This window comes from Podarcis bocagei (assembly GCF_964188305.1).
Source record: "Podarcis bocagei genome assembly, chromosome: 12".
NCBI lineage: Eukaryota > Metazoa > Chordata > Lepidosauria > Squamata > Lacertidae > Podarcis > Podarcis bocagei.
In genome coordinates this window covers 49,555,708-50,467,462 of record NC_138137.1, presented here as the reverse complement: position 1 = coordinate 50,467,462, position 911,755 = coordinate 49,555,708, and the positions used below count along the sequence as shown (strand labels likewise).

General features: G+C 43.5%; 5 protein-coding genes and 6 long non-coding RNA genes across 22 annotated transcripts; 7 read left to right on the top strand and 4 right to left on the bottom strand.

Moving 5' to 3' along the window:
• Positions 1-76,446: 76,446 nt before the first annotated feature.
• On the top strand, positions 76,447-604,106 carry DPP6 (dipeptidyl peptidase like 6). 6 transcript variants are annotated; one of them, XM_081163567.1, is made up of 26 exons: positions 76,447-76,557; positions 441,761-441,875; positions 447,412-447,510; positions 480,230-480,324; positions 480,791-480,865; positions 504,291-504,343; positions 519,896-519,977; positions 535,481-535,601; positions 560,689-560,843; positions 561,815-561,912; positions 566,254-566,377; positions 567,450-567,488; positions 569,328-569,435; positions 570,567-570,658; positions 571,802-571,849; positions 573,288-573,406; positions 585,177-585,224; positions 588,884-588,982; positions 590,368-590,437; positions 595,338-595,532; positions 595,829-595,883; positions 597,116-597,227; positions 598,285-598,343; positions 598,962-599,034; positions 599,154-599,227; positions 601,317-604,106. In XM_081163567.1, exons 1-26 carry the CDS (start codon positions 76,498-76,500, stop codon positions 601,461-601,463), a joined length of 2,415 nt encoding a protein of 804 aa, XP_081019693.1. In that variant the 5' UTR covers positions 76,447-76,497; the 3' UTR covers positions 601,464-604,106. The 6 variants fall into 6 exon arrangements, with proteins under 6 accessions (XP_081019693.1, XP_081019691.1, XP_081019689.1 ...); XM_081163565.1 differs by lacking the exon at positions 76,447-76,557 and adding an exon at positions 130,911-131,374; XM_081163563.1 differs by lacking the exon at positions 76,447-76,557 and adding an exon at positions 181,504-181,747.
• On the bottom strand, positions 225,034-227,456 carry LOC308569792. The gene is made up of 2 exons (XR_014000858.1): positions 227,244-227,456; positions 225,034-225,365 (listed from the first exon to the last, which is right to left on the bottom strand). It is a non-coding gene; the product is annotated as an uncharacterized lncRNA (long non-coding RNA).
• On the bottom strand, positions 248,639-261,918 carry LOC308569815. Its single transcript, XR_014000880.1, has 2 exons — positions 261,488-261,918; positions 248,639-249,900 (listed from the first exon to the last, which is right to left on the bottom strand). It is a non-coding gene; the product is annotated as an uncharacterized lncRNA (long non-coding RNA).
• A 10,942-nt stretch (positions 604,107-615,048) lies between the features above and the next one.
• On the top strand, positions 615,049-624,338 carry LOC308569736. 2 transcript variants are annotated; one of them, XR_014000771.1, is made up of 3 exons: positions 615,049-615,115; positions 620,958-621,057; positions 623,624-624,338. It is a non-coding gene; the product is annotated as an uncharacterized lncRNA (long non-coding RNA). The 2 variants fall into 2 exon arrangements; XR_014000772.1 differs by lacking the exon at positions 615,049-615,115 and adding an exon at positions 615,196-615,245.
• Positions 624,339-624,859: 521 nt separating this feature from the next.
• On the bottom strand, positions 624,860-649,096 carry PAXIP1 (PAX interacting protein 1). The gene is made up of 21 exons (XM_081163513.1): positions 648,864-649,096; positions 646,811-646,945; positions 645,715-645,758; positions 644,487-644,550; positions 644,262-644,375; positions 642,294-642,914; positions 640,288-641,047; positions 639,250-639,344; positions 638,695-638,790; positions 637,731-637,868; positions 636,651-636,772; positions 635,534-635,718; positions 635,030-635,073; positions 633,796-633,863; positions 632,740-632,842; positions 631,252-631,420; positions 630,302-630,402; positions 627,900-628,034; positions 627,735-627,810; positions 625,882-625,941; positions 624,860-625,255 (listed from the first exon to the last, which is right to left on the bottom strand). The coding sequence occupies exons 1-21, from the start codon at positions 648,954-648,956 to the stop codon at positions 625,239-625,241; spliced, it is 3,240 nt and encodes a 1,079-aa protein (XP_081019639.1). The 5' UTR covers positions 648,957-649,096; the 3' UTR covers positions 624,860-625,238.
• Positions 625,262-636,846, top strand: LOC308569754. Of its 2 annotated transcripts, XR_014000810.1 has the most exons (4): positions 625,262-625,390; positions 625,503-625,627; positions 626,043-626,102; positions 636,660-636,846. It is a non-coding gene; the product is annotated as an uncharacterized lncRNA (long non-coding RNA). The 2 variants fall into 2 exon arrangements; XR_014000809.1 differs by lacking the exon at positions 625,503-625,627.
• Positions 649,097-674,123: 25,027 nt separating the features above from the next.
• Positions 674,124-684,609, top strand: HTR5A (5-hydroxytryptamine receptor 5A). 2 transcript variants are annotated; one of them, XM_081163866.1, is made up of 3 exons: positions 674,124-674,418; positions 676,629-677,903; positions 683,664-684,609. In XM_081163866.1, the coding sequence occupies exons 2-3, from the start codon at positions 677,160-677,162 to the stop codon at positions 683,994-683,996; spliced, it is 1,077 nt and encodes a 358-aa protein (XP_081019992.1). In that variant the 5' UTR covers positions 674,124-674,418; positions 676,629-677,159; the 3' UTR covers positions 683,997-684,609. The 2 variants fall into 2 exon arrangements, with proteins under 2 accessions (XP_081019992.1, XP_081019993.1); XM_081163867.1 differs by lacking the exon at positions 674,124-674,418 and adding an exon at positions 674,544-674,914.
• Positions 684,610-783,612: 99,003 nt separating this feature from the next.
• On the top strand, positions 783,613-796,761 carry INSIG1 (insulin induced gene 1). Of its 2 annotated transcripts, none has more exons than XM_081163898.1 (6): positions 783,613-783,788; positions 787,407-787,813; positions 790,780-790,904; positions 792,141-792,307; positions 792,875-792,974; positions 793,753-796,761. In XM_081163898.1, the coding sequence occupies exons 1-6, from the start codon at positions 783,628-783,630 to the stop codon at positions 793,780-793,782; spliced, it is 990 nt and encodes a 329-aa protein (XP_081020024.1). In that variant the 5' UTR covers positions 783,613-783,627; the 3' UTR covers positions 793,783-796,761. The 2 variants fall into 2 exon arrangements, with proteins under 2 accessions (XP_081020024.1, XP_081020025.1); XM_081163899.1 differs by having other exon boundaries at positions 783,782-783,913.
• Positions 796,762-797,305: 544 nt separating this feature from the next.
• LOC308569778 lies at positions 797,306-892,132 on the bottom strand. Its single transcript, XR_014000844.1, has 2 exons — positions 891,904-892,132; positions 797,306-797,630 (listed from the first exon to the last, which is right to left on the bottom strand). It is a non-coding gene; the product is annotated as an uncharacterized lncRNA (long non-coding RNA).
• EN2 (engrailed homeobox 2) lies at positions 868,382-874,904 on the top strand. Of its 2 annotated transcripts, XM_081164177.1 has the most exons (3): positions 868,382-868,460; positions 868,771-869,999; positions 872,727-874,904. In XM_081164177.1, exons 2-3 carry the CDS (start codon positions 869,399-869,401, stop codon positions 873,041-873,043), a joined length of 918 nt encoding a protein of 305 aa, XP_081020303.1. In that variant the 5' UTR covers positions 868,382-868,460; positions 868,771-869,398; the 3' UTR covers positions 873,044-874,904. The 2 variants fall into 2 exon arrangements, with proteins under 2 accessions (XP_081020303.1, XP_081020302.1); XM_081164176.1 differs by lacking the exon at positions 868,382-868,460 and having other exon boundaries at positions 868,718-869,999.
• Positions 892,129-899,794, top strand: LOC308569753. Of its 2 annotated transcripts, none has more exons than XR_014000807.1 (3): positions 892,129-893,048; positions 894,457-894,541; positions 898,377-899,794. It is a non-coding gene; the product is annotated as an uncharacterized lncRNA (long non-coding RNA). The 2 variants fall into 2 exon arrangements; XR_014000808.1 differs by having other exon boundaries at positions 894,453-894,541.
• The last annotated feature ends 11,961 nt before the right edge of the window (positions 899,795-911,755 follow it).

Genomic DNA, 911,755 nt, shown 5'->3' with positions numbered 1-911,755 from the left:
ACACAGTGTCTTTAGAAAGCATTCCAGACACCACCCCCCGAACTTGGCGAGCCTTGAAAGTAGGAGAGCAAAGAGCTCAGAAGCAAAGAACCCTCAGTGCAACCCATAGGGGGAGATGATGACAATGATGAATGAGGAAGTGGGAGAAAAGAGGGGTGGAGAGTCACTCGGAACACCGCCATTATCCCAAGAGGCTTTGTTCCAAGCCTCTCTCTGTAAATATTGAATAAAAAGCAGATGGTAAGAACTTTTCCTTGTCTTGTACATTCCTGGCAACTGGCCGCGGGAGTTGCTTACTGCCACCTGACCTAGCATAGCCTATTGCAGGAGGCCACATTGAGTGAGTTGAGTATTGCATGGGCGCTATTACAGCATGCATCCATCACATTTTGGGGATCGGTGGAAGTTATGGGCACATGGTGATTGAATCCAGGAAAGAGCAGTCAATTGGCAGTTGAGTCTAGTGGTTCCAGGAAACCTTAAGGGAATAAATATAGACTCCTTCCAAGTATAGAAACTCAATTTAGCACCAAATAGAGATACGTTGTTGTTGTTGTATTACATATAGAAAGCTAATAGCTTTGTACTGAGAAAGCCATCTAAGCTGGGGGACACACTACAATCACATGCCAAAATGCCTGGCTTTGAATTAGGGGATGCAGTACCATCAATTTACTGGACACAACAATTTCAGAATGAAAGGAAGGAGTGACAGAACCTCCTGACCCAAATCCTGCCACAAGGCAGGTCCCGTCCACAGGATCAAAAAATGCAACCATTCCTCGTGTTGGTTTTGACCATTTGGCAAAACCCACAGCCTTTTTGATAAAGAGAAACACACTGAGTTGCTAAGCTGAATAAGACAGTTAAAAATATCTAGCCAATCCCAACAGGAGGACTGGGGCCCTGTTACTGTAAAGCACGAGAGCCAGTGTGATATACTGGATGGGATACCAGACTCTAGGAATGGGGAGATCTAGGTTCCAACCACTGCTCAGCCATCACACTCACTAGGTACCCTCAGACCACTCACTCCATGTCACCCTAACTTAGCTCACAGGATAGTTGCAATGATAAAATGCAAGAGGAGAACCATCTATGCCACCTCAAGCATAGGAAGAGTTGCAAAGAAGCTACTTACAGCAGAGGTCAAAAAAGGCAACACCCACAGATATTCCCTTTTCTGCCCTACTTCTCCTGGTCCTATCACAAGGCAGAGAGAAGCAACCTCCCCAGGCATCTGATTTGGGGCATCATGGTTTGCAAGGTTAAGTTAGTGCATATTTCTGCTGATAAGGGAGGAGAGGTGGCTGTGCGGTTTCTGCTTCAGATGCCCAAATAAAGGTGGCTGGCCTTGGAGGTTGGCACCATTTGCTACTCAGCCTCCAGCAGCAAAATGTCTGGAGATGCCCTGCTAGTCAGTCACCCTGCTTAGGAGAGGTAGAGAGGTGAGAAAACCTGGAATAACAGGCCTGTGGTTGTCAAACTGTGTTCAGGTGACACCCAGGGGGTGCCTGGCAGGTGGAAGCTTATCAGAGCCTGCAGTTCCTCAGTGAGAAGACAGTAGAAACAGATATGCTCCTGTGAAAGACAGGCCACCTGTTTATTACCGAACCGCTGCAATACACAGGTGCAGAGGACCGTTGGCTGTGCTGCAGGGTAGATTTATAATTCATACAGAGCAAGTCTGGTGCCCTGAGCAAACTGAGTGTGAGCTGAAGAAACACGTCCTCCAGAACCTCACCCTTGGCAACAGGCCACAAATTTTGTGGCAGATGCTGGAAGGGGCTCACTGGCAGAGCAGAAAGTGTTCCCTGAAAGCAGAAGGTTTGAAAACTGGACTAGGCAAGTTGGCTTCCTTATTTACACACACACACACACACACACACACACACACACACACACACACACACACACACACACATTCTTTTGTTGCCAGTGGCACACAGACGTTCTCATAGCTTCTCTACGCAGATAGGCTGGAAAACCTTTGACTATCATTTAACATTTGTTCCAGTTTCTTCCCCAGCTCTCCCTCATCAGGAATATTTTCTCTTGGTTTCTTACCACATTTCCCCATCTCTTTTGTGACTCATTTCCTTCGGCTTTGCTTCTCTGCCCCACTGTCAGCAAATAAGAAGCCTTCTTTATTTTAAAGCTATGTTTCATTGTGAGCATTGTTTCGTCTGCATTGTTTTCGACATCTGCCTCAAATTGCTTTGTTTAGCGGAAGCCCCCTCTCTCCCCACACCCCTTCTAGCTTAGCTCTGTGCTCATCTCAAGGACCGATTCTTTAGGGATGTTCCCTCCTCCTGTCTCATATGCTTCGGCTTTCACATGATTGCTCGTTATCTCTGCAATTCAGTTTTCCTCTGTGTGCATTTTCTGCAGCAGAACATCTTCCTCTATCATTTGTAGCTTTGTGGAGTACTTATCCCCCTGCCCATTTGCAGAAAAGTTTACATTGTGGTTGTCAATACCTGTTTTTTCTCCTCCATCATCTTCTGCTTTTTATTCATCTGCTCCCATCCTATTTTTGGTCTCTTCTTATCACTCTGGAGTTATTTGTTCTCTTATTATAGTGCATTTCCAATCCTCATTTCTCTTTCCTCTCATTTTGAATAATTTTTTTTCCATTTTTTTTTTTGCAGCATTTCTGTGAGTTTCAGTACTGTATTCAATCCCTTTAGCTGGAACACATTTATCTTTGATTGCCATCACACCTGAAAGAAGACTAGAGACAAACTTATGGGGAAACAGGTTATGTTTATTAAACGTAACAAATTAGAGGATCTGCAATGAGCCAAATTAACCAGACGAGCCAGTTAACTTTGTTTGGGCAGGTGAATTGTAATAAATGGTAGCGGATTCTGTCCCTCCCATATCCTGCACAGGTTTACAGCTAGATGCTAAAGACACGTTTAGGAAGAATCCTCCCTCTCTGCTGCATTCATCCTGGGGGTGTGAGCCTGACACACCCTCCATGGCCCCACCAGCCAGCGTTCACCCCTGTGAGATTGCCAGGCCTAAAGGGCATGTCCAGGACCCGCAAAGGCATTGGCCAATGGTAGGTGATTAAGGAGAACCCTTGACTCCAAATGGCTCAGGTATTCAACCAACCATTTCTGAAATCCTGTCACCTGCCTGGACAAAATACCAACTGGGCCAAATTAAGAGAAGTGTGAACCAGGCAAAAAGAGGTATTTCTTACTTTTTCACACTCTAAAAAGGCAACTTTCTAGGATTCAAAAGTAAGCTGTGCCTCCCATTTTTGTTCAGGGAGAAGAAAGGCCTCTAAGCTCTATGTGAGAACTTATTTTGGAAGCCCTGCTCTACTCCTTATGCACGCCTCTATTTTTGTTTGCCGTACTCTAGAAATCCGCCATCATTGCTACTTCAAATGTTGCTGCTTGAAGGATGGAAACTGTTATTTTTGCTTTCAGATTGTTCCCATTTCTCTCCCTTGCCTGCTCTGTAATTCCTTTGTGCAAGGTTGACTGCATAGTTAATCAGCATTTCCTTACACAGCTGTCAAAAAATCCAGGATAGTGATCATCTTTAATCAGCGTACCAGGCTGGTATATGTGGCAATAGAAACTGGAGGGGTTTTTAAGCATTAAAGAGTTGCATTCATGTAACGCAGTCACTGTGTGTTGCTGGGAGGTCCTGTGCGGCAGGGATGTTGACAGAGGTGGCAAAAGAATGACTTGCTGAAGAGGAAAAGATTGACAGCTTCGTCCTGTGTTCCTGCTTATCGGCTGGTAGTTCCGCTATTGAGAGCCTGTGCCTTAGAATCAGCCTCTCTTTTAAAGGAAAAGGCCTGTGGCTAAATTGCAGATAAGATGAGCACATGGTTCGCCTGCATAAGGTCCGGGGGTCTATCCCGGATATTTCCAGGTTTTGTCAACTTGGCAGCCTCTGGAGGTCTTGGACCACAATGCTCATCTCCCCAGCCAGCAAAGAGGTAGAAAACATCTACAGGACATATGAAAAGTTTAGAGGCAGGTGATGGGTGAGCTAATGAGTCACCAGTAGCCAGGGGTGGAATATCCCTAGAGCAGGCATAGCCAACACAGTGCTCTTGTTGATAGGAATGCCAGCTGGAGCAAGGGAAACCAGTAATGATCTGTATCTCTGGAGCATCTGCTCTACTGATAGGGGCTGGAGCTCAGCAACATACGGAAGGTCACATGTTCCTCCTTCTTAGTCCAGGCTGAGAGCACTTGGCTGATCCAGCAGTGAGAATGTAAATGAGGCTCAGATGCCTAAGACTCTCTGTCTGATAATTTTCATGGAATCATAGAAGTGTAGAGTTGGAAGGGACCTGAAATGGTCCAAACCTCTGCTGCAATGCAGGAATCTCAGCTAAAGCAATCATTACAGATGGCTGTCCAGCCTCTGCTCAAAAACCTCCAAGGAGGGAGAGTTTTGTTTGTTTGTTTAACAAGATTTATATGCCATTTAATAATATTTTTTTTTAAAAAAAACCTCAAAGTGGTTTACATAAAGCAGTATCATTATTGTGGGCCTTGATTTATTAATTGCCTTCCTAAAGGCAGTTTCCGTATAAGATACAGTGGTGCCCCGCAAGACAAATGCCTCGCAAGACGGAAAACTCGCTAGACGAAAGGGTTTTCCGTTTTTTGAGCTGCTTCGCAAGACGAATTTCCCTATGGGCTTGCTTTGCAAGACGAAAAACAAAAACGTGTTGCAAGTTTGTTTCCTTTTTCTTAACACCGTTAATACAGTTGCGACTTGACTTCGAGGAGCAACTCATAGAACGCGGTGTGGTAGCCTTTTTTTGAGGTTTTTGAAGACTTTGGTGATTTTTGAAGCTTTTCCAAAACTTCTTTTAAACTTTTAAAACTTTTTTTGGGGGGGTTGGATTTTGGGTTGGGGTGTTTGGAATTCAAGGACTTGGTGTTGGGGAGGGGTTTGCAAGAATCTGGAAGCTTGTGTGTTTTTTTCTGCATTTTTATGATTTTCTGTGACCATTGGGCTACTCTGCTGTTTTTTTTAAAAAAATCTGGATTTGAATTTCTGTGTGGTGGGCGGCTGGGGGAACAGTTGGGGAGGGGGTTCTTCAGCAAGAAGCAAAGAGTGGAAGAGGAACCTTCTTCGAGTTGTCCCCCAGAGTCTTAGAAAATGTACTGTACACTTTGTTGATTTTTAAATGTTTTTCTGTCATGTTTAGAAACTTAACTTATTGTTCCTTCAATTTTTGAAATGCTCTTTACAGTATGTGTGACTTTAAAGAGCACTTAATAAACTCTTGTTGTACCAAATTTGGCTTTGTTTGGACTTTTTTTTGACCATAGGAACGCATTAATTGAATTTCAATGCATTCCTATGGGATTTCGTGCTTCGCAAGACGAAAAATTCGCAAGACGAAAAAACTCGCGGAACGAATTAATTTCGTCTTGTGAGGCACCACTGTAACTAAAAACATACGAAACAACAAATACATTTAAAACAACACTACAAAAATAGTCATTATAAAATACAGTTTTTAATAACAAGTGGTCATAAAATTCATCATAATGTAGATAAAATTGGAAATATATGTAATAAATGTTACACTTCTGTGTAGGCTTTCCTGTTTTATTTATTAATCATTTAATAAGCACCCATAAGGCAGGCCCAAGGCATGTTGCTGACCCCATAAGCCCATGGCTTCTTCCTCGGAATCCTTGCAATGTCACAGGATACAGGATAACTTGCTCCAGGGCAGATGCTTGGAGGTATAGAAATAGTCTGCCCCTCCCTGTCTGTGAGCAATGCCTTTCCCCCTTGCCACTAAATCACAAACAGAACTGGATAAAATGGATGAAGGATATCTATCAATATAAGATGTGGAGGGGGCGGATTTATGAGCGACGTATTGCAATTGATAACTAGCACCATCTGTAAATGTGAAAAGCCATGAGTGCTTGGAATAAGTCAGCTAATGATATAATGGGATCGGTCATTATACATCAGCCACTTTTGCTCTCCATAAGGGCAGCCCTTCTTTCACACGGTAGCATTTTCTATTGCATCACTAAGCAACCCCGTAAAAATAGATCAGTTAGCAGGCAGATCTAAGCACAATAGTACTATTATTAAAGGTAACCAGAGCTTCAGAAATTATTTATTGACAATGATGACTGTTCCTTATGGGGGGCGGGGAGAGAAACAAATCTTTCTACAACGATGAAATATAAACTTTTTGTTGCATTTATTGGAGGGTTCAGAAAGAGGAGCTGGGTCATTTTAAAGTTTTAGTGGCCCCATAAAATGAGCCTCTGAGATTTGACTGTTCTCATCCATCAGTAGCTTTACTATCAAACCTGTTAACCTTTCTTAATAGCAGCACGGCCCAATTTCTCATGCACAGATCACATCATAGAATGAGTGAGGCCTTTGCTTCTCACCATAAAGACCCAAAGTACCTTCGGTATGCTAAACCAAATCATCTATGGCTCACATCAAAGACTTCCTGAGGGTTGCTGCCCAAGCCTAGAAATCTTTCAAAATTATTCTAACAATCAGATATTTTTGCAGAACAGGATGACATAGGAAGGAAGGTTTCCCTCCACACTAAAAGTTGAGTCTGGAATTGTCTGGAATTTCCCAGCACATTATTCAGGTCAGAGAGAGGAGAAATATACAGGTCTATGCAGCGCTGGATTTAGGGCAGTGAATTTGGTTCTGCTGCACAGGGTACCGAGCTGAGGAGTCACAAAATTGAGAAGACCCATAATGGAAAAGATCCAATTAGAGGCACCAAATTTTGGCCTTGCACAGTGTGACATATTACGAAAGACTACCCAAGTCCGCCCTTGGTTTATGCATCTCTCTCTATATCCTGTAGATTATGGTAGTCTTCGGGGAAGTTTCTCCTGCAGATTTCAAAGACCTCGGAAGCCTGCTCTGCTATAAGTCAGAGCAGGGCTTTCAACGTGGCTGCTCCTGTTCTGTGGAACCGCATTCCTGTTGAGATGCAACTATTTCCACTTTCTGGAAGAGAGTACTTCTTCACCAGGGCCGTCTTTAGCATATGCGCCACTGGGGTGCAAAGATCCACCCAGCTCCCACAAGTTTAGTTTAGCTGCCCCCAAATTTCTTTAGGGGGGGGACTCAAAGTTGTTGAACTTTTTTGGAAATAACCAGTCCTTGGCTCAGCATGAAACAGCGGCCTGCAGCTTCAGAAGCTGGAGCACGCTCTAATCAGCAGAGTAATTAACACGCTACAGAAGGGCAGATAGAGGCTGTGTAAAGCATATTTACACAGGACAAAGGAAAAAAACATGTCTTCTCCCTTTCGTGTCCAAGAGCAAGCAGCATCAGCAATAGCTATACACACAACTGGAAGTTCCCAGCAAGCTGTGCTGGAGTGTAAACAGACATGTGACATACAGCAATTCCACGCGTCTGTTAAGGTGGAACGGAACATCAATATCCTAACACCTTGCACCCCCAGGTAAAGACGGCCCTGTTCTTCACACAGAGCTTAGTTAAACTATAGAACTAGCTCCCACATGAGGCAGCGATGTCCACCAACTTGGATGGCTTTAGGATTAGTCAAATTCATGGAGGACAGAGGGCTCTCAAAGGCTACTAGCCATGATGTCTACACTCTGCTTCCACAGTAGGAGGCAGAAATGCTTCAGAATATCAGTTGCTAGAAGCCGCAGCAGGGGAAAGTGTGCTTATGTTCAAGTCCTGCTTGTAGGTTTCCTACAGGTCTTCTGGTTGGCCACTGTGAGAAAAGGATGCTTCCCTCGATGGGCTACTGGCCTGATCCAGCAGACTCTTCTTATGGAAACAATTGAAGACATTTTTCTTCCAACAGGCTTTTCCAGAGGGATAAATGGGTCCTTGCCATGGGCAAGTTTAGTTTTTAATGTTTCAGCTGTGTGTAGTTGTGTTTAGCAGTTTTTATGGTACATTTACCTGAGACAATTGTATAGAAGGTGAGTATTAAAAAAATCATCAGAATACTTTACATATTCCCGTGCAAGGTTGTGTGCCTGCATATATGAAAACGTGGTGTAGGAATCTGACCTTGGTGCGAAGTCTTTCCATCAACTGGCTGAAAAAGAAAAATCATTTTCTGTATTACTCACCCTTAATAAGCCACACAGCACAATTCTTTCTATGATAACCTAAACTATTGTTTTGGGATAATCTCTGCAACTAGACAGAACAATTGTCCTGTCCCTGAAAGGCTAGTTCCATTATATATACACACAAGGACAAAAGTGATGTCCTTGAATCCTTTGTCCCATAATTTAGATCCAATCTTTTAAAAGAGGTTGGGCACCATTATACTATTGAAATCCTATTAGTCTGCAATGTCAAGGGTGAGATGGCGCTTAGATAGATTGTACAAACACAAATCTCCATTTTACTTCGTGCAATTAACTCCCCTACACTCCACCTTGCTGTGAAGACGGCAAACGCCTTGATGAAGTACCAAGAAAATGCAACATTATTTAGCAGCCTTCATTGGCACGGAGGCATGGTCTGAAGGTGCAAAGTATATGGCAGCGTTTCTGAAACTAAGCAGTGTGGTCAGTGCCTGGATGGAAGCTCAATGTATGTCCTATGCCTCAGGCAGCAAAAATCTTAGGCTAACCTTGGCTAATACACTCCTAGTCTTGCAGGTGGACCACCTCAAATTCTCCAGTCTGAATAAATGGTTCCAGTTACAGATAGGTAGCCGTGTTGGTCTGCCATAGTCAAAATAAAAAAATTCCTTCCAGTAGCACCTTAAAGACCAACTAAGTTAGTTCTTGGTATGAGCTTTCGTGTGCATGCACACTTCTTCAGATACACTGAAACAGAAGTTGCCAGATCCTTCTATATAGTGAAGTTGCCAGATCCTTCTATATACCCCTCCCCACCTTCTCACTATATAGAAGGATCTGGCAACTTCTGTTTCAGTGTATCTGAAGAAGTGTGCATGCACACGAAAGCTCATACCAAGAACTAACTTAGTTGGTCTTTAAGGTGCTACTGGAAGGATTTTTTTTATTTTGAATAAATGGTGTAAAAAATGAGTTTTTTCTTTTCTTTTCATGCTAATTTGTTCCAGTTTCAAGGGTGTGATTTTATGTGGAATTTGTCTTCACAAAATCATAGAACTGAAGAGTGGAAGGGACCCCAAGGGTCACCGAGTTCAATCCCTGCAATGCAGGAATCTCAGCAAGATAATACAGGACAGTCAACCGCTACTTAGAAACCTCCAATGAAGTCCACAACCTCCCAAGGTGGTTGAACAGCTCTTACTGTCTGAAAGTTTTTTCTGTATGTTTAGTCAGAATCTCCTTTCTTGTAACTTGAAGCCATTGGTTTGACTACCCTCCAGGGCAGGAGACAACAAACATGCTGCCTCCTCCATATAAAAGCCCTTGAGATATTTGAAGATGGCTATCATATCTCCCCTCAGCCTCCTCTTTTCCAGGCGAAACATACACAGCTCCTTCAACCATTCCTCATCAGGCTTGGTTTCCAGACCCTTGATCATCTTGCTTGCCTTCCTCTGCACCCATGCCAGCTTGTCAACATTCTTCTTAAATTGTGGTGCCCAGAATTGGAAACAGGATTCCAGGTGTGGATTGACCAAGGAAGAATAGAGTGGGACTATTGCTTCCCTTGGTCTGGACACTAAACTTTGCCACCTTCTGCAGTAGCACTGGGACTCCCACCTTCAGCACAACTGGACAAGGACATTAATCACAAACCCTTAAGCAGTGAGTGTAGTGGTTATAACATAACAGAAAACAATGTTACAGAATATCAGAACTATTCCGCCCACATTTATCATTAGGAAAGGGCCATGGATCAGGGTTAGAGCATCTTTCTTCCAAGCAGAACATCGCAGGTTCAATCCCTGGCATCTCCAGGTACGGCTGGGAGAGAACTCTGTCTGAGATCCTGGAGGTCCGCTGTCATCCAGTGTAAATAATACCAAACTATATGGACTTTTTTTGGGGGGTGCAGGTGGTGCTGTGGGTTAAACCACAGAGCCTAGGGCTTGCCGATCAGAAGGTCGGAGGTTCGAATCCCCGCGATGGGGTGAGCTCCTGTTGCTCGGTCCCAGCTCCTGCCAACCTAGCAGTTCGAAAGCACGTCAAAGTGAAAGTAGATAAATAGGTACCGCTCTGGCGGGAAGGTAAATGGCGTTTCCGTGCGCTGCTCTGGTTCCCCAGAAGCGGTTTAGTCATGCTGGCCACATGACCTGGAAGCTGTACGCCGGCTCCCTCGGCCAATAAAGCGAGATGAGTGTTGCAACCCCAGAGTCGGTCACGACTGCACCTAACGGTCAGGGGTCCCTTTACCTTACTATATGGACTTTACTTGTGATGATTAGTCATAAGTGGGACTCAGTAACTTTAGAATCTGTGCTGAGTGATGGGGATTTGAGGCTAATTTTGCCTTCTGGAAATTATGACTTAAATGGATTAACAATGTAATTCTCTGACCTCAAGCAGCACGATCCCTTAGCTCCATTACTTTCCTGTCTATAACTAGATTACTACAGTTGCACATGGTTCTGACAGTTATTGAACAGAGCTTCTTGTCTAATCAGTGCATCTGTTGCTACCCAAATGGAGTGATGTTTCACTAATTCTGAAAATTTTGACTTAAACATCAGTCTTACCGAGCCAGCCAGGCTTACTTAAAAATCAATGGATCAACAAGCAGACAGCATATTAATTTATTTTGAGAAGTATTTAATCTTGTCGCTGTACTATTGCCAGTGCAGAAAAGAAAAATGAGCTGTGTATCTTGGCTCCCATGAATGAAAAATGAAATTAAAAAGCAGCACTATTAGCCAATGCCAGAGACAAGCAACCTGGGACCCTACAGTTTTTATTATGACGATGATGATGATGATGCCATTTTTCTATAAAATACTGGCTTTAAAAAAATGGTGTTTGACAACAGTCTAAATTTTAAAAGTTTTCATTTTCAAACGGTCACAGTTTGTCATAAGGTTATTTTGAGCACAAGAAAGTCGCATCAATCTTTAGGCATGTATGAGAGGCAAGTTTTTTATACTGAATATTAATTGCATGGTCTCTGATTATTTGCTGATTATTTGTAAATAGTGCCTGCTTCCACTTGGTTCTGCTTGAATATTTACAAATAAAACAAATATTACATATATTTATAATACTACCATAAATCTCCAGTGCTGTCTCATTCAAAAAGCAATTCTATACACATCTTCTCAGTTCAGTTTAATAGGACTTACTTGCAGGTAAGTGTGTTTAAAATTGCAGCTTGAACCCTTAAAGGTTGTTGTTGGAACTTATCAGTGCTCTGTGAAATATGAAGCCTATCAATATTCAGTATCTGATTATTTTCAATAGCTGGCTTAGAATTGTATTTAGTTTTCAGTAGCAATTGACAGTCGGCATGTGAATTTATTAGTATTCATTACCTGACAGGATCTGAAAGATGACATGCAGTGGTATATAGTATTTGACCACTAGCAGTTGCTGAGATTACCTGTTTATTGCCCACCAAAATCAAAACAATCAAGAGATACCAGCCAGTCTAAATTGCTTAGGTTTCGAAGTTAAATATTACATTAAAATTTGAAAATGGAAATTTGGGAAGGTATTTTAAAAAGTGAATATTCTTTTCTAGTGGACCTTGCTTCAGGTCTGGTGGTAGCTCAGCATCTCTGTCCCTCTGTCTGTGTCGCAGTTGTTCCCTGATTCATTAATGCAAACCTGTAAGAGTTAGGGCTACTCATGATTAGCTCTGGGTGGGGGCAGAGTCTGCACCTTCCCCCTGCTCTGTTGTAAACACTTTACAGTTTCTTGGAAGGAGAAGGAGAAGAAAAATACGTGTTTTCATGTTGTGCAGAATCTTCTATGAAGTGGCTATCACAACTTCAAAAGTTTTAAATGTTCATTTCATGTTCACACCTAACTGACTATATCGGGATGAAATTTATCTCTGTAAAAACTGTGCAGTGATAAGTTGAGTTAATGTAACTACTCAAATAGATATATCATCATGAAATGTTCCTCAGATTATAGATGATAGATAGATAGATAGATAGATAGATAGATAGATAGATAGATAGATAGATGATAGATAGATAGATAGATGATAGATAGATAGATAGATAGATAGATAGATAGATAGATGATAGATAGATTATAGATATATAGACCCTCCATATCTACATACATTCTCTTCCTTGCTACAGACTTTCTGCAAAGAAAGCTTGCATCCCTTTACCTTGATATAGAATTTGTGCAGCTCTCACAGCCATCATGACCATAAATCTCAGAATTATAACATCATGAATTAATTTCAGTTCCTGTGTAGAATTCTGGAGCACAAAATATTATGAAATAGACAAAACACAAAACCAAAAAACTGCTAATTGAATCAAGTTCCAAAGTACAGCACAGCATAGAGAACAAACGTCCCCTTTACATACAAATTTAATTACATCTTGGTATTCTGCATAAAGGAATAGCTATTCAGTGAGTCTCACCTTTATAGCTTTCTAATACAATGAATCTCCAGTGTGAAATACTGTTAATGATTTGTGTAAAATTTCAATATTTTTAGTGCAGCGGTAAATCAAATTTTATTTTTGTACTTGAATTTCAGGGAAATATATTATTAACGGGTTGTAAAGTAGGCAGGATTTGAAGAGTCATTTCATTGGTCCATAATGAATTTTTGTGTCCATGACAACCCTGGTCGAAACTTATTAGCCAAAGTTCCCTCCCTCTTATCAAGGTGCTCATTAAATATTTTTACAATTTACTGGTTGGAAAGCTGTTTTGATTATTTTGCAAACGGCCATTTGAAAGACTGCAAGGCTGCAAAGATCAGTTATAGCTTAAAGTGATGATGGATTCATCCTTTGGAGTGGTTTACAGTCACCCTAAAGGACAATCTTCTCTTCTGAAGGTGCCCTCTGTTGGGGAACTATCCAGTCCAAGTCTAGATTAAAGGTAAGGAACCATAAGAAGGCAGAGGAGGAGCCTTGAAGCTATCCCTAAACCATTATTTTGCAGCACCAGATCCTCAGACTGAAGAGGCACATAGCTCATGCCTTCCCCACTGTAGTGGAATTGCTTTCATTTCTACTTGAATTATAGTCCTTATTTCTACATTTGCATCTATACATATAAATTGTCATATATTCAAATTTTATGCAACTTGGTGTCCCATTTTGTCCTAATGTTTTCGTAATGTACACCCTCTTTTTTTGGCAATGCCATATGGAAGTATGGAAGTGAGAGCTGGACCATAAAGAAGGCTGATCGCCAAAGAATTGATGATTTTGAATTATGGTACTGGAGGAGACTCTTGAGAGTCCCATGGACTGCAAGAAGATCAAACACATCCATTCTTAAGGAAATCAGACCTGAGTGCTCACTGGAAGGACAGATCGTGAAGTTGAGGCTCCAATACTTTGGCCACCTCATGAGAAGAGAAGACTCCCTGGAAAAGAACCTGATGCTGGGAAAGATGGAGGGCACAAGGAGAAGGGGACGACAGAGGACGAGATGGTTGAACAGTGTTCTCGAAGCTACCAGCATGAGTTTGACCAAACTGCGGGAGGCAGTGGAAGACAGGAGTGCCTGGCGTGCTCTGGTCCATGGGGTCACGAAGAGTCGGACACGACTAAACGACTAAACAACAACAACAACCAGACACCATTGGGGCAGACTTGAAGGGCAACCTGCTCTCATTTTGAGATGATTAAGGTTGCGTGAATTTGAGCAAAATGTCTGCAGACCAACATTTTCTGTACTGGCTGTTGCTCCTCTGTCATTCCTGATCTTGCCATAACATAGCTGTGGAAGAGGCTGTGTGATGCAAACATGCGAGTGTTGGGTCTGAATGTGAGAAATCCAGCTTCAAAACTATGCAATTGCCTTGGCCAAGCATCGTCTTTCATCCTACCCTACCTCACAGGGTTCTTGAGGGACTAAAACAGTTATCCTATCTCCTTGGCGAAAGGGTGGGCAGATATATGTTAAGCAAGCAGATTTTATTTTTCTTTTCAAAGGCATGAGTTCCTGGGCTGCCTGGACCCTAGGAAGGCCACTCTGCAACTCTCTGTGCCCAAGTAAATGGGTAACAAAATGATAGTAAATAATGATGAACTAGCCCAAAGCACAATCTGTCTCCTACCCCAAAGCACACCCCTGCTTCTTCCATGCAGATAAATCAGCTTAAATGTTCTTGCCCTTGGCACCTTCACTTTACACATCGCCTCTTGCATTTTTCTATCACCATATGCTGGCCTGGCATGTTGCCCACTCAGAAGCTCCTCATATACCCTTGCCCCTAGGTAAGCAGCGTCTTCATATCGTAAGAAACATTCTGGTAGCTAGAGGTTACCTTTCCTCTCTGCCTTGCTGTTTTACATGTGGCTGATTTTGCTGTAGGGAATGAAGGCAGATGTAACAGCTCCCCCCACCATAAAAAGTAAAAAAAGAATTGGGAGGTCACTGGTTATTTTCAGCATATAACTATTCTGCTCTCCTAAATTAAAACAAGAGCCATGTAAACACAGGTAGGGAAAACCATTGCAGCGATATTCTGCAAGCACAGTACCTGAACAAGTATTACTAGTTGTTGTTGAAGCTGCATTGAACCATTTTACAGGTATTTTTTTAAAAAAGGATTGGGTTGGGGGCAGAATTGGATGAAATTCACAGGAACGGTCACCTCTTCTGGGCATAAAAATCCTTTTAAAAACCAGCAGGATAGTGGCAATGATAATTCCACAAAGGCAGTCATTGCAGTTTTGGCATGGATGAAAAAGGAAGCTCATGTTTTGTGGGCAAATGGTCAGAAAACTGCAAAGATTGCAGACAAATAGGTCCAGGGACTTTTGTGCCAGGCATCTTTAACGTTGATTTGGTAGGGTGGGGGAGCCTCAAAAGGAATTTGCAAGAGGTTTCCCCCCCTGCCTTCTCCCCACCTTGGTACTGTATTAGTTCTTCCTCCCCCATCCCTCCGCTCTGGTTAAGTTCTGAGAAATTTAGTTCTACTTTCAGGAGATACTTTTGCAGATTTATGGGTGCATCTAGAACCCCAAGGTAGTACAAAATGGTTTAGGGGTCCCCAGTTTGACTTCTGCCACCTCATATAGCTGCTGCTGCTTCTTCTTCTTCTTCTTCTTCTTCTTCTTCTTCTTCTTCTTCTTCTTCTTCTTCTTCTTCTTCTTCTTCTTCTTCTTCTTCTTCTTCTTCTTCGTTTTGCCCAGACACTGAGGTCCAGCGCCAAGGGCCTTCTGGCAGTTCCCTCGCTGAGAGAAGCCAAGTTACAGGGAACCAGGCAGAGGGCCTTCTCGGTAGTGGCGCCCGCCCTGTGGAACGCCCTCCCACCAGATGTCAAAGAGAAAAATAACTTACCAAACTTTGAGAAGACATCTGAAGGCAGCCCTGTTAAGGGACGCTTGTAATGTTTAATAGGTTATTGTATTTTAGTGTTTTTGTTGGAAGCTGCCCAGAGTGGCTGGGGAAACCCAGCCAGATGGGCGGGGTATAAATAAATATAATAATAATAATAATAATAATAATAATAATAATAATAATAATAATAATAATAATAATAATAATAATCTTCTTCTTCTTCTTCTTCTTCTTCTTCTTCTTCTTCTTCTTCTTCTTCTTCTTCTTCTTCTTCTATCACTCATAGCCAAGTAAGAGTGTCTTCCATAAACATGGTTTTAACAATGAGTCTGTAGGTGACTGTGGAGGCCAATTCTGGATCCACACATCCTTCCATAGTGGGGACATCCTGCTTTGCCACTGACAAAACTCCCAGTTCAGCTCAGCATTCATTCGAGTCAGATGTAAAACCCTCCTATTAACTATCTGGGATCGCACATGCATACAGAGTTTTAAATCAGGGTTTCTGAATCTCTACCAGTTTCTGAAGATTATTTCTCACAGATTAACGGACAATCCAAGAATAATGCAACAATGAATCAAACTGAAGCCAGAGAAGAAAAGCACACCAATGTCATTGCACTGCTGCTAAAGCCAGCTGTGCAGGAGAGCATGAGCTGAGTGAAATAATGTTTATGCGCTTTGATACTATAAATCCTCCTCAAGCTCTCCGGGAAAAACTGAATGTCATCCTTCCCATCTGTTACGGTCTGGTACAGAATGACCCAGTCCTCTAAGGGCTCCTGATTACCTGTCCCCAGTTGCAGCTGCTTCCTAGGAGACCTCCTTGATTTCGGCTATTTAGGCTAAATGAAACAGCGTTTCCGTGCGCTGCTCTGGTTCGCCAGAAGCGGCTTAGTCATGCTGGCCACATGACCCGGAAGCTGTACGCTGGCTCCCTCGGCCAATAAAGCGAGATGAGCGCCGCAACCCCAGAGTCGTCCACGACTGGACCTAACGGTCAGGGGTCCCTTTACCTTTAAGGCTAAAAGAACCTTAAGAACAGGGCAAAACAATGTTTTAAGATCAGTGATTTTGTAGAGCAGCCCCTATGCAACAACAGGCAGAGGATTAAGGCTGCCACCTTTTCTCCATGCCTTTAAGAGCAGTTTGAGCTCAGCAAATTTGGGAGATGTGGTTTCCGATCTAGGCACTGACCAGAGTCAGCAAGGTGACAGACTCATGTGCTGCCAGATCACACAGCATATGATAGAGAATTGTGGTCCCAGGGTAGTCAGATGCTGATCATTCAGGAAAGTACAGGATGAACATGGAATCCACCCGGGAGATATAAAGCTTTCAGGGCTTGAGACTAATACTACTACTACTATTATTGTTATCACCATCACCATCATTGTCATTATTATTCTACTGATCTATTTAAAACTAAATACATATATAACATGTTACTTTAAAACATACAAATAATTACAATAAAATCAGCATGACACCACTCCTTTACTTAAAAGCAGTCAGTTCCCAAAAGCTTAGTCCATGCATAGGCAAACTCGGCCCTCCAGATGTTTTGGGACTACAATTCCCATCATCCCTAGCTAACAGGACCAGTGGTCAGGGATGATGGGAATTGTAGTCTCAAAACATCTGGAGGGCCAAGTTTGCCTATGCCTGGCTTAGTCATTCTCAGAGGGCCAGCCCTACTGTTGGACAGAGGAAGGAAGCTGCTGCAAGCTGCTGATTCACCCAGCAGTGTCACAAAAGACCCAGCATTGTCACAAAAGAGTTCCTTATTTTATTTATTTACTTTTACTGCCAGGGAGGGGAAGAGTCTTTCTGCCTCAGGTGCAAAAATAGCTTGACCACTTTAGCTACTATAACCTTGAGTGGGGTGGGCAGGCTGAATGGTCATTTGCTCCTCCACTTCAGGCAGCAAAACATAGTTCTTGAGGGTAGTTCTACACTTCCTGTATTTGTCTTTATGGAAACGACTCGCTTGGTAAATCCTGTTTGCTGAAGACACTTTCTCTTTCTGCGCACGCAGAAGGCAAAAGGCAAAGCTGGCATCAAAATGAATGGGTCAGCCAGGCAGGTAAGATTCAATATAAGTTGCTTGTCTTTAGGATCTAAACGAGCTTTGCTTACAAGGGCTCATCCTCTATTTCCCCACGGCTGTCTCTGAATCCTTCCAAGGATTAGCATTAGGAGTGAAGCCAGGCAAACAGGGAAGGATGCAAATGGCTTAGCTGGGATTTCTCAAGCACAGCTCAGTGTCACTCAAAAGCGCCTTTAACCATCTCTGTTACAGGACTGAGATTTCCTGATCATATAGTGCGGGTGAGATTTATTTCTCTTTGAAACAATCTCTCACTTTACTGTGGATGTATCATTATAGATCTGGATAAAACTATTGATGAAAGGAACAACAACTTGCAGGGACAGCATGACTACAGTCTGGAGTCAGATAAGCATGGTGACCATTCTCAGTTGAAGCAGCTGGTGACAGCACAATCATCCTAGTCTTGCTATGGTAATTGACTCCTCCTAACGTGACTACTCTTCTGAATTGTCATTGTGCTTATCTTGAATACAATTAGGCTTGATAAAGACTCACTGAAATAAATGGACATCAGTTATTTTATTTATTTATTAAATTTCTATACTGTCCTTCACCCGAAGATCACAGTGTGGTTTATGATTTAACACCCCCCCAACCAATACATAACACAGTACAAACAAAACAATACTTAAAAGCCTACCCTAGAGATCCACCAGGAAACAGAATTAAATAAAACTTTGGTTTTTATTTTCATGGGATTGTAAGGGACAAGGAGCATATCAGCAGATGTGATGGGTGTGTAATTATGTATGCAAGTTCTTGGAAGCAGGTTGTAATGGAGATTGACATTATTGTTGGCAAACTGATGACCTTTGATGCTAAGCATCTTATACATTTTTGATGGTGCCAATGTTGACCTTACTTCTCAACAATTATTTCTATATCTGTTGGTTGCTGCTCATCTAGTGATCTCTCAAGTGTGGAAAAAGTTCACATATTTGTGAACTTCCTTTACATTAGGGTTCCTTTACATTAGGGTTGATTGATAAAGTTGCATAAGAACTCCAGATATGCTGCCAATTGTTTTATTGCTGCTTTAAATTTGGCTAAAGGCGTGGGAGAAAGATGCTTTGCATGACAAGCCATTAATCTAAGCCATCACTCACCATGCAGAAACTCTGATTCTTTTTACACCAGCCTGCTGCAAACTCTCCCAAAATTAGTCACAATCAATGACCATGGGTGGGTAATAGACATGTCATCAATCAATGATTCTCCCAGGGGTAGACTATTGATGAAACTTAGTACTGTGTACTGTGCACCAGGTAGAGTTCTCACTTCTCTGATTTTCCAAGGAAGTAAAACAATCGTGATGAATGAAGCAGTGGGGAGGACATTAGTGGCATTTGTCTATATGAACCCTATGGGTTCTTGGAAGGCCTGAAAGAAACTGTGAGACTGATACCGCCAGTAAGATAGCAAACACATAACAAAGACTTGAATATATTATTCCCAGGTGCATTTGATAGTAGAAAGTAAGTGTGTGTGATGTGTACATATGTATGGATGTGTGTGTGTGTGTGTGTGTGTCAGAGGGTGTGTTGATGTTGCCCTGATTGCTTTTTGCAACCATCATCTGGCCCTTGGAATCATGGCCATGCAGGAATATGGCCCTCAAGCTGACAAGGCTCCCCATCTCTGTTTGTGATTGTGGTAATGTAGAGCCCTGACCACAATGCGTCTGTGGAAGGCAGCAAAAGCATTTTAACGTTTGTGGGTGTCCCCACCCTTAGCCACTAAGTTGTTTTTCCTAACCTATAAAAACCAAGGGCAGGCCAATGCTTCTGGCAACGCATTTCAGTTCCTTTGTGTGTGAAAAAGCCTGCCTTGGCTTTGGGAGGTAATAAATAAACAAATTGATACTTTGTCCCCTAAGCCTCCTCAAATATTTCCTTGGGAAGAAAATTACTTCCATCTGTTCTGAGTAGGTTGTTCTAGTGAAAGATAGACCCATTTGCATGAAAATAAGTGTCCTTGTTGTTGTGGCTAACCCTACTGAGAATCTTGTCTAATGCCACAGTTGAAGCAAAGTTCACAAGCGATTCTATGCAATGGCAGGGTTATGATTATCTCCGTAGAATTACCTATTTATTTATGAGCTTGGGTTATTTCATCTTAAGTAAATATACTTGACAGTTGCTGTTGTTTGTTTGGATTATAAAAAATCCATTTCTGCTGGTAAGGTGGATTCTGAGTTAATCCTGGAAGCCCTCAGAAGTTAATACAGTATTCTTAGTGTATTCCTTTCTTCACCAACTGCGCTCCCGGTCTTCTTGACACAGAGCTCACCCAGACATTTATAATGAAAGTTGTGCTTGACTGTCACAATCCTGTGCAAGCACAGAAAAATCACAGAATGTGGCACTGGGTGCAGAATGGAACTCTGGGGACATGGCAACATTCCTATAGAAATAGTCACAATTTTCCCACTGGTAGCAATAATGAATTCTTCGTGTCACACCTAGAGAACTCCACTCCACTTGTTGATGTTATTCTCGAAATATCATCACATTCTTCTCTGTGCATCATCACAGCATATGCCAAAGAGTCGTCTTTGTTTTTAGTTAAGTTTCCCCCACCTTTTTAATCCAGTCCTCCACCGCAGATTTCTGTGTTTCAAAATAGAGAACAAATGCAGGTGTTAGAATCAGCATAGTTTATTAAACGTAAATGTTATGTGTGATTCATCTGTATAAACAAAGCTTGCAAGGAAAAATGTGGAAGGCTCCTGTGGGTGTTTTCATTTGTGAGATGCTAAGCTCTGAAGTTGTTCATTGTTTTCTACCTAGAAAAAGAAAAATGTAGTCTTTTACTTTAGGGCCAGGATAGGGACTCTCCAGATGTTTTTGAACTTCCACCCGGCATGTTCAGTAGTCAAGAATGAAAGGGGATTAAGTCTGACAGACCACTGATTCTCCACTCCGTGTGTGTGTGTGTGTGTGTGTGTGTGTGTGTTTTAATTAGTAAAGGCTGGGGTCAGTACTTTAGCCAGCTTGGTTGTACAGCTTGGCTAATCATATTACAGAATTCAGGATGCAAACTTTATAGTTTTCTTCCAAATTTATTTTGCTTTTTCTAGAATTTACTATTTTACTGCTTGAATGCTTCAGAAAACAGCTTACCACCTCAAGCACTTGTAATTACTCTCTGTATTTTATCCGCTTCTCTTCTGTTACTTTCATATTCTTATCCATCACAAGCTAGGTTCTGGGGAGTAAGGAAACAACTCACACTTGCAGAGACACCAACTGTGAAGTTGTATATATATCAGGGCTAGCCAATAGGGTTTCCTCCAGATGTTGTTGAATTACAACCCCACCACCACCATCCGTGGCCATTGGCCATGCTGGCGGGGGCTGCTAGGACTACCATGAGGCTACCCCAGAGAGGACTACCATGAGCTGTAAATCCTACTGGGTTTATTAGGGCTAACTTCCTGATAAGTCTGCATACGACTGCAGCCTAAAGCAGATGATAGGATCATTAAGGACAGTCTCTCTGAAGATAAGAAGATCATTAATCTCCAGAAATGAAATGCTTGGCCATTTGACCATACATTGCAGTGGGACGGGAACACTAATGCTTTTTTTTTTAATGGACACCACAAATGTCTGGACAATATATTTTTCTATATTGTTGCATGCCACCCCAGTCTCTGAGCATTGCGAGATTCCATGGGTTCCAGGCGCTTACCATGTTTCCTTCAGCATGAGACACAGTGGAGGCTGTGGTGTCTTTAGGATACATGGTTTATTTACATATACAGTCATACCTTGGAAGTCAAACAGCTTAGTTCTCGAATGTTTTGGCTCCCAAATGCCGCAAACCAGGAAGTGACTGTTCTGGTTTGCGAACTATTTTTGGAAGCCGAATGTCTGACGGGGCTTCCGTGGCTTCCGAATGGCTACAGGAGCTTCCTGCAGCCAATCAGAAGCCATGCTTTGGTTTCCGAACATTTTGGAAGTTCCGTTCGACTTCCAGAATGGATTCCGTTCGACTTCCAAGGTACAACTATATACACAACCCGATCCTATGATGGAGAGGCTCACAATGCACCCCAGTGTTGTTGTTGTTGTTGTTTGGGGGGGGGGAATGGTGTCTTGTGAAAGATTGTGAGATGTGATGAGGACACCCAGTGGTCTGATTAGTTGGGATCCTTCATGTGACCAGGACAGTAGGTATGGCTCTCACACTCTCAGTCAGCTTTGTTGTCCCTCAGTAAAGTTTTTACACAGCCCAATCTGCTATGCAGTGCTGTGATATCATCACTTCCTCTGTGTTCCCTGATTGCCTGGGATCACATCAGGAAAGCAACCTAACTAGAGGTGGGGTTGCCATATTCCGAAGAGCAAAAAAAGAGGACACATTTGCTGACTTCTACTTTTAACTATAGATCTCTATGACAACTCTCATTTTACATACCCATGAAAGAGAGGGTGTGTCCTGGAAAAAGAGGACATATGGCAACCCTATAAGGAGGACAAACAAACAGCCAAAAACAAACAAGCAGATCTCACCACCATTAGGGAAGGAATTTTAGGTGAACATTTTAACTCCTCAGCAGCATATTTTCAACTCAAAAGGGGAGAATATTCTACGCAGCCCCTAATTTCAAATGCTTCTGTAATGAAATGGAAAACTACAAAGTACTCAGATATCCATTAAGCTCCCAACACAATTCTTCAGTTGCTAATTAAAATAATAAGAAGACACAGTCATGGAGCTGAAATGCATTAGCAGAGATCTTTAAAAATTAGCTAGAGCTTGAAACAGAAAATCCCTTCTGTGCCTGCTTGTAAAAGACTGGCTGATAAATGTTTACAAGGAATCAACATGGGATGGACACCTTTCTTGCCATTGTTCATGCCACCATCATGTACAATGATGCTGGAATCCAGGTTTTTCCAGGTTTGTAAATTACGCTGGGCCCCAGCAGATGAGTATGAGCTTCACAATGGGACTCCAAAGTCATATCTTATATGGCAAATATAATTAAGGATGCATAAACACAGTGCAATTGGTCCTGGAACGAAGTATTGAGAACACGAATCACAGAACAAATATGCACAGGTGCTGATTGCCAAGAAAAGAGAATTGGGAGGAGGCAATGAAATCAAATCCTGTCTAGTGCTGAAGAGAGTTTCTGAAGCTTTATTAACGAAAGCATACCATTGAGCTCACCTAATATGCACTAAATCAAAGGAGATTATAATAAGCAGCACTGCTGTATAAAGGCACCGGTTCTAGGTCACCTAGAAAAACTCTCGCTTCGCAACACCTTGGAAATAATATACCGTATTTTTCGCTCTATAAGATGCACCAGACCACAAGACGCACCTAGTTTTTGGAGGAGGAAAACAAGAAAAAAAATATTCTGAATCTCAGAAGCCAGAACAGCAAGAGGGATCGCTGTGCAGTGAAAGCAGCAATCCCTCTTGCTGTTCTGGTTCCTGTGATAGCTGCGCAGCCTGCATTCACTCCATAAGACGCACACACATTTCCCCTTACTTTTTAGGAGGGAAAAAGTGAGTCTTATAGAGTAAAAAATACGGTAGTTCACAGTTTGGCACAAGCAGGCACCTGAAACACTTGCGAATGTTGAACAAAGCAATTGAAAGGGAGTTGTGTGTAAGTGGTTTTTTTTTTATTATTATATCTTAATTGCCCCAAGACTGCATGGTTAATAAAGTTGAAGGGCTCTCTCCTCAATCAGTATTGATGAAACACCTCAAAACCAACAGGCTCAATAACAGACAGGGGAAACGCATTCCATTCAGTAAGCTCTACTTCAAAGGGAAGCCTGAATTGCAGGAGAAGAAGAGGGTGGAATCACTGCAAATAAAGATACATCAGTTCTGCATGTTGCGTGTGAGAGAAGTGTGCAACTGGAGGTTCCCAACAGGGGACAGCTGGCGGTCATGCAACTGTGAAAAGCACACACCAGTGGTTGACAAACCACTGGACAAGGGAGATCAGCAGTGTGGAGACCCCAGAAACAGGAGGCAGGAACTGTGGGTAGGCGGGCATAGGGGTTGTGTTTTACTATTTTATCCAGGGTGCCCCGAAGCCTTCTGTTAACAGAGTCCAGTGGTTGGCCTTGTCCCCATTGTGCCATCCCACCTCAGAATGGGCAAAATCCCATGGGAGAGGCACCATTGGCCTTCCCCTTTGACGTCAGGGGCTGGCAGGATGCTGAGGAATGTGTAATGGGGAAAGGGGGGCTGGAGTCGGACTCAGAGAAAGGGGGGCAGTGGTTTGTAGGGGCCTGTACCAGCCAAGAAGCAAGAGTTGGAGGCAGGGGAAGGTCAGAGCTAGAGGGTGGAGCAGAGGATAGTTTGGAAGAGGAGGAAGAGGCAGGTTGGGCAAGTGAAGGGCCAGGTGGTCCCCTACCTTCTGCATCACTGTATCCCAGATCTAGGAGGGAACTGAAAAGAGGAAGTTTCCACACAGATGCAGTTTCTAGTTGCCTGTGGCGATCACACACAGGGTCCCTGGAGGTTTGACGGTCTATTGACCCTGTGCCGCCACTGTGATTGCTTTTTCCACTGCCACTACCCCGTATTTCATGGGGACACATGGAGTCCAGTCAGTTGTTAACATAAACAAATAATTAAGTTTATTTTTAAATGCAGGAACAAGCTTATGGTTTCAGTTAATTTTTCTCTTGTCAGTTTCTTATTCTTAGTTCACAACAACTTCAAACTGATTATTCCCAACTATCTATCTGACTCCACCTAACAATTCCTCTCACTCTCTCACAATACAAATCTACCAACCCACTGCCTATTCCTCCCTCTTCCTTCTCCAACTTCCAGACCTCAACTCTCAACTCCCAAACCTCAACTGACTTTCAAAACCTCACACTCTAACTTTTACTCCCCCCTTGCATTCTCACTGGCCAATCACATCTCACCTATTTTAACCCTTTCCTTATGACCCATCCTTGGGGACGCGGGTGGCGCTGTGGGTAAAACCTCAGTGCCTAGGACCTGCAGATCGTATGGTCGGCGGTTCGAATCACCGTGGCGGGGTGAGCTCCCGTCGTTTGGTCCCAGCTCCTGCCCACCTAGCAGTTCGAAAGCACCCTTAAGTGCAAGTAGATAAATAGGTACCGCTTTATAGTGGGAAGGTAACGGCATTTCCATGCGCTGCGCTGGTGCTGGCTCGCCGGAGCAGCTTCGTCACGCTGGCCACGTGACCCGGAAGTGTCTCCGGACAGCGCTGGCTCCCGGCCTCTTAAGCAAGATGAGCACGCAACCCCAGAGTCGGTCACGACTGGCCCATACGGGCAGGGGTACCTTTACCTTTATGACCCATCCTAGGAGGCAAACACCACACTGCCCATCAAGTAAACTGGTGGGGGTGGGAATGGTCCCCTGTGGCTGCAACTGCTCCATAGAGCGTGGACCTGGGAATAGCTGCCTAGCTGTCAGATTGATGCATGTAGATACCCAGAGCTGTAGAAGCGGCTGTGTTGTTTTTGACAGTAAATACTTAACTATCTGCTGTGCGCATTCCTTTGACTGAGAAGCACCCTTGACAGTTGGGCTCAGATCACACATCTCTCGTATTGCGAAGGAGCCACTCTGCCATCCAGGTATCCTAGGAGAGGGATGGGGGGGGGGGCGTCGCTGTGGAGCATTTCCCATGAATAAATCAGGCTTCACATTAGAGGGGCCGTATGAAGTGGAGATGCATCAGAATTGGCAACCACACCATTCATTCCATGCCATGATTATTATTTTTTTGCTCTTTTAAGAACATTTTTTGTTTATTTATTCCACAAAAGTTTATACACCACCCAAAGCAGTTTACAAAAAAAAAATACCTCAATAAACTACCAGTAAAAAAAAAAAAAAGTTTTAAAAAACTATTCAAAACAATAAAAAATAATTAAAATCAAAAATAAGCTAAAAACTGGGGCAGTTCAGCCAGTAGAGCATGAGACTCTATCTCAGGGTCCTGGGTTCAACCCCCACATTGGACAGAAGATTACAGGGGGTTGGACTAGATGACCCCCATGGTCCCTTCCAATTCTACAGTTGTATGATTCTACATTGCATGTATGAAAACATACGGCAAAATTCTGCATGTTTGGAAAATGCCTTTAGCTGGCCGCAAAAGAGTAAAGTGAAGGAGCCTGCCTGACGTCAGTAGGCAGCGGGTTCCAGTTGGTGCAGCCACACTAAAATATCAGTTTCTTATGAATCCAGAACGAGTCTTCTGTGTCACCTGCAACCGTGCCAACCTGCAAGGCAATCTTGCAGGTCAACTGGTCCCAAGCTGTTCAGGGCTTTATATACTGATTGTAAAGGGATGCGGGTGGTGCTGTGAGTTAAACCACAGAGCCTAGGACTTGCGAATCAGAAGGTCGGCGGTTTGAATCCCCGCGACGGGGTGAGCTCCCATTGCTCGGTCCCTGCTCCTGCCAACCTAGCAGTTCGAGAGCATGTCAAAGTGCAAGTAGATAAATAGGTACCGCTCTGGCGGGAAGGTAAACGGCGTTTCCGTGTGCTGCTCTGGTTCGCTTGAAGCGGCTTAGTCATGCTGGCCACATGACCCGGAAGCTGTACGCCGGCTCCCCCGGCCAATAAAGCGAGATGAGCGCCGCAACCCCAGAGTCGGCCATGACTGGACCTAATGGTCAGGGGTCCCTTTACCTTTATACTAATTGTAACACCTTGAGCTTGGCATGGTAGCATAGTAAACTGCCCCATGTTTAGTCAGATCATTGGTCCATCTAACTCAGTACTCTCTGCACGAACTGGCAGTAGCTCTCTGGGGTTTAAAAGAGGCGTCTTTCGCATCCCTAACTGGAGACGCCAGGAATTGAACTTGCACTGTGTTGCTGAGCCAAAACCCTTTCCCCTGTTGCACACTCCCTCATTAAGGGACCTGCCTCCTCTTCTCAACCCCAGCGATATGTTCAGAAAGCAGACAAGTCTATTTGCGGGCTCATTCCCTAAGTATTCCCCATTCTTACTTTCTGGGTTCTAATTGCGTTTCAGATTGTGTGTATACATCACTAATATTCTGTATCTTCATTTTCTGGCCTGTGTAGTAATTGAGCGTTCAGTCATTGTTCTGCCCTCTTTTCTGTCAACACTTATTAAAATGAAGCAATTAGCTATTGTCTTAAATGGAGTTTAGAGGTACGGCTCATTAGTTTTAGGCTCATTACAATTAACTGGGATGATAAATGTAAAATCCCTTTATTGCGGGCCCCTGTGCCGGAAAGTTGCAAGGCTTGATTATCTTGCGCAAATGTTAATTCAGCACAGAATGCACTGGAAATATCATTTTCGGCTGGCCCTGCTTGCTTTATTGGGGGGGGGGAATGGTTCTGTAACACAAATGCTATTAAAAGTACTAAATCTCAGGTCCTCCTTGCCAGGGCTAATGTGCACATGGCAACCAAACTTCCATGCTCTGTACTTGGGGACTGGGGAGAAATTCAGTCTAGTTTTAATTTTATTGTGAACCTCCTCACTTCCTGAAACGAGGCATGGGCCAAAAACACAGCTATCCTTCGAAACATGAACTTTCTTGGCTTTTGCAATGCACCTCTCTGGCCAAAAAAATATGTGAGTGCAAATATGTATATAAGGGGAAAGGGAGTATTTTAAAAGATTATATTTGTGCGGTGGGGGGCACAGAAAAAAGCATTGCATTAGGGTATGGTTGCCATATTTCAAAAAGTGAAAATCCGGAAACAAATTCCAGTATGCCTGGAAGATCCTAGACGCATGGCAGCCCAACATTAGGGGAAATTGCTTGCAAAAATCTCTATGCTAGGAGATATGGCCACTAAAATCCTGTTGAAAATTTGTGAGGACTTTTAAAAAATAAAACAAAATTACAAACTAGTGAGGAAATGTGGTCGATGGAATTAAGACTGGAGAAATGAGAAACTGAGACAAAAATGACGGGCACATTTGTCCATTCCTAACTGCTAAGACTTATGAGTGTTCTGGCGGCATTCAGTCTTTTTCATCTCCCACTTTATTCTTTGCTCTAAGTACTCTGCATTCTATTTTCTGTTATTTTATTTTTTAAAAAACTGAATTATTTTGTAGTGGTTTTTTTGCAGTGTTCTTGCATAATATTGCAGGTTATTCGTTTGTAGGATTAAACTGGTTCCTGCGTATACCAATGCGAAACGTCTACCTTGATCTCCTGAGTTATTTGGAGCAGATTAGCAAGGCTTTTTTGTCTCGATATTTTAAGTACTTACTACCCATTTTTGGAGTCTTCATTGAAAGCCTTTTTGGCTGAAGGGTCAGGATATAAATCCTGAAAGGAGAGAGAGAGAGAGAGAGAGAGAGAGAGAGAGAGAGAGAGAGAGAGACCTGTTCTCACAGTGACCAACCAGATGCCTATAGAAAATCAGAAAGTGAATTAGTAATACCAGGCTGCTTTCCCCCCCCTTTTCTAAACCAGACTGCTGTTCAAATGTGGTTTCAGATCTTGGTTAGCAAAGTGACATTAAGCCACAGTTCCCCATTTCAGATATAAGGTGGAAACTTGGCTTTAAAAGTCCAGGACAGGAGTGCCAAAGCTGGCGAACAAGCGGAGGATGGGGTAGAAAGTACAGTGGTACCTCGGGTTAAGTACTTAATTCGTTCCGGAGGTCCGTTCTTAACCTGAAACTGTTCTTAACCTAAAGCACCACTTTAGCTAATGGGGCCTCCTGCTGCCGCCGCGCCGCCGGAGCAAGATTTCTGTTCTCATGCTGAAGCAAAGTTCTTAACCTGAAGCACTATTTCTGGGTTTGCGGAGTCTGTAACCTGAAGCGTATGTAACCCAAGGTACCACTGTATAGGTCCAGAGCTCAGACATTATGTCTGAAACAGAAGGAAGCAGGTAACGGACGGTATGTAAAGGATGCATATATTGATTTGCATAATTTATAGGGCTGCAACTCGATTAACTGAATATTCATGCGAGTTTTAGCTGGTGAATCTAGTACACCGTTTCCATCCATTTGCATACAGATAAAAACAGTATTCCTGAAATGAAAACGCATAGGAACCTAGGACGCTGACGTATACTGAGTCAGATGACTGGTCCATCTACCTTAGTATTGTTTACACTGACCGGCAGAAGCTCTTCGGAACTTTCAGGCAGGAATCTTTCCCAGACTTACCTAGAGATGCCTTGGGCCCCCTCAAAATTTTCAAGGAGGGGCCCCACAGCAACGTGTACACGCTGTGCGTTCACACCACCCAACATGCTCACTTTGCTCACAAATGCTGCACAAGCCACAGTGTGCACACAACACGCAAGCACGCCTTGTGGCATGTGCACATGATGTGAGCAAGTCACATGGCGCAAGCCCCCTCAATCATGGGGGCATGCTAGTTTGCTTGTGTGTGTCATAGCTGTCAACTTACAGATTTGAATATAAGGGACCAGCAACCTCGAAAATAAGGGATCAGCAGCCAAAATAAGGGATCAACAATTACTTTGATAAAATACATATTTTGTTGCATGCAAATGTTTTTAGATACCTATTAGGTCCATAAATTACCATATAGCATATATTCAACAAAAAAACCCAGCAACAATTTGTTGTTGACAAAGGACAGCTGGACATAGAAAGGGCCCCATTACCTTCAGTAGCTTATTTAAGGGACATCATCAATAAGGGACAGTAGCGGGACATGGTGCTTGGATAAGGGACTGTCCCGCCAAATAAGGGACGCTTGACAGCTATGGTTTGTGTGTGTGTGTGTGTGTGTGTGTGTGTACACACACTCCAATTTAATAGTTTTATACTTAAAGTACTCTATCCCAATGCAACAAAATAGGCCTCTTAACTTGATTTTCTGAAAGAACTAAGCAGTGCTGAAGATGTGAATGAGATTTGCATATTTCCACGTTAACGTTTCTGGCTGCAATCTTGCCTACATTAAGGCTTCCTAAATCCCAGCAAAGTCTCTGAGATTTAAGCAGTCAAACTGTGCTCTGGGTTACAACCAATTCCTCATTTCTATAGCACTGGTACAGTGCAATTCCGTTGCAGCTCCATAACAATCTCTGTGTGGTGCATTAAACCAGGAACGACAGTCACAAAGCCACCCACAAAGTTTAACTGCTGAGCATGGATTAGAGCCTAAGGCTGCAATCCTAAACACACTGATGGGAAAGTCAGACCCATTTGCATCCCTTATACCAGCTCAGACTCTCGGTCCTTTTGCCCAGTATTGTCTATCTTGGCTGGCGTCAGCAGCTACCCAGAGGCTCCATTAGAGAGTAGTCTTTCCCAGCACCTGCTCCCTGCCTCTTTTAACTAGAGATGCCAGGGCTTAAATTTCTGCAGGCGAAGGATGTGCTCTACTACTGAGTGTTGGCTGCTTCCCCTAACATGGGGACCTTTCCCCCTAGTGCCTGGATTTGTCTGGAAATTGAATCCAGGACTTCTCCTGGATGTAGTGTAGTGGTTAAGAGCGGTGGACTCGTAATCTGGTGAACCAGGTTCGCATCTCCGCTCCTCCACATGCAGCTGCTGGGTGATCTTGGGCTAGTCACACTTCTCTGAAGTCTCTCAGCCCCACTCACCTCACAGAGTGTTTGTTGTGGGGGAGGAAGGGAAAGGAGATTGTTAGCTGCTTTGAGACTCCTTAAAGGGAGTGAAAGGCGGGATATCAAGTCCAAACTCTTCTCTTCTCTTCTTCACATCCATAGTGAGTAGCATGCCCCTAAATCAGCCTTTCTCAACCTGTGGGTCCACAGATGTTGTTGAACTACAACTCCCATCACCCCTAGCTAGCAAGGCCAGAGCTCAGGAATGATGGGAGTTGTAGTCCAACAACATCTGGGGACCCATAGGTCTGCCCTAGATGAACAAATGGGATTTACTTCTGAGTAGTAGGGTGGCCATGTGTCCTACTTTGCAGAGGACAGCCCTCTGTTTGAAGCCCTCCTCTCACGATCAGGAGCCTGGCAATTGGCCATCAGTATGGTGAGAGAGAGATCACAGCTATTATTTCCAGTGCTATTTTTCTAGGAAAGAGGATGGTGGAACTCACTATGAATACCTCCCTTGTTCTCTTATAATGGCACCCACCTGAGAGGTTCCAGAACAGCTGGAGACTCCCAGCTGACAAAAAGCCCTGGTTATTTCTAAGTTTGCCCAAAAAGCACTGGTTATTTCTAAAGTACCATGTGCAAATTTCTTGCAAATTGGTGACATCTTTTGTCTGCTTTTCTTTTGGTGGTAATAATCCTTTTTGTGTGGGGGGGAGGGGGAGGCAATACAAAACCAGCCACCTTACTGAGTAAACAAGTATTTGATAGTTGCAATTCTTCAGCCAACGAAAACCAACATCCTTTATGTTCCATGTAATTTGCAGAAGATTCTGATCATGCTTTTCCGGATGTAATATTTGAGCTGTATTGAATAGACGCCACTTCAGAGCAGATATTAGCCATTTGAGCTGGTCAGATATCCCCCTCCCCAAAGACAACTCTGTACAAATATTTACCTTTCAAAAGGCAAATTGCGCTGAGCACAATTGCTTTTCCTGGCTGCTGCATTGCTGGCACTTTTTCAAATGAGTGTTCCCACCCAAATAGGACTCACATAGTGAATGGGGTATTAATTGCAATGCTATGGAGAGTTCACTTGCACCACTCAACGTGTCACTGAGAGCAAGTGATGGCAATTGAAAGCAGGTGTAAGTGAGGGCAAAGTGATTGAAGCAGTGCAGAAAGTTCAAAAAACAGTAGAGAATAGCCACAATTCCTGCTAATGATGAATACTGGCTCTGCCAGAATTTGACCTTCCGTACCTAGTGAAAAGGCAGATTTAGACATATTTAGAGCATCAAAGCATCGTTGCGCTGTTTCAATTATGCATTAGCCTCGACTTTCTACAGGGTCCATTCAAGCACTCAGTACTGAAGTGGACAGCCTGATAGCTTTGAATTGCTATGTGCTTTTGTGAGCTCCTAAGAGCTTGTCCCATAGGTATGTGTGCACAACAGTCTTCTAACAACATGTCTGTTTAATGCAGGCCTATGCCTGGGTTTGTTGCATCATTATCAGATAATGCTGTTTCTTGAGATGTGTATTGTCCATTTCAGTATTCTGTAGGCAAGACTAATGGAATGTAGCCCTGATGATGGGGGGTGTCCCCCCACACTGGAAAGGAACTGGAACATGGTGGACATTTTAGAAAAACACATAACTGAAAGGCCCTTTTTATAGCCATAAGTACCAGAGGTACTGAAAAATGATCTTGGTTGCTGGGATCCAACTGCTGCATCCTCACTGGAAACAAGATCCTTGAGTCGTTTAAGCCCAGTAGTAGAAGCTGAGCCTTTGGTCACTCCCAAAAGCAAAGGCATCATCTATTGCTTCATCATCTCCACAGCTGCCATTGGCTCCCACTTCTTCTAATGATAATAATTTGTTATTGGATTTTGTATATTCCTTATCTTTCTGATTTCCCAAGCTCTTCTAGCTCAAGCCAGTCCCAATGCTGATCATTTATGCTGAGCAAGTATGGACATCTCAGCCCCGATTCATCTGATCCTGTCCACCATAAAAAAATTAATGAGTGCCCCATTCCTCCCCTTATATAAAATGCAGACTAAATTGTTGGTACCTCTTTGATCCATGATCAGCCTCTGAAGCAAAGCAGAACCCTTTCCTCTTTGCTGGGAATCCTCTTTGTACCAAGTGAACGAAAGTCCCCAGAGCCAGTTCTACCTGTAAGCCAGTGGTGTAGCGTGGGGGGGTGCAAGGGGGGCCGGCCACACCGGGCGCAACATCTGGGGGTTAGGGGGCGCAAATCCACGGGTTAGGGGGCGCAAATTACTTGCCTTGCCCCGGGTGCTGACAACCCACGCTACGCCACTGCTGTAAGCTTCCACCTGACATGTCCTGTGTTGACTATAGAATGCATTTCTGAATGCCCTGGGAGTTCCTCCCTTCCCTGCCTCTCGCACAAGGTGACTAAGGAATGTATTTCAACAGATATAAACAAGAGCCTTCTTTTTTATTTTTCATTTCCGAAATATAAAGACAAAAACACAACACAGACAAATTTACAACATGTAACCGCTAACAGAAGGTAATGTTCTGGAAAAGAGGAGCCCCTGGCTCTGTGTGGGTGGCAAGAGATTTCAGGAAAAAGACTTATTGCACTCCTTCCAGAAAGGGAGCTGTGTTACGTCTGTTGCAGCAGAAGCAAGAACACATTTATTATGGCCCAAGCTTTTATGGACTAAAGTCCATTTCATCAGATGCACGAAGTATTATCAGATGCATGAAGCAGTATCCTTGGTTATCCCTCTGGAGCAGTTTTAGGGGAGAGGGGCTCCAGCGGGGAGGAATCACTGAAAACCCGCTTCCCTCTCTACTCCACTGATGGAAGTCTTACTGTCAGCCAAGTGACACTCCGGCGCACAGTTCTTTATCCCAATTCAAGCCACATTCATATTATCCCTGCATAATATTTGTATGCAGCTTTCCAACAAAACCAAATCATGCTCAAAGGAAACAGGAAAGCATTTCAAACAAACATTGCAAAAACAACTTTGTAATAACATAGCAAAACAATAGCAAATTTAATAATGTGCAAAAAAACCCACCCCACATCGCAATACTATTGATATAAAGAACATGCTACATTCAATTGCTAAAATAACAAGGGAGCTTCGCAGTTTCCCCTTAATCCAAGAAACACCCCTCTTAAGATGTTGCTCACAGTCCCTCTCCTGCAGCAGCTACAGGTGCAAGCACTGAACCACTTGATGAATTGCAATTCGGTAGTTTATGGACACAAGGTGCACAAACCTTATGCTCTGATATATTTCAAGGCTGGGGAATTTCAGGCTCAGAAGCACAATGCTGCCATCCAGGCTTCTATGCCTGCCCCTTGGGACTCTTCCCAGGCCATTCCACACCTGTCATGGGCCAGGCTCCACCTTGAAATGTGATCATGCCTCTTACTTGAGGTGGTGTAGTGGTTAAGAGTGGTGGACTCGTAATTTGGTGAACCGGGTTCGCTTCCCCGCTCCTCCACATGCAGCTGCTGGGTGACCTTGGGCTAGTCACACTTTTCTGAAGTCTCTCAGCCCCACTCACCTCACAGAGTGTTTTTTGTGGGGGAGGAAGGGAAAGGAGAATGTTAGCCGCTTTGAAACTCCTTCAGGTAGTGATAAAGCGGGATATCAAATCCAAACTCCTCCTCTTCTACTTGCCAGATGGAGAGAAGTGTGTACAGAAACCTCTGGATTAAACATGGGTCGGATGTAGGTTACGTACAAAGGAAAGAATTGCACCTGTTGCTCCAGCCACTTCTTGCCTCTGGCCCCTAGAAGCTTGCCTATGTTGGAATGTGGCCCTTGAGCTGAGAAAGATTCCCCCCTTGATACATCTGTTAGTCATAAGATGTCACAAGACTCTTGCCAGATTTGCTGCACCAGGGCAACCCCCTGGAGATAATTCCTATAGATATTTATTTCACTCCTGAGTTTCTTTTCCTTGCACGTCTGCCTTATTCTTTTCTAGATGCAGATGCCAGGAACTACTTTGTTATTATAATAGCCCACATGTGCTGTATTTACAATATATCCCCATACAAATGGGATCCACTGATTTGCAGGATTAGATGGTGACCCTGCTTCATATCCTCTTCTAAACCAAGCGAGTGAAAATCATTACCGACTATCCGTGAGATGTCCAAAGGGAATTGAGTCTTAGCAGCCTCATCCGAGTCCCTAATGTACTCTAATCCCTAAACAGGAAGGTTGAGTTGCATTGATATGACGCAACACTCTGGATAAGTAGGGAGATCGCAGAGGCAGAGGACTTGCAGAGCAAATCCTACATCTCTTGTGAAATACATTTAATCAAATGAAGGAGAAAAGCAGCGGCAATAATTCACTTTTCCTGCAATGTTTCTGCAAACTGCCATGATTGAAACAGAAGGGAATGCTGGCTTCTCCCCCTCCCTCCTTTCTGATATCTGACTCTCACAGGGCCATTTCACACTTTGCACAGTGCAAACCTGTGTCTGCCACAGTCAGCCAATCCTAGTTTCATAACAACTGTGTTTATACATGTGGCTGCATATACATCATACATTTAATGCATATTTAAAGCACAAACCGCCCCCATCCTGGGAACTAGAATTTGTAATTGTATTCTGTGGGAGATAAACTACAGTTCCCAGGATTATTTGCATGGTTATGTGCTTTGAAAGTGCTGTACAGTGTGTACACAGTCTATGTTTGTCTATAGACCCTTGCAGATTATCTATTTATTAAGCATTCATTCGGATTTGCTTACAAAAGCTTATGGAGAGGTGAGATTACAGTGGTGCCTCGCAAGACGAAATTAATTCGTTCCGCAATTCTCTTCGTCTTGCGGTTTTTTCGTCTTGTGATGCACGGTTTCCCATAGGAATGCATTGAAAATCAATTAATGCGTTCCTAGGGAAACCGCCTTCAGACCAGGTCCGGGGACAGTCTGTCCCCGGACCTCTTCTGAAGGCTGGGGGGGGGACAAGGGCTTTTCTTCCCACCCCCAGCATTTTAAAAAACCCCGGGACAGCGGAGGACTTCTCCGCTGTCGGGGGCGATCTTAAAATGCTGGCGGGCGGCATTTTAAAATCGCCCCGGACAGCGGAGGACTTCTCCGCTGTCGGGGTGATTTAAAAGCCCCTGGGAAGGCAGGCAGGGGGGACAAAGACTTTTGCCCCCCGCCAGCCTTCAGAAGAGGTCCTGGACCTCTTCTGAAGGCTGGCGGGGGCGAAAGTCTTTGCTCCCCCCAATCAAATCAAATCAATCAAATTTGCTCCCCCCGCCTGCCTTCAAAAGCTGTCTGGCCCAGGCTTCGCGGATCTCTCCGCCAGCAGCGGCAGCGCTGCCGCTGCTGGCGGACACTTGCCGGCATGCAGAAGCCTGCGCGCAGCGCGCCCAGGCTTCGTGGACCTCTCCGCCAGCAGCGGCAGCGCTGCCGCTGCTGGCGGAGACTCTCCTGCCTTCAAAAGCCGTCCGGGATAGCAGGAAGCGCTTCCCTGCTATCCCGGACTGCTTTTAAAATGCTGGCGCTGGGGAGCAAAGCCTTTCGGCCCCCGCCAGCCTTCCTGGACCTCTTCTGAAGGCCGGAGGGGGGGGGGAAAGGCTTTGCTCCCCACCGCTAGCATTTAAAAGAGGTCCCCAGAGATTTCCCTATGGGCTTTCGTCTTGCGAAGCAAGCCCATAGGGAAATTCGTTTTGCGAAGCGCCTCCAAAACAGAAAACCCTTTCGTCTAGCGGGTTTTCCGTCTTGCGAGGCGTTCGTCTTGCGGGGTACCACTGTATGTCTGATCTTTTCTTCTTCTTCTTGATCATTCATTCTGATTTGTTTGCATGGTGTTTATTTGACTAAGAGGCTGCATTTATCCCGATTTGCCTGTGGGGGGTGTTCACATATCTTCCTGTTAGTCATTCGCTCACCCTATAACTTTTCAATGCATTTCCACATCACTTTTCAAACTGCAAAAAGTCCAGCTTTTTAAAATGTTGATTTGTTGTGCTAGGACAACAGAGCACCTTAATCCACTTCAAACGCACAAACTGAAAGCTCTGGTGTGCACTATTGCAAATATTAATATTGCACAGCTTGAAGCAACTGGATGCATTAAAAACTCCCGCTTTTGGGACCGAAGCATTGTGCAGACCCATTAGATATTATTCAAAACTTTACTTGCAGAACTTTCTTCAAAACAGAGCACAAACATCAAAGATGCATCCAAATAATTCCATACAATTTCTTGTGCTGTCCAGCAAAGGCTCAGCATCTTAAAAATAAAATAAAATTCCAAACACACCTATAAGCAAAGGTGTCTCTCCTTACAGCCTCCATTTTGCCTGAAGTTGCATGCTCTTGGAATGAGTTCAGTTATCACATCTTACTCTCAGAGAGGCTGAGAACAAAGACTAAAGGCAACTGGAGATTTGCAACCAAATACCCTTGTTCCCTGATCTAAGGTTAAACACTCACATGTTATCTACCAGAGAACAACAACAGTTAGTTATCAACCCATTAAGGAACTCAGAGACCACTTCTTGCTTTTCTTTAGTTTCAAGGGTGTTTTCCAATGTCAAATCTTTCAGCAATACACATATATATTCCCCTTTCAGTGTCAGTTAAATAATTACACTTAACATGCGCTCGGATCCCTCCTGCAAAATATTGACAGTCGGATGGCACTATATGTTTGTCAGGATCTTTCCCCACCAACTCCTCTTTTCCAGGACTTTTGATAAACTATGATGATGTTGTTTTGATGTCTGTGTGCTGCAGAGGCTTCCTTCTGCTGTTCTTGGAGTGGAGGGGAGACGTTTGTGCATTTTTCTAAATTCCATATATGTTTATGTGAAAGTGTCCATGTTATAATCTAATATTTACTTATAATAATTTATAATAATAATAATTTATTATTTATACCCCGCCCATCTGGCTGGGTTTCCCCAGCCACTCTGGGCGGCTTCCAAAAGAATATTAAAATACTGTGATACATCAAACATTAAAAGCTTCCCTAAACAGGGCTGCCTTCAGATGTCTTCTAAAAGTCTGGTAGTTGTTGTTCTCTTTGACATCTGGTGGGAGGGCGTTCCACAGGGAGGGCGCCACTACCGAGAAGGCCCTCTGCCTGGTTCCCTGTAACTTGGCTTCTCGCAGTGAGGGAACCGCCAGAAGGCCCTCGGTGCTGGACCTCAGCATCCGGGTAGAACGATGGAGGTGGAGATGCTCCTTCAGATATACTGGACCGGGGCCATTTAGGGCTTTAAAGGTCAGCACCAACACTTTGAATTGTGCTCGGAAACGTACTGGGAGCCAATGTAGGTCTTTCAAGACTGGTGTTATATGGTCTCGGCGGCCGCTCCCAGTCACCAGTCTGGCCACTGCATTCTGGATTAGTTGTAGTTTCCGGGTCACCTTCAAAGGTAGCCCCACGTAGAGCGCATTGCAGTAGTCCAAGCGGGAGATAACCAGAGCATGCACCACTCTGGCGAGGCAGTCCGCGGGCAGATAGGGTCTCAGCCTACGTACCAGATGGAGCTGGTACACAGCTGCCCTGGACACGGATTTAACCTGTGCCTCCATGGACAGCTGTGAGTCCACTTACTCTTATTCTTTTAAGATATGCTGCAAGTCACTTGTGTAACAAGCAAATAACTAGTTTTATAAACATATAAATAAATTTCAATGTTTGCCTTTTAAGATGGGCATTACATGCCACGTTTTTCATTATTTTATATTGCTCCTTAAAATATTGCTGTAAGCTGCCCTGAGCAGTGTGCATGCCGTGGGAGGGGAGGACATAAATAGTCTGAAACAGGCATTAAATAGTCTGTGAAGAGGCTCAAAAGCTTAAATTGAAAGAGAGAAGATGGCAGCAAACTGATCTAAATTTTCCCAAGTAAGGCTAGCAAAATATCTCAGCAGGGAAGGGGGAGTTGTTCACATATCGCAATCTGGGACCCACTGAAAACATAGAGGTTCTTTCCATAGTCACGGCTAGGCTCTTATCATTCCCTTCCTCCTTCCTACCACCACTGGGTTTATATTTGAGAGTCCGCTGCTGGTGAAGAAATTATCCATATCGTGTGAACAGCTGGCATGCCCTTCTGGAACTAGAGATGCTGCTAGCACCTAAAGGGGAATTTGGAAGCAAATTTAGATGCACCTGCTTAAGGAAGAATACCCCAGGATTTGCAGGGTTTGGGGCATTCCACTAAAATTAATGGAAATTTTCAGGAAGTTCTGCATATCTCTTTGACTATACAGGAAGGCTCCAGCATTAATGATTTTTTTCCTGCATTCTTTTCCTAGAATTGTTGCCTGTTTCTCTTTTGTGGCAGGAGCAGGCTGCTGTTCCATGGCATGTATTGACACTTCAGCTGCTCCACTGCATGTTTGTTTGGGTTTATTTTTTTTTAATTTTTTTTGCTCTGTATCAGATCCAAGATTATCTGCCTCCATCTGCTATCTGTCTATTTTGGCAACGTGACCCGTGCCTCACCCTGCTTTTCTTTTACTTCCTAGACCAGCTTTACTTCCTAGACCAACAGGGTGGAATGTGTAATAAGTTACCTAAGGTGGACTTTGCAGAAATCTGGGAGAATACATGGGGTGGTGAAAGGCCTTTAGGGCAGACCATGCACATCTGAAACAAGAAAAATGTTAAAAAAATTAAAAGAGGCAAATTTGCTCTGGATCTTAGTTACCAGGCCCCTAGCCTTGCTGAACTTTAGTATATTTGTTTCATTAAATTTGTAGCCCATCCCTCTTCACAAAAGTCTCCAGAACAGAAGACATAACGGTAATTTTTAATAAATACAGTTAAAACTAAAATACAGTAAAAACAATTACAGCATTTCTAAGACTGTTTAAAACATCTTTAAAACAATAAAACACAGCAGAAAATCTAAATCAAGTTTATGAACAAATGTAACCCAAACACTTGTTTATTTGGTCTGGCAAAATTCAGCAGGAATCATTGCAAACTGGGCCACTGAACGTCTTCCTAGACATGTGCACCAGCTCTCTTAAGTCCTGCTTATTTCAAAGAAATGAATATGCAACAAGCTGTCTCTGGCTTATCGTTTCTCTCCTTAAATAACTTTGCTCCTTTTGCTTGTGTCTTCTTTTGATGGCGGAGCTGAATAAGTGATCAGGCATCAACAGTAATCAGAAACAAATTGTCCAGTGTGTTTCTTGGAGCAGGGGGTGTATGCGTGTGCGTGCACGCATGTGAGCAATTTACCCCCCTGCACATTCATGCAAACAGCATTGCAATGCTGCTTTGTGGGTACCTGCACATCACTTGGGTGAAAACATTTTGCTTGGCTCTCTGGCTTTTCATTTCACCTCCCACCAGCCTCTGCATTCTCTGAAAAGTTTGAAAGCGCAATTGTAGCTTCTCTCTCTCTCTCTTTGTGCAGATAAGGGGGAAGGATGTGCTAGAGAGAGGGAGGGAGAGAAGGTAAAGAGTGCTGTGACTTGTTCAGTCAGAAAACTCCCCCACTCCCCTTTCACAATACAAGGATAAATAAGTTATTTATCATTACCTGGGAAGAAACATCTTTTGCACAGGGCCTCCCTCCTGCTTCTATTCATACAGAGCATCTTTTGCCAGAATGTGGAATATAACCTGTCACTGCTTTTCCTTTGTAGTATGAAAAGTATATTAATAAAAGGGAGCAATTCTCCAGACACAGCTGCTGTATATCCACCACTCGCTTGTGCTGGTGGCCTGTTTCATGGGAGGGCACTGGCATTCCCAGCAGACCAGCCTAGGCTTTCAATGACACTTACTGAACTGGGGACAGACTTTTCATGTCTGGAGGATCACAGCCCATGATCTCCATGCACCCTGCCCAAGTGTAGCAGCCTGCTTGTGGTTAACGCTTAGCTGGAATGAAATATTCAACGCAGCAATAGAGAAATTAAAATAATAAATTATTTGTCAGACAAATAAATGATAGGCACAGTGGTATATGGTTACCAAAGCTCTGCCCCCTCCAGCCCTGATGGCCAGCACTTATATTTCCTCAGCCCAGCCCCCTTGCTCCTCCTTTGGCTGCCTCTGTCCAATCAGCCTGGTTGAAATTCCTATTGGCTGTTTGCTAGAACCAATCATAAAAGATACACCCATTTCCTATTACCTTTTATGGGAGACAAAGAGCTATATTTCCTTCTATCCATAAATGGCAGACAAGTAGCCATATATCTTACATTTGCCTCGACAAGGCACCTTAATTACCAGATCACCTTCCCCCCCTGTTGCCCCTGCATTCCAAAACAAATGGCTAAAACAAATGGCTCATGGTATTAAATTCTATCTAAACAGAGATCTTGGGTTCACATTCTCACACACCATCAATGAAATAAGAATCTAACATAAGAATCTAACATTTCTTACTTTCTAAATCCTTTGCATAATTACATTAAGCCAACAAATCTCATACATAACATAGATAGCTTTTTAGAAGAAAAGGCCTTTGCAAAGTAAAAAAGGAACTCAGTAAAAATAGCTTCAAAAGAAGCCTCTTCAGTTTACACCCCCCCTTTCCCAGCCAGCTGCTTTTCCCATTAACCCATTAAATTTATTGCCCTTTAACTCTCTCAGTATACCTTAAACCTTAGGAAAATATGGCTAGAGTCTGATGGGAGGCACATAGTATTATTTTCTGTTAAACAATAAATCTTACTATTTACCAACTCTTAATTAGTGTTTTTGCAGCTTGATTGTATTCTGTAATATGTAGGGTCAGTGTGCTGGTCCCGGGGGTAAGGTACCGTGAGTGTAGCAGAGTCCACACGAAGCGGGGCGAGGTCCGATGCAGAGAGACGGGCGGGGAACAGGAACGCTGGAACGGAAGGCTGAGCAGGTAGCAGGAACACCGGATGGTCGGGAACAGGAGGCCGTGCAGGGAACAGGAGTACTGGATAGTCAGGAACAGGAAGCTGAGCAGGGAACAGGAGTACCGGTTAGTCAGGAACAGGAGGCCGAGCAAGGATCAGGATCACAGGAAGGTCCGAAGCCAACAACGACGTTGCTCCCGCAACCTGGGGCCGGGATGAGTGGGCTTTTATCCTCTTCTAAGGTCAGGGGCGGTCCTGACCCCCAGGAGCCCCGCCTACTCTGGCCTTAAGGCGAGCACTCCTCCTGGGGGCAACTAGTTCCCTTCGCCTCTCTGCCCTAAGCCTCTGCAGATCAGGAGAGGCCGAAGGGTTACTGGGCCCTGGAGGAGGCTCACCTGTGGCCACTGAGTCATCAGGCCCCTCTGGGGCCAGGAGGACTTCACCTGGGGCCAGCTCCTGCTGCACTGCCACAGGTGCAGGCTCTTCAGCCTCTAGGCCTTGCCCCAGTTCAGCCGGCCCTGGAGGCGGGGACTCCTGTGCAGGCTGGGATTCCTCTGTTTCATCCTCCGAATCGGAATCCCAGGCCATCACACCATCCCCCCTCCCAGGCCCCCCCTCAACCGAGGGTCCGGACCCGGCTTGCTGGGGTACGTCGCATGGAACTCTCGGAGGCAGGCAGGTGCGTGGACGTTGGCCGCTGGTTCCCAGGAACGGTCCTCCGGTCCGTACCCCTTCCAGTCAATAAGATACTGTAGCTTTCCCCTGCGGTATCGGGAGTCCAGGATGCGTTCCACCTCGTACTCAGGCTCTCCCCGAACCAACACTGGCTGCGGTTGGGGACGGTTCGGGTGGAACTCGTCGGGTGGGGCCACAGGACTCAAAAGGGACCTGTGGAAGACCGGGTGAACCTTCAGGGTTGCGGGTAACCGGAGACGGAATGCCACAGGAGAGACTTGGTCCACGATAGGGAACGGGCCGGTGAAGCGGGCGTCCAACTTCCGCGAAGGTCGAGAGGGGTGGAGATGGCGAGTGGAGAGCCAAACCAGGTCACCGACGCGAAGTTCCGGCCCCACCTGGCGGTGGCGGTCGGCCTGGGCTTTGTACGCTTCCTTGGCCTGGTGCAGTTGCTCCACCAAAAGCTGTTGCTGGGACTGGAGCTCTTGAAGCCACTCCGTCACTGCCGGGACCGCGGATGCCGGCAGCACCTCTGGAAACAGCCGTGGATGATAACCATAGCTGGCCTGGAACGGGGTCTGCTGGGTGGACGCATTCACCGCGTTGTTATAGGCGAACTCCGCCAATGCCAGGTGGTCGACCCAGTCATCCTGCTGGTAGCTGCAGTAACACCGGAGGTACTGCTCTAGCACCGCGTTCGCCCGTTCCGTCTGGCCATCGGTCTGTGGGTGGTAGGCTGACGAGAGGCAGACCTCTGTCCCGAGGGTCTGGTGTAATGCTCGCCAGAACCGGGATGTGAACTGAACGCCCCGGTCGGACACCACGCGCTCAGGTAGTCCATGCAGGCGGAAGACATGCTGAAGGTACAGCTGCGCAGTTTCCTTGGCTGTGGGTACAGATGGACAGGGAGCGCAGTGTACCATCTTGGTGAAATGGTCGGAGAAAACCAGAAGGCAGGTACAGCCACGAGACGAGGGTAATTCCACTATAAAGTCCAACGAAACCGTGTGCCAAGGGCGCGGTGGAACTGGCAATGGCTGAAGTAGGCCGGGGGGTCGCCCGGTAGGACCCTTGGCGCGACGGCAGACATCACAACCAGCAACGTAGCGAGCCACGTCAGCCTTCAGGCGGGGCCACCAAAACTCCCGACTGACCAAATGGGTGGTCCGATACCGTCCAAAGTGCCCCGCTGCTGGGGCATCATGGGCCATCCGGAGAACCTCCAGCCGTAGTGGCCCTGGCGGGACGTACAGACGACCGTGGTGCAGCAGCAGGCCCTGATGCAGGACCAGCCCCGGATATTGTGGACTGGACCCTTCAGCCAGCTCCCGGAGACGATCCTGGGCCCAAGCGTCGACCCGCTGCTGTTCCCGCACCCGAACCTGCAGTGGCTGCGCCTCCTGGGTGACCAGGAATGCAGCCGGAGGTAGAATCGTGGTGGGTTCTGCTTGCTGTACCGTGTCTGTGTTGTTCCGAGGTGCCGCCCATTCTCGAACCGCTGCCACCTTCCCAGGATCCATCTGCACCCCACCTGGTGAGAGTCGGTGAGCCAGGAAGTCCACTGACCGCTGATGAAACTCACACTTGCTGAGCTTTGCATACAGACGATGCTCGCGCAAGCGCTGCAGCACGGTCCGGACATGGCCTTCGTGGCACGCCGGGTCACGGGAGTAAACCAGAATGTCATCCAAGTACACAACCACATACTTGTCTAGCAAGTCCTGGAACACGTGGTTGATGTATCGTTGGAACACAGCAGGCGCGTTGCACAAACCAAAGGGCATAACCAGGTATTCGAACTGTCCGTACCGGGTCCCAAATGCGGTCTTCCATTCATCCCCAGCGCGGATCCGAATCAAATTGTAGGCACCCCGGAGGTCTAGCTTGGTGAACACCTGCGCCCCTTGCACCCGCTCCAGTAACTCCGAAATAAGGGGCAAAGGGTACCGGTCCGGGATGGTGATTTTGTTCAGGGCCCGGTAATCATGGCAAAGGCGGAGCTCCCCACATTTCTTTTTAACAAAGAGCACTGGCGCAGCAGTGGGCGAGGTAGAAGGCCTAATGAACCCACGCTCCAGGTTCTTGCGCAAGAAGTCCTGTAAAGCCTTGCGCTCTGGCTCGGTTAACGAGTATAAGCGACTCACCGGTAGAGGCGCTCCGGGCTGGAGGTCTATGCCACAGTCAAAGGACCGATGCGGCGGCAGCTGGTCTGCCCCCCGTTCCTCAAACACGTCGTGATAGTCCCGGTATTCAGCGGGGAGCGTTGCAGCAACCTCCTCAGTGGGCGCAGCTGCTAGCATCTCAGTCTCAGCCGGAGAACTGGGGTCTGGGAAGTGTACAGTCCGTTTGACCCAGTCAATCCGCACATTGTGAGCCTCCAGCCAGTCCATCCCAAGCACCAGGGGGAACCGGGGCATGGAGGCAATATCCAGAGTTCGCATCTCACGGTGCTGCTGGAGGCACAGGACCAGGGGCTGGGTCTCCTGAGTGACGGCACCCGAACGCAGGGGCCGTCCGTCGATTGCCTCCACCTGCACCGGTTCTGGCTTGTTCCGCAGTGGCACCCGATGCTGGGCAGCAAAAGCAGCGTCCATATAAGAGCGGGTTGCGCCCGAATCCACCAGCGCATGGGTAAGAATCCATGGCCCTCCTGGAGGGTATAGATGTACCGGAACCATAAGGTGTTGTAATTCAATTGGTGCGGCCCCATTCTGTGCTGTTTGGGACCCCCGGTAGCCAGGGCCATCAGCTACTGGGGTTTGGTGGTTTCCCTGCGGCTGGCGTTTCTCAGGACAGAACCTTGCATAGTGTCCGCTTCCGCCACAATAGAGACAAAGATTCCCCTCCCGACGCCGCGACTTCTCTGCGGGGGAGAGGCGTGGCCGCACTGCCCCAAGCTGCATAGGTTCCTCCAATGACTTAGCTGGGCCCGTGGGGCTGCTGGTCGACACTGGGGCCAAGAACTGGAGGTGCCGGCGGTCCCGAGCCTGACGCCGGTCCTCTAGCCGATCGTCAATCTGTAGACTCCATTGGATAAGGGTGTCTAGCGTGGTGGGGCGTTCCATCGTGGCCAGCTGGTCCAGTATCTCATCTGAAAGCCCCTCGAGATACTGGTCCCGGAGAGCCGAGTCGTTCCAGGTCAAGTCCTGTGCCAGCAGCCGGAATTCTGTGGTGTATGCGGCCACCGTGGACTTGCCCTGTCTCAACCGCCGAATCGCCCGGTTGGCTTGACTCCCTTTCTGGGGGTTGCCGAACGCGGCCTCCAAACGATTGCAAAACCCCGTATAGTCCGCCAGCAAGGGGGAGTCTTGCCTGAGTAGCGGCAACGCCCACTTGGCCGCCTGGTCCTTTAACAAACTAATCAAAAAGTGCACCTTGGTGCGGTCGTCAGGAAAGTTCCGGGCTCGCCCCTGAATATATAGCTTGGCCTGGGCCAGGAACATAGGAAAGCTGGCCGGGGCTCCATCAAATTTCTCAGGCAAAGCCACTGGGTACTTGCCAGGAGTCGGGGCGTCGGCCCCAGGAGCCGGTAGGGCTTCTAAGCGTTGCTGAAGTGCCACGACCGCGTCATTGAGCTGCTGCACGGTATGAGTTAAGGCCTGGTTCTCCTGGGCCAAAGTCACCAGTGCAGCCGCCTGGTCCTCCATGGCCTCTGGCTCCTCCCGAACGCACCCCTACGAAGGGGGAGTGCGGGTGTGGCGGGAGCAAACTGTGCTGGTCCTGGGGGTAAGGTACCGTGAGTGTAGCAGAGTCCACACGAAGCGGGGCGAGGTCCGATGCAGAGAGACGGGCGGGGAACAGGAACGCTGGAACGGAAGGCTGAGCAGGTAGCAGGAACACCGGATGGTCGGGAACAGGAGGCCGTGCAGGGAACAGGAGTACTGGATAGTCAGGAACAGGAAGCCGAGCAGGGAACAGGAGTACCGGTTAGTCAGGAACAGGAGGCCGAGCAAGGATCAGGATCACAGGAAGGTCCGAAGCCAACAACGACGTTGCTCCCGCAACCTGGGGCCGGGATGAGTGGGCTTTTATCCTCTTCTAAGGTCAGGGGCGGTCCCGACCCCCAGGAGCCCCACCTACTCTGGCCTTAAGGCGAGCACTCCTCCTGGGGGCAACTAGTTCCCTTCGCCTCTCTGCCCTAAGCCTCTGCAGATCAGGAGAGGCCGAAGGGTTACTGGGCCCTGGAGGAGGCTCACCTGTGGCCACTGAGTCATCAGGCCCCTCTGGGGCCAGGAGGACTTCACCTGGGGCCAGCTCCTGCTGCACTGCCACAGGTGCAGGCTCTTCAGCCTCTAGGCCTTGCCCCAGTTCAGCCGGCCCTGGAGGCGGGGACTCCTGTGCAGGCTGGGATTCCTCTGTTTCATCCTCCGAATCGGAATCCCAGGCCATCACAGTCAGTGTAACATTTGCTCCCAGCCTGTAATTTCCTTTTACAACTTTGAGAAACTTGTCTCCTGCTACTGCTATAAATCAGGGGGGCCCTTGTTCAGGAGAGCTGGAAGATAAACAACTGCCAAAGTACTTAGCCAGCTGGTTTCTGCCTGGCATGAAACATACAAACATTTGCAAATATATCTTTAAGCTCATTTTAAAATACAGGCCTTGATCAGATGCCTCACAAGCTTGTGCCCCAGGAATGTCACTTAGGTGCTGCTAATGCAGATGGATGCCAACAGTTTCTCCCCTGGTCCTTATTTTAAGAGGGGTTAATCTCCTTTCTATTTCCCTGCTCCAATCTCTCTTGGTTGTTCGTTGTCTCTGTAGTTTCTTCTTGAATACTTATGGCTTTATCAAGGCTTTGTAGATGCACAAGAGAGCCTCTCAAGGATGATATTCAGTCAATTATTGTATGTTGTGACCGATTAGGGAAAGGTAAGAAAGAGTTTAGATATCTTGTATCCTCCACAGCAGGAGAATTTTTCATCCTGCCTTTCCACCAATGAGCTCAAGGCAGCAGTGTTCAGTGGAAGTTCCTATTCTGTTCCTTTTGGAGAAATTTAAGGAGGGTGTGGTCTTGATTGGTGGTGATCTTCATCATACCTTCCAACATTTCTATGATGAAAATAGGGACATCCCATTCCATAATGATAATTTTACTATTTATACCCCTAATACCTTACCGTGTTGCCCCAGCCACTCGGGGCAAATTCCAACATATACAAAAACATAATAAAACATTAAACACTCCCTAAAAAACTTCCCTATACAGGATTGCCTTCAAATGGCTCGGGGGGTTGGATAACTACATACCCTCCAACATTTCTCCAATGAAAATAGGGACATCCTAAGGAAAAGCAGGACATTCCAGAAGCGAATCAGAAACTGGGACAGCTTCTGTAAATCAGGGACAGCTCTGGAAAATAGGGACGCTTTATATGTCATGAGGGTTTGGACAGGAAGGGCCAGAAAGCTCCGATTTCTCCATCTAGGGAGTGCAAATTTGCAAATCTTTTAGTCTCTCATGGCAGAAGAGACAGCCTGATGGCCCTGGTTTCACTTTCTGTTCCTCTCACTATGGGTCCCTTTCCAGAAAGGATTACAGTGGTGCCTCGCAAGACGAAATTAATTCGTTCCGCAAGTTTTTTCTTCTTGCGAGTTTTTCGTCTTGCGAAGCACGGTTTCCCATAGGAATGCATTGAAAATCAATCAATGCGTTCCTATGGAAATCGCCTTCAGACCAGGTCCGGGGACAGTCTGTCCCCCGACCTCTTCTGAAGGCTGGGGGGGGGGGGGACAAGGGCTTTTCTTCCCACCGCCAGCCTTCAGAAGGCTGTTCTGAAGGCTGGCGGTGGGAAGAAAAGCCCTTCTCCCCACCTCCCGCCCCGCAAGCTCCGGGGACAGGAGGGCTTTGCTGCCGACCGCCAGCATTTTAAAAGCCCCTGCTGTCCTGGGGCGATTTTAAAATGCTGGCAGGCGGGAGTGAAGCCTCCGCTGTCCCGGGGGGATTTTAAAATGCTGGGGGTCAGCAGCGAACGCTTCGCTCCCGCCCGCCACCATTTTAAGATCGCCCGGGGCAGCGGAGACCTCTCTGCTGTCCCGGGCGATCTTAAAATGCTGGCAGGCGGGAGCGAAGCCCTCGCTGCCGCCCGCCACCATTTTAAGATCGCCCGGGACAGCAGAGAAGTCTCCGCTGTCCCGGGAAGGCAGGCGGGGGGGAGCAAAGACTTTTGCCCCCCCCCGCCGGCCTTCAGAAGAGGTCCAGGACCTCTTCTGAAGGCCGGCGGTGGGCGAAAGTCTTTGCTCCCGACCGCCAGTATTTTAAAAGAGGTCCCCGGAGATTTCCCTATGGGCTTTCTTCTTGCGAAGCAAGCCCATAGGGAAATTCGTCTTGCGGAACGACTCAAAAACGGAAAACTCTTTCGTCTTGCGAGTTTTTCGTTTTGCGAGGCATTCGTCTTGCGGGGCACCACTGTATGTCCTATTCTTTCCAGGAGGGCTTGAAGGAGGCCTGGGTAGGCCTTAGGAAGATCTCAGACCATGCACTGGTAAAAATTAACCTTTTGATTCTGGGCACTGTGGCCAGTGAACTATAACACTAGTGCGTCCACACAAACAGCTCCATTTCTAGGGAAATAACCTTGCCTCTTTAAATTAATTACATAAATTTACAAGGCTGTAGAATATTTTCAGGTTTGAAGTTGTCAGGAGTTGATACACCTCAGCTGGATGTAGACTGGCAAGGATTAACAGCCATTATCTTTCTGGACAAATGAAAGTTCCCATAATTCTTTGGGATGATACTGCTTTTAAGGTATAGTGCAGATGAGGCCTATGGCTGTGTGGGGGGGGGGGTGAGGTTTTTCATGTTCCCTCACATAAAAAGCTCCCTCTGTGTAAAAAAAAACAAAACCCCTAGCACCTCTGGGAGAGGATTACATTAACTTTCTCCATCCTTTTCCCACACATATGTGCTATGTTTACTAAAACGTTGATTTAATCATAATTATTATACATAAGCATACATAATTAATCAGGATTATTGTACATAATTATACGTAAATCGTAACTACAACACATTAATTCCTACCACTATGTGTTAGAAAACTTACACTTATTAGAAATATAAATCTGAGGTAAGGAACCATTTCCAGGGCATAAAATGTTAAGACTTCTCTTAAATATTAAAACATGGTACCATTAAAAACGCAGATGCTTTTTAGACAGTATTAATATTTACCTATAATACACTAAACGTAAAATGCTGTCGTTTGCATATCATACTAAGGACACCAGCAACTTAATTCTAATTCCATCTGTGAACGCTTGTAAAACCAACTACAAATGCTACTTCCAAATATATATTTTGTATTTCCTTAATTTAAAGACTACATTTCACATTATAATAAAGAGAATGGATTGCCACTTCCTACAGTTTTCTTAGCATTCCAAAACCACATAAAGGCATTCCAGTCACATTCGGCTCAATTTATTCTGTCCGTTTTCCTTTTTTTTTTACCCAAGGAGACTGTGCAATTTTGCTCAACGTTACTAACATCAAGGGGGTCAAGGAGGGGCAACGGGAGGTGGGGGAAGGCAGATCTACTGAAATACCCCAAGCCCTGCTGGTTTGTGCCAACCAAGGCAGAAGTTGGGTGTGCGCCCAACCACCCTGTTTTCACACCAGCTTGGATTCAAAGAGCTTTGTACTCCAAGCCACCGGTAAGGTAAAGGTAAAGGGACCCCTGACCATTAGGACCAGTTGTGGCCGACTCTGGGGTTGCGGCGCTCATCTCGCTTTATTGGCTGAGGGAGCCGGCGTACAGCTTCCGGGTCATGTGGCCAGCATGACTAAGCTGCTTCTGGCGAACCAGAGCAGAGCACGGAAACGCCGTTTACCTTCCCGCCGGAGCGGTGCCTATTTATCTACTTGCACTTTGATGTGCTTTCGAACTGCTAGGTTGGCAGGAGCAGGGACCGAGCAACGGGAGCTCACCCCGTCGCCGGGATTTGAACCGCTGACCTTCTGATCGGCAAGTCCTAGGCTCTGTGGTTTAACCCACAGCGCCACCCGCATCCCAAGCCACCGGTACCCTGTTCTAAATGCCCCATTTTAGGGTTTCTTGCTTCCCTCCTTTGGCTTCCAGGTAGCAAAGTTAGGACAGAAGCATTGGGATCTTAAGGGATGCGCTAGTTTTCTGCATGCCAGGAAGCAGGAGCATAGGAAGGAGGGTGCGGTCCGCCCCGGGTCTCATCCCTGAGGGGGTGAGAAAACAGTGCGCCCAAGCCACACGTTTTTCCTGTGAGGAGAACCAGAACTTATTGAGTTAATAGCTCAGAGTGTGTGTCCTGCCCACTGCAGGGTGCGCCCACATATCTTTGTTAGGTGAGAATACCTTTGGTTTTGGCTGATGAAAGGGAGAGAGCAATGCCTGCTCGTTCTCCCGGAATGCTGATTTATTGCTGCTGTACAATAAACGCTTCGTAGATTAGGAAAGAAGCTGCGTACAGAGTCTTCTCTGCAGGCCTCCACATAGAACACACACCTCTGTGCACAATCTCTGCTAAACGCCGGGAAAACACTGAGTCGCAGTGGAAGCGTACCAGACGTTGAAATTCCACAGGTTATGGCTATGGCTTGCATAACCCCACATCTCCTGGGAGTGATGCAGTGGCTCGGGGCCCAGTGCTGCCCAAAACAGCAGCGTGGGGCTTGTGTCCGCCAGGTGGACTCTGTGGGCAGCTCGCTGCGGCGTCCCCCTGGGCGGATCGCCCCTCAACAGGTGCTGGAGCAGCTAGCTACGCCTCTGCCAGGAAGGCCTCTTTCAATTAAAAAACAGATTATTATTATTATTATTATTATTATTATTATTATTATTATTATTAATTTTTATTTATATCTCGCCCTCCCCAGCCAAAGGCGGGCTCAGAGTGGCTAACATCATACATATAAGACAATACATAAAAACAAGCGACCAATAAATTAAGATACATCCCACAATTAATTCAAACAAATTAAAATTAAAACCGGACAAGTGGCAATCTTCAGGTTAAAATTGAAGGCAGTTCTGACATGGCTGTGGGAGATCTATGCAATTATCCCACTAGAAGGTTTCAGGGTCTGTAAGAATCCTGGGAGCTGCTCCCTCTGACAAGAAACACCCCGGATAACTTCTACATCTGACTGCTGAACTGGCAGAGCACATACTATCATTTGCTTGTGGCGGGTATATGGCAGATAACCATTTTAACAGGCAACAATTTCCATTGCCACTAATGAAACCATACACATATTACGTATTAATTTTTAAGTATCAGTTGGGTGATTGGTTGCTTTGTTACCAAGGAATATTGCCGCTATTACTTCCAAATAAACATGCGTAGAATCAAGCTTTCAACTAGCTAGCAACCTCACATTGTCTTGCAAGACCAACTCTGCATGTGGCTGCTGTAAAGGGGTATTATTAAGTCCCTGGAGCATTTTAAAAATTAACAGCTTTTTGCCTATTTAAGATAGAATTTTTAAGATAGCATTATAAAGCTTAAAACACAACAAGGTTTAGTTTTAGTAGCATAATGGCAAAGACTAACTCAAAGTACCGTATTTTTCGCCCTATAGGACGCACCGTCCCATAAGGCGCACCTAGTTTTTTGGGGGGGAAATAAAGGGGGAAAAATTATTTCCCCCCCAGGCGCGGGGCTGGGTGGCCCAAGCTTCCCCCGACCCCAGCCCCCAAACAGGCAGCTCTCTGCAAGCCGTGGGAGCCCAGCGCTGGCTCCCGCTGCTTGCGGAGAGGTCCGCGAAGCCTGGACGCGCTGATCTCAGTGCGCGCAGGCTTCGGGATGCCGGCAACTCTCCCCAAGCAGCGGGAGCGCTCCCGCTGCTTGCGGAGAGGTCCGCGAAGCCTGGAGAGCAAGAGGGGTCGGTGCGCACCGACCGCTCTCGCTCTCCAGGCTTCAGCGAAAGCCTGCATTCGCCCCATAGGACGCACACACATTTCCCCTTCTTTTTGGAGGGGAAAAAGTGCGTCCTATAGGGCGAAAAATACGGTATTATTATTATTATTTCAATTTATATACCGTCTGAAACCCCTTTGCATCTGCACCATCATTATTTTTTGCTATGCTGCCATATCATAAAATATCAGGACAGTGTATAGTGTTAAAAACAGAACACAATAAAAAATTATAAAATAAAAAAAAATATAATATAAAAATACAGTGGTACATTGGGTTAAGAACTTAATTCATTCTGGAGGACTGTTCTTAACCTGAAACTGTTCTTAAGCTGAGACACCACTTTAACTAATGGGGCCTCCTGCTGCCACTGCCGTGCGATTTCTGTTCTCAACCTGAGGTAAAGTTCTTAACATAAGGTACTATTTCTGGGTTAGCAGAGTCTGTAACCTGAAGAGTCTGTAACCTGAAGCATCTGTAACCCAAGGTACCACTGTACATAAAATGTTTAAGGTGACTGGTTAATCAAATTGAAAATTAACAGCTAAAAATGCTTATTGGGGTAAAAAGGTATTTCATAGAATCATAGAATCATAGAGTTGGAAGAGACCACAAGGGCCATCGAGTCCAACCCCCTGCCAAGCAGGAAACACCATCAGAGCACTCCTGACATATGGTTGTCAAGCCTCTGCTTAAAGACCTCCAAAGTAGGAGACTCCACCACACTCCTTGGCAGCAAATTCCACTGTCGAACAGCTCTTACTGTCAGGAAGTTCTTCCTAATGTTTAGGTGGAATCTTCTTTCTTGTAGCTTGGATCCATTGCTCCGTGTCCGCTTCTCTGGAGCAGCAGAAAACAACCTTTCTCCCTCCTCTATGTGACATCCTTTTATATATTTGAACATGGCTATCATATCACCCCTTAACCTCCTCTTCTCCAGGCTAAACATGCCCAGCTCCCTTAGCCATTCCTCATAAGGCATCGTTTCAGGCCTTTGACCATTTTGGTTGCCCTCCTCTGGACACGTTCCAGTTTGTCAGTGTCCTTCTTGAATTGTGGTGCCCAGAACTGGACACAGTACTCCAGGTGAGGTCTGACCAGAGCAGAATGCAGTGGCACTATTACTTCCCTTGATCTAGATGCTATACTCCTATTGATGAGGCCCAGAATTGCATTGGCTTTTTTAGCTGCCGCGTCACACTGTTGGCTCATGTCAAGTTTGTGGTCAACCAAGACTCCTAGATCCTTTTCACATGTACTGCTCTCAAGCCATGTGTCACCCATCTTGTAGCTGTGCCTCTCATTTTTTTTGCCCAAGTGCAATACTTTACATTTCTCCCTGTTAAAATTCATCTTGTTTGTTTTGGCCCAGTTCTCTAATCTGTCAAGGTCGTTTTGAAGTGTGATCCTGTCCTCTGGGGTGTTAGCCACCCCTCCCAGTTTGGTGTCATCTGCAAATTTGATCAGGATGCCCTTGAGTCCATCATCCAAGTCGTTGATAAAGATGTTGAATAAGACCGGGCCCAAGACAGAACCCTGTGGCACCCCACTAGTCACTCTTCTCCAGGATGAAGAGGAACCATTGATGAGCACCCTTTGGGTTCGGTCAGTCAGCCAGTTACAAATCCACTGAATGGTAGCATAGTCAAGACCGCATTTAACCAGCTTCTTTACAAGAATATCATGGGGCACCTTGTCAAATGCCTTACTGAAATCAAGGTAGGCTATATCCACTGAGTTCCCTTCATCTACCAGGCTTGTAATTCTGTCAAAAAACGAGATCAGGTTAGTCTTATTTAAGAGATGTCTGAAAGTCCACAGCAAGGATGCCTGCCAAATCTCTGCTGGAAGAGTGCGTCCCACAGAAGGGACCAGCGACAATAAATGCCCAACTTCTAATTGAGGCCCTGCAATGTGGGGAACAACTGACAGCACTCCTCTGGATGATCTCAGTGATTGTGTTAGATTATAAGGGCTCAGGTGGTCCGTAAGATATGGTAGGCCTAAGTTGTTCAAGGCTTTGTATATCAACGCAAAGACATTGAACTTGGCCTGGTAGCATATGCAGATGTTTTAGCAGAGGCGTGCCATGCTGCCGGCTGTTTGCTCCCGACAGCAGTCTAGCCCAGAGCTTTCCAAACTTTTCACGTTAGTGACACACTTTTTTAGACATGCATCATTTCACTATACAGTAATTCAGTTTTGCTAGCAAACTGGAGGTTAAACTGACCCCTTTCCAGCCACAGGAGGACTGCAGGGATTGTTTTTCAGCCAACACACTAACGTGCTGCGACATACAGTTTGGAAAGCTCTGGTCTAGCCACTGAATTCTGCACCAGCTGGAGTTTCCAGACCAGGCACAAGGGTATCTCCACGTAAATGGGACTGACCTATGTGAAGTGCTGTAAATGCTCTGAACCTATTTTATAGATGTCAAGTATTTTTGCCCCCAGTTATTCTACAAAGCATTCGCAAATGAAGCTGCAAATCAAAAGGGCAGCTGTCTACATCACGCAGCAGCTAAAATCAAGATACTGTAGGTTTCAGCCTTTGCAGAATAGGGCCCAGTCGCTGAAGGACTAATGAATTACAGAGGCACGATTTCTGAAAGTTCAGCAATATGATATTCATAAATAGTGTTATTAATTTGTCTAAACCCCTCAAGGACTCCATGCAGAAAAGAATAGGCAGAGTAGGAATAAATTTGATTAATTAAGCAAGTGGGACTACAGGAATTGGAGGCATAAACAATTCAAAACTACTATTGTAATTGTAACGGTTACAGTGACAATTTTAGTGCACTGAACTCTTACACAGAATTGCAATTACAGTGTCATCAATCTTTTTAAAAATAATAAAATAAAATAAGTGAACCACCTTTTTAGCCCTATGTGACTAAACTCCACTCCCCACACAGGGTGGAATTCTGATGTCACTTTTCAAAATACAAAGATCCATGTAGGACAAAACTAAGAAACAAGGAGAGTCCTGGTGGAACAGGCCAAATGCTTATCTAGTCCATTAACCTGTTCTCACATTGGGAGCCTGCAAGAAGGAAGTGAGAACAGCAGCGTTCTCCCTATTTGTTCTACACGGAAAGTGGCCTTCAGAAGGAGACCATAGCTCTCGTGGCTAGTAGCTGCTAAAAGCCTTATTCTCCATTAATCTGTCAAATATCCTTTTAAAGTGATCCAAGTCGGTGGCCATCGATACATCCCGTGGGAGAAAATCCCATAGTCTGCACTGTGTGAAGGCCACGTTTGTTGGCTAAGAAATGTAACATTTCAGCAAATTACATGAGAACACAGAAAGGACTCTGCTGGGTGAGGCCAAAGGACTTTCTAGGAGTTTCCCCACTGTTATCTCCCTGCGAATTGTATCCTAGTTTCATATTGCATGTAGCCATTCAAGATTAGCAACCATTATTGGACTTTGTTGTTGTTTAGTCGTGTCCAACTCTTTGTGATCCCCATGGACCAGAGCACGCCAGGCACTCCTGTCTTCCACTGCCTCCCGCAGTTTGGTCAAACTCATGCTGGTAGCTTCGAGAACACTATCCAACCATCTCGTCCTCTGTTGTCTCCTTCTCCTTGTGCCCTCCATCTTTCCCAACATCAGGGAGTCTCTTCTCATGATGTGGCCAGAGTATTGGAGCCTCAGCTTCAGGATCTGTCCTTCCAGTGAGCACTCAGGGCTGATTTCTTTAAGAATGGATAGGTTTGATCTTCTTGCAGTCCATGGGACTTCACAGTGAGACTCAGGATCCCATCCTTCTGTCACTAGGTTAGAGAAAAGGAAAGATGCAGTTTCCATACTGCATATAAAGCATATGACTTGTTGGGTCCCCTACTAGGTTTTTTTTTTAAATAAAATCTTTAGAGCTATCATCTAATTATGCCTAATTCAACATTTTGAGGAAAATGCTGAGATTTTGCCTTGGGCAAAGTAGGTAATGAAGGGAAGGGGGGAAAAGGGGGGGGGACCGAGAAGGCTAGCCCATACACCTCTAAGGGAATGTTCACATTTTCACCTTAGAAAGCAATAAGTCTGATTCTCCCTCCTCCTCCCCCAAAATCACCACAGGTTCCCCAATGCAGGGAGCATTTATTTCTTTATTTAAATACCTATACTGCCTTTCATCCCAGGATAACAGAGTGGTGCTGTTTTTAACTCATCCGTAGTGGATGTGTGCTTGCACCATGGAACTCACCTGTGTGCACTTAATCGTTCAGGTAACCGTGGTTACCTGGATATGACATTGCAGGGAAATACTAGTGTGCATCAGGTACATATCTGAGCATGCGCAGTCTGGCCTCTCTTCTTGTGCCTGTGCTCTGGAGAGGCTTTTTGAATTTGGTCCTTTCACTCCTACAATGACATCATCACTATAGGACCCCCCACAGCAGAAGAGGTGGCTTTGGTAAAGGGGCTCACAAGGCTTAATAATAATAATAATAATAATAATAATAATAATAATAATAATTTATACCCTGCCCATCTGGCAGGGTTTCCCCAGCCACTCTGGGCAGCTTCCAACAAAAGATTAAAAATACATTAAAACAGGGCCGGATTTAGGTTTGATGAGGCCCCAAGCTACTGAAGGTAATGGGGCCCTTTATAGGTCCAGCTGTCCTTTGTCAACAACAAATTGTCGCTGTTTTGTGTGTTGAATATGTGCTATATGGTAATTTATGGACCTAATAGATATCTAAAGCCATTTGCACAAAACAAATAGGAGCCTACACAACACAAAACACTGTTACTGTACGTAGGTTTTATTTTAATTTTTTTATCTTATATTTTGGAAATGTACATCCAGGTTTTTTTGCCTTTAATTTTTTTTGGGGGGGGGGGCGGCCAAGAGAGTGGGGCCCTAAGCTATAGCTTGTTTAGCTTATAAATAAATCCGGCGCTGCATTAAAACGTCAGTCATAAAAAACTTCTCTAAACAGGGCTGCCTTCAGATGTCTTCTAAATGTCAGATAGTTGTTTATTTCCTTGACATCTGATGGGAGGGTGTTTCACAGGGCAGGCACCACTACCAAGAAGGCCCTCTGCCTGGTTCCTTGTAACTTTGCTTCTCGCAATGAGGGAACCGCCAGAAGGCCCTCGGCGCTGGACCTCAGTGTCCGGGTAGAACAATGGGGGGGGGGAGAGACGCTCCTTCAGGTATACTAAAAGGTGTAGGGTTGCCATATTTTGAAGAGCAAAAAAGAGGACATATTTGCTGACTTCTACTCTTAACTATAGATTTGTCTGATGACTCTACCCATGAAAAAGAGAACGTGTTCAGAGGAAAAAAATGACACATGGCAACCCTAAATTGCATGGGCTCATGGTTCCAACTGCTGTAAAGTTGGTTTGAAAGGGGGGGCAGAAACAGGATGAGAGCACACATTACTAAGAACGCTGTGTGAACATGGCTTTAAAATGCAACACTAGAAACATGAAGAATGCACATTAAATGTAAGTGTGAACATACTCTAAGTAAGGAGGCAACTATTTCAAAACCCTCAGTCAAGGGCTGGGGGCTGGGGGGAATAACTGAAGAATTTGAGCTAAAGGGGAAGTGGTCCAAAGCTTCAGATTAATTGGAACTTGCACAGGAGTTAGTAGTTAGTTCTCATTACCTATTGCATATCCTTTGCTTTGTATTTAATCAAATTTCTTGCTCAGCTTAAATCCCCAACTGTTGTTTCGTCTCTTCATTGTGGGCGTCGCGGTGCAGAGCGCTAATTGAGAGCACTCATGCCCATTCCATGCATCGTCTAAAGCAGCTTATGAAAAATATGTTTCCGAATAAAGCAATTAGTCTGTTGCTGGAGCTCTACCTCAGCTTTCTTTGTTGTCTCAAATTGCCAATGACAATTTTAGCTATGGGAAATGTTATATGAAAATTTTTAAGGCTGGAAGCTGGGGCCATTTCCTTTTTAATATTAATTAGAATTAGATACTATCTGCTCCTTTCCCACACCATCATTTGGATGTGTTCCCCTGAATGCTTTATACATCTTAATGCAAATTAGTCTTTATTGATCTCTGGTGCCTGGGAAGAAATCAAGATTGAATTTTGTGTAAAGCAGCTGCTGTTTAGGGAGCTGATACTCTGAAATCAGCAAGTGTTGTGGATAAGGATGCAGATGAACCAAACCTGATCTTCTACAGAATGCATCTGCAAGGGGTTGCTTTACTTTAATGCACAGGAATAGATGAACAGATGAGAGAGAAAGTGCAAATGAATCTCTTCTTTCCATTTCGAAATAGCAAGTAACAATGCGACACTTGATTAATTCCACTGATAATATAATGGACTTTTCAGAGATGATCACTACATTTAACTCACCAGGAAGGGGAGGCACTGTCTGCATTTCTTATAATAGCTTCCATTCTCTGTTCTAGTTCTTTGCAACTTAATGCTGAACACCTTTATAAAATACCCTTAACCCTCCCACAGTCTACAGAAAGGCTCCATCTTCCAGGTGCCTTTGAATTAGTCAAGAAATGTTGTTTCTGAATTGCTGCAATTCTGAACTTTGTGAGCTTTTGCAAAATGGGTTTAGTGAATCGTGAAGCGTTACAATGCATATATAATAAACACAAGCACAATAAAGAAGCAGGCCAATGACAGAATTCATTCACATAATAATACCTCCATTAGGTCTTAAATAATTTGTAGATAAACATTTGCATGCATACCTGCAGAGCATGCATACCTATGAATATTAGCAATGATAATTGCAAATGCAAACCTACAGAAATCGGAGCAAATTCCACATGCACAATGTTCTAAACAAATGAGATAAAAGCCAGAACAATTCTTAGTGTATCATTATTATTTTTCTTCCATTTCAGAAATGAGACCATTCAGGAATCAAACACCCAGGGAGAAATTTGGATGTGAAGAACTTTGAAAGCATCCCTGCTAAGGTTGAACGGCAGATTTTCTGTTGTGTTTACAAAGGCTACCTAAAATGAAATGAGAAATGCACTGGTTTGCAGTTAAAAAAAAAAAGGTACTGGGTTTTGGGGTTAGTTACAATTCTTAATGTCAAAATCTTGTCTTCTGTCATCTTTTAAAAAGCCTCAGTGGTAAGCCACACTTCTTGTTGCTTTCTGCACTACAGAAGAAAAAAGTCAATAGTATCTCTTAAGATAATTATGAGATAAATTATGTACAACCCAATGCAATTTGTACCACACTCTGCAGAGTAAAATACTTAAGATACACGGAAGGCAATGTATTTCTCTGCAATTATTGCATGCATTATGTGGTAGCATATAGGATATTGCAGCTAGAAGGGAATCTTAAAGGCCAAAGGTTATTGCTCCTACCCAGTATATGAAAAAAAGAGGATTAATTATAGCCCAACAGATTTGTATAGGGAATCCATTCCTGAGTGAGTGCTATTGCTTATGGAACCAAAATGGTGCCACCCATTGACCAGATGGAGGGATCAGGCTTGGGGGAGCCCCCAGATTTTCAGAAGTACATACCTACCGTATTTAGGGGGGAGAGCTATAGGAGCCCCCACCTCAACAGTCCAGTGAAGACTGAGCATGCCCAGTGGCTTAGCAGCAAAAGTGCTGCTCTGCATATAAATGATGAATAAGTGCGCTTCCCTGGCTAGAGAAGCTGAGTCAGTCATGTCTGGAAGGGAGGTAATGGGAGGTGAGAGCCTGAGTCTCCTTTGGAGAGTGGGTCTCCATATGTTAACCAGCTGGGACCTGCCCGGGATAAAGCATGTATTGGAGCTCAGAATCTGCTACCACCATCTTGCTGAGACCCTCCACAGGGTCCTCAAGGTCTCAAGTGTGGTGCAGTGGTTAAGAGTGGTGGACTCGTAATCTGGTGAACCAGGTTTGCTTCCCCGCTCCTCCACATGCAGCTGCTGGGTGACCTTGGGCCAGTCACACTTCTCTGAAGTCTCTCAGCCCCACTCACCTCACAGAGTGTTTGTTGTGGGGGAGGAAGGGAAAGGAGAATGTTAGCCCCTTTGAGACTCCTTTGCGTAGTGATAAAGCAGGATATCAAATCCAAACTTTTCTTCTTCTTCTTCTTCTTCTTCTTCTTCTTCTTCTTCTTCTTCTTCTTCTTCCAAGCTTCTCTGACCATCCCTCCAAGACAGGACTCAAGACATGCTGGCAAAGATATGTTAGCAAAACAGCTAAAACCTGGTGTGGTCATGGGGATGTGCGCAGCATGAAGGAAGAAGACAGTTGCACTGTATCTTACGACCTCCATGGCTGTGCCCCTGTCAATGGTAGCTTGAAACCTGATGCAAAAAGAAGTCCCTCCCACTGACTTTTTAAAAAGCTGCCCTACCCACATTGCCACATAGTCAGCATTCAATCACAGTGCACCACTGCCACAACTCAATATGATAGTCTGTGCTACATGAGACTATAGGTTGTACCCAAACCAGCAAGAAGTCATGGTTTTGTCGGCACAAGGTTTTCCACTTGTGCAACAGTGCAAATCTGTTCTGTCCCCAAACCCCCTGGGACAGTGTTGAGGAGAGTGCAGGGCATGGGCAAGTCCTGTTGCACAAATGAAAATCCTTGTGCTAATGAGATACATACGTTAGCTGGATACTGCCCAACACCTCTCTTCTCAAGGTTGCATTTTGGTGATATGTTTTTTTTAAAAAAGCAAGCAAGCAAATATACAAAATACATTCTGCACAGAATAGCCTGACCTTAACAACAAAGGAAACTGAATGCACTGCACACACCTCTCCGCCTAGGATGCTAACAGGTACCTTGCCTTGGCACTCTGGACACACCCAACTCTTCCCTATTTAAGTTGCCCAGCTAAGTATATTTATACTCCACCTTTCAGCCAAGATTAGCTCCTGGAGCAGCTTACAATAAAGGTAATTCCACAAGATGTGTATATGTGTGGCATGGTGTGGTTAGGTAAGCAGTAGGGGTGAGCATTCTAAGGCACTTTCCCAGCTATTTATGCTCTTATATTTGTGATCAAGTTGATTTTTCTATAGTGACATGCCCTAGCAGCTGCATTGCATTTTGATCTTCTTTCCGGGCAACAAATGATATAATTGTGGTTTTTTGCTTTTTTTTTGTTTAAAAAAGACAGCATCTACAATGATAAAATACAGTCTCCAGCAGATGGCAGGATTAGGACTCTCAAATTTTATGACCGACTTTTTCATATCTTCTTGTATCATATTCATGACACACACAGGATCCAGAGTCCCCAACTGCTTTTTACTTTCCATCAGAGATTAAGATTTCTAGTCTCAGAAGCAGAGAACCCCACTTCATAAATACCCCAATCCAGCTAGAAACAATATATGTGTTTTCTGTGCATGTGCCCCAAACTCAGTGGAGGGCCCTGCATGCACACAAACACCATGCAAATGGATCCTTCCTGATATAGCAGCTAGAGCTGTGCATATGGAGCCCTTTCAAGGAGGTTGAACCATACCAGAGATCAGGTGCTTGAGAGGAAGAGATTGCATCTAGATCTTCCTGCTCCCTGTCTGACAGCTGATCAAAAGGACTTCAGTCTTTTTTCAAAGGGCTATTTATGCATTCTTTTGGACTGAAACGCTAATGTTCCTTTATGTGCCTCCAATCGCTCCTTGCCAGCTGTGACTAACCTGGAGAGGTTTTATGTGCCCTGTGCATGCTGTCAAGTGAGGGACAGAGTTTGGTCATCAGCAGTGCTTTTTTCTGGGGGTACTCAAGGGTTCACAGTACCGGCACCTCCCCCCCCCATGTTAAAAGTGTGGCGCTCACTGTAACAACTTTATGGTGAGTACCGGAACCTTGTTTTCTTTAAAAGACAAGCATTGGTCAGCAGAAAACAGTCACATGGGGTTGGTCTAATTTGTCCCACGGGCTAGTTAAGCTAGTTGGTAGATTTTTTACGATTACATGTCAGTAAATTTGCGTGAGCCTTGGGATTGAGGCGACTGAGCATTAATCCCCAGGAAAGGGTTTATAAAGTGAAAGGTATTTTATTAGCAAAATATATTACACTATGAACATCAGCTAAATTTAGTACAAACCGCTGGGAATGTTTCTTGTGCAAACCTTACTAAAGTAAATCAAAGCTGAGCAATAACATTATTGCAATACAGTGGGGCTTGCTCGAGATAAATTCCAGGTGGCGCCTGAGATCACTGGTCTGTGTGGTTCAGTGCTGTCGTCTCTAGCTGCCAGTAATTTTTGTCAAATATGCGGCAGAGGGTTTTCCATAGCCATCTCTATAGGAGCCTTTAAGTGAAAGTACCAAACAGCAACTTTATACGTGCAAAAGCTTGTGCTCTTGCACTAGTACTTCACACAATTTAAACATGATTAAACTATGGAAGTTTCTCCCACAAGATGTGGTGTTGGCCACCAACTGGCTCTAAGCAAGAGAATGAGACAAATTCATAGAGGATGTGGCTGCTCATCATGATGGCTACAAGGCCAGCTCACAAGGCAAGGGGAGGTGATGGCCTTAGGCAGAAGGATCCACAGGGGCAGCAGATACCAACGTAAATCTTTATTCCCCCCTTGTGATAGTTTTTTCACAGTAGATCTTCACTCACCCCTTCTTACCTGGCATGGATGGAGAGTGCCATTTTGTGGTTCACATCAGGTGCCAAAATGTCTTGGGATGGCTATATACTACTTCAGCTAACAGAGACCTACTAATCGCTGTGAGAACTCACTCTTGGCTCCGGGCACACCCACCTCTGGCATGCAGCCCCCAACGGATTGCTCTTGCAGAAATGGATTCCTTAGCTGAAAAGGGGGAAGAAAAATAACATTTGGGATAAGGATGAAAAAGAAAAGAATCCAAAACCTGCTCCATATTTTTGAATAACACTAATGCAAAACATCAAAGCTAGGTTTTCATCAAAAGGCTTTAAATAATTCTTTATAAGGGCATTGCTTTGGAACTCTGGTGCTTTATTTATCTGTGTATAGTATTTAGATTTATTACTCACCCTATCACTGGGGCTCAGGATGAATTACTACATTTTAAAAAGGTTAGACATCAAATATTCAAAAACGAAATGATCTTGCATGCATTCAATTCTCTGTGTAAACAATAGATGGAAAAGTCCTTTCTTAGCTTCCAGAAAATGCTCAGACTTTAGTGAATCTTCTGGGTTTCAAAACTGTTGAGGGACGAATGAGAATATCCATGTCTATGACAGGGGTGTGCATCAGTTCTATATGGGGGCCAAATAATTAGGTGAATCAGGATAATTCAGGTGTCTTATCCACCTTGTGCAATGTCAATACTCCACCACCAGCCAGATCAGGACTCCTCTAAAGCCTTGTCTTTCCGTTGCTGTGGGGTTCTTCCCTGTATGCTTTGTACCTTATAGTGCAAAACAGCTGGGATAGCTCACGAGACTTTTAATCTTAGGTCGTGGGTTCGAGCCCCACCTTGGGCAAAAAATCCCTGCATTCCATGGGTTTGGACTAGATGACCTGTGTGGTCCCTTCCTTCCAACTCCAAAAGGACCTGTGTGTCATTCATCATGCATCAGTTGGATGATCCTAAAATGGTCGCCACCTGTACAATAAAATAAAATAAAATCCCTAGAGCTTTCCAGCTCTCTGTAGGAAACATTCTAGACCAGACCTTACCAAACTTTTCAAGTTGGTGACACACTTTTTGGTCATGCATCATTTCAAGACACAGTAATCCAGTTTTATTGGAGGTTAAACTAACTGGAGGCTAAACTAACCCTTTCCAGCCCCAGGAGGAGCGCAGGGAGCGTTTGTGCGATACATCTACACACTGCAGCCTACACACTGTGTCGCAACACACAGTTTGGAAAGTTGTGTTCTAGACAGTCTCACATTGTAAACTCTATTGGAAGCCTGTAAGGCCTAGTACTGGAAAAGCTGGTGTGAAACAGCAAAGGTTTTTTTAATGCACAAGCAAGAATGTACATGACTTGGCCACTTAATAATTATTAAGGTAAGAAAGAGCAAGGGATAAACCCCCTCTTCCTCAAAGATATGAAACAATGATGGATAAGGGAGGAAAGTGAATCTCCTGAAAAATCTTCTGTACCTACTTGTCTGAAATTCTAGATGAGCTCTCATGCCTGCAAATTTCATACACTTTGGGCAACGGGGGGTGGGTGGGTTACAACCATTTTTAGATTCCCTGTTATAGTGAATGGGAATACAGACTGAGGTGGAGAAAGCAGAGGGTGATTCAGAAGCAAACTGGACCTCACAGATAGAAGAAAAATATTGGGGCCTGTGCCCACTCTTAGTAAATGCCATCATTATTTGGTCACAGCAGTCACGAAATCAAAAGACGCCTGCTCCTTGGGAGAAAGGCGATGGCAAACCTAGACAGTATCTTAAAAAGCAGAGACATCACCTTGCCAACAAAGGTCCGTATAGTTAAAGCCATGGTTTTCCCAGTAGTGATGTAAGGAAGTGAGAGCTGGACCATAAAGAAGGCTGATCGCCGAAGAATTGATGCTTTTGAATTATGGTGCTGGAGGAGACTCTTGAGAGTCCCATGGACTGCAAGAAGATCAAACCTATCCATTCTTCAGGAAATCAGCCCTGAGTGCTCACTGGAAGGAGAGATCCTGAAGCTGAGACTCCAGTACTTTGGCCACCTCATGAGAAGAGAAGACTCCCTGGAAAAGACCCTGATGTTGGGAAAGATTGAGGGCACAAGGAGAAGGGGACGACAGAGGATGAGATGGATGGACGGTGTCCTCGAAGCTACAAACATGAGTCTGACCAAACTGTGGGAGGCAGTGGAAGAAAGGAGTGCCTGGCATGCTCTGGTCCATGGGGTCACGAAGAGTCGGACACGACTAAACGACTAAACACACATTTGGTCACAGTTCACCAAATATACTGGAACAGCATCTAACAAGAATGAAGTTTTATGGTAGGTAGGTCTGAATCTGAATGTTGTTGTAAATCTGCCATGAAGATGTTGGCATACTGTGGGGCCATGCGGGTGCCCATTGCTGTGCCGCTGATCTGAAGGAACACAGTATGCCAACATCTTCATGGCAGATTTAGAACAACGTTTCCTAAACTCCTACCCACTCAAACCTCTCTTGTACCTACGATACAATGACGATATTTTTATCATCTGGACACATGGTCAACAGACCCTGGACACCTTTCACCAGAAATTCAATGATTTTCACCCCACAATCAACCTTACAATGAATCAATCTATGCAAGAAATACATTTTTTGGACACTACTATAAAAATACAGGATGGACGCATAGACACCACCTTATACCGTAAACCAACTGACCGACAAACATATCTACATGCCTCTAGCTACCATCCCAAACATACCAAACAGTCCATTGTATATAGCCAGGCACTACATTACAGCCGCATCTGTTCCAATTCTACAGACAGAGACTCTCACCTAAGAGATCTACAGCAAACCTTTTCAGAACTAAAATACCCAGCAGATGAAGTTAGACAACAGATCAACAGAGCCAGACTGATACCCAGAGAGAACTTGCTGCAAGACAGACCCAAAAAAGAAAATAACAGAACACCACTAGTCATCACATACAGCTCCCAAGTTAAAACAGTTCAACGCATCATCAGAGATCTACAACCTCTCCTGGACAATGACAGTTCTCTTTCTCAAGCTCTGGGAGGAAGACCTTTCATTGCCTACAGACAGCCACCCAATCTTAAACAACTCCTAACCCACAATAATACTACAACAGCTCTCTATATTGGACAAACAGGCCAAACCTTACGCCAAAGAATAAACGGACATAAATCTGACATCAAGAATCACAAAACAGAGAAACCAGTAGGAGAACACTTCAATCTCCCAGGACATTCTATACAAGATCTCAAAGTAGCTGTTTTACTACAAAGGAATTTCAGAAATAGACTGGAAAGAGAAGCTGCTGAATTGCAACTCATTACCAAACTCAAAACAATGGAGAGACCTGGTCTGAACAGAGACATTGGATTCTTATCTCATTATACATGACTAAGCCATTTCTCACCTTCTCACCCCTTGCCTTTTCCTGTAAGACCTATTACAGTCATTAAGAGTCGTCAACAGGCTCATCTCAGCTATCTGCCAATCTCCGATTCCCACCACCCTTCTGAGTAATACCCCTCCCCACCTTCTCACTATATAGAAGGATCTGGCAACTTCTGTTTCAGTGTATCTGAAGAAGTGTGCATGCACACGAAAGCTTATACCAAGAACTAACTTAGTTGGTCTTTAAGGTGCTACAGGAAGGAATTTTTTTAGTTCAAATAATAATAATTCAATACAATATTTATAATACATGATATATAAACACAACATAATTCTACAACAGCCTCAAAGTTACTAAGCCCTCAGGAATAAAAAAACACCCAGATCCAGCTCAGCTATGCCATAGCTCAAGCCTGAGTTACTAGTTGCTCAGAAATTCTTGATTTATAGATCATACCTGCTGTTAAAAAAAATCACCCAAAGCAGCACAGAAGCAACAATAAAACAGGATTAGACTAGACCAGTTGTACAGGAATTTAACATGTCCAGGGGCACATTAATCTGCAACAGTGTAAGAACGTATCCCCCCAAAGAGATGTGGGACTAGATGTGGGGCTAGCTGACATGACAATTACCAACAAATTTTAGACTATTTGGCTATGGTTCGAAGTCATAGACTTGAGGCCATCAGCCAAATATACTCTCTCTCCCTGTTTGTCTTCAGAAAGCAGGGTGACAATGGATTCAGGCAGCACCTGATGTTGTGTATCTGGGATTCCTTCCAACTATGGGCAATATAAATGGGAACTAAGTTATAAAAACAGGAAATATCTGAAGTCCTCTGTGACTCGTATTCACCAGGCAAGCTAGCCATTTTGGTTTGGGATGTAAATGCCACCCCAGGTATCATACAGGTTATTTGGACATTCAAAGACTGTGAGTAGGAATAATGCTTAGAGCAGGTGTGGAGAACCTTTACCACTCCAGATGTTGCTAAATGACAACTGCTGTCATCCCTGGCCGTGCTTGCTGGGGAAATGGGAGTTGTAAGAATCCGAGACCAGGGAGAAGAGTTGGTGGAAGAAGATTGGAAGAAATTTAAAGACTATTTGCAGAAATATTACAAAATTAATGAATGTCAAAATGATGTTGGTTTGAAATAAAACGGCTTTAGCAATAAGGTTAAAAAGAATATGTAAACATGGATTGATAACTAGATGAAAATGCGAAGTTATAATATGTTAAGATATAGAATTAAGATAAAAACAAAGAGGGAAGGGATTTGCTGAATTAACCATCTGAACTGGAATACAAAAAAGGGAGGTGTGAGGAGGTCAGGAAACAAGTAAATGAAATTTATAGATCATGAAAATATTGATTTGTTTTTAATTGTTTTTTACTTTTTATGTATTTTGTCTTTGTATCTTTGTATCTTTTTTCTCTTTTATTATTGTTATTGTTATTTTTTTATTTTTATTTTTAATTCTGTAATTTTTTACTGTCTGTAAAATATCAATAAATATCATTAAAAAAAGAAAAAAAAGAAATGGGAGTTGTAGGCTAACAACATCTGGAGGGTCAAAGGCTCCCCACACCTGGTGTAGAGGGAACATGTGGAGCACACACCAGCCTTGCTCCCAATGTTCCCATTGGCTCAATCCCCTCACTCTCAATTGGAGGGGGGATTATTTGTGCATTCAGATGAGCATGCCTGGGATCCTCCCCATAGTCAGGGTTCTCAATGTGTTTAGCTAAAAGTGCGATTAATTTTCGTCCTGCTCCTCCCAAAGAATGAGCAAAGGTCAGAGGTGAAGCTGTGGTGGGGATATTGAGGGCTGCTGACATGCTTTCACGCTCGGTTTCTAAACCCTTGATTAGGGATCATATTTCTCTTTAAAAATATATGAAAGACAGCAGCTTACATTTAGCAGGCCGTTCAGCACCCGGGACAGTTCCAGCAGCAGCAGAGGTGAAGGTAGCATTATTTTAAACCCAGGGGTCAGCAAACCTTTCCAGCAGGGGGCCAGTCCACTGTCCCTCAGACCTTGTGGGGGACCGGACTAGATTTTGGAAAAAATAATAATGAATGAATTCCTATGCCCCGCAAATAACCCAGAGATGCATTTTAAATAAAAGGGCACATTCTACTCATGTAAAAACATGTTGATTCCCTTGAGCGTCCGCGGGCCGGATTTAGAAGGTGATTGGGCCGCATCCGGCCCCCAGGCCTTAGTTTGCCTGCCCATGTTTTAAACAAATCTGTGTATGATTTTTAAAGCTTTCATATAGGCTGAGTTTAGCTTATGCTCTAGCCATTGATCCTGTTGCTCCATTCTTGTTGGGTTCCAGTGGGGTATGCATTTCCTTACTGGTGAGAGATGAAGCTTTGGTGCCATTATACCCACCACCAAGGAACAGTATGCTTCCGAACACAATTCAAAGTGTTGGTGCTGACCTTTAAAGCCTAAAGGGCCTTGGTCCAGTATACCTGAAGGAGCATCTCCACCATCGTTCGGCCAGGATGCTGAGGTCCTGCTCCAAGGACCTTCTGGCGGTTCCCTCACTGCGAGAAGTGAGGTGACAGGGAACCAGGCAGAGGCCCTTCTTGGTAGTGGCGCTCACCCTGTGGAACGCCCTCCCATCAGATGTCAAAGAAATAAACAACTACCTGACATTTAGGATACATCTGAAGGCAGCCCTGTTTAGGGAAATTTTTAATGTTTGATCTTTTATCGTGCTTTTAATAGTCTGTTGGGAGCCACCCAGAGTGGCTGGGGAAACCTAGTCAGATGGGCAGGGTATAAATGATAAATTTATCATCATCATCATCATTATACTACCTGATGTCAAGTCTAGTTCCTGACAATACCACAACAGATATAGACTATTGAGAAAGTTCGCTCAGAAAGTTCACTCATTATATTTCCCTAAGGAAGCCATCTTGTTCCATGAGGTTCTGGAAGTGACCCAGCTAAACTGAAACCTAAATGATAAATAATATGACTTTTCCAGTCTAACACAAACCATGGAACAGATTTGCTTTTCCTTTAAAGTTTTATGATTGTGTAATAATTTATGCTATTATTTCATCCTTTTAAATTATATAGTGCTAAGGACTCATCACTTGTAAAATTATACTAAAAAACCCCACAAAAAACCCACACTCAAATGACTCAAGAGCTAGAAACTATACTAACAGCTAACATGTTATTTTCTAAAATATTTAAAGAAATGGGCATTTTCTTCAGAAATCTTTCAAGGTTTTGGAATACGTGCTCTTTTATGATATGATTTATTTATATGTTCCTCCTTTGGCCCCCAGGCCAGGTGGTGAGCAATATATTCAAACAAAAGAAAGATGCATTAAGAATGCAACACACATAATTAATCAATCAATCCAAACCATAAATGATAGCAAAATCACCAAATACCCACCAGTCACATTGGACATGTGTACATGAGGTCCATGCGTGTTCATACCATAATTGCAGCTCACCAGGATCCCATGAAACAGGCAGCTCTGCTTTTATATAAGTTCTGAGTTTTCTTGGGGCTGTTATATATAATTCTAGCTGATCCTTGAACTCTCTCTTGTAAAATGTTCCTTGCCTCTGCTTTAATATTGCTTTTAGCTGAGCCGATGTAAAACCCTTTTCACAAAATATAATGCCTTAGGATGTTTGCAAGACAAGATATTCTAGAGAGCACTTTTCTGCTCTGCTCTCTTGCACTTTGCTGTTCAGCCAGCCTGTGATAATTGATAAATTATTCTACTTCTTCTCCTTTTGCCTGTATGGGCTGATCCAAACAACAGCCAGTTTTTCAAGCAACCTGTGAGTGATATTTATGTGATAGGAACTAAGGAAGACCATTTGCCCATCTAAATCAATATTGTCTGCCATAATTGACAGCAGTTCTCCCAAGTGTTCAGAGAGGAGTTTTTTCCAGCCCTACCCAGAAAAGCTGGGAATCGCAGCTGCAACTTCAGCTTCTTCTTCTTCCTAATAATAATAGCAATAGTAATGATAATGATAATAATTCCATTTATGAATTGCTTCCCACAAGACATGTCAAAGCATTTCACAATATAATATACAAAACAGTTACAGTTAAAACAATTATATATAAAACCATTTTTAAGAACCACACACACACACTAAAACAACAACAGCACAGACATAAAATCAATTCATATTCAATGCCGAAACCAACTGGAATAAAGATTGCCATTTACAAGGCTTGTTAAAAGAGAAATGTTTTCAGCACAGGCACCCAAAAAGCAATGGGGAATGTGCCTGGATGATATATAATAGAAGGGAGTTCTTTCTACATGCGAAGTTGTTGCTCTGCCACTGAGCTAAAAAGCTCATGAGAAAGCTCGGTCATTTTGGGATCTGCCTCATCTCCTTAGATTCCTTACCCTGAAAATATTGAACCTTGTTGAAGAGGGACAAGCTTGGAAGACTGAGCTGAACAAAAACCTCCTCATACTGCTCTGAAGATGTCTGATACTTCCTAAAGTTATATAATGGTTTGTAGCACTTGCTTTATACTTAATCTGCATATATATTTTAATAGCAATCCTATACATCAGGGGTATCAAACTTCCAAGAGACTGCAATCTACCCCCACTATAAATAAATTGTCAGTGATCTACCCATTGGATTGACCAAAGTGGTTGATTTTTTTCATTTTTTTTTTTTAGGAGACTGACCAGAGTTGATCAAGGAAGATCACCAGGGGCATCCCACGATCGACTAGTTTGACAGGCCTGCTAGACATGATTATTCAGAATTAGACCCCAGTGCGTTGAGTGAGGCCTGTTCCTAGGAAATTGTGTATAGGATTAAAGTCATTACTCATTGACTATTATTTGAAGGTATTGCTAGATTGCATTTGTCTTCCTGGAGCCACTGGTGTCAGAACGGTAGGATTAGCCATGAGGGAACATTGCTGTTGCCAACAGGATTTTGCCTGTTGGTCAATGGTATGTTTGAACCCCATGCACACCATGTCTTGTTAAAAGCAGGGTTTTCCCCTATAAAATAATTAGCTTCTACCATAATTAAGCCTGTGGGGAGGAAGAGGGCAGTGAGGAGAGGAGAGGTGGCATTGAGACTTACACTGCAAGACTTTGGGACATTGTCTAGCCTGAAGCCTCATGAGACCCAAGACTTGCCTTTGAGCTTTGTGACGAAAAGTGTGAAAGGGCCTGTGCCTAACCTAAACAGCGCTCTGGGCAGACTTCTGCCATGTGCACAAGCATATGGTCTGAATGTCATGATGCCCTGCAGTCTAGCATCACTGGCTTTCCTAATAAAAGGCAACTCTCCAGTTTCCAAAGCTCCCTAGTTTTCTAAATACAAAGTCAAAGCTAAAGAACCTTGTCAGAAAATCAAAGTCAAATACAAACCTGTAAAAGGATGTGCAAGGGAGCCTGCAGACAGGAGGATAACGTGATCCCTGGTTGCATCTGCCTTTTTTATAGGAGTTGTTAACTGTAGATAAAGAAAATGGATGATTTTAAAAAGTAGGTGCCCATGATAAATATGGGAGAGACACACGCCCCGCCCCGAGTATTGGAGGTGGCACGATAAAAACATCACTACTCGTAGTGTATTCCCTCATTCTACGATCACACAGGTTTTGATAGTAGGGTTTTGAAGTGTTTCAAAAACACCTGTCTGACCGGAACTCACAGCAGGGTTCTTTTACCCAGTGTTTGTGTTGCTCGGCATGCACCAAGGTTAAAAATGCCTCTCGTGCGATTTCCAGCTCTTTTAAAAGCATTTTCTGTCTCCAGCTTATATTGTGCTGTGATCAATATTATGACTATTTGGGAGGATTGGAGAACCGTTATGTACTCTCAAGGCATGGATATATTTAATTATGCCTGAGCCTTAAGTACGACACCAGCCAATTAATGTTTATTCCTTTCAGGAAGGGGTGTGGGGGGCCCTTTTGAGTCTGCATTCTCTCGTGGGCAACCATCCAGAGGCTGCATGCTGGTGACGGGAAGAGCTAGCGTGAAAAGTAGGCAGAGCAATGGATACAGCTCTTGACTTGTACAGCAGGCTATCCAGTCACAGAAAAGCCAGAAGTTTCTGGACACAAGCCCCTCCATCCATTTAAGAAAGAGCCATTGTCACAGTTCACAGACACATTCCTGTCTAGCAAAAGAAAGACCCGGGTAGAGCTAGTGGGGTATGTTGCCTCAGCAAAGTCCTGAGGACCACATTTGGCTGCTGAGGTTCATTACCTCTGTCTTTCACTGTCCCATATCACACTGCAGAGTTAAGGCTACAATTCTAAAAGACAAGGGCAGGGACTTGTTCAGCTTCTCATTTCCTATTGTGATTGTTGTAGCCTTACGACTAAATCCAGAGTGCACAACAGGCATGGGGGATCCTTCGCTGTCCAGAAAACGCTGGACTACAACTCTAACCATCCCTGGCTGGATTTGATGGGTGTTGCTGTCCAACAACACCAGGAGGCCACGGGATCCCCTACCACTGATGTACAGCCTGATTCCATAAATACCTACTCAGAAGCAAACCCTGTTTAGTTGAGAGTAGGCCACAGAGCGCTAAGCACGAATTCATTTTCTCAGCCATAATGGCTATCCTGCCCGCCCTTGAAGGCATATTGTATTTGCTTCTCCATGGTCAACAGCCTCATCCAAATAATATTTTTTTTTAAGATATGCTGCTCACAAAGTCCTGTGGCTTGATTTACTGCCACGTAACCACCTTGCTCAGTAAAGTATGGATACCAAGCCACTAAACTATGAGTCCAGAGCAGCATACTTTAAATCTTGGCTGATGGCAGATAACTAAGATCCGACAACACTGTGTACAAAGGAGGGAGGAACCGCCAAATTTATGGCACAGTCTTTCAGTTTGTGTATCCCACCACTGGATTTATTGGTCAAAGTGTAGTTGCTCAGGTATTACTGAGACTAATAATACTTTCCCAGAAGAGATTGACAGTCATGGAAGGCTTTGACAAAGCCCCCTTGTTTATGAATAGTTCCTCTGTTGATTATTCTCATAATCACTATTGTCTCCAGAGATGTTTGGGAATATGAAGTGGTGGATGTTGTGAAAATATAGTAATTTGAATATACATATTTAAGTGTGTAATAGACTGTTCACAAAAAAGAGGATGGCCCATCACGGGCCCATCACTCAAACTATGGTGAATAAATGAGGTGGGGCAGATTCTGTTTGGATGGAGAATCAAGCCCCAATTGTGTGAATTGACCAAGGCTTTCACGTGAAACTTACCTGTTTTCTTTTAACAAGTTATAGCAGGCATGGAAACATAAAACTGTAGAGTTGGAAGGGACCCTGAGGATCATCTAGTCCAAGGCACTGCAATGCAGTAATATGCAGCTGTCCCATATGGGGATCAAACCTGAAACCTTGACATTACCAGCACCCTGCTCTAACCAATTGAGCTATCCAGGCATGGCTAAATATTTCCAGCCTTTCATGCCATACCCAGTGGTTTTACCTTACAAAGAGATAATTTCAAGTTGAACAATATCTTATTTATTTAGAAGTAAATTTCACCAAGCTGGATGCAATTTTGCTCACTAGTAAGTGTGCTTAGTGCAGTCTAGAGAGAACTTTCCAACTGTAAAAGCACTTTCTGCTCATGCCCCCAAGCTATCAACGGACTTTTGAGTCAGGCAACTGATGAGTTGAGTTGGCATCTGTCTGTCTTGGGGGACAATGGCAACTTGAATGTTTTAGTTATGGGAAGTCAAGGCCAAATATGGGCTTTTGGAAGGTATTCTTTTCAACTCAACTTTTCAACTCTACTCTGCAAATTTACACCTATTCTTCTCATCTGGAAAAAAAGCATTTTGTGGGCAGTTCAGAGCAGGTGTTACCAACCTGGTGTCCATAGATGCATATATTTGCTACAAAGGCCTTCTCCCTTCCCCTTGCAAAAATCATGCTTAAAAGAAGCCTACTACTGCAGCTAGTAGAATAGGTTGTGGTATGTGCTTGGTTGTTATGTGTATGTGACATAATAGTTTTTCTGCTTTACAAATTTGCCTATGGGCCCCAAAAGATTGACAACCCCTGGCTTACTCTCAAAAAAAGGGAAAAGATTCAATGTTTTGTGGTGTTGGCGGGGTTGGAAAGGGTTCTATGCTCTCATGGTGAGGGAACCCAAAGGAGAATGGGATTCCCATGCAGGTGTACTAAACAGGGCAATTCAGCAGATGCAGTTTGTCATCTAGCTTTTAGAAAATCTGCTACCATTAGGGCAACCATTTGGGAAAAGAGGATTTCTGTTCCTTCAGTGGTTGCACAGAAGATGCAGCTTTTCCTCAAGAATCATCCACAGAGTATGATATACATCAAGGGACAGACTAACAAAATCATGACAAGTTAAAAATGTGGGCACTGGCTAGAATGGGGCACAGTGTGACCTGGTGTGTGTGTGTGTTTGTGTGTATTAGGGGTCACAAGGGTATTTAGCAATAAGATATTATGCACGCATACTTGGAAATAAGACCCACCATTGCCCCATTAATCAGAATTACTCCTAAATAAGTGTGCAGGCAAAAAAATGTGATGTACTTTACGAAACATTGCTAAACCTGGCACCAGGAGGGAAAACTCTTGCTCGTGACAGGATGTGCCTACCTGCATCTCATATTCTGCATAATGCTTGTGACAGGAGCCTTCTCTCTCTTTCGCAACTGATCACCCTGCAGTACCATCACCAGGCCTTGCAAGATGCATCTGCGTGGACATGGGAAGTCAGTGAGGAGATGCAAAAGAGCCTCTGGGCAATACTGAGTGAGTGGAGAACCTGCCAATCTTGATAACTGCCACACAGCTGTTAAAAGCACAGGACCCCCTATTTCGGTGCGATATTGGTATCCCCCCCCCCACATTTTTTAAATGGCAGGGACCTTCTGGAACAATATACATAGAAAGCTGCCTTTTACAGAGTCCATCTAGTTACGTCTTGTCTTCACGGGCTGGCAGTGACTCTCCAGGGTTTCAGGTAGGGGAGATGCCAGGGATCAAATCTCTAGGACCTTCTGCATACAAAGCAGGTGTTCTACCCCTTTTTTGTTGATGTTGTTTAGTCGTGTCCAACTCTTCGTGACCCCATGGACCAGAGCACGCCAGGCACTCTTGTCTTCCACTGCCTCCCGCAGTTTGGTCAAACTCATGCTGGTAGCTTCGAGAACACTGTCCAACCATCTCGTCCTCTGTCTTCCCCTTCTCCTTGTGCCCTCCATCTTTCCCAACATCAGGGTCTTTTCCAGGGAGTCTTCTCTTCTCATGAGGTGGCCAAAGTATTGGAGCCTCAGCTTCACAATCTGTTCTTCCAATGAGCACTCAGGGCTGATTTCCTTCAGAATGGATAGGTTTGATCTTCTTGCAGTCCATGGGACTCTCAAGAGTCTCCTCCAGCACCATAATTCAAAAGCATCCATTCTTCGGTGATCAGCCTTCTTTATGGTCCAGCTCTCACTTCCATACATCACTACTGGGAAAACCACAGCTTTAACTATACGGACCTTAGTTGGCAAGGTGATATCTCTGCTTTTTAAGATGCTGTCCAGGTTTGTCATTGCTTTTCTCCCAAGAAGCAGGCGTCTTTTAATTTCGTGGCTGCTGTCACCATCTGCAGTGATCATGGAGCCCAAGAAAGTAAAATCTCTACCCCTTAGCTAGAGCTCTTCGCAAAATCCAGCTCTGCGCATGCTTGCAGGTTTTCAAAAACCTGTTGCCACTTGTCCAGCGCACATGTATCTGGGAATACCAAATCCCACTGAGCCCAGCAGCATTTATGCTACTGCAACCCTGCATAAGAAAAACACGCTATAAGTCTTTGGAAAGTGTGCTGGAAAAGATTAATAAATAAGATTTGCATGGGCCAGCGTCGGAGGGCTGAGTGCGTGCGCGGGTTCTAGTTCTTAGGGTAGCTGGCCAATGTAGCCAGAGGAAATTTCTTCCTGAACTCGGTTGTCTCTGCTCCTCGTCCCGCCTCGGCGCCGTCTCGCTTGACTCTGGGCCAGCGCTGGGTCGGTCGTGCGCGAGCCGCTCATTGAGGAATTCCTCCCGCGGGGAGGGCTGGAAACCCACAGAGAAAAGGGCGGGAGAGTTCGGGGGAGAGTGCGCGCGCGCACACGCGCACGCATTAAAGTAGATAGGAAAGGGCTGGCTGTACAGTAGCAGCTGCTGATGTTCCCACTAATATTGCCTCAGCCCGTCTCCCTCCCGCGCGCGCCTTTGGCAGAGGCGCCGCCGGCTGGCAAGGAGGGAGCCTCGCGCGCGTGCCGCCGCCTCCTCCTGACAGTCCCGAGGAAGCAGCCTCGCCTCAGAGGCAGCGGCGGAGGGAGGGAGAGAGCGAGTAAGAGAGAGGCAGCGCCCCAAGCTGAGAGAACCGCCCGCCGGGGGGCACACTTGTTTAACCCTCAGAGCTTCCGCGACATAAAGACTCCTGTCTGGGGCGTAATATTTTTTTAAAGAGGCGGCGGAAATGGCGCTGCCCCGAGGGTGAGAAATGGACCCATTTTCTTGAAGAGCGTTCCTGAGGCGCACGTTTCTGGGCCTCAGCTCAGCTTCCTGAGGAGACGAAAGCAGCAGCTCGTCTCCCCGCCTCCTTCCCCCTCGTTCCCCTCCAAAACTTCTGTCATTGGCCCCTGTGGAGGTTAATCTCCCCGCCACCCCCACCCCCAACCCAAAGAGCAGGCAAGCCGTTTTGCTGGGCGAAAGAGCCCCCTTTCCCTGCAGTTCTGAGGGGACGACTCGCTCCCTCGTGCGAGAGAGAGCCTCCGGGTTTTCCATTCGCGGGGCTTCCTCCTCCCGCTGAAAGCGCGCGGCTCTCCCTTCGGGCTCGAGGAGGCAGCTCGGCGGCTGCGCCGGTTGCGACTGCAGATTCCTCCACGGGGTGGTCACGTTAGACGGCGAGAGAAGGAAGGGCTGAGGGCCAGCAGCTCTATCTGGCCGCCCTCCCGCGAGGAGAGAAAGCGCGCCGGGAAAACTTTGGAGCAGCGCGCGCGCACCTCCCTCCCAGCGAACTTGCCGAGATGAACCAGACGGCCGGAGTCTCCAACAGCGTCCGCTGCCCCAGCGGCAAAGGAGCCAAGGTAGGGGCAGCGTTGCCGTGAGAAAGTTGTGGTGCAAAGGCGAGCGGGCGGGGGTGGGGGAGAGGAAGGAGGGCCGGCGCCCGCCGCGTAATGGTCTTCTTGGCTCCCGCCGCCTTCTTTGCGGGACGGCGCAGGGCTTCCACGCCGCCGCCCTGCTGTTTTGCCTGCAGTTTGGGCTTGCCTTTGCCAGAATGTGTTCAGGTACCGCGCAGGTCGGGATTCTCTGCCTGCGCGCGGTCGGGGAAAACGCCTGTAGCTGTAGCGCGTAAAACAGCGGGGGTGGGGGTGTCTGTGGGTGTTGCTTAGAATCGATTCCTCGTGGAGAGTTTGGAAGAGCAGACTGGGCAACCCCAAGATCAGGGGGCGACCCGAATTCGGAAGCGTCTGAGGGTGTTTTTGTTGCTAGGGGTGGGGTTCCTTGCCTTTTATGACTGGACACCCCTCCCCCCCACTTTGTGCTGAGCACGCTCGCCTTCCACCAATCTGCTTGCGATCATTTGCTAAACCAGCCGACCTAAGGGGGGGAACCTTGAAATCGATACATCGCCTACATGAGAACACATGTACAGTAATAGTGGAGGCTCAAAGGAAATGTCCCTTGGGGTTTTCTGCTTGAGTGTGAGCAGAAGACGGTCCAAGATGTGCAAGCGCCTTATCTTTGCAATTAGATGTGTGCTTCATCTTGCAATCGGGGCTTTGTTGCACGGCACGATTGCAAGCACCCGTTTCTGGTTCCCTAGTTAACTTCTGGAAGTTCAGCGTCCTGGTTTGCAATGGAGCGCTCTCTGCGTTCGTGCACATATACTACATCATGTAATGAATTGTTGTCAAGCTTCATCTAGCCTTCTCATCGTCCAAGTCCCATGACTGGACAGAATCCGTATTCACACTCTGTTAGTTCTGCTCCTCGGAGTGTAATCCTCTGCACTTTTACTCTGCTGTAAATCTCAGAGGTCAGCGGAATCTTTAGCCCTGTTAAGGAGGGAAGAACTGCATTTACACCTTTTAAAATCTTGGGCTGGGGGCATTAATGCTTCCAGGCTTGCAAGGCAGTGTAAGCAAAGCTATTCCTGTCTAACTCAAAAGTTATTGTTGCACTTCCTACTCAAGCAAGAAGTGGGGTTAAAGTTTGAATCCCAAAGCCACATTTCCCTACCTGAAGGCACACCATACTGCAGTTAACACTTAGGCTGTAGTCCTAACCCCATTTACCTAAGAACAAGCCCTATTGAATTCTGTAGTATTTACTTCTGAGTAGGCGCAGATAGGATTGTGGTGTTATTTTTGTGCCCCGCCATTCATTTTTGGAAGCCAAGGCCTAACCCTGGGATAAATGATGAACATATGAAAGTGTACATCTCCCTTGTCACTGAAGCAACTGAGAGCTCCCATAAACTGGGATTAGGGAAGGTGCTTCAAAACTGAAGGTGATACTGGTATCTGTTTTTCTGTATGTATTAAGCACTGTGTATAATTTAGTCCTCAGCCAAAGAGGATAGTGCTAGCCAATAGTTTTGCACCTGTGTGCCCCCCCAAATATGCACATGCAACCCACTGCTGTTGAGAGGATGCACACAGCCTTCAAAAAAACCTCAACAAGGTAGCCTTGGTGATCACCTTTTAAAAGTTAGACTTTGCTGCTGGTCTAAAGTTAATTGCATTTTGGATGTTTGCTTTAAATGTCATTGTTATGCTAACTGTAAGGCAGTTTGAGAGAAGTCTGCTTTGAAAAGTGGCATATAAAATAAAATAGGCAAATAGAAATGCAAAGATGATACAAGCAGAACCTCACTGCAAGGGGCAGGTCTGTGGCTTCTAAAGCAGCCTTCCTCAGCCTGGTGTCTGCCAGAGGTTTTGGACTACAACTCCCATCAGCCATCAGCTGGGGCTGATGGGAATTGTAGTCCAAAACTTCTGGAAAGCACAAGGTTGGGGAAGGCTATTCTAAAGCATTTAATAACTGTATATAAAAAGAAAGCCAAAGAAAGACTGAAATGGTGCAGTTAAATTACCTGCCACCATTCTTATCACGCGGGTGGCGCTGTGGGTAAAAGCCTCAGCGCCTAGGGCTTGCCGATCGAAAGGTCGGCGGTTCGAATCCCCGCAGCGGGGTGCGCTCCCGCTGCTCGGTCCCAGCGCCTGCCAACCTAGCAGTTCGAAAGCACCCCTGGGTGCAAGTAGATAAATAGGTACCGCTTACCAGCGGGAAGGTAAATGGCGTTCTGTGTGCTGCGCTGGCTCGCCAGATGCAGCTTTGTCACGCTGGCCACGTGACCCGGAAGTGTCTCCGGACAGCGCTGGCCCACGGCCAATAGAGTGAGATGGGCGCACAAACCCCAGAGTCTGTCAAGACTGGCCCGTTCGGGCAGGGGTACCTTTACCTTTACCTTTTATTCTTATCACAGGTCATACATACAATATGGATATATTTATCCAAAATAAGAAATAGGAGCTGAATGCTATTCCCATTAGCACACCACAAGACAAGTGCATTTGTTGCGCGATCTGGGGAAACGAACTGCAATTTCACTGGTACACAACATTTGCCTTGGAATGCTGAAAAAATGGAACACAACATGCTCCTTTTTGTTGATATTCCTGGCTAGCTACCAGACAGTTGTTGGGTGTGTAAGACATTTCACCATCTTTAGGTTAGATCTGAGCACCTGAAGAGAGGTTTATGAGGCTTGAAAACTTGCAACTCTTGAACAATTTTGATGGTCAAAGGAGAGAAAGCATTATGTGCCTCTCATTTTGTGAGCCCAGAACACTATTCTGATACTCCCCCCCCCCATCCCAGAAAAAGGAACAAAGGCATGTTCTGCTCAGTAAGTCATACTCATAGCTAACACATGCACACACATAACACACTTTTGGTATTTCTTCATTGCTCTGTGGAAAAACATTTAGTTACAGTTACACTGTAACATTTATTACTTCAAGTGTGGTCCCATTGTTTATTTTTAAACTTCCTACAAATAGAAACTAGATGTTGGGAAGAAATCCTGTGCAACTTTCTTGAAGAAGCTCATTTTGGTACATAGGGGAGCATTACAAGTTTTGCAGTCTAGGAAAGCAGTTGTCATGCAGTTGACAGTTTGGCTTTTTTGATGATCATGGTATGTTTAAATATGCAAATACACAAACTTAAATAATAATTTGATCAGTAACTCTTGATGTGAGTAAAACTCATGAACTCCCTTTCCCCGTTTACCCCTCAGTTTTTTTTAAGACAAAAACAGAACTATTAAAATAGTTAGGTTTGCAATACTTAGCAAACCTAAACTTAACTCTGTTAAGTAAATATATTATGCATAGCTTGGTGCATAAAATGGTACTGTTTGGTATGTTTATGAAATTTATAAAGACAGGTTCCTTCAGAAGGCAAAAATATGAATTACAGATGCATACTTATTTCATTTCATATAATTTATACACTGCTTGATTGTAAAAAACAAAACAAAACCCTCAGAGTGGTTTACAAACAGAATAAAACAATGATGTAATATATAACTGGTGTTAGAGATGAAGCTGTTTTGTGTGTGTTTTCCACCAGCATCAAACTTCATGTTGTGTGAAAATTGGGGTTGGCTTACTGAAGTAGCTAGCAACTCCACCTGTAGAGCACTGAAACCTTTCTGCCTTTCCCAGCCCACTCCTGCCTTATTTCCCCCCCATCTGTGTGATTTAATTCTTTTGCAGAAATAACATAGGCAAAACCTTGCTTTCCATTCACTGGGAAGGTGCAGCAGCTAAGCACTATGCCACATACTTTTTTGTGTTTGTACAAGTCCCCAGGGCCAGTTTCTAATGTCATAGATGGCTGGGGCGGGGATGACCACTGTCTGGGACCTTAGGATGAATAAGAGTCTGTTTATAATAATAACAACAGTGAGAACACAGTGAAGCATCCCAATTTGCTATGCAGTGTAGCAACTTAAAGTTCAATGAAAGACTTTTTGTGGAGAGTCATAGTAGTCGTGGCTTAAATGTCAGCATTCCAATTGAATTTGTTAAGTGAACGATTAAATCCCTACAACAGCTGCTTCTACAAACGCCCTAGCTAGTTACAATTTCTATTGAAAAAGTGGTTTACTTCCTCCCCCTTTCATAATTTAAGATATTTAATTAAAGACAAAAGCTTTCTGTATGACTGAATTTGCAGCAAAGAAGCCTGTCAAAGTTCAGAAATAATACCATGCAACAAAGGACTGAAAACAAAAAGAGATGATCCAGAATGAGTAAGAGAATGAATAGATATCATTGTTGGGTGGTTCTGCACCACAGAACAGAAAACAGCTATTTTCCAACCAGCCCACACTGCTTTCATAATGGATTGAGCACATCTGTACACCTACTGTCCTTATTCTCCATTTGTTCTAACCTATCACTGGAATCTCAAGTAGCTTCTTGGCTAGAAGTGTTAATATCCAGCTTAGACTAGTTCTGCCCTTGAAGACTGTCCAGAGGCTGTAGCTTGTGCAGAATGCAGATGCTGGGTTGGTGAATGGAGGCAACATGAGAGGATCATGCATCACTGGTCCTGAATGCACTGCCCTGGCTGCTAGTGAACCCAATTCAAGGTGTTAGCACTAGCACATAAAGTCCTACAAATGTCCTCCCCAGTATCAGACATCTTGGACTCTATGGTTTGCAAGTAAGGCCTTGATGGTGGTGTCACCATTGGGCCTTCCCAGTTGGCATTGACCCCATGACAGAAGCTTTTAAGTGTTGATTCCCTATTTGTGCAATGATCTCCCTAGTGAGGTGCATCTATCTCTATCCATATTAACTCTCAGGAAGAATCTGAACACATTCTAGTTTGCCCGGGCAATTGGTGGCTAAAGAATATTGTTTATAGTTATAACTGCTTTTAGAATATTTTTAATTAACTGTTCTTAGAATGTTTTTTTCCCCTTGAGAAAAAAAATGAGGATGAGCTTGCTATCCTGGACACCTTCAGGAGGAAGGTCAGGATATAAATTCAACAATTAAAATACTAAAATTCCCATCCCACCAAATGGATCCATCATAGGAACCCTTGGATGTGAATAATAATAAAACTGGGATCAAAGCATACATACTAGAACAACAACACAGCAAAGCAGCAAGGCTATGCCATGAGAAAAGTGCCAAGGCAAGGGATGATGATGATGATAATAATTATAATTTTATTATTTATACCCTGCCCATCTGGCTGGACCTCCCCAGCCACTCTGGGCGGTTGGGATATCAGTGTCGCTGCAGCCCCTATTTGAAAAGCTGCAGGCAACTCTTTTATTTTTTATTTTTTAAGTATCAGCTCTCTTTAGTTATTGGCATGCACTGCAGTATATCACCCATGCTTTTTTATATTAACTGCAAGCACAACCATAATGTATTACTTGCAGAGGCTACAGTCAATGACAGACAGAGCCAACTAATTCTAGTTTTGTTTCCATTCCCCTCCCTGCTGTTCTACAAGGGGCAACACCAAGACTATGGAGGAGGATGCTGATGGCCAGTGCCACCTCCTAGACTAAGGCAGTAGACAGGTGGGGGCTCACTGAAGGCAGGCTGAACTTGGTGGAGTGGTGCCCAACTTGCCCTAGTGTACAATCCTCCCACTTTTACACAGATCTCAAGGAGCAATAGGTCTCTCTTGCCAGGGTAATATACTCTTGCAAGCCCAGTGAGGCATTCAGGATGTCTGCTTCTGGAGCACAGCAGAGCAAAGAAAGGTGTAATTATATTTATTTTTTATAGCTATTATCCAGCGGCGGGGACAATTCTTCTGCATTAGAATGAAAAAAAATACACAATAAAATGTTTTAGGGGGGCACAGAGACGATATATTGTAGGTAACCATGGGGAAATGGATTTGTGAGTGAGAAGAGTCTGGATCAGCATTGTGAAGGGGGTGTGGTAGATGCTACGCCCATCTCTCACTCCACCTCCAGCTCACTGTTATCCTGCTTTCCAAGCTTTGAAGAGCAAGTGGCAGATTTGGCATTTTCTTAAGAGCTGGGCTTATAACCCTTTTTAAAAAAAGACCCAGGGCTGAATGTTCATTTGAGGCATCCCTTGATTTCTTTGAAAGCACTGGCAATGTCTTATTTTTGGGTCTGATATTGCTACCCACAATGCCCGTTCTCAGATTTCTACTTTGTTGGACTCTAAGGAGTTGCTTGATGCATCACATTATTGGTATTTGTTATTTATTAAATGTCTATACTGCCCTTAAAATCAAGGATCACAGGTGGTTTACAATATAAAAATACATACTGCAGTGACAAACAAAAACAATAGCACCAATTATTATTATTATTATTATTATTATTATTATTATTATTATTATTATTATTATTTCTTTATAAAGTAACACCACCCCCGGTACACTCCTTCCTATCCTTCCTCCAGAGATAACTGTGTCTCATCGGTCCCCTCCATTCCACCAGGCTTCCATTATGGCAACTATATCTGTGCTCTCTAGCTTTTCCGTCTTGGTCTGTAGGCTTCTAGTATTTGCATAAGAGCACCGATACACAGCATCTCTCTCCAAATGTGTCTGACACATGTGTCTTTCCCTAATGCACTTTGGCCTCTTTTGAATCACTGTCATATCCTACTGTACTTTTATTGCCTACTTCTACCTCTCTCCTATTTTTACAGTCATAAACATTTCCATCCTTGTCTTTTAGGGATGATTTTGTCCAGAACTAAATGCTCGTCAGTGCCTATCAGCTTTCTCAGAATGATTAGTTTAAAAGCTGCTCTACCATCTCTCTCTCTCTCTCTCTCTCTCTCTCTCTCTCTCTCTCTTTCTCTCTCTCTCAAAGCACTAAGAGTCTGGTTCCATCCTAGTTCACGTGAAATGTTTTGAATTTTCAAGGAGGGAATCCCTACCATGAGAGCGAAGTAACAGACCTGTCACTCGGACTTGCTACAGAGTTTCCTTCGCTCCTTCTGACAACTGTGACTAATACTAATGACTTTTGTGAGTGGTTCTTGCAAGCTCATTTTATTTCACACTTTATGATTGCATTCCAGCAATTCTCTGTTCTGCTGCCAGACCTCCCATTACCTTGTAGGAGAGCAGTGCATGATTCTTTCTTTAAAATTCTAGCCCATTCTAGCCCAATTGCTTGGGGGCAGGTAACCACAATCTAACTGAGCATACTGGGTACTTTCTCCCCACCCCCTGAAAAAGAAAAACTGAACTCTGTTACTTAACAGTTTGCTTTTTTTTATTTAAAAAAGAGGAAAGTTTTTTAAAGAAAGTGTTAGCATCTGACAGCTGTGAACACCTGTGTGATCAAAGGATACCTTGTAAATCTAAAAGGCTCATAATCTAATCTGATACAGTACAAAGTTGCCCTCTTTCTAATGGACTCCTGATACAGACTCCCCCTCCTTAGCAACATAAGACTGAACCTTAAAAAATGCTAATTTCTCAACCTCGCTTGCCCATCGTCTTTAAAGAGAGTTGATGCTTGGAGGGATTTCTTGAAAATGGGTGAAGGTGGTAGGGTGTGTGTTTATCTTCAACCCATAAATCTTGCTCTCTGTGCATGCACCATGGAAGCTTCAGTAAAGCTGTTAAGCCCACCAACACAAAACACTTGTTTTAAGCAGAGTTGTTCTACTTGGCACACATAAAACAAACACTCCATAGTTACACACTATATAGTGGTACCTTGGTTCTCAAACTTAATCCATTCCAGGAGTCTGTTCAAATCCTGAAACTGTTAAAAAACCAAGGTGTGGCTTTCGATTGGTTGCAGAAGCTTCCTGCACTCAAGCGGAAACCACGTCGGATGTTTGGCTTCTGAAAGACGTTTGCAAACCGGAACACTTACTTCCAGGTTTGCGGCTTTCGGGAGCCGATTTGTTTGGGAGCCAAGCCATTTGAGTACCAATGTACCACTGTATACAGGTTACATGAAGGCTTTTGTTCTTCTGGTCCAAGAGGGGTTTCTGTACTGCAATGTCCACTTGCAAGTTCTAAGACAATTTACAGAGTTCTGCAACAACTTAGAGTCTTGAAGTCTGGCAACTCTCCAAGTCTTCTTCTCAGATGAGCTCTTCTCAAAGTGTTCAGATAACTCCACAGTTCTGCCACAACCCCCTTTTTCCTGATAATGACCAGTGGCCCATTTCCAACAACTTGCAACCAGTGCTGAAATCTGAGTCCTTTTATACACAAAGTTATATGGCTAACTGTGCTCAGTAACACTAATAAGGAAGTCACCAGATTCAGCCAGGTACATACTGGGAATAAGGCAGCTCTTTCCTCGCAATAGAATTAACCTGATAACTGCTTTCCTTAGCAAAGCTTGCACCTTTTCCTGGCGTTGGAGAAAGGAAGCTCATGGCTTTCCTCTACTGCCCATGCAGCTAGGGGATTATGTTCTCCCTTCCTGCACTGTACTGTAAATTGCAGCACAGGATGGGAAGTGAGAGAAGGATTGTCAATTGCTTCCGTCCTAGCAATGTCACTCTTGGAGTGACTATCCTTATTCTCTTGTGCCTTACAGCATTGGTTGGAAGAAATATACAGTCAATGTAATGTTATATCTTAAGTTTATGTTGGGCTCACACAGTTTTGCATACAAAATACTCTATCTACAATCCCAGACAATTTCCAGTTAGAGCTGTGAATGACTCTTGCCTGAAAACCTGGACAGCTGCTTCCGGTCAGCATAACCAAGGCTGAGCAAGATAGGCTAATGTTCTGGCTTGGCATAAGACAACTTTCTGTGTTCCTCGCAAACCAGATTCTAGATAGCTAGTAATCTGGTTATTTGTATTGAGTTGGAATTGTTTCCAGGCTGAGACGCTTGTTATATTGGAAGGTAGTTGGTGTGATTCTGTTTCCCCCCAAACCATTGATGTGTTGAAGATGACTGTCATCAATATATTCAGGTATCCTAAGCCGTTCATGGTCTGATCATGATTCTGGGAATTATTTGCAAGGTTACATAATTTCTTAATAGAAGCATCCTTCTTGTGCTGTTACTGGCATCTCTTGACTAGCAGTGCAGTCAGTTCTATTGAAGTCAACAGAAGGAAACAAACTCAGTACAGTGGTACCTCGGGTTACATACGCTCAGGTTACAGACTCCGCTAACCCAGAAATAGTACCTTGGGTTAAGAACTTTGCTTCAGGATGAGAACAGAAATTGTGCTCTGGTGGTGCGGCAGCAGCAGGAGGCCCCTTTAGCTAAAGTGGTGCTTCAGGTTAAGAACAGTTTCAGGTTAAGTACGGGCCTCTGGAACGAATTAAGTACTTAACCCGAGGTACCACTGTACCATAGTCTGTGTTTTGTATTTTAAGTAAAAGAATATCTGAAGGAAAATATGCAGGAAAATTATGATCCCCATAATGATGTAATTTATACAATATGTGGTACTTGTTGAATGTTTTCCAGAACCCAGAGTTCAAATTGTTTTAAGAGAAATGATTTCTAGCAATATCATCCTGTGTTTCCCATGTGACTTGAACACAGCCTGCTTGGTAAAACTTGCAGTCAGCCTCTCCAACTATCTTTCCCATTGCCAACTCTTCTCTCCACTCTCACATATTTTTTTTTGTAGTAACAGATAGCAGAAATAGGTGACCCTTGAGGTTTCAGCTGGGTTCCAGTCTGTTATGTGAACCATAAATTCAGTTGGTGTCTGTTCGTTCCGGGGAAACTAGCTGTCAAAACACACAAATGCCACTATTATGTTGGTTTTCAGTCATTCAAATAGTACTTAAAAATAGTGTTCAGTGAACTGTGAACAGACTGTTCCCCTTATTGTACATATCCAGATCATATCTATTTGATATTGGAGATAAGGATGAGGTCCATAAAAAGACGTACTGTAAGTCCAAATTCAGGTTTGGTTGTGTTCTGACTTTTATTTGTGGGTAGTGATCTTTACTGCTGGTTTCCATCTTTAATGAGAGCTAAACACATAGTAAAATTTTATTGGATGTTCCCACTTACAAAATTAAGTTAAATTTGGTGCTTTAAAAACCAGGCAGAGTCACTGAATAGTGCTTCTCTAGCACATATTATAAAACTTTAAAAAACACACAGGGTATAATGTAGTTGCCCTCTACTGATGTTTGACCTCAAAACAGCAATTTAGAAATGAACAGTGCATTATCTGAATATCAATGTTGCTGTACTCTAGGATTTGTGACAGCAAAGTTAAGAAAAGCCTTACTTTTTCTCTGTGTTAGCGTTAGCAGAACAGTTAATTTGGTTGCCATATGACTTTATTCTGATCCCTAATCTCCCGTGATTGAATTGTGAAATGTGGCTCTGCATTGTAAGAGCACTGCACTGCATAAACTAGCTTGGACTCAAAACCAGCCATGCTAAGGCATTCTGATCTGGGTCTTTCAACTTTTATATGGAATTCAGTTGTGATACCCTTGTACTGGTTACATTCGTTGCTGGACAAAATCTTGAGTGTGTGTAGAGTTGCAAAAGGGGAATAGCAGTGTTAATGTTAAGCATTATTGGGTGTTTGGGGAGGGGTTGTAACTCTGGTGGGGGAACACATCATGCTCCTTCTGAGGTAGTTTGCCCACCTTTGACCCCCATCCTGCACTTGGCTCTCACCTGTGGCTCCTAGAAGTGTTAGCATGTGATAGCAGTCAAACCCTGGGAAACGGCTTCAGCTGGCTCGCTAAATCAGGTGAGGGCAGTCAATGGGTCTCAGAAGTAAACCCTACACAAATCCAGAGTCTCAAAGATAGTTGGATGGTGCCTTTATATACTTCCTTCTAGCAACTCCTGCAGCTGAGCTGGTGCCAAACGTATTTCTCTGCTTTCCTTTGGACCACATCAGCAAGGCTGAGAGGGGGGTCTTGTCGTCTGGGCAGCCCAGAACCTCCATACACATTGCCCAGGCTTGCACCCCAGGGAGATCACTTTGGCACTGCTAATGCAGTGGTTTTACTTCATCCCTGGAGGTGCAGTCCATTGCCTCTTAAGACATATGGGTGCCAGCAACAATAGATCTGTGTGGGAGAGAAGGAAGCAACTTTATAATTTATCCTTGCTTCTAGCTAGATAATTTTAATCAGAACCTATGCTAGTCTAATCTAAACACATTTTTAAAAAAATCAAAATTATGTTCTGCTTAAAAGTAAATAAAACCTGTAAGTAGTTTGTAAAAAAAAAACCAATAATTAAAATTGTTGATAAAAAGCAACACTAGAAGAGCAACCCTTATGTTTCCCTTCCCTTATGGTCTTGATCTATCGGCTACTTTTAAATTGAGGCTCCATTTTAAATTGCATTTTAACCTGTATTTTGAATTGGTTCCCCCCCTCTCCTATTATGTTTTTACTGTGATTTTATTGGTGTCAGCTGCCCTGAGCCCTGCTCTGGCTGGGGAGGGCGGGGTATAAAATTTATTATTATTATTTGTAGTAGTAGTATTAGAAACAGTTTAACCTCCCCAAATGAATAAAACCAACCTTTAAAAATATACATTGGAGGCTTCAATTATAGATTAAAACACATGCCAACTTTACATGCTACCTTTACATCTGCTTGCTGGCTGGCAACAAGTAGGATTCATGTTCCCACCATGAAGTCTCATATACATTGTGCTTTGAAGGTAAAAAACAGCAGGAGTCTCTCCCATTGCTAAGTTTTGCATGCAACAGTGCAAATGAGAGAAGGCTCTTCCTTTCTTTCAAGCCCTCTATCTGTATTGGAGAGGGTTGGCAGCTGCAAATACAGTGGTACCTCAGGTTAAGTACTTAATTCGTTCCGGAGGTCCGTATTTAACCTGAAACTGTTCTTAACCTGAAGCACCACTTTAGCTAATGGGGCCTCCTGCTGCCGCCACGCTGCCAGAGCACGATTTCTGTTCTCATCTTGAAGCAAAGTACTTAACCTGAAGCACTATTTCTGGGTTAGCGGAGTCTGTAACCTGAAGCGTGTGTAACCTGAAGCGTATGTAACCTGAGGTACCACTGTAAATGGTTAGCTAATAAGCAAGGCAAACGTTTTGTGGACTCGCCCTCTTGGTATCCATCTTTGCCTACCTATGCATGGAACTGTAACTGGAATACTAATGTGCAAACAGGGCTGGTCCTTAACTGGACAGAGACATCCCTGTGACTTGATTCTGTTTCTGAAGGTTTACCTTTGCATGGGTCTCCTCATCAAAGGTAAAGGTGCTCACTTCATAAGCCTGCCCAGACACTTACGTACATTTTTTTTACAGATGAGATTTTTGAGTTTAAGCCTGTGATGAGAGTTTCTTAAAGGTTGCAATTGATAGAATTGCCACAGCATTCATTTGCGGTAATATATGAAGCGAGCTATTTCTTACATTTGCACCAGAATTTACTGCTTCATCGCAGCCTTGGAATCAAGTAGAATTTATGAAGTCCTCATTTTATCTCCTTATATAAAAATATATCTTGTTTTCAACACCAGAGGACATAGATATTGGCCTCCTTACGTTCAGTATCTTCTTGCTATAGTTGTGTTTTCTGTGTAGTGAAATAGTTTCAGAACATGTTCCAGGGAAGCCTGGATTTTCTCAGAAACTTACCTTGCATAATCTCAGTTGATCAGTAACAGCGTATACCCTCTCTGAAAGACAGCTTATGTATCGCTACTAATCTTTCCTGGCAGGGCCAAGTCAGTTGCATTCTAAGGTGACTCTTGGTACTTGCAAGCTGATAGGGAGGCTCATCAGATGTGGCCAGTGTCTCATGTCAATGCACACATTCAGGAGTACTTTGGCCCATCAGTCAATATAGACAAGTGCCTTGGCACTCCCCAGCCAAGGAAAGCATATGTCTGATAGTTAACTCTTTGTGTGGACAGGCTCTGGAGCCAATTGACGATTCCCAGGTAAGATCCTCCCCCTATTGTGTGGGCAGGTAGTCCCTCCCCCCACCTGGCTCAATCACCCCTGGCAACGCCTCCCCAGGTGGGATTGGGCAACTGACTGAAGTAGTCGGAGACCTCCAGGTATCCCACCTGGGGGGAGGCGAAGCCAAGCCTGTGCTAGTGGTGCCGCATAGGGTCCAGGGGGCTGTACGTGACCACGCAAAGGGTGCCCCCATTTAATGTGGGGAGCGGTCATTATTGACAAGAAAAGGACTTTTACAGCAGCTTCCACAGTGCTCTGGATAGACATGCATGCTGCTATCCTCCAGGCAGTGGTCTACAGATTGAGGCCCTGCAGCACAGCTGCAGAAACATGGAGACCCTGCCCACCCCCCTTTGGCTTATGTATCCACTCCTGATGGGTTACACACCTATAGCCTTAGACTTTTCCTGTACTGAAGTTGCTGCTACTCTTCCTGCTTCAAGCCCCTCCTGGTTCTAGGAGATAGCGGGGAAGTGGGGAGTCTATTGACCTGTCTGTTGGCTGAACAGCTTCTTCTTCTTCTGCCACATCTGGTGCACCTCCATTTCTCACTGCCCTGACTCTCCCCTCTGTCTTGGCTCTCGTCTAGCAGGTGGTGTCAGTCCCCATATATCACTGACCCCATCTCCTGGATCACTCTCCTGGTCCCCTGCCTCCACCTCACACTCTTTGGAGCCCTGCCAGTCCCTGACAACAAGTTTCCCTTGGGGTAAGGCTGAATTAGGGACGCAGGTGGCGCTGTGGGTTAAACTGCAGAGCCTAGGACTTGCCGATCAGAAGGTCGGCGGTTCTAATCCCTGTGACGGGGTGAGCTCCCGTTGCTCAGTCCCAGCTCCTGCCAACCTAGCAGTTCGAAAGCACGTCAAAAGTGCAAGTAGATAAATAGGAACTGCTCCGACGGGAAGGTAAACGGTGTTTCCGTGCGCTGCTCTGGTTCGCCTGAAGCGGCTTAGTCATGCTGGCCCCATGACCCGGAAGCTGTCTGCGGAAATGCCGGCTCCCTTGGCCCATAGAGCGAGATGAGCGCTGCAACCCCAGAGTCGGTCACAACTGGACCTAATGGTCGGGGTCCCTTTACTTTACCTAAAGGCTGAATTGTGATTTGTATTGGTAGTTTGCTAGGAAAGGGTATTTCTGCTTTTTGCACCAGAATTACATGCTCAATTCCAGTAAAAGTTCATGGTAGTAAGTGTAACATCTTGTGTGCTAATGAGCATGGACAATTGCCCTCTTTTCCCAAAAAAGTAGGAATCGTCAAGTTTATGGAAGGACCGAGTAACAAAGGGCCATGTTCTTTGTGCTTAAGCTTTAGTGATTGTAGAAAAACCTCAATAGCTGGCAACACGTTTAAATTATAGCTTTTAGAGATATTAACACTTTTCATAACTTTTCATTCTGACTTTGAAATCTGGACCCAAGACACGATAGAAAACCAGCAACTGGTCACGAATAATTGCATTATCATTCCCAGTGTGTGGTGGAGTTTGCTTCAGAATTTAAAAAGTGGGTGAAAAAGATTGCTTTGATATCTTAAAAGTGGGGATTATTAAATGAATGGGGTAGCAATTAATTAAAATCTTCAAAGCTTTAGCTTGTAGAAACTTAGTAAATCCTAAGGTGAGGACTCGGCAGTTATTTTTTTAAACATGTAACTAGGAAACCAATATTCTTTTATTTGAACTATGGACATCGATAAATTGAGTATTCAAAAGAAGAACATAAAGAGATTAAAACATGAAAGAAGGGGCAATGGCTGGCTGCTGTGGTGGAGAGAATTAGAAGGAGAAGGTTAATAGATTTATTGATGATGGCAGCAACATTTCCTTGTATGGCAAGGAGTATTAAATATTTTGACCCTCTCTTTTGTCCATACTATTCCAATGTGGCTTCCAACTCATATTTTAAAAACCAGATTAGTATTATTTTGAATTAACTCTTCACAAAACACTGCAGGAGATAGCATTACTACTACCTGACAGAGTAGGCTGGATGAACCTGTGGTCTGACAGCTTATTTTGTTCAGTTGACTAATACAGTAAGGTATTAATATTTGTCCAAATGTGCCCCAGTAATTAAGGATGAGCTGACATCCAAACTCATGCCTTCCTATACTTAAAGGGAAAGGGATCCCTGACCATTAGGTACAGTCGTGCCCGACTCTGGGGTTGCAGTGCTCATCTCGCTTTATTGGCCAAGGGAGCCAGCGTACAGCTTCCGGGTCATGTATTTATTTATCTACTTGCACTTTGATGTGCTTTCGAACTGCTAGGTTAGCAGGGACCGAGCAACGGGAGCTCACCCCGTCACGGGGATTCGAACCGCCAACCTTCCGATTGGCAAGCCCAAGGCTCTGTGGTTTAACCCAGTACTTAAAAGACTGCTAAAGCCACAGATTCACAGCAAACTTCTCCATAAAGAAATGGGGCTGCTTTGGACAAGTCAGTTCCTCTAAGTCAAACTTTCCCACTTGTAGAACATGAATAATGAATGGCTTGCATCATGGGCTGGTTGTGAAAAGGAGGAATATTAACAGGATTATAAAATACGCCACACATATAAATAGGCCAAGATCTAAGGATCTGCCAAACTACTCTGTGTACTCGGGAGATTTTTTAGACTTGTGTTATTTTAAATAATAGTTCCCAAGCTATGTAGGAAACTTTAAGAAAAAGAAAGAAAAACGGGGTAGAATTTCAGAAAGTATTTTGCATTACAGCACAGTGGTAGAGAGCCTGCTGTTCAAATGAAGAATTTTTTTTTGTTTTTTTTTTGAACTCCCACAAGGCCAAGTACAAGCTCTTGGGTGAACCTAAAGTAGCTTCTTGGATCCTGGCCATGGCTGGTAATTAGCTGCACACAAGTCCTGTGTTTAGCATAAGCACTGTCATTATTGGATAACACTGAAACCTGAAGGCAGAATGGTTAAATATGCAGCAAAGCTATTTTCCGGATTCTTATGCATATGCTGCTCAGGAGAAGAGGAGCTCCTGGCCATATGCAGCAGATGGGAGATTCCAGGAAAGAGACTTATTGTACCCGTTCCAGAAAGGTAGCTGCGTTAAAGTCTATTGCAACAAAAAATAACACCTTAAATGCTTTTTTGTTTGTTTTGTTTTAAAGCATAAGCTTTCATGGGCCAGAGTCCCCTTTATCAGATGAATGGACTCTGGTCCATGAAAGCCCATGCCATAATAAATTTGTTTGACATTAAGGTGCCACCATATTCTTTAGTTGTCTTTATTGTGTGCCATGTCCTTTAGAGTAACTGCTGGAAACAATACAGAATTGGTCTTGTTTATGGTGAAACAGATGGACTTCCAATATTTTCACACTACAGCATTAAAGATGAGGCATAGAAACTGTGTCCCTGACCTAGTATGAAGGATAGGGGGGGATATTAAAATTCCACGAGGAGTAGAAGTGAGTTTAATGCTCACACTGGTTCTCTTTTCAAAGAAAGTGTGTGGAGTCTCCTTCACTAATAATAAATACTTGATCTGATCTGATTTCTGTCCTTGCCAACAGCAGAGGATTCTTCTTGTTGTTAAAATAGGAAGGAGCTGGTGGCTGACATGTGCAAACATCATTCAGAAAATGTGTGTTAAAGTTTACAGAGCAAACTAAACTGAAGAGCTTCCATAGGCAAGGGTGCAGTTCTGAAGGTAGGCCCTTGAAATAAAGGTGCAGTTGGTCAGGACCGGCAGATAATGGAAGATGCATTTTAAGCCATTCCTAGATAAGTAGTCGGAGGGACGCAGGTGGTGCTGTGGGTTAAACCACAGAGCCTAGGACTTGCTGATCAGAAGGTCGGCGGTTCAAATCCCCGCGACGGGGCAAGCTCCCATTGCTCGGTCCCTGCTCCTGCCAACCTAGCAGTTCAGAAGCACGTCAAAGTGCAAGTAGATAAATAGGTACCGCTCTGGCAGGAAGGTAAACGGCATTTCCGTGCGCTTCTCTGGTTCGCCAGAAACAGCTTAGTCATGCTGGCCACATGACACAGAAGCTGTATGCTGGCTCCCTTGGCCAATAAAATGAGATGAGTGCTGCAACCCCAGAGTCGGTCACAACTGTACCTAATGGTCAGGGGTCCCTTTACCTTTACCTAGATAAGTAGTCAGGTAGCAGAAGATGGGAAGGACTTCTGCTGTGAGTTGCTTCCAGTTAGAGATGGCAAGACTGGGCAAAGCCTGAGTTGGTATAATCCAGAGCAGCAGCTGATTCATATGCCCATTTCTGCTGCCTTATAATCAGGGTTCCAAGTTTTAATTTGGATAAGTCAACTAAAAGTTCAAAGTTAGGTATTAATCTTGATGGGGCTTCAGGTATTAAGAGCACATGCCTTCTTTCCATCAATAAAGATAAGTTTAAGAATGCCTTCTAACAATAAATAGAAAACTCAGAATAGCTTTTGAGAAAATTCAATTGCATTTGTGGTAGAGAAGCTTCCCCACTAATAATGTGTGCATTAATCTAAAAGGAGGTGAGTGGAGAAAAGAGCCAGACATGGGACAGATACTTGGTTATAGGCCATTCTTATGCAAGCTTACTTGAAATCAAGTTCCCATGAGTTCTAGAGGATTTACACATATGCAACTGTGTCTAGGATTAAGACTTTCACACTTCCTGCCACATGCTTTCTCTTCGAGGGGGTTGGGTGCCTGCAGCCCTTAAGACTTGTATTTCAGTATGTCAGAAAGGCATCTGTATTGTTTTGGTGATCACAAACATCAAAATTCAATCAACTATTAGCTTATAAGTGGATATCGCTAACCTAAAAGTCTTTAATGGACTTGCAGGCCTCCTTGTGATGGAGGTGTCCATGGTGCTGAAACTGTAATCAGAACACACTGTTGCAGTCTTAACTACACTTTGGAGCATCAGATCAGACTTCTCATTTCTCAAATAAGGGTCACTATGGATAGTATGAAGCAACAAGGTTAGATAAAGGCTACTTCAAGCACTGCTGTGGTTGACAGAGGCTGCTTTAATCTCCATGTCCCAATGGTCTAGTGAGCAGGCCAGCTATGCACACTTTATACTTGTTTTTGGCACTACTTCCATTTTTCCTTCAGCCCTTGGCTAGGGGAGAGGCCAGAATTAAGGGCTGTGTGTTTATTTGGGTTGAGGTAGTAACAAGCTTGCTGTTCTCATACTGTCCAATAGGCACAATTAGAAGGATTTTAAAAAGAATAGGATCTAATAGGTTAAAAAAAAATAAACAGAACGGTACTTTATTTTCTAAAGGGGCTGTGGAGAGCTTGCCACCTGTAGGATTAATTTGACTTACAGGGTAGAGGAGTATTTTTTTCCTTTTCAGACCAGTTTGAATTTGAGCTAGTCTACAAAGGACAACACTTCAGCCAACATGATGGTGATGTCAAGGGGTCTGACAGGCAGCACCTGCCAAAGCGGCCGGATCAGCTCCTCACTCCTGTTCTAAAACAATCAAGAAGCTAACCATCCTACAGAAGATCATTGCAGAGAATCCTAATCACACATGTAGGGTTACTCAATGTAGATTTGCTGTTGGATGGTCAAAGGGTGTGACAAAGGATAGGGGCACAGTACTCCATATTTATGGTGTGTGAGCCCAGAGGGACTTGAAATGACAGGTTGCCAGGTGCCACTGATGTCACTGATGGGCTGACTTGCTTGTAGCCAGGAAATCACCCTTAACATTTTTTGGAACCCGGAGATGAGCCTGGAATGGTGTTAATTAAAAAGTAATTTGCTTGGACCAAACCAGGAATGGGGAGACGATTGTCCTCCAGATGCTTATTTAACAAAATTTATATACGACTTGATTGTAACAAAACATCATTGTGGTTTAGAAATATTAAAATCATAAATGAAAAACATATCTGGAAACCTCATTCTGTACTGTATTGGCTTATTGCCAGCTATATTTCTTTTACCCCTTCTGTGCTCTAGCAGCCCTCTTCTCCCCCTGTCAATTCTGTTGCTAAAGTGGTATTGCTGAGCAGCCTTCCCCATCAGAAATCCTCCTGAAGTTGTGATCCGCTCTTTGGCAACTCAAGCCTTGATAGTTTTACAGTTACATCACTAATAAGGCACACAATAGTGTGCACACAAATTTTGAAAAAAATATATTCTTGGCTCATCAAAGCATTTCCTGAATGTTAGCATTGATTTGTGCTTTGGCTGGAGGCACTAGCCAAATTAAAACTGCATTTAATGCTGAGTGTGTACAGTGTTGCATTTGCTAAGGACTGACTTTCAGTGCTATACATAATCCTAATGTCTAAGACAAAAATCACTTCTGACCCCTAATGCGCATTCACGTTGCAGGGGCAAGGAAGCTCTAGTTCTCCAGCTGTTTCAGAACTCCAATTCCTATCACCCCTGACCATTGGCTATGCTGTCTGAGGCTGATGGCAATTGAGAGTCCAACAGTATGTGGAGGGCCACATACAGTGTTTCCCTACCTTGATATAGAGCTAAGATTTAGATAAGGTAGCTTTTCGTTGTCAAGCTTTGGTGGGTGGGAAATTACAGGAAAGGCACTATATATAGCTTTTCCCCACATTGGTGTCCTAAGGAACTTTTAAGTGGAAGAAGCATATGATATTAATAATGAATGGAATATGAGAGAACTTTGGGGTGACTCTCTCCTCACCCTCTTTGCTTCCATAGTAGCGATGGACATATACAGGTCTGTCTCATCTCTCATGCAAATCTACATGTAACTCACAATGAGCTTGTGCCTGTCTCTTGCATATATTCTTCAGAGCAACCAGGACAATACAAGGTGACATTGCACCATCAATGTATTTATCAATGACCATAGAATCATAGAATTGTATAGTTGGAAGGGACCCCAGAGGTCATTGCTGCTGCTGATCTTTCTGTCATCTGTGTACCATATGGACATAAATCTGTTAGAGTGTACATTAGTGTTTTCTGTCTTTAACGTGGCAGCAGGGAGTCCCTTCAACCTCCTAGGGCCTCTCAACACAGCATCAGCCTCTTCCACAAGTAGCCATACTAAGATCATTATGAGGACGTGTGCATATAGCTTGTTTTTGTGTGTAAACACCTGTGGATTTAGTAACAGGTTAGGTTTAAACTTTACACCCTGTGGGTGGATCTATTAAAATAACTTTCCAAGCAGCCAATAACTCTCAAAGCTACATTAAAAGAACAGGAAACTTCCAAGAACTTCCTGAAACCATGCACAGAGAGAGACAAGGACAAAGCAAACTCTTTTTGTAAAGCACCTTGTTGGGGGGGGAATAGAATGATGGGACACACTGAGATGCCCTTTCAAATCCAAAGTGGGTCAGTGAGGGTCCTCTGGAAGGAAGCATTCAGTTCACTTGGGTCTTGGTTGTTGGAGAGCAAAGGCACCAGCTGCCTCAATAATATATTTCTGCCTAGAAGACAATGACGTCTGTCCAGATACTTCAGGTACACAGCACAGTTTGTGAGCTTAGTAATTTACATTTCTACACCACTTGCATTCAGTGGGTATACCTTTTCTGTTAATGGTGAACTGCATGAGCAGGAATCAGAAATAAGGGGGTGCATTCCCGCCCGCGGGCTGCTTAAATGTTGTATGCCATGCCCCCTGGCTGCCCAGATTGGTTGGCCTAGGGCGCAGCGTGGAGGGGACTCCCTATGATGCGGGGGCTAGCCACACCCCTGCGCACAGGGTGAGATTGTGTCCATCCCGCAACAACATTTCCCCAGGGAAGGGAAATGGCTCTCTGAATAAATGAGCTACATCAGAATGGTACTTAAGCTCGAAAAGTTGGCTGCTCAGCAGTATGGTGAGTGTTAGAAAGGGAAAGTGTGAGATTCCAGTTCTGAAGCAGCTTTGATGCTTGCCAGTGCCCCAGACAGTCAACATTAGGGGCTTGAAGTCCGTATCTAACACGACATCTCACAAAATTGATTTACATGACAAAATCCTGAACCACATGAACTCCTGAGTCCTAGTTTAAGTCCTCTAAGAAACTGGCCCTTTGACTTTTCTTAATATGGCTTCGCTATCTGGGATTCATGGTAGCACTTTGGTTTCTGTTATAATCTCCCAGTGGGCTTGAATTTTTTTCTTGGCATGTCTGTTGCAATTAAATATGTAATATCCTTTGGACTTGGCATGGAGAAAAGTAATTAATCAGATCTTGATGTTGGTGAGGCTGCTAAGCTGTGGCCAGGTGTCACAAATTAGTTTCTGAAGCCATGACAAATGGGACGAACACCTTCTTGAACTATCCTTCTCTGTTTCTTTTACTTTATTAAGTGTTCAAGATACTGGTGAGCATACATGATTCTCTGTGAAAAGGTTCAGTGAAACCAGATGTCCTGCTTACGATATTTACGTAAACTGGAAAGTGGGGGACTGACAAGTGCAGACCTTCCAAGTCTCCCTCTTTTCCAAGGACAGTCCTGGATTTACAGAAGCCGTCTCGTTTTCTAATTTAGTCCCAGAATGTCCTGCTTTTCCTTTGGATGTTGGCCTTAGAGTTGGCCACCCCGCTCTAGTGGAATGGAGATTCCCATCCCCCCCACCCCCGTCCCCTGCAGCCTCTCACTCTCAAAATCCTCTTGAGAGTTGGGAGACCCTCCAGAGAAGATTCTGGCTGTGCATAGAGATTGGCTTTTCTAGTATAGAGATTGGCTTTTCTAGTTTTTAAATGGCCTGACAAACTCATGAACAATCAATATCAGTAGCTGTAAACCAAGTGGCGCTCTTTTCTAAACTTTAGACCCTTGGAAATCATGCCAAGAAACAAGAGTACTCTAATATTGCCCATGTGCTTTTTGAATGCTGCTTCCTTAGCATGCAAAAGCCTGTTCCCACATGCCAATATTTTACAAGGGGTTCCTCCCCTAAATGAGGGAAGAGAGACTTTGTGCTGGCCACCAGGCAATGGCTTTTTCCACTGGCCTTGCCCCACCCTCCAGCCCCAGGAGCTTTTCCCAGACCATTATTTTTAAGAACAGCAGAAGTGGCTGGGAAGAGAGAAGAGGAGCTCAGGGATTATTTTTTAAAAAATAATTTTATAAGTTGTGTGTCTTTTGTTTCTCAATTTAATCCTTTTACATGGTTTTGTATGTATTGTGGTATTTTATGTATTGTGATGCTGTTATTTTTATTTACTATAGCTTAGTAATTATTTATAGGGACGCAGGTGGTGATGGGAGTTGTAGACCAGCAACACTTGGAGCTTCACAGGGCCTTGATTCCTGCTTTAGGATTTCAAGTGGTGTATTCCGATATTGGCTAATTTTGCTGACACCATACTGGTATCTTCCATTATTATTTCCTAAGAGTGAGTCTATAGAATCTAAATTATTTTATGTGAATCAATGGACTAGACTTACTATTGCATTAGTGTAAACAGAAACTATCTTCCACCCTTCCACATAAGATCTTGGGAAGGTCAAGTTCTCATTACCTTAATTTGCAAGAGTGCTTCTGTTGCCCCTATGATGAGCATAACAAGGGAAGGATTTATATTGCCGCTGGGTGTGCTGAGCTAAACTTCATATTCAGCATTCGCACAGCAAACCTGCAAGTGGACACTGGTTTTCATCCTTAACATGTTATGATTTCTGTCATGGGAGTGATTTGCAGGTTAAATAATTTGCACATTGTAGCTGATACTGCAGAAAATTTGGTATCAATGATGATTTCCCTGTGTTGTCTTCGACCAGAGGGTGTTGCTGTTACCATGTGTGCACCCCCCTCCCTTCCTTCTACAAATTTGCAACTGCTGTTCTTTTCCTTGATGTAGAAATGTCTGGCAATAAAAGCCTATCGCTCGGTGATTTTGTAGACAGTGTGCTTACTCTATATAAGTGTTTGCTCAGTATTGTTGTGGTGTGTGAGCTGAATTTTAAACCACTCTGGGAATCGTTGAATGGTGTAGAAGCTCCTTCTGTGCCAAAAGATGGGAATTGCTTACGTGTGGGATGGGGAAATGTTATATGCTGATCTGCACAAGCATGGCCCACAGCGGAGCCTGCAGAAATGGGGAGAGTCTTTGTTGCCTGCACTGTGGCTTCACGTTATAAGGCTGTTCACAGAACTCTCTCATTAGCCTTACTCTCCCTTTTCACTGGTCCCAAATCTCTCCATAAAAATCTCAGTATTCTTTTCATTAGTGGGAGAATGGAAAATGTCCATTGAATTTTCTTGAAGTAACTGGTATGAAGATGTTTGGAGATTAGCCTTGATGGAAAAACTCACCCATAATGTCAGATAAGTCAAGGGTGAGTCTAAACCTGGTGCATTTATAAATGTATGGCTTCCATTTCTCACATTTCATCTGTTGCTCATCTGTGGGTCCGAAACAACCCAGCCTTACATGCAGATTTCTGGAGAGGTTTGATAAAATAATGTGATCCCATCTTTGTTCACATTCATTATTTTTGTCTTCCTTATATATCTATTAGTTTATGGAACAAATTGCAAGAGATCTCTATTTGTTTTGTTGTAATTACTCTTTATGCACTATTTAGATTGTAGAACACTCAATATAATACTTTTTTTTAAAAAAGTGCCCGAGAAGGCGTTGCATAGGGGCTGGGGGAACCTCTGGCCATCCAGATGTTGCTGGACTACAACTCCCATAATCCATTAACATTGGCTATGCTTGCTGGAGCTAACAGGAGTTAGGAGTCACTATCTGGAAGGCCAAGTTGCCATACGATTGCAGCCTTGTAATGTTTACATTGACTATTTAAAGTCCATGCTTTTGTGGTTCTCATTTTCAAACCCTGCCTTTCCTCCCCTGAAAATATATCCCAAATTCCTGCTAGTGAATACATAAATAACATTAAGGTGAAGGTTTGAGACTTGAAACTTCTTCAAATTTTGTTTGTTCATTTATTTATTTATTTATTTATTGAGTGGTTTTAAACCACTTGACCAAAATAGGATTCTAGAGCTTCTTATGTACAGTCTATTAAGAAAAGGCAGTCCCTATTCACAGGCTAGCAATTTCTCCAGGATAAATTTATCCTGAAATCATGGACCCATCCCAAAAAATATTTAGACCCAGTGAATAGTCTATCCCATATTTAGATATGGAAGGCCTGCAGTTTAATTCCTGTTTGGGCTGTGATTGTGTGGTCTTCTTCAGATGTGGTGGTTATGAGACTCCATTCTTATTTGTTTATTGGAATATTTTATGACAATGAGCAATTCATCCAGGTTTTCTTGTGAGGTGTTTGTCTTTTGGTTTACTGTTTCTTCATTCCACATTGCTCAATGCATCTCCCTGTCACTTTCCTAACCTCAAAAAGTCTGTTTCTTTTTTTAAATATGGATTTGTTGCAGTAAGGTGATAGAGCACTTTATTTTCTGCAAATTGAATCCCTCCCACAAAATGCTGACAGTCTGGAGGCACAATTTGGCAGCTCACATAAAGCCCACTTTGTGCAACTTCTTGCTGTGTTAACTAATTTCATCTTACATGTTGAAACTTCTGATCACAGCTATTGATCAAATACTGCATTGGCAAACAAGTGTTGTGATTTAGCCTTTTGAAGAAAGAGGAAGAAAGGATTTTAGGTGTTGCCGTTTTTACCTGTAACAGATCCATAACTCCCATGCATCTATTTATTTGCTCTGTCAACGAGGTAGCCTTGATCACTGTTGATCATCATGACACAGTTTTGCTGACAGTCATTCAGTTTGCAGGCTGTGGAAAATAGGCTCTACCATGTCATGTGTTGAATATATATATATATATATATATAGCAACTGGGATATGGGGTGGGGCTATAAAAAACTGAATACTTGTATGCTATACTGGGTTTCAAGTACTGACTTGGAATTTGCAGACCTGCTAAATAATAATATTATTTTTAACAAAGCAGTGTTTGATTTGGTAATTTCAACAGATGTCACAGCTGGTTTTCAGCTGTGAAACTGGTATCACAATTGTGATAGGTGGTTAGTAATTGGTTCTTTTTCTGAGACTGCTATTTATGCTTCCCTTGCTTCTGCAATTTACTTTTCAGTCATTTTTAAAGTGTTATGTATTCAATGGTGAGCAAGAGAAATTGCCATTTTAGACTATGAACCCCAACTGGCTGACTACGGTAAATGCAGGAAGCGTAGACATTTGAATGTTAAAAATGTATCTTAAGATGTATGCATTTAATAGCACATTGCTTGAAGGAAACAAACTACATTGCAGTTTCCTTTCTAAATGAGTTTTTTCCTCATTAAAAACTAAGATAAGGAACACAGTTTCCTAAAAGTCAGGAATCCATAAATAGTCTCTGCACTGAAACAACTGTTGCAGTTCTGTTTTACAGTAGGAAGGGGCAATCGGCAGCTTCTTGTACGGACAAAAGTTTCTTAGACCAGCGTCTGTTGTTTTCAATTCTACCTCTGTTGTTGTGCATGCTTTTTATACCTTGTGGCAGCAGCTGTTAGCTATCCTGCTCAAGGCCTGCACCTGGAATCTAAGCACTGTGAAATGCACTTAGCAGAGGTGTTTGGCATGCTGCATGCACCAGGCATAGGCAAACTCGACCCTCCAGATGTTTTGGGACTACAATTCCCATCATCCCTGAGTACTGGTCCTGTTTGCTAGGGATGATGGGAGTTGTAGTCCCAAAACATCTGGAGGGCGAGTTTGCCTATGCCTGGCATACACTGTTCCTTGTTGATACAAACTCCAAGCAGACATTCCCCTGCCCCACTCCCATGTGCAGGAGAGGGAGACTCCCTGGATACTTCTGCAGTCTCTTGACCTCCCCCTCATCTGCTTCAGACTTGAAGTCTGTACTGCTCCCTGTCACAGGCTCTTCCTGCTCACTAAACCCTGCTGCCCCTTCAGCATCTGGCACTTCCTCCCAGTCTTCTCCCTCTGACCTCTCCCACCACCAATCCCCTGGCCTTCGTCCTCTGCAGTTTCCTTTGGGGGTTCCCCGGCAGGTGCCTCCCACCATGCCTCTTCTCCTAGCCAGTCCCTGACACCAGCTTCCACTCAAGCTGAATTCCCTTTGTGCTCTCTTCTCCTTAAGACAAGAAAACATTGTCCTGGAGACAAATCCATTAACCCACTCAGCCCACTCAGAATACTAGTGGCTGGAAGTCACAAGTGGGGAGAGGGCTGTTGTGCTTTCGTGGGTTTCTCTTTGGCATCTGGTTGGTCACTGTGAGTCCAGTTGGCTGGACTAGATGAACTTTTGGCCTGATCCTGCAGGGCTGTTCTTAAGTTCCTAACAATTGGGCTTCTTCAAAAAATCTGGAGTCTCATAAATTAATAGAAAGTTAGGTTTGATTTACCATAGTTGATAATATCAAAGTCTTGACCATAGCCAAAATAAAAAAATTCCTTCCAGTAGCACCTTAAAGACCAACTAAGTTAGTTCTTGGTATGAGCTTTCGTGTGCATGCACACTTCTTCAGATACACTGAAACAGAAGTTGCCAGATCCTTCTATATAGTGAGAAGGTGGGGAGGGGTATTACTCAGAAGGGTGGTGGGAATGGGAGATTGGCAGATAGCTGAGATGAGCCTGTTGACGACTCTTAACGACTGTAATAGGTCTTACAGGAAAAGGCAAGGGGTGAGAAGGTGAGAAATGGCTTAGTCATGTATAATGAGATAAGAATCCAATGTCAACTTCTCACTATATAGAAGGATCTGGCAAATTCTGTTTCAGTGTATCTGAAGAAGTGTGCATGCACACGAAAGCTCATACCAAGAACTAACTTAGTTGGTCTTTAAGGTGCTACTGGAAGGAATTTTTTTATTTTGACTATGGCAGACCAACACGGCTACCTATCTGTAACTTGACCATAGCCACTCATGCTTAGCCTTGTCCAATACTTTCATATAGTAGTCCTAGAATTACTGTAATTCTGGTGGATATTTTATGCTTGTAATTATTATTTCCCCCTTTTTACCAGCAGTAACAAGGGAATTCAGAGGAGCTGCTTTGAATACAGAGCCATTAGGGAAATACTTGCCTATGCGTGCCTTCCTCTCCTGCCCAAATAACTTTGAGCAAGCTTTGAAATAAAAATTCATATTTCAGAACCCAGAGGGGATGTTGTATTGGTTTTTAACATGCCTTCAGGGAACTGTGCATCCTTAAAGCAATGAATGATTTTTTTTTCTTCCATCAATGTAGCTCTTCAGTGTGACAGAAATAATGTGGTGACTTTGTTCAATAAATTATCTAGACTTAATAATTCAGTGTGTTACCAAATGGAAACTGAAGATGGAGCTCTGTGGTTGAGAAGTTTTCCACCGTACAGGTTAGAGATGGGTTCAAAAGACAAAAGGAAACAACAACCTTTAATCAATAAACTAGAAAAAAAGGAATTGACTCAGGTGTGGACTTGCTACTTAATATAATAAAAAGTCAGGTCCTAAAATATAACACTAAAAGGGCTAGTCTCACCTGTCTTGGGAAGGAATTTTGTAAATGGAGTGCTGCCACCAAAAAATCCTTGTCCACTTTGCACCCCTCTTGGCAGTGGAATGTGCAGCAGGGCTGCCAAAGTTGTCTGCAAACTGCTAGGCAAGGCTCATGGGGGAAGAGACAGTCTTTCAAACATATGGGTCCCAGTCTACTTACAGCTTTGTTGATAATAACCAACACTTTGAACAGGACCTAGAAATGAACTGGAAGCCAGTGCAATTTAAACAAGGCAGGTGATAATGCTCAGAAAATAAGACACCACGTTTTTTTCTGACCACAACTCTTTATTTGCATCAGCCGTATTTTCTAGTGGTTCTCAGGAACAGCTGCATGAAGAGTGTTTTGCAGTCATCCAAGGTGTGTGTAGATCTGTTTTCTGCCCTACTTCCCCATAATCAGAAATGCATAAATGATGACTATCATTAGAACAACAGACACAATTCACAATATAGAACACTTCTAAATCGGCATAATATTGTGGTGTTAATAAATAACATGAATAAATATTTCCTTTTATTTGCTTATGCTATTAAGACACGAGCAAAATGTCTGAAATTTAAAAAAAATGTAGTTACTCAAGAGAGAATGATGTGAGATGGGTGGTGTGATGTAGACAATGGATGAGATAGTAACCAACTTGAGAACATAATATGAGAATATAAGAAGAATCTGTTGGATCAGGTCCCATCTAGTCCAGCACCCTGTTTTCACAGTGGCCAAGCAGACACCTGTGGGAAATGCTCCAGCAGGAGCACTCTCCTGTGGCATGTGAGAAGGCTGCCTGGAAAGCCAGAGAGAGTTGCAGGGGGTGAGGGCAGATCCAGGGTTCCCCCACGCCCTGGCAGGCAGAGCCCATGCCCATGTCAATCACTTGCTGTCACTATGAAAACCGTTGGCCCTGCAAATGAAAATTCAAACCCGACCATGTGGGGCTTGAAGTTACCGCTTATTGCCCATGGGGAGCTCAGTAGCACAGACAATCCCACAAGGCTTGCTCTCGCCATGTATGGCTGTGACACTTAAGCCCCTTTGCCAGTGAGCAACCAGGAACACACTTGAAGGCTCCTAACTCTGCACGTCTGTATCTGCCCCACACCTGATGTCAGTTGTGGGGCAATGAGTGTGGTTATAGCCTGTCTTGCAGGCTAAACTGTGGAGAGTCTGAACCTCCAATCCCTTTAAGTTGGCTCCTGATCCAAGGCCGTTAAGAGGTAAGCGTGTACCGACCTTTCTCTAACTCAAATGAAAATGGTCCTCACAAAGCGTGTGTTAATGCACAGTGTGATCTGAATCTAAAGCTTCATTCTGTGATTCCGAGAGAATATTTTATTCAGCTCCTTCTCTCTCTCTCTCTCTTGCAGTAATTTCTTTGGGGGCTATTGAAACTCTCCACGGATGCCTTTATCACACTGATCAGCCGGTTGGCTCTAAGACTTATGTTCAATACATTTATGATGTGCTCCTGTTGTAGCAAAAGAGACCTTGGCAATTTCTGACTCTTAATTACAAGAAAATATCTGACAGCAGCCCCCCCCCCAAATCTCCCACCACTCTTCCCTACAAATTAGTTGTCATTCTTCTTTTCAAGGCATGGCAATGAACTTGTCAGAGTATGAATATGCATCTTGAATCCAGCTTGATCACAAATCTGTAATAAGCAGCCTAAAATAGACTGGTGTAAACAGAAATATGAAACTTCTGACATGTGTCCTCAAACTGAAGATAGGGACCCCCCCTTCCTGTTCTCTTGGGGATATTGAGCTGGGAGGCTGCATGCTGGTGGTGCTTGTGGCTGGAGCAAAAATGGTTGAATCACTCCTTATTTCTCTCTGACCCAACTCATTTTCCTTCCTTGCTACTCACTTCTCTTCTAGTCTCTCTCCCCCTCTCCCTCTCCCCCCCCAGTTTGCCATGCACATGAAATTAGGGCAAGATATACAGTGGTACCTCAGGTTACATATGCTTCATGTTACATACGCTTCATGTTACAGGCTCCGCTAACCCAGGGTTAAGAACTTTGCTTCAGGATGAGAACAGAAATCATGCTGCGGCGGCAGCAAGAGACTCCATTAGCTAAAGTGGTGCTTCAGGTTAAGAACAGACCTCTGGAACAAATTAAGTACTTAACTCGAGGTACCGCTGTATGTCCTTTGAGCCTCTCCTGACTTAAATTCTTGGGATTTGATATTCTTCTTAAGGCACTGTGCCATAAATAGCCAATCAAAATTTCAGATAATCTGGGACATGGATATGGAATATTATTCCCACTCATCTTGCCCACTTGGCCCTGTTGGGATGACTGTTTGAGGTTTCATGAATCATAGTTAATGAGGCCATGAAAGGTGCTCCTCCCATCACCCTCTCACATGTCCTCACAAGTACTCTTACTATATCTCAACTTGTGATCTTGGTTAGGGTTATGGTGGCTGCCATAAACAACTTCAAAAGCTTTCTAATGTTACTTAGGAATATAGCCTTTCTTTAAAAAGTTTTACCCAAGTGGTTTTTCTGAACGTATCCCAAATGAAGGAGGGTCAAAGATTTCAAAAGCCTCTGAAAATTTTCACTATACTGGCCCCAATATTCATTACCGTAAACTCATATAAATTAGTAATAAACTCTAATTTTTAAAAATGTTGTGGGTCACCATTCTTAAATATGAGAAGATATTACTTACTATTGTAGCTGAAGCCATTACAGTAAATAGTACAAGTTTCTGACATGTATGGCCTCCTTTCAGGCATTCTAAGCTCATTAGACTTTGAGATAGCATTTCACAACATGCAATTTTACATTTTAAAGCATGAGTTTTGTGCCAATCACACTTCTGCCTGTCTGCTCAAATGTGTCTCTTGGTATGCCAAACTACATTCAGACTCCTCGCCCTCGCTATGTAACCAGCACCATGAATGTCAAATGGAGAAAATCCTTTACAGTCGTGCGATTCCAGTCTATGTTCTCCGCCATAGTTGTATGAAGAGAGTGTTTGCCCATGCGTGGATGTAATGTTCTTGAAGGTTTACTCCACTACTTACTGGTTTGCCCAATCTACGGGGACTTAAGAGCAGCCTTGGTCAGAGATTTAAATCTCCCAGTTGAGAGATTGATTCGGTATCTGATTAACTCTTTAATGGGACAGGTTACCCTACACTTCTGTAGGGTGGTCTGTTTTGCCTTTTGAGCAGCAATTTTAAAGAGAAAAGTTTGTGGGGAAGTTTAGAGTTTGCTTCTCTAGTTTTTGTAATGTCTTTAGCTACACAAATAGATAATATTTGTTCATTATATTCTTAAATAATGAATTGTCTTAATTCAATTTTATCACTTACATGTCAGCATTCCACCTGAGGTTCAAAGTAAATACTTGACTTAAGGTCAGGTTTGAGTGACCCTCAATATACTGTATTTTTCCGTGTATAACCCCCCCCCCCTATTTTGGGGACTCCGAATTAAGAAAATGGGGGGGGGGGAGATTGCCCAGGGTTGTTGAGGGTTTTTTTGGGTGAGGATGCCCAGACTTCTTGATCTTCTTGGGGGGGGGGATTGCTGGCAATCATTCACAAGCCTGACCACAGCTGCCAATCACACGCCTCGCATAAGAAAAGAATCGTCTGCCCGATAACTGCCAGCAGCCACAAATCACCCGCCCAGTTGCTGCAACAACACCCAACCACAAACAGCTCTTGGCACATACACCAATCACCTGCCCAGTCACCACTGCATATTTCCTACTCGTAGCTGCCAACAATCACCCGCAACCCCTATGCTCTACCTGTGTATAAGACGACCCCTAATTTTTAACAATATTTAATAATAAAAAACCCTCGTCTTATACACGGAAAAATACGGTAACTGCTGTGAAGCTCCTAAAATATTCCCACTATGTGTTCATCTTGCCATGTTAGCAAGCAATATCAACAGTACCAGCTAAGAAAACAAAAATATTAAGGAGGGAGGGAGCAGCAACCATACCGGCTGAACTAAGTTCCTTCCACTTAACGTCTGTCTTTGCACTTTTTGGGAAACAGGAATACAACAAATATCAAGTAGAAACTGATAGCAAATAGCTGAATAAGGTGAAGGGACCCCTGACTATTAGGTCCAGTCATGGCCGACTCTGGGGTTGCGGTGCTCATCTCGCTTTATTGGCCGAGGGAGCTGGCATACAGCTTCTGGGTCATATGGCCAGCATGACTAAGCCGCTTCTGGCGAACCAGAGCAGCACACAGAAACGCCGTTTACCTTCCCGCCGGAGCAGTACCTATTTATCTACTTGTACTTCATGCTTTTGAACTGCTAGGTTGGCAGGAGCAGGGACCGAGCAACGGGAGCTCACCCCATCACGGGGATTCGAACCGCCAACCTTCTGATTGGCAAGTCCTAGGCTCTGTGGTTTAACCCACAGCGCCACCCGTGTCTCATGTAAATAGCTGAATAAGCCAGGGTAAAAAAGGCAGAAACAAATGGTTGTCTATATCAAGCTAAATGTAAGAATGAATGTAACTTATATTTTCATCCTCTCTGTTAATAGTTCTGTGAGATAATGGGTAACAATCCAGTCATGTAGCAAATACTACTGGGCAGGCTGCTTAGGCAGCAAAAAAATTTCCCAAGTACATTTACACTAACTGAAATGATGCATTAAGTACTAGTGCAGAGACTTCTGGGATTGCCATAATCCCCCATTCCAAGGTCCACAACAGGGCAGAATGTGGAAGGAAGGCAACTTTTATGGTTCTCCGTCCATCCTTCAGATTTGCAGACATCTCCCCCCCCAAAAAAAATCTTCCCAGAGCGATGAGAGGTGTTTAGAGGGGGTGGGGAAGGACACATAGCTGAAAACTACCTCCCCTTCCCATTTTGCAGATGGATGCTCTCCATTATTGGAAGACCAAACAGTTGGATACCAACCAGTATACTGTAATTATTTACAACAATTGTATACTGCCCAATAACTTAATGTACTCTGAGCAATGAACAGTAAAACTTACAAGCCATAATACAAGTAAAGCAAGTAATTACAGTAAAATAGAAATAAAATATCCACCAGCAAGCCATGTACTACAGCATAAAAAAAGTGAGTGAAGAGTTTAATTGACTGGCATGTACTTCAAGGCACTGGGAATTTAACAGAAGTATTGTCTAAGCCTATGCAGAAGCTAATGATTTTGTATGGTGCCATCTTTTGTGCAGAAAACAGGTAATGCACTGAGGTCCATAAAACCTAAAATTCCAAAGGGTAGAGAAAGGGAAAGGTAGAGCCTGGCTCAAAAGAAGAGAGACAATATATGGTTGTTTCAGTTAGACGTGTTTATGTTTAGTTAAAGTAAGACAAATACAACATGAAAACAACCAAAATTCTCCTGCTAAATTCTCCCTCTAACAAACTTCCTCCATTCTGTTCTAAATAAAAGCTTCTCTTCTGTTGCAAACCCTTTTAAGAAATTAATTGTACATTTCACTCTCTAATGTAAACAAATGTGAAGTACACTTATCTTCTGTGTTTGTCTCTGCAGTTGAGACTTTCATTTATTACGTTTTCATCCTATATTTATCTAGCACAGTGCTCTGTTCTGAAATCAAACAGCTCTTATGGTGACAGAGCCATCTGGAGGTGGCAGAAACTCTCTAATTGAATTTTTTTTTTTTGACTTCCTATTTATAAAACGTTTGTCTCACATACATTTATGCCCCATAAAATACACACCATGTGTTTTTTTTTAATATCAGATTTCTTATAAATAGTAATTATGGGATAGAATCCAAAGCATTGCCTTGGCTTTATGCATGGGCTCACATTAGCTTAGCAGAATGCTGCATTTTCCCTGACCCATTGAAAAGCTGCCATAACACAAAGTGCTTTTTAAACTCTTACTCAGTGTCAAAAGCAGTTTGTCATACACCTTGCTAGGAGTGAGGGTGTGTTGGTCCTTGACCTAATATTTTGCATCACAGTTCTCTGCATTGCATTTTTTAAATATATACTGTGCCTTAATCAGCTGACATCTGGGTGTGGGTGTGTGGGTGTATAGTATAAACAAACATCCCAGTTAGGAGATTATCAATAAAACCCCATACCAGTTACACTAAACAGAAGAGCAGGAAAAGCACCATAATGCAGACCACCAGTATTTAAAATGCAGAGTGGGCTTTACACTTCTGGGAACAAAATAGACAACTAAAAAAAGACCATTTCTTGCATCACCACATAACGGCGGGGCTTCCTCTGCACATCTTAATACACAGGCAGGCTGGTAAAGGGAAAGTTTCTCCATCAGGTGTTTAGGTCGTAAGTTGTGTAGGCCTTTATTGGTCAATACCAGGCACCCCCAAACTCGGCCCTCCAGATGTTTTGGGACTACAACTCCCATCATACCTAGCTAACAGGACCCAGTGGTTAGGGGTGATGGGAACTGTAGTCCCAAAACAGCTGGAGGGTCGAGTTTGGGGATGCCTGGTCAATACTATCACGTTAAATTTCCCTTAGAAGTATGTAGGCAGCCGGTATAAATCCTTCAGAACTGGTGTTACATGATTCTGGCCATAGTGAACCTTGCTGTACTGTGCATGTTCCCCAGCAAATTGAGAACTTGTTACACATGCTGTAGTGACCTCCTGCTTAGGCTACTGTAGGTAGGGCTCATCGCTGTACCAGGAATATCATTTTCTCTCTCTTTCTCTCCCAGCAGCATTTCTATCCCTTTAACATCTTGCCTGAAGAAGAGTTTGCGAAACTTCACTTGACTTGGGTTTGGTTCTAACATCGCTACACAGTCACATCAGTTCATTCGTTCATACAATTTATTTTTCGCTTGTCAATTTGTTTTGTTTGTACTTGGTTCTAGTACAGCGGCACTGCAGTGTCTGGGGTTTTGTGGGTGGGTGGATTTTGTGTGTGTGTGTGTGCCATCAGAAATTGTCCTGGGCATCTTGCCTTGAGAGTCTTGGGTCCTGGGTCTGAAACTTAACCTAGTGAGCTTATGGGGATTTTTTGCACAATCCCTCAAACCCTCAGAGACACAGAAGGAAACAGCACTGTCCAACGCTGGTTAGATTGCATAGATGTTGGTGTGGAATGCTGAAAACACTTATGCTATGACATGTCCTGTGAGGTTTTCTTTTTTAGTTGGAAATGATTGCTCATTTCAGCTTTGACTTGATATTTGTGCATGCTTAAGCACTCTCAAATTATATTGCTGTGGTGTGGAGACAGCAAAAGTGGATTTTGTGAGCCCTTATGGTGGCTTACCAGTAAGTGACTTATACCGCAAAGCTGGGAGGATGAACATCCACCATTTACCATCCACTGGTTTCAGGTTCTCAGTGCCCTTTCTGAGTTTGAATGCACTGCAGTTTCATTTAGACACCTCTTTGGCCTGCTTATATTAATTCATATGTTTGAAACAGGATTGAGGGAATATTTCTTATTGCCACTGCTCAGCTGGCAATAGTTCTTTGTTTTTGTTTTTTGAATTCCTGTACTGTATAGGGAAGTTTTTGATGTTTCATATCTCACTGTGCTTTTATGTTTTGTTGTAAGCTGCCCACTGTGTGGCTGGGGCAACCCAATCAGATGGGCGGGGTACAAATATTATTTTTACAAATGATCATTATCTTAATTATAATTCCTGCCTTGTTTGTTTTCTCTCTCTTTCAATTGCAAATAAAAAAGAAAAAGAGAATGAGAATGACGACAAGAAAACTCTGGCCCTTGCAACTGGCAGAGGATAGGGAAGCCTCTGGTTTTATCATGCCTGGTGTAAATACTAGAAAGCTGACTATATGCACACCTGGCTTCATTTTCTCCCAACTCAAGCTGCAGATCTTGGAATGTGGTTGGTGGATGGGTATGGGCATCCATCAGCCTAGGTCAACAAGTCTAGGTGCTAATGAATTTTTATCCATTTCACAAAACTTATATTCCACTTGCCATCGGATCAGGTGCTGGAAACGGAGGGGCAGTCGTGTTACAGGGAGTCTCCGAAAATCTTGCGAAGCAGTTCTTCTAGTGATGAGGAAAGCCCCACCTCCAGTTGGGAAGAGGCAAAAGGACCTGAGGATGCTGCAGGGAGCCTCAGCACCGCTCCTGGCCAAGCCGGCCAGGAGGGAAGCATGCCCCTTCCGTCTCCCACCATGCGCAGAGGTCTAAAGCACAAAGGGGGAAGGAAAAGGCTGGGAGTAAGAGACTTTTATGTTGGGGGAGGTCCAGGAAACAACTACTCCCAGATTCTGCTAGCGATTGAGGCAGACATGAACTTGTGGCTCTGAACTGTAAATAGTTTGCACCAAAATAAAACCTGCAAAAGACAGGTCTGAGTCCTGCCTGGTTACTCACGAGCAACCACCATTGCCATCTAACACCACTTGATTGTAAAGTGGTGTACAAAAGGATAGAACAATTAAAATATCAGTAAAAGAAACCCCAAAACCCCATTACAACAACTATTTGAAACATTGGGGGGAAACAATTAAAATCAACAAAGCTAAAAACCAGATTTAAACATCTGTCAGTGTTCTACCTGTCCGTATAGGCTTGCCTTAAACAAAAATGTTTTCTGCAGGTGCCAAAAAGAGTACAGGGAAGGCATCTGCCGGGTGCTAGTAAGCAAGGAGTTCCAAAGTGTGTTGCCAAACTGAAAGATTGATTTCTTACAAGTGCAGAACGAAGCAGTTGAGTGGGCATATAGGGCAAGGGGCTCTCACTAGCGAACTGAACCCAAGCTGAACACCTTCAACTTGGCCAGGTAGCAAATTGGCAGCTAGTGCAGCTCTCTGAGTATAGGTATTATATGCTCATGGATCTCACTGGAACCTAGAGCGTGTTATGGATAATAACATGCTTAGTAATTTCCATGTTGAAGGCACTGCTGCAGTAGCTTAAAACAGGTTTTATTTTTGTCTTGCAGCAACTGGTAAAGCCCAAGGTATTAGAAAGCTATTAAAACCTAGACCCAAATCATGACCGAATTAGCTCAGAGACTTCTCATTGCCATATTCAAAGCACTGTGGTTAAATTCCGATATCTGGCAATCTTAGGTGTGTGTGTGTGTGTGTGTGTGAGAGAGAGAGAGAGAGAGAGAGAGAGAGAGAGAGAAAGAGAGAGAGAGATGCTTCTCACATTAGGGTTGTCATAACTTGATACCTTGGATACAAGCAATATCTACTTCAATATAGCTACCATAGTTAGAGGAGGTTTCTTATCTCATGAATGCAGTAGTTATCACTGAGTGGAATGCTGGGATGTGATAAGCTTAATACTTGATAACTACAACTTCACCTGGTTGGGAGATCTCACCCCAAGGAGGATTCATGCTAGCAAACATAGAAAAGGGGCTTATTCTAGTGTGTTTTCTGCAGCAGGTAACTGATCAGCAGATAACTGATGATTGGTGTATGATATGTGTGTGTGTGTGTGTGTGTGTATTCATTCTAGCAATCAAACGATATAACCTCCATTAGCATGTGGAGAAAGGATGGATGCATACTTTCAGATGGTGTTTTCTTGAACACAGAGCATGCAAGCTTTCAGTTATGGGGAAGGGGAAACAGTTACCAGCAAAGCCTTTGGTTATATTTCCCCATATGTTGGTGGTGGCATCTTTCAGGATTGCTTTTCTGCATTTGCAATTGCAATTTGCTGTAAAAGCTAAGATGTACCGTATTTTAGCCATTGGCTTGGGGTGTGGAATAGAGACACACTTGGCATGGTGCACTCAAGGTTTTGCTAGGGAAGCTGGATGGGGAATTTGATCTCTGATGCAAATGCACTGCTATTGTGGTGTTGTTGTTTTATTATTATTATTACTACTACTACTACTACTATGAAACAGTTCTTGCATTGTTTGATTTTGAAATGAATTCCTGTTTTCTTTGTTGTAAGTTGCTTTCAGCGTGATTCTTTTTGTGGATAAGCAGCATATAAATAAAATCATAGAATGGCAGAGTTGGAAGGGGCCTCCGAGGGTCATCTAGTCCAACCCCTTGCGTCCTCGAAATACTTAAGTGTGCGTCTCTGAGTGGATAAGGTAGCAACATATGTGTCACTCCTGGATGTAATTGAAATTTGAAAAGAGAGAACTCGACTCTTTTTTAAAGAAGTGTTTTGAAGGGAGAATAAGTGAAGGCAGGGTAGAAGTAACTAGCCTAAAAGAAAAGTTCACTCGAGACTTGAAACATTTCAAGGGAGAACTTTCATTTGCTCTAAGCAAGGTCAAATACATGAAAGAAACTGATGGCATATAAAATAACTGAAGCTTCCTAGAGAACAAAAAGCTTTTTAAGAAGGAGGGCAAAAAGCCTTTAATTCTCAGATACTCAGATCTCAGAACTTCACTTTTTTTTCTAGGTCAGTCAACTTACTGGTATGTTCAAATTCTTGAGTTTAAAATAATCTTGGGCACGTCTCTAATCAGGTTCAGGGGATACAAAACCTAATTGGGACCCAGTTCTCAGGGCTGTAAGTAGTGCTGTGGGAAAATTTGTCTTCCCGGTTTCTTAAAAGTTTTCTTTGAAAAGGTGTTCCATTTTTCTGCCTCATTCTCGGGGCGCTTGAGCATGGTTCCATGTGCGTTTCTTTCCAGGAAACATTTACTCCAGGGAACTCCTGAATACCAGCACTTCCTGATCTGAGGAAGGCTCATGGGTGATTTTTTTGAATTGCATTGTTTTGATGAATTCACTGTTGTTTGCTTTATATGATGTTGTGTTTGATATTATAGTGATTGCAGTGGTGTTGTTTCTTTAAATGCTGTTGTGATTATCGTGAGCTGCTTTGAGCTCAGCATTTCTTGTTGGAAAAGCAGGATTTAAATCAACTCAACTCTTAATCTTCCACAAACTGCACCAAATCCATTCAGTAGTACAGTTAAGTAGTAATAGATTTTGGACTTTCGGCACAATTTTTCTCACTGCACAGGAAGCACTGATGGGAAGAGAGGAAATGGAATTTTCCTTCTATAATCTTTGTCTCAGCCGTGTCAACATTTTTAAAAATGCAATACATATTTAGAGATTAATGTAAAACACTTCTGATTAGTTTGTTGGAGATGACAGAATGCTTGCTGCGTTAAGTGTTGTCACTCAGGAAATGATGGATCAGATAAGAAATTTGGGCAGACAACGCGATGCCTTCAAGAGGGGGCAGTCGGTGATTTGAGAGGTTGATGAAGACCACACCGCTGCCTTAAATGAAGGATGGAAGTGACAGCTTTGTGAGCTGCTAGACGGAAACCCAGCAGTTGAGAGCTGCCCATATTTGTAAGGAAAGATGCCATACCTTGTAACCCCATCTCACTATCAGTGAACCACTTGGAGGTTACCTGTGAGATCCTTTAGTTTTTTTAAAGTATCGTTATTCAGGATACAGTTTGCTGCTCTGAGATCTAACAGGTGGGCTAAGCGAAATGTGGAAGGTAGTAGCTCAGAGGTGGAACATGTGCTTTGCATCCAGAATGTCCCAGGTCCAATCCCCAGTATCTCCAGGCAGGACTAGGAATGCTGAAACTATGGGCTGGGTCCTGCCTAAAACCCTAGACAGCTGCTTCCAGTCCGAGTGGACAGTTGGCATCCCCAACCTTCGGCCCTCCAGAGGTTTTGGACTACAATTCCCATCATCCCTGACCACTGGTCCTGTTAGCTAGGGAACATGGGAATTGTATGCCAAAACATCTGGAGGGCCGCAGGTTGGGGATGCCTGAGTTAGATGGACCAATGGTCTGGTTCTGTGTTTCTAAGATGACATTGTCAATTATATAAGCTGATACCTTAAATTATAGAACATAATAGATGATAAAATAAGCAATATTATATGTTTTCATTGTTTTTATATTCATGTGTATTTAGATAATTCAAATCTCATATAGTAGTATAAAGACCATGGTGAAATAAAACATATTGTTCTTAATGAGACAAAATTACTTTGCATCGAGTTTCCTTGCCATCTTCACCCTTCAGATTTGTAGGTTGTAATAAATTTTAACTGGGTTTCCTGACAGTTGTGATTAATGCTGATACATTTTGCTGTAAGATAAGATGCGGTATATTTGCCAGGTGTCTGTATTGGCTATTGGATAAAAGATAAATATGCAAAACAGTTGCTTGTTCTGACTTCCAGGGTGAACACACACAGAGAGAATATGCAGACTGAGTTTGCCCTCTGCTGGTTTGCCACGTTAATATCCTGGCATAATGACCATTTTGAAAATAAACCAAAACCACCAACAAAACCTAGTATCAATATACTTGCTTAGAGGAGGATAACGTAGGTATTTCTTAGATTTTGGTTGCTTATAAAAATGCAGTATGGTACATGACTTAATTTTATTAGTGTTGTATGTCTCTACTTGATTTGAAATTCTATTTACATATAAAATTTTACGTATAAAAATTTACATATAAAATTGTTCTGACTGCTTTTACTGTTGGCATTTTTTATTGTTAAAATAACTTTGAGGTGCAGGAGGTGAACCAGAAGTGCAAAAAAATAGATATTTAAAGGGAACAGTCTTTTTACCATATCAAGGGCCCTGGTATCAACTGAAAGATAGCTTGTATTGCACCAGTTTTTAGCTAAACCTGATACTCGGCATATGCAAAGACAATAAGACAAACTAAACTTGTGCACCAGACACATACAACTTCTTCCTGCATTTAATAATGGAAATGGCACCATTAGATATATGTGCGTGTGTGTGAGAAATAAATTGCAGCCTACATTGTATAAAAATAAATCGAATCACATCCCCCAAGGTTTAATGATTCCAACAGTCATTAAAACACCTAAGGAATGAATTACAGGCAGTGACTGATTTATGTGTGTCCAGTTGATATATGCCTGCGCACATCACGGTGACCCGGAAGTGGCGGTGTAACAGGCTTATGTGTGTTCTCAGTGTTAGAAACTCGAGTATATACCGGTAACTGAGGTCTAGTGCCAAGGGCCTTATGGCGGTTCCCTTGCTGTGAGAAGCCAAGTTACAGGGAACCAGGCAAAGGGCCTTCTCGGTAGTGGCACCCGCCCTGTGGAACACCCTCCCACCAGATGTCAAAGAGAAAAACAACTACCAGACTTTTAGAAGACATCTGAAGGCAGCCTTGTTTAGGGAAGCTTTTAATGTTTAATAGACTATTGTATTTTAATATTCTGTTGAAAGCCGCCCAGGGTGGCTGGGGAAACCCAGCCAGATGTGCGGGGTATAAATAATAAATTATTATATTATTATTATAGGTGCCAAATGGCACCTTGAATCTAGGTAGGTTGCATTCACCACAGCAGAATGTCTATATCCACCAGGAGGCTGGACTAAATGACCCTTGGGATCTCTTCCAGTGCTATAATTCTATGATCTCAACTACATTGCTTGACTGTAGCCTTGCTCTTACAACAAATCAGTTGTCCCAGTGCAAGGAGGAGAAACACACAGGGTGGAAATGGAAATGGTATTAACGATGGACTAAGACAGAGGTTTTACAACAGTGGTTGCCAGCCTGGTTCCAAGAAATCTCCACATAGTTGCAATTGGACCTGCACCAGAAGCAAAATGCGCCTGGCGCATTGTGAACACTGCATACTCCGCCATCACATCCGGTGACCCGGAATGCAACCCCTGCACAAATCGTGGGGTTGCTTTTCCTAAAACTTTTAGTAAAAATGGCAGTTTGCTGTTGGATGTAGAATGACAGCTGTGCAGTTGAAGGATAGTTATATTTGATCAATGATTTTTTTTCAGTGAAGGTGCTTGGACAAATATCAGTCAGTAGTTCTGTTCCTAGAACCTTGGTCTGCAGCAAATTTGTAAAGCATGGACACCATGCATGCATTCTATCCTCGCATTACAGAGGGGCAAGTACGTACATAACCACTTCCCTAGTTTTTGTCTTGAGAGCCGTTATTATCCCCTGAATTACGCACATTGCTTAGAAAGCAGTGCTTAATTTTATTTTAGTCATGCTTCCTATCAAATGTAAGAAAAATACATTCATATTCCTTATTACATTAGGGTAGCCATGAAATGAGTACACAGGAAATGCACAGGAGGGAATAAATGTCTCCTCCTTTGGTCATAGTCTTCCTTCATATCTATTTTTTTTCATTACATACAAATTCACACAAAAAAAGTTGCCAGCTGGAAAATGCAATGGACTGAGCATTTGTTCTGAAAGAGAGCATTGCAATCTAGGGACACAAATAGTAAGACCAGAAGTGGACAATTCTCTGTTGAGCGAAAGGGCAGCAGTGGGGAGCCTGTGATACCCAGATGTTGGACCCTCATCATCATCTCCCCAGCCCATGTGACCAATGGCCAATGATGATGGGAGATGTGGTCCCACAAGATCCAGGAACCAAAGATTGTGAAAGGCTTTTCTAGAGAGTATTTGACCTTGCCATCCCGCATGTACTGAACATTCCCAGTGGCTTACTATTGGATAATATAGGTAAAGGTAAAGGGACCCCTGACCATTAAGTCCAGTCACAAACGACTCTGGGGTTGCGGTGCTCATCTCGCTTTACTGGCCAAAGGAGCCGGTGTTTGTCCGCTTCCTCAGACAGTTTTTCCGGGTCATGTGGCCAGCATGACTAAGCTGCTTCTGGTGAAACCAGAGCAGTGCATGGAAACACCGTTTACATTCCCGCCGAAGCGGGAATAACCTATTTATCTACTTGCACTTTGACGTGCTTTCAGACTGCTAGGTTGGCAGGAGCAGGGACCGAGCAATGGGAGCTCACCCCGTTGCGGAGATTCGAACCGTGACCTTTTGATTGGCAAGCCCAAGTGGCACAGTGGTATAATAGTAATAATAATAATAATAATAATAATAATAATAATAATAATTAATAATAATAAATTAATTAATACCCCGCCCTCCCCGGCCAGAGAGCCACCCGCATCCCTTATTGGATAATAGTAGAGAGCAATTTAACATGAACGTTATCTGCCACTATTAATGCTCTCATGGAGAAGCTCCAGATAGGCTTCCAAAGGAAAACCAGAATTCTTTAGAATGCAGCATGAGAACTAGTAGATTATACACTAGTGCTAGTTTAGACTATTCCCCCCACCCCCTGATCAGGTGGAGCTAGGTCTCATTGCTACAGTTTGCAGTTTCTCTCTATAGGAAAGCAACAGCCAACTGTAGCGCAGTCATTTGCTTTTTTAATTGCACATTGTTTTCAAATATATTTTAAAATGTAACCAAATAATCCCACATGTGTGAATAATATACATGTTATCCAAATGTATAGGCCTTTTGCTTTAGAAACAGATTTTTCCTGGAAGCATAAATGTAAATTTGTGATTCATACACTTGGAATGAAACTAGCTCTTCTGTCTTTGTAACTCCTCCTAATTTCTTATTCTAAGGGAGGTTTTTTGTATCTGTTCCATTTCCCCATATTTGCATGATGTCATTGCCACCCATCTTTAAACATTGTTAAATAAACTTTAAACTTTGAAATAAGACACTTACTACATTTTAATACAGGGAAATCCATGCCCACAGAAGCAGGCCCTCTAATGTGGGGTCAAGGGACCTGTGGCTGTCAATTGGACTCCAGTACCCAACATCCTTGACCATTAGCTATGCTGCCTGGGGCTGATGTGAGTTGGAGTCCAAAAATAGCTAGATGGCAGCAGTTTTCCCAGCCCCTGCTATAATCATACCTCTGCCACATTAACACTGTGCTGTGTGTATATGTGAGCCTGCACAGTTTCTGCCTCTTCTCCAGCACTGGTCATTACTCCTGCTCAGTTGTGAATGGCACAGTGAGACTGTGGCACTTACCCAGTCTCCCTCTGGCTGAGTTGCCTTTTGTATACAAAGATGGAGGAAACAAGGCAGGGGAAACACACAAGTGGAACCAGTACAGTGCTCCTGCCAGCACATTTACATCACACCAGCATTGCTGTTGCCATCCCCTCCCTTTCATGTTAGGCAGCCAGGTAAGTGGTGCAACCCCACTGTGTGTCGTACACTGCTGCACCTGTTCTGGTCCGACTCCAGCACTTGCATCCTTCCTCTTGCAATCCCAGTGGGATGAAGTTCCAGGAAACCTATTGCTATGATCTCCAGTATGGTTGGTTGTGATCCATATACCTTGTGTTGCCTTTGAGTACAGGGATCAGCCTGTATGCTCCTCTGCACATACATTCACCATAGCATTTGAATTACCGGTACTTCCTGGAAGATGCAAACATCTATCATTTAAACTTAAAAAAGGCTCCAGTATGAGATCAGTCACAAATGTTGTGTCTGTCTATATGGGCAGCAATGCTCTAACCTGAAGGCCAAACTAGATGTGAAGTTGGAAGATCTCAAGATTTTTTTCTAATAACAAATGTAAATGGGGGTACAGTTTTTGAATTGGTGTCATGGGGCTGGGAGTCTGGGAGGGTGGGATGGAAATTGCTACTTATCCTATGGGACAAAACAGACAGATAACTCCATGACACCTGTAATGGTTTGCTCTGAGCAAACAGCAGCTTTTAGATGGGGTTTTAATCAAGAAAATTGTTTAATTTCCCTGGCTCCATGGCCTTCAGTCTTTTAACACTATGTTTGGCCCTTACCAATCCTACCTGCTTTCCAAGTATGGTTACAGGAATAGTTGTAATGGGCAATTTATACAGGCGGGTGTCTGCAAAACCAAAAGAGGCAGGGCAGGAAAGGTTTGGAAGGAAAAATTCACCATTAAGGTAAAGGCAGATGTTGCATCCTACATTAGGTTTATTCTTATGCAATTGTTTTGTGGCCTTTTTTGGCAAGGGAGTTGTCTTGAACGAAGCATTACATAAATATTTTTAACCAGCAAAATGTGACAGGGAAGTCGTGATGTTTTAATGGAAACTTAAACAAATCCCCTGCAATTTGACAGAAAAATGTTCTAAACATAGGCGGAAACTGTTCCTTCTGGACCAGCGTTTGGCTGGGAATGGATGGGAATTGGCAGGCATTGAAATCATCTGCAGATATACTGCATAATATCTACAGTACAGCAAAACAAAAACTGTACTGAATTCTGCAGACTTCAGATGGAGCTGTCCGAGAGCAAAGTGTGCTGCATTCACCAGCCTCTCCTGAAATGATTTTTTAATGATGTGCTGCTGATGTTAATGAGCATCTCTTGATGAGATATCAATTTGTGCTAATAGTAAATAATGTCTTTAGGATACTTTGAAGGGCACAGTCAACCAGCATATCTGGAGTACTAAAGCACCCTTATTTCTTTGTTTGCTAAACCATCCATCTCTTAGGGTAGGAAAATGAAACAGTTGTTGTTCTTTAAATAGTAGTTTGAGGGCAGAGCTGTAGGAAACAGCCACAGTAGGTTAACAGTGGTATGCTCTGAAATCATGGCATTGAGTGCACACAACAAGCAGTAGGCTGGAGTTGCTACGCAGAAATTGTTACACAGGCTAGCCTTTCCCTCTTTGTCTAGCACAGGCATAGGCAAACTCAGCCCTCCAGATGTTTTGGGACTACAACTCCCACCATCCCTACCTAGCTAACAGGACCCAGTGGTCAGGGATGATGGGAGTTGAAGTCCCAAAACATCTGGAGGGCTGAGTTTGCCTGTGCCTGGTCTAGCACAAGGGTGGGTAAGCTTTTCCAATCAGAGGCATGCATTCCATAAAAGCCTTGCCATTAGTGTTCAAAATTAACTAGTTGTCAAGTCGCAGTTGTGACCAAATTGAGATTTTTGCTTGTATGGTTTGTGACCGAGACCTTCCTCCGCCTGAGCTGAAGAAGAGGGGACCTTTTCATTGTTGTACAAACTGCATACAGATCGTTTGCAAAACAGCGTTAGAAACTGGGATAGAAAAGCTAGTAGCCAAATGGCACCTGGGTTCTGGGCGCCAAAACAGAATGTCTAGTTGCCATTTGGGGTGGGGAGGGTGTCGGCAACACTTTTAATTTATTAAAGCATGAACTAATACAAAATTCACATAAGACACATTGTTAATATCATATTTTTATCAGAAATTGTTAATATGTTTAATTTGGTCAATATATATATATATAAATAAAAACTATTGTCCCATAGCACCTTAGAGACTAACTAAGTTTGTTCTTGGTATAAGCTTTCATGTGTATGCACACAATTTTAATTTTTTTATATATATATTTCAACTGCGCCAGACCAACACGGCTACCTACCTGTTTAATTTGGTGTTTGCAATAAAAATATTGGTACCACACTTCAGTTTTCAAAACACTCTAGTCTTTATTGTTAATCTCCTTAACATAATGTCTATCCTTAACATATGCTTTGAGGCTTCAAAACACATGCATTGCAGTAATCCTTGACTTTTTGAGGTTCTCTCAAATGGAGACTCTTTAGGTGCAAAATGTGCCTGGCGCCCTGCTAATTTCGAACCCCTGCAAACATACTGTTTCAAATAAGCTCTTTCACACAGTTAAATGGATTGCTTGCTTCTTGCGAGGGAAGCAGGAGGTATATCTGGCTGTTCAAAGAATCACTTTGGAGAAACGCCCTTTAAACTGGTGCATATTCTACAAAATATTACGACAGGGACTCCCTGCCCTAAGCATTCATGGATTTGCATCATCATGATGATAATGTTAATAATAATAATAATTCATTATTTATATCCCATCCATCTGACTGGGTTGCCCCAACCACTCTAGGCGACTTCCAACAGAGTACAAAAACACAACTGTGCATTATTTGGTGCTAAAAGCTCCTAACAGTTGAATGCTCTCACACATTTGTACGTTCTTTATACCTGGAATTTCTATAGGATGAGGCCATTCTCCTGTGCATCCCTCCAGTCTCCGCTGTGCATGTTAGCTCAGCCAGACAATTATAACCCTCAGGAGTGTTGTCTGATGTCTAGGATCTTAGAACAGCATAATGGACTTCCAGAATTGCTATCATTATTTCTGTGCATCGGCAGGCAATTCATTGCTATTTTATCCACATTGCAGGCTCTTGATGATTAAGAATTGGGTATGCCTCACCTTGGAAAAGAGCATGGGAGATGTTTACTTTCCCCCAATAGAATCCATATTAAAGGAAATAGCACTCAATTGTGTATTCAGCTAGTACCTATAATCATCGTTGCTATTCAATCCAGCTTTAAATAAACGATCTGAAGCTGTAGCATCTATTTAGAATTGCATTCAGGACATAACTGCAGGACAGATCACTATTGCCAGCAAATCTGATCCCTTTTCCTTTCATTATTTTTATTTCTTGAAGTTTTATCTCACTATCCAATCTCTGCAGTGTTCACAATTAAATTCTTGTGGCTCACAATTAATTAAAACCAATAAAAATGAACTGAAAATTTGTTACTCATGCCTTTCTCAACCTGGTACTCTCCAGATGTTTTGGAATACAATTCCCAGCATCCTTGACAGTCTGCCACTCTGGCTGGGACTTATGGGAGTCATGCTCCAAAATACAGTGGTACCTTGGTTTACGAACTTAATTCGTTCTGGAAGTCCATTCTTAAACCAAAGCGTTCTTAAACCAAGGCATGCTTTCCCATAGCAGTGGAGGACTCAATTCACAGAAAGCGAAACATGTTCTGCTTCCAAGGCAAAGTTCACAAACCAAAACACCTACTTCCAGGTTTGCAGTGTTCTTAATCCAAGTTGTTCATAAACTAAGCTGTTCTTAAACCAAGGTACCACTGTATCTGGAAGATGTCAGGTTTGGGAGGGCCTCTGTAAAATATCAGTATTTGCCTGAATGAAGAGGATTTTGTCAGTTTTCTAGAAGTCTTGAATTTCTCTAACTTGGTAAAGCCATGGGGAGAGTGAAGCCGCTGAGAAGCGGACCATGGACTCTTGGAAGGGAGGACCATGTGAAGTAGGAGAAAGGAAGCATGAGGAGCAACATCCGGGGAAAGGCATTCCTTCAAGTTAAGTTACATTTTGTATAGTGGTGTATCTGACACCCACAGTGTGACACACTGACCTTCCCTGGTCTTTAGTCCAGAGAGGGCTGGCTTCAAATCCCTGCCCGGCCACAAGGTGTACTGCAGTTCCTCAGCCTAACTTACCTCAAAGCGTGGTTTGCAAGGATAAAAGGAAGAGGAAAGAGACCATGTATGCTGCTATGGGCTTTGGGGAGGAAATATTAGAGGAAAATGTAATAAATAAAGGCTTTTCTCCTTTTGAGTGTATTACACATTGTTTGCTGTACACTTAAAAGTTAATATTGTGGCCATCTCTCATTTGTCTACCCCTTGCCTTGAATTCACTAAGCAGCCTTCTGGAAGGCTCAGAGGCCAATAAAAGTTGATTGCTGATGCAGTTCTTGCAAGAATTGGGCAGTGAGTTTGAATATTTTGGCTCTTAAGCTGTCATTGATGGTGAGGTGTTGACTCATTTCTAGTATGCTCCAAGTTTTTCCCCCCTTTTCTTTTCTTAAGAACAAATGAAATAATGGATTGGGGAAAGTGACAAAGCAGAATAGGGCCGTTTGGGGTATTAAATCAATCATGTCAATTTTCAAGACGATCAGTTGCTGGTGGAAGACAACTGGTGTCTTGAAAAGTGACATGATTGATTTAATACCCCAAACGGCCCTATTCTGTTAAGAATACACGGGTGTGTGTGGGGGACAACGACGACGACAGGATGATGGCCAATAACCCCATCCTCCAAACATGCTAGCCAACAGAGTAGCCTCCAGAAGTTGTTAGGCTCTGCTTTACACCAGTTCCAGCTTGCAGTTGGACAACATCTGGAATGCACCATGAACAGAATCTGAGCATGTCAATTTTTTTGTCCATAGGCTTGTCTGGATGGGCAGGAAGTGGAGGGAGGCCAATCAGTGAAATTTTACACATTCCTGAAACTCAAAATGTGTCACATGGATGGGATTTCAGTGGGTACGCTACACTATCTGTTGAAATCATGGGTGGGCATTTGTAGTACAAAATTCTAAACTTATTTTCCTGCCTTAGGCCTCATCTGCACTATACATTTAAAACAGTATTATACCACTTTAATGCCCCAGCTGCAACAAAACTGTAACTCTTCAACGGTTTGACTTCACCGTCAGAGAGAGGTGCACTTTTGCATTGTCACCCGAGACAGATGGATGCCAACTAAATACTACTTTAAGCAGTCATGACATACTCCAAAATCCCAGGAACTATAGACTTGTTAGGAAAGCCCTATTCCACGCCCCCAAGATGGATACAATTCAGATTCCCCTGGCAAGATGAATGGATTGTTACTGAGAATTGTAGCTCTGTGAGGGCAATAGGGGTCTTCTAACAACGCTCGACACCCTTAACAAACTATACCTCCCAGGATTCTTTGGTGGGGGGAAGCTATAATTGCTGAAAGTGGTATAATAACTGCTTTATGTGTATCTTGCACACAGGGTCTTTGCTTTGTCTTCCTCTCAAGTCATGGGTCTCTCCCCACCCCTGCTTAAGGGTATGATCTATGAAGTTCTTGATTCAATGTAGAATGATAGATATACAAATGGTCTGACTGTTACTTGAGCTTTAGATTTTCTCTTCCTCTTCCCACCCACCCCCACTCCCAATATGTAATGGAGGGATAATTCTGGACTAGTTGAGCCTTAATGTGTTATTGTAAGAAAGAAAAAATAAGGAAAATAAAAATTGTGATGACAAGTTATTGATGCCTAAAAATTATTTCAGGCTTTAGTTGCAAATGCCAGACGTTGTGTTGTGGAATGCAATGGGTAGAATATCCAGTTGTGAGAAGCGGAAGAGACATTTGTAGAGAGAGAATGCTTTGGCCCAAACGGAAAAGAGAATCTTAAACACAATTACAAACATCTAGATAGATAGATTGATAGATGGGATTAAAAGTGATAGCAAGTACTTGCCAGCAGCCTGGAGATTAGAACAAAATTCTTTTTAATCATAGCAATTGCTACTGCAGTGCCAAAACCACATTAAATTAAGTGAAATAAGATACAACCAATGACTCCATTAGAAATAAACCAGGGTGGGGGTGGGGTAGGGAGAAGAGGTAGAAGACCTACGGCATGTGGTATGCAAAAGCATCCAGGGAGCAAAAGAATGCAAATTTGCTAAAATGTTTTCTTTGCTTGAGGTTATTAGGAGACTACCTTTCTTACAGTAGTATTTACGTTGGCGCATTCACTATATAGTGTGTAGCAGTGTTTGCTCTTGTGCGCCCATTGTTGGCTGTTTCACTATATTTTCCCCCACCTTTCTGTCAAGGGGCTCACAGTGACTTACAGATCTCGTAGTCCCAGAAACTGGTATTGGAGGTAGAACATATCCATCATAGCTATATTTTCCATGATTTTGCCTAATCCCCAAGTCCAAGTTGGTGGGCCAGGCTAGGGCTGTGCAATAAATTGCCACACTGTTGAATACAGTACCGGTATTGAACATTGTGATAAGTGTTTCAACAAGGCAATATACCTGTGAACAAAAGTTGCAGACTGAACAGCTTCCCAGGGGGGTGTCTCCAGCTTTGTTTGCTCTCTCCTCCCTCCCTCCTAACCCATGAAAAATGACAGTAAGTCCTCACATAAACCAGCAAACTCTTTCAGCTTCACCAGTATCTTTTCACTTAAGAGCTCAGCTAATTATGCAGAGCCTGCTAACAATCCAGGAGGAACCTCCATGGCTGGACAAAGAAGCAATGTGGTGTTTATGTTGGTTTCCCCCAAATAATAATAATAATAGTAGTAGTAATATTTATACCCTGCACATCTGGCTGGGCTTCCCCAGCCACTCTGGGCGGCTTCCAACAAAATATTAAAATACTGTACAGTAATGCATCAAAAATTAAAAGCTTCCCTAAACAGGCCTTCAGATGTCTGGTAGTTGTTGTTCTCTTTGACATCTGGTGGGAGGGTGTTCCACAGGGCGGGTGCCACTACCGAGAAGGCCCTCTGCCTGGTTCCCTGTAACTTGGCTTCTCTCAGTGAGGGAACCACCAGAAGGCCCTGGCTCTGGACATATTAAAAAGGAAGGTTTGGGTTTTTTATATATTTAAAGGAGACTGCTTGCTTGCTTGCCCTCCCTCCCTTTGATAAAAAGGGAGAGATTGGTGGTATGGGGACTTCTGGGGGAGCCCTTCTTGGGGGGGGTGGAGGGGAGAAGATTTATCTGCCTGCCTTATGCTGAAATGGGACGTTAGGTACTATGTGAGAATGATGGTGAGGGTGTTTTTCAGTAAGCAGTGCAAGGAAATGTGTGTCTACTCACAAGCAAGCCCTATTGAATTCAATGAGGCTTACCCCCAGGAAGGTAGAAGTTTAGTTGAACTCAGTAGGGCTTATGCATGTATAGATTCCACTTAGACCTCTGAGTGGGGAAGTAGATGCAACTTGACTTGTAAATCACTTAAACTACTCATAAGTTAGTTGAAAATATATTAAACATAATATATGGAAGTTTATTTTTTATTTTTATTAAAACTACTACTTCCCTTGCATTTTAAGGCCTTCCACCTTGTCAAAGCCCTCTGCTGCTGCGGGGAAGTGCGGTGCACCCTCTATCGCCAGAGTGGCTGGGGAAACCCAGCCAGATGGGCGGGTATAAATAATAAAATTATTATTATTATTATTATTATTATTATTATTATTATTATTATTATTATTTATTAAAGAGTTATGGTAGGACCCTCTGCTGCTGTGGGGAGGCCCAGCAAGACCCTCCGCCACTGCAGATATATATTGTGGTATATCGAGATGTTGTGAAATTTAGCTGGAGATATATTGTGATGTTGAAAACCAGATATCTCCCAGCCCTAGTGGCCACCACCACATACTTTGGTACTGAATTCCATAATTTAACCATGTGCTGTATGAAGAAGTGCTTCCTTTTGTTCTGTCCTGAATGGTCCGCCAAAAACTTCATTGGATGACTCCACTGGGGAATTGTGAGAGAAGAAGAAAAACTCTCTCTTCCACTTTCAAAAGAAGACAGTGAATCAAAATTACTGTAGTTTCATGTTATAATAATTTATTATTTATTATTTATACCCCGCCCATCTGGCTGGGCCTCCCCAGCCACTCTGGGCGGCTTCCATAGAAACCAAAAATACACTAAAATATCACACGTTAAAAACTTCCCTGAACAGGGCTGCCTTAAGATGTCTTCTGAATGTCAGGTAGTTGTTTATCGCTTTGACATCTCGTGGGAGGGCGTTCCACAGGGCGGGCACCACTACCGAGAAGGCCCTATGCCTGGTTCCCTGTATTTGCTTCTCGCAATGAGGGAACCGCCAGAAGGCCCTTGGCGCTGGACCTCAGCGTTCGGGCAGAACGATGGGGGTGGAGACGCTCCTTCAGGTATACTGGACCAAGTCCGTTTAGGGCTTTAAAGGTCAGCACCAACACTTTGAATTGTGCTCAGAAACGTACTGGGAGCCAATGTAGGTCTTTCAAGACCGGTGTTATATGGTCTCGGTGACCACCCCCAGTCACCAGTCTAGCTGCCGCATTCTGGATTAGTTGTAGTTTCCGAATCACCTTCAAAGGTAGCCCCACGTAGAGCGCATTGCAGTAGTCCAAGCGGGAGATAACCAGAGCATGCACCACTCTGGTGAGGCAGTCCGCAGGCAGATAGGGTCTCAGCCTACGTACCAGATGGAGCTGGTAAACAGCTGCCCTAGACACAGATTTGACCTGTGCCTCCATGGGCAGCTGTGAGTCCAAAATGACTCCCAGGCTGTGCACCTGGTCCTTCAGGGGCACAGTTACCCCATTCAGGACCAGGGAATCCTTTGTTGATTGGTTTCAACAAAGTTTATCTGAGTTTGTCTCTTCTTGGAGGGAGTTGGTCTACAAGGCTCTTAAGCCAATGTATATCGTCGTCATGAACTCTCATGTGACATTGCTAGCTCTAATAAGGAAGTGAAAAAAAGAGAACATTCATCTTCTAAGTGATAAGTTCATATGTTTTATCACATCAGAAGGGCAGACCATTTGCTGTGGTTTTATGCACACAGGTTTGGGTCAAAAATGCACTTTGGTTACTCTGTTGATTCAACCCCCTCCCCGCAAATTTTCTGATTTCAGTAGGACCACTTGATTGCTGCAGCTCAGGATTTTGTGAAGGTTGGGAAGTGGTTTTACTGTTAAAGATGATCAGGTGTTTTTTTTTTCCCTTTCATCTGGAAGGTTGACTGAAAACTTAGCTTTAGGCCGGGGGACTTGTGGCCCTTCAGCTCTTGTTGATAAAAACTCCCATCATGTGTGACCACTAGCTGTGCTGGCTGTGGCTGATGGGAAAAGGAGTCATGCTTTGACTGGACTTGAGTCCAACTGAGGACTAGTCTAGGGGTTTCCCATCTCTGATTTAGGTGACAAGTTTGCAAGCTTTTTTTGTGAAAAAATGTTAATACCATAAACCTTCCCAAGTGTGTTATGATTTTAAACTCTCCGCCAACCTTTCTCCCCTAAGCTTCTAGCAGAGAATATAGTTTTAAAAATAAATAAAACTGAAACCCTCCTCGGAGAGGCTAAGTGTGGTCCCGCAATTATCTCTTGCAAATCAGCCGCTTGTTTTCCTACCTTCTTGGCTCAGTTACATGCCGAACAGCTAAAGGACCCAAATACTCTTTCAAGGGTAAGTGAATTGTGTGTGCGCGCGCTGCAACAGGGGAGCTGTAAGTCGCGTGTCCTCCCATTTGCTGGCGGCGCCTGAAGGGGAAAAGAAAACTGCAGTCGAAACGTCTTCTCCTCGCAGCATTTTCTAGCTATTGGCGTGACTAGACTATAAAATGAACCCCGCTTTGTTTTTAAGGAGAACAGAGCGCGCTTTTGAACGGCTGGACGCTCAGAGAGTGTGGGCAGGGGAGGAATAAGGGCAGGAGCACAGCGATACGCGCGCTTTCCAGCCCTATCGATGACTTCCTAGCTGGGGGGGGGGAGGAATGGAAGAATGCAAAGAGCGACCGCAAGACACCCCCACCACGGTGGTGATTGATGAATGGAGGGGATTACAGAAGCAGCAGGGCATCCTGGGAAGATGGGGAGGGAAGACTGAACGGTGCAGGCTGTAGCAGCAGCTTGTGTGTGTGTGTTCGTGCGCGCGCGCAAAGGTGAAGTGGGTCTAGAGACAGGGTTTTGGGTGTGTCTCCGGAGCAGCTGGGAAAGGCCGGTGAGCACCGTGTGTGTGCGTGTGCGTGTGTGTGTGTGTGTGTGTGTGTGTGTGTGTCCCGGAAATGCAACAACAAAGAGGGATCCTGAAGTGGGCGTGGCAAGCAGCTCCAAAGGGATCCGAACTAATTCTGGATAGAATGAAGGGAGGAATCAGACAGGGATGCTTAGGGAGAGCAGAGAGGCAGCGTAGCAAAGACGTGGCTCAGGAGGAACTGGAACAGCATCTTACCCGGGGAGTTTGTATGGAGGGCTGGCGGCCCACGGGCACCTCGGGAAGGGTGCTGCGGGGAAAGTGCCACGCCTCTTTCCCTCCCGGGCGGTGGGAACAGCAGCAGCTGATTCAGATGCAGACCCAAACGAGTGCAACCATGGAAACGTAGCGGGTGTCCCATAGTAACCTGCAACAACAACGTTATTGATACCAGTCCTTCCCTCTCTCCTCGCTTGCAGCAGACGTGGCCCCGCTTGCTCCTGGCTGTTCGCTCCCAGGCTGATCAGGGCGGCCAGGGAAGACAAACTGCGATGGAGGGGGGCGCTCCTGCACCTAGTGTCCTAGAGTGTCAGCTTCATGTGCAGAAAAAAGGGGGTTTGTATCTTCTTCCCTGGCACGACGCTCCTCAGGGTGCAAATGCATAAATAGAAATGCGTTTGGAGAAGAGTCAACCCATACATACATCACCCTTTTTATTCTTTCCATCCGAAAATCTGCTTAACCTTGATTAAAAAATAAATAAAAAGCAGCGGCTCTCTTTTCTTTTTGCCGGTGTCTGTGGTCTGAGAGAGAGAGAAAGAGAAGAAAGCGTTTAGCACGTGCACCGAGGCAAGCCTCACCATATTATCACGACAGCGACGCTTTCCTTCCTCGCGACAGCGGTGTGTGTTTGTGATGTGGCGGCGAGTGTGCGATAGGGGACGAGCTTCCTCTCTCTCCTTCTCTCCCCCCCCCCGCCAATGTTTACTCAGAGTTCTCGCAGGACGTGATTCAAAGCTTGGGCATCTCCCTCTTTTTCTTCCCCTTTAAACATTTCTGGAGTCTTTGTTGCAAGGGGAATGGGGAGAGCGGAAGAATGACGAGGACGGCGGGTACCACTACAACCCCACCAAAAAAAACCCTATGTTAATTTTTTTTTTAAAGGGCGTTGAGCTTAAATGAGGGGGGGGAAGGGGTTGGAAATCAGAACTCTTTTCCCTCCTCCCCGCTCCCGTTTCCTTCCCCCCTCCCCACGAATAAACATCTCCTCGCAAGTGTAAAAAGCCGAGCTTCCTGACTAAAGTGACCAAGCCGATGGATTATTAAGTAGTAAGCCTGTATTGTAAGGAGACTGGCAGGCACGCGCTTTCCATCAGCACCGTCTCCCCATCCAAAGGCAAAATGAAGGAGAAAGCAATGATTAAAACCGCTAAAATGCAAGGCAACATGATGGTAAGTGACGACGATTCCCGCCGCCGCCTGCGCCTCAGTAACTCCGGGGCGTCTTTTCTCGGCGTTTGTTTGATACTATATATATATATGCAATGCCTCTTCTTAGGGGAAGCGTGATCTGGGCAGTCCACAGGATCTCCCCCACGCTTTTTGCATTTGGAGCCCACCTCCTTAAATACTAGATGGGTCTGCCTAAGGTGGATTCCCCCCCCCCCCAAACCGGATGGCGATGATCTTTGTCTGTGTCGATGCTTCTATTGTGGGCTTGGAAACCCATTCTCTCTATATATTTATATCAAGATTGATGGAATATATAAATATTCTATCTAGCTATCGTAACGGGGAATATGGGAGAAGCAGAGTGCGCGGAGGTTGAACTTGAACCTCAGGATTTGAAAGATCTTGCTTCTTCCTCGCCCCCACCTGCTTACTCCTCCTCCCAGTCCATTGTTTCCAGTTTGATAAGCGCTCTGGCTGTTCCTGTTTTTTCCCCCCTCTCTCTCACACTCGGACTTGGCGGAAGGTACAAAGCGAAGGGTTCAGCGCCTGGTCTCAGGTGGCAGCGCCGAACTCTTCCCCGGGGATTACAAGATGTCTGGAGGTGTTGAATTTTGGGGGAATTGAAACCAAGATCAGCACCAGCGCCTCGTTGACAACTTTGACAACTTGAGCACCGGAGTGTGTGTGTGTGTGGGGGGGTCTTCCTCCCCACCTCCCGTTTTCTGCCTTTATTTTAAGCAACAATTCTCCCTTCCTTCCTCCCTTCCTTCCCAATCCCCCTCCCTCCCATCTATTTATTCTTGGTCGGGTACTTTTTTTTAGCAATAAAATTTGCCGAGTTCTCCTGGGGAAGCGCCGGATGCCATCTTGGCGCTGATGGAAACGCGTTTGTTTTGCCCTCCTTCGATCGAGGGAGGGTTTGGTTTGTTTAGTGGTTCGTTGCGCGCGCGGGGGGGGTGCTTTATGGGCTGTACTGGCTGTGGGTATGCTGTTGGGATTTTTGTGAGAGTGTGTGCCCTTGTGGCTGTCTGGCTTGTTTGGTGGCACGTGATGTCTTCATAGGTGATATGTTTCTTCTTTTAACTTAATAAAAAATAACTATTGAGGCTTTTATGTAAACGCTTAAAAATTACCTGTTAGTAGCTGCTTTTTTCGGTAAACTATCTTGCACGCTCATTACTTAGGAAATGGCTATTGCTTAAGTGAAAGGTGTGCGTGAGTGCTTGGAGGTCGGCCTCCGTCTCTTCTGAGGTACTTAAATACAGCAATTCAAGTACTTTGCGTCCTTTCACTGAAGCCCCTGTTGGTGACTCACGTTCCTCTTCTTTTTGTTGTTGAAAGGAAATGCTCTTTCTAGCACAATCGTGCTCCCTGCCTACCCCCCTTTCTTTCAACAGGAAGGTGCAGTACTATGTGACCTGTGAATCCAACGAAGGGGACTGAACAGGAAGTTATGGAATCAGTTTTCAAAATGGAACATTGCATTAAACATGACTGTTGCCATCTCTATTGTCTTGAAACAGAGGTTCTTCTGCTTAGGATTTCTCCCACCTACCCTTTCCCTCTCTAAAGGTCACTATAGCTTCTTTTGACTTGGCTGTGACTAAAAGAACAGCTAGCCTGCTTGACATGCTTTCCAGCTGATTATGCTGCAGCCTTAGCCTGATTTGCATGTACAATGTTGCAGTATTAATAAAGAGAAACCTATTGCTCATTATGTTTTAATGATCTCTTTAAAGGGAAGGAATAGGTTTCCCTGCTCCTGCTAAAGAAACTGATCTGTATTATTTTTGGCAGGGGTTTCCTCTTTCCCTGTTAGTTGCCATAAGTTCTGCTAGGTGCTAGAGTGGAACAGATCAACACACTTAATTCTAGGTCACATAGTGAATGAACTAGGAACATAGCTGTAGAGCAAGAGGTAAGCACTACCAGATCAATTTCTTTCATTGAAATCAGTGCTAAAACTGGCTGCGATCCACAGACTCCATTAATTCCACAGTTGTCTGTTCTGAAGTCTTGTGGGGCTGTTCTGAGTGCGTGCAGATGTCTCGACTTTAGTGGAGATCTGTTCTGCCAAAATTGTTGAGTCACAGGTCTGGAGTACTGACACTTAGCTTTAAATATTACCCCTGATTTGTCTGTTACGCTTTGTCTTCGTTAGTAAGTATTGTATTGGTTGTAAGGGGAGTTGGTGTTTGGCCATTGCAACCTGTAATCTGGTTTGTAGCAACACGTGTCATCTGTCCTAATGCATTTGAGCACTACTAATGGACAGTTGGAAAACATAAGACATAATAGCTCTGCTCAATGATGTTTTCAAAGTACTGTGCTGCTGGTTTAATTTTGAAAGGGAATCTATTCTTTGTTAATGTTGACATTTCCAAAGTGGCTAGACTAGGAGGAGAAAGCCTTTCTTTCCAGCCTAAGGGCAACCTTCAAGGGAACACATGCCAGTGGCACTAGACCCCAAAGTGGGCAGAGCAATAGATGTTCCTCTTACTTTTGTACAGTAGCCTACATTTCAGCCATGAGAAAGCTATACACTTCTATGTCCCCCCCCCCACAAGCAATCTCCGCATCCAGGGAAGCAGCGGATATTCAAGGCCACACTCCAGTTAGGGAAAAGCACTTGAGGAGGGTGAGACAGAGCCAGTAAGGAGACCTGGCCAGAGGAGAGTCCTGGGGAGAGACATCAAATTTGGTCTGCAGGCCAAAGGTATCCAATACATGCCCTGGGCCATTGTGTTTCCATTCTACTCCATTCTGAACTTTTCTCATTCCTGTTGCCCACTTAACAAAACTTTTTTTCTTCCTTTTGTAAAACAACAACAACAACACACTCACCAATCATTGTGCCCTTCCAGGATTTTTCTTATAGACATATGTCATAGTACATTTATCTTGAAAACAGTTGATAGGCAAAATTACAGCAGAGATTTGCTCTATCAGCAATGCTCCAGTTACACTGTGTAATGTCTGGTAGCAGGTGATGAACTGCTTTTCTCAGGGGTGGGGGTGGGGTCCCTCCAAATTCTAAAGTGTGTGTCCGTCTTTCGTTCATAAACACACTGCTACCTGCTTGATTTTGGAAAGTAATCAAACAGCTTTCGGGCAGTATTCCTATGAGCAATTTGATTGTAAGTTTCCTGACAACTTGCTGAGTATTTATTGATCTCTCTCTCTCTCTCTCATTGAAAGGTTCTTGTTAAATTGAACTATTTCATTCATGTGTGAAAGACAGCCTGTGAAAACTCTGTAACGCAGCCTGTTGTCTTGTTATGAAAACCCTGTAACTATATTTCAGTGCCCCTACACTTTTTCGATGTCTTAAGTTTTTTTTAATTAAACCAGCTTTTGTAAAAACTAGAACTTGTGACACACGGATAAAAGTTGCATTTATTTTTGGTCCCCCCTCCCCCCCCATATTGTGTAGCCTGGAAAAACTTCTATTTTTACTCTATTGCATTCCTCATTCATCAAACTAGCAGAGGGAATATCATGAAGAAGGCAAAGCTCCCAGGCACTCTGAGTATGTCAGTTCATTATTTCAGTTGAATGCTTTGGTAAGTGGCATAGGTTTGCTTCCATATAATCACTTATTTTTTAAAATAAATTTGCATATGCTTCAAATGGAGAACATAAATAGCTCCATAATTGCTGTGTTGTGGTAGAGACTATTCTATTCCATAGCTCAGGTTGCAACCTGATACACCACATGCCTGGGACTAAGTCTAATTGAACTCCGTCTAGTTTACTCCTGAGTGGACATGGACTCTTACTTCTCTCTGTGTGTGTTTATAGGATTGAACTACCATTGGTGCTACCTGGGACTAAGGCTGTGTACACGCTCCTGTTTATTCTGCATTCAGTGCACTCCCACGACTGGTTTGTGAAACCGTGTACACAATCCACACATATCCTGCAGTTCCTTGAGAAATACTGTGTTTTGATATGTTCCCCCTTCTGCCAAAACACTTTCTATTCAATTTGAAAATGTAACCATATGTACGATGTCTGTGCCCATTCACCGCCCACTGGTGTAGACAGACAGACAGACAGGCAACTTGGAAATAATAAAGCCACAGAATGGTATGGTTGGAAGGGACCCCAAGGGCCATCTAGTCCAACCCCCTTCAATGCGGGAATCACAGCTAAAGAATCACTGACCAGATGGCAATTCAACTTCTGTTTAAAAACCAATGACAATGCAGTGCAATGACACGCAAATGTGTTTTGAGTACGTAGCCCAACTGTTGGGTGGGAGAATTATGTGCATAAAAACTCGCCTTAAAAGAAGGAGAAATGCAGAAGCTTCACTCCACCCTACAGCAAGAGATCCCAGACATGCCAAAGTGATTTGAGTAGTGAAATTTAAGAAGTGTTTGATTGCTCTCGAGTAAGCATACGTGTTTCCTTTAATCGGTTGTGCTAGGCAACAGTGGCCACTGTCACTGTTTTCATTTTTACTCTTTTTTATATAATTTTTTATTAGTTTTTTTAACACACCATTTTCAACAGTAGTTAAACATATTTTTTTTAACATCTTATTCAATATTTTGACTTCCATCAGTCCAGTCTAAAAATTTTCCAATCTAATCTCTTAGTATGCATTTCTTATTTTCCCTGTTACATTTAAAGCTCATAACCAATATCTCTAGTCTTTATCTACTTTGTAGCACTTCATATATTTCTGCCTACAAAACGTCTTGCAATCCTACTAGCGTAATTTGTTGATTACAATTGCTCTTCAAATAGTTCGTATACTTCTTCCAATCTTCTGTAAATCTCTGTTCCCACAGGTTTCGAATCCTTCCTGTCATTTTGTCCAGTTCTGCACAGTCCATCATTTTCATCTGCCGTTCTTCTTTCGTCAGAATTTCTTCTTGCTTGCTTCCGTTTCTAACAATACTCTTGCCGGTTTTCATTTTTACTCTTAGTGGGTCTGGCAACTGTGGATTTTGAGAAATGCAGGGAGGCAGATAGAAAGCTGCCACTAGCCACAGTGGCTATGCTCTTTCCCCATGTTCAGAGGCAGTAATGCTTCTGAATACTAGTTGCTGAACACCGTAGGAGTGGAGACTGCTCTTGTACTTGGCGCCTCCTTATCTGTTGCCTACAGGTATCTGGTTGGCTGTTGCGAGAACAGGATGCTGGACTCGATGGGCCATTGGTCTGATCCAGCCAGCTCCTCTTGTGTAATTATGTTCATCTAACCTCAGTTCCTAGATTAGGGGGTGGTTCCTTCCCTATCTCTATAGCTATGCTCATAGTTCATTCAATCCATGGAATTGTTAGCAATGAGGAAGCAAACACTTGTAAAAATAATAATAATAGATGGCCACTGAATACATTTATATAGAGTAGTACTGATTTTTTGTTTTAAATCAGAGTAATCAAGAACAAGAGGAGCTTGTACTTGGATCCTTGATGTTGTGGGAAATTATCGGGGTGTGAGGATTTTGGTTCCCCCCCCGTATATAATGGGGCACAGAACCTATGTCCCTCCTGACGTCGTTGGGCTCCAACTCCCATCAGTCCCAGGCAGCATTGTGAATGGTGAGGGATGATGGGAGTTGTAGTCAAGCAATGTATGGTGGGCCAGAGGCTCCCCACCCCTGGCTTATAGTTTTGGGCTGGGGTGTTTTCCATGCCGTCGTCTCCATTGAAGCTTCACTACTGCCAGAGGTACCCAACATGATGCCCACCAGATGTTGCTGGGCTTCAGCTCTCATGGCCTGAGATGACTACTGGGAGCTGTAGTGCAGCAACATCTGCAGAGCATCTTGTGTCTACCTCTTGCCTAAGGTAAGGATGATTTCCCTGAGAATTAATGTTCAGTTTCCTAACTTCCCTGAGTTGATTTCTTGCTGAATATCACTGTAACATATAACTACTAATCTCGGGAGAACTCATGAACAATTGCTCACTTACTTCATTTTCATATTCTTTCAATATCATTTAAAACTATTGCCGTTGTTCCTCCACTTCAGACGGTCCTTTTGGTATAACTTAAATGCTCCCTGTTCAGCTCTTGCATTTGAGATACTCTTTTTTTGTCAACGTGATCATCTTCCTTTAACTTAAATCTGAGTTGTTCAGAATTGACTGTGGGTAAATTTAATTCAGGAAAGCTGTTGGGTTGTAGGGTATAATAATTGCTTATAATAATTGTAAACCCATTTCATTCAATATTTGCTTTACTCACTTGGTGCCCTTACTAGCTGCTTTCACTAGGGACTTAACTACCTCTCAGGCCACCTTTAGTAGGCAGTTTTTTGTGCTTGGTAACTGGAAGACGTTCATGTTGACAATGGACATCTCCACTTGCATAAATATTCTCTCGCACACATGCACACAAGGAGGAGCCAGTTACAATTTGCGAGGTGAGATGAGTATTACGATGGTAATAAACCCTATGGGACTAAATGCTATCCTTTATGACATTTTTGCAAATCACTGAGCCACACTTCCAAAAAGGCACAATTGTACTGGAATTTATGCAGTTGTATCCACTTGTAATGAGTTATGAATTTGGCACACAAAGAGGGAATACTTTTACTGATGTGAAACAGACTTAATTGAGGTCAGAATTTAGCCTAATGGCTTGTCTCTCTTTCAGTTAAAGGCATCTCTCCAAACTGTGAGCTGGTAGAATGGCAGTTACTACAGGGAGTGCATTCATTCCCAGTGCTTTCAAGTAAAAAAATTGGTGTAGCTATTCCATCACTCCTACTTCTGGTAACACACGAAACGGTACTGGTTCTTTGGTTCCTGAATCTTACTATTTTGGTTAAGTGTAAAGGGCAAATAGGGACAACATTCTAGTTCTTGTGAGTTCTTATTTTCTAGGGCTTCTGTCCAACTTACGGTTGCATCTCCTATTGCGGTCGCTAAATAAATATTAAATGGGCAGAAATCCTGTAGAATTTAAGGGAGCTGTGCACGAATATGATTAGTCTTCTTTTAGCTTAATTTGGGAGCCTTTCCCCCTCCTTCCTACCTTGCCTTATCTAATGTAAATATTAATTCCTTTTCACGAGGTCCTATCATTTTATTTTTTATATGATGCTCAGGATGCCAGCACTTAAATAAACATTGCATTATGATAAAAGTAATGCAAACTGATAAACTCAAGCCATATCTTAGTGATGGTAGCATAGGCATTCTAGCTGTATAATTGGTTATCTTGGATTAACAGCCCCATGCTAATTTCCACTAGGTTCCAATCTACTTGAATTCAAACCCTACTTGAATTTTCTTTTGTGGGAGGTAATTGTTTTCTTAACATTGTTGTATAAAGGGCAACCGGGATACCCAGAACTGATTTACATATTCACTTATAATTCTCATTCTCAGATAAGATGTTATTTTTTGCCAAATCCTGAATTTTGTTAAGTCATTATTTCCATTCTTTTCCTTGCAAGTCTTTGTATGTATGTATGTATGTATGTATGTATGTATGTATGGGTTGTTGTTTGTCTGTTTTGATTCCAGTATCAAGACAACAGCACCAGAGTTGCCCTCTGGGGGCAGTCAACATTTTTTGTAGGCTACTCGGGGATTAATGGCAAAGGCTATGTGACTACATAATGATTGCTTCAGATCTTGATTGTATTGCTGATACTGGGCTCAGATTCCAGCTAGATCACACACTGAATAATGTAGTTGATTCTGTGTTTATGACCTGTGAGAACATATACATAATCTTTATAATGGCCTATTTTTTTAAGTTCCATTATTCTCCAAAGATTGTATAAAATGTTTGAATTCATTATCTTGTGGCTTTAATGGCTAATGATGATTGAATAGCAGGGGAAATATGGGGCTGGTTTTTCTTTCATTGGGCATGAAGAAACATTACTCCATCCCATTCTATTTCCTAATCACATGGAATCTTACAACAGAACACCAAAAAATCGATTAGCTGTGCCCTGTTAACTTTAATAGGACTCCACAAATTCCAGAATTAAGACAAGTCATATAGTAAGCCAGGGCTTTGTTTCAACTGGAACTCACAGGATCTCCGTTCCAGCACCTCTCATTGTGGGTGCCATTGCCATTATAAGAGAAGAAGAGGGGTGTTTGTGGTGAGTTCCGGCACCTCTTTTTCTAGAAAAATAGCACTGAGTCAGACATGACAGTATGCATTTCTTACACCATTAGAAAACACTAGATACAATCATCGTATGTTGGATATAAACTGAATACAATCATTGCAAAATATTTTTGGGATTATTTGATGACTGAGAGGTGCATTTCTCATATGACACCCCCCCAACATATCTCACTAGTTAAGACTTCTTGGAAATACTTGCACACTGTGACTCTGCTGGCTGTACATTTGCTAGTTGTACACTTGCTTTTTGTAACATCTCTTATTGCTTCCCCTTTGCTCCTTTTGCACTCTGCATCGTGCTTGGCTGTTCCATAGAGTTCCATTAGGTAGGTTTGAGCTTAGCATATTGGCCGCTTTCTTTCCACCCAAATAGCTCGTATGAGAACAGTTCCTTGCAATTACACTAATTGTTTCAGCTATGCAAAAGAACACGTGGGCGATAACATCCGAAAACTGCACAAGAGGCCTGTCCACTGTGGTATTTGTGGCATTTTGAGTTGTACATATGTTTGCACAGGCTGTGGAAATGAGAACACCCCCCCTCTTTGACATGATTCCAATATTCAGTTGGGTAATGCATCGGTGCAGAAAATGAAGGGCAGTTGCATTGCACTGTGGTGAGGAACCTAAGGCTCAGGGACTGAATGTGGCCATCGAGGGATCTTTATCCAACCCATGGAATGGTCCTTAAGCCAAACTCTCCTTCCCACACTGGTCTTGCTCTGAACCCTACTTGAGTGTTGTTGTTTACATTTGTTATGTTTGTAATGATGTACCATATTTTTCGCTCTATAAGACGCACCAGACCACAAGACGCACCTAGTTTTTGGAGGAGGAAAACAAGAAAAAAAAAATCTGAATCTCAGAAGCCAGAACAGCAAGAGGGATAGCTACGCAGTGAAAGCAGCAATCCCTCTTGCTGTTCTGGCTTCTGGGATAGCTGTGCAGCCTGCATTCACTCCATAAGACGCACACACATTTCCCCTTACTTTTTAGGAGGGAAAAAGTGAGTCTTATAGAGCAAAAAATACGGTAATTTTTTATATGTTGTAAGCCGCCTTGAGCATGGTTTTAACTTCGGAAAGGTGGCATACAAATAAAATGATTGATTGATTGATTAATAATTCCTCTTGTTTACTTGGATGTGGAGATGTGTGTGTAGAAATATCTGTGCAAAGGTAAGAGGCACATCCATTTTTGCCTTTGGTCATGCCCACCACCTGTATGTAGCCCCCAGAATATGCAGAACATACCCCTTGGGTTGTTTACAAAGAACACATCAACAAACCCAGTTTTGCTATAGAGTATGCTTGGCTATTGCCCCACTCACAATGCCTGTTTTCTGTATTCATGATTTATATTTTTGGAGTATTAGCATCCATCTGTTTCAGAAGACAATGGAGGAGTGTGACTTTTGGGGGTGAAGTAAAACTGTTGGTTGATTGCAGCACCTGCTGTGGCTGTAGAGACTGATATGGGAGAGACTTTTTGTTGTTGTTGTTGCTGTTGGGGCAAATGAAGGTTGTCTGCTGCAGATGCACCAAGGAGTTTCTTCTCTCTGTGCTCCTCACAGTGGCCATCCCTTAAGATTTCATTTTTGGTGTGCACCTAAGAACAATATGTGGAATACCCTTCAAATCTGGGTGAAATTGGGTGAAGGGTTGATGCTCACATGAAAATGGAAGGGGATTTTTTTTTTGAAATGGCACTTCATCATTATTTCTTTACTACATGTTTATTGAATAGGCTTCCTATAGGAGATAAAGCAACCACAACATCCCGTGGGTGGGTTTGTACAGCTTTTCCCTTCCTCCTCCTCCAGCAATGAAGACCTAATTACGAGAGCGTGAAAAATGCTTTTGCTAATGCCTTCTTATAATATGCTCTGGGGGCTGGAAATTATTTTTGTGAGGATTTGGTAGGTAGAATAAGTATTTGGATGGAAGAACTGTTTCTTTTAATGAACTGTATATACTCATGCTGTTAAGATAACATTTTGCAGGAAGTTTGGCAAAAATAATTCTTCACAATTCGGAAAAAATAAAATAAAATAAAAACACCAAAGACTAGATCTTGGAAAGTTTGCAAAATATACTAGGGGAAAAAAATTCAGTGCAAGACTAAATAGCCACCCACATTTTAGTGAGTAAGAGTCCCTTCCAAGTGGCCAAGATATGCCATCCACACTGCCATTTGTCCCATGATTTTCTTCTGTAGTCCCACTTTCCCCAGGAATAACCAATGATTACTGCTGTATTGGAACAAACATTGATTGGGTTTTTTTTTTTGGCAGATTGGCAGATCAGTGGCGTAGCGTGGGTTGTCAGCACCCGGGGCAAGACAAGTAATTTGCGCCCCCTAACCCGTGGATTTGCGCCCCCTAACCCCCAGATGTTGCGCCCGGTACGGCCGGCCCCCCTGCACCCCCCACGCTACGCCACTGCACTGAGCAAGCGATAGGTAGGTGTGGCTAGAGATCTGGGACGGCGGAAAGAGAAACTGAATGTTCTCTGCGCTCTAATAGTTAGACCGGCGGATAAATCTGCAGTAGAGCACGACAGAGCAAACGAAAACTGCAACAAGAAGCAGAACCAGACAGGAAACCAGCCATGGAGCCCCTCAGGAAAAATACTGAAGGGTCGAGCAGAAATTCAAAAGCGCCGTTTAGCTCAAACCTCCTCTATTTGCAGGACTGGGGAACCTGGTGCCTTTTGGACGCTGCCTGACTTCAACTCCCATCAGCGCCATGGCAATGGTGTGAGGAGGGGATGATGGGAGCTGTAGTCCAAAAACACTTACACAGGGCCACTGGCTCCTGCCCCTGTCCTACTTACTGGATCAGTACAAGGGGGCAAAGGGGTATGAGTGGGAGTGAGCAAAGCTCGCCGTCTATGTCTGCAGGGGGCGGGACGAGGGGGGCGAGGAAGAGGGCTCTGCACATGCCATGCTCTTCTACAGGAGTGGCACCCCAAAGCGAAACCACATCGCCACCGCTTCCCCCGTAGGGCTAAATGCATTGGGCCAAGCAACGCCAACGTGCAGTGCAATCCGCAGCAGTCAAGTCTGTTCAGTTCCGCCCCCCGCCCCCCATGCAAAGGCTATTTGGGGCGGCTGAAGCTCCCCCGCGGAGTCACCCAGGGCAGGGAGGGAGCCAAAACAGACCCGGAGACACTTGGCTGCTGTTATCTGCATGTAAACAAACACCAGCACGTCGCCAATCCGGATCTGGAAGTCCCCCGGGGCCAAGAGGGTGGGAAAGCGACGTCGCTCGCCTGCACGGCCCGGTACCTGCGAGCCCAAGAGGTTCGGCTGAGCCCAGCCCGGCGGAGGAGCAGGCGGCCTCCAGCGCGGCGCAAGAGCGTGACCAGGGCGGAGATCATGGCCCCGCTGCTGGGCAACGAAGGGCGGCGCTGAAAGGGATCCCCCGGAGCGGGTTTGGCGGGCAGAGGCAGGCAGCGCCGCTTGCCCAGGGAGGAGGAGCCTGGCTCTCTCAGTAGCCGGGCTTGGGGGGTGGGAGGGACGGCCGAGTTCCTCCGGATCCTCGAAGAAGCGCCAGCCAGAGCAAGGGTCAGGGAATGGGTGTGACTCTAGTTTGAACCGGGAGAGGAAGGAAATTCATCCAAGGCCCGGGAAACGTATTCAGCACAGCTAGCCGCTCGGGGGCCCGGGGCGGCGCGCGCGTCCTGCAGCCAGGGGCGAGTGCCATGGGGGCGAGCCATGGCAGGGCGCGCTGCGTGGAGCCTCGCTGCAGCCTCCCCCTCAGCTGTAGGGAGGCTGAGGCGGTGGGCAGAGGCCAGAGCGGAGCTTGCGGGCAGTTCGCCCGCAGACGCATGGCTCAGGCACGCTGCAGGCGCCGAGGTGTGGCGCCCAGTGCCCCCCGCCTCGCCTAGCTACCAGTGGCATAGGAAGGGGTGCGCGGTGGGTGCGGGGCTGAAAGGACAGACGAGGCTCCAGCAACCACCCCCACCGCCAAGTCCGCCGGTCCTGCAATCCCTTGCACGCTGACTTGGAAGTACAGTGGTACCTCGGGTTACATACGCTTCAGGTTACAGACTCCGCTAACCCAGAAATAGTACCTCGGGAGGGGCAGAGAGCTGCGAGTGCGCCCCCCAGATGTTGCGCCCGGTGCGGCCGGCCCCCCCTGCACCCCCCACGCTACGCCACTGTGGCAGATGTTCATTCCAATTCAGCAATAAACAGTGGGTTTTCCTTGGGAAAGTAGAGGGGCAACAACAGCAACAACAACAAAAAACCCCAAAACTAAAACACCTATTGGGCCTGTGGCAGCAAATCACATGACAAGCAGAAGAGATCACATGACAAATGAAAGTGTGAATGAGCCCTTGTTTCTTCTTTCAGCCATGTGCATGCACTAGGGCTGGGCGATATCTGGTTTTCAGCATTGCAACATATCACCCACTAAACGTTGCAATATATTGATATATCATGATGCCCGAAATAAGGATGGAACTATGTAGAGGTGAATTGTGGACTGACTAACCCTTGCTGGTGCCATGTAGTTGTCCTTGTACAACCCAGTTGCTGTATTACAGGAGGGAATCACTGATGGCAGCCTCTGCATCCTTAGAAGAGTTCAGGCCATCTCACACCTTAACTGTGAGAGCATTGCTGGGCTGTCGCTCATAGGATCAGACTGCATGAATTTCTAGTTAGCTGAAACTGTAACTTAAGAAGAAAATGCACTATAGACACAATAGTCTAATGCTAATCTGCCCTTCTGTATTTAGAGTTTTCTAAATAGCATCCACTGCTAAATTTGTGGTGTTAAATATTCTGATGGATTGTTTAAGTTTGCATTTATCCTCTTCAAAGCGTTGGTTTTTGCCCCATCTTCCTTGGATAAATGCAACTTCCCACTGCTGTCTATTACTTGTTTACCTTCCCCCACCGTTATCATGATTTTCACTAAACTTTAATATCTTGCTTGGTTTTTTGTCTGCAAGCCCCACTTTGCAGGGGATCTTATTCACCATAGTTCTAATACACTGTGGCCTTTCTCTCTCTCTCTTTTAAAAAAGAATTTAATAGTACTAATGTTAAGGAGACTGTACTAATATTAATGAGACAGCCTGGTTAAACACTTTTCAGGGAGAGTAATTAGTCTGAGCCAGCATGTCCTTGTAGGCGGGAAGCAGAGATGGTGTGAAGTATATCAAATTAGTTTCAGTGGACATTGTAAGACACTTATCTGGAAGCAAAAGTGATTCATGCTGATGACATGAAGCAGGGGGAGATTTATATAAATGATGCTCTGGACATTCATCAATTCCTATTTAAATAGGAACCAAAACCTAAAGCTTTAATTCTCCCCGCCCCCAAAAGCTGAAATATTGTTTAGAACCCTCTGTTGAACCTGAATCAGAAGAGGACCCTAAAAACAGTTCTTGGGTTACTCATTTTAAATAAGCATTTGTATGAAAAGAGAATTGTGTTAATGGTGTCAACAGCCAGAGTGAATCGTGAACATCACACACTAAATTTGGGAGGATGTTGCATATTTTGGCTGGGTTTTTGCACGCCACCCCATTTCCCAAACGGTGCAAGATTCCAAGGGTTCCAGGCATTTACCCAGGGTCCATGATTCCTTTTGTAAATGAGGCACAGAGGAGACTGTGGTGCCTTTGCGATCTATGGTTTATTTACACACATACACAACCTGAACCTGCGATGGAAGTGTTCAGAGCATCAACATTCCAAAAGGGTCTTGCTTCTCCCCATAGTGACAGCCTTGGATTCAAACAAAAAACCAAACACTGCCCTCAAACGCTGTTCTGACTAGCTCTCCAGCTTGCTGCTTTTCTTCTAGGTCACATCACAACTGAGGGCTCACCCCCACACTGCCATTTGTCCCACGATTCCTAGTTATGGGTCTGAAAGATTTTAGTTGCTTTCTGGAGGAAAACCCACTGTTTACTGCAAAATTGGACTGGAATCAATCCACAGAAAAGTCCATTGACATTTTGTTCCGATTCAGTACGAAACAGTGGGGTTTACCTGGGAAAACTGCAGGACAGAACTAAAACCTCTCAGACCTGTGCCTAGAAATCATGAGACAAAGTATGGATGAGTCCTAAAACTTATGTTTAACATGTGTTAGACCACAACCCTGAGATCCTTTTCATGTATACTACCCAGCCTGGTATTCTCGGTGTGTAGCTGTGCATACTTTGCCTAAATGTATGGATTCTGTTAACAGTAAAATGTATTAGTGTATTACGTTTTTTTAAATGTATTGTAACATGTTTGGAGACCTTTGCATAACAAATGATTAACAAGTTTCATAACAATAAATGCAGAACTTTGTAACTGTGTCTGCTGAATGTAACTCTGTTAGTTTCATCCCTGTTTTCTGTTCTATCAAGGTTATTTGGATTTTCTTCCAGTCTTCCGAGGTGTTGGCTATCCCTCCCAATTTGTGTCATCTGCAGATTTAATGAGGATTCCCTCCACTCCATGAGTCATTGATAAAAATGATTGTGAACCCTACTCAAAACCTCTGTCCTGTTTGATTAATGGTAGATGCTGAGTACTATTTTCCAGCCACCTGCGAACCCAGCTGGCGCTGCCATCATCTACCTTGCATTTAACCAGTTTGCTAACCAAAATATTGTGGGGGATTTTGCCAAATGCTTTGCTGAAAGCAAGCTTAAACTATGTCCATAGCATTCCCACAGTCCACTAAACTGAGAGAGGAGATCAATCTGGCAGCAGTTATTCTTGAAAATACAGTGGTTTGTAATAATTATCTTGATAACTGATTATTATATACATTAATCTTATGTAACTTGCTGTAGTTTACTCCTTGCCTCAGTCATGGGGGGGGGGGAGACCGGTGAGCAGGATATGTATCTAGTCCTTTGGCATCTATTCCATTTTCCAGGATTTGTACAGGTAGACAACGTTGCTTCGTATCCCTAAGGTGCAGTTTGTCTGGCCCTGAGCTCACTTTTAGGATAGCTAGGCATTTCCTGACCAATTTTTTAACTGCAGTCCTGACCTCTTGGCAGCCATGCTGCTTATGAGAGGTAGAAGTTTCCTTCTTTGGGAGAAGAGGAAGCAAAGCAGGAGTTGAGCAGTTCCAACTTCCCTTTGCCATCCATTAACATTTCACCATGCTTACTGAGCAGCAGGTCTACCATTTCCTTAGTCTTCCTCCTGCTTTCAGCACACCTGGAAAATCCCTTATTGTCATTCTTGGTATCCTTTGGCATCCTGAGCTTTAGTTCTCCTGACCTTGTCCCTACAAGTCAAGGCTCTTTGTCTGTATTTGTCATTGGCTGCCTGTCCCTTCCTTACATTTGTTGTACATGTCTTTTTTTAAAAAAAAACCCAACCCAAACAGCTCATTACAAAGCTTTTTGTGCAGCCACATTGAGTTTTCTTAAATACGCCTCCCATTTTTCTTTCTTATTGGAATTTTTTGTGGTAGTGCTTTCATTGACAACCTTCATCAAGACTATTCTCCTTCTCCTCCATTATGTCCAGTCATGAAATTCTGCCTGGAATTCCTATGTGTTTATTTCAAATCAGTTTTCCTTTTGATTGACTGAGACATGAAATTGTCTGTATAGAACAGCTTCTGCAGACTGAATGTCTCCAATGCACCTTTGGCCTCTGACACAATACTATGAAATGGAGGCGTTTTGTGCATCCAGTAATGCACAGAAACGCGTGTGTGAATTGGCTTGTAGAAAATTGTCTTAATTCACAAACTGATGACTGCAGTTATTTAACAGGCATTCAGTGCCAGCAGGCAGTGAGGGGAGTACAAGAAGCAACACAGTTCCTGCCTGGGGAATTTACAATCTGCAAAAGATACTGGGCAAAGAGGCTGAATGAGTCGGAAGTGGAAGATCTGCGAGGATTAAGGGGGTAGTTGGAGCAGGGGTGGGAATCCATTAGTCTCCAGATGCTGTTGGACTACAGCTTCCTTCATCCTCAGCCAGTATGATGCATGCTCAGGGATGATGGGAGCTGTAGTCCAGCAATATCTGGAGGGTTCATCTCTTGATTAAAGCATTGTCCAACTGGTGGGCTGGCACCTATTGCGCTGCAACCCAGCCTAAGGTGGGTCATAACAGGCATTTTAAAGCCATGTTATATGGTCTTGGAACAGATTATTTCTGCTGGATTTTAAATGCTGTTTTGCTTCTTATGCTGGTTTTTCATCATTAAATTGAATTAATTCATTGAACGAGTTTTATTGTGTGTTGTCTTTAACTCTGTGTGAACCAGACTTTGTTGACTGGGCAGTGAATAAATGTTCTAAAAAGAAATAAAATGGTTTTGAAAAATTAAGAACCAGGTCACCAAATGGTTGCTTTGCCTGAAGGTGGGTCTTACACCGGAAAAGTTTTAAGATTACTAGGTTAGAGCGAGGTTAGCTGGCAATGGTAAAGGTGAAGTGATTGAATAGTCAATTCCCCAACCCATTAGGATAACTTTGAATAGTTGATCAAGATTAGTTCAAACTATAGGTTAATACTGTACAGGTTAATGATGCTTTGGATTAATAGCTACATGGTGTGTTAGATGTATTTGTACTGAATGCTGATATTGAAGACAGAGGCAGAGCATCTCAGTAGGAAAATCTTATCAGGCAAGGGCAGAAAACTGAATTGGAATTTGCTTGAAATAAATAAGGCACTTGTCAAGCAAATATTTGTTCAAAGGATGTTCAGTCTGATTTTGAACCCATTTGATGGTCTCTGTGCAAACAGCATTGGGCTGATCTGTTCAAGCAGCTGAACGTGTAGTTGGAAAAGTTTTGCTAGAGCCTGCAGTGGAAGTTGCTTTAGCCTTCTCTTGTAAGAGTTTTGCTATTGATTTAATAGGTTTCCTGAACTCTGACCTATGCAGGGAAGCGTCTGCTTGCATTAGACCCAAGGGCTAAAATCATTAACTATCTGGAAACACAAATATTTCAGCGCATGCTCCGTATTGACTTGTAATTTGTATTTTGTCCTGGGCAGATTTGGCATTTGCAACGGTTCTTATCTTAGCTTTTTCTGAACAAATTTTGCCGCTGTTTGGAAAACTTGCTGCGTTGCAGAGCATGGCCTTTATCCCATTAATATGGAATACAGTACTATTACATGTATGGATTTAGAAGCAATACAGATTAAGGGCTCACCCAGACTTTCTTTTGTGCCACACTTTCCTGTCTGTGTGGGTATTTTTCATCCTGTCGCTTTCCCCAAGAAAACCCACTGGTTATACCACTGAATTGAAACAAACAGCAGCTGGGGTTTCTGTGGATTACAGTGGTAAAAAGGTAAAGGTAAAGGGACCCCTGACCATTAGGTCCAGTCGTGACTGACTCTGGGGTTGCGGCGCTCATCTCGCTTTATTGGCCGAGGGAGCTGCCGTACAGCTTCCGGGTCATGTGGCCAGCATGACTAAGCCGCTTCTGGCGAACCAGAGCAATGCACGGAAACACCGTTTACCTTCCCGCCGGAGCGGTACCTATTTATCTACTTGCACTTTTGACGTGCTTTCGAACTGCTAGGTTGGCAGGAGCAGGGACCGAGCAACGGGAGCTCACCCTGTCACAGGGATTCGAACCGCCAACCTTCTGATCAGCAAGTCCTAGGCTCTGTGGTTTAACCCACAGCGCCACCTGTGTCCCTATTCTTAACCTGAAATTGTTCTTAACCTGAGGTACCACTTTAGCTGATGGGGCCGCCGCGCTGCCGCCATGCGATTTCTGTTCTCATCCTGAAGAAAAGTTCTTAACCCGAGGTACTATTTCTGGGTTAGCGGAGTCTGTAACCTGAAGTGTCTGTAACCCAAGGTACCACTGTACCATTTGTTCCAGTTCAGTGGTAAACAGTGGGTTTTCCTGGGGGAAGCAGTGGGACAAAGAAGAAACTGCTTGGACCTGGAAAGCATGGTGCAAAAGGAAGTCTGGAGGAGCACTATGTTCATGGGCACTGTTCCCTACCCAAATTTTTATTTGCCACTCATCAGATTTTCCCATGAATTTGTGTGGTCACCTGCTGCTGCCTCCCTGAAGCTCCACCCTAAGCAAACCAATCAAACTGAATTAGGGAGCTTCAGTGTGCAAGGCAGCTGGTAAGCGTCCAGCTTCTGTTTGTTTTTGAGATGAACCACGTCAGCCACATACTTATAATATAAAAACAATACCAAAAATTCCCATTATGGGAATTAACTTTTTAAAATGTTCCTTGTTTATCCATTTGTTGTGTGAGAAATTTAATGAATTGGTACTTTGGAGAATACATGGATTTATTTATTTATTTTGGATGAAAGATGCTGTATAAATGCAAATGATTACTCTTCTCAAATTCCTGTTCCTTTTAATTATCCCATTTTAGCTATGAGACTGTGATTGTGGTGGGACTGTATGGAAGTACAACAAAAACAGTTGCGACTTATGCTGGGCGAAAGTTTTATTAAACAACAGGAATTTGCTGACCACCCTAGGAAACAGGACAGTCAATACAGCCTTCATATAACTCTGTAGGAAAGACCACTCCCCACTTTGGAAAACTGTGACCTTTTCTGGTTTTGAGAATGCATTAGGCTTCAAATTTAAATTCAATACATTGGCCTGCTTAAACACATTCTACTGAGCATTAGTTTACATTTGTCAACAAATAAAGAATGCAAACATCAATAAACTAAGGGACAGTGTGGTGTAGTGGATGCTGTATTGCAGCACTTCTCAAATTTCCCACCACTGCAGACCAGCTGGAAATTGGTGGATGTCTTGATGGGCTCCTCAGTAAACTTTTTTTTGTTGTTCTACAGAGTGAAGCATATAACTCACACTTTCATAACATGTTTTCCCTTCCATGCCAGCATGATTGTCAAAACCACTGCCATCAGAGCCTTGTTAACTTGCTTGGCTATTCAGGTCCTGGCCAGAATGGCCTCAATATCTGCTGTCAGGAGGGGAGGGAGGAAATCAAGTCTGGGGCAAGGTACAATAACTATTGATTGTTCAACAGCCTTTCCACAAACCAGCTGAATGGAGGTCGTGGACCACAATGGGCTGAAGCAAAGCAACAAACCACAATAGTCCTTTTGAGATTGTCTGTCTATGTATACTGGGTTCACCAAAAGAGAAAAATAGTTTTGCTCCCTTTCCAGAGGACTGCACCAACACTTCAGTGCTGGAGAGCCATGTCTGGCAACCCAGACGATGATGATGATGATGATGATGATGATTACCTGGATGGAATACTTCCTAGAAGCCCTACTTATGCAGCCTTGAGTTCCATGACAGAAGAAAGTCAGTATATAAATGTCCCCTGGCAGTTTAATTTATTTGTTCCCTTATCCCTCTCTGCTGTCAACATTCAGATAAAAAAAATATCAGGGCAGAGTTCTGCTTTGTTCTAAACTTACTCTGTAAAAGCGCCCTGGTCGCTGCCCACATTATATTTTGTATATAATGTGGGCAGCAACCAGGGCGCTTTTACAGAGTAAGTTTAGAACAAAGCAGAACTCTGGTCTACGGCTAGCCACCTCAGATATTTCATTTCACTTTCACACCTTTCTATATTACTATACACAAGGCAGTTTACAACCTGAAGAAGCAACAAAATAAACAGCAAAGATAATACAGCTAATAACAATCTGATCCAGTAGGAAAATGTCACAATAAAAACATAACTCAACATAATATATCATAATGTGTTTTACAACTCCCCTCTTTGAAAACTGGTGTGTGTGGCAAGGAATAGCAATCTGGGCTTTGTGCTTAAAGTGGTCTCTTGAATGTGCATCAGAAATTTTCATTCCATCAGTGTTCCAAGCACATGTTGTATTAAATTGTGTGATGAACCACCACCACCCCACACTTTTTAAATGTGTGTAGTATTCAGACTTGAAGCATAGAACTGTGTCCTACATGTAAGTACCAAATCTCATTGAGAACCCAGGCACAAAATGTGCCCCTGCCCCTGGACAGAAGATTAGTGTATTGACAGGAAAGCAGATTGAAACAGAAACTTTATGGGATTAAAAACTGGCCACAACTTTATTGATAAGAGATGGAGGTAGGCTTTGTCTCAGGCATTGGGTGTATATCCTGAATTGGCCCTTGTCCTGAAAGCAGGAATTTTTTATCAGGGTTGTGGTTGGGTTAAGGACTATCTCAAGATGCAAGTCAACTAAGCTGGACCCCTCCAGGCTACTATTGGAAGTTCTATGGCTCATCTGCCCTCCACTTGGCTTCAGGACAGAACTTCTACCCAGACCCCATTTACTGTGATATTGTGCCTGCATGGGGTTGGAGTGATGCACCAAGTGAAGACTTTTGCACTCTGGTCCACCGCTCTTGCCAGGACTACTTCAACAGCCTTTATTGGCCAGTTTAAATGCAAGCCCCTGTGGCTGGCCAAGGCGATTCCAATGGCCAACTGCAAGGGGAAATGGTTTACTCCATGTCCCAAGGAGAAAAGCTGGCCAGGCCACAACTGCCACCCCCTTGGAACTCAGTGAGCAACCCTTCTGCAGTGTCACTGTCCAAGAGAGGAATAAAGAAATGGAATGCTGAATGGACTGTATAGACCAGAGGCCTTAACTTACTTTCAGCCAGAGCCAGGGAAACTATAGCACTTCAGCTCAGTCTAGCTAGCATACCCAGTTTCCAAGGATGATGGGAGTTGTAGTTCCTTAACATTAAAAGTTCATAGGTTTTTGAAAATTGGCATAAGCTATGAAATTCAGTGAAACTTATTGGTTTAAATGTGTATCTGAAGAAGTATGCATGCACATGAAAGTTCATACCAATAACAAACTTAGTTGGTCTCTAAGGTGCTACTGGAAGGAGTTTTTTTAATTTTGTTTCGACTATGGCAGACCAACACAGCTGCCTACCTGTAACTAGAATTATTGGTTTAAGACACTTTCCAGAATTAGGACTATAGTTTGCTAGTCTATATCACCCCCCCAACCATACAGGTAGGCTCAAGACATGTAATTTAAAGAAAAGGGATCGTGAGACTCCTTCTCACTAATACAATACCTCAGTTCCACCCCCACCCTTGAAATTATACATCAGAGTAGAGATGATACAGTATTTCTGCTGAACTGAGTCCTTAGTGTATTAGAGCTGCTATTGCAGAAAGCAGATTACTTACTGATCACTGCTTTATCGCAGGCTGTGGGAGGATTTTGAAGTGACCCCCCATTTTTTTTTAATTAAAGTTGTTTATTACTTATTCATTAAGGCCATTGTTAATCTGCTGCTAGCATGCAATAGGCAGCCTTTCCAGTAGTGTTTTTTATTATTAAAAAAATTGCTTACATACAAATGGCTATCAATAAAGGAAGCCTTCATCATGGAGGAGGCTGGGGGGCTGACATGCATTAATAGTGCTATTATCCCCAGGAAGCCAAAAAAAAAAAAAAAAAAAAGGCTATTAATGTGTTTCACTGCAACCAGCAGTGATGATTTTCCATGGAAGTAATGATTCAAAAGTGTCCTCTTGCCACCCTAGGGGAAATCATGACACTTTGTCACATCAAACATCTCATTCAGATACCTTAGTTTTTGCAAGTGGGGAGAGTCATTCTGTCATGTAGGGCAGCCTCCCCCCAAATTGGTGCCCTCCACCCAAAAAGAAGGTGCTTTGAATTATCATTTCGGTATTTACAACTTCCACATGCAAGGAATTGATTTCCTGACCTTGAATTCAAACTGTTATTGTAGTAACAGCAGATACGTTTTAGCTAGTTCACTTCCAACAGATGCTAAAAAAGGGGAAAAGTAAGTATGAGCTATGTTTTCATTTCCAGCTTCTGCTTGGGGCATGAATGAACTGAAGGAAGGCTAGAAGCATGTTAGAAAACAAAACAAAACAAAACAAAACAAAACACCATAGCAACTTGTATATAAAAGTCACATTGGAAACCATCAATGAAGGTTGTAGGTTTTCCTCCATTTAATGCCTTGGATTATCATGGATAATAGTAGTTTTTTGTAAAGTCAGCAGAAGAGGCGTTACAAAATACAAGGCCCACAAGATACATATGTTAATAATGCAACAATGATACAATCTCTTAATTCCTTAAAAACTAACTTCTTTTCTATAGGAGGTAAAGGAGATGAAACCATTAGTTAACACCATGTAGCCAACTTGACTGAGGGTGAGTCCTTTTCATCAAACACTTAGCATATCATAGAATCCTAAAATGGTATAGTTGGAAAGGGGCCGCAAGGGTCATCTAGTCCAACCCCCTGCAGTGCAGGAATCTTTCACCCACCGTGGGGCTTGAACCCACAGCCCTGGGATTAAGAGTGTCATGCTCTACTGACTGAGCTATCTAGCCTCAGGGCAAAGCTAGAAATATGAGGCCATTGCATAGATGTCAAACGTGTGTTTGCTACATTCATACATACAGCCTTTCTATTTCCACAAGCATGGAATACATGTGGCAGAGAAGTACATCAACCCAGGGATAAGTAGATTCCTTTAGTTCTGCTCCATTATTTCATAGTTATTTGGTTATGCTCTGATTTCCATACAGCAAGAAAGTAGAATTTTGGAATGTTGATGGTAAACTTATAAAAGGTGTTGTGTTCATTCTTTTGATGTATAAATAGTTGAGAGCCCAAGAAAGAGAGAGACCTTTTTGTTGTTGTTGCCTTTCCGGAGGTCTGCACCATAAAGTAAAATGTAAAACAGCAAATCTTGAATAGAAAATATCTTGAATAGAAAATAATAATTGCTTTGCTCTGAAATTTTACACACACACTGATTTTCTGCGGACACTCTGGAAATATAACCCTAGAGGAATGCCAGAATCTTTGGAGAAATTGAGCAGATCTTTGTAATCATCCTCACATGCTGCTTGGGACGTTTTGGCGCTTTCAGTTCTGCTGATTGAAACTCCAAGGTTCTGATTCAGATAGTTGGTTGTTGGATTTTTGTAGGTGTTAAGGGTTTAGTTTGGATTTAAGGCAGCTGAGAGATTTTAAATTCCACTTTACAGTTGAATTGCTTGGGGAGGGGGAAAAAACCCTCTCTGAACATTTTTTTTTGTCTGGGTTTGAGGTTAATTTCCTGATAGAAATTGCCAACACACTTTATAGAGGATGGACTACTGGTGACTGGAATTCATAACAGGTACAGACAAGAACATCATATACCTGGGGAAAGAGTTTGGCTTCTCAATAATGTGGCAGATCACTTCTGAGGAAGCTGAAATTCCTCAGGAGAGAAAGGTGCAAATATACTGACTGTCTCCTGCCAATGGCCCTTCATCCCCAAAGTATTTGTAACTCTGAAATTGTACTGTATTTCATTTGATGTACAGGTGCATTGCTTAGCACTTACCTCAAAACATGAATTACTTTACCCTTTTTGTTACTGTATTCTTGTGGAGTGCTGTTTAAAATAATTATCCTGTCATTTGTAACTGAGGCTCTCAGTGGCTATAAGTGCAAGCAGCTTCGCTCCACAGTTTAATATTGTATCCTGCATGCATAAATACTTCACAGCCGTATTTTTCTCCCATATAAATTGGAACTTTCTAATATGCTGTTCCTGAACATTTATTATAGCTCCGAGCAATGCATTTCAATTGGTTTTACAAACATTTTTATGGAGATACCCTGAAGAGCAAAGTCTAAACAATTGGTTTGTAGATTTTTAGTATCTCAATTATTTTCTTCCACAAAGACCCAATATTCAGTAGAAAATACATAAAGCATATTTGCGTTTCAGCCTGGCTATTAAAGTTGGAGGAAATTTATGGGGAGAAGAGGAGAAAAAGCTGAGTCAGTTATCTCACTGTGGTTGGGATATTGCTGATTTGATTTGCAGTTATCGTAGGAGCACAGAAATTGGCATATATTATCCTTGTCTCATTTTCTAGCTCCTATAATAACCAATATCTAACATTATGCAACATTAGGAAATGGACGGAATAAACCTTTTCAGTGTATCATGATGCTGATCTCTGCTGTTTATAGCATTTTCAGACTGTATAAAAGGTCACTGTTCATACTAACCAGCCTACTGAAGCTTTTCTTCCTGAATGTGACCTCTAGGTGATTTGCCACATGATGGCAGAATAGGGCTGTGTAAATTGGGGTCAGGAATCGCTGGGAACAAAGGTGTGTCCTTGGTACTTTAGCATCCTCTCTTTATGAACTAGAACAAGTGTGTGCAGAAGGTAGACTGGGTGAATTGCCACAGATGGACAAGCATTTCTGACTTCAAACCACAGCAGCAACAAAATTCCTATTCATCTGCAAAATTTGGGCTGTTGAAATGAAGAAAGCTAACCACACACACACACACACACAGAGCGAGACAGACAGACAGACAGACAGAGACTGACTGACTGACTTTAACTCCATTTCATTTCTGGTACTGAAAACAAATGTTTAGGCTCAAGATAATAATAATAATAATAATAATAATAATAATAATAATAATAATAATAATAATAATAATAATAATAATAATTATTATTTATTATTTGTACCCCGCCCATCTGGCTGGGTTTCCCCAGCCACTCTGGGCGGCTTCCACAGAAACCAAAAAACACTAAAATATCATACATTAAAAGCTTCCCTGAATAGGGCTGCCTTAAGATGTCTTCTGAATGTCAGGTAGTTGTCCATCACCTTGACATCCGATGGGAGGGCATTCCACAGGGCGGGTGCCACCACCGAAAAGGCCCTCTGCCTGGTTCCCTGTAGCTTCGCTTCTCGCAATGAGGGAACCGCCAGAAGGCCCTCGGCGCTGGACCTCAGTGTCCGGGCAGAACGATGGGGGTGGAGACGCTCCTTCAGGTATACTGGGCTGAGGCCATTTAGGGCTTTAAAGGTCAGCACCAACACTTTGAATTGTGCTCGGAAACGTACTGGGAGCCAATGTAGGTCTTTCAAGACCGGTGTTATGTGGTCTCGGCGGCCGCCCCCAGTCACCAGTCTAGCTGCCGCATTCTGGATTAGCTGTAGTTTCCGAGTCACCTTCAAAGGTAGCCCCACGTAGAGCGCATTGCAGTAGTCCAAGCGGGAGATAACTAGAGCATGCACCACTCTGGCTAGACAGTCCACGGGCAGGTAGGGTCTCAGCCTGCGTACCAGGTGGAGTTGGTAGACAGCTGCCCTGGATACAGAATTGACCTGTGCCTCCATGGACAGCTGTGAGTCCAAAATGACTCCCAGGCTACGCACCTGGTCCTTCAGGGGCACAGTTACCCTATTCAGGACCAGGGAGTCCTCCACACCAGCCCGCCCCCTGTCCCCCCAAAACAGTACTTCTGTCTTGTCAGAATTCAACTTCAATCCATTAGCCGCCATCCATCCTCCAACCGCCTCCAGGCACTCACACAGGACCTTCACCGCCTTCACTGGTTCTGATTTGAAAGAAAGGTAGAGCTGGGTATCATCTGCATATTGATGGACACCCAGTCCAAACCCCCTGATGATCTCTCCCAGCGGCTGAAAAACACACAGTTCTTTAATTATGACACTGTGAGTCTGGTTGGAGGACTGCGAGTGCTTGACTCTGGTTGGTGGACTGTGAGGGTCTACCAAAAGAACAAAGTAGATCTCACAAGCCTGAAGTCTGTCCACCCCGGCCGGTCTAAAGATTGATTTTCAGACTGAACATTGACTTAGCCAACACTCAGGAATTGCTGTTTTGCAAGCCTCATTAATTGTTATTAGACAGATGAAGTATGGTGACAAACAGGGGTATTAAAATGACATTTATATTTGGTAGGAGGAGGGGGTCTGGTGAAAGCATACTTCAGTATATGGATGAACACACCAAATGTGGAATTATGTGCCTCTGAAAATGTTCTTCTCCGTTTTCATCGTAAAAGGGCTGTGAAACCTTCCTTATTTCATTTGGCTTTTGAGGCTTCTCCCTAGAGCAATTTTCACAACAAGGTGGTACATTTTGTAGCTAGTTATTGGCTTTTTAATTTTTGAAGTTGGTTTTATTATTGTAGTGTTTGTTTATAACCACCTATATTGCAAGATAGAACACATGCTGGAAAAGCAGATTGTATGTATCTTTTTTCATATAAAGCAGTAAATGACCACAGGGTAACTGGCAACCTGTAATAATAAGGTTGTTCAAAGTCTTCATTTCAAATTGAGTGTCTTGTGCTTTTATACATTGCTTTCTCCCTCATTTTTAATTATTAACATACAGCAATGCATTTTACATGTTTTCATATTGTGCTAATGATGCATCCGCTACCCATGGTTGGATTTTTGTATAGGCAGTTTGAGTAATGACGTAGGAGTGTGTTTCAATCACTTCATGTATATTATCTCAGTAATTCTTACAATTGTTCAATAGGTCTGTCTTATCCATGTTTTACTAGTGGAGCAGCGAAGCAACAGTGACTTGCTTAAGGCTATTTAGTGAGTACATGACTGAACCAGGATATTAACCTCATCTTCTTGGGTTGCCTGCTTTAGAGACTGCATGCTGTCCCTCTGTCAGACAAATATAGAACAGACAAATATAGAACTAGAGGCAGGACTTTTTCAGTGTTAGCCCCCTCATCTTTTGGAACTATTGTGAAAGAGGTACACTCACATGGCCCCATTTATATCAGTTTTTAAATGGACCTTAAAACCTCTTCTGCCTTATTGTGGTTTTCGGTGACACATTTTTAGCTTGCTGTTTTTAGTTTCGAATTGGATTGTTGTTGTTGTTTTTCAACCCCTGTTTTAGCCAGTTTTTATAAACTACTTCTTGAGAGCTTTGACCTGGAAGGTGACATGAATCCCACAAGTAAGATACAGACTTCATTTGCGTGCACAGCAATTGCATATGGGAGAATGTGGTATTACAGTGACAGTATATAAACTCCCAGTTTATATACATTCATTTAGAATATATTTGGAAAGTCTACACTCATGCAGCTGTGCATGGAGAGATCCCTCTCTCCCTGTGATGGAGCCTCCTGTTTCAGAGTTCCTCATTGGGTGGAGAAAACCCTCCATTGTGTACATGCAGTAGCAGCTTCCAGGAGCTGCAGTTATTGCAGATGCTGACCAGAGCATCCTCACATACCCCCATATAATGCCATTCATGAAAGAACTTCACTGGCTGCCATTATGCTACCAGGCCATATTTAAGGTTCTTCTGTTGGCTTATAAAGTCCTAAACAACTTGGGACCCAGCTACCTGAGGGAGCATCTTCCCCCATACTGAACTGCTGAGCCACTGATATCAGCTAATGAGGGCTGTCCAGGTGTGGCACAGCCTGCTGAAGTCTATTTTGTAGAGACAAGGAGAAGAGCTTTTCTTTTGCAGTGGCTTCCTCCCTATGAAATCATCTCCCTTTTTAGTTGCAGCAGGAACTGTTGGTTCCGGCAACTCCTGCAAACAGATACTTTGCCCCAAACGTCCTCTGGCTTTTAGTACCATTTGGTTTAATTTTTTTGTCAGGTGGGACATTTTGCTGTTTTGTATTTCAGTGGCTGGTGTGGTGGGGCTGTGCCTCTTACTTGACCTTTCTGTGCCAGCCTCACTGCTGCTGTACCCTTCTCCATCCAGGTTTTCTTCAGTGGCTCATCTGGACAAAGATCAGATGACTGGCAGAACCCCACCTTGCTACCCACTACTGCTTCTGTGTGTGGAGTTTATTGTTGTGTTTTGAATGCTATTGCTGTATACCAGGGGTCAGCAACCTTTTCCAGCTGTGGGCCAGTCCACCGTCCCTCAGACCATGGGGTGGGCTGGACTGTGTATGTATATATGGAGATATATATATATAGGGAGATATATATATATATAGGGATGACGAGTGAGACCTCGTCGAAACGTCGCCTAGACACCCCAACTCTTACACGGGAAGACACCCGAAGACACCAAAACCTGCATATATATATATATATATATATATATATATATATGCAGGTTTTGGTGTTTTCGGGTATCTTCCCGTGTAAGAGTTGGGGTGTCTAGGCGACGTTTCGACGAGGTCTCACTCGTCATCTTCAGGCTGGTGCTTTCGGCTTCTTGTTACTAGAAAATCTACGAAAGCAAATATATATATATATATATATATATATATGGATATATATATATATATATATATATATATATATATATATATATGGATATATATATGCTTTCGTAGATTTTCACGGGTACAGGAATGCAGGTTTTGGTGTCTTCGGGTGTCTTCCCGTGTAAGAGTTGGGGTGTCTAGGCGACGTTTCGACGAGGTCTCACTCGTCATCTTCAGGCTGGTGCTTTCGGCTTCTTGTTACTGGAACAGAGCAGGATCTCAGTGTTTGAGTTCCTATAAATACTGTTGAGGGGGTGTGGTGTATAGCCTCCAACGTTCTGGGCAGAGAGGAAGTTCCCAGGTTAGTGTGCCTTTTCTTCTTTTGTTCATTAATTACTTGAGGGATATCTTGAGTGATTTCTTGAGTGATATTCTGAGTACCACTTAGGAGGGTCATTAGGTGTGGATTAGTTGCTAAAGCTTTCGTGTCTTGACCTCTTGAGCTTGTGAAGAGTTTTTCTGAGAAGATGGCTGTACTGCAAATAGTTGTGCTCTGGCTTGGCTTCGTGTATAGGGGCGAGCTGTGGTTTTGTGCCCTGTGCCAGCCAGATCTGTGTAGGGATTGCAGGGGGGTGCAGTATCCGGAGGTGCCACTATGGTTTGGCTACTGGATGGTGTCTGTAATTTGTCTGTGGAGAGGGTCTGGGTTTGGGTCTGGTGTGGTTGATTGGAGATGGCGTTCTGTGTGCCTCTGGTTCTGGTGTCGGTTTTTGTGGGGAGGGCTAATTTCCAGATGTCTGGCAGGCGGGACGTGTCGTCACGCTTGTTCATGTTGTGAGGGTGTTTCTCTATCTCGATGGCTTCCATGATTATTCTCTTGTGGTGATGTTCCATGTTAAAGAGCAATTTGGAATCTGCAAAATTAATTTCGTGTCCTGTTTCTTTCATGTGTTGGTAAAGAGAGGAAGTTTTTTCTTCTTTTTTGACGGCATTCTTGTGTTCTGCGATACGTGCATTTATTCGTCTGTTTGTTTGTCCAATGTACGTGGCTGGGCAGACTTTGCAGGGTATTTCATAGACCCCTTGGTTTTCTAGCTGGATTTTATCTTTGGGGTTTCTGAGGATATTGGCTATTTTTTGGTTGGTGCAAAAGGCTGTTTTGATATTGTGTTTATGGAGGATTTTGCTAATTTTATCTGTAGTGCCCTTGATATAAGGAAGGAGGGCCATGCCATTGTTTTCTTCTGTGTCTTGGTTTTTGGGGGGTGTTTCTTTTTGGATTAGCTTCGTAACCCTGTTTTGCTGGTATCCATTGGCGATTAACACATTTGAGAGATTCTGTAACTCAGTTGTCAAGTGGTCTTTGTCAGCCAGGCGTTTGGTTCTGGAGATGAGAGTCTTGGCTACGGAGTTTATTTGTGCAGGGTGGTGGTGTGATTGTGCATGTAAGTAGCGGTTGGTGTGTGTTTTTTTCCGGTAGATAGTGTGTCCTAGGGAGCCATCAGGTTTTTTGTAGATTAGGACGTCAAGGAAGGGAAGTTGGTTGTTGGCTTCTATTTCCATAGTGAATTGTATTTTGGGGTGTAGGCTGTTGAGATGTGTGAGGAAGCTATCTAGTTTTTCCTTCCCGTGTGGCCAAATTACAAAGGTGTCGTCAACATATCTGAGCCAAAGTTTGGGTTTGTGTTCTGACTTGTCTAAAGCATTGGTTTCAAAGTGTTCCATGTACAGATTTGCGATGACCGGAGAGAGGGGTGATCCCATAGGTGCTCCTTCTATCTGTTTGTATCTTTGTCCATTGTGGATGAAGTACGTGTTGGTTAGGCAGTGGTTGGTCAGGTCCAGGATGTATTCGGGGGGATTGTATTTGTTTTGAATGGCTGTCAAGGCTTCATTAATGGGCACTTGTGTGAAGAGAGATACAACATCGAAGCTCACAAGTAGGTCATCGGGATGTAGGTTTTGCTTCTTTATTGTTTCTATGAACTGGAAGGAGTTTGTAACGTGTGAAGCGATAGATTCTGCATAGGCCTTCCAGTTCATAGAAACAATAAAGAAGCAAAACCTACATCCCGATGACCTACTTGTGAGCTTCGATGTTGTATCTCTCTTCACACAAGTGCCCATTAATGAAGCCTTGACAGCCATTCAAAACAAATACAATCCCCCCGAATACATCCTGGACCTGACCAACCACTGCCTAACCAACACGTACTTCATCCACAATGGACAAAGATACAAACAGATAGAAGGAGCACCTATGGGATCACCCCTCTCTCCGGTCATCGCAAATCTGTACATGGAACACTTTGAAACCAATGCTTTAGACAAGTCAGAACACAAACCCAAACTTTGGCTCAGATATGTTGACGACACCTTTGTAATTTGGCCACACGGGAAGGAAAAACTAGATAGCTTCCTCACACATCTCAACAGCCTACACCCCAAAATACAATTCACTATGGAAATAGAAGCCAACAACCAACTTCCCTTCCTTGACGTCCTAATCTACAAAAAAACCTGATGGCTCCCTAGGACACACTATCTACCGGAAAAAAACACACACCAACCGCTACTTACATGCACAATCACACCACCACCCTGCACAAATAAACTCCGTAGCCAAGACTCTCATCTCCAGAACCAAACGCCTGGCTGACAAAGACCACTTGACAACTGAGTTACAGAATCTCTCAAATGTGTTAATCGCCAACGGATACCAGCAAAACAGGGTTACGAAGCTAATCCAAAAAGAAACACCCCCCAAAAACCAAGACACAGAAGAAAACAATGGCATGGCCCTCCTTCCTTATATCAAGGGCACTACAGATAAAATTAGCAAAATCCTCCATAAACACAATATCAAAACAGCCTTTTGCACCAACCAAAAAATAGCCAATATCCTCAGAAACCCCAAAGATAAAATCCAGCTAGAAAACCAAGGGGTCTATGAAATACCCTGCAAAGTCTGCCCAGCCACGTACATTGGACAAACAAACAGACGAATAAATGCACGTATCGCAGAACACAAGAATGCCGTCAAAAAAGAAGAAAAAACTTCCTCTCTTTACCAACACATGAAAGAAACAGGACACGAAATTAATTTTGCAGATTCCAAATTGCTCTTTAACATGGAACATCACCACAAGAGAATAATCATGGAAGCCATCGAGATAGAGAAACACCCTCACAACATGAACAAGCGTGACGACACGTCCCGCCTGCCAGACATCTGGAAATTAGCCCTCCCCACAAAAACCGACACCAGAACCAGAGGCACACAGAACGCCATCTCCAATCAACCACACCAGACCCAAACCCAGACCCTCTCCACAGACAAATTACAGACACCATCCAGTAGCCAAACCATAGTGGCACCTCCGGATACTGCACCCCCCTGCAATCCCTACACAGATCTGGCTGGCACAGGGCACAAAACCACAGCTCGCCCCTATACACGAAGCCAAGCCAGAGCACAACTATTTGCAGTACAGCCATCTTCTCAGAAAAACTCTTCACAAGCTCAAGAGGTCAAGACACGAAAGCTTTAGCAACTAATCCACACCTAATGACCCTCCTAAGTGGTACTCAGAATATCACTCAAGAAATCACTCAAGATATCCCTCAAGTAATTAATGAACAAAAGAAGAAAAGGCACACTAACCTGGGAACTTCCTCTCTGCCCAGAACGTTGGAGGCTATACACCACACCCCCTCAACAGTATTTATAGGAACTCAAACACTGAGATCCTGCTCTGTTCCAGTAACAAGAAGCCGAAAGCACCAGCCTGAAGATGACGAGTGAGACCTCGTCGAAACGTCGCCTAGACACCCCAACTCTTACACGGGAAGACACCCGAAGACACCAAAACCTGCATGGATATATATATATATATATATGGATTAACGAGGTCCAATGCCCCACAAATAACCCAGAGATGCATTTTAAATAAAAGGACACATTCTACTCATGTAAAAACACACTGATTCCCAGACTGCCTATGGGCCAGATTGAGAAGGCGATTGGGCCGCATCTGGCCCACGGGCCTTAGGTTGCCTACCCCTGCTGTATATCATCTTGGGATTTTATGGCAGGCAGCATCAAACACACATTTAAATAAATTAAGTTTCAGAATTATCTTTAAAAGTGAAATGTCTGAAAATGTCTTGATATTTGAAAAAGTGCAACTGTGAAGAGAAAGAAAAATCTAACCATTGGGGTTAAAGTTCCTTTCCTAACAGTTTGTTCCCATTTTTAAAACAAGGACATAAAATGTGACCATTAGAGAACCGGTTTATCATTATTTTCCATATGCTTACACAAAGAGCAGAAATAAATGCATTTTGGGGTTGTTTTTTTTAGGAAGAGTCACAAAATTTATTCAATAGAATGCCCTAAACTTCTTAAGTCCCCTGCTAGGCCTAAATTTCCAATGTGTTTTCTTTATTGTTATCCCTCTATCATTTGCACTGTGTCTAATACATTATTGGAAGCATGCAAGTAAATTTAATTTCCGTACCAGCTGTGGTCTCTTCCTTTTGGCACACTGTGATCGTGTGCCTGTGTTCAGAATTAAAATAGAAATGGCTTTTTACGGTGTCTTCCTGATCTGAGGGATTCTGCTAAGTACTGAGCGACAGAACGGCAGAGGGTCTGGTTGAGTCAGGAAGGGATTGCATCCCCAAGACACTGCCTGCCCACACATAATGTAGGTTTTATAACTGTGGTAGTTAGTAAGACAGGGAGGGCACACCTGCACAGGTGGTGGTAGAATCCTGAGCATTCGTGGCTCTGGTCTAGCCACAGCTTTTCTCTTAGCATCGGCTCACGGTGGAAGAAGCCTTGGACAGAGATGTTTGGAATAGCCGAGGAGGACCATTGCAAACTGTTGTGGATATACGGAAAACTGAACTTAAGATGGGAAAAATGAGAACCCAAGATCAACTGATTTGCCCACCCCTACTCTTAACACGGGACGCGGGTGGCGCTGTGGGTTAAACCACAGAACCTAGGACTTGTCAATCAGAAGGTCGGCGGTTTGAATCCCCGCAAAGGGGTGAGCTCCCGTTGCTCAGTCCCTGCTCCTGCCTACCTAGCAGTTTGAAAGCACGTCAAAGTGCAAGTAGATAAATAGGTACCACTCCGGCGGGAAGGTAAATGGCGTTTCCGTGTGCTGCTCTGGTTCGCCAGAAGCGGCTTAGTCATGCTGGCCACATGACCCAGAAGCTGTACGCCGGCTCCCTTGGCCAATAAAAGGAGATGAGCGCCACAACCCCAGAGTTGGTCATGACTGGACCTAATGGTCAGGGGTCGCTTTACCTTTACTCTTAACTCATTTTTAATGGTATATGCCTAGAGGCAAGTATAAATTATGAAAGCAACAAACCTGCCTTTGCAGACAGGTTACCTTTTAGGGGGTTGTGACTGGGTGTGACTCTGTGTTGAATGTAGCAAACTTGGAAAGTCTCTATGTGCCTCTGAGTATTGAAAATCACCCAGTGACGAAAGCAAAATTAAAACCTGGCTGATTTTATTTTTGGTGACGGTGGGGAGGCATTAAAAGCTAACTCCCATTGACTTATAAGGCAGCCCAGGGAATGGGGAAGCTAGCTCCCACATCTTCCTTTGAAAAATCCCTTTTGAGCTACAAAGCTGGTGATAATCTCTAAATATTGACTCTTGCATAAAATCTTGGTATGGTGTGCTGAACAAAGCCAAATGGAAAGAGTGGAACACAGAGCCAGGCAGGCCAGCCTATCTGATTGCTGTAGATATGTGGATGGAGGTTGGCTTACGAGGATTATATTTCCAGTGATAAATGTCCGTGAAGGCTGATTTCCCAAGACACAAAATAAACCTTTTTTTTAAAAAAATAATGAAATAAAATCCTACTGAAAATAAAATGTACAGATAGGCAAAGGGAGAAAAATCATGACACTGTGTCATGGCTGGGTCTTGGTTAACTGTTGTTAAATGATGCCCCTAGAGGTCTCTGCAAGTGTCAATGGTTGAAATGACATTCTCAGATAGATGTTTGCTGCTGAAAAATTATATACCTGGAAATGTCTATGTCAATTCCAGTTTTTAGTATCTCTCCCCCCCGACTCCCCTGGAAATGTTACTCTACCAGTTTTGTTGCCTGAAATGTTCCATTGCATGTGGCAGCAGTGAAGTATTTATTTGGTTGGTTATTAATAACTCTTGCGTGCCACTCCATAACACAAGGTTCTCTGGGTGGCTTACAATAAACAATTATTTTATATATCTATATACAGCTCTCCAATGGAATGGTTCCCCAAACAGTAAACAACAAGACAAAATCAAATCAAAATCAGCTTGGTGCCACAGATCGACCGTAAAAGAAATGATAAAAACCTGCAATTAGGACAGCAGATTAGAACAATTAAAACTCAATAAGCCTCAGAGAATAAAAATGTATTGCTTGGCACCAACAAGGCAGCAATGTAGGCGCCAAGTAATCTTCTCTGCAGAGAGAATTTCACAGATGAGTCATAATTGAAAAGGCCCTTTCTCCGGGTACAAACCATCTTGTCTCACAATGCAGGTGCACTCAGAGGACAGCCTCACTTCTTGTTCTCAATGGATGTGTAAATTGATGTGCTCTACTGTACAATGGACACTTTCTGACATCCTTGCATTTCTAGCACCCAATAATTCTTCCAATAGGAACTCAGAGCTGCCTCCTTGTGGTTCTCACACAGCATGCTGTTCCCACACAGCATAGCTGGAGAACGTGCCATGGGTTTTGGACCATTCTTGAGTCATTCACAGAGCAAATGCAAAAATTATGGGGAGGGGAGGAAAGGACAGTTTAAATTTGATGCACAGGCAAAACACACACGTGTTATGTTGGAACATTACTGGAATTGGAGGTTAAGGATGAACAAGTAAAAGAGGTAATGATTAGATGGGCTATGGACATAGGTAAAACTATTGAATTTTCATCATGGGAAAAATTATGGATGGAAAGTTGGAAATTTACAGCTTGTGAAGTGACAAAGGAAAATCTAATAAAGATGTTTTATAGATGGTATTTGACACCAACCAAAATATGTAAAACGTATAAAACAAAATCAGATCTGTGTTGGAGGTGTAGTCAAGTAGAGGGGACACTCATACATATGTGGTGGACAGGTGATAAAATTAAAGGCTTCTGGGATATGGTGTATGAAGAGCTAAAGAAAATGTTTAAACAAAACTTTGTTAAGAAAACACTGAATTACAGATAAAGTTAGTTTCAATTAGGAATAATGAACTGTTGTGAGATTGACAGAAGCCTAAAGAACGAAAGAACAAAAAACATGAAAGAAATGAAATATTTAAGAAATGTCAGTTTATTAGGAAAATGGATGACACAGAAGAGGTAATTGTTTAAAACATATGTGTTTGATCTGTAAAGTATTAGTTTAATAATGAATGACTTAATGTCATTTTATTTATGATTTTCTTTTTTCTTTATTAAGATTTAACTGTATCAGTGTATGATATTTATGTTTCTGTTTCTGTTTTTCTTTTCTTTTTTTCTTTTTTGTAATCTTTCTTAATTTCTTTTTTCCTTTTCAAGTTTGTAAGTTTTGATTTGTATGTATTTGCAACAAAACAAAAAGAAAAAGAAAAAAATAAGCTTTTTATTGGGGATATTAGACACAGATATAGCCAGAGTTAATAAGAAAATATTCCTTTACGCTACAGGGGCTGCGAGAACACTAATTGCCAAAATTTGGGAAAAGGAAACAATACCAACAAAAAAAGAGTGACAAGATAAACTATTTGACTGTATTGAATTGGCTAGATTGACAGAAGCCATTAGGGGTCAGCCCAAGCAAAAATTTCAAAAAGAATGGGGAAAATATAGCGAATGCCTTAAAAAGCGGTGCCCTCTAATTCAGTGTTTCCCAAACGTTTTTGGGCAACGGCACACCTGTGTACTAAAAAAAAATCTCACGGCACACCACCATTAAAGCCCCGCCCCGTGACGTCAGCGCGCAGCGTCACGCCGGGAGGGACGCACAAAAGTGAACGTTTTTTCCCTCGGCAGCTCCTCTCAGCTGCGCTCAATCCGCCTCCGCACAGGCTGAGGGAGGGAGGGAGGGGCGCGTGTGACCCGTCTCTGCTGGGAGACCAAACCCAGCGAGACAGAGTCGCGCGGAGGCGCCCAGGCAGCGCTGCCGGCTGCGAGGAGGAGCGCCAGGCAGCAGCAGGAGGCGCGGCCTCTCCTCGCCGCCCCCGCCCCGCCTCTCGCCGCCCGACTCGCCCGCCTCCCTCCAGGCATCTCGCGGCACACCAGCCGGTGTCTCACGGCACACTCGTGTGCCGGGGAACACCGGTTGGGAAACACTGCTCTAATTAATACTTGGACTTGTTTCGATTAACTTCTGCAAAATAAATTATGGCATAAAAGTTAAAAACAGAAAGAAAATGGGTAATAATGAACTAAGAAGGAGATAGTTTACCAAAAACGAAAAGAGAACTGTGTTGCGGATGAAGGAAGTCAACTGGAAGAAAAGAATTGAAATATGATACAGTATATATATATATTGTTGACTATTTGATCTGTGTAAGTTTCCGTACGCTACTATGTTTTATTTGTATTTCTTTGATTGTGTATTATCACTTTTATGTTTAGTTTTGTGAGTATGTGTGTATGTGCTGTAAAATTTTATATATATAACACATGTTAATGTCTTTAGTAGAAGGTAGGGAAGCTATTAATCTAAGAATCTCTGTTGTCTGTGTAGAGCAGAAGAAAGCAAAGAGGCAGCTACACACCAACAAAACTGGGCATATTGATTTCACAGATGGAGAAACCTTGCTTTTCAGTTCTTCTTTAACACTCTCATTTTTGCACTTGGAAGAAAAGATTCCACTGAAGGAGGTTTATCCTGTTACTGGTGTAGCATCAGGAGAATGACATCAGGGATGTGTTGTAAACAGGCTGTCAGTCATGTTCTGGAAAGAGAGAGAGAGAGAGAGAGAGAGAGGTAGACAAACCTCACAAAACAGCTAGTGAAGTAGCAAAATACATTTTCCCCTCCCTCCCACACACAATCAGGACCCAGAGTGGGCTAATTAAATCCCACAATCAACAAGAGGCTGCAGATGCACAAGCTCACTTCAGCTTTGCAAATCCTTCTAATTCAAAACTCTTAAGACTTTTCGGGGAGTGTGATTTGTGTTTTAAAGGCTAAGCACGTTAATCTCTCCTACATGCATCATATAATTTAATCTTATTAAAAGGAAATCCACTAAACATCCTGTTTTCCCTATCAAAACTTCCCCGGTATAAGCCGCTATGTGCAATGAGCGGTAAAGGTACACTCACCACCTGTGTAAAATCAAAATACAAAGCCACTCTCGCAGAAGTAATGTATGTTGGATATACTGCAGTTGCTGCTTTTCCTCTTGTGTGGCGCCTATGTACCATCCTATCTCATCATAACCATGCTGCTGCTAAGGTTTGGCTTAACATGTTTGCTGAACTTCAGTTATCCCCTGCCACTATGAGCAATAAGCAGGCATTGTGGGATATGTAGTCCAGCAATACCTGGAGGGCCAAAGGTTTTCTAAGCTGTTGCAGTCCAGCTCCACTTATCCATATGTCCTGGGGAAAATGAAAATATTTACATAATAAAATGTGCACGCACTCAGGTAAATGGGGATGTTCTTATAAGTAAAGTCATAGTGACCCAAGCCTACATGAACTTCACATAGGCTTGCTTAATTAAATGCAAATTTGGATGTTTATTTGTTATTCATGTGAAGACTGTAATTTATTGCACAACTTTTTTGGCAGAGGTCCCACACTTACGGAGTTCTCTCCCCTAGAAAGATTTAGGATTATTATTTTTTAAGTACTGTAAAACTCTTTTTAAAAAATAGGTTGTTTTTGTTAATTTATGCTGCTTTTATTAAGTTCAGCCAATGTTTTAACTGCTACTGTTCAGTTTTAAGGGGGTGCAATGTGATTTTAATTGGATGGTTACGTTATTATATTTTTCGAAACTGCCCTTGTTAATTGTGCCCTAAAATGTGGTGTACAGTATATATACACCAGTAATAAATAAATACAGCCTTTTAAAAATCAGGCCTGTGCCCATTAATACAGGCAAACATTCTTGTGGAGAGAAGCGGGGACAACAAACAGTAGGTGTTTCTGTTTCTATTTCTATTTTAGTTTTAATAAGAGGCAGTGGTGATCCAAGCATTGTTGACTTCCTCTTCTGAAATAATAAATATTTAGAGCAGAAAGTTACATGTTTGGTTGGCTGTCCTTGCACTTACTTCATATGAGAAAATTGGAGCTTAATACCACCTGTGCAATAATAAGTTCAACATATATTCTTCCATCCTGGCACATATAAACGCATGTGGCATTTACGTGTCACCTGTCCCTGCTGGCTATGGACAGTGCTAACAGGTGTGCAGATCGTACACCCATGTGAAATGAGTTGCATGATGCAGGCATTTTTTGCTGCTAAGCAGGGCTTTTGAATGGCAGCCATTGACAAAAACAACAACAAATGTCAATCGACTTCCATCTGTGACCAAATAGTTTCTGGTTGACATGCAGCATATGCTGAGAACATTGATGCCATTCTTTCTCAGCCATTGCATTCAGTTTATTCTTAATACGTACAACTAAAAATAGAATTTCCTTTTTTTCTAACAGGATTGCATTGCTGACTCTACATTAGTAGAAATGTCAGATGTCTTGTCAGATTTCCCCACACTCTATGTATTCAAACATTTCAGCTTTTCTTGCCATATCTCAGTTAGGTCACATACGAATTTGACGTTATTCCTTCCAACTGAGTGCTCTAATTTGTCAAACCCATCATGCATTATATATATATATATATATATATATATATATATATAGGTTTTGGTGTCTTCGGGTGTCTTCCCGTGTAAGAGTTGGGGTGTCTAGGCGACGTTTCGACGAGGTCTCACTCGTCATCTTCAGTTACTAGTAACAAGAAGCCGAAAGCACCAGCCTGAAGATGACGAGTGAGACCTCGTCGAAACGTCGCCTAGACACCCCAACTCTTACACGGGAAGACACCCGAAGACACCAAAACCTACATTCCTGTACCCGTGAAAATCTACGAAAGCAAATATATATATATATATATATATATATATATATATATATATATATATATATATATATATATATATATATTTTCTTATCTTACACAATGTTTTGGACTTCCATCGGCCACATCTGAAGATTTTTCAATCTTTATCACTTTGTCTACATTTCTTATTTTCTCTATTACTTTTAATCGTCCAACTCTCTTCATAGTCTTTATTGCAATATTTCGCACAGCCCTCCTTACAAAACATCTTGCAGTCCTACTAGCGTAATCTGTTTATTACAATTGCTTTTCAAATAGTTCAAATATTTACTCCAGTCCTCTAAGAATCTCTGGTCCCGCAGGTTTCGGATCCTTCCTGTCATTTTATCTAATTCTGCATAGTCCATTAATTTCATTTGCCACTCTTCTTTCGGGGTAGTTCTCACCATGCATTTTCACCCTGCCCTCCAAAGTGTTTCGTTTCCCTCCCATTTTGTTCAAATAATAAACACACACCCAGCTTATTCACCCGTGCCATTTTGGAAGGTGTTGAATAATTAGTGTGGCCACAGGAAACTTCCAGTTGATGAGGCTGGAAAGAACTGGCATCTGTTTCATAGTGTTCTATGCCTAGGCAGCATTCTGAAATAAGGACTTTTCACCAAGTTCTATGTTACACCATGATGTAATGTATTAAGGCCCCCCCATTCCCACTATTGATTAAAGACTCCCTGACAATTTTTCTAGCTCACACATTCATTTCAGCACTGTAAACACTGGCACAGGGCAGTGTAAGGGTTAAACAGGCTGGGAAACAAAACTCCAGACCACAGAAAAGAAAACACACAACTAGTTTTGTTCCCCGATGTAGCAACTACAAGTGCAATAAAGGCTATTAGTTATTTACTGCTTCCCATGAAGCATCCTAAAGCAACCAACTCCCCAAATACATCAACAATAAACACACATATAAAAATAAATTGGAGTCCAGTGGAGGCACCCAAGAGATAATAGAGACATCGCCCATCCTAAATGTAATGGGATGATGTTTCAAAGAAGGAACCTAGGCATCCTACACTGCTGTGAATTTGCCCATAAGAATTCAACCACCATAGCTGATAACTCCCAAATAGCAATAATTCATACAGCTTCTGGACAGCTGTTACAAAAGAGGATGACCCATGTCTCTCATCTTCAGGTGGAAACAAGATCTAGACCTCTCCCAGTCAGCCCAAAGTGAGGCTTCGCTGATGGGACAGGCAGAGCATCCTTGAATCCACACCCCCCCCCCCCCGGAATTATTTTTTAAAACATTGTCACTTTGTCTTCAATCAGTAAAACTGAGGCTAATTGCCTTAGATAGTTCTCTCTTAGAAGTCCCCCTTCTGCCAGCTGTTCTTTCATGCTATTTTCAGCAAAACCAGCAGAGTCAAGCTACTCCCTGTGCTATCCTTCAATAATAGTATCCTAATCAACAGGTTGACAAAAATTCGGCCTCATGTCCTGTTGCCACAGTTATATATAGATCTTAAGCTATATCTACCCTTTAGTAATTTTCCATTCCACTTCCTCACAGATGATGTCCTCCAGTCCTTCTCTTCATGCTCATGTTCATGGCCACCTGGTAATGCCAACAGTGGTTAAATTATATATATTTGTTTCATCACCTCCCTCTCTATTCACTGTAACAAAGCCAGCATGGAATTCACATGTGTTTTGCAATAACTCCACTGTAGTTATGAGACACGGGTGGCGCTGTGGATTAAACCACTGTGCTGCTTGGGCTTGCCGATCAAAAGGTTGACGGTTCGAATCCCCGTGACGGGGTGAGCTCCCGTTGCTCGGTCCCTGCTCCTGCCAACCTAGCAGTTCGAAAGCACATCAAAGTGCAAGTAGATAAATAGGTACCATTCCAGTGGGAAGATAAATGGCATTTCCATGCACTGCTCTGGTTTCACCAGAAGCGGCTTAGTCATGCTGGCCACATGACCCGGAAAAACTGACAGCTCCCTCGGCCTGTAAAGCGACATGAGCGCTGCAACCCCAGAGTCGTTCGCGACTGAACTTAATTGTCAGGGGTCCCTTTACCTTTTAGATAGGCTGGCTACTTACACATGTGTCTCCAAAAAGAGAATGCATTAGCAAAAAGAGGACATGGATTTGCTTAATGTTTCAATATGCTATAGTTTATATGCGTTTGTGCAAATTTAAAAATACAGTGGTGCCCCGCAAGACGAATGCCTCGCAAGACGGAAAACCCGCTAGACGAAAGGGTTTTCCGTTTTGGAGGTGCTTCGCAAAACGAATTTCCTATGGGCTTGCTTTGCAAGACGAAAATGTCTTGCGAGTTCCTGCGGGGTTTTTTTCCTCCCCCCCTTTTCCCCAAGCCGCTAAGCCGCTTATCAGCTGATCCACTAAGCCGCTAATAGCGCTAATCCGCTAAGCCGCTAATGGGCTTGCTTCGCAAGACGAAAAAACCGCAAGACGAAGAGACTCGCGGAACGGAATTCTTTTCGTCTTGCGAGGCACCACTGTAGTTGCTACAGTCAAGTAGAAACACATTTCACTGAAGTGGGAGATGGATGTGACCGAACTGTGATCAGGTGGTTTGTATGTTTCATTAACCTGCTGTCTGGTTAATAGTCAATTTCAAGGCCCCCTGAGCACCCTCATTATGGTTCTTTAAACTAGACTTGGAATATAGGAGTGCCATTTGTAAAATAAGACATATGGCCTCTCTAAACAGTGTATGAGGGTAACATAACATGTATAAATCTAACCACAGAAGGCGGCACAGGTATTGGAAGTCTGACCTCTGCCATCCAATGACTCAGGCAAGGTCCAACACAAAAACTAATCAGAACACCACAGCCAGCAATGTGAGGGGTCCAGTTACTTATTAGTACCTGCCATCCCCAGTGCCACACTGCATCCCTACCGTTTCAAGTTCATGAATAAATTTTGTGAAGTATCTGGAGTGGGGAAATTCATTGGAAACAATATCCTATAAACCTATTCTGAGTTATATCTCTGAAGTATTTTTTTTATCCCCCACCTTAAAAACTGAGTCACTCAAGGTCATTACCAGTAGTCAGCTCTGTCATTTTTTTATTATTTTTGTTTAGTTTCATCAAGGCTTAACTTTGGCACTTCTTTGCAAATGCACAATATCAAAATGCAGGCTCTGGACCTGTGAAATGATTATGATAATAAGGAGACTACATTAATTTCAGCAAGTGGAGAGGTACTTACTTGTGAACAAATCAGGACTGAAGTAATCTCCCATATGCCTGGAATTAGGGGCAAGCTTTTTTAGTACAGAGGATGGGATTTTGTAGTTAGGTTTTATCCCCACTTCTTTTGTGGGGGCAGTTCTCACACGGACACTTTACGGCTGTATCCTCTACTGAATGCACTACTGCTTAAAGGTTTTGTACATTTCTAGATGCTGATTTGCTGCTTCAAATTGCTCTTGGAAGATCTAACAGTAGCTTATTGCTAGTTCTCCTGGGTTGATTGAAGGAGACAGCTCAAACTGTTCGGGAGAAAGGTGTAACTAGTTCTGTTCCCTTGGGCAGAAACAATTAGGTGGCATCTCCTTTTTTCAGAAGGCTGCCGTGCAGTCCCTTACTCAATGCAAAGGTTGCTGCTACTTTTGTCTTCTCAGCCTGTGGACAAAGCAGATGGGAATTTACGTAGCAGTATCCATTAAAGCAGGAGTCATCTAGTTCATTGCTTACTCCTGAGCATCCAAGAGGTGAAAGGAGACGAGGAAAAGGCAGCTAAAAGAGGACAAATCTAAACTGAAAAATTGCAGTTGCTGCTAAGCATCTCCCAGAGAGGCTAAGCCAAATGCATCTGATCACTCAACTCCCAAGTACTGTTAGTTGCCATGAAGCTTATTGTATCTGTCTGCAAACTTACCAGTATTTAAAAAGACATTTTCAGTTTGAGTGTAGGAATGAAGTATTTTACTGCTAAATCTCGGGGTGGAACTAAGCTACTTCTTTGAGTCACAGTTGCTTTCCACACATGGCCTTTTCCTGAGGTGGGCAGGTCACTTGCCTGCCACTGCCTGCCTTCCTGTCCCCAAAGCCAGATCTCTGTAAGGTAGCCGTGCGTCCGACTTTACAGAGGAGTTGTCTCTCTGTCAGAGGGCATCCTTTCTCTTTAATATTGCATAAGTCCACTTTAAAGAAAGAGAAGCATAAGGGTAGAGAGCCTTGAAATTGGCCAGTTAACATTTAGCATCTCAGATAGCAGACACAAAGGTCAGCAGATCACAATGTATTCTGTTCTATTTGAATTACAGTTATTTAATCTCAACAATTCATATACCACTAAATTGCGGTTGTCTCTAACCTAGTGCACAAGCAACTCTGCACAGAAAGGATAAAAATAAGTCAAAATATCAGAATTAAGGCGGTACAAGAGTGATCATGGGAAGGAGAAGTTCTCTTCTCTGCAAGGCCACCAGCTTTTGTTTTGCCTCTGAGTAAAACAGGCAGAAGAAGATAAAATAACAAGCAGGATTTGCCCAAAATATGGAAGGCTGCTCAGTCCCTTTCATCCTACATGACACTGGTCACTAGGACCATTTTTAATGATGGCAGTGGCTACCTGAAACTCCTGTGATTTATAAATATTTAGGGGATGGGTGGGCAGAGGGAGAATGCATTTTAAAAATATTGGTCTGGCATTCAGAATGCCACATGCTACCCCACTCTCCGCCCTGCATTTTTAAAGAGATGCTGGAAGGCTTAGCAGTAGTCCAATAGAAAAGCCAAGGGATTGATAACAGTTCGAATGGCAGCTCTGACGGCGATTACTTCTGCACTTTAGAGAAAGTCTCTTAGGAAGACAAGGCTGCAAGATCAAGATATTAAAGATTACTTTGGCAGTGATTGACAAGAGCACCCCACAGACATTGCCACAGGTAGGAATCCTTTTGGATCTAGAGGTGGCTGAAGCACCAAGTTTATTTAGGGACCTTTAATTTTATATTTTAAAAGAGAAAAAAATGTTGATGTCTACAAATGTGATCCACAAACCAAGTAAGCCAGAAGAATGCTTGGTCTTATTTATTTAATCTTAGTCTGAACCACCATTCACTGAGTGAAGCAGTAGAATGGTTCCAGTCCTTTAGACCAATATTAAAACAGCATAATAACCAAAACAACCATCAGAACAGAGAACAGAACTCAAGAAAATCCAGGTAATAAGGAAACTTTAGTTCAGCTTCAAGTCTGGCCTGTGGTCCATCTAGTTCAGTATTGTCAACACTGATTGGCAGTGGCTCTGCAGGGTTTCAGGAAGGACCAAATGAAGGAGAAGCTTTCCCACAGCTCCACCTGGAAGCACAACGAACTGAACCAAGGATCTCTTCCATGCAAATCACTGAGCTACAGACCTCCCACAGTTGACAAAACCAAGTAAGCAAAAATATGACAACAGTTTTTACAGTCCATGTGAACAACGGTTGTGCAGTCTAAAACTATGGAAGCTAGTGTATTTCCTTTTAAACCAGATGTGCTGGAGGAGACTCTTGAGAGTCCCATGGACTGCAAGAAGATCAAACCTACCCATTCTTAAGGAAATCAGCCTGAGTGCTCACTGGAAGGACAGATCGTGAAGCTGAGACACCAATACTTTGGCCACCTCATGAGAAGAGAAGACTCCCTGGAAAAGACCCTGATGCTGGGAAAGATGGAGGGCAGAAGGAGAAGGGGATGACAGAGGACGAGATGATTGGACAGTGTTCTTGAAGCTACCAACATGAGTTTGACCAAACTGCGGGAGGCAGTGGAAGACAGGAGTGCCTGGCATGCTCTGGTCCATGGGGTCACGAAGAGTCGGACATGACTAAACAACTAAACAACAAGAACAATATTACCTGAAAGTGGCTATCTAGAAATAAAAATCCATGAGAGAGAGAAATCCTATCGCCAAAACAACCCCCGTTTGCCTTTACTCACTGTTCCGTTCCGTTCTGAGAATAGTCCCTGTGTAGTCTTGGTAATCCAGACAAGGCTGACCTCCTATTTTCACCTTATCTGTATCGAATTAAGTCCAAATTAATAATATTTTAGTCCGTTTAAAAGTTTCCAATTTGATTTCTTTCTTTCTTTCTTTCTTTCTTTTTTTTGGAGAGCCAATCGCTCCAGTGCACAAGCTCGGGGCTTCGTTTCTGGAGGCTAGCAATGGCGTCCTACTGCCAGCCTTTCTACCCCGTCACTCTCGTCTCCTCTAAAAAAGAGGATACCTGGCGACCGGGGGAACCGCTCGTCGGCAGCGCCGGGATCCTGGCGCCTGAATCTCCTTTCAGGGGATTGTTGGGGGGCTATGGCGCCCTTGTAGCACCCCCTTTTGCCTCCTAGAAGCTGGTCTCCCTCTCTGGAGGGTAAACCCACTTGCTTCCACCTCGCGATCCGATCGGAAGTCCTGATGCAGCTGATGAGAACTGGAATTGGAGAACATCTGGGTGGCCACAGGTTTCCCACACCTGTAATTGACAGCACTGGGCTAGATGCACCAAGGAACTTAGTCTAAGGCAGCTTCGTATGTTCATAATGGGCATGCTTTCCTTCTTCAGAATAGCACAACTGTGAAGGTAGAGATAATTAGGAATGGCCAGTCAATTTGTTATGCACCAAGCTGCTAATGTGTCAATTTGTTCTGATGAATGAACCGTGCGAGGCCCCTGTCCTGTGTGAGACTAAGTGAGCAGAGCCATTTGAAATATAAGGCAGTCAAATACCATAGCAATTCAGCATGCCAAATAAGTAAAACAAAACTGGAAAAATCAAGTTTGTATTATAACTATGATTACCCTTTCGCCATTCAATACGGCTTCGTTTAATGGGCAGCTTATATGCATAAAAAGCATAGGATAACTGGGTATTAAAATAAAGATATTTCTCTTTGGGTGGAATAGGTCATAAAACTGATGATGAGTTTTATTCTGTCGGAGATATTTCCCCCCCCCCCCATGCTGCATTTGTGCCTCATCTGGAATGTGTTGGTTGGTTGTTTGGAGGCGGAAAGGATTTTGTGAAAGGGTTGTGGTTTTATGTTTTGCAATGTTTCATTCAAATGTTACACGTGAGATTACTTTGATAGATTGTGCCTTCTGCAAATGTTGCTCTTGACGTTCAGTTTTATTTCATATTAAGGAATATGATTTATTTTATCACATTTATATATTGCTTTTATTCTATGATGGAACTCATGGAGCTGTATATCAGTTTCCCAGGTGGTCTCACATACAGTTACTGACCATACGTAGACCAGGTTAGCTTCAGCAAGCTTGCAGCGCCATGTCCCTTTGTGCTATACCCCGAGCCTGTATTTCTGTCAACCACATACAGTGGCATAAATTTTATAATCCTTGTGAATTATTATTTTTTTAAAAGCTATATATAATAGGAAGCACATACTCTTCATAAAAGTAACAATTGGTATTGTGTTTTGAAAGTAGCCATTGCAAATTTTGGGAGTGGAAGATTTCGGGCACCACATGGTGGAACAGAGTCTCAAACAAGCTCTTCCAAGCCTACATTCCCAGCATGTTCACACTCCTCTCTCGGTGACGTCTATGCTGGCTTGATCATGGCTGCAGAATGGAAGATGGCAGGATCCCCAGGTCTGTTGGCAGACCAACTCTGTGTTACAAAGATGTTTGCAAATGAGAAGCCTGGCAGCATCAATCCTGCTGTGTGAAAATCCCTTGCAGACGAGCACAGTGCCTGGAGACAGATGGTCATGTCGTGGATCCACAGCAGTGGCCAGAGGAGGAGTGCAGAGGAAAGATACCCCATGCTGCATCTGTATCAGCAGAACCAGACACCTTCATCTGCCCCAGCTGCAACAAAACATGTCTCTCCCGTATCTGTCTCTAAAGCCATAGCAGGTGCTGTAACTCTGGTTTGACTTCACTCCCAAAGGCACACTCCTCCATTGTCTTCCGAGACAGATGCCAGCTTACAACAAAAGATATTATTGTGGTCAGGCTGACTGAGCCATGCCTTTTGAGGCAGGGTTTTGAATCCCTGAGGTTGAAAACCTTTTAGGAACACAGGAAGCTGCCTTATACCGAGTCAGACAGTTGTTCCATCTAATTCTGTATTGCTCACACTGACCAGAAGCAGGTTTTCAGTATTTCAGAGAACAGTCTCTCCTCACTAAGCTATGGCCCTTCCCACTGATCTATCCCTAGCTATCTGACAAATTCCTTAATTTGTATCCAGACCCGATTCTTTCTATTGAAAGATAGAGACCAATAAGAATAAATCCTGATCCTAGTGCACCTATTGTTCTGGAAAACAAGTGAAAGTAATTCCTTTCTGATTTTAGTGTGCTACACATGTTTTCTGTATGACCCAAGTTGTGCAGTGCAAGTTCTCTCTAGCCATGATAGCCTGTTATCATGCAAGCAAGAGGGCAGTATTGAACTAAGGACAAAACCACTTGGTTCCTGGATGCTGGCTTCTCATAGACATCTGGTTGGCCATTGTGGGAACAAACTGCTGGACTAGCTAGATGAGTCTTTGGTCTAATCCAACAGGGCGCTTTACGTGTTCTTACAATGTTCTTTAAAGAGGAGTATATACATTGGGTTTTCCTTCACTCAGATATTTCTCTTGGTGGTTCACGTGGTTATTTCTATATGACAGCTCTTTAATTTGCATTCACACCTGTTCTGTTACTGAAATAGATAAATCAAGAGGAATTTACCTTGGTCCTTGTACTATTTTACAAAATGTTTCTAAAGTAGGGCTTTCGCCCCACCCTTTATTACAGCACCACAACTCATTATAGAAAGAATAGCTGTGACATTTCTTGAGACCAAAGGAAAACACTGTGGTATCTACTCATTTCAGCTGAAAACATTGAACTGTAATTTTTTTGTTAAGTTTTTATTTTGCAAATGAGACAAAGTAAGCTATTAAGGAGTAATTAAGCTCCACCTTCTGCCCACCTCCGAACATCCAGCAAGCTCATAGCTCCCGTTCATTTACCAGTGACAAATGTGTGGTTTTCAAGAATTAAAGAATTAAAAGTAAGAAAAAGAGCAAAACTAGAAATAAGCTTGCCTCTGAGGGCTGCTTCCCACAAGACTATTTTCCTGTATACATTGCTATTATTGGTTGCTGAAAACCACAGGAGTGGAGAATGCTTTTGTGCCTGAGTTCTGCTTTAGAGTTTCCCACAGGATAACCACCATGAGAGCAAGATGCTGGCTTAGGTGGGCCAGCAGGCGCTTCTTGCATCCTTACCATTTAAAGAACACATATTATTTAGGAAACATGCATGGCAAAACATTTGGGCTGCATGGTAAACTTGATGGGAATTCATTGCCAGTTGTGGCTTCCTGCTGCCTGTACACAAGTGAGAACAGACAAGTGTCTGCATTGCATGCTACAAAAGTGTGGTAACCTGTGTAGGAAATCTTCCTATGAAAACAGCAGTCACTTTTGTGGTACTTCATAGGGACTAGCAAATTGTTGTGGCACAAGCTTTCATGGGACAAAGCCCACTGCATCAGATACATGGAGCATTTTCTCAAGTTGACAGGTGTATATGCACATAGCTGTGGGACTCTGCAATGTAGAGTAAAATATATATCTGCTTGCCAGCGTAGGATAGTGCATCATACATCTGGAGACGTGGACTCTATTTCATGAAAACTTTATGCCATAATAAATTTGCTAGTCTGCATGGTCCCACAAGGCTTTTAGTCTGTTGCAGCAAAACCAGCAAACACAGCTACCTTTCTAGAAATGTTCTTGCATGAAGCTGCTTTCAGGGGTGTCTTGAGTGCATTTGGAGGCGGTTAGGAAGTTGGTCTAAATTGCCACCTGAGTACACCTTCAAATCCATCATAATATGGAACCAACTAGTAACCCTCCAACCTTTCTGAGAAGCTCAAGCTCAAAAAGATATACTGACTGTAAAGGTAAAGGGACCCCTGACCATTAGGTCCAGTCACGGATGACTCTGGGGTTGCGGTGCTCATCTTGCTTTATTGGCTGAGGGAGCTGGTGTACAGCTTCTGGATCATGTGGCCAGCATGACTAAGCTGCTTCTGGCGAACCAGAGCAGCGCACGGAAATGGCATTTACCTTCCCACCGGAGTGGTACCTATTTATCTACTTGCACTTTGACGTGCTTTCGAACTGCTAGGTTGGCAGGAGATACTGACTGTAGCAATATCCTATTTGGTTATCCCCCATTGATAATGCACTACCCATAGCAGAGACTTAACTGAAATGTTAATGGTGAGTCTCCTGCCCACTCCCTCTGATATATAAGAGGCACACCCCTATATTGCAACAGTGATATTTTCTCACCTGCTCAACAGTTTATTTAAATCTATTTGTTATTTCAGCACTTTGAAAAGGAAAGACCTAGTGACTTGCTAGTCTCCCTCCCTCCCCCTTTCTCCTTCCTTGTAGCATTGATTTGTTGTCTTATTTAAATACAGAGTTCAGTATTCAGGTATGTAAGTGCAACATAAATAAAATGGCATACCCAGCAGAGCCAGAGGGGCTATCTCTTCCTGGGAGCTGAAATAATTTACGACAGGCTAAGGCAACAGCATAAATATTGTTGGGGGTTTATCACAACCAAAGACTATAAGCCGCATTTGGAGCCGGTGGGCTTGGGGAAGAGGAGAAAAGAGAGAAGGGGGAGAGACGGTGGGTGGGTTGTAAAATATCTAGCTAGCTAGATATCACAGAGAGAATTTGCAGAGCTAAGTTGGGGTGAAGCGAGCAGTTGTGCCTGTAAGTGGCTTGATTTCATCTTTGTGCAAGCCATTCACAAAAATTTCCTGTGGACTTGCTATTGGGAAGGAGTGGGAGAGAGGTTACTTTATCTTGGTGTTACAAAGCCCTGGAGGAAGAGGAGCAAAACCACATATGAGAAAGATGTTGGATTATTTGGGCATGATTTCCTAATGGAAAGGAGAAGGTATGCTGAGTGCAAGAGAGGATCCAGAAGCTTTTTATGTGGTGGAAAGGCAGAGCATGGCTTTGATCTGATTTAAGAGTAAAAGGAGATCTCTTGTCATTTTTGCCACCATGTCAATGATGATATCAGCACACCAAAAAGTGACCACTACTACCAGCACCACCTTTTCTTCAGCAGCCTCTGCCATCAGTAAACTGGTAGGTAACTGTTCTTCCATTGGTTTGCATGTTTCCAAGGCACTACATCCAGAAATGTCCCTGTTGAAACAAATAAATGTTGCAAAATAAATTCTATGTTCTCTGCAGTCTTAAGAATGCATATCCTGAATGCATGGGTGTTTCCTTTGGTCTGCATAGAGTAGTAGTAACCGAGTGCACGTTACACAGAGTTAAAACTTTTCTCTTTTTTTGTTAAACTTGTGGGGTTTTTTGCCTTTGCATTTTTGCATTTGCTGATGTCTGTAGTGTTGCACAGGAAAATACAGCAGCAGTTTGGGATGGGTGGCGGAGGGGGGAGTGGGTGTGGTGGGCGTGAGAGAGAAAAGCCAGGGGAAAGGAACTTTGCTAGAGACACAGGAATTATTCAGAATTCAATTTGTGTTTAAGTGCATACTAATAAGGTGGAGGACAGAGTAAGAGCGAGGAGCTCGCAAGAACGTCATGGAATGAAGGAATAAATTAATTTCTAGGCTGCAGTTGTTCTGTTTCAGCTCAGCTACAAATTACTATGGAAATTCATTTCCCCCCTCCCCCTTTTCTTTCCTTCCCCATTCTCTTTTTCTCTCTCCTCCCAAGGCTTTAAAACGAGGAGTCAGCTGAAATTTAGTGCATGATGTATAGAGGTGCGCTGAGCAACTGGAGAGGGGAGGTGGGGAGAGCAGGGAGAGATGAATTACTCAATTCATTTAAACTAACAACAGCAACAGCCTTCTTTTTGTTGTAAAGCTCTGGATCAGCAATTTTGCTCTGTACTTCCGCAAGGCTGCTGCTGCTGCTTTGGCGGGTGGGGAAATCATGCCTTTTAAACAGGCACACACCCTGGAAACAAAACCACAGAGAGGGGGCTTCTCATCCTTTGTGATACAGGAACATGCACACGTATGCAAGCACACACACCGTCGATTTGGGGCTCCTCTCTTCTCATGCAACATAGGTAAGGCAGAGAGGCATATATAGCTTTTCTTTGAAACCTCTGCTGTCTTCTCTAACAGCTCCGCCAGCAATTTAGCTCCTGGGTTTCTGAAGTCAATTACAGTCTTCCTTTCTCACCTGATAAATCATCAACCCAAACCTATTTGTTTGAGGCGCCAGCCCTAGCCTCCAGTCTGGAGGCTGCTAGGAAAAGATGTGAGGCGCACTCAGGGCAGGAGGGCCCAGGGTCACATAGCAGGAAAGGAGCACCCAAGGACTGGCCAATCCATCAGAAGGCGGCACTGCGGTGAGTAGTCCTTTGGCCAAGTCCTAAATCACTTCACCAAACACCACTCCCCTGAACCTCAAGCCCAGCACCTTTATTGACTGCATCACCACTTAATTAATATTGATTGCTCCTTTGGATCAGGCTAGGGGAGCACAGCCTTTGCCTTTAAACTGAAAGGTCACCCCCTCCATGCACCCTCCCTTGTGCTTCCCCTTTACATTTGGACACACAATTCCCATCTCTCTTTGCAGCAGGCTAAGCTGGAGGCCAGTACAAAGGAACTCTCCAGAGCTGCATTTGCTGCAGGGATATATTAATCCTTTCCTTACCTGCTGTTTCTGCGAGATGAACCCCCAGGGGCATATTTTTTTCTAAAAGCTTCCCTTGGCAAAGTAGTTCACAGCCAATAATTTGAAATTACACTGAGGTAGGCAGATAGATGATTTGACAAAAATCATTGCCAGTGTATTTGTGTCGCTGCAGTGCAGCCTAAAACGTGGTTATTGTCTCTCTTTACTCTAGTAATATCCCCTCTATCAGCAGGTTTGCTTTATTACTCTTGCAGCTAATAAAATATTTTTCTATTGAAGGGGGAGAGGAGGGATTTCTTTCCCAGATCACTCTCCTGCTACCTGGTATAGATCTGAAAGTTCCTTACTTCCAGAAGTTGCATTTGTCACCTGCAGGTCTAATTGCAAAACAAACAAACAAACCAAACCAAACCAAATCATTGGATTTAAAAATATAGTGGTACCTCGGGTTAAGAACTTAATTCGTTCCGGAGGTCCATTAACCTGAAACTGTTCTTAACCTGAAGCACCACTTTAGCTAATGGGGCCTCCCTCTGCCACTGTGCCGCCAGAGCACGATTCCTGTTCTCATCCTGAAGCAAAGTTCTTCACCCGAGGCACTATTTCTGGGTTAGGGGAGTTTGTAAACTGAAGTGTCTGTAACCTGAAGCGTATGTAACCCTAGGTACCACTGTACTTTCCAAGTGAAAGCTAGCAGGTAGGTTTGTCAGAGGTAAACATAGCGTCGGGGGGGGGGCAGAGCATTTTCCAAGTTAATTTCTCCCTTGTACACAGAGCTGATTCAAAGCTGTTTCCTGTGGGCACATGGTTCACTCCTCACATGACTGTAGTTTTGGAATGCATATTACAACTTGCTTGTTGGAAATGTTGCCTTATGACAGAATGTATCTGCAAGTGGAAATTTTAAAAATTGATGAGGCATGTTTTAGCATTCAGCCCAGGAAAGCAAAGGTTTATAAAAAACACTGACTTTGTTTTAAGGTATGCATTTTGTTTGCTACCAAATGATGTGAGCTGCACTTTTGCAAGCAAACCACCTTAAACCACAACTGTTCATGAATATTAGCAAAGGGGGCGTTTGTATTGATTTATAGATTGGATTTATTCCCATCCTTTCAGAGCTAGGATGGTTTCCAAACAGGGAGTCATACAAAACATTAACATAACTTTTCAGCATTAAACATCAGTAAAAACAGAATAGGAGCAGAGATAAAAGGTGCAGCTTAAAAACCAAACACACATGATATTGAGTACCATTTACAGCATGAGAGAACTGGATGGACTTTTGCCTGGCACCTAAAAGAGATGAAACCAGGTTGATAGGCTGAAGAGACACATCTTAGGTGCCAACACAAAAAGGCGCTACTTTTTGTAATTAGGTAAAGGGTTAAGGGACCCCTGACAGATAAGTCCAGTCGTAAACGACTCTGGGTTTGTGGTGCTCATCTCGCTTTACAGGCCGAGGGAGCCGGCGTTTGTCTGCTCCACAGACAGTTTTTCCAGGTCATGTGGCCAGCATGACTAAGCCGCTTCTGGTGCAACAGAACACCGACACCAGAGCAGCACTCGGAAATGGCGTTTACCTTCCAGCCAGAGCTGTACCTATTAATCTACTTGCACTTTTTGGCATGCTTTCAAACTGCTAGGTTGGCAGGAGCTCTGACCGAGCAACGGGAGTTCACTCCATCACAGGGATTCGAACCGCCAACCTTTTGATGGGCAAGTACTAGGCTCTATGGTTTAGACCACAGCGCCACCCGCGTCCCACTTTTTGTAATTACCCACCCTCTAAAGGTGTCTCTAAAGGTGAGGACACAGACCATCTGATGGTGCTCTCATTTGATGGACAGATTCATGATGACAGACTGCATATTTCATTTCTGTCAAATAAATCAATGGGAGCTACCCATTCTGTGGGAGGAACTAAACTGAGTGCATACAGGAACACAGTCAACTGAAGGCAAATTACTGCACTAGATAACTCTGGTCATTCATGCTGAGGGTAGGAGGAAGGTTTTCCCCCTTGTTGATTATATCCCCTTTATGTTGTTCCACATTATGTGGAAATGTGAAGCAGGTTCTAACCGTTAGAAAGTCAAGCCACAAAATAATAATGCATGACATGTGTGTAGTGCCTTAGATTGTTTAAAGCAATTTGCATACTTTCTCAGTAAGTCTTGCACCAGTCCTGTAAGCATTGATTCCATTATTGTGGGTTGCTGGGAAGGGGTGAGAGACTTCAGATTTGTCTGAGAGAGATAGCACCTTGTCTAAGACCAGCTCGTGAGTTTGCTGGAGTGGTAGGGCTTCAGGAGTACTGCCTTCAGGTTACTAACTTCTGGATGCAAACAGAGAGCTTGTCTAATGTTTCAGTAAAGGCATCATTGCTGCAAATGCAAAATAAGTATTTCGCTTCTGTATGAGAAAGTAAAGGTGGATGCGCATGAAGAAAGGACAAAATTGACTGCCATCCCCACCGGAGACAGTGAATGCAGAGACACATGCTTTGCTTTTGCCACAATTGTTTTTCCCTGCTGCATTAATGTAAATTTCTCATAGGGAAGTCAATTAGAGCACTGATCTCTGTTGGAAATGGAGGTGGTAAGAACTGTGCAGGGCTCTGTACAAAAGGTGGAGAGCAACACAGAGACGGATTGTGTCTCTCAGCCCTTGTCACACAGAACTTCTGTGTATATGCTCTCTACAGTGGAGGAGGGACACTGCACCGGGACGAATTGTGACCAAAAGACAAGCTAGTAGGCAGGCACTTCTTAAGAAAAGAAACAAATATTTCACCTCATGAGATTTTGAGTTGACATTATATGCATTAGGCCATGCCTGGGTAATGCGCAGAAATGCTTTTTAATAATATTTGATGGCACATTTAATTATTTTGATGGTGATACGAGACCTGTCAAGGTATTATCTATTGCACAGATGTGAACAACTATTGGATGTTATTTATCATTAGTAATTGTCACATTGGTCCCAGTGAACATGAGACGCAAAATCATGTTGTTGTTTGCTTGTCTTTTATAAGACTTGCTTCTGGATGTAATGGAGTAGGATGATAAATTATTACGTGTGTGTGTGTGTGTGTCTGGTTTCATTCAGCTTGTTTTGAGAAATCATTGTGTGTATTGAGAATAGATGTTCAGTTCTTAATATATTATGTACTTCCCCAACAAATCATTTGTCGATGAAAATATGTTGCCATTGCTAGAATTTTGTACTGGCCAATTAGAAATAAGTAAAATAATATAGACCGGGAGCTAAACAAAATTAATTAAAATTTATTACATATTCAAATTCTGCTGAAACAGAATTTAATTCTGTGATCTGTATGAATTATGCAAACGTGCATACTTTACATAATTGCATTAAATATGCATTATTCTCAAAGAGATACAGGGAGCACTTTTGCTAGGTCTGTTGTGTTCATCATAAGAAATCATGCACATGTACAATATGCACTTGCTTTTACCCATCAGCTTCTGAGACTTCACCAGACATTTGACCACACACTTTGAAATCTTTCCTTGTAGTCTTAAGGACTAGAAACTTTTAAAGGCTGAGAATGAGATTGTTAGGTTCCTGTGGTATGATCATGGAATATATATAGTCCTGGAAATAGATTTGAAGACCGATGTGAGCATTTGATATGGATGTCTGACTGGAGTACTGTACATTTAGTCACTACATAAAATATGCTTCAGAGCACCTGAACCGCATGGGGGAAAAGAGAATTCCAGTTCCATATAAAAAATTGCAGCAGAGAAAAAACCTCTCCCAACAGCAGACTGCGCCATTAGATAAAAAATAGCTCCATGCTAGATGGAGGGAGAAAAATACGTCAATATTGATTTAGGGAGACAATTTGTGTAACTGACTGCAGCAAGTAGAGAAAGTCTTTCAGAAAAATGAACTTACTTTGCTAGCTTTCTTTGAAGTCTTCCCATCTGTTTGAAGAAGACAAGTCTACAAACTTGTTAAGTCAGGGATATAGGTTCAAAAAGGCTAGCTTCTCAGGAACGTAAGAACAGTTCTCCTTGGTCAAAGTGTCAATTTTGTCCAGTATCCCATTGTAAATGGTGCCTCTCCCAGTACTTCTAGGATGTCAATAGGTGGATCAAGAACACAGCCCCCTCCATTGTTTGCTGTTCAGCAGCTAATATTCCAAGGCACACATCTCTGAACTTGAAAAATAAAATATGAAGCTGCCTTATACAGAGCCATGCTAGTCCTTTCTGCTGTGTATACCTTGTTCTGATTTTTTAATTTTTTTTATTACTTTACCAATATACCCCCAATAATAGCCAAATTATTTCACTTCCCAGCTGTTGTTTTCTCACATCGTGGCTTGGGGCAGATTTGAATCTCAAAGTTTCTCAGAGGTCCTATCTCTCCATCCCTTACTTTGATGTATTGGAACAGGCAACAGTCCGCTAGAAACCATTCTGTCTCACTAGTAAAACATGCTGCAGATCTTTGCCATTTCCCCCTCAGCCTAGGAAAAGGTGGGCAGTTTTCAAAAGATTTGATACTCCCTTTCAACTCCCAGAATCTCTGCAGCATTCTTATCACAGCCCCCAAATTCTTTTCCTTCCAGCATGAGATGTATGGCCCAATTAAACTTTATCTTAGATTATATTCTGCCAGTAGCACACACAAATCTCAGTCTCTTTTTCCTTGTCTGTTGTTTTTAAACAGAGGTGAGGGGAATTACTCTCTCTTTCCAACACAGCCGTACTTGAGCTTCCCCTCCCCCTCCTTTCTTCATTTCAGATCACACACAGTTTCCATTTTTGCTTGCTAATAGCTATACTACTCCAATGTTCCTTCTTCACTTGTAAATATCTTTTTATCTTATATTCTGGAGAGGGTTGCCGAATCATAAATATATAAAAGAAGCTTAGAATAAACAAACCACAGGCTTCCCTCTCCTCAACCGACTCTCACACCAAATAAAATCTTATCTCAGTTCAAACCTTTGATCCATGTAGCTGGCATATTTGGCAGTATGTTGTTGCAACCCTTTCCCATCACATGCCAGTATTTCAAAGCCAATGAAATATCCAATTAAACAGAGAGTCTCTGCTTCTTAATGGCGGCGTAGGACGGTTTTCACGAAGCGAAGTGCTTTTGCACTCGGCGCCTCCCTTTCCACGCTAGAGCGAGAGCCAGGTACAGAGACGGACTGAGAGTGAAGTCTATTCCCCATCCCTGGGGGAAATTTGCAAGGATGATTTACCCTCTGCTATTCTTCTTTTTCATTTGTCAATGATCCCCCGCTGTTGTGGGAGCTGCCCCCATTAAGGCAGGTGGGACCGGAAGCCATAGCTTGTTCTGATTGACAACTCTCAAATAGGTCTTTCTTGGCCTATTATTCAAGGAAATTCCAAGGACTGAACCCTGCTCTTCATTCATGCCAAGCATGAGCTATAAGTTCTTTTAGTGCAGCTTCCAGATATGTGTGTTTAGATTTGTTGCATTGCACCCTCGTTCTACACATGTGTACTATAATGCCATCTGTGTAAGGCTGGTTGGGGAAGCTGTGGTTTATGCAGCAATAATGCTTTCAGGGCTACCCATGCTATGCAACATCCTGCTCTCTCTGGCACCATGAAGGGAACAATACATGAAGGTAGGAATGGCTTCTGGATGATGCAGCAAGACTAGTATTCCTATTTGCAGCAGGGAAGGAGATTCATTTCGGCTCTTCCTAAGGCAGAATTAGCACCATCTGAATAATGCTTCAGGCAGCTACATATCTTGGGTTGACATTGAATAACTTCTAGCATAAGCAAAAGAGGGGGCGGGGACAATTGCTGCTACCTGGTTGGTGACAGGGTCTTTTCAGTGGTGGGTCCCCAGTTTTTTTATGCCCTCCCTGTTTACCCAGGCATCTGATGGCTGAAAGTTTCTGTCCCTGGAACAGAAATTATTAGCTCTGAGAGTGTGTGATTGCTTTTATATATTTTGTTGTTTCACTGCTATTGTGCTCTTTTTAAGACCGATGTTCTTGTTGATCGGGGAGGATGGTATACACATTTCAGCAACACTTTTGAGCACAAGGTTTAGCCAGCCCCGCCCCACCAGTTTTGTTCCTTAAAGCATACAGAGTATGTTCCCAAGTGTTTCTTCATGCCTTTTTACTAGCTCAACAACATTTTCCCCCAAAGCATGAAATTGGGAGAGATGACTGTGGCTTGCATTTTTGTCCTTCTCCCCACAAAGTAAGGATCAAACAGCTTGTGTTGCTTCTGGCTACATTGTATGAAGTTTTATATTGTGGGCATAGTTAGAATCACTTTTCAACTTGGCTCTGTCCGCCTATGAAGTGCAGTGGAAACTAATTTGGGTCTCATTGGCTGTACCTTTCCAACAGTCAGTTACAGAGGAGGAAGAATATAAAATTGGGACAGTACAATTAATAAGCAATAAAAATGGAAAGCAATTGTGAATCATTTGTGCGGGGTACTTCTGTAGAAAACATGAAATTGTGTTTTCTGAGGCAAAAAGTTTCAGTACTTGCAAATGATGTACAGCTCCTATTAAAATTGTGGCTGCACAGTCTTGAATTATCCCGTTTTACATCCCAAACCATACTTTTTGTCTAGAAGGGATACAGATTATGCTCATTAGCTGAATGTCACAACTGGTTTCAAATTCATATTCAAATTTCCCCTTGACTGAGCCTAAGACTAGGCCCTGACTCCAGCTGCAGAAGCTGAGGCTGCCAGAGACCATCCAGAGTCCAGAGACCATCTTGGCTGTGAGTTCTGGAAGACCTGCTGCCTGCCTTGCAGGCCTTTCCCCACCTGACCTGGTAGAGTAGGGCCCTGACTGACTCCAACTACAAAAAGCTGAGGGTGCTGGGCTTGAGCTAGGATAATGTTTAGGGGGTCTTGTTTTGCGGAGAGGTCTTGCTATTATTATTATTATTATTATTATTATTATTATTATTAATATTACCTTCTTATGATATTATTATGATTTATGTGGAAACTGTTCAGTTTGGTTGTGTACTTTTTGATGTTTATTGTTTATTTCCACTTTTGCTATGTTTGTAATTATGTAATTTTTTTAATAAGTTGTCAGGTACCTTGAACATGATTTAGCTTTGGAAAGGCGGAATACAAATAAAATGACTGATTGATTGATCGATAAGTGAATGATTATAATAATACTTCAGCATTCATATGCTGTGTGTTTTACATATACAGATGTTTCATCGATGCTTATCTCAGTGATCCTTAATTCCACCCCCTCTGCATGGGACACTGTTTTCTCCATATTCACCAGCTTAGTGATACTGGTTTACGACAGGCATAGGCAAACTCTGCTCTCCAGATGTTTTGGGACTACAACTCCCATCATCCTTAGCTAACAGGACCAGTGGTCAGGGTTGATGGGAATTGTAGTCTCAAAACATCTGGAGGGCCGAGTTTGCCTATGCCTGGTTTATGAAGTCCTTAGCACAGGGAATCTCTTATCCAGAGACTTTTTGATGCATGGCTCACTCTTTTTGCCACCACATTACACTACCTCTGGTTTATTATGCAGTATATTTCTCTAGCTGAACGCTGAAATGAAAGGTAGCTATTCTTTCACACATGTGTGCATGCACCTATGTGCACATTAAAGTAGGGTCTAGATTGGTTAGAAAGATAGTGCCATGGTGGTGGGCTAATCCAATGAAAAACCAAACCTGTTCTCTGCTTTCCTGTTGAAATTCTGTTTCTGCATAAAGGTGTTCTAAAATGAAGCACTTTGCTCTCCTTCCCTGTCCTTCTTACACCCGATTTCCTGTGGAATTCTTAATGTGGCGTTTGTGCAGTGGAAATTGGAATGAAATCACAGAAGTCAGTGTTTCCGAACTATATTAAGGCTTTTGATTGAGGTGCTTGAAGTACATGGGTTCCCCTCCTTGTTTCTGCAGTGCTGTGCATAATGAGGCAGAGAGATCTCTGTGTATTGGAGAAGCGCAAACAGTGAATATAGCACTTATTCAGTCAACAATGATATGAAAACATTGTGTGTGTGAAATCTTGCTTATCTACTCATTCCTCAAGGATTCTTGCTATCCATTTTGAAAGCATGCAGGCTAAGCACAGAACCATCATGAAAACCCATGTGATATTACTACCAGCAACACAGTGTCATGCAATAAATATAAAATGCTAAGAATTAAAAAGCTGCAGCCATTCATTTCTTTTGCAACTATTGGCTGGAGCACTTGAAGGCATGAGGTTTCTTTCTTGATGAGTGTAGGTGGAATATTTCTTACATATCTCTTTTTTATGTCTTAGAAAGATCAAGGAATGGAGACATGTGTGTGTGTGTGTTGCACACTCAGAGTTCTTAGCAAGGCATAACTTTCTCTACCATGGCACAGACGTCCAGGGAAATAGTTGCCAATTCCTCAGCATTGCATGTCTGCCCAGTGCAGAAATGTTGTGGGTGGGTTTTTTGTTTTTGTTTATTTTTGGGAGGGGGGAGTGAGTCCCAGGTCTTTTGTGCCAGCCGCTAGGTCTTGCTTCCACCATTTTTAAAATCACAAATGATCAGGGTTCATTGCAAATTTCTTTTGAGGATGCATAGCTGATCAAGGATCCAAAGCACAGACCAACTGAATAATTGTTGCTGTGGTGATGGAGAGAAGGTAAACCTGGTTGTGACAATGCAAATGCCATAAGCCAAGGGTGATAAACCTTTTTGGAGCGAAGGGCCACATTACTCCAGTGGAAAGCTGTTGAGGGCCACATTCCAGTAGTTGGTGTGTTCAGATCCACACACACAGTTACACACACACACACACACACACACACACACACACATGCTCAAAGCTATTTACCATAGAAAGAGAGGCATATATTTAATTCTTAGTAACCCTACTTGAGTTTTACCTTCCATTCCCTTCATAGACTTTTTAAAAAGGCACACATGTATATGCTCCAACATCTTTATCTGTCTTTACTGAGTAAAAAGTGGGGAAGTCTCAGTAATCCCAGCTGAAGAACATGAATAAGGTCAATGCACAGCAGAACTGCAAATCTTATCTTTGCAGCTATGGAAATCCTCAAACGTCAGAATGCAATTGTATTCTAAAAATTGCATGCATACAATTACAAGCTGTGTAGACTACTTCCTGCAAGAAACACAAGCCTGTTGAAGCATTTCCCGCCTCTGCTTAAAGTTTTTGTAGAGAAAGGAGCTGCAATTACACTTTTTGTACAACATCAAAACCTTTAGTCTCTGCTGAGCAGCTGATGGGACCCAGAGGACTGGATGAAATCTTGACTGTTGGCAGGTGTGCCTTGGGGGTTATGCACTCCTCTTATAGGCCATCAAAGATTAGTGATGGAGCAATATGACAGACAGCTGGAGGAAGGCAAAAGGAACTAAGCTTGCTGCTAGAAAGTTATCAGCCTGCCTGCTTTGGCAACAGACCTCCATTATGGCTACCCCAATTTACCAAATGAGGAAATGAAACCTTCAGTGAATACCAGTGATTGTGCACCTCAGACTGATAAGATGGAAGTGACTTCTTCATTCAGTAATAATAAAAAATCCATCTCCATGCTTCCTGGTCCAACCAAGCCTGCAAAAAAGCTTTGAACACATGTCCCCAGTCATGGCATCTATTTCTTTAATATTTTATTTACCATAATTCTATGGCTGTCCATTAACATATGTTCTCTGGGAGGCGTACAGAACAAAAAAAAATTAAAATACAGTAATAAAATAGAATGCAGTCTAAAACTTTTTCTATCTAGAACCAGAAAATTAAAAACAGTGATAAAACTCATGATCTAAAATGAAGGAAAACTCAACCTTGAAATAAACTCAGCCTTGAAATATGTTCTAAAGGCTTTTGAAAGGCCTTGGTGAACGGGAAGGTCATCACCTGGCGCTGATATGACAGAAGAGCCTTTCCAGAGAGGTGATTCTGTAGCTGGGGTGACACCACTGAGAAGGCCCTCTCCCTTGTAACTACCCATTTCACTTCACTTAGCAGAGGCATATAGAGCTGGGTTTATGAAAAGGATCTTTATGTCTGTGTATGTATATAGGGAAGGAAGAGATGTTTCATACTGGGCCAAAGTTGTTAAGGGGACTCAGCTGTGTAGCCAGTTCCTGTCATAAGCACTGTTTGAAGATAGTGGTGATCAGTTATTTGGCAGTGACTTCAAGTCTGGCTTGGATTGGCTTGGATCTTTCTTTGTAGCATGGCTAGAACTCACATTGCTCTGCAAAGGAAAAATGACATCATGGCTTGTTGGAAGTCAGAGAACTCCCTATTTCTGAGTTAAGGACTTTAAAGCACTTTAAATCGAGTCATCCAGCACACTGAGGCTGCATATGCACCATGCAAAGGACTTTAAAAACACATCTCTTTCAAGAATCTGGGAGCTGTAGTTTATTGCTCACAGAGCTGCAGTTCTCAGCACCCTTAAGAAGCTATAGTTCTCAGAATTCTTTTGGTGTGGGGGAAATGTGCCATAACCGTATGGTCTGTGCTGCTAATAATGGAGTGGTGTGGTATAATCCAGATTGCCCTACTACCTTCTGCATAAAAGTTGCTTCTCTTCCAGGAACAGGTCAGGAAAATATAGTTGCTTAATAGCATTTCATGATTATATAATAATTTTTCTGAACAAGCGTTCCAGTATTTCATCAGTCTCTCATTAATGAGCCTTATGACACCAGTACAGTCATACCTTGGTTCTTGAACAGCTTAGTTGCCGAACTAAGTGTTCTGGTTTGCAAATGTTTTTCGGATGCCGAACATCCAACACAGCTTCTGCTTGACTGCAGGAAGCTCCTGCAGACAATCGGAAGCCACACCTTGGTTTTCTAATGGTTTTGGGAGTCGAATGGACTCCCGGAACAATATTAAGTTCGAGAACCAAGGTACCACTGTAATTGTTAATTGGTCTGGAGGGAGGACAATTATTATTTTTTAATGTTTTAAGAAAGTATATTTCTTGTAATCAAGCACCGATGTACCAAACTTTGTACAATGGTTGTCATTAACTGTTATGGAACAATTTTTTAAAGGACGCATAAATATGCAGTCATGTTTTATTTATGGAAAGGGGGCTCTTAGCCCTACTAAATATCATATTTTTTATTTCTGTTTCTTAGCTTTTTAAAAATAAAACGTTTAATTATACAAAACAAACATTCCTAATGCATAAAAATATATAGTAGTTCTTTGGCATTTAGAAAGCCCATTATGGTGCCCACAAAGAGTCTGCTTTTGTTGTTTTTTGAGTGCTTATCTTTTCAAATGAATATTTGATCATGCAAAACAAAGGAACCTAAGGGATATTAAGAATGATTACATGGACACACCAATCATTATTAGACATTGTAGAAGACCTCTTTGTTGACCTCACATTATCGTATCTCAGTTTTGAATATTTAATTTTTTGTAATTCAGTGATAGGTTATGAAAAAGAGGCTGTTAAGGCAATATAAGAAAAATAACATAATGTTTAATTATTAAGAGCCTGCTTTTTTGTAGCCATGCACACACTACATTTATAAAGGAAATGTGCAAATTAAAGTTTGTATATATTCTACAGTATCATAAATGATATTTAATTTCAATGGTTTTAAGTGCTGCTAGTTGTTGCTGAATTGTGCTACAAATTAGACTAACCCCACCCCCACCCCAAAATAAAACACCCTAGCACAAATTGGTTAAACAACTCCTTTCCTGGTTTCTTCATCCTTCCGGGCCCACTAATGTGGCAGCCTGCCTGTAGCCTTGGGCAGGCCAAACTGCACTGACTGCCTCTGCCCCAGCGGCCACATATACAGTCAGCTTGCAATTTAGCCATTTTTAACTTGCTTGAATTCAACTTTAGGTGCCTGGCCAAAAAATAAAAGGGTGCGAGCACCCGGGGGACAGCTGCACTACCCATGGAAGAACATTTGAAGGCACAGGGAGAGAGTGTGTTTTGAGTATGTTCGCTATCCCCGGGATGTGTGTAAGTTGAGAATTACCTGTACAACATAAACACCTACAGGAATACAGGTACACACTCAGTGATTCCCTTCCTGCAGATGTCTGTGGCATGCATGCAGATGGCAGGGGGTTGAGCTAATCAAGAATGTGTGATGCCAGCGGGTGGGATTAGACAGTGCTGCTCATGCATTGATAGGACACATGTGTGGTTTGCCAGAATAGGGATTGTTCCATTGTCTGATTAAGCATCTTCATGATAGGTTCATATGTACATACGTAAAGTTATTTAATCTCAACAATTCATATACCGCTAGATTGTGGTCATCTTTAACCTAGTGTAACTGTGCAACTCTGCACAGTAAGGATAAAAATCAGTCAAAATATCAGAATTAAGGAGGTACAAGGGTGTTCATGGGAAGGAGAAGTTCATTTCTCTGCAAGGCCACCAGCTTTTATTTTGAGTAAAACAGGCAGAAGAAGATAAAATAACAAGCAGGATTTGCCCAAAATATGGAAGGCTACTTAGTTCCTTCGGTCCTACATGGCACTGGTCACTCAGACCATTTTTAAAGATGACAGTGGCTGCCTGAAACTCCTGTGATTTATAAAAATTGGGGGGGGGGGCAGAGGAAGAATGTATTTTAAAAATATCAGTCTGGCATTCAGAATGCCACATGCTACCCCACTCTAACCCAAGGTGTTTGTAACCTGAAGTACCACTGTATAGTGAGTAGCTATAAACCACATTGATATGAATAAATCTTACTTCCTCAGACTTTTCTTGTTGTTGTATGTATGCAAGCTTTTCTGCCTAAGCTATGTGCCATATTCTTTCAGGCCATTCCCAAATTGTCAGCACTTTGGCATCCTTCCAAAATTTCGCAATTTCCCTCTTGGTGGCAGCTAGAAATGTTTAAAATCAAAGTCTTTGTGTACCAAGTTGTCACTAGGAGAGATAAGTAGTGAAAGTGTAGCCAATGTCTGTGTGGCTTTAAGGTTCTGTTTAGTTATACCCAATGTAATTTGAAAAATGTGTTTCCCAAGAGTTCCCAGCCTTGTCACGTTGCCATATGTGGCTTCCAATGTAGTTGTCACACTAAGATAAAGGTAAAGGTAAAGGTACCCCTGCCCGTACGGGCCAGTCTTGCCAGACTCTAGGGTTGTGCGCCCATCTCACTCAAGAGGCCGGGGGCCAGCGCTGTCCGAAGACACTTCCAGGTCACGTGGCCAGCGTGACATCGCTGCTCTGGCGAACCAGAGCTGCACACGGAAACGCCGTTTACCTTCCCGCTTGTAAGCGGTCCCTATTAATCTACTTGCACCCAGGGGTGCTTTCGAACTGCTAGGTTGGCAGGCGCTGGGACCGAATGACGGGAGCGCACCCCGCCGCAGGGATTCGAACCGCCGACCTTTCGATCGGCAAGCCCTAGGCGCTGAGGCTTTTACCCACAGCGCCACCTGCGTCCCTAGTCTAGTATTAAATGCCTTGCATTCACACTCACTAAAGATTAAAAGGCAGAGTAATTTTGACTGAATAATAAAACACATAAAATAAAAGTTTTTTTTTAAAAAAAACAAAACCTCAAATGGGTCCTGCAATTAGCAGTACCTCTGAGCATGTATAGCAACACCTTGGGGAAGGAGGTTTTTGGTGCTCATAAGTCCTCTAACAAACAAGGTAAGGAAGCTCTGCCATCTGTCAGCATGAGAAAGAGAGCCTGTCATCTGGTGATTGGGGGTTGGACAGCTGGTTGGAGTTGGATGCCTGAGGTGGTCAGAAAGCTGGGGGAAACCATAATTGTATTCTGCAACCTCCCAAAGTTACCTAGTGTAGGAAATATTGGAGTTAAAAAGCAGTTTGTATTGATTGTCTTGCATGATCTCGGCTTCATGGAGTGGGACACCATTGGATATATTGGGTAAGGGAAGATGGGTGGCTGTAGACAGACAACATTAATGCTTTATAAAACTGTTCCCTGCAAGTGGTCCCCAGCTTTTAATATTCATTCTTCTGGTCACAGCCTGCCTATGATCTTTCCTTATAGTGATGAAGTTGACAAGATGCTTTAAAATTGCCCTTCCTTCTCTGTAGAGCTGAAACGGACCTTTCAAGGTTTGCTGTCCACCTAGAGTGGGGGTAGCTTGTCTGATTTCTCAGTGGAGCGATTCACATTTCCCTGCTAAAAATGCTTCCATTTCACAGCTCCTCTTTTTAGCTAGAGATAATAATAATAATAATAATAATAATAATAATAATAATAATAATAATAATTTATTATTTGTACCCCGCCCATCTGGCTGGGTTTCCTCAGCCAATCTGCGCGGCTTCCATAGAAACCAAAAAACACTAAAATATCATACATTAAAAACTTCCCTGAACTTCCCTAATATGCAATAAATGCTGAACTTTTCATGACTGGTGGCTGGGTATGCAAATGTTGCACAAACTTGTGGGAGGAGATGCACACAACCACACAGATGATATTAGGAAAAGTCCTATGGAAATAGACCAGGGTTGGGGAACCCCTGGTCTTTCAGGTAATGTTGAACTCAATAGTCCCTGGCTATGAGATGCGCTTGCTGATGGTGATGGGTGTTGGAGCCCAATAACACCTAGAGCAGGCTTCCTCAAATTCGGCCCTCCAGATGTTTTTGGCCTACAACTCCCATCATCCCTAGCTAACAGGACCAGTGGTCAGGGATGATGGGAGTTGTAGTCTCAAAACATCTGGAGGGCCGAGTTTGAGGAAGCCTGATCTAGAGGGCCGTCCATGGAAGATATGGATATATATATATATATATATATATATGCAGGTTTTGGTGTCTTCGGGTGTCTTCCCGTGTAAGAGTTGGGGTGTCTAGGCGACGTTTCGACGAGGTCTCACTCGTCATCTTCAGGCTGGTGCTTTCGGCTTCTTGTTACTAGAACTAGTTCTAGTAACAAGAAGCCGAAAGCACCAGCCTGAAGATGACGAGTGAGACCTCGTCGAAACGTCGCCTAGACACCCCAACTCTTACACGGGAAGACACCGAAGACACCAAAACCTGCATTCCTGTACCCGTGAAAATCTACGAAAGCATATATATATATATATATATATATATATAGATAGATAGATAGATATAGATATATAGATATAGATATATAGATATATAGATATATAGATATAGATATATATAGATATATATAGACACACACACACACACACACACACACACACACACTTCCTTTCCCCAATAATAATGAGGTTTTTGGGGGGAGGGAGTGTGTGAGAGATGAAGATATTCCTCTTAAAAGGAACTTGAAAGTCTTCACTTGGACAGAGCAGCTCTTTCCCCAAGAGTTCACATCAGATATCTGCATGCAACTCCTTAAACATGCATCTTCTATCAAATACTTATATTTTTATATCCACAGGAGGCTTGCAGTGGTGGTTAGCATAATTGACAAAAGAAGATTAGGCTCAATGGGTGGGATGGTGGAAGGAGAACAAGTGTATATGCCAGTAGTCATTGACCATCTTAGTTATGGATCCATATTTAGCAGAAGTTTAACTCTTAATTATTGTGAAATCACTGCAAACAATAATGTTCCTTCCCGAACTGCTTGTGAGTTTTCTTTGTGGTATCTGACTGGACACTTATTAGAGACAGAATTCTGGCTGGATGGACCTTTGCTATAAAGCCGGTCTGGGAATTTTGAATTTTATTGAAGCTTAGGTTTCAGCCCTTCACACAGTTATATAAGCATCAAGTTTAATGAGTTCATTTAGGTCTGAAGCACATATATCTGGAAGCAGAATTACCGTATTCTGCAGCCCATTCTTTCTGGTCTTTTTCCAGTCTGATTTTCATGCTAGTTCAGATTGCTAGGAAGGAAATGAGGAACCACAGGGCATATCTCATGCATCCAGCATCCAAGGCACTAATGAGTAGCATGGAATTGGTTCCAATTTCTTTCTCCATCACTCCCTCCTCTCCCTTGCTTGGTTAGGAAATATTTAATTCCTGCCATCTGGAAAAAAAAATGTGTGGGGGAAGAAGCTGTTAAATAGATTGGGAGCTGAGGGGCTGCACGAAAAAAGGGTCATTCCAGAAATTTATAAATGGAAGCTTTCTTTGGAGATGGGAGGGGTCCAGTCTGGGGAGACAGCACACTCCCCACTATATCACTCACTCACAAGTAAGCATGCCAAGCTTCAAAACAGAAGAGCAACCGTAACTGTGTTTACTGTTTCCGTAACATTTTTTTCCTGCACACATTACCCAAACCAGCTGCATATGTGTCAGTTTCCTGGATTCAGGCCTTTAATGTCTGTTATCAGTTGGAAAACAGAACACATTGCCTTAAAAAACACACATAATATATAGCGTAAAAAAACTGAGGCTTGGCTCCAAATATCCTGCTGTGCAAATGGGGAGTCAGACAGAAGCTGGGGGTTTGCAGACTTCCATCTCTGTTTGTCTCCAAATAAGAGTTGAGGGAACTGCCAGCACAGGACTGCAGGTAGGGTAAAATAACACATGTACACCTGTCGCATATGAGTGGAAGAATCTTCTATTTACTTAGTGGGATCTTGGATCTAAGCATAACGGTGTAGTCTGGGGAATAAATCCTATTGAACTGAATGGGACTTACGCTTAGGACTGCATTGTGAATCTGTTAGTCACCTTTCTATTCAAGCTAAGTGTTCCCTAATATTTGTTAGATGAAAGCCCTAACTTCCAAATGCCACCAGACAGAGACTCACAATGTAGCGATTTACATCAGGCATAAAAGCATATTTTGGAAATAAGCAGTAATAATAAGTTTACCCCAGGTTCAGAAACAGTGGGAGAATATTTCAAGCACATAGGACACTGTTACTGACGTTGAAGTGATCATTCTTGAACAGAAGACCTTCAGAGGGAGACTTTAGCATGAAACTGCTGAATTATAAGATAAAGTTCACCAGTGCCAGGTGGTCTGTGTTACTATCACCAGTGGTTTTTTTGAATGAACACTGTAATTATATTACATAGATTTTTCTCTGGCTCTAACATTTGTTTGACTTTAAGGGTCCTCAAGCACCTTGGTGAATTTTGCTGCCACAAAATTGGTTATCCCACTGGAAACTGTTACTGATGCTGCTTAATTAATTTTCAAAAAACATATATAATCAGTGTACATAAAGCTTTAAAAATTATCAATAATACACAGGGGGGAATCAGAAAATAGTAAGAACAAGTATACATTACTAAATTATGGTTCTAGGTAGGGTTGCTGAACTAAAAAGAAAAGTTTCCGCAAGCATCTAAAACAGTATAGTGAGGGCATTTTCCTAATGTTAATTGCCAGGGAGTTCTGTAGTATAGGTGCTGCCACACTGAAATATTGACTCCTAAAAAAACATTATCTGGCACTTGCAGAAGTTCAGGTTTTGCAGTTCAAAGCAATCAAGTAGGCAAATATGCAACAAGTCATTTCTTTCAAGAATGATGGTAAAACCTTGAATGTGGCTCAGTAAGAAATCGGCAGCTAGTGCAGAGGGTATAATATTCTGCCCTGGACAACTTTGGTGGAAGGTGTAGGGTGTGAGTCAAACAAATACAAACAAGCTGCTAGGATCTCATGCCTGTCTGCTGTCATGCCATAGCATTCTGCACCAACTGAACTTTCCACACCAACCGCACAGGGAGGTCCACATAGAGTGCCCTGCAGTAATTCAATTTTGTAATTACCAGTATCTGGACTGCTGTGGTCAGCTTATTCCAGTTCAGGAACAGCTGCAGCTGTCATGCCCACTTAACCAAGTTTAAGCAATTGGAAGAGAGTTACAAGATTTCATGTTTCTTTCTTTCTGGAACATGAGTCTCCTTCACCCCAGTGGCTAACCGCATTTACCTGTTACATCAACAATCACAAAGTGGCCAGTGCTCCCAAGTTCTGAAAGCTGTTTCAAAAGTGTGCATCAGTTTTTAAGCTCTTCCAACCTGCACTTGACCTTTAGGGCATATTGAAATATATATATATATATATATATATATATATATATATATATATATATATATATATATATTAGGGAGAAGCTGTGCAACTTTCTGGTTGCATAATTAATGCAGTTATTTTCTCCCACATTTTCTCCCATACTCTTCTGACAGTGTAGTTCCATAATTAATTTATCAAGAGAGGATTTTTGTGGGGGGCGGGGGGGAAGAACCTTTTAATAAATCACAAAAATGTACTTGATACATTCATTGATAGGAGCAGACTTAGGTGTTCGTTTTTATTCATTTTTGCAGGGTTTTTGGTGTGTTTAATTGTTGCTTTTTCCAGTATATACTCAAAAGTGACGCTATCTGCTGGTTAGTAACATGCTGCCATATAACACATCTAGAATAAATGCATACATCACTTCAACGCCACCCAGTCCCTAGTGTTGAGGACTGAGATTGTATATTGGATTCTCTTTGTATGCTTGTGTGCACTATCATAACAATAAGCCCCCCAAGTGTGATCATGTTGTGACTGTACAAACTTTTTTAAAAAACTGATTTAATACAAAACAAAGGCCTGCTTTATTGAAAAGTGTGCTGAATTGTACTTGATTTACCTGCACTTAAGTAAATGGTGCAAGAGTAGTTTTTCAAACTGCTCCGTCTGTGTCCACAGAGTTGTGCTGCAGTTGATCTGCCTTTTGAAATGGTGTCAGGAAAAGCATCAGTTGCCAGGGTGTGCTGCTCTCATCAAAGGCCTTTAAAAAGCTCTTTATCAACACTTATGCTTGAAACCTAGAGGGCATCAGCAGATTGATTGTCAGTATGTCAAATGGCAGAATTGGCATCCTGTTTGCATAATACGGATAGATTGCACTTATGCTTAATATAATTCTGTATTTATGCTAATAAACAATGTGCATCAAAAATATGCAAAAGCACAAAGAAAATAAATAGATCCAGGATCTGATTTAATAGGAACTTATATAAAGATATTCAACGGCAGGTCACTGAATTTGATACGCCCAGGTGACAGCTGTGGCCATTAGCCTCCATTATTACATCTGTAAGTGGTATCTCCTGACTGGAAGAGGCTGCCCTAGAAAGTGGTAAAGCCATGGTCAATGGAAAGAGCTGGGGTCTTGAAATCTATTGGGTGGAGAGAGAGTATTTTTCAGCTTCTCCTGTGTGAGCCTTACTGAATTGCACACATCCCAACTTTAATACAATGGGCCGAGGTGGGCGGCTTTTATTCATTCTTTGCATGTCTCCCTTCCAGGCCACCATGGTTGGTGAGAATGTAGCAGGGTCTGCCTACCCCTTATGTGGTCAACAGTGGCGTAGCGTGGGTTCTCAGCACCCGGGGCAAGGCAAGTAATTTGCGCCCCCTAACCCGTGGATTTTAGCACTCGAGTCTCTTCCGCGCCCCCCCAGATGTTGCGCCAGGTGCAGCAGGCCCCCCTGCACCCCCCACGCTACGCCACTGCTCCCACCACAAGTCTTCAGGACAGCCATCCGAAGGCTGGCGCGGGGAGAAGGTCTCTCCGCCCCACCGCCAGGCTTCGGAGGAGGTCCGAGGACAGTGGGGTTCCTGCTTCCTTGAGGAGGGCCGGCCAAACGCGCCCCCCCAAATGTTGCGCCCGGTGCGGCCGGCACCCCTGGCACCCCCACGCTACGCCACTGGTGGTCAATGACAGAAGCATGCTCAATAGTGAGAAGAGTTCTCCCTCCACCACCCACACTTAACAGTCGCTGTGAGATTGCACCTCATAAGTCAGGATATATCCATTTCAGCTGTTCTAAGGAGAGGGTTTGTAGAGAAACTGAGTATGGGTTGAGGAATTATCTTGCTCATTCTCTCAATTTTTCCGCATGTCCCTTTCAGTTTGCATGAAATTGTGCCCAAGCTATAAGGGCTTCCAATGTCACAAGCAGCACATGGAAGCATGCTTGGAAACTAATCTGAAACTCTTTGCAACAGAAGAATAATATGCTCTTAAGAAGAAGAAAAAAGCCAACAAACTGGCTTCAGCATTATGGGTCAGCTGACGTTTCTGAATATTTTCCCAAGATGGCTGTGTAGACCACATTGCAGTAAACCAGGGATAGGGAGACTGCAGCTTTCCCAATGAACTCTCAGCCAGTATAGCCAGTGCCTGGGGATGATGGGAGTTGTAATCCAATGGTAGCTGGGGGTCCAAAAGTTCCTTGCCCCTGCAATAAACCAACCAAGATGTCATGACAGTATGTACTGTGCATTAACAGTTCTGCTTGTGCACTAGATTCAGAGAAATTACTAACACCAGTGGAGGATAGAAACATCCATTTAATTCCACCTTCACAGGACTTGTAACTTCTAATACTTGGATGTACTAGGAGAACTAGTTCTTCTACAGATGCATCAAGAGCACTGGGCCCCACTTTTCTCTCTCAGATTATACCCAGGGCAAATCAGGGTGAAATGGCAGCAGAGATGGCCCAGAGTATCTAATTGAAAACATGATTTTATTCTGCCCCCCCTTCCCAAAGGAAGGCCACCATTTTAAGAGACGTGGTTGTACATTATCTTTAAATGCCCAAACTGACCACGTTTGTCAGTAGGAGCTAAGAATGCTTCACACTTCGTAGAATGCAGCTGCGTCAGTTGTATTTTCTAAATAAACAACCTAGATTGTGTCATTCCAAAACCATCTTGTTAATACACAGCAGATAGTGTGTGACAGTGATAAAAAAACACCAGTATGTCTAAGCTTTCCATGGAAAGGTATTTTATAAATATTTCTCAAGCTCCAGGCAAACTGGAGGTGGGGAAGAGAAAACACAACTCCTCCCTGCTGCACCTTCCATAATACTATTATCTGTAGACAAAATCAAGGTGAACTCAAGACCATCAAATACAGTGCTGCAGGAAGAAATTCATGATGAGAATATGAATTTAGGCTGTAAGGAAACTGCATCTCTGTGAAGAGAGAGCCAGAAAATGAAATGATGAGTTTGGTTTCCAAAGTGGTTTGTTTTGCCTATGCACACAATATAGAATTTATATGGCACACCCGACTAAAAATGGAGTGGATCACTACTCCTGTGCTTCAGTCTCCATTTGGATTTGAGGTGCATGTCACAACTGCTTAAAGGGAATATTTCACATTGGTTTTTCAGTATTTATCAGGGAACATTAAATGTGTCTGCAACTTATGAATATGAGGGGTGAGGAGATTGTACTGTGCTTCCATCTAGATAGATACAAAGTCTCCTGTGCAGTCTTACTTTTGAACATGGTTGTCCTTGCCAGGAGTTGAGGAAGCAGCCTCCTTGGGCAGCAGATTCCAGAAGCAGTGCCTTTTTCTTGCCTTCTAATCTCTGTGAGCTGAATTGCATATTCAGACCAGACCTGGAAATTCAGGATTCATTGTGCCTGTTGCTCAAGGCTTGACCTAGAGCAAGGATAGCCAATTCCCATCATCCCTGACCAGCATGGTCATTGGTCAAGGGTGGTTGGAGTCATAATCCCACAAGATCTGGAGAGCACCAAATTGACTGCTCCTGAGCAACAGTCTAAACTACAGTGGGCAGAAGACTCTGTTGTGTTGATCAAGCAGAAGGGCAGAAGACCAGTTCCATGGTGTTTGTATAAGGCCTGGGCAATCTATAGCCTTGAACTGCCAACCACAGACAGGAGCTGAAACTGCACATCCATAGTCCCACCTGTTTCTGAAGAAGCCTCTGATCCCTATTCACTGAAACCACCATTGGTCAGGTCAGGTCTCTCTAACACAAGCATGGACTGCTTTTCAGTGTTAAGAATTAAGCCATTCAGATACATGGATGGTTTGAGGAATTTAGCTCAAATGTTGTGGTAGGGGAATTGCTTCTCAGTGGAGACTTGACACCATTCCATCAGAAGACACAGTGTTTTTCTATCTGGTTGAAATCTAACTTGTTTTAATAAAAATAGGCAGCAGCTAAGTGTGCATAAGAGGGGTCAATTAATTTGGAAAGCAGAATTCCATCATCCCCAAAGGGGGGCTACAGAGACGACCTTCCCCTTCTCTTGCATGTGTCCTGTGGTTAAATATTGACCATTCATACAATACTCTTAAGTCAATGGAGACATACACCATAACAAATTTTTACTAAAATGTTGGGGATTTTTACAACTTCAGGCTGAAAGTTTTACTATAGATTACCAAGGAGGTTGGCATACAGAAGACTTACTGTGCTATTCTTCAAAACCTCTGCGGGCAATATTTGATATTGATCTAGCCACAGTCTGCAAAGAAATTAAACCATCTCTGCTTATTGCAGTTCTTTTCTCATAAACCCATCTGTAGCCAACAAAATATGAAGCTCTATTAAACCCAGTGTTCCTGATGGTCACATTTTTTAAAAAGAAAAAAGCCTTGGGAAGCTAACTCTTTCTCCCTAACATTGGCTGTATACATACTAACCTGTCTGTAGCACAAAAATATAGTTTTTCTGCAATCCAGAATCATTTATGTTCTAGCTCCTACCATGCGCAAGAGTGGGTGTGGTTACTTGAACACTCTCTCCTTGATTAGGTTATCCACACCTTTTACTCCCTGCACATGCCCCAGGTGAATGAAGAAACAAGTGGTGATTGTGATATTGGTATACACACATATATAGAATGTCACTGGGCAGGTGTGTATACACAAACACCCACTCCTACTGCCAGAACCACCTACACCTGTTTTCAAATGGACACACTGCAGAGTTATGCAGAATCAATCTGCAATTAATGTTTATTTTTGGAATGAAACCAGTTTCTCAATAAGCTCTTTTCAGGGGCAAAATAATATGCAACAGTAGACCTAGATTGTGTGTGGACTATGTAGAAAAGACAAGTACTGTACTCAGTTTCTATTGATTCTAGGACGAAATGTCATGTGACCATAATTCCTTCATCTTTTAGCAGAAAGATAAAAGGCGCAGAGTTCCACCATTGTAAGTATGGTGAAACACTTTCCCTTTTATCTTGCTGTTAAAAGACTAAATAATCTATAGTTTCTTAGATCACACGGCTCTAGTTCAGGATTGCACATTCAGCAAATTTAACACCTTAAAGTAGACTTTGTTCTGAATCGCTTACTTCATTTGTCCCCCCCTCACATGCTCTAAGGTGAGTGATACCCACTGTTAGTCATGCCCAGTGCAGACCTATTGAAATCAGTGGATTTCAGAAAATCACCCTCTGAGTTCTGAAAACTGATATGTCTTCACTCGGAGCAATTATATGACAGATTATCAGTTAAGCATTTACCATTGCTCTTCAGGACCCTGGACAGCACATAGCACACTTTAGTTTTGCTCAGATATTTAACTGTACAGTGGTACCCCGCAAGACGAATGCCTCGCAAGACGGAAAACCCGCAAGACGAAAGGGTTTTCTGTTTTGGAGGCGCTTCGCAAGACGAATTTCCCTATGGGCTTGCTTTGCAAGACGAAAGCCCATAGGGAAATCTCCGGGGACCTGTTTTAAATTGCTGGCGGTCGGGAGCAAAGACTTTCGCCCACAGCCGGCCTTCAGAAGAGGTCCTGGACCTCTTCTGAAGGCCGGCAGGGGGGCAAAAGTCTTTGCTCCCCCCCGCCTGCCTTCCCGGGACAGCGGAGACTTCTCCGCTGCCCCGGGCGATCTTAAAATGCTGGCGGGCGGGAGCGAAGCGTTCGCTGCCGACCCCCAGCATTTTAAAATCTCCCCGGGACAGCAGAGACTTCTCTGCTGTTCCGGGGAGATTTTAAAATGCTGGCGGGCGGGAGCGAAGCGCCCCGCTCGGGATGGCGGCGTAGACCTGCCTGCAGTCCCGGGACGGGGAGGTATGGGGGAGTCTGAGAAACGAGGTTTATGAAAAAAAGGTTATGAAATTATACGTGTTTGTATGTCTTTTTATATGTTTGTATTGTTTAAAAAATGTTGTAAAACCAATAAAAAATTTATATATATAAAAAAGAGAAGAACAACTACCAGACTTTTAGAAGACATCTGAAGGCAGCCCTGTTTAGGGAAGCTTTTAATGTTTAACAAACCATTGTATTTTAATATTTGATGGAAGCCAACCAGAGTGGCTGGGGAAACCCAGCCAGATAGGCGGGGTATAAATAATAAATTTATTATTATTATTATTATTATTATTATTATTATTATTATTATTATTATTATTATTATTATTATTATTATTATTATTAGTGTGTTGAGGATTTCAGCCTTAGGTCTCCAACCCCACAAGCAACAATTTCTAATTACAGGCTTCACAACAGCTCCACAACAGCTACTTTCATGGGAAGCTGTCTTAACACACTGTTGGTTCATCTTCAGTGGTTTTGCCAGCTTTGCCTGCTCTCCAAAGCAGCTCTCCAAAGTCTCAGGCAGAAATATCTCCCAAGAAGAAAACTCGCAAGAAGAAAAAACTTGCGGAACGAATTAATTTCGTCTTGCGAGGCACCACTGTAGTAGCATAAAAAATGTTCTCAGCAAATCCCCTGTGTTCTTTTGGGCAAGCTGAGGCTTTCCTTTGTGCAGGTGATAGCATGTGCAAAAATACATAGATATAGCTCAAGGTCGAATTATAATTAGCTAAAGTAAAAAAGGCACATCCTAGAAAGTCAGTCTTGCTGACCTGAAATCAAAATAAAATTAAAATGGCTGTGGAAGATGCTAAAATGTAGGGATTGTAAATTAAGGGTGAGAAAATTCCATAGTTGCCCAGCTGTGGAAGCTACAACAGATGACCATTGGAGCCATTGTTGTTGTTCTTTTATAAATGTGCTGCAGGTCAGCTTCGCCACTTCCTTGTTCCCATTCAATGGGTTTGTGACTAGAATCTTGTCTAAGGGTGGCACCTATGAGGTCTTCTGCTAGCACCCACAAAGCCTGAGCACCCCCACTGCCCCTTTGGTAATGAAGTGGGGCGGGGTTGCTTTTCTCTCTTTTGAAGAGTGCATTAGAGCTGAAGGAGGAAACTGGAAGAGTGCTGCTCTTTCCCACTTCCTCTCTCGCCTTGATGTTCTTTTCAAGGCTCAGCTAAATTCTATGGACCCACCTTTTACCCTGATCCCTTAGAAAAGCAAAGTTGCTATATTCACCCTTTATGTCCCTTGGGCAGTAGATCTCATCTGTGGGAGGAGAAAGAGAAATGAATAGAGGGGAGGTGAGCACAGGCAACTTGCTCAACAGTTCACATGTGCCCATTGGCTTGAAAGGATTGGTGACCCCCATGGTCTAGTTTAGACCTTGGGTCTAACTGCATGCAAAGGGGAGTCAGTTGTACAGGGCTAACTACATGGCACAGCCAGGAAGGAACAAAGGAAGGACAGTTAGACACTGCCACCCCTAGCTTCCTTTTCTACTTCAGCCACTCATCCATTCTCCACATCACCTAACTTGACATTAAGATGGTATTTTTAGCAATGTCCTCTTGGATTTTTGACCATCATGGTGGCATGAGAGTTGTTGTTTCCCTTGGTTCCTCTTTTGCTTCATTTTTGCCTTGCTAGATAAATGGTTCTGTGTAGTACACTGAGACATTGGATGAAAAATAGTTTAATACCAAAGTTTTAAAGATAAACTATGACTACAGTGTTATTATTCCCACCATTGGTGATTTAATACTTTGGGCCCATGTGGGAGGTCTGGATTTTGTTGTTGTTGTTGATCATGCTTCTTTTCCTTTAAATGAGTTGTTAAAAATATAATTAAACTTCATATCTGAGCATTAATTATGGATGGGGAAGTTAGGCGATTAGTAAAGGGCAGCCTATCATGTTTATGAATTATAAATGTCTTATAAATTAGAGCCTGAAAGCAATGAAAATGCTGATAAGTAATAAAGAGGGAAAACATTATTTCCTTTCTAAGATTAGCTCATGTAATTTTTTCTCCCCACCCACTGAGTGGTACTGCTTCAGAAATGTCCCTGTTTTCAGTCTGGTTTCGAGTACCTGTTTCCACCATCAAATAAACACATTTTAGTTTGGGTTCAAATGCCAACTCTCCTCTGGAGTCATCCGGTGCTCTTTGACAGGGCTTACTTCACTTTGCTTCAGTTCACTAATCTGTAAAATGGGAAAAGATTTAGAGTGCACGACTCACTAAAATATTTTAGGAATAACTGAAACTTACCATGTTTTAGAAGACAGAAGTACCTGGCGTGCTCTGGTCCATGGGGTCACAAAGAGTCGGACACGACTAAACAACAAACAACACCACCATGTTTTAAGTTAAGGAATGTGTACCTGACAAACTCCTGGCATCATCACAGAATTGTACATTTCATGATGAAGAGCTCACCATGAGGTGTGATACTGGAATCCTGGGACAACCTTTGCAGCCGATAGAGGAAAGGGGTAATGAAACATAATGGAGATGGGGAACCTGTGGACTGCCAGACATTTTTGGACTTCAACTCCCATCAGCACCAGCCCCCATGGTCATTGGGGATGATGGAAGTTGGACTCCAGCAACATCTAGAGGGTCATAAGTTCCCCATCCTGGCTTTAGAAGAAGAATAGAAGAATAAATACGTTTTATGCTTTCATAGCATTATGACTTCATACTCCAGCAATAGAGGAGGCCTCTTTTCTACAAATGAGAAGAGCAAAGAGCAATACAACAATTCAGATTCATGTTTATAGCTGTGTTAGCTAAGCACATTGGTTGTCTTAAGCGAGATTTGGTGTTCTCCGTTCTTTCCAATTCATGGTGGCTTAAGTAGAAGTTAGCCATGCACTGTGCTGAAAATGTGCAGTGAATTTATCAACTAATTTGTCCTTCTGCATTCTGATTTCTAAAATAGCTTGGCAACTAACAATAAATGTGCAGTCAAGGGCAGCTAGTAATGTAGCTCCATAGATTCAAATTCCTACTTAGCCATTAAACTCATTGTGTGATCTTGGCAGAGTGAGATAAAATAAATACACACACTAAATAAATAAATACTCATCGTAGTCATGTAGAGTAAAACCCTGCTCTGGTGGCTACTGCATGCATAGGGGGTTCCATAGGAGGCTGCAAGCTAGTTGATGTAGCCTTCAGTGAGCTACAGAAATATATCTACACAACAAATTTGTACTAGTTTTATTCCTCTTTAATGTGTCCTGGCATGGACCCCCACAGAGAATTTCAGGAACTATAATTTGGTGAGGGTGCTGAGAATTCTCTGTTGGGAACTAGACTTCCTTGCAGATGCACAGTTCAAAGAGTTATCTGCTTAGAGTGACTGGTATGAAATCTGTAGTGTGAATATGCATTTCGTTTCTCCAGACAACAATTAAGATCAAAAGAAGTGATCAAATCCTTAAATGTCAGTCACCATAAAGAAGGTAAGAATACTTTTCAGCACAAGTGCATCGTCAGTGGGCAAGCCATTTAATGTGCTGACATTAGATTGATCTTGGTCACATTAGGAGACCAGAATAATGATGCCATTTGCTTTTTGAATGGTAGGAGCACTGAAACTTTAAGAGCTAACAAATGCTAAAAATGCCTATCACTAATGCCTTCCACTACTTAACTGATCATCCTTGTGTGAGTGTCCATTTATTTTTATAGTACCTTTTGCAATTTAAACTATATGTTTCTGGCAGTGAGTTGGCATGAATAGTGAAGAGTTTTTGAAAATAACCCTTCAAATTTTGAACCAGAGTTCTCTCTCTCTCCCCCCCCCCCATTTCCATGTACACTCCCGTGTCTTTAAAATATTTATAGACTGCCTTTTAATAAAATATTTTGAAGTCATTTACAAAAGGAGCAAACCAATAAGAAAATAAGATAAACCAGCAAGCAGATAAAATGGACATGGGATGCAATAAGTAAGAGCCATCAAAAGACCTTAATGAATGACAACAGAGGAGTAGTTTGGCGATAAAACAGTTAATAAAAGCTACTGTGTTGTTTTTTGTTAAACCTATTGTCTTTCCTGTGTGAGATGCAATAAAACATAACTATAATTACAAGGATAAATAGCCAAAGCAAATTAATCAGCTGTGTGAGTTGGCTTAATAGCGGAGGATGCATCATGTTTTATTATAATGACCTTTTATGTAATCAGTTCTGTTTACGACATTGCTTGGGATCGTTTGTTAATTGTGTCACCTGTGTGATTCTTAAAGTTTTATCTGGATGTATTGTGTTAAATCTTGATTCATTGAAATAGGTAGTGCATTTCTCAGGTAATTTTTCTAGCCTCTCTTCCCATCCATTTGTTTTTCTAGGGGAGAAGTAGGACGCATAATCATAACAGCAGCAGTGTGCTAATGATTAAAGACAGATGCAAAACACCTAGCTGAGGACAATGAAGTAAAGGCGGAAGAACACTGAGAAAACAGTGTTATTTTAAACCCTTACCTTCACCTTTCAGTCACGTTACCTGCCACTGCTGCAGGCAATCTCCTCTTGTTTTCCCATCTTGTCCTCTTTAGCATCCTGTATTTCTTGAGAGCGCAATGTTAGATGGTTTATTATACTTTTTTGTGCATCAGGAAATGCAGATTACTAATTGGCCCAGTCCTGGGCTCTGGTGTGCCTGGTGTCGTCTTGCTTTGCATTCTGAGGACGGAGATGATCTGTTTCCCTGATGCTTGCAGAGTGTTCGCACTGAGAGAACATTGAATGTTCTTTTGAAAGCAAGAAAGGCAGAGAGGGCTAGTGGCTTAGCAACGGGAATAACTCAAGTGAGAAGGTTGACGTTGGAGCTGCTCACTTACCTCCTGCCCTTCTTCTTTCCCGAATTCCATCCTTTTTCAAACAAGTCCTAAGCTTCATGAATTTGAAGAAGCCAAAATATGAGGCATGACTTATCTGCTGTGGTGAGCAAAGCAACAAAGCGTGGTTCTCACCTTTGAGCATGACCACTGAGTGCTTGCTTTGCACATTATTGGGGAGTGAGACACTCAGCTAACTTGTACTATTGTTATACTGCTTTATATTCAGGCATTTTGTGTGAGAGGGGGATTTTTATCTCCCGTCCCCCATATGGGACTTGCAATATGGGTTCAGGGCTCCTACTGGGACATAGAACTCGACACAGGGAGAATTTTAGGAAATAGCTCAGGAAATAGCTTTGCAGTGTGGAACAGGAAATGACCTGTTAGACACCGAGATGGTTCTCTCTGCACTTTTAAATCTATGTGTCTCTTCCTCCATTCTTCTTTTTCATCCACTCCGTCCTCTTTTAACAAGCCCCTTCCATCTGGGTCACAGTTTTCCTGGCTCCATAGCCAGCATTGTGATCACTGAAAATGCTTAGTCCTTGCTTGTCTGTTTTTTTCTTTGTGGGGTGGGCAGGGCTTAGGGTTTGCTTCATATAAATACATTCTCCTGGATTTCCTAATACCTCTTTCTTGTCTTTGACTGTTGCGTTTTTGACTACATAAGGCACAGTTCTCAAATAACTGAATCAGAATTAGAATATAGATTCAAGGTGGGCATGTTTGCATAGATAAAAGGAAAATTATTGTGCTTTAGTAAAAATTGAATGCTTCCAATAAAGGGATCTTCTGTCACAATCCTCAGAAAGGCAACTGCCCCCAGAACCCTGAAGAACCAGATTCAGAACTTGCTTAGATATAGTCTAGGTGCACCATTGGTCTTGGTTGAACAAACCCCAATTTCCCCTTTAAAGCAAATCCTCTTAAGAGTCTCCTAGCACATTCAAAGTCATCTCTGGAACTTATCCTGTAATATGTTTTAATAAGATCATCACTCCATCAGGGTTGGGGAACCTTTGGTCCTCCAGGTGTTAAAGGTAAAGGTAAAGGGACCCCTGACTATTAGGTCCAGTCGTGGCCGACTCTGGGGTTGCAGCGCTCATCTCGCTTTATTGGCCGAGGGAGCTGGCGTACAGCTTCTGGGGCATGTGGCCAGCATGACTAAGCCGCTTCTGGCGAACCAGAGCAGCGCACGGAAACGCCGTTTACCTTCCCTCCGGAGTGGTACCTATTTATGTACTTGCACTTTGACGTGCTTTTGAACTGCTAGGTTGGCAGGAGCAGGGACCGAGCAATGGGAGCTCACCCCGCCGTGGGGATTCGAACTGCCTGATCGGCAAGTCCTAGGCTCTGTGGTTTAACCCACAGCGCCACCCGCGTCCCTCCAGGTGTTGCTGAACTACAGTTCCCATCAGAAAGCATGGCCAGTAGCCATGGATTATGGGGTTTTTTCTCCTCCTCCTTGGTGTAGTTTGTACATCTTCCCTGTTTCTGTGCAAAGATAGATGCACTAAGCAGTTTGGAAGATAGCCGAGACAATATAAGCAGTGTGTGCTTGCCCTGTCACCATAGCTTCTGCAAAACTGTTGCCTTGTGTTCTTGTACTTCATATTTTGTGCCATTTATTTATGCCTATCCATAGGGACTCATGCTGTGGGTTTTTCTTGCTTCTGGCAGACACTATTCAGATGTCCCATTGCCACAGAATTGCTGCCAGCAAAAAAAAGGCTGTAATAGCAAACATTTTGTTTCGTGGGATTCAGAGGAAATGCTTGCATGCAGCCTGAGTTTGAATTTGTGATCAGCTACTGCAGATCTTGCGACAACGGTTCTCCGTTTTGGGGAGAATCCTGAAAATCCCCCCCTCTTACTCAAAACAACAACACATGGACAGCTCAGCTACCAAGAAATGCCTCCTGATTTAAATTCTTCTTACCTGAAGCTGCCTCGTTCAGAACGCTTGTTTGCTGAGAGCATTTTTCATTCTAAATGTTAGGGGCATAAATTGATTGAATTAACTACTGCAGTGCAATTCTGCATGGAAAGAAACGCAGAAAAGAACATCTTTGTGTTCAAATTTAGGAACTACAGGAGCACCCTCCAGTGGTGATGCTAATCTGTATGTACAGTTTTCCGTAGTACGTTTTAGAAGGGTGAAAATAAGATTTTTAAAAATTTATGCATACTGACCTTAAATACTTGTGTTCTTCTTTTTTTTAAGGTTTATTTGAAAGAGAGGGACCAAAGCTCAGTGGTGAAACAGATGCTTTACATGCAAGAATTTAAGCTTTAGTCCCAGCATCAGTCCCCTAGAATTTCTAATTAAAAGGATCTCAGGTAGCAGGTGATGGGAGATATTTCTGCCTGAGACTTTGGAGAGCTGCTTTGGAGAGCAGGCAAAGCTGGCAAAACCACTGAAGATGAACCAACAGTGTGTTAAGACAGCTTCCCATGAAAGTAGCTGTTGTGGAGCCTGGGGCATTTTTCATGTGAAGCCTGTAATTAGAAATTGTTGCTTGTGGGGTTGGAGACCTAAGGCTGAAATCCTCAACACACTAATAATAATAATAATAATAATAATAATAATAATAATAATAATAATAATATTTATACCCCGCCTATCTGGCTGGGTTTCCCCAGCCACTCTGGTTGGCTTCCATCAAATATTAAAATACATTGGTCTGTTAAACATTAAAAGCTTCCCTAAACAGGGCTGCCTTCAGATGTCTTCTAAAAGTCTGGTAGTTGTTCTTCTCTTTGACATCTGGTGGGAGGGCGTTCCACAGGGCGGGTGCCACTACCAAGAAGGTCCTCTGCTTGGTTCCCTATAACTTGTCTTCTCGCAGCGAGGGAACCACCAGAAGGCCCTCGGTGCTGGACCTCAGTGTCCGGGCAGAACGATGGGGGTGGAGACGCTCCTTCAGGTATACTGGGCCGAGGCCGTTTAGGGCTTTAAAGGTCAGCACCAACACTTTGAATTGTGCTTGGAAATGTACTGGGAGCCAATGTAGGTCTTTCAGGACTGGTGTTATGTGGTCTCGGCGGCTGCTCCCAGTCACCAGTCTAGCTGCCGCATTCTGGATTAGTTGTAGTTTCCGGGTCACCTTCAAAGGTAGCCCCAGGTAGAGCGCATTGCAGTAGTCCAAGCAAGAAATAACTAGAGCATGCACCACTCTGGCAAGACAATCCATGGGCAGGTAAGGTCTCAGCCTGCCTACCAGATGGAGCTGACAAACAGCTGCCCTGGACACAGAATTGACCTGCGCCTCCATGGACGGCTGTGAATTGGTCCATTGGTCCATCTAGCTGTGCACTGTCTATGATGACAGGCAACAGCTCTTCAGCATTACAGACATCCCTACCTGGAGATGCTGGGGATTGAACCTGGGACTCCTTGAATATTTATGCATAGGATTTCACTGCAGGTGCAATGCAAGAGAGTATGCATCCCACCACTTCTGTGCAAGGATGAAATGTGGTACTGACTACAGTACCTGTCCCCTATGAGAAGTCAAGCGAGAAAGGTGTTTCTTCTTCTTAAAAAAGCAAGTTATCTGACCCTAATGAGTCTGAAGGTAGGTTTGCCTGTGTATGGGCAGGATCTCAGAAACCCAAACTGGTGACTGGATTAGACTTTATATTGGCCTGATGGGTGGGGTGCCCTGAATATCTCCACCCTCTGGATAACTAGCAAAAACAGAATAGAGTAAGCAGACTTGGTTAATTTGCATAATTTTTGTGTTGCAGAATTCAGCTGTTTCTTGCTGCGGAATTTAGGTTCCCTCGTGGATGAGTTTTAAGTGGGACGAGGCAAGAGGGGAGAATAGCACGGAGCTGTAACTGTGCCTTTAGTGAAACAGATCTGCAATATTTGTTCTTTTCAGTTAGCTGTTCCATCAAACTTCAGCAGTGCTGCACCATGTTGTGATGCTGTGGTGAGTTCAAAAGAAAAGAATTCAAAAGTTATTTAGGTAACAGACTTCAAGGGTAACCAAAGCAAATGATAGAAAGACAGAAGCCTTAAATGGTTTACTCCCTTTATTTATGCAAAACTGTAATTCTGGTTTTCTTAAAAAGACCTGATGTTCTACTTCATAAACAGCAAATATGTATGTATGAAATACTTCCGTTCCCTCCATACCTGCCATGATCCACCTAATGTTTTCTGCTGTGCCTTCAAGGACAGAAAATTTGTAGTCAGTGACACATAAATTCTAGACTACATTCTGAAGGACATATTCTTTTAGTATCAATTAATCAATGTATAATAAACATCACTGTCTACTTTTCTGCCCAACACCCAGAGTAGAATCACTCTGCTGGTCTATAACCATAAACATCTTGCAAAAGTAAAATGAGGCTCATTTCCCCATTTATCACTCCAATTATGTGAACAACAGGGTAGATACAATGTGCTGGGAGGGTTAAATCATTTTATGAATGAAAGCAGTGTGATGGTGAATATGTGTGTGTAGGCTTTGGTTACTTCTCCCTCCCTGGTTTCTCTTCGCTGTAGTAGTACTGATGTTTAACAAGCTGTGTTGTGAGGACCAACTGATGTTTGCTACTATGAAGGGCTAGTTTTTCTGCCACCCTCCCAGAAGGCCAAGGTATGGACATTTGGTCCTGACATCCTCAGCTGAAGACACTTCTTTTTGTAAATCACTGCTATGACAGCAAGTATATCTTTGCATAGCCACCAGAATTATAAATTCAAAGTTTAGGAAGAGCTTTTTATCCACATTACCTGACATTTTCAGGTATTTTGATATTCTCCCATTAGATGTCTCAAGTTCTCTCTGTCTCTAAAAAAAGAAAAGAAAAGAAAAGAAACTTCTTCCCAGAAGTTGAGAGTCCAGTTCAAATTACCGTGCAAATCCATGGTCCTGGATATACCACTGCGTTGAAATGGTCCTTAGATCACTTCCAGAAACTGCTCAAACTCAACACTTCTCGGGGCACTTATTAAGGATTCCTGTCTGCACTGTATGGATTTAACATATAGAAAGAATAATTAAGGAAGTGTTCTTGGCAGTTTTGAGACATTGTTTTCAGAACATAAGTGGGGAGGCAGTGTCTAAGGCATATAACATCCCTCCCCAACCTGGTGCCCTCGAGATGTTTTGGATTACAGCTTCCACCAGCCATATGGTCAGTGATGTTTAGAGTTGTAGTTCAACAATACCTTGAGGGCATCAGGTTGGGGAAAGCTACTGTACATTTTTTTTAAAGACATTGAGGGTTTTGCAGTGTTAGATCAATCAATGAAGTTTGGCTACAGGATTAAGGATAATGAACTTTGCTGTGAGCAACAATAAAAGTGAAGGTGACATGGGATATGGGCGAGGGTGACATTTGATGATTCATGTACTGTTTTGGCCACAAAGAACAAAGTTGTGCAAAAATGTTCTAACATGTGTAATCTCAGATGGCCAGAAAAGCAAGATAACTGCTACACAAGCTGAATCTAAAGGGTAAACAACTATTTCAGCAACGTGTTCCAATATTGCTTTGAACTTTTCTGTAGTATTCCAATACGTTCGAGGAAGTTAGTCTCTGAGCTTTGTGTGACAATTGCTATATAAATATTATGCACTTTGTAAGGTGTTCAGAGGATTCTCATATGTTTGAGGCCTCTCCCAGGTACAGTCATACCTTGGAAGTCGAACAGAATCTGTTCTGGAAGTCTGTTCAACTTCCAAAACGTTCAGAAACCAAAGCATGGCTTCTGATTGACTTGAGGAAGCTCCTGCAACCAATCGGAAGCTGCAAAAGCCCTGTCAGACTATTGGCTTCCAAAAATCGTTCAAAAACCAGAACACTCACTTCTGGGTTTTAGTTGTTCAGGAGCCGATTTGTTCAGGAGCCAAGGCATTCGAGATCCAAGGTACAACTCTACTTGGAATAAAGAGGAGCCTCAGACATGAAACAAAAGTTGTATTGTGATTAGATTTCCACAACAGTAGGTTGAAGACCATCCTTCGGCTATTCCATGCATCCAATCTGTATTGAGCTGAATCATATCAGCCACATGCTGGGAGTATCTGGAAGTGAATGCAGAGTGCACGTTTTCTAACAAGGTCTCACAGTCAGCAGTTAGTGTGTGAAGATGGCAGAAGTTTTTTCTTTGTGGATGCATTGGAAACAGACTATTGGGCTCTTATGAGCGAAACCTTTCCACTCTAGAAGTACCATGCTGCCTGCCAAACACAGCATCCATTGTTGCATACTTATACCCAATGTCCTGCTGTGCTGAAGACTGTAGGCCCAGAGGGTATGCATTTGGGTAGCTTAGAAGGCTAGGTTCCAGCTTCAGATCTTAAAGTCCCTAGTCAAAGTCTGAGGCATCCTAACAAGGCACTGTCGCAGTATTCTGTTATCCTAGCTTGCTGGGATGTGCAGGTGTTGGTAGTCTATGCTAACTGAAGTTTTAAAGATGTTCCTATATAGGGGGGGGGGGAGGGAAATCACACATCAGCAGCGAACACTTCAAAAGCAGGAATGATAGGTGCCAGGAGAGAAAGAGGCAGAGACAAAGAAAAGAAATGCAGCCTTTGGGCAACTGATTGGACTGCGTGATCCATCTTCCCTACCAGTTATCCTGTGATCTATACTCTTGATTCTGCCATATCCCATTTCCACATAGCAGGGCTGAGTAGGTGGGAAATGACTTACTCTTGGTTACCTTAGGACATTGGGCCTTCCATTAGTGTGTTTTTTTGCCCAACAGCATGGTTTGTTTCAGATACAATTCTGAAAAGTAACTGACAGCCTCCACACCCTTAGTCAAATGGTTTTGACTCTACTGCACCAATTGCACCATGTTCAGCAGGACTAGTCGTATTGACAAATGGGCTAATGGATGAAAGGTGAAGGCTTTTAAATAGTTTTCCTGATGGCTGGAAAGGCTTGCTAGTATTTAAAGGGGCAATTTGGAGCAGCTTGTGGGCCATTTGGGAGTACATTCCTGTTGCCCCAATTTTGTGCATGATAGAGTTATGCCATCAATACTGAGGCATATTAGTTTTATTAGATTGTGAATTTAGTACATGTGTTTCCCCTGCAAAAAAACAAGGGGAAAAAAGAAAGCTCTTTACTAAGTCAGAACGATGAAAACAGGAAGCACATTTGGATCCATCCAGCTGCTTAGCTAGATGAATTCAATCTGTTCCCTCTGATATTAATTTTTATGCAATAAACAAGGCGACACCTCATTGCCAAGTTCAGAATTAGATAGAGGCATAAATTGTCCAGAAAGAGAACACACAATGCTTTCTATTCTGTTTTCTATGCTTGTAGTTAGTCACTGTGTAAAATAATCATGGAAATTGGAGAGGGAATTCTGGTGGGTTTTATTTTCCTATCTGTTATTTTTGGCAAGCCTTGTTCAAAAGTGAGGGGTGAGTTTGCATTTAATTTTGCAGTCAGTCTGTAGGATTGGGATGTATCATTCCCCTGCTCCCATGTAGAGCTGTAACTAGGTGATCTTGTGCCCCTGGCAGAACCGCCCAGATTGCGCCCCCTAGCCACGGACAAATTAGCTCTTCTTTCCGCCTCTCCTCCAACCTATAAATATTTATAGACATATTTATGGACATATTTTTAGTCGATTTTGCGGGGCCCCCCACCTGCACCTCTGGTGGTGGCCCATTTCGCCATCCCCTAGCTATGGCCCTGCTCCCATGTCAGTTAGATTGCAGCCCAGGCTTTAAGGCTGAAATCCTAAACACACTTGTTAGTCTCTAATAAGGAATGGGAAATAAGAAAATAACAATTTAAATAAGGTGCAATGGGAGAAATTGGTGCAAATCACCATTGCATTATTTAGGGGGCGCGGGTGGCGCTGTGGGTTAAACCACAGAGCTAATGGTCAGGGGTCCCTTTACCTTTACCATTGCATTAGTGTGTAAGCCTGTTTTGCGCATATTTGAACTCTTTTCAGAATAAACATGCATAGAATTGCACTGTAAATTACTTTTACAGAAGTAAATTCAAAGAAGGAGGAACCATTAAGTAGATGATGGATTGGGGGACCATTGAGGAAAACAGAGTGAGAGACAGACATTTATGGGGTAAAATGCAAGGAGAAGTTGGGAGAAGGAGAAGAAGCTAGTGTGCAATTCTTTCTGACCACAATCAGGATCTTGGATGAAAATAATCTTATGGATTGTGCCCTGCATTAAATATGACCTTTCTAAAATGTAGATTTTGCATGTGACGGACCAAAATATCTTGGCTCAGCCCTGCAGGAAACAAATGGAAGAAACTAGTGCATATACCAGAATGTTTGCTTTTATGCAACTGAAAATCCCCAAATGTTATTAATTCTGATCCAGACTTTATTGTGCTTAAAATAAAGAACTTCATAAGAAGATCCTTGTGGAGTTTGGACTTACAACAATTGTACCCTCTGTGAGGGTGAGGAATTGATTAAGATGGTCCACCGCTGGAGATTTGTGGATCCTGGGGGATTTCTGAGTGCTCTGGGGACAAAGCAGATGATTCTGCGAAGGATCTCATCTTGTTATGGAATGGCTAATGTGGAGGGTTGGTGACACGATTGCTCCTGAGTGCACTCTCCACTTCTCTTCTAGAGAGCTATGGGCAATGAAATAGATAGGATGGCTAGAGCACTGGTGTTGTAGATCTTGGTCCAAGGCCAACTGAGCACTGATTAGAGAGCATCATTGCACCTACTGTGTGGTAATAAGGGCAGTGAAGAAGTCCTAATTTGCTGCCTCTATTATGTCCTCAAGTAATCATCCATCCCAGTTTTCCTGGGCTTGTTGGAAGCAGATCCATAGACCTTTTCTGGAAAGACTCTGGAAAATATGTTGGTATTGCATTCTCTGCCCCACCCAGTAGCTACTGCAGTTTTTAATGAGTACATGTAGGGATGTGGTTAATTTAAATGAATAAAATAAATAAATCAAGTTGCATCCCATTGATCTCAGTTGGTCTACTCTAAGTCTGACTAATTAATTCCTTTGATTTCAGTGGGTCTATTCTAAGCTTAACTAGGTCTGGCTTCAGCCCTGATATGGACAAAACTACCGTATTCATGTTGTTGTTGTTTAGTCGTCTTAGTCATGTCCGACTCTCTGTGACCCCGTGAGCCAGAGCATGCCTTGGAAACTCTCACTTTCCTCTAAAAACTTCTCCTTTTTTATGTCCATGGAGTTTTCTTGGCAAAATACTGGAGTGGTTTGCCAGTTCCTTCTCCAGGTGGATCACATTTAGTCTAAACTCTCAGTTATGACCTGTCTGTCTTGGATAACCCTGCACAGCATAGCTCATAGCTTCTCTGAGTTATTCAAGCCCCTTTGCCATGACAAGTCAGTGATCCATGCATGGGACTATTCATGTAGGCATAGTTTAAATAAAGCTTTAGAAATATTTATTTCCTTTTGGAGATTGTTTGATCTTCTTAATTCATATTTATTCATATTTGAAATATGTTAGCTGAAACAAATATGATATAATACATTTAGAGTCAGATACAGTGGTACCTCGGGTTACATACGCTTCAGGTTACATATGCTTCAGATTAGAGACTCCGCTAACCCAGAAATAGTACCTCGGGTTAAGAACTTTGCTTCAGGATGAGAACAGAAATTGTGCTCCGGCGGCACGGCAGCAGTGGGAGGCCCCATTAGCTAAAGTGGTGCTTAAGGTTAAGAACAGTTTCAGGTTAAGAATGGACCTCCAGAACGAGTTAAGTACTTAACCCGAGGTACCAATTATATAATTATTCAGTTATGCTGATTTGAAGTACTTGTGTTGTTGGAGCCTGCAAATTTGACTTCTAACTTTGAGAATGATGACAAGCTAACAAAAAATTGCAATCTGAACTGAAGCATACCTTACCAGGAAGTAAGACTCATTGTCTCCATTGAGACTTACTTCTGAGTAATTACATTTAGGATTGCATCACTAGTTTCTACTTTCTTTGTAGCAAAGCCAGAGTTACATCAATCTCTAGATTTACTGCTGTTTTGACTTACCTTTCAGAATTTGGTTCCATTTGCATATCTTAAAAATGCTTTCCCTTCCTCTGTGAAAGTCACTGTCGAAACTCCCATAAAACTTCACTTGTAAACCATTTATGTCTGCAATTCATTCTTCCTTTTTGGCAGCACTTATATTGATCCTTGTCTTAATGTATTCTAAACTTTTCTTAGTGATAAGAACTCGTTTTCATTGGCTTATAACAGGCATGTCCAACACAGATCGCGTGGGGTGTTCCTGGTAGATCTCTGCCCCTCCCCAAAAAAGCTCAACACCTTTGGCTTTCTACAAAAAGCTCAACAATTTTGGTCCATCCAATGACAATGGATAGATCACTAGATCACTGCCAGTTTTTTTTATACTGTGAGTAGATCACAGTCTATTGGGAGTTGGACATCCCTGGTTTATAACTTTGCCAACGTTTGATTGTATACAAAGAATAGCAGACTTAGCCTGAAATATTAACCTTGCTTACCTGGGAGTAAGTCCCACTAAATTCAACAGGACTTACTTCTGAGTAGACATAGTTAGACGTGCTCTGTAAGAGTGCAACAAAAATGAATTAAATAAGTATTCCGTTTTGAAAGAACTGCATTGGGTGCCTATTTGCGCAAACTTCAACACATTGGTAAAGGTAAAGGGACCCCTACCATTTACCTTTGACTCTGGGGTTGAAGCGCTCACCTTGCTCTACAGCTTCCGGGTCATGTGGCCAGCATGACTAAGCCGCTTCTGGCAAACCAGAGCAGCGCATGGAAACGCCATTTACCTTCCCGCCGGAGCAGTACCTATTTATCTACTTGCACTTCATGCTTTCAAACTGCTAGGTTGGCAGGAGCAGGGACCAAGCAACGGGAGGTCACCCTGTCACAGGGATTCGAACCATTGACCTTCTGATCGGCAAGCCCTAGGCTCTGTGGTTTAACCCACAGTGCCACCTGTGTCCCTTCAACACATTGGTACTTATCTTTAAAGCCCTAAAAGGCTTGGAATTTAATTACCTGAAGCAGCACATCTTCTCACATGAGTCCACCTTGCCCTGCCTTAAGCTTATTGGCTGACACCTTTCTCTGCATGTTATTTCCTAGAGGAAGTTTGCTGTGTTCATACAAAGGAAATGGCCTTTGCTCTGATGCCACCATGACTTTGAAATGTCTCCATCAGGGAAGTATGATTGGCACTGTCCCTTTTGGGTGAAAATAGCAAGTTATGGCACAGAAGGTGCCAAAGGTCATTTCAAGTCCTTTTTCAACCCACAGAGCCCGGACCATCCATATACCTTTATTTATTTAACTTTTAAATCCCAGCTTTTTGCCAAGGAGCTCATGGTGAGGTACATAAGTTCTCCCCTTCCTCATTTAATGCCCGCAACTACCGTGTGATATAGCTTAGGCTGAGAGGCAGCAACTGACCCCAGGTCATCCAGTGAGGCTCATGGCTGGGTGGGGATCTGAACCCTGGTTTCCCAAGTGCTAGTCTGATACTCTGACCACTACAACACGCTGCCATAAGCAACTCAAGACCATACTGTGCACAAGCAGAGGGGTCTGCTACTGTGCAGGAAGATACCTGCACATCAAGTAGTGACAGATGACCTCAGCAAATAAGCCATGCTATGCACTAGGGAGAGTCGATGGACTCCCCTCCTGTAATCTTGTTCACCTAGAGAAATATTGTTGGTTTTTTTGCAAGGGGTGGGATGGTGGAGTTGCTTGCAAAAGTTCCCATTTGTCATCCAGTTGGGAGTAGATCTAGCTGGCTAGAACTGTGTGTGCACAGCAGCACCCGAGTTACTTGGGAAATGAAAGGCTCCACCGTTAAGCATGAGATTTTAGCTCTGGAAATCTGCCCCCTTTAAGACGTTGCCTTCCACCTCTGACTCTTGGAAGCAGAAAATGAGTGACAGCCAAGGGTTATAATTCTATAATTGCCTCTGGCTGCATCAGACAATTCAGTCCTTGGCACTGTCTGGGAAAGGAAATTTGAGGTAGATGGGCCATTGGTCTGAATTACCATGGCAGGTCCCCTTCTCTAATTAAATGATTAAGAGGCTTCCAGCTCCAGATGAGCCTTGCATTTTCAGCACAGTGTGGAATGAGGCATAGAACTGTAGAATAAGAAAGAACCTCTTGGATTTAGGTGCAGGATAAAATAAGGAAGACTGCAGTTGTAGCCATGGCTCTGCCTTCCACTTTGTTTGTTTTACTAAAAAGATTGTTGCATTCAAAGGCACATGCAGAGGCTAATTAGAGTTGCAGGTAAAATAAGGAGAGCTGCAAGCCTTAATTCTCAGATTATTGACTTAATATGGCCTTTAAGTCAAGAGTTTTTTGAGTGTAGGGCTGACTTGCATTCAAAGGTGACCCCATGAACAGTTCTTTCCCATTGCTGCTTCAGTATTCTCCCTCCATTTATAGGTGGAAAATTGTTTTTCTGGGATCGAGTGCCTTCTTTAAGAAAGTTCAGGGTTAGAGCAAGGTGTGAGCCCTGTGCTTCTACACAAAAATGCGACAATATTTTTTTCACAAGCCCTCTTCAGCCAAAATGCTATTTTTTATTTTTTATGAAGGGTATGACAAGAATTCCTCACCAGTGTGTAGTCTGTTCAAGGCACAGCCATGAATCAATCTCATGGGCCAGTGGACTGTGGAAACTTGCAGTGGTTTATGTTTAGGTGACAGTCTGTGCACCTTGTGATGGGATGCCTGACTTAATACTTCGGAGAGTCACAAGTTGACTTTCTAGCTTTCTTTTAATTAAATGTCAAGACCTGAGCTCTGAAGATCAAAATGATCGTTCCTTTCTTTCAACTTCAGAAAGCAGGACTGCAGGGGCCCCTCCTGAGGGGCTGGTACTCAGTTTTCATCTAAATGTTATGGCTTCCATCACCAGCTTTGAAGGGTGCAGCAAAACCAGCAGTTTGCGGGGAGGGGGAGTCGTTGGGGTGCAAAGAGGGAAAATGCTCCGTCATTAAGCAGCTTGTTTTGAGGAAGGAATTTTGCAGTGACGAGCAAATAAAACGTAAGAGGCTTACAACAACTGATATTATTGACACAGAACCATAGAATTCATAGAGCTGGGCTTTATTCTTATTTGCAAAGGCAGACAAAGTTCAAGGGGGAGGGGAGAGCATTTTTTATTCTATCGGTCAGATTTTATTCTAAGACGATAATTTTCTAGTGTCTCTCTGTGTGAGAGAGAGCATGAGAGAGAATCACACACTTGCGCGTTCTGTAAACAGGAAAGGCCCTCGCATCCAAGGGACCAACTTGCGAACTTAATTTTCACGTTCCTTACAAACAACAATGTATGCAGGAGGCGCCAAGCAGAATGAAGGTCGAAGCTTGTGTGTGTAACTGATATCTCGGGCTGTTTTCCTTCTCTCCGTGACTCCTGACTCTTAAAACAATAAAATAAAGATCATAAGCATCTGTTGCTATGGAAACCCAGCAGCCAGACCGGGGGAAGGCTTGGGAGTGGGCGCCCTTTTTCTCTCCAAGTAACCTCGTTAGCTGCCCATCGCAGGACCAGTCGCGCCCCCAGTGCCCTGCGAGTCCCCGGCTTCATTAGCCCAGAGAGACCATCCGTTAAGTACTGGGTGCCCTGCTTGCTGCTGCACAAAGCCAGAGTCTCTCTCCTCAGCGGCTAAACTGCAGCCGCGCAGGAAAAGAGGGCAGAGCCTCTTAATCTGTTTTAGCCGCCGCTGCTGCCAGCACCCTCGCGGGTCCCAGTATCCCCAGCGGCGGGCTCTGGGCTGGAGGTTCCTCCGTCTCGCATTTTGTTTATTCCAGAGGATTACTCCTGGAGAAACAGTTTGCTTGTGTTTCCACAGAGGGGCGCTGAAGCACGTTTTAATGCAGCAAAATGAATTAAGAGCGAAATATTACGAGACACTTTGGTTGATTAAACAAGCGAGTTGTGGGGGGGGGGGGGAGAGGAGAGAGGAAAATTGGGGGACAAGAGAGGATGAGGAGAAAAGCCGCTCTGGAAAATCCCTGATGCCCCAAGGACCGGTTCCGCGTCTTGGAGGGAAAGGACCCGGTTAATTCCCTCTTGCCAGAGATCAAAAGACAGGCATTAGACACCGAAACGAAGCTGCGGGCGTTGGGTTGTGGCTCTGCCTCCCCTCCTCTGTGTTGCCTTTTAAGCCCCCCTTCAAGCCCTGCTTGGCCAGCGACTCCCCACCTTACCCTCTCGCTTCTGGTTCCCTTTTCAAGTTCTCCAAGGAGAAGGAGACTCAAGCTCCCCTCCCCAGGAAAGCCTTACAGAGAAAGCGTCAGCAGCGATCCCCTCCCTCCTTGATGCGCGCCTCGGATTCCTCTTCCTTCTCCAGGGCGAGCAGCGTGCTCGCAAGGAGGTCTCTCCCCTCCTGGTGTTTCCATCGCCCCCCGCCCGGCCCCTGATCGCGCGCACAACACCCTGGCCTCCCCTCCCCACCCGCCGCCACTTTCGCCTCTCGGACGCGGCCGGCATGAGACCTCGCAGGCGGCTGCTCCGTCGCCTCCGGGCGAGCCAGCCAAGCCCCCTTTCCCTCCACACCCCCGTCTAATTCCGCTCCGGCTCCGCCATCTGGGGACATCTTTTTTTCCTTCTCTCTCTCTCTCTCCGTTTTAGAGGAGGGGTGTGTGAAAGCAGGATCTCTTCCGGATTGTACAGCGTTCCTCAAGCGGGGGCTCCCCGGCGTGTGTATATGTGTGTTTTGGGTTATTCCACCAACTCTTCTCTCACCCCCCCCGCCCACCCCGCCTGGGTTTTCTCCTAATGCTGTTGAAGGAAGAGGGAGCGCGAGGGAGGGAGCGCGCGCTTCGCCAGCTCCACTGATCTGTTATTGAGGAGGGCTTGACTCGACGTGGTAGAAGGCGATCCGAGGCTAGGGGAAAAGAGAGCGAGGCGGCGCAGCCTCCAAATCTGCCGATTACAAACAGCCTCTCCTCATATGTATGGATAGTAATAATAGTAATTAATTAAAGAGAGGGAGTGAGAGAATACCTCCCCCTCTCCGTCCTGGATTGACTGAATGGCTTCCTTGTACCAGAGATTCGGCGGGAAGATCAACACCTCCAGATCCTTCCCGGTGACTCCCGAGGCGAGTCACCTGCTGGGTCCCCAATGCGCCGAAGAGGACAGTTCCGCGGCGGCGGCGGCCGCTGCCAACGCTGCCGGCGGAGAAGGGAAAGCGTCGCGTCCATTGCAACAAGACAACCCCCGACCCCGCTTCCAATACCAAGCGAGGAGGAGTGACTGCGAGGAAGAAGATGTAAGCCTGCCCCTACCTACCTGGGTTGGGTGACGCTCGGTGGATGCGGGTTCGGGGTTGCTGCTGCTGCTGCTGCTGCTCCCCATCCTTTTCCTTTTTTGGAATGGTGTCCTATTTTCCTTTTGTCTGGGTCGCGTTGTGATGCCTGCTCCCCCCCCCCCACCCGGGTGTTTTGTTTTGGCTCATCCCCTCCATATGGGATTCTAGCCACGGAGGTGATGTGCGCGCAGCCTCTGGGGCTGCCCGAGTGGCCGTGCGCGGGGGGCGCGTTCCAGCACCTGCCACAAGTAGCGCGGGAGCTCGTGGGTCTTTAGGAGGGGAGTCCTTAGTTGCCTCGATGGACACGTGTGTGTGTGCGCGCGCGTGCGCGCGCGTGTGTGAGAGAGAGCTTTCCCCGTCTTCTGAACCTACTTTCTGCTGCCAGCCACCACTCTTCCGCTTCTTTTGTCTAAAAAAATAAGAAACCCTGTGGGTTTTAATTACGCTGTGCAGAAAGGGAATTCCGCTCTCCCTTTCGGGAGTGAAGATATGGTGGAGACACATCGCCCCATTGATCTGAATTGGTCGTAAACTTCCGGGGGGGGGGAGGCCGTCCCACTGCACTCAGCAGCAGCACAGAGTCAAAAATGCAGACGGCTCGGGCTGTTTCCTAACAAACTGCCCTGACTCTTGTAGGTTGTTAGGAAATTCTTCAGTTTTTCCGGTGCTAACTTTTTCTCGCCCCTTGTCGAAGCCTCCAGGTTCTCTTCCTTCGCCCTTTTCGGCTTTAAAAACAGCAACTGCCAAGATACAAAGCAGGCAACTGGAAGGCTATATTAAGCTCCAAGGAGGTGCTGAAGTGTAAATTGGAGCAAACACGTTTCCCTTCCTCTTCCTCTCTCTCTCCCCACCCTCCGCCCCGCCATCCCCTCTTTCCTGCTGATGGGAGCAGAGATTTCAAAGAGTTTGTATTTGCATATTGCCTTAGTAACGAGTGACTCATCCAGGGTACTTGCTTGGCTGCTTGGGGTTGATGATGGCGCGAACGGGGAGGGGGGAAAAGTTAAAATCCTCTTGGATTGATTTGGAAGAAGAGAATTAGACAGGTTGTGTACCATCGCCACCGTTAGCCTGTAGTGATGCCCTTATTATTAGGTTTCCTATTCAGATGCAGCTCCGTGGTAGTGTGTGTGTGTCTTTGTGCATGTTAAATAAATGTGTAACTTAAAAGTTTTTTCGGGGGTGGGCGGCGGCGCACCATAAGGGCTCTTCGCGTCTGAGGTTGCTTCGCTCCATCCGCGAAGAATACGTATTTCTCAGCATTGTTTCATCTGAAGTTTCCATTAGAGCTGCAGCTGTGCTCAGCCTTTAATTATAGAAGTCACTAGTAATTATCACAAACTGGTGATTGCCTGGAACTTGGTGGGGGCAGGAGGAAAACAATTCCTTTCGGCTTCACTCACTTAAGATCCCCGTGGAGAGAGAGATTGCCAAGGAAAGTCGTAGGATTTTCTTTTGTGCCTGTTTATTTCCTGATCGAGAACGTGTTTTGTGGGAGGTAGCTGGAGGGCTGGGCGTCTCTTTTCCCCTCCTCCCAGCAAGGAGATAAGCACAAAATTCATGGAAAGAGTCCACAGAGGAGGACGGTCTGTTTCCTAAGAACCAGTAGATGTAAAAGGGGAGTTAACTTCCACTACCTTAAAAAAAGGATCCTAAAGCTAAATCCTATTTAGTATCCCTGTACTATTTAGTGGAGGGTAAACAAAGATCTAAATTTAATTAACTCGGAATCCTAGGGGTTATCCTTTTGAAACAAAACGATGAAAATGTTTTTGTGTTTGTCTGACGCCTGTCCCTCCTATCTCAGGCTTTAACCACTAGATGGCGGCATGATAAAGCAAAGAAATGACTTTTTTAAAAGGAAAGAAAGGAAAGGTATATCCCTCCACTGACTGTTTCTCCCTGTTTCTCTCTCTCTCTCTCTCTCTCTCTCTCTCTCTCTCTCTCTCTCTCTCTCTCTCTCTCTCTCTGTGTAATACTTTGCTTGAAGCTTATTTTTTTTCCACCCCAGCCCCAGTTCTCAATATGACAGATGTCTGGAGCTGTCTCGGATAATCAAAAACTGTAGCACAAATGTTGATTTATCATGTGTATGACATTTTTGTTGACACTACTTATCCTTCCAAGTTAGCTTCATTAAGGCTGAGATTTTGAACACATTTACTAGTAAGACCTGTTGGGCAGGCACACACACACACCTCTCACCTGGTCCATTCCTTCCATTTCCTAATAGTCTACTGAACTGTAGAAAGAAAAGGAATCAGAGCATGAAACACAATTTCCCTGAAGCCTTAGAAACAATATGGTGGGAATTAATTTAAAGCTGTATTTTAAGCCATATTTTAATTAACTGTTTGTTTGTTTGTTTGTTTGTTGTTGTCTATTACCATTTTATTGTAATTTATATTTGGTTTTAGCCACCCTGAGTCCGGCCCTGGCTGGGGAGGGCTGGGTATGAATAAAATTTTATTATTCTTATTCTTATTTATTAATGAGAATATGCATCCTCCTTTACTCCTATAGTCACAGATATAACAACTGTATATTAGATGGTTAGCTGCTTCTGTCTGCTTTTACCCTAGTCGCTGTTTCAGCTCTTCCCCAAAGTTAACAAATTCTAGGATCTGGGAGACAAAAGCAGACCTACATGTCTTCAGAATATGTTGTATTAACATTTGAATTGTGGGTAGAGAAAGTGTAGAGCCAGGCTTTTGGAAATAGAACACTGCAACATATAAGCTTATAAGAAGTTTAGATAAAGTGGGAGCTATTTAGAGTTACAACATGTATTAATCTGGCAGGGTTAGGATGAATTCATTTTTTTAAAAAAGAGCTGTTTAAGTGTTCAAGTGCTAAGTGACAGCAATGTGGAAATCCTGTGTTTTTCTTCCTGTCTCTGATCATTCTGAAAAGTGCTTCTCTTGGGGAGCTGTCTCAGGTACTGAAACCTTTCCAGCTCTACCACTGGGAGATCTTGCTTGCTGGCATACTTTGCATTGGGTCATTTAAAGGGAACTGGCGGCTTTATTGGCCTTCAGTGGCTTGCTGTCAGCTAGTGAAGAGTGTTCGGCTTATGAGCCAAGGCAGGATTTCTGACCTTGGCAAACTGGTAAAAAATGGCAAAGAACAGAAATCAAAGTTCTTCCTTGCAAAAGCAGTGCTCAGAATAGTGATGCTAGCAAGGACTTTTAAATGTAGATTTAATGTAAATTAGTGTCAATTTCGACATTAAGAGGGAAGGAAAGGTGATGTGCAACAATAAAAGCAGCTAAATGAGGTGCAGAGAGCTGTGATTTTGGTAGGTTTCTGCAGAATCTGCTTTGCACAGTAGCTGGAAATCCTGGCTGCTGAAAATCCTGCTAAATCCTGCTAATATTGTATGCAATGATGCTTGATAACTGGCTGCTCTGTTGGTGATTGCATTATGAACCCCTTTCTAGAAGGATTAGACTTCTAATATAAATTTCATATTAAAGGCTAAAACTGGGTGAGGGAGCTCTTGTTTTTAATGAGAGCATTCCCATAAAAGTGGTTGAGCATTTGTCACACAGGTTCAGCCCAATTAAAATATATCGAGACTTATATACAGGTTCTACTTCATATAAGGGAACACCTTAAGAGTACATTGTTCCACAAAATGTGTTCACTAGCTCAGTATTTGTTCAATTCATTGAATTTTTTAAAAAATAATTAAGACATTTAAAAATGAAACATATCTGCAATAAGTATTGGGTTAGAATGCCTAGAGCAGGCATGGCCAAACTCAGCCCTCCAGCTGTTTTGGGACTACAGTTCACATCATCCCTGACCACTGGTCCTGTTAGCTAGGGATGATGGGAGTTGTAGTCCAAAAACAGCTGGAGGGCCACGTTTGGCCATGCCTGGCCTAGAGCATGGTCCTTTCTTTGTTTTGTTACACCAGAGGTATGTGAAGCACTGGCTCATGCCCTGGGGATATCCCCATCCAGCATGCAGCATCTCCTCCTTGTAGCAGCTACACATTATTTTTTTGATTGTAATTCCATTATATGTTGGCATAAAAAGTACCCCGAACAGTGAGAGAGAGACATGGGAACCCATTTATTTATTTATTGCATTTATATCCCACCTTTTTCTCCAGTGATCTCAAGGTGACATACATGATTGCCCCACTTCTTATTTAATCCTCATGACAACCCTGTAAGGTAGGTTAGGCTGAGAGACAGTGACTGGCCTAAGGTCACCCAGTGAGTTTCATGGCTGAGGGGGGATTTGAAACCTGGTCCACTAGATTCCAGTCTCTAACCACCACAACACGCTGTCTTGTTCATCATTTGTGCCCTGCTAGCTAGCCTTTCTCACATGGTGCACCTGGAGAGCAAGTTAGCATAATTGCTATGAGTGTGAGCTAGGACGTTCCCAGTTATTTTATTCTTTTATTTGTGCTCGCTTTCCTTCTGTGGTGTAGTGGTTAAGAGCAGTGGACTCGTAATCTGGTGGACTGGGTTTGATTCGCCGCTCCTCCACATGCAGCTGCTGGGTGACCTTGGGCTAGTCACACTTCTCTGAAGTCTCTCAGCCTCACTCACCTCACAGAGTGTTTGTTGTGGGGGAGGAAGGGAAAGGAGAATGTTAGCCACACTGAGACTCCTTTGGGTAGTGATAAAGTGGGATATCAAATCCAAACTCTTCTTCCTTCTTCTTCTTCTTCTTCTTCTTCTTCTTCTTCTTCTTCTTCTTCTTCGCACTCCAATGAGTTGTACATGACTATCCTCCTTTATCTTCACAGCAACCTTGTTATGTTACTCCCACTCCCCAATTTTTATCCTCATAACTAATCTGTGAAGTAGGTTAGGTTGAGAGGGAGTGACTGGCTAAAGGCGAGCTTCATAGCTGATTGGAGACTTGAACTCAGCTCCCCACCCCTGCTCATTCATAGTCTGCACCACAGTGGCTTGTAAGAATTATTATTTTTTTTTAAAAAAAATGCTAGCTTTGCAAGGAAGCTTATAATAGTAGCTAAAACAGATTCAAAAAGAGAGGAACAAATGAAGCAGCACCCGGAATGAAAAATAAACCAGCTGTCTGACCACAACAAAGGCCAGATGTTAGAGATTTGTTTTGCACTCTTCTTTCTCCCCCACGGAAAATTGATAAGAGAAAATAATGCGGCATCACAGGCGTTCATTTCACAGTCTTGGAGAGGTAATTGATGTAAAGGCTCAAGCAGTTCTTACTTTGTGAGAGACTGGAGTCTGAAGTATGGCCTGCAAAGGTGATAGCCGCCGGCATGAGAGAAAGGAAAAAGAAAGGTGCGCCTTTGTGATATGCAAAACCCAGGCTCACTAGGCAGCCTTTAGGCAAAGCCATCATTATCTCAGCTTATGGTCTTATCTCCTTCTCCCCCCCCCCCCACCTGAGAGAATAATGCTAGTCTATTTGACAACATTGTTGTAAGGATACCAATAACAAACTTAGTTGGTCTCTAAGGTGCTACTGGAAGGATTTTTTATTATTATTGAGGTAATGCTTGTGATTCTAAAAAGTTATATAAATGGTAAATAGTATGAAGCTTTGTATGGCATGGCACGTTCATTTCCAAACTTGGGAGACTGCAAATACACATACTGTGTGTGCAAAACATACTCCCTTAGTTGCAGACCGGCCTGCCCAGATTAATTGATATGGATATGATACAGTATCTGGTGAAGAAATGTGAAGTAACTGCAGAACAGTGCAACAGGAGAACATTAATTTATAATTTTGGCAGCACACTCATACTTTTTCCTTTTGAGATTAATGTTTTCCATATTGGAATATAGTCTAATGGTTTTCTCGATATTGGCTTTGAACATTCCGCCCCCCCCCCAATGAAACAGAGCTTTTTTCTGTTGCTTTCCCCAGCTTACTTTTCTTTGTGGTCAGGGTGATTAATGAGCTTAATTTCTGCAGGCAACTGCCAAAGGTGCTGAGTAAGATGTACATGCTGATTGTGTATAACCCTGTTACTTTTAATTACTGGGATGATAATAATGCATTAATCAAGTGCATGAGAAATTCAGCACTTCTCTCTAATGCAAAATATTGATTAATTTCATAAAACATTGAGAATAAAAGCGATAATCACAGTAATCCTTTAAAATTAAATTCACAATGATAAGTTATTTCTGTTAAAGGGGATTGAATGTCAGAGATCGGGTCTATAAAGTTAGCCAAATACTTCAGCCTTCTCTTATTCATCATTTGGTATAATCTGCTCTTTTGCTACAGTGGGGATTTTCCCTGAGTATAATATGGTCCAGCAGTATTTTTGTGGCCTCTTCTAAAACTGGGGGACTGCTGACTGGCATAGGGCCACAGAAGATAAGAAGCTGATGATGATCTGGATAAGATTGGCATTCATTTCTGCACTCTTCTAGGGCCAGTTGGATGGGCTATTATGTGTATCTTTGCATTGAACATATAGGTTTTTTCTTCTAAAAATGCTAATACCATCAGCTGCATGTATGTATTTATATATATTGGGATCCCGGCCAGTATGGAGTGGAAATTTAACCTCCTCCTCCTTCTCCCAAAGCAAATGGGATTTCCCATGGGACTGTAGCCGGAGTGGAAATGTTTACATCCCTGCTAGGCCTGATGGCTTACCAGGAATTATAAACTTCCCCAGCAGATGCTCCTTATATTGCATCACACCTCTGAATCTGACGCTAGTTACATTTAATGTATGGTAATATCCTGTCCAGTTTGGCCCTTACCTTTGTATACATAGTTGGCAATAGCTATCAAAAGCTATAATAATGTGAAACTAAGTAGCCACTCTTAATAGCGCTTCCGCTCCTTCTAATAATGAACTCGGATGCCAAGTGCTAATGAGCTTGGAGTTAATTCAGTATTGCATAATGGTGTATGATAACACGAAGCCATCTGGCCCCAAACGGCTAGTGAGATTGCAATACAGCACATGGAATGAGGTCCCATTCCAAAATCCCACTGAAGGGCCACGCTACCAGTTGATGAAAACTACTGATGAGTGGGAAAGGTCATAGATCGGTGGCAGAGCCCATGTAGAAGATTCCAGGTTCAATCACTGTTGTGTCTAGGGAGTTCTGCTGAAACCCCTGGGGACAGTGGTGGACTTTGGGCTCTCAAATTCCAGTGGCATCCTGTGTGGTGCTAAAATTCAGCTGCCCCCCCCTTGCTCCGTTCTACGCCATTGTTGTGGCTCCCACTGCAGCACGGCATGTAGTACAGCCAAACCGGTTGTGTTATCCTAAAACCACCTCTGCTGGGGAACCACAGATACGCACTGTCAGCAATACTGAGCCAGATGGGCTAGCGGTCTTCATTGGCACAAGATACCTTCCTAGGTTCCTAATTGTAATGGAGATTAAATTTCACTAAGGAAAGTGGGGCTACTTTTGCTAAGCACTGATTATAACCGATTGGCAGAACGCTTCCGCTTGGCTGCATTCCCATATATTTGTTCCCTGTTTAGCAGGGCCATCCCGAGACCTTTTCCCACAGTAGCCAAAACGTCCCCCATGCTTCCACCACCACCCACAGATCCAGTAGCAGTGAGGGCAACAGCTCTGTGTCAATGGTGTGGTCAGCCCCAGCAGGGCTGGCTGTGGTGCAACGGCAAGGGAAGGGTTTAGAGCCGCCACCTGAGCCAAATGGCTTCACCTCGCCTCGTGCACAAGTTGTCCCTTTAATTGTGGATATTTTACACTCGCTTATAAAAGCGGTTTCTTGCTTTGAGGCTTAAAGAGATGGGCAGGTTATGAATCAAAGAAATAGCTGCCAATAGCTCAGGCTGTTGATTGGGGGTGTTTTAAAGCAGACTTTAAAGTCAAAGTTGTGTAGACTGTGTAGGTCCTAAAAATGTGTAATGTGAAACAATTATGATGCCAAGAGAAAAAATACTGCTCGCTGCTTTGGAGTTAAGCATTGTTCTACAGTGCTGGGTTTTATCGGGTTCCATACGAGAGACTGAAGTGCCCAGCAGATCCTCTCGCACATAGCCACCTCCCCTCCCAGTGTCAGCAGAGAGTCGTGTGGCCGTGTGGAGAGTCAAAGAACCTGCAGAGTAAAAGAGCCCTGATCCAACAACCAGCCAGGAGAGGAAGCAAGCCAGTTCTAGAACTGCATGGGTCTGAGCCTGTGTAGCACTCAGGCAGTGGCCAACTCCTCTCCTCTTCCATTCAGCTGTACTACAGTGGCAAGAAAATGTAAGTTATATATGATGGTGATTTAGAGGCCATTAGTGCATTAGTGGGTTCTCTAGTGGGGCATATGCCCTGGTAGGCAACTGACTTTGCTACTCCCTAACCCCAGGCATGATTATTATTTTTTAAGTTTGGCCTGGACATTTGAGCGACCTAAGTAGGCCAATCGTTTTCTGAAATAATTTATTTTTTTAAAAGCGTTTTGAAGCAAATCCCTGATCAAGACTTACTATAGTGGTCTGAAAGCTAGGATAACTGGTTTAATATCATAACCAAATTATGCCTGACATTCTGGAAGTCCCGCTGTGCTTAATGTACTTAAGCTTTCAAGTAAAGGTGTATAAAATTGAAGTCACTGGTATCACTTCTGCTTCCAAGGCCCTCTGAATAGCTTCCTTTTCCTTCATGCAGCCTCTTTCTGTGCAAAAAAGTATAGCCTGCACTTTACTTTCCAACTGTGTTGTTATCCGATCTTCATTTAACTTCCTTCACTACCCTCTGTTTCAGCTTAAAATCATCCTCACCTTGCCTCCTCCAGCTTTATTTTGACCTTGGAATCTGCTTTCTTCTGCCTGATTAGCCCATATACGGTGCTCAGGTTAACTAGCCTTCTAGGACAACATACTGTAATGTTACTGACTTCACCAATAATCTGTCTCACCAGACATTCCTCTCTGTAGTGGTAAAACTCAGTGGCAGAGCAGTAGAGATCAGCAAGCAAACTGTAGTCAACATTGGATGAAGTCAAGTCATTCCGCCACTCAAAATCAATTTCATGGTCATGTTTCTTTGTTGGCTTAAAAATAGCACACCTGTTCATGCAAATCTTTGTACAGTAATAGTAATTAGGTCTTTGATTATTATTTGCAATCTCTAAAAATGTTGTGTTTTTTTTGCAACTCTTATTTTAAGCATGCATACACACACCTCACCTTGTGAGAAGCTAACTTGTCTATGCAGTGATTGCACAGCACATCCTAGCAATGGGTCCACAAGTTAAATAAAATATAATATGCAGACTTTACCTTGTACTGGCAGGAGAACGTAGGAAGGAAATATGGTCACCCCCAGGCAGAAGCAAATTGTAATGTTCTTCAAAATTCATTTTTCAGCAGATTGAAGGAATGATTATGGACAAAGTAAAAGTGTTAGCAACCTGGCATTCAAGGTTCTGAAAGTGATTGTTGGGGAAATCGCAAGGAAGATGCAGGTTTTATGAAGGACAATAAGAAAATACTTCCCTCAGGCTAGCAGTCTGCTGCAGTAAGCATCTATATTTTCAGTAAACAATCAAGAATAAAAAAAATACACATAAAGGATATGAAACATTTGCATTGGCACATCTCTCTGTAGCACTGATGTAGCATCCTTGCAAATAGCTTCATAACCTCATTATCTGAATATTTACTAGATGGCTCAGCAACTGTGTTAGTATTAAGGAGGAAAATCTTCTGAATTTGAAGCAGTGCCATGAGATGCTTCTGTCTCCACAGAGATCCATAGAATCATAGAATCTTAGAGTTGGAAGGGACCTCAAGGGTCATCCAGCCCAACCCCTCCATGTAGGAATCTCAGCTAAAGCATTCATGACAGATGGCCACCCAACCTCTGCTTAAAAACCTCCAAGGGAGGAGAGTCCACCACCTATTGGCAGTCTGTCCCATGGCTCAACAGGTCTTACTGTCAGAAAGCTTTCCCAAATGTTTAGTCGGTGTCCCCTTTCTTGAACTTGAAGCCATTGGTTTGAGTCCTACCCTCCAGGCCAGGAGAAAACAAGCATGCTCCCTCCTCCATGTGACAGCCCTTAACATATCTGAAGATGGCTATCATATCTCCTCTCAGTCTCCTTTTTTCCAGCCTAAACATACCCAGCTCCTTCAAGTGTTCCTCATAAGGCTTAATTTCCAGACCCTTGATCATCTGGGTTGCCTTCCTCTGCACATGTTCCAGCTTGTCAACATCCTTCTTAAATTGTGGTGTCCAGAATTGGACAGGTGTGGTCTGACCAAGGCAGACTAGAGTGGGGCTATTACATTCCTTGGTTGGGACACTGTACTTCTGTTGATGCAGCCTAGAATAGAATTAGCTTTTTTTGTTGCTGTACCGGACTGTAGCTTGTGGTCCACCAAGACCTCTAGATCCTTTTCACATGTACTGCTTGTAAGCCAGGTGTCCCCCATCCTATATTTGTGCATCTGGTTCTTCCTGCCTAAGTGCAGAACCTTACATTTGCCCTTACTAAAATCCATTTTGTTAGCTTGCGCCCAGTTCTCCAATCTGTTAAGAATTCTGATTCTGTCTTTTGCAGCATTAGCTACTCCTCCCAGTTTGGTGTCACCTGCAAATTTGATGAGCATCCCCTCAATTCCTTCATCCAAGTCGTTTATAAAGACATTGAATAACAATGGGCCCAGGAGAGACACCTGCAGCACCCTGCTTGTCACTTTTCCCCAGGATGACGAGGAACCATTAATGAGTACTCTTTGGGTTCGGTCAGTCAACCAGCTATAAATCCACCTAATAGTTACCCACATTTTACTAGCTTCCTTGAGAGAATATCATGGGGGACTTTGTCAAAAGCCTTACTGAAATCAAGATATATTATGTCCACAGCATTTCCCTGATCTACCAAGTTGGTAATTCCATCAAAAAAAGAAATCAGATTGGTCTGGCAGGACTTATTTTTAAGAAACCCATGCTGGAATTTGTATGGCACTGGCATTTGTATGGCTGCAGAGTAGATTTGATTTATTGGTATTTCTTAATAATTTAGAGAAAGAACATCCTGGTTTGCATGTCACACTAAGCCAAACCATGGCTTAACATGAACAAGCAAACGTACAGGCTCCCAGAGAGAAGATTGCAGCTGCATTGCTCCTCTGTTGGTTTTGGTTTAGCATGTTATCCAAAGCTAGGCTCCTGCTTTAGCTCTCGCCAGACATACCATGAGATGTAACAGAGGTTTAGCCTATGGTTTGTCTGGGAGAGCTAAACCATGAGCCTAGGTTTGGATGACATGCTGAGTCAAACCATGCCTTAGGTGGGTCTGTTAGGCCAAATTAATTAAGACTTGCCTTTGGGAATGAGGCCAAGGTCCATTTAGTCTAAGAAGCTCCACATTCTGTTCCCATCTTCTTCCATGCATGGAGATTCCATTTAGTCTTCATGGCTAATAGCTATTGACAGACCTATTTGAAGTGAATTTGTCTAATCCCTATTTAAAAAGCCATCTAAGCTACTGACTGTCACTAGTAGTAAAATGCAAAACAGCATTATTCTTCAGTGCCCAGAAAAACGAGAGTGATAGAAAACTAGTTACAGAGTTAATATTATAGAGATTTTGTTTGTTTGTTTGTTATGTAACAGGATTTTTATACTGCACAATCATTGTAACCTCTACATAAAATATACATTAGAAATACTGATAAGATCAGATGTTAGAAACTAGCTGACCTAAAAAAAATCATAATAGAAATAAAATCGGTTATAACACACATTATGAAATAAAATTACATATTAAAAGACAATGCACACTGGAGAGAAATAGCACTTCTCTTAACCTTCAGAACTGATGTACCCCGATGTAGCTTCTTTTTAATACGGGTTTAGAAGCTTTCCCCAATCCTTAATCTGAGATAACCATCGTATATTGTTTATAAGTATATAAGTTTATAAGTATTGCAGATGATGCTAGTATTGCTCTTCCCTTCCCTGCATGCTATGTAGTTCAGGGGTGCTCAGAAGCTAGATTAGGATCAACTGGTTGATCTCTGCACATAGATGGCCAAGAGTTTCTCACTTGTCTAACAATGGCAACAACGCTATTACTCCTGCTAAACTATAGTGCTAAAGTGAAAGAAAGCTGTGGGAGTGGGATAACCAAGCATAGCTGAAGAGTAGACCCATCGAAATGAATGGAATTGAGTTAGTCCTGTCTGTTAATTTCAATGGGTGTACTCCGAGTAGAATTTGCATTGGATACAATCCTAGGAGTGGATTTTTGTGTGGAAAATAACATATTCCTGATCTTTATTTTTTTAAATTCCAAGCCCACATCCATCCCATACATTTAAAGAACTATTATGTCATTTTAACAGCCATGGCTCCCCTCCAAACAATCCTGGGAACTGTAGTTTGTTAAGGGTGCTGAGAGTCATCAGAAAACCCTTACCTCCCTCACATTTCCCAGAGTCCCCTGGGGAGGGAGATTAATTGTTGAAACCACTCTAGGAATAATTTGTTAATACTGAAGCTGTGTTGATAGCAGGATCCCAGATGACGTGCCCCTTCCCTAGATGAAATAAGCTTCAGTATTGATACAGCCCTGCAACCCTAACCTGACTTTCCTGGGAGTAAGCTTCACTGAATTCAATAAAACATACTTCATTGTTAGGAATGCAACAAAAACCAGCTAGTTTTTTTGCCTTCCACACTAGGTGGGCGAAAGGTTTCTCCATCTGCTACAGCAAGTCAGGTCTGGGAACTGATAATCACTCTAAATACAAGCGTTCTTTTATCTAACAAGAGCTAATAAGCATCTGCTGTTTGGAAAATGTCAGATAGAGCCAAAGTGCATGCAATTAGATAAGGATAATATAGCAGATAGTGAGGACAGGCATGCTGCTGCTTTCCCCCTAACCCCACCCCCTTGTAAAAGTGTTCTGTTACAAAAGCAAGTGGCTTTCTGGCTCTTCAGCACAGGGCCAGAGATTGTCAGAGATGGAAACAAGAGCTAATGTGATGAAGTGACAAGGTTAGTCTTGGGGGAACATGCAGGCTGTACTTTTCAGGCACTTGATGGATGGAGGGTTGCCTGGGCTACAAGTCGGATATTTATAGGGTTAGAGAAAGTCGAGGAGGAATGAAATTGCAAAAGATTAAGAAGATATCTCTGGCAGCATACTTGTCCTTTCTTCAAGTTATAAATGATAAATTTGGAGATGTGGTGTCACCTTATTGTCATTGCTCATCTTGGGTCATCTGGTAGCTCTCTGGTTCCCAGGAAAATCACTGCAAACAAGTTCTGCTTCTTCACTTCTCAACTTTGTATGCTCATGGATCTTTCCAAAGCAGTGGAAATGTGCCAAAACCAAACAAACCCCAGTATATGGAAATGACATGAATTTGAAATTATCAGTGATTTTCACTGTGCACAAAATGGTGCGTGCTTGCAATTACCATACAATTAATGGCAAACTAGACAACTCGATCAATGTCCAGGCTTTTGTTATCTAAATAACAGCAATGGGGTGGAGTTTTTAGAGTCTAGACCCATAGGAGGAGCAGGTGGGTGGGAAGGGGAAGTTTTAACTCTTTTTTCTCCCTAATATGTTCCTGACAATGCCCATCCAAGTTGCATTTCAAGAAGTTGCATTGCCAGGTTTGTTTGTTCTGGTTGAAGACAATAAGCAAATTGTTTGTCACCATAGCTGTTAACACTAAAACAAGAAAAGACAAGTACGCTCTGTGCCATTAAAATACTTTACTATCTTGGTTAAACTGGTTCAAGGTGAAACTGTGCAAGGGTGGATGGAATTTAGATCCTACTGAGTCTTCTCTTTCTTATCCCCTGCTACCTGGATATACCCTAACTTTTATACCTAATATATATCCATTGAAGGGAGGAGGAGGAGGAGGAGGACTATGTGCTCCTGTTGCATTAATCCATGTTACAAGAACCCCCTGTTTACCTGATGATCTGAACTTTTAGGAGGAATACAATATTCAAGGAGGCCCAGAGCAGTAAGAGGGACTTCACTGCCAGCTCCTTATCCTGTGATTTATTGTAAATTAGATAGTGCTGCATTGTGCATCTGGAGTTTGCTCTCAATATTCCCCAAAGGATTCTTCTCTTGTTAAAAAGCACAGTGTGCCTTTCCAACCTGAGAAAGCCCTAATTTAATTTGAAAGTCGTTATTTTGCATTTCTTTCATTTGATCTGCCTACTGGCAAACCGTAAAATTTCTCTTTGCTCTGCTGGAGTTCAATAGGAGACAATTTCTGTAACTTCATAAAGGGATTGATTAAAAACACTCCAAGTGTATATTATCAGAGAGTATTCTGAAGGAGGGGGCTGGGGAAATCTCATTCACCAGGCTTTCTGTAATATTATGAGGTTATATAGCCATGGGTTGAATTAGAGATTGCTAAGGGTTTGTAAGGGAAGGTGATGGTTATCAAAATCCAAAGCTTGAAAGTAACATTTGTGTGGTGCAGGGAGAATTCTAAGCCTTCTGTCAGTGGATTTATGGTCAATTTACATACCTGAACCCAGAGCCACGAATTTAAACAGGCTCTGCTGCACTTCCACTCCCCCTTTCAAATTTATTTAGTTTGTGATCATCAGGGTCATTAATGGCACAGAGCGTACTTGTCTTTTCTTGTTGCCTGAGAAATGACTAAAATGATTTTGTTATAAAGGTAAAAATAACACACATGTAAATGTGGATACTTAGGTTAAAAACAACATACAAGCTTGACTTTCTGGCAAACAAAATCCAGACATTCTGAGATTTCATGCTAAACTACTGGAAAGTAGACATTTCTGCAACTGTTGCCCCTTCAAGCAGTCCTAAAGTCTCAAGGAACTTCCAGATGTAATTGAAGAAACAAATGAAGGGTTGTTTTTGTTTTTTGGTAAGGTGAAGCGAAAACACAGCAAGATTTTGGTTCAAATCACAGCGAGTGTTGTTTTCTTGGACATTTTTGTCTCTGCAGCCATGTTTTCCCCCGTAATCACCATGCAGTCGGCTCTAGAGTCTAGACTATTAATCATGCTTTGTCAGATTTACCAGCAGTTTGACAGTATTTCTCAGAAATTTCTCTGTGTGGTCTTTTCCTCTGGGACAAATGCTGCTCTTGTCAGGCATGTTCTTCAGTATGGTGAAAGAAATCTTGACCACGAAGATGTTTTGCATGTTTTCCATGCCTTGTCTTTCCATAGTTCTGTATGAGCAGAATTTTGATCTCTGGACATTCCCTTCATTTATCCCTCCGGTGTGTTAAGAGGACTGAGTGTACTGTATATGCCTTCTCTTCTCTTGCTTTCAGTTATGTGTTAACCTTCATTATTCTATCTGCTACTAGAGCTCTCTGACGATCCAGCCCTCTGTTAATTATAGCTGGGCTTAGGAGACTCCGTGCTGGGCACTCATGTTAAGTTTTTTTTTAAAAGTTGTGCTTCTGTACTCCTGTCCAGAATTGTGTCCTGCGGCATCAGAATGCAAATGCAGAGACCCAAAATACATTTCCCTACATTGAGTCTACCCTATTTCTAATAATGAGCTTGCAATTGAAATGTCAGCCTACAGGCAGCTCCTGATGCTTTAAGCTGATGTAGAACACATCATTTTTTTAAAAAAACTGGAGGAACTTATTTAGTCTGAGGACTACATTCCCTCATAGACAATCTTCTGAGATCCACATGCCAGCGTGCAGGGCTTAGAGGTAAAAGTGGGTTGAGCAATGAACAAGACTCTTAATTTTCTAAAGCAGGATGCATTCCAACCAAGCAGAAGTCAAAAGTTTCCATACCCACTCCATGCTTTTAAAATATGAAAATAAAGGTATCACCTAGTGTGCATGTGTCAGTGCACACATGCATGTTCAGTACTCGTTGATCTGTGGAGTCACTACGTGGGTTGCATGTGTGAAAAAGATATTACAGGCAGACTTCCATGCAACCCAGTCACTGTTATTTTAGTTGCAATGTGCCATTCAGCCACAAGTCGTGATGTGCTAAGTGTCTGAGTGACATGCTTTCATGATGAACCAGGCCTAAGAATGGATTCAGACGTTCAACATCATCACCATCACTTTTATTTATATCATGCCTATTTCCCTGATATGCTTATTTCCCTGAGCTGAAGCTCAGGCTCAATGGCCTGGGTCTGCACCAAGCCAAGATGGTCTCTGGCCTTTTCAGCAGTCTTAGCTTTTGGAGCTGGAGTCAGCCATGTCCTCCCAGGACAGGTGGGGAAAAGGCCTGCAAGGCAGGGAGCAGGTCTTCCAGGAATCACAGCCAATATGGTGTTTAGTTCAATATAGCAGCAAGGCTTTGCAGAGAGGTGGGAGAGTAGGATGAAAGCATGCCAGATGTGCCAAATGACTAATTTGTAATGCAGCTGCTTGGGAATATGGGAAATGAGCAAATTCATCCTTTAGAAGTGTAACATGAGCTCTGTTGGATCTGGTCAGAGCACGAAGCTCCCTCCTAGATAGTGTAAGAACATTTTACCCAATAGTCAGTAATAAATTGCCCACCTTCAGTGTGTACATCAGCAAAGTGTCCCTTAAACTGACAGAGAGAGCCATCTTGGCAAAGTACTTATTTTGATAGTTGCTCTTTACGATGACTGCTGGGAAATGCTCTGTTCTAGTATCTGCTTGGTGACAATTTATGTACTTGGGGAAACAGGAGCACTCAGATAAAGACGGGAATTGTTTGGGAACGGGGACAAACAGACTCAAAGCTTTGCCAGGCACTGAAGAATCATAGAGATGTGGAAGAGAATAATTTTTAAATGCTGATGGGCTGCAGCAACATTACTCTCATTCCCTACTGCTTGTAGCAAAAGAATCACATCTTCATAAGAGGCACACATAGAAAAGACGCTAGCAATGTGTGAATATCCTCTCCCCGCTACTCTCACATCTTGTTTGGGCTGCTAATTACAAGCTTCCTCTGCAAATGTTTTTTTGGGGGGAGGGTTAATTGGCCTGTAATGTTTTGGCACATGAGTTCTTGCATTGTCATTGTGGAAACAAAGTGCAGAGAGAGACACACCTGGTTCATTGTGCACCAGCCATGATGCCTTGATTAGCTGCTGGAAACTGGAGCAGGTGGAGATGCCAGAAGCTCTGCCAGTTCTGACTGTGTCATAATTCATTTTCATTTCTCCAGAGTCTGGAAGTTACCCAGCTTTTCATCTGGCCATATTTCTGGAGTGCTTCATGGGCACATGTGTCATCAAGACCTTCCAGAACTTGCAAATGGGTTTGATGGGCTTGTGCTGAAGGCCACACTGAATGGGATGCTAGCAAGAATCGTGCTAGCTGAATGGACAGGTGTGAGTTGCACGCGCACACACACACACATTTCTGAATGAAGGGATTCCAATTTCATCGCTCATTCAGCTTTCTTTTAAATAAATACAGTGGCACGTCATCTTAAACCACAGTTAAACGAAACTATGGCTTGAAGGTGGACACACAGCTAAACTGCTGCCTTGCTGCCAGAAGCCTAGCCATCACCTAGATTAGTGATGGGCTTCAAGTCAAAGCAAAGCCAAGAACATACAACAACAGGACCATGGACAGCTCTAAAGGGGTTCTGCAGGTTGAAGCATTCTGCTAAGTGAGCTAGCCACAGATGCTATCTCTGCAGAGAGCTGAATCCAATTGAAGCCCTGATGTAGGCTGAGCAGGCCTGGAGTGTGGTGGGCTGTGCAACCCTGGAGAAGCTAGGTGCATGGCTAATGGGCCCTCACGTTATTCTTCAGTTTTTAGTTTCTGTGCTGCTTGGGAGCTGGGAGATACTGCAAGAGATTAATCCTCTCAATCAGAGGATGGTAGCAGGGCTGTGTCCTCTGGTCAGGAGGCCCTTCATTAAGGTACTATTGGCTCTTCATATGTGGAAATAGCTTGAACCTCTTCCTCACCAGAGTCCTCTACTGTGCACTGCAAGGTCTCCAGGTTCAGCACTGATCTTTGAGTATGTTTGGCGTAACAATAATGGAACAGTGGGAGGCTTCTACAAATGTACCTTCCAATGCTATAATTCTGTGATTCGGTGTATAAGTGCCCACTTCGTTGGCTTCCCATATTTTCAGTTAATGCCCAGGCATAAATCAAGATTCTCTGAAAAGCTGATGTCCGAATATGCGCTTAAGGCTGCTTTCCTCCATGTATTTACTAGAGAGTTAGTTTTCTTGAACTTAGTAGGCCTTCCATAAAAATAAGTGCTTGAAATGCATGGGAAGAGATGCGTGCCAAAGGCTAACTTGTGCCTAATGCCGCACTTGCAGCTGGTTCTGCCTGCAGCTACAATAAACTTAAAAACAGCACATGCATAAAGTTGTGCATCTGTTACCATAATTTCCATCCTTTCTCCCTGAAATGGTCCAAATTAGATTGCCAATAATGATTACACAATGCTAATTGTGCTCCTGTTCCTTGCATGTTTACCAAGGACAATTTGTGCATTTGTCTCTGATGCTGTTCTTCCTTGCTTCCTTTGATTCCTAACACTTCTTCCTGTTCACTGCCTTCTTTGCTTTTAAAATGTTTCCCCAGTCATAATATCCGACATCTTCTGCCAACCCACCCACCAGTTTGCAAACTCATCACATTTCGATCTTCTTTTACTCTTGATTTTAAACAGGCATATAATCACGAAACCCAAAAGAGCCTGGCTTTACCATTCCTGTCTGCAATGCAAAGCTGCAGTAGCAGCAAAAGTGGTTCAAACATTACATTGGGTGATACTCGTACCTTCCTGCTCTCGTGCGAGCTGTGAATATTAGGACCTCAGCTGCAGGTTCTTTTGTTGTCTCAGGTGCTCTGAAATGCCTTGTGTGTGACTGGGAATGGAAGTGAACTGTTGACCTTTCCCTTCTTATTAGATCGTACATTGCCATTGCTGAAATCTATGAAGTCCAAGGGCACCTATTGTTGGTGTTGAGAATAAAAATCCAATTAGAATCAATTTGTTTGCTCAAAATGCAAACATTTATGAACAGACCCTATGTGGATAATGACATTATATGGGTGGCACTGGATTTACTTGCATCTGTGTGGAGCCAGGACTTTTCTGTTACTGTTCCATTCTTATTTGAGAGAGATGTTAATGTTCTTGCCTTCTTTTTGGATTATAGCCTTCCATAACAGGCCCAGCACCACAACTGGTTAAGGATGTGTGAAGTACCATTCCCACCAGAATCCAGGTTAGAACCATATTTTTGGGTGCAGGCAGAAGCATTTCCATAACGCACCCAAACCCAGTGCTTTATGACATAAGTCCGACACCACCACTCTACTCTTTTAGACAACTGCTGAAAACTTTTCTCCTTTGGCAGGCTCATCCAGTCATGTGACTTGGTTACGTTTGTTCTTAGATTTGTTTTAGTTTTAGTGTTCTATTCTATTTAGATGCTTTTAATGGAATTAAAAATGTTTCAAATATTTTTTGCTTTCATTTTTAATTGTATTTTGTAACACAGAAGTATTTATTGCCCTGGACTCCTTTGGGAGGAAGGGTGGGGTATAAAAGTAGCAAATAAACAAACAAACCTCACCTGAATGTTCCTCCATCCCTGTGAGACTCCAGGGTCAGGGTTCAAGATTAGGTAGTCATTCTGAACTTCAAATAGCAGAGCTGAGCAATTCCACCCATTCCTACAACCAGCATGGTTGGCATAACTCTATGATAATGCTTCCCCGAGCTACTTGCACTTCATAAGTACTGGCTTCCCACTCCTTTGGTTAGTTCCCAAGCATTGCAATTAGACTTAGGGAAACTGCTGTCTGGATATACGCTTAAAACACTACACATGTTTACTGTTTAGTACAGTGGTACCTCGGGTGGCGCTGTGGGTTAAACCACAGAGCCCAGGACTTGCTGATCAGAAGGTCGGTGGTTCGAATCCCCGCAACGGGGTGAGCTCCCGTTGCTTGGTCCCTGCTCCTGCCAACCTAGCAGTTCGAAAGAATGTCAAACTGCAAGTAGATAAATAGGTACCACTCCAGCGGGAAGGTAAACGGCGTTTCCGTGCATTGCTCTGGTTCCCCAGAAGCGGCTTAGTCATGCTGGTCACATGACCCGGAAGCTGTACACCGGCTCCCTCGGCCAATATAGCGAGATGAGCGTCGCAACCCCAGAGTCGGTCATGGCTGGACCTAATGGTCAGGGGTCCCTTTACCTTTACCTTTTACCTTGGCTTAAGAACTTAATTAGTTCTGCAGGTCTGTTCTTAACCTGAAACTGTTCTTAACCTGAGGTACCACTTTAGCTAATGGGGCCTCCCGCAGCCGCTGCACCGCCGCTGCATGATTTCTGTTCTCATCCTGAAGCAAAGTTCTTAACCCGAGGTACTATTTCTGGGTTAGGGAGTCAAGCATCTGTAACCCAAGGTACCACTGTAACTCATGCTGTCAGGGCAAGGATTTCCATGTGCGATGGGACTGTTCCCCCACTCCTCCCCCTGTGTGTTCCTTGCACCCTGCCCAGAGAGTTGGGGGAACCCCTAGAACACATTTAGGGGACATGTGGCAGGGCAAGAGAGGGAGAACGTTCTGTTGGACCAGCAGAGATCATTGTGCTGATGGAACATCCACATAGTGCAGCATTGGATACAACCCTTTGCCCTACTGAACTCCATGGGGTTTCATCATAATAAATATACTTGTGATCATGCTGCAAGTAAAATGTGCTGTTGAGGTGTCCTTTGTGGATGCATTTGAGTAATAATGGGGCTGTGTCCATTGAAAAAACATGACAATGCATTATAGACTGTCCATTCTCTCAGTTTCCTATAACATTCCCATCATTTCTTCAGATACAATAATGCGCACACAGATTTTTCCTTTCCTCCCCAAGTCAGTAGTCCTCAAGGATACTTTTACATTATAGGTACTTCACATTTGATTAAGAGGTTTTCTATAAAATCAAAGAGACATGGAATAAACAGTTCATTCTAACAGCTGAAGCTCTATAATAAATCCATATTAATATCAAATATTATTATAAATCATTTCCACAGTCCCTCATCCCCCAACAAGGACATCTTCAACCTTCTGAGCATGTAAACATTATAATCAGAAGTCTATTTTTTTTTTGGTAATCAGTTTTGGACTTAGTTCTATCCAAAAGCAGTCTCATTCTTAATAAATAAATACAATTGTATCTTTAAGTGGGTCTTTAGAAAGTTGGAAGTACTAAGCTTCTTTTGCTCTTGTTTTGTTTCCATTGAACTATTTTTTTCCTATTTCAGCAAAGTTTTAAAAAGCATTTCGTGTTTATCCATACTTTTTGAGCAAATCAAGGGCACAGGGATCTCTTTTTTTGGAGGGGCTAGTATAAGATGTATGAATATGAAATGCATAATTTGCATATGAGCATCTCAGTGCCATATTCATCACTTTTGTACCGTATAATAAAACTGAAAAATTGATTGAAAAAAGCACGATCTTATTTATTATGCCTGATTAAGGCCCCGCGGAGTGTACCATACGAAGTTCCCACGAAAGCATTCTAAATAGCGCCAGTGTTTTCATTGCAATCTAAATGCAAATATAGGGTCCAAAACCACAGAACTGAAATAAATGCAGCTTTGATTTTATTTAGCCAGCAGAGGGCAGGGTTTGCTGTGCGGAAATCAGTAATGGAGTGAGGAATAAAGTCTTAGAAAATAGCAGCGAGTGAAGAAGGAATTGCTATGGGCAATAAGTAAATCCTCCCCATCCTCCTTCATCACCATCATCATGCCATCTCATTTCCTGCATTTTAGGTGAAATATATTCCTCATCTGTAATTCATTGCATGTTGAATTAGCAATATATTACCATGAAAGCAGTGGGAGGGATGTGCGTTGGCTGCAGGTTATGTATACATGAGGACTCCCAACATAATCCTCCAACGCAGGGGTGGGGATTTTGTTGGACTACAGCTCCTCTCATCCCAGACCATTTCCCATGCCAGTTGTGGTGAATGAGAGTTGGAGTCCAACAACATCTGGAGGGCCATGGATTCCCAAGGCCGCTCTAATAGAAATATTAGCTATATGTAATTAATTAGGGACGCAGGTGGCGCTGTGGGTTAAACCACAGAGCCTAGGACTTGCCGATCAGAAGGTTGGCGGTTTGAATCCTCGCGACGGGGTGAGTTCCCATCGCTCGGTCCCTGCTCCTGCCAACCTAGCAGTTCAAAAGCACATCAAAGTGCAAGTAGATAAATAGGTAACACTCTGGCGGGAAGGTAAACAGCGTTTCCATGCGCTGCTCTAGTTCACCAGAAGCAGCTTAGTCATGCTGGCCACATGACCCGGAAGCTGTACACCGGCTCCCTTGACCAATAAAGCGAGATGAGCGTCGCAACCCCAGAGTCGGTCACGACTGGACCTAATGGTCAGGGGTCCCTTTACCTAATTAATTAAGTAAAGGTTTGCATAGACAGTCAGACCAATCTCCGCCCCTGGTATGTGCTGATTTTTTCCCAATGGCTTAGAGCAGCAATCAGAAGATCTGAAGGCAGTGGTCTTTCCTCTGGGATGTTAGCATCCAAAATGCACATATGCAAACTGGCAGTTAGGACAGTTGGTACAGTTATGACAGTTAGTAGAACCGTCTTAACAGTTAGAGCAGCAGGTATGCTGTCTGTTGTGCTGCTGTCTGCCTCAGAGTCAGAGTATCAGTCTGTCTGTAAAGGTTTGTTAGTCTTAGATACAAATCTATCTATGTTTTAGCAACTGAGGTATCACCTTCCTGCATTGTATATTTAATCTGCAAGTGCAAATTTGTAAGTAAAAGTTAGTGGATACTTATACTGTACTCTAAAAGAGAGTGTCTAGCTCAATTTTTCTAGGAGGGAAAGAGAGAACTAATTAAAGGGTCAAACGACCCTTTGCGCTGACTTACACAAAACTCTGCTAAATGGGAACTAGAGTTTAATTCCCACATTTCCCAGTGTTCTTTTAATTGGAGGTGCCAGTGATTGACCCTCACACTGTAGGGGAACTTGAACCTGTCCAAAATGTAGAAGAGAGAGCTTGTGCCCTAGAACTAATTTGTGCTCTCCAGATGTTTTTTAAACCACAACTCCCATCTGCTGCTTGAGGATGGTGGGAGTTGTAGTTCAAAACATCTGGAGGGCACCACATCATTGAAGGCTGTTCTAGAAGACTCAGAGCTGGACAAGGTACGGCGAGACAACCGCTTAATAGCTATTGTTGACATTCTGTTCAAATGTAACTCTATATGTGCCTAATGCATGTATAATTGTCAGCATTGCATTGCATTTGCAAACAGTCTCTGTCCTCACTTAGAAGTGCCACTAACATAAACGTATTAAATTATTGCCATTGCCTTTAGTGGAACGATTACATTTATTTCTGGTGGGTGGGGTGCCTAAAACAGATAAACGATGCTTGATTAGAAAGTTAACGCAGCTGGCTTTATGAGCAGAGTACAGCCAAAGTTAAGCACACAGTTAAGCTGAAATGATTTTAACTCTCAGATTGAAATCAGTAGGTCTTGCAAGTGCCTAACTTGTCCGGATTGCACTCTATGTTTCTGTTTGGCTTGCTCTTTTAAGAAAGTGGTTCGTATTACATATCCATCAATAATGAAATGGTACTGGGAAGAAGCTGAGGAAGACACTTGGTGAAAGCCAGAGGGAGCCATCCTTGTTTTTATGAAGTACCAGAAGCTTAGAAATGTGCACTGTTTTTATTTTTATATATATATATATATATATATATATATATATATATATATATATATATATGCAGGTTTTGGTGTTTTCGGGTATCTTCCCGTGTAAGAGTTGGGGTGTCTAGGCGACGTTTCGACGAGGTCTCACTCGTCATCTTCAGGCTGGTGCTTTCGGCTTCTTGTTACTAGAACAGAGCAGGATCTCAGTGTTTGAGTTCCTATAAATACTGTTGAGGGGGTGTGGTGTATAGCCTCCAACGTTCTGGGCAGAGAGGAAGTTCCCAGGTTATTGTGCCTTTTCTTCTTTTGTTCATTAATTACTTGAGGGATATCTTGAGTGATTTCTTGAGTGATATTCTGAGTACCACTTAGGAGGGTCATTAGGTGTGGATTAGTTGCTAAAGCTTTCGTGTCTTGACCTCTTGAGCTTGTGAAGAGTTTTTCTGAGTTTTTCTGAGAAGAGTTTTTCTGAGAAGATGGCTGTACTGCACTTAGTTGTGCTCTGGCTTGGCTTCGTGTATAGGGGCGAGCTGTGGTTTTGTGCCCTGTGCCAGCCAGATCTGTGTAGGGATTGCAGGGGGGTGCAGCATCCGGAGGTGCCACTATGGTTTGGCTACTGGATGGTATCTGTAATTTATCTGTGGAGAGGGTCTGGGTTTGGGTCTGGTGTGGTTGATTGGAGATGGCGTTCTGTGTGCCTCTGGTTCTGGTGTCGGTTTTTGTGGGGAGGGCTAATTTCCAGATGTCTGGCAGGCGGGACGTGTCGTCACGCTTGTTCATGTTGTGAGGGTGTTTCTCTATCTCGATGGCTTCCATGATTATTCTCTTGTGGTGATGTTCCATGTTAAAGAGCAATTTGGAATCTGCAAAATTAATTTCGTGTCCTGTTTCTTTCATGTGTTGGTAAAGAGAGGAAGTTTTTTCTTCTTTTTTGATGGCATTCTTGTGTTCTGCGATACGTGCATTTATTCGTCTGTTTGTTTGTCCAATGTACGTGGCTGGGCAGACTTTGCAGGGTATTTCATAGACCCCTTGGTTTTCTAACTGGATTTTATCTTTTGGGTTTCTGAGGATATTGGCTATTTTTTGGTTGGTGCAAAAGGCTGTTTTGATATTGTGTTTATGGAGGATTTTGCTAATTTTATCTGTGGTGCCCTTGATATAAGGAAGGAGGGCCATGCCATTGTTTTCTTCTGTGTCTTGGTTTTTGGGGGGTGTTTCTTTTTGGATTAGCTTCGTAACCCTGTTTTGCTGGTATCCGTTGGCGATTAACACATTTGAGAGATTCTGTAACTCAGTTGTCAAGTGGTCTTCGTCAGCCAGGCGTTTGGTTCTGGAGATGAGAGTCTTGGCTACGGAGTTTATTTGTGCAGGGTGGTGGTGTGATTGTGCATGTAAGTAGCGGTTGGTGTGTGTTTTTTTCCGGTAGATAGTGTGTCCTAGGGAGCCATCAGGTTTTTTGTAGATTAGGACGTCAAGGAAGGGAAGTTGGTTGTTGGCTTCTATTTCCATAGTGAATTGTATTTTGGGGTGTAGGCTGTTGAGATGTGTGAGGAAGCTATCTAGTTTTTCCTTCCCGTGTGGCCAAATTACAAAGGTGTCGTCAACATATCTGAGCCAAAGTTTGGGTTTGTGTTCTGACTTGTCTAAAGCATTGGTTTCAAAGTGTTCCATGTACAGATTTGCGATGACCGGTGAGAGGGGTGATCCCATAGGTGCTCCTTCTATCTGTTTGTATCTTTGTCCATTGTGGATGAAGTACGTGTTGGTTAGGCAGTGGTTGGTCAGGTCCAGGATGTATTCGGGGGGATTGTATTTGTTTTGAATGGCTGTCAAGGCTTCATTAATGGGCACTTGTGTGAAGAGAGATACAACATCGAAGCTCACAAGTAGGTCATCGGGATGTAGGTTTTGCTTCTTTATTGTTTCTATGAACTGGAAGGAGTTTGTAACGTGTGAAGCGATAGATTCTGCATAGGGCTGAAGTTGCTTAGCGAGAAATTTAGCGAGATTTTGTAGAGGTGAGCCTATGGAGCTGACTATTGGTCTGAGTGGTGTTCCTTCTTTGTGTATCTTGGGGAGACCGTAGAGTTTGGGGCATCTGGATGATTTTTCTCTGGGGATGATTCTTAGCTGGATTTCTTCACTGATAGGAGAGGCTTTTATTTTGGATTTGGTGGTTTTTTCCAGATAGGTGGTGGGATCTGTTTTTATAGGTTGGTAGGTAGGGTCTTGGAGTAGATTTGATAGTTTTGCTTGGTAGTCCGATGTGTTCATCACAACAGTGGCATTACCTTTGTCTGCTGGGAGAATGATTATGTTGTTGTCTTTCTTCAGGTTGGTGAGTGCTTTCTGTTCTTCTTTGTGTAAATTGCTTCTGGGTGGTTTGCTGGAGCAGAGGATGTTGGTGACTTCGAGTCTGATTTTATTGGCTTCATCTGGGTTGATTTTGGTTAGGCTAGCTTCGACTCCGCATATGATGTTTTCCGTGGGGATGCGTCTCGGGGCGACTGCAAAGTTGAAGCCTTTGGAGAGTACTTTGGTTTCAGTTGAGGTGAGGATCCTGTCTGATATGTTATGTACTGTTTGTTTCATGGGTTGTTGTGGAGGGTGGCTGGGCTTCTGGCGTTTCTCTAGTTTGTGGAGTTTGTTGGTGTGTGTGTCTGTCTTATGTGAGGACTCTGTTTCAGCTCTCCAAACGGCTAGTTGTTTGCATTTGTCCCAGAGTGCAGGGTGGATTTTGTTACAGAGTTTGAGGTGAAGAGTGAGCAGATCTTTGTTGGTTTGGTTTAGTAGGTATCTTTTCTTATGTAGTTCGTTTCTGATTAGGGATAGTTCAGTTCGTTTCAGGATCCTTTCGGTAGCTGGGGTTTTAGAGTGGAATTTAAGTTGGAAGCATGTGGGAATTAACTTGTTGTCTCGGCAGTTGCATAGGAACAAGAGATCACATAAGATGGTGGCTCTTCGGATTTCTAGTTTCTCGTAGGTTCTTGTCAGCTGGAAGGTTTCCTCCCCGTAGAGGTGAGATATTTGCTTTCGTAGATTTTCACGGGTACAGGAATGCAGGTTTTGGTGTTTTCGGGTATCTTCCCGTGTAAGAGTTGGGGTGTCTAGGCGACGTTTCGACGAGGTCTCACTCGTCATCTTCAGGCTGGTGCTTTCGGCTTCTTGTTACTAGAACAGAGCAGGATCTCAGTGTTTGAGTTCCTATAAATACTGTTGAGGGGGTGTGGTGTATAGCCTCCAACGTTCTGGGCAGAGAGGAAGTTCCCAGGTTATTGTGCCTTTTCTTCTTTTGTTCATTAATTACTTGAGGGATATCTTGAGTGATTTCTTGAGTGATATTCTGAGTACCACTTAGGAGGGTCATTAGGTGTGGATTAGTTGCTAAAGCTTTCGTGTCTTGACCTCTTGAGCTTGTGAAGAGTTTTTCTGAGTTTTTCTGAGAAGAGTTTTTCTGAGAAGATGGCTGTACTGCACTTAGTTGTGCTCTGGCTTGGCTTCGTGTATAGGGGCGAGCTGTGGTTTTGTGCCCTGTGCCAGCCAGATCTGTGTAGGGATTGCAGGGGGGTGCAGCATCCGGAGGTGCCACTATGGTTTGGCTACTGGATGGTATCTGTAATTTATCTGTGGAGAGGGTCTGGGTTTGGGTCTGGTGTGGTTGATTGGAGATGGCGTTCTGTGTGCCTCTGGTTCTGGTGTCGGTTTTTGTGGGGAGGGCTAATTTCCAGATGTCTGGCAGGCGGGACGTGTCGTCACGCTTGTTCATGTTGTGAGGGTGTTTCTCTATCTCGATGGCTTCCATGATTATTCTCTTGTGGTGATGTTCCATGTTAAAGAGCAATTTGGAATCTGCAAAATTAATTTCGTGTCCTGTTTCTTTCATGTGTTGGTAAAGAGAGGAAGTTTTTTCTTCTTTTTTGACGGCATTCTTGTGTTCTGCGATACGTGCATTTATTCGTCTGTTTGTTTGTCCAATGTACGTGGCTGGGCAGACTTTGCAGGGTATTTCATAGACCCCTTGGTTTTCTAACTGGATTTTATCTTTTGGGTTTCTGAGGATATTGGCTATTTTTTGGTTGGTGCAAAAGGCTGTTTTGATATTGTGTTTATGGAGGATTTTGCTAATTTTATCTGTGGTGCCCTTGATATAAGGAAGGAGGGCCATGCCATTGTTTTCTTCTGTGTCTTGGTTTTTGGGGGGTGTTTCTTTTTGGATTAGCTTCGTAACCCTGTTTTGCTGGTATCCGTTGGCGATTAACACATTTGAGAGATTCTGTAACTCAGTTGTCAAGTGGTCTTCGTCAGCCAGGCGTTTGGTTCTGGAGATGAGAGTCTTGGCTACGGAGTTTATTTGTGCAGGGTGGTGGTGTGATTGTGCATGTAAGTAGCGGTTGGTGTGTGTTTTTTTCCGGTAGATAGTGTGTCCTAGGGAGCCATCAGGTTTTTTGTAGATTAGGACGTCAAGGAAGGGAAGTTGGTTGTTGGCTTCTATTTCCATAGTGAATTGTATTTTGGGGTGTAGGCTGTTGAGATGTGTGAGGAAGCTATCTAGTTTTTCCTTCCCGTGTGGCCAAATTACAAAGGTGTCGTCAACATATCTGAGCCAAAGTTTGGGTTTGTGTTCTGACTTGTCTAAAGCATTGGTTTCAAAGTGTTCCATGTACAGATTTGCGATGACCGGTGAGAGGGGTGATCCCATAGGTGCTCCTTCTATCTGTTTGTATCTTTGTCCATTGTGGATGAAGTACGTGTTGGTTAGGCAGTGGTTGGTCAGGTCCAGGATGTATTCGGGGGGATTGTATTTGTTTTGAATGGCTGTCAAGGCTTCATTAATGGGCACTTGTGTGAAGAGAGATACAACATCGAAGCTCACAAGTAGGTCATCGGGATGTAGGTTTTGCTTCTTTATTGTTTCTATGAACTGGAAGGAGTTTGTAACGTGTGAAGCGATAGATTCTGCATAGGGCTGAAGTTGCTTAGCGAGAAATTTAGCGAGATTTTGTAGAGGTGAGCCTATGGAGCTGACTATTGGTCTGAGTGGTGTTCCTTCTTTGTGTATCTTGGGGAGACCGTAGAGTTTGGGGCATCTGGATGATTTTTCTCTGGGGATGATTCTTAGCTGGATTTCTTCACTGATAGGAGAGGCTTTTATTTTGGATTTGGTGGTTTTTTCCAGATAGGTGGTGGGATCTGTTTTTATAGGTTGGTAGGTAGGGTCTTGGAGTAGATTTGATAGTTTTGCTTGGTAGTCCGATGTGTTCATCACAACAGTGGCATTACCTTTGTCTGCTGGGAGAATGATTATGTTGTTGTCTTTCTTCAGGTTGGTGAGTGCTTTCTGTTCTTCTTTGTGTAAATTGCTTCTGGGTGGTTTGCTGGAGCAGAGGATGTTGGTGACTTCGAGTCTGATTTTATTGGCTTCATCTGGGTTGATTTTGGTTAGGCTAGCTTCGACTCCGCATATGATGTTTTCCGTGGGGATGCGTCTCGGGGCGACTGCAAAGTTGAAGCCTTTGGAGAGTACTTTGGTTTCAGTTGAGGTGAGGATCCTGTCTGATATGTTATGTACTGTTTGTTTCATGGGTTGTTGTGGAGGGTGGCTGGGCTTCTGGCGTTTCTCTAGTTTGTGGAGTTTGTTGGTGTGTGTGTCTGTCTTATGTGAGGACTCTGTTTCAGCTCTCCAAACGGCTAGTTGTTTGCATTTGTCCCAGAGTGCAGGGTGGATTTTGTTACAGAGTTTGAGGTGAAGAGTGAGCAGATCTTTGTTGGTTTGGTTTAGTAGGTATCTTTTCTTATGAAGTTCGTTTCTGATTAGGGATAGTTCAGTTCGTTTCAGGATCCTTTCGGTAGCTGGGGTTTTAGAGTGGAATTTAAGTTGGAAGCATGTGGGAATTAAGTTGTTGTCTCGGCAGTTGCGTAGGAACAAGAGATCACATAAGATGGTGGCTCTTCGGATTTCTAGTTTCTCGTAGGTTCTTGTCAGCTGGAAGGTTTCCTCCCCGTAGAGGTGAGATATTTGCTTTCGTAGATTTTCACGGGTACAGGAATGCAGGTTTTGGTGTCTTCGGGTGTCTTCCCGTGTAAGAGTTGGGGTGTCTAGGCGACGTTTCGACGAGGTCTCACTCGTCATCTTCAGGCTGGTGCTTTCGGCTTCTTGTTACTAGAACAGAGCAGGATCTCAGTGTTTGAGTTCCTATAAATACTGTTGAGGGGGTGTGGTGTATAGCCTCCAACGTTCTGGGCAGAGAGGGAGTTCCCAGGTTAGTGTGCCTTTTCTTCTTTTGTTCCTTAATTACTTGAGGGATATCTTGAGTGATTTCTTGAGTGATATTCTCAGATGAAGCCAATAAAATCAGACTTGAAGTCACCAACATCCTCTGCTCCAGCAAACCACCCAGAAGCAATTTACACAAAGAAGAACAGAAAGCACTCACCAACCTGAGGAAAGACAACAACATAATCATTCTCCCAGCAGACAAAGGTAATGCCACTGTTGTGATGAACACATCGGACTACCAAGCAAAACTATCAAATCTACTCCAAGACCCTACCTACCAACCTATAAAAACAGATCCCACCACCTATCTGGAAAAAACCACCAAATCCAAAATAAAAGCCTCTCCTATCAGTGAAGAAATCCAGCTAAGAATCATCCCCAGAGAAAAATCATCCAGATGCCCCAAACTCTACGGTCTCCCCAAGATACACAAAGAAGGAACACCACTCAGACCAATAGTCAGCTCCATAGGCTCACCTCTACAAAATCTCGCTAAATTTCTCGCTAAGCAACTTCAGCCCTATGCAGAATCTATCGCTTCACACGTTACAAACTCCTTCCAGTTCATAGAAACAATAAAGAAGCAAAACCTACATCCCGATGACCTACTTGTGAGCTTCGATGTTGTATCTCTCTTCACACAAGTGCCCATTAATGAAGCCTTGACAGCCATTCAAAACAAATACAATCCCCCCGAATACATCCTGGACCTGACCAACCACTGCCTAACCAACACGTACTTCATCCACAATGGACAAAGATACAAACAGATAGAAGGAGCACCTATGGGATCACCCCTCTCACCGGTCATCGCAAATCTGTACATGGAACACTTTGAAACCAATGCTTTAGACAAGTCAGAACACAAACCCAAACTTTGGCTCAGATATGTTGACGACACCTTTGTAATTTGGCCACACGGGAAGGAAAAACTAGATAGCTTCCTCACACATCTCAACAGCCTACACCCCAAAATACAATTCACTATGGAAATAGAAGCCAACAACCAACTTCCCTTCCTTGACGTCCTAATCTACAAAAAACCTGATGGCTCCCTAGGACACACTATCTACCGGAAAAAAACACACACCAACCGCTACTTACATGCACAATCACACCACCACCCTGCACAAATAAACTCCGTAGCCAAGACTCTCATCTCCAGAACCAAACGCCTGGCTGACAAAGACCACTTGACAACTGAGTTACAGAATCTCTCAAATGTGTTAATCGCCAACGGATACCAGCAAAACAGGGTTACGAAGCTAATCCAAAAAGAAACACCCCCCAAAAACCAAGACACAGAAGAAAACAATGGCATGGCCCTCCTTCCTTATATCAAGGGCACTACAGATAAAATTAGCAAAATCCTCCATAAACACAATATCAAAACAGCCTTTTGCACCAACCAAAAAATAGCCAATATCCTCAGAAACCCAAAAGATAAAATCCAGTTAGAAAACCAAGGGGTCTATGAAATACCCTGCAAAGTCTGCCCAGCCACGTACATTGGACAAACAAACAGACGAATAAATGCACGTATCGCAGAACACAAGAATGCCGTCAAAAAAGAAGAAAAAACTTCCTCTCTTTACCAACACATGAAAGAAACAGGACACGAAATTAATTTTGCAGATTCCAAATTGCTCTTTAACATGGAACATCACCACAAGAGAATAATCATGGAAGCCATCGAGATAGAGAAACACCCTCACAACATGAACAAGCGTGACGACACGTCCCGCCTGCCAGACATCTGGAAATTAGCCCTCCCCACAAAAACCGACACCAGAACCAGAGGCACACAGAACGCCATCTCCAATCAACCACACCAGACCCAAACCCAGACCCTCTCCACAGATAAATTACAGACACCATCCAGTAGCCAAACCATAGTGGCACCTCCGGATGCTGCACCCCCCTGCAATCCCTACACAGATCTGGCTGGCACAGGGCACAAAACCACAGCTCGCCCCTATACACGAAGCCAAGCCAGAGCACAACTAAGTGCAGTACAACCATCTTCTCAGAAAAACTCTTCACAAGGTCAAGAGGTCAAGACACGAAAGCTTTAGCAACTAATCCACACCTAATGACCCTCCTAAGTGGTACTCAGAATATCACTCAAGTAATCACTCAAGATATCCCTCAAGTAATTAATGAACAAAAGAAGAAAAGGCACATTAACCTAGGAACTTCCTATCTGCCCAGAACGTTGGAGGCTATACACCACACCCCCTCAACAGTATTTATAGGAACTCAAACACTGAGATCCTGCTCTGTTCTAGTAACAAGAAGCCGAAAGCACCAGCCTGAAGATGACGAGTGAGACCTCGTCGAAACGTCGCCTAGACACCCCAACTCTTACACGGGAAGACACCCGAAGACACCAAAACCTACATTCCTGTACCCGTGAAAATCTACGAAAGCATATATATATATATATATATATATATTTCAAGAAGGGTTTTTATAGAAGCCTTGTTGTTTTAAAGATGCAAATTTGATGTTTGAATGCTCATTTAGAAGACATTAAAAGGTGTATGGAAATGTGCTATATGAGACATGTGGCTTGCCCTTCCTCCTCCAAAAATGCTAGCTATCAGGGCTAGAATCACTGCTGAGGCCCCTATGCCAAGGGGGACCCACAGTTGACTACCAGAGATCCCCCCCAGCCCTGTTGCTGTTCCTTTCCCTGCTCACAGTTCACTCCCTCTGCTCCCCTAATTTTTAGTCTGTGGCCCCACAGGCGGTTCACTTTTTGATGTGTTTTTCTCTGTTAGGCTAAAACTATCGAATGCAAACTAGAGTGGCAGTTTCCTTCTCACACACCAGATATATGGAAGGGGAACAATTTAAAGGCTGTTTAACTGTAAAAGGCTTGTAATCAAGAAAATAAGAGTTTGGCCAAGGCTCTAGAGATTTACAGTGGTACCTCTAGTTACGAACTTAATTCGTTCCGGAGGTCCGTTCTTAATCTGAAACCATTCTTAACTAGAGGCGTGCTTTCGCTAATGGGGCCTCTTGCGGCCGCTGCTAAAAAGAGAAATTTGGATATGAAGTAGGGGGAGTTGGGAGAGATGGAGGACAGAGTGGTGGGGAACTGCAGCAAATTTTGGAGTGTGACTTTCCCCTGTGCAGGATACTCCATTCCATTTCCCCTCCTACTAGATTTCTATTCCTCCTTCAACTTTCAGTCCTCATTCTGTTGCAACTGAGCATGTTAAGTTTTTCATGCAGCTTCTGTGTTTGCGTGTGTTACTTGAGAATGTGACAGAGGGGACTGAAAAATAAAAATTAACATCAAAGACAGGAGTCCCTGTTGGGAGCTGCCCAGCGTGGCTGTGGCAACCAGGTCAGATAGGCAGCATATTATTATTATTATTATTATTATTATTATTATTATTAGTGTCTGTCTTAAGGTGATGTTTATTTTTTATTTTTAAAAAATAAACACCTACAGCCTGAAATTGAACAGTGGATTACATTGAAGGCTTCTGTAAGCTGCATTCTTTCTCAGCACAGCCTTTCAATCTGCAATAAGGGTATAAATGAATTGTGCAGGGGTTCTAAGCTACTCACTCGGGTTCTAAGCTACTCACTCAGATTCTGCCCAACGCCTGACCTGCAGTATGTGTGTGGGTGTGATGGGTAGGTATCTCGTACATAAGCACATGCACAGGATGACTCAGATCACTATTTATTAGTATATAGATAGCAATGATGAACAGTGGCAGGGAAATGCTCGGTTTTTCATATACATATTACAGTTGCAAATGACCTCCATTTCTGAGCTACCTGAGATTCTTTGCATCTGCCTTAATCAAAATATTTTAGATGTTTTCCCCACCCCGCATTCCATTTTAGATTTGCCTGAGGCATCACGGCAATAAAGCCTTTCTAATAGAAGGGAATGAGAGATGCATTAGCCAGTATATTTGACTCAAACCGTGTGCGGGGAACTGCTTTAAAGAAGTACACTGGCCATTTTGTTAAGAGTCATTGGGATTATGGTATTCTGCAGTCCACTAAATATTTAGAGAAGTGTCAAAAAGGAAAGCTCTGTGTACAATATAAATTAGGTATCTCTAGGGACTAAAAAGGTACATTGGCTGATTTTCTCTCTTTTTTGGGGGGGGGGGGTAAAAAGTATCTAGCTTACTATGGGAAAATAATGAGTAATTGCCATGGCAACCTCCCTCTCATAGGGTGCTCATATACTGCACACACATAAAGAGAGAATCGTATCAAAGAAGGTATCACACTTCAACTTCTTATTTAGATATTTTTTTTCTTCCACACGATAGCCTACTCGCCCCCAAACCATTCAGCAAGGGGGAAAAAAATCAAAACTAAATTATGCTTGTTGGCAAAAACAATAATTTTCTTTTGAAAGGGGACAACGGGGAGTTCTAAGACTGTACAGCAAAATGGCAAAGAAAGATAACGACTCATTTTTTTAATAATGGTTTGTGATTCGAGGACCCGATCCCCGCTTGAGGAATAAAGACACGTGGACACAGAATGTAAGGTTAATGGGTAAGGTAAAGGCCACAACTTTATTGATTACAGCATGTGAGAAGGTATTGGCTTAGGCATTGGACCACGGAACATTAGACTCCACCCACTCGTAGAGGGGTGAGTCTGAGGAGGGGTTAACCACCAGTAGGGGAAGCCTGTTGATGCTAATCCAACTATAGGCTCTCTTCCTGATGTCACCGAGGGTCGTGCCATGGCCCCCCGCCACACGTGCATTGGACAGGATCCATGACCGCCCGATTCCTTTAGCGGAATACCCAAAATTGTCGGGGAAGGCAATGGCCACACCTTGCCCCCCCCCGAAACACCAACAACACATTCCAATGCCTAACCACCACCCGAGCCAAAAGGCTCGCCGCCAATACCCTCACAGCTGCAACCAATCCCTGAGACTATTGGATATGTTAGCCAGCCATATGTTGTTTCCACAATCTGAAAGGTGAACGCCATCATCCCGGAATAGGGTCTGGTCGCCAATCTGGATATCATCATGAGATATAACTAGGCCATTCATAAAACGCACTTTGCGCGCTACCATGCGATTCAAGAGTTTACTGGATTTCTCAAAGGCCATAATGTTATGCGCACCACGCCAAACCTTTCTCTTCAAGAGAGAGGACCAGAACAGGGTTGTTCTGGGAAATAAGGCAGCCAACTCATCCAAGACCTTTCTCATGTTCCACAGCAAGTCCACACTCTTCCTGCTAGCCAGGTCGCTCTCACCCAGCTGAATGATTAGAATGTTGGGGGGCCCAACAGCGCAGCTTTGGCCTTCAGCAGAGGCATGAGTTCTTGCCAGCGCATGCCCCTTCTCGACAACCAGGAAACTTGCACCCACGATGGTAGCCACAGATTAGGCATGAAGCCGGAACTTGCTGACTGGAGGCGGGCCCAATGCACAATACTGTGGCCGCAAATCCACACTGGACTACCGAAGACAGCTAAGAATAAAGAAAGAAAAGACAGGTAAGCGGAGCGTTCTCAGAATACTTTTGTAGGCATTAGATTTCCAGCGGTCCATCTCCTTGATCCTGCCTGCCGGAAGGCCCATGAGGCCATTGTGGCCACTCCAATCCTAAATGAATGTGCCGCGTAGTCTTTTGGAAGGGAAAGCGCAGGCATCTATCGCTTTGCAAAGTACCCTGGTGAATTGGTGCCTCATCAATCGGGATCCATCCTCATGAATGAAGAGCGGGCCAAGGCCGGGAGGTCTGAGGTAAAGGTATCGCATGGGCCCTTCTGACCGGAGGCCGTGAGTTGTACCTTACCGCCCTGGTCCATCTTAGACTGATGTACCCGCACCATCACACCTGAACTGGACACCTGCACGTCCTCCAGGAGGAGGCTGCTCGTTGTTCCACTTGAGGTAGCTTCTGCTACCACCTCGCCAACCCACAAGGCACCAAAGAAGGCTATAGCGTATGCCGCAGAGAACAGCCGGGCCTCAACCTGGACCAGCAAATTGACCTAAGTTTCATACGACAGGGGAAAGGGACGATAATTTGGACCTGAAACCTGTGAAGTCGCACCATACTTTCTTATAAGACCTGAGGGTAGAGGGTGCAACAGACGCTAATACTCCCTTGATCACTTCGCGTCTCCAAGGTTCCGTAGGTGATCCGGAAAGGGTTCTGGCAGCAGCCGAGCCCTAGGTGCTAACGACCGGAAGCAAGGCATCAGAGCACAAATGATCAAAGTAGGCGAGACACCTCTCAGAACGCAATGACTGCTAGCCAGTATGTTAACCACGGCCTGGTTATCAGTTCTGAAGCACACCCGGCGATTCCGGAACTCCTCGGTCCATATGTGAACCACCACAACTATGAGAAAAAACTCCAGAAAAGTGAGATCCCGCATGATGGCCTCCCCTTGCCACTCTGCTGGCCATTGTTGCGCTCACCAACGTCCCTTAAAGAACAGACCAAAGCCCAGGGACCCTGCTGCATTGGAGTGGGCCTGGAAACCAGAGGCCAAATTAAGGATTTCCTGCCATAGGGAGACTCCGTTGTAGTGTTCCAGAAATCTGATCCACATCCCAAAACCACCTTGACCAACTTGGGGAGTCTTACTCTGTGGTGCGGATGCTTGAGGCCTGCTGACAGCCTAGCTAAGCAGGAGCAAACTGGGCGGCCTGGTGCCAAGTTGAAATGATCTAGCAAGGACTGGACCTGTCTAAGAGCGACATTATTATTATTATTATTATTATTATTATTATTATTATTATTATTTATTGGAAGGGTTTGACAAATTGTTTCCTTAAGGGCAACTATTTTCCCCTCTGGCAGGCGGGCAGATTGAGCTGCTGTGTCAAGCTCTATACCCAGGTAAGTAAGATGCGTTGAGGGTCCGTCTTATCTGCCGTGAGGGGAACTCCCAGCTCCTGGGCCAAAGCTGAAAAGGCCTCCAGAAGGGAGGCACATTCGGCGGTATTGGGCTTCCCAACGAGTAGAAAGTCACCGAGGTAACGTGTCACCCCAGGTGAGTTGGTTCTGTAGCGCAAGGCCATCGACATAGCCTTGACACTGTAATACTTCCCTTGAAATTTGAATCCCAGCAAATGGAAGTCATTGGGATGAACCGGCAATAGACAGAAGGCTGACTCTATGTCCCATTTTGCCAAGAGTGCCTCGTGACCAAAATTCTGGATAAGTCTTAGTGCCCGATCGAAGAATTCGATCGAAGAATGCGGAGAGGAGGGAGCTGGATCAGGGAAAATGCTAGACCCGGAGGGTCCCTATCGTCTGTTTCCTGCTGCGGGGGCTTTTCTGGAACTGGAACCCCACCTCCCCGAAAGGGCTGCTTCCCTTTGTAACAGGCTACTGCTGGGTGTACCCCTGCACACCTCTCGCACTCGTGCAGATACTTACAAGACTGTACAGCAAAATGGCAAAGAAAGATAACGACACATTTTTTAAATAATGGTTTGTACACGGAACCAAAGCAGACCCAATTCAGCCAGTCATTGTTGCTGCTTTACTCAATTCTTTGAGCTCCAAATATAAGCAGAATGTCACATCATTCCTGAGGTGTTGGCAAACATCTGTATGCTGCCTATTATTATATCAAACACTGTGTAGGTATAACTATGAATATGGATATAGATAGGTGTTATTAATGCCTGCTTATATTGGTTGGAGATTTTCAAAGTTAGACTTATATTTGTTGAGTTGCGTACTGAAATTCATTGTTTTCTTCAAGTGAAGACTGACTATAGGTCCCTCGCCTAATTCTATTATCCTTGACTGGCAGCAGCTCTCCCACATCTCAGGCAAGGATCTTTCCCAATCCGGGGTCCTTTCAGCTGGAAACTCAACAAGAGTTCTTTTGCACACAAAGCATGTTTTATATATAATACTGAGCATTCAATACTGAGTTTTCAAAGGCACAACCTCCCTCATTCCCTGAGCCGAACAGGAATGTCTGGTGTGGTGGCACAGAGCCATGTAGCTGCCTTCCAGACACCAGAGTCACTGCAGTTTACCTGGATGGGACTGGAGTGTAATGAGGCTAGGGCACATGTATGCATCAGCAGCTGCCAGATTAGTCCTTGTGGTAGATCCACACTGCCCCAGCCTTGCCACTACGCTGCCCCATCCCTATCAGAGTAAGCTGCAGCAATGCCAGGGTTGAGATGGCAGCTCCATGGCTTTGCCTCACAACACCAGCTGCTACTGGAATTGCGTTTATATCAAGAGTCTGACCTGTGCCCAGAGTGACATGTCATGTGCATGTGCATGCACAAGAGAGAGAGAGAGAGAGAGAGAGAGAGAGAGAGAGAGAGAGAGAGGAAAGACCAGATAGCTTGCAATTTTCTAGCTTCACTGTTATAGATATTTTGGTCCAGACCATGGTGGTGGGTATATTTTATTCAGGGGAGAAAATGTTCTCAGTTGAATCTTAATGATACTGAATGGGTTATGGAGTGGGGGGGGGGCAATAAGGGAGAAAATATATTTACAGGGTTACATACGCTTCAGGTTACATATGCTTCAGGTTACATGCGCTTCAGGTTACAGACTTAACAGGAGGATGCAATATTGTTGCCTGGAACCAGCACGCCATACAGTGGTACCTCCGGTTACAGACGCTTCAGGTTACAGACGCTTCAGGTTACAGACTCCGCTAACCCAGAAATATTACCTCGGGTTAAGAACTTTGCTTCAGGATGAGAACAGAAATCGTGCAGCGGCCGCGCGGCAGCAGCAGGAGGCCCCATTGTGGTGCTTCAGCAGTGATGCTTCAGGTTAAGAACAGTTTCAGGTTAAGAACAGACCTCCAGAATGAATTCAGTTCTTAACCCGAGCTACCACTGTACTAGAAAAGTAAATCTCACCTAAGCCTTCTTCCCAGGAGCTCAGAGCAGATGAGGCTGACTGAAAGGACATGCTATGTTCTGTGCTGAATCACTCTCTGCAGTTCCACATCTCTGGCCCATGAAGGCCGGTTCTCACACTTATCAGTTGGCACTTGCAAATAGATTTTTGAAATGCTTCTGTGTGCACATGCCCCTGGAACAGTTTCATGAGTATAATCATCTGACATTTTCAAGGATTGAATGATGTACAAGAATTGATATAATTCTCACAGGCTATTGCCAGCTAACTTCCTGTAAATATGCGAGGACTGAAAAGGATTCAGGGATCATGGAGAGCTTGACTACAACTATCTCCTTGCAAATCTGCGATGGCTGAAAAGAATTCCTGGGTGGAGAGCTTGACTTGCAACCCAAACATTAGTCAGCTAATATGGTGCTATAGATAGAATGATGGTGGACATACAATGAGAGTCCTGGGTTTAAATCTTGTTAAGCAGTGAATCTTACCAGCTAACCCTTTTTCTGGTCACACACAGTTTTTTGGGAGTTTTTTTTTTGAGAGAGGTAAAATGAAGAAAATTCTCTGTACAGCATACTGAGCTGCTTGCAGGAAGTGTGGGATGCTAATGTGTTAAAAAAAGAACACAAAAAATGCACACTTGAATCCCAGCAGTTCTCATTTTCAAAACTGATCAGTGGCGACTTGCCAAGCCAGAGTTTTCCTCTATAACTGCTTCTCAAACCAAGAAACTTTCCAACATCCTTTCTATTCTATCTGCAAAGCATGTCATCAATCGCAGGAGCTATTAAATATTTAAAACAACAAAAAAAAGCACCCATGAGGACCTGACTTTAAAACTCACAAAAGCAAAATTAATAGGTGAGGCCAAGCCGTGCTCTAGCCTCTTATTAAAATTGTCCAATACTTTTCAATGTGCTATTTAAGGCCATGCCAGCCTACTTGAGAAACGTCGCTTAATGCCAAATGCTAATTATTAGTGGGAATGTGTTTTTCTGTCGCCCCAGGTTTTTGCAGAAAATGACAACTCCTGAGGTTAACAAATAAAGTAACATGCTATTTCCCTCGGGGCAATTTGGTGCATGCTACATACGTACAGTATAATAATAATAAGAGATTATTAAGGTCATTACAAATAACCCCTCTGGATAATAGAAAATGTATCTATTTATTTGTGAGTGGTAATATTTTCTACCCGACAATTGCACCCTAGTCATGTGAATTGTGAAATTCTATTATTATTATTATTATTATTATTATTATTATTATTATTATTATTATTATACATATATTCCAGTAAATAATTTCACACCAGGACAAAAAGGAACTTGCATTAGTTTCTCTCTTTCCACGAGTCTTCATATGGCTCATATTGTTCAGCTACTCATTCCCTGTGATATTTTTTCAAACACCAAGATACTTTTACCACCACCTGCTTCCCTGTCCCCAAAATACCTGAAGCCTTTCATAGAAGAAGACAAGGGCTACTTAATTGGATATATTGAAATCTTCTTCTTCTTCTCTTTGGTGATCACTCGTAGCCAAGTAAGATTGTCTTCCATAAACATGGTTTTAACAATGAGTCCGTAAGTGACTGTGGAGGCCAGATGCCCTTCCACAGTGGGAACATTGGTTCCCGGGCAGGAGTTGATCACGGTGTGGATTTGCCAAGCGGGCTTCCTCTTAGCACGTTTCTCCCTTGTGTCCTGAGTTCGAGTGTCTTCAAAGCCCATGACACCTTTGGTAAAGGCTGTTCTCCAACTGAAGCGCTCATAGGCCAGTTTTTCCCACTTATCAGTGTTTATACTACATTTTTTTTAGATTTGCCTTGAGACAGTCTTTAACATCTTTTGTTGACCACCAGCATTATGCTTTCCATTTTTAAATTCGGAATAGAGTAGTTGCTTTGGAAAATGATGATCAGGCATTCGCACAACATGACCAGTCCAATGAAGTTGATGTTGAAGAATCATTGCTTCAACACTGGTGATCTTTGCTTCTTCCAGTAGTTTGCCTGTCTTCCCAAGTGATGTGTAAATTTTTTTGGAGACACCATTGATGGTTAGAAATGGCTTTTATAAGTGGTCCATGTTTCACAAGCATAGAGTGGTTATTTTGTACGTGTTGGTGCAGCACTTTGGTTTTTTGGATGTTGAGTGATAGGCCAAGCTTTTAGTAAGCTTCTGCAAAGATATTTAGGATGGTTTAGAGGTCATCCTCTGAGCATGTGCATGCTACGTTGTCATCAGCATAATGCAGCTCTATGACGGAAGTTACGGTAACCTTTCTCTTTGCTTTCAGCCTGCTCAGATTGAAGAGCTTTCCATCTGTTCAATATATGATTTCTAATCCGGTGGGGAGTTTCCCTTTGACAAAGTGTAGGATCATGGCAATGAAAACAATGAATAGAGTTGGGGCAATAACACAACCCTGTTTAACACCTGATCCCACTGTGAATGGTCCACTTTGAGAGCCATTGTTGCTGTCATATTATCATGGAGGAGCTGAATGATGTTTGCAAATTTATCTGGGCAGCCACTTTTCAGAAGGACAGTCCACAGGGCATTACGATTTACAGTGTCGAAAGCCTTAGTCCAATGAACGCCATATACAGGGGTTGGTTTTGATCTCTGTATTTTTCTCTGCGTATTTTTGTCCGCATATTGAAATGAGCCTTCCTTTAAACAGTCTTCTGAAGAATAATGAAACCCAGGAATGGAACACTGCCCACATGGGCTAAAATAACTGTAGGCCACTTCTGCAAAGTTTAGATGATGAGGCAGAATTCTGCTGGTGGAAGGTGATTGTCATGTCAGTGTAGAACGCAAACTTGTTTGCTATACTTCTGCATTCTCAGTGGCAGGATTGTGCTTTCAAAGGGTTATCTAAGACAAGGAGGCTCATGCCTGAGGAGAACTTTGCTATCCTGGAAATGCTTGTCACTATCTACACATGCCTTAATGTTTCAGAGATGTGGGTATTAGTCATGGCCACATCTTCCAGGATGCATGCAGTATCTGTAGGAACTGAACATGGCGGGATGGGTTGTTGGTGAAGGACCCAGGTGGAAGCCTGGGAAAAGAAAGGGAAGCTCCCAGGTGAGAGCTGGGAGGGTCCACCCCTTTCTGTTTGTGACATGGATTAAGTTCTACCTTTGAGAGAGGGCTTTGCATTTTCTTCCCTCTTGAGCTGCTTTGGACATTCCAAGGTCAGACATTATAAAGTGACTTCCTCAGTGCTCCTCTCAGTCTCAATATGATTTCCGCTTCTTTCTGCTGCTTTTGGTGCATCCTGAATCTTGTGTCTACAAATCCTGATACCAGAGAGAAGTTGTTTTTCTTTCTTCAAAGTTGTTGCTGCCGTTGTTGCCCAGGGAGCGGGAAGAGTCTTTGAGCGAAGAAACCTTTGAAACCCTTCACAGAGTTGGAGGGTAATGAGCATTAAAAAAAACACACAAAAAAACCCCAAGCAGAAAATTTCTGGCTTGTTTTGGGATGTTGTTGCTTCTCATGTAATTAATTAATTTAAATAAATATTACATAATTTCTACGTATGTCCTGTTAGTTTGAAGATGCTGGCTGTTCTGCCACTGCAATTGCTGCAGCAGAGTTCCGCCAGCTTTTCTGGTCTCCCCAGTTCCTTTGGCTATGGAGTTCTTTGTTGAAGGAATAGCTCCTGTTACTTATCAGGTAGGTAGCACATCCTGGGTCTTTAGCACAGCTGAGGAACCTAAAGCAAGTAGGCCAAGGTAAGAATAGCTAGGAAACATTTCTGTTTGGTCATTTACAGTATAGCATGCTGCTCTGTGCATTCGGGGGGTGGGGTTCTTTCATCCACAGCATCCTTCTTTTATAATTCATAAAATGTTGCCTTTTTTGCCACCTTAGGCCCTTTATCTTGGTAGTTTCCCTCTTCTGGAGGGTCTTGGACTTCTCTTGAAGGAGCATGTTCAAAACTTTTGGGGTGTTCCACAATACATATTTCTGATGGAAGGCTCATGTGTCCTCAGAGACTTGAAGCGCCTTTCACCAGCTTGGAGACAGTAGTTTTTCATATCTAAAGTTTATACTGGATTTTGCAATCCACTCTGTGTGGGGCTTTCCTTAGGGTCAGTTTGGAATCTGTATCTAGTGCAAAATGCAGTGTTTAGGATGCATACCGAAACACACTTATCATGCACATATTGCACCAGTGCAGAGGGAACTATGTACTCTTTACGAAGCTGAGTTAAATATTTTGTTGTTGACTTATAAGATACTGGACTGCTAAAGAGTTGTCACATTTGGTGACTCGAAGCGCCTTCTCTGCAGTTGCCACCACATTATGTCTCCCCTTATATATATGACAGATGCCGAGGGTGCAGGTTTTTACATGAGCAAGTCGCCTTCCTGTTCACATGACCTTTTCCAGGCACTGGTCTTTAGGTACCTGCATTACTGAATTCTTCATATTATGTTTTAGTGTTACTTTAATGCATTAGTTTCATTTTGTAAACCACTCTCTTGTTTTTTTCATAATGACACGTAGGCCTATAAAATAAATATAAGTAAGTAAACCATCATTTTAGCTTTCCAGTTTGTCAACATCCCTCTTGCACTGAACTCCGATTTTGTTCCAGTGTTGAGCAGCTGATGAAGCAGTAGGATCAACTGGCGTAGGTCTCTGTGAATAAGTACGGTGTGTTAGTATGCTATGTGCATAGGGTAAAACAAAATTGTTGCCACATAGAGACCAACAGTCACAGAAGAGCAAGAAGATTTTAGAAGGTAGGGATGAGGGAGGCGTTCAGTCAAGTATTCATTGAATTGCAAACAGAGAAATTAGAATATGTGTGTAGTGGGTGGTACAAGGGTGTAGTGGACCTCAGTGAATGAGAAACATATCTCAATATAAATTGGAGAGCCTTCTTGATGTCCAATGTTTGAGTTAGCTACTTTTTCTCATGCTTCCATTGTTCAGTGACCCTCACTACATTCCATGCAATGCAAAAGATTGAGTGCAAGCATAATACATCAATGGAAGGTAACGATACACTTAGAACAGAGAGAATCCTTACCTTTCCTTACTCTCAGAGCTACTCAGAATTTTGCACTGAACTATTTTGCCCTCTCCTGCCTATGAGTTTAGGCCATGCAATACTAGGGAAAGCTTGCAACAATGGGCTTTGACAAGATGCTTAAAAAGAGTATTGATATTTCCAAGGAGTTGTGTTTGGAAAGTAATGGGAGCAATATTAATAATGCATAGCCTTCAATTTAAATAATGGATGTATTTTTTTATAAACACATTAGGGATTCTGTTCTACTGTACTGGTAATGTATACAGGGCTTTGTTGATGCTTGAATAGCCCTTGAAAGCATTAGCTCAGAGAGATTGTCATCCACCCTCCTTCCTTGGTGGTTCCTGCCCACTCATGCTATCAAAGTGGGAACGGCTGAAATCGCATTACTGAATTCCGCAACAGATATGTATGTGCCTAGAGTGAAAACAAAGCAATGCAGATGGTGTGTCTGAAATAATGTTTAGCTTGTATAAGTGAATCTGAAACTTTTAGAAATGCCTTAGAGAATTAGAAATAAACTCTAGATTTTCCATACTTGCATTGCAGCTCTTTTCTGTAGCTTTTTTATATAAAGGGGTGGGGGTTGATATAGCCTTATACAATCTCACCTGTTTCTAAAATATAGTTATTGGTGTGTGTTTTTCTTTTTGTAAATCTACCAAAGAATAAAATGAAATAAATTCAGGATTAAGGAGTTTTCTCAGGACAGTGGAGGCTATGTGTGCTGTGTCCCATCGCTGTACTGGTGGCACTCGCCCTTCTTCTGATAACAAATGCTTTGTGGGGTAGGGGAGACAAAAATTGGGGTGGGTGGGTTTGAGGAAGATCAGTGGAGGGGGGTGGGGAGTGAGAAACGTCCCTATTTTCATCTGAGGGATGTTGGAGGGTATAAAAATAGCATCCCGCATATCAGGTCTGTGTCACTTTGGCATGTACTCACTTATAAGTCCATTCCATGCCATTTCTGTGGTTGTTTTTTTAAAAAAAATAATAGTCATTTTCAAATGTGTTCTGTCTTGAAATGCATATTTCTAAATGTATTTTCTCTCTAAACATATATTTTTAAAATACTTCTGATCCAAATGCTGTGTTGGAACATTTGGGAAGTAGGAAAGCTGGTAGATCACTAGGAGTCAATCCATACATTAGTCTGGCAGGGGCAGATCAGGTCGGTTCAAACTGGAATTCGCAAAGCTCAATTTCCTCAAGCATTCCTGCCTGCAGCTTTGCCTTAACAGGAACGGTCTCTTCCTTAATCCCCCTCTTGCCATTTAGTTAATGTCTGTGCATTCCCTCATTATATGTGCATTATTTTATGTTGAAAAAGGAATATACACTGTAATAACATGAGAATAGCCCAGCTGGATCAGGCCAGTGGCCCGTCTAGTCCAGCATCCTATTCCCACAGCAGCCAGCCAGATGCCACCTTGAGAAGCCCATAAGAAGGACCTGAGCACAGGAAGACTTGTCCTACCTGTGGTTTCCAGCAGCAACTGGTATTCAGAAGCATTGCTGCCTCAGACCATGGAGGCAGAGCATAGCTACCATAAAATAGTAGCTATTGAGGTCTGTGATAGCTTAGTCAGCATGAGATCTTAATCTCAGGGTCGTGGGTTTGAGCCCAAAGTTGGGCAAACGATTCCTGCATTGCAAGGAGTTGGACTGGATGAGCCTCACGGTCCCTTTCAATTCTACGATATCCTCCATGAATTTGTCTAATCCTCTTTCAGAGCCATCCAATAAAGCAGTAAAGAGTGGAGAGGCAACACCTCTTCCCATCTCTAGTAGCAGGAATATTTCTCCATGCAGAAAGAATAGCCCTGTCGTATATGAATGGGGAATTGGAGTGCAAACTGCCTCAGGCTGGGCTAGCACGTTTGTGCAACTGCTTGCCCAAAATGGCAAATCTTGATAGCTTTTCTGCTGCCTTGGAGGGCCCTGAGTATCTGAAAGGAGGATGAGCTGCTTTGCTCTGCTTCTTGAGGAAAACATCAGATCACACAGATTGGTAATGAACTGCAAATGTCTTTAAGCAGATTTATTTAAGTGATTTAGATAATCTTGTAATTCTCACCGCTAGGGCAATCAGATGTTCCTTGGCTCATTTTTCAGCTGCGTTCACGTGTGTGCGCTTATGGTAGGTGCTAAGCAGGACAAGGCTTCACTTTGATGGAGGTGTATATCAGGAGGATAGGGTTTTGAAATTGCAGAAGTATAGGCGCTTTGAAGAATTGCTCACTTCTTACGTTAGGGCTCAGACTGCCATTGAGGAAGGAATTAACCATAGCTCTGCTTATCTCTCCTTTGCTCTGTCAGAAGCTGATATAGAAGTGCAATAAACTGGTTACTTGAGAAATAGAGCAGGTAGGAAGGAAATCCATGGGCACATTTTATAGCTCTTCTCTTGAAATATAGCCTGGGAACTCTCCCATCCTTTCTTAAGTATAGGAGCCAAGATTCCAGTCGGTTTCCATGCCCATTTCTTACTTAGCAGCTTGGCTTTGAAAGCCCTTGGTAGAAATGCCTCACCAGGTATGGTAGAGCAGCCACACTAGCTTGGGAGCAGGTGGGTTACTGTTGCTTAGTGGGAGGGAGAGATGGCAAGGGAGGTCAACGCAGTGCAGACATACTGGCAGAGCCAATCTGGAACAATCTGCCAGTGAGTTTGCACCATGCAGACCTCTCTGCCACTTCTTCCATCTTTCTCCCAGTAACCCAACAGTGACCCATTTGCCAGGAAGAGGGTGTAGTGGCTCTTCCATGGCCTTTTGATACCAGGTGAGATCATTATTATTTTCCTAGTCCTTTCAACACATTAAAAAACTTTTTTTAAAGGTTTAAAATATTGGTGCTATTGTTCGAGGGTTTGGGGTTGTTGTTTTTGTTATCACTGGGTAGCTCAGTTGGTTAGAGTGTGGTGCTGATAATGTCAAGGTCACAGGTTCGATCCCCAAACAGGACAGCTGCATATTCCTGCACTGTAGGGAGTTGGATTAGATGATCCTCAGGGTCCCTTCCAACTCCACGATCTGCTGCTGGAGTTTTTATGCTGCATTTTATATTCCTCCTATTGTTTATTGTTGTATTTAAATGTGTTGCTGTTGTAAGCCGCCAGATAACTTGGTTCATTGGGCTGCCTGTAAACACTGTTCATAAATAAAAAATAAATAAATGACAAGTCATACAGGATATTTGAAACTTGATCTCCCAACTTTATTAAATAGAAACAGCCATTGGGGCGAGGGATTAAATGAGGCAGCATTGGGGAGCTGCCTTCAGTTTTAGGGCCAACCTTCCTTGGTCTATATTCCAGTAGAGGGAGCGTGGGAAATAGGCAGGGCAGGAAACCCCCCCCCCCAAAAAAAACACACCTAAGAAATAAAAAAATAAACAGTTCCTGCAACCATCCATTTCATTCATCCATACATGCCACACACCAAGTTTCTTCATGTTCCTCCCAGCCCCTTGTAGAACATATTGGAAATTAATCTTGTTGAAGTTTGGCTCACCAGTCTTCTGTTCACTGCTTTTGCGTTTGGGAACCAAGAGTAGGAACATGGCTTCTGGCCACTATGGGCACAAGGTGGGTGGCATTTCAGGTCATTAGCAACATCCTTAGAAACATGGATCAGCCAGGTAAGAAAACTGAAATAACCATCTTCCAGGAATTCTGCTCTCCAAAAGAGAGAAATGCATTTTGGTTGCTCACTCCATAATGCAGTCCAGTTTAGACTGAAACAATCATTTTAGTCTAGGAGATAACAAATTTCGCTTAAGATTTCACAGCAAATCACAAAGCAAACTGGTATTTGAAAAAGCAGGGATCCGTTGTGAATCTTGCCACATTTCCCCCCAGTCTTGGACCTTTGGAGGATTTGCCGTGTGAGAAATTTAGTCATTTTTATGGAGATAGCTTGTCAGTGGTTTGAAAATTGGACACCCTAGATTTATAGCTCTGGGAGACTAATGATCTCTTTCTTTAGCGCTTTGTCAAAGTCTGGTACACTGCCCATAAGCCAGTCCCTGCATCAGTAACTTGGGTCGGATGTGCTCCAGTGATTAATAAGTGAAGTCTGATTTTAAAATGATTATACTCACTAAGGATATTGGGAGGGGGCGGCCTTCATAAATATTCAATATGTTCCTGTATTCTATGCAGGATGATATATTTGCTTGTACATTCTTCTCATTAGTAAAAAGTATGCAATCTCATTGCTTCCTTTCAAAACAAAGGTTTATTGCTGTTAGAGGAAGCCTGAAAGTTTCTGCACAGATGCATGCTGCAAGGGATCCTCTCTGCGTTAGCTAAAAGGAAAGGTTTGAATAAGATCATTTGCAGTTGTTTTTCATCTCCAGTGGATGAGGTGTAGAATTACTACAGTCCATTAAGAAGGTGCACTAAAAAGCAATGCATAACATTTTGAACGTGGAACCACGGCAACTGAAGGTCCACAGTGACTCGTGCAATGGTAACCTCAGGACTCAACTGGGGAGCAGCCATAGCTTAGTGGCAGGACATCTGCTTTGCATGCAGAAGGTCACAGGTTCAATCCCCAGCATCTGCAGGTAGGGATGGGAAAGACTCATTGCCTGAAACCCTGAAGAGCTGCTTCTATTCAGAATGGACAGTACTGAGCTAGATGGACCAATGGCCTGACACAACGTATAGGCAGCTTCCTATGTGTTGTTTTAGGAAGGGGGGGGCGGAATGCCTTCCACGTCATTCCTCTGTGTGCTGTGTGTGTGTGTGTGTGTGTGTGTGTGTGTGTGTGTGTGTATGGAAGTATGATAAAGAGCCTTTTCTACTGGGGCACCCTGGTTCTAGAAAGCCCAGCTGGCACCAACAATGGCTATATTTCAGTGCCAAGTCTGGCCTGCTTATGCTGTTTTGTTTATTATTTCAGGCACTTATTATGCAACAATTATTCACATTTTTAAGCGGTGTATGTAACAAAATCCTCAGAAAATGGGGCAATAAATAAATGTACATCATAAAACTGCCTGCTGGACAACAGGAAAGTCTCAGTTCTGAAGTTTAGCAAGTTCATGTTGAATATTTTAACATTTTTTGCTGAATATGATTTTTATGGGGAAAGAACATACCTTGGTGGCTTGGCAATCTGCTTTGCTGTCAGGAATGAGCCAGCTCCCAGTGAAGGATTGCAGCCAGCTCTCAGTGAAGGTTTGCAGACAACTAAAGGGAGCAGCCAGGAACAGAAAGGGTTAACTTTCATACAGGATGAACAGCAGAGAGAGCTAACTCCCCCACCCTTAGGAATGCCGGATGGTAAGAGAATGAACCCATGGGGAAAGGGAGGAGGGGGAGCTGATCCAATACCTCCTCAGAGTCGGCTCAGGGGAGGGCTGTTAGATAGGAAGCAAAACAAGGCTCAGGGGAGGGCTGTTAGACAGGAAGCAAAACAAGAGACGGCGGGTTCGTAAGTTCAGTATTTTCTGTCATCATAAGAAGGAGACTTCATAAGGGTCATTGTGAGTAATGGGGGCCGGAGGCTTGTCAGAGCCATCCGGAGCTATCTGTTTATTTTTGGATAAATCCTTTTTAATTAGCTACGCTTACTGTGTTATCAAGCTGGGAACCTGGACTCCTGACATTTGCATACTGGGAGAGACCTCATCCTGAAACCCTGCACAGTCACTGCCCATTGGTGTATACAATACTGAGCTGGATGAACCAATGGGCTAACTCCTATAAGACAGCTTCCTATAGGAGTCTGACCATTGGTTCCTATGGTCCCATGAGATCCACTTTCCATCAGAAGATATTGTGATGTAACTCATTTTTTATGTGACTCACTATTAGGTAACACCTTCCATCCAGGATATGAACAGTCTCTATGACCACATGTGGTGCTTCTCCTTCCAGTAGTATGTGCAGGAGTTCATTGAAAAATCACTGATACATTTTCTCCTTCCACCAGTGCTTCTTTAGATCGAAGGCAGATCAAGAATAATTTTATTCCTGTCCCCTGCACTGAAGTAAGCCAATACAAGCTGTATGGAAACCTTTTTAGTTATCTTGTGTAATCTTCAGCTGTCCATTTTCTGATCATGCAAGACTCCCTTTTTAAGGAAGAGTGACAGGTCTTAGCATCTCATGACATATTCTGTGCACAGGTTTGAAACCCAATAAAGCTCCTTTCCTTTTTTAAAGATTTAATTTAGCTCTGTGCCATGGAAATTAGTCGTGAGAGCCTAATCTCTCAGTTTTGAATGAAGCTGTGGTGTGTGTTGGGGATATCTTGTGACCATTTACTCATCTATCAAAAATAATTACTTGACCCACTTGACTGATTTGGGTAACATGTGGGTGACTTTGGAAAACCGCTTTAATGGCAAGGAATTATAGGATATTCTAATCAAGTGTAATTCTTGTTTTCAGGGATTGCACTGAAGTGCTACTTCATGCACTAGAAATGGGTGGGGAAATAAAATATTTTCTGCTTTCCTTCCCAGCTCTGCCTCTTCTGTCTGTCCACTCCATGACTCTGGCCAGGACCAGAACTCTAAACACAACACGACATGACACGACAATTCTACACATCAGTTATAACCAAGCAGCAATTAATGCATTGTTCAGAACTGGGGTGTTGAGATACACTGACACACATATTAAGAAATAGGTGTTTATCATGTTAAATGCTGGATTAAGTAAATCAAATTATGGTTGAAAGGTGTCAGCTGGATAGAGCATAGTGATGATAACACCGAAGTTGCAGATTCGATCCCCAGCTGCATATTCCTGCACTGAACCAGATGATCCTCAGGGTCCCTTCCAATTCTATGCTTATATGTGCACAATGAAGGGTGTGAAAATTAGACCTTTGCCTTCATAATTGCTATATAATCTGTTTTTCTGTTGGCTAAATTAGGTGATGTTGAATCTGTTGCCTAAGTCAGTGGCAGTGAATTTGGTATTCATGGCTTTTCTTTTAATTCGAGACAGAAGGTTCTTGACTTAATACAAGCTTAGCAGAGGGTGTGATTTTAAGCTTGTTTTGTATATCCTGACTGCCAAACTAGTGTTAGACTATCAGAATTTAATAAATGCACATAAGGAAGAATTCCATTAGGCTTCCAGATAACAGTTCTGGTGGGAAATGTAATCCATAATTTTTGCTCCTAGGTCTATGCAAGAAATCATTACTTGAGTCCCCCCCCTTAATAGAGATTGTAGGGTAATATTTTTTTCCTACGCTGCTCTGGGATTGTGAAGATACAGCAACCTAATCAAATAAAAAAACCAATCATGGAAGGAGACATACACAAAATAGATTTCCACAAGCCTTATACCTCCTGTTATACTCTAAAACTATTAAATCTGCAACAAGCATAGGACTAAATAAGGTAGGCTGCAATCCTAACCCCGCGTCATCTGAAGTATAAAATGCTTTTATGTGAGGGAAAGAGAGGGAGGGAGGGAGAGAGATTTGGTACAAGATCCAACGTGGAAAGGCTAAGAGTGAAATACAGAAACCTGCCTGCATATTCAAGTGATGAGATGATTTTAGACCATGTTTTAATGAAACAATAGCATATTTATAAAAGATGGGGAACATATAAAAATGTATGGCAGATTGTTGCTTTCAGGATTTTCTCATCTTCAGTTCAGACTGAGTTTTAAAAGCTGCATCTAGCAAGGACATAGCAAGGAGTGCAATTTTTAAAGGCCGTACCAGTTGTATTTCTAACTGAAATGCAGGTTAATCATCTCAGTCTAGCAAGGGGATAGATCAGGGGTCAGCAAATTTTTTCAGCAGGGGGCCAGTCCCTGTCCCTCAGACCTTATGGGAGGCCGGACTATATTTTTTTTTGGGGGGAAGAACAAATTCCTATGCCCCACAAATAACCCAGAGATGATTTTAAATAAAAGCACACATTCTACTTATGTAAAAACAAGCTGATTCCCGGACCATCCGCGGGCCGGATTTAGAAGGCGATTGGGCCGAATCCGGCCCCCGGGCCTTAGTTTACCTACCCATGGAATAGATGTACACATTGGGAGCATCTGCACAGCAATATTCTTTGCAGGCTCAGGAACGCCATGTTTGCATGTGCACTCAAGACATCAAAGGCAGCTCTCATCTGTACTGTGAGAGGTGGGTGGGGCTGTACTTTCCCATTGCACTTGGGGGGGTGACGCTCACCACCATATTTTGTCTACAGTCACTAATGCTCAACACCTTGTTGCATCTGACTGTTTCTGGGCTGGATCCAACCCCTTAGCTCTTTCATTGAGATCTACTAAAGTAAGAAGAAAACCTAAACTTTGGTTACAGGAATGACTACAGGCATATAAGTATTATATCATATTACTAAACTGACGGTGGAGTGAGTCCAGCTTCTTAAATATTTTATTGTCCCAACATCAATGAAATCTCAAAGCATGCGTAACTATATTTTCTTCCACTCGCCCCTTATTCACTTGCCTTTTGCCACTGACTCCCCTCCCTGTGCACTCTTTTCCCCAGTGACAAGTATTAGTTTGCAAGTTATTTGGGCCATAGATCCTTTTATATGCTTAAGCCTGTCTTCTGTGGCACCTTCTCAAAATTACAAGTGCTAGCAGGGTCTGGCAAGAACATCCTGGTTTAATTTATACAGGGAACTTCAATCATGCTCTTCCGTGACATTTCACCTTTTCTCTGCTGTGCAGGGGAGAATCCAAGCCAGGGTTCTGCAAGAGCTATCCATTGAATATAAAAATAAGAAAACCGACTTGCCAAGTGTGAAAGTGGAATTGTAGTGAAGTAGCGCAGCTCTTACAAAGAGCCAAAATGTGAGAGAGGTGTCATATAGCTTTCTTCCATTAAAACAATCAAATAGGCTGAAATCCCCTGAGAGATTCTTACTGAGTCTCAGGCTCTTGAGTTATGAATAACACAATTGAATTGGAACCTCGGGGGAAATGGAGCATTACATGGGAACTGAACTCCACTAGGCTGAATTGCCTTTAATAATTCTCCTTAAAGTCTATTATATTGGTGCTACATCAAATAATTACATGGATTAAATAATAATATCTTCCTCTCTTCCACCCCAGCCCCCTGTTTTGCTCCTCTGCCTTTGGCTTGAAGCAGCTGTGGCTATTCTATCCTGTCCCCTTTCCTGAGACTCCAGTTCCTTTAGGCTCTATGCATGGTGTAAGTGCTTACACATAAACACAATGCATTGAAAATGTTCTTGAATAGTATTTCACTTGGTACAAAAACACTGAAACATTTGTTCTCAATGCCCACTGCACTTATTAGCTTATGGCATACATAAATTTGCAATGTGTGCATGGCAGATGAATACTCTGCAACACCTGGGAGATGAGTGCGTGCTGTGGGGGAAATACCCCCCCGTGTAGGGTAATCAATAAAAGACTTGGCTGGATCCTTGCATCCAAAGCACGGGGCTAAACCCACTCTTCAGCCCATAGCAGAGCTTAAAAACACAGAATCATGCAGGACTGTGTAGCATGGGAATAATAGACCTTTTAAAGATTCTGTTCTAGCCACTTAAAGCACTTCTCCGTTTCTACTCCTCTTAGCATTGAACAAACTACACACTTTAGTAAGTTTTAAAATGCTTTACTTCCAAAATTCCAAAGGTCAAGTTCATGCATTTATTCATGCAGCAGCAAATAAACATGGACAGAAATACTGGGATACAAATATTAGTGAAATAGCTTTAAGTATATGGTCTGAGCTTGTAGTGAGCAAGCCCATGCGCATCCTATCTTGGTGAGTTCACATGGTGAAAGAGAATGAATAAAGCAGGAAACTTAAATTCCTTCCTTCCAGGAGTCTAGGAATACAGATCTAATGTCCTTCATGCATTAACTAGCCCTACGTTTGCTGGGTATAAGTTTCCCACCTTTTATCCCAAGGACAAGGGAACCTAGGCCCAAATGTCTCCCTCTTAAACTTCCCCATTTGTGCCTTGAGAGTCTATCCAAACCACACCCCTCACCCAACCTTACACTATCCTTAAGTGTTTTCACCTTGCTGAAATGCATCTTTGAACTGCAATAATGTCTCTCGCTTGCCTGGATGGAGGATATCATCATCATCATCATCCTTCCTATTTATATCCTGCTCTTCTTTCCAAAGGAGTGATGCAGTTGTGTGTGTACTACTGTACAAAGGTAAAATTTATATTCTTTGCTCCACCCACTTTTGCCTTTGGTCCCACCCACCACTGGCATGTGGCCCTCAGAAGCTTGCCTACAAGAGCATCTGACCCTCCGGCTGAAAAAGGTTCCCCACTTCCATCCTTGCCAGCAGGCCTTATGGTAGGCTGTGGTGTATTAAGACAACAAGGCACCTTCTGAATCTGCACTCTCTCCTCCATGGTGGAAATGTTTTTCTGCCAATTCAGTGCAGAATTACATCTCCAACTCCTGCTCTTATAGCCATTCCAGCCATGGCGAAGAAGCGTCTTTTCTTCAGGGTGGTTGCGTGTTCCCGGCTCCCCATTACCGCACCATTCTGCAGGTGCTCTTAGCATGTCATAAAGCACAGCTGGCACAACAATATCACAAGGTGCAATCCGCTTCCATCTCTGCAGCAAGCAGTCTAAATTAACAGTGTGAGGAAAAAAGATAAGTCTCTTGGCAAACGGGTGGGGGAAATACACTGTTGAGTTTGAGGGGTTTGTTGCTGGTGTATACGTTTTTTAGTGTGGCTGTGGTATCTTCAATACCTGCTTTTAACGACTTAGTTGCCCCTTTCTGTTTTATATCTCCACTAAATGCTATTATATTTGACATTTAGATGTAAGTACATCATCAGTCGTATCACTGATATAAAAATGGTATTCAAATGTGCTCCTTAAAGGTAGCTCCTTTAATGCTTCTTTGTGGCTTTGGCTCACTGTGGTCTAGCTTAGAAAAGGCTTGGCAAATGTGCAGATGGGTGCATGAAAAGTTCAATTGCATTTTAGAAACATGGCATAGATATATTGAATACTCTCTGTGATCACAGACATCTCCTCTGCTAAATGGTAAAGAGCTTGCATAAATGATGTCAAATATATTGCTAGTGTATTTTCCCCCAGAAATAAGATTTCATGGACAAGAGCAAACTTTATCAGACGTGCGGGATGTTATCCTCATTAGGTAAAGGTAAAGGGACCCCTGACCATTAGGTCCAGTCGTGGCCAACTCTGGTTTATTGGCCAAGGGAGCCAGCGTACAGCTTCCAGGTCATGTGGCCAGCATGACTAAGCTGCTTCTGGCGAACCAGAGCAGCACACGGAAACGCCGTTTCTGTGTTTACCTTCCCGCCAGAGTGGTACCTATTTATCTACTTGCACTTTGACGTGCTTTCGAACTGCTAGGTTGGCAGGAGCTGGGACCGAGCAACGGGAGCTCACCCTGTTGCGGGGATTCGAACCGCCAACCTTCTGATAGGCAAGTCCTAGGCTCTGTGGTTTAACCCACAGCGCCACCTGCGTCCTGTTATCCTCATTAGGCAGATATATAATGTTTGAGCATGTGGGGTGGGCAATAGTCTGCATGATGCCTGAGTCCCTTCTAAAACCTGGCATCCTAGATCCAGCAAGGGTTAAAAATCTAATACAAGATTCCATTGCTGAACTAGTCAGGCAATTTTTCCAGTCCTGGATATAATAACGAAACAATGGAGAATGGTAATGTTTGCATTGGTTATATAAAAGGTCTTGTATTATTTAATGAGTTTGCTTTCAGAACTGGTGGTTCCCATATGATTTACATTCTCCTTTTTGAGCTGCCTTTGTGTCTAAAGGAGGAAAAGGATGTCTCGGCATTCCCAATATTTAACATCTTTGAGAGGGGACCACGAGGATCAAACATAACTCTTTATGAGATACAGCCCCCTAGTTGTACATGCTGCTGGTAAGTGTATTCCCTTAGTAGGAACTATTGCACTTGGAGCTAGACAGACATTTAATTAAACTGAAAGAAAATAATGTTTTTTTATTAACAAGCTAGTGGGATGTGTAATATTTTCTAAGTGTAAAATTGTTAGGAGAAAGCAAAAGACAGTTCTTTCCCCCTGGACTTCTCTGGAGTGACCTCGACAGAATAAATTCCTCTTTGATAAGCCACAAGCACAAGATGTACTATGGGAATACATACCAGGTAACATTTAGTCAAGCACATGGTGGTTTTCAAATCTTGTTGGGGGGTATTCTGGAAGTTTATTGGGATTATTCAGTGATAAGGTCTGTAATTCCAAGAAAACTTCTGCATAATGTAGCTAGCCCACAAATATCAACTTCCTCTGAAATATGCAGTCACACACAGGAAAGTATTAGATGTTTCCTAAGTCTTAGCTCATGAATGCCAGATAAACGCTGAGGCCCAAGAGGCATGGCCAATGATTCTAACATCCTAACACCTAATAACCCAGATCCTTTGACTCTGAATGAGATTCTGTATGTACAGTGTGAGTCTGTGGCAGAAAAGTGGGTGTAGAGAGGGTGTGGCAAAGGAAAGCCACACACAGAATTGAACCATCCTTCTCAGCATGTCCACAAAATGTAAGAGTTTTACTAGCATACATATAGCAGTGCCAAGCATTTATGCCACAGCAATGGTTGGACCAAACTAGTTCTCTTCTAGACTGCTGTGTGCATTCATTTAAAAATGCAAGTGTCCTCTCCCTTCCACTATGCATTCATTTTATGCTTGTTTTAATGTACAGTAGTAACAGAATTTTTTTTTTAATCTGCAAAACAAATGTTTTGTTGCACATTGGTTTTGTCCAATCTTGAAATTTGGCAGGACTAGTGCCCTGAGGGGAAATTCTGCAATGTTCGCAAATTTGGAAAGAAAATATCAAAATTAGAAGCAGTGGAAAACCAGGTGGTGGGTCTTTACTGAATGTCACAGAAAGCTTTTAGGGTGGCACTCTTTTTAAACTGCTTCTGCAATGTGCATCCTTTGTTGAAATTGATATCTGATATATATAATGCCTCAAAGGAGCAGTACAAAGTATGCAAATGGCATGTTATGCAGAAAATACCAAAGTTACAGGCAGTAGAAGACAGGGTGGATGTTCTTTGAAAGTGCTGGGGGAAGGGAACAGAGATAAAATGAAAATGAATCCAGGATAATTTGATGGTTGATGGAGTTGTGGACAAATGTGGCTTATGAGTTGCAAATCTCTGAAACAACAGAATGTTTTCAACATTCATAAGCCACAAATACAGCAAGTAGCTTTGCCTTAATCCTAATCTATATTGTATCAAGATAAGGCCCCTTTTAAATGTGTTGTGGGAGGGGGTTTTTGTTCTTATTTTTATTATGTATTTTGTGTTTTATTATACTGTAATTTTATGTTGTGAACCGCCCTGAGGTCTGCGGATGTAGGGCAGTATATAAATTTAATAAATAATAAATAATAATAAGATATATGCACTTTTTATAAATGCTGACATGTTTTGATCAGCTATGACTGTTCCATTATGTTACCATTCCTTTCAGTTTCTTGAGTCGAAAGGCTGCCCATGAAAATTACTTTGATCAAAGAAATAAAAGGAAAAGGAAATAAATGTGTCTTTGAAGCTAAAAATGAAATGCAATGTTTTCCATTGCCCACTCTATTTCCAGTTGATAGGGCAGAAAAACATTTGTCAACCCCAGGTAATTCTTTATTGCTGTGAAGAAGTGCTTTCACATGATACATTTTTTTCTATTCACGTTCCATACATTTGAAAAGTTTGAATAGATTTATTCTTGTTATGACAAAGCATAGCAAAATTCAGCAACTTGCTGGATTTTTTACCTACTGTTCACCACAAGGTTCCGTGATGGGTTACAACAATATAACAATACAAGACGAGAATCTGCTTACACAATTTGCAACCAGAACAACAGGTTGGACCCTCAAAATACACACCTCAAGTGTCAAAGTCCAGGGTAAAACAGTGCATGAAGAAGATTTTACGATCTCCAGTGGTACATCTTGAGGGTGGTCCAGAACACTTCCTTGCGTGTATGCTAGTTCCGTTGCATAGCAGAGTGATGGTCGCACAGCTTAAGCGTTGAAAGGATCAAGTTGCGCAGGGCCAATGGCAATAAAACACTCATGAAATCAATCAAGCTCAATCCAGAATTGCTTACTTGAAAGGTATTAACAATATTGTTGGTAGAAGACTATTTACAACTTTAAAACCACACAGATAGTCAGGCAAAGTTCAGTCCCACATGCTGCCTGCACACAGGAATCCCCTGCAGGAATCGCGCATTCCCTTAGATAAGTGCTCCTCAGCTACTCGTAGCTGCTGTAGACTAAACAATCTTGCCCCTCGATGCTTCAAGAATCTTCAAGAATCTTCTCACAGTTTCTAGAAATGAATGGTTCTTTCTCACTCTAACACTTCAGCATGTGATGAAAGCTATGATGTTGTTGTTTTTATACCATGGTTTTTACTAATACAGGAAGCTCAAGGGTATGGCAATGACAGCATGATCCTCCTGTATTTTCTTGAGACACTTTTTTAAAAAACAACAACACCACCATGCTGACTCAAGTGAAAACAAAGCGATATGTCCTGAACTCAGTTTAATTAAAGGGCAGTGGATCATTGTATGGTGCCCGAGGGTAGACATAGAAGCTCCTTCTGTGATATCCCTAGTCTTGCCAATTCAATTTTTGGGTGAAAGGGCACCATAGGAAGCTGCCTGAGTCAGATCATTGGTTCATTTAGCTCAGTGTTATCAACACTGGCTGGGAGCCATGCTTCAGGGTTTTAAACCCTGTGGCAGCTGCAATGGTCCTTCCTCAGAGTGAGACCTTTGTGATGCTGAGAACCCTGAAGGAGTGCAGCTAGCCACTTTGCTGGAGTGGCAAATCAGTTTGGGTGCTTGTGGATTCCTAGGCAATCAGTGACTCCCACTCCACCATGGACCAAGTATATACACACGTGTATGTTTGTCTGGAGGCAGCTGGCAGTAACATGCAAGTGAATGAGCAAAACATCAGCAGTGGGTGGCAAGAGACAGCATTAGCTGGGCTAGGGGTGCTGATCTGCTGTTCCTCCCAATTTCCTACCTGAGACAAGGTGGTCACTTCAGCTAATGGTAGGGCTGGTCCAGTTGTTCTACTCCTCACATTCTAACTGAAGCTTTCGTTCATTAAAAAGGAAGTCTTGGAAAAGGCAGATGGTATCTAAGTGTTTTCCTCCCTTATATTTTAGTTAGGAAAGATTCTCTGACCTTTTGTGTGAAGGCATTAGATAATGTAAACAGTCTTTTTCTACACCATATAATGCAGTAATTTAAGTAAAGTGCCCTTTTTAAATGGCTAAAGCTATTATATTCACTGAACACCAATAGCTGCAATGTGCAAAAGCTATTTTCAGTGACTGAAAGCTATTAACAAGCTCATTGCTTAACTCATTAGTTCAATGTGACACTTGAGTCAGGTATGTAACAAGCCCAACTTCACAGGCTATGCCAAGCCATTCTGATTGTTAGGAATTAGCTGATAGGGACTTCACATTCAAGCTTGACTTTAACTAACCCATGCTTGATTCCCCTTAAAGAACAACGTTTTCTCACTATGTACTTTTGGGAGTTGCTTGAGAACATTGTTTAAAAATACTAGAGGCACCAGTAAAGCTAACCAATATTCCCCATTAAGTTTCACTTCATTCATTTTTACGAGGCATTTTGACGCGTCTCCATTCAAAGTATTTTGTCACTGAATGCTGTAGCACCAAGGTGTTTAGAAGTGAGCTTGCAATCTAATTAATTTTGAAAATGCACAGTCCCAATTATTCCCAGAAGGAAAAATAAAAATTTAACAGGCAGTTAACTGTATTCACAATGAGAATTTATTAGTAGTAGACATGGAAGCTTGGGAAAAGGAAGTGGAATGCAGATGTCAGAGTGGCTGAATCCAGGCATCACAGCCAGACTAGGAAATGGGACTCCCTTAATGTCTTCAGGTGCTTCCTGTACTACTAGGAATCTTACCTGACAGGTAGGAGCAAAGGCAGTCCCAGGCAACCCACACACACCCCTGCAAAAAGAAAAAAGTGCACAAGTTCCACATTCAGATTAAATGTAATCAAGAGATTTATCAGCATCAACAAGGAAGTATCTCCCCCAATCATTCCCCAATACAACAACAGTAATCTCAAACCAAAACTGGGCACAAACCTAATACCATTTAGGCGCAGGGCATCTACAGAGGAAGAGCCATGACTCAGTGTTAGATCATCTGCTTTGCATACAATGTCCCAGGTTCAGACCCAGAATATACGTGTAGGGCTGAGAGAGGACCCCATCTGAAACCCCACAGAGCCACTGCCAGTTAGAGTAGGGCAGGCAGTATTGAGCAAGATGGGCCACTAGTGAGACTCAGTAAAAAGCAGCTTCCTACAGGGCCTTGAGCTTGGATGGTGGGCAGCAGAGAGCCACACTGGAGAAGTGGCCCTAGAGCTGGTTTAAAAAATATTCAGTAGCACAGCTGGTACTGTTTCCTGCCTCTCTAGTGGAGCTTCCTTAGCATTGTGTTGCTTTTACCAGTAAGAAAGGGAGAGGCTAGAAAAGACAGCCCTGTGGTAGGGAGAACAAATATGAAGATGTCCAGTTCTCTTGCCATCTCCCTTGCTTTTGCAATTTGACTTGTGGATGGGGCGCTGCTGGGCTTTCTGAATGATTTCTCATTCAGCCTTTGTGTCTCTGGGCTGATTTTCTGAGAGGGTCTCTTGTGGTCCAGCAGCTTAATTTTCTGCCGTTGTTGCCACCACTTGCCTGCCTGCTTGGCAAAAGGATTTTGGGACCAGCGTAACAATGGCAAAGCTCCCACCCTTTCCGTGTCCTGGGCTGCCCATATGACAACCCCCATCTTGGCCTTGTCCAAAAGAAAGCAGAGCAATACCTTTGGCACCAGCTGGGCTGCGGGAGTTGTTGGAAAGAGGTGTCCAAGGTGCCACCCAACCACTTTAGGGACTCCACTTCGGATTTGGCCAGGGCACAGCCTTTGGCCAGGGCACAGCCTGACTCCCTCCCTCGGCAATCTTCGCAGAGCTCTGGCCCAATGGTTGCCAGTGGCTTGAATTAATTAATTTTTATAATGAATGATTTTAGAATGTTGTTTATGTTGTACTTTTGTACTGTTTTATTGTTGTTAGCCGCCCTGAGCCCGGCTTCGGCTGGGGAGGGCGGGATATAAATAAAATTTATTATTATTATTATTATTTGTGTAGGGTTTACTCCTTAACCTTTTCTTCTCCCAAATATATCCTGCAAGGCAGCAGGGGAAGACTGAACAGAATAGCCACCAGTAAGACCCATTCATGTGTATTTGTCTAAACCTTTTCTAATATTGTGATTGTATGCATGTTTACATAGAATCAAATCCCATGTGTTTCACTGAATAAATAAATGCATTACTCCCAGTTATGTGTGGGTAGTGCCTCAGCAGGAAGCCATTAATGCTAGGAACCATCATAACATTCAGTGGCAATTAATTATGTAAGTTAATTAAGTGCTGTGTGAAAAAACACTTCATTTTCTTTGTCGTAATATTATAATCTAGAAGTTTCCAAGGCTGGCCACCCAAGCTTTGCAAGTCCTGGAGGGGGGTGGGTGAGGGCCCATACAGGAGAAACTGCTCCTGAACATATGCAGAATGCAAGCCAGTTAAGTCTTTAGTAGTCAAAATAGAGCATATTACTTGTACTGGCCAAAATCAATACAGGTAATGATGTCTCAGCTACAATTTCCAAATACTGTAGTCTTCAAGCTTTGCAGCTGAGATGTTATGGGGGTATGTATTATTCCAGCAGCAGCCTGATCCTTCAGGAAGGAGTGTGTGTCTGTATGTGTGATCTGTAGCCCACAAGTGTGCTTGCTGGGGCTGTTGGGAGTTATAGCGCAGAACATCTGGAGGGCATCAGATCTGTGAAGGCTGCTTTAGGCTATGACCAGAACGTGTATCTAGGAGTAAAACCAGAAACTGACCTCTCAATGGGAACGTGGATTCTCAAGGGGGACATGGATTAAGCTTTTGAAATATTTTCTCATTCATCCCATAATAGTGTCTGCAAAGCTTTTCATGAATGCCATAGATGCTCTTGGCTCCATTCATTTATTGATGCCATTATAGCAGAATTTCATTGATAAACAGATGGAATTTTTTCTTTCAGTTTATTCTGCAGTGTTTACACCAGTGCTCAGTGCAGTTTACACGATTTCAGGGGGAAAGTAACATGCATCATTAAAAGCAATAATTGACAAATGCATTTTAATTTCTACCCCTCACCCAACACTTTTTCTAAGTATTTTTTGTTCACCTCAGAGAAGGAAAAGAGTGTATATTAAAAGGAGTGTTGTGACGCACAAGTGATTTCTGCTAGGCACTTCTAAGTGCACTCCACATGTTAGCAGAGCCTTACTTATAAAATCCACCCGAGCTAGGAAAGAAAAGCTTTGAATCAGACTGTCGAAGTACTTTTTCTGAGAATCACATAGAATTTAGTAAATTCCGGATTACACTCTGCACAGGATTTGTCAAAAAATGCTAAAGCTATGTAGGCTTTTGCATAATACATGTTGCTGTAGTCTGCCTGCCTGCCCAAGATTTGTCTAAAATGATACTTTATGCTTTCTCTAATCTGAGCTGTGTAATGATGATTGGGTTTATTAAACACAAGACACTGAAAAATGATCTGCCTTCTAACTACCTATCTACTTACACTCTTATTAAGTATATAGGTTGCTGGTGTGTTTCAGATTCTTTCTCTTCCTTCTTTTCCAGAGAGGGCACTATTTTGACTGACAGGCGAAGCAATCTGAAGTCCTGCTTCTCAGGGCAGAAGGAGGCTGGGGACATGAAAAAATCATGTCTTTACAGAGCAAGCTCCAGGCTGATGCCACAGAAAGGCACATTTGCCTATAGCTTCACCTGCTCAAGATTCAGTGGAACCTTGGGCATTGTAGCTCTGCACTCTTCTCATCCCCAAATATCCCATATTTGGGGTACATACTTGTTACTGCCACGAGGAATACCACTGGGGGTTGCTTCCATCCATCCACAGTTTGGTCAGGGAGCTTCACAAGTGTGAAGCCCCCCAGCCACTGGTAGAACCAGACACAGCAAGACACTGGGACACCTTGGCCTCATCAAAAAACCCCTCCTCTACATCGGATGAGACGTTTGGACTGTTCTGTTGGACTGCAATCTGAAACTTACTCACCTGGGCATAAGCCAGGGGTAGGCAACATAAGGCCCGCCTTCTCAATCCGGCCCACAGACGGTCCGGGAATCAGCGTGTTTTTACATGAGTAGAATGTGTCCTTTTATTAAAAATACATCTCTGGGTTATTTGTGGGGCCTGCCTTGTGTTTTTGCATGAGTAGAATGTGTGCTTTTATTAAAAATACATCTCTGGGTTATTTGTGGGGCATAGGAATTTGTTCATTTTTTTCTGCAAAATATAGTCCAGCCCACCACATGGTCTGAGAGATGGTGGACCGGCCCATGGCTGAGAAAGGCTGCTGACCCACCCCTGGCGTAAGCCCAGCTTAACTCAACAGACCCTAATTTGGAGTAGGCATGATTCTATTGTGATGTTTATTATTTATTTATTTATTTATTTATTTATTATTATTATTATTATTATTTTATTTATTAAATTTTGATACTGCCCTTCATCCAAAAATCCCAGGTAGGGCTTACAGTATAAAAACACACAAATATATAACACAGTGACAAACAAAACAATAACCCCCCACTTCAAAGTAATGTTAGGTACTTATTGCTGGTATGTATTTAATTGTGAAGTCCTATAGTGTTTTAATTTGTAGAAAATAAGATGTGCTGCCTCAGTCAAACATGCACGTTTGTGACATCCAAATACCAAGTGGTACATTCTGGGAAATGTATATTTTGAATTTATGGTTTCAGATAATGTGGGAGGCTGTGCAAGACTAATGGAAGTGGTTCACTTTGTTGAGTTGATGAATTCTCATGACTTGGCAGTCTCTTGCAGGGATGGATGATATCCTTATAATCAAGACTAATGTGGAATATTTGTATTCCCCCTTGATGTCTGGAAAGTTAACGTAGAATCCAGAGAAGAAGAGAGCATGGTTTATTGGAAGTGGGACGTCAGGGAAGGCTCCATTCACATGCCATTCATCTTCCAGGCTGAAGACAAAAGTTGTAGACACAGCTGCATAGGTCCACATCTAGACATTTGGGGGTTTCACCTGAGAAAGTTCCCATCCATGTTGTGTAGATCACAATATGGCCTGAAGCACCTAGGGCCCAGGCTGTGGCATGCAAGAAGTATTTGGAAACTTCAGCTAGTCCAAAATACATCAGCTAGGCTACTGGAACTGTCACAAGAAAAGACGTATTGTACATTTTGAAATTACTACAATGGGCTGCAGGGCCATTTTGAACACAGTTCAGGTGCTGTTGCCAGTGCTGGATTTACGTATAAACTAAACAAACTATAACTCTGTTGGGGGCCCCACAAAAATTTAAAGGAAAAAAAACACCTGGATGTACATTTCCAAAATACAAGATAAGTTCAATAATTACTTTGATAAAATACATATTTTGTTACGTGCAAATGGCTTTAGATACCTATTAGGTCCATAAATTACCATATAGCATATGTTCAACACAAAAAAATAGTGACAATTTGTTGTTGACAAAGGACAGCTGGACATATAAAGGGCCCCATTACCTTCAGTAGCTTAGGGCCTCATCAAACCTAAATCCAGTCCTGGCTGGTGCTCACTTTTGAAGCCCTAAAACTACATTTGCAAGCAACCAAATTTAGAAATGGGTTGAAGCCTGAAAACATTTTTACTTCATCTGCTATTTTTATATACTTTTATTCATTATTTTGATGTCCCATTTCAATTTATTTTTTTACTTTCTGCTGTTAGCTGCCATGGGAGCAGACATGCTGAAAGGCTGTGGTATGAATGCTTTAAATACATACACAACATAAACATTATTCTTTAGAATTGCTGTTTGCTTTTAAACCCCTGTCTTACTGGTATTGTGCTTTTGACATCTCGTAATGGTTTCAGCACTTCATGAATAGTTCTTAATCAGCAATGGGGGTGGGGAGAACTAATTACTTCAGTACATGTTGGAGTTGCCTTTGGATTTTCAGGGGCATTGAAACTAGGGGAGAGGATTCCATTGATTAAGCTGGAACCTGGTGGCACTACCATGCACATTGACACGATGGTAGAATGGAGAACTCTGTGGACCACCAAATTTTCAGTGGGTGACACAATAGATGGCTAATTCTATGACTGAGCCTGCCTGGGACAGCGCAGCCAGCCAATAGAATGGGTTGTAGTTAGGATACAGGACCATATGTGACTGCCCTTTCATCAGCTCCTGCTTAGTGCAACACTGGACCATCTGACATGAGCGATCAAGAGGTGTGAAATACCACACACATCCTGTATCTGGGACAGGGAAGGAAGGTCAGGCAGTGTCTCGCCCAGTTCTCTCTGATAATATTATGCAACAGTGTTCTGCAAAGGTTACAAAGCTGCAGCTCATTAATCTCCCCTTTGCAGAGTGAAAAACACCTGCCTACCATCTCCCTCTGCTGTTTTCAGGGATTATTTAGCTGGTGTGTTTTATACTCACTCGACCCAGGGTTCTGCGTGTGTCAGATGCAGAGCTTCTTTCAGCTTTTGCATTTTTTAACATGTTGCTGCTGGTTGTCAAGAAACATAGGCATTGCCAGTGCACAGCCTCATATCTTTCCTGAGCGGGAGCCTATTATCAGCTGCAGTGGAATATCTGCTTCAAATCAGCCTGTTCTCCATGATTACAGGCCGTGGAATTACAGCACCGGATTGTCAAGCAATGTTGGATATTTCCATTTTCTGTGCAACCAGCCTCTGGGTGAGTTGTCAGACCCAACTGACAACCCATGAAGCAAACTCCTTATTCCTGTATTGCTGAGTCTGCTTCCTTCTGCAGCCTACGCTAGCTGTAGAGGGTTTTTTTCATGCATACAATATAATCCACTCTTTCTATTTTTGAGTACAGACTTGTAATCATCCTATTGATTAATTTAAAAAACTAACATAAGGAGAAAGAAAACATTCCTTACCAAAAAAAATTAAGGTGCAGCTTTGATTTTGCAGCCTGCATTTGTTTCAGAATGTTATCTCAATTGACACAAAAAGAGGCAGAATTGAATAAGCACCATATATTTTGACTGATAATTCCGTTTCTAGCAGGTGCCATCTGTTTGTGAGGAATGAAGAAACTATATTGTTACTTAACCAATCCTTTATCCATCAATTTAATAAACCTGCAGTTGTCATAATATCAGTAGCATAGTGAAGGAGGCATTCAGGGGGTGGCACTCTGGGATTCCCCCCCCTCCAGTGCAGAAATGATGGCATTATCTGCAGGAGCCCCAAGATAGCTGACAAGTGAATGAAGTTTTAGAAGGGCTTTCAAGTTTTATTATTGTTTGTGGCAGATTCACACAGAAGAAATCAGAGAATGAATGAAATACTCAAGCAGAGGCTGGCTACGTCTTACCTTCTTTTTTGACGTGGTTCCTATTTAATGCTAGCAGTTTAAATTGTAACACTTTATGACTGTAAAACTCACTGTTTCCCAAATTTGGGTCTCCAGCTGCTTTTGAAATACAATTCCCATCATCCCTGACCACTGTTCTTGCTAGCTAGGGATGATGGGAATTGTAGTCCAAAAACAGCTGGAGACCCAAGTTTGGGAAAACTGATACAACTGACTAACAGCTTGCTGGATTTTGTGATTTTCCTTGGAGGTGAGACTGTGGGTTCTCCTTAGGGGCATATCTATGGGGGTTGTCAGAGTGGGCTCCTTTACTTTCAGAACTTATCACAGAATAAACTCAGGTTATTTTGCAGCATGACTGAAATATTGACAAATTCTTTAAACCCACTATTTTCCACAAGTGGAACTACTGTGCTGAACAGGTTGCGGTCTTAGGATACAGTTACACTAAGTACACCTCCTGCACAACCCACAACAATTTAGCTGTCATTCAATATTATTAAAAACCATCCTGTGGTCATTACAAATGGGTTCCATAATTGAATTCTGCATTGTGTGAAGGAAGAAGTGCTTCTCCTTGCCAATTTGCGCATACTACTGCCAGTCAGTTTCACTGAGTGGCCCGAAACTCAAAATACTTCATGAAAGAAAGGAAATTCTCAATTTCTCCACATTGTTCATAATGTTATTAGCTTCTATATGCCTTCCTCACTTTGTCAACTATTTTTTAAGCTAAAGCAGGACAGTAAATTACCTCCTTGTACAGATTTATCTGTATTTTATTGAGCCATTAGCATTGAGTCTATACCCAGTTGACGTAATTGTGACAGATAAGTACCAGGGGGAAAACATTTTCAGGTATAGGGGGTGGAATTACCCCACATAGCAGCTGACCTTGTGGAAAAGACATTAAGCATCTATGTGTGTCCAGGGCATCTTGAGAATAAAACCTATATATATATATATATATATATATATGTAGGTTTTGGTGTCTTCGGGTGTCTTCCCGTGTAAGAGTTGGGGTGTCTAGGCGACGTTTCGACGAGGTCTCACTCGTCATCTTCAGGCTGGTGCTTTCGGCTTCTTGTTACTAGAAACAAGCACCAGCCTGAAGATGACGAGTGAGACCTCGTCGAAACGTCGCCTAGACACCCCAACTCTTACACGGGAAGACACCCGAAGACACCAAAACCTACATATATATATATATATATATATATATATATATATATATATATATATATTTGCTTTCGTAGATTTTCACGGGTACAGGAATGTAGGTTTTGGTGTCTTCGGGTGTCTTCCCGTGTAAGAGTTGGGGTGTCTAGGCGACGTTTCGACGAGGTCTCACTCGTCATCTTCAGGCTGGTGCTTTCGGCTTCTTGTTACTAGAACAGAGCAGGATCTCAGTGTTTGAGTTCCTATAAATACTGTTGAGGGGGTGTGGTGTATAGCCTCCAACGTTCTGGGCAGAGAGGAAGTTCCTAGGTTAATGTGCCTTTTCTTCTTTTGTTCATTAATTACTTGAGGGATATCTTGAGTGATTACTTGAGTGATATTCTGAGTACCACTTAGGAGGGTCATTAGGTGTGGATTAGTTGCTAAAGCTTTCGTGTCTTGACCTCTTGACCTTGTAAAGAGTTTTTCTGAGAAGATGGCTGTACTGCACTTAGTTGTGCTCTGGCTTGGCTTCGTGTATAGGGGCGAGCTGTGGTTTTGTGCCCTGTGCCAGCCAGATCTGTGTAGGGATTGCAGGGGGGTGCAGCATCCGGAGGTGCCACTATGGTTTGGCTACTGGATGGTGTCTGTAATTTATCTGTGGAGAGGGTCTGGGTTTGGGTCTGGTGTGGTTGATTGGAGATGGCGTTCTGTGTGCCTCTGGTTCTGGTGTCGGTTTTTGTGGGGAGGGCTAATTTCCAGATGTCTGGCAGGCGGGACGTGTCGTCACGCTTGTTCATGTTGTGAGGGTGTTTCTCTATCTCGATGGCTTCCATGATTATTCTCTTGTGGTGATGTTCCATGTTAAAGAGCAATTTGGAATCTGCAAAATTAATTTCGTGTCCTGTTTCTTTCATGTGTTGGTAAAGAGAGGAAGTTTTTTCTTCTTTTTTGACGGCATTCTTGTGTTCTGCGATACGTGCATTTATTCGTCTGTTTGTTTGTCCAATGTACGTGGCTGGGCAGACTTTGCAGGGTATTTCATAGACCCCTTGGTTTTCTAACTGGATTTTATCTTTTGGGTTTCTGAGGATATTGGCTATTTTTTGGTTGGTGCAAAAGGCTGTTTTGATATTGTGTTTATGGAGGATTTTGCTAATTTTATCTGTAGTGCCCTTGATATAAGGAAGGAGGGCCATGCCATTGTTTTCTTCTGTGTCTTGGTTTTTGGGGGGTGTTTCTTTTTGGATTAGCTTCGTAACCCTGTTTTGCTGGTATCCGTTGGCGATTAACACATTTGAGAGATTCTGTAACTCAGTTGTCAAGTGGTCTTTGTCAGCCAGGCGTTTGGTTCTGGAGATGAGAGTCTTGGCTACGGAGTTTATTTGTGCAGGGTGGTGGTGTGATTGTGCATGTAAGTAGCGGTTGGTGTGTGTTTTTTTCCGGTAGATAGTGTGTCCTAGGGAGCCATCAGGTTTTTTGTAGATTAGGACGTCAAGGAAGGGAAGTTGGTTGTTGGCTTCTATTTCCATAGTGAATTGTATTTTGGGGTTCAACAGCCTACACCCCAAAATATATTATATTTCAACAGCCTACACCCCAAAATACAATTCACTATGGAAATAGAAGCCAACAACCAACTTCCCTTCCTTGACGTCCTAATCTACAAAAAACCTGATGGCTCCCTAGGACACACTATCTACCGGAAAAAAACACACACCAACCGCTACTTACATGCACAATCACACCACCACCCTGCACAAATAAACTCCGTAGCCAAGACTCTCATCTCCAGAACCAAACGCCTGGCTGACAAAGACCACTTGACAACTGAGTTACAGAATCTCTCAAATGTGTTAATCGCCAACGGATACCAGCAAAACAGGGTTACGAAGCTAATCCAAAAAGAAACACCCCCCAAAAACCAAGACACAGAAGAAAACAATGGCATGGCCCTCCTTCCTTATATCAAGGGCACTACAGATAAAATTAGCAAAATCCTCCATAAACACAATATCAAAACAGCCTTTTGCACCAACCAAAAAATAGCCAATATCCTCAGAAACCCAAAAGATAAAATCCAGTTAGAAAACCAAGGGGTCTATGAAATACCCTGCAAAGTCTGCCCAGCCACGTACATTGGACAAACAAACAGACGAATAAATGCACGTATCGCAGAACACAAGAATGCCGTCAAAAAAGAAGAAAAAACTTCCTCTCTTTACCAACACATGAAAGAAACAGGACACGAAATTAATTTTGCAGATTCCAAATTGCTCTTTAACATGGAACATCACCACAAGAGAATAATCATGGAAGCCATCGAGATAGAGAAACACCCTCACAACATGAACAAGCGTGACGACACGTCCCGCCTGCCAGACATCTGGAAATTAGCCCTCCCCACAAAAACCGACACCAGAACCAGAGGCACACAGAACGCCATCTCCAATCAACCACACCAGACCCAAACCCAGACCCTCTCCACAGATAAATTACAGACACCATCCAGTAGCCAAACCATAGTGGCACCTCCGGATGCTGCACCCCCCTGCAATCCCTACACAGATCTGGCTGGCACAGGGCACAAAACCACAGCTCGCCCCTATACACGAAGCCAAGCCAGAGCACAACTAAGTGCAGTACAGCCATCTTCTCAGAAAAACTCTTTACAAGGTCAAGAGGTCAAGACACGAAAGCTTTAGCAACTAATCCACACCTAATGACCCTCCTAAGTGGTACTCAGAATATCACTCAAGTAATCACTCAAGATATCCCTCAAGTAATTAATGAACAAAAGAAGAAAAGGCACATTAACCTAGGAACTTCCTCTCTGCCCAGAACGTTGGAGGCTATACACCACACCCCCTCAACAGTATTTATAGGAACTCAAACACTGAGATCCTGCTCTGTTCTAGTAACAAGAAGCCGAAAGCACCAGCCTGAAGATGACGAGTGAGACCTCGTCGAAACGTCGCCTAGACACCCCAACTCTTACACGGGAAGACACCCGAAGACACCAAAACCTACATATATATATATATATATATATATATATATATATATATATATATATATATATATACACCTCAGTGCTGTTGCTTCCCACCATACCTCAGACCCTGCAGAAATATAATATGAAAACAAGGCCTAAGCAGCTTGTTTTAAAACCAAATCAAGATGCTGGCCAATACACATAGAGGACTGGCTCAGAAAGAATACCAAAACATAACTATTGCATGCACAAGACATAGTAAATATCAGGGCTGTCGTGTGTGTGTGTGTGTGTGTGTGTGTGTCCTCTTTTGCTTTTAAAATTAACTAGAGTTTGCAGTTGCATCTGAGCTGGAGTAACTCTGGTTGGTTTAAGCATTTGTCAGTTCAAACAAGCCAAAATCAAATCCAGGGGTTTATGATCCTGGCATTGTCATAGCTGGAGTTTAAAATTATCAGAGCTCCCCAAGTCTGAATGGAAAACAGATGCTCCTGTTCTCCTCTGTTGCATGCAAGAGGAACAAGCGAGCCTGTGGCTCACAGTGGCTCAGGCACAGAAATGCTAAACGATGGTTTGAACTGCCCCCAAATGTCAAAGTAGCAATAGTTTGTAAGGCTTGTAAATCCATCAATGTCAAAGATCAGTAAATATATGTCTACTGGATTTGATAGGCATGCAAGAAGCTGCCTTATGCTGACATGGGTTTATCTAGCTCAGACAGGGATCTCTTTCAGCCCTACCTAGAAATGCCAGGGGCATTCTGCTGCACATATGCATATGTGTGTGTGTGTGTGTGTGTGTGTGTGTGTGTGTGTGTGTGTGTAGTATATTTGTGTATGTTTTTAATTTGTTTGATAGTGTTTCGTAAGCCACCCTTGAAGGCCCGGGTAAAATAAAGAAGCATAGATAAATAGTGCATTCTAGCCAGGCTATGAGAAAGTGAACCCATGGAGCCTCTAGTTCATGGTGGAATCAAAATGGAATTGATATTGGAATTCAACTCCTTTAAAACAAACAAGCAAGCAAGCAAACTATGGTTAAGAAGCTCAGGTGGTCCAAAGTGTCCTGTACTGTCTTGACTTAAGGAAGTAGCCCTCAGTATCATATAAACATATATAAGCATGACTTTCCCATCTTTCAGGACAACATTCCTTCCATGATTGTTTGATGGGGTCCAAAGACAGTTCATTTGGAAAGCTGACCGTCATTCAAAAACACACTTTTATTGAAATCCTTCTTGAAAGGATTGGATTTTTTTTAAAAAAAAACTTCTGACTTGCCTTCTGCGCTCCTTGTGCAGCTATTGCTTGATTTTGTTCTCCTCGTTTGTTCCTTAGATATCAAATAAAAATTAGAAATGCCATCTCTATATAGCTGTGCTGAGGGCTGATACAAATAGTTTGACAACCATGTGGGCGTCTGTTGAAAACTGCTTCATCTTTGCAGTGCTTCACAGTGGGCTGTAACATTTGCAAATGACTCACCAGGTTGATACCATCAATCATATGGAAAGTCTCCACATGCATATTCCTTGCATTGTTGTTACCTGGCCCTCTAGATTGCTTTGATGATTACCTTAAGCCATGACTGAATATACCAGAAGGTTAAATTACCAGGGACTGGCAGCTCTGACCTTTTGGGTCTGTAGTCTGAATCAGACCAACAGTCATTCAAGACTGCTTGCTGCCCTAGATATTTCCTTTTGAAAAGGCAATAAGTTATCAAACAATGCTTCATTGCTCAGAAAAAGTCTGATCTCTACGACTTCACTCAGAGAGCAAGCTTGTTTTCTCCTGCTCCAGAGGCTAGGACCTGAACCAATGGATTCACGTTACAAGAAAGGAGATTCCAACTAAACAACGGGAAGAACTTTCTAACAGTAGGACAGTTGAACTATATGACCCTCAGAGTCCGTTCCAACTCTACAATTTCATGGTTCTGTGAAGAGCTGTTCGACGGTGGAACAGACTTTATTGGAAGGTGGTTGCTTCTTCATTGGGGATTTTTAAGCAGTGATTGGGTGACCATCTGCCATGTATAATTTAGTTAAGATTCCTTCATCACAGGGGGTTGGGCCCAGTGATGCTCAGGGTCTCTTCCAGCACTATCATTCTATGATTCAATGACTCTTGACAGGCATCAGTCTCTGTTCAGAGACAAGGATTCAGCTGGGTTGGTGAGAACAACTCCTGATGTTCCTGGGCGTTCTCCAAGGTCCTGAAGCCAGTTAGGGTAAAATAGGGATTGGGGAACCAGTGGCGCTGCATAAGTTGCACTACAATTCCCACCCACATGTTCCCTATACCTCGTGTAGTGGATATTCAGCCTGGCCAAAACAGGACAGCTCCTGGTTTAAAGCATGAGTGTGGGGGTGTGACTGCGTCATATCTGCTGTCATTCCTGACCATTGCCCATGCAGGCTGGGGCTGCTAGGAGTTGGGAGTTCAACAACATCCCACACTCTCCATCTGTGGTTTAGAGAGCCTGTACAGGCTAACTCAGAAGTAAGTACCATTGAGTTCAGTGGGGTTTTCTCCCAAGTAAGTAATATAGGACTGCAAAATGTATGTAATCACAGTTTTTCTGTATAGTAAGTCACTTGCAAACATTAAAGCCCGCAAGCAGAGGATCCTCGCATGGACATACGCTGTGCCAGTCTTTGTGTGGGAATGTAATATTTGAATGGGCCCTAAGGATACACAATATAAGAATGGGAAAGCACTTAGTATTCTACATACAACCTTTTTTAAAAATAAAAAAATACACTTCTAACTGAAGCACTGAGTTGTTTTCCTGGAGAAATAATTAGCCCCACTCGCTCATTCCATGCTCTCGTGTTGATAGGTATTTAATACATTTTGCTTGCCTGTAGTGGGAGGCTAATTTACTCCTAGGATTCTTAAACTTGATCAAAGCTCAAACAACTCTGAAATAATAATGCCTCAGCTTGAAGCCTATTAACATTCATAACAAGCTATGCCTGCAAAGTGCAATAGACAGGTAGGAAACTGAAGGACATCAGATAAGAAACATTCTACTTGACTCTGATCAGGAGGTTAAGTTATTAAAACAACACACCATACAGAAAACACTGCCAAGAAGGTGCAGTGTAGGGGAGAGCAGCCAAATAAAATATTTGATCCTTTTTGGCAGTCGGAAGTATTGAAACAAGAGGTGCCTGGTTGAGTCGGGTGGGGAACATAAGCAAAGTGTGAGAGCCAGTGTAGTGTAGTGGTTAAGAGCAGGTTCGATTCCCCGCTCCTCCACATGCAGCTGCTTGGTGACCTTGGGCCAGTCACACTTCTCTGAAGTCTCTCAGCCTCACTCACCTCACACAGTGTTTGTTGTGGGGGAAGAAAGGAAAGGAGATAGTTACTTTGAGACTCCTTAGGGTAGTGATAAAGCGGGATATCAAATCCAAACTCTTCTTCAAAGTAAAATTGAGCTAACGTTTGTTGGAAAGGTTGAAGATCAGAATGTAATATCTCATGATGTGGAAGCTTGCAGAGCATTGTAATCTGTGCTTCATTGAAATGATAAAGCAGACTAGATTATCATTCTAGCTGCACATTCCTGCCTTATTGTTTCCACTAATAGTCAAATTAAATTAGTAAAAAAGGGTCATGGGAAAGTGAGAGATTTGTATTAAATTTCCCTTTCTCTGTACTTGCCAGCTTAATGACAGAGATTGTTCTAAATGACCTAGGTTGCATACACACCATGCAAATACAGTGGTACCTCGGGTTACATACACTTCAGGTTACGGACTCCACTAACCCAGAAATAGTACCTCGGGTTAACAACTTTGCTTCAGGATGAGAACAGAAATCGTGCTCCAGCGGTGCGGCGGCAGCGGGAGGCCCCATTAGCTACAGTGGTGCATCAGGTTAAGAACAGTTTAAGGTTAAGAACGGACCTCTGGAATGAATTAAGTACTTAACCCGAGGTACCACTGTACTCCCAAGAGTCCTGGGAACTCTGGTTTCCCCTCACATAACTACAGTTACCAGAACTCTTAATAAACTACAGTTTTCAGGGTTTATGTGTGGTTTAAATGTTCTTTTAAAGTATGGTGTGCTGGTTCCAGACAACAATATTGTACCCTCCTGTTAAGGCTATTGATAAAATGCCACCTCTTCCTGAGTTGCCAACCCCCTCAGCTGCCCACAGCCCTCCCCAACCTCCAGTGAGACTCTCTTCCCAGACAGGAAGTCAGGGGAGGAGCCAGCATCCCTGCTCCCCCTTCTGAAGCAGCTAAATCCAGAATCCAAAGCACACAGGGTAGAGCTGTCTGCCCCCACTCAGGTTCTTGCCAATCAGCCCATGTCCTCCTGTCTCTTTTTCCTCCTGTATTGGGATCTGCCAACCTTAGTCTGATCCCGACAGAGCTGTGGGACTCACGACAGTTAAGTATGATTACCTAGTGATGTTAAATTCTGGAGAATAATCTTTTGGAGAATATTCTCAAGAATATTCTCAACTGATGAGAATATTACAGAATTTTAATTTAAAATAGGAGAATATTCATTTTAATGCATTGAAAATGACGTAATAAGGTGATGGCACCAGTAATTGTCATGTTAAGGTTTGGTATAAGGAAACTCAGTAGTTAAATCATTATTTTATTCTTCCATTAGAACATTTTCATGTTATAGGACAAGTCAAAAAATACAGTTGGCATGTTAAGGTTTGATACAAGTAAATTCAGTCATAGGCTATCTTGTGCTTCTAATAGCTCTAACACTTAATAACTGTTTTGGTGACTAAAACACAGTTTGATAGACAAAACTCTATGTATACATATAAAAAAGAAGCCATTAAATATATTATCATTATACGATAATATATTTCACTATAGCAATCTCTGGTAAACGGCACCTTGCACCATTGAATAGCACTGCAAAAAACAGTTACTGGCACTGAATAAAAATATAGAAACGCCAACTGTTTAAATCAAGGCCACCGCACATGCTGTTACACATAATTGTATAGGCCTAGGTACTTTAAGTGTTTAAAGCCTTAAAGCTACTTTCTGTTAAAAAAAATCACACTGTATGGCCAAGAGTACAGAATTACTAAGAATAAGGTCACACCAAAATAGAAAAAAGGCTATTACATATAGTTGAAATACATACAAATTCAAATGTTCATCAAATTAAATGAATAGCAATTTTAAAACTAAAAAAATAATAATAAATGTTTTCTGTAGCTCACATTTCAGAACTGCCAATGGTGAATGACACAATGCCCAGTAATGTAACTGGATTAAAAATAAATAAATCATTATTCATTACTTACACTGGCAATATCACAGCTTGACTTATTATTTACTAGATTTTTTTTTTAAAATGTGGGTTGTAAAACTGGTTCTTACATTAGAATTTACAGTTTGTGGGGAATATTCTCCGGAGAATTTTCTAGCAGAGAATATTCTCATTCTCAAGAATATTCTCCAGAGAATATTCTCACCTCACATCACTGTGGTTACCCTACTCATAATTCTTGAGGAATCAGAGTGCAGGGTAATGCAGATGGGAGTGGACATTTGCAATCCTGACATTTTCGCAAAGTGAATGAGTGAGCATGTCATGCCTCATCTTTAAAAGCTTGGCAGGCAAGGCAAGATTGGGACATCTTCATTGCTTCCATCCAGTTTTGAATGTCTTGCCTGGTGCCTGAACTCCTGGACCATGACTCTCCAAACTCTGTGTCCGCTGCCAAGCCACTACGGTTACTTGCCTGGATAAAGATCTCTTTCGTATATGTAAGCGTGTCTGGCTGCATGTGTTGAGTGTGAGGCAGAGCAAAACAAGAAAAAAAAAATATTACCTGTTAGCACTCTGCAATGCTTTTATGTAGAGCCAGATTGCTTTGGTTCCCAAGGATCCAGCAAACTTTTGTTATTTACTTTAGGTGTCAACAACATCCATTAGGACTACCTTTCTACAGGAAGTCCTAATGGATGTTCAAACTTATACCTGCATGCTGCCTGTACTTTGGGTAACTGCACACTGTCTTAAATCATTTGGTTGTTTCACAACAGAAGTCTGAAAATGTTAAAAATGCTTATATTGCATTGTAGTTAAGAATGATAAGTGGGTTTCCTCACCGCTCTGTCTACTAGAACTATAGCTTAGGCGTGACTGTCACAGGCTTAAGCATAACTAACCTGCAACTTCATCCATTATTATATTTTAGTTTCCCCAGTATCAAAAGAATATGAAATACATTATTTCCCCCATTTCCCCGCCCCCAATATTTTTTTTAATGAGATGCAATGGAATGGCATTTCTGGCTTCAGTGACAATTTAAATTTGGACCCCATCTTGAACAAGCAATGAGAAATGTTTGGAAACTCATTAATAATGTGAGGCAAGGCATTTAATGAAATGTAATACTTTTGCTCTGCCTGAGGTGGGTGGGTGGGGATCCAGCTATATTAAACCTGGCTCCTATTATAACTAGAGTTAATGAAAAACTTCCGTAATCGTCAGGCACAACACAGAGAGAAACTTATTGATAAATAAGTAACTTTATAAAAGCAATCTGGCTCTTCTGGTCATATTTTGATCTTGTAATTGCATGAAGTTTTGTTTTTCCACTTGCCTTTTCTGAGTGAGCAGTGGGGAGAGTTACCTGCATCTGCCAGTGATTTTTACATATGTAAGTATTTATATTACATTTCTGTCCCAAGGAGTTCAAAATGGCACTCTGCCTCTCCATCTTATCCTCATAACATCCCTGTGAGGTAGGGTTAGGCTGAGAGACCGTAGACTGGTCCAAGTTCACCCAGTGAGCTTCGTAGCTGAGTGGGGTTTTGAACCCTGGTCTCCCAAGATGTAGCAAATACATAAACCGCTAGACCACACTGGTTCCTCCACAATTCTGAAATCGTAAGTGCTGGTGGCTTTCTCATTTCTGCAGGTATGGGTAAAGGCAGTGAGATCTTGAGCCTTCTCTTTGGTCACACCTTTGCTTTGGGTGTGGTTATCTGACTCCCTGACACTAGCTTTCTATACTAGCAAATAATTCCCTTTTAGGAAAACCTTTGGCTTATAACCTCACTGGTTGCCTAAACACTTTGCCTTCTGCTGTAAAATATTAAACTATTAATTTTTAGTTCTGTCAACATTCCACACACAGACTGCTTTACTCATCGTCTTTATATATATTTTGTCATTTCTTGGTTTCATTTTTAATTGTTTGAGCTGGACACTTTTTAATTGTTTGAGCTGGTAGGAATGTAAAACGTTTATAAATGTTTCCAACTAATCTCACAGATAGCCTCCATCAGATTTTCTAGGCTTCTGAAACTGCTTAAGGTAGCTAGAGATGAACCTGTCCCACCTCACACCCTCTTCCACAAGGCTTTCACATGGCATTTCTGTGCCCAAGTTTCTTGACATTCCTCTGTCTTGAGAAACAATGGAATGTGCCTCCAGGGGTGAAGTCAAACCACTGTGTTAGCAGCCCCAAAGTGACCTCTCCAAGCCTGGGCATTGTGTCTGGAGCTCCTGGGCTGCCCAGACAACAAGACCCCCCTCTCAGCCTCGCTGCTGTGGTCCAAAGAAAAGCAGGGCAATATGTCTGGGACCAGCTTGGCTGCATGCGTACAAGGCACCATTCAACCATCTTAGGGACTTCACTCCGCGTTTGTGTAGGGCTTGCTCCTTAACCTTTTCTCCTCTTGAAGATATCCTGCAAGGCAGTGGAGGTTTTCTTTCTCATAGATAGGTTACCTTCTCATGTCGACAAGCCTCTCCCTTCCCTCTACAGCACATACAGAAACTGCCTTCTTGACTGCTGCACCTGCTAGAGCCTGTCTTCACATGCAGGGGAAGCCCCTAACTCACCAAGGGTTTGTGACCCATCGGCTACCCTCACCTGGTTTAGCCTGCCAATTGAAGCTGTTCCTGGTATTAAGGTAAAGGGACCCCTGACCATTAGGTCCAATCGCGGACGACTCTGGGGTTGCGGCACTCATCTTGCTTTATTGGCCGAGGGAGCCGGCGTACAGCTTCCGGGTCATGTGGCCAGCATGACTAAGCCGCTTCTGGCAAAACCAGAGCAGCGCACCGAAACACCGTTTACCTTCCCACCGGAGCGGTACCTATTTATCTACTTGTACTTTGATGTGCTTTTGAACTGCTAGGTTGGCAGGAGCAGGGACTGAGCAATGGGAGCTCACCCCGTGGCAGGGATTCAAACCACCAACGTTCTGATCGGCAAGCCCTAGGCTCTGTGGTTTAACCTTACCGTTCCCTTAAAACACCCAAAATAGGTGTAAGCAATAAATGTGCACACAATCATCCTAATTGGTGTTACTGTCCCAGTTCTCACATGTGAACAAAACCAAGTCCAGTTGTTTATGATAGTGTGACATATAGCTGAGTATATTTCCATACAGTATTTATATAAGAAGAAAGTTGTCATGCTGCAGTTTGCATGACCACCTAATGGGAGGGGGGAATTTTGGGTGATCTTTAAGGGGATGGGAATTGACATCAGAGTAGGGGTGTCAAGTATACCATTAAGGAGCTGTGGGGGGAGGGGCTTAGGTTGAGGTATAAGGGGAGAGGGTGGGCAAGGGGGGTGGGGGTAGGTGGGGTTGGTGAGCAAGGCCGGCAGCCCCTGTTATGTAATACAGTGGGTGGATTCCAGTCTCCACAGTGGTTGCAGAACTGATGGGCTTGCGCACCACCTCTGTGTTTCCAGTAATGTTGGTGCAGGTGTTCAGGGTGAAGGTAAGCAGACCTTTAGCTCAAGGTGAGCAGATGGGTAAGCAAGGTAAGCAAAGGGACGTGGGTTGGCGCTGTGGGTTAAACCACAGAGCCTAGGACTTGCTGATCAGAAGGTTGGTGGTTCGAATCCCCGCGACGGGGTGAGTTCCTGTGGCTCAGTCTCTGCTCCTGTCAACCTAGCAGTTCGAAAGCACGTCAAAGTGCAAGTAGATAAATAGGTACCACTCCGGCGGGAAGGTAAACAGCATTTCCGTGCTCTGCTCTGATTCGTCAGAAGCGGCTTAGTCATGCTGGCCACATGACCCAGAAGCTGTACGGAGGCTCCCTTGGCCAATAAAGTGAGATGAGCGCCGCAGCCCCAGAGTCGATCACGACTGGACCTAATGGTCAGGGGTCCCTTTACCTTTACCTTTAAGCAGATGGAGGGTGGGAACTAACACTTACAGTGGGGAGAGGCATGCATTCATAAAACAGATGCTCTAAAGTGGTTCCAGTAGGTTTCAAGGAACTGGAAGAAGGAACAGCTCCATTCTATACTGATCTGTGCTGCCCTCCTTGTCACAATCCAGCATTTGTAAAGCCTTCCTGAACCAGGGCAGATCACACACAGCCCCTCCCAATCTGATCCAGCACTGTTGCAGGGTCTCCCTTTGCTGGCTAAAGTGGATGGTCAGGCTGTTTAATTTCCTATGCAGGAAATGGCTGGTGAAATAGAAATAGCTATGTTGTTGTTGCTGCTGCTGTTTTAAAAAATCAATTTATAATGCTCTTAATCCCTTCATTTGCCATTTGCTGAAATTAGGGCAAGGAACATTAGCAACATATAAAACCCTAGAAGCTACCGCATGAGGAATATATCCTTATCATCACTTTATTTCATTGCAGATTATTTCCAGTGTTTCTGTAATAACTTCTCTTCATTTCCGTATGACTTGAAGCAGATTTGCATTTTTTTTTTAAAAAGGGGGGGAAAGCAGGATTAAAACAGCCCCTAAGTAAGAGCTCAGCCTGACAGTGTCTGAAAGCTACATCATTTCAGTTCATGCCTCTTCTTAAGGTTGGATGTCTGGCACAGGGACAACTTTATCTTCCTTCTAACCCAATCCTAGCGCTGGTCGGATGAAGCCTGCTGCCCCATGCTCTCCGTGGAGGACTTTCGTTCCCCCTCCCCTTAATGCCAAGTTCAGTTATTGGCTATTTTATGCTGAGCTGTGAATTGCATGGCTATTGGAAGGAGCACTAAAAGCTAAGGAATGCCTTTTATTTTTAAGAATATACCTATCACTCTACTGCCGTGCTTATTTTCCAAACAGTCTTGACTGTAGAACAAACTTCCACCTGTATAGGATATATATCGGAACTGAAGACGTTTGGGATGAACAGAGCAAAATTGTCCAGAGCTAGCAGAATTAAACAAATTTGGAGGGTGAGTTAAATTATAACGTTTTTCTTTTACCAAAATAGTTGTAATGAAATAGGTAATAAATTACAATCAAGGGGTTTTTCCTTGGTGTGTGTATGGGGGGTTGTTATCAAAAACCAACTCACATGGGTTTCCTGTTATTTTATACAGATGCTTACAGCTTTGCAAACTAGTTTCATTTTTTTTAATCTGCAAAAATGACAAAAAACAACAACAACCCAGTGTTTACTGCTTTAGGTGTTATCTGTGTCCATATTCTTACCTACCAAGGCGAATCCTTTATAGAGTTTGAAAGAGAAGCACATTATTCAGTGTGTTGTACAGTTTTGTGTGTGCTTTTTTAAAAAATCAGCTACAAAATGATTTGTTTGTTTTTTTTATTAAAAAAGCAACAGTCAACTAAAAATCCTACAGGCAATCTCATTCTCCTTGCCAGATGCTGTATATTTAATTATTAAGGGAAAGGCTGCTAAAATAGATAAACCTTATGTGTAGTTGCATTTCTCTTCTTATCTCGTGGGCTGAAATATAACTAATGGAAGGAAAACTCTGAAGGTCTGGAGTATTGTTGAAAGGTAGTTACTCTTGAAGTATCAAGTGACCTAGGAAGATACTCTTTCCCTAGGTAGGCTTATATTCTTCTTTACTGCATTCAGAAGTTTATTAGACTTAATATGATGAGCATTTTAATCCTAGCAGCTCTTTTTTATGGCTTCCTCACTGGTACCTATAAAGCTTTATCATACTGAGTCAAATTACGGGTCCATCTGGGTCCGCAATGTCAACCATGACTAGGAGTGGATCTCAAAGGTTCTGGAGTCCTCACAACCCCGCTTGGTAGGTGCCAGAGAATGGACAAGAACCTTTTGCATGCAAACCACCACTAGACTACAATGAATGAAGCATGCCGGCCATTTTTGTGACAGAAGAACCTTTTATATGATGCAAGCAACAAGTGAAATGGCTGGATCTCTGTCCCTTTACGGTGATTTCTTTCTCTTTCTTTTTCAACCCAGAACTGGGAAGTTTTTAAACTGATACTCCATGCAGTATCGCTAGAAATTATCGCCAAAATACTGGAGCAAAGCCATCGCTGTATATGTTCCGACACCAATGAGCAATTGGTTCCCAAAGAGCTATCTACTCCAAACTCCTAGCTTAAATGGAGATGACTCATAGCACAAGAGAAGCAACTTAAAGGATGCTAATGGGTTGGACCAGATGCAGTTGTTCAAAATATGAAGGGTATTTTAATATGTATATATATATCTTAGCTTAAATAGAGTGGAATTCAGCTGAGAACTTTTCAGACCCCACCCCTCCACCTCACCATGCATTGTTCAGCCTGACATTTAAATTTGCAGTGTGACAATGTAGAATGTGTGTTGTTGCATGCGTGGGACCCCAGTTTTTATGTAGCGGGGCTCCAAGATGGCTTAATGCTATATGTTGACATTATTTGGCAAGGTGTGGTACTGGAAAGTGGAATGTGCTCCTATTATAGCCTTGCATTCCTGGATAAATGAGGGTGTTGAGTATTCTGAGGTATCAGTGGCATGAATGCAGCTGTTTTATTTGATTTCATAGCTAATTGCAGTTTAAAAATATGAAAGCAAGTGTTCCCATTTTGTTGTACGAATTAGAAAGATTGCTTGGCTTTGATTTGTTTTTTGTTGTAAAAAGAAGTCTGTTATGGCTTCTGCAAACGTTGTTTTAATAATGCCAGATCTTAGTTGTGTAAAACAAAATGTAGTTTACACAGAAATTAAGACATATCCATTTCCCATAAGTAGATACTATATCATATCAAGTGACAAAAGATAATTACTGCTTGCCAAAGAATCTCTCTTAAATAGGCTAAGGGAGCAATTAGGTTCTCAGGTTTTCTTGCACAGAGTAAAAATGTTTTATTTCTGTCTAGCTTTCTTAAGGTGTTCTGCAGTTGAATGCTTTGCCTTTTCAGCACTGAATGCAAAAATTCCCTTTGTAAAAAGCAAATGCTGAATAGTTGAGAGTGCTATATTTCATGCTTTTTCCTGCATGGTTTTCTAAAGAGGTTATATTCTGTTCATTACCCTTATTATATGCCATGCTTAAGTTAAATAGGTTAACTTCTGAAAGATGGGGAAAAGTTTGGTGATACATATTTCACTTTTTCTCCCTTAAAGGGAAAGAAGTTGAACCGAAAATGATTTTAAGAGCTGGTGTTAGAATAAAATATATTGTCACCACCATGGAATGTAGTAGAGGAGCAATTGGGCATAATCTGCTGTAGAAGCTTGAACGTCTGTACCATACAGCTTCTTCAACCACTTAAACTCTGAGACTTAACTTGCTTGGGAATTATAACTGCAAGGCACAGACCTTTTCCAAGTAAAGTATTTTCAAATTCGTTTATTTTAAAACTGATTTACCGTAATAAGGCACTCAAAGTAGCTTAGAGCAAGTAAGCCAAAACTAATCTATTGTTTCATGTTATCTGCCCTGTGCAGTTGTTAGTCCAGGGCAGCTCTTAAAGTAAATTTCCTTTGGAAAAGAAAGCATTGAAGATTTATGGTCCCTTTGGTAATATCTGCTGATTTGCAAATGTACAAGCTGTGCGGCTAATATGGGGTTGCAGACATAATGACACAGGCAGACAGTGTTAATCCCAGCATAAGAGTTCTGTCCTTAAAATCCAAACAATCTCTTTGCTAGATCCCCCCAAAAAGCTTCTGTTTTGTTCTCTGCGGATGTTCTCAGTGTTCAGACTACTTGAACTTGATTCTGCACCTTATAGGTGGGGTATGTTCTGATGTTACGACAAATAACTGGAACTACCTAATCAGTAGCCAGGAATTAGAGCAAGTGGCAGCCTTGTAAAGTGCATTCAGATTTTGGGGTTGCCACTTTGGCCTCCAGTCCTTCTCAGATACCTTCCTTGATCTAACCAAGCAGATATGTGAATGCATCACCTGCTCCAATCAGAGGCCATAGGCTTAAAACAGATACACCTTGAGAAGTTTCATTGAAATGCGCATTTGAGCATGGGTGCCATATATTCATTTTTTCCCCCAGTGGGGTGTGAATTATAATATTAAAATGTGGAAGTCTACCCTCTTTCTGGCTCGGATAGTTGCCGTCTTAAAGTGCAAGCTAGCTCAGAATTGGGAGATCAACCTTAAAAAAATATACAGATTCCATGTGTTTGCTGAATAGAGGATGAAGGAGCGATGTGGATGAGGAAGAAAGGAAAGGGGTTGCCCAGTGCAGCCATTATCTCCTTCTTGCCTCTACAATGTGACTATCAGTAGCAAAGGCAAACTGTGTGAGTACAAGTCCTGCAAGAGCAGGATGATAGACTACATGTTCTTTGGAGAGAGAGAAGTGTGTAGTGGTGCTCTTTCTTCAAGGCAGGGAGCCCACTGATTTCTCTTACCCAATGGCCCACAGCAAACATACTGAAACTTGCTTTCTAAATGATTAGCAAAATGCATTACAGTCACACCTCAGGCTACAGACGCTTCAGGTTGCGTTTTTTCAGGTTACGGACCCGCCAAACCTGGAAGTACCGGAACGGGTTACTTCTGGGTTTCAGCAGTCGCGCATGCGCAGAAGCGTTAAATCGCGCTTTGCACATGCACAGAAGCACTGAATGCTGCGGGTTGAGAACGCGCCTCCTGCACGGATCACGTTCCTCTGTACCGTCATCCTGGTCTTTGCCTGGTTCCAAAACTAGAAATGAGCCAAGCTTGAGGGAAGGTGTCTGATATAGAATCATAGAATCATAGAGTTGGAAGAGACCACAAGGGCCATCGAGTCCAACCCCCTGCCAAGCAGGAAACACAGATATGATAGGCCATGAGCTGGTGAAGCAGAGGGGAATGTCAGTTCCTCTTGCTTGTGCACTTCCTTTGATGTTAAAAATTATAGTCTGTGCTTGACTGGCACAGACACATTAAAACTGGACGGGTTGGTGAGACCACGGCTGTGTACATACCATACATTTAAAGCACACGACTCTCCCTCCCCCCAGAATCCTGGGAATCATAGTTTACCCACACAGAACTACAGTTCCCTGCACCCTTTGAAAACTATAGTTCCCAGGATTCTGTGGGTGAAGTAGTGTGCTTTAAGTGTGCATTAAATATATGGTGTGTATACAGCCTCTTTGTACTTTGGAAAAGGTGGTGGTTTGCTTGTTGGCTTGGGACTACTAGACTCCTCATACTGCACTGCATTGATTCATTGACCCCCCCATCTATTCTATTATCCCCTGGGAATGATAGGCACCTTTCTGTCCCAATCAGTCGTTTTCCTGTCATTTCAGCCACTGTCACATGTTGCATCAAAAACCTGAGGCTAATGTTATGCATTATTCAGTATCATAATATTTATTTATTTTACAACATCTTAAATAATATTTTTTGAAGTGATTGAGGTTTGTTTCAAAGGCTTTCAGCTGTTTCTTCTGCAGTCCAACTTGTGGTTACTCATGAATTCTTTATGGCTTCAAGTTTTATTTCACTGGCAGCTTGTCCCTAATAAACATATTTGAGGTTTTGTTTGAATTTGAGTTGTCTTTGCTGGTTACTGTACACTTCACAATATATCTTATATAATGGGGATCTTCGGCATGTTGTAAGGAGCTTTAGAAATCTGGCTGGTGATTCTGTAGCAAGGGTGGGGTGCGTAGGTGAGGAATCCCACAATTGTTTGGCCAAAGTGTCTGCACTAGCATAAATCCACAGTTTGATTTTAGACGTAGATATACACAGCCGGCTCACCCATCTGATTCACTATGCCTCTTTGGCATAAGACGTGCCCCACTGTCCACTGTTGCAAACACTGTTATTAGCATATACACAGCAAGCCAGGTTCACATGGCCACTTGCTGTACTTCTTTCCCAATCTGTGAAACACAGAGAGACTGGATATATGGCTTTGTGTCTTTTCTTTAATTGAAACTGCTCCTTCCTGCTTTACCTATTCTATTATCCCCTGACTCCTGAGAATGATAGGCATCCCCCTCCCCAGGTTTAATGAGATAACCACCCCAGGGTAATATGCGGATGGGTCTTACTTCAGGATGGTCTCATTATATACTTTAGTCACTAGGTGGCAGAAGACTTAGTTGTATCAGGGTGGAGTTTCCTGGTGCTGTTCTTTTTCTGGTCAGAGGAAACAGTAAAATTCTTGTCCATCTTCTGGACTGCTGTGCAGTGGTACCTCGGTTTATGAACCTAATCCATTCCGGAAGTCTGTTCTTAAACCGAAACCGTTCTTAAACTGAGGCGCGCTTCCCCTAATGAGGCCTCCCGCTGCCGGTGCCCCTCCACCGTTCGGATTCCATTCTTAGACCAAGGTAAAGTTCGCAAACCGGACACTATTTCCGGTTTTGCGGAGTTCATAAACCAAATCATTCGTAAACAGGACTGTTCTTAAACCGAGGAACCACTGTATTCTCTGAGCTTTCCTAGACAGCCATTGCTATCTTAGGCCATTTATGTTCTATGCTGTCTTTCAGGAGATGATGCAATGCAAAGCACAAAGTGCTTCAACTGCTCTGGATCCACCATAAAATCCTCATTTGGATTCCCCAAATACTTTGCTTTTTCTTACTATACAGAATAATACATTATTGGCTGCAGGGAACCCAGAAAATGGTGTCTCTGGTCTTCTGGGAGAAGAAGAGGTAAGGAGAGCATTAATGAACAGGAGGCAAGTTTGGAAGATTACTTAGGTCTAGGTCCACACTGCAAGAAGGACTTTTGGTGTATTAAACTTTGACTAGCACCTTTCAACACCATCCTAAGACGAGCCTGCTGGAGCGAGCCAGGGGCCCACCTTGTCCATCAACCTGTTCCCACAGTAGCCAATCATCTGCTGATAGGAAGACTGCAAGCAGGGATGGAGCACAGGAGCACTTTCCACTCAGAAGAGTTAGTGGAGGCAGAACATAGCCATCATGGTTACTAGCCATTAATAGCCTCATCCTCCAGGAGTTTGTCCATTCCTGTTTTAAAGCCATCCAAGTTGGTGGCCATACCGACTCCTATGGGAGCAAGAGCCACAGTTTAACTATGCACTGTGCAAAAGAGTACTTTTTGAGTCCTGAATCATGAACATCATAAACAGGTGGCCTTAGGTTGCTGCCGCCGTCACCGTCATTTTACATCCTATTCCTTGCAACCTAGCTGGGAATTCATAGCCTGTGACTTATGCTACTGCTTATTATGCTTCTGTGTTATATTTCCATTATAAACTAGTGGGGTCCGTCAGCTCTTGACAGATGGCGACCTGCAAAGGCTGGTGCAGTGGGGCAGAGCCGTAGAGCCGCCACCCCAATGCTGGCATAGCTGCAGATTAACCTGGATGGAAAAGATTGTGGCAAGGGTGGGGCTACACAGATGCACCAGCAGAACCAATCTCGCTCTTCTGGTGGTGCGGCCATGTATCCCCAAGCCTGCCACTTCTCTGCTGCACCCTACCCCTTCTGGGTAAGCTACAGTACAGTGGTACCTCGCAAGACGAATGCCTCGCAAGACAAAAAACTCGCTAGACGAAAGGTTTTTCCGTTTTCGATTTGCCTCGCAAGACGAATTTCCCTATGGGCTTGCTTCGCAAGACGAAAACGTCTCGCGACTTTGTTTCCTTTGTCTAAAAACAAAGACATGTTTTGTTTATAAAGTTAACTTATTTTCCCTTCAATTTTTGAACTGCTCTTTACAGTATGTGTGACTTTAAAGAGCACTTAATAAACTGTTGTTGTACCAAATTTGGCTTTGTTTGGACTTTTTTTGACCAAAGGAACGCATTAATTGATTTTCAATGCATTCCTATGGGATTTCGTGATTCGCAAGACGAAAAATTCGCTAGACGACAAAACTTGCGGAACGAATTAATTTCGTCTTGCGGGGCACCACTGTAAATGCTAGTATTCAGCGGGCAACTTCATAGCTCCACCACAACACATTGGCCACTACTGATGGAAGCATTCCCCACATCTGAAAGAAGATCAGAATCTGCATATCACCTTCAGTATTATATATATGTGATTTCCTTGGGTTTTGTCTGGGAGCACCCAGTCTTTCTAGGCTGCATCCACAACATGCACTTAATGCACATTGCTCCCCGCAAAGAATCCTGGGAGCTGTAGATTTCCCTTCACAGAGCTACAGTTCCCAGCTCCCTTAAGAAACTAAGGTACCCAGGATTCTTTGGAGCAAGCCATGTGCCTGGCTTTAAATGGATGTTGTGAGTGTGACCTAATCTGTCCTGTATCCTTCAAGGGATGCTGATGCAGGGCTAATAGAGGAAGAAGTGGATGCAAGACATCTCTGTCGTAATGCATTGTTTGTTGTCCTAAATGCTTGAGTCTTTGGAAAATTAGTCATAACCAGGTTCCTTGGGGTATTTCCAATTGCTACCAGATCCTACCTGAGCTGCTCCCATAATCACTCCAATGTGAGAGGGGTGGGCAGGGGCTTCTTTCCTCCTCTGCTCGCTGTTTTCACATAAAGACTCTGCACCTTCACTGTGCTCTGTAAATGAACAGTGGAAACAAGTGGAGAAAATATATGTAGCCAGTTTGCCATGTCTGGTTTGTCCTGGTTTTCAGTGCAATTCAGATGGTGCTTGTGGGCTACTTCAACATGAGATGTGGGCACAGTAAACTACTAATATGGATAAGCTTATTTTGAAGGAGAGATCTATTTAAAACAAACAATCCAAGTTGTTTCCATGGAGGAACGACCTGTTTACCCTGAAACAAGGTAGTTTTGGATAGTGCAAGTGTGTTAAAGGGGCAGTCATGCTCTAGTTGTATGAACTCTGGAGGAAGAACAGTCTCAAGAGACATGAACTCTCTGTGGGCTACAAAAACCTCCCTGAAGAGTGTGGAGCCCTTTGAAGTAGAAACTTAAATAGTAAGAGGAAGTCTTTGAAGTGTGAACTCCACTGTAGATGTTCGAAGGCTGGAAAAGGAGAAGCATTACTATCGTGGAGGTTTGTGCATAATTCCCTGCTTGTTCATGGTTCTGCAAGCCGTTTCTTTTTGAGGGTGGGTAATGTTCAATTCAGATCTTGTTATATTGCAAGCTCGCCTTCTCCTGAACCTTTTTCAGCCTAAGGTTCAGATCAAGAACTGGTTTCCCCCTCTGTGGGCCATCCTTGATAGGTGGGTGGGGTTGCCCATCAGTTGGTCACCTGATGTTGTCATGATCCACAGGCCAGAAGGTCCCATTTGTGTCCTAAATTATTCAGCAGAACTGACAAAGAACCACCTTCCTTGGTGGTAAAGGGAAGGATAGAGCCAAGGAAAAACTGTCCTTGGGCTCATAAGTAGCTACAGAATGGGGAGTAAGATACACTCCAGGCTCAGTCTGCCAACACAGAAGAGAATAGTTCCATAGATGCCGTTACTTCTTTGATAACTTGCATAAGTTCTTTGCTTCATATATTGTTTAATGAAAGTAACGCATGTGGTTTGTTTTAAACAGTGTTTAAGGGAGTTTGATACAGGAGTTACTGCAGGGGCAAACTTAATTCCAACATGAAATTTCTCTCTCTTTCTTCCTTGATTTCTTGCTCTTGAGGTTAAGCCAAAACTAAAAAGAATTTTCACTAAAACTACGTAAAAGTCAAGAACAACAAAATATTGCAATATAACAGTGATAGTTTACTACCGTTTAGACATAAAATCTGTAATTAAAAAATGAGACTTCAAAATACAATTTCTGAGCTCTCCTTGCAGTATAATATTCTTATTGCAAGACAGTGAGTAATAACTGTAATCACCAATGTATATGGTGAATGGCAATTTCAAATATGCTTCAACTTTGTGGTCATCTTCAGTGGCATATAAATTACAGTTAGTGGTTAGTAGTTGCTCCAGAATCCAATAATCAGAATCAGGCTTCCATAAACCAGGAGTCATTTTCGTATATATCTTTGAACAACCTTAATAACTGCCAACCTTCCACTCCTCAGACTCTCTGAATCTGTACAAGAAAACCTGATCTAATTACAGTTTGTGATGGTCAGATAAAAGTGAAAATGGCCCATCAAAATACAAAGGAAATAAAATGCCTGTTGTCAAATCTTTCAGTAAAACTTTAAAAAAATCAAGTCTGGGGAGTGGAAAATAGTCCATAATAAGTTTGTTTAAAACATTTAGAATGTTGCTTTAGTTCAGAAGTTATGACACTTGTGCAACAACTGCAAAACCATGGCGTGGTTCCAGCAGTTCTTGTGCCCTGTCCTGTCACCTGGTTGATTTTTACATCAATTTATAGAGCCAGTCCATAAGAAAACTGCAGTTTGATAAGCTGTGTGGTATATTATTCCCTTAGCGGGAGAAGCAAACAAATGATTGCAGGAAGGTATACCCCAGTTCTGTTTTAAGAACAAGTTGTGAATTCTAGTAGGTTATGCTCAGTATATGCTCAAGTTAGACTGTGGTTCTATGTAGTTCTATGTAGTCCCACGATTTCAGACAGGAGTTCCTGGGAATTGAACCTGGGAGCTTTTGCATGCAAAGGAGATGCTGTACCACTAAGCCACCCCCACTCCCATTGCTGCATCTCTGTTTCCCCAGGCCAGTCAGGCAAAGAGCCTTTGGAGTTGTGCTGTCTGCCGATTTTAATGGACCAGCACAATACTCATGTCTATTCACAATCATGTGGGGCCTCTTGGATTCAGGAAGAGGTGTTGTCGCTTTTACCTTTCTGCAGAATCTTACCAACCTGTCTGTGTCCTCAATATCCCCAAGGACTTCATCATCATCATCATCATCATCATCATTTAGTTATACCCCGCCCATCTGGCTGGGCTTCCCCAGCCACTCTGGGCGGCTTCCAATAGAATATTAAAATACAATAGTCTATTAAACATTGGAAGCTTCCCTAAACAGGGCTGCCTTCAGATGTCTTCTAAAAGTCTGGTAGTTGTTCTTCTCTTTGACATCTGGCGGGAGGGCGTTCCACAGGGCGGGTGCCACTACTGAGAAGGCCCTCTGCCTGGTTCCCTGTAACTTGGCTTCTCGCAGTGAGGGAACTGCCAAGGCCCTTGGCGCTGGATCTCAGTGTCCAGGCTGAATGATGGAGGTGGAGATGCTCCTTCAGGTATACTGGACCGAGGCCGTTTAGGGCTTTAAAGGTCAGCACCAAGACTTTGAATTGTGCTCGGAAACGTACTGGGAGCCAATGTAGGTCTTTCAAGACCGGTGTTATGTAGTCTCGGCGGCTGCTACCAGTCACCAGTCTAGCTACTGCATTCTGGATTAGTTGTAGTTTCCGGGTCATCTTCAAAGGTAGCCCCACGTAGAGCACATTGCAGTAGTCCAAGCGAGAGATAACTAGAGCATGCTCCACTCTGGCGAGACAGTCCGCGAGCAGGTAGGGTCTAGCCTGCGGACCAGATGGAGCTGGTAAACAGCTGCCCTGGACACAGAATTGACCTGCACCTCCATGGACAGCTGTGAGTCCAAAATGACTCCCAGGCTGCGCACCTGGTCCTTCAGGGGCACAGTTACCCCTTTCAGGGAGTCCTCCACACTTGCCTGCCTCCTGTCCCCCCAAAACAGAACACTGTGTGTCTGTTCTAATCTGAAATGGAAGGTGGGGTTAGAGAGAGAAAAATATGATGGCCCTTTGCTAGGTTTTCAGTCACAGAGCCCGTGTCAAATTGAAACTATTTATTTTCAATCATTAAAGCTCTGTTTAAAGGCTAAGTAGAGAACAAGCCAAATACCTGTTTAGATAATGGAAGTGCTCAGAGTACTGTTTGCTGTAGGTGGGTTATGGATATATGCCAGAGAAGAGAGTCCCATTGGGGCTCTGTACTAGAAAGAGCTTTCCTGGCAGAGAGAATGTGAATAGCAAGAAGATAAATGATAAGAGACAGAAGCATGGAAGAAGTCTGAGAGTGAGAGAAAGAAAGAAAGAAAGAAAGAAAGAAAGAAAGAAAGAAAGAAAGAAAGAAAGAAAGAAGTCTTAATGGACAGAATATTCTGTTACAGAATACAGTCGTTCTTCTCACTGAGCTAGCTAGATAAGCTGCTGGCCGTTGTGATTTGTGTACAAAGTACAAACATACAAACACAACTAAGCAGATAAAAAACAGCCAAATTAAATTTTATACACTAGAACCAAAAATTGGAATGGGTCAGAGGAGATTAGCATGGCCCCTGTGTAAGGGTTGTCATGGAGCATGCTGCACCTGGAGGCATTTGTTAAATCGTATATTATTCACTGAGGCAGTTTACATGCAACACTTCAAAGCACTACAAAATGCAAACACCAGCCAGGCTCCATGGAGCACAAGGCTGGGACAACTGAATAAACAAGCTACATAATTAAAAACTGAACAGGCCGGCAGTGTCCTCTTCCCTGAAGGATTAGGGAGGATAAGATTCTGACGTACTCTCACAAAAGGTTGTTGGCCAAGGTACTGAGTACCTGTTTTGGAACATGAGTCACAATTCCATCGTGCAAAAGGAGAATTATTACATGGGTACGCTGGCCTGTGTGTAGCTCTCCTTCCTGACGGATATGATGGAAAGATGCTGGCAACGATCAGTAAATCATGATTTGAAGGGCAGGTAGGATGAAAGCTTTCTGACATTCAACAGAAGCATCAGTGTTGCTGAGGCTTCTGCAGTGGAAAACCTGGACATTGATTGTTTTTGCAATGCCCTAGTAGATAGCTGGGTTCTTTCTTGTGTGCTTCCCCCCCACCCTTCTTTTAATGAAAGGCAACAGCCTGGTGGACATATTTAATCATTAAAGATTCATGGTGTTTTTGCTCCGTGTTATCTGCCAGTGCCTGATTTGAATTGATACATCTCTTCAACGGGAAGGTTTTGTGAGAAGAAACCTTTTAATTAAAAAGAGAAGGGATATGAAATTAGACAGCATATGTATAAAATCATTCTGTAGCATCAACAGCTGCTCTTTTTCATTAAAACACATGCACATGGTTTCCTTATCAAAAAGGCTATTCGCTTCCAAGCCAAACTTGATAAACAAAACAGGTTGAGTAACGTGAATTACGGAACGCTGATTTATCTTATTTAATTAGGAATTCTTGCATGCACAGAAATCAGGGTTGAGAGCCGTGGTATAGGGGAAGGGGAAGAAGCCCCTCCACACACACACACACACAACCTCAATACAAATGGGATTTGGATGGCTCTGACGGTGAATCAGAGAATGTGTCCAGTTTACTATTCCGTTACTAAGAGCTTACCACTACACCACTGGTTTAGAGATTGCTTTGGGGTAACAGCCTTGACGCTTCAATCTCCGCTGTCTATAAGAAAAAAGTATTGTAACCCATCTTGTTCACTTGTTGACCTGGGTTCAGTTTAAGGAAGGGAATTTGCTTGAAAATAGGTTACTTTGCAATTTATGCCTACTGCTAATTTTTCACTTGGCGGCTTCTTCTTCTTCTTCCTTCTTCTTCTGTGTTACTTATATCCACCTACTGACTGGGTTGCACTCTGGGCTGGAGGAAGCTGCTCAGGTGCCTGGGGCGGTGTGCCCAGGGATGGGGGGCGAGGGCACACCATGGGGCCTCCAGAGTCTGCCTGCCTCCTCCCACTCAGCTGCCCTACAGCTGGGAGAGAGGCAGTGGGTGGACCGTTTTGGGCAGCACAGAGCCTGCGCGCGCCCAAGCCAGTGCGTCTCTCCCAGGAGAGATGCATGGCTCGGGCACGCTGCAGGCCCTGCGGTGAGTGCCACCTGGCATTTTTTCACCCACCTCAGTGGTGACACCCAGGGCACCCACTGCACCCCCCTTCCTCCGCTCCTGCACACACCTTGATTCCCAGAGGAATTGATGTCTGGGGGAAAGGTCGCAGCAAGTCAATTGAAAAATCGCTCAACAGTTTTTGGGATCTTCCAAAAGCTCAACAACTTTCAGGGTGTCCTGGTTTTTAATTTTTGAAATATGGCAACCCTACTTCAGATGCCTTTGGAAAGTTGTGTAGTTGTTTATCTTTTTGACATCTAATGGGAGGGAATTCCACGGGGTCAATAGACAGGACTGGGTGCTGGGAGAGACCCAAACTATTTAATCAGATGTTTCCCTCTCTTTTAAGTCTATGGGGACATATTGGACAAATTTAGTTCACATACTGTATTTTTTAAATCTGTCATGTAAGATTAAAATTAAGCACTTCAAGAGAGAGAAAGTGATTCCGGGGCAAAGGTCATACCAATTGCAGTCAAGTTGTATAACATAAAAAGCCTTTGAAGCCATCCACTTGATAATATGAGATGGCTAATTTTTGTAGGGATTCAAAATCATGTAAGTGGGATTATTGGGTGGATGGACAGATAGGTTTTGGAAATATTTGTGGTGAAAAGTATGTTGAATAGTGATTGTAGCTTGTTTTATGTATTTGCATCCCATGTTAACAAATGGGATGCATTTGAAATTTTCTCTATGTCTCTTGTATTTGTTTTATGATACAATGATTTCTTTTAAAAACATAGAGATTGACACAGCAAGCTTCACTATGTTATATGATTTGAGTAATTTTTTAGCCCAGTGGGGTTTTTTTGGAGAGTAGAGGAGTGTACCAGTTGGCCTTTTACGTTTACGACCTTCTGGGTTCTGGTGTCACCAAATTCAGCATAATGTTTCTTTATTTGGAGCAAGATGTGATGACAATTAAGCATTCTTCCAATTAATTTCTGTGGTAGATCCAGCCATTCCCCATTATTCTGTCAAGTGCTCTGCTTGGCATTTGATTGAAAGCAGTCTGGTATCGTTTAATTGATCCAAGATTTTATTTTTTGCAATAATTAGCCAGCTACCGCTTTGAGGGAAGAACGTGTCTGAGAATAATGAGCATATCCTGAATATGAAGTTCATAGTTACCAAACCTCGCCTTCATTGATGACCCAAAACATTTTAGGGAAATAAGCAAAAACGTCAGCTGTGGATTTTTCTTTTTGTTCAATATATGTTTATGTAGACTTCTGAATGGTGATTCTTGGATGCAGCCCCAGCCTGCCACTTAATTGGTGCCCATGCTGACTACTAAGTCCTGGGCTGGATCTAGACACATCAAATAAATGTTTCAGTTTTAAGCATTGTAAATTTAAACAGGGAAAACAGGTAGAGAAAAACAGGACTCCACTTTGCCATCTGGTGGCACAATGGTATATCACACATGCAATGCATATACCGGTAAATCACTTTTTCTTTATCAGTCTATCTGACTGAGTCCCTGAAAGAATGCCCAGTGCAGTTCTCTGGAATACCAATCAGATGTGAGCTATATGTGTCAGCCATGAGTGACCTACCTCTAACAAAAGTGGATTCCCATTCAGTTCTATGGAACAAAGTCATCTAGAACACAGCTGAAGGGGCCAAATCTACTCTTCAACCAAGACACTGGGAAGATTTAGTTGTGCCTTGAAGATTCCAAAGAGACCCTTTTATTTTCTCCCATACAGATACATTTGGCAGATAAATTCTGCTCCAGTGGAAAAAGTGAATGCTTGTGATAATGTACCATCCTGCATTCCACCACTAACAGGAACAGGATCACCAACTTAGATTATGCGGAGCAGCATGCAGAAATGCATTGCTCCCCTACTCCTGGGGTCTGTCCACAGTATTGAGCCTCTTTGTAGAACGTGTTATGGATCCATAATGTTCTGGAATGAAAAAGAAAGATCTACACTAGTAAAACAAAAGGACTCTGGTGTCCATTCTGATAATTTGCTGTTTCTTGCTTGAGTGGGTAACTTCTTGTTTGGAGAATGACAGTTTTTTGGCAATAGTACAGAGTCCAGAAAACAAGTGCTTTGTGAACTGTGTCCTGTACTTATTGAATGGCATGGTGTTTGATAGGTCTTCATGCCAAGAATAGCCAGCCATATCTGAATGTGAATGCCTACAGTTGTTTAGGCAATTAATTTCAATTGACACACAGATTAGCTCTTGCACAGCCTGCTTTCATTTCTGCAGGGTTAGCAGGAAGGGGATGAAGTCCAAGAGACAGGTCAGAAGTAAGCAGACTACCATCTTCTGCCTTGATTCCAACTTTGAACACCGTGTGCTACCAGACTCCATTCTGCTGCAGACTCTCTCCCACCACTCCTGACACCGATCCAATTCAAACCAGCTGTACACAAATTACTGTCAGCGGAAATTGAGCAAGCTTGCAAATTGCCTTCAGAGTTATCCAGGGAAAGCAACTTTTATCCTTCAGAGTAACTGAAATAATATGTTGATATTGTATACAATTATTCTGGTAATTTGTCAGGGTTTTTTCTTCTTCTGCAGGACAAGTTAAGTGCACTTTATGTCTTTTTAGCGAGACAATTCTTAATGCATGGAATCCTGAATTATTCATAAGTTGCTTTCTGATTTTCCAGGAGTTCTCCATATAGATTTTGTTTGCTAATGTACTTGATGGACTGCTTAGTGCACTAAAGCATATATATATATATATATATATATATATATATAGGTGGTGCCAGCAGTAATATAAATGCTAAATTATACATTTTGAAGTTCTGCATTAAGGAGGATATTATTCATCAGTCTACATTCCTATTTACAAATCCACACATAACTTCACACTGTAAAAAATAAAATAAAAATACATCAGCAAAGCTCATGCCTGCCAAGGTTGGTGCAATTTATCAGGGTGTGACAACGCTGGATCTTCTTGAAGCAAATGACTTGGGTCCCTCGGTCTGAAACAAGATGAGTGCCACAACCCCGTAGTCGCCTTTGACTAGACTTAACTGTCCAAGGGCCCTTTACCTTACTTTTTTACCTTATTTCTGTAGTAGTGGTGCTATTATCTGAATTTAACAACACTGCACATGCTCAGAGTATTTCTTTTTAAAACTGAGGTTGGCATACCTTTTCTGTTGTCGAAATGAATATGTCTTCAGTTGTTTCCAGAAATTAGAGATAGTAGGTGCTTGTCGCACACCCTCCAAGAGTCCTTGTTTTCCAGGGATAGCCCTGGATTTACAGAAGCCGTCCCGATTTCTGATTTGATCCCACAATGTCCCACTTTTCCTTAGGACATCCCTGTTTACATTGGAGAAATGTTAGAGGGCATGGAGTTATGCAACCCCCAAGTCAAGGAGATAAGTAACTATACACCTTTGGAAGTCATCTGAAGGCAACTCTGTACAGTGGTACCTCAGGTTACATATGCTTCAGGTTACATACGCTTCAGGTTACAGACTCCGCTAACCCAGAAATAGTGCTTCAGGTTAAGAACTTTGCTTCAGGATAAGAACAGAAATTGTGCTCCGGCAGCACAGTGGCAGCAGGAGGCCCCATTAGCTAAAGTGGTGCTTCAGGTTAAGAACAGTTTTAGGTTAAGAACAGACCTCCGGAATGAATTAAGTACTTTAACCCGAGGTACCACTGTATAGGGAAGTTTTTTTAATGTTCAATGTATATGTGTGTGTGTGTATATATATATATATGTGTGTGTGTGTGTGTGTGTGTGTGTGTGTGTGTATGTGCTGGAAGCCTCCCAAAGCAGCTGGGGCAACCTAGTCAGATGGGTGGGGGATGATGATGATGATGATGATAATAATGATAATTGAATAGGACGTCCCTGTGTTGGAGGGCATGTTATATAGCATCAGGAACACAACCGTCCCCTGTGTCACCCCATAATACAAGTGGCCATATTGGTTACCATCCCCCTGTTTGCTCCAGGAAGCTGTCTCTCTTCTTAATAGCTGCAGCAGGTTTCCAGCAGGTTAATTTTCCCATGGTGGACATGCACTGACGGAAAGGATTTCACATTTTGAATTTCTGCCCATTGTGAAGTTATTAATGGCCCCTGAACCTTGCCAGGAAAAATGCAAGCATACCTGTTGCTATATCACCCTTGTGTCATCTCTAACACAACAGTTTTCAGTAAAAGAATTGAATTAATGCATTCAGTTGCAAGCCATTGGGTAATGAGACATTGAGCGATGTACAGACATGTATAAATTAACTGTGTTGTCTCAGTCTTAGGTGGGGCTGGATAATATGAGTTCCCTGAGCAGGGCAAATCATAGGGCAGTGCTACATGTTAAATTGCAGGAAGCACCAATGATTTCTATAGCAAATAGACTGTTTGGTGCACATGTGAGACTGCTATCCTTGTTGCATTTCCTGTAGCACCAGCATTTCCTCCAGCAATGGTAGCATGCATTTATGGAATTTATATATATGGTTTTTAATATGTTTATTCATTGCATGCATGCATATCCCACCCCACCCCTCCAAGGAACTCAAGATTTCCTACGCGATTACCCTGCCCCAAGTTAATCTTCACAGCAACAACCTTGTGATGTAGATTAGGCTAAAATACACCGCCTGGTCCCAGGTCATCCAAGAACCATTATGGCCGATTGGGGATTCGAACCCGCATTTTCCTAGCCTTAGTTCAGTATTCCAGCCACTACATCATACTTGCTGCAGCTGACAAAATGTATTACTTCTTTTTTTAAAAGGCTTATTAGTCACAGAGTAAAATCCTATGATATATCTTATTTTGAGAACTAATGGCCCATCTGTACTTTCATTTATCCCATGATTTCTAGTCATGGGTCCAATTGGGTTTTTGTTTTTTATCCCACTGTTTCCCCAAGGAAAACCTGCTCTTTACTGCTGAATTGGAACAAACATCAATCGGGTTTTATGTGGATTTGTGTTTGCTCTGATTAAGCAGTAAACAGCGAGTTTTCCTGAGAAAAGCAGTAGAAGCCATGACTAGAGATTGCAGGGCAAACTATAGTGTAAGTGAGTCCTGAGTTCAAAGGAAAGACCATAGCTCAGTGGCAGAATATCTGCATTGCATGCAGAAGGTCGCAGGTTCATCTTTGCCATCTCCAGGTAGGCCTAGGAGAGAACCTGGCCTGAAATCTTGGCCAGCTGCTGCCAGTCAGCATAGACAATACTGAGCTGGATGAACCAATGGGCTGACTCCTATAAGACAGCTTCCTCTAGGAGTCAGACCACTGATTCCTGTGGTCCTATGAGATCCACTTTCCATCAGACGATATTGTGAATGTAACTCATTTTTTAATGTGACTCACTATTAGGTAACACTTTCCATCCAGGATATGAACAGCCTGTGACCACATGTGGTGCTTCTCCTTCCACTAGTCACTAGTGTGTGCAGGTATTGAAAAACCACTGATACATTTTCTCCTTCCACCAGCTCTTGTTTAGATCGAAGCCAGTTTGCTTAATAAAATGTTATCATCTTACATGCTGTGCGTTCCTCATTCAGACTTGGAGAGAGCAGCTTTTTTTTTTAGAACAGCAAATAATTTGAACAGAATGATGTTTTCATATCAGTTCAACTGTTTGACAGTTTCCCCAGAGGAAGAACTGTACGTTCAATAAATGCCAGGCGTCAGATTGGCATTAAATCATTGTTGCATCCTATGGCCCCTTCTTTTTTGCATCTTGTCATTTGAATAGCTGAGTCCTTCTTCTGTGGCCTCTGGCCTCATCCTACATTACCTCTCTGTGTTTGTATCCCCATGTGGTCACAAGCAGGGAGGCGGAAAGATAGAAGATGATTCTCTTCTAGTGGCCAGTCCAGTGAAGATGATTCCATAGAATCTTATAATTGTAGAGTTGGAAGGGACTATGAGGGTCTTCTCTTCCAACCCCCTCCAATGCAGGATTTCTCCAAAGTGGGCTCGAACTTATGACTCTGAGATTAAGAGTCTCGTGCTTTACTGACTTAGCTATCCCAGCAGAGGAATGGTAGAGTCTGAAGTAAACAGGTATGGTAGTGGTCTGAAGCATGTCTATGGTAACATAAGAATAAGGTAAAGGTAAAGGGACCCCTGACCATTAGGCCAGGTCGTGACCGACTCCGGGGTTGCGATGCTCATCTCGCTTTATTGGCCAAGGGAGCCGGCATACAGCTACCAGGTCATGTGGCCAGCAGGACTAAGCCGCTTCTGGTGAACCAGAGCAGCACACGGAAACGCCGTTTACCTTCCCGCCAGAGTGGTACCTATTTATCTACTTGCACTATGACGTGCTTTCGAACTGCTAGGTTGGCAGGAGCAGGGACCGAGCAACAGGAGCTCACCCCGTCACGGGGATTCGAACCGCCAACCTTTTCATCGGCAGGTCCTAGGCTCTGTGGTTTAACCCACAGCGCCACCCGCGCATAAGAATATGTTATAGCAAATAAGACCATTGGAGCCAGTGGGGTGTAGTGGTTAAGAGTGATAGACTCGTAATCTGGGGAACCGGGTTCGCCTCTCCGCTCCTCCAGCTGCTGGGTGACCTTGGGCCAGTCACACTTCTCTGAAGTCTCTCAGCCCCACTCACCTCACAGAGTGTTTGTTGTGGGGGAGGAAGGGAAAGGAGAATGTTAGCCGCTTTGAGACTCCTTTGGGTAGTGATAAAGCGGGATATCAAATCCAAACTCTTCTTCTTCTTCTCTTCCATGTGGATGACTTTTACTTGCCTGCTCATTTGGGGGGGTATAGGGTTAACAAAATATTTGGTTTACAGCTAGGGATAAAGTTGACTATAGAGAGGTCAGGCAACCTTTCAGAGTACCATCAATCAGAGGGTTCTTGTACTGAAGATGAATGACAGCACACTCTCCTCCAGTGGCTCCGCATAAGCAGTGCACCACCAGAATAAACTTGATATGCAGCTGCTGGTGCTGTGTTACTGTTCCCTAGCAATGACTGAAAGTTTATTGCTTTTCAGTTAACCACTCCATGATATCCTTCCCGGGGTTCTCAAAAATATGGAAGTGGCCAGAGAGGGTATTTTCCAGCCACATGTTAGGCCCTGCCCATTACTTTGATTGATTGTATCATCACATGCTTGGTGTTTTGCAGAGTACAAGTCCCTGCTGCTAGTTTACCACCTAAAATTCAGCACAGGAGAAACAACAGAGCAAATGAAGGAAATGGAGACTGGAGCAAACAGATTGTGCTTTAGTACTTTGGTTTAGTTGTATGTAAAACCTCAGCGCCTAGGACTTGCCGATCGCATGGTCGGCGGTTCAAATCCCCGTGGCGGGGTGCACTCCTGTCATTCAGTCCCAGGGCATGCCAACCTAGCAGTTCGAAAGCACCCCCGGGTGCAAGTAGATAAATAGGGACTGCTTACCAGCAGGAAAGTAAACGGCGTTCTGTGTGCTGCGCTGGCTCGCCAGATGCAGCTTGCCACGCTGGCCACGTGACCCGGAAGTGTCTGCGGACAGCGCTGGCTCCCGGCCTATAGATTGAGATGAGCACACAACTCTAGAGTCTGTCAAGACTGGCCCATACGGGCAGGGGTACCTTGACCATTACCTTAGTTGTATGTAGCTGGAAGATCAGAACTATGGCAAAGTACAAAGTGATGAAATGCCAGGTTTCATCAACCTGGTGATTGAGATTCCACATGGTTTGGACCAAAGCTCCCATCAACCTCAGGCAGTGTGGCTATGTGGCTGGGAGTTGTAGTCCAAAACAACTGGAGGGCACCAGATTGCTGAAGACCATCCCATGGGTTTGTACCACATAATAACCTTAGCAGGACTTAACACAAGGCTTAAGGTTAAAGGACCTCTGAAAAAGAGGGTGTGATGACTGACAAGCACATCTCTTTTTAGAAGTCAGTTGGGTTGAAACAAATAACATGTGTGTAAGAACCTATCAATATTACTTTTAGAACCCACCTTTCAACCAAACTGCTCATCAGAGCAGCTTAGGGTAGAAACAACTTTTTCAGAGAGCGGAAAGTGTTAATGGAAAAGGGATCATCCCACTTTCACCCTTAATAAATATGTTTCTTTTTAAATATAATAGACATATACAAAAAAGTGAAATTGAAACAGATTTCTGTTTTTCAAAAGCTTGCAAAGCCCTTTTGATCAGAGATGACAATGAGATAAAAAGGGATGCCTCTCTCAAACCATTTCCAACTCTCACAAAAGATGTTGTCTGTCTCTCATCTACAGACCCCAGAGCATGCCTCCAGTTCCATTAGCCACACAGACAAGAAAAGCCATGCTGCTTCAGGCCAAAGGCCCATCTAGTCTAGCTTCCTGTTCTCACATGGCCTATGTGAAGCCTGCAAGCAGGACCTGAGCATAACAATGCTCTCCATTAGGAAAGAACTGGGTCGACGTGTCTGCCTGGCGACAGCCAGAAGCAGTCTTATGTCACAGCATTGAAATAATTCATTTGCTGAAATCATAGGCAGAATAGGAATGAAAATCTCATAGTCTCTATGCAATGGACTTGATGCTAAGAGTCATGTTCTGTCACTACTAATCACACACACAGAGTTTAAGGTGGCTCTTCCTTAGAGGACAGGGAGTGGGATCTGGTCCTCCAGATGTTGGGTTTGCGTCACCCCTGACCATTGGTCATGCTGGTTGGGGCTGGTGGGAGTTAGAGTCAAACAGTATCTGGAGGGCCTCAGGTTTCCCAGCCCCAACCTTAAGCATCTAACCTCCCCTTGAATATTCTATTGTTGTGTTTTTTAGGCAAAGTTTCATTTGGTATTATTCATACTGATCAATATCAGAGAAAGGTCATTTGCTATTTTCCAGGCTGACTTTAAGTGGGGAAAGTATACTTTAAAAAAAACCAAACAAATGAAGTAGAAGGGTAGCAAAACCAACTTTTTAAAAAAGAAGGCGAGAAAGCAGCAAAAATTTGCACACTTTGTAGAATATGGAAAGAAATGATAAGAAGCAACATACTGAATATTTTTAACAATTTATTGTAACAGAATGAGCTAGGGTTATTGTAATCCAAGATGAGCCCTGTTCAACCTGCAGGAGGGGTTTGTCACCGCTGGTAACGGAATTTGAATCATATTTTACTAGATTTCCTGCATATGTCCAAAAATAAGTAATTGCCAATTACCTTGCTCGGAAGAGCCAGTAGGATACAATCATTTCACTTAGAAAAGTGTAAAGGCAGCAGAGACAGAAGGAACCAGGGTAGGATCTGTGTTACAGAGAGATAGAGAATGTGAAGGAACAGGTGCTGAGAAATTGAGAGAGGATGAAATAAGGCAAAGGCCAAAGTTAGCAGGAGTTTGTAATGCAGATGTTGGAATTGAGATGTCAGGCAAGGAGACACATACAGCGGCAACTAATCAGTATTCAGACTTGGGGGGAAATGACAGGAAGGCAGCTACTTAGAACAGCGTACTATTGCTTTGTGAATCGGGATGAATGGAAGGGTTGTGCAAAAACACAAGGAGAGTCTTTTACTTTTAAAGTTTAGAATCTTTTGTGGCTGATGGGGATGCAGAAGAGGGGTGTGTATGCGTGTGTGTAATGAAATCAATAAAACATGTAGAGTGAATGAGCAATGGGAGCGTTGCAATTTTCTTCTCTATTGAGACGAGGCTTAATGAACAGGACCAGCTCTTGGCCATGGGGTGCAGGTGGCGCTGTGGTCTAAAGCACAGAGCCAAGGGCTTGCCGATCACAAGGTTGGCGGTTCAAATCCCCATGATGGGGTGAGCTCCCATTGCTCCCCCACCCCCCTTGCCCACCCTCTTCCCTTATACCTCAACCTAAGCCCCTCCCTCCACAGCTCTTTAATGGTATACTTGACACCCCTACTCTGATGTCAATTCCCATCCCCTTAAAGATCACCCAAAATTCCCCCCTCCCATTAGGTGGTCATGCAAACTGCAGCATGACAACTTTCTTCTTATATAAATACTGTATGGAAATATACTCAGCTATATGTCACACTATCATAAACAATTGGACTTGGTTTTGTTCACATGTGAGAACTGGGACAGTAACACCAATTAGGATGATTGTGTGCACATTTATTGCTTACACCTATTTTGGGTGTTTTAAGGGAACGGTAAGGTTAAACCACAGAGCCTAGGGCTTGCCGATCAGAATGTTGGTGGTTTGAATCCCCGCCACGGGGTGAGCTCCCGTTGCTCAGTCCCTGCTCCTGCCAACCTAGCAGTTCGAAAGCACGTCAAAGTACAAGTAGATAAATAGGTACCGCTCCGGTGGGAAGGTAAACGGCGTTTCCGTGCGCTGCTCTGGTTTCGCCAGAAGTGGCTTAGTCATGCTGGCCACATGACCCAGAAAAACTGTCTGCGGACAAACGTCGGCTCCCTCAGCCAGTAAAGCGAGATAAGTGCCGCAACCCCAGAGTCGTCCATGACTGGACCCAATGGTCAGGGGTACCTTTACCTTTACCTTAGCTCTTGGCCAGCACCTGCACTTAAGAGAATTTAGGACACTGTTACAAAATTCTAGGAAACTGAACATTGAAATCAAACAATCCTTGGTCCATGGCAATCTGGAATAAATGACAGCTATTAACTGGACTGGCCAAACCATGTTTACTTAACTGTACACCTAGGTATTCCTGTCAGCCAGTAATCTCTCAGGGAAGTGGCCTGTGAAAATCTAGCATGGCATGGCAGTCCTGGCCAGTCAAAGAGATGTACCAGCCTGAACTGTCAGCATGGACCTGTAGGAACAATGGATGTGCCTTAAGCCCGGTCCATTAGTCTGGTATTGTCTACTCTGACTTGCAGCAGCCCTTCAGACAGCAGTTATATGCATCAACTTCTATTTAATTCTTTTAAATGCATGCAGTTTCCAGCAAAAAGGGGACAGTTAACCCTGGTTTTCCTAAAACATCTGCTGCTTTCCTTTAACTGTCACATTAAAAATGAGGTCTAAAGTATGTAACTAATTTTCATTGCCAAGAGCCTGCCTCTCGATTGCTTTAAGGAGAGATTGTTCTATCTTTTATAGGTTCGTCTCTGAAAGATTCCCCCAGTGCCTTGTAAAGCTAATGCTGCTGTCTATCTCTGTCCTTATCATATCAGTGCTTCTTTAGAGACAATGTAATTAATACATGCATGGAGAACGGCAAAGATTTAAACCATCATCAAAGGACAAAAGTTTGGCAAATCAACCTCTTGTTGGAGCACCTTGACATAGGGCTTAGCCACACTTCCTCCTGTCCCACTGCTTTCTCTTGGGGAAAACCGCTCTTTAGTGCTCATTCAGAGCAAACGGCAATTGGGGTTTTCTCCGGATTGACGCTTGCTTCAATTTAGAGCTAAAGAGTTGGTTTTCCCTTGGAAAGGGGCAGGGCAAGTCAAAAACCTCTTGGACCTGTGCTTTCTAGGCATGGGACAAGTAGAAGTGTGGATGAACCCTTAACAGCTCTGTGGTGCCTTAATTCTAAAAGGTTGGTACCTGAAAACTGACATCAGAATTCACATAAAGTACCCCCATACATGACCCATCAGCTCAACTAATCTGACACAAACAGGTATTCTTTGCTATGTACATTTCTGTATAGTATCAGCTATGGTGGCATTAGACCCGATTGTACATGAGTAGACACTGATAACAGTGGAAACATAACAGAAAGAAGGAAGGAAATGCAGTTGGATGGAAATGATCTGCTTGCTCCATTCTTCACTTTCTGCAGCCATTTCACTATTGTTCCATAGAAGTGAAATTGATTAAACCAGGCTGCATGCAGCTGCTAATCTAGTCAATTTCAGTTCCAAGAAAAAAACCCCAAAACATTATTGAATGCCTGGAGAAAGGGAGTGTGCATTGTTCAAAAATAGATCAATGTTTTATATAAAGTTCTTGAAAAGATTGGAGCACCGCTTTGGGGAGAAACAGATAGCTTTGCACTGTTGTTTTTCAAAAGCCACAACGTAAACGCTTAGGTAGATATAGATAATGCATGTATCATTCACTGAAGAAAAGAATAAATTTTAAAGCTGTGATGGGCAAGGGACATGTTGTTTGTCACCACGGATGGCACTTTGTCTAATAGATGCCCAATGGTACTTCTGCTCTCATCTGGTCATATAAGAGGCATCTAGATAATGATACGGATATTTCTAGGCAGTATTTGAAACCAGTGTGAACCCAGTGTGGCTTAGAGCAAGAAATCAGGTCTTCTTCTTCTTCTTCTTCTTCTTCTTCTTCTTCTTCTTCTTCTTCTTCTTCTTCCCTAATCAGCTGGCTGGGTTGCCCCAGCCACTTTGGGCGGTTTCCAGCACATATAAAAATACAAAAAAAAACAAAAAAACCCAAAAAAACTTCCCAATACCGAGCTGCCTTCAGATGTCTTCTAAAAGTTGTATAGTTCTTTATCTCCTTGACATCTGATGGGAGGGCGCCACTGCTGAGGGCCCTCCACCTGGTTCCATGTAACTTCACTTCTCGCAGTGAGGGAACCACCAGAAGGCCCTTAGAGCTGGACCACAGCTCATCCCACACAAACCCTTTCACCCATTGGCAGTACTAGCTGCTCACCAGATACTTAAAGAAACAGCTAAACTAACCTGAACAGCCTTCAAAATTCTATATGAAGGAGGAGTAGCAGGCAAATTTGTACAAAAATGCTGTAATGGAAGAGACAGCTGAGAAGACGATATAAATAAACCCCTTTAAATTATAACAGTCTTGAAACTGTTGCAAGTAATAGGCAACATTCAAGTCCTCCAAAAGAGAGAGATGATAGCCAAGCTCATTGCTGTGTTAACTTCATTTCCCTCCACTGCTTTTCTCCCACAGGAGCTCAGATGCAAATTTGATATTTCCCCCCACCTTGTGTAAAATGTATGTTGCTTGAAATTTTTTTAATAACACCATCTGTCACTGGAGCACATGCCAAAGTGCAATATTGATCTTGCCACTTAGGGGAATGGTATGATATTTAGGATTATAACTAACATTTTTCATTGCTGTGTTGGAATTGTAGACTCATAGAATCATAGAATTGTAGGGTTGGAAGGGACAATGAGGGTCATCTAGTCCAACCCCCTGCAATGCTGGAATCTCAACTGAAGCATACGTGACATACAGCCACCCATCCTCTGCTTAAGAACCTCCAAGGAAGGAGAGTCCACCACCTTCCAAGGGAGTCCATTCCGCTGTCAAACAGCTCTTACTTTCAGAAAGTTCTTCCTGTTTAGTTAGAATCTCCTTTCTTGTAAGTTGAATCCATTGGTTCGAGTCCTGCTCTCCAGAGCAGGAGAAAAAAAGCTTGTTGCATCTTCCATGTGACATCCCTTTAAATATTTGAAGATGGCTATTATGTTTTATCTCAGTCTCCTCTTTACCAGGCTAAACTTACCCAGCTCCTTCAACTGTTATTCATAAGGCTTGGTTTCAAGACCCTTGATCATCTTGGTTGCCCTCCTCTGCACACATTCCAATTTGTCAATATCCTTCTTAATTTGTGGTACCCAGAACTGGACACATATTCCAGATGTGGTCTGACCAAGGCAGAATAGAGCAGAACTGTGACTTCCCTTGATCAGGACACTAGATTTCTGTTGATGCAGCCTAGAGTAGCATTCACCTTTTTGGCTGCTTTATCTCACTCTTGACTCATGTTAAGTTTGTAGTCTACTATGACCCCTATATCCTTTTCACATTTACTGCTCTAAAGCCAGGTGTCCCCCATCTTATATTTGTGCAACTGGTTATTCCTGCCTAGGCACAGAACCTTGCATTTCCCCCTACTGAAATTAGTTTTGTTAGTTTTGCCCCAGTTCTCCAATCTGTTAATGTCATATTGAAACCCGTTTCTGTCTTCTGTGTCATTGGCTACCCCTCCCAGTTTGGTGTCAGATTGGATGAGACATTGAACAACAATGGATCCAGGACAGAACCCACAGGCAACCCACATGTCATCTTTTCCAGGGTGGTGAGGAACCATTAGTGAGCACTCTTTGGGTTCAGTCAGCTATAAATCCACCCAACGGTAATCTCATTCTGCCCACCATTTATCAGCTTCTCACAAGAATATCATGCGTGTTCATGTCCTTTTGTTTTATATATGGTGCCAGAACTCCAGAAACCAACACCCCACTGCTGTCATTCGAAATCCCCAGCAGTTGCATTTAGAAAAATAAGTATAATAGTTACATACAAATATTTGTATCATGATTGGGAGTCATCCCATTTGCTCAGTTTTGCAGAGAAGGGAGTCCTGTTTACCCCATGGTTAAGCAGGGAACAAACACCTTTAGCAAGTGTGGAGCCCTTTCACTCAATTCGGGGCCACTGTGTGTACTTTTGGGGTGTTGCATTTGAAAACTATGTGGTGCCATGATGCCCTTTTAAAATGTGTTGGGGGGTGTTATTGGGTTGTTCTTGTCTTAGGAGAGGGGTAGTACTTCTGGTGAGGGACACATTGTGCTCCTTCTGGGGTAGTCTGTCCACCTTTGGTCCCCACCCTGAACTCACCTCTTACCTGCGGCTCCTAGAAACTGTCAGCATGCGATAGCTGCCACAAAAAACAAACTATCAGCAGAAAAGTAAAGCCATAAACTAAACGCATGCCTTACACAATTTACATTTGTGTCAGTGTGCTTTCATTGTCATAATGCAGCAGCTAGAGCATTCAATAAATATGTTCATTATTGTCAGTAAGAAAAAGGTTCACTGTTTGTTGATATGACCAGGTCTTTATTGAGGAAACTTTGCTGCGTGACTACCAGAAGCAGGGCCTTTTTGATAGTGGTGCCGACTTCCCCGGACTGCTTTTTCCAAAGAAGCCTCCTAGGCCCAGACACTAACACTAGGCTCAATCCTTGTTTCTGCAAAATAGCCTTTGGGATGGATTGGATTTTTGTTCATGCATTTTGGTTTGATTTTCTGTTTGGTCTGGCTGCTGTGGATAATATTGTCCCTGTTAGTGTTCTGGATTTGTCTTTGATGGCTGCCTTGTGGTTTTTGTGAGTGTGTTTTTGTGGGTTTTGCATCTTGTTCCAATGGATGCTATGCATTTAAGGACATGTTTTTAACCATCATGAGCTGCTTTACAAGATAAGGCAGGGTATGCATTCTTAAACTAGACAAATGGGAGGGTGGGTGGATAGATAGATAGAATGGTGCATCGAAACAGATAAGGTTGCCTCTAATGTTGGTCCTAATTCAGAGTAGACCCATTCGCATTAATGAAGATGATAACCTTGCTTCATTAGTTTCAATGTGTTTGCTTAGAGTAGGACTAGCATTGGATGCCATCTATAGTGCAGAATATTGTTTCTATATTCCTCACTTCTGATGCAGTGAATAGCTTGGAAGACGCATTACTATATAATCCACTAAACACCACAGAAATTGCTTGCACACACATCTGGATAAATCAGTGAAATAATACTCCTGTCCTTGATGAAATTCAAATTTTATCTTTGGATAAATAAAGAGGGTGCTATTTAAATGTTAGCTATTAAAGCTGAATCATGCTTAACAAAGATATAGCTCAGCCTGGTTTTAAATTCCAATCTGTCAAGAGATACCCTTAACTTAAAAAAAAAAGTGGAAAAACCACATTGTTGTATCTGTTGTGCTATTGGGGGCTGAAGAACGGTGGTTTTTTTGGGGGGTTAATTGAGCTAATTAAGTGTTCTGTCAATATTTCCCCATTTATTTCCCCCCTGCTGTGCTAAATCATGGTGTTCGCTCTTTCTTTTTTATTGCACTTTAATTTCCCCCCATTTTTGGTTGAGTAAATCAAGATAAAGTTTTGAGTTTTACAAATTAGAATGGAATGACTGTTGGGTTTTTTTTTCAAAAAAGTTAAAAACCTCCCCAAAGTATATTAGTCTTCAGCTGTTCCATTTTGTTCGCAAATTGAAGGTATTGTAGCTTGTAAGTATTATACTTTAATAGATTCTCAGTTGTTGTCATAAAACATCTTTCTTGAAAAGGCATTTATATAAAACAGCCAATGATGGTGATAAAAATAATCCTTTATGATTCCATTCTTCATCCCTGATGGGCTTTGAAAATTGATTTCACAAGAAAGTAGCAGGCACCGTGAACACAACAGCACTGCGTTGCTTGCCTTTGGACTTTTTTATTTTTTATTCTTCTCCCACTGAAGATATTTTTCACTGTCATAATGCAGCATTGGTGGAAGCGCGAAGTCAAATAAATGGATTTCCAATTACTGTATTTGGTTGCTAACAGAATGGGATAGATTTTAAATCATTTATAACGATCGTTCAGACATACCACTGTCAGCTCTCTTTTCCTTTTCTGGCTCTACAGTGAAACCTGGATCAGCTATTCATATATTTTAAAGCAAAAACGTCCATCAAGCTCCTTTGTGATAGATACTGGATCATGGGTGTGTTGGTGGTGGCGATTGTGCATTTGCAACTGACCAAAAACAGGATAAATTCTTGCAGGTTATGAGCCCAGTACTCCTCTTGTTCTGTTCTGGCCCAGTAAACTGTACTCATTCCTTAAGCAGAACTCATCCTCCAGATTCTCCAGCCTCCCCCTATTCCCTTGGCCTAGGAGAAACCATGCTCTGCCAGGGAGCTGTAAAACTCCTCTCAGTAAATGTCTGTGGATCCTGAATTATCTAGGCAAAGTTCAGCAGACAATAGAACACCTGAGGTTTTCTTTAATCTTGACTCTGGTGTCCAGAATGCCTGGAGCAAAATCCAACAGTGACAGCCACAGTTCAGTGGTGGATAATCTGCTTTGCATACAGAAGCATCTCAAGGTAGGACTGGGAGAGACTCCTGCCTGAAATGCTGGAGAGCTGCTGCCAGTCAGTGTAGACAGTATTGAACTAAATGGACCAGTGGTCTGACTTGGGAGAAGGCAGCTTTTTATAGGCTGTAGGGGCCAGCCACACTGCAGCCACAGAAGGCAAGGTGCATGGGGTTGAGCCTATCCCTGCCCCCAAATGGGCATGGTTGATGCGCCAGCCATAGCTGGTAAAAGCCACTCCTAGTCGCTGAGGCTGCCTGAGCTTCCACTGAGAAAGACAAATCCAGGAACACCCCCAAACACTTAAACCTGTTCCTTCAGATGGAGTGCAACCCTCTATAAGTAGAACCGCTGAAAAGCAGAGCTGGTCCAGGAGAATATCATGCTGTTATCTATGGTATCAAAAGCCACAAAGAGAAGCAGAAGCAGAGCGCTGTGGGTTAAACCACAGAGCCTAGGACTTGCCAATCAGAAGGTTGGCAGTTCGAATCCCTGCGACGGGGTGAGCTCCCATTGCTCGGTCCCTGCTCCTGCCAACCTAGCAGTTTGAAAGCACGTCATAGTGCAAGTAGATAAATAGGTACCACTCCGGCGGGAAGGTAAACGGCGTTTCCGTGTGCTGCTCTGGTTCACCAGAAGCGGCTTAGTCATGCTGGCCACATGACCCAGAAGCTGTATGCTGTCTCCCTTGTCCAATAAAGCGAGATGAGCACCACAACCCCAGAGTCGGCCACGACTGGACCTAATGGTCAGGGGTCCCTTTACCTTTGATACACGTTATCTATCCATCAAGGTGACTGAGACTGATTGAATTCCAGATCTGCACCTGAACCCAGACTGAGATGGGTTCAAGTAATTTGTAACCTCCAGGAATTCCTGCAACTGCTTGGCCACCACCCTCTCAACCACCTTACCCCAAAATGGGGTATTTGTGTCCAGGTGGCGGGTTTTTTAAAATAAATCATAGGATACAGGGTGGGTTTCTTTAGGAGATGGTACAGTACCTTCTGTTTAAAGGCAGGAGGCACCACTTCATTACATAAAGACCATCCACCACACCGTGGTTCCATCCCATCAATTCCTCCCAGCTGGCTTTCACCAGCCAAGATGGACAGGGCTCAGGAGAACAAGAAGGCAGTTGCATCATTATTCTTACCACCCACTCAACTTCTGTGTTCTAAATTACTCTCTTTATGAAACACAACTCCCAGCTCAGTTGGTTAGAGCATGGTGATGATAACGCCAAGGCTGCAGGTTCATTCCCCATGTGGGACAACTGCATATTCCTGCATTGCAGGGGATTGGACGATCACTACATGATCCTCGGGGTCCCTTCCAACTCTATAATTCTATGAATTCCTGGTCGGAACCAATTTTCTTTTTTAGAAGAAAGCATTGGGGGCTTTGTAGCACATGTTTCCCAGTCATGTGTAGTTTGCCCTTAAGAGTTCTGTCAAAACCGGAATCCTTTTTTCAACCACCATTGCTTCTCTAGCCCCATCTGCTTTTCCTTCTAACACATTTTTTTTTTAAAAATTGAGGTATGTATTTTTATGTGATTTCCCCTTCTTTCAAGGAGAGTTGATTCCCCCCCAAAAAACTAATAAGGTAGCAATTGTCCCATGCCTACCCAGAAAATTTCCTAACTGAGCATGAGATTGATCTGGGTTTCTGACATCCAAACCTAGCTCTCTAACCAATACACTGCAGTAAAGGTAAAGGTACCCCTGCCCGTACGGGCCAGTCTTGCCAGACTCTAGGGTTGTGCGCCCATCTCACTCAAGAGGCCGGGGGCCAGCGCTGTCCGAAGACACTTCCGGGTCACGTGGCCAGCGTGACATCGCTGCTCTGGCGAACCAGAGCCGCACACGGAAACGCCGTTTACCTTCCCGCTTGTAAGCGGTCCCTATTTATCTACTTGCACCCGGGGGTGCTTTCGAACTGCTAGGTTGGCAGGCGCTGGGACCGAACGACGGGAGCGCACCCCGCCGCAGGGATTCGAACCGCCGACCTTTCGATCGGCAAGCCCTAGGCGCTGAAGCTTTTACCCGCAGCGCCACCTGCATTAGCTCTCCATTAAGAAGCAAGCCAAACTATATGTGCAACTATATCTAATGAAGCCCTAGGGGTGGTTTCCCCCCCCCCCTTTTAAATGAAAAATTGAGCAGAGGAGTGGTCGAAAGTAGAGGTGCTTGACACTTTCCCAGATTGGTTGTTTTCAGATCAAAATCACCCCCTAAACTGCCCCCCCATGGTGTTCCAGGTGTTAGTTTGCTATTGTGAATATGCACCTGGAATTTCCGGAGATAAAAAGTTGGCGAGAGGTGACTTGTGTGGGGAAATGGCCTATGAGGCAAGGACTAAGCATCCATTCAATTTGCTGGTGCTTCTCTCAAAAGTGCAGTCCATGCAGGCTGATTTTCATTAAAAACTGTTGTAGGATCTTCATCGCATGCACTTCTGTTTGATGCTTAGATTATTTCATCAGTGAAAGAACATGAGAAATCCAAGTGTCCTGTGCTTAGGAATAATCCTTTCTCTGGGGATATTCTTATCGCAGAGAGGCATGTTTTTGCCATTTTTTGCCCATTAAATAAGCTCTGAGGATATGGATAATCTTTTTAAAAGTAGCATAGCAGCTACCGCATGAGGGATGCTGCAGTAATATGAGCAGTAGTAATCCGAGAGCAGCAGAGAATGGCATGAAATGAATCAATATGATCTGAGGATGGAGATCTTTTGTGCAATAATAGATCTAGTACAGTTAAAGAGGCCACAATAAAATACGTGACTTAACTTGGGCAATTCTGTGTAATTAGAAATGTTCATAGACAATGGGGGAGCAAGCAGCTTTCAGAACCACATATTCTGACATACAGATAGATATATAAAGAACACTTAATTTCTATCAAGCATAGACAGCATTACAGCATGGAAAAAGAATGGGGAACTGACCCCTGTATCAGGTAAAACAGAAGCCATCCTTTTCAGATGTGGTTGCTGATATTGCCTTCATATGTGGATAATAGCTAGCCTACATATATGTGTACAAGAACTGATTGCAAAATAATGATCAAACATAATTAGTTGCATGCTTCTGGTAGGGTCTTTCTTCATTTTAGCTGTGGTTTCAATGCAAACTGCTTGGTGCCACTGGAGCAAGGAGTGCTCCCTTGCCTATCAGCTGATGGGTTGCCTTGGAAGATTGTGTTGTTCCAGAAAAGGAACAATTAGGAGCTCACTTTAAGCTCCCGATGTTCCTCTGTAGCCACGTCAGTAACTGTGCCACACTGCATATCACATATGATGTCAGGAGGGTATGATGTCAGGTGGGTATGGTTTAGAGAAAACAGACTCAGGGATTCAAATGGGAGAGGTCTGGTGGGTCAAAATTGGGCCATGGTCCAGAGTTTCTCCACCCATGGTCTACACCTGTAAGTATGGGGAGTCTCATGAGAAGCGTGTACACTATATCATTCAATCACCTGGAGTTCCTGTGTGGGCTTCTGCATCACTGAAATGAGAGCTATTCTATCTCAATGTTGTGTCAGCATTTAAAGATGAGGAATGAAAGGAGGAGCACCCCAAACAATTTGCAACAGAGTTTGGAAAGAAAGGACAGAAAGTGGTTCCCCCTGAAGGTGAATTCAGTTTCACATACGTTGGACTCAATAACAATATAAAAACTTTCCTGCATCTAGAGGTCTCTCCCTCCCTCCTTCCTTTCAGCATCTAAAAAGAGCCTGTGGTCCATGCACTTGGCTGAATGGAAAACCATCCACTGCTACCATTAGAACGCTCATCTGTGCCCACACCTAATTAACCACTGTGTGTGCATTCTTAGGAAATTAATAAACTGCACAGAACAATTTGCCTCAATTATACTCAACTGACCAGTATCAATATGTGTAGAAAAATCTACAATGGAACATCTCAAATACAAGCATATCCATACACACTGGGGAGGATATTTATAACATTTTGGCTCCTAATTAAAAGAAAAGAAAACTAACTTTGATAACAGTAGTGGGATGAGTTGTCTAAGGCTGTGTGTAGAATGCAGCTTCCCTGTGGCTGATTTAGTGATGGCAGTACTAAAGCACAAGTAGGAGGAAAGGCACACTGAGAGAGATATCAACTAGAGTGATAGCTTAAAGTCATTTTCCCCCCTTTACTCTGTCATCCATGCTAATCCTGCTTTGGGTTAACAGCGATTGGTGCAGTTCCTGATGTGATTTGCAAGTGTCAGGCATGCTGATTCACCATGCCTACTGCTCGGGAAAAACTCTTGTCAGGAAACACCCCAAAGACCCACTGCCAGCCCATCAGCCAGGAGGGCAAAGGGGCCAGGGCAGCTGAAAGATCTGGTGAATGCCTCCCCTTCAGCATTTGCAGAAAAACTGAAGGTCACATCTGCCAGCCCAGAATACATTTTCCTCTGGGCAATGGAGAATGTGAAAAGGTTTTCAGATTATGCCGCAGCAGATAGTCAAGCAATTAGAACTGTTCAAAGTTGACAAGGCAACAGGTCCAGATGAATTACATCTCAAGAAGTGATGGTTGGAAAGCAGCAAGTGAAACTGAAATCCACTGGCAGAATTTTCTAATCACTCTCCAAGTACAAGGTTGCTCAGGAGCATTGGGAGGGAAACTGGCTGGGGAAGAAATAGGATAAATGTAGTCTCAATAGTTACTTAAGATACAAGATACAGTAAATTCTAGTCATTGAATGCCTGGCTGATCAACTGTAGGCAACAGTTCAGAAATAATTGGTCATGATTCATGCCAAGTTCATCTAATGATAATGATTATTAAGATAATAGAGGTTTCCCCGTTCTATTTTAATGGATTCCTGATTCACAGTAGGTGTGCTTAGCTTTGCTGGAGACTCACCCAACTTCACAGTGTTCCCTGCTTTATCATGCTTTCGTTCCATTTCTCACTTCTTGGCCCCAGACACCATCACTCCTTGTTTGTATGCTCCATTGGGTCTTCTCTCTATGCTCTTTTTAAAAGTACCATGCATATGTGTATCTTGAAGCAACATTGGCCAGAGGTGGACATGCCTGAATGTTGACCAGTGCTCCCAACATATCCACGAAGCCACTAAGTGAAACCACTGTGTTGATGACACCCAGTCTGCTCCATCTTCCATTATTGGGAAAACCGTGCTTACATTTCTGAAGCAATGCTTGGAAACAGTGCTTAAGTGAATGAAGGACAAGGAGCCAAGGTTGAATCTAGACAAGCCAGAAATTATGTTGCAGGGTTAGCTGGATGTTCTTGGGAAGTAGAGTCAACCTGCTCTTGATGGGGCTGTAGTGGCCACAATAGATTTGGCGCATGTTCTGGATGTGTCCTGGGGCTCCAATTTGCCCCTTGCTAGCAGCTAATGTTACAGCTAATGCTATATTCTGTTCTGGTGCTGAGGAAGAGCGTGGGGCAAGGCAAGCAAGGTTGGCTGTCACAGAACCAAGGACAGCTCCTAATGAGCAGCTCACTGTGATGAAGGTGAATTTGAACCAATATACATCTGTTATGTTCTGCCTCCTCTGCTGGATCAGTAGAGGCCAGTTCTTTGGCCTATAGATGAACAAATCTCCTGCACTCCACAGCCATCCACCTGGTTTGCTCCCTACATTGCTGAACTGGGGAGGTGTAGAAGACACTCAGTTTCTTGAGTGTGGGGAAAGATGCCTGAAAAAGTTCTGGTTGTGGCTCAGTGTGCCTGCTGTTGTTCAGTAGGCTTTTGCCAGCCAGCCTTGAGTTCACCAGCAGTAAGTTCAGAGCCATGGATGTGTCTCAGTTCCTGAACCATCCGACATGGTGTCCTGGACACTGATGGACTTTGAAGGTCAGGATGAGCAGTAGGCTTGAAATAGTTCAGCAGGCATTAGCAGTGGACCCTCACAGGAGCAGCCCAAATATGTTATGTGTTTATGCTACCTCATAAAAGCCTCACATAAGTGAAGATAAAACACTCTTGTGGTGCCATCCTAACTCCCTCCCCCTTGCTTGTGAGGCATGGTGGCGAGACAAGGTGATCAGCATATCTGGAGCTTTGCTACTCATGGTGGCCATATAAGAAGGATGATAGGGCTTGACTCAAGCCCAATGCATCAGCAGCTAGGAGACTGGCTCAGGATCCAGCCTATCCTGGGTTGGCTCAGCCTTGCCTCCTCCCACCCTTGGAATATTCTGTTTCAAGGCTTTCCGCTGACCTCTGCTGGCAGAGATAGCTGCCAGTGGATGTGCTGCCCACACATTCAGCGGCCAGAGAAGTTGAACTGAGAGTCTCCTCTGGCTAATCCACCACCACCCACAGTATAGTGTGTGAGGGGGTTGGATTACCCTGCCCCATGTATCCACACACACCCTTGGCTCTGTTCTTTATATGAAACCTGCAATGTAGGACATTGAAGCAGTAAATTTTCTTCTCTGAAGTACAACTGGAATATTGTCCTTGTGATGCCCTCTGGTGACAGGAGGTTATTTCATGACATATGGCCTTTTTATTTTTGCAGGCAACAACAACAGTTAATGTGTTTTTTCTTTGGTTGGGCTGTCAAAAAAGAACCTACGCTTTAAAAATACTGAACTGTTAAAAAAATGTGGAACAAACCAAGCACTCTACAGTAGAGTTGACACATCCAAGAGAGAGCATGGTGATTATGTCTCTCTATGACACTTAGGGTTCCCATAGTGAATGGGTATATATACATTTACCATAACTATTTCACAAAGCAATCCCTGTGTTGGTTCTGCTTATCCTTCCATTGTGCACTGCCTTCAGTCTTCCAGTTCATGAGGACTACAAACATTTCCCTTTGAAGTGAAGGCTAAGCTTTGCAAAGGAGTGCTGTGTAGGTCAGGAATGTCTGGGAAATGCTGAAGGCTACATGTGGACAAGAGCTGATAACAGGCTCCTTGTTCCAGACCTTTTGTTTACTGTAACTTGCACTGAATCAATTTGCCACTGAAATTAGTGGCATGAGAAATATGAAAAGTGATGAGGTAGGGTAACCTCATTGAAATTATCCACATAAAAGAATCCATCTTGTCAGGTCAGGAAGCTAACTGTGGTGAAGAGCATCTTGAAAAATGACAAGGCACTCCATCACCGTGTGTGACATGCATTGTGCTGGTTTCCCCACACACCTCTCTGCATTCCTCTGCATTATTGGCATCATAAAACAGTAGTCAGAAACTATAGCTCTCAGGATGGGATGTCAAGATCTCTTATGAATAGTTATCAGTAAAATGACAAGAGATCTAATTTGGTGTGTTGTACATAATAAGAAATTTAAAAGATGTCTGTTGCTGTGGGTGCAGTAACCAGAACACCTGCTGTTCAATTCTTAGAGGCAAACACACACTCTCACACCTTGTGTAGGGGCAATTCCAAAATCGTATTGCACCAATGCAGTGTGTTGGTACAGAATGGAACACCCTGAAAATCCCAGTAGCCATTTAAACATACACAAGTTCGTAGGCCTTAAGTGGGCAGTGCTGGTTGTATATGCATTGTACACTATAAAAGAGCATTGTGGAGATAAGTTTCAAAGTGCGCATGCAATCATTGTCCATTGAGGTCTCAGAAGGAAGGGGCTCAGCAGGACATTTTTCAGTGATCATCAGGGGGCTGGGTTTAACTTATACATTATGCTAGAGTTCCGTACATTGTAGTGCAAAATTTGAATCTGGTGCATAATTATTATTTTTTTTAAAAAAATGAGTGTCCATATTCAGTCATGAGTAATATGAATGAACAGGTGGCATTTTGACGCTTGATACAACACTAGTAAAACAGCATGTGGAATATTAACCAAATAAACAATGACTATAAGTTGCTAATAAGTTGAGCATAAAGCAATGAATGTTGCTGTGATCAAAATAAACTAGTTTTTAGGGATGCTTTTATTGAAGACAATCTTTATCTTGATCCAAACTGCCTTAAAGCAGTCCCTAGCTAATCTGTTCCACTGGTCAATCCTAGCCTATCTGTGGTGTTGACAGTTTCTTTTAGATTTTTATTTGCTAACTACAGGCAAACCTACCTGCTTTGAGTTTTAGTGCAGCTTCAGTTTGGTGTGACGCTGGCCACTTTCAGGTTCTATGTCAGGTGATGTGGAGGAAGTGAGTGCTGCCAACAGAGACTCACAGCTGAGCTGGCTAGAAGCTGCTCCATGTCCCACAATCTGTGTGATTTAGCATTTTGCTGCAGATCTTCCACCTCTTCTGCTGTTTCAAGCTGATTCCTTTAGAGCTGTCAGAGGTTGCTTGAAGGTACAAGAGCTGATAAGATTCTGCAGCAGGCTTTGGAATTAAGGTTGAATGTGTGCTTGAAATGCAAAGGAAAGAGTGGTACAGTAATGATTTCCAGAATATAGTCTTCTGTGTGAAATAAAAAGCAGTCCCCACTAACCCTAATCTGGTCCTGGCTAAAGTGCCTCCCAGCCTTAACCTTCCATCCTTACTGAAACAAGGCTTAATCAATTGTTCATTTTTGTTTTGTTGACGAGGGAAGCGGTGAACACATACATGATCAAGGTTTAGAAAGTCATTAATGATGGGAATACTCTGAATCACTCAAAATACTATGGGTGGATTCAAACTGTTGCTTACCATGCAGTTGCCACTGGAAAGCTTGCCATGTGATGGCTTCTATGTGGACTCTGCAAAACACTGACAGAAAAGTAAACTGAGAAACACAGGGCAGCGACAGAGGGTGGAGGGCATGGCAATGCTGTAGGAGCTCCAACCAACCTCATCTTCATATGCTTAGAGCTCCCACAGCTATCATCAGTAATTGTCCTACAATATATTATCATAATATTTAATTCAGCAGCTGTAATGTGTGAAATGTCAGTCTGTTCACTGTGTCGTTTCTTAGTGTTGATGTACATGCATTCATTTTCATGCACACCTAGGGACCTAATGTTTCCAACCTCTCACTGTGAGAGGTGTAGGAACATAGGAAGTTGCCTTATACCAAGTCAGACTATTGTTGCATCTGGTTCAGTGCAGTACTGCATTAACTGCACTGACTGACAGCAGCCCCACTTACGCTCTAATGGCTATGTATAATTTTTCATTTATGTCAGATGCCTTTGCACTGGCGGCATCAACATGGTGCAGGTAGCTTCGTTGCCACATCCATAAAACCTGACACTGCTGCATTTACCTGAACCTTTTAAAGCTGTATTTTTTAAAGACAGGAAACGAAAAGGCACCTTTAAGTTGTAAAAAGGAAAACAATTGCTTATTGGGAGGGGGGAAGCTTAACATTGTTGTTTTGGCCAGGTGTCTTCTGTGAACCGCGGGGAAATGTGCTTAATTCTTTTAAACTACACATTTAATTGCATTTCATGCTGTTTTTTCCCCTTCTAACTGGAAATGCTATGACTCAAAGTGCTTTCTCCCTTGTACCTTTGAAGCTGAAAAGTGGACAAAAATATCCCACATGAAATATTTGTGTGCTATTCCAGTTGTGAAGCAGAGTTGCACAAAACACAAAACTACACTTGCAATTTCCTGCCCAGCTTCTAGCGAAGGGTAGCTCAGTGGGTACAGCACGTAGGCTCTTAATCTGAGGGTTGTGGGTTTGAGCCTCACGTTGGGCAAAAGAATCTTGCCTTGCATGAGGTCGGACCAGACAAACCACATGGTTCCTCCAAGTTTACAGTTCTATGATTCTTTGATTAAAAGTTTCTCTGGACTTTTAGGAGGGTCATGTGGTACAGCACTCAGAGATGTGTATGTGTAGGGTGTGCATGTCACGTGTTTTAATCTTTCCCCATGTTAAAAGACCCCTGTCTTCACAAAGCTAGTCTGAAGAGGTGAGTTCTAGCCTATTCTAATCCCTGGCATGCAATGTGCCCAGTTCCTGCAGGTGTCTGATCTGGCCATGCTGATACAATGAGTTGCATCCCCCTTGGATTACAGTGGTACCTCGGGTTAAGAACTTAATTCATTCTGGAGGTCCGTTCTCAACCTGAAACTGTTCTTAACCTGAGGCACCACTTTAGCTAATGGGGCCTCCTGCTGCCGCCACTGCATGATTCCTGTTCTCATCCTGAAGCAAAGTTCTTAACCCGAGGTACTATTTATGGGTTAGCGGAGTCTGTAACCTGAAGCGTCTGTACCCCAGGTACCACTGTACTGTAACATGCTCTATGTGGGGCTGCCTTTGAAAAGTTGCTGACCAAAGCCAGTTACAGGGAGAAGAGAAAGAGCAGTTAGCAGTTAGGAGCTGCTGAAAACTATAAAAGGAGAAACTGGCATTTAAACTTGCCTACTTTCAAAATATCACAACAGCTGGGTAATACCATTATAAAACTCTCAGTGTGGGTCCCTCCCGCTGTACCCACCCTTTCTCCTTCTGCTGGTTGACATTCCGGAACCTTTTGTGTCGTATTCATCAACTCTGTGACATTCTGTTACATTACCGTAGCCCCAAATGCATAGAATAACTCAGTGCAGAAAGTGGGCTTCTTCTTCTTCTTCTTGTGTGCTAATTGTGGCTTTCTTAGAAGAACAACTTTAACAGCAGGGGGAGGAGAAGGGATTATATCCTAAACCTTGAGGCTTAGATTAGTAAATTCCACATTGACATCAGGGATTCCACTGCAGTAGGAACACTAAGGCCAATACAAACATCTGGCACAATTGCCAAGCACCTGATCCGTAGCAGAAAATACCAATCAAGGGAAGAAAAGAAAATCATTGCTGCAGCACTTACCACTTCCGCCCCCTGCATTGTAAAGTGCCTTGCAATTTCTGATCTTGTTTATGCAATCGCATATGCACTATATGTAATTTCTCTTGTTAAGACCTGGTTTCCCATGCCATATATTCTGGCTGTGTTGAGCTTGAGGTTAATAAGAAGCATGATCCTTTATTGGCAGGGAAGTAGATTGGATAATGTCACTCCCCACAACCGTCAAATTTGAGACACAATTTACAGGTTGTAGGGTAGGCAGAGAAAAGTGGGGAAGGGGAGGACAGCCCCCCCCCCGTTAGAATGAAATTAAAGAATTATATTTAGGTTATAATACAGACTCCCAAGGTCTACAACATGATGAGTATTGTACACAGTGCACTAGAAGAATAATTATGTTGACAATAGTCCCAAGCTAATTCAAACTGTGTTGCATAGGGTCTTTTTTATTATTTTATTTTTACATTTATTCCAAGAATGCTGTCATTGGTGATTCTTAACTGGCAAGAGCACAAAATGGTTCAATAAATGCAATAAACTCAGATTTAAGATACTGAATTTCTCAAGGGAGGAAAAAGTTTTAATTTCCATGTACAGTATGCTAAAGCCGAGGCTTGTTTAGAATGGGAATTAATAACTAGCAGCTGGATTACTCTTCCTAGAACATATTGAATGAGATAAGACACCACATCAAAAGAATATCAGATTGAGCACAGATGAGTTTATATTTCACAACTAATAACTCTAATGGATGTCTGCAACGAAATTGGACTGAAATGCCCAGATAAGTGTGAAACCAACGTTTTTGTTCTTAGTAAACGATGCTGTAAATATTTTTATCTCAGCCTTTTCACTGCCCAAAATAGATATGGGTTTCAATTATGTGCTCTAACATTTTCATCATGGTATTTTCATTAAAGAATCAGAGGCTTGGAGTCAGCTAAACTTTATCAAAGTCTCTCCGCCCCCTCCCCCTGTCTTCTCAGTTAAACATTGCTGTTAGGACCATGTATCCATCAGTCTGCCAGAAATTCACACACACACACACACACACACACTTTTCAGAGCACATCATGTTTCTCTCCCCAACTCTCCCCCTATGCACCTCCTAAATCTGTATGGGGGCAGGAAAGGGGGAAACTCCTGTTGCACAAGTCATGTCAGTTGCACATGTCGTGCCAGTTGTGCAGTGTGATACATAGCACCACTGGTGAGGTACTAGGCAAGACATTTGGTTCCTCGGGCTCAGGGGAAGGCATTGGGGGGGGGGGTCTTGGCTCCCACTCTATGTGGTGCTGTGGTTTCTGGTTCAGTCTGCCATCCAGCCTTCAGTTCAGTGGTTTACTCACACCAGCATCAGGCTGGGAAAGGTAACCATTGTCTCTAGTCAAACCCAATGAATAGAACTGAACTCCTTGCTGAATTGTAAAATGTTTTATTTAGTTATTTCTTGAGCATTTATTCGCTCAACAATGTTTTTGAACCATGTCCCTAGAATAGAATTTGACATAATCCCTTGTGGGATCTTTTCTCCTAATATGGTTTGACTGGGGTAAAAATAGCCTTCCCTTAAAAGGGGGGGGGTCTCTTTGTTCATGGTCTCCAGGCATTTGAGACTGCAATCGTAAATGCACCGGCTAGGGAGTAACACTCACTGCATATAGTAGGGCCACCTCTGAGTTGCTCTGAAAGTGAAGATGAAGCTCTCTCTCGATAAGATGTGGCGTGTATGTGCATTGCAAGAATCCATGCAAAAATAGAACCTCATCATTATAAATAGGTTAGAAGTTTGAATCCACTCTCTTAAGTAGGTTACTTTCACTGGCCCTTTAAATATTGAAATAGTTCTTACAATGCTTGTACATTACCACTAGGTGTCACTATGATGTTTTAGTTTGGTTCCTTTGCTCAACTAGTGGTTGTTGTTTAGTCATTTAATCATGTCCGACTCTTCGTGACCCCATGGACCAGAGCACGCCAGGCACTCTTGTCTTCCACTGCCTCCCGCAGTTTGGTCAAACTCATGCTGGTAGCTTCGAGAACACTGTCCAACCATGTCATCCTCTGTCGTCCCCTTCTCCTTGTGCCCTCCATCTTTCCCAACATCAGGGTCTTTTCCAGGGAGTCTTCTCTACTCATGAGGTGGCCAAGGTATTGGAGCCTCAGCTTCACAATCTGTCCTTCCAATGAGCACTCAGGGCTGATTTCTTTAAGAATAGATTGGTTTGATCTTCTTGCAGTCCATGGGACTCTCAAGAGTCTCCTCCAGCACCATAATTCAAAAGCATCCATTCTTTGGTGATCAGCCTTCTTTATGGTCCAGCTCTCACTTCCATACATCACTACTGGGAAAACCATAGCTTTTACTATACGGACCTTTGTCAGCAAGATGATGTCTCTGCTTTTTAAGATGCTGTCTAGGTTTGTCATTGCTTTTCTCCCAAGAAGCAGGCGTCTTTTAATTTCAAGGCTGTTGTCACCATCTGCAGTGATCATGGAACCCAAGAAAGTAAACTCTCTCACTGCCTCCATTTCTTCCCCATCTATTTGCCAGGAGGTGATGGGACCAGTGGCCATGATCTTAGTACCTAGTGCCAAAAGCACTAAGGAATACAATCAAACATTGGTCGTTCAACGTAATTTGTTTCGGAAGCCCATTCAGCTTCCGAAATGTTTGATAATGAAGGCGTGGCTTCCAATTGGTTGCAGGAGCTTCCTGCACTGAAGTGGAAGCTGCATCAGACAGTTTGGCTTCCAAAAAACGTTCGAAAACTGGAGCATTTACTTCCAGGTTTTTGGCATTTGGGAGCTGAAACGTACCAAAGTGGAGGCGTTCGAGAGCCGAGGTTTGAATGTACCACTGATCAGTAGGTGTCCCCACACCCATTAATGGGTTGCAAAGGTAGAGAGGCATTTTTGTGCCCCTAAAGTAGGGAGAGGACTTGTACATCCCTTCATTTGAGTGTCAGGAAGGGCAAAAATTGAGAGAAAGAGTGCTCCTCACCGATTCCCCAAAGGCCCCAGAATGTTTTTCCATGCCAGTTTTTCTCTTCCCCCATTTTTGTTACACCCCTGCTCCCATGAATGTGCCCCAAATCTATCCGCACAAACATTTTGCACAGCCATATGATGGAGCCATCCATGAAAAACATCTGTCATTCATGTTCTCTGGTAGAGTGGAAACATTCTAACTCCAGTGCACAGTTCAGTAATCAGTATAACACCTTTATTAGAGCCTGCTAATACTCAGCGCTGACTTTTCTCTTATTTCCAAAGGGACAACTGTCATTCTGTCTTTATCCCAAGAGCCTTTGGTACAATCCAGAATTGGCTTTGCAGGAAGCAGGTTCTAACATAACAATGTCTATGTTAGGCCTCCTGTTCTCCACCTTGTTATCAGCTGCAGGCTGCAGAGCTTTGTCATGGCCAAAAATATAATATTCCCTCACCATTTTTTAACGCAACATGTATCCTGAAAAAGACAGGTGGGAACTTGAAAGGTGGCTCATCAGAAATGGATGGATCCATCCATTTCCAGTCTGTGCAGTTTTTCTACATGTTAATTCATTAATTCATTACACCCCATTTAAATATTAATATGTAGGATTTTTTTAAAAAAGAAAATCAGATGAAAAGTTACAATTGTATATTTTTGAACATTTTTTTATAACAAAATATAAATTTCTCTTGAAATACACATTTCTTAAAATTCCATCCCAAATAAATGCATTTTGATATGGTTCAGGAACCAAAAACCGCATTGAAAATTTGGAGAAGTTATCAGAATAAGGTCGTAACAACATCCTGGCTCTCACATTTTGATCCAGGCGGAGAAGTGCAGGTCAGCTTGCACCAGATTTCACAAAAATCGTATTCCTGAAGCATCACTACCTTTTGGTCATAATAAAGGCATTATATGACAATTACCCTTTGAATTCTCCCCCCTGCAGTTTGCATGGCTGCCAGTGAATTTGTAAGATGCCTCAGAAGTCTCCCTAGCATAAATATGCAAGCCACAACTAGACTCCTGTTGTGTTACAGCTGTCAAGGTCATACCAGCTGGAACAGACACAGGAAGCCGAGAGGAAGCTGCCAGCTTGGTCTAAGCTACCAGCATCGGAAACAGTGCATGCCAAGTGCATATGGTAGTTCTGTATGGGGGCATCTGTGCGTTTTACACTGAAGTGCTGAAAAGGATCGTGTTTAAGACACAAATTCTAAATAAAGATGTTTGGATGTGTGGAGATTTCATATGGTATGTTCTATTAACCTTCCTCTTTCCCAAGTGAAGGTTCCAGTAAGCCCTAGACACCAGAGGGATGGATGCATCAGGTGGGTCGTAAAGCTGGGGGGCTTCTGGGAGAGAAAAAGTGTGAGAAATAAATGGCTACCTGTCTTCTACATTATGCATTTGCAGAGGCTTCTTCCTCAAGGAAGTGGAATTGTTGTGACTCAGTTGATCTTGGTTGTGCTAGTGGTCCAGCTAATCAAAATCCCCGAGGTCAAATTTTGCGTGAACATTTATATGTGCTGTAATGAACTTAATGGAATATTAATGAGAACATGTATTAACACATCATTTATTTAGTGCCAACTTCTTGCCAAGGTGCTTTGCAGAACACTCCCATTTGCATATGGTCCCTGCCCACTGGAGTTGCAAATATGGTCACAGAGGGGGAGAAATGGAGAGGACTAAGAGAGATAAAGGATGAGGGAGAAACAGGTAGAGGAGCTGTAGCAGAGAGCACTGGGATGAGTGAATTAATCATGGTGTGGGAAACGCTTTGCAAAAGCAGTGGATGTTGAAAGGCTTAAAGAAACAGGGGTGTAAATACAGTTCTGTGCACTGGAGTGAAGAGCACTGAAGAAGGCAAGGAGTCAGGAATGTAAGAAGTAAACAAAGGTGTTATCAGATTTAATCTCCGAACCAGAGAGGGCTTGATTCCTTCCCCTGCCCTATTATACTGAATCAAGGTATTTCAGAAGCAGAACCAGGCAGAATAATGAATGCGTATGAAGGGGCAAGGCTAATGCAAGATAAACCTCATTAACACACTTCATTAAATCGTGCTGTATTTCCCCTCCTTTAGAGCACAGTATACTTACTTAATGGAAACAAAAGCCCTTAAAAATAGCCACACATGTTAAAGGATGGGTATGACTTTGTGAGTCTGGATAAATGTTTATTAGATGTCTGCTCCACCAGCATGAGTAAGATTTATAGGCTGGCAAGCTGAGTAGGAGGTAGCAGCTAGGTAATAGCTATAAATACTTGCTGCCTTTCTCAGGCGTGAAGATGTGTGTGCACTAAGCTTAACACAAAGTATTCCAGGCTTTCTGTTGCTTCCACATGTTATTACTGTAATATTTTTTTATCTGTAAGGTATTATTTCTCAAACGGTGCAGTGGGTCACCATTGGGGGTGAGTAATACATGGGGTTATTTGGCAGGGAGGATACAAACATTCAAAGAAAGATAGGATCTCGAAGCAAATGGATGAAGGCTCCCTCCTCTCAGCAACCAAAGACAAACGAATGACAGTCCCGTAGCAGCAGATTCTCATCGATTCACACTGGACTTGCGATGGTGACACTCATCCTGTCATCCTGATCTGATTTTCAAGAGGGTTCCTTTATACAATGATACATTCCTGTATGTTTTTTTAGTTGGCATCATCCATGTCTTGTTATGTCATTTTTCTAATTCCATTGTTGGATTCGTGACCAAGTCCACAGATCTGTAAACGAAGCTGCATGCACTGAACAACATGCAAGGATTTCAACCTGGTCACCTGTGGAAGTGATGAATGGGCCCTGTCAGGAGTTCAGCCTACACTCGAGTAGGACCTTGGCAGAGACACATGCCCGACTGGCATGTTCTCTCCCTCCTGGTCCATCGTTCGGTAGCTTCATAAGCTTTCTTCAGCCTGAACATCACAGCGACCGGTGCCAACCGACACCGGCACACTTAGGGATCCGCAGAGTTTGCGCACCTTGCGTGACAGACTTCAATAACTCAGCATTTTGGCTAATCTACTTTATTTACATATAAACACACACGGAGCACTGCAACATGGCTCCCTCTCTCTCTAGCATCAGACAGCAAAGGAAAAAAGGACAAAGGACAATAGTCCTACTTCACAGAACACAGTAACACAAACACTGTCCGTCACTTCCCACTCTGTGGAGTCAAAACACATACCGTCATGTGAAAGACAAAAATCCCATGACTGCAATAATGGATCAGGAATTCTAACAGGCCTCCCCAAGACGTAAGCTTAGGAGTGGGTGGAGCACCCAAGTCTTCAAAACATGGGAGATCTGCTGGATCAAGCCAAAGGCCCCTCTAGTCCATTATCCTGTTTTCACTGTGGCCAGTCAGATGCCTCTAGGGAAAGCCTGCAAGCAGGGCATGAGTGCAATAGCCCCCTCCCAGCCACTGGTATTCAGAGATATGGTGCCTTCAATACTGGAGGTGCTTCATGACAATCATAACTAGTAGTCATATGAATTTATCTAAAATAAATAGCATGGGGCAGTAAAGGAGCTGGAGGAGGAGAGGTAAAGAAATAGCTGTGAGTGGAGGGGCCCCTTCTTCCAATCCTTTGGACCCCCTGGGAAACTCAAACCTGCTATACCTGGAACTGACTGGAGAGTCCAGCTGACTGGGACACAGCTGTGGGCAGCCTGAGGAAGTACCATCTACCTCAGGTTCACCCATAAATGACATATCTCAAGTGAGAGACTAGGGTGATGTCCACTGCTCCTAGGACCTCTTCTCGTTGTGAGACTTTTGTGGATGAGCTGAGAGTTTGTTTGGACCCGGAATGAAAACCTGGAGACTGAGAGGGAGGGTGTGTCAAAGGAAAATAAACTGATATGTGTGTGTAGCGTTGTATTAATGAAGCACTTTTATATGTAAGCGTGTATTTTGTAATAATTTGTAAAGTTGTCTGTACACCACTTAAGTTTTTTTGTACACCTTTTAGAGATATTTTTAATATATTAAGCAGTACAGAAATTAACTAATCAATCAATCAATCAATCAATCAATCAATAACCCACCAGTTGCTGGTCATCACCACATCTTGTAGTAATGACTTCCATAGTTTATGTGCTATGTCAAGAAGTACTTCCTACTGTCTGTACTGAGTCTTCCAAAATTCAGCTTCATTGGATGGCTGAATGTTCTAGTACTATGAGAGAGGGGGGAAAACATTCCCTAGCCACAGCATGAACAATTTTATACACCTCTGTTATGTCCCCTCTTATTCACCCATTTTATGCACCACGAAACCTCAAACATTGCAACCTTTCCTCACAGGCAAATTACTTTAGCCTCTTGGTGATTTTTGCTGAACCTTTCAGCCCCTTTTCCAGCTCTACAATACCTTTTCTGAGGGCCAGAACATGGTGTTCCACGTATGGCCTCATGAGAGTTTGTACAAAGGTAGTATGACTTGAGATGTTTTATTTTTCATCCCTTCCCTAATGAAATTTGCCTTTTCACAGCTTCTGCAGACATGGTCAACATTTTCATTGAGCTACCCACCATGATCCCAACATCTCTTTCCTGGTCTCTCATCACCACTTCAGCTCCAATCATTGTATATGTGGATTTATGATTTATTTATTTATGTCCTGTTCATGTGCTTCACTCTCCATTTGAATCCCATTGAATCTCATTTGGTATTTCAATGCCTATTTACTTTGGAGACATATCCTGATGGCTCTTTTTTGTTTTTACTGAAGTGTCATCAGCAAACTTGACTGCTTGTTGCTCACCCTTAACTCCAGTTCATTTATGAATAAGTTAAAAAGCTGCAGCCCTGATATATAGAACCTATTTCTTATGTCTGTCCATTGTGAGACGTGTTCGTTTATTTATGCTTCTTGCTCTTTAACAGTTTGCTGAACTATGAGAGTATCTGTCCTCTTATCCCGTGTATTCTCAGTTTATTCATGAGCCTTTGAGAAGTACTGCAATAATGCCATTCCAGTCTTAGAAAAGTGCAGGGCTAGCATTGTATGTTCTCAAAGGCAGAACGATTTCTCCCCCTTATTATTGTTTTCTTCAGAGAAGGAGCTAAATGAAAATGTTGCTGTGGAACAAATGGAAAGCTGAAAGAATATACGGGAAAACAATCATGGAATTGTTTGCCTCTCTCCTACCTCCACCATGACGCAGAAATCATTTTGAGCACTGAATAGCGGTAACTGTAAGACCTAACTTACAATAGGAGCCTCACTGTTACAGTATAAAGCACTTCATGGGGCTCCAAGTCCCAAATCACAGTGCCAGTTAAGGAACGGCCTTTTGTTTCAAAAGTTTTCCATGGCTTCGTTCGGCTTTACAAATAGGTCCATGAAAGCAGCTAGCCCCCCAAAGTGGTTCCTGGCCTCTATACTGACATTTCCAATTGTGGTATGCGGTACATGAACAGCCAGGAGAATCCACTTTCTTGCGCAGAAGTAACGCTTTCTAGAACTAGCAGAGATTTCTAGATTGGTGAATGGCAGTAAGGTAAATGAACAGGATCAAATGCTTTGCTCTGCATTTGGGAATTTCAAACGTGTGTTTTAATAGTTGCATAGTACCTTGCCTTCAAAAGAATCAAATTGGTCATACTTTTTTTAAAAAAATTGAAATCCTCAGAATTCAAATATTGGGAATACACAAAGCAGTACTGCTTTGTATGCAGAATGTCCCTGGTTCCACCTCTTACCTGCCTGAAACCCTGGAGAGTCACTGCTTGTCAACAATACTGGAGCAATCTGGCTTTTGGTATAAGGCAGCTTCCCATGTTCCTACTGTATAAAGCAGTACCTCCTGCTTTTCTGTTTAAGCTTCACCCTCCTGGCGATATTAGATACAGGCTAAGCTTTGCAAACACCTTTCTGCCTGTTACCACTCCAACCCTCCATTCAGATCTCACTGTGCAGGTCACACCATGAGGTGGCTAAAGCTGTCACTTTATAGTGGGTAGGATGTCATGATGTTAGGCTACCATCTGCTTTGAAATATAGGCATTCCATGCCTCTGGAATCGCACCTGTTTAGTGAGTGCAGTTCTAAACACCCCCCCCCCACGTTGTACATTGTGTCTGCTTAATGTGTACCTAATATTGGAGCTTAGCTTCTAAAAATCCTTATTTACCACTCAGTGTTATTGGGAGCTGGCTATGTGGAACCCACTAAATATAATAACACACATGCACACACATGTATAAGCTAAGGGCTGTTTTAGTAAAATGTTAATGGTGGCAGGTCTGTCACATGTCTCTCTGATGAATACAATGTGTGCATGTATTAATCCCTAAATATATATAGGCCTCAACCACATTGCCATTTCTGGAATTGCGTTTGGGTTATTTATTAAAAATATGTATAGGCCACTCTTCGTTGCCCAGAAGGCATCTTAGAGTGGGTTAAGAACCAAGCTGTTTGGGATTTATTCTTATTATAATGAGATTTAGTTGATATCATGTATATCCCCCCATATAATTTTGAATGCAAGATTAATAGAGTTGGTTAATACTGTATTTTTCGCCATATAGGACGCACTTTCCCCCCTCCAAAAATGAATGGGAAATGTGTGTGCGTCCTATGGGGCGAATGCAAGCTTTCGCTGAAGCCTAGAGAGCAGGAGGGGTCGGTGCGCACCGACCCCTCTTGCTCTCCAGGCTTCAGGAAGCTCTGCGCAGCCCTCAGGAGCCCGGCGCGAAATCGCGCTGGGCTCCCGACAGCTGCGCGGAGGTGCCTGCAGCCCTGGGCTTCGCCCAGCTTCCAGCCATCCGGAGCCCGGCGCGAAGTCACGCTGGGCTCCCGACTGCTGCACGGAGCTGCCTGCAGCCCCGGGCTTCGCGCAGCTCCGCACAGCCATCTGGAGCCTGGCGCGAAGTCGTGCTGGGCTCCCGACGGCTGCGCAGAGCTGCCTGCATTCCGAAGCCTGGGACGCGCTGAAGAGCGCGCCCGGGCTTCGCGCACCTCTCCGCAAGCCTGGGGAGACCGGTGCGACTTCGCGCCGGGCTCCCTAGGCTTGCGGATAGCAGGCTGTTCTGGGGGCTGGGGTCGGGGGAAGCTCGGGCTTCCCCCGCGCCAGCCCCACGCCTGGGGGGAAAATAATTTTTTTTTTCTTTATTTCCCCCCCAAAAACCTAGCTGCGTCCTATGGGCAGTGCGCCCTATGGGGCGAAAAATACGGTACTTCAAAGAAATGCTTAGCCATGGGGCTGGTGCCAGGAGTTGGCATGATTGGACAACCTACTGAGACCCACACCTTTGCAGGCAGTTCGCTGCCAAGAGTGCCCTATAGATCCATTGCAACTTGCTCACTCCCCTGCCCACCCTTCCTTTTCCTTGGTTTCTGGAAAGCTCAATAGCAGAAGAAGCAGAAATAACTGCTGCCTACTCACTTGCCAGCTTCCTTCCTGGCAAGCAAGCAGGCACTATTAGTGAGGAGAAGCTGATGGCAAAGGACCTCCTAAACCTAGAGCCCATGTCCACTTTCTAGAATTTATTTGCATCTACACAAAAATGAGATTCTGGAGTAAAGGAAGGCCAGTATGTTATGTAAGCCAACATGGCACTGAACAGAGTAACCAGCACAAAGTGCTCATGACAACTTTGTTGAAGCTTTGCACCCAGTGCATGGACATCCAGTAGGCTTAGAGGGCATTACCAGTTGGCATATATTTGTCAAAAGATATTTATTAAAGTTTTTAAAATATAACAATGAAAATGAAAAATAAAAAGAAACAAAATACAACATAGAAACAATTAAAAAACAAATAATTTTCCATAACATATCTTCCTTACACTTATTTCCCCAGACCTCCTCATACCTCCCTTCTTTGTATTCCACTTCAATTTGTTAGTTCAGCAAATCCTTACCATTAAGCTTTTACCCATTTGTAAACCTTTTTTTCGTATCTCCTAAAGCATTACAGCTGGAAACCCCTTAGTTGTTCAGTTTCTGTTTCAGTTTCTGTTAATTGGTTCTCGTGGGAAACTTGCAGATTCTAGCTTCACCAATTAACTCAAGCTGGTGTCAATTTACTCTTGGCAGAAAGCCCAGGTCTGCTTGACCTAGAAACCACTCACTCTGATTGGTTAACGAGCAGCACTCAACTCTGTTATCTAGGGATTGCTAGCACAGTTTGGTGTGAGGTGTGTTAGGAGTTAGAAGTGCTGTGTATGGTTATGAGAGAGAGAAAGAGGATTTATTTTGCTTTTATTTGTATGCAGAAACTCTGCTGGTTTTATTTTTCCTTTTAATAAATCCTGTAAATAGTTATTCTGAGTCTAGCTGACTAGTCATTACTGCCGCAACTAGCTTCTTCGCTGTGCAGGAAAACTCTGCTACGTTTGGGCTAAAGCCAGTAGGGCTATGCCTGACACTCCAAAGTTCCATGAGGTTATGGGCATTGTGCTGCCAGCCTGAGTTGCGGTGGTGTCAGCATCAACGGCGTTGGTTCCAGTAGTTCCAGAAGTTGTTGTTCCTGGCTGGTTCCTGACCGTGGTGAGCTGGTGACGCAGCGGACAGAAGGACAACAGCTGCAGCGTGTGAGTGCTGGGTGCTGTGGTTCCTGTTTTCTCTCTCGGTGGTCGTGAGTAGCTGGTTCCGGGTTCCAGGGACATCGCTCTCAAGATGGCCTCACAACCAGTTCAGATGGCTTTTGAGCGTCTGAATGACTCCAATTACTTGCTGTGGTCGGAACGCATGCAGGCAGTGCTGCAGAGGGATCGTCTCTGGCAAGTGGTGAGTAAGTTTCCTACGAAGCCTGATGATGAAGACCTCGATAACGACCAAAGAGCAAGGGCCACAATTGTCTTGGGGCTGGAAGATTCCCAGTTGCCGTATGTGAGGGGAATCAAGACAGCTAGAGGTGTGTGGCAAGCACTTAAAGAACTCCATGTGCGTGAGACAGCGGTTTCCAAGCTGTTCATTCGCAAGGCATTGTACAAGGCAATGTTACAGCCTGGGGTTACAATGCAGGAACACCTACACAGTTTACAGTTAAAGTTTGTTGCGCTACAGGAAAGAGACTGTGCATTAGACCAGCAGGAGAAGGTGGCTATTATTTTGAGTTCTCTCCCGGAAAGCTGGGATAATTTAGTTTTGTCTCTAGAAGGCATGCAGGAGCGTGATTTATCAGTCAGTTACGTTACTGGGCGTTTGATTGAAGAATGGCAGAAGAGGCAAGAAAGGTCGGTGGCTGCAGAGGCTTCTACAGGTGGACGGTTTGGAAGGAGTTCTCATGCCGTGCCAGAGGTGGAGTAAAAGCAGGTTACCGGTGAGGAGTCAGCGTTTGCTGTTAGGCGTTGTTTCCGATGTGGGTCTTCAGCGCATCTAAAACGACAATGTCCGGAGTTGGTCAAGTCTCAGTGGCCGGTGCAGGAGCAGAGACGAGATCAGCAGCAGCAGCAGCGTAAAAGGAAATTCTTCAAACGAAAACAGTCGGCTCAGCTGGTGACCGGCGAGGTCAAGATTGCTGATGAGAAACAAGCGGTCTGGGTGGTCGATTCGGGAGCGTCTCGCCACATCGTGAATTCAGATGAATTGTTTGTTTCCAAGAACTCAGCACAGCGCAGCCAGGTGGCTCTAGCAGACGGAAGTACTTCCGAAGTGATTTCGGGGGGTGCAGTTTATGTTCCTTGTCTGCATGAATGCCTGCAAAATGTACTTTGTGTGCCGTCATTAAGGAGCAATCTGATGTCTGTAGATTGTTTGCTAAAAGCTGGGTTTAAAGTGTATTTTGAAGGAGACAGTTGCATTATTAAGAAGGCTGGTGAGATTTTAGGCACTGCTAAGTCAGAGGGAGGCTTGTTTTGGCTTAAAGCAGGATCTCAAGTTGCAGCAGTAGTCAGTAAATCTCAGCCTGCAGTGAATAACAAAGCTATACATGACAACTGTGTGCACTTATTGCATAGGAAAATGGGGCATGCTTGCTGGAAAAGTGTACTAAAAATGTCTGAATTGGCTGATGGGGGTAATTTAAAGAGTTGTAACAAGTACCTTGATTGTAATGTGTGTAAAAAGGTTAAAACCCACAGAGTCTCTTACCCCAGAAGTGACAGAGTTAGTGAGTCACCGCTACAGCTGGTTCACATGGACGTAATTGGTCCATTTGCTGTAAGCAGGGGTGGATCGCGCTTTTCACTAACAATTGTGGATGACGCCACACGTTATTCTTGGGTTTTTCCCATGAAGAATAAGGGTGACGTGTTCACTAAGTTTAAAGGCTGGGTGGCATCTGTGGAAAGATTTCTGTCTGTTAAACTCAAAAGGATTCAGACGGACAGAGGTGGCGAATTTATGTCAAATGCCTTTAAAGATTGGTTACAAAAGCGTGGCATTGGGCATAGAAAAACGAACGTTTTTCCCCCAGAGGAGAATGGCGTTGCAGAGCGAAAAAACAGATCTTTACAAGATATGATGTTTGCCATGCTTGATGATGCTGATTTACCCATGTCTTATTGGGGGGAGAGCATGCTCACCGCGTGTTATCTCCAAAATAGGCTCTTTCATCAAACAATAGGTACAACCCCATACTTTAAATTGTTTCAGAAAAAACCTAAAATTGACCATTTGCATGTGTTTGGATCAAAAGCCTGGGTATTAATTCCGAAACAAATGAGAAAGAAGGGAGATCCTAAGACCAAACAGCTAGTGTTTGTGGGTTACCAGGAGCTGGGAAAAGGTTTCCGCTTTGCTGAAGGGACAAATGGCATTGTGATCTCCAGGAATGCCAGTTTTTGTGAACATAGTGGCTGGGAGAGACTACATGCCAATACTGAGGTTTGGTTTGAACCTTCCCAGGAGCTTCATGACTCTGAAGGTAGACACAGGGAGTCAGAGTCTGAGGGGGAGGAAAGTTCAGATAAGAGCTCTCAGGAAAGTGGAGTTAGCCAAAGACCAGTTGCTAAGCAACAAAAGAGAGGTCGTAGTTCTGAGGAGGAAAGTGGGTCAGAAGAAAAATTTTCTCCCAGAAGATCTAAAAGACAAAACAAAGGAGTGCCTCCGGTGCGTTTTTCCCCAGATACTGCAAATGTGTTTAGTGTAAGTGCAGAACCCAAGAGTTTTCAGGAAGTGTTAAAGTTACCAAAAGAGGAGGCAGAGCGCTGGAAACAGGCAATGGAGGAAGAGATGTCCTCTCTGAATGAGCACAAGGTTTTTACACCAGTAGCAGCGCCTGAGGGGGCAAAGATTGTAGGCTGCAGGTGGGTGTACAAACTTAAACCTCTGGTGACAGGAGAGTACAAATACAAAGCTCGTTTAGTGGCTCAAGGATACTCTCAGAGGCCTGGAAAAGATTATGACGAGACTTTTTCCCCTACTGCTAAGGGGGACAGTGTAAGGCTGATTTTAACACTTGGAGCAAAGAGAAAACTCCTGTTAAACCATTTTGATATCCAGACTGCATATTTACATGCACCAATATCAGAAGACCTGTATCTAGCCGAACCGCCTGGTTATGAGACAGGTTCCAATAGAGTGTTGAAATTAAACAAAGCTCTATACGGTCTCAAACAGGCTGCAAGATCTTGGAACAGATGTTTCCATGAGGCCTTAGTGTCATTTGGTTTCAAGCAGAGTACAGCTGACAATTGTGTTTATGTACGTGGTACAGGCAGTGATCAAGAGTTTTGTCTGATTTATGTAGATGATGTATTGTATGCCTGTAAAACAGATAAACAAACTAAAAGGTTTGCCAAGCAATTGTCCAGTAAGTTCAAAGTGAAGGACTTAGGCCCGGTTAGGACATATCTAGGGTTGGAAGTGTGCTGGGCCCAAGATGGCAGCTGCCTAATTAGTCAGCAGAACAAAGTTAAGCAACTACTGACTACATACAGGATGCAGGATTGCAAAGGGGCAGCGGTGCCTATGGATCCAGGTTTCATAAAAACACTTCACATAGATGAGAGTCCTGAATTTGAACATCCTGATGTATATCACTCTGTAATTGGAAGTTTATTGTATCTAGCACAGTGGTCCAGACCTGATATTAGCTATGCAGTAGGCATATTAAGTAGATTGGTCTCAAAACCCACACTAAATGCCTGGAAAGGGGTAAAACAAGTTCTGAGATATCTCAAACAGACAATTGGCTATATGTTACAATTAAATTCTTCCGAGGACGAAATGTTGAGTTGCTACTGTGATAGTGACTGGGGAAAGTTGCCAGACAGAAAATCTGTCACAGGACTAGTTATAATGGTCGGTGGAGCTTTAATCAGCTGGCGGTCACGCAAGCAAGACGTTGTAAGTGTGTCATCAACAGAATCAGAGTATGCTGCATTGAGTGAATTGTGCAACGAGGTGATTTATTTCAAGCATTTGTTAACAGATTTAAATGTGAATTGTGGAGAACCAGTACAAGTTTGCATTGATAATCAAGCTTGTATAACCTTAAGTAAAACAGAGGGTTTCAAATCGCGTTCCAAACATATCTCTGTAAAATACCAAAATGTACGTTGCTGTGTACAAGACAATGTAATCACCTGTACTTATGTGTCAAGTGAAGAAAATGTAGCAGATGTGTTAACTAAACCATTGGCAAAGGTAAAGAACAAGCGAATGTGCAAGGGTTTAGGTTTGCTGGAAAAATGATCTTCTACATAGGTGTATTTGGTGTTAATTGTTCAGCAGAATCTGTGAGGGGGTGTTCAGTTTCTGTTTCAGTTTCTGTTAATTGGTTCTCGTGGGAAACTTGCAGATTCTAGCTTCACCAATTAACTCAAGCTGGTGTCAATTTACTCTTGGCAGAAAGCCCAGGTCTGCTTGACCTAGAAACCACTCACTCTGATTGGTTAACGAGTAGCACTCAACTCTGTTATCTAGGGATTGCTAGCACAGTTTGGTGTGAGGTGTGTTAGGAGTTAGAAGTGCTGTGTATGGTTATGAGAGAGAGAAAGAGGATTTATTTTGCTTTTATTTGTATGCAGAAACTCTGCTGGTTTTATTTTTCCTTTTAATAAATCCTGTAAATAGTTATTCTGAGTCTAGCTGACTAGTCATTACTGCCGCAACTAGCTTCTTCGCTGTGCAGGAAAACTCTGCTACGTTTGGGCTAAAGCCAGTAGGGCTATGCCTGACACTCCAAAGTTCCATGATTAGTTTCTATCCAACATCCTTCTAACATTCATTAATCTTACAATATTTCTGTAAATAGTCTTTAAATTTCTTCCAGTCTTCTTTCACCAACTCTTCTCCCTGGTCTCGGATTCTGCCAGTCATTTCTGCCAATTCCATGTAGTCGATCACCTTCATCTGCCACTCTTCCAGAGTGGGTAAATCTTGTGTCTTCCAATACTTTGCAATGAGTATTCTTGCTGCTGTTGTAGCATACATAAAAAAAGTTCTGTCCTTCTTTGACACCAATTGGCCGACAATGCCCAGGAGAAAGGCCTCTGGTTTCTTCAGGAAGGTATATTTAAATACCTTTTTCAGTTCATTATATATCATTTCCCAGAAAGCCTTAATCTTTGGGCACGTCCACCAAAGGTGAAAGAATGTACCTTCCGTTTCTTTACATTTCCAACATTTGTTATCGGGCAAATGATAGATGTTTGCGAGCTTGACTGGGGTCATGTACCACCTGTATATCATTTTCATAATATTCTCTCTTAAGGCATTACATGCCGTAAACTTCATACCTGTGGTACCAGTTGGCATATAGGCTTCACAGACTCAAAAATAAGAACAAACAAGCATAGGCAATGGGTGCAGAAAAGCATCATTGTTGGCAGCCATATGTCTCGAGACACAATGGAGTGCGTCTCCAGGGGCAAAGTCAAACCAGGGGCGAACGAAGACATTGTGACATTCGGGGTGGGGCGTCACTATGTAGGGTGCATGTGCAGCGTCGCTAAATACGACGTTTGCACTGTATGTAGTGATGCCGCACATGCGCTGTACATAGCGGTTTGCCGCTGGCACCAGGATCCTCTGCTCGCGGCTGCAGCCGTGAACGGAAGATCCTCCAAATGCGGCTGCAGCGGCGCAATGGCTACTTGCTCCGCCACAGCAGGGTGAGCCCCTGCAGGGTGCCTTCTTGTCACCTCCCAGACATGGCACCCAGGACGCACCGCCACCCCCACACCCCCGTTGTGACGCCGCTGAGTCAAACCACTGAGTTAGCAGCACTAAAGTGGGGCATAAGTATGGAGGTCTTGAGCTGCCCAGATGACAAGATCCCTCTCTCAGCCTCACTGATATGGTCCAAAGGAAAGCGGACCAATAAGTTTGGTACCAGCTTGGCTATGGGAGATGCTGGAAGGAGGTGTACAAGGTGCCACCCAACCATCTCCCGATTTGTGTAGGGTTTGCTTCTTTGACTTTGATTCTCCCGAATATATCTCAGAAGGCAGTGGAGGTTTAGGAGTTTTTCTTATAGCTGGAAGGAGTTTTCCTTCATGCTGGCTGGGGCTGAGTCCAACAGCATCTGGAGGGGCAAAGGTTCCCTCTGGCTTTAAACCTTGGGCTCAGTTGGCTGCAAGCCAACCAAATTAGGGGCTGGTTCAATTCTCCAAGCTGGTGGTACAGAAGCCCCAGAGGTCAATATCTCCTGCAACAACTCTGAGCTTGAGGCCAGGGCCATGACAGTTAGAGATGCAGGTACTGACTGACTACTAAGCAGTAGTTTGTGGCAATCCTGTGATGCTGCCCACAGTTTCTTTTGTACACTCAAACACCACGCCAGTCCAACAACCACAGCGTAGTCTTCACAATTCAGTCTCCATTTCCATCCCTCACACTGTAACTCACACTGTCTTTTACCTGGAAAAAAATCCACAGAAATTGCTGGGGTCTCCTTCCAGGCAGCTAACACCACTTATCTGATAGGGGACACTACTGCTGACACTCTGCCCCCGGAAGCTGCCATGTTGTACGTGGCAGAAAAGGGAGTGTCAGAAGGTTACCTTAGACAGGGTGCAGTGTTCCCTTTCCTTGCACCATAATTCCAAAGTGGTGTTGCAAGAATGTGCATCTTTCCTGGAAATGAATTGCAAGTGCACAATAATTATGAGCCACTCCAAAAAAAGAAAAAGGAAAAAAGGTCTTCCACCCCCCAAAAAACATTTGCATTTGGCCCTCGCTAGCAAATTTACAGTTCTAGCTGAGGAGGACAGGGTAGAATTTGCCAAACCTAATAATTATAGCTACTGTATTCAGGTTCAAGCTGCATATGACACTCATTTGTGTGGTTCTTTACATTATCTGTTTAATAAAAGAAAAGTGTTTGAGAACCAGAAGATAAGTGAGAGGAAAGGAGATCTGTAACTTTCCCCCCTCTTGTCATTTGTCATTGATTCTGGTCCTGGATCTTGGCTTTAATTAAGTTCTGGGAGACTTCCTTTACCCAAGTCCCTTTTTTTGCAATAGCAATGAAATAGAAGTGTGGATATTATTTGGGCACTTCCAATGCATGCTTATTGGTTTCATGGAGATTCTTCTCTCTACTAATTGCCATGAATACAAAATAGTCCATAGCAGTTCTGTTTTTATTAATCCAAAGTAAATTGGCTTAACTTTATGTACATGACTGTTTTGAAAGGGAGAACTTGTTCTGTTGCTATTTTTACAAAAAAATCTTTAAGAAGTTAGATAGGGTCCCCCCCTTGTTGCTTTCCTGATTAATCATCCTGTGCTGTGCATGGTACAGTAGATCACACAGTGGTCCACAACGCACGTAACGCTTACCACAAGGAAGTCATTGAAAATGGCATTGCTACTGTGTGAGTGACCCCTGTGGGGAACTGTAACATGTGCTCTGACTAGTGGTAAGGTGAAAACAGCTGGGTGCGCACAAACAGATCACTCCATGGGGAATACTCCATGTGGCTTCTTTAAAAGGAGCCACAGCACAGCTGCTTATTCTGTGTGATCAGGCTTGAGAGTGAGTGAGCGTAATAATGGGGCAGCTTATCTGAGGTGCCTTCTCAGCATTTGTCCCTATTGATTCCTTATTGCAAATGCCAGGAGTTTAAATTGGCTGCTGGAGCTATCCCCTGCACATTTCTGCTACAATGCTAACCGTGAGCATGCGCAGCACCAGTCCTCAACTGGCTGTGGGGGGGGGGGGAGAGGAGTACCACATCACGGTCTTCTAGCTCCGAGCTGCCAGTTCCTGGTTGCCAAGCAGTTATTGTTTCTGTGACGATTGCGGAGGCTGTTGCTAATTGAAGAAGCCTTCTCAGCATCCTCCTCTCTCCTCTTTCGCTCTCCTCATTTAAATTTTAGAGGCAGAAAGAACAGAGAAAGAGAGAAGGGGGTAGGGATTAAGGGTGGTATATATTTTGGCGGTATTAAATTTTTAATTGGGAAGGAGAAGAGAGCCGCTCTCTCAGCTGGTGATTAAGTGATGGGCTAGTTACTCATCTGTATTCCTTTAGCTTTTGTGACTCGAAACACTTGCACAGTTGAACGCACACACGCACACACATTCTCTCTCTCTCTCTCTCTCTCTCTCTCATGCACGCACACTCAAACAACCACATACACACAGACCTGTGAAATCCTGTTTGCCACTGCAGTGGGCACAAGTAGGTGAACATGACAACAGCTAAGGAGCAAAGTGCTTCAGGGAAATCAGTCCAGCAACAAGAACAGGTAATGCTGTTGACTTTCTTTTGAGCAGCGTAGAGATTTGTATGCCTCTTGGTTTGTTTGTTTGCTTGCTTGCTAGCTTTTCATTTATGGCAGTGGGTGACTAATATTTCTATACAAGTCAGCAAGACAGTGCTGTTTTCTACTTATTCTGTTATGTGCCTATTCTCTATAAATAAGTGTGTGTGTGTGTGTGTGTGTGTGTGTGTGTGTGTGTGTGTGTGTGTGTGTTAATATGATGCCTCTAGCCCCATGTTATGTGTAGAGCAGGCACATTTTGTGCAGGACCTTACTGGGTATTTTGTGTTTAACTGTACACTGCCAGGTGGGACAAAGGGTGGGGAGAGGGTCTCTTCCTCTTAGAATCAACCCAGTTCTGCATCTGCAGCTTGCTAACAAGTGTAGACATCCTAACTACTTTATTTCTCCTTTCCCCAAGTTGTGCCTGGACTAACGAAAGCAGATTTTCCATGCATTCCTTGTACCTGTAAAACCACCATCTAGCATTGTTGTTTCTGTTCAAGAATGAAGTGTGAGCAACTATCGAGATACACTGTTCCAATCATGGTCCAAATTTAATTAAGCTTTTCTTTAATGGGAAATCACGGACTATTTAAGCCATCCTGAATACCTACCTACATTCTATATTTGTCTTCATACACTTAGCAGGGCTGCCACATCCCCACTCCCTGGCTTCTCATGTATAGAGATACAGCAACCCCGACACACTGGAATTTAGCAGGTGAACCTTCTCCTTCCTTCCCTTTGCTATTTAGCTTCATGGCAGCTGTTTAATTTGGGTGCGCCTGGGCCATTGTTAAATGCACAGGAGAAAGGCCAGTTACAGAAGAAGAAGAAGTCAGACCTAAGAATCACCTCCATATACTTGTACCAGCAGATGGATGATTGTTTTTTCTGGTCCAGTTCATAAAATGAGTATTTCTCAGCTTGACTTCTTGACTCAATTGAAACAACTTTCACTGCTGGTAAAGCAACAGCCACTTCATTGGTCCTGAGTAATAGGCAAGGATAAGGATAGCTGACATATAGGAAAAGATTGCTAAGACACCTGAGATGCAGCTGAACGTTGCAAACATTTCAGAGGGGCCTTCTATACAGCAGCAGAACAGAGTAGAGTTTCCTCTCCTCCCCCATTAAGCCCTGCCATCCCTCCCTGTGTTCACATGTAGCACAGTCTCCACTGGAAACTGAAGGATTAACCCATCTGTTCCAGGTTTCACATTGTTACATTTTCACTGACCGTGTTCAGATGTACAGTAAGGCATAAACCATGGTTTAGCACCAAGATGGTGGAACCTGCAGCCTTCCAGACGTTGTTGGACTTCCATGAGCCTAGTCCACCCTCCCCTGATTTTGCATGCTCCCCCTACCCTCTCCTGTGCAAAGGGATCAGAAGCGGTTTAGGTTAACCACAGTTTGACCTGTCATCCAAAGTCTGAACTGTGGTTATCTTTAACTACGGTTTGTTGAAATAAGCCAGCTTCAGAAACTATGGCTTGAAGTTGGCTTGCTTCAATTAATCAGCATGAAGATTAAGCCACACTTTGTCTGGGTTCACAAATTGCAGTTCATTTAAAATGGGAGTCTAAGTTTACAAACTCTTCCTTGAGACTGCACTGCAGAGGGCGTGGGGGGGGGGCACATGAGCCCCAGGCTCATTGAAGCTCACTCTTGTAATGTTAAAACATAGTTTAGGGTTACGTCTGAACCAGCACTTTGTCACTGAGATAACAATGCTGCTTTAGTCATTGACTAGGATAGCACAGGGGACCAATTAAAATAGATCTCCCCAGACACAAATTAATTCTTAGCATAGTTTTCTTCCGGTGATATGCTGAGAGTTGCAATCTTTTCTTTTCTTCTCTCTCTCTCTCTCTCTGTCCCTCAAATGTATATGTCTGTATTTGAAGGTAGGCTGGAAAGGCAGATGGTTGGATCCTCATTAGGTGCAGTGCAATCAGAAATAGCACACAAGGACCTGACTTTTCAGGGTGACATTTTATTGAAGCAAAAAGCTTTATCAGCTTTTTTGCTTTAGTGGGAAGCAATCCTCCTCCACCATCCCTGTCACACTTTTGTTTCTCTGAAATTCCACCTTTCATTTAAACAAACAAAAAAACTTCCATTGACTTTTTTGCTCTCTTTTAAAATATTGTTTCTTTGTACATCAGGCTTGCTGTCAGATCAAGCGTGCTGAAAATCTTGAAATTAAGATTATTATTTTTGTCAACAACAGACAAAGGACCTTGGACTGTGAGGTTTTGTTTTGTTTTTGTTTTGCAACATTTCTTTAACCTCCTGCTGCTTAATGGGCCCTCTCTCCTACTGCTAAAAGCTTTGTGAATAAGCTGCCACCTAAAGTGACTCAAATGAAATAACATTTGCATCATTCATGGACTTTGCCTGTGTGCCCTTCACTGTAGATTTAGCCTCATTTCTGTTATACGCGCTGAAGAATTCTGTGTCTGTGCAAAGCTTCCATATGCTAACAGAAAGCAGGAGTTGGTCCAATCCTTGAGATCGCTCGTCCTGTTTCCATGGCAGTGAAATGGTGTGTAGGCCTTCTTGTGAGAGTTCTGGTTTAAGAAATAGGCAGCCAACCCCCGCTCCTTTATGTAAGTTGCTGTTCTTATATAAAGGAAGCTGGTCTCTCTATATTTCTAAACAGACCAAAAACTGTATTTCTGTAAGGGCGGATCTGCCAACGACTCATTCCCAGACTCAGACTGCAACCCTGTGCATTATTTTAATGTCTCACATTTTATTATTATTTTTTATATTTTGCTGGAAGCCATCCAGAGTGGCTGAGGAAACCCAGCCAGATGGGCGGGGTATAAACAATTAAGTAGTAGTTGTTGTTGTTGTTGTTGTTGTTGTTGTTGTTGTTGTTGTTGTTGTTGTTGTTGTTGTTGCTTTACTTGGAAATCCTATTGAAATCATTGAGATTTACTTCCAAGTAAATATGGATGGGATTTGGATGCAAAAGAGAGATGCTGTTGAAATTCTTAAATAAAAACTGTTTACCGAGCATCTGAGAAATTGTACTTTAATGTTCCAAGTAAAAGTACTGATAGTTATACTCTCTCAGCTATGATGTTACTGTCACATAATTATGTCAAACAAACATACAAATAAACTAAGCATTAGCCCTTAGTAAGAGTTGAGAGCCCCATTTCCCAGTATTCACATATCTTCCTTTTGGGATATTCCCCCCTTCATGAAAAAAAACAAAGATTAAATATATATATATATATTGAATGGTATTATACTTTAGAAGTCATTTGTAGTGGTCTACAGTTCAATGTTTTCATGTGGATTTGTGCTTGTGTGTGTCTATGTGATTGGGGGGTGGATAAAGGTAAAGGTAAAGGTACCCCTGCCCGTATGGGCCAGTCTTGACAGACTCTAGGGTTGTGCGCCCATCTCACTTAAGAGGCCGGGGGCCAGCGCTGTCCGGAGACACTTCCGGGTCACGTGGCCAGCATGACAAAGCTGCATCTGGCGAGCCAGTGCAGCACATGGAAACGCCGTTTACCTTCCTGCCAGTAAGCGGTCCCTATTTTTCTACTTGCACCCGGGGGTGCTTTCGAACTGCTAAGTTGGCAGGCGCTGGGACCGAGCAACGGGAGCGCACCCACCGCGGGGATTCGAACCGCCAACCTTTCGATCGGCAAGCCCTAGGCGCTGAGGCTTTTACCCACAGTGCCACTCGTGTCCCTGGGGGGAGGATAGATCTGGTATTAAAGTAATGGCACTCTTCCCTTACAGAGAAATTAATTGAGAAGAACTTGCCTGTCATGCAATGGGAGTACTTCTGTAACTGTGCTGAAGATTATTCCTACTTTAGAAGCAGCTGTTACTGTCATATAAGACATTGCGAGCATTTCCCTTTTTGCATTCCCCATCATGGCATTACTTTTGGACTAAGGCATTACAGTTAGCTAAAGTATAATTGGGTTTTCTGTAATACAAAAAGGAAACTAAAAATGGCCAGTAAGTAGCGCCAAGGGGGTGGTGTGATTATATTGTCCTTCTTAATTCTCCAAATGCTTTTGCATAAAAACCCTTGATCTGTCTTAGTAGTTAAACATTAGGTTATGCATTGAAATGTAAAGATCTGGAGCTTCAACTCCAGATGACTCAGACCACTAGTTTAATTAAACATGCCTGATAGTTTAAACCGTGGCTGATCTGCAGTTTTCTTGTTCTTAACTTGGGCAGAACATTAAGAGTCCCGCAACCCCATTGTTTGGTCACGCAAAGCCCTCTCTATACGACAGTCATCCAAGTGAAATCAGTAGGGCTTACACAAGTGTAAGTGGCCTCAGAATTTAGAGGTGAATGTCTCATCATGCATGAAAAGCAGATTGCATTGCAGGAAAAATATGAGGAATACACTGAAGGCTCAATTTCCTTCTTCAGTACTTTGGAAGGGATGGCCTTTTCCACTCCATTTTTCAGAAACCCATAGAATTTATCTTTTGCACAACACATGAACTATGCAGACCTGCTGTCCATAAAAGAAAATGTATGCCAATTGTCAGTGTATGTTCTTTGGACTCCACGGGTTGGCCGGTGGTGAATGTCAACTTCGTTAAGACATAATGTGTAACCGTGGTTAGCTGAAGGTGAAAGCAAAAGCTTCTGATCTCCTTATGACTGTGCTGAAGAAGCGGGGGTGGGGGGGGAGTGCAGAAGTCTCATGCGCATGACTGTCATAGCATGTCCAAGATAAGGAAGGCACCCATCTAGTTAACTCTTTGTTGGCAAGAGAAACACTTACAGCAGCTTCCACAATGCTCTGGATACATGCGCTTCTAGCCTCTAGGCATTGGTCCACAGGTATGAGCCCTATGGAGCAGTTGCAGCAATGGAGGGGGCTCCCCTCCTCCGGCTTATGTACCCTCCTCTGACTTCTCCTGCACGGAAGTCATTGCTGCTCTTCCATTTTCAAGCCCCTCCTGGTTCTAGGAGACAGCCGGGTGTTGGAAGTTTGGAATCTACTGACCCATCCCTTCTTCCTACCCCACATCCTGCACACCTTCCTCTGCCTTGGTCTGCCCTGACTCTGGCTCCTTCCCTGGCTCTTGCTTTGTGGGTGTCATGACACCCCTTAGTCACTGGTCTCCTCTCCTGGGTCAGCTCCCTGATCTCCTGCCTCTGCCACACACTCTGCCAGGCATGGTCAAAGACAATGACTAACTATAGTTTAGTATTATGTACAAACCAGGCCAGCAAGTTAAAAACCCACATTCTGAAAAGCAGAAACCAAAAGAGGGCACATATTTGCATAACATTTGCATATTTCGATTTATACATATAGATGCAAATTTAGACACAACTGCTATACATCTTACCAAAAGGGAAAATACTGTGACCAGGTGATATGTGTGCCTGCTTACTCCGGGTGACTGTTGATGGGCAACTTCAAGGAACTTGTAGCTCTCCCTTACAGTTTTTTATCCCTAAATCTAAGTTGGCCCAGACAGCCCTTCAAATAGAGGACTGTAAAGCAGAATTGTGGCCACCCTAAATCCACAGACCCTGAATAAAAAAAAAAAAGGGAAGGAAGGAAGTCTTGGTGACATTTTCAATTTCTGCAAACCATAGTGACATGTATTTTCATTTATTGTGTTGAATTTTCAATTTCCGCAAACCATAGTGACACCTGTAAAGACTACATACTGATCATGCCTTTGTTAGGAACATTGGTTGCTAATTGCCCAGAATAATTAGCGGATGGGAACTAATTAGGAGAGTCTTGATACAAGGAGATTGCTATCAGGGTGTGCAGAAGGAAGAGCAATTTGGAAGAAGCAAGCACAGAGAGATAGAGAGCTATGAGTAATCCAGACACATCTCTCTGGGATACCTGATATAAAGTAATACATCTGCTGCCTGGGAGGAGTGTCTTATGTGTGTCTTCCCTTATGCTCTGCTTGGACATTTGCAAATGTTACAAAAATGCCTTAGGTCCCCAGTGTTCACTAGTCCAAAGGAAGCCAAAATTCATTGCAATTCCCTCTGACAATTGTGGAAATGGGGAACATGCAACACATCCCTGAAACCTACACAATCATAACAAGTCCTTCTCACTGAAGGCATGCCCTCCAACATTTATCCAATGAAAATAGGGATGTCCCATTCCATAATGATGATAATTTTACTATTTATACCTCACACGTCTTACTGGGTTGCCCCAGCCACTCTGGGCAGCTTCCAACATATATAAAGACATAATAAAATGTTAAATGTTAAACAAAAACAGCCTTACCTTTACAGGATTGCCTTCAGATGGCTAAGGGGTCGGATAACTCCATACCCTCCAACATTTCGCCAGTGAAAATTTAGGGACATCCTAAGGAAAAGTGGGGCATTCCAGGATGAAATCAGAAACTGGGGTGGCTTCTCTAAATCAGGGACGTCCCTGGAAAATAGGAACACTTGGAGGGTCTGGGAAATTCTGGCCCAGGGTTGTGTCTAGGCCTCTTTGGGGCTCTTTAGTTGAATGACTATGAAGGGAGAGAATCTTGCTGCCAGAATACAGTGAACCTACCAAGAAGTTAAATTGTGGAATGGATTTGGGGAGTGTCTCCTGCTGGTCAAACCAAACTGCAGTTGAAAGTAGCTAGGAGGCACCATGTCTCGTGGATTTCAGGATGGTGAAGCCACTGTATGCCCTTTCTGTAAACTGTGTTGCTTGCAGTAAGTATTGGCTGATCACTTTATTTTAATCCCTTGCACTGTCACAGATTATGCTTACTGGGGCATATTTCCTATTTTTCTTCAACAGTTTGAGAGCATCCTTGTGTTTGAGCAAGCAGGGAGGCAGCTGTTAACTTTGTATGCCCTTAGGAGTTTAGCTAGTAGTACCCTTCTTTGTAAAAAAAAAAGAAAACAAAAAGCAATGTACTGCAAAGATTAGCACTGTTTATGTAGAATAAATAAAAAACTGGTAGCTTCATCCCATATGCTCTAAGCAGGGGGCAGCCAAAGTCATTTTGCTACCCTGAGCAGCTGTACGGCTTGTTACGTATATTTGCAATGCCACAGATAAACTCTGAATCAAAACTTTTTGGTCGCTTTGTGCTTTGTTGGCACCTTTAAACATATTGCCGTCCCAAGCAATTGCTTGGGTTACTTCGACCAGCTGGGCCTGGTTCTAAGGCAGCAATCCAGTGGTACCTCGGGTTACATACGTTTCAGGTTACATACGCTTCAGGTTACAGACTCCACTAACCCAGAAATAGTGCTTCAGGTTAAGAACTTTGCTTCAGGATGAGAATAGAAATCGTGCTCCGGCGGTGCAGCAGCAGCAGGAGGCCCCATTGGCTAAAATGGTGCTTCAGGTTAAGAACAGTTTCAGGTTAAGAATGGACCTCCAGAACGAATTAAGTACTTAACCCGAGGTACCACTGTATATGCATGTCTCCTTTTTCCAGCAAGTCTAACTGAACTGAATGAAAGTCTTAAGTAGAAGGCTATGCAAAATTGATGGTTGTTGGTTTTCGTTCCTACCTTCTAATTGCTCATATTACAGTTCAGGTTAAACAAACAGAGGAATGGAAGGCACCTACATATCTCTCCCTCTTCCCCAGTATGGTAGAAAAAGTGAGATTTAAATTACTATCCTTCTTAACAAAGAACATTTCTTGTCTTTGTGGTAACAGAACAAAGCCACATTAAGTGGCAAGGCTGCGTGCCGAAAGTAGGGTTGCTATAGTTCCAAAAGTGAAAATCCAGACACAAAAGTTAATGAGCTTTTTTCTTTTTGGGGGGGCAAATTTGTTTAGCTTTTTCCGCAAAATCTCATACAAGAGAAATGTTTTAAAGCTATTTTTTAAGGAAAATTGCCAAAACCAATCAACACTTCTGATATGGACTGCCATATGCCCAAGTATTCCTAGACATTTTATCTGATTTTTGAAAAAATCTGCCCAGACGCCATTTTTGATGATCCTGGCTATGTCCGGGAAATTCCAGATGTATGGCAGCCCTAGAAAAGCCAGAGGAACTTGGAGCATGCATCGGAGTGGGTTACAATAACCAACTTATTCATTTGTTCCCTGAAAAACTGCAGAGGCTATGCATCTAGCAAAAGCACGTGACAGTCCTTTCAGTACAATAATGCACCCAATGAGATGGGTTGCATTTTGGGATGGCCACACACACAAAATAAGTCCCGGTATCACAGTGCATGCTGTTTTTGTACATGACCAGAGTTTTATGGAAGGAGGCAGCCAAAATTGTGACTCCCCTCCCTGTAGTTTCAAGTGGTACACCAAGGAATTTAGCATCGTTTTTGCTGAATCATATGGCTGAGAGACCAAGGAAAAGTTGGTTTAGAGTCAGGTGAGGTAGGTGGCCAGAAGGATTGCTAAGTCAGTGTCTCTACTCCTGGCAGCTTACGATCTCAGGGCTCCTATTGAATATTGCCTTGAATCCAAGGCTGTCCTCTCCCAGAGGTGAGTCCCTTCTTGTGAGTACCAAGTTTCTTTGCCAAACCCACATCCCACTTTTGGCTCTGTTTCAATGTAGTTATGAAACAGAGAGGTGAATGTCCTTCTGGAGATGTTGACATTCAGAAAGCAAGGAGGGGGAGAAAAAGGCAACATTGCAAACTGCCCATAATATGTATGAAAAAAAGAAAAAAAACAGTGTTGTGGAAAGCAGAGTCTAAATGTGATTTTTAGTGGCGGGAGGGTTGCATATTCCTTAGTTTTTGGTGCTCTCTTGACTTTGCCACTTGGTCAAGAAACATTTCTCGCCATTCCCTGAATTGATGGAGCTCCTTTGACAACCAAGCCTTTAGAGTCACGGGCCAGTCCTGTGGAACATCCTGCCATTAGAGATCCAGCAGGCACCTTCGGTGCCAACATTTAAATGCTTGCTGGAAACTTTTCTGCCAGACCTATGCAGGCAATTAAGAGTGCATCATCCACAAATGGCCTACTGGTGCTTGTTTTTAATTCCTTTGGTTTTAACTTGCTTTTAACTTTTTATGGTTTTGCTGTATGGTTTTGCGTTTTTGTATTGTTGTAAACCGCTGTGATATATTTTTATGATACAGCATTATAGAAATATTTTTGTACCTAAATAATTAAACTACTGCTGACTACTCAAGTTTATGTAGCTCAGTGAGAACTGACAAGGATAAGACACTCATTCTATTTTTCCTATTCCTGCACAGGGCTGTGTGAAGTTAAGGATAGGCCAGTGCAAGGCCATAAATAGTGATGCTGCACCAGAACTCAGATTTCCTTTGAAAAAATCCTGTCTTTCTGCTCTCATGGCCCAACATATCACTGCCCACCACCTTCAATCGTCTCTCACTTTGACCTTCTCCTTTCGTATAACTCCACTCTTTTTCAACTGCTGCTCTTTGTGCCTCACACTTTCTCCCACAACATCTCTCTTCCTCAGCTCAGAAGTAAGCCCACTTCTTCTGTGAAACCTTTAGTCTTGATGCGAAGAGGTTGTAGTGGAGAACAGGTGGGAAGACAAAGGGATAATCATCTCATCTCATCTCACCTGTGATTCTCACTGCAAGTTGCTTCCTATGCTAACATGAGCATCGTAAGGCAAACACAGGGCTGGGAGCAATACATTGTATCCCAACTCTAGAGGAGACCAAGTGAAATTAATGGGCCAAAGCTAGCAATGTGTTTCCTTTGTAATGTGTGCTTGCATCCTTAGTCCTCCTCCTAAACGAAATCTAAGGACACAACAACTGCACTTATTCACATTCATCCCTTGACTTTGTGGGAAATTCTAGTCAAACATGACTAGCAATTTTAGGGCTAGTTAATCCATTAAGGGATTAAGATCATAGATCTGTACTCCCAGACTCAGCTACAAGTCACAGCCCCTCACCTCCTGGAAGGAATGAACTTAAGTTTCCTCCTTTGTTCTCTTTCACCATGTGAACTCACCAAGATAGGACTCGACTGAGCTTCCTCACCACAAGTTCAGCCTGCATGCCTAGAGTTATTCCATTGCATTACATGACGAAAGGGAATATGCAGTTTATCAGATGATTTATTGTTGATATAGTTCTGCAAAGATACGATAATGAATGTAGAGTTGACTGTGAATGCATGCTGTGCTTATTACATACAACCCATAGCATAGCTTTAATTTTGCATAATCCCTGACTTTTAACTATCTCTCATCTCTTCCAATAATATTTTGCTTCAGAATCACTGTTTATTAATATGAAAACTATGTATTTAATTGGTAAAAATGCCAACAAAACATTTATCGGATAAAGAAAACTGCTAATAGTAGATAGGAGTACTTTTTCTGAATATCAAATGGTGATTTATTAGTAAAATAAAAAGCCAAGGTTTGTTATCATTATCAATTCAAATTAAATATATTTATATATTAGCAAGCTACCTCAATAACAGGCAACATCCAGCAATTTCTGTTCTCATCCTGACAGAAAGTTCTTAACCTGAGGTACTATTTCTGGGTTAGTGGAGTCTGTAACCTGAAGCGTCTGTAACCCGAGGTACCACTGTAGAAGCCAACTGGAGTAGCAGTTGAATCCTACTTCAACATTAGTGATGAGGCAGCATTGCTCACCACTTCTGAGGGCAGGGGCGGGGCTAAAGGGCAGGTCACATGGCACACCCATAGCTCTGTCCTCCCACACATCCACCACCACCATGTGTCTCTCCCCATCCACTGCCTGAGGCAGTCACCTCATATTGCCTAACAGTAGGGCTGGACCTGCCTGTATTACTGGAATTCACATTGCAGTCCCCTTCAGAAAAAACTATTACGCTATTAGAAAATCAGGTCTTCTTTTTCACTCTAGTGCGGTTAATGAAAAAGTTCAACATGCTGTCATTTCTTAGAATGATGATCTTCTGAAAGTAAAGGCTTAGAGATTAATCTTGACAAAGCTTAATCAGTACAAGATTCAGGAGAATTACGTCTGTTTCTTTCCTGTGGTCTTTTCCTCTTAAGGTGTAATGCAAGGTTTTACACAGCCAGCCTTTAGGGTTGCATTTCTTTACAGCGGCGAGTTTTATTGTGCCATGTGCACAGTGGCAGCAAGATGGGAGGGGGAAGGAAAACAAGTCATGAATTTGCAAGGAATAAAATCCAAGGAGAAATTGACTGAAATATCCTCTGAAAGTATTTAGCACATAAGGCTTGTCCATTAGTAAAATGTTTATTGATTAATGGACCTTTCCTGACTTTCACTGTAGGAAAGGTCGAGCATTTCTCAGCTCACCATTGTTGTCTGAACACTCAGCAGCCTCTCAGAAACACTGGTTGTCATTAAAAAGTACAGTATTTATTTAGCCATCTTGGCAAATATGTATATTAACTTCAGTGTCATTTAAAGGCAATAAATAAGCACATAGTCAGCATGCTTAGTGGTGCTTGTTTTATGAGCCCATGAATCAAATACTGGATAAAAGTGTTTGCAGGAAGTAAATATCTAGAATAAAGGCTGATGCATTCGTTAGTTCTGATCATAGATGTTTCCGGGTAAGAGGAAAAAGTCTTTCAGAGGTAGTTGCTGCTCAAAATTTAGTCCGCTATCTATGATCAGACAACCATGTTAAAGGAGATCAGTTGTTTTGTGTTCTTAGAATTCTGCAGAACAATTCTGTGCATGTTCACTCATAAGTCCCACTGTGGTGATTACTTCCAAATATGTTTGAATACAGACTGCAATCTTGGGTTTGTATTGATTGAGGAATCAGAAAATCAACAATAGCAGGCAAGGCACCCTCAGAGACAATTTGCCCACCATTTCCAATCATCAGCCAGAGAGCGCTCCTTGAAGATAAGGATTGTGAACAATTGAAGTAGATGAGACCTTGCATATGTCTAAACCAAGTCATATATCCTTGGGCCAGCTAGAAACAAAGCTTTCCCCAACCTGCTGGGTTCTAGATATCTTGGGCTAGAACTCCCGGCAGGCCTAGTCAGTACAGCCCTGTTAACTGGGACTTAGGAGAGCTGCCTAAAATATCTGGAAGACACCAGGTTGGGGAAATCCATTCTACAGTTTCAAATACCAAAGCAAACTCAGTTTTTATTCTAATGGTGAAAATGATTTAGTACTTTGAGAAACCCAAAGATGGATTTGGGGTAAGTGCATGCTATCTCTGTGCTTTTAAGTAGCCATAGAAGTGAAAACAAATAAGACACAATTTAATGTGAGAACAAGATCCAAACTTTGGTTTTACAACTTCATTGGTGGATGGATCTATAGATGTGAACTGCAAACACTTTCTTTTTATCACTGGCAGTTGCACACTCATTGTCTTTATTCATAAAGCCGCAGGGCTGAAAATATGGAATGTTTCAGGACAGAAGTGTTACCCTCTCCCTCTCTCATAACTCTGTAGAACTCATGGACATCCAGTGAAGTTGAATGTTGGAAGATTTAGGACAGGAAAAGAAAGCACTTCTTCATGCAGCGCATAGTTGAACTATGGAACTTGCTTCCACATGAGACAATGATGGCCACTGACCTGGATGGCTTTAAAAGAGGATTAGACAAATTCATGGAGGAGAGGGCTATGAGGAGAGCCAGTGTGGTGTAGTGGTTAAGAGCGGTAGTCTCGTAATCTGGTGAACCAGGTTCGCTTCCCCGCTCCTCCACATGCAGCTGCTGGGTGACCTTGGGCCAGTCACACTTCTTTGAAATCTCTCAGCCCTACTCACCTCACAGAGTGTTTGTTGTGGGGGAGGAAGGGAAAGGAGAATGTTAGGCGCTTTGAGACTCCTTCGGGTAGTGAGAAAGCAGGATATCAAATCCAAACTCTTCTTCATCAATGGCTGGTAGCCATAATAGCTGTGTTCTGCCTCCACAGTTGGAGGCAGTAATTCTTCTGAATATTAGTTTCTGGAAACCACGGGAGGGGAGAGTGCTTTTGTGCTCAAATCCTGCTTGCAGGTTTCCCACAGATATCTGCCTGGCCACCATGAGAACAGAATGCTTGACTAGATAGGCCATTGGCCTGATCCAGCAGCCCCTTCTTATGTTCTTATCTGCTAAACAGACAGGAGCAAGAAACTGTGTGTCACGGTTCTTAAATTCCAGTTCAGCAAATTCCTATCACTATGGCGCGTACGAGTCAGAATCCCGTTGATTGCTTGGTTTCTTTTCCAACCTGCCTTTATTTACTTTATCAAATTTACAAAAAAAAAAAAAAAAAAAGGAAAAGAAAAAAACCCCACAAAACCTTCTCTGTGCAAATGCTTGAAACTGGTGTATTTCTGTAAAATCAGTAATAACACCAAGTAACATCACCCATCTAGAAATGATACCAGATGAGGATAGAAACAAGCCACAGACATTGCAAAGGTAGTGGTAGACCCGCACCCAGGGTATATTTAGAAATATTTCTGTAAAAGTTCTGCTTAAGAGCCGAAATACCCTTATACGTACTTGGTGGCAGAAAACTAACAATGGTAAGTTCCAGAATACTATATTTTTCGTTAGAACTTTCAAGGCGCAAGGTGGAAGGGTGTGTGTGTGTGTGTGTGTGTGTGTGTGTGTGTGAAAACACCTTCTGTGAACAGGCTTCTTCTACTAAGAATCTAGTGCAATATGAATTACTATCTCTGACCTGAATAACTCAGAGGTGTGGAATAGGCTGGTTATCCTGCTGCCTCTTGAAGATTCGTAAAGCAGGGAAACCACTAGGGACCTACTAAAATAATATCCAAATATTTGGCTGAATGATTCAGTGTGCATGCCTCATACACACAAAGAGGCTGGTGCTGATTTCCTCAACATTTTGCCCAAACTATCCCTAAATGCTAGACTACTGAAAAAAAATGGCAATTGTTTTGCAAACATTGGAGTCATCCCTTAGCGCCCTGCCAGGGTGCACCTTAAATGTCACACCCAGTCCTGGCCAATGTTAGAGAGAAGCTATCAGTCTGGATGGGCCATTGGTTGTGTCCCACTGCAGATGCTCTTCATGTGTGGCTGTAATGTCTCAGATGGTGTGGAAGGATTTTGATGTTTAATAATGCAGGGGAAAGCAATGTATGTGCATAGGGCAACGTGCAGCACAAGCTGCTATCGGATGGAAGTGGCAGCTGGATGGGTTACACACCAGAGAGTTAGGTTGCCCTTCTGCTTACCAGCTCAGACAAACTGGAATTGTAAATATTTCATGCAATGTGGGACTGGCAGAATGTTCCAGTTTATTAACTGTGGAGTGACATGCCTGCCATGCTGAATCCTGAACATTTTGGCTTTTGCTGCAAGAGAACATGCTTGTTTCTTTAAGTTCATATTTGTGGCATTTTCTCATATTGATTTTTTTTTTAAAATGTTTGCTTATAGGAGTTTTAGTGGAGGAAAGGAATAAATTTGTTGCAAGTGTGCTAGCAAATCTGTGGGCGGTTTTCTCCCTTCCCTGCCCCGGTGACTTCCAACAACTTTTCTGTTATTTGTTTCCTACCAAAGCAACTTGATAGAATGCATGTGAGCGACCTTGCTGTGCTTATATTGCTGCTCAACATTTTCCCCAAAGTATACCATTTTATTCAAATGCCTGACCGGTAAATTAATAATAAACTACACCTATATTTCATTTTTTTTTATTACTTTGAGAGTTTCTGGTCAATATCTTTACATTTTAATACCCCTGCCAAAAATAGGATTAAATATGGCTTCAATTAATTTTAGGGATTAATAATAATCCTAACTTGACCATTGCAACTGATTTAAGAAATGTTCACATTCTGTTTTACATGTCTGAAGAGCCAAAGATGACAGTAGGAACAGAAAAAGGATGTGACTTTGCAAAGTCCTTTCAGCAATCTGTTATAATCTTCCAGTATACAGTATATTTGCAACCCATGGAGATTTGGTATCCATGGAGATACCCAAATTTAAGTGGCATATCCATTCAAGGTATAGGTTACTTTGCTGCTGCAAAGGACCGAGTAGGTATTATCAGAGAGACAGTGCTACTACCAGTCTCTTGTTGTTATTATCTATTCCTCCTTGTGACATCTAACAACACCCGAGTGATATGAGATGTAACATCATTGTGCTGGGGATCTCCCTGACCCTTCTTCCACCAGCTAGCCCAATACAGGTTGTTTGTATTAGAAGCTGAAGAAGAAAGTGGGGAGGGAGAAAGAAATATCTTGGCCCTAATGCAATTCCTGTACTACTGCAGATCCAGAGGTCAGCTGCAAAGTGATTGAATCAACATGCCACCCTACATTATCAGTTAGCCATCAGTCAATTTGAGTTTATGCGGTCTACAGACAATAAATACAGTATTGGGTTATCAAAAACCAAAGCACAGCAGAATAATATCCATGCACAGATATTGTGCCTTTTAAAATAAGAGGGCAACAGAAGACAAGAACAAGCAGAAACAGTTTTTAAAAATACACACAATATTGACTCTTGATAACTCATTGTCACTTTAATAACTGTGGCCTAGTTTTGATGGCTACAAGTGAGGAATTTGGCTATATTTTCTTGAAATCTCAGAGTTGTAGTTTTCCATTAAAACTGAAACAAGGAATTCATCCAAGTTCACCAAGTGTAGAGAAAGTACTGGGGCTGTAAATTGGGGTCTTACATCCTTTTAAAACATACAGTATAGGAGAATATGGACTGATATTTAGACAGGCCAATTGTTGTTCTGTGCTGCATAGAACGGGTCTTCATACATGATGGCACATAAGAATTAGGTTTTAGGCATCATCTTTTGGTTCTCTAGCACCAAGCAGGAATTGTGGGAGATGCTGTTAATTTATTATTACTATTTTCAAAAAAAATATAAAGTGGCTTTGGAGAATATCACCTGAACATGACAATATGTGCATATTCTTGTCACTGTCTGCTGGGCATATGTGGGCTCAGTTCAAATTATGTGTGGCTTGCAAAGATCAGGGCATCTAGTCACCAGAAAGGCTTTATGCAGATGCACCTCTAGACCAACAAATTCCAGTTCAAGGAATGAAAAGATCTGATTGCAGGAAGCAAGCGGAGCATTTCAGCGTTGAGTCTTTTTGCCGCCCTCCAGAGAGTTGAAAGTGGCATTGGTGTTGCTATATATTCCCTCCTTGATCTTCTCAGCTAAACAATATTTTGCAGTGCTTCAAAAACGTACAAAATCTTTTTGAACAGAGGAAACAGTGGAACAAAAGAATCAAGTGTGTGCAGCATGGGTAATGATGTCCACCTCACACCACTTTTAGCTGTCTGCACAACTAAAGCCTGCCTCCATGGTCCAGGCTTTGTGATGCTAAAGATCTGGGTTCAGTTTCCCACTATAACATAATGTAACCCCTTTGCCTTTAAAAAGAGCGAGAGCACAGCAATACAACATAGGTTAACCTCTAATACAAACGTGCAACTTTCCCAAAAGCCAGCGACCTTTCTTCTGTCGTGATTTGCAGAATATGGAATGCTGAAGTTCCCATTATAATTCAAAAGAAGAAAACGCACAGAAGCATATGTAGATATGTGGAGCTTGGCCCAATTAGTTTCAAAAGCTGGGCAAGTGGGGGAGACACAAATAGCTGTGGGAAATGTAGATGGTAACAGGCAAGAGAAGATTGCCTGCAGAATCTTGATTCTAAAACAATAAATTAAAGCAGCCAAAATCAACTTGCACCTCAACTTCAGTGATAGGGAGCTAGGAATATGGTGTGCAGGCGTCGGAGGTGGGTTGTCTGGGCAGCTCACACACTATTTCTTATTGACAGGGAAGAAAAAATACAAAAGGGGAAAAAACCACACTAATTAATCATTCCTTTCCTTAACCTTTACTATAAACTTATTGGTCTGACATTTGAATCCCAGTGCGCAATGTTGATTTGCATAGAATACATTTAATATGAAGAAGGTTGACCATTAACTAGACAGAAGATATTACTTCTGTCCCTTAGGTTTAGGGACCTTGGGGATTGCTTTGAACATTTTCGCATGTGCCTCTAAACAGCACGTCTGAGCCTCTGTTGCAGTTTTTGTGCCACGCAGGATAGAATGTGGAAGTGGCAGCACAGGTACGTTTTAGCCCATTGCAAGGTTAATGTTCATATTATAGATTGATTTAAGCACAAACCAGTGTAAGGTTCGTGTTTGAAAGCACTCTTGTTGGTATTTATATTGTGCCAATAAAACTCAGGTTGCTTTACAGTGGGGGGTGGAGGAGAATAAGGAAAGCAGATGGGTCCCTTACTCGAGGGAAATGACATAAGTTTATAACGCTTTGCGGATTTGTGGGATTTTTTTTTGAAAATGTAATAGGGGAAAAGGTTGAACAGTAAGAAATATGAAATAGCATCCACAAGAACAGCTTGATGTTCTTCACTTCTCTTGATTTCTAACTGGGAATTATAATAGGTCTCTTATTCCAGTGTACCTGGAGCATCGTAAGAGCACATCCACGGTCTTCCATGGGCTGGATTACTGCAATGCGCTCTTTGTGGAGCTGCCCTTGAAGTTGGTCCAGAAACTGCAACTAGTGCAAAATGCTCACGGGGCACAATATCATGGCCATGTTACACCACTGCTAAAAGAATTGAACTCACTGCCAATTAGGTACTGGGCTAAGTTCAATGTTCTGGTTCTGATGTATAACAACCTATACAGCTTGGGAATGGGATAACTGAAATATGGTCTCACCTCTTGCATACACTGTGTTCTGCAGGACGGGGCCTCCTGCAAATACATCTTATTGGGTGGCCCACACAAAAAAGGAATCGGGCTTTCAGTGTTGAGACACATACCATTTGCAATTACCCATCAAACATTAGACAAGCACTGTATCAGTTGTATTTTTGGCACATACTTAAATTCTGCCTCTTCCAGCAAGCCTTTAGGAAGCAGAGGTCTTTCCCAGTCCGCATCTGTATTGGAATTGTTTTTAGATGTTCTAATTGTTTTATCCCTTGTGCGTCTGCCACTCTGGGTTGCTTTGGGAGGAAAGGGCAGGATATAAATTTAATGATAATATATAAGGATACAATCTAGTCCCTTGCCCTTCTGCAAGGCATATTGGAGTAATCACAAGACCTATCTGTAAACCCTGAGATAGAATGCCTGCATTTGAATGGCCCAGAAAATGTTGTGCCTTCATTTTAGAACTGCTCTTTGAGCATGAACCACAAGTGGGAGAAGTTCCAGCCCAGTTGTTCCCACAGTCTAATCCTGCACCTTATTGCTCTGTCCCCAAGGTAGGCTTCCTGTACCAGCTGTATAGGGTTCCATAAGCACCAGTGATTATGGTTGCTAATCCTCATGCATGTATACCTCAGATGATCAAACTGGCTGCCCAGGAGTTAGTATAATCACTTCAACCCACTGACAATATTTTTATAGTATTGAGGATATGACTTTTACAGTTCACAGTAAATACACTGTACCTACCATGTTAAACTTTTTTTATTTACCATTCTCCTGAAGACAGTAAATACCGTATTTTTCGCACCATAGGGCGCACCGGACCATAGGGCGCACCTAGTTTTTAGACGGGGAAATCAATTAAAAAAATATTCCCCCCCCCAGCCCCAAAGAGCAGCGTACAGGCTGCGCACAACCTCTCCCTGCCGGAGGGGTTGAGCGCGGCTATAGCAAAAGCCAAGGCAGCGAGCGGGATGGATCCCGCTGGCTGCTTTGGCTTCCTCTTTAGCCCCGCGCAATCCCTCCCTACCGGGAGAGGCTGCGTGGAGCTAAAGAAGCCATAGCCCCGTGCAGCCTCTCCCTCCTGGAGGGGTTGCGCGCGGCTATGGAACAAGCCTGTATTTGCTCCATAGGACGCACACACATTTCCCCTCAATTTTTGGAGGCGAAAAACTGCGTCCAATGGAGCGAAAAATACGGTAAATTAATCAGCTCACCTGCCCTTCAACCCATGGCAGGTTCCTGGTGAGGACCATTATTAATTAATTAATTAATTAATTAATTATACCCCACCTATCCAGCTGGGTTTCCCCAGCCACTCTGGGCGGCTCCCAACAGATTAAAAATAGAATAAAACATCAAATATTAAAAACTTCCCTAAACAGGGCTGCTGTCAGATGTCCCAGTCAAAAGTATACAATTTCACTTCATCAAGGGACTTAAGGGACTTCTGGCGTCTGTGTGTGTGAGGCCTGGTGAGGTGTTACAGGAAATAGTTTCAACCCTACATGTAGTCCTTAGAATGTTGTTTTAGCTTCCTATACTTCCCTGCTGCTGCTGAATTCATCACTTGGAACTGGGATGCTGGCTGTTGCAGACACATTTCTTCAGAGGTGCATATGGGTCGACTTTCACAAGAGCCGAAGATAGACCCCAGAGTGGAAAATTCAGGCAATTAATCTGCAGTGTATTTGAGCATTAGAAGTCACACTTCTTGTAGAATCTGCTTTTAATGTGTGACTGAATAAAGGAAGGATATCCAAAGAAGTCAAACGTTAACAAAGACAAAGGAAGCCTAGCCCACCTTTTTTTATCAGCATTTATCAGCAGGCATGCATCAATGCATCCCATTCTCTGAGTGAAATCTGCAGATGGGCTTGTGCTTTATAACAGCTCATGACCTGAGTCCCTCAAAAGGGGAAGAATTGGGCTGGATACACTGTTCACCATTGTCTGCTCCCTGCTACGTGGGCTGTTCTTGTAACCCTGTTACACACAATAAAAGTCATTTGACAGTATAAGCCTTGCTTTTAGCCAAAGTCCAAACAGCAAACTCAAGGCTAGATCATTATAAAAGACAATTTTTAATCCTAGGAACTAGGACTGCTTGGCATTCAGTGAGAAAGATAATGCCATTTAACCAGTAATTACATGTCAAGTCTCATCCAATGACCGGATTATTTAAAAAGCATCTACCAGAGAACTGGATACAGCAGAAGACACTTAGCCTAGCTATTAGTAAGAATGCTCTACTTTTAGTGGCATTGATTTCTTTACTCGTCTTGGTTTCAGTCCTGACTTACTTCCATTATTTACTAAGGGCTGCTTTCTTCTTCCATGGAAGTTAGTTCTTGGTATGAGCTTTCGTGTGCATGCACACGAAAGCTCATACCAAGAACTAACTTAGTTGGTCTTTAAGGTGCTACTGGAAGGAATTTTTTTATTTTGACTATGGCAGACCAACACGGCTACCTATCTGTAACTTCTTCCATGGAGTAATGCAGATAGACCTGGGATATTCTTCCCTTCCAGGCTTGCATCAGATGGTGGGTAATTTTCCCTCATCATGTTTTAATCCATGTGTTTCAGTTTCCAGTCTACCTTAAGGTCCAGCCACACTTTCCCTTAAGTCTGTACGTCATTGCCCAGTTTTCAGTTTGGTTCATGGCTGGGTGATCAATTTGTGATTTTTGCCTCGGATTTTACTTGAGGAGAGACTCCTGAAACTCCATATTTTCCCATTCATTCTTCCCATAATCAGTAGTCCTCTTTTTGTGTTGTATCTACCTTCAGCTTTGCCCACCTATGGCAGAGAATCAGAAAACCAGAAAACTGAGGATCTGGGACCCTTCCAATACGTATTATTAAAGACAACAACAAACCTGTAGTTATTGAGCCATTGTGATATATGATTGCGCTCCCATCTGGAAGTACGCTCACTCTGATGGGACAAAAATCCAGCAACCCCACCCCCACCCCCAGTATTTCACAGAACACTAGAGAGTGACCCGTCTTCACTCCATGGGCATTCTGCCTTCACCTACTCCAGAAGACACTTTTACACTTGCTGCATATCATATTTCATTTATTCTGTGATACCCTGGCCTGGCCTGCTTTCTGAAACTAAGCCATAATCTTTCTATTTCTTATGTTCGAAGGTGAGGCCCAGTTCTTATGGAGCCGAAACAGCACATAACTAACTGCTGGTGGCGGCGGCAGTTGTGTGGAAAACCAGGAGTGGGAGGGCAATGGAATGGAGTGTTCTGGAATTGGGCCTGGCTGCACTAAACAAGAACACTCAACACTTCAGCATTTCATTACAAGCCCCACTCATTCCCTCTTTATCTCATGTCCAGGCTGTGAATGTTGCTGCGTACAACCTGTACTGCCCATGAATACGGGGGAGATACCAGCAGGCTTTAGGGAAACTGCAGGTTTGCAGAACAAAACACACACGCATATATATATATATATCCACTAAAGAGTGAGAGCCAAAAAGAGCTCACTGAGCATGCTTTGTAGCTGCAGAATGCTAAATGTTTTAGGAGTGGGAGAAACAGAAAACAGGGAAGTGTAGTGGAATTGAGAATCCCCAAGGAAGGTGTAGGTGGTAACCATGGATGTGCAGCAAAAAAAAATTGCAAGTCCCTCACCTGTATTGTAAGATGTTAAAGTTTCAATTGGATCTGAATACATTTATCAGTTAATGAATATCCACAACCTGAACACATGAGTTCGCTCCCCAGTATAACTATAATTGTAAGTAAAAATGGTATTTATACAGGCTAGGGTTGACGTATGATTCCAGCATGGGCTGCCATATGTCTGGATTTTTCTGGACATTTCAGCAATTTCTGCCCAGATGCTGTTGCCAACGACCAAATTGCGGCCATGTCTGGGAAATTCTGGATGTATGGCAACCCAATTACAGGCCTACTTGTGTCAGAATGTGGCTAGGGGTGTGTATTGCAAATGTGCATTTTAACACACATCCCATGGAAAGTCATGAAGTATTGTGGATGGACAACATCCACATTCAGATGTAAATATGGTGCCCCTCTGCTTTTTGCCTGCTGTTTCTGATCCAGCAAGTCAGGGGTCAGCAACCTGAGGCCCGGGGAGCCGGATGCAGCCCAATCGCCTTCTCAATCCAGTCCATGGACAGTCCAGGAATCAACGTGTTTTTACATGAGCAGAATGTGTGCTTTTATTTAAAATGCATCTCTGGGTTATTTGTGGGACATAGGAATTTGTTCATTTCCCCCCACCCCCAAATATAGTCCAGCCTACCACATGGTCTGAGGGACGGTGGACCAGCCCCCGCTGAAAAAGGTTGCTGACCCCTGCAGCAAGTGATACATGAGGCATGGGTCTCCTTGCTTGGATTGGGATTGTTGCTATGTTAATAAGAGGTTAGTTGAGTTGGAAGGACCCCCTTGGTTTCAAGCACTTGCTGAAATCTCTCCCAGGGGGCTCTTGCAGGCTCCTACGCAGTGCTACTTAAGAGTTTCATATGATGTGTCGTTCGATATTTCTATTGTTTAGACCCTGTCATCTTAGAATATTTTAATTGATTGCAAGGTTGTGCTTCATGCTACTACTCTGTGTTTCATGTTATGATTCTATGAAGGAGGATAGTTCTTTAAACAAATCTGCAATTGCATATGTATTACGGGGTTGTTGTTGTTTTCCCTTTGCTTTTTGTCTGCATGGGATTATTGCACATGATATCTCTGGCTGTTGTCTTCATAGGATTCTTGTTTCTGCTTCTTAAAACTTTGATGGCTGCATTTCCCCCCCCCCCCCGGTTGTTTGTTCTTTCTCCTTGGTCAGTAGTTCCGCAATATCCTTTGCAGCTTATTTACCATGTATGCCATTTATTCCTGGAGGCTGCTGAAGGATCTTTAAATCACACACTGTGTGTTTTGATTCCAGGGAGCCGGGTTGTCGATGTGGGAGAGATGGATCTGCTGAAAGAGGCAGCAGCTGTTGGCCTCAGGGTACACACTGAGCTAAACTGGCAGGGGAGAATTGGATGTGCTTAGGTGACAAGACTGAGTCCTGGTTTGCATCTTCTTGTATTCTGGATTTGTTTGAAGATCTCCCCCTTTCCCTCCCCCATGCATTTCAGGCTGGAAAGTTTCCTTCTTTTCTCTGCAGGGGTGTTTTCTGCCCTAGCTACTGCCTCAAATGCAGTCTCCCACCAACCTTATCCCTGCAGGGTTCCTATTAATCAGGCTCTTTTCCTCCAACATCAGTTGAAATATTCTCCTGGATGATCAGTTACAAGATCTGTGACAAAGGTGCGGTGTCCTTCTCCATTTGCTGGAAACAAAAGAGGTCCTGATGAAATTAAAGGAAATGGATGTGGAATGACCTTGGTGGGGGATGCGGGGGAGGGGAGAAGAGTTGCTGGTCCTGCCTCTCTTTTTGAAGCTTGAGAGAAGCAGAAATGTCACTCAAAAGCCCTTGGTCTCCCTGCTGATGAATAACTGGAGAAGGTGTGTGGTCCTTGCGGCAATGAGCGTGGCGTGAGCACCTGCGCATAATGGGCATTTCTGGCACTGCAGAACCACCCCACTGAGCTGACACAAACGGAGCACTTTTCATCAGAAATTAGGAGCATTCGGAAGCATTTATCCAGCAGAGCAATTATAATTTAAAAAAATTAGGACTACTGCAGAACTAGGCTTTTAGGCACAATGCATAATCAACATGTGGAGAATGCCACCTTGGAAGGTCTTATTAGGCAAAATTGAAGATTTTTATTTTATTTTATTTTTAAAAAATCATTTTATTATAGGGTACCTAATTTTTTAAAAAAATTAAATCGTTTGATGCAGTAGCAGTGGTAGGTTAGCTGTCCTTTCTTAAAAGAAAATACAGTATTACTCTGGAAATCATAGAAGATATAATCAAGTTTTGCGTAAAGAACCTTGGTATATATAATAGGATAAAATGTAGAATGTACACAGCCAAGAGTCTATGGCACCCCTTACACTTCGATATACTGCAGTCTGGATGCAAGGCTTTCCTGTCATTTCCCTCCATGCATCAGCCAACGGACATAAGTAATGGCACTACTCTACTCTGCCTTGGTCAGGCCCCACATAGAGTCCTGTGTCTAATTCTGGAGACCACAGTTTAAGGATGTTGACAAGCTGGAATATGGGTAGAGAAGTTCAACCGAAATAATCAAGGGTCTGGAAGCCAAGCCTTATGGGGAACCGTTGAGGGAGTTTGGTATGTTTAGCCTGATAAAGAGGAGACCGAGAGGAGATATGATAGCCATCTTCAAATATCTCAAGGGCTGTCACGTGGAAGATGGAGCAAATTCGTTTTCTGCCTCTCGAGAGGGTAGGACCTAAACCAGTGGATTCAAATTACAGAAAAGGAGATTTCAGCTGAACATTAGGAAGAACTTTCTGATAATAAGAGCTGTTCAACACTGGAATAGACTACCTCGGAAGGTGGTAGACTCTCCTTTTAAGAGCAGAAGTTGAATGGCCACCTGTCAGAGATCTCTCATCCACTAATTGAAACCACTGCATGTTCAGGGAAACATCTGAATAGAACCTACATAAATGCGACAGTACACACTCTGGAGAATCCTGTTTGTTGCAGAAATACAACTGCACTTACATAGACTCCATTCATAACATCTGTGAAATCTGTGGAGGACGGAAACAGGTCTAGCAGGCAAAATTTCTGCTCCCTTTATGCATTTTCTCTGTACATCCCATTCCACGTGAACAAGGCTCCTATGAGGCTAGTTAGGCTAAGACAGTAGTTTACCCAGGAGCACCCATAGCTGAACAGAGATTTGAATGTACCATTCCACATCAAAACATAGCATTCTAGCCACTGCTACACCAGCTTTTTGGAAACATACAGTAGGTGCAGGGGAGCATATGCGCTGCCGGGGTGCAAAGATCTACCCAGCGCCCCCAAGTCTGACAAGCGCCACCGTTGTGAATGACAAGCCCCGCTGCTGGGGCAGCGCATGTTTGGTAAATGAGCGCACAAAGTCGAAAGTCTTTTAGTGAAACAGTAGGTATACATTTCGGTAATACCTAGGTATATATGTATTTTGTTTTTCTATCTTGATCAAAATTATTATTTCATAACAGGTAGATAGTTAAGAGCTTAGGCGGCTTCAGCAGCAGGCGCCCGGCGCCCCCCAGAATTTGGCGCCCGGGTGCCCCGCACCCCTTGCACCCCTGGATAAAGACGGCCCTGCATAGGTGCATGTGGAAACTCACTCAAGAGTTGGAAATCCCTGGGCTTCTTTTTTAGGATTTGACTTACTGTGAATAATGTGCTACTCAAGGAAACAGCTATTTTCCAATTTATCTTTGTGCGAGTTGATTAAATTGCTAACATCAGTATTAGTATGTATGGAAGAATGTGACTGAGTAAGTTTGTGTTGGAAGCAGAAAATTGGGAAATGGATTATTTCTCTTCTCTTTTTTGAAACACCAGCTGTAATTATTTTGAGAGTGCTGTGAGTCTCCACATTTAGGGAACATGTTAAAGGCTTATTACTTCTTTGCTTGGATTGCATTGCTGGGTAATTTCCCATGAGGCAATGTCCATTATAGCTAATTATAGCTACCACACATGTTTGAGTAAGCCATGAGTAAGTGCAGCTAGCGTGTGACTTACTTTTTGTTTGAGAACTATCAGGAGTCTAAACTTATTGTGGGACAAGCTTTCAGTTTCGTAAACTAAGCCCACTTTATTAAGTGCTATTAAGGTGCACAAGGGTCGGTGGGAAGTTTGTGAACCATTGGGCCAAATTGCCATAAGTGCAGAAGTTAGTAGAAATTTCTGACACATTTCCAAGCTAAATGATCCAGCATACCAGCATTTGGAGGGTGATATCTAGTTGCGGTGTCTCTGTTCACACAAATGAGACTTACGCTTCTACCACAACCCCTGGTCTGCCACAGAACATTGGGGGAGCAAGTTGGGGTGCAGGGAGAAGGAAAGGGAATCTTGTCACCTTCACGGGTAGAACACTGGATCTTGTTCAGTCTATTTATTATTTTAGCATCGCTCAGTAGTGGGAGTGCTGCTCCCCATCTTCTCTGAGTGACCCCTGCCTTTGAACAGATTGTGTATAGTTCCCAGGTAGTCTCCCATTCAAGAAACGTACATGGCTTTACCTGCTTGATTTAAGCCAGGTGTGGGGAACCTTTTTGGCCCTCCAGAAGTTCTTGAACTACAACCTCTATCACCCCCGGCCATTGGCCATGCAGCTGATGGGAGCTGTCATTTTGAACAACAGAGCACCAGCTTGTGCCTTCAGCCTGTTCTCTGTGTTAGCATTATTTATACTGCTGTGCTGTGTTTCACAGACATCTTCCTTAAAGAAGCCTTGTTGCTCTCATCCCTGTTTCCACAGGTGACCTGGAGCTGATAATTAGCCAAGGCCAACCTGAGGCCATGGCTATTGTTACTCAAGTGTCAGTATTGCATGTCCAAGGTCAGTGCTGTTTGGGGGATCTCTATACTAGTTTTCATGACTGAATCTGAACTGGATTTTTATTGCCATTGAGGAAAAACGTACTTTCCTTGTGTAGTTAAGAACAATAACTTTTTTTAAAAAAAAAGGATCCAATATTATAACACGGCAAGCACTGGGTGTGAGGAGCAACTGAAGAATTCACACTGTTAAACCTTCTCTGAGAAGCCACAATATGAGCATGCAATGAACCATAATTAATCTTGGATGGCTGCTAATTACCTGTAATATCTGATTAGTGAGAAAACTAAATTTAACCACAGTAATTACTGATGATTTTTGTTCTTGGGCACTGCTGGTACACGAATCTCTGTAGCCCCGGCTTGCTAATTTGTTGCTGGTGTTGTTTTGTGAAAGTTTCATTTCCCTTATTCAAAGGTTACTGAGGCTGAAGGACAAAATTAGAATAATGAATGTTTGTTTGTTTCTTACAGCAGGGAAACAAATAGTGTACAGGCATTTTGTAGACTCCAACAGTATGATACTGTCAGACAAACATAATATTTCCCAGCGTATTAGCATAGAAATAGCTTTGTTTTCCTAGTACTGGCAATAGTTTTCCTTGCTCCTTCTATGTCTTTCAGCTGTCAGAAGGAAGGCAACAAGCCTTCAACAGTGAATTGACCCCTATGGAAAGGTCTGACAAATAGGTCTTGAAATATGCACATAATGAAATCTTCTGAGCACACATATTTCCAACAGACCAAGGATTCTTAAAGGCGGGAGAAAGGAGCCCAATTGGCCATGTTCTGTGTGGAATGCAAGGACATACAAAGTGTAAGAGCCTTGCTGTGTAGGAGGGCTGTTTGCAGGAAGCAGGTTACACACCTCAGTACTTGTTTTTCTGGTAGGATTGCCCCCGCCACCAGGCACTATTTTACAGTTGCTATCTCCTTGGCCTCATACAACAATCACTCTCAGTCCTGGGATCACACTCAATGAAAACAGAGCACATGAGTTCCCATTTTATATTCTCTATAGTACTTGTTAAGTGTTAATGGGCAGAGCTGGCCCTGTCATTAGGCAGAGAGGTAGTAGCCTCAGGCATCTGATTTTAGAAAGGTAAAAAAAGGCAGCACATTGTTAGTAATTTAATTTGTAGTTGTGTTTTTACTGCCATGGAAGGAGAGAGGGGCTTGTGGGATTTTTTTTGTCTGACGTGCAAAAATAACTTTCGACATTATGCATATTGACTGGGGGAGTGAGGCGTAATTTGTCCTTGTGCCTCGGGTAGCCCTCCTGATGGGCCATGGCTTTCAGAAAAATATTCCATATCTACAAGGCCCTGGAAAGCAAGCAACCCTTCCCCAAAAGTCAAATTTTAGTACATTAATTTTTTTTGGAAAACACCCTATGCTTGCACAATTTCAAAGCCACTGCATCCTTTTTCTCAGGAGAAAAGTAGAATATTGTCTCTCCAAGATATCCTGGCTTACCTTGCAGAAGGAAAGGTATATGCAAATCCTGGATGAGAAGAAACCTGTTTCAGCCCAAGGGCCACATTCCATTCTGGTCAACTTCTCAAGGACCACATGTGAACAGTGGGTGGGGCCAGAACCCAAAGTGGGCAGAGCAACAAATATAATTTTTACCTTTGTACATGTCAGTAGTTTCACTTTCTCTCCTCCACCCAGACAAGCAAAAGCATTTCCACGCAACCAGGGCCAGTGTAGCCTGGGGACTGTTCTGAAGACCAGATAGAGAGGCCTGGAAGAATCCCATTTGCCCACCGCCCACCCCAGCCTCAGCCTCCCCAATGCTTAAACAAACCTTTGTTTTTTCACATGTGGTGCAAGAATGTTATTATAGTTTCAAAATCAGCTGTTTCTCACTGACTGTGACTTCTTAGGAGGGCAAAAGAAGATGGCCAGTTATTAACCCAACAGTGAAAGCCATCAGTGAGGCAAAAGACTCTTCCAGACACAGAGGGGGAAGACCCTGTCCTGAGCTCTGGGCGATTAGCAAAAAATAATCCCAAAGTTGGGAGGGGGAAGTTTCCAGAATTGCAGTGTAACCAACAGGAAAAAGTGTCCCTTTGCAAGCTGGAGGGAGTGCAGAGCCCCAGATGGGTCATCTGTTTTATGCTGTAGAGAGAGTCAGGCATGATGTTTGGGGTTCCTGGAATCTGAGGCTGCAGCAATGGCCGGAATAGGACCCTCTTGGGACGTGAATGTTCTGCACTCCCTCCATCTAGACTAAGGTTGTATATATGTTTACATAATACCGTATATCATAAAGACACCATAGTCTCTTGCTGTGCCTCATTTCCAACAGAAACACAGACCCTGGATAAACGCCTGGAACCCTTGAAATCTCTCACTGTTGTGGAAATAGGGATGGTTTGTAACACTACGAATTAGCATTGCGCCCAGCCCAGTGTGAATTGCAAATCCTGCAAGAGAGATTTCTCCTGGAGAGAACTAAAAGAAGAGGTACATATTTCCACATCAGGGGGAAGAAAAGATTTCATAGCATTTCTGTCACGGTGTTTAGCACAGCAGTCAGGTACAATAACAATGGCTTTGCTAGCCTGTAAACTAGTATTTGGCTCATGCTGCTTTTGTATCTCTAGGGTTCTACATGCTGAGCAGTAATGACAGCAAGTTTGTTCTCCCAGGTCAAAATTCTTTCTGGGGACAACTGAGTGTTTAGATGCTGAGATCAGAATAAACCCTTTGTCTTGCTTTCATTTTTTAACCCCCCCAAACCCACAAAATCCAGAAACACTTTCCCAGGAACAGGAAGGGTAAAATAATCTTGAAACTTCTGAAATTCCTCCATGTTGCAACAAAGTCATGAATGGAGTTTGGCACATCGCACACGTTGCTGATGCAAGCTGGATGATCAGTGATCTTCAAAGTGGAATTTGCTGAAGCTCAGGTGGTTCCATGGAACATCCTGTGGGTGGGTGTGCAGTTGTACTACTCTCACATTATTGTACACCACAACTGCAGGGCCTTCTGTTACCTCCATGCTTTTATGGCTGCACAGTGGATCAAGGATCCTGATAGGACTGTCTTATCACTGGCATTTATAAATCGCTCCGGAAGCCTCTTTTGACTGAACAGTGGGGATAAAAATGCTTTAATCAATCAATCAATCAATCAATCAATCACTTATTTTCATGCTGATTCTATGGCCTATCTGTTTTGAGGTGGGGCACCATCATTTCATTGTACCTACACATTTTATGCATGTATATATGTAGTCGCTGTGTTGACTTTTGATGATTTGTAGACAACAAATTTCTGGATCCTATTTTAGAGATAAATGGAATGTGGGTGTAGACCACTTAAAAGTTAAGGGGGCTTGTAAAAGCGCAACTGTTGCCCTCCTTCTGACAGCTTGCTTGGTTGGGTCTATGGAACTGGACGACTGATAGGTGAAATACCCCAGATTGTCAATATTAGTAGCATATTGCCACCCAGCTCTCCCCACAGGCAATTTAATAATGGTAATAACAATAATCAGACACTCTGCAACTGCAGTGTGTAATTAAACTGAAATAGCCTTTCATTTCTCCTGATAAGAGCAGTAGCAATAATATAATTCAACCCCCGCCCCCAATCTCATTAGGAAAAATGAATTCAAAAGAGAGGGTGTCATTTCCATTGATGTGGCAATTAGAAATCTGCCAAACATTTGGAAACTGCAATTGACGCCCAGCTATCCTTCATGGATATTCTTAATTGGTGTCACATAAATGTGGGGTGTTGGGGTTTGTGTGTGTGTTTCATAGTGGAAAGACTTTAGAATAGCAATTATCTCCACTGAACAGTAAGATCAGGTCTTCATACTTTGTGCCAGCCAGATATCAAGGGCAGCACACCAGCATTGCATTGTGACCTGCTTGACAACCTCCCACACCTTCTGCCTTTTGCAGTCCTTCAAAAGCAGCAAATATCGGAACCCTTGATGGTGTATTTTTGGCTCATGATTAGATTAGGTACATTAGCCCTTTTCTGCCTGTGTCTTATGACAGTCCTTTCATTATTCACTGGATAGTAGATCTCTTAGACTGGGTCGTTCTGCAAAATGGGCATTGTGCAATACTGTTGAATAGGAAGAGCATAACAGTGTAAAGGAAGCCCCTTCTTCTCATTTCTGAGTAGGCCAGAGTGAAGAACCTGTGGGTCTCCATAAGTTGTACTCCAGCTCCCATCAGCCCCCAGCCAGCATGGCCAATGATTGGGAATAATGGGAGTTGTAGTCCAACATTATCTGGAATAGATGCTTGTTCAGCACTTTGGAGCCTTTATCACTGTATACAAGAGGTAAGTATAGTTGCTGATTAACAACTGACTGAGGTGTAAAACAATGCCAGTATTTACATAGCAGTGCAATAAACTGAAGCATCAATAAGAAGTTTTCTGTGCCCATGTTTAAATTCCATCTCCTGCATTGCTGAGCTCAGCAGAGCATCCGAGGGCACTGTAAAAATGTGTAGGAGAGACTAAAGCCACCGTCTCCTCTTAAACTTTTAAATAAAATGAGTGTTAGCAGGCCCATCTGCTCACTGCCAAGCTTCACAAAGTAGACGCAGTACTTTGTAGGACTAGGGAGGCTGCTGAAATTAGAAGCCACAGATCAAAACTAGAGAACTGAAGCACCTCAGACATCGCCCTGAATTTTGTGCCTACCTTGTCAAATTCTAGAAGTCATTTAAAGAAATTGATGTTATATAGAGGAAAGAGGGGAAAGTATAAGCTCCACCAATTCCTGCCCGCCACCACCTCCGTCTCAAAGGATCCGTGCTGGAGAAATCCAGTTTAGTGCAACTTTTGCCTTCCTTAGTGGTAGGGAACTGTGGAAGATGTCAGGCTTGCTACATTTTACAACTCCCAATATCCTTATTTGTATATTAATCATTGTATGTCTTACTTGCCCTTAGCCAGGAGGTCCAAGGATGGGTTAAAGGTAAAGGGTAAAGGGACCCCTGACCGTTAGGTCCAGTTGCGGACAATTCTGGGGTTGCGGCGCTCATCTCGCTTTATTGGCTGAGGGAGCCGGCGTACAGCTTCCGGGTCATGTGGCCAGCATGACTAAGCTGCTTCTGGCGAACCAGAGCAGCACACGGAAACGCCATTTACCTTCCCGCCAGAGTGGTACCTATTTATCTACTTGCACTTTGACGTGCTTTCAAACTACTAGGTTGACAGGAGCAGGGACCGAGCAACGGGAGCTCACCCCATCGTGGGGATACAAACCACTGACCTTCTGATCAGCAAGCCCTAGGCTCTGTGGTTTAGACCACAGCGCCATCCGTGTCCCTATAGGGTGGCTTACCACATATAAAAACAATTAAAATGCTTTTTCCAAAAAATCCAAACCAACCAAATCCCCCTCAGTCAGACATCTGTGCAACATATTACAGGGAGGAACCAAAATAAATTTTTCGGTTTTCAAAGGCCACAGTAAAGAGGTGAATAGTAGTATTTGTATGTAGGATAATGGGTGGGGTGGCAAACAAAAGCATGAGTGTTTCATATGCCTTGCGATTTTATGCTTGTTTACATGGAAGTGTATCCCACTGTGCTCAGTAGAACTTACAGTTCTCTCAGCTAAACCCCACTGTTTCATTTCTGGTCACACCAAGTGGTGCCATCGGAGCTGGACTTTGGGCCAGAGGCCCAGGGCCCACTCAAAAGAAGGAACAGGACACTGCTGGGCTGCTTTGCCACATTTCAAAGTAATAACACACATCACAATCTAAATATTGGTCCCCTTTAAGACCATTAAATCCAGAGTCTATATTTATCTAACTGAATCACAAGTCACACTGGTTGGGAACAGTTTTCTGCCTTTGGGGCCAGATTGTTTTTATATAGTTTAGCAGTTGTTCTGTGTTGCACTTGTTTTGTTTTTGCTGTTTTTAAAAAAATGATTAGACAGATTGAAGTCTCCACCTCGGGCATCTGGTTTTGAGTGTCATGAAAGGGCAGCTGTCTGCTAATTCTTTATTTTTTCCCTAATGCATTGTATTTTTACTTCATGGGAGTGGTGGAAAGGTACTTGTGGATTTTTCTGCCTCAGGTGCCAAAGTACCTTGGCAGGTCTTGGGCACTCTGCGTCTTGACTTAGACCAGGGCAGGGGACTCAATTTTCTGTTCTGCATCAGGCAGCAAAATGTCTTCGATTAGATCTGAATACTTTCAGAAAACTCCCTCAACATTTTCCCAACTGCTAATCTGAGACTTGAACAAAAGCACAGTACAATAAAATATAGAAACACTTTGGATTTTCTCCTAATCCATATATATTTGCTCAAGATAACATTTTTTTATGTTGAAAATTTTTAGTTTTTACATATATGTCCTTGACAAATAATGTGTTAGATGAAATGCAAGGACTTGATTTCTTTATTCATTTAGAGATGTATTTCTTGCATAAAAAGTCAACTGAGTTGTTGGGTTTTTTTTAAAAAAACTAAGACAAAATACAAATGGGAAACAAAGGCAGAATATTAGAAACAGATAACAATAATATTTACAAGCTAGTGAGACAATTATATTTAAAACAAAAATATGTTAAAAATAGGAACTAGATATTATAAAAAGCAATCAGATACCATGAATACCAGCAGTTCTGTTTTCACAGAGGAGTCCATTGAGAAAAGGCAGGTTCTTTGTGTCAGCACCATGAAGAGGTCCTTGTAAGGCCTTGTAGTGAATTGAAGTCTTGAGCTTCTGCCTCCACCCCTCTTAGGCTTCAAGCCTATTGGAGAACTAGAGTCTCTTATTGGCTCAATGTTGTGGCCTGATGACGGACAGTTATTTAGCATTTTATGCTGCTGACCCTGTGTATTGGTTTGTTGCAACAACAGAAATATAGTATCCAGATCAAAGGAAGTAATAGTACTGCTCTATTCTGCCTTGGTCAGACTACACCTGGAGTACTGTCTCAGTTCTGGGCACTACAATTTAAGAAGGATATTGATAATCTGGAACGGGTGCCCAGAAGGGCAACCAAAATGATCAAGGGTCTGGAAGCCCCTTTATGAGGAATCGTTAAGGGAGTTGGGTATGTTTAGCCTGGAAAAGAAGAGGCTGAGAAGAGATATGATAGCCACCTTCAAATATCTATAGGGCTGCAAGTTACAAGAAAGGAGATTTCAGCTAAATACAGTGGTACCTCGGTTTTCGAACGTAATCCATTCTGGAAGACCGAAAACTCAATAGCTGGCAGCTAGGCCTCAGGATCTTGCACTCAGCAGAAGCTGCGTGGCATGTTCGACTTCCGAGGCGTGTTCGAAAACCAAAGCATTTACTTACGGGTTTATGGCATTCGAAAACCGAAATGTTCATCAATGGATGCTTTCGCTGAGATTCCTGCATTGCAGGGGTGGACTAGATGACCCTTGGGGTTACTCTCTACTCTATGATTCTGTAGGAAGCGTTCAGTTCCTTGGCTCCAAGGGAAAACACCTGGGAGGGTCCTGACTCTGGTTTATACAGGCACTGATAGTGTAAGATCTTGCCTTCTAGCATCAGGATTGATGTTCACCAGTATCAGGGTCAGAGCCAAGAACCTGGCCATAGACATGGTAGTCTCATATTCAGTGTTCTGGTCACTGCTTGACTTGGGATCATTACACCTTGTCCTGCCACCTAAAAGATAGCAATGAAGGCAGCAGCTGAACATGCCTAGGAATAGATTTCCACAATTTGGGTGCCACCAGTAAAAAGGGTGCTAACCACCTGTCCAATTTCAGAAAGAAACTGCTCTTGGAGAAGGTCTTAGTTGATATGCAGGTCTATGTGGGACTTGCTACATCAAAACAATGAACTGACATGGGAAATACTGTGTGGGTCAGTTCTACTATCCTGACAATAGTCACCCTTGGTGCAGTGTGTCCTAAATACCAATATGCCAAGCAATTCACAAAAGGGCTTGCTACAGAAATTAGCATGGCAGGGTGGGTGGGTGCATGTGCAATGGATTATAGACTGGAGATGTGCAATTCATTTCTAAGCACAGAGTCGACATCAGAGCAATTCAACATGAAGTTCTGCCCCAGTTGCCTCATGCAGCTTTCAAGCCAGGCTTTGCAGGTACTTTCCTTGATAGGATTTGGTTGTTTAGAGCTAAACACAGTTTACTTAGCTGCTTTTTTTTCTGAGGCCAATGACTGAGAAATGAGCAATTTTTGAGATGGCTTCGAAAATGTTGCTTGCGCAAAAGCAATTCACCACTGTGCAAGGTAAGTAGGCAGATGACTGTACAATCAAAGCATCTAAGTATGAATAATTTAGCAATTCTTCTGCTGAACATTTGTTTAAACATCTGAACACATTTACAGGAGCACACCAATTTTTCTTGCCATTCCCCACCCCCACCCCATTTTGGCTGCTAATAGTGAGGAATTGTGATGTGTCTGGAATGGAACTACTGCTGTAGTGGAGATAAGCTGGCCATTTAGTCAAATGGACTGGCATTTGTGGAGGCATTAGCATTTATCTGTAGTAAATATGTGAGGTGTTCATATTGTTCTTGTGGCACTTCTGAGAATCAACTGGTAATTGGTAATTAGCTAGACACGTGAAGCTTTGTAGTGAAGACGGACTGTGAGCAGATGGCTCCAGTGGTAAAGGAAGTCCTGGGATGGATTGTTTCACATGGCTGTTTATAAAATAAAAAAGAGCGAGTGAGCGTAGAATAACCGATTAAGCACTGTAGGAAATATTGCAAGCAAATGGCCATGGTTGCAATACATTAATTTTAATTGCATCAATATTTTTAAACCATTTTTATTTAAAAAAAGAAAGTAGGAAACTGTACTTTTTGTTTTATGAAGATGCTCAGCTGGAGCATACGAGGGTCTTATTTATTTGTACTTTTATAGGAACAAGCAGCAGTAATGAAAGCTGCGTTAAACAGCAAATGAACAAGATAAGGAGATACAAAGTGGAGCTTGGAAGGCAGGACTTGCGGTGTTGATGGCCGTGGTTTTTTCAGTTAATTACTTGCACTTCGCCGGACCACTGATCTAATATATATGCTGGGCAGTTAATTCCATAGGTGAATTATGCACTTCCTTTTCACAGTTCTGAACCTACTGTCCCACAATTTCCTTGGGTGACCCCAAGTTCTAATATTATGAAAATCTATTTTTATCCACTGTGTTCATACTGTTCATTGTCATGAAATCTTCTCTTAACATCTCCCTCTCAGTTTTCTCCCTCTCAGTCGCCTCACCACTCCTCCCTTAAACTAAAAAGGCCCAAATGCCTTAGTCCCCACCCCCATATGGAAGACTTCCCAGTCCCTTGATCATTTCAGATGGCCTTTTCCCATGCAACAATATAGAGGCTGTCCAGACCATTATTCCAAATACAGCTGTTCCATAGATGTCAATATAGCAGTGTTCTTCAACCTTGAGTCTACAGATGCTGCTGGACTACAACTCCCATCATCCCTGGCAATTGGCTGCCCTGTCTGAGGATGATGGGAGTTGCAGTCCCAACAGTATCGGGGACCCAAGGATCTGCTATATAAAGGCATGGTGCAGGCGGTTTTATGTTCTGTTCTTTTATTAATAAGGAGCTTGCCTTTTTCACTGCTGCTACACACTGAGTATACATGCTGAGCTTCCCACCATGACCCTAGATCTCTGTCCCAGTTAGCGGTCACCAACTCAAACCCCATCAGCGTATACAGTTATCATTGCTTGCCTCCATGTGCATCACTTTAACTTACATTTAACATTGCCTGTCATTTTCCCTTCCTGTTTTCCTATGGCTGACCTTGTGGCCAACATAGAGCAGTCTCCAGAGCACTTTGAACTGTCTCCCAGCTGGAAGCATAGCTGGTGGTGAAGCCTCTTTGGAATCTTGTCTGTTGTGCTGACAGATTGTAGACCCTGTAGCAAGCACTCAGCCTTTCATAAGGTTCATGGCATCTTCACCCCAAGTATCTAATTTATGTAGAAATGTCAATAAATTATTTAGAACGCTATTCCTGCTGGTGTCAGCAGTTCTGGAGCGACTTTGAGAATCATTGGAAATCTTGGCTGATATTCAGCACTTCTTAAGAGACACTTACTGTTAAAAGTGCAAGAGTGAAAGGAGATATCCCAGTATTGCTTTTTCCTGGCATTATACTGGCACCTCTGCAAGGTAATATCTGCACATGAAGATAATGTGCAAAAAGAATTGTTTGAGGCCTGGGGTTTTGTTTTGCTTTAAAATCCCATGAAACAGTAATGCAGTAATTTAATGTTTAACAGACTATTGTATTTTAATATTTTGTCGGAAGCCACCCAGAGTGGCTGGGGAAACCCAGCCAGATGGGTGAGGCATAAATAATAAATTATTATTATTATTATTATTATTATTATTATTATTATTATTATTATTATTATTATTCTGCTGTGAGGTCTGGCTATCACATGGGATCCACAAACCAAGAACACACCTGTAGTTACATAAGGATGTCATATTTGCAGAACAGATCCCACACTGCTTGTGACTTCTCCTCCAAAAATGCATGGAAAACAAATTCTAATGTAATCTTTTTAAGTCTCCTGCTCAGTAACATAATTTCACCCATCCTCTCTTGCTGTTTCCTGGAATTTGCTTCCAGCTCATTTATGAGTTGCTACATCTTCCTTCAAATAGCTCCTTAAACTGAACCTTCCAATCAAGTCTTTGGGTTAACCAGATAATTTTTCATCCTCAACTGAACTGAGACTTTAAGTACATAGGATTGCAGAATTGGAAGAGACCACAAGGGTCATACATGCCACTGTGTTTTCCCCACAGTGTCAAAATCTTGCTTGCCTTGTGTTTAGGAGGAGTTTATTTAGCCGAGGGGTGTGGCCCCCTGGGCTTCTTCGTCCAGCACTTGGCGCTGAGTCCCTAGGGCACAGCCTTCAGCAGCTTGCTAAATACGCTCAAGTGCTTTTGCCTGGCTGGTACATGTCCTTGGACTGTTCTCAATATATTTTGCTTACCTGGGTGGTGGATGAGGAGTTGTGAGTGTGCAAGTATAGGGACCAACTTTGCAACTGGCAAAAGTGTCAAGTCCCTCCCGCTGAATGGGGTTGAAAAAGCACTGCCCTTTAAGAAAATATAAAAGGAATAGTGCTGTTCTTCCTTAACTTGCTGTGTCACCTCAGGTTTTTTAATTGGTCTTCAGTGGCATATCCTCATTCAAATGATAAAGCAATTTGTGTGGTAAATAATACGGCAAAGGAATATGGCATGAGACATTGATTTTTTAAAAAATTGCCACTTTGCAGACAGAAAATCTGCTGAAATGGTTATGTAAGTTTATTTTTACCCACGATCCATTTATATAAAACATTTATGATTAATTTTCGTAAAGCCTAATTGAATTTCATAAAAAGGGATTAAATCTTTTAAGCTCTGAAGTGTAACATGGTAATGATTAAGACAGGCTAGATTAACATAATTTGCCCTAATTCTTGACTAAATGGCACTGCAAAGCATTCTCTAATGGCATCATTTTGCATGCATCTGTCTTCTTTCTTACTTAGTTATTTCCCCCACCCCTGCTGTGGCAGTAGGAGATGAATGGAAAGCACAGGGCTTGCAAAGCCTTCAGTCTCCTTTAGACAGAGCAGTTGAAATGCCTTCTCTGTGCCCTTGCTTAACCCAGAAGCTCTTTGAAAGAAACCTATCAAGAAAACCAGTATGAGCAGGTCTCTTACCAGTGCCAAGTATTTGAGTGTTGTTAGGTAATTTTAAACTCTCAAATTAATTATCCATCCTTTTCCCAATGGAAATATGTATTTTTGCACCTATTTCAAAATATGTTAAGCCAGCCCCTTCTGTGTTTGGAGAACTTGCTCCTCCATATTCATCTGTGTATTTGGGGGCAGTCTGAGCCTCTACTCCAAAGTCCTACCTCAATAGCAGCACTTTTTGTCAGCCCCTCTGGATTTTAAGGCTCCGAATGGCTCTGGAGAAACCTTCTGTGATTCCTACCTGCTTGTCTACATAGCACCAGAGATTTAAGTATGCTCACATTAGTGGCTTGAAATGTGACAAACACACATGCCTCACTAATAGAACTTCCGAGTGTCCCTATTTTCCAGGGCCAGTCCTGGATTTACAAAAGCCATCCCGGTTTCTGATTTGATCCTGGAATGTCCTGCTTTTCCTTAGAACATCCCTATTTTCATCTGAGAAGTGTTGGAGGGATGGAATTATGTGACATCTGAAGGCAGCCCTGTATAGGGAAGTCTTTTTTAAGTTTTTTTTAATGTTTTTATTTATGTTGCAAGCCACTGTCCCATTAGATGGGTAGGATATTAATAATAATAATAATAATAATAATAATAATAATAATAATAATAGGACGTCCCTATTTTCATTGAAGAAATGTTGGAGGATATGCACTAATACACCGTATTAGCAGGCTTGTTTCTCATAGAGGAGATAGAGATGTCTTCACCCAATGCTCATGGTCTTGTATACACACACCCAAACTACAGTGGTAACTCAGGTTACAAACACCTCGGGTTAAAAACACTTCAGGTTACAGACTCCACTAACCCGGAGGTAGTACCTCAGTTTAAGAATTTTACTTCAGGATGATAAGGGCGCCGGCAGCGTGGCGGCAGCAGGAGGCCCCATTAGCTAAAGTGGTACCTCAGGTTAAGAATGGTTTCAGGTTAAGAACAGACCTCCAGAACCAATCAAGTTTGTAACCAGAGGTACAACTGTACTGTTCATTAAACTGTCACTTGTGCTTACACAATCTGTGCATACATGATGATTGTTAGGGTAAGTTCACATTACTCTGCACCCAGTATTATTATCAGATTGAAGCTGGCTTTTTTGCGGGCTGTGTGTGTGCATCGAACAGCAGCAGGTTTTGTAAAAACAAAGAAACAAACGTACAAACTGCAGGATCGATGTGGGTTGTGGCTAATGTCATGTCAATATGGCTTCAAAAATGAGCAGTGGTAGCACCCTGGGTGTGTAGTAAGTGGTCATGTGAACGTACCCTCAGGCTGGCAGATAAAATGATAAATATACTCTCCAGGTCTCATTGCCTTTGCTTCTCTGCTGAACCGCTGTACATGGGTGGAAATGCGAAAGCTTCAAGTGAATAGCTGCACAGCCTCCTGTGAATTCTCCTTGCCAGCTCTACCTCCTAATGGGCACTGCTCAAGCATGGAATGTCTCATAAGTAGCATTTTTTTGGAACTTCAGGCTGCGGTTAAGGGGACTCAGGCATAAGCTCAAATGTGTGTGATTGACTGACCTGCTGTTGTAGGAGCACATTATAGTATACTGTATACTGTTATTAGCCACCCCAATGCGAGATGCCAAGGCATGAGATTCCAAGAGGTCTCGGCTTTCAGCTAAGATCCGTGTTCCTTTGGGGCACAAGTGTCTCTGAAACAGGATTTATTCACTCATATTTACACCAGAAGCTTTCAATGGAGAGATAGAGTTCACGGTATTCGCACATCAGGAGGAGCCCGTCCTTCACAGCAGCCAAGCATTGGATTCCCAGGCACCTCCATGTCTCTCTCCTAGCCTGCCTCCTGCTAAGCTCATCAAGTTATCCCCCTTCTCTAAATTTTTCCTGTGTGACATCACACTTCTCCCATCACCTTGGCAACTTCCTCCGCTCATAGGCAGAGCTTCTTGCCTGGTTGATGGTTTCCACTGATGGGTTAATGACTTGCTTTCAACACCTTTACTCATTCTGAACAACTTCTATCCCCTCACCCCGGTGAGGTCCTGGCCTGGAAAAGAAGCTTAGCCTGTATTTCTCACTGGCTTGGTATCTTCTGTTCAATAATGCAAATGCTATCTAAATTCTACCATTCATTAATTTCTAACATTCACTAACTATAGCAGTTATGGGTGCCCTTGCACCTCCAAACTCTGTTACCCCACATCTATAGCAATACTAATAGCAAACTCATTCTCTTGGTGAATCCTTTTGTTGCCAACACAGCACCACCTCTGGGTAAGACATCTTTGGATGGTTGAGGAGGGTGATAGCGGAATAGGTTTTAGTCCTGGTGGCTATGAGTGACAAGCACTCAATTAGGTCAAAGATTCCCAGACCTTGTGAGTTCATTGACCCCTTGATGAGCTTACAGAGCTGTCATCCTCCCCAACCTAAAAACCTTAGGGATGCACATGAAACAAAGTCAAGAAATGCCAATATTTAATCAACATTTAGTAATCACCATTACTTGGAATCATAAAAAGTAGAAATTATCATTATTTATTATATTGTATTAGCCGCCCCTCAACAGAAGTTCCCAAGGCAAATTACAGTAATATAAAACACATCATTAGAAACTGTTATAAACACATTACAATCACAACTTGGATCTGTATCTCATGTGTCAAATGCTAGGATAAAGTGGTACATCTTCAGCTTGCAGACACTCCTCATTGGCAAGGGAAGTACATTCTATATATGCCTATGCTCATAGTTCCTAAATAATTAAATTTTTCACACTATACCTTGTAAACTTCTTTTCCACCCCTAGACGCCTTTTGACTCATAGGTCTTTATTCACCCACTTCACAGTTCCATCAATCCCAGCAGGGTCAGGGTCAACTGACACTGGGAAACTCTGAATTAGATGGATTTCATGGAGGGAGGGAGGCACTCTTAGCACCCATTTAAAGTAGGAGATGGGGTCAGCCAGCAATAACTGGAAAGGAGATTGGACTGCCTTGGAATGTCATAGAAGCTTTCTGACGGTATATGCGAAAATGCCAGGAATTTTGTGCGCTGGTTTTCTTGGAGAAATGGGGTGGTGGGTAGATATATTGGCTCAGGGGCTATAGTTCTAAAGACACATAGACTGGAATGGAAGATCTGTTTCCTGTATATAAAATGAACTACTGAGCTGCTGTTATATGATTCTCAGACTAGCCTTGAAAAGGGTGGAAGTAATAATTTTAAAGCACCAGCAAAACCCATTAAGAAAGAGGAAATGGAGTTTCATCAATTGATATAAAAAGAATATTATTTTTCCCCCAGGAATGATAATGTCTTTTATGAAGTGTTGCACCTGTTGTTGTTGGGGTTTTTTTTTTGGGGGGGGGGGCTTTAAAGCATTGTTATGTTGTACATTCTTGATGGTGTAATTTCTTTAGAACAAATTAGTATGGTGGCTCCTATAATCAATCATATACCACAAGGGTATGCAGTTAATATCAAGGTTGATTGTCTTCTGATTGATAAGACATTACAGCATGGGCAGCAATACCAAAGTTTAATTCCTCCTCCCCCTTGTAATAAGATGAATGATTTGATGTAGACGTTTAACTATTTATAGCTCCTCATTAGAGCCAAGCAGACGCAAAGCAGGCAAAGATATTAAAATCTCATTCGTTTGCACTCTTCTGCCAAGTCCACACAGGAAACAGTACACAGGATCCAGATTATGGCTTGTATCCAGTGCTGGTCCTACTCAGGAGTAGACCAGTTGAAATTCAAAGACATAACTAACTTAGACCTATTAACTGTAGTGGGTATACTCTGAGTAGAACTTTGTTGAATGCAGCCTTATATCTATATCATTTAATGTCCTCTGGATTTGGGAACATAGTCTCTGGTTCCAATTGAGCCCCTGCTCCCATGGCTAATCTAAATTTACTCTGATGGCCTTTCCTCTTGCTTACCTGGACATGGTGGCATAACCACAGAGGAGGGTTGGAGCCCAGGTCAAGAACTGTACCACAGATCAGTTGTGGCTTCCTCACATATATTTAAAGGTCTGCAAGGGGTGGAGCTGCTTCCAGGCCGGGAAATGAATGCTGCATCAGTCAAAATGCAGGGAAGAGGCACTGCCACTTCCCAAAACACCTTGTGATAATCGGCAAAGACTGGGGAGGCATGCTAATTGCAACTCTCTCTATATATGAATCATGCATTTGCTTTAATCCCATTTCCAACTTCTCACCTCCCCATAACTCAAGGGCCTTTCTGGAACTAAGCACCAGAACCTGGACAAAGCTAGAGTAAGCGCTGGAACATCTGTGGGTCAGAACTCCCTACAGAAGCCATTTGATTTTCCATTCCACGGCCTGGATCCCTCCATCACCAGGGCCCTGAAGCCAGCTTCTCCCTGCAACAGATGTTTTTCATAACTGATAGCAAAGGTACTAAGCTGAAAGCAAGCATGATATTCATTCATGCAGCACAAAAGAAGATAAAAAAATATAAAAGGGTTGGATCTACCTCTGTAAGACAATAGAGAAGAAACAGTAATGCCCGGTAGTATTTTCAAGTGGTGTTCGGATCTTCCATCCCCTCTTGGCAAAGCTAGTGAAAAAGCACTGATCATCTGCAGTAGTGACAGATGATTAAGAGGAACTGCCATCTCACATTATTCAAAACCATGCCTTTAGTTTCCTCATCCAGCCATCACTTTAGATGAACTGTAACTGAGTATGGATGCAGAAACCAGACATGTTAAGGACTGCTTTCTATCTTTCCTTTGTATTCCGAAGGGTGCCTCTGGGGTCAAATAGCTTTGGAGCATGTAACCGAATATTACACAGTTGTTCTTGTTTATTGCAAGGGCACCCTTTGCATTTAATTTGATATCAGCTTGACTTCTTGTACCCTTTAACAGTTGGTGACAACAAAAGTGAATTGCATCCAAGCGTTTCTCTGCTTTTGATATCCCTTGATTGCTTTGCACGGAGTAGGCATACAACATCAGGCACTCTGCTCTCACGCATAGTCACCTCCATGGAGTGAGGAGAGGGGCTACACAGGCTGGCCTTGCCCCTGTTGTTGTAGAGGCTGCTAGCCCCAGCCTACAACAACCACACACTCAGTGTGACATCTGATCTTTAAAGCCCTAACAGCTTTGGCCCTGTATCCTTGAAGGAGTGTCTCCATCCCCATCATTCAGCCCGGACACTGAGGTCTGGCTCCAAGAGCCTTCTGGCGAGAAGTGGGGTTATAGGGAGCCAGGCAGAGGGCCTTCTCAGCAATTGTGCCCATCCTGTGGAACCCCCTCCCATCAGATGACAAGGAAAATATCTGGGCCCTGAGCAAGAGAACATAGTCATCTATCTAACACCAGCCTGATCTTTGGATGTATGCAAGCTCTTCATCCAAACTGGAAGGAGGAAGCCTCTAAGTATTTGCTGATGAAAGCCTAGTTCCTACTGAGATGGAAAACCTGAGAGAGCTGTACCTCTCAGTCAGAATGCCAGAGTTCATAGGATTGTATGTCATTTCTACAAAAGAAATCCATGCACATAGAAAATTAGCATGTCAGGAAGGCTCAGCTAGAATAAAACCCCTCTTCTTGATGCAATAATTTCCCAACATTCCTGGAAAAGTAGGTCTCCTGAAAGCTTATGGCCTTCACATTATAGTATGCACCTTGATGGTTTGAAAAGGGATTTGTTTATTTTTGCTTTTACCTTTTAAACTTAAAGGTTTATTATCCATGCTACCTGATTTCAGGATATACCGATGACACTCTGTCCACCTTAAGTATCTCATTAAGTAGGCTACTGCCTAAAAGAAGAGAGAGCATGTTGCAGCACTTTTTATTATCCATGAGATACTGTAATTGTTCATTTCATTTCATTTATTTATTTACGGCTATTAGCCCATAAAATATGTACAAACATAAAAAAGCACAAAGGTTTAAAAACCGAAATATCTGACAACAGAAGGTGAACACTGCGATGCAAGGGTGGGTCATTGGGCAGAGCCAAATAACAGGATGTGGCCCGGAGAGCTCCAAGGGACGGTTCACAGAAAAAGGAAAACTGAAGACGAGATCCGACATGCACTCTCATCATAACTGTCCGATTAGATTTTGATGTTGTTGTTGTTTTTTGGTGGTTTTTGCGTGTGAGATAACCGCATTCAGGAATCTCGCCACCTGCAGAGTAACAGAAGGATCTGTATCCTGCAAAAGCAGTGCGGCGTGTGACTCAACAGGCCTGCTAACCAAGCGCAGTAAAGCAGGGCCCAGGAATTTAGTCCTGGCTATGCTATGTAGGGGACAGTTGAACATTATATGTGGAAGAGATTCAACAGTTTTCCCATCACACACGCATAGCGGAGACACCAAACCCTTGGAAAATCTGTGGCTCAGCAGGTTCGATGGAAGGACATTGAACCTTGCACGAATAAATGCAAGTCGGTGTGGTACTGATGAAAGAGATGACATGTATGATGGAAGGTCAAGTGGTGGGGTTATTCCGTGATACCTGGGGGAGCAGACACCCCCACCTCTGGCAAGGTTGTGTTGATTTTCAATGTCTGCTAATCTTTGCTCAATGAGGCTTTTAGCTGAGCGTAAGTTCATCTTTAGGGAGTCCGCTGGGGAAATTCCGATGCTCAGAAGTTTGGCATGGATTTTTCCTACCCACGGATTAACAAATTCGTCCCGCCAGAGGCACTGAAAAAGGTAATGGTCGGGAAGCCTATGCCAGCTGGACAGCCAATAGCTAAAGACTCGCTTCCAGATGACAGTCTCCAATGTTGCAATCCTTAACTCCAGACGTATGGCTGCGTTGCTCACACACATGGGGAGTTTCAGGAGGCGACGGAGAAACTGATTCTGCAATGTCTCCAGCGATGTTAAATTGGACCCAGGGGCCCAGAGTGGGGCAGCATAGCAGAGGGTGGAAACCACTTTTGCGTGGTATACCTTCAATGCAGAGGGGATGTGGGAGGCTCCGTCAGCCGCAAAAAATTGGAGTAGAGCGTAAAGTATTGTTTTCCCTTTGTTTAGTAAATACTCTATCTGTGGCTTCCAGCTTAGGTTGTAGTGAAAAAAGACTCCCAGGTATTTAAACTTGAAAACCTGTTCTAATTGGACTCCATCTAACTTCCAGCTGTAAGTTTTCCGAGACCTGGTAAAGACCAGGACTTTAGATTTCCCATGATTAATTGTCAGATGGTTGAGTTTGCAATAAGCCGCAAAAATCTTTAGAGCTCTGCATAAACCGACTCTAGAGTAGGAAAGGATTGCTGCATCATCGGCGTATAGGAGCAAAGGGCAGCGAAAATCGGCTAGGCGGGGGGCATGAATGTTGGCTTGAGACTCATTCAGAAAGAGCTTCATATCGCTAATAAACAGGTTGAAGAGGAGTGGAGCCAAAATGCAGCCTTGGCGCACACCTCTATTTATTGGGACCTCGTTGGATAGGTTTCCCGCAGGTGTGAGTCTCACTCTAGCCGACGACCCGTGGTGTAATTGGGTTATAAGCCATAACAGTCTTCTATCTATGCCCCATCTCTCTAGTTTCTTCCATAGACAGTTTCTTGGGATACTGTCGAAGGCGGCCTTTAGGTCTATGAAAGCGACGCATAGGCGCCCCCGCCTCGGGGCAGAATATTTTCTGGCAAGATGATACATAATTACCATATGGTCAGAGGTCGAGTAATTGTTCCTAAAGCCCGCTTGCTCATGGCCAATCAGATTTGAGTCGTTTGCCCAATGAGACAGCTTAGACAGCAAAAATTTTGCATAGATTTTCCCGATGATAGACAGAAGGCTGATGTTCCGATAGTTCTCCGGGTCAGCAGGGGGACCCTTTTTATGGACTGGCACGATCACGGCCTCCTTCCATGACCTAGGGATAAGCCCCGTAGAATTAATTGCGTCAAAGACTTTGGCCAGAATTTCAGCCCACCACCTCGGTTGCGCAACAATAGCCTCAGCAGGGACTAGATCCGGCCCGGGGGCTTTGCCCGTTTTCAGATCTAATATCAAGTCCATTATCAGGTCTGGGTCGGTAGAGGGCCACAAAGGTAGATGGTCGGCTCGGAATTCCGTGGATGAGTTGGATTCCTCTGCCAAGGAGAAATATTTACTCAAGAATTTTTCCCATGTGGGCGCAGGGATAATCGTCAGTGGGTACTTCCTTCCTCTTATGTTTATCAGAGCCCAAAATTCCTGTGGTCTGCGGGATCTAGAGGCCGCTATCAAGGCTCGCCAACGCTTTTGATGCCACTCGCGTTTGGCCAGCTTTAAAGTCTGTTTGTATGCTCTTTTGGCTTGTAAATAGGAGGATGGTAGAGCTTGGGCATTAGAGTTTTTATATTCATTATAGATGGAGCGAAGAAGGGATCTTGCTTGTTTGCAAGAGGTGTTAAACCAAGGGGCCCCAGCACTGCAATGCGCCACTTTCGCCTTTTGAGGAGGTGATGTAAAAAAAGTGGTAAGGTTTGTTGTAAGAAGGTTAAAAAGTTTCAAAACCGAATTGGAATCTTGTAAATCAGTAGTTATTTGAGGTAGATAGGCAGTGATTTCCCTATGGAAAAAATCCTGGTATTTTTGGGCCACAGCCTCCGACCATTTGATCCCTCTTATTTGGACCGATGATGAGGTTTCCAGAAGGACTGAGTGTTTGTAGTCCTTCTGGTGCCGGAACAATGACAAAGTGGTCACTACTGGGAGGTGATCACTGAAATGTTGATTTTCAACTTGGAAGGAAAGTACATTAACGGCCAAATTTGCGGAGATCAAGACGTAATCGATAACACTGTTAGATGTTGGTCCCAGGTGAGTGAACTCCCCCGGTATATCGGGGGGGAAGGTGCCGTTCAAGAATACTAGATTCAAACGAATGGCCATTTGGTAAAGGGTCACTCCTGCTTTGTTTACTCTGTTGTCCTTTGAAGTTCTAATTCTGGTATGTTCCAAGTCAAAGTTGTCCAAACATGGGGGAGTCCACCATTTGGACTTGGTTAGTAGGTCCCAATTAGTGGCAATACGAGCATTAAAATCTCCCCCTATTAAGGAATACGAGTTAGGGCATTTGGTATGACATGATAATAGGTGATTTTCAAATGATTCCCATCTCCAATCAAGATCAGGTGCTGAGCCTTCGGGGGGGAGATAAACATTAGTAATTAGTAATGAGGACTTCCCTTCTGTGATCAGTCCAGATAGAGCAAAAGGCGGGGAAGCCCGTACCAGAGTGAATTTGGCACGGAGTTGGAGTGAGATCCCAATCAAAAGACCCCCTTTGGGGCGACCTCCTTTCAAGGAAGGGGAGGCCGGAAGTGTTAGAAGATCGAAGCCATCTATGATAATCTCTTCCTCATCCCACGTTTCTTGGAATAGAATGATATTAAATGAGTTTATGTACTTCCTGAATTCGGGGTCTGATTTTTTGGTTCTCCAACCAGCGATGTTCCAGCTAAGTATTGATAATGTCGGGTCCTTGTGCTGTCCCGGTAATTGTCACTTTGAGTTGTTTAATGGGTTCTTGGAGGTAGAACGAGGACCTATAAGAAAATCGGTAATTTTAGTTTGTGTGGGTAAGGTCTTCTTCTGTGTTGATTGAATCCATGATTTGGTAACATTAACAGGCAGGAAGGGTTTTGCCGGGGAGGAAGAATTAGGCAAAGTTGGTGAGGTTGGATGCTGTTCATTGAGGTGAGTAGTAGCAAGTCTTTGATGGGCTATACTAGTAGATCCGTCGGAGTTGTCAGTCTTAACCAGGGTAGCGCTAAGAGGTGTTCCAGCCATCACTTGTAGTTGCTGCGCAAATGGGGAAGAATTATCACGCAGATGTATAGAAGGGCGTGAACGTGGGGATGGTGCATGCGTAGTCATTTCCTGGTGATCTTCAGGCAGGGATGATTCTAGCTCAGGCATTGAGGCAAAGGAATCATCAACCTCCATATTTTGATTGGACATAAGGTCTGAAACGGGAGTATTGAGTTTATCAACTTCCTCCACGATAGAATGGTGCTGTTGTTCAACAGGTGACTGCTGATTCAGATCAGTAGGGGGTAACAAGGTAACAGGTTGAGAGATTATCAAGGTATTTGATGGAGACGCCTTGTGGGACGTGGAGCACCTGCTCTCCTCTCTCATCGGCATAGAGGGGTCCCCTTGCGATAGGAGTCTTAGTTTGAGTAGATCCAATCTATCGAGAATAGCCTGCTGTTCTTCCGAAGGGAGTTTTCCATAAGAGGAGATAAGATTTCTCTCTTCAGGGATATTCCAATCTCCGCTTGCAATTGGATCACTCCTCAGCTTAGCTAGATGGTCACTTGCGGTCGCAGGTGGAACAGGGGGTACCCGGCTAGGTGTTTTTCCCTTTATTATAGGGACAGAGGAAGGAAACAGGCATTCATTGCCTGTTAAAAAGTTGGGAAAAAGAGGTTTAACACTCGCGTCCTTAAAGACTCTTGTTGTTACAATCTCCCAGGGTGCCAGCCGATCTTTTTGTCTTGCAAGAAGATGTGGGATCCTTGCAGACTGGAAGGAGAGCATAAATTTCCTTGGCCAGGGCGTGGCATTTAGGGGTACTACAGATAGAAGATCTATCCGGGAAAAAGGAATATTTAACAAATCACGTAGGTACCCTTTAGCCATCATCAGGTTATTCCACCTAAGTCTGGGGGCGTCACGGGAAAAAAGGGATAGACATATTTTATTAGGTTGAAAAATCAAGGATTGCTTATTCCTTTGGGGCAGTGGTAGCCTGCATCTTGAGCCCTTAAGGAGAGATTTCTGGTCAAGTTGTCTCTTTAAGGTACTCACAAGCTGCACAGGAGATTGATGCAAATTAGATAGCTCAGTAGAGGAAGGTAGATGAGCTAGAAAGGCCCGTGTAAGTTTATTCAATGACGAAGAAATCCCCTCCAATTTCTTGAAGATGAAGCTTAAAGTCCTGATTACCAGTTGTATTTGATCAGGTACTAATTCATGGGCAGTTTGCCCTAATGCTTCCCGTTTCAGTGACGGAGGTGTAATTAAGGTATCAGGGAGGAGGGTTTCCCTATGGCTTCCATCCCCCGCTGGATCAGCTAGCTTTTCCAACTCTCCTTGATCATGCAGAGGCCAAAAGCGGTTGTATGTTTCGACCGCAGAAACAGTTACTTGCTCCGTTTTGCTGTTATTGTTAGTAGATGGTGGGGGAGATTCAAACTTTGGCTGCTTTACTCTTGGAGATGAACAACTTTTCTCAGCAGATCTTGGTCGCTTGCCATGACCCATTTGTCGCTGACTCACTGACTACGAAGGTTCAAAGTAGAGGTAAACGGAGATAAAAGAGATAAAAGAGAACTTATCTTTGTGGACGCAACTCCTCTGCTACTCCTCGTCCACTGCTCAACATAACCCAGTCTTCAAGGCGGCGTTACTAATCAGCAGCAGGCTTTCTCAGCAGGGGGTTTGAATATCCTTGTTGATACGTATATGGCCCCGACAGGCCAACCATAGAAGTAAAACGATTAAAAACTTCCAACAGAGGTAAAATAATTTAAAAGTCAAATAAAAACAGCTATAAAGACGGCTGTAAAAGGCTATAAAAGGCAATAAAAGGTTTGTAATCCGGAGGGTTCACGAAGGAGAAGTTGTTACAGCCGCCATCTTCTTTGGCTCCTCCATTTTCAACTCATCAACTGTAATTGTATTTGTTACTTGATAAGCTGAACATTTAAACTGCTGCAGGCAATTACTCAGCATGGCCCTTTACAAAGCAGCGCTTCTGATCACCACCACCAAGAATTACCTGGAAAATATAACCAAGCTAAGTGAAGTGAGAAGCCTGCCAGAATTTAGATACTAGCTATAAAGTAATGGGTATCACACATTTATGAAACACACACATATGCAAATTCCAACGAAATACAATAGAGTTTCTGATGCCTCAAAATCAAGCAATTTTTAATGTTTGTGCTTGTTGCAGAAATTCATATGTTGGTACAGAAAGAAGGAGATTGGTTCTTTACTCATTAATAATTGAGATCAGAGAATTATTAGTTGCTTTTGTTCTTTGGATGGCTTGTAGCATGATCCTAAGCCCAACATTGCCTCTATTAATTCATAAATGGGATGTGCTTGCTATCACTTCTGGTCTCATACTAAGGATCACTCCGCAAGCCTCTCTCTCTTTAATGTATTGACTCTGGCATGCTCATTGGATGCTCATTCCTGTCTCCTGTACAGTGGTACCTCGGGTTACATACGCTTCAGGTTACATACACTTCAGGTTACATATGCTTCAGGTTACAGACTCCGCTAACCCAGAAATATTACCTCGGATTAAGAACTTTGCTTCAGGATGAGAACAGAAATTGTGCTCCGGCGCCGTGGCAGCAGCAAGAGGCCCCATTAGCTAAAGTGGTCTTCAAGTTAAGAACAGTTTCAGGTTAAGAACAGACCTCCGGAACGAATTAAGTAATTAGCCCGAGGTACCACTGTATATTGTAACCATTTGTGGTGCAATAGCCTGTACTGTAAGCCAAGGGGTGGTAGTGATTCTTTTAGTTAAAGGTATGCTGGGGAAAGTAGATTAATTGTACTTCAGTTGCATACCTGAGTAGAATGACTGGCTGTGCACTGTACTGTGGCTTCGGTATCCAGAGTTTGTCCTACCCAGAGTAGATCCACTGAAACTAGTTGAGTTTAGTAACTGAAGTCAATTGATTCCAGTCTGCTCTGCGTATAAGTCAGCTAGAAATCACCTTTCTATGTGTTTGCATTAACACATGTGTACAATAGAGAAAAAATGTATCTAGCCTCTCGCTTCCCCAGGGAAAAGACTGAACCCCGAAGAATGACAACAACCCCAAAAGCAAAAATAGGGACCAACTTATTCAGGAGTTAAGTCCTGGTTATTATTTTATTCATTTCTATACCACCAGCTCATATAAAAATATATCCATTCAGTGTACAAAAAATTGATTAAAACCAAATCAAAGCAAAATGCATCAAAAGAAACAGGTGTGCAAAACGGGCCACCTGACAAGAAGGTTATAAGAACACCGAATCATTTGCATAAGAAAGCTCGCTAAAATAATCAAGTCTTAAATTAGCACCTAAAACTCATTATGGATGACGCCAGCTTGGTGAGTCCAATGCAGCCCACATGGCCCTAGTGCTGGTACTCTGAAGTCGCTTGCCACTAAGTTTTCTGCTGCTGGTGGTGATGCCTGAATTGATCTTTCCTCTGGAGGAGCTTAATAATGGAAGGAAGGAAGCTGAAATTGCCCTGGAATCTCTAGCTTGAAAGAAGTGCTATAACTCCCTGCCTCCTAAGCATTGTACAAAACCGCCTTGTCTGTAAGTGTGTCAGGTCCCATCACTATATGGATCTGGGCAACAGATAAAGACAAGGCCATTGTCTAAAAGAAAAAGCCTTTGGCTGATTATTATTATTTATTTATATATATATATATATATATATATATATATATATATATATATATATATATATGCAGGTTTTGGTGTCTTCGGGTGTCTTCCCGTGTAAGAGTTGGGGTGTCTAGGCGACGTTTCGACGAGGTCTCACTCGTCATCTTCAGGCTGGTGCTTTCGGCTTCTTGTTACTAGAACAGAGCAGGGTCTCAGTGTTTGAGTTCCTATAAATACTGTTGAGGGGGTGTGGTGTATATATATATATTCCTGGTTCAGTGGCGCGGCGGGTGCAACGCAGTCGCTACCAGTCAGTCAAGCCTCTCTGTGATATATATATATCACAAATGTTTTTATGATGGGAAACCATTTGGAAATTCATTTATATTTTGAAATATTATTTTTGCACATTGGCATGTTATCCTCCTTGGGGTTCTCTGAAAGTACTGTGCTTCTTGAGGTTACCAGAAAGAAAGGCTCTTGAGTTCCTTGAGTTCAGTGCGGAATATGAATTTTCCTTTCAGCATGTGATTGTCTGTATGCCTAGTATTTAGCCCATACAGCATGTAATGTACCACCTGTGACAAAATAAAAGGAGTGGGATTTCAGAATGCTTATTGTGCAGGCTTCTAAGAGTGCTAACCTGAAGGACACTGCTTGAGAGCTGTAACTGGGTGATTTTCCATCAAGGGTATTCCACACAAACATTTCAATATCAAAAATATCCCATGCCGTATCAGTTATTTTATTTTATAGGGCAAGGGCAGCAAATGGCAGCTTCTTCAGCAGCTTGAGGATGGCCCCAGTGTAGCTCTTCCCCTTGCAAGATACCTTTTAAAGTAGGATAAGTGATCTTGTGCTGGAACAGGCAATAACAAAATGAGTGTTAAATTAGTCTGCCAAGGAAGTTGAGTGTTGTGCAAAAGGACAGCGAGTTCAGTTCACTTCAGTTCTGGAACTGAAAGCAATTTCCTAGGCTCAGAATGTGCTGAGAAAAACCTTGTTCTTTAATTTTAACTTTATGTTTTTTGCAACCTTCTCTGGTTAGTGGAACATGGAATACTAGGAAAAAATAATAAAGGGAATCAAGGGAATCAAGTCTGAAATCTGCCCATCCATTTGATATGCACTCCCAGGTTCATACAGGTTGATAGCTAAGCGTCAAATTATGAATAAACTTTAAATGATTAATATTATAATCCAGAATATCAGCAACCATAAACAGTAAAGAAGGGGGAAATGAAAGGAAAACAGAGGAGAGGACGTGAGGTGTTTGGAAAGGCCAGCCTTCAAAAAGAGCAGGAACAATCCAGCTGATATGAGAATGCTGTCACTGTTGCTAATGTCTGAATGACAACCTTATATGACAGCAACATGCTTACAACATGAATCCCCCTTTTAATGTTTGGATCCTTTTAAGGTCTTACATTTACAGCATGATCATTTATATCAGTGGCTCCTGGAGGTTTTAAGAGCAGGTCTCTGGTGAGAAAGAAAGCTTTCCTTCCATAGGTAACAGCTGGATCCCCACCCCGCCCCACAAAATTCCTTGATATAACACAGGCATCCCCAAACTCGGCCCTCCAGATGTTTTGGGACTACAGCTCCCATCATCCCTAGCTAACAGGACCAGTGGTCAGGGATGATGGGAATAGTAGTCCCAAAACATCTGGAGGGCCGAGTTTGGGGATGCCTGATATAATGCGTGATTCTCGCGTGGTAAAAGAAGTGCTGATTGGGCACAGGTTATGTTTCCTTTAACAAAGGCAAAGGAGAACTTAGATTGGAGCCTTTGTATTTGAGCACAGCATTTCGTGCATCTTTCTGCTGTCATTCGCCCATGCAGTGCAGTCAATAATGTGGAATCTTTCTAAGACCTTGGAAGGTTGATTATTTCCCACTTTGTATCTTCAGTTCTGAAATGGTCTTTGCTTTGCGACTGACTGACTGAATGTGTTCAGCTCATGAAACTTGCATCTGGACCCACAGCATCAGAGGGATTATGCTATGAGAAATGCTGAACGGTGTTTATTTCCCACAAGAGAACATTGCTGCCGCCACTGTTGTTTGAAAACTGATGGGAAAGGAGATTGGAAATGGGGATGTGGTCAGTCTCAATTCCTATCAGCTTCTCCCTCCACTTCCTCCCTAGAGAAAGTAATAGAAAACTCACAGACCTCGTTCAAAACAAAACAAAACAATTTTTATAGGTGTGCTTTTAAAAGGGTATCTGAACTTGACCTGAGCAGTGAATTCTTAAAAAACATTTTCCCCGAGTAAATTTCTGAGAGTCTTTTTTTCTTCACGCCCTCCCCCAAAGGACATTCTCTGCCATTCTTTGCCATAATCCGCACACAGACACACAACCACCCCATACACATACACGCTGCTCTGGAATTTTGTTGGGTCCAGGAGATTCGGGAGGATACAAATTGTGTGCCAGGCTGCCCATTTAACTGCTGTCACTGCCATTTTTTAAAGCAGCTGCAGCAATGAATATATATATATATATGTAAACACAGAAAATGGAAGAAGCTGTGCTACTGCCCCTGCTCACGATGAGCACCATTCCTGAGCAAGTGTTGGAGAATTCCTCCTCTACCTGGAGGAATTCAGAGAAACAGTTCTCCCAAATTTCTCTGCTCACAAATTGTGTAGAAAAAAAATTATGAGAGGCTATTGGTGTGCAGCTTCCATTTAAATATTGTGTGAGAGACAGTGGCGTAGCGTGGGGGGTGCAGGGGGGGCCGGCCGCACCGGGCGCAACATCTGGGGGTTAGGGTTAGGGGGCGCAAATCCACGGGTTAGGGGGCACAAATCCACGGGTTAGGGGGCGCAAATTACTTGCCTTGCCCCGGGTGCTGACAACCCATGCTACGCCACTGGTGAGAGATGTGCTGCTTGACCATAAATTGTTTTAAAACCTGCAAATGAATCTAATGGTAATGGTCAGAACTGGCCTTACCATTAGACTGCTTCAGTTGGCAGCTTTTCATTGCCGTCAAATTTCCAGCTATTTATTACAGGGTGTGTGGGAGGTTGGGGTCTTTTTGGTTTTGGTTTTTGGTGGGGTAGGAGAGGTTACCACTAGAAGAAGAGCCATTTGCAGTTTTAAATCTTTTTATTTCTTATCCCAAAATGCCTTGGATCAGCTGAAATTAAAGAAATAATGTGTGTGTGTGTATTCGTATTCATTCATTTTCTCTTGTGATCTCTGGATGGTAACTTGGGACCCCCCTTATGTCTTAATGGCAGCTTGGAGGAAAGGGTTCAAGTCTGTGAACGGTGGGCCACTGTTTCAGATGGTCAGGTCTCTACCGATGAATGCCCCCTCAAGAGTCTCTTCTGCGGTCAAAATTGCAACATGAGAAGAAACCTCTCTGCTGGTGCATTAAAAACATGGGCATCCTGATCAGCTTCCAGATGCTGAATCAACTAGACAGTGCTTTGGGGTTACTACAGGAGAGTATCCAGTGATTGCCTTCTCTAACCATCTTCCACTAGCATTTTACTTTTATTTTAGAGAAAAGGGGAAATAATGCCTCTTCAATATTTCCAGAGAGGTGTTGGTGCCCAGAATATGAGCACCAACTATTTCTTCATTTCACTGCAAAATGAAACAGCTTCTGGTTTGTTTTACGGTCTGTTTTCTCTTACAATTTGCCTCAATTTCCCCCAGATTTTATTCTGTATAGTTGGAGGGTGGAGATTTTATTCTGTATATTTGGAGGGCCACGTAATCCAACCTCCTCCTCAGTGCAGATAGTCAAGAGCTAAACTGCTACAGCATCCTCAACAGATTTTGTGCAGCCTCTGCTTGAAGGGGCTTCATTGGTGGTGGTACAGAAAGACTACAGTGAAACGCCTCTCCTCTTCTTCAAGAGTTCCAGAAATAGGAAGAAGTGCTAAGGCATTACCTGTGCTTGAGAAACCTCTTAGCAGAGTGGAGCACTTCTTTCTGTTTATTGAGTTTTTCAGTGTGCTCCAGAATTTCCCAAGTGCTGACAGTGATCAGAGTGCTTGGTAAAGGAGATGAGAGACTTCCCTTAGCCTTTCTCAATGATGCAATTCTGGGCTGGGTGGAGAACTTTAAACATCTCTGTCCAGGCCAGTGCCATGATGGGGAGAAAAAATATTCACCCTCTTCCTCTGCTGAGCTGCACGGATCAGCCAGCAAGCTGAAAAATCTGTGCCTGTCTGTGGGTGTGATGTAGGGTTGCCAGACTTCCAGGTGGAGGATTTGAATCTCCAGGTGGACAAGAGTGCCATTATTATTATTATTATTATTATTATTATTATTATTATTATTATTATTATTATTATTAACTGTTGTTGTTGTTGCTGCTGCTGCTTGCAAGCTTCATCCAGGCAGTGCAAATTATAGCATAGGCTCTCTGGGAGAGGGTGGGTCAGATCTTCTCCATTCCCTTCTCCCAATTAACCTCCATCTCCAAGATCCACCCCGTGACATCACCAGGTACTGCCCCTGGGATATTCTGGGATGATCCTAACCAGGCAACCCTACTGTGCTGTGTGTGAGAGTATTCTCTGGTGTGTATACGTATTGTTGTGCATGTATATGTGAGAATGGGGGGGGGCTGGTCCCACTTTTGGGGCCCATCCACTGCCAGCATGTAGTCCTCAGAGAGGTTGTAACAGGGCCACATAACCCTTGAAATGTGTGTGGGGAGTTAGCCAGCCCTGAGCTACAGTGTTGAACTAGAGAAGCAGCCATCCTTGACAAGTCAAGAATTGCATTCTTGGCGAGTCAACACACTGCATTTACTTTATCTACTCCAGGGGGTGGGGAGAACTAGCAAATTCTCAAAGATAGCAATGTCAGACAGCTAGTCTGTCAGGAAAAAATGGCGCTGATTTTGCTACCCTTGGATCAGGTAAGCCGATAGCAGTTCCAAGTGAAAGATTTTGATCAGTAGCCTTTCTTCACCGTCTGACTCATGCACATTGCATCTAATTATTCTGCCCTGGGAAAAGGAAGATAGTGGTCCAGCAGATAGGATGATACCAACTGGATGTGATTCAAGAGGCAGGCTGTCCTAAAATGTTACCCATCTGCCTTCACTGTGATTGGACCAGGAAAGGAGAGAAAGCTTTGGACAGGTGTCCATTATTGTGTTATTTTTAGTAGATTTATATTTCACAATTCTATTATAGCCAGGCATTTGTTATCTGTTCCTGGAAGCCCCCAGATCATTGGATGGAAGAATGTTTTCAACAGTAACTGCTTTTAGATGGTTTTAATTGCAATTGTTTTTTGAATGTTTTAACTGTTTCGGAACGTTTTTGCTTTGTTTTTGTTTTCAAATTGTGTATCTTTTTGCCAATTCAGGAGCTTCGGGAAGCAAAGGCGCGATATAAATTTAATGGATAATAATAATAAACTCTAAGTGACGCCCACTTGGTGCTAAGGTTCTGGGCGTGCTAGGGAGTCTCTCTCCCTGCCCTCACCCACTAGCCATGGGGCAGCTCCAAGCGTCTGATTTTTATGTATGCACATAAGTCTTGCAACTGAACCCTCATGTAATATTTGAAATTACTGCCTGTGTTTGCTCAGGCTAAGCTAATGACTGAGATTCTGGCATTTTGGAATGAGACAGCCATTGGTGTTCCCAATTTTATGCCACTATCCATGTTGTGTCCAGGCTACTTGTACTACTGAAGGTGGTCTCATATATTGCAGTAATCTAGTCTGACTATGATGAAGGCATGAATAACATTTGGCAGATTACCTCTGTGTAGCTAAAATATAATCTGGCTTCAGAGGAGATGTGTGGAATTCATTAAATTAAATAAATAAATCAGAGCCCTAGGATATTGCTTCTGGCCTGATCTGAATCTGAAATGTGTTGCTTGCTTCTGCTCTTGTGTGATCTGCCAAACCTAAATCTCCAGTCCACAAAATACTTCAACTGAAGTCCTTAGATTTAAGATTGTTTAATCCATTAGAAATTGCTGGGATTAAGTCAATCCAGCCTAATACTTCCACTTAATTGGGCTGCTACAGAGATTGGAAGTAATAGCCGAGTTTTGTTCTCTGGTGCAGATTGGATGCAGCAAGAGAGGGGCAGAAAATTAAGGTGGTGTTCTGGCCTTGAAAAGTCTATTGGCCCCAAGGGTGAAAAACCAAATGCCATAAAAGGGAAAAGGCTTGTGTTGCTTTCCTTGACCCCTCACCTGTGAGAAATCCATGGATTCTTGCAATGTATTTTGGCTTTTTGCTGTTATTGTTGCAACAATATACAGTGGTACCTCAGGTTAAGTACTTAATTCATTCTGGAGGTCCGTTCTTAACCTGAAACTGTTATTTAGCTAATGGGGCCTCCCGCTGCCGTCACGCTGCCGGAGCACGATTTCTGTTCTCATCCTGAAGCAAAGTTCTTAACCCGAGGTAATATTTCTGGGTTAGCGGAGTCTGTAACCTGAAGCGTCTGTAACCCGAGGTACCACTGTATTGTGTAGTGCTCAATGCAGTGGTACACAGAAATGGCAGTGGGGTCGCTGGGTCCTTGCTCCAGCATGACGCAACAAGTCTGATTTCACACCTTGCGCTCACTAGGTGGTTCTGAGCAAGCTATTCCTTCTCAGCTTTATATGAGGTTAGGTTGCCTGGCAAAATGGGGAGTGGAGCCTCTCTCTCCCTCTCTGGCAGTGTCTTTTGTCATTTCAGAATAATAATATTCCATGACTCAACGCAGTCTTCCCATATAACTGTGAGTTGTATATTACTTGTGACGTAATGGGGGGGGGGAGCAAAGGACTGTGCCATAAAGCCGCAGAATATAGGTCAGTGTGCAGTTGAGGCATCTTTTCTGTGGTTCAGTTACCATCTTTCATGGCTGTTTAAGCACTTTCTGCAAACAGTTGCGCTGCAAGCTGGAAGGCTTTAAATTCCCCATTAGGATCTGTAGTAGGTTTTGCTTTCCGTAGTGTAACAATATAGAAAATTTGTCAAGGATTTTATAGGGAACACCCTGCATTGTTGTGCCAAAATCCTTCTTCTACATAGAATCATAGAATTGTGGAGTTGGAAAGGGCGCTGGGGGTTATCTAGTCCAAACCCCTGCGATGCAGGAATATGCAGTTGCCCCATACAATTATCTAGTAGCAGTAGACAGATCTTACTCATCCGTGGATTTCTCTGTCCTTTTCTAAAGCTACTTGTGCTGTCACAACATTCTGCAGCAATAAATTAGCGACTTTCTTTTGGCTTAAACCTGTCAAACTTGTCGCTGGAAGTCTCTGAGTGTTTGCATTTTGAAAGATCGTTCATCAAGCCATCATTTTCTAAACTAAAACTCCCTTGCTCTTTATGAGTCCTTTCTTAAACAGTATGATTCATTTTCTGATTCAGCAAATGCTGGTGCCCTGACCCTCGGTGACAATCAAGTGACTTGCGTTTTGATAAGTTTAGTTTGCTTGGTACCTCCTTGCAGATTTGCTGGATGAAGGCTGACAAGAAAAAGAATTCTACAGTATACAGAAATGCATATTATGGGGCAAAATGTGCATAAAATTGCTCAAAGGGGCGACAAAATATAACATACAAAATGTATTGTCTTTAAAGAAAATTGCTTTCAAAAATGTATGTATTAGGCTAAATTGCACAGAAACATGCTGATGAATTTTCATGAATATTACACACACACACACACACACACACACACACACACACACTGAGTTTGACATGAGGCAAGCTCACAAGTGCAAAAAATGGAGGGGAACCATTATTGACAGATTTTTCTATCCCTGGTCAGGCACTTAGTTCAGTTTAGGGATGAGGAACCTGTGGCTGTCCAGTAACTGAGCATTCATAACTACCATCAGCCCCACCTCCTCGCCTGCTCCCTCTTCTCCCTCTCTCCTCCCACCACCAGTCCCCTGGCTCTGAGCCTTCATCCCTTGGGGGTTCTCTTGGGGATTCCCTAGCTGGTGCCCCCCCCATCTGCATCCAAGCCAGTCCATGACACAGAAGAAGGCATGGGAGCTTCGATCTAGCTCTAGTGTAGCAAAGCAGCTAATGCTTTAGACAAGGAAGAGCATCTCTATCCATATCAAAAACATTTCCAGCTCATCTAAAGAGCATCCTGCTGCAGATCTGCATGGGGACTGGAGATAGATAAAGCTAGTATATTAACTCTAGCAGGGATTGTTTCTTAGGGTGGAAAATGTGTCACTGCTCTAATATTTTGCCGCACTGTCTTCTTGGATCAAACTGATTTTGGAGCACTAGGTAGACCTACAAAACCTATGAACAAATGTTTTATTACATTACATTACATTTCTATTCCACTTTTCCTTAAAGGAACTCAAAGTGGTGTACTTGGTTCTCTCTCTCTCTCTCTCTCTCCATTTTGTCCTCACAAAAATCCAGTGGTTAGGTTAGCCTGAGAAACAGTGACTGGGTCAATGGCACCAAGCAAGCTTCATGGCTGAATTCGGATTTGAACCCTGGTACCCTGAGTCCTAGTGGCGCTGTGGGTAAAACCTCAGTGCCTAGGACTTGCTGACCTTTACCTTCACCCTGAGTCCTAGTCCAACATAAGGTTACCAGATTTTTTTCAGTGAATCCGGGGACACTTTTCAACTTCAGTAGATTTTGTGTGGGGACTGATTTGTAAATCCAGGGACTGTCCCTGGGAAACGGGGACATCTGGTAACCTTAGACTCCAACACCCTAACCACTACATATGCAGGCATAGTTTACACATGGCAAGTTTTTTGGTGTGTCTCAAGATTGCACCCACGAACACAATATATATCTGGAGCACCAGTTAGTTGTATTGGAACGCTGGTCCTCCAGGTCTTAGTCCAATACTCTAGACACCACACCTGCCTTCCAGGAGAGCAAGGTGAGTTGGCCGTGGGCCACAGAGGCCCCTCTCAAACCACTGTCACCTCTGAACAAATGCTCATTTGTCATCAGCTGCAGGTATGCATCTCTAAGCAATTGCACGTGCAGAACACAGCTTCGCACTTTTGACATTTCCTTGCCGGATTGGGGCAAAGGTGCAGAGACCCTGGCAGGCCTCTTCAGCATTCATTATCCACCTGCCTATCAGCGTAATGATTGTTGCAAGCAAATAGCAAAAAATAACACAGACTCTCTTCTTAATATTCCTGCCTTGATTTTGACAGGCACTTTTCGAACCTGCAGAAATAAAACGGAGGCCCATTATGCATCCCATCTTCACTGTGCATCGCAATAAGCTCTTCCCTAGCATCAGCACACTGTAGCTTCTGGCTCGGCAGATTTCTGTCTGAAAGGTAGCTGTGAAAACAATTTATTTGGAGATAAAATGAAGAGGGAGCTCTAGATTTGAGAGGGGGAAATGGGCTATTAATATACATAGTTTCTAAAATGCAGATAATCTCCCTTAGAGTTCGCAGCAAGTGAACAGGAAGGTATAGACTCTATTTTCCATTTTTTCTTTACTGTATGTGTGTATATGTGTGTGTGTGTGTAAATTTTTTCAAACATTTTCACAATAATCTTCGTATCAAATAATTACGTTGTTTCACAAGTTGACTATCCACCCCCAGCTCCACGGTGTTTTGACTGAAACCTTTTCTACCGCATTATATCTTTACCTATTGCAAAAAGTTTCTCTATTACTGTTATTTTATCATTTTTCTTCCACTTCTTTTATCTTGACTCCTGCCTGCGATTTCATTTGACTAGAGTATTTTTTATTAATAGTCCACAAAAGGCCTCCGTTCCTGTTTAAAAAGTTCATCATTTTGATCTCTTGGGTACAGACCTTTCTAAGGGAGTCTCAGCCTTGTGTCTGTGAGTCCTGATTGGGCTGCATGTGCCAACCAATCCCCTTCCAGTATTCAGTCACGAGCGTAAGTCATGGTGTCATCCATTTACTGCACTGATTCATTGAGAGGTTGGGGAGAATCTTGTCGCCCTCTCTATTTCTGGACTTCAGGCAGGAGTGCCGCCGCTTTTACAGTCATAACAGCACCAGCCACTCACAAGAGGGAGGCATCAGCAGGCTCGGAGAAACCCCTAAAAGAAATGTTAAGAAAAGAACTCCTAAAGCAGACCAATAAGGACTCAGTGGCTACAGAACGCTGACTGATAGTTGAAGGTGGCAAGAGGGGGAATAGGAAATTGGGTGATAAGACAAAATGAAAGGTGTCAGGGCATTTTAACACCCAGACACACACATTCCACAGATATGGGTCCCCACCCTGTCCCCGCCATCGTGCCCGTGCTGCTGCCAGCTCCATCACAGCAACTGTACCCTCACAACAGCAGGATGCGGGTGGCACTGTGGTCTAAACCACTGAGCCTCTTGGGCTTGCTGATCAGAAGGTCGGTGGTTCGAATCCCCGCGACAGAGTGAGCTCCCATTGCTCTGTCCCAGCTCCTGCCAACTTAGCAGTTCGAAAGCACACTAGTGCAAGTAGATAAATAGGTCCCACTGCGGCAGGAAGGTAAACGGCGTTTTCGTGCGCTCTGGTTTCCGTCACGGTGTCCCGTTGCGCCAGAAGCAGTTTAGTCATGCTGGCCACATGACCCAGAAAGCTGTTTGAGGACAAACACTGGCTCCCTCGGCCTGAAAGTGAGATGAGTGCCGCAACCCCATAGCTGCCTTTGACTGGACTTAACCGTCCAGGGGTCCTTTACCTCTTTACCTTTTTCTACCCTCACAACACAGCGGCAGCAGCAAAGGCATGGCACAAGCAGCAGTGAGGTTGGTAGAGGGCTGGATCCGCTGCCTGAGGCAAATGGCTTCTCCTCACCTTATGCACAGCCTACTCCTAAGTAGTGTATCCTGAAAAAGGGCATGGCTGACATTGAGCAGGAGCACACTGCACTGCAACATTCTGTTGCAGGTCCCGTTTGATTGTTTATTATTTTTCAGGCCATCTGTGGCTCCAGGGAGCACTGATGTTCCTCACTTCCTTCGATGTGCCTAAATCTAGGTCAGAAAACCAAGAGGCGGCCATTTACCAGTCAGTCATTTACAGCCCTCTGTCCTATGGCTGCCGTTGAGCTGCTTGCAGTGAAGGAACGAGCAAAAGTAGTGTCCGATTCTGGGCAGAAGAACTTTGCCAGTGCAAATGTGCACCAGTGCTTGGGGGGGGGGGAGGTTTATGTACATCACAGCTACGCTAAGATGCCCGGTGGGGTGTTTGTGCGCATGTGTGGAATCTAAAGCTCTGATCTATATGTCCTGCAGGTGGTGCACCGCGGAGATAAGGGCCAGGTTGTTAGTTATCGTTGCGGAAGTCCAGCTGCTTTTTCTGAATTAAGGGTTTTGCTGTGATAGTGTTTGAAAACCCACCATTTTAGATCTTTTCTTACCATTTGCAGCATGACCAGTAGCTGCTCCTCACTGGGACAATGTTATAGATGCTTACTATATTTTTCCATCTATAAGACTAGGTTTTTTTCCTTAAAAAATAGTGTCCAAAATTTGGGGGCGTCTTATACATGGGGGGCATCTCTCCCATTTTCTTAAATCGGAGTCCCCAAAAACAGGGGGTGTCTTATATAATAATAATAATAATAATAATAATAATAATAATAATAATAATAATAATAATAATAATAATAATTTATTATTTGTACCCCGCCCATCTGGCTGGGTTTCCCCAGCCACTCTGGGTGGCTTCCATAGAAACCAAAAATACACTAAGGGGCATCTTATAGACGGAAAAATACGGTATACGTTTATATGACAGCCAAGTGATACAACAGTGCAGCCAAGTTTACCTGCAGCATAAGTAGCACTCAGATGTGTTAAAGGTAGACTCTCTGTTTTTAAATCATTTTTCTTTCCACGGGATTGCTAGTGGATTGCTAGTTTTTTAACTGGTTTTGATATGCAAATGATGTTCATTAAATATTTCCCCTACATAAATCCTTTGAATACATCAGAGGTTTGTTAATACTCTGTACTAAGTTGACTTCTTAGCAAGAAGCTTGAGGGCTTTGTTCTTTGCAAATTCTGATAAAAACTGACCTGACCCACTTATTTCTTTAAACAGTTTATATACTGTTTAGCTACAAGTGTCTCTAAGCAATGTACAAGGAATAAAATACAGAAAAGATTTTAAAAATCAGTAAAAAATCTAATGTCAGACTAAAATATCATGGATGAATGTGTGGATTGGATTTAGATTTTCTCCAAATTTTCCGTTGTGGTGCTCAGTTGTTGTTTTTGGGTTGTTGTTTTTTTAAATACCAAACTGCATACAAAATACATATTTGTTGTTTGTTATACTATGGGAAAAAATACATCATCATCATCATCATTATATGTTGCAAACTGTTTTGAGAACTCAGTAGTTGAAAATAGGTGTTTATATTGAAATTTAACAAATAAATAAATTTGCAGAAACAGGAGTTAAACTTACCTAGCTGTTGTTTCAGAGGTTTTGCCCCCCAACACTTGCTTTCAATGAGCAACACACAAATCACCCATAAGCCCCTCAAAGACTTTGAAAATCACTGATTTGTGGCCCAATCTTATGCTTCACAGAGCAGCAACCACATTCCATAATAAACAGAGATGAGATACTAACATGCATATAAATATGATTCTTTGAAAAAATAAAAGTTTAAAAAGGAATAAGAGAGGTTAGTCATAGGTAATAGGTGTGTTTTAGCTGCATGTTTTGTTTATTTTCAAGATTATTTAAAGGGCAAATTGAAGCAGTGATTGGAGAGCATTTATCTGAAGTTGGCTGGAGATGTATCCTATGGTCATCTAGGTGACAGATTTTTGGCTGGTTGGAGATAAACATGCCAGTAATGATTTCACTGACAGCCTCCTGCACTGGAAGGGTTCCAGACTCCATCCATCCGATCATCCTTTTTACATTCAGAAACTGTGCCATCTTGGATCCGGATAACAGGCACTAGCACATTAAAATACAGGCTTCTGGCTCTGTATTAGAAAGTGATGCAGACAGAAGGGAGTTAACACCTGAGCAGGTTGGGTAATGTGGTGTTTTGCAAGCAGACACTAATAGGTACAAATCTGACTTTCTCTTCTTCTTTTTCAAAAAGTGCTACATATGGATGTAACAGAGCTGTGCTCAAGCTTTGAAACTGGTTGTTTTACACATCAAATTCTGGGCCAATTTGAAGCTATTATGTAAGCAGGAGAAAATGAGTCAAGCAACAAAGAAAGCGGAGAAGCCGTGCAGCAAGATTTAACGCAGTTTCGATTAATACGCAAAGGCCATTTAGGCCTCGCTTTAATTATTCAGCATTACACAAAGTACAAAGCAAGTGTCTAAGAGGATCACTTGCTCATTATATATGTGTTGCCGATGCTTTGTTAAGAGCTGAAACTTTGCACACCCAATTTGTGTGGGGGCTTTTTTTCCTCGGATTAGTAACAGTGTGGACTCCAGTGTCATTGATAATAAAAGCAAAGTGGGTTCCTTGAGATTAGAAGGTGGAGAATTAGCCCTTCTTTCTTTAGGTTTTGTATAATTAGATGGAGTCAATAAAGGATGACAGCTCTTCCTCGTGGTTAAGTCTCACTGTTGGAGCCCCACTCCCCAGAAAGCCTATCTATCAAGAGTCTGGCTGAATCAGACCCAAGTCCTGTCCAGTTCCACAACTTCTTTTTTTGCAATGACCAAACAGAGACCTCTGGGAAGCTCACAAGCAGGACATGAGGACCAATGCACTTTCTTAACTCCCCAGCAACTAGCATTCAGGGGCATGCTGAATATATTTTGTAGAAACTAGTCTAGCTTAGTTGCTACAGCATGAGACTCAGGGTGGTGGGTTTGAGCCCCATGTTGGGCAAAAGATTCCTGCATAGCAGGGGGTTAGACTAGATGATCCTTGTGGTCCCTTCCAATTCTGCAATTCTATGCTTCTGTACAAATATAGTCATCATGGCAAGTAGCCATTATTATCCTTAGTCTCCATGAAGTTGTCTAATTCCTTAAATTGGTGGCCATCGCCACATCTTGCGACAACAGATTCTGGTTGGGGGTGGGGACCTCTGTTGGTTCAAGGAAAAATATAGGTACATAAAGGAGAATTCCTGGATGCCAAGAGAGAACCCCAGCAGAGATTTGAAGTCAATAATATGCAGCACAAGTGAAGCATGGAAGGATAGGCTGATAGATCTTTAAAATATGCCCTTTAAAGTGAGTTCCAAAGTTTTCCTCTTCCCCAGCATATAAAAAGACCGCACGTTTGATAAGTTAAAAATGGTTTACTTGCAAACTCTCAAAAGGCCAGGTTCATGTGCTTTTCCATACGGCATCCAGAAAAAGTTACACAGGCAGTAATGCTTGGCTTAGTTACATTGGTGAAAGTTTCTAAATTATTGGAATAGGAACTCGAGTGTGGCTTGTGAGAGCCATGCAGTCTGAGCTGGAGCAACCAGCTCAAACCTCTTCACATATCGAGCTTCTCATGTAGACTGGGAAAACAATAAGTTTGATTACCCATTTCCTCCCAAGGTAAGGGAAGTGGGCATAGCTAAGTCTGGCAGGACAGCTTATTTTATGATATTAACTCCTTCATGCATTAATTAGACTTAAGCATGTTGGTAATATAAGGCTGGTTATTCCAAAGCTTTTCCCTTTCCACTTTCTCCACACATGGGTGGGTGTTTGTTTTTTGTTTTGCATTTCTTTGATGTCCACCCCACTTACGTATTTCCACCCACCCTAAAAGTCCCAGAATTAGCAACGTTTCCTCTTAGGGGTCCTTTTCTAGCCTCTTAAGAGTTATGATGACCCTTTTCTGCAACTAGAATTATTCTCTGTAATCCAAATGTGGTCACATTTTAGATTTGTCTAAAGGCATTGCAAATATTGTCGGTTTTTTATTCCTTTCCTAATGATCCCTAGCAATGGAATCCAGCTTTTTCACAGCTGCTGCGTTCTGGGTCGATGTTTTCATTGAGCTATCCACCACGAACCCAGTGATCTTTGGCACAGTTTTTTTTTAATGACCTTCACCCAAGGTTGGGGAGGGCTGAGTTCTTGAAGCGTTTAGCCTGCTACAAAACTTTTGCTAGCCAGCTGTTTGGAAGCAGTACTAAATCTGCATAACTAACAAGTGTGACAAATTTCTTCCTGGTGAGATGTTAGAAATGACAGCAAAGTGACAACTGAACATGACAGCAACGTTGGAAATTATATCATGCTTGGTCTCACAAACAGATTTTTTTATGCAGGGACATGGGCTGGAAAGACCCATTCTTAAATTCTGTTCCAGATTGTAACACTCTGCTCTGGTCTGGCCAGGTGAGACCCTGCAGAAGGCTGGACCAGGTCAGTCAGAGTTAGATCAACCAGGAGCAGAGTGTAACTGCCCACATTGAGGGTTGCCACGCTTTTGGGGTCCTGGGCACTTCTGCAAATGACAGACACAAACCCTCCAAGAGAAGGCTTCGTTTAAACCCCAATTCAGCATGGAGGGGGCAGTGCAAGTGGGGTTTAAGATGGGTGTCAGGGAATGTATCTGTTGACTGCATGTGCACTTATAGGTGCTGCACTGATGAGCCATGAAGTACATTGTAAAGAAAAATAACAATGGGGTCCCCTTTTGTTGGCTTTCTCATTCCTGGGCCTAAACATCTGCATTTCCCTGCTTGCTACCACTATTCTCCCTAATTGCCCCCCATATATGTTAGGACTAGAAAATTCTGTACAAATGAAGCCTGAGATCCAGATCAGCTCTCAAACAAATACATTAAAAGTGCCCTAGGCACAACAGATTTGTAAGAATATCGGGCCTTGGAATCGTCCGTTTTAATATATTTTATAAAATCTCACAGCTTGTCACAGTGCCCAGGAAACTTCCACTGACTTTGAATGCCTTTAAATCAGGCCACCTATAAATACTTTATTCGCGGCCATGAACCCAATTACCCTCAGGTTCTCAGTTCCCCTTAGTGCAGCTGTGGCAGAGAAATTTATTAACTTGTAACTTTTATTTTAAGGGTCGTACGTTGTAGGGGGTGTTGTAGCGTTCAGCTTGGATGCGAGAAACCCAGATTCATACTCCTGTCACCCACAATGTACATGGTGTGGCCTTGGAAATCAAGCAAAACAAAGCTACCCCATGGGCCTGAGGTCAGGAGAAAATGAAAAAAGCTGGCCCCTCTTCTTTGTTAGCTGCCGATGGCAGCCATTTTGTGCTGGCACTCCCGGCACTACCAGCAAGATATGAGTACCAGCAACTCACTTTTCTTACCAAAAAATAAAGAACAATAAAGAAGTATTAACAAGTCCTTTAATGCACTGAGATGTACTGTAGAAATTACTAGCAAAAATCTACCTGAATGCTGATGTTTGGTTTTTTCACTTGCTTTCCCAAAAGAGTGTCTAAATAAGTACTTCATTTTCCATTTTGATAAAAATTCTTGTTCAGGCAAGGAGGTAGAAGGATTGTGCCTCCTGAAAATGCATGTAAGGGGAATATTGTGTGCTCTAAATGTTACATAGGAACAGTAGTAGTCAGCAGTGAGGTTGGGTTGGGCTGATGTGTCTTCCCAATACCAGAATATCTGCTGGTTACCAAGAGGAAGAGGGTGGAAGTGGAGGGGAGGTCGGTGGGGTGTGGGGGCAACACCGGGAACGTTGGCGTGGGTGCACCACTGTAATTAAACTGCCCCACACTGTGCCTCCCTTCCCTACCACTCTCCCTCTCAGTAACCAGCAGTGACTCCAGCCCTGGGAAACCAAGTACAGTGGTACCTCGGGTTAAGAACTTAATTTGTTCTGGAGGTCCGTTCTTAACCTGAAACTGTTCTTAACCTGAGGCACCACTTTAGCTAATGGGGCCTCCCGCTGCTGTCGCTCCGTTGCCACCTCACAATTTCTGTTCTTATCCTGAAGCAAAGTTCTTAACCCGAGGTACTATTTCTGAGTTAGCGGAGTCTGTAACCAGAAGTGTCTGTAACCCGAGGTACCACTGTAAGCAGCAAGCCTCACTCCGTCCCACTGACTGCTACTACAAAGCATCCTTCCAGATCAGACCGAAGGCCCACCTTAGGGCCAGTGGGAGGAACATGGGGGAGATGGACCAGACTTCTGATTATTTCTTCTCGGGTGACGCCCACTTGGAAGATGCTCTGATGCAGCAGGCCTTGAAAATGGGACCTGAGGCGATATTCAAAGCAGCAGCACTATGCATCTGTCAAGGAGAGATTTACAAGGGGAGCAGTGTCATTTGTCACTTTGGGCTAAAAAGCAGTCTATAAATAATCTCCACCATACCATACCAACCTTGCGCTCAGTGTGTATGCAGTTCGTGGCTTGCGTTGCAGTCCTCAAGTGCATGGAGAGCATGCTAAGCTCCTTCAAGTCTGACCTGAGCAGCCCCAGCTGTGAGATCCAAATGTTGCATGAGCGTAAAAAGCCATTCAGATATGGTTACCAGATGTCCCTGCTTCTCAGGGACAGACCCCGGATTTACAAATCTGTCCCCGGACAAAATCCATCCCTGGTATGTCCCCGGATTTCATTTAATGCCCCCGGATTTATATTGCAAGTGTTGTAGATTTATTAGTAGGGAATGAATGCTGCATCACTGGTTGAACGGCACACGACACATCATATAGGGACTTCAGGTGAAGCAAAATGGTGGGTGCCACAGCAGCGAGCAGCTCCTGAAACCAGCCATAGCCAACTGTGCTACCAGGCTGGCTCCGGGCTGCTGAGACTGCCATTGGCACCACTGCTGAAGGGAAACTGGGGACACCAGTTCAACTGGGGGAACCGCAGACACCCTCCCCCTGCGACCTAAATCGAGCCAGGAGCGAGAGCGCCTGGCCACCCAGCCAACTGCCCAGCGGCACTCCGGGGCCAGGAAAACCATGGAGCCGATTCAGGGAGAAGGAGTAGAGGAGAAGGAGAAGGAAGAGAGAGAAAGAGGAAGGAGAAAAAAGAGGGGAGCCCTGACCTTGCCGCACCGCTGCCACTGCCGCTGAGGGGGAGAGGTAGGAGAGCACCGGGAGGGCAAGGACATGTGGCTGAGCCCAGGCCCGACCCAAGCCTACTCCATGGCGGCTATCACTCCAAGAGAGCAGGCCGGGGCCCAGAGGAAGGCTGTGTGACAGAGGAGACCACTGAAGAGAAGATATCACTTCTTTATTTTTTTAAAAAAAACAACTTTTTTAAATAACTTTTTCTCTCTCTCTTTTTTTAAAAAAGTGTCCCCGAATTCTTTGAAAAAAATCTGGTAACCTTACATTAAAAGCCCTGCTGGGTCAGAACAAAGGGCTATCAGATCCAGCATTCTGTTCTCACAGTGCCCAGCCAGATGCCTCTGTGAAGCTTGCAAGCAGCGCATGGGTACAACGTCTCTCTCGCTATTCATGTTCCTCAGTGCTTGGTTTTCAGAGACACATTGCAATGCCTGTCTCCTGTTCATGATTCCCTGCAACTGAGCCTGGAGGCAATGTAGCCATCACGATGAGTAACCATGGATACCCTTATCTTCCATGGATTTCCACAAACATGGACATTTTACAGATTGGAAAGTAGGCAATGCTAGAAATTCTTAGAAATGTTTATGATGGGAACCTTTTACAATTCTGTGATTCTATGTAAACCGAGGTGGCCAGGCTTTCCAAAGAAACAGTTCCCTCCTATACACTCCATGATGGAACCATCAATGAACCATCGATGCTCCCTAGATGTTTAAAAGGATGCCAGAATTGAATTATTGCTGGACTTATTTAACCTAGATCAAAGAATCCCTATTGAGGGAGGGGCACATCAATTCTCAAGAAGTTGGAGAGTGGATGAGGGCATGATATAATGAATTAACCAGTGGTAATCATGAAATTGAGATGGAAGCCATAAATCTTCGAAAGAATTCTTGAGTCATGGAAATTATTTTAAGCATTTTTCCCTACCTTCTAGGATGTTCCTACAGGAAGCAGAAATGATTAGGCTCCAGCTCCAAATATATGCACTGTTGGTTTTATAATGTGCTGTTACCATCTCCACCCATGGCAAATGGCCCATAGAACATAAAAGGGGGATTTATGGTGTATCTTTTCAGCATTCACATAGGGCAGATGGAAAAATAATCTGAGCTGTGCAGTTTAAAGCAGCTCAGCCAAATATTTCTTAGCAGAGCTTGATTATAATCTTTTCCCCAAGACTTTCCCTCCCAACAAATATATTACTGAGCATCGATCTGGCTTCTGCAAGACTTATTTAAGAATAACAGCATGGATTTCTAGATTTATATGTAAACTAGATGTACATTGAATATTACTTCATTCACCCTGTGAGGTCCCGCCCCCTTTAAAATAATAATAGTAATAATGTCTGAGCATCTATCAAGGCTGGGTGTTTTTAAGCACTGAATTATAGCATTAGGTGCTTAGTATGGTATCACTATTTCTGCTTCTACTGCTGCTATTGTGATGATCTAGGGTACTCTGAAATATCCAGATGAATTTCTTAACTCAAGTGGAATATCAGGAAGAAACTACCTGTGAAGCTAAATGCTATCACCTGTAGTTGAGTGCGTGTTTCGAAAATGATAAATATCAGGTAAGGGTGGGATAAGGTCCACAGCATGTTCCTACATAAGTGGCAGTGGATAGAAAAGGGTTGAACTCCACTACATCAGTCACAGTGGATAGAAAAGGGTTGAACTCCACTGCATCCATTTGATGGTCCTGATCCGCCCACTTCTTCCCCCTTTCAATTTCAGTGGAGGGTGGTTCGCACTGCCCCAGTAAGCTGAGTTTGCCTTCAGCCAGCCCACAACTGTCTTCCTTCCTACAGTACTTAGAACCAGACCAAGGGTGTGATGGCCCTGCCTGACAGCTTCCCCCTCATCAGTCTCAGTGTTGTCCTTGTAGAGCTCAGCAGAGTGGGGGAGGAGGGGGACAAAACTGTAAGTACATGCCTCTAGTGCCCCCTGCTGTTGGGCTCCTTGCCTTCTGCCATATCAGTCCCAATGGGCCCCACTCACCACTGTTCATTTTGGAAACCTTGCACATGACTACAAATGATGCACCGTGCGCAGTTCTCTCCTTATAAGGAATGTGGCTGTGTAAAACAGAGGCTATTAGTCCTCTAGCTCCCAAAGTCAGGTTTGCAAATGCTGGTTACCTACTTGGGCCCAGGTGTGTTTCCTGTACATAAAATGGAGCGCTCCTGAGTCCAGAACTTTTTTGTATTTATTTCATGGCCTTGTAACATGGCCTTATGTTTATCTTTGTCAATTATCTCACATAAAATGAGGCCTACCATTCCACATGTTGATAGTTTTCCCCCTAAATGTAGAAAATGAGGCCTACAATTATTTAGTTGATTGTTGTATTTTTATTACCACTGGGGAGACAGTGCCATTGCCCTCCGGATATTATTATTGTTGTTGTTGTTGTTGTTGTTGTTGTTGTTGTTGTTGTTGTTGTTGTTGTTATGGCACTAAAATGTGTTGGATCACCTTTGATTCAATAAAAACCAAATAGGGATAAAACTACAGTGGTGCCCCGCAAGACGAATGCCTCGCAAGACAGAAAACTCGCTAGACGAAAGAGTTTTCCGTTTTGGAGGTGCTTCGCAAAACGAATTTCCTATGGGCTTGCTTCGGAAGACGACAATGTCTTGCGAGTTCCTGCTGGTTTTTTCCCTCCCCCCCCCTTTTTCTAAGCCGCTAAGCCGCTTATCAGCTGATCCGATCAGCAGATAAGCCGCTAATAGCGCTAATCCGCTAATCCGTCAATGGGCTTGCTTCGCAAGACGAAAAACCCGCTAGACGAAGAGAATCACAGAACGGATTCTTTTCGTCTTGCGAGGCACCACTGTAGCACAAAACCTGGCACCAGTTTGGATTCAATGTTGGGTTTGGGGCTACACCTATGGCTCCCTGTTTGTCAGTTACTCAGTTTGGGGGGTGACACAAAACGTGAGGTTTGTGGCACAAAACTAGCACAAAACTTTGGCAACAGTCTGGAGTCTTATCAAACAAGATTGGACTTTTGGGCATTTGCTGCATCAATAACTTGGGGGGCAGCACAAAACACGGGGTTCAATACACAAAACTAGCAAAAAACTTTGGCATCTGTTTGGAGGGAATCCAGAATTTCAGGATCACAGGTTAATGAAGCTGTGTTAGATCTGGTGTTGCTGTCTCATTGTGTAGCAGTAGTAGTTAAAAGGGTTGTTGAGATCTCACTTGGATTGCCTATTTTTCTTCAGTTTGTCCTGAAAGTCACCCTAAGCACCCTTTTTGATGTCTCAGTAATAGGCAACCATTAATGCAGGTGAGCCAACTCACAGCTGATTAAGCATTGCCCTCTCTTGATCACGGGGCTGCAACATTGCCTTTGTCCCTGGCTGGGAGGAGTCGCTGCGTCTAATAGTTTCTGCCATTCTCTGTTAGAATTTCTGCCAGTTTTAAAGAACCAAAAACAACAGCATGCATGCATTTGGGTCTAAAGGGTTTTTGATTATTCGAGAAGTTGATTTAGGCTTTGGCAGCCTACTCACATTGGCACTAGCTGCCTCTCTGGTTCCCCCTCTCCTTTTTGACCTCTATTGGGTTGTTGTTTTTTAATGTGAAAGGAAGGGTTGGCTGCGAACAGAGATAACAAAACCCACATTGTTTTCCTGACTCTTTGGCTAACATTGGCACGCATTAGGGAAATCACTAAATCTCCATGCCCTTTGCTGCGAGATTAAGATAGTGGTTGTTCTTTGGCTTTCAAGGGTAGGGGAAGGGTGAATCTATTACAATTTTCAAAATGCCTTTACCACAGTGCATAGAATTTGCATATATAAATGCATTCTGCTGATCATTTCCCCTTAATTTTGTTGCCTTGAGGGTTTCCTTTTTTTAAAAAAAAGTATGAAATTTCCCAACTCATTCTTCCTCTTATTTTCCTTTTTCAGAAAATTACTTGCTTTTTTCAAAATCTTCCTCTGCTGCCTGCCACCCAAACCAAAGCAACAGAGTAGGAGATAGTCTAGATAATGGGGGCCTCTATTATGCTGGCTATCCAACATGCTAGAATGGAGCTAAGCAAGAAGGATGAGGTCTTTTGGTCCTCTAAATCAGGCTTCCTCAACCTCGGCCCTCCAGATGTTTTTGGCCTACAACTACCATGATCTCTAGCTAGCAGGACCAGTGGTCAGGGATGATGGGAGCTGTAGTCTCAAAACATCTGGAGGGCCAAGGTTGAGGAAGCCTGCTTTCAATGTTGTTGAACTTCATCTCCTATCACTGACCACTTGCCACACTGACTGGGGTTGATGGGAACTGTAGTTCAACAACCTCTGGAGGGCCACAGGATCCTCACCCTTGCAATAAAGGGTTCTCCAAGGTGGAGGGATGAGGTACTATGTAAGTGGATTCTAAACTATTTCCCATAAAACTAAAGTCTCATTGTGACATCAGCGCAGCTCAGTGAATGGCAGACAGGTGGTCCAAAGCCCCTGCTTGCTGGTCCTTGTACAGCAGATTTGAACCACCAATGGTTAAAATCACCAAATCTCTTATTATTGCAATTCGGTTTGTCCCATGCTGCCTTGCTCTCCTAGTTACTTACGCAAATATATCTTTGCATCTGCAACAAGCAAGCTTACAGCTGCCCCTATGGCTACTGAACCTAATTGCTAATTGACTAGATTCACCTTATATCGTGTTTGGATGCGTTTGTTGCTCATGGCCTCTGCTTAACCATTCCTTTTTTCTTTTGCTGTTTGCAGGAGCTGGTGGGGAGCAACCCTCCACAAAGGAACTGGAAAGGAATTGCAATTGCGTTACTTGTTATTCTGGTTATCTGCTCCTTGATTGTCACTTCAGTTATCTTGCTGACACCAGGTATTTATATAACCTTTAGTTTTAGTTGCTGCTGCTGTTGTAATTTCAGTGTCTTTGGAAATGCATTTTAAAAAGGCAGGGGCCTGATTAAACTGAACTTGACGGATAGATCAATCAGATGGAGAAAATCTCTCCCCCGCTCTTTTAATCTTGAAAGCAGGGGTGTGCTTCGCTGTGTTTTTTAATGATACCGAACGTGGAACAGTGATGCAGTTAGGTAATTTTAGACTAGGATTTAATGGCCTTACTGGGGCAGGAGGGCCCTCTAGATGGTAAGAAAGAGCTGCTGTGTTTAGGGGCTTTCTTGCTCAATTATTTCTCTAAGAGAACGTATTATGCACTGCCCAGAAGAAAGGCAGCTACGCAACAGCTACATGGCAGAGAGAAATTCAAGGGATGAAGTTTTCTCCTTGAGTTGCTGTCTCTCAAGCAGATGTTAGTTGAGGAACCTCAAACCCAGGGATCAAATGCAACCTTCTGCACCTCTGCCAGCTTGTTGGGGCATTACGCACACCCTTACCCTTTCCCAAGACCACATCTCTCATGAGTCCTCCTTGAGTATTTTTGCCTGGTTGGAATGTGTCCTTCAACTCTGATAATGCCTGTTTCTTGCCTGAATGGAAGCTAGAGAGAGGTGAGTGGGTGGGTGGGTGAGTGTGTACAGACAAGCATACTATACGAAGGTAAAATGCACATTCATTCTCTGCCAACTTTTGATGTTGACTCTGCCAACCGCTGGCATGCGGCCTCCATAAGGTTGCCAAGAACATAATGTGGCCCTCAGGTTGACAGTTGTCCCTCACCCCTAGGTTGGAGGCATAGCTGCCTTGTCAGGAAAAGAAAGAGTGACGCCCTTATCAGACTTCAGCTACACTGATAAATTAAATTAACTCATTCAGCTCAAGTAAGTCCCTAGGAAAGATGTTCTTCCCTGGAATGTTAAGTGGAAAAGGCAAGAAGGTTAGGCTGGGTGATCCCATGAGACCACAGTTTTCTGCTGTACGTAAGAGAAAGGCTGTGGAGATAACCATTTGCCAACAAATAATATTCTTTAATACTAGAAAAACACCATTTTAAACCTAAGATCAAAAGCAGAACAAGGCAGAAAAATAACATAAGAGATTTCATGGGAGAGGGGGAAGAGAATATTCCTTGTTCTAATACTCAAGGAGTGGGAAAAAAGGAAGGGGAAATAGAATGAAGAACTATCTAATCTGATGACATGTCTTCAGAATTGTCCCATGCAAAAGTAATGTCTGCCCTAACTAGAAAAACATTCCAGGCAGGGAACCTGTGGCTCTTCGGATGTTAGCCCCAGACATGAGAACTGTGGCCCATGAACATATGCGGGGCTACAGGTTCCACTTTCCTGAAGTTGGGTTGTAACCCTCAACATTGTTCTCTGGCACTGTCAGCTGTAGCAAACGAGCTGAGAGATTTGAACTGAGGTCTCCTTGCCTCACAGGCACAATCTTAGACATGCTGCCCTTTTATTTCAATCTCATGAAGTTATGGCATCACGCTGCTCATCGGGGTCCCTTCCAACTCTGCAATTCTGTTATTCTATCCCACTCTCCCAAGCGTTTCTGCACTGGCACACTAAGTCTTAGGACTAAACCATTATCATGTTGCAAGTGGTGGTTTGTGTGCCTGTTACCGAAATAATGCATGCTTCATGGCTAGATCTTAAGTGGCTGAAGTACCTTGGGACCAGTGAAGTAAAAAGCCATTTTCTCCTCCATTAATTGGCTCAATGGAGTCTGTTTATGGCATCTCTAAACAGGGATGTGTTTAGCCTGCATAACAAGTTAGCACTAAACAATGGGAAAGATGTTTAGTGCTGCAAGGCTTCTCTGATGTGCTTAGATATAAACACCCTGATTCTAAATGCATTGGCTTGGAATCTGTCCCATTGGTTCCAATTTAGAGCTGTGTGCAAATGTCCTCTCGAAATTTTACACTCTGTTTTAGTACAGAGAACTCGTGGATGGGGGAAGCATTTTGCTAAATAGGGTTTGAGCAATTCTCCAACGTTTTTCTCAATGTTGTGTTCGCATGATTTGCAATGGCAAGAGCATAGCTGCTCTGCCCCAACTTAGGCCTCTCCCCGCCCCCCATTCATTAAATACAGTTTGCAAAAGATAACGTAATATAAAAACATTAAAATATATTGAAAAGATACATAAAAAAAACTGTTGGCACCATGATCACCATTTTCCATCTTTGACAGTGCCCTAGACCTGGCATTATCCTAGAACATTGTGGGGCAAAAATGGTCCCTGCTTAAAAAAAAAGTGGTAGATATCTGGAGAAAATTCTGTAAAGTTGCAGTCTTATTTGTTGAGGGAGGAAAACAATTCTCATAAATTTTCTTAGGAAAAAAAATGTCTTTGGAGAAATTTCAGCTTAGTTTTAATTTTAATGAAGCTCCCAGACAAGAAAATGTCAGTATTAGGGTGTGTACAGTGGCGGACTTGGGTAATATTTTGGGTTTTTTTTCTTGGGTTTTCTTGGGTTTTATTCTGTGAACCTTCCTCAGATTCCCGGCTATAGGGCAGTATATAATAATAATAATAATAATAATAATAATAATAATAATAATAATAATAGAAGAGGCCCTCTGGGAGGCCAACATCTGATGCCTCATGCTGCCAAAGCTGGGGAAGAGGTGCAAGGCTCTGCCAGGGTCCTAGAGCCCTCCCAACTCCTTCCCAAAGTACTAACTAGGCTTGGGAAGGAGGCAAGAGAACTCTAGGATGCCTCGCATCTCCTTCCCCAAACCCAGCTTCTTGCTTACCGGGCTTTGAGAAGGTGCCCTCCTCAGCTCAGCCTCCTGCACATGCACACTGCTCACACAGCCCTAAATCCACCCCTTGTGTGTAGATAGTGCACTGAAATCCACAGCTTGGCTAATGCCCATTTTAATTTGGGTAGCAGAGGTGGTTCAATTAGCACTTTTTCATTTTAAAAAAGAGGAAAAATTGAAAGGATGAGAGCAGCAAGAGAGAGAACCAGTATATGCAATTACAAAATTAGAAATGGGTCTCACTTAGCATATATGGGCCAAAAAAAGTAGGTCTCTCTGATGTGGAAATGATACAGGAGCCAGGGGTCCTGTGCAGGAACTGGTTATCTGCTAGAGGGTCCTGTGCAGCTGGAGAAAACATTTAAATTGGTTCAAGGAACCTGTGGCTGCCCAGATGTCAGCCCCAGCCACAAATGAGCAGGGCCAGTACTCAGGAATTATGCCAGTTGTAGTCTATGTAGACTATCTGTGAATTATTTCACAGGATCCCCATGGAGGCCAGTCATCAGAATTGGCACTCAGCCAGAAAGGGATGCTGAATCCATGTTATTAGGCCACTGAAGTATTATCCTAGGGTTAAAAAGGTAAAGGTACAGGGACCCCTGACCATTAGGTCCAGTCGTGAACGACTCTGGGGTTGCGGCGCTCATCTCGCTTTATTGGCCAAGGGAGACGGCGTACAGCTTCTGGGTCATGTGGCCAGCATGACTAAGCCGCTTCTGGCGAACCAGAGCAGCACACGGAAATGCCGTTTACCTTCCCGCTGGAGCGGTACCTATTTATCTACTTGCACTTTGATGTGCTTTTGAACTGCTAGGTTGGCAGGAGCAGGGACCGAGCAACGGGAGCTCACCCCGTCGCGGGGATTCGAACCGCCAACCTTCTGATCGGCAAGTCCTAGGCTCTGTGGTTTAACCCACAGCGCCACCCGCGTCCTAGGGTTACCATATTTCAAAAAGTGAAAATCCAGACAGAAAAGTTGTTGAGTTGTTGTTGTTGGTTCTTTTAGTTTGCCCAAAGTTGTTTTTGAGGTATTTTTGAGGAACATTGGCAAAAACTACACTACCGACATCAGTTGCCATTCATCCAGATTTTCCCAGACATTTAGCCGATTTCCACCTGGACACTTCTTTCAATTGCAGTCCAGGAAATGGACTTGGGATGGGGAGTAATTCTTTTTGTTGTTGTTCATTAGAAATCTACAGTGACATCACTGGCCTATTGCATAAATATGCTATGCGACCACAAGAGGGAAATCATCAGAGTTTGTGCTGGACGAATTATTAAGTAGTGGCAAACAAACTAGAAGCTTCAGGGATTAATCAGGGAGTGTAAACTGTGCTAGGTCATCCTCCCTACCATCTTGCTGTGACAGCATCTGTACACTTCAGAATTCGGGGCACGTAATTTGTGGTTTGACAGTCAAAGTGTTAATTGATTTTTCTCTCTCTCTTCTGTTGACCTGTCCTTAATGAATGTGAACATTCATTAGAAATCATTTGGTAGAAATCATGCGTGGTGCCATTTTTTGCTTTCAAAAATGAGTCCCTGTGCAATAAAAATGCAGGAATTCAAAATATATAGTTGCATGGTGTTAACATAAAAAATGATAATTGCCATGGCTGTAGCTAATGTATATTTAATCAGAAAACATGCATCTGGGGGAGGAAAATTGTAATGCTATCACATTATGAGATAAAACCTGAACTACCCCTTGAAGCATTTGCCCAAAATAAAACTGATTATTAATATTTATAACTCATTGCATCCCTGTTCATAAGTGCAATCAGCTGCACGGCTGATGTTTGAAATGAATGGGGGCCTTTTCACCATATGGCAACAACCTCAAAGAAACCTCTGGCTCTTCAACACTTCATTTCTTCAGTGTGGCTTCGTGAGCTACTTAAAAGCCCCTGAGCCACAGTTTAATGCAACCCTCTCTCCTAAGATGGAGTATCCCATACCAGAAGCTACCTTGGTGTTCACTTGTCTGAAATCTATTTGGAGTAGGATATCCTTCCCCAACCTGGTGCCTTCCAGATGTTTTGGATCACAACTCCCATCAGCCTCTCTGGCTGGGGCAGATGATACTGGTTGCATCAAACATCTAGAAGACACCAAGCTGAAGAAGGCTAGTTCAGGATAACTTTTCCAAGATGGTTTCCAAGAATGAATTATTGCTACTATGATTTATGGTTTAAAACCTGCTGGATAGCCCAGTTGGTTGGAGCGTGATGCTGAAAACACCAAGGTTGCAGGTTAGATCCCTGTAAGGGACAGCTGCATATTCCTGCAATGTAGGAAGGTGGATGAGATGTTTCTCAGGGTCTTTTCCAACGCCATGATTCTACTTTATAAATTCTTTTTCCACCCCATATTAAACACGTAGGCAGCTGCATCTGGGGACAGGAGAGACATGGGGCACAATACTCGCACTGTTTCCACTATTGCTTCACATGCAGTCTACTGTGCTGGATCAGTGCAAGAGGAGCTTTCGCTTCCATGCACACTTAGGCCATTTCCAACTTGAACTGGACCACAATCCACAGGACCAACTTTTACTCTGGCGTAGAAGTCTACCATGCTTCTCATGCACATATTCCCAAATATCGGTCAGTTCAAAATGAAAAGAGATAACTGGTCTCATTTGCTGAATGTGCAGATAAAATTGCAAATTAGCAGTAATGGATGGGCATTTTTCTTCTTTCCCCCCTTCTGGATGTTTTACAGTCGAAGATAATAGCCAGTCTCAAAAGAAGAAGATTACAGTGGAAGATCTGTTCAGCGAAGACTTCAAAATTCATGACCCAGAGGCTAAATGGATAAGTGGTGAGTCTTATAACCATATATGAAAATAACTTCTGTTACCTCTTGCACCACTTCTGTTTCAAATACCTTTCCCACCACCCCTTTTGTTTCACTTCCCTGCTATCTGAGCAAGGTTTCACAAAGTGACTCATCTGAATAGCTGGCAGATCAGAGCAGGGAGAGGGGGATATATTATTGTCATGCCATAGAAAACGGGAGCTATTTGTAATTCTCGCAGGATTTTTATTTTTTTTTTAAAAAAGAAAACTTACCGGAAACACGTAGGAAGATGATAGCAAGATGAGAGAAGGTTTTTTTTAAAAAAGGTAAGGGACCTTGAGATGCCTGGGAAGGAGGCAGTTGCCGCTACACTGATATTGCGCTGTGTGCAATGTTGCAATATTTGCTGCTCTTCTTCCCGGTTTAGCGGGTGGATTTAGTTCCTCTAGGAACTGGCAACTGCTCTCCAAGATCTGAAGATGCTGTTCCCATGACTTTTCAACTGAAGATGGCAGGAACAGGACCTGGGAACTTCTGCATGGAATGCACATGGTCTGTCACTGAGCTATGCCCCCTCTCGCTATTTATTATTTCAGATATTAATATTGCACAGTTTTTGAAGAATAAAAACTGACTCCTTTTAGAAGAAATTTACCAGACCCATAAAAATATTATTCAAAGATTTACTTGCACAACTTTCTTCAGAACATCAACTTTACATCAAAAATATCCATTGTGCTGTCTAGCACAGGCTCGGCATCTCCTAAAATATGAAATAATCCAAATAGACCTATAAGCAAAGGTCTCTCTCTAACAGCATCCATTTCACCTGGAGCTGTTTTCTTTGGGAGCTTCATTTACATCTTCACTCTAGGCAGTCTTGAGACAAAAGACACAAAGGCTTCTCCCTTCTTCAAAATGGAGATTTGCAAACAAATACCTTTGTCACCTCACTCACATGTTAGCTAGCAGGAAACAACAATAGTTTGTTTTTGTTTTTTCTATTTTTATTTTAATGGATTTCTTCCATAAGTTGAAAAAAATACTCCCGCTTTTCACGCACTGGTTTCATACAGAGAAGGATTATACAAGATGCAAAGGTTCTCGAGTGATTCTCATGCATTTCTGTATATTCAAAAGGCACATGGAGTCCGAGTTGATATCACTCAGCAAAGCCTCCATTTCTGTGACTTCTTAGCAGGAAACAACAGTTAATTATCATCTAGTTAACACTCAGAGAGAGCTCTTCTTGCTTTTCTAAAGTTTCAGTGGAATCTACTGTTTGAGGGGAATTAGCAGACATGGAGAACCAACCTGAGACTGTTAGATTGGGAAGATGCTTTGCTTGGGAGGCTGCAGATTCAGGGGACCTGACGTACCGTAACTTGGCTGACCCCCCACCCACAACTCCAGACCGTCCCATCACCCCTGTGAACAGGGGCAGTCGTGCCTCCTGGCAGATACCCAGATTGGCATCATCAGGCCTCCCATTCCTGAGTCCTACTTGTGAGGCAGAAGCTCTGTCCACATGTGCTTTGTTGGCACTCCAGGAAGAGCAGCTATAAACCACTCAGTTGACTAATTGGAAAAGCTTGCAAATATCAGATAGGCTTAGGATTTAAATATGTAATGTGCTAACATGTTGAAATGCCAAATGGGAAAGCAAGAAAGATGTTAAGTGACTAAGTTAATTTTATGAGAATATAGGTTTTGGAAAACCGTTAAAATGATATACACTGAAATTCAACCAGGGGGATACAAGGAAGTCGCTTAACAATGTTAATAAGTTTAGTTTTAACAAGATTAGGATTTATGTTTGCTTGTTTATTTGTTTGTGTGTTTAAAAAATTTGTGGGAAACTAATAAATTTTTTTGGAAAGAAATATATAAACCACTCGGTCTTTCAGTGCGGAAATCTGAGCCACAAAGCAGTGGTGATGGAAATGAGACAGGCACCTGAACCTTCTCTCTCTCTCTGCAAAGAGAAAAGCAGCTGGGGTGAGGGCAGACAATTTAAAGAGAAAGCAATACAGCCTACAGGAATAGGTCCTCAAATCCCACCTGTCCTTTCTCTTCATTTCACTGCATTCTGATGTGGGTTCCTTTGATTAAGAAATGGTGGGGAAAGTTACACATGGCTATGGCTCTTGTGTCTGGCTGGAGAGAATGGAGTCGGGTGTATGGCGGGTTTAGCAGAATGGGATTCATTGACTGAGTTTTCGTTCAGGTTGAAAAGACCAAAGGTTGGTCAAGCACTGAAAAAGATCTATAGCGAACTGTCACTGGGAAAGCCATTATATAAATGTCAAGCAGGTTTTTGAACTGAATGGCTTGGCCTTTCACTGTTGCTGCTTTATATTATGACGTGTCAAATTCTGACTTCAGTTACTTTTGGCACAAAAGCTCAGAGGGTCTCTGTGGCATAGCACAGCATTCTTTCCCATTTATGAGGGCTGTATTACAGGGATGGGCGTCTTGCAGAAAAATATTAAAATGCCATCCTTTTCATCAGAGGTCACCGGAACAATTTTGCAGCCTTAATTAGTTATTGCATCACTCCTGTGGGACAGGCAAGTTTTATTATTGCACTCATTTTACAGCTGGGTAAACAACAAAAACAGAGTGATGAATCTTTAAGGTCATCAGCAAGACAGCAGATGAGGTGGGAATACAATATGGTGCACCAGACATAAGCTGGTACGCTGCCCTGTCTCCAGCAGGCTTCAGCTCCTTGCTAACAGCCTTTTCCAGTCTCTTGGATTCAACTTGCAGGCTCTCCAGAGAAACAGTTATGTGGTAGCCTAACGTAGCAGAAAACAATGTTGGAGACTGTGCAGAAAAAAATATGTGCATTTGTGCATGAATTAAAACCATTTTATTTGCAAATGCAAGCAAACAATTTGAAATGGCATCGTTTCAAAGGATTTGAAATGGTCCTTGGCAGAGGTTATATCAAAAAATCCCCTGAGAAGATGTTTGAAACTTTACAAAACCAGAGCATTAAAGCTTGCAAAGACCCCTTCATGGGTCACCATCCACCAAGTGTCAGAAGACCAAGAAGTGCTGGGGCATCTGGTGGTTATTATCTCAATGGCAAAGGTACAAATGGCAAAAGACGAGTGACTTGGGGCTCAGCTAGATTGGTAAAGAAAAAGTGTTTTATATGCATTGTGTATGCAATATAACACTGTGACACCAAATGGCGCTGTGGAGGCCTGGATTTCCCTACCGGATTTCCCTGAATGAGTTTACAACGCATTTAACTGAATCGCTTCTTTGACACGTCTAGATCCAGCCTTGGAGGAAGACTGGGATAAAATGCAACAAAGAAAATTATTTATACAGATGTTTCATTTGCCCTTCCTACCTCCCTTCCAAAGCCCCTAGAAATAAAAAGGGAAAGCAAACTATTACAGTTTTAGTGTTCTCCGTGCTCCCCACCCAGCCACCCCCTGGCAAGATTATTCTACGTCTAGTCATATCACTAGGCTTTAAGGATGTGGCTTAACTCTCTTCCACATGATCAACCCCTAGAAGACTTACAGTAACAAACAAACAAACAAACTGACTACAGCAGTTCAGTAATGAGCTGCAAGTAATTGCTTTTTTTATTTATGCAGATTGCTTTTCTGCCCAATCCCAAGAGCCTTTGGGATAGTCCATTCACAAGAGCTGTTGTGACATAGGCTAAGCTGTGAGATGGCGGTTTGATGAGGATGAGCAATAATTTTAATCTGGGCATCTATGTCCAAAGATAACATCCCAGGCATTAAACAAGCTCTCTCTGTCTTTTTAGTGCATTGCTTACTAATGAAATTATGAAGAAGACCCTGGGGGCTCTTTTGCAGATTAATGTGGAGCTTAATGGACCAGAAGCCTCTTCTTCTCTTGCTGTTAATCAGTTCCCAACATGATATTACACATTATATTGTGTGACCAAGAACCTGAACCCAGGATGGGAGGTGCTATAGCTCAGCACTAGAGCACATCTTTGCATGCACAAAGCCCCAAGTTCAATTCCTGTCATCTCTAGTTTGAAGTGTATCTAATAGCACTTGTTAGGAAAGACCCTTTGCCTGGGATCTTAGAGTGACAAGCCAGTCAAATGGGATTGTATCCAGTGCAGCACTAAGTTGAAGTTACTTAGCAGTATACTCGTTCTGCTGGCGAAAAATTTTGCACCAGCGGAACAGTCATGCTCAAGAGAATGCATTAGTCGGTTCCTGGTAGCTCTGTTGTGCAACGGATTGTTGCACTGGATTCCTCTGCTGTTCAACATTATAACTCACCCATCTGCTAGTGCAAGAACTATCTGACATAGAACACTGAATGAAGGTCATGGTAGACAACTTTAGCCTAGACTTTATCCTAGTCTGACCTAGTATAAGGCAACTTCTTTCTTCATATAATGTCACTATGAGGCTATACAATTAAAAGCAGGTTTGATTCTTAATTAGTGGGTCACTGGGGTCAGGGACAGGTTTATTTGACAAATATGGAGTGTGTCCTCACCGGTGGGTGTGGTGGGTGGGTAGGTGAGTCCCATCAGTTATTCCACAATAAATGAGGTTATTTATTTTCCATTTCTTTATGTAAGTGCCCTCAGACTGACAGCATGCATTGTGAATTTATTGCACTCGACTGATAAAGCCACGGAGGCTTCTCAAATGATGCTCAGAGGCGTGGGCAGGCCATGAATTATTTATGGCTTACTCTGCATAATACTTAAGAGCTTTTATAGAATGCACAAATACTTTCAGGATTTCAAAAAAAAGAAAAAGAAAAAGGGAGCCCAAATTAAAGTGGCACACAGACAGCTTGTTTTTCATTGGGGATGTCGCTCCATGATGAAATACAGACTTTATATGTAGGCCGGAATTCAGTTCTCTGTGTCTTCTAGTTAGCAAATAATACTTGTTGACATGCTTTGTTTATTTAGCAAATGTAGATCTTCCTTCTGTCATGAAACTCAACGCATTGCTTGTGGGACTCCCGAACAGTTTCCCAAGCTGGAACTGACCAGGCGCAGGCCAGTTTAGCTTTAGCAAGTTGGTTGTGCCATTCATCTTTTAATAGGAGTTGAGACAGAACTGCATTAGCCTATGTGTTGGGTGGGAGAGATTCAGAGATTTGGAGGTAGTTTCTGGTTAAGCTGCTGTTTGCAACACTTCAAGCTGTACCTGGGCAAAGCTCCCAACAGCGCAGCAGACCAATGTACTGCTGTTTCGGGCAGTTCTTGGATACAGCCTGTGACATCTTTATCAACAAGCAGCATACTTTTCTTCCCCCCATGGGAGGGGAATGTTTGTATGACTGATGCAGAAAGCATTGGAACTCTCAGTTGACAGGTTCACAGAATTGTAAACCCGGAGGGTACCAAAAGGATTGTCAAGTTCAACTTTTCCCTTCTTTTTCTCTACCCTATCAAGCATGGCAGAGCCATCCATACATTACTTTCCCACAGATTGACTTAGATCTGTGGTTCCCCCACCCAGGGGATCTGTGGCACCATTCACATAACAAAAACTACCATAGTCAACATTTTCAAAAGTAAGGGGTGCATGGCTTGGCTTTTGCAAAACAGGAGGTCCACAGTACTTAGCTAGTTGGGAACCCCTAACCTAAATTATGAGGACGCGGGTGGCACTGTGGGTTAAACCACAGAGCCTAGGACTTGCCGATCAGAAGGTCAGTGGTTCAAATCCCCGCGACAGAGTGAGCTCCCATTGCTCGGTCCCTGCTCCTGCCAACCTAGTAGTTCGAAAGCATGCCAAAAGTGCAAATAGATAAATAGGTACCTGTCAGGGAACTGCCATCGGAAGGACAGGTGGTGGAAGGGCTCACGGAGGTTGGGAGAGACTCGGCAGCTGAAGAGGGAACCAGCAGGGGGAGAGGAGGGTCTCTGAGGGAAAGTGAGCAGGAGGGATGGCTCAGAGACACTTCCAGCGAGAACAGTGGGGAGGTTTCTGGACCTCCCATAGGGACACCCACTCCTCGCCGGAAACTGTCACGCCGTGAGTCCAGAAGACGTGTTTCCGTTAAGGAGCTTTTATGTTGGAAGCGATTCCGAAAGCAACCACTGTCGGAATCTGCCAGTGACTGACGGAGCCATGTTTAAGGCGCTCCGTCACAGACAGAGGTTTGCGGACTTGACCAAACTCTGAGGGACTAGAATTTTACGCACAAGCAGCTCATCATCCCATCACAGCATTCCGACAGTCATTGAAAGCAGCTTGTGCAACAGAAGGCATCATGAGCAACCCAGCCGCCACCGGAGAAGCAGGAGCTGGAGCGGGTCCAAGCCTGGAAGAAAGGTACCGGGTGTTGGAGGTCCAGCTAGCGCTGCAGACGGCGAGGCTCGAGGAGAGGAGGGCTCAAGATGCAGGGAAGGGGAAGACCACCCCACTCACCAGAAAGGTACCAGGATTGGTGCAGAAGTTTGGGGGGGAGCCCAAGGACTATCATGCCTTTCGGACAGAGATGCAATATGCCCTCAATCTGCAGTTTGATGACTTCCCCGACGAGGAATCGCGGGTGGCATTCGTGATTGGGCATCTCGAAAAGGGGGCGAAAGACTGGGTTAGGCCCCTGATGGCAGCGAATAATGACGTCCTAAAGGACACGATGAAGTTTTTTCGAGCCATGGATCTGATGTTTTCCAGCGATATTGAGCTGGGAGTGGTGTGCAGACAGTTAATGGCTTGCAAACAGGGGAGCCGATCTGTCCGTGAGTACTGGACTGAGTTCACCATGTTGATCCACAGATTGGGGTGGGACCTATCGGCGGAACCCATACAAATGCTGTTTGAAGAAGGGCTTCGGCTGTGAAAGATGAACTTTCCCGGGGCCCCAGGGCTGAGTCTATGGACCAGCTGACCAAATCCGCGCTGACCATAGGAGCGCGCCAGGAGGCGAGAGCTTTGGAGAGGCGGGAAGGGAAGGGGGAACGTTGGAAGGAGTTCCGCATTCCAGAGATTCCAGAGCCAACTTTCCCGCCGGCAGAGCCGATGGAAATCGGAACAGCGCGCGCGCACACACACAGTTTCAAAGCCCAGTGAAGGGGGAAAGAAGGAGGGGAAAGGCGCCAGGAAATGTTATCTCTGCCAACAGCCAGGTCACTTTGCCAGAGTCTGCCCCCAAAGAAAGGAATGGCAAGGGATGGCGGGAGCTGTTGGGGGGAGAGAGGAAGAAGTACCGGAGCAAGTAAAAGCCAACGCCTGGCTGCCACCATCGGGGCACAGCAGCCAGGCCAAAGAGCAGTGAAAGTGCCCAAGCCGGAACCTCCTAAACCAGCCCTAGTGATAGAGGTGTCGCTAGAGCTGCCAAATGGACACCCTCTAAAGATAAAGGCGCTTTTGGACTCAGGCAGCTCCTGTAATTTCATGAGCAAGGAGTTTGCAGCTGAACACCAGATACAGACTATCCCTTTGAGCAACCCTTTACAGGTGACCACGATCGATGGGAGGGAGCTGTTGGGAGGAGAAGTTAGCCTACAGACCGTCCCAATGATTATGAAGGTGGCAAGACACACCGAACTGATAGCGTTTAATGTGGCCACCTTGGGAGGAGCTCCCATTATTTTGGGGATGAGCTGGCTAGCGTTACATGATCCGCTAGTGGGCTGGCATCAGAGAGTGGTTTCCTTTGGGTCAGCACACTGTCTAGAACACTGCAAAGAGGGGAAAGCTTCTGCAGGGGCCCAAGCCACGCTAGCAGGGACCAAAGTAACGGAGAGAGGGAAGGTGCCACGACAATACGCAGATCTGTGCAACGTCTTCAGTGAAAGGGAAGCTGACAAACTACCCCCGCATAGACCCTTTGACTGTCAAATCAATTTACTCCCTGGGGCACAGCTCCCAGTAGGCAAGCTGTACGCCATGTCAGACAGGGAGATGTTGGAACTAAGGGAGTTCATTGACAAAAATCTGAAGAGAGGTTTCATCAGAGAGTCCAGGGCGGTGGGGGGCAGCCCAGTGTCTTTTGTGGATAAAAAAAAACACGGACAAGCCGAGGCTGGTCGTGGACTTCCGGGCCTTAAATGCAGTGTCAGAACCAGTGGCCTTCCCTATGCCCAGAATCGATGACATTTTGACAAGGGTGCGGAAGGGAAAGATTTTTACAAAGCTGGACCTGAGGGGGGCGTACAACCTGATACGAATAAGGAAGGGGGATGAATGGAAAACCACCATGTTCACCCCATTGGGGGCATTTGAATATCTCGTTATGCCCTTCGGTCTACAAGCAGGCTCAGCGTGTTTTCAATCGTTTATGAACCACATTCTGGGACCGTTGCTTTACAAGAATTGTGTGGCCTTCTTAGATGACGTGTTGGTGTATTCAGAGAATGAGGAGCAGCATGTGAGAGACGTCAGAGAAGTGTTGGGCAAACTGCAAGCAAACCAACTGTGGGTGAAACTGGAGAAGTGTCAGTTTCATACCAAGGAGGTGGAATTCCAGGGGTACCGCCTGTCAGACAAGGGATTGGCCATGGACCCAGGCAAGGTCCAAGCGGTGCTGGAATGGAAAACACCGAGAATGAAGAAGGATGTGCAGAGATTCCTAGGGTTTGGAAACTTCTATCGGAAGTTCATCAGAAACTTTGCCCATCTGACGGCTCCAATTACGGACTATCTCAGCAGTAAGAAGAAATTCGTTTGGACGGAGGAGGCGGAGCGAGCATTCGAGGAACTGAAAAGGGTGTTCGCTTCTGAAGAACAGCTCCTGCATGTGGTTTTACAAAAACCGATGCGAGTAGAAACGGACGCATCAGACAGAGCGATAGGGGCGGTGCTTCTGCAGCCAGGGAAAGAGAAGTTGGAGTGGAGACCGTGTGCCTTTTTCTCGCGAAAGCTGAACAAATCCGAGAGGAACTACACGGTGTATGACCGAGAACTACTCGCCATTCACGAGGCGTTCCGAAGATGGAGGCACCTACTAATTGGCGCGCAACATAAGGTGCAAGTGTGCACTGACCACAAGAACCTAGAGTATTGGAGAACGGCACGAGTACTCAACCAACGGCAAGTGAGATGGGCCCAGGAGTTCTCCAAATTCAACTTTGAAATTTGTTACGTGCCAGGCCCAGAGAACATTAGGGCGGATGCTCTCTCACGCAAACCTGAATATTTGGAGGGGGAGGGAGCACCCGAAGAGAGACATGTCATCCCAGAGGACCGCTGGGTGTGTGGGGCGGCATTGGTGGGGCAAAGAGAACTGGTAGAGGGAACGGAGAATGATGAATACGCCCAGGACAAACTCAGAGGTCTCAGGAGGGAGGGGGAGACGCCCGGGGGTTTTGAGGAGAGAAACGGGGCATTGTATTACAAGGGGGCACTGTATATACCTGAAGGAGAATTGAGGGGAAGAGTACTCAAGCAGTTGCACAACAGCCTCACAGCGGGGCATTTTGGGCAACACAAAACCATGTGGTTGGTCACCAGGGAATTCTGGTGGCCCAAGGTCAGGGAAGATGTACGGGAGTATGTAAGAGGGTGTGACCAATGCCAGCGAGCCAAAGGAGAGAGGCGGGCGCCGGCGGGGTTATTAGAACCGCTACCCACACCAGAACAACCACAGGAGGCAGTGTCGATAGATTTTATGACTGATTTGCCGAAGTCCAAAGGGAAAACTGCCATCATGGTTGTAGTAGACCTATTAACCAAGATGTGCCACTTTATAGCCTGCTCGCATGCAGTCACGGCGGAAGAGACAGCTAAATTGTTTGTAGAACACATTTTTAGGTTGCATGGCGCCCCCTTGAGGGTGGTGTCAGACAGAGGGAAACAATTTACGTCCAGGTTCTGGAGGAAGCTCATGAGCCTACTGCACGTCGAGATCAATTTTTCGACTGCCCGGCACCCTGAAACCAACGGGCAGGCGGAAAGAGCAAATGGCATCCTCCAGCAATACCTGAGGTGTTATGTCAATGATAGAGAGAATGATTGGGTAGAGAAGCTGGCATTGGCGGAATTTGCCTACAACAATGCGGAGAATGTGTCCACAGGGATGAGCCCCTTTTTGGCTAATTACGGGTGTCATCCCAGGGCTTTCCCCGGGGGAGGGGGGGAGAGATGGAGCGTCCCGGCTGCCGAACAGTTTGTAGAAGAAATGGAAGCGATCCATCGTCAGCTCCAACTCAACTTAGAAAGGGCCAAGGAGGAGTATAAGAGGCAGGCAGACAAAAACCGAAGAGAAGGTGAAACCATTAGGGTAGGGGATCAGGTGTGGCTGTCAACCCAAGGGTTACCATTCAAAGGGGGCTGTAAGAAGTTAAGACCCAAAAGATTTGGCCCATTTGAGGTCCTGCAACAGGTCAACCCAGTGGCTTTCAGACTCCGGTTACCGAACCACATAAAACTGCACCCAGTATTCCACAGGTCGTTACTGTCACCGTATAAGGGGGACCGAGAAGGGAGGTTCACACGGGGACCAGCAATGGAAGAAAGGGAACACAGCAGCCATGTGGCGGAGATCATCGACTCCAGGTGGAAGGGTGATCAAGTGGAGTATTTGGTAAGGTGGGAAGGGGAACCGGAGTCAGAAAACACCTGGGTCATGGCAGAGGATGTCAATGACGAGGTCTTAATAGAAACATTCCATCAAAGGTTCCCACGGAAACCTCAGCCTGTAGCGAGGTTCCGGAGGGAATACTTTGGCACCACCGACGAGGAAGAGGAGTTGGAGGGGTTCACAGAATCGGAGTTGGAAGGAGGAACAGATTCCGAGGAGGAGGAGGAGGACTCAGAGGCCAGGAACTGCAACCGGTGGAGGGAAATGTTCGAGACATCTGAAGATGAAGGAGATTCTTTCCGGGGTTTTACCTCCTCACCGCCCAGAGGAGAGGGAATGGGAGGGGGTGAAGGGGGCCCTGGAGGGGAGGTGGATGTCAGGGAACTGCCATCGGAAGGACAGGTGGTGGAAGGGCTCACGGAGGTTGGGAGAGACTCGGCAGCTGTGAAGAGGGAACCAGCAGGGGGAGAGGAGGGTCTCTGAGGGAAAGTGAGCAGGAGGGATGGCTCAGAGACACTTCCAGCGAGAACAGTGGGGAGGTTTCTGGACCTCCCATAGGGACACCCACTCCTCGCCGGAAACTGTCACGCCGTGAGTCCAGAAGACGTGTTTCCATTAAGGAGCTTTTATGTTGGAAGCGATTCCGAAAGCAACCACTGTCGGAATCTGCCAGTGACTGACGGAGCCATGTTTAAGGCGCTCCGTCACAGACAGAGGTTTGCGGACTTGACCAAACTCTGAGGGACTAGAATTTTACGCACAAGCAGCTCATCATCCCATCACAGTACCGCTCCCGTGGGAAGGTAAACGGCGTTTCCGCGTGCTGCTCTGGTTTCACCAGAAGCAGCTTAGTCATGCTGGCCACATGACCCAGAAAAACTGTCTGCGGACAAACGCTGGCTCCCTTGGCCTGTAAAGCGAGATGAGCGCCGCAACCCCAGGCTTGTCTGCAACTGGACTTAACTGTCAGGGGTCCTTTGCCTTTTTTCCACCTAAATAATGCATTTTACATACTGTGCCATAAGCAGTGTGTGAACAACAATGTGAAATGTACCTAGGCACCTGCTACACACAATTAATGCCAGGTGATTTGAGAAAATAAAGACTTCCACGGGGGGAAGGGGGGACCTGTCTGAACTATCTAGCAATTTGTTTTGGGGGCAGGGGAACTCAGTGATAAGTTGACCCAAATAAAATTTCTTCCTGATCCTAACTAACTCAGTTGAACCCCTCCAAAGGATGCAAAGCTGAAAAATGAATTGGTGCCCTACATTTAGAACCCAGAAGTGTGCTGTGTTACTTGAACTTGCCCTGTCTTAACATAACATCCTTTGTGGGTCAAAAATCTCCCGTTTCTAACAAGCCCATGCTTTTAGTAGTTGTTTTCGCTGCCAGCAGGGCAAGCAACTCAGGAATTCAACCTAGCTATACCTTTACTGTTAGCCCTTTTTTCCAATGTGGACTGGCAGAGATCAGTGCAACCCGGTGGGGCTTATGGGTGCTGGATGAGTGGAATAAGCACTCCTAAAAATCCTCAATGTAAAAATGCTTTAAGAGGGTCCTTCCTGGGGATTTTGTCTTTATTATAGACTTAACACTTGTTGCTGTCATCATGGGGAGCTATTTACAAATCTCCTCGGTACATAGAGATCACTGCAGCAATTCACAGGTACCCTGGACAAGTTTGTGCAGCTTTTATAAAGTTAGTCTCATAATCCAGAATTTCTGTAGCAGGCCTGTTTTGAGAGTCCTGCTAAACATTGTGCCAATTGTTGTTGTTTTTTTGTTTTTTTTATAAAATTTTTATTGGTTTTTCACAATTTATATAAACACAGACAATACACAATACAAACATACAAACACAAAAACAAACATGTATAGTTTCATATCCTTTTTTTCTTAAAACTTATTTCGCCAACCTCCCCATACCTCCCCTTTCTGCATTCCAATTCCTAAATTTAATTCAGCAAACCCTCCCCCTTAATTTTATCTAATTGTCTAATTATTGCCTTTTCTTTCCTTCTACTTAATCTTTACGGCTGTAATCCACTTACTTTTTATAGACATAACATTTTAGCACTCATTAATTTTACAGTATTTCTTAAGGTAAATTTTAAATTTCTTCCAATCTTCTTCCGCCATCTCTTTCCCCTGGTCTCAGATTCTGCCAGTCATCTCAGCCAAAACCATATAGTCCATCACCTTCATCTGCCATTCTTCCAGAGTGGGTAAATCTTCTGTCTTCCAATACTTTGCGATGAGTATTCTTGCTGCCGTTGTAGCGTACATAAAAAAGTTCTATCTTTCTTTAGCACCAATTGGCCGACAATTCCCAGGAGAAAGGCTTCTGGTTTCTTAGGGAAAGTACATTTAAGTACCTTTTTCATTTCATTATATATCATTTCCCAGAAAGCCTTAATCTTTGGGCATGTCCACCAAAGGTGAAAAAAGTACCTTCAGTTTCTTTACATTTCCAACATTTGTTATCAGACAAGTGGTAAATTTTTGCAAGCTTGACTGGGGTCATGTACCACCTATAAATCATTTTCATAATATTTTCCTTTAAGGCATTACATGCCCATTGTGCCAATTGTTAATGGTGATGCTGTGTATCATCATTAATCCAACCTTTGCATTGGGTCTGAGATTTAGCCGATTGTCATGCGTTGCCACTATGGCTTCCCAGTGGCCAGTTCCCATGTTGCCTCAGTATGGAAACATACTAATTATGTTGTCCATACTCAGACCAGTGTCAGCAGCTGGACAGAGAGAAGAGATGAGGGAGATCACATTATCCCCAATAGGATTGTAGCTTCCATACATTAACTGAGACAACGTGCACACCCTTTTCCAGAAACTATCACACAGTCTCAGCGACTTATGAATTGGGCCATATCTTCCTTGTGTGTTCCAAAACACTTTAGTTGAAAACGTTTAATGCTTAAAAATAGCCGCAGCATAGATCACTTTTGAGTGAGCAGAGTGCAGCCAAAGGGCAAGGGTGGTGAAGTGAAGGTCAGTTTTGAAAGGCCAGGTGAATGTGGTCACTGACAAGGGAGGTTTTATAGCAGAGGGACATTAACTGGTAGCAAAGTCGTTAGCAGAAAAAGATGTGACCTTACAAAGAGGAAAGCAGGTGGATGCACAGAAGTTGGTGAGCTGGGTCATGAGGTTCCAAATTTGATAGGACAGAACTCCTCAGCTGGCTTCTTTGTTTAATGCCTGTTGAGTTTGACAACAGTTCATGCCTGAGGTTTGCCAAGTTAACACCATGGAGATTCATTGTGTTTTGGCTTAAGGTTGGATGATATGAAAGTTCGTTGGGTTGTACTTGAACCTACCGGGCTAGATTGTACAAACTCCTATGCAGCTTGCAACTAAAAGATTGCCACACCCGCTACATACTTCACCATTTACTGCATTCTGCAGGATAAGGCACCCAGCAGCAAAACCATTCTGCACAATGTTGGAATCGGGCCTTTAGTTCGGTAGGACCTGCCCTTTTGAACTCCCTCCCGTTGCATTTCAAAACGACATTTTGTCACCTGCGAAATATGTTCCTCTTTCAACAAGTCTTCTAAATTATTTATTTCCAGTTGGTATCTGTCCTAAATCTGAGCTGATTTTATATACATGTTGTTGTTGTTTTAAACCAGGCATAGGCCCTCCAGATGTTTTGGGACTACAACTCCCATCATCCCTAGCTAACAGGACCAGTGGTCAGGGATGATGGGAATTGCAGTCTCAAAACATCTGGAGGGCCAAGTTTGCCTATGCCTGTTTTAAGCCATTAATATATCTATAGTTGTGGTTGTTTCTAATCCCTTTTACATGTGATCTTCATCGGTTTTTATATACGCAACTGTTTTACATGTCACATTGTAAATAGCTTTAAGATGCCTTGTGGGAAGTGACTCACAAATTAAACAAATAAATAATCTGTGCCTGCATGTCACATAAGACAGTAATGAACCTCCAGTCTAACTCCCCACTCCTCAAACCATCCCCGCAAGCCTCTTTATGCAATTTATTCCTCATTATCCAAATAGCATCCTGATTGAAATGGTCGCTCCATTAAAAATTGTATGACAGATACACTGTCCATCAGAAGCCTTGCTTATTTCAGCAACAGCAGGTCCTCTTGCAGGATGCTACACGTGTTTCTTCACAGCGTGATGGAACACAACCTTAGATTGATTCCTTTCCGTGCCATGCTCCTCCTGAGATTAAACAGAGCAGCTATAAGCTTTATAGCAATCAGCTTCATACAAAGGACTTGCTTTCCCTTTCATCTTTTGACACCAAGAAGTTAAGAGTCCTTGTTTCTTTTCCCTGTAGTGGCACCTAAGCTGTGATAGCACCATCAAGTAAAAAAGAAAGAAAGAAATGAATTAGTAGAGATGGGTCCATTAGAGTGAATGTTGGTGATGTTTGGAAATCAGATGGTAGCTCACCACACTTCAACCAGTGTGATGTATCAGCAGAGTATTTGGAGCCCCAGCAGAGTCTTCAGAGATTTCCTGCTCCCAGCAGAACAACTTCTTATAGAAGTTAAGGGAAAAACTCCTCTCCCACAAGTAACAAAGTGTCTATTGTCTCTAGACACAAGACAAAGCGAAACACTACTATCTACAGTTCTTCTGGTCTTAGAAGTACAGTAAATATACATATGTACAGAGAGATCCACTAACACTATCACCATGCTAGCTGACGCTGCTGCTGTGTAAAACCCACAGCTACTTTCAGAGTCAGTCCCTGAAAACAAACAGGACAGGACAATACATAATAAAAAGCAATGTCCTAGAGACTGTTACACCTGTCTCTGCATTCCTGAACCAATGGGAGGGTGAAACGCTCAGCAAGTCACATTATTATTATTTATTAAATTTATATACCATCCTTCATCCAAAGATCTCAGGGCAGTTCACAAGATAAAAGCACAAAGTAGGACTTCCGGGTTGGCGCCATCGCCGAATGGCGGACTCCCTCCGAGCTCTGAAGGGAGCCTGCTCTGCAGGGGTTGGGTCCTACCGCGCCGGCGACGCGGGGACCCTCAAAAACCACGGGCACGGAGCCCGTGGACATGGTTGACTCGGCGGGCACCGTTAGCGCCCCCGACCTGCGAAGGAGCCTTTTTAAAGGCTACGGAGCAGGGGATGGGGGTGGCGTGGTGCTATGAGTCCTCTGCTTTCCCTGCCGAGCGAAGCCGCATGCCATTCGACGGAGAGCGCTGACTTCTTCTATTGAAAATTTGGACTATAAACAACAACCCGTGAGTAATTTGGAAATCGGACTTAAAAGGAGAAAAAAAAAATGTTAGCCTTAGGGTTAAAGTGGGATCTCAAATCCAAACTCTTCTTCTTCTTAAAACAAAACCAAGACATAACCCGCCATCCCACAAGCATATTTAAAAGGCCATAGAATATTAATCAGCCAAAGGCCTGGTTGAAGAGGAAAGTTTTCTCCTGGTACATATAATAAAGTAGCCAGGCAAACCTCCCTTGGGAGAGCATTCCACAAACAGGGAACACCTGCCGAAAAGACCTGTTCTTATGTTGCCACTTTCCAGACCTCATGTGGAGGAGGCGCACAAAGAAGGGCCTCAGAGGATGACTGTGGAGTCCGAGTTGGTTTGTACGCTTTATCTGGCTGGTGTTGCTGTGGTAACCCAGTGCATGCGGACGTGGGGGATGTGCTGACTCAAGACCTGAGACCACGTGCTGTGTAATTTAGTCCATTGTTCGCATCACACCAACATAGGGCACTGCCCCATCAATGTCACTCTGCCCTCAGTCAGCCGCTGCTTTCTCAGAGCCAGTCCAAGGGTTGGCACTGCCTGTCAGCTTCTTCCTCCTCCTCCTCCTCAGCCTCATCGTTGCCTTTGTAGAACTCAGCAGGGAAGAGGACCAGAATTAGTTGACTCTGCCTATCAATGGCTCTGGCTCCACCTACTGTTGGCCTCCATGCCTTTCCCACTAGCTGCCTCAATTTGCATGAGCCACCACTTTTTAGAATATTGGTGAGGCTGGGATCTGTATACAGTTTATTTCGGAGTTGGAGGAAAAGATTCAGTACATTCTCTAGATCTGCCATCCCAGGGTTGCACAAGTTTTGCTTATCTTTCAACCCTTCGCCACGAAGCCATGTTTTTCAAACTCTGTCCCTCACCTTTGTGTGGTCTTCAAACCTGCTGAAGAGTCCCCATTATGGGGTGGGAGCCTTGGTGACACAGCATCGCATTTGATTATAGTGATACGATCATTTCTTTGTGTCAGACAAGATGGAATCGTTGCCATTGCTCTGTTCTTTCAAAGGGAGCCTCTTTTTATAAAGGATGACAGTAGGAGTGGAAAGAGTGTTTGATGTAGACACTTGAAAGATGTAGCTCACACACATCTTCTGTCTGCTACAGAAACACAAACTGAGCCTTAGAGTTCAACAAAGGGAATCAAGTTTTTATTTCTTCTTAAGCCTCACTTTTTTTCCTAGCTTGCTTTGTGTGTGCGCGCACATCTGAAATAAACTGTAACTTCTGTCAGCTCCAGCAAAAGTACACTATACAGAACAGCGATCTATAGTATATATATATATATATATATATATATATATATATATATATATATATGCAGGTTTTGGTGTCTTCGGGTGTCTTCCCGTGTAAGAGTTGGGGTGTCTAGGCGACGTTTCGACGAGGTCTCACTCGTCATCTTCAGGCTGGTGCTTTCGGCTTCTTGTTACTGGAACAGAGCAGGATCTCAGTGTTTGAGTTCCTATAAATACTGTTGAGGGGGTGTGGTGTATAGCCTCCAACGTTCTGGGCAGAGAGGAAGTTCCCAGGTTAGTGTGCCTTTTCTTCTTTTGTTCATTAATTACTTGAGGGATATCTTGAGTGATTTCTTGAGTGATATTCTGAGTACCACTTAGGAGGGTCATTAGGTGTGGATTAGTTGCTAAAGCTTTCGTGTCTTGACCTCTTGAGCTTGTGAAGAGTTTTTCTGAGAAGATGGCTGTACTGCACTTAGTTGTGCTCTGGCTTGGCTTCGTGTATAGGGGCGAGCTGTGGTTTTGTGCCCTGTGCCAGCCAGATCTGTGTAGGGATTGCAGGGGGGTGCAGCATCCGGAGGTGCCACTATGGTTTGGCTACTGGATGGTGTCTGTAATTTATCTGTGGAGGGGGTCTGGGTTTGGGTCTGGTGTGGTTGATTGGAGATGGCTTTCTGTGTGCCTCTGGTTCTGGTGTCGGTTTTTGTGGGGAGGGCTAATTTCCAGATGTCTGGCAGGCGGGACGTGTCGTCACGCTTGTTCATGTTGTGAGGGTGTGATGTTCCGTGTTAAAGAGCAATTTGGAATCTGCAAAATTAATTTCGTGTCCTGTTTCTTTCATGTGTTGGTAAAGAGAGGAAGTTTTTTCTTCTTTTTTGACGGCATTCTTGTGTTCTGCGATACGTGCATTTATTCGTCTGTTTGTTTGTCCAATGTACGTGGCTGGGCAGACTTTGCAGGGTATTTCATAGACCCCTTGGTTTTCTAACTGGATTTTATCTTTGGGGTTTCTGAGGATATTGGCTATTTTTTGGTTGGTGCAAAAGGCTGTTTTGATATTGTGTTTATGGAGGATTTTGCTAATTTTATCTGTAGTGCCCTTGATATAAGGAAGGAGGGCCATGCCATTGTTTTCTTCTGTGTCTTGGTTTTTGGGGGGTGTTTCTTTTTGGATTAGCTTCGTAACCCTGTTTTGCTGGTATCCGTTGGCGATTAACACATTTGAGAGATTCTGTAACTCAGTTGTCAAGTGGAACATCACCACAAGAGAATAATCATGGAAGCCATCGAGATAGAGAAACACCCTCACAACATGAACAAGCGTGACGACACGTCCCGCCTGCCAGACATCTGGAAATTAGCCCTCCCCACAAAAACCGACACCAGAACCAGAGGCACACAGAACGCCATCTCCAATCAACCACACCAGACCCAAACCCAGACCCTCTCCACAGATAAATTACAGACACCATCCAGTAGCCAAACCATAGTGGTACCTCCGGATGCTGCACCCCCCTGCAATCCCTACACAGATCTGGCTGGCACAGGGCACAAAACCACAGCTCGCCCCTATACACGAAGCCAAGCCAGAGCACAACTAAGTGCAGTACAGCCATCTTCTCAGAAAAACTCTTCACAAGCTCAAGAGGTCAAGACACGAAAGCTTTAGCAACTAATCCACACCTAATGACCCTCCTAAGTGGTACTCAGAATATCACTCAAGAAATCACTCAAGATATCCCTCAAGTAATTAATGAACAAAAGAAGAAAAGGCACACTAACCTGGGAACTTCCTCTCTGCCCAGAACGTTGGAGGCTATACACCACACCCCCTCAACAGTATTTATAGGAACTCAAACACTGAGATCCTGCTCTGTTCCAGTAACAAGAAGCCGAAAGCACCAGCCTGAAGATGACGAGTGAGACCTCGTCGAAACGTCGCCTAGACACCCCAACTCTTACACGGGAAGACACCCGAAGACACCAAAACCTGCATTCCTGTACCCGTGAAAATCTACGAAAGCATATATATATATATATATATATATATATATATATATATATATATACACACACACACACACCATGTATGCCTCACCTGCACCTAATTGCTTCCATTTTCCTGCTGTGAATTTTAAAAATGGATAGGGAAGCTTCCTGGCAGATTTTGTGAGTCTTAGCAAAAGGCTTGCTTACCTTGAAATTATTTGGATGTTTTGCCCAAGCAGGAGTCTCAAGATTTGCCCCGAAATGTTCTTGTATGCAAAACCTAGTCACCAGAATGCTGGACTAGGTGGCCATTAGCCTGATCTGGAAAACTCTTTTTTTGCAGAATACAGTAGTTACTTTATTCCTCATCTGGTTTCCTATACTCTTCTGATGCCTTTCTTCCCCCTAACATCAAACATTCCTTATTTCCCTCATCTTTCTCAAGCTTCTTTGACTCCACTGGAAGAAGTTCATTCTCTGAAAAACCCCCAAAATCCATCCCCTCAAAGCTGTGGTCTCTGTTGACCTTTTGTTCCCCTGTAGGAAACCTTGATTGGTTCTACTTGACCTTTCCTCTCCTATTACTGCTGTTTCCCTTTCCTCTTTCCCTCCCCTTCTGTGCTTCTTTTTCAGATTGCAAACCTGCAGATAAAGCAGGGATTATTATTTTTAACCACCTAGTAATGTTTAGGCACTCATTAAGGAATAAACATTATTAATGATACCATTACTCCTACTTTATGATAGGTCTGTGCATTTTAAGCACCTGCAATAATTGCATTCAAATTAATTTGAAAGGGCTCGTTTTACTGTAATGCCTTGCAGAGCTTGGACCGCATCCGGGTTTCCTTGAGCAAAGAACGTAAATGTCATTAAGAAAGGGAGGGCGGAATTGAGACAACCAAGCTGGAGTCAATGAATAAAACTGATCTCCCATCAGTTTTGTGGTGGAAATGAGCATGGAGGGAAGTGCTTACAGCTTCTTCCAAGAGCTGCTGAAGAAAGTATCAGCGTTTAAACAAAAAAATGTGGCCGCAAACAACTGCTTAAGAAGCAGGTGACCAAAGCCTATGACTGACTGGACATGTAAACAAGTCATATAATAATAATAATAATTTATTATTTATACCCCGCCCATCTGGCTGGGTTTTCCCAGCCACTCTGGGTGGCTTCCAAAAGAATATTAAAAACAGTACAGCATCAGACATTAAAAACTTCCCTAAAGTCAGTGCTGCAGCTGGATAAAGAACAGCTCCAGCATGAAATTCAAGTAGTCAACTGCAGTGCTGCTACAGCTGACTGCCCAGATGTGCTTTCATCCATCTGCTGCGCTGCTACTCTAGAGCAGGCACTTTGCATCAGGTGGACTAGGAGGTAATCTGGGGTGACGGCAAGAGGGAAATACTGGTGATTTGCCACTCTCAGAACTAACTGCAATGTTTGGTTTGTAATGCAGGCTGGGGGTGGGGGGGGGCTTTTCATCTTTCACATCTTTTAAATTCAGGGGACCCTTCATTGAATAATAATAATAATAATAATAATAATAATAATTTATTTATTTATGTATTTATTTATTTATTTATTTATTAAATTCTTTTTATTAGGTTTCCTTTATCATACACATACAAAGAAAAACAAATACATTTAACGAAAAAAGACAAAAATACAACTACTCCATTCACACGATAACCGAGTGAGTTATCGAAAAAAGGCACTAAAAAAAAAGAAAAAGGAAAAAAGGAAAAAAAAAGGAAAAAGACAGAAAAATTAATACATGTAACAATTAACATACAACGCCAACTTCCTTCCCTACTGATTTCGGGTTTCCACTTTTAATAGTTTCATTTTTACAGCTGGTATTGGTTTTTAGTTTATACATCGAAAGTTTTATAACAAACCTGCTATAGTTGGTAGGTTTCTAAAATTACCTTCAATATAGACCATAAATTTATTCCAATCTTCATTTAACTTTGCATTTTTTTGGTTTCTAATTCTAATTCTTTGCGTCATTCTTGCCAATTCAATAAAGTCATATAATTTTAATTGCCAATCCCTCACCGTTGGTAAGTTTGCACTTTTCCAGTTTTGAGCGATTAGCATTCTGGCCGCTGCTGTTGAGTATTGAAATAAGGTTTTATCTTTTTCCCGTATTTCTTTTCTAACAATCCCTAGTAAGAAGGCCTTATTTATATCCCGCCCTCCCCAGCCGAAGCCGGGCTCAGAGCAGCTAACAACAATAAAAGTAACACAGCATTCTAAAATCAGAAGCTTAGCTGACAAGTGGGGATTCGTGGGGCTCAGCAATCACGCATTACATGCGCTCTTCTCATTTATTCCAAATACTCTTTGCCATGCTTCATTTTTAAATGAAATTTGAAGCAACAAATTTCCTGATAGCAAAAGGTTTGGGACTTCTGTTGACTGGACAGATAGCCTTGGCTTGGGGGATTATTTTAGCTCATCTTCCTTCCTTGTTTCTCGCATTCAATCAGTTGTCAAATCATGTTGCTTCTTCCTGTACACCACTGCAAAAAAAATATGTCTGTCCCCACAGCTAAAACTCTAGCTTCATGCTTTGGTTATTGCAGTTGTCTACATTTATCTTTAAGTAATAAGCAGTATGTGCATGCTCTTAAGAAACTGGGCAAAGTGTATTTTTTATATTTTTTACAAAACAGCAACCACAACCACACGCCTTGTAGATCAACTATTATTGCACTTGAAAATAGATAGCATTCCTCTGCAGCACCACAAATCCAACTCAGTGGTGTAACATTGGAAAATGTCAATCACTTCTCCTACCTAGACAGTTATCTTTCCAAAAGGGCCAACGTTGATGCCGAAATCCAGCATCGCCTGAGCTCTGCAAGTGCAGCTTTCTCCCTATTGAAGTGCAGAGTGTTTGAGGACTGGAACATTTGCGGGGAAACCAAAATGCTTGTTTACACAGCTATTGTACTACCAACCTTACTGTATGCTTGTGAAACATGGACCACTTATAAACACCATCTCCAACTCCTTGAAAGATTCCATCAATGTTGTCTCAGAAAATTTTTTACATATCACTTAGGAAGACAGGTGAACTGGAAGAAGCAAAGATCACCAGTGTTGAAGCAATGATTCTTCAACATCAACTTTGTTGGACTGGTCATGTTGTGTGGATGCCTGATGATCGTCTTCCAAAGCAGCTACTCTATTCCAAACTTAAAAATGGAAAGCGTAATGCTGGTGGTCAACAAAAGAGGTTTAAAGACTGTCTCAAGGCAAATCTAAAAAAATGTAGTATAAACACTGATAAGTGGGAAACACTGGCCTGCGAGCGCTCCAGATGGAGAACAGCCTTTACCAAAGGGCTTTGAAGACACTTGAACTCAGGACACAAGGGAGAAACATGCTAAGAGGAAGGCACGCCTGGCAAATCCACACCGTGATCAACTCCCACCCAGAAACCAATGTCCCCACTGTGGAAGGACGTGTGGGTCCAGAATGGGCCTCCACAGTCACTTACAGACTTATTGTTAAAACTGTGTTTATGCAAGACAATCTTACTCAGCTACGAATGATCGCCAAAGAAGAAGAAGATTTAAAACAGACGGTTCACCTAACAAGGACTCCTGCTTGCACAATGAGGCTTCCATCTTCCTTCTTTGTGCCCCCCCCAAAAGCTCCAAGGGGGGGTCAAGCGAACCCCTAGAACAGCACTCAGGTTGAAGATAGGGAAGCTGGAATGTGCAGAAAGAATGTTAATCACAGCACAACATTGAATTTCACCCTTTACAATTTATTTTGTTTTATTACTTTAGCCTTGTGGGGAGTGGAAGAGAAGTCAGAAGTGCACAAATTCTGGGTCATGAGCTGCATGGCATTGGCATCCCAAGAGTGCCATTTAACATTTTCTATAGCTCCAACTTCCAAGAGTGTGCTGTACAAAAAAGAGGCGACATGGTCCTTCCACAGGCAGCTTACATTCTACAATAGATGAAGAAGAGGTAACAGGAGAGCTGTCAATACCTGGCAAATGCATAATGGAGGTGACATAGAGAGGAGCAAGATGATGGTAGAAATGTTAGGCTAGGATGCTGTTGTCTTTGCTCCCTGAAAGCTTTGATATTAGCCAATCCACCTTCCTCTTAATAGCTTCTTAATTCTTCTTTGGCTGGCTCTGAAGAGCACAAGGAACAAGACACAGAATCATAAGAGGGGTTGATTTTAGGATTGCAACATTTAATCAATCAATTGGTGAGACGCACAGGTGCATGAGGGACTGGGAAAATTGAACTAGAAGCTTCTTACTGGAGAAAGGGAGAAGGGTGAAAGGACAGAGAAGAATTGGCTTGCAAGGCAGGTTCTTGGGCAATAATCTTAGCAGCAAACCAGAGTAGTGTGTGAACTACAAAGAAACCTCCCAACCCAGAAAAATCCATTGACGAGCCAGGGATAGGTACCCATCAGGCAAATCCTGTGGAAAAAGAACAAACAGACCATTACTAAACTTATGACATTACCACATGCCCTCTTCTTTGGTGATACAAATTCTCCTTTTTGGTAATACGTAACTCGCCACACTAAGGAAGTGTCCATTTTAAAACTAAGGCAGAGCAATATATATTGTCAAGGGTTTATGCACTTCCTCCAGCTGCTTTTTGGTAACATTTCAAGAGGCCATAGCCTTTGAAATCTCCCTATCTATTCACAAAATTAGTTCTAAAGATGCTTTTGCACTCAGACCTAGCATATTGTAACCACTATCAAATTATATCCTAGATTGTTGTTGTTGTTTCTGAAGCGCACTCAGTCTTCTTGCTGTCCTGGTGAATGTGCGTCCTGTATTTCTTCATGGCGGGAGAAAGAGCTTGGTTCTGGAAAGGCCTGTTTGGAGTAAATGTGTGTTGCTCTTGAATGTTCTTGGCACAAAACATACTAAATGCAAGGGTCCGTGCTGCATTAAAGTGAAGAGTGATTAAAGCTACTTCTTGCATAATAAAGCACACTACGCCACGTTATGCTGGCTTAATGTACCAATGTGATGAGATGTTCATTGTTTAGGTAAATTACAGCAAATCAACTGTTTAGAGGGGTGTCCCCACCCCCATTCATATTAAAAAGGAAGGAGGAGGAGAAGAAGCTCTACCAAAGGGAAAAGAAGAAACACTAAAAGATAATGGCCCATAATGTCAGTGAGATAAAAAAAGATTTCACGTGTCTCCAGGAATTAAGGGCTCTGTTCCTAATGTTACAAGCAAGCTGTTCCCTCTTACAATCTGCTTCCTCATACTAATAAAATGGAACTGTAAGAAACTGGAGTTTATTTCTGCATTGCAGTAGTCTGGGCTGCACAAGCCTCCCTCCCCACCAGCCCCAGGTACAGGCACAGCGCGCAAGACCAGGGGCTTTTTATATGCAAGCAACACCCCATTGAGGCCAGAAAGGAAACTCCGTAAAATTGCCACACACCAGACATACATTGCAATCTGCTCGCTTCCTAGCTAGATTGCTATTATGCATGAGACTCCTCTTTCTGCAAAATGTGCTGTTTTCTGCCTTTGCTGCATTATGACTTAGCAAGTGGACCCTGTTGAAAATCCCTCTACTAGAATAGTAAAGGTAAGGCAAAGGCAAAGGCAGCTATGGGGTGTGGCACTCATCTCGCTTTTCAGGCCAAGGGAGCTTGTGTTTGTCCACAGACAGCTTTTTTTGTCATGTGGCCAGCATGATTAAACTGCTACTGACTCATGGAGGACCGTGACGAGTGCTGGAGCTCACGGAAACTCCGTTTGCCTTCCCGCCGCAGCTGTACCTATTTATCTACTTGCACTGGCATGCTTTTGAACTGCTAGGTTGGCAGAAGCTGGGACAGATGCAACGGGAGCTCACCCCGTTGTGGGGATTCGAACCGCCGACCTGATCTGCAAGCCCAGGAGGCTTAGTTGTTTAAACCACATCATCACCTGCGTCCCTGTTTACCTTTACCTTACTAGATTCGTGGCTTACTGTTAAAGCTACAGGATCCATTCCTGTCTTTCTTTGCAGCTAATTCCTCTGCAGCACTGGCATTGAGAAGTAAGACTCTGAATAGTGACCATCTTCTGAGCAGCAGAGATTATTTGGGAGTTCTGTAGCAGACGGCATTTAATGGGAGAAGCTTACACCTGTGGAACTATGGTTGTTGCTGTGCTCAAAGCTCTTGAATGGACAGAAGTGCCATCCCTTTGCGTAAAGCAGTCATCCTTCTTTTGATGCAGGGAAGCCAAAGTATGCTTGGACACTGGAAGAGAATGGAAACCACAAAGGAGAGGAATTATTTATTGTGTGCAGCTTTCCCTTGGCAGTTCTGGGAGCCCTTTGCCCTGTGTGCTACCTTGCCACAGGGCAGGTTTGTCTGGAGAAAGCATTGGTATAGACATGGCCTAAGGCAGAATCAAATCTCCAGTTTTATAAATAAGGAGGCGGAAAGCTTTGCATGCAAACTGAACCTAGCATGATTATCTAAACTTGACTGTATTGCTTTGTCCTTACTTACTTCCTCCCAGCAATTCCTATCCCACCTTCCTACACTGAAGTATACTCACCTTTGATTCATCTATTCTTTTCTGTGTACTGTACATCGGTCTCGAATTTCCCTCCTCTGCTGTAGTTTTGTCCTTTTGCTACCAGACATTGTCCCACCATTAGTCTGCTCCCTCAAAGCACTCCACCTTCCCTTCCTTGCTACCCCCATATTCTTGGCACTCATTCTCTGCTGCTACCTGTCTTACTTCCTTCAAATCCCTCCTCAAAACCCACCTTGGTCATGAAGCCATTGGCATAACTCCATAGTTTGCATATCCTACTGTAGCTCAGTCTGCAACTAAGCCCAAGCATGTGCAACCAAAACAACTGTACACTGCTTCCTCGTTTACCCCTGCCTCCCATCCCATTTCTTTTCCTTCCTGCTCTATTGCTTCCCCTGTGAAGAATTTTAGATTGTAAACTCTTCAGGGCAGAGGCTTGAGCTCTTATACCGTACTTCTACTCTTCAAGTGCCATGAACACCAGTAGTGTTCTGTAAACCACCATCATCATTGTCATTCTTTAGTTCCTTATTATATATTCCCCCACACACACACCATGGGGGTATCAATTGCATTTTCTGCCTTGGGCACCAACATGTGTTTGGTCTTTCTCTGTCCACTGTGATGCTTTTGGCTCGCATTTTCTTGGGTCTCCACCAGCACTTGCTCTTGCTAAGCCATTCCATCAGCGTCTGTCGTTGGGAGTTGTGCTAGCTCAGTTTAGGGCTTTTGCCTGGCATTAATTGCTGGTGCAATTTGGAAATAAAACCAGATTGTTCTCGTCCACCTGTCGTGGGCTTATCTTCTATCACTCAACAACGGCCTCTCTTAACTAGAATTGCCTCCATTCCCTTCACCGTTCATATTACATATGGGACTTCAAGAACTTGCAGGCAAATGGCTTATTTGTTCTTAATCTGTAAACCTGCTACACATTCAGCCGTTGCAGCCTGCTGCAACACCTCGGCCAAATGCCTTTTATGTGAAAAAATGGTATGTTGTGAATACAAATTGCTAGGCAAGAGCCACACGGAACATACGGCTGTGATGGGGCGACGATTTGGATGTGCCACTGACAATCTGGCATCTTTCTTCTTTGGGTCCCTTTTGCCACCTGAATGTTAGCTTCCATTTCTCATTTCATAGGAAGAGATGGGAGATGTTGAAGAGAGAGGCCGTAAAATGCTGGTTTAATCAAACACAGGAAGCTCCCGTATACTAAATCACACCCTTGGCCTCTCTAACTCAGTGTTGTTGACTTTCCGCAGTTTCAGACAAGGGATATTTCCCAGCCCTAATGACAAACACCAGGGAGTGAACCTGGGACTTTCTGCAGCCAACAGAATTGCTCTGCCATTGAGCTATGCCCCTTCCTTGTGTCACCATTCAATTTGTGCATGGACCAAATGCATGCATTGTTTAGCCAATGGGGTATTGTGCAGCTCAGCCATGTTTTAGCTCACTGACAGGCAATTGGTGGCCCGTGGGTCACATGCAGCCCCTAGCCTAATTTTAGATGCTACTGGCCCCAATGTACCATTGTACTTTATCATAAGTAACACTTGCAGGTTTTTTATGGTCCTGACCGTGTTTTAGTGCTGTGGGATCAGTAGTTGATTCATTTTTGAACCCAGTCTCCTAGAACTGAGCTCTTGTGTAACAGCCATGGGATACTTCCATCATCCAGATCCATAGAGCAGCACATGAGTGGAGTAGACTTGTGGCAATGTGTTGACCACACTTCCTTGGGATATGTGTCAGCAGACTGCCTCTCTGTGGCCAGATAACGAGCCTTTCCAGACAGTTGGGAAATGTAATTCAAATGCTGCGTAATGCAAGTTTTAGAAGTGCATGACAGCCCCCATAGCAACATCCCTAAAGAGGGGCCCAAGCTGCTGTCAGATTTATTGATCTACATTTCTTATGTACACTTTTACTATTGGTATATAGGACTGGGGTGGGGGAAGGGATTTATCGGTTTGTGGGTATTATTATTATTTTTTATTATTATTATTATTATTAATAATAATTTGTGTTTTTGTCTTGTATTTTTACAAGGGAAAGGATTTATCAGTTTGTGGGTATTATTATTATTAATTTCATGTTTTTATCTTGTATTTTTATGTTGTGAACTACCCTGAGATCTACAGATGAAGGGCAGCATACAATTTTAATTAATAATAATAATAATAATAATAATAATAATAATAATAATAATAATAATAATAATATATACACACACAAAATCTGGCGACTGTCAATATATAAATGTCTGCAATTTCTCGAAAATGTGATGTAAGGTATAGAATATACGTTGTTTGATATTGATATCCATTTGAGACGGTCAGCATTCACTGAGCGCATTATGCAACACATAGTTAAACTGTGGACCTCATTTCCACCAGAGGCAACGATGGCCACCAACTTGGATGGCTTTAAAAGAGAATTAAACAAATTCATGGAGCAGAAGGCTGTTGATGGCTGCTAGTCACATTGGCGATGTTCTGCCACCACAGTTGGAGGCAGCAGTTGCTGGAAGCCACAGGCGGGGGAAATGTTCTCGTGCTCAAATCCTGCTCCCTGTGAGAATGGGATGGCGGACTAGATGAGCCACTGGCCTGATCCAGCCGGCTCGTATGTTCTTAGGAAAACCACAACCCATCAATGGGCAAGATCTGAAGTGCCGCAGCTAGAGTTCTGCCTGCACATGAGGGCTTCTCACCTGTGGCAGATCCATCTGCCGTCCAAAATGCCCCCTTCAAGCCCCCATAAGCAAAGATCTGCAATTGGAAGGAATTGTACTCTTTCCTGGCGTGCATGCATGGAAGAGCTTTCTGTTGAGGAATGGGAGCTTTATCAGGCAGATTCCTAGAAATCGTCAGCGAAGGAAGTTATTGAGTCAAGGGATTCCAGGATAATTCTTCATATGTACTTGAACAAACAGCTCTTTGCTTAGAGAATTGGGTATTTTCATTGGAAATGTAAAGAAACGGAAGGTACATTCTTTCACCTTTGGTGGACGTGTCCAAGGATTAAGGCTTTCTGCGAAATGATCTATAATGAAATGAAAAAGGTATTTAAATATACCTTCCTGAAGAAACCAGAGGCCTTTCTTCTGGGCATTGTCGGCCAATTGGTGCCAAAGAAGGATAGAACTTTTTTTATGTATGCTACAACAGCAGCAAGAATACTTATTGCAAAGTATTGGAAGACACAAGATTTACCCACTCTGGAAGAGTGGCAGACGAAGGTGATGGACTATATGGAATTGGCAGAAATGACTGGCAAAATCCGAGACCAGGGAGAAGAAATGGTGGAGGAAGATTGGAAGAAATTTAAAGACTATCTGCAGAAATACTGTAAAATTAATGAATGTTAAAATGATGTTGGACTGAAAAGAAGTGGTTTTGGTAATAAGGTTAATAAGAATAGGTAAATATAGATAGTTATACGGATGAAAATATATAGTTATAATAGGTTAAGATACAGAGTAAAGATAAATGAAAGAGGGTAAGGATTTGCTGAAAAGACTTTGAAAACGGGAATACAAAAGGGGAGGTGTGAGGAGGTCAAGGAAATAAGCAAATGAGCTTAAAGATACTGAAAAATGGATTTATTCTTTTTTAAAATATTTTTTCCTTCTTCTTTTTTCTATTTCTTAGTTATCTGGTTTTTGTATTTTGTAACTTTTTTTTTCTCCCCCCCCTTCTTTCCAAGTTGCTTTTTTGTTAACTTTCTCGCTAGCTTGTGTTTGTTAGTATTTGTTTGTTTTTTCTTTATGTGTAATTTTTTGCATAATCTCAATAAATATTTTATAAAGAAAAAAGAGAGAGAGAATTGGGTATTTTCAGCATCGTTTTGGCTGAAAATAGCCCCCTATAAAATTGGAAACATTTTTTTAAAAAAATGAGATTCAGTGGTGACCTTTATCAGCTCTGATGACAGCTATAAATCAGGCTGAAATTCTCATCAGCTTGCTGGACAGAATTCATTACAGACCAAGATTGCTGTGTTATTTTCTGTCTTTGATTGAGGGACGCCCTATTAAAATGAATTCAGCTTCAATAATATGAATCACACATTTCAAAACACAAAAGGAGGCCTATTACTCATTGATTCTTAGGACGACGATGATTACAGGACTTGGAGACTACTGAAGCCTTATTGTGTTTTGCTTTGGGTCACAAAGCTGATCAATTTCTGCTTCTTTAAAGCAAGCCAATTTGCTCTTCATTAAATTTCGACCCTTTGCTGATGACGCGTATTGACTGTAGCAGCAAGATCTACAGCCCCAGCAGATCAATGATGGTTCACTTTTTTTCCTTTTCTTCTCTTCTTTTCAGTAGGGTCCGAATTTCCAAAAAAAAGTGAAATCCTTCAAAGATGATTTAATCATTCAGAGTATAACATGCATAAACACATTGTCTCAATTGCCATGGGGATAACCATGTGGCTTGGTTTCTCACGTAGCTCTAGAACAGAGAGGGGGAACATGTGGACCTCCAGGTGCTGTTGGACTGCTGTGCCCATCATCCTTGGTCATTGGCTATGCTGTCTCAAGGTGATAGGACATCTGGGTGGGATAACTAGTCTCATATGATCAACATGCCTAAGTCCAATTAATGCAGGAAGGGGTTAATGCCATAGAGTAAGCTGTCCTGCCAGGCTTAGCAATGTCTATTTCCCTTCACTTTGGGAAAAACTAGGAAGTTCCCTGTTTAGGGAAGTTTTTAATGACTGATGTTTTAATGTATTTTTAATCTTTGTTGGAAGCCGCCCAGAGTGGCTGGGGAAACCCAGCCAGATGGGTGGGGTATAAATACATTGTTGTTGTTGTTGTTGTAATCAAGTCTTTGTTTCCCCCCTGTCCTCCCGAGAAGCTCAACATGTGAAGAGGTTTGAGCTGGTTGCTACAGCTCAGACTGCATGGCTCTCACCAGCCGCTCTTGAGGACCTAAAGCAATAATTTAGTAACTTTTTACCAGTTTGTGAAAGCTAAATTTTACTACCTGTGCAACCTTTTCTGAAGCATGTGAATCTGACCTCTGGAGAGTTTTTAAGAGGGGATTTTGGAAGTCACTTTAAAGGGCGTATTTTAAAAGTCTAACAGCCTATATGTCTACACTTTACTCTGCTGCATATTCTGTGACTTTAAATCTCTGCTGGGATTCTGTCACCAAAGTGTTCTTCCCCTAAACTTGGATCTTGGTATCCAGGAATTTTCACCAACAATCCGGAGGGTCACAGATGGTGCCCATCCCTGCTCTAGCATGCTTGCTATTCTGCTACTGGGGGCTGCATTTCAGACGGTCAGTTTCCAACATGATTTTCTTTTATACACTAAATATTAAGTTTGTGCTCTCACAAACACACTTCTCTTGTTGTGCTTTTTGTGCTACAAACCTGTGTAAGTTTAATGGCCCTTTGGTTGTTGTGGATTTTACAAAAAATAATAATAATACAATCTGATAATTGTGATTTGGTGAAGCCCTAAGAACTCTCTGAGTTCTGTCTCACGGAATTACAGTTCTCAGACATTCCTGGATAGCAGAACCATGGCAAAACCAGTTTGATCTGTAGTATGGACATTTATTTAGTCTTTCACTGAACAAAATGGCCCAGTTCTTAAAACAGGGGAGCGTGAAACCATGTCACTGGACTACAACTCCCATCATCTCTGGCCATTGACTATACTGGCTGGGACTGATGGGAGCTGGAGTCCAGCAACATCTGGAGAAGCAGAGGTTCCCCATCCCAGCCTTATAACATGCATTCTTGAGCCTATGGCCCAGGGTTACAGTATGTCACTATGAGCTCCTGAGATATTTTATGTGGAGCCATGCAATTAAATTTTTGGCAATATATCTCCACTTCATGGATCTCTAACCAGGAAAGTATGGCGGATAGTGTTACATGCATTCACAAAAGAATCACGACGTTCAAAAAATATTTTAACTATACCTAGATTTGTGGCCCTTGGGGATTTGTTACTCATCTGCAGTAACATGGATTTAGTTACCTCTTAACACACAAAGCCATTTTATTACGCAAGCAGGGCTGGTTGAAGAGGGACAAATTCAGAGAACATTTCAAGGTTCCCTGTGGGAATCTGACTCTACATTAGAGATAATGAAAACAAATCCTACTGCACTTTAACTGCCAACTAAACTAGTCAACTAAAATCCAGGCAGGGTGGAAGCGGAAAGATATATTTAAAATCTCTGGTTTTGATCATAGGAATTCAGCTATTGCTAGTATATACAGCAGTAGTTTGCAAACTTACTTTCTTTTTTAAGTGGACAGTTATTTATCACATTTGCTGCAGTGCTGTCTTTTCAGTCTGTACCAGTTGCTTTGAGTTAAATTACCTGGAAACAGTATTGCTGTGCATTTCAAGGCAATAGAAGTTCATACATGCCATTTTCATGGAACTCTTTCAACACTGACTTATGTGCCCCGAATGTTGCATGAAATTCTAGATGTAACCTAGAGGTTCCAAGTTAGTTCACATTCATGACAAACACTTGCTGGGCCTATTAGGAACCCAGGAAGTCTGCCTATATCAGGTCAGACTATTTGCACATCAAGCACAACGTGCCAGTTCTTATTGACAGAGGTTCTCCAGCAGGGAAGTCATGAGAAATTGAATTCAGTTCCAATTTAAAGGTGGACTTGCCTGGTTTTCACTTTCCAAAGCATTAGGCAAACTGTAACACAGCCCTCCTTTGAATTTAGCACTTCTCTGAATTTTGCAATGCAGTTCTCCGGCCAAGTTATAGCTACAAAAATGCATATAATAGAATAAAGTGTTCATATAAATGCATATATTGGTGAAAATAGCATAAAACCCACATTATATTAGGGGAAATTGCATGCAAAAATGTGTACTAGGAGAAAACACCGATGAATGTACAGGAGGAGGAAGAGGAGCAGCATCATGATGATGATGATGATAATAATAATAATAATAATAATAATAATAATAATAATAATAATAATAATAGAAGATATATAAATGTAAAGAGCCAAACAGATTTGCCCATCCCTGCTGTACAGGGTCTTTCTTCCAGGATCGCCTTCTACCTAAGCCTGGTTTCTACCCAAATCATCTTTCACACTGTTGTTCTGTTCTCTCCTCTCGTCTTTAGATACAGAATTCATTTATAGAAACCGGAACGGCTCTGTGATACTGCACAATGTTGAAACAAACAACTCAACAGTGTTAATAGACAACAAAATAATTGTAAGTACCACATTTAATGGGCAGGTTTATTTCACAGTTGTTTGGTTTTCAGACCAATAAAATGGCTTTAGTATACTTCTTGTACCACCTTGAATAAGTAGTAAACTTATTAAATATCTTGGCCTTGGCAGCAGCAGAAAATGCAAAACACAGATCTTTTAACATACCTAGAGCTCAGATTCCATACTTGGCTTGACAGATAGCTGCAGCATTTTGATCTTTCCGTTTCTAACTGCTTAATAGTCTGTATGCCATATGAGACATGTGAGCCAAGCCTAGCTTTTGGGTGCTGCCCTTCCTTCAGAGCATTCAGTGATAATGCCAGGTTCTATTATGAAACACACAGGCAACTTTATCTCATCTTCTTAAAAGAAGCAAGCAAATGTATCATGGTCATGTTCTTGGATTTCAAATTTATGCACATGCATTCAAATGAATTTACTTGTGACATTTTTTTTCTATTTAGGTGTCTATGAAAGCTATTCGATATGAAGTTTCACCAGACAAAAAATACGGACTTTTTGCCTATGAAATTGCACCGGTAAGTAGACAGACTGTGTTACAGACAAATAATTAACTGCATTTTCCTCCTCTGACATGATGGCCGTAGCTCCAGTCTACATTTTACCCAGATATTCCTACAGAAATGGTACACTTTGGTTGCTAAAGAAGTTTGGGGTTGTTCAAACATAATTTTAGACAACAAAAGTATCAGCTCAGTTATATATTACAAATTGAATACTGCAAAATGGAGAGCAAGAGGGAATAGCTGGCAAAAGCTATGAAAAAAGGAGGGATGGGGTATTAGCTAAAACGACACTGCATTCTTCTTTCAAAGTGTTATATGCTCAATGCAGGGAGAGGCAACCTTTGACCCCTCAGATGTTGTCAGACATTGGACATGCTGGTTGCCATTGATGGGATTTGGCACATATCCCAGCAAGCGGTCACCGTTTAGAGTAAAGACAGGGAAATGGTCATTACTTACCAGCACACATTATGAATGTTAATTGATGGTTCCTCCATTTGACCAGTGTAGTGCTGCTGATTTTATCTGCATGATTGAGCATAACAGCCAGCGCTGCAAAGGCCACAATTATCTTTATATCTGCTGTGGAATTAGTTGGGCACATGAAAAGGGGCCTTGAGATCCCAGATGCTGGATCTCCTTATAGACCTGGGCTTCTTCCACTTTTGTTTCTGTACAACTTCCAACACCACACACAAAAAGATCAGATATTTCCTCGTCTTTTTAAATACTTGAAGGATTTATTTTTTTTTGAGATAAAAATTTGCATTTGCCAATATAGAGAGGGAGACTTGAGTACTGTCAGCAGCCACAGTATAACACAGCTTGAATAGAAGTGTTTTAAATGCAATGAAATCCTGGCTCGTAGTCAATGGGCTTAGAAAAGGGGAAGCAATACCTTTTAATAATTACGCTGTTACCTCAGGGACCTTTTCTCCTCTTCGCATCACTGGAATGTAGATTAGGAAACGGAAGATTATAGTGTACTCCCAATTGTCAAATGAAAAGTTCTGAGAGAAGGAGTTCACTACAGAAAAACTTCATCATGAAAAGGTTGTGGCAGTTCTGGAAAAGCTATGGAAAGGGGCAACTGAAAAGGGAGGAGGAATCCACACACACCCATGAAGAAAAGTTACCGTTTGGAGCTAGGAATAAGGTGTGCTAGGAGGGACTTGAAATAAAATTGCTCACGAAATTATTCAGGATGTGAAGAGAGAGGTTTTTGCTGCAAAATACTGGAGCCTGGGATCATTCAGGGAAGCTGAGTGTTGGAAGGTTTTGGACAGACAAGATGAAATACTTCTTTATCAGAGCCGGCCCACCCGTTTGGTAGCATGAAGCAGCTGCCTCAGGCAGTGTAAATGCAAGAGGAAGCTGCCCCACCACCACTAGAGAAGCAACCCAGGTCAGAGGAGGCAGCAGCTATGGCAGAGCAGCACAGCCTTCCACCTCCCATTTTTGCCTCCAGTCTTCCCTGCCCCTAGGGGGTGGAGAGTGTCCAGGGGCAAAGCTCTGTGGAACAAGGACACCTGCTATCTGGACAGTTCATATGATTCCAGTAAGCTCCCAGCTGCTATAGAGTCTGACTCTGAAAACACATTATAGGCCATCAATGTCAAGAAATCCCATAACAAGCCAAGAAAGCTAGAAGTCCAGCCAAGTGCATCAGGACCTGGACATCTGGTTGAATACACTACATGTAGCAGAAAATGGGTGATACTAAGCAGGTGAAGCTTCAATGGGCTTTTCTGTTTGTCTCAAAAAATCTGTATTTTCCCAAGTGACTCACACTGCCATCTAGCAGATGCAAAGAGCATAAACCAAACTTCAGTAGACAGGGAGGTTGTTGGTCCTGTAGCTGTACAGACAAGTCTTTGCTGCAGTGATTTCCAGTCTCCCCCTTTGTGAAATTTTCTATACAGTGGAACCTTGGGTTGCGAACATGATCTGTGCGGGAGGCACGTTTGCAACCTGCAGCGTCGCATCTGCACTCGTGCGGGTCGTGATTCGGCGCTTCTGTGCATGCACAAAGCGTGATTTAGTGCTTCTGTGCATGCGTGAGTGCCAAAACCTGAAAATAACCTATTCTGGTACTTCCGGGTTCGGCGCTGTGCGCAACCCGAAAGTTCGTAACCTGAAGCGTCTGTAACCCGAGGTACCACTGTAATTTGTCTTCTAAACCTCCTTCCTAAATCACTCTATAAATTTAAACAGAAGGTAAATGTCAATGTCTCTCACAGCTGAAATAACACATTAATTCTAATCCTTCTGTTCTCAGTGCTAGAGTTAAGGATGAACTATTAATGTTTATTACTACTGGATTCGGTTCCTCAGATGTCCAAAGATTTTGGACATACAAATTGGGTCCAGATAACAATATTCTTCTGCCCGCTGCCTCCCCCTACAATCTAAGCAACTTAGATTCAAGATGGGGTTTTTTAAATTAAAAACAAAACAAAACACCTGGGCATAGAGATGCTTGAAAGTGCCCGATAAAATCTTTGGCAGTAGGGCTAAGTGAAATTATGAGGGTCGAGGATAGGACTTTAGTCCTTTATCCATCCCTAAGAACAGCCAAAGCAAAATAAATTGTGAAAAATTGTGCCCAGCTTGTATAATTGATATGGGTTGCATCATTCATTTAGGTTTGAAGTTACTTGGTGCAAGCTTGTTATCCCCACCCTGTCCCATGTGAAATAAAACATGTTTTGCAGCTGGAATATGGCTATCCTTCTTTTGAGGAGATTTAACATTAGCACCAAAATAGCAAGCAATCAGCAGAGTAAGCTTCTGGACAAATAAATCCTTATAAACTCTTTTCTTTTTTGGCACATTTTGTAGAAAAGCCAGACTACAGAATATAGCTGCAATGCCGTGCATTCTTACTCATGCATAAGTCCCTTTGAAGTCAGGGTGATCTGCTTCTAAGTAAACGTGCATAGAATCGATCTGTAGAATAACCTAAAAGGCCAGTATATTCCCTCACCTTATCACAGGTGCATTAGGCACAATGTTTTCTCTTACCTGCAGAGCAAAAGAGACTTAAGTGGAGTTGCAGGTCTAGAAACAGGCAGCTCTGCTGAATATCTAAAAAGTGGCAAAGCAATGTTAAACATGCATTTTTTAAAAAAAACCAGCTGGAATTCTAAATTTTCAGGATTGTGTGATGATTCAGAATTTAACAGCAAGGGAACTAAGCAGAGCATCATTCCACCAGCACGTAAAAGAACTGCACTGGCTGCCAATATTCTTTAATTTAATTTATTTGTTACTATATTTATATCCCAGCTTTCCTCCAAGGGATACAAGCTGCCACCATTTCCTTTTTTTTTATCCCTACAACAACCCTCTAAGGTAGGTTAGGCTAAGAGACTGTGACTGTCTCAAAGGCACCCAGAGTGAGCTTCATGGCTGAGTGGAGATCAAATCTCCACTTGTTTCCCAAACCTTGGTTTCCCAAGACTTAGTCCATACTAACCATTACATTGCACTGGTTACCATACCAAGGTTAAGGTTTTGTTACTATTGTACGACGTCCTGAACATCTTGAGCTCAGAATGCCCAAGAAATTGCCTTCTCCTCCCTACAGACCCAGTTGGTCACTAAGATTGTGGTCCCATTGGCACTATACATTTGAAACAGTATCATACTACTTTAAGCAGTCACAAAGAATCCAGAGAACTGTAGTTTGTTAAGGATACAGTGGTACCTCGGGTTAAGTACTTAATTCGTTTTGGAGGTCCGTTCTTAACCTGAAACTGTTCTTAACCTGAAGCATCACTTTAGCTAATGGGGCCCCCTGCTGCTGCACGATTTCTGATCTCATCCTGAAGCAAAGTTCTTAACCTGAAGCACTATTTCTGGGTTAGCGGAGTCTGTAACCTGAAGCGTATGTAACCTGAGGTACCACTGTAGTGAGAGTTCTATGGTGATCCCCTATTTCCCTCAGAGAGATACAATTCCCTGAGTTCCCAAGGAAGAAGGACTGGTTGTTAAATCCCTCTGGGAATTTAGATAGATAATAATAATTTATTATTTGTAGATAGATGATAAGATAGATAGATAAATAGATAGACAGACAGATATACAGTGGTACCTCGGGGTACAGACGCTTCAGGTTATAGACGCTTCAGGTACAGACTCTGCTAACCCAGAAATAGTGCTTCAGGTTAAGAACTTTGCTTCAGGATGAGAACAGAAATCGTGCTCCGGCGGCATGGTAGCAGCAAGAAGCCCCATTAGCTAAAGTGGTGCTTCAGGTTAAGAACAGTTTCAGGTTAAGTACGGACCTCCGGAATGAATTAATTACTTAACCCGAGGTACCACTGTAGATGTACATACCAGCTGGACAAAAGCAGCTGAGAATGCCCTTGTGCATTGCTAAGGATACCGAAGGCCTTAATCTGCCCATTAGTTGGGTGATGTTGCAATGGAAACTTCTAATATGATGTCGTTTAATGCTGGAGGGCTCCTGCTGTGACAGAGCCTTCTGTGCTGGGTCCACCTTGCAAGATGAGTGCCTTTGCAATCTTACTTAACAGTGTGCATTAGCCAAAAAGATTATCCCACCTCTGAGTGAAAGTAGGCAGCGTCTTTGAAATGAATGTTTTGGAGCTGTTGGTTTTTCCATTTCTCTCTCTCTCTCCCCCCCCCCAAAGTAGTTTTAATAAGCCTAGTTCTCTCCTGGCTTATGCAAGTGAAGCCTCTCCCTCAGATCTCATTTTTCAAAAATGTCTCTGATAATATTAAAAGATTCATGTAAGAGGAAAGGAATGGAAACTAGGTGAGAGCAGCTTAGAATAGGCTGCCTTTGTTGCCTTCTGAGTCACAGAGACCAGGAAGAAGAAAAAGAAAAGCAGAGGTGGTATCTTTGCATTTATTTATATTTATTTATATTTATTTCAAAAATGTCTATTCCACCTTTCAGGGCAAAACCTTCCCAAAGTGTCTTATACCAGCGCCATCATCCTCGATGCACCAGATACAGCAGCAGAGGTGTTCCTGTTAGGGCAAATATTGGGTGCAGTTTCACCAGTCCCTTGCGAATTATGTATTTTAGGGCTAGGGAGGGGGTGGTCTGTGTTGAGCTTTATAGTTTTATCTGCTAGTTTGTAGGTGGGACTGTTGTTTTGTGTGTTGCTTGCATGCCGCTAATGTTTTCTGTCACTGTTATGGGGGAAGGCTGTTGTTTTGGTTTTGTTTTCCCAATGTGCCGTATGGAATATCAATGTGTTATATAAGTACGCACACACACACCTTTTATGATATGCAGAGGAGGAGGGAAATTCATGGAGGAGAGGGCTACCAGTGGCTACTAGCCAAGATGCCTAGGCTCTGCTGAAGGAATGGGTTTCTGTGCAGTCAGTTTGAAACTGACCCAAAATCCCCATTTTTCCTCCTCCAAGGGAGCATTTCTAAAATGCTCTAACTTGAGCTCTTGAGCCAAAACCCAGCTGTATAAACAAGTGCTCAAAGCTCTCTCCCTTATCAGTCTGTGATGGCAATGGATGGCCTTGGCTGTTCCAGTGGAACAGGGATGGCACTCTGTCTATCTTATCTTACATCTTGACCACACTCTGACGCACAGACTTAGTCTGGGAGCGGCACCAGGAGTTGGTGATCTCTTGCTCCAAAATATAGGAACAGGAATAGGAACACCCTTTTATGGTCAAGAGTACAGGAACAGGAAAACCCTTTTATGGTTAAGAGTAAGGAGCAGGAACATCTGTGATGTCAACTTGCGTGTATAAGCTGACGTGGCTGGATTCCTGGGGAAGGGGGGAGAGGGTGCCTGGAGGATATATATACTGCATGAAATCTCTCATTTCTTTGGACCTGCTGTGGACTGACCACGCAAGTGCCTTCTTCTATCCGGAGAGCAGAATAAACTCTTTCTCTGAATCAATCTCGGTGTCATTTGACTTCCTTCCTCCCTCCCGGGAGCAACGCAAACCCCACCAGTCAGTAAAGTCTAATAAGGCTACACTGCCTCCACAGTTGGAGGCAATAAGTGCTTCCAAATACCAGTTGCTGGAAGCCACAGGAGGGGAGAGTGGCTCCTGTGTTCGAATCCTGATTGCGGCTTTCCTATAGGCATCTGGTTGGCTTCTGTGAGAACAGGATGCTGGGCTTTATGGGCCATCAGCCTGATCCACCAGGCTCCTTTTATGTTCATCGTGTATTTGTGCATATTTTTTCAATGAAGAAGAAGAAGAAGAAGAGTTTGGATTTGATATCCCGCCTTTCACTCCCCTTCAGGAGTCTCAAAGCGGCTAACATTCTCCTTTCCCTTCCTCCCCCACAACAAACACTCTGTGAGGTGAGTGGGGCTGAGAGACTTCACAGAAGTGTGACTGGCCCAAGGTCACCCAGCAGCTGCATGTGGAGGAGCGGAGACACGAACCCGGTTCCCCAGATTACGTGGCTACCGCTCTTAACCACTACACCACACTGGCTCAGTGTGGAAGTCGCTTGGAGACCCTTTGGGTGGCAAGCGGCCAGTAAGTTTAATAGGTAATAAACAAACAATGTTGGTCTCCCCTGAATCGCCCCCCCCCATTCTGCCTTCGTGCCTTACTTACAACTAGTCTAAGGGACTGATGGCCTTGCCTGTCAGCTTCTCCCTCATTAGTCTCAGTGTTTTCCTTGTAAAACTCCACAGCAGGAGGCAGATGGGGAGAAAATTAGAATGCTATGTGATCTGATGGTGAATTTGGGGTGACCCAATGCAAAAATCCTGAGGATCCATGGGCTTTTACCTCCCCCCTCTCAGGCAGCCTACTTTATCTCTAGCCAACGGATACCAGCAAAACAGGGTTACGAAGCTAATCCAAAAAGAAACACCCCCCAAAAACCAAGACACAGAAGAAAACAATGGCATGGCCCTCCTTCCTTATATCAAGGGCACTACAGATAAAATTAGCAAAATCCTCCATAAACACAATATCAAAACAGCCTTTTGCACCAACCAAAAAATAGCCAATATCCTCAGAAACCCCAAAGATAAAATCCAGTTAGAAAACCAAGGGGTCTATGAAATACCCTGCAAAGTCTGCCCAGCCACGTACATTGGACAAACAAACAGACGAATAAATGCACGTATCGCAGAACACAAGAATGCCGTCAAAAAAGAAGAAAAAACTTCCTCTCTTTACCAACACATGAAAGAAACAGGACACGAAATTAATTTTGCAGATTCCAAATTGCTCTTTAACATGGAACATCACCACAAGAGAATAATCATGGAAGCCATCGAGATAGAGAAACACCCTCACAACATGAACAAGCGTGACGACACGTCCCGCCTGCCAGACATCTGGAAATTAGCCCTCCCCACAAAAACCGACACCAGAACCAGAGGCACACAGAACGCCATCTCCAATCAACCACACCAGACCCAAACCCAGACCCTCTCCACAGATAAATTACAGACACCATCCAGTAGCCAAACCATAGTGGCACCTCCGGATGCTGCACCCCCCTGCAATCCCTACACAGATCTGGCTGGCACAGGGCACAAAACCACAGCTCGCCCCTATACACGAAGCCAAGCCAGAGCACAACTATTTGCAGTACAGCCATCTTCTCAGAAAAACTCTTCACTAGCTCAAGAGGTCAAGACACGAAAGCTTTAGCAACTAATCCACACCTAATGACCCTCCTAAGTGGTACTCAGAATATCACTCAAGAAATCACTCAAGATATCCCTCAAGTAATTAATGAACAAAAGAAGAAAAGGCACACTAACCTGGGAACTTCCTCTCTGCCCAGAACGTTGGAGGCTATACACCACACCCCCTCAACAGTATTTATAGGAACTCAAACACTGAGATCCTGCTCTGTTCCAGTAACAAGAAGCCGAAAGCACCAGCCTGAAGATGACGAGTGAGACCTCGTCGAAACGTCGCCTAGACACCCCAACTCTTACACGGGAAGACACCCGAAGACACCAAAACCTGCATATATATATATATATATATATATATATATATATATATATATATATATATATATATAATCCATTCACTATCTTTCATTTAAAGTGCCCCAATCTTTAGGACATGTAGGAACCAGCCAGGAATTAATTGGTAACTAAAGTGATGAGGTGGTGCAAACCTACCTGGAATCACCTGCTTTGATATGGAAGCTTTCCCCCTTATCTCAAATGGTTGCCCACTCACAGGTTTTTTGTTTTGTTTTGTTTTGTTTTGTTTTGTTTTGTTTTGTTTTGTTTTGTTTAAAGGGCATCCTTCTCATGCTCAGAGATTTTACAACCGTCAGTTCCTGAAAATGATTTAAGTTCTCCCTGATCGTCTTAATTTTTGCAGTTTTTTTTTTAAATAAATCTTTTAAATTTTCTTTACGTGTTAGTGGTTATTTTTGTAGGTGATTTAATAGATGAATCAGTTAAAATTTGGGTTGACTAAAAGAGGCTTTGTTTAATTTTGCAAGAGGATTAAAAAAAAAATTTTAATGGAGGTGTTTATGAGCATGGCAGGTGGCAAGCCCCATTTTTTAAAAAAGAAGGAATGCCCTTTCTGAGATGATACTTCCTGTCACGCACATGTACACAACTACTGATTTGCTCATTTGCTAATTTGATTGGTCAATGGAACGACTGGACCATAATAAATAAACAAACAAAACCAAGCACTAAGAAGCAAGAGCTCTGATTATTTTATTTGGGGAACTGACTTGTGGGTGGAGTGGATTTTCTCCCTTGATTCTCTCCCATAATATCTTCCCTGTTTCTCTGCACCACGTTATCCCATATCACTTTCATTGTCTTCCCGCTTGGTAAGGCCACTTGATGCCACCGAAGCTGATGCTGCAATAAAACAATTACTATTTGGTGCCTTAGGACTCTTTCACTGCATTTCTCCCACATCTGCATTCATATTTAATGCTCGTAGTCCCCTCCTATCTGAATGGAATCCTATTTCATAAAAGAAGTGAATATTTTGAAGAAGGAAAGGTGAAGATTCCTATCCTTCAGGTGTCGGTTTTTGGAATGATAAAATATTGCTCCAACTTAGCTCCATTGTTGCCGTCGTCATTTCCATTTACCGTATATTCCTCCCTCCCTCCCAAAGGAGCTCCAAGCAGCAAACCACTTCAATAACAATATCATTAAAAGCATTCCAAAAACTGCTTAAAACAATCGCATTCTCTCAGGCAAGGATTTTAAGGTTTCCAGGAACACTGCATTTCAGCCAGCAAATGTCTGGGCAAAAAGGAATGTTTCTAAATTCCTCTTGAAAGTCAGTAATGAGGATGACACATGCACCCATCATTGTGCACTAGAAGAAAGTTTGAAAGAAGTAATGTTCTACCCGTCTCCTGTTTTGGCTGTCGATTCAGGCAAGTAGGTAATGGGAATGTGAAGTGTTTAGAATTTAATCCAACAGCATTGTCTTTTGTGGAGACTTGGCAGCTCGTTTTAGAGTAAGAGCGCAGTCAATTCCTGCACTATTCAAAGCCATTCCCGGATTTTTGGCACTCTCTATTACAAAGATGGATTCTCCAGAGACAGTGTTACAGTGTTTCCTGAACTAAGACTTCTGTGTCTTGGTGGGCTCGCTCAACCCACCTAATTGTGATAAGTTGCATGACTGCAGCACCTCTTGCCAAAGGACTCTCCAATGTTTGTGTACAGTAAGAAGGGTTTGTTTTGTTTTGAGCCAGGTTTTGTACCTAGACTTCTAACTGGATAATTTATAGATTGCAGATTGAATTTTAAACTGTCTCGGCAAACAGAGACCTTCTAACGCCGTGTACAAAGATCCGCGGGATTGTTGAGTGGATAGATCTTAATAACTTGTAAGCACTGTATAGTGCTGTGCAAGGCCTTATGGTAATCTAAATTAACCACTGCAGTTTGTGTAATTGGTAATAAAAGGAACACCAGAAACTAAATGAAGGGGAAAGTGGCTTTGCTGAGTGACAACAGTGAGATATTAAACAGAGAATACTTAATTGCTTTTATTATGAATGGCTAAAGCTGTAATGGTGTGACAGAGATAAAGAATTGCCCAGATCTTCCATAAAGCTATTTGTTCTTTGTTTCTAATTTAGCAGTCCATTATGGTGGTGTTAGCTAGCTAAAGTACAACTGAATAACTTAAGAAATTCAAGATTTCTGCGGGAACATACATAATGCACTGAGACTTTTAGGGCTGCTACAATAGAAGTTATCTGTTTTCTGGTTAATGCAATGTGACTGCATATTGCTGAAAAACATGGAGGAAATTAATCGTTGCTGTAATTAGAACCAGCCCAATTATTGTCTGGGGAAGGATTGATTTAGGAACTACGGCTAAGCTATTCCACACCCTGTGATTAAATTACAGCTCCTTGCTTAAGTGACCAGATGTAAAGCATCTATGCCTTTAATCACTGTGTAGAAGGTGCTGTTTGCCTTTGAAAGGTGAGGAACGATACATCAACATCACCTTATTTATTGTTCTATGTTTTAAAACAGGTAGTTTTGGAGCAATATTCTGTTTCTGTTCTCAGTATATTGCCACTGTCAGGGAATGGGGGAAATCCTTTCTACTGCAAGTCACATAGAGATCTAGCAGTAGTTCCTGATCTACATTCTGGCCATTCCTCAAAATTCATGGCTGAATTTTTCTGTTTAGATTGGATAATGTGTGTGATCAAAAGCTGCAATCTATAGCCAATGGGAAATGCAGATATTCATCTCTAATTATTCATCTCTTATATCCAGCTTGCTTTTACCACCGTTAAACACTGAGTGCTTGTCCTTTACAATGATCACCTATGTATTAGGCTAACAAATAACGGCTAGTTTAGCTCTGTTGTGAGAGAGCTCAGCCTTCGAAAGCAGGCCACATCTTTGCATTAGCTATTTTGCTTGACTTATGTCTAGACATTCTTTGCCCATCTCAGAGTAAAGCAGTTTCTCTTTTCTGCCTTCCTCAAGGGCAAACACGCATTGCCCCTGTACTTCGCTTTGTTTGCTTAGCAACAGCTGACCCTAAATATTCAAAACGTGCTGCTTTATTGGGGGACGGGGTGTCTTATTGTTTTATTGTAGTTTTGCTTAACATTGCATTGCTATGGCATTGTAGTTTCTCTGTTTCATTGTTTGCTATATATACATATTGTATTTGTTATTTTGCAAACTGCACAGAGACTGACTTGAGTATTAAGCAGTATATAAATATATGAAGTAAGTAAATTAACAGTATGAAAATCTACCAGCCCTGGGTGGAGCTCATACATACAGTGGTACCTCGGGTTATGAACTTAATTCATTCTGGAGGTCCGTTCTTAACCCAAAACGGTTCTTAACCTGAGGTGCCTCCCGCTGCCACTGCGCCACCAGTGCGCAATTTCCATTCTCATCCTGGGGCAAAGTTCTCAACCTGAGGTGCTACTTCCAGGTTAGCAGAGTTTGTAACCCAAAGCGTTTATAACCCGAGGTCCCACTGTATTCCTATAAGGAAAACTTCTGGCCTTTTAGGAATAGCCCATTTAAACGTTTTCTTCATTTCATTATACATAACCTATTTGTTTTATCAGGCAATGCCTCCTAGGTATGTGGACCACTGTGATTTGCACACTTTGGGGTAAAATTGTAAAAAAAGCTTGACAACTTTGGAGTAAAATCCTAAGGAAAAAATCAAGAACTTCGGGCAGCCCTCACGCATATTCACTTCATCAAATTTGGCCCTCTTTGAAAAAAGTTTGGGCACCCCTGATCTAGATCACCCATACTTGCAAGCCCATGACTCAAGTGGGTGCTGTCAGTTGTCTGAAGTGGGCCAGAGTATTCAGCCAATGTGCTGCACATGAAGCGAAACAGCCTTCGTAATTAACCTGCTGTGAAGCAAGCAGGCACAGCAAACTCTGTTAAGGACCCTTAAGGTGTTGCTTTCTTTGCAGCTGCCCTAATTTATTCGAAGTAAAAGAAAAGGAGTAATAAAAAAAAAAAGCGCTTCACCTTTTAGTCACTCTGTCACTGCCATTGGAGCTAACTTGGTGCTGTGAGGGACAGGTGGCCGAGCAGCAAAAAAAGAAAGCTTTTGTAATTGCTTGGCATGTCAGCTCTGTGCACAGGAACATAGGCACCAGTTGGCAGATTGGATTAAAGTCCTCCTACGGGTTGGCTTGGGTATGCTTAATACCTGCACTCCAGATTGCCTCTACAAACATTAAAAAGTGCGAACTAAACCCTGTTACAAGGGATGGTGCTGGAGTGGCCACTTATGCGTGGCCGGAAAAAAGAAAAAAGCAAAGCCTTCACCACAAAAGGAGACAAAGGGTTATGCACATTTGCATTAGAAAAGTGATGGTGGTGATACTTATTACTGCACCGGCAGGGCCTAGGGCAAGTTACAACCATTTAAAACTCAGAATTAAAAGAAGTTAAAACCCATAACAGTCCCAGTAATAGGATAGGTCCTAAAAATGCAAAGCTCCGGTATCAAAAGCCAGGACAAAGAGGTGTGTCTTCAGCATCAGTTGGAAACTGTGCAGTGATGGTGCCAGACACATCTCTGTGGGGAAGGAGTTTTGTAGCTTAGGGGCTGCCACTAAGGAGGCCCTCTCCCAGGCCGCCACCACTACTGAACCTCTTAGGGCAGCAGAACTACCAGCCCGCCCCCCAATAATAGCCAAAAGGTTCTGTAGGGAAGAAGGCAGTCTCTTGGATATTTGGGGTTTAATCCATCTAGGGCTTTATATGTATAGACACATGTTTACAAATAATCGCTTTAAATAGAAATACAATTTCTCTGATAATGGTGGAGAAGACTGAGGTCAGATGAGGACATTTCTGCTCCTCAGTCTTCAAGGCCCCTGAAAGCTCCCTTCTGATGGGTTATACATCTTTAAACCAGACTCAGCCCTCCAGATAAAGGACACAGTCCAATAGAGGACAATCTGCGAGAAGCCAAGTTACAGGGAACCAGGCAGAGGGCCTTCTCGGTAGTGGCACCCACCCTGTGGAACACCCTCCCACCAGATGTCAAAGAGAACAACAACTACCAGACTTTTAGAAGACATCTGAAGGCAACCCTGTTTAGGGAAGCTTTTAATGTCTGATGCATTACTGTATTTTAATATTTTGTTGAAAGCCGCCCAGAGTGGCTGGGGGAGCCCAGCCAGACGGGCAGGGTATAAATAATAAATTATTATTATTATTATCCTCTTGACAAATAAAGGGCACACGGCCACTCTGGATGCTATTCCAAATAGTGTCATGAGATCCTTGGAGGCAGAGAGGGCATACCTCTGCCATTTCCACAAGATGGAGTCCATGAACTGGTGTGGCCAGCATGCAGCCCCCTTCATCACTTGATTAGCCAATGCTTCAGCTCTGTTCACTCCAAAATATTTTCTCTGAAAGTGAAGGGGGATCTCACCCGCTGGCTTCACTTGTGCTTGGCCAATGTTAGGTGTGAGCAAAGCTCTGCATGTCTAGAACTGTATGCGCATAGACTCTTTGATGTGAAAGGGATCTCTGGACTGTTAAGGTCCCCCAACTGTGCATACGGGGAGCACATCCACATGCTGTTAGATGACTGCAGAGATCTGTTTGTGCTTGCCAGTATCCCACTGCTTCCTTCCTTCCACATCTGTAGGCGAGAGCACAGCAAGTATGACCCAAGCTGAATATGTGACCCATCTTTGTTGAAAGGTGTTTCATTAGTCTGAACCCTGGGTGATGGGAAAGTTTTGCCTGTGTTGATTAATCTTCAGTTGATTTGTGGGTGATGAGTGTGCATCTGCGACCTGACCCCGTGAAGTATGAAAAGAGGCAAAATTTTAAAGATATGTAACTCCTTTTTTTAATTAAAAAAAAACTGATTCCAAAGCACATCTTTCTTAAAGTAGGTTCATCTAAGGGCACGCTTTTTATACAGTGAGTTCTGGCTGCTGTATCTCAAAAAGTATATTACAGAATGGGAAAAGAGGCAGAAAAAGGCAAGCAAAATGATCTCAGAACTGAAGGAACTACCCAATGGGAAACGGTTAGAATGCCTAGGGCTTTTTAGTTGGGGGGCGGGGTGGGAATTGGTGTGTAAGTGTGGACATGATAGATGTGTATAAAATTGTACATGAAATGAAGGAAGCAAGAAGCTTTTCTCCCTTTCTCAAAATACTAGAACCCAGAGTGGCTGGGGAAACCCAGCCAGATGGGCAGGGTATAAATTATTATTATTATTATTATTATTATTATTATTATTATTATTATTATTATTATAGTGAGGAGATCCAAGGAAACTGAATGTTGGAAGATTTGGGACAGGCAAAAGGTCTTCTTCACACAGCACGTGAATAGTTAAGTTTGGAGTTTGCTAGCACAAAGTGTGGTGATGGTCAACAGTGGGATCCTCTTTAAAAGAGGATTAGAGCAGTGTTTCCCAACCACTGTTCCGCGGCACACTAGTGTGCCGCGAGATGTTGCCTGGTGTGCCGCGGGAAAAATTAAAAAATTCGAAAGATTTTTTTTTTAAGTCAAATTTTCGATTGGGGCACCGTCACTAGATGACCCCTGGGGTTCCCTCCCTCCCTCCCGCTCTGCGCCTCCCTCCTCCTCCTCCTCCTCCTCCGGGGAGGCCCTTCCTGGCTCTTGGCCAAGGCTTGGCGGCTGCCACTCACTCACTCGCTCGCCCACCCGTCCCGCCATCCCTGCACCCGGCCTCTCCCCCTCCGTCCCCGGCGCGGGGGCTGCCGGGATCCGTAGTCCCCTCGCCCTTGGGCTCCGCGCCCGCGTGGGGTGCGCGAACTACGTTTCCCAGCGTGGCCTGGCGGGTCGGGCGTTTTGTTTGAAGCGCTCTTCTCCCGGCCATGGAATGAGCGCGGCGGCGGCGGCCGGGCGGGCAGGGGCTCTTCCGCGCAGACCCCGCGCAGCCTGCCTGCGCCCCCGCGGAGATCGGGCAGCAGGATGGAGCCCGGGGATCCCCGCGGAGGCGGAGCGGCGGAGGCGGAGGCTGCCCCCCAGGTAGGGCTGCGTCGGGGGGGGGGTTATTTTTGCAATGCTGCATCCGCGCCGGAGGGGACGCATTGGACCGCGGGGAGACCCCTTGGCGGGCGTGCAAGGCAATGCATGCGTGCAGGCGTTGCATGGAGTGCAGTGCAATGCAATGGCAACGCGGCGCCCTGCATGCATGCATGCAACTTCCACCGGCGCTCCGGACTTGGCAGGTGAGGGGGGTCCCCAGTGGGCGGCAGAGAGAGCCGGGAGGGCGAAGGGCAGCCGGGGGGGAGCAGCGCTGCTCCCCGAGCCGAGCCCGGGGGGAAACTTCGGCGTCGTTGCGGCGGGTGTTGGAAGCGGAGGCTGGCGGGGGCCCCTCACCTGCAAAACCTGGTCGCCTCTCATATATTTCGTGCATTGCATTCATTGCCCGCTTTCTCCTCCAAGGAGCTCCCGGGGCGTGCGTGGTTCTCCCCGTGTTATCCTCGCAACAACAGCCCTGCGAGGTGGGTCAGGCGAGTGGCCCAAGGGAGCACCCAGGGATTGTCCTGGCCAGGTGGGGTGATTTGAACCCTGCTCTCTGCCCGGTCTTCGTCCTCATTTAGCCCCCACATGTGCATGACTGTGCATGACTGAGGTTTTCCCCCCTCGTCTTGGCTATGGTGTGAGTCTGTGCTGTTAATTAATGGGGTTCTGCCTTCGGAGAAGATGAGCCAGCCCTCAAGGAGGTGATTATGTAATTTGCTAGCAATTCATGTCCCTCCCGGCGTGACGCTGCGCGCTGACGTCACGGGGCTGTAATGGTGGTGTGCCTCGAGATTTTTTTCATGAAACAAGTGTGCCTTTGCCCAAAAAAGGTTGGGAAACACTGAATTAGAAGAAAAGAGGACAAATTCATGGAGGGTAAGGCTATTGAGGGCTACAACCTATAATGCATATGTTCCGCCTGCTTGCCTGCCATGAAGGCAGTTGTGTCATAATGGCAATATGCTGACATATAAGCTACGGGACAAGGATAATGGTAACTTTAAAGATGAATGGGAACCCTTTACAAAGTATTTGAAGACGCAACAAAGCGAACTGGACTCCTTGGCTGGCTTTGAATAAATATTCACAAACTTTTCTATTGATGATAATCAGCTAAAAAGTTTGAGGATCTATACAGTGGTGCCTCGCAAGACGAAATTAATCCGTTCCGCGAGTCTCTTCGTCTTGCGGTTTTTTCATCTTGCGAAGCACGGCTATTAGCGGCTATTAGCGGCTTAGCGGCTATTAACAGCTTAGCGGCTTTAAGAAAAAGGAAACAAACTCGCAAGAACTCGCAAGACATGCAAAGGATAAAACATGCAAAGGATAAAAGTTGCCTCAACTGTCTAAGCGTCTGGGTAGACTTGTTTAAAAAAGGATGTTTTTATCAGGCGCCGAAAAGAGCACAGCGAAGGTGCCTTGGCTTGATGTTAATAGGCAGGGAGTTCCAAAGTAGACACGAAACAATCAAGTTCATACAAATGAGGAACCAAGTAGGATTCTTATGACAATATAGTAGCAGGAAACCGGTTCCCTGAGAAAGCTACATCAGTGTGTCTCAGGGGCTGGCCACCCGCAACATGGATTTCCAAGGGAAAGAGGCAGGGTGATGGAGTGAAATGCTAAATAAAGTTACCTGCAGAAACTGAGCTGTTAAAATGGTCAAATGTTTAATCTTTTGATTGAACTGGAATTAATATTACTGTTAGCAAAAAAATAATGTGCTGGTATATTTGCATTAATAATTACAATACACTTCCCTTAGCGAGCTGTATTGTGCCAGTGCCCAGTGGAATTGCTTTTGTTGCTGTTCTACTATATTCATTGATTTTAATTCCTTCTGTATTATTTTAATATGTTGGAAACCAGTGGTGTATTTTCCTACAAATGAAACATGGAATATAAATGTTTATAATAAATAGTGCCAGAACCTACTAGGCATGTAGGTAAATACCTTGAGGTTGAGCCATACTGAGTAGCTATGCATCAGAGAGAGAGAGAGAGACGCAAATATGAACATATCGAAATCAATATTGATACTGCTACAAATCAGGAACCATTACATAATACTTAAGACACATTATTATGCAACCAGGGTGTATTTTTATTTATTGCAAAAAAATTATCCCATTAACCAGCAACTCCTGGTGGTCATTTTTTTCTGCCCCCTGCCAAATGTTTGTCCGCTCAGGTTCAGCGCTTGTGCCCTGTCTACTTTTGGCATTGAGCACTTTATACCTTGATTTATTTATTTGGGGAGGGGGGAGGAGATGCTCTGAAGATTATTATATTTAAGAAGCTCTTGGATTCTCTTTGCCTTCCGCTCTTATTGCTGCACTGATTTATTTTCCTATTCCATATATTGCATTTTACCATCCGCTGCAACTTTGCAATTCTGCTGCTACTGTGATCAATCTGTTAGCTTTACCTAGCTGAACCTATTTACTGCCCCCCCTTCCCCTTTTTAACCTGACTGGACATTTGGCACGTTGGTGGTCAACTGTGATAATATATGGGTAAGGGGGAAGGGGTTTTGTTCAGATTCAAGTAGTTTTGGGAAGAAGTGGGTATGGCAGTGGAGGTACGATAAGATAGCTGAAGGAAATGGGGTGGGGGGCAGGTGTGTATCTCAAAGTGTCCTGTCATTTCCCAGTCCTTGTCCCAGTACAGGAGACCAGAGTAGCTCGGCCAATTTGCCCTCAGTCCTGGTGTTACTGCTGTTACATGCCAGATCAGTCCAGATTAAACAAAAACAAATCTTAAACAGGACTTGATCCCACACTGAATGACTGACTTGGCTTATATCACTGTTAGCTGAGTTAGATGATCTGGAGGAGCTGAGCTTTCTCAAATTTACCCCCATTTCTTGATGCAGCACTAAACAAAATTGAGGGCCTAGGGTGAGGGGTTAGCAGTGATCTGTCTCCATTTCCAGTGCCTCTGTCAAGATAAGATCTGGTTATCTGTGAGTATACGTGGTGTTAGATGCATGGCCCAGACAGTGGCAACTTGACCACCCCAATTTCCAATAAGTTCCCCTACCTGAGCTGACAGAGATGGTCTTGGATATGTTACCAAAGACATCTAGGTTTATGGTTCTGGAGAACCTCAACATTCATTCTAGGACTGCCTTGCCACGGGCGTCTCAAGACTTCATAGCTTTAACGGCAGCCATAGACTTGTCCACACTTTGTGTCTGAGCAGGAAGATGGTGATTTGGGTTTTTTTTCTTGATTCATTTTTTGTGGTCAGAACATTCCCTGGTGAGATTTAAAACTCACAGTGGCCACTTCCTTCCAAAGGAGTAGTGGACCTATCTGGAAAGATTGATTCTCAGAGTTGTCTAGGAGTTTGCAGTAGACGTGTTCCTGATAAAGCCCTTGTTTCTCTGTGGGATACTCAGATTATTGTGGGCATTGACACAACAGCTCCCAACTACTCTTCCCCACTGCATGGAGCCTGGTTCAGCCCAGCTCCTTAGTTTACCCGGAATCTGGGGTGACAAAGCAATTAGGAATTAGACAAAAGAGATTGCACATCCCTGATGGCTGGCCTGTGTCAGAAGAAAGACAGAGGACTGTAGTCCTACCAATTCTCCTGGACCTCTTGGTGGCTTTTGACACCACCAACCATTGTATCCCTTAGTAATGGTGTGCATGTATGGCAGTCTAAATACACGAGCAGAGATTTAATTAAAAAAACAAACCGTCTGCAATGTGGTTGTGCAGAAAATACTTCTCAGATATTGCTAGAAATACATGCACTTCCACAGTTTTAGGGGCAGAAATAGATTTGTGTGAAATATCTGCCACCAACGCTATAGAAAAACCTATTAATGATGACAGGTGGCAAGGGATCTCCACACAGTCTGTCATCATCAAGAGGAGACGCTAAGGCTGTATAAACTGCCAAAATGGCTTACTTGAAGGTCGTCTGTGCTGTTATGTGCCACAAAAATAGCTCAGCAATCGGGGGAGGGACTGTAGCAGTCTATGGTCAGTATGACAAGATGTTTTGCTATTTGTATTATAGTAGTTATATCCAAATTTGTGTATACTTCTCTCTATCATGTGTGTGTGTGTGTGTGTGTGTGTGTGTGTATCACACATAAATTAGCAAATGTTAGAAAATTTCCTCTTTTTTGGTGATGAATTAGGTGCCCACCCTAAATAACAACTTATATAAAAGAGGGAGGGAGTTAGTTGCCTTCAGAAAAGCAGCCGTTTCATATGCACCCATCCAGGGTAATCAAAAACTTAAAAACACAGGAGAGTCACTTTTTAATCTCCAGAGAGATGGTGTCAAGTGAAAGTCATGAGGCAGGGCATTCCATAATGGTATGTACATAGACTGTCATGCTCTTACAGTTGCTTCAGCTGATCTTTAGTTTTCAGTGAATGAGACACAGAGTGAGTTGGACCCCCTCCAACGCAATGGAAGAAATAAGGCATAATAGTCAGACGTGTGATAGAATTCCAGGAGGAGGTGGCTCAATACAGAGTTCTGAAGTTCTTTATTCCTGATCCTGACTTCCATCCTCCCTGGTCTCATCAAATTTATCCATTTGTTTTTTGTTTTCTTTGCATACCACCCCTGCAAGCAAGTTCAGCATGTGGTTGGCAGAGACATAAAAGATACAAGCCACAGCAAAATGCTAAAACCAGAATAAAACAAATTTTTCTATCTTTCTATGCTGGCATGTGTGCCTAGCAAGACATAAAATCAGCATAAAATGCACAGCTGGTAAAACAATTTAAACCAGCAAGGGAGAGCTTGGTGCAAAAACTGAGGCACCTGATGGGTTGTAGTGACAAGGAGGAAAAGGAGGTCTTCACCTGGAGCCTTAAAGACCATAGTGTGGAAACCAGATGATCATCCCTGGGATTGCATAGATCAGGCACCACCACCCTTCCTGGCAACCATCTGCCACAATTAATTGGGGGAACTTGGAGAAGGACACCCCAAGAAAATATTGGGATCCAGGCAACTACGTATAGGAGAGAAAGAGCCTTCTGGTAGCATGTCCCCAAGTTGCTTAGAGAACCTTCAGGAGGAAGAGCAGAATATTGGTGGTGATAATGATAGTAGTTGTAGTAGTATCAGTAGTAGTAAATAATGATGTAAAGGCTTTTACAAATGGAAGAAAACTGTATCTCCACATTGCGAGCCTGTATATGTTCATGGCCTGCTTTTGCACTGATTCCAGAAGGGTAATGAAGCCGATTTAGACATAGATTGGTTCCGATTCATTACAGAATGTCATGACCAGGCAGCGCTGAGAGTTTTTCATTTGACAATTAGCCCTTTCAGCCTCGAAAAGATTTAAAACCAGAAGGGGGGGGGAATAACATCTGTTATTCTGCAGTGAAAATGAACTCCTCTAGTGACAGGCTGGCTGAGTGATTGATGGATGATGCAGGACAAGAGGAACAAGGACTGAGTTGCTCTGTGGGGGCTTCATTTTAGAGGTGGTGCCCCGCGATGTGCTGAAGCAACGAAAGAGAAACAACAACAACAACAACAACAACAACAACAACAACAACAACAACAACAACAACAACTTGCCACTGCCTCTGAGGTTGCTCCCAGGCCATTCCAAGTCTCATAACTTTCAGGCGCCTGATGCTCATCATCATCATTATTTATTAAATTTGAATCCCACTCTATACCCACAGGTATACCATCCAGGTATCTTGAGTGCCTTTATGATCCTTCCAAGTGGTAAGGGGAATTCTGCCATGCATCGGCTGCTGATGTGCACTAAAATGTTGTCTTCATGGGTTCATTGTACGGAGACCCACAAGTTAGCCACAGCTGGTGAAGTGGAACAGGTTGAATTGAATTTTGGGTCTTCTCTTCAGTTGAAGAGGTAAATTAGGGATGGGGGATTTGTGACCTCCCCCTAGATGTTTTTGGACTCCAGCTCCCCTTGTCGCTGACCACTGACCCTGCTGGCTCCCATGATGGGAGTTGAAATCCAACACCATCTGGTAGACCTCAGATTCCCCATCCCTGGTTTAAATCCTTCAGCCATTCTCTTGACAGGTTGCAATCACCCAAACCTTTTTCATGGAGGTTTTTGTGAGGATAGAATTAGGTTGCCTGAGGTCCTTAGGCAAGGACAGGATACAAATGCGAAGAGAAATGTTATAACTGTACATCACAATTTTGTTTATATATCAGAAGGGTTTGTTCTTCTCTAAATGATGGCTTTGAAAGAGGAGATGTGGACAGATTTGGTTTGGATTGCCCAGTTAGGCTTACATATAACTGGCTCATTTTGAGCACCGCAATTTAGATGGCTCAGTAATGTTGCTAATGACTATTGAAAACGCATCATGGCAGTTAGAAGCAGGAGTATTTCATTACCAAAGGCTCTGACACTAGTGCACACCGCAAGTACGTTTTAGCATGTTCTACAGAGAAGTTGTTTACAGGGAAGCAATTAGCTCCCTGTTGTTCCAAATCCAATTGAATGTGCATTCTCAGGACAGGCTGGGGAATGAGGAGGAGAAGGAAGGTGAAATGAAACTAGCTTTTCATCCTGGCTCAGGGATTGCGAGGGAGACCACAGCCACTTAGGTCTGTATTTGTTAATATAAGGACTGCCCTCTGGGGCTAGCAAACAGAGAGTACCCTTGGCCTAAATTATTTCACTGGGCCATTTGAGGGGAAGCAACCTTTCACTGTCAGCCCTGAGTCATAAGCCAGGCAAAGTCTATTAAAAATTGTTCCCCAAGCATCATTGTGCTTTTGCCCTCTTAAATTGTTATAAACCTTGCAGAAGCAACACTATTACATTCACTACAAACTGTTTAAGCACAGCAAATTGAGATACAGGTCTTCTAACATTACAAATATCCAACTTTAAGTGATAAAATCAGTAAGTAGAGAAGGAAACCATATAAATCAAACATTTTTGAATTCTGCCTTCCATCTTACAAATTTGTAATTTTAGACATTCCTGTTCAAACCATTGCTATTTTTCTTGTTCCCAATGCGTCACATATAGAATACTGTCAGCTACAATCATTTGCCAGAGATAGCTGATGACCCTCAGAGTCCCTTCCAACTCTACAATTCTATGATTCTGAGGTCTAGAAGACACCATGTTGGTAATCCATTATATATGCAACTACGGTAATTCTGTATGGCCTAGAGTTACAAGCCAGGAAGTGAAGCCTGGTGGGAACAATATCTTGGAGCAACAATATCTATTAGAGGACATTTTGCAATGTATGCATTCACTTTGCATGCAAAAAGTTCAATCCCCAACATCTGCAGGTGAGCCTGGGGAAGAAGTTGACGTCTATGTGACTCTCCTTTAACTGCCATGGCTTCCATCAAGGAAGATGGTGAGAATTCTCCTCTACACAAAACTACAGTTCTTAAGATACCCCAGGAGAGGAAATGACCATGACTATTATAACCTTTTGATCTTTAAGTGAACTGCAATATTGAAAATGTAACACATGCTCTAATATCAAACCCGCAATAGATTTGGTTGTTGGTAATCTAAAAATGTTTGTAGATGTTCTTAATTGTTTTTAAATGGTTGTTCAGTTTTTAATTGTATTGCTTTTACTCTGTTGTTCTTTGCTGCCTGGGCTCCCTTGGGAGGAAGGGTGAGAGAGATACTTAAACAACAAAAGCAGCAGCAGCAATAACAACAGAGCGAGGGGTTTCTTTTAAAGTAATAAGCCTCTTAGAAGGACCTGTCTTCCATCTGAATAACTCAGTAAGAGTGAGCAACCTGGTTGTCATGGCTGGTTTACACTTCTCTCCCCACCCCCAGCTTCCTTTAATTTTTATTTCATCCTTGCAGGACGCCCAGAGTTCAGTTCCTGGGGTCAAGAGTTTTTGCTTTTTTGACTTGCTGTAAGTTGGTAGCCCTGATAATAAACAGTGAGATCAAGCCTCCAGTTCAGAAGCAAGGCTTAAGCCAATAAACTCTCACATCACAGCTGGAAAAGGGCCCCATGACTTTCTCTCCTGTGCTAGCAGATGTAATGCCTGGGCATATTTACAGTGGGATAGAACAGAGTGATGGACTGTTTGCCTGTCATAGCTGTGCACCCTGCCTCTACTGGACCAAGGTGTCCTCATTAAAGCTTGTTCCAAATTTAGCTATTGCTGGGAGCATGTGCCCCTAGCATAATCAAAGGCCCTGTATCCACAGCGATGACAGAGAGCATCTGGAATGATAGGACTCGCCAAACGTTCTAATAAGGTGTGAGGTGGAAAGAATACACAGCCGCGCTAGGTGAATTAATTCTCTCTCCCTCTCTATGACAGAACGAAATTGGTTTTTGTATCTCCCCACCCACCCCGCTTTGCAAATGCAATTAAGCACAAAACAAATACCAGGTATTTCCTCATCCTAGAGCTGTAGCGATAACAGAATCTTGACACTTTACATTACTAATCCCCTTTTTTTTCTCTCACTTTAATTTCATTCTGCAGACGTATCAGCATTCGTATACAGCTTTTTATGTCCTCCGAAAACTGCCTGATGGGTAAGTGATATGATGTGGTACCTGGGGTTTCTGCAGATTAGGAGAGCTGCTGGGAAGTGAACCGTCCTAAGCAATGTGGGCTTGTGTCCATTGTGTGCTTTAACCATTCAACACTGGCAGAGCCTATAATGGAATAAGGGCCTTTCCTTGAAAAGGGAACACAATGAATCTCAACGTTGAACAGCATGATCCAATAGTGAGCAGCAAAGTGTTGCGCTGATTCCAGCTCCACCTACGTCCCTTCCTTCATCCTTCATTTTAGAATACAGTAGTACCTCGGGTTACATACGCTTCAGGTTACACACTCCGCTAACCCAGAAATAGTGCTTCAGGTTAAGAACTTTGCTTCAAGATAAGAACAGAAATTGGGCTCCAGCGGCGCAGCAGCAGCAGGAGGCCCATTAGCTAAAGTGGTGCTTCAGGTTAAGAACAATTTCAGGTTAAGAACAGACCTCCGGAACGAATTAAGTACTTAACCTGAGGTACCACTGTAGTGAGAGAAACCTGCTGAATCAGACTAAAGGTCCATCTACTCCAAATATCCTGCCTCCTGTTGGAAGACCACATTCAGGATCCAAACACAATAACTCTCTTCTGCTGTTATTCCCGAGCAACTGTATTCAGTGCCTCTAATTCCAGCGGTTGCATATAGCCATCGTGACTATAGCCTTATCCTCCATGAATTTGTCTATTACTCTTTCAAAGCTATCCAAGCTAAAGGCCATGATCACATATTTTAGAAGCAAGTTCCACAAACTCATTATGTGCTTTGTGAAGAAACGCTTCCTTTTGGCTGTTCTGAAGTTTTGGAACAAACGTCTTCTGGGTCATCCTCATGTTGCCACATTCAACTGGCGTAAAAGAAGGATTCACATCCTTTTGAACTTAACGTCCAGTCGTTTGTTGGACCTGATCTTCTGCACTTCCTCTCTGCACATGCCTGCTTTGCCAAGAGTGTGTCTCACGATGCAGTTACACAATTCCGCTAGCTGACGTGTTGCCACAGAATAACATCTTAGGTGAAACGCCACCTCATGCATTGGTTACTGACCTGTTTTTGATTTGCACAGGGGCTGTAACAACAGGATCACATAGTAATATGATTTGGGGCTGGTGCAGCTAGTGGAAAGAGATTTCTTTCTGAAAACAGATGTCCAGAGGCTTATCACATCCCAAAAAAGCCTTTCAAAATGGTATTAATTTAAAACAATTAGCTTGCAGTGTGGACACACACTGAATCATTTGCACATCTGATTCAATCCTTCCGTTTGCGTGAGCATCAACCTTGAAAATATAGTTTTAGTTTTACTTATTATCTACTTTATTAAAATATTTTTAAACCACCCTTCGTTGGCTTTGGCCCCAAAGCACCTAAAGGTACATCTCTTCCCATGATAGACCTTCTAGGGTCTTAAGATATGCAAGGAGGCAGAGGTAGACCTTAAAAGTACCATGCAATGCGGCATGGAAGGACCTTTTCTGTGTTGGCCTCACCATTGCATACATTTTGTTGGTGGGCCAAGATGCACCTTTTTGTATTCAGCTTTTGGTTGAAGGATGAGTTTAGAGCATTAATCCCTCTGCATTGCTGCTCGTGGTCTTACTTGCTGTGTGGTTGATATGACCTAATTGATGGATTAGTATTCTTGTGCACTACTTGGCTTACTTGCTGTTTTTAGCCGTGCGTAACCAGCCCTGAGACAGCATAGCAAAGGATGAGCTATAAATGCATATAAATAAATATTTAAAACGTCTGGGTGGTATACAAAATAAGACAAAAAAAGTCATATCACCATAAAATATAATCAGAGCATCTTTAAAAGGCAGTAAATAGCAAAGGCTAAACAACTAAAATAGCCAATGAGAACAAGGGGCAAGGTGGTCCACAGTTTTGACGCTATATCAGAGAAGGCACTCTATCTCTCATTGACTTGTAGAAAAACCTCCCCAGCAGATATTTAGCACAGTGGCAGCCTGCTGCTCTACCAACTATATGGTTCCAAGCTGTTTAGGTCTTCAAAGCTATTTATTTATTTATACATACATACATACATACATACATACATACATACATACATACCCCGCCCATCTGGCTGGGTTTCCCCAGCCACTCTAGGCGGCTTCCAACAAAAGATTAAAAATACATTAAAACATCAGTCATTAAAAACTTCCCTGAACCTTCAGATGTCTTCTAAACGTCAGATAGTTGTTTATTTATTTGACATCTGATGGGAGGGCGTTCCACAGGGTGGGCGCCACTACCAAGAAGGCCCTCTGCCTGGTTCCCTGTAACTTCACTTCTCGCAGTGAGGGAACTGCCAGAAGGCCCTCGGCGCTGGGTTGAATGATGGGGGTTTAGAGGCTCCTTCAGGTATACTGGACTGAGGCCATTTAGGGCTTTAAAGGTCAGCACCAACAGAAGTCAGCACCTTGAATTGGATCCACAAGCAAATAACCAGTGCAGTTAAGACACTTGTTGGTTTCCCTGTTACATGGCGGCACAGTGATTACTTGTTGGTTACTGATTGCAAAGTTCAGCAAATGGGAATCCTTGTCCCAAGAGAGAGAGAGTGATTTCAGTAGGGTTTTTTTTTTTTTAAAAAAAGGAGAAATCTAATTCTTTGTGACTGACATACAGGAAATTAGATTCAACATTTCAAACAGCAAGCAGCCTATTCTTCCCTGCTATGAGGGCTTTTTAGATCAGAGCTATAGTTCACTGCACACTGCAACTCACTGATCTGTTGTTAGATCAGATCTGTGTTCCTGGATTTCTATTGTATTCTTCATCAAAAGACGTTTTGTAAGCATGGGTTGGTCTGTAGATGGAGCAAGCCCCATCCCCCTCCTTTTCGGGGTGTCCCAGTGAAGTTGATCGATCAGGAAAGTAGGGACTGTTCTTCAGGCAATGCACCCAAATTATGGAAGGCTTTCCCTGGAAATACGCTAGGTGCCAACTTTTTTTTTTTTACATTCTTGCACAAAGCTAGGACTTTCTGCCCAGACATTTATGAAAAGTTAACCCACTGATAGGTTTTAACCTTTCATATTAAATTTGCATTCTCCTTTATTTTATTTTATTTTAAAAAATGGAGTGTTGTTGCTATTTCAGGTACTGTAACCTGCCCCTGAGACCTTTTAATATAGGGAAGCATAGAAATAATCACTTCTGCAAGCTTAGGATAGCTCTTTCAACGGCTATCAGTCAAAACAGCAAAATGAAATACCCGTGTTTGGAAGCGACATAATGTCTAGTTGTGTTGTTTGCATCGGCTGGTATGCAGAGGGTTTTGCCAAGCCATGAGTTGATCCTTCACATTCCGGTGGATGCTTACTGTAATGTGTATGGGTTGCTCGTGAGTAAGTTGCCGCCTCTCCAGGCTTTGTTGCCTTGCTAAACCTTTCAGTCTGGACAGCCCTTCACTTCGTGGCTGCCTCAGTCACTAGCAGAATCCGTCAGTGGGCGTTTCTTAAATCTTTTCCAACATAAAAGTTGTTTGACACCCAGTCTCCTCCTACTCTCTCTGCGCAGAAGTCTTCTGCGCAGGGAGGGTGTGGGTAGCGGAGGACCTGTGCTCTCCCCGCTGGTGTCCGGTGAAGAGTCCTGGAGCCCTCTCGCCGATTCCCCCATCAGCCCCTCTATATCCCTGGTGTTGCGCTGATTTGCTTCCCCATCTGCGGAGCTGCCTCTCTCCCTGCTGGGCCCTTCTCCAGCATCATTTGAGAGCCTTCCCTCCGCCTCTAGCTCCGATGTCAGTTCCCTGACACTTACAATGATTTTGCTGCAGGCTGATGTGGTTAGAAGTCTGCATAATCTGGATTTTCAGCCTGCCCAGAGTGAGGGGGGGGGTACAAATAATAAGTGTTGTTATTATTTCCTTCATGGCTGCCACTTGCCGATATGGCCATGGCATTGGGCCCCATATCCCTCGCCACACTTGTTTCAACCCTGACTCAACCTCACCTGCCATTACAGCCTCTCCATTCCCTTCTCACTCTGCTGTCCATCTCAAGGGCCGATTGACACAATAAACAGAATCATGTGATAAAACGCATTCTTCTCTTTGGGTTGTTAGCAACGGTCATTATGTTATAATAATAAATAAACATATTCTTGTACATTGAGGCCACAGGCCGCAAGAACTATATATTGCAGGTTTCCTTCCTCCATGGGAGAAACCTCCCTGCATTGTGGTGAAGAAGGTTGAAAGAAGCTGTTTTTAAAAAACCATTCAGATCCCGAGCTTAACTTTCTTCATATTTAGACCTTCCCAATTATGTTGCTTGAGTTGGTTCATCTCATCTGCCATTGTTAGTTTATAATTTGTGCTTAGGAACATAGGATGTCATCCTACTAAGTCATCCTCACTGTAGACCTATTGACACCAATGGGTCGAAATGGCTTAAACCTATTGGTCCCAATGGAACTACTTTACATGTAGCTAATGTTCAATATCACCCTTAGAAAACTGCCTTATTCCAGGTCAGACTGTTTGTCTGTCTAGTTCAGTGTTGCAGTGAGTCTCTGTGGCAGGGCTGGCCAGTCTGAAGTCCAGACATTCTTGGACTCCATCTCCTATATTGTTCATGTTGGGATACTGCCAGGGAGACAAAGTCCATCATGGCCCCCAAGCCGGCTGCCGGACGATCCATCGATCTCCCGTAGATACAGTATCAGCAGTTAGCGACACGAGTTTCCAGAAATAGCTTGCCACATTCCAGAGCTCATGCACACTCTATCAGCAGATAATGCACAGCAAAAGTCGCACTCAGGAGAGCATTATTTACAAGTTTTATTCAGCGTTGATCAGAACAAAAAAACAAGACTGCCTGCTTCAGTGTCTCCAGACACACACAGAGAGAAACGAAAGCAATAGAAAACATAAACTTCCTGTGAACAGGAAATGCGCAGACTCTGTGACTCACAAAGCCTGCTCCCTTTTAAGGTGGAACGGAAATATCCTAACAGTTCAACCATTGACCATACTGGTTGGTGCTGATGGGAGATGGAGTCCAGCACTACCTGGAGGGCCCTGTGTTGGCTATCCCTGCTCTGTAGCCTCTTACAGAGGTCTTTCCCATCACTTCCTAACTGGTCTTTTAAATCAGTGATGCCCAGAAGCTTCAGCACTCAAATAATGTCTTTTGTCACTGAGCTGCAGTCCCTCACTTGAAGATATGGGGATTTTATAAAATCTGAAGAAAATGCTGTGTGCTGCAAACTGCCTTTCACATTCCTAGAATCAGTTTAGCGTGTGTCATTTTATTAAAATTATTTTTTATAAATGGTTAAGGTTTGTGAATTTAAGCCATTATGCAGTTTATTTATGCTGCTAGAGAACCAAATATCCACTGTCTTCCCTATCGCACATCATAGAGCTCTGATGCCTTTTTGCTGGCTGTGCCTCTGTCCGCAAACCCTATCATTCATATTATCTCTGAGAGCTTTCCAGCCATTTGAGTGGAACCTTAAGGTTCGAGCCACCATTATCCAGAAGAACACCTTTTATTATTCTTATTTTGCAAAGGGATGGTCCATTAATGCCCTTGTTTCCAGCGGCAGGTGTTCAAATTAGGGGCTTATTAGCACAGCAAAAAACCTCCAGACTCCCGTGTTCATCTTCTCATTTGCTTTCCCCCCGCTTTCAGTCCATAATATTGTGGATCAAGTTCATGCTCGACTAGGCTGCCATCTAGTGGGTTCTCTTATTTCTGTAACTTGGGCTGCTGTCTTGCTGCTCCACGAAGCAATTCACACAAAATGGTTAATGTGGTGTTCTTCTTAACGCCAGATTCCAGTTGTACTGCCCTGTGCTATGCTTCTGAGTTATGGAGAATCTACATTTTAGGACAAGAATCCTTGTGTAGCTCTCTGTTTGACTGCATGACAGACTGCACATCATTTTTTATTATTTCTTTTATATGTATTATTTCATATGCAAACAGTCTTTCCAATGAGAGCGTTACAAAACACATTCAGCTTTACTCCATCATAATGGTGTTGTGCAGAATCCTCTGGTTCATTTTCTTTTAGCGTGGCAGGTTATCATAGTGTTCTTCTGCTGGCATTATAAAATGGTACTGAAGAGGATAGAAAGCCCTGATCACTTCCCCATTTCCCATCCAGCCTCTTGCAAGCATATTCAAGGCCAAGTGACTCAGTGCAAATTAACAGACTCTGGCACATAACCGGATGAAAACCAGCCTCCCTTTCTTTTTTGGTGGGGTGGTTACTCTGTTCCACGTGAGTATAGCAGCAGCAGCAGCAGCAGCAGCAGCAGGAACAACAACAACAACAAGCATGATCATTGTTACCATAGAATCGTAGAGTTCAAAGGGACCTTAGAGGTCCTCCAATCGAACCCCTGTCCATGGTCCCTGCCGAAGAAAGCTCATCACTTCCCAAGCAGTTTTTGGAATGCTTTTAATGATATTGTTATTGAAGTGGTTTGCTGCTTGGGGCTCCTTTGGGAGGGAGGGAGGAATATAAATGGAAATGACGACAGCAACAATGGAGCTAAGTTGGAGCAATATTTGTTGTTGTTGTTTAGTCGTTTAGTCGTGTCCGACTCTTCGTGACCCCATGGACCAGAGCACGCCAGGCACTCCTGTCTTCCACTGCCTCCCACAGTTTGGTCAAACTCATTCTGGTAGCTTCCAGAACACGGTCCAACCATCTCGTCCTCTGTCATCCCCTTCTCCTTGGGCCCTCAATCTTTCCCAACATCAGGGGCTTTTCCAGGGAGTCTTCTCTTCTCATGAGGTGGCCAAAGTATTGGAGTCTCAGCTTCATGATCTGTCCTTCCAGTGAGCACTCAGGGCTGATTTCCTTCAGAATGGATAGGTTTGATCTTCTTTGCAGTCCACAGGACTCTCAAGAGTCTCCCCCAACACCATAATTCAAAAGCATCAATTCTTCGGCGATCAGCCTTCTTTATGGTCCAGCTCAGTTTGTACTTCCCTACAAATGGTTCTAGTCTTGCTCTCTTGAGCAACAGATGACTAGCCTGCTCCAACTTCTGCAGTGACAGCCCTTTGGATCTTTGCAATCAAATCAGCATTCATTGTTTTTGTCAAGGATGCCAAATAAAATATTGAGGGGGCAGGTAAGCCCCACCCCACATAATCAGTTGTATCACCCATACCATTTGAATAGCAATGCCCATCAACTTTGGGGGGCAGACCCCTTAAATATTTTATTGGAGGGGCCAAAGGGACCCCAAAGTTGGCTCCTATGGTTTCTGTGATGAATACCCCTCAACTTCAGTAGTCTTATGGGGAGGCAACAGCATTCAATAATAAATGGGGCAGAACAGCCAGTTTAACAATAGTAACGCAACTCCACAATGCAGAATAAAAGCACCAGAGTAATCAATAAGTATGATGTAATGAATTGCATGCAAAGCAGAGAACTCCGGGTGACAGAAGCAGGCGAGGCAAACCAGAGAGGTGGTTGCAGATGTATCCAGAGTGAGCCTGGAAGATTTAGGAAAGTTGTCAGGCACTCTCGCTTCCTTTGCCGTGGTTTTATATTTAACAAGTGATCTATATAATGTGGTGAATTAGAGGTGCATAGAAAGCCCACAGTAGACACGAAGTCTATCGGACTTCTTTGCTTTCATTCGTTGCTGAATCCATTATATTTCCTCAGAACCGAAAGGACAGGATTATACAGGGCCTCCAGACAATGTATTTCTATCAGAGCATTGCTAAATGTGCCCCAGCTGCAACAAAACATGTCTCTCCCATATCGGTCTCTACAGCCACAGCAGGCACTGTAACTCTCCAGTGCTTGGACTTCACCCCTGAAGGCACATTCCTCCATTGTCTCCTGAGACAGATGGATGCCAGCAACAACTAAATGTGGATGACAGAATAATAATATGAAGGTGAATTAAGAAACAAATAATGCACTTATGTTCTTCACATACAAAAGCTTCCAGCTTTACTCAACTCCAGGAACATCTGGGATAGTCTCCTTTGCTGTAACTCTGAAGAGCTGCTGCCGGCCAGTGTAGGAGGACACTGTTACTAGATGGACCAATGATCTATCTCTGTAGAAGACAGCTTCCTATGCACTGTTTCATCCCAATCTTTCCTTTCCTTTTTAAATTACTCTGTTAATGAAGAAGGAAGGTAAGAATAATTAGGAAGAGGCACTCCAGGCTAATTATGCAGAACCATCATTTATTTAATGAGGCACAATCTTCAGTACTAGAAAGAAAGAAACTGGAGCGCAAACAGTGCCAGATCAAGGAATATGGTGTAGATGCAGCCGCTTCCACCTTCAGTCTTGCACAAAAAACAACACATCTTTTTACGTTCATCTGGCTGTGCCCTATTGGAGTTACCCAGCGATGCATTTGCTGCCTTGTGAATGTTTGATTTGCTGCTATGCTTCTGGGCGATTAAATTCAAAGTATTAAAGCTTAGATTCGGAATCTCCAGCTCCATGCTAGTTAAGGTTTGTGCAGAAATGGATTGCCAATAGTTCTTTGCAAGACAATCCTTTTATATCAGTTTTGTCTGGATATCTTTTGTGTTCCACAAAACACAAAAGTGTCAGAGAGTTCACTTCCTCCCAGTAGTGGCCAAAATTCATCTGTATTTCACAAATCAGGCATTGTTGACAAAACTCATCTAAACTCAATAGGCACCCCCCCCCCATGTTTAAACATCTGGATCGCCAGTTATTTCTGCAGCAATTGAATGCTAGAACATGCTGCTGGAGATAACAGTGATCCTTCTCGGCATGTGGCTATGAAGCCCAGAAAACCAAGTGGCCTGTAAAATCTGTACAATACTTAATGCCTCTTAGAGCTCTTTCCTTCTAAGTGGTTCATTTTATCATTCAGTTGCTTTCAGCTTCTTGCCTTCCCTTTGGTGGATAAGGCATAGCTTATAGCGGCTGAGTCAGAAGCTGAATTAGAGAAGCCAAATGAGGAATATGATGCCACCATCTCTTATAGGAAAGGGAATCTTATCTCTGTCTACAGAACATTTTTGGGATGCCAAAGTTATCTACGCTGCAGAACTTGCAGCCCTGATCAATGATTCTGTGTCATCCAGACTGGATTACTGTAACTCCCTATTGTTCACCAGCCCTTGCCAGATTTTCAAATTGCTTCCAGAATTTTACAAGGAATAGAAGTCTTCCAGCATAGTATCCCCAGTGGACAAACACTGGCTCCTGCTGTGATCTGAGCCTTGCAAGTTACATAGCAAGCTTGTACATGCTTTAAGACACCAGGCAGCATACTGTTTGAGGACACCTTGACCGATGCATCAATACCATCATGAAAGAAGCAAAAATGGCCACAAACACCCTCTATGATCCTGGGTGAACGTGCATCATGAAAACATTGCTGTGGTCTAAAATTCTCTTTTACCTCTGGAAGGCTGTTCTTCCGCTGCAGCTATTCTGTGACTGACACTGGCTTATTTCATTATCTCCATCAAGTTGTTGTTGTTGTTGTTGTTGTTGTTGTTGTTGTTGTTGTTAAGAGGTGCATCTTCAGCATTCATGGAAAGCAGTATAATGAAGAAGCTAAACCAGGCTTCCTCAACCTCACCTGGAAACAAACAGGCAGTCAATGCAGCTGCTTTAGAACCGTGGCCAAGTCAACTCTGTCCAAAAAGGAGCCAGGAAAGAGCATTGCTATGCTCAGGTGTTGCTTGTGGGTTTCCTGTAGGCATCTGGTTGGACATTGCGAGAACAAGATGCTGGTTACATGGGCCTTTGGGCTGAGGAAGCAGGGCTCTCCTTACATTCTTAGGAACCCATGTCTTGCCTGAACAAACACATAGGGAATATTACCTTTTTTCACATACTAATAATTGCACGTTTTGTATCAAAGTTCAAGTTATACAGGGGGCATATCATCCTATCAGGGAGATTTTCTCCCAGTTATAAAACCCTCTGTTAGAATTCAGAATGCCATTCATTCTCTGAGACACAGTTTCAGAGAGTGTGGGGTTTTTTGATTATCTGTTCAAGTAAGCTCTACAGTTCCTGTGTTTTTTCTTTCTCCTTGTACTTCTGTGTGTCTGCTGGGAAGTGCTTCTCATCCTGTCGTTTTTCTCCTTTCCTCATTTGCAAGTGTTGAAGTAAACAAATCATGTATTTTTTTAACAAGGCCTTTTCTTTCTGTCTAAGTGTCTTGGTGCCTTCTGGAAGCTTATGTTTTTCTCAACACTCACTAGCCTGCCACTAACATTAATTTGTTTCTATACTGCCCTCTTTTTTGGCCATTATATAGGGACATTTCATTTCAGCCACAGTTCCAATGCAGTTGAGAGACTGGAAAGCAGAGGCAGTCATCTGTGAGTTAAACCAGGCAATGAACAACTCCAAGTGCATAGGGAAGAGACTCCATGTTCCATACCTTCCAACTTCTGATGAAGGGCAGTTGGATGCGCAAGGAATTAATGGAAGAGCAGTGAGCCAGTTTGGCATATTTGACATATTCTTTGCAGGACTGTGGGGGAACTGAACCAACCCATATTGGCTAAGGCACTACAAACATTGATTATATCACATGCAGTTATCCCAGTGAGCAGAAAACTGAGCACCAGCCTGCTAGAGTTCAGCATGTCAACTTGATGTACATCCAGTCCCTACTGAATGAATCTCATTAATTGATTGACTCATATATAGGATTTTGGATTTCAGTCTGTAGTTGTTCTTCTTTAGATTTTAATTTTGCAAAATGTTACATATGCATCCATATACTTCACTGAACCTAATAAACCATTCATCAAATCAGTGCATAGACTTGAGGAAACCCAATTCTAAGCACATTTGCTCAGAAGTAAGGCATATATAGGGACGCGGGTGGCGCTGTGGGTTAAACCACAGAGCCTAGGACTTTGCTGATCAGAAGGTCGGCGGTTCGAATCCCCGCGACGGGGTGAGCTCCCGTTGTTTGGCCCCTTCTCCTGACAACTTAGCAGTTCAAAAGCACATCAAAGTACAAGTTCTGGTGGGAAAGTAAACAGCGTTTCCGTGCTCTGCTCTGGTTCGCCAGAAGCAGCTTAGTCATGCTGGCCACATGACCTGGAAGCTGTACGCTGGCTCCCTCGGCCAATAAAGCGAGATGAGCGCCGCAACCCCAGAGTCGGTCACGACTGGACCTAATGGTCAGGGGTCCCTTTACCTTTACCTTTAAGGCATATATGCGTTCAGTGAGACTTACTCTCAAACGAATAAGCGTAAGACTGCAGCCTTGGTCATCTTCATGGTGCCTCAGGACTGCAACAGCAGATTAGAGTGTTGGGTGCTCCTGTACAGGGTACCAGCCAGCAATGCTCTCTTTCTGTCCAGTCCATTGCAAGGATCGCTGTCAGGGCAGGATTCTGAGGCAGAGGTCCAGCAGAATGAACAGAGGGATCCCCAGTCACAGCAGGGTTGGTTTTATTTTTATTTTTTGTTTGTTTTGCAGAAAGAAGCAATGATCACCCTAATTCAATCACAAAGATGTTTCCAACTACCTCCTAACCATTAGCTCTTATCAGCCATTAAACAGCAATATACTTAACCACTTTAACAACTTGTTATCTCAGACAGAACACCGTAACTCTCGCCTTCCCCGTTAATTGATATCACTTGCAAAAATTAAGAAAGAATGTAAATAAACCCTTGACTTATCTTCGTGCATGCTGACTTCCATAGAGAAGTCAGCACATCTTCTGGGTGAAGATTATATGTGAAGCTCACACCTTTTGCACAGTGACAAGAGTAATTATACTCAAAATATCATGGCAGAAATGAAGTGAATGGAAGGCAAATTAATTAACTGAACCCTGGCTGAGTAGTTAAATACTGAAAATAATAAATGATCTGGAACACGAGAGAAAAATGAATGTGTTTGTTGGAAACATGGCTCTGCGTTCCATGATACGGTGGCATTTCAAGACCACCTTCCAAATGCTTGTTTATGTGCCTTTGTTCTACAAATAAGACCACAAGGGAAGACTCAGAGAAACAATAGAAGAATAGAAGAATGTTTATTGAGTTAAATTTAATTCTTAGAGAATATGTTGTACTTAATACTAAGGTCAGAATCAAGAGAAGAGACAGAAGGTTCAGCAAATGGTAGTCCCCACATTCTGTTCTCCAGCTCTCATCAGCCCCAGCCAGTATGGCCAAGTGGTCAGGGATGATGAGAGTTGTAGACCCCAACAACAGCTGAAGGGCAGAGCAAGGTTGGAGAGACTCCTCCACAATACATGACAATCTATTTCATGGCTTCCATGACTTAGAGCAAGCCCTGATCTCGGCAAGGATTGTTGACTCTGGGTTCAGTTCAACCTCTGAGTCAGATGAATAGGTATTTTGAAAGAGCAGCACAAGGGGAAGCTGCACTGAGGAAGGAGCCGGGGCTTGACAGTAACTCAGATCTCTTAAGTTAATTCATGGTTAAAGGCTTAGATTCAAGCCTTATTGATTGAAAGAAGAAGAAGCAGGATTAGAAAGCATTGTAGATGGTATCTCAGTAGCCCAGGGACAGGGAATCTATGGTTTTGCAGGTACAGTTGGACTTCACAACTCCCATCAGTCCCAGCCAGAATGGCCATAGGTTCCCTAACCTTTCATTAAGAAAGAATAGTCATTTTCCAGGTGTTGAAATTGGTACAATAAAGAAAAATGTTCATTGTTCTACAGGCTTGCCCCAACATCAGCCTGGTCACATTGTTTCTGCAGGTTTTTCTAATGCTTGAAAAATAAGATTCCCTTACTGAGGTTGACCAGAGCCACAATGAATTGCTGTGTACATCAAGAGTAACAATAGTTCTTCTCCTATGAACTTTCAACTCTGTTGAAAACTTTTTTCTGCCTCTAGCCTTTCCAGCTTGTCTAATCATAAATTGAAAAGGAATTGCTCCAGTTTTAAAAAATGAGACCAATAAACCATTGTTACCTGCAGTGATGCTGAGCCAGGCATCGCTTGGCAATGTATTATTCACCTGAATGCTGCAATATTATATTTCTCCCTCATCTATTGTTGTTTGCAAAGTCACTGTAGATTTTGGAAGCAAGCCAGAAATGTTTTGCAGACTTGCTTCATCCACAGGCATCAGAAAATTAACCAGAAGGTAGATCAATAGCTAGAATTATTTTTCATCTTTAAAAATAGATAACAGAGAGTGACGGGGGAGAAAGAGGGAGGGAAACAAAGCTTTTAAAAGCAGCAGAACTTGTATATGGCAGTTACAAAAGGGGGGAGCCTTCATTCATCTGTGTTATGTTACCCCTTATCCGTTATCAAAGCAGGTTTGTGCTTCAGATTTTCCTAGTAATAGAATCTCACTCTCCTGAAAGATGAAGCAGTGAATGGAACTGACAAGGCCTGTCTGTTATGTGCTCTGGATGATTGCTTATAATTGGGACTGTGGCTTCTTGATGCTACATTCGTTCCCTGAAGCTTTAGTTACAAGCCTTAAGTAAAGTGTACAATCTGTTGATTTGAAAAATGGCAGCAAATGGGGGATAGGAGGTGTAACATAACATTTTGTAGCATTTTCTGAGCAAGAGGGGAAACAATCGTCCAAATATTTTTATTAGGCAAGAGAAGGTCACGTGTTCAGAAAGCCGGTTGAAGATTTTGGGGTGGGTTGTTGTTGTTTTCTGCCCTCTACTAGGGTCACTACCATATGTCCTACTTTACAGTCCTCTTTTCTTGAAAGACAGTCAAAGGACAGCCGTCTGTCTGAAGGTGTCCTCTGTCCAGTCCAGGTTGGCTTGGAAGGTACAGAACCATAAAAAGCTCACAGCTTCAAAAGTCAGCAGAATATGTGTGGTATTTCTACACATAATTTTCTCAAATGCGTTTGAAAGCACGAACAATTCCTTCTATGGTAGCTGATTCTAAACAGCAGCAGGACAAATGTGGGGTGTCTCCCATGATGCTAGGTAGATATTTCATAGCCAATTTTAATGAAAATATATGGAGAGCTGCATATTTGCAAGCTGTATGCTGACTAAAGCATGGAAATGTAGAAGGAAGTCTGCTCAGAATTTGCGAATTCATGAGGTCTGTGCGGGTACCTAAGGGAAGTGGATCTAACTCTCTTTCATGTCTACAAGGCAACTTTTTCTGACACAACCATTTCATTCTCTCTCCACAGCACGATCTTCATTTAGATTTGTTAGAATAGTTTCAATTTAATTGATAACCTGGTGTTGTGTGCAGTCCTTTGCTGATTACAGGAAAACCTCCCACTTGCCTGCAATAGAGTTGGCAATATGAGCATCTAGTGCAGTTGTAATGCACACTGGAAGTTTTTCCAGGAATAAAGCCTTAATTCCCCCTCTGTGGATGAAGTGACTGGTTCAAATGAGAGCAGCCTCTAAAAAAGGGACAGTGAAGTAGAAGCAGGGTATAATTTTACTGTCCCTGTTTTTGTGCCCTAAATTCCCCTCATTGCTTCACCTTCTTGGTAGGAAAAGCTTGCCTGAATTTGTATGTGTTGCCAGCAGCAATAAAAATTAGCAACCTTGGGTAGAGGTGTGTGTGTGTGTGTGTGTGTGTGTGTGTGTGTGTGTGTGTGTGTGTGTTCCTTCCCTTCTCCTAAGCACAGTTATAACCACAGCTTGTTCTACATTAACACCGTTTAGGGGGTGAACACATGGCTTGAGATTGCTAGCATCAGTTGCTACAGAGTGGGCTGTCACGGTGCATTACTTACTATCTCTGTTTTATCCCTTTCAACCGAGTTGACATATTGAGAAAATGGGCTAAGTGTACAGGAAGAGAGTGGCATATGGTTTCACCTCTGTCTCGCCCAACCTGCCACCCAAGTGACTGCGCTAACACAAAACTGTTGCTGCATGTGACAGACGAACCATGGCAGACTTAAGACTGGTATCCACGTTCCTGGGGCTAAACCTCATTGAACGCAGTGGGACTCCCTTCTCGTAGGCATGCATATAATTTCACTGTCCCATCCGTATAATCTGCAAGCCTCTTGAAACAGCATAGTTTGCCCTTTCGATGCAAAAACATTATGCCTGCCACATGGGTAGCTCAGTTGGTTACAGCGTGGTGTTGATAATGCCAAGGTTGCAGGTTTGATTCCCGTATGGGATAGCTGCATATTTCTGCATTGCAGGGGGTTAGACAAGAAATTCACACTAAAATGCTAGATTTATCTCATGATAATTTTTTTTTGGGGGGGGATACCACAAATTACTGCACAAATGTGGAGAACTGAATCTATGACTGGAATAATGTGAACCAAAACTGGAATAATGTGAACCAAAACTGACACACCCTCCCATCCCTACTCCTAACACAACACACCTTGCTGCATTGTAATCAGCATCATGGAAGCCAGAAGGAAAAGTGTTTGCAAGTTTGTGGTGATAAATGCAGGGAAGGGGTTGTCCGCTGCTAAAAGTGGGATGTTCAAAAGGGCTCTTTGGACACACACAACCTCTTGGACATAAACCGTAAAATAACTTTTTGGATACTGGCTCTTGTAAAATTTGATCCCAGGTATTAATGCAGCTGAAATTCTTACTTCTCCCCTTTCTTTTCTTTTTATCTTCAGGGAACCTCAAAATTTGTATCCTCCCGAAGTTAGCAATACAAAGCTTCAGTATGCAGGATGGGGACCCAAAGGCCAACAGCTGGTAAGGAAACCTTTTGCAAGTGGCTGTTTCGTTACAAATTCATTTGCACCAATGTGAACTGCAGCTGTCAAGAAGGTAGTTGGGTATCTGCACACAGTAAATCATGTAAAATGAGAAGCAGCACTGAGATGTGGATTAGGCCAAACCTGGTTCTGCTTCTCCAGTTGTAAAATGGAAGTCATGCAGCTGTTTGTGAAGTTTATCAAGAACGGGGTGGCAAACACACCTTTTGGGCTGCGGGAGCATTTATGTGATTAAAAATAATGCACGCAAATAAAAATTGCTCTGCTAGATAAAATCAGAGGTCTGCCTAGTCCCAGCAGCAGCCAGCCAGATGCTTCTGGGAAGCCCGACAAATAAGGCCACGAAGGCAAGAGCCATCCCTGTTGTTTGTCCTCCAGTAATGAGTATTCAGAGGTAGAGTGCCTCTGAAACTGGAGGTTCAGGGATAATGAAAATGGCATAGCAATAGGAGCCTTTTGCATTATAGTAAACAAATTAAAGCACATACTATTTCTATGCATTCCAGAGTCCACAGCTGGGCAATACCTTAAGGGGCAACCAAAATGTCAGAAAAGTGAGCAATAGTTGCTCACTATTTTGTGCCATTTGTGGTTGGTTCTAATAAAAGGAACCCACTTCAGACTGAGGCAGACAATCCCTCCACCTAGCTCAGTAATGTCTGCACTGATTGGCAGTGGACCTTCCAGGGCAGGGGTCAGCAAACCTTTTCAGCAGGGGGCCGGTCCACTGTCCCTCAGACCTTGTGGGAGGCTGGACTATATTTTTTTTTGGGGGGGGAATGAACAGATTCCTATGCCCCACAAACAACCCAGAGATGCATTTTAAATAAAAGCACACATTCTACTCATGTAAAAACACCAGGAAGGCCCCACAAATAACCCAGAGGTGCATTTTAAATAAAAGGACATGTTCTACTCATGTAGAAACACGCTGATTCTTGGACCGTCCACAGGCCGGATTTAGAAGGTGATTGGGCCGGATCCGGCCCCCAGGCCTTAGTTTGCCTTCCCATGCACCACGGTTTCAGGCTGGCTTCTCTCGCAGCCATACCTGGAGATGCTGGGAACTGAATTTGGGTCCTTCTGGATGTGAAGCAGATACTCTCCCTCTGAGCTATATCCCTTCCCCAAAGTAGGTATTGCACAACTCCGAATTTCAGGGGCTTTCTCGTGGAGTAGCATGACTTCCTCATCTTTGTACGTGCCTTGAATAATTTTGAAACAGGCCCTCTTCCTGCAGACCAAGCAAGCAGTTTCACCGCTGATAGAACCATGGGGTGGGGCAGTCTCTGCCTTGCACAGGAGGCAGGGATGGAGAGAAGAGAGAGAGAAGGAAATGCTGATGGCTCAGTCTGATCCTTTGAGGATGCTCTGCGATGCTGCCAGTCTTGTGCATTGAGTTTCCCCACAGCCGGTTTCCTTTTGCTCTTCGCGATCATTGGATTAACACCGTGTCACATGACGCAGCTGTGCATAAAATAAAGCACTCCTGCAATAACCAGAGACTGACTTCAGGAGCTCTTGAAGGAGTTAGGAGGGAGAAAATGATTTACTACTATTATTCAGTTCTTTAATTGGTTTGTTTGTTTTTGCTTTCTACAAACGGAGTGCATCCGCCGTTGAGACTGGGTGATTAAATTATGTGCATTTCTGTTTTCAGTCTTGTGCATTAGTTGAGCATGCAGGAAGTCCTATCTGGGTTCCTCCTCCACCAGCAGTTCAGATGGAAACAACTGTACAAACTATAAGCTGCAATAAGCTCTGTGGGGAGAGTGTTCTCCTTTTATTCTGCACAGTACCTGCTTTGGGGAGGAATAAGCCTCAGTTTCCAATTTGGTGCTTAGGGCAGGCAATAGAATGATACACCATGGATGTAGACAGCTCATCAACCCATCCTCCATGTATCCCTTTCTGTCCTTACTGATTGCTGTGAAAGCAGTAGGTGCTTCCAGTGTTTACCTAAGGTGCTGACATACAAATAGTTTGTGTTCAGTGAAAATTTTCAATCTTTCCTTGCCTGCCTTGGAAACGGTGGGTGTTCTAGAAGATTCTGAGATCTTACTCATTGTCCAGGCCTTTTGAGAATGTACGCTGTAACACAGCCAATGCTCACTCGTGGCTCCATATTGCACACAAGCAAACCTTCCTAGTGGTGCAGCAATAAAACTGCTAGCACATTTGCAAAGCTAAGCAGGGTCTGGTATGGTTTCAGATTGGATGGGGTACCACCTTTGGAGATTCCTGGAGGTTGGACTAGATAACTCTCAGGGTCCCTTCCAACGCTTCTATGATTCTGTGATCATGCTCACATATTGCACTATTGGTAACTGTGAACAAGGCTACTTCCAGGAAAGTTTATTCCCTGTAACTGAGCTTCTCATAGATAAATCCCTAATCAGCCGTGGTAGGGATTCAGTTAAGTTTGCATATAAAGGTGAACCTACCAAATTCATCATTTTCCAAAACAATACACAAATTGAAACACAGTCATCCTTTGAAATTTGCACTTATTTTGCAGTGCATCTCTCAAGTCAAGCAATGTGTAGAAGGCCGAAGGAGAGTGTGACAACAATTGACATTTACACTTCTAAGAATTTGCGGTACATTTATCCACCAAGGCAATGTGTAGTTTGGATAATAACGTATAATGTTAGAAAAACAATATACAAAAATGTGTTATATCAAGAGATATTTTGCTATGCAAAAACTGTGTATATTGGGCAAAATTGCATACAGACAGGTGTACATTGGAGAAATTTGTTCTAAAACAGGGTTTCCCAAACTTGGGTCTCCATCAGTTTTGGAACTACAGTTCCCATCATCCTTGACCATTGGTCCTGCTAGCTAGGGATGAAGGGAGTTTAGTCCAAAAAACAGCTGGAGACCTAAGTTTGGGAAACCCTGCGCAAAAATGTTCGTGCGTTTTCATGAGGACTTTTATTTTAAAAACCGATTGAACACTTCTGTGGAAATGTAGACAACTGATCTTAAGATTAGAGGAATGAGAAACTGAGAGTTACCAACAATGACAGATTTGGTCATCCCTAATAGTTGCTGAATGAACACCTGCTAAGGGCTAAAGAGCTGCGTTCTCAACCGAGTCACAGCAGCTGCCTTCGCCCCAGGGGCATCTAACCCCTGCCTCTTTTTATGGGCATCGTCATTCCAAAGACAGGGACGGATAGCTCTTCCAGGGTGCTGCTGTCCTTTAAAGAGAAAATTTATGGGATTGCTCACGGCACCATCTACACACAAAGCATGCGCTCTGCCACTGAATTGCTAGAGGCACGGACTCTTACATCTGGACCGCAAGGCGGCAGTGGCACTTCTGACACTTCTCATTCATTATATTTTTCACTGGCATGAACTCAGGCCTGTGGGTCTCAATGAGTCTGAGGAAGTTGTACAGGGCAGTTTTGGAAGTGGGGAAGAGCCTCATGAAAGGCTCTTTGGTTGCCGATTTCAATCCAGCCAGCTCTTTCGATTTGTGCACGAACATAAACCTGGCGGGTGTGTTTGTTTCTGAGCTGGGTTTCACAGAGCCTGCACCATTAACTTTCCACGATTCGATTCTCTCATATCTTTTCATTTGCGGTGACATCTGAGTCAAAATTAAGCTGCAGTCCACCATGTGTCATTAGGTTGGTTTAGGTGACTTGTAGGAGGTAAGCAGGAAGCCAGGAATGGAGAATATCATAATATTTAATAGCCATACCTATCTGTTCATTTGGAGGAGATGTCAAAGGGATAGCCTCAAGAGAAACAATCCATTAAACAATTTGGAAAGGGAAGTCTGTCAGGGCAAAGGAGGAATCTCATTATGGCTACTCTTAGCTTGAGGAAGATGTGAGGAGCCTGGAATTTTGCATAACACCTAAAATGGTAGTTTTCAGACTCTGTGCTAGGGCGGGCAGCCTATGATAAGGTTACCAGACATCCCCATTTCCTGGGGACTGATTTGTAAATCAGTCCCCTGACAAAATCCATCTATTTAGTAGGGAGTTGAAAAGTGTCCCTGGATTCATTGAAAAAAATCTGGTAACTTAACCTATGGCTGTCCAGAAGATGCTTAACTACAACTCCCATCATCCTTGACTATTGGCCATGCTGACTGGGGCTGAAACTTGAGGTCTAGTGCCATCTGGAGGCCACTGACTCTCCAACGCTGTGGTTCCTCAGAAGCTTATCTTTGGTGAAAAGATAGGAAATGGCAGACAAGCTCCTGACAGCTGTACAGTGGTACCTCGGGTTAAGTACTTAATTCATTCCGGAGGTCTGTACTTAATCTGAAACTGTTCTTAACCTGAAGCACCACTTTAGCTAATGGGGATTCCTGCTGCCGCTGCGCCGCCGGAGCACCATTTCTGTTCTTATCCTGAAGCAAAGTTCTTAACCTGAAACACTATTTCTGGGTTAGCGGAGTGTGTAACCTGAAGCATATGTAACCTGAAGCGTATGTAACCTGAGGTACCACTGTAACTGTTAACTGCCAAAGTTCATTTATTTTTATTTATTTGTTTCATAAAATTTATGCACCACTTGATTGTGAAAAAACAGCACACAAAACACTTCAAAGCAGGTTACAAAAAGATAAAACAGTAAAATCAAGAAAAAATAAAATGTTACTTTAAAACATACAAAAGTTAATATACTAAAAAAGAATAAAATCGCCTCAGCTTTCTAAGCACCTAAGGTAGGCTTGTCTAAACAAGGATGTTTTTAGCAGGCACCAAAAAGTATAAAGTGAAGCCACCTGCTTGAGCTCAATAGGCAGGGAGTTCCAATGTTTCCACCCTGCCACACTCAACGACCGAGTTCTTACAAAAGTTCTCATTTCTTGGTTCAGATTATGAATTTACTATGCCGTGGTGCTTGCATGTGTTAATAATATAGAATCATTTACTTGACAAGTTTGTCTGCAATTACAAATGGAGAGCAGATGTGGTTTTAAGTCTCTTTTTCCTCCCACCCCACCTCACTAACCTGAGCTCAAAGCGAGTGAGCCCAAAAGGATTGTTTTTAAACCTCTAGGAATCAGGGATATCGAGGCTCCGGCAGCATAATAAGGTGCAGGCAGCATTACAGGTCAATTTGGAACTCTCAGAAATAAATCATAATTTAGTCCTGGAACTGTCCAGTGATGCTCATAATTGCTGACCCAGTTCTGAATCTAGCTGAAGGGAGCCAAGCTCAACACGGCTGCAAATGTAGTGCGTCCATCACCGCCAACTTTCCCACACAATGTGCAGCTACACAGGAGTGTTGTTTGCACTCCAGGGTGCACTCTGAATTCATGCAAGTCCTAAGGCAAGGCTAAGGAAACTTGGCTGTCAGTCGGCATGGATTGAGTGCCAAGCTAGACACAGTGTTAGTTTTATGAATATAATTAAATTGCCCACTTTTAAATAGCAGCATTGGGATGGAGGAGGAGGGGGGAATCAGGGCACATAAAGCTTCCTTCCCCCACACTGCGGTCTGATGAAAATGCCCATGCTATTCTCCCCCAAGAGAAGCTTTTGTCAGCATCTCACCCAGACACCGTGGTGTCGATCCTCATATTCCGCTCCCTGGCAGCCACTAATGCATCACCGAGTAAGCAGAAAAAGCATTGCAAGTGTGTACCTGGACTTGCCAGCACTTGTGTATGTCCATATATACACTGCTGAGAGGTTTAGGATATTTTTCTGGCATATATGCTTGTTATGGATGTGTGTTAACCTTATGCCCACAAGAAGCCCTCACACAAAGGAATAAAGAAAGCTTGGTTTATTAGAGTGGTGCCTCGCAAGACGAAATTAATTCGTTCCGCAAGTCTCTTCGTCTTGCGGTTTTTTCGTCTTGCAATGCACGGTTTCCCATAGGAATGCATTGAAAATCAATTAATGCGTTCCTAGGGAAACCGCTTGCCAGGCTGGCGGTGCGGAGAAGGGCTTTTCTCCGCACCGCAAGCCTTTTCTCCGCACCGCAGCGCTTTCCCTCTGTTCCCGGGGCTTGCGTGGGAGGAGGGTTTTTCCTCCCCGCCGCCAACATTTAGAACAGCATTCTGAATGTTGGCGGTGGGAAGGAAAACCCTCCTCCCACCCCAAGTCTTCAGGAAAGCCATCCGATGCCACGCGGCAGGAGGAGGCGTTCCCCCCCTCCCGGCATCGGAGCTTCGTTCCGATGCCGTGCGCCGGGAGGAGGCGTTCCCCCCCCCGCCCGGCATCGGAGCTTCGTTCCGATGCCGCGCGCCGGGAGGAGGCGTTCCCCCCCGCCCGGCATCGAAGCTTCGTTCCGATGCCGCGCGGGGGGGAGGAGGCGTTTCCCCCCCCGCCCGGCATCGGAGCTTCGTTCCGATGCCGCGCGGGGGGGGAGGAGGCGTTCCCCCCCGCCCGGCATCGGAGCTTCGTTCCGATGCCGGGCGGCGGGAGGAGGCATTCCCCCCGCCCCGCCCGGCAACGGAGCTCCGTTCCGATGCCGCGCGGCGGGAGGAGGCGTCCCCCCCGCCCGGCATCGGAGCTTCGTTCCGATGCCGCGCGGCGGGAGGAGGCGTTCCCCCCCCGCCCGGCATCGAAGCTTCGTTCCGATGCCGCGCGGCGGGAGGAGGTCCGAGGACAGTGGGGAAGACGCGCTGCGCTTCCCCGCTGTCCCGGAGATTTCCCTATGGGCTGTCGTCTTGCGAGGCAAGCCCATAGGGAAATTCGTTTTGCGAAGCGCCTCCAAAACGGAAAACCCTTTCGTCTAGCGGGTTTTCCGTCTTGCGAGGCGTTCGTCTTGCGGGGTACCACTGTATATGAAATAAGACTGACGATATATATGGTAAATGCTGCTTCAGACCGCAGAGTTACAGTCTAAGCAGGTAGCAAATCCTGCACTACATTCACACTTTGATTAAAGAGTAAAAGATCCCCTAACTAAAAGGCCTACAGAAATGTGAGCATGGCAATTTTGCCACAAACCCACACTAGGAGTGGAAAGAGGGGCGAAGAGGAAAGTATACCTGTCCTTAAAGTGAAGCTTCAGGGCTTAGTGCTGTCCTGTTGCAACTAGAAGAGGTAGCCAACTACTGGAAAATCTGGAGTTTTAATAATGTTCTTGGCTAATGCCTCCTTAGTAGGAGGGTATTTGAGATGAGCAATTTGCTGTCTTTCTCTCAGAGTTCCTGCCCATTTCTGACCTTGCTCATCCTGGTGAGAAAAGGACAGAAAACTTCCCATCCTGTTTTGCTTAACAAAAGGGTGAGACTTTGATAGCGAGCCATTATCTGAACCCAGGCCTCATAGCAATTCTGTTATGGGTTCTCCATCTCTCCCTTGGCTTGAACTTGTTGAGTCATCCCACCAGAGGTTGCCTAGCAGGACTCCCAGGGCTTCATTATTTATGCTAACCACGAAGCCATCTTCTCTCCTTATTCTAATGTCCCGTTAATGTAATAAAATATTATCAATGAAGCAGCATGTTTCATTTCACATGAAGAGATCTAATTTACAGTGGTGCCCTACATAAGCATCAGTGATATTAGGTTACAGAATACAAGATAATCCATCATGCAGAATTTAAAAGCACAATTCAGGGTTCATAATAAAGGACACATTTGCTGATACATACTTTAAGTAATATAACAAGGCAGCTATCATTTAAAATGACTACTTTAGAAGCCTGGGATGCAAAATTGTATCCAGCCAATATTCTATTTGGACGCATTGAAAGGCTCTTTTTAGTTCTGCAAGGCAGCTGAAATGAGCTGCAGAGATTTCTTTAAATGTGTCTAAATTATTGCAGCTGCTTGGTTGCAAAGCCCAAGTTATAGTTCTGAAGAGAGAGAGTGTGTACATTTGCTGGGGAGAGGAGCAGAGGGCCGCTTTCAAAATATAAATGTGCTCTAGGATGTATTTATAATGCTCGAATGACTGAGCTGTGCAAAGGAGGCCTCACAATCAGTGTTACAATGACATCTGAAAAGTAGATGGAGAATACAAGAATGAAACATCTTTTCTTCAGTGTCTGCTCCGAAAGGAGGAATTTTTGAATTAGAGTACCATAAAATTATTCCTGCCACATCTCCTTCGTATATATTGAGTTTGGCGGCTTACAATTTTCACAGAATAAGCTTGAAATCATGTACAAGAGACCGTTCCAGTTTTAAAGAGGATATGAGTTACTCTCACAAACAAACACCTTTTCCACAACTCACCAACATTACAGCGTAAGCACAATTAAGGCAAGCTGTTAGAACTGGTTGGAATACTGTAGCAGACACATCCTCAGCAAGTAATGTCAGCACTAATACATATAGGAAGAAGCCATAGCTTAGTGGCTAAAGCAGAGGTTTTCAGTTCCTTTTGAGTCCACGGCTCCCTTGACCAACTGCATTCTTTCTGCGGCATCTCTGTGGGGCTCAGGAACCCAGTTGTGTCACCACTTGCCTGCAGAGCTGGCAGCCTCTCACCCTTTTTCGAACACCTCCCTTGTGGAGTGTTCCCTCAGCTTCCTCTCCCCTCTCCTTGGGAGTTCTCTGGGCAGCCACTACTGCCGCCCCTGGCCTCTGAGCTGCCCCCTTGCCCCAAAGAGGGGTACCTCCTCACACTGCCCCACAGGGGCCTGAGAAGCACCCCCCGGCCAGCCCTAGAGGCACCTGAAGAGGTTGTAACCAGGGCTGCTGCAACCAACAGCTATCTAAGCCTTTGGGAGGCCAAGACACAAGAGGGCATCAGAGGAGGGAGGGAAGGAAAGAGGGACAGAGGCCAGTGTTGCCCACCATCATTCAAGGCACCCCAGGGTTCCACGACACAGTGGTTGAAAACCACTAGCCAAAGCATTTCTTCCGCAGATATTAAGGTTTCAGTCTCAGACCCTTCAATCTCCAGTTAAGAAGTTGAGAACAGACAATAATTCTTTAAATAATTCAAAGTGGTTTCAGTAAGATTACCTTTTCCATGGCATGGGCATGGATATATCTCCCTGATGCTTCCGGTCAAACAGGTATCTGAAATAATATACAAAGCAGCACCTGTTTGTCAGATGCAAAAATGGGATGAATATACAACATCTCCTTCTGCTTGCCTTCAGTTCTGGGAATGCAGAGGGGGTCTCCAGCCTCAGGTTGTGTAGCTGGGAAATATTTCTTGCTTTATTCCAGTCCAAGCCTAGATGGTTCCAGGGGCAAGATGCTGTGTAAGTTACACCTTCAGAAAGGTCTGTGGAGTAGCTCTGATGGGACTGTACCACTTAAGGAATGTGAGAAAGGGGCTGCATATTTCAGTGACCATCTGCAACTGGAGGTTTCTCATTTAGTATTCTTCCTGCTTTGCCACTCATATATGCTTTGAGAGTTTCTGGTGATGGGAAGCCTGCAAATGTGCCATTAGTGCTTTCAAATATGCCCTAGGTTTTCATATGTGAAATCTGTAGGGGAAACCCTGAAAAGGAAGATTGTCTAAACATTGTGCAGAACAAGACACAGGCTGCACCAGCTTTGCCTGATACAAACTATGGAGCATTTCACAATTATGGTGACCTTGCAGAGCCTGTTTTGAAATACTTGAAACTAATAATTCCACTAACCTGATTTGCTAGTTTCCAGAAGCAGAGTCAGACATGAAGATCTCTTTTTTAAGAATAGCATATGGCCACCATAATAGGGAAATTGGACTTCTGTTTTACTTTTCCAGATATAATCTAATTTCAAATGTTTACATATGTGTGTAGTACATATATAGAGCAGTGTTTCCCAACCTTTTTTGGGCAAAGGCACACTTGTTTGATGAAAAAAATCTCGAGGCACACCACCATTACAGCCCCGTGACGTCAGCACGCAGCGTCACGCCGGGAGGGACGCACGAAAGTGTAAGTTTCAATTTTTTTCCCTCCCCCTTGCCGGGGAACCTCCAAGCTTTGGGGGTGGGGGGGGAGGAGGCAGCAAAGCGAGGCAGGAAGGAGAGCGCGGCTTGGCTGGGTGAGCTTTGGCAGGGGCAGGGAATGAGAGCCGCGAGGCGGGCGCTGCGGACGGAGGCACTGCCCGCCGATCTCGCAGGCAGCCAGGCAGGCAGACGGCGAGAGCCCCGCGCTGGGTGGCCTCTCCTCGCCGCCCCGCCTCTCGCTGCCCGACTCGCCCGCCTCCCTCCAGGCAACATCTCGCGGCACACCAGGCAACATCTCGCGGCACACTAGTGGTTGGGAAACACTGATATAGAGTATCTTGCACTGCTGTCCTCAGTATGTTTTCTTGCTAGTCCCAGTGAACTGAATGGCTTTTACTCCTATGTAAGTGTTATTAGAACTGCAAACTTTGATGACTCCCTTTCATCTAGGGCAGATACCCACATACGTGAATCTCCTTTCTGTTGCTGTGTATTAAAACTGATTTCCTCCAACTGGAAATCCTTCTGCGAGGCTTTGTCGTTTCATGGCATGAGCCCATTTAGAGCTTATGCACATGCCCATTCTTTGGCATCGACACTGAATGTGTCTCTGTGAATATGCCATCAGCCCTCCAAATCTTCCAACGATTATATTGTGCTATATCAGGTTGCTGTATGAGATTTAAAATTTCTTGATAAAGTGGTACACATCTCTTTGCTGATATGTGTATATGGATACACACTCCAACACTTTGGGTTCTGGTCAACTAATTTTTACTCAGAGTAGACTCGTTTAAATTAATACCCTTGAGCTAGTCACGTCGATTAATTTCATTGGGACTTAACACTGAATTCCTCACATGGCAACAAGGATCCGGTAACTCCCTGGATCTGTTTGTCATGGCCAGGGTCTATAATTTCTGTCATAAAGGTATGGCTTTATTTGTGTCTGTCTTGAAGATTCAGGAATTGCAAATAAGTTCCAGCTACCTCTTCTGCAGTCTCTCCTTTACCTTGCTTTTTCAGTGGTACCTCTGGTTATGAACTTAATTCGTTCTGGAGGTCCGTTCTTAACCTGAAACCATTCTTAACCTGAGGTACCACTTTAGCTAATGGGGCCTCCCGCCGCCACTGCGCAATTTCTGTTCTCATCCTGAGGTAAAGTTCTTAACCCAAGGTACTACTTCTGGGTTAGCGGAGTCTGTAACCCGAAGTGTTTGTAACCTGAAGTACCACTGTATTTCAGTGGAGCCCTAGTGGTGATAGGAGCTGATAAAGTGACTGGGATCACAGCTCTGGGGAAGGGGCAGTAACCCTTCCCTCTCCTGCTATTTTCCTGGTCTATTAGCGCCTACTGGAGACCACCACAACAGAGGTACCTGTTGAGGATGGTTAAGCTTGGTCCATCCAGGTGATGCTGTGTCAGTAATTTCATTCCCCATTGCTGATGTAACATGATATCCATGTTTACATTCCTGTACGAGAACGGAAGTAAACTTCTGTAACTTCCGCTCTTTGTTCTCTCCGCTCTCATGCAGAGGAGACTTGTGTGTGAAGCACTCAGCTCACACTAGCTATGCTTTGTTGTTTTAATTTACTGTAAAGAAATAAAGAAATTCGGAATGCTACATATCTGAACAGTCTGCTTCCTGCTGAAACTCTGCTGCAGCCCGGAGGGGTTTTTTTCTACCTCCCCCTCACAGGGAGGGCTGGCAACATGCTGGTCTGCGACTCCCATCATCCCTGAACATTGGCCATGCTGGTTGGTATGGGTGGTGCTTGGACAATCCCTGCTCTAACGCATGTTTTAAGATGTTGCCCTGACAATGTTAACCACTGGCTTCATGGACCACATCTGTTTTTCATTAGCTGTCCTATTTTTCCTTGCATGGGGTTGCTCCATTTTCCATACTCCCAAGGATTTGATGGAGAGAGCAGTGGTACCCTTTAAACTTTATCCCAGCCATGCGAGATCCTCTTATCTGTGATTAGACCTCATTCAGCCAAGGCATGCATCTGAATGACTCATCTGTATTGGGTGATGACATGGGTTTTCACATAAAACGTATCTTTCTTTAGAGGGAACTAGAGGAAGTAATGGACTATTATTCGGCATGCATAACATAATGAGAACCAAATGCCTCTTAAAAGTTATATTGCCTGTAATTCATATAATATATTGGCCAGTTCCAAGAATTAAAGCTATTTTGGGATACGTCTGTCCCCTTTTTGATGTCAAAATGATCAAAGCAGTTAAAATGTTAGGAGCGTATTTCATGAAGCATCTCAAAATGTATTTGTCATGGGTACCCTGAAGAATATAAACCATTTATGTTGATAGACATCAAAAGTTTAAATGCTTTTAAACATGTTCCAGCTACGGCTTCCCATGACATCTTGATTGCTGCTTTATTTACCTTATGGGTTGCCTACAAGATGCTGGACTTGTTCAGATGTTATGCTAAGCTGTATCATTGCTTCCATTTTAATAATAATAATGATGATGATGATGATGATGATGATGATGATAATTTATTTATTTATACCCCACCCATCTGGCTCGGTTTCCCCAGCCACTCTGGGCGGCTTCCAACAAAAGATTAAAAATACATTAAAGCATCAGTCATTACAAACTTCCCTGAACAGGGCTGCCTTCAGATGTCTTCTAAACATCAGATAGTTGTTGATCTCCTTGACATCTGATGGGAGGGCGTTCCACAGGGTGGGCACCACTACCAAGAAGGCCCTCTGCCTGGTTCCCTGTAACTTCACTTCTTGCAGGGAGGGAACCGCCAGAAGGCCCTCAGCTCTGGACCTCAGTGTCCGGGCTGAGCGATGGAGTGGAGATGCTCCTTCTGATATACAAGGCCATAACAATTGTAATAATTACAATTATTTTAATCTCACCCTTGATCAAAATTCAGAGTAGCATGCATGGTCTTCCTACTCTGCTTTTATCCTCACCACAAAATCCAAGGTCATCCAATGAGCTTCGTGGCTTAGGAGGATTTTGAATCCAGCTCCAGCCTTCACACCAATCCTACACTCTTGAGAAGGAACATAGGAAACTCTCTTATATATGGATAGATTGTTTGTTCACCCAGCCTCTGACAGAAAGCAGCTCTCCAAGGTCTTAAGGTTAGATAGTGCTTTTAACAAAACTTATTTATTCATTCCAATAAATTTATATACCACTTGATTGTAGAAAAAACTCGAAGGGGCTTGCAAAAAAATTTAAATCTATCACTAAACAAAATTACAACCGTAATTTAAAACATACGTAAGGTTAAAATCGTGATATAATAGACTAAAACAAATTAAAACTCCTACAAACTTTATAAACATCTGGGTAGACTTCTCTAAGTAAGAATGTCTCCAGCAGGCTCTGAAAGTGCTAATTGAGCTTATTAATTGGAGGTAGTTGGGATTAACTGGCATCTTCTGCAGGTAAAAGATGTCCTGTACTACTGAGCTACAGTTCCGCCCCTCTAAACACTATATTATCCCATTTCTCTGGTTTTATTCTGTGTGCCTCACCATACTTTTAATATCTAGATAAGAAGATGGGGTTTGAAAGAGAAGAAAAGGGAAATTATTTAATGTATGTCGTGGCTTATTTTCTCCCAGCAAGCATCAATTGGACACAGCTCTTTTTAATGCCTTAAAAAAAAAACAAAAAAACTCCACAAAGATTTGAAATACATAAAAACAACGTTTAAAATTTCACTGTAATTTTTTTATCCTTAGGCAAACTTGCTGGAACAGCTGCTGAAATTAAATTTGGATCTCCCTTCGCTTTGGGATCCATTCCAGTTTTTCTCTGGTTGAAATGTGTGCTCACGCTCACACTGTTATAGTACAGGAAATCTGAGTGAAAAGCAAATCTAATTTCCTTCTCTTACCTCTTTTGTAAGCATGATGTGGGGAACTGCAGCTTTATCATTGGCACAGAGGCCTCGCTTTATGTCTTTGGATGTCAAATATCCAAACCTTAAGCACCTACTGAAAGTCATACAATACATAATGCACCCTTAAATCTAAATGTTTTGATGTTGACATGCCTGTTTATTGCATATAGCCCTGGAGCCTTAAATTGGAGAGATTTTGCAAATTTATTATTTGTAAAATGAGTGTACATTTTCTGCAACAAGAATCACCTGCATCTGAGCCCGGCCTTGACTGGGGAGGTCGGGGTATAAATAAAAATTATTATTATTATTATTATTATTATTATTATTATTATTATTATTATTATTGATTTATACTGTTGGTATTAGGAATCACAGCATTTAGTCAAAGAGGAGGACAGAAAAGTGAGCCAACAGGTGAATCCTGACTGGCTTAATTGCTAATCAGATCCTGTTTCTGTTATTTTTTTTTTATTTTTGCTGCAGGCCTTCTTATATAGAAGAAAATGACCATAATAGGCATAGTCTATAACAAATAATACCATTACAATAATATTATTTTCATTGATTTATTAATCACCTTTTAAACCACTGCCTCAATATAATTAAAGACACAAAGACAACAGATACATTTAAAGCAAGACTAAAACCCTAATAAGAGGACGCTTGTGGCAAAGACCCATTTATACAGCTGGGGATGTGCTGCAAAAATTCTTCTGATGGTGGGCCTTGGTCTGATCCTGCAAGATGCTTGTGAACAGGGCCAGATTTAGGTTTGATGAGACCCTAAGAGCTACTGGAGATAATGGGGCCTTTTATATGTCCAGCTGTCCTTTGTCAACAACAAATTACTTTCAATGGGAAAGCGTGCCTTGGTTTTGGAACGCTTTGGTTTTGGGACAGACTTCTGGAACCATTAAGTTTGAGAACCAAGATACCCCTGTATATAGAAATGAGCAAACCAGTGATATTTTAGGGAGCAGGCTAGCATCATAGGAGCCTACATAACTTACATCATAGGAGCCTACACAACACAAAACACTGTTGCTGTATGTAGGTTTTATTTTATTTGTTTTTTATCTTAGATTTTGGAAATGTACATCCAGGTTTTTTTCTTTAATTTTTTTTTGGGGGGGCCCAAGAGAGTGGGGCCCGAAGCTATAGGTTGTTTAGCTTATACGTACATCCGGCACTGCTTGTGAAGTGGAGTTCTTTTGCAGCCTGAGATCCTTTCTCTTGAAGATGCTGGGGACTTATCCTGGAAAGTTCTGCATGAAAAGCATACGAGCTTTTGCCTTTTCCATTGCTTACTAAATGATTGTCATTTCTGCTAAATCAGAGGTGCCAGAACTGAACCTCGAATTTCTGCATGCAAAGTACATTTTCTGCCACTAAGCAAAAACCCCTTCCTCAAACCGCATCTCTAGTTTTGATTCAGAAAAGGGTGCTTTATAATGTAGGTAACACTTTGCTTCAAAGAGTTGCTCAGAGAGCAGATTTCCCTAGGGGCAGCCTTCTCCAGTGGGGCATCAGTGATGGTGGAAGCCTTGCAAGGCAGAACTTCCTCTACTGTGGAACGCGGACAGGGACGGGGGAGACCTCTTAGCAACACAAAAAGTGGCTCCCCTTATTTCCATGAGTGTACTGTACTCATGATCACAGAGCTCTTTGCTGGTGAGTCTTATTTGTTGGATCATAATAACCTATTGGTTCTCTCTTATGTTTCTGTGCAGATATTTATCTTTGAGAACAACATCTACTACTGTGCCCATGTGGGGAAGCAGGCCATCCGCGTGGTCTCCACTGGGAAAGACAAGGTTATTTTCAATGGACTCAGCGACTGGCTGTATGAAGGTAGGATGGGAAGTTTTAAAAGCACTGCCGGCCCTTGAGTGTTTGCAGTGGACCTGCTTGTTGACAGAGAGTGGGGGGTATTTAATGAATGATCCCAAGCAAAAGCTGTAGTTTTCTGTGAAAGGCAGAGTTTCATGGACAACCTTGATTTCTACTTAGGAGCTTCATGACACATCAATTTAGAAGTATCATTCCACTCTGGTCCCCCATTACAATTCCGAATATTCTGTGCCCCCCTTCTGTCTGATTAGCACTGGGTACGCATGGTGTCCTTCCTTAGAGTATTTGGATCTTGTCCATAAACCTCCAGTGGCAAAGGGTGCTGCTAAGTGACACTTTGATATCAAAAAGATTTTGACATTTATATTGCAAAAAGTGTGAAGAATCCAATAATAAACTGACCTTTTCCTGGTAAGCTTTTGGGTACTACAGCTGGCCAGTGTGACTGATGAGGTGCTGCAAGATGTTAGTTGTGAATGCAGTTTTGGCAGCCAATATTTAATAGCCAATTGCTTTTTTATTTAGATGCATGCCTCTCCCAGACACAACCCTTTCTCTCATGGGCTTTGAAGTAACACAGTGCTTCATTTGGAATGATGCAATCATTCCCCTCAAAGCCTGAAAAAATCTAGAGTAAGTGGATGAAAGGAGAAAAAGATGGGGGAAAGATGGCAAATACGAATATTATATTATATCCAATTTATATTATATCCTAAAGTGCTCATAGGGTTATTCCACTTTCTCCTCATGGCTTCACTGTTTGGTAGGTTAACCTGAGATATGATCATTGGCCCAGGATCCTGCAGTGAGCTTCACAAATAAGCAAGGATTCCTTTCTCCATGTTCCTGCCCACGGCAGCAGGCTAGCTTTACAAACCTGTCCCTACCGTTATCTGCATCAGAAAGTTTACTTGGTGGATAACTAAATGTCCTCTGAGACTGTATCCTGCCCCTGGAAAACTGCTGATTGAGAGAAATTATAGTGATAGCAAGCTTAGAGGGCAGAGGCTAAGAGGACAGTGTTGCTGACGCCTATTTTTATTCCATTACTGGAATGCTCAAAATGTTCTTTTAACTGTCATTGACTTTCAAGCCAGTCCTTTATGAGGAATTGGCATAGCGAAGCCACATTCATCTGCTGAGATAGCAAAATGGCACTGAGATCCAATGCAGTCTCCTTCCCTAACCCACTTGCCTTCAGATGTCATTGGACTACAACTCCCATCAGCCATGGGCAGCGATCACAGATTAATAGAGTTGTGGGCCAGTGATATCTGAAGAGCACTGGGTTGGGGAAGGTTAGAATGCAGCTTGCAGATCCTGAACTGAAGCGGGGATGTCACTAAAAGTTAGCTGTGGAAAAGGTCACCATCCCATTTTAATGCTGCTTAAATGAAAGTTGGAGAAACAGGTCCCTCTTCTTTTCAGATGTGATCCGTGTTTAATTAAAGCAAGGCATCACACAAGTCTTCAGGCTACCTCTCTTCTCTTTCTTTTGGAACACCTGTGACATTTAGAGTGAATGTGGACGTATGCTTTCATTAAATGATGACTGCAGCATCAGCAGAGGTCTTGCATTTGGGAAAAGGCCACTGCAGAGCAAGTGCTTCAGACACTGCTTTCAAATCTCCTTGAATCACCCAAACACAAGGTCATTTCACCCTTCCAGCTATATTACTCCCCCTCCATCCATCCAGCTTCAGGCCCACTTTGTATATCTAGGGGAATCGAGTCATAAAGGTTTTTCACCCTGGTCTGCCCTAGGGCTGAATCGACAGGCCGAGGGGGCTTTTTAGAAAACCTTTCCCCACACACACACACATACAAAAAGAAGCCACCTTTCAGCAGTCTTTCAAAGCATACAAAATTGTGAGAAAACATAGGGCCAAAAGGATAGGAAGACACAACTGTGTTGCCGAGGCAACTAGAAAATGATCCCTACCTTCTAGTGCTGTTCTGCATGGACCGTTCAGTCATTCCTCACATCTCCAAAAGTCACAGTTCATCACCTGGTTGCCCCCGGGGAAAGGTTTCTTGTCCTGTTGCACTATGCTTTTAGGAATAATGGGTTGTATTTAGCTGAGTCCTACTCGGAGTTGTTGTTTTTATCATCCATCTGCCTCAGGAGACAATGAAGGAGTGCATCTTTGGGGGTGAGGTCAAATTATTGGAAGGTTGCAGTGCCTGCTGTGGCTGTAGAGACTGATAATGGAGAGGCACCCAATGAAATTAATGATACTAAGCTAGTCATGTTCATTCATTTCAGTGGGTCTACCCTAAGTAGGGCTGGCACTGGATGTAACCCAGTGCAACTGCCTCACAGCCATGCCTCCCCATGCCTTCCTTGTCTCCACACACTGTGCTGGAAGGGTAGTTTCATTTATCCTCACAACACATTGTGGAAAGTCGCAGAACGTTTTAGAAATGCGGGAACATGTTCCCACCCTTTGGGGGCATCTGCTTCCAGGGCCCTCAGTGATGAAACTAGGTAACTAAACCTGATTGGCTAAATAGCATCACGACATCGTTATGCTCGCCCTCCATTGGCTGAGATCACAAAGTGAGAGCAGAGAACTTAGCAGCAGGGAAGCACCAAAGATGGGGAACAAAGTGGGTCGGTGTAGTCACTCAGAGCTCCCAGCCAGCTGGAGCTGGAAACAGGAGGTCCAGTTTGGAAGTTTGTATTTGTGGTTAAAATGGGGTGAGTGCAAATGAGCATTACCACTGAAGAGGTGCATGTCTTTATGTGTAGAATGGAAGCTGGAACATTGCATGTGGGGACCCCGTGATGCATGAAAGGAGATATTTATTCATGTGATGGGGAAATATGGCATCAAAGATCATACCCACAGCCTACATTTAATGCACTCTTATGTCAGTCATGGCTTTCCCTCCCCCTGCCCCCTGCCCAAAATCCTGGGAGCTGTAGTTTGGCATGTATGCTGGGAATTATAGCTCTGTGAGGGTTTCCCTAACAACTCTCAGCTCCCTTGATTACAGTTCCCAGGATTTTTGGGCAGAAGCCACAACTGCTAAAGTGCTTTAAGAGTTCTTTAAATGCGGGCAGCGGATGTGACCGTGTGCCACAAACCCTGCAGTGATTTGCCATTCCTCAGCTCCCCTGAAGCTAGCAGTCCTCTTATTGCCTTCCTTACTTTTGCCCTCTTGATCTGGCTGTCCCTGTGAATTTGCACTCTTGTGTTTTTACTCTTTTACCCTGCTATCGCTTTAGCAAGTGGCTGTGGCGAGGTGGGTTGCGAACATATGCTCAACCTTCTCCCCGTCTGTGCCAGCATTGCAGTGCCATATCATCAATGACTATCCTGAGATGAAGTAGACAGCAGCAACAGCACCCTCAGAGGCGCCCTTCCTGTCCCCCTTTGTGTTCTTGTTGTTCCTGGAGACAGTTTGCATCGCCTTACGCTAGCAGACCAAGTGCTTGCAACCAGCCAAACGTGGCTGTTTGCCATGGTTCATGATCCGCTTTATGCTTTTCTCCCACGGAGAATGCAAAGATTATTTTTCAAGCTTCCACCTTCAAAAGCAAAGTCAAGCTCCTTTTTTTGCAGGGGCAGGTGGTAAATATATGCTTGCAAGATCCCAGCTTTCTTTTCTGGGTAAGGTTGCTTTGCATATGCATATTAAAATTTGCAGATTATGGTCCCAGCATTACCACCTTGGTGACACAGCAAGGCACTGAACCAGATGGCAAACCCCAAATAGACGGAAGTTGGTTTTTCATCTTTCTTGGAGCACGAGTGCTTTTGTCACAGTAAAGAAAACACGTTCTGGTATTAATCAGACTATCTCCCTTCCACCCACCCACCTCCCATTTCTTTCGTAAATCCGGAAGCGGATTTAAGGAGTTTTTCTGTTTAAAATGCAGGAGTTCGTTGGTATTCAGACTAATCTTTTTTTGCTTTTGTAAATCCGCCATTGGGTAAACTTTCTTCAAGGTATTATGCTGAACTGTTGACTCCTGATGGTATGGAGGAACAAAAATATATTCAAATCAATCAGCACTGATGTAGTAGCATAATCTACTTAGTGAATTTAGCTGGAAGGTTTGCAAGCTGAGACATAACATGAAAGGATAGATTAAGCATGGTTTTTGAAGCTAAAATAAACATTAGTATTGCATCTGTACAGTCTGATCTAACTTCTGTTTTCACAGCAGCATCCTTTGAGTTTTTAGCACAAAAACCAAAGCATCTTCCAAAGAGGGGAGAGCAAAGGTCAATAACCACCTGTGGAGTCAGCTCCAGATGTTTGTTTGTTTGCAATGCACTGGAGAAATCATTTAAATTAGAAGCACAACCTGGTTGGCAGATACTTCAGGCCTCCAGCTTGGTATTGGTGCAAGGGAGAGAGACAAAAGTTTGTTGACCTTCAAGAGAGGTTTTGTGGTAGTAATGCAGACTGCAGGGTGTGCAAAGGGTTTTTGCATGTCACCCCAATCTCCGATCCGTGTGAGATTCAAGGGGTTCCAGAGCCATGTAAATTTTATGCAAATCTGTATCCTCTTTCATCCTTTATTTCTTTTCTTGGTGATTGCATTCCCCTCCTTTTTTGCCAGTGTGTAAGTGCCCAGGGGGGAATACCAAGTACAGCTGCAGGATAGTGAGAGCTGGGGGAGATCATGGCTGCAATATGGGAAGTTACCCCCCTTTAAAAAAAAAAACTCTGTTCAAGAATAAAAAGCACAGAAAACTCATCCTGCACTGAATTTAGCAGTACAACCCAGGCCCACTCAGATGCAAAGGGAGCAGAGGTTGGTGTCTAATGATCAACCACCCAGGCAGTCTTTGTGCAATGTTCCTTGCGCATCCTTATTTTTTAAAGATTGTGGGTACCGTTAGTTTGTAGTTGCAAAACAAGCAATTTTGCCCAGAACAACAATTGAGGAAATATACAATTATCTGTACTACTTGCAACCCCATTTATTAAGCAAAATGCAACTTTATGAGCCTCATTCAGATTAAAGCAAGTCCCAAAATATCCACAACCTAAGTGTGGTTACAGATTTTGTACCTGGCCTAAAAAATCCTGTTGTTAGCACTAATTTTACCTTAACCTTCCATCTCCCAATAGCCACTCATACCTAGCTGTTGGCAAGATGTGCCTTTCGTAGAGATGCCAATTCTTTGATTGGGGATGTAAGAAAGCAGCAATTTCCGTTCCAGCATGTGTCCATCACAGTCATGCTGTTTCCATTCTGCTGGAGTTCAGTTTCTACCAAATGCTATGTTATCCATCAAACTGTCTGCTGTTTAAAGTAACTATTTAAGTAATGTATGTAACTTTCATTCATTTCAATGCAAAGGAAAAAAATGTCCAAAAAGCCATTAATTGCATTCACTGGATGACCTAAAAAGAACAAGAATGTGAATGACTGAGATGTTTTATATGTTGAGGCCTGCACCTTTAGCTTGCTTCTGTTAACAATGTTTAATATTAGAAGTCTTTAACATAAGGGTCCCAACAGCTAAAAACTCTTTACTTCAGAAAACTAAGAAGCCCTCCAGATAAATCAAGGTAGGAACTTGCTTATGGAAACCTGCAAAAGAGCCAAAACACAAAGAGATGAATTTTCGTTATTCTCTTTGTAACCTGTTGCTCGGTTAAAAATAATAGAGCTAGTTCCAGAGACCTTGTGACTTACTTAGGATCTGGCACTGAAATGCAAATATCATAAAATCAGTAGCAGCATCAGTTATAGCTTGGCTGGATGAAAATACAGGCTGAAATGCTGAAATGATGCCCCACAGATATCTCCTTCCATGGTGTTTATGCAAAAAGGCAGCACAGAATGCACCACTGCTTGAGGCTGCGTAAGCACCAGAGTATCATTTAAATATCTTACGCAAAACAGGTGTTTGTACCAACAGTGTGCAATCAGTTCTTTGTCCTTTGCTGCCCTTAGCACCAGGTTGTGTCTCAAGCATCATTACTGTGTCATTTTTGCTCTTAGGGTATGGAACCAGAGGGTAGGAACAAAGAGAGATTACCGTAGCAAAGCAATGGCTTTTCCGTAACCTCTTAATCCTTATCTGTTTCTGCGCCTCACATTATCATTATTTGATATTGCAACTTCGCAGTGACATCTGGTGGAAGAGGCCAGAATCTCACTGTTCTGGTTGTTGAATGTGTCAGAACTGTGCAGTATTATGGCCACATAAGGCCGGCCCTGTCCCTGAATTGTTAGAAAATAGCGCAATAAGGAAATTCGTAATTGGGGTGACAAGATGCAAAGGGCAACAGTGTTCCTAACCACCCATGCATGGCTGGGGGACATTTGACCCTCCAAATGTCCTTTGATTCCAGCTCCCATCAGCTCCAGCCAGCCAATGGTGAGGGATTCTGGGAGTTGTAGTCCAGCAATGTCAGCACACAGAATTCAAGCACCTAATGGTTTTCTCACCTCTGCAAAACAAGCTTGCACCTTCTGAAGTTTGCATTTCTACACATCTGTTCTTAAAGATTCAGGAGGCTTGTCCCACATTTCATGTGGTCTCCATGCTAATAATCAAGCCCGCTTAGTGTGAAATATTAAAGTGAATATTTAGAATTTCCCACTGCTCTGTTAGTTGCCTGATCCTTTGCTGTGTTTGTCAAGTCAAATAGCTTTAGTTTCAAGCAGCATCTTTTATGTATTTTAGTAAAGGAAACAGATTCGATGCTTTTTCTTTTTTTACTATCTATATTTAGTGTACTGTCATATGAAGTATTCATACAGCAGCCTGGGAAAAAGATCTAAGTGTGCAATTTTAAATTTGGGGACAGCCAAGACTTTTGATGATCTTGCTTCCTGTGTCTTTGGGGATTAATGCACATCCCACTGAAGTAAAGAGCTAAGCTTCCTTTGATTTCAGTCATTCCAAATGCCAGCTTCCATTGTAAATTTTAAAATGCTAGGTAGGTGTGTGTGTGCGCACACACACACATCAAAGAGCTCCACATCTGATTGAGACTTGATCAACACAAACAGCGTATATGATGGCAAAACTGTTTTCTGGTGGGTACCACTTCAGCTGCAGACCTTTAAGGTGGGGTTCAAATGCACCTCTGAGAAGCACTTACAGCATGCATAGGAACTGAGCTTTACAGAGGGAAGGCTGTGGTTGACCCCTTCTCCCTGACATCTGGATATTGGTGTGCAGGTGCGAGCTTATATATGGAAAAGCATTCTGTGATATGATTGCCCATTGACAGTCTGAAGTGGTTTAGTCCAAGAAGAATTTTGTCGCCCCCAAAAGCTGAGCGCATCTTCAGATGCCCAGTTCATGCCCCACTCCTTTCTGTGCCACATGCTCTAAAGGAAGTGGTTAAATTCTTGACTAAGCCAGCTCCAGCGCTACCATTTTTAAATCTGATGAAACCTAATGCCCTGTAATCTGTACTTATTTATTTACTTTTATATCACGACCTTCCACGGAGCTAAGAGTATGACAAAAATCAAATCAAACTACCGTATTGGCCTGAATATAAGCTGCATCCAAATATAAGCCACACCTTTGAAATTCAAGGGGGGGGGGAGACAATACCTGAATATAAGCCACTCCATTAAAATTCTGCAGGCACTCACACCTGTTCCGTTTTACCATATGTCTGTTTCAGCAGCGATATTGTAAAAGCCAATTTTTGTAAGGTCGCGAATTTAAGCCGCACTTTAACTTTTCACGGTCGGAATTTGGGGAAAAAATGAGGCTTATATTCAGGCCAATACGGTAAATTAAAATTGCTCTTCTGCTGCCTTCATCTTCATAACAACCCTGTGATTCCTACTATTGAGCCTTTAAGAGGAGATTGTTGGGTTGGGTCTCTTCCAACTCTACAGTCCTATGATTCTAGGTAGATGTAGGTGAGAGATGGCAACTGACCCGAATGGGATTCAAACTCAGCCATTCCCAGGCCAAACCTCTAATCAATACAGCATATACTGTGTACTGTGGACTGCAGTCACGTCCCAGAAGCCAAATTTGGCCACCAGACTCATTGAGTGCATTTCCCAGTGCTGCCCTTGGCATCTCAGCACAGAACTAAAAGCAAGATGCCCGTAGAGAAACAGATCACTCTGCTCCCTAGCGCCTGCTTAGCATAATCCAAGAAATGTTAGACGTTTACATCCCATCGATATCAATGGGACTCAGGTGCAGAGTCAGGCCGTGTCACTAATGAAGAAGTCAGCCCTGTCAGTCTGCATTTGCAAAGGTTCAGCCCACCATCTTCAGTGCTCATTCTTTTCATGAGTAAGAGTCATGATGGCAGGTCAGGAGGAACAAACAGACGCTTTTCCATTATTCCCCATGGTGGTAAGCATGCATCATTTGCTTGGAGAATTTTAAGTAATATTGCAGCTACAATCTGTCCCTGCTGGGTTTTTAAGCACCATTCAGCTGCATGAAAAACAGTAGTCATTGAACACACAGACTTCATTAAGTTTATAGCAGCTGATGTTTCATATTACTGAAAGCCAGAACAGTCTCCTCTTAAAGGCTCAATAGTCCTTCACTTGTCATTTGAAATATTGGGGGCTTTGCTCATTAGAAAATGCTGGCAAATCTATGGCGATTAGCAATAATGAGAACAAGAGGCTTAAGAGCACATTTGAGAACATATGAGCTTGTCTACATGCATAAGTTGAGGCAAGCAGGTGGCCTTGCTACATTACCAAAATGAGAGGTGCAGAGCGCAAATCGTGCCGTCTGTCCGACTTCCCTATATCTGAATAGGTGCTGTTCAGTGATGAGAGCAAAAACATTTTGTGCACACTCAAAGGCACTCTTTTTATTATGACTACTACTAATAATAATAATGTTCCTGTCATTGCAGTTTGACTTCACTTGCACAAGACGTAATCTGTGTGCTCTGCATTAATCAATCTGAAACAGGTACCGACATCCAGATTCAATATTCACAATCACTAATGCAATTAAGTGGTTCCTCGGCCCATAAGCATGCACTGAAAAAGTGGACGCAAATTCACCCTTTTCCTGCCTTCGCTAAGAGTATGACCGAGTGATTGAAAAGCATTAAAGGGTAACTAATCTGCATTAAGTGATTTTGAGTATGCACCATTAGATACAACCGTGGAACTGTTTATTCCCTGTTGTGCTATTTTGGAACAAATGGTATATGCAGGTTGGAAACCAGTGTTCAATATGCCTTCCAGCAAATGAATGGAGATGCCCTGGATTCTCATACCCTATTTTTTGCAGAGCAAATTTTCTTCTGGAGTAGCAGTGACAGAGCTCCCCTCTCCATCACCATGGTTTCATGGGCTATATTCTGAAGGCTTTATCGTTCTTGAGCACATATTTCTGAATGTTACATGCCACCTTGTGGTAAGACTTGAGCTTTTTCCACCCACCCCATCAAAATAACTTCAATGATACCATATTTAGAAGCCTGTAAGAAAGCGGGGGAGGGCATATAATGAGCAAAACCAATCAGCAATCTAGTCTTAACTCATTTTACAAGCTCCAGATGCTGCCTTTAGGTTTCAAAGCAAAATATTTTTGTTTGTTTCTTTAGAAAGAAAGTTAGGGTTTGCTTTCTCCTTGAGACAAATCTCCCTCTTGGGTTTTCTGTGTTCTGTAGCGTGTTGACACAATGAGTGGTGTATATTAGGGTTGCCATATTTCAAGGAGTAAAAACCAGGACACTCCAAAGTTGTTGAGCTTCCTTTTACAAAAACACCCCCCAAAAAGGAAATTTTTGATTGACTTGCCTAAGATCCAACACAAAGTGCCGCCTTTCAGAAATCCCCCCCCCATGCCCGGATGGCAGTTCCACTTTTGAAATCCCAGTAATGTCTGGGGAAATCCGGACCTATGGCAGCCCTATGTATATATGTTGGTGGGTTTCCTTCCTCTATCCCCAAATCATTGTAGACTTTTGCATGACTTCAGCTGAATGAAATTAATAAAAAGAAAAAATAGAATGTGGGCATTTTACCTTTTGATAGGATGATCAAAATGAACAGATATATGAGAGCATCCTTTGCCATCATCCTGCACACTAGTAAAAATACGTCTTCTCCAGAAGCTTGCATGTTTGCACATTCATGCTAAGCAATGGTTTGGCAAAGTGCTGTATGTGAATTGAGCCGGTGCATAATTACAGTGGAAATTACTCCCGCAAGATACAGTGAGGATTGCCGACTTGGATGGCCTTAAATGAGAACTGGAGAAATTAGTGAAGGATCAAGCTATCATTGGGTACTAGCCATGATGGCTATGATCTGTATCAGGCATAGACAAACTTGGCCCTCCAGATGTTTTTGGGACTACAACTCCCATCACCCCTAGCTAACAGGACCAGTGGTCAGGGGTGATGGGAGATGTAGTCCCAAAACATCAGGAGGGCCGAGTTTGCCTATGCTTGATGTGTATCCTCCACTGTCACAGGCAATATGCCTCTGTATATCAGTTGCTGGAAACCAGAAGTTGGGAGAGTGCTGTTGCACTCAGGTCCGGCTTGCAGGCTTCTCATACACATCTCCTTGGCCACTGTGACATCAGTCCCTCTCCAAGTGTCTATGGCACTTACATTTTAGCTTATGGTGCCTTGGCCTCTCTCAATTGCTATTATGTGCTCCCACACTTAAACTGCCTAATTCTCTGCCTCCCCCAGCTAATTTTTCACCAGTTTTTTCATCTCCTGGGTGAGAGGACATTGTTCTGAACGGAAGCCTCTTCAGCTCCTGTTGGCTTTTCCCAACATTCAATTTAAAAGTTGCTCTGCCACCTTGTTTATTTATATATTTATAAAATTTTAACAGTCTGGATCCATCCCCATCCAAGTGGAGCCCAGCTCTCTATGTTCCTAATGATTGGATAACCCACTATGAGGATCCCTCAACTCCGTGTTGAAGAATCATCAGCATGAGAGGATAACTGCTCATCCACCAAGGAATGGCTCCTTTCTAAGGGATCGTTTCCCTTTTCCTCAGTGTGAAACCTTCCTAGGAGCTATTATCCTAGGAGCAGCACATTGCTGAAGTCCTCATCCACTAATCTCTCTGCCTCTTAGCTTCTCTAGTTAGCCACCATGGCCTCAGAGGAACAAACCCATTGAAGTTAAGAGTTCATTTCACCAAAGACACACCCACAATTTCTTTCCAGCAAGCCAAATACAAACGTACCACTAAGCCAAACCGTATCTTAGTCATGTGTGTGACATACAGTTCCATAAACTAGAAAGCCCCCACACTCCTGCTGGCTTTGTATCTGTATAACTATTTTTGTAGTATATTCAGTTGGGGGCTTAAAATTTGTTTAGGTGAAAGAGACGTGGGACACAGTTGTGTGGCCTCCTTGCCCTACCGCAAACCAGTCCAGGAGAGAAGGAACACCTGAACTTAGTGCAGGGAATTTATTTCCGCATTGGGTTCGCTGCTCAGATTATGAGAGTCTAAACATGCCCATACATTCAACACTCATGTATTTGATTGTCTATAACAGATACGCAGTGGCCTTCTCCCACTATTAAGGAAGGTGGAGATCCCACACAATTCTGCTGGTAATTTGAGCAATTCGTGTCAGTAAATGATCAACCACAATATATACAACTCTTATTTCCTACTTTAATCCAGATCATTCTAAAAATCATAGCACCATCTTGTGGTAAGATAATTTCCACACCGTGCTTTTCTTTGAAAACGTTCCAGCTGAGAATAATATTCTCTAATTATGTGAGAACAGTGTAAATCCAAATAACATGGCTCTAATTAAAAATGATTGTTACTGCAAGTCAAGTTCCAGGGCTTGCTTCTGATCTGTGTTTGGGGCAACCCTGTTTGCAGGAAATGGCTGGGGGATAGGGAAATCTAATTTTAATTTCAAACCATTTCTTCTCTTGAATTGAACAATTCATTGGAGAGAAGCAAGGTGAGCAAGAAACGCGTGCATTTATTTTTGTTTTTATGGGGGAGGTTATTTCCTTAACCTATTTTTACTTCTTTATTTATAGGATGCCTCTTTAGGATTACTCCTTTCAAAGCAACTCACCACATGCTGAAATACAAAAAAAAAAAAGATACTTAAAATTATGGTGTAAAAAGCACATCAAAAAGTGTAAGGACGGCCACAGCTAAAAATAGTATCAACAGTTCTATTCAGTTTTATTTCATTCAAAAGCTGAGCAGAATAAGGAAAAAACAACCACCATAGAGTTCTCCTAATCACCCAAAGCATTTTATATTCTTTCTTGAATGGAAAGCTCTATCTCCTGCTATTTTTGTTGTGATTAACTTTCACTGTTTTGAAAAATAATTTATTGTGGCTATGGCATGGTTTTGGTTGTTGTTGTTGATGTATTTGTGGCCTAGTCTTAAAGCATGGCACCCACTGAAACCCCCTCTTCTATACAATTATTAAAAGTGCAGGAGCCCCACCCATGTTTTCACTGCCCCCCCCCCCGTCTGGACCACATCACTTCAGGTTGCAGGCAATTGTTTTGATTGTCTGCTCCCCTCTCTCAAAAATAAAATGAAATAAAATCCTACACATAGAAAACAAGATGTCGAGCAGAAGGTTCCCTGCTTCTCCTGGCCTTCTTCCTGACATGCTGGTTTTCCCTGTGCAGGGATCTTTTCAGTGCACATAGCATCAGAGCATTCCATCATGTGACAGGTCTCTATCTCCAGGCCTGTGGCACAACTGAGATGTAAGTTCACTGCCTCTGATCTTCTCAACTTAGCTGATGGAAAGCTTGCCTGTGCCCTGTCGTCTGCCTGTTATACTGGTAGTCTAGCACTTCTCACATCACTAATTGGCTATCCTAGGGACTGTTCAATATGCTAGAATTTGGATAAAGAGCCCAAAACATTTTCAGCCCAACTTATCTAATAATAATACCTAGCATTTGCATAGTGCTTTCAATAGTTCAAAGGGCTTCATGCACATTATTATTTGTTGTCCTTGCAGCAACACAACTGAACCTGACTGGGTAGTCTGTCTCAGTATGACAGCTTCATATGAAATGGTTCTCTCTCTTTTAACCTGATATATCATATCATCATATATCATATCGTATCGTATCATATCATATAATATCATATCATATCATATCATATCATATCATATCATATCATATCATTCCACCATTATTGTCAGTCAGTATTTTCCCCCCACATTGCAAATGGTGTTGGGAAGGCTGAGGCAAAGAGAGAATGGCTTACTTACAGCCACTAGTCCATTCATGGCAGAGGCAAGACACAAAGCAGGGACTCCCTGGTTTGTTCAAGGTCAAGGTGGCGTACGTGGTTCTGCTTCTATGTTTTAGCCTCACAACAACCCTGTGAAGTAGGTTAGTCTGAAAATCTGTGGCTGGCCCAAGGCCACCCAGCAAGCATCATGGCTGAGCGAGGATTTGAACCCTGGTCTCCCATGTCCTAGCCCAACACTCTAACCACCACACCATATTGTAGCCCTGTTTCCTACCCACTGTGCTATGCCAACTCTGGGCTTTCCAGCGGACTGCCATTTTTCCTGAGTGCCATCCCCTCTGTGCAATCACAACATCTCAGATCGATGGAGAAATGCTGTTGATTATTCCATCCATGAACATACAGATTACTCCTTCGCTTGGGGACATACCAAACTAAAGCAGCTTTCAGAAGCAGCCTTAGATCTTTTTACTTTGGCACTCTTTTGAGGGTTGGAATGAAGCTGTTAGGAGTTTATCCGTTCTCTTTTTTTTTGCAATTTCTGTTTTATACATGAGCTTTGTTTTTTAATTAGGATGGGAAAGATATTGAAAGGCGGGGAAGTCAAAAGGTGCACAGCGTACTTTGATTTGGCTACTATTAGTCCTGCTGCAATAGTCACACCCACACCTTAATAGCTTTAATTGTCCTGGTTTGCCCCCAAGAATCCTGGGAACCCTACATAGTTTGTTAAGGGTGCTGAGAGTTGTTGGGGGACCCCTACTCCTCTCACAGAGCTACAATTCCCAGAGTTCCCTGGGAAGAGGGATTGACCACTCTGGAAGCAGATTCCCTTGGAAAAGTACCGCTAATGCAAACAAATAATATCAGGGTCCCAGGTGTAGCTTCGGCAAACTAACCTCCTGTGTGAGTCCCTGCAGGTTTCCATTGCATCTGAGCCAGGCAACTTTGCTTTTTCAGTTTTACAAGATTTAACAAGGTTTTATGGGCTTCGTTGCACATAATCATTTCAAAAACAGGAATTTTGAAAACAGATTTTTGCAACAACAAACAGATTTGGATATTATTGCAAAGGGACCAAAAAAGAAAAAGAAACTAGAAAGTTGATTCCTTTGCTGCAGTGCTTTTTGAATATAACAGCAAACCAGCAGAGAATGGTTTGTATATATGCGTGCGTGCACCCTGCCCCTAGGGTAGAAAGGGATACAGGTTTCTTGTAAGCAGCTGCAGCAGCAATTCAGTGAATTGCTAAATATGCTTAAGCCCCAGTGAAATAAACAGAGTACCAGTGAGCTTGAACATATGCTGGATTTCAAGCCTCTTGTTATTTCCATGGTGGGAAGGTAGGAAGCTGCTGTATGCTGAGTCAGACCATTGTGGCCATCCAGATCAGCCTTGCCTGCACTGACTGGCAGCAGCTCCTCAGGGATTCAAGCAAGAGGACAGTCCCAGCACAGTCTGTCTGGAGATGCCAGGGATTGAACCTTGGTCGTTTTGCATGCAAAACGAAGACTGTCACTGGGCTATGTGCCTTCTGGAATTAACCTACTGCCCGCTTTGCTAGGAGTAAGCTGTGGGATATGGGCTGGTGTCAGGCAGAATTTTTAAGAGAATTGAAGGCGGCATGGAAGAGCAAGTCATCTGGGCTAAAAGAAACCACCCCATTGGGCTCCTCTTTTGTGCTTCCAGATGGCTGCCCAAGCAGCCAGTTCCTTGCCTTCAGCCCCAGGAGCCAACCCTATATGCTTCACTGGCTGGGGTCCTGAAGTAGCCAGGTTTTGTTGGAAAATTCCATTCCACCTTGAGTTGCAGATGTGTGAGATTGTTACATGTCACATGTCTGTTTACGTTCCAGCACAGTATGCTGGGAACTTCCGTTGTGTATTGCTTTTGCTTTTGACTCTCTCTCTGTAGAGACGGCAGTGAGAGACGACATGTTTCTTTTGTCCTGATTTATGCTTAAGAAATCCGTAGCTTGTTAGTATGTTTCCACAAGCCTCACACCTGTTCCGTTTGCACAGTATGCTCTGCTGATATAGTGTGCTCAGGCTTTGAAGTCTGAGTTGCTGATTTGCGTCGCACCAGAGGTCAGGGGTTCATCACGGCTGGAAGGGCATGATCCAGCTGAGGGCTAGCCAGCTGGCATCGCGACTCCCGAAGGATGTCGACAGGTTTTACCTTCTGGGGGAAGGAATTGGGCCATGAAAACAACCCTTTGACCCAGTCTATTTCTTAAAGTGAAAAAGCTCTTGTTGTTGGAGTGCAGAACAGTGGCCAAGAAGAGAGACCACATACCCCCTTGGGTGCAGAGAAACTGCAGAAAAGCTTGTACCTTGAGCCCTTATGGTGGTTGAGAGACTTGTACTGTGAGGCTGGAAGGATAAATACCCACTATCCACTACCCTGAAGATCCTATTGCCTTTTGGTATGTTTGACTGCATGGCTTATCATCGTCAACCTTGTTTAGATACCTGTTTGGACATAGGGACTTCATATATTTATCCATACCTTTACATTGGGATTGATGGAATATTTGTATTGTTAGTATCAGCTGGCAATGATTTTTCTCCCCCTCCCCCCCTTTAAGTTATATTTGCAAACATACAATAAAAAAGCTTATACCTTTTTATGACATGCAGGTGTTTCAGTATTATTAATAATAATGCAGAAAAGAAACAAGAATGTTCTGAACTGTACTCCTGTAGGTGTCAGAACTAGATTGCAGAAAAACTACTGGTCTGAATTCACTCATATATTGAAATGTAGAGTTAATAAATGTCTATTGCCTCTCCATGTGAGCTGCCATTCAGCACTGTTGAAATGCATGACCTAGCCATTACAGAACCCAAAGATTATCTGTAATAAATATATCACACACTACATCAAATCTGAGTGGCAGTTCATGCTGGAAGAAAATTGCAGTGAGACTGGAAACTGTGTAGGTTGAAGGGAAAAAAGGTTGTTTTTCTTCTCTTGGTAAGAGAACACTATTGATCCTTTTCAATGGCAGACAGGGAGTGGGGAGTCTGATAGCATGATCTTGCTGCACGAAGGTTAATGAAAGCCTTGCATCAAATGATATTAAGAAGCAAAGACATGAAAGTTGAAGACAAGTGGTGCATAACCAATTCAAAGCTGATATTCCAAATATATTATCCCTTAGAATAATTCACAGATCCTTGGCTGTTGCGAACCAGCAGTGATTGCTAAGGTGGCCTGGATTATAATATTAGGCTTGGATCTGGGTTCAGATCCTGGGTTTCTTTCAAACACATGGCTTTATCTATAAAGTGAGATAATAATAACTGTTTCCATGAGTAATGCAAACAATAATTATCATGAGCATTCATGTTGCACTTTTATAATTGCTTCACACATATCATTTATTAAATTATTTTAAAATATTCATATACCGCTATTTCATTTAAAAAATAGCAAAGTGGTTTACAACAAAAGAACATAAAACCAAATAGTAATGGACATATTAAAAAGTTAAAATCAGGTACCAAAAAATTAAAATCAGTTAAAAAAATTTAAAAAGTTAAAATCTTAATTGCTGGAACAGGCCTGGCAGAATAGAAAAGTTTTCAGCAGGTATTTAAAAGTTGAAACAGAAGATGACTGCCTTCTCTTAACCTTACAACCATCCCTGTATCGCTATCCCTACGGTACAGATTTACATTACGAACTAGCACACAGATTCTCTCACCTTTTTTACATTTTTAAAGCACTTGACAGCTTTTTTGTGTTATTTTTTATTTCAGGTATACAGATAAATACATAGATAACAGACACATGCATTAATAACCAGTACATAAATCAAATAATATCAGCCTTAATAACCTTAAATAAAGGTATAGGGACCCCTGACCGTTAAGTCCAGTCGTGGACAACTCTGGGCTCATCTTGCTTTACTGGCCGAGGGAGCTGGCGTTTTGTCCGCAGACAGCTTCCAGGTCCTGTGGCCAGCATGACTAAGCTGCTTCTGGTGAATCAGAGCAGCGCACGGAAACGCCGTTTACCTTCCCGCCGGAGCGGTACCTATTTATCTACTTGCACTTTGTGCTTTTGAACTGCTAGGTTGGCAGGAGCAGGGACTGAGCAACAGGAGCTCACCCCGTCACGGGGATTCAAACTGCCGACCTTCTGATTGGCAAGCCCTAGGCTCTGTGGTTTAGACCACATCTCTACATATAAAAAAGAAACAAACAGAAAAAAGACAAAATAAAGACAATGACAAAAACAATATAAGATTCTTCCATTCAATACTATTCAATGTGATTCAGTCCTATAGTAGTATTTCTCATATAGGATACCTTTCCATATGGATTGAATCTCTTTGCATGTTTTAATTGTTGTGGACTTCCATCTACCTCATAACGGTTCATTTTGATTTAATTCCCGCCCCCCTGTATTTAATATTTTCTCCTCATCTTGGTATGAGAGAGTGATGTGTCTCTATGTACGGAATTATTCCAAATACAACCAAATCTTAGAGGTGGAACCTTGTTTTATCAAGTAATTACTGAAGCATTCCCACTCTTTTTAAACATTATCTGCTGACTTATTTCTTATTGATTCTTTCATTTTGTGAGCCCCCCACCCCCCGCCCAATGAATAATCTGGAGGTTTCATGCACTGATATCTATGTACAAAGCTGAACATTCATGTTACACCAAAATGATTTTTAATACAGCTGCAGTAGCTTACCTGAGTACTTAAGCAGGCTGTCTTTATGTATAAGTAAATACTGATATATTATCATGCTCTTTATGTTCCTATATAGAGCGTGTATTTCTTACATTATTCTCTGTTGAACCGTGTTACCAAACACAGCAGTCCCATCCTGCAGTTCTAAAGGAGCAACCAGGGAAATGGAAAACTTTACATCAGTCCAAATGTGTAAAACCCTGAATGCTCTTTTTCTTTTCTTTTTTTTCCCCTTTTGCCAGCATGCAGTCTTAAAACTCATTTGGCATTTACTTCACCAACCAATTAAGCTCTCTCATTTCAAGTTTTCTGATTGCTGCCGCTTGGTGGTGAGATAAGTCGACTGTTAAAGAAAAGCCATCAACAAAAATATTTGTACCCTCAGAGGAAATTAAGCATTGTTTTAAAATAACAACAATGCAAAGTTTGCAAATACTTACCAGCGTTTGCACTGGTTGCAGATTTATCTGCAAGTCTTGAGTGACACACCATGGCATTGCATATCTGCAGCTGTTCAACAAACTTATGAAGTTGCCTTATGCTTAATCAGATGTTTGGCTGTGAACATAAGAAGAGACCTGCTGGATCAAGCCAATCTAGTCCAGCCATTCTAAGCCAACCTGATGTCTTTGGAAAGCCCACAAGCTAGACATAAACACAGCAGTCTTATCCTGCTGCTGTTCTCCAAGAAGTGGTATCCAGAGGCCTGTGATCCTGCTGGTAATATGTAGCTACTATGAGTAGCAGCCATTGATAATCCTCCACAAATTGCTCTAATCCCCTTTCGTAACCACGGTTCTCCAAGGTCTTTCCTTAGCCTGCTGCCAGATAACCCTTTAACTTGAGGTACCAGGGACTGAACCCAAGTCCTTTTTCATGCAAAATATAGGAGTGCTTGGTAAGCGCCCAGCTATATCAGCCCACGCATCCATCAAGTAACAGCTTTTCTGACTACAACAGTGGCCAGACAGACCAAAATAATCTCAGGTGCCATTTCATTGCCCATTTCCACAATTTTCCAGCAGTGATGAGTCCATGTTTGTGGATGATGCTACATTACTAAGGACGCTGGGGAAAATAAACTCCAAGCAGGCTGCAGTCCATCTGGGTTTTTGCCATCTTTAAATAATTTGGTCTCATTTGCAGGCATTACTTCCAGCTTATTCATTGGGGGGGGGGCTCACTGCTTACTTCCCTCCATTATGAGAACCGTGTTTACTTCTCCCCTGTTGTTTAACCAATTGCTAATCTCCATGGAGTGCCGGTGTATTCTGCTGCAACTATTAAGATTAGAGAGGAACTAATGGTCAAACATTCTTTGCAAGTCCATGCATGATATCCATTAGATTGTTTTTGTCTACACCCTTGCTGATGGTTTTGACAGACAGTGGGTCAGGATTTTCTTTTGCAGAAGCCATTATGTCCTCCCCCCACCCCAAATTGAAAACAAGACAAACATAGCATCATAGACAGCACAACTCTTTATTTACTCGAGCAGAAGGAAAGAGTGGGCTGCAAATGTCAAGCTAACCTCTTCACAGTCATGCTGTTTCATTATCAGACCTTAGAGTCATTTTCTGTTCCGTCTTCTGGTTCTCTCCTGCTCCAGCTTAGAGCATGCTACTCATTCTGCAGCATGCAATCCTGGCTCCTCCTATCCTGTCTCAGAATCAGAGGCATAGAAAAGCTATTGCCCAGCCCATTTTAACCAATTAATTGATGAGATTTCTCAAGCAATGCTTTCAGTTGCCCAAAATCAAGATGAACTAGCTTCTAAACATCACAACATTTCAAGAGACATTGTAAGACAGCAGCAGTGGCTGGTGGGTGGAAGGGTGGAAGGCAGGGAGGTCAACAATAGCACCAAAGGCAATGACAGCCAGCCAGCCAAATAATTCTAGTTTTGTGCCCAACCTCATCTTCCTCCCTGCTGAGCAAGGGGCAACAGTGAGATGGAAACTGATAGGCATTGCTACCTCTAGGTCTCGCTGTAAGTCCTGGTTGTAAGGCAGGCTGGTTCCGGCTGGGAGAGGGTGGACTGAGATTGGTGCGGTAGTGCCCCGTTTCCACTCATGGAGCAACCTTCACTGTAAAAAATGGCATAGCTTATTGCAAATAGTGTTCTCAGTTGCCGTATACAGTCTGTTACAGATGTCCTGAACTGCCCTGTATACCTGAAGGAGCATCTCCACCCCCATCATTCAGCCTGGACACTGAGGTCCAGCTCCAAGGCCTCCTGACAGTTCTCTCATTGCGAGAAGTGAGGTCACAGGGACCAGGCAGAGGGACTTTTCGGTGGTGGCACCTGCCCTGTGGAACACCCTCCCATCAGATGTCAAACAGAAAAACAACTACAGTGGTACCTCGGGTTAAGTACTTAATTTGTTCCGGAGGTCCGTTCTTAACCTGAAACTGTTCTTAACCTGAAGCACCACTTTAGCTAATGGGGCCTCCCGCTGCTGCCGCGCCGCCACCATGCAATTTCTGTTCTCATCCTGAAGCAAAGTTCTTAACCCGAGGTACTATTTCTGGGTTAGCGGAGTCTGTAACCTGAAGCATATGAAACCTGAAGCGTATGTAACCCAAGGTACCACTGTATACAACTTTTAGAAAACATCTGAAGGCAGCCCTGTGTAGGGGAATTTTAAATGTTTGATGTTTTCTGTTGGAAGCTGCCCAGAGTGATTGGGGCAGCCCAGTCAGATGGGCAGTGTTATGTGAACAATCCTGGAACCCTGGCTCCACTCTGAAGCAGTTACTTTGCCATTAAAGATGTGCCACTACATGTTTGGCAACTGAGAGTATTGTTCCTAACAGGCTGTTTACTGTATTTATTTGCAGTAGCCTGCTATGCCCTTTTTCTCCATCTTATAATGAATATTGTATGCTATTATGTTGTTTAGAAGCTGACTTATTGTAATAGCTGGCAACTGAAAGTGCTCTTTGGCAGCTAAGTTGCATTCACCTCCATGTTCTCATTTTCTTCAGAAGTTGTTTTCATTTTGTTGCTGCATTTGTATATAAGGATATTTTCAGTAGAATCTGCAGAGTTTTTGTCCTGACTTTTAGTTTTGAGTGGTGAGGAATGATCCTTCCCTGTTTCACTCCTCTCACGACATAACTGAGCCAGGCAAACATCAACACTTTGTTCGATTAGTTGGCATGTAGTAGCAATAGTAATGAGAGAAGCTCACGCCCTCCAATAGCAGTGTTGATGTGGAAGGATAGCTAATTTTGTTGTAACGGCAACAAATTGAAATCAACTGGACTTGCCAATAAAAATTGGAATTTCATCCTGTACTCAACACAATGTGGTTTCACTGCAGGAATCCCTGGGGAGCTGCCTGTATGGATTCTACTGCCTTGCATTCTTGGAGATTTAATGAAATGGTCAAGCTCTGAGCTCTCCTTAAGGCATTTTGGTGCTAGGCAACCAAATACAAGCAACCAGATACTAGAGTCACTGGTCCCTCTCAAGCACTCCTGCCTGGTTCTGTGGCAGTACAACAAAACCTTCTTCAGCTAGGGATGTCGGAGGATTCCAAAGAAAACAGGAGCAGAAATTGCTGACATTTGCTTATTTGTCCTCTATCCAAAATGGAAGTCAATACAATCAGTATTTGCTCTTCCTGTTGTTGTTGTTGTTGTTTTCAGTATGCAAATGATACTTAATTGATTCCGTTTTATTCCATTTGCACTGAAGTGAATGGAGGGAAATGTAATGGCAATGTAATGTATGTAATTAATTACATAAGTTACGTAATTTTGCCGCAGCAAAGAATGAGACAAATAATGTAGTTTTGGGGCAGTAGACAAGTTGCAGCCAAATGGAAACAGCGCTGCGTGAGACAAACACAGAGCAGAACAGAGAGCGATGCAGACTAGGGTTGGAGAAGAATGTCATTCTATCTCCAGTTTTAAGTGAATTCGCATTTCCTGGAATAATATCTTCCTTAGAATGTAATCGTCCTTCAGATTTCTTCCGGATTTTACAATGCAGAACTTGACTCAAAGATGTGCCAAAATGCACTGTGACATTTCTTTGTTAGGATAAATGTGTGCATGAAGCTAAAATGTATATTTTAAATATGCTATTTGTGACAAAATGCATTTTTAAATATGTAAAACATTTCTGTTTGCTTGGGTTTTTAAAATTCGGTTTGATATAAACATATAACATATGAATAATCATATGCAAAATAAATGTGGACCAGTGTGACATGCCAATAGCCTCACACACCCAGACACTGCAACGTTGCTTGTGGGCTGTGTTTTTTGTATAGGACCTATGGTAGAGTGACACAAACAGGAAAGGTGCTTCAGGACTCAAGTACGATGTTATGAGTTCGGCTTTCTCCATTAATATAAATGGACCTGTAACTAAATGATTTTGGGTGCAACGTTGTCGTTAGTCTCCTGGTCTCTTTCTCTCTAGCCTTGTGAATGTGATAGACAGCTAGTAGTTGTTCCAGTTTTTAATTTGGACACCGACAGAGGCAGAGAGTGCTGAGAGGGTTTAAGCTGGAGTTAGCTGGACTGGAAGCAGCCTGGAAGATGCCTGCCTGGTGGAGTCCAACCTGCTGTTTTGTAGTCTGATGCAGCCCTGTGGTTTCCTGCCTGCCTTTTATTTCTTGCACTGCCCTCTGCTGACACGTTCGTAGGTAGAGCAGATATTACAAAAGCACCATCCATCTGCAGTACTCTTTCTTTCATTCAATAGAAATGAAACACTATACGGATGAGCCTGAACTTTCCCCACTTCCTGAAGGTGTGGAGCACTTAAGAGTCTCCTTATTCTTACTCTCTGCAGTCACTTTGCAATTGCCCCTGTTCTTCAGAGGCATGTCCTTGATGTTTCCAAAGCTAATTGCTTGCTTGCTTGCTTTTTTTTTTACGGGAAAAGTATGTCATAAATGCAAGTCTACAGGTTGAATGATAGGATCCATCCACAACCTTTATCTTAGCTGAAATGCGTTTTTCTTTGCTTCATTGAATGTTGTGAGTGCCTTGGAGTTTATCTTTGTGCTGCAGGTTTGTTTCATAGGGCATTCTGCATACAGTTTTTGCACTGTGTTCTGAGGGAGACAAATAGCTGGAAAATACTAACAAAAGGGCTAGGCAGTCTGTAAATTGGTAGCGAAGCTCAGAATGTGCCATGTGTAAGTCATCAAAGCAGGTAGGACTTTTGAAGGCAGGCGGTGACGGAATAAAAAGAAATGAGTTTGAACAAGACAGAGCTGTTGTGTGCTCTGAGCTCTTGGGTTTAAGAGGCTGGCAGGCAACTTGCTCTGTACAAAGTTGTGCTCTCCTGGTAAGAGCAGGCCTGGATCTAGCATTATCACCAAGGGTTCAGTAGTGAGTAGACATGCCTATATCCAGTTCCAGTTGCTTCTCCTGTTCCTGCTCCTTTAGTACAGAGCTGACATAGCCACGGTACGCCGTGCTCTGGTAACTTCAAGACTGGATCATTGCAAACCACTCTATGAGGGTCTGCCATGTAGTAGAAAGAAAGAAGTCACATTCTAGTTCTGCATACAGGTCTCCCACTGAAACCAGCATAGCATCTAGGTCTGTGCTGCAACCATGTCCACAGTCCACAGGGGATGCTTTGAATTCACAAGGTCGCAGATCTAGTTCTCCATCCCATTACCTGGGAAATAGAGTAGATGGACCAATGTTCTGACTCACCTGGAGATGCTGGGAATTGTACCTGAGGCCTTCTGCACACAAAGCAGATGCTCCACCATTGAGCTACAGTCCTTCCCTGCTGTAAAATTAAATGGCCATTCTAAATACAGTACTGCAAAATGGGCAAGTGGCTGTTCCCATGGTCTTATTAACTTGATTTATATTGCACTGTACTGCAGACACACATACCCATTCACAATTTTCTGAGCATGCATTTGATTAAGCAGGCTGTTGCCTGCAAAGTTCATCATACACAGGGCCGGCACACCCATGAGGCAAGGTGAGGCAGTCGCCTCGGGCGGCAGGATCCGCAGCAGCCTCAGATCCTGATGTAGCTCTTTAGTCCCCTCCTTGTTCCTTATGTAGATCTTCACTCACCCTTTCTTCCTTGGTGGGGAGGGGGAGGCAGCCATTTTGTGGTTTGCCTAAGGTGCTGAAATATATTGGTTCGGTCCTGGTCATACATATGTACAGTCACAAAGATGCTTCCACAATGTTGCTATTTTGGCAGGTCCTTTTTATGTTTGTAATTTCTGCAGGGTAACATGATTCGTCTGGAATTGCTCACGTGAGGGGTCCCCTTTTCATAAAGATCCACCATGCTTCAGTGTCCACAAAAATCTAAGCAGTAAAATTCTCATGTGAAAATGTTCTCCAGAAGCCTGCATTGGGATCTCACATGATCGTCTCTTGAAGTGCTTCATTAAGCTTGAGAGATCTAAGAAAGATGTTTGCAGAATAAAGTAATTCCTGATTAATGCTGAAGTGTCAAGGACTTGCCAGCCCTCTCGTTGTATTCCTATCAGGCATTTAATTGCTGAGCCGTGCCTGATTATAAAAAGCTTCAAAAAAAGGAATTAAAAGAGAAATTCAAAGAATGAAATGAAAATGAGCCAATGAAATATTCCGTGCCCAATGTTTTTCTTGCAGAATAGAAGCTAACACTACATAGGCATTATCCCAGGATGGAGGACTGATTATATCAAACTTGCTTATTTAGTAGGGTTTTGCATGAGCCCCCCCCCCCCATCTGATCTAGGGACCCAGAGAATATGTGCCTCTCCTTTTCTCCCTACCCATCACATGGGATTTTAAACCCTAATATTAATGTTTAAACATGCAGTTGTGAATGGGGGAGAAGGAGATGCATGCAGACTTCCTACGAGTCTCCCTCTGTGCCTTCTTCTTACTGCCAGGCTCCCCCTCCCTTCAGGTGGACCCAATCCTTCCCACAATGATCTGGGGCAACCTCAACCCAATTTGGCCAAATCCCAGGCCAAACTGAGTCAGGATTCATCTGGATCCAGTGCACAGCCCTAATATTTACTTCTACTATGTTCAGTGGAGCTTACTCTCAGATAAGTGGCCATTGGATTGCAGCCTTAGAAATGACCTCTTGCAAAATAATTTTCCTCCCTGTGATGTGGTGCACATAGAGCTCTCCACCCTGAAGTTCCCACGCAAACAATTTTTTTGGATCTCATGATCTTCTTTCCTCCTTTTTTTTAATTTACGTAGAGGAGATCCTGAAGACCCATATTGCACATTGGTGGTCCCCCGACGGTACAAGATTAGCGTATGCAACTATCAATGACTCCAGAGTCCCCACTATGGAAATACCTATGTTCACAGGCAGCCTCTACCCTAAAGTGGAGACCTATCATTACCCAAAGGTAGGATGGATTTGATCTCTTTAACACCTGTATCTTTTTACTTCCCCCTGGTTAAAATACAAGAATATGTAGCAACGTAACCAGAAAAGCCCATTAGCTTTACACGGAATACTTTAATTCATCCTAGTAAACAAGTCTTCAGAAATTACTAGAATGAAAAGAAATTACTAGCCTGCTGAGGGCTGCCGGAGAAAACTTAAAGCACTATATTTCTGTGTTGAGCTCATGTCCACACCCCATATTTATGGCACATGGCTCTCCTCAAAGAAGCCTGGGAACTATAGCTTACAGTGCGACAGCTACGGTAGCCTTCAGAGCTACAGTTCCCAGGATTCTTTTGTGGGAACTCATGTGCCTTAAATGTGCATTTAATGTGCTTTAAATGTGTGGTGCAAATGTGACCTTTGTTTCTATGCATTCCATCCCCTCTTTATATGCCTGCTCACTTCTTGCATGGGATTCCATGCCCTCACCAGCCCCTGGTTCCTGCTCACCAATGACCACTTGCCTAGTGATTAAATACAAGGCATCTTTAACCACTGCTCTAATCACTTGAGATCCAGTTGCATGACCATATATAGTTGGTAGATTGTTTTCCCTGCAAAGCCATTCTGTGGCTTCCAGTTGAGCAGAAGGGGCAGAGGGGCTGGGGTGGTGAGAGGGCTGTTTCACCTTTTATTTGTCAGCTGTTTTTTTCACTCCGGCTACTTTGCATGGGAATTTTTCCCTTCTGAAGCAAGCATAATGGCTTTGTATTTAAAAAAATATAATAATCACTGGGGAACAATTTCAGAGCTATAGGTAGCATGGCATTTCTGAGCTACATCTGCATTCTCTCTGTTTTTCTAATCCTTAGGTTCTGAAGTTTGCCAAGTCCAGCACTAAAATCCTCATTTATACCTTCTAACTTACAAAAAGAATAAGTCATTTTTAAACACTTTTTTATCATTCTGTCTTCTTTTGTCTTCTAGGTTGGGACAGAAAATCCGAGCATTTCCTTACATGTCATTGGTTTGAATGGGCCTACTCATGACCTGGAAATGACTCCTCCTGATGATTCAAGAATGAGGTTTGTGCTGTACTAGCTACTTGTGGCAAAGACCTGAAGTTGTTACCTACCACTCCTTCCATTAAACCTCCTTTGTCTATTATTATTGTTTCTAATTCCACTGTCTTTCCCCTCCTCTCTCCTTGTCTTGAGCGCTTATCTGCTTTGATGACAGAGAGGCTTGGGCTATGCAAATTTTTCATGGCCCCTCTAGCTACCATTGCAAAAATTGCTAGACTGAAAAGAAATTACTAGCCTGCTGAGGCCATTAAAACATCCGCTTGTTGGCACAGATCAGTCCAGGGGTCTCAGAAGGGTTATTTTAAAATGAAAATCCAACTGATAACACTCCATGCCTATGGATTGCACTGTGGCTGTAAATTTAAGACAAAACAGCTTCAGTCTATTTAAAGGCATCTGTTAAAAAAATTATTTGATATTCAATTTGAATCCCGCTCTTCGGCAAATAATAGGCTTTCCCATTTGATCCTCACAACAACCCTGTTGAGGTAGACTAGGCTGCAGCCAGCTACACAGCTTCATGGCTCAGCAATGATTTGAACCAGCAACTCCTTGCTGAGTCTATCACTTTGCCCATTACACCAGAACTGGAAAGGCTATGCCACAATAATGCCATGCTAAGGTTGGGTGTGGGTGGCGCTGTGGGTAAAACCTCAGCACCTAGGACTTGCCGATCATCAGGTCGGCGGTTCGAATCCCCACGACGGGGTGCGCTCCTGTTGCTCGGTCCCAGCGCCTGCCAACCTAGCAGTTTGAAAGCACCCCCGGGTGCAAGTGGATAAATAGGGACCGCTTACCAGCGGGAAGGTAAATGGTGTTTCCGTGTGCTGCGCTGGCTCGCCAGATGCAGCTTGTCACACTGGCCACGTGACCCGAAAGTGTCTTCGGACAGCGCTGGCCCCCGGCCTCTTAAGCGAGATGGGCGCGCAACCCCAGAGTCGGACACGACTGGCCCGTATGGGCAGGGGTACCTTTACCTTTAAGGTTGGAATCCTGTGCATGCTTGGCTTGGAAATAAATCCTACTGAACTCTTCTGAGTAGAACATGAATTGGATCATACTGACTTACAATTAAGCAAGTATAGCTCTACACACCTACATACCCCAAATGTATAATATGCCTGTCCAATTGACATTTCCAGGGTGGTTACCATACCTAATATCACCTGTGCCATAACGTCAAATGTTTGCTCCATTCTGGGGCAGCAAACAGCAAAAACGTTAAAACCGTGAAATTTACCATTAAATGTTTTGTGCTGTGATTCTAAATACCGTAGTTTTAGTTTGAAAATGAATTCTTTTGAAAGCAGTGGGATTTCATGTCAGGGTAACCTTATGGAAACGATGCTTATCTTCTTAGAAATCCCTGATTAATGAAAAGCTTTGGATACCCTCCAGGGTAGTTGAATCAATGAGCTTGTGCTGTTTAGTGTGTCCAGTATATTGCTAAGGTTAATTATCTGTACTCTGTGGGGTATATTATAGGTCTCAGATTTAATTTAGCATGTTCAAAGCTTACCTTAAAGTCTGCTCAGATGACCTAGGCATTCAAAGGTTAACTATTTAGACATGACTTAGAACTATTTATAAAATACATAGTCCTCAGAATGGTCCACAATATATGCTGAAATGAGCTCTAATCTCAGACTGAACAAAGAACAATGTTTAATTCTGAGTTTATAATCTCTGACATTTGCATCCAGTTATTGGGGAGCATGAGCCTTTGAATAACAATTACTGGAAAACACAATTGTGCTCATGGGCTTCCTGTAGGCATCTGCTTAGCTACTATGATAACAGAATGCTAGACTAGATAAGCCTTCGGTCTGATCCAGCAGGACTCTTCTTATGTTCTGAACCACTCCTCTGCCATGTGGGTCTCATCCACTGTAACCATTAATCCAACTGAAAATAAATCATATTGAACCAGAAAGTAATATATCATCACCATCATAATTACACAAACCGTACGATCTGGTCCAACATATTCCTCGTGCAAGATTTGGAATCCCTGGTTCTCATCAGTCGTCATCAAACCTGTAATGGGTATGAGTTACTCATGCGTAAACTGGTGCCTTTCTCGGTTAATTTGCCTTGTTAAAACTTTCTGACTGCACAGCCCCTTCTCATCGTGGCTGCCTCAGTCGCTGGCAGAATCCGTCAGTGGGCGTTTCTTGAACCTCTTGCAACATAAAAGTTGTTTGACACCCAGTCTCCTCCTCCTCTCACTGCACGGGAGTCTTCTGCGCAGGGAAGGCGTGGGTAGCGGAGGACCTGGGCTCTCCTCACTGATGTCCAGTGAAGAGTCCTGGAGCCCTCTCTCCACTTCCCCCGTCTGCCCCCCTTTATCCCCAGTGTTGCGCTGATTGGCTTCCCCCTCTACTGAGCTGTTTCTCCCCCTGCTGCTGGGTCCTTCGCCAGCATCATCTGGGAGCCTCCCCTTCGCCTCTCCCTCCGATGTCAGTTCCCTGACAAAACCCTTAGTTTTGTGACCCGGTGTTGGATTGTCTGAATGCCTCTCTCTATTTTGATTTTTTTAAAAAAAAAATCACCACCAAGTTCAAGAAAAGACATAAATATAGCCATCCCACCATGTTGGAAAACCTCCTGATTCCAGCTGCTTTGGGTTTCTAGAAGGTGTAGGAGACAACAATTTGTCCTACTTTCACATTGATTCTTAAATTGTGCAAGCTTGTTATCAGTGGCCACTCGCCGTGACGGCTGTGCCTCCATAGTTGGAAGCAGCATGTTTTTAGTTGGTGGAACTGCAAGAGAGGAGGGTGCTGTTGTGCTCAGGAAACCCCTTACAGGTTTCCCACAGACATCTGGGTGGTCCCTGTGAGAACATGATACTGAACTACATGGACCACTTGCCTGAACCAGCAGGTTCTCCTTATGTTCTTATATTGTGTTCTTAATGCTGTCGGAAGGAGGTTTCCATTCTCTGCTTATTTTAGTTTTATTAACAAAAGGAAAACAAGCTGTTTTTCTAGAGCAGTGGTTCTCAATTAGCTTGCTGTTGTTTAGTTGTGTCCGACTCTTTGTAACCCTATGGACCAGAGCACGCCAGGCCCTCCTGTCTTCCACTGCCTCCCGCAGTTTGGTCAAACTCATGCTGGTAGCTTCAAGAACACTATCCAACCATCTTGTCCTCTGTCGTTCTCTTCTCCTTGTGCCCTCCATCTTTCCCAGCATCAGGGTCTTTTCCAGGGAGTCTTCTCTTCTCATGATGTGGCCAAAGTATTGGAGTCTCAGCTTCAGGATCTGTCCTTCCAGTGAGCACTCAGGGCTGATTTCCTTAAGAATGGAGAGGTTTGATCTTCTTGCAGTCCATGGGACTCTCAAGAGTCTCCTCTAGCACCGTAATCCAAAAGCATAAATTCTTCAGTGATCAGCCTTTTTTATGGTCCAGCTCTCACTTCCATACATCTTAGCGCAATTAGCTAAGTATTGGTAATTCAAAAGCCAAGCTATTGAAAACATTGATGCCTCCATGGTACCAACTGTGAACCACTGCCCTAGAGAATATGCTGGTGCCAAATTGTCATGTGAAAGAGAGGGAGAGAAAAAATGTTTATGATACTGAATTTCTAGTGCACCGTTATATTTCCCAAACTTCAAATGCTAGGCATGGGCAACTCAGTTCTTCTGCCCTGCAGCAGAATGCTTGTGCTCTGTCTTCTTATTTTGCTGGATAATCATCTTCATCCTTCTGAGTCCTTCCTCCTCTGTATGCACAGCAAATCCTTTCCAGAATGCAAGCGATTTCTCCGGCGACATAGCACATTAATCCCAACGAGAGCAACAACTCCTTTATACATATTTTATGGCAAACAAATGAACTCATAAAAATTTTATGGACTGTACACACTGTGAAAAGTCATTGTCTTATAATTTAAAGATGACTTTGACCTGTGCATTCCACTTGAATATGATAATGTTGCATGATTTGTCAGTCTTACAACTGCGACACTCATTCATTATCAAGTCATTTACCCCTTTCTTAGCTCAAGGGGGAGAAGTGGCACGCTGCATGCCTCGAGAACATAAAAAAGCAATAAGCGGGCAAGGGGCTGATTATGATGTAGGTAGTATGGGAATTCAGACGAAGTTCAAAGAGAGGAACACAAAAATGAATCCTGGACTTGTTACAATCACGACATTCTGCATCAAATTTATTAATAGTCCACATTCCAAAAACAAATATTTGAGTCTGTGCAGTGCATCAAGTTTATTAATAGTCCACATTCCAAAAACAAATATTTGGGTCTGTACAGTGAAGGGAAATTGTGTTCTAAGTACATGTAAGAGTAGCACTCACATGCTTTCATTTGTTTTTAGGGAGTACTATATAACCATGGTGAAGTGGGCAACCAGTACCAAAGTTGCAGTAAACTGGCTGAACAGGGCACAGAATGTTTCTATCCTGACTCTCTGTGATGCAACAACTGGCGTCTGCACAAGGGTATTCATTTTTATTTACCCGCAGCATGTATTGTCCATGTGCAACATAAAGTTCTCAGGGCAGCTTGCAACATAAAGTAAAACAAGTTGAATGTTCAATAGTAGTATCAGTGTTTTGATGCCAGGCAGCTGAACACCCGTAGCTTTTCGTTTGGCATTTGTTGTCTGCACCAATTTTTTGAAGCCTGAAAAAGGTGAGCGACCCATTGTGTGCATTGAAAGCAAAAGATGCATGCAATTGGAATTGAAATAGGAAACTCCCTAGTTTCCCAGGGACAGATGTGAAGCTAACTGGCCCATAATTTCCAGGATTACCCCTGGATCCCTTTTTAAAAGTGTGCCAATTGGCCAGTACTCTTCAGTCTTTTGAGATTGAGACTCAGGGTCCAGCTTTAATTCAAACATGCATTTTGGAACTCATTTCTTAAGTTTTTCACGATGCATTTGTATGGTGCTAGTGTTCCTGTTTCAGCCTAGCTTAGATCAGTCAGCAACCTGCTATTAGCTCCAGAGCCACCAGTTGAAGACTTGGGTCTTTCGGGTGGTTGTGTAGGTGTGGCATACGACCATCCCCTCCCCCATTCAGTGATGTAATATAGGAGCCAACTTAGACCTCAATGCAAAAGCTCCACCTGATGCAGGCCATGTTACTCATCATTATTCATCTCCCACACAAAAATTGGGATGGGGAGAAATTTGACACTCAGGATCCCCACTCAAATAGGTGTTCATATGTGGCCTGGGGCATAGCTTGGCCCAGGTGTGTGGTAGAAGGGGGAGGGCGTTTCAGTGTTCCTCCACCAAGCAAAACCCTGGGTTGCTTACAAACAATGTGAATAATTATCCTCTTACTGTTATTCACATAGATTACTGCCCTGCTTTAAACACATTCACTTGTTTAATCAAGAGCAAAGGCCTTTCAAGTTGCCTGCTCATAAATCATACTCAGATGGGCTCCTCTGTGCTCGCTCAGCCATTGTTGGAATTGAGTCAAATAGCTTTCTGCCCTGATGAGCAAAGTATAATAGATGCAAACTACAGTATAATATTTTAATTATGTTGCTTTGTTTCAGAAACATGAAGATGAGAGCGTAGCCTGGCTGCACAGACAGGTAATAGTGGTCTTTCCATCTCCTTAATAAAAGGTTCCACACTCAAAAGCAACAGAGCAGAACCACAAAGGGGCAAATTGAGAGATGCAAGCACATACTTCAATACAGATCAGCAGTGACATAGGAACCTACCTTTCTATAATAAAGCCACTCTTTGTCTAGGGATGCTAACTCTGTGCGCTTGTGTTAGATGCAGCAAAAGAGACGGAAGAGTTGGTCAGAAAAAGGGGTGTCCCCCCCCAGACCACTAAGTCATCAGGGGCACTGGGGTGGGGTAGGGAGATGTTCAAACTGGAAGATGGACTGCCCTGCCTGAAAATAGTAGGGCTAACAGGGCAGAAGTTTCCTCAGTCAAACAGCTCTTGGTTCTGAACCATGGTTAGCAAAAGCCCTGGTTCAGAGTAATTATTATTGGTGTTTACCTTGAGTCAATCAGAATGGCAGCGTTTTGCGAGGGGAAGGCATGTAGACAGATAGCAAAGTCTGGATCAGCTGTTCCAGCTTAGTTGGTAGCCTTTGGCAGAAACAAAGTATTAAGCTGTGTACTCTTTTAACAGAAATCTATACGATTGGTGCCTTCTAGCTGTTTCTCTGTAGGCCATTGTATGCGCCTGTGATTTTTTGTTTTAACTGTGCAAAGGGATAATATATTTGAACATCAAAGTGCTGCGATGCCCAAAATCTCCTGAGGGTTATTTCTCTTGATCAGAGTCACAGAGCCGCTTCTCAATGAACAGCAACAGCAGAAGCCTTTGGAATTGCAAGGCTTCAAGATTCTAAGGATCAGCCAGCTCAGCTGTATGCTGTTTCCAAGATATAGCCCTAGAACCTGGAAGGAGCTCCCTGCTACCTTACTACGGCTCTTGTCAGGGGCTCCAGGGTATGACCTGTGAATGCTAAGGCATAGTTTAGTGGGACTAAATGTGCTCATGTGTAACAAACACTGTAGTTTGTTAAGGATGCTGAGAGTTATTCAGAAACCCCTGTTCCCCTCATGGGGCTACAGCAGGGGTCACTGTCCCTCAGACCTTGTGGGGGGCCGGACTCTATTTTTTTGGGGGAATGAACGAATTCCTATGCTCCACAAATAACCCAGAGATGCATTTTAAATAAAATCACACATTCTACTCATGTAAAAACACCAGGCAGGCCCCACAAATAACCCAGAGATGCATTTTAAATAAAAGGCCACATTCTACTCATGTAAAAACATGCTGATTCCCAGACCGTCTGTGGGCCAGATTTAGAAGGTGATTGGGCCGAATTCAGCCCCCGGGCCTTAGTTTGCCTACCCATGGGCTACAGTTTCCAGAGTTCCCTGGGAATAGGGACGGGTTGTTAGACCATGCTGGGAATTGCAGCTCTGTGAGGGAAATAAGGGGTCTCCTAAAAACTCTCAGCACCTTTAGCAAACTACAGGTCCCAGGGATCTTTGTGGGAAGCTGTGCCTGCTTAGTGCTTTAAATTGTACAGTACAGATGGGGCCTGAGTTTCCAAGGACAGAGCAGGCAGGCAAGTCAAGCATATAAACAGAAGCAGGTCAGTTTATTTTGCATCTGGAAAGGGAAGCAACCAATCAAGGGAGGAGGGCCTTGTGGACCAAGGCAAAAGGCTGATAAAGCTACAACTTGTGCCCACTGTGTTTTGCACAAGGATAGCCTAATTTCCACTGAGCTGGATTTCAGCCGCAATCCTAGAAGATACATGGTTTGAATCCACATGTGGCTGAAGGAGCCTGGCAGAAGGATGGGACTGGCACGGTTGCTGTCTTGAGTGGTTTATTTCAAGATTCATGAATATTTATCTGTGCATTCATTTGCAACTGCTTGGTATTTGCAGAACGAAGAGCCCCTCTTCTCCAGAGATGGCAGGAAGTTCTTCTTTGTCCGAGCCATCCCTCAGGGAGGGAGAGGCGAGTTTTACCACATTACCATGTCTTCATCGCAGGTGAGACAAAGCTCTGCTGCTGCTAAACGCCTTTTTGGGTGTGGGTGAAAAGTAATATACCATGAATATTGGCTCTCTGGATGTTGTTGGACTCCAGCTCTCATCAGCCTCTGGTAGCATAGCTGGTGGTCGTGGATGATGGGAGTTGTAGTCCAACAACATCTGGAAGACCACAGAATCCCCACCCCTGTAACACACTTACATTGGCAGTTTTGACAATATAACAAGTCAACACCTAGACATATCACATGCAAAGCATTTCCAAGATAATGTGCATCTGTTGAAGACAACGACATCTGAGTACTGTAGTGGGTTGATACACAAACAGTGTTTTGCAGGAAATCCTGTGGCTGGCTTGCTATCAGTGGAATCTGCTGGCAAAAGGGGTTTAAATGAAAAACATAATTTGCAGACCAGAGAAAGAGGGATTGATGGGCAACAACCAAAGAAAAATGAACTGGCCTCCTTTGATGGAGAATTGGGCTGAGGAACAGCTGCAGCCCCGCAGAGTGAGCAGGTTTGACTGGGTTGCACAGAGAGTAGAGAGGAGGCTCCTTTGGGTGTGAGCACTGAGGGCTTAGGGTGCAGCGTGGGTTAGATTCCCTTACAAGGAAGCATTTCTGTATGTTTTTCAGATGCAACTTCTGTGACCCTGAAAAGCGAGCATCCATTTGTAGCCAAAGCACTGGACTTAAGCTAGGGAGAGAGGCCTCAGATTCCCACTGAATCTCACTGGTGACTGTAGGCCAGTCACTGTCTTTAAATAGAGCCTGCCTGAGCTCTTTGGAGAAAGAGTGTGACAGAAGGGCAATAAGTAGAGTTTTCCCAATCAGACTCCACTCATCTGTCTCTGCTTCATCTTCGCCACTTTTGGAGAGGCTTCAGAAGCCCTATAGCACAATTTGAGAAATTATGAAATACGGCTATCCCAAGCATGAATTTGGTTCAATTTATTATTTTCACTTCTAGGAGGATAGAAGAAGAATAAATTAGTGTCTTTTAAAAAATGCATCAGAAAAAGGGATATCAGGAAAACTTGCTCTGAAGAAGATAATGCAGATATATGTTTGATCATCGTTAGAACACCTTGCTCCATGTTTTGAAATTCATCTCTTCCTCCTTTCTCGGCAGCCCAACAGCAGCAGCAACGATTTACAGTCAATCACATCGGGTGACTGGGATGTGACCAGGATTTTGGGATATGAGGAAAGGCACCATAAAATGTAAGGAACACCAAACCATGTCAAGTCAGTTTCCATGTCTTAGAAGGTTCAGTTGACAGCACTGCAAGGGTAACTGGATTAGTGGAGCGCTTATGTGTGACCCAGTGGGCATTGCTCTGGATTGGAACCTGTGATATTAATGTGCTTAAATACAGAAGCTAGGCTTCCCTCGCATTACTCTGGTAAGTAGGAAAGTCTCCTCTGTGAAATGGGTGTAAGCATAAGAATCAGAGTATTATTGTGAGGGTGCTCCTGTCCAATGTTTTACCAACTAAAATGATCCATACTACTGTGGAATAAGTAACTTCAGGACAGTGGCTTAAGGAGCAGTTTGGATAAATCTTGCTTGGCCTTTGGCTTACTGCTACACACATAAACATTTTTCCAATGTAAAAAGAGTATTCAAAGACATTCAACGCTGCTTCTCGGGGGCGGGGGCTGTCATATTGCAAACATGGAATCTCTGAAGCATTTGCGTGCCTTTTAATCCAGCCTTTTTTATATAGAACATCCATTTAAAATCAGTACAATGGACAGCTCTTTTTCTATTGCTTTGTATAACTGCTGAATAATAAAATTTCTTTAGAAATGTTCATCTGACAGCTGGAAGGCTGGGCTAATCTTGTGTATTTAATTGCATGTAGCTAACGATTTTGACAAATGTGTGTTCAGCTGCATTTGGTGAACATATTGCATTTTCTTTTAAAGTTCTTTCCAAATGTGAAACATCTGCATGAGACCATTGGTGCACTGCTGCCAGGATGACATTTTTTAGCAACACAAATTTGCACATAGGTTTATGATTGGTTTTCACCACTGCCTGCGTGACAAGCAGGTCCAATCATGTAGACATGAAAATCATGAGCTCTAGGGGGAAAGTCCCCGCCCCTATAATTTTGCCTCTTTTTCCTGTTCATTTTACCATTCCAAACTTGCAGCCACAGGAAGAGAGACTCTCTTTTAAACAAAACAAAAACTGGAATTAGAACTTAAAAGGCATCAGAATAATGTTTCTAGGGTGCAAGGAGTCCATGGGGCATATCTCTTCCACCTTTCTTCTGAATAGTTTGTGCCTATGCAGATAACCCAGATGAAATACTGCTCTCAAAAATCTGGTGATAATATATGTGCATTTTATTCTAGCTATTTCCTCAGCACAGAAGAGTTACCAAGGACACGGCATTTATACAGGTATGATTTATTTTCATGGAAGAAACAATGTCCAGACTTTTCCTTGAAAGAGGTTGTTTTCAGTTCTTCTTACACCTGAGCAAATTCAGTGCAAAGTAAGCCAAAAGAAGATACATGGAATTGTGTGGGGGAGGACTCAGTTTCCCAAAAGAGCAATCAGTTTCCCAAAAGATTTACAAGTGGTTTTCTAATTTGAGAAATGGCCGCTCACCCCGGTCCGGCGGTGGGCGTCGTTTGCGGCCCGGTGTGAGGCTTCCCCGTCCTCCCGCAGCCACGCCGTCCTTCTGGCCATTGCTCCACTCACCTGGCTGTCATAGAACCTGCTGGGTTCCACCAAACCCAGATTCAAATTCTGGCCTATCCACGGCGGCCTGAGGGGGGCAGGGCAACCAGATCGGACCGAGTCGGAGCAGGCTTCACTCTGGTCTGCTCCAGTAGAACAAAAGAGGGGTCGGAGCTGCACTGTTGAAAAGTAACGAAGAAGAGATAAAGGCTTGAAATGGTACTGGAGGAAAAACATTTTCAAATGATAATAGTGCTAATAAAGCAATAAAATTCCCAGGTGGTGACCAACTTTCTTAGGGGCATAAGAACAAGGCTCTGCTGTCACAGCAACTATCGCTTTTGGAAGGTACCGTATTTTTTGCTCTATAAGACGCACCAGACCACAAGACGCACCTAGTTTTTGGAGAAGGAAAACAAGAAAAATAATATTCTGAATCTCAGAAGCCAGAACAGCAAGAGGGATCGCTGTGCAGTGAAAGCAGCAATCCCTCTTGCTGTTCTGGCTTCTGGGATAACTGTACAGCCAGTATTCGCTCCATAAGACGCACACACATTTCCCCTTACTTTTTAGGAGGGAAAAAGTGAGTCTTATAGAGCAAAAAATACGGTATTTTCCAGTACTGTTTAGAAGCCTCTTCTTTTGCTTCCTTTGGTTTTTGATGCTGCCGACACTCCTCTGCAGGTGCGTGATTTGGGGCAATTTCCTGCTTCCCAACAGGAGGAGGCGCCACCCGCCAGCAGAGGAAACGGGGGCCTGCCAGATTCTTCAGATGGGGATGTGGGGGGTGGGCTGGATTAGGAACATAGGAATCTGCCTTATGCTATCTTTCTCAGTGTTGCCTACACTGGCTGGCAGCAGCAGCTCTCCAGGGTTTCAGGCAGGGGTCTCTTCTAGGTCTGCCTGGAGCTGCAAGGCCTTCTGCATGGGAAGGGGATTCTCCTGACCACTGAGCCACGGCCATTTCCCAGTTCTATAAACCAAAGCTGCTGTGGACTAGACCATCACACCATGCCCAGGGGCAGCTCCAGCCCCTAAACACCTGGTTGAGAAAGCACCCAACTCTGTCCAAGGTCCTGCCATCACAAATCCACATGCCTGTTCCAAGCAGTGCCAGCTGAATAATCAGACGTGTTGTTTTCTCCTCTTTCTCAGTGCCAGCACTAAAGGGAACTTCAACAGGCAGTGCCTCTCTTGTGACCTGATAAACAACTGCACGTACTTCAGTGCATCCTTCAGCCACAACATGGCCTATTTCATCCTGACCTGCGAAGGTAGGATTCTCGTATTGTCATATAACCATGCGGCAAAGCAGGCCACCTTATTAATAGTGCCTATAAGGAATCACTCTACAGCTGTACAATAATAATATTGACCTTAGTGTCCGGGCTGAACGATGGGGGTGGAGACGCTCCTTCAGGACCGAGGCCGTTTAGGGCTTTAAAGGTCAGCACCAACACTTTGAATTATGCTCAGAAACGTACTGGGAGCCAATGTAGGTCTTTCAAGACCGGTGTTATGTGGTCTCTGCGGCCGCTCCCAGTCACCAGTCTAGCTGCCGCGTTCTGGATTAATTGCAGTTTCTGGGTCACCTTCAAAGGTAGTCCCACGTAGAGCACATTGCAGTAGTCCAAGCGGGAGATAACCAGAGCATGCACCACTCTGGTGAGACAGTCCGCGGGCAGGTAGGGTCTTAGCCTGCGTACCAGGTGGAGCTGGTAGACAGCTGCCCTGGACACAGAATTAACCTGTGCCTCCATGGACAACTGTGAATCCAAAATGACTCCCAGGCTGCGCACCTGGTCCTTCAGGGGCACAGTTACCCCATTCAGGACCAGGGAATCCCCCACACCTGCCCGCCCCCTGTCCCCCAAAAACAGTACTTCTGTCTTGTCAGGATTCAACCTCAATCTGTTAGCCGCCATCCAACCTCCAACCTCCTCCAGGCACTCACACAGGACCTTCACCGCCTTCACTGGTTCTGATTTAAAGGAGAGGTAGAGCTGGGTGTCATCTGCATACTGATGAACACCCAGCCCAAACCCCCCGATGATCTCTCCCAGCGGCTTCATATAGATATTAAAAAGCATGGGGGAGAGGACAGAACCCTGAGGCACCCCACAAGTGAGAGCCCAGGGGTCTGAACACTCATCCCCCAACACCACTTTCTGGACACGGCCCAGGAGAAAGGAACAGAACCAAGTATGGCTGACTGGGCTAGATACCCCCAACCAGGTGGTCTCCAGGTGTGGCTGGAATACAACTCCCACCATCCTTGGGTGCGTGTCGAGATGCAGGTCAGCACACAAGAAGCAGAGTCTTTCGGTGTAGTAAATTCTGTATTCAAGAAAACGGCACACAACACTCCTGGCAGGTCCTGCCCCTATAGAGCAATTGCCTGGACTGACGGCCCCCGCCTTCAACCCCCTCTAAGGCTCCTCCCCTGCCAGATGTTTTCCAAGCAGTCTCAAACTGTGTCTGGGTACCTGTAATCTCTGTTCTGCTCTGCACATCATTCCACATGCCACGTTCCTCAAGGGAGGAGGGAAGCTGGCCACAGTAAGAGAGGCAGACTCCCTGTATTCTCTGCTTCAGCCTCTGAGTCTGAGCTGCTCCTTGTCACAGGCTCGCCTTGCTCACTAAACCCCATTGCCTCTTCAGCATCCAAAAACCACCACCCCCACTCTTCTCCCTCTGACACCTCCTCAGTGTCCCACCACCAATCCCTTGGCTCTGAGCCTTCCTCCTCTGGGGTGTCCCTGTTAGTTTCTGTTATCACTGTGAAGCTGTGTGGAGTCACAGGACTCTGCAGAGACCTTGCAGTCTCATGGAAAAGGGAGACGGGATGTGACGTTAGTGGTTTCCTGTTTCCTTTGCTCCTTTGTTCAGTTGCTCTCTGCTCTCAGGGAGAGAGGATGTATATTTTTTAGCTGTCTTCGTAGCTAGAAAATAAAGTATAGCAATGTAGCCATAAATCTCATCACTTCCGCGTGCTGTTTTGATGCTCTGCTGGGAGGACGTGCCTTGGAGCCCCATCAAAGGCTCAAGGTCGTTAAATACGTTGGGTGACGATTCTGAAGGCTCGGGAAGAAAATGAGCTTTATCAGCTTGGCCGAGCGGAGATCCCGACAGTCCCTTGGGGGTTTCCCAGCTGGTGCCTCCCACAATTCCTCGTCATCCAGCCAGTCCCTGCCACTGGATGACCTTGCTGGCTGGGCCTGATGGGAGCCAAAGTCTGGGTATCTGAAGGGTACCTGGTTGAGGAAGGTTGGACTAGGCAGCCAGCTGCTTCCAGGATATATGATGTAAAACACTGGTAATGAGATCTGGGCTAAGCAGCAATTGCTTCCTCTCCCCACCCTGCAACTCCACCAAGCATTAATCCAGATGGAAACAAGGCCCCTGCCAACCCTTCCATTGTAGAACAGCTGTTTGTGGACCTCTCAGCTTCTGGAATTTGCTGCCAAAAGAAATGAGGAAAGCCACAATAAACATTTGCCCACTTTCAAGGCAACCTGGCTTGGACAGACTTCCAGCTTTCTCATCATTTCAGCAAGCAAAATTGATACACTTTGATGGATGCTGTAGGGCTTGGAGGCGAAGGTTACAGTTTTACTTGAGAGTATATCCTGTTGAATTCAGTGGGACTTATTACTGATTAAACATGCATGGTGCAGGGTTGTAAACGTTCAGGTTGCAGCAGGGTCTCTGTAACGCGCAACAATGTAAAGGAGGGGAGCTGAAAGCTCTTGGATGTTTGCTCAAGGCAATGTGAATGTGTTGTTTTGATTCCTTGTTTCTCACCCATGTCACCATCAAACTTGTTAGAATTAAATATCACCGTTGAACTTGTTAGAATTAAACCTTGCCGCAAGCTTAGCATTTATAGACTCTGCCCTGCAGCTACAGATCTAAAGCTCTTTAAAGTATTTCCTGCAGAGTTCATTTATTCTCTTTTTACCCTGTTGGATATGCCTGATAGATATAGTATGTGTGTCTTTAAGAATAATATTTAATAATAATAAAGCTAGAACATGAGGCATGCCAGTTATTAAGAGCTGATTCACAGTTATTTACATGCTTTCTCCAAAGCAGAGCAAAACCGGATAGCTGTGCCGGCCCATTAGAATAAAAAATTATACAGGATCTAGCTGCAGGGAGACACAAGCAAGGCTTCACACCACCTGCCTTTGAGCAGATACACCTAATGTTCCCCCTTTTAAAAATGTTTTTGAATATCCTACCTGAGGAAGTGTTCTGTGTAACTCACATGTCTTGCATCTAGCTTTATTAATATGGACCGGCTATAATAAAGGTATTGCTTTTCAGATACGGTGAATATAGTTCTCAAAGACCCAAATGTTAACCTGATTTTGGTAAATGTCGTAAGTTTCTGACATTTTCCAACCGTCTTGTTACTGGTAAATATCGTTCATGTCTGTACCTACAGCCGCACTTTGAAAAGTGCAAATGAGCCAGAGCTAATTGCAAAGTAAAGGTAAAGGGACCCCTGACCATTAGGTCCAGTCGTGACCGACTCTGGGGTTGTGGCGCTCATCTCGCTTTATTGGCTGAGGGAGCTGGCATACAGCCTCCGGGTCATGTGGCCAGCAAGACTAAGCCGCTTCTGGCAAACCAGAGCAGCGCACGGAAACGCCGTTTACCTTCCCGCTGGAGTGGTACCTATTTATCTACTTGCACTTTGACGTGCTTTCGAACTGCTAGGTTGGCAGGAGCAGGGACCGAGCAATGGGAGCTCACCCCATCACGGGTATTCGAACCGCAACCTTTTGATTGGCAAGTCCTAGGCTCTGTGGTTTAACCCACAGCGCCACCCGCATCCCTTAATTGCAAAGTACCAGTACAGTGGTGCCCCGCAAGACGAAATTAATTCGTTCCGCAATTTTTGTCGTCTAGCGAATTTTTCGTCTTGCGAAGCACGGTTTCCCATAGGAATGCATTGAAAATCAATTAATGCGTTCCTATGGTCAAAAAAAGTCGAAACAAAGCCAAATTTGGTACAACAACAGTTTATTAACTGCTCTTTAAAGTCACACATACTGTAAAGAGCAGTTCAAAAATTGAAGGGAAAATAAATTAACTTTATAAACAAAACATGTCTTTGTTTTTAGACAAAGGAAACAAAGCCGCGAGACGTTTTCGTCTTGCGAAGCAAGCCCATAGGGAAATTTCGTCTTGCGAGGCAAATCGAAAACGGAAAAACCTTTCGTCTAGCGAGTTTTTTGTCTTGCGAGGCATTCGTCTTGCGAGGTACCACTGTATAAAATAAAGTATCGGCAGGCCAGTGCATTGACGCAGTGATAAGCAGGCAACTCAGAAACCTCTGTGTGGCAGAATTCCCCCTCTGCCCATCCTGTCGAGAACTGAGCAGTGCATTAACATGCTTCCCTGGGAGGGATTATAGCTTGCTGTTTACACATTAAGTCACTGAATGTGTTAACTGTTCTGGCCAAGATTATTCCCTTCCAGAAGGCTGATTATGAAGATGTCCTTCTCCCCACCACCACCACCACCGCCTCCTTCTTTGTGTACCCCTCCAGCACAGGAATGTAATTAGTGCTGGGGGGCAAGTTGTGACCTTTTGCCACTTTTCCTGTGGCTCGGGAAGCGTAAATTAGTTTCTGATGTTTTAGAGCACAGCCAGACTAAATCAGTCTTTTGCACATGGCCATCTTTTGCATTTATTTGCTGGTCCCTCTTTCCAGAGGACTAGTACCCTTAATTCTGAGTGATGGTCAGGTCATGAGCCTCCGCTGCGCATGGCTCATGTTAACTCTTTGAGAGGGAAAAGTAATTCGTTCCCTTTCATTAAAGCAGTGCTTTAAAACACAGGGCATATCGGAGGCCCCAAACCCAAGGCTTCACAAACGCAGCTCTTCCAGATTAAAAGTAGGATACTATTAACTCACTTAATTTTTTTTTCTTAAGAGAACATCTGTTCTGTCACCCTTTAACAACATAGTTATTAAAGTAGGCTGTGATTAATTCAAATTGTCACTTGTGTGGATGTTGGCATTAAGTTTCTGCTTCCTCTGAGCAGACCAATCGTTTGTATGTTATAAAATACTTCATTGTGGTGTGAAGCACCATTAATTTAACATAAATTACTCTTAATTGTTCGCTGACGTGAAAGACAAATAAATAAAAGGAAATGGAGAAAAGCGATTGGCGGCTTCTAGTTTAACGGTGACTTTTACACGGAGTGAAGGTTGGCCGTTGTGCCTCCGTGTAATTGACCAGAACAGATGGTTCTGCAGCACAGCAGTTTTGCCTCCTTACTGTACTTGCAAATATTTAGGAAAAGGGTATGGCAGAGCACACAGGTACTGAGCTGTGCAATTCATCTTGAGGCAAATAATTCACCACGGAGTTCTCCAGCTAGCTAGAGGTGAATTACATAACATGGTAATAACTACTCTGAGAGGCAAGTTAGGTTGCTTCCAGACAGCTTGTTTATTGAGCATTCGGCCTATTTTGTTTGCACAAGGTTTATAAGGAGGTTAGATGATGGTGGCTACGTACTGAGATTAATTCTGATTTGTTTGTGGGGAGGTTAGATGACGTATCAGTCGCTATCCCACATTTTCCAATGCATTTCCACATCACTTTCCGTATACAGGCAATGGCTGTTTTGCACGGTGGTTACATTCCTGACCCCTGATTGTATTGGCAAAGTTCGTATAAGTGCATTAGGTCCCGTTGCACCACCTTCCGGGTTGCAGCGATGCATGCAGTCATGAACATATTGGACCAGCCTAAAACGGTCAAGGCCTGTACTGTAAAAAAAATAATCTAATTTTATGGGAAAGCAGGTTTGTTGTACAACAGCTGCAAAGCAACTTGTGCTGCCTGTATTTCCTGGTTTATGATCGAGGTCACATCCACACCATACTATTAATGCACTCTTATACCACGTTAACAGTTGGGACTTCCTCCAAAGTGTCTGGGAATTGTAGCTTGTTATAAGGATGCTGACCTCACCCAGAGCTACGATTCCGAGCACCCTTAAACTTCAGTTCCCCAGATTCCCCATGACTGCTCAAGTGGTATAAGAGTGCTTTCAGTGTACGGTGTGAATGTGGCCCAAATCTCAACCAAAAATTGTGACCGTCTGGCCAGTACCCTTGGTGTAAGAGATAGCGACTGGATTAGGGCTACCAAGTCAACTTGGTGGCTGAGTGGAGATTTGAAGATGGTTCAGCCTGGGTCAAATCCTGAAATACCGTAAAAATCCCTGAAACGAGAAGTAATCAAGTAGTAATGTTATCTTATGGAAATAAACAAAATAATATAAATCAAAAAGTTTAAAAATAGAATTAGAAAAACCTCAAATTGAACAAAGCCTCAACGGGATGCCGGCTACAAACCTCGTTACACTGAGCTATTCAGTTTCCTCAGAAGGAAATAGAGAAATCATAAACCTTAAATGACCAAAATTGTTCAATTTTAGGTTCAATTTTAGGTTTTTTCCCATAAGATAATATTTCTAGTCGATTACTTCTCGTTTCAGGGATTTTCACGGTATTTCATTTGTTTTGTCTAATTTCCCGGTTCCATGACTGTCTCTTTTTTTCTCCTGGGTCAAATCCTGAGCTCTAATCACACTGGCCTCTGCCAAAGAATCCTGGCAAGAATAGTTGATGGAGAGGGTGCTGATAATTCTCTGTTAGAGATCCCTAGTTGCTCTCCCTCCCAGATAGTCCCCAGTTTCTCTGGGCAGAGGAAATTAACAGCGAAACCAGTTTAATTCAGTAGCACAGATTTGCCCTAAATGGTCCAATTCCCCTTTCAAGCAATCAATGATAATAGCAGCTAAATCCCTCTAGTGCCCTCAGTAACAAAGCTGAAGAAATGGAGGTGTCATCACACGGTACTGAGAACAGGAGGGGTGTGTGTGTTAGCTTGATGAATGACCTTGGCTGAACTCATTATTCTGGAGAGTCTTAAGTGCAGATGTTCCCATCCCTCAAGATTTAGAGCTTGGAGAAGAGCTGCATCTTTCACCCTCTGTGCCAGCTGGAGTCTTTATTAGGTTTATTGTTTTCTGATTTCAAGAGACCTGTTTAACTTTTTGTGAGCGCTGCAGGAATGTTAAAGACAGGCACTCAAGAATCTCTTGCTTGCGGGGGGGGGGGGAGACTCAAAAAGAGGGAGAAGCCACCGAATGTAAAATGTATTTTGGGGAAGCAAGTTCTTTCCTTCCCCAAAAATATAAAATGCCACTTTATCAACATTGTTTGTGTGACATGCAGATCTGTTAAAAGAAAACTGAGATTTCAGCTTTCTTTTTCATTCTGATGGTTTAAAAAGTAAGTATCTAGTCCTCCTGATTGTATAGAGCGGCCCCAGATAAGAATGAGCAGGAGATCTGCATGTTGAGCTAGGTATTTTTTCCTTATTTACTCAAAATATTTCTTAGTTACCCTTCATTGAAAGATTCCACATCAATGTATAGAAGTGTGTGTAAAATCAATTCACACAACATGTAAATGCAATCTGAAATCAATAAAGGAGTATAACAAACTACAAGATGAAACAAACATTCCGAAAGCTTAAAAGAAAGAAAAACAGAAAAGAAACAGTTCCAAAAATCAGACACATGCTAGCAACAACAACTACCGTCCAAAATGCCTGGGCCAATGACGAAGGGCTTCACCTGGCTCTGAAAGTTTCTAATGTCAGCATGAAGTGAGCCTCTTTAGAGAGGACATTTCACAGTTGGGGTGCCACCACAGAAAAGACCCTCTCTTTTGTAGAAATATAGCCGCATGCCTCTGCTGCAGAGCAGGTCTCTGCCTAGAAGACCTGAACTGTTCCGTCAGATAAGCAGATTGCCCCACGAATGGAGAGTTGCACACTTGCAATTCCTTCCAGTCATCCATAATGTAAAATGGGATCTTTGAATTAGCCCCTGAACTGCCAAAACAAATCCATCTTCTTAAACTGCATGAAAATAGGGCAGCATAGGTGGTTGTTGATTTGCTTTGCTGTATGCACACCTGTGGAACGACATGATCTTAATACTTAGAACAGGAGCCCGTCTGGATCAGGCCAAAGTAAAGCTCATCCAGCCCAGCATCCTGTTCTCAAGTTGGCAAACCAGATGCGTGTCCGAAAAGCACAACAGCACTCTCCCCATTTGTAATAACCAGCATCTGGCATTCAGAATACCCCCAACAATGGAAACAAGAGTGTGGCCATTGTGTCTAGTAGCGACTGATAGCCTTTTCAAGAAGGACGCATGTGAAACATGGCGGTGAGGGGGGATGACATAAATGCCTTGGAGGCTTAGGAAAGCAGTTCAATATACTTTTTTTGATATTGGTGATTGCCAGCACATGCCACAAACATCTGTCTCTGGTGTTGAATCTGAACACGCCAATGACAGGACAGATCTTTTAATTACAGCCGGTGGCTCCCCAACGCTCCCAGCGCCTTTGTTTATTAGTATGATAATATGGTACCCATGTATGAACTGGGGTGCGTTAAGCTATACATAATGCATGGCTTAGCAAATAAAGAGATATTGGAAGCTGTACGCTGGGGCACGATGGCCGTTGCCAATTATCATACTCCGGCAGCACTCAGGCCCTTTGAGTTCTTCCCGCTTGCAGCTGCCCTTTTAAATCATTCATTGCTGCTTAAAAGATACTCTGCTGGAGCCTGGCAGAGACAATTTCAATTTTCATTGTTTACATAGTGGGAGTTTCACTTGTGGTTTGAAATTATGGGCTGCACATAACTGCTGCTGAGCCAAAGAGAGCAGGTTTTCCTTTTACGTTGTGTTTTGTTTCGTTTTGTTCCACTCATCTCCCATGTACAGTTTCTGTGTTTTGGTAGCTGTCACTGAATACAGATTAGTTCGCTGACATGATTTCCACGAGATTTTTAAAAGGGGGAAAACATTGGATGCTCTTTGGAAATAAAACCACGGTTTTCTCCAAAAGCGCTTGGCAATGTTTTAACTTCTTTTTTAAAAAAATTGGCTAGCGGTATTGGACTCGCTGATTAATGTTTGTTAATTAAGCAACTATCTAGAGAGTGGTGCAGTTTTAAAACAGCGTTTCCCCATTGATATTTGTGACAAAAATAGAGCATTAACCTGATGCTCCCTGGTGCACTGTTTTCGTTTGCTTTTAGATGACTTAGGCTGGGACTCGCAGTGACTTGTACACATACACGCATAGCACTTCCACATAGGCAAAGGGAGATAACATTTTTCTTCTTAATGCTGCCAGCCCTTTCAATGCATGGCATGTTGCTCTGAGGTCCTCTCACCCTGAGGGGAAGGGGATTTTCAAGGATGGATGATACTGATGGTGAATAAGTCAGATTAAATCTACTGTGTTTGTGTGCAAAGCTTTGGGTCCTGGCTTCTGTGCTTATTGTCTAGGCATTAGCTGTATGTTAGCATGGCTCTGTCTCACCGATGATATAATTTAGTGTTGCTCACAGCTAATAAACTGTGCCCATTTTGCAGGATCATCATAGCCTTCCATGTCATGCATTTCAATTAATCAAAGCCTTCCTCCTCCTATGACTGCAGTGCCTGGACATGGCAAACAGGCACTTTTGATCACACATCCAGGATAAGTTACAGGGAACCAGGCAGAGGGCCTTCTCGGTAGTGGCGCCCTCCCTGTGGAACGCCCTCCCACCAGATGTCAAAGAGAACAACAACTACCAGACTTTTAGAAGACATCTGAAGGCAGCCCTGTTTCGGGAAGCTTTTAATGTTTGATGTATTATAGTATTTTAATATTCTTTTGGAAGCCGCCCAGAGTGGCTGGGGAAGCCCAGCCAGATGGGCAGGGTATTATTATTATTATTATTAATAATAATAATAATAATAATAATAATAATAATAATAATAATAATAATATAATATCACCATTGCTGGTTTTCATGCTCACACTAACCTGGGGAGGTGAGAAGGAAATGAGTCGCTTATGATATCATAAGCCACCGAAGAAGAAAAAAATCTACTATTGCTTGCAGGTTTCAATTTATCCATGAGCTCCACCCAGAAGCAACATACGTAGTATTCATGGATTCCTAACAGAGAGGTATATTACCTAGCCTGGACTGGGGGAGGAACTGTTGCCCTGGGAATGCTTGTGCAAGCACCAGAGAGAGACTTCACCCAGTGCAGTGGCATAAAGTAGGGTTTTGTTGGAGGACCTCATTATCCATGTGGAGGCTGCTGTTGGACCAACTCAAAACTTCATGGCCTCCATGACAACCATGGGTCTCTCATCGGTCCAGCACATCAGGCAGGGCACATTCTCAATGGGATCGTTGCCCCAAATGCTATGAGGACTGAAGAGAGGGGGAGTGCAGTGCACTTCCTTGTCATGGTTGGACCATTATCTGGTTAACGTTGGACTGATGAAGGCAATTCCCCCTTGTAAGGGTGGTGGCCCCATGGCAATTCCCCCTTGTAAGGGTGGTGGCCCCATGGCAATTCCCCCTTGAAAGGGTGGTGGCCCCATTCAGATGGCCCACCAGTGGAGACTGATGGAATCCGGCATGTTCCTGAATGCTCTAGGGCAGTGATGGCCAAACTCTGCCCTCCAGCTGTTTTGGGACTCCAGCTCCCATCATCCCTAGCTAGCAGGACCCATAGTCATAGATGGTGGGAATTGTAGTTGAAAAACAGCAGGAGACCCAGGTTTGGGAAACACTGATCTAAAACAAGAGTCACTGGGCTGCTGCACAAGCAAAGTAGGAGCTGCAATTGACTGCGTGCTTCCAAAATTCTCATACTTTCTGTCTGGCCTGTCTCCTCTCAATAGAATGAAAGAGAGCAAACTGTGAAAGCCGATTTCCGACAGAATATTTCACACTCCACGTAATATGTTTAGTCATCAAAGAGCTTATCATTTACATTTCCTGCATGCATTTTGAATGTGTGAGCAGGATAATTAAATTCATATGCGCCAGTGTTTCACAGAAGAAAAGCAGGGGCACTTGAGTATTTGTCACACTCTGAGTGGCGACAGATGCACATGCACATGCAAACGCAGATGCCTGCGTTTTTTTCTTTCTTCCTTCCTTCTGCTGTTCAGGCTCATTGCAACACATTTGACTGACATGCTGGCATTCAGATTGACTGCTGGTTTGGTAGTCTGTCTTGCCCTTCCTCCATTCCAGGTAGCTCTCTGCTTCTTTATTTTTTAAGGACCTCGTGTGATTTGAAAATGCAGCATGCAGTTCTTTCCATTCTGAACTTTTTTGAGAATCAATTTCTACAACCTTGAAAGACAGCTTCAGGTGTGTGTGTGTGTGTGTGTGTGTGTGTGTGTTAGTGACATCACTGGTTTCTTTCCAGCCAATCAGTGCTGTGAACAGCTGTGTTCTGGTTTCCCTTGAGCTGAAACTGGGAAAGAAAACTGTATACCTAAACAAAATGCAATGAGGTTTACTTATACCACTGATCTAATGGTCTAGATCTGTCTGCATGCTTTCTTTGACAGCAGTGATCACTGCCTTCTCTTCTCCACCTCCAGCACATTGCATTAATCTACCTTGCTGCATCCTGTCCTGCGATGATTTCTGAAGCCAGGGGGCCATGACAGCTTGTTGTTGTTAGCAGTAAACTATCCAGAAATATTTGCATCTTTAAAGCTTTCATTTCCCTTGAACCCCATCCATCAGGTGCATAAAGATAGAAATGCTTTGTGCGGCATAAATTGCACGATGTTGGAATCATCTAAAAAAAGCAAATGATTTTAATTGTGTTTGCGCTAATTAAAATATTGACAAATTAGAGAAGACACACTGAGCACTCCATCGGGAAAGGCTGTCTGTCTTACATGTCTTTCTGTTTGGTGGTTGCTAATTATCCCTGGGTGATTTGCTGCTTAGATCAGCCTTCCATGAAATGTAATCCTTGGCTGGCTCCAAGGGATTCGGAATCAGGCTCTTAAATATAATTTTTAGATGCATCTCCCCCCCCTCTCTCTCTCTCTTTTTCTCTCTTTTTTTTTTAATGTGATGCATTTCTTTCTCCCTGTTTTCAAGGTCCAAGAGTTCCACTGGTAACAGTCCACAACACATCAGATGCACAAAGTAAGTGGTCATTACATGGTAGGAGAAGGCATTTCAGACTTCGGTAATTGGGGAGAGGGGGGGGAATTGGAAAGAAAGGCAAGGTTCCCACCAGAGGTCAAAGGCCTGCTGAAAGACAATATAATGAACCGTGTTTTGGGTTTAGATTGGAAGAAGAGGGGGAAGAGGTTGCTTAGAAGTGTGGAATAATAGTTGGGGTGTTGGATAGCAATTATGTCAGTTGACAGAAGAGGGGAAAGGAAGGCTAGAGGACATCACCTGGAACTTCTCAACACCCTGACCTAAGGGCCCAAGATTTTCATAATACAGAGCTGGTTTTGTTGATGATGATAGTGGCACTAAGTGGGGGGAGTTATTAAGTGATCAGCTGACATCCCCAGCAAACAGAGCCTTTTCTACAGCTTCTCCCATACTCTGGAATTCTTTCCCAAGGGAGGTTAGATTGACTCCCTCTTTGTTCACCAGAAGGTTAAGACCTTCCTGTTCAGAAAGTTAGTTGCCAATGGTGCTGATCACTGGGCAAACTGTGTTTCAATTGCTGGCTCTAAATGTGTTCTGGTGTAGTTTAATTACTAGTTTGTTTTTTACTTTTTGTTTCATTGTGTTGTTTTTAAATATGTTTTATTATGTTGTTTTTACATGTTGGAAGCTGCCTTGAATCCCAACTTGGGAGAAAAGTGGTTTATAGATGCATTAAATAATAATGATCCTCATTTCCAAGTGGTCCAACAAGTTTGGGAAGTGCTGAGTTTAGGAGATTACAGTGGAGGCAAATGTCCTCTCAAGAAGCACCAGACCAGGAGAATATGGTCTACAAACAGATGCAGAACCAATTGTACAAAAGATTAGAAAGTAAGGATTTTTCACTCACCACAGATGGCTGACTTTTGCAGCAAAACCAAGACCTTTCAAAAGTTCAGCACAGAACTACCTTTGAGAAAATGCATTCAAGCAAGGCTAGACGTGAGGAAGGTGAAGCTGGAGATGGGATAGAGGAAGCCAAGGCTAAGGAAAAGCAAAATAACCATATAGCCATTGCAATCCTAGCCGTGTCTGTTCTGAAGTTCAGTGGGACTTGGGCTGCATACACACAATGCATTTAAACTACATGGCTTCCCCCAAAGCAAAATGGGTGTCATAGTTTACCCACCTCACAGGGCTACAGTTCCCAATACCTTTAACAAACTATAGTTTCCAGGGTTCTTTGGGGGAAGTTGTGTGCTCTAAATGTATGCTGTATACGCAGCCTTACTCCCCGATAAGTGTGATATAAATAAATATAGGCAAGCACAAAGCTTTACCAAATTGCCTCGCTTTGCATTTCATTATCATATGCCTGGTTCTTATACAGTGCTCTCTTGCCATATTGGATAAAGACAGCCATTGTGATGGCCTCCTGTTAGCAAAGTTCTATTTACTTCATAATACGAGGCCACATTAAGGGACTATTCTGCAGCAATCAGATAACTGTAAATCCCACCAAATATTATGGTGTGCTTACATTTAATTAAGAGCCGGCTATTTGTACTGCGCAGACAAGAGTTCCCAGCGGTCCCAAGGCAGGGAAATAAATTGAGAATTCTCTGGGAGATATGTCAGTCTCCTCTTGTTTCTCCCACTCAGCTCCCGCCTTCCTCTTGATGCAATTATGTGAGCAAATAGAATGGCTTTTCTGGAGTCCCGGCGTGGCCAGCCTCTTTCTGCTGATAAAGCTAATTGTGCGAGCCATAATTAAATGAGGATCCTAACATTTAACCAAACTTAATAGTCTGCTGCTTTGGAGCTTTCGCTGGGGTTATGATTTCAATAAAGATGAGAGCAGGCTTTTCAGAAACAAGTCTGAATACTCATTGAACCATTAAACCCACCTGCTGAAATAGCAGTGGGGGGGGGACACACTGATTGGAAGGCAGGCTTTTGTGATACTTCTTCTCCTTTTTAATTCATTGGAGACAAACACTTGAACCCAGAATATGATTACGAGTTGCAGAAACGATACACTTGGGTGGAGGGGAGAAAGAAGCTTTGCCCCCCCGCCCCCATTTTTAGGGTGGTCCAAGCACAGATTATCATAATTCATGCATAAATGAAAATCTCTCCTCCTCAAATTCCCAGCCCTTTAGCTCACTGGCTTCCCTGTCAAATACGTGAATCAATCTCTAGGATGCATCATCAATACCTTGCAAATATGCACATGATTAAAAAAAAGAGTTACCAACAAAGTAGAGTTACAGATAGGTAGCCGTGTTGGTCTGCCATAGTCAAAATAAAAAAATTCCTTCCTGTAGCACCTTAAAGACCAACTAAGTTAGTTCTTGGTATAAGCTTTCGTGTGCATGCACACTTCTTCAGATACACTGAAACAGAAGTTGCCAGATCCTTCTATATAGTGAGAAGGTGGGGAGGGGTATTACTCAGAAGGGTGGTGGGAATGGGAGATTGGCAGATAGCTGAGATGAGCCTGTTGATAACTGAGAAAGCTCATACCAAGAACTAACTTAGTTGGTCTTTAAGGTGCTACTGGAAGGATTTTTTTTATTTCAACAAAGTAGAGTTTAGATTGAGGTTATTATGAGCATAGGTAACACTGGTGTTTCTTCTGAAGAAACACCAAATGTAGACCTTTCCTTTGTTGATTCCTGAGTGCAAATCCCTATCAGAAGTATAGATGCTCCAATGCCCCAATCCAGGTAAAGCCATGCATTAGGAGGAGGAGGCATCGGTGGTGCTGATCAGCTGCTAAGGAAAAGTGTGAGAAGGGCTGGATTTAAGGACTCCCTGCCTCCCTCTCTCTTGAGTTATCTATTGATCGACTGAAGGAATTGAAAAAGAAACAGCACCACACAGTAAAGTCACAATGAAAACCTGCAGTTAGTGGCAGCTAAAAAGTGGAGCAGCCAGTATTGATCAATGGTAACAGGAGAAACGCTCCTGAACATAATTAAGATGATAATAAATGTCGAACAGCAGATCAGTATAAGTTGGTTGGTTTTCTGAATGGGCATTGTTGGGCCGAAGCTTCAGAACAGTGGTTATTCATTCATTTATAGATCACTTCCTATGAAGCACCTTGAAGAAATTCCACAATGCCATAAAAGCAGATATAAAACAATTGCACAATAACAATAAAAACCATTACGTGTGTAAAAATAGTTAAAACGATTACATATATAAAAACTATTTCAAATCTAATACAGGTATCGACTGGGATGTTGTTTTTTAAAAAATCCCTTCTTAGAAAGCTTATTTGAAGAGGACAGTCTTCTGCAGACTCAGCAGACTTTTGCTTTGTGCTAAAAAAAAAAGTTCAGAGATTACAAAATCACAGAATACTAGAGTTGGAAGGGACCAATGCGGGGATCATTGAGTGGGGCTCAGACCTACAACCTTGGGATTAGGGGTCTCATGTTCTGCCAACTGAGCTATACCAGGAACTTCTCTCATAACACACACCTACGCTGTCAGCTTCCCAATGGCCATCATATTCCAACTAGTTATTGCCCATTTTGCAAATTCTGCGCTTCTGTTTCTCCACTTCTCCCACCCTCCAGTTTTGCATAATGAATATATATATATATATTGGCTGCTCTTTATCAGTATAGAATTAACAAATGCATTGTATGACATCTTGGATTATTTTTTTCTCCCTGTTCTTCCAGAACTCTTTGACCTAGAGGTAAATGAAAAGGTCCAGAAAGCAGTAGCAGAAAGACAGATGCCCAAAGTGGAATACACAGAAATCAAGATTCATGATTACAGTAAGGTTTTTCTTTTCTTTATGTCTTACGTATTTTTGTCTCTGCTTTTTAATTGAAACCCCCCAAATTAAAAAATAAACCCATGGAGGCTCTATCAGATTTAAGAGCATGTTCTGTGGGAAGGAAGGGGGTTAACCCTTACCTGCCCACCAGCATGGACTTGACAAAGGTGGCTCCCCTGAAGCATCTATTTGGCCCAGGAATAATGCTTTATGCCTGAAGCAACAGTAGTTTCTTCAGGAAGGATGGTCTTTGCAGGAACTGCAGTAGGATGCAAAGGGTTTCCCAACTCCTTATTTAAAAGAAAAAAAATTGACACATTAAATGCGATCGGACATATAAATATATCATCTGCTTTGAGCCTTGGAATAGGTATGTGCTGATGGACAGAGCCATAAATATATACTGACAGTAATTGCACAACTGTTTCCTCGGAACCTAGCTGTATGTTCAAAACCTGTCTTACATGCTGAATTATCTCTGCCTTGGTTTAAATATATTTAAAGCCACGAGTTGTTGGCTGTCCTGCGGCTAATGATACAAATCAGCTATCTATTAGCAAGTCTGATGGAATAAATTAATTAGGCAAGAGTGTCATGAGAAGATTGCAAAGCAAGCCGCTTAAACCTATTGGCTAATCTGGCTACTGATTGCCAGGATGTTGTCTATGCGCGCTGTAGTTAGCATTTTGAAAATAAACCAAGGCAGGAAGAATCTCCTGCAGTAGCCTCTTTATGTCTGCACCAATATGCACCACCCAAGGGGGTGAAAAACGTGAAGCACCATTATTTGTTCTTCTAAGACACATTCCTGCAACCAGTGAGCTGTTCCTGCAAATGCGCCTTCTTAATTTAGTTCATCCAATTAAGCCTTTTCTGCTTCGTTTTATTCTACCAGGGCAAGTTGCAATCAAACCCCTGGTGTTTAAAATGCACAAGAAGAACCCTTTGTCTTCAAAAACCCTGAAAGCAGGAAAAGAGGAAAGCAGCTTTCTCCTCCTCGCCGTGGGATATTTTTATTTCACGTAGTATTTCTCTTTCCCTCCCCTAGTGCTTCCAAAATATTGCTTTGCGGTTCTGCAGCTCGTCCACCTGCCTACAGGGGGAAATAATACATATCAGTGGCCACTAATTGCATGTTTGGTGCATGACCAAGCGACGCACTGTGCCTTGGCTCCAGATTCCCTGTCATCTTCGATAACACTGGGCAGGTTTCCTCTTTGAAGGCGTAGATATTCTGTTAAGGTGCTATTTGCCAAGCTAGTCTATGGACCACCATTTTGTTCCCACTGAGAAGCGCCGCTGTGTTACCAGCAAAAGAAAAATCTCATTCAGCATAATGACAACCTCCTCAAACTTAAGAGCTTCCTTATGTCTCTTATCTAGAATTGCCGATGCAGATTTCAAAGCCTGCCGTCTTCACCGAAAACATGCACTACCCCTTGCTTCTTGTTGTGTGAGTAACATTATGAATCGTATCGTTTTCAGGGGACATCCAGGCACCCAAGCCAGGCTGCGCTTTGCTTGTTGCTAGGAGAAACATGGGATTTTGGACATATGAGGTTAGGGAGTGGAGCAGTGCATGGCAAAGCCAGGCAAAAGCTGAGTAGCTGAGGACAGAATAGAGCAGGCGAGGAGCAAGGGGCCGTTGCAGCAAACAGGAAACGGCCATACTGGATCGGGGCCATAGCTCAGGGCCAGAGCATCTGTTCTGCACGCAGAACAGGTCCCAGCTTCAATTGCAGGTAGAGCTGAGATCTGTCTGAATCCCTGGAGAGCCTCTTCCAGTTGCTGTAGGCAATGCTGAGCTAGATTGGAGTCTGCTCCATTAGCATGAAGGGGGCACTGCCCACCAACTTCTGTTTTCAACGAGCTCCTATCTGCCTACTTTCAGCCAGTCCAGAGGGTGGCACTGCCTGTCAGCTTCCTCCCCATTCTTATCTCAGTGTTGCCCTTATAGAACGCAGCCGGGAGCAAGACAAGAGAAGAGTTAGTTGACTCTGCCTGCCATTGGCTCCTGTTCCGCCTTCCGTGGGCATCTCTGTGCTCTGCCCTGCCAGCCAGACACTGGGGGCACCAATGGCCTGACTCATCATAGGGCAACTACTCCATCTTCCTGCCTTCCAGACGGTTTCCCCATCTGGCCCAGTATTGTCTACTCTGACCCGCAGTAGCTCTCCAGGCTCCCAGGCAGAGAGGAGGTCTCTTTTTTCCCCATTGCCTGCTGGCTGATCCTTCCAGCTAGAGATGCCAGACACTGAACCTGGGACCTTCTGCATGAAAAGTATGGGCTCTGCCACAAGGAGTGGACAAATGTGTCCATTTCCGGTTCTCCCAGTTTCTCGTTTTTTCCAGTCCTCAATTCCGTCCTCCACATTTCTGCAATTAAAAGAAGGATAAAAAGAAATCCTCATGAAATTTCTTCAGCATTTTAGTACAAATTTATTGTAATAAACTTGTGCAGTTTTGAGAAATGTTCACATTTTTGCAAGCAATTTCAGCCAACACAATACATTTTGGAATGTTGTTTCCCCTAAAATATACATTTATATCTGCATGCTTTGGCCTAGTGGGCGCATTTTTCTGCACATTGCTTGGCTGGAAGACTGCATTTGCAAAATTCAGAAAAGTTGGGGTTTTTGAAGGGTGGCTGCTTTTCAGTTTGCTTCTTTCCGAAAGCGAGGATTGGGGCAGTTTGCTTTTCAATGCAAATTTTCCAGTGGTAATTTTCCAACCAAATGCCATTGCTCTTATCCAACTCCCATTCATTTATGATAGACAAGATGTATCTCTCTCTTACCAGCCTTAAAAATCAGTTCACCACATGAAGCAACTGCCTCATTGGCAGGGCACAGTCTGCTCATGCTGCCTGGGTCTTGAGAAATATTTGCTAATTGAAAACAGCAGTGGCACAAAACCATGATGTTCCCGTTCATCAGAACTTAGGCACAGGCAGAATATAAAGTTGGGGTGAAGACTCACATTATTAAATGCTCACCAATGTTAAGAACTTCCCAGCAAATAGAAAACCAGAGCAGCTGGGGGCTGGGATAGAATATATTCTCCCTTTTCAGTGCTTGCTTTCCATTCGTAGGGAGGTGTTGTTACAAATGTGAAGGAGCATTCAAAAGTGGGCTAGCCATCAACAAACGAGTCGCACACTTCATTCTATGACAGCCTAATTCTCCCGCATATACGGGCCTGATCAGACTCTGAACGGTTTCCTGGCTGGTCTCACATAATCCTTCCTGGGATGTGACCTTGAGCCATTGTGGAGCTGGCAGGATGAAAAGTAAATAAATACAGTCAAACAATTATTTTTTCCTTTGCAAGCGAAAAGAGGGCATGACATTGCCCGTGTGTTCCAAAATGTCACCCCGAAGCTGGCTTGAAGGGAGGACAAAAGCTCTGTCATGAAGCCTGCCGTACCACGTCAAAAATTATCTCTGGGGAAATGTGCTTCATTATACAAGTGCTTGAGGAAGATTGGTACTCATCAAGCTAACGACACTTGATTAGACTGCCTCAGAATGAGGATGCACTGCTGAGCTGTGTGTTGAATAAATGCAAATCAGGAAAGCTGTACGCACGGGAGATGGGGGGGGAGGGAGAGAGAAACCCCCACACAGGATCCAACCAACCTGAAAAGAATTTTCCTGTATCACTAAGTGCTACCGAATCCAGCAAACTAATCCAGCAAACATCCCCATCCTTTCCTGCAAGATTTTCTTGGTGGAAGATGCATTTGAGATATATAGCACCATAGAATTATAGATTTGAAAGGGCCCAATCCTCTGCAATGCAGGAATCTTTTGCCCAGTGTGGGGCTCAAACCATGACCCTGAGATTAGGAGTCTCGTGTTCTACCAACAGAGCTTCTGAGTTCAATTCATTGTGCTAATTTAACTTTCAAAGCCCTAAATTAGGCTCAGGGAACTAGCAGCCCTCTTCATTAACTCCCATCAGTCCTAGCCATCGTGGCGAGTGGTCAAGGATGGTGAAGGGAGTTGTAATTCAACAACACAACAGGTTTGCTGTTCCCGCCCTAGCTAGACTGAGCCCAGGAAATTTCAAGAGTGGGCCTCTTCCTGCACCCTAATACATTTTCAGATTCTGTTCTGGGTGCTTCCTCCACTGAGGGTTAGGCTGGTGTTCTTCCTCTTATAGCGTGGCACCATTCCCATCAAATTCTTTCTCCCAGCATGTCTACAAAGCTAACAACCTGGGCATTTTCAGAAGTGGGGCCTAAACTTTTTTGGTTTTTTGCAAGGGTTTTTGGGGGGAGAGGAAGTTGCAGTTAGTAGACTGTGAGAACATGCTGGGCTGGCCTAATGTAGATAGAATTTTAATTTTTTAATTTTTAATAAAAAAAAAATATTTGTGATGAAATTGCTTGAGGAGCTGTTGTAACTGGCAGTTACACACTTAGTTGAGGACCTTTTTTGTCTCAGGGTGAAAGGTGATATGAAAATAATTTATTTTAAGACAAAATGAAATTGCTGCTGCGTTCACACTGCTTCACCAAAGACCCATCACTGCCTTTTGAAATCTGAAGCGGATATGCTGCCGCCACGAGAAGTTAAATGTGCATGTGCCCGAAGAAAATAAAATCTGACATCTTGGCTTGGCAAGGAAACGCATTGTGATATATCACACTTCACATTGCTGTTAACTTATCTGTTTGGCTGCGACCCTGAAAAGAAAGAAAAAATAAGCTCCGTTCCTTTCAGCCATGAAACATGTAGGGCAACAGGAAGCCTCTGACTTTCTGTGCTTGTCTGTCAGCTCCGGAGGAGGGGCTTTTGCATCTCAGCCAGAGTGGTAGTTCCAGGACTTGTCAGCAACAAGCTTGGGTATCCATTGAGGCCCATGGCCTGGCAGATCATAGAGTTGGAAGATCATAGAGTTGGCCTGGAGATCGTAGAGTTGGAAGGGACCCTGAGGATCATCTCGTCCAACCTCCTGAAATGCTGGAATATGCAGCTGTCCCATGCGGGGATTGAACCTGCAACCTTGGCATCATCAGCACCATGCCCTAACCAACCGAGCTATCCAGCCGATGCTGATGTCACCTACTGATTTCCTATAGTAGGGGTGTCTGAAAGCAGCATGAAATGCATAAAAGATGCAGCTGTCATCGGGGCCTCTGGGGCAATCGCCCACATTTCCCAGCAGAATGAAACCTGGACAGGACTTGTATTTGGGGGTGAGAGAGGCAGGATGAAGACACACAGTATGTGTGCCTGCTAGCCCACAAAAACGTGCTGCTGGCCTTGTACAAGGAGGTTCATGAGCTCCAGGTAAGGGGGGCGCATGCACATTTTATGAATGTGCAATCTGCTGTTTCAGCTGTTAGCCATAAATGTGAGAAGTTGGGATTTTGCATTCACTTGAACTTAGGAAGGAGCAATGGAAGCAGGTCAGACCACCAGGAGTGGAGGAGAAGTTCTGTTCAAAGGTGAATATTGCCCAATTTGCACTTTCCAAAACAGAGCAAGAACTGAAACACAACCATCCTTCAAAAATTCGCAATTCTCCAAATTCTGAAACGCAGTCCCTCCGGCTGAGTAATGTGTACAAAAAATGCATGTTGTGGGGTAATGTGCATGTAGTATTAGTGAAAGCAGTATATGAAAATGCACTATATGGGAGAAGATTGTGCTGCAAAAATGTGCATATTTGACAAAATTGCATATAGACATGTGTATTAGGAGGAGGAAATGCTCCTGGTCAGATGCTGGTCAATTTTCATGAGGACTTTAAAAAAATGAGAATACTTGCAAGCTGATATAAAAACTTGGAGAAATGAATTTAGGGTTGGAAAAATGAGAGCCTGAAATTGACAGATTCACCCACCCCTATATCAGACTATTTGTCCACCTGCCTCAGTAGTGTCTACTCCAGCCTTTCTCAGCCTGTTACCCTCCAGATGTTTGGGCTGCAGCTTCCAAAATCCTGGACCACTGGCCGTGCTGACTTGGGCTGATGGAGGGCACTAAGTGGATCTGCTCCAGCCTTTCTCAGCCTTGGTTTCCCAGATGGTGTTGGACTACCACTCCCATAAGCCCTAGCCATTCACGGATGATGGGAATTTAGTCTAACATCTGGGAGACCCAGGTTAAGAAAGGCTGGTCTGTTCTGACTGGCAGTGGCTCCCAAGCAGATGTCTCTCCCATCGCCTGCTGCCTTGGCTCTTTGAACTGAAGACCCCAGAGGTTGCAGCTGGAGCCTTCTGCTTTTACAGCGCGTGATGCAACCCTGAGCTGCAGCTCCTTCCTCTCCTGTTGCTTCCCTAAACCATTCGTTGTCACTGTGCATCGTAACGAGATACCACTTGCTTTGTTCTTGTTTTATAGCGACGGGACTCCAGGCACACAGAGCGTGACGGAAAAGTTTGAGGTGAACTGGGAGAGCGTCATGGTCAGCTCGCATGGCGCCATTGTGATGAAGTTTGATGGGCGTGGAAGTGGTTTCCAAGGGACCAAGCTGCTCCACGACGTGAAGAGGCGGTTGGGTGTTTTCGAGGAAAAGGACCAGACGGAGGCTGTCTGGTGAATGAAAGAATCCTCTGGGGGATTGGTTTTGTTTGTAACTGCATCCTGGAAATTGCTGCTGTTGCTTTTCAATGATTTGTACTATTCCATTTTTTAAAATGTGGTGGCGTTGCAAAAGAACATGGTGTCTGCTCAGGACAGCAAACGTCGCCTCTGCCTTTTGGCAGCTGATGCTTTTGCATATGAACTTGAAATTCTGCCTGTGCTCTGTTAATGCATCCTGGCTGCAATATTCAAGGCACCCTCTTACTTTAAGATAATCAAATTGTCCTGCTTTCTTTCTTTTTTTTCAGCACAATGCTGCAAAACACATACATTGATAAGTCGAGAGTCGGTGTATTTGGAAAGGTGAGTGGCTTTTCAGCCTTCACCTTCAGCTTAAGAGTTTAGATCTGCATCTTGATTGAGTGAGCGTGTCTGCGGTTTATTATGGTCGTCTTTTTAACAGCGGCACGTTGCTTGTTGATTCTGAGAGAGAGAGAGAGAGAGAGAGAGAGAGAGAGAGAGAGAGAGAGAGCGAGAGCGCCTTGGGTTTTTAATCAAGTCATCAATCTGTGTTTTCTTGTAAATCCTGCCTTGGAAGAGGAAGATGCCAAGTGTTTGGGAGAAAATACTGTGTTGTGAGGCTTTGCTTTCCCTTGCCCTCTCGCCTTTATTTTTACACATTAATTCCTGGATAATATTCATTCCCTCTCTCTCTCGAGGCCTGTTGAATTGTAAGTGGAATTGATTCAAACCTACATAAGGTTTGCTGGTGTGCCTTTCAAAGGGGATCAGTAAAATGCAAAATAATAATAATAATAATAAATCCCTAAAACATTAAATCTCTAGGCGGATTTCAAGCAACCAAACAACAAAAATTACTGTGGCCCTCCAGAGACTGCTGGACTCCCAACTCTCATCTGCTCCAGCCAGCATGGCCAATGGTCAGGGCTGATAGGCATTGTGGTCCAAAGGCACCTGCAGGGTTACGCAACCCCCCACCCTGTGAATAAGCAGCATATTTTAATACATAGAGCATACCACAGAAGAGCCTTTTATATATTATTATTATTATTATTATTATTATTATTATTATTATTATTAATTTATTTATACCCTGCCCATCTGGCTGGGCTTCCCCAGCCACCCTGGGAGGCTTCCAACCAAATATTAAAATACAGTAATACATCAAACATTAAAAGCTTCCCTTCAGATGTCTTCTAAAAGTTTGGTAGTTGTTGTTCTCTTTGACATCTGGTGGGAGGGTGTTCCACAGGGCGGGCGCCACTACTGAGAAGGCCCTGTGCCTGGTTCCCTGTAACTTGGCTTCTTGCAGTGAGGGAACTCTCAGAAGGCCCTTGGCATTGGACCTCAGAGTCTGGGTAGAACGATGGGGGTGGAGATGCTCCTTCAGATATATTGGACTGAGGCCATTTAGGGCATCTCCTGCTTATTTGGAAACTTTTCCCTTTTGGATTTCCATTTACTGAGGTATTAAAATATGGGCAGCATTGTGATGTGGTGCGTTCTCTCCATCTGAGAAGGATTGTTTTTACATTCCAGCCCTCATCTTGTTGCTTCTTCCCCTTTCCTCTCAGGATTATGGAGGCTACTTGAGCTCTTACATCCTCCTTTCTGGAGAAGAGAATAAAGACCCTGTCTTCTCCTGTGGCGCTGCTCTTTCCCCACTGACGGACTTCAGATTATATGGTAAATACTGACAGACACGGGGACATGGATGGCTTCATTGGCTCAGCAATCACACTGTGCAAGTGCTCATGGGCTTTGAGAATCTAAGTGAGCTTCATGGCTAAGGGCGGGGGGATTTGAACCCGGGTCTCCTAGGTCCTATTCTGGCACCTGAACCGCTACACCGCATTGGGTTTGGAAGGCACCCTTCCATACGAATATTCTCGATGTTGCTTGCATCCATAAGCAATAAACATCAGCAAAACAGTGTAAGGATTATGACAGCAGATAAAACTAGCAGCAATAAAGTTGAAGTCCTCAGAAAAAGTAAGAAGTCCAGGCAAGCCTCCTTAGGCAGGGATTTCCCTGATCAGGAGCCCACAATTAAGAATGCCATCTTCTCCCCAGGTGGTGGCCTCCCCATGCCTGACTGCAGATGGCACTTTGGGGACAAACTCCAGTTATAATCTCAGCACCTGAATGGTGTCTGGGACAGATACAGTGGTGCCTCGCAAGACGAAAAGAATCCGTTCTGTGATTCTCTTCGTCTAGCGGTCTTTTCGTCTTGCGAAGCAAGCCCATTGACGGATTAGCGGATTAGCGCTATTAGCGGCTTTTAGTGGCTTATCTGCTGATCGGATCAGCTGATAAGCGGCTTAGAGGCTTAGAAAAAGGGGGGAAAGGGAAAAAAAAACAGCAGGAACTCGCAAGACATTGTCGTCTTGCGAAGCAAGCCCATAGGAGATTCGTTTTGCGAAGCACCTCCAAAACGGAAAACTCTTTTGTCTAGCGAGTTTTCCGTCTTGCGAGGCATTCGTCTTGCGGGGCACCACTGTAATTCCTTTCAGCTTTGGCCAGCGACATGCCCAAAAGGATAAAATGGTATCTTTGTTTAAAAATCTTTATTTGCCCAGATAAATAAAGTGACAAAAATCCTCCAAAATTAAAAAGCTTGCAAGCACCTCAGAGGAGAAACCAGGCCAAAGAAAGCACAGTTGGTTTTATTTATTTATTTTGCTGTTTGAAATATTGGCCTGAGCTTGGTAATGCCTCACTGATTTCCCTTTGTTTGTTTCAGCTTCGGCCTTTTCAGAAAGATACTTGGGATTACAAGGGATTGACAATAAAGCATATGAGGTAATGACTTGGATAACGGAGCTGGCAGAAGGAGCCTCTATTTTTAGCACAGATGCAACACACAGCTTTGATTTTTAGCCCTGCCCTCTTGGTGCTGCTTGCGGGCACATAATTTGGATCGCAGGAGAATCCGCTGGTGGCAGAGGCTGTGTGTGTGTGTGTGTGTTTCATGCATTATCATAGGTGTGCTCATCTGTTTAGGGGGTTTCAATCTTGCCTTCCAATGCAGCAAAATAAATAAATCGCTGGATGGCTTCCAAAAATGTAAGTGTTGGATAATACAAGATCTCAAAAATGGTGAGCAGTACCTGAACCTAAACTAAAATAGTGCCGGGTTAATTTGATTGGAGAGTGGCACTGCCTCTCCTGAGGGCCTTTATGAGTCCAAATTCTAGGTCTGGGTGGGCTTGCAGAAACAGTAACAGTTTTCAGCAGGCGTCTAAAACAGCTGAGCGAAGATGCCTGTCGCATGTCAATAGGAAGGCAGTTCCAAAGCCCAGCAGGTGCTGCCTCCTTGTTGTTAAGTCCACTGGTTAATTTTCATGCTCAGTAAAGTTCTCAAAGAACTATTAGTGCAAGGACATAAAATGCTGAAACTCACCTCTCTTTTAATCTCAGACTACTAAACTGGCACATAAAGCGATGTCCATGAAAGATCAGAAGTTTTTGATCATTCATGCAACTGCTGATGGTAAGGCCTCTGCGAACACAATCTGTTAGCAGCACATTTTGCATGTTTAAAATTATTATTATTATTATTCAGTTTTTATCATTATTCTGGCACTTAATGATCCTAATCTGATTTTACAGAGAAAATCCACTTCCAGCACACTGCTGACCTCATCACACACCTAATTAGGGCAAAGGCTAATTACAGCTTGCAGGTAAAGTATTGTTATGTGTTCATGTTCTTTTCATTAATACACATTATCTGCATAGGCAATTTTGCATTCAGTCAGTGCGGTGCTTTATAGCGAAATTGCAGTGATGTACTTTTTGACCACATGGACAATCGTGGCTCTTAGTGGCTGCCAGAGATTGATGACCCCACATTGCAAACATGCAATAATATGGAGAAGTAGAAGTTGGGGCATGAAAACTGGCTGCTATAAGGAGGAGGATCAATAGGCATGTTCTGTTCTGTGGTTTGCCTATTGAAGGATGCAGCTTTAAAAGCCTCAAAACGGCAAACTCCACAACTATACCAATGAAGTAGCAAGCCATAGGAGATAGCTGTTAGGGGTGCACAAGCATCCTATAATAAGACCCAAGAGGGCGGGGGTTTTGTGAACATTCAATGTATTAAAAAAGACCTCTGTGGTCCTCTCATTGATTGCCCCCCTCTGCTTCCCACTTCCCCAGCCCCAAAAGACCCAAAATCCACCTTTGGGTCCAGAAAAGAGGGAAGCAGCAGTGGCGTCAGCAGGTACCCCCCGAGCCCCAACACAGAGTATTTTCCAGTCCCAGAATCCTTGGAAGAAAGACAACAGTGCTTGCCCCACAGGAGAGGGCCTTCATCCCATCATGGGAATGGTCATAAACAGGGTCATTAACCAACCAGCCCCAGTTCTGTGCCTGGTGGGAAAACACACTCTCCCACTGGGAGCACCTCCTCCCACCAGCAGTTTCCCTTTAGCCAGATCCAAAGGTAAGTCCTCGTCTAGACTTCATTTGGCTTCCTGCTACAGCTGCCCGGTTAAGCCAAAGGAAGCCTAAGACAAAGAGGTGGCTGTCCAGTTGCCAATTATTTCATCTTTCTTTCTTTCTTTCTTTCTTTCTTTCTTTCTTTCTTTCTTTCTTTCTTTCTTTCTTTGTAAATAAGGCCATAAATTACTTTATCCATTGACTTCTTGTCCTCCCCTTCCATGGTTTCCATATTTACCATTGAATGTTGCACATTTCACATATACTATTCAATACATCAATTTTAACCTATTTATCTTAATAATGCTGTTGCTCATATTTCAAACCCTGCTTGCATTTTCATCTCACTATAGTAGTTCTTTAGATACTCAATAAAAGGCTTCCAGTCCTCAGTGAATTTTTCATCATTTTGGTCTCTAATCATTGCTGTTCATCTTGCCAGTTCCACGTACTCCATCACTGTCAAAAGCCATTCTTCCTTTGTTGTAACCTCTCCTCCTTTCCATCTTTGGTCATACAGTATTTGTGCTGCTGTTGTTATATACATAAAAATGTTAACCAACTCTTTGGGTACATCATTATCTATAATTCCTAGAAGAAAAGCTTCAGGTCTCTTGGGAATCTTCAACTAGAACATCTTTTTAATCTCATTATATATCATTTCCCAATAGCCCTTGGCTTTTTTTACAAGGCCACCACATACAGGAAAAAAAGTTCCTTCTGTCCTTTTACACTTCTAACACATACTCGATTTTGTTTTGTACATTTTGGCTAACTTTTTTTGGTGTTAAATGCAGTCTATAAATAATCTTCATATAGTTTTTTCTTAGAGTGTTACAAGCAGTAAATCTTGGGGTAAAGGTAAAGGGTCCCCTGACCATTAGGTCCAGTCATGACTGACTCTGGGGTTGCGGCGCCCATCTCGCTTTATTGGCCAAGGGAGCCGGCGTACAGCTTCCGGGTCATGTGGCCAGCATGACTAAGTCGCTTCTGGCGAACCGCGACCTTCTGATCGGCAAGTCCTAGGCTCTGTGGTTTAACCCACAGCGCCACCCGCATCCTTAAATCTTGGGTTACCCTTCCACAACTTCTTCCACGAAGACATCGCTATATTATGTCCCACATCTCTTGCCCAATGAATCATTGCCGCTTACTTCATATTTTTAAGGGTCAAATGCCCTCACCATCTCTGCGTTTAGCCCAGAGGATAGCAAAGCTGCTCTGGATTTGAGAGGATGAGCTTGGATGTTTCTCAAGGAGGATTTCAACTCCAGCTGTGGCACATCTTTACCTGTCCACCTGCTCACGGCGGCCTTCCTTTCTTTTCAGATATACCCCGATGAAGGTCATTACTTCAACAACCCAGCCCTGGAACAGCACCTGTACAAGTCCATAGTCAATTTCTTCGCGGAGTGTTTCAAACCCCAGGACAAACCCCCCGTAGTAGCAACAAAAGAGGAAGACGATGAGGAATAACCCTTCAAGCTTGTGCTCATGAGCACAAGGCAGTTTATAATAAATAATAATAATAATAATAATAATAATAATATGCAACTGAATCTCTCTGTTTCCCCCCCGGAGAAAGAAGCATTACATGAGCATGTATTTAACAAAAACTGAAAAGGTGAAGCAGTCCGCTGCTGCTTGTACTAGATCATGACTCTTTCCTGAACAAGAGAACATTTAAGCATGAGGAACTCAGCAGAAACTGCTGTTCAAAATGAGAAAAGGAAAAGAAAGGATCTTCTTGTCTTCTCTTGCCACAAAGTGACTTCTGGAGTAAGATGCTCAAATCAGGAAACTGGACTTAGAAGGAGATTCCCCCAAGATGACTATTAAACAAACCCGTTTGCATTGAAAGTATTCAAGCGGTAGGAATGAAAAACCCACCATCCGTCTGTGTTAGGGTTCCCTTAGTTAGCACCTCATTGTCTCAGATAAGACTACCAACCATGGAATAAAGATTATAGCACAATTATTTTTCCAAGGTACCATTTATGTGTTGTTTGCCCATTGTCCTCTGCATTTCGGATAATTGGTCGTTGCTACAGAACTGCTCCGCTAAGCAGAGGTTTCCTTTGTAGCAAGCCCTGCTGTAGTCACACTAACTTTTAATTAAAGTTCATGCACTGTATAGGTCTTTCTGTATATAGTGTTTATCTGCCACTTCCTTTTCCTTCGGCCTTGTACTAATCCTTTAGCTCTGCAATGTATTCTGGGTAAGGGGAGAGGGGAGAAATTGCTTAAATACAGTAGACTACATGGTGTAGGGTCCCCTTTCTTCCTAAAACATGCAGGAACTCTCTTCCTGGAGATTTCTTTAATGCACTGATTACAACTTAGCTTTTTGGGTCTTGTTAACATGAAACAGGCTTTTAAGCAATCTGTCCAATGCTTTTAAAAAACAACAAAGTCGTAATGGGGCAGGGGAGGGGCAACGAGATCTGCCTGACAGTTGTCACACCACATAGTTTAAAGGCCTACCAGTGCAAGGTCAAGAACTGCAGCTGTCCTGCAAAACAGCAAGCTTCTGGTCCTCATTGTTGTGGAGAATGGCTGGGGCATCTCTTTGGGACCTAAAGCAGGGGTCGGCAAGGTTTACCTTGCCTGGGTCGGTTCACTCCAGTGGAGATCCCTCTGTGGGCCAGATTGTGTGTGCGCCCGCGATTTCCGGCGTCTGTGCCTGCACAGATGCACTTTTCAGTGCTGCAAAAGCGAGTCCCCACACCGCGCTGGTTTAGTGCAGCACATGGGGTCTCACCAAGTAAGCGGCTTGGTTCGGGGGCATCACAGGGGGCGGTTAAACAACCCCCATGGGCTGCTTGTGGCCCATGGGCTTTAGGTTGCCGACCCCTGACAGATCTTGACAGTGTTTAGAGGCTAAGATTCCCTGCCTTGCTATGTCAGCTGCCTGGCTAGATCAAAGCACGGGTTGCCTACTCAGTTGTGCGGCAATTTCTTCTCCCCTAACTCTTCCACGGCTCCAACCTGTGTTGACTGTAATCATCCCAAATCTGCAGATATTACCATCACAATAACGTATGCATTTTAATCAGTGCTAACAAAAGTGTTTTGTTTTGTTTTGTTTTTTTGGTCTTATCTCTTGTTGTGATGATGAAACCTAGGTTTTGGGATTGCAAGTTTGCATTTCTTTTTTCCTCATTGGCTTCTAAACGCAGCCCTCTTCCTCTCTACAGTTCCCTCCTATTCCCACGCACCAACCCCTGCTTGCTAGAGTCCTGGGAGAGACAAATATATTTCAAACCATTTTGAACCCCCTCACACCTTTTCTTCTTCCTTTGTCTGTTTCTGTTTTGGCTAATGTAAATTATTCTGACCAAATGTACAGCTAGTATGAATACTGTATAATTCATTTTGTTGTATATAACAGGAATGTAAGTCTTTGATTTGTCGAGTCTCCCTCCCTGAGTCCCTTCTGCAATCCAGTATTATTACGTCTTGTGTTCAGCATGCATGCAATAACACTTGTTTGTTTATTAAGACCCCTTGGAGGTATTCATTCGAACTATATCAATTGTGCGATCCTTTATTATTACTATTACTATTATTATTATTATTATTATTTGGACAGCTTGAATGTCAATGCCAATTTCTACATTTTTACATTGTGGCTGTTGGTAAATTGCCCATCCCAGGCAGCAGTGCGATGCGGATCACTTTCGCAGCATTCCTCGTTTTCCTCTGTTTCGTTTTAGGTTCAGTCTGTTGGCTGTTGGTGGTAATTAGATCACCATGGGAGATAATTCCAGTGGGGAGTGAGGACATTTCTCTTCTCTTCCCTCCCTCCCTCCCTCCCTCCCTCCCTTCCTTCCTTCCTTCCTTCCTTCCCCTCTCTCTCTCATAAATTATCGTTCATCAGAATTCACGTGAACAGGGACTGCAGAATAATGCTGCTTCCTCCGGCCAAATTCCAAATAGACCATGTGAATGCTACAGATGTCCAGGTTTCAATAAACTTTTTGTGGCTGGTATGCCTGAACTGAATTTGAGCAGAGGAGCTCACTGACTGCTCTGTTCGTAACCTTTTGTAGAGGGAAAGCCCAGGTGCGCCATAGTAGTGTTTGTTCATCTATAAAATAAAGCATTATTTTACCACCAGGTTGCTGTGCTTACTTTTTGTTCAATAATATGTGGCCGTTTGTAGAAGGCACTGAAACCATCCTTGACCGTCTGCACTGTGCTATACGCCTCAATATTTTCCCTGCAAGCCAAATGGAGGAGAAGGAGGAGTTTGGACTTGATATCCTGCCTTTCACTCACCTTAAGGAGTCTCAAAAGGGCTAACATTCTCCTTTCCCTTCCTCCCCCACAACAAACACTCTGTGAGGTGAGTGATGCTGAGAGACTTCAGAGAAGCGTGTCTAGCCCAAGGTCACCCAGCAGCTGCATGTGGAGGAGCGGGGAAGCGAACCTGGTTCACCAGATTACCAGTTCACCACTCTTAACCACTACACCACGCTTCCCTGCTCCTCCTTTGCTGCTTATGGGGGCTTCATTACAGGCCCCAACTCTCACTCACATTTTCCCCACACTGAGTGCCATTGACATCAAGGTGCTTTGACCCATTTTCAGCTTTGTCACATACCTTGTCACAACTCCCAGGACCCCATCCTATGGGAGTGGGAGAGAAATGTGATTCAGTTTGCATTTATCAGCGAACTTGCCAAATGCATTCTCAGAAACAATAAGCCAACTGAAACACAGCTACCCTGCGAAATTCAAACTTCTCCCAATTCTGCAATGCAGTTCTCCAAGCCAAGTAAAGTATATAAAAATGCATGGACTGTGGTACATATAGAAGCATAGATTAGTGAAAATAGAGTACAAAAGTGCATTATATTATTATTATTGTTGTTGTTTAGTCATTTAGTTGTATCCGACTCTTCGTGACCCCATGGACCATATATTATTATTACTATCATTTATTAAATTGTTATATTGCCCTTCACCCGAAGGGTGGTATACAATATAAAAATACAAAATTGGAACACAAAAAAGCAAAAGCAAACCAATAACCCCTCTTCCCACAAACACATTTAAAAGGCCATAGGTTGCTGAATCAGCCAAAGGCCTGGTTACAGAGAGACATTTTTGCCTGGCACCTAAAAATATGTAATGAAGAGTTTTGAAAAGCAGAGTAAATAGGATTGGGGCTAAATGAATCTGGGGTCTGATTCAATATCAGAGAGCTTTTTGAGATCTGTAAATTTGTGATTTTCCAGTCCGTTGAATAACTAGCTATTCCCTTCACACTGAGCCATGCAAAAATAGTAATTGGCTGTAATAGTTCTAATTAGTAATACATTATTAATTGTACCCATTGTATTATCATTTAATAACTTCTCTAGCTGTTAGTGTGTGTCGGATACAGTGACTGGATATCACTGTTTGGTACAATCAAGGCACTATATATGTCATTAAACACCCTGTCAAGATCAGTTGGCCTCAATGGGTTAGCAAAGTTTCTTGTTCATTCAAGAGCAGTGTGACTGGAAGAAGACAGTGTGCTGCAGAAAGGGCAGACAGCAACAAAACACAAAATGCAGCCCTGGCTTTTTTCCACCCACCCTCACCTCCCCAATGAAACACTCATGTGAGATACAGCAAGCTGTTCCTGTCTAGATGCAAGGAGCATCATTCATTTGCTTCGGGCTCCAATTCCTGCTCTCTCGCGCGCGTTCATCAACAGCCCAACCTGTTCCTTGCGATTGTAGCATCTGTCATCCACACAATTGAAATGCAATCTGCTCTGGGTATTTGAACTGACACACAGTTTGTACAGGAAACGTGTAGCATTGAATATTCTCGTTACCGGCTTCCTGCAGCAGGGACGTGGCAGCAGCATGTGTGACATGAACACACCCGCACATTTTCCCCCTAGGATTTCAAATGTTGTTGGGCAAAGGAATGTAGGACTATAGACATAAAATCCACACAGAAACATATCACTGCTTGTTTCAACTCGCTTGTGGGAACAACTCAGAGGCTGTGAAAGAAGGAAGGTTAACAACAGAAAGAATTAGAGGAACCATCGGAAATGACTATGCAAAGCAGTAGAGATATGAGATGATCAGAGCCCTCCGAACTTGAAGCATGGGAAGTCCTATTAAAAAAATTATAATTTGGCAGAATATTTGGATTATTTGATATGTATATGTATATTTAATGTGATTTGATTGGATTGTTAAAAGTGGAAAATTTAATAAAAATGATTTTTTTTTAAAAAAAGGAATGTAGGACTATAGGGAGCTGCCTTATACTGGGGAAACCCAGTCAGATGGGTGGGATATTATTATTTATAATTATTATTATTATTATTATTATTATTATTATTATTATTATATCAGGCCATTGGTCCTCATAGCTCAGTATTATCTACACTGACTGCCAGGGGCCCTTGAAGATGCTGAGAATTAAACCTGGGACCTTTCTCATGCCACAGACAAGAACGAAAAGCCTTCTAGACCTGAATATCAAATATATATGAAGTAATGGAATTTATGAAACAAAAAGGACATCCTCTTGCCTTTCAGCTAAGCTCAGCATAGGAAAACAAGCTGGTGAACTTGGGTTTCCCTTGGAGAGGCCAGCTTACAGGGAGCTCTCTGATTAGTGAACCAATATGGCACACCTGTTTCCAAACACACCTGTGTCTCATTCAGACACTCTCCTTTCAGTGAAGACCACACTGGGGCTTTGCTCAGGATGAATGAGCTTGTAAGGAAACTCACTTAGGAGCTTACAGTTTGGGCAGTGCTCTGGTCAGTTCCCTCCAGCTGCCGTTCAGGGTGAAAGACCTTAGAAGACACAGCTGCCCTGCTAGCCTTCCAGGTATTGTTGGACTACAAAACCCATCAGCCCCAGCCAGCATGGCCAATGGTCAGGATTATCTAGAAGGCGGCAGACTTCTGTGCTAGGTAAAGCCATGGAACAGACTCGGGTGAAGGACAGATCAGGAGAATGGGTGAGGTTAAATGATTTGTAATGCTTTATGACTTCCACACCAAACATTTAAAGCACTCTTATGCCATTTTAACAGTCATGGCTCAGCCCTCTGGAGACTGTAGTTTGTTGCAGGTGCTGAGAGTTGTTAGGAGACCCTTAATGAATTCTGGGTCCCACGATTCTTTGGGGAAAACCATAGCTTTTTAAGTGATGCAAGGGAAGGAGAGTTTGGGAGGCTTGTAGATGCAAGATGGTGAGAATAATGGGAAGTGAAGAACCATGCATGCCTTGAATATAAAAAATGCCTTGAAGAAAAGGTGAGATATAAATCATAACAGTAGAATTCTAAAATTAGCTGATTCCAACAGTGCGGCTGTTTCTAGTTCCAAATGAGAGCATTGTTTACAGTCTAAGAACTAGACAACTTTGTTCAGTTGGCTGGGTGTGTATGTAAATACTTGTTCTATATTAGATTTATACATGTATTTAGTTAACCTGTGTTGCATATGTTTAAATCTTGAAGGCTTCTCTCCCTCCTATACCACCAGTCTCCTACAAATCTATTTAACATTAGTCAGTTTCCTTCTGAGAAAATAGACCTGTCTGTGATTTTTGTTATTATTTTTTGGTGCGTCTCAGTCCCTAGCGAGGGCACTGTTCAGATGTTTTACTTAGCCCATTGAGCAGGTCTCCTTAAGCCTCTTTCTGTGGGATTTCTGCCCTCTGATAAGGTTTTTAGCCCATTGCACTGCATCCCTTAATAAAGGGCAGCGCCATCATCCCTTTCTGGATGGTCTCTTGCAAATGATACTTTATTAAACTCTACCTTTGAAGTGGTTGGTTGACTGGCTTCTGCCGAGCCGAGCCACTGAATAATTAAAGCAATATTTGTGGGGTTTGTGCCGAAAGTTCTAGCAGCTGTGGCATGTTTTGATATTTATGAAGCCAGATAAATTATGCATTGGCCGGTGCATTGAGCTCAGCGTGACACTTATTAATATTGGAGTTCTGGCCACGACAAGCTACCATTCATTTAATTTTACCCCTACTGCGTTGCAGGGATGACGGGTGTCTATTGCTGGACTTAATCAACCTTGCCAGAAGGTTTCGGCTCCAGCTCCTGGGACCTGGCAGGATTTAAACTGCAGCTCTGCAACACCTCCTTGCAAAGAGAGAGAAAAAGAATAATCATTTTTAAAAGGAATCCCCTCCCCTTGGCAGTATAATGTCTGTTCGTGACATTTAGGAGGCTGTTTCCAGTTGTGCAGAACTGAATGTGTCGGGGGGAGACCAGGTTAGAATAACAACTAATTGAGCCAGTTGTTCAATCTTCCTATGCATTCCTAACTACCCTTTCACAAGATGCCCAAGCCGGTTAGCCAAGATGATTGACTCCTCTGGCTAATTCTTATCTTCATGATGCAACACAGCTCAGGCCAGCCATGGGGGATTTGTCTGGGAATATTTCTGAGCAACCAGCCCCTGTTCACCCAGTGATGCTTCTAGGGGTGGCTGAGGGCAACCCTAACATCGCTGAGCCTCTTAATATCCTGCTAGGTGATTTGGAGACATGACAACAGAGCACTTTTATAGGTCTGAATTTACACGTCCATGGTTTTCATGCACAATTGCAGAGATTCAATAAGGAGAAGCTGGTTTGGTTTTCTTGCGGACTGAGTTCTTCCTCCAATGGCTTCATTCACTAGCTGTATTTAGTCCATAGGTCAACCTGTGGGTCCCCAGATGTTGTTGGACTACAACTCCCATCATCCCTGAGCTCTGGCCTTGCTAGCTAGGGGTGATAGGAGTTGTAGACCAACAACATCTGGGGACCCACAGGTTGAGAATCGCTGCCATAGGTTGTTTGTCAACTTCTGAATGGGGCATCAATTGTTTGTCCACAAACCCTCAGTATTGGGGGGTGGGAAGTGAGGGAATCCTGAAATATAAGGCAGTTTCTGATTCACCTTTAAAACTTTGTGCAGTAAGGAAGTGGAGGACCCAGTGTCCCCAGAAACACACAGCCTGCAGCTATTTAGTGGTCTAGCAACCATTCCCATCTCCTACGCTAGTAAAAAATTTAGTTTGCTTTGGATGAATCAAGGGCTTTCTTTCCTGGAGCTTGGATGCAAGGAGAAGGCTGGAGCTGCTGTTCTCACAGGCTTCTGGGCACTTCATCTCCCAGCTCGCTCCAAGGAAAATACAGGTGGTGGCAGGGTGGCCACAGCTGAGGAGCATTGCTCACATGCTGATAGTGGCCATAAATGCAGGACACAGGAGTGATGAGGAGGAAGTCACCAAGAAAACTAAGAGTGAAAGGGAAGAGAAGCGGAAGGAGTCATAGGGACAAGACAGAGAACCTTGGCGTTTCCCATGTCTTGTAAGGGCCATTGTGCCACAGACAAACAAAATCTGTGTGTTTCAGTTTCAGAGAACCTTGCAGATAGAAGAAAAGGCAGTGAAGGCAGGAAGAAACGGGATTGGCTGCAAGTAGAATCTGAGGCAAGGGAGCATTTCTGGCTGTTAAGCCTATAGGGATCCAGGAAGAGACCAGTGTGGGATGCTTAAGGGGACCACTAGGCGCTAGGAAAATAGGGGGTAGCTAGGTAGGTAAGCCCTACACTATAGAATATGTCGAGAATATTTAAGAATTCTGTAATTACCAATTACTGTAGAATATTAAAAACCAATCCTGTGACAAAAATCTAAGCCCCCTTGGTATAGACTAATTGTAGACTACCTACAATAGTCTATGAGACTAAGAGTCAACCTAGGACCCTGAGGGTCCTTGGGACCAAAAAAGGGGATTTCCTACATATAGCAATGATGAGCCCCTGTCCTTTTTGCCTTCAAAATCCACCCTCCATTCCCCATAACACTTTTTCAGCTTGTGCCGTAATTTGCCACTGTCTCTTTTTCTTAGAGATGAACTCAATCACCATAAGGCAACACGCTTTAATACCAAAGAAAGACTAGTCACATTGCAGCAAAGCAGGCATAGGGAAACTCGGCCCTCCAGATGTTTTGAGACTACAATTCCCATCATCCCTGACCACTGGTCCTGCTAGCTAGGGATGATGGGAGTTGTAGTCCCAAAACATCTGGAGGGCCGAGTTTGCCTATGCCTGCAGTAAAGCCAAACAAAGCACTTTCTTTTAAGGACTGCTTTGTTCCATTTCATTTCTAGGCGGCTAAACTGGGCAAAGGCCAATTGTGCATAAGGCCAATTCATTGGTGCTCCCCAAAAGGCATGCAGTGGCAATCTGTTTGGGTAGAATAGGCACAAGTTTCTTGAACCTGCCACCACAAAATAACATCTTGCATATTTGCAGTCATCCTGGAGCAGTGTGGGACTTTCAAGTGGCTGGCAATGGCCAGTGAGACAAAGATTGCCATTTGTTTCTTATCCATATACCCCTGTGCTAACACGCATATTGGAGGAATACGTGTTTGGGTCTTTAGCTAAGAGTCAAGGTACACCACAGGGCAAATTGTGCCTAGAGAAGGAGGAATTAGCAGAAACGTAACAGGTGAGAGTTTTGAATGGAATAATTTGCAGTTTATATATATTTAGAAAATACTAGAAGGATCAATCTAGATGCCAACACGAGCTGGCCTATTAGTCCAGACACATAAACCATTGGCTAGTTCAAAATCTTCTGCTCATTGTTATATTGGCTGTGAATCAAAGTCTGTATATCTAGCAAAAGTGTTGTGGTCTCTTGACACTTTGTGGTCTGCACAGTGACTCTCTCAGCTCCAGAAAATATATTCGGCAAAACTAAACTACCTGTACCAGGATGTGAATGGTATTTATAACTAAACAGCTGAATGGCTGTTTTACTCAGAAGACAGTAGGGAGTGGAATGCATCAATAATAATAAGTTGCGGGAGGAGGGGAACGTTCCTTCAGAATAACTGGAACCAACGTTAATGATAACGCTGCGAAGGAAACTATCCAAGGAAAAGTAGGCAACAATTACCACATGAAGGAAATGAAGAAGTAACCACGCATATCAAGCTAATGAAATTATCCAGTGCACTCACAGCTAGCTAACGAAATTGCCTGCTTGAGTATATTGTCTAAGTTGGTTGAATTATCTCTGACACACGGATGTTGCACCGGTGATCAAAGACCAAGAGTCGCGTTTCACAGCACTTGAGCACAGAAAGACACGGCAGAATTATATTAGACCTACTCCAGAGAAGACCCTAAACCACAAGGCTAGAAGTGTGGTTAGGTTTCTAACCACGGGGGAGGGGGTTGAGGTGGCCTCTAAATTGTCTGCACCTAAGGGACTGACCACAGAAACCACAGCTCTGTGTCTCCAGCTGGTGAAGTTGCATAAGCAACTGTCTGAAGCGAAGACCCACAGCAATGAGTTAATGATATACCCCACCAGACCACTTATAAGCATTGCCTATAGTTGGACATAGAAGAGCATGATGGAAGGGGTCAGGTTGTGAAGCAGAGAGATCTCCACTGTGCAGGCAGTCATCACAACCTGAGTCTGTGCTGGCAACATACAAGAATTGGTCCCGGATCTGTGCCACTCTTCTTGGAAAGAAGACAGCATGGACAGAAATCTCACAAACACTCAAACAGTTGTCCGGGCTCTTTTCTACCAAACTTAAAAAAACCCTGTATGGTTTTCATTTTCTGTTCCTCTCCAGTTTCTGAGGTTCTCATAGACCTTTAATTAAAATAAGAGAACACCTACATTAAAACATCCATAATTAAAATATGTAACAAACAAGCTCATTAACACAGCATGACAGTTAACACAAGTCAAGGCAGGTGGAAAAGGGAAGACTCCCTTCCCAGGTACTGCAAGCAAAGGGACATTCAGCTTTATAGAAAACCAGCCCAGCTGGATCAGAGCAGGAGATTCTTCCAGGCCAGCAGAACCCCAGAACCTGAGACCAGGGTTCAAATCCTTGTTCAGCCATGCTGCTCAGTGGGTGATCTGGGCCAAGCCACAGTCATTCAGCCTAACCTACCTCACAGGGTTGTTACTCTGTGAACCATCCTGGGACCTGCAGGTATAGGGCAGTATAAGGTAAAGGGTAAAGGGACCCCTGACCATTAGGTCCAGTCATGGACGACTCTAGGGTTGCAGCGCTCATCTCGCTTTACTGGCCAAGGGAGCCGGCGTACAGCTTCCGGGTCATGTGGCCAGCATGACTAAGCCGCTTCTGGAGAACCAGAGCAGCGCATGGAAACGCCGTTTACCTTCCCGCCAGAGCGGTACCTATTTATCTAATTGCACTTTTGACGTGCTTTCGAACTGCTAGATTGGCAGGAGCAGGGACCGAGCAACAGGAGCTCACCCCGTCGCAGGGTTTTGAACCGCCAGCCTTCTGATCGGCAAGTCCTAGGCTCTGTGGTTTAACCCACAGCGCCACCTGCGTCCATACGCCGGTATATACATTCAGTTAATAATATTCACAATAATAAATAAGTGGGATGGGCAGAATCATGCATGTCACTTTGAGTTCCTTGGAGGAGAAGTGGGAGATAATTGCAGGGGGTTGGACTAGATGACCCTGGGGGTCCCTCTACAATACTATGAAATAAAATTGTATGGGTCGGGTAGCAGGTGATGGTGGGTGAAGGCCTCTCTGCTTAGTCATGAGTAGGCAGGGCTTGGCCAGATGAACAAATGGTCTGACCCTGGAACAAGGCAGCTTCCTAGGAAAGGATGAAGAATCACTTAGTTTAGTATAGCTAATCAAGATCCACTTTTGCAAAACCATTGCATACTGAAGAGGGAAAATATGCCAGGTCAGAGACTTCTTTATTATTTGAGTTTTTATCTCATGCTTTGTCCAAGAAGCTCAAAACAGCCTTTCAAAGTGAGTTAGACTGAGAGAGAGTGCATTGTGACTGATCAAGGATTTGTACCCAGATCTCCCTGCTCTAGGGCCTGCACTTTAACCACTACACCATACTACCTAGGATGCTCATTCCTCCTCTCCCCTTTCCCTGGCCTACACAGAAAGGCATTGTTGCTTCTTCTGAATATCTGACAGTCTGGCTTGTAATGATGACATTGCCACAATCCTAATTAAAAAATAACTGGGGCTCTGTCTGCATGTGTGCCACTGTTTGCACATGGCCACCTTTGCTTCCGCTCTCTGTGACCCTGCAGCTTCCAAGCTCTGTGTCAGCTCCAGCAGGGCAGGCAGAGAGCACTTCATCAAGACGTCGGATGCTGAAGGGTGATTTTGATGGATATAATGACTAGTGCCAACTCCAGCTGAGATAAGGAGGCTTTCAGTTCCATCACAAAGCTTTATTCCTTCAGTCTTGTACACACAGGGTCTCTCTTCAGCTCCATTTTAGATGCAAGATGCGCCTTGTAAAAAAAACAACTGCAAAGGCTAACTGGAAGCTTCTTAAACCGAGGAGCAATTTGTAATGCTAACAATTCGCTGAGTGTTGCTGCAGTCCCAGTTTTGATGTTTTGTTGTGTCGCTCTGAATACAGGCATCACTCCCCCTAGCGGAAATTGTGGGCTGTCATTTTTTTTAAAAAAAATTCTCTTTCCTAAATACATTTAAGATTTAGTTCCAAAAACACTTTTGCTGTAACTCACCCCACACCAAAGGTGAACAAGCTCTGTTTGAAGTTCCCCCAAAGTAGCAAAGAAAATCAAAGAGAAAGTGGACAAAATGGTAAATTGATATTAACCTAGTGGGCAGCATATAATCAGTGGCGGACTTGGATACAATAGCATCCTGTGTGAAGCCAAAATGTGGTGCCCTCCCCAGCCCTCGTGCTGCTTTCCCAAATTAGTTAACTAGTTAGCTAGTTAGTTAGTTAGTTAGTTAGTATACTGCCCTATACCCACAAGTCTTGAGGCTATTATAGTCTTGAGGTGATTGTAACACAAAATACATTAAAAATTAAAAAAAAATAACCCAATAAACCCCCTTCCCCCAACACACTTCAAAAAGGCAGATAAGGAGGTACCCAGCTTTGGTAAGGAGGCGTGAGGCTCTGGCAGGGTCCTAGAGCCACCCTCCCTCCTTCCCAAAGCTGGAAAAGTGCTAATGAGGGCTGGATCTACATGCGACCTTTTATCAGAACGATATTAAAGATACCGTTCCAAAACATCAAGACAGAAAAAGTCCCATTCCACAAGGTCTACCTGGTTTTTGGAGGGGGGGGGTGTTGCTCTGCAGTGCCCTCTGGCACCACATTTTAATAACACATTAACATTAAAAATGAACGTCACATGGCTATATGGTTATCAGAACCATTCCTGAACTCTTTTTTTTTTTAGCGTTAAAAAATGTGAGTGTAGATTCTCCCTAGGCTTTGGGAAGGAGGCGGGAGGACTCTAGGACCCTGTCAGACCCTCATGCCTCGTTCCCCAAGCCTGGTGTCTCACTGACCGGGCTTTAAGATGGTGCCCTCTTGGCTCAGTGCCCCAGTGCATGCACCCTGATCGCACACCCCTAAATCCTAGATCAGATGCAAAAGTGCAAGGAGAGCTCCTTCACCCCTAAGCTAGTCATCAGTGACTAGCTTAGAAAGGGTGGTGTGGCGTTCGTACGGAGCCTCCGGTCATCTCACGGACTATTGACCCGTCCACCACTAATCTGCTGCCACCAACCAGGTTCTCCTTGGTAGATCACTTAGTCTCAGGTCAGGTTCTCAAGTCAACAAAGAAGAGTGTCGTTTATTGCAGACACAAACAAACTTTAACTGCATTCAAAACGTTAAAATAAAAAAATTCCTTCCAGTAGCACCTTAAAGACCAACTAAGTTAGTTCTTGGTATGAGCTTTCGTGTGCATGCACACTTCTTCTGTGTATCTGAAGAAGTGTGCATGCACACGAAAGCTCATACCAAGAACTAACTTAGTTGGTCTTTAAGGTGCTACTGGAAGGAATTTTTTTTATTTTGACTATGGCAGACCAACATGGCTACCTATCTGTAACTGTATTCAAAACGTTGTTACTCTTCCTTCTTAGTCTTATTTTTATCCTGTCTCTAACTCTTCTACCTCCGCTCACAAAAGAACCCACTGCCTTAACTGTCTCTCTATTTCCAACTGCCTTCCAACTGCTTTTCCAACTGCCTTTCCCAACCAACCAACCAACCAACCAACTACCCACACTCAAACCTTGGGCTAAGCCCTTTTTATAAACAGGTAGGCTCCACCTCCGGCTTTCCTATTGGTCTACATTTTAACCCTTTCTCTCTCCCCTGTACAGACATTTTCTAAACAAACGGGCAAACCACCACAGATGGCTATGCATACCCTGATACATGACCTTTTGGCAAATGGAATGGTGCTTTATATTTCCCTATTTGCAGGAGGCGACTTCTCATCCGGGGAGGAGGGTGCCTTTGAAAAACAGTGAAACGAACGTCCTGGCTTCACACAGACTTTAATTTGGAAATATCCTAGGAATAATTATATTTCTAAGATATTGAGTTGTCTTTCAATATAAACTCCTCCCCCCCCAAAAAAAAATATTTGGATGGCAAATATCTGAAGAGAAAGGTATATATAGTTTGGGGTTTCTCTTTTAAGTTGGCAAACAAGTTAAACTTGGCCAGTTTTTTTTTTATTAATGGAATCAAATTTTCCAATCAAATCCCTCCCTGTCATATGAATGGTTTTAGGAAGTAGGGCATTGGGTGTTTTTGTTTTACCAATGTCCTCTGTCTTGATCTCTTGGAAAGCAGCCAGCTTAAGCCACTAGCACTGCACAAAGCTGTTGACAGAATGACAAAAATATGGAACGACAAGAGGAATTTTAATATGAAGACTCAAAGAAATCTGGCATTAAGGTTGCGGTGGTTTTACTGGTGTGAGCCTGACAAAACTGTCAATGTTAATGCTGGACCACAGAAGAAACAGGAAAATAGTAAAACCACAGGAAGACTGTGTCTGGCACAGCAATTATAACACAAAAGGACTTTGATATTTTTAAACAGCCCTAGCAATGAAGAACATTTCTTTGAAAAACAGTGATGCATCAGCCATTCTTAAAACAAGGAGGTGTTTGAGATGTGATAGTAATAATCATTGTACCTCTTTTCTGGTATATTTCATATTTGTGTCAGGGAATAAACAAACTACACCTGGAACCAAAAAATAAATAAATTGCAAACTTTTGAAATGTGACAAAATTTCAAATTTTGTCAAATTCTGAATTTCACAGTGGCCAAGCAGATACCTGTTGGAAACTGTTAAATTTGAAATCTGAGTAAGCAGAAATTAAGTGATATTTCAATATGATTTAATCATTTTTGTTCTTATCTTAAATGGCAAGTGTATTTTCTCAAGTTTTATGGCCACAACTAATATATAGTTATTGTATTGCACTGGAAATTTGAACATGATATTTTACCTCAAAAACGACAGTGCATGTTGTTGGTAAGCCGCTAGACACTATTGAATGCTAGCTTTCAGTATCATCACCTACTGAACAAGACTGTGTTCAGTGTCTCAAATATTTTCTTTTTTTTTTAAAGTAATATTTATTAGAGTTTCGAATAATACAGAAAAAAAGAAAAAAAGAAAAAAAAGAATTCATCCTTTACAGTCCTATTTTCAATAACTTTTTTCCGCTGCTTCCCCTCACCTCCCCTTCTTGTATTCCAAGTCCAAATATTTATCCAATAAGTTCTTATCTCTAATTTCTTAACCTTAATTTGTTATTATGTTTATTTATATTAAATTTTTAACCTTAATTCATTATTATATTTAGTTCAATGTACCTCAATCATTTATGAAAAACTTTTTCTAAGGTCGACCCTATTTCCCTTCCACGAATTCCCCATTCTTATACTAATAGCAACACAGAATTAAACACAGAATAAAGAAGATCAAGCCCCCTTTGGATTTCCAAACCCCACCCTCCCTTCCCCGGTTTCAGTCCCAAAACCATAGTCCATTAGTCCATCTATTATTAGCCTGGCAACCTCACGTCCGAGGCCCTTAAATCTCTCTCAGTCCCTTTCTGCCGGCTTCTTTGAAAGTCCCTTGTATTTAACACCCAGTCTCGAAGGGGCACTCTCTCTATAATATCCGTGTTCCTTCCAGCCAGGCCTCCTTGTTTAAAGGTGGAGCTCAAGTCCTGTTTCTTAGATCCAAATGTCCCAAAAGCTCCAGCTTCCACCTTGATCAAATTAATAATCCCTAGATCTTCAGATCCCCACAAAAGAAGATCTTTCCATTCCTCATTTCTAAGTTCAAACCAAGTTTTCCTCTTCCAATCCTTATTTTCTTTTATATCCATCTTGGCACGCCTCCGGCTCTCATTTGCCTTCTGTAACATTTCAGCCCCTCCTTTCTGCTCCTCCTGTTCCTCCTCCTCAGTCTCTAGTTTCTTTTCTTGTCCAGCTGCCTGGGTTTTGTACGTCAAGTCCTTTTCCAACTCGATAGATATATTTGCTGTTGACTTCAAATTTGTAGCACTTATAGACAAAACATGACCTTGCTCGTACATCTTTCGCAGCTTTCCCATGAGAAAAACAACCTCATCCAAGTCAGCCAGTATTTTCTGACCTATTTCCATTCTTGTAATGTCCCTGAACCCCCTCTAGAGGGATTCTGGTTATTTAGTGCTCCTTTCACTTCCAGTCCAAAAGTCAAGTTAATTTGTTTCAGTCCTTCTTTATTTTCAACAACTTGTAACAATATAACTGGCTAAACCAAAGCTTTCTATTTTTCCCGACTTTGACAGCTAATTTGACAGCTGTCAAAATTTCTGTATCTCCTCAGCAGGCTCCTCTTGTGGATCACTCCCGGTCCCGGGAAGGGTGGCACTTGATCAGAAAATAAGCTCTTATCCTCCAGCACAGAAACTTATACTTTTAAATCCGTGGAATTAATAACTTTTATCCAAAAAGGAAAAAAAGACTCTTCTCCCGACCTTAGTTGTCAAATCCTTGCTTTAAAATGTTTACAATGGGGGGGGGGAGACGGACTTCCTTTTTGCACCTCCCCCGCTCGTGCCGAATCCACAAAAAAGGAAAATTTTTTAATCCAGTTTCCAAATTACTCACAGGTTGTTGTTCTTAGTTTTTAGTCCAAATTTTCAAAGGAAGAAGTCAGCGCTCTCCGACGAATGGCATGCGGCTTCGCTCGGCAGGGGAAGCAGTAGATTCACAGCACCGCGCCGCTCCCCGTCCCCCGTCCCGTAGCCTTTAAAAAGGCTCCTTTGCGGGTCGGGAGGGCGCTAACGGTGCCCGCCGAGTCACCAGGTCCACGGGCATCCGCGCCCGTGGTTTTTTGAGGGTCCCCGCGTCGCCGGCGCGGCAGAACCCGACCCCTGTCGAGCAGACTCCCTCCGGAGCTCGGAGGGAATCCGCCATTCGGCGATGGCGCCAACCCGGAAGTCCAGTGTCTCAAATATTTTCAATACAGAAAGTATTATGATGCAACAGTGATCAAATTGTAGTAAATGCTCAATATTATTTCATATCTTTGATACTTGACATGCTATGATGTCCAGTACTTATTACTGTGTGATGGATGACACCATAATATTTACCCTGCTTATGCAAACTATCAAAAACCAAAGCAAAATACCAATGAAGAACAGATATCAAATAAAGTCAGAGTTCATTAAATGTTATTTAAAAGGTCTAAAATATTTACCCTTTAATTGTATATGAAATTATGCACCATTTCTCTATAACAAAAAGTACATTGTTTGCTATTGTACACTGCCATTTCTAATGTCAAAACCAAAAATTAATATAAAACAGTGAAATTAATATATAAAAGTGAATTTAGAAAATAGTCAAACTAGAGACTCAGCTATACAGCTTCAAATAAAACATTTTGAACGTGTTGTAAAGTGAAATATACAATTGTGGTACTAGATGGCAACTTGGAGCTATAGCAAATTCAATGCATTTTTCAAAGTGATTTGGGGAAAAAAACGTTTTCACAACAAGAGAAAGTTTTAAACGTGTGTAGATTCCACCTAGGTTGATGAATACAGTATATCAAACTTCAAATAATTGGGAGTTATTCAATAGCCCAACACAAGATGGCAGCAAAGGACAAATTTGTGTGTTTTTGTTACTCATTGCAAGTAGGCAGATTTTATTTTGATGTTATATTTTAATTTGTTGGAAGCCGCCCGAAGTGGCTGGGGCAATCCAGTCAGATGAGCATAATATCATCATCAACAACAACAACAACAACAACAACAACAATAACAACAACAAGCAGCTCATTCCCACCTGGGACCAAAATAGATGGCTGCTCCTGTGATCCTGAGGCAAGAGAGAGATGGAGATGGATGCACATTCTGCCCACTGTTTCACAAGCTTTAGTACACTTTCCTCTATCAGGGGCCAGTTTCATGGAATCATAGGTAGAAGGGGACCCTGAGAACCACTTGTCTAACCCCTTGCAATGCAGGAATAAGACATGTGGCTGTCCCCTATGGGGACTGAACCTGGGAACCTGGCGTTCTCAGCACCACCCAGTGGTTTCTGCAACAGCTTGAAGACCTTTTCGTCAAGTCCACCTGGCAATAAGACAAATTTGCCCCTCAGATTTGGCCTTTGCAGCAGTCATTCAGGTATTCGTCTCCTCCTAGACTTCTTGGGACCTGCAGAAAATAGTCCCTCAACCCGTACCATTTGGTTCCGATTAAAATTTTAGTAGCCCGCCACCCCCCCCCCCCGGGCAGGTCTTGCATTTCATCTGGTTCTCTAGAAAGCTCACATTGCTCCCCCCCCTTCCCTCCACAGCATTGCTCAGCATGCAAACTCAGTTCTCCTTGAGCTGTTTTGGGGTCCCCTCTTGGAGTCCCTGCTCCTCTAAAGACTACTTTGTCCTCCTGCAAACCTTGGTGTCATCAAGTCTGCTGATACCTCTCTCTTACATGTCTCTGTTGCTCTTCTTAGCTGCATAAGGAAGGGCACTTGGAGAAATTGGAATTACAAAATAGAGAACTGGCATTCTGAGTGGGGAAGACCGAGCATTTGTTGCTTTTCCTTGAACTGCTTACTCTCCTGCTGAAAGGAAATAGTTGCACCAGCATACCTGGCGTGGTGGTGATTGAAATCCCTTGAGAGCAGTATTAAGTGCATAGTCTCTGTCTCCTGTACAGTGGTGCCTTGCAAGACGAAAATAATCCGTTCCGCGAGTCTCTTCGTCTAGCGGTTTTTTCGTCTTGCGAAGCAACCCTATTAGCGGCTTAGTGGAGTAGCGCTATTAGCGGTTTAGCGGCTATTAAAGGCTTAGCGGCTTAGCGGCTAAAAGGCTATTAGCGGCTTGGCGGCTTAGAAAAAAGGGGGGAAGCGAAAAAAATCGCAAGACTTGCAAGACGTTTTAGTCTTGCGAAGCAAGCCCATAGGGAAATTCGTCTTGCGAAGCGCATCGGAAAAACGGAAAACCCTTTCGTCTAGCAGGTTATTCGTCTTGCGAGGCATTCGTCTTGTGGGGCACCACTGTATTTTTTTGTCCCTTGTGAACTGTTTTGCATGTCACAGTGAAGCCACATCAGGTGGTGTAGGCTGGTGCTGATTTTATTCACCTATCAACTCTGTTAGGCTACTTTGTTCTAAACTGAAGCCATCTTAACAGCCACAACTTGAAAGACTGTTCCTATTTCTGTTTTCTATGTAAGATTTTATGTACACTGAGTCAGACCATTCGTACATCTATCTCTGTAATGGCTTTGCCAGAGATTGGGAATGGTTGGCCCGTCAAATATTGGGCCAAAACTCACCTAGCACCTGACCACTGGCCATGCTGGCCAGGAATGGTGAGATTGGAAGTCCAGTTGTATCAGAAAGACCATTGCTCCAAGGGTTTCAGACAGCAGCCATTCTTTCCCTACCTGGAGAAGTTGGGAACTGAAGCCGAGACCTGTATGCAAAGGATGAGCTCCACCACTGAATTTGAGCGCCTAAATCCACTTGTAATTTCTTAAATATCACACTTCTACCTACATCAATTAATTTAAGTGGATTTCATGAGCAACTAATTATGCATTTTAAATCTACATTCATAGGAAAACCTGGCTGCAAGGGCAAAGTTAGCCTCCCTGAAGCATTTTGTGAGCAGGCTGTGGGCAAAACAGCATGCAAATTATTATGGTGGCCATGTATGAGGTAAGTAATTTTATATGTAATCTGCTCTTTAAAAAGGAAAATATGTTTCATGGGTTTCCTCATGGTAGGCTGCTTTGGTGCTTAAGATCTACTAGATGCAAAACCAAGGATAGATAAAAGGAAGTACTTCTTCATGGAACATAGTCAAAATATGGAACTCAGCTCTCCCAGGAGGCAGTGATGGCCACCAACTTAATAAATAAAATAATAGAATTGGAAGGGACCACGAGAATCATCTAGCCCAACCCTCTGCTATGCAGGAATCTTTCACTCAACATGGGGTTTGAACCCACAGCCCTGAGATTAAGGACTTCACAGCTTTAAAAGAGTAGACAAATTCATAGCTCTTGGTGGTTACTAGCCACAATGACTCTGCTCTACCTCCAACAGCTGGAGGCAGTAAATCTTCCCGATACCAACTGCTGAAAGCCAAGGGAAGGGAGAATGTTCTTGAGCTCAGGCCGTGGTTGTGGGTTTCCCTGGTTGGCCACTGTGACAACAGGATGCTGGACTAGATGGGCTATTGGCCTGATCCAGCAGGCTCTTCTTAAGTTCTGATAAGGAACCTTTATTTGTGCAAGCAAAGCAATTGGCAATACATTATTAGTTCTCTGTTACGTTAATTTGGTCATTCAACTGTAGTTCACATTTTCTCATTAGCAACCCATAAAAGCATTAGCAGACTCAATACTGCAACTGAGATGAATGTTGGTTTACTGGTGTACAATGTGTTAAGATAGATAGCTTCCTCGAAATTCATATGAAGCTCTAAGGCAACCTGATGCGATATATCACAAGTCCTGGGAGAGGGCAGTCTCTGACCCTCTGGGATCCTCCCCAGATTCCTTATGGCACTGGGCTTCAGCTGAAAGGGGACAGTGCACCATGAAGACTGTGGTTTCTTATTTCCACTTTCAGAGGAAAAGACGAAGGCAAGTGAAAGTCGATGAGCTGGTGCTGAAGGTGCTAGTACATGCTTACGCAAACTAAGGCCTGGGGGCCGAATACGGCCCAATTGCCTTCTCAATCCAGCCTGCGGTCTGGGAATCAGTGTTTTTACATGAGTAGAATGTGTCCTTTTATTTAAAATGCATCTCTGGGCTATTTGTGGGGCATAGGAATTCATTCATCCCCCCCCCCCCAATATAGTCTGGCCCACCACATGGTCTGAGGGACGGTGGACCGGCCCACGGCTGAAAAAGGTTGCTGACCCCTGTGCTAGTACAAGGAGTAATCGTATTTGTTGAGAATGGTCTGTATCAAGCGCTACCTTTGCAGCATAGCTGCTATGTCCTGCATGGAATGCTGCCCTGGTAACATTGAGAACGGAACAAGAGTTGCGTGTCAAGACCCCGTAGCAACCCCCTCATTGGGAAATAACACACACAAGGACACGGATATTAGGTTTATGTTATTGGGCAAATTTGGCCACAACTTTATTGATTACAGAATGTGAGCGGTATTGGCTTAGGCACTGAAGGGACCCGACTATATCTGACTCCTGCCCGCTGCGCAGGAAGTCCGGTAAGAGTAAACCACCGGAAGGGGGAGCCCAATGCATACCAACTCGAGCTCCCCCTGTCGGGGTCATCTCATGGCCCTGGCCCCCGACCTGAACTTCGGACAAGATCAACACCTCTGGATTCCTTTAACGGAATACCCTTAAGCTTGGAGGGGCAGGTGATGGCCACACCTCCCCTCCCCTCCCCCATCACAAGGTCAAACAATGCCTAACCACAACCCTAACAAAGTTGTGACGAGGTAGGCAAAAACCACATGGCCAGTGCCAATTTGCCAAGTGGAAAAATTCCTACCAGACCCCTCAATGGTGACCAACCGAGGTCTATAGCAAGGCCAGTGCCTAAACCTGCAAAATAGGGAGGTCGGGTGATAGAGGAAGCCTTCCAGCTCTGATGTAAATGGTCCTGGAAACGCCCCCCCCCCCAGTGGGGAATGGGTGGCCATTCGGTCCTAACCCTCCCCACTGGGAAGTGGAGCGGATTTGTTGAAGTGCAGACTGGAAGCTCCATGAATGGTGTGGTGCTTTCGGTTTTTTGCCGATTACAACCTTTAAAAATCTCCTCGTGCTGTAGGTGGCACAGGGCCATGTGGATTAGATGAAAGATGAGGAAGAGATAAAGGCTCTTAGGTTCTCAGTGGCCCTTACTGAATTGTGTGACAAAATAAGTCCAGTGCACTGGCAGGTGCCCAAGGGGGGCCTCCCCTAGAAACAGAGGTTGCAGCAACATGTTTAGGAATTCCAAGTGGTGGACGTTTTGACTACCTGCTTCCCCACCCTGATTCCTGAAATTTAAAGGCCTGAGTTCTGAATACATTTCACCTACCTGATGCCCATTTTACAGTGATCATTTTACTATTTCTTAAACCGAGTGAGAAAGGTGGGTTCCTACCAGATGTTTAGCACTGAACAGGTTCACATGCTTTTTGAATCTGAAAAATGACATGGTTTTATGCAGTGTTCCAAAACTCTTTTATAAGAATAAACATACATAAAATATTCAGTGTAGCAATTATACAGAACATAAATGTGGCAAATGTTTTACAGGCAAGAAATATGACACAGATGCTGCAGAAGAGGCAACCATCACTGAAAGCCACATGGAAAGTATGTTCATTTTAAGGACAGCAGGTATTTCCATATGCTTTTCCTATAAATCATTTCCAATGCCTTGATGGTGGACCTGCTGTACTTTCTGTTCTGGCTGCGCTATTTTCCAGTGTGAGCACACAAGTACAAACACCTTCAAAAGTTATGGTGCCAATGACGTCTAAAGAAGGTACGCTGATCTAGTTGCCAAGTTTCAGCAGTGAAGAGGTTTCTTTAAAAGGCAGTTACGAACAAAGAGATGTTGGTTAAAGTATGTACTTTCTATACCTTGCAAAAATGTAGTATGTGAGAAAAGATCAACTAACTTCCGCTAACATTTAGTGCAGTGGCTTCAAAGTGCATTGCAAGTCTGTCGGTAGTGTTCCGTGTCCCACCTGCCATGTTTTAAACATTAAACCATCAGAATTTATACCTGCAGCTGCTCCACATGAATCATGTGGGGTTTTTTGTCATATATGGCCCTTCATTTTCAGAAACACAAATGCACAAAACATGGCATGCTGTCAGGTGAGACAAATGCTAATTATTTCAACCTATATAAATTAAAGAATTCTGTAGTAACTGCCAAACCCAAATTATTGAAATCCTAAAAATCACTGAATGGAGATTTGTTAGTGGATCCATAGATAATCCATGGAAGGAATTGTACTTTTTAAAAGAATCTTTGGGAACTGGCTGCACCTTACCAGACATTGTTCTTGCTGAAACAGTAGTTTGATACTAGTTTTTAAATAACATATACTCAATTTATAATTAGTTCCATTATGTACAATATAATTTTGCAAATGTAATTCACCTTGAGTGAGTTTAGTTCTGTGAATTCATTTTTTGCATATTTATTTCATAAAATTATTTCAAGAAAAATTATAACAGCAGATATGAATGAGTTCAACCTAACTTCAGTAGAAATACACAAAACATTAACAATAAATTCTGCTTAAAATACTTGGTTTTTAATATTAAAACATACCTTGTAAAATAAAGGGAAGATTATCTTACAGCATTTGAAAGAATGATTTAGAGTAATTTACTCTTACCATAGTGCCATAATTGCACAATATTTAAAAGAAGAGGAAAGGAGCCACTACGAAATCTTAAAGAAACATCATTTAAAAGTATATTTATACAAAAACCAGGATATTAGTAATATAAAAGAAACAGAGCTTAATAAAATAAAATACAAAATACTTTATTTCCATAATTTACATACCACAAGCCCTTTCTCTTTACATTCCAATTTTGTGTGGTTAAGTACCAACAGTTGTGACAACTAAAAAAAATTAGGAAAACTAATTTGTGATATAAAAAGTAACCTCTCTCTAGTATAATACAAAGAACATAGTTAATTATGTTTTAATAATAAAATGCTGCACATCTTAAACAGATGCAATTAACGTTTGCTCTCCTGCCTCAAACTGCTCATTGGCCTTCAGCAAAACAAGGGAGCAAGGGGACAAGAACTCCAGAAGTGCCAACTGATCCACAGGCTGAAAAAGCTGGAAGGAAGGAAGGATTCAAGGAGTCTACAGCAATAAGGCATTTTCACTTCCAGTCAAGTGAATTTATATGTACACTTGGGTTAAGGAAAAAGATATGCTGAAATGTGCAGATTGCCATTTTTGGTACAAGAAAAGGATAACATAAGGAGAGAGAGAATCTGTTTCTTAAGCCAAATGCATCAACATGGTTTTACAACTTTCTAAGGTAAATATGCACTCAACAACAAAACACTGTGATGTGTATTTTTCAGGCTATACTTTGATTAGAATATATGTGTTTCAACATTTAATTCAAATGTTAATTCCTTTTTTTTTAGAGACAGCATATTTTAGAATAAATCATTAAGACATTATTAAAGGGATAGTCACAACAAAAGATTAAAGCATGTGCCCTGAATTTCAGGGAATCCTAGCAAACAATTCTAACTTCCTGTAAAAACCAGTAAGTATTTTTGCAAACACAGGTGAAAACTATTAACCTGTACTTCAATGAGCCTGTGAGAGCAAAGAGGGAATAAAACATGCCGTGGTAAAAGTGATACCAGCTTACCTGAATTCCAATTATCTACATTCATTCATTAGTTAGAAACTCTATAGATGGCTAATAAATTATGTGAACTTTGCCAGCTGTTCCCTTTAAGGGAGACTAGAATACAGAAAACACAATCTTATTTTATATAGCATATGAAGGATATGATTCATAATCCAGTGTCTGAGTAAGAACGCCAGTCAAAACAAACTCTGCATTGTGAACATCTGGAAATACAGGAGGGGGGGGGAAATAAAACTTAATCAAGACATCCATGGTAAATTAATTGCAACTACTGAACTTTTAACATTTATGTTTTGTCTAAAAGGACTTGAATTGAGGAGTTGCCAGTTGAAAGTAAGAAAGACGGAGGCAGCACTTATTCAAGGTAACTATGAAGCTGGCACTGTGTGTGTTCTTAAAACATTAATGTTCAAGGAGACTGACATTCTGATTAAGAGGCATTGTGCCTAAGGGATACTTGGCAGTTGGGTGCCAGGAACAGACCTGTGCCAGACACATTTGCAGCTGGTGAGCTGGACAAGTCATGGAAGTGGCCACTCATAAGCTGAGCTAGTGCCATCTTCAATGTAAAGCTATAAATACACCACGGGTGTACATTGGCTCTGTGTGCCGCCTGAATAACAATGCGATTTGAGGTGATTCAAGGTTGTCTTTCATATTATTGAGTTGGACTGTGTTGTTAACAGGCATGCCGAGGTGGATCAGCAAGTTGCCAGCCTTCCAAGTAGCACTGTGGTCCTAGTCATTCCATTAAGTTATCTGTTATGTCACACAGACACCGCTTTTATTTTCTCAGAAGTGAAACTAAAGCTCACTGGGGAGCTTGCAGGTGAAAGGGTATCTTTTATGCTGACAGAGAGGTCTGGATTTCAATCCCTTTGCTTATTTCCTAGTACACTTCATTCAGGTAGAGGGACATTCAAATAAATAAGCAGAACATTTCTTCATATAAAGGTAAAGTATAAGCAGTTAAGACTACTGAGGTTGCCTGCTTCCACGAGCGCTGACTTGCCCCCCCCACATTGCGGGGCGCATCATGTGAAGCGTCCCACCCCCACCTAGTGCACAAGTGCTCACTCACCGAGTTGAGACACACAGGTATCCCGCCGGTGCTGGCACTTGTGTGCCGGGTGGAGAATGGGGAACGCAGAGCTGGACTCTGCTCTCAGCCTTCTCCCTGCAGTGCAACATCGGCAGGGAGGAGGCAGAGCGGGCCCCAGGATTTTGGGGGAGCCCAGCCCCCTCAGGCTCCACCACTTGGTGCGCCTGCTTCTAAAAAATAAAATAAATTTAAGAGTCCTGTGGACAAAGAAGCCTGAATGGATCTTCCTGAAGTTCACAGTCTTAATACACTCTGGTAGGTTTCCTTTCCCTGCAAATTTCACCAGCAAGTGAAAAGGGGGGAGAAATATAGCTCCCTTTTTAGATTCTCCATTACAGTGGAACCTCGGGTTGTGGACGTAATCTGTGATGGAGGCATGTCCGCAACCCTCAGCATTCATAACCTGCAGTGCTGCGTCTGTGCGTTACACAATTTGGCACTTCTGCGCAATGGGCAAAACCCAGAAGTAACCCTTTCCAGTACTTCCGGGTTTCCCGCAGTCCGCAACCTGAAAACACGTAACCCAAAGCATTTCTAACCCGAGGTACCACTGTACAGAGCACTGGATTTAACAGCACCAAATCAAATAATGAATCACAATGGAATGAAACTTTCAGGGGTCTTCCATTTTGATTCATGCTGATCCCGTTTGACAGATCCTGTTTCACCTCCAACATTTTGCATTGGCATTTATCTGAACCTGATACCCCTAGCAAAAAGTGTTTTCTTCTAATACTATGCAAAAGCCCATTGTATGTATAAAATCTCCCACAAGCCCACACATCCAGGATTTGATATATAACCAAACTATTAGACTAGGGTACATTTCTTTCCTTCAAGTGCTGGTGCCATGTTGCATTGTTAAACATTGTTATAAGTATAAAGAACACATACCTATGCCTCTGGCAAAATATTCTCGACATAAGTGAAGATCATTTTCGCAAGAAATCAGAATAATCTCTGATAAACTCTGTATTAAAAATAGTGAAACTGAGTCAGCTCAAATGGACAATTTTCTAAGCAGAAAGATGTTAGAAAATCAATCAAGATCACACTCACTTTGTTTTGCTTGTGTTCCATGAGCTTTCGGAAAGAAGGTTGTTTGTTCAATACCTTTCCTCCTGCACATTCCACAATAGATTTCATAGTGGAAAGGCTTGGGCAAATTCCAGGTGTAATATAGAAGTACTTTCCCTAAAATCAAAACATTTATGAAACACAAAACACATTGTATGTCTGCATTTATGCCACTGATTACTATGTCACAGAGCAAGGTACCAGTGTGTTCTGTCCACTTCCTGTTAATTAGGGTTCCATTTTTTGGTATATCAACTTCTCACCCTCTCCTGCCTCTTCTCTAATGTTATCATTCCCCCCCCCCCCTAAAGCTGATGTTCGCCATGGATACCTTGCTAATTTCTTCTACAAGGGAGGAAGAAGGTTCTGACTTGCTATTTCTACAAGATCTCAAGGAAGCCCCACCCCATAGTTTTTATACACTGTACTCAAGTAGAAGAAGACTTAGAAGTAGAAGTGGGGAGACAAGAATGTTACAATAATTAAAAGCATGTTTGAATTATGAATAAATAAATGCAGTTTGATACAAGCAAAATAAGACTGTGTTTACAGAGGAACCTACAGCAAGTTCTTACTTTACCACCTGCTTCCTAATGTTTGCTTAAAATAGAAAGTACTCGGCTATCTTATCAATAACGTAAAGAGAGGCATCAATAAACAGAAGAATTACCAAGTTTCAGTGGATCTTGCAGTTATAATTTTTAAAAAAGGAAGAGAATCAGCCTGTCTCTGGGTTCCCTACACAAACTGCAGTATAAAACGACATGGCTGACAGATTATTTCTGTTCTACAAGGACAGTCATTCATTAAATGGAATGTTTTAAAATTACAGATGGAAAAGCATTAAAATGATCAGGCATAAATACTCTCCATTATTTGTAAAGAGTTAATGCATGAAGGGATGACTTTTGGCAATTTCATAATTTGAAATATTACTTTTAAATTATGAATGTCAAACCTTAGTTGCCATTCTCAAAATGATGTTTCAATGGGTAACAAAGAGCCGAGCTTTAGACCATAATTACCAAATTATGGATTTATGAGCTGAATAGAAAAGGCTTGATAATCACTTGTACATAGGAAAACAGAAAAATCTAAAAGAACTGTCAAGATTCTGAACTAGAGGAGAAAAATAACCAACAGCTAAGTATCAAGAAATAGTGGTCTTGAAAAGGACTGAGAAGCAGGAATAAAACCAAAGGTTTGGGAGATTTGAGAAAACTAAAAGAAGAAAAGAGAAGTGGATAGTTGCCGGTATCAAAGATTATGTAAGTTCCAAAAGGACACAGAGTCAAAACCAGATTGCAAAGAATTGCATAAAGAAGAAAGATAGATATCAGGATAGAACAATGTCTTGGGAACTGCAGAAAGGGGTGGAGGCGACATGGATAAGCTCCCATTTCTTCCCCTACCAAAGCCAATAAAAAATAAAAAATGTTAAGTTCCAGGACAGTGAGGAACTAGCTGAAGTGACAACAAATGATGCTGGTGCAGACACCACATGTGCTGGGAGTTTTATAAATTACATAAAGTTGCCTTTTCCCTTGAGTACAGTGGTACCTCGCAAGACGAATGCCTCGCAAGACGAAAAACGCTTTTTGAGTCGTTCCGCAAGACAAATTTCCCTATGGGCTTGCTTCGCAAGACGAAACGTCTTGCGAGTTCGTTTCCTTTTTCTTAAAGCCGCTAATAGCCGTGCTTCGCAACACGAAAAAACCGCAAGACGAAGAGACTCGCGGAACGGATTAATTTCGTCTTGCGAGGCACCACTGTATCATTTTTTAGACTGTAAGCCTGCAGGCAGGGACTGTCTTATTTTAATTGATTGTACGTAAGCTACTCTGGGAGACTTTTTGGCTGAACAGAGGGGTACTAAGGCTCTAAATAAATAGTAATATAAGAAGTCATTTACAGGCCAAGTACTTCTCAAAGACAATCAGTCAATTCGGAAAACCTGCCAAATTATGGGGAAGGAAGAATTATGGTGACTTTTGCACTGATAAACCAGTTTGTAATTGGCTAGCAAACCATATTCCAAAGTCATGATTTGAATTGGGTTTGCAAATCATGGGGGCAGTTAACAGTGATCATTCTGTTTGCAGACACTGCTATAAACAAACTTACAAAGCAGATGGGAAATGAAAACACATGCATGATTCTAAATTATGATTATGTTTGGAAGCTACAACCAGGCTGTTGGTGTGATGCCTCGGTGGAATCCAGTCTACAACATTTAGTTATACTGAAGTACTTATATTTCAAAATAAAAGCTACAAGTGGTTGCAAATACTTTTTTTCTAGGCTAGCATACATGATGGTAACACTCATGTCTAAACACTTGGTTCAAATAATCTGGATTTAGCGCTTTTTAAAAACTGATGTACCTTGAAGAGCGGTGTCTCCTGTGCTTTCTTTAGAGATTCTTCTAAGCTGAAACAGAAAAGAACTTCAGCTTCTGCATCCCTGAGTATGTAGTTTTGCTCTTCTAAAATGGAGGAAAAATATAACTGTAACTATTCATAACACAAAAAGATGCAAGCATCTACTACTGAGAAAATAAATTGTTATAAAAATAATAATTATTATTTATGAATTTATAGACTATCATATCAGATACTACTACTTTAGTTTGGGCATTTAGATTCAGTTGCCCCACTGTAAGTTCCATCAATAAGGAAGATGCCAATGAGGCAGCTAGCGACTGTCTTCTTTTAAAAATCAATAGCTTAATTTTAAGAATTGCTTCGGACCCTTAAATTAAGCAGCACAACTCAATATAAGAAGCTGGAGTTAAGTACTTGCTTTAATTTTATATTTGTTAAAAAATTTAACACTTGAAAATTGCTGAGTGAAGAGGAACTACTTTTAAAACCACTGAAAATTTAGAAAAAGAAATCACTCATTAAAAATGGCACTAGAGATGTTAAAGTTCTACATGCATAGCCATAAAGGTGGATGTTGGGAGCCGCCCAAAGTGGCTGAGGCAACCCAGTCAGATGGGTGGCATAATAAATTAACAATTGTAATAATAATAGCAATAGTAGTAGTAGTAGTAGTAGTAGTAATATTTTGTAAAATATTAAGCACTGCTTTGTAAACTGTACCTACAAGTAAAACACAGTACACACAGCTGGGGGGCATTAACCCTCTTACCTGACTCACTCCCCTGGTCACAGGGGAAACTTCTATTTCAACATTTTTTGATTTGATTGTTCTAGTGTTGTCCCCCTGCTTAACAGCAAGAAGGGCACTATTTTGCGCATGCTTCGTTTTTGTGTTTTAAAGGAGAGACTCTTTATATCACTTATACTGAAAAACTTAAAGAATCACTTACCTATAAACTTCTGGCCCTTGAAACACTCTTCCAACCATTCTGGGGTTACTATATGCTTTACAACTGAAATAGCTGTAAGGAATTTTACAGTACGTGTCACTTTACTCGCTATTAAGTGAGTGCATTTCTGGGCAGATTCTGCTACTTCACCTCCAAGAATGTAGAGTTTCTGAAAATTTTATTTAAAAAAAAGGTTTAAGCCTCCAGCCACATCATAATAGTTCAATCAAACTAAAAGCAAGATAAACTAAGCCTAGTTCACACAAGCATACACATAATTACCATACAAAGCACATGAACCAGCTCCACTGAAAAACAATGTAAGGCAGCCTTTCTCAACCTTGTGTGTTGTCTTGTGTGTTGACTACAACTCCCATCATAGCTAGCCAGCATGGGCACTGGTCAGGGATGGTGGGAGCTATAGTTCAGGAACATCTGGGGACCCAAGATTGAGAAAGCTTGCTGTAAGGTGATAAAACCTATGTCTGTGATGCCACACCTCTGATGTCTTTTATGCTTTTACATTAGCAGGCACTGCAACAAACATAATTGTGTGAAACTACCCCTAGAGAACAGAGACGCAGGTGGCGCTGTGGGTTAAACCACAGAGCCTAGGGCTTGCCAGTCAGAAGGTCGGCGGTTTGAATCCCCGCGATGGAGTGAGCTTGCGTTGCTCGGTACCTGATCCTGCCAACCTAGCAGTTCGAAAGCACGTCAAAGTGCAAGTAGATCAATAGGTACCACTCTGGCGGGAAGGTAAACGGCGTTTCCGTGCGCTGTTCTGGTTCACCAGAAGCGGCTTAGTCATGCTGGCCACATGACCTGGAAGCTGTACGCCGGCTCCCTTGGCCAATAAAGCGAGATGAGCAGCGCAACCCCAGAGTCAGCCACGACTGGACCTAATGGTCAGGGGTCCCTTTACCTTTACCCCTAGATATACCATATAGTCTAGCAACCAGAAGTCAAAGAAGAGTCCTGCTAAATTAGACCAAAGAATAGAATACTGAACCAGATAGGCCAAACAATTGTCAAATTTTGGGGGCCTCTTGATAGATTTGCAAAGTAAATAAATTGCCATGGGCACCATACAAACACCAAGACACACACCGCAACCTGTTTTATGAGTTACAACAGAACACTACTTTCAAGCCTAACTTCAGCATGAGCGGGTGAGGGGAGGAAACCCTGTGGGTGCCAGAAGAGGTCTCTACAGACACATGTACCCCTCATTAGCAACCCCAGAGATAGGCCTTTGGTCTGATCCCGTAGGCTCTTATGATGATTTAGGTTTCTGTACAAGACTATATAGTAGATCTAAAAGAGCTTTCATACATGTATGTTTTGTTGCAGCAACTGGTAACCTGCTTGCATGAATGGGCCACCAGAGGTATAGAATCACAAGACAAACGTTTTAGATTATTTTGCAGGGCTTTCAGTAGAGAAAAATGTTACAAAAGTGTTTGTTCTGTTAAGACAGAGGAAAGTCACCTTGATGTACTGATGCACCTGGGAAGGCTCAAATCCCGTGAAGAGCACTACTGGTGTCAATTCTGATGTCACGTTTTTATTAGGAGTTGGCAAGTCTTCAATTCTACAAATACAAAATACTGTTAATACAAAACACGGTGTTTTTGGATTTAAAATTCAACACAATTTTGATATACTGTTTTCTTGATTAATATCTAAATGTAGAGAAGGTCCATGAAGTGTGTAGAAACACACCGTATGCAACTTTTGTTTGGATTTAGCTGGTGCAGCCATCTTTTGTAGAATATTTCATTTCTGAAGCACCTACGTATGGCATTATTTCAAGGTTAATGTTTTCTTACATACTTTTAGTTAGTTTGCATCCTCCCTCCAAACTTTTCACTTTCCAAAGGACAAGTGTCTCTCTAAATAATCATCAGCAGAATGATAATATAGAGCAAGGCTGGGGAACTTTTTTCAGGCCATGAAGGGGCCCTCATAGGGGACCTTCAGAGATCAACATGCTAGTGTTGAATGGGCCAGAGGCAAAAGTGGGTGGAGCAGCAGGTGCAACTCTTACCTTTGCAAAGTACACACAAAGGTCCAGCCCAAAGGTTTCTACACACACACAGTACAAATTTCTCAATCTTCCATCAATGCAAGCAAGAGACCTCATCATAGTTCAAGAGCGCATTCCACCCAGGCAAAAGAACATAAGGAAGGTGCAAAGCAAGGCTGAGAACTAGGAAGGCAATATAGCCTGTTGTTGTTTAGTCGTTTAGTCATGTCCGACTCTTCGTGATCCCATGGACCAGAGCACGCCAGGCACTCCTATAGACTAGTCAGTATTTCTCAAATTTGGGTCCTCAGCTGTTGTAATCCGACAACAGCTGGGAACCCATGTTTGAGAAGTGCTGAGAGTCCTGAGACAGAGGGGCCCAAAATGCTGCAGTCGTCCCCTAGGATTGCAGTTTGCCACTCTAGACAGAGAGATTTCCAGAGGTTTTAGCAGTAGTTTTGATAACTTTATTTAATAGACTAAGAATGTGACACGTTGGAGAATGGCCACTCTCTTACCTTGGCCGCTTGCTTGACGGTTGAATTACCGATTCATTTTGCTTTGGTTTTAGTGGTAATCTCACACCCTACAACAAATAATATAGAAATATATAAGCACGTGCGCACACACACACACACACACACTTCCCCTCTAATAATTATTTACTATTTCACAGCAAAATCTTTTAGCCATAGTAACTAAAATAAAAACAAATTTAGCACACTTAACGCCTAAGCATAGGAGACTAGATGCAGTTTAAAACCTTTTGGAGAAAGGTTAATTAGTTTGTGTTTGTGCATACTACACAACCTAGTATGCTTCATCAGTCATCAAATAATTATATAAGAAATTGTCAACAGAAAGCAGTATCAAAACTGAAGGTTGTTCAAGACATGGCCTGGTGTCAGTGCCACGCTAAACTATAGTTTAGCACAGGGGTCTGCAACCTTTAAGACAAAAAGAGCCACTTGGACCTGTTTCCGAAGGGAAAAAAACTGGGAGCCGCAAAACTCGTCATTATAAAAATAACTTTTTTGTCACTTTTTTATTATTTCTTTGTTTGACCCCTCAGAATTACTCCTCATAGAAATAAACGTTAAATTAACAAGTTAGCTTTTTTATGTGTGTGTTCTTCACTCCCCTTCAAAACAGTGACCAGCGTACATGCCCCTTACAATGTAGCGGGCGGGCGGGAAGGTGATGTCGGGACAGTGCGTGACTAACGCACGCACCGCCCCCATGCGACGTCACAGCCAGTACAGCGCCCGTCAGAGTGGAGAGTGTCAGGGCGCACAATGCGCCTTCCCCTCGCTAGTTTCCGCCCCGGAGCCGCGGCAAAGGTATAAAAGACCCACATGCGGCTCCGGAGCCGCGGGTTGCAGACCCCTGGTTTAGCATGAGAAAAGCCACAGCCCCAAATGTATGTACTCCCACCACCCTGATGCAGCCATAAGAACTTTTCACTTTCATTTTCACTAGTCACTCTTGTCAAATTTGTATTGCTAATATGCCTCTGCAAAAATCCAAACACGTTCAAAGATCATTTAAATAGCAAATCATATTTTTAAAATTGGATTCTTTATTCTTATATTATGTAACCTGCCCTGGAATCAATTTTAAACAAAGGACAGCATAAGTGTATCTTAAACAAATGAATCTTTTAAGCATTTATATTCCTTTGTCCAAACAGATTTATGATGTCCCCACTGAAATAGCAGTTAAAGTAAATAAATTATTAGCAAATCCACATACCATTAGAAGTTCTGACGATACTTTTAGTGGAACTCTCCAAGCATCTGGGAACAGTGAACAGGAAAGAACAAGTTTTGACATGAGGACATATATTTTCTTTACATTCCACCACACTAATTCAGTGCATAGTCTTTTCATGCTAATTACACACACATATCTGACAAGTATGCATGGAACATACCCCAAAAGTGGTGCAGTTCACATTAGGAAAGTAAATATGTACTACCCTTTATTTCATGTGTTGCTTCCAGTTTTGCACAAACATTCTAGCAGTGCAATCCTAAAAGTCTTTAAAGGGAATGAATGTCATTTCCTATGGGGCTTCCTTCTGAGTAAACCTTGCTTAGTTAGAATAGTAAATCAGAAACCCAAGCAACAGCCATACTGACATGTCCCAAGCCATGCAAAGTTCGTAAGTCTGAGCAACATATATATTTATTCATATATTTCTTTACTGCAGAAAACTAACATTTGCTATGCTGTATGTCTGGCAACTCTTCTTACCAAGAAGGTTTAAAACCAGATGTTGATTAGGAGCAAGTGGTTCTTGAAGATTGAATACTGTGTATCGATTGTGCTGTATTTGCCGCAGTGCTTCAAAATTTCCAAGTAATATATCACAGAGCCATTGCGCATTCACACATGGTATCCTCCACTCTTTGGCTTTCTCATACTTTAAACCAGTTGGCCTTGTTACGGAGGGAAAAGAGACACAAATGATACTAAACATCTTATTTATTTTCATTTATGAATCGCTTCCCATGAGGCATCCCAAAGCCATTTACAATAAAAACTTGTATAAAACAATTGCATAAATAAAAATTTAAAACAATTGCACATATACATACATACATTATTTATATATATATATATATATATATATATATATATATATATATATATATATATATATATATATATATATGTTTAAAACAAAAGATACCAATTGGGATAATTTCTTTAGAATGTAATAACTTCTCTGTTTATTTTATAATTTTATACTCACTAATATTTTCACAAATTGTAACAATATTATTTATATATCATGGTGACTTGCAATCTCGATCACACGCAGTCTGTAGTCCGCTGGCAGTAGGAGTACAATATGGGCATGTCTTTAAGTTAACATCTTACATTAAAAACCTGACAGTACCAAATTATCGAAGGCTTTTCACCAAAGCCAGACTAAATGTCTTTCCTTCTGCAGTGTTGGATGGCAGGTTGAGAGGAGTTCCCTACCAGGACAGACTTTGCTCGTGTGCTCAAGATATCAATTCCATAAAACATATTTTGTTGCACTGTGCAAAATATGAGCAAGTCAGGGCTGAACTGATATTACCCTTGCTGGTACTTTTCCCAGGAAAATCAGAGGCTCACTATGCCAGGTTCCTATTGGAAGACCGGACAAATGCTAGAACATTAGCAGTGGCCAAGTTTTTGTCGGTGGTTGCAAGAACCAATGATCCCTATATTCTGAACGAAATGCTTGTTTAACCTGGAGGTAGGCTGTATGAATTGGGTATTGCTTTGTAACGATTTGTTGGGTCTCTGGACCATAATAAAGGTTGATGATGATATATCATGGTTAATAAAAAAATCAAAATAAATATAAGCCACTTACTCTTTACAGATGAGAACTGTGTTGCTGCGACAAAGATAGCCTGTGTACTTTGCACCTGAGAGGTAGGCCATCAGCTTGAGATCATCTCTGTCACTATCAACAAAACCTGTCACTGAGATTATCTGGAACAGAAGATGATTCACCCATCAGAAATATGAGTAAACAGAAATTTCAAATAAATGCTATCAAAAAAAGTTGTAAATCTCTCTTGGTCATTTGTAGTATGTGTCTCCTTGCCCATCTTTCAATGCCTACCAAAAGTGTCCTATTCTTTAAGTACATATTATGGGTAACCTTTTCTTCCCAAGTCTTCAGTTAATTTGAAGTATGCTATGAAACAGTAACTCTTCTCATTCTCAAAATGTGGACACATAACTGCAGCCAGACGTTTTTCTATTTATCTAAATCTTTTCGTACTGCCTTTTAGCCCCAAAAGATTCCAAGGTTCATTTCGTGGAATTATTAATTGATGCAGGAAGATTCAAGGTGTAAGCAACCCTTGACAGAAAAGGTCCAAACCAAACATTCGAATATGAAGTGGTAAAATCTTCAGGCAGTCACTTTATGACAGGGGTTCATAATCTATACCCCTCCAGATATTGTTGGACTTCCAAATCTCAGTCATGGTCAGTATGGCCAAAGGTCAGGAATGTTAGAGGGGCTCCTGTTCTCCATTCTTGCTTTATGATATCATTTTCATAAATTGAACCATTTGCCTAACTCTCAATGTGATAACCAAATTTACCATCGAACAGAAAACCCTTCATAATGCAGTAATCCTCACACAAAAAGGAGTAACAAACAAACAAACCAGTTCCACACCTGAGATTTAAAGATAACTTAAATTGCACAGCAAGGAAATATATCCCATTTACATAAATATATTTAGGTGCAGTACAAAAAAATCCTGAATTCAATCATGTAATTTTATTAATTCCAATTAGAGTTGTAAAATATTCTCAGAGACAGGACGTTACATATTTGCTCATTTTTATATCTTCCGACATTTAAAGCTGCTTGAAGTAAAAGAAATAATAGCAACAGCACCTTCCAAGCAAAATGCTAGAGTTAATTTCTTACATGCTGTGAACATGGTTTCCCTCCTGGTGGAAATGCTACAGGAAAATGAAGAGCTCGGTGAGGTGGTACCATTTTCTTCTTTTTTAGCACAGAGTTCAACCAGTGTGCTGTGATACATCTCTTTCTTTCTCTCAAAGCCTGCAACACAAATGCAAAACATTGTCACTGTACATATAAATTTTAGTAGGTATGTATGAAAATATTTTAAATATATATATGTTGCTGCTTTAGGTTTATAAAGCTTTTAGCCACCCACTTTCAAACAAAAATGAGGTTGGTATGGGATACAGATGAACCAAAGTCCTCAGACTGCAGTGAGTGCCATCTATGATACAGGCCCACCAATCCTTAGGTTAGTCACTCTCAACTGTAGGGAGCATACAACTACCACATTCTACAGAACAACAACCAAAAGATACAATATATATATTTTTTTTGTATTCGGTCTCTTTCCTATTCAAGCCCCCCCCCCCCTCTCCACACACAGAGAGAGAGAGAGAGAGAGAGAGAGAGAGAGAGAGAGAGAGAGAGAGCGCCCTCTAACCCCATCCCCAATTCTTCATAATTGCCTCCTGGGCCTCAGAACAAAGGTGGTGACAGAGCAGATGGGAAGCCCCAAGTCATAGCATGAGTACTCGTTTGGCTGCCAAACAGCTATAACAGCAGGGGAATACCTAGGAGGAATGGTCTACTCAGGAGGAGGGAGAAGACCTAGCTACAGGCCATGGCTGCACAGAGAATCTTAGGTTATTGCTGTTTGAAACTATATGCTTAAAATTGTATTTTACAGTTTTAAGTTGCCTTGAGGTTACTAGCAGCAAAAGACTGGCAGAACATAAATTATGTATCTATAGATACTTTCACCTTTGTAATAAATTGTTCCTGAACTATTATATCATTCAATGTAAGGAAATAAACAGCTCTTACAAACATAGGTAAGTACATTTGTGCCATTTGGTCTTACCTGAGCATACATATTACTAAGCTGACTTTCACAGAGAAGATGTGTACACCGGTTTGTGAATGTGGGATCTACTGTACCGCCATTTGCTTGGATTATCTAGAAAAATAAAAACTAGACACACTTAAAAGGTTTGTTAATCAAACAACACTTATTGAATTTTTTTGCCATGTTACATATGTGCCATAGTTTAAAACCTGTGAAGGTAATACAGGCTCTTATCACTGTATTTTGCACAAAACCTAACTGGTAAGCTTGTTACTTGAGAGTAATTGGAAATTTTGGCAGATGGACCTCTGATAAACAGATAACAAAGAAAGGCAGAAATTATGTTTGAAGCTAGTAATAGTAAAAATCAGTTAAAAGGAGAACAAAGAAGATGAAGTTTTGTGTGCTTTGTTGGTAACATACATATTATAGACATGGAATATATATAATAATCTGGTAAGTCAAAAATAAAACAATTTGTTGGTTTTTAAATATACCTATTTTTGTTTAAGAAACTGAAAAACTAATGCACAAAACTGAAAAATATTCACAAACAGAACAAATAATTACCCTTTTCCATGTTGCCAGTAATTGTTTATCAGACATCTGCTCAGGATAATCAGCAATTGCAAAGACACAACCCAACAGAAAATAGTCTTCTGGAACTAGAAGAGTAATAAAAATTAAATTTATACAAAATACTCTAGCATACTTTCTCTTATTTAATGGGCTACCATTAATAGTAAAAAGGTCTTCATTTACTGCTATACTCATCTCTTCAAAGATTGAAACTTGCTATAGCTCACAGAACATAAGCACACCTGCAAGGTCCTCCACTTCCCAGCAAACTTTAGATTGGTGTTGGAAAGCAAGTGGCTGAATTTAAAGGGTGTTCTGCAGATGCAGAAACAGTTCTGTGAACTGGAGTTGCATTGTGCACACATCACCTCAGGGACTGTGCATGGGCTATTCCCTCTGCCCATTACCGTACATACAAAAGTGAAGAAGCACCGTGCAGAGACTGCCCTTCACTAGTATTTGGATGCATTGTGAAAAATGCTTAGTAGACTGTAAACAATGAGAGCACTGGTGGGTCTAATAAAAATAGGCCATGAGTTCATTCCAACAAGCTCTATACTTGAGCATGTCCACTGAAATGGAGGACTGACAATGGCCCCATAACACATGTAAATTATCAAATACAAAAAAGTCTTGGAAAATGTTTGAACTAGAAGAATCTCCTACGTGAAAGTTTGTAGCTGAAACTATTTTTTTGGCCACGGCACCGTGCTGAGAAACTCACTTCCAGATGTGGTTTGTTCTACCTTACTCTACTCTTGGTTTTCAAGCTGTCAACAAAGATGGTTCGCAATCAGATCACCATTGGTATTTTGTTTGGAGAATTGCTTGCTCTGATCTCAGCTGCTCTTTTACTGCTTGTCTGATGTTTTATATCGTCACTCTTACAGTTTTAACATGAACCTTTTAATTAGATTTGTAAGACACATTGTAGACCCACTGGGTCAGAAAGGGGGCGAGGAGTGTTCTACTATTTAAATAAGTGTAATTAAAGCCTCAGCTAACATACACGAGAACAAAATTACTAACTTTCTATGGATGGATCATGCCCAAAGAGCTGCTGCTGCTGCTGCAACTGTTGCTGCTGAGCATGCTGTGATGGCTGAACTGGAACCTGATGCTGCAATGTCTGAGAAGTCTGGGTCAAGAGTTGAGATGCTTGATTTTGCATTTGTTGTTGTTGTTGTTGCTGCTGCTGCTGCATTCGTTGCAAATGTTGCTGCTGTAGTTGCTGCTGCTGTAACTGTTGTTGAAGGTTTTGCTGCTGTAGTTGCAGCTGCTGTTGCTGTAGCTGCTGTTGCTGTAGCTGATGCAACTGCTGTTGCAAGGCATGCTGCTGCTGAAATTGCAACTGTTGTTGAGGACGATGTACTTGCTGCTGAGAATGTATCTGTTGTGTAGAAAACTGTAACTGCTGCTGTGAGAATTGGTGTTGATGAACTTGCTGTTGCACAAACTGATGAGGCTGCTGAGAGAAAGACTGTTGAGTAATCTGAGGCTGCTGTGGCTGCTGCTGTTGCTGCAACTGCACAATTTGTTGGGATGGAAGATGCAAGAGAGGGAGGTGCTGCTGCTGCTGCTGCTGCTGTTGTTGTTGTTGCTGCTGCTGCTGCTGCTGTTGTTGTTGCTGTTGCTGCTGTGACTGCTGAGGTGGATGCTGCTGGTGTAGTAAGTGTGTCTCTGGAGTCAATTTAACTTGACTAAGCAACACAGCATTTGAATGTCCCTGCTGGCTATGGTTTACTTGCTGCTCCAAAGTTTTTGTAGGAGCAGAAAGTGATTGCAAGATCTAGAAAACAAAAGGATGCATGTAAACTTTCCTTCAAAACATTTCACTGAAAACAGATAAGCATAAATCAAATCTGAAAACTTTCTGATGCATTCAACTAAAACTGTACTTTATTAGAAGTCTAATTAATAGAGGAAAGCATTTAGTTATTCCACAAAACAGTTATTTTGAATACAAATTAACAGAAAGTTTATATTCATTGGCAAATGGGAGAATTTTCAAGAGGTCCCAATATACAGATCGCACGGAGGTAGGTAAATGTTGTAGGAAGTGTGATATAAAACATGCAACACAGCATTATGCTTCTACACTTCGCACATTAAGAGAAAGGCTAGCATAATTAAAAAGAAATATACAGTAAAAATTCTCTGTGCTCATTTTTCTCTTCAAGTAGTTTCTTCTATTTCTGAAGTTGAGATGAGCATTGGTACTTATGCAGCCAAATGATACTATCCACACCTAAGAGATGTATCAGAAGGCTAAGGCAGGCAACAAAATGTAAAGAAATACAATTTTTTAAAGGAAAAAACCCTGAAGGGAACCCCTCAAATAGTAATCATGGAATGGTAAGTTACCATGGGGAAAATATTTACTGATCTAAAGAACACTTTCAAATTGCATATGAATTACGTATTTGCTCCTCATTTCCACAGCACTGTATCTGATTTGCTCACTTGCACAATTAAGAACATGTTTTCACATTTTCTATCATCTATTTCTTTTTAATTTAGAAGACTTCTGCATGTTGCAGGCCTTGGTAAAGTAAAAGGGCAAGTGGCTCGGCACACGTACAAGCATAGGATAAAATATGAAAAGACTATGCCCAACTACACTAAAGGATTCAAAAATCACCGGAAAGAAAATTTAAACTCATATACAGTGGTACCTTGGTTTAAGAACAGCTGAGTTTATGAACAACTTGGATTAAGAACGCTGCAAACCCATAAGTAGGTGTTTTGGTTTGTGAACTTTGCCTTGGAAGCAAAACATGTTCCGCTTCCTGTTGTGTGTGTTCCATTTGTAAGTTTGTAAGCCAAGTTACCACTGTAATCAATGTACTAAAATTTCTGTAATTGTTTGAGTGCAACACAGCATTTCTATAGTGCTTTCTGGCACTAAAACCACTTCACATGCGTTATCTAGTTGTAATCCTTACAACAATTCTCTTTGTATTTTATAGTATCAAAGTCATAAAAGCTACTCACTTCCAAACATTTTTTTTTAACTTGTACTTTAAGATACTTACATGCGCAACATTTGATGGTCTATTAACCTGCTGAATATCAGCATTATTTGTAATATTTCTTAATGTCCGTACTGCAGGACTCCATGCAGCCATCATTTCGGGACGTCCAGAACTTTGAGGACTTTGTACTGAAGCCATTATATTACTTCTCATCTCAGAGGACAAAATATTGCCTGGGACAGGTGGGACATTGGCACACAAATTTATCAATCCAGAATCCTTGCCTGAAGGCAATCTGCGCTTTGCTGTATTCTGTGGAACTTCAGCAGGTGTCCAGTTCAAATTTCTTTCATGCTTTTCAGGAGACGAATCTGATGAATCATCAAACATCAGTTCTCCTTTCGTTTTATCAGCATCAATAGATTTAGGTGAAAAAGCTCGATCACCCAAAGGTGAGCCTTCTCGAGAAGATGCTGGACTTGACAACTTTTCATCTGTGCTGGCTTCATTTTGAGAATCCTGATCTTCATTTTCCTCCTCTTCTTCCTCTTCCTCATATATAATTAATCGTGGATGATAGGAAGCCTCATCTTTTTTAGTTTTATCAGATACAGAATCCAAAACCCAGTCAGGTGTCACAATTTTAATGTTTTCTCTTTTACAGGCGCATTCATATTTCTCCTGAGAAGAACAAAAACATTCCAATTATGAGTCAATTTAGCTTTTAGATAGTGTTAGTTTTGTAAACACTCGTTTTAATTATATTGGTTTACATCAGCTCAACAAGTTACATTCCTGGTTACTAATAATAAATAAAATTATAAACTCTTTCTAAGATTATAAACTCCTTAAAAACTTAGTTACTCAGTTCTCTAAAATGTGAGTGGACAACCTGCAACCCTCAGACTAATTTCAAAAACCCTCTGAAACCTATCAATCTGACCTCTGACAAGAGTGATCTCTTCCTTTTCTTGCAGCCTGCTGGGCAACAAGGGATAGAAAGAAAGAAAAAGGCAAAGAGAAAAATTGGCAAAAAGAGATAAGCATTTTAAATACCAAAAAAGTTATAATGGTGCCAACATCCTATTTTTAGGTACTTTAGTGACCAGGCAGTCCTGATGTAGGGAAGTTTTAACTACCACAGCAATTCTTGTGTAATACAGGCTGAAAAAAGTATTGATACAGTACTTGAGAACACTGAAGGGCTTTCCAGCCAAATAAATGCAACTTGGAGACTTAAATAGCAGGAATAAATCAACCTTTTATTTAAGCACTAGTCTGGCAGCCATTCACAGCAAGGAATTTCGTGCACATAAGCACATAGAGGTGAGTGGAGTGGTGAGTGTTCCTTCCCTGTACCCAGCAGAACAGGCTGCTATGCAAGGGGTACACCGACTTCTGATCCCAGAAAAAACATGGCTACTGATTTCTATTACAAGGTAGTAACTTTTGCAGGCTGGTTTACAAGGCTGGAATAAACTGAGGTTCATGTGATATAAGCAAAAAACTAAAGCTGTCTTGGTTCTACATCCATATTTAACTGTACTACTCAAAATAATTTGCTGCCTGATGCAAGATCTTTATAATTTGCTCACCATTTTACCTTTCTGAATATTTAGTGCAAATTGGCTATCCCACTGTAACCGCAGATCATTTATAAAATTAAATACTGGGTTATTTTTCACAAAATAAAAAATAAATAGGCGATCCCAGTCTAACTTCCTTCCACTGTGAAAATTAATTAGCAATTTACTGCTACTCTCCATTCTATATTTTAATCTTTTACCAAAACACAAATGAACCAGTACTTCATGAACATGAATGCCAATTTTCTTTGATTTCATCAAAAGCTTCCTGAAATGAAAAGCTTATAAATCACTCCCAACTATATATTGAACGGATCCCTCCAAAAAAATGTAAAAGGTTGACAAGGGAAGCTTTTTTTGTATAAATCATGCTGATTCTATATCTCAGAAAGTCAAAGTAACATTAAAATGGGAAAACATGTCCACATAATAAAACTCTTACCCCTTTCGGCTCAGGCACAATCAAATGAGTGCATTTTTTATTGAGGCTCAGCCGGCAATCTCCACCATAAAACGTAATCAAAGCCCACAGTGTACTTCGGTCTTCAGTGGAAACCTATCAGAAAAGGTAAAAAAAAAATACCACTAGATATTTAAGGAAAAGCACTTTCTGACACATCATTTGGCTATCAGCATAAACATACAACTATCTGGATAAACATCTTACCTGAGACAGACAAGCAGCAACTCCAAAAAAGATCTGACAGGATTCTGGGGAGAAACCATTTACTCTGACAAAATTAAGTCAAGGATATAATATAAATGAGATGTAAAGTGAATAACTGGTGCAAGTTTACCAAAAGCTTCTCAAATAGCTAAGAAAAATCTTATGAATACTTCTAAAAGTATTTTATTCTGTGAACTGCCCTGAGACCTCCAGGTATAGGGCGGTATATAAATTCTAATAATAACAATACTACTACTACTACTACTACTACTACTAATAATAATAATAATAATAATAATAGGTTGTTTCCTAATCTTCAACTTGGGTCTCACCAATTCAGGTTAGAGTCACACATCAACCACAAAAATAAATAGGTGGTCCAAACATATCACTTAATAGTTTAATCCTATGCATGTTTATCTGGAGGTTTGTCCTCCTGAGTTCCCTAATACTTTACTCCCTGGTACATGTTTATAGCCTTTGCCTCTAACTTTCTAACCTACTACACTGTAACTGAACATACCTAAGTGCTGCCTGTGCACATGTGAGTCCAGGTACATACTTGTAACAGTCCGTTCTCATGTTGTTGCGCTCCAGACCTCTCACAGAGGACGCACATGAAAAAGGGCCTCAGGTGGTGATTGCAGTGTCTGAGGCAGTTCATATGGGGAGAGACGCTCCTTAAGGTATTGCAGTCCTAAGCCACAAGGTTAAAACCAGGACTTTTAACTGGGCCAGAAACTAACCGGCAGTCAGTGCAGCTGGACCAGGATTGGTATGATATGCTCAAACCATCTTGCGCTGGTGAGCAACTTGGCCGCAGAATTCTGCACCTGTTGAAGTTTCCAAACCGTCTTCAGAGGCAGCCCAACGTATTATGTGTTGCAGTAATCTAACCTAAAGGTTACCAGAGCATAGATGACAGAGGTTAAGCTATTGCTGTCCAGAAAGAGGCATAGCTGGACCACCAGCGAGAGCTGATGGAAGGCACTCCAAGTGACAGCAATGGTACCTGTAAACTGTGTACCCACTTCTTCAGAGAGAGAGTGTAACCCTATCAAGAGCAGGCAACCTCCCATCCATTCAGTCAAGGCAACCATCCACTAACACTGCCTCAGTCATATAAAGAATTAATCCTCTAGAACAGCTGCTGTGCTAGCCAATATTCTGCTGGTATTAAGTTTTAAATAAGCATAACACATGTTAACATTTTAACCAAAAAGGATACGGCAGAAGAACTCCACATCGAACCGACAAAGTCACCCAAGAAGGCTAAAAACAGGTGAAAATAATGCATGTAGTGAGTTGCCAATAGACAATGCACATGACATCCCATAAATATCTGTCTATTTAACAAATATGTACCAAATTTAAATTAACCAATCAGCTATTTAACATCTATTGACAGGAACACAGGAACTTGCCTTATAGCGCCCTGGTTTCACACAGCATAGGAAGCCAAACTAAGCTTACTGAGACCGTGCAGGCTGGAGAGGTGCTCACCGTCACTTTGCTCTTCCCCAGTACTTTTTACTTGTGTGCTGAACTAAGTCAAGGTATGGTTTAGCATGTCTTCAAAGCCGGCTTATGGTTATTGAGGAGACAGGTTTATTACAAGCCCAGGTTTGGACAATGTACTACTAAACCAAACCTTGGCCTAACACAGCACAGTGCAGAAGTAAAAAAATATCAGGGAGGAGCACAGCAGCTGCGAGCCACTCTCTGTAAGACATAGTTTGGCTTATCACGTTGTGGAAACAAGGTCACTAAGTCAACATTGGTTCACTCTATTCTATATTGTCTATATTACACTACAATGGCAGTGGCTGTGTTTCAGAGAGAAGGCTTCCCCATTCCTAACTGGAGAGGAACAGAACCTGGAACATTCTGTATGCAAATTATGTGATCTATCACTGAGCTGTGACCACTCCCTTGTTATTAGCATTCCCAAGCACTGCATAAGAATCATGCAAACTTTTACAAGTTCATGGTAATGTATATTTTTATGTTATTTTATATATAAAGCAATATCTTTCCCTTGCCAGCCCGATAATTGTTGACAGCAATCTTGCTAGCATTATTCCATTTTGAGGGTGAGAGGGAGTGTGCTGAATTAATATATAGTACTCTCATCATAAGCACACTTACAGTAAAATGGATCGCAACATTCACATTTCAGGTTCTGGATACAGGGTTTCCCACATATAGTACACTTTTTTTGCACTCAAGTGCTGATTCTAAGATATGAATAACCCTGAAGGTCCTGCACTAAAATTAGGTTTACTGTAGTTAAAACCATCAATTCTAATGTTGTAGGTACTCACTTTTACTACTGGAAGATCAAAGACTTCACGAGATTCACCAACTTCTGGATTGTCTCCATCTTCTGAAATGATGTGTGATGCCAGAGCATTGTAAGAAACCTCCTTCGCCTTGCCATCTTTCAAAAGCTGAATAACCTACAAAACAAGGGGGCTTTTGGTTTTCACTTTCAGGAAAATGCAGATGTTAGACACTATTGAAGCCAAGTGTTTTTCCCTAGAGGCTGGTTTACATTAAAGCCAGATCTTTCCCCAGATAAGCACTCCTTGTGCGCAGCTAAACTGCAACACACAACCATGGGACTCTGAGCTACTCACCCTGGTCTCCTATCATGTCCAGCTCTTACTGTGGCGATACAAGCAGGCACAAATAGGCACATTATAGGCTACTGCAGTGGGAAGTGAAATGCAATTTCTTTTCATTGCATTTTCCAAATCAGAATTCTTGCATGAAAGGAATCTGAATTCTAAATTCACTTTTGTTTGCTACTCCATTTCATTGTTTTGATGCTGTTGTTGCAGGCTTACCACTGATTGTGGATTGGGTATGCAAGATTTCCAGTAGCAGTGTGAAAATCTAAGTATAATGCATTTGCTCACATCTTTATATAGGATGATACATATATAGAGGTTTACACCAGAGAAAGGTGACAGAAATGGAGGCCAGGGTGCACAGAGGAAGGATGTTTATTTCAGTTGCATGTACTTAAGATTAGTTGGAGCAGGGTATGTAGGCTTGGTAGCCGAGCTAAAGATTTTGCAGAAAATGTGTTTTAAGAATAGGTTTGAAGGAAGAGAGGCAGTGTAACCAAGGTGTTCTGAGAGACATTTTCAGTCAGAAGGGCAGTTATTTGAAGGTGCAAGGGACTTCTGGATGGCTGGGATGGAGCTGGATGAACAAAACTCACAAGCAGTGATGATGTCAGCACAGGAGAGAATGAAACAAGACACTAAAAGCAAGACACAAGAAGCAAGACACAGAGGGTATTGAAAATAAAGGATGAGGACCTTGTCCAGGATCCAGAAACTGATATGGGTGTGTATGAATTTAAGAAAAGCTACCAAAACAATGAGAGTGAAGATAAAGATGAATTATTTTGCCTACAAGGCTGGAGAGAGATAGGCTCAAGGGACAAAATGGCAAGAGATGTCAATAACCAGGAGGATATTGTTAATGGGTCTCGTGCCTTGCCTCAAGACAGCTGTGAACACTCTGATGCAGTCAGGGCCAGCTAATTAAGAGGAAAAGCTTTCCTGTTGTCTGTACCACTCCAGGCTGATATTTAATGTTCCCCCCACACAGCCTTGGATGCAGAAAACTACCACCTCAGGGGAAAGGATGCAGCCTAGCCCTCTCCCTGCGAACCCTTTCTTTTAATTCAGGGGTCAGTTTGTTTACACGCAGGAACCCGCGCCTCTCTCTCCCCTGCAGCCGGACTACCGCCGGGAAAAGCTTCCCTACACGGTTAGGTGCCATTTACTCGAACTGGCCCTCCTTCCGCTTTCCCTCGGATTTATAAAACTGAGCTCCTCGGGGAAAGGAGGGGACGCCTGCCAGGTGAAGAGGAGGAGAGCGGGCGGAGAAAACCGAGGACGGGGCCTAGTCCTGGCCGCGTCCCCAACTCAGGCCGAAAAAGAGGAGAGCGCGAGTTTGCGCCGGGAGGGAAGGGACGCAGGGCAGATCCCACACTCTGGGGAAGCCGTGAGGGGAGGAAAAGAGCCTCCTCTGTCGCCTCCCCAGTCAGCCAGCCAGCTAGGCAACAGAGGCCGCCGTAAGGCCTGCCCGGCTCCAAGAGGCGCGCGGGGCGGCGAGACACCGGCAACAGAAATACTGTAAAAAGGTGGGGGAGGGAAGGAGGCGGCCGTTGGGAGCCGTTAACGGCCGCCAGGGCGCGCGGGGGAGGGGGGGTTCGAACGCGCCCCCCAAATCCCCCCTCCCTTCCCGAGAGGCCGCGCGCTCAAAAAACCGGCGCGAGCCGCTGTCAGCGCGTGGCCCGCGTCGTCTTACGGGGGTGGGGGGGGGCGCGCGTGAGGGGAGCCCGTCCGAGCAACGCACCTCGGCGCCTATGTCTCCCACGGCGAAGAACTTGACCTCTTTGAACATCTCCTCGGGAACCTTCAGCTCCCGCTCTTCGGCTTCTTTCGCCATGGATGGTCCCTCCCGGCTGGGCGGCTTTTGAGAAAGGGCGGGGAGAGCGGCCGCCTCGGGTCCTGGGCCGAGGCTCCCCTCGCGAAGCCCCGGGTCTCCCTCGCCCTTCCCCCCCTCCCAGGCAGCGGCGGCCGCCGAACCGCGGGATCAGGGCGCGCGCGCGCTGAGGAACGAACCATCTCCCTCCGGCAGGGCGGGGGGGGAGGGACGGGGGAGGAAAGCAGCAACGCGGAGGGAGGGAGCGCGGGGTGCTCCGTCGGCCCCCGCCGCTCGCAGCCTGCCGTCAGCTTAGCGGACAGAAAGTCTGAACCGTCTTTGAAGACTGAGGGGGGGGAGGGGGGTTGAGGGAGAGCCGCGCTCCCCCTCGCTAGTGGGAATAATGGACTCTTCTGGATTCCGCCCACCAACAAAGCAATCGGCAGTCAGGGAGCAAGCCCGGGCTGCTGCAGTCCCCGCCTCTTTCCGCCCTTAGCTCCGCCCCCTCGCCTTTTGCTTTCTTGCGCCGCGAAAGGAGCTTCCGCTGCCTTGTGGCTCGCGGCGGCCTAGTTCGCTCCTCCTGCCTGGTCCTTATTAAAACAAACACCCACGCTAATTTCACCCGCTCTGTTGTAATGACCCTGCAACTGGGTCTCTATCCCATAAAGCAGGGATGTGAGTAAATAAGGATCTACTGGTAGATCTGGCTAATTTCATTTCTTTTTAAAATTATTTTTATTTGATTTTATGAGTTTAAGAAGCTAGAAAAACAATGCATAATAATTCCCCACCCTTCCACCTCCCTAGCCCTCAGTTGTACAGCTGCAAAATTTAATAATAATAATTATACAGCTAGGTTGCAAGTCAGTACTCTTTCTATACTGCTTCATATTTTAAAGGGGGGAAATCTCAAAGTAGTTTACAACCTACATTAAAACATCAAATGGAACATTTCAGAATAAAATACTACTGAATAAAATAAAATATAAAGTTAAAAATTCTAGTTCTTATATTTCACTATAATCAATATACTGCCCTTCCCAAGCAGCCCAGGGCAGCAAACACCAAGAGCTGATTGCAGAGAGTGCAATCCTGCTAGCTGATGCTTGGCCAGAATGCGATGGCGTAGGAAGGACTGGAAGTGTTTGAAAGCTGCACTCCTGCACTCATTTGCCAGGGAGTAAGCCCCATTGGACCTAACAGGGCCACCTTCTGAGTAGACATTTACAGATGTGCACAGTATGAGCCACCTTTTCCCAACAGAAGCTTCAGCATCCTTGCTAAACTACAACTACCAGGATTCTTTGGGGGAAGAAACTATTAGGATAATTATTGCTAACACACCTAACACATCTAAAGTTCTATAAGCATCATACCAAGATTAAAAGCACCATAGTCTCTGCCTGCAGGCATGCAGTCTAATAAACAGAATATGAAAAGGAATGGGGAGAGAAGAAGAAAGAAAGCAAATTCTACTTAAATTACATGAATAATATATAATAACCATAAGGTTTGGGCCTTTTTTTTTAAGGACACCAATATCTGATGAAGACTCTTGAGTGGATGCTGGTGTAAATATTTCCTCCTTGGGCCTTAAAATAGATTGCTGCTGCGTCTGTTCCATTTGTAATAAACTGTATGAAACTAATGCAAGTTAGCAGTGCATACATGACCTGGATTTTTCACTAGGAGTCAAGGGAGGAGCGATACTTGTGATCTAACTCCTGATGCTTGAGCAGAGGAAAGAAAGAAAATAAATGCATTACCAAAAAAGAGCGGGGAAAGAAGATGCAGATTTATATGGAAATTGCAGGAGCAACTTTATATGCATTAGACGCAAATATAGAAATAATTGCAGTAATTCAAATAGAAATACAGCACATCTCACTGCACTGAGAAAGACTGCGGCAGGTCACCTGTGTACCTCCTTAGCCCGCTGTCCAGAAACTAAATCTTGACAAGCAATGCCCAGGTTGCTCTCCCTTCTTATGGTTCTTTAAGCCCGGCCTTGGCTGGGGAGGGCGGGGTATAAAAAAAAATTATTATTATTATATTTAATGCTTTATGATACCCATCTTTAAATGGAAGTGCCCAATCATTCGCTAAAAGATGGAACTGCATCTTGCTCTTCCAACCAACCATAAACAACACATACACATTCATAATAAGCATTTGTGTGCACCTACATTCTCCCATTCATATATATGTGCCACCATCGTGTACATGTCAACATGTATATATATATATATATATATATATATATATATATATATATATATATGCAGGTTTTGGTGTCTTCGGCTTTTGGTGTCAAATATATATATTTGCTTTCGTAGATTTTCACGGGTACAGGAATGCAGGTTTTGGTGTTTTCGGGTATCTTCCCGTGTAAGAGTTGGGGTGTCTAGGCGACGTTTCGACGAGGTCTCACTCGTCATCTTCAGGCTGGTGCTTTCGGCTTCTTGTTACTAGAACAGAGCAGGATCTCAGTGTTTGAGTTCCTATAAATACTGTTGAGGGGGTGTGGTGTATAGCCTCCAACGTTCTGGGCAGAGAGGAAGTTCCCAGGTTATTGTGCCTTTTCTTCTTTTGTTCATTAATTACTTGAGGGATATCTTGAGTGGTTTCTTGAGTGATATTCTGAGTACCACTTAGGAGGGTCATTAGGTGTGGATTAGTTGCTAAAGCTTTCGTGTCTTGACCTCTTGAGCTTGTGAAGAGTTTTTCTGAGTTTTTCTGAGAAGAGTTTTTCTGAGAAGATGGCTGTACTGCACTTAGTTGTGCTCTGGCTTGGCTTCGTGTATAGGGGCGAGCTGTGGTTTTGTGCCCTGTGCCAGCCAGATCTGTGTAGGGATTGCAGGGGGGTGCAGCATCCGGAGGTGCCACTATGGTTTGGCTACTGGATGGTATCTGTAATTTATCTGTGGAGAGGGTCTGGGTTTGGGTCTGGTGTGGTTGATTGGAGATGGCGTTCTGTGTGCCTCTGGTTCTGGTGTCGGTTTTTGTGGGGAGGGCTAATTTCCAGATGTCTGGCAGGCGGGACGTGTCGTCACGCTTGTTCATGTTGTGAGGGTGTTTCTCTATCTCGATGGCTTCCATGATTATTCTCTTGTGGTGATGTTCCATGTTAAAGAGCAATTTGGAATCTGCAAAATTAATTTCGTGTCCTGTTTCTTTCATGTGTTGGTAAAGAGAAAAACTCTTCTCAGAAAAACATCTTCTCAGAAAAACTCTTCTCAGAAAAACTCAGAAAAACTCTTCACAAGCTCAAGAGGTCAAGACACGAAAGCTTTAGCAACTAATCCACACCTAATGACCCTCCTAAGTGGTACTCAGAATATCACTCAAGAAATCACTCAAGATATCCCTCAAGTAATTAATGAACAAAAGAAGAAAAGGCACAATAACCTGGGAACTTCCTCTCTGCCCAGAACGTTGGAGGCTATACACCACACCCCCTCAACAGTATTTATAGGAACTCAAACACTGAGATCCTGCTCTGTTCTAGTAACAAGAAGCCGAAAGCACCAGCCTGAAGATGACGAGTGAGACCTCGTCGAAACGTCGCCTAGACACCCCAACTCTTACACGGGAAGACACCCGAAGACACCAAAACCTGCATTCCTGTACCCGTGAAAATCTACGAAAGCATATATATATATATATATATGCCAGGAGGTACCCAATGTGATGCCCTCCTGACGTTGTTGGACACCTCCCATCATCCCTGACCATTGGTTGTGCAGGCTGTGACTTGACGAGAGTTGGAGTTCAACAGCATCTAGAGGCCACCACGTTGGCTATGCCATACTGTCTGGTAAAGACATACACATTGTTGATGCATCATTTTAAAACCATATTTTATCGAATTCCAAATACAGTGGTACCTCTGGTTACTTAATTCGTTCCAGAGGTCCGTTCTTAACCTGAAACTGTTCTTAACCTGAAGCAAAGTTCTTAATCCGAGGTACTATTTCTGGGTTAGCGGAGTCTGTAACCTGAAGCGTATGTAACCTGAAGCATATGTAACCCGAAGTACCACTGTATAACAGACATATGGGAGCAAAAGGTACCAGAATACTGTATCTGAAAGCAGTATCTGGGCAGAAATCGGCTAAATGTTTGGGAAAATCCGGACATATGGCAACAAATGTTGACAGTGTAAATGCCGAATTTCAAAACTGAAAAAGGCTCAACAACAACTTTGCCAAAAAGAAAAAAGAAAGAAAAAAAGAACTTTGCCAAAAAGAAAAAAAAAGAACTTTAGTGTCCAGATTGTCACTTTTTGAAAAGATGGCAACCCTATGAACTAGCCCACAGATGGTTTATAAAGGGAAGGGGACAAAGTGGAATGCCCCATCCATCCCTTTGCCCCCTCTCAGGCCACTTATATGTACATACACCAACACAGGCTTTTGCAATGAATGAACACTGTGAGTGAGTAGCTTCCCATTTATTATGTGCTGAATAGACTTTCCAAACAATGTGGGAAGAAGCTATCTAGCCTCCTGGGTTCACACAGCTGTTCTTTCAGGAAAGGTGGTGTCCTCTTCAGAACAGATTTCGAAAGCCCCAAGGAAGAGTGCAGGGCTAGGTGTTAGGTTTATGGCTAGTTCAAAGATTGAAGCCAGACACACAGATGTTACAAGAGACATTTAGATGGTGAGCTTTAATTAGTGCTAGGAAGTGCGAGCTGTCAGAGCTGTGCATTTTAGACAGAATATAACTGGCTGTTTATTACTTACTTTTATAGATGTCTGGGCAGGCGCTTAGTGCTTGTAAATGGATAACAGAATGGCCACTAAGGATGATGACCCTACAAAGCAGAAAGGAGGGGCAATAATGAGCAAAAGCAGTTTCAATTCCAATGTGTGAAGTAGTTCAAAAAAATGAACACCCATGACTTCCACAGCTGGTTTGATCAAATCAAATCATGGAAACGGGTAGGAAGTTTTTCTAAAACAAAAGTTTGACTTGTACAGTATGATTCTGTTTCTCATTTTTTACTCCCTTTTCTTTGCGACCCCTCCCCCAATAGCTTCAGTATAGCTGTACAATGAGGAACAATCCACCTTAAAGGAGGAGATGCTGTGCTCCCTCAATGAGAAGACCACCCTAGACCAGTGTTTCCCAACCTTTTTTGGGCAAAGGCACACTTGTTTGATGAAAAAAATCTCGAGGCACACCACCATTACAGCCCCGTGACGTCAGCGCGCAGCGTCACGCCGGGAGGGACGCACGAAAGTGTAAGTTTCAATTTTTTTCCCTCCCCATTGCCGGGGAACCTCCAAGCTTTGGGGATGGGGGGGAGGAGGCAGCAAAGCGAGGCAGGAAGGAGAGCGCGGCTTGGCTGGGTGAGCTTTGGCAGGGGCAGGGAATGAGAGCCGCGAGGCGGGCGCTGCGGACGGAGGCGCTGCCCGCCGAGCTCGCAGGCAGCCAGGCAGGCAGACGGCGAGAGCCCCGCGCTGGGCGGCCTCTCCTCGCCACCGCCACCCCGCCTCTCGCCGCCCGACTCGCCCGCCTCCCTCCAGGCAACATCTCGCGGCACACCAGGCAACATCTCGCGGCACACTAGTGTGCCGCGGAACAGTGGTTGGGAAACACTGCCCTAGACACATAAAAGTTAAACAACTACTGCAAATATCCCCTTTTGGGGCAAGGTGCTCACAAAGGTGGTGGTGATCCATCTTTAAGCATGCTTGGAGGAAATGGATTACTTGGGTCCATTCCAGCCAGACTTCAGGCCTAGTCATGGCACTGAAAATACCATGGTCAACCCATCAGGAGAGAGATTGGGGGAGTGTGACCCTGATTGTTCTTGGTCTTTTGGTGGCTCTGGCGCAGCTCAAGGAGATGGGTTGGGCTTGTGGGCTCTATACAGTGGTACCTTGCAAGACGAATGCCTCGCAAGACAAAAAACTCGCTAGACGAAAGGTTTTTTCGTCCGCGATTTGCCTCGCAAGACGAATTTCCCTATGGGCTTGCTTCGCAAGACGAAAACGTCTTGCGACTTTGTTAAGCCATTTAAACCGTGCTTCGCAAGACGGAAAATTCGCTAGACGGCAAAAATTGCGGAACGAATTAATTTCGTCTTGCGGGGCACCACTGTACTTACATGGTCCTACTCTACCTTCAGGGCCATTTCCTGAAAGTAGTTATTAGAGACCACTGTTCAGTGCCATGGGAGCTTTCCTGTGGTGTCCTGCAGAGCAGTGGCGTAGCGTGGGGGGTGCAGGGGGGGCCGGCCGCACCGGGCGCAACATCTGGGGGTTAGGGTTAGGGGGCGCAAATCCACCGGTTAGGGGGCGCAAATCCATGGGTTAGGGGGCGCAAATTACTTGCCTTGCCCCGGGTGCTGACAACCCACGCTACGCCACTGCTGCAGAGACCAACATTCCCACCTGCTTCCCACTTTTCTCCTCGGTGCTGCAAACAGGATTTCCCCTTGTCTCTAGCCTAAGCCAAATGAATCAGCTCTCCCCAGCAAGCCTTTGGCACCAAGCCACTCCACCAGCCTCTCAGGTCTTCCCTTTCCTCCTCTGATCCTCTTCTTCTGCTGTCTTCTGCTGGACTCCACAAACACCAAGCACCAACTCCAAACAACTAAATGTCACCTACTGACCAGTACTAGGTCATATATACTGTTCTTCTGGCCCCTGTAGTCCAGCTCCAGCCAATCACACTGTCTAGCTGAGGATTCTAAACCTTAAACCACCAATCAAAATGTGCATATCTCCCATCCTTTTCCACACTGAGAATTCTAACTCTCAGTTGTCAGTTAAGGATCCACATGACAGTTAAGCTAATGCTGTTTAACATGTGCATGCAACAAACTGAAACTCAATCCTGCTGGTATTGTTTTGCTTGTTGGTGGGAGTGAGTAGTCCCACTGCCATGCTTTGCCAGCAGTTTCCATGCTGTAATGACCATCAGTGTGTGTGACAGAACCATAGAACCACCCTGTCCAAATCTCTGCAAACTTTCTGCAAATATTTACTCCTAAATAAGTCTGAGTTCAGTGGTATTCACTGTCAGGTAAGGATGCAAAGGACTAAAGTACTTAATCTGATTTCTAAAGCACCAGATCTTACGCAATGTCTTACCTACCTCAGACAGCTTATTGAGAAAAGTGTGTTATATTATTTCCCCACCACCACCTCATTGCTAATATTTTTGCACGAGCTTCTTCCTGATTAGCATGATGGGCAGTGCCAGAACAAACCCCTTTGGTCTTCCAATATTTATTCAGCAGGACAAATCAGGAGAATAAGAGATCCAACTGATATTTAAAATCCCATCAACTTGACAGCCCTCTTTAAAATATCAGATGTTAACCGTGCAAGGTCAGGGCACTGCACATGTATAAATCATCGAGAGCCATCTCTAAAGTCAGTTTGCGGCAAGGAAAAATCCTATTAATAAGGTGTCAATCTTAACTGAAACTTCACTTCTTGGCCAATTATGATAAAGATCTCAGGGTGAAGTTTAATTCCATCTGGAGCATGGATATTTAATGAGATGAGACAAAGGAGAGAGAAAACCACAAACAGAAATCAGCTTTATAATGTTCACAGCAAGAAGGCAATTTTATTTTAAACAGAGGAGACATGAAAATCAACTTATTTCCAACATACCTTTTTTTTACAGTTCTCTAGAGTGGAACCCTTCCCTTTTAAGGCTAAATGTTGTTAAAATTTCTGTGCCAAATAATCTAAACTCCTAACCTGTATGCTTAGAGAATATTTACGGTACAGTATTTCCCCCTAGCAGTTTAAGAAAAAGCCAAAGAAAAGCTTGGAGATAGTGGATTAATTTGTAAGCTGATAGGATACTTCCCCCAGGTAGTGAATTTACATGACTTTACTTCAGCCGTGGTAGGACTTGTGGCCCCCAGATGCTCCCATCAGCCCCAGTCAACATAGTGGATGCTCAGCAATGGTGGAAAATGTAGTCCAATAATACCTGGAAGACCACAGGTTCCCCGATTTAGTTTGGGTCAAACTAAAAAATATAGGAAACAATCCCCTCAAAGCTTGCCGTGGCTTTCAGCCCTTTTCAAATTGCAGCATTCAGCCCTGGTTCCTACCTGTATTCACACTCCTCCTTTTTAAAAAAAATGATTTCCTTTGAAAATTACTTACCACATTTAAGACAAAATCTGCAATTCTCCTCCCCCCCCCTTTTTTTCCTTTTGCTGTCATTTTCAGTTGCTCAAACAGCTCTCCTTCCCCAGGGAATTCCTTCCTTCTAAAGTCATTGAACATTTTGAGTTGCTTGTATCCCGGGCAGAGATTCATCCCTGAGTGTTTGGAATATTGCTTATAAATGTTTCATGTAGCCAACCTACTTCATAACTTTATTTCATAAAATTCGTATACCACTTGATTGTACGGGGGTGGGGACGACTCAGTGGGGTTCTCTCTCATGGCAGATTAAAGAGCAGATTTTAAACAGCTCGTGGTCTTTTTTTCCACCCTACCTCATTTATTTCAATATTTGACCTGAGAATTCTGTGGAAAGCCGACTCAAGAGTACTGGGCCATTCCCAATTCTAAGATGGTAACACAAATGTCATAATATATGTCGCTGTGAGAAGCGCTCTCTACTCAGGATTCCAGTCTTTCTATTCCACCACTACTCCAGCTTCCATTTTTAGCCATGACCTCTGAGCAGGCTCAGTTCTCATTGCACTGTGTTGGGGTTTCTCTCACAAAGATTTTCCATGCTTCTGCAAAACTTGGGTTCCACTGAAACTTCTGGTATCTCCCTGATGTGCATGGCTGTTGCCAGTTTGGCTAAACATGCAATGGAACTCATCAAACTCAGGAAGATGCCTTATTCCGTGTCAAACCAATGGTCCATCCAGCTCAGTATTGTCTATGCTGATTGCCAACTACTCTCCAGGGTTTTAGGCAGGGGACATCCCCAGCCCTACCAAGAGAAGCTGGGGATTGAATCAGGGACCTTCTGCACACAAAGTGGATGATCTTCCACTGAGCTATGGTGCTGTCAGTCATGAATATCCTTATCTTAATGGCTTTTCCACACTGTCATTTCTCATCTCAGATTTGGGTCCATTTATTCTTTTGCACAGAGACTAGCCTGTTTGACCCATGTAAAATGTAGCTTATCAGGAGCATTTTCCTAAGTGAAAATGGGCCTCCTTTTAAAGGCTAAAAGAACTAGAAGGACAAAGCAAGGAGAGAATTACCCAGCAATTTCATCCGCTCTTACATTGCTGTACATTTGGCAACTTGAACCCATGCAAGTTTATCAGGCATTTGGGAGTCACTACAATAAGTCTCATCCCTCCACTGCACAATGCTAAAATGATCTGTGTGCTGTTTGAATTTACAAAGGTGTACAGTAATGGGGGGGGGGGGGGAAGAATGCAAACCCACATCATATCACATTCAGCTATATTGGTTTGTGTAGTTTGCCCTCAAAGCTATTCTAACTAAATTTCAGACATAAATTGTTTGTTTTGCTCTAGTGAACATAAGCCTCTACTCAATCTGTGTTAATAATACATAATATCATAGCAACAGCAGGCTTTCTAAGACATCATTTCACCAATGGCCTTCACTTACACAGCATGCAAAAAAGATATATAATTTAGAAAATTCAGGTTGGTTTGGGGGTCTGTGAAAAACCAATGAGTGACATTTGAAAAGATGGCTTCAGGATATTCCTTGGAACCATTTCTTCCAATGCCTTTTAAGATTATTTTTCATAAATAACTTTAGCCTAAGACAATGCATGAACATTCCTTCCCAAATATTTATTCGTCCTAGGAAAGCTGTTCCACAGTCTTCTACTCTTATTCCTATTATACTTGCTTTTGTTTCCCCACTACAGTGGAACCTTGGTTCCCAAAAGGCTTAGTTGCCGAACAAATCGTCTCCCAAACGCCGCAAACCTGGAAATAAGTGTCTCCGGTTTGCAAACGTTTTTTGGAAGCCGAGCATCCAACACGGCTTTTCCTTGAGTGCAGGAAGCTCCTGCAGCCAATCGGAAGCCGCGCCTTGGTTTCTGAACGGTTTCGGGAGTCAAACAGACTCCCGGAATGGATTAAGTTTGAGAACCAAGGTACCACTGTATCATGGAGTAAGGCACCGGGAAGTTTGAAGTCCTCCACTATAGATTTGAACTGAGGGCTGATTTAGCTGAGAATTTCATAACGGTGGTACCTCGGGTTACAGACGCTTCAGGTTACAGACTCTGCTAACCCAGAAATAGTACCTCGGGTTAAGAACTTTGCTTCAGGGTGAGAACAGAAATCGCATGACGGTGGTGCAGCAGCAGCGGGAGGCCCCATTAGCTAAAGCGGTACCTCAGGTTAAGAACAGTTTCAGGTTAAGAACGGACCTCCAGAACGAATTAAGTTCTTAACCTGAGATACCACTGTACTCTTTTAATAAAGAATGGATCAGTATTGCTGGTGCTGTGGGAGCCAGGGCACCCCTCCCCGGCACATTATTCTGGGTACCTGGTACTTGCTGAAGAGTCAGTAAATAGTTTTTTGTTCTTGTTGGCATCCATCAGTCTCAAGAGACCATGGAGTGTGCCTTTGGGGCTGAAGTCAAACCGCTGTGTTAGCAGCACTGAAGTGATCTCCCCGGGGCTCAAGCCTGGGCATTATATATGGAGGTCCCGGGCTGCCCAGATGACAAGACCCCCCTCTTGGCCTCATTCATGTGGTCCAAAGGAAAGGAAAGGAAAGCAAGACATTTGGCACCAGCTTGGCTGCAGGAGTTGCTGAAAGGAGGCGTACAAGGTGCCAGAAGGAGATAGGGAAGACGCCATCCAGTCTTAGGGACTCCACTCTGGATTTGTGTAGGGTTAACTCCTTAGCCTTTTCTTCTCCCAGAGATATCCCACAAGGCAGCAAAGATTTCAGATCTGGGTTTCCCATCTCCTAGATGGTCTCCCTTCCCAGGTTGACAAGCCCCATCTGCCCCTCACTTCCCTTGACAGCATGTGCAGAAACCGCCTTCTTGACCACTGGATCCACTATTGGTCTCGTCAACTCCATCTGCCAGAGCCTGTCTTCTCATGCAGGGGAAGCCCCTAACTCACTGAGGGTTTGAGACCCATCGACTACGCTCAACTGGTTTGGCTTGAGTGGCACAGCTTCTACCTTTTATACTGAAATGCTCTTTCAGTGGGTGCCCATGGGTTCATGGAGATTGCAACCCTTCTTCTTTCCTTGCTGCAGAATTAATAAAGGGAAGCCAAGCGGCATAGAAGTTGTCTGCATTTTGACACACACACACATACCCTGCTGCCACCACCACACAACCAGTGAGTTGATTTGACCACAGGAACCACATTCCACAGTTGCTGCTGCCTGCCTCACATCAGTTCAGCGTTCAGAGTTCTGCAATGCTTTGCAGTTGTAAGTCAGTCTGCTGTCAAAAGTTAAACAATAAGTTCCTTGTGGATCAAGTCCCGGGCCTCAAAATTCAAATAGCAAAAGAACAGTGGTTTGGGGATTTAACTGAAACTTTTTGTTTGCCATCTGTTCCACTTGTTGAGAAACATTTACCGCAAATTGACTAACTAAGGGGCAGATTCACCACAAATGGGGGGGGGGGAGGAGAGAGAGCAAAAATGATCACATTTCCTCCAACAGTTTGCTGTACTCATTTTTCTGATTTTATTTAACAAGGAGGGGTATATAGACCAGTGGCTTGGAACTTTCAGTGCCTTTCCCTCAAACTGTGTATAGCCAGGCCTTCCAACCATTCCTTATAGGACTTGGTTTGCACACTCCTCATCTTCCTGCTGCTCTGAACACTGTCCCATTTTGTCAATGTCCTTCTGGAAATGTGGCAACAAAAATTGGACAAAATATTCCAGTTTAAAACTTTCGATTTTTCTTTCTCCAGGGTAGATGTGTGTGCACGGCTGCCCCCTGCTGGACACAAGATGCACGATTCCTAGATCTGCTACTAGAAAGCTCGTTAAAGCTGTGACCATTGAATATCAAGAATATTGTGAATTTGCAACCCAAATATTGTTCATTCAATTTATTTATCTATTGCACTGATTCATCACAATATGTGTTTAAAATCTAAGCTTGCTTAGCATTGGCATGCTGCTGGCAAGCTACAAAGCTCACCAGGAAGAATTGCTATCTTCCTTACCTACCTCGCAAGGGTGTTGTGATCATAAAATGCCTCGCTGAGCTATTGGGAGGAAGGGCAGCTTAGAAACATGAGAAATTGATTACAACTAAGTAGTAAGGGTTAAAAAAAAATGTCTCATAAGCCCCCCCAGCCCAGTCATAACCACTTAAGGACACAAAAAAGCCCTTTTGGATCAGACCAAAGATCCATTTAGTCTGGAATCCTGTTTTCACAGTGACCAACCCAAAACCCCAATGGGAAATCCTCAAGCAGAAACTGAGTGGAACAGTGTTCCTTTTTAACGACCAGTGTGGTTCCCAAAGTAACTTGGTGCGCTTAGGACTGTTGCTTAAGACTTGATTCTTACAGGACAAAGATGGGCAACCTTTTCTCTGTTCTCTCAGAGGCAACCTGTGTCAGGGACCACATGCAGACAATGGGCAGGGCTGAAGGGGGTTTTCTTGGGGCTCTGGCAGGGAAAGAGAGAAGCGTGAGTCATGTTACTTGCCCAGGAACATGTCCTGAAGACGTGTGCCCAGTTTTGCAGTGGGAAAAGTTGGAAGCTATGGAATACCAGTTGGTGGGAATCACAAGTGGGGAACTGTTAACTCTCATGTCCTTCGTGGGCATCAGTTTGGCCAATGAAAACAGGATGCTGGACTAGGTGGGTCATCAGCCTGATCCAATAATAATAATAATAATAATAATAATAATAATAATAATAATAATAATAATAATAATATATTTATATCCCGCTTTCCCTGGCCAAAACCGGGCTCAGAGCAGCTAACATCAAATGTATAACACATTAACATAAAATCAGACAATCAGTTAAAAATACATCCTAAAATCAGATCAGGATCAGAATACAATCCAATCAAATGGCAACCCACAGATTAGGGTTGGGGACCTTAAATGCTCACCAGGCCCAACTGTTTGTGCTGAACTTATACGGGCCTGTGAGAAAAACTGGGAGGCCACTTTCATGCAAATTCTTATGAAAGGGGAGAGGGAGTCAGACTGAACCCCGGCCAAAGGCCTTGCAGAACAGCTCCGTCTTGCAGGCGCTGAGGAAAGATGTCAAACCCCGCAGGGCCCTGGTTTCTTGTGACAGAGTGTTCCACCAGGCCGGGGCCACAGCCGAAAAGGCCTTGGCCCTGCCGAGGCCAGTCTAATCTCCTTGAGGCTCAGGACCTCCAAAATGTTATTATTTGCGGACCGTAAGGTCCTCCGTAGGGCATACCAGGGGAGGCGGTCCTATAGGTACGAGGGCTTTTATGGGGTGATGCTCAGCCTCTCGTGCTATCTCAGAAGTGTGTGAAGAGGCAGAACAGAAAAGAGCAGGCAGGCAAAGGCTCCCACTCCACCAAATAGTGTAAGAATCCACTATGAGTTAGTATAAGCATTTAGAGAAATATTCTGAATCTGCTGCCACAGGGGCATGTGTCTTCTCTACCCCAGCTGGTTCCTAACAGGCCAACAATTGCATTCTTCAAATTTTTGCTTTAGCTTCATTAATTAGGATGGCTATTTAAGAACAAGTCCTTTTTATTATCTTGTAGGTAGAAAACATTATTCACTTGCATATCAAACACTTTCGGTCCCTAATTAACTGCTAGCTTTCGGTACAAAAATTAGAAGCATTGATTTGGCATCATGAATAAGCCCTTTTAATCATCTCCACACATTAGCAGTAATGAAGAGGCAAGGAAGCAGTGACAGGAGCAGTGTAACGGTCAGGAGGAAGGTTGCCGGCTGGGCACGCGCGCCAAGTTCAAATGTACAGGCGCGCGGGACAGCAGAAAACCCGGATTGGGAACCAGGTCCCAAAGCCCGCCGGAGGCAGGGAGAAGACTCAGGGGATTCAGCGTCAGAAGAGTCTAGGAAGGGCGAGACCCCAGCTGACAGGCGGGGCCAGAGGAGGAGAGAGCAAAGGAAGAGGTGGAGCAAGGCGAGAGTCTTAAACTGGTGTATGGGGGGAGGAGATTCAGACGGAGCTTCGGCGGTCTAGAGTTTCAGACGTAGAGCTGCACGCTACGGCTGTCAAAGTGGAAATGAACTTCAATAAAGACTTTTGTATATAACTACGAACTGGCGTTGGTCCTTTGTGAGAGGGACCTTGGGCAGCTCTGACAGCATGCGTATTTGTGGTACGACAAGGTAAAGGTTCATAAAGCTTTCAAGAGCCATATTGTCAGGAAAGCAATATTTAATGTCTGGATAAAATACAAAGACTTACTAGAAAACAAGACCCCAAGGTGGTTGTCACCAATGGAAGCTAAGGCCCGGAAAAGACTCAACATGGAGGCCGAATGGCCGAAATATTGGGAAATAATAGAAAAAGTTGGAGATACTTGGAGGTTGCAGAGTTTGGAGAAATTAAAGGACAAAGTGCGAGATTGGTTACATTATGCTCAGATTAAGGTCTTTAATTTGGATAAAAAGATAGGATTCCAGGTGGAAAAATCGAAATTAGAAACAGAATTGTTAGAACCTAAGACTAAGGTACTTTCAAAAATGTACAACTTGCTGTTGAAATGGAATACTCAAGATGAAACAGTCAAATCAGCCATGATAAAATGGGCGCAGGACAATGGGTACAACATTATGTTTGTTGACTGGGAACGGTTATGGACCACTGGTGTGAAATTTACGGCATGTAATGCCTTGAAAGAAAATATTATGAAAATGATATATAGGTGGTACATGACCCCAGTCAAGCTTGCAAAAATATATCACTTGCATGATAATAAATGTTGGAAATGTAAGGAGACTGAAGGAACATTCTTTCATCTCTGGTGGACTTGTCCAAGGGTGAAGGCCTTCTGGGAAATGATTTATAATGAGTTAAAAAAGGTATTTAAGTATACCTTCCCTAAGAAACCAGAGGCCTTCCTTTTGGGCATTGTTGGCCAGAAGGTGTTAAAGAAGGACAGAACCTTTTTTATGTATGCAACAGCAAGAATACTCATTGCAAAACATTGGAAGACACAAGATTTGCCCACACTGGAAGAATGGCAGACGCAATTGATGGACTACATGGAACTGGCCGAAATGACTGGCAGAATCCGAGACCTGGGAGAAGAGACAGTGGAAGAGGACTGGAAAAAGTTTAAGGACTATTTACAAAAACAGTATAAGCTGTACGAATGCTAAGAAATTGCACGATAGAACATAACATGGCATCAGCAATTTAGTTGAAAGATACCTGAGAGTAAGTGATGTTTAAGAAAAAGATGAAATTCGAAGCAATATTATGTTTAAATCAAGCAGTTAAGTATTTGATAAAAATAGTTAAAGTTTGAGACATAATATTAGAGAAGTACAAAATAAGAATTGAAACAAGGTAATAAATTGCTGTTCACAACTTTATTTTTTGAGAACGCAGGAAAGGGAGATGTGAGGAAGTCCAGATAGTTATGAAAAAATGTGGTATGATTTTCTTTATTTTATGTCTATGTTTCTGTCTATCTATGTTTCTCCTGTTTTTTGTTTGTTATTGTTTGGTGATGGTAATGTATATGTCTGGTGATTTTCTTTTGTTTATAATATGTAATAAAAAATATTATTTAAAAAAAAATAAATCCGGCCCGCAGATGGTCAGGGAATCAGTGTGTTTTTACATGAGTAGAATGTGTGCTGTTATTTCAAATGCATCTCTGGGTTATTTGTGGGACATAGGAATTTGTTCATCCACCCCAAAAAATATAGTCTGGCCCCCCACAAGGTCTGAGGGAAAGTGGACTGGCCCCCTACTGAAAAGGTTGGCTGACCCCTGGCTTAGATGCTCATCAGTACATCATTGCTACATCACTAACATGTCACAAAAGGGGAGGGATACAACAAGATTAGCATAGACAGATATGTCAGGGCAACACCCAAGTATAAGATTAGCATAGGCAAACATGTCTTAAGTACCCGCCACCCAAAAGTACACTAGAACTTCCTTTGGAGCCTGAGGCAAGTCTGGTGATGAGATTTGGCTTCCCTTGGAGAACAATGAGCCAGCAATTGTCACCTCTGGGAATTTTCTGGGAATGAGGTGTGTATACATGTCTTCAAGCTTGGGGAGGTGGCAGGGGAACAAGTCCTTTTTCCAAGGGCAAAATGGCCTTGGAATGGAGGAACTTGGCAAAGGAGTAATTTCCTCAACAGCTCTGAAGTGTGTCAATTGAAAACAGGTGTAGGCCATCCTATCTAATGACACGGGGCAGGCAGACACCAAGACCTCAGTCACCACCTCTTCCTTCTTCATTCATCTGGGCTTGTGCAAGGAGGAAAAGACACACGTGACCTAACCAAGGGGAGAGTTTTCAAACATGTATCTAGCCGCACCTGCCCAGGTGGATGGCAGGATTTTGCATCAGTCTAGATTGAAAATAGCATGTCAACTGCATACTGCATACTAAGAAAAAACTACCGTACATTTTTTTTTGCTACAGAAAGTGAAATAGAGTCAAGAGTGGATTTCATGCTCGTTATTCAGCTCATAGTGGTGAGGAGGAATGGGAGTTCCCCCAGAATATCTGCTTTATATACATTATTTACACAATGGGCCCCACGTGATTGGCTAATTCTGGGATTCATCTGTAGGCCAGTCAGGTTGTGGATTTACTTCCACCTAGAGCTGCATTGGGTGGCTCCTGTGGACCAATCAGACTGCTGCATTCTGAATCCTATTGCTCTAGGTCCAATCAGACTGCTGCATTCTGAATCCTATTGTTCTAGGACCAATCAGACTGCTGCATTTTGGATCCTATTCAACTCAGTACATAACAGAAAGGTTAGTCTGTGCACAGCCCCGTTATTCTATATGTTTGGCAATTATGCTTTCCTCCAATTTTTCTGGAACAGATATTAAACTAACCAGCCAGCCATTTTCTGGGTCATCCCAGATATCCTTTTAAAAATTGGTGTCACCTGAGGACGGGAAAGCAGCCAATGTATGGAGGCAGACTTTGGGAGAAAGTTACATATCTTTGTTAGAACCATAGAACTGTAGAGCTGGAAGGGACCATGAGGGAAATCTAGTCCAACCCCTTGCAAAGCGGGAATCTTTTGCGCAACATGAACCCACAACCCCAAGATCAAGAGACTCAGCCTGTACTGACTGAGCTACTCAGATCAGCAGTTTTACGTTTGGGTTCTTTAAGAATCGTTGTGAGGATGCCATCTAGACCCAGTCATTCAGAAAGAGCTGCCTTGAAGGTCCTGGCTTGCAAACCCCTCCCTAGCAACCTACATTGCTCTTCCAAGACCTTAACACCATTTCACCATCCAAACATTTGCGCACCTACATGCAGCCTGTAATGGTACAGGCCAACACCAGAGGCGGTTTTAGGGTAGCACAACTGGTGTAGCCGTCCTGGCTGCCATGCTGCAGGGGCTGCCGCAACAATGCTGTAGAATGGACTGTGGGTACCACATTTTAGCACTGCATGGAGCACCGCTGAAATTTGAGAACACAAAGTCCGCCTCTGGCCAACACTACAAACATCAGATTTTGCCACTGTGAGGATGGGGTGAATCAGAGCCATGTGTCCACTTTGGTTTGGATGCTAGGCGGTGAGCCGTCGCTGTCTCTTGTTCCGTGTTATGATGCTGCCCAGAGGGTTGGAAGAAGCTAAGGCGCAGCATAAATTACTACTGCTGTGGCAGCAGGAAGCAAGAAGCCAGACCCTTGAGTGTGACATTTGATTGAATATGCAACTGCCGTAATGATCTTCCCTCTGGGTGTCAAACACTCACTGTTTGCCTCCCAGTGCATGGAAGGGATTGTGATGACTGGAAAAGAAATGCTTTAATGCAGCCTTATGCTCCATTATATTTCCCTGTCATCTTGCTGCGCCCTTTTCGTCTCCTTTCCTGCCTCCATTCTGCCCACTTTGCACACACACATTGCTGCTCCTCTCTGGCCCCCAGGCTGCTGCGTAGCAAGACCTGGCTGGCCTTGTTGTATTTTAAATGCCCGTGAATTAAATCACATTTTTTTTATACTCTTCAAAAGCAGTTATCTCACGGCACACGCAACAAACAGAAAATGAGATTTGCATTTTATTAGACACACTGGCGCTTGCCTGCGTCTTCACTTCCAAGCTAGGCTAACTCACTTAGCTGCTCACGGGTGTAATTACAGTTCCCTCCAGGATACAGTAGTTTCAGAACTGATTTAACCTGCTCAGGAAGGATGGCAAGTGAAGCGTTTTCTTTGGCTATGCTTCCAACTGCGTGTAGAAAACCTGAGTACACAAACATTATGGTTGCCCCCAGCCTAATGGGCTCCCACTGCTGGTGTCTGGATCCAAGTGCACAGGACATTTAATCCATATGTATCCTGGAGTAATACTCCTGTCTGTTGCCTTGAACCAGCTTCCATCCCACTGGAGAACACAAGCTGCAGTTAACCTGAAGTGCATGCAGCTCCAACTGCCTTTGCACACAGAATCGGAGAATCTAGCTCAAACCCCTGTAATGCAGGAATCTCAACTAAAGCATCCATGCAGATGACCACCCGACCTCTGCTTAAGAACCTCCAGTGACGGAGAGTCCAAATGCACAGTCGACAGTGCATGAACAGATCACAGCTTCCTGGGGTGGGAGATGGAAGGGTTGCCAGCATAGGGAAATAAATCAGATGATGCACATTGGGGGAAGACACACCCATCCCCTCTGTGTGTGCAGCAAGTGCAAATGCCATTTGAAACACAGCAGGAGGAAAACGACGTCCCTGCATTTTAAGCTGCTAATAGTTCTGCTTTTTTCCTCTGCAAAGACCATGCCATTTTCCCCACAGCCATTTAAAAAAATGCTCTACAGTACAACGAATCTATTCTTCTTGAAGGTGCCACAAGGCTGTTATATAAGCACTAGATCTCCCATAGCCACAATTATGTTCTTAGCGTCAGAGTGTATACATATGTTCAATGCTATCAGTATGCATAATGTCAATTTGCACTCTGGAAACCTCTGTCAATCACTGAGCAAGTTTGACTTGCTCTTTGTGGCATGCTCTATTCTGTGGGTTGCATCCCGACTAAGTTAGTCATGCTTCACACTGCAATCCTACACATGCCTGCAGAAAAGGAGTGAGACTTTGTGTATAGGGACATTGTGTATAGGATTGCAGACTCAATGGGACTGAAGTGTGACAAACCTAGTCTGGATTCAGCCCTTTGTTAAACAAACAAAAATCACAAAACATAATATATGAAACAACACCAGTACTGTACTACAGAAATAAATGGGGTTTACCTCCCAGTCAGTGAAAGCAATTCCTGTAAGAAGAACACAGGATCAAGTTTAATAAGACATTTCATAACCTGACAACATATTTTGATAACTTTTACCACCCCCACCCTCCAAAGAAAACATGAAATTACTTGCCTGTAATATTTCCAGCTACAAACTTACAAACATGAGCCTGACCAAACTGCGGGAGGCGGTGGAAGACAGGAGGGCCTGGCGTGCTCTGGTCCAGGGGGTCACAAAGAGTCGGACACGACTAAACAACAATATTTCCAGCATCTTTTATGTCATCACATCCATTCCAAAGATGGAGAGCAATTCTGCTACCTTATAAACCTTCAGATTCCCTATGGACCAGCCCTGGTCGTTTTTTGTTTGTTTGTTTTTTTGCAATGGACCAACACACCCAATCCTATGCTTGCTGACTTGCTTGCAGATTGGAATGCAACTCCAAATCATGTACTTCTCTAGATGTTGCCATGCATGTTTTGTGCACATAAAAATACACATTTCAATGTAAAAGATACATACACAATGCATATGGTATTGAATAAGCTTTTCAGTCATCTCTCCCTTGGACTCTCTCAGCCTAACCTATGGCACAAGGTTGCCATGAAATTCCTTGTGAGTTCCTGGAAGGATGGGGGTGGATGGGATGGGATGGAAATGTAATGATTTTAATACACTTGAAGCAACTGGAGAAATAGTTCTACAAAATTCTTTTTAAAGTACACAATTCTCACTATGAAGAAAAGTGGAGGAAAAGAAAAGCTTCTGATGGCATAAAATAGATGTCAAACTAGGCCCATGAAAGTGCTGAGTTCAAAGCATTGTAAGGACGACTGATAATGAGGCCATCAAAGCACCTGTATAGCTGCCTCTCCCTTTGATCATCTCAAGTTAATCATTTTCCATGATGTCAATTGTTTACTGGCTCTGTTGCCAGTTGTCCTCCAAGGTGCCAAAAACCTGGCAATAAACAAATCAGTCCCACATCTTGGCATTAAGAAGAAAGGCTCCCCCAAATCAATGGTAATTGAGTTTTAGAGTGCCATCAGTTTTCTGTCATTAAGGCCATCTGTCTCCTTGGCAGATTCCACAGTTGGTTCTGACAGCATCGCTTTACCAAAAATAAAAAAAATAAAAATTGTGTATGACTTTTTTAGATACCAAATCCTAGCAGACAATAATTTCTCACTGCATTTTTCAGCCTTCTTGATTCAAGGATTGTTTGTTTTATCAAATGTGTTTATAATATGTTACAGAACCATTGAAGCAATCTAAACTCAACAAATCACAAAGCACTGATAAAAACAATCCCCATCCCCATCCCCATCATCATCATTTCCCTCCCCTAAACCCAAATATTAATCTTGCACAGGGCAAAACATTTACAGCATCACATAGCCTGATATGAATTGCTGTGCTTCAAAACCTTATAGTCAGCATTTTAGAAAATAGCTAGGTTCTGAACAGCGTATCATTTATTTTCTCAAAAGGTAAGACCATTGTCATGTATGTGCTAGAAAATCAAACTACAGAGCGAACTTTTCTAGCCTGTATAAATTATGCAAATTAAACAATCTGCATCTGTCAGGTTTACTTTGCTTGATTCATTGTGCTCCTGCTAGTGGTGTGAGAACAACAAGGAACTCGCCAATCCAGACACTGCATTCCAGTACCAGCAACTGGAGGACAGGCTTGCAGGTGTCATATTCTGGCAGCTCCAAGTGACCAATTTGCCCCAACAGAGGTTGGGGGCAGACTGAGGCATTCTATGCCTCTGTCTCCAGACTACCTTCTTCAAGCTCCATCACCTTGAGAGAACTACAGAGCCTTGAAAGGCAACCTTCTGGCCCAAAAATGGACACTCCAGCTTCATTCCATAGCCTCCTGGTGTATTCCTGGATTGATGATGTGTGATGGGAGGCATCCGGGTCTTCCAGATCTGTGAGATTCCAGGCTCTGGTGGTCTGGGAGATTCCTCTGGGAGTTCTTGTGCAACCATCTCAGGGGCAATGGTCTCACCATCTTCCACAGTCAGTTCTGAGCCTTGACCCAGAAAGTCAGATGGGGAACTGATGGCCAGTGCTGATGATCATGTTGTGCAATTAATTGGTTTCTATGTTTTCGAAGGGGGCGCTGTGGGCTAAAGCCTCAGCGCCTAGGGCTTGCCGATCGAAAGGTCGGCGGTTCGAATCCCCGCGGTGGGGTGCGCTCCCGCTGCTCGGTCCCAGCGCCTGCCAACCTAGCAGTTCGAAAGCACCCCCGGGTGCAAGTAGATAAATAGGTACCGCTTACCAGCGGGAAGGTAAACGGCGTTCCGTGTGCTGTGCTGGCTCGCCAGATGCAGCTTTGTCACGCTGGCCACGTGACCCGGAAGTGTCTCCGGACAGCGCTGGCCCCCGGCCAATAGATGTGAGATGGGCGCACAAACCCCAGAGTCTGTCAAGACTGGCCCGTTCGGGCAGGGGTACCTTTACCTTTACCTATGTTTTCGAAACAGCTTAGAAGCCATCTGGGTGTTAAGCAGCCTATATATTATTAATATTTCTCCTACTACTATTCCTTTTGAGGGACGCGGGTGGCGCTGTGGTCTAAACCACAGAGTCTAGGGCTTGCCAATCAGAAGGTCAGCGGTTCGAATCCCCGCAACGGGGTGAGCTCCCGTTGCTCGGTCCCTGCTCCTGCCAACCTAGCAGTTCGAAAGCACACAAGTGCAAGTAGATAAATAGGTACTGCTCCGGCGGGAAGGTAAACAGCGTTTCTGTGTGCTGCTCTGGTTTGCCAAAAGCGGCTTAGTCATGCTGGCCACATGACATAGAAGCTGTCTGCACACAAATGCCGGCTCCCTCGGCCAGTAAAGCGAGATGAGCACCGCAACCCCAGAGTCGTCTGAGACTGGACTTAATGGTTAGTGGTCCATTTACCTTTTTACTATTGCCTTTGATCCCACACTGCAAACACCACAGAGCAGTTCCATAGCCATCCAGCCAGTGAGCCCAGTTCAAAGTGCTGGTGCTTTTCTTTACAGCTAATCCTGGCTTTCTTGTACCCAGGAGGACCCTCTGCTTTCATGGCCCTGGCATGTCAATCATCTTGGGGATGGAGAGTAGCTCAGCACCTTTTATGCAGAAGCTCCCATATTTGCTTCCAGGCAGGGCTGGGAATGTCTCCCTGAAACTGGGGAACCATCACCAGTTGGCATTGACAGTAATAATAATAATAATAATAATAATAATAATAATAATAATAATAATAAAATAATAATAATAATAATAAATTTTATTTATATCCCGCCCTCCCCAGCCGAAGCCGGGCTCAGGGCGGCTAACAACAATAAAACAGTACAAAAGTATAGCATAAACAACATTCTAAAATCATTCATTATAAAATTAATTAATTCAGGCCACTGGCAACCATTGGGCCAGAGCTCCGCGAAGATTGCCGAGGGAGGGAGTCAGGCTGTGCCCTAGCCAAAGGCCTGGTGGAACAGCTCTGTCTTGCAGGCCCTGTGGAAAGATGTCGAGTCCCGCAGGGCCCTGGTCTCTTGTGACAGAGTGTTCCACCAGATCGGAGCCACAGCCAAAAAAGCCCAGGCTCTAGTTGAGGCCAGCCTAACTTCTCTGTGGCCTGGGACCTTCAAGATGTTTTTATTTGAAGACCATAAGTTTATCTGTGGGGCATACCAGGAGAGGCTGTCCCGTAGGTACGAGGGTCCTAGGCCGTATAGGGCTTTAAAGGTTAAAACCAGCACCTTAAACCTGATCCTGTACTCCACCGGGAGCCAGTGCAGCTGGTATAGCACCGGGTGAATGTGATCTCACAGCGAAGACCTCGTAAGGAGTCTCGCTGTAGCATTCTGCACCTGCTGGAGTTTCTGGGTCAGTCTCAAGGGCAGCCCCACGTAGAACGAGTTACACTAATCCAGTCTGGAGGTGACCGTCGCGTGGATCACAGTGGCTAGGTCAGGGTGAGAGAGGTAAGGAGCCAACTGCTTAGCTTGGCGGAGATGGAAAAATGCCGCCTTTGTTATAGCTGTAATCTGCGCCTCCATGGAAAGGGAGGTGTCGAAGATTACACCCAAACTCTTAATGGACTGTACTGACATAGACGGGGTTCGTGTTTCCTTGGAATGAGGGACAGCAGAGATGACGGTGTCTTTAGGACATGTGGTTTATGTTTATACAACCTGATGTGTATACAAACCCCCAGAGGGCTTTGTTTCCCCAATAGCTGCAGCCTTGGATTCAAACAGAAATCAGGCATGGCTCTGCCTCTCTGTCTTCCCAGCCTGCAGCCTTTTCTCCTCTAGCTTCTAGTTCACATCACTCAGCTCTCTCTGCTCTCAACTCTGTCTTTGTCCTTCCAAGGACTTTCGAGCTGAAGGAGGGGGTCCCACCCATTTGTCATCTTTCACAGAGCCCCTTCCCTTCTTCCTCTTAATGGCCCATCACCCAGGCTATCACATCACCAGGAAGCTAGTCTGACTTTTCCAAGAATTATAAGAGGGCCTGGGCATTCAGCCTAACCCCAAAAAATATCAGAACAATTCAGCTTCCTGTGTCTTCTTTGACTTTCCATCAACAGTGGAAGTGAAGTTGGTGATGACTGGGGAGAGGGCAGTTTCTGATATGGCAACCCATTTGTGGAAGCCCTTCTTGGAGGTGGCAGATCTCTCCCAGACACCATTCTCTTTCCAGCACCAGGCAAACACCCTTAATTTTTCTCAGGCCTTTCCCCTTTGTGGAGTTTCATCATTCCATCAATTTCTCTTTGCTTTTGTGGTGATGTTTGCAAAACTGTTTGTTGTATTGCAACAAGCACAGTGGTACCTCAGGTTAAGTACTTAATTCATTCCGGAGGTCCATACTTAACCTGAAACTGTTCTTAACCTGAAGCACCACTTTAGCTAATGGGGCCTCCTGCTGCTGCCGCGGCGCCGGAGCATGATTTCTCTTCCCATCCTGAAGCAAAGTTCTTAACCTGAAGCACTATTTCTGGGTTAGCGGAGTCTGTAACCTGAAGCGTCTGTAACCTGAGGTACCGCTGTATATGTTTTAATGTGTGCAAAAAGAGGGAGGGAAGCCTGTAAGCCCTTGGAGAAGGGCTATAGCTGAGAGGCAGTGCACCTGGACTGCAGGCAGAAGGTCCCAGGTTCAAATTCCCCACCCCTGCAGATTTCCAGGTAGGGCTTAGAAAGCCTCTCCTCTGAAACCTTGGAGATGCCTCTGGACAGACAATACTGAGCAGTCTGACTTAGAATCATAGAATGGTAGAGTTGAAAAGGACCCAACAGCCATCTAGTCCACCCCTGCAGTGCAGGAATCTCAACTAAGGCATCCATGACTGATGACCATCCAACCTCTGCTAAGAAACCTCCAAGAGGCAGTCCACCACCTCCCGAGGAAGTCCGCTCCACTGTTCAGCCTTTCTCAACCTGTGGGTCCCCAGATGTTGTTGAACTACAACTCCCATCACCCCTAGCTAGCAAGGGCAGAGCTCAGGGATGGTGGGAGTTGTAGTCCAACAACATCTGGGAACCCACAGGTTGAGAACCGCTGGCTGTTCTTACTGTCAGAAAGTTTTTCCGTATGTCTGGTCGGAATCTTCCTTCCCGCAACTTGAAGCCATTGTTTCTCCGGAAGAGGAGAAAACAAGCTTGCTTATCTTCTCTATGAGAGCCCTTTGGATACCTGAAGATTGCTATTACTTGGAGCAAAGCAGGCGGCTCCCAGGGCCAAAGTGTTGCGGCGCATCCTGGCGAGCGCCTGCGAGGCTCCCCCGCCCCGGAAAAACCAACGCCGTGGGAGTGGAGAGGGACGGCGCTCGCAGAGCTTCGGCGGGGCTGGGGAGACTTTTCTCTCTGCCTGGAACAGGAAGGTCGGAGAGGAGGCAGGCGGGAAGGCGCGCGATGCGCGGGTGAAGGGAGCCGCTCCGGGGACCAGGCGCCCTCCTGACCGCGCGAAGCCCTTGGGGAGCCGAGCGGGCGCTGTCAGCTGATGGGCGCGCCTCGGCGTAGGAGCAAGACAGCGGACTCAGAGGAGGAGGGCGGCTTCCCTTTGCTGCTGCAGCGCAGCCGCTGGAGCCGCAGAGCAGACGCCCCGCAGGTACTGCCATCGCGTGGATCGGGCGCGGTTTCCCAAATAAAGCGTTGCGAGGGGGGAAGGGCGCAGAGAGAGAACCGCGTTGCAGCGCTAGCCTGTGTGTGGACACAAAAACACACGGTACGTGGCTCGCACGATCCTGTGTTCCTTCCTGGAAGCGAGCCTCGTTGAATCCAGCGGGGTCTACCTTCCTGGAAACGCTGCCTTAAAAAAAAAAGAAAGTCTCGTTGCGCCTCTCCGACTTCAGGCTGTTGTCTGGCAGCAAGTGCCATCGAATTCCTCGGGGCTTGCTGAGTGAACAACGGCATCCTAAACACCCTCGAGGGGGCTTCCTTCCGAGGAAGCGTGCTTAGGACTTGCACGGCAAGGGCGCACAAGGGAGCAGAGCAAGGGCGCACAACAGCGTTCAGCTTTAGCGGATTTATTGTGGCAGTGGCAAGATACCTTCATCCGATGGAAGGTACCCAGTTCGATGAGAGCGAGGGACTCTCAATCCACGGTGAGTCTCTCAGGTGCTGGTGGGGCTGGGACACACCTGGGGTTGGGGGAAGCCTCGTGTTAGCAGAGTTCTTTGCAGGGTCCGTACTTGCCGTTTGCTTTTTGGTCTGTTCTTTGTGTGTGCTTGTGCAACCACCCTTGTGTGAGCCCAAGCTCTGTCCCGTGGCGCGGTTGTCTGATCACACACAAACACACCAGGATCCCACAGGCATTATGTAGGGTAGTCTTCGGCAGTGCTATTTCTCTAGAAAAAGAGGAGCCGGAACTCACCATGAACACCTCCCTTGGTCTCTTAGAATGGCAATGGCGCCCACCTGAGAGGTGTCAGAATTGAGTTCCAGCTGGGAAAAAAGTCCTGGTCTTCACTAACCTGGTGCCTGCAGGTGTTTCAAACGACATCTCCTGTCAAGCCCCAGCCAGGGCAGACAAGGAATTTCAGAAATAGACTGGAAAGAGAAGCTGCTGAATTGCAACTCATTACCAAACTTAAAACCATGGAGAGACCTGGTCTGAACAAAGACATTGGATTCTTATCTCATTATACATGACTAAGCCATTTCTCACCTTCTCACCCCTTGCCTTTTCCTGTAAGACCTATTACAGTCGTTAAGAGTCGTCAACAGGCTCATCTCAGCTATCTGCCAATCTCCCATTCCCACCACCCTTCTGAGTAATACCCCTCCCCACCTTCTCACTATGTAGAAGGATCTGGCAACTTCTGTTTCAGTGTATCTGAAGAAGTGTGCATGCACACGAAAGCTCATACCAAGAACTAACTTAGTTGGTCTTTAAGGTGCTACTGGAAGGATTTTTTTTTATTTTGACTATGGCAGACCAACACGGCTACCTATCTGTAAGGTGATCTCTTGTTGCAGATGTTCCAAATGCTGAGCTTCCCCTGTGGAGTGCTTTGGCGAAAGCAGTGGCCAACATCCTCTTTCAGCTGCTTTTGTGGAAGATGCAAAAGGGATCCCTAAGAGTGCATTTTCACACCCAGCAGAGCTTGTCTTGGTTGCTTTGTGATGCAATATACAGGCAACGTTTGCACTGGCCAGAATGCTCAATTGCATTACAAATGCCCACAGGAAAAAGAGACAGTATAGTCAGCCTGGTCTAAATTGTGATGGCTGCAGCTATCATTGGCTCTGATCTTTAGAAGTTTCCAAGTTGGGTTTTTTTTATTGCATTCTCAGAAAGATGTCAAAGGTGGTGGTGTCTATGTTTAGCACCTGAATTAAAATTGATAGGGCTCAGGCTTGTGTAGAGAGCCCTGCTATCTACCCCGGAGGGGAGACTGAGTCCTTAATTTTGTTTTTGGAGGCTTTGATTTCTCTGTGGCAAATGTGGCAAAGGCACATCAGGATTCCCCCCCCCCCCGTATTGTATAATACATCTGTTTCTGTAAAGCACGGACCTGACAAAGAATAGATGACAATAAATCTAAGATTTCTCAAAGAAGGAGACAGACGTGAAGGGAGAGGGGAGAGGAGGCTACAAAGTCAGAACTGTTGGTACAGTATTTGTAAGGGTTTTTTCCTTCTCCTTCCTCCACTGCAATGGCATTATCTCTTGCTTTCTCTTTTGCCCTAAACTTCCTGCAACCAATGTGTTAACTTTCTAACGTTGCAAAAATGCTTCAGAAAAGCAGAAGACTTGTCATTCTCCAATGGAATGTGTATCGTTCTTAATGCAGCTTCTCTTTGGTCAATTTACAGATGCGGCAAACTCCGACACAGAATTTGGAATCTCTCACAAATATTTCCTTAGTGTGTATCCCAGGCCTTCACCTGCTGGATCGATGCTTCACAAACCAGGAGTGTGACCGAGCTCTGGAGCCTGAAATACTATTGCTATTATCATTACTTATTAAAAGCATATCACCACCCACCAGTCGATATTCTCTGGGGAGGTTTGCAAACCAGGCAGTATTAAAGCTATGACAAATACCACTTAAAAATTGACAGTAAGGAATGCAAGACAGCAGCCAAAATGGAAATCCTGCATTTCCTGGCAATGAAGATTTCATAAACAGATCCCAGCTCAGGTGACAAGCCAGGATAAGTCACAACAGCCTAACTGATAAACTCTGGATTGAATAAAAAAACCTGGCAACCCCCCCCCCATGAACAATGGTTTTTCCTTAACTATATAACCTGGGGGGTAACAAGGAGACCACCTTTTACAACCAGAAGAAGCATTTCACTCCACCTTGCCTTCTGAAACTTTCTACTGCTCATCCTTGAACAATGGATTGGTGCCCCAACTTCACCTGCTTCTCAGTCACTACTTCAGCAGAATCCAACTGGACGGGCTCCAGCTCCCTCCTGGACCATCCTGGCGCCCGTGGACCCTTGTCTATCTTTAGCGTCCTCGTCTTGACTCTGTTGGCCATGTTGGTGATTGCCACTTTCCTCTGGAACGTGCTGGTTCTGGCAACCATATTGCGTGTCCGCACTTTCCACAGGGTTCCTCACAACCTGGTGGCGTCTATGGCCATCTCAGATGTGATGGTGGCCGCCTTGGTGATGCCTCTCAGCCTGGTCCACGAACTGTCCGGGCGGCGCTGGAGGCTGGGGCGGATCCTGTGCCAGGTGTGGATCTCCTGCGATGTGCTGTGCTGCACGGCCAGCATCTGGAACGTCACGGCCATCGCTCTGGACCGCTACTGGTCCATCACTCGCCACCTAGAGTACACCCTGAGGACCCGCCGGCGCATCTCCAACATTATGATTGCTCTGACGTGGGTCCTCTCAGCCATCATCTCCCTGGCTCCGGTGATCTTTGGCTGGGGGGAGACTTATTCGGAGGGCAACGAGGAATGCCAAGTCAGCCAGGAGCCTTCTTACACCATCTTCTCTACCTTTGGGGCTTTTTACCTGCCCCTCTGCGTGGTGCTCTTTGTCTACTGGAAAATCTACAAGGCAGCCAAGTTTCGCATTGGATCCCGGAAGAGCAACTCCATCACTCCTATCACACCTGAAGCCCTGGAGGTTAGTTTTTCATCAGGTGCTGCTGTCTGCTCTAGAATTGGGCAGCACATTCACACAGCAGACCTTCTGTTAGGCAGGGTGAAGTGGCTGTCAGTAATTTATTACTGTTGTTGTGTTTTTAGTACTGGGCTTAGTGGGGAGAGGCTCTTGTGGACTTTTCAGGTGGCCTTGTGTACTGTACACCTTGACTCAGGGAGGGGCACCGCTTGCTGCTCTGTGCTGGGCACCCAAATGTCTGTGGCTGGCCTTGACTAACAACCACTTTGAGCCCTGAGCACAGTGGCTAACAGCGAGTTGCTGAATTTATTTGTCTTATGCAATGGCTGTTGCTGTCTGCTGCTTGAGTGTGTGAGCTCACAAACCCTTGGCTCATATTTCATCTCAGCCAGGAACTCCCTAGCCATCCTTAGGTAGTCATTGTTCCCTCTGCCTTACTTCTCATCACCTCCCCCCCCCCCTCGCTCAATAAGGAGGCATTAATCCTGGTTTTCTTTACAGGGTTGTTGCAAAGATAATATCCATGAAGCACTTGGAAGACTTGAAAGTGTCAAGTATTAAAAGACTCATATTGGCTTTAGTGGGCTATCTCCCACTAAGGATATTTAAGTTTAATCTTAACAGTGTTCTTGACATCAGTCAGGGCTTTCGTTCTTTTTCTCTTTGGGGCTGGACCAGTGCTGCTTTGTTCAGGATTCTAGCCAGCCAACAAGCCATGCCCTGTTATTCCATTCCATTCCATTCCATTCCATTCCATTCCATTCTCCAATCTGCTACCTACAATCCAGCATTCCTTATCCACTGATCTTGCTCAGTTCTCAATGAGCTGCTTTTTGCCCTCTCCTGCATAGCTCTCCCCCAGCCACACAATATATGGTACCTTTCTTGTAGTTCTGCAATCATTGCCATTTCTTTAAGCCTGTTTATACCTCCCTTCTTGTGTGTGGGTGTGCAGTTTTGGTTTCATAAGGTTCCATGCATGAAGAATGAGTTTGCTATGCGTATATCATATTAATCCCTTAATTAAGCAAACAGGATGAAAACTGAGATACATTTCACACATAGGAGAACCTACACAATTCAAGCCCTTTGTCTTTGCTTGCGGATGCATTACCTAAAAGCCCTCAAGGGAGAGCTCACAAAAGGCTTTTCTTTTTACACAGGTCTGGGACCATAAGACTATCCATACAAAATAATTTGAAATTGTAAGGCAGAAAATAAGCGTCAGTATCCTCAGAAGTCATTGGTTCCATTTATTTAGGACACAGCATCCACTGAAAATCTTGTTTGTTTGTTTTAGGGCGTCATATGGACTAGAAACCTAAGCAGCCTTAAAAAGAAAAAGAAAATAGCAAGGGTATGGAATAGCTGCTAAAAAGACTAATCCTAGAACTGCTACCTTTTTACAGACAGGATAGTGTGCCTTTAACAGTTGTCAGACAGGCAGGCAGGTATCAACAGAAGCTTTTATTGATACAGAGATGTGGTAATGGGGGAACATTTTAAAGACAAATGAAATGGATTCTAAGTCAGATCACTGGTCTGTCTAGCTCTATGCTGCCTACACTGATTGGCAGAAGCTCTCCAGGTTTTCAGTCTGGAGTCTTTCTTAACACTACCTGGCACAAGAGCCAACTCCTAGGTGCTTTGCGGGCTTCGGCCCCCACAATAAAATATTTGAGGGGGCTGGGCCCCCACAAAGGTAATGGGCATTCCCATTCAAATGGTGTGTGTGCACTGCGTCATGTGACCGGTTATGCAGAGTGGGGCTTACCTAGGCCCCCACAATATTTTATTCAAGTTGGCACCTGTGCTACCTGGAGATGGGAGGAATTGCACCAGGGACCTTTGCATGGTGCCAGGCTACTTTGAGCCCTTGGCAAGGCTAAATGCTTGCTCACCCGCCTGCCAACTGCTAACTTCAATTTTCAAAAGCAGGTGTCTTGCAGAAAAAGTGAACAGCACAAAACTCGAAACTGCCACATCTACTTTAAATTGCAAGAATAAGTAACACAACCATCTTTGGATACCTTTCTTAAATGCAATTTTTTTTAAAAAAAATGTTTCAGCACCCGAATCATTTTGAATAATCTTGTGAATTGTGATGTCAAAATTTACATCTCTTTAAAGTTTCAATTCCAGGCACATCAACATCTCGCTTTGCATGCCTTCCCCTTTGCAAATTTTGCCACCAATTCCTTCAGCTCAAGGAATTTATTCCACTCCTAGAGCTATAATTCCCTATGAAGAGGGATTGATTGTTAAACCACTGAGAGAACAGTAGCTCTGAGATGGGAATAGCACCCTTAACAAACTACAGTTCCCAGAATTTTTTTTTTGGGGGGGGAGGAAACCATGACTGTTAAAAATGGCATCATAGTGCTATAAACCTATGGTGTGAATGTGGCCAAAATGAAAGGCGATATCTAAATATTGTATGTAAATATTTCATTCCCATGAGCCTTGGCAGTTAACTGAGCTATACAGAAGCTAACACTTTCATTTTAGTGCCAAAAATTTAAAACCCAGCCCATTTATGTAGGGTTCCTTTCAGTGTCTCTGCATAAACTCCATAAGTCACCAGTTAACAATTGGTTCATCTGCAGAACATCCCAATTGAATCTTGTCTTTATTAAGAATCCATTTGTTGATCCTCCGCAGCCCTGGCCCCTTAGCCTTCCACGCCTGAGTACCATCTTGCAGCCAACAGCTACATTTGGCAGCTTGACAATACACGACACTTGGGGAGCGACCCACACCAAGGCAGCTGTGACCCACCCTTTGGGACCTGGCACCTCCTGCTTTTTAATCTCGCAACTTCAGCCCCGGCTGGCCAGCAGCACATTATACTGCAGCTCCTATTTAACATTTAATTAGCATCTTTATTGTGCTAGGCATCGTACACCACAAAGGCTTGACATTCTCCCTGCCCAGAGGATAAAACAAAATGAAAACTCAGGCAGGCTTGGAGGAGCGGAGCGGCCGGGGAGACGACGGAAAGCACAGAACAGGTGAAGCTACAAATTGGGGTGCGGGGAAGGCTTTGCAGAATCCGTGGATGTTGAGGAACATAAGAAGAATCTACTGGATCTAGCAATAGCCCATCTAGCTCTGCATCCTCTTCTCCCAGTGGCTGGCCAGATGTCCATGGGGAACCTTCATCAGGACCTGAGCACAAGAGCTTAGCCAGCATGGCTAGTAGCCATAGATAGCTTTGAAGGTAAAGGGACCCCTGACCATTAGGTCCAGTCGTGACGGACTCTGGGGTTGGGGCGCTCATCTCGCTTTATTGGCTGAGGGAGCCAGCGTACAGCTTTCGGGTCATGTGGCCAGCATGACTAAGCCGCTTCTGGAGAACCAGAGCAGCGCATGGAAACGCTGTTTACCTTCCCGCCAGAGCAGTACCTATTTATCTACTTGCAGTTGGGGCTTTCAAACTGCTAGGTTGGCAGGAGCAGGGACCGAGCAACGGGAGCTCACCCCATCGCAGGGATTCGAACCGCCAACCTTCTGATCGGCAAGTCCTAGGCTCTGTGGTTTAACCCACAACGCCACCCGCATCCCTTAGGGATAGCTTTACGCTCCATGAATTTGTCTAATTCCCTTTGAAAGCCATTCAAGTTGATGGCCGTTGCGGCTTCCTGTGGGAGCAAGTTCCCTAGTTTTAATTATGTGTTGCATGAATGTATTCTTTCATTTATCTGTCCCGAATCTTCTGACATTCAGCTTAATTGGACGTCCTAGTGTTATGAGGGAGGGAGAAAAACTTTCCCTATCCACTTTCTCATCCCATTCATGATTTTATAAACTTCCATAAACACACCACCTCCTACTCTTGCCTTTTCTCTAAACTGAAAAGTCCCAAATGTGGCAGCCTTTCTCTGTAGTGGGAGCTGCTCCATCCTTTGATCATTTCAGTTGCCCCTTTCTGAACCTTTTCCAACTCTGCCATATCCTTTTTGAGGTGAGGCGACCAGAACGACCCACAGTATTCCAACTGCAGTCACACCAGAGATCTTCTCAGTATAAGGGATCTGCTAAGTACATGCCTCTAGCCATAGATGCTGCTTGTTTATCTAATGCACAGGGGTTTATAGCGTTATAGAAAAGCATGAGGTTGCTGCAGTCACAACATAATGTATCAATACGAAAAATACATTGGGGGCAAAAATAAAACGTTGGAAATCTTATAGGTGGGGAAAAATACAATCTACCAGTGATGTAACTTTAGTGTTGTTGTTTAGTTGATTAGTTGTGTCCGAGTCTTCAGGACCCCATGGACCAGAGCACGCAAGGCACTTGACTTTTATATGCCTGTTGTTATTGTCCATGGAGCTTTCTTGGCAGCGATACTGGAGTGGATTGCCGGTTCCTTCTCCAGGTGGATCACATTTAGTGTAAACTCTCAGCTATGACCTGTCTGTCTTGGGTGGCCCTGCACGGCATATCTCACAGCTTCTCTGAGTTATTCAAGCCCCTTTGCCACAACCAGGCTGTGATCCATGATCCATGTACAGTCCATCAAATGAGAGGGGCAGGGTAAAAACTTGTTTTCACAGGGCACTAGTCATCCAGGGAAGGGAATCTGTATCTTAGTTGTAGAGCCCATCTTTTGCATACATAGGGTATGAGGTTTAATCTCTGGCATCTCCAGGTAGGGCTAAGACCCCCATCTGACCCTCAGATAGCTTCTGCCAGTCAGTGTCACCAATACTGTTAGATGAGCTGACTTGGTAGAAAACATCTCCCTGTGGACCAGGTGATCTTGTCAACAGGGAGTGTGGACTTCTCATTTGGGCAGCTGGGCGGCCTGCAGTCCCTGGCCTTTCCCGGCAGTGACAGTGATTGATGGGGGGGGGAGTCGCCCCATTCCACTGGGGTGTTGCATAACTCTCCGCTGGTTAGCTTTTGCGTTGTGGTGTGAACTAGAGGTAGTCAAAGGTGGACAACTGCTCTGAATAGCCGGTGGCCTTCCAACCCTTTGCCCTGAAAGTTGTTGTTGTTTAGTCGTGTCTGACTCTCCATGACCCCATGGACCAGAGCACACCAGGCACTCCTGTCTTCCACTGTCTCTCACCGTTTGGTCAAACTCATGCTGGTAGCTTCGAGAACACTGTCCAACCATCTCGTCCTCTGTCGTTCCCTTCTCCTTGTGCCCTCCATCTTCCCCAACATCAGGGTCTTTTCCAGGGAGTCTTCTCTTCTCATGAGGTGGCCAAAGTATTGGAGCCTCAGCTTCAGGATCTGTCCTTCCAGTGAGCACTCAGGGCTGATTTCCTTCAGAATGGAGAGGTTTGATCTTCTTGCAGTCCATGAAAGTACTTGAGGTCTTTTGAGTGTTCGGCTCTCCCTCTTCTCCCAAGGCAAAAGGGGCCCCCCAGTAGTAAATGATGGTGCTCTGGGTATCTGTAGGGGGGTTCCCCACCTCCTCCTCCACCTTCTGTAAAGTAAGGTGTGGTGTCTTTTTAGGTAAGAGGGGGGTGGAAAGGTGGCTGTTCCAGGAGTGCAAGCCAAATTGAGGCTGTGACCACTATATATTGCCCCCCCCCAATTGAGGGTATGCATAGGAGGTGTTCAGCTGTGTGCGCGCACCTGCTTGGAACTCTCACCCCGCCGCAAAACTCCAGGCAAACCTCTGCTGGGCATCATCTTGCAAATTAGCATGCAGCACACAGGATTTCGTGTTTGGCAACTGGCAGGTGGCAGGCCGGCCAGCAAAACAAACACACACATGCGTCTGAAGATTATGTTTGTCTTTGGCAGGTGAAGGAAGCCTCCCAGCAGCCGCAGATGGTGTTCACTGCCCGGCACGCCACAGTCACCTTCCAGACGGATGGAGACACGTGGAGGGAGCAGAAAGAGAAGAGAGCTGCCCTTATGGTGGGCATCCTCATTGGGGTGTTTGTGCTGTGCTGGATCCCCTTTTTTATCACAGAACTCATCAACCCCCTCTGTTCCTGTGACATACCCCCGCTCTGGAAAAGCATTTTCCTTTGGCTCGGCTATTCCAATTCTTTCTTCAACCCTCTGATCTATACGGCCTTCAACAAGAACTACAACAACGCTTTCCGGAACCTATTCTCCAGGCAGCAGTAAGCGAGGAGGGCAAAGGAAGAAGGAAGGCCTTTCTAAAAACTTTCCCCTTCCCTACATTACTTAAAGAGACATAGCAGCAGGGGGGGGGGGGCTCCTTAAAGGCACATGAGGCCTTTCCAGATGATCAGTTTATATCACAATAAATGCTCAATTGTCACAGGGCATTCAGACTTCTTTCTTGAAGCACGTACTTAGTGAAGAGATTGCGTTTTCCCAGCACAAAGAAGCAACAGTTTATTACTGAGATTACCTGATTTCCCTTGCTCATGTTGTGTGGAAGGTAACGTTTCTGAGCACCATGGAATGGTCTCCCCTGGGAAGTAACGTGTGACACCATGTGTAATGAGCTATGCCAATTTCTTCTCATGCCCACACCCATTTATTGGAGGGAAAACATTAACCTACAAAGCCCTTTCTGGCCAAGCCTCACTTAATATCTCAAGAGTTGGCTCAGTCAGTAGAGCACAAGATTGAAACTCAGGGCTGTGGGTTTGAGCCCCACATGGGGCAAAGGATTCCTGCATTTCTAGAGGTTGGACTAAATGACCCCTGTGGTCCCTTCCAACTCTACAATTCTATTATTCTATCTGCCCCACACCTGAAGTCACACTTTGAGGCCACTCTTTATCATGAACTTACTGATTAACTGAAAACCAGGTCTCTCGAGACAGATGGATGCCAACACCAACAATTTCTATGCTGCTTAATATATAAATCTCTAAGTGGTATACAACTTTTTAGAAAGCACAAATTTAATAAAAATCTACAAGGAAACCATCGATTTAAGTTACTATAAACTGCAATAAAAATACAGAGGGGGGACAGCACTCTGTGGCTTGGTCAGGCATGCGCAGGGAAGCCTGCCTGCAGGTCAGCCCTTTCCCTGCTTTTGGGCTGTGCAGTATATTGTATTAAAGGGATAGGGATGGAGGATCCAAGAAGAACAAGCAGCCCAGGACTGCAGGACTGGAGGGGGTGGACAGCTGCTTGGGGTCCCAGAGGGAGGGAGGCAGGTTGTCTCTCCCCCCTCCCCATGTGAATTATTATTTATGAATCCATGAGCTGCTTAATGCCAAGATAGGCTACTACGCAGTTTACAAAGATAAAAACATGTTGAACCTCTAGTGGCAGGGAGTTCCACTGAGTAGGACCTGCCACACAAAAGGTTCTGTTCTTAGCAAAGACTGACCAAATTTCAGAAGTACCAGAAGTGCTTTATCAGAGGAGAGGATCTCAGTGGTTAAGGATTCAGACAATCCTTAAGGTATTTTTGGCTCAGGTTGCTTAACACAAGAACCTGGGAACTGGAACAGCTCTTTCGGCAGTGGAGTAACATGTTGCCAGTAATCTGTGCCTGTGAGCAGTCTGTTCACTGCAATTTTCACTCACTGCAGCTTCTGGATGAGCCCCTCGTGAAGCATGTTACAGTAACCAAGTCTTGAGGTTAACAATACATGGACTACTGTGGTCCAACTATTGAAGTCTAAGAATGGCCACAGCTGGTATATCAGAAGACACTACTGGCCACAGAGCATATCTGGGCCTCTGGTGACAAAGATGGATCAAGGAGTTTGCCCCAAGCTGTGGACCTCAGAAGGAAGCAACCCCACCGCAAACAGGCCATTGACCTTTCTCCTGGACATGAGAATCACCCTGCACAAGGAGGTCTCCATCTTTCCAGGCTTCAAACTCAGCTTATGGATCCTCATCTAGTCCAACACACTGCCTTCATGTACCAGTCCAGGATTCTGACTCAGATGTAATGGAGAAACAGAGTTGGGTATCATCAGCATATTGTTAACACTTCACTTTGAAACTCCCAATGAACACTCCCAATGGCTTCATAAGGATACTAAACAGCACTGGGGGTGGAATAGTGCCTTGTGGCACTCATTAGCATAAGCACCAGAGGCCAAAGAGCAACTCTCCCAGTGCTACCCTTTTGCTCATGGCCCTGAAAGAAGTAGCAGAGCCACCATACATCCCACACCATCCAGAAGGATACCATGGCCAATGGTATGAAAAGACACGGAGATCAAGCAGAAGGAGCAGCATTGTGCTTCTTCTGTCCTCCTCTCTATAAAGTACATCTGTCAGGGCAACCAAAGCTTATCTGATCCCAAACCCAGGCTTGAAACCAGACTGAAATGGATCCAGTTAATCAATCTCACCCAGGAATGCTTGCAGTTGTTCCACCACAACCTTCTCAATTGCCTTATTTGTTTATTGCATATATAGCCCACTTTTTCTCCAAGGAACTGTAGGTGGCATACATGGTTCTTCCCCCTCCTCTGTTAATCTCCACAACAACCCTGTGAGGTAGGTTAGGCTGAAAGGCAGCGGCTGGCCCAAGAAGATCACCCACTGAACTTCATGGCTGAGTGGGGATTTGAACCAGGATCTTCCATGGTCCAACACTCTAATCACTACATCGCACTGTCTCTCAAAAAGGAAAAGCCTTGAAAGTGGCCTTAAATTGATATGCGCACACAGATGAAAATGAGAAAAAATACAAGGCAAATAATAAGTTGGTATCTAGACAAACCACCTGCTGTTCTAGCTACATTCCATTCTACCTGTCAACTGGTTTCAGCTATGTTGTTCTCCACAATTCCCCTCATGTTTCAACATTTATTATTTCATGCATACTGAAGTGCAGTTGAATGCAGTATTAATTCTGTTTTGTGCACATTATTATTATATATCCTATGGCCAAGCCCTGCTGAGTAGTACAGTGGTACCTCTGGTTACATACACTTCAGGTTACAGACTCTGCTCACCCAGAAATATTACCTCGGGTTAAGAACTTTGCTTCAGGATAAGAACAGAAATCGTGCAGCGGCGGTGCAACGGCAGCAGGAGGCCCCATTAGCTAAAGTGGTGCTTCAGGTTAAGAACAGTTTCAGGTTAAGAACAGACCTCCAGAACGAATTAAGTTCTTAACCCGAGGTACCACTGTATATACAAATACTGTCCCAGGCATAGTCCCCAAGGAGGTGCCGTCTAGGAGTGCAGATTAGTTTGCTAGAGATCAGCACCATGGTCAGCTCACTGCAGAGCTCATCTAGCAGAATCAGGTCAGAATACAAGGCAATCCAGAGCAGTGAGTATGGAAAGTTGCTCCAGCAACAGCCTGTGCATTTAAGTACTGTATAGTAAGTCCACAACTTAAGCAAGGGTTCGGTTCCCAGGAACTGCAAAAGCAAAATGCATAAAGCCAGGAAGGCCCTTAACCTGCAAGCTGCTCCCCTAGTTCTCAGACCACCTCCACTTGCTCTCTGTGCTCTTGCTAGGCCCGATTTCTCTCTCCAAATCTCCATCTCTCAGACTCTCTGACAACGCCTGAACACTCCCAGGGTGAGTGCAATGGCTGCCGGGATTGCTAACTGCTGTTTCCCACTCTCCCTACCACTCTCTTCCTACCACATATTTTGATTCTCCCTGTGTTTTTCTGATTTATTTATTGATTTTTTTCAATTGCCTTTGTAAGGTTGCAATCATATAAGAAAAGTGAGTGTACTGTAGGCCTGCAATCAGGTTAGTGTATCAAGCTCGGCACCCTAAGAAAAAACGTCTGGGGACTTAAAGAGGCCTGTTCTATTTCTCACGCTCTCTTTCTCCAGAGCAGCTAGGTTGTTCCAGCTGGAATTGGATGGTTAGTGCAGAGGTTGCCTCAAACACTACAGAGATGTCTGAGGAGGGGTTCTCTAAGTCAAGAGGAAAGTTAACTCCTCTAGCTCTGCAGCTCTAGCTAATGAATGTTTCCTGCAGCCAGTCATTTCTGACATCCGTGTTAGCAGACTCATCCACAAATACCAGCAGGTCTGAATCCTGGGCCACGCAACTTATGAAGAATGTGCACAATGTAAAGTATGTGCTAAGTATGCACTCCATGTATAGGAAAAGTGAACATCATGACTGAATCAGGCTCGTACTAATAAAACATTTCTGGACAAAAATCTGTAGCTATGCAATTTTAAGTATCTGAGGTCTTCTGATGGAGTATTATTCCCACAGAGTATTAAAACTGTGTTATTCTGGCAGGCCTTTCAAACTTGAGATTCTCTGCCAACCAGCTCTTACTGATGTGTTTGATATTTTTATTGTAATTTTATGTTTTAAACTGTGTACCACCTTGTGACATTTTATATGAAAGTGCAGTTTAGAAGTATTGGAGGAAAATAAAATATATGGAAAAGTATGTTTTTCATTCTTTGTAATTCATTGGTTTCCCAGCACCTGAAATGAACAGCACACCAAATGATAGTAACCTTGGGCTGAAGTTTTCTTATATGCCAGCAGCAGAAACGCCAGCAGAGGTGAATGGAACAAATGTGTTGTGGTGCTGACCAGACTAAGTCTGTTGCAGAAGCTTGTAGCTGCTTTGCAATCCCAGCACCGGCACACAAAACCTAGCACTCTCTGCAAACACCCAGTGTCCAGGGAAATCAAATGGTTTGTATTTCCAAGTAGCCGTATTGAGGATAAGAACTAGCAGTCTGGTGCACATTTCAAAAGCATCTTGTCTGTGCTGAAGCAAAGCAGGCAATTGCTGCAGCTTTTTGAGATATCAGGCTTTTAAATCCAGTGAAGGATAAAAATATATCACTTCAACTTAAGCATGTGATGAGGGAGAATTTCTCCTTTATCCCCAGGACTCTCTGATTTTTGCATGAAGGGCTGGGGAGTGGGAACTGATTGTAGCTTGCTGAACAACTGTGCTAAGGGTACATTCTATAGTAGTTCAAGTTTGGATAGAGGAGTAAACAAGAAAAAAAGAGAGGACTACCTAAAGGTATAATGGGCATGCAAGTCCTGCCTACACACAGACTGAAGCACAACTCAGTTTTTCCAATGTGAAACAAGATGTGTAGACAGAACACTAAAGAGTGTGTTGCATTCAAGAGAAGGGAATAGTTTCTGAGCTAAGGCTAGTGCATCTATATAAACTGATGCTAATGGCTGGACTTGAACTGGCAAGAGTTAATCTTTTTTAAATATATATATATAATTGTCCCTCCTGGCAGGGCCAAGTCTGGAACAGAGACTGGACAGGAGCAGGCTCAGGCAAAACCCGTCTGATTGTATGTGGATCCAGGCAGATCAACAATAGGTGGGAGCTGGAGTGCAATAAACAGGTAGAGGACTCCAAGTTCCCCATCCAGTGTGGTGTAGTGGATAAGAGCGGTGGACTGGTAATCTGGGGAACCGGGTTCGCGTCTCTGCTCCTCCACATGCAGCTGCTGGGTGACCTTGGGCTAGTCACACTTCTCTGAAGTCTCTCAGCCCCACTCACCTCACAGAGTGTTTGTTGTGGGGGTGGAAGGGAAAGGAGATTGTTAGCCGCTTTGAGACTCCTTAAGGGGAGTGAAAGGCGGGATATCAAGTCCAAACTCCTCTTTCTTCTTCTTCTTCTTCCATGAATATTGTGTTGGCCAGGAGGACAGGTCTGTTTTGTGGCTTGTAGTGGCAATGGTGCAACACATTCTTCTCCAGCCTGGTGCCCACTTGTTTTGGACTACAACTCCCATCAGCCCCAGTCAGCACATCTGGAGGGCACCAGTAGGGGTTAAGGATTAATTTCCCGCTAGTGGAGGCTGACTCAAGCCCCGCCCCACTAACTTAAGTCTGCCCTGAGCCAGCCCCCACCTCCCTATCCTCTTGCTTTGAACCAATCAGGAGGCAGCTTTGCCTGTGACTGATTCCACTCCCTGCTGCTCTCCCTGCCTTCCACCCCATCAGCTCCACCACTGTATCTAGCTGCCATATGCTGTTGTCCTTATTATTAGGTAATCACGTCTAACCTTTCCTGTAAACGAATAGCATTGCAATACTTAAGTTGTCAGTCCACAGGTTCCATTCAACAGCACTTTGAAGAGGAGAAAGAATGATTAAGACTGTGAGGCAGTATCACAGTCGTGTTTTTCTTTAACTTAATATCTTGAAAGGGTATTATTATTGCTCCTTCAAAGCTCAAGAGAACTCAAGGAACAACTTAGCTAACCTTTACCCAACTGGGAGATTAAGATTTCTCTTCACATGCTCAGATGGTTCAGAATGTTGAAAGTACAGAATGTTACGGACTGGAAGTTAATAGCAAGATCCTGGAGGGTGTGTTTTGAAAGCTGCCTAGTACAAACCCCCACAGCCACTGAACATAACTGAATGCATATAATCAAGGCTCAGGGAAACAGCAGCTTTAAGACACAGCTTCTAGCTTGCACTGGCTTCCTTTGTGGAAGAAAAAGTACAAAAACAGTGCTTAGAAGCAAATGCTGCAAACTAATTCTTGGCTAGCTTTATGTAAGGGCATAAGAGTCCAAGTGGATCAAAGCAAAAGGGTTATGCACTCCAGCACCCCATTTTCCACAGTGGCTTAGGTCTTGGGGAACCCCACAAACAGGCAGAACTGTGGGGGCAATAGCCTTCTCCTGATATTGCTCCCTGCCACTCATGTTGTTGTTCAGTCGTTTAGTCGTGTCCAACTCTTCGTGACCCCCTGGACCAGAGCACGCCAGGCACTTCTGTCTTCCACTGCCTCCCACAGTTTGGTCAAACTCATGCTGGTAGCTTTGAGAACACTGTCCAACCATCTTGTCCTCTGTTGTCCCCTTCTCCTTGTGCCCTCCATCTTTCCCAACATCAGGGTCTTTTCCAGGGAGTCTTCTCTTCTCATGAGGTGGCCAAAGTATTGGAGCCCCTGCCACTCATAGTCAGCAGCAATTTGGCTCCAGGTAGAGAGGTTTCACTTACAGCACAATCCTATGCATATGTGTCTATTCAGAAGTACAATGGGGCTCACTGCTAGGGAAGGGCTGTTGCTCTGTGGTAGAGCATCCTGCAGAAGGTCCTGGGCTCAATCCTCATTATCTACAGGTAGAGTTAGGTGAGAAATATACCTGAAACTCTATCCCCCCCCCGAATTAAATCCACCTAAGGTAGTAGACATCTTCAAATCTACTTTATTTTGCCTTCCCTGAATACTCTGCCCATCCATTTTCATTAGATCTTCCCTGAGTGGTAGCAGACTTTTTTACATAGTCAGCTTCCTTGTGAAGAAAGTACTATATAGGGAGCCTGAGAAATGCCAAGTTTAAGAGGCCTTGTAGCCTGAGACAAGCCGAACCTTTCACCAGAGCTCTTTGGCAGCTTATGGACACTTTGATAAGTTAGTTCTGCACAGATTTATAAAATAGTTGCAACAAACAGCTGTATGGCCATTAGGTATATATCTTTTTTTCACACCAGAACAATAGTGTCTGTCTAACAGAGTTTGCTTTTCTTCTTTCCTTTTTTGTTACGGATTATATAAAACTTGAAAATTAGTTTTTAAAAGATTGATTTTAGAGGCCACTAATAATCTGTGGCCCTAATCTGTCGCGTATAAATCCAGCACTGGGTGTCAGTTCCCCAGAAGCAACATGTAGCTTATGAAGTCCCCCATGTCTCTGCCCAGCCAGGCAAACATTCAAAACTGTCTCCTGCACTGACTATACTCCAAACCCAGCTATTAAACCACTTATCTTCAGGCCCCACTCAAGCTGGCAGAGGTCTAGCAGCTAATGGCTAGCTAACAACCCACCAAAAGGCCTTGATGTTCATTTTGTCGAGCATCCTCTAGTATCTATTTCAGAAATGCCTTAGCTGCAAAATTGCTGGCTGCCTCTTGAAAACAATAGCTTTTTCAATTACTGCATTCTTGTGGGAGCAGGCGAAAGGCTGTTTGAGACCATCTACTCTGGTATGATTTCCTAAGACGAAAGCCTTCCCACTAGTTGTTTTTATGCTTTTCTGCCAAAGAACTCAGAAAGTTGCCACTACTCATGGGCTAGATCAGCCTCTGCCAACTTTCCAGATGTCTTGGACTACTCTCCAGATGTCTTGGACTACAATTCCGATCAGCCCCGCTTGGGAAGTTATAGTCCCAAATTCATGGAGAGCACAAGGTTGGCAAAGGCAGGGCTAAATGTGCAAATGGTAAGAAACAGTACAAGCAGCCAAGACATTTTGCTTCCTGGAGAACAGGACATGCCACCTCCCCCTTAAAACACCCCCCCCCAAGAGCATAGTACCCGAGGTTGACCAAGTTGACCTGAGACAGAAAATTCCATAAGCACCCTTCCCAGGGAGTGTAAATACAATCCCAATAATAACAGTAGTAATAATAATTGTATTATATTATTTATATTATTATTATTAACTATTATTATTTATTTATATTATTACTAACAACAAGCTGGATTAACCATTAAGGAAAATAAGCACTTGCCTAGGCATCAAGGGAAGGGGGGCACTACAGAAATTTTCCACTGTTGGGTTTTTAGCATTAATGGTCACAAATTGCTCAGCTAAACGTTCATTTTTTCAACTGACGTATATTAAAAATCCCAACAGAACAACCATGCAACATGCTGGATGCCTTATCTTTACAAAGTATAGAAGCCAGTTGTGTAAGATTGGTTTGGAGGATCTGATCAAAGACTTTGCAATTAGAGAAAGTAGGAGTCCCCCCCCCCAATATAAACAAAGCGGAAGTATACAAAAATAAACATAATTTTCCACCTTACTGTAGATTTTGTTTCATTTCAAAAAATAAAATGTTATTTTACAGTTTATTATTGTTTATATTTTGATTTAGATATATATTTGGGGGAACAAAATCAGAAGGGAGTTGCTGCCATGGGCATTATGTGGATGTGCATTTTAATGAACTGAATAGAGTGAAGGAGTATGTTGTCATGGGGGCGGGGAAAATGTGTGTATGAACCAAACAGTGCTTAGTTTATCTTTTGGCTCCTATATCGTTAATCTTGTTAATTTTTTATAGATTATGAATGCTGCAGTACTTTGCGAATCCTATTGTTGTAATGGTGCTGTTTAGCTTTTTTTGTAATTGTTTTGCCGATGATCTGTTAATTATTCCATATGATTTACGTTGAGTTTGTGATGTCCCATTGTTGTTGTTTAGTCGTTAAGTCGTGTCCGACTCTTCGTGACTCCATGGACCAGAGCATGCCAGGCACTCCTGTCTTCGATGTACCATTATACTGTTGTTATTTATTGTTTGTAAACCGCTTTTCTATTCATGGGAACGGAAAGTTGCTTAGAAATATAATAACTCAAATCAATCAGTCCAACGACAGAGAGACCAACGGGAGGTGAAGCTGGAGCCAATGGCAGGCAGAGCAAATTGATTCCAGTTTTATCCCCATCTTCCTCCATGCAGAGTTACACAAGGGCAACAGAGACAGAAGAGGAGGAAGCTGATGGGCAGTTTGTAAGTAAGAAGGCAGGAAGGTAGGTGAGGTGTCGCTGAGGGAAGACTGAGGTTGGTGGGGCAGAGCCCCATTTGCTCCAGTGCAGCAGCCACTACTGAATAATTTCATGAGACCCAAGTGGTTGTCTCACCCTTCATAGGGACGCGGGTGGCGCTGCGGTCTAAACCACTGAGCCTCTTGGGCTTGCCAATCAGAAGGTTGGCAGTTCGAATCCCCACGACGGGGTGAGATCCCATTGCTCTGTCCCAGCCATAGCTGTCAATGTTTCCCTTTTTTAAAGAGAAATTCCCTTATTCCGAATAGGATTCCTTGCAAGAAAATGGAAAAGTTGACAGTTATGGTCCCAGCTACTGCCAACCTAGCAGTTCAAAAGCATGCCAGTGCAAGTAGATAAATAGGTACCACTGTGGCAGGAAGATAAACGGTGTTTTTGTGCGCTCTGGTTTCTGTCACAGTGTCCTGTTGCGCCAGAAGCGGTTAAGTCATGCTGACCACATGACCGGAAAGCTGTCTGTGGACAAACGCTGGCTCCCTTGGCCTGAAGGCGAGATGAGCACTGCAACCCCACAGTTGCCTTTGACTGGATTTAACCATCCAGGGGCCTTTTACCTGTACCATTTACCTTGTCTCACCCTTCCCAATAGTATAGTACATGGGTAGGCAAACTAAGGCCCGGGGGCCGGATCCAGCCCAATCACCTTCTAAATCTGGCTGTGGACAGTCCAGGAATCAGTGTGCTTTTATATGAGTAGAATGTGTGCTTTTATTTAAAATGCATCTCTGGGTTATTTGTGGGGCATAGGAATTTGTTCTTTTTTTCATTTCTTTTTCAAAATATAGTCTGCCCCCCCCCACAAGGTCTGAGGGACAGTGGACCAGCCCCCTGCTGAAAAAGTTTGCTGACCTCTGGTATAGTACATAACTTTTCGCTGAGCAGAGGGCACTTAACGTATGGCAATTAATGGCAGACTAGAATTCAACACAGTTACCTGATGAGCCCATGGGCCTGAGATCAAGGGACACGATGCCATGAAGGAGCATGCCAGCTTCTCCTTTTCAGCTCGATGAAAAGCAGACAACAAGGCTTCCTACCACCAACCTAGTACTGAAAGCGAGGAGATATAATTCACAGCAAGGGGTGATTTGGGCTTCTAGCAGTAAGAATCAAAGGAATTGAAGCTGACAGTGTTTGGCTGAGATCAACAGCAACAGTTCTTGGTCTCCTACAATGCTAATGGAATTCAGCTTTGTTCATTTTTTGGAACTATTATGCCTCTGGTCCGTCGCTGCAACAGGGAATATTCTGCAATCCAGACGTCCAAATAGATGGGGCGGGAAAGAAAATAACAAATGGCTTCTGAGAAAGATGGATGTCTTCTATTTATTACATTTTAACATCTCCAGGTAGGGCTAGGAGGGACCCCAGTCTGGAACCCTGGGGGTCAGTGTGGACAATTCAGAGCTAGACAGACCAATGTTCTGACTTAGTATTAGTCAGCTTCCTTAAGTTCCTATCCCTTGCAGGCATGTGTGAACACTTTGTATGACTGAGTGCTCTTGAATTATTTGAATAATTTTTGAAAACTGGTATCATTGCATCAATCTCTTCGCCCTTATCCTCTGAACCCAGGTGGCATTTGTGACGTTGTCCCTGAACTCAAAAGCAGAAGATGTACCTATGTAATACACAAGGTGGGCCTTTTGTTTCATTCTAGGCAATGACCAAGGTCTGCATCGGGGCAGACCAAGCTTTGCCTTTCCATTTCTGCTTACGGTTAAAAATACTCAAGAAGTTAACAAGATAGAGGCTTGCACTGTTCTCTTTTGATTTCTGCAGTGGTAGAAAAGATGAGGCCAGGGCAAAAGTCCAGGGATAGCTGGGCTTGATAAAGCTATTCAGATTAGGTCACGTGAGCTTCCCTATTGCTGGCAGGTGCTAATCTCAGCTCCCAGATGAATGTGCAACTTCATCAGCATGATGTAGTGCTGTTAAACAGATTCATAGAATTGTAGAGTTGGAAGGGACTCAAAAGAAAACCTCAAAATTCAGGTTTTTGGGAGACTGGGAATGTTCAACTGTGTTGTGTTTTAAGCTCCATTTTTTAAAATTTGGGCAGAGCTAAAAACTCACAAAAGCAACTGAACAAGAACCTGAGATACTGTTTCAGAAGAAAATTTGGAAACTTTTCTTCGTGGTATGGCAAAAATGCTAACTAGTATTGCCATTTTTACCGTACTACTCCCATCACTTTTTTAAAAATGTAGAGGTCACACTAAGCAGCATAGATGTACTGGACTTTTCCTTCTCATCTAGAGAAGAAGAAGCAGATACAGCCTCATTAAAATGTATCCTTGCGTAGCTTCGTCGCCCATAGAGCCTTTTCACAAATCTGAACTAGGTGCTGCTGCTTGGCTATACATTGTTTATAGCAGTGTTTCCCAACCTTTTTTGGGCAAAGGCACACTTGTTTGATGAAAAAAATCTCGAGGCACACCACCATTACAGCCCCGTGACGTCAGCGCGCAGCGTCACGCCGGGAGGGACACACGAAAGTGTAAGTTTCAATTTTTTCCCCTCCCCCTTGCCGGGGAACCTCCAAGCTTTGGGGGTGGGGGGGAGGAGGCAGCAAAGCGAGGGACTGAGGGACTCCTCCAACGACAAGGGTTGGGGAAGAAGAGAAAGGGCTATTCCGCTCCAGTCCTTTCTGAAGGAGCTGAGGGTGGGGGTCCTCCGGCGCCTTCGGCGAAACGGCGCCGGCCCAGAGCGCTTCTAGGAGGCTGCCTTTGTGCACGACGTAAAGCCCTCTTTCCCTCCCTCCAGCCCCGTGTCACCTGTGGAAAAGGGGGCTGGATCCAGTGACGCAACTCGGAAAACTGTTAGGGAAGCCAGAGCAGGAAAGTGAGTGGGGGGCGGTGTCGCCGCTTTAACCCACGTTTCCTTTTTGAAAGAGAAACTTAAGACTAGATGACCCTTGGGACCCCTGCCAACTCTACAGTTCTATGGCCCTTTGTGGAGGGGGGGCAGCACCTGGAAAGACGGGCTAGGGGATAATTGGGGCGGCCGCCTTAGGCACACCAGAAGCGAAGCACGTCCTGAGCTACAAAAACAAACCCAATTCCTGCCTCGTTTTTTGCAGTTTCTGCAAAGCGAGGGAGTCTCCCCCGCCTCCATTCCTCGGTGCCTCCTCCTCCCCCTGCTCCCCACTACGGGTCTCCCCTGCACTTGGCCAGGCCGCCTCGCCCTCCTTCCTTTCCCAGAGCAGTGGCTCAGAGCGCCTCCTTGCACCACAAGTACACTCCGTGGGGAGGGAGCGGAAGCCCAGACCAGCCCCCAACCCGCTTAGTCCGACCCCTCAAACCTTCCCAAAATAAGAACTCTGCGTTCTACAACGTCACCCCCCAGCAGGGCCCCCTTTATTCCCGGTGAGAGGGGGGCGGCAGAGGGAAAAAGCTGCTTCCCACACTTACCCGCCGCCATCTTGACTTCCCGCAATGAGCTGGATGTGGCGCCTAAGCTCCCTGCCGTCGCTTCTCCGCCTCCTCTACTTTGCCCAAGGCTTCAGGGTCGCCGGCCGATTCATCCATCGGCCGCTCTTTCAAGCCCACTCGGAGGAGGAATGAGTCGAAAGAGCCAGAGACGCAGCCGCAGTGGAAGCCCCACCCCTCCCTTCCAGTCTCGGGGCGGGGCAGAGGCCACCAGGCTGGCAAGCAGAGCGCCGAGAGCGAGGAAGCTGATGCAACGCGGAGGCAGACCCCGGCTGGCGTGTGTTTCCCAACCTTTTTTGGACTCGCCCGCCTCCCTCCAGGCAACATCTCGCGGCACACCAGGCAACATCTCGCGGCACACTAGTGTGCCGCGGAACACCGGTTGGGAAACACTGGTTTATAGCACAAGTCAAGTCCAGCTCAAGACATACCTTTGGGTTAGTCTTCCAATCAGCAGAGTGGCATTTCCTCCAGCTCCTTATTATTCCACTTGCAGATCATTGTTTTTGAGAACTTCAGCCCTTCCTTCCCCACCTACGACACAAGTCTCTTGCTTTTTCTGCCCTGTAATTGCCGGCATGTAGCATCAATGTGTCAGCTGTCAGCCAGAAGACACTTGTCGGCTGCCCTTCAAACTATGCCGTTGCTTGGCACCGATGATAGGAAGTTAGTTAAAATGCTCTGTGCACCCTTTGAAGAGGCCAACTACAATTTGGAAAAGGAACAGGGCATATGCATTGGGTACTCCAAATGGCAGGTTTAAGAGGGCTTCAGTGGCAATGTTCATAATGCATAATGTGGGTCTTGGCTTTCTAACATAGGCTCCTACAGCCTTTCAAGAACTAAGGTTTGATCAAACAAAAATATAATGGGAATTAGTCTTAGTGTTTTATCTTAAAATGTGGTGATATGTATTTATTTAGAAGTGTGCAGCTTGCATGCATGTAGCCCACAGCTTTGCTTAGAAGCAAGTCCTACTGTGTTTAGTGGAGCCTACTCCAAGGTAAGGGACGCAGGTGGCACTGTGAGTAAAACCTCAGCGCCTAGGGCTTGCCGATCGCATGGTCGGCGGTTCGAATCCCCGCTGCAGGGTGAGCTCCCGTCTTTCGGTCCCAGCTCCTGCCCACCTAGCAGTTCGAAAGCACCCATAAGTGCAAGTAGATAAATAGGTACCGCTTTATAGCGGGAAGGTAAACGGCGTTTCCGTGGGCTGCGCTGGTGCCGGCTCACCAGAGCAGCTTTGTCACGCTGGCCACGTGACCCGGAAGTGTCTTTGGACAGCGCTGGCCCCCGGCCTCTTAAGTGAGATGGGCACACAACCCTAGAGTCGGACACGACTGGCCCATATGGGCAGGGGTACCTTTACCTTTACCTTTACTCCAAGGTAAAAGTGGATAGCAATGCAATGCCTTCCCCCTCTTTTTAACACCCATGTAGGATTGTAATCTGGAGCCACCACATAAACCCAAGTCATGATCCATCATCCAACCAACTTTAAGCACAGTTTGCCCATTGATTTCAATAGCAGAGCTAAGCATTTAATTAGCAGTTCTTAGAATGCTGCTTTGGCTGAAATCATGCCCTTAATTCTGGGTATCTTAACATGCTAGTCATTGAATATTTATGAGCAACCAGAAATACTTTTGGTTAGTGACACTGAATAGAAAGCACATGCTTTATAAATATAAGCAAATATTGAAATATTTGCTATGCAATCCACTGTTCCATGGGTGCTCCAAAGCATATATAGAGCTTCAAGTGAGCAGTTTTCTTCATTCAATTCATTGTTTAGGCATTTTCATGCATGAGAGAGGAATGTGTGCAATATAGCCAAACCTGCCATTGTACCGAATGGGGAACTTCTTGCTTGCAGGGGAGCTCCATGTGTGCACCGGAGCAAAGGTGCCTGAAAGGATCCTCTGGATTGGTTCACTGGTCCTGTCTACTCTTAACAGCAAGGAGGACATCTAGCAGTAAGGAGCAACCAAGTCAAATGGGAGCATTTTGCCCTGAATCACCAAGTGCTGGAAGGCATACTTTCAATGATCATCTATTTTCCCTCTGTTTGCATGACAAAAGTTTCTGCTCACACATTTCTTTCTAGGAACAAAACAAATGCGTCAAACTGTATTTTATGCTGAGGAGGCCAAATAGCAAGAATTGAAATAAGAATCTCATTTTTCAAGGCCAGATTTCTCTCCCCGCCACCCCAGCTAGCTCTCTTGCAGCAAACATAAAAAGATCTTTTAGAAATGTTTCTAATGCTTCCGAGATGCTTAATGTCTCTCAGTGGGGCTCTGCTGAGGCAAGAGTCACACTTCAGCAATCAAATTTGTCATCTAAAGAGACAGAGAAGGACTGCTTGCCTCCCACTATTTGTTTGATTGCTATTATGTGCCCGTCTGGAGATGAGCTGTGGGAAAATAAACAAAGCAATTTGAAGAGAGGAAGTTGCCTTCTCCAAAGCCAGTCCATTGGTCTATCTAGCTGACTACTGTCTTTGCCAGGGTTGCTGAACCTGCTGGACTCTAACTCCCATCAGCCCTAAGTAGCATAGCCAATGGCAAAGGATGATGGGAGCTGTAGTCCAGAAACATCTGGAGAGTCACAGATGCCCCATTTCTGGTCTATACTGATTGGCAGTGCATGGCAGGACAGAATCTCAAACAAAGATGTGCTCTCCCAATCCCACATTCCCACTATGTTTGTACTCCTTTCTCAGCGATGTCTATACTGGCTTGGTCCTGTCCACAGAATGGAATATGACAGGATCCTCAAGAACATGCTCTACGGGGAGCTGGCTTCTGGCACCAGACCCATGAAGGCTGGCAACATCCCCTGCCATGTGGGAATCCCTTGCAGGCGGCCGCAGTGCCTGGAGACAAGGAGGAATGACTGCTGGGAAGAGTGCAGAGGAAAGATACCCCATCATGCATCTGCAGCAGCAGAACCAGACACTTTCATCTTCCCCAGCTGCAACAAAACATGTCTCTCCCATATTGGTCTCTACAGCCACAGCAGGCGCTGCAACCTTCCAACAGACTTCACCCTTAAAGGCACACTCCTTCATTGTCTCTTGAGACAAACAGATGACAACAACTCCAGGCTGTTAGGAGGTTTTTTCCCCAGCCTTAACCTGGAGATGAAAGTATTGAACATAGGAATTTTTGCATATAAAGTGTGTGCTCTACCACTTTGCTATGGCCACAGAGTCACAGAGATTGAACATATCAGACCCTCAAATCGACTTCCCCCATAAGGCGGAACACCGTTGATCAAATTGTAGCACCAGTCTCCTTGCCTTTTTGTGATAGATGCCTTAAAAAGGTAAAGGTACCCCTGCCCATACGGGCCAGTCTTGACAGACTCTGGGGTTGTGCGCTCATCTCACTCTATAGGCCGGGAGCCAGCGCTGTCCGCAGACACTTCTGGGTCACGTGGCCAGTGTGACAAAGCTGCTCTGGCGAGCCAGAGCCGCACACGGAAATGCCGTTTACCTTCCCACTAGTAAGCAGTCCCTATTCATCTACTTGCCCCCGGGGGTGCTTTCGAAGTGCTAGGTTGGCAGGCGCTGGGACTGAGCAGCGGGAGCACACCCCGCCACGGGAATTCGAACCGCCAACCATGCGATCGACAAGTCCTAGGCGCTGAGGTTTAACCCACAGCGCCACCCGCGTCCCGATAGATGCCTTAGCCTATTGCTTTTCTAAGGCTATGTATGGAATGCATAATAATTTAGATAAAACTGGAGTGGGTGTCAAGGTGGTCTGTAGATTTCATTATGGCCCCCCTATTTTTCTCTGTATAATCTGGGCACTGCATCCAGTCAGAATTTGCCATCCATCAATACTGGAGAAATACCCCAACCCTGGGTGCATATAGCCACATTATGGAGCTAACACAGCACAATTCTCTACAGGGAACATCCCATATTATCTCTGGGTTATCTTGTGGGGGTGGGGGTAACATACACCTCCTCCAGCATGATGTACCAGAATGAAACTAGAAAGCAAAACAAAAACAAAAACACCCCCTCCCCCCAAAAAGAACCCTACTGAGCATGAGCACTGCAAAATTCTTCTTGCTCCACACTTTTAAAAACCTTAAAGGGCCATGCATGTGGGTTGCCAGTGTACAGTGGTACCTCTGGATGCGAACGGGATCCATTCTGGAGCCCCGTTCGCATCTAGAAGTGAAAACAACCCGCGTCCACGGGTCGCGATTCGTCGCTTCTGCACGAGCAGCGAAACCCGGTCATTTTGACCGTCTGCGCATGCACGAGCAGCGAAACCCTGAAGTAATGCACTCCATTACATCCGGGTCACCACAGCACGCAACCCAAAAATACTTATCCCGAAGCTACTTCAACCCGAGGTATGACTGTTTCTGCAGTGATTGCCAGACAGACACATTATGCATCACCATTCACAAATAATGCCTGTATGTTGACAGTAAAGTGTGAGACTTCAGAACTGAGAAGCCTGTGCATGTGTGGATGTCACATGCCAGAACGGGTTGCCAACTTTTTAATCAACCCTTGCACCTGTGCCCTGAGCCACAGCCTGATTTACTGCAGGAATTACTAAGTGAAGTTTTTCAAGGCATGGATCAAAAACATTTTTACCTGCTAATTGCTGCTAATCGAGTCATTGCTAAAGGCACAGAAGGGAGTGTGGAATTCTGGCAACCTTAGTACCTGGTCTACTTGGAGATTAGGCCACATGCATTTTCCAAACTAAAGGTCCTGAGTTGAGCTCTATTTGATATGGCAGGGGAGAGAGAACTGAAATATTGACTCAGATCCTGCCACAAACTATGCTTTCATAAACCCAAAATAATGTAACCTTGCTTCATTTGAATATAGCTCATTTGTAAAAAGTTTTATTCGTAAAGCTGGAAAACTGAAAGGAAATTTGCTCCCTAATAAACAAAGCATTGAATTCCATTTGCCATTTAACCCTCACAGCCTTGATTCAGAAAAGTGCTTAACAATATGCTTACATAATTTCATTGCTTTCCCACCATCGTACTTTCATGTTTTTCTGCAGTACTGAGAATTCTCAGGGGCTACATCTTGGAGAAAGGCAAAGTGGGGTGGGGAGGGGAATACAAGCAAAAATGTGGGACTGTATCAAAAGGTTATTGCTTAAAATTCAGAGTTTGGCCTTAACGTTTGCAACAAAGAAGTTAACAGAAGCAGAAAACATGGTATCACCTTAGGCTTTCTGAGAATTTAATTCTATTAGGATTTACTAGGTCATTTGTTTTTGATAGGGGGTGATTTTTAAGTGAACTCATTAGAGTCAGACAAATGCATTGTACAACACAACACTGTCATGTAGAGTGCTCCTGTTTACGTTCGAGCTCCAACCATGCCCTTTTTTCAGGATATTCCATTCCATCCCCCCCCCAGCTTTCCCAAAACAAAACCCCAACAGTCTCCCAGGATTCTATAGCCAGCCATTGAGCACGTTCCATCCGCATTGGGGCTCATTTACTCGCCCTCCCCTTAGGTGTGTCGTCCCCCCCCCAACAAAAAAAGATTTCTCATACTTCAAACTTTGTGGTCCTCCCAGCCTGTTCATATCCTCTTTGTGTGTGCTGGTGTTGTTGTTTTGTCTACACGAAGACTGGCACTTGGAGAATTGAGTACCCTATCAGTATATACGATGTGCAAGAGACCACAAAGGTCAACCTTTGATTGCAAGAAGCATTGCGTGGCGAGTTCCCACCCCCCACCAGGATAAATAAAGAGACGAGACACCATAATATAAGGTTAATTGGGCGAATTAGGCCACAACTTTATTGAATTCAGGAATGAGAGGCATTGGCTTAGGCACTGGTCCTAACGACTATCCGGCTCCAGCCCATTTGCTGGAGACACGGGGAAGGGTTAACACTATATCGGGGGAGTCTCCTGCCGAGGCACGTCGACTAGGAGCTCCCCCGGGTCACCGCTCTGGGGCGTGCCTTTGGCCCTCACCTCCTTAGGCTTTGGACAGGGCCACACCCCCCGGAGTCCTTTAACGGACCACCCTTTGCTCACTCGGGGGAGGTGATGGTGTTCCTCCCCCACACACGTCCTCTTAACCCCTTCTTACCAATGCCTACTGCCAATGCCGAGAAGTTGTGACGAGTTGCTACGAGGTAGGTGAAAAACCAAAAGGCTAGAAATTGCCAATTAGGAAAAATTCCTACCATGCCCCTTGCGGCGACAGACCAAAGTCCATAGCAAAGTCAAAAGACCTACCTAAAGCCCACTTAAAGGGAGGGAGGGTGGGAAAAACGTGAGGGCTAGCCGGCGAAAAGAGGGCGAGCCCCCTCTGCGCCGGCCCTAAATAGGACGGGCCATGCCCCCCAGCCAGCTGATTGGCTGGCTGGGTGGGCAGGCCCGGCCGGGATTCCCCTGCTCTCGCGGGGGCTGCGACCAGCCCCCGCTCATGTGGGGTGGGCGTGAAGCCCGCAACCCCACCTCCTGGGCAAGCCGGAAGTGGCTTTCTCCAAGTCTGTAACTTCAGCACTGAGTTAATGGCCTGTTAACTTCATCAGTGCCACACGGCTCTGAAGGAGAACCTCCACACATTGCTGGTGTCAAAGCAGCTAAGTGTGCAAACACATGCATCTTACAGGTAGCTTGCCAGGCAGCTGCAGAATCCTGAATAATGGAAGACGGTGGCAAATATGCGACTTTACTTTGTTGGGATGCGGAAAATGGCCTTGTGAGGCAGAGAACTGAGGATCTTCATAAGTTTCTCTCTCGTCATTGGCAGCCCGTTTTCTCTATCAAAACAAGCCCTTCGTGAAATGTGAGGTTGTTTAATTAGCTGCCCACACTCACTTAATATAGAATGACAGTTCTTCTTACAACAGCGGAATGACAGTTGTTTGCTAAGACAAGCTTCTGAAAGGTGTGTGATGGAAAGGATGGGGGAGTCGGTGTCTCTTTACAGTGTTTGATTCCACTTGGAACAGCTGTTCCTTCTCCTCCTCTTCCTATTACAAAGTGCCCAACATTTTCTAAGCATTAATATTGAGAAGAAAATAAATAAGGCCCTCCTTGCCTGCAGGCTCACAATCTAACAGATGCGATACAAATGGAAAAAGGAATGGGGAGGGAAGAAGAAATCAAGCCTTGGAGCTTGATCAATGGGCTGATCAATGGGACAAAATGGCCTTCCCCTTGTCAGAACCTTCTTCCTGGTAGGCAAGAGGTACAACCTCATAGTGAGCCTTGCTCCCCTTCTCCAAGCCAAGAGCCAGAAGTTAGTGGAGAGAACTCTTTCAAGAATGGTGTGCCAATGAGTTGGTCTCCGCATTGCAAGGCTGACCCAAGATATTTTGCTGCCCAGGGGGAAGGAGAAGAGGATGCCTCTCCTCACTCCAGGTACAAAAGTTGAACAGCCTGCCTGTTGAGACTTAACTTCACTATACATTTTAGGTGCCAGGCAAAAAACTTCCTCTTCAACAAGGCCTTTGGTTGATTAATATTCTATTTTTTATTTTATAAAATATTTATTGAAATTTTAAACAATAAAAACCAGCCTTCCAATCAAGCCAACAAAAAAACAACATTATCACACACAAAGCAAAACAGATAAATACAATAAAAACATATAAAAAGAAAAAAAGAAAAAACATAAAAAGGATAGAAAAAGACATAAAAATCCAAATTTTGCTTATTGTTATCATAACCCTACTTTCTGACTTCCTCACATCTCCCTTTTCTGTGTTCCTTTTAAGGCAAATCATACTCAGCAATATCTTACCCTCTTTCAATGGCTGATTAATATTCTACAGCCTTTAAAATGTGTTTGTGGGGGTTGGGTTTATTGTTTTGTTTTGTTTTTGTTTTGACTATTTATTTTGTGCTTCTATCCTGTATTTTTGTCTTGCAAACTGCCCTGAGATCTTCAGATGACAGTTGGTATATAAACAACAACAATAACAAAGGGGGGGCAGCAACATCTTCCATAGCACATGAGGGCATCCTTTTTCTTCTGCGTTCTATATGATTTGTGCTTGTGATTATATTGGGGTGGTTATGCAAGATCCCACTTGCAAAAGCTTTGGGACAGCCATACTGCTTCATTGCCAGTTGGTGCCTGTCCTGTTGCAACAGGACATCACAACACAAATGTGCCCCTCTAGACAGCGATCATGTGGCAACATTGCGGAAGCATCACAACAACAAAGAAAGGGGAATGATGTGTGGATGGTCTGGAATAAATCCACCATGCATAATTATTGTGTCAATGACATGTTACAGGATACAAACAATGAACACCAGCCTTGAGAGGCTGTATGTGGGCACAGAGCAGGATGTGGGGTACACACAGCCCTGCCTGATCCCAGCCATGAAGCTGTTCTAGCTGGGACTGCTAGGAGTTGTCTAAAGCAGTGTTTCCCAACCGGTGTTCCGTGGCACACTACTGTGCCGTGAGACATCGGCTGGTGTGCCGTGGGAGGGAGGCGGGCGAGAGGCGGCGGCGGCGAGGATCCGGCGGGGGTGGGGGGAGCGGGGGCCGTCGCGCGCAACCGAACTCACTTGGCGCGCTGCCGGCTTGTCCTCCTTCAACCCGGGTCGGGCCAGGCCTGCTCACGTCCCCGGATCCCCTAGCAGCAGCCGCACGCTCTCCAAAAGCACAACGCTGCGCGCAACCGCTCGGCCAGCTGGTGCTCTGCGACTCCGCCCTTTCCCCTCCCAGCGCCGGAGGGTTCGCGCGACCGCAGCTGTTCCCTTTCGCAGCGCGCGGGAAACAATTCCAGGCCGATTGCCTTGTGCCGAAAAGCACCGCCTCTCCTTCCAGCTCAGGCCCGGGCCGCCGGCTCCCCGAATGACGTCACGGGGGCGGGGCTTTAATGGTGGTGTGCCGCGAGATTTTTTTCCGGTAAACAGGTGTGCCGTTGCCCAAAAACGTTTGGGAAACACTGGTCTAAAGCAGTGTTTCCCAACCACTGTTCCGCGGCACACTAGTGTGCCGCGAGATGTTGCCTGGTGTGCCGCGAGATGTTGCCTGGAGGGAAGCGGGCGAGTCGGGCGGCGAGAGGCGGGGCGGCGGCGGCGAGGAGAGGCCGCCCAGCGCGGGGCTCTCGCCGTCTGCCTGCCTGGCTGCCTGCGAGCTCGGCGGGCAGCGCCTCCGTCTGCAGCGCCCGCCTCACGGCTCTCATTCCCTGCCCCTGCCAAAGCTCACCCAGCCAAGCCGCGCTCTCCTTCCTGCCTCGCTTTGCTGCCTCCTCCCCCCCCACCCCCAAAGCTTGGAGGTTCCCCAGCAAGGGGGAGGGGAAAAAATTGAAACTTACACTTTCGTGCGTCCCTCCCGGCGTGACGCTGCGCGCTGACGTCACGGGGCTGTAATGGTGGTGTGCCTCGAGATTTTTTTCATCAAACAAGTGTGCCTTTGCCCAAAAAAGGTTGGGAAACACTGGTCTAAAGCATCAGAAAGAAGAGCTGTAGCTGGAGGGGGTTTTCTGCCTCAGGTGAAGCTTCCAGAAGAGCACCATTGAGGCCCCCAGACTGTGTGTGTGTGTGATGGGGGGTGCCAAACGGGGTCTTTGACCCAGGTGAAATAAAGCCTAGTTTTGCCTCTGCAGAAAGGCACCAGGTTGGCAAAGGTTGATATAAAAGTACTACTTACATCTCCCTATCAAAAGTTACGGCTTCTTTTCAAAAGTGCCTTAAAATTCAAACAGAGCCCTCTGCATTATACTGCATTACACACTTACCTCTTTAGCTGTCAGCAGGCAAAATTATTAATGCTTTCCTTGACTGTACTGTACGGAACAATCTGAGATAAAAACGAACAAGTGGTTTTAAAATGTCAAAGAAACAAAATGGGTAGGACTGCCCTCCAGTTAATCCAAACCCTGGAAAGAATCATTGATTTCAAAGAAGGCAGTCTCACAGCTCAGAGACTACAACAGAGAGGAAGAGAGCTGAAAGATTTTTAAAGGATGCAGATAGGAAAGAGAACATGGTTAGTTTTCTTCTAAGGGGAGCACTTAGTGCTACTGCTGTTTCGGAAGTACCCAAGGCTCTGCCATTCAGTAGTCTTATTAACATGTCAAACTATGGTCTACCAGGACCACATAAATAAACTTACACAACTCACACTTATATTGCTCCTCTCCAGTTCTTTCAGGTTTGGTGGGACAGCTAAGCCAAAAATTGGTTTAGCCTGTCGTCCAAACCCAGGAACTTAGTAAAGGTCTCTCTTCCTTAGCCATGATCTGCAACCATTGGCTAAACCTTGGCTTGCTTTCTTCTTTTTTTTTAGCAAAGAAGCTTCCTAACATTGTGGTGTTGTGGGGCAGGAAGCATGGTAACACCAGGCAACCCCATTCCTGCAGCATGGCCATTGTTCCATTTCCAGCAGTGAACAGAAAATATTTGACATCTTCAGTGCTCAGACCAACAAGAAGTCCTGACCCAGAAGATAGATAGATAGATAGATAGATAGATAGATAGATAGATAGATAGATAGAAGAAGTCCTGACCCAGAAGCTTTTATTGCATGCCTGAGCACTAGTTCCTGGGGATATTGGCTGCAGATGGGAATATGGTGCTCATGCCCTGTTTGTGGGCTCCCCATGGGCATTTGATTGGTTGCTGTGATAACTGAATGCTGGACTGGCTAGGCCTTCGTTGTGATCCAGTAGGATGTCATAGGATTTATGTCACTTCGTTGGTCTGGTAGGGGCTGGTCTACCTGGATTTCTCTCTTTGAGGCAGAGCTGGCTGGGAGGACACAGGCTAAACCCCTGGCCTGACATCCTTCTAGACAACAGTTCAAGACGTATTTCAGGACTGAGTCCCGGCGAGCCACCTCACCCAACATGAAGCTGGCAGATTGTAATTAATGGTAAAAACAGTCAGCATAAAATTCTCCAAAGCCTTCCTGCTGTGTACATAATGACTCTCCTATCAGCATCAGCAGGAAAGTTTATTGTCCCCACATAGTCAGGACCTACCTTGGGTATTCTCGTCATATATTAAACTGGTGATTTGTAGCTCTTGCCAGAAGAATAGGGGAAAAGGCATCGTGCTTACTACCATTTAGTAATGTAATGTTCTGTACTTACTTCAGTTGTTTATCTTGCAGACGGCATTTTCTGACTTGCTTGGCCAGAATGGAGCACTAAGAAAATCCTGGATATGACCTCACCAGGCAGGGATGATGGAAGCTCTCAGAGAGGTAGCTGGACACCCAGTCGTTTGCTTACTTCTGTGATCATTTCAAATGGAGATTCATCCCTAAGAAATAGGTTAGTTTTTTATTATTTATTTAAAGGAGCAAAAAAGAAAGACAGTGAAGGGGAGGGGAGGAGAAAGGACAGAATGCAATTGGATTGGGAATTTGTGTCCTCAGAAGAACTCACTGGCATGGCACTGAGCCGAAAGCAGTGCTATAGCTGAGCAGGAGTAGAAGCAGTGACAGTCGAGCATGCTGGAGGAATTGAGCGGGTGGATCTGTGCCGCTGGCAGCCCTTCCAACAGGGAGCAGGGTGTCGCAAACTTTCTACTCCCAGGGCCCCATATTCCCAAAAGGATGTTGATGGAAGCAGAGTTTGGCATAATTAGAATGCAATTGCTGACTCTACCACTATCTTTAGAAATGGCTAAACTCTTTGCCACAGCATTTTCCTCGTGGAAAGCACACTTAGCTTTCCCCCGGCTAAGTGCAACCAGTTGCTCTGGAGCCATTGTGACTCAGCTTCCCTGTTTTCAGCAGAATTTGTTCATACAGAGGCTCTAAGCGGAGACTCAGGTAGACAAGAGTGCCGCCAACCACCACCACCATCACAACAACAAAGCATGCAACTTACAAACTTCAACCCAGCAGGAGCTGGCCACAAATTATAGCCTAGACACTCTGAAGGATCTGCCCTCCTCCTCTCCCATCTCCCAGTTAACCATCATTTCCAGGGACTGCCCCATGACATCAAGGTCCCTAGATCTCAGGTTTGGTCTAGGATGCTCCTGACCTGGCGACTCTACATCCATTAGAGAGGACCAAACAGTTTTAGTCCTTGGATCAGTATCTAGCAATTATGATAGCTCAGAATACAGCTACCTTACTTAAACTCAGAAAAGCAAGTTCAGCCGATAGCTTTATTTTACTGGAATTTCCCACCACCCCCATTGCAAGCAAACTGCAGACTGAACAACCAGGAGTGAAAGGTCATCAAGTCTGTGAAAGCAGAATTGCAAGTATCTTTACTAGGGTGAAGAAGCCAGTTGTCCTGTGGGGTTTAGGGTAACTTTTATTTCTCACTTGGCTTCCTGGGGCCTTTGATGTCTAGCATCCTCTGAGTCATTAAAAGAGTTTGATGTTTTCCTTAAGCTTTGTGGCCAAAAATAACGCTTAAAAGAAGAAGAAGAAGAAGTCCTGGTTTCTTTCTTTTTTTCTGATGGTTCAGAGGTTTTGCTCTAATTCCGCTGAAAGGCCAAATATCAGCATGTGCATTCTAGCAAGGAAATATTCATGTTACGTGACGAGGGTGCAAATGTCTCAGGAAATAAACAGATAGGCAAATTTAACATGCGACAAAATGGAACTTTAAAATGGGGAAAATGTACCGAAAGAACAAAGAAATGCTGCAGACATTTGAGATAAAGAATAGGTACAGTAATAGGTGATCTGTCACTATTTGAGTTAGACGATAGGTAATAGGCGATCTGTTAGTATTCCACCTGGCTGCAGCAGAGAGATGGATCACCTAAGTCCATTTAATCAGCTTGGCTGACAGACCAGATACAATTTGGCTCCTTCCTACCTGAATTGGAATAAGAGAATGAGAACAGCCCTCCTGGATCAGACCATTAGTCAACCTAGTTCAGTATCATCATCATTTCATATATCACTGTCTGACTTGGTACAAAACATATTTCTATATTTTATAATTACTTAAAAAATAAAATCTGCCTTTCCACATTCCCATGACTGTAAACATTCATTTCGCACAGCAAGGTGAAAAGCTGAAACGAATCAAAGCATACCATCACACTAATGCTAGAACATAACAGTGCATCTTCTGACTGCAGCTAATTAAAATCTTTATGGAGTTAAATTGAGGTTTGAAAAGGCACATTCAAAACTTTTGTGCATGGCAATATCCTTTTATGAATGGGGTACGGGAAACAGCTTTGATCACCTCCCTCATTTGCACTACAGGTACTCAGATATTTTATTTATATGGGCACAGTACAAACAGTCAGCAGGAGGTACATCATGGAAGCATATCTGAATTAGATTGAACTTGTCCTCAAATAGATGGCGCATAATCTGTACAATGCAAATGAATGCATGTGCATATCAACAGCAGTGGCCTGCTGGATCAGGGCAGCTTTACCAAGACATCGTTACTGAGTGCTCCAGTTACCTTCCATATAGACTACCATAATGCACTCTATCTTGGGCTGCCCTTGAAAATGCTCCAGAAACTGCAGCTAAGTGGAGAATGCAGCAGCAAGAGCATCGACTGGCAACTCAGCATAGTCATACGGTGTTGACTGACACCCATTTTGCCAGATCTGACCTAGCGGCATGTATTGTACTAAACCCAATTCAAGCTCTTTACAATGTGAGACCTGACAGGACACCTCTCTCCATACCAACCACCCTGTGCCCTGAGATTGGCTGGGGACCTATTTGTGGTCCCACCAAAAAATGTACATGGACCTGGAGAAAGACCTTCTCTGTGATGGCCGTCTAGTTATGGAAACTCTGGAAGCCCAACATAAAATGAATGGTGATATATTTTGATTGCAGATAAAGCGATACTGCCTCATCCACACTATACATTTACGTTGATTTTGTACCACTTTAATAGGCATGGTTTCCCCCAAGGAATCATAGGAACTGTATTTTGTTAACCTTAAGGGTGCTGGGAATTGTTAGGAGACTCCTGTCCCCCTCACAGAACTGAAGCTGTCAGAGTTCCCTGGGAAGAGAGATTGATTGTTAAACCAGTTTTGGTCTGTGATGTGGATGTGTCATTGGATTAAAGGAGGGCTCATGAAGAAGAAGAAGAGTTTGGATTTGATATCCCACTTTATTACTACCCTAAGGAGTCTCAGGCGCTGTGGGTTAAACCACAGAGCCTAGGACTTGCCAATCAGAAGGTCGGCGGTTCGAATCCCCGTGACGGGGTGAGCTCCCATTGCTCAGTCCCTGCTCCTGCCAACCTAGCAGTTCGAAAGCACCAAGTGCAAGTAGATAAACACCTTCAGCGGGAAGGTAAATGGCATTTCCGTGCGCTGCTCTGGTTCGCCAGAGGCGGCTTAGTCATGGTGGCCCCATGACCCGGAAGCTGTACGCCGGCTCCCTCGGCCAATAAAGCAAGATGAGCGCCACAACCCCAGAGTCGGTCACGACTGGACCTAATGGTCAGGAGTCCCTTTAGCTTTACCTTTAAGGAGTTTCAAAGCGGCTAACATTCTCCTTTCCCTTCTTCCCCCACAACAAACACTCTGTGAGGTGAGTGAGGCTGAGAGACTTCAGAGAAGTGTGACTGGCCCAAGGTCACCCAGCAGCTGCATGTGGAGGAGCAGGGAAGCGAACCCGCTTCACCAGATTACGAGTCCACCGCTCTTAACCACTACACCACACTGGCTCTGAGCAGATCATCTTTTCTACTGCTGGTCTCTGACAGAGGAAGAGGTCTTGGGCCCATTCACTCCAGTTTATTTCTTAATCCTAGATAGCCTAGTTATAAGAACATAGGAAGAGCTTGCTGGATCAGACCAATGGCCCTGCTAGACCAGCACCCTGTTCTCACAGTGGCCAACCAGATGCCTGTAGCTCCTGTGCAAGCAGAAGCTGAGCACAACAGCACTCTGCCCATTCCCAGGAACTGGTATTCAGAGGCATAATGCAGGCATCTTAGGCTGGAGAACCACCAGAGACTTTCTCAAATACACACATTCAGCATTGTCCTGGCTGTTCAGCCACCAGGCACTAACAAGCTCTGTCCTTCTACCTGCACAAAGTATCTGTATGGAGAGCAATGAGCACACATTGCGGCCATTCACTTCACCCAGTTGGGTAAGCTCAAATGTAAGAAGGATGGCTGTAAGAGTGGCAGGTGGCTGGCCCAAGGCAAAAAGAAAACACTAGTGGGCCCTTGACCCCTCCCAACATGATAGCATATGGGGAGGTACCTGCACCAATGAAAATTTGTGTGGGCGAAACAGCTCTGTAACTCAGCCCTTCGCCGTGTGTAAATTATTTTTAGTGCAGTACCACAGAAGTTAAAAACGGAACTCTTCTCCCACAACTTCCCTTAACAATAAATTTTTGGGATAAGATAAATAACTCAGAGGAAAGCTAAATTATTTCAAGTGTTCTAAAAGATGAAAGGGGGCTTTTGTTGATTCACTAAGATCGTTGATGAAGTTTGGCCTTGAGAATTTATCTTCTCATTACTCCACACAACCATGTTCTTGAGTCTGTTCTCCCTGCTTATACGTTTCTTTCTCACACATGATGTTAGGCTTATATCTGTGCTGGTTAAAGAGTGGTGAGCTGCTCAACACTGAGGGCATCTCACTCTCTATGGAAGTGGAGATTTTGCTGGAAGGGGATGGATGGCAGGTGGTCCTTCTGGTCTGAAGAGCAGTGGAGCTCATTTGGAGGGGCCTGTAATAGCATCTTTTGCGTCACGTACAATGAAATTGGTTCTCATCTGCAAAATATCTGTTTGGCTTGGTAACATGGCCCTCAGAATGTTGGCCAGAAGGGAATGTGGCCCCAGTGGCGGAGCTTCATGCTCCAGGGGGCGGAGAGAAGGCGGGGGCGGGGCTGGCATGTGTCCCGGGGGCGGGGCATGCCGCCCACAGGGGCATGACATGTGTCCTAGGGGCGGGGCAGCCAGCATGGGGGGGGGAGCAGCCGTGATGGAACCCCACCAGGATCGCGCTGCTGGGGGCGGTGCGCTCCCCCCATATTCCTCTTCCTCCGCCAGTGTGTGGCCCTCAGACTGAAAAAAGTTCCCAGCCCCTGTTCTACTGCAGTTTTCCAAGCTGTATATATACATATAAATGATTATGAAGCTATTCTATCTATGGCTAAAAAAAAAGTGACAAGTTCATGAAAAATATAGCCTAGGGATCTCTGGAAAGACGTAAGCTGATAATATCATAATGATGAGTCAAAGCTAACTTTCCCCCCTTAACTATGCATTCACCCAGAATTTACTCAGCGTGAGTTACTCTTTTATTTAGGAATCTGAATGTATACTTGTTCAAATTGCAAACATGCATGGAATTTCAGTTCTGCTGCTCTGTCAGACCAGGTTTCAGAGGGCAGTGGTGTGCCCTGCCATATGAATCACTCATAACATGTGGCTAGAGAGCTAATTACCCCGTTCATCTTAGAGCATGGGTAGGCAAACCAATGCCCGGGGGCTGGATCCGGCCCAATCACCTTCTCAATGTGTGTTTTTACATGAGTAGAACGTGTCCTTTTATTTAAAATGCATCTCTGGGTTATTTGTGGGGAATAGGAATTTGTTCTTCCCCCCCCCCCTTCAAAATATAGTCCGGGCTCCCACAAGGTCTGAGGGACAGTGGACTGGCCCCCTGCTGAAAAAGTTTGCTGACCCCTGTCTTAGAGTGACAGGATTATTCCTCTGATTGTGTGCAGAATGCCCTTCCCTCATCCCAGAGCCACCACAGCAACTACAGCCCTGGTCCATCAGGGCAAATGAGGCATAGGCCTATTGCCTGCCTACATCCAATCAGGCTCTGTCTGTCATTGGCTCTGCCTCAATCTAACAGTCCCATTGGGTACCAGAGCCCACTGCTGGAATACAATAACTGCAGTGAGAGGGAAAATTTTAATAAGAAAATAACAGAAGGGGAACATGGGGATTTATTTATTTTTTTGATTTTTTTTAAAGAAGCATGTGATTGTATTGATGTGTGGAGGAAGAACTCCAGTGATGCGGAACAAAAGTTAAAAGCTTGAACTATTAGCCCCACTTCTGGTAAATGATTATCGGAGCGTACCTTTTGTATAATCGCAAAAAGGAAACTTAGCACACCTTCTCTTGCTTTCTATGAGATAGTGGGTTGTTTCTAAGCGATTGATGGTCTGAATCTATTTGACACCCAATAATTACTGGCCAGTCACTTCATGTCATGAGTTTCTCGCCATTGTGTGAGTGGCTACACTACCATAGCTTCATGAAAATGTGTTTCCTGATTGCACCTGCAAATATTGCTGGGGTTACATAAACAGTTGTGTGTCGACAGCTTTAATAAAGTGGCTTCCCTTTTAATGGGACGTTGCTACTAGCCACCAAAGTTATAAGGCAAATTGCCGCCTTTACAGAACACTTAAGTGCATGACAGATCTCGTGGGCTGGAAGCATTTATAGCTGGGTCACTTCAGGCTGAGCCCTTTGCTGGAACCTCAAAGAAAAATGTTATTCTCTTCCTCCAGAATTTTCATTCCTGGTGCGCCAAACTCGTGTGTGTTTTGTTTGAACTTGGCTTTTCTTGTCAGTAAGGGGACTGGGCTTCTGCACCTTTAATAACTGTGTAGATAGAAGAGGGGTGTTCAACAGGTGTAGCTTGGCATGCAGCAAATAGTTTTAACAACTACTGAAAGTACAGGAGTCCGGACCTCTTTGGCATCATGTCACCATAGCTGCTGCTGGTGCTGCTGCTGGTGGTATCCTGGTACATTTGGCCTGGTGGGATGCCATTTTGCTGTGCCATTGTTGCAAACAAGCCAATTCAAAAGCCTTGCATCTGCTAACATCAGCCCAGCATTTGGCAACAAGTAAACTCGTTTGAAGGGACGCGGGTGGCGCTGTGGGTTAAACCACAGAGCCTAGGACTTACTGATCAGAAGGTCGGCGGTTCAAATCCCTGTGACGGGGTGAGCTCCCGTTGCTTGGTCCTGCTTCTGCCAACCTAGCAGTTCGAAAGCATGTCAAAGTGCAAGTAGATAAATAGGTACCGCTCCGGCGGGAAGGTAAACGGCATTTCTGTGTGCTGCTCTGGTTCGCCAGAAGCGGCTTAGTCATGCTGGCCACATGACCCGGAAGCTGTACGCTGGCTCCCTCGGCCAATAAAGCGAGATGAGCGCCGCAACCCCAGAGTCGGTCACAACTGGACCTAATGGTCAGGGGTCTCTTTACCTTTACCTTTAAACTCATTTGAACCAGCTGTGCAGCACATGTCACATACTGAAAAAGCAGGCTTCATTTCCCTCTTTCTTAAGAGATCCAGCAGCTTGGGATAGCATGTCTCCTTGTTGCTGGCTGTGTACACAGTGCCATCTTGAAAGGTGGCAAGGTCATTCTTTTTCTCAGTTCAGATTCAATTGGTTTGGGGGGAAAGCCGCATCAAAACACAGTGTTTCATAATAAATGATAGGATAGATACCAGATAGATGTGACTTGTAGCTAACATCATAACCTCTTCCCAAACCAGTGGCGGGAGTGGACTGGATGCAGAGTAAACAGGAGTGCGTACACAACCACTGTTTGAGCAAAGGACAACACACACACAAACTTCATCCTAAAGTAGGTGACAGAAGCCTTCCTCTGGTATTTAATTTTTGGAATGAAAAGTAAACACAAAGGTGGAGATGTAAGTCAATCAACTTTGGAACTAATTGCAGAGGACTGACAGCTTTTGACAGATTGATTGTTCTAGCAAAGTGTGTGATTTGGAACAAACAGTTCTCTCCCTCCATAGTCCTTAGGTGGGAACAAAAGGAGAGGAATGTGAAGCTTTCTAATTTTATACCAGGTTGCCAGAGGTGCCAAGGCTGATTTCTACCTCTCAATGAGGTACTGCACCTGTATCTAGGCTGTACCATGGCAGGTGAGAACTTGTATGCATGCATGCTTTTCCATACAAAAAATTCTTTACAATTAGAAAATTTGCATGCCTAAAGCCACGTAAAGAACTGGTGGCTAAAGTGAAATTTGAGTTACCTCTCCTCCAGTGCATTCACTTAACACAGACCACAATTTCCTTGGGGTTTTCATCCAATTCCAATCCTTCCTATGTTCACATTCATAGACAGAATAGCAATTGACAGAACCCAGACTGTCAAAAATTTGTTCCTTATACACTTTTCAATACATTTCTCCATCATTTTCCTACCCACAAGAAGTTTTCCTTTTCTTGGTGACCGAGTTACCTTGAATGGCTATGCATGAGCTGGTAAAATTGCTTGAGGACCAGTAACTTTTGCTAACTTATTTGCCAAACACTGCAAAGGCAAGAAGTCTGTTCAAGTAATTTCATTTATCTGTTGAAAACAGCATCAGGTGATTGTTTTGCCCCAGCTGAAGTTTCTGAACATTTCAAAATTGCATCTCCATGTACAATGCATTACAATAGATAGCCTACGTGTGTACTTCTTGTGACAGAGGAAAAACAATAATTGCTTCTCAGTGACCTAAAAAATTCAAGATGTGTCACCCAAGGACCGCAAATAAATAACAACAGAACTTTGCAAGACAATGATAGTCAGGAACATAAAGGAAACTTCAAAAAGAAAAGAAAAACAGAGAGTAAGGGAGCTGTCAGTTACCTCTCTGCCCAGACCAACAGGAGGCATAGTGAGATAGTTAAATCAAGGGGTGAATTTTAGAGTAGGTTGATAGAGTGCAGAGTGGAAATTGCTGAGATGACTGCTGTCTCCTCTGAGAAATCTGAAAGGACAAGGCTTGACAGTTTCATCAGGAAAAAATTGTCTCAGGTCTGACCTGAGAAATATTGCATCATTCCGGTGTCACAACAGCTCACACTGAGAGGATATAAAAGTGTGTTTATCAAAACCAATAATGCCAGGATTCCAACAAAAGATAGATAAGAAACTCAAAATCAGATTGCAGCTAGGCTGTGACTCAGACATTTAGGGCTTTGTTACCAGAGTTACTGTGCGTAACATAAGGCGTGTCTCCTTCACCTGTCTGATCCTGCACAAACATCAGGGATATGCATAGGTTGCGGGGGGTTATTCCATCAAGGATTGTATTCCCATGGTGGTACATGTTTGGGTGCCACATGCCAATGGCAGACAAGACCAGAGCTGGCAGAGGATGGGGCCAGAGCAACTCCAAACTCCCTCTCTAATTTCCTCTCTTTGGGACAGGTCAGGAAGTGGATTCAGAAGCACACAGTCTTCTATGTGGGCCATCCAGGAGCAATTGTGTCAATAGCCTGAGCCACTCAGATGTTCCAGAGTTCGGCTGGGGCTTTGACAGGGGTGCCAGTCATATAAGCCAGAAAATTCCCCAGATGGTGGGATGCTCAGCAGGAGAAAGATGGTTTGGAAAGTTCAGCTGGTGCAGAATTCACCCGCCCGATTGCTCACCAGGGCAAAATGGTTTGAGCATATTACACTGATCCTGGCCTGACTGCATTGGCTGCCAATCAGTTTCTGGGCCCAATTCAATGTGCTGGTTTTGACCTATAAAGCCTTAAACGGCCCAGGACCACAACACCTCAAGGACTGCCTCTGGACCCTGAGATCATCATCTGAGGCCCTTCTTTGTGTGCCTCTTCCACGAGATGTCCAGAGGATGGGGACATGAGAACAGGCCTTTTCTGCAGGGACTCCCTGTTTGTGGAATGCTCTCCCAAGGGCAGCTTGCCTGGTACCTTCATTACATATCTTTAGGTACCAGGCAAAAACATTCCTTTTCACCTAGGCCTTTGCCTAATTAAACAACCTATGGCCTTTTAAACTATGTGTGGTGCTGGGGGTTCTTGTTTTTGCTTGTTGCTACGTTACGCATTTTTCTGTTTTTATATGGTAAACTGCCCTGTGATTCTTGGATGAAAGGTGGTATAGAAATTTAATAATAATAATAATAATAATAATAATAATAATAATAATAATAATAATAATAATAATAATAATAGGTTGTACGAACAAGTTTGTCAGGGAAAACTTGCTCACACAGTTGATTCAGCAGGGTTTGACACAACCAGGAGTGCACTTTAGGACTCACGATTATGCCCTGGCACCACATCTCTGCCTGATGTCACATAGTATGTCAGAGGGAGGATAGGGGCTTGTGGTTTGGGGAAAACAGCATCACATGCCAAATTTGAATCCCCAGTGGGCTAGTTTTTGCCTTCAGGCTAGAGGTTCTCCATTCCTGGGGTAACGGATGGGTAGGGGCTCCCAGTAAGTTTGGGGACCCGATGCCACCCTGTTGCAGGGATTTCAGTGCAGGAGGGGGAAGTGAACCTTTATGTCACAAATGCCAAGGACCCAGCAATTGTTCCAGAAAGCTTACCAATTTCAAAATCATTTGCAGATGCTGTGCCCTGCAGTGATCGTGGGTGATTCATTTAAATTCTGGATATGCAAGCACGCACGCAGGTAGCTAATCATGTCTTGGCTTTCGTAAGACATTTCACTATCTAGGTCATGTGGAGAAAATACCAGTGAATCAAAACTGAGAACCATGTTTCCAAAAGAAAGGCATGCAGGGAGCACTTGAGAGCGGTGGGATCTGAATATGAATTAGGGAGCGAGAGAGGAAGGAGAGTGAAGTACCTGCAAAATGTAGTTCTTATCAACTTGTTGCCAAGATGTAATCAACTGCTAAGACGTATTTATATAAAATTGGAGAACCTGAAAAACGGGGGGGGGGGGGCTACAGGCTCCCCCTGCTCCAAAGCACACAGCGCTTTGCCGCTAAGCGATTCATTATAATTTAGGTAAAGTACTGTGAAACAAGCATATAAGTGCCAGTTTCCATGTTGTGCTGTGCTGGGTTTTCTGGAAGATGCCATAAAAAGGAATGGTGGGGAGGGGGAGACCACATGAGGTGAGCCACCACAGGCAAAGCTGCAAGAGAACAGGCCAAACCAGACTTGCTGGTGCAAAGACAGGACACTGCAGGTGCTGGGACTGGCAGCTCAGGTGTGGTGTTGGAACCTCACCTGAGCACCTTGGGCAGCAGTGGGCTGATCCCTGTGCCAGGTACTCCACACAGCTGCTTTTCCACTCATCTCCACCTGCTCATGGAGGTGCCTTCTGGGATGTTTTCAGAGGAGGGCAACCAATATGATCAGGGGGTCTGGAAACCAAGCCTTATGAAGAACAGTTGAGGGAGCTGGGTACGTTTACGCTGGAGAAGAGAAGACGAGGAAGTAAAGTGATAGCCATCTTCTAATATCGGAAGGGTTGTCAAATGGAAAATGGAGCAAACTTGTTTTCTGCTGCTTCGGAGGGGAGGATCTGAACCAATGGATTCAAGTAACCAGGAAGGAGATGGTTTGCAATCCAACTCCACCTCTACCTACACACACATTCCTTAAGAACCTTTCCAGGTGGTTTGGACCACAACTCCCATCAACCCCAGCCAGCATGGCCTTAGCATGTCTGAAGGAGACTAAAGCGACAGAAAATTTACTGGTGATGAGTGTTACGTATGCAGGCATTGTAGGCCAGAGCCAGGCTGTATGCATGCAATGCAGGTCTAGACCTTCAGGCCTCCTGGAGCTCAGGAACTTCATCTGCATAACAAGAGACAGAGAGGATTCTAAAACCCTCCAATGACATTGTTAGGAGCTGGAAGGTAGCCAATCCCTGCTGAGATAGGGCCAGAGTTGTGATTCGCTGATTGCAGCATTAGGGTGACCTATCACAGGCGGTGTGTGTGTTTTGTCTGGGCCGGCTTAAGGTATGTATACTGGGCCAAGTGCCCCATTTGTCATTCTTGTTCTTGTTCCTGATGTAAGTCCTTTTTGAGCTGAATCTCAATCTTGGGTCACGCCTGAACTCACCTACACGTCAATGAGTATTTTGGTCTTATTCATACAATTCAATTTTAGAATAAAAAATACATACGTTGTGTTTTTTAAAAAATATGCTAAGTAACATGTGTTGGTCCTGAAGCTCAGCATAAATATCTGCAGGATTTTCATTTAATATTTCATTGTTGTTCAAGAAGCCAAGCAGCATTTGGTCTCCTTGACACCTTTAGATTCCCTTGGCAGTTTCCCTTCATAATATGCTACAGATAACCCCTTGCTAAAGTGGTCTTTTTAAAATGTTAAGAGTGAAATGTTGTCAAGGCAACAGCTTGGATTTCCCCATCAGGCTGAATACTGTTTGGAAGAAGTGCTATTTCCTCATTTCACCTCCCTCAAATGTGTGCAAATGTGCAATCGGTTTTTTCAACTCCCCTCAGACACTAAGCTGCAGTCACTGAGCATTGCTCTCTTTGATAAGGTGTCACTGGGTGAGGCTCATATTTATTCTCAGCCAGCCGAGATGGCAGCGGGTCTGGCTGCATCCCTTCACTCCTATCTTCCTTAAAATGTAGAGCCTGTCATCTTTCCTGCACTCCATCCCACTCTATCTAGGCTTTATAGTAAACACTTCCTAGACTGAAAGAGAATCACCCATCTTTTTTCACAAGCTAGAATTCCCTGATCATCAGTAGCAACAGAGTTTCTGAGTCTGGAGATTTGCCTTATCTCTTTAAAACGAGGGTGGGGAAGCTCGACGCCAGGGGACAAATGTGGCCCTCCAGGCTTATCGTGGCCCTTGGAACTCTCTCCAGGCCACACCCCTCAAAAGCCCTGCCTACCGTGAGTGGTTGTGCCTGGCTGGAATGTTTCCTTGAACTCTGATAATGCCTTTTGCATGTATGAATGGAGGATAAAAAGGTGAGTGTAGAAGCTAACCGACTGTACAAAGGTGAAATTTGCATTTGTTATTCCAATTATTTTAAAAGACGCCTGCTTCTTGGGAGCAAAGCAATGACAAACCTAGACAGCATCTTAAAAAGCAGAGACATCACCTTGCCAACAAAGGTCCGTATAGTTAAAGCTATGGTTTTCCCAGTAGTGATGTATGGAAGTGAGAGCTGGACCATAAAGAAGGCTGATCGCCGAAGAATTGATGCTTTTGAATTATGGTGCTGGAGGAGAGTCTTGAGAGTCCCATGGACTGCAAGAAGATCAAACCTATCCATTCTTAAGGAAATCAGCCCTGAGTGCTCACTGGAAGGACAGATCCTGAAGCTGAGACTCCAATACTTTGGCCACCTCATGAGAAGAGAAGACTGCCTGGAAAAGACCCTGATGTTGGGAAAGATGGAGGGCACAAGGAGAAGGGGACGACAGAGGGCGAGATGGCTGGATAGTGTTCTCGAAGCTACCAGCATGAGTTTGACCAAACTGTGGGAGGCAGTGGAAGACAGGAGTGCCTGGCGTGCTCTGGTCCATGGGGTCACGAAGAGTCGGACACGACTAAACAACTAAACAACAACAACTCCAATTATTTATGTCTCTGGCTCTGCCCACAACTGGCATAAGGCCCTTGAAAGGCTTCCCAGAATGAAATGTGGCCCTCAGTCTATTAAAAAAAATAATAGCCCCCCTGTTTTAAAACTACTAATTTATTGTGGCATCTTCATCCTTTTGCTGGTGCCCCTCACTCACTTGGTCCTTGGGAAGGAGCCTATGACAAAAACCATGATTGCTGCTCCTCCCATTTAAACCAAAGTTTTAAAGGGACAGTGAAAAGTTCTGAACCAGCAAGCTCAATGAGGACTCGGGTTATACCAGAGGTGAATTTAGGAGAGCACGGCCAGTTCAATCGCACTGGGCATGGAGCCTTGGGAGCGGCACAGCTATGATGTAGAATGGAGGGCAGGGGGTGCTGAATATTGGCGTTGCAGGCACTGCTGAAATTTGAGACCCCAAGGTCCCCCACTGGTTATACCTTTCTGGAAGTCTCTAGCACATTAGCTAGCACATTGTTTTCATTCATTTAGATTAGCATTGTCAGGTTTCAGCCCCCAAATCCCACTTGTTCCATTAAATGTTCAGAGGCAGCAGGAGGAAATGAAGCTGTAGCACCCATCCTCTTCACTGGGCCCCTACTGTCTACAGGAATATTTGCCTGAGGCTAGATGAGAAATCAGTGACAGAGTTCAGTCTAGGTTGCTAGGAAATTGCAGTCCCCCAGCCTGGATTGCAAAGGTAACCCAGCCAGGGCTTTGCAATGTTTCCTCAGCATAATTCAATACAGAGTTAGACTCAATCCTATGCAGAGCTAATACTGCATAGGATCGGCATTTCTGTGTAAAAAGGATGCAGGCAGTCACTGCAGAAGAAACTTGCCTGTTTCTTTTGGACCTTTGATGCAGTTTGGCAGGAGCCACAGAAAGCAAGAGCCAATCTTGTCACTTCTCTTGAGTAGTTCTCCTAACTGTCTCATGCGATTATGCCCCTTGCAAATAAATAGCTCTCTTTCTGCAAGGGGCAGTAACAACCTGCACAGAGTGCAAAGCTTTGCTGCTCCCATCACTCATTTAAGTAATTCAGCCCCTGCCCAGGTCCTGCTGACTCAGCAAGGAAAAGAAACCTTGGAGGAGATTAATGTCCGATTTTTATAGAAGTGATGAAGCAGAAGCCATAAACTCTCTAACTGTTCTGCTGACTTCAACTACCATTTCCATGCCTAGAATTCCCCCCCTTCACTGCATTTAGTTCTTTTTAAAGGGCATAACTATCATCTTACAAGCATATAGTATCATAGCAGTAAAACCAAAAATCAAAAACAGTTTTTTGTTAAAGACAGCAGTGCCCTGAATCAGTAATCTTAGGTCTAGAATTACGGACCCATCAGAATCTACAGAATCTACAGAAGATTAACCATGGTATGCTTCTAGAGCGGCTGTCTGAGGTAGAGGTGGGTGGTACTGCTTTGTGATGGATCTGGTCTTACTTGGATGGCCATTTCCAGAGGGTGATGCTTTGGCCCAGTGGAGCCTTCATTGTGGAGTTTCTCAAGGTTTGATTTTATCCCCATTCTGTTTAACATCTACATGAATCCACTGAGTGGGGAGACCATTCCACTACTGAACAGCTCTTACTGTCAGATAGTTCACATTCACACAGCGTTGTCAGGAGTTCAGCCTACACTCGAGTAGGACCCTGGCAGAGACACATGCCCGACTGGCATGTTCCCTCCCTCCTGGTCGATCGTTCAGGAGCTTCATAAGCTTTCTTCTGCCCGAACATCACAGCGACCAATGCCAACCGACACCGGCACACTTAGGGATCCGCAGAGTTTGCGCATTTTGCGTGACAGACCTCAGCAACTCAGCATTTTGGCTAATCTACTTTATTTACATATAAACATACAAGGAGCACTGCAACATGGCTCCCTCTCTCTCTAGCATCAGACAGCAAAGAGAAAAAGAACAAAGGGCAATCGTCCCACTTCACGGAACACAGTAACACAAACATCCTCTCTCCATCACTTCCCACTCTGTGGAGTCAAAACATATACCGTCATGTGAAAGACAAAAATCCCATGACTGCAATCATAGATCAGGAATTCTAACATCCAACACATGTTTAGAACACATTTTAAGGCCATGGTATCTCACAAAGGATCAGCAGCATAGCAACTCCCACCGGCGCCTGGAGTGGACCAAAGTTGTTGAGCAACTGCCAAAATTCCATAGCTGCAGATTTCAGGGACAGGAAGTGGCTCCACCCCCTGCAGTGCCCTCTGCCCCAGGATCTTGGGAACTGGAGTTTGCCAAGTGCTCTGAAAATTTCAGCTCTGTGAAGGGTAAACAACAGTTCCCATGTTTCTTTGGGAGAAGCAATGTGATTTTAATGTGCTTTAAAATATATGGGTTGGATGTGATAGTGTTTCTGTACCAGAGATAGCCAGGAGAATGAGTTCTAAAGAAGGACAGCATCCTTTATACTTTTTAAAGGGTAAATAGCATCTCATAAGAAATCTGTCTACATTTCCCCATCTTCCTAGGTCTGTCACTTTTCAAAGAGGCTTCCTTTTGCGACGGAAAACATGTGGTACAAAGAGGGGCCTTTGTAGTTGTACAAACTGTACCAGCTATTTTTCTCTGAAAGCAAAGACCAGGAGAGAAAAACACCACCCGTTGCTCCGAGCTCCTCCGCGAGGCGCAAATCACGATATAGATCTGTAAATAAGCAGCTTAATTAAAATTGACATCCGGCTTTCAGGATGAAAATGACATTTTTATTCCTAGAGAAGCAGCTTAGTGTTTACTGTAAGAGATCAGAACAGTCAAATTAAGATGGGGAGGAAATTGGTTTTCTGTCTCTTTGCATTGGGGTGCCGGGGTGCCAATTGACTGTGATTTCCCAAAGACCAGTGGCACAAGCACCGGCTGTTATGTGCCAGAATTAATTAGCAAAGGCGCTTCATGGCTTATGTTGGGTGGGACAAACATTTTGCCTGTCAAAAATATCTGAGGAGGGGCCTTTGTCATCCTGCATTTTGTACGTGGGTGCAGATATCTGAGAACACTGAGGCACAGTGTATCAGTTGTAAAGGCAGTGGAGGCTGGTCCATTAGAATGAATGGAGCACTGTGTCACCAACTTCAGTCTGCCCTCAGCTGGCCCCCACCGACCTCAATGACAACCAATCAGGAAATGGCTCTCCTGGTCATTGACTGAGGCTGCACTTCCTGTTAGACTCCCTGCCCTCCGCCCTACCAGTCATACTGAGTACCAGCCCCCACTGCATAAAGGGCACACCCATCTGTAAATAAAACCCCACAATCCCCTTTGAGAGATCAACAAATAAACTGCGGTTGACATGTGGACAGATCAAGAAAGACGACTTTACCCCAATGTGGTTTAATTTCACAATGTATGCCAGTATTCCAGAAAATGAACAATCCTGCCCTCCACAAGCATTTGGCTCAATCTGGTAGATCTAAATTTAAACTTAACATTGAGTATTACCCTCATTTTAAAACCCCTGCCACATTCATCAGTATACCACCACTTTATATTGTTTCATTGGTAACATAGGAGAAAAAATGACTATTACTCATATTTAATCTATGCACAACCACAAGGGCTCCTGGTTAGGCTTTTAGCTATGCAGTGTTGAATGTTATCTGTTAACTCTGCTCTTTCCCCTTTGTTTTTGTTTAAAACAATTCATGAACCAATAACTTGTACATTGACCACTAATAACGAACCATATGTTGTCAATATTACTGCAAATTTATTGTGTTATTTTTGTGATACACAAATGATATGGAAAGACTTGGTCTATTTATTTGTATTGTTGGTTATTCCTATGATACTTGTTTACAAAACCCAATAAAAAGTTTTTTTAAAAAAACAAAACCCCAATTTAGGCATAAGTACATAAATGCAAAGCAAAAATGACAATAAAGTTTCTTCTGGGGGGGCCACCAGGTGGCGCATTGGAAGATGGCTGACAATAACATCTCTCTGACCCATACAAGGTAATTAAGAGGCTGCTATGGGAAGTATGCAGTCTTCCTACCCCCCCCCAAGGAGATGGGGGGGCTGCCTTGCCAGCGGTGTCCACAATACACCCCCAGATCTGAGAGTCGGGGGTGCCGGTCACTTGGCACGAGCCCTCGATGAAGTCAGCTCTTCCTGACGCCGATTCCAATCAGCGCGCGCTGGTTAGCTTCAGCTCGGAATTATAATTGGAAATATATAATTGGAATGAAGCTGAAGCACTTACATCAAGCAAAGTTCGAGAGATAAGGCTGCTGATTAATGCATCTCTGTGTTTGGAGCAACGGGAGGAGACAAATAAATCAAGCGATGAACCACCATTACGAGACTGGTATGTGCGGAGCGAAAAAAGAGGGGGGGGTGGAGTAAAAAACTTTTATTTTCTTTGCCTCATGTGAGTATTTATAAACCTCCACCCCAAGAGAGACGAATCGTCGCCTTTTACTAATCGCAAGCAAGAATTTAAGAGCTGTGTGGAGTGAATTATTGAGTGGAGAGAGGACTAGTAAATATGGAGTGCGGAAGGAAAATTCTATGACGCAGTTGTTAATGGCGTCTTGCTAAGACCGTCTTGTCGAAGAAAGACGAGGGGAGGAGGACCAGGGTCATTGGAATGTAGATGATGGATTGAATGTGATAACCTGGCAGAGCCCCTTTGTGATATATGTGGCAAGCTTGTGAAAATTAATAGGACGGACCGAGGATAAATTTTTGAAGAAGGGGAGTAATGGCGGCTGTCCTTATGAGATATGACTTTTGGAGTGTGCAAACTCCACGCAGATGTTGTTTGTTCCTAACCTGCTTGCGAAGATTATCAGAGATTGCAAAGAAAGGAATACATGATAACAACAAGAAGATGAAGAAGTAATAAAGAGACTATCTGGACAGAGCTGGATAGAATCGTTTGAAAAAAGCAGTAACAGAAGTGATGTTTTGATTCTCGTTTGGAGCTTGATGTAAGGGTACCCGCAACAAAATTTAAAAATCTGGCTGTATAATTTGGAAGTAATATGATTTGGAAATAATGTGATTGTTAATAAAAATTATGTTCAAAAAAAAAGACAATAAAGTTTCTGGTTACTGGTCTTACTGTACTTGTCTGTGTTGTTATGTTATTGGATGAGCATTTTAGGTATTGTGCATTTTCTGGTTTTGATTAGTAGTTTTTATCAGTTTGCGTTCTATTTTGTTAAGTCACTTTGAGACTTTTGTGTGTGTGTATAAGTTGATTAACAAATGTAACCATCACCACCCAGAGAATGTACTATTCAGATCAGAGCGTTGCCAGGCACTTTTCTGTTTTTTGTTACAGACTCTGCTTCCATGCATGACCCATTGAACATTGACAATGTAAAACTTCCCCTGGGGTAGAGATAAGAAAATGATGGGCAAGGTTCCCCATCCAAATTACCAGGTATCCAGCTGCTGCTGAAGTCACAGAAGGAGATCTGGTTTTTAAAAAGTTGCCAAGCAGCCCTGCTCGTTTGTCATTGGGGATTTTGTGTGGGGCTACAAACACAATGCAGTTGCAGCATTGACCTGATGAGGGTTTCGTATAGGGGGGCATTAAATTTGGTGGTAGTTGATGGTTCTTCCTTTGTCAGGAATAGAATTACTACTACAGTGGTACCTCGGGTTACATACGCTTCAGGTTACATACGCTTCAGGTTACAGACTCTGCTAACCCAGAAATAGTACCTTGGGTTAAGAACTTTGCTTCAGGATGAGAACAGAAATCATGTTCCGGTGGCGTGGCGGCAGCAGGAGGCCCCATTAGCGAAAGTGGTGCTTCAGGTTAAGAACAGTTTCAGGTTAAGAGCGGACCTCCGGAACGAATTAAGTGCTTAACCCGAGGTACCACTGTACTTGATTGGAAGAGTCCTTGTGAACTGAAGAAAGGAAGGTATTTCCAGCCCTTTGACATCCTGGAATAAAACATACATTTTCCCCAGAAATCATCTGATTGTCCACCAGAGGCATCAAAAAAGGGCATGCATTGTTCCCAAGTTCTCATGGAAGAAGAGAGCAATCAAGTCCTTCCCTGTGGATGAAAATATTTCTGGAGCTAACAGCTGTGGCTTAGTCCGTGCTGCTGAAGTTCATTTGCTACAAAAAGTGGTCTTTAGACAATTGTGTGTCAATGCAGGTCTTTGAACAGCTCCAGCAATCCTTCATCGCTTCCTAGCCACTGTAGTTTGGGCGGAAATTGCTTTCACATACCATGAGAATATAGGAGTCTTCTTGTTTTTATGGATGTAATTGTTTGGTCTGGAATGATATCACATCATGCCCAATCAGGACATACCGGTGACAAACACCAGTATTTGACCTGAAGCTGCCGAATTGAAGCTGTTAGCCAGGGTATTTTGAGAACAGATTGTTCTACTTCCAACAACGAGGTGGAAAAGAATACCCTAACAGGATGGAGAGAGGCAGAGAGACAGTCAGACGGACAGACCCAGACTCTGTTCAATATCAGAATATGAATCAACGCACAATAACAACAAGAAGCATCCTCTCTCTCTGGTATCTCTAGGGCCTGCCTTGTTGCTTGGCAAACGGAAGCTGTTGTGGTGGATTCTGAGTACTGTCAAATTGTGGCCAGATTATCAATTATCTCATATACTAGCAGGATGCCCAGTCATTATGATGGATGGTTGTGGCAAGAGTTAGGCAGGAGAGCACTGTGGGAGCTGTTCTCTGTGCACAAAAACACATTGCATCTGCTTGTAGGATTCATAATACTATCCCTGCATTACTTACATGTAGGGCGTAATCCTGTCTACAGTGCGAAATGAGGCCATGCTTTTTGCCTTGGCATTGCATCTTTCTCATGAGTAGGGGCTCTGCGTGACTGGTTGGGCTCAGGCATTGGACTTTGGCTAGAGAACCTCATTGCAAAATTCAGAGAAGTGCGAATTTTGAAGGAAGGATGCTTTTCTGTTTGCTTGTGCAAATTAGGAAGTGCAAATTAGGAATTACATGGGTTGCTCTTTAAATATAAACAGAACCAAGTTCCTCCCCCCCCCCCAGTCATAGAGCAGTATTCAACATTTTGATCCTCCACCCAGTGTGAACGATTGCAATCCTTCTTCCTCCTCTTTCAATCAGTAAAACTTGCTGGATATTCCAGGTATTCTTGTTTTGCAAGTAAAAGTGGCGGCCTAATTTCCAGGCACAGTATGAGATTTAAAAGCCACAGTTTCAGAAAGGTATCTTCAGGGAATCAAATCACTCTAAACCAGTCCCTGCAGCAGACACAATATCCTCCTCATTTATTTCTTGACACCCGTACAGCCAGGCATGCCACAGTGGCATATTAAATCTATAGTCACGCACAGTTTCTACTTACTATGAACACTTAATCTGATGCACTGCCAGTGGGAAATTCGTGTGAGAAATGTAACTATGATTATGGCAGTTCTCAGCCTGTGAGCTGCTGAATTACTGTAATGTATGATTTGGTAAGGAATAGAAATGAATTATCAATTTTTGTTAAAGAGAGTAGTGGGACAGAAGAAAAAAAAGTATGTACCTAGACCCAGCCTGTTCAGGTGCTGGTGGGTGGGTGGGTGGCTAGGAATCTGTCAGTTTCAGTGTCCCATTTTTGCATTTTTGCATTTCTACAACATCACAAAATACAGCTTTGCCACAATACACTAGAACCCTCTGGGATCCAGTCCCATTGCAAGAGACACAGAACACAGCAAGATGCTTCATGCTGAATCAGACCATTAGCCTACCTAGATTGGCATTGACCACACCAAGGTTTCCCAAACTTGGGTCTCTAGCTGTTTTTGGACTACAGTTCCCATCATCCCTGACCACTGGTCCTGCTAGCTAGGGATGGTGGGAGATGTAGTCCAACAACAGTTGGAGCCCCGAGTTTGGGAAACCCTGGTCTACACAGATTGCTACTGTAGGATCTCCAGGGCTTCAGACATACCTAGGATTGAACCTAGGACCTTTTGCTGGCAGAGCAGACACTCTTCCCCTGAGCTGCAGCCTTTCCCCATCCATGCCCATGCCTGCTGAGCACTGACAGTCCCAAGAGTTCCTTTGCAAATGCCTTTGAATGGTGCCGCTTACCTCCCCAATTGCCTTGCAGTTATTTAATTTGCCTCTCTAGAGTATTGTGATCATCTTAATTTCCCCAAGGATCCCCTTTTATTTTGTTTTGCTTCTGCTACTGCAATTGAGTACATTTGATGTACATTTTGTATATCGCTGCGCAGCCTTGAGCTGTCAAAACGCAAGCTCAAATCAACCACACTTTCAGAAAGGCTTTTTTTTGTGCTCTTGAGACAGCAGACTGTTCACATGTCGCAGTTCCTGTTTCTCAAAAATTCTGGTTGAACGTGGGCCCATTAGCACAGATTTCTTCCAGATACCTCGCAAAATCTCGGTCTGCACATTTTTCTGCATGGTTTCTGAGATGAGTCTGCATGGGACTGTTTGCTTCTGCAAATGTCCAGACATCACTGGGAACATAGGACTCTGCTTTCTACGATACGATAATCTTTATTGCCATTGTCCCATACAGAACAACAAAATTGAAAAATCTACATCAGACATTCAAAAACCAACAAGCCTGCTATCCCAACTATCCCAGCCTGGATAGACCCCTAAAAACTCTGATATCCCATAACTGAATACCATATACTCACATAGAGACTACCTTACACTGCATTTAAAACCGAAATCACATTTGGATAGAAACTGTTTCTCAGGCGGCTATTCCTAGTCTTTATAACCCTGTACCTCCTTCCAGAAGGCAGAAGCTGAAAGAGATAATTTCCGGGGTGCGCACTGTCCTGCACTATCTCTGCAGCTTTCTTATGGCACCTGGAAGCATAGATTTGATCCAAGGTGGGAAGAATGCACCCAATTATTCTCTCCGCAGTCTTTACAACCTTGGACAGCATTGTTTTTCCCTGACCGTGCAGCTCCCAAACCACACACACAGACCATAAGTTAATACACTTTCAACAATACAATGGTAAAATGCCATCGACAGGTCCTTTGAGAGATTATTTTTCTGGAGGATTCTCAGAAAATATAACCTCTGCTGTGCTCTCTTATCAGGTCTTTGCTGTTTTCTCCCCAGGTTAGGACCAGATCAGACTATTGGTCCATCAGGTCTATACAGACCAGCAGTGGCTCTCCAGGTTTTCAGGCAGGGAACATTCACAGGCCTTCCTGGAGATGTCAGGGATTGAACCCAGGGCCTTTTGCAGGCCAAGCCGATGCACCACCACTGAGTTACAGCCCTTCTCCTACTGGGAGGCAAAACTCAGCAATCAAGGTAAGGGATCCTGCATATTTTATTCCAGTTTATACCCAGCATGGCAAATGTCTCACCATTCTGGGTATATCCATGCTACAAATTTATATTGGTTTTTGACCTAATACCGACTTGGTTAACTTCTGTTAAACTTGCCATTCATTCCTAGGGCCTATCCAGATAGTGCTGAGTAACAAATATATACAGTAGTTGTTTACACATTTAAAGCAAACAATCCCAGTATCATAATGGGAAGTCCTTCTGTTTTGAAGATGCTCCTAGCATAATGCACTGATATTGTCACTAGTAAAGCATAATTATTTCCTTGGCTGATCAGGTTATTGCTATTTTTCAAATTAATACTTTATTGCTTCTCCCCCCCCCCCTTATGTAACACATTTAACACATGCGGAAGTAGGAGATGAGGGAGAAGGGGAGTAACAGAGGGGATAAAGATTAGGCTATAACAGTACTGTACCTTACAGATCACAACAATGCTCTACAGGTGCTGAGAGTGTTATTGCAGCTTACTCTGGGTCCAAAAGAGAGCAATCTAGGTGTTATGTACTGAGCTGAATCCTAGAACAATAGGATCCAGAATGCAGCAGTCTGATTGGTCCACAGGAGCAACGCAATTCAGCCCCAGGTGGAAGTGAATCAGCGAACTGACTGGCCTGCAGGAGCAGCCAATCAGGCTTCTGGATGAAGTGAATCCGCAACCTGATTGGCATACAGGAGCAGCCAATCAGGCTCCTGGATGAAATGAATCAGCAACCTGATTGGCCTGCAGGAGCAGCCAATCAGGCTTCTGGAGGAAGTGAATCCGCAACCTGATTGGCATACAGGAGCAGCCAATCAGGCTCCTGGATGAAGTGAATCTGCAACCTGATTGGCATACAGGAGCAGCCTGGAATTTGCCAATCACTCGGGGCCCATTGTGTAAATAATGTATATATAGCTAAACGTTTTGGGGAAAGATTCATTCATTGCGACTATGAGCTGAATAAAGAGCATAAAATTCATACTTGACTCCAAGTATATTTCACTAGGCATATGTTCAACATTCACTAATCAGATAACCCATGTAGATAATTCCATGTCCCACTACTGAAACATCTGCAAAGGGCTTTGAAGACAGCTCCATATGTATATTTTCACTGGCCCAAAAAGGACCAGGAAGGGTCTCTTTACCCCAGTGGAGTTCTGGACAAGACTGTTTTCAGTCTGTAAACAGAAGGCAACACATCTGCACTTAAGCCGCTGTGGTGTGACATTAACTGAGATGTTTTCAACCTTTTTGAGTCCATGGCTTCCTTAACCAACTACATTCTTTCTGCAGCACCCCTGTGGGGCTCAGGAACCCAGTTATGTCACCCTTTGCCTGCAGAGCTGGCAGCTTCTCACCCTTTTTCAGATACCCTCCCTTGTGGCGTGTGCCTTCAGCCTCCTCTCCTCTCCCCTCTCCTTGGGACTCCTCCAGGCAGCTGCTGCTGCTGACTCTGGTCTCTGAGTTACTCCCACCCCCACCCCAAAGAGAGGTGTCTCATCCCAGAAGCACCATTCGCCTGTGGAGGTTATAGCCAAGGCTGCTGCAGTAAACAGCTGTGCAAGCCTTGGGAGGCAGAGACACAAGAGGGCATCAGAGGAGGGAGGGAAGGAAGGAAGGAGGGACAAAGGTCAGTGTTGCCCGTGGCACCCCTGACCATCATTCAAGGCACCCCAGGATACCACAGCACACTGCTTGAAAACCACTGCATTAACCTATTTTTGGTCTGGTGCTAAACAATGATTGATGGAACTTAATTTGTCCAACAGGTTTGCTCCATTGTTGACATTGCTATGCCCTTCAGTGTGTGCACTCAGTAAATATTTTCTGCAGAATACACATCCAATCTCCAGGCTGCACATCTCATGCTTTGCTACAATAACAGGGGCATTTTTAGCACTGGACGCAAAGGCAGGCTCTCTGTCTTTCCTTCCTGCAATCTGCCATTTCCCTTGCTTTCATATTTAGTTCCATGAAAGATTGAACACCACAGCTCTTGATTAAACACTGGGTTAAGCATGTGGCTCTCTCTCTCCCCAGCTCTGCTCCATTTTCTAATTATCTCACCATTTTGCAGAACCCCCTTGCATTATGTGTTTCTCAAACGGCTCATTAGAGCTTTTGTTCCCACTTTCCATTGTCACAAGCACTGGTACTCTAATTCCACCAAAGGAACTGAAACGGAAAAAATACGAGAGCTTGTCACTGCTGGCAAAGGCGTGAATCAAATGCCATTTAGCAAACAGAAGCCAAAGGTTACATTTTGCATTTATAAGAATGTTCTTTTTTAATATGAGGGGTGGGAGGGGTGGGAACCCATTGTACTTTTCCAGATTCAGCCAAACCACACTTAGCAGTCCATGTTACCTATGATTAGGACTGTCAGAAAAGTCCAGTGGAGGTGGAAGTGGAAATTGCCCATGTTTGTTTATTCATCTCAAGTCTGGAATAGAATTCGGTCCAGCAAATACGATCGGCACTGGCCATAGCTGTTACTTTCAGCCCATAAATGATACACAATTGATTATGGCTTCCCCCCATTTGCATTGTATCATCTTTGTATGAGTAGAATAACATAATGATAGCATAAGTTACATAAATCACATAATTATGTAAATTACATATATTATGCAATTTCAGCATGGCAGACAATGAGACAAATGATGTAGGTTTTGGTGGAAGATGTATTGCAGTGGAACTGAAACAGTGCTGCAGTGAAAAATACAGGGCAGAATGGGAAACAATGTCTTCTTACATCCCTCCCTATGACGTCAGATATCTATGGATGTGGTGGAAAACTCCAGCAGCCAGATTATGAGAGTTGTAGTCCCAAAACATCTGGAGGGCCAAGTTCGGGGGTGCCTGTTCTAGTCCAACCCCCTGCAGTGCAGGAATATGCAGCTGTCCCATACAGTGATTGAACCTGAAACCTTGGTGTTATCAGCACCACATTCTAACCAACTGAGCTATCCAGGTCCTTGTGTTAATTTAGAAAGCCTTGAACAACTTAGGTCCAGGATACTTCAGGGACTGCCTAAACTCTTGTGCCTCAGCTCAATCACTGGTGCTTCCCTGAGTTGGTGAGGCTTATTTGACAACAACAGGAAACCAAGCCTTTAGTGTCACTGGCCCAGTCCTCTGGAATGCTCTGCCAACAGAGATTCAGCAGACATCGTCTCTGCCAACTTTTATATGCCTGCTGAATATTTCTCTATTCCATCAAGCTTATGCAGGCAATTAAGAATGCATCGTCCCACATATGATTTCTAATTTTAACTTTTTAATATGGTTTTTGCTGTATGGTTTCATGTACAGTTTTTGTGAATTGGTGGTGTATAAACATTTTTATAAATAAATGAGAAGACCGCAGAGGAGTCACTCCAAACAAATGATCCATTCTGTGATTCTACAGCTGCAGGAGAGGGGAACTCTCCCAACCAGCCCATCCATCCCTGCAACAGCAAGTGGAAACAGAATACTGCAACATTAGCCAGGCCATTCAGGACCAAACTGAGCCTTCTTTCTGCAGACTTGTGCTATATATTTAAAATTCCTGGTATAGTAACTCTCCAGGCTGCCCCAGCTAAATCCTTCCCTTTACCCTATCTTCCTCCATGCATTATGCCAAACATGTGGCTGAGCTCTTGCAAGAGTTTCCAGTTCCCCCTGCCAACTTGTGTCATGCTGGAGGGAGACATCCAGAATGCCTTTGACCTCCTGTGTACATCACCAGCCTTTCCCAGAAGCCCAGCAGTTGCAAGCTTCTCTATATTGAGAGCCAGTGTGGTGTAGTGGTTAAGAGCGGTAGTCTCGTAATCTGGGGAACTGGGTTCGCGTCTCCACTCCTCCACACGCAGCTGCTGGGTGACCTTGGGCCAGTCACACTTCTTTGAAGTCTCTCAGCCCCACTCACCTCACAGAGTGTTTGTTGTGGGGGAGGAAGGGAAAGGAGAATGTTAGCCGCTTTGAGACTCCTTCGGGTAGTGATAAAGCGGGATATCAAATCCAAACTCTTTTTCCTGCTGTGTTTTGGTTCAATACTAGATCCCATGGAGGAGGCAAGGCAAAGGTTGCAGCCCATGAACAGCTCCAAGTGAGCTACTTGCTCCAGGGAAGGTTGGGAGCAGACTGAGGCCTTTTAGGCCTCTTGATTCAAAAACAAACTCCTCTGGGCTCCATCCCCTTCCAGAGAACATCAGCCTTCAGTGACCTTGATTCCAATGAGACAGAGCTCTGAGTAAGTGCTGAATCCCCAGCAGTCTCTCACCACTCAGAGATGGGCTTGCATGTGACCCTCTTTATCCCATCTCCTACCCACTGTTCTTGCAACAACAGCCACTATCAGAATATACGGAAAACCAGAATCTTGGCAACACATTTTAATGAGCAAATTGCAGAGAAAGAGACTCATTTTCAATTTCCTTGGTCTGCCATTTGGATCCTTTAATGCAGAAAACGCACAGCTGTGCCTGTAATCATGTTGGCAGTGCGGTGGCTATGAAACGGAGCTGTAAGCGGAAAGTCAATTTTTGCCTCTCCTATGAACTCTAAAGGTGGCCTCACAGGCAAGGCACTCTTTCTTAGCCCAGCATCTGTAATATGTGGGTAGTCACGTTGCCCTATCTTACAGGGGCGTGTTGCCAAGCCTGCATGTGTTCCTGCATAAAGATAATACTAACCTGGGTATACTCATGGAAGCAGGATATCTGGGATCCTTTATCCAGAGTTCATTGCATGTGATGGGGATAATGTGCTGCACCTTTAATCACTATAATTACTTAGGAGAATTAGCAAGAATTACTGAATCCCAATTGGAATACAAAAATGTAGGAAAAAATGTGTATTTCTTTCCAGAATCGAAATGGTATCAGCAAGTAAAAGGGCCTTGCAGCGTGAAGTGCAGTGTTTGCAGAATCATTTAGACTTTAAGTCAGGCATAAGGCAAACTCAGTCTTCCAGATGTTTTGGGACTACAAATCCCACCATCCCTAGCTAACAGGACCAGTGGTCAGGGATGATGGGAGTTGTAGTCCCAAAACATCTGGAGGGCCGAGTTTGCCTATGCCTGCTTTAAGTGTTGGTACAAATATATTTCAGGCTGCACCAAAGCCACTCTGTTTGGACCAAGAGCCAAGTAGATGGACGCAGAGGATCTCACTGTTGATATATAGGTGATAGAAACAGAAGCAACGAAACACTATCAGTGATTTGTTCCAAGGAAAGGACAAGAGAAGGATTGAGTTTTGTAAGTTTCGCATGACCTAAGAGTGTGGGGTTGTGGCTGTAATAACTGACCCGCAGTGGAATGGAAACAGTGGTGATTATGATCATCAAGAGGAAAACAAACAAACAAACAGCATTTTACTTTAAAAAGCAGAGTGGATGTTAGTGTGAAATGATGCCTTTTGCTCTTAAAAATCAGGCGGCATTTCACTTACCTCTTATACTGACCCTGTCAAAGAGCAACCAAAGCTTTGTCTCCTATCTTAGCACTATTACCACAACACTGAGATGATGATGATGATGATAGTAAATAATAATAATAATTTATTATTTATACCCTACCCATCTGGGTGGGCTTCCCTAGCCACTCTGGGCAGCTCCCAAAAGAATATTAAAAACATGATAAAACATCAAACATTAAAAACTTCCCTAAACAGGGTTGCATTCAGATGTCTTCTAAAAGCCAGATAGTTGTTTATTTCCTTGACATCTGATGGAAGGGCGTTCCTCAGGGTGGGCGCCACTACCAAGTAGGCCTTCTGCCTGGTTCCCTGAGTTCAGAGATCCCTTATAGCTGGTGTTTAAACAAAGGTAACAAATCTTTCCTTTCCCGATGCCATATGATTTCAGATGACTGAGATAAAGGCCTGACTTGTCCAAATTGCAGGTCAAATTCAGAGGCCTGGCAGACCTAATTGTGCCCATGGCTGGAAGAGTTCCCCACTGCTGCTGCAGAGTGAAACTAAAGGAATCCCATAATTCCAGGACATGCTCAGAATGCCAGTTGAATGAAGTATCTCGGTAATAGTCCGTTATAGTTAAAAATGTTGTTGTTGTTGTTGTTTAGTCATTTAGTCGTGTCCGACTCTTCGTGACCCCATGGACCAGAGCACGCCAGGCACTCCTGTCTTCCACTACCTCCCACAGTTTGGTCAAACTCATGCTGGTAGTTTCGAGAACACTGTCCAACCATCTCATCCTCTGTCGTCCCCTTCTCCGTGTGCCCTCAATCTTTCCCAACATCAGGGTCTTTTCCAGGGAGTCTTCTCTTCTCATGAGGTGGCAAAAGTACTGGAGCCTCAGCTTCACGATCTGACCTTCCAGTGAGCACTCAGGGCTGATTTCCTTCAGAATGGAGAGGTTTGATCTTCTTGCAGTCCATGGGACTCTCAAGAGTCTCCTCCAGCACCATAATTGTTAAAAATATACTGAGAGAATTGTGTGGCTGGGCTGTACTTTGAGCACTTCACAAAACTGCAAATGCAAGGTATTATCCTTTCTTCCAACAAAGAGAGACCTGCCCCTCAGCACATGACATATTGGTTAATGGAAAGAACTGAATACAATGTAAGTGCAGATAATCTTGACAGGCAATTGATTAAGTTTTGGTAAGGCAGGGATTGGTGGGGGGGGGGGAGACTGGTGATAATTCCAATATAATTCCTTGTGCTTTTCCCCTTCCAACGTTTGTAAGCAAAAGCTTTATATCACACAGAGGGAGACATTCACTTTCAAATAAAAAACTGAAACCACAGTTTCTAGATAATCAGAGAGCATTTGTTATTTACAATGAATCCATTGCTTGGGGGAGTCTCCTTCCCTCTTACAGAGCCTGCAACAAAAAGTGACTTTCAAAAACTTTCCTCATTTAATTGCATCCCGCAAGGAAGCTGAGAATAGAAAATTAGCGCCCCGGCAGGAGACAATCTCATCAAGCCACAGCAGGTTTACAAAGACCTGGCACTAACATTTCAAGAGATGCTGCTGCTTCTTGGGTCAAAAAGAGGCCTGGCAGGTGGGACACTGATGGCGTCAGCGCAGTGAGCCTCCTGGGGACCGGTCTCAGCATCACCTCGGCATGTGATTCTCTTCGTCAGAATCCAGAGATGTCTCAGCCTGACAATCTACAGTGTTTGGCTTCCATTTCGGAACCCTCTGCTGAACATTTGGTGCAGCGTGGTGCTGTGGGTTAAACCACAGAGCCTAGGACTTGCCGATCAGAAAGTCAGCAGTTCAAATCCCCGCGACGGGGTGAGCTCCCGTTGCTCGGTCCCAGCTCCTGCCAACCTAGCAGTTTGAAAGCGCCAAGTGCAAGTAGATAAATAGGTACCACTCCGGCGGGAAGGTAAACCGCATTTCCGTGCACTGCTCTGGTTCACCAGAAGCGGCTTAGTCATGCTGGCCACATGACCTGGAAGCTGAACACCGGCTCCCTCGACCAATAAAGCGAGATGAGCGCTGCAACCCCAGAGTCGGCCACGACTGGACCTAATGGACAGGGGTCCCTTTACCTTTAGTGCTCTCCAGATGTTTTGCACTACAACTCCCATCAACCCCAGCCTGCTGGGAATTGTAGTCCAAAACATCTGAAAAGCACCAGGTTGGCAAAGGCTGATCTAACAAAAGGGCATGTCCCTTTAAAACAAAAAGCCTGCTAGCATGTACAGAAGTGTCGTCCCCTCCCCTTACCACTAAATCATCACCTTCTGCCACTTCCCTCCCCCTAGTACCTATGGGCTTTTCCCTTGCTACACATCAAGATCTCATACTTGGGGGCTCAACCTATGGTTTAAGAATGTCTGGAGACCAGAGACTGCTTAGAATATGTCCCATAATGCAGTGCTTATGAAAGGGGGAAAAGAAACCAGAGACATTTTGTGCTCTTTGGAGGCTATTTCTTATGTATGCCAATAGATCAGGACTACAAAACACCTTTATCACTGGCATCAGTACAAATCCGGATGTCATGGCTGGGCTTCCACTGTGAATGCTGCCTTCAAATATCTTGCTTTCCTCTAGCCAATAAAGACAATGACTTTGCTCTGATGGCATTCTATATAAAGTCTCTATAAAAGCAACACAGAAGGCAAATTACACACAACAGTGATTATATAAGAGAATGAATATAATTACTTACCTGGCTTTTAGTGCAGGTGGAAGAGGACGTTGATTTTTCTCTTGTTATATTTAGCTTCACTTCTGGTTTTGCTATATACGTGAAAATAATAATAATAATAATAATAATAATAATAATAATAAAATAATAATAATAATCCTTTTTTTTTAAAAACCCTCCTTGGAACATTATCTCCCTCTCTGGTCCATGCACAGCAAAATATAATAAGCTAACATTCTCCCCACCCATTCTGTAATCCCGTTTGTGACATATTTAGGTACATTTGCTACTGTGTGATCACATTTGTAGAAAATTATCGGGAATTGAAGATGAACAGAAGGCAGCAGACAGGCAAATCCATTTGTTTACTGCAGAGTATTTGCTGCAATGCTAAGTTTTAAGAAACCTGGGCTGGCTGCCAAGTGCGTATCTGTTAGGGAGCTGCAGCCAGACTTGGTTGCCAAGTGCACCTGTATCACACCTGTTTGCATTTACATACAAAGTGGTTGCATTCACCCCATAATATTTTAGGTGTGCAGCACACATATATCATCAAGGGTGCCTACAGCTACAAAAATGTAATCTGTGAAATCACCCATTGAAAGAGTTTAAACCCCACAGTGCATTTTTATACTGGAACTGATGCCTCTTTTCTGTTGCCAGAGAGATATACTTCATGCAGTGGGCTCTGAGTCTGCCTTGAAAGTGATGGTATGTTTTTTTCATGAGCAAGCTCAGATCCTGGGAAGCCCAACAGGTTAGCACTGAACAGAAACTCTGTTACGGAGGGTTGGAGTGTCAGGAAGAGCACTCCAGCTTCCACTGCCTAAAAAAAATAAAAATCCTCATGAAACGCCACCAAAGTTTGCAGAGCTAACTGTCCTTGACAGGAAAAAACAATCCTTTCCAATTACTGAGGCTGCTTGTCACATTGCTTTGTGCAATATCTCCAGGGATGCCCACAGGGAAATAAACGCAGGAGTCATGCCCTGGCCTGAGGCAACTCAAATGTGTGTGTCATTTCCCGCCCGCCCCCCCCCTCGCCGCCCACAGCTAAACTTTCCTTCTGTGCAGCTGGTTTGAAACAGAAGGCGGCAGTTTGGTCGGAGATTTCTGCCTGTTGAGTTCAATCAAGTCATAGGCACTTCCTTCCTTAAGTTGTGATTGTGCGATCTACTTCACTGGCACTGGGATCATTGAAGCAGGAATTTCCAAGTTCTTTTTATTACCTGGCAAGTTCAATTGACCCCTTGGAACTGCTCCTGCCTGGAACCACAGGGAGCTGCTGCCGGTCAGAACTGTCAGTGCTACACAAGTTGGACCAGTGGTCTAACATGGCCTGCCTATAACATGGGATCCAGATAATCAGCCCAATGCTATACATATTTATTTGTTACAGCTGGGGCAGATGAAGGCATTCATTTGTGCTGATGGAAGTGTATAGCTAGTGAGCATTTCCTTAGTGTATGGGTGGAACGATGGGGGTGGAAACGCTCCTTCAGGTAGAATCATAGAATCATAGAGTTGGAATAGACCACAAGGGCCATCGAGTCCAACCCCCTGCCAAGCAGGAAACACCATCAGAGCACTCCTGACATATGGTTGTCAAGCCTCTGCTTAAAGACCTCCAAAGAAGGAGACTCCACCACACTCCTTGGCAGCAAATTCCACTGTCGAACAGCTCTTACTGTCAGGAAGTTCTTCCTAATGTTTAGGTGGAATCTTCTTTCTTGTATTCTGAAAGAAGGCCACACATCAGGAAAGTATACTGAACCGAGGCCACACATCAGGAAAGTCTTGACTGGCTGGCTAAACCAAGTGAGGATAGCCAAAGGGTCTCAAACCCTCAGTGATTTGGGGGCTTCCCCTGCATGAGAAGACAGGCTCTGGCAGATTGAACACACTAGACCAATAGTGGGTCTAACAGTCAAGAAGGCAGTTTCTGCACATGTTGTAGAGGGAAGTGAGGGGCAGATGGGGCTTGTCAACCTGGGAAGGTAGCCCCTCTAGGAGAAGGAAGACTCTGATCCTAAACCTCTGCCACCTAATACAACACGTAAAGCGGCCAGGTTGGGTAGTCCTATTGCCAAAGCTGCCAATCCTCTACAATCCTCTGCTGCTGCCAAGTTGGTAAGTGCAGGGAAGGTGTCAAGCCAAGAGACAGATCTGACCCAGGGACCATGGGACCAAACCTCAGTGTCATCCCATTGTTCAGGCTTAGAGGAGGGTACGAAATGAGGAAACAACGCTGCGAGTTTGCTCTTTCCATAAAACGTTCAGTCTAGCAACCAAGTGACCTCCTAATAAAGCCACTATGCAGGCACACAGCTATGCAGCAACATCACCCCCTAGAGTCCAGCAAGGAGCTCACACTTTTCATATAAGCTTTTGCTACAAGTAAACCTTATGTTAAACCTTAAAATGGGATTGTTTGAAGCTATATCAAAAGATATGTTCAGGAAGAGGAGCTATAAATAAGGCTATATCTAATGTGGAATAATAAAAATAAAATCATTGTTGCTGTTGTTAGCTTGGATGTAGTTTGATGTAGTTTAACAAGGTCTGTGGCCATTAGCAGGTCAAAATATTTCATCCCAAGCTAAAGAAAAAGCTTCTCAGTGTAAGTAGATATGGGTCGATACCAAGGTGTTCTAGTTTAGTCCATAGTTTGTTGCGGTCAACCGAATCAAAGGCACTTTTTAAATCCACAAATGCCACAAAGAGTTTTCGTTTATTTCTCATGACATATTTATCCACAAGACATAACACTAGACACTGGTCAAGAGTTGACGAGCCTGCCTTAAAACCAGCCTGCTCTTTACCAGGTAGACCTTTTGTCAGCATCCATTCTTCCAATTTAATAAGTAGAGATTTGGCATAGATTTTACTTATGCATGGTAACAAACTTATAGGCCTGTAATTCTCTTGGCAAATCCTATCACCTTTTTTAAAGATCGGTACCACTATTGAGTTGTTCCACGACTTAGGTACAAGGGCTGATTGATAGATAGAATTAAAAAGTGGCACAAGTTTTATGGCCCACCATTCTACATCTAATCTCAGCAGGTCTATTGGGATGCCATCCATACCAGGTGATTTCCCTTGCTTAAACAAAATAATTATCTTTTTCATCTCCTCAACAGTAATTTGAAATTGTGTGGTTTTTGCCAGAGAAAATTTAAAATTTTCCTTTTTACAAACTTGGTGATCATAAAAAACAGCAGTAAAATGTGAAATCCAAGCCTCATCGCTTATATTAGGGAGATCAGTGATATCTTTTATTGAGAGAAGTGACCAAAAAGTTTTGGTATCTTTAATTTCTAATGCAGTAACAATTTTAGACCATTTGGCTAGTGCGAACTCAGATTTTTTTTTCCAAGAGCATGTTCTTAAAAGCATTTTTCATTTCAAAATAAGTCTTCCAGAGACCTTGGGAGTTGGTAATATAGGCTTCTTTTAGACAAGTTCTAAGTTCTTTCTTATAGTTAATACAATCTTTATCAAACCAGTTATACTTATTTAAAGGTTTGTTGCTGAACTGAGGGTCTAAAAAAGAAGAAAATAATTCCTGGATAGTCTTATAATAACAATCATTGTCCTCCACGGGCATCAAATTTTGGTTAGCCACAGATTCAGGAAAAGCTGGGGGCAGAGAATTGTACATGGTGTGGAGTAAGAATCCAGTGAAAAGTTTTTCTCCCTCTCATAAAACTAGAACTCAGGGCCTGATTAAGACCTTTGGAAGCCCGGAGCTCTTGAGAGTCCCATGGACTGCAAGAAGATCAAACCTATCCATTCTGAAGGAAATCAGCCCTGAGTGCTCACTGGAAGGACAGATCCTGAAGCTGAGGCTCCAATACTTTGGCCACCTTATGAGAAGAGAAGACTCCCTGGAAAAGACCCTGATGTTGGGAAAGATGGAGGGCACAAGGAGAAGGGGACGACAGAGGACGAGATGGTTGGATAGTGTTCTCGAAGTGACCAGCATGAGTTTGACCAAGCTGCAGGAGGCAGTGGAAGACAGGAGTGCCTGGCGTGCTCTGGTCCATGGGGTCACGAAGAGTCGGACACCACTAAACGACTAAACAACAACAACAACAAAGCCCAGAGCACTGAAAGGTTTTTGGTGTTGGGGGGCCACTAGGGGGCGCATCGGAAGATGGCTGACAATAACATCTCTCCGACCCACACAAGGTAATTTGGAGGCTATGATGGGAGTAATTAGACTCCCTACCCCCCCCAGGAGGGTGGGGGGACTGCCCTTGTCTGCTGTGCCCTATACCACCCCCGAATTTGTGGGGATGGGGGCACTAGGCACAAAGCCCTCCTGTGGGATTCCGGCACTCCTGGACGCCGTCCCTGATCCGCGCCACTAGCTGCAAGAACTTCAAAAGAAACAATTTGGATGAAGGAATGCACATATTTCAAGGAAGGAGGGGGAGTAAAGACTGCTAACAGAAGAGATCGCTGATAAAACAAGACGAGTCGGAGGAACAAGCATAGATTATGAGAAGATACGCCAAGACTCGGTATGGCAAATGACTGATGGGGGAGGGGGGAAACTTTCCTTTCTTTCCTTGTGTGATTAAACAAAAATCCCCTCTCCCCACAAGTCAGAAATGTCATTTTAAGGACTTAAGCTGTGGATTTAAGGCTGTGTGGAGATAAACTTTCGAACCAAAGCATGTTGTAAGAAGAGCGTGGAATGTATAAGGGCTCAGGAATGACGCAGTTAAAAATGCCGTCGCCTTATTGGGAAATTCTGTCAGAGGTCTTGAGTCTGGGAGGAGAAATAGAGAAATAGAGAAATAGAGCTGTTTTTATATTGTGGGTGAAACTCCTCAGAGGGACTTAAGAGCGACAGTTCTGTAATTAATGATGGAAAGAGCGATGTTATCTATGAAGGTGATGATATATGGAAACCATCTCGATTTGAGGATTGGAAGAACGGAAAAATTCACACAGGATTATTATTATTGGTGTTTTTCAGCTTAAGGAGACTATCAGAAGAGATCATAAAGAAAAAAGAGAAAATATATGAACAAGATGTGATGTGGAAACAGCAAGATAAGACTGGGTAGAATTATGAACTCTGTTTGGACTGATTTGGACATTAACGCAGTAGCAAGAAGATGATCAGAATCCCCCTTCGGATCTTGAAATATGGATCCCCCCAACAAAATTTAAAATTCGGCTTTGTAATTCGGAATTTATGTGATGTGATTTAATTTGATTTGATTGGCCGGTTAATAAAAATTATTTTTTTAAAAAAAGGTTTTTGGTATCCCCCCCCCCCGATGTAATTCAAAATAAAAATAAAAAAGGCATAAGATAAAGTTTTCCTTTACAAAATGACACAAAAGGTACATGTATGCTGAAAGTAAACCAGCTTCTTCCTAGATGTCCTTATTGACTTGACAAAACATGTCCACCTCCATACACAGCAGTGAAAGTGAATCAAGTCTGTCCCGACACATTGTTTTTTTTTTCTGGGTTGTGGTTATTATTTCCAGCTGAGAAAACGAGTGTTCTGTGGAGCAAGTTAGTCATCAACAATGTGACAAAAATACACAGTGTGATCTCTACATTTGGAAATGCAGTGTATTCCACCTTTCACTATTGTGTTGCTGGATCATCACCTTGTTGTGGTGAGTGGGCTTGCACGTTCCTATGACCCTTGTGAGCGAAGCCATCGGAATCTCGTACTCCCAGCAGGGTCACCCAAGGAGGTAAGTCAAAGGGAAGGAGCTAGACCAAGAATGATCCAAGAAGACCTCAATGGCAGAACAGGTGGAAGATAACAAATGGTATGTTACAATGGCTGTGAAGGCAGATGAAGGCTGCAGCAGATAAGAATCTATCAGTCGTTGTGATACTCCTGCCATCGGAATAGAGCCTTACCGCGAAGAGTGTGCGTTGGTCAGCATGCACTGATCTACACACATAAAACAAATTCATACACAGGCATCTTCCAAAAACCCATCCCAAACCCAAACCCCCAAAGTCCCATGGCGATCGGCAAATGGTAATCGGGGCAGGACTGTGAAATCTGGAAGCCCCTAGTCATGAACGGGCACATGGGCGGTGGATACAGATTCAGTCACTCTGACTCAAGGAACGAGGCAGTTGAGCAGCTCGGCAGCTGTATTCATGACTGAGCAGCCCTATTTAGGATCCACTCTGCTCAGCCTGAAAAGGGGGAGGGGCTAGAAAACTTGCTGTGGAGCAAGTTAGTCATCAACAATGTGACAAAAATACACAGTGTGATCTCTACATTTGGAAATGCAGTGTATTCCACCTTTCACTATTGTGTTGCTGGATCATCACCTTGTTGTGGTGAGTGGGCTTGCACGTTCCTATGACCCTTGTGAGCGAAGCCATCGGAATCTCGTACTCCCAGCAGGGTCACCCAAGGAGGTAAGTCAAAGGGAAGGAGCTAGACCAAGAATGATCCAAGAAGACCTCAATGGCAGAACAGGTGGAAGATAACAAATGGTATGTTACAATGGCTGTGAAGGCAGATGAAGGCTGCAGCAGATAAGAATCTATCAGTCGTTGTGATACTCCTGCCATCGGAATAGAGCCTTACCGCGAAGAGTGTGCGTTGGTCAGCATGCACTGATCTACACACATAAAACAAATTCATACACAGGCATCTTCCAAAAACCCATCCCAAACCCAAACCCCAAAAGTCCCATGGCGATCGGCAAATGGTAATCGGGGCAGGACTGTGAAATCTGGAAGCCCCTAGTCATGAACGGGCACATGGGCGGTGGATACAGATTCAGTCACTCTGACTCAAGGAACGAGGCAGTTGAGCAGCTCGGCAGCTGTATTCATGACTGAGCAGCCCTATTTAGGATCCACTCTGCTCAGCCTGAAAAGGGGGAGGGGCTAGAAAAGGTGCCCTAAACATAGTCTGCCTCCCTTTCCCCCTGACTGGATTACCATGCCCAGTGGGGTCATCACCCAGCGATCGTAAAAGACAATTGAACTTTGGAACATGGAATATACGGACTTCGTTGAATAACGCAGATAATGAGCATCCCAAATGCAGAACTGATATCACTGCAAGAGAGTTGTGATGTTTTAACATCAATATTGCAGCGTGTCAAGAAACTCAAAGAGCAGGCGAGGGACAACTGAAGGGGAAAAAAGGAGGCTACACTTTCTTCTGGAAAGGTCTTCCTGAACAAGAACATTGAATACATGGAGTAGGCTTTGCTATCAAAAACGATCTTGTGAAGCTCTTGTCAGAAGTCCCTACCAGCATTAATGAGCGACTTTCAACCCTTTGAATGAAATATGCCAAAAACCAACAAACGACTATTCTAAGCGCTTGTGCACCAACGCTGGATGCCGATGAAGACATTAAAGAACAATTTTACTCTCAACTAGATACCATCCTATCAGAGACGCCTAAGGAGGATAAAATTATCCTCCTGTGTGATTTTAATGCAAGAGTTAGGCGAGATTTCTAAGATATTTAGGATGGTTTGGAGGTCATCCTCCGAGTGTGCACACACTACGTTGTCGTCAGCATACGTCAGCTCTATGATGGAAGTTATGGTAACCTTACTCTTTGCTTTCAGCCTACTCAAATTAAAGAGCTTTCCATATGCCATCCACAGTCACTTACAGACTCACTGTTAAAACCGTGTTCTTGGAAGACAATCTTACTGGGCTACGAGTGATCGCCAAAAAAGAAGAAGAAGAAGAAGAAAGATGAAGTTCAATGTGACTGAATCTCATTTTCCCCATTCCATTAAACTCTGCACAGAGATTCATCTTCAAGTTAACAGGGTATGAGTCAACCAGCTTTGGGAAACCTTGTGGATACTGTTCGTCAGCTGATTCCATACAGTTTAGAAATGCATCTGGTTGGCCACTGTGAGAGAACAGGATGCTGGGCTAGATGGGCCTTTGGCCTGGTCCAGCTGCATTCTTCATATATTCTTATTTCTGCATATCACACTTCCGTTAGAGAGAGGGGAACACAGGGACTTCCGGGTTAGCGCCTCCGGCAATGGCGGATTTCCTCTGACCGGGAGGAATCCGCTTCGTAAAAGTAGGGTCTGGACCGCCACGGCGAGGCGGAGACCCACTAAAAACCACAGGCGGGAGAAGCCTGTGGACGTGGGATTCGGCCGGCACCTTTTGCGCCTCCCCTACTCGCGGGGAAACCCGGTTTCGGGGATCCGGAGCGACGTGGGGTGAGTGGCGCGGTGCTTCGAATCGACTGCTCTTTTCACGGAGTGAAGCCGCATCGCTGTTGCCGGAGAGCGCTGACTTTTTCCTGTGGACAATAGGACTTTAAACAACTACCCGTGAGTAGAACGGAAAATTGGACTATGAAACATCTTAATTTGGCACCGAAGCGGGAAGGTCTAAACAGGAAGTCCGCCTTCTGCTTTTGTAAATAGATTGAAGCAAAGACATTGCAAGCTAAAGTCTGGAAAGTCGTTTGTAAAGGACTAAATTTCCATCAGTTAAAACTACCAAACCCCCCTTGGAAGCAGGAGAAGAGGGGGGAAATCTTAGACTGTTTAAACCTGCAGGAGAGAGAGTAAAGAAAGATAAATTTCCACTGTCTTGAACCTGGGAACGGAGTGTCAGAGACAGACGCTTTGGGGAAGTTCATTGACTGTGAATAAAACGTTTTTTGACAGATAGTTAAAAAAGAGAAACATATTGATTCCAATGTTTCCTTTTGCACTTAAAAGGAACAAAATATCTGAAAAACGAAAGGAATTTTGTTGCTGGATCTGCTTTTAAAAATACGGATACAAACAGAAAATGTTTCCTCTAGAGGGAGCTTGTGAAACTGTTGCTGGAGTCGATCTGGGGAATTCTACAGTTGTGGAGATTAAAGATCGTGAGAACCAGACATTTGACCTTGAATAAGAATGTGCCCAGAAGAAGTTTTAGTGCTTGCTTTTTGCAAGACAAGTGCTTTACTGGAACAGCTACATGAGAAGATGGATTTGATGACTGTTGCAGTTAGCAATTTTGGACAAACAGTGAATATCTATATAGAAACCATGCAGGAACCAATCCAGGAATTTGCTTCGACAGGGCAAGTTGTGCAGGAGACAAAGGAGGAGGTTGTTGCTGAACCTCAAGTAATAGAAATGGAGCAAGTTGTGCAAAAGACAAAGGAGGAGGTTGTGGCTGAACCTCAAGTAACAGAAATGGAGAGAGTTGCGGCCTTGCAGGAACATAAGTTGTTGTCTCTGACGACTGAACCTGGAGAAAGTCAGATTTGGAGAGATGGAGTACTGTTTGGTTTGGAGATGGGAAGCTGGATAGATCCGCCTATGCAGGGATGTTTTGACTTTTGGGATCTGGTTTTGGGCCAGGGGGAGTTTGGAGTTGTGGGGGCCCTTAACCTTGGAGGGACTTTGAAATATGCCTTCAAATATCTTTTGGATTTCAGTGCTGACTATGGAGAATGGGCTGACCTGTCGAGAAGGGATAAAGATACTGTCAAGTTGGAGTCTCCCCGAGATCTACCCCTCAGTGAGAAAGGAAGGAAATTAAGAATAAGATCAGCAGAAGACAAAGTAAAGTGCAGGTATAAATATGAAGAAGACCTGCAGAAGGGACATGGAAAAGACTTAAGAGCCTCGGATAGAAGGTCACCAGGTTGATGGACTAGATGGAAGGGATAGAAAGGACTGACAAAACCCGAGACCAGGAAGAAGAGACGATGGATGAAGATTAGAAGAAAGTTTAAAAATTCATTTAGAGGATTTTTGTAAAATTAATGAGTGTTAGAATAAATATTGGAATGAAACTATTTGGCTTTAGTAGAAATGCTTTAAAGAATTATGTATAAATAAGTTTTAAGCTTTAGGGCTTTTTATGGTAAGATAAGGTTAAAATAAATTAAGGTAATTTAATGACAGAATATAGTGAAAGATGGAAAGGATTTGCTGAGATAATTAATAACTAGAATACAAAAAAGGGAGGCGTGAGGAGGTCGATGAAACAAGTTAATGTAAGATAAAGATTTGGGAATATTGGATTTGGTTTTTAAATTTTTTTGTCTGCTTTTGTTTTTGATGTATTCTGTGCTTTGTTTTTTCCCTTTTTTCTTTTTATTGACTTGTATTGTTGAATTCCTTTTTTATTCTGTTTTTTATTTTTTTGATGTATTGTAACTCTTTATTGTCTCTCCCCCCCCCCCCGCTTTTTTGTAATTGTTAAACTTTTAGTAAATATCATTTTTTAAAAAAGAGAGAGAGGGGAACACAGCCCAGTTCCCTCCCTCAAGCAGCCTGTGAAGTCTAGAGGGTGAGTTGTTGTAGAATCCCTGGGTCCCCCCCCCCTTTTATTTCATACTAAGCACCCCAGAAAGTCAGAAGCTAACATCTTAGGGCATCTGATCTGAATGATCCAGCTGAAGAAGCATATGGGGAAGGGGGTTGGATGATGATGATGATGATGATGATGATAAATTTATTATTTATACCCTGCCCATCTGGCTCCCAACAGAATATTAAAAACACAATAAAACATCAAAAACTTAAAAACATTAAAAACTTCCCTGAACAGGGCAGCCTTCAGATGTCAGATAGTTGTTTATTTCCTTGACATCTGATGGGAGGGCGTTCCACAGGGAGGGCACCACTACCAAGAAGGCTCTCTGCCTGGTTCCCTGTAACCTCACTTCTCACAGTGAGGGAACCGCCAGAAGGACCTCGGAGCTGGACCTCAGTGTCCGGGCTGATAGCATCCATCCTTTTTACCATTCAGGATGGACGGGTAGGATGCTGGTGGACCCTTGCCTGAAGCGGCTGGGTTAGCTCATAACAATTCCAAAATACGATATATTAGGGCAGTGCCTTTGTGGTATTTGGTTGGCCTAGGAAGGATATTGCCTGAATATGGGTTTGAAATATACCTGCTCTTTGGGGCTGGCACACATTTTAACAATGTCTTTACTTAGCACCTCCGCTAAAAAGCAGCAGCTGTTTCTCTCTGTGCTGCAAGAAATAACATGTAGATTTATTTATTTTTGAAGCCTGTCAAAGCCACCCCCAGACTGCCAGCCTTTCTCTTTAGCAGAGAACAGCAATGCAATTTCTGAGTGGGTTTCTCATGACCTGTAGAGTGTGCTATCTAGTGTCAGTTCTTTGCTACTGCAGTGTACATGAACCAAAATAGAGAGGCAGCAAGATATACATGGGATAAAAAGTGGTAGATGAACTTCATAGCCCAGGGTTAGATTCATAGCCCAGGGTTCCTCTCTTTCTTATTCCTTCCTTGCAGATTCTGGAAGTGGTGATTGGTGCCCAAGAGACTAGTGGAGCAGAAATTAGGGAGGCCAACAGTAGGTGGGGCCGGACCAACAACAGTTGGAGTCCACTAATTCTCCTTGTGTCCCCCATCCTCCTGCTACAAGGGCAGTATTGAGGCCAAGGAAAAGGAAGCTGATAACCAGCACCACCTGCTGTCTCTGCAAACAAATCAATAAGCAGGTAATCCAGAAGTGCCCACAGATATAACATCCCTTCATTCTTCCCCACTTGCCTGGTAAGGTAAAAAAAGGTTAGGTCCAGTCAAAGGTGACTCTGGGGTTGTGGCGCTCATCTCGCTTTCAGGCCGAGGGAGCTGACGATTGTCCACAGACAGCTTTCTGGGTCATGTTGCCAGCATGACTAAACCGTTTCTGGTGCAACAGGACACCATGACGGAAGCCAGAGTGCCTGGAAATGCCATTTACCTTCCCGCCACAGCAGTACTGTACCTATTTATCTACTTGCACTGGCATGCTTTTGAATTGCTAGGTTGATAGGAGCTGGGACAGAGCAACGGGAGCTCACTCCATCACACAGATTCAAACCACTGACCCTCTGATCGGCAAGCCAAGAGACTCAGTGGTTTAGACCACAGTGCCACCCGTGTCCATTTTCCAGGTAACTGCTATTGACACATGTGTGATGGGTGTCATCACTGTGTTTCAGTCACCTCCCTAGTGCAAGCAGGTGCCTGTTAGGTGGAAAACTTTCAGTGCAATGAATTCAGGGGCATTGCTAAAAGACCCAGAGCACAGACCCGGAGCATATATTTGCATAAAATCTAGGTGCAAATTTAGGTCAAATTTCAGAGGGGTAAAACAAGCTATGGATATTGCGGTCACAATGTAAGTCTGAGCAAGTGGGTATTTGGGTATACAGTTTCTAGATTTCCCCACACCCACCCCAATCTTTTGGCAAGAACATATGTACATATTAAATTAAAACAAACCTTGTCCAAAATCTTGTATATAATCTCTCTCTCCCCCGCCCTCTGGGAGCTTCTAGATCAGTTGTTTATTTGAGCATTCATGCTGATCTGTTCACACAGAACTTGCACAGCTTATATGATGTGTGTCGATTGACATTGATCCTGATATATCTGCACAGAGGTCCATACAACGTTGCCAACCAGTAACTGTTAGTCTGCACTTACCAGTGCAGTTTTCTGTCACTTTTCTTTCCATTGAAGGGAAAGTGGATTGTGGGTCTGGCATGAAAGATTTGGGCCTCAGCCCCACAGGCCACCTTGTCCCAGCCCCCCTGCATGTCCTATATTTTGTGTCTCTAGAGCAGTGGAGGAACTTGCTCTAGAGGGGAACTTCTATGGGTTCCCCTTGGAGGCCAAATTAGCCCCATCAGGCTCCCCCATTCTACCTGCAAGGCTGCTTCATCCAAGTCACACCCACCTGTCCTACACCTGTTGTCATATATGATGTCAGGTGTGGGGCAGGTAAAGATATGGCTCCTTGCCAAATGGAGGTTTGTAGGCACTGCCGGTCAGCAAAGCTCTGTGCCTCTGCAAGCACCACAAAGGGACAGCAGGGCTTTGCAAGAGGGCAAAGGAATCAGTAGAATAGAATAGAATAGAATAGAATAGTTGGAAAGGACCACAAGGGTCATCTAGTCCAACCCCCTGCAATGAGGGAATCTGTTAGCCCAATGTGGGGCTCAAACCCACAGCCCTGAGATTAAGAATCTCATGCTCCACCGACTGAACTATGGAAAATGGAATCATTTCTGTATGGAGTTTGGACAGAGTCATTCCTTTAGTGTGGCACCATCTGTACTTTGGAATTCCCTGCCTATTGACATTAGGCAGACTCCATCACTGTGCTCTTTTATACACCTCCTGAAAAGCCTTTTTCTGTTTTGGTGGGCCTACCCAGGCACATTATTTGGTGACATCTGTCCTTCAATTGGTTTGAGATTTTTTTTAAAAAAATATTATTCTTTAAAGGTCTAAATGTTATTTTTCATTGTATTTTTTTTAATCGCAGAAGTGTTTGCTTCTATGGGTTCCCCTGGGAGGAAGTGTGGGAAAATCAATTTTAAAAAATAAATACATGGTGACATGAGGAGGGTAATGTTGCCCACCAGTCAAAGTTGGCCCAGCGGCAGAGACATAAAGGATCTGACCCACCAGCTCTGTTTGCAATACAGATGCAAGGCTCTCAGGATACGGGCAAAAACATTTTCTCCCATGTGCTATTTCCTTCAAACCGTTAAGGCAGTTTGAATTTTATATTCTGTCTTTTAAAAAATGCCACACTCACACATGCTGGATTAGAGTTTATTCCTGCTCAATACCATTTCTCCACCAGCAGTCCCTGTCCATCGAAACCACCAATTGACATCTCACTACTACACAGGGGAGGGGAAAACATCTTTTTTAAATTGCCATCATCCCTGCTTAAGACAGGCTCAAAATATCTCGGCTCCATCCGCTTGACAGGTCTCAAAAATGCCAATTCTAACCCCCCACCCCCCAGCACTCCAAGCATCAACAAATCGTTTTTAATATATATCTATTTATTTTTTGGCAGGATTAGGGGGAGGAAATGGTCAGAAGGCAGCACAAGTCAATATCATTCCACTATCATTGATTCCGTTTCAAGTTTTCAGGGCTTCGGTGCACAGGTTTCAGCTACTTGGTCTCTCCAGTGGGCGAAATCAGAACACTGCAAAAATCCGATTTGATTTTAATTTCATCTGAATGGCAAATAAGAAGCTTTGGGTTCAAATCCACACACCCACACATCTTTACCTACAAAGATCCCAGCTAGTGGGGCTGCAAACATGTCTGGCTGAATCCCGAGAGAGCTGCTTCCAAGCTTCCCACAGGCATCTGGTTAGCCGCTGTGAGAACAAGATGCTGGACTCCCACCATAGCTGTCAACCGTCCCTTATTTGGCGGGAAAGTCCCTTATCCCAGCGCCGTGTCCCGCTGCTGTCCCTTATTGATGATGTCCCTTAAATTTCCCGGGTTTCATGGAAGCAGCTCCTCTCCCTCCCTCCCTGCCAGCCAGTGAGGAGGGAGGCTCCAACTGTGTTGCTTGGCTGCGTTGCTCACCCAATAAGGAGTCTAAGAACGACTGGGGGTGGAGCTTGCATGCCTTGTGCCCGGCCACGTTGCCTGGGGACTTGCCTTTGCTCAGCGCTTCCTAGTGGAGAGGTGACGGTGGTTTCCCTTGCTGCATCCCCTTTGCCAGGTTGCTGTGCTGTGGGAACCACCGCTTGAGGCTTCGTTTGGCTGCTGGCTGGGCTTTCTGCCGTTGGCTCGGAGGGGCTCAGAAGTTGAACATACCTGCGCTCGGAAAATCCCTTATTTTTGATGCTGCTGGTCCCTTATTTTCAAATCTGGAAGTTGACAGCTATGACTCCCACCAACCCCAGGCATCAAGGTCAATAGTCAGGGATGGTGGAAGTTGGAGTCCCGCAACACCTGGGCACAGGTTTTCCGCTCCTGCAGTCCATTTTCTGGTCCATTTTCCTTCCCACTTGGTACAGGACGGTATTGCAAGATGTAAACAAGACCCAAGAAAACTAAATTAGGGATCATTCCAACTATGTGGTTTTTTAAAAAATAAAATAAAAATAAATGTAACCTTTATTCTAAGTGTTAAATGCAACACTTTATAGCAATTACAGAGAAGCCACTGACCATATTACAAGTGTAATAACATTAGCAAAACTGTCACTGTGTACACAGCAGCAGTCGCCAAATTAATTTTCGATTCATTAGCGAAATCCTTATTTGCATGATTAAAATGTCATGCTGGATAAATGCATGTGGCTTATAATAAATCACGGGCAAAATTGCCATCTGACGTGGGGAAGAAATGGAACAAACAGATAGAGTTCAAGACCTCTTTGGGGTCCCTGAGGGACCAGCAGAAAGAAGCCTTCCCACTGACTTAAAGGGAATTGCCTGGGGTTCTAAGTGAGGAAGAGGGGCCTTTCAAATGTGTTTCATAGAAATATCCCAAAGGCAGGAATTAGTTGGTTCTGGTACAGCCAGGATGAAAACCTCATATTAATTTACTTTATTGGTTAATTTTGCTAGTAGGGCTGTTTCCCATACTATTTGGTACCATTGGTCCATGCTTACTCCTGAACTGACACAGGGACAAACAGAAGGAGACGCCTTCACCCCGGTATGGCTCCCCTTTATCACATACACAGCCCAACAAGACAATGACAAGAATCCACCAACAGCATACAAATCAATATGGCTAACCTGATCCAAAACACCCACCCAACCCACTCACACACGAAAACAAAGACCACCACAGCCAATCACAAACAAACAACCACACCCTAGGCCAACCCCAACCTCTCTCACCACCAAAGGAACACAAGTGAACAGCACAAGCAACGCTGACACCAAACCCTACATATATTAAGCATAATAGAAAGATCGCCACCCGACCCCACCCATCTTCCCTCCCTCCACCCCCTTTTTTTCTTTATTCTTTTCTTCTCCCCCTAATGTCTCAACAAATGAAACAGATTTGTAAAAATGTTACATGGAAAAAATACAAGGCATTACACTTACTTCTGTAAAACAAGAAAATCTTTAATAAAAAACCCCTTCATATTAATGGTCAGGATAACATGGCTTGAGTGTGGCGCTACACTACAAAAAGTGTGTCATGTATGGAGCTGCGTTTAATATTAGCCTTTCATATTATAATTTAAAGTTGAGGTTTTGCAAACGTCCCCCTTAGTTTTACATCGCCTGCTGCTGATTTCAGCTCACGGGAAGACCAGCTGCTTAGGAGGAATGCAAAACCTAAACAATGCAAATGCAAATCCTGACATACAGTTTAAAAAGCACAGCAGTAAAACAATTAGAATCAGCACTACCAAAAATAGACCCAAACCGGTGGATTCAAGTTACAAAGAAGGAGATTCTGACTAAATATAAAGAAGAACTTTTTGACAGTAAGAGCTGCTTGAGAGTGGAATGGTCTCCCTCAAATGGTGGTGGACCTTGGAAGTTTTTAATCAGAGGTTGGATGGCCATCTGTCATGGATGCTTTTAGTTGAGATTCCTGGAGTTACAGTCCAACCATATCTGACACACCACAGGTTCCACATCCTTGCTCTAGTGAAAGGGAGTTCATAACTGAACCTTGAATTTTGGCCATGCTGGCTGGGATGGGAGGGGGTTGTCCAATGGCCACAAGTTCCTCATCCCCTAAGAAATTGGCACCACTGGGTCTGTCACAAAGGTTGCCCCAGTAAGCCAGCATTAGATATTATATGAACTATGCATGAAAAAGCTGCAACAACATTTCACAGCTCATGAAACACATTATTTGTGGGACGAGATCCACCCAAGTATGGTGTCCTCCAGGCCAATATGAGCCAAATGATCCAGAAGGATCCCATGGTTGATGGTACTGAAAGATGCTGGGAAGTGCAACAGAGGGGATTTATTCTGTTTCACTTCCAGTGTAGGGATATGTACACAGGACATTTTGTTCTAGAATCAATGGAAACCAAGTGCTTTTTTTCCTTGTTTTTCTGCATATATATTTTTTAAATCCTGAAAAGTGCTTCTCGATAAACTGGTTTCATTCTGAAAATAAAAACCCATTAACTATACAAGTTTATCTTTTAGTTAAAACAACAGGACACCATAAGACTTTAGCTAATTGGTAGGCCCCAAATTCTGATCCAAACATTTACCATCATTTTCTTGACAAACTTGAAGAATATTCTGAAGGTAATACTATTTTAAAGGAGGAGACTTTCCTGGAATCCAATATTGTATAACGTTTGCATAGAACAGCAATACAATCAAAATACAAGTGGTTTACTCCTGGAAACTGTTTTCAAAGGACATAGAACCACAGAGTTGTAGAGTTGGAAGGGACCTTGAGAGTCATCTAGTCCAACTCACTGCAATCCAGAAATCTCAAATAAAGCACCCACAGTACACGGACACCCAACTTCTGCTTTATTTTTTTTATATAAAATATTTATTAAATTTTCACAAATTATATAAACAAACACAACAATTCAAACAAACACACATACAAGAAAAAAAGCATAATTTCAAATCCTTATTTTCTTAAAACTTACTTCCCCGACCTCCTCATACCTTCCCTTTCTGCATTCCAATTTCAAATACTCAGCTCAGCAAATCCTCACCCTTACTTCTATGTAATTATTAACCTTTCTTTTCTTTTAACTTAATCTTTACAGCTGTAATCCATTTAATTTCTAAAGCCGCATCATTCTAACACTCGTTAATTTTACAATGTTTCTTAAGATAGTTCTTAAATTTCTTCCAATCTTCTTCCGCCGTCTCCTTTCCCTGGTCTCAGATTCTGCCAGTCATTTCTGCCAGTCCCATATAGTCTATCAACTTCTGCTTGGAGAGGAGAGTCCACTTGCAGAGGAGAGTCCACCACCTTCCGAGGGAGTCTGTTCCGCTGTTGAACAGCTCTTACTGTCAGAATTTTTTTCCTGATGTTTAGTCGGAAACTCCTCTCTTGTAGCTTCAATCCTTTGGTTTATATATCATTGAGGCAGGGAATTTCTTTAATACTAATGCTGAAGATTATACATTCTATTCTTGCCCAAACAAATCTTATTCAAAGATAAATTTGTTTGTTTGTTTCACCTGGTTTGGTTTTTTAAAAAATCAGTAAGTGAACACCCAGTGAGTGCCAACCCTGATGTAAAAACCCCAATGAAAGCTGGTCAAATATGTGGGGTTACAAGTAAGGAAGTTATCAGAGGACTTGTTCTAAAAAAAAAAAAGACCTGTTTTTTAAAAAATAAATAAATAAATCCTGGGGATTAAACATGAATAGCAAGTAATTTTACAAATTAAATAAGTGTGTAGAACACCAACCAATTTGGAACAAGCCATTACAGAACAAATTAATAGGCCTTAGGCAGCAGTTAGATATTAGATATTAAACTGACCAGCAGTGGCCCTCCAGGGCTTCAGGCAGGATTCTATCCCAGCCCTACCTGGAGATGCCAGGGGTTAAACCCAGGGCCATCTGCATGCAATGCAGCTGCTCTAGCATTGAGTTGCAGTCCTTCCCTAAACTAGTCCTGATGTTAAACATGTATTTGACATGCACAACTAAGACACAGGCCCCTATTGATGCACAGAGCATTGGTGCTGTTGAAATACGGGGCAGAGAAAATGCCATCCCTTGGCAGAAGTTCCAGGTAAAGTCCCAAACATCCCTGGCAACCGGGGACTTTGCATTTCAAAGAGTTGTACTAGGTGACCCCGGTGTCTCTTCCAATACTACCATTCTATGATTCTATGATTCATGGGACACATAAACCACAGAGCCGAGGGCTTGCCAATCGGAAGGTCGGCGGTTCGAATCCCCGCGACGGGGTGAGCTCCCGTTGCTCGGTCCCTGCTCCTGCTAACCTAGCAGTTCAAAAGCACGTCAAAGAGCAAGTAGATAAATAGGTACCACTCCAGCGGGAAGGTAAATGGTGTTTCCGTGCGCTGCTCTGGTTCGTCAGAAGCGGCTTAGTCATGCTGGCCACATGACCCGGAAGCTGTACGCCGGCTCCCTCAGCCAATAAAGTGAGATGAGCGCCACAACCCCAGAGTCGGCCACGACTGGACCTAATGGTCAGGGGTCCCTTTACCTTTACCTTAACTGTGCAGGACAGTGGTTTTCAACCACTGTGCCATGGCACCCTAGGGTGCCTTGACTGATGGTCAGGAGTGCCTGGGCAACACTGGCCTCTGTTCCTCTTTCCTTCCCTCCCTCCCTCCCTCCCTCTTTCCCTTCCTCTGATTCCCTCTCATGTCTTTCCCTCCCAGAGGCTTGTACAGCTGTTAGTTGCAGCACCCTGACTACAAGTTTCCCAGGTGAATGGTACCTCTGGGGCTGGTTAGGGGGTGCTTCTCAGGCCCCTGTGGTGCAGTGTGAGGAGGAACCTCTCTTTGGGGTGGGGGGCAGCTCAGAGACCGGGGGGGGAGCTGCAGTTGCCCAGAGGACTCCCAAGGAAAGAGGAGAGGAGGCTGAGGGAACACTCCAGAAGGGAGGGTGTTCAAAAAAGGGTGAGGGGCTGCACCCTGGGGGGGGGGTGGCTTTTTCTGCTGAAAGTTCCCACCGCCACCCGACCCTGGCAAAACCCTCACTGCTATAGTAGGGATTTTTACCAGGAAAATCTCACAAGGGTAAAGGTTTTAAAAAGAACATCTTATTCTGTGCTGGCTCTTAATGACTACAGTATTAGGGATTTTTTTGTTTCGAAAAAGGAGTGCTGTATCCCAAGCAGAGGATTTAAAAACGTGGTTGAAATCAGATCTAGTCTGACACAATGACACAAGTTTGAGAATAACTCACTCTTGAGTACATAATTTGAGTTTCTACAATGCAACATAATGCCCTGCTCAAATACAGTGGTACCTCGGGTTACAGACGCTTCAGGTTACAGACTCCGCTAACCCAGAAATAGTACCTCGGGTTAAGAACTTTGCTTCAGGATGAGAACAGAAATCGTGCTCTGGCGGCACGGTGGCAACGGGAGGCCCCATTAGCTAAAGTGGTACCTCTGGTTAAGAACAGTTTCAGGTTAAGAACGGACCTCCAGAAGGAATTAAGTTCTTAACCCGAGGTACCACTGTACTCTAATCTCCTGATACAATTCACAGGGCTCGATAGAAAGAACACAGAGGAAGCAACTTGGTTCCGAGTCCATTTACGATTCGCCCACTAGCTCAGCCAAGCTGCCTTGGGAAGGATCAGGGCTCCCTTCTGCTCTTTGCAGAAGTGTCACTGCTTGCAGGGATTAAAAGGATACAACAGAGGGCAATCAAGGCATTTTGCAGCGAGACCAGGAAGGAAGCTGGTTGCGCTGAGAGCTGCCGTTGCAAGCCTTGATTTCAGTGGTCTTTTATTTCTGTCACCTTTGTCCTCTTTCTTCGCTAAAGGACAGGCAGCTTGTAGAATAAAAACAGGCCAAATTAACCATTGTGCAAGGCTGAACGCTTCAGCTTGTAACTTTTAGACAAGCTTTTCAAAAGATGAAGTTCTTTGGAGGGGTAAGAGCTCATCCATAGTCTCGTTTAGTGTGGATAGCAGTGCCGGATTACCAAATAGGCAGAGTAGGGACTGGCCTATGGGCCCTACACCTTTTAGGGCCCCCGAGACAATGGATCAAAATAATACTGATTTGATATTGAAAGAAATTTACAATCAAGCTTTCTTAGTTCAATGTTATCCCACGACAGCATGAGCACGAAGGGGGCCCTGAGATTTCAATTGCCTAGGGGCCTCCACAGGGTTTGATCTGGCATGGGTGGATGGTAAACTTTCTGTATTCCACTAATTCTCAGTTGTCCATATCATATTTTCAACTAAATCACTGCCTTCCTGCACTTTCCCCTCCCTCATTCCAGAAGTTCTCATAGCTTCTCCTTTTTGAAGAACCCCTCCTGGTATGAGAAAATCCAGATTGAAGGAGAGGAAAGTGTGGGGTTTGGGCCCTAGCCACACCTCAGCTTAATGTAAACCCCTCCTGGTTCCTTCAAGTCCCCCTCGCCCTTACTGCGCCCTCCTCTAACTCCTGCTGTCTCACACTTTCCCTTCCAGATATTTCCTATGCTTTGAAATCCAAAGAGGAGCGCTACATTGATTGCATAGGGAACCTCCAGATTTAGGGAGGAGAACGTGCAGGATAGCAGTAGCTGGAGGAGAATGCTGCATGGTCAAGGGGGACTTAAAGGAATCCACATGAAGCTGAGGTATGGACAGGTCCGTGGAGGAGAACATCTTATGGACAATGGATAATTAATGGAGGTGCAGGAAGCTTAAAGGTAAAGGGTAAAGGGACCCCTGACCATTAGGTCCAGTTGTAGCCGACTCTGGGGTTGTGGCGTTCATCTCGCTTTATTGGCCGAGGGAGCCGGCGTACAGCTTCCAGGTCATGTGACCAGCATGACTAAGCCATTTCTGGCGAACCAGAGCAGCACACGGAAACACCGTTTACCTTCCCGCCAGAGCGGTACCTATTTCTCTACTTGCACTTTGACGTGCTTTCGAACTGCTAGGTTGGCAGGAGCAGGGACCGAGCAACGGGAGCTCACCCTGTCATGGGGATTCGAACCACCGACCTTCTGATCGGCAAGTCCTAGGCCCTGTGGTTTAACCCACAGCGCCACCTGCGTCCCTGCAGGAAGCTTACAATCCACATTAAACAATAAAAAATGAATGAGCCCAAAATGTCTGGGGTGTGGGTGGGTGCACACACCTGAGTAGATTTGGTTCAGCTGTGCTGCAGCAGATTCCTGCACTGAAACAACAACAACAACAACAACAACAACAACAACAACAACAATTAAGTTTAGAGGAATACTGTAATGCAGGTGCACTCCAGAGAGCAAAGAAACTTTACTGTACTGGGTAAACTGAACACAAACAGCATCCAGCCCCACACTTGGGTTCTTTAGTGTTTTCAGGAGGGTGGAAAGCAAATATATTTCTCCTACCTGAGATTTCCCCCTCTCACACACTCTGTTAGCCCTGAGCTGTAAATAGTGCAAGTGCTGGATTCCCAGGCTGACTGTGGAGCCCTGATCAGGACCAGAGCATTTCCCATTTGGAGCTAGCATTGCACAAAAGCCACATTCAGAACAGATTGGCAGCCATCCAATCAATTTATCCAATTGTTTTAGAACCAGCTTCCAGCTAGGGTGGCCACAGTGTCCTATTTTGCAGATGACACTCTTCCCTCAGAAAGGCTGCCAAAGGTCACTCCTCTGTTTTGTCATGTTCTCTGTTTGAAGGGCTATCTGACCCAAATCCAATTTCAGGATTACAATCTATAAGAAAGGAGAGCAGGGGTTGTGAAACTGTCCAGGAACAGTGAGCATCTTGGCGACGGGCTGAGCAGGCACATGTCACGTGGTCACAGTCTTCTTCACCATGGTGAGATGTATTTCAGATTAAACTATAGCAATTATTTCCAAATCTTCAGCTAAATGAGCATGTTCAAATGTTCCACACATTTGTGTCCTCTGTTTGGGGTGATTCATTTCCTCTTTTCGGACCATGCTTAAGGGACCACCTTCTTCCAGCCAATCACATTTGCTGAGTCAAATGGCTTTCTGGAAAGGATGGGCGTCTTGACATGTCTCCTAAAGACCAGAGGAGAACCAAAAAGTTGGTTTCCCTTGGAAGGGATTTCCTTAAGAAGGGCACCAGTATGGAGTCACCAGCTGCTGTGCTTCAGGTGGCTGATAGCTCAGTTGGTTAGAGTGTGGTATTGATAGGTTTCAGGTTTGATCCCCATATGGGACATCTATATATTCCTGCATTGCAGGGGGGTGGACTAGATCAGGCTTCCTCAAACTCAGCCCTCCAGATGTTTTGAGACTACAATTCCCATCACCCCTGACCACTGGTCCTGCTAGCTAGGGATCATGGGAGTTGTAGGCCAAAAACATCTGGAGGGCCAAGGTTGAGGAAGCCTGGACTAGATGATCCTCATCTGTAATTCTGTAAGGTACTCTAAGCAGGAGGGTGGGGGCATAGACGCAGAGGCATTCCTACTACGTTTTGCCCAGAGAGTTTGAGACCTTTAACACTCAGTGCTCACTCTTTCCCATGAATGGCTTTACTCGCTTTCCAAATAATTGCGTCATCATTGTATAATTCACAGTCTTAATTGGATCAGGTGTTTCTGTTATTTTATAGTCGCTGGACAGACATTGAAATTACTGTAATTACTCAAAGCCTTCAATGAACACGTGACATCTAGTAGCTGCAGAGCATCCTTGGAGCTATTACTTCATCTCCGTTTTGATTTCCAGTATCGGCCTTAACTCTGGCTTGCAGAACTAGGCTCTTAAAGACCGAGCGTGGAAAGAGATTCTAGAAATGTTGAGAAACAGGAAGTAAAAGACAAGTGTTTGTTCATTTAGTGCTGAGGCTGCCGAAAAGATGAGGCCAGAAGGAGGGTCGGGTCCCAGCCACAAAGCTCTGCAAACTGGACTTCCTTACCAGGGCTTTCTGCCAAACCAGTCATGTGAGAATTTTTTGGCCCTGATGCACCAGAGAAGACTCAAAGAAGCCCCTTTGCTATACATGTATCTCAAGAACTTCACAGATCTTCTGCTTGTTTCTATTTAAGTTCCTTTTGAATGGCTTTAAAGGGTTAAGCTAATAATGAGATGGAACAGACTGTAAATGAGAATGAACTAGTGAATAAATGCCTACTTCCATGCAGAAGTAAACTGTTGCAAACATTTCTGGAAACATTCAAATGCTACCAAACTTTCAAAATCTGGGTTTTGATGTTGAAATTTGACCTCAATTTTCACCATATTCTAGAACTTAATTTTGCCTGTCTTGAGTGGTTAAATGAACAGATGTCCATTTCAAGTCAGCCATCCATCTATCAGATAACTATAAATAGGAACACTGGAAACTGCTGTGTACTGAGTCAGACCATTGGCTCCATCCAGCTCTAGTCAGAGAGCCAGTGTGGTGTAGTGGTTAAGAGCAGTGGACTCGTAATCTGGTGAACCGGGTTCGATTCCCCGCTCCTCCACATGCAGCTGCTGGGTGACCTTGGGCTAGTCACATTTCTCTGAAGTCTCTCAGCCCCACTCACCTCACAGAGTGTTTGTTGTGGGGGAGGAAGGGAAAGGAGAATGTTAGCTGCTTTGAGACTCCTTCGGGTAGTGATAAAGCGGGATATCAAATCCAAACTCTTCTTCTTCTTCTTCTTCTAGTCTACAGTGACTGACTAGTTTCAGTCTCTCCCAGCCCTAGCTTAGATGCCAACAAGATGTCATGAATGCCTTGGAGGTCCTGTGTGGAACCAAAGGTGAACTGTTCCAGAAGCTCTGCCAACACCATCTTGGTAGTCAAGATAACCTCACAATTAATTGGTAGTTGCTGTAGCAATGAGTTGATATATGTTTATATCCACTTGCTTTGATATAAATTAATTGGCTTGCTTTGATGTTATCCATATCTCTGGGCTTGGGGTGCTGGGCTCTGTAAGGTTGGGCATTTGTCACCTATGCCCTCATCCAGTCAGGTGAAATGATGTATGCTGCTTTGTGTATAAAAAAAATTATGAATGTTTGTTTGGGCATTAACATGCCTTCTCCTTGCTGTGGTGTCCGTCCTTCATCTGAAAAGGCTGGGAGACCTGGCAGGCTGATTTGCTGTAAGTCTATGTCTTTCTTTAATAAAGCACTAGAATTGCTCACTCTGGTGTTTGGGGCATATATATATATTTTGTATCTCTGCACCCAACCACTCCCAAGGGACCTGCTTTGGGCCTGCAGTTCAGAACAGGTCCCCATCTTTAGGGAAAGCTATAGAAAGAGTTCCTTAGTGTGTGATTTTGAGTTCTGGAAATGAACTTTAACTACCTTAAGAAGTGCTCATCTAAAAAGTTGCACTGTCATTTTGACAAGTGGGGTTGAGGGCTCTGATCATCAAGGCTGGCTCCTAGTGTTATTGTACAACTTCAAAGGAGAGGGGAATGAATATTGAATGACATACAGTCAAACCTCGGTTGTCAAACGTAATCCGTTCCAGAAGCCCGTTTGGCTTCCAAAATGTTCGACAACTGAGGCGCAGCTTCCGATTGGTTGCAGGAGCTTCAAGCAGAAGCTGCCTTGGACATTCAACTTCCAAAAAACATTAGAAAACCGGAGCATTTACTTCCAGGTTTTCAGTGTTCAGGAGCCAAAACATTCAAAAATGGAGGCGTTGGGGAGCCAAGGTTTGACTGTACTATAAAACATTGTCTTTCAGAACACATGTAATTTGAGCATTCTATGTTAATAAAATACTGGGGAAAGCGCAATTGTACTGGATCCCACCACAAGGATACAGCAAATCAATAAAGTACACAGTGATATTTTATTATTTACATTAATCAACAGTAGCAGAACTGTGTTCATTGTAGGCTTATCAGATGCAACAGATTCTGTATGAAACTCTGCTAATGATGACTAAGCTCTGTGTTAAACAGAACAGACGATGCTGTTCCTCCGGTTCTTAAAACGAAAAGGATTTAAAACACGCACACACAGAGCGGCAATGAAGAAAGATCCCAAACCACTGGCAAATAATACAAGTAGACCTAATAAAAATTGACTTGGGCTAACAGTACTTAATGTGAGAGGCACTAGAGATGGAGTAATTAATTGTCAGTTTTGATGTAACTCTCTGAACAGCATTCCAGAGCTCATTGGGCTCCCCTGCCTTGCTCTTCATTAATCAAACATAACCCAGAATTATGTTAGCACTGGAGCTATTAAGCTAGCCTTAGCTCCACTCCTACCGAGTGAAATGCTGAGACATCTTCTTGCCATTCATCCATTTGGCAATGCCACCCCACCTCCAATTAAGATCTCATTAATTGTGCTACTAGTGCTAAAATGTATTCCTGGTGAGAACAAGCTCTAGTCAGATCCCCAGATTTTCGAATCACATGTGCAGCACACGGTCGGTGGGCAGTGGGCCGGTGTTAAGTTAGGGCCACAGAATCCTTGAGGATCATTCAGTGGCGTAGCGTAGGTTGTCAGCACCCGGGGCAAGGCAAGTAATTTGCGCCCCCTAACCCGTGGATTTTAGCAGGGGGCAGAGAGCTGCGAGTGCGAGCATGACCCCCCCCCCCAGATGTTGCACCCGGTGCGGCCGGCCCCGCCTGCACCCCCCAAGCTACGCCACTGGGATCATCTCCCCCATGCAGAACTCTACGCATGACTAGAGAGCTCCATAGGCAAGAGAAGCTTCATTGCTGATAATGTGTGAAGTGACCTGGAGCTTCAGATGTGGAGCACTCTCTTGTTCTGGGGGTAGCTTTTTTAACCAGCATGTGAACACACCCCTTTATTTTCATGACAGCACTGCAAGCTAGGGAATGTGCTAGCAAGCCTCCTTAGGAGGCATAGGTTTCATATGAACACATTCCAGGAGTCAGGATAAGCTCTAGAGAGAAGACAGGCAGGGCGCTGGCCGAGGACCCACTGACCCACCCTTCCCTCCAGGACCCCACTGGATGTACTGGGCAGGATGAGAGCATCCATCCAGACAGGCCCTGGAAGTCCATGGATTCAAAGGTAGCTGATAGCCATCGGGCAATGCAGCCCCTTTGTTGAATGTGCTGGCCACTCACTCACCTGGCTGCATTCCTTTGAAACAGGGCCTGCCTACCATCAAATCACCCAACATGCAATGTGTGTTGGCCGTCCCAGGGAAAAAGTATTTGGGGTTATTAGAAAAGACTGGGGAAACGAAGATATTTTTCTACTCTCATAATACTAGAACATTGAAATGAATACATGGCAATTCTTAGTTCCTCTTTGTGCTACAAAAAGGAATTTTTTATGTAACTATTATTAAGCAATGAGATCTTGTTGCAACAGCTGCATTTCTCAAATGTCAAAAGGAAAACAGCTTTTCCTGTGCAAACTTTTCTTCTTTCTGAATTTCATATATATGCAACATTTGGCCATTGTCCAACATCTGCTGGTATAGTTTTCTACTTCTCTTTTTTTCAGTTTTGTTGCGCTCAGTTGCCAAAACATAAAGTTTAGGTAAAAGACACACATACACAAATGCATATATATCTCAGAAATAAGATTTCATTCCAACTGTGAAATGTTACACTGCACTCCTGAAGCCAAAGAACAGCCCATAAAGGGATATAAATGCATTCTAAAAGTCAGAACAAAGGCCAAAGGCATTTCAACATCAAATCTTCCATCAGGGGCCAGATTATACGCAGATAATATTGAAAAATAAATATATATAACTTAAGATTGGCCTCTTTACCAGAGAACTAGAAGACAGCCAATGTAACACTATAAGCTTTAGTCTTTAGAAGAGATCCAGGAAATTGAAGGCGGAGTCAAAATAGTTAAACTCGTGCAAGCTTCATGAGGGAAGGACACATTTGAAAATCCATCTCTAACTTGTTCTTCTGCCTTGGACTCTGGGATGCAAACAGTGGGAGAGACACTGGTTTTGAGGAACAACTGCACTCACACCAATCTACTTGCACACATCCTCTCCTCCAGACATCCTCTGAAGTCAGACAGGTAGTGACTGGAGAGGGAGCCTTTTCAAAGGTGATGTGTGGGAGGCTTACGGGCATTATTATCTTTCTGGCAACAGGCAAAGACATTTGCATGATTATGCTTACTCTCTCAGGTGATTCGAAATTCAAGTGTTTTCATTGCTGCTATTCTGTTATGGCATGGAAACGCATTTTTCTCCTGTAGTTTGGGTTTGTTCAAAATAGTTTATGTGGGGGTGGGGTGTTTAATCTTTATATAAACCGCCCTAGAAACATGTTAGGTGGTATATAATTAATTAAAGCACACTCAGTTCATCGCAGGTGTGTGAAATATCTATCCTTCAGAAATTTCACTTGTTTGAAATTCTGCAGAAATGTTTCGCCCAAACAGAAATCTCTAAATTCACCTCAAGCCCCTTCAGACTGGCATTTTATTGTGGGTATTATTCTGCACTATGTTCTTGACATGACGATAGTGCGTTAGGTGGGGTCCCCCCCCCCCGCTTTAGGGTGTTCTGCGATGCTTCCCCAGGGCTACAACTCTGTTGCAGTCTGGAGACACCATGGCACAAGAAAAGCAGGGCAAAATTACACCAGAACATTTGTGGTATATAAAGTTACAGGATTTCAGCAGGATATGCACTGACTGGAAACAAAGCAGTCTGACCAGCCGAACACTTGCAGGTGGAAGCAGTAAGCAGCCTTGGAAGCAACATATGCGCACCCAGATAGCATCCCAAATCTGCAATTAAAAACGTGCCTCTGAAGGGGCCCCTGCAAGTTTACTTTAGGCAGAATTTAGTGACCACCTAAGGATATGAAGACCCTCATGAAGAATTTTGCTAATTTTAAATCTTCTTTAGGCTTTCAAAAGAATATGTGAGGGTTCAAACTGTTTAGGGCAGGGGTCAGCAAACTTTTTCAGCAGGGGGGGCTGGTCCACTGTCCCTCAAACCTTCTGGGGGGCTGAACTATATTTTGGGGAAAAATAATGAACGAATTCCTATGCCCCACAAATAACCCAGAGATGCGTTTTAAATAAAAGCACACATTCTACTCATGTAAAAACACCAGGCAGGCCCCACAAATAACTCAGAGATGCATTTTAAATAAATGGACACATTCTACTCATGTAAAAATACGCTGATTCCTGGACCGTCCAAAGGCCTGATTTAGAAGGTGATTGGGCCGGATCCGACCCCCAGGCCTTAGTTTGCCTACCCAGGGTTTAGGGAGTCTGGTTGCCTCAGCTAAGGAATTTCATTCCCCTACCTTCCCTGATGACCTTTCAGAAAATATTGTACCTGTCATGCTTATCTGGCATTATTTATTTACAGCAGTTATATGCCACTTTACAGGTAGTTTACAGAAGATTATGTTTACAAGAAGCATCAATTTTTTAAAAAAGAAGTTAAAATAGAATGTAAAAGACAACTTGTTTATTCATAAAAGCACTGTATCAACCGCACAGCTCAGTTGGTTAGAGGATGGTACTGATAATGCCAAGATTGCAGGTTCGATCCACAGAAGGGACAGTTGCATAGTCCTGCCTTGCAGGGGGGTTGGACTAGATGATCCTCAGGTTCCCTTCCAATTCTATGAAGGTTCTCTGAAGGACCACCTTGCCCTGAGGAGAATAGAGAAAGGTGGTCCTTCAGACGCTCCTGCAGGAACAGTTGGGGGGAGGAAGGGGGTACTAATGTTCTGAATGGCCATCTGCATTCACATATTTTTAATATAAGCCAAACAGCATGAAGCAGGGGTATCTTGTATTTTGAACCTAATGGATTGTCTGATGGAATAAGAAACATTTCGGGACATCTCCCTCCTTTTGTAACAATCCTGCCGTAAAGTGTTTTGCCAAAGAGCGTTAAAAAGCCTTCGACAAAATGTTAATGACTGTTCTTCTTGTGGGCTGCAAATGCACATGTGCTTTTAAAGAGCAACACACTTTGGCTTGTGCGTCATGGTGGCCTCTTGCCAATTCAAACATCCAATAACTTTGGCCAGGATTCTTGTTCTTAGGCCTAGCCAAATACCTGCTGCAAAGTATAAGGATGTTTTATTATTCATCTCTTTGAAAGGGAAATGAGTTTGGAAAAGTCAAAGACTCAGACAAAACTGTGTTAAAAAACAACACACTGAGTAGCATCTAGGCCACATTCACACTATACTTTTAAAGCATTGTGATATCACTTTAAATGGTCACAGGCATTTTGGAAATGGCACACCCATCACACAAAGAATTATAATAGAATATATTTAGACTGATTGTACAACTATCACTGGTTATTAGGCAACATGTTTTGCTTCCAGCTAGCCTATTCAAAATGACCTGGCCATTAAACATCTTGCTACTGCTTGGCAGAAAGTGGGTGTGGCGCCCAACTTTTACAGCAACACTTCCATACATGCCATAAGATTCTGAGTCAGATTGACCGGACATGAAAATGTTGAGATCCTCAGACAAGCAAGCTGCTAGTTTCACTGTGGAAAAGCTGGGGATCAGTACAGCTACCTCCCAATTCATCTTGCTGACATCTTGCCCCATTCAGCAGGCTGAAATCTAGGGAGGAAAGACCAGTGCGGGTGGGAGGAACAATGTCACAAAAAGCCGCTGGGTATTGCTATACAGTACTCTATCTGCAAGGAGAAAGACCTCTGGATTCTAATAAAAATATGAGTGTCAAAGGGGCAACTTGTGCCTTCATATGGGTGAACCAGAGTCAAATCTCCTGTCAGCATGAAGTTTCACTTGTGTGGATCCTCTTGGGTGGATCACTATCTCTCCGCCTGTTCTACCTCACAAGAGTGTTGTGGTGATAAAAGTGGAGCATTCCCATGCATATTGCTTTGAGGTTGTTCGAGGCAGGACAGGGTGAGGTGCACAGGGGTCTGCAGATTTCTCCCAGCCTTCTGGAGTTCATGTGGTACGTTTATAGCTGACGATGATTTAAAAATGTTTTGGTATTCCTGAGCTAGCCAAGTAGAGGAAAGGAGCCTCTCATCATCTTGTGAAACTGACAATGCAGAGCCAACAATTTATCTTCCACTCACTCACTCACTCACTCACTCACTCTATTACTTTGACAAATAGTTCTCCAGAGGCGCAGAGAATCTGAAAAGCTTTCGGATGACAGCAGAACATTTTATTGGACTCTGGTTCGATTTATCACATTAACCTATATCCGACCTATATTAATAAGAGCTAAAGGGAAATCAAGTAAACTGCAGATTTTGCAGACCATTTATTTGCTTGTTGTAAGTTGCAGTCACTGTGGCTGCAGTTTGAAGGAAGAATGGGTTTGGGAAGCAGGAGAGGGACTACTTAACCCTTTCCCCTCGAGCCGTTTTCTCACCTAGTCTTCCCCCTCACCTATTTTTACTCCTGCAAGGAGAGAACATATATTTTCTACAGTCCCACCATCAGATGTCCCAGACCTTGCAAAAATGACCCTCGTACTGCCAACTCCCGGGTATCCCTCCAGTCAAGGGTTCAGTTCCCCTAATGCACCTCAGCTACTCACAGACATATATTCTGGTCTCCTTGTGTTTGGATGGTCAGATAGATGATGAGGCAACATTACCTTTTGAAGAACCCTTGGTGCAGGTGTGCCCTGGTGGTTAAGTCGCAACAAAACAAAAAAACCTACCCCACAACAGACCCACATTATGAGGGACATTATATAATGTCCAAAAATATGCCAGCAAATTCACACACACACCACTTCCCATGCCAGTGGGGTTTGTGTCGGCACGATGCTTTGAGGATTAGTTGCCCACCATAGACAGAGGAAAACAAAATAGAGGCCAGTCAAATATTTGAGGGAGAAAATCACCATAATAAGATGAGAAACTCAGTCAGTGCAAAGTGTGATGGAAAGAGCAGTCTGAGCTAAGGCCTGGGGGAGGAATTTGTCCCATAGGTGATTGACAGAGGATGTCAATGACAGCCTGCTAGATTATTACTAATTATGGTGTGTTTACACAGGAGGAACAGGAGGAACAACGTGTCAGAGGCAGGGAGCAGCCACAGAATACTAATCTCAGGAAGGGAGATACTTTTGTTCGTTTGCTTCCAACAACCCAGGAAATGCTTTCAAAGCAGAAAAGCAACATCTAGCTTTACCTCAGGAATCTCATTTGCTAAAGATAGATAAACAGAGGGGAGAGAGTGTTGGGTTGTGTTTGGCTTGTAGCTGGGAGACCATGAACTCTCTGGCCGAGTTTGATCAAATGCCTCTTTCTTGGGTTCTGTCAGCAAAGCAGGAGTATCAGAGACTCAAAGGACTTAGGCTAGGCAAGGGCATTTGTTTGTTTGACTGACTGGTTTTGGAAAATGAAATATACAATCCTACCAGCCTAAAAGGCTGATTAACTTCCTCCTGGAGCCTGATTGGTCTTTTCCTGCAAGCCAATCAGTAGTTGCATTCTAGGATCCTACTTGCCTTTTGTTCTAGGATCCAAGCTTACTACATAACAGAGAATATACACAACAAGGAAGCAAGATACATGTCCCAAAACTAGATAAAAAAATGAAAGCCTAACCAACCAGATCTGATATTCTACTGAGTACAATCTGTTGTCCCCAAGGATAGGGCAATACAAAAAATGTATTAAATTAAATGAAGTAAAAGAAGCGAAGGAAATGGTGACTGGTCTCATGTGGAGAACTTCCTCTTTGTCTGGAAAAGCAACAGGATGCTGAGAAGGGTGATCCAGCGATTCTTCAGTGTGCAGATTTTGTGATTCATTCTATTTCCAGGCTGCGTACACTCTATACCTGTAAAGCACACTTGAAACACACTCTTTCTCTGAAAGAATCCTGGGCACTGTGGTTTGCCTATCCCAGCAACCCTGAACAAACTACAGTGCCCGGAATCCTTTGAGGGAAAGAATGAGCTTCAAATAGGCTTTAAAGATACAGTGTGTACGCAGCCTCAGACTGGACAGCAGCCCTGGGTTGTCTTCCCTCACTCTTTGGCCTTCCCATGTGGGGTTCAGCTTTTTATGATGACCCCAGTGCCTGGAACACTTCAGAGAAGAAGAAGAAGAAGAAGAAGAAGAAGAAGAAGAAGAAGAAGAAGAAGAAGAAGAGTTTGGATTTGATATCCCGCCTTTCACTCCCCTTCAGGAGTCTCAAAGCGGCTAACAATCTCCTTTCCCTTCCTCCCCCACAACAAACACTCTGTGAGGTGAGTGGGGCTGAGAGACTTCAGAGAAGTGTGACTGGCCCAAGGTCACCCAGCAGCTGCATGTGGAGGAGCAGAGACGCAAATCCAGTTCCCCAGATTACGAGACTACCGCTCTTAACCACTACACCACACTGGCTCTGTGCCGCCTACCTCAGCAGGGCAGGGGGGTGGCAGCAAGGCAGAAGTGGCAGGCATGTGGCAAGAAACAGAAGCTATAATCCCTGCTGTTCTGGAGAGCAAATCTAACAACAGTGTTGCCAGACCGTCAATTTGAAAATGCACATCCGCAGTATATTCTTGGGTTTTGCTTAGAACTCTTCTATGGGTGGATGGTGGGACGGGGGTGAATGCCAACCGTTCATTTATTACATTTATATTCCGCCTTTCCTCCAAGGAGCTCAAGGCGGCATACATGGTTCTCTGTCTCCACATTTTATCCTCACAACAACCCTGTGAGGTGGGTTAGGCACTCCACTGGCTATTCTGCAGCTACTTCCCTTTCGGGCACCTCTGCTGCCTGACACCCTTAGCTTAAAGGGACACAGAGGTAGCTCCTCGTCTTGCAAAACACACCCACACCCCTTTCTAGTCCATTTTCCCACCAGCAGTGCCAAAAGAAAGCAGCCTGTAATTTGTCTAGATAAACCGAGAGGGAGGGAAGCCTCTTCCTCGATGCCTTTCTGCTGCTGCTGTTACAGGGTAAAAGCACAGATCCAAACTGTCTGTGGCACAACACCCACCCACACCATGAGGATGCTAGGCAATGATCCGCCACCGACTGTTCTACCTGCTTCATCCCATTCATTCTGGCTGGGTTCCCACCAGCTGAATACTTCAAGGACTCCACTAAGAAAATGCAGCTACTTGTTCCATCTTAGTCGTAGACAGAACAGAGAGGCCTCTTTGATTTCACGTACCATTTTCATAGTCACAGTCCTTGCCTTTCTTTTACTGAAGAGCTTAGGAGCTATTGAGAAGAGGCTGTGTGTGATCATTCTAGATAATGATGAAAAAGCCTCTACAAACTTAACACACTATACAGTGAATTGTCTAAGAAATTAAAATGTTGTTTGTAAGGAAATTAAGATTTTGTATGTTTGATGGATGGATGGACGGACGGATTGATTGATTGATTGATTGATGTTAGGCAAGTTGGCAGAAAGGGGCAAAATCACCACCCCTGCCAGCCACTCCAATTTTTATTTCTGTTTTTTTTAAGTGTGACATTATAAGAATAACCACCTTTTTATGCCAAGCTCTGTCCACAGACCCACCCAAAACTGCTAGAGTCCATCCCCAGACCTTGCAAAAATTGCTAATCTTTGCCCCAAGACCTCTCTCTCCCTTTCCCTGAAAAAACCCTCTATGAAACAGGAAGCTGCCTTATTCTGAATCAGACCACCTTGTTCCACATTATTTCCTCTGACTGGCAGCTGCTCTCAGGCAAGCTGGGGTCTTCCTCAGTCTGGAGATGCCTGAGACTGAACCTAGGATTTTCCACATGCAAAGCATTATTTAAATTATAGCATCTATACATTTTAAATAGCATGTGCAATTCTTATGCATATCTGTGCCCTCTTTTGTGAGGATGTGTTTCCTCTTTTTTGGGAATACTGTATGTCAATGGCCCATGCTATCTTCACAACAACCATGGGAGGTAGGCTAAACTGAGAGATAGCAACTGTGCCCCATCACTTAGCCAGCACATTTTGCAATTGAATAGAAATGTTCATCTAGGCCAGGAGTAGTCAACCTTTTTATACCCACCACCCACTAAAGCATCTTTCTTGATGGTAAAATTTCCTTACCGCCCACCAGTGCTCAATGGAAGGAGGATTCAGCTTGTGTCATAGGACCCCTACCACCCACCTAGAATCCTGAAACGCCCACTAGTGGGTGGTAGGGACCAGGTTAACAACCCCTGATCTAGGCCTTCCAAGTCCAGACCTCTCACCACTACATTATACTTGCTCTCCATCCCTTCCACTCCAAGCTTGCTCAGGTATCAGGGGTTGTTTATTATTATTTCAAGAACTGGCAGCCAGTTTGGGCTCAGGTTCAAATCGCCCCTTAATGTTTCTGTGCGTAGTGTGCTCAGGTAGGTTTTTGCTTACATAAAAACTGCACTGTCAGGTTCTGAAAAACAAAGAGCTCTTAATTTTCTCACTGGACGAATAACAACTCCACGTTGCCTGTGGCGTGCTTTTAAGCATGATAACCTCTTATTTGACTAACAGATACGCTCTGCATCAACTGCTATGCTGGGTATAAACAAGCAATTCTTTCTATTGTTGTTATGATATAAGAGAGAGAAGATTGGGTGCAGCAAGGGGGGGATAAAAAACAGCATGGGGAATGGGATGGGAAGTCGACAAAACAAAAGGGAAAAAAATATTATGTGAAACTTGAAATTTAATAAAATATAAATGGGGGTGGGGAGGGATAAACAAGCAATTCTTCCTAAAAACAGCTTCCTTGGTTCATATTAGCAGTCTGTCCAGTTTGCCACAAGCCAAAATGGATGTTTCAAGATGTGTTGACAACAAAAGACAACCTGGGCTACCCTATTCTCCACTGTTTGTTCAAAGGCTCAGGCAAGTTACTTTATGATAGTTGCATAATTCTCATTCACTGCCACAACTGCCACAATCCAATTTGACTCACATCAGTGGCTGCTTTTCAGAAGCAAGTCGGGATATTTGTAAAACTGTTAATAAGAGTTTGTAAAACTGTTAATAAAAGGTAGGATGCTTCTTCCTGCATGGCATGCTGTTTCACTGGAGTGACTAAGCAGCCGTTTGCATTTGTCACGCCACTCAGTTGTTTACTGAGTTATTTACTGAGCCCAGGTTGTTTACAAAAGTGGTTGAAGGTCTCACTGGGGAAACTGTTTGCCAGTGATCACTGCCACAGCTGAGGTACCCTGTAGCTCTGGTCACCTCTTTTCCAGAAGGATAAAAATGTCAGAAAGAGAGCAATCAGGATGATAAACAGATTTGGAACACAGGAACTGTGTGTTTCTGTAATATTTTGTTCAAGCTGTCTGTTGTTGATGCTTTTTTGTATGCTGCTTAGATATATCTTTAATATATTAAGGGGTATAGAAATTAAATAATCAAAATCAAATCCTAATTCAGCAGAAAATATAGACGTGTCTGGGTGCTTTCCTAACCAGAAAAGCATCCATAGATCTCCTCCCCTTCCCACACTCCTCATAGCAACCCTGTGAGGTAGGCTAGACTAGGAGATGGGGATTTGAACACAAATCAGTGGGGGTTTGAATGCATTATCTCCCCAGGACTACCTTTTTCAGACCAGGACCTGCATTCATATTTGGGCAGCCTCCAGGTCGTGGGGGCGCATCCCAGCAGTGGGCAAGACCGGAAGCAAAAGTGAGAAAAGCAACAAAATGCAAATGTTAGCTTTGGACACTTCCCTCATTCCTACACATTCCTTTCTATCCTTCATCCAGTAATAATATATAATAATAATAATTTATTATTTATACGCCACCCATCTGGCTGGGTTTCCCCAGCCACTCTGGGCAGCTCCCAACAGAATATTAAAAATACAATAAAACATCAGACATTAAAAACTTCCCTAAACAGGGCTGCCTTCAGATGTCTTCTAAAAGTCAGGTAGTTGTTTATTTCCTTGACATCTGATGGGAGGGCGTTCCACAGGGCGGGCACCACTACAGAGAAGGCCCTCTGCCTGGTTCCCTGTAACTTCACTTCTCGCAGTGAGGGAACTGCCAGAAGGACCTCAGAACCATAGGCGCCGACTCCATGGGGCTTGAGGGGGCTCGAGCCCCCTCAAAAAAATTTTTTGGGGGGCTCAGCCCCCCCCATAATCTCGGGCGGGCGCCCTTTCAGCAGAGCACCGCCGCCATCCCCCGCCTCCTCCTCACCTGCTCCTTCGCCAGCCAGCCAGCCGCGCGCCCTAATCGGAGGCACTGCCGGAAATCCCGTGAGAACAGGGGAATCCCGACTGGCCACACCTCCCAGCCAGCCAATCGGCTGGCTGGGGGGCGTGGCTTGCCCTATTTAGGGCCGGAGCCACTTTATTTGCATATTCATGAGCTTATTTATTTTTCATGAGCTTTCCCGGGCCCCCCCAATATTTTTTCTAAGTCCGCGTCCCTGCTCAGAACTGGACCTTAGTGTCCGGGCTGAACGATGGGGGTGGAGACGATCCTTCAGGTATACTCGGCCGAGGAAATCAAGAGGCTTTATCAGAGCTCAAGGACCCATTCTAGTCAGGTATAAGCACATAAGGAATGTATGAAAATGGGCTGGTGAGGGCTATGGCCTAGGGCAGTGATGGCCAAACTTGGCCCTCCAGCTGTTTTTGGACTACAACTCCCATCATCCCTAGCTAACAGGACCAGTGGCCAGGGGTGATGGGAACTGTAGTCCCAAAACAGCTGGAGGGCCAAATTTGGCCACCACTGGCCTAGGGAGAGGTAGTGTGGCTGAGGGGATCTCTTCCTCTTGGGGGGGGGCTGGTATAGTGGTTTGAAGGGTTCCATTTGACCCCTGAGCCTCAGGCTCCCCACACCAGGTTTATAGCTTACTTTTCTAGTTATGAATAGCATTTAAACAAATGTTTCTAAAGATCCCCAAAGTCTTCAGTCTTCTGAGAATGGGGATCCTGAACCTGCACGTCTCCTCCGACTCTTCCTCATGGCTTCTGGCCATGTTCATTTCACCATCCTACAGCCAAGCATGTAAGGCTGCCTTTCAACAGCATCCGCCCAACTGCCCCAAACAGTCCACATCTCTGCAACAAGTATAACTAGAAAGTCAGATTTGGAATTAAAATATGCAAAAGCCTTGTGCAGAAGAAAGTATTGGCACACATATTGAATTGTATTGTTTGTTTATACTGCAGAACTTGGCTCTCCTCTGCAAAGAATATTCATTAAATGCATATATAAACTGTCAGTCATTTAATTAAAGACATATATATCCTGACTTCATTAAATTGATTCCAGGGCGGTTCACAGATATGTAAATTCCAAACACAACCACAGTGAAAAATAAGCCATCAGGTAAAAGATCACCACAATAAACTTAAATAGCTGTCATGAGTACAATTTGGTCTAAAAGAAAGCAACACAGGAGGCAAGTTAGTTTTCTTGGTAAGTAATTTCCCAAAAAGGCACTCTCTAGTTGCCAGTTGCTTCACTTCTACTAGGGAAGGTACTGAGAAAATAGCATCAGTGCATGATCTCAGTGCACAGGGCAGTGATGTTTTTGGCAATTTCCTTTAAAAATAACTGAAAAGCTTTTAAAAAAATGTTTGCAAAAGCTCAACAACTTTGGCCAAAAAGCTCAACAACTTTTCTGTCCAGATATTCGCTTTTTTGAAATGTGGCAACCCTATTCTTTTTTTGCTAGGCATTTGGCTCTTAATTGCCTGTGGTCTCGAGTGGGCAGGATGTTTTAATCCTTTTAAAAATAGGATTGTCTTTTAGATTTTTCCTTGTTTTTCTTTTGCTAATTTCACTTTGTATGTCACTTTGAGTTACCTTGGTAAAGAAAAAACCAAGCAATAAATTTAATAAATTATAATGATACTGCCTTACCAAAGAAGTCTTTAAACAGTTTGCAAAATAAAACTAAAAATGATTAAATTGTGCAAAGTTTTTGCTACAAGTTTATCTTCTGTAGGGCTGCCATGTCAGAAGTGTCGGGGGGGGGGGTGTTGCAAATTCTTTTTGCTCAACAACTTTGGCCAAAAAAAACCCAACACTTTTGTGTCCAGATTTTCACTTTTTGAAAAGTGAAAATAGGCAACCCTATCTGGGTCTCTTCTTTGGACAGGATGTTCATTGTGCCTCATAGGCACCAATGCACAGATGGTTATCTCTCATGATACTCTCAAGAAACTCTCATGAAGAAACATCAGGATTGGGTTTAAAAATACACAGCAGCTTCTCAGTGCTTGGGGCAGAAAGTTGTTGTCTTTCCAGGACACACATTTCTTTTGGTTCAGCATATCTGATAAGCTTTCCCCACAGGGTGTGTACAGCAGAGGAAGGATCTGCTTCAGCAATGAAGTTGCAGTTCTGGATTTGTGACTGGAAAGTCTGGCAATTCTGTCATATGCATAATATGCCCTTAAAATTATTCCAGTGAAATCTGGAAGAGGGAGTCCACTGATATCTTAGTATACAATGCTGGGGTGTTTTGTTTGTTTTCAGAAAACTTTCCACATCAGCTTGTTTTCTGAGAAACCCCCTCACTATTGTACTGGGTTTGTTTCTGAGCATATTGTTTTCCATTTTACAGGCCACTGGCCAGGCCTGCTGTGCTCTGCTGTTACCTGAGAACAGGAGCACTTTGAACACCCATGTACAGTGGTGCCTCGCAAGACGAAAAGAATCCGTTCTGTGATTCTCTTCGTCTAGCGGTTTTTTCGTCTTGCGAAGCAAGCCCATTGACGGATTAGCGGATTAGCGCTATTAGCGCTATTAGCGGCTTTTAGCGGCTTATCGGATCAGCTGATAAGCGGCTTAGCGGCTTAGAAAAAGGGGGGAGGGGGGAAAACCCGCAGGAACTCACAAGACATTTTCGTCTTGCGAAGCAAGCCCATAGGAGATTCGTTTTGCGAAGCACCTCCAAAACGGAAAACCCTTTCGTCTAGCGAGTTTTCCATCTTGCGAGGCATTCGTCTTGCGGGGCACCACTGTATGTTACACATGGGAATGAGTTCAGAACATGGTTAATTGTTCACTTGGATCAATGCCACACACACACACAAAAAGATAGAATAGAGTCAGAAGGAACCACAAGAGTCATCTACTCCAACCTCCTGCAAAGCAGGAATCTTTTCCCCAATGTAGGGCTCAAATCCACAGCTCTGAAATTAAGAGTCTCATGCTCTGCCACCTGAGCTGTCCTGCAGGTGCTTTGTTCTGGCTGCCTTATGAACCTGCTCTTCACTGATAACTTTCCATAGGATTTTATGGTGTTGAATAAAAAAAAATACATAACAGTGGAGAGACTGCCAGTGGAACCAGACACTGTGTTATCATGGGTGTACAGTTGTAAGTGGCAGACCTATGTCAAGTTCCCTCTGTGATAAAACACCCTCACTGAAGATGGGTACTTGGAAACATGACCAATATGTTGGGTGTATTGATACAACTCTCCCGGCTTTTCACACAATAGAGGCCTAGACTTAGCTATATGTGGCAATGTTTATGATTTCTCATCAGCAAGATGTTGTACTTCTGTGAAAGCTGAACTGGCAGAAAGTCCTTAAACTGTCAGCATCTAACAAATTCTTCTCTCTCCAGATTGTTTGTCTCACCAGCTCTCACTGGTTGCTGGGTCACACACCCTTTAATGTTTAGGACAGCTAACCCACCTTCCCCCTCCTTTTGCCCCTCCCTTCAGTTGCTATGCATTCTCTGATGCTATGGATTCTGTGATCTCCCAGAAGTGCCACAGCAGGCATTCCCCTGCCCCTTTATGTTAGCTCCAGAAGCATGGGCATTTCCTCTTAAACCACTCAGCCCAACAAAGAGAAATGATCCTGCTAATATATACATGCTAGCTGCACACCTCATATTTCTGTAAGCAAACGAACAAACCTGATTATAAACCATAATAGATAACTGCAATGGTACCGACCACATTATGTTGTCTGACTTGGCATCAGGGCCCTGTAACATAGTCATATTGGTTATTTTATGATACGAGGAGAAAATCTCTACAAGCTGGCACCAGATTCATCAGTGCTCCTTATGATATAAATATGGCGTCCTAAACTTCATGTGTTAGAGCTGCCATCCCTGAAACACGCCCGCAGCATTCCTAAGACTGGAGCCTTTAGAAATGTCACAGGTCTCTTAAGATGTATAAATGGACCAATCTTCTGTTGCTGATGGGTTCTTGGACTATCTCATTGCCATTGCACAGAACACCTTAAGTGAGTTTCTTACTTCTTGCAAAAAGGTTAGGAAGTCACACAGCCACTCAGAATGACTGGAAAGCTCCAGGATCCAGTATCACGTGGAGAGAGCATTTCAACATTTTGCTAGAGCAGCTTTGCTGATTGCTAATGACATTTGAACTTCGAGGATACAGCAGAGGCAACTTTTCTCGTTCACAGCTGTGTGTGGGATGGTGATGAGTTAATGATACGGGAGTTATGATAGAAATTTGCACAGGCTGAAGCATCTTTTTAATTATCCTTTGTTGCTTTGTTCTGGGGGGGGCAGGGAAACCACCAAATGGAACTAAATACAGGTTTAAAAATAAAGTAAAAGATGTTGAAAACAGCACAACAGCAGTGGCAACTACAAAGGATAACAATTAACTGTTAAAACCAACCTGTTATTGAGGACAAAAATGATTGCTTCCAAACACTGGGGTGTGTGCTGCTAAAGACAATTTAAAATTCATACATCGAGCCTGATTTGTGTAGTGCACTGAAGTACAGTGTAGGGCATTTGGCATGACTGCTAAAGCACTGGATTCAAATCCAAATAGTTAGCTTCAAATCCATACTCGGCCAGAGATAGTGCTGGATTTATGGACCCATTTGCTACAGCAATTTCATGATGTTAGCAAGGCACACCAAAGTTTGCAAATTTCTTTCAGCATATGTGCAAATATTTACAGCAGCTATTGCAGTTCATATCAAACATTCAAGCTAATTTTGATGAAACTGAGCAGCAAGCAAAATTTACTCTACTGGATGTTGAGTACAAAACTGTCAAAATAAGGCAGAGAGTACCAAAAAAAAAGAAGCCTATGATGTGACAGCACCCAAGCCTTAGACAAACTTTCTTCAGGAGACAAGTTTAGGGTAAATTCATTTATCCCTGTCATGGTTGCTCTTGAGGCCATGAGGTCTTCACTAGACACAAGAACATCATTGTATAGGAGTGTAGCTAGCAATTTTTCCTTTTTGCAAGCAACCAAGGAACAGATTCACAACAGCATTGAGATGTTGATGCAAGTGTATCAGAAGGATACTGACCTTAGTTTAATCAATGAACTCTTACGCTTCCACTTCACCTCGAAAAAGAAAATTTAAACCACCAGGATATGTATCAAATAATATTCTAGGAGGAAATTTGGAAATTTTACAGCTGAATTGTAACAAACACCAGTTGGGTTTTCTGTGGATTTGTGTTTGGTCTGATTCAGCAATAAACAGCAGGTTTTTGTGGGGAAAGCAGTGGGGCAAAAAACAACAAAAACCCTCTTTGACCCATGCATAGAAATCACAGGACATGAGGAAGGAGATGTAGAACAAGCATGAGTGTGGATGAGCTATGCATCTCAGCCTCCTGGCAGCTGAACAGCAGAATGCTGCAATGTACTATATCATCCCCAATGCTACTGAGCATCTATTTGCAGCCATTGGGAATGGTCATGATTTGGGATGCAAGTGTCACCAGTAAGTAGATGACAGCTTTATTTTTCTGCAACATTTGAGTAAGGAAGGAGTGTGCATGTCCATGAACCAGTGCGGACAAACAGGAATGGTTTAGAACGCAGCTAATGAACTGAAAATGAATCCTGATAAGAGAAAGATCCTGTGAGTGGGTGGCTCCCGGGTCTGGAAACTGAAGTGCTTGCCTGTTCTGGATAAGGTTGCACTCCTCCACTGGAGCAGTCACATAGTCAGGGAGCACTCCACTGCTGTCCTTAGAGACTCAGTTGACCCCACTGGCATGGAGTGCTCTTTATCACCTTTGGTCCCATACACCAACTAATTAACTGGCAAAAGCTTTATTACCAGCACTTCCTGCATTGTCTGAAATAGATCCTAAGCCCATATGTACCTCGATATAAACTAATTCGTGGGGGGCGGAGGTGGGGGGGAGAGCTACTATGGTTCTGTCAAATAGCGAAGATTTTCTCATATATCAGATACAGACTTGTGATAAAATTATAGGGTTGTATCCAAATAAATTATGCTCAGAGTAAACCCACTGAAAGTAATAAACCTAAGGTATTAATTCATGTAGTTCTGTTCTGACTATTACTAATGTTGGATACAACCCATAATCAATATGGAAATGGAAACAAGAAGAATTATCAATTTTATTTTTAGAGAATCAGAAATTACAACAAAAGTATTCAAGAAAAAAGAAAGGCAAGTCACCTGCATTTGAGCTGAGACATGGGAAAGGAATTAATTACCATGCAGCCTGCCGGAGGACCAGAATGAACTGCAATGACACATATACAAGAGTCACCAGTGACCACAGGATAACGTTCACCTTTACCCAGTAAAGCTACTACCATTTCTGAGACCTGGGTTGGGTGAGCCTTAATTTTAACAGATAAATGGTCTGTCCCTTTTAGTGTTCTTTGGCAAGCTTTCCCTATTGCTTTATTGCAACAAAGGTTCACTGAAGTTAAGAACTCTGATGAACTTTGCCCAGAGCTGATGTCTTTACAGTCAAGTTTAGCTTTGCATACCAATGCTTTCTAAGTGATGAACTATGTTCTACTGATTTCCTGTCAGACAAACATTTAATGAAGTAATGGAAAAGCTGGCCTTAAGAAAAAAATGGGAAAGTTAACCTTAACTCTCTAGTCTTGAACTAGAATTGTTTAGAATTTTTGAGTCCTGAAAACTAGTTGAACTGTTTGTGTTATAACCTCAGAATTCCAGATCCCAATTCAATCCATCTGTGTGACCAGGGGAAGAAACATACAAGATGAGGCTGATAATCTCCCAAGTCCTTGTATTTAGTAATACCTAAACCAGTAAAGTTCTACTGTACAGAAGAACTTTCACCTACACCTTACCACTGCCTCATATGTTCTGGTACATGGGTAGGCAAACTAAGGCCCAGGTGCCGAATCTGGCCCAATTGCCTTCTAAATCTGGCCCGCGGACGGTCTGGGAATCAGCGTGTTTTTACATGAGTAGAATGATTCGTTTTGAGGATCTGATAAAAGACTTTGCAATTAGAAAAAGTAGGATAAAAACTTTTCTAATATAAGCAAAGTGGAAGTATACAAAAATAAACATTACTTTCCATCTTACTGTAGGTTTCATTTCATTTAAAGAAATGGAAGTTTATTTTATGGTTTATTGTTGTTTATATTTTGAATTAGATCTATATGGGAGCACCCAAACCTTTTAAGTGCTTAGGGCCTCTAAAGGTCTTAATCCTGCGTGGGAGGGCGATTTTTAGGGTACAAACATAAAGAAAGCGAAGGTGTTTTGTTTAAAAATAAAAAAGCCTCACAGACTGCAGTCTTAAGTATTTTTAATAAGCCTCAAGGGAGACCCTCGCCTAGTGCTAAACCCCAACTCAAGCTGTGAAGCTCATCGGGTGACCTTGAGCCCACCCACTTTCTCTCTACCTCACAGGGTTATTATGGTAATAATAATACAGTGGTACCCCGCAAGACGAATGCCTCGCAAGACGGAAAACCCGCAAGACGAAAGGGTTTTCTGTTTTGGAGGCGCTTCGCAAGACGAATTTCCCTATGGGCTTGCTTCGCAAGACGAAAGCCCATAGGGAAATCTCCGGGGACCTGTTTTAAATTGCTGGCGGTCGGGAGCAAAGACTTTCGCCCACAGCCGGCCTTCAGAAGAGGTCCTGGACCTCTTCTGAAGGCTGGCGGGGGGCAAAAGTCTTTGCTCCCCCCCCCGCCTGCCTTCCCAGGAGAGCGGAGACTTCTCCGCTGCCCCAGGCGATCTTAAAATGCTGGCGGGCGGGAGCGAAGCGTTCGCTGGACCCCCAGCATTTTAAAATCTCCCCGGGACAGCGGAGGCTTCGCTCCCGCCCGCCAGCATTTTAAAATCGCCCCGGGACAGCAGGGGCTTTTAAAATGCTGGCGGTCGGCAGCAAAGCCCTCCTGTCCCCGGAGCTTGCGGGGCGGAGGTGGGAAGAAGGGCTTTTCTTCCCACCGCCAGCCTTCAGAAGAGGTCGGGGGACAGACTGTCCCCGGACCTGGTCTGAAGGCGGTTTCCCTAGGAACGCATTAATTGATTTTCAATGCATTCCTATGGGAAACCGTGCTTCGCAAGACGAAAAACTCGCAAGAAGAAAAAACTTGCGGAACGAATTAATTTCGTCTTGCGAGGCACCACTGTAATAATAATAAGAGGGACGACGAAGAGGAGCCAACCCATTTACTCCCTGAAAGCAGAAAACTAGCCGTAGTTAATAAGTTAAGTTAGGTAATAGATAGATAGATAGATGATAGATGATAGATAGATAGATAGATAGATAGATAGATAGATAGATAGATAGATAGATGATAGATAGATATGGAAACCGAAGTCTCCCCTAGTTATGAACACGAGAGAACTGTGTGGGCGGGAGGGGGCGCTGCGCAAGGCCCGCCAACTGGCAGTTGGGGCTGGAACGTTCCGTGCGGAGCGAACCCGCCTCGCGCCACGGCACGTCGCGAGCGCGCCCTTCGGACACCCGTCCCCGTCCCTCCCCCTCCCCGCGGGAAGCGCCACCTCACCCAACCCCTGTTCCCGCCCTGTCAGCGCGCGAGCTGTCAGTTGAGGGCGGGCGAGTGGTGTGTCCCCGACGTCATATGGGCCGCCTGCCTCCCATTGGCTGGAGCGGCCTCACCAGACTGAAATGTTGTTCTCGGGGCTACCCAGGAAAGCTCCCTGTCGGCTTCCCCCCGCCCCTTCGGCCGCCGCCGCCGCCGCCGCCGATACAGTCGTCAGCGCCGCGGCGCCCCCTCCCGCGGAGAGAGGCGAGGGAGGGCTCTGGCGCGGCCGGCCCTGCGGCTGCGGGTAGGTCGGCTGCGAGTAACGTGACTTCGGGGCTCACCGCTTTATAAGCCTTTCAGCCAGGCGCTGGTGGCGCGCGAGAAGGGAGGGACCTGTGCGGCTGAGGGAGACGGAGCCCGGCTGAGCAGGTAGGCAGGCGGGCGGGCAGAAGCGAGGGGTAGGGGAAAGGGGCGGCGGGGGGGGCTTCCACCCCCACCTGCCCGCTTCATGGAGGCGGGTGCCTTGAGGACCGTAAGTCCCCGGCACGGAGCCTCCCTATAGAGGGGGAGTCTATCTCCGGGTGGTAGGTGCTGACGGGGTCGGGCAAGCAATGGGGGAAGAGGAGGTTATGGCGGGGATGGGGGAAGGAGAGAAATGGCTGCGGCCTTCGCCCCTCCTTGGTGGTCTTCTCACCGGGGAGCGCGGGTGGCGGCGTTGGGGATCAAAGCTTTGCTCCTCCAGCCCCTTTGCTGCGTTTTCGCCCCTGCCCCTGCCCCTGCAGGAGGAGGGATACCCAACAAGTAGGAGACGCGAGCACGCAGCCCTATCTCTCGCCCCCTCCCGCATTTGTTCTCTGTGCCTTGCACAAAAAGAAAGGCAGGCGCCCTTTTGCAGTGAAATAATCGGCGGTCATCTAGCCTGGCCGCTGCTGGAGGAGGGCGACGGTGGAAAATGCTCCCCTCGTTTTGATCCCGTCTAGGCGGATCCTCGAAGCAGTAGTGAGCCCCAGATATAGCTGTGTGGAAGATAAAAGCTTGCCAGCACCTTCCCCACCTTGGTTGGTTGCAACAGGCATATCCTATGAAGGTGTTATGTATCTGTAGGAGCCGGGGAAAGGCAGGGTGGGTTTTGGAGTACTTGCACACACAAATCATCACAGAGACAGCAAACTTGGCAAAAGGCCTGGGATGGCCACGTGTCATGTATGATTTAATTGAGATTCCTGCATTGCAGAAGATTGGATTAGATGACCCTCCCTCAGGGTCCCTTCCAGCTCTACAATTCTATGATTCTGTTCTTTGTCTGTTTCCTTGGAAGCAGCTGTCACGGACTTGTGGGTCTTTCTTTTAAGTATGCATGCATAGGATTGTAATTTTTAGAGATGGAAGGGATGTGTGAATCTTCAGCACTTGGGAGTTTTGACCCTGTTGTCATTATTTTACAGGTGAAGATCTAAGAGTTCTCCAGAAAGAATGGGTAGCGGGTACTTAAGTCCTCCCCAAGTGTTTTCAATAAATGGGGATGGAAGATCTAAATAGATACTTGAAAAACCTAACACAAGGGTAGAGGACAGATCATAGAGCAACTATCAGTTGCTCCTGATAGGCATTCAATACTCCTAGCTTTCTGAAAGGCTAGTTTCTCTCTGGTGAAATCTTCCCAGGAATGAAAACAGTCTAGGAATGCTTGCACTTTTGGTTTGGGTTGCACCCAGCTCTCATATGTGGGAAAGAGAATTGTCAGGCTATTGATTCTAGAGAAAAATTGGACCTGTTGCCCTCCAGCAGTAGGAGATCCCTGGAAGCAGTACAATTCAAGTAATCCCTCCCAGGGCAGGCGACTGTAGCAGAAATAACGTTAGCTTCAGGTGGATAAAGATTAATATCCAGTTGATAAAACTTTTCACTAAAATAATTTCCAGGGGCAGGCATGTTAGTCAGCTGCAGCAACAACAGCAGTCTTTTGACATCTTAAAGACTAACATATTTTATAATAAAACTTTAGTCTTTAAGGTGTAGCAAAACTGCTTTCTTTTAAAAGAAGGCAGTATTGGAAGCCGCTGCCCAAACACCAAAAAGAAGATCCTAGCAAGTTTCAATAGGCACGTGGACGTCTAACAGACTACCTATACTGCTGTTAAGACGTCCACGTGCCTCTTGGAACTTGCTAGGATCTTCTTTTTGGTGTTTGGGCAGCGGCTTCCAACCTTTAACAAAGGTTTTCCCAGATCAGGGCATTGTCTTCATATTGTGTCTATACAAATAACAAGGGCTGCTTGTAGCTTTGTATAAATTGCTATGCAAGCAATAGGTTTTTATAAAGCAAAATGTGTTATTTTGATCATCTAGCATGTCTAGTTTTACAACATCAGAATGGATTCTGGATCGTGTATGTAATGAATGCTCTTTTGAGGCACTTCAAAGTTTTCTCTCTTCTGAATTGGAAGGGCCAACTCACTGGAGATGTTAGTAATCTGCTGGAGGGGGAAAATGAAATTGTGAACTCTTTAGCTATTAGACCAAGCCATTGAAAATCTGTATTATAAGTACTGATTAACTATCCCACGTCACTGATGCTGGGACAGCTTGGTGTTACTCTCTTAATATGTATAAGAATCTAAAGGATCACAGCGGGTGGCGCTGTGGGTAAAAGCCTCAGTGCCTAGGGCTTGCCGATCGAAAGGTCGGCGGTTCGAATCCCCGCGGCAGGGTGCGCTCCCGCTGCTCGGTCCCAGCGCCTGCCAACCTAGCAGTTCGAAAGCACCCCTGGGTGCAAGTAGATAAATAGGTACCGCTTACCAGCGGGAAGGTAAACAGCGTTCCGTGTGCTGCGCTGGCTCGCCAGATGCAGCTTTGTCACGCTGGCCACGTGACCCGGAAGTGTCTCCGGACAGCGCTGGCCCATGGCCGATAGAGTGAGATGGGCGCACAAACCCCAGAGTCTGTCAAGACTGGCCCGTTCGGGCAGGGGTACCTTTACCTTTACCTTTAAGCATCACTGTATTGTATGGCAATTGACAACTTCATGTGCAATGTCTGAAAACATGCTATTATATGCTTGTTTATAATTTTGTCATGATGTAGGGGCATGTTTAAAGCTCTAGGTAGATATTCCTACCCTTCCTTTTAAGAAGCTGAAGGTAGTGCACATGGTCCCCTGTCCCATTCTCATTTTATCATTGAAACAGCCTTATGTGATAGGGTGGACTGTGAGAGGGTGACTGGCCTAAGGTCACACTTTGAGCTTCATGGCTGAGTGGGGATTTGAACCTGTTTTTCCTCAGTCTGGTCAAGCGCTCCAGCCATTACATATACTGTTGCTTAGAATGAGAATGTTTTGCAATAGTAATAGTAATGGCAAGCGATATAGCATTTTCGGTGTTCAGAATGACAGTTGCATACATTATGAGAACAATCCTTACAACAATCCTGCATGGTAAACAAGCATTATCCCAACATCATGGGATGAGAATTGAGAGTTCTTTCCTTAAGGTCACTTTGTGAATCATGACTGAGATATCACTTAAATGAATGACCTCCTAGGTTGCAACTCATTCTCTTAGCTACTATGCTATATTAACTACAGTGTATCCTATCCATCAGTGGAGTATTACCCGTATTCAAAAATTGTCTTGGGCTTCCACACCTCTCATGGAAGTGAACTCTTTAACTATTCTCTAGTGTCCAAAGCAAGGCTATAAAATATTCTTACTTCCTAAAGTACTGATGATGACCATAGGATTGTTGGATTTTCTTCATATGTTTTTCTGACCCTGACTTCTCATTTGTAAAGAAAATTCCTATATCTCATGGTAGACAAGTACAACCCATTAGTAGTTACACGGATAAAGCACATGGCATACTTGATGGCTGGCTTTGCAGCCTAATGTTGGCACTAATAACTTCTTGATGCCCCTTTCAGAAATCTCATGGAGAAGCCTGTGTCCAGAACAGAAGATCATACCTGGAGTTGTTCCTGTACTGCCAGGAGAAGGCAGAGAACCCCCTTAGGTGGAAGTGCCACAGGGCTGGCAGCCAAAGTGGGCGAAATGTTGAGCTCGTCTGTCTCGAGTTCTCCTCTAAAACTAGTGAGCCACAGCATGCGGAACCCAAGCAGCTCAAACCTTGGCAGTGGCACCAGCAGCAGTTTGAACTTGAGCAGGGACGTAGTGCAACGGAGCCTGGTGCTCTTTGTCGTTGGCACTTTCCTCGCCCTGGTGTTGAACTTGCTGCAGATCCAGAGGAACGTAACACTCTTCCCCGAGGAGGTCATTTCTACAATCTTCTCCTCTGCTTGGTGGGTGCCCCCTTGCTGTGGAACAGCAGCAGGTAAGTCACCGGACTAAACTTTAGTTGTTTGGGAATCGTTGTGGAAAGAAGGCATTGGCAGTTCTAGACATTGGATTGTATTTTGTCGCTGGGTGGTATTTGAGACCCACAACTTGCTGGGGTTTGCTTCTTGAGTCTGCTGCACTCTTTTCAGGATTGGCCATGACTTAAGAGTCTGCATGCTTTGTTAATGCCATCTAGCTGCTGAGCAAATTGAGAGAACAATCGGATTAAGCAGAAGCATGTTGTCGTCTAGGAAAGAGCAGGGATGTATAGCAGGTTACTTCGTGGGCTGATGCTGCTTTAAGAATTGGCACTGTGGTTAGCCCTGGAATTAGGGAAGAGTTTCCTCCAAGCTATTGTCTGTCAAAGTTTTAGCAGAGGAGCTTGCGTGACTCATCACCACTCTCTGCCTTATGATTGGTTCCCTTTTGAAACTGGTGAGTCGCATGTTCTCGCTCCTATTGGTTGCCTGCCTGAACATGCCACATACTTGAATCAAAAACAAGGAAGTCACATGTTACGGCAGCAGAGGATGGGAAGTGAAGCTTGGCTAGCTGCCTGTTCTGAGAGCAGCTGCAGCAGCTTCATTTGCCAGCAGAAATGTAAGGGGATTTCCTCCTGCACCGCCCCCCTGCAAAAGCTGTAGCATACCTAGGACAAAACGCTTAGTTAAAATAGAAATCTATTTTGTTATATAAAGAAGCAGAACAAATAGCTGAATGTTAAACAACTCCTGCTGCTTAACTACACAGTGGATTCAAATGGCACTATAGGGGAGCATTAAAACACAGCTGTAGAATGTTGCAATGCTTGGCAGAAATGTTTGAAGTGTAAACATGAATCTTTATGTTGGTAAAACTTTTGAAGAGAGCAACACAGAAAAGAGACGAAGGAGAAAAGCCTAAATTTATCAAGCTACCCCAAAAATTCATCATGTCATGGATGCTTTAGCTGAGATTCCTGCATTGCAGGGCGTTGGACTAGATGACCCTTGGGGTCCCTTCCAACTCTGCAGTTCTGTGATTTTTAACCCAATCTCAGAACCATACTGGCTACTGCCATTCCTTTTGATTACTGTCTGAATTCGAGATGTTATTTTCTGGCAACATAAAATTTATTTTCAAAGAAGTTTCTGCAGTACAAAAAAGAGCTCTTGCCAGTGCAGGGTGGCACCTGCCCCTTTGGCTGCAGGTGTTTCCCTAGAGCAGGATATATATGTATGTGTTTCTCAAAACGGGTGGCTTCAGTTTTAGCGACCTCTCTGCATCATGAGTAAAGCAGTGAACTTCAGATATGCTACACAGAAACAGCCAGTGTTTGTCCCATAGTAATGTGTGCCCCCTGAAATGAAACAAAACCAAGTTCTAGCCCAGGTGTCGCCAACCTAAGGCCCATGGGCTGGAAGTGGCCCACGGAGGCCATTTAGCCAGCCCACGAGCCGGCCCCGAACCAAGCCACCCGCTCAGCGAGCCCCCATGTGCTGCGCTAAACTAGCGCAACGCGGGGACTATTCTGAGGCACCAGAAATCGCTTCTGCGCAGGCTTGATATTCGGCGTCTGGGCATGCGCAGATGTGATTTCTGGCGCCGCAGACATGCACAGACGTGATTTTCGCCATCACACTGTGCCGGTCCGGCCCATGGAGGATCTCCGCAGGAGTGATCCAGCCCATGCCCGGTAAGCCTTGCCGACCCCTGTTCCAGCCTGTATATTAACTGCTGTCACTCAGAGGCCAGTTGAAATGGACTTAACCTTTTAATATACAGTGGTACCTCGGGTTACATACACTTCAGGTTACAGACGCTTCAGGTTACAGACTCCACTAACCCAGAAATAGTACCTCGGGTTAAGGACCTTGCTTCAGGATGAGAACAGAAATTGTGCTCCGGCAGTGCGGTGGCAGCAGAAGGCCCCATTAGCTAAAGTGGTGCTTCAGGTTAAGAACAGTTTCAGGTTAAGAACGGACCTCCGGAACAAATTAAGTTCTTAACCCGAGGTACCACTGTACTCCTGTTGTTGTAACTAAACATGTAGAGCAATAGTTCTGTCTGGCATTAAGAGTTTCCAGCCCAGCATCAGTTGGCCATGTTGATAAGGAAACTCTTCATACTGGGGAAAAACACTGTGGGAAAATAGCTTTATGTGTGGCAGTGAGTGGGAACCAAGTCACCAGATGAGGCTATTTAAGCAGCTGCTGTGTGTGTTGGCAGCTTACCAGGTAGTATTGGGCTCCAACTTCCATCAGCTTTACTCAGCATGGCCAGTGATCAAGGATGTTGGGAGGTGGAGTTGATCAACATTTGGAGGGCCACACAGTAGGCACCCCTGGTGTACACTGTCCTGTAACAATCTGAATGATTGGAAGCAACTTATGCTAATAAAAACTGGCTGGTTGCTCTAGAATGCATTCTTCAGTGGTGCCTACAGCCAATAGTTTACCTGTTAACTAGCAAAAGTGCTGTGGAAGTCAAATGCCTGAACTTTGAATTTTTAAAAAATTCAGTAGTACTTAAATGTGTTCCATGTGGATATATTTTTCAGAGGAAGGGAGGATGTGTGTGAAATATCTCTAATAAAAAGTTAGAAGAAATTTGGGCTCTTGGTCTAGGCAGCTAATTCTTACTGTTAAAATATTGATTCTGCTTCTACCTGAGGCTTACATTTTCTACCAAGGAACAGAAACAAACTTGTTTTTAATATAAGCAGTGTAGTATATACAGGAAGAAATGAGTTCCTTTTGTAACTTTAAGATTCATACATGTTCCACCATAGTCCCACATCTTGAAGCATAACATAAGAATATGTGAAACACTATACAATTTGTGAAATATCATTAGCAGACACAACAGTAGGGAAAATGGGTTCTAGTCTGCATAAGACTTTGGCATGTGCTGAATAGATTTATATTTACAACAGCTTGGATATTAAAACTGTATGAACAATTTCTTCTTTTTCTTTTACAGCTGTTATTGGCCTGCTGTATCCCTGCATTGACAGTCATCTTGGTGAGCCTCACAAATTCAAGCGAGAATGGGCCAGTGTTATGCGGTGTATAGCAGTCTTTGTCGGCATTAACCATGCAAGTGCTGTATCCTTAGAATGATGTGATTAATGTCCATATCTGGTGTAATTATAATGGAATTTATTTTTAAGGTTTTTGTCAGTCTATACTTGACCAACTTCAACTGAAATGTGGAGAAATTCAGCATGAATGTGGAGAAATGACTGCGTTTTGAAATCCTTATTTCTGGACTTGTGCCTCTAGAATAGTCACTTGAAATGGATTGTGTGTCTCACAGCAACATCCTGTACTAGGAAATGCTTTGAAGGATTGGGGATAAGGCTTCTTGGACTGGCACAAAGAAACCACTTGTCTGCCTATAGCGAGACAAGGGCTTGATAGTGGCAAGTAGGACATTGCTGATTGTATCAGCTGCATTTGCTGTTCTTAGGGCTGCAGCTGCTGTTAACACAAATTTCTCCGCTAAGGTAGCTAAAAGGTCCTGAGGATTGGGGTGGTTTATAAGACACATACAAAGTTAGTAGTGCTGTGAGTAAAAGGAGATTTAAAATAAAAGAGCAGGTGGTAGCCAACTAAATTTTACTCAGAGTAGACCCATTGAGTAATCCTTTCCATTAGTTACTCAGATGAGACCGTATGTTAATTGTGTCCATTAATTTCAAGTGGGTTTACTCAGAGTAAAACTTAGTTTGCTACAGCCCAGCCTGTTTAGCAGAATAACAGATCTGGGATGTTGGGATAGAATTAGATTATGTCACAGACTCCACTCAATCGGTGGTCTGAAATTTTCACACACACAAATCCTCACTTGTTAGTAGAGTTGAGTAGGGTACATGCATGAATATGTAGCATTTGCCTTTTTCTCAAATAAAGCTTGTTAGTGTTTTTGCACTAGCTTCTCCTTCAGATATGTCCCAGGAGTTCACTTTGAATTTCATTACAAGAAAATTAGCACCTTATTTGAAGAGGCACTAATTTACTTGCAATGGTCCTCGTTATATCTTGGAAGAAGCTGTGGGGAAAATTGTCCTCTGCAGGCTAATGGTACCCATTTGCTACTTTTGACCCTTGCTTGAAGTGATTTTTGCATTTGTATACTGCATATACAGGTATACATGTACAAAAGAGGAATGTATGCAACACAAGAGACAAATAAAATGTGAAAGGGGTGATGGTGTAGACACCATCTAACAGCACTGAAGCAGAAAACTAAATCTGGCTGTGTCTGAAGATTGTTATGATGAGCAAGAAGAAACTTGTCAGACTTCAAGGCTGCAGAATTTCCCTTAACTTTCTTCTCAGAAATTGGATTTTGCAAACAATATCCAACTCTCTTTGACCCTGGCAGCTTTGTCACTGGGTCTCTGGTGGACATTTGATCGTTCAAGAAGTGGTCTTGGTCTTGGAATTACAATAGCTTTTGTAGCTACTCTGATTACACAGTTCCTTGTCTATAATGGAGTTTATCAGTAAGTATCCCATCTTGTGACTTTAAATTGTCTAACTATTTTAAAGTAAAAATTAGTTAAATTTGACTTGCATTCTTAAGCAAAAGGTGTGTGCCCACTCTGCTGCTAAAAAATGAGAGTTATAAGCCACTCTGTCTTAATGATAGTGTGCTGCTGCCTTGTACAAGATTACAATGTCTTTATGCTAAGTGGTTGGGTCACTTTAAGCTTGATTCTAGGTGTGTTCCATTGAGAAAATAGGAAAGAGACTTTTGTGCAGAGAAGACATGAATTGTTCAATTTCTATCCCTCTAAGCATTCTGTAAGCTTTCCCTATTTACACAGCATGAGACGTTTAATCCCTTTCACCACCCCTGTGGTAATAATACAGGATGTGACTGTACAAATAGAACTGTATCTTCTACAATCAGATATTTAATTCTGCTGACAAAATGTAAAATGGCAATATCGAAATTCACAGAACTACCACTTGTTCCAGCATAGCTAAGTGTTCATATTAAAAGACAAACCTTGTTGCACAGATATTAGAACTGCAGGCATGTCTCACTTTCTTATATCTTTCTTTAGGTATACATCCCCAGATTTCCTTTACATCCGGTCTTGGTTACCATGCATATTTTTCTCGGGAGGTGTGACTGTAGGAAACATAGGACGGCAGCTAGCTATGGTAATTATCATACAACCTGTGTTTAGCTGTTTTTAAAAGGGAAATTAAGTTGATGAGTGTTAAACCTGTATGCAGGACATGTTATTTGGTGACTAATAAGAGTAACTGGTACTTTACGAGGGCGTGACCTACGTAACCTGAAGTACATCATCCTAGCCTTGGTCTTTTGGGTGCATGGGAACCAACTCCAGGGGACCATGGATGTTTGAGCACCCACAATAATATAATTGTGGGGACCTGGCACCCACAATGTCAGTGAGAAAAGGTGGCAGCAGTGCTGCCTCCAAGAGAGAAGCAGTTCAGTTCCACCCTCCGTAGCAGCCAGCAAGGCTCCCCCAGTGGGGGAAGCTCAGGAGCGAAGGCAGAGTCTCTCTGCCTCCAAGTCCGAGCCCCTCCCCACAGAAAAGGGTGCCTTGCTGGCTGCAGAGGAGGAGGAAGAGGAGCTGTCCCCTGCCACAATGTGGATGTGCAATGTCACACACACACCTGCACATAGTGCTCGCGACATCACATTCACTACATGCAGGTGTGTGCGTATGACATTGCACATCCACGTTGTGGTGGCAGGTACCCAGATATCTGGCTCCCATATCCTTACTCCAGAGGCATACAGTAACAAAAGGCAAATGTCAGGGAGGGCAGTGATGGTAAGTCTCTTCCCCATTCTCCTGGAAGTCCGAACTGCTAGTGCAGGTTTAGCTTGTTTACAAGAATGCAGCTAAGTTTCAGTGTAATGTTAAACATTAAACTGCAATAACACTTTTGGTTTTGACCACAGGGTGTTCCTGAGAAGCCTCACAGTGACTAAATATTTGGATCTGCACTGAAGGCAGGCGAAGATCAGTTCTTGAATCTGAACTAGAATTTTTTTCTTCTTGAATAACCTGCGTGAGCTTCCTGCGCAAATGACTGGTGAAAAGATGCTTATTCACCTTAGAGCGGCCAAGAGGCTACCTTGATGTTTTTTCCTAGAAGCCTCTGGGTTTGACTGTTCTGTGGGAGAAGTCAGTACAGACATAATGCATAGCAAGTCCATGCTTGGTGGCCATTCTCCCAAGTGCTAGGTTCCTGTTGGAAGTCATTGAACCAGCTGCCATATTTCAAAGCCTTGAAACAAAACTTATAATTACAAGCTTTGTACAAGTGCCCAAAGAAAGTTGGTTGGTGCTGAAAGGTGGAGTACATGGATGGGTTTAATAGGAATAGTATTTATCAAAATGTCCTTTTAACATAGGGTTGCCTTAAAATGAAGGCGATTAGAGTAAAAGGTACAATCCTTCAGATGTTGTACGAAGGAATAATAACTATAGGCACAAATCACAGTTCCCTTGGAAAACATTCTTCGCTTTCTCCACTGAAATAAAGGAGAGACGTGTAAGGAACTCTACCTATTTCAGTGTGCTTTGCACAGGAGTACTTATCCAAAGTGCTTTGATTTGTGGTTTTTGAAAACCTGTTCTCCTTGGAAGTGGGAAGCAAACTATCTTGCAGACAGAAAAGCAATAGGTCTGTCAGCTGCTTATCAAACTGATAGCGTGGTCCCTTACCACTTCCCTGCTATTGGATACACACAGCCAAAATTGATTTTTGCTCAGTAATGTATGTCACTGCAACTCTGTTGGGCAGGCCCTCAAGTGACTTTACTGATAAGCCTGTCCTCGGAGTGTTACACCAGCCTAAGAGGAGGGCATTCCTATGTGATTCCTGTTAAACTATATGGCAACTGGACTAGTTTCAGGGCCCAAGCAGTAGAGGCCATGACAGGTGCAGAGCAGGCCAACAGTGTTACTTAAGGCTTCTCTTAAATGATTTTTGCTTTACAGTGTGTTTTGGAGCAGATCACTGCTTAGTGTTCGTTTTTTGCAACCCTATAGAACTTGCAATCTGTGATTGCCTTGTAAGGAAGAGTGCTTGTCACTACAATACACATTGGATGTTTCTTAGTAGTTTCATGGTGAGCACAATATTCATTCAAATAATATAGACAACAGCTGACCTAATGTAAAGTGCAATGTACAGTTGAGAGAAATCTGAGCCTTGTTGTCTCCTCTTTAGTATTTCTTGGTGATATTGAAGAAGAGTTTTGAACTCATTTCAATGCTGCATGGAGGCAAAAATCAGCAATAATTTATCTAGTAATGCTAGTTTGTATCGTCTACTAAACCCTGGTCTTAAAAGAAATACTCCAGTCTTGTAGATATGGTGTACAACTGGAACTCTTTCTGACTATTTTTCTGTAATAGGCAGTTAGACGTTCTTCTGTTTTAGCTTCTTGCGGCTTCTTATTTGTTTAGGTTCTAAACTGAGTCTAAAAAAAACCTTCCTCCAGTTTATGTTCAAGGAAACCTCCTCAAAAGCAGTGTTTCTCAAACTGCTTGAACTCTGGTCTCTTTCTTAATTTTCTGCACCTTCCAGGTCCCCCATCCTACTGATAGCCCTTGGATCTTTGGTATGTGGGTGCACAGAATCCTTGTACACAGCAATATAGATGCATCTTGTTGCTGTGATTCTAAGGTTCTGTGATTGGGGTAGTAATGCTGACTTTTGAAATGACTAAACATTATTGGACTCCCTCCAAAAACCAGGCATCTGGTGAGGAGCTGTCTCTGTTCCAAAACTCCCATATATTGCCTACTATGTGGTAGCGTCCATGGTTACCATAGCAGTTGAGGTGACTGCCACACTATGCTCTGTTGCTGGGAGGAAAGTGGTTCTATCTGCTGCAATATATTTTCCCCACTCTGGAATTCCTACCACCTCTGGTGTGTTGTGCCTTCTCAGGAGCATAGTTTGAGAATCATTGTCCAAAAACTCTAGGGATGCTTAGAAATTAACTTCAGGGGCTTATGGGTTTGTAAAAGCCTACTGCAAAGGAAAGGCAAGATTTTCAAGCTCTGAAATTCTTCTCCTGATGGGATTAAAATCCAAGCTAGAGGAGGATTGTTTTCATATTTCCACTAGCCCTTACAGTGCAGCATTCCTCCAGAGAGCTACACCTTTCATAGTCCCCTTGCACACTGCAATCAGATATACAAGATGACAGAAGGAGAGAGGTAAGGGAACAACTTTCCCATCTCGTTGCACACAGGAGTTCATTTCAGATCATCTTGTAGGTGAGCTAAGGAGTGCTCATTCAACTCTATCTGAAATATTTTTGGAAAATGCTAAAAAATGTTTGTGGTTTCTTTGTTCTTAAAGGGGAGATAGGGAAGACTTGAAGCAGTAAGGTACAAACTACACTGAAGGACTTTTATTACAGTCTGTGATATTACTGAATAATAAATTGCAGCCTTTATTGGTTTTTAAAAGGTTTGGGAAAACCCTTTCTTTACCAATCTAAATAGTCCAATAATGTTTCTCAAGTGAATATACCCACGTGAAAATGTATCTGCAAGACAAAAGCCACCGTATTCTCTAAGTTTAGTTTGAAATACAGTGGCACAGGAGGCAAATAACTACTTTTCCATGTCAACACCTTAGTACCCCATGTAACTAAAGAGGACAATTGTAACTGTAAATATGTAATCATGAAATCAATAAGTATTTTATTTGTAAATTGGTGTTTTGACAAGACAGCCAAAATATACACTAGAAGTTCAATCTTGCCAATACTTGTAAGTATCTGAACCAAAGTGATCAGAATTTGTGTTATATGGAAAAATATGTGTTGGGGGAGAATTGCACTATTCTGGGTTGGAATCCTTTGATTCTCAGACTCGGTAGTTTTTTTCAACAATGTGTGTGAGTGGTGGTTTTTTTAAAAAAAATTAAAGGTTTCAAACAACCATTTCTGTCTCTTGTTTACTTAGATATGATAATCCTTTTGAATGACAGCAATGAATTATCTGACTGGGGAAAGTGCTAAAACCTTAAATAACTTGTCTCAAACACTTCATTTTAACTGCCTTTTCAGCTATCTAATGGCATGCTCTACATCTTTATCCAAACTGAGGCAGTTTAGTTATGTACAAATTTCTTACTCAGATGCCCAAGGACAGTCTTTCTATCTCGTATTGGCATCTAACTTGTGTACAGTGGTACCTCGGTTTAAGAACAGTCCTGTTTACAAACAATTTGGTTTACAAACTCCGCAAATCTGGAAGTATTGTCGAGGAAGAGTCCATGGAGGCTATCTTCCTTATGGAAGCAAGCTGCGTGTCTCACCAGGCTAAATAATCCAGTGGTCTGGTCTGGCTGCCAGTTATCTGCCTAAATAGCATCTTTCTGAATTAGCTATTCTCGCCGCATCAGCTAGGAGCACCATACTGCCATTACTTAAGGAGGCCTGGCTTTCTTGAACAACTAGGAAGAAAACTCACTTTCCACCGCTGTTGGAAAGAAGTTTTATATTCAAGTGCTGATGGAGGCCAGTGGACACAAGAAGGCAAACATAGGTAACTGAGTTTGAACATATACACACTAGCTATGGCAACAAATGATGCTGTAGACCAGGAATAGAAAAGACTATAGCCTTCCTAACTGAATGCTTTAAGGAAACAGTAGGCCAAGCCCAGATGTCCTAACCAATACCAATCTCCAGTGGGAGGAACCTGTGGCCTTCCAGTTGTAGGACTGCTGTTACAATTTCTGATCATTGGCTCTGCTGCCAGGGGCTGCTTGAAGATGTAGTCCAGCAATATCTAGACGATTGTGTCCCTGAGAAAAAACCAGCCTTAAGCAGGTGTGGATCTGATTCTTTCTAGCCTGTCCGTCTTGGTTTTGTCAAATACTTTTTACACCCTGAAAAGCATTTGTTGTTTATGAAGTTCACAACTGGTGTGTTTATGAACTTAAAAACCTTAGCCAACATACAGAGCTTTGTCCTTGAACAACCCAACAAAATGTATTCTGGCCTCAGTGCTGTTATCTCATTCCCATTCTGAAGAATATTGTAATAGCCCGTGGATATCATAATAGCAGGTTGCCCCTTCTGACTGAGCAACTGAAATGGTATGCCCTGCAGTTTCTTATATTTGCCTGTAGGGTTAACTTGATAAAATGAAGGGAAACCTTTTGTCATGATCATTCTAATGTTTCTTCAGCTTGCAAGAGCTCCCTCTGGTGACTAATTGAGTCCATGTCAGCTTGAAACATCTACAGAGAGTTTGATCCCTGCAAAAGTTCTTCATTCCCAAAATATAAAGGGAATGCTTGCTTTAACACAGTTAACCATGCAGAGTCCTTTTCAATCTTTCTAGGCTTCCTGTTTAATGTAAAGCTTTCTCCATAATTGCCATTCTAGAAAATGCTTAACCTGTTGGATTCTTGTCTCCCACATAGCTGTTTGAAACAGAGAAAGTGCAGTAAAGAAGGGGAAATGGCAGTTCATTAGGATCCTAGGGCTTCCTGTCACCTGGTGCCCAAAAATACTCATACAAAATCTGTCTTCTGCAAAGCACACAATGCTAATCCCTTTATTTTTCAACCAAATGGCTCAGACAAAAACATACTATCATGAAAACCTCAAGTATGAATAGCTTTTCTCCCCTCTCTCCCTCTCTCTCTCTCTCTCTCTATCTCTCAGGACCACCAAACTACTAAAATGTCAATGTTTACAATAAAACATGAAATGAAGGGGGGGGGGGATTCCTAGCTGTATATAACCTAATACTTATGTAGCACCCTGCTTGTGGTTAACGCTTAGCTGGAATGAAATATTCAACGCAGCAACAGAGAAATTAAATAATAATTTATTTGTCAGACAAATAAATAAGAGGCACAGTGGTATATGGTTACCAAGCTCTGGCCTGCCTCCTGCCATTATGGCCAGCCCTTATATTTCCTTAATCCACCCCCCTTTGCTCCTCCTGTGGCTGCCTCTGTTCAATCAGCCTGCTTGAATTTCCTATTGGCTGATTGCTATAACCAATTTTAAGATACACTCATATCCTCCTGTCCTTATATGGAACACAAAGAGCTATATATTGTTACATCTATAAATGACAAATAAGTAGTAATATATCTTACATGTGTCTCAACAAGGAATCTTAATTACCAGCTCACCTCTTGCCTTCCTTGCCCTATTGCCTTCTAAAACAAATGGTTAATAATTTTAAAATTTTATCTTGAACAGATGTCAGAGACCTTGGGTTCACATAAACATTGAAAGATCTCCTTCATTTGAAGGTTTCTAAACAAATGTCTGACAACTAATATATCAGGATGGCGTCTCTTGTCTAGGAGGAAAACACTGTCAAGGTTCTCTAAAAATAGCTGGCCTTCTTGCCTGGCATGAAACATTTGAAAATCTAAGCCCATTTAATTTAGGAACCTGATCAAGATATAAGCCAATATATGCCTTGATTAAAAATGCAGTCTATATTCAGATGCCACATTCCCCCCTTTCAAGCTCAAGGACCTTGGTACCAAGCGTCCTTGATAGCTTGATCTGCATCATATTCCTAAGGTAAAGCTGTGTATAGGGCCATGATATGAGGTAGAGTTTCATTCGAAATCATCTTGCTAATTGTACTTCTAAAACATGAAATGATACATGGCATCATACATAAAACCATTACCACTACTGTCAAGAAAAACAAGCAAGACAATAATATCCCTTTGAGTCCTGTGACATTAGGTAACCATCCCATATCCCATCCTTCCCTTGTTTGTACTGGGACATGTGCTATACTCTCCATCTTTGTGGCCAACACATGGATTGCCTCACCATTATCAGAAATGTTAAAGCAACAGGCATTCCCTGTCAAGTTCAAGACTCCACATAGGCCTCCCTGCTTGGCAAGTACATAATCCATTCCCATTTTCAGCTGCAAAATGCGGCTCTACTTTCATCCAACTGTTGTGCAATAAGTCTCAAACTCTGGGCCGTTACATTGGTTACAAGTTCCACTACTGCTTGCAATCAAATTATTCTGTTTAGATTATAAATAGGATCCCGTGCCCCTTGTATGAGCTCACCAGGATTCCAGGAGGCAGGATCATAATAGGCTATAATGCGCTCTGGTGGCCAATCATCAGTACCGCTCCAACTTTGGGTACTTCCTCCTGCTATATGAGAAATATCAGCGTTTCTTCGTGTTCGCTTAGCTGAACTAGTGGGCATAATCCACATTGGTGGTAATACCCATCCCAGGAAACAAGTCCCACTTCATTTGGAAGGGAGTTTCTTGTATGCCCATTCTCCACATATCCACCACAACCATCGGGTCTGAGGGTTTTGGTATGTGGAGTGCATAAGGCGAAATATCAAAAGAGGTAGAGAGTTCACAGTGCAGTATGTTAGATTGCCTTTCTCTGTCACAGTTATGTTCCATACCACTTTCCATGCATGAATAAAAGGGGTTGCACAGGGCAAGGTATTCCGAGTTCGATAGGTAGTACCGTTTGCCCAGGTATGACTATTCTTAATCCCAAGTATAGTGGCAATGAGAAGAGCCTATCATGGTAGAATCAGCTGCATCTGATGATTTATGTACACAGAATTCCCCTTGTACAGGTATAACTCGTAATGTTTAGTTGAGTTCCATCCGGGGAAATTCTGTACTTCTGTTTGGTGTGGCATTTCGCTTACCATACCAATAGCATTTAATGGTATCGGTAATAAGGGCATACCTCCCTCTGAATCATCTGGCCCAAGAGAGCAAACAAGGCAATTAGTCCTATTTGCAACATTGGCTTACCATTTCAGCTAAACCTACCCACATATTGTGGTCATAGCGGAATCCATATTTAGCAAATTTGGTCAGATTCAAGGACCCTTCCCCTTCCCAAGGGATCAGGATTAATAATAAAATCATGTTGATGTCTAGCATATGCATTCCTTCCACAAAAGATTACCTTATTGTGATAGCATAAAAATATTAGCCCCTATATAATTCCCCCAGTGACAGAAATGGGGAACCACCAAGACCAAAACATATATCCCAAGGATCCCCAATGTGTAATATCTCTGATAATTGTTCCACAAGGGGGCAGTCAATCAATTGTATAAGAGAATCTTCCCTTTCTCAGTCGCTGGTTCAGACGCTCCTCAAGCTTCAGGCGTGCGCAGGTCAGCCAGCTTCCAGGGTGTGGCTGCAGCAGGCCGGTCGTCTAATGTTGCCCGTGACCTAGCCCGTTCCCCGTAGGGCTAGATACAGGGGTTTTTGGAGAGAGTCAGTTTTTAAAGGATTAGAGGGGTCACCTTTGCACGTCCAACTGCCTTCGGACTTCTTCAAACGGGAGTGATGAATCCAGGGGGGTCACCTCAGCTACCTTCACCGCTGTTGGAGTAGAGAGCAAGACGGTGTAAGGTCCACGCCACTTAGGTGCAAGTGGATCACGTTTCCACTCTTTCACCCATATGCTATGCCAGCCTGAAGCTGATGAATCGGCACGGCAATGCTGCACTGCGTGCGCTCGAGGGCCCACCTGTTAAGATAAAACAAACAAACAAACAAACAAACACGGGAGAGAGACAAAAACACGGGAGAGAGATTGCACTTGTCCCTGTGTCACATGGTCTCTTATTTGTTTGAGGTCAGTTGGAATATCCTGAACAAAGGAGGGCGGCCTCCCATACAGGAGCTCAAAAGGTGACAACTTAAGTCTTTTTGTGGGTGTGCACCGAACACGAAACAGTGTTATGGGTAACACGTCTACCCTCCTGAGACTTTAGACATATTAGTGGGCTTCTGGCATGCCCTGCAGATACCTTGCACAAGCGTCTGGCGATAGGTGGTAAGCCTGGCCAGGTGAATTGCATTATTTGGATCCCAATTAGGATCTTCCAAGGGAAAGTTGTCCTGGAGATGACGGTCAATATTATAAATATTTCCCACTCTGGCCTGCTCACGCAAATATATCTGTGCCTTTTCAATTATGTCTCTCCTTTCCTCAGTGGTGAAGAGAGTATTCAGGAGCTGGCGACAATCTGTCCAAGTAGGACTATGAGTATTTACTATTGAGGTCACCAAGTCCATCATAGCCTGAGGTTTTTCTGCGGAAGGTGGGGTGTTTTCCAATTCATCAGATCCGTAGTTGTGAATGGAATGTACTGGAGGATCGAAGTTCGAGGTGGCCGTGGTCCAGGTTGCCCATTAACCAGCACAGGCTCCTCAAGTGCATCAAATACTCTTCTGAGAGGGGCTACTACGTGATCTTTCTCTTCGCTTTGCTCTAGGGGCCTCAAATCATAGGGGATGGTATCTGTCCCAAGGCGTTCTTTTAGCAGCTTTATACGCCTTGCTGTATTGCTTGCTGACCGATCAAGGTCTCCCTGTAACTTCTGTAATAATTCTCTAGGACTTGGATGTACAGGGGTTTGGGGTAGGCAATCAGTTGTTCCACTAAAGGAGACTGTAGATGGAGTTCTACTGGGACTCACAGGTGGAATAACCACTTCTGCTTGGGCTTCATTATAGGACTCCAATGCCTCTGAGAAGGCTTTCTTAAAATTATTTAACATACATTCAAAAGGTGTACTTCCCCCCTTTGAACCCCCAACTCCCATTGTATGGCCCTGTGAAGTATCCACTCAGTCACTCACACACACACCTTACTGGGAAACGAAGTAGTACTCACTCCACACTTAGGTCAGCTACACATTGTACTTTCTCACACATGCAATGCGCCAGATACTTCACCACACACTACCTCCCATTCTTCCCTTTTCCCCCACCAGACCACCATCTGATATACCCAGCCACCTAGCGTACTCAGTTCCCCTTTACTGAGACGCAGAAGTTTGATCAGGACTTCTCTTCCTCCCAATTAATTGGAGGGCCAAAACCCCTTAGTGCACTTACCCTTAGCTGGTTCCCTGTTTATTTCTCTGGTCCCCCCCCGGTCCGTCGCCGTCGGTGGGCAGGGTATCAGACAGACGAGACTGCTGCGTTCCCCTGGAAAAATTTTTCCCAGTGCGCGCTTGGGTAGGCAATCAGTTGTCTTCTCTCTTGTACCCCGCCCAGTGAGGCGAAGGAGCTGCGTTCCAGCAGACCACTGATCCGAGTCGCAGGCACCATAAAATGTAGCACCCTGCTTGTGGTTAACGCTTAGCTGGAATGAAATATTCAACGCAGCAACAGAGAAATTAAATAATAATTTATTTGTCAGACAAATAAATAAGAGGCACAGTGGTATATGGTTACCAAGCTCTGGCCTGCCTCCTGCCATTATGGCCAGCCCTTATATTTCCTTAATCCACCCCCCTTTGCTCCTCCTGTGGCTGCCTCTGTTCAATCAGCCTGCTTGAATTTCCTATTGGCTGATTGCTATAACCAATTTTAAGATACACTCATATCCTCCTGTCCTTATATGGAACACAAAGAGCTATATATTGTTACATCTATAAATGACAAATAAGTAGTAATATATCTTACATGTGTCTCAACAAGGAATCTTAATTACCAGCTCACCTCTTGCCTTCCTTGCCCTATTGCCTTCTAAAACAAATGGTTAATAATTTTAAAATTTTATCTTGAACAGATGTCAGAGACCTTGGGTTCACATAAACATTGAAAGATCTCCTTCATTTGAAGGTTTCTAAACAAATGTCTGACAACTAATATATCAGGATGGCGTCTCTTGTCTAGGAGGAAAACACTGTCAAGGTTCTCTAAAAATAGCTGGCCTTCTTGCCTGGCATGAAACATTTGAAAATCTAAGCCCATTTAATTTAGGAACCTGATCAAGATATAAGCCAATATATGCCTTGATTAAAAATGCAGTCTATATTCAGATGCCACACTTCCATGCTATAGAGATGAGAGAATGAGTATTGTGGTGTGACAGAGCCAGTGTGGCATAGTGTTTAGAATGTTGGACTAGGACCTGGGTTCAAATCACTGCTCTGCCATGAAATACACTGGGGGACCCTGGGCCAGGCACTGCCTCCAAGCCTAACCTACCTCACGGACTTCTTGTGAGGATAATGTAGGGAGGCCCAATTGTGCTGTGCTGAAGACCCCAATGCCCTTTGGCCTGGTGGTGCAGAAGACACTGTGAGGATTGGATTAGTCTCCCTTCACCTTTGCTGTATATCAGCAGCTGAACTGAGCCCAGCCCTAACTGAGCAATCTGTTGGCCTGTCTGAAAAGTCTGGTTTTGAAATTAATTGCAAGTCATTGTGTACAGGTATATTAGTTTAGCCCATAAAGGGGGAAAATAGATGCTTATTTCAAAGCCTGAAAGCAAGGGGCTTTACCTTGGAGGCACAGGTGAAGAAGAATGTGGCAGATGTTGTATCTGCTGGCTAAATGCGTTTTAACGGAGGCACTCTGGAAGCAGAAGCTTCAATAGAAGTGAATAGCAAACATCTGGGAAAGATTACAAAAGGGAAAGATTTATTCTGTACTGAGACTGCTAATGGGTGGGGACTACCAGGGGAGAAAAAATTAATTGCTTCAGTAACTGAATGAAAAATTAAGTTTACTTCCACTTTGGGCTCTGGAAAAAAATGTTTGCATATTCTTCTCTGATCTGCAAAATTCTTTATTGGATCCAGAGGAAATGTGTCTTGCTTCATTGTACTGGTCAGTTGGAGAAGCAGCTTGAACACCTGGAGTGGGGAAGGAAGATGTTTAAGCTCCACTATTCCTGAGCTGCCTCGCCAAAGGCATCACACGAACCCCAAACCTCCTAGAGGGAAATGGGCCTGTGCCACCAAGGGCATCAACCTGGTTTCTGGTGTCACTTTTAGCACCTGGCAAACACCCTGCTATCCTGTGGTGGTTTCAGCTTTCTGGCAAATTATGGAAATATAAATGCCACCAAGCACACATAGGAATTCAGACAATATTCCCAAACACATCCGAAGGGTGTCCCAGAGCTACTAAGCAAACTTGCCATATTTTTTGCTCTATAAGACTCAATTTTCCCTCCTAAAAAGTAAGGGGAAATGTGTGTGCGTCTTATGGAGCGAATGCAGGCTGCGCAGCTATCCCAGAAGCCAGAACAGCAAGAGGGATCGCTGCTTTCGCTGTGCAGTGATCCCTCTTGCTGTTCTGGCTTCTGGGATTCAGAATATTTTTTTATTGTTTTCCTCCTCCCAAAACTAGGTGCATCTTATGGTCTGGTGCGTCTTATAGAGCGAAAAATACGGTAATTATAGGCCTATCAGCTTCTTGTCAATGGCTTCAAAGAACAGAAGTAGGAATTGTGATACAGCCCCCCATTGTTACTTAAGATGGGATGAAGGGAACCATGGAAATGGTTAACAGATACTCTCCAGCTGTTGTTTTTTGGCTTTATTTCTTGACTTTGTACCACTGGGTAGGCCAGTGGTAGGGAAGCTATGCTATTGTATGCCTACTCTCATCATTCCCAGAAAAGGGGAATGACAAACTTGGGTTGACTAGATGGATCCAGGGGGATGCTTCAGTTGAGAAGGGAGCAGTACAATCTCCCTTGAAGGAGGCAGTTGTGCACCCCCTCCTTAAGTAGACTTCCCTGCGAGTTAGGAACCTGGCCCTTGATCTGCTAAGGTTTCTCCACCCCTGGTATGTGGCATTTGGATGGTGCTGGGTACTGGTCATGGCTATAGCCCTAAAGAGAGCAGTCCTCCTTGACTGCAAGGAGGTCAAGATCTTACCAAGAATAATGATTCCTGCTGCATGGCTGGGCTCTTTTCTCCGCAACCACATGACAAAAATGACTTTGAGGGCCTCAAGAGCACAAAAGGCACTGGTTGCCTTTCTCCAGTCATTAGGATGGTTCCTTGCTGGTTGGGGGAAGCAGCTTGCAAAAAGAGGAAGAAAAAACAAGCTGGGAAGGAGGTGTGTGTTAGAAAATTTCCATGAAGCTCCTCAGGAAAAGGTCCCCCATGGATATTTTTAGAAAAACAAAATCAGGCAATCTGCTAACGAATATATGACTCCAAATTCCAGTGCCTAATTAATCAGAAGCCAGTGTAGCTAATAATGATGGGAGGGTGGGGCACAACATCATTCTAATTAATCAGCCTGGAAATGAACATTTCAGCTCTGGGAAGAAGAGGGGGTGCTGCTACTGCTGCTTCCCTACAGCTTCCAAACATCTCCCCCCCCCCCCCCGCAAGTTAAGGTAATATGAGTTCCGCTCCAGAAGATTTCCCCAGGTGGTCAGTGGTGGGTTCCTTCCTAAGAAGGCCACGATGGGGATTTTCCAGATCACCTTCCTTCTTTAAGGAACAGCTAAATGTGAAAGGGGAGTTCATTTAAATGTGATCATTTCCCCAAAAGGCCCTTACAATTGCCTCTGAGCATCTCTCATAGACTTTTGAATGGGGTTCATGGAGCTGAAATGAATTTATACCCTGCTTTATCCTTTATAAAGGTTGATACCAAAAAAATTCCAGGTGCTTGAATGTTCTTTGAATGTTTTCACAATATTGGTTATGATGTTTGATTTCACTATCTGATACCTGTCAGTTGATAGTTTGCATTATTTGACTGTTGATATGAAATGATGTTTAATATTCTAAAAACGAGGTGTGGTAATTTATGTAAAAGACAAATACAACCCCAAAGAGCTATTTAAAGATGAGGATGAAAGAATGATTGCTAATGAGATAACATTACAAGGTGGGGGGGATTGATAATTGGAATCTACACATTAAATGATAAACTATTGGAATTTTATAAAGAATTGGAAGAAAAATTGTTTGATTTCATGGATCAAAAAATAATTTTAATGGGTGACTTAAACAGGGTAGTCTCATTAGAAATGGATAGGACAATAAGAAAAATGGATTCAAAAGAAGGAAGACTACCTCTGACTTTTTTCAATTTGGTGGAGAATTTAAAATTGACTGATGTTTGGTGATTTAGATACCCATTTGAAAGACAATATACCCATTAATCAAAGCCAAATCAGTCTGCCAGAAGATTGACTTGATATGGCTATCAAATGAGTTAACATTGAGAAAAAGAACCAAAATACAACCAAAGACCTTATCAGATCACAACCCACTGTTACCAGAGTTAAAAGGAGAAGAAAACTCCACATTCAGGTGGAGGCTAAATGAAAGTCTTCTAGACAACCATGTAACTATGCAAAAAGTGGGGGAAATCCTGAAGGACTATTTTGAATTGAATTTGCATAAAGGGACAGAACGAAATATTGTATGGGATACAAGCAAAGCAGTAATGAGAGGCTTTTTTTATTCAGCAAAGTGCATACCAAAAAAGAATTTGAGAAGGGGTGGGGAGAAATTATAGAGGAACTGATAAAAAATGAAAAAGAGTTGATTAAGAAACCTGGAAAGGACACAATAAAACATAACATAAAAATGTTACAGGCACAATTTTCAATGTTAGTGAACAAAGAAATTGAATGGAAAATTAAAAGGTTTTTGTTATAAAGATGAATGTATTGCCAAGAATGTTGTTTTTTGTTTCAGACAATACATGTGGCCAGTGGGGAGGGACACTTCAAGCAATGGCAAAAAGATAAAACTAAATTCATCTGGCAAGGGAAGAAACCAAGGATTAAATATAAATTATTAACAGATGATAAAGAAAGAGGGGACTTTTCTTTGTCAGATTTAAAATTGTATTATGAGGTGTCCTGTCTCTGCTGGCTAAAGGAATAGATAACTTTGAAAAGCACAGGTATTTTAGACCTTGAAGGTCATGACAATAGATTTGGATGGCATGCTGCTCATTGAAATAAAATTATATGAAAATAATGTATAGATGGTACTTAACACTGGTAAAACTAGCAAAGATGTATAGAAAGATGTATAGAACTGCTTCTAACGTATGTTGGAAATGTAAAGAAAAAGAAGGCACTTTCCATCACATGTGGTGGACGTGCAAGGTAGCAAAAGCAGTCTGGGAAATGATATATAATGAGTTGAAAAAAATGTTTAAAATAACATTTGTGGAAAAACCAGAGGCTTTTTTGTTAGGTATTACAGTGGTGCCCCGCAAGACGAATGCCTCGCAAGACGGAAAACTCATTAGACGAAAGAGTTTTCCGTTTTGGAGGTGCTTCACAAAACGAATTTCCTATGGGCTTGCTTTGCAAGACGACAATGTCTTGCGAGTTCCTCTGTTTTTTTTTCCTTCCCCCCCCCTTTTTCTAAGCCGCTAAGCCGCTTATCAGCTGATCCGATCAGCAGATAAGCCGCTAAAAGCCGCTAATAGCGCTAATAGCGCTAATCCGCTAATCCTTCAATGGGCTTGCTTCGCAAGACGAAAAAACCGCTAGACGAAGAGAATCACAGAACGGATTCTTTTCGTCTTGCGAGGCACCACTGTATAGGTACAGGGATTCCGAAAGAGCAGAAAAGACTATGTATGCGATGACAGCAGCAAGAATACTACTGGCCCAGAGATGGAAAGAAGACAAATTTCCAACCAGAGAAGAATGGCTGATAAAGATGATGGACTATGCCGAAATGGCGAAATTGACCGGGCGAATCAGAGACTAGGAAAGAATGGGGGGGAATTTATAGTCTATTCAAGAGAGCATTGTAAACAGTTAAAAACTTTGGCAGGATTAGACTAATACTTGTAAAAGACAAAATATACTGGAAAAGTTTTTTTTTTGTTTGTTTGTTTTTTTCTTATCCCCCACTACCACAAATTATGCAGTCGAGTTTCCCGCATTTGGGGAAATCGCAGGGGTCAGCACACCCGCAGTGCAATGGATGAGCCTCACCCTGGGAAAACCTCCTTCATGATCAAGGTGTCTCCCCTGCCAGGTAAGTATATATACTGGAAAAGTTAATAATAGATACAATAAGTTTGGGCGGGGGGAGGATAAGTTGAATAAAAAGAGATGGACAATGGAAACCAGAGAAGGGCAGGGGGACGTCAAGGGATTCTGAGAATCCTAAATGTAAAGGTGATTGATATGTTTAAATTGAATTTTGTTATGTAAAATTTAATTAAAATATATATTTTAAAAAGAAAATATGACCTTAACTCCTCTTGTGCACTCAAAAGTTCCAGTGGTACCTGGTCGGATAACTCAGGTCACAGAAACAGGCTGATTCACATAGCGAAATATTTAGCTGAACTGGGCAGGGGTGTGGTGTTCCGGTGAGCAACCAAACAACTTTCTTATTTTATTATTAAGTTATTTAAAATATTTCTAGACCAGCCTTCATCTAAACAGACCCTAGGGCAGTATACAAGGGGCATGGATAAACCTGCTCATGCCATATATACAAATCCAAAACCATCATCATCAATGTTCACAATCAATTAGCAATATGAGAAGCGTCAATGACAATTAACATAGCCATTTTAACTGCCTGGGCAAATGAAAAGCTGAAAATATTGTTATGGCAACACCACTTGTTAACTCTCTTGGGAAGGCATTCAAAAGTCAAGGTGTCACCACAGAAAAGACCCTTTCCTTTGTTACTGTGTAAAGTGTCTCCAATAAGGAAGGAACTTAGAAAAGGGCCTCAGAGATTTTGACAAGGGTGGGGAGCCCATGATTCTCCTCCAGGTATGGCTGGATTGCAAATCTCATCAGCCCCAGCTGTGAGCATGGACCACCTTCAGAGATTGTGCGCTCCAGCAACATCTGTAGGACCACTGGTTTTCCACCCCTGTCAAGGATACTATGTGGCTCTGAAGGATATTCTTTGGCATTTAAAGATAGGGCCGAGCACATTGAATAGGACTTGGAAGTGAATAGGTGTCGTCTCCTGGATAAAGAGGGGCTGAAATTACTGGCCAACAGCAAGAAATACTCTTTTGACGCCACTCCTGCAGGTTGGGGAAGAGCTTAAGAGAGGCGAGAACGTTCTGCTTTTCTTTCTAATTAATTGGATTTTTGCGAAACGAGGTGTCATGTCGATTAGTTCAGTCAGAATAACTTTGGGGGGTAGGAGACTGAGTGGATAATTCAATGTTAGCCAAAACGAGTGTTTGTTTACTTTTTAAAGAAAACCAGCACCGGGGGGATGTTCTTTTAACAAATTCAACCTGCGTCCTCCCGACTGTACAAAATTGGACGGCTGGACCTCGCTTTAACTCGCCGGATCCGAGCCCTCTACGGAACGAGCGTGCACCTCTCCAAATTGTTTAACTGGGGAAAGGGATCTGAAATCCAGCAGAGAAAATCAAGCGTACAGTTTGACCTTTAGACTGGCAAAAAGGAGAGGGGTACTGCCACAGATAACCCGGCTAGATGCATACAGAGGACCCAAATCTCCTTGGAAGGAGGAGATAGAGTTCCGACGCCTGTTGATGTCCATGCGCGCGCAACTCCCACCAGCCACAGCCAGGCCCAGCAGGGACCGATGGGACTTGTAGTCCACTGACGGCTAAAAGGCCCCAGATTGGCGAAGGCTGGGGTGTGGGCAATGTGGCTGCACGCCTCCCTCCCTGCCGTAGTTAACCGCTGCAAGCTCAAGGCCTGGCCAAGACGCAAAATCTGGGGTGAAACTGGGTCCCAACAAATCTCCTCTGTTAAGGGATGCCAGAACCCTGGCATGCCTCGTAGACTGGAGCACAGGCCGGGTCCTTTGCTCCCTGAAGTATTTTGGGGTGCGGTTTTCTTATTTTTAGAAAGCAATCCAGTGAGCGCCACTCCAAATTACCGTACTTAGAAAGTAAGCCCAGCCCACCCCGCCATATATTGGACATGTTTTCAATACACATAAATACAATGCACGGTTTGCAGAGGGTTCCACGAGCGATGCAAACTAAATCCACCAACACTGCAGTCCTCTGCAGACCCCATGGAGTTCGATAGGGCTTATTCTCAGGTTAGGTGTATAGGATTGCTGCCTAACTGCTCAGCCCTACTCCGACCTGAGTAATGGGCGGGAGGGAGAGCAAGACCCTCTTGTCTGAGCGAGGAACTGGCAGGATGTGAGGGCATCACGCGTGCAAGGCAGGGCACGGGCTTCTGCCTCCAGCCAGGCAGGCACCCCAGTGGAAGACCCGCTCCTCCCTGCAGCAAAGAGGCAGGAGCCAAGTTGCCGCCTCCTTTCTGCGGGCAGTGATGCGCCTTGGCAACCCGCTGCCTGGGGTGACTCAGGGAAGCCGTCGTTTGCTCCGCAGGCTTCTGGGTTTCTTGCTCTCTGAATGCCTGGCCGTGCATCTTTTGCGCCAAGAGCGGCGCCCCATCCAGAACTGGCCACGATCCTGGTGAGTGGGAGCGGGAAGTGCTTCCACCTAGCCGCCACCACACAATCTCTCTGCGGTTTGGCTGTTGTTGGGCCGCGCATTGTTGCAGCAGCCTTTCCCGACCCAGGCAGGACTGCTGAGCTTTGCCGACTCACTAGCTCTGACTGAAAGGCGGCGACGAGGGAGCGAGGGAAGAGGAGAGATCGGCGGCGCGCTTGCTGCCTCCCAGCAGGGTAGACTCGTATTTTGAAAGCGCTCTTTCCCCTCTCCTCTGCTGCCGGGTGCGGCTGGATCCGAAAGGGGTCAAGTGTCACTTCCTCTCCCAGTCAATCTCCAATATTCCTTGTAATGTTTTCAAATGGACGAATTCATTACGCCGGGCCGGCTGAATAGGAAAGGGGAGCCCTCGCGATGGGCGATCAATAGCTTCCCCTAATAGTTCGTTTTGCACACTGACCTAGGAAAGGATACGGAGCTGGGGCGGGGAGAGACACAGAAAGAGGAGGGGGGGCAGAGGCTTAGGTCACTGGGTTGCTTGGGATAATACCCCCCATCCCCAAAAGGGCCCTTTTCACTTCCCCTTTTGTATATTATAAGAACAGGGATTTTACTAAGATCAGAACTGACGGCTGAGTAGCAAACAAGCCTCGGATTAAAGCATTGCGGGAGTCAGGGTCGTCTAATTTGTTACTCCTGGAAGGGTAAGAAAAAAATCCCTCTCATGACTTATGGGTGTAAACGTAGGTTGAACGTCGAGGACTAGAAAGTTGCTGAACTGAAAGCGAAACCCTTAACCACTGGGCAGGTCCGTCCCCCCTCTCCCGTTGTCCGATCCAATAGCCCGACCAGGTGCAGACGCAGTACTGATTTGGGCAGCCAGCTTTCTCCCCAAAACAATCGCTTCTTAGCCCCTTTCTCCACTGTCTTCAGGAATGCCACTGGTGTGTCACACGCGCCTTGGAAACGAGACACTTGGGTTTAACCGGGTCCTGGATCTTGGCCTCTGCGAGAAGCTGCCATAGCTAGCGAGGGAAGTGGCGCTGTTGGCGCGTAGAGCTGCAGGAACCGCAGCTGCCTGGCATGTCTTGGGCATCTGGCTCCAGTGGTTGTGACTGTATTTTAAAAGCGTCTTAAAACAAGTGCTCATCTCCATCATGGTTGTGCGCGAAGAAGAACGCGCAGTCCGAAAGCTTACCCAGCATAGTTGGCCAAAGCAAGCGGGTCCCTTGTTCTGCTTGCCGGAATCCGGGTGAGGGGGCCCCCAGCATTTGATGACAGCCGCCAGCTTTTGTAAAAGGCCGGTAGAATCGGTTGATCAAACCGGGCGGAGCAGAAAGACAACAGAGTCTTAAGCAAGTCATAACCAAGTCTTAAAGCAAATGGTTTTCCGGCTTCGAAAAGAATCGACAGTATGGCAGCGTCTTGCCCTGCGGAAAAGGAGGGGAAGACTGGACACCCCAGCCCGTGCGTGCAAACGGAACTAACCAGGGCAGGGCATTTTAACCATTTAACTGTTCTCCCCACTCTCGCTCTCCGTATGTGCCCAATATCCTAGTCGAAATGAAGGCACCACTTTTCCTCCTTAGAAACCCTGTTGCAACTCATGGTTGCTCCCGGAGATTCAGATCTGCTGCGCAACTATCAGCACAGGGGAACCCCTCTTTTCTTAGCTTTTCAACTGGGCTTGAGGTATACAGACATACAGTTGGTGCGTGTCAGATTCCGCCCCAAAGCCCGGGGCCTCTGGAAAATGCTAACAGCGCCATCCGAAGCAGGGCCAGTCAACTGTAAATTACTTTAGTTCAACGAAGCGCAAGCCTTGGAAGGGGTGATTTGGAGAGGAGATGGTTGCTTCCCAGTGGAAACTTCTACTACTGTACAATATGTATATAAATATTGTAGCTAAGTTTAATAAGCAAATCAAGTGTGCAGCCGCGGCCCATTCCTATCGGAGGGAGATTTTTGCCACTGGCCAGGGGCACAATTCAACCGGAATTACTCATGAGTAGCTCCCCTTTTTGTCCGAAGGGCGCCCACGCCCTGGAGGAGGATGTGTCCCCTGAGTTGAGAACCTGTCCACAAGCGTTGCTTTTGCATCTCTAATGGCAACACAATGCCAAAGCCCAAACCTCACATTTCCCATGCCTCTTGTGCACACCAGATTCGTTCCGAAATTCAAACAAAGCGTTTAAGTAATGTCTTAAGGATAGAGCCCATATTTGCCCAGGAGGGACAGTTAGAAGAGTTCGCCTAAAACGCCGGTGGAATGAGAGTGCCTTTTTGGGGATTTCTAATAGTGAATTTAGGCGTTCGACAACCGCTCTAAAATGGGACGTTGTTTTAAAAGACTGCCTTTATTCGGTGTAATCCAAGCCCCACTGAATGTAGTGAAAGTCGCCCCTGCCTATTTCCATTTCAATTGGTCAGGATCTCACCCCACAGCAGATATATTTAATCAAATAAATTTCCTGCTGAAATATTTCTCCATAAGCACACAGTCTTGTCCTTTAAACATGTCGAAAATCACAAACCCTAATTAAAAACTAATAGAAGCGGTATGTTTTGTTAATTTTTCGGACTGGCTATATAAATTTATCAACCTAGCTTTCTTCCCCTCCTCCGCCCTCAATGCGGAAGCAAGTTCATTTCCATTCTTCCCCCCACCCCGCGACACACACGCACATCCGAGATGAGAGATTTCTCCCGGCTGCCAGGATTTTAAATACGATGTGTCAGGATGCGAAGCCAATGTTGTTTTAGCAGACAAGTGGTAATAACAAAACTATTTATGCAAGCCCATTAGAGCAGCCGCAGGAGGAACCCTGACTGGTAGTTAAAATTTCTGAGCCAGAAAATTAAAAACAAATATTTAACTTTGCAATTTTGAACCCACGGCTGCAACCACGGTTAAACTTTTACAGTGCATATTCAATGAGCGACTTCCCCGGCCCCTTTTAGACTACCCAGGGGAAGTGGCTTGGATGCGGTTTCAAAAGGGATTCCTCCTAGATGCGCTCAATCCCCCTCCCTCGCGCGCAAGGGCAAGCTGGTGTGGCAATGTGAAAGGTTCAGACACTTCCATGATGGAAGAAACAGAGTATTTGGTGGAACCAGTTCTTTTAAAAATAAATATAAAAATGGGCAATTTAAAAAAAAAATAAACTTCGAGATCCAAACTTTGCCCCTTGGGTCGCTGAATTGTGTGGGTTTCCGCGCGCGGCCTTCCCCATAAGGGGCAGCAAGAAATGAAATGTCATCAGCGGGTTGATGAAAAAATCTGCCCCAACAAGAGTCCTGCAAGTAAGAGCAGCCGGGCTGAATGTAGCAGACATCCAATATTCATAGGTCTCTGGATGTGCACACCCCATCGCGGGGGGGGGGGGAGTTGGAGTAAGGGTTGCCGTTTGATAGCCCGCGCTCCAACAGAGTCGTCCTTATTACCTCGCCACACACTTGATCGTAATCCCTATTGATAAGTTCTTCGCCCTGCCAAGGCAAACCTACTGTATCGACCCCAGCCGCAGTTCAGTAGTATCGACAGAACCCGCCTGCTGCTCAAGGCCCGGCGCCTCTGCTCGGACCGGGTGACCCCCATTCGCTTCTAGACGTTCCCCAACTTTATGACGGCCCTTTCCCAAGGAGCGGCATCGATTTTATTTTGCTCAGTGAAAGTATCGGGTCGTTATCCTCGTCTCTCTCTTTCTCTCCCCCCCCCCAGTGCTGTTCAGAAAGCAAAAGAGCGGTTTGGTTCACCATCTTCACAAAATAATGGATTCAAGAAGATGGCACTCGGTGCCTTCTCAAAGCGAAGGTCTTAGATTTTATCTTCTCACAAATGACTACGTTGTACATCTCCAGCCTCTTTTTGTCGTCTCGTGTCATAACACGGTTAAATGTGACCAAAGAAACCGATTTATTTCCAATGAACCGATTGAAGCTGAATCCAGCTGTTTAAAGGGACGATTAACTGTCCGGATGCATACTTTGCATCACAATTTTGCCAAGTTCCACTCCTCTGCAGACAAACAATGAAGGAAAAATAAAAATAAAGAACGAAATCTAGTGAAAGCCAAACACTTTTAAGTCCCCCTTCTTTTTAAAAAGGGAAGGTTAGGCGTTCCCTGGGAGTCCATAGGAAACTCCAAAGTTCCTAACTATCCAAATTTCCTAAGACACACCCTAGCTTTCAGGTCAAATGTTATTTTTATTCAGCTTTCCTGCTTTATTAATATGTACATCGTTCGTATTTGTGAATCCAATCAGCAAAAGGAAGCATTAAAGCTGATTAATTTTTTGTCTGAAACAAAGCCAGAGATTCTTCATTCAGCTGAGCAGAGGAATGAAATCGGTTTACTTAGATCGGGAACGATAGGAAGAAATGGGCATTATTTTCTCTACCCCCCCCCCAACATGAACGTAGCCAGGATTTATTGGGGGGGCAGAACCTCAGGATTTATTGGGGGGGCAGCTGCCCCTCCCTTGACTATGCCCATGCCCCCCCAGCATGTAGTACCATATTCCTTCCCCATGATTGGCTGATAGTCCCTCCTCTTCCTCCAAAATCAAGGCTGCTGCTGAGCACGGTGGTTACTTCCGAGTAAACCTATCTAGGGTGCCTCTGTGTGTCATTGCCGCACTGATAATAAAGCAGAGGGATAAATCAAAATATGTATGCTCAGAAGCAAGTCTATGGGACTCTATGGGAGTTCAGTTGCTTACTCCCAGGTAAGTTGGTACAAAGTTGCAGACTGTCTTGAATAAAAAATCAATTATTGGAACTATACAGAAGTTGGGAAGTATTGGCGAGGGGAATTCGAAGTGAAGGGGGAAATGCTTGGAAGTGGGGGTCGTGGCATTCTGAAATACTGGACTTGGATCACCTGTGGCCCGGAGTGGCCTCGCCCACACTTACGCCTTCTCCACCTAACCAGATCCGCGCGTGCAGGCGGCAACGTGGTCAGGAAATGCGCCTAAATTTGTGGCCCAGGAGGGCAGTGAAGGCCAAAGAGGGATGGGAATGAGGAAGCCAGCTGTCTGCAGGAGAGGAGAGAATGTGGACTGGTGGGTTCATAGATAGAGAAAAATTGATCCATCTCACGTCGTCTCCAACTGCCCCCAAATCCGGGGCTCGTCCGATCGACCCCCGTGTCATCCTCGGCCTGGCGGGGAGAGGAGCTGGAGCTGTTGGGGGGGGGGGCGGTGTCAGATAAAGACGTCCGTCAATCCGAGGCCTCGGAACGGGCTGACAGAGCAGGCCGCGGCGCCGTGACCCTGGCCAGCTTTGTCCCTGCGACGCGCAAAGCTCCCCGGCTTGGCAGGAGAGAGAAAATTAAAATGTCACCCATAGTATTGAACTTGGAGCCAGAAAGCCGGGCGAGGATGACGGCGCTGCTCAGGGAGGACGGGGGAGATGCGCGCACCTGCGGCAGGTGGGGGGGGAGCATCCAGGCCATCCATTGGGGTCGGTGGGGAAAGATGAAGGGGGCGGCGGTTGGCTTGCGCTATCTGAGAGCTTGCGCGCAGCCCTGACTTTTGCCAAATGTTGCCCCCATCAGTCAAGCGTCTCCAGCAAGGAAAGCAGCCGGAGGGGGGAGCCACCTAGCCCGAGTTGCTCGAGGGTGTTGTCCGGCGCAACGAAGGAGAACTGCGTCGCTCTCCTTTGCTACAGGCCCCAAGAAGGTAAGTACGTGAGCAGGTACACAGGTCGGTCGGTGTGCTAAGGGAGGCACTCCGAAATGGCGCAAGCCCATGGCAGCAAGAGTTAATAAAGGGGAGGGGGAGATGGAGAGACACGCCGAGTGATCTACATAAAGTGCCTCGGTTAGATCCCCGAGCCTAGGAAGCCCCGGCACAGCCTGATCTCCTTGCTGTCCACGCCGCAGCAAGTTGGCTGCAAGTTCCGCGGGGAAGTGGGTTCAGGATGGCAAGGGGACACCTATATCTCTCTTTTCTTTCCCCCGACTCCTTGAAGCCCTTTAAACCGGATGCGAATTTGCATCAGCTCGCTCCACTCTCCATGTGCGGATGATAACTTTGACCTGAGTTGGCCTCCCCTGAGCTGGCTAGGGAGAATCATTCCCAGGCGGTGGGGCTGGGCCCGTGGTCTGCCTATGCCGTTTGCACCCCACGTAAATTGGTTTGTATCCCGATCCTACTCGTTTCCTCAAGGCATGTCTGGAGGAATTAAGCAGGCATTACTTCCGAGTAAGCGTGTTAATAGGATTGGGCTGGAATCATGTTGACTATGTGGATTATTGGGGTCGCAGCTGAAAATTGAACTCACTGGGTGGTATCCGACAAACCCATTCTCAGAGTAGACCCACCGATTTAAATTGACACATATTTCAATGGGTCTTCTCTGGGGTTGACTCTGTTGAATGACACCCGGCATATATTAAAGGCCACTTGGTTTGATTCGCACATTTATTATCCCATATATCATCACAATGTTCGCTATGGAAAATAAAAACACCAGTATAAAACCTTTCTGAAACAGCAAGCAAACGTGTCTTTGTCAGGGCCACTTTTGTACTTTCAAATACATTTACCCTCCTGCAAACATAAATTTTCCATTTTTTTCGTCGCATTCTAAACCATTACTTGGAAGTAAGACGCAGTGGTTGCAACGGGTATGTGTAAACCGCCCTGGGGTTGTTTATGTCGGCAGGCAGCATCGAAATTTCTTGCATAAAATGAAGAAACAACTTCCAAACAAACCCGCTTACAGTCGAGGCCCAAAATGCACAAGTGTCATCGGAAGTCCCATTTCTTACAGATAAACTTAATCGGAAGCAAAGGTGGGGCTGCCCTAAGGATGTCTACTCAGAAGGAAGTCTCACTAAATTCTTCGTGACTTACTTCCTAGGAAGTGTGAGTAGAATTGCAGCTTCGCCGCGCTATCCTATACAGGCCTACTCAGAAGTAAGCCCCATTGAATTCAGTGGGACTTACTTCCAGGTGACTACAGCCAACATCACTTTATTTGGATGCAGTTTAAGTTAGACATTTCTTTCTTTTTCCAGAATTATGCGGCGTGAAACGTTCGAAATATTGTTTAGTCCCACATACCGTTTATTTAGTACGTAAATTCAAACAGAAACAAATATTATTATTACAGGGGGGAAATTGTTTAAAGACACGAAGTTCTGAAGGAAAGCATCCGCTTTTTCATCTGAGAGAGAGAGGTAGGATATTCAAGGAGAGCTACGCCTTCCACCTATCTCGCCCGCCCGCGATCATTAGATTTCATCGGCCTGCCTTCTAAATTTCCAGCTGGGAGTTAAACTGCAAGCAGCCAAAACAATGACGACAAGTGCGGTGCGGATCCCACTTTGCAGGGTTTCTGGAATTCTTAACTGAAGGCCTCCTCTTGCCCTAACGGCGAACGGCCGCCAGGGGGCAAAGAGGCATCAACAAAGGCCCAACGAGCCAATCCCCAGGGCTTCTCTCTGCAGACAGCGTTTTTAAAAACATGCTCTGGTTGCAAAGGTCTTCTTTTCTATTTGCAAAGGATTTTCCGCTCTCGCTCCCTATTCCCCCCCCCGCCAAAATAAATAAAAATGAAATAAAAATATTTTCCTTGGGCACAGAGAAACGCTGTCCTAGGCACCCACAAGCATGTTCAGACGGAAGCAACGCTAGGCACTTTCCCGTCTGCAGCTATATAACACATTAAATAAGAATGATATTCAAATATACCAGATCATATCCCTGGCCATTTATCCTACTTACCTTGTCGAAATATTTAACCTATGATCTCCGTGCATTCTAATGACATACTTCTGAATGGACGTTTTACAGGATACACATATTGCTTTAAGCTTTCTCTCCTTCCTTCCTTCCCTCTCTCTCCCTCTCTCCCTTTTCAGTCGGCATAGCTCAAGAAAGCTGGGGAAGGGTCTCTTCCTTGGGGCAGTGGTGGTGCAGGCTTGGAGGTCTTAAGAATTATGGAGCCTGCGAGGCTAGACAGAATCCAAATGAAACCACTCAAGGGAAACTTCGCTGCAGACAAAAACACACACGTACGCAGACCACATTCAATTCCCTGCCTCCTCTTCCCCCCCTTGACTTATTTGGTTTGGCGGTCGCCCGTTGCAGAAGCCAAACAGGGAAATATCCTTCACACCAGCTCATAAGGAGCCTGGCTGGAGGAAACCCCGCTTTCCCACCCGTACTCCTCTCCTTCTGGGTTGTTTAAATAAACCATTCGGAAGAGCGTCTTGCAGGAGACGCATCTCTCCTCCCGCCGCCCCCGCCCGGCTTCCTTGCCAACTGGAGCATTACGAGCCAGGCGCATTTTTGCAGACAATGAAGCCCACAGTGCTGCTGAAATGGGCCACCTTCTGTCTTTTCCCCAGGAAGAGGGCACTGCTTTCCTCTCTCCACACACCCCTAACACACACACCCTGCACGTCTCCACTTCCACCTGTCCAGGGGTGCCAAGTTGAATAAAATATTGCGGGGGGGGGGGCAGGTGAGCCTCGTCCCGCATAATCGATCACATGACGCAATGCACACACACCCTTTGAATGGCAATGCCCACCATTTTTTGGGGGGGAGCCCTCAAATCTTTTATTGGGGCGGGGGAGGGAAGGCGGCGAACGGATCTCGATCCCTAGGAGTTGGCTCCTATGGTGTGCATTTTCTCTCGCATGGCATTTATTGGTTAACTTAACAGTAAGCTGGGCGAGGTATGAACTTGGAGGTTTCGCAGGGATCGAACCAGCCGGTGGTTGGGTGGTGGTTTTTCTTTGGGAAGGGAGGGTTGCCTTGTTTTAAAAGCCGCCCAACAATGGCGATGGCCAGAGTGGAGCTGGGCTCGGCCTTTTCTGCGTGTTGACGAAGCGTTAAAGCTTTCTCGAACAAAACAGCTCCGTCTGACCCCGGCCAGACAAAAGGCAACTTCCATGCCCCGCCCCGCCCGCAAACGTAAAAAGAGCGGGCCAGGCAGAGGGAAGGAGGCGACGGCGACCGACCAGGGACAGGCCTGCTTCCCTTACTGCCTTAAGGGCGACCCCGTCTCCTCCTTCGACTTGAGGGGGGAACTGCGGCCCCTCCTCGCCCTGGGCGCGAGTGTGGACGAAGAGGCTACCTGGCTCCTTCCCTGCTCCCTCCCTAGCCAAGGCTGCCCTACAGCTAGAAACACTACTAGTTCCAGGTCTCTCCCCCCCCCCCACAGCTCCCTCACTTGAAGTAATAATTGGCCTCATTAAGGCCAGCGAAGGGGGAGGAAAATGGCGCCAACGCAGCCCTTTCTTCCCACCTCAGCCGGCGGCCTGAGCGCCAAGCGAGCCCGCTGGGGAGCCTCTTCCTCTAGCAGCCTGTGCTGGGTGTCACGAAAGGGCAACAAATTGTGGCTGCAGCTTTAAGGGAAAGAGGCACGTGTGAGGTTTTCTGCCTCCATCTCCAATACTCTGCACCTGATGGTGGCGGCACTCAGGTGTGCTGCAATTTATTATTTAAATGCTCATAAGCCAGCTTAAAATATTGCCTCCAATGCTTATGCTCATGCTTGTTATGTTTCCATTTTCACACAAGTTCCTGTTTGTTTCTTTTTAAAAATTACTTATTTACTTGTTTATAATCCATATTTTCATAAAAATACTGTATATCCACATATAATAGTGAAATCGGCAAAAGGCATCCATAAATATTAGTAAATACTGATTGGTTAAAAAAAGAAAATTAGTATTGCAAAGGCCTGCAATTACAATATACAATACAATCACATTTACAATATAGTTTTCAAAAGACATCTGATAGAAGAGACTGATTGTGCCTGCTGAACCTCTACTGGTAGGGCAGGGCCTGCCACGCTAAAGGCTCAGTCCTTAGTGAAGGCCAGCTGAACCTCAGGGGTGTGGAGAACCACCAGAAGTGTCCCATCGGATCTCAGTGTTTGAGTGGGGCAACAGGAAACAAGAGGGTCCTTAAGGTACTTTAGGCTCAAGTGGTTAGGGCTTTGTGAATTGTCCCAAATACCTTGAACCTGGCCTGGTAGCAAATTGGCAATCAGTGCAGCGCTCTCTCCCTCCCTCCTATGAGCAGTCTGGATGCTGCATTCTGCACTGCAGCTTCCTCACCAGATACAAGGGCAGCCCCACATAAAGAATGTTATTGTAATCAAGCCTTGAGGTTACCAATGCACATGTACATGGCTATTTATTTCATTTATTTGCTTTCTAGCTGCTATTTGCTCTACAGCAATGGTTCCCAATTGCTGGTCCGTGGACCCCCCCCGGGGGGGGGGTCCCAGGCACAATTCACAACAAGAGCTACCATAGAGATATCATTTTTTTCAAAAATGGGGTCCATGACTTAGCTTTTGAAAAACAGGGGGTCTGCAGTACTTAACTAATTGGAAACCGTTGCTCTACAGGAATCCCTGAAGCAGATTGCCTCAAAAGTAAGTCATATACATTTACACTGGAGCTGTTTCTAGATCTTCACCCTCAGACACCTAAGCATTGCTCTAGGATAGTATATCCCCAACCCTATTAGGCCATTGTTCCCATCACCTTTTGTTCTGTTACACTCCTATTTTGTGATGTGTTGCCGCACTGCACACTTTTTATTCCCACTTTTTATTCCTATCTGTCTAAGGGCAGATAGGGAAGAAATACTAACAGCAGCCATGCTGTTTCAGGGGAGCTGCTGAGTGATAGCAGGTCGAGGTTCCATTGCCTGGCTGTATGCTTCTCGTTTACTTCCCCCTCAGGATGACAGGTCTTTTCCCTGTGCAAAAGCATAAATGGAGGAGCCCGGTATAGTGTATACATCTATACATATGCAATGCTAGCTATGCTTCTATAGTCAAACTCATACATAAACACACTATCATGTAACATTTTGCGTCTATAATCCCCCAAGGGTCTGTTTTGCAATTCATATGTGTCTGTTACATCATCTTTAAATGCACTCTCAAGAATTCAGCTCAGCTCTGCTGGAGAAGGATTGTGCGGTGCTCTTGAGAGCAGCTCGGGGCTCACATGCCACCTACTGACCCATGCAGAATCTTGGTCCAAGTCCAAGAGGGCTTGAGCTGCCTCCTCTTGCTTGGCTTGAACAGAGGCACCCAGCCTGCCCTAGAGTTTAGTCCGGTTTCTACTGATCTTTGAAAAACACTCATATTTGATTGCAACTTCTCAGAATCAGTTGGCAGTTCTAAACTTTTAGGATGTTTTCATAAAGCATTTGAAATATGCTTGAGAACTGTATAGAAGAGAAGGCAGACATTCTAAGCTTTGTTCTGTCTACAGTACAGGGCTGGCTCTACCATTAAAATAAGGCGACCACTTCAGATGGCAGATGCTGAGGGATGGAGAGTAGATTCTGTTGTGTGAGCCTCCCTGAACTAAGCCTTGGGTGTGGTGGAAAATTCTGTCCCATTCCTAGGGGTTGAAGTAAGATTAATTTGCCAAACAGGTTCGCTTTGTATACAGAACAGAGAGGATATCATTGTCCATTTCTGGCAACAAAATGTGTTGACTCAGCTCTGCCATAGTATATTTCAAGGAAGTTTTTAACCAGGCCAAAATGATGAGTAGCAGAAGTCATAAAGAGGGATGGCAGAGTAGCCAAAGGCTCTAGCTTATTTTGAAGGCAAACAAACTGATTTCTTTCTCTTTTCCTTTGTTTAATCTTATGATCTTTTAAAATGAACAGGTAACTTTTCAATATGTGGGAGATAAAACTCTGCAATCAGTTTTTGTCATCAGGGTTTTAGATCACTGTATCTCAAGCACTTAAGCAAATTAATTTTATCATCATCTCCCTTTTGTGCTTACAATCCAGTAAAATAATGAGCTCCAAAACATTGGTTTCCATTTTGCCCATGTGTATGAGCCAATGTGGGGTAGTGGTTAGAGTTTCAAACTAGGACCTTGGAGACTCGGCTTCAAATTTCCACTCAACCATAGAGCTTACTGAATAGCCTTGGGCCAATCACTACATCTCAGCTTAAACTCATCCAGCAATAGCTTAGAAAATCTCCAAGCTATCCACTGCTCTGTCCAACTATTTCAAGACCCTTTATTTGTATTTAATATCTAAACAATTCCTTGCAGGCTGTGTTCTTCCCACAATTTAAAAAGCAGCACATATATAGTTCTGTTTATTACAAGTTGCAGGGAACACTGTGTTTGTCCCCTGCAGCAAGACTACCCTCAGCCATTACATGAGAATGAGATATTGTGCTACTGGCACCAGATCAGGGCTTGTGGGGGTATCATGCCAGAAAAGCCTTTTAAAAGGCTGGTTGGTGGTGACAGCGTGATTTTAATGGGGCATGTGAAGCATCCAACAATGTGCAAGTCGTTTTGAGACACCTTAGTGTGAAAATGCAACAAATAAATATGAACAACACCACTTTTAAAATTTGCAACGCAGCCTTGCTCACTGAGCTTGGGGGTTTGGATGTGTGGTGTCTTTTACTTTGTTTTTGCTCCTCCCTTTAAAAACATTGATACTGATATTTTACCATAATCTGCACTCCCCACAAAGTACAATTGGTTCCAAACTATATCCTAATTATAAATGGTGTTTAATTGAGTCAAATAAGAGGAGCACTGCTCACCACCCAGGAGCTTCCAGTAGAGTTTCCCCAGTTCAGACTCTGCTGAAACCTTCCTGACTTCACCCTCATAATGTGCTTCTGTGTCATCATTGATTTTAATGTGGATTTTAAGGCACAACCAAAGGCAAAATATGTCCTGTTGGTCTGATTATATAATTAGACTCAACACTGTCAAGCAGAATTTCAGCAGAGAAGCTATGTGTTTTTATTGCAATAGCATTGATTTCCTACCCTGGTTAATCCCAGCTCTTCGCTGTACCCTTGGATGCATACTTACCGTAGATGCTCTGCAGTGGGGGCTATACCTGTTCTAAAAGCTGCTTTTTATTAATTTAATGGCACTTGGGTGGGGTCTTCAACACAGTGCGATAAAAAATACTTTAGGAAATATAACACACACACAAATCTTTTAATTCTTAAACAAGTCTCCTTTTTGTGCATCCTTAAAAAGCAGTTAAAGGCAATAGTTATTTAGACTTCTAAACAATGTGTGTTGGATTTCATGGTCTTGTATAGGTTCGTCTTCTTTTCCTTGCCATATACAAGTCTTGTGAATGCATAGTCACTATTCAAATAATGTATGCAAGTTTTTAAGGTATGGAAAAGGCTGAGGGTGGGTGCTACATCTTATTTTTCAAATATATTCAGGAATTGGTATAAGGAAAACCAGCTGTAACACCAACATCTATGGTCAATGTTTGGTTAAAAGCCCCCTGATGATTCTGACATTAGCAACTGGACCTCCAAAATAGGATCTAGAAATTTGTTGAAATCAATGGCACTCAGAGCAGCATTGGGCATCTGTTTACATGCCACTGGTATTTCCGTGTGTCAGCCTTAGAGTTACCCATCCCAGTGCCACATTGTGACGGGCTGGGAGAAAATGTACAAACGCAAGTTGTTTTCATCTAATAAAAGTTCTGTTGAATTCTTTTCAGTGAAACGCATGCAGATGCAGTCAGCGTTACAGTCAGATGAGACACAAAAAGCATAACCATTCTTGGAAGACTGCCTTATTTATACAATGTCTTTTTTATACAATAGGCAATAAAATCATTTAATATTATAGTAAGGTTAGTAATTCTGTACAATATTGTTTTTTAAAAATCTGGAAAAGTCTGCTCTATTCCCTTTAAAAACAACCATTGAGGTATCAAGTTGTGTTAGCCATAATTCTTAATCCCTTGTCCCTCATGACTGGGAAGTTGTTTATACGAATTTCATTGCTCTGGAGGTGGGGGGGGGGAGCCCAGTCTCTCCGCATGGGCAAGGATGTGATTAAATGAATGGCGTCAAAATAGCCTGAGCTGATCCATTGAAACCAGATACTGATTTAAACAAGCTGAGCAGTCATTTCATAAACTTTCTCTTAAACTTTGGTTTATTTTTTATTATTATTTGATAAACTACACATTTTAACTTATTTACCAAGTGAAATGAAATCAGTGGCTGACATTCAACATTACTTACTTAAGGAAAATGAGCTTGACTAATTATGGCTTCTACCCCTGATGTCTCTGGTAACATCACAGAAATAGTAAAAATTACACAAAGATATTTGCATAATAGTGATGATGGTGGCTCATCAGCATACTTTGCATCCATTGCCTTGAGTGGGTACTTGTGGTGCGGAGTGTTACACTGTTACAAGAGTGAAGGCTTTGCCTCTCTCCTTCAGGACTGCTTCTCCTTGTTCTCAAATCATTTTTATTTAAGTACTTTTAAAGTGATATTTTTATGACTACAACAATGCGAAACACTCATTCAACAATGCCAACCCTTAAAACAGTTCCTCGATGAGTAACTCCCTAGATGAGTTACTTTTTAGCTCAACTAATATTCAGCACATATGGTAGAAAAAGGGTTATCATTTTTTTAAAAGGAGGCAAGTAACAAATAGTACCCAGAAGTATAGAGAACTATAATTCAAAGAGTTTCAGAAACACACCAGATACTATTAAATTTAGTGCTAACCTCAGACCCAGCTCTAGAGGAAATGGCGCTGCAAGCAAGGAGCAGTTTTTGGCACCTTCTCTATCTGTTAAACTTTTGAATAATTGGTTTTCTATTTCATTTGTAGCTCATTTTACAACTTTGAGTCACAGTTAGCATGCATGATTTATCCCAGTCATTTAAGGCAGGTGTTTGCATGCTAGGTGAAATAATCTGTATTTATCCATGCCATACAAAGTTTTTGTATTATGTGTTTCAGTTGCTGAGTGCATAATAGCCCATGACAGCCCCTACAAACTCTGTATTCCAGGTGGATGCCTGGGTCACCTGCCATAAATTCCATCCTGGCTAGCACCTCACATATTAATACTGCATGCTCCTTAAATGTTAAGTGTAAGAACCCTTCCATACATTTTTTGATATGGTTTTTGAATCATTTTCATAAGATAGTGGCAGTAACTGAAGCATATGTACAGTAGGTGCACAGGGTGTACAGTCTTCTTGTATACTGTTTTTGGTCTTGGGCTGTTCATAAAGTTGTAAAATAAATGAATAAATATCAAATCTCTACCCATGAATATTTCTGAAAGACAATACATAAGATTAGAATCCTAGACCACTTATCTAGAAGTAAGTCCCATTCATCTCAGTGGGACTTGCCTCTGAGTAGAAATGCATAGAATTGTGACAGTGGTGATAAAAATCTTGACTTCTTTGTACATTAATTAATCCCTTTGTTCGCCTATGAAATTACATACCTTCTTAAGTTATGCCTCCGAACAGACTTAGTTCAGTACAATTCAATACTCATACTTGTGGATACTGCTGTTCTTTAAATAAGTGACAATTAGGTTCAAAAATTGTGCTCTGTTTGCCCATTTTGTCTGTCACATTGTCAGTTTTGTTTCAGGCCCTTCCCTCCTGCAGATCTGCCATCATAAGCAATGAGGGCACATAGAACTGCAAATCTTTGCTGTTTTGAAAATGGCAGAAAACTGGCGGATCAAAAGTTTAGCCTAGAGGCTGCTGTCAGTTTTCTCAAGGAAATAACTTCATACACTTTCCTGCAACCTATAGGATGGATGTTGCAGTAGAACAGTCCAAATACTGACAGCAAACTTTGTTGTAAACAAAAGAACTACATGCTCCGCCCCCTATCCAAGCAGGGTAAATGGAATTTGTATAGTTAATACTAGGGCAAAAAAGTGAGAAGGAATACCCCAAATTCACTATAGCCCATTTAATGTGTGTTTTTGAGCTACTGCTTAGTACATGCACAGTAGTGAAATAATAGCACAGCTTTGTTTCCAGTTTTTGAATAAATATTTGTTTGTGAAGTGGTGGCTTTAATATAGTAGTGATGGCACAATTGAAGGTGGTAGTCATTCCAGATCAATTAATCCAGAATTAGAATGTGCTGTTAGGAGCATATGCTTACTATTTTATATCATTTCTGTTTCCAGAAAATGTATTAAGCCGTCTTTACTGGCTACTATGGGACGCGGGTGGCGCTGTGGGTTAAACCACAGAGCCTAGGACTTGCCAATCAGAAGGTCGGCGGTTTGAATCCCCGTGATGGGGTGAGCTCCCGTTGCTCGGTCGCTGCTCCTGCCAACCTAGCAGTTCGAAAGCACGTCAAAGTGCAAGTAGATAAATAGGTACCGCTCTGGCAGGAAGGTAAATGGCGTTTCCATGCGCTGCTCTGGTTCGCCAGAAGCGGCTTTGTCATGCTGGCCACATGACCCAGAAGTTGTATGCCGGCTTCCTTGGCCAATAAAGTGAGATGAGCGCTGCAACTCCAGAGTCAGCCACGACTGGACCTAATGGTCAGGGGTCACTTTACCTTTTTTATTGGCTATTATAAGAAATTCCTCTTAAACTGATAATTTGTTTATGTGGAGAAGTAGAGGAGGACTTACTGTATTATTTGTTTGTATGCACCATTTATGAAGATATAAGATTTAGATACTTTGAATCTCTTCTTTCTGGGAAGGAATATTAGTTCAGTCAGCAAAAAGGATATTTATTTATTTACACACACCAGATTACGAGACTACCAAAACAAGCCAAAAACCATTCATTGTTGATAACACAGACATATTGACATTGGTAAATCACTGGTAGTGTGATTTTTAAAATAAAATAAAATATAAAAAGTGCCCCAATTCAATTCACATTGAACCACTTGATGAATTATAATTAGCAGTCTCCCTTTGATGTTATTTGTTCAAGGATGGCTACCAGATACAGTTGGTTGAAGAGGTTGAAAAGTGCCCCCATTGGTCTTTGGATATTGACGTTTCTGGTGTCAAGCTTGTGTCCATGTATTGTTTTGTGTAGAGGCTGACCTGTTTGTTATTTCTAGAATGCAGAAGTAAGACTGTTGGTTTTGTTGCAACAGACTAATACACCTTTCTCTAGACACAAATGAAAATGTTGCTTTTGCATTTAGAGTGGTAAGAGTACATTAAAAAATGTTATTGGCACATGTAGTTTGTACTAATAATATTTACTGTTTATGTTTGTATATGCCTTTACAAATAAACATGTCTCTGTTTTGCATTATGATACTAGAACACACTTAAGTCATTTTTCACTTCCAGGCACAGGCCTATAATACACAACTAGACAAAGAGTTATAACAGTGGCGGCAATTGATGTTGAGAAGGTAAACACTGTAAAACACTCCAGTCATTATTAGCAACAATATAAGTAGTGGTAGGAGCTGACAATTAATTACTACTGGTCCAGTTTCTTCTGTTATTAACTTCAGTGAAGAAATATATCCAGCCTTTGGTTTCCACCAACGGCAATTTTAGTATCTGAGATATACGCTCAACCACTAAGCCAGAAGTACATCTCAGCTAGTGTGGCTAAAGGTGTATGGGCTTCCGCATGGGCCTGAAGAAGTGAACATCTTCCACTACTGGAGGTATTGCTATGAACAGAAGACTGCCTTCCGATAAATGGGCATCATGAAGTTTTATAGAGTTGTAACCTCATTGCCTAGTAATTACATAGACTTCTCTTTACTGCCTTCACACTTCTCAAATTAAATAATAGTTTTATTGTAATTGCACTTCTTATCTTCTAATCTCCTTTTGCTCCAAAAGCTCACATTTATCGGCATTGCCGTTCATTAAAGGTCTTGGATCTAAAAGTGCCTTATGCATTTGTGCGCATTCTAGGTGTGCCACCTGGAATCCCACCAGATGACTGAACAGTTCAGTCATAATAATTGTTGACAGCCCTAAATGTTGAGAGGAGGAAAGTACACTATCTGCCAGCATCAGATCTGCATTCAGATCTGTCATTTCATATTGCGGGACAATAAACCACATATATACAGGATCAGGCTTGAAGTCAGAAGGGAAGCTTGGTTTAAATATTGCAACATTGGTCAGGCTTGTGTGATACCACAGGATCAGTTATTATTTGGATGAAGTAGTCCATGCACCTCCAAAGGCATTATTGTAGAACCTCTAGGTAAGACATCATGTGACAATGACTTTTGAAGCTACAGTTCCTTTTGTGTGTGGTTTTGCAGTTATTATTTCTCACATTTTCCCCAGTAGGGAGGATTAGAAGAAAGATGAAGTTGATTTCTCTGCAGAATCCCTATCACATCTGTTTGCTTTTGCTGGGGATTTTCTTGTGAGGCCTGTTGGAATAGTATTGACCCAAAGATCAACACTTAGGAAGACACAGGTTTAGGTATATTTGACACAAAACATCTTCAGGTTTGAACTATATCTTGAGCCACAGACATGTGGAATCACTAGACAACAGTGAGACCTAAACAAAAATGTCCAAACTTGGGGGGGGGGGACTTCCCAGACCACTCATTTTGACTCTTGAGTATTTACTACACAAGTGGGACCCACCATAAAATGTTGCAGTGAATGCTCACATTCCAACAGAAGAACCTTTCTTCAGTGTCTTTCAAATGATGCCCCCAAGCACAATGCTCAAATCTATTTTTCCTCTGATTTTATTTTGGACACAAAATATTCCACATATCAAAATTGGGCTTTTGGTGGTCGTCCCCCCCATGTTTAGCTTTTTATAAAACTTTCTTCTTACATCCCTGCAAACCTTGCAGTTCCCTCAGACATGTGACCGCATTTCAGCTATATGCCTGTTAACACTCACCACCTGAGTTTGCTGTTACAGGAGTGAAGCCATTTAATGAAGAGGTATTTTCCAAAAAATACATATATGTTCATAAGGGGGGGGGAAATGTGTTTTTAGAATAGTATTCAGTATTCTTGGCTGACTCATGACACTGGGATAAGAGGAACAGAGAGTACATTGCTGGCATAATTATAGCTGCCTTTCCGACAAACACTAAGTCCAAATCTTAAGGAAATTGTGGGAGCCTTCTCACTAGGTACCAGGAGCTCCTCATCAAAACCTAGAATTACATACTGAAAATCAAGGTGCTCCATGGATGGAACCAGGAGCATCCCAAGCCTATGCAACTGACACAGAATGGCAGCAAAAACCCATCCCTTCAAATGTGGACATGCCACAATCCTATGTAAAGCAAGGTTAGGATGTAGGATGGGGTAGGTATGGAATCCCCCCCACTAGACACTCTAACCCTCTTAGATCATCCCCCCAAGTCCTCCCCACCCCTAGAGCCAGATTCTGTTAACTTGGGGTGAACCCGCCTAGGAAAAAAGCACATAGAAGGAAGGCAGAGAAAAAAATACATAATGTTGACCCATATCAGTCCTGTTCAGATACAAACAGGCAGGTGTCAGTGCACTAGATGCACAGTTGCCACCTATTTGTAGCATACAATCTGCAAATCTTCTTGTGTTTGTGTTTCTTTTGCAGAGATATCTATTTTCCAATACAGATATATTGCACAATTGTAAAAAAGTGGTGTCCCCCCATCTGTAGAAAGAGGAACACAAGATTTGAGTAAAAACTTCCATATTTTATGAGTAGAAAAACAGCAGTTTTTTAGGCATGTTCTTATGGGAAAATGGGAAACCCACCAAGTTGCAGGAGCTTGTCTCCATTACAGCTGTTCTGCCTCTCATGTAACACAGGGAAAGGGTCTTACATGTAAGTAAGAAAGAGATTTTTATTCAGGCAGGCAAGTAGCAGTAGAGGCTTGGCATTGGACATACAGTTCAGGAGTCACAACTCAGGAATTCAGGAACTGGACATGTTCAGAACTGGATTGGCACAACTGATCTCCTAACAGCTCCTGTGCCTTGCCTTCCAAACTTTTAAAGTTGAGGTGTGATGTGCTCAGTTGCCAGGTTCACTCACAAGAATGTCAGGATTGCAAATGCACACTCCTTTGTGGCAGGTAGCACCTGTTTCTAAACAACAATACTGTACTGCACTCACTTGTCCAGGCTCTTAATCAGTCAATGCTGTCTCCAAGTAAGTTCTACTCAGAGTAGACCCACTAAAGTAAATGAACCTAAGTTAAGCACATCATTAATTTCAGTGGGTTTACTCTGAGTGGGACTAGCACTGACTACAACCCACTGTTCTATTCTGCTTTGGTCAGACCTTACCAGAAATACTACGTCCAGTCTTTGGCATCATAGTTTAAGGATATGAGAAAACTGCAAGGTTTTCAGTGGAGGACAGCAAAGATGGTGAGGAGCCAAAAGACCAAATCCTGTGAGGAATAGTTGAAGGAGCTGAATATGTGTAGCCTGGAGATTATTCAGAGATGGTGTGATAGGGCTTCAATATTTGAAGGGCTGTCAGATGATAGAGCAAATTTATTTTCTGTTACTCCAGATGATGGGGCAAACCCATGGGTTCAAAATACAAGCAAAAAGAATTTAGACAAAACCTTAGAAAGAACTTCCTGATAGTAGAAGCTGTTCAACAGTGGTGGGTTCCCTTTCATCACAGGTTTTAAAGCAGAGGGTATACAGCCACCCAACAAGAATCCTGTAATAGTGGGGCTTCCTGCATTGGACAGGGTTTGGATCTTTGAAGTCACTTCAAATTCTATGATTATATAAAGCAAATGAGTGTCCTCAAAATTATGGTCAGAATCGTTGCCAATCCTAGCAGTATGGCCAAAGTGTTAGTATTTTGCATTTATTCTTTTCTTTTTAAAATTTTATTTGTAATTTTCATTATTACCATTTCCAAAATCACACTCCCATTCAAGCATACATTTCCACCATTAATATATTTCTTTTAATAAAAACATTCAATGGCTTCCCTTCTTCCCCTTCCCTGGTTCCTTTAATTTCCCTACCATTCCTGCATATTCTTATATATCAATTTAGATCACTTTCTCCCCTCATTCTTCGATGCTGATGCTGATGTTGATGATGTATATTATACTGTGGAATTTACCTTAATGCTGCTAGCATTTTCACTTGTTTACAGTATTTTCCAAATACTCCACAAAGTTTTTCCACTCCTCCAAATACTCCACAAAGTTTTTCCACTCCTTTTTATATACTTGATTTGTTGCTCTCTTATTTTACTTATTAGACCTGCTAACTCGGCATATTTATTTTGCATTTATTCTTATCTAAATGCACTGCTTCTTGCCAATAGCACAAATGGAAATTGCATGAACTAATTGTATGAACTAATCCTTGAACCTTGTGATGGGAATTTACTTTTAGAAACACACTCCTGCACGTGGCCTTTGTGCAATATATGTATATATATGCTATATTTGCTGCTTTGCAGACCTTCAGGGGAGGGGGGGAGACCGAGTATGCAGATTTTGTTTATAAGCCCAAACAAAGCCCTAAGTGTTTGCTACAGTAACCATTATACCCTGCATGGTGCTGAGTACTTAGACACAAGACAACACAAGAAGCCAAGTATGAACGCTTTATCCTTGTATTCAATAATTCAGTAAACCCGGCCAGAGGATTTCTCACCAGCTCTTTATTGCAATTCAGCCCAACACTTTCCCCCCTGAAAAGCCATAGGTTTAATAAACACACAGGGCTTACCCTTGAGCTCAGCATGGATCTTCAGTAAGTACTTTATGACAGATTTGCCACTTTTTTTAAAAAAAGAAGTAGCAGAAATCCCAATTGTTGGAGCTGATACTTATATCAAAGCTCCTCACCTCTAGGGTTTTATGTGCAACCTCTCAACTCCCAGCCTTGGAAATTGGGGACTGAACACATCAGAAGTGCAGAGAGAGGGATGAAAAGACAGCTTTCTCTGAAAGAAACTAATCATGGCATTCTATTTATTTAGTTTGTTTATTTTGATGTTTGTGTGGTTTTTTTAAAAAAAAGCAGAAAGAAAACAGCTTTTATTAATAAAAAATAACCTAATATTAGCTGTTTTTATCACACTTTCCTTTAATCACAGACAAAAAGCCTATAGAAAATAATCTTACTTTTTAATGAAAAAGTTATGCATACATGATGCCAGTTTTCATAGGAAGATACTCACCGTTTGGTGCAAGGAGGCAGGTTTTGTACCAGGGATATGTGCCCAGGAATGTTGGGTGACTGCTATCTAAAATCTACATTTTATTCTTGGCAACATTAATTTACCTAACATTAAACCCCATGGATCCTATTCATGCTTGCTTACTTTTAAGTAGACATATATACTGTAAGTGAACTGCAAATATACTATAAAAGAATGTTTGTAACAGGAAAATAATACTCCATGTTGTTGTTTTAATTTATTACCCTTCATCCTAAGGTTCCAGAGTGGGTTACAACAATTAAAACACACTATTAAAAACAGTTTAAAAGAACTTACATTCACAAAAACAAACACATTGTTTGAAATAGAATGTATTCATTCATATTCATGCCAATAAGTGTTTCACCTGCATATCGATCTGTATGCTAAATAGACATTAAAGGCATAGAAGCCTTACGTTTGACATTTACAAAATATACAACCTCTTAAAATATAAGAACTCCTTTTAAAAGAACCCTTTCCTTACAGCAGAGCTTTCCAAACTGTGTGTCATGACACGTTAGTGTGTTCGCTGCTGTGTGTAGGTGTGTCGCACAAACGCTCCCCATGCTCCTCCCAGGGCTGGAAAGAGGTTAGTTTAACCTCTGGTTTGCTAGTAAACCTGGATTACTGTGTCGCAAAATCATGCATCTCTCAAAAGTGTGTCACCAACATGAAAAGTTTGGAAAGCTCTTAGAGTCTTGAAAATTTGCCGCCGTACTTTCTCCAATCACTTGCCCTCTTACAGAGCTATCCTGAACCCTGAGAACTGTGTTGGGGTTGGATACAATGGAAGCGTCCCTCCACTAGACTCTGCCAGCAGGGCACTACTGCACAACCACTGCTTAGGGCACAATACTATGTCACACTTACACCAGCTAAGCAGCATTATGAAGCAGTATGTCATTCTGCCTACACTGATAAAGCTGGATACTCTGCTGGCAAAGCTGTTCTGACAAAGCAGGCAAAGAGAGGGTGGACATGAGTGTGCTGTAAGTGATGCCACATCTTAAAGTCCTGCATTACTTCAGAAACACCCACAATGGCAGAAAATCCGGTCAAAGGTACATCTCTCAGCAGAACCAATGGAGGGAACCTTCTTTCCATCTAGATAAAAAGGTAAAGGGACCCCTGACCGTTAGGTCTAGTCATAGATGACTCTGGGGTTGCAGTGCTCATCTCGCTTTACTGGCTGAAGGAGCCGGCATACAGCTTCCAGGTCATGTGGCCAGCATGACTAAGCCGCTTCTGGCAAACCAGAGCAGTGCACAGAAATGCTGTTTACCTTCCCGCTGGAGCGGTACCTACCGTATTTTTCACCCCATAGGGCGCACCTAGTTTTTTTGGGGGGGAAATAAAGAAAAAAAATTATTCCCCCCCCAGGCGCAGGGCTGGGGCAGGGGAAGCCCGAGCTTCCCCCGACACCAGCCCCCAGAACAGGCTGCTATCTGCAAGCCTAGGGAGCCCGGCGGGAAGTCGCGCTGGGCTCCCAAGGGTTGCGGAGAGCTGCCCGAAGCCTGGGGCGAGCTCTGCTGCGCTCCCCAGGTTTCGGGCTGCAGGCTGCTGTCAACAAGTCTTGGGAGCCCGCGGGAGTTCCTGAAGCCTGGAGGATAGCTTCCTGAAGCCTGGAGAGCGGTGTACACCGACCCCTCTCGCTCTCCAGGCTTCAGCGAAAGCCTGCATTCGGCCCATAGGACGCACACACATTTCCCCTTCATTTTTGGAGGGGGAAAAGTGCATCCTATAGGGTGAAAAATACAGTATTTATCTACTTGCACTGCGTGCTTTCGAACTGCTAGGTTGGCAGGAGCAGGGACCGAGCAACGGGAGCTCACTCTGTCACCGAGATTCGAACCACCGACCTTCTGATCGGCAGACCCAAGCGGCACAGTGGTTTAACCCACAGCCCGCCAGTGGCGTAGCGTGGGGGGTGCAGGGGGGCCAGCCGCACCGGGCGCAACACCTGAGGGTTAGGGTTAGGGGGTGCAAATCCATGGGTTAGGGGGCGCAAATCCACGGGTTAGGGGGCGCAAATTACTTGCCTTGCCCCGGGTGCTGACAACCCACGCTACGCCACTGCCACCCGCGTCCCATTTCCATCTAGATAGGTCAATAAAATTGCACGAAAACTAAGCAACAAAGTGTTTCTCCTTCTGAACTCATAATAACAAGGTTCAGGCATAATAGTCAGCCTGGAATAGATATATCAGAGCAGGAAAATCTACCTACCGACCTGCCTCTTTTATGGGAAAATAGATGATAGATTCATCATCAGTTGTAAATACTCATGTGTTTTACCTATGGGGTGGACCACACATGTGTAATATATTTTCCTAAACAAATATGGTCTCTTTTTAGGGATTGGTGTATGCATCATTACTCACGACTGTCACTGAATATGTTTAGCTATGAGTATACAGCTGGGCAGACATTATTATTATTTTTATATAAGAAAAATTACACATGGAAGCTTCCTTTAATTTAAAAAAACCCTATGGGATTATTAAGTATTCAGTGATTTTCTATAACCAAGATACAAGGATCCTTTCTTTGGAGTGTTATAATAAAACATATGAAAATACTAAATGGCCATTAACGCTTCTTGTTTCTCTGCTTCTCTGCCCCTTTTCACCACCCCATAGCATGTGAAATGGCCCTTAGGGCACATACCTTCACTCTTATATTTTATAGTTTTGCTTCAAGGACTGTCAAACAGGGATACTAAGATCCCACTTTCATGGGATACACTGGAGTGATAAACACCTACAGAAGTATTTAGCCATTATAGAATTGTATTTTATGAACTTTTAATATATGTTGTATGCTGTTGATAATTTTCAAGCTCTGAGAAGTTTTGCTTCCCCTCAAATGCATATGGTTCTGTTATACATCTCACCTGAGGCATTGTAAACCTCACAGAGGCACCTCTGTCTGTCTCTTACTTGGAATGTAACTTAATGATTCACTGTCTTGCTTTGACTAACATGTCAGCTCAGGGAATGTGCCTCTCATGATGGCAAGAATGGTTTAACCTCTTAGGAACAGCAGATATCCTAACTCCCATGTCACAAAATCTACCCAGATGAGAGGAAGATATATGGCCATTGCATCTCCACAGATCCTTTACCTCCACACAACAGCTGTCATTTCTTACTGCAGAAACAGTCATTTAGGGGCTGGTTTGAGGGGGAAATAGTATTCATTAACGGAATGAATAGAGTCTGCTTACATGATTTTGGTATGCTAAACTCTAGTAGTCCTTCATGGAGACTTTTCCCAGAAAGCTGCACAGTTGCATTGCATCACCTATCCTTGAAATGTGTGGCTTATGTTGAGTTTCAATAGTTTTAACATATCTATAATGAGAGGCATGCACTTTCTAGCTTTCACTGAGGCTCTGGGTGTACATGTCTCTTTCCCCTTACACTAACCAGTAAAAAGGGGAGGAGGGTAAACATTTTTTTGCTCTTCCTCCTTCAGAGCTCTGGATCCATTACAATCCTTTGACCTGACAGATGGAGACTGGCTTCTACAATGTTCTCTGATCATTTAACCAAAATTTGTTTGAGTCTTCTAGCTAATGCCATATATGTATACTACATCCACTCTGTACATGCTTCTATACCAGTTTTCTGTCTATCTTGGTATTTTTTGGACATGGCTCCTGCCATAAGCAGGTCATTCTTATTTTCATTTATGAAACAAGCCTAAGGGTTATTTGTGAATGATCTCTGCTGCAAATAAAATATTCACGGTTCTGTATTTTTAGTACCCTTTGGAAAATGTCTTGTGCTCCCTCTGCTGTTTTGATGGGAGCACTGAACTGACCAGATGTGCTACAGGAATTCAACAGCATAGGAGGTGTAACATGAAAACCTGTGGGCTGTTTGTTAAATACATCTGTTCACAAGGATAAATAAAAAGAGGTGACAGATTCAGTCGTATATAACAAAAAGAAAATGCTATGAAAGTAAATCTAAAAAGAATTAGTGGAACTGGTGCATGTGTAAGTGCAAACACACACAAAAACAAATTAAAACATCAGGAGCTAGCAAAAAATACACAGTGGGTATAATTCCACCAAAGTGAAGCTAGGCTGCATTGTTTTTAACTGAAGATTTGAGCATGTGCTTGACTCTTTTGTTTTGAAATCATTTGGACATAAGATCTATTTAATAATATTTGTATAATGGCTAATTGTTAAAGCCTCTAAGTTGTTTACAAAAAAACATAAAATATGTATTAAAATTGTCCATAAAAGTCAGAAGTTGAATATGTTGGCCTAAAAATTATTCCAATTATAAAGAAAATCAATAGTTAAAAATGAAAACTATCGATTAAAATACATGTCAGTTTTACATATCTGACTAGGCTAGCCTAAACAAAAAAGGTTTTAGGAGGCACAGGAAACAATACAATGAGGTGCCTGCCGTGTGTGTGTGTGTGTGTGTGTGTGTGTGTGTGTGTGTGTGTGTACAATCAATAAATAGCAAATAATTGGACTGAAGTATGGGAGCACCAGGGCTTTTTTTTTCCAGCCAGAACTTGCTGGAACTCAGTTCTGGTACCTCTCAGGTGGGCATTATTGCCATTATAAGGCATTCATAGTGAGTTCCTGCACCTCTTTTTCAAGAAAAATAGCACTGGGAAGGACTCTATAAAATGCCTTGTTTCCATAAGACTGTTCACTGGCTAGCTTACATTTTGTAACGCATGCATAAAAGAAAATGAAATCAGAGCATATAGCCTGGCCAGTGTGGATGAGAATTCTGTTCTGTGCTTCAGAAACACCGGTTTCCAAACAACTGTTCAGAAGCATTTCATTTTCCTAATATCCCAGCACCCCAGCCAAGGAAGGCACACATCCAAGCACACTTACAGCAGCTCCTAAAGTGCAATGGATACACATGCACACATTCTTCTAGAGCAGTGTTTCCCAACCTTTTTTGGGCAAAGGCACACTTGTTTCATGAAAAAAATCTCGAGGCACACCACCATTACAGCCCCGTGACGTCAGCGCGCAGCATCACGCCGGGAGGGACATGAATTGCTAGCAAATTACATAATCACCTCCTTGAGGGCTGGCTCATCTTCTCCGAAGGCAGAACCCCATTAATTAACAGGACAGACTCACACCATAGCCAAGACGAGGGGGGAAAACCTCAGTCATGCACAGTCATGCACATGTGGGGGCTAAATGAGGACGAAGACCGGGCAGAGAGCAGGGTTCAAATCACCCCACCTGGCCAGGACAATCCCTGGGTGCTCCCTTGGGCCACTCGCCTGACCCACCTCGCAGGGCTGTTGTTGCGAGGATAACACGGGGAGAACCACACGCGCCCCCGGGAGCTCCTTGGAGGAGAAAGCGGGCGATGAATGCAATGCACGAAATATATGAGAGGCGACCAGGTTTTGCAGGTGAGGGGCCCCCGCCAGCCTCCGCTTCCAACACCCGGCGCAACGACGCCGAAGTTTCCCCCCGGGCTCGGCTCGGGGAGCAGCGCTGCTCCCCCCGGCTCCCCTTCGCCCTCCCGGCTCTCTCTGCCGCCCACTGGGGACCCCCCTCACCTGCCAAGTCCGGAGCGCCGGTGGAAGTTGCATGCATGCATGCAGGGCGCCGCGTTGCCATTGCATTGCACTGCACTCCATGCAACGCCTGCACGCATGCATTGCCTTGCACGCCCGCCAAGGGGTCTCCCCGCGGTCCAATGCGTCCCCTCCGGTGCTGATGCAGCATTGCAAAAATAACCCCCCCCCCGACACAGCCCTACCTGGGGGGCAGCCTCCGCCTCCGCCGCTCCGCCTCCGCCTCCGCGGGGATCCCCGGGCTCCATCCTGCCACCCGATCTCCGCGGGGGCGCAGGCAGGCTGCGCGGGGTCTGCGCGGAAGAGCCCCTGCCCGACAGGCCGCCGCTGCTGCGCTCATTCCATGGCCGGGAGAAGAGCGCTTCAAACAAAACGCCCGGCCCGCCAGGCCACGCTGGGAAACGTAGTTTGCGCACCCCGCGCAGGCGCGGAGCCCAAGGGCGAGGGGACTACGGATCCCGGCAGCCCCCGCGCCGGGGACAGAGGGGGAGAGGCCGGGTGCAGGGATGGAGGGATGGGTGGGCGAGCGAGTGAGTGAGTGGCAGCCGCCAAGCCTTGGCCGAGAGCCAGGAAGGGCCTCCCCGGAGGAGGAGGAGGAGGAGGAGGAGGGAGGCGCAGAGCGGGAGAGAGGGAGGGAACCCCAGGGGTCATCTAGTGACGGCGCCCCAATCGAAAATTTGACTTTAAAAAAAAATCGTTCGAATTTTTAAATTTTCCCCGCGGCACACCAGGCAACATCTCGCGGCACACTAGTGTGCCGCGGAACAGTGGTTGGGAAACACTGTTCTAGAGTCTAGGCAGCTTTCCCCAAGTCCATGCCCCACAGAGCAGTTGCAGCAACAGTGGGACCAAGCTCCTCACCACCACCTTAAGTACCCTTATCTGATGGGATGTGCACATCCAACCTGAGGCTTCTCCTACACAGAAGTCACCGTTCTTCTCTCTTCTAGGAGACAGCAGAGCAGGGGATGGCAGGGTTCTGACTGGCCCACCTGCCTGAACCGCCTCTTCCTCTTCCTCTGACATGTCATATGCACCCACCTCCATCTCTGACTCCCCAACTCCTGCTCTGGCTCCTGCCTCGCAGATGGTGCCAAACCCCATAAATCGCTGGGGCCCTTTCCTATAGTGAATAATTTGTGCCTATGTATGCAGTTTGTGCCTATACATGGGTGGTCCCTTAATGTGTAAGACCTTGTGCAGATGTCCAGTACATGGACAACAGGGATGCCATGAGCAGGGCCAGACAGTGTAATCCTAAGTCCCAAACACATGTAGAAGATGGGCATGTGCATAGGCCAAGTCTTTCAGAAAATGAACTTTCAAAGCAGTAGTTTAAGGCAAGATAAAATAAGCATGATTTCCCTACCAAATAGCTTCCTTGGTGCAAAATCAGAATAAGAGAGGATAACAGGAAGTATAAGATTGAGACTTGCAGTGAAATATGAAAAAACACCTAATTTTGGAACACAGAACAAATTACTTAAATGATAGCCCCAGAATTAATATGATTTTAACATGAAAACAGACTACGTAGTTACATGTCCCTATTCCACAGCTTTTGGCAATATCACCATAACAGTGATTCTTTTAAAAATAAGCTTCCATTGGTTTGACCTTAAGTATCCCCACAGCTGTGTAGATCACATCAAACTGCCTTTTAGGTCTTGTGCTATTCATATGAGACTGAAAGCACTTCTGACTTTAAAAGGGTCTGAGTGAAAAATAGAAGATATCATATTGGTGCTAGTTCATAGTATAATATCATCAAGGGTCCCGAATTTTTTGCTGCCCAAGATGAATTAAAACAGGGATGGGAAACCTATAGCCCTCCAACAGTTGTTGGACTCCAATCACCATCGGTCTCAGCCAGCACAGTCAATAGTGAGGAATGATGGGAGCTGTAATCTAACAACACCTGAAACTTAGAAAATCTGATGGTTCGAAGGCTCTCAGTAACACCTCACTGAATGCAGGAGATGCCACCCAACTGATGAGATGCCAAGCAGCATTTGTGCAAAGTACAGGGCCTACACAGTGTGGGGAGCAGATTTCTCTCCCTGGACTTCTTAGAATTCAGCAGAATTCCTGATCTGGACCTTGTGGAGAAATTAATTCTCTGCACCACAAGAATGTGTTTCAAAGCTTTACTGCAAAACAGTAAAATAAACATTACAAAATAACTAAGCAACACTTTATAAGCAAGCAATGAGGTTCAGTCCTTTATGCAGTTCAGTAAACCTTCCTCTCTCTGGTCCTAGAGGGAGATCCTAGGCTTGTTCATCAGTGCAGAACTTCCCTGCAACTTTTGTTGCTGTTGCTGCTGCTATTCCTAGCCATCTCCAACAAGCACAGACAGGCTTCTCAAGTTTCAGCTCCCCGTTGTGAAAGCTCTGCAGCTCATGTTTTCAGATATGAGCCATCAGGTAGATTACCTTACTCTAATGGAAAAATATCAACCTTCTCTAATGTTTTTGCCAGAGTGGAACCTTTTTGCCTAAGGTAAGAGTTCTACTATATATGAATGTGTAAATATTTACCTAGGGAAAATTATTTTTGTGAATACATCCAAATAATTTGGATGACCAGTGTCTGGGTAGTTCTTATATCATTGCAGGTATGATGCTACTATTCCTCTATGGGCTGAGGTTGGAGCTTTTGTCCAGCAAATGACCACATTACAACCACAGCTAAAAATTGAAATTTGGTCTGCTGTGACCCAAATGATTTCTTCTCCCCCTAAATCATGTTGCATTCCCTTATTTTGTTCAATTCTGGAGAAATAAACACAGAGTTTTGAAAGAGGAGAAAAAGAATCCGCCTTGAATTTTTTGTAACAGAAGTAGCATCTGATTGATTCTAACAGACCATACTTTCCAATAAGTTACATTCAGGAATTTGGCCTAAAGCTGTAAACTTTCCTGGGAGCAGGTCCATAGGCCCATAGAAAACATACCTGCTTCCGAATAAATATGTGTAGGATTACTCTGTAAACCTGTCAGTAGAGTCTCAAAAGACAAAGGACACCAATAGAATCCAATTACTCTGCTGGGCAAGGAGCCTCATTGAACTGGTCAGGCCCTGTGCCAATAAATGATTGCATCAATGGAGGTAGGAAGAAGCCTCACTTGTCCCTTGCCTTCCCCTTATGGCCTGCCTGGGCCTTTTCAAGCTGGCTTCTTCATTCAGAAAAGATTTTTCTATGACAGGCCAATGAGGACGATTAAAGAGCAATTAAGCCCAATAAATTATCTTCCTAAAACATTTTTAAAAAATATCCACTGTGCTGAAGCAAAGTTACTGCCGCTTCATTTCCCCTGTGAAGGGGGATCAAGGCAGATCAAACAGCCTTAGACCTGCTGAACCGCCCCTCTTTTGCTTAACACAGGACTCATAGTGGTCTGCAGAAATCTACTCTGCTTCACCCACCCATTCACACCCCGATCAAATTAAATCAATCTTCTCCTCAGGAAGGGATTTTGGCTTTAGAAAACACAGAATATGCCTTTAAAGTTAAAGAAGAGGAAGAGAAGACACCCCCAACACTCCTTATGGGTCAATTCCATAAGTAAAGCAGAAAAAAGAGCAGCCACTTCTTCTCTTCTTCACAACTCCACCTCATGAAGCTTTCCTGTTTTCTTTCTCATTAAGTATGTTTGTGTCTGCTTTTTATAATGTTGTCTGAGACTTTTGGGTAAAAACATGTAGCATCATATATATATCATCTACTGCTTTCCCCCCTCCACTGTTAATAAAAGTGTTTGGAAGTTTTATTAGCTGTACATCATTTGCAGCAATGGATGTCCCCAACATAATCTGTATTTCACATGGATGTTATTGGGACAGTGCACTTTAATAATGGAGCTTTTGTGGGTTGTCAGATAGTGGTCACACAACGTGCAGTTTGAAAAGAGGGGGGTCACATGAAGGGGTGCTATGAAATGTTTCAAGAGTAAGGTAGCAAACGCCAGCCAATATATTTTGGTGCCTCGGACAGAAGATCCAAATGACTCCCCATTCTAGTACTGACAAACACAGAAGGCAATTTACCAGACTGTTCTCCTGCACACACTTTGCTGAAATGAATGGAAGTTCTTTAAAATCGTGGAGCTCAGATTGTGCACTGCAGCTGTTTGGAGTTGCAAAATTATCTTGGACCAACCCTGCTTGAAACCAGGTGAATATTTCAATATTCACTCAGATTTGAAATTGGAATTTGTGTTAGCTCTATCCATGCCCTTTTAATGCATGTTCCCCAAGAGACTGTCTGATAAATGAGTTTCCTGGCAGGAATGTTTGCTGAAAGATTAAATTTTAAGCAAATGTCACAAAATATTAACTCAGAAGTCATTCTTAAACTTGTAAAATCGACACAGGAAGCTGTACAGTAGTAATAGAGAGGAATATATTGTGACCTATGAGTTCAATCACTGCTGTCCAACACACATTTTGAAATAAAACAAAAAACTCCAAACCCTGTTACATAAAATTCCTCATACAGTAATCTGAATCCAGTGTGGTAGTCACGGTAACTTGTGTTAGTGTATCTCTGTGGCAAGAACTCTACCACTTACCCAGATCTATGACCTACATTGTGTAAAACCTTCCCCAATTCACTTGCATAAACAAGTTGATGCCTGTGCTAAATTTTATGCTGAATTTTAAAATAAAGCAGCTCTGCTGAGGAGGGTTTGACTTCCTATGGAAACATTAAACTGGAATATTAAACTAGAGAAGAATGAACAATTGGAAAGGATTTTGCATACTAAAATTTAATTGTAACAGAAGTAATAATACTAAGATAAGTCCTACCTATGTCTGCATTATTTATTTATTTATTTATTTATTTATTTATTTATTATTAATGTTATAATTAACATTATTAAATATTTATATCCAATATTTCAACAAAAGACTACAAGGTGAATAACAACCAAGGTATAACTATAAATTAACACTTTAAAATCTCACTTATCAGCTAATGTTAAAACAACAGCAAAAACAACAAAAAAGAGATTGCAACAGCAATCAAATTGCATAAAACCAGAGACAGCTGAAACCAGTTCAATTGTTTAAAAAAGTACAATATAAAAGCTTTCATAGGTTTTCCACCAACTTATAAAAGGAAATTGCGCATCCACACAGTGGAAGAAGGTAGGAATTGAAAAATGATGTATGAGAACATTCTGAACTTTTGCGTATAATAAGGTATTGGGGGAGGGGTTGTTGAAATAATTTATTAGAAATGTTGCATTGTCGTAATCTCACTTGTAACTTCTGCAGGAAGACACATTATGTAACCATATCCCACAACACAACCAAGGTAGCAGTTGGTGTACTTGCTCCTTAAGTGCTAGAAGCCCTTCTGGTTAGCACAACTATACTATGAATTGTGCTAGAATGAGTTTGATGAAGAACATCATCCATGATTAGTGGTGCAGCTAGGGCTGGACCTCGAGGGCTCCTCAGTCCATGGGGCCTCACATGACCACCACAAATAAGTGGCAGAGGATAGAGCAGTGGCAAACATGCCTAGCATCAGCCCCTGAGCCAGCATGGGCCTCCCTTGCACAGGGACCACTGCTGATGGCTGCAGCATGCTATCGTTTAAAAAACAAATCACAGTCAAGCTGCTGAAAGTGGCAATAGTTTGGCAGCTCACTCAGTATGATTGCCTTCGTGGCAAGCTATTTTTAGTATTCCCGGTTTTCCTGGCCTCTGAGGCAGGTCTTGGTGCAGGTAATTGCAATCCATTTTAGAATGATTTTGTCCTGAGCAATTTTTTATTTTATTTTTTACTTTAAAAACGCACTATAATTTTCTGCAACACAACTGTGCTCATTCCCAAATAAATATACTTAGAATCAGGACAACATCAGAAGCAGATTCCATTTTATTTCTGTAATCATGATGGTGCTGTGATTTAAGTGAGTTTAAAATGCACATACTCAGATTGTGACTTCATCTTTTTTTTTATCAGGGAAATGTTTTGTTTTGTATTTATTTCCTGCTCTAATAGCAGCTGTAAAGCATGAGATTTTGGGAGAATTAATTAATTAATTAATTAATTCACAATTGACATAATATGCAAGGCAGTCTAAAGAAGGGACTGGGAAATCTGTTAAATCCAGGGTATAATATTACCTCATTGCAGCACTGGCCATTAGCGGTCAGCAAGTATGCTCTCCTGCCATAACTATAACTTCTTCCACCTGAATTGCAAGGAAATGATATGATATCATTTGCAGACTGTAGTGGAGAATTTATTGACCCCTATTCATTTGAATAACTTTCAGGGGGAGCATCTGCATCTTCATGTCACAGATACAGTCTCCAAAAAAAGGAATATTAATTTAATTCTTTGCACCAATAGTTGAAGATATCTTACACCCAATTCTGCAGTAACATGGATTTTCCTTTTTGATATATATATAAAAATGTTGTTATCTTTATTATCAAATAAATGTTATGCCCAAATGCACATGGACTGATTTTCTGTCTGCTAATCAGTCAGTGAAACCCTCATTTAAATTGGGACTTATCTATACAACATACATGTGCTACACAGATTAATGCAAGAATGATGCCATCAAGTCAACTAAGAGTGCACATTTAATATTTAGGGATGTAAGACCTGTTGAGTTAATTGCAGGGGACTGGGAAGTAAGGGAAACAGTTTATGAAGTGCTCCCATGCAGTATTTCAAGATATGCATGCACATTGGAAGAAGCAAAATTATTCTCTGCCTGTGCTGCACCCTTCCAAAATCCCCACAAGGTAGACACGGGAAAGGGTTACTTCTTAATTGGCCTTCAGCGTTTGTGGAGCATGCAACGTCAAACATTCTGTAAACACAAATGCTATTATACCAAGCATGCTTTATGGAAGTCTATAATATTAAAGAATAACTATCTGCCTGAACAGCTTGGGGCATTCATCTGCGGAAATGTTTTGCCAAGGAGCAGACACACCTGTTGAAATTGTTTAAGACAAGAGATCAATAAGTGGGTGCTGCTTGAAAAGCCAATCACACTCTGGAGTTCCCAAGGGCGAGGGTGAGCAAGAACCACTATAATGTAGAAATTGCACTGAGTAGCGCTATTTGCCATTGATTGTAGCAGAAAATTACAGGGAGCAAGGAATCTTAGAACAAGTGGGTCTTTTACCCAGACCCCAAAGTTTTCCCACGCAAGTTCCATTGGAAATGAATGAAAATGACCCTGCTTTCTTCACAGCTCCTGTTCCTTTCAAAAAGTCTTGCAAGGAGACACTGATAGATTGTGCCTTCTAAATGTAATAGTTTGCCTCATCTTCTAGACTGCTGTCCTGTGAGAAACATTAGTTAGCAGAAGGATATGGGTGGCCTCAAGTGCCTAGGGCACAGTACTGAATATTATCAGGAGAGATGGAATCTCTTACCAGCTTTGCCACTGAGATTACGTGCAAAGTTGTGTGAGCTTATTTCATTCATGATTATTAAATTCCCCTTGATCTATCTGATATAAATTTAAATTGAAAAGGGGATTGAGAATTAGTGTAGCCTTATTCCTCCCTCAGTTCAACATAGTTCAAGTTTACAGTGTCTCATTTCCTTCATTTCTCCCAGTATATTTTATTAATTCAAAGTAGTGCTCAAAATTATGCATGTAAGGCTTTTGAGTTACATAGAGTTCTTCTCAACATGGATGTTAAATAATGTTTTTCCCCTTGTGCATCCAACCTGATGAAAATTTTTATGTTAAGCAAAAGCTGGTGGAACACAATGCCATACAGGCAAGAGTTCCAACAGGATTTTTAGGACCAGGATATTATGTGGATTTGGTCCTCTGACTACCCACAAAATAGGGTTTGGTTTTATTTGATGCTTTGTTATATTTCTATGCTGCTTTTCATTCAAATGAATCCCAAAGTGGTTTACAAACTAAAATAATAATAACGTGATAGAACATCATCATCGCTGTATACCACCCTATACCGGCAGGTCTCAGGATAAAATCACTCCCTGTTATGCCTCTGTCTTCATGGTGGGGTACATACACTGGAAATGGAAGCCAGAGAGTTATCCATCACCATACTACAGAAGTGCTGAGGATCTGCACCCTGTCTACCATGGTTTTGCCACAAAAGGACTATTGGTGATGTGCTAATAAATTCAAGTCACATGGAGTGAAGGGTGTGTCAGAGGGGTATAAGAAGATATGCTGAGACGATAGCCAGCAGACTCTGGCAACAATCATGTTAATGAAAAAGGTAGAGACATCATTGGACAGTGAAGGAGATTCAGCAAGTAAAAAGGTTTCCTGGAGCATGAAATATATTATACATTTAGTCATCTGTGAGAGGCTGTTGGTACACTCTTTCCTGCTTTGCTTCAGATGTGTTTGACTCAGACCTATATCTTGGGTGCTTGTATTAAGGAATAGGTTGCATTTAATGAACTTGACTTGATAAATAAAAACATCAGTGCTGATGGATGAAGAGGCGTTGCACAAGCAGCTGGTTAATAAGATGCCGCCCAGTTCACCAGCTGCTTCTAATGGAGTTGATTTTGTATACGTGGGTGAAGGCAAAATTTGAGTTTACATGGGAAGCATAGTTGGGCATCCGTCTCAATGTTTGGCTTATTGGGAATGGAGCAGTGGGGGAAAATGGAAGTGGGCAAGCTAAAAAAATATTAACAGAAATAATGAAGCTGCTGCTACATAGTTAGAAGCCTGAGAGAAATAAACGAATGTAGTTTGTTAGTGTTATGTGAGTGAGAGTGTCGTGACTCCCACTAAATAAGCTCCCCTTCCTTTTCTTGGTAAATATGAAGGAAGTACACTAATATCATTTTCTATCATTGGAGCAGTGGGTGTCTTGGCAGGAGAAGCCTGAAATGGCATGCCCATTAGGTATGGCTGGCATTTGTACATGACTCTTGCTTTGCACAGAATGACACTGGCAAAGTCTGGAAACAAACAGTGCATACATCTAATGTCAGTAATTCCCTTGGACAATCTAAATGCACATATTTAGGAAAGTAATATCCTCCCCCATGGAGTGTATTCCCTCTCAGTCTTCCTCTCTTCCACTCTCTCTCTCACACACACCCTGAAGATCACCAACAATGAAATTGCTGCACTTTAGAGAAAAGAATGACGAGCATTTTGAGTAACAGAAGTGAGAAGGAAAAGCTGCAGAATGCCAGCTGCATACGTCACACTGTAAATGTCATTCAGCACCTGGGGAGTCTGTTATTCTCTCAGGGCTTGCATTTGACACAGCAGGATTTCATATTCCAAGACTAGAAATGTGAGAAATCAGGACATTATTAGCTCGGAGAAGAATAGCTGAGTATTTAGAACCATTTGGAACCAGACTGACAAAAAGAAACATTTTTCAAAACAGCAGTAAATTTGAAGAGTGGCCAGAGCAAAAGGATGGCAGTCTTCTATACATTTATAGTCATGCAAATAAATCCACAGAAATTACTAGCCAACACATTTCTTTGGTAGCCATGACCTAAAAGAAAGTAGATAAAATTCATAAATCTGAACTATCTTGACTGGTCACCTGGTGAGTGGATATTCATATGCCTACTTTAATATATGTATTGGGTTAAGTTTTATTTAGGGCATAGACAATAATTAACAAGGAAGATATAATACAAAAAATGATCAACAGCAGAAACCATATCTTACAGATTCTCACAAAGGGTGAAAAACAGGTCAACAAAAACATTCATGGTAATTTAAGTGATCATAACAGCAGTTCACAACATGGGATTCAAGAAAAGCAGCAAAAGATAATGCCAAGGCATAAATTGCTGGCTTAAGTAACTTTTGCTGAGATATTTTTTCCTAGCAGAAAGTTTGACCAATTCTCCTTACTCATCAGCAGTGGTGGAAGTCATTTATATATAACTGAGATATGGAAGAGACATTTTAAAATATAATGTATGTTCCTCGGTCCTGTGCAGCAAAAAGCATAAATGAACTTGATACGCAACATGGGCATTCTCAATTTCAAAACTACTGTTGAAATCAGATTATATCTTAATGGGGTAGGAATTCTTCTCAAAGTAACTAATTAGATGAGGACACTCTTCCAATCAATGGGAGCATTTCAACATGATAAACCATAGTGCAATTGTATTGCTATTTATTGCTTCAGATCACATCTGACCTAAATTCCAACATGGCCATTAAGGACAACAAAATAATTCTGGGGGATAGCATATTATTGTACTTATTCCATTAAACTCTTGCAACAAGCTGGCTGTTGGAATTGAAAGGATGACATTTTCTGCTTTAAGAACGTTTTAGGAAATTGAGTAGTATTGTGGATGCAAATTTTAACTGGTGCAACATATTCCTGCATGACAAGCTGCACCTGCCTAAAACCTCTCTTCTACACAACTGTTAAATGTTTATGCTAACCAAAATATCACTGGGAATTTTGCTGAAATCAAGATAATTTACATCTACAGCATTCCCACCATCTACTAAACTGATCAAAACAAAGTTTAAATTACTTTGGCATTATTATTTGCAAATTCATGCTGACTTCTACTAACCATTGTTCTCAAGGGTGCTTGCAAACTGACTTCTTTATAATCTGTTCAAGTATCTTCCCTGGAATTGGTCAGAATGAGCTGCCCATAGTTGCCATATTCTCCTTTCCTCATTTTTGTTTGCAGTCCTGTGGCACTTTACCTGTTTTCTAGATTGCTTAAATCAGTGTTTCCCAACCTTTTTTGGGCAAAGGCACACTTGTTTCATGAAAAAAATCTTGAGGCACACCACCATTAGAAAATGTTTAAAAAATTAACTCTGTGCCTATATTGACTATATATAAAGTAACTCTCTTTAATAGGAATCAATGAAGGCATATTCTACATATGTAGCTGAAATAGTCGAAAAAATTCTGAGTTGTAAGAATGGGCTTGTATCATGCCAGATGGGGAAAGGTCACTTTTTACTTATGTAAAAAAAATTAAAAAAAATAGTAACAGCATAGAAGGTAATGGTTAGGCTAGCATCCCTCTTCCAAATATGCTAGGTTTTTATTTGCAGGGACTGTTCTACATGGGAAAGCATTCAGCACTGTCATTCTCCCATCTGCCATCTGAATTGGTACTATTCTGGGTCAACTTACTCTGCTGCATGTGTAGATGAAAATGGCACCAAGTGTGGGGGAGGGGGCAGAACAGGTTTCAGATACAGGATATTAAGCATACACGTACTTCAGATTGAACTGGTTGCTTGCTATGCAAGTTTTCATTTCCCAAATGACTGCCTTGGCAAGCGCAATACCTACCAGGCTCAACGCCGGTCTCGCGCTGCCGCTTCCCGCGCTCTCAAGGAGGAGGAAGGCGTGAAGGGAATCCCGAAGGCGCGAAAACCTCGCGCATGCGCAGGCCTTCCGCCTGCGACAGCCCAGTAGGCCGGCCGAAGCGAGCGGCGATGGGATGTGGGAGGGAGCTCGCTCGCCGCCCCGCGTGTGCCTATGTGGGGCACGTTACAGCCCCGTGACGTCAGCGCCACGCAGGCAGCCAGGCAGGCAGACGGCGAGAGCCCCGCGCTGGGCGGCCTCTCCTCGCCGCCACCACCCCGCCTCTCGCCGCCCGACTCGCCCGCCTCCCTCCCACGGCACACCAGGCAATGTCTCGCGGCACACTAGTGTGCCGCGGAACACCGGTTGGGAAACACTGGCTTAAATGATAGAGGTTTTGACAGTACATCAACAAGTTCTTTAGTACCCTAGATGCAAGTCATCTGGCCTTGAAATCTTAAACTCATTTAAAATAGCTAGATATTTTTTGACAACTCCTTATTAATCTTGAACTGCAATCCTGACTCCTCAACAGTCATGCTGTTATGCAGGGTAGCACACAATTCCCCCTTGGGAAAAGACAGAGGCAAAAATAGGAATTCAGCAATTCCACCTTCTTGCTGTCACCCATTAACATTTCACTATTCCTACTGAGCTACATACCCCATTTCCTTCCTCTTCTCTTATTCTGAACATGCCCCAAAAGGCACTTTTTCTTGCCACCGTCAATTCTTTCTGAGCTTTAGCTTTGCTGACACTGTTCCAACAAGTCTAGGATACTTGTACCCAATGTTTTTTTTCTAGAAAAAGAGGTGCCAGAACTCACCACTCGCTTTTTATGGCACCTGAGAGGTGCCAGAACTGAGTTCCAGCAACTTCCAACTAAAAAGAAAAGCCTTGCTTGTACTCATCCTTGTTAACTTATCCTTCAGTCCTCTTCTCATGCATGTCCTTCTTATTTTCAGCTTTTTGTGCAGCCACACAGACTTTTTAAAAATCCTACATTTTTCATTCTCCTTGGAATTATTGGTGATTGTGCCTTTAGTAATTTGTTATTCAGGAACTGTCACCTGTCTTGGATTTCTTTTCTCATGAGTAGAAATAGCCATTTAATCCTACCTAGCATTTATTTCAGAATATGAAAATCGGGGGTTTTTTAGAACAAGCTACATCCTTCAATTGCTATTTTCTAATCATGTCCCACTAAGTCTCAGTTATGTGGATCAATTTGTATTTTCTTTCTCATTCAAGAAGTTGAAGTTCATCTTGTTCATTTCCCATACTCTGTGCATTAGCATAGAAGTTTGAAGCTTTGGATATTCTACTCTGATATCTCTCCTGCTATTTTAGCATAGGGTTTGCTGGGCATCTCCTCAACTTTCCCAGTTTCTCCAGTAGCAGCCACATCCATATATTTAGTGCTTCATTTTGTACTTAGCTTTTGGCTATTGGAGCCATCCCACACAGTATTTGATTATGCCCCTCTTGCTCAGGTCTGCCATTCTTCTGCCAGATACATTTCCCAAGGTGCAGCCTACCTTCCTTCTTTAGGAAGCTTACACAATAGTCCAAGAAACATGCTGCTACTTAGGAGAATAGTTCCCCTGAACTGTGATGTCTGTGTAGTCCTCTACCTTGATGAGAACTTTACCAGAGCCCCAAGATGCTTTATCTTCTTCCCCAGAACTTTATAGTCAGGTATGTTTTCATAGTAATCCCTGGTGGTGTCATTCATTCCTGCGCAGATGAGCAAAAATATATAATGATCAGTGGGCTTGATAAAACTTGGTAAGTTATCAATCACATCCTGGGTCCCAATACTTGAGATACAGTATACTTCAGAAGTTAACAGATTCACTTAACACAGAAGACTCATCTCTCAGTAGGGAGTTCCCAGACATTATTACCACCACTTTATTCCTCTGTCCTTAAAGGGTTGAGAGTCTTCCTTCCTAGCTAATGTAGCTTGCTGCTGCTGTCTTCCACCAGCTCCTCAGAGACACTGGAAAGAGAGATACAGTGGTACCTTGGGTTAAGTACTTAATTCGTTCTGGAGGTCCGTTCTTAACCAGAAACTGTTCTTAACCTGAAGCACCACTTTAGGTAATGGGGCCTCCTGCTGCTGCCGTGCCGCCGGAGCATGATTTCTGTTCTCATCCTGAAGCAAAGTTCTTAACCTGAAGCACTGTTTCTGGGTTAGCGGAGTCTGTAACCTGAAGTGTATGTAACCTGAAGCGTATGTAACCTGAGGTACCACTGTACTTACTGTGTTCCAGTGGTTCAGAATGCCACCTTATAGTCATGTTCTTTACAGTCATGGTCTTCAATGCAGTTTTCCCAATCCTGCAGTTCTCATTTTCTTGACTGCTTTTGTCCTTTCTGTAGTACCCCGCGTCCTGCCCAAGAAGTCATTGTCTTCATAAATGAAGAATGGAAACTCATCACTGCTGTCTTCTTACTTACTGGCCCAGCAGGACAATCAACTGACATTTTCTGCAAGTGTAGTCTATGCTGACAGACAAGAAAATAAGCAGAGCACACACATTTCAGGGCACCACCAACAAACCCTCACTGTCTGTCTTCTTAGCTCTTCATCACATCTTAGCCTCTACCACTACTGCTGAAGTGGTCTTTGCTTCTTCCTTCATTTATTCTTTGAAGTTTGCCGGAGTTCCCATGATGTGCTGCTACTTAGTATATAATTTGCAGCATGCAACTATTTATTTAGTACAGTTATTTATATCCTGAGTTTCAGAATATAGCTTCTTCCAATGTGGCTTACAAGAAACTTTTAAACTGTATTAAATACATAAACATAATGACCAATATCAACATATAAAAAGCCATCAGAATCCTTCACACAGGACTGTTGATAGTACATAGTATTTTGGGGTAGGAAAGTCCAGCTGCTGCAAAGTTCCAAGGTAGCCTTTGCCTGCCTCCCTCTCTTTCCTGGAATCCTTTTGACCCACTAGTGGGAAGAGCACAGAGCAGCGAGAAGTCTAAGCCCCCATATATTTATAGTGACTGATTTCCAGGATCTTTAGCAAAGGCTGCTGAAAGAGTATGCAAGTGAGTTGCCACCTCACAGATCCCAGCCCTGTATCTCTGAGAGGTGGGTGGGTGTATCTATTTGTCTACCTCTGTCTCCAACTGATCTTCTAGTCAAGAATTTATTTCTGTTATCTGAGAGAAGAAAAAAGTAAAGCCTCAAAATCTGGGGTAGAGGAAAGAATTTCATCCATTCTAACACCAAAAGAAATCTTATAGGAAATCACAGATGAAGAAGCTTCCAGCATTAGCAGGGAATATGAGGTTCCCACAAGTTGATGGTGGATTCTTCAGTAAGAATAAATTTTTGTAGTAGAGAAACGGCTAGGGTGAGAACTAAACTCTGCAGGTTTAATAGGCTAAACACCTGTATTTGCTGACTACACAACCCTTTTTTGTTGCTCTCTAATCTTCTCATTCTCATCCAATATCAATGGATTTTTAAACAAGCTTCCAGTCTGTTTTAGGTCCTTTTGGACCTCAATGGATGCAAATGCTAAACTGAATTAAACTCTGGATTCATTTCTTGGAACTCTATGCAGGCATCACATCCAAAATGCTAACTATGTTAGATGTATCCTGGGAAACATCCACTTTGTATACATTCTTTCTACCATGTGATATGCTCTGGTGATAAAAAATTATACTGGTTTTTAAAACCTTCTTTATTAATTTTATGTACAACTGACAACTTACCTGCACTCCTAGCCAGCCTTCCTGACCTTGTAGGCCTGTTGCTGTTGTCTGAGAGAATAATAAAAGCATTCACCATAGATAATTCCTTTGTTTGTCAAGCTAGGACCACCCCTGGATGGGTGGAAAGGATGCCTCTCTACCCCACATCAGTGGATGATCTCATTGAGGCCTTGTTCTCAATTTGTCTTAAAAATTGTTAAGTCAAAAACTTCTCCAGTGCCTGAAACTGTAACATGGGCTCTCTCTTCCTTCTTTCCATTAAAACACTCCTAGGGAATTTTTAAAGTTTTTGTGGTTTTGGCTTACACAGGTGGGTATAACTCTCATGACATCTTGGCACAGAGGGTGTAAATTTCATGGAGTTTATATTGCCTGCATCTCAAAACAGATGTGCCCCCCAAAAAAGTCTTTGCTTGAAGTGGTAATGTCCATATTGTAAGATCTGTCAAAGGGCTGCGGCCTTTTCCACACCTGAGGTTATCACATTTAGAACAAGGATATTGTAGACTGATAAGTGTGACCGCTCAAGCGGTTGGTGGTTGGAGTCCTCCAAGATGGCAAAAATTAAATTGATTATGCAAATCAGTTGCAGCCCCTGAGGCTACCATTTTATCCTCACTTCCTCCTCCTGAGTTGTGCCAGACTCTCATTTGAGGTACTGTCCAGCTCCAATGGCGCGTGAATCTGTGTCCCAGGGGCGAGGATTATGGGTGAAATTTTGGCTCGGCTAAAAAATCAATAGGTGTTTTGTAATTGGCTTGGATGGAACCAGAATTTTAACTCATGGCTCCTTCCTCCTGAAGGGCTTCGCATATTTATATCTGCAGTGAAGAGGAGAAAAAGCGATCCATTCGGCTGCTAAGATGATGCTGGAAATGGTGCCTTGCCTTGCCCAGACAAACAAAAGCTATCCGGAAGGAGACGCAGTGGGCTTCCCTTCACCGTTTATTTGTTGACCAAGCGAAGAAAGAGAAGGCTCCTGGCGGAGACAGAAACAAAGAAATTCAGCCTCGTCTGTGTTTTCTTTCCTGCCTTGCCTAGGCTACCCCACAGGCCATCTGTCAAGTTGTTCTGGGCTGTGGGAAAAAGTTATGTCCCACAAAACAGTGCAAGGGGCTATCCCGTTATGCTCTTTCTCCGGCCTCCTTGCGGTAAGAAGTTCTTAGGCACTGACAGATCTCCGCTTCAGGCTCTCACCAAAGTTTCCTCAGGACTTTGGGATCCTGGCAGAACCAAGCCCCATCAACTCCTGGTCCTTCACGTGCAGAGGAAGACCAGGTTGGAGCTTGAGGTGAAGGCGAGAGGCACTTTCTGTAGCGAGGCAGCCTGGAACTAGCTACGCTCCAATACCCAAAGCGATTGTGGATTTGGAATCTCTACCAGACAGCAACCGACAAGGCGGTGTTGCGGCCTATGCAGATGTTGCAGGTGATTGCGGTGTGCTGCTGTTGTTGCTTTCTCTGCGCTTTCTATTATTTGTAAGCCGCCTTGACAGGTCACTTTTGGAATACACGATTACAAACAAAGTTAACATCAACCGAAAGGAAAAATCAGCAGGACAAGCACTTCAGTCACCAGCACCTTTCTCGTGAAGGAAGTGGCATTGAGTTTATTTCACCCCATTTCTCTTTAGCACTTGGATGGCGACGGGCTATTCAGTCCAAGTGCTGTAGTTTAACAGCAACGGACGTGGAGAGGACGGAGGGGAAACGAGGCGATGGGAGCTAGTCCGCAGGGAGGTTTTTAAGCGGCTTGGCAGAGTCTGTGCACGGTCTCCGTTTTTTCATAGTTTTTAGGCCTAAAAGGAGGAAGCTCTCCCCACTCCCTCTTTTTAGCCCAGACTCGAGGTAAAGCGTAAGAAAATAAAACCAGCTCTTGCAGCCAGAGCCCAGCCACGTTTCATCCGAAGGAAGTCTCACTGGTTTCAGTGAGGCTTACTTACTCCCAAGTAAGTGTGTATATAATTCCTGCTTTTTAAATGAACCCCCAAACCCTCTTTCTTCTACACACACACACACACACTTATCGATCACTCACTGAATTTCCTTGGGAAGAGTTCAGGACCTGAATGACACGTCCCGGTTTCTCAGCCGCTTGTCCCCAGACTTCATGTTTTTGTTTTAGGCTGAAAAATCTCCCGTGACTCCCTTTTCACCCTACGTCCCAAAAGTCCGATTTTGATCCCTCCTTGTTTCAGATTTTGGGACGGTTGTCCGGGATTTCGAGACAGGTGGGGGCCTTTAATCCGCCCTCTAACCCCGTGACCTCCTTCCCTTAAGGAGCTTTTCCCCTCCATGTCCCTTCCTATTGAAAGTCTCATTCACAAATAAAAGCAATTTCCTTTTGGAACTATAATCACGACATGGGGAAATGCCTCCCCCCTCGCTATTTTTTAAAAAACAATCGAGGGTGCGCGGCGGTTCTCTTCTTCTAGCGTTTAGTTTCAGGGAGGCTTGTTTGTTTAGACACTTTCCTTAACAGAAGGGAACTTGAAAAGGTTTAATTAAAAAAAAAGGTGGGCCGGGCTAGGCTGGGAAGAACGGGGAGAGGGGCACGGATGGTTGAGGCTTTCCATTGACAGCTACGGAGTGCTGCGTCTCAGACAGACAAGATAAATACTTCCTGAAGAACCTCGAGGACAAAGATTTTTTTAAAAAAATGAAAATAAAAGCGAATAACCGCAGAGAACTATCTGCTGAGAAACGTGCAATAGAAGGTAATATGCCATAATGAATGTGAGAGATCACATCACGGAGACTCTTGCAAGATGCCCAGAACGAATCCAGCCAAGTAGCACACAATGTGTTTCTATACCTGCAGGCTGCTATCCTACACAGGCTCATTAGCAGATAAGGAGCTGCGGAGAGGCTTCAGAACTTTCCTGGGCATCCGGCCGCGTCGATATTTGGCTACTCAGCTTGCTGAAATCCCTGCACGATCAACGTGTGGTTTATCCCCTTTGGTCAGTTTAGACTCTCCTTCTCAGCTTTTCTTTTACATCAGTTACATGGGACGAACCTAAGTACTAAGTTCCATAGGGTATCCGATCAGGCCAATTATTTGATGAGTTTGAAAAGTAGGGTGTATTAGGATTAAGGCTGAAATCCTATACACACTTTACTGGGAGTAAGTCTCAATGGACCCAATGGATAGAGATGCATAGTATTGTGCTGAACATGTGTGAAAACAAAAGCGAAGTATCCCAAAACAACTTTGTGAGTTGGTAACCTTGTTTGCATCGTCTGTCTCTGGAGACAATGGAAGAGTGCATCTTCGGTGGTGAAGTCAAACCGTTGGAGAGTTACAGCGCCTGCTGTGGTTGTAGAGCCCGTTAAAGGGAGAGACATGTTTTGTTGCAGCTGGGGCAGATGAAGGCGTCCGGTTATGCTGCTGCATACATCCAATATTATACCCTCTGTAGGAAATGTTATCTGCTGCTAAGACAGCGTACGCAGAACATAATATGCATGTATATGCAAGTGTGTGGTGGGTATTTTAAAGATTTATACGCTGCCATTCAACAATTGAAGTAGCATTACAAAAATTAGCTGAAAAGGACAGCAAAGCAGGGTAATCATAAAAACATACAACCAATGAAACTAAGCATTATCCTATTCTTCAGCATGAAGTCCCAGTGTAGGACTTACTTATGAGAAAAACATGTTTTAGCATCTTACTACTGTGCAACCGAAATTCTAAAAAGAGTTGATGCATGAATAGGATTGTACTGTTAAAAAAAAAGTACAAGGGGGAAGAGCTAATGCTGATCTACCCAACTCCAAGTCATTGTTGCAAGCAAGCCCGCTAGCGGTCTGCAACTGCGCACAGCGAAGAGGCTACGGGTGCAAGCTACTTACTCTACATCATTCCTAAATATAGGGTTACAGACAGCAGCCATAAGATTTATTTTGCGGACAGGGCGGCAAATATGGCATCGCCGGATATAGAGGATGAGGAAGGAAGTCTCGTTGCTTTCAGGGAAATTTACTTCCCATCATTGCCTATTCAGAAATAATCCTCAATGGGTTCAATGGGACTTATTTCCAGGTGATGTGTGTAGGATTGCAGCCTAAGTATATTAAAAATAAATAAATTAAAATTGCTTGACTTCAGCAGTCGCCCCATATTACGGATTTTCCTCGCGACAAAATAAGATTTGGGAGGGAAAGGGGTGTTATACTTCTTTGGAGGCGTCTAAGAGTGCAGGCGCGCCCTTTACGCAGTAACCGAGAGCTCCACCCACTCTAGGAATGGCCTGTGGGGGAAGCTGAATGGGGGGGGGCAGGCTTATCATATGTCAGCGCAAAAAGTGGTGGCTTGTAGCAATGTCTTTTGGCTATAGAGTAGCCAGCAGTTTATGCCAAGTCGCCAATCCGCCCCCGCCCCCCGATTAATGTGAAAACGTACACAAGATACGCCCCCTCTGAAGGGGGGGGGAGTGCAACCTTTTCATTGCAACCTGGCTTTGAAGTCGCCCCCTCCCCACGTCTATCCCAGGCGAGCGGAACTGGCAGGTCTTGAATGAACCCTGCTTTGAAAGCGAGAAGAGATTGCGGCGAAGCACCGGACCAGATCCAGGCAGTGATCTCACTGCTTTCTCTGATCTGTGAGCTGGCAAAAAAGGAGGAGGGGGTGCTGTGGTTCATTCACAAAAAAGTGTTGGAAGGAAGAGGATAGTCCTCCTATAGCGTGGGAGGGGGGGCTGACTCGAAGGTAGCCCTGAAACCGGCAGACTCGCCTGTGACGCTGCGCCATGAATATTGCATTAGATGCCTCTACATATAGGCAAATGCCAAGCCCTCCTCTGCAAAACTTCCCCCGCCAATGGCTGTCCTTCTTCGGGAGAGAAATAGCGATGCTGCCCGAAGAGCCTCTCCTCCCCTTCGCCTTCCCGCGAGCTGCTTCTATCAATGAAAGCTGTTTGCACGTGGACTGGCTCAACGCGCCCATCCGCGCCGAGCTACTGCGGCTTCCAGCTCGCAAAGCAGCGGATCCGCTGAAGTTGAGTCAGGCGGACCGGCAAAACCAAAAGATATAAGAAGCAGGAAAGCAAACGTGTTGCATTTAGGCCGGGTTCAAAATACACAACACGAACCGCAGCCCAATTAAGACAAAATCAATACGATGTGAAATAACTCCAATAGTGGTGTTGTAATTTCGCCGAGTTATGGATCGGCTTAGAAAAGGCGTTCGCTTCAAAAATCTCTTAAAATACTGCTATAAAAAAGCGGGGTTATCTGTACCCAAACTTTACCTACTTATAGTGTTTTTATCGATCTTATGTTGACAATTATATAAAAAGCAATGAAGTATCTTATTTTCTTTGGAGGAAAATCCATCAACCCGACCCGCATCTCATTTATATCAGTCTCCCCTTGATTAAACTGGAAGATTATGGCTTAAATACATTGTGGATCGCAGCTCTAGACCGTCTTTGTTTGCTTCCTTGTTTTTAAGTTACCGACTTTTTTCTTGCTTTGGAAAATAGTTTAGTGTTTTCCATGATTAACACTCAGGTCCTAAGAATACTTACTTTAGATATTTAATTCATTCATTCGCTGTAGCCAACGCAAAAGAATAATATATGTGAATATTGTTAATTTAAATATATTAACAATTATTTAAGTTTTGGAACGACATTCATTCACTTTAACCGGCTGCATTTTCTACATATGGACAGCAAAAATTAACAAGAATATTGCGGGATCAAAACTCCATGCGATCCTATACAACTCGATCCTATACAAAGACTGGGAAGCAAAAAAATCATTTGTGTTGAATGAAACATCTTGGGGTTTTTCCAAGCGTCTGCTCAGGTCATATGATAATAAATGGAAACGAAACCTGCCCAAATTTGAGACGATTGTCTGTAATGTGTGGGATGGGCATATTGGATAAGAGATAGAATTATGAGTTTTTGAGGAGCACTCTGATAATTCTTAACACACCTTCTGTACCAAAGTATTCTATATGAATTCCAGATTTTTGGGTGGTGTGGGGGGTCTAACGACTAAGCATGGGGAGGAGAATAATACTCCAGGGAAAGACCGGTTATTGAGGATTGAATTGAGACTTTCCCATCCTAAACAAATTCCATGGAAGTAAATAAATGCTCCCGGGCATCAGAGTAAAGGAAAATGTTTTACGACAGACTGATGGACAACAAACTTAGCTGAAGCAAACCTCAGGGCAACCAGTGGGCCTGTGGGGATATGTTTAGGATTGCAGGTTTAAATGATAGGCAAGCATGGTTCCCTTTGTAAAACTACCGTTGGCTGCAATCCTTTAATATACCCTGCCTGGAAGTTAGTCGCACCAAACTCAAGGCTAATTTTATCGCTGCAGACTTGCATAGGATCCGGCTGCGCGGTTCATTGGTGCTGAAAAGGATGCAGGAATGGAAACACCAAGCAAGGATGTTGTCATTTCCAGGCGTGAGGATTTAGCGCTATTGGGTTTTTTGTTGTTGTTAGTTTTGCTATCTTCCCTCGCCGTCAAATATCCCCCAGAAAAAAGATATTAGGGAAAGTTTGTATCTGTTTGAAAGCCTGCAGCCCCATTCACTATCCTTTGAAACTACGTATAGCGCTTGGATATTAACCACAAGCACTCCAATCCTAAGCATGTTTCTTTGGAAGCAAGCCCCCTTGTGTTGAATAGGGTTAATTTCCGAAATGAGCATCGGGGTGTGTTAGTATCCCTGACTGCAATAGAGCTCTAAGGGCTTAAACCCAGGTTCTCTTGAACCCTGCTGTGCCCTAAATGTGCGTTTTTTCAAGCGAAGTCGGGGAGTTAAAGGGATTGTGGGGTTCGTGTAACAAGCAATAGCGCCCTATCCTAAAGTCGTTTCATGGGACTTTGCTTCTGCCCTTAGGATCGCAAGTTGGATGGATTTGGAAATCCAGCTGGGTTCTTCAGTGGCAGGTTCTTATAGAAGCCTGGCAGGGTCGAGTAACTTCTTCAGAAACAAGACCAGTTGGGCCGCCACCCCAGTAAAGCGAAGTAAGGGGCAATGTTTCCCTACAGAGAGATTAGACCCATTCCCTGAGGTGAGTGCTAACCCAGCCCCTTGCGAGGCAGGGAGAGGTCTGCCTCTCGGGTTCCGTGGCACTAATGGACCGTAGTCTGCGTTCTCTGTAGTACGTCAAATACAATCTGTTTGGGTTTTACTTTAAAAAAAATAAAAAAAATTAACGTATGGAAAATCACTTCGAATTTTTATACCAGTTGTGGCTGCATTGACATCTCTAAAAAGCTGCCAGAATCTAGTTCTCATCTGAGCTGTTAGAATTGCGGCGGATCTAATGAAACCGAGGTGCGAATTCGAATTTTCCATTCCAAAACATGCCCAAAATATTCTTTCTATATGTTATGCATATCTTATGAGATGGAAACTAGAAAAATCTGCGAATGAAAGGACAGATCGTGTTACTGTGCAGTGTGTCTACTGAGAAGTCGCACCAATTGAATTAAACTGGATTTATTCCCACATAAGAGGTTTGCAGCCTAGGAGTGAGTGAGCCCCCTTCAAGTCACTAGGGCTTACTTCTGAGTAGACAGGGTTAAACTTCTACTGTAAATCGAGTTGCAAGTGCACAAACCCTGGCTAGAATCCCCCCCCCTCCCCACGGTCTTAAACAGCTGGAAAGTAATGTTTGGAAGACCATAAAAGTTGATTATCTGGTGTGGCAGTTGGAACAGAAATCAGGCCGTTAATGAGAGCAAGGACTGCTTCTGTCTCCCAGTAACTACCGAGGTGTAAATCCAAAGGAGTTTAAGGGAATTAGCTACATTTGTGGGAAGTCCAGGACGAGATTCCTTTTCCTTTTCCAAGACTCTGTTAATACTCCAACTGGTATAGAATTGCTCGACTCTACCGTCACAACAGAAATTGTTGTGTCTATAAGGATTAGTTCTTCTAAACCCTAGGAAAAACACACGAAACTTTATGCAAGACCCTTAAAAATGACGAGCAGGGCGCTGGGAGGATATAGAGTAAAGAGCTTGTGCGAAAGAAGCTCATATTTTGCGCATATTTTAAGATTTATCTCGCTCTTTTAGGTCTTCGACTAGAAAAGTAACAAAAGAAAAAAGAAATGCAAGTTTCCAAGACTTAAACCAGTCTTCTGCTGTAAATATACTTTAAAAGATAGACGAAATTATTATCACGATTGGAACAATATGATTTAGTTAAGTTAAAAGAAACATAATAGTGTTTCTTTCTTTCATATTTCGCTCGAAAGCAATGGTTTTTCTTTCTGGTATTAAAAGTAACGTGTTACAGTGTTTAACTGAACAGGCACCGTTCTAGCAGTGTTTATGTTCAGGCGAAACTTAATAGTATTGCGGGGGGAACAGAGTTGTCCCATATTTGAATTCTGTATCGACTGCTAATGTAAAGTCAGATGATATCCAGTGCACAAAGTTTATCTCTCACTTCTCCAAGAAGTATCACTATGAAATTATTTCTAATATAGCCACCTTGTTCCACAGAGGCATGTGCTCTTTGAAGATGAATGTGCAATTATATATGTTACCCTTGAACAATTACGTCACACAATATATACTTTAAGATAAGCAAATAATCTCGGAAAGTTCTCATTTTATAAGGAATTAATTTTTGCTGGAGAGGTATGCATATGGACCGAAAGTCTGAGAAGTTGATAAGAACTTCAGGAAGAGGATAGACAGCTAGATAGTTAGCTGGATAGCCAGCTAGATAGAATATTTAATGGACGGAGAGAGAGATTAATTTCTGTGAGAGACAAGGTTACATACAACAACGTATCAGAAGCTATTGATAGAAATAGCAAGGAATAACGTATTTTTGAGCAAAGATAGTTTTCTTCCTTGTTTTATGCTGCAGCCTGAAGCTGATTTAAGACTTTATCTGTATTGAAATATCTTCCCCATTTTCTATTTCTCTCTCCCCACCGCCACGGTTTGGAATGACCACATTTCTCTTTCTCATGCGGAGCAGAATCTAGTGTCCCTAGAAGTCTCTATCCTTCATATCCCCTGTATGCCTTGGGTCAGCAGGAAATCGTAAATATGCTTTGTCACCCCCAAAACGCATTTTGTACATTATCTGTGTTAATAAGGAATTTGCTGTTAATAGCCTTTCGCTACACACGCACACACTGTACATACACACGCACACATAAGCGCGCACATCGGAAGTCTAAGAGCCCCTTCTCCTATTCCGAAGAGAATCCTAAAATACTGTAAAAGTGAGCGCAGCTGACTAAGGACATATAAACCTACTCCCTGTGTGCCTTTACGGGCCAATTCAATCTTATACACCTAGAACCTGCTGGGTGTGGATGATCAGACTTGGAAGGATGGACTGAGAGAAGAAGCAATATCATGCGTGTTTAGCACACGTAGAGAAGTACCCTGACCTCCTAGCAGCTGGGGATTACTTCTCAATTAAAAGTTATTTGCGAAAGGAACACCTGGTCAGACTTCTCCTAAGGGGGATCACTTTTTGAAATACTGCATTGTCTTGCTAAGACAGTTCCGATTTACCTGAATGAGGATGGTGTTTTACCCTAAGTTATATTGTATCCTATGGCACTTGTTGTGCTGTCTTATATTTCCAACCAGTGGAAATGAATCCCAGGTAATGCGTTTAAGATCAAGGTGCATTTGCTTCTTCTGTTTTTGTTTACTGTTTTCTTGCATTCTAGTTCCCAATGTTATTGCTGTGTTCTATACTTGTAAGCCGCTTTGAGTATAGGACCGTAGAGAAAGGCGAGTTACAAATCTGAAAAATGAAGGTATGGATGGTCTTAAACACCTGATTTACAAATAAAGACCACTGGTATTTTTATGACGTACGAAGGTACTATTTAGGATGCACTTGTCAAGTAAAGGGGCCTAATTTATTTGTGGACCGGGCTGCTGCACTACACATGCCTACTCAGAAGTAACTCTTATTCAATTCAATGAGGATTACTCCTAGGTAAGTATAGGAATGCAGTCTCTCTCTCTCTCTCTCTCTCTCTCTCTCTCTCTCTCTCTCTCTCTCTCTCTCTCGTGTGTGTGTGTGTGTGTGTGTGTGTGTGTGAGAGAGAGAGAGAGAGAGAGAGAGAGAGCCCTGAAATGCTCTGCAATAGGGTAATAACAATGACCCTTAAGAAAACGATTTTGCTGTTTTTCGTCTTGCTGTTCGACTTCTTGACGCTACATTCACTCTCTGAATTTCTCCTCTCTTTGTCTTGGGTACAGAGTTGATTTATTGTTGATTTCGATACCACAGCCAAAGCGATATATATTACTTTTTTTCTAACATACAAAATACATACGACCCCCCCCCCCACCTTTCACTCTATTCTGCTTGGAGTGTTGATTCCAAACTGTTTGCAAAACCGGCTTAAAGTAACTTCTTGTCTTGCAGATCTGTTTCATGGCAATCGCCATTGAGCTGTTCACTTTGAAGGTAACTCCATGGCTTGCGGGGTGGCTGTGCCTGTGTACTGGATGTGGATGTTTCCCAAACCCAACATACTTAGCGCTCGATCTGACCTTTCATCAACTACCTTAAAATGTGGGTTTTTCTGTGAAGGTGTTCGGGGTATTCCAGGCGTTTTGTGAGATGGAAATCTGATAAAACACTGCGAAATTTGGTTTACACCAACTACAATATTGGCCATATTTTCGCGTTTTGTTACAGAAATGGGATTGCAAAGGCGTGTTTGTATATTTTATTTATTTAAAACAATATATAATTGATTCTTGTTTTGACCAGGTTCTCGTTTTCCCCTCCTGAATGTTGGACCCTAAAGGTCCCAGGCTACAAGGCAGACAGATCTCTGCAGATTCTGCTAAGCCTTGCCTTTATTCTCTCCTCAACCCCACTCCCCAAAAACCCTTTTATGAATTAGCTTTCAGAAGGATCAGGGCATCTCCTCTGACGTTGCCACAAACGAGCCCAGAGAAAGTCTGATCTGTCTGATTGCTTTCATTACTTGTAACTTTCACCACATCAGCTAGTACAAGCTGTTAGAGACAAGGTTAGCGGAGTCACGATACAAATCGTCTCGCTTTAGCCCGCCTGTAGGACGACAGTCCAGCGTTTCCCACAGAACTACAGGACAGTCTGCGATACCCGTGGGTCTCCTCTTCCTTCTTCCACCGGTGGGGCAGTCCTGGCAGGGAGGGAAGTGTTGTTCACCTGGCTTCTCAACTCTTCCGCAGGTCCCTGCCGGTTACCGAGAGGGGGAGGAGCAAGGCAGCAGGGTCCCCTTTCTTTCTTGGTGACCGGCAGCGACCTGAGGCAGAGTTGGGAAGCCAGGTAAGCAACGCCTGGCAGGCCGCTACTGATACGCCCACTGTAAGGCAAGTGCAGGGCCAGTGAAGCCTCAGCAGTCAAGCTAAGAACGACTTTCTCTGCGAAGAATGTGTGCTAGCGAAAGTAAAAACACACTGTCCCGGCCCAACTAGTTCCTGGTTGATATGTTGGGTGTGGCTCATATAAGTTCCCTAGTAAAAGAAAGTGCGTTGGTAAAGGCTGCAGCCCTCGACGCCAGCTGATTGCCTGTATTTGGATTAGGCTCCAATTCGAAACATATTGACCGGAAGGACCCCAATCCTATTGACTCCATTGAAGTGGATTTCCGAGAAATACGGTTAGGGTAGAAGGGTAAATGGTTTTAAAGCCAGATATTCTGGTTTAATTGGGTTGTGGATTAGTCTAAAAAGGTGATGGTGTGCTCAACACAAACTGACATCAACGTATTTACTGGGGAGGAAATACACGTATTAAAAATTTCCACATGCAGATTTACGTCACAATCACCTTATCTTCTCTTTCGATAGTAGAAACTGGAGCAGCTCCAACTTCTCTAAACAAATTTCCTGGTCTCTTCTTATGACAATTTACAATTATAAACATCTTCAACACTTATTATATTATATTATATTATATTATATTATATTATATTATATTAATTACATTACTTCATTTTGAAACAAAACTTGTTGCAGAGAGCTTTTAAGAATAAAATAGATATAATGTTTAGGTATTTTGGAAAATAGGCTCGACTAATTTTTCCAAGACTCCCCACTACCACCCCATTCTTTCTCCCAGAATTCCCTATCGTTGCTGTCTTTTTGCGGGGAGGGGAATAAAACTGGGATTTAAGCCAAACGAAGAGTCCATTGCAATAATTGTTTTGTGTACAGCCTTTGTTAATCATCTGCCTTGGACTTTACCGAAGGAATTCTTCGCCTGTAGTCGAGTATTTAGTACCTCAAGGTAATTTTAGCAAATAGAAATGTTAAAGTGTGGTCAGCGCTAAGTGACAAGAAGTGTTACTTGATACGTTGGGCAGCTAATGTTTACTTCAAGATATTTTAAGCTCAAGTCAATAACTTGGGGTCCGCCCTGAAGGGAAATATTTGAAGTGCAACACCTTGGACACGTTTAATTATGGGGTACGAGGAAAGCCAGGTCTTCCCAGTAATTAGAAAATACTTCTTGGGAGACAGCCTAATCGCTTTCCATGGGGCTCTTAAAGAAATTAACCTCAAGGTGCTTGTTAGAGCACAAACCCTTTAGATCAGGGATACTTGATCTCTTTGTGTGCCCAGATACTGTAAATTATACAGGATTTTAAAAATTGTGGTGGGAGCAAAAATCCAAACAGAAATCAGTATCACATTTTAGATTACGCAAAAGCAACAGTTAAACAAAGTCGTAGAAAGGAGGCTCTGAGTTACAGAAAGATAAAATCTTCCAGATTACTTTCCGCTAACTCCAAAATGTTCAAAAATTTGGAGGCTACCATTGTTTATTTAAACGGGGCTCACTTCCAATTACCAGCGTGTGGGGACTTGACGTGCTCGCGCAATTGAAGTAACCTATTTATTTTAAAATTCACAATACTGCATTGAGCAACGCAGTTTGCTGAAATGACTTGTGTCTTAACCCCACCCCCCAAGTATTTTGCATTCTCCAGTTGAGTCCAGCTGTCGAGCGCTAAAAATAGTCCAGCGTTACCAATGCTAAAATGTTTTTTTTTTTAAAAAAAAAAAAAGCAAGCAAACAGACCCGCAGACAACACTAAACAGCACGGATAAATACTCGATGAGAGCGATGTAGTACGTTAGTATATGTTTGTGAGGCTTTTTATCTTCTTGTCTTCAGCTGAGACTTCCGAAAGGTCTGCTTGATTTGCTACCCCCCATTTTTGCTCCCTTTTAATCTGAAGCAATTCCAGGATTAATGACCCCCACAGGACGCCCCCAAAGAAAAAAGAAGTCCGAATCCTACCACCAGGGCGAGACCGGTGGAGATTCAGCGAGAGGGGAGTTAGGGACCCAGCCTTCCACCCACCTACCCCGCCGCCGCCAGCTCCTTGCCCTCGGGGCCGCTGGCCTCCCGATCCTCGCGTCTTGCTCTCTCCCACCCCTTCCCAGGTTTTCTGTCCCGGCTTTGCCTAACCCTGCTTTCCCTTCTTTCCACCCAACCTCTTGGGTTCCCCGCACTTGCAACGGGCCTCCGGGAGAGAAGGCGAAAAGCGCTGAGCCGCCCGCCTCAGGGTGGGCAACGTCTGCCTTGGAAATCTTAAAAAGGGCAGGAGCAGCTGCCTGGACGCCGCCGTGGATGTTTTGGCTTCATTTTTGTCTTTGGCGCTGACTGGATCATGTGCCGTCACTCTCCAGCCCCTCCCCCATCGTCAGAGTTTGTTGACAAAAGCTTTTCTCTTGCTTTCTTAAGGTTGTTGTTCTCATCACCATCATCACCATCACCATCGCTTTCTCCTCCTCGGCTGGTTTATGGTGTGTGTTTAAAGCTGCACTCACCCTCCAGCGTTTCAGTGACCTTTGGGTGACTTTCACAAATTCAAGAGCAGCCAAGCAAAGATCCCGCGGATGGCATGGAAGAGATGGTTATTTTGGTTCTGTCTGCAGGCAGAGTGTTTAGCGGGAGGTTTGGGGAGGAAAAAATCCTTCGCAGGCCGAAGGAGGAGACGCTCAAGGATAGGGCTGGCCCCGTGGAGGGGGCCTTCTTTGCAACTCCGGTGAGGAGCACTCCTTGCAGACTCCAGACAGACCTTAATGCAACATTTGGAGTTCTTATTATTTGGATTTTTTTTAACAAGATTAAAAATGGGAGGGCTGTATCTATTCCGCGTGTGTGTGTGTGTTCGTCTGTGAATAACCCTATCGCTTGATTATTTTGATTAGAGCTGCTTGGGGGAAGGGGGACTCTCACGTCCTCCTGCCTGTCAATGGGAAACCTCTCTGTTTAATATTGTTTTTGAAGCTGGAATAAATGATCAAAGGCTCCTGTCCAGTTTTCAGCTGAATGAATCAATTATCATACCGTCTTATGTTTATTGCACTGCAGTTACCAATAATAGCAGCCCCAGTGCAGTCTGGCATTTAAAAAGCCCCCCCCCAACAGGAACCCCCGATATTTGCCCATCTTTTCCTGCAGTCGAGGCTCCGGGATTACAAAAGAGGGGGCTGGGACTGGTTGGTGTGCGTGTGCGCGCGCAGAGAAATAGTAAGACAAAAAGACGGCGAAAGAGAGAGTCTGCTTTAAAATTAACTGCCTCTGATTCTTCCTCTCGCTCCCACCCCCCCCAAAAAAATAAATCGGTAACACAAAAAGTCCCTTTGTATCGCTCTGGTTCATTTAATATTATTTATGCATTTTGCAAGGAATTGTGGGATTTCGCCCCCTCTCATTCTGTCTTCTCCTTCCCCCTCCCAACTCCAATTGTAAACAATATAGGAACCCCCCCCACCCCCACCAGTGTGTACTGGAGCCCTTCTTCAGGCGAAGATATAAAAGGAAACAGATTAGCAAGACAAGGGGTGATGAATCTATCCCTTGTTTAGAAGACGAAGGTATTCCTGCATTCCTTCTTTTTTATATATATTAAAAAAGGCTCTTGAGAAGCAGAGGACGCTGCAGCTTTAAAATCAGGAGGTGGGGGCATTGGGAAACGAGAGGAGGGGGGCTGTTCCTGTCATTTACTAGAGTGCTACTGTATCACGTGTGCAAAAGGCTCTTCTGTCATTGGCCAAAGGCACGTGTCTAGGATACCGGCCTTGCAACGTCACTTGAGGAGCTCTATTAAAAATAAGAACAAAAATCCAGAGTGAAAGTATTTCAGGTTCAGTTTAAGTGGCTTCTAAATTTACACCCCCACTATAGGTAGTCAGGGAAAGCGAGTCCGGAAGAGCAAGAGAGAGAGATTCCCCTCTTATCTCCTCCTGTACAACTTGGAATATTTGGCTCAAAGGCAGGGAGGAAGCCAGAGATCGGCTGTGATTGTCCAGATGCCTCTGTGTGTCTCAAGCCTGCGCTTGCCTTGTGCGCTGTAGAGAGGAGGAAGGCACTTTCTCCAGCTCAGCAGAGGGGGCTCCATTGACTTTTCCCCCGTGGAAGGATCGTCACCATTTTTTGTCAGGTTGCCGCCAGTCTCTTCTCCACCCTCGGAAGCCGGACAAGAGTGGGGGCGGGGGTGGCGGATGAAAGTCCTAATGATGAATACATTGCGGGGCAAAGAACGCAGGAGGGGGCTGCAGAACTGAAAGGCTGGAAGGGGGCAGAAGGAGGAACCAACTACAGCAGCCGAAGGGAGAAGGAGAAGCGGCGGCAACATATATATATATAAAATATTTTCAGTTATATCTGGCTCGCTTTGCAAAGTCTGGATTTGGATTGCTCCGCGGACCAGGGCGGAAGGGGGTGTGGAGGGGGGTAACCCAAACCGAGCAGCCCCGAAGCGCGCGCAGACAAAAGCGGGAGGGGAACAACATTTGGGGACTCCGTGTTCAGCATGGAGGAGAACGAGCAGCGCCCGGGCGCCGAAGGAGGCGCCGAACAGCCGCCGCCGCCGGAGGAGTCCAGCAGCGGCAGCGACGGGGAGCCCAACCGGCGGAGGGCGATGCTCCTGCCCCGGGTGCTCCAGGAGCCCGGCAACCATCCGCACCAGCACCCACCGCACCGAATCACGAACTTTTTCATCGACAACATCCTGCGGCCGGAGTTCGGCCGGAGGAAAGACGGCGGTACCTGCGGCGGCGGCGGCGGCAGCAGCGTTAACCCGGAGCAGCAGCAGCAGCAGCAACAGCAGCTCCTCACCGCCCGGAGCCCCTCGGCAGCGCCAGCCTCCGGTTCCCCGACCGACGGAGGAGGAGGAGGAGGCGGCGGCGGCTCCAAAGCTCTAGCCCCGGCTAAGAAAGGCGGCGACTCTGGCGCGCTCGACGGAGCCTTGAAGTCCCGCGGCAGTGGCAGCAGCGGCGGTGGCGGCGGCGGCGGCGATCAGTCGCTGAGCTCCGACTCGGACAGCTCCCAGGCCAGCTCCTTCCCCAGCGCGCAGCCCATGCTGTGGCCAGCCTGGGTCTACTGCACCCGCTATTCGGACAGGCCTTCGTCAGGTAAGCAAACAGCTCTGGACCAGGTCGCTGGCCTCTCGAGAAGAGGGTCTCTGGACCCTCCACCCACCTCCCGCCCGCGAGCGAAAGAGCGGGCGACTTGGCTGCAAGGCGATCGCGGCGAAAGGGGGCGGCGGGTTGCAATCACCCTTTGCAAAATAAGACAGTTTTACAAAGTTATCTGCTTTGAAACAAACGTGGGGAGGCAGCGGCAGGCGTGGGAGGGATTTTGATACAGTGAGGACGAAACTCCAGGAGGGCGCGGGGAGAAAGAGCCGAAGGCTCGAGCCGCACACAAAGCGATTTCCTTCTTGGCAGCTGGGAGAAATAGCCGGGATCTGAAGCCCAGGAGGCTGTTTGCAAGGTGGGGTTTGTTTTCATTCCCCCTTCTCTCCGTTTACCAAGAAGATAAGATGGAAGAGAAGTCTGTAGCAATCCTTGGAGGCGTCCTATTCTGCCCCCTTCTTTGGCTAGCTAAGCTGCTGGTCGCCAAGGCCCGACCTGTGAAGTTGTCTTCTCCGGCCTCTAGAAATAAGCAGGCCTTGGAAGTATTTTTCTTTCCTCCCTGGCTTCTCGTGCGGAGCAGCCGCGCTCGAAAAGGCCCTGGAAGTTATTGCAGAGCCGCTGAAAAGGAAGACTTGCTTGCTTGCAGGGGTGGGAGCGAAGTGGGGATCTCTCCAGCCCTGCCTCGGGAAGAGAGAGCCGGGACGAGGAGCCGCCGAGTGCCTGGAATGCCCTTTATCGTCAGGGACACTCGAGGGTGTTTTAGTCTTCCTGAACGAGAATTGCAAATTCGCTCAATAGAATTTTCTTGTTTTAAAACAATTGGATCTCGATTTTTGTTTTATTTTTCCGAAAGGACTTTCCACCTTGCTTGCAATATATTTTATCGTCGAATAAATTCATAGGTGTTAAAAATGAGTTAGAGAGACAGCAACCTCCTTCGCTGCCGGATAATATTCCCGTCTGATTTGAAATTTACTCCATTGTTCTCCAGTCCCTTTCTTTGTTAATATTTAATTATCATAGATTCTCACCATGGCCCAAACCACCGAGTAAGTTAAACCCTGTCGAAAGATGCTTATAATACGACGGAGAATATTTCCCATCAGAATAATTACCATTCTTAAGTGTAACATTTGGAGAAAACTGCAAGGCGATCTAGTTTAAAACTAACGTTTAAATTTTAATGTGCATTGCACTGTAGAAAGGGTATCTCTAAAATGTTGGGGTCAATGTTGTTAGAGGAAAAGAAGAGTTCTAATTTGTAGTTTTGTATGAATGCATTATATTTCTGTTTTTAAAGAAGGGGAAAATGCATTCAGTGTATTCAATGCATTCAGTATGGAGCTGGCAAGAAGGATGAGAGTTGTGCAAGCTCCTGCCTAGGGGAGAATTTAATTCCGAATATTTTTCTGATTACTTTCCAAAGGCAAGGGAAGTAGGGCGGATTTGTGTTTGTGTTGTTTACATTTAGTGCATTCCGGGGTTAAGGGAGTTAAAAACGGGGCAATCTTGAAGAGGCTGTTGTGAAGATTGTTCTCACCATTCCTTTTTGAAGCTCCGCTTGGTTCACCTTTTGAAAACGTGAGAGAAAACTTCCCTCTCCCCCTCCCTCCCCCCCCCCGTCGCCCCGGGATCTCCAAGTCATTTTCTCAGGCGATTTCCCCTCCCCCACCCCAATCCGCCAGCCTCGTAATTATTGGGGAAGGCCGCAAAGGCTCTGCCAAGAAGCGCCTCTCGGACAGGCCTGCCACAGCCGGGAGTTAAGGGGCTTCCATGGACGTGAGTAGCGGAGGAAGGAGAGCGCCATCGTGGGTTGGCACCCAGCTCGAGAACCAGGCTGTGGCCTAGGCCAGGCTGCGGCGTCGCCCCGGCCCGAGACGGGCCTAGTCGCTAGGGAGAGAAAGCGAGAGGAAGCGAGCTCTGCCCTCCAACTGACGCGCCCCCAGCAGCCCGGTTGGCGGGGGAGCAATGCGGACCATGTGTCTGCGCGCTCGCAAACCGGTTTCGCGCGGGAGCCCCGGGGGCAGCAGCCGTGGTAAAACGGCCCCGAGGGAGGTCAGGCGAGGGTGCGCAAAGCCCCTCGGGGAGCGGGCACAGCCACCCATAACAAAGGGTGGTAGAGGCTGCATGGAGCTGGTCCCCGAAACGCGCCTCCTCCGCAGAGAAAAGGAGCCCCACGCAGGCCTCCCGCAGAAATGGAGCTCATTCCCTGGCCATCTTGGCGCTTGCTTATCTCTCCACACCCCCACATCCCCGGAGAAAAACACGCAGTGAACTTGGGGGGGTGATGCGAGGGCACTGCTCTGGGTAAGGCAAAGGCCCCCTTGTCCTTGGCCTGGGTCCGCCTCTCCCCCTTGGCTCTCCCTCCCTCTTCTTGGACCCCACCTCGCACACACCCTTGGGATGGGGGCGATCCAGCCCCTTTCCATTTGACAAGGCAGGCCCTGCTTGGAGAAAAAGCGAGAGGGGCATTGGTGGCATGCGCTGAACTTGGTCCCCGAGGGGCAGAGGGAACCAACTGGCACGTAGCTTCGAAAAGCGAAGGACATTTGAGACTCTCTTTCTGCGTCTCTCGCTCCCTCCTCCCCGCCCAAATTCCCTCGCCCGGTGCTGCTAATTGAATTAAGCTTCCAAGCCAGGGCACGTTCTGGGCTCCCTTCCAAAGCGCCCCTCCACTCAACCTCTCTCGCTCTCTGTGTCTCCTTCTCTCGCCACGGACCGCAGGCCCCAGATCCCGCAAACCAAAGAAGAAGAACCCCAACAAGGAGGACAAACGTCCCCGGACAGCGTTCACGGCGGAGCAGCTGCAAAGACTCAAAGCGGAGTTTCAGACGAACAGATACTTGACAGAGCAGAGGAGGCAAAGCCTGGCTCAAGAACTCAGCCTCAACGAGTCTCAGATCAAGATCTGGTTTCAGAACAAGCGGGCCAAAATCAAGAAAGCCACCGGCAACAAGAACTCCCTGGCGGTTCACCTCATGGCACAAGGACTGTACAACCACTCCACGGCCTCGAAAGACGGCAAGTCAGACAGCGAGTAGATGGGGGGGGGGTGAGCCAGGGGAGGGGAGGGGAAGGGGCGAGTCAGAGTTTATACGATGCAATAATTTAATTAAAAACAAAAACAAATAAGGGCCAGTGTATAAAAAACTATACCAGCATAAATAGTGGGGAAATATTGTGTATTAGATATAATTCTGCAATATTCTGTGTATATATATAATTTACAGGTAAGGTGTTGTAAAAAAAATATCCAAAATATCTGATTATAAAATATTTTTTGATTTTCTTTTTGTTCTATGGAAATTTTAGATGCTAACTTTATCAATTTTTTTAAAAGCTTAAGTTACTTTTTATAGACTTAAGCACTGTTTTAAATGGACATTGGACACTGTTTTTTGAAATTCAAAATATTAAAGACAACTTTTGCTGAAGTCCAAAGATTTTTATTGCTGCATTTCACGAGGCTGTGAACCGAATAAATAGTTATCCTATTTGTTCTATGAGTTTTAACGTTTCTTTTTTTCTTTTCTTCCTCTTGTGTTTGCCTTTGGGATGGGTATAGAAGAACTTTAATTATCACAATATAAATTATAAGCTAACTATGTAAACATGCTGCCCGTTTGCAAGTAACACATTCAGAAATCGGGGGAAAGAAGTACTGAAACATGATGTTAAGCCTTAGGAACGTTTCTTGAATTTATCCTCATTTCTCCATTAGACTGGAGTAAAGGATGTGTGTGTGAGTGAGGGGAGGTAGTATTTAGAGACTCAGAAAAAGTTGGTAAACAAATAGTGGCCGACTTCAATCAAGGACATGTTAATTCGGTAATTATTCCCGCCTAAGGAGCGTGATGGGAAAAGTTTAGAATAAAACCTCGTAACTTCCGGGACCGTGTCCTGGGAAGTAAAAAGGGAAGAAGGGTCTTTTCTTTGTAGTTTTAGGATGGACATTGCCCAGTGTGAGAAGCCAGAGGGAGGGTAACCCCACACGCTTCGGAGCTTGCCTTGCTGTTGTGTCCCATTAGCTCATCCCATTCCCATCAGCTAGTTCCCTACATACATTGTTTTGCTTTGGCGCTTGCTCGTTGCTTCTTTTTAAAGTGCTGCTCAGAAAGCAGCTTGGCCTGGCGCTTTAGCTTTGCAGTGCTGTGGACAAATGTACCAGGCCCCTGTGGCATTTGTGGGGGCGGGGAGCCAGTGTATGTGTATATGTTTGTGCACATAAGAGAGTTGGGGTGAGGAGTCTGCATCACTAGCTTTTGGGCTAGGGAAAGCTTTTCCATGCAACCAGCCTGGCTCAGGAAAAGAACAAATCTAGAGGAGGGAGGGTGGAGAGAGAGTTAGGGCACCTTTTCAGCTTAACTGACTTCTATTATGCAAGAGGATATAAAAGGAGGAGGGTTAGGGTTGTCTCTAAAGTCTCTTGGTTAGAAACTGGCCTTTTCTTTTAAGGGGAAATAATCACTAGCCCATGTTGGAAAAAAGTTGCCTTTCATTCCCAAAAATGGGAGAGATTTTTAATTGAGCACATACATTATGAAGAATTGTGAAGAATTCATAAAAGTCATAATGATTTTTGTGTATTTCTTATTGCCCCCCTTTCCTTGCCCAACATTTTTAAATTTTCTGATTCTAATGTGAGATACAGTGAAGCTAATTATTTGTATTTTATTCAGAATTTTCTCCCACACTTCAACCCTTCTTCTTTTCTTGGGGAAAGGAAAAGTCTCCAAAATATTGGCCAGAGGTCTCACATGGGAGGATGCTGTACAATTATTCAGGACTATAGTCTTCTTGATTGTTGAGGTTAAACTTCTCGCTTTGCCTTAAAAACTCTCTTTATTTCACAATTATAGTAGACACATATTGTACATAGTAGTATCAACTTTGAAAAGAAAGTATACAACCAATGCTGTAATTTAAAATTCTGTGAATAACCATCAGCTGCTTAGGAGACAGAAATCAATGACATTGCCTTTTAGCAAGAAAACAAAGGTGTTTTTCAGTTTATAAAACATGTGCATTTACAATTCGCAGTATCAAATATTTATAAACTTATGAAATATGAATGTTTCTATTTACAACTGTGGTCTCAAAATTGTGGACAATTTCACTGCATTTTGTGTGTTTAAATCTTTGAAGACTGCATTAAATAAAAAAACCACATTTATTATGAAATCTAGAATGCGTGCATCAAAACTTTGAACCGGAGCAATATATAGTCCTTAAAGTTGATTCCTGAGTCCTAAGGGAATTGTACATAGGTGTAAAAGAGTTGTGAATGTCAAGTTAGAAGAACAACAATTTTGCTACCAGATGGTTAATCGATTTGTTGAATAATTAAGAAACTTTAGATAATACATCTGTACATGAGAAGGGCAAGCAAACTTTTAAATATTAGAACTTGGAAGCATTCAGGGCTAGTAATATATAACATGACAGTAATATATGTACAATATGTTTTGTACATATAACAAGTTTCCTCTTTTGTGAATATATATACGTTTCAATGTCTGAACAGCTGGGAAAGTGATTTAGAAAAGTATGTTTGCAAAACCTAAAGTTATATAAATTCATAAATACGAATCCAATGACAATAATATCCAATTTGAATTTAATATTCTGGTGGGGAGGGTAAAATAAATGTGGTTCTCATTTGCTTTAGTGCAATAAAAGAGATGTTATTCCCAAATATTTTGGCAATATTTCTTAAGGAGGATTCTTTTAAAAAGAAAAAGAGGCTGTAGACCAAAATTATATTACTAGACCTTGTTTCTGCTATAAGAGGTCAATGCTTCAAAATGTTAAACACAAATGGTATCTTTGAACTTGCTTTTTCATCATTCTTAAAACATATTTGGCATTTCTACCTACCATGCAATAAATAAATAAATAAATAAAGTCCAATATTCTTGGGAGTAAGCCCAATTGAACTCAGTGAGACTTACTTCTGAGTATATAGGATTGCCTTGCATTCTGAATTCTTCTAAACCTCGCTGCAACTTCCCAAAGCAAATACCGTATAGACCGTTAATATATACAATCAATTCATTGCAGTGGCTTTAGACAATATGCCAAAAAAGCAGGAATATTTGTAAAACTAATATTTAAAGAGACTGAGCAGGCTGTCGTATCCTTTTTGGAGAACATAACAGTCTTGCAGGAAATACTGTCTGCTCAAGATCCAGACAGAAAATACCAACACGAAGCCACTCAGGTTCCATGAGCTGTATACCAAGTCAAGTGTATTGCACGAAAAGGGGAATTATTTCAGCACACCCATCGAGATACAAATACCTTACAGGGCAGCCTTTAGTATGCAAACGCATTGGCTGACAGGGGAGTCTGTGCAACCCGATCCAAAGGGCTTTTGCTTATTCGGAAGTACGTCCCACTGTGTTCGATGGGGCTTACGCCCAAGCAGATGTCCGTAGGATTGAAGCCTTAGAGAGCAGCCGCAGAAACTACCACAATCGCACAAAGTTTGCAGTTGGAATGGGAAACTGCAAGAACTTAAGACTTTCGGGGGAAATCAGCAGTATTAGGAGGAGGAAGAGAATATGTTTTGAGGCAGCTTGAACTGCAAGCTTACAACAGGCCACCAAGAATTACGCTGCCATTCCGCGCGGAGAAAGAGGCCTTTAAACAGGAATGCGAAAGCGAAAAAGCGAACAGGGCCGAGTGTGGGCTGTTCTGTTCAAAGGGGCACGTCCTGCATATTGAAAGTTTCAGCCCTTGTAAAACTGGATCCGGATGAAAGCGAAGGCAAACCACAAAACCTCTAATTTAACTCGCTTCCCCACTAAAAATAAAGACTGTACAACGACAGATATGTTCATTGCATAAATCACTACTACACTCAAGTCAGCCAAATAACACAACAGTTGTAACTGCTCACATGTAGAACTGCATTAACTCTGAAAATACGGTGTGTTTCTACATCTTAGGAATGCATATAGATTTTAATGCGTGGGCAGATACGGTACACAAAGTTAACTGTACATATGATCACCTACAACCCAGTTAAACCAAAGTGCTTCTATTTAAATCCAGTTTTAGTCCCACTAAAATCAATGGGACCAAATCAGCTTAAATCCTACTACTTAGTTTTAATTGGGTTGCAGTTTAACTTGAGGGTGCAGGATGTAGAAACGAAGCCATGCATACATTTAAAAGTATCTGCAGGCACACAACCATCCGGATCTTAAATTCCATAACTTAGAAGGTTTCTGAGACGAATGCGACCAATCTACACCTGTAATCTACTCTCAAACCAATTTACTTGGTAGTAAGTTCCATTGATTACAACAGAATTTACTTTCTTAACAACGTTTAATTGCTTAAGAAAAAGTTTTTATCATTCCAGGATTTTAACAGAGCACTCACAAATAATGGTATTTCTCATGGAAATAAATTAATCATATCAAACAGCAAGCCCTATAAGAAAGTGATATCACGTATCATTTGACAAAAGTGTTTTTTGAAAATTAAAAGCATAATAATATGCAATTAAGTTTTATATGGATCTTAACTTCAGGCAGGTAGCTTGTTTTATAAGCAATTTCTTTTTCGACACTACGATCTGCTCCAGGAACCGCTCCATAGTAATACTGCATTCTATAATGCCCCACACAGGCAATATTCCAGGCACTATATATGCAAATGTGCTTGCCCTATTGTGCCATAGGTATAAGGTAAAAGAGATGGATTCGTTGTTTATTTACACTAGCGCAGTCCTACAAAGGGTAATAAGACTACTTCTGTGCAAGTGGTCAGTGAGTCGCCCCCTCAGAGGGCGAAACTATTTAGCAAGCTTGGGGTTGTGGCAAAAAGTCATTCTGCATCCCGCTGATTTAATATCCGACCTGTCTATTCAATCCCCGCCCATGCAGCCATACAAAGTGCCCCTGGGATATCATGATTTCTAGACCAGCATCTCTAACTATGAAATGCTAAGTAAGGAGATAATGTAAAGATGGCACAACTTAATTTGGTAAACATTCAGACTGATTTCAACAAAATAACCAAGCAAAATAATTTTATGACATCTGGGATAAGAAGTAATGCATGTTTTCTAAGATTTCTCTAGCACTTTCATACGGATAACAGCCTAGGAAAATCCAGGCATTGATAAGACCAAGTCGTTTCTTGAAGGCTGGAAAAGGATCTGAAAGCCTCAGTACCTGGCTCCAAGCGGGGCATTCCTTTTGACTTACTGGTTTAAATACCTCAACTGTGGCCAGGATTTCAGACTCCTGGAACATCCCAGGAGCTCTTTTGTGGTGTGAGAAGGTGCTGGGAAGTCCCCAGGGCTCACCCACCAGCACTGGGCTAACTAGTGTAGACTCTGGGTGTGATTTTCTAAGCAATAGCCTACCTTAGGTTTAGGGTAAATTTCGAACTACGAGGAAGTGCTTGGGCGGCGGTACAGCTATGTTTCTGTACAACCGTGTGGGAGCCAGAGTGACCTAGTTGGAGGGAGCAAGAAGAAACTTGCGCGATCCAGCTTGGTTGACCCTAAGATCCCGGCCTCTTAGAGTTGACACGGTTTCTTCTCTCCCACTTCTTCACATTTGGTCTTTTTTGAGTTGCAGACCAAGATACAACTTGCTTTGGAACAAACTGAGGAAGAATGCAATCAATTTGCGTAAAATTTCCCATTTAACCAAAAGGGCTACTCCAGTGTAAGTGGCTTGTGATTTACAATCTGGTAGATCGCGTGGGCCTCATTTGCTGCTCCTGTTTAAAGCATCGTAATGCATTTTTCGTTGATATGCCAGTTTAGGCTCGTTTTAGTGTTTTTAATAGTAAAATCAACACCAGCTCATTGATTTATTTCAGCCAAGACAGAATGATTACAGTTTAAGAAGACTAACATAAAAATAATGCTCTTTCTTCCTAATATGGACTTCCACTCCCACCTTCCTTCTCACTGTTGAATTTGTAGCTTTTGTATTTTTGATATAGTTTAATGCTATAACTTCTGTAAAGCACGGACTTTCCAGGCACACACAAGAGTACCTAGAACCACGCGTGATTTTATTTGCCTATGCCTACGACACTACTGGGTCTATTGGAAATACACCATGCATTTGTCCAGTTAATAAATATTTAGGGAAAGGAAGAGAAGCGAGGCTCAGCAACAGACCAGCTGGTCGGATGCAGAACTGTCATTGCTCCAAGCGCCAACACAAGTCCTTCTACAGCATCGGGTCCGCCTACAATACTTTATTTAGAAAAACCTTTCTGGATTTTCTTCTGTGTGGAAAACAAGCTGTTTCATTAGGCCCTTCCTTCAGGCTTTGACAGACGCTGCGGTTGCAATGTAAATGCTACCATCTTTCCCAGGACATCTTTCCTCCTCTGAATCTCTAGATCCAACTGCCAGGCTGCAGAGAGCTTTCTCGGCGGCGTCTTGATTTCCCTGGCAAGCGACACCGTGCTTTAGCGGCAGCATCGCCAGCGACGGCGGCATCTACTTGCTGTCTCATGTTGCTTTACTTCTCCTGAACAATCCCGATTATTTTCTTCCTCTCCACTTCTTCCAACTAGATGCCAATCTTTTGTCGAACTCTGATTTCGTAGAATTGGGATACCTTAATCTGGGAAAGATACCCGTTCATTTCCTCCACGGAATCTTCCAACAGACCTTCTTAAGAAGGAAAAATTTGAAGTTTTGCCGAAGTCCATCAGTTGTGATCTCTTTTTAAAAGCCTCAGGACTGCCCAGTTCCTTTTTGTCTCATGTATCTTACACGATATGGTATCTTCTACAGAGGTGTTTCAGTCAAAAGCAACTGCCTCCAGTTCATTATACCTTTATAAATAGTTACAGTGGTTTTTTTTGGCGGGGAGGGCAGTTGGGATGTTGAGCATTGTAAGAGATTATCAAGAACAAGAAGCCAAAATTATAAAATGCATAATTTCAGCTCTGACCTGTTCTCTGCTGCTGTTTCTTGTACACTGGAAAGGTAAAGCAGCCAAGAATCTTTAAAGATCAAAGACTAGATTTGCTAAAGACTTTACAAATTTATTATAAGTTTTTGTGGATCACAGTCCACTTCTTTTAAATTCCAGTGCAGAAATGAGTGAAGGATCTCCTTCTCTGGTTTCTCATACGTACTTGACAGTATCAGGACCCATCTGATGCACTGTTTTAACCCAAAACTTGAAGTAAGTAGCAAACTTCCTAATTTTTCTCCCCTCCAGCGATCCTGAAGCTAAATAAATACAAAAGAAAGCAAGAGAATGCATGCATGCATGTGTGTGCGCATACAGAGGAGCCTATATCATTTCATATTTCTGTCTATCTTTCATCTGCTTGTGAATATAACTGTAATAACACCAAGAGAAGCTATTCTACTTCCCACCCCCCAATGGAGCTGGGTCTAAGTAACCCTTTTAAATGTAATTGGTGTTCCTATAGCTAAAACATAATAGGCTTTGATTACATGCTAAATAGAATCAAATGTAATCCTTGAGTTAATTATGTGGAGATAATTTTATAATTATATCAATTCAATTTAAAAAGCAATGCATTGTAACGTCACATTCTAAATGGGGAGTAATGACTCCAAATAAAATACTCATTAATTTGAAGTATCTCAAACTCACATCAGGCTTTCTTTCTCCCAACTCCCATCTCTCTTAAATAGCAAATGGGAACATACATTTATCTCATCCATTGTCACATTACCTGTCTCTGCTCATATCCAGAAAGTGGAAAACACTGGAAAATCACAGACAAAAGAGGCTGTCTGAGAAGAGCATTTCCCAGCATTGACCTGCTCTCAAATGCTAAAGAAGCTGATCTGCATTTCTATTCTGCCTGGCTTGTATGTGGAAGTAACGCCCAACGGTCACTGACTTGATGAGCTAGAGAGAGAGAATGTGCTTGTGTCTCACAGACACTCTAACTTACTATGAATAGAGTCTGTGGCCAGAAGACTGGGGTGAAGGTCAAAGCCTATGTCACAGCTGCAGGTGGGCTCATTTCCTCTCCCTTTGTTCCCTTCCTCTTCCACAAAGTCATCTCACACCTTTAGGGTAGAGGTGTCCACTTCCCCACTTAAGTTTGAGGGGATTCACATAACAGATGCAATCTACTCTGAACAATGCAGAAGAAATAGAATCAAAATAATGACCAACTCTTGAGAAAATTCTGTAATGACGTGGAATGGAGGCAATGGGAGTGAAGATGAATAAGTGTTTCAGTAAATATCACATAGCCAATATGCACAGAGGACCTCCATTTTCTTAATATTCTCCCTCCCCTGGCCCAGAACCCATTTGCCTCTGAAACACAAAAGTATTACCAGAGGGGCACAGCATCAGCTTGCTTCCATCTAGTGCAATGGTGCCTTTACAAGAAGCCAAGTGATATGAAAGGACCATGTGGAGAGGCAGCAGCACAGTTTCAGAATGCAGGAAGTGTAAGGTACAAAACTTAAATGTCAAAGTTCATCAAGGTAAATAATCTGTAGTTCCATGCTACAGTTTGTACCACAATGGCAATAATTTAACGAAGATCAATTTACACAAAGCTCTAGATGCACTAAAAAAAACACCAGGTAAGAATTTATTTATTTATTATTGCTAAGTCAAGGTTTGGAGCTTGCTGCCCCTTTTCAGTAAAGGTTTAAGCATCCTGTCCCTTCCCCCACAGAGTTAGTTCATCCGTACATTTTTTTAAATGCTTCCTAGTCAAACTTGAATATGCAATGAAGCTCCAGAGCTTTGTGGCGGAAATATAATTAAACTGGTGAAAGATGTAAAAGATGAAGAATGGGGATGACATCAGGCCGATTTCACACTTGGCACTCGGATGGCTGGGCCCAAGCCGTGCTCTTGCCATGCAACACAGATCAAAGTGCACTGCCACTGCTAAAAAGGCAAAAGGGGACTTAAGTATGCTAATCCCCAGGACAAATATATTTTAATCTTGTTAGAATACAAGTTAATGCTGCAGCTCAGTGGCTGAACTTTGTCAGAGTGTAGAGATCCACTTTTACTTTAGTTATGAATGAGGTAGACCTCCTGGTTTATTCATACTTCATAAAAAGTAAGTTTGCTAAATGAACCCCCTTATACTGATCACTATGAGTTTCCATTAATGAAAGATGAGGCCCACAATTTTGAATGACTAGCTGTTGTGAATCCTTAACCTGAGATGCCTCAAAAAGAGCCCAAATTTTGGAACTGATCAGTACCCCAATGGCTAAAAAAATCAATCTGCCTTAAGGTGTTTCAAAGAGACAGCTAAAAGTGAGGCACCAAAATCAGCCATAATTTTTCCAAATATGGACTGTAAGACTATCAGCATTCCTAGTCACAGTTAAAATAAAGATTGGCATGGAAATATATTGATTCCCAAGAAATAATTTTGATGAATTTTGAGGAGCTTTCCCCACAAATCCCATACAACTGAATTCTACATTTACTCATTTTTAAAAGTGTTGTTAAAATAGCCAGTGTGTTTGAATGGTTAGCTTCAGTATGCACTGGGAAGTTCTCCTGCACAAGCCCCATTGTACTCTTGCAGCTCCCTTTCAATTGAATGGGGCTTGCACAGAAGAACTTCCCAGGGGACTGTGCCCTTTGTGTTTTTATTGTGGTCTGCATATGAAGGAATGTATCTATTCTAGGCTGTACCCTAGAAGAATTGGAAGTAATTGCCATTTAATTAAATAAATTTAACATTTACAAGACTCTTTTTAGGATTGAGGTACTGTACAACTTCTCTTCAGTTAGATTCTGCATCAAGATAACAATTCAGTTCTAGTATGCTTTTCTTTTCCATAAACAAATTGCCTAGAACATTTATTCAAGAATGTTTAAGGAAAAAAATATTTCAAAGTCATTAAATTAATTTATTGAATTTCCTATCAATAGGGAAAGTTCTAAATACAGTGCTTTTTTCAGGGGGTACGCATACCCCTAAACATTTAGTGAATCTAAGTTTGGCCTCATTGAGGGGCAGTATTTCAATATGAGCTGGAAAATGAGAGTGCCCCTTAGCATTTTTTAAAGGAAAAAAGCACTGTCTAAATACATAAAGAAAACCAAATCTCATACATTAAAAGCATGTCATTTCAACATTGCCAAATGTGTTGTGTTAGGCCACAATTGTTTAGGTTTAAGATATATGTTGAGTCACCTACATCCATGTGGCATATTCAATTGTCAGTAATAGGATCTTTAGACATTTGAAAATGTATCCTTCACTAAGTGTAACATGGTAACCTACATCCCATTGGTTTGTAATGACATTATCATTACAAAGTCACACATACTGATATTTTTTATTTCAATTATGATTTTATATATACAGATAGAGAGAGAAACAGACAGACAGATCGTTATTAAAAAACAAGGGACCCCTGCAACAAAATGTTCAGTGTACCCCATGCCTAACAGAAGTGCTCCTGTTCAGGATTCTAGCTAGACAACCCTGCTGTTCTCCAGCAGTCCTTTCCATTCCACCTTTTCCAACTGACACTCTACATTCCATGACTTCTGAGCATTCTATGTCCTCACTGGGCTGTCTCCACACCCCCAGTTTGGTTCTTTTAGATTTGGAACTCCCCAAAGTATACTGATATCTTCCTCGTATTTCTGAATGGCCCTGCTATTGTTGTTCTTTTAAAATTATATTTTTATTGTTTTTAATAAAAGTAACAGTACTAAGATGGAAAATAAACATAAAACCGTGTAAACATACAGGAGGAATAATAATATAATAAAGACAACAATGAGGGCACATGGTTTATCCTGGAGCAGCTGTGGAATTATATTATCTGAACAGAGCTACTCATGAGGTTTAGCATTATGTTGAGCGACTGAGTGCTGGTTGACATAAGGTGGGAATGGATACCAGTTCTCAATTAAACTGTCAGTATGTGCTTGTCCAGTGAATGCATTGATTTGTTTCATAAGGTTGTCCATTAAAGCTAATGTCCAGGGCTTTTAATACCATTGGTTAATATTTGGCATATGGTGACTCCTTCAGTACGAATATATTTTGAACCTTGTGACTAGCATGATATAGCTTATATAAGGTTTCTGTAGAGAATGAAATCTTGGCTGTTCTTTAAAATGTTACATAAGTTTGGATTAGGTAAGACAGGTCTATTTAGGAAGATGCTAAATTCTTTTTTAAAAATTTAGTTTTCAGTAGCTTTCAGCCATCTCTCAAGTGTTATCATCTCCCCCATATAAATAAAAATAAAACATCAATTAAGAATATATTACATAATAGAAATACAAAATTCAGAAGCATTAAAACCAAAGGAGTCAGCATAATAATAATAATAATAATAATAATAATAATAATAATAAATGTCTAAAAAGTAAAACACAGGAAGACAAGGCATTTGGTGGACTTCTTTACAGAGAGAATTCCACAACAGTGCCACCACTAAGAAAGTCCTGCCCTTGAAATCCCACAATCAAACATCTTCTAAAGGTATATGCCCGATGGCTGAGCCTCATTAGTCTCAAAGCTTGAATAGGTTCATATAGGCGGTCTTTGAGAAAAACATGTTACTAGACTGTTGAGGGCTTTAGAGGTTAACACAAGCACTTGAAATTGAACCAGAAATGCATTTGTAACCAATGAGCTTTTGTAGGATAGTTGTAATGTGATTAGGGATGTACAAATCTGCCAATTTTAGTTTCTCTCAGTTTCTCATTTTCCCAGTCTTAAGTTCTATTTACCATATTTCTGCATCACTTTGTGAAATTCATCAGCATATTAGTGTGCATTATACATATTTTTCTTCTCATGTTTAAAGCATTTCCCCCTAAATAATGCAATTTGTATGTGATTTTCAGTAATATATGCATTTTTATGTACACTTTCCACAAGTATACACCTTATTGTACACATTGGTTGGTTGGGAATTCAATCAGAGAATTTGGATGTGTGCGAATTCTCAAGGATAGCTGTGTTTAAGTTTGATTACTGTTTCCAGAAGTGTGAATTAAACCATTCCCCACCCCCTCATCATTAAATATTATAAGTTCAACATGCTCCTACCATCATCCTGGTGACAGTATTATTTACCACATGCAGTTTCTAACCTGCTTATAAAAGTTCATTTCAATAGCCTAGCCTGGATACAATTAGTGCATAAATAACTGAGGCCAGATTCTTCTTTTCTAGGTTAGGTCACAGTTAGCAAACCAGCTGAGGCTAGTAAGGTGATCTGTCCACTTCTGCATTCAGGGATAATATTGGGACCAGGAACACACTGAGAATGGGATGCATATCTGCACCCAAAGCAAATACTGAAAAATAGGTCCATTTATTATAGATCACTTTTTGTATTTGTCCTTTCTGGCCATTTAAAAAACATATTTGGTATTTTGCAAAAAAAAAAAAAAAGAAGTTTTAAATCTTTTTACATATCTGTGAAATTCAGTTTATTATTCAAAATGATTTAATAGGCTCTTGTAAAACAATGGCAAGGTAATTGGACTGGTGTTTTAATTTTATATGTATTCTCTTTTGTTAAGTAATTAGATGTCATGAAGAAACAGCTGATTATTAACAAAAGCTTTCAAAATAATGCTACCCTTTTTGTGATAATTGTATTTCCTCTTTAAAAATATGAATTAATCAAACTTCATATCATGCCACTCCAACATAGTCTTCTCCACAGCCCAGTTTGTTTAAATATCTTTAGTCCCATTGAAGTCAATGGTGGAATAAATTGGTTTAAATCCTTGCATATCAGCTTACCTGACTTGTGGATTAGGCTAACATTATCCTAATTTACAGCTGAGTACATTAGAGTATAAAAAGGAATTTGGCTCATCACTCTATTGCTGTTGTGAGAACTTGGCTTAGCGACTTGTACAGTATCATACTGTGTGACAAAACTGGAAAAGAGAATCTCCCACCTGAAACTGTACATTAATTCAAATTAGAGCTAATGTTATCTAGCCATATTAGAAAAAAAGACAACAATGAACAGGAAGTCAACATTAGTGTGAGAAGGCATTTAGTTACTTCTTAGTGATATATTATTTTTATCCAATATTAACTTGTTTGAATTTTTAAAACATTACAAATCAAATTGGTCAAACTGTACACCCATAATTTTATACTAGTTCTTTTGGGGGCTACACTTCAGAAGATTTATGCTCGTATATTATTACTTATTAAGTTAAATACATGATACAGCTAATCTATGTTAGTAATTCCTATTAAGGAAAACTTTAAAGGATGTTATGCACTAAATTTGATATATAGGTCTGAATTTGCAATTAGAATAATCACCTGAAGTTAGTTTTACAGCTTAATGACGTTGTCAAAGTAAACTTTTTTCCTTTAAAAATGAAAAATGTTAGTTTTGTATTTTAAGGTTCATTTTTGCAGCTTTGTTTCTTCAGTTTTCTTTTTCATATCTCTCTCCCTCCAAACTACCATTAACTTATCAATGTACAGCTTCTGACTATAGATGGGTTGTTGTTAAACATGGACATTTAAATTTAAATTATTTCACTTTTTAAAAATGCTTGAATCATGTAGGATAAAAATGCAGTACTTCTAATTAGATGATAAAACATCAAACATGGACTTCCGAATAAAAAATGTCAGGATTAGGTAACAAAACTCAAGAAAATAGTTCACCCTTCTAATTCAGAGGAGAGCTACCCACAGGTTTGCCCTACTATGCCAAGAAGGCATGAACTCCTTCTTCAGAAGTGTTTCTCCCAGACACTAGAGAGACCAGAAGCATCTTGCATATAAACCCAGTTAGTTTCTCACAGATAAGCCCAGTTAGTCAAGCTCTCTTGGAGACATTGAGCTAGCTGAGATGTCAGGCAGCTCAGACACACCAGAGGACATACTGCAGCAGCTCATGGGAAGAGCCTAGGCCCTGCCATACTTCCAACCACAAGCTTATCTGTGCCCCCCATATTTTATTCAAGTTGGCACCCTTGCTTACATGCATGATCCTTCAAATGCAGTGATCTGCATCTCCACCCCCAGTTATCCAGTGTGCCATTTTAAAAATGTTTCACTGTGTTGCTCTTTGGGAAACGTGGTATGGACCTTTTTTGTACACCTTACCCCACTAAGTTGACTGAAAGCCTGGACAAGCTGTGGTCACCACAGTGAACACCCTTGGACCAGGGATGGACTTTGGTCTTTCAAATTTCAGTGGTACCCTGTGTGAAGCCAAAATTTGGCACCTCCTGCCTCTCGTCTTCCATTCTGATAAATTCACTACACCATAGTTCTGACAACCTGCAGCACTCACTAGGCATGGCACTCAATGTGGTAGAACTGGTTGCACCATCTGAAACCTGCTTCTGCTTAGAGGACTCCATGGACCGAAATAAACACTCTTGTTGTTAAGTACCCACTACGAGAGGCTGCAATTGGAGGAAGAAGCCCACCAGCCATACATAAGGCAAGACCAGGCCTGCCCCAACTTTGTGGGTATTATCAAACCTGCATCTCTAGACCTGTCACTCCTCCACTCTGGAAAAGACTTGTATACCATGCTGCATACTAGTAATTGGTTGCAACCCAGCCGCATTTCCCAGTAATGATGTAAACTGCTTCACTGTTTATATCTTAGCTTATAACTTCAGAAATTTTTCTATTATACTGTAGCCACAATAATCTTCTCATGCAAGCCAAATATCCCTACTCATGTAGAAACCTGTAGAAATGTGCCTTTTATCCTACCTCTTTTACTTGGGAGGGTCCTCTATAGATAAACAGATCAACCCTCTTCCAAATAGCCATGCTAACTAGATACAAGATCAAAAAGCTGAGAAGATTATATCTGTAGTTTAATTACGAACTATCAAAGTATTCAAATGTCCATAATCAATTACATATTCATAGAGCAAACAAACCAGAAAAATCCATGTTAGATACATTTTTTCTAGTCATCTTTCATAATAATGCAATGTATTAAAAAAGTTACAGAGCTTGTTACTATAATTTTTTAATCACCATATATTTTACACACTTCTATTGGAGCTTTAATTATTGTACAAAATAAATTTATTATTTGTTTGTAAAGATGAAGATTTTGAATCACATCAGTTGTTTTTCATTGAGAATGTCAAATGTATATTATTATAAGGAATTAATCAAGTTCAAGGACAATGATGTGTATGTATAGAAACATTTTATGATTATATTATTGTTAATAGGTATGTTATTAAACTAATTGTAATATTTAGTAATAGATTTTTCTGCAATGTTTCTAAGGTACTACCATCTGACTTTTCGCTTAAAGTCCTCATATGCACAGATAGACAAATTAGAATTAAACCTATACTGCATAAAACAATAGAACCTATTTCATAAGGATATGGAGAAGATCTTCACAATTCACTTATAACTGTTGTTGAAACAAAGGATGAGATAGTAATTAAGCAAATAGAACAACAAGCTATCCTTAAGGTACAACATGATAGCAAAGAAATTGCAAAAACTGAAGCCAAGTTTAAGGGCATTGACACACTTAAGTAGTGGGCTACCCTGCTTGGATGGAGTGAAAATACATCTGTAGTTCTTACTACAATAGCACTGCCTAAAATGATCTTGGCATAGCCACAAGTAGCAATAGAAATAGTATATATCTAATTAGCTGTATAAAATCAAGCAATGTGATCCTAAATACCACAATGACCTAAGCACCATCCACACAAGATTAAAACAACATTTCTTGATGAACATATCTGAGGTAGGAGTTTCACAACCAGGGTGCCAGCACAGAAAAGGTCTATCTCTAGTAGTAATTCATTTCACTACTGAAGGTGGAGCCACCTGGAGTGGAGCATGCTATGAAGACCTTAACAATTGAGCAGGTTCATACTGAAGCAGATACTCTTTAAGATATCCCATTTTAATTGTATCCATAAAAACACTGGCAGCACTGGTGAGAAGCAAATTGTTCTATCCACCCAGTTAATAGTCTAGCTGCTGTACTTGGCAGCACTTGAAATTTCTGATCAATCTTCATCAGCAGCTGATATATAATGCATTGCAATACTTTAACCTTGATGTTATCAAAACATGGATAATTATGATATGATCATGTTTTTCCAGAAGCGACTGCAGCTGGCTCATCAGTTCATGCTGGTAGAAGGCACTTTTTGACCAGATCATGCCACTTAGCTTGGGCATCCATCTGCAATACATTCTCCAAGCTGCAGACTTCCATTGGGGGGATGCACCCACATTAACAAGCAGAAAGTTTCTACTAGAAACCCAGTAACCTGAGCAACTGAACTGCCTTTCAACATTTTGTTTCAACTGGGCTTAAGTTTATTAGGCCAGTTCATTACTTACTTGTGGTTCTGGACTTAGATTAACTGTTTCAGTTTCCCAAAGACAAATCCAATTTTCTGATACAGTGGTACCTCGTGCTACAAACTTAATTCGTTCCGGAGGTCCGTTCTTAATCTGAAACTGTTCTAAACCTGAGGTGCGCTTTCGCTAATGGGGACTCCCGCTGCTGCCATGCTGCTGGCATGTGATTTCCATTCTCATCTTGGGGCAAAGTTCTCAATCCGAGGTACTACTTCCAGGTTTGCGGAGTTTGTAACCCGAAGTGTTTGTAACCTGAAGCGTTTGTAACACGAGGTACCACTGCATTTGTTCCTTGTAAATCAGTATCCATACTTTTTACTTTTTTGGAATCTCCAGGTAGGACTGGGAAAGATTCCGGTCTGAAACGCCGGAGAATCACTGCCAGTCACTGTACACAGCACTGAACTAGAGGGACTAAGGCAGGAGTCAGCAAACCTTTTCTTTTCTTTTCTTTTCTTTTTGAATAATTTTTATTGAATGGTTTTATGTTACAAAAAACAATACAGCCATACTACCACTAAAGAATGTGAGGGCGATCTGGCTGCGACATCTGTCACCCCATTGATCGCCAGGGTTGATTCGGCTGATCTGGCTGTCTAGGCGGGTGTCCCCTTCCTCCCTCACCGCTCCATGTGCGTCCCTCCCGAAGCTGCGTGCTCGGTGGAAGAGGACGACCATCCCAGATAGAAGGAGTGTACCGTTCTTCTGTCAAGGGTATACAATAGCTGCACTCCCCTGCTAGAACCTCCAAAATAAGCTCAAGGGGTCAGCAAACTTTTTCAGCAGGGGGCCGGTCCACTGTCCCTCAGACCTTGTGGTGGGCCAGGCTATATCTTGATGAAAAAAAATGAACGAATTCCTATGCCCCACAAATAACCCAGAGATGCATTTTAAATAAAAGCACACATTCTACTCATGTAAAAACACCAGGCAGGCCCCACAAATAACCCAGAGATGCATTTTAAATAAAAGGACACATTCTACTCATGTAAAAACATGCTGATTCCCGGACCGTCCACGGGCCAGCTTGAGAAGGCAATTGGGCTGGATCTGGCCCCCGGGCCTTAGTTTGCCTACCCATGGACTAAGGTGTGACTTGGTATAAGGCAGTTTCCTGAGTTCCAAGCCTATGTACACTTGCAGATACTCCCAGGCATGCATGCATAAAAGTCCCATTGAATACACTGGGACACACAACTGAGCAGAAATGCATTGGGTTGGACTGAATGGTCATTTTTGATTGGCTACTGACATCAGTCTCTCCACTGTGAGACTGAAGTTTGTACTAACCATTCTACAGTGCAATTATTTTGTTTGATTTTACTTTTATTTGGGGTCTATAGGGTATAACAGGAGGGGTAGTATCTCTAGTGGGGGACACACCATGCTCCTCCTGAGCTAGTTTGTCCACATTTGGTCTCCCCACCCTACACTCAGTCCTCACCTGCGGCTCCTAGAAGCTATCAGCATGCGACAGTGGCCAAACCCTGGGAAACAGCTTTGATTGGCTAAACCAGGTGAGGGTAGCTGATGGGTCTCAAACTCCCAATGAGTTAGGGTCTTCCCCTGCATACAAAGACAGGCTCCAGCAGATTGAGCAGGCAAGACCAATGGTCAAGAAGGAGGTTTATGTGTTGTAGAAGGAAGTGAGGGGCAGATGGGGCTCATCAACTTGGGAAGGTAGCTCATCTGGAAAAGGAAAGTTCTGATCTTAAACATCCACTGCTTTGCAGGATATATTCAGGAGAAGAGAAGACTAAGAAGTAAACCCTACGCAAATCTGGAGTAGAGTCCCTAAGACAGTTGGGTGATGCCATGTAAGTCTTATTCTAGGAACTCCTGCAGCCAAGTTGGTGCCAAATGTATTGCTCTGATTTCCTTTGGATCATATCAGCAAGGCCAAGAAGGGAGTCTTGTCATTTGGGCATCGCAGCATCTCCATATACACACTGTCCAGGCTTGCTCCTCGGGGAAGTCACTTTGGTGGCAGCATGACTTCACCCCCAGAAGCGCACTCCATTGTCTCTCAAGACAGATGGATGCTGACAACAAATTTTATTTGCAGATTTATATACAGCTTCACAAACAAAAGCTACCAGGAGCAGCATACAAGAAGATAAAATACCAAATATTACAGGCCAAGGAAACCAAAAGCAATAAAAGCATTTTTGCAACTATACAGTTAATAGTCCAAAAAATGACCATACCACGCCTCAGGGAAAGCCTTCTTAAACATAAGATGTTCTCAATAGCCACCTAAATATCCACACACTTTTTAAAAGAGGAAACAGTGGTAGTGAGAGAGAAAACAAGAAAGTGGATGAAAACTGGGGTATTTATAGTATACAAGAGTGTCCCTGGTTTCAACTATGAAATACTGAGTTTGTCCAGGCGTTAGTTAGTGATGCTTTTCTTTTTAATCTAGAATGGCGACCACCCTCCTTAGCCCACTTTCTCTTCCCCAGTCCCATTTTCTCTCCCACAAAGATAGGAAAAAAGGGAACCACGGAAAGCAGAACAATTGAATTTCAATTCAATAATTAATCAAACTTACTTTGCCTTCATGCCGTCGTCTTCCTGAATCCGCTCATTCTGGTGCCAGGGTCAGCCATGGGTCCATTCCTTGCCTCACAACACAGCGCCCTCAGAGTCCTCTGTGTAAAATCCTGTCACATAATCACTTCTTCCATCTCTCCTCTGCATTGTTGTCCTCCTCACACGTATGGCCTCTTCCGCTCTCTCTTATGCTTTCTCTGTTTCTCCCTGCCCTTCCCAAACAGCTACTGCATAGATGAAGAGGAAGTCTGAGGTAAAATGAGAAACTAACGGAAAAGTGGTCTTTACTGTCATTCCCCCCCCCCCATACATGCGTTGTGTATAAATAGTACAGCTGATGGCTTTTGACAGTTGAGGTGTTTTTAGGAATCACTTTTTCTTATGATTGTAGGCTGCTTAAAATTGTTTTTAATATGGTGTTTTAATGCTGCAACCCCGTCCTGGAACCTTAGGGCAAAGGGCAGCTAACAAATGAACCAATGAACGAACAAAATATCTATATCTATATCTATATCTATATCTATATCTATATCTATATCTATATCTATATCTATATCTATATCTATATCTATATCTATATCTATATCTATATCTATATCTATATCTATATCTATATCTATATCTATATCTATATCTATATCTATATCTATATCTATCTATATCTATATCTATATCTATATCTATATCTATATCTATATCTATACCTATATATCTGAGGGGGACATTTATCAGTAACGCCCATGTAAGGCCCTTCTAATGTGAACATACACAGCTTTTTCTATGCAGCTGTAGGAGTCTAGAATGTTCAGCCCAGGCAACCTGGGGAAATTGCCATGGCAACCAACTGCCACAGGTGGTTGGCAGTTAGGTAGCATTAAGGCCCAGGGAAACTACTGGGTCGCAGGCCTTTCTAGAGAGGCAAGGAAGTCAAATGGACAGCTCTCTCTCTCTCTCTCTCTCTCTCTCTCTCTCTCTCTCTCTCTCTCTCTCTCACACACACACACACACACACCCCTGCTCTATCTCCCTGCTGACCAAAGAGGAGAATTCCTGCCACATATTTTCTTTTTCCTCATTGTCCAGTGTAGCCTTCCAAATTCTGTGTGGGACAAGGCTTTGTACCGGGGTTTCAACACTTGATCGGTGAGATTAAATAACTGCAAAACCATGTATGAAAAGGCGACCCCATTTGATCCAGCTTTTTTTTTTTTTTTTAAGTGTAGATGCACTTTGTAAAAAAAAATTCTGCACTTGAAGTATGCTACTGCTGCTGCTTTTTTACAAGGAAATACTGCTGTAGTCATTAGGTGTATGTTTTATAGTTGCACCTGTGATTAATAGATAATAATGTTATTTCACTTGCGTATGGTACTTGCAGGAGTTGAGCTGTAGAGTTTATTGCGGGGATGACATTGTGAATAACTGGACACGCCTATTATGTTATTGCTTATTATTATGAATTGAATTCGCACAACTGTTTTTCTTGCTGATGTTGTTCTTCATGTGCATTGTGTTGTTTATTATGTTACTATGTTGTAAGCTGCCCTGTGTCCTTTTGACAAATGGTGGTATATGCAATTTTTAAAGAAATAAAATTAATAAAAATCAACACAAAAAAATCTCTTGATGGCCTTAGAAGAGGTTTATAACGTTGCTCTACCTGCTAGTAACTCACCACTTCTTCCTGGCGTTGAGAAGCTGATTTCTTTCTTGTACCTTTTCTCTGTATTTCCTTTTCCTTGTTGCTCTTATTCTTTTCTGTTCTCAGTCTGAGAGGAGGAGATATGAGTTGAGTTCATTTTTGGAAAATAAAATAATACCCTGCCCTTTAGTCAAAAGGCTCTGACAGCGGCTTATAAACATAAGTTCTAGGACAGTCACATCTTGTAATCTAAAAAACACACAACACACAAGGAAAATGGAATGGGAGGGAGGAGGAAAAAGCAAGCTGGAACACAGCTGGTAACAACTCCCAGGCCAGGAAAACAGAGCAGCTCCTGCCCAACAACTCTTGGTCAGACATGATATGAGTCATTTTGGGATACATTATTCATCTGAAAAGCATAATAATAACAAAACTTTTGGAACTATTGTTTTTATTTAGATAGACGTGTGATCAATTAACAAATTGTGTCTCCGGGGCAGCTTCTCCTGTTAATCAGAACACATCTGTTCTGCATTGACCGTTTTCCTATTTTATCATGACTCACTCCTTTTACGTCACTTTATGATAACATATTTCAAAAAGTCAGCTCTAAATGCTGTCTAAAAACTTTTGATGTAGCTAGGTGCCAGAACTGGAAAGGCCCCACTGCATAGAGATACGTACTGGACTTCAATTTGGGAAAATATGAAATGGCGCCTCAGATTTCTGAATGAAGCGCTCAGGGACCACCAGAGGGGGAAATAAAGCACTTGGCAGAAGCTTATTAGGATAACGAATTGTGCTTCAGCCTGTTTGATTTTATTATAATTTTGTTGTTGACAATCTTTGAATTGTATTTTGATTTATTATACTGTGATACTGATGTTTGGGTTCTTTGAAAGACAGAAAAGAAGGATATCATCATCATCTTTTCAGCTGTTAAAGGCCTTCTCCTCCATCTTCATCTTTTCCTGCTCCCTCTGTGTCTTTGGTAAGTGCCTTGACAGCAAAGGTCCCTTGTCAGAAACAAGCCAATTGAAGAGGGAACAGAGCCACCTTCAGAAAGCAGACTTGTGCATCTCAAAGCCTGCTGTTTTTCCTTTCTTGGCCTCCAGCAATTGTAAAAACCCTGTAAATTAGGAGAGTTTGTGCCTGTTGGCCAAGGGTAGCCTCCTGGCTTGTTTTCCTTTGTAAACAAACAAACTGGCTTGACCTTTTGCATACCCTGAAAAGTTTTTAAAGTTTAATTAGCTCCACACTAGATATTTAGATATTTTAAATGGGCATAAATTTGCATGCATTAACAAATGAGCAACAACTGTATGAATGAATAAAATGACTGAATGAATTTTCAGTGTCAGACAAAATGTGTTATGCAGCACTGTATTCAAAGGATTCAATTCAGCTGAATGGACTGGATAGAGTCTACTGGCGGGCAGCCTGAAATTCTGATGTAGCCTGTATAGTTGTAATGAGGAAGCATGAACTTTGCCTCTTCACTAAAATAATGAGTATATTTTTAGTGGTAGAGGGTGGGGCACAATTGCATATGTACTTAGAGCCATGGCATTGCTAGATAGGGCAGAGCCAAGGTTGGTTGGCAGAGATTATACCAGTAGTTGCATCATATCGGCACCAATAGAATCACTATAAATGATATCATTCAGAAACAAGCAAGGCAAAAGGAACTTTGACCAAAGTTTGGAAATTTCAGCTTCTGTTGAGAGGTTAGCAAGAGAGTACAGTGGTACCTCGGGTTACAGATGCTTCAGGTTACAGACTTCGCTAACCCAGGAATAGTACCTTGGGTTAAGAACTTTGCTTCAGGATGAGAATAGAAATCGTGTTCTGGTGGTGAGGCAGCAGTGGGAGGCCCCCGTAGCTAAAGTGGTACCTCAGGTTAAGAACAGTTTCAGGTTAAGAACGGACCTCCAGAACGAATTAAGTTCTTAACCTGAGGTACCACAGTATACAGTTAGCAGCTAGCTATCTGGATGTGGAAAAGTCAGCTCCCGTTCCCATTTGACCATGAAACTAACCACATCACGGAACGGCTTTGAGAATAAGAAACAAGAACAGCAAAGTGTTTGCACACTGTGAAATATGCTAGGTACAGAGCAAAGAATAATAATGTAAGTGCACCAAAATTTCAGAAATAAGGAAAACAAGAAGCATGCAACATTTCTTGTTTTAAAAATTGAGCCATATTTATTTATAAACTTTGTTTGAGTCTGTGAGACTTAGGATGACAGTACTGCACCCTGATGACTTTAAATACATATCCATACAGGGGGCCAGTCTGCATGTGTGTGTGTGTTTTTAAATCATTTCTGGTAGATGCTGACTTCCCATGACCCACATGGAAGTCTGTCTCTCAGGTAATAGTAATATTTTAGGTTTGAGCCTTCCCTACAGATGTGCACAGCGCTCCTTTATGTATGATGGGAGGGGTAAGAAGGGAGGTCATTGGCTGGAAACTCCCATTCACAGAACAGCACACACACACACGAGAGAGCGAGCGCTTTTTTGTGATAGTCTCCATCACCTTTTTTGTGCTGGCACCTTTTATCAATATATGACTCCTCATTTTTTACTATTAAAAAATATCAATCTTCAGAAAGTTCCAATCACTTCACATGTATTATGCAGGGACACTGTCTTTTTTCCTGGATTCTGGGGTCCTAAGCTGTAATCAGATGCATAATAGGCAGAAATACAATAGATTGAAAGACTGAAGGTTGGGGAAACCTTTCCCGGTCTGAAGTGCCTTTAGCTGTTGATATGCTGCTGGTCAGACAGCAAAAGTGCTCTGTTTGAAGGTGACAACCCTATCCAAAGGATGAGAGCATTGCACTGTATCCTACGTGCTACAGGAGCATGTCAGGTGCAGGCAATAGCCAGAAATGTGCTGAAGACCAACAAGTGGTGCAGGGCAAATGAATGCAGAGCATCCAAAAGAACCTGAATACAGGTAGATCCATTTGTTCACATTTGATTTATTAATTATTAATAAAAAGTAACTTTCATTTTGTATATATATATTTATAAAATATAAAAATAAGAGCCTAGTTCCTATCAGTTATCCTAGTGCTCTGCAAGATGTTGTCAGAACTCTGGAAGGCAGGAAGCAAGCAGACTAGGGAGCAAGCAATTGGGTCAAATATTATTCCAAGCTTTTATTTATTTATCTATCTATTTAGATAATTTGCAGAAGCCACAGGACAGTTTCTAACAGGCACATTGTTTTTTTAAAAAACTCACAAAATAACCCAATCCTTAAAAACACATAAACAAATCACTAAACATAGTTATTAATGGCAGTGGTGGCAGCAATAAGGTCCCATCTCCCCCTACACCTGCTGGAAAAGATTACCATAATCTTAACTAGCTAACTAAAGCTATAAAGAGACAGGGCCAAATGCATCATAATTCCACATATTCCATTTATATTATGTCCTTCTTTCAAGGAGCTCAGGGAAACACACATAGTTCTTCCTTTACGCCTCATTTTATCCTCTAACAGCTCTGGCTCAGCCCAGACCAGTAAACTTCGTTGATGAATTAGATCAGGGGTCAGCAACCTTTTTCAGCCGTGGGCCGGTCCACCGTCCCTCAGACCATGTGGTGGGCCAGACTATATTTTGAAAACAACAACAACAACAAATTCCTATGCCCCACCAATAACCCAGAGATGCATTTTAAATAAAAGGACACATTCTACTCATGTAAAAAAATGCTGATTCCCGGGCTGTCCGCGGGCCAGACTGAGAAGGCAATTGGGCCACATCCGGCCCCCAGGCCTTAGGTTGCCTACCCCTGAATTAAATTGAACCCAAGTCACACTTGGCCAGTGTTTTAACCCATGCATTATTGCCCTTCAGGTTTTATGGGAGTTCCATTAGCTCCAGCCAGCATGGCCAATGGTTAGGGATTGTAATTCAACAGCCTAGTCTAGAGGGATGCAAGTTGGCATTTCCGTTCTAACCTATATACCATACTGGCTCTTTTAGCTTTCCCTTATATCTCTTTTACTTGTGGAGTTAGAAACTTACTTTTTATGTTTAATGGAAGATGGAACATTCAGGAATATTCCCTCCTCCTTCCCCGAGGCTACAGCCTTGTTCAAATGATCAGTTATAATTCATAGTAAAAACGCTTTCTCACTTGGAAGCTACTGCCAGATGACAAGGATGAAGGTCATCTGAAACCACTCCCAACTGAAGTGTGTGTAAATATAATGCAGGATTTATGGGTCTACACTGGCACCCACAGCTTTGATCTATCTCTGTCTATAATTCATTCGCACCAGTTTCTACATTTATAAAAAAAAGTTCTTGGCAATAATATTTCATCTGTCGATTTCATAACGGTACAGTAGTAGCCATAATTAAATGCAGTCCTGTAGCTGCTGTCTCATCAGAGCCACACTCAGCGGAACTTACTATTTCCGTGCTCTGCACTGTGATGTTGGTAGCCTAAAATCAAATTAATTTCTTTTCCTCCCCTGCTCACATTTCAAGGCAAACTCATGTCTGAGGTAGCCTTCACTATCATCCCTAGATCTTTACCAGCAGTACTGCATCTCCATGTTTATTATTAGCATTATCACAGATTGAAAATGTGGTTTTAGATTATTATTTTCATGTTATCCCCCCACTCCCCCTAACCAGAATCTAACCCCCCCCATCTCTTCATATTCTCAGTCTCTTTGAAGTATATTAACAGTTCCCCCCTCTAGTATCAGTGATGCCTGGAATTTTTTCCCATTTGGTATTGTCTGTTTCATTAACAGTAATTATTTACTTCCTTCTTGGCTGAATAAACAGGAATAAGCAAGAAGAGAGGTCCAGGTCTCACGTGCAACACTGCCCAGTGTGGTACCCTGGGCAAAGAAAATGGGGCAGACACATCTGCTGCCAGCTTAGAGGTGATGAACACATTTTTGAAGAGGTTCCCCCTTTGAACAGAGAAACTGAACTGTGTGGAATTTGTCTCTTTTCCAAAACTATGATTCTGTGATTGTCTCTTACAATCACTATAAAACAATTTATTGATATCATATATAGACTGCCTTTTTGGGCATAGCCCTCCCAAGGAGGTATATAATGTCTCTACACACACACACGGGGAAAAAATGGCGGCAGCATTCACAATAATTTAAAACAGAAGTCAGTTAAAACAATTATTTTTATTTTTTAAAAAGCAGACACGAATATAAATCACAGCACAGCTAACTTCCTAACAGAATAGCTCAGTTAGGGGTTGGGGGTGGGGCAGAACCTCAATTAGTTAAGTATTTTTATTGATTTACTTGATCTAGGAGGGGTGGGGCAGCCATGGCCCATGGCCCAGTTTAGGAGAAAATGAGTCTGGAAAAGGTGGGTTTTCAGACCCATTAAAAAACCCTTTGGATGTTATGGACTACAATTTTTATCAACCCCGGCCTGCTCAACTATGTGGGCAGGAGCTGTTGGTAGTTGTAGCCCAAAACATCTGAAGGACACCTCTGTGAGGAGTGAGTTCCACAGTCTGGAATTTCCACATAAAAGGCCCTGTCTCCTGCGCCCAACAGGTGTATTTACCTAATCACTGGGCATGCATGTGGGCTTTTGATGTAGACCTTAATACCCACCTCAGGCTCCTATGCATGTCGGCAGTCCTTCAAACAGCAGTTTAAATGCCCTGTGCTCTCTTCAGATGGCTCACAGTGGCTGTGGAAATGAGAGGTACATATTGCGTCCCTTTCCAAACACTGCAGGACCCTTACTTGCTGTTGCTGTACACCTCTGTGGCTGGAAGTCTTTCCCTCGTTCCCCTTGGCTCAAACAGAAGAACCTTCTTCCAGAAGAGAGCCTTGTGGCTTTGTGTTTCCCCAGTCCATGAAAGTGATGAGCGATTTCACTCTACAATGACCAAGCTCCCTATTCCTTCTCTGTGTCTCCTGCCCACGTCTGCCTGGCTACTGTCCCTATCTAGAATACCTGGGTTGGCCACCTCCACCCTTCTCTTTGGCTCCTTGGGTCCTTTTAACAGTGCTGCACTCCTTCTTGTAAGTACCCGTTCCCCAACTTCATCCTTACTGATATTAGGAGGATCTGATCTTGCTCCCAGGTCAGGCCCTTCCCCCTGTTCATCCATGGGATGCTATTTTCAGGCAGCAATGGCTAGAAAATGCCCCTCAGCTGCAAAAGTAGTTTATCTGGAAGTAGGGAGTGTGGCGTTTGTCCGTTTGTTTGAAAATGTCTGTACAGGGGGGAGAGAAAGAGTTAAAATGTAGACCAATAGGAAAGCTGGAGCCTACCTGTTTATAAAAGGGCTTAGCCCGAGGTTTGGGTGTTGGTAGTTGGTTGGTTTTAGTGGGTTGGTTGGTTGGGAAAGGCAGTTGGAAAAGCAGTTGGCAGGCAGTTGGAAATAGAGAGACAGTTGGTGCAGTGGGTTCTTGTGTGAGCGGAGGTAGAAGAGTTAGAGACAGGATAAAAATAAGACTAAGAAGGTAAAGACATCAAAACTGCATTTGAATGCAGTTAAAGTTTATTTGTGTCTGCAATAAACTACACTCTTCTTTGTTAACTTGAGAACCTGACTGAGACTAAGTGATTTACCGGGGAGGACCTGGTTGGTGGCAGCGGATTAGTGGTGGATGGGTCAATAGTCTGTGAGATGACTGGGGGCTCCATCCAAACGCCACAGGGACAAGTGGGTTCATCAAATCATTGAGTTGGAAGGGACCCCAAGAGTCATCTAGTCCAACTTCCTGCAATGCCGGAATCTCAGCTAAACCATACATGACAGATGGCCATCCAACCTTTGCTTAAAAACCTCCAAGGAAGGAGAGTCGACCACTTCCTGAGGGAGTCCATTTCACTTTCAAACAGCTTGCACTGTCAGAAAGTTTTTCCTGATGTTTAGTTGGAATCTCCTTTCTTGTAAGCTCCCTTGAGCTGACAGAGTTTCGTCATTCTGCAGCTCTCCAGGCCATAATGACAATGCCTTGCACAATACAGTGGTACCTCGGGTTACATACGCTTCAGGTTACATACGCTTCAGGTTACAGACTCCGCTAACCCAGAAATAGTGCTTCAGGTTAAGAACTTTGCTTCAGGATGAGAACAGAAATCGTGCTCCGGCAGCGCGGCAGCAGCAGGAGGCCCCATTAGCTAAAGTGCTTCAGGTTAAGTACAGTTTCAGGTTAAGTACTGACCTCCAGAATGAATTAAGTACTTAACCCGAGGTACCACTGTACAATAATCCACAGTCAGTTATATAGTGGCAAGAATATGAGCAACTGTAAAATAAGGAATTTTGTGTAGAAATCCATATATCTATATCTATCTATGCATCTAGATGTTGTTATCAATAGAAATTACATACTGTAGTAATATTTTTCCGGGATATTCATACATTTGACAGGAATATGAACTTTGCAAACATGGCCTGCTTCTATCCAGTCAGCAGCAACATCACTGTGGCTTGCACAGAAGCGGTGCTCACTGGACTGTCCTCACCCAAAGCAAGCTTTGCGTTCAGTAAATTCAAAGCATTTTCCTTGGCGGCTGGTTTCTTACTCTTACATCCATCCAAGCAGGTGACAAAAAATAGGCAATTTGACCTAGCTGTTCAGTGGCAACCATCAAGCACAGCCTGCTTTTTGAATAATAAACTCTGCTCAACAAGAGATACATAGTTTAACTATTATTCACAGGAATTAACTGGAAAGTAATTTTGAATAATGAATACATGAGAGACAGTTTCCCTTGCAACTGCTACGCATATGATCTGAAAATGCGAAATGGGCTGAATACACAAACTGAGTATTCCTGTTAAACCAAATGCACAAATCAACATTATCATCAATTGTCTTGATTTCTTCCAGTTCCAGCTGCAATACTTGATTTTTACAGCTAAAGCCCAACGTTCCCTAGTTCGGCCTTTTCAGGTTTAATTAAAGAAAATCAAAATTCTCAGATCTTTAAACAGTCCCTTATGAAATTGGGCTGGCCAGCTCTATTTTTAAAAAGAACTGCAGCTTAATTATACTTTGTTTAAGAAATCCTTTCTGCCGCACCCAACACTCACATATTAGACAGCAACCCTCATACTCAATCACTTAATTTCAGCATGTACTCATACATACATAGTAAGGATGTATGTTTAGAACTACCTCTTGTATTTTGGACAATACTTGTCAAAACTTGCTTGTTATATACCTAAACATTAAAGACAGCAATTCTTATATACAATAAGTTCATTTCATCTATCTATCTAGATATCTAGAAATACACATCCACAAAATATAAGAATCCATATTTAGAATTACCTCTTGTTCTTTGGACAATGCCTTTTGATAACTTACTTTTAATAAACTTGAACATTAAGGCAAGTAGTATTACTGTTGCCTACAGATTTCTCATTTGACTGAAATATGCTTCTTCTACCCCTTTTTTGTTGAACTACGTCTGACTTTTATCATCAGCATCCACCAAAGGGATTTATTTTTTTAAAAAATGTTATTCTCAACTTTGATGGTTTAATCCCTTACTTTCAGAAATCACTGTGATTTGAAACATTATACTGTTTTCTTGATTTACAAAAGTATGTGCAATGTCTCTCTCTCATATTTTTTCCATGTAACATTTTTACAAATCAGTTTCATTTGTTGAGACATTTGGTAGAAAAGGGGGAAAGGGGTGGAGGGGTGGGGAAGATGGGTGGGGGTGGGGTCGGGTGGCGATGTTTCTATTTTACTCAATATATGTAGGGTTTGGTGTCAGCGTTGCTTGTGCTCTCTGCTGTTCACTTGTGTTCCTTTGGTGGTGAGAGAGGTTGGGGTTGGCTTAGGGTGTGGTTGTTCATTTGTGGTTGGCTGTGGTGGTTTTATAGACACTCTTATGGGTTGTTACAGTTCCATGGATAATATGGAAAATGCTTCCACCATGAGCATGATCAACACCATTCTCTCACCCACAGAATCTCTATGCTGATTTTTATCAGTACAGAATTTGGCCTGGAGTTGCAAATCTCATTCCTATAGATTTTATATACTTCTGTCTTTGCTCCCCCCCCCCAACCCCACCATCAGCCTGGCACTGCAAAACACAATGAAGTAGATTTCACTGATTTTAATAGAACTTGCCTCCATAGATGCGGGCTTAGGATCACAACCTTGCAACACAGTCAATGGGACTTACTTTAATTGTTTAGGACTGGAGTGCCCTCCTTGCAGATCCAGCAACAAGAGGAGATCCCCTAATGTACAAAATAGCTAAAGCCTTTGATGCCCGTAGACAAGATTTATCCAGTTCATGGTCCTCAACATGTTTTGAATTCTGATTTCATCCAAAGAAAAACTTATCATGAAAACAAACTGTATAATTGCTAGAAAGTATAGCAACTTTGTGGTGCGGTTCTTGACTCAATAAGTCTTCTGTATATCCATATATGTCTTTTGCTCTTTTGGCCACTCTTATCGGGCCGTAATTTCTTAATGCATTAAAAAAAAGGAAAAGGAAATGCCCCGTTGTTATAGAGCTAATTTAATAGTTAATATTTAGGTTTCCATTTACAAACCACGACTGACGCATTTACTGATTTTGGAAACTGTGTTATTAGTCAACCAGGGAGCTGTGAATGGCACTCTCCAATGACTGCCATTCAAGTGCCAGTCTCAGCCTTTTGCTTCCTTATTGCGGTGACCGTCTGTTGCACCTTCCTTCCCGCTGCTCAGGCTCAAAAATTAGATTGGACACAATGGTTTTCTAAAGGTAGCCATTGCACTGAACTAACTCTGGTCCTTCTCGAAAATTTGACTCTTTGTGGACTCCCTGCATATCTTGCTAATATTATTCATGCTCATTTTAGACCCATCTAGCCATGTCACAAGTTGTTTGATGTGCTTTGAAACTGATGGCCAATAAGAGCTTCTGCTGGCAGAGATCACTTTGGCTCCAGTGACCTGAATGGAGTTCTGCTATTTTACACTAGAGCTGGCCAAGTAAGCCCAGTCGAGTCCTTGCTATAATTCTGTTTTGTCATCTCACCAGCCTAGTGTTCCTGGCGCTTTTCATCTGAAAGGGCTTTGCTTTGCCCTGCACTCCCCCCACCTCCCCGTCACTGGCCTGCTTTTATGCCACTACAGTTTGCTGGAACATTTGTTCATACTCAATAGCCAAACATCAGGAATGCTGAGATTCTTTCCTTCTTGTCAGGACAATTGTTTAGACTGTTTGCCACTTAACGCTCTGATGATTTCTCTCTCTCTCCCTCTCCTCTCTGTGCTGCCTATAATTCCTCCTTTCCCCTCTTAGCCCTTCAACTCTTCCTCATTGGCTGAGTCACCCACCAACTCCCTCTTTTGACTTACTCTTTGGTGAGACCATCCTCTGCATTTCCAGCAGTTTTCTTGTCGTTTGGTGTGTGTGTGTGTTTCCCCCCTTGTCGTTTTTCTGCTTGGTGGTGTCTGGAGCATTGCCGTCGAGAGCTGGTGTTGTACTATGGGTTACTTCATTATTGACTTCCAGTCCTCCTGGACTTCTATTTTATTTCATCTCAGCATTGGCACCATATGGCAGCTATGGCAACTGAATATATCACTGTATTCACTTTCTGGTTCTGGTCTGAATTGCTGAAGGGCTCCACTCCCTGGCCTGGAAAAAAATGTAGCTGTAGCTTATGTAAGAGGAGCCAAGCCAGAACTATGGAGAGACTAAATTCACACTTGCATTTTATTTCTCAAACACATAATATGGAAACCCAAGAAACAAATCTATTTGCCAAGAATTCTGAGAGCACATACCAAGAAATGGAGGCCTGGTAATGAAATAAAAAAGGAAGCCCACTATGCCTGCATGCCTATCTGTTGATCTATCTATCTATCTATCTATCTATCTATCTATCTATCTATCATCTATCTATCTATCATCTATCATCTATCTATATCTATCTATCAATCAATCAATCAATCAATCAATCAGTCAATCATAATCTATCATACTTTATTGACTTTGAACTCAACATTTGTTGTTGGAAAAGCTGTGTTCTATAAATCTCATGGTCTACCTAAGCCAACTCACATTCTTATAATACATAGAATCCCTTATTCTACATCTCTACTATCATAACAGATAAGGCATTTTGCTAACATAGGGGAGCTGTGAAGTGCCAATGTGGATGTGAGGTGGATTAATTTCAGAGTGTTTGTCCTTATACAGAGACAGAGATGCCCAAGTTGTTTCTACCATATGGAAGATCACACACACCACCTCTTGTATTTGATCACAGGTCATAGTATCACACTTAACAGAAATTAAAATGTTGTACACACCAGATACCAGACTCATGGTGATCAGGTTTTCGAACTGTTACAAGTTCTGATGGCCTGTGGAGTATGTGCCTTGTGGCAAAATGGTGCATTTGGAACCAGTTTTCTTTCAAGCCTTGCAGTCATGCAGAAAGATGTCATCAGCTATTTTCAAATAAATCTCTTAGGCTGCAGTCATATTGCAGACTTATTGAAGAGTAAGTCCCCACTGCTTATATGGGAATAGACATTGGTTTTGTACATGAGGGAATATGAAGCCTCATCACTCTCAGGGGATCATGCTATTCATCAGCTGGATGCCCTATCTTTTGAAATTTTAAGAAGAGCATGAAACCCTTGGACTGCTTCATAAATACTTTGTATGATTTAAGAAATGCGTGTTTCTATGTTTTTAAATGATTTTCCATTAAAAAAATCCACCCAGAAATGGGAAAAGACATTTGTATTCCCATCCCCACATGGAACTGGAATGGACTGGCCTTTGATGGGTCCATCCATACCTAGTCTGGGTCCTTACTCACCCTTTCCCCACCTCTACAATATCCTTTTTGACGTATTTTTGATGTACAGTATTTGCGTCATGACATGATATTGGCAGTTTTATTTTCCTTCCCCTTCCCAGTGACCCCCAACATGGGGTTCAGTATTCCTCCCCCCACAACTGCACTCCTGCCCCAGACTCAACATTTTCACTGAGCTATATCCTGTGGCCCCAAGATCTATTTCCTGGTCAGTCCACGCGAAGCGAATAATTCTTATTTTTGCACCAATGCTTATGTTGACTTACATTTGCTGTTGTAATGCCCCTTCACTTAGTTTTGAGAGATACCTTTAGAATTCTTCAGCATTCCTTTTTGTTTTTAACTACCCTGAACAATTTGGTGTCATCAACCACCCTCAGCTCCTCAGAGGAAGGACAAAAATGCAAATAATGTTCATTTCAACAAGTGCAGCCTGCCAAGACCTTACTATCTTCGCAGCTCTAGACATTACAGAAGCACTGCGGCTGAAAGATGTGCTCTCTAATTTCACTGTCTATGGAGCTACACTATCCATGGAACTCCACTGACTGTGGACTTCTTCGGCCTCAGTGAAGGGCTGGGCCAATGATCGTCTACAACAAAATTTATCTGGAGATCCAGATAGCCTATATCTATGTAGCTCCATTTATTGCAAATAAATGGGGAAATGGACAATGAAGTTGCATATTGCTCACTTCAAACTAATAACCTGTTTGCCATTATGGCAATAAAGTTTCATTCAGGACAAAAAGCAAATCAAAGCTTAGAAGCTGTGAAATGCACAAGGCCTGGGAGGCTGCTTATTTAATTTTCATCCAAGTGTTATGGCACCACCAGGCAATTCTGGCTGTAGCAAACTTTAGGTCTAATTTCCCCCTAAGGCAGAACATATCAGTGAATACAGAGCTGAAGGCTGAAGTCCAACTGAATGCAGAGTTCTTGTGGCTTATTCTCAGTCTCAGAGTTCACTGGCAGATGTTGCAAGAAGTCTAAACAGCCTATTGCATGAACACTGCCCTCAAATGCTCTCTGTCCTGCAGGGACAGGTGTATATATTGACATCTAATATGGGCCACTGCAACTTCAAGGCATTCCATGAAGGGCAAGCATGGATCTACAGAGTATTCAATTATAGGAAAAAGACTTTCTCCAGGCTGCAAGCCCAAAGGAATCTTGCGGTTTAGTTTGTATGAGGAGCTGCTAGGGGCAGAACTGGAAAACCGCACCTCTGTGGGTAGCTGCCCAGAGCTACTGTTTAGAGCAGGAGGCTCATCAATATGGTGCCCTCTGGATGTTGTTGGACCACAACTGTCACCAGTGGCCTCCAACCATGGCTAATGTTGGAGTTTAGCAACATTTGAAGGGCTACAGACAGACTAGAGTCCCTTATACCCTTGGCAAGAAGCTGTATTGGTGCCGTCCCGAAAAACATCACTTTACCAAAGTGAGAGAAGGACAGCAAGCTTCTCCCACATTTGATCTTGCCATAGCACATCACCACACACATTCAGACACATTCCATAGTCTGAAAAGTGATTTTTTTTGGGGGGGGAGCCTCCTCCCCCAGTGGAGGTCGATTTTGCCAACCCCTAGCTACACCTCTGGAGACAGGTTTCCCCTTCCTAGATTATATAATCATGTTCGAGTTGATGTGGCCACCTATTGGCAGCCATGTGAACTGCAACATGATAACATACATTTTTAATGTATATAAGAAGATAGATGTTTCACCTACCTTTCTGGTTATATCACAATTTATATCTGGTGAAGCTGTTGCTTAGCCATTTCATTTCATAGCCATGCAATTTAAAGTTTTCTACAACTCCTTAGTCATTACATGTTGATATAACAGGTCATATCAGTTCAAGATGGGCGTCAAAGATTTTTGTTTTGTTTTGATGCTTTTTTATTGTTACAGTGAGGGGTTTGTTTGTTTATTTTGATCCAGCTTTTGTTTTTCGATCTTCTTTGACAGACAAGCCAAGATACTAAAAAACATATTGTTAGTTCTATTCATAGCCATCTTGCCACCAGAGACTGGTCTCTGTTGAGATCCTAGCCATGCTCAGTGCCAAGGTTTATTTGCATTTGTGCTTTTTTCAGTCAAAAGGACATGGGAAGAAAGGCAAGTCTGACCTGTAGCAGATATGTACCTCTTCTGGCACAGTTCTCTGCAAAAACTGAGAATTTTCCTGCCCTAATAATAATAATAATAATAATAATAATAATAATAATAATAATAATTTATTTGTACCCAGCCCATCTGGCTGGGTTTCCCCAGCCACTCTGGGCGGCTTCCACAGAAACAAAAAATACAGTAAAATCACACATTAAAAACTTCCCTGAACAGGGCTGCCTTAAGATGTCTTCTGAATGTCAGGTAGTTGTTTATCGCTTTGACATCTAATGGGAGGGCGTTCCACAGGGCGGGTGCCACTACCGAGAAGGCCCTCTGACTGGTTCCCTGTAGCTTTGCTTCTCGGAATGATGGAACTACCAGAAGGCCCTCGGTGCTGGATCTCAGCATCCCGGCAGAACAATGGGGGTGGAGACGCTCCTTCACACATACATTCACACCTTATAAACACTCCAGGGAAGCAGGAAAAAGGTAAAAAAATGAACAAACCTCATTGTGCTTGGCAGGATGTTATAGACATTCAGATTGCCAGATTACAACCATTTCACAATAGCTATAAAATATCACTGTTAGAATGAGTCCAAAATCCATACTATGGCATTATCTTTATTAGATCAATCAAGATATCACAAAATAATGAGCAAGCTTTCCACAATCTTCAGAACCCTCCAGCAGACTGGGTGTCAAACAAAATAGAGAGTTAGAAGAGAGAGACAAAACATAAAGTCTGCCATGAGGTCAGTTGTAAAATGGAGTGTGTAAAAAGGCAGCAGACATAATAGATTATGCCAGCGGTAGTCAAGGTGGTGCCTTCCAGATGTTGATGGACTATAAATCCCATCGTCCCTGACCATTGGCCATGCTGGCTATGGCTGATGGGAGTTGCAGTAGAACCACATCCAAGTTGTAGTAGGACCACATCCAGAGGTTACACCATTGACCAGCTCTAGATTAGGTTATACCTTGAGATACTGGGATAAAGAAACACACAATGGCTGGTTCTCCAGGTCTCTAGATCTTTCTCCAGCCTTAACTGAAACAGTTTCCTTGCAGTAAAGGTGCTTTGTACAGCTTGTTTTCTTTGAATTATTACATTACAAGCGGGACATTACTCTGCATCTAGAACATATACAAAACATTAGCCACGAGCTACATCTATCTACATCTGTCCTGTAGTTATTTGAGACATGCTACATGTTGATGCATAACCCCGCTAACCAGCTTCAAGGTGATTTGAAAACTAAGGCATATTAAGACATCTATGCTCACTCTTTGCATGCTAAATTGTACCACAGGAATGGCTGGAATTCCTCCTTGTAGTCGTGCACAGCTTTACTTGGGTGTAAACTCAACTGAACACAGTGAGATGTATTTTCAAGGGTTCATGTGTAGGATCAGTTGCAGGACCAAAATACCAATGATATCGTATGTATACAATAGGGGCTTCTCTGTTCATTCATTTATTTCCATGAATGGCACAAGAGCGACAGGCCGCTCTGTAGCCATGATCTGGCTGCTCTATTCGGAAACGTGCTAGCAAAAGAACTCCCATTTAAATCATGTTGGTAGAAAAGCATCCGAACGAGGTTTGCTCTGCATTGCACCTCTCAACCCCTGAACTCTAAAAATGAAGGGCAAATCTTCTGAATGACGGACAATCACGGACAAAACACCATGAAATGAGGGACACAATGAGAGACATCAAAGTTTCTCCAAACAATGAAAGAAAGCAAAACTTTGTGATGAGTTAGATGGTGATCCTTAGAGTAGGAAAGAGCTCCACTGATGGTTTATGGAGCAAGGAATGTCTGCTTTATGGGAGAACACAGATATGGGGGCTGAAGCCTTTCATAGATTTGTTAGATTAATTGGCTACAATTTTAACTGGTAAATTGCTGAGGCTGAAGGGCATACATTGGTACCTCAGGTTACATATGCTTCAGGTTACAGACTCCGCTAACCCAGAAATATTGCTTCAGGTTAAGAACTTTGCTTCAGGATGAGAACAGAAATTGTGCTCCGGCGGCATGGCAGCAGCAGGAGGCCCCATTAGCTAAAGTGGTGCTTCAGGTTAAGAACAGTTTCAGGTTAAGTACGGACCTCCAGAACGAATTAAGTACTTAACCCGAGTACTTGTATTTTTTTTTGAGCCTGGGTATTACTATCATGAGGCATTAGAAGTGAATCTGGCTTCGGCTGGGGAGGGCGGGATATAAATAAAATTTATTATTATTATTATTATTATTATTATTATTATTATTATTATTATTATTAATCCTAAGCTCACTATGCCCCACTGAATTCTGTGGGGCCTACTTCTGAGTACTTAAGAGTGTGCATGCCATGCACAGGAGCTATCTCATACGTTCACACCACTCTAAAGTACCAAGTGAATTTGCCTTATGTTTTCTAGTCAGGCTGAAGCTGGTTTGAGAAAAAACTGCATCAAACCCCAGAAGTTGTAAAGGAACTACAAGATTGTTATGGTTTGCATCAGACGTCGTGTGAATGTGGCTGCGAAAACTACCAGTGGGAATGCACTAGATGTGGAGCAATGTGAACATACTCTAGGTCATCTACTGACCAGACAAAAGGCCTGCCAGAATGTATTTTTTTTAAAAAAATCAGCAAGCAGTGAAATGCCATTAGGAAGGAGGGGGTGCTGATGGATCTCTTTGTTCAATCAATCAATGAACTGATTCACGAGTTGATAACTGGACAGTAAACAAACTGAATTAATTAACCAGTTAATCAGTTAAAAAAACGAGACAGTTAATCAACGGGGGTGGGGAGCTTAAATCTGTTGGCATTGCAAACAGCAACCCACCTATAGGACAGGAAGGAAATATTAAATGAAAACACACACACACCAGAGTATTTGCATATTTCTCTCCAGGGAAGTCACTATTTGTACCACTGTGGAGAGACAGAGGGATTGGTGGAGGCAGGTTAAATCCAGGAGCATAAGAGAAGGCAGATTTTTGCCCATGCAAGGCTCCAAGGCCTTTTCTTCTGGCGCATTTATAACCTATGAATTTGACAGTAAGGTAGTGAAATGTGTAGCTTACCGTACTTAAGCTTTAATATTAAACACAGCTAGCTTCAGGCACATAGGACTTGGGGGCTAACACAGGGCTTCCTGCTGGTCCCCTTCCATGCATCAATTTAAACGTAAAAAGAAAAAAAATCTCTCAAGCTCAGTTCCTTTTGTTACGCGATGCTTTGTCTGAGGCTAACAGGATAACTGTGATGTTGTTCCTCAGGGATCCTTATTGACTGAGCCAAACGCAGGGCAGCACTGCTCAAGGGCATTGCAACATTCAGGTTGGAAACCACATCCCACATACCAAGGACAAATCTACAGACACACACACACACCCCAGACCCTCCCCCAAATGTCAACCAAGCCTTGTCTTGCCATTGTCTGTGTTTTTCTTCTTTCTAGATCGCAGTCCCGTGCACAGTTTGGCGGCTTGAATCCCACAGAAGTAAAATGGGATCTAAGAAGCCTTAGAGGAAGCAGGATCACAACTGCAGTCTTCTAAGAAAATGGTAATAGCAACAACCACATGTCACAATGCCAGCTTGTCAAACATCCTGGACCGTGCAAAAATAGTGGCTCACCTAGCAAAGGGTTGGAGCAGCTTCTTTTAGTTTAAGCTCCCCTTGGACATACCCTTAGTATGACTGCCTTATTCTCTTACGCTCTGGAGCAGTGTTTCCCAATTAGCTAAGTACTGTGGACCCCCTATATTTCAAATGCCAAGCCATGGACCCCCTACTTTTGAAATTTTTGATAGCTCTATGGTCGTTTTTGTTTTGTGAATGGTGCCATGGACCCCCTGGGTGGGTTACACAGACTCCCCGGGGTCTGTGGACCACCAATTGGGAACCACTGCTCCAGAGTCTAAGTGGTGAGATGATGTGCAAGACTGAGATCTATGTTCTTTCTTTCTTTCTTTCTTTCTTTCTTTCTTTCTTTCTTTCTTTCTTTCTTTCTTTCTTTCTTTCCTTGAATTTATATCCTACCTTTCACTATGAACAGCCTCAGGAACAGCTTTCAGCAACAAAACTAATGAGAAAGAATTTTACACAGCCACAAAGACAACAGAAGTAGCAGATAAAAGTTAAAAAAAACAACCATCCAAAGTATCTCAGGCACCTGTAAAAACCTGGGAAGGAAGGAAAGACCTTGCCTGGTGCCTGGAAGAGATGCTTCCAGGTAGACAT

Coding starts and splice junctions, on each gene's coding strand:
- DPP6 (XM_081163562.1), top strand. CDS start 226,984: ATGGCTTCCTTGTACCAGAGATTCGGCGGGAAGATCAACACCTCCAGA. Junction 566,378..567,449: donor CAACTGGCGTCTGCACAAGG/GTATTCATTTTT, acceptor GCTTTGTTTCAG/AAACATGAAGATGAGAGCGT. Junction 567,489..569,327: donor TAGCCTGGCTGCACAGACAG/GTAATAGTGGTC, acceptor TGGTATTTGCAG/AACGAAGAGCCCCTCTTCTC.
- PAXIP1 (XM_081163513.1), bottom strand. CDS start 648,956: ATGGCGAAAGAAGCCGAAGAGCGGGAGCTGAAGGTTCCCGAGGAGATG. Junction 639,345..640,287: donor GCATGATCCATCCATAGAAA/GTTAGTAATTTT, acceptor TTACTCTTCTAG/TTCCAGAAGACTATTTTCTG. Junction 630,403..631,251: donor CAAGGGCCAGAAGTTTATAG/GTAAGTGATTCT, acceptor CCTCCATTTTAG/AAGAGCAAAACTACATACTC.
- HTR5A (XM_081163866.1), top strand. CDS start 677,160: ATGGATTGGTGCCCCAACTTCACCTGCTTCTCAGTCACTACTTCAGCA. Junction 677,904..683,663: donor TCACACCTGAAGCCCTGGAG/GTTAGTTTTTCA, acceptor TGTCTTTGGCAG/GTGAAGGAAGCCTCCCAGCA.
- INSIG1 (XM_081163898.1), top strand. CDS start 783,628: ATGTTGTTCTCGGGGCTACCCAGGAAAGCTCCCTGTCGGCTTCCCCCC. Junction 783,789..787,406: donor GGCCGGCCCTGCGGCTGCGG/GTAGGTCGGCTG, acceptor TGCCCCTTTCAG/AAATCTCATGGAGAAGCCTG. Junction 792,975..793,752: donor TAGGACGGCAGCTAGCTATG/GTAATTATCATA, acceptor TTTTGACCACAG/GGTGTTCCTGAGAAGCCTCA.
- EN2 (XM_081164177.1), top strand. CDS start 869,399: ATGGAGGAGAACGAGCAGCGCCCGGGCGCCGAAGGAGGCGCCGAACAG. Junction 870,000..872,726: donor TTCGGACAGGCCTTCGTCAG/GTAAGCAAACAG, acceptor CACGGACCGCAG/GCCCCAGATCCCGCAAACCA.